At 32.6% G+C, this 1115312-nt stretch overlaps 46 protein-coding genes, 4 long non-coding RNA genes, 3 other non-coding genes and 4 pseudogenes across 83 annotated transcripts; 33 read left to right on the top strand and 24 right to left on the bottom strand.

Moving 5' to 3' along the window:
* The first annotated feature begins 13201 nt into the window (after nt 1-13201).
* Nucleotides 13202-36565, top strand: sNPF (short neuropeptide F precursor). Its single transcript, XM_089699910.1, has 6 exons — nt 13202-13277; nt 30014-30112; nt 34503-34675; nt 35193-35303; nt 35829-35918; nt 36015-36565. Exons 2-6 carry the CDS (start codon nt 30016-30018, stop codon nt 36075-36077), a joined length of 534 nt encoding a protein of 177 aa, XP_089556036.1. The 5' UTR covers nt 13202-13277; nt 30014-30015; the 3' UTR covers nt 36078-36565.
* Nucleotides 36566-41331: 4766 nt separating this feature from the next.
* On the top strand, nt 41332-62190 carry LOC149485171 (uncharacterized). 8 transcript variants are annotated; one of them, XM_089699904.1, is made up of 11 exons: nt 41332-41443; nt 41685-41791; nt 44220-44360; nt 49070-49173; nt 49309-49392; nt 57976-58037; nt 58655-59008; nt 59397-59592; nt 60239-60357; nt 60735-60829; nt 61447-61537. In XM_089699904.1, exons 3-10 carry the CDS (start codon nt 44239-44241, stop codon nt 60780-60782), a joined length of 1089 nt encoding a protein of 362 aa, XP_089556030.1. In that variant the 5' UTR covers nt 41332-41443; nt 41685-41791; nt 44220-44238; the 3' UTR covers nt 60783-60829; nt 61447-61537. The 8 variants fall into 8 exon arrangements, with proteins under 8 accessions (XP_089556030.1, XP_089556029.1, XP_089556027.1 ...); XM_089699903.1 differs by lacking the exon at nt 60735-60829 and having other exon boundaries at nt 41333-41443; nt 58658-59008; nt 61447-62190; XM_089699901.1 differs by lacking the exon at nt 60735-60829 and having other exon boundaries at nt 41333-41443; nt 61447-62190.
* LOC149485172 (uncharacterized) lies at nt 54140-55620 on the bottom strand. Its single transcript, XM_089699900.1, has one exon. The coding sequence runs from the start codon at nt 55512-55514 to the stop codon at nt 54153-54155; it is 1362 nt and encodes a 453-aa protein (XP_089556026.1). The 5' UTR covers nt 55515-55620; the 3' UTR covers nt 54140-54152.
* Nucleotides 62191-62319: 129 nt separating the features above from the next.
* On the bottom strand, nt 62320-75779 carry Herc4 (HECT and RLD domain containing E3 ubiquitin ligase 4). Of its 3 annotated transcripts, none has more exons than XM_089699935.1 (20): nt 75474-75779; nt 75195-75369; nt 74803-75039; nt 74067-74223; nt 73727-73835; nt 73342-73473; nt 71844-72026; nt 70716-70787; nt 70163-70354; nt 69680-69859; nt 69396-69530; nt 68860-69021; nt 67923-68099; nt 67331-67597; nt 66701-66878; nt 66247-66425; nt 65710-65901; nt 65373-65515; nt 64994-65102; nt 62320-64546 (listed from the first exon to the last, which is right to left on the bottom strand). In XM_089699935.1, the coding sequence occupies exons 1-20, from the start codon at nt 75537-75539 to the stop codon at nt 64394-64396; spliced, it is 3198 nt and encodes a 1065-aa protein (XP_089556061.1). In that variant the 5' UTR covers nt 75540-75779; the 3' UTR covers nt 62320-64393. The 3 variants fall into 3 exon arrangements, with proteins under 3 accessions (XP_089556061.1, XP_089556062.1, XP_089556063.1); XM_089699936.1 differs by having other exon boundaries at nt 75198-75369; XM_089699937.1 differs by lacking the exon at nt 70716-70787.
* A 15910-nt stretch (nt 75780-91689) lies between these two features.
* Dora (zinc finger SWIM domain-containing dorado) lies at nt 91690-116275 on the top strand. Of its 5 annotated transcripts, none has more exons than XM_089699934.1 (28): nt 91690-91985; nt 93220-93468; nt 94431-94594; nt 94829-95139; nt 95721-95916; nt 96254-96376; nt 98789-98896; nt 99300-99557; nt 99919-100068; nt 100359-100443; nt 100971-101179; nt 101577-101748; nt 102543-102670; nt 102959-103176; nt 103276-103363; nt 103732-103923; nt 104318-104446; nt 104762-104943; nt 105308-105475; nt 107034-107146; nt 107249-107346; nt 110455-110632; nt 111297-111484; nt 111939-112130; nt 112493-112779; nt 113071-113304; nt 114392-114541; nt 115055-116275. In XM_089699934.1, exons 3-28 carry the CDS (start codon nt 94463-94465, stop codon nt 115119-115121), a joined length of 4356 nt encoding a protein of 1451 aa, XP_089556060.1. In that variant the 5' UTR covers nt 91690-91985; nt 93220-93468; nt 94431-94462; the 3' UTR covers nt 115122-116275. The 5 variants fall into 5 exon arrangements, with proteins under 5 accessions (XP_089556060.1, XP_089556059.1, XP_089556057.1 ...); XM_089699933.1 differs by having other exon boundaries at nt 111285-111484; nt 112502-112779; XM_089699931.1 differs by having other exon boundaries at nt 111285-111484.
* A 17687-nt stretch (nt 116276-133962) lies between these two features.
* LOC149485168 (alanine--glyoxylate aminotransferase 2-like) lies at nt 133963-147289 on the top strand. Of its 3 annotated transcripts, none has more exons than XM_089699949.1 (10): nt 133963-134069; nt 134371-134444; nt 134923-135041; nt 135276-135510; nt 135911-136004; nt 136510-136724; nt 140682-140901; nt 141184-141428; nt 141722-141899; nt 147082-147289. In XM_089699949.1, the coding sequence occupies exons 2-10, from the start codon at nt 134383-134385 to the stop codon at nt 147166-147168; spliced, it is 1455 nt and encodes a 484-aa protein (XP_089556075.1). In that variant the 5' UTR covers nt 133963-134069; nt 134371-134382; the 3' UTR covers nt 147169-147289. The 3 variants fall into 3 exon arrangements, with proteins under 3 accessions (XP_089556075.1, XP_089556077.1, XP_089556076.1); XM_089699951.1 differs by lacking the exon at nt 147082-147289 and adding an exon at nt 146833-146957 and having other exon boundaries at nt 133964-134069; nt 141722-141873; XM_089699950.1 differs by having other exon boundaries at nt 133970-134069; nt 134367-134444.
* A 4916-nt stretch (nt 147290-152205) lies between these two features.
* On the top strand, nt 152206-153527 carry LOC149485167 (uncharacterized). Its single transcript, XM_089699600.1, has 2 exons — nt 152206-152392; nt 152490-153527. The coding sequence occupies exon 2, from the start codon at nt 152503-152505 to the stop codon at nt 152845-152847; it is 345 nt and encodes a 114-aa protein (XP_089555726.1). The 5' UTR covers nt 152206-152392; nt 152490-152502; the 3' UTR covers nt 152848-153527.
* A 417-nt stretch (nt 153528-153944) lies between these two features.
* LOC149485143 (coiled-coil domain-containing protein 12) lies at nt 153945-634428 on the bottom strand. 2 transcript variants are annotated; one of them, XR_016316194.1, is made up of 4 exons: nt 634105-634428; nt 633652-633772; nt 632389-632748; nt 153945-155534 (listed from the first exon to the last, which is right to left on the bottom strand). XR_016316194.1 is itself a non-coding variant. In XM_089699966.1 (3 exons), exons 1-3 carry the CDS (start codon nt 634257-634259, stop codon nt 632536-632538), a joined length of 489 nt encoding a protein of 162 aa, XP_089556092.1. In that variant the 5' UTR covers nt 634260-634428; the 3' UTR covers nt 632040-632535. The 2 variants fall into 2 exon arrangements, 1 of the variants encoding a protein (XP_089556092.1); XM_089699966.1 differs by lacking the exon at nt 153945-155534 and having other exon boundaries at nt 632040-632748.
* On the bottom strand, nt 169736-170209 carry LOC149485166 (uncharacterized). Its single transcript, XM_089700335.1, has one exon. It carries the CDS (start codon nt 170207-170209, stop codon nt 169736-169738), a length of 474 nt encoding a protein of 157 aa, XP_089556461.1.
* On the top strand, nt 178341-179716 carry LOC149485165 (retinol dehydrogenase 13 pseudogene; annotated as a pseudogene).
* On the top strand, nt 227043-227118 carry TRNAS-GGA (transfer RNA serine (anticodon GGA)). Its single transcript has one exon. It is a non-coding gene; the product is annotated as a tRNA-Ser (tRNA).
* On the top strand, nt 227353-227428 carry TRNAS-GGA (transfer RNA serine (anticodon GGA)). Its single transcript has one exon. It is a non-coding gene; the product is annotated as a tRNA-Ser (tRNA).
* On the top strand, nt 233965-235581 carry LOC149485162 (uncharacterized). Its single transcript, XM_089699679.1, has 2 exons — nt 233965-233972; nt 234668-235581. The coding sequence occupies exons 1-2, from the start codon at nt 233965-233967 to the stop codon at nt 235569-235571; spliced, it is 912 nt and encodes a 303-aa protein (XP_089555805.1). The 3' UTR covers nt 235572-235581.
* LOC149485161 (uncharacterized) lies at nt 241928-246490 on the bottom strand. Its single transcript, XM_089699899.1, has 4 exons — nt 246269-246490; nt 243072-246200; nt 242731-242987; nt 241928-242656 (listed from the first exon to the last, which is right to left on the bottom strand). The coding sequence occupies exons 1-4, from the start codon at nt 246429-246431 to the stop codon at nt 242108-242110; spliced, it is 4098 nt and encodes a 1365-aa protein (XP_089556025.1). The 5' UTR covers nt 246432-246490; the 3' UTR covers nt 241928-242107.
* Nucleotides 291367-677075, top strand: LOC149485140 (uncharacterized). Its single transcript, XR_016316196.1, has 3 exons — nt 291367-291570; nt 321129-321820; nt 676998-677075. It is a non-coding gene; the product is annotated as an uncharacterized LOC149485140 (long non-coding RNA).
* Nucleotides 323085-341801, top strand: LOC149485160 (uncharacterized). The gene is made up of 5 exons (XM_089699898.1): nt 323085-323263; nt 336545-336764; nt 336832-339954; nt 340121-340413; nt 340775-341801. The coding sequence occupies exons 2-5, from the start codon at nt 336614-336616 to the stop codon at nt 341321-341323; spliced, it is 4116 nt and encodes a 1371-aa protein (XP_089556024.1). The 5' UTR covers nt 323085-323263; nt 336545-336613; the 3' UTR covers nt 341324-341801.
* Nucleotides 364832-365809, bottom strand: LOC149485159 (retinol dehydrogenase 11 pseudogene; annotated as a pseudogene).
* Nucleotides 411129-414013, top strand: LOC149485158 (uncharacterized). The gene is made up of 2 exons (XM_089699896.1): nt 411129-413876; nt 413953-414013. The coding sequence occupies exons 1-2, from the start codon at nt 411359-411361 to the stop codon at nt 413958-413960; spliced, it is 2526 nt and encodes an 841-aa protein (XP_089556022.1). The 5' UTR covers nt 411129-411358; the 3' UTR covers nt 413961-414013.
* LOC149485157 (uncharacterized) lies at nt 414700-417003 on the top strand. Its single transcript, XM_089699897.1, has 2 exons — nt 414700-414779; nt 414979-417003. Exons 1-2 carry the CDS (start codon nt 414769-414771, stop codon nt 416735-416737), a joined length of 1770 nt encoding a protein of 589 aa, XP_089556023.1. The 5' UTR covers nt 414700-414768; the 3' UTR covers nt 416738-417003.
* LOC149485156 (uncharacterized) lies at nt 474642-479919 on the top strand. The gene is made up of 4 exons (XM_089699599.1): nt 474642-474699; nt 475466-475552; nt 475825-475875; nt 478725-479919. Exons 1-4 carry the CDS (start codon nt 474642-474644, stop codon nt 479900-479902), a joined length of 1374 nt encoding a protein of 457 aa, XP_089555725.1. The 3' UTR covers nt 479903-479919.
* Nucleotides 479929-481513, bottom strand: Srp19 (signal recognition particle 19). Its single transcript, XM_089699598.1, has 4 exons — nt 481333-481513; nt 481079-481256; nt 480743-480882; nt 479929-480052 (listed from the first exon to the last, which is right to left on the bottom strand). The coding sequence occupies exons 1-4, from the start codon at nt 481386-481388 to the stop codon at nt 479980-479982; spliced, it is 447 nt and encodes a 148-aa protein (XP_089555724.1). The 5' UTR covers nt 481389-481513; the 3' UTR covers nt 479929-479979.
* wuho (tRNA (guanine-N(7)-)-methyltransferase non-catalytic subunit wuho) lies at nt 481659-483408 on the top strand. The gene has a single exon (XM_089699895.1). It carries the CDS (start codon nt 482014-482016, stop codon nt 483127-483129), a length of 1116 nt encoding a protein of 371 aa, XP_089556021.1. The 5' UTR covers nt 481659-482013; the 3' UTR covers nt 483130-483408.
* Nucleotides 483430-492936, bottom strand: LOC149485153 (uncharacterized). Of its 2 annotated transcripts, none has more exons than XM_089699893.1 (15): nt 492797-492936; nt 492542-492674; nt 492035-492239; nt 491557-491753; nt 490750-490999; nt 489667-489841; nt 489168-489307; nt 488551-489091; nt 488282-488466; nt 487914-488206; nt 485035-486982; nt 484715-484962; nt 484534-484630; nt 484284-484453; nt 483430-483980 (listed from the first exon to the last, which is right to left on the bottom strand). In XM_089699893.1, the coding sequence occupies exons 2-15, from the start codon at nt 492667-492669 to the stop codon at nt 483806-483808; spliced, it is 4752 nt and encodes a 1583-aa protein (XP_089556019.1). In that variant the 5' UTR covers nt 492670-492674; nt 492797-492936; the 3' UTR covers nt 483430-483805. The 2 variants fall into 2 exon arrangements, with proteins under 2 accessions (XP_089556019.1, XP_089556020.1); XM_089699894.1 differs by having other exon boundaries at nt 492542-492692; nt 492817-492934.
* On the top strand, nt 494565-510693 carry LOC149485151 (zinc finger protein 830-like). The gene is made up of 4 exons (XM_089699961.1): nt 494565-495243; nt 495323-495423; nt 510133-510302; nt 510483-510693. Exons 1-4 carry the CDS (start codon nt 494766-494768, stop codon nt 510628-510630), a joined length of 897 nt encoding a protein of 298 aa, XP_089556087.1. The 5' UTR covers nt 494565-494765; the 3' UTR covers nt 510631-510693.
* Naxd (NAD(P)HX dehydratase) lies at nt 498729-508705 on the bottom strand. 2 transcript variants are annotated; one of them, XM_089699960.1, is made up of 3 exons: nt 508601-508705; nt 508326-508493; nt 498729-499523 (listed from the first exon to the last, which is right to left on the bottom strand). In XM_089699960.1, the coding sequence occupies exons 2-3, from the start codon at nt 508476-508478 to the stop codon at nt 498783-498785; spliced, it is 894 nt and encodes a 297-aa protein (XP_089556086.1). In that variant the 5' UTR covers nt 508479-508493; nt 508601-508705; the 3' UTR covers nt 498729-498782. The 2 variants fall into 2 exon arrangements, with proteins under 2 accessions (XP_089556086.1, XP_089556085.1); XM_089699959.1 differs by having other exon boundaries at nt 508326-508697.
* LOC149485150 (dnaJ homolog subfamily C member 9) lies at nt 511679-514024 on the bottom strand. Its single transcript, XM_089699890.1, has 5 exons — nt 513703-514024; nt 513150-513422; nt 512950-513077; nt 512221-512362; nt 511679-511979 (listed from the first exon to the last, which is right to left on the bottom strand). Exons 1-5 carry the CDS (start codon nt 513791-513793, stop codon nt 511813-511815), a joined length of 801 nt encoding a protein of 266 aa, XP_089556016.1. The 5' UTR covers nt 513794-514024; the 3' UTR covers nt 511679-511812.
* LOC149485149 (26S proteasome non-ATPase regulatory subunit 5) lies at nt 514822-521052 on the top strand. Its single transcript, XM_089699889.1, has 7 exons — nt 514822-515173; nt 515252-515396; nt 515502-515723; nt 515953-516205; nt 516406-516594; nt 517331-517654; nt 520770-521052. Exons 1-7 carry the CDS (start codon nt 514995-514997, stop codon nt 520964-520966), a joined length of 1509 nt encoding a protein of 502 aa, XP_089556015.1. The 5' UTR covers nt 514822-514994; the 3' UTR covers nt 520967-521052.
* On the top strand, nt 522103-523044 carry LOC149485148 (uncharacterized). The gene has a single exon (XM_089699597.1). The coding sequence runs from the start codon at nt 522229-522231 to the stop codon at nt 523012-523014; it is 786 nt and encodes a 261-aa protein (XP_089555723.1). The 5' UTR covers nt 522103-522228; the 3' UTR covers nt 523015-523044.
* Nucleotides 528283-562839, top strand: hh (hedgehog signaling protein). The gene is made up of 4 exons (XM_089699888.1): nt 528283-528723; nt 553704-553965; nt 560043-560185; nt 560511-562839. Exons 1-4 carry the CDS (start codon nt 528448-528450, stop codon nt 560976-560978), a joined length of 1149 nt encoding a protein of 382 aa, XP_089556014.1. The 5' UTR covers nt 528283-528447; the 3' UTR covers nt 560979-562839.
* On the bottom strand, nt 563010-563081 carry TRNAD-GUC (transfer RNA aspartic acid (anticodon GUC)). Its single transcript has one exon. It is a non-coding gene; the product is annotated as a tRNA-Asp (tRNA).
* bigmax (helix-loop-helix-leucine zipper transcription factor bigmax) lies at nt 588023-589725 on the bottom strand. The gene is made up of 5 exons (XM_089699968.1): nt 589612-589725; nt 589456-589532; nt 589170-589280; nt 588652-588849; nt 588023-588307 (listed from the first exon to the last, which is right to left on the bottom strand). The coding sequence occupies exons 1-5, from the start codon at nt 589685-589687 to the stop codon at nt 588140-588142; spliced, it is 630 nt and encodes a 209-aa protein (XP_089556094.1). The 5' UTR covers nt 589688-589725; the 3' UTR covers nt 588023-588139.
* Nucleotides 590618-605971, top strand: dmpd (F-box protein dampened). 2 transcript variants are annotated; one of them, XM_089699886.1, is made up of 9 exons: nt 590618-590778; nt 591054-591365; nt 591527-591775; nt 591961-592156; nt 595998-596214; nt 599225-599423; nt 600116-600232; nt 600947-601081; nt 601776-605971. In XM_089699886.1, the coding sequence occupies exons 2-9, from the start codon at nt 591081-591083 to the stop codon at nt 601884-601886; spliced, it is 1509 nt and encodes a 502-aa protein (XP_089556012.1). In that variant the 5' UTR covers nt 590618-590778; nt 591054-591080; the 3' UTR covers nt 601887-605971. The 2 variants fall into 2 exon arrangements, with proteins under 2 accessions (XP_089556012.1, XP_089556013.1); XM_089699887.1 differs by having other exon boundaries at nt 590626-590778; nt 591057-591365.
* Nucleotides 611769-701125, bottom strand: qless (decaprenyl diphosphate synthase subunit 1 qless). Of its 2 annotated transcripts, none has more exons than XM_089699954.1 (9): nt 700921-701125; nt 683477-683659; nt 680301-680440; nt 679037-679178; nt 664433-664522; nt 662223-662354; nt 661129-661323; nt 660482-660781; nt 611769-611784 (listed from the first exon to the last, which is right to left on the bottom strand). In XM_089699954.1, the coding sequence occupies exons 1-8, from the start codon at nt 701068-701070 to the stop codon at nt 660560-660562; spliced, it is 1254 nt and encodes a 417-aa protein (XP_089556080.1). In that variant the 5' UTR covers nt 701071-701125; the 3' UTR covers nt 611769-611784; nt 660482-660559. The 2 variants fall into 2 exon arrangements, with proteins under 2 accessions (XP_089556080.1, XP_089556079.1); XM_089699953.1 differs by lacking the exon at nt 611769-611784 and adding an exon at nt 659883-660099 and having other exon boundaries at nt 660473-660781.
* On the top strand, nt 613877-1018211 carry LOC149485123 (putative carbonic anhydrase 3). 2 transcript variants are annotated; one of them, XM_089699958.1, is made up of 8 exons: nt 613877-614042; nt 628518-628565; nt 629329-629493; nt 629728-629866; nt 630092-630197; nt 630720-630947; nt 631211-631471; nt 1018196-1018211. In XM_089699958.1, exons 1-7 carry the CDS (start codon nt 613997-613999, stop codon nt 631463-631465), a joined length of 987 nt encoding a protein of 328 aa, XP_089556084.1. In that variant the 5' UTR covers nt 613877-613996; the 3' UTR covers nt 631466-631471; nt 1018196-1018211. The 2 variants fall into 2 exon arrangements, with proteins under 2 accessions (XP_089556084.1, XP_089556083.1); XM_089699957.1 differs by lacking the exon at nt 1018196-1018211 and having other exon boundaries at nt 631211-632045.
* LOC149485142 (uncharacterized) lies at nt 635694-644042 on the bottom strand. The gene is made up of 2 exons (XM_089699885.1): nt 643902-644042; nt 635694-637476 (listed from the first exon to the last, which is right to left on the bottom strand). The coding sequence occupies exons 1-2, from the start codon at nt 643908-643910 to the stop codon at nt 635824-635826; spliced, it is 1662 nt and encodes a 553-aa protein (XP_089556011.1). The 5' UTR covers nt 643911-644042; the 3' UTR covers nt 635694-635823.
* Nucleotides 649278-655050, bottom strand: LOC149485141 (uncharacterized). Of its 2 annotated transcripts, XM_089699883.1 has the most exons (9): nt 654861-655049; nt 654372-654516; nt 653303-653425; nt 652261-652444; nt 652113-652186; nt 651942-652034; nt 651372-651874; nt 650395-650470; nt 649278-649930 (listed from the first exon to the last, which is right to left on the bottom strand). In XM_089699883.1, exons 1-9 carry the CDS (start codon nt 654890-654892, stop codon nt 649763-649765), a joined length of 1398 nt encoding a protein of 465 aa, XP_089556009.1. In that variant the 5' UTR covers nt 654893-655049; the 3' UTR covers nt 649278-649762. The 2 variants fall into 2 exon arrangements, with proteins under 2 accessions (XP_089556009.1, XP_089556010.1); XM_089699884.1 differs by lacking the exon at nt 653303-653425 and having other exon boundaries at nt 654861-655050.
* mRpL32 (mitochondrial ribosomal protein L32) lies at nt 701842-702909 on the top strand. The gene is made up of 4 exons (XM_089699882.1): nt 701842-702028; nt 702112-702351; nt 702463-702590; nt 702690-702909. The coding sequence occupies exons 1-4, from the start codon at nt 701941-701943 to the stop codon at nt 702825-702827; spliced, it is 594 nt and encodes a 197-aa protein (XP_089556008.1). The 5' UTR covers nt 701842-701940; the 3' UTR covers nt 702828-702909.
* Nucleotides 703700-705400, bottom strand: spn-F (C2H2-type zinc binding domain-containing protein spindle-F). The gene is made up of 2 exons (XM_089699881.1): nt 704474-705400; nt 703700-704155 (listed from the first exon to the last, which is right to left on the bottom strand). The coding sequence occupies exons 1-2, from the start codon at nt 705216-705218 to the stop codon at nt 703797-703799; spliced, it is 1104 nt and encodes a 367-aa protein (XP_089556007.1). The 5' UTR covers nt 705219-705400; the 3' UTR covers nt 703700-703796.
* Nucleotides 706535-708669, top strand: LOC149485136 (solute carrier family 67 member A2-like). Its single transcript, XM_089699878.1, has 5 exons — nt 706535-706744; nt 706823-706954; nt 707039-707168; nt 707593-707811; nt 707914-708669. Exons 1-5 carry the CDS (start codon nt 706703-706705, stop codon nt 708615-708617), a joined length of 1227 nt encoding a protein of 408 aa, XP_089556004.1. The 5' UTR covers nt 706535-706702; the 3' UTR covers nt 708618-708669.
* On the bottom strand, nt 708702-709148 carry LOC149485135 (protein PET100 homolog, mitochondrial). The gene has a single exon (XM_089699880.1). It carries the CDS (start codon nt 708983-708985, stop codon nt 708770-708772), a length of 216 nt encoding a protein of 71 aa, XP_089556006.1. The 5' UTR covers nt 708986-709148; the 3' UTR covers nt 708702-708769.
* On the top strand, nt 720042-721450 carry Adat1 (Adenosine deaminase, tRNA-specific 1). Its single transcript, XM_089699876.1, has 2 exons — nt 720042-720821; nt 721283-721450. The coding sequence occupies exons 1-2, from the start codon at nt 720137-720139 to the stop codon at nt 721315-721317; spliced, it is 720 nt and encodes a 239-aa protein (XP_089556002.1). The 5' UTR covers nt 720042-720136; the 3' UTR covers nt 721318-721450.
* Nucleotides 721949-727076, top strand: LOC149485132 (uncharacterized). The gene is made up of 2 exons (XR_016316184.1): nt 721949-722097; nt 725666-727076. It is a non-coding gene; the product is annotated as an uncharacterized LOC149485132 (long non-coding RNA).
* On the top strand, nt 722108-723506 carry LOC149485133 (uncharacterized; annotated as a pseudogene).
* LOC149485131 (ras-related and estrogen-regulated growth inhibitor-like protein A) lies at nt 735458-747906 on the top strand. Its single transcript, XM_089699877.1, has 6 exons — nt 735458-735763; nt 741455-741511; nt 742579-742655; nt 743920-744101; nt 746105-746291; nt 747305-747906. Exons 1-6 carry the CDS (start codon nt 735700-735702, stop codon nt 747371-747373), a joined length of 636 nt encoding a protein of 211 aa, XP_089556003.1. The 5' UTR covers nt 735458-735699; the 3' UTR covers nt 747374-747906.
* On the top strand, nt 807989-822057 carry LOC149485130 (ras-related and estrogen-regulated growth inhibitor-like protein A). The gene is made up of 6 exons (XM_089699875.1): nt 807989-808228; nt 817346-817402; nt 818010-818086; nt 818906-819087; nt 820360-820546; nt 821681-822057. Exons 1-6 carry the CDS (start codon nt 808165-808167, stop codon nt 821747-821749), a joined length of 636 nt encoding a protein of 211 aa, XP_089556001.1. The 5' UTR covers nt 807989-808164; the 3' UTR covers nt 821750-822057.
* On the top strand, nt 842306-843915 carry LOC149485129 (uncharacterized). The gene is made up of 3 exons (XR_016316183.1): nt 842306-842843; nt 842967-843028; nt 843103-843915. It is a non-coding gene; the product is annotated as an uncharacterized LOC149485129 (long non-coding RNA).
* On the top strand, nt 854209-861299 carry RabX4 (RAS oncogene family member RabX4). The gene is made up of 6 exons (XM_089699874.1): nt 854209-855451; nt 856286-856485; nt 856832-856924; nt 857321-857434; nt 858831-859070; nt 860897-861299. Exons 1-5 carry the CDS (start codon nt 855328-855330, stop codon nt 858912-858914), a joined length of 615 nt encoding a protein of 204 aa, XP_089556000.1. The 5' UTR covers nt 854209-855327; the 3' UTR covers nt 858915-859070; nt 860897-861299.
* Nucleotides 859817-860879, bottom strand: LOC149485128 (uncharacterized). The gene is made up of 2 exons (XR_016316182.1): nt 860689-860879; nt 859817-860388 (listed from the first exon to the last, which is right to left on the bottom strand). It is a non-coding gene; the product is annotated as an uncharacterized LOC149485128 (long non-coding RNA).
* On the bottom strand, nt 861988-865083 carry LOC149485126 (uncharacterized). The gene is made up of 5 exons (XM_089699873.1): nt 864786-865083; nt 864514-864705; nt 864010-864148; nt 863423-863555; nt 861988-862993 (listed from the first exon to the last, which is right to left on the bottom strand). Exons 1-5 carry the CDS (start codon nt 864921-864923, stop codon nt 862834-862836), a joined length of 762 nt encoding a protein of 253 aa, XP_089555999.1. The 5' UTR covers nt 864924-865083; the 3' UTR covers nt 861988-862833.
* On the bottom strand, nt 868870-873929 carry LOC149485125 (uncharacterized). Its single transcript, XM_089699952.1, has one exon. The coding sequence runs from the start codon at nt 873886-873888 to the stop codon at nt 872464-872466; it is 1425 nt and encodes a 474-aa protein (XP_089556078.1). The 5' UTR covers nt 873889-873929; the 3' UTR covers nt 868870-872463.
* On the bottom strand, nt 975042-1002211 carry LOC149485124 (disks large homolog 1-like). 7 transcript variants are annotated; one of them, XM_089699866.1, is made up of 11 exons: nt 1002003-1002211; nt 994593-995041; nt 987679-987749; nt 986123-986305; nt 980907-980987; nt 980249-980449; nt 979908-980046; nt 978963-979032; nt 978425-978659; nt 977687-977850; nt 975042-975945 (listed from the first exon to the last, which is right to left on the bottom strand). In XM_089699866.1, the coding sequence occupies exons 2-11, from the start codon at nt 994849-994851 to the stop codon at nt 975942-975944; spliced, it is 1407 nt and encodes a 468-aa protein (XP_089555992.1). In that variant the 5' UTR covers nt 994852-995041; nt 1002003-1002211; the 3' UTR covers nt 975042-975941. The 7 variants fall into 7 exon arrangements, with proteins under 7 accessions (XP_089555992.1, XP_089555993.1, XP_089555991.1 ...); XM_089699867.1 differs by having other exon boundaries at nt 994593-995107; nt 1002034-1002211; XM_089699865.1 differs by having other exon boundaries at nt 1002034-1002211.
* On the top strand, nt 1008422-1020916 carry LOC149485122 (myrosinase 1-like). Its single transcript, XM_089699946.1, has 10 exons — nt 1008422-1008486; nt 1008903-1009033; nt 1012853-1013021; nt 1014653-1014923; nt 1015284-1015419; nt 1016082-1016179; nt 1016934-1017065; nt 1017792-1017965; nt 1019200-1019444; nt 1020649-1020916. Exons 1-10 carry the CDS (start codon nt 1008434-1008436, stop codon nt 1020803-1020805), a joined length of 1566 nt encoding a protein of 521 aa, XP_089556072.1. The 5' UTR covers nt 1008422-1008433; the 3' UTR covers nt 1020806-1020916.
* Nucleotides 1020917-1049398: 28482 nt separating this feature from the next.
* On the top strand, nt 1049399-1053238 carry LOC149485121 (myrosinase 1-like; annotated as a pseudogene).
* Nucleotides 1053239-1068540: 15302 nt separating this feature from the next.
* On the bottom strand, nt 1068541-1069940 carry LOC149485120 (ommochrome-binding protein-like). The gene is made up of 2 exons (XM_089699864.1): nt 1069822-1069940; nt 1068541-1069438 (listed from the first exon to the last, which is right to left on the bottom strand). Exon 2 carries the CDS (start codon nt 1069436-1069438, stop codon nt 1068590-1068592), a length of 849 nt encoding a protein of 282 aa, XP_089555990.1. The 5' UTR covers nt 1069822-1069940; the 3' UTR covers nt 1068541-1068589.
* A 9936-nt stretch (nt 1069941-1079876) lies between these two features.
* LOC149485119 (cytochrome b5-related protein-like) lies at nt 1079877-1083095 on the bottom strand. The gene is made up of 5 exons (XM_089699863.1): nt 1082711-1083095; nt 1081811-1082214; nt 1081486-1081674; nt 1080607-1080837; nt 1079877-1080220 (listed from the first exon to the last, which is right to left on the bottom strand). Exons 1-5 carry the CDS (start codon nt 1082963-1082965, stop codon nt 1079935-1079937), a joined length of 1365 nt encoding a protein of 454 aa, XP_089555989.1. The 5' UTR covers nt 1082966-1083095; the 3' UTR covers nt 1079877-1079934.
* A 681-nt stretch (nt 1083096-1083776) lies between these two features.
* Nucleotides 1083777-1093111, bottom strand: LOC149485118 (cytochrome b5-related protein-like). Of its 3 annotated transcripts, none has more exons than XM_089699862.1 (6): nt 1093040-1093111; nt 1086620-1086667; nt 1085580-1085983; nt 1084900-1085088; nt 1084431-1084661; nt 1083777-1084078 (listed from the first exon to the last, which is right to left on the bottom strand). In XM_089699862.1, the coding sequence occupies exons 1-6, from the start codon at nt 1093070-1093072 to the stop codon at nt 1083793-1083795; spliced, it is 1191 nt and encodes a 396-aa protein (XP_089555988.1). In that variant the 5' UTR covers nt 1093073-1093111; the 3' UTR covers nt 1083777-1083792. The 3 variants fall into 3 exon arrangements, with proteins under 3 accessions (XP_089555988.1, XP_089555986.1, XP_089555987.1); XM_089699860.1 differs by lacking the exon at nt 1093040-1093111 and adding an exon at nt 1090166-1090271 and having other exon boundaries at nt 1086620-1086995; XM_089699861.1 differs by lacking the exon at nt 1093040-1093111 and having other exon boundaries at nt 1086620-1087085.
* On the top strand, nt 1092773-1096683 carry LOC149485117 (cytochrome b5-related protein-like). The gene is made up of 5 exons (XM_089699859.1): nt 1092773-1093033; nt 1093125-1093528; nt 1093888-1094076; nt 1095074-1095304; nt 1096335-1096683. Exons 1-5 carry the CDS (start codon nt 1092779-1092781, stop codon nt 1096624-1096626), a joined length of 1371 nt encoding a protein of 456 aa, XP_089555985.1. The 5' UTR covers nt 1092773-1092778; the 3' UTR covers nt 1096627-1096683.
* Nucleotides 1096684-1115312: the final 18629 nt, after the last annotated feature.

The raw sequence follows: 1115312 nt of genomic DNA, 5'->3' as shown, positions 1-1115312 counted from the left end.
TTGGAGTAAATCAGTAAAAAATATAATTATTATATCATTAATATGTTTATAATCATATAATAATATAAGTATTTTAAGACTAATAAAATTAATTAAGCTATTGCAAAGCTTCTATCGCGGGCCTTGAGCGCGGGGACCGAATCCAGAAATTCCGTAACGAAAAACCTCACGCTCCCCACTCCGACGGGCTTGGAGGTGTGGCTTGAAGGCATAGCATGCAATAGCTTTACTGCGGCAGTCCCCGAGTGCCACACGTCTTTTTTTATCTTTACAGTTAAATTTATTTCTAGTTACATATTGATCTTACAATTACTTCAATTTTATAAATTGTATGACAATAAACAAAAAACTTGTAAGTTACAAAAAGTCGTGATGCCTTGGCAAAAATACTTATTACCCTCGAGCAACAGGAAATCTGTTACATTATTATGAAGCCTTCCACGCTTCACTAGATACGTTGGTATAAAAATCTTTACCGGATTAAAAAGTCATTGAGCTGGAACGGCAAAAGGAAAAGTGGATTTGTTAACGAACCCCGAGCAGTCGCGACAGCTGTCGTCATCTTTGCTTGACAAAAGCCATGTGCACTAATAGGATATTGTGCTATTCGGGTTCGACACTATCATTCAAATAGTAATAGCAGCTGCGTACGGATTCTCCTCGGTTTGTAAGAATTACAAATATAGCCTTTTTCATAAAGAGATAAACAACATAGATTTCTGCTGGCGAACGAACTTTCAAAATCGGTCACGTAGTTTTAAAGTTTATTTGCTACAAATATACTTACTAATCTTAGTACAGAGGAAGCTGTACGCCAGTAGAGTTTGAAATATATATTTATATAGGTTTAATGATAACTCTGTTAACTATTTTAGCTCTGAAGTGATGTCAAAAGCAATTGATGAGGACGAAACGGGATATCTGCTCGAACCTGTGCAGTGTGCGCTACGTTATAGTTAGTACTTTGGCTGCATCTATTTCATATTTACTTAGTCTATACTTTATATAATAAAACTAGAAGCAAATGGAAAAGTATAATTTTGTTTCCATTATCGTCCTAAGTTCTCAATGGATACCACAAGTTCACATATAAATATTCTTAGTTTATTGAATAAGTTTTTGTATATCATTGAAATTCGATATTGCACGCCTCATAAGCGAAGCGTTGAGGTGGGTACTACTGTCACTTCGCGCAAAACATCTGATTTTTCAAACTTAAAATGTCTTTATGTATCATACATTGCACTTGTAAGATCATACATACACACACATATTAAGAAAAAACACTATTTTTAACGTTCATGATATTTTTGATGTCATTTTTGTTATTTAAACTAGTTAAAAAACAGTTTAAAAAAGTTCTGTCTTGGACGTCCGTGTGTCTGTATGTGCGGATCCTTTTTCTTGTTAACACGATAGCGACCGAAATACTTTACTAATCGAGTCTTTTTTTTTCTCTTACGCTTGAGTATGCTCAGGAATAGAACCCTTTCATTTTTCAGGGTCTGATTCGATGTGGTTTAATTGTTATTAAATAAACAAAAATAATAATTAATAAATATTTATTAAAAAAAAATTATGAGGCGTGCACTTTTGGATTTTCCAAATTATTATATTTTAAAACCGTATTGGGCACTTGCAAACTTTGAAAGAAGCACGTATTTTATTTAGCGAAAAATATTTAAAAAATAATGAAATGAATGAGGGATAAAATAAAATAATTTATTTAAGTCGAAGTCAAGAAGCAATCCTTTTTAATTATACAAATGGATAGAGAGGTTTGCTTGAAAATGTTTTATACTTTTTAAATAAGAAATAATTCTCAGTGAAAGAATAAAGCTCGCTCGTCTGTTTGCACTGGTCAATTTCTATTGTACTTATTCGCACTTTATAATGAAAGTCTTGTCTGCAAGTGTAATCTGGTATACGACTGCTTTATTAAGTTTTATCGCTTTCAACTTATTGCTTAGGAGGAGAATACAAAATGAAAAGAGTGTATCTCTTACCTACATACCAATTAGGTATAGTCACGGTAGTCACTATTTCTTTGGAATTCAACAAAATTTTAGATTGTAGTTAAGGGCTTGGTCTAGTAGTGCAAACAAATGCATCCTGTCATCCTATATGTAAAAAATACAAATGTACTAAGGGAAAGTTGCTCCACTTAATTTTTAAAAATTAAATCATTCGTATGCATAATTTAATATTCGTAATAAGTACCAAAAATGACAATTTGAAACAATTTTCGTGAAAATTACACCGGGTGATTTGTTTTTAACAGTACACAAAATTTGCGAATACTTTCTATTGATATCTTCAACTTCATGTTTATATAACTGATCAACTTTTATAAAGAAATTTGGACGAAATATAAAAAAAATAAGCTTTCCATACAAAATGCATAACTCTATACATTTTTTTCGACCTAAGTTTCTAAGGGCCGATTTTTCAATGCTTGGATAAAACTTATATTCGTCGAATAATGTATAAAACTACCATTTTAAAAACGTATTCTAATTGCCCGTATTTGACAGATTACGTGACATTTTAATATTATAGTGTAATACTTTATTGGACGGATAAGTTTTATCCAAGCATTGAAAAATCGGCCCTTAGTGAAAGTTGTTCAGTTTAACTAATAAAACGGATAAACAAATTTTGTATATAATAAAAAAAATGTAATGTTTGTGTTAAAAAATTATAAAATAGAAAAATACGCAAATGAAAACAAAAGATATTTATTTCTGACTAGCTTCCGTCCGCGCGGATGTCAGTCTTCGCGTCTTCTACAGATTTATTATATTATGTGTAATATATAGATTTATATTGATAAACCTAATAAATCTTTTGCTAGCATTCTGATGCTTTATCGGTTGCACTGGATTTATCTCTTTTTTTTCAATCGCTTGAATGATATAGGATGGGTCCTTGATGGGCATCGAATGCTGAAGTCTCGAATCAATCAATTCTGACAGTAGGCAATTTATGTAAAATCTTGATAATGGTCCATCATTTTATTTTGCCTAAACGTTACATACTTTTTTATATATTCTATTTTTAACGAATTATTCACTCCAGTCCAAACAGCAAATAAGCAGACTTCTGCTTCTGCAACGTTTAGTTGTCCCTGAATTTAGAAAAAATAGTCATGATTCTTATCTATGACAAAAGTATTATTTTTTGCATTGTATTTCAAATATTAAATTTTTTTTTAACCGCATCTTCCGCATTCATGTCTTTTGCCGGAATTAGACATTTAACTTCTACTAGTCCCATTTTCCCTTTTTGATATGGGAGTATATATATAAAGTAAATTTTTTAGATATTTCTCGTTATACTTTTAAAAAGTTATTATTGTCATTTTGCTCATTAGGTAAAGTAATTTCGATATCAGTTTTAAGTTTTTTGATACCTGCAATAATAACGTCATAATCACCTGCACATACTTATCGATTACACCCTGTATACAATCCACCATCCACATTCATAATGTTTTCCTGTCCTCCTCTCCTTTACGCTGTTCACCGATACATTTGCAATGAGTAAATCTGCTACCACTGAAGGATGTTTCATTGTGATCAGCAAATTTTCACCACTGTTGTCGATTATTTGTTTTTCATTTTTAATCAGCAATTGGGAATCATCAGTTTTGTTTTTTTCAGATTGGTGATGTACCCTAACAATACGTCGAAAAGGGAAAGCATCAACGAATTATCGTTTTCGTCCTCTTTTTTTATTCTTCGCGTCTCTGTTACTTCTGTTTGTTTAGTTCTCAACACCCACTGAATTTTCTATGTTACTGTGATCTTCCATTACATCTGAGTTTTGATGATGTGATGATAATCCATTCGTTTTAATAATGGTACTTAGAGTTGGTAGACTAAACTAGAAATGGCGGACTAAATTTGTCAGCGCGTCTGTAAGATCAGAATATAAAACCAACATCCTGTATTTAAGTTACAAAATTAATAATCAAACAACATGCCGCTACGTTGAAAATGACTAGAAGAAAAAATTAAAACACCTCGGATCAATTTTGGAGTAAACAAATCATTTTCCCCGTATGGGGATTTCCCCGGATGAACTTGGGAAGTTCAAGTTCTCAATACAAGTTTATATTATATTTCGTATTTCTCAAACGAAAAATAAACATTTTTGGAACTTCAAAAAAATTATATTATAAGAAAATTTATGAGCTTACTTTAGTTTTAAAGAAATATACATCCCTTTACTGACACCCCGTAAAATAAAGAAATTGTTGCCAATCACCTTTGCAATCTATTTGGTTTCATTAACTTTATGTTCGAAGATAATTTTTTTTCGAGTAGTTACACACGTATTTTTTTCGTTTATTTTCCATATCGAAATCAAATGTTTAAAAATACGAATTTTTGCACAAAACTAAGATAAAAATAATCAATTAACAAAAATATTAAATTTAATGAAGTAGAGCAACTTTCACTTCGGTATGAAGGAAAATCGAGCGTAGAGCACACGTCAGAACGCTCCGGCCCAAGGAGCGCGACTAAAGAAATTCGCTAGGATTTTTCCTAATTATTTTAAATATTTTTTTAATATTTAAAGAATTATAAAAATTCAAACAACATTTTTTTTAAAGGATTAATACTAATTGGTCTTCAACCAACTCGAATAAATTAATGGAAAAAATAACTTTTAGCAGTATTTATCAATAGATTTTGTAAGGCAAAAAATGGGAAATTTAATGAATTTATAACGTTCTAATTAAGAAAATCATAAGTTTTTCGGCAATTGTATTCAGCAGTTTTTAATAACGACTATATAAGGATAATAATGCGCTGATCAGATTGTGTAAATTGTAATCGGTTGCAACGTAGTGAGTGCACAAACTTAGCTCGAAATGTCTTTGGGGGAAAGAGACTTATCTTGAAGGCCTGATTAAGGTAACATAAAGTAATTTTATAAATGTGAAAAAATTCACGCGCATTGCGTATATAACACTAATTGATAAACAAGAAAAAAAAATTCAGTTTATCATTTCATTAGCCGGGAAAAAATTGTCAAATAACTTGTTGAAAACGCAATTTTGCTAGACTGCAGCCTTAACGATAATTTTTTTAAGTTTATTAATGATTATTAGCACAATAAAACTTATATACAAAGAGGAATTTTAAAAGCTTCATATATTATTGTCTTTATGATTACATAGTTGTTACTTGTATACGTAGTATATTATTATTAGTCTGTGGTTGTTACCATAGAGCTAGGTTAGGTAAGTTATTTACATAAATGTCCTGAATTCAGAAGTAGGTAATTAAATATAAAAACATCTGATAACATATAATGCAAAATATATGAATATGTGATGTAATCTACAGCTGTTATTTCTTACTTTTTGACTATAGGATTATTATGGGTAGGTACATATTATGTATATGTTAAACCTTTTCATACGTTGAGTGACTGACTCGGATATCCACATCCTCAAAACTTCGTAAACTTACTTCCTTATTTCCATTTCAAACTTTCTTCTTTACCCTTTCGTGTTTCTGTGGCATTTATATGAGTTAGAGAAAATAGAAATATATTTCTAGCATTGCTTGAAACATTTTATTACAACAGGTATTCGAAACAAAGCAGCAGTGAACGTAATACTTAATTAGATTTACGGATTTCGCAAATCTTATTCATTTACCTACCCAATTCACTCTAATTTATTCATTTCATTTTAAGGAGGCAAATCAAGAGATTAAAATGTCTTTTCTTTATTTAAATATTGGGTTTGATTTTTTTATTTGTTTTTATATGTATGAGACGATACCCATACCCAAACATTCTAAAAAACACATTTATATTTTGTGATTGCAAGGAAGAATAGTGTTCTGTGATTGTGTCATATTTTATTCAATTTCGTCGCCTCTACTTCTATTAAAACTTAATAAAAATAACTTTACAAATTGAGGATAGATTTGTAAGGCATGGACGTATAAAAAAAGACGGACGCCATATTACGAACAAACAACGTGAAGCCACCATAGTAAGCTAGCGATCGTGTAAAGACAATAAACACGCACACACTCTCACCATAGTAAGCTAGTCGGCCGCCATTACGTCGTGAACTACCGACTGATTAACTGCGTCACTGTTTCACAAAAAATATTTAAAATGCTGTCTTGCGTGGTTAAATGGTGTCGCAACAGTACAATTTTAAATAACAAAACACAAGGGATTACATTCCACAGGGAAGCAAGTTATTTCTTTTATGTTTTAATGACAAAATTATTACGGCAAAATTTATAGAAAAAAATACAGCCGCCATTGTCATCAGGACAGCTGTTGCCATGGCAACATGGCACACACACATGGATGTTTCGCCGCCATTACTAGGCTTCACTCAATGTTTAGGCCTTAGATTACAAAATAAAAGACAGATGGAGCGTTGCCGAACTAAACCGAATAATTTATCGTCATTTCCATAAAGCTATGTGTGCTGTCATTTCGCCGTTGCACTGTACGTACACGGTGCTTCTGTGTGGGTGTTATGTTACCAGATATTGAAAATTTTCCCAAAATTTTCCCCGACTACGGAAGAAAGAGGGTTATTTTTTTCGAGTGTAGGTATGTATGTACCTATAATATTTCTTTGACACGCCCTGCAGTATAAACTGTTGGATCGATTTTGAGTTGTGACTTATGAGGTGTCATTGCAATCATCTGAATTATGAAGGTAGCTGTGGTGGTAGTGACGTAGGCTACATAAATTATTAGCAGTCATGTTTTAATTTTTATTTTAATATAAATTCGGGTTTTTGATATTATTTTATAATATTGTAAAAATTATTTTATCACCTATCTACTAAAGTTATACATGGACAAAATAATTTTATTCAATTTTTATTAAATAAATTACATTAAAAAAAGTTTTTATTTTTCAAAACATATGAATGCGAATAGCGGTAGTTTTTAGTCGAGAATGCGGGATATTTTATTTTCATCATATCCATCATGTGTTCACATTAATTAAATCGCAAGCGAAAACGACGCTTTTTAAAAAAGTAACAAAAAAATGTATAATGCTTTTTAAAATAATCTAATAATGACCATGAACTTTTATTGCACTATACAAATAATCACATTCACGATCGAAAAATCCAACAGCACTACCCCGAATATCTTTTAACCATTTTACCCCTAAAAATGGCAAATTCATTTTCAAAATACTGGCAGCATACGTTGAAGTTTTGAATTCCTTCGTATTTGTAAAATTATTATTTGTATACAAAATTAAATAAGCCAAATAATCTACAGAAAATCTGTAAAACGATGTTTTATCTTTTTGTTTGTTTTCGGGAACAAGTTTTACAGCGTTTTAATATCACAAGACAGCATTTTTTTACTAAAATATCAAACCCCTTTTGACGTATTGCATGACACTAGAATCGCTATAGCACTAGCGGAGGAACGTATTCGTTTTTGATTTCGTATTTTCTTTGACAAGGGCGATGAATGATTGACATGCTCCATCTGTATTTTATTTTGTAATCTAAGGTTTAGGCGATATACCGTCCGTCTTTTTTTATACGTCCATGTTGTAAGGTATAATTAAAACAATTGTCAATGTTATTTCATTTCGATAATAATTTCCCCATAAATAGGTAAGCAAATAAAGCGTACCTACTTAAAATTAACATAATTTTATAATCGTTGAAACAGCCTGACAGCTGCTTCCTATAAATAAACATTGTGTAATGAGGCGCGGGTTCTGTACCGACATGCTTTAAACACTCCGAGACACTCTGCGAACTATCTGGTGAGAATCTGGATCATTGACACAATGCGACTATTTATTTATATAACGTAATTAGACATTTCAAACATTTGCGTGGATATTAATTAGCCGGTACAATAAAGCCTTTTGAAAATATGAATAGGTACGTGGTACGATCACTATACTTATACAGAGATGTGTTATCTAGTATTTAGATTATTCAACAAATCTTTTAGAATTTAGTATAACTTTAGTATAGTTAAACGCGAACTGAACCGCAACATAAATGCAGCCTCTGTCACGTATGCTGCTAATGCCAGTATGAGCACTTAGATTCTTCTTGGACTTGAGTAACCCTCATTATTCCAATGTAGGTATGTAGGTTGTATTAAAAAAAACTATATTACTGCAACTATTGCCTCTAAATTCCTATCTAATTCTATTATAAATAATATACGGTATATTTCAGATTGATAAATAATTACAATTAAGGACAGGTACCTATTCTTTCTTATTTAAAAGATCATAAGTTTTAAAGCCCCAGATGCAGATACCTACGCTTATTACTTTATTAGAAATACCTATTTGGCCGCAATAATCTGAAACACGCTGAAGATGCTATAAGATATTTAAAGTCGACTTCATCATTTTTATGAATTGCCAACGTCTCGTACAATGGATTTTATTACGTCTACGTATGTAGTTTAATTCAAAAATAATACTATACTGTGATTATACTGACTTTGTTATGTAGTTATGAACTGTTTTACAACATTATGACCATTCAACTAAAAATCAGTCAATCACTAAAATAAATTCTTTTTATTTTGAAGTAGAATCCATCTAGTTTAGTATCTTCTACATCTTTAGAAGATACTAAATTGCTCTTTAAACTGAACAATAAGTTTGATTTTACAAATATAGCACAAAAGGTAATTAAATTGTTAACATAGCTCTACAATTTGGTTTCGTGGATGGTTTCATACATGTTCAAGTAGGTAATAAGTCGGAGTAAATATTTTACAATTATTTAAACCAATGCAATTTCAGAATTTTACTCAAATATGTTAATACTTCTTAATTAATTTCTCAATTATGCCAAAAACAATAACATATACTTTATTTCGTTAGATATTTGTTGCTTTCAATATTACGAATACAACCATTAAATAGTTTTAATATTATTGCTCCTGAGATTTGTTTTCATGCTGTGACGCTAATGACGTCTTTATTACGTATTTCTTTGGTTTCGTAAGTTGAAGAGTTTCGGTCAGGCCTAAATGGCCGACTCGCACTGAAAATGTACAGAAAATCAGATTTATGTTTCATCCCTCCGAGTGTCCCTTGGGGCCAAATCTTTTAACCTATTTTTTGCAGTTCCTGATATCTTACCTTGCACTTACCTTTAACACCCTCTTAATAAGCCCTTGAGATAAAGTAGCGTTGTTAAAATTGAAATGTAATTATATTCTTCAAAAATTAATCAATATTAAAAATTGTATATCTAAGTATTTGTCCAATACTGTGAAACAGCATTGTACTTTATCTTACTTAAAGAATAGAAAATAACAATATTTTCCTGCTACACATAATTCCTGCTATTTTTAATTCTGAGAATAGTCTGTAAGAATTCACTGTCCAATCCATTAGATCCATTATCTAATTTTGTTTGTAATAAGACTTTGTCTAGATGAAAACAAAATTTATTTTCTTTTCCTTTATTTGTAACGAACATTAGGTAACCTACTATTATAACATAAAAATCTTAGTAAGAAATAAGAACATAATATAGAGTTTAAACCTAGGATTCTCTAATATAAAAATACATGTGTATAATCTATTACGTTATACATATTTAATAAATTCATAAACATTTTATAAGAGCGGAAATCGAGCAGGCTCTACTAATCATACATTGACGGAAAGTCGATATCATACCGAAAGCACATTTATTCCGGCCCATGGATTTTCCTATTACTATCCTAGAATCATATCTAGATCCCAAATACAATTTCGGGCCAGTTTTGCAACAAACTGTTGTAGAATTTTTGAATTAGAATATTAAAAATGATTTCAAAAATTTAAAGTAGGTACTTAGCTACTAATTATTTTTAATGTGAAAGAGATTATACAATTACGTCTACTTCTAACTTTTAAAAATTAAAAAAAAAAAAACAAAGAAAATAAATATGTTCTCCTACAATATAACATTCATATAATATTAAAGCATCGTAAGTGGATCGTATCTGACTTCGTCTATCTCCAATTGTGTCGAATTTCCTCCCTTATCTTCCTACGAGGGTGAATTTTACAATTATATTCTGTATAGTTAGATAATTCCCCTAAAAGATTCCCGCTTTTACAAAAATTCTGACAGCAAAACATTTAAACGTGAAAGCACGTACCCTGAAGATTTAATTTTTCAATAGAATATTTTATCAGTAATTGAAGGTGTCCCGAAGCAAATAGATTAGAAGTGAAGTTAGTTTGAAGACTACTTAAATAAAAGACAATCACTTAAATTCAGTTTGTATGGTTTAAATATTCTAACTTGGATAGGCTAAAAATTTATAGGCTATGAACAAGTTACAATGTTAATATTACTTAGACAAATATCGAACAATCTTAATGTAATTTTATTTTGTAACGAACCATGGTCATGCAAAGAAGATACTTAAGAGAAATATAATCAAGTAACGATAGCTTTCCTCATGTACCTTACACTCTTCATTGCTTTCTGCCAACTCATGCGTTAATATTGATAAGAGAAGGTTTAAACGAAAACAATCTTACACGTAACGTTTTAAAGTATAGAATAACGAGACTAAAATCCAGGAAAATAAGTGTATTTTGCGTTTAAACGATCAATGAAAATGCTTAACGATATGGGTAATAGCATTGAAATCTTGTGACACATTTGCATACTATGCAAAATGTATCCCACACTCATAGAAAAAGTATTATGGTATCCAGGAACACGTGTAGGATGTAGGTAGGTAGGTAAGTACATGATTATATTATAATACTTTATTATTTTTTTAAATAAATAAATAAATCACTAATTGCTTCATCATAATACATACATAGTGCAAATGATAAATCGGATCATAACTTAGGACAGAGGAATTAGCGGGAAAATTGAATTTTAATTGATTCTTGTGTAAACAGTTGTATCATCAAGTGGCAATCATGGACCAATAACTAATTTAATGGTGCCATCGCATTTGATTGATTATATTTATTGTCGTCAAATAATAATTACAATATCGTGAACCGATCTTTGTCTACTATATTACCTATAGCTACTACGCATAGATTGATTTCAAATCGGATAAGGTATAAGGCGATTTCAAAATCAATTTAAAATATTATGTTTGTGTGCTATACAATTCGGCTATAGTATTATAAGTCGTAATAAGAAGATGTATCGATTTATAGCTTCTCCATTTCTATTATTCGTGTATAAGATATGCTTTATAAGTAAAACGTCACAATAAATTTTCCCGATTCCGCAGATAGTGAGATATTGTATATTTCAGGAAAACCTATTTGTTCTCAATATATCTATTACGGTTACGATTAGGTAACATGAAACATCTTCTGGGGATTGAACAGCCGTGCTACAAAATGAGCAGGCTTTTATTAGAGTATATTTATTTATTTCAAATGATATTTATAAAACTGTATATCCTACTTTGAGATAAAGCTTTTAAAATGTATCAAGTTAAGTTTAAAAAGATATTCAGTATTCACAAAGTGTATTAAAAAAATGAACGGACGTTAAATATTTTTGTTTCGTGAGAGTTTTCCACGAGAGCTGAATTCGTTTGAAGTACAAATTAAGCGTTTTAAATACAGCTTTTTAACACATTCGCTTTTGAATAACGTGTACTTATGTTGAAAGGTGGATAAATACTGATTTTTTTTTCGCGGTGAATAAATTTATTATGAACTTGAAAACTTCAAGAAATTTTATAAATGTGACGATTCAGGTTAATATGAATTTTTATCTATTTAAATTTATTCAAACGAGTTTAAGATTATTAATATGTATTGAATTTTTAGTAAGACATCTCTTATTACACAAGGTTAACTCTTTAATAAGGCCACAAAACTTGATAAATTATACATATTAGAGTATGATTGTAAACTATACAAGAAAATATTAGTGACTTTTGGAACTATTCTAATGACTTTAAAAAAAATTTCCTTAGGGGTTGAATCACATTTATTCCATTTAGTATCTTTATATATTTACTAATATTTTAAATGCGAAAATATAATTGTTTTTTGGTATGTCTTTCATTCAAGTCTCCACGTAGTTAGGAGACTATATTAATATGCTACTCTTTACCGTGGACAAAATATATAATTTCCATGTGAATATTCCTTGAAATCGCGGGCGAAGCTGTGGGTCAGAGCTAGTAACATATATGAATGCATAGGCCTAGGTTATTGATAAAACTTCAACTGATGACTAAAAATTTTTAATGACTAAAAAGTCATCGACCCCACAGTTTCTAGTTGACTGGATAAGGGACAGATATGGGGTCTGATAATAATTAATTATATATTTTTACTAGTTGCTCCGCGCGGTTGATATATATAGCCTAACTTCCTCGATAAATGGGCTATCTAACACCGAAAGAATTTTTCAAATCAGACCAGTAGTTTCCGAGATTAGCGCGTTCAAACAGACGAACTCTTCAGCTTTATAATAATATAATAATATTATATATATAGACAAAAGTTGAATTTGGGTGCAATTAACGAAGTTATGTAGCTGGTCCTTTGAAATCAGCTTTAACTGAGATTTACTGTTTGGGACATGAAATGATTTTGATTTTTAATATGTAAATCTTTCCGTTTGTGTCCCGGCTGATTAAAAGTTGATGAGAGAGATTATGCTTAATTAGTATATTTGCAACGGAATATATTAATATTCCGTACATTAAGTTCAATGAAAGTTTCGTTAAGTTGAATACGGGTATTCGTAACTTACCGTATTTAGGATCTCCAAAAGTTCAATCAGTTTAACTAATGCTTCGCTTTTTCTAGTAAATATTTTTAGAATAAAAATATTATTTATTAGTGAAAGTGTTTAGTTTTGGATTTAATAATTAACTATAGTTAATCTAATCATCATTTATATTGTGTTCATTATTTACAATAATATATTGTGAATGTTTCATCTCTTTATTAATTAAATCAATTTTTGTTTAAAATAAAGAGGTTGTACAGCTTTACAGCGGTTTTTAAAGCAGTAAGCAGCAGAGGACCATTGATTAACATTACTTTTCGGCTTTACAAAAATTGGTGTTAAGTTTAAGTGAAAACTTGTTGACGTGTTAAGTGTATCACGCGGACGCTGAGAGCAGAACCGCCTTGGGGCGGGGTGGAGGCGGAGTTCCAACCTATATAAGCTTTGCATGCCTGAAAACTTTGTTATTGAATGCGTGCGATCACATCGAACAAGTGATCCCGAGCACAGCAAAGCGTGTCACTTTCATCGTACATCTGTGATTGTCAGGTGAGTTGATAAAAGTTACGATAAGCGGAAAAAATATTCACAAAACGAACGAGAAAAACGAAGCGAATCGTGATAACGTATTTCCAATATTCCTTTAATTCAATATAATTTTGATGAATTTACACATTTTGAGTGGTGAACTTTATTAACAAAAGCGCTTATTCGTATATCGTTATTTATTACAAAATAAAATAGTGTGTGTTTACGTGTAATTTTAAAATTTTCAATAAAATTTCTAAAAAATAATCTAATAAAAATCTAATAAAGTTTCACAATAATATTACCAATAAACGTTTTTCAAGTTCAAGTCAAGTCTTTATGTAAAGTTTAACTTTCATTGAATATTGTCAATATAATCCCCCAACATAAATAGCCTTGCAAAATATATTCGCGAAAGGAGGAATAAAAAATAAACCTAAGTAAACAGTTTATTTATTAAAATGAGAGACTTCTTGTTTAAGCAGAACAAACATCAAAGGTATAATACTTTCTTGTGTATTGATATAGAGTTTCGAGTTTCAACTTATATTTATCTTATTAAAAATATGACATTCTATCAGATACGTTTTGTAGTCTCGTAACAAAATCTTATTACGCTTCACTTCCTATGAAAACGAATTGTTTTGTGTAACTGATTAAATATGTAGGTAGTATAATATAAAATCACTATATAAAATCATACTTTTAAATTCAAATTCATTAATTCTCAATTATATTTAATTCAGCCATATTAGCATTTTCCGTAAAAGTTTTCACACGAGAAAAGTACAATAAATTATAGATTCGTTTTTCTGATATATAAATTATAACTCAGAAAAAAAAACGAGTAAGAGTTTTAATAATCTCCTGTAGTAATTGACATCATATTAATATTATGTGTGCATAAAATATTTGAATACAACTAAGATATTAATAAATAAATTAACTTTAATTGGAACGAATTACAAATACGTTTTCAAAGTACAAGTACTAAAAACGTGTGATAGTTATAGTCAGTATGACTGAAAGCATTAAATGTACGACAGTAAAAAAAGAATACAAAGACTCTTAACATCATGTAAAAGTCAAAAACTTAAGATGTAAAATGGGTCTCCAACTGTGTCAAGAAAGAGTGCCAAAGACTGTTTGAACAACTATTGAGCTTGTGTGCCTACGGCTGTCTACGAGCTTACGTCGTAGGCTCGTAGCTATGCACGTAGCATGCGAGTAGTTACATAATTTAAGACATCTGTTTCATGCAAGCTTTCGAAAACATTCACAAGAATATGAATAATACAATATACTATTTATAGAACGTGAAATTTAAATACTAGTTTAATCTCAAAATAAAATTATTTTATAACATTATAATTTCAACGTACAAAATCTTAAATAGTGTGAATTTTATTCACACTTTAAGACTAGGTAAACTTTTAGGTTTTGTATTAATTATGAAAATCCGTTTACATGATTATAAAAGTTTAAACATATTTTTGTAATAATAGATATATTAGTCGTAGAAGATAATAATATAAAGAAAGACTTCATTAATTCTATCGATCATCTCTATTGTGTGTCTCTTTTATCTTTATAATAATATTTTAAACTCTATTCCCTTTTTTTATTTAGGAATAAAAAATTAGAGTGGAATTAACAGTGACCTATCTAAACGGTTCTCATAAAATTTTATAAAAAAAGGAAACTTCAACGTTAGCAGAGCGCTCTTAATAAACATTTAAATAACCGTAAAATCCCATCATAACAATTAAATTCTATTCCACTGGATACAAACGTTAGTAAAAACAATTTTTTTATACTAATAGTCAATTAATAAGAAAATGGACAATACCATAAAATTTAATATTTTCGTTCCATAGGTTCTCTCTTAAACATTTACAAATACTAAAGTATTAAATAACACTGTATACATTTACAATTAACATCATTTTGTATAAAAGTTAATGAATTACAATATAAAGGTCTAATTAACGGAAATGTGGAAATATCGTAGAACTTGGAGTCCTTCAACAGTTTGAACTTGTAAACTTTGCAGTTCTAAAATCAGCCGTACTTTGTATGATTAATATTTGCTGTTTATTAACCGTCTAGTTGCTTGGCATTTCTGTAAACATCTCAAATCATCAAATATTATTTTCTGGGAATGGAATGATATTTTTAAATATAGCGTTCAGTGCTGTCGAGTTAATGCCACCGATAAAAATCTAATTATTATCGTAATCGACTAGGTTCTATTTCGAATTTTGGTCGAGTAATTTTATATTGCGTTCAAATGACATAACTTTGTAAGGATAGATCGCGATGTAAATACAATTTGAAATTCGTCCATAATTTAATATAGCATCCTGTTAACCGCTGGCAGGTATAAATTGTGGGTTGTATTTGAGTTATTTATTTATTGCTTTCTTGTTGCAAAAAATATAACCCATTTATGTATTTATACCTCTATGGTACCAAATGTTGTTTGGAAGAAATCGCTCTGAGCGATAAGTATATTTAAGTGTTTGTATTTTTTGTTTTTTATCTTTAAGTGCAATAAAGTATTTATAAATAAACAATAAACACCCTACTCTCCTTTAACAATGTTTTGTTACTGAAACAACTGGTAGAGCGAAGGCTTTGTATGCATCCATTGAATTTACGGTATCAGTGCTGACCGTTGTATCTTGTTCGTGAATCAAGTAATTTAATTCTCGCGCTTACCTCTTTGAATGGGAATCAAATTGTTTGTTTCGAAATACATTAGAAAGGACAATGAATATTGCACTATGATGTAAATTATCTACGTATATATTTAAAGTCACTCTTAAAATATTATTCGTATTTGTATATATGTATATTAATTATCTACATAATAAGTGTATGCAAGCTGACATTTAGCCACTAGAGTTCTTAAGCTAGCTACATCAAGTAAATTATTCACATATGAGTGAACGCTGCACAACCGACGTGCAACCTTAATAGATGGCAAATTTAAAAAATACTCCTTTTAAAGTTTATCTTAGAATATCAATATTGAATGAATATTGCGATTAACTTTATAAATTTATTATTTTTTTGTTGTTAAACATCAGTAGGCAAAGTTATGTTGTGCACATTAAATTCACAATGCTAGATATTTTATCCACTCGTATTCCTTAAAAACTTTTTAAAATAAAAATAATTGAAAATATAAGTGATAAGATAAGGGCTTATAAAAAATACATCAAGCAAATGAATCCATTCGCGCCATCCAGTCTACAATTGTAGCTACTACTTATATTTTACAAAACAGTAAAGAGTTGTATCTTGTCGCTGATAATAAAATCTGTTTTATGGGCAAATTATGCGTTTTTGCTCCAGACCGGACGGCTATAAACTCATTTTACTATTCCATTGACGCACGGAACCGTTGCATCTAAATGCAGCTGGTAACAATTTTTCGAATATATAATATAATGTTTCAATTAATGGAAAACATTTTTATCATAATCCTTGAATACATATACGGTATATAATAAAACATGTCTCTATGATATCTCTTCTATTACCTTTCTATATTATGTTCTCTATTTAATAATTAAACGTTGTATTCCGTAGAATACAATCCTGTAAAACAGCTTTGCGATATAAGTAGATAGCTTCTTTACCAATCCTAATCTCTATTTTTTGTAAGCTGTAAAAAGTCACAGACATAGCAAGAAGTACATTGTTTTACCAGACAGGCATGGTCGGCTCGTCATTGTGAGGCGAAGTGTGCTGTGATCGATTTTGCGGCGTGCCTCAATAGTGTTAGCGTTTGCGGCTGCCTGTCAGCTGACAGCACTGACTCGACCACGCTCATATATGACCCATCCACTCGTCACAGTTACTAACTAGTATTTCAATTCGATTTGCTGCACCGTGCACGTGCTGTAGATTAGCTTTTAATTTTCTAGTTAATTTTTATTTCCTTGTTGGCAAATGGGTCTATATTTTGTTTAATATTAAAATAATCCTTTTACTCTTACTATATCACTGTAAAATGCATTAATAAAAAACGTCAATTAATAAACCCATAAATAATAATATTTATGTTAGTATGCCTGAAAGCAAAACTTATACCTATTGGATTTAATTGTATATGCTTTTTAAAGGTTCTTAAAAAACCTCCTTTATATGAATTACCCAATCAATCTATTCAATTTCAATTCCAATTCATTTTCTGTTGAATTTCCGTTCATCTTAAAGTCAAGTGGAGTGATGCTTTAACTAAACTGAACTTGAAGTGATATTTAAACTAAACACATGGAACTCAATTACAGTTGCAGAAACTAAATCTGGTCAATTAACACTTGAGGTATTTCGGGATCTTTGAGAAATTGGGAATAAATGTTAGTTGTCTGAATTATGACTCCTTGTCTTTCATTTCGTTAATGAAACCTATTTCAGAGCAGCCATTACACGAAGGCAAAGAACATTCAACATCTAAGATAATGAACGTGATGGCCTCGCTTTTAGCAATCTCATTAGATGCACGAAATGCGGAAAAATAAGAATGCATTTCTGTTCTTTTATAGGAGCGTATTTATTACTACTATATGTATATGCACATGGGTAGAGTTCTAGTCGTAAATTATATTCGTAAATATAATATTAAACAAAACAAAATAGGTATTAAAATGGGTTATAGCCACAAAATGTGTCTTAGATAATAGATATTTTGAAATTCTCTCTTTCAATTCAACGATTAGGAAATAAAGGTGCTAACATAGAAATCTGTATGTTTGGAGTGCTGTTATATTATTCGAGTGCAGAGTGAGTGTAGTGCCTATTTGAAATGCTCTTTGTACACGTGGATGTGCCTCTTTCTACTAAATAATTAGGCGAAGTTTTGGGAATCTTCTACGCTATATGGTAAATAATCAATTTATTTCTTTATATACTTTTTGCGTCTACAGTAACAATGCAATAAAAGATGAAATGAAAGAAATAAAAAACGCTTTTAAATCAAATTACAAATTATCTCATAATATTTTCCTTGGAGAATCTGTTGTAACCGAGAAGATTTTAAAAGCTGCACAGTATACCTTTTAGTACGCAATTAGTCATTTTCATATACATTTAGAAACGATTATTCCTTTAACCGTTCCCATAAAACAAAAAGTTTTAAACCATTAATCTTAAACTTCAGTCCTAGAAATGTTTAAGTATAAATGGACAGTGAGTTTAAGCGTAAAGCTACCCTTCAAATTGAATTAAAGTGACCTACGAAACTACTTGGATACAATAATTTGTCACCAAATGTGACAAAGTGTCCTAACTTAATTTGTGAGGTGATTAACATCTGTTCGTTTGTTTACATACGGTCCCGTCAATGAATTTCATTATTATGAATCGGGATTTAATTTATTATTCAAACCTTAAACAATACATTTTATCGTGTTACTAGATGACCCGTTGATTTCGTTTTTATTTATTATTATCTAGAGACTAGATTCTGATTTATATCATCCAATGTATGTATTAAAATTATAGCTGTTTGTTATTCCAGTCAAAACTCAAAAATGGCAGCTTATTTTTCTCAGAAATATAGCAATAATATTTGTATTAGATAGAATACGATTTACATTTTCTTCGATGCTAATTCTGTATTTTCTTTGAAGTGTATTTCCCTGCAGTACTATAAGTAGGAAAAATAAAACTAGTATTCTCATGGGTAAAATGGTAACCATTTATAGGGACGGTAATAAATAGGAACACGTGCAACATGCTTGAGATTTCCTGTAATAAAAGTTAGCATCGTGAATTTAAGCTTGTTGATTTTATGATTATTGTTATTGTCCTCTATATTGCTCGAAACTCATTATTTTATAATAGGTAAAGTATTAGTGAAACTTAAAACAACTTCTCGATAAATTAATATTATGAAGATCACTCTTTCAATAACTTTCTCCAGTACATTCTGGATGTGTAAAAATATTTTGTAAATCGAAGAATAACATTGTTTAAATATATTGTTATCGTAATGTAAAGTTTCAAACGGTTTCCAAAAAGTATAATTCAGTCTTTTGTAAGTACAAAAGACTGACTCTTTTCACAGTTTTGATTCAAAATAGCGTCGTTATAACTTCTGAAGCAGTTTTCCGATATTTACATTTTTTGTTTAATAAACGAAACTCGTCAAATTCAATAAGACACTTCAGAATGTTCGTTTTAAAATTAAATTGGACTTGGTAAAGTGTTGAAGTATTCAATAGAGTTTTTTTAAACAAGTAACTGGAAATTATACTCTTATTGGTTACAATTTTGATTTTAGACTATCTTATTGAGAATAGCCATGAACAAAACAGATGTTTGTTTAATCAACGAAAACGTAGAGCACGTTTGATTCATATGTAACACAGAATTTGTGGAGACCTTTAGAATTTATTTAATCCTCATGAATATTAATGAAATAAATGTTCTAAGCGACCTCAGCTTTATTCACATACCCGTGCGTTTCAATGAATCCCTAATGAAACAAAATAAATTATCAATTTCTGAGTTATTTCCATAGGAAGTTACGGTTAAACTAGTTATTTTGAAGAGGGTCGGTCAACAGTGATTTTACATCTAATTGCCCGTAGTAATCTTATCAAATATCCGCACTAATATGTCCAAAAGATATTCCCAAAAGAGAGAAGTTATCTGTTTAACTTCTCTCTTTTGGGAATATCTTAACATCAGTTGATTAACGTGAAATATTTTAATACTTTAATAAGTATTAAAATATTCTCACTCGCTCGATCATTAATATGAGCGAGTTATATCGACATAAATTATCGGTTTCACATAACTTAACAAGCAAACATATCAGCTACATAGTAATTGATCGATTTAAAAAGTTCTTGACTCTCAATAATCGCGCTTCATAGTTAGTTATGTTGATACACTTTCGATCGGCCTACTAACGTACCTGTAACCAAGTCAGGAGGAGCCAATCTAATTCACCTTGGTCACACGTAAGTAGTGCTCGATAATAGCATGTCTTAGCATGGGGAGTTCCTACGTGGGTAGACCTCAGTTAATATTTCGTCGTCTTGAGTTCATTATAAGCTAATCTGGTTAGTGGTAAGCACGTAGCTATGCTGGAGATTATCATGTTAACATGTACATGTGCGTATAGTTAAATACGTTACCTTAAATCCATTACGAGCTACTTCACACTTGAGATAATCTTCATAATGAATATCACATGATACGCAAACATAAACGTAATTTGAGTTTGATATTTGCTTCAATATTGTGTGTATAAACTTAGTGCCGCTTGATTAATTCTTGTTATTTTAATCCAAAAGGATTTCTTAATAGTATATATTATATTAATATTTTATAGAACCTATTAGACATAAATGTAAGAATGTTAAAAATACAAATCTAGTAAAACATGATTCATAAGATCGTACATAATTTGAAGGAAAAACGATGAATTTATTTCTTTTATGGAAAAAAGTATGTATATTAATAAATTATGTAATGTTTTATTAGCAGTGTTTCAATATATTAATTTCCAATAAAGGTCCATATTATAACGATCATATTTTTAGAAATATAACATTTTTCGCAAAATTATTAGACATTTACGGTGACTGTTAATAGACATTGCTTTTATATCGAGAGGGACCGTACGTGGATCGTTCATCAATAAGTGTTTACTGAGCAAGCCTTATGCAAACACTTGAGACTTTCCGTCCTATTGTTGTCCTTCTACGGTATCCCATTTTATATGCTTGTAGTTCTGAACGACCGGTACGCAATTCTTCAGTCAACATTATAATAAGAATGAGATGCTACACGTGGTGAAAATATCACATGTCTATACAATTGAACAATTTTTTCAACAAATAAATTTACTAAGTTAAGAATTAAACTTAATATTTATGAAACAGTAATACTTTATACATAAACAAGTACAAAGAAGACGTCATTAAATGGAAAATGTTGGTAATAGCCGTTACGGCTATTCTCGTAGCAAAGTACTACGCTAACTCGTAGCAGACTGTTTTATACACAATATTTATTTGTTGCATAAATATAACGACATGTTTTTGTTAAATTATAATATTTATATTATTGTCCTTTATATAGATAAACATAGGCACATAATATGCGAATTATTTACCCTTTCATACATTAGAGAGCATACGAGGCGTTTGAAGTAATAACATTATGATATAAAGGTTTCTTTTATGTCTGAATAAACAATATTATTCGGGCCTCTGCTCTTTGCTTATTGACTATATTCGGGACATCTCACGCTTCGCGACCCGAATAAGCTTTCGTTAGCGGATCTCGTAACAAACTATCCCTTGACATTCTTATTTATTTGCATATGAAATATCCGAATCCAAAAACAGCGCCTTACAATCAAAGAAAAAGAAATATTCGAAAGTTTTGAAAGAAACCTCCCTGGTATGATTTATTTTTAGATTTGCAAATAATGCTATCTATTTAGAAATAAAATATTTGTTCTTATAAAAATAACATGCCATTAAATACGCTTTGAATTAAAAAACGAGCCTCAATTTAATTATATGTTTATATCTACAATGACAAATTGTTGAAAGGCATTCATTCTCTTTTGATACCAAAAATGTAAGATTGAGATTGCTTTGCAAATATTTTTCCGTAAAATTGATTCGTATAAAAATATACTTACTTGGACAAAAATCTCGTTAATTGCGATTGACTGTTGTCACTCAGTTTTACAGAACACGTTCCGACGTATAATAATACAAATGTATAAATTAATTAGAAAATGTGGACCTAAATTGAACAGAATCTAGAGTTATTATGTTATGAGACCGTTAGTACCGTAGCGTAGCATCGCGTAGCGCGGCGTAGAGACTTTTAGTCTGGGAGTAATTAAGTAAAAAATGAAACTAGTTTTCACATCAAGTTTATATAAAAGGTAACGTTCATATCTTCTCACATGACATATCTGCGACGATTAATTAATTTCATGTTCCTAGATACTTATCACATGGATGGTATAAATATAAAATCAATGTGGTCGTAGGCGACGTCACCTCACTCAATTAGTTCAGCGAAGCAGCTGAAACGTGATTCCTTTGATTGGCCATAGACGAGCCAATTTGTCGGCACGCCCGCTTTATAGCTGCATGCGTTTTATTGTCTCCACAAGGCATTATACTTATTTACTATGTCTAGTGTATAAAATCAATGGATAAGTCGGAATAAATGTAGGACGTTGGATTTAATACGAATCCGGTACGAGTATCAGTGTAGAGATAATATAAGGTATAGGAATTGAACTGTTTTATGTAAGCAGATGGTATCAATTTTTAATTTAGGTTGCAGAATAGAATTTATTTTTTATGCACTTTAAAGTACAGCTTTTAGAAATTGCTAACTGTAACAAGTTAAGTTTTATAGAGGTAAATGCCTAAGAGTAATACGTACCATTTGAAAACGTTAATGTATAGAATTTCCGGTTGACATTGGAATACATCGCACCGTGTTTGAAAATGACAGATTAGAGGAATCTATCACGTACAGTGTTTACAAGAAGTTTACAAGACAGGAAAATAGACGAGTTGATCGTATGTCCAATCACAGAGTTAGTAACTTTAATAGCGACGAAGAAAATAAGGCGAGAAAATTTATGTTCACGAATAAAATAATTTAAGTAAAATTAATTAGCGCCATAATTGTAAAATGAATTGTTCATTGAGATAAATTAAACGTCTACTTACGACCCAATAAACTTAAACGTGTTTTCAGTACGGTTTATAAACTCTTTGATTAGATGAAATGTTTCATTATGTTAATTATTTTCGAACACATTTTGGGACACACTTTTTGTTATCATTTTTTGTTATTTAGGTTTGCAAGAAATTCTTAATTTAGTATACGTATGTATGTATTCGGAAACTCTTATTTCTCACCCTTTTGTTTATATGGAAATCTACTATGTATTAATTTAATATTAAATATAATCTTTTCATTTCAGAAATCAACTAGTTTTTTTTTCTATTTTGTTTTTAATTTACCAATAAAATCATAAAAATAAACGTAGGTGTTCTTTAATATGAACGCACATGTCTGTTAGAATAAATACGAGTGTCATGAACTTACGACATCGAATCCATTACATAAATTTATCTTGAACATCTCTGAAAATTACATTAGCGGAACCCTCGTCCTGTTCGAATCACTAGTCTAAATAACCACAGTAATAGAGGTGTATTCGCTGCAATCAAACCGTTAGAAAATAAGGATATAGTTACATTGTTTTTATTTATAGAAATATACGTAGCTTTGTATTAAAATGATTTGAACAGAGGCAAATAAACTGTCGTTAAAAAAGCTTGAAGAGTTTTATATTTATAATGAAAACGTTATCAAATTTATCAGTAGAATTCTGGGTAACAGTGTACAAAAGTATATTAAAAGCTATGTATTTTTATAAGCTGTCTCAAATAAAAGCGAAAAATTCAGTCTGAGATAGGTATTTTATATAAATTTAAAGTGAAACTTTTATTACATCGTCTCAAACTTTTTGGTCTGTGTAGCGCATGTCGCGTGACGGTCGGCTGCCGAGTAGGTATTAAGCAGTGTTCGGAACCGTACGATAATTATCGTACAAACACGATAATTTTGTGCCTAAGTTTCACTTTTACCGTGGTTTCATAAAACCACACAACATTTTTTTAATATAAATCTATCTAGATGAATTAAAGACGTACTCTGATAAAGGTACTTTAGTACAGTCGAATTTAACTTACGTGTCAACCCTACACAAATGTTTACTAAGTTCTTAACATGCGAACATTATTACAACTCTTACCATTTCTTGAGCATAGAGTTAAAAGAAATACGCATCCACTCATTGCTATCGCTGATTTTCTTTTTATGTTAACGCAATAAACACGTCAGCAGGGCTTGTCTAATTTCATTACAAAATTTAATCTAAGAGCCGAGAGCTCTTGAGCTCTGACCGCTGAGTTTCTGTTTAACAATCTAATTAAGTTATTGCTGTTTTTATAATTCCACGATGTTGCTTTATTAATCAAGTAATCAAGGTTACATTTACCTCAAGTGTGTACAGGTACTAAGATAACTTGAAAATTAACATAATAATTATTCATGTAAATTGAAATGTTTGGGTTTGATTTACACACTTGACGAATCTCTTTGCGTTCGTGAATATAGATTATAGAAATTCAATTTGTTTGCATGAATTATGACGGAAGATACATTATTTATTAAGTAACATAACATACTAGACTCTCAAGTGAAATTAATGTTGCTGTGTTATCATAACATTTTATCGAATTTAAATCTACACTAATATTATAAAGAGGAAAACTTTGTTTGTTTGTTTGTTTGATTGTAATGAATAGGCTCATAAACTACTGGACCGATTTTAAAAATTCTTTCACCATTCGAAAGCTACATTATCCACGAGTAACATAGGCTAGGTTTTATCCCGGAAATCCCACGGGAAAGGGAACTATGCGGGTTTTTCTTTGAAAACGCGGGCGAAGCCGCAGGCGGAAAGCTAGTATATTATAAAGTCTTTGTAAATATAACTTTTTCTCCAAAAGAGTTTTTTAATAAAATATGTTTAACGTTACCCCTCGTCATAGCCGAGATAAAAAGCGGTTCGTTAACATCATGCCACATGGGATTGTCGAGGTATGCTGATCTTTTAGAAAATCCCCATATGATTATCAAAGGGATAAGTCATTCCAGAGAATGTCACTAGTAAGCATTTTTACATAGTTGGAATGTTATTGGATTTGAATTTTAGAATAAGTGTACAGTTTAACATGATACGGAATTCATCTGACTTTAATTTTGTTAAGCTAAAGTTCCAAACGATTATAATAACCATAATGCGATTTAATATAACAAACAAAAACCCAAAATGTTATTTTACTTGGTAACTTATGTACTTTGATGTCAATAAATTCAATAGACTATGAATGAATGAAACCTACGAACAAAAACGCTATGCTAGTATAGGCAGAAATAAAACTTTTTATCTTATAAATAAATATGTATATTATCTAAAGTTACTGATACATACTTGGAAATCATTTAAATGATCTTGATGTCGTCGTCATGCCGATGTCTTCAGTGAATTATGTGTTTTCAATAACAGTAAAGTAAACGATAGCATTTAAATTATGAGATTCTTGTTCTACGTAAATGATAAAACAATATACAGTTTTTGTTTTATCGAAAGTCTAACTTTGCCTTCACACTTTGTACGCTTTGTATAATTTAATCACTTTGATGCCCTTCGAAACATTTCATTCTTGTTAATATATTTTTTTCGAATGTATTGTCAACGAAAAATATGTAATAGATATACAGATAAATTAATTCAAATAACTTATGAATATAAAGGTTATGAAATAAATAATAATATTATTATTGCAAATAAACAGATATAATAATAGGAAATATTATTATCCTAACTTAGTAGATCTTAATTTTTTTAGATTTAATTAAATTTAAAATTAAAAATAATAAATAACCAAAAGCAGATATCCAATTATCTTCGCAATCCATCAACTGAGGTTGAGATAAATGATTAAATGTTTGATTCTGGACATATATTACTAGCTTGGAGAGCCCATATCAGACTGAGAGACTCACGAAATGTTCTCTGTTAACTAATATGCCTACAACTGAAACAATGTAGTAATGGAATGCAGAACCAAATCCAAATCAAAATAAGCCTTAATCAAAATAATTTATACCATAATAATATAGCGTTCGCTTGTTTTTTATCTCATCTCGTCATCCCAAGACAATTCCGGTCCACACTACATTTTCTACAAAAATTTGATATTATATCGCATCGTGAACGCTTAAAAAATTTTAAACCTTTAACTCAGTAAAAAATATTAATCATAAAGTCATATCATAAGACTACACTTCACGACTGCAGTATAGAGTTACAAATACTTAGTTTCATATTGTTACTGGTTTCCTATTTAAGTTTTCGCCAACTGACGGCAGTGAATCCTCTTGTGACTTGCAGAATTAGAACTAACGCTAAGTTCTATGAAATCTGTCGATATCTAACGCTTCGGAACCAATTAAACTTTCATGTACACTAATAAAGGTATGACATCATTGATTACGGCTTTAGGGTAAAGGTAAAATATCTTCTATTTGCTTACTTTATATCAATTAAAACTATTTGGTGTACAGTCAATCTGAATCAAAACTTAAATAGAAGTTGGCGAAGTTACTGATTACATAAAACAATAATATACCGAATGAATTAAACGAATCAAAATATCATATTTATAAGTGTTTTCAATAATAATTGTAGATATACTTGATCATACTTAAGCTTATAAATGCTTATTAAAATCACGTAACAATCAAGCCATTTACAACTGCGCGTTGTAGAGGTATCAGCCTATATTCACTTAACCTACGGTTATTGGATCCAATAATTTGTATCGATATTAGAATATAGCACTAGTAATTATCAGTCATAACCAAATGTAGGTGATCACATGTATTCAATTATTTTAATCAGCTGTCATACGATGTCCTAATTAAAGGCTCCGACAAATTAAGCCACGTATAATTAAGAAGCATTATGGCGTTAACACAATAGTGTTAGGCATAGTGCAAACCGGTGGAGGTCACCCCAACAACCAATTTGCCGGTCCGGAGATCAAAGACGTATCGTGAATCATCGGCACGCACTGTACCTTGATGTACGCATTATTACTACACTAAAACCTTTTAAAATTTACAGAAGTTTAGTTTCATTGCTGTTCCGAATTCTTTTGAATTTAAATCTAAATCTATTATGTGCGATGAAAAGTGAAAAACATAAATGTTTCTAAAAATAGCATCATGACTTACAACGGTCAATCGTTTTGAGTGAACGTTGTTTCAATTAAATATTTAACTTTAATTACTCTTTAATTAGACGGTAGATAATTATTATGCTTTACTGTTAGAATAATCTGTTTTGTTATGTTTTGATTTTATTTTTGAGAGTGACATGATCAAGTATTAAATAAAGATATAAAAAAAAAACTTTAATTACTCCTTACAATGACGAAGGTTTAACCCTTCATCTCTCTTTCGAATGATCCTAATTAAAACCGTTTCTGTATTCATAAAAATGCTTTGAAGTTACAATATCGGTTTTTAAACTGAATATAAAAAGTTAATGCAAGGAAAACAAAATACCGAAAATGGTGAACCTAATCCACAAAGCCGTAAATGAAATTGTAAACACAAGTTCGCGTCAACCCGCACAGAATTACAAAACAAGTGGTTTTGATCTTTTGATTACAAATGTAAACATGAATATGTTATGATGTGTATATTAATTTTTACTAAGTCCCCGGTATTTATTATTAAAAAGGTCTCTTCGCCAATACAAACATGATGAACGATCGCCTAAACGATCAATCAAGTCTTTGTAGCAAGTGTTACTTTTTCTGAAACTGATAAGAGAGCCTTATTGCTAAGCATATTTTTCGATATTTTTTCCATAATTTTATACAACTCTATCTAAGATAAATCATGAAAACTTTATTCTAGGAAAATTTACTATACCTAATAAGACAATCATATTAATACACGCAAGTTTGTGCAACTTTGGGGAATGTATTTTGGAAATATGTTGTGTACCAATTGACTTTTAACTCAAAAAATTACTGGTTAGATAAATTTACTTTTTGTAAAGTTAGAAATTTGAACATCATAACGTAATATTTGTAAAAAAATGCGTACAATGCGTACTAAAATTTAGAGAAAGTATAAAATGGTTATGATCTTGAGCTCTATTTAGAAACAAATTGGGCATTCCAACCCAGCTTTAAGTTATGGAGTACATGTTTTTTTATTAAAATGGTAAACGTACTTATTATTAATGTTGATAGAAACGTTTTCGGCTATAAAAATTCCGGGCTTGGACAATATTGCGGCATGACATAAAAACGAATATTCCCTTCGTAAAAATTTGTATAATATTTACTTTGGATTGTACATCTAAATAGCGTTTCGCAATTTTGTGGGTTTTTGATTTCTTACAATTTTTGGTTAAAATTATTATTTGAAGCTTTGATGGCTTGTATTTATAATGAAAGATTGAACAGGGCTAAATATAAACTATCCTATTAATATGGCATTTTGGTTTAGTTTCATATATCTAATGCTTTGAGTTTCTTAGGGGTTAAATGGAATTCCGCCTTTGTTTCTTATTAGTGTAGTTGCATTAGTCTTGAAGAAAATTAAAGTAAGGGATTTAGTCCGGATTTCTGAAATGTACGGAACGAAGATGTAATTAGGATTTATAATATCCCAGTTTCAGCAAATAAATGTCATTTGGTTTCGTTTTTATTATCTATCATTTGAAGAAATAAATTAATAAACCCATTGTACCCCGAACGGCCCGATCGGTCCACGACATAATAGATTTTCTATTGTGTCTGTGATTCCGGGGCCTGAGTTATTACCGAGGTCGTCGAGGTCGAGTTTTATAAAAAATATATATACCTAGTATAAAAGAGCCATTTATAGAAACTAACTAGACAATAGAAATTATACATACCTATGTATAATGTATAAGTTATAGAAGGGACATGCGAATTAAAAGGATATTAATGCAGAATTGCATGCACTGATGCAAAGTGGGGTTGTTTGTATAATGAGTGAGTGAAAAGATCTGAGTAATATTATATACAATTGCATGCAGTGACTTCAATGCAGGATCGGAATGGGAAATATTTTTATTTAATGTTTCCTTATTGTAGCCATGGACGAATATCATGTTGTAGCATAATTTGCATGCCATCTTGCGAGCCTCAGCCGCGATTCAATATGAATAACGTCTACTGATAGAATATGTTTTATATTTTATGTTTGAAATTCTCTGAGTTCGTGTTTCAAAGACTCATATCGTTCTGGAAATTTATGACAATGACCTTGGTCTAGCAGTGGACGTTAGAAAGGTGACGCGTTGAAAAAAGCAGGAGTTTGTACTGTTTTTATAACATTTATATTTAATAAATTTTATATTAACGTGTCTACAAACCGACAGCCTTATTACTTAACTCTATTTTTTTCATACAATTGCTTTTATGCAACACAAATATATTTAATGGGTCTGAATTAATGAAATGATATTCAACAAGTAAGGTAATGTCATATGTAACGATGACATAGCCGTGCGTGTTGACGCGGCAATCGTGACGTCATTAATCACGTTTATCACGCCGCTTGTCACGACTGTCACGCCCTGAGTTTTCATGCATGCGGGTTGTGATTTCAGCAATATGACTACAACTTTTAACACTGAATTTAGCTCATCGCTTTCATGTTAAAGATTTTTCAGGATGCTCTTCTTTTAAATATGATACGCGCAAAAGGAGTGCTTATTAATACACTCTTAGATTTTAAACATGTGACATTAATGAACTTCTGATTTTTAAGCGTCTATACTTAGGTACATGTTCCACAAGATAGTATCTACGTATATTCTAGTAACTGCATAATTAAAAAAAAGTACAAATCGAAATACGTATCATCAAATAAATTTGAATGTGATCTATTATGATTTGTTATAATAATAGAGAAAAGCTTAATAATATTTAACTTATATTTTTCTACGAAAATCTTATAGAAATTGTAATAACATAGTGTAAACAACTTATAAAATTCATATTCAAATTAATGAAATATACGAAAATTGAAAGGAATTAATAAAGGAATTCTGTTTGTTACAGATATGTCCGGCCATTTAGCACTAATTGTAGCGCTGTGTGGGTTGGCGGGTCTCTGCTCAGTGCCCGGCTCCACGGCGCAGGCACTTTCACAGTATGACGGTAAGTTATGGACATCAACTAATCAGATCTGCAGCTTTAGTTATAAATCCCCGCTCAGTTAACCACGCTCGGAGCTATTTGACATACATACAGGATTAATTTTCAACGTAAATTGTGTTTGAAACTAAACTGTGTTCCGTCATCGCCCGTGAATTTGAATTAATTCGAGCACTGTATCAGTTGTCATTCTCCAACTTGCACAAATATGCTTTACAGGAAGGTAATGAATCGCAAACATTACTAATTAAATTTGAATCTACAGTTTAATTGGTATATACTCTCATGTGTTTCAAGGTTATGCAATCTGAAGTTAACTACGTTATTACAAAGCAAATTTAGTGAAGATGTTCAAAATCTCATTAAACTTTATGCCGTCATTTGTCAACTATTCAATTATATCACACTGGTTCTATTTGTGATAGAGTCTGCCTTTTAACTATCTACTTTTAAAATAGTTGCACATTTCTACGTAACCATTGTATTTTTTAAATTGTGGCATTATGTAATTAAAACAAAATGTGAATATCTACAACTTATTAATGTTAAGAAGAAATTGATATGTTTGGTATAAGACACAAGTAATAGCACTTCTAGCTATAAAGTTTCGATTTCTGTATGCCCTACTAAGTGATATACTTCAGAAGCTTCAGAGAGAACCTTTATATATTAATGGGTTTCTTGTAGTTCAATTATTTGAATTTGTTTTCTTTATCGGTGTACTTATAATTAAATATACCAACATATAAAGTAATAAAAAACTAAATAAAATAAAATAATGAGTGATCTATTATCACTATAAATAAGTAATAAATTACAAAAACATTACAAAAGACGCGTGTACATGTCACTGTCAACGTTTGTCAGGCTTTTCATAATAACTACCGTAAACAAAACATCAGTCGAGTCGTAAATCTAAACTACGTGTTCACGTCACGAATCCCATTAACTATCGAATTAAATGGCACGTTATTTAACGGCTATAATGTCGGGCTTAACGCATACTTCCATTAAATAACATTAGATCATAAGAGAACATGATTGTAATGGTTAGATTTATTTTTATTGAACTTACTCTGGGATCTGGCCGTAGTGAACGAATTTTGGATGGGAGGATATCTTATTAGTTCGTGTTACCAATACATTAACTATTATTACAGTATTAAAAATTTCAAGAATGTAAACTTTACACATATTTAACTTTATACAAAAGTAACAATTGTCGAAGCTCGAATAACATATTTGGTATACCTACACATTGTTTCATGACTATGTTTGTGAGCAAGAGATAAGGAAATCCATTCAAATGCTTGCAGTCGGCTTACGACAGGCAATAGTTGCAGTTTTGCCTTTAAGGCATCGTTATAGACTGTTTCTATACATGTTTTACCTTAATACATCTTTGAGCAAATAACGAATGGATATGAAAATATAGAATTTAAACTCAGCTCATTGGTCAAACTGGTCCTTCACATTTTAACGTTCAACTTTTTGCCTAATTCTTGAAATTTGGTGAAAAGTGGTTTGTTCAGAACCCTCGGTGCTCGAGTTCAACTCATACTTGGCTGGTTTTTATTTCATAGTAAGAAGTAAGAGAAAGTACATGATGCCTCTTTGCTTAATGTTTTTCAATATCATACAGGCCCGCGTCATGTCAGTAGCCACTGAATTAAAAGGGTGCGTATTATAAAAGACAGGATAAAACGGATCGACAGGATTAACTGATAAATTGACGTCTAATCGACCTTTTTCAATTCGTTAAAATTCTTATATATGAAATAAGTAATATAAAAAATAACCTAATCTTTGCGGTCACGTCAGGTAATTCTGAGCAACTTGGTAACTCTAAAATTACGTAGAGGCGTCACACCCTTAATTTATTACATATTTAAATTGTGGGGTTCTTACCTTGTTGGATCATCATGTTAAATACTATTTCAATCAAGACTATTGCTAATTTGTCAGTACAATATTATTAATGATATTCTAAGTAATGATTAAGTACTTACATTTTTTAAGGAAAGTAAAATTTATCTTTCTGGGTTATTAATTTTTAAGTATAACTTACAATATAGTTGTTTTATATAATTCCCAAATATTGGCATAAAAGTAATAACGAAAAACAACCTACAAAATATATTTTCGTGGCATCACTAATTTATGTAGAGTTCCCTGAAAACCAAATATTTTCTTGAAATCTCATTTCTTAATCGATGTGTAAATGTTTTCCTAATCCTACAATTTTTGTTTTTAATTCAAATTAATAATTACGATAATTGTAATTAAACAAAAAAAACTTAACTTCGTATATTTTTTTAAATCGGTAAATAAAGATAAATGTAACATTTTCTTACATCACATTACGTTAATTTAACCTAACTCGGATTCTAAAATCCTTTTGAGGGATCAGTAATTTCAAACCTTAATTAATTAAATTCTACGGTTTTTGCATTTGCATATTTAATACTATTTCAATAGAGGCCGCGTTAAATCTACCAGCAGATTATTATTTTGCGGTTTTTAATAACGTTTAAAACATTTTACCTATATGTATATCAATTTATGTTTATAATGAATTATTATAATAATATAAAAAAACTAGCGGTCCGCCCCGGCTTCGCCCGTGGTACATATTATGAAAAATAGATGTTGGCCGATTCTCAGACTTACCCGATATGCACAGAAAATTTCATGAGAATCGGTCCACCCGTTTCGGAGGAGTATGCAGACTAACATTGTGACACGAGAATTTTATATATAAGAAATAATGATGTATCGTTAATGTCTATTAATAAAAGGTTATCGTATATTACGAGATCTTTTCTATAAATATTGCTTTTCAATATACCATACTGTGAATAATTCATGAAAGGAAAAAAATGTTTACAATAAAAATGATGAGTAACGCTGACTTATTATGTCCATTAAAAGCGTGGCTTACCTCGGAATATATTTTTAAATTACATTAATAAGCTATTTTATTATTCGATTTTATATTCGAATAGCAAAATTATATTAAGTGCCTTCTTATGGAACTAATTCTTTAGTCTCTACTGAACTCAATAAAACGAAGGATAGGTAATATCAGTTTTTCATTTTTTTTTTTATTTATAAGGTTAATGTGTAACGTGTTAAATACTTAGTACTTAATATTGTTTTAAATACGAGTCTTTACAATTAAACGCGGTAGAATTATTTCCACCAATAAAATTATAATGTATTCATAATTATTATCTACTCTTGAAATTTACTTAAGCTTCATGGTAATTTTAGTACCTTGAATGGCATTTACCTTGTTTGTTTTCGAACAAAGTCCTATTTACTATTATCTGAAGTTTCACTATTATTTAAAATTGAAATAATCGTTATTCGTAAATTTAAGCTAAATAGTAAGTTAAATAATACATAGTTCAACTATTATTTATTTTCGTTATAGCTTGTCGTTTAACCAAGTGTAACTTTTAATGAATCTCAGGATGGAACAAGATAATATAAGCATAATTAGTGTACACATTCTATTAACAACAAAAGTTCTTGCTAGAAGTTCTAAATTCTAACTATGACGTCTCGGGAGTCTCATAATGCAGCTGAGTCAATTACTTGACTCGATCATAGTTCGGTATCGAGAATTATTAGATCAATCAAAACTTTACAACGTAAGATACTGCTTATCATTAACAATAGGCGGATAGTTTGTTTGATGTTGCGAAAACATCATGTCATCAACATCGCTGTACGAAAATATAATTTAAATGTTAGCAAAATTTATTATTAGTTTTTAAATGAGCTGTCAATACCTATGTAGAGCACATATTATATACATTAAAACGTCGGTACTAATCAATATTTATGACGTACTTTCAGTCTATCTATTAGATCTCGATGTATTCAATTACTAAGAAACTCGATAAGGAATATAACATGATAAGGCTAGTCATAAGCTATTACGAAACCCTTTTTACCCTTCATCTGTCACACACAATATAGCTTTGAACTTATATCTACAATCATACTAAGTATATATTTGAAGTATTTCTTGTTAAGATCTGAATTACGTTTGCAATATTATTTTGACATTTAAATACAAAGCCCAAAGCGATTCACTTCTCGGTATACTATTGCACTAAACTCTGTGTACCTTTCAGTTATTCTAGAGTTAGTTACTTAGCATTCAATATGATTTGAGTAGTACCAAAATCAAAATCAAACCACCAAAATCGAAGTAAAAATTTTATTTAGAACCTCAACTGTTTAGAAAAAATTGATCGTTATTAAAAATAAAACTTTTAAAACAAGCACAGCATATATTAGATTGCAAACCCGGAGTCGTCGGTGGCCTTGCAGCTACGGGCTATATCTTCGAATTTGTATCAACTGACAAACACTTTCGCAGCATCATCGTCTCTCGACCAAAACAACTGGGATGCACTAGGTGGTCTGTACGCGTTGCTGGCGCAGCATGACGCGCTAGGCGGGCACGCGCTCGCCCGCAAGTCGGTTCGCTCGCCATCTCGCCGCCTACGGTTTGGCAGACGTTCTGATCCCGATATGCCACCTCAAGCCCCTGTAAGTATACAAAAACATTATGCATAAAATATGTTTGGACATGTTTGGATGTGGATTACTTTTTTTAAGTATATGGTGAAACAAGGTTAAATAAATAATTATTGATATTAGACAGAAAATATTAAATACACATTAGTTTTCGATTTCCCAAACGAAACTTCGTTAATTTGACTATCTAAACAGTGAAAGGTCAAATAAGGTCAGGATAGCAACATTTCGGTGTTGTGTAAATTTGCCGCGACGATTAACTACATTAAGTTTGTCGAAATATTAATTGGTTCTTAGACATAATTGTGCTACTTTTAATTACATTATAATTAAGGTTCCGTTAAGCAAATTATTATTCATTTTATCAATTTTCATTAATTTCTCATACCTATCTGTTCTTTAATAAGAAATCTGCTAGACCTAAATTGGTAATTTGATCTTAATTAATATAAACATATAATTACAATAGGTATCCATATATTTAACATACGATCCATATTTTATCACAAGTTAATCTAATTGCTAATAGTTGGACGAAATGGACGAACTGCTGTCCCTGCGTGACGTCCGCACCCCGGTCCGCCTGCGCTTTGGACGTCGATCTGACGAACGAGCCGTGCCTCACATCTTCCCTCAAGAGGTAGGATTTATATTTATACCAAGCTACTCATAGCTTTCTATTTAAAGACAGTTTTAATTTTAATCCTTACCATCATATATACTCTAAATAATCTAAATTTCTGATCCTTTTTTTGTAATAAAACTGTATTTATAGAACCTGGGGTAAATCTAAGAATCTATAGGTACGTGACAGAAATACTATTTTAATACGATTGTAACAATGTCCTTTACGGGCTTATCCATCTCCGAGATCCCTAAGCCGCTAGGAAATCTATAAACTTTAAAGCGTCGTATTAGATTTTTATTCGATTCTATTTCTATGAAACTTGTATACCTACCGTCTGATCTAAAACCCCAGTATTAAAGAACTCTGCGAAGTATTGAACACAAAATGTTTGAATTAACTTAGCGATGTTATTAGCTGTTTGGTATTATTGGAAACGTGGTTTCCATTATTGCCGAAACGTGACAAGTGGTTAAGTTAGTTTCTTGTTATCAGAATTGTTCATTTTTATAGTTGTTGTTACGAATTTACTCTGTTTAGGAGCAGGAGCCCCGCGCCGTGCGAGCCCCCTCTATGCGCCTTCGCTTCGGCAGACGTTCAGACAACAACATGTTTTTGCTTCCATTCGAGGTAATAATTATGACCTTTACTCTTTATTTGGTAAGGTTAATGATCCATCATAACCATAACATTAGATAAAAATAAATATAAATCTTTCTTTTTCAGTCCGCCATACCCAAAGAGGTGAAAGCGAGTAGCTCAATGGAAGACGACAGGCAGCAAAATTAATTCGATTACCAACAGTAAACACCACACAGCCATATCTTTCCAATCCGTAAAATATATCAATATTTTATTATAAGAGGAAAAATAAATTATCTAATCTTAAAAATATATATTTAAGTGTCAAACTTTTTATTCGTATTTAGATGTTACTCAATTATTCTTAAGCTATATGTACATAATAATCTATTAGTACCTTTGTTGTTGTCAATGATATTGCTTATAGGGGTTATTCCTGTTTGTTTCTGGTTAGTTTATACTAGAATTTTATTTGTCCACAAATTTCCTGCGTGTACTCGTACTATTTACAAGACTGTTTATTATTTGTTAACAGTGAAGTACTTTACATTTTTAGAGCTGGGCAAATGTAAAGTTACTACACTGATAAGTTGAAACTAGCTTCTTGAAGCATCTCTTTAGATAAAACGTTTTATTTTGTATAGTTAATAATATATAGTGCATAAATGAGTTGAAATATAAAACCAACGGACAAACTGTTGTTTCAATTAATATCCCAATAATTTTAATGAAATTTATCGTGCCGCAGTTAGCTCTCCAGGATATAATAACATTACATTTATTAATAGGTAAATGAATATTGAACGAGTGTGCAAATTTTCATTTTATTTGAACCGATAAAACTATGTACCTATTTAGAATACCCATGGACGTATAAAAAAAGACGGACGCCGTATTACGAACAAACAACGTGAAGCCACCATAGTAAGCTAGCGATCGTGTAAAGACAATAAACACGCACACACTCTCACCATAGTAAGCTAGTCGGCCGCCATTACGTCGTGAACTACCGACTGATTAACTGCGTCACTGTTTCACAAAAAATATTTAAAATGCTGTCTTGCGTGGTTAAATGGTGTCGCAACAGTACAATTTTAAATAACAAAACACGAGGGATTACATTCCACAGGGAAGCAAGTTATTTCTTTTATGTTTTAATGACAAAATTATTACGGCAAAATTTATAGAAAAAAATACAGCCGCCATTGTCAACAGGACAGCTGTTGCCATGGCAACATGGCACACACACATGGATGTTTCGCCGCCATTACTAGGCTTCACTCAATGTTTAGGCGATATACCGTCCGTCTTTTTTTATACGTCCATGAGAATACCTATAATAAATGTTTCATAATTTTACAATTACGATGTTGTTTCTCTATAAATAATAATATAGGAAGTCAATAAAAATTAAACACATATTGAAAAATGTATATCCCTAACTATTGAAAATATAAACATTAGAACAGAAATATCATATTTCTTCTATTTCCTATACATAATATATAAAGACAAAGATAGGAGTTGTGTTAGTTGAGACGATCGATCACTAATACAATAAAAGTAGCGGCAATCCATTCTGCCGGGACCGACTGCACCTTCCCGCACAAATCACTCTAATTAAAGAAAACATTCCCCGAGGTACAGTAGCAAATAAAAACATAGGTTAACTATGTATACCGGTTCAGATTTTTTTTTTAATTGTGCGATAGTAAATTGTGCCTTTGTGTTTGATGACCTGAATATATTAACACAACGTTAGGGTGTTATAATTTTCACTACAATTTTATTTATGATTTTAGGTAATGTATATAATAAAAATTAATATATGAACACATTGAAAATTTATATAGAGCACCAATATTGAACAATACCTCAAAATATAAAATTTTGTAGGCTTGTAGCCGCGGCCCTCATGGACTTAAGAAATTCCCGTGGGGATGAGAAGTTAGACGGTGGTAAAAACAGCCGATATCATTCTCCAGCCTAATCATAGGTAACATAGTTAATCTTCAAAAACATTTATTAGGTTAATAACTATTTAAATTTATTATGGAAGATCTTTTGAACTTTTTCGACAGGCCGTATGATAGCATGGTGAATTCCCGAGTTTAGAACAATAAGTATAAATCTTAGGTATATAAATATTTTGTTTAATCAACATAATTCTTCAAGGTAAATCCTCATTATTATTATCTAACATAAGTACTCGTAAAGTTAATCAAGGAGTGTTACGTTATTTGGCCTTCTTGCAATGCCGTAAACGCTCTCACAGGACTCTACAATTACGAGTATTGATGTTATCGTTAATTGCTACAACTTGTCTGAACGTTTTCCCCATTCTACAATCATATAATTATACTGCAAATTCGAAATTATTGATCAATAAATAATAATTTTATTACCAATAAGGATCAATCAATTGATTTAATCTTTAACAACTTTTTGAAAAACAGATGCTTTGTTATTTCTGTTAGAAACGTAAAACTTTTATTTTTTATGTAGGTATATTTTATTGAAAGGCCTCATGTTGGAAGGGTAATCTATTAGGGTACCTATAGTACCTACACAATATAACCTCTTTTTACTTTTTTGGTTAGAAACCCTAAAATGTTTTATTTTCAATTTCTTCCGACTAGTTGACATTTTTAAAGCTAATAACTTGTAGTACTTTAGTTGTATTAAACCATTGAACGAAATACTTGGTAGAGGGCTAGTTACGTCTACGTAAGTTTCTCCTCGTCAATGTGTCAAAACCATGACCCTTAAGTTACGAAATAAAAACATTATCAATGCCCTTTTTACGCTTGTGTAAAACAAGATAGATCTATAGTAATTCTCTTTATAGTTTATTACTAGCTTTCCGCCCGCGGCTTCGCCCGCTTTGTCTAAAACATAATAAATTATATACTAAAACCTTCCTCTTGAATCACTCTATCTATTAAAAAACCGCATCAAAACCCGTTGCGTAGTTTTAAAGATTTAAGCATACATAGGGACATAGGGACAGAGAAAGCGACTTTGTTTTATACTATGTAGTGATGATGATTAAAAATTTACGATTTTTAATTGTTACATAGCATAAATAGACATAAGTGATACTAGATTAAATGTCTAATAATAAATAAATAATTAAAGCATAATCATTGTAACTTTTATAAAACACTTCAATTAAAGGGACGGATAAAACCATTCTGGTAGTGACAAATAGGTGGCACGTACTATAAAATAAGAGATAATATATATTACGTGTATTTTCTTGTATATTCTTCTACTTACTCTGATCCTTGTTTACAAACAACACATGCTCTTATTTGTTTCCTTTATAATACTTTGTTGATTTATTAATGGCGATATATACTCATACGCTAGACCTTTTTTATTAAAAGGTTATCTAGGTATTTTTATCTTCTTAAGTCTTGTTTTGTCGTATAATTTTTTGCACATTTTCTCATTCCCACGTTGTAAAAGGTAAAGGTTATTTTTAAGACCACAATATCACGACAATTGTTAAAATGCTTGTTATCCAACTTTGTATGGACTTTGACCAGATTCCTTTTACCTTTACCTCCGAAATAACATGTCTTCTGGCAACGAAAAATATCTTACTGAAGCGTTTGTTTGTTTGTTTAAACGCGCAATTATCAGGAACCGATTTGAAAAATTCTTTCACCGTTGGATATGTACGTGAAACCATATTGTACCACGGGAGAAACCGGGGCAGACTGCAGCCAGTATATTATATTTAGTTGTCATGAATATAAATTCATGAAAGTACATTTCGTGATATTATTATATAATTTTTAAATCAAACTCTAGGGTTTTTATTTATCACATCCAAAAAATATTCAGGCTGAAACGATTAATTTGGTCGAGGTTAAATCCTAAGTGTAATCCTATTAGCTATTTTGATAAGTAAAATGAAGGCTCTGACTGTATAAAAGCTGAGTGCCATTTAAGTGTATTTTGAATTCATAAAACTGTTTTTGACGACACAAATCTAACGGATAGTGCTCAAAATGTATGAATAAATCGCTTAGTAACTGCAGCGTGCATTGCGAGCTGTGAGCTGTCATCAAACCTTGAAATTGTTAGCACAGGTTTGCTATAAACACGCTGATACACTTGAAAACATTTCAATTTCATCTCATTGTTTTATCAACGTAATATTATTTAACAGTACCTAGAGTAGAGTTTTTTATTTTATTACTCTCGAAGACATGGATTTATTTTATACTTAACATGTTTTAATGTAATGCCTATATTTCGAGAAACTAGAAACTAAGAAAATATAAACATGGTATAAACAAATAAACTTAATAGCTTCATGAATCATAATTGAGTAGGTACTTGTTGTTTAATTCATCGGAAAAGCTGCAATGTTCTACAATACGCCATACGGCTATACTTATTATTTATCAGTTACTAGAGGTCCGCCCCGGCTTCGCCCCTGGTACATATTTCGCAATAAAAGGTAGCCTATGTCCTTTCTCGGGTATCAAAATATCTCCATACCAAATGTCATGCAAATTGGTTCAGTAGTTTAGGCGTGATTGAGTAACAGACAGACAGACAGAGTTTCTTTCGCATTTATAATATTAGTAGGGATTACTACTATTATGATATAAAGTTATATAAATCTAACTATATCATTGATACGTATCTATTCTTAAGAATATAATTAATGCAAGAGGATTTCAGAAAATAGGAAACTAAAAAAATATGTCTCTGGATGACAATGACCTTCCTATTTAAATCTAAATTTACTTAGTGAAAAAATGTACTTTTAAATAAAATGTATTCGTGTATTAACAGCTTTACATGAAAATCTGTTACAGGGACAGTCTGTATGTACGCGGCGCACCTGTTTGCGTGAGTTTTTAGCTAAAAATAACACTATAATAATTCATATTCGCAATTCTTTCTAAAATTGTAAACAACATTCTTTTGTCTTCAATTTGCAAATTAAATTGCATTAGCGTAATGCATAACAAATTCTCTCAGATTTAAAAACATTTTGTTTCATTGTTCGAAAACTTTGTGGTGCAGCCCAAAATTTCCAGAGATCATAGCAAAAATATTGTCACTTATCATGATATATCGTTATTCAACTAATTACATATAGCTTTACTACTTACCTGACTAATTAGAAATAAAAATTGTCTGAGTAGTAATAAGAAATGAAATGCACATTGAAAATATGAAGGCATTCAAATCGTCGAATAGAGCAGGCAAGTTTGCGATTCAAAAGTCGCAAAATGGAGCAAAAACTTACAGTATTGGGGCGGAAATGGAACAGCGATCGGAGGGAGATCAATAACCTTAAAACGAACATGGATTAAAACTGAAATGAGAGTGAGTTTTTTTTTCCAAATAAACTAGCTTTTATACAGTAGGTTAAAAATAGACAAAGAATGTTTAATAAATTTCTTATTTATCTCGCGGTGGAAGCGCTAGTTCATTCGGAGACTGGAAGCCGTTGGTACAAGAGATCATCTGTCGCAGCTCATTACAGTCATTAGTGCACAACAGTTTAAGTTCAAGGACTACTGTAAATCGTTTGTTTGTCTCAGGTAAGTTTGTGAAGAAAGAAGGCCACGTGACCATTCTAATTTTACATTGGGTATTTTTAAAAATAAAAATAAATTCGCCAATAACAGAATACCGTGTGGCTAACCTTAACATTACGAAGTAACGTTACATAAATACATACATTAATTAGCACAGATTACAAAGAATCACGCGAAATCTCCGTGAAAACTTTCAAGTGCAATGTAATGTGACTCAATAGCAGTTTTCATGATCATGAAACAGTTCAGGTGAGCTTGCGCACGCCGGCCCGCAGCGTGGGCGCGCCGCCCGCCGTCCTCAGTCAGAGACAGGCCCTGACGCCACTCGCACGATCCGCACCGCCGCATAAGGTACAAACATACACTAAAATGCTCACAGCTTCGCGTAACATTCGCACTAATAAACGCTTTACACTTACGTAAATGTTTTTTATTCGCTTGTCACCTGCCGTCCTCGCAAAACATGCCTAACTTCATGTAGTAATCCGTTACATAAATAGAATTGTATTACTCCATGATACTGAAATAGCACGTCTCATTTTCGCTGACGACTCTTTCATCCGTCTGAGAAAGATATTTTCATAATGCCAGTAATATAGATGTGCTATAAATTACAATCTGGGTAGATTTCAGAGTTACATAAAAAAACTTAGCAAAATAGGTGAAATAATGAATAGTAAAATTCATTACAACGAAAGATATGCATATTCCAATACCATTAAAATAATACCTACGCCTTGTCTGTGTCTTGTCACTAGATATCTGATTATCATTATAATCTAAAAACATTATAATTATCTATTTTAGATCAATGTTTAGATTTTACGACAGTGTTTTTGTCAACCGCGATGACGGAGTTAATAACCTTGTGTTCAAATTTACTTATAATACCTTGAACATTAAAAAATTCCTGATATTCTTAAGATGATAACATATTCGGATCTTAAAGAATCATTCAAACGTGATAAGGATTAGAAATGATGTTCACTTGTGTGTATCAGTCACAATTTGTACCTTCCATTTAGTTCATAATCATGCTCTACAATGCCAATTAATGCAGAATTTTGTGAAAGCATAACAATAATTGTCGTTTATAGAAAAAACGACTTATATATGAAATGCGTAGAATTATAGAGAAATACGTAGCGTGCTCATGAAACTAGCGTTCATTATTATGCGAATATTTTAATAATATTTCATTTTTTAAACTTTTCAGATTGTAGTTTTTCTAGAAAAATTGTTTGGAATATCTGTATCTCATCACTAGACGCTTTCTTTAAATAGAGCGTGTATCTTTGTGCGGTATTACGTACATATATATTATTCTTCTCAGTTTCACCTACGCATCCGTTTTATTTATTATGAACAAAAATTTTAGGCGATAATAAACACGCTTTGTTACAATTTTGTGCGATTTGATCAATTATTATTAGTTATTTACATCAAATAATAAAACAATCATTCTTATAATGCGAAGTTTTTTTATGCGGATGTAACGTAAAGTATCTTAAAAACAAAGTATCTTTGAAAGCCGTTTTACTGTTTGTATAAAAATAACATTGTGTTAGACTAATCTTGTATTACATTGTTAATTTTAGATGCGAAATGTCTTCCGCGTCTATTTTACAATTAAATTCCGACGAACACAAATAAATCTGCGCCTAAATTGTTCACACTCGACTGAAACAGCAGACAGTTTGTTTATATGCAAGACGATTAACAAACCACCTGAATAACTTAATTATCAGCCTTCAGAAAATGTACATCTATTACTAACCTGCTCGCTCAAACATACAGGGCAACCCTTATTACTCGGAAATAATAATTAATAATTTACAATGCCTTTGATTTTTAAATCCAACAAAATTGAAAATTGGAATTGGATTGATTCAACATTTACATAGTCTCTCACATTCACATTAAATTGCATAGATACGTTCGGAATAAAATATTATAATCTCAAATGTAATAAAAAGAATAGGAATATTACTTAATACGCGTCATCCTGAAAGATATATTAGGTACAATTACATGGTTAGGCTCTTTACGCGTTAGATATTGAAAAGTTTTTCACAAAGCTAGCTGTCGCATAAACATTATTCGGTAAACATATTATGGCCGTCGTGGTTGGTGACAGGTATAATAAAATCGCAATACGGCGACGAGTTTTGCCTGTAACCCGGGGCACGAATCTTGCACAGCTGTAATAAAATTACCTCATAAGGAGGATACGAAATTGAGACTCCAATTTCTCTTGGAGAGCAGACTGAGATTTTGACAATCAAACAGGCGTTAGGGGCAATAAGGAAAATATTTCGTTAACGTTTAATTGGATAGATTACAGCGACGTCCCCGTTCGAATGGTAGTTCGTGCCTTTGAACACTGCTTAGAATATTTTTGATACATTAAAAATACCTACGCGTCGTGAATGTTCGCACCTCATTAATTTTATGTTGCTGATCATACGACAATTTTAATAGCCATTATATGGTGTGTATTGTAGTATGGCTGTTTTTATAAATAAAGAAAATAAGTATCAGTAAATTCATGAAATTATAATGTAGGATAATATTTGTGAGTTTTTCTTCATTGCTTTATAAAATATTTTATTGAGTGAAGATTTCATTTATAATTATATATATTTTTTAAAACAAATTGCGTACCCAATATTTTGATAGTTATTTAATTTTTATTTCAATTCCGGTTTAAATAAAAAAAAATGGTATTATATCAATGTTATTGGACTCTCTAAAATTTTGAATCATTTTATAATTTCAGCGCAACGAACGACTTCAAAATGGCCACAGGACCAAAGATAGTACACAAGCAGTTCAACTCTCCCATTGGGCTCTACTCGCAGCAGAACATACAGGAGACCCTCAATAAGCACCTTCAGAACCTTGACAATGGCACTGTTGGGTGCGTTTATTATTTACATTTGTTCTTATGACAAAAACAAACAGAAATTTTGTAAATAAGACACTTTCGTCACGTATTTTGAAAAGGTTCCAAGTTAACAATAACATTTCTTAGTCACTTTTAAAAAATAGAAAAAAGTAGCATTTTATATTGAGGTTTAATTTTAATTGCTTTTATTATGAAGCTTTGTAATAATCGATATCAAAGCCAAGCATTCCCAAGCTAATTTTAAATATGTATTTCATAAAGCTCTTCAACCATAATTAATTGAAATATTAACCACGCTCTAATGATTGCACGGAATGTAATATACTCAACCTCGTCTCAATTAAATAAACTCGATATTTTAAAATAGACTTAGCATAAGATTTATAAAGAAGACAATTGGATATTTCAAGTATCTTTAAAATGTCGTTTACACGATAGTATTAGCGCTCATTGAATACTTAGCTATCAATCGATGAAATAGCAAACGTTGCCAATACGGATGAATCATTCTACTCCGCTTTGTTACATCGACGAGTCATTGTTAATCTTAAAATAATTGTGTCATTAGACTAAATTAGACGCCTAAAATTGTCTTGCAAACAAGTATAATAATGGAAAATTTAATAATGTAAATAAATTTTATTAATAAAAAAACTTTCGGCTTGTATAAAAAACTCCAGGTACCTACTCTATTATTTAGCAAATTCAAAAAATACTCTCGAAATTAAAACAAAATTCAGTAATGCATTTTTTATATAAAAATATGTACACATAGCATTTAGACAAGAGATACAATATTTATTCTATAAATATTGTATCTCTTAAAGCTTGATAAAAGTTTCAAAGCATCTTTGAGAACCCTGTCCACAATTATTGGTCAGCTTTCTTTGTACATATTTCCATAGTGTAAAATATGAAATTGTACGTAAAAATACATTTGTTAGAATTAAATGAAGTATAAATAGTTTTATGTTTGGTTATGATAGATGATTTCGTTAATGTAGAGTTCTAACGTATGACATGTTTTTAGTAGAAAGGTTATAATAATTAATTATTATTTATATTGACACTGAATGAACATTACCTACGTGACGATGATGTATTGAAATAAATTAATCTATTAGATTAATGTATGTACCGATTAATTCTATATTTGAATGAAGTTTACTATAGATACAAAAATTTGTCATTAAAAAAATTGATCGATGTAAAAAAAAAATGACTAGGTATATAAATGCTTTGCATTAAACACTATATTATTATACTTTAATAGGTGAGAGCTTTCCACATTTAAAAATCGAAATTAAGGTCGGTCTAAACATTTATCCCCTTGAATATAACATTCCCTGGACATGTAGGGGTAACATTTTTTCGTCATTGTAGACGCTTGTCCATAAAATAATTGACTTGGCCATTGACCTTTCCACACTTCCCACTGACATTTACGCAGTTATGTAGCAGTGCGCCAACGATTCATTCCACATTATGCATCAAAGTATACCAAAATAAATGAACGCAGCTTCTACGTGTTCCGTCTGTTTAGACTTCAGCCGACATAATTATCCCGGACTTATTTAGGTTACGTATAAACGGGATAAATGTTATATTTTCAAATTTACATCCAAATCACGTTTCACTGTAATGCGGCACGTAAATAATAATTGTTATTTTTTGTACAATTCATAAACATCCCAACGAAACGTGATAAATTAGAGAGCTAGATAAAATAAAACAAAAATTCTTACATCTTAATTTCTAAAACGTTGTTTAAAATTTCTTATTTAAGTATATTAGATAAATAATAAATAATTGTATTTGATTTTTTTAAGGATTTTACACAAATCCAAAGCACAGAATAAAGGAACCTAATTAAAATTAATAATAGGACACTCTTAACGTAGGTAATTAGTTAACAATTATTAACAACATGGACGAATATAATTATAATAGGTTATATTTGTCTATGTTAACAATTAACATACCTATCTTTTACCGGACATTTCCCGACCCAATTAAGTGAATTATGCGTGCATGTAATAAACATAGAATTATATCTTAAATCTCTTGTATAGTAAAATTGCAAGTGAAAAAAAAATAAATATTTATGTGCGAGTTGCCTTGGATGCAGCGTTGCAGTCGCGCCGGGGCAGTTAAGCGCAATGCGTGTGCGCAACTATAACGTAAATAGAAGTAAAATGTGATATATTTCGATATATATTAAAATAATTATCTTTGAAAATAGCATCACATTTTCATTTTGTTTATGTTTTGAAAACCTCATTATTGTCTCAGTGTTTACACAAATAACTTTCACGAATCACGTGTATCATTGTCGGAGCTAAATTTGGCAAAAATTCAGGAGAGTCATACAATCATCGACTGAAATATTTTTATTGCGTTACAAAGCAATTACTCAGCGCGGCATTCGAGGCACAAACATGGCTTTAACCATCGATTGTGATGAGTAAGTTATAATTGTGTTTTGTAATTTAATATATATTTTATTAATCTTATATATAAAATTCTCGTGTCACAATGTTAGTCTGCATACTCCTCCGAAACGGGTGGACCGATTCTCATGAAATTTTCTGTGCATATCGGGTAAGTCTGAGAATCGGCCAACATCTATTTTTCATATGTACCACGGGCGAAGCCGGGGCGGACCGCTAGTATTTATATATGAACATATCAAATAATTAACAACCTTAAATTAATTCTGCATAATCAGCTAGTAAAAAATATGCCTAGAGTGGTACTTCTGTTGGCGATAGAGCCTGCATTAAAACCGTTCGTTTAGATGCATTTTCTTATTTAAAATACATTTTATTATAAAAATAGTAACTTTTTTCCATAAATTTTCATACGGCTTCAGTTGATGCAAACTGTCTGGAAAAAACTTTGAACTGTAGAGCTTCCAAACAATCACCGAAAAGAAACTTTTATAGACTTCATAAGTTTATTACCATTTTGAAACATTTTTTATAACAACCATGGACGAATATACTAGGTTATATTTGTCTATTTAACAACTCTTAGTCTTAACAGTTGATAAAGTTATGAAGAATATTTTAAAAATAACATTTGTTATCTAAAGTGCCGAGTAGACTTTCACACATATGTATGTTAACTTCGTTATATCCCGGATAAACTCGAAAGTCCATAAAGTACCTACACCGCAAAGTTGCATCGTTTCTTATCGAGACCCGCTCGACATTGACACTTGATCGTGTAACCAAATATGGGAAATCGAGGTAAACGTAAGATCGAGTTCCATAATATACACATTACGCACCACAATTTAAATTTCATATAAAAAAAGGACAAAAGTTGGCATTCGGAATTACTTATTCATGTTATGTGTAGGTAAATTATTTAAAATGCACCTCAATGAATTGTTATTTCAAATGAACTTATTTTTATGATTCAGAAAGTTTAATTAAAGGAACCATCATGTTGTTTTGGTATTTTTGGTTTAGCCTATTTAGTTTCGGAGCATAACATTTAAGAAGATGCAAGATTTACTTTTGGCAAACTTAACATGTGATTTAAAAAAAATTCAACCTTCTTCAAATATTATACCACAATAAAAAAAGACATTAGTTAGATGATCTATATTTATTTGCGAGAGCATCAAGTCTGTTGATATAGTAACCGAGTCAAAGTAATACATCTCTATCAAAAATGTAAAGCAACTCTACGCGAGGCCTTCGCTTATTTACTTACCTACTTAATTCCAAATAAAATTAATAGTTATTTATATTAAAAGCGTGTCATATAAGAATAAAAATAAGATAATAAATATAAAATAAGTAGAAAAGCAGGTTTGTCCCCTCTAAAACCGACTAATAGTAAATTATGCAGTAAATAAGTATTTATTCATGGTTGTTCATAGTACGAGTAAGATTACGTGTTCATATTAATTATAATGTTACAAACAATTGAACAAGAAATCTTTTTAAATATGACGGTCACGTCATCATTTCCTTTTAAGATAACATGAAAGTACTAAATTTTTTAACCAGAAATCAAAAACAAAATAAAATCTAAATTACCTAGGAACTGTGTGATTTATTTAGAAATTATTATTACAAATAGGTACTCAGATAAAATAAAATCATATGTTTAACTTAAAACATAGCTATAAATTAAAATGATAGGTAGTAAGTACGTAGATTCATCTTTAATATCTATCTGGATATTTTTTCACAGCTGTATAAAAATTGATTGAACTATTATTTATTAAACGTCGGTAAATGAATATCAAATTAAACGTACTTCTATAAACTTATTAAAAGTACCTTGGGCCAGTTTGATTGTCTATCTAAAGATATATATTAGCGATTACAAAAGGTTTTGTCTGTAGCCCCTCAGTGATCGAAACAATTCGCGAGTGAAACACAATCAGAACGAAGTTAGCTCTTACGCTTTGTCACAACTTCTTGCGCCCATTTCTCACGATGAGTTTCCTATATCACTTAAATAAAGTTTATGTTTTTGCGATTGACTTTCTGAACACCAATGGAAATTGATTCATTGGGTAAACGGAGAAAGTTAGCTAAGAGAAAACAGCGATAATTAAATTTCTAAGCTTATTATCTACTTTTAATTGAGTTATGGTGTACCTATAATATTTTGAAACTGCGACATTGTTTTCATGTTACCATGATATTTACGTCAATAGACTTAATATCGATAAAACTAAGATAATGTATTTTTTCCAGCATCGACTTCCACAACCCCACAACAGAAAAGCCAGCAAATCTTGCCAACTCAGCTGTCCTCCGTATGTTGGAAGAGGAGGAACGAAACAGAAAAGGTTATCCCAGTAAGTACCTTATGTTTTATATATCACTGACTTGTAGAGTTTATATTTTTTACTGTGTTGAAGGTTAAATATTGTGAGAGGATATTCAAATTATTGTTACTAGCATGTTAACGCTTCTAACCATTGCTTTGCCAGAACTAGACCCCACCCAAGTCCAGGCGATTTTGGAGAACTTGGAACGCGTGAAGCACCGTTTTGACAACTTTTGGCCACCGCGAAGTAAGAAACCAACTCGTTGTTGGGACGGTCAACTCAACTCCACTTCCTATATTTAGTTTATGAAGGCTACCAAAGGTACCCTTGGTAGTGATGAACTAGCTTCCATACTCAGTTAAAAGGTCACAAGCATCGCATAATTGTTATTATAAATACGCCATATTCGAAATGAGTAACTCAAATAAGCCCGCATATAATCCGCATCAGGCCGTTCTGTTCAATAAACGTACAATAATGTCACAGTAGATTGTATTTCATACAATCATTATCATTGATATAATAACATAATATGTCTCACGTTATTAATTGTACAAACCCACTAAGAGTCTGCAATGTTGCATGGTGTTTTTTAAACATCAATAAATATAGGTTTTAAGAAAATAATTTATAAATAGATTAGTTAAAAACGCATTTGAACATCTTTATTTAATTTAATAAAATGTTTTATTTTTTAACATAACATGACAGTATCTTCTACCTTTAAAATCCGTAGTTTATATAAAATATATATCGCCGTAATATAATTTGACTGGAAGACAAAATAAGGCTTCATTTTGTTATTTTCCATTGATATTAAAAATAATTTCTGTTGGAGAAAAGATCAAAGATACCTTAGCATTTATATTCTGAATGATTAATGAAGCTAAATCCAAATACCTACTTATAATGTACCTATAAATAAACTTTGCAATCATATCAATTGAGACAAAAAATTCAATGAGAAAATATTTACCGTGAAGAGGAATTTTATCTTCATAGAAACATTATCTTTATTTTTTAGATAAAATAATTTAGTTTGTTTTAAATAGCTACGTTGGTATAGTGACACTAGAGTCACAAATGTTTGTGACATTCGTACACTGTAGTCTGTACGTGTACGTGTAGGTACGTATATGTAATTTTCTGTATAAATTGAAAAAAAATATCCTATACTTGTGGGTTCGCGTATTCGTGCGGATGTGAGTGACCCGCATTAGATTAAAATAACGGCTTTGTGGGAAAGTTCTTGTGGAAATTCCTGTTTAGACCTTCGTTATGGTACAATTGGATATTGGGATATTTATTGAACATTGACTAAAATATTGATAGTCTGCTACTTTTATAGTTTTATATAGAACTGGAATAGGTAGATGGAGAGGAATTCAGTTGGAACCTAACTTACGTTGGAAATAAGAAATAATTTAATGTTTACTCCGTAGGCACTTAAATGAGTTAAATATAAGTAGATACCTACTTTCTAGTTCAATAAACGGATAAGGGCCTTACTCTTTTTCTTGTTTTGCTTTGGAATAAAAATTAAAATAAATTTTCTTTTCGTGTAAGGTAGATAAATAAGTATGCCAGGTAATATTTTGTATTTTAAATTCCATGATGACCCTGAACAACGTATTGAGAATAATAAAAAAAGTGTTTGTTTGACGCAACCAGTAACTATTTCGGGTGACTCGGAGTCCACATTCGCGGGCACTTCATGAATCAACATCTAATATTAAACACAGGGAAAGATGCATGCGCCGAATGACTATCTCAGCTTCGATTCGTGAACACGAAACACTTATATCACACCTGTACTACACATCGAAAATGTTTTCATCAATATCAGTTGATATTGAAATTGTAGTCAAATTGTTCGATTCTGGCACACCAGTGGGTAAAAGACAACATTCATTACTTAAGTACATTAACACGTTACACGACTCTACTTCTTTGCACTACCTAATACCTATCTAACATAGTAACTTACGTAACAATAAAGAACTTGAAGCCTCCTATTGTAGTTAAACATATTTATGAGATTCGCATGAACATAAATTGTTACTGTTAAATATGAAAGGGACGTCAATGAAACACGCTAGATCAATGCAAACTGTTTTTTAATAAAGATTTCTGCCTACCTACATATACATGATATTTTATGACATTGCATACATAACACTTTTCCCTTCTTAATTAAACAACATTCAATAAGTCTGATTCACACTTAAAGTTAGCAAAACAACATTTTATACTGTTATAACATAAAAAGTGTTCTATTAGTCATACCTATTGTTTATAGTAATGACGTATAAAAACATTCACCCCACACTAAAAATAGCACAATTACACGTAACTGACAATATAATATTACATATAGTTTACATCCGTTTAAGTTTTCGTATACAGCGCAATGCAGCTTTCCTACGTATACGCTCATGCTGTACTGGTGATTTCGGTGAAGCGGCCAGGTCACGCCGCTCCCCGTCACCCTCCACATCATCCACACCTTCCTGCCCTTGCGAGCCCAAACTACACGCTTCATCCTCAACACTATTACCTCCTCCCTCTTTCCTCTCATAACTCTCACTATCCGATGGTGACGACACGGCCTGACTTAACGAAAAACGCGATTTTCTAGTAAGTAATTGATCGATATGCCGCTTGTGCTTCCGCCCGTCGCTCGTTTGAACTTTATATGATACGGGACTAAGGCTATCAGTGATAATCCCGTCGACCCACTTACTATTATTCTTTGAATAATCTCGCATGACTATTCGATCACCTTCTTTAGCAATTCGCAAAGGCGTTGGTCGACGTTGCTCTTCCACTATCTGAGCGGCGCGCACTCGTTCAGCCGTATCGGGTCGCATCAAATCAAGACGCCCACGCAAACGTCTCCCTAACAAAGACACTGCAGGTTCGACTCCTGTCGTGCATTGTTCCGTATTTCTGTACGAAAATAAAAACCGAGTAAGCGCAACGCTAGCATCAGTTCTATCTACCTGTGCTTTTTTAAGTACTGATTTTATAGAACGCACCGCATTTTCAGCGGCTCCGTTACTAGAGGGATGATAAGGTGCGATTAACGTATGTTTAATTCCATTTCGTTGTAAATAGTTTGCAAACTCCGATGACGAAAATGGAGGCCCGTTATCACTTATTAATCTTTTAGGTAACCCGAAACGTGCAAACCATTGTCTTAAACAATTTATCACTAAACGCGCGGACGTCGAGCTTACCTTTTCTACCTCTATCCACTTTGAATGAGCGTCAATCAAAATTAAGTAATAATCATGATTAAAGGGACCCAAAAAATCAATATGTACTCGCGACCATGGTTCGCTCGGCCAGGGCCACGAGTGCACGGGCGCAGCACGCGGCGCCGCCCGCGTCTCGCGGCAAGCGGCACACTCACGGGCCATGCATTCTATATCACTATCTATGTTATCCCACCACACATAATTACGAGCAATCTGTTTCATTTTTATTATACCCGGATGTCCATCATGAATTTCTTTTAAAACGATTTCTCTTAAAGACCTAGGAACGATAATTCTATAACCCCAAACGATGCAGCCTTGGTCTATATGCAGACTTTCTTTACGATTAGAATAACATAATTCTATTTTATTTAATTCGCCTTTAGGTGGCCAACCGTATAGTATAAACCCATAAATCTTGCTTAGCAAAGAATCTTTAGCCGTCTCAATTTTAATATCTTTAAAATTAATCGGAAAATTATCTTGTGCAAAATTAAGATAACTACATTCTTCACTTCTTAAATTGCAATCTATAAATTTAAGAGGAAGACGCGAAAGAGTATCAGCAAAACAATTATTTTTTGATGACACAAATTCTATATCGAAATCATAGGCTGCCAGCTTAACGGCATAACGTTGCAAACGACTAGCCGCGGTCATCGGAATTCCTTTATTCTTTCCAAAAATATAGCTTAAGGGACGGTGATCGCTTCGCAGAGTGAATTTCCTCCCGTACAAATATTGGTGATGCTTCGTGACCCCAAAAACGATCGCCAAAGCTTCTTTATCTAATTGTGAATAATTAGTCTCTGCCGAATTTAACGTACGACTCGCCGCGCACAGCAGCCGCTCCGCGCCGGCCGCGTCGCGCTGCGTCAACACCGCGCCCACCCCGTACGCGCTGCTATCCACTGAAAGGATCAACGCACGCTTAGGATCGTAATGCGCGAGCACAGGAGAACTACTCAGCACCTTTTTAATTTTTGCAAATGCCCTATCACACATATCCGTCCATTCCCATGTAACATTCTTTTTTAATAAATCATACAGTGGCTTAAGTATATCGCTCATGTTTATACAAAATTTAGAATAAAAGTTCACTAGACCCATAAAACTTTTAAGTTGCGTTATATTAGTAGGACGGGGCGCTCCCACAATTGCATCTATTTTCGTCTTATCCGTATGTAGACCGAATTTATTTATTTTATATCCTAAATAAGTTACACTGTCTTGAAAAAATCGACATTTAGAAAAATTTATTCTTAACCCGTTTTCTTGCAATCTTTGTAGGACCGCCCTTAAATTTTTTAAATGTGTTAATTTGTCCTTACCAGTGACACAAATGTCATCCGCAAACACAGCCGTAGAAGGCAACCCACTTAATGTTTCTTCCATAATTTTTTGAAAATTTTCAGGTATACATTTTATACCGAATGGAACACGCTTATAAACAAAAGTACCAATGTGAGTCGTGATTGCCGTCATCGGTTGTGAATCCTCATGTAAAATACATTGTTGAAATGCATTTGATAAATCTAATTTTGTATATTGTTCACCTCCCCCCAATACAGCAAACAAATCTTCGATACGAGGGAGTGGGTAATGAAAATCCTTTAACAATGGATTTATAGTTACCTTATAATCACCACACAATCTTATCGTACCGTTCGGTTTAACAACAGGTACAATCGGTGTGCCATAGTCTGATCTCTGAACTTTATAAATGACACCCATCCGTTGCAGTTTTTATAGTTCTTGCTCGACAGGTTTACGAAGCGCAAGAGGTAATGGACGCGATTTAACAAATATAGGCGTATTGTCATTTAAATACAATTTAAATTTTGATTTAAACGTTCCTAACCCGTCTGCAAATACTTCAGGAAATTCATTACGTAAAGAAACTGCAACGGATTCGCTATCACACATGTTATATAACTCGCTAATTCCTAATTTTAAATGTTTTATCCACATTCTGCCCATCAATGGGGGGCCACCATTTTCGATTATATATAATTTAACATTTTCGGCCATCATTTTTCCACAAAAAACATTTACTACAATATAACCGATCGTTTTAATAATACCACCAGTATACGACTTTAAAATTAGCGAGTTATTTTGAATCGGAATATGACTAAAATTATCATCATAATACATTTTTGAAATTACAGAAATTTTACTTCCAGTATCGATTTCAAACTTACATGAAACATTATTAACCCTTAAATTAACATAATACGGCCCGTCGCCGTCAGAGTTTACTACTATATTATAGAAATTACTACATTCGTCCGAAGAAGAATCATTTAGAAAGTACTGAGATTTACTCTTACCGTTTAAAATCGATTCACTTTTTTTACACACTGCTTTTAAATGCCCTCTTTGACCGCACACGTCACAATTATAATTTTTAAACCGACACTTGCCCTCTGCATGACCCGATTTACCACAGCGCGCACATATCCGCTGCCCGGTGAGCGCGCGTGCGGCCCCGCTCGGCCCAGCGCCAGCGCCGCGCGGCCCCGCGCCTGCGATGCGATGCAAGCCGTCGTCCGCGAGCGGCGCGGAGCGGCCCGCCAGCGCGCCCGGAGCGCACGCCGTCGCCGCATGCCGTTCCGCCGCCTCCAAAGCCAAAGCCAACTCCACCGCTCTCTTGTAGTTAATACTCCTTTCCGCAAATATTCTTGATCTCATGTCTTCATTGCACAGACCCGAAACGAACTGATCGCGTAAATTATTCTCCAAACATAAACCAAAGTTGCACGTTTTAGCAAGATGTTTTAGTGCTTGCAAATATTCTCGCACACTCTCCCCTTGACGCTGAATTCTTTGTCGGAACACGTGTCTTTCTGCTATTTCTGAGCGATCAGGTTCGAGATGATCTTTCACCAACTTGATTAAATCGTCGTAACCTTTCGACTCGGGAGTATCGGGTGAACACAAATCACACATCAGTTCGTAACACTCGGCGCCGACCACGGTAACCAACATGGCTACTCTCAAAAAATCGTCGATACTATTTAAACTTATAAATTGGTTCACACGACGAACATAAGCGTCCCAATTGTTACTGTTAATATTATAGGGTTCTATATGACCGATAGGCATTTTTGTTACTGAATAGTTTAAACGCGTGATGGTAAAAATTCCTCGTCGCCAATGTTAAATATGAAAGGGACGTCAATGAAACACGCTAGATCAATGCAAACTGTTTTTTAATAAAGATTTCTGCCTACCTACATATACATGATATTTTATGACATTGCATACATAACAGTTACATTTTAAGATAATATTCCAATTATTCTTGGTATACTATTACCAATGTAGCGCTGACAAATTGGAAAAAGTCGTCAATATTTTATTATTGTTCTCGCCGTCATAAGATGAATCAGTGTTGATTTGGTGCCAATGTATTATCAGAACAGCTAGACACGCTGACTCTACTTATGACTGTGAAATATTAAAATGCAACATACGTATGACACAGAATAAACATGCTGCAAAATGAGAAGCTTCGTTTTACCCACACTATATTAATCACCAAAGTTCAACGTAAGCTATTTAATTTATCATCCCTAATTCATTTTATAAAGGGGACTTTCTTGCTCTATCTATCAGGGCCGTTAATGTTCCTATGGTCGTTACAACCTATTATCAGATAACAGGAAGAAATTATTATTAGAAGATTACTGCGACGTCAATGTTATAATGATTTATTATTTATTAGATATCTATTATAGTTATTAATATATTATAATATGACTAGTAGGTATAGCTAGAAAAGTAACCAAATAATAATATTTACAGTTGAAACATCTCTCGTGAATATGATATAGGTAAAAACTACCTATTGAGACTTTTGGTCAGTAAATAGTTTTATGCCTACTTAAAGCATGCATGACGCATGTATTTGTTTGTAATTAATATAATATAATATAATTCAATGAATATAATGAGTAATATAATCGGCTTTCAAAGCCATACTAAATCGTTATGTAAAATATATTTATAGAGAAATCAGTTAGAACTTACAAGCATACCTACGTATTAATATGTTTAAAACACCTTGTTGCTATTTCGAATTTGATTTTGTTTGAAGTCAAGGTTTAAAGAGTAATACGGTTTCGATAAAACAGGAATGATAGACAGAGATAGCTACGTACCTTTATATTTGTAGGTATCTTAAAATAATATGCAGAAGTCAATAGTCATTCACGCACCTACACACCTGGCAATCGAGCCAAGTAGTCGGATAGTCCTTACTAGATCGTGGTAGGAACCACTTGCGCTATAGGTACCACAATCCACATATTTATTATATTCGTGAGTTTCATACACTACTATACAATTTACACTTCAACCAGATTTTAATTTAAAATTTTGTATTTCTCAGCCTCTACAAATTCTCAATTTTTCTTTTTACGTGATTTAATCAATTTAATTAGAATCTTAACTACTTAAGTCTTTCTTCTTATACTCATAAGTTTACATAATCGATATTAAACAAATTGCTACGGATACAGATAAGGTTTCAAGAGTTTAATTTTCTAGACTACAGGCCCATGTTGAAAAAATTATGGGTCATTTGACCCACCACCTGACCTATCTAGAATGATATAAGAGCATAAAATAATAAGGTTCAGCACTATGACGTCACTCGTAAGCTGTCCACCTGAGTGCAGATGAGAATTCGAAGGTTCAGGTAGAGATTTTCTCCCCTTGTCTCCATGATTTTTGTACGGCGTTGCGGAATAATGGCTTAAAAGCAGTATAGAAATAGTATGACACAGATGCCGTACAAAATCAAATGACCAAATTTACCCCGGCAACTGTCGAAAAATAAAAATTAATTCCAACTTTGTGGACCACTATTTTTGTACGGCATCTGTGTCATACTATTTCTATACTGCTTTTAAGCCATTATTCCGCAACGCCGTACAAAAATCATGGAGACAAGGGGAGAAAATCTCTACCTGAACTTCCGAATTCTCATCTGCACTCAGGTGGACAGCTTACGAGTGACGTCATAGTGCTGAATCTTATTATTTTATGCTCTTATATCATTCTAGATAGGTCAGGTGGTGGGTCAAATGACCCATAATTTTTTCAACATGGGCCTGTAGTCTATTCCTCCATTTGATTTTGTTCTTGATATACCTATAACAACCATAAACTACACTTACAATCAATCTGTTTACTCTACAATTAAATTCAACCTTTAAAATAAAACGAGGAATCTTCGAAGTATGATTAAATAGGTAAAAAGTATTATTGTTGAGTATCTAGGTGGAAATACGATTAATAGTACCTAGGAAAGAAAATGTCGTATAATATAGAGGAGGTTGGAGGAAAAGATTTTGTTGAACTTCACGATTTTTAATCTGGAAAGTAATTCTAGTTTTAATTTGCTGGCAAATTGCCAATACCTCGGTGGCCAGGCTTATTTACAGCGGAATGTGTCATAATAATTGTCCCGAAGTGTTGAATACTGAACCTTGTGGTCTGAAATAGTTCGTGGCGATAAGATCTCTGAGATAAGTTTCGTATAAAAGTAAATTTGTTGCAGACCAGAAAAAAGTAGTGTGGCCGCCAGCCCCCGAAACGAACGGATGTCACCAGTCGCAACAGGTAACTAAAGCTCAATTATATCTATTGTAAATATATTTTAATTTACCCTGCACATAGCAACGCTCACAATATAATGCGCTTGGTAGAGTCGCTTGGAAATCATTATGCATGTAAATATATATTTTACATTTACTGAATATGTAATAGTTACGACTGTATTTATTATATATATAATATATACCTAGTAGGTATACCTACACTTTATAATACATCAAAACTCGTTTGACTTTCTTCTTATTAGTTTTATTTCGTTTGAAAAAGGTATATCGTATGAAATATTCAGAAAATCAAATTTCCAACTTTAATGTTTAGATACGAAAACGTTCAAGTTTTATACAGTTTTGAAGCAAGAACCTTCTACTTATAAGACATTTAAACCATTCATGAGTTCATTATCTGGTTTATTTTAAAAATATGTTGTACAGAACTTTGTAAGTACCTACCTAAACATTAGTTATAGCTGATAAGATACATGAAAGGGAGCCTTTTTAAAAACTTTAAATTTGTTGACGTATTTTACAAAGGAAGAACTCTATTTCATCGATCACTGATTCTAAAACATATTAAGAATATATAAGCTTGCAACGTGGACAGTCCTTTTTTGTTACTTTTCTCAGCAGCAGAGCCCAGCGTTCTACAACAACGCGCAACACTCTCCGTCACAGCCGCAATATTCGCCACAATCCTCTGTCCATCCGGCACAGCCCTCGTACCAAGTGCCTTACCAAACCCAACCACAATCCCAGTCATACTCGTACCAAGCGCCTCAACCCCAATCGGGTTTCTGTGAAGGCCGCCGTCAGGAAACTACAGGGTTAAGCAAATTAATCCCAGTTGGGCCCGGTGTGACCGCCGCTCCCCTATCTCCCACATATCGCCAGGTCCCCACAGGTCCGCTGTCCCCGTCTGCACAACCCTACCGCCAGCAGCAAAGCCGTTGGGCGCCCGTACCAGCTCCTATTTCACCTCAGGTAGTAATCACGCGCGCTAACAAAAGCTTTTTCTACCACTAAATTAATACACCTACTTAGGACTAGGATGAAGTTATACCTATAATTAACCGACATCATATTTCGTCTCGTCAGTATTGTACAATTTACTTTTATACATTTTCATTCATTTTCAGCTTTCAATAAAAAAAATCTGATGCCTCTTTCTGACACTTTAGGCAACTAATATCATACACTTATTGCAATCATAATATTTGTAAATATGTATTGTAGAAATAAAATAACAATGGATTTAATTTGATTTGTGTAACTTTAAAATGTGATTATTATACGTAAAGAAAACAAAAATGGATGTATAGTCATGAACCTACATGAACTCGAAACTAATTTACAACTATAATATCTACAGCCAAGCAACCAGAAGCCCCAGTTCTCACCACAGTCGCAGTACTCGCCGCAGCCCCAATACTCGGAGCCCGCTTACCAACCTCCCCAGAGGCACTTCGAGCCACCGCCGACGACCATCACCCTTCGCCCACAACAACCCGTTCACCAGTCACCTTCGCCGGTGTTCGCTAGTCAACCCGCAGCAGCGTCTTTCCAAGGTACGTTCTTTTATACATTAAAAAGATTGCAAAACTTTCTATTGATTGTTCATTATAAGGCGTTGCTTGTTTTTTTCAGTGCTATCGCTATTCGCTGCGTTGAATGAGATTTCTTTTTTTTTATTTTCGTGGTGAAAAGAATCGAGCAAATTATTCACCGGCATAGGTTGATTTTATATTAAAGCTACTAGCCCTATTCAATCTAGAAAAATCATGTTAGTTAAGTGCATAAAAATACAAGCAAGCTTATGAAGTACCTATATTATACAAAATATTATACCATTAGGTATATATATACCACATTATACAAAAATGTAGTGTGAATGAAGATTAAGAGAAAGGCTGTAAATACACACATTGGTAGAGAAACGAAACCATATATTTTTAAAGGTTTTAAAAACCTCGTTCTAGCTGTAAAAGCACCTACAATACAATGTGCATGTTTTAAAAGCTATTGCTTTTTTTACGTTTCTTCACAGCTTAAGACAAGATAACACGCAAAAGCTTTTATGATGCATCGAAAAATTGTCAAAGTTTACGACCATCATAATGAATAGCACTTTACCTACGAACATAAACATATAGAAAAATATTGAAAGCAGAAGAAGTTAAAACTCATTTTATTTATCTTACGTATTTTTTTCAGGAGGCATCAACATGAGAGGCGATACAAAATGGCCCCCTCAATCTGTGAAGGAAGCAGTCGCGGCCGAAAACGAGGCCCGAAGGCAGTTGGCCAAAGGCCCTGCCTGCAGACCTCGCAAGGTATGTTCACATTATTGTTAAAAATAAATGCCGCATTGGTTTAATTTCTTACGAGAAATTTTTAAAAACATTGCAGGATGTTCATTCCTTGTTCCTCAACAACCTCATTAACATTTTATATTAAATTTTACAATCTGCTGCATGCCCCCTCCTCCCAGATGTATGCAAGTAAACTATATCATTTTGTTTTTATTTATACCTACTAACTCTATTATATTTATGTATGGGTATTATTACAACACACGTCAAACACCTCAGACATTCAGTGTGTACCATTTTAAAATTGTACCAAGTGTAAATCCTAATGTAACATCAACCATAAAAGCAACAGCCTATTGGAGACTCCGCGAAGCTGACTCGACCGTTGTCTGTTTTAGCTGCGACAATATTCACTTGCCGAATTGCTTGCCATGAACGAGGTGTAGACGCCTGTTCTGTACGCTCGGTACATGCCGGATTTTAATGACGTTTTGTAAGTGATCCTGTGGATAGTGTAGTGTAGTCAAAATAATAATAACTAGCTAAAAGCTATCCACAATTGATTAGTAGTTCTTAGCCGAGATCACCTAACGCGTTAAGAGCAGCCTACGCATTATTTTACGATCATTGGAACAAGTAATTGACTAAAAAGCTAAAAATACTAGTTTCATGTTCTTATTTCTATCTTTATCGCTTAGCATCTTAAGATGTGCATGAAATAAACGTAGCATTCATATAACGTTAAGTAGTTAGTGAAGTAATGTCATGCACTAATCAACATGCAATTTTCAATTATTGAAAAGTACCTTCGTATCGATGGTTATCAGCCTAGCTGTCAATAAAGATCCATCCAACTGTTAGATGCAATACAGCTAGGATTATTGTGCAAGGGTAGATTAGTTGTACTTTGGTTTTTGAGAAACGGAAATCTGTGTACCTATAGTATTATTTGAATTCCGCATTGTAATGAAGTTCAGTTTAACGTTTCAAAATATTGTACGTACAAGGATTCTTTCAAAGTTTTTGTACTTATACATACGAACGGCAATACACAAAAACACACTTTCTTTAATCGTTAGTTTGCCATTTAACGATGAACTGTAATTTCAGGTACAAAAGGACTACAGTAACTTCTTCTCGCAGCATGCCCTGAACCACAGCTACACCAGCTACCGCGTGCCGCCCGGCACACAGCACTATGATGACCACTCGGGCCGATCGTCTTATTAACTAAATTATATTAACTATTTATATGAGCGTCGTTTAGACTATGAGGAATAAGCCTCGCGGAATTTAGGAACATCTCATATCAATCATGCCTCATCTGTCTTTGTTAAGACTACATCAGTCGCTTGAAGAAACTGATCGGAGCTCGAGTACTTGTATGGACTTTACGAATCATTAAAGTCCATGGGCATGTACCGAATATTTTTCATTATATTCAGTACTTTATTTTAGAAATAATTTATTTTTACGTATATCATTAATTATAATTAAGTTCATTTTCGCCTGAAGTAAACATACATACATTTTTACACATTATTGTTCAATAATTATATCTTCATAAATTGTGTCTACTTGAATACGAACATTAAGTATATTTTTGTGTCAATGTGCGGCTTTAAAGTTACGATTGTTTTATATTGCTTCTAATGCTTTTAACATAAAATTCCAACTGAATATTGAATGCGAATATAATAAATAAATTATATTATAACATAAAAAAGTAAATCTATTATTGGCTAAGCTTAAGTGTACGTACCTAGTCACGAATATTACGTCAAATTATTTTGTATATAAAATTTTGTATTTCATTATTTAATTTTTTTGTAATGAAATAAAAAATAAAACACATGAACTTGTATTTTTTACTCCCTCCTCACCGATAGCTTATAAGATAAAAAGAGAAATTTTAATATGAGCAAAATCATCGAAACTGTATGAAGTAAATACCTGATATATAAAGTACATAATAAAAATACATTTATAATTATAAAAATAATATATTATGATACACTGTGTTCAAATCACACCTTAACAACAGCTATACTGAGGTGCACATATAAATGCTTCGAAATTATTAACGCGAACTAGCCAAGCTAAAAACAGTCGCCACTTATGTACATTATGTACAAAGTAATAAATAATAAAATAATAGTTTCCCAAAGTGAGATATATTGTCTCAGTTTATTAAAATATATCACAGCAATTACCAGCAATAATATATTTCTGTACAATATTCGTCAAAATTTTTAAACTTAATATTTTGATGATATTATAAAAAATTATGCTATGTTTATTCTAGGTTCGCAGTAACAACATTCAACGTAGAAACGAAACGATGAATATGAGATTTTTTTTATTTCTTCGTTTGCAGTAACAGTATTGATATAATATTGCTTGGATACAAACCTACTATTGATTCGGTATTTGATAATATTGCATGTTCAAAGTCAAACGCTAAAAATGGTTTTCCGTAAATGTTAAATCAGTGCGAACCCAGTAACATAACTATATAACTTTCCCAAAAACACAGAATAACAATATGAATGATACAACACAACAAACTTGTCATAAGCTGTGGGATATTTAAAATCGAATTTTACGTGAAGGCGCAAATGTCGAACACATTGTATATTTAATTGAGGTCACAAGTGTTAAACTATAACCTAACTGAAAAAATGGATAAATATTTCACTTTAAAAAGCATTTTAAAGCTATTTTTAGTAGTATGATCAGTCTGTTCACATAAATTGTTAATTATTTCTTAGAACATAAGGTTCAAATTTGAATGTTGACAATATTTTATAACATGAACAATAGACCTCAAGTTGTAATGCAACTTTTGTTTGTTTTGTTTCCTTCGTTTTTTATACTCGTCAATTGATCAAAGGATTCTTAATTAAAAATCAATTTACGTTTCCATACTTAATATTGGATTAACGATCCAAGTTATTATGATTTTTAGTAGAAATTAAAAATTTTAAAGGCTTTTTATTTATTAAACGATTTGTCAACCGTGTCTATCTGTTGGCATTCTAGCAAAGGCATGGTGTTCAAAACGCCCAGATACTATTAAATTCTATTAAAGAATATTTCAAGTTTTTTAACAAAATATTTCCTAAGCACAATTTTCATATTACGGTCACATAAAGAATCTAAGGAATGACATTGTGAATTTCGTGCAAAACTCCCAACAAGGTAGTAACATTGATTGTTATTTAAAGATGCGACGTAATAAATTTATTTGCAGTATGAATAGCACCTGTTCCGGTCCATTATAGAATGACAATGACTGAATTGTGAAGTGACACAATAAAATATTCGTTCTATAACTGAATTATTAATGACATACGAAAGCAATAATTAGATGTTGCATTAATCTTTCTGAACACGAGTATTTATTAGAGTTTTATATTATACATTATTATTATGTATTTAATACATAGATAGAACAATCTAGATTGAGGCAAACACCTGTGCAAAATTGTATATCAATTTTGGCACGTGGTCCATTAAAATTCTATTGTACAATTGTCTCTACTATGCATAATTGTTAATATCATGTATAGGACGCAATATTTATCGTGATTAACGCTATTAATGCGATGCAAATTAGCAAGTCATTCTAAATTCAAGTCCAAAAAAGCCAAATCGTGTCATTGAAGCATTTTCTTAAAACACCAAAGCGTTTGTGTCATTTCTAATTCTGTAGAGATCTACACCGAAACAATGTATTCATAACTGAATAAAACGAAATTTAAAAACAACGAACTGAGTTAGGCTTTTACAACCTCAGATGATTTCCATACCAACATCATGCAAATAACAACATCATAATAAACACATAATAATTTGTGTAACGAATATATATAATTTAGTTAGGGCCGATTTTTCAATGATTGGATAAAACTTATCCGTCCAATCAAGAATTACACGATGATATTAAAATGTCACGTACACTGTCAAATACGGGCAATTAGAATACGTTTTTAAAATGGTAGTTTTATACATTATTCGACGAATAAGTTTTAACCAAGGATTGAAAAATCAGTCCTTAGACGAGTGAAAATCCTTGCGTTTGTTGAATTGCTTGGAGGAGATAGTATTTAAGGCGTTCTTTTGTCTTGTAGCGAGGTAAGTCCAAGAGGTTAAAACACGTGTGAGCGACGGGGAAAAAACGGTCGTCGGCCACCGGTTGAATCCTTATCTGCAATTAATATGAAACTTAATATTTAAACGCATAATACTTATACTAATTTTTTAAGACACTAAATATTATGATTAGGTACTAAAAGTGTACATAACACTATATTATGTTGATATAGGTAAGGCAATGAACTTATATTTTGCCGTATAACAAAAACTATTCGCATCAACGAGATACTTCCGTACAAATAATTGACGTCACATCTAAATATAGTACTACTATAACTCTCGTACTATTTTTGTTAGAATCATAGCATGTACCCGCTTCCGTCATTAAAATTTTATTATATTGTTTTTATTTATTTCGGAACAATATTTTTCAATAGGTGAATCCCTAAAAGCTCTCGAGTAGAAGAGAATAGAGTAATTAATAAACTATTTAAAGGACCTTTGCAATGTTACTACTATTATTAACAGAGTCAATATTATACAAAAATAATCAACTTACTTTTACATCTCTCATGCCTTGTATGGGCACACGGTCGCTTCCCGTTAGGAATAGTAAGAACTTTTTCTTATCTTCAATAGATAACTCATGAAAGACTTCCCAAAACCATCTAAAAAATAAACTTTACTTTACGATCGACTAAAATAACAGTAATTAACATATTGAAAATATAAGCACAGTTATTTGAATACCCTATTATTCAATAGAAAAGCACACAGCACAATATTATGTAACATGACTGAAATTAGTATTTGAAAGGCTTTATAAAGGCGTAAGCTTATATATTAATTTGATAACTATATAGTAATATAACACGCAAAAAAATCTAAAATGTAACGTATAAAAGAGAGATCTAATACTTGTATTATGCCCAACATACCTAACTTGTGGATCAGTCTCCATATAACCGTTCTTATACTCGCAGTTAGTCTCAAATATGTCCCAATCATATTCCTCATTACCAATAACCACTGACATTAGCTCGTGGGATCTAAATAATTTTATTATCCTACCGCCGCATACCTAGAAAATAACATTTATATAAATATACAGGATATATTCTCAACGATGACCAAAAATTCGCACGAAGAGATTGAAAGATAAACATTTAATTTTACAAGTATAATTTACCAATAATAAAGTTTTTAATGAACGTCACAAACATGGAATAGCTTATAATCGTTCGGTAAAACCTATTTACTGAATAAAATACTCACTTTCTGGAAACCCTGATTAAATGCTTTGAACTGATTGTCTACAGATTTATTGAGCAAAAAGTCAACGTATAGATCGACGTACTCCGCCTTGTTCTCGTGAGTGACGGCCAAATTTTCACCATTCTCTTTGAGTGGATGAACTTGAATTTGATCAAAGACTACAGTATTTACTGCGAAGCATAGGCTGAATACCTGTAATTAAGAGAAATGTTTTAATATTCCATGTTTAATTTCATTGTTTACAATTAACATTATCAAAATATTGATATCGTAACATAAAAACAACGATATAATAAACATTGAAGTACTATAAACAACTTACGTACGATTAACAATACCAATTAAGTTCGTCAAAAAATATTCAAGTGGCGTTGCATTAAACATTTATTGAATGCAACGCCACTTTAATATTATTTTATCATATTATTCGTTCAATACGAGAGATAAATAAATATAACACTTAAAAATAAATATAAACAGTAAGGAGACTTAAAAAAGGGGGATAAAATTAATTAAAACAAAATAAACAATACTCACGTCTTCAACATCCTCATCAGGATAGTCTAAGAGATGTTTTAGACTATTAGCTAACGTGGGATACAAATCCGATAGATCGTCCAACATCACAGACTCTCCCAGCAACTTTTTATACAACACCAGAGGGAATGGCACGTATATTATTATCGAATTGTATATAGCTAGGCCATATATTGCACCTGTAAACGAAACAGTCTTATTATTATATAATGTTTACTAGTTTACGTAAATATCCATACTAAATATAACTCAAACTTTATTATTCATATTAATCTTTGATGAGTGTTAAGGATGTTTTTTAACTAGCACAGACATGCAATTCAATAAAATTATTTGATTTAAATATTGTTTGTTCAAGGTTTTGAATTAATCAGGACAAAGGCAAAATTATACGTCTAATTAAGTTAATTAAATGTCGTTTAAATAATATAAATTTTAACAAATAAGTACTCACCAATTAAATAATACATAACGTCATCTTCAAACGGATTGTTCGAGAACCAAATCATATTGGTTTCTTCCGACTGTTTGAACATTCCGTACACAGGATCGAATATTTCCTTGAGCAATAACAAAAAGAACTCTTTCTTCACACCACCACCGTCTTCCGCCTCCTCGCCCACGAATTCTACCTAAAACATGTGTATGCTACAGTTTTTTGGTGCTTAAGAAAAATTAAAATAAGAAAAATTGGTAAATTGATAATTAAAACAAAGAATGTTGTAAATTGTTGTGTGGTTTTATGAAACCACGGTAAAAGTGAAACTGTTCGAACGGTTCCGAACACTGCTTTATACCTACTCGGCAGCCGACCGTCACGCGACATGCGCTACACAGACCAAAAAGTTTGAGACGATGTAATAAAAGTTTCACTTTAAAAAGAAGTTACCACCAATAGGTACAAAGTGGTGGTGATCGGATTTCAAAAGTAGTAAGAATGATACATAGACACATTTCCGTATTTTTGTACATATTGTGTTGCAATATTATATCCGATTAGCATGTGTGGGACAAAGGGAAAAGTGGTTATCAAATAGTGAATTCTATCCACAGGGAATCGCTATCAAATATCAAACCAACTTACTCTAAGCGGTTTCTTCAGTTGTGAACTATCATGGTTGCTAATTTGTAACATCGTATCGCGCACAATATGGTTCCTAGATACCGTTAAATTGAGGAACTGATCTCTTTGGTACGGATAAGTAGGGTCCATGAACAGCCGTGTGAACATTTGTGTGGCCGCTCTTGTGATCGCCATTTGCATTTGCAATTGCTGGTCTATCTTTAGAAGTAAGGATTTGCATTGCACGTCGAAGAGGAACGCGTAGTTGCAGAGGTGTGGTTGTAAAGACTAAAAGGGAAAATATTATTTTATTCAATATAAGATAAAACAATTGAAAATTCGACAAAATTCAAACAAATTGCAGGATTAGTGACATAAAAAGATATAATATTGTAATGTAGCTCAATACTCGTATGAATAGAATTAACTGAAAAGTTAAAAGAATTGCCATCGTTTAATTTTAATACTGCCCATTGAACCCAAATTTTGTACAAAAATATAATTTTAAATCAGAAAAATGCTTAATTTAAATTAATTGGGTAGTATTCTTGTATCAAACCACAGTCAGATACATATATAATAAAATAAAAATAAAAACTTAAAATAAACTTACATCTTGGTCAGAGAGCCAGTTAATATAATCCGTCGCTATATCCACATATGAACAGAGATCTTCCACATAGAAACATTCAGCTGGTATTTTCGGTTTCTTGGGATTCGTGAAGTTTATCTTATTTAGTGTGGAGAGAGTATTTAGTATTTGAACGATGCTATGTGTGAAATATATTTTCTGAAAAATAAAAATAATCATAATTTAAGAAACTTGAAAGATTTTAATTTACTTAGAAAATAGTTAAGGCGTGAATCGGGTAGAATGACCTTTTAATACCGAAAATTAACTCTAGTTATAACCGTTTTTCTTCTTAGATTCTTAATGTACATATCTAAAAAAAATGTATATTAAAGTTTCGAATATGATAAAGGGCATGGTTGTTTTAATTTGTTTATTTTACAATCAGGTTTTTTGGAAAAAAATCATGAACTGAGGTAGATTTTTTGCCTTTAAACCAAAACGCTAAGTCAATATAACGTCAATTATGGTAGTATTTTTACAGTGTGTTTATGAAATTGAAACACAGGGCATGGTTGTTTTAAATTTTGATTCCATACCCAAATATCATTTTAAATAATTTTTATACGTACTTTTACTACGGTAGCTTCGCGCCGGTCCCCCGATCCCGCCTTGTAAATCGTCGTCAAGGTCGCTAGCCCCTATTAACGCCTTAAGTTTCGAACTTCACATTTTAAAAACTTTATCGTGTGACGGGATTTCCTAACGTCTTTCGCCTTTCCTAAGCGATTTTGAATATGCAAGATTCTAAGTCATGTCTATAGTCGAATCTCCCTGAATTAGTTTTGGTTCTAGATTGTGTCTGTGGTTCCGGGGCCTGAGTTACTACATAAAATAAAATAACCTACTAACATGCATTATACATACAATACACAATAAGATATTACATATTATACATTCACTTAATAAAATAACTAACCTTATTAGCCCTAACCGCTGGCTGCATAAGCTCATACACGATGACACTTTTGAATATGTCCACTAACATTTCAAAATACTCGCCCGTTTGCGCCTCCCACCACAGATGCACTATACGTTGAGGATGCACCAGTAACTTGTTGAATGCTTCCGCGAACGGACCCTGGTTCATTAAATTGTATTAATTTTCTTGATTAGACACTTAGAACATTGTTATACCTGTGTTCTTATTATTTATTGAATTAAATTACTAATATCACAATAATAAATATCTACTAACATGAGTAGCAGATTTTTTTTAATTAAATGTAACTGTTATACATATTATATAAATTGTCATAGATGAAATCTCTATTAAAATGTTTTAAATTTAAAAAGTGTAAGCAGCATTTTAATAATTATAATTCATTTAATATTTATTCAGTTACACATTAGAAACACATGTTTACGACTGCAATTATGTACTTTTAAAACAATGCTTCGGTAATGGATTATTTTTATTACACACATGCAGATTAACTAAAGTAAATATCTCACCTGTAATTCAGGATGTCTTCGCGGATTCCTCATTTCATGATACAAAGGCAATACGAGAAATACTCTCAGTGCTTCTGCATCAGGTGGGGATGTTTTCACTTTTTTTATTATATTTTCTGTTAAGTGACTAAATATCTGGAAAAAGTTATTTATACAGCTATTTTGCTAAATTAGTTTGGTCCGATAGAATAATAACTTATTGGACAAAAAAATAAACTCCTTTTTTTGAAGTAAGTTAATTTTTTTTTTCGCTTTATAATATTATAATTGAATAATATACTCACAAGTTCTTTAATAGATGTATTTTCTAATCGACTTATAATATGAAAAGCCTCTTGTGCCTTCACGAGATCTACGCCAGGCATTTTAGTGTTACAACCAAAGTGCGCACTGTTTTGTAACAAGAATGAGCCGTTGATACACGCTAACGACCCGAACACTGTTTCCAAGTACGCCATTAGGTCCTATAATAAATAGAAATTATTTTGGAATTAATTAATAAATAACAAATTCTCTTAAAGTTTGGATCATTAGACAAGATACAAAATATTCAATGATAAAGTGTTAATTAGTAATAGAATACCTACGTCAATTAATAATTAACGATTTTATAAGCAAAACATTGCTATAAACGTCGAAATCAAGTGAACATCCAAATGATAATAACACAGATTCTTAACCCATCGTAAAAGTATTAATACTTAGGTATTAAAAATAGTACACAATACCATTCGTTGAACGAACATATTATATTTAAAAAATCTTACTTGATTTACAACATCATCGTCTTTGAAGACCTCACAAGCGGCTATTTTAGGTATATTTAGCGTCATAATTTGTCGCCTAATATCTGGTATCCTAGCGTCTGTGGGACTCGATTTATCACTGCACAGTACTAAGAAACTGTGGTCACCACCAGCAAACACCTTTATAGGCCCGCTCAGCATATCTGCTGAGAACTGAAAATAATATTAAATCGAATTTAAAAATTATATACCTTTCTACAACTAAAATCTTAGATGTATGTGCAATATCAATGACTACTACTCATTATTATTTATATGCTATGTGAAGTTTAAGTCAATCGAACCTTCAATTACATGCATTTTAAAATATTTGTCGGATCTAGTATAAGTATTATTCTACCGTGAGGGTATTTCTAAAATAAATACTGCGCAGAAGCAAAAGCGATATATATTTACATACAATTTAAAAAATAGTCATGAATGGAAAAAATATTTTTAAATTTATTCAAGCGTTTACTTGTCTCGTTGAAAATGAAAAATAAAAACGACGAATATTTTAAAAAAGGAACTCAACATTAAGTTTGGAGGTTCCTGCGCCCTGTTTACCGAATGCAGTCGTACTCTCCAGCTTGGATTTCTTCTTTGGCTATGAAGTATAATTCATTTTAGTTCTATTAACTAAATAATTTCACGAATTATACAGAACACTTCATCTTCTGAACATTCTTTCATAAAGCCACATTAATGTAGGTGCAAAAATAAAGTGTTATAAGCAACATAGTGTATGATACATACTGTGGGAATCAAGGTCTTCTAAAAACAAAAACATAAAATAATTATATGTACATATTAACTAGAAAAATAGCAATCTACTTCACACTAACAAAATTACAATAACTACAAAAACAATATTATTCACCTTAGTCTGCTCAGCATTATCAGTCTGCATGGGATAGCAAAATGTTAATAGATTACTTTGGTAAGCCAAACGTTAAAAGATTGGTCTTTGATAGGGTATAGTTACATAACTTATTTCAATATGATACTATTATGTACTAAGCATTATTTACATATGAATGAATTATTGAATACTTTATTAACATGACAATATGCAAGTACGAATTTTGTTATCAAACCAAGACCACCATACAACTTAGCTAAGTTTAACTAGCATTCTTGTTGAGGTTAAAAATTAAAAAAAAGCATTACTAAAAGAAGGGTTACTTTCAAAATATACGTAATTTAGAAATTTTTGTAAACATAAAAAAAATTCGTCTTGAAGGCCTTAGAAAGCAAATCCCCATCTGAATAAAATGCCATTTAAATAACATATTAGTTATAAATACATCGAAAAGGTCAAATATACCATTATTACCAAACAGCCACAGAACAGCTCGACATCTCTAATAAAAAAAATCCACACCACTACCAAATCCATACTTAATATTATAAATGCGAAAGTAACTCTGTCTGTCTGTCTGTTACTCAATCACGCCTAAACTACTGAACCAATTTTCATGAAATTTGGTATGGAGATATTTTGATACCCGAGAAAGGACATAGGCTACTTTTTATCTCGGGAAAATGACGCAATCCCGGAAATCCCACGGGAACGGGAACTATGCGGGTTTTTCTTTGACTGCGCGGGCAAAGCCGCGGGCGGATACCTAGTCAATAATATATGAATAAAGTAAAAACTCACCGGCGACTCATCATTGGGCGTGAACGGCACCGGCGTGGGCACAAGCGCGAACGCCATGTGCGGGCAGCCGAGCTGGCCCCGCGCGCCGTACCCGCACGCCAGCACGCGCTCGCCCACGCGGCACAGCAGGTGCCGCCGCCCGCACGCGATCTGCGTCACCGTGCTGCCCATCAGCTCTACTATCTGTCGAGTTACAATATCGAATCGCATGTTACATTTATTTATTGAAGTGAAAACTTCTTTAGCGGCGTTGGGTATAAAATCTTAAACTCGCGTCAGGACACGTGACCTGATCGAAAAAGCGTACGACGGATGGATATCAAACATGCTCAACGTTAATAATCAAGTTTTCACTTCTGCCGGCACTCCCGGAGTGCAACCCGTCTTTTTTATTTATTTCATATCAAGTAATTAAGAGGTTTTACCCCAAAGCATTACATGTTTAGTTTTATGCAAGATATCTTATATATAAAAATGAATCGCAAAATGTGTTGGTAAGCGCATAACTCGAGAACGGCTGAACCGATTTCGATAATTCTTTTTTTATTATATTCCTTGAAGTACGAGGATGGTTTTTATGTAGAGAAAACGTAAACATGTACCACGGGCGAAGCCGGGGCGGACCGCTAGTTAAAAATAGAATACAAATTTCATTAAATTACCTACTAAAGAATCTAAAAACATTTGCTTTATACGCATTTAAAGGCGTATTAAATAAATCTGTTTCCATTAATTTTGTATTATATTTGTATCGCTGTCGCGGTCGCATTGGACGTGTCTTGTAATGTAATGTTGTGAATGTTTATAAATAATTTTTGAAGTGAAAATTCTTTAGGTGCATTGAGAGTAAAATTTCAAGGGCGTCATAGAAATACCATCACGTCATGGAGTAAGGCGACGATTTTGCTATATTTGTATCTTTCCAAAGAAGTTTCACTTCTAACACGTGTGTCCGGCACAATCTCTTTTTAATATAGAAGACAATAATTGTTTAAGTAAAAAGGTGTTGATCTTCAAAAACAACACACTCAAGGTACAAAGGAGATGTCTAAAAAATTATCATTCAATGCAAAGATGGATGCTATCATCAATCGCAACATAATAGAATTGATTTGTATAATAATTGACACCAACCAACAATGAATTAAATGGAAGAGAACAAACCCATTTTTTTGCACTAAGAACCCATGTGGATAAAGGGCACTATTACAAAGAGGAACAGAATCACAAATTATTCCAAAAATGAGTATAAACCATACTTTTTACCTTATTATTAAACTAGCTTCCGCCCACGACTTTGTATGTGCATCCTCGTTTTTCCCCGTTCCCGCAAGAATTTCGGGAAATCCTTTCTTAGCTATCCTACGTCCTAACATCTACCTGCATGCCAAATTTCGGCCTGATACGTCCAGTGGTTTGGGCTGTGCGTTGATAGATCACTATATCAGTCACCTTTGAGTTTTATATATATAGAAGTATAAATATGTATATAACATACCTTCCTAGGCACCAGTTCATCTTTCACTGCACCATGTCCTGTTTGTCCATATTCACCTGAACCGCATGTAAAGACACCGCCATCAAGAGTAAGGAAAGCAGTAAAATCTTCCCCACATGAAATATAACAAACCTAAAAGATTTGCCATGTTAAAAAATATGCTCTGATTGCAGTATTATTATAATTTTTTCTAACAAAATTTTGTGAAAGTATATTTTTAAAGTAATTATTGCTAAAAGTAGAAAAACAACATTAAGTGTTGCTTACTTCTAGTAAAAGTCTTGATATTAAAGTTCTTTCAACATTGAATGTTACATAGTTACATATATAATAAAAAATTTATATAGATTTCTATAATATTTAGGTTACAATAAGTCCTAAATACCTTGACATTTCTCAAAACTTTTAAATGTGTGGGATAGCATCTATTATCTCTATCTTGTAGTCCCAGTTGACCATGACTGTTTTTACCGAACCCAAACACAGCACCTGACCTGAAAAATATATTACATCATATTATATTTCAATTGCAATTATCCCTAATGCTTCAAGTAAAATTAATGCCTCATTTGACCTATCCCATGATAAGAATTATTTTATCTAAGATCAAATTTGAACAAAAAATGTAAAGACCAGTTACAGATAACCTAAAAAACATGGGGGGAACAACAAAAGAATATCGAAAAAAGTTTGTATGTAATTGATATATTTTTATATGTACCTACTTTGATAAGACAAATGTGTGATTACTGCCGCAAGCCACCAGTGCGATGGGAACTCCAACTAATGATGCTATCTGTTGCGGTGTGGTTGTCTTACTTGACATTGTGCCCAACCCACACTGGCCAAAACTGTTTGCACCCCAAGCATATAATTCACCATCTAAAATAGTATTATTATTTATTACATTATACACATAAAAATAAACATTAATTATTCATGAAGTAAATAGTAATTTTGATTATATGACTTGTACACAATGTTCATAAAATTGTTTAAATATTGTGGATGAAATGATTCATCAGTTTCAACAAATCTCATTATTTTTAGCACAAAATCTAGATAAGTTAAAAGAACAGGTGTTTAATTTTTATGTAACACCAACCATCAATGTTGAATAAGAATCTCTACAAGTGTTTAAAGCCCTCCTGTAAACAGGTCAATATTTCATAATTTGTGATTTTACTTATTTATGAAGCGAAAATGTATTAAGGCATAGCTCAGTATGCAAAGTAGTATACATTCAATTGTGTGGATGAGAAATATTAGTGAGCCTTCACACACAATCAGCTTTAACAATTACAGACTCGCAAAGTTTTCAGTAGTTCAGCAAATTCTAAATAACAATAGCAAACTTTTATTAATGCATAATTAGCATTCATAATGTTTTGAAACTTGAATAACTTAAAGTAAATATTATGAGAACACTACATCTGATAGATGTGCATTTGATATACTTACTATTAGTCAATGCTACTGAATGGTAGAATCCACAAGCAATTTGAATCACATTTTTTGTGGCCAGAAATTTAATAATTTTTGGTTTATCCTGAGCGTGGCCACCAAGATTACTACCCAACTGGCCCATACTATCAGAACCCCAACTGAATGGCTGGCCCCATTCATCTATTGCCATGGAATGCTGCATGCCACATGCTATAGCTGACAAACTACATCCTTTAAATGTCTCTACAAGCGCTGAAAAGTATAAATATCAAAATTAGAGCCAGGTTCAAACATTCACCACGTTACAATATGATATTATAAGGAATAGAGATTTGTATGCTAATAACTGTTAAACTGTTAAAATTTGCACATAAAAAAATTTAATGATAAAACAAACAATATACAACAACCTGGATATTTCCCATCTTCCTCTTTAGCTTGTCGTCCTAATTGTCCAACATCATTATTACCACAGGAATACAAATGACCAACATTGGTTAAATACAAAGTATGAAATTCTCCTGCAGCTACATATTGGATATGACTACTTTCCTTCCATTTAGAAAATGTTGGTTTAATGACCTATTTTTAGTAAAAAAGATTTATTTTAAATAGTGAGTATGCCAGTACATAATAATATTTTTATACCTATAGTTTGTAAAATTATATTTTAATCTCAGTCTTACCAGGTCAAGATTATCAGAACCTTCAATGCACAATTCATGATGAGTAGCATTACCCCAACAAAACATTTTGTTACGAAGCGAGGGCAAGATGATTTTCAAATTTAAATAATAACAAGAGTACAATCTTTAATATAACCTATTGCGGTGTCCTGATTAGAAAATGTATACAAATAGCGACAATAGAAACCATTTACTGTTATTAATTCAGTTCCATTTTATTTATTACAATCAGGACATTTTTTTATGGAATTGCTGTTTTATTAAAACTGTAGCTAAAAGTTTATCGAGAACAATCTTTTAAACTTGACATTGGCATCTGACAATTATTTGTAATCTGATTGACACCAGACATCTTATTTTTAAATTGCCACGCAAGAAGTCCCATGGCCATTTTGCATATTAAAAAAAATGTGTGCGTGTACTTTAAGTGTACACACATAAGAAGTGAAACTTCTTTATGACCTTATTTTTCAAAAAATAATTTACTGCAACTTTACAAAAATACATCGAATCACGCGTGGTAGGGATAAGAAAAAGATGGCGCGTCCCGGAAAAATGTCACGCGTAACGAAAAAATGTTACACTAAATTTTTTTCCAACCCCGTTAAAGAAGTTTCACTTCAAAAAATTTTAACACAGAGTCATGGACGTATAAAAAAAGACGGACGCCGTATTACGAACAAACAACGTAAAGCCACCATAGTAAGCTAGCGATCGTGTAAAGACAATAAACACGCACACACTCTCACCATAGTAAGCTAGTCGGCCGCCATTACGTCGTGAACTACCGACTGATTAACTGCGTCACTGTTTCACAAAAAATATTTAAAATGCCGTCTTGCGTGGTTAAATGGTGTCGCAACAGTACAATTTTAAATAACAAAACACAAGGGATTACATTCCACAGGGAAGCAAGTTATTTCTTTTATGTTTTAATGACAAAATTATTACGGCAAAATTTATAGAAAAAAAATACAGCCGCCATTGTCATCAGGACAGCTGTTGCCATGGCAACATGGAACACACACATGGATGTTTCGCCGCCATTACTAGGCTTCACTCAATGTTTAGGGCGTATTCAGAAAGAAAGCTTGAAACTTATAAGCGCTTATCGGCGCTTGTCATGTTCATATATTTTCCTGTCAGTGCTGGTAACCCGCGCAGGAAAATATATGAACATGACAAGCGCCGATAAGCGCTTATAAGTTTCAAGCTTTCTTTCTGAATACGCCCTAAAGGCGATATACCGTCCGTCTTTTTTTATACGTCCATGCACAGAGTATTATACTACCTATTATTGTCGAGCCAATTTAATAGGCAACATTTGACGTCTATCAATTTTATCTTCGAAGAGAGGTAACCTGCTTAAAAACATCGATTAAAGTGAATTAATCGATACGGATTTGAAACATTTGTCAATCGAATTTATTAATTTATGATAATTTTTATTCACAAGTAATCAATTTGTGAGGAAGGACGAAACTTCTCCAATTATTGTTATAAAAAATGAGTCTCAAGTCAACCACCTCCTGCAGCAAGTGTCCCAAGCATGACTAGTAGGCAAGATTCTCTTTTATTTACTTTTGTGTCTATCTTTTGTTTCTTGTATTAATTATTATAATATATTAAGCGAACAAGTCTGCGATGTGCTAGTTGTATTCTATATAACTATTGTAACTTTTTCCACTAGCTCATCAGTAAATTCTATTTTGTATACTTTAATGTTAGCATATTACACACAACTCACTACTCATACCCTAAATCTAAACCTCATACCACTCACACACAAACACACTTACATATTAAATACAGATATTCACCTCTATTACACTCTAGAACGCCTCTATCTATATATTGTTTTCTTGATTGCTATTAATTTGCTTTCATTCAAATCAATGATTGCTCATAGTAAATTACGTTGTCATACTTACGTTGATCTCAATATAAACCTACTCATAGTACTAATTAATGTTAAACTGTATTATCTATTGATAACCTTGCCACTGAACATTCTATTACATTTGATTTTTAAAAACTTAAGTCGTTATGTAAATTCTAAAAAAAGAAATTTATTATGCAATATTGATACCTTTACTTTGCACAATTACTTTTATAATGGATAAAGTTGATTCATTAAATACAATTACAGAATTGGATCAGACTGAATTTTTTACGCAAGTAAGTTGTGATATTCAGGATTTGGAAAAAAACATGTAACGCATTAAAAAAAATGACCTGACTATAATATGTCAAAACATAAGAAGCATTTATCGTAATATAAATGATTTCCTAGTAACAATGTCGCTTCTGAATTTTGACTGTGATGTATTAGTCCTGACGGAATGTAGACTGGACAAAGATAAACCTATACCTCAAATACCTAATTATGTTGCTTTGGAATCAACCAAATATTTTAACCAAAATGATGGTGTTGTAATTTACGCTAAATCTCATCTTAAACCAGAATTAAAAGAAGTTAAACTTCAACATGCCTCATGCATACAATTAATGATTACTGATTTTACCTTATTGGGAATTTATCGCTCTCCATCGATTCAAAATGCGTCGGCTTTCATTGAGTCCCTAAATGATTACTTGGAAAATATAAAATCATCTAACATAATTATCACCGGAGATATTAATATTAATCTTATCCAGAGTGCTAACGAACAAACATATGACCGGAATAATAAAAATTACTATTTAAATATGCTAGCTACTCATGGCCTAGTAGCTGGCCATAAGTTACCCACAAGGGAATCCAGCTGCTTAGACCACATCATATTGAAAGTAAACAAGGAAGTGTTTCTTGCTAATATTGCCGTATTGAATACTACCGTAACTGATCATTTATCTGTATTTTTGAGTGTCTCAAAAATTATTAAAAATTCAAGAATAAATAAAAAAAATGTTGAATATATTGACTACGACGACGCTTATAATAGACTTCTTAATAAAAATTTAAAAACATTGCTTTTTTGTGATGATCCTAATATAGTAACAGAACGTATAATAAAGTACCTTACAGAATCATTAGAAGAAAGTAAAATTACTAAACATCTTCCGAGGAACCAACGTACTGTCAAGCCTTGGATAACAAAGGGCATTCTTAGATGTATCCGAAACAGAAACAAAATGCAGCTTCAACTTCGATCTGATCCACACAATGAAATTTTGAAACTTACCTTTAGACGATATAGAAATCACTGTAACAACTTGATAAAAAAATTAAAACGTAAATATGATAGACAATTACTTGCAAAATCCGCTAAGAATTCGAAGAAATTATGGAAATCTATTAAAGAAATAACTCACTTTAAGACAAATAAATCGCATTGTAAAGACCTACTTAACTTAGAACAAACGTCTACTGATTCTCTTAACTCTGTGAATTACTTTTTTGCGAATATTGGTAAAACTCTGGCAGATGATCTTTTGAATAATCCTCCATCCGTCTCTCCAGATAATAACAGTTTTAGCTTGCCTGCTCAGCCAAGCTCATCCTTTGTACTTTTAGAAACAGACCCTGGCGAAGTTATAAGTGTAGTTATGTCTCTTAAATCTGACAGTGCCCCTGGCTGGGACAACATACCAACAAAATTTTTGAAATTATGTATAACTGCTATTGCCCCTCATATTAGCCATCTTGCAAACTTGTGTTTCAGGCAGGGCGTCTTTCCACTATTCTTAAAAAAATCAATTGTTACCCCCGTGCACAAGGGTGGGGATAGGGACGATATCAATAATTATCGGCCAATCTCAGTTTTACCTGCTTTATCTAAAGTTATTGAGAGACTCTTAAATAATAGATTGTTAAACTTCTTTGAAAAAAACTGTATACTCTCGAATTCACAGTACGGATTTAGACATGGGTTATCCACTGAAGATGCAGTTTTGGCTCTCACATCTTCAATCATAGACCAACTTGACCTAGGAAATAAGTGTTTAACTGTCTTTCTGGACCTAAAAAAGGCCTTCGATACCGTCTCTTTTCCCACTCTTGTTCACAAATTAGAGCGTGTAGGAATTCGGGGAACACCTCTTAAATTGTTAACGGATTATTTATTAAACCGCACCCAAAGAGTTAAAATTGATAATCAAGTGAGTCGGGATATGGACATTACTTTCGGTGTACCCCAGGGTAGTGTCCTTGGCCCGACTCTGTTTCTAATTTACATTAACGATCTTACTAACCTTCCTATTGATGGTGGTAAAATCATTTCGTACGCAGATGACACCGCTATAGTGTTTTCTGGGCGCTCATGGAATATGGTGTACTCAATTGCTCAACTGGGTCTCTCAAAGATTTATGATTGGCTTAAATTGAATCTACTTACATTAAACATTAAAAAAACGAATTATATTTGTTTCTCAATTAACAATAGAACTCAACCTAATAATAACTTTTCTTTAAAACTTCATGAATGTAATAATATAAATAACTTGAATTGTAATTGTAATTTAATTGAAAAAGTCTCCTTTACTAAATATTTAGGCATAATTTTAGATTATCGCCTCTCTTGGTATTGCCATCTAGACTATATTAATGAAAGAACCCGAAAATTTATATGGATTTTTAAAATGTTAAGACATATAACCACTCCTGAACTCATTAACCAAATTTATAAATCTCTTGTGCAATCTGTAATTAACTATTGTATCCCTATCTGGGGTGGAGCAAATAAAACTAAACTCTTGGACGTAGAACGTGGCCATCGTTGTCTACTTAAAGTGATGTACTTTAAACCGCGAAGGTTTTCAACTTCGGAACTATATAAAATCTGCGATGTTCTAACAGTTAGACAGTTGTACATTCTTTTGGTTACTACTAAAATTCGTAAAATGGCTCCTTTTGACAAATCAACTGAAAATAGAAGGAGAAAGAAAGACGTTTTTAACACTATATGTACTAAAACAGTTTTTGCTAAACACCAATTTAAAGCAAGGTCCATCTACCTCTATAATCGTCTTAATAATATTTTGGATATTCATAGACTTAATCATCGTGATTTTAAAAAAACAGTTATTCATTATTTAAAAACACTTTCCTATGAGGATACTGAGGCGCTTTTACACTACATTATATAATATTCTGTAATAGCTTAAACATACCCAAACACACACACACACACACACACACGAACGCACGCACACACACACACACGCACACACACACACACACACACACACACACACACACACATTCACTCACTTATACACATACATCTGCACACGTATTATATTTGTAAACTTTAGTTAAGGAAGAGCGGGTCCTCCTGACACAGGTTTTTGTAAACTTACTAGGAGGACTCATCCACTTTCTGTTTTTGAAAATTGTGTGTATGAAATAAATATATTTTTCATTTTCATTTTCATTTTCAATGCATTCGATTCTAGATGTCATATTTCGATTTTTAGAGTAACGTCTCTAGTATTTAAAAAGAAAAAAGGTTTATTGACACAAAATTGTAGTGACGTCAGTTCTTCAATTCAGAAATTGTTTATTATGTTTAAAATGGTTTATCAGTAAAATGAAATCTTAAAATTACTTGTATCGGTCATTGTTATTATAAATATGTAGTTGTAATTGAAAAAAGTCAAGCAAATGTGCAGTTCTAACAAAACGAAATATCATGTTATTCTATGTCGTCGTTACTAGGTTACGTTCTTGAATTTTGTTGAACTGTCAAATGTTGCCTATTAAAATGGCTCTACTATAAGCTACCTACCTATAGATTGCGAACAACGAAGTGGGAACAGTAGGCACAGGTGGGAACAACACGACGTACCCGCCGCGAGCGCGTATAAAAATACCACAGACATGTATCAAGATAGACTAAGCGAGTGTATGTACTTCCCGTGTCCAAACTAAGATTATGAAACTAACTTGACGCTGGCCTACACTCAGTCCGCGCTTGCAGTTCGCCAAGGAAAGACGTGAAGCTGAATAAAGTAAAATGCCGAATTACGCCGTTATAAACTGTAGAAACTCCACAGCTGTGAGTGGCCGAGTTAGCAGAGATGTTTCCTTCCACCGGTAAGTAATTTTCTAATCAGAATATGCACTATTTATTTTAAAATCAAATAAAGAATATCTGTGGAAAACGATCGTGACAAACACGGATACCAAATCATACGAAATGATTCGGAATACATTGCGGCTTTTACTTGGCACGGTAAAGATCGAGTCGTATGATAACAAGCAATGAATAGCGTCTTCTCATTTTTCTGTTCTCATTTTTCTGTCCAATTTTGTGGTTAGTGATGTTCATTTGATGCAACAGTTCTCGATTCTAATCGATTTTATAATCGAACAGAAAAATGATAATTTGAAGGAGCAATTTTTCAGAAAAAAAGGCATAGATTTTTTTTGTCATTTAATACGACTTGACCTAGAACTTTTAAGTATTTTAATACAAAGGTACTAAAAATAATGTCTTCTGTCAAACTCACTGTGACAAGTACGTTGTTCCCTTTGTTCTTACCAAGTTTTAAATATAATTATCGCACAAACACTTGTTAAAAACATCCCATTTTAGTGATAACCACTTATTAAAACTATCAGCTGTTGTGAATTATAACAATCGTGCATTAATCTTCCGTAACATTCCATATTCCAAAGTGTACTGTCGTCGTGTTCTTATCTATAATACGTCATCGTCGTTGCGAGCGCTTGCCGGGACTACAAACCTTCGGCATGGATAACATAATATGTAAACGCTGTGATGAAAATGTTTTAGACGGTGCAATATGCTCACTGTGCCAAGTTACTTACCACTATTACTGTGTGAGCTTAACGGAGGTAGGCTGGCGAAGGCTCGGAAATAGACAATCATCCTGGATGTGCCCAGAATGTAGAAAGAGCCCGCTTCAAGTAGGCATGACTTCCAAAAATTGTACCTCACAGGATGATACTACGCCCTATCGTGTACAATTAACTAGAATTGAAGAGATGCTCGCACCCCTAACATCCTTGCCAGGGCATGTTGAACAGTTACGGCTTGAATTAAATGATTTAACATCGAAGTTTAATGCGAATGTTATTGAAGAAGTTTACACCCGATTGGCCGATATCGACCAAAAATTGAGCGTTGTGGAATCCTTAAAGGATGAATTAAAAAGATCTAAAGCTCAGATTGCCAGCTTGGGTAATCAAATCCAGACCATTCATTCTGATATTGCAAAAAAAGACACCATTATATCTAATTTGGAAAAAAAAGTATCGGTCATAACTACTGAACACCAACGTTCACAACAGAAAACGCGTTTTCTAAATATAGAAGTTGTCGGCGTTCCTGAAAAATCTAACGAAAATTTAATCGATTTACTTCTTCGTCTATCAACTATACTGGGCTCTAATCTAGGTAAAGACGATATCGAGTTTATCACAAGAGTACATTCTATTCGTCAAAAACCAGACCAACCTAAGAAAATTATTGCCAAACTCAAAGACCGAAGATGTAAGGATGACCTATTAGCCAATTTCAGGAAACATAACAAACAAAATGGTCTTACTTCATGCGACCTTGGCTTCACTGAGAATTCGATGAAGATTTTTGTCAACGAACACCTCACAATTGCCAATAAAATTCTCTTAAATAATTGCAAACTGCGCGCAAAGGAACGTAACATTAAATTTGTTTGGGTGAAGAACTGCACTATTTACATGCGCCGTAACGAAAAATCACCACCAAAAGCAATTACATCGGAAGAAAACTTGTTGGATTTTTTAGGGTCGCTTTAATAGTTACATATTATTCACTATTATGGTTTCAAAAACTTTTTATATTGGTAAGACGTACCCATACATATTTAAATTATAATCATATAAATAACACTACAATATTACACTTCAAAACTTCATCCATAATTTTTGTTTGCTTTAATTTTAAAATTTTCATTACATTTAATATATCACTCCAGAATACCAAAGGTTTAGTATCTCTAAACATCTATGCTTACTGCGTTAATATTACAAAGTACCCGCAAAACTACAACTTTTTTGCTTATAAGAAACGTAATAATGATCCGATAATTGTTCATTTCAATTTTATAGTTAAAAGATACGAATTGTTTTATATTATAATATTTTGTGCAACCGTGACTCAAGATCTAAATTTACATCATCAACAATCATTTTATCCACTTCACAATTTAGTACAATGGAAGGCTTAAATACACTAAACATTTATTATCAAAATGCCCGCGGTTTGCGCACAAAATTACATTCACTATATAAAAACATTGAAAGCAGTACTTACGACATAATAATCATTACTGAAAGTTGGCTTTGTGACGGTATTCTGGATTCTGAAATATGCAATAACAACTATGATGTATTTAGGTTTGACCGTAAGCACAAAAAAAGGGGCGGAGGTGTGTTGATATGCGTTAAAAAAATTCTTGCGGCATTTTGTCACAATATAAACTGCCCACAACTTGAGAGTGTATGGCTTACAATTCCTAAATCTTCTTTTAATGTCAAGTCTCGCTATAACAGCAGTGACCTACATGTTATAGGTGTTTATATTCCACCTAACTCTGACGCTCCACAGCTACTTAGAGATTTTGATAATTCTCTGAAAATGTTTCATAGTTAAACGTTAAACGACAAATTTTTGGTAACCGGTGACTTTAATCTTCCATTTATTAGTTGGTACAGAGACTTTAGTTTTAATTTTACAAAACAATGTAATACAGAACTTTCAGATTCTGCCTTAAACTTATTAGGTACATTTAATTTATTAGGTTTAAAACAATATAACTTATATCAAAATAGCTGTGGTAATATCTTGGACCTTCTGTTATCAAATATACATTTATATTGTAATATATGTCATGGACCCCTCGTAAATGTTGATCAATATCATAGCCCTTTAGAATTTGTTATTAAAGATTTATATATAAAACCACTTCAAACTAAAGGCCAAGTTATAAAAAAGTACTTTAAGGGCGATTATGATACTATAAACTGTAAGCTGAAATCCATTGACTGGCATAGTCTCTTACACTCGGGTTCTGTTAATGATGCTGTCGATAAATTTTATGATATTGTTTATTCTATTATTGAATCGTATGTACCAACTGTAAAGCTTTCATCACGTTACAGGTATCCTAAATGGTATACACCTGCACTTATAAATTTAATTAAGGAAAAATCTAAAATACATACAAAATGGAAACGCTTTAAAAATCCTCGCGACTATAGTTCCTTTTCTTTGCTAAGAACCCGAGTTAAAAAGTTACAGTCAGAATGTTATGATAAATATATATCCCGTTGTCAAAGTAGTATTAAAACATCACCTAAAGAATTCTGGACTTATGTTAAAAACAAACGGTCTAATCACGGCATTCCCCAAAACATGTCTTATAAAGGCTGCTTATTGACTAATGGTCAAGACATCTGTAATTCTTTTAACGAATTCTTTCAAAGCGTATTTCAGCAATCTGATCAGTCCACCCCTATTTTTTCTAAGGAGGCCGATATCTCCGATAATCTCAATTACATTGAAGTCAATGAGAAACTTCTTCAAAAACTGTTGAAACAGTTAGATCCACAGAAAGGCGCTGGTACGGATGGAATACCTTCAATTTTCATAAAGAAATGTGCAACTGGTTTGATGACTCCTTTGCTAATACTTTTTAAACGTTCTTTCTCAGATGGTATCTTTCCGAGTCGATGGAAGGAAGCACAAATAGTTCCAATTCATAAAAGTAAATCAAAATTGGACATAACAAATTACAGAGGTATATCTATTCTTAATGTATTAGGTAAAATTTTGGAACGTATCGCTTATGATAACATATATTATTTAGCATTAAAATGTATTCCTCATAATCATCATGGTTTCATTAAATCACGTAGCGTTACATCCAACCTTCTTGAATTTACTCATTCTATCAATATAGATTTAGATGACAAGTCTCAAGTCGACGTCATCTATACTGATTTCGAGAAGGCATTCGATCGGGTCGACCATAATATATTGTTGACGAAACTTTATGCCATCGGTATCAGAGGAAACCTCCTTAGATGGATTGAATCATACATAAAGAATCGTCATCAAGCTACAGTTATTGGTGGATTCCGATCAAACTTTATTAGAGTAACATCCGGTGTACCGCAGGGTTCGCATCTCGGCCCCTTATTATACAACGTATTTCTTTACGATTTATCTGATTGTTTTCTTGATTCCAAGTTCCTTGTATTTGCAGACGATAAAAAACTTTACAAAAAAATCAACTGTCTAGAAGACTGTATTAAGCTGCAAGGCGATCTCGATCGACTGACACTGTATTACAAAACTAATAAAATATCTATTAATATAAGCAAATGCCAATTAATTACTTTTACCCGGAAAAAAAAGGATGTCATTAATTTCAATTACAAGCTAAACAATGTATCACTCGAAAGAACAACACAGGTTAGAGACTTGGGTGTTATTCATGACATTAAACTTACGCATAACGATCATGTTGAATTTATTATACAAAAAGCGTACAAAAATTTAGGTTTCATACTTCGGACTTGTGATGCATTCACAGATATCTTATGTTTAAAAGTGCTGTATTTTTCGTATGTGCGAAGCGTACTAGAATTTGCGAGTCCGATCTGGCGTCCCTCTTATCGCTGTTATATTGACCGCTTGGAAAATATTCAAAAAATATTTATTAAGAAACTTAATTTTATATCGAAGACCTCTTGTGCTAATTACCTTGAAGGATGCTCTCTCCAAAGGATCAATACACTCGAACAACGGAGAGATATTATCGACATGATGCTGCTTTACGACATAATGCGTAATAGACTGGACTGTCCAAATATTCTCGGTAATATATCACTACAAGCACCGTCATTACGAACAAGGCATTGCCAACTATTAAAGGTTCCCCTCGCTTCAACCAAACACCTGCAAAATTCTACACTCTTCCGTCTACCTGATATTTACAACAAGAAATTTTCAAGTGTTGACATATTTCATCTCTCCCGTAACAGTTTTAAAAAAGCAGTAACAGACATCACCAATTCAATAATTTCTTAGTTTACCATACACATTCTCACCACACTACACCATTATACACTACACACACAGTACACACACTCACACATCCATACCAAACATTCTATAATGGGTACGTTTTCCTCTTTTTTGTATACCATGTCAAAAAAAAAAAAAAATATATATATATTAATTTTTTCCACTTTGTCATTGTTATAATTAATGTAAAACTACTGTCACATTAATTGTCTTATTATTGGTATTCCTTTTAATTGGCGTATTGTTTTGTTAAAGTTAGTTATAAATATTGTAATACAAATAGCTGTAAGGAATCTATGTATGTAAAAAATAAATAAATAAAATAAAAAATAAATAAATATTATGACATGGACGCCATTAGTTAAAGTGTCATCTTGGGAGTTTTTTAAGAAAACTCCTTATTGCTTAGACTATGTTTGTTTTTTCAGTTTTCCAAGTAACCCGAACATAAAAGAAAAATGGATTGATGCAACGGGACATAAAGATTGATTGATTGACAGTTTCATTACTTTCTTTCGATGGCCTCTCTAGTACGTAGTACACGGTAACTCAATGGGCATATGTAAAAAAAAGCTAAAACACATTAATTTACTTGTTAGAATATTAAAAGGTTTATAAATTTATTTTATCATTCCTCTGTCTATGGTAATTATCATTTTTCTGTCTTGAATCGATTTAGTAATCGATTACGATTCATTTATTTAATTACCTCTTAGACATAGATCTAGTTTGATCTGATTTCTTTCGATTTACTTCGATGGGATAGGACGATACTAGAATCGCCGCGCGAGTGGCGTCCTAATCGATTTAGCGTAAAATGAAATTACCATCACTAAAAAGCGCTCGTGACGTCATAACGCGTCAAGGTCAGTACAAAAAATATGACACGCTTGGTTTTCATACAGATCGCGGTACTTGCGTAGTCTATCTATGTCTGTGAAAAATACAGTATCACATTTCATCGATGTCGATTGTTGTAGTGATGTGACTTGACGCTATACTCGATTGTTTACATATTTATTTACATAACTTTTCGATAGCTCGGCACGTAATATTGATACCTACCATCCCTATTTGTCACACACACATCTCTATAGTATCTAAAGCCATTAAAGCAATCCACATCGTCCACATCACAGGTCCACATCATCATCTGCCTATGATGCGCACTAGGCAATTTGTGCAATACACGCGCTCTATACTACTGTAACTTAGAGTATATATACTATCTATAGAGTGCGAACAACCAAGTGGGAACAGTAGGCACAGGTGGGAACAACACGATGCTCCCGCCGCGAGCGCTCGCAGTCGTGGTTGAGTGCTCACGAACTACGAAGTGCGTTACTCTGGATTTTTTTTCATATTTACGAATATACATGGTGAAATGTGCAGTTCTATCTTGCAAAAACGATACTAGAAAATACACAAAATTGGAATCCACTATCACATTTCATCAGTAAGTCGATTTTATACTTATTTTTATGAAAATAAATCTAGCATTGCGGGGGTGAAGGGTAGGTGGGAGGCGGACACGCGCGGCAGGCTCGCTCGCGCGCCTCACTGCCGCCACGTGATCGTAGTGATGTGACCTGACCAACGCTGTACTCGATATAAAGTTTACTAGAAGAACTATATTTTAACAAATTATTTATTTAACTTTAAAATTAAAACTCTTTTAAAAATGTATTATACATAAATAAGTTTGTGGTGTGTTTTGTATGATACACTTTCTAATATATGAATGCGAATGTATTATAGTGTAAATGTAAAGTATGTAATGTTACGATATATTTTCTGAACCGCTAAATTAATTTTGAAGATTTTGATAGTAGAATGGATAAAATTAAATAAAAAAATTATTAATATTATTTATTATATTATCATTTTAAATTATTAATTATCCCTTAATATTTTTTACCATTTTTAAAACATTATTATTATTGTTTGATTTATTATTAAAAAAATAGCACTAAACCCGATCTTTTATTTTATTAACTTTATTATTTAAAAAGTACTCACGTTTTTCTGATATTCTAATTAAACATATTTTTTTAAAGTACTTATAATTAATACAAGAAAATTTGTGTCCCTTCGTCCAGCATACTCACCATGGAATCCTGATATTTCATGAATGTCAAAAAACTGTTCTGAAATAGTGCTAAATAGTGCCCAAAGGAAAAAAATAGTGCTCTTGTACTTGCGAAGTTATAGCCATAGTTCGATGAGTATGCTGGACGAAGGTTTCGCCCAGCATACTCACCTCCGTCCGGAGAATCTGTATACGCTTCAAACATAATTCATACTTCAAAAAATAGTTCCCAAATAGTGCCAAACGGTGCCCAAAAAGAAAAAACAGTGCTCGAATAACTTCGGAGTTATAGGCTTCGTTCAGTGAGTATGCTGGGCGTAGGTTCTACGCTCAGCATACTCACCTCAGTGCGCGAATATCGAACGAGCTATAGGTATAATTTACGTCTCAAAAAATTGTGCTTGAAATAGTGCCCAATATCAGTCCAATTTTTGCTTGACTTTTGACTTAGAAAACCATTAAATTTTAATGTAAACTTCTACATACTAACGTAAAATGGGGTACAGTCGTCGACACATGTTTTTGGACAAAAATATTAAACTTTCTAATTGTAGACTTCATGTTATTGGAAATAATTAGATAAACAAACAAGTTACATTACGTTATTATGTGTGTACCTACCTACATCAAACCTTTAAAAAAGTAACTAAGTAGGTACCCATTTTTAAAACTTCTTAAGCATGTCCTTAATTTTAAGTGTACAGTGTCATATTCAACGAAAAAATGAACGTGTTTTTGTAAAAAACAACTCGCTTGCTACCTATTTTTACAGTGCAATTAATGAATGAGTGTAAAATCAATTTAGTTAAATGCCACTATTATAAATTGAAATATACTTACTTGGGTGCAGCTCCTATATTGATTACGTACTAGATACACAATTTTATATAGGTAAATAATGACATCACCAACACATTGTTTGGTTTTGCAACCCACTATGTAGTCAAACTCAAAAGCCGGCGTTATTATAATGATGTGCGACGAAGTAAACAAACAAAGAAACTGAGAAGCGCTTGTTCGTTTCGATTGCTTTGTGACACAAAATGGACCCTTATCACCTTCAAAATACAGATCAGTCTTGTCTAATAATCGTAAGATGTTAGGGCAGCGCCATCTAGTATTTAAACATAAACATATTCATTTGCGTCGCGGGCGCCGCGCGTCGTAAGCCCCATACCTATTGACCGTACGTGCATCCATTACTGCCACACTATATTGAACTTTATCACGTGAGGAATACAGGTCAATTCCGTAAACGTTGTGGTACCGTCCTTGATCCGGAAAATGATTATTTTGAATAATTTTGTCAGTTGTAATGTAAGCATTAATAACAGCAACTTTATTTTTCATGCATGATTTACTTCATTTGATATCTTAATCCTTCAAGCGCCGTGATCTAGACAAAATATATAAAATCATTGTTCCTAGCTACCGGAGTCCCATGCGACGCGCGAAGGCTTAATCATATTATTATAAAGTATTATTAAAATAATGTGTAATTAATAATATTGCGATTCTAAAGTAAATACTCCCTTACATAGACAATTAATAATTTACACAAGACAAAAATTGTTAGAAAGAAAGTTAATAATATTGTATTCGACTGTACTCAATGTAATGTATGTAGAAGTTTACAATCAAATTTAATGGTTTTCTAGGTCAAAAGTCAAGCAAAAATTGGACTGATATTGGGCACTATTTCAAGCACAATTTTTTGAGACGTAAATTGTACCTATAGCTCGTTCGATATTCGCGCACTGAGGTGAGTATGCTGGGCGTAGAACCTACGCCCAGCATACTCACTGAACGAAGCCTGTAACTCCGAAGTTATTCGAGCACTGTTTTTTCTTTTTGGGCACCGTTTGGCACTATTTGGGAACTATTTTTTGAAGTATGAATTATGTTTGAAGCGTATACAGATTCTCCGGACGGAGGTGAGTATGCTGGGCGAAACCTTCGTCCAGCATACTCATCGAACTATGGCTATAACTTCGCAAGTACAAGAGCACTATTTTTTTCCTTTGGGCACTATTTAGCACTATTTCAGAACAGTTTTTTGACATTCATGAAATATCAGGATTCCATGGTGAGTATGCTGGACGAAGGGACACGAAAATTTCTTATACTATAATATTTAATATTCAAATGGAATAAACAAACTTTATTCAGTTGGTAAAAAAATTTAAAATTACATATTTATACTTTATTCATATATTTTTCCTTTAATAACTTATTGAACATAAAATTTACTTATGATACATATTTATTTACATAACTTATCGATAGTTCAACACGCAATTGATACCTATACCCATCCCTATTTGTCACACACACATCTCTATATTATCTATAGCTCATCTGCCTACGATGCGCACTCTATGCAATTTGTGCAATACACTCGCTCTATACTATTGTAATAATATATACTCTAAGTACTGTAATATTATAAGGTTTAACATAATAATTATTGTAATCTATATTTCGATGCTCTTGCGCTAAGTTCTTGCGTAAATCATTTATCTCAAGATCCATAAGTACATACCTTAATATATTCTTTGTTGGTGATCTTTTCAAGTTCTAAATCAAAACAGTTTGATTTTCTATAAAATAATTGTAATCTAATAAATATCAATAAATATCTATCTCACAGTTTAAAATGTGTGGGTGTCTCAAAAGATCGGTATTTATTTTTACAGCATCTGGTTCTGTTAGTCGAAATTGATTTAGTTGCCATCTATCGACATGTCAGTAACACCACTACGAGACAATGAACTTTTGATCATACGAAACGTAGGAAACAAAGAATTCTATAGTAGGTATGTACCTATACACTGATACGATACGAAACGAAACTCGAAAGGGCTGTCGGACTGGGACGTTGCACGGCCATATTTGTTATTGTACTTCATAGGAATTTATTTGAATTATTTGATTTCTGAATAGGAAGTGTTTCAGTTCTCCAAGTTTGTGATGCATTTTACTTTATTACATCACAAATACGAAGAGTTTAAACAGCTACATACAAACTTAAGTGTGTATTAAGCATGTCTGTTTAGTGATAGTGGATACCCCGATAGTGGTTCGCTGAAGTGATCCAGCGAATTAAATCTTATAAATTTGGAATATATTCTGATAAAGTGGCGGGGCCATCAAATAATAATGGGAAGGCGGGACGAGCAGCTGTCCCGGTGGACGTGGGATCACCCTTACTTGATTGGGAAGAAGGAGACCACTTCAGTTTTGAAGACTCGGAAAGATTTGAAGAAGATTCTTTGTGTAGCTGGAGTTCAGAACCCGAAAGCCTATGTAATAACTGGCGAGGTTGGAGAAGACCCAATTTACCAAATTCCTTTGCGCCTCGTCCGACGAAAAAAAGCACTCAAGGTAGGACAGCTGATCCTTTGTGTCCGTTTTGTTTAAAAAAAATATATACTTAAATTTAATTATACACATTGTGCATTTTTCATTTTGAGTGTATTTGATACTAGTTATATTTTTTATGTTATGATTTCATTGGAGCATTCATTGTGTTCTATTATGTATGTAATGTATGTACATTGACATAAAGAACAGGTGCTGTAAAGTCATTTACCTTTGACTGGATTGAGCAGTTAATAATACCTTTGGTTTGAAACTTGCTGTTGTTGTTTCTTGTTTGTTTTGCTGCATTTTCTTTGTTAAGTGGAGACTTGTTTAATTCTTATAAATTATATCAGTGAATGGTTACTATGATGTCATCTTAGAAACTTTCACAACTTTCACTGAAATCTTCTTTACTATTTTGATAACATTCTACAAGAAGTAAATATTTATGTAAATGAAAATAGTACTTACAGTTATATTTATTTAAATACACCACATCACTATTTAGTACAAAAATCTAGTTTCTGAAACATGCTTTTACTGTGACACCATTATAGGTGATTATTTTAAGTACCTATATGTATAGCCCAATAGTAATGTGTTATGTAAGAATAGGTACAGTAGGCGCTTGCTAATCCGGCACCGGCAATTTTTCCTCTATGCCGGATTGTCGGAAATGCCGGATTATCGAATTAGTATAGGAAATAAGACTTCATATTTAAAATAAGTAAGTACAGTTCAGTTTAAAATACGTAAGTTGAATTTATTATAAAAAAATACATAAATTAATTAAAATATTAATTAAATAAGTATTAAAATTACATATTAGGTTCATCATTTGTGACGTTTTCGTTCAGTAATCCGGCGGTCAGCTATGTAAAATGCCGGATTATAGAGCGGGCTCTCTGAGTCCCGAAGTGCCGGACTACTGAGCGTGCCGGATTGGCGAGCGCCGGATTATCGCGCGCCTACTGTATATGAGAAAAAAATATTTATTCCTTTTTTAAAGATTATAGTAGTTATATATTATTATTAAATAATGCATTTAAAAGTAAAAGTTACACATTCATTCACTTTAAATTATTGGTTTCAGACCATAGGTAATATAAGATAGTTCTATCAAAAGGTAACAAAACAAAGTATAAATTATATTAACAGTTATGTTTGTGTATACTGCTCTATTTAGAGTTAACTTAATTTACTCATATTCTCAATGTTATGAATTCTGATCTAACCTGTATATTTATTTTAACAGAAAAATCTGTGTCTACACTAAGTGAGTTAGCGGCGAAATGTGTAGCTAGTCACATACCATTTGAACTGGTAGAACATGTGTATCCACCTGTGCCGGAGCAACTTCAATTACAAATTGCCTTCTGGAGTTTCCCTGACAGTGAAGATGACATACGATTATACTCCTGCCTTGCTAATGGATCTGCAGATGAATTTCAAAGAGGAGAACATTTATTTAGAGATAAAGCTGTTAAAGATGTGTTACAGATTGGTATGCAAATAAACAGATTTTTATAATTATACTTAGCCTTAAGTCTGAAGAAACATAAAAAAAAACTGTAGTGTTGGATTTTCTTTGACCTCAAAAAAATTTTATTTGTTGTTTATTCTAATGCTTATTTATGTTTTCAATATGATATTTGCGTAAAGCCCTAAAAATGTAATATAATGGACTAGAATGGAACTTACTTGTTCTCTTATTGGTAGTTAATAAGGAAAATAGATTAAGCAAAACATTATAGTCCTTTTCACCTATGATGATTCCTGTGACACTTCATCGTGTTCCGAATTACGTATTTTATGTTTAAAAAGTCAAAATAATTTTAGTGCATAATATTTTTATTTTATGGCGGCATTATTACCAAAAATATAAAAATGAAACATCTTAAGCTTATAAATCAAAAACAGTATTGTTTAGTTTAATATAATGAAAAATAAAATAAAATAACACAAAAATATAATACCTACGCAATTCATGTACATGAAATGGATCGTTGAAAAATCATAGAGTTGGAAAATCATATAATCGGCACTCATCTTGTGATCGTTTGTCAATCGAGTCAATCGTCTGTACGAGTGCGTCAGCCTTGTATACAAGTTTCATTTTTATATTGATACTTTACGTGGTATTCTGTTATTGTTACTAATTGTTATTGTTGACTTTTTGTTGCTGTTGTTTGCTAAGTTTCCTTAGTTAATTGTTGGCGAAATGCCGAAAAAACTAATTTTGGTACTTTATTCAAATCGATTTCATTTCCATATAAAATTTTATCGATTATCGGAAACAATTGATATGATTTCAGTAAAGACATCTCTACACGTGTCAAAAATCGATGTGTCACAGAAATCATCTTAGGTGGAAAGGACTATAGTATATAATAAATTAAGAATTGTGGAATTTTCGGTTTGATTTATTTATATATAATAAGTATTAAATATAAGGAAATTTTCTAGGATTCCACTTATCGGCGACTGTCACACTTACAATGGCAAGAACACAATTTAACGTAGCAGTAACATTTGACAGACAAAAGATATCGTCCTGTAACTGTACTTGTTCATCGTCAGCTCATTGGTGTTCACATATTGTTGCTGTTTGCCTGTTTAGAATACATTTGGTGAGTTCAATGTGTATAGAAATGTCAGTGGAATGTATACAAGCCAGTATTAAATAATAAATAGAAACATCAATACCAATATTCTAAAAATAAATTAACTTATATATGAATCTAATTAAAATAAAATCTTATATGAGAACTAGACCTTGTACTGCAACAATACACAGTATTTAATGAGAAGAACATGTCCTTATGTAACAAATCAATGTATAATAAACTATTTTGATTTTCTAGCCAACTCAAGTATGTCTCAGGGCACCAGTATCAGAGTCTCTACAGAGATTACGGAGAGATCAATTGCAGAAGTTTGCACAGTATCTCATATCAGAATTGCCTCGTCAAATATTACCAACAGCTCAAAAGATATTGGATGAATTATTATCGGCGCAACCAAACCAAATAAACACAACGTGCGGCGCACCAGATCCCACGGCCGGAGCCTCAGCCTATGAATATACCTCGTGGTTCCTGGACGAAAAGACTTTACATAATAATATTAATAAAATATTAGTCAAATTCTGTGTTCCGACGCCTATCGTATTTAGGTAATTGTATTCCTTTACTACAAACATCTAAATATTTAAACATCATTGCATCATCGAAAATTCATGTAAAATTATTTAAATGTACAACAGGAAATATTAAATCTGAAGGTATTAGACCATTAAATTTAACAAAACATAATTTTTTAAAAACAATTAATTCTCTTAGAAATTCGTTCCAAGCAGACACTATAACTTCTACCAGCATGAACTTAAAGTATCATCACATCATTCATTAAAACTGACATTCATCCCTACAGCCAAACTCACAATCCTAAAGCCTACAAGAACAACCCACTAAACATTTTGACGACGCGGTTGGCGCAGTGGTAAAGTAACTGCGTACTGAGCCGACGGTCCCGGGTTCGATCCCCGGTCAGGGCAAATATTTGTGTGACGAACTCAATTATTTGTTCTTGGGTCTGGGTGTTATTATCTATATATGTATTTATTAAATATTATATTTATCGTCGCCTAGTACCCACAACACAAGCCTTAATTGAGCTTACTGTGGGACTAGGTCGATTTTTGTAATAATGTCCTATAATATTTATTTATTTATTTCCCCGTTTTACACGTTATAGTGACGTAAACTACCTAAGCACGAGCGCACCACCAGCAGCAGCTGAGTGGTCGTCACTTCTTCGCCCGTTACGGGGCCGCGAGCCCGAAGGAATGTGGAATCTCCTCTCTATAGTACGGGAGATGTTCAAGCGTAGCGACCGCAACGCTATACCGCTGCTCGAGATCATCACGGAGGAAGTTATGGCTTGTGAACAGGTAATTTTTATACACGTTATAATGACGTAAAGCTGCGGGGCCGCGAGCAGGAGGGCATGTGGAATCTCCTCTCTATAGTACGGGAGATGTTCAAGCGCAGCGACCGCAATGCTATACCGCTGCTTGAGATCATCACTGAGGAGGTCATGGCTTGCGAACAGGTAATTTATAAACAAATATGCCTATGATCATTTACCTATCAAAAAGTGCTCATGGCTATTTTTAATTTAACTTTTATATACAATATAATTGTGGATCACGATAACGCCTCACAATATTTCATTGAACACTATAATTTAAAGACCAACTTATCACTAAATGAATATTAAATCCGCAGATAATAGTGTGGTGGTACAGCACTAAAGCGGCGCTGGTTGCGTGGGGCGGTGGTACGGGCGGCAAGCACGGTGGTAGTGGTAACTCCGCTGCACAGCATGCGTGCTCTTCGCTTTGTGATGAGGTAAATAATTAAATTTTATAAAGGCGTTTTATTTTTGTGTTCATCCTATATAGAGGAAGAGGTAATATATCACGCTACGACCGACAGAAGCGGAGCAACAATGAAGTTTGATACAAAAGTAATAATAATAATTACTTAAAAAATAATTATATTTTCTTCTATGTCACTTACCTTGCCCATCTAATTTTGGAATGCCAACAATGTTGTAGGTTTAGCAACTAATAGATTATCTAGATATTATATTTACATCTAAAGTTACACACAACTAAAAATGATATGAAATACTTTATGGAAACTTTCTCACAATAGGTAACTTACTCAAGTTCTTATAACGTAAATTGGAGCACTTCACGTCCTCTCGTAAGACGGTAATTATGCTGCAAAATACTGTAAAACTGCCCACTTAATGCATGGAGAAATAATTTATTTTAAAGTATCTAGCTTTTCAAAGTTTTAAAACCATACTTAAAACTTTGAATCTTACTTATCATAGTGAGAATATGTCTTTTTTTATTGCAATTTTGTTATGGGAAGTATTAAATAAATCAAGCTAAAAGTATAATATAATGCAATTAGCGAATTTTGAGTTCTTATATCTTAATCTTATACAGGGTGTCCCAAAGAGTAGTGATATACTGAAGCTGGGAGGTAGAGGACTTAGAGGGCTATCCGAATCACCCCCATTTATGTTATGCGATTTTTCGTACTTTCGGAGTTATGACGTTTTTTTCAATTTTTCATCTATCGCCGAGTACGATGAGATTTTTATTTATGGTGACGTGAATTATTGCGCTAGATGCTTGATTTTTTTTGTGTGCTAAGCTGAAAGATAGGCCAATTCAGTATGGTAACATTTACTATCGTTAGATCTTCGAATAGAATAAAAAAAAGAATTAAATGCCAAGAAAGATAAAATTACCCAGTATGTTCATAACTTCAAGGGCTCATAAAAAAATAAAATCACATAAAAAAGGTTTTCCATTTGGCTTTTAAAAACTTGCTCTATCGATCAGATAGCTACCCTAAAAATTTCATTTTATTATTCAGAAGGCTTCAATCGAAAAATTGAAATCTAAATGTGGTAAGTGCAAAATTTTTATTAACATGATGATCATTAAAACCAATAAATAGGTGTTTAATTACCAGAATTTTTTTAAAATAGCCCCGCCGTTGCTCAATGCAAGTGCGACATCACCGTAAAAAGTTGTCTTTTAAATGTCTGAATGCTCTTTTATCATTTTTAATGGTTTCTTCTGCTACTATGAATTTCCGGGTTATTTCGTCCAAATTGTGGCAGTCTCTCGTCTTTGTAGTATCCCCACAGAAAAAAATCAATAGGGTTTATGTCCGGAGACCGTGGAGGCCAGGCTAAAGGGCAAAAATACCCTGAAAGATGGATTGGTCGTTGCAGCCTGCGCATGCGCCGGTGACGCCTGCTTTAAAGCCTGGCCTCCACGGTCCCTCGACCTAAACCCCATTGATTTGTTTCAATGGGGATACTAAAAAGACCTCGGCTACTTGAGAGAATGCCACAATTTGGACGAAATAACCCGGAAATTCATAGTATCAGAAGAAACCATTAGAAATGATAAAAGAGCATTTAGACATTAAAAAGACAACTTTTTACGGTGATTTCGCACTTGCATTGAGCAACAGCGGGGCTATTTTAAAAAAATTCTGGTAATTTAACACCTATTTATTGGTTTTAATGATCATCATGTTAATAAAAATTTTGCACTTACCACATTTAGATTTCAATTTTTCGATTGAAGCCTTCTGAATAATAAAATGAAATTTTTAGAGTAGCTACCTGATCGATAGAGCAAGTTTTTAAAAGCCAAATGGAAAACCTTTTTTATGTGAATTTATTTTTTTATGGGCTCTTGAAGTTATGAACATACTAGGTAATTTTATCTTTCTCGGCATTTAATTCTTTTTTTTATTCCATTCGAAGATCTAACGATAGTAAATGTTACCATACTGAATTGGCCTATTTTTCAGCTTAGCACACAAAAAAAATCAAGCATCTAGCGCAATAATTCACGTCACCATAAATAAAAATCGCATCGTACTCGGCGATAGATGAAAAATTGAAAAAAATGTAATAACTCCGAAAATACGAAAAATCGCATAACACACATGGGGGTGATTCGGATAGCCCTCTTGGTCCTCTACCTCCCAGCTTCCGTTCATCACTACTTTTTGGGACACCCTGTATATAAAAATGAATCGCAAAATGTGTTGGTAAGCGCATAACTCGAGAACGGCTGAACCGATTTCGATAATTCTTTTTTTATTATATTCCTTGAAGTACGAGGATGGTTCTTATGTAGAGAAAACGTAAATATGTACCACGGGCGAAGCCGGGGCGGACCGCTAGTTTTTCTTATAAAAATGAACGCATTTTACTAGGTGGTTGTTCTGTGGCGTCTCGCTGCTTTGAATCCCGGTCTGGCGCCGCACGAGAGGGACACATTACATGAACAGTTCACTCAATGGCATATGAAGGTTTTGGATAAGGTATGAATAATTATCAAATTAAAAAAGTAAAAAATAAAACAAAAAATTATTTTTCAAGAAACAGGTACAGCATTATGATCAGACCCTGACCTTCGAACTAGTGGTAAACTGTGTTTCGAAGGCCAGTTGAAAAATTAACACTTGTGTATTGTGTATACTGTCTGACTGAAATATAAAAGAACTTTACATGCATACTGTGTGTTATTGAATCTAGATTATAACCTTTTTAACTGCTATTATAAATGCAATTGATAACATCTACGTAATATAATAATTTTACATTAAGAATATATGCGATAATGCACATATTCTTAATTGAAAATAAAACCTATATACATCCTACTTTATTTGTTTATCTTGTACTATCTACCTATCACTTCTAAAGTTTCATAATAATTTCCAGGTTGCTAAGAATCGAAACAACCACATAAACTCGTCACACCCGCGCCACGGGCGCACGCACTCACACCCGCCATTTATCAACGGCATTAGTGAGAACGAAGTATTCCCAGGCTTTAACCCAGCTATGGAAGCTTGCTTCCTCGAGTGGGATGACTATCAGATCGTCGGAGTTACTTACACTAAGGACTTAAATCCGTTGTACCACAGTCCGTTCACTATATTCAGACATTCTGATAAACAGATTGATAGTGTACATCAGGTGAGTTTTAAAATAAAACTGATATAATAGAATCTTAGAGCGGTCATCCACGGGCGGCTCGAGCAGTTAACGTCTGAGCGACGAACACGGTCTGCTCGAGCAGTCGGTCGTTGACTGCTCGAGCTGTCGATACAAACCGCGCAGTTGACGGCTTGAAGCGGTCGCGACGGCTCGAGCAGTCCGTGTACGGCAGTGAATGAATGTCTATAGTTCACCGCGCGGTCGTGGCTTCAAGCCGTCGGTCTCAACTGCTTGAAGCGGTCCGTGTACGGCCGGCCTTAAAGTCAACTTGATAATGATTACGAGCAGAACTAACTGCACATATTTTTAATTCTGTACCTACTAACTTATATTTTTTCAGGTTAACTCGTCAAAAGCAGTACTTAATAACGAGATGTCGCTTAGCTATCGACTGACTAACCCAGACCCGTCGATGCAAGGTCATCGGACACTAGTCAATAGAACTAGTCGCATCAATGTTGATCTGGCAATAGCTGGACCCTCTAATGAGGTAAGTTCTTATATATGTCAAAAAAATAAAAATAATATTTTAGGAATGTTTGTTAATAAGCATTGAAATAAGCATTTCAAATATCAACTTATCTTTCCCACCGAATATATAGCTAATTTTCTTATTTGGGAGTCTATTCCTTATTTATAAATACTTATTTAATAAAAAATAAAAATAAAGTACAGAGGAGATTCAAGGTACTACAAACATCGAGATTTACTTAAATAAAAAATACATAATTAGTGCTAATAAACTGAAGAATTACTAACATGTTTTTGAACTTATTGTAGGCGTGTGGATCGGGAGACGGTGTAGGCGAACCAGTTAGAGATCCAGGCCCTAGTGATGGAAATCATTCTAGTGTATCTTCTGAAGGTAAACAATATGTTTATGATACTATAATTTTGGACTTGCACACACGTTGAATCGATTATGCAATTTTATGGAATATCACAATTTCAACATTATATCATAAAGCCAAAGATCCAACCACACATGTAAATTATCATATTGCACACACAATTTTGAGTGTACAACATTGTTTGAGTGTGTCTTACATTAACATTCGATTTCGATTCGATTCAAAGGTAAAACTTGAAGTTGCAAAGTTAGATATTAGTACATAATATCATAGTGTGATATATTATACATTATCACACTATGATATTATATACTAATATCGTATATAGTATACTAGAGGTCCGCCCCGGCTTCGCCCGTGGTACATATTTTGCAATAAAAGGTAGCCTATGTCCTTTCTCGGGTATCAAAATATCTCCATACCAAATTTCATGCAAATTGTTTCAGTAGTTTAGGCGTGATTGAGTAACAGACAGACAGACAGAGTTACTTTCGCATTTATAATATTAGTATGGATTGATATAACATGACAAAATACGCAGGTTTCTGCGAGAACGAAGAAGAGATGCAAGTGAGCGGTGCAGACGGTGGTGACACGGACTCGCAGGACTCGACCTCGCCGCAGGGCTCGTCCGACGACGCGCGACAGCCGCGGGACGACTCAGTATCGGACGATGAGTGTCACCTGTATTACTATGACGCGAACGCCGCTAGGCGCATCGCGGATGGTGGCGTGGCTCTGATGAACGGGGTGAGTGCACAATAACCAGTTGGGAAACTTCATACAACACGTTCGAAAGCGTAAGGGTATTATCACAATTGACAGATATAAGAATGCCCTTACGATTCTCGTAAACACGCTTGCTCGTGTGCGTGAGTCATTTCGAACGTGATGTATGAAGTTTCCCTACTGGTTGTATATGACTTAACAGTTCAGAATTTTCAAGAATGTTGTTGAAAATTATGTTTAACATTCAAACACGCATCCCAGCATCTATACGTGTTGGTTATTTTTTGCTAATATCATTCAGCTGTGTAGGTGTTGTAATAAAATTGAGGTCAGTTTTTATTTTTGAGTTATTTATTAGTTTATATTTTGTTATGTTTATTATTTTCATCATTTTAACAATCTTTTTGTCCACTTGTAGCAAGGAGGATCAGGTCTCGGCGCAGGCGGCAGCGGCGCGAGCTGGGAGTGCGGGTGGGAGGTGCAGTTCGCGCGCGCGGAGGGGCTGCACGCGCACGGACACGCGCGGGATGCGTGCGCGCTCGGCGCCAGTCTGGCGAGGGATCTGCTGGCGAGACCGCCTGCCTTGTTAGGTACATATATCAGTGGATGAGACAAGGGATTAAATACGAATAAAGATTTGATTGTGGAAAAGTGCAGAAATGGGGCGTAAAAAATGATAGTACATGATGAGCATGATAAATAGAAATAAAGCTGAAATTGTGAAGCTGATTGTTCATAAATATGGTGTAAAATATAACAGTGCATAGCAGACATAAATTACAGTAGGCTAGTAGACCGAACTTTTTCATTGAAAACGACTACATATTATAGACTCATATTATGAGCATTTAAAGCGACCAAAACAAGGTATAAGAGTGATTTGTCCTCATTGCATAATGCAGTAAATATTAAACACGACGTTTTTCAGGTTCGTAATGATTCTCGAACTCAAATTTGAACATAATCAACTACAATTGAGAATCACTTGAATCGATTTTTATAATTTATAATTTGTTTTTTATCTCTTGATGGAATTGTATTTTATAGTTTAGAATTCTTTTAAACAGACAATTCACCTGTTCCACTTTTATTTCGATATTACACACACACACATGCATACATAGATATAATGTTCAAAACTACACTCTTGAATATATTACATAGAAAAAAATATCTGCGTCTACTAGTGTACACACGTAGGAAGTGAAACTTCTTTATGAGCTTATTTTTCAAAAAATAATTTACTATATGCAACTTTACAGAAATACGTCGAATCACGCGTGGTAGGGATACGACAAAGATGGCGCGTAATGAAAAAATGTTACACTAAATTTTTTTCCAACCCCGATAAAGAAGACTTCAGTAACCTCAGTTTATGGAGCAGGTATGACCGCGGCGGAGTTGCGTCGCGCGCGTCGCCGGCACACGCCGTCACCGCGGTTATGTGCGGCGAGTCACCGCATGTCGTGCCTCGCGTCAGCCACGCTGGCCAAGTGCGCGTTCCTTTGCACTGTGAGTATGATTTTTAAATGATTTTTAGATTAAATAAAGTGCATTTTAAGGAAACAATTTTGCCTGCTTGAAAAAAATTGCTTGTTGAAGAGTAAAGAAAGTTAAATTTAATGAAGCAAGATTTTGACAACTTATAAAAAAACTTTTTTCATACAAGACAATCCAATTGATTCCGTTTCAATATAGTAATGCAACGCACAATATAATTTTTTTATGTTTTATTTTTTAATTCTCAAGACGTTACCGAGCTACGTGCGTCGTTATTAACGATTACGTTTTATATCCAAGGTTCTGGCTGAATTCAGTGAACAGCACGAGTTAGCCTTCCGAGTGGGTTTATTCGCTTTGGAAATGGCACGTCCACCCGCCAGTACTAAGGCTTTGGAGGTGAAACTTAATAATCAGGAGTCAGAACTGGTATCTTTACTGAAGAAATTGCCTACTGGTGCCGAACAGTTAGCATTAGCAAGAGAAAAGGCGGAACAACTCAGAGATGGACTATTACGGTAAGAAAATCTATTTGTTCAATCAGTTTAATACATCGGTTCAATCAGTTTTAACTAACAATAAGTTTGTATTTAATGAATATAAAAACATTGCTACAGAAGCCGTGGTCCAGCGTTACTACCCATATCGCTAGCGAGTTTCCTGTTTGATGTTCTCGTCTTGTCAGCTTCGGAGAATAAACATCCTGTAAGTACATTAAAAGTTTAAGAGGAAATATAATTTATAACATACTAGCTTTACGCCCGCGGCTTCGCCCGCTTTGTCTAAAACATAATAAATTATATATTAAAACCTTCCTCTTAAATCACTCTATCTATTAAAAAAAATCGCATCAAAATCCGTTGCGTAGTTTTAAAGGTTTAAGCATACATAGGGACAGAGACAGCGACTTTGTTTTATACTATGTAGTGATTGTTTAAGTTGAAAGTTTTATAAAATGTCTGTTTTCTACAAAATTAATAATCCTACTGTTTTTAAACAGGTATAGTCACTAAAAAATCAACCAAAAAATGTATCATTATCGTTTTTTAAATAATTCATAAACTATTTAACAGGCAAGACTAATGACGGACGAAGTGCTAGGCTTCGAAGCGGCGGTCGCGGCTCTAGGGCTAAAAGCGAACGTTTCTGAGGCGGAACATCCCTTATTATGTGAGGGTACAAGGCGACAACGGGGTGACCTCGCCCTGACACTGCTCTCTTTCTATAAGGACGACCCCGTCAAATTGGCGAGGATTATGAATAAGGTATTGTGATTAATAATACTAGATATTATAATTGGTTTTATCGCGATGGAATGTAGCTGTTGTTGCCTAAGTTTCCTTTTATCTTAATTAACATGAGTATAAGTTGCATGAAAACAACAAAAATAGTAAATACGTACTTACTTAAATGTAACCTAAAAAAATATTAATAAAAAAATATAAAGATGATTATACAGTTTGTTAATCTTATAAAAACATTATCGTAATTTCAGTAAGCTTGTTACCTTTTGCCCAGGTTGCCTGGAAGAGATCACTTCTAAGTGATAAGGCCGCCTAATAAACTATACTGTTTTTTGTTTTGTATATTAATTAGCAATAAGTTTTCTATGTATAGTTTTATTGAAGGGTAAATAAATAAATAAATTATCTTTTACAGCTATTGGATCGTGATATTCATCAACTGACGAAAGGTCCGATGGTCAGCATGTACTACTCAAGCAATCCGCGGTTCAGTTCGCGCACAGAACATCATTATCATCATCAGCCACTGAATGTGCCTGTTGCTGTGAGTATATATTAATATTATTCTTAGTAATTTCTGGAAACTTTTAGTTAGTATTTAAGTGAATGAACGAAAGTTATTAGTGCATATTTTTAGCCCAACAGTCATAGTTATTACAAACCTTATTCTGAATTCTAGCTGGTCATATTGTAACGCAGATATCCTATAAATTGTTACTCTACAATCAGTTACTTTTACAATCAGTAGACTTTGGGTTTTAACCACCGTCAAAAAAAAACTTTGATGTACATATTCAATTTAACATCTGTATACATTTTACAGCTCAAAATTTAATACGTGTTACTATAAACCATCCAGGGTCCAGTATGCAGTCTCTCCGGGGACATAGAGCGTCTCTCTATAGGCGAAAGCAGCGGGTCACCTCCCACAGGGCCTCACTCAGTGCATTCAGCACATTCAGCTCATTCTACACACTCTGCGCATTCGTCGCACCAACACGCAAGCTCACATTCATCGCTACCGAGGTTGAAGGATACTAGGTAAGTTGATTTGCACGAGTTATAAACCCTGTACATACACAAAATGAGCTAATAGGATGATGATGTTGTATCCGCTGATTAGGGATGGACGAACAATCTGATAATATATTGTTACTATGTAAGAGCAGTTTTCATGAACTGTAAAAATAAAACTATTGTGACCGTTCAATAAAACTAGCCGAAGTGGTACAATCAAGAACTTCCTTTAAACTCATCAATAAATTCACTATTCATTCACTTTTCGTTACAAACAGAACTGAAATTTGTAAAATGTGAAATATTTTGTTCTTTCGCATAACATTGAAAATTTTAGGATAAATTCTGTATTTTTTGTCAATACTCAGAGGATTTTATTGCATTTCAGATACAAAGGGAAACGTCAGTACCCATCAGTGCCGAACCAGCCGTCAGAAGCGTCAGCGCACTTCATGTTCGAGTTGGCGAAGTCAGTGCTGTTCAAGGCGGGAGGTTCGTCTAGCACCAGTCTGTTCACGCAAACGACTTGCGCTAGGGAACATCATGGTCCTCACAGGTAACATAATATAATACAGTAAGTATATAATGGACTTAGGGCATAGACATACTATAAACAAGACTCACTTATAACCTACTAGTGGTCCGCCCCGGCTTCGCCCGTGGTACATAATATTTCGCAATAAAAGGTAAAGGTATAGGTATGTAGGCCTATGTCCTTTCTCGGGTATCAAAATATCTCCATACCAAATTTCATGCAAATTAGTTCAGTAGTTTAGGCGTGATTAAGTAATAGACAGACAGAGTTACTTTCGCATTAATAATATTAGTATGGATTTATCAATTCATCATCATCATCATCATCATCATCATCAGCCCATATACGTTCCCACAGCTGGGACACGGGCCTCCTATGAGGGTACAGGCCATAATCCACCACGCTGGCCAAGTGCGTGTTGGCGGATGGATTTATCAATTATTAAATATTAATATGTAGAGATTGTCTAATCTAAAAATGAACGCCCCTCCACTGTGTTTACGCTCACATTCAAAGTACGTGTATAGACGCAATACACACAAATTGGTCTGCCTCATTGGTCGTTCAGTCCTCCAGTCCCGTCCATGCCCGAACGACAGGACCAGTTGGCCAACTAGTGCATAAATGACGCGATGCACGACAGAACGGACGTGTCATTCCGTACATAGCGCGCTCTCCCCGCCATACAATGCTAGGCACCTGAACTGATCGCCCGATTAGTTGACAAATCAGTGCGCGAGTGTCAAAGTTTGCAGTAGAATCGACGCGCGCACACATATAAAGTGGTTCAATAATTATTTGTCCTCACACATTGAAACAATTAAGTTTAGTGGAGGGGCGTTCATTTTTAAGCCGGGTCCGCAGCGACAATTTCCTAACAAAACATGTTATCGAAACATGTTACCAAAACATGTTTGCAAAACCGCTCGTCCGCTGCGCCTATTTTTGTTATTGTTTTTATTTCATTTCAAAAATGAGTTCCGACGAAGAAGACGTGGAAGTTGTTTTAGCAATAGTTGATTTAGTTCTCCAAAGAAATAATAAAAATAGGTTTAATAATAAAATTAGTTGTATAAAATACAAAGTATTTTCTTTATTCCACTCCATCACACACAACAGAAACAAAACAAAGAGAATTGTCACACAAATTACAAAATCAACACAATTATGGCGGACGTCAAAGAGAATATAGGCGGACGGACCATAGATAAATTAGGACGGACGTCTTCTTCTCGTGAGTGCGAACATAAAATGCGTTCCTTCCCCTCCCCGCAGGCGAACGCGGGGGATGTTATCCATTCGTCTCGGCAAACATGTTATTGTGATTTTGCTAACAAAACTGTTAGGCCACGCCCCTATTCGGTTAGCAAAACATGTTATCGTGTTAGCTAACACGATAACACGTTGCAGGGGACCCGGCTTTAGATTAGACAATCTCTACCTTATTTCGTGACAGTTACGTTCAAAGTATATTGTACAGTGTACACGCTTAAAACTTTGCCGAATAGACGAGGAATAAGAATTACAAAAAATTGTTACATTTTATTATATCGATATTCATGCAGAATTATTTTTGCAGGGGTTTGCACATGGCGGCTTTCCAACTTGGATTGTACGCATTGGGTCTTCACAACTGCGTCAGTGCTAATTGGCTGAGTCGTACTTACTCTTCACACGTAAGCTGGATTACAGGTAAACAAATTATCAATTAAATTTAATTTCGTTTTTTTTTTCTGATAAGATTCTCTGTTTCTAATTTAATGTTCAATAATTTTTAAATAAATGTAATTATAGGTCAAGCAATGGATATCGGTGCGCCAGCAATTCTATTCTTAATTGATGCATGGGAAGGACATTTGACACCGCCCGAAGCAGCTGGAATAGCAGATAAGGTAAAAAGAATCACTATAAAATATGCATAATACCGGATTCAAGTGTGTGTGAAATTAAATTTTTATCGCCGTGTTTAGGTTGAAATTACCGGAAACTGTTTTACTACATCGGAATATTTTAAAATCATAAAAATTAACGTATCTGATGCATATGCGACCCTATTATGAAGTGCCATGGCTTTCATGTCATTTATGGGGATCCTAACGTGAAACACAATAATAATTAATTAATAAAAGGTCACGCATATCGGTCAATTAGGGAAAGCTGGCATGTTCACAGTACTCACACTTATGCAATTTCACTTACAGTATGTTCAAAAATAAATGCGACTCTAGTTTCATTTTAGACTTGAATTGTAAAATGGTGCGTTGTAGATATATATATATATATATATATGCAAATATAATTACTTATGAAAGCTCTCATAATTTACCTGTAAAATTATAGTAAATCAATTGATGAAGTTAATTATTTATTCTAATAATAATCAATTGGATAAAAGTATTAATAATCATTCAATTATCAAATAATAATTAAATTCCTGACTTTGGTCGAGTAAAGATATCTAAGAAATATTATATGTATTTGTAGTAAGTACGTAATACCTACCAATACGCGCTAACAAATATGTGTTACATGTTTATTGTATAATTTTCACACTATTGGTTTTAAACTCAAACTCAAACATTTATACAATTAGACTTCTTCTAGAAGCACTTTTGAATCGTCATAACAGTTTAACAGTTTTAACATTTACCACCAATTCAGAAAGCAGTATCTATAGAGAAGAAGAAGAATCTATTTAATCATAATCGTAATCTTCTACTTCACTGTAACTTTCATCGCTCGAAGAACTCGATGTTTCGTTGTCGGAATCTCTTAATGTTATTATAAATGAGTCAGTGTAATTATCTACTTTTGGTTCTAATTGAATATATTTTTCCTCATGTTCTCGCGTCTTTCTCCAAACGTCACTAAACATATCCAGACTAATAGCATTTGCTTCCTTTCTAAATAATTCTTCCACAGTTTTCAAGTTAAAGTTCACATTTTGTGATGCTACTTTCCCTTTAATTATGCCCCATAGTAACTCTATTGGGTTGAGTTCTGGATGGTATGGTAGAAGGCGCAATACACTATGTCCATGATCTTTGAGGATTGCATCAAGTAGGTAAAAATGGTGGATAGTTTGGCTTATTTTTTTAATAATGTGATAACTCTGATTATTAATTAGTAATTTGATTTTTGAAAAAAAAAATGCCGATTTTAGTCAAAATTTATATTTTTCTAACAAGATCCTTATCATCCAAATTTCCACCTTGGTGAGAAAAATTGACATTTCTAATGAAAATGAACAAAAAATTAAATGATTTTATTAAATACTGTAAAATAGTCTATAATTCTTCCATTTACTGTATCACAAAATTCTTCATAGATTTTTAGATATTCGTACTACACCAATTACATCACCCTGTATTTATAAACAATTGCAAAATATGACACATACATAGGCCGGGAGATACTGACACAAAATTTCGGGTCATTTGTAACAGAATGGCGGTTCTACAGAGGTCTTATTACGCAATGACTAAAAGAAAAATGATGGTCAGAACGCTGGTACCGGCGGACTAGTCGCGTGGGCGTTAGTCGAACTCGTCGGATAAATAGCGAAAGTCAAACGATTTGTAACACAAAAATTTTAGAATTTACCGATAGCCCATAAAAAAGATGTAGGCGGTAGTGTCATGCCATACTTTTCCGGTGTAACTTATAGCCCCCCATACCGAAGCGATGCGTTGATTTAAAAAAAAAACAATTCAACCATTTGTACCAGGCTAACTTTTGCACAGGTAATCATCATCGTGCAGACATTTACGAAAATCGCCATGCCATACTTTTCAGACGATTACAAATGGCCACCATACCGCCGAAAATCTGCAAAAAAAAATTTTTTTTCGCCAAACAATTTGTACCAGTATTGCATTTGGATTTTTGGAGAGTATTTGATAAAATGTGACCATTATTATATTTGCCATACTTCTAGTAGGGGGAAAAAGTGCTGCCATACTTGAAAAATTAATTTATTCGTCACGTTTCAAAAATACGACTGTACAATACGTAAAATAATTTTTTACAGTATGGGATCATTATATTCTGTTTGTTTGTATACAATTCTACCTAGAAAAAAATATCGCAGAATGCAAACATGGGGCGGATGATTGTAAGACTTAAGCCAAGACGTAAAAAAAAATGAAAAGAATTGGCGATTTGTACCAGTACGGCATTTTTGGAAAGTATATGATGCAACGTGACCATTATTATATTTGCCATACTTTTAATAGAGGGAAAAATTAGTGCCATACTGCTACAAATCGTTCAAACTACGAATAAAATCTTACAATAAGAAAAAAATCTTATACACATTCGTCACCTCCCACAGGTATTATCACACTTCTATTTATAATCATTCAGGAGTTGTTGAAAAAAAAAATGTAGGGTGGTACAAATCGTTTGGCGAGAAAAAAAAATTCAAAAATTTGCAGATTATCCGCGGTATGGCGACCATTTGGAATCGTCCGAAAAGTATGGCATGGCGATTTTAGTAAATGGCTGCACGACGATGGTTACCTGTGCAAATTTAGCCCGGTACAAATGGTTGAATTGTTTTTTTTAAATCAACGCATTCACGTCGGTATGGCGGACTGTAAGTCACATCGTCAAAGTATGGCATGACACTACCGCCTACATCTTTTTTAAGGGCTATCGGTAAATTCTAAAATTGTCTTTGCGTCTTTCTTTTTGTTCTTTTTGTCATTGCGTACTAAGACCCCTCTAGACCGCCATCCTGTTACAAAAGACCCGAAATTTTGTGTCAGTATCTCCCGGCCTAACATGTGCAATGTGTAAATGTGTTGACGTTCCAGCTCTTCTTAATATACCTATAGTCGCGCACAGCTCAATAAACACAACGGCCGTGAAATCATCAATACTGGTGATGTGTGCATATATCGATGCACTTATATTTACTATTACTAATAATTTAAGCATTTACTTAATACTTACAAATTACTAAATAATTTAAGCAACTTCCAATTCGTTGTGTCCAGGCGTCATCAGGTCGCGACGTGCAAACAGTCCGCGCGGCCGCCGAGCTCGCTCTATCGGTGCTGCCCCACGCGCACGCGCTCAACTACAACGAGATCCAGCGCGCCGTGCTGCAGTGCAAGGAGCAGAGCGACGCGATGCTCGAGCGCGCCTGTCTCACAGTGGAGGCCGCGGCTAAAGGTTGCCTTGCTCTTATTATATATTGCTCGTTACTATGTTTGTTATAGGTTATTGCTTTTGTATCGCAGTGATGAGTTAGAATTGAGTTTTTAAAGTTATTTGTTTTCAAACCTTTTTTTTCCGTTATCGTGTTTGTTTTCGTAGTGTGTAAGCTTATCGATATAAAGTTAAAATTGCTATATATATTTTATATAATTTTTCATTTTGAGTTTTTGAAGTGAAAACTTCTTTAGCGGCGTTGGGTATTTAATCTTAAACTCGCGTCAGGACACGTGACCTAATCGAAAAAGCGTAAGACGGATGGATATCAAACATGCTCAACGTTAATAATCAAGTTATCACTTCTGCCGGCACTCCCGGAGTGTAACTCGTTTTTTTATTTATTTGAACACTGTGCTGTGGTTTTTAAAACATTTTACTCACATTTAAAGTGAGAAACAGTGTTAGTTAATAATTTTATCTTTTACAAGTTTTTAAGTGTTATTTTTTTAAATAATTTTGATAGATAAACCGTCAATTATTTATGAATAAATAAAGAAACATAGTAAACAAGCTCTACAATAGCCTGTAGTATGCCTGTGCCTGCAAATCTATATACGTTTCTCGTATTGTCTATACCGCATCTGAAATTCATGTGTAATGAGCGATGAAGGCGCGTGCGCAGGCGGCGGCGTGTACCCCGAGGTGCTGTACACGGTGGCGCGCTACTGGCACGAGCTGTACCTGCGGCAGGCCAGCGAGGACGAGCCGGACGAGCCGTACCGCGCGCCGCCGCCGCTCGCCGTGCCGCTGCCCTACCCGCTCGCCTACCCCTTCACCTACCACTACCCGCCGCACATCTACCAGCTGCAGGTGACCGATGCACACTCATTATCTTATTACTTCATATGAATATTAGTCAAAAGTGAAAATGTTTATAATAACATTAACGTGACGTTCAATAATCTACTAGATTCAGAATTGCACGCAAAAATTGTCGAAGCAAAACTCTGCCTACGTGTTTAATAAGCAAAGTTTGAAATGGGTTACATATTACTGCTTTTTCCATATTACTGCCACAAAATAAGGTGTTAATTTCAATCAACGCCACTCAGATATTTTTTGACCTTTTAATAGGCGATTAGGAATCTAGTTTTTTATATTACGTTGATGGGTAATAGCGTCTTTAAATTAAATATTATAGTCTCCCTATGTTATATTCATTCTTATAAAGAATCATACGTAGATCATATTCTATTACGTGCTACCAGCTAGCGCGTAAAACGAGGTGCGCGCATAGATCGCAATACTGTCGGTGTGATTGCAGTTCGAGTGTCCGCAGTACGGCGGCGCGCCGGCCACGCACGCGGGCCCGCAGTACGCGATCCCGCAGTACTTCGTGCGCGGCATAGTGCCGCCGCACGCCGCGCACGCGCCGCAGCACGCGCAGCTCGCGCCGCACGTGCCGCTGGCGCCGCACCCGCCGCACCCGCCGCCGCCCATACCCGTCAATGTCTCTGTGAGTATTGGCTTGCTTTTTGTCACGATAGAAATTAAAGATACAAGTTTTCCTACCCTACTAGTTAGGTACTTTGTATTCTCAGTTACTTAATACATATAAAATATTGGACTGTTAATTTTAATATTGTTCATTCCGCTTCCCACCTTCCGCTCCCATGAAAAATATGGGAGAAATGTAGCCCATGCTAATCAAGAAATCATTACTGGTATTTTGCTGCGGAAGTAATGTTTAAATTTACGTAGTCTTTTTGTTTTACTTATCGAAAGTAATAATATACTTAACTTGCTTTTTATAATGTTAAGTTAGATAAATATGCTCTATTAAACAATACTTGGTACAAGGTTACTGTAATTATAAAGTATGTCCAGCATCCAGCGCCGATACCGCCTCCACTACCCGCTGCCCACCCTGGGCACGCTGGCGTGGGCGTGGGCGTGGGCGTGGGCGTCGTGCCTGTGAGTGGCGTGGCTGGTAACAACGTTGGCGCGCCAATGGGCAGCGTGGCACCATTACCAGGCGCTGGCCCACCAGCCTTACCGCAAGCTCAGCTTAGACGGCTATTAGCCGCTTATCGTGTGGGCATGCTCGCGTTGGAGACGCAAGCGAGAAGAGTACATGACGACCGGCCGCAGAATAAGTTTGGCAGGTAATCTGTTTCACTTTATTTGAACGTGTGCTATGTACACGCAGTGTTCTGGCTTTGTTTCTGCTTTTTCTGGAATGTAAAATTGCATATTTAATGGTATATGATGTTAGCTTGAAATTCAAATTATTTTATCCATATGCCATTGCACAAGTTTAAATCTGTGCAAACCTACAGATACTCGGAAGAATGTTGGTCATTCTAGCTATGATCATGTTTCTTTATTTCTTTTAACTTTCACGATTTAAAGTGTAAAATTATAACGATGTATTACGGTGTAACCGCGTGGCTCAGGAACCCGCCGTACGGCGAGCACGTGAAGTGGCTGCTGCGCATCTCGAAGCGGCTGGGCGCGCAGTACCTGCACCAGTTCTGCGTGTGCGCGGTGAACTCGGTGGTGTCGCCGTTCGTGCTGTACGAGCTGTGCGTGGAGTCGGCGCACTGGCTGGCGCGCGGCGGCCCGCACCACCTGGTGATGCAGCACCTGCGCGGCACGCTGGCGCCGCTCGTGCACAAGTGTCAGCAGATGTGAGTACCACTACCATAGAAATCGAAATAACAAAACACTAGAAGTCGTAAGCACGCGTGACCTTGTCGCCACTCAGGTGACTTCCAAGCCACTAGTGCGTTCGTCGCTATTCAGTTGCTCTCGAGACGTACGTGTGTCAACATAGAGTGTTTCATCATTTCCCATTGCGGAAATTCATCCTGCTATACTAATAAAACATAACATTTCATCGGTAATTATTTTTTTTAGAAATAATGCCGTTTTTCCTTAAAATTAAAGAATATTTACAAGTAATTACGAAATACGAATGTGACCATAGTAATCTAAATAACAATGACACAGTCGACCGTTCTTATTATCACGCTTAACACAAATTTCAACCTTATTTCTATGTGTTTAGGTTCCAAGTTATATCTATTGAAAATTAACGCCCTCTGTTGTAGAAAAGCCGAATTTTTTTCGAATTTGTCTTTTTCTGGACAAAAAGAAACAAAACATCTCATGTACCTGGGAATGTTATTCGAAAATAAACCGTAAAACCGTGCGTTAGGCTACTTAATAAAATGATGTATTTATTTTTTAAATTTAGTTTTCACTAAAATTAAGCTGTCTAAGGCATAGTTTACTTGTGTGTACATACTGTTTAGCTGTCGGTTTAAATGTGTTGATTTTGGCGACAGTGGTTTTTATACTAATAATGACATTATAGCACTTCTATAGTGTCTTGTTATTTAGATTTCTATGACCACTACGCACTAGTAGTCTTAATATAAGTATAAATGTAAAAAAAATATTATTAAAATAGTTTATTTGCCTCATACACCTACGGAATAGAAATAAAATAATTAGTAAAATACATATTTAAAAAAGTAACTTGCTGTGTTCTTTTAAACATTTGTATTATACTTAGGCTTATTTTATTTTGAAAATTTAAATACATAACATTATTTTTAACTTAGATTATAAATTCATCTCAACATAATATGTATATGACGTCACATAAAAATGGTGCAGTATCGTGCTTAGTAGGATCGCATAATAGATACTTTGATGTACGCCTTTAATTGGAATTATGAAATGATTTAAACGTTTCGTTATTGTTTGCAGGTACATCCAATGTATACACCAGAAACTGTACCACTTAACGGCAGTGGAGTATGAAGAATTCGTAGGCATCGTCCTCTCTGCTCGCACGGCGTTCCAATTGACGCCAGAAGGAAATACACAGTTTAAAGAATGGCTTGCCTCGTTGCGCAGGTAAATATGTTCTTTTCTCGTAACATTCGTTTGAATCCAATTTCGAAGCATTTATATCTATCTCATTATATTTCTTTCGTATTTGCCCGGAAGAGAATACAATCGGGTAAGCTCGTTTTTGATCATGTTTTGGTGTCTCTCTGTTACATAGTTGATGTATAGTAACTAATTGTACAAGTTTAAGTATATCTAACGGCAGGTATAATTAAAGAAAGAAAATAGTACACATGAAAAACGAGGAGCGATATACTGAAATAATCTGGCTATTGCCACAAACAGGACAGAACGATCCACATCCACACCCACACCACACTAAACGACACGAAGTTAATAATTTGTGCCTTTTAATGTGCCCCAAAGTAGGTCTCGCATATATTATATATTTTTTTTTATTTCGTAAAACATTATTTTATTATGTATGTATTGTATCAATAATTCCGTAAACATGTGTGTCGCATAGCTACGCGTAGACACGAGAGACGAGTACTGACACGCATGTAATGTCCCACGCAGGTCGAAATCGTGCAAGAAGGACCTCTGGACGCAACTGAACGCGGCGCTGCAGACGAATGGCAAATGACGTCGGCAGCCGATAGTTTGTGTGGCGCGGGGCTCGGCGCGCAAACTGTCGCACACGTGTCCGCGCCGCCGCCCGCACCCGCACGCGCACTCGCTGTGAGCCCGCTCTGCTGCTGGTGACGCCGGCTCTACTGCGTACCAATACTGGATGTTGAAGTCTTTCTTAGTAGGACAAGGGAAAGCGTCACTCGCGCTAGTGACGCTCAATTTTAAAAAAAGACGGGTTGCACTCCGGGAGTGCCGGCAGAAGTGAAAACTTAATTATTAACGTTGAGCATGTTTGATATTTTGGAATGGTATCCGTCTTACGCTTTTTCGATCAGGTCACGTGTCCTGACGCGAGTTTAAGATTTTATACCCATTACAGAAAAAGTGCTCAACGCCGCTAAAGAAGTTTTCACTTCAATAAATGGCACTTATTGCGGCCCCGGCGTTGGGGATCGAATAGAAATCCTATTGACATAACATTTCTTCACGGTGAAGAAGAATGTTGTAATATTCGACGTTAAACATCCGGTATTGGTATATAAAGTAATGAACGTCAGAATAATGACAAACGCGGCCTTTGTATGCGTCTCGCGCCGTATATTAGCGTGCGTGCTGCGTCCATACGTGACACGCGCGTACAGTGCATGTATGCACGCACGCACACACGCACAGCCTACGTGTGATACGCAAGTACGTACGCAAGTTCTTGCGCTTACACACATTAGCCGAAATTCGCGATACTTATCTAACTAAAATCTAAGCTTACGTTGAATACGGCGAATTTAACTTTAACGAGTCGTACTTACTTTCGGTTCGAGTGAAAGACGAATGTTAGGAGTTCGTCAGTTGTTTGTGGGCACTCGTTCGCTAAAATATGTGTGAATTTGTCTGGCAAAGGGTGATTGTAATCTGTAATGAGATGTGTTGGTACGAAATCGATTTTCACCCTGTCGTTGAGAGAATAATTGATTCGGTTGGACGTTGTAACAAATTCACGTCGTTGTGTGAATTTGTGATTATAACAGTTACCGCAGGAGCGTATGTAATTGAAGCGTTGTGAATTTTCTCTTCCGTACTGTCGTATATTGTCAAAGCGTTGAAATTTCTAAAATATCGATCCCCAAGCGATTCCCTATGTGACAATTTTTGTCCGTAAAATAATAATTATTCATTTAGTCCATTGAATGAGTCCCTCCAAGGGGGGTCTAGAGTGCGTGAGTTAGGAACGTAAGATGTTTCTTCGGAAACATGTCAAGAGTCCCTAGGTAATAAACATACTAAAACCCCGGGCCACTAGGAGGAGCCCCGGAGTGGGAGGAGGGGGGAAATGGGTCCATTTTTTCATTTTGCGCTTAAATCTCAAAAACGGTACATGTTAGAGAAAAACTTTCAAGCAAAAGTTGAAAGGCCATAAAATTATCTACAAGTTATACCTAAATCATTTTTTCCTATATCCTACCGTTTCTGAGTTATACGCAGTAAAACATGATTTTGGCTCAAACAATTTCCACATCAATAGATCAAAAAATATTTCTTTCTTCCAAAAAACTCAAATGTGCAACTTGTGACCAGTACGGATAGATTTCTCTTAATTAGGTCTATAATTGGTAAAATAAACACATTCCTCCATGGAAGCCTTTAGGAGGAATCGATTGTCAAAATATTATATTAGGGCAGTTTGAGTTACTGAACTTGATCTTTTTATTTTTTTCTTCCAAAAAACTCAAAAGTGCAACTTGTGACCGGTACAGATAGATTGCTCATAATTAGGTCTATCATTGCTAAAAATACCAGATTCCACCACGGAGGCGTTTACGGGGAATTGAATTTTATCAGGGTAGTTACGATACATGAACTTTTTATTTTTTTTCTTCCAAAAAGCTCAAAAGTGCAACTTGTGACCGGTACAGATAGATTGCTCATAATTAGGTCTATCATTGATAAAAAAAACAGATTCCACCATGGAGGCGTTTACGGGGAATTGAATTTTATTAGGGTAGTTAGTTAAAAAGTTCATGTATCGTAACTACCCTAATAAAATTCAATACCTCCTAAACGCCTCCATGGTGGAATCTGTTTTTTTTATCAATGATAGACCTAATTATGAGCAATCTATCGGTACCGGTCACAAGTTGCACTTTTGAGTTTTTTTGGAAGAAAAAAATAAAAAGTTCAAGTATCGTATCTACCCTAATAAAATTCAATTCCCCGTAAACGCCTCCGTGGTGGAATCTAGTATTTTTATCAATGATAGACCTTATTATGAGCAATCTATCTGTACCAGTCACAAGTTGCACTTTTGAGTTTTTTGGAAGAAAAAAATAAAAAGATCAAGTTCAGTAACTCAAACTACCCTAATATAGTATTTTGACAATCGATTCCTCCTAAAGGCTTCCATGGAGGAATGTGTTTATTTTACCAATTATAGACCTAATTAAGAGCAATCTAACAGTACTGGTCACAAGTTGCACTTTTGAGTTTTTTGGAAGAAAAAAATAAAAAGATCAAGTTCAGTAACTCAAACTACCCTAATATAGTATTTTGACAATCGATTCCTCCTAAAGGCTTCCATCTAGGAATGTGTTTATTTTACCAATTATAGACCTAATTAAGAGCAATCTATCAGTATCGGTCACAAGTTGCACTTTTGAGTTTTTTTGGAGAAAAAAAATAAAAAGTTCAAGTATCGTAACTACCCTAATAAAATTCAATTCCCCGTAAACGCCTCCGTGGTGGAATCTGGTATTTTTATCAATGATAGACCCAATTATGAGCAATCTATCTGTACCGGTCACAAGTTGCACTTTTGAGTTTTTTGGAAGAAAAAAATAAAAAGATCAAGTTCAGTAACTCAAACTACCATATTATAATATTTTGACAATCGATTCCTCCTAAAGGGTTCCATGGAGGAATGTGTTTATTTTACCAATTATAGACCTAATTAAGAGCAATCTATCAGTATCGGTCACAAGTTGCACATTTGAGTTTTTTGGAAGAAAGAAATATTTTTTGATCGATTGATGTGGAAATTATTTGAGCCAAAATCATGTTTTACCGCGTATAACTCAGAAACGGTAGGATATAGGAAAAAATGATTCAGGTACAACTTGTAGATAATTTTATGGCCTTTCAACTTTTCCTTGAAAGTTTTTCTCTAACATGTACCGTTTTTGAGATTTAAGCGAAAAATGAAAAAATGGACCCATTTCCCCCCTCCCCCCACTCCGGGGCTCCTCCTAGTGGCCCGGGGTTTTAGTATGTTTATTACCTAGGGACTCTTGACATGTTTCCGAAGAAACATCTTACGTTACTAACTCACGCACTCTAGAACTTTTTATTCAATGGACTAATTACGAACCGCAACTTTTACATATTGCCGCTCTTATTTTATTTATATGTCACAAAACATTTTATGTTTCATACAATAAAAAAGCGAATTCAAGTCAGCTAATGAAGTTAAAGGAAAGTGTTTTTTAATTTATCACATAATACTGAAAAAATATGTTTTATCCTATTATAATTATAGTTTTGTTAGCGCGTTAGAGAGCGGTAATATGTATGGATATTTTAGTATTATTTAACGTTGATTCAATACAGATATGATAAGAAGAATAATATTAATAAATAATTAAGTGTTAACTTCATACACCTATATTTTCACGATACAATAGGTTTAATTGAAGTTAATAAATACATTTTAATGCACAAGTTTCTAAAAGTATTATAAAATATGAAATAAATACGAACGATATAACTTTAGGTATCCAATAATTGAACAATCGACATTAGGAAATAAAATGTTGCTGACTGATAAAAATTCCAGAAAATAATCTCATTTAGATCTCATATGACTATTTTATATCTATTGAATCACCATTAAACATATTAATTGGTGTAGTGTCAAAACTAATGCTCGTTTAAGTTTCAGCAACATTTTGCTCATTTATACATTCGTTATTATTGCATAGATGTGGACTTAATATTGAATTGCGTACGATATTCAGAACAAACATGTGGCTCATAGAATGTTCCGCTTATGATGCGAATGTTTTTGTTCCGTTTCCTATTCATTAACTCGTATTAACTAGTCAATAGTTTGGGGATGTCATTGGAGAACCAGTGCAGATTCACAACTATAGTTCATTAGTCCTCTTTATATTGATAGCTTATTACTCATTTTAATACCTTTTAAAGATCTCGGCGTTTTTATATAATAACAAAGGGTATTAAAAGAAATGCACGTTGTTTCAATCAATGCAAAGAAACTAAATTTTAGCGACGCTCAAGGTGCGTCGCATTAGTTTCTGTTTTAATTTATATATTTTTCTTTAGTTTAATTTAGTATGATATGAAAATATTACAAGTGAAACGGTAGTTAACGCTTTCCTTTCATTACCTAATTTTATTATTTAACTTCATCAAACAATACTCATCTACGTCCATTAGTGAATTACGTTTTGAAAGATCTCGGCTGCGCTTAATCGAGCGTTTGTATTCAATAACGTTGCTCATTGTGTTCGCCTATTGCTTCTAGTGTTTATTTTATCGTCGGTCTACTTGGAGTATTGGAGAATGCAAGATAAAATTAATTACTTAGCGATATCGTGGAGGTAATTTTACTTACTAAGAGTGGGATAAAATGTTTATATCATCAAATAAATCTCTCTCCCTTATTCCGGGCCACTAGAGCCGTTCTATTGGCATCGGTCGGCTTTTGGCGCGTCCATTTCTTGTATCGAGCGAGGCATCGTCTGTCTAATGTTGGAAACTGATATTCAAAATTTGTAAGCAATAATTTTAAATTGATGTAGTTTCGGGTTAACTGTAGGATGTTTTTACTGCTATTGCAATCCTAATCCCAGGCTCAATGTACCTAATTTGTTCGCAAAAATGAGCGAATATGTGAATTGGTGGAAAAGAGAATCGGCAAATACTACTTTTACTATTGAAGTATATGAAATTAAACATGATGTGAAATATTTTCGGTTGGATCTAAGCCCGATATTGATAGAAATTTAAGGTAAGGAAAAAAAATCCCTAAGTCCTAAATGTTATTCGTGTGAACGGTAGGTAGATTACTTCGTAAATTTGTCCTGCGCAAAGTTTCCAAATTAAAGGACCGCCCGTGGACTTTTTGATGCAAATCTACCTAAATTTTCCCCTTTTCCTTTCTTCTGTGTATCGTCCTTAGAGTACACATATATAAGACAGATTGTAGATGAGAACCGTCGGTATACTATTTTTGATATACTCTTGTCGAAATTTGCAATTCATGACTATTTAAGTAATGAGGTTTTTCGAGGAATGATGTGGACGTGGTTTTTATTATATTTAAAGTAACTTTATTTACAAGTTTATTATAATATAATGAGATGTAGCTTCTCGAGAGACTTTGGAATATTATAAAGTATAGGATAAAAGTCGGTGACGGCTCATTCCGATCTCTCGATTCGTTAGTGTCGGTAGATACTTTACCGACGCCTTATTAGCCTTTTAATGTTACAGCGGCACGCAAACACTACAAATGCGATATTGTTGACGATAAAGAATATACAATTTCCTGTACTTAATGATATATTAAATTCAGCGTCGTATCTTAAATGATATTCAGAAAGGTCGAACGAAGGTGACAATTAGCATTTGTTGTTAGTTGATGTTAAATGTAGTGGAAGATTCGCTAGATGCATTAGATTCGCGCGTAGGTGGGATGTGTTTGAGATCGGAATGGGGCTCGCGGCTCGCGTGTCGAGTAGGTTTAGTTCAATCTATTAAGTAGACGTTTACGTGCATACATTAACGTGTGGATGTTTTCGACATTCAGTAGGTAGTAAATTTCTAGAATGCTAGTTAGTTAAAATTGAAGTTTGTAACGTGGAAATCTATGGGAAAACTTTATTCGGTGTTCGTTCTTTAAATGAATTTAAAAAAAGTTTTGCCGTATATTGACTTTGGTTATAGATCGTCTTAAAAATACTTATTATATAATTATTATTACTTAACACGGCTTTTATAGTACTTTTATTTCTTAATTAAAAAATAAAATGTAAAATAGCTTAATAATTGTTTTCTTATCCTATGGTTATTTAAGGTCAAAGGAAATGTATGTTTCCCCTATTTGTCTTGATAAAGGTTGTGTAGATTTAATCATTGCTTTGGTTGTATTGTGACTTATGATATATTTTAATAAACCAAGACTATTTCAACTCAGTACAGTTATTGTCTATAATATGAACCTCTCTATAAATTCAGGTTATCTCAGCGATTGAATATAGGTACTTAACCTGATAAACGTAGCCTTTTGAATTATTATTAATTATTATTACCTATAATTAACTTAGATAGTATCAAATGCGATTTGTACTCTTTGATCTTGAATAACGTAGGTATGGCGTGTATCTTTAACCTAGTTTTGGCTTAATTTGAGTGTATGAAGAACAAATTTCAGAGCACAGCACACATAAACCACACAGTTTCGGACGTCAAGTTGACTTTGACATCTGATTGTAATTTACAGTTGCAGGTATTCAAAAGTTACTCGTTTAGCCAACACAATGAAATTACTTTTCGTAATTACTTGCCGTCCATGATTAATTTGCGAATAATTATATTTGTAGCGCTTTCGTTGCAGTATAATGACCATCCTACGTGTTTAGATTGCATAATACTTTATATTTACATAACATGAAATGGAAATAATATTTACTCTCGGTCATTATTCATTTTCAATACCTTTGTTTTATTCTATTGGAGAGCCTTTTCCTCTATTCTTTATAGCATAAAGTGCTTTGACGTTTTGTCTCAAAGAACTATTTTTACATTTTAAAGTATATTTAAAAAATGAAAAAAAAATAAATATATCGTTAGTTTCGTAATTATAAGACGTTAGAATGAAACATATTTTAATTAGACGTTTAATGCATGTCATAGTTGTAACTCGATTCAGTATAACCGTGAATCACGTGTTTATGGGATTTGTTTGCAGTTGATCAGTATATTACATATCACTTTGATTTACTGCGGCTTATTATTATTTCATATGTATTCATAACCATAATAATTATTATTATAAATCATAAAATTCATTGAATTATATTTTATTGACGTATGTAATATTTAGTCGAATGATGCAATTAATTTATGTAACTTATATTAATATAGCCCAGGTGTTGTGAGGGATGCTTGACCGAATTTTATTAGTCGATGGCAGTCGTGTCGAGGAAAATGTATTATAAATTAATAGCAAATTTTCCAATTGTTTAATACGCGCTTCCATTAGGTGTTTGTAGCTCCGCCAGTACTACATCCACTAAGCAAAACGAGGCCATAGCATCCTTAAATTTGATTAAAGAGTAATTGGAACATAATGACATTATTATATTTCTATGTATTCACTATTTGTTAGTTATTAAAATAGTTTCAAAATTATATATGATTGTTAAATATGGGCCTGATCTAAATACTTTATGAAATATATTGTCTCCAGACTCATTTTACGTAACATCACAGCTGAAATATCGACGTAACTGTGACATTTTGATTAAGTTCTAAAACGATGCATAATTTATTTTATACATTTTAAATTGTAGTTTAATTATACACTTTGTAAGTGTGGTGTCTCCGCCTATTAAAATATGTAACCGTTACAGTTTGAGTGAATTACTTGACTATTGTAATATGTGCATGTTATATTTGTATATTATTGTCGTACAAGAAGCATGTATTATTTGGAAAGTTCATAAAGATAGAATGTCGTCTCAGGGTGTAAATCAAAACAGGAAATTCGGCAATTTAACCACTTTGCAAAAAATACCTCGTGGAACTTTTGATATTGTATTTCAAAACACAGACGTAGAATCTCGTTACGATTTACCCCCTGACTCGAGCAGTTTAAATGATCTTTACAGTTGTTGCGTTCCAATGGAAATGGCTCATGCTTACAGTTGCATCTTAGAATAATTTATTTAAAAGTCGAATATCTATATGAAAATATGTGTAATGTCACAAACACGTGCACTGTTTCGCATTACGTTGAGATCGTTCGTGTGTACGCACTCGATACGTGTAGAGCGAAGGTTCGAATATTAAAATGCGAAATCGTGAAAATCGTTTCGGGATGTCTAAACGGACGTCCCAATTATCAGATTTCCACGTGATCGTAATATGTGAGCACGTTTCTAGACATCCTGCTGAAGTGCCCATAAGTTTTATATAATATTTATTGCGATTAAATATAATAGCACTAGTACTTTTTGCTCTGGTATCGCAAACGGTTGTAACTATAGCGAAGTTATTATTAGTCAAGCGATAGACTGTTATGCACGGCGAAGGTTGGCGGCGCGCACGGTGGCCTCACGTTGTCGCTTCTCATGCAAACAAGCGTACGCTTTGAGATGACAAGTTTTATGAACTCGCTTGCGGTTGCATGTCGGTCCACAACGTGCGCGTCAATCTTCGATATTTTCTCCTACTTGCAATAACTTCCCTCTTCATGTATGTTTCCACTTCGACTCGAAATGTTTTGACCTCTAGATAATTTTTATTATTACTTTTACGATTACACCTAAGTCTTTTTGGCGAAATATTTAAAATAACATTATTTAATTATTCAATATACTTATTCTATATTTAAGATATGTGCGTTTTATTTTTTGTAAAACCTCAGTCTCGTCTTAGAGATGCTCTCGTCTAATTAGATAAAGCTATTATACGATTGGGATACGGATAAAATAACTAAAGATGTTATCAATCTGTCGGACGACCACTCATTTTAATTGAGCGTGTCCGTAGTTCTGAGCAAGTTTTACGAAGTTTATAAGCAAAGCCAATAGTTTTAGTGGCTTGAAATAACTTTGCAACAGGTCAGGTAACCCAACAAATTTTGCATATTTATATGGATTAACAAATAAATAAATAGCAGATTTTATATCTGTAAATCTTAAAAGAAAATTAATGAGCGAGGAAGTCTGGGATCGTCATCCCTTATCTTTCTCTTAATAAGGTTTGTATCAGTTCAGATATTTTTTTAAGAACAATAGAGAATTGCTTGACCACACTTGTGCTTATTAATCAATTTCTCTTATTGCCTTGCTTCTAGTTTTTGCATTATTGCCCAACACTATAGTACATACAATCCACAAACGATTTCTCTACATGCACATTTTCAGTGCACTCACAAAGCTCACACTTAACGTTCTTTACCTACTTTATGCGCAAAAGCTCTCAAGGGAATGTGTCATAGAGCCCATAGATATAGATGTGTTCATTGCTAGTTAGGTAATAACATTATTTATTTTAGGTATAGTAAAGTCGGTTCAGACTTCTGAATTATCATCAATTCTTAAAATAATCCAGCAACCTGTTTTAGTCACGTACGTTACGGATAGTAGCTTAATAACATAAATAAAAAGTCCTCGAGTCCTAAAATAACGAACACAAAATGATAATAAGCGTTCGTTGGTCGATAATTTTCCTAAAGAAGGCCTCTCGTCTTCCACGACAGCGATGCATGGGCGTGCCGTACACGTGCTCTACACTTTGTTAGTTTTAGTAGATACCGTTAGCAAAAACGCGATTATAACAAAATTAAATCAATATTGTATTAGAAATAAAAGTACCTAACTCTTCAATTCAGAATTAAGAAGAATTAAGAATTCCTATTCTGGAACGAGATGGGTCTGAAAGTTTTTTCTTTGTTATTAATTAAAAAAAATTGTAAACAATAAAGTTGGAGCTGAACTCTTATATGAAAATACTTTCATAATCAACCTAAGAGAATCAAAGACTCAGAACGAAAATTGAATTGAATAGATAGCTATGAAGGTGCGACGGGCTCGGAAAGTATGATTCCAAATATTATGCTGAAACACGCCTCGGAAGATTTTCTAGCTTGTCACGTAGGGGTTAGTCGCGGATATGTCATTTCGTATGCGGCCTAACCACGTAACCGCGCACCCGACACCGCATTTCCATCGGCGATAAATAAATTTCCTCTGTATAGATTTAAAAATTACCAGTCCAATGCTTAACTGCTCACGGGCATGTGTGATATAAATTCAAATAAGCGTGCTAATTAATTAGGTACAACGTGGGTACAACAAACATGAGACTACAATTCATTGACATGATCTCAAGTCTATTTTAAACACGTTAATGATAATATAATGTATGTAATTGCTTATCTGTATTACGTTAGAGAAAAGTTAGAATGTAAATATTATAAGATGTCAAACGCCATGCGGAATTTTCCGCACTTGCTTCGCACGATTTACCCAACAAACAAAGATTGTCTATACTTTACATTTATTATGATTTGTAAACAATCTATTTTAGTCAAAGAAGATACACTGATTATTATTGTAAGATAAATATTTAAATATAGCTTTATAAATTATCTCTATTGATAACAGTGCACTTTATGAATTGTAGAGATGTTAGAAATAAATAATAATATTCTATTCGTGTCTATTTTGAATACTTAGTATTAAATTGATATATGCTAGAGAATCAAACGTAGGTACGGCTATATGCTTATATTCTATGGATTAGGCATAATTTATGATTAGATATTACTAACGATGAACAAACCATATTTCTTGCTTACAAATATAAGGTAATGGTGGAGTTATTAGCAAATTCCATTTGATACTAGATGTATGATCGCAGTAGGTAGATACGTTAATTACCTTATATCAAACATTTTGCACCTGGCTGTACCTATAGGTACATATCTACTCCTGTTATTAAAGCTATTTATCTTTTGCTTTACTAGTTTCCATAGGTATATATTTTATGCATGCAAATAATAAAATAAACATTGAATATCATTATAGATTTATCAATGCAATTATTACTTAATAATAATAAATACTTATGCGTTAATTATTTAATAAGGAAACTGGTATATTACAGAGAAACTATAGGAAATATAAATATCAACCTAGTGTCAACTGTCGTCTGAGTTCCTGTTTATGTTCAGTCATTTCATTTAAGTCTATTACCTATTGATGCTAAATGACCGTTCAATGCAAGGTTACAATATAAACAATATCAATACCTTAGATCAATACATACTTATCGGTATTTGTATTTTTTTTGAAGATAGAGATCGTATTTTATTGAATGCTTTTGTCGGTCGTTGCTATTTTTCTATCTTCATAATCTTGTCGTGACCTTTAAGAGGAAAATGTTAAAGAGTCGTTTTCAAAATAATTGTACATTACCACAAAATGTTTGTCCCCCTAAAAAATCTTCGAAAAAAATATGGTTACGACTGAAATAAATCATTGTTAACGTTTTACAGACTAAACTTAAGCATACTGCATATCATTTCTGATAAAAAGCAATGAATTGCGATTCAAATTCTTACATAAATTTAATGTGAAAATAAAGTAACAAAAAGAGCTCCATACATTTTTTTATTGTCCCCTATGTGGACGACAATGAAAACCAATATTTTTATCAGAATTTTTGTATGAAACTTCCAATTTTTTTGTATCATAATTAAAAAGCAATGTTTGAAGTGTTATATCTGATAGATTAAACTATTTAAATTACCTTAAATAAACGAAGAATTACATATTATAAAAATGTCCCTATCAATCGTTACAATTTCGTGACACTGATTTATTGACATAATTAACCAACTTCTTGTATCACAAAGAAGAGGAATCTAACTCTAATCATTAGCAACACTGGTCAGGTCACGAAAAGTAAGGTCACATTAACGCGCCGCCATTTTGTTCATCGTCCAGACATGGAAGAAGTCCAGTAGTGTGCTGTGCAAAAAATTTAGTTACAATTTCCTAACGACGCATTCTCAACAAAAGTAAGTACATTTTGAAGAATTCACCTACCGCAATTGTAATATACTTAAATTATGACTAGAGTAATAGATTACACTTTCAATCTAATGGTAAATGTGATTATGTTTTGTGTAAAAGTATTTCTTAGGTTATTTTTTACATGTTACTGACGAACAATTTCTTGACATTTACTGACGTCAGTAAATTGTAGACGGTAAAGCTGTGGTCTCATGTGTAAAGTATGAAAATAAGATATTAAAATGTGTGTTAAATTAATGTAACGAATAAAAATAAAGGAGAAAAACAATAAATCTCTCAAGATTATTTTTTTGTAACTACAGGCCATACTTTTTTAAACCATGATGTAGGGTTAGTAAAGTCGGGCTTAGGGACTTGACTTTTCCTGGGATCTGATAACTTTTTTATAGTGAAAGCGGATCAGTGAGTCTTGGCCTCCAATTTTACAAGTGGTTTCTGATGGGATAACGCTTGCCTTATTGCATTTAGTGTTGATCGCTTTTCCACCCACACGAGTGATGCTTACTTTTGTTTTTATTTTTATTCAAAATACATATATCCAACAGCTTTTTTTAGTTTCAGAATGCCGCTAACCGGTGCCGAACGGCAAAAAAATACATTGAAAAACTAAAAAAGCAAAACCCTGAAAAATATGAAAAGAAAAGGAAAAAACACCTCGAGAAAGTGAAACAAAGACAAAGAAAAATATCAGATCTTAATGACAGTGAAAAAGAAGCTCGAAGACAAAAATGGAAAGAAGCTAATGATAGAAGAAAAGAAAAGGAAAAGCAAACAGAGAATTATAAAAATTGATTGTTTGTTGATTATTTTGTAACTAAAAATATATATTTTTTTTAACTAGTGACTTCTTACTTTTTTATATGTAATATTACCTTATTCTGAATACAGCCTTACTTTTACAACTTCCTGACATTTCCTAACGAAACAATTTACTGACAATTTCGTGACGTACAAATATTTTGAAAATGACCCTAAAGTTTATATAGGTAGGAAGGTACCTACCGAAATTATCATTTAGATAAGCTAATCATGTTTGGTAAACTATATATTTAGATAAACCTACATACAACAAACCATTCTAGTAATAAAACAAAAACATAGCATGAGGATCCGAGAATACGTGTAGGTATAGGGAAAAAAATAAATCAAAGTTAAATCTAAAAACATATAGGTACTTATTTTCCTAAGTTATTTTCTTTGTAATCTATATTTATATATAAAATAAAGAAATTTCACTTCAAAAACTCAAAGGTGACTGATATAGTGATCTATCAACGCACAGCCCAAACCACTGGACGTATCGGGCTGAAATTTGGCATGCAGGTAGATGTTAGGACGCGACGTAGGTAGGCATCCGCTAAGAAAAGATTTCCCGAAATTCTTGCGGGAACGGGGAAAAACGGGGATGCACGTACAAAGTCGTGGGCGGAAGCTAGTACATAGGTAATAATGGTAGACTATTATTGATCTCTATAAATAGCGTTCCTTTGATAGTCATTTGAACTTATTTCGGTAGAATAACATGACAGGCACTAGGAAGGTATATATGTGATCGACTTCTTTTTGTACATAGGTCGGTACTTATTCTATACAGATAAAGTTTATATTGGTATTTTATTCCAAGTTACACCGGCGAAACATTTATTTGTATTATTTGCACTCCATAACAATACGATATAAATTTAAATGACTTGTTTTGCGCCGGAATCAAAAAGTCACGAATCAAAGCGGCAACACGAAAAAGGGGACCAATACCTTAGTTGTAAATTTTCTCCATGTCTCTATATCTTTGGAGCGATGCCAATAACAAGTGCTTGTAACATAAAATACCTATGCGCTACAAAATGTACAATGACCACAGTTTTGGAACAGTGCTGTATTTTCCCTAAAACATACGTTAAGAACAATTTGAGCACTGTTTGACTAATAAATTTAGTACTTATCATGTAGATAAAAAAAGAAACTGACAATGGATGATACATCTCATGGTTGGTAGGTGTGTTTTTGTTACAGGTATACGTAGGTCCAATACGTATGTTTTTTCTTTTATAAATTTTTATTTCTTCGAAAAGTTGCTAGTTAAGTACCTGGTTAGTTAGTTAGTTAAGTATTTTTTTTTAATTGTTGTAATTTAATATACATATAGATAATATGTAGGTACAAATAAATAAAACAATTTACTAAAACAGCCGACTGTAGAGGTAGAGCATGTTTCGTAGTAAATTGGGACTCTCACTGGGGAAATCGCCACTCTCACAACAGTGAAGTTTTTATGTGTATAAGATACATAAAGTAAACTTTTAGTAGGCATCTTACTTTAAAGACGTTACGATAACTTCAAGAGATAATATAAAAATAAGATATAAGTTCAAATAAGCAAATAATTATAGTTTTATTATCGAATCGAGACAAATGAAAAGCGTAGATATGCGTTGCTCTAATCTTATAATTTTCTTCGTACACAACTACAAAATTGTATACCTATACCTGCATAGAATAGAATGTCTATTGCAAAATCATCCTTTCAACATTAAGTTTATAAGCCAATTTTTAGCCATAAGTAGATATCTACTCATGTTTTGTTAAAATAAAGTCACAAAGGAAAATCGGTATTGTGCGCATTTTCACCGAAGCAAGCTAATTTACCTGCTAACAAATTGTCTTTTCTCTGTTTTCAGTTCTTTATTTCGAAGCCTTCAATTTATATTTTTTACAATTTGCTGTCCGGCTTACGTACCTACTTAATTGAGTACATGTATGATAAGGATGTAGTCAGATTTTATTTTATCGTTTATTTTTTTCATTTAGTTTACCGATAGACTAATCTTAGTAGAAGTTAGTATTAATGGTATTGGCAACGATAAGAGTTGGGAAAAACTAGGTTTACCTATTTCTTCTTTCTTGGTAGGTAAGTAAAATTTTATGACATTATTTAATTTTGCTGGGTAAGGTGTTTTTTTTGTTTTGTTATTTAAAAACTGTCATAAAAATCTCTCAATAATACTTGGCCCTGAAGCCAAGGTCGTAGCAATAGTATGTACATATTATGGTATCCTGCCACCTAAGCCTCGCAACAGTAAAAAATAAATAATTATTACCTAAGTACTAAATTTTATCTACTTACTCTTTTCGCGTGCAATAAATGTACACCTAGATACGTGTTCTCTCTATTACGTAATAAAATGATAAAAAAAATCTACGTGTGTCGGTACTCGGTACGAATGCACCGGTATTGAAAACTTCTTTACTTTTCAATTATCTTAATTGAAAATCATTACGGACTAGAAAATTAATACGGCATTGAGTGTACTTTAAATATTTATCATAAAGTGTAATAATAAATCTATTGACGTCAAGAAAATATGTATGTAGCGACAGAAAAAAAAGTGCCGCATAATATGATATACGTAGGTAAATAGATACTTATATTATAATAGATATAATTTATTAAGCCCATAATCTATATAAGTTTGTTATACAAATAGGTAGATAAAAAATAAAACCAGCCAAGTGCGAGTCGGAGTCGCGCACCGTGGGTTCCGTATAAAAGCTGTTTTTTATATGTTGTAACTGTAAATTTATACTTTTCACGATTATATCTTCCTCTGAGCTATTAAACGTTGCTTTGTGTGAAATTTAAAGATTCTGTGTTTACGGGACTTGCCCTGTAGGTTTTGATTCCCTTGCGAATGTTGAGGATCCCTAATAAGTTTCTTAGAATTTCTAGAATCTAGATATACAAAGGAAATAATAAAAAGATATTTAACCAATTAAGCTATAAGTAAATATTTGAGGATAAAGTATAACAACTAACACATACCTAAGTAGATTAGAGATTAAATAACATATTTTGTGTTACTTTGCGTACTTTCACAATGCAAATTCAATAAAAAATGTACCTAAAAAGCCACATGCTAACGTTACCATGTGTTTAAATAACTTTTCTGCATAATTATTTGGATATTAAGCTAATTAAGCCGACGTTATCATATTATAATCAAGGGCGGATCCAGCTTTAGTGCCAGGGGGGGGTCACATAGATGTGGTCAATTTTCAAAAGCTATATTTTGGTAATTTAATTGATACGTGGATTTAAAAAAAATGTACAAACATTTTTATATGTTTTAATATTAAATTTATGCTTTTTGCGATTTATGTATTTATGTCCTTTATGTCCTTTATGTATATTTATGTCCTTTATCTGTGCTATAAGACGTAAGTTTCTATTAAATAAAGATTAAATATGAAGATTCTGTGTTCACGGGAAGTACCCTGTAGGTTTTGATTCCTGGCAACACTTGCGAATGTTGATAAGCATGAAATGTATGTTTTAGCAATTTTTGCTCCATCTGTGCTGACATTGCTTTTAACCAAATTTCAGAACTCTGTGTTCACAGGAAGTAGTACAATACCTATAGATTTTGATTCCCTTGCGATAATGTCGAAATTTGCGATAATTTACGGCATAAATGGCTGTATCTTTTGATTGCGTTGGCTTATAAGTTTGATTTTTTTTCACAGCTATAAGGAACCGTAGATTTGAGTATTCGGTATGAATTTCAGATTGATACCTCCACGCGTTCCTGAGAAAAAGGGTCTTCACAGGCAGACAAACTTGAAAAATATATATTTTTTGCAATTATTCCTGTATCTGTACTATAAGATGTTGCTTTGTACCGAATTTCAAGATTCTGAGTTTACGGAAAGTACCCTGTAGGTTTTGAGTTTTGATTCCCTTGTGAATGTCGAAATTTGCGAAATTTTTCGGCATTTACGGCTGTATCTTCTGATTCGTTGACATAGAAGTCTGATTTTATTATAGCGTAAAGGTATTTTAGACTTGAGTTTTTGGTATGAATATCAAGTTAATACATGTCAGCGTTCATGAGTAACAGGGTTGTAAGTTAAATTTTTTTAAATATTTTTTTATATTATAAACTAAGGAAAAATTCATGCTTTTCGCAATTAGTAAACAAAGTCGTTGTCTCTGTGCCTATGTCCCTATGTATGATTAAATCTTTAAAACTACGCAACGAATTTCGATGCAGTTTTTTTAAAGATAGAGTGATTCAAGAGGAATAGTATATAATTTATAAGGTTTTAGAGAAAGCGGGTGAAGCCGCGGGCGGTAAGCTAGTCTGCGTTATAAGACCTTTGATTGTACTAAATTTCATGACTCTGTGTACTCGGGAACTACCCTGTAGGTTTTGATTTCTTAGGGAGTGTCGAAAAATTTCAGCAATTACAGCTGCATCTTTTGATTGCGTTGGCTAAAACGTTTGAATTTTTCACAGCATCAAGGGACCGTAGACCGTATTATTTCGACATTAGCAAGGGAATCAATATCTGCAGGGAGCACCCTGTCCCGTAAACACAGTCTTGAAATTGAGTAAAAAGTATCGTGTTATAGCACAGATGTAGTAATAACTGCGAAAACCCTAATTATTTAATTAAATTAAATAAAAATATATTTTTAAATAATTTTAAACTTACAATCCCTTTACTCATGAACGTCTACATGTATTTAATTGATATTCACATCAGAACTCAGGTCTATAATAACTTAAATCTGTTATTTAATTCAAATTCTATGTCAACGCAATCTGAAGAAAAAGCAATTAGAGCCGCATATTCTGTAATTCGCAACTACTTGCAAGGGAATCATCAATCAAAACCTTCAAGGTACTACTTCCCGTGAACACAGTCTTGAAATTTGGTTAAAAGCACTTTCAAGCACAGATAAAGAAAAAAATCCTTTAGGTAAACAAAAATTGTAAGATACAACATAATGAAAAAATATGTTTGCTCGGAGTCCTCGGTGCGCGAGTCCGACGCGCACATGGCCGATTATTTGTTGTAATTAGACTGTATTTTATAGTGTTCATTTGAAAAAAAAATTTGCTATTTTATGTCTTATCCACGAACATTCGATATTTGAGGTTTTGTGTGAAAAGTGTAACAGCGAAAGTTGTAGAAAAAAAAATTAATTACATACAACTTTACCATTACACTTTATTCCGCAGTTATAGTTTTTTTTTTAATCGAAAAACCTGTTATTTGTCCTTAAATTACGACCACAGGTCGACCCTAATAAACTTTTTCTATAATTTTTGTTATATTCTCTTCCGTTACCGTTTGTAATTGATTTCATTGTTCTATATTACCTACTTAAATTATGTCTCAAAATTCAATAAAAACATCATATTGAACAGTATTAATTTGTTAATTTAAAAAAGTTAATGTTAAATTAGTGGTCCACTTAGGTCGTGGACCTAGCCCAGGGGGGGTCATGACCCCGTGACCCCCCCCCTGGATCCGCGCTTGATTATAATGCGTTACGTATACCTATGTTTATCTTATATTTGGGTTAATAACTTTAAATAAGAAAATTTTATTTTAATGTTTTTAATAATTACTTATCAATTTATCATTATTGTAGCTGAGCACTGAGTATTTTCTTGATCATTAGAATCCATAACCGATATATGTATAATTACATAAATCATAATAGAGCTAAGATAATGTAAAGCTTATTTATTTTTTATGTTTTTTTACTTTATAAGTTGCAATGAGAAACCTTGCCTGTTCCAATTTGTATAAAACTATAAATAAGCACCGGCATACTGAAGTGAAAAACTCATAACATTTAAGAAATAAAAAAATGAAGCTAGATTAATATATTGTATCTACAATTTAGAAAACTTTATATATCTGCACACTTATATCTCATTATTGTCAATATCCCTATTAATTAATTTGTTAAAAATTAATTAAATTATAAGGTTAATAGAAATAAACTCAAATTTATTAAATAAAAGTGACCGAGCCGGTAACTTCTCCTTAATGACCGACCATGCGGTCGCTCCATGGCGTGTCTGCGTCAGCCGCGTGGTCGACGACTTTTGTGTTCATGCGAGTTTATCAACTTATTGCACTGATAATGTGTAAGTATATGTGTTTGTTTCCATTGGCCGCTGCGAGGGCGTGCCTTCGTTGCCTCTATAAAATCATCTTACGCTTAAGGTATTGTAGCATTCCTTGCTCGTAGTCGCACGTGACTAATAATAATCAAACCTCAACATTTATTACCTGCTGTTTACGTTTAGTTTCCGTGATATATAGTAAGTATCCAGATAATAATATTTATTACATATTTTACTTAAGGTTGATTGGATATTTAGGTACTTAATTTATAAAGGATCATTAACTTTTTGCCAGTATCTTCTTGTAATTATTTCTTTATTTAAAAAGTTAATGAATTTGCAACATGTAATGATTATTTATCATTTTAATTACATTCCTATTTCTTTAAATACGTCTAAATGCCTGGTCTAAGCTAAGTCTATAGTAGAAACAGAACTTTTAAAATTAATGTTTGTGATCTATCTCTGTCGTCGCTGACTATTCAGTTATTTCAGATACATATAAGATAAAATGGCTTACCTACAATCAAAACCAAAATCTGAAACCATCGAACTTCGAGAAAAATACATCGGGTAAGGACTTGTAAAATACCTAATTTAGATAATATATTTTAACACGATTTTATTAGCTTCATTATTTCAGTTTTATTCCTACACAGTTAGTGTTATTTGACCGTTTTATAATTTTTTTCACTTCATAATAGATTGTTTTTGCCAATTTGAGAGATTTATCATTTATTATCATTTGTTTGTTACATTTCTAATATGATAAGAAACATTAGATTCTCAAATATTTTAGTAAGTAAACATAACAATAAAAATACTTCGGGTTTGTTGTAGAATTTTTTTTAATTATATTTTATTTAGTTTACTGAAATGCTAAAACTAAACTGAACTTAAATACATTATCTATTACATATATAATAATTTTAGTTCAGTAAAGTTTTAGCATTATAGGCAAATATCCACATTTAAACAAACATCATGCATTGTATTCCAAAAACTACATACACATAAAAGGAGTGGTTAAAAACTGTAAATTTTTTTGTAGAGCCGCCTGCCAGCTGTTTTTCCGTTCATCCCCGTTAAAAATTGTTCGCGGGATCGCCCAGTTCATGTATGACGAAACGGGCGAGAGATATCTCGATTGCATCAATAACGTTGCACACGGTTAGTATAATATTGCATTAATAATTAATATGTACTGATAACAGTGCATGTGCCATGCGTGATCCTCGAATTCTTGACTGGCTTGAAATAGCGATATCTGACGTTCTATTTGTATTTATTTATCGCATTAACGTAATGAAATTCGTTTATTACCCTGAGTGGCCTGTCGTTAAAAAAATTACTTGATTTTTCCTTAAGAATTTATTTCTACTATAATGTAATAACTTTTTGTAGTGGGACATTGCCATCCACATGTGGTAGAAGCTGGAAGAAACCAAATGTCTTTGATATCCACAAACAACAGATATCTCCACGATGAAATTGTGATCCTAGCTGAAAGGCTTGTAAAAACTATGCCCGGTTCATTGTCTGTGTGCTTCTTCGTTAATTCGGGTTCCGAGGCTAACGACCTAGCACTAAGGCTAGCAAAAGTTCACACTAAGAAGACGGATGTTGTTACACTTGACCAGTAAGTATCATTAAAGTATTTTCGTCGTAGTCGGGTTGCAGATACTATTGTATGAATGTGAAGAATGTAATAAGAAATTGGCTGATTGATTAGAAACTCAATAATTGACTTTGTAATTATTGTAAAATTTTCGCCTGTTTCATTATAATTATAGATCTTATTATAAAAATGTATTCTGTGGTGAGAACTTTTGTATTTAAATTGTGAAACATTGTACTTTTATATAAAGTAGATTGTTTAATTCTCAAGTGTGTATTATTCTATAAAGAAAGTTGTTTAATATTGCGGTAAACAAATTTATATATAAAGCAGCCAAAATATATGGTTATTCGTGACTGATGAAGTATGAGAGTAGAGTTAGGAACTTTTGGTGGGTGCTACTAGCGCCATTTTGTTCCAGCGCGTATCATGGGCACCTTACTTCCATGATTGATGTCTCTCCTTACAAACTGAACCTACCAGGAGGGCCAGAGAAGCCAGAGTGGGTTCACGTGGTGAGTTGCCTTGGCTACTCCCCCATAGTGTAGCTATACCTTCAATTATTTCCTAATATTATTTAAGTAGTTAAATTCGAAATTGTCTGGATATAAAACATTACTTGCGTAAGCACACGGTGTTTGGCACATAAATATGGCTCCTATTAATATGGAACGTAAAAAACTTTTTTGTTCGCCACTTATTGCCTTTAATGCTTATTATGCCGTTATGTATCGGGGGCACAATATGAGAAAAATATGGAGTTATGACTACGTTTATGGTTCATGTTTTTCCTTTATTCGCTAATATATAAGGAGTTATTATGAAGGAGTAACATTTGGTCTTTTATTGCGTTAATACTTTTTGTTATTAAATAAGAATATAAATAGCGTTTTGATATTATTAGGAAAATATTAGGTACTTATATCTGAGAATTATATTTATATTACTACTATGAAATACATAGACATTTTATATTTACTATTATGAAATAGTTACTATAAGTAATTGTTTTAAATACAGGCCCCGGTTCCGGATATATACAGGGGAAAGTACACATACCCCAATGATTCACAATCTGAAGAAGAATTAGGAAAATTATATGCTGATGAAGTCGGAAAGCTTTGTAAAGAAGCAACTAAGAAAAACGGAGGCGTCTGTGCCTTCATTGCTGAGAGCCTGCAAAGTTGTGGCGGACAAATATTCCCCCCAGATGGTTATTTGAAACGGGCTTACGAGTAAGTTATTTTCCTATCATTATTCGTTTTACTATGAATAATTACGTAATCTATTTAATATTTTGTTATTCAATATTTTCTTAAAAGTACAAAATACGAACATATTATTCAAATATCCCTAAGAGCGTTTTCACATTATCCGATCCGATATCGGATATCGGACGCCGATAGCCGATATCCGATATCGGATACAATTTGCCCTTTCACATTGTCCGATAAAATCGTTCCGATATCATCATGAGTGTTGCCAGAAATTTTTAGAGAAAACTAAACTAAATTGCCAGTTGATAAAAAAAGTATAAGTAAGTATATAAATCAAAGTTGTACATGTACATTAAAAATAACTACGATAAAGAAAAACAACTTCAAAAAAGAAAAGTAAAATGTAAAAAAAGATTTGATATCACAAATTACTGCATATTATTTAGATGTGCTATTTACTAAATAGTTTTGATATCGGTCATTTGTATAACATAATATACTTATGTTAACACATTATAAATTAAATAAATTTATATCAATACCTACTACAACCTAGTATTCTCAGAGCAATAATAGGTTTATTCCTCTGAGCTAGTATTAGTTACTAATATGTTTAGTAATACCATGGACGAATATAATTTATATTTGTCTATGGTAATACATATTAGTAAATACCTTTCAAAATCTATTAAATGTATTTTTAGCAAGACGTACCTACTCATTTAGTCATTTTTTCACTACATACATTTATAAAAGTTCATGTAGTACCTATGATAAATTTATTAAGTGATACAATATTTGTTCACATTTTCTTTTCTTTTTCTTATTACACTGTAATATCCTAAAATAATATTGTCACTCGTTCAAATATATTTGTAATATGATTGTTGTAATTTCCTGTAAGTAAAGATAGTTACATAAATTATTTTATTGTCATAAACAATTATTTTAGAATTAAGAGTTTTCAAACTTTGTATTCTTTGTTGTTAATTCAAAATAAAAATAAAATCCCCTCCTTTTTTGAAGTCGGTTAAAAACAAAGCACTCAATGACAACAATACAATAAATAGCACAACCAACATCCGAGTAGGAGGAGGAGCGAGGCAGAATGAGATAAAATAAAGATGATAGACACTAATGTTTTCGAAGATAGATATTTGAATTTAAGAACGCATTATATTTTTGTTTACTTCAGTTCAGCCAATTGCCGTGTATTTTAATACGGCAAATAAAAATACTTGCCGTATAAATCGTATTTTAAATGCCTATAAATACTTAAACGTGTGTTTTCTTAATAAAAAAAGGTTTCTTTTAATAGAAAGGGTTTTAGGTTAAAAACAAAGAATATTTTTTTGAAGATTGAGCGAATTATATTGACCGACCCGCGAAGGCGCAAAAAAAACCGAAATTTACTTATTAATAATTTATTGTAAAAAATTTACATTATAAATTATTCCTAACTTAAACTACGTCCCTCCCGGTTCAATGTTGGAACCAAGAGTGCTCGTCGTCCACGGCGGGGCAGCTACAGCGTCGCGGTGGCGATGATTGCCGCAACACTCTCTGGAATCGCAGGTGTGCGCGATGTCGCAATTGCTAACAGGTGTGAGTCCTTCTTGGGTGGCCTCATGCATCCTCTAATAGTTAAGGCGTGTATATACAGTACATAACACCTCCCTCCTGAAGTTCAGCGATTATTGGCGGGCAAGGCTCGTTAATATCGCTGAAATTTCACACTCCGCCGATTGATGTTCTATTTCTTCTTTTTGATTACCATGAACACTCGTAGTAATATGCTTTGATGTACGCACTCTCCGTACGACGTACCATGTCACTAGGGCAACTGCACTCGTTATTAATATAACATATATCGGTATGATGGAAGGCTGCATATAGAGAATCTCGTATCCGTTGTTAGTACTGAATACTGATAGGCATTTCCATTGATATAGCTCTGTTACTAGCGTGTAATTTATCCAAATTTATCGAATTCAACTTCAGAACTTCTTCATCTGTATTATATTGGCTGGAATCTGGCAGGTTTGCAATTTTCATTATCTGTCCTTTGATATGGTCTTCTCGATTGACTATCTTGAAAGCCTCCGTTTGAAGAATGCAGTTTTTGGGTATTGTGGCTAAGTAGCTTCCTTTAATGACGTCATATTGATCTTGCGAGCATGATAGGTGAATTTTTGATGGCTTGGGGAAACTGATGACGTAGTGGGCGTCGTCTAATTTTTCTAGTGCGGGCGCTCCGAGCTCCACAGGCGTGAAGAGACAAGATGCGACGACTCGTTGCGTGGTAATAAGGTGATACACGCAGTCATTTTTGGATCGATGATGGTTCAGCTTGTCCTCACATAGATACCCTAGGCCAGACTTCGGGCATTCTGCCTCCATGTACATAAAATCCTCGTCGTGAATTGCCACAAAAGGATAGGGTGGAATTAGGACTTTACTATCTTTATTGGGAACTATGGATAATTTAAATAATTTAAAGGTAGTATGAAGGACAACCGGGAACGTAAAAAGTAAAAACTATAACTATATTTCTATATATTCTCTATAATTAACTTGAAGGATTTGCTCTTTGCCATAAAATTTGTGTAATTTATTTAACATTACTATCAAATTCTGGCAAAAGTCTAAGTGCATTAAAAATTTTATAGAAATCTGACATTCTAAATATCTGTACTACCTTTAGGAATATACTAAACTTAATTAAATTTATTAACTTCGTTAGATAAAAAAAAAACTTAATAATCTTTACTTAATATATTTAAATTTAAATTATTATAAAATGAATTTAATGGTAAAATTCGAAATTCAATTCATAATTAATTAATATTTGAACTTATTTATCTTTAATCAACGTTATATAGATTTATATTTGAATTTTACAATTGATTTTATAAAATTTGAAAATTAATTCGTGATGAATTAATATTTAAACTTATTAATCTATATTTGAATTTTACAAATTGATTTTGTAAAATTCGAAAATTAATTCGTGATGAATTAATATTTAAACTTATTAATCTATATTTGAATTTTACAATTGATTTTGTAAAATTCGAAAATTAATTCGCGATGAATTAATATTTAAACCTACGCACTACAGTTCCTCGGTTCCCGTGAATGGGTAATCTAGGAAAACTTACAAATCTAGGAATGGCAAGTCACTAAGAGAATTAGTGTACTTACAGGATTTAAATTTCGGCCTTTCTTGCAGTATCAATGTTCGGATACCTTTCGCGTTGCGGCGGCCAATGGTGTAGGTTCTGGATCCCCGTCGTCGTCCCTCCGATGGAATAGCGATACTCGATGCTTGTAGTTTCGCGTTCCGAGAGACGGCTCTCAAGGATTATCCTACCGGCTGCGCCAATTATATTGACCGACCCGCGAAGGCGCAAAAAAAACCGAAATTTACTTATTAATAATTTATTGTAAAAAATTTACATTATAAATTATTCCTAACTTAAACTACGTCCCTCCCGGTTCAATGTTGGAACCAAGAGTGCTCGTCGGCAGCTACAGCGTCGCGGTGGCGATGATTGCCGCAACACTCTCTGGAATCGCAGGTGTGCGCGATGTCGCAATTGCTAACAGGTGTGAGTCCTTCTTGGGTGGCCTCATGCATCCTCTAATAGTTAAGGCGTGTATATACAGTACATAACAAGCGCCCTATAAGACTGAAAATACACAAACTAGTGCTTTTTTGCTGTTGGTATACTGCCTTTTCGAAAATTGATTTGGCAACACTGAACATTATCGTCCGATAGCCACTGGGAATATCGGTGTCGGCTCCGATATCCGATATCGGACCGGACAATGTGAAAGACAGGCACATATTTCATACATTTTACTTCCCTCCGATATCGGATATCGGCTATCGGCTTCCGATATCCGATATCGGATCGGATAATGTGAAAACGCTCTAATGTGAAAAAGACTCAACGGAAAAATATTCTACAGGCATGTCCGTGAAGCCGGTGGTGTGTGCATAGCGGACGAAGTACAAGTAGGTTTCGGTCGTGTGGGCACGCACATGTGGGCATTCGAGACGCAGGACGTGATCCCTGATATCGTGACAATGGGCAAGCCCATGGGAAACGGCCATCCAGTCGCTGCGGTTATCACAACTCAGGAAATTGCGAAAAGCTTCGCCGATACCGGGGTGGAATATTTTAATACGGTTAGTTTCTTGTAGCATTATTTACGTGACGTAGTTTTAGAGTGGGTATGCATACTACAAACAGGCTAATATAAGTTTAGATCGCAGCAAGATGCTATAATAATATAACAACCTTCATCTATAATTAATGGGCTAACGAACACAGATTTTTAATTCTACCTACACAGTTATTTCCGAGATCGTTTATTTTTTTTAATATCAAACAAACTTCAATTTATAACAATCTATGTAATTAACAAAAAGTAACAATAATTACTTACAAAATACAATTTATTCCAACAGTATGGAGGTAACCCCGTTTCCTGCGCCATAGCGAACGCAGTGCTTGACGTCATAGAAGAGGAGCGTCTAACGGAGCGAGCCTTCCGCGTTGGCAACCACTTACTAGCTAGATGCCAGGAACTCAAACACAAGCACTACATGGTCGGCGATGTGCGGGGGAGAGGCCTTTTTGTGGGAGTCGAGCTGGTGACTGACAGAGACGCAAGGACACCCGCTACAGCTGAAGCTAAACATATAGTTAACAGGTACATATGTTAATGCAGTATTTTTCTAATATTTAACGGCAAAAACGGCAGACACATGTAGTGCATTAAAATTTTGCTTACAAAAGGTTTGTTTGTAAGTTACATACATAAGTATCTAAATTAATAGGTGCGACAATATAAAGAGGAACTGAAAGTCACATTATGTGAATATGTTCAATATTTCATGATTGTATTTTATAGTTATAATGTCGCCATGGGTCGTCTAAAAATAATTGTTTATTTAACACATTAATATACTTGAAGACATTACTTATAAAATATTTTGTTCACAGAATGCGGGAAGAAAAAATTCTAATCAGTCGAGATGGACCTGACGCTAATGTGCTAAAATTCAAACCCCCAATGGTATTTACGACACAAGATGCTGACAGACTGGTAGATACGTTAGACAGAGTCCTCTCAGAGCTTGATGAACAATGGAGGTCTCCAATCTATACATATAATAAAATCGTAGGAAAGTCAAAACTGTACATTGAAAATTTTTTTAAAAGAATACATAATCCATGATCTATAATCGATATAGAAGCCAAAAACATAGTTTTTAGAATTTTTGTCTGTTTGTCTGTTTGTCTGTTTGTCTGTATGTTTGTCCAGGCTAATCTCGAAAAGTACTGCATAGATTGACTTCAAATTTTGCATGAATATTACTAACAGGTCGGGTGAGGCTTTTTTAAACATATTATCATGCTATCACCTCCGGGGGAGGAGCTGTGAACCTTTTTTTTTCTTACGTATTCCGTGTATTACGACAGCGTACAATCTAAAGACTCATGTTTAAATGTTGGTTTCGGGTAAGCCATGCTATTATCTAGCTTTACACAATAAAAACTATGTCATTTACGTAATTTGGGCAGAGAATCAGTTTAATGAATTTATTAGTATACAAATTTGAAACAGCGCCATCTATGAGATTTCGTAAAAATCAAATCAATTTACATGTTAACACTACTGAACACAATGTTAAAAATTAATAATTTAAATATAATTATGTTATTTACTTATTTAACTCTTTAACCCATATCTTCCCTTCCCTATAAGGTGCGCTTATAATTCGTGTGAATATACTACATTTTTAAAAGTGAGGGTAGATGTTTATTATTTTAAGTCAAACTAGACACCATTACAGTTAATCTAATATTGATTGTGTTCATTGGTTACATTTTTAAAAATCTTCGTGTTTTAAAAATTCGATAACGAGGCGGGACTCGAACCAGCATTCTTTAGTGGTCGAATTTTATCTATTCTTTATAATACAAAAAGGTTAGTTCGTTGATAATTATTATTCCTTCATCATTTACATGTTGTAAGTAAAAATATACTTTGACTGTTAATACTTTTGTTCAGTATTTACCTGTATGATTATTGCTTGGTAATTAATATAATATTTTCATGTCGTATACCTAATTAAAAACATAAGTTTGATGTGAAACTAGCTGGATTTATTTTTACACACTCACAGTCTTATATTTTGTGTTAATGTTAAAATAGTATTAATATTGTAAATCATAATATTTTTTCACAATTAAAAATATTTCCTTTTTTTTGATGGTGTTGCCATCGAATTAAACCGCGCTGTCGTTTCGTTCACAAAAAGTGAAGTTATGAGGACCGAATATGTAGCCGCCTCAACTTACGGAAACGAGAGTAACCTGCGTTGTCTGTTAGTTATTGTATAGTCGAATTTAACGTTACATGGAAATTGGAATCTAATTATATGTATACTTATATACTTATATTAAATCTGTAGAGGTCAATTCTGTACATGAAATATATTTCCTAAATAACTATCACGAGGTGATTAGGGATCGACACTGACGCCAAAAATTTTTGTCCGTCTGTCTGTCTGTATAACCGTTATAGAAACAAAAACTACTCGACGGATTTAAACGAAACTTGGTACAATTATTTTTCATATTCGTGAGCAGAGCAGTAACTCCATTTTTAAGCTTTCGTCGCGTGTGCAACCTTAAGGGTTAAAGCTACACAGAAATCAAGTATGAAAGAAATGTTCTCCATATTATATAAAAAAAATCTCCCGACATCATAAATGTCTATCTTTTATGGTTGAGCTTAGGAGTTCAAAGCTTTCTGATTATATTTGTCTACTAGCTGTGCCCGCGACTTCGTCCGCGTGGAATAGTGACTATGGGACCTATGACCATGGGCTCAGGGTGGGGCAATAATAATTGTTTTTATTTTCATGCTTCCACTCCCACGCCCACTCCCAGGCCCACGCCAACGCCCACGCCCACTCCCCTTCACAATTGGTACCTACCAGATCAAAGCCAGGGTAAGCGCCCCACCCAGCCCCACCGTGGCTACGCCCATGCTGAATTACTACTTAACATACAATTATTGAGTAAATACGTACTACCATACTGTACTGTTGTACTACCATAAATAATTAAAAGAATTGTTATTAAAATTTCTTACTAAACTGAGCTAATAAACTTACGTACCAACCAACTTATTAAAGAAAATCAAGAAATGAAATGCCTAACCTATACCAAATAGTTACTACATAATTTTGTAATTAAAAATTATGATTAGTATATAATATCGAAAATCAAAAAAGAAATGCCTAACTAATTCTACGTAAAATTTCTTTTAAATTATGTCATATTATTTTTTAGGAACCAGGGGGGGAGAGGAGCAAATTCTATTTCCTTCCTTTCTTAAATGGATGTTTTTAATAATGTATGGTGTAGCCACTGATCAGCTTAATCGATACTCAATTTTTATCAAATCCAGCAACAAATCCAAATTAGATGTTTCCTGTCTCACGCACGTAACTAAAGGCTGAAGAGAGAGAGAGGGAGCACGTAACTAAACCGTTTAGACGAAGAAAAGTGTATAGAAAAAGGAATAAATAATTTCATAAACTTCCCGACGATCTTTAAAAATAAATTATTACTAGCGGTCCGCCCCGGCTTCGCCCGTGGTACATATGAAAAATAGATGTTGGCCGATTCTCAGACTTACCCGATATGCACAGAAAATTTCATGAGAATCGGTCCACCCGTTTCGGAGGAGTATGCAGACTAACATTGTGACACGAGAATTTTATATATAAGAAGATATCATTTTTTCATTCCCACTTTTACCCCTATGTAGGTATAATAAGTGGATGAACCGATTTTGATACAATTTATCTAAGAACCAGCGTCGGAAAATATGCTGCCTAACAAAAAAAAAGCCGCATCTAATTCGGTTTACCTGTTAGCCAGCTACGGTGCCATAGACAGACACACACACACACACAGAAATACATAGCAGTCAAACACATAACACCCGTCTTTTTGCGTCGGGGGTTAAAAATATAATACGACATAATTTAAAGGACATTTTATGTGGAAAATTTACCTATTAGAAGTAACCATAATGTTAATTTGACCCCGCCCCCCCCCCCCCCCTACTACCTCAGCTTACCCCCAAACCCTTGGGGAATTTTGATATGATCATCTGGACATGTAAAGGAATAACTGTAGCGTATAACAGATAAATTGCGTTTTATCGTACACTGTACAGTGTACAATAGAATGCCTTAGCAAATGTTCGCCGTGATTACTTATAAATTGTTATAACTTTTTTATTTATGAACCGATTGACATGAAATAAACACTAAATGTTAAATGAAGATTACCAAAATACATTAGTGAAAATCGCATCTAAATCGGATAAGCCGTTTCTGAGATTAGCGTGCACAAACATACAGACAAACAGACAAAAAATTTTTTAACTACAGTTTTGGGTTCAAGATCGATTTAATAATAACACCTGCTATTTTTTTTCTACATATTTTCATTGTACAGACATCGCTTTTCCACAATTTTATTATATGTATTGATGATGATGATGATTGATGATTATAACACTCTCAGTCCGTTTTAACTTAATTTTTATTCACTCGCATCAGTGCCACCTAAAAAATCTTTATATCGAAATTCGAGCAAAGCTAAGAAAATGAGAAATAAGAGTTCTCAAGGATCGTTAGAGGTAAGAGGCTTACTATTGACCGAAAACAACATGTGTTATGCCGAGAACCTGAAACCGCTTCACAACGAGAATTGCGGCTCACAGCTGACCGCGAACGGGATGTACTATCCTGTGAGACCGAAACCTTCACTGAGAGGGTATAACGTCTCACAGCTGATCGCAAATGGCATATTTTATCTCGATAATCTGAAACTTTTACTCAATATGAAGACCGTTTGACAAATGATAGGGTGCACCATAATATTATTCGATCTCTTGAAGATGAACATGAGCATAAGCAATGACTAGAGTAGGGACGCGAATATTACCATTATTTGAGACAAGATTATTTGAGACAAGTACGATTAATAAGTTTGTTTAATGAAAGATTAAGAATTAAAACTATTTGGTCTCTTGAAACGGACGAATAGCGAGAGGCCCGTCTTACTGTAGACAGATTTCGACAGTCTTAATGACTTAGAGGTAAACATAGAAGATCAATCTACGAGTTCGGTGGTGTGGTCCGACAAATATAAAAGTGGGTTTGCTTATAACCTCACAATTGATTACAGATCATCTTCTGTATAGGCGATATTAACGTAGTATGTTCTTTTTGTAATGCTTTAAAGAGGAGTAAGGAGTCGGCTTTCGTTTGAAGATACACCAGAACCTTTGAAATCACTACTTTTAGAGGAACATGTGCAATCTAAACAGTTCTTAGACAATATTCGCTCTTATAGTAGTGCGTTTTAAATGATCCTTTGGTGCTCAACAATTATCAGAGGATCCTTTCATGCTTACTTTTAAGATACAAGGTCAAGTTTATCATTTGATAGGATCCCTTTTGCCTGAAGGCCAACCTAAGTTTCTTCAAATATATTTTGTATTCGACTACAACGAATAGTCGAATACAAGAAATCAATATTTCTCGAATTTAAAATATTACAATTTTTCCTACAGTAGGGCGACGAATGTATTTTCGCATAGTAACGGAGGGGAACTCACGGGGGGTCGAGTGACGCGGGCCACGTACCACAAACATGCTTAGTTTGTTGTACCGAGCGCGAAAGAAAGTCATCGTGTTTTTAGTAAAATTACTATGTAAACTAACGTAATTTAATACTTAGGTACATATTATAAAATGATGCGCTCAAACTGTTAATCTACATTTAATTTAGATTATTATTTGAATTACTAAGTAATGTAGAATTTAAATCAAATTCACTCATGTTTTCCTCAGATTTTCGATGTCCTCCGATTTTAAGATTTTCTTATCAGAGTATTCAATTTTAATGTAGTTAATTTTTATAAGAGACAATTAAGAACATTAAAAAATAAAGTGTCACGTATTTTTTTTAAACGACGAATGACGAAAACTGACGTAATCGCGGACGAAGTCGCGGGCAACAGCTAGTTAGGAATATGAAACTTGAGGTAACTTTTTTATAATTATTCCCCTTTTACCATAAGCAAGGGAAATATGGAAATGTAATAAAATAATAAAGAACAACTTGCAATCAAATTATAAAAAAACATAGATTTAGATTTGGCTTTTGGAATTTAAACAGTAATTGCTTGATTAGGATGAGTTCAGTCACTCTTTGTTGGAAACCGGTAAATGTATTGTAACCAAGTATAATAATCAATTAATTTTCAGGTCCGCGTCACCCAAATCAGTGATGGTGTGGAGTCCAGTGATACAGCTTTAAAAAATAGTATACAGCAAAGTTTAAAAGCATTGTAAAATAAAGTAATCTCATCTATTATTGAATTAAGATTGTAAATATAGTTAAGATTAGTATAAGACTTATTTGTAAATCTTTACATGTACTTAAGTATTAAATGAAACTTATTAATTTTCAAAATAGTTTTTATTTAATTTTAACTTAGTTTTTACCAAAAATATCACAAACATTTTCATGCCTATATTGTTTACAATGTTCAGAATGATTTACCTTTGTTTTTCAGTATATAACCTTAAAGTACTTTGATGTATAAATATTATAATGCTACATTTGCACTGACAGGCTTGTAGAATTTATTTTTGTATAATCTTTCCACATTCTCAGTTGTAACTAATTCAGACATTCTGTAAAGGACCTTCATTCTGGAATTCTTCTGAACTTGAGATAGGATGTGCGCCAAGGAATCAGGGCAGCATGGACACTGTTTATAGTTGGCAGTGTGTTCTCCGCTGCAATTGGCGCATTTGGGTGGTACCTTGTCCTTGTCTCGTTCACATTTCTTGGACATATGTTCCCCAGCACACTTAACACATTTCACTTGACCATGGCAGTATCGTTGAGTGTGGCCCCACATCTGGCAGCGGTGACACTGCTTTGTTTTACTGATCGGTGGTTCAAGTTTAATATCATATCCTAAAATTTTTTTCACCTGTAAAAGTTTCTTACCCTCTTCACTGTATGGTACCACAGCTAAAACAAGGCAATTAGTGTCCTTTATATTTTCTCTTCGGAACATTGTATGGACTCTAATCACCGGTATTGAAACTGCTTTTAATTCAGCTTTAAGTTTATTCAAATCTATGCCTAGCGGTAGGCCTTTGATAACAATTTTCATTTTACGCTTGCTTGGATGTCCAAATGTGTGGTAAGGCAATAGCTTCTTCTCAAAATATTGTATCATAGCTTTGTGATCATCAAACGATAAGCAAGTTATTTTTGTATGGTAGCGACTCAAGAACGGTTTATAAAATTGTATGCCTAAGGAAAGAAGTTTACGCACATGTTGGGCAAAATCAATAGGTTGATGTAAAAAAATATCAGGTACCTTCTCTTTACGTTTTGGCCACTTGGAAGCCAGCGTTACATCGTAAGTTTCAGCCAGTACAGTACCAGAATGCTGCGGCTTCTCGTCAGGGGCTGAGATGTGACAGGCCCGCATTTTGTCAGTTAGTTTTTTAGATTTCTTTTTCTGTTTTTGCGACATTCTGATGCGATTTTACCACTAATTAACGTATGAAATGGTTTAAAAATGTACTCTTCAGCTTCATGAATCCAGAGTCAACAGTAAAATATCATAAAACCGTTTATTGCTATTCTATCGGTGATTGCAGGTAGCCACGCAATTATTTCAAAAAATGTTTTGTTTTCAACAGCCGGTTCTTGAGATTGAGATTTGAGATACGTCTGCCGTCACTGTCAAGTCTACGCTGTCAAGTAATATTTATTAGCTGAATGAACCTCAGAGCAATAAACCTATAGAGTACTTGTATCGAGCGTATACAATTTACATATATTTGTTTCTCTCTATCTAAAGAAAACGTCGTATGAAAGAATGAGATAGCTATAGACTACAAGCTACGTTTCAACATAGTCATGGCACCATTTTTACTATAGGTACGTATTTAGATAGATAGAAGGTGATAGTGATGGGATGTGCTTCAATCGATAAAATCGTGAATGCATTTTGAATTTACGGTTTCGTGAAATAATAAATAATAAAAAAAAAAAACATAATTAATCATAAATTTCAGTTGAATACATTATTTGTTTAATCCTACGAATATAATAAATGCGAAATTATGCGAGAATGGATAACTTTCTCTTTCACTGCTGAACCGATTACAATGAAATTTTGTACATACACACATAGGATAGGTTTTATACCGGAAATCCCACGTGAACGGGAACTGTGCGGGATTTTCTTTAAAAACGCGGGCGGAAAGCTAGTATATTTTAAAATAAATTTTAAAACTTGAAATGTAACTAATTTAAAATAAAGATCAATAAAGTTAAAGGAGTGAGGAGAAAGGCACAGTCAGCATGAATTTTAACAAGTTCATAAAAGGACAGTCTTAAAGAAAACATTTTCCTTACATCCTACTAATAAAGCGAAAGTTTGTGAGGATGGATGTTTGTTACTCTTTCACGCGAATACTACTAAACCGATTACAATGAAATTTGGAAAAATTACTTTTGATCCCGTAAATCCCACAGGAATGGGAACTATGCGGGTTTTTCTTTGAAAACGCATGTATATTAAGTATGTATTTCAATAGTAGTTTCTCATCTATGAGAACTGTCATTTAATCAACCGTTTAATTTTCACATAGTTACACATTTAAAGTAAATGTGTAAAAAAATTTCCAAATAAAAATTCACTCACACACAAATGTATTTATTATCTAAAGGACCAAAAGAAAACGTAAGCGTAAGATTGCACAATTCTTCTAGAGTATCCATCTTGATAACAGGCAGGCTCGAAATGCAGTGAACACAATCTAGCAAATTTCGACGGCGTCCAATCTACACGTCTCATGTTTTATACCCATTTTTTATTTAGCTCTGGAAATCTAAAACAAAATGAATTTATTAATAATCTAAAAGAGAAACAACAAACTAAACAGATAAGTCAAATAAAACAACCACGTGGTATTTTTTATTTTCCTGCTGTAGAAAATTTACATCTATTATTTGCTACAACAACTACATATAAATCTGATATAAGAAACAAAATAAATAAATCAACGTTAATATGAAATAGATTTTTTGTCATAAATCGATAATATACGCTAAATGTGTTACAACACTACGGTGGTAAACAAAATGCCAAACGTGATAATATTGTGACATTTTTTAAAAATTATTTAATTCTTTTGTATTCCACAACCCCATAAAGTGGGTAAATGTTACAGTTACAACATAAACTTATAAAAAAGCGCTTGATAAAACCTTCAAATAGGGTTAGAACATAAATATTTATCAATTTGCTGAAAATCACTTACCGATGGAAAGATATTTTTTCATTGTTTTCATCCAAAACTAACATTCGACTAGTAATAACCGGTAGCTAAACATACAATAGTCATTTTAGCACACTGACAAATAAAAAGAAACACTATACACTTTATATTTTCTAAAAATTTCGTTAAAAACACTTGACGCACCGAGACCTCCAGCTGGAAGGCAAACAAAACATAGCCGGCGCGCTACGTTTGAAGACAGTGCAGATACTCTATCGCTATCTCAATCTGACTTATGCTGTTATTGACTAAGAGTAAGTAGATTAGAAAATATGTATTTTGTTCTGTCTCAATATAAGAACTCTATAGGTTTATTCCTCTGAGGAATGAACTGTCAAGTTGACAGATGATTATATACACATAATTGCCACCCTTCAAAGAAATTGAATTGAATTGAAGTTAGAGACATACTTAAATGTTATCACCACAGGTTATCACGTAGTCCTATGTTTCTATTTTAGACAAATATTTAATTAATAATTTTGAAAAATAGTCTTTAAAATTAAGCGGTATTGCCACAGGGTATTGCTATAACCGTATAACGGAATCCGACAAATCTTGTAGGTGCGAGTACGAGGAGATTAATTGGTACATCCAAGCACCTGCACTAAACGTGTTCTGTGCACTAAACTAATGCTCATTTACGGAGGCTTGCGTAAAATGTTGCTATGGTATTATTATGATTAATTTATTCGAAGTTCGAAGATCATGTTTAACTTTAGAAAGTTAGAAACAAAGAAACAACAATGGCGCTTTGTTTTTGTATTATACTGGCTTAAAACTAAATAATTTTACTAATGAAGAGTGGTACACTAGCTAATAATGTGCAAGTCAAAAGATTTTGCTTCTGAATAACTTAAAAAGGGCGATAGCTGATAGCAGCTGTAAGCCATCAAAGCAACGAGCCCACGATCTTTACGACAAAACAAGGGCCTAAGCACCCCGTAATTATATATTTTTATAACTTCGTAATTTAGCAATGTGGTAGTTACGTTTTTGTTTAAATATAAAACCCAGCCTATAGGAATAAATTGATGCTCTTTGCGTTCAAGACGACAGTGGCGATGAATCTTTTCAGTATGAATAAATTAATAATATAAAATATCCGATATTCTATTAAAGTCTTGTTTTGAGCAATACCTACTTTCTGAATTCTGCGAATCTTTTAACTAGTGCTATTGAAAATAAAATAAAATAGTTAAATTAAACCAATTGAAAAGCTTGGCTTACCTCATTTTAGGTAAGCAATAAGTTACGACTACAACGCAAGCTACAACCAACGTTATTGCTATAGGTACATTGTTGACTACCAGTTTGACGGGCAACCGCGCAAAGTGCACGGTCTAGCCACGTCTAGCTAAACGGCTTAGATGACTTTTGTGTTACTCGAAGTGTGCTGAAGTAAAATACTACAAATAATTAGTTATATGCAAAATTACATTTTAGAAGACCTTATTGTCTTCGATACGGTATGTCAGAAAATATTTACCGTGCTAACTGCTTATGAACCGTTTGTAGAAGATAAACAAGTCTTTTACGTTTTACAAATTCAGTTCCTTATAAATATATTTATAAGAAAGGAACCGTCTTCAATGCGTTATTGTCCAATTTTTTAAGTTGAAGACAGTACAAGATGCGCAGCCGGCTTTAGCACGTGCGCAAACTCGCTAGTAGCCGTTACATCAATCTTTTCCATCTCCCTTTTTAGTGTTATCTTATCTGAATCAGTTGGTGCCGGATAAAGACCCCTAAATCCTAACAAATAAAGAACAGATTCGTAAAACTATTAAACAGTTTAACGCGTTGAACTAAAGTCCTTTTTGTAACTTCTGCAGACAATGAAGGCATTCAATGTCTGGACAATGCGAGGTTCGGTACCGAGGCGATTAGACAGATTTATTTAACGGATCTCGGGAAGACGATGTATAGCGATACCAAACTTTTATTTTTTATTTAACTAGTTTTTATTGGGTAATTAGGTACCTATCAGGATTATTTTCCACCTTTGCTTTAACCCGGCGTCTGTATGGTTGGGTCAATATGACCCGCGCAATTTTCAATTGTTTGTATCTTTTAAGAATCGAACGCGACGTTGCCGTACTTCTCAGTAGCTGGAGTTAAGACATCACCTTTCTTGTTTTATGCCACAGTTTAGTTGTCGTGCGACTGCACCGGGAGTTACACGTGCGCAAACGTCAAAAAGGTAAATATGACCCAACTATACAGTCAATGTAACAATTATGCGCCATTTTAGTAGTTAGTGTAAAAAGATTATAATTTCCGTATTCTGTTATTTGTAGGTTATAATTTAAAATGGATCGTGATGAATGTGAGCGGCAGCGTATTTTAGCAATTTTAGAGCAATCTGATTCAGAGAAAAGTGGAATTTCGTCAGAAAGCGAGGAAGATCAGGATCGTGTCAGTGTTCAAAGTCAAGAGACTGACACAGAACAGGCGCCTTCTAGCAGTGACGAAGATGATACACCTCTAAGTGAACTACAGGTACAAAGATCACAATATTATGTTGGCAAAGACGGAACTAAGTGGCAAAAGCAACCTTTTCGTCAAAATAGACGTACAAGAATGGAAAATATTATTACAGTGCCTCCAGGAGTACAGCCACAAGCCAAGTCGGCTTTATCAGAAATAGATTGCTGAAGAATAAAAATAATAATCAAATTGTAAAACGGCGCCAATTCCTCAAAAAGTTAGGCCTTGCTCTCGTAAATAACCACTTGAATACTCGCCAAGACGTCGTGCAGTTGCCGAGAGAAACGCGAAAGAGAATCAGAGATTTTCTTGGAGAACCATCTGAGGAGCCACCTGCAAAAGTACAAGGTGTACGGAAAAGGTGTCAAGTTTGCCCAGCCAAAAAAGATCGCAAAACGACGCATACATGCACAAACTGTCACAAGTTTATTTGTCCCGAACATATTGTTCCGTACTGCAAAGAGTGCTGTGATATGTTGCAAGAATGAGACTAACTTAGGACTGTTTCATTTTTATTTTGATTTAAGTTTGAAAGATCTCGTTTTCAACTACACCAAAACGATAATTGTAAGATTATAAGTGAACATTTATGTTATTTTATAGTAACGAGACTGAGGATGTCTATTTTTGTTGATTATTTTTGTATGTTTTTTCATAACTCAAACAAAGATGCTACGATTAGTTAAATTGCCTTTTATTTCTGCTGCATAACCTTAAAATTAGTGTTCTAACTAAAATATACTCATATATTTATTATATATTTAAAGTTCAACAAAATAAAGGCTTCTACAATTCAGGGTAATTTTGACCCACTTGACAGTCGGTGTAACAATTTTCTACCATACAGACGCCGGGTTAAGTTAGTTTAATTTTAATATTTTATAGGTATCAATTAGGTACGCGTATTAGGAAAGAAAAATGATTTCCAAAGGATTTTATTTATTAGGTATAAGAATGGGGAACTCTGATCAGTTTCCATCAGACGTTGGTGGCTTTCCTGTCTCCAATACTAGATAATTTCAAACCTACATGTACAATGTACATATTATAACGTACCTATGTAATCCTGGTACGTACATTCTACAAGGCTATGACCATGCTATGACCTTCACTACTTATTACCATTAGTAAACTTTTTAATTTTATTAATCTCAATATGTATCTACGCGCACACCTGAACAAGATTTACAGGGTTACTTGTAAAACACCAGCAACCTCGCAGGACAAGATAGCTAACATCATAAGTAACAACATTGAGCTAGGTACAGGTAAATTAGCTTGGAGAAATTTTTGCATATGTAGTGGTGTGTATATTACTCAGATCTTAGAGCGCGTTTCCACTATATCGTTCTGGCCTATACAAAAATGTTTCGATATCCTAACATTACTATTTAATTTTATACTTATTCCTAGCAACACTTTTGTTTTCAATAAAAACAAGTTTTTATTTGAAAGAAAATGGTTTTGACTTTATAAAAAAAAATATATCATTCAATTTTACGTCCTTGAGCAAACGACAAGGCGACTACCGTGAAACAATAAAATATCGTGTCCATTATAATTTGTTTCATAATTAATATTTGACCATAATAATTACGAAACAAAACAAATAAATAAATCGTCACTTGATAGTGGAAAGTGGAAACACGCACAAAACCAGAATAAACCAGTTTACGCTGTCCGCAGGTGCCACGTGCAGTCGTTTGGTACCGTTAGAACATAAAGCACATTTCATTCAAAAATTATAATTATTATGTACGTAGTTTAATTGATAAATTTTGTATTTGTTGATTGTTGTTATTATTTGTTATTATTGTTATAATATTTGTTGAAGTGAATTACATGTCCCGCAGCCGGAGGCCCCAAATGAAAACTCAGATGTATTTAAAAACTACATTTAATAGCTAAAATGAGACTTTTACACCCATGTCTGCACGATGCAGACCGGAATTAAAGAATGAATTTATACAGTTTAATAATTATAAAGACGTAAGCTTGGATGCTAACTAAGGGAAATCGCATCCACATTCTATTCCCGTGCGAACGGCGTATTCAGCAGTTTTGTATGAAGGCAGGGCCATAACTAGTGTTTAATTTGTGTGTAAGTGTTGTAACTTTATATTGTTAATTCAATATGGCTCCAGTGTTAAAACATGGTCGAGGCAAGCCTTTGACTTCTCAAACTAAAGAATTAAACTTTAAATGTCGTTTCTTTTTCAGGTTAGTAAATTTTTCATTTTAGTAACATTGTTAATGTAAAAGTTATATGTATGTTAAATGTGCAAATATTAAAATAAAGTCTCATCTTTTTCAGAGGAGAAACACATATAAGTAGTTTAATTTAAAATCCCTTATATATACAGGGTTACTTGTAAAACACCGGCAACCTCGCAGGACAAGATAGCTAACATCATAAGTAACAACATTTGTTCTACGACTTTTGATAATTTGTTAGATTTTATTTTCATACAAAAATAAATATTCATTTAATTTTCCGTCTGAATATTATAAACTCTACGCCTCCCAAAAATTACGTAAACAAAAAGCGAACGAGAGGGGGAAGGGGGCGTCGCGTCGTCCATCCGATAATTAATAGAACATAGACTTACAAATGTAAGGAGAGTACAATAAAAGTTTAAAAAATCATTTAAAAATAATTTATTGCGTTATGCCAAAAGTCGTAGAACAAATGTTGTTACTTATGATGTTAGCTATCTTGTCCTGCGAGGTTGCTGGTGTTTTACAAGTAACCCTGTATAAAATAAAAACTAAAAATAAAATGTTGTTTTATTTTATTTGCTGACCATACACTACTACAAACGCAAAAATTTCTCCAAGCTAATTTACCTGTAATGCTCGACCCGTTTATTTATACCAATTTTACCTGAAACCCCAATGAATATAGCGAGCTCAATATCCATTTTTCCATTACACGGACGTTCTTACACTTTTAGCAAAGCTGAAAGTTACCGATTGTGATCACGAGGCGATAACGATAATCGGTGTGGAAGTTCCCACGTAAATCGCCTCAATCGAGCAGAGGCCGCACGCCATCGGTGCGGTGACATCAAACGATCCGCTGAGATGCGGGTGGCACGTGCTAACACTTCCCACTCGTTAATAGATGACCCCTATCACATGTGACTTGAATGCGAATGTTACTTATAAAGATTATTATAATTTCCCATGCAATTGGTAGAATAATAACATTTAAAAGCAGACAGCCATTGTTAGGAAACTGGTAAATATTGAAATGATTTATTTTTCAAACGTTATTTTAATATTAGATGATAGAGTATATTTTTGGCAAAAAAAGTAATTTATGAAGAATTCGTTTTACGTGAGCTTTTCAAAACAAAGCTTTAATATAAATTAAAAAAAGCTTGATAATGTGGGTATCTAATATTAAAAAAAAGAAAAGAAAAAATTACGTGTTCGTCAAAATGCATGTAGGTACTAAGTAGGTAGGTATCCCAAGTCAAAAATCTTATCAACAAATTTGGTATGGTATTTTTATTTTTTATATTATTAACCAATTCTTTGTACAATATTTACTACAATATATTATTATAATTCAACACGAATATTAAGAAAATTAAAATACGATAAACGCTAAAGGTAAAGCACACGGACCATGGCACATGGCCCTTTATTAAAGTGAAACTTTTATTACATCGTCTCAAACTTTTTGGTCGTGTAGCGCATGTCGCGTGTATCGCGGCTGCCGAGTAGGTATACCTACTCGACAGCCGACCGTCACGCGACATGCGCTACACAAAGCAGTGTTCGGAACCGTTCGAACAGTTTCACTTTTACCGTGGTTTCATAAAACCACACAACATTTTTTAATATTCCATTTATATTTACACCATTCGCATTCACACCAAATTCGACAGGATACGAATATTTATTAACAATTCAAATGATAGACAAGGTATGCAGGTATCTAAAATTGACCCTCTTGTATAAAAACGACATCAATATTGAAATTTATTTTTAAGAATGTTTTTGGACGTTTCTATATGTTTATATTAAAGGTGGAATCCTATTTTCGGAAATTTCTCGGAAATTCTGCAAAAAGGTTATGAATTATTCTAATTCATTTTTATAACAAAAAAGTGGATTCTTACTATTTATTTAAATTTATGTTATTCTGTGCATGCATGCAATTCAAATCGAAATAATGGTAACACGATAAAACAGAACGCCGAACGTATTCTTAGTGTAGCAATCTTCGCTACGCTTTAACGATAGAACTTTTTCTCAAAGCGTAATGCCGAACCGAAATCATGCAATTGCGCTGTCTGGCGCCGGCAGATGCTGAATAAAGGCAAATTGCAAGTTCACCTCGCGCCCCGCCGCTTCCCACGGTATCGGCGACGGCTCACGGAACCACTGTAAAACTCTACATTCATAATAAATACAAACGGAAGCGACCGACTTATGAAAACGTTCAGCTTTGTCGCAAAGCGTTCTCGCCTTAATTGCTGTTTGCGAAAATGAGATAAGAATTGAAATTATAGCTCTTATAATCTTTTGCTACGTAGTACTTTTGTTCAAAATAAGTTCCATTATAAGCTAAATTAAATTTCTTATATTGCATTAAATATTTTAGATTCTTTCACAAGTTTTATTCGTTGCGGCTAGAAAGAGGTTGATATTAAAATTCTGCACATTGAACTACTTTCTTAGAAAAAAAAAACATAAAGTAGTCATACTTTCATCAAAAAAGAAAAAAAAAATGTTTTGAATGTTATAATCAGCTAATTTTTTTTTACTAAATTATTTAAATATTTGTTCTAAATGCACTGATAAAAAATGTGAACATTCAAATAAAAAAAAAACATAGGATACTCTACCTATTCCTGATTTAATAGATCTATACATGTTTAATTGTATATGTAGCCTATACATTCGCCCTACTTATATAATATAGGGCGAATGCATAAAAAATCATAAAACAAAATATTATTCCAGCTAGCGTATCTCCAAAATGTAACAAGGTAGAGTAGCCCTTTAATAGAAATATGTATATCAGGAAAATAGTACATTTCAATATGCAATAAAATCGGATAACGTACGCGACCTCAGATCTACCGGATTTTCGCGCGCACACCTGAACAAGATTGCTGTACCCGGCTATAAAAAACCTACGTTCAATCGTGTCCTCAAACTTTGAAAAGAACCCTCGCATTCCGCAGTGTCTATAACAGATGGGAGCGGAAACAAGATTTTCATCCCGATTTACATAAACAGTTTCCCACCGAACCCCTTGAGGGTTAAATATGACGTAATGACGACACGACATTACCCACTAAACTTCCATGTTATATCTCGTCCAAGTGCCGCTTTACGAACGAAAGGACTTTCGATAATAGTTGATAATGACCCGTATCGTAAAGAAACATATGATAAATGTTGTTTTTTTTGTATAATGCAGTATTTTCAAAAGAAAAGTAAATAAGACCAAGTTTTCTGTGCTAACTTGAATATAGGTCATGAAAAGCAAACACTGCAGTTATTTGAAACGTGTAAGTTTAGATAGCGGATGACAAGCCGTGTATTTTACCCTCGAGGATAAATAGGCATTTTATCAACATCCGTTAATGTTTGAGAGTGAAATAATTTTACAAATGAATTAATGAATGAAGCTGTTTGCCTTCTGTTTGCTTACTGTATTATCTGCATGTATGAAATTAAGTTCTAAAATTATATAGTTCTTTAATCTATGCATTTATCACTGTAATATGGTTTTATAAAATAATGTGTAAAATGAAAAAAAAAAATAATAAATAATTGGAATAGCATGAATTTTATGAGTGGGTATGACAAAAAGAAATAAAAATAACAATTCTATTTTCCATTCCACGTTTCATGAAAACGAAGCTGTGAAAATGAGATAGGTATTTATTCTTTATACTTAATAAATTTATAATACTATTATATTATGTCTACACTTGTTTAAAAAAATATAGTTTTATTGAAAATACAATGCGAGCTGGTAAAGACCATTTAATTTATGTTTCACTTGTATTATGCCATTCATTAATTTATATTGTAGGAATAGTAATTTACAACACCGGAAGCGATTGAATCTTTCAGTAGACTTAATAACGGACAGTCATAACAGCAACTATAACTTGCACCAATTTCCCAAATCTTCTTAGGGCCGATTTTTCAATGCTTGGATAAAACTTATTCGTCGAATAATGTATAAAACAACCATTTTAAAAACGTATTCTAATTGCCCGTATTTGACAGTTTACGTGACATTTTAATATTATCGTGTAATACTTTATTGGACGGATAAGTTTTATCCAAGCATTGAAAAATCGGCCCTTAGAGAACAAGGCGTTTTATGTATATTTAAACATGTTATGATGGTAGGATAACTAATTTATTGTAATTCAAGCGCTTTTTATTACGCATAACCTTGTCGACGTGAGCATGTGACGGTTCACGGTATCGCGTAATAAAGTTGGCCCGGCCCCTCGCTAGCGCTTAATATTAAGAGTTCGCCTTATATCCTTACCTACATACATTATGTACGTCCTTTGCAATCTTTTCGTTGTTGCCCCCTTTGTGCCTGATGAAAAGAACCGGGGCCAGTAAGGGAGTATGTGTGAATAATTGAGGAGTGGCGCTCCCGTCTTGCTCGGTGAAATCTTACGAAACTCATTGAGCCCCGGGTTCCGCATGCACGTGTGCTTTCTAAAGCTAACAGCAAGATATAACTGAGCGCAGAATATTAATCCCCAAACTCAGCTGTTGAGTTTGCGTACTGTAAACTGTTATTGTGCATAGAACGAATATTTATGCTTAGTTTAATTGTACATTGGATTATATTCAATAGTTGTGTGTGTTATCCTTACATTATATAAGCCGAACAATTTATTTTATACATTACTTTTATAAACTATAAAGTTTTCGAGGTCTATTTAAGACTTTTAGTCAACATGACACTGCAGTTGAATATTTATGAATAAAAACCAATATAGTCCGGGATACATCGCCCATTTTTGCAAGTGATTACTATCAAGCTAATTTTTCGTGAGTAGCTTTATTTTGATGAGATGACCAATAATTTCATGTACGAAACTCTCGATTGTGGTAGCTAACAGAGTTAACAAGGATAAAAATTTTTGATGTGATGGTTCTCAAATATTTATTACGCAATTTGTAGGACAATATGTCTGTTGAATTATATAAGTATTAAATAAGTGAAAATAAAAAAATCAGCTGGTTAGTAATCATTTATGATGACTTCGTTATCGATTCGTTATCGATACACATTGGAAAGGGGGACTCTTTGATCAAACCATAGATTTTGTAGGACAAATATTTTTTCGAATAATTTAGATAATTATCTTGAGATTGAACAAAAAAAAACATTCAGTTAGTAATTAATATTTGGGAACCATCAAATCAAAATATTTTATCCTTGTTTCCTCTGGTAGCTACCACAATCGAGAGTTTTGTACATGAAATTATTGGGCATCTCATCAAAATAAAGCTACTCACAAAAAATTAGCTTGATAGTAATCACTTGCAAAAATGGGCGATGTATCCCGGACTAATAGGTACCTACTTACATTACGGTACGTACGTACAAATTATTCAGACAAAAGTACTAATTGTGTTGATGTTGTTATGTTGATAGTTGGTACTGCATTAGGTTATAAGTTTTCCGTCAACTGCAATCTCGTATAATATTCAATTATCGTATGAGAGTGATTCAGTAGTATTATAGGAACATGAGAGGCACTTAATCCGGCTGAGAAAGTAAGCAGTTTCGACGTGAAAGCGATAACAGCGAACAACTGGGAAATACATGTGGTAGGTATATGTACCAGTTGTAAAGGGATTGATTGGAAGATTGATACATACGTAGTTCCATTGAGCTATACTGTGTAGTCAAATTCTGGTACACTAATTACTTTGAAATATTTAAGACAATTTCTTCTTTTCTCTTGCAGCCTACATTTTAGTTTCAAAGTTGTATAAAGTAAAGAAATTTACTTACCAGTACCAATGCATAACAGGTAGAGTCAATCCTTTAATTCAATTTTAAAACTTTGTCACATAAATACATTTCTGAATTTAAAGTTAGAATTAGGAGGCTTACATTAAACACAAACAATAGTTTAGTTTTTATAATAAATTACTGACTTCGCCTTACTGTGCTCTATTTGCTTAAGGCGGTTGAAACATGAACGTAAATTCCAGTAGTGATTAATCTTTATCCTTATTTTCGTAGCTGGGTTTACAATTCTAACAAATGACAGACATAAATCTATGAATTTGGTTTACTTTTACCCGACTGTAGAATCTATATAAAACAGAATAATATACAGTGCTCGTAAAATATGCTACGATGTTTTATCAAGAAAATACGGACTGTGAAATTCACCAACAGTATTTAAGTACATTCATTGTCAAAATTTCAAGATAATTTTGGCGCTTCAACAAATTTACATCCAGAGATAAAGTGAAGCAAAGCATAGCATTAAATGCTAACAATAGGGCCTTAATGTTACATAAGAAATAGTATTCATGTATGGTGTTTACACAACGTATCGTAAATAATAACGAGAATAAGCTTAATTTTAGGGAAGCTTATTACTAGTAAGATTGTTCTGCCTACTTGTGTTATAGAAGATAAGTCTAAGTGTAAGCACGAACTCGGTCTTATAGTTGTTTTCAGCGAGAAGAGTTTTTATAGTGACAATAAATATACTACCGTTATAGTAATAACTACTTTCTTCTTTTTATGCGCACCTACTTAATATCTAAAGCACATTAGATAGAACAATCTATACCTACTGACCATGGAAATGGAAACGGTTAATGGAAGTTTCTTGTGAAGTCTTAATTCTTTGAATAAGGCGATTCAAATGCATTCTACGTGTTACTTGAACACTTTTTACAGAAATCTTTCAGAGTTTTACTGTACTGATAGTTATAAATTTGTATTTGTCCTCTCTGAGGATTGAGACAAGGACATCTCTACTGAAAAAGTTTAGTCATGAGTCTCTTAATACTGTAAGCCCTTATATGTATATACCTAAATAATAAACATTTCTAGCCACGTCATTTGACCTGCAGCTAAATATATTATATTCATTGTAACATCCCATAGCACACTACATCATTTAATATTATGTAATGATAAACATACCATATAATCCCTTAACTAAATCATTCACACGAAATTTACGTCACAAAGGTTACAATCAACCAGATTGTCGTGCACTGTACAAATTATTGTGCTAATTGTCCTACTTTGAATACATGCGTTCCTGTGAGGATGGAATTCAAACGCCCAAAGTGTATTTCAAAATTGAACGTAGGCTAATAATTTCCACAATGCTTTGTCTGCCTTCTGAACAATGAAAGGTTCGCTGATGTAACGCTCAATTTTCTTTCGATATATTATACAATATGTTTTTTTAAAGCATCCAGTAAATAAATAAGGTTACAGCTGCACGCCCAAAAAATAAGAGTACCTAGAGCTTCAAGGACTCCCATATTATGTATTTGTAGTATCATTGGTAAGGCAGATGTGGCAATTTGTCACTGTTCATTCGATTTCGATGAAGATAATCGCCTTTGCGATTTCGATCGCAAATTGGTACTCGGACAAAATAATATGAACTCTGTTATCGTTTCTGAGAAGCAATCATTCGATATTAAAAATTGTTGATCTCTCTAGTTTAAGAACGTTAATTCTAAACATCGGTGCAGATACTCACATACAGATACTAATACCTTTGTTTTTCTGTCTAAGATTGTCAATTATTATAGGATAAAACTGGCTACCTTTGTTTTTCTGTCTAAGATTGTCAATTATTATAGGATAAAACTGGCTTTTTATAAATATTTAGTATGTTTTCGATATAAGCATGTTCGTATTACAGCTACTTCTGTTTGAATATTCTTTTTATTGTTTTCGACCGGAGAAAGGCCAGGACAAGTCGCTAGTTCTCATGGAATGGAAGCTGTGGGATGCAACGTAATTTACTTCAGAATTAAATTGACTATCTATAAACGAGTTGTACGAAAATAATTCCCGTCGGGATTTCCATTGAACTGAACTGAAACGATTGAAGGTGGCTGGGCGAAGATGTTGATAGCTTTGCTGTAGGTATTAAAAGATTGAACCCTCATTTTATTCAGGGCATACACTGTATATATAATATATTCTGTATTACATCATATTTTTAAGATAAAAGTCTAATATTATGAGATTAGTTTGATTTTGTTGTAGATAGAGCATATAAAATTATAAAATAGGTATGTACCTAAAGGCTTCGAGGCTCTAGGCTATTTTGACTTTAAATAAAAAGAGTATCGCATTCTTAGTCAAAATTAAAACATTATGCAATGCTTTGCTTTACATAACACAAAAATATTGCGACACGGAAAATTCAAATTAGCGGATGAGTTAATATAAAATTGTACGTGGAAAAGGTTGAGCACAAATCTTCATGCTAGTTAAACAATTATACTGAAATTATTTTCTACGTGAATTACATCAACTTATGTGTGTAAATAATATACATTACACAGTTAACAGAGCTTAATGTTATTGTGATGAAATACTAAATAATTATGTACGAATACCTATAATTAAATAACATTGTGTGTTATCATTACAATTTATTCTCTGTTAATACCACGGGAAATGTTCAAATTTAAATTTGCTATTTTACAATTAAATGAATGTAAATGCATGCAGGTTCATTTCAGTTTTCCAAATGAGATATATTCATTTAAAATAGAATGCAGTGCACCTGGAACTTTACAATATAATTTATTTTTATCGCTCTACAATTTTCATTAAATTATATGAGGTTTTAATATATTAACATGTCTGAAACTAAATAAAATATGTTAATTATAATAAAATACACTATTTATTATAAACAATAGAAAATAATAAGGATATTCACCTGAATTATTGAAAAAAGTTTGTCCAAGTAAAATGTCCTTTGATTTAGAGGAAGTTCAATACTATGTTTGCGATGCTTGAATTCACGCAGAACAATGTATTTTACTAAGGGTCAAGTAGCAAATATCTCAGGTTCCCTTCTTAATAAATTAAAGGTCTCATTATTTTAAACAGAGCACGTTCTACGTTATCGTTGAAAAGATCTTTTGTAGGCCTAAAGCACTTGGGGAAAGTCAATCAGGACCGTTAAGCTTTGAGCATTCGCAAATTAATGAGTCAGGCACACATACCTACCTAGTGTTGAGACCCTCAATGTTTTTATAATAAAGCCAAAATATGTACTCAGGAAATTGAGCCGTAGAGAGTGTTTATATTCATGTATGGTACGCGAACGTGAAACGTAAACATAGAAAGATTAAAAAACATCTTGGAGATTTCTTATTACATCGAATTTTTCTACTGCCTGCTGGCTGCTATATAATATGTAGCATAGTTTTGAGACTATTAATGTTAGTTATACGATATATTCGCCTCGGGATATAAAGCTATATAAATATGAAATAAATATACACTCATAAAAAACGAATACGTTAAAACATCAATTTACATAACAATGTAAGGGATGGCTTTCGTGAGAAAATTCCGTTACTTGGTCGTCCCTCGTATAATTTCGACGATTATAATAATTTAATTTCTGTCCTGATTACGTGCATTCCCACCGGGCGAACACTCACCCCAGTACAGGTAAATACAGATAGGTAAGACGTTCAAGGGGTCGAAATCAATACAACAAAGAAAAAGTGCGCTATTGTGTGCTTTTACGCAAGGAGCCCACGTGCGCTTACGCTCCCACGGTGGCGTTGCGAGGGATTTCGGGACACATATATAAGGGTGTCAAAACTAAACAACATCACTTCCAAATTTTCGATTGCACCGAACACACCGGGGACCCGCCGGGTCCCCGGCTACAGTGCGCATTTAATATTAACATCACGTTCAAAGTTCGCATTACTAGTTTGTCAATTAAAAGTTGGAAGCAAAAGCGAAGTTAATCAATGTTTTAGTAACAGTAAAAGCAATTTCGTTTCGTGAAAAACATCTTCGTAAGTCTATTTGGAGATTGTTTCGAGGAACACTTTGGAGAATATATATTGGTAAGTAAACTTTATCACTTTCCAGTTTGTCTGTTTTCTTCCGGAATTCAAGACTTTTTCGAATACTTACGATATAGGTAATTGTTTTGAACATGTTTTTCTCCATTAGTATAATTTATAGGTCAATTAATGAATATATTTGTGGTAGGTACCTAGACAACTTACATTTCCATCAAAATGGAAAGTAAAGAAAAACAAACTTTCTTTCCGGACTAAATATGTATAGATCATAGAAATCTAAATAACAAGACACTAGAAGTCGTAAGCGTGCGTGACCTTGTCGCCACTCAGGTGATTTGCACATCACCAGTGCATTCGTCACTGTTCAGTTGCTCTGGAGACGTATGAGTGTATACATGGTGTGTTTCAGCAATTCCCATTGCGGAAATTCTTCCACAAGTTGTAATTATACTTATAAAGGAATAATATTTCATCGGAAAATATATTTTTTTAGAAATAATGCCGTTTTTCCTTAAAATTATAGAATATTTACAAGTATTACGAGTGTCACCATAGTAATCGAAATAACAATGAATGACACAGTCGACCATTCTTATTATCACGTTTGTTCGTATTGGAGCAAAAAGTCTCATCTACTTAGGGATGTTATTCTAAAATAAACCGTAAATTCGTGCGTTAGGATACATATTCAAAAGCTTAATTTAATAGATACATAGTTAGTTTTCACTAAAATCAAGCTGTCCAATAAAAGGCATAGTTTACTTGTGTGTACTGTTTAGCTTTCGGTTTGAATGTGTTGATTTTGGCGACAGCGGTTTTCATACGAATTATGACATTATAGCCCTTCTATGTGTCTTGTTATTTAGATTTCTATGGTATAGATATTTATTTTGGTAATTTTTGTTACAGGCTGGACACCAATACATTGATATCATTCGACGATTCAGAGATATTTCTCAACATTGATATCATCAACATCGATTCCCAATCATCGATTCTCATCAAAAAGGTACGTTTGAGTACAAAAAGTGGATCATTTACTGAAAAATGACGCAGTCGATTTGATTTGATTTCTAAAATCCCAAAGATAGTGTAGGTTTAGTACTGATATTGTGTGATCAATTAATTTTAATTTCATTTTATCAATTCTTTAGCGTAGTATAATAGGTCTTAGGAATGAACATTAACGTAATTCGGTTCCAAAGTTGTAAATAAGTAAAATGTATAGAGTATGGTTTCTCCCGCCTTAATGCACGGTCTTGTTTGTTGTCGCGTTAAAGTTTCATGTTAAGTTTAACTTGTTACGCTTGTTCTCAGTTCAATTGTTGCTATTGTTGTTAAAAACCGTTAATCATTGTTAACTACTGCTTCTTTTTGAATGATTGAGTTTTTGTTAAGTTTTCTTCGTTTACTTATTACTCATTGTTTTTGACCAACTACTTGCCTTACCTACTGTCTTAACTTTTGTTGATAAACGTTTAAATGTTGTTTCGTTTGCATATTTCTCAAAAATATCTTTAATTAGTGAAGTTATAATGTTATCTCAAAATCAGTTATTACAATCAGCTGGTCTGATTACTGTTATCGTTTGATTAAAAATAAAATGTTTTTAGCTTTTAGTTTGCGGTTATGTTTAAACATTAAAGTCCGTTGAGTTTTTGTTTTAGTTTCAAAACCACTTCGTTAAGTTTGACGTTAATAATTGTTTATAATGCGATGAAAACGATAGTAATATTAATCATTGCGTAAATAGTTGAATTTTTGTTTGGTTCATTTTTTTCTGTTTTGCTCTGTTAAATATGTTCGGATTAAATTGCCACCAGTTTTAACGTTTGAATAACAATTTCAGGTTTTTTGGAATATTTTGTTTCCAAATTCTAATTTACGTTATGTTTATTCGGTTTTTAAATAACTCATAGTAAAGCTACTCAAAACAAGACAACAACAAAAAAATTGTTATATTTTTTGTTACTATTAATTCTCGATTACGAAAATGTGAAAGACAATCTTTTTAATTTGTAAGAATGTTGAATTTTTGTTTGGGAGTTTTTGTTAATTTTTTGTTACGATTACGTTTGTGATTTTCAGACCTTTAATAGGTTGAAACTTTCATTTAATCAGTTTGGGATACAATTACCTGTTTACCATCAATTTCTAAATTAAGTTCTGTTGATATTTTGTTACATTTGCAGTTCAGTTAATTTTGTTAATTTGGCGGTTATTTCATTTTGTATTTTGCAATGATTTAAGTGATGTTAATTTATGATCCACTAAGTGTTAATTTTGTGTTGGTAAATAACCCGGTTTCGTTTGTTGATTTTACTGTTTCTCTTCGTTACGTTTCATGTTTTTAATTTGAAAAATTGTTTAAAATTTCTCAGAAATTGTTCAAAAGCATCTCTTTGTACCTTCAAAGGTAATAATTTCTAGACTTTAAACCATGCGTTGTTAAGAACACAGTCACAAAGTGCCTTAAACCAAAAAGTGCCTGCATTCTTTTAAAAAAATTGCCTTCTTTAAAGGTTTTTCATGAATAATTAATCTTTAAAAAATGCAATTATCGTACTTGTAATAATCTAAGAAAACTTGGTATCATGCTTTAGTTGCTATGTACCAGTACCCATAGTAGTACGTATAGTTTATATTAAAGCTTACCAAAATGCCCTTATTACTTACGATAATAATTTCTGAATGTTTGTTGACTCAACTTAGTGATCATTTTCGCCCTCAAAATTATGGTGAAGCTATATCAGTAGCTTATTTAATTTTAATACAGTCATGTGCAGCTATATTTCCATAAAATTGCCGAGATAATGCGACCTTAATTAAATTGTTTCATACAAGCGCCGCACTGTATACACTCAGCAAATTTAACCATAATGTTTTAACATTTACTTTATAAAGTTTATCAATATCCTCTCCGGGGCGAAAATGGTCATTACGGTACCATTGTTACATCGTTACCAATCGCTTTGATCGTTTGTTACCACGTTCGTTAATGTTATATAATTTGTAAGTGTTGATTCATAGTTGTTTTTATTTGGATGTTTAATTGTTTTAAGTTACAAGGCTGTGTTTGTTAGTTTTATGTTAAGTTTTCGTTTTAACTGTTTGTATTGTTCTTGTTATGCCGTCATTAAGGCCGCTAAATTGTTACCGGAACACCGATGAAATAATTGTAAATGTAAATACCTAGTAATTAAGTGAATCGTGTGTAAGTTAAAACTAAAGCTTTGGATAAAATTAACAGATAAGTATATATAAGGGACGTACGAAAGTGTGTGATTGTGTGAAATAAATTTGATGAAAAAAAATGTTGTTTTACTAAATTAAATAACTCGTATCCTAAGTGGCGTTCGGATTGAATAAAAAGTTAATCTGGTCGGAAGCGGTTGGATCGCGTCCAACTGCTGGGCGCCTAACGTCCACTAACAAATGAGGTCGTCATCTCACAAGAACTCTAACCCCAATATATTACTTTTAACGTGAATTTTCCGGCTAAAATATTATATTTAAAGTACCTTTAGTTACTCACATATACCTACATATTTTTATTTTATTCTTTAACACAATATTGATAAATAATTTAACGACAGTTTGTCAATAGAGGCTCTATTTTATGTGATTTTAAGTCTATTTTTTCTTAAAGTTCAATTATTCGTAAATCTTAACTTGAGTTTTAGAGCAGAAACTGTTTTAAAAGGAGGTTACGTCCAATACCATACTCTATTTTCCAAAGAAATTGTGTCACAAATAAGATTGCGTTAGACGCCATCAAGTTTCATTGATGTTGTAATGACTCTCTGAAATATTTTCTTCGCAATTTCTATGGTAACGTTTCTATAAAAGCCAATGAGGAAATAAAGAAATGTTACAAACAGACTGATTTAATATATGAATCTCGTATTTGAACAAGGCAATTTAAGTAAACAGTTTGATAGCTACCAAGTGCCTATAATGACGTATTTTTATATCTCGAGGGCAATTAAAATAATTAAGTTAAAAAAAGAAATCACTAAGAATTCAAGATGTACCTACAAGACAGATTAAAAAAAATAGAGTTATAGTTCTGGTGTTACGAAAATAAGAATTGGCTCTTGTATATTTGTGTAAATACGCAAAAGTGTAGCACATGTGCATGTTTGGAGTTGTACCATGTTGACAAACGTGTAGACTTGAAACTTAAAGTAGTTTTGGGTTGATATGCAACGTTGGAAAACATTGCATCTCGTACGCGTACACTGTCAGTGTAATGAAGATAGTTTTCGGAATGGAAAACAAGAAGTTGGTTTCATGCAATCTCGCCGCTTAGACTCTTCTTAATTGCTTAACTTTAACCGGCGCCTCTTCCTGTCCTAGAATTCGTTTAACTTTCTGCATACTTCACTCAACATAGTAACTGACATTTAATATCGTTCTGCGGTAACATCGTGCTTATCCGAGTGAAATCAGTTTTTTTACATGAATCAGGTCTTTTTTATCATATTTTTTGCATATTCGATTTGCCTAGTACCTATTTAATTACCATTAAAATTTTGCATGGTCCTTCATTAGTAGGTCCTAAACTAGATACTTACCTAATTAAATGAAATGTTATGAATTAACAAGACGTATTGAATGAAAAACTTCAACGTATTGAATGAAATAATTTGACCGCCTCCTTGGTACAGTGGTTGACGCGTGAGCGTAACACCGAGGGGTCCTGGGTTCGATTCCCGGCGGAGACGAAGAAAAAAAAATGTCTCGGTCTGGTAGGACACAGAAGGCTGATCACCTACTTGTCCCTAAAGAAAATCGATCAGTGAAACAGATGCATCTGCCCCTTACCCCACTTGGGGACATGGGACTTCACTATTGAATGAAAAGTACACATATCAAAATATTTTTCTATATTTTGAATGAATTGTAATGAAACTTTATTTACTTATTCTGTGCATACTGTTAACGATTTTACTATTTTTAGAACGTATTTATATAGTCTAGACACTTTTTATTGCATAAAGTCTATAATGTTGTTAATTTCAAAACATTTACTGTAAGGCTCTGAAGGAACAGTTTTACTCTCTTCGTTTATTTGTGCAGCGGGTGATATTTCTTCGGGGTTGCTTGCGAGTGTCCCTCGGAGAACGTTCACTATTTTATTACACTGCTCGCTTCGTTTTAACTGCTTGTCCGTCCGTTCCTGTGTACTCACAAGCCTTCGTTGGTTGATTTGAATATTATTTATTTTCTTCTTTATAAAGTTAACGTAATAATCCACTTGATACTGCAAATTATCCACGCTCCAATAGAACTTTAAGTCAATAAGGATCGTTAATAATAATGCAGCATACAGTCCGGCCAAACCAACTGCAAAGTAGAACAACGTTGGATCGCTTCTCGAGAAGAATGGACATTCCTCTTTTAGTGTAAGACAATTCCAGAAATATGAAGGCGATAAAACACTGTCTTCCATTCGATTCATGGCGGATAATGAATTAAAAACGGAAAATTTATTTTAAGTTTTTGACACTTCCCACGACAGAGCGCCGAAGTTTCTCCGGCAACTGACTTGAAAGAATCGAATGCAGCCAGTTAAAAAAATCAATATTTTAACACAAAAAGGTTTGTTCTGCAAATAGTTTACTTTCTTTGTTTACGAGCATCGTGAATAGTTAAAGTTACAGTCAAGATTTAAACAGGATCTATATTACTAATACATACTTATATTGATGAGTATATCTAATGTCTTAGAAACAAAACAATAGTCGGTAGGTATAGAATAATCGCAAAATACCATTGAAATTAACTATTTTATGATAAAAATGCTCATCACGACAAATTAAAATTATGTTTATGTACTTTTGATGTAAAATCGTTTACATTAGTGGGAAGGCCGTATTATCTAGGTAACTAAATTTTAATTAATTATAAAGATTATTGAGTAGGTACTTATTAACTAAGTTTACAGAATGGTAATACGAAATTAGATAATCAAACCAATCATTATTATTATCAATGATAATTATTGTTATCCATGTAATATTTATCTTTAAATATTATGTTGATATAATTTATAGTTTAATTTTAAGTTTCAAGAGATTCATTTAATTTATATTGGAAATCTCTGTCCGTTTGATATATCAAAGGGCTTTGGGATCGGACAGACATTTAACCAGAGCAATGGACCGAAATGATTCCATAACTGTAGTATAGGTAATTTTGTTACGGAACTCTACAAAAAAGTTGAAAAAGCATAGCAAATCATCCTTGACTTATAGTTTTGCATCCTGTAACTCGGCTACATTCAATTTTATCAAAACTGCCTGCAAAAGTATTTGTATAAGTTTTGTTGATATTTCATCCATAACTTTTGAACTTCTTGTAAGTTGGGACGTTGATGTGAGCCAACAACATGTCTTATATTTTATCCAACTATGTTGAAATAAAAATAATTTTTAAGAAATATTTTAACTTACAAAAAAATATGAAAATTAAGTAGGTAAATACCTACATTTTTTTTAGATAATTATCATCTTTGTGAACTAACAGTTAATATACGCTTGTATATTAACTTTCAAAATGCAGTAATTTTGAGTGAGATTGATAGTTTATTAAAAAGTAAAGTCCCGTTTTTCGTACAGGCAAGTATGGTCATCAGTCTTCTGAGCAATGCCAGACGGAGATGTTTTCAACCGCTACCAAAAGCACCGAAAAGTTCTTACATCGTAGCATGTATTTTTTAGTATACCTACGTATGTAATTGCAAAGTAGGTTGATCCTTTATCAAGGAATTCTTTGGTTCTACGCCCACGCTTCATTGAAGAGGCTGTTGATGTTAAAAAACACTTAATTAATATTATTTGTTTGTAGAGAGCCGCGGCTGTCCTTAACTCATGAAATATGGGACTCCACTTAAACTTTTAGGAAACCTTTACCTTTTAAGAGTGCTGAACCCGCATCAGTTTGTCAATTAACTTATTTGTACAGAAGTTATAGAATGAGTAGTTTGCTTAAAATTATTCTATGCCTGTTTGTTTACGTAATAGTAAGTAGGTACATATCTTTTTTTTTAAATAAGAGAGCATTGTTGTAATGTATTGCGATATTTCGAAGAAAGTTAATTGATAGAGCAGATTGGAGAGAATAGACTTAACTTTTTCTGTACCTATGAATGTGTTATGAATATTTATTCATGCGCATTTGAAAATAAATAATTTGGGTTTCAATATTATTTAAATTGTATAATCATCAGACACGTGTAAGATAAGAAAAATATTAACAATACATATTTGAAAAATATTAGGTTCACCGTTATTTTGTTTCAAATGAATATGTTTAATAATAAAAAATAAATACCTTCTAAACCATCTTTTGCTTTTTCAAGATCAAGAAACGTTAGTAGACTTATGGTTACCACAAAAGAGCTTATGATCCGTTTTTTTTATAGAGAATAAGTATCTATGTAGAATTTTCGAAACAGAAGTGAATATTGGTCTATAATGACGTCATCACTTTCATACTGTTAAATTATTCGTGTTATTTTATAAAAGCAATATGGTACAAATACTTTCTCCTAATAAATAGTTGGGGAACTTTGTGATACAGCATTTGTTGCTCATCTTTTTCTGTAGGCGCTATAAATATTAATTAATCTGTTCTTTCGCATGTAAAAGTTGTACAAACGAATTATTTCTTTCATTAGTAACAGGTTAAAAATAAAAAGGTTAAATTTCAGTTGATATAATTTTTTATACCATCAAACGAGCCAGCGAGATACTTGGTGATAACGATAAGTGATCACTGCAATCATCAAATCATTGTTAAATCGTAATAAAAAACATTGCGATTCGAATCATAGGCAAATGGCATAACTGATTAAATGGAAAACTGTTCCGCAATTTAGTAGTCATGGGCAGAAAATGCCATGAAAAGTGCACGGTTGCTCAAGACCACTCATCTAGGTGTTGCATCTTACCGAGTAGTGTGATGGTCGAATTTGGCTGCTGGTATAAAGTCAAAGAGTTCTTCGAAACCCTTTACAATTGGTTGAATTCGTACGGAGACGCAAAATTACGCCGCAATGCTAATGGCTCGAGCTGATCGCTTGGCTCGGGTTTGAGGACGACTCGAGTGGCTCAACGGTGACGGCGGTCAAAGGAAAGTGGTTGATATGTGGTGCTCCAGCCCAGAGATAAGAACAATATTCCATATGAGGCCAGACTTTTGCCTTATAGAATTGTAGCCGGTGAGCTGGTGTAAAATACTGTCTCTAATATGACGTAGATCTATCTACCTACATCTACTTATTAAAAACAAGCTTGTGAATTGATACAATTCATATAATATGCTATAATAAATTATAGTAATTACACACATTTGTATACCACGTGTAACATACAATGCGATATGTATTTGTTTTATCCAAAGTACAATTACTGAAATCATTAGATAAACTGACTCTACTTAAACACCCCTAAAACAAATAAGTAATAAAAACTTTGATCAAGTTGAACACCCTAATTCATAATTACACCATGAGGTCTGGAAGGTTACAGTCTTTACATATAAAATTAAAAGCATCTAATCTTAAGCTTAATGAAAGACTTCCTAAGTCAGTAATGGTAGGGTGAAGCCGCGGGCGCCAAGTTCAACAATTGTAAGACTTAACAAGGTCGTAAAACGTGCTCCACTCGTTTGCAGCTATCTAGTTGCTCGATTTTATCTCGCACCTAATGAGGTTTAATATACCGACACTACAATTATTCAAGATCTTTAAATTGTCCGTTAATTTGAGAAATTTTCATAGGTTTTATTAAAGCGATGTTAAAGAACGACATAATATAATGATTTATTCGGGTTTCGTAGCCAAATGGCAAATCGGTATCCTTATAATTTTGGCAGTCTGAATATCGGAGCAATTTCACTGGGAGGACGGTATTGCAAATGTATAAAAGAACATTTTCTGAATCGCTACAAAAGCATATTAGCTAAAATCTATGATTTTTTTTATTCTACATACCTAACTAATATTATCTAATCTGGACACGTGCATGGTTTTGTAGGTGCTTCATTATTTTGTAACGAAAATGCATTTTATATCATACATATTATGAAAACATGTATTTATATATCTATCTCTAGGTGTGAAATAAAATGATTATATGTATTGGAGGACAGTAAGCAATAGAGCAGCTTTAGCACTCGGTAATTTTGAGAAACACGATTTTTGAGCGGAAGTGAGACAATTCTTCATACAATATACCTACATATTTTCAATTAATACTTAAACCTGTATACTCAGGGTTATCAAAATCCTAGTAATTAATTTAATTACCATTATGACATTCGCAAATATAAACAGTGAGATCCATTAATAATAATAATTACAATTAACAAATGTAACATTCAGGTGGCCGCTCAAAGCAAACCCGAATATCCAATGTTTTGGCATGTGTTTAGGCAGAAAAGTGGCTAACTATTTGATTAATTAATGACTCAACGGCAAATATATACCAGGCCAGTATTAAATGTTTAATTTAGCTAAATGGCTGCGATATTTAAGTATTGATTTGCTCTCTACGCTACGTTAATATCGTCATTAAGGACAGATATCTTCAGTGTACAAGTTTAATGCATGCGCCAATTTGTCAACGTACCTACATATAGCTAAGGTATTAGTTCTATTAAGAGATACGAATAAACTTTATTAATACCTTGATAATGTTTTGAAGCTGTTGTCATCGTGTTAATAGATACAACATACTGTTAAACAAATAATATTTTTCCAGTAGTATTAAGTAGTATATTATGGCATAAAATATATTCAGGATCAAGGATTAACCAAATCGAATATTATGGCGAGTCAAAGTTTATTAATTAAAAGTCAAGTCAAAAGATTAATTATTATACTTGTATATGTATTTTATTATATTTATTGAAACATATGAAAATGTAATGTTTAAAGGTAGAGACAACACGTCCTTGACTTTTTTTCACATGTTGAAAAAAATATTCATTCAGTGGTTATTATATTTAGCTTGTATATGTATTTTATTATATTTATTGAAACATATGAAAATGTAATGTTTAAAGGTAGAGACAACACGTCCTTGACTTTTTTTCACATGTTGAAAAAAATATTCATTCAGTGGTTATATTTAGCTTGTATATGTATTTTATTATATTTATTGAAACATATGAAAATGTAATGTTTAAAGGTAGAGACAACACGTCCTTGACTTTTTTTCACATGTTGAAAAAAATATTCATTCAGTGGTTATATTTAGCTTAATTTTGAAAAAATTAAGCTAAATATAACCACTTTTGCTTTAATATATTATTAGCTTTATGGAAATACTTTGCAACTCTGCATATAATAATTATAACTAAGTAAAAAAAACCTTAATAAATAATATTGTGCATTTGTGATGAGAAAAAATAAATAAATAAATTTAATTTAATTTAATTTTTTAAATTTTATATCGTGTTATGCCTATTAACCCTACAGTAGTCGCGTGGTCTACACGTGTAATCCAGTGATAGGAAATTGCAAATTTCTAAAAATCTAATAGCTCCAGTTATTAATTCATCCTTCGTGTACTCTAAGTTGAATAATTGCCGCATGCGGTTAGTGCAGCGCAGAGAGTCGGGTGCGCATGGTTGTGCAACAGGAGCTCCGAGCTCCGAGCTTCCGATAAATTGAAACCGGAAACCGGCTTGTAAATGTGTTCTATTATCTGATCTACCCAGTGCCTTCAATGCGCTATGCATACATTCACCAAATAAAAACTTTGAATCTATTCAACGTCGTGATTTCCTCATGGACGGCGCTGGCTTGGATGAAACCCCTGGCACACCTCATCAGGTTGCGCCATTGCGCATCCACAAATGCCATGCAAGTGCTATGCAAGTGCCATGAAAGTGCCATGCAAGTGCCATGAAAATGCCATGCATTTGCCTCTTTTTTCCTGGCCATCGACAGCAGGACCAATTCGAAGAAATTATTTTGGTCGGTACCATGACTGCGTTAGAGCCCGTAATTGAAACACACGAAAGGTGTGCAGTACGTACAAAAAGTTTATATGTTCTGACCATTTTGAAATTGTATGCTTATTTTGTTTGCAAAATACTGATTAGACTAGGTTTTTTATGTATGTATTTTTTTTTATAATATGAATTATGTTATATTATGACAGAAAAAGAGGTATTTTTTGTTGCAGTTGTTTTTTCTAATCATAAAAGATACGTTTGTATGTTTCGTTGATTATTTTAAATAGAAAATATATAGTAATGAAGATTTATAAATAAATAAACAGACTTTTTAATTTATTTGTGTACTTTTTCTTGTTTTAAAAATGGTATACCCTTGTAAACCACGCGACCTCACACGTCACTTTTAGATATGCGACTACTGTAGGGTTAAAAAAAAATACGGCTGTTGTTCCTTCTGCAAATTAATCACCTCTACACTTTCCAATATACATACGGATACAGCCACAGATTACTTAATAGTTATACGGCTAGGTATCGTTTCTTATTCTATCTCTACAGTAATGAACTCGTGAAATTGAATCGCTTTAATATTGCTGTTTGCAACGAGACTCGTTTTGGACCAACAACAGGCACTACTCGAACTAAGTATCTATACAAACAGTTAAAAGAGACGGACCGTAATATCCGTTCTTCAGTTAAGATTCTAAGATTTATCTGAATTCATAAACGCTATCTTCAAACATACATTTATGTTCAAATATGATTGAAATAGAAACCATAAAACTTTTGTTTATATAGAACTAGCGGTCCGCCCCGGCTTCGCCCGTGGTACATATTTACGTTTTCTCTACATAAAAACCATCCTCGTACTTCAAGGAATATAATAAAAAAAGAATTATCGAAATCGGTTCAGCCGTTCTCGAGTTATGCGCTTACCAACACATTTTGCGATTCATTTTTATATATAAGATTTATGGTGAAAACTCGAATACGGGAGCTTCAATAAAAATATATTACTACATTGATTTTTCAGAGGCTTCGTGTGTCATGACTGTTCAAACGGCTCTCCCCGTTGCAGTTAAAAACCTTTTGTTTATCTATGACATATTTATGTATTTTTACATCAATGTGTAAAATAAATAAAAAATAGTTCAATTATTCACCAAATCATTCAATTTTTTAATATAATCGGCTTTACTTGGATTGAATTAATATAATTGAGTATTTGAATTAAAAATTTTTTTGTGATAAATGGAAAGATTATATATTAGTTTTATAGCAAAACTGTTTTTATTTTTATTTTTTTGCAATAATTCAAAAGTTATTTCAAAATAAAAATTAGTCTTTGAATCCAGTACCGAAGACACGCCGGCAACTCCCGAAGCGTCACCCAAGCGCGTGTGACGTCATAATGTTAATTTTCACTCATTGCAGTTGATAGAACAATAAATATAGTTTGAAATACTTAACAGGATAATAAGGTAAATTTATGAAATTATTGTATTGTTACCGGGTTTTTATAAGTATACAAAATTTAAATTAAATCCGTCGGTTTATAGTGGGTCTAAATCGAATCGAAAGGAGAATTGGTTACATACAAACATATGTTTTAAGCTGATCCTGGCGATCCTTATCAGGATAAATTTATGATATTATTGTATTGTCATCGGACCTTGATAAGTGTTCAAAATTTGAACAAAATCCGTCGGTTTTAAGTGGGTCAAAATCGAGTCGAAACTTCGAAAGGATTCTGTTACATACAAACATACAGGTGAAGCTAATAAAAGCGTGTTAATACAGTGTTTTGATCTATTTAATTTTGTTGTCATTATTAAATTACATATTGAATATATTAATTGTTAATTATATTACTTAAATTTATATTAAAAATGGCGAACCTCAAAAGTTATCGTTTTGTACCATTATGTACGAATACTACAAAGGCAACTCCTGACAAAAATCGGTGATCATAAATATATCAACATCTATTCTTGATGATTCTTATTTTTTTCGTAACTAACTAACTAATTCGGAACCAACTAACAAATCGTATTTTAGCAATAAACTTTCAATATTATTGTCTAGTCACGTGTAATAGCCGTAAACGCTATGTACTGCAGTTAATACATAGCTATAACATTATGACGTCACAACTTTGGTGACCAGTCATGGCGCGTTTGTAGTCACGTGATTCTAATTCAAATTTCATCAATTTTTAATTGCTTATAATTATTAACGGAAAAAATTTTTTTTGAAGTTATTTGTATTAAATATCAATATTATTAATAATAAAGTTTCAAAATACATAAAAAAAATCAATATTTTTTTTTTATTCAAATACTCAATTTAGACCAGAGATTATTAAATAGTAATATTTCTGACAAGAGATCATGAACGAGTATTGGAATATATACATACGTGGCACGTGCATAGGCACCTATTTCATTGCATTGTGAATGAAACAATTTTCGCCGAAAATAAGTGTTAATAAGGTAATTCAAGAGAGTTCAATAAGAAAATAAAATATACTTTTGTTATTCAAGGTGACATATTTATAGCGGTACTTGATTCAATGACAGTTTATTGCTTACGTAACGGTTGTTAAGACCACGTCGCGACGCGTACGCACGTCTATAATATATTTAGTACAGAATAACATACCGTAGAGACGGTCGGGTACTCTCGGTTGTGAAACGGCATGTACAGATAAACCATACTTTCTTATCACGAGGCAAAAAGAAACAGACTTATCTATCGCACCGTTCACATGCTTCAGTGACCTCCTAGATGAATGATTGTAAATCATACCTATTCGTGGTAATGGTGTCAACGCAATAAAATATCAACTGCAATAAAATGATTTTTATTGCGGTCATAGTTCTGACAGTGTTTATTGTGTTACTTCTGAAGATCTATCAAAAGTTCACGCACGCAATATGTCATTCGAGTGCTCATATGGTGGGGAAAGTTGTGATAATAACAGGTGGGAACAGCGGTATCGGATTCGAAACCGCTAAGAACTTAGCGGAGCGCGGTGCAAGGGTCATTATCGCTTGTCGCAGTATCCGGCGAGGCACAGCAGCCAAAGATGAAATCATTAAAGCGACGGGCAATATAGAAGTTGTTTATAGACATTTGGATTTAGCATCACTGCGATCAGTTCGGGATTTTTGTGAAAAAATATACAAAACAGAGAGCAGGTTAGATGTCCTCATTAATAATGCCGGCGCAGGTGGCCTCGGTAATTACAAGACGGAAGACGGGAATCACATAGGAATGCAAGTGAATTATTTCGGACCATTTTTATTAACCTGTCTTTTGTTGCCATTGCTCAAAGCTTCTGCACCTAGTCGAATCATTAATTTATCATCGTTCATTCACAAATATGCAGAAATGGACTTTGAAAATTTGAATATGGAAAAATATTGGAGTGATTACTTGGTGTATGCGAATAGTAAGCTGTACCTTAATCTGATGGCATTGGAATTGAGCCGTAGGTTAAAGGGAAGTGGAGTGACTGCAAATGCGTTGCATCCTGGTGTGTGTGCGACGAATATATTTAGGAACATTAATAGTAAAATTATACGTGGTATAATAAAAATAGGTCTTGATTTCGTGTACCAAAGCCCTTGGGAAGCGGCACAGACGTCGATATACTTGGCCGTGTCACCAGAAGTGAAAGACGTGAGTGGTTGCTATTTCAGTGACTGTCGTAAGAAGATTCCATCACGCTTGTCGCAAGACGCTGACATAGCAAAACGGTTGTGGGTGGAATCCGAAAAATTAGTCAAATTTTATGTAGATGATAAGTAAAGTAATGTGATAAATTTTTGAAACTTGTTAATTTTTTTAAAGTATACCTACTTACCTATATTTTTATTGCTCATGTATATTATAATATTGTTAAATATTCATGACAGATATTTTACATATTTTGTTAATTAAGTATTTAAGTAGATTTATTAAAAATGAATTGGAACAAAACGATTAATTTACATTTTTTTGTTTTATTTATTGTTTTCTGAATATTTATGACACAGGATCTTATGATGCTATTTTGAGTATAATAATTAATGTAATACCTATTTTAATAACACATATTAATTTATTCATGATAAGTTAGTAATAATATAATGATACGATATGATGAAAACAAAGAAACACTGGAAATATCGAGATAGCGAAAAAACAAAAATTCCTAGAATTTCGTACATTAAGTACAACTTATTATTTTGGAGAATTAGTTATATATTATAATAATATTACATTATGTAGATGTTCTTCTATTTCATGTAGAAAAATAGGTTATTTGGATATATAAACATTAAACAACATGATACCTAATAATTATGTTCTTTTACAAACGATATTATTTAAGACACAGACAGATCCGATGACAACGTATGACCTTTATAATAATTTTCTGTTACAATTTCAGCTCTATAATAATATTGGAGATATATTTAATAAAGAAAATATAATTTCCTAAAATTGGGGACATATGAAATGAAAAAAATATTTTAATATAGTATGATAATATAATATAGTAGCTATATATGTTCGTCTTTTTCTTACTTTACACACATATATTTTCCTTATTGGCCTCGACCCAATAATGTTTTACTACCACATGTTGTATCACCCATTCATCACTCTACGCTTCTAGATCAAAATATTTCCTTATTGTTGTTTCTTGAACTTTTTTGTTATTCATTTCCTATTGTTCACTAGACTGATAAATCAAAGAAGTCTGATGTTACTTTCAAAATAACACCATAAGAAACATAAAAATTAATAAATATACTTAATTCTAAAGGTTTTTTATAAAATTATATGAGCAATTTTGAATTAATCCTTTTACACGAAAACTATGGCAACGTTAACAAAAGTAAATTAGAGAGCAACGTTATCGGTCTTTTTAATTTTAATTTTGTCCAATTTAATTTTGTGTTCCGTTGTACGGATAAATACTTCAATGTGCGTCATCCGTTACATGCTCAGAATGTATTATATTATTTGAAAAGCGATATATAGCTTTATAATGTTATTGCAATCGACTTATCATTATTAACAGTTTACACGAGCGTTATATGCATGGCAACATCATTCAAGCGTGAAAATATTACAAAAATGTTCTTTCTCACTATACATTTCTCTTAGCTATTAAATCGTGCAGCCGTCGAGGACCAAACCAATAACAATAATGCAAGATTCATACAAGAATGTGGTATCTTGTAGTAGGTATAAGAGCTAGAATGTTCTAGAGATAAGTTTTCACCTGAAAATTTTAATATGAAACCAAAATTAACATGATTTGAATTGTTTTTTATCGTGTGGTGGTCTGCTGATTAATCATTGTAATCGATATAATTGTTTGATTAAATCAATGTTCAGCGTGTTAGAATTATTATGATGACGTATCAGTACACCGCAATTATTTTTTCCTTTCGATACATTTTCCTATTAATGCGTAACAAAAAAAACCCTAATGAGGCAAATATGGAAGTTATCCTACAGTAGGTACTCATGTAATACCTACCTACGTATTATGCGTCAGTATGTGTTTTCTGCAGACATAATTAATTAATAATCTACCTACTAGTTTTGTTTTGCAAATCGATTTTATTGAAATGTTAAAGTAAAAAAAACACCTATAAAGTAAGTGCCAGTTAAAAGCGGCCATGGCACTAACCTCCTATAATCAAAGTTTTGAAAATATATTTTCTTTACAATATGTGGCAGACTATTTCAGATACAGATTTTATACTTATTAGTTTCTTCTAATATTTCTATCATATTCCATTAAAATAATTTACATTCATAATATTATTATCGTACAAATCGTAATTTATTTGCTTCTGTAAGCATAAAAAATATGTTTTTTTTTTACTGAATGCTATTTTTATTGCACATTAATTTGTCAAGGTTAGCGAATAATAATAAATAACACGGCCACCGCGACCGTCGCGTCGTCGGTCAAACTGCTGACAAACTTGACAGAGGCGGCTCGTGACAAAATTTTATGGGTGTTCACTTGAAATAAAACACTGAAAATACATGGTGTAAAGCAGTACATTTATCAAAAAAATTACTTATAAAGGAAATACATACGTCTTTCTTTTTGGTGTGCAAAAATATCTATAACTTAAAGCGACAAGACATTCGTAAATGTCTGTTGTTGCTTTCATCACAACCACACAACCACGGTGTTTTCACTTAATATTGTTCGGATTTAAACACACGCGTATATGTTTTCGTTTTTGTCGTACATTTTTGCGTAAGGTCAAGTTCAGGCCGTGGCAGTCCCTGCTTTCAATTCAAGCCGAATTTGTAACGTTTTAAAACACACTTTTTAATGAACGCCACATTATAATTGTTCATTTTCACACTCACAAGTAATACTGAGAACTACAGACTATTTCAACACGTATCTTATGATTTTAATTAGAAAATTCCCGAATTTGCATTCGCGCACGTGCATTGAAGTTGACTCGAGAGTCGAGTGTTTGTTTATAATATAGAGAGTGGCAACATCGCGCGCGGCGGTAAAAACGAACCGGCAACGTTTGCGGGAGCGGCGCTCCGAATTTTGCTATCTTTCCATAGAAAATCTTCTGTTTCACGCGCGCAGGGCACTGGCAAACCCTCTCTTTCACTCCTATTGGATTTCGTATTAGGAAATGTACTAAATATTTTTTCATTGGAGCGCAATCGTGAGCGCTCCGCTTCGCGCGTTACTGTATAAATACAATATTATTCAAGTGTATGGAATGAAGGAATGATGGATATATTCATTGGTATTGACAGTAGTTTTTTACGATTACGATTGATTTTAAATAGTAATAATTAATATTAATAATGAAATTAAGGAGTATGATTTTATTATAATTATTTATGGGAGTTCACTGCACCAGCGCTCCTTAGGGCGAGCCGCCTCTGAAACTTGACAAGTTGACAATGTCACCACGAGGTTGTTGACCCACGTTTGACTGAATTGAACTGATTCGCATCCAACCATTTCAAATTACGACCAGTTAATTAGTGGATGCTAATGAGGTAATCGTTCATTTGGACGATTTGCTTTATTTCATTGTATACGTGCGTACATAGCGTTAAATTGAAATAACTTCGCGGAATGGCCGAGCGAACTCTGCGGTCGTTTTATTTGCGAATAAATCTCGAAAGTGGTACAGCTGATTTACAGAACTGCTCTTTTCTCTCACCTCACTGTTTTCTGGGCTTTGCACTTATATTTTATACTTGACTATTTTATTTTGAATCGCTCTTTGAGTTCCTTTGAAAAAGGATTTAACCGCAGACCGAGCGCGGTATGCTTTGGTTACAGATAATATATTTAATGTGCTATTTGTGCCGACTTCCACGCTTTTCTTGATAAGAGAATATTACAAATGAATCGTTTAGAGCATTTCATTTACAATTGGTTTTTTTAAATTGAGTTGAGTTGAGTACTTAGCTACAATAATAATTTTAAGCTCTATCTAGATTCTCTTTTTCATTACACTTATAAAGAAAATAAATAAGATTTTATAAAATACCATGTTTTTAACCATTATAAACTGTTGCATCAATTAATTATATGTAACGAAAATCCCATATCCTGTGTTTATTAAATTATAAAAAGGATTTAAATTATTTTGTTGGCATTGAGCAATTAGTAAATTTAATTACGTATAAAGTTTATTAATTTTAATAAAATATTAAATATAAATGAAATACAAACTGAAATTAAAATATAGCTCTAAACAAACTCTGAACAAAATTAACGTGAATGAATAATTTCCTTCATAAAACCATTCGGTCCGAAATTATAATTCCAATTTGTGAGATGTGCTAAAACTTGCAGTTCATTAGGTCGGTTCTTGTGCGCTCGCCGATGTTTTGGCTTCCCTTGGTAATTTGGAGTGGCGAGCTTTAGGGGCTGGTAAATACGCGGTTAGTGAGAGGAAGTGCGGAGGATATTAATGCCCGTCATATTTCAGCTCCAGCCAACGTATTTTTCTCAACAGAGCCACTGAGAGGACAGCAGCCTCTAATTAACAGGATTAGCATACCCTCAAAATACGCTTTTTGTTGGCCAAATAAAAATTTTTCTCATCGCCCAATTTGGAGCCTTAATTTTGTGGGCTACCTCGCAATTAATAGTCCTATTTGCATTAGATTATTTTAATGCGTGTTTCATTTGAATTTTTTTACCAAAGGGTTGGCTTAACTAACGAAACGAGTTTTCACCTTGACACATTTTTTAAGTGGTACGTGTAGATACACGTGCCTATTTCTTCTTTAATTTTTTAATTTAATTTAGAAATTTCTTTCGAGATAATTAAACGTATACTTTCAGCTCTTTCATTGAAGTATAATGAAAAAGTTCCGCATGATAAATATTTGACTCTCATTTTTCAGAAGCATAAATCAGTACATATTTAATAGACACTCTACTTTAATAATAACTAATATATAACTAATAAGAAAGGTGAAAGTTTAATTTGGGATCAAAATAACTAAAATGAAATTATAAACTTTTACACTATTACATTAAACTAACCATGTATTCTCGGTTTAATAAAATCAACTAGCCTTCGAAAAGTGGACCAAAATCTGAATTTTAAATTTAATATTTTATTTTTCATATTCAACGCTGACCTAAATTCATAAAAATATACAGTAGATATTCATTCATAAACACTGATGCTATCAACCGTGTCATTTATATTTAACGGTTGGGCGGATTAAAAGTTTTCGATAACCGGATAATATTCAATATCCCAACCGGACTTTCCGGACCGCGAATCATTTTCATATCAGTGTCATTAGCCAAGGGTTTCGTACGGATATAATATATTATGAAAATGTGGTCAATGCGGTCGTCAATGCTGTTGGACTGCGTAAAAACATGGTTTATTGTGTGCGCGTACCTCTTTTGTGGAACATTATTACATTACCATGTTTCAAATATTGCTTTAGTGTTACCGCATTATTGACAATAATGTATTATAGAATAGGTTTCATTCGTTGTTTGCATATTGTTTAGATATTATACAATATCTATTCAATGGTCTTTTTCTGATACAAATACGTATTTATAAGTCGGAAAATGATAATTTATCGCTTCATGCACATCCTAGTTTCAGTGTAGAGCAAAACGTAGACATCAATGTTTAAAAAACACAAAACAAATACAAACAAATTGAATATTCAACATACCGTATTTACAAATCCGGTTCTATATAATTTGATCCACATTCCATAGTATTAAATTAAACAAAGAACTAAGTAGTTTAAAATATTATTCCAATGTGCTTTTTACATGGATGCATAATGTTGGTGTAAGAAATTAATATTTTTGCTAGTTGCTCTATATTAATTTGCGCAACTTTAATGTTTCTTTTATAATATAACAATTCAGAGTATATGATCGCTTTCCTTAAGGAATATTGAATTTATCAATTTTTAATGGATGTTCTTAGAAACGACGGAAGCTCTTAATTCGTAGGCGTACAATTTTATTGAGATAAAAATATCTTATAAACCTGTAACAGAAAATATCCTCAGTCAGAAAAACGGCGCCTTTCAATATTGAGGGTAAAATATTGAAATAAAAAATGTGAAAAAAAACAATTATTATTCAATTAATAGGTATATCATTATTAAAAAAAAAAATTCCAGGGAAAAGTCAACATGCTAAAGACTATCTATTTTTGTAAACCCAAAGAGTCGAGAAATTTCGATTGGTATTGTCTCTTGTTTATACTTATGTGTTTTTTCTTGTTCCTTTATAAATTCAAAAATATCTCGAAGATTAAAAAACGAATTAGTTTTTAAACCTTTAGTAATTCGAGGCAGTTCTCGATATCTCGAATTCAACACGGAGAGATGCAACAATTATTATTAGTGCTGTATCTGACTTATTGTTCGTTTTGCTTTGCAGTTAATCTATACTGGAGTAACTGAGCTTTTTGCTGACTAATAGTGAATGGATAGATTTCAAAACGTTTGGAATTTTTAACGTCATTCCTTATCTGTGTTATTAAAATAAACTATTTGCTTTATTAAGAATCTATTACTCAAACATACTTTAAAACGCAGTGTAAATTGTGTTTGTTTATTTTGAATAGTGTTTAAAGGTGTAATGTTTAAACCATTTGTTTTTTTGATGATACATAAATATTAAATTCATATTAAGTAATTGCTTTCATAACAGATTAAACAATAAAAACACGCTTCCATATACCATAGTGTTTCTGTAGATTGACTAACTATGTCACTCAACTATTTTAGTAGATGTCCCGCCGCGCCGATGTTATCGGTCCCGATAAGGATGGTGGCTATAAACGGCCTTGAAACCCCAGAACGGGTCTAACACTCCAATATAGCCCGAATGTTTACAACGCCGACGTCGATAACTGCCTAGTGCCTTGTACTACCCAGTTAATAGACTTTATTACAATCTTGGCTTATACATTGTTCACGAAATATAATAATAAATATTATATAGATAAAGAGGTCGTTAAGAAAATGTTCGTACAAGTAATTGGAGGAGTATCTTTACGTAAAAGGGAAGGAAACAGTGTTCAACATAAGGTTTAATGTTTTTGTAATTTTAATGAGGTCAAGAGGCGAGTGAGGTCTTTATTATCAATATGAAATATCAAAAAAATCCTACAAATAAAAAATTATGTGAGAGTCAATGCGTAGGTATAAATTTTTGGGTTCTAAAATTTTTAAACATTGTTATATCTATTTGATATATCTGCGAAACCAATCAGTACCTATTCGAAATCATTATATACTTTTTAAATATTTAAACTTTCCTTTGACTTACTTACTTAGTATTTAAATTTTAAAGCAACAAAAATCGATAGCGTCAGTCTACACAACCGTAAATGTCCGTAAAGTTGTGTAGAATCGAATGAGCCAAGAAAGGAACCGGTAAAAATACTTTTCGTTTTAAATAAAGTCACGAACATAGTGCCAAGAAGTCTCCAGTATTGACGAAATAGGACTGCATTTGGACAGGAAACTGAAAACCATTTCATTTTCTTATTACTTGAATGGTTATGTTTGATATAAGCGAGGATACCGCGAATAAGCTATATTCTTGCTCCTCAAATACGTATAGAATAGAAAAATTCCGTCGCATTATGGAGTCGGTTAAAAACAATACATAGCGTAGCGTGTTCGAAGGTAAAGCAGCTTGTTTCATCGATTAGATTGGTTGTACAACGTAGGAAGCCACAGGCAAATGTTAGTGTACACGAATGCAACGCTTCGTGGTTTTAATTAGTTTACCCAATTAAATTTCATTGACGTTAATGCGAATTCCCCACCTATTTATTCTTGTTAAAGGATTTCAATGCACAAACATGTTTTGCAATGATTGGTTCGTAATTTTTGTCATCAATGACCACTAACATGGCAACCGTGGTTTTAGTGTGATTTATTATAGAAAATCTGATTCTACCGATAAGTAATTACATATATTCAAGAACTGTTACCACGCTTAATTTCATTCAAATATATTTATTGGTAGCGTAGACATATAAATATTCAAACATGTTTAACATTTTTTCCATATTCAAACAGGTTTCCTTTTTTTCCATAGGTATATTGATTATATAAAATATAGAGTATAATTTTTTCAAATAGGTATACGTTTATATTATGTTACAAATAACAAGAATAATGGTGGAAATGAATATTACTAGCATTCGAAAGAGGAAATAGTATAACAATTATTCGTAAAGCATAACATACTTAAATAATACTTTTAAGAAAAATCCCCTGTCTGAAACTCGAGACGAGTTCAATCACGATTCTTTAAGTTTTTTCAATCACACACGCGGTTTACGACAAAATAACGTAAATTTTATGATAAAGTTTGATATTCCGCGTTTTTTACGTTGATGTTATTTTTATGTTTATTTTTACGGCGTGTTGCAAAAAAGCTGAAATAAGGAAATGTTTGACATCAACTGGGCACTTTGCACGTCCTCTAGAGTAATATTTTTCAAGTTTAACATGACGGTTGTTTCGAAAATTTTCTCTCAGGGAATGTTAAATAGCGTAAAATGAAAACGTAATGTTCAACATTTTGTATCGGGAAATAGGTTTAAGTGAAATGTTGAGTATATTTTAATGAATGAAAATAGGTCGGCTGAGAAAGGTAAAACGTTATTTGTTTTCTAAGAATTTTTATATCATTATAACAATTTTATAGCGTAGGATATTTATAATTGAAAATATTCTAGTAATACATTTTTTATGTAATTGTTTTGGAAATTTTATTTTATTATTTACAATTATTTACAATAACAAAAATCTATGTTTAGCAACTAATATTTCGGGCTCAGAGCTTATTAGATTATACGTAGCTATTTTAGCGTTTCTGAATCACACCACGCGCATAAATCTAAAATTGTGATGTACATAGCCATCACACTAACATCACACGTTGCAAAATTGTCGGGAAATTTGGTTGGACACGGCTGAAAATCTATACATATAATAAAATCGTAGGAAAGTCAAAACTGTACATTGAAAATTTTTTTAAAAGAATACATAATCCATGATCTATAATCGATATAGAAGCCAAAAACATAGTTTTTAGAATTTTTGTCTGTTTGTCTGTTTGTCTGTTTGTCTGTATGTTTGTCCAGGCTAATCTCGAAAAGTACTGCATAGATTGACTTCAAATTTTGCATGAATATTACTAACAGGTCGGGTGAGGCTTTTTTAAACATATTATCATGCTATCACCTCCGGGGGAGGAGCTGTGAACCTTTTTTTTTCTTACGTATTCCGTGTATTACGACAGCGTACAATCTAAAGACTCATGTTTAAATGTTGGTTTCGGGTAAGCCATGCTATTATCTAGCTTTACACAATAAAAACTATGTCATTTACGTAATTTGGGCAGAGAATCAGTTTAATGAATTTATTAGTATACAAATTTGAAACAGCGCCATCTATGAGATTTCGTAAAAATCAAATCAATTTACATGTTAACACTACTGAACACAATGTTAAAAATTAATAATTTAAATATAATTATGTTATTTACTTATTTAACTCTTTAACCCATATCTTCCCTTCCCTATAAGGTGCGCTTATAATTCGTGTGAATATACTACATTTTTAAAAGTGAGGGTAGATGTTTATTATTTTAAGTCAAACTAGACACCATTACAGTTAATCTAATATTGATTGTGTTCATTGGTTACATTTTTAAAAATCTTCGTGTTTTAAAAATTCGATAACGAGGCGGGACTCGAACCAGCATTCTTTAGTGGTCGAATTTTATCTATTCTTTATAATACAAAAAGGTTAGTTCGTTGATAATTATTATTCCTTCATCATTTACATGTTGTAAGTAAAAATATACTTTGACTGTTAATACTTTTGTTCAGTATTTACCTGTATGATTATTGCTTGGTAATTAATATAATATTTTCATGTCGTATACCTAATTAAAAACATAAGTTTGATGTGAAACTAGCTGGATTTATTTTTACACACTCACAGTCTTATATTTTGTGTTAATGTTAAAATAGTATTAATATTGTAAATCATAATATTTTTTCACAATTAAAAATATTTCCTTTTTTTTGATGGTGTTGCCATCGAATTAAACCGCGCTGTCGTTTCGTTCACAAAAAGTGAAGTTATGAGGACCGAATATGTAGCCGCCTCAACTTACGGAAACGAGAGTAACCTGCGTTGTCTGTTAGTTATTGTATAGTCGAATTTAACGTTACATGGAAATTGGAATCTAATTATATGTATACTTATATACTTATATTAAATCTGTAGAGGTCAATTCTGTACATGAAATATATTTCCTAAATAACTATCACGAGGTGATTAGGGATCGACACTGACGCCAAAAATTTTTGTCCGTCTGTCTGTCTGTATAACCGTTATAGAAACAAAAACTACTCGACGGATTTAAACGAAACTTGGTACAATTATTTTTCATATTCGTGAGCAGAGCAGTAACTCCATTTTTAAGCTTTCGTCGCGTGTGCAACCTTAAGGGTTAAAGCTACACAGAAATCAAGTATGAAAGAAATGTTCTCCATATTATATAAAAAAAATCTCCCGACATCATAAATGTCTATCTTTTATGGTTGAGCTTAGGAGTTCAAAGCTTTCTGATTATATTTGTCTACTAGCTGTGCCCGCGACTTCGTCCGCGTGGAATAGTGACTATGGGACCTATGACCATGGGCTCAGGGTGGGGCAATAATAATTGTTTTTATTTTCATGCTTCCACTCCCACGCCCACTCCCAGGCCCACGCCAACGCCCACGCCCACTCCCCTTCACAATTGGTACCTACCAGATCAAAGCCAGGGTAAGCGCCCCACCCAGCCCCACCGTGGCTACGCCCATGCTGAATTACTACTTAACATACAATTATTGAGTAAATACGTACTACCATACTGTACTGTTGTACTACCATAAATAATTAAAAGAATTGTTATTAAAATTTCTTACTAAACTGAGCTAATAAACTTACGTACCAACCAACTTATTAAAGAAAATCAAGAAATGAAATGCCTAACCTATACCAAATAGTTACTACATAATTTTGTAATTAAAAATTATGATTAGTATATAATATCGAAAATCAAAAAAGAAATGCCTAACTAATTCTACGTAAAATTTCTTTTAAATTATGTCATATTATTTTTTAGGAACCAGGGGGGGAGAGGAGCAAATTCTATTTCCTTCCTTTCTTAAATGGATGTTTTTAATAATGTATGGTGTAGCCACTGATCAGCTTAATCGATACTCAATTTTTATCAAATCCAGCAACAAATCCAAATTAGATGTTTCCTGTCTCACGCACGTAACTAAAGGCTGAAGAGAGAGAGAGGGAGCACGTAACTAAACCGTTTAGACGAAGAAAAGTGTATAGAAAAAGGAATAAATAATTTCATAAACTTCCCGACGATCTTTAAAAATAAATTATTACTAGCGGTCCGCCCCGGCTTCGCCCGTGGTACATATGAAAAATAGATGTTGGCCGATTCTCAGACTTACCCGATATGCACAGAAAATTTCATGAGAATCGGTCCACCCGTTTCGGAGGAGTATGCAGACTAACATTGTGACACGAGAATTTTATATATAAGAAGATATCATTTTTTCATTCCCACTTTTACCCCTATGTAGGTATAATAAGTGGATGAACCGATTTTGATACAATTTATCTAAGAACCAGCGTCGGAAAATATGCTGCCTAACAAAAAAAAAGCCGCATCTAATTCGGTTTACCTGTTAGCCAGCTACGGTGCCATAGACAGACACACACACACACACAGAAATACATAGCAGTCAAACACATAACACCCGTCTTTTTGCGTCGGGGGTTAAAAATATAATACGACATAATTTAAAGGACATTTTATGTGGAAAATTTACCTATTAGAAGTAACCATAATGTTAATTTGACCCCGCCCCCCCCCCCCCCCTACTACCTCAGCTTACCCCCAAACCCTTGGGGAATTTTGATATGATCATCTGGACATGTAAAGGAATAACTGTAGCGTATAACAGATAAATTGCGTTTTATCGTACACTGTACAGTGTACAATAGAATGCCTTAGCAAATGTTCGCCGTGATTACTTATAAATTGTTATAACTTTTTTATTTATGAACCGATTGACATGAAATAAACACTAAATGTTAAATGAAGATTACCAAAATACATTAGTGAAAATCGCATCTAAATCGGATAAGCCGTTTCTGAGATTAGCGTGCACAAACATACAGACAAACAGACAAAAAATTTTTTAACTACAGTTTTGGGTTCAAGATCGATTTAATAATAACACCTGCTATTTTTTTTCTACATATTTTCATTGTACAGACATCGCTTTTCCACAATTTTATTATATGTATTGATGATGATGATGATTGATGATTATAACACTCTCAGTCCGTTTTAACTTAATTTTTATTCACTCGCATCAGTGCCACCTAAAAAATCTTTATATCGAAATTCGAGCAAAGCTAAGAAAATGAGAAATAAGAGTTCTCAAGGATCGTTAGAGGTAAGAGGCTTACTATTGACCGAAAACAACATGTGTTATGCCGAGAACCTGAAACCGCTTCACAACGAGAATTGCGGCTCACAGCTGACCGCGAACGGGATGTACTATCCTGTGAGACCGAAACCTTCACTGAGAGGGTATAACGTCTCACAGCTGATCGCAAATGGCATATTTTATCTCGATAATCTGAAACTTTTACTCAATATGAAGACCGTTTGACAAATGATAGGGTGCACCATAATATTATTCGATCTCTTGAAGATGAACATGAGCATAAGCAATGACTAGAGTAGGGACGCGAATATTACCATTATTTGAGACAAGATTATTTGAGACAAGTACGATTAATAAGTTTGTTTAATGAAAGATTAAGAATTAAAACTATTTGGTCTCTTGAAACGGACGAATAGCGAGAGGCCCGTCTTACTGTAGACAGATTTCGACAGTCTTAATGACTTAGAGGTAAACATAGAAGATCAATCTACGAGTTCGGTGGTGTGGTCCGACAAATATAAAAGTGGGTTTGCTTATAACCTCACAATTGATTACAGATCATCTTCTGTATAGGCGATATTAACGTAGTATGTTCTTTTTGTAATGCTTTAAAGAGGAGTAAGGAGTCGGCTTTCGTTTGAAGATACACCAGAACCTTTGAAATCACTACTTTTAGAGGAACATGTGCAATCTAAACAGTTCTTAGACAATATTCGCTCTTATAGTAGTGCGTTTTAAATGATCCTTTGGTGCTCAACAATTATCAGAGGATCCTTTCATGCTTACTTTTAAGATACAAGGTCAAGTTTATCATTTGATAGGATCCCTTTTGCCTGAAGGCCAACCTAAGTTTCTTCAAATATATTTTGTATTCGACTACAACGAATAGTCGAATACAAGAAATCAATATTTCTCGAATTTAAAATATTACAATTTTTCCTACAGTAGGGCGACGAATGTATTTTCGCATAGTAACGGAGGGGAACTCACGGGGGGTCGAGTGACGCGGGCCACGTACCACAAACATGCTTAGTTTGTTGTACCGAGCGCGAAAGAAAGTCATCGTGTTTTTAGTAAAATTACTATGTAAACTAACGTAATTTAATACTTAGGTACATATTATAAAATGATGCGCTCAAACTGTTAATCTACATTTAATTTAGATTATTATTTGAATTACTAAGTAATGTAGAATTTAAATCAAATTCACTCATGTTTTCCTCAGATTTTCGATGTCCTCCGATTTTAAGATTTTCTTATCAGAGTATTCAATTTTAATGTAGTTAATTTTTATAAGAGACAATTAAGAACATTAAAAAATAAAGTGTCACGTATTTTTTTTAAACGACGAATGACGAAAACTGACGTAATCGCGGACGAAGTCGCGGGCAACAGCTAGTTATAAATATAATTTATGGAAGCGGAACAAATATTAAACAGCGACTTTAATTTATTGTATAATCATGTCAAGCGTGGATCATAGAGGTATAACGTAAAGAGACCGCTCTCGTTGCAGACAGAATGCAATCTAGCTACACTCACCCTGTTTCAAAGTTAACATTTACATTTTAAAACATTTTATTCATTTGCAATTCACTCCGGATTGCCACTCTAATGTATTGTAATTGTAAGTGATTGTACAATTGTTCGAATTGTATAATGTAATTAGATTTGCATTGCGTTTTAGCTTTGCAAAATTATGTATTTAAACTATGTATTTCATTTATTGCCTTGTGCATATTGTATATAGATACATTGTGCATTTATTATGCAGACTAACCATTTACGCTTTAATAAAGCATATGCTTTTATTTATAATTAATTGCGATCATAGGAGACTCTACTGTGCTTATAAGTACCTACTTTTTACTGATATTATTATTTCTATAATTCTATCGGTACATGCGGCTATTTATTTCTATGTGTTCTAAACTTGGTGTCATAATAAATAGTAACACTTTTAAAGCGTAATCAACCTTTCTCAAGCGTTCAATTAAAATGTTAAGTACCTACTTTTTCACATATTTGATCCGTGGTACTTTAAATTTATAAGAAAATAAGCTAGTACACTATTGTACAGAGTATAAAAAGTAACTCATTTTTTAGCTAGAAAGTTACCCTGAATACCTGCTGTATAAAAGTTGTTCAGACTAACGATGTTGGTCTAATAGTTTGTCGAGTGTTGGTTGTGATTAAGGCTGGCAACCCTCTAACTCATCCAATTTTCATAGTCTCGTTGATGGTACATTTTAGATAAAGTTTTTAATTAAATAACAAATGAAACTGGCAGGCAAGGGATCACTCGCAGTAAAGGATGTCGAAGTTATGAATGATCAAAAACACAAAAAAATCAGAGGTGGATACTAAGTCTGTTGATTTTTATTGTATGCATTAAATAAAGTTTTCAATGCTGATAATAGAAATTAAATAGTATATCAATGTAATAAGAAGCTTTTAAGTTTAAAAACTCAGTCCGTTTCACTTACCTGTTTCATATTATATCAACAGGTGAAATCTCTGCCAATTTTTTTTACTTCTTAGAAAATGAATACCTGTAAACGATAATAAACGAAGCGAAACGTTGGATAAGATAGACGAATCATAAAATTCTGAGAAATTACACAACCTATTTCACTGTGAAACAGATAAAGGGTTGTGGTTATTTCAATTGATTATGGGGTAACGTCTCATGTATCCTTGCAGGGTGAGGGTGTATCTATCTATCTGTTTGTTTTTTTAGGTACAAAACGGTGGACCGATTTTGATGAGATTTTTAAAGTTTTCATAAAATGTGTGAACAAATACCGAAAAAATGCCTCAAAGGACAGAATTCGATTGCTAAATTAGTGAAATATATTTTATGGCCCATAAAAAAATATACCTAAATACATATTAGTAGAGGATAAATTATCTACTCTATTTTTGAACTCGAACTTACTAAGCCGATGAATTTACAGTATTTTTAAGACACTTGATGAAGCTAAGATTATATCGGTATTTCTTTTTATCCCAGATTACATGAAAAATATTATTTCGCCTACATCACTCTGGAAATAATTGATCCTAACAATCGGCTTACTAATATCTATTGATTTGAATTTAGTAGTAATACGGCTACTGCGTTGTACCTATAGTTAAAAGTTATCTCAGTAATTGAATCTGTTTACAAAACAACACACGCCAAAAGTAGTTCCTTCAATGAATTGCAAATTACGCTTACCTAATATAATATGAAAGGGGACATTAGAATCTTAAGGAAGATATGTAGAATTTCAAATTTTTATATTTCCTTCGATGAATAAGAAAACAGAGGAATAAGTTTAACAAACAATTTTTTTGTGGGTATTTTTATTAAACCACATTTATTTTGTCTGTCTCAGAATATTTGTTTTGTAATTTTGAATTTAGTTCTATTTAAATTGTTATTTTAATTTATAACTTTATTGTGACATGAAATTAAAGTAAGTAAACACATGAATTGATTTTGAATTTAATTTGGTAACTGTGTTATTACAAAACTCATAATATTCAGAAATTATATTTATTGAAATTTATATGAAATAATGCTTTCAATAAATTCAAACAAATTAAGTCGATTTCATAAATATTATAAGTACACAAAATTCATCATTTTATTGTGTAAGTTATTATCGTTAATCTGTACACATTAAACCATCGCTTTGGTTTCCATTTTACGAGAGAAATTTTAATGCAGAAAATATATAGAAACGTATAGTAATATAAATCTATGATCTCTACATGTGTTTTAGATGTAAAAGCAGAACTCAAGTTGTAACTTGAGTACTTATTCCTGGTACTGAAAAATACACCACGAGGATTTATTTAATTTTGCTTGAGATTTCAACAAAACAGATTAAAAACTAGATGAAAGACTATTTATTTTCTTTAACAATATAAGAGTCGGTTTATAATTGCTGAATAAAACTGCTGAATGACGAAAAATATTTTAAAAGTTTTATCAATTAGACAAAGCGATATTATGTTCACATTTTTCATAAATATATTATTAACTTAACGTTGTTTTTACGGAAAACTCTACATTTCTTTGTTCTGTATGAACAACGTTGTGTTGGAAAAATTACTTTTCTATACGTATAGATGTACGATCTACACATGTAAAAATAATGGAATGTTCGTTCTTGGAATGATAGAAATAACATTTATTTGATGCTACGAAACACAAAAAAATATCAGAAAAGAAAATAAGGAAGTTCTAAGAACTATCAACAAGTAAATTTTTTACTTGTACTTTGTTAATAACAACATTATCAAGGTCATAATATTTTCGTCGGACATTTCTGACTTGTACAATATCCGATTTAAATTAGCTTGTTTATTGATTGTCTCAATCAAATATTTATATAGTAATTTCAATTTACGTATTGCCGCATTCTTATTATTAATGTACGGCATTATTAATGTAGTACAAGCATGATATTATAATAGAGACAGTGACATATAATATTACAAAAGAGCAATTTCGAGAACCAATTTTTTTTAATTCACAAGAAATTAACCATATTGAAACATGAATAAAGTTTCAAGAAATATATTATAAAATGCCATAATGTAACTATTAGTAATTAATGCAATACACAAATGTTATCAAAGCATCTTTACCATATAATTTGGTGAAAATATATTTTATAAGCAAGAATGTCGTAGATCAAATCTACGAATGGAAAGGAACAATTATAATTGAGTAGGTATTGGTTGTTTGGTAAGATTTTTTAAGCAGATTTTTATTGAAAATAAATTTATACATCTAAGTAAGTACCTACACCTTTACATTAGTGGCAATTTTAAATAACAATAGTATTTCAACTGTTTGAATTAGTTACCGAACATTTTATACTGACACAAGGCAGTGCGTATTTTTCTTAATTTTCCTAGGAATTTCATAGCTTGTTGTTATTTTCTTACTTTTAATCGTTCTGAATTTATCAATAAATTCTTTTAATATTAAACTTAAACAAAGTAACGTCTATTTTCAAAGTTGTCCGTCGGTAGGCGCTGAATGTTTGATTTGAGTCGAATATTTTTGTGACATTAGCGGCCTTTACACGCAAACTCTATCGCGCATGAAACAGCAATCGTGCGTGAAAGAGCGTGCGTATAAAGGGTGTAGGGTGCGGAAGGAAAGACCACATGCCGCGCTCATCAGTCGCGCGCGCAATCGCACTCACGATTGTACCTGTGATTGTACTGTGGTTGCCTTTACACACAAATTCTTTCGCGCACGAATAAGATGGCGGACATACGCACGTGGAGCAAATAAATAGTTCATTATTCATACGCAAATAATTCTTGAAATCGTCTGGATAGTTTTATCTTAATCAAAGGCATGTGACATTATTGCTGTCTATATTTTTTTAACCCACACTGAACGTTTCTTTTTCTTTTTGAGTTCAATCAAATATTAATTAAACCAGCAAACATGATAACTTGCGCCACCCGATATCTTGTCTCCATTTTTTCACTTCTATCACTCGCGGTTGTCGATAAAACCGTGTGCATTGCACACACTCCAACACGCGCCTCTTTCACGCGGTCTATCACGGGCGATTAGTCTTTACACGGCCGCTCATTCCGCTAAGGAAAGCAAACACGAATAATCGCGCGCGAAAGAACAAGTGTCGCAGTTAAGACATACAAAGGTAATCGCGAGCGATTGAGCGTGCAGGCTTTCCCGCGCGTAATCCTGTACGATCCACAGAACGCGCGATAGAGTTTGCGTGTAAAGGCCGCTATTAGCCCGGTTTACACGCACGCTCTTTCGCGCGCGATTCGGCTTTCACGCGGGAAAGAGCGAGAATTTAAACGATGACAGAGAGAACGAGATTGCGCGTCCACTCCGCACACACTCCAACGCGCCATGCTTTCCTTCGTTCAATCGCGCGCGATTATCGTTTACACGCACAATCTTTCCTCTTTCCTCAGCGCGCGTGCTTTCCCGCGTTCAATCCCACGCACTCAATCACGCGGTAAAGAGTGTGCGTGTAAACCGGGCTATTCGTGTGACCCAAAAACGTACGGCACGCAACAGTAGCGAGTCCACGGTACTGAAATTCGTCGCTATTTCGCCTCAGAGCGTAACTCTTTCTGTGAAGGAAATAGGATAGAAATAGAAAAATAGCTGGCTTCTTTCAAATTCACTTTTGATAGATTCATTCGATATGAAATATTTACGCTCAATCGAAATGAACAAATCTCTATACTCTTTGTTGATTGTCTTTTGAAATATTCAAACGATTGTTTGTTTTATTCATTTTAATTTAAATAGAAATGGAATAAATTATTCGCTATCGAAATAAGTTTGGTTACAACTGAAAAATGGAGAGTAGAGAATTTTTCTAGCACTATTTTTAAAAGGCAAATAAAAATGGTCATGTTTTTCAGAATGCGCATCAACAACACCACTTATTTTAATTTTAATAAAACTAAGTGTTGCCTCCTATGAAAGCAGTGACTTCGATTTACATATTACAGAAGCGGCTGACTGGACACCTCATTATCCCATATAATGGTCCTCAGCGGGTGCGCTTTGGCAAGACTTAATTACCCCTAATCTGGCATTCCGTGATTCCAACAGGAAGTTTGTAGTAATTACGGTTCGTCGCTCACTTCACCGGCATATTATAAGCCTTCATTTACTCGTCGATTTATAATTTTATACAAATTTAAATTAAGCGCCGGCTCCTTAATGTTCGAGATAGTATTTCGGATTTAAGATGTAGCTATTGCGTATTGGATAAGGATGATTTAAATGATGAGGCGTGAGACGTGAGATAAACGTTATAAATTTTTATATAAAACAATAAAAGAAAAACATATAAATGAGAATTTTATATCTGCTAATTTCAACACAAGGTAAGCAGGTACCGGTCAAATGTGGCTACTTGACCACATTTTTTTACTTTTTCTTAGCTAACTTATTTATATTAAACTTTTATTAACATTTTATGATTTGTTCATGTCATGAATGATTTCATCATTCACTTTTACTAGGTATTTCTTTAAAATATATTGAATCTGACATTATTTACAAATAAACGTAATACAGGTCAAGTTGACACTGATGTGGTATCTTGACCTTGCACATCAGTTTTCATAGGTAGATGCTTAACATTCTTGTTTTAGGCTAAGTTGCTATTACTTTTTAATTCTTCGACTTTTTAAATATTGCAGCCCGAAGCTTTACAATAAACTGTTAGGCTCTGGCTACCTGGTCAAGTTGCCACGGGATTTGTAATAATTTCATACAAAGCATTACATGTCGGATAGGGTTGTCACAAACAAGACACAAATTTTAATGAACTATTTATTTATTAAACTAAATTTAATACATATGTATATGTATATTACTTAATACTTATAGGTATTTATTAATAGGTAAGGAAACATTTATTTTTCATTCGAAATATGCTAAATCGTTGTCATCAAAGAGAGTATAAGTATCTGGATTGTCCGAAATTTGCAGCAAATTTATTGATTTTACTATGCAAAACTCGAAACAGATAAAAAAAGGAAAAAATGCAGTCACGTTATTTTTTGTGTCAACCCTAGGCGTAGGTCAAGTTGCCACGCAGCGGTCAATGGCAACTTGACCTAACCTGAGGCATCAATGCCCAAGCAAATATTTCGACAGATGAGCCTAAAGTTGGATAGTTCCCACTGTAAAATCAATCTCTAGGGTTTATTACACAACATATCAAAACTATACTCACCTGAGATGTGCAGTTTAAGCTCTACAAACATAATAATACTGACACCGGCAAAAGATCCTTAGTCACAGTCACACTTCGATACGTTATATTGCGAGAACCAACAGCGTTACCGCTTTAAAATTAAAATATGTTGCCAATTAATATTTTAAAAACCTACCAACATCGATACGTTAGGTCAATTTGCTTTCAATTCTACAAAATTTGATATTTTGTTGTTAAACGGAAGGTGTGGTCAAGTTGCCAAGTAAAGGTCAAGTAGCCACATTTGACGGTAGTTTTCGCCGTCAAAGCAGGTCGTTATTTCTTTTATATACCATGAGAGGAATAAGGCTGAGAGCTTTATAAAACTAGGCAGACTCGTTTAAAAGTCGTGTGTAAAGGTTATGATATCGCAGAGCTTGCTTACTTCTCCTGCCCCTTAATTGAAGGGCTAGCGTATAGACATGGGTAGGTAATGCGTGTAATAGTACAAAAGTAATATCACTTTGACACGTAATGCAACATCACGCATTACGCATCAGTTACAAACATCACTCGCATCACTCACTTTTTTTTATTTTGTTGTACATTTGCTTGCGTTCATTACAATTATTAACAAACAACATAAAGTACGTGGCCAAGTATGAAGGAAAATCAACTACATTTTTTAAATATTTACTTAAATTGTAATTTTACGATATGTAATAACTATTAAGTATTGCAGTTATTATTGCTATTTTTCAATATGATCTGTAATACTTCACGTATATCACCTTAAACATTACTCGGTCATCATTTCATTAAAAATCGATCGGGTAATGTGTGATGTTACGGAGTAATATCACTTCCGTGGAAGAGATGCGTGATGTTGCATTACTATTTGACGTACTGTTTTGCGCATGTCTACTAGCGTAGTATAACACGCGATTCCTGAACGAGGCAAAAGCGACTCTATCTGCATAGTTTATATTACGAAATATAATGCTGTAGTTAGTTAAAGGCGCAGGCTAAATGGGGTTAGATTTAACGAAATAGTTCATAAAAAGGCATGTCGTGCGGCTAATACGAACAAAAGAAATCGTACTTATTGAAGTATGTATTACATTGCAATGCTTTCATATATATCTTGATTATTGACAATGATGAATAATTTGAGGCTTTAATAAAAGAAAATCATATTTATAATCGAGGTATGAAAAATAAATTTTGTATTGCTACGCGTTGTATGAAAAATAAATTGAACTTAATCAAATCTTTATATTGGAAATGTTTTCCGCATAACAACTTCTTTATTGTCCCAATTCGAAGAAACGTACGAAAGTGGAAAGAACTTTTCGTTCAATAGTTATCTATATATAATAGATATTGTTTATTGCTTGACAACTCTATCGTAAAATCATGACGTGTAAAGATTTAAAGAGAACATGTTTATTCGAAATGCAAACTTCCTGGAATGGTCTAATTAATTTTTGAAAAATCTGGTAGTCTATAATAATTATTTTTTGTAAAATAAATGTATAAAGCATAAGTTTTTTTTAAATAAAACCTATACATAAATGAAAATTAATAATTTCAATTAAATATGTGCCTTTTTCGGTGATAGCTAACATTTTAACGTATTTTCTAAAGAAGTAGGTATGTATTTAAAATTCTTGTCTCTGAATATTCTTGACAGACGAAAATACTGAAATGAAAATTGCTTATTGCTATTCGTTTTGGGACCTTTAAAATACGAGGCGGACATTAAATTTTACTTTACCACTAAATAAATAATATGAGGTTATTTATTTTGAATGGGGAACTGAATCAACAGCTTGAGATTAATCGAATTGGTGAATTGCAAACGAAATTGTTTATGTAAATAATTGAGTGCTTCTGTAGGATTAATTTGATAGCCCTGTTGCTATGATGTTTTGCTTTTACGTTTAAATGTTCGAGATCTGAAGTGGATAATTTTTAACAGCTTAATATTTGATCTTTTAGATAAGTAAAGTTATCCTATTATAGTTAACCCTTTTATGTATTCTGGTTTTTAAATAGATAGCTTAAAATATTGTATATTTGTATAAGAAAGGGGCAATAAAATAAATGAATTGAGATTTTGCTACATTTTACCTCTTTAGACCGACAAAGATTGTAATAATAGGTAATGCAATTACACAATATAGAGAACGAAGCCTTCCTAAGAATCAAATTTTTATATTCATTTACTTCAACTATATACTTAAAAATAACGACATAACATCATTTTTCCAATTTGGCTTGACCCTAAAAACAATATCATTCTATTTTTCGTTAAAACTTTTTAAATAATGTCTTTCGGGATAATATCTTGAAAGTCTCAGCCAAGGGTCCAGGTAAGTTGGGATAAACTTTGCCAACCGAATAAAAAAGAGTGAACAATGATATACTAATTGATTTTCTTTATAACTATAGATGATGTACGAAAAAGATTCTAAGAAATTCACAGAATTAATATTGTAAATCGAAGCGTGATGTATTGAAGTTCGATAATGTTTTGATAGCAGAATTAAGTAGGCAAAAACAGAGATAGATTGTTTGGTAGAAATTATAGTATGATTATTGATTTATTTTTAAATCCTCTATAAAAATTAACATAAATTAGTGCTCAAAAAGTAAAAATAATTACAACTAAAAATAAATAGTCAAGTGCATGTATAAAACTTCAAAAATTTATCTATATCGCAGAAAATTTAATTATGATTGTTACATATAATTATAATAATACATTTTACATAAAATTCCAATACTTAGACCTCTTGGAAGTATCTCATTATTTTTTCCATTTAAATTTGTAAGCATACAGCTTGTGCTATTTCATAGCACAAAAGTATTTTTACACTAATCACCCAAACTAAGTAAAAATAATTCCCTAGCTGATTAGCATGTAAATTGAAGGAAATCGTATGCATTATTTGAAACGTGTTCCGTGTCCTATTTGGAAGGGAAGTCGTTATGTGATGAGATTCAAACTCAACAGGCTCGCGGCTCACGCGCTTATTTACATGTGAAAGAGCTTTGAGTGAGAAACGGGGATAGTATATGCAACCGAAGAATATCAGTTACTTTGCCCTTTACAAATGGTATTGAAGTAATACGATTGAAATGTGCTTAATGGTTTTAAACATTTTTTGTGTTTGCCTCTCACCAGTTGATCGTATAAGACATGTTATGATTCTAAATAGAAAAAAAAACTACGATCCGAACCTGTTCGCACGCATTTGTTAACGTTTGTGGGTGCAAGCATGTAAAGGTATATTTAGTTAAACAGTCTGCTATAAATATATTATTAAACATTTAAAATCCTTAAATTGAACTGTCACGTGTTCGCACCAGCGCCAAATTTAAGCTCGAATTTGCTTCAAACAGTTCGACAATGAAAGGTGCCAAACTGTCAACTTTTAAAAACTATTTCATTCCAAGTTGGTTATTATTCGTAGCCACTTGAATTTCGCTTTGAGAAATTGGTCTCGTTAAGGGAGGAGGCATATTGATTTTTCGATTGAATAAGCGGCTCGGTGGCTGTAAAAAATCATCTTTTTGTCCACTATTGTCGGGACACTGTCTGTGTTGAAGGTATCAGGTTGAATGACAGCTGGTATAAGTAAAAAGTTTATCTTCATAGTGAATTTTACAATAGATTGGCAAGCCATTACTTCTTTTTTAAGTCGATATTTTGATAAAAATGAAAATAAGTAGGTACATAACAACAAAATATAATAACAACTTATTTCGAAAAACAAATGTTTCTGAAATACTATCAAAGTTAATATCCGATTTAAATATTAAACTGTGCATAAATATAATTTGGCATTAGAATTATTTAAATGAAGTAATTAATTATTAAATATCACTCAACCGAATAGAAGCAATAATTACTTGTCGATCGATACAATTCCAATTAATGTGACAAGGCGACTGAATCGCAACAGATTGTTAATTTGAGTTAAATTACAATTGAGCTTAAAATATTCTTTTGACTGAAAAGATAATTAAACTGTGTACTGATATAAATCTTCTTAAATCCTTCAGCACAAACTGTTGCTACGAATACGTTTCTACTAAATTATGAGCATTTTGTGATAAAATAAGGGCAATATTTCGTCAGCAAACGCAGACGTTTGTCACGGTCGTTTACGCCGTTTGGCTGGAAAGTTCCACAGACGCCTATGCGACCTATAGATCACTCGGCAGCAATCGTGCAAGTTACACATTAGGCCCATATGTCAGAGACGACGTAGCGACAAAAAGCATTCGCGTTCTGTTATGTTAAACTACGAATTGATTTTCACAAGTCTCTTTGAAATCGCGCCGGTTTAACGCTACTCTCGCAAACATGTGCACTTCGAGACATATTGGTTTTTTCTTCCTTTTAAGTAATCTACGCTCCAGCGAATTTCCGTTTTAATAAGATACGATATTGGCTTTTTGAACCTGACCTGAGAAGTGTTTTTTGGATTTAATGTGTATGCCATTTTCAGACGTCTTTTGTTATTTTTGATTTGGATGTGTTTCTCAGTTAACAAACACAAACAATATAATATAAGGTAGACTATATTACTAGTTACTAGTTTTAGTTTAGACTAGTTTAATTATAATTTTAATTGTTCTTAATAGTTACGATTTAACATAATATAGATACAGTTTTTTGTTTCATCCAAAATAATTCAGGTATAATATGTAACAAATTCAAAAATAATCGTTTGAAATAATACGTGTAGCTTTTTATCGCACTGAAGCCCCTTTAATCCTATTAACGTATTGATGACAACTAGATTAGAACCATAAATTAATCTAAACCAAATGATAAGTAATAAATCATTTAAAAACGCGCTTGACAACCGCCAACATTTCGGTTGGAATTCTTGAAATCAATTTCCGTAGTACGTAGCAAATCCGATATCGTGACGGAACCAAACTGGCTACTGAAATCACCGCCTCAAGCTGTTTTGGCCTTCAAATAACGTGAAAATTTAATTTCAATTTATACACACAGTTTTAAGGTGGATTTGAGAGTTATTTGAGCCGCAAATACGTAAAGGTGTTTACTGCAAACTTCTAGTCAGTTTTTTTGTTATTTACAATTTTTGTTAAAGCAGTTTTGGAAATAAGTTCTTTAAATACGCGTCAGATGCTTTATTGTTTTAGAATATTTCTCCTTTTATTAAATCAGGTATACTTGAAAGTTCACCACACACATACATACTCCACCCACCGTTTTTGAAATCAGCGCGCCTTGGTAAGATACATACGTATTTTATACTGTTAGTAATTAAAAACGAAGACTAAGGTAAAAAAACAAAAGTGTGGGTTCAAACTAACAAAATTGTAATGTGACTCTACACAACTTTAAAACAAATAACTCAGATGCTTTAATGTTTTTTCTCTCTTTTTACTGCTTAGATCATACTGTAGAGCCGTTAAAAGTAGAGCTTGCCATACATATTTTTCCAAAGTTTTTCAAAGAGTTTATAGAGTGTTAAGATGTCTAATGCACGTTATGTCACGTAAGAGTTCAGATTTGGCTGACATTTGGTAAACATATAAAATACTAGCGGTCCGCCCCGGCTTCGCCCGTGGTACCTACATGTTTAAACTATCCTATCTCTCAAGTTGGATCGAACTGCACATGGTGTGCGAATTTTATTATAATCGGTTAAGTGGTTTAGGAGTCCATTTAGGACAAACATTGTGACACGAGATTTATATATATTAAGATGAGGTGGAATAACAAATATATAATGCTGATACCTAAGCTAAGCCTAAGGTTAAACTAAAATACATTATAATATTAGTAGTGTCACTGAAATATGTGTGGGAGGAAAAGTCTGCGGGACACCTGGTACTCAGCCTAGATACTATAATTTTAAATTCAAAGAATATATGAATACACTTTGTGTTATGGACGTCCTTCAACAAGAATACCTAAAGAGCAAAAAGTCTCTTAGATAAAAATGATTTACATTTTTACCAATAGGTACTGTATATTAACATAGTTTAAGATTTATATATATTTAAGCTTGCTTTACAATGAAATGTGTTAAATACATATGTCAAATATTGGTAACTTATTACATTTAAAAACTGAAACCTAAATATAATTAATTAATTATAAAACTTCGTATAAATAATTTCAGATGTAGGTATCATCAATTGTGTCAATTTTAGTATTAAATTGACACAATTTAATGAAGGTCTCTTCTGTTCTTCGGCTCTCGCATAGATAGTTTATGTGAAAAAACGTATACGTTTACTCACTTCATGCAATGTGTAGCCACATACTAAGAAGCCATGAACCGTAAAGTAATATTTTACTCACACAGTACAAAAACTGAAAGTAACTAAGTTATTTATTTTTATAGGATTAAAAAATGTGTTCGCATTTATTTTCTTCTCCAGACTATTTTTATTCATTTGTCAAAACGTTTTATATGATTTAAATCAGTTTTCATCATGTTTATTCTATAAATATTAAATAGGTTTTTATTATTAAAATAATTGAAGTGTATACGGATCATGAAACAGATTAAATTGTAGAAAAAACAAAATCAATTCTTGATTTTAAAAAGTTATAGGTTCTAAAAGTATTTTACCCATGCTTAAAAAATCACAGTTTTAGTATCGGTCTAAACTGCTAAAAGTTATAACGGATTTGACTCAGATAATTAAGGTTAAAAGGTAAATAAAGTTAGAGGGGACCGTTTCACTTCACTCCTACCTTGACCCTCCATATTTTTTCAACCACCACATAACCGGTCCGATCTTTCATAAATAAAGAAATGTTGTTAAATCGCAGACAAATTAGACTACAAGCCCGCATATGAAAAAAATATGGGTCAACTGAACCACCACGGGACATATCTAGAACGAAAGAAGAGCAAAAAATAATAAGATTCATCACTATGCCGTCACTTGTAAGCTGTCCAACTGAGTGCAGATGAGAATTGAAAAGTACAGGTAGACTCGGTAAATTTTGGTCATATATTTTTGTACGGCATTCTTAACCATCGATAGATCCATTAAAAATAATAAGAAACCGCTCAGTGCCGTACAAAAATGTTGGTCCACCAAGTCGGAATTTTTATTTAATTTCCGAGAGTTACCGGGGGTAAATTTGGTCATTTGACCATGTACGGCATCTGTGTCATACTATTGCTATACTGCTTTTAATCCATTATTCCGCAACGCCGTACAAAAATCATGGGGACAAGGGGAAAAAATCGAGAGTTGCAATCCCCTCTCTTTCCCCACTCCAGGGGGTCATTTGACTAAGTACGGCTTCGGTTCCAAAACATTATCTAGCACTCAAAAGTACTATTAAAAGCAATGCCGTCAAAAAATAATTGTTCTTTTAAATGTATACCAATAATCATCTTAATTTCATCGAATTCTTGATATAAAGAGCTGTAAGGTCATTTGACCCTGTACGGGAACTTTTTTTTAACATGATATTGTAAAATTCAATTGTTGTATAGTATTGCCGTTCAAAAGAAACCGTTCTAAAAAAAGTTATAGAGAAATGCAAAACCAGAAATTTTGTTAAAGTTTAAACATCGTAGATTAATGAAATATAATAGTTTTCTACACTTTATTCGTTGTTTTAAATAGTATTAACATAGATAAATTAGGAAAAAACGATGCCGTACATTTTTGTGCAGATCACATCTTTTAGGCTGATGAAAGCGACGAAAGCTACAATTTTAAGGGTGCTTTATGGCCATTTGATACAGTACGGCATTAACATATTTTTACCCAACTACGGCAAAGCAAAAGGAGGGTTATGGTTAGAACAGGTCATGTATGTATGTTCATCTATTCCCTCGTAACTTCTAAACTACTTATCAGAATTCGACAAATGACATATCATTAGAAGCGTCTGAATTGTTCACTGGATAACCAGCGACCAGCTAGCTAAAGGCTATATGGGGTTTCACAAAATCTAATGTGGCGCCCTCTAGCGGACAAAACATACAGAGTAAAAAAATAAAGTTAAGATAAATATGCCGTGTTTGGTATCATTTGAAAGCGCTTTACTTGTACATTTTGAATATGTATATAATACTAGCATTTGCTTGTGACTTTACCTGTATTCATGGGCTGATTGCATATAATTCACATCTTTTCGTTCATAGCTTTTTTATTAGTTCATCAATTTAACGGAGTCCATTCCACTTGACTCCGACTTTCCAAGGTGATAATTAACCACCTCGAGCTTCTTAATATTAATGTATATTTATATTTTATTATCAAAATATAAAGCAAACATTTCGTTATATGGATTTTTTCTTTTTCAGATTTTTCCCCTTTGAACCAACGAAAATGTACGGCACATGAAAAAATATTATCTATGCATAAAATACTTTAAAAATAAATTTATTTCGTGTTGTGTCAAATGACCCCCTGGAGTGGGGAAAGAGAGGGGATTACAACTCTCGATTTTTTCCCCTTGTCCCCATGATTTTTGTACGGCGTTGCGGAATAATGGATTAAAAGCAGTATAGCAATAGTATGACACAGATGCCGTACATGGTCAAATGACCAAATTTACCCCCGGTAACTCTCGGAAATTAAATAAAAATTCCGACTTGGTGGACCAACATTTTTGTACGGCACTGAGCGGTTTCTTATTATTTTTAATGGATCTATCGATGGTTAAGAATGCCGTACAAAAATATATGACCAAAATTTACCGAGTCTACCTGTACTTTTCAATTCTCATCTGCACTCAGTTGGACAGCTTACAAGTGACGGCATAGTGATGAATCTTATTATTTTTTGCTCTTCTTTCGTACTAGATATGTCCCGTGGTGGTTCATTTGACCCATATTTTTTTCATATGCGGGCTTGTAGTCTAAATGTCATTTTCTCTACTCTTATCGTTTTATAGTTCTATTTTACTAATTATGAACTCACTAAACATGTAAATGCTATTGCTCCGCTAGTCAATAGCTATGTTTCCTTTTTCCGTGTGTGAAATCAAAACTTTACGATATTGAAACACACGCAGTTAGCGCAATAAAACGATTCTGCGAAGTTCATTGCACAGAACAAATCTACTAGCATTGTTTGCTTTTGTCAGACGCGATAGTTTTTGATATATGGCCCTGGTTTTAAAAATGTATCACACGCAAAAATATTTTCTCGTTCTCAGCTCGTTGAATGTATGATAAAATCTACGGGTTTGGCGGCTCCCATGAAGTATGTCTAGAAGTGCTGACAATGTAGAAGTATTGTGTAATAACTTTGTTCTTTTCAATACCGTTCTTTCTTTTTAGTCCCTTTAGTGTTTTGATTATTGAGTCAAATACACGATTTTAGAATTCGACAGTATTAAGTTTTCTTCGACGTTTACTTTGTTTGCGATCGGTCAGGCATTTTATTGGAATAGATATTTGTTTGTCAAAGGAACTTTTTCGATTTGCCCAATAGTTTATTTCATGTAGCTTGGGTATGCGTGCAATATTTAATAGGGATAACCGGATAACGGAAATCCTACCGTGGCAGTCGTTACACAGCGGCTCAGAACAACCGCAATTCATAAAGGAAATTAATGTTGTAAGTGGTTAAGCTCTGCTATCATTCAAAATAAGTGGCCTCCATAAAACTCATTTTAATACTTTATTTCGGCTTAAACTTCCGTGGCGTTTAAATAATTTGTTCTTTGGACTGATATCATTCCAAATTATATACGCTGAAAATGTGCGGTTTAATTGGGGAAGTTATGTTTCAAACTAAAACTTTAATGACTTAATTAGATAAATTTGTATTTTTGTTCTCCCAAAGGAAAAGGTTTATGTCTCCGTACAGTGGGAATAAATCTAGTCTGATTAGGTAAAAAGTTTTGTAAAAGTCTTAGTTTTGATTCACAAAAGAGGAAAATAAATCCATACCAACCCCGTTATAAATTCAGCAAATAATACAATCTTAAAATAGTAGATAGACGATAGAGATAAATATTTCAGTAGGTAGGATAATGATTTCGTGATGAATATCTTACAAAGCTTTTAGTTCTTTCCACTTAACCTTTCAACGGGTCAATATTTTCGAGTCAGCCGACGATTAATAATTGGGTTGTATGCAAATAAATTTCGGACGTATACAAATGCCTGAAGTATTACAAGTGAAGCGGGATTATCAAGGGTCAATAGGGACAGTTAGCGATGTAGGGACGAGGGACGAGTAAAACAAAGTTGGCTAATCGGTTACACGACCCTGTGTAACTTTATACTTACCTGGGATCGCGTATTTTGATTAATGTTATAGCATTTCTGAGCGACTGCCAGGGGCTCTGTAGCCTCCTAATTTTCATTAATTATACACCTTCGTTACTATTTGATGCGTTAAGCCACACGAATGAAATTAATTTTTAAGGTTATTTCAACAAAGAGTCATTTCGTCGCCTCCTCATAAAACAATTATTGAAGAATTTTTATAGCAATGAAATTTATTAATTGTATTAATTGGTAATGTAGATCATTAAATATAGCATAGCTGATATATTATTATATGCAAAGATCAATTGTAACTACTTTAACATATTCTTTTAATGATAACAATTATGAGAATATGATTTTCATCTTACAAGGAATTTTCGTTTACTCCCCTTTTTGTACAAAAAGTAGCAAACAAAGGCTGTTTAGTGTTTATACATCTGCTTACATAGTTTACTAATCTAGCGAAAAAGGGTTGCTTGCGCAAATATTTGGAATAAAACATTGATATACTGAACAAAACATTAGACGCAGAAATGTCTGGATAAAGAAATCACGTGCCATTTCTATGTAAAAAGTGCTTCGAATGTGAAACGTAACCGCTTAACTTTTAAACCGTATACGTGATTCAATTTAGAAGTTGTATCTGGTTGTAAGCCCGAAAACTGTCTCCGAACCATTCAACTTGCTTCCATATTTTAAACCGAACGCCCCTGAGTGGCTGCTACTTGAAGTACTTCCAGAATAAATCACTCAATAGCATTTGTCGAAGTTCAACTTGTACATATCGATGAAATTTGTTCTATGTTGTGTATCATGTCCCGGGAGATAATCCATTCACTTAAGCCTTGACGTAGAGAGAATAATAAGATGCAATCTTGTACAAAGTTTATAAATTCACAAAGCGAAAGAATTTTAAATGGCGAGGTTGTATTACTTTTTTGTTAAGAACCGTGCTTCGCGGTTTCGTACTAAAATAAATCAGTGTAGATATTTTAACTACTTCAGTGCTAGAATATTTTATTGATAAAGTCGTATATTATAATTTAATGCGATTAAATAAACGATAATTTAAAATCTTTCTCGAAAGCATATCGCTCGCTGAATATTTTGTAATTCACAACCAGCTTATTACTATTCCCTACATTGTTTGAGGGTTTAGTCTGAAATCCACTGGCCAACTGCGATGTGGGATGAAATGACATACTGACAAATGGTAAGCGACGCACTCAGATTGTCTTTAAACCAATAATAAAAAAAAATACTCTTTATATCATAGGATTATTTATGTAAATCTAAATTGTATCTATGGGTTGGTTGATTATATTTTTAAAACTTTTTGGGTGGACCGCGTATGCAATAAAATAAATTTGTGCAGTTTGTGAGAGAATAAAAGTATTGAATCTATTCACGCCGTGGAAGTGCCGTTAGTTCAGCTGCATATGCAGTTCGAAGAATAAGGCATCTCACCGATGAAGACACGGCTAGATTGGTTTATTTTAGCTACTTTCATAGCATTATGTCCTATGGAATTCTGCTATGGGGCAGGGCTGCAGATATTGAAACTATATTTATATTACAGAAAAGAGCCATACGCTCTATATATAATTTACGTGCTAGGGACTCACTAAGAGATCTCTTTAAGAATACTGGTATCCTCACTGTACCATCACAGTATATATTTAATAACATTTTATATGTACACAAAAACGCAGACTTACACACAAGAGTAGGAGATAGACACTGTTATGGCACAAGGAACAGAAATAAAATTGGAATGCCATTTTATCGGTTAGCTAAAGTTAAAAATTCATTTATGGGCCAAGGTATACTTTTTACAACAGAATTCCTCATAGTATCAAAGAGTTTAGTAGTGCTCAATTTAAAAATTATGTAAAAAACGTATTAGTTCAGAGAGCCTATTACAGCATTAAGGAATATATTGAAGATAAAAACCCATGGAGGGTTATCGCGTAAAAACCACAGGACAGTTCTCTGGCATATTATGATAATATACAGTTACATATTTTGTAAAATTAAATTGTAATACTGATATGATTTAAAAGAGCAACTATGGAGTTTCTTGCCAGTTCTTCTCCATAGATACTGATTTCCGAATCGGTGGTAAATGTAAAAAATATGTATTGACGTTTCAAAAGTGCTTCTCGAAGAAGTATAATTGAATAAATAAATGTTTGAGTTTGAGTTTGAGTTTGAATATCAAGAGCTGCAGCTTCTCCAATCTTTTTGAACTATATGTCACTATTTTGAACTGTTATATTTACTAGAGGCCTGATTGTGTTTTCATGAAATCTTTTATACAAATACATTTTAATACGTAAAAATTATATAATTCGTGTAGGGACTCCCATTGAATTATGAACAAAGGTTCATGAAGCAATACGTAAATGGCGTATAAGGCTTCATAAACTAATTTAATAAACCATTAAAGCTATCTGGACCAGGGGTGGCCATGGTGATTTATAGCAATATGAGAACATTAAAAACGCATTACGAAAACATGACTTTAGCCGGGAAATTTAACAGCAAGGCAAAATAATATAAGCTAGATGATTTGTATACTTGCTTATTAGAGTTGAAAATTGAACATTTGGCGTCTATAAGCTACAGAGCTTCTATTATACCAAAAGTTTGTAACTACGCATTTTCGTAATGGTCGATGTTATTGGTTTAGTAGAATATTCTGCTTTTAGGTAATTGAGGATGGCGAGCAAATTGGAATAATGTTAAATACATGTCTGGGGAATAGGTATGTGAATTAGGTGAACTAGGAAATAGGTGACCTGCCTTCTGTATCCTGCCAGAACGAGGCGTTTTATTGTCCCCTTCGAGAATCGAACCCAAGATCCCTTCGGACTACATTCATACTTTTACCATTGTTCCAAGGTCTCACCAGTATTGTGAATATGAAAAGGAATATTATATATCATAATATGTCGCTATAATTCTTAAAATCACAGCATGTTTTTGTAGTTCCTTATTTTTATAAACACTATTAAAATTATAGATTGCTTTCTGTATATTGAATATTAGAATAAATATATCTATACCTAAGTGTTTTACGTATGCGGATTGCTTATAAGAATGTCCGTTTCTATTTGTTTGTCCTAACAAAAGACAAAAGAACAATTTAAGCTCAGCAAGATTGCTTTCTCGTTTCCTCCTTTTGTGTTTTGCGGGCTTTACTACAAAACTGATTTTTGTAGAGAAACATCGAAACGTTTTCTACCTTTGGTGAGACGGCTTAGTAACTAATTCTCTTTGTTACAAACAATCTTGGAATCTTCTTTCAGTCGAATGAGAAACGTCTACTAATTTCAATTAATATTCATAGAGTAGACAAGGCGTTCAAAGTTGTTAGAATGATCAAGCTGCTCGTTTAAATTGAATCGATTTGTTAGTTTTCCGTGTCAAATTGTTCCTAGAACAGAGTTATATTAAATGAATATGTTTTAATTTGTTGAAAAGTTTTCAGGGAAGCTTTATACGTCTCCTTGAATGAATTAAATGTTTGTGAATTGTGGTTTATAGCCGTGTAGATTGTCATGCGAATTTTTTATCTTTTAGCGTTTGTAGTTAGATCTTTTTTATAATCGATGTTTCTGGGATATATGATTCTTCTGTAGAAACTGCTTTTCGAAGCGGTATCAAATAATGTTTGTTTATAACGATTCATTAATATTTCCAAAGCAAACCTTGTTTTCTATTTACAATTAGTTAATGCAAAATACACTTTTTGTGAATGCGGCTCTTGCAACAAATCATCTGGATGGAGATTTTTTTTGATATTTAAATATACCTTAATTAGCTGGTCCGAGTTGCTTGTGCTTTACTTTAAAATATTACCTACGTAACGTAAGGCGGGGGTCGGCACGTGATGATAGTTCCTCAGGGACTGCGTGAATCGTTTCAAGACCAACTCTCTTTGAGAGCTCTCGTGTCGTACCGTTTGTTCATATAATTTATTAAATAACGTGCGGTTGTTTTGAAGATTGAATATCTGGCGGTTATATTACATCTATTTCTGAATATTACGCGGTGATGAAAGTGAGCAACACATACTTAAATGACTTTTTTAGATTTATTTATAAGAAAATGTATTACATTATTGGGAATGGAATAATAAATTATTGACGATAACCAAAGTGCTACAGAAATAATGTTTGATTTTGAGTATAATACACCCTTCCTAGAGACCGAATTATATTATTCTACGACCCTGGTCTTTATCTGGCTCTTGAGCCTACATGAAACAAGAAAAAGTTTTTAATATTTTCGATGTTTAGCATATACATATACCTAGAGTACCTACCTATTATAATAGTATATCTAATACTTAGTAATTTTAAGAGAATTGAAGAGCAAGCAACGGATAAGTATTCTTATATTATATTTAACTCTTGTTAGGTATTACTTTTGTCTGACTTTTACATTTATATGTGGTAGAAATGATTTATTCATCTTTCATTTAAGAGTTTCTTTTGGTATCTGATACAACAAGACACTTAACTTTTCCAACTCAAATCTAAGTTGTACGACTTTATCTCGTTCTTGAATGTTATTCTCACAGGTTCCAGTTTCATTTATATTGTTACTAGCTGTGCCGCGCAGTTTCACCTGCGGAAAAAAGCAAGTACCTAGCGCTCACGTGTTGTTGTGATGTATAAACCTATATCAGTGAAAAGTTTCATCCAAGTCTGTCCAGTAATTTTTTTGTGAAAGAGTAACAAACACATACATATTTCAAACATTCCCACAAACTTTCGCATTTATAATATTGGTAGTCTTTTAATGGATATCAGAAGCGATCCTATAAAAACGCACACTCCACTTTTTTCTAGGTTGTTAATTTTTTCGACACGGATTTTATCGTATCCAGTCTAAAATTGCTTGCAGTCTATTTTCACGATGATAGTGACATAAGCACTTTTCAAAAGCTAAAAAATATGGAGTAGATATTTTACTTGCTACGTGACATAAATACCTCTACATATTTATGTTGCTTAAAATTTCTTAAATAAAAACCAAAACAATAAAAAATGTACATATGTATTTTACCTTTAAAGAGCATACTGTGTTATTCTCTAATTAATGTTACCTAATTCAAGGCGAATATCTGTTAAATCTGTAAGAACCACTGTAAACACATTGGTTGACAATATGAAATAATCATAAAGTAGTAAAATACTGGTACTCTTGGAACTCAATTATAAACACATCTAGAACAGCACTAACGTAAGTATTTATTTAATTTAATACAGTTATCCCAAGTATATATTATTTAATCATACTTTTATTCGCACATAGTCGACCATAAGGTAAGCGGTAATCGATCATAATGTTTCGGGGTCATTAATCTTTCTCATCAAGCATCGTGACGTCATATTTTCCACGAGATATCTTTATTTCCCTTATTTCGCTAATCTAACTTAAACTTGCTAACGATCATCTTAATATCTTAAAACTTGGAGTACTTACTTCAGAAAATATTCGTGAGTGATAAAAATACAGTTTGTATAAGCAGAATTATATTTTAGTCGACGTTTATTTATAATAAATTCCTAGTTTCTCAATTCCAGTGATGATAGTGATTGAAAAAAAAATTCAGTCCATTAGAAAGTTGAATGTCTTCTCTCCTGCAACACAGATAACGATCAAAATAATAACTGAATATATATAAATATCTTTAAGTTTGTGAGGATGGATGGATTGATGTTTGTTATTGTTTCAGGTACAAACTACTGAACCGATTACAATTAAATTTAGAAAGGAGGTAGCTGAAGACCCAGATTAGGATATAGGCTAAAAATATGAAATCCCGCAAGAACGGGAACATATTATTTGAAAACGCGGGCGAAGCCGCGGGCGGAAATCAAGTAGTAATAGTAAAATTTATAGAGATTACTTTTTCCAACCTTTGATATTATTTCAAGTACCTTAAATCTAGCATTGTACCTTCATTTCTATTTTTTTCTATCCTCAATTTATTTCAGAACGCAATTTCGTCCTTTCAGGTTTTACATTTTTTATATTCCTAAAAAAATATGAATATATTCCTGTAAATACTTAAAAAGTCTGTTAGCAATTTATCATAATATTTTTCTAAGAATCGTGTGCCAGTTGCTTTGACATTATACATTATAATGCTCTCTATGATATCTTTTTCTCGCCTCTTTCCCATATTCCATACTAATTGTACACTCTGGATACTCGCTCTTTGATGAATTTCATTATAGTAGTTTGTTACGCTTCATGAAGATGCTATATTATTTTGTCATTACAAAATAAGGATTAATAAATTCCTGCTATTAATACCTTTAACCACGGCCCTATGACAACATCTTATATTTAGCAAAATTAAAATGACGAAAAATTATGAAAATTAAACTCTAAAATAAAATTGGTAACCTTATACCTATTAATTAAAATCAACATCATCACACTTTATGAAATATTAACTATGAAATTATAATACTGTAAACAATAGCATACAATAGGTATTTATATTTAAATGTAACTACAACCTCAATTAAAAGTTATGTCAGTACTGAACTAGTTAGCAATTTAATTCCGTCCTGATAATATTTCATTCAATTAACATCGCCCATTTATTAACTGACAGCTGGTGAAGTATATTTTGGGTTAATATTCTATGAAGTATTTTGTCATCATGCTTAATTGGCTACTATTGGCCATATTGAGTACGAATTTACATGAGGTTATTTATGTGCAATAAATTATCATAGACTTATCTATAATTAGCGGGATCGTTAATATAAATTAAGGGCGCAACAAATTTTCGTTTTATATTACTCTACAACAAAGTAAACAATTTTAAATTTGCTACCATTCTTCTCTATTAATAGATTGTAGATAGAAAGACAGGCATTTCGATATTACTTAGAAATACTTTAGTTGTTTTTATTATTCCTCGATTAGGTATGCGTCGTTAGAAAAAATGAGAACATTCTTCGAGAGGAATTTAATTTAATATTTTATTGGAGTAATTTAATTGATTTCCTACGTCACCGCCCTCGGTCCACGAAGGACACGGACGCCTTGCAGATATTTGAAATACGTCGCATATTGAAATCGTCAGACCGCAATTACTGATGAAAATGTCCTGCAGATAATGCCAAGACCTTTTATTACGTGGAAAACTCCTAAAATATTTTCTTATTAAAGATTATTTAAGGCCCAACAGGAACCAATTAATCATGCTTCCGGCATGGCCTTTAATGTAATGATAATGTTTGTAATTTTTAAAAATGTTTTATCCAATTTATGTTTTATCAAATATTAATTTTTAAGTAAAGATTTTCGTCCATTTCTTTATATTCTTTTGTTACGATCAACGATGTTCGTGTAAATTTATATCTATTCAATATTAATAATATTCCGTTTCCATTACTACACAGTACGGTGCAATAAACATTCAAGGAGCAGTAAAGTCCATTTCCCAACACATATGGAATTCTGTTTATTTTGGAGCCGAGTTCCATAAGTCATTATTTAGTTTCGTGTACACAGCATATACAATATCGTGAGTAAATATAGTTGTAGATAAGACTAGTAAATTGCTTGTACGATACTCGCTAAGTGGGTGAATGCGGGTGAACTTAGTAGTACCTGAACAAATACTGTTCCGCTGACCATTCCACATTCTCTAAGTGCTCCAAGAATATGGAATTCACGAAGTTTAATGAATGTTCTGTGTTATGTTCTGACCGCTTGCTATAGTATTAATGAGTTAAGTTTTTCTATTATTTCTTTCGTAAGGGCTTGTTGAAATGTGGTTAATACGGTTTGATGTAATATTGCTTAATCATTGCTTGTTATGGAACTTTGAAAAACTGTTTATTTAATTTATCTTTATTGTTATCACAATAGCTAATCATTTGCACATTACGCTTGATGAAATCAGATTAGAATCCAATTAATTAAATCAGTTTCATTGTTATTCTAATTAATTGTTAGAAATATGTTCAATGATGCTTTTAAGTATTCCATTAAATTGAAAATAAATATCATATTTATATTATTACCTTATTATACATAAAAAAATTGAAAAGAAAATATCTATAAATTCAAACAGAGCAACGTTAGTTTAAATATGTATTCAAAACCTTTTAACGATTGTTCTACTCAATATCTTATTCATATTCATAATGGTATTTCCTTTCCTTTATATTGAATATTTCAAACTTCCGAGCGTAATTCGCCTTTTATTCATTTGTAATTTTATTCCAGTACAATACAAATACAATTTATGCTATTGCGCTTACAAAATGGAAGTGTGGATTTAAAGGCGAAATAGCTTCGCAAAAGCAGCTACTGTAAAGTGATTTACACTAAAAGACGCAGCCGTTGTATTTGTGTCGAAATGTTTTTACATTTGTTACATAGTAGCGGCAGCGCTCTAATAAAACTACATCATTGGTGTATTAAAGAAGCTGAAGGCTCTTGAAATCAATTTTTGGGTATTTTGTATGAGATCACATGAAAATTCACAATTACTAAAGGTAGGTACTTTGGCATTGTCTCCAGATTGTGACAATAGTCGCAATTTATAATAAAACTAACTTGGTAATCACGAGCACTTATTTTTCTTCGCAAATGGAATATAGATACTAGATATTTTATAAAACAGACACTGTAGTTGATTGATTTCGCAACTGCGTTTGTTTTCCTGCTTCTGTTTATCGTAGATTGCATTACGTATAGTTCTGTATTATACTTTCTCTACGTTTCGTTATGCATGTGCATTGCAACTTTCAAAAAACTCATAACTTAAAAAAAAAATGGTTATTACAACTAGGTACGGTACCCTGATAATTCAGATAATTTTCCACCATTCAAAAATAAATGAAAAACTGCCTTACACAAAAAACCTTGTGCACTTACAATAAAAAAATAAAAAAAGGCAAAAGCAATTAAAATAAAACCGGCCAAGTGCGAGTCGGGCTCGCGCACAAAGGGTTCCGTAGCAGCAAATATAATAAATTACAGTTAAATCAACCTATCTCAAAAACTATAAGAGATACTTTGATCAAACCAAAAATCGTTGAAAGAGTTAATTAGCATGCATCACCTCTATTTTTTTTAGAATTTTATACCCCGTAGTTATAAAAATAGAGGGGGGGGGACATACTTTTTACGACTTTGAGAGCTGATATCTCAAAAACCGTTCACTTTAAGAAAAATGTTTTTTAGAAAACTTTATATCATTTTAAAAGACCTTTCCATTGATACCCCACACGGGTATGTACATCGAAAAAAAAAATTTCATCCCTCAGTTACATGTATGGGGGGCCCCACCCCCAATTCTTTTTTTTACTATTTAGTGTCATATTTTTGTAGCGGTTCATACAACACATATTCCCATCAAATTTCATCACTGTAGTACTTATAGTTTCCGAGTAAATCGGCTGTGACAGACGGACAGACGGACAGACGGACATGACGAAACTATAAGGGTTCCGTTTTTGCCATTTTGGCTACGGAACCCTAAAAAGTAAAAGGCAGATTCAGCCGCACCATAAACCATACATCAGGGTGGTGACAGCGAATCATGGAGGCCATTTGACAAACCGCAACCACAAAGGATTGACGTTAGGGCCGCGTGCTGCTTAATGAAGTCTTTTATAATGTGTAGATTAATATCCCAGTAAATCTTATAAGCTCCTAATTGGTTTACCACCTCCTTGGTTCAGTGGATAACGTTTGAGGGAAGAACGAAGGGGATCGATTCCCGTTGGAGACGAAGAAAAAAGAATGTCTCGGTCTGGCAGGACACAGAAGGCTGATCACCTACTTGTCCCTAAATAAAATCGATCAGTGAAACAGATGTATGCACTAATCATCTGTCCCTTACCCCACTAGAGGATACGGAACTTCACTTTACTGCTCTATACATTGAATAGGAAACTTTACTTCTATAAATTATCAAACACTAGGAACAAATTGCATATTTAACAGATATCACATAGATAAACCATGTGACATTCACTGGAGCTAATCTCTTCTGGATACTTACTAATGAAAAACAATCTATTTAGTAAGATTGTAATCTCAGTCCACTCCCGAGTGTTGTGTGCCCAAGATTCTTGGTATATGTACGTGCGGAGAGTACAAATTTTTGTTGTTATTTCTATGGCCTTCAAAAACTCCTGGAATTTATTCGTTCGAATAATTTCTAAATAATGTAACGTTAACAAATTATTACAGTGGAAGATTGCAGTGCTGTTTGGATATTATAAAGTACATTAAAATATTTTTAAGTGAGATTTTTATTTAAAATAGATTGAAATGTCTCATTGATGAATTACTTATTTGTCATAATAAACAGTAGATTGTTATCTCTCTCATCTTATCCAAGATAATGTATTATATTAATTTTTAATGGGAATTCGCTTTCAATGGGGACTTAATGTAAAGCACCCGCCATTTCCGAGATATAAAAACGTTTAAACGTTTGTCTTTTTAATTAAGTCTCATCTTACCGTGACTTACTTCTTGATCTGGTGGATCGTGACTGTTAAACTAAGTGACTTGCTCTAACAGGTCAAAGGTAAAATGATTTTTATTATGTAAATTTCCTGGTGTATTTTTCTAAGTGAATTGTTTTTAAATCTCTACTGGCTGCTCGTTCCTGTTTTGTTTGAGTGGATATTTTGAATAGTACTAAAAAAATGTAGATTCAATAGTTTCAGTCTTTCTCCAAGTGGGGAAAAAACCAAACACCCAAAATTATTCCCAACAGCTATTTTTTGCTTATTGTTCTTATGGGATTGATCCATATTCATTAGGAATTATTAAAATTTAATCAAATGTCGCTTCCTTTGACCAGGATAGGGTTCTGTCGCTGAAGCCTGAAGTGATGCCGACAATATGATTCAAGGGCTGACACCACTTACGTTAAAAATAAATACGTATTTCGTACACACTTCATAAAAGCTGCCAGTCAAAGCGTCCGTCCGTCCGATCACAATGTAATATATAGTTACGAAAAATGTAGCTAAAAAATGAAATAAACTGTGTTTAATTTACCGCCATGTAAGACCGGAATCTAGTGTCCAGTCATATTCCTTCCTACCTTATTAAAACAATGAACCGCTACCCGGTTTTTATAATGCTTAATAAAAGTTAATTAATTTCCCTCAATTAGTTCTATTCAACCTAAAGAAGAATACACAGAAAAATGTAAAATAAAATTTGAATGAAAATCTATTAAGCCATTAAAAATAATACTTCAATTTATATTCAGGAAAGGTATTTTCCGAGTCGTTAAAAGGAAAACTGTTATATTAAGTAAAAGAGACGATCGACGGAAACCAATCAGAACGGCGAGGATGGAAACAACCGCAGCCATCCGTTCTTTGAGCCCCAATTATAATTAAATAGATAAAACATTGATGTGGTTATTATAAAATTTGAAAGTGAGGCATTGAATTGTTCCCTTTATTGCCTTCTACATGTCGACCGTAAATTATGTCGGTGGTGGGTATAGGAAACGTATCGCTTCAAAAGTGTAATATATTGTAGCAGGTGAACTAAATTTCGAGTAGTATAAATCTTGTCTTTTAATCCTTTTAGTATTTTTTCTATTACTAATAGCTAGATTAATAGTTAGAATTTTGTAAATAGAAAAGCGTCCCATGCATATTTTTTGCATAATTTGTTGCACCGTCATATGCAGCTTAATTTGTTGCACATAAGATTTGTACGAAAAAGCCGTGAATAATTAATATAATTTTTCGGTGTTTATATGTTTACGTTCTAACTTGTGTTTGTTATTGTTATCTACTAATAACATTTCTTAGGTCTTAAATGCCGAAAATGTTTCAGCACGAATATCTCATGTACATTTTAAAATTTGTATTGGTTGGAAACTTTATATATTATCTTGAAAGTAAAATGAAACACGCTTTATTATTCTATTATTTAAAGGCTTTGCTGCCAGCAAATTTCAAATCTGGCGGGGATCCAAATTGAATTAAACGTGAGAGATTGACCAGCTCTGAGGCGAACTTTGATCGTAAGGCATTCTGACTAAACTTACATCATATGTTTAACTATAGGAGAAGAGAGCAAATGAGGAATCAAGCAGCTTTATAATCAGCATCAGGGTTAGTATATGTAAAGGACCAGATATTTAAAGCGCTGAAAGTGTTAAGAATAAAATTCCGAGTTTCTTGATACAATATATAGGAGTGAACATTCTGAATCCCACGTGTGTCGCGTATTTGCAAGATTCCTTATGGAATTGTAAGATGTTAAAAATACATTGAAAGCAGTTGAAGATTTTATATGTAATTTTAAATATTTTCAAAATGGGAAAGTGGGAAATTGGGTTCAAAATAAATGAAGAACAATGCTAGAAACTGAAACAATCTGAAAAAATCATAATATAAAGATAAAAAAATATGACTTTTAACTTAGTTACGTTGAAGTTCACTAACTACACGAACGTTTTCATAGAACTTTTACGAAATTCCACAACAATAAGTTACAATAGTAACAACTGTGTCAAGAGTTACACTTAGGAATGAGCCGAAAACATGAAACATCAAATGTCCAATGATAAATATTTCATAGGCTTATTAAATTTAAACAAATAAATTAATTGTAGATAAATATTATATAATATATGTTGCCAATGTGGGTTAAATATCCAAAGGTGTCGTTGCTATTTCCGTTCATTCACATTTTTATTCGTATGTCTATTTAAGTATTCTATTTATAATACCAATTACATACACACTAAGCACACTGTATATTTAAAAAATAAAGTTAAGATTTACATAATATATCTCTATCTTTTCTATTAAAACACACATTTATATCATATTTATATACGTATGTCTCTTTATTAATATTTGTTACTGAATATTTGCATGTGTAAAGTAACGAGGTCTCATCTGAAAATCAGTGTAAAATTAATACATTTTTTTCTACCTAATAATATACGGTTGCTGCTTTACTGCTAGAATCCATTTTGTTTTAGATTATGTTTTTTCATGTTGGCAAATAAAAAGTATTTATATTTCTATTTCTAAAAAAAGTTTAGGAAATAACTACGCAACGGTTAATGTGTTAATTGTTTTATTGGCTAAACGGATCTTGGCCGGGATTAGTTCGCCTAGAAGAAATTCTCTTTTCCTAAGTTTCAGCTTTTTTGCCACGCTCAATAAACCGGGGATATTGGCTTTACATGCCACGCGGCATCAGGTATCAGGACATCAGGTATAATTTAAGAAAAGCTTTAAGATATTCTGCATCTATTAGCAATGATGTCAAATTAGCAAATATAGGCGTTTTGGTAATTTTTCAAATAAAAAGTATTGATATTAAAATGTCAAAATTACAGAGCAAAATTTCTCTACCATACAAATTATTACAATTTCCTTTATATTACTTCTAGAAGTTTAAAACAGGTTTTAACGAATAGTTGGGTACCTATCGATAAACTCTGTAATCCATTCACATCGTAAAGTATCATCCATTTAAAAAAATGTAAATTTTTATAGTTTCGATTAATTAATATACTTAATACCTACGTCATGTATAATGGCAAATTTAATATAAATTTAAACATTTTCCAACCCAAAAGGGTAACGGTTTATTAAAATTAGGCAAATAATAATTAGGACAATCATAACTTTATGCTTTACCACTTTGATAAAAATGAAAAATTGTTGGGAAGCTTAAGAGGCGTCTTTGGGCTATTAATCTTTTCCCAGACCTATTGTTGGTCGCGGCGGGAACAACTTTTGTGTCCGGATTCCAGTTGAGATCAAAAAGGTTTGATGGCTTAGATTTAGAAAACGATTTATACCATATTTCCGCATAAGTAAATTTACTGAGTATCCTTATAATCTATTGTGTACGGAATAACACTCAATTTAACGTAGTGACAGTAAGTGGAAATATTTTTTATTATCAACACTTTATTATCTAGAAATTCAGTTGTATTTATTATTATAATTATTCTTATTTAAAACACTGCTATCAAATATTATGATTTTGGTGTATTTACCCATGTTTAATTTTCTGCAGCTTTCTTTAACTAAGCTTAATATTCTTTACTTCTTTACTTGTTTACTTAGCGCGACTACACATATTATAATACATTTAAATTTATTGAACATTTTTATTTAGAAGTTTTTTTCTTTCAACGCGAAAAGAGAGGGACAATAATTGCGAACAGAAATGGGATAAGGAAAAAATCTTAATTAAATGGGTGTGATTTCACAATAACAACCAGTACCTACTTAAAAACAATTCAAGCGAAATTCGTTTATCATTATTATTCTATTCCTGTCCGGATCTTCGTTTATAGTTTAATTTAAGTCAACAAACATCCAAGAGGATAAAACAATCAATTAAGAACATCTAGCCTTTGTTCTTAATTGTAATTATTGCTAACGCGTCATTAATTTTAACTAGTTTGAAAGCAATACCGTTGAAAGAGCCGTGCGTGCTTAAGCACTGTTTCAATTCAGCTGAAACTTCATTTAGCGTGTACGGGGAACGTAAAAATTATCGATCGGGTTATTATAAAATTCATAGCACAAACAGAAAATGCCAGAACTAGAAGGTTAACGAACACCGCGGCTAACAATATTATTTCTTCATTTAACAATTCGAAACTGCGGTACAATATGTTGGTATGTTGGTTAAAACTTGGAATATGAATGTTCAATTGTTATGGTTTGTGAGGCCTGTTTTGATTGCAATGAATGTTTTTGAAAACATAAAATTAAAGAATATAAATAAAACATGTTTTGAAGTACTACTTATGAGAAGCATATTAGTATAGATAAACGTTTTAATAGATCATTGTAATTAAAAATATTAAACTAGAAGAAATTTCTGTACTATCGGGATGTAGGTAGTGTTAATCAAGTTACATGTTAATTCAATTAGCCATTTAAAAAGAGAATAAATTATGTACCTTAGAATAGCGAGTTCAAAGGTCTGCTAAAGTAATATAATTAACATAGTATTACTTCTTTTAACGTTGAAGCGGTATGCATCTTCTTGTTTATATTAGAATTTAATGAACAAAAAAAAAGAAAACATAAAAATCCTTCCCCAGGTTAGGTAAATTGGGTAATTAGGTAAATTAAAAAATTTATTGTCCATAGCTATAATAATAAAGCATTAGAATAATCATTTTATGATCATAGAGCAATAAATACTACGGTAGAATTTTTACAGGACGATATTTTATCCCAACGAAGCTGAAGGTGCAATCTTTATACCATTATTTTAATTATTCGCGGGATTGCATTGATATCACAATATGATTCGAGACATTAGACATAAACATATTGGCCATCGACTTCAAGTAGTTGTTGTACATATTTGTAGTAAATTGTAGTAAATTAAATAGCCAAAAATTACACAAGATTTTGCGACGACTTTGCTTAATATGTCTGGTACGACAGAATAAATATAATAGGGTTTGCCTATAAATAAATAGCGACATAATCTCTTCAAAATTGTAATACATAATATATTTCCATGCCTGGATACCGAGAGCACAGAAACTTAGGAGGCTTGAATTATTGTAGATCAGAATACGAATATAGCTTATAAAAGGTATACATATTCCATTTATATACCACCTTGACTTACTGACTGACTATCTGGAAGTAATATTTTATTGAGCGCTTATGCAGCGAAAAATAAATAGGTTTGCGGATTGAAAACAATCGCATAAATGAAGGAAAGATTAATGCGATGCGACCCCTATATATTTGTGTACGGACGTTTTAGCAAAATTCGCACATTGAATTTTATTTATGGATTCAATAAGTGACGCGTTTATATTTTCCCGTCTCGGCGTTTTTGTGAATCAACTGAAATTCAAAACAATTAATAACACTGAAAAACGATTTTCAATTTATATTTGTGACTACAATGTGTTATTTCAATTGCGAGTTTATTTGTGTTGTATATATTTTGTGGAAAAATATACAATAAAAATAGTATTTTTGAATCATAATATTCAATGTTTGTATGAGCCATATCAATGCTGTGTGAATTGCCACTGGAAATTTTCATATTTTCATTGTTAGGGTTGCTTTTGATTCTTTTTTATATAACAAATATTTCCTTTGCTCATTGTTGAAGGTCTTTGTATCGTAACATTCTTAACTTAATACCATAATATTGTAGCTTCATTACAAAGGTCCCGTGGGACATGCTCTGCCCTAATGGGGGACCAATGTCCCAGCATTCTTTCATTATAATTTTACATACCATAAGGTATATAAAACTTTATGGAGGAATAGAACATTTTGGGAGTGTAGTATGAATACTGAAATCTAAATAAAATAGCACGCAATAGCAAATTAAGCACTTAAATGTTTAAAGTACCTACCTACTTGATTTTTTTTAACGATCATTACATTATGGCGGCGCACGTACGTACGTAAGTCTGAAAGCTTTACTAAAAAATACTAATATCAAGCAGAAATCATTCGATTTTATATAAGAATTATACGTAGAACTAACCAGAATCAATAAATTAAGAAGAGTGAATTAAAAAAACCACATTGCTCGAAATGATTATAAAAGAACTGAAATAAAGAATTATTTTATAAAAGTGAAAGTTTTAAATTATGTGCATGGTTCGTGTATGTAATTGTAGGTGTTGTAAAGTTTGTGAAGAACGGGAATGGATGACTGGACAGACAGTTGGACGGATTGAACGAATTTATAGAGGTCCGAGTTATCCAGAACCTGAAATAAGAGTTTATTCATGCACATATTTTATCGATCTGTCTAAATTTTAATATTGAATAAATTTGCACAGAAAGCATAAAGAAAATGTACTGAAATTATAAGAATAAAGAAAGATAATTCTGAAAACATCTTAAAGCTCATGTGTTTTCGCTAAAAACATTGCTGTGTTTAAGCACTATTACAATTAAGCTTACAATCTTACCGCAAACGTATCTAAGCAGGAGAAGAAGGTTGTCTGTAATGGATTGGTTTTTAAATATGGTCTGTTTGTTTATTTTATCTAACGTGAATAATAAACAAAGCGTTTTGATATTTCATTTGGTATTTTAACTGACCGATTGGTTAAACATAACATATTTCAGATTATAAATTTATAAAGAATAGAAAAAATTCGATCACGAGGCGGGACTCGAACCCGCATCCTTCGCGCCATTCCGGGGCGGAATTCTTTCAGTTTTATGTGTCCCTTCAGACACATAAAACTGAAAGAATAGAATAAATTCGATTGCTCTGGCGGGTCACGAGTGGCTGAGTTGGTAAGGCATCCGCCCCGGAATGGCGCGAAGGATGCGGGTTCGAGTCCCGCCTCGTGATCGATTTTTTTTCTATTCTTTATAAATTTATATTTATAAAGCATTTGAATGCCATAAAACAAAAAATATAAATTCAACAAAAAAGGTCGTGTTCCATCGTTACAATATTGTATTCACTGAAAAGTGCTTCATATTGGTTGAAATGGTTGTTAATCATCTCCATAGATGGCGCGCGGAGTGTCCCTTCAGACACATAAAACTGAAAGAATAGAATAAATTCGATTGCTCTGGCGGGTCACGAGTGGCTGAGTTGGTAAGGCATCCGCCCCGGAATGGCGCGAAGGATGCGGGTTCGAGTCCCGCCTCGTGATCGAATTTTTTCTATTCTTTATAAATTTATATTTATAAAGCATTTGAATGCCATAAAACCAAAAATATAAATTCAACATATTTCAGATTTGTTAATGTGATATTTTAACATAATTAAAAATACAGTACAAATGTACCATATAATATTAAATATCATAGTACGGCTTTATCTATGTAAAATATTATTATGTAAGTATTTAATTAAGCTACAGAAAGTATTGATATATTTTTGTCCATTCTACCATTTTACATTTGCTTCAAAAGTATAGTAATACATACGTAGTAGGTATATTATTATTAGTCTGTGGTAATACACCTTTACAAGAGTAATATTTTTGTATATTCAGCGACTTTAATACCTTGAAGCGAACTATTCGATACCACAGTTTGTGATTAGTTATTAAACGGCCGAGTTAACTAAAGTGAACTCGAAAGTGACAGATAGTATGCTTTAATTAGAAAGTAATTCAGCGTGTAATGAAGACGGGTGATGGCCTGTGTTATTGGATTCTCTGATTTGGATTTAATCTATACTAATATTATAAAGAGGAAAGGTTTGTATGTATGTATGTATGTATGGTTTTCACGCATTGGACCGATTATGCTGAAATTTGGCACAGATAATCTTTAGACCCTGAGAAAGAACATAGGCTACCTTTTATTGCGAAATATGTACCACGGGTGAAGCCGGGGCGGACCGCTAGTGTTATATATTCTGGCGAGACGATTGCCGATCACATATCCCTTTGTAAAACATGGTGGAAAGATACGGCCAGTTATTATCATTACTATTAACATAATGTTTTTTCAAGTATAAAATCGATTTAAAGCTAAAATCACTTGTTATTCTTGTTCTTTTCAGTGCCATTACTTTCTTAAGGTCACTCATCGTATAAAATGTTATTATCGTACTTATATTTTGTTTTACCACACCCTACGTTGTTGATACTGAGTTATAAATCATTTCTTTGTAGCAGGGCATAAAATTGTTGAGCGCCCTTATCATTCGAGTTGAAAAATTTCATAGCTGAACGAAGAAAATCTGTTGAAAAAGATTTTGAAAGAAACTATTTATCAAGTTGCCGACCGATCTTCAGTCAGCGGAAGTTGTACGTCTCGAGTACTAAATAAAACACGTTTTTTGCCAAGAAAATATTATGATAAGTTGTGTTATGGATATTTATGGCGTTTTTATTTACATTTACGTATTCATCAAATATGTTTTAATACACTTCAAGTTGCAGGAGTGCATGTTATGATAGTCACGATGAAATAAATATACACAATCGCATAAGTTTTCTTTGAAAACTTAATTGAAAATATTTTCAAAGGTTTGATGTAACATGTTTATAAAATTAATTAAAAACTTACATATTTCAAAAGATTACAACTTTAGAAGTTATAGAATTGAATACTCGAAACGAAGAAATTCTATAGGGATAAAAACTGAGATGTTATTTAGACTCCGTATTTGACATGTGATTAATACACGTTTTAATTACGGCACAAGTGTAATACGTGTGGTATTTAAGAACTTTTATATTCGGCGAATATTTCTCATTTCAGGAGTCATTACTCAAACGTGAAGGTTCGCTCTTAAATGAGATTTCATAATTAACGTAAGCCAGCTCGACCCGTCAAGTGTATGTGAAAATTTAACGAGAGAAACGAATGGCCGGATCTCTAGCACCTATCTCACGATTTTTACTACTTGTGCGTATATATACGTATTATTTTAATGACACTTGTTAGATTTATTATGAGTACCTACATCATTAAAAAATCTCACCTAATGATCAAAGGATTGTTACGTTCGTGTTACGTATAGTTGTGTGCTTAGCTTATTGAGTTAGTTCATTATTGTTTTATGTTTCAACATCAAAGACATAAATCTACATAACCTATGGAAGGATAATTTTTACGTATTATTTTTTATTAAATGTCGTCCTCTGTTCTACATTAATCCCTTAATTGTATATTTATAATTATTTTTATTAGTACATTAAATTGTTAAATAAATTAAAGGTACTGAAACAGTTCTAAACAAAACATGTTTATTGGCTTAACTAGCATTCATAGTATGATGTAATTAATTTAATTATACATTTTCTGATCCTTCGAAATCAAACTGAATTGAATAGGGACGTTGCTTTATAACATTTCTATTTTCTAGGTAAACAGATTTTGTATGAATTTTATTTTCGATAAGAAGATTACGCAGTTAATATTTTTCAGTTTAATAGTAGTTTCATATGATTTCGTGATATGTATGAGTTATCAGAATCAATGCTATTGTTGCTTTTTACAAGGGTCGTATCGTAAATTCGAATTTTATAAGAGTTCACAAAAATGTATTGATTATTTTATCGGCGACATAAAGCGGGAATCGACTATGCTTGTGTTTAAACACATTCAAGCATACAACTATGGTTCTTGGGAATACGAGTTATTTATTTGAATTGCTTGTCATTTGAATTTTTTAAATAAATTTATTTAATGGATTTACCAAACAACAAATTATTAACAGCTTGAAACCAACTTCTGAATACAATTAAAAGCAGGAAGCTGAAGTGAGCATAAAGGCACAACATGAATAAAGTATTCTAAATATTTGACCATTCCTACATGATCCATAATTTTTTAAAACAAACGTGGTTCAGTAAAAACGTAGTATTAAAGTAATCACTAACGCTTATGGAGACTTCGTGTTGCTCTTAATTCTAGTTCGGGTCTAATGCGGTCGAAATAAAAAGATAGTAAAAGCAGGATTTCCGTGGTTCAAAATAAACGAGACTCATAACTTGGCCGCAATTGCTTGTATTTCTCAACAGCTGGGAAGCGACTTTAGCTCTAATTAACCACCAGTCGTACTGCTTATTTTTAATGTTTAATTTAGGCCTGCTGTTCATTAGTTTCGTAATATTAACATAAGATATTTGTATTAAAGTTTTAAAAGTATGGAAATTAACAACTCGTATTACATTAAACTATCTACAGAAATTGATAGTGAACATTCAACGGACAATGAATGATGTGTGACACGCAATATTATTAAAGATCCTATCTTCTACAAATAAAATAATTTATATGAAATATTATTAATCATGATAACATTAAAATAATTGACTGTATACATAATTCATTTCCAAGTTCATTTTGGGACCATAAAAATAGATGTATTAAAACGCCACGTTCCTCAAGGAACATACCTCACGAAATATATTATTAAAATAAGTATAAATTTCAATCCCTCTTTTTCAGAATGTTCTTAATTCTTATCTTATTAGTATATTCTTAGCAAACGAGTGAGAAATGGCTATTGTTCAAGGAACATTGCAAATTATTCTGACAATTATTCGTAGATAACATTCGGTAGCGCCAAAGTAAATATATACAATTGAAATATTGCCAAGTAATACGCAAATCAGCACCGTGACAAAACGGATGAATACATTTAAATTCCGTCCTTATTTAAATAGGAGTCTTATTAAGGCCAATTGGGTGATTGTTATAATTAGTGCGATATCGCTCGACTTTCAAAGAAGCATCATATTCAAGTTAAATAATGATCATCATCAATTTTCAAGAATCTCTTAAAGAATTTGGAGTTCTGTATAAAATGAGATAATAAAGAAATGCGGAGGGTTGGTGTAAGACTGGGATTTCTTTTGAAATACGTGTTTAATTTTTAAGGGGATAAAATTTATTTAGTCTTTTAGTTTACTTCTTTGTAGTAACTTCGAAATAAAAACTGATCGTCTCCATTATTATAAAAAATAATTTTCGTTATAAAAATGCATCAAAATAATATGGTTGTACGAAAATTTTAAATCCTTAAAATAAGCGCTGTAATTTTAAAATTGTCTTATAACATTTCTTTATTATTATAACATAAGTTATTATCAAAATGTTTACTAGAATTATTGATAAAGTTATTATAAATTACTTTCATAAAGAACTATAAAGTTTAAAGTTCTGAACCTAACTCAATCATGAAGGCGATTGGCGAGCTATGCAAAATAGTTCAGTTTGTTTCGGATAGAAGCAAGACTTGATAAGCAATCCGCTTAGCTTGTATATTTTAACAGGACTGTGTTTAATTATACCTACAGTATAGTATGTATGTCTTATGTAGGTACTATGGCTATGTATGTGTACTATATAATACAGCTAGTTCGCTATTATTATAAAATATTGACTACTAGCTGTGCTCCACGGTTTTACCCGCATTGCTACGTTCCCTGTGAGCTTAGCGTGATGTTTTATAGCCTTCCTCGATAAATGAAATAATTTTTCAAATCGGTCTAGTAGTTCCTGCAGAGATTAGCACGTTCAAACAAACAAACTCTTCAGCTGTATAATATAAGTATAGATTCCATGTCGTTTTTATTCATCATTAGCTGTTCCCCGCGGTTTCACCCGCATTGCTCCGCTCCTATTTATTGGTCTTAGCGTGATGATATAGCCTATAGCCTTCCTCGATAAATGGGCTATCTCATATCGTAATAATTCAAATCGCACCAGTAGTTACTGAGATTAGCGCGTCCAAACAAACAAACTCTTCGGCTTTATAATTTTAAAGTATAGATTTGCCCTGTCGTTCTTATTAATCACAAATACTGAAATCTATGAAGGACTACATTCTATTCGTAGGTATATTTTTTTCATTACAGCTGAAGCTTTATTATAATAACTAGCGGCCCGCCCCGGCTTCGCCCGTGGTACATATGAAAAATAGATGTTGGCCGATTCTCAGACTTACCCGATATGCACAGAAAATTTCATGAGAATCGGTCCACCCGTTTCGGAGGAGTATGCAGACTAACATTGTGACACGATAATTTTATATATAAGATTTTAATTATATTCACCGTCAATATCTGTTGTTCCCGCTACAGAATAACAGGTGATTCCTATGATGATTAGACCAAAATTGGCCATGATGGCCATTATGTGTGTATCCACACATATTTGCGGCAAAAGCGGCTTTAATTATTACAACGTGAACTTGAACAAAACGTATTTTCCTTAGATAATGTTACCTTCTAAAATTTACGCGAGAACACGAAGAATTACCGTTATTGCTTTAAGTAACGTATTCACAGCCCTTATTGTGTTATTTGTCCCAGAAGCATTAAATGTGTTACGTCCTTTGTTATATTCCACAGTGTGTATTTAAACAGCAGTGTTATCTTTTTAAATTATAGCGTAGATATATCTCTCTCACAGAGTCAATTAACGAGTTGTTTTCCCTATAGCACTTTATGGAGCAAAGTGTGGCACTTGAATAAATACCAACCCTGTAGGGTATTTTATTTCGATTGATATTTCCAAATGAGAAAAGATACCGTAGGTATGACATTAACGAAATATCCAATCAAGCAAAATTAAATTGCTCCCAAGCTTCATTAAAGATATATTACGCGATTTTAATTATTTCTCCATACGAGTACTCTGAAGTTAATAACTAGGTGTAAAATAATATGACTGAAGAACGGTAGCAATTTACTTGGAACGCTTAATAATAGCCGAGCTATTATGACTGAATGCGTAGCCTACATTAGTCGGCATGTGTTCATATTATACTCCATTGCATTAACATTACATAACATTTGTTTCTGTGTAATGAATCGATTCGATTGCCGTTGCATTCAACAATTCACAATAGTCTATTTACAATAAAGCAAATGATTTTGGTAGTGTTTTCATAAACAATGAGTGACTTTAAAGGAATATTTAAACGCAATCTTAAAAAAAATTGATTAGGTAGTTAAGTGGGTTAGGCTGAATGCGTGAACATTTTAGAGTCTGGTACTTTGAATGTAAATACGGTGTTAAATTACATTTCAGTTTATCTGAAATTGAAAAACAGATTTTTTTTTATAGTTAAAAAAAATAGTATATATAGTTAGTTTTTTAGTTTTTTTTTATAAGACCAAGAAAAAATTAAGAATTAAAAGAAACTAAAGTTTAGTGTGTTTTGATGTGGTTACAGATGAACATAATATGCATATAAAATGAGATAATAAAGAAATGCGGAGGGTTGGTGTAAGACTGGGATTTCTTTTGAAATACGTGTTTAATTTTTAAGGGGATAAAATTTATTTAGTCTTTTAGTTTACTTCTTTGTAGTAACTTCGAAATAAAAACTGATCGTCTCCATTATTATAAAAAATAATTTTCGTTATAAAAATGCATCAAAATAATATGGTTGTACGAAAATTTTAAATCCTTAAAATAAGCGCTGTAATTTTAAAATTGTCTTATAACATTTCTTTATTATTATAACATAAGTTATTATCAAAATGTTTACTAGAATTATTGATAAAGTTATTATAAATTACTTTCATAAAGAACTATAAAGTTTAAAGTTCTGAACCTAACTCAATCATGAAGGCGATTGGCGAGCTATGCAAAATAGTTCAGTTTGTTTCGGATAGAAGCAAGACTTGATAAGCAATCCGCTTAGCTTGTATATTTTAACAGGACTGTGTTTAATTATACCTACAGTATAGTATGTATGTCTTATGTAGGTACTATGGCTATGTATGTGTACTATATAATACAGCTAGTTCGCTATTATTATAAAATATTGACTACTAGCTGTGCTCCACGGTTTTACCCGCATTGCTACGTTCCCTGTGAGCTTAGCGTGATGTTTTATAGCCTTCCTCGATAAATGAAATAATTTTTCAAATCGGTCTAGTAGTTCCTGCAGAGATTAGCACGTTCAAACAAACAAACTCTTCAGCTGTATAATATAAGTATAGATTCCATGTCGTTTTTATTCATCATTAGCTGTTCCCCGCGGTTTCACCCGCATTGCTCCGCTCCTATTTATTGGTCTTAGCGTGATGATATAGCCTATAGCCTTCCTCGATAAATGGGCTATCTCATATCGTAATAATTCAAATCGCACCAGTAGTTACTGAGATTAGCGCGTCCAAACAAACAAACTCTTCGGCTTTATAATTTTAAAGTAGGGTAAGGTTGCTCAAGTCGTACCCCCTAAGGAAATTATGCTATAATATTCACGACAATTGAAATAATACAAAATAATCCACATTTACTGAATCTTTATTTAGTTGTCTATTATTAAAAAATCAAAGAAACTTACAATGTTAATATTAAAATATATATTTTAACGTTTTTCAAAAACATACCTTCGGTACGATTAAGGCGCCTAGTTGCCTAATTCGTACCACATACAGCCTAAGTCGTACTTAGAAAATACACTTTAGTGAAGATATAATAATCCAATTTACTATGGAGTTAGAAACTAACAACCGTCTAGCCTTTCTCGACATTTTAATTATGAGGGGACGGGATGGCATGCTCAACCATACAGTGTATAGGAAAGCCACTCATACTGATAGGTACCTCAATGGTGAATCTCACCACCATCCTTGCCAACTAGCTTCTGTCGGTAAATCTTTGTTTCAGAGAGCCCGCCACCTCTGTGATGCTGCCCACCTCAGCGGGGAACTGCAGCATGTCAAGCGAGTACTACGTAACAACAAGCTGCAGGCGCCTCCACAGCATCACAGGAGTCGAACGAAGCCACACACAGTTGAAAGACAACCGGCCTACCTACCATATGTGAAGGGAGTTACTGACAGAATTGGAAGAATCCTAAGACGAGCTTCAATTAAAACTATATATAAGCCGCACAAGAAGATAAACCAATTCTTGAGACCGATTAAAAGTAATATTCCTCTACAAGAAGCAGGCGTGTACAAGTTAGACTGTGACTGTGGACTCTCATACATCGGCCAAACAAAAAGAAGCATTGCCAACCGACTGAAGGAGCACATTGCGGATATCAAGCATCGGCGTCACAAGAAGTCTGCGGTATGTGAACACACACTGGACAACAACCACTTCATAAGATTCGACCAACCACAAATCCTTGCCAGAGAAAATAAATTTTTTCCAAGACTGGTGCGCGAGGCTATTGAAATTAAAAAACACCCAAATTTCAATAGAGAAGATGGTTTGAAACTTTCTAACACCTGGGATCCTGTTATTAAGAATTTAAAACCCCATGTCAAACATACCAAAAGACTAGAAGACACGATCAGCCAATACTGCCAACATCCGGAAAAATACTCCACATACCAACTACGGAGGAATAGGTGGAGGTAGTTTACAAACAGCAATTTTTGAATGACCGTCAAGACGTATAACATCTCAGTCTCCCCGTGACCACGCTCGCTGTAAAGTGTTCGAAACGTCGGGAATAATAGAATGAATAAATCGCGTTTAAAATCCGTTAAAAAGTCTTTAATTTCTAAATGTATAATACTCGCGTAAAATCAAACATCAGAAAACACTTTAGTGAAGATATAATAAACTATATAGAAAAATTCTTAATAATAAGAGATCAATTTTAAGTAAGTTAAAATTACAAATAATTCAGTCTGAGATTAACTTAAGCATATTATTTGGTAATTATTTTAGTGAATAACAAAATCTTAGACCTAAATAGAAGTACGAGTAAAGAATTTTGAACAGGTACGACTTAAGCATACTTATCTTTGAGGTTGAAAAATAAAATTACTAACACAACCTAAAAATTTTCTCCTATTTGAGTATGCCCAAACGATTGACAGATAAGCATTAAAAATCGTTGTAAACAAAGACAAAATATAAAGATAACATTCCTGCCGTAAAAAGCTTATGAATGAGTCGTTAATTTTACATGAAAAGTGATAAAAAACTTACTTTTTGAATTATTTTCGCTGCACGCAGCCGACCGCCTGACCACTTGTTTAAGCTTGCTCGCGCGACTAAATAGTTCACGTTAACAACACTAGATGGCCCAATTCAATGGTATCAGACGAGATATTGGTGGGGTACGACTAACGCCGTGGTACGACTTGAGCAACCTTACCCTATAGATTTGCCCTGTCGTTCTTATTAATCACAAATACTGAAATCTATGAAGGACTACATTCTATTCGTAGGTATATTTTTTTCATTACAGCTGAAGCTTTATTATAATAACTAGCGGCCCGCCCCGGCTTCGCCCGTGGTACATATGAAAAATAGATGTTGGCCGATTCTCAGACTTACCCGATATGCACAGAAAATTTCATGAGAATCGGTCCACCCGTTTCGGAGGAGTATGCAGACTAACATTGTGACACGATAATTTTATATATAAGATTTTAATTATATTCACCGTCAATATCTGTTGTTCCCGCTACAGAATAACAGGTGATTCCTATGATGATTAGACCAAAATTGGCCATGATGGCCATTATGTGTTTTGAATTTCTTACACATTTAGGTACGTATCACTATTATTTTTATAAAGTTGAAACGAGACAAATTCAGACAGGAAGAAATTAAAAGAGCTGCGCAATGAATTGTAAAATTATATCGATACGCTAGTTAATTTAAATTGTTCTTTTGATATCATGAAAATTGAGAATACAAAATAGATTTTCCGCCTCGTTTGTTTTCAAACAAAATAATTAGTTACTTTATACTTTCTACGCTTTTGAATTCGTTTGATATCCCGTAACGTAAATTGAGAATATTATTTAAATTTCTGACATTTACAGAGTTGACGGACGACATCATTGTTATTGTAAAAAAGTGTTTTTTTTTTAACTTTAATTTATTTTTACAAAACCTTCAAATTGTAGATATGTTTAGTATCTACATTTATTGACACGTGTATATTCAATCTAATACATATAAAGAAGCAATATCCACAATCCAAACATAATACCTTACTCTTAGCTCCTACTGAGAATGTCGATTATAAGGAAACCCTATTAACAATGCACGTTCCTGGTTATTTCACCCTGAATTCCATACGCCTTACGACAGACGACTACCTATATCTTCGACATCCATACTACCAAACCAAACTATTAACATCAAATCAAAACCCACACGGCAGAATGTTACTATTTAAAGCATATAATAAATCTAATACACCCATACACCGATCAATTCCATAACCAAGTAGGTAACTCACGACTAGTTATAGGCATCGAGCTAAATGGATGGGATAGAGCAGGTGCCAAAGTACACAAATTAATATTCAGCTCCTATATCACCTTCCCGCACCTGCCATGTTGATTCAGTCTGCATTATCAGCTAACACAAGTCCTACAGAAATGCATTAGTGAATTACCTCATAGCACGGCACAATGTTACTGCGTAAATTATGCTGCGACTAAGTGTTTCGGATTAGGCATTTGCAGTTACTGTAATAGGGGGATTTATTGTGTATGAGGGTATTTACTAATGCGTTTCGTATGTATGTTATGTGGTTAGGCTTGACTAAAGGCAGCATCCAATATAATGTCGCATTTTAATGTGACATTATATTGGATAAGAGGATACAATATGGTATAAATATAGTACTTTTTTATCAGCTTTCCTATTTATTAACAATTTTATTATCTATATTGAAATGTTTGTGACAGAAAGTAAAAGGTAATGAGGTAAGCTTAAGGGACGGAATTTATTACTACAAATCCTATTAATCTTTATTATACGTACAAACTTAACACATACACATATTTCATTTACCAAATTCTTCTTAGTAATTTTGGTCTTTTTATTTTTGTTTCTTTTTTTTTAATTTATTTTTTGTCAACAGAAACAAAAACGTAGGAGACAAACTTGTAGGGTCGCTGCCCATGAGCTTTCGCAATGTCAGGGACATAACTATTCAAATTTTAATATTTTTGATATTTTATTTGTGAGATAAAGATAATGTAAAACACCTACTTAGTTATAATAATATCTTCTATCGTTATCGATGAACGGTGAGTAAAAAACAAAATAACATAAAATAGTAATAATTGTTGGAAAAGACTTGCACAATAAATCACATATCATCGTCATTTTATTATATAGGTATACGAAATATACCTACTTCTTGTGAATTAAAATACAGCCCTTCCAAAACTAGTACATAATAAGGGTAATTTTTCTTTGTATTTCTACTTTAACACTTAACGCTGGCCTTGTAACCTCAACGGTGCGACCTCATTCGAGACAAAGAGCACTCGAATATCACCTCTTATAAAATTAAAAAATTAATTCCTTCTCTATACAGGCGAAAACTCCTTTATAAGATCAAACTTATCTCAATTTTTAATTCTCTTGCTATATCGATGCAATTTTTATCCACACATATTTGCGGCAAAAGCGGCTTTAATTATTACAACGTGAACTTGAACAAAACGTATTTTCCTTAGATAATGTTACCTTCTAAAATTTACGCGAGAACACGAAGAATTACCGTTATTGCTTTAAGTAACGTATTCACAGCCCTTATTGTGTTATTTGTCCCAGAAGCATTAAATGTGTTACGTCCTTTGTTATATTCCACAGTGTGTATTTAAACAGCAGTGTTATCTTTTTAAATTATAGCGTAGATATATCTCTCTCACAGAGTCAATTAACGAGTTGTTTTCCCTATAGCACTTTATGGAGCAAAGTGTGGCACTTGAATAAATACCAACCCTGTAGGGTATTTTATTTCGATTGATATTTCCAAATGAGAAAAGATACCGTAGGTATGACATTAACGAAATATCCAATCAAGCAAAATTAAATTGCTCCCAAGCTTCATTAAAGATATATTACGCGATTTTAATTATTTCTCCATACGAGTACTCTGAAGTTAATAACTAGGTGTAAAATAATATGACTGAAGAACGGTAGCAATTTACTTGGAACGCTTAATAATAGCCGAGCTATTATGACTGAATGCGTAGCCTACATTAGTCGGCATGTGTTCATATTATACTCCATTGCATTAACATTACATAACATTTGTTTCTGTGTAATGAATCGATTCGATTGCCGTTGCATTCAACAATTCACAATAGTCTATTTACAATAAAGCAAATGATTTTGGTAGTGTTTTCATAAACAATGAGTGACTTTAAAGGAATATTTAAACGCAATCTTAAAAAAAATTGATTAGGTAGTTAAGTGGGTTAGGCTGAATGCGTGAACATTTTAGAGTCTGGTACTTTGAATGTAAATACGGTGTTAAATTACATTTCAGTTTATCTGAAATTGAAAAACAGATTTTTTTATATAGTTAAAAAAAATAGTATATATAGTTAGTTTTTTAGTTTTTTTTTATAAGACCAAGAAAAAATTAAGAATTAAAAGAAACTAAAGTTTAGTGTGTTTTGATGTGGTTACAGATGAACATATGCATATAATAAACCCAAAAATTGTAATTAATTTGTTTCTAGAAGTGTTTATGAATAGTCATTTGTAAACTAATTCATAATCAACTTACAATATAGCTTCAGTAGCAAAAATTGGATTGTGTATCGTGAAAATCATGGAATGCCGACCAAGTCCTACGTGACACCGAGTAGTTAATACACAATCATGAAACCACGCACTCTGCGCTACAGCGGCGTGCGTGGCAACACATAATATATATATAGCCTTAAATACATGCTAAAGCTAAATAATTACGTATTAAATATGTTTAACATGAAGCCACGAGGACAATCGAGCTTAAAAATCTCCTCATATAAATTTAAAATGAAGGCACCTAAAGCTCTACTAAAAATGGTGTCGGAAGTTCAATTTTCTTCCTCGTGTTTTCATTCCATTTGGCTGTTACGTAGCGACTCAGGTTTTCTCTGTCACATTAAATTGGACAAGCTAATTTCGTCTCCTGCGGCCAAGGTACGTAACGGCTTACGTACGCGGCTAAGCTCTATTGCAGCCATAGCAATTAGTTGCTGGCGTCAGTTGGTAAATATTAACACTGGTAATTGTACCCTGAACGTCAGCTCCCTCGATGTTCGTTACAGTGCCCACTTGCAACCTGAATACAAATGAATCTATTATCTGAAAGAGAGCAGATAGTGGATCGGCGCTGATGTCACGTGCGTTCATGTGTGTTGGGGTATTAATGTTTAAGCAAATATCAAACAGTTGTTTGCGATTCGGCTAATTTTCAGATTAGTGTGATTATTATGGTTTGACCAGGACCCTATTTTTTTGTTCTTGTTTATGTTTAGTTAGATAACTAGACTGAAGATAGCTGAAGCTAAACTTCTAATGGTTTGGCCACTTTGCCCACGTTCATTATTTTCTATGATATAATAATCGAAAATAGTAAAAAGTATCCCCTCCTACTTAATCACTACACAATTAGTAAAAAAATACAAACATAATATTGACTTCCAATTTCTGGCGAAATCCATGTTCTCATTCCGTTCGTTAGTAGAATCAATTATTATTAGTGGAACAAGGTAATGTAGTAGGCTCGACCATTACACGGCTTTGCTTTTGCTCTTGTTTTTATTCAGAATTCGTTTTTATTGTGTTAACTAAATTCGAGCAAATTCTACAAAGTGTACGTGTCGATTTAACGTAAACATTATCATTTTTCTTACTCGACATGTTATCCGAAAATATAATATTGAGGTATTAAAGAAATAAAACAACCTGTGAGATTTACCCGGTCAACCAAATAATATTTATGTAGAATTTTTAAGGCCAAAATAAAGCACTGTTTAATTATCGAATTAGAATTATTATCCCATAGCTTTCCTTGTATTTTTTTTTATAAAACTTGATCTTAACTTTTCTGTTTAGTTTTGAATACAGATAAGGTATTTGAGTCACAACCTTGTATAGGCGTCAGACTGAAATTGGAGCAAAAAGGCCCTTTTAAATGGGTCAAGTGAGACTTTTAAAACGTTTCGCTGTGAAGAAGACCATGAAATATGAATTGAATGTTACTGAAACTCACAGTTGCTAGTTCGTTTTTTAGTAAATATGTATTGGATTTTAACAAAAAGGACACGCCTAAAATCGGTATCGTGCTAGTGAGAGACATCAGCTATTTTTTTCATTTCCACAGCAAATTATTTTTCAAATTATTTATGGTTTTCCACCTGAGCAAATCTTCAAGATCAAGCTTTAAGCAATAGGCTAGTTTTATTTCTGTCAACAATAAAAAATAATTTTAGTTATATCTATTTCAGTATGTTTCCAACATGCATCCTACAGAATTAAACGAGAATATTGTAATTTGTTTATTGCTTAATTTTTCGTTTCATGATTATAACAGTATTCCGATAATCATAATCTACACTTTAATCCTGGATTCCATATGCATTAGCTTATTTCTCGAGGGCAGCACTTATGTGTCAATTAACATAATTGTTGCTGTGATCGCCTCGGCATCTTGACGTCATACCAATCAAGGTTTGTTGGAGCTTACGTCGATTACCTAATCTCATGATAGCTGTACAGGAGCATCCAATATAACATATTGCTCAGCTTTGGGTCGATCCGTATTAACTTTAGATTATGAACCCCGCTATTGGCTTACGTCATGAAATTGAATACCCTTTTGAATTTTGCTTAAAAATATGAAATGAATTTTGTCTACGATTAGCTGTATACTTATTTTTTGTAGGAATAGATTGGACGTTTTAAAGTTTAATGGAAGAAATGAGGTAGAAATAAAAGATAACTTTGAGCAACAATTTTATTAACTTTTTCTAATACTAATGTATTAAATATTTAAATTTTCTACCTATTTACGAACATTATTTGCGCTAAAAACGCCTTTACTAGACTCTAAAGCAAGCAAGCTTTTACTATGAAGTGGTATAACTGTAATTTTAATAAAAATAATTTCATAAGACTGTGCTAGTCTACATCTATTTTATTTTATCTAAAGATACATTGCGGTTTTTTGCCATTCCTAGTAAAATATTATCGGTAGATGCAGTGGTAGAACTTTGTAGAATATCTTCTTTACTATGAATTGAATGATAGTCATTCATTTCTGACCATGCCGGGTCAGACTTCGCTATTCTTTTCCTTTCTTTTATTTTAGTATACAATAATACTGAGACCATTACAAAAAATACAACAACGCCTAATGAACAACCTACTATTAATCCCAGACGCCTATTCAAAATAGATGATATTTTAAAGACTTTATTATTTTTCATTTTAACAGTGAGTGGTTTTTTAAATGTATCAAAGGAAACGCATTCACTAGAAGAAGATTGTGTTATTTCTATTGCTGCAATGCTACGATTCATTTTTATAAGAGAATTGAAGTAAAAATCCGATTTATTAATGTCTTCTTCAGCCACTTCCAATTCGTAGATGGCTAATACACAAACAATATAATTCATGTTATTGTGTAATTCATCTAAAGAGGTTGAAGTTTCACTTGTGTCTATCAACTTGGAGTATACCTAAAAGGAAGTCATTTTAAATATCTGAGATTAGGTAAAAGAAACAATACAATGAAAATTACATTTACACTTACCTCAGAAGTATCGTCGTCATCATAATACATAATTTGTATAGCTTTTATAGATGTCCGATTTCTTATAAACCAGGACACAGACACTGAATTATCGTTATGCTTATCAACTGATACTTGAGCGATCAGTGGAAAATTACATTTTCCGTTTGGGTACTCATCGTTAAGACATTTGACGGCGTTAGGCTTTATTATTTTAGGGTGATCCTGAATCCAGGTCCAAGTGTTGTTTTTTTGACATCGACATATAATTACATTTTCTGAAATAAAAGTATTTATTATTAAATGAACAAAATATCTATACGTTTCATTAATAAAAAAAGGAACGAATTATCGATATTTACCTTCTATAGATATATCTTTGACGTGATTTTCTATAGAATTTAATAATTCTATCGGTATATTTTGAAGTTTATTATGTTGCAGATCTATTTCAATGATTTTATTTAATGTTTTAAATGCTGTAGCCGATATATACTTTATATTATTGAATCCCAAATAAAGAACCGTAAGTTCTTTCAAATGAATTAAGTCATCATTCAATATATTTTGTAATTTATTATATGAAAGATCTAAAAGTTTTAAATTCCGTAAATCTTCATCAAACGAATCCATTGATTCGATATTATTGTGAGAAAGGCATAAAGCATTTAATTTAACTAGTCCACGAAAATTACTTGTTTTTAGATGAGTAATTCGATTGTAGCTCAAGTCCAAATTCTCCAAATAATTTAATTTTGAAAAAGGACTTATTGAAAGACGCCTTATTTTATTATATTTCAAATATAAATGTTGTAGGCTTTTGAGAAGTTCAAAGTTAATATCTTCGACGTTTGTCAGATTCGTTGTACAGATGTGCAATTCGTATAAATTAGCAATTAATATATTATTTTCATTTATATTTTTAGGAATGGTCCAAGTGTATGAAGGATTCTTACTTATATCTATGTTGATGAGAGATATACCAAGTCTTTTATGCGAAAATAAAAAATCAAAATGGACTAAATGATTGTTAGATATATTAATATTTTGGATGCTGGGAAAATTTTCTAGTAAATTGTTCGGTAAATGATCTAACCTATTGCAGCTAATATCAAGCAAGAGTAATTCTTCAAATATTATCCTTTTCCTACATGAAATTAATTGAATTTCGTTCTTTCGCAGTATCAGATATTTGAGATTTATAAGTTTTTCAAATCCACTTAATTCTACTTTCGGTAGCAAATTCTCGGAAAAGTCCAATGTTTCTACCATTGTAAAATTATGAAACGTGTTGTACGGTACATAGTCTAAAAAGTTATTACTAATATTCAGCTCAGAAACAGAATTATATGGTCCAAAGAGATTTGACGGAATCGTACTTATAATATTTTGTGCAACGTTGAATCTGTGCAAATTTTTATTAAATGTAAATGTCCCTTCTATTATTTGTTCAATATTACAATGTTCTAAAAATAGTATTTCCAATAAAGGCAACTGTGCAAATGCTTCTACTGGCAAATAATCAAGTATATTGTGAGATAAAGACAAAAATTTTAATCCCGGTATATCCAGCGTCAAAAGATCGTTTGATTTTAGAAAATTGTTACTTAGCGATAATATTTTAAGATTATTAAGATTTTGAAAAGTGCCATTTTCGATAACTTGAATTTCGCAATTATCTAAATAAAGCGAGCTAAGTGGCAATTGTTGAAAAAGTGTTTTATATAGAATTTTAAGAGGGTTGAATGATAAATTGAGACTTCTCAATTTTTTTAGGTGTTCAAATGCCATGTCGTAAATAAAATTAATTTTATTGTACGAGAGATCCAAATCTTCTAGCTCAAGTAAACCGAAAAAAGTGAAGCTCGTTATATTGCGTATATTATTGTGTTGTAAATCTAAATAACGAGCAGATATTAAGCGTTGAAATGAAAAGTCATTTATTATTGAAATTTCGTTTTCTCCAAGTTCCAAACGAGTTAAATAGGTTAAGTTTCCAAATGTTTGTTTAGTTACAAACTTTATTTGGTTGTCTTTCAATGTGAGAAGATACAATTTATCTTGTGATTCAAAATTATTGACTGAAGTCAACCTATTCGAGTGTAAGTAAAGAGATAGCAAGTTGAAATTAGTTTTTGGCAAAATGTTTTGAATATCTATAAGTTTATTATTGTTTAAAGAAATATATTTTAAATTTAATAGCTTGGTAAATGTTTGGGACTCGATAAAACTTATTTCATTATGATCTAAGTATAGAGTCTCAACTTTTACTAAATTAAGAAAGAGGTTTCTAGTTAAAAAAGTGAGTTTATTATCATTGAGCCTAATTTCTTTTAATTCTGCTAAAGTTTTAAACGTGCTATTATTTAATTCTATAAAATTATTATTGTCTAGTCTTAAAGTTGCTAAATTCTTATTTTTCATTAGAATGCTATGTGGCACTTGATTTAAATAGTTAAAGTCTAATCGCAGTTCTACTAATTGTTCTAAGTCACTAAAACTCTCACTATGAACGTTACTAATGCAATTCTTATCTAAGTGTAATATACTTATCTTCGTTGAATTATGAAATGAATCTATTGGCACTTCTAGTATATTATTATTACTTAATAAAATTTTAGTTAGAGATGGCATACCACAGATGAGACCGTTTATGTGGTGCAAGTGATTATGACTCAAATTTATAAATTCCATTAATTTATTGTTTTGAAATAAATTACTGTTAAGGATTTTAATTCGATTATAACTCAAATCAATAGATTTCAAATTCACCAAAGAATAAAACGCACGGTAATGAATATTCACTATGAAATTAAAATGAAACGATAGTATCGTCAGGGACGGACTAAATTTAAGGCAGTCTTCTGAAATAAATTCAAAATTATTGGAATTTAAATCTAAATACTCTAATGATTTTAACCCAGTGTGCTCAATATCAGGAAAGGAGGAAATTTCGTTCCACGACAGCCTCAATGTTTGAAGTAATTTTAAATTAGCAATCGGTATTATGGGGAACGACGTTAAATTGTTTTCACTTAAATCGATATCTGTTATAGTATTTTCTAAGCCCGAGAATGCCTTGTCCGCTATGTGTTGAATCATATTGCCTTTTATATTAAGTTTCAATAACGGAAGACCATAAAAACTATAGTTTGGTATTTCTTCGATATAGTTTGAAGTAAATTCTACAGAAAGCAGTTTGAGCATGCCGGAGAGAGCTTTTTGTGGTATTAACTTAACTTTGCTAGATACAATGCTTATAGTTTCAAGGCACTTTTTTAATGGCGTAAATGCTTCATCGTTAACTTCTTTTAAGCTTGTACGCGAAATATGCACGTGCTTGATACATGTGTTTTGTGGTATTATATATGGTCCCAATTTTTCTTCGCTGCTATCCAAGTCGTATATAGAAAAAGTATGGATGAACGTCAAGCTTTGGAGTGCATTACTTATGTCTTTCAAAGACGTGTCTTGACAATCTAGGAAAACATCTGAAATATTAAAATGAATTGAAATTAAATTGTAATTGAAAAGTTGCTCAAAAAGAGATTTTTCTTACCATCTTCGAACTTATAACAGAGGCACTTGTCACTTTTTATTAAGTCTGGGCACCCCAGGGTATTTTTAATTCGGAAAATTGACAGGAAAACCAAGAGAAATGAAGTAATTCGAAAAACATTATGCTCATTTTTCCTTTCCACGACCCATAAAATGTTTTTCATAATTACATTATTGCCTCTGTTTGTTGTTTCATACTACGGGTCGTAAAGTTTAATTGTACCTGAAACCAAAAAGGATTTGTTATTTATATATTGATATAGGTACATAATATACTCTGTATGTCGCAATGTTTCTTCAAAACGAGTGGTATTTTGCGTTGCCATAAACTATAAATTCAATACAACATAAACCAAACTAAACAAATATACTTATATGTACGTTTTAATACAACTAGTAACGAATATAAAGTTTGATATAACGTTGTTGATTCATTTATAAGGAGCTAACTATACCGCGGAAAACTACTGCACAATTTCCACACTACTCCAACTTTATTCATACTTCTCTTTTCAAATTTAATTTCATATGAACTTCGTCTCATTTGAAGTGTGCAATGCGGGGTAAAGCGATGTACACACCGTTAATCTATTATATTCATGTTTAATTCTGCTCTAAGCTTAACCTAGTATAGTATTATTATTAATTATCTGTGGCTAAATAAGCTTATGAATATCGATCGTATTTAATGCAGAAGACAATGCGTTACCGTTTATTATGTAATAAGTAATAACCGTTATGTATGATGTACGGAGAAAAGAATTAAATGGTCTATTACGACTGCATGATATTTCATACAATGCAAGCTAGTTCTAAATAAAAATAAAAACATGGATACAAACGTTAAACATAAATATGTATACATTTTTATCTTTGTCATACACAAATGAATGCTCTAGAAATTTCTACGTTTATCAATCAACTAGTTGAATAGTCCGTTTTAATAACCACTTTATCATTTAAGTAAAAGCGTAGACCGTATAAGCAATTTATACTTTTCATTTTACAAGTCCGTCGCATTAGGTAAATATAATAAAAATAAATAATGATTCAACAGCAGATTAATATTCTGTACCAGTAACACCCAGATTCGTGCACATTTATCATGAGTATAATTAAAATAATAAATCTGTATTTTAAACAAAAGCAACACAAACATCACTTTTAAACTATGAATGACTAGTTTTACATTTTGCATCGAATACAAACAGGAACATGAACTGCCAAAAAGTTTATCAAGCCCCGCTTTGTGTATCTACTGAAAATGTAAAATATTTGCCGCCCGTTTTTTGTTCCTATCAGCGAGCTATGTTCTATATAAAACATATATTTATAGAAGCATAAATGAGCTGTTGTTACCTGAAAGCATCTAATCCGATAATCACTAAAATTCTACAGCTTAATAGATGTCAATGAAACTTGAGAAAAGATAATCTATACATTTTACGGGTCTTTAAGTTATTCTACAATTGTAGAATGAAGATTCAAAATTTCATTATTGGTTGCTTTGCTAACAGCCTAAACTGCTGTAGTATATAGCGACCACCAAATTTTTCAATTTTATTCACGAAGTGTATCATGATCGTGATAATTTTGCGTCCACACTAGCAAACATGATACGCGTCGATGCTACGGTACGGATATCTGATACGCAAAATGATCAAGTGTGGACCCACCTTAACGTAACAAAAGTATTGGATCGTTATTAAGTCTTTTTTCTCTCAGGTCTTTAGGGGAAAATCATTCCTTAGCTCAGACATAAGTCTCACAATTATTTAGTAGCCATACCTCATAATCGTGCCAGAAAGTTATAACCATAATGCCCATATATCGCAAACGTGGCACGCAAAGTAAAAAGCCTTCACCATGACAGGGTGTAACAACTCAAGCTCCTAATGGTCGTGACTACAAAAACTTCACTGCTTTAAGCCTAAAAACAGGCATTTAACGACAAACGGTATCTGCAACAAGTTTCCATAGTGATGGTTATGGATAACCGCAAACACATTACTTCGATAAAGGTTGAAGAAACTTCTACTGATAGGAGAAATAAACTTTAAGTCAATTTCGAAAGTAGGACAGTGTCTAATTATGTTTCAATATGTCAAGTTACGACAATTAGTTTCATAAGTTACCAATAGCTGGCGCTACTTTAGTTTTGCATCGCACTAGCGAAATGTTTTGTTGAATACGTATAAGAAATTTCATGTCGATAGGGGCGCTAGGGGCAGTGTTGAATTCAGCTAAATCATTTTGAGATACTGATGTGGAGAGTGATATAGAGGGTCAGTACCCTCTATCCAGTATCCCAAAATGATTTGGCTGAATTCAATACTGCCCCTTTACTTATAGCTGAAATAAAAATTAATAGTGTTTTAATTACATACTACATCTCAAGCTGTGTTATTGTATTATCACTGGGAATTTGACTGAACGACCAAGAACAACGAACGACCAAGAACAACGACACAACCACAACGGTCCGTCCCCAAGTGCAGGCAGATATGTATTATCACTGGGAATTTGACTGAACGACCAAGAACAACGAACGACCAAGAACAACGACACAACCACAACGGTCCGTCCCCAAGTGCAGGCAGACTACTACTCGGGTCTTCCACGCAAGCCTTCACAGGCTTCGGGGTAACTGTTCGGGGCGATGGCCCCTTTCAGTGGTAGCAACGCCGCCTGCAACTACAGGCGGGGCACTGGGTGGGACCGGATGGTCCAAGGTGTCATGTCCGGGAGGTATCCTGCTGCAGTGCGATCCAGCCCGCGGTATCGCGGGCGATCTGCGAGCTGCTGCAGGGGAGAATGTCCGAGTGTGCTTCACCCGCCGCTCAGCGAGGTCGAGCTCGCCGACAGAGTGCCGGTGAGCGCCCGTCAGCCAGCGGCGAGGAAGTGGTCGTGTCCTAGGAGATTAGGTCACGTGGTAGGCCTCTTATGTCCGGCGGTCGTCGATGGTATGGCGCGATGCCGTGCAAGTGCTGGGATCGCGCTCCGTCGGCGCGCGCGAACATAGAGGAACTCAGGCGGCGAACGAAGTCGTCCAGGCTCTCCATGCGCAGGTCCCTGGAGATGACCTGATTCCGTACGAAGCGTGGTGCTCCGGAGGGGCGCAGGGGCCGCATAGGTAAGACGCGTGCGAACGTACGCCTTGTATATGCACAGCTTCGTACGGAGAGGCAGGTGAGACGCCAGCATGGGGCGGAGTATATTCCGCACGGCGCGTGTCTGGGCGACCACGTTTTTCACATGGGGCCGCATCGAGAGTGTCTTGTCAATGGTCACACCAAGGTACTTGGCCGTCGGTGACCATTCGACATTCTCGCCCATGAGAGACACCGGGGGCGGCAAAAGGCGCGCCCGCCAGATGGAAATCGCCTGAGTTTTCCCCACGTTGACCTTGAGTCTCCAGTCCTCCAGCCATGAGGGAAGCGCATCCAGTGCTCGCTGCATCTTTACCGATGCGTGCTTGGCGTTCAGCGAGGTGGTAATAAACGCAGCGTCGTCGGCATATAACGCTAAAATGGCTCCGCCAGCGACTGGGATATCGTCCGTGTATCTGCTATAGCAGACGGGCGACAGGCAGCTTCCCTGGGGCACACCGGCTCGGATGGGGCGCTCTGTGGACAAAGCATCTTCAACCGCCACTTGAAAACGCCTGTCTTGCAGGAAGGTGGCCACAGTCTTAACTACTCGACGCGGAGTAGTAGACGTGGACAGCTTGTAGATGAGTCCGGTGTGCCATACGCGGTCGAACGCTTTCTCCACATCGAGGAATACTGCAACCGATTGTTCTCGCTTGTTGTAGGCGGTAGCGAGGTGGTGCAGTACTCTCGTCACTTGCAAAGTGGTGGAGTGTTCGGCGCGGATCGACATGAAATTTCTTATACGTATTCAACAAAACATTTCGCTAGTGCGATGCAAAACTAAAGTGGCGCCAGCTATTGGTAACTTATGAAACTAATTAAATTATTTTAAATTGCGATTGCGACCGCTCCCAGATGTGAATAAACACATACAATAATGCCGCCACCGAGCGTGCCGCCGCTGCCGCAGCGACGCGCAACTCGTCCGCGCGCACTGGGCCGCAGGGTCTTTATTAGGTCGGTTGCCGCACTTGAAATGGGCCTGGATGCCATTGCCGCTTCCGGCCAGGCCGCAATCGTGGCCCGCTCATCAGCAACTGGCCGGACTCCTGCGTTGGTGTCAGAACCTCTGTCAGGTGCCGGCGATGAATCGTTCCTGGCAAGTCCACACTTTGTCACCGGCCCAATCCACCGAATCCATATCTTCAACTACTCACTCACTCACACCGAGTCGTCAACAGGCTCCCGAATACACCGCCACACCAATTCCGGGCACCTTGAAGCGCGCCGCACAGGCACCACTGCCGCGTACCCCGCGCTTCCCCGCCTCTTTACCGGGTATTCCCGTGGGACGCTTTCCCTCCCCTCCACATAGAGTAGGAGAGAAAACTCTCACAGCGTCTACGCCTCCGCCTCCGCCGAATATGCCGATGATGTCACCGGGCTCTCCTATGGAGACCGGGACAACCGGTCCTACATACGCGGCTATGGCCGCGTCTCCAAAATCTCCAGGGCCCATACCTTTCGAACCTCGCGAAGCAATTGCTGCGCGAAGCATCGCGCTCTACGTGGCTCGTAGCGTGACGTAGACATCACACGCGCTTTCCTCGGCTGAGCAACGTCCACATTGGCCGAGCTGCTTCGCGCAGCAATTGCTTCGCGAGGCTGCTCGCTCTGTGTGCACTCGCCTTACCTTTGTCAATATTAGTCGGAGGAAATTTTACTTTATAAATCGCAAGAATAGAGAGTTTTAATGTTCTACATAAAGTTTGAGTTTGAGAGGTAAAGTAGGTTATCTATAAAAAAACTTATGAATTTTTAAATGTATTCCAAAGGAGTCGAAGGCTGGAGTAGAAGGAGAACTGTCTGTTTTAAATTGATAAAAAGTAGGAGTATGGAGATACAATCTATTTTGTACATTTTTTTTAATATAAAAATTATGTGAAATTGTTAGTATTCGCTACAAAATTATAATTTGCTTATTCGCTTAAAGGTACATAATTATTGGTTTTAACTACTGGTGCGTAGAGTATGTAAAATTTCATTTATTTGTTATTTTTTTTTAAACAACGACGTATAAAATCTTTAATTTTCAATAATCTAAAATCTAAATATATGTATATACCCATAAAAGTAAATAAGAAATACATATACAGGTGTAAGTATATTATTTTTAGATAAACTAATATTGAAAAGTAAACTTTTTCACTTACCGTTATGTATTTTTTGATGGTTATGCTGATGAGACGTGCCAATACCACGATCATTTAAAATATAATAGATTATACAGCAATAAAAGAATATATAGGTACACAACAATTCATGCATAAAACTAGAAACACCACATACCTTACCTTTCTTATTTACGTTTATAATCAAAATAATTAACTAACCTAACTTCTTAAAGAAAGCACCAAATCCATCATGACTTATCGCAAATCTAGGAAAGTTAGCAAACTGAGAAAATAGTTCTTACCAAAAAAGGCTTTTGTTTGTGCTGACACACGGCCCCCGGCTAATTGCAAAACAGTGTTATCCTTTAGTGTTTAGAGTCCATTTTTGTGACGCAACTCGGTCGCCGGATCGAACTGCGCCTGTCCTTAAAGTGTACGGTATCCTACACAAGAAACATGCGGTATTTCAATCACAGTTGTTTTTTATGATTTAATAAGAGGTTATATGTGGTTTTACGGGCAACACAGAACGCCTGAGGTCATTAGAAAGCTCGACAGAAGACTGCCGCGGCGGCGCGCGCTGTGTAGGTCACCGCTGTTGTTGCGGCACCCCCGACCCACTATTATTATACTTTTATGACGAATCAGATTTTTGCTGAACCACCTAACTTCAATACAATATCTCTTAAATCAATCTTGTAAGTACATAATGAAGCTGTCGATAGAATTTTCTTACAATAAAAGCAAACTTAACAATTCATAATCGTTTGAAAGTTCGTGAACAAAGTGATTTTATTTTACATTTAATTAATTTTTAAGGTATTCTATTTACTTACTTGGCAAGTTAAAAGAAATACTGTTTGAATGTCACAAATAATTTTTAAAACTTAACTTTTATACTAAAAAGTTTTCTTTTAACTTGAATAAGTACGTAGAATTATTGAACATTATATTGGTGAAAGTTTTCTCATGAAAGAATGGGATAAATTTGCTGTATTATATAATTGTAAATATGATTTTTGTACAGAATATTATTATAATTTATTATAAATTATTACATAAAATTTTTATAAATATAATTTGCCAGTAAAAAAATCTAAAGTACATTAAAAACTCAAATAACATTTAGTTGAACATCAAATTCAGTTCATTGCAAGTTGAAAGCAATTCACGGGGCAACGTTCATACAAAATATAAACATGTTATTACAATATAAAAGAGCCATAATTTAAATTTCATAGCCTAAAGCATATGAAACGACATCGCTTGGAAGGCTTTCAGTGTGACGTTACATTGGCTCAATGCTCAGATCTGCTTCTCGCAATGAATCTAGGTCAAAGAGTCAAGAAGTATCCATAATCTTACTATGGATTTTAGTGACTATTAACTAGAATGAATAATGATGAAGCGCTATTTGCATTTCAGTCTTAATTAGACTCTTTTATAAAGTTTTGAATCAGTTTTAAATTACTTATCATTTTGTTCATGATTCTTGGGGTAGTTTTGGAAACTTTTTTTAATTTATACATAAATTTACAAGAAATACCTCGTTAATTAGTAAAATAAATATTGGTTTATAAAAACGGTGACTCGGTGAACTTTTGATGAGGATTTCTTTTTAAAACTGACGTTGATTAATTTTGGGAGAGAGTTTCAAAAGGTCATCATAAGATAACATAAGAACGCTTTAATATTAATTTGGAATTAAATATGTGCGTCTATCCAAAACCCTTTCTTAAATAAGTGGGCACTATTCATGTTATATTTATGCAAAAACACATTAATTTAAAAAAAGATGGTCAGACGAAAAATAAATCCAATGTAAATCTCTATTTCAAAATTTCGATACGATTTTAAGAAATTAAATCAACTTGTTCTCCCTAATTCTGCCGTACGTATTTTATATGTCAACGTCCTTTGATTTAATGACGTTACGAATATTAATAAAATAGGTTAACAAAGAGCTGTACTTAACTGAGCATATTTTAACGTATTGAGTTCACCCACTTAGGTAGGCAGGTACTATAAAATTCAATTCAATTCTGTCTCAACCTTCACTGAGTGCGATATGGGTCAACGATTTGTTCACAAATGTATGTTACTGTATGAATTTTATTTTCGGCATCTTGGAGATTTAAGACTACTCAAACTTCCCACTAAGGAGCCTTGAGACAAAAAACGAGGAAAAGTATTATGTGTATCATATGTAAAGTACGATATGTATTAGAGCTGCTAAATGGTTATGTCAGTTTAGGTTTTGTTAAATTAAAAAAAAAAATCGCGATGCAAAAATAATAAATTAGTTTCGGTAAGGCAGGTAATTGTTACAAATCTAAGGTTTTACTTTATCGTGTGTGTGTTAGATGAATTATATAATAAATGATAAGACTCTTCTATGTAGCAGTAATATAAACTATAAAGGCTTGACAATATTTTAAAATTTTCGCTCAATTTTACTCATAGCAAATAAATTCAAACCAATAGATCGAATTAGTAATCTCAATACATAAAAGATCAAAAAAGTATAGAGCAATCATCGAAACTTAATTTAAAAATGACTATTATACAAAAACTGGCTGTTGAAACAAGTCCGTTATGTAAAAACCCAAATGATGTTCATTCGGACTTACATAGTGCAAATGGACTATTGTAAAAATTCGAAATCGGCTACCGAATAATTGTAATGGAAAATGAAGTTAAAACGGGATGTTATCTTTGAAACCACAATGCACATTTTATTTACATGGAAGTTTAATACTGTTGAAATGCTCACGAATTAAACACGGTTTCGGATAAAATTCGCTGTCAAATTATAAAAAGAGCAACTATAACATAAGGATGAATATTGAATAGCAGGCTCTCTAAGAAGGTGGGAAAGGTCTAATGGGAATGACTCGGAAAAAACACAATAATTTCCTACGCCACAGTTCTTTAGCACATATTATACCCACGTTCAAAAGAGAAATCTTTTTTAAAACAAAAATTGATAATATGCAACGAGACGTGCGTGCGAGCAGACGGCGCGACGTCAACATTATTATAGTACTCTTTGGACGTCAACTAATGTCTATTTAATTAAGCAGTAGGTACTTCTTGACTCTATTCATTCGAGGCAAATATCCAAATACCCTCGTACAATGAAACTGATAATAATAGACCGATTCGGCAGTCACATAATTTCAAAAACTGATACGTAATACGTAATTTGAATCTATTTATATAAAAAATATAGCGACGAAAAATATTCTCTAGACAAGATTCTATAGATAAGAAACTTGTTTTGCCTCCACCAATGCTGCGAGCGGGGATGTAAAAAATAGTCTGTCAATCAATGTTGTAGTAATAATGTAGCTTTCTACTTGTGAAAATATTTCCAAATTCGGTTAAGTTGCTTTTGAGTTTATCCTTTTTAGAAAAAAAAAATATTATATTGTGAGCAAGATTAATTGTTTTATAAAACCGAGTTTGATTTCTTCTTTCAAAAGGAAAATTGTTATGTTATTACTTATTACTGAATCGCTCGAGTAAATAATTAACAGTATTATAATCATTCCAGTTAATTTACAGTCTACAGGAAAAATATTTCTTATCCTTATAATATTAATGTCTTGAAAGAATATAATTGTGCCAACAAATGAAATTAGTCTACAATTCTAGATATCTAATCTAACGTAACACTCACAGTCACAATTACATCGTTGGCGATTTTTCTTCAGCCAAGACTAGAAAATATCCGTCTATGATTTGTGGCAGATATTAAGATGATTTAGAACATAGATTTTACAGATATAAGATAGATATGGATATAGATCGTAACTGAAAATATATATGAGGAGGTGAACGTATTATAAATTACAAGCTATTACCGTATAACTCAAGATATTTTTGAAAATTTACTTTTGTATGACTCGAAATTTATCGTTGCATTTTAAATATATTTTTGTTTTTAATAAATACACGTTCTATTACGCTGTTTTAAGGTTACGAATAAATTCCACTACATTTTATATTGCGTTTTCAGGCCATCAATTATTGGGTTTTATTTTTATCCACTACCATCATTACCATATGCCAACAGTCGAAATTTTAAAGTAATTCCAGTTAAGCACCATGTAAACAATGCTCCCAATTGAATTTATTGGTTTAAGCGACTTGTGGAGTGGGATCGAAACGGAGAGAAGTTTATACGTACGCGTTGTCACGGCCTCGGCATTAGAGAGATACTACGTGGCATAAATTTTCACTGGGATTTGTGTATTAAGTGGGATTTTATTTGTTGCGTCACGTGCTAAAGGCCTCCATTTAAAGATATGCCAATTTGGATCATTCGAAATAGATTTACGCATAATCCCGCCTCTCAAAATTTGATCCGTTTCGCTGATCTATCCATTTAGTAATACGTAATACGTTAACGATAAGTAAATGTAAACATATATATATTTACTGGGAGGTAAAAATTGAAAATTAAACTGTGATTTTATTACTGACTAGGTATAAATTGACCTCCTTTACAAAGCTAATTGGGTCACGCGGTGTAAAAACACTGAATAGGATAGCACGGATTTCCGGATAATCCATGAAGTTATTTCAGTTCACTTCCTTCATCTGTACTCGTTAATAGAAAAAAAAACATTTAATTTGACTTCCTGAGCTCACTGTTAAGAACGAGGAGAATTCCTCTCGTTTAAGTATTCATGATATTTATTAAAATGTGATTGATTGCTTATAGGACGTAGTTTTTTTTTCGCCCTGCTGAATTAAGATAAAATTATAATGATTGAAAAGAACATAATTTTCGCATTAACTATTAGTAGTAAGTAGTAAATATAAATATTGTAGGTATAATATATGTATATTACGTAAAAAACAAAACACGAACTGTTTTGACAATGACAATTTTAAAACAAGTTAATCAAAATATCAAAATTTATTTCAATCAATTTTAAGTATATATTTAGATCTGCATATATCATTACTTCAGTTGCCATGATTTGTATTTATAGCGCAGACGCCCCAATTAAAATCTAAATTGCTTAATGAAACGTCAGTTCCATACAAACCTACCTTTGCTGTGCAAATTGCTATTAAGATTAACATGCTTCTAGTTGAGGAACATCTTGCCCTATTACCTGTATAGTATGCATTTGATACTGAATAAGGTTTATTTTAGTGATTTCAATTCAAGAGTGTATCGATCATAAGCATTTTCATTTACTATTCTTCGTATCAGGTTTCTTCAATAGACAATAATTTGATTTCAACCATTGTAGTATTTCTTTTATTTTGATTAATGGTATTCAAAAGTTAGGTAATAATCAGTTCGAATCACACGCTTTTATAAATCATAAAATACACTTAAATTCGTCAGATCTTTGTTTGAATATGTGCGCTAAAATAAACTTATAAAATGTTACACAAAGAGACACCCACAGTTTGACAAGTATATTTCGAATTTAACATATGTAGGTAATATTCAAGCTGTTGTTTATTATCTCTATAAAAAGAGATAAGCAATATCACAGATAATACTAGGCAATACCTAGTACTGGTAATTGAACACGTAGTGATTTCCGAGGCCTGACTAACTAATATTCCTTTGTTGTTAAATTTTCACTCGCTAGGTCAAATGAATACATCGTAAGCCAACTTTATAATACAATTTATAGCGGACATTTCGTTCTCATAAATAAAACAATCCAACCAAACCCACGCTGAGTTTGTGTTTCAGCTTAATGGAACTATCGTTCCATAATTAACAACTTCACTTTAACTAAGTTTATTTATGTGCATAATTTAAACAACGTTTATTGATAGGGATTAAATGTACCATTTAAATATGATTATCTTACCTATAGAGAAAAGGATCTGAATCGAAGAAATGATTAATGACATTTTAAGAGTGTTTACACAAAACATCAATCACATAATAACAAAATTTGAATCTATTGTTTAAGTTATTAAACCTTTGTTTTAACTTGAAAATTAATTTTGTTAATTTATATAATAAGTTTGAATTGCTTAAGGAGGGTTTGTTTTGAATCTTTGAGAATTTTCGTGGGAGTATAATGTGTATTGGGTAATGTTGTTGTCGAATAAATGTGTCCTAGTTTTAAAGAGACGAATAAATAATTTTACTCAATAATTATGTATTCAATTAACTTATACATTATTGAATGTAATTGATATTAACAAATAAATTATCGAATGTAATTCGTTTACGTATAAATTGCGCGGAAACGACGTAATCTAAATATATTATATTGACAACGAAAGAAATAAATATAAAAAGTTGTTTAATTCACTAGTGATAATATTTTTAATAATTTATTATAATAATCCTTATAAAATGTTTACTGAAATCTATAACAATTTACAAGAATAAGACAAATTTCTTTCAGTCCACGAGACAGTAAGAATAATAAACATGAGCACCCAATACAAAAAAATAGAGCCTTTTAGAGATCGTCTGATCTTAAAATGTTTTTGAGTTCCTTCTTAGAAATAAGAATCAATTGAGAGCTACTGTAGTTTCTGTAAGAGTATAAAATATATATAGGTAGACAGTTAAAATAACACATTTGGTCCACAACTATTATTGTAGAGACAGTTTTCCGAAAATAATACAAAATACAATATCGATTATAAAATCATTGATGATGATGGAGGAAGTTACAATATTGATGTAGATAAGTTTTGCACAACGGTAAAAAGTTATTTTTTTTTTAATTTTGGGATATTTTTAGGTATGCTTTGACAGTATACAGAAGTAAGTAAGTATCGAAGAAGGATCCTATCCTTCCTTTGCAGTAAGGGCCTAAATTTCGAATATTATAATTTTTTCGTATATGATTATGATTTTTTAATGTACTATTTAGGTTATAACTTATAACAATCAAACGAGGTAAAAGTGTAACCTAAAAATAATTTTGAAAAACCCATTAAAAATAGATATAAACAACAAAATACTGTTTTAGCCAAGAAACCGTAAATAAATGAAAATAAACCATCTGCACATGTAAAGCTGTTTTCTTAAATTTATTCTCAGTCCAGCGTACCCTTCTTTAATATGCACTCTAACACAATGCTACATAGATTAGATGGTGAATATTTATTAGGGAAAATTGCGTTTAAAACCACGGGGAAAAACAAGTTCTCTTACAAAACATGAAATAATTATACGTGGATGGCGCTTGTAAAGGTATCATTAGAATATTCCTATTTTTGTATTCAAACAGCGTAATAAACTTACCGAAGTTACGAAAGCAAAAGAATATGGAAAAAAGGATAGAACTTACTTAAGAACAACAGCCGAAAAGGTTAACTCAAATATACATATGTAAAAATGCTGATCTTAAGGAATATTTTTGACGAATTCACATGGATTCCAATAAATGATTATAATATAAAATATGTGCGTAATGTTTTGTATAAATATGACTTTATTGAAGTTGTGTGACTTATCCTTCTTATATATTCAAAATACATAATTCCTTATCCTATAATCTTATTCGTACCAACGAATTATTTTTACATGGTTACTAATTTCTTTAAATGGAATCTTTTTTCATCTGTGTTGACTGTGTGGGACTATCTCAATTGAATATTACTCAAAGAAGAAATAATTCTATTTTATTCATAGAATATGTAATAATTATCAGGACTTGAACTCGCGGCTTTCTCTAAAATTAAATATTCGTAGAACTTGCTACATATTCGTAGCAAATGCTACGAGCTACGTACGCTACGCTACCTCAGCAATCGAATGTCTTCTACTTTTTTTTTAAATATCTACAGGGTTCAAATTATGCCTTCATTGCATTAAATGCTATAAAATCAGCAGCCTTAGCTAAATAATGAGAGTATATTTATCGTTAATTTTCATTGAAGATTAATTTAATACCTATGTACTTGTCAAACTATTAAGAAAAGTACAATTTACTAAACATATATTTAACTCATAAAAATATACATATGCACTATGAAGTATTTTACAAGTAACCGATAAAGAAAATCAATCAGAGATACCCTTTTCCATCTAACAAAAAGAGTGTAAAAATTTATCGAACGTTTCGAATCTGATTAGGAAAAAAAAAATATAAAAGTTGCAAATACACTTTTAATTTCGTCGTTAGAGTTTCATAAATATTCTTAAATAATATAAACATACAGATACAAATAAACGTATTTACAGTTCATTGAGAACATTAAAATGTGGTATTCATAACAATTCGCGACTTAAATTATCACTTCGTGAACAATAAGACCAAGTTTAAGATGTTTCAAAGTTGAGAAGGAAACAAATAAGTTAAGTTTGTATGTGTTATTTAAATATCTGATTAAAGACGCTCGTCAAACAAATAAAAACGATTTAAAATTTAAAGATATTAATTGTCTATATAGTAAGATTTATATAAGTATTTTAATCTTCCATATATTTTTATATGCAACGGTGTCATTATCCTAATTAAGAGCCTCTAAATTTCCTTTCTCAAATAAACACTAACATCTTCAGTCCATGCGTTGTATTATTAAGTGGCCCTCACTTAGACCGTGGTTTTATGGTGTCATTGTATTCGCCCAGTGGTTTTATGTCGATGGAGCATCGGGTCGTTACGTCCGTGGCTACATTGCGTACAATCGCAATTGTCTTACTGCCCACAAGATAACCGTCTTTATTGAACATTCGCCGTATTTGCACTTTACTGGCAAATGACGATTGCTTGGTTTAAGGGGCTGGATTACTATGGGTCCAGTTACGTTTATGTTCCACGATGAAGTCTTCTGTTGGGGTCAGATGCATATCACGTGTTACATTGATCTATTTTCTTTTTACCAAACCGAAATTTTATTGGCTATAATGTTCAGCAATAAAAATACTTTATAGACTTAAACATGATTGAGTTATTTTTTATTTATTTATATCAGTGTTCGTTAATTTAAATAAAACGTCATCATCTTTCTACATCTATATCTATTTAAACTTATACAAAAAAATTCATTTGAGCCTCGAAGAAAAGGCAATTTAATACAATGCATTTTACTCTCTACTTAAAGTAAGTGTTCTAAGGGATTGTAGATGAGAATGCCATAATTGGCAAGTAGAATATCAATAACCATGTTGTATAAAATAATAGACAACAATCTACGAGAACGGCTTATCCTTCTTAAGGAGGCATGTATTAAAGTCTCCCATAAATATGCAATGCTTGTATTAAGGAATTAATTTATCGAATATCGAATCTAAAGAGGGAAAATAATCAATCAACAAGGAAGGACTATAGAAAACGCCAAGGAGTACTTTACAATGGGACAGGATGGTTTCAAGGATAAGGTGTTCTGTAGCATCGGAAGGAGGAGGCTGGGGTGATTGAGATATAAGAAGTACTTGATGTTTATTGAGAATAAAAAAAATATAAAGCAATAAAACCGTGTAGAATGATGAAGATATAAAAATAAATCACAATGAATTTATAAACTAAAACGCGCATAGAATTAGAATATATCTGAACATCCTTCAAAATTTCTTAAACAGAATAATAATATCGCTATAACAAGCTCCTATTTATCAGACTTATGAATCTGAAAAACGCTAGCATATTTAGTCGTTGCCGGCGTATTATATCGTTATTTATAAAAGGATTTTCAATTTGAAAGCTTCTATAGATATTTTAAAATTCTCGTCTGAAATCCAGTCTGCTTTAGGTCCATATGTCTCATGAATAATTCAAGCGGAGCCGCGGTGTGGCCCGCCCGGTGACATATACGTGTATGTGTTATGCAGACCCTGCTCTGCGAACAACAAAAACCTATCTGGACGTTCTCATTACTTAGGTTGAAGGTTAGTGTTAAACAGAAGTACTTTTTCAGATGTTTATACCGTTCGCTAATAACAAGAAGCTGGCACTGCGCCATACGTTTCTCAATCAAAGCCTGCAAACCTTGAATAATTGGATTCTAATTTTTAAAGCCTCTGCTTTTTATTCGAAGGAACCACACAAAATACATAAAATAGACGGAAAAACATTGTTTGTGGCAGCATTTCAACGCTATGTTTTGTATACGAGAAATGAATTGATCTCAATCAAAATCGAAATGCGGGATATTTTTCTACAAGCATTCCTTTTAACCGCATTCAACAGAATCAAATCAGAAGAATCTTTGAATAGCCCAAATCACATTTGAATTGAATGTACTTTAATTAACACTACTTCCACTGACGTAAATGGATTTAGACCGAATTGAAATTTTAATGAGGTTATGTATAGAATCTGTTTTCTTATTCATCAAGTACTTAAGTGGATTATATGTTTTGCATAATTAATTTCTGTTAAGTAGAGACACATCCATAATTAAAAATAAACTATTTCGTGTTTGTTTTTCAAACGTCTCTATTTTTTAGCACTAGTTTGAACGATGCGAATGTTTTCTTAAGAGTGTCGATCGTAGTAGGTTGATTAAAATTTGAAAATAATCTGCCATGCTCCACACGTGCAAAGGGACCTCACTTAGTCTTGTCTTGTTTTTGAGATGGAGGTCTTTATTGGAAGGTTATTATAGTAACGATCTTCAGTAATAAAGATAGTGTCGTGTAACAAGTTCATGGGCGTTGATAAATGTTCGCTGATCACGCAACAATTTGTTAAGGTAGGGTGTCAGAAAAGTGATAATTTACTATGGTAAGTAGAGTTAAATGGACCAGCATGTGCCTGCGAGATATATGGCCGGATAAACGTGCGCCATGTCAGGCTTACACTGTTATATATGGGCCGTTCAATAGAAAATTTATACACCTATCACTCTTAATGGATAATTAGACTCTAATTATCCATGTTGACTTCCCATTTTAATGTATTTTATGATAAGGATATATGTATGTGTTGACTTTTTGGTATGAACATTGTTTTCATTTAGTTCATAAAAGTCATAATTACCTGGAGTTTTTACATTAACTGATGTTTTGGTGAATCAATAATTTGTACATCGTAAATTGGAAAATTATCTGCTGATATATTCATTAAATATTTAGTGGCTGTGCGAGGCGGTTCCATGAAACGTGATCATAGGATCTAGCTATAAAATTAAATTAAATTCTATCAAGTTTTTAAAAACATCGTCTGTAAATTCAGTTTATTTCGTAGAACGAAGGTCTTAACGGTCTTCAACCTTTTAATACATTTTTCGACGTAAATATTCTTAAAAAATTGAAGTTCTTTTTTACTTTAAGATAGATATAGTACCTATTTTATTGATAATGACCTTTCTATTGATCAAGCTATAGTGATTTTACCACGACAACATAATATAAGAAAGGTTACGAATTACATTATATTATCTCACTCATTAAAATAATATATTACAAGAAATGTGATCAATTACTCGTATATAAATAATTAAATTAATAGCGTATTCGCAGTTATAATAGGAAGAAAATGCAAATAAAATAGTTTATTTGGATATCCTATTAATAATGCAAGAGCTGCAAAAGTCCATCGTATTAAAAGTTGGTATAAAAATAATTAAAATAGTCCACAGGGTAAAATCATAGCTGGTAGACATTCGGCTGCATAACTTTTAACAAGCTGAGGAGTTTTCTGAAATAGTATAATGTACAAGGTTTATTTTTAAAGCAAAGTATGGCATTCTAACAATGGATTATTAATAATTATACACTTAATATATCGCTATGTATCTACCTACATACAATATAGTTAAGTACTGCGTAATCATACCAATTTTATAACTATTTAACCGAATGTTTACAGATACATACACAGTTGTTCTTGTAATAAAGAAATATACTAAAGTTTAGTTCTAAATACCTCTAGGCAATGCGACCTTAACTAACTTATATAAATACTTTTTTTATAAATCTCCCTTTTTCTGATTTAAAAATTATTAAAATATAGACATTTACATATATTGTAATTAAAAAATTAATCCGTTTAAAAGTTTTTCGTTTATAAATTAACAAATTGAGAAAAGGCGAGCTCTACTCAATAATTACACGTTGTGAATAAATCAAAGTGAAAGCCTAACATAAACAATACAACTTTGATAACATTCTGAAGCCAAATTATCGTAAAACCACATCCCATGCAATACACTCAAGGGAGTCTACCCTTTCAAATAATAAAGGATCGCCTAAATTGATTGATATATGCTAATGAAAATTCTAAAGTATATAATATTTAATCTACATTAGAGTGCTTTCTATTTAGTTTATTAAGTTTGTGTAAAGTAGTTCTTGCATAAATCTATTCATATAACAGAATTTTAAGCGGCCGATGTCTATGATTAATACATTGAGCAAAAACTAATGATGATAATATACTGATAATATCTATTAAATAAGCAATATAACCCGAACAAATAATTTGGATTTACTTCCTGCGCTGACTATGTCACAAAAAATAAAAACGACTACCCATAATGCACGGCTTTGCACGGATTCTTCAAAATAGTTTAGAATTTGATTTAAGATTTTAGAATTTCGTAGTAACAATATAGATTTCTCTTAAGAGCCTCTGACAGTTTTTGTTCCATTCCACTGGGATCAAACCTAGATTAGCGATTGTAATTTGTAAACGCTACCGCACTAATCACTTGTCCAAGAGCGTCCCGGAGGAATAATTTATACACACACATACGTTTTTATTCCTGACACAAACGGCGTTAAAAACTTATAATTTTACTAGTGTAGCTGTGTATACATAGGTACTTTATGTGTTTATTGGTGGTAAGGACTTATGTACCTAGTATATAAAGGAATGAATCAATTTGGACGATATTTTCATATTGGAAAGTTATTATAAACTTATAAGGTTACAAATGTAGCAGTTTTTAATCAATTTGAGATAAACTTTCTCATTGAAAAGTTGTATTTATCGTAATATATAAAATATGGTATTTTAAGGAGAAAATGCCAATAATAAGGAAGATGATGCACTATATCTACTTTACTGCTAGATTAGTACAATTACCTTTAAAATTTGAAAAGCCTACTAGCAAATATCTATACGGAGCCGGGGCGGGCAGCTAGTTTCTATACAATTTACTAAATGATTAAACTTTTTTTGTAATATTTGACATTTAAACTTTTGAAGATAATAATTTAATTCACTTTCTTTTGTCTATTATTAGCTTAATTTCAGCCTATCTTCATCGAACAATACATTATTGTGGAAATATAGGGCTTCTTTATTAAAACTTAAAATAATACAGTAATCAGGGGAAATCTAATTTCATAACAATAGAAAATATAATAAATTAAATTCAATAAGTATAAGAAATGACTAAGCTTACTCCTTTAAATAAATATACTTCGCATTATTATATCCATTCGACCTTAATGCAGCCATCATGATCCATCATATTGCGACTTTTCAATTTTCTTAGCATAATTTTATATCAATAAATGTATCGTATATCTAGAGAATATTATACTCTATTTTTACACTCATATATTTTTTTTATTATGGTAAAGTTAGGTTTTGTATATTATGTAGAAAAATAAAGCTTTTTATACAACACCGCATTTAATATAACTAGATTATAAATAAATACCTATAATATAATGTTTTAAATACTTAACTTTTGTGTTCGAAATAAAGAAAATAGATACATAAATTATAGTTGGCAGAAGATAAAATAAATACTAAAATACACGTTAAATACATCAAGTTAACCTGTTTTTAGCTATATTAAAATTTTAATATGGACTAATAACCGTAAAGCGTACTTGCCTTCGCTTTATGCTGATTATTGGCTCAATATGTATTTGTCTAACTGCATTTCACATTGTTAGTATAGCAAACTATAGACGTTATAGCATTCGGAACATATTATATTAATTATGAAATTACTTGTATATTAATATGTTTTTAATTATATTTATCAAAATCAAAGTTTCAACTGGAACGGTCTCAAAATATAATTTACGCTGAAAAGTTTCCTAGCAAAGTCTTCCCTACAAAGCGTGTCACTTTGAACAATTTATAAATAAGTTAATTTGTACATTCTTTAAACACTCCATTTTTAATATAACTTTAATTTATGAAGTAGTATGGACATTGAAGAGCTTACCTAAAACGATTTAATATACTTCTTTAGGTATGGCAAATACCATGTCAGAATTTTGATAAATAATATTTTTTTTATATTAGTTTTTTTTAACAAATATTTCTAACAAATCACCACTTTGAGGGCTAATTATCATCGTTTAAAATACTTTTCATGCGGTCATATTGACACATCTAAAGCTCTTCAGATGAGTGCAGGAATGAAAAATGTGGTGCGAACATCGTGTTTGTTTAAGCGAGGATAAACGTAGGCGGCGGGTAATTTATTAGCAGAGATAAATTCTGGCCCTTAAACGTGGCAGAGAAAAACATATTCTGCCTATCGCCAATTTTCGCGGTAATACCATTAGCTGTGTAAGGAACCACAGCAAATGATGTGCTAATGTGACTGATTCCAATTTTATTTCATATACACAAGTAAACACACTTCTTTAAACGCTAACATATAAGCTAACAATGTGAACTATAATTGGTAACTTGGGAATTGTTTTAATCATCTTTGTAAATAACACAAAACGACAATAATTGTTAATGAAAATAATTATCTCTTTCGCAAATAGCAATTATTAATGTTACCAAGTTCCAAAGTGAATTATTAATGTTTATACTATAGTGCTTAGTACACCATAACTATTAATACATCTCTCATATAATTATGTAATAAGACTCGCAAAGCAAAAACAGTAATTTCTTAAGTGCATTTATATGAATTTTTTTAAATCGGTCCAGTAGTTTCGGAGCTTATTCAATTCAAACAAACAAACAATCAAATTTTTCCTTTTTGTTATATTAGTGTAGAATAAGTAAATACGCATTCAATTAAATATCAAATCAATTCCGAATTTAGTCGACATATTAAAACCTTTTTCTAAATTCTATTTGTGCTAAGCTGTTCCCAATAGTATTTAATATCTAAGGAATCTTCAAATCTCACATACAACCATGTATACAAGCACCTTCATTTAAACAACGTTTATTCAAATGCAAAATTCACTGAACCCCGAAATATCTAGTAAATGCGCACTTAAATTTTACCATCTTTTTATTAAGAGCAATCTTTTTGCACGGCGATATAAATGGAGTAACGAGTTGGGCTTCAAACTTGTGTTTAAAGTCGTATGAAACGGAATTACCTGAAGCGATGTCGTTTAAAGCTCTTTTAGAGCTGTGTAGCGTGTTACGTTTAGTCGTTTGGTTTAACTTTTGCTTTATAATGCTGTAACGCCGCGTATAACATAGTGTTACGTAATTATTGTTCGGAGCGCGACACATGTATTCACACTTCCCACTTGTACCTTTTAACCGAAACTTTCAGACCTTGTATGGAATAAATTACACGAGTAAGTGCTTGGTAATTATTTATAAAAAAATATGTATATCAAAAAGCTGCAAAAGTTAGAATTTGATAACATTACTACATCGCTATATAAAGTGTTTTTAAACGTGTAGAGAATTTCCAATTAGAGGAAGAAAAATCATTAACTATTTCAATGGAAGGGTTCGGGTAACATTACATTGTGTATAAAGCGACCCTTTTAAGCAAAAGTAAAGCATGCGAAAATGTAATTAAGAACAGTGGGTTAATTCCCTTTTTACGTGCCTATATAAATTAGCGAACTTATAACATATTATAATATACAGAAGCGTCTATGAACGCGTCTCACATTAAATTTTATACATAATAAAATGATTTCGCTTTGTCTAGTTTATAATGAGAAAACTTCGAAGCCAGGATTGTGAGAATCTTCTGCAGCTATATTTAATGGCTCTATTTTTCCTAATGCTTTAGAATTTATAGTCATATGACTATAAAGATCAAATATTTGGTAAGTGTATAATATATATTTTATGTTACGTAGTTACATAAAGCTCGCGTTCAAGGAGTCTAAAATGCCTATTATATCCCAAGGGTGTTATATTAAACCACCGCTTGTCGTAAATTGTATAACTTCAAAAGTGTGAGTTTATATTTTAAAGAGCAACTGAGTTTCAGACGTAAGCCGTGATTTCGTATCACGATTTTGCTCTGCGATATACTTTCCTTATAAAAATATTCGCAACGAAGGCAAAGAGCCGGTTTTATTCACGGTACGCGCACCTGCCGTAGTCGCAACTTGCAATGAAAATTTGTCGTCTTCTTGCCAAATTTGAACTTATTCTTCGAAAAGCATTTCAGTTCAGACCTTATTTTGATGAAAGGCACTTGAACGATACTTTATGAGTTTGCGAGTGTTAGTAGAGAGATAGCGCAAGTTTAAAACGGCCATTTTCGCCTTTGTCAAAAGATACTACGCATATAAGTTTTTAAATGCCATTTTTCCGATTAGCTAAAGTTAAAAATTCATTTATGGGTCAAGGTATACGCTTATACAATAGAATTCCTCACAATATTAAAGAGTTTAGTAGTTCTAAATTTAAAACTTACATAAAAAATGTACTAGTTCAGAGAGCGTACTACAGTATTCAGGAATATATGGACGATAAAGACCCATGGAGGGTTGTCGCGTAAAAACCACAGGACAGTTCTTTGGCATATTATGTAGTTAGGTAGATATAAGTTACATATTATGTAAATTTATTGACATTATTTAAAAGAGCAACTATGGAGTTTCTTGCCGATTCTTCTCCATAGATACTGCTTTCCGAATCGGTGGTAAATGTTAAAAATACTATGTAATGACGATTCGAAAGTGCTACTAAATAGTAGTCTAATTGAATAAATGAATGTTTGAGTTTGTTTGAGTTTGAATTAAATCTTAATTAAATTATTTGACTTAAATAGTGCTTGGTGCTATACGAAGAATTCAGCAAGATCACTCAACTAAATCGAGTATTTCTTTTAAAAATAAATCTTTTAGCTCAAAAATAATTTCTAAAGTTGCAGAATATTCAATTAGCCAGAGCAAAGTAGCGAATACGAGAATGTGTTAGAAGTATTTGACGTTATTACAGACTGAACAAGACAAAGGCGGTAACACTGCTGTGTTATTCATGAACCCTATCCCACACCTTTGCTCGGACTTGGCGTTAAATTTGTCCATTTTCTCTGGAAATTTTTGAATAGTATGCGAAAATTGTTAAAATTGCAGGCAATATGAAATGAAAATGCAGCTATTTTATTATATTATATTTTTGCTAAGGTTTAAAACTTGAATTTTTCGAGCGTGTAAATTTGAAATACTGGATGTTTAGCTTTGGGTATTTGTTGTTCAGTCATTGAAAACTAAAACGCAATCGCACGTATCGTAATGAAATTTAGCACACAAATATTATAATCATTGCCGTAATTTAATTTTGAATAAAGTGTAGGTTATAGGTAAATTTCGCGCTATTGAGGTGCGCTAATGGGTCGTGTAAAATATAAACAAATCCATACTATAATATTATAAATGCGAAAGTAACTCTGTCTGTCTGTCTGTCTGTTACTCAATCACGCCTTAACTACTGAACCAATTTGCATGAAATTTGATATAGAGATATTTTGATACCCGAGAAAGGACATAGGATAAGTTTTATCCCGGTAATCCCACGGGAACGGGAACTATGCGGGTTTTTCTTTGACTGCGCGGGCGATGCCGCGGGTGGAAAGCTAGTATATGTATATGATAAACCTATACATATAATCTACTTAATAATAATCTACTTTAGTAGTGAGTACTTAGTGACGTTTTCTACGATCCTCAGTATTTTCCATTTCTGTGAATGTATTTCAAATATCATCATCATCTGTACCTATTTTAATAAAAAAATTAATAGGCTTATCTTAAATATGAATACTAACTACAATAGCTTTAGTATAGTTACAAAATGCACCTAATATGAAAAATAGTAATACAAAAAGAAACAACAAATGCTCGGGGTAACTACATACACGCCGATGCCCATTAAAAGGACTTTGTATGAAAGGTACAAATTAACACATATGGTGCTTTAAAATGACTCCCAAAGTTAATGTTTGCGATTTTGTGGTTATGTATGTTTCAATTAAGCATATTTGTGTCAAATATTCTGTAGTCTGGAGCAAAAAGAAATTATTATATTTTAGATTAAGTGCCTTTTAACTTAAACAAATTAGTCACACTTACATGTATCTTTTTCTTATCTAAAGATACGATACTACAAGGAATACTTTTCAATTTAAGCACATATTTTAACAATTACTTTCTGGTAATAATTTATATGATTTTGTATGTGGGTATGTTTTACGAGGATTTACGGAAATGTGGATAAGCTGAAGGAAAAACAAAATAAAATATTGATTACGTACAGTGGACATTAATATGAAAATTTATTAATTAAATGTATATAATCTTCGCTTCATGCATTTCTTAATGAAGCACATTTAATCACTGTAATTAATTAATAAAAGCACTTTGTACCATTTTGTTGCTTTTATCAACAGAATGCAATTTCATAAGTATTGGTACCGCGTATGCTCTTGCATACAGCTTACGTATTCCCGGCATGTGTTGTATGAATAATAATAATTAATTGTAATAATCATATATTATGTATAATTTTTAAACTCTTTACTTTTTGCGCCAGCACGTTCAATTCTCACTTATTAAATTTTGATACGATTTAAAGTCGTAATAATACCTATGATTATTCTTTAAATATAAATGTTTAGCCTTGTTTAGCAAAGAGTTACTAGTTTAGTTTGAATCAGAAATAAACTTTTTGCTCTCTTTTTCTTTTTATTCGCGTTCAAAATATTATTTACATTATATACATAAATAATTGTCAAAGATATTATTTCAAGTAATATTTAACATCTTTACGTATACTCCAAATTTACTACCAAATTTATAACCAAATGATCGCTACTAAATTTGCACGGGCTTATAACGAAAATAAACCATGCAATATCAAATTTTAAGTATTTGTAATGGAACACTGAGCAAAACGAATTCTTAAACACGTACCCTTAATATCGAAGCTTGTTCCAAGAATCTGGCGCTTAATGAGAATTCCACTAATTGGAATTTTACTTTTTGTACATAAGATGGAAATTTCTACCAGCTTACTCGAGACCATTTAAAATATAAGATCTATCTATATGTTTGTGCATTATAGTCTGTCCACTATAAGAATTGCTTTTTGACAGCTCGACGGGTGATACCAGAAGTGATGTTCAAAAGATTATCGATTGTGATACCATTTCAATTATAAATTCAAAATATTATCATAAATCGAATCAGGTACGTAAATAATAATTACAACGTAAACGTACTAATAAGATATGTAATAATAAGACCACATATCTATGCATTGTATGTTAAAACTAAACTAAACTAATATTTTATTATTTATTGGTTTCTATCTTACAATTTGGTTGTCTTTACGTTTAAATTATATAACATAATAGAAGAGTTTTTCTGTATCGGATATATTTTACAGAGTATTTCTATTGATTATTTTAATCTATCGACCCATCATTGAATAATTCTGTGTAGGCATCACTAAGTGGGCGGGACCTGTCCATGAAGTACGATAATTATTTGTATGACATTTTAACATCTACAATACAATTATACATAGGCGTGAAGCTGTCAAAAAGCAAATAATATAATGGACAGAGTATAGTCAGTTTGGTGTGTGGTTGTAACGACTTATTAATTACTTTCATATCAACTTTCGATACCCACAAATTATAGGTTTAATCGTTGGGTTTAATAAATAAAGAAGTTTTGTTAATCCATATATGAGTACTTTTACATATCAAATTGAAATAAAACTAGTTGAAGCTAAAACTTATAGGCTCGACCTATAATCACTTTAAACTAGTGTTGTAAGAATTAATGTGTGGGTACATTAATCGCCTTAACGTCTTAGATTTATTAATAATATCGTCGTTAATAATTTTACTTTTTTTAAGTTTACGAGGAATAAATGCATTTCCTATGGAATATAATATTATAACCTGTGTTTCATTCGGAAACATTTTGAGAAGGAATGCAATGAGTCAAACTATCACTAACATAATATATTATGATTTTAAATTAATTAAAAAAGTAACGTTCATATATACTGGTCACTCAAACTGAACTGGAATAAAAACTGAAAAATGTACCTGGCGTATGCCACAGGAAAAGTGCTTAGCAAAACAATTTTCTAATTCAATTTAAAGGGTTTTATTACAAAAACAAAAACTTTTTCTTCTTGATAATTATTGCAGAAATCAAACAAAAATTATCACTAAAGTTGAGTACTAATATCAAAATGATATATTGATTGCTACGAATATGTTTTGTTCTGTCCATACAATTATGTTGGTCATTTGTTGATTAGAGTTACGCATTATCTGCAATAAAATAATTGTGTTATGTTATTCATTAGAGGGGATACAACGTGATTAAGTACTTTTGAATAGTGGGAGTTAAATTGCATTATTAATTCATTAATTAATTAGCCTAAATGTACATGTAAATAGGTGGGAGATTAAATTGACTGTCGTGTATAATTAATTGGCGAAATATTATTATTGGATTAATGATAGTTTTCTACATATTAGTGAACGCGTTATATTTAAGTAAATATGTGTACAAATAATTTTGTTGGAAATATTATGATTACTGAATAATATGAAATCAGATGACTGTTAGTCTTATTCAGAAAATTAGAATAGATAATGTCTTAGTCGGGACTTTTCTATATTTTAGCTTCAGGTTAGGTATTGGGGAATGCTCATGCCTCGGGCTGCCTGTTTTCGAAACTCTTAGACTTGTCGGAATTTCCGTATGACCAGCCAAGTAGGGATGACTAATTAAAGAATGAAATAGTTTTGCAGTATCTATGTATCTCTATCTTTCTATTTGTAGTAACGACCGAAACTTAGTTTAAATAAAGTCATTACGATGTACCTACTTGCCCACGACTTTAACCTTGCATGCTTGCTTGCTTTATTAAGTTTTTGTATCATGGACAAAATATATAGCTAAATAATATCTTAAAATAGCTCTGTTTTTGAAGTGAAACTTCTTTATCGGGGTTGGAAAAAAATTGAGTGTAACATTTTTTCGATACGCGTGACATTTTTCCGTTACGCGCCATCTTTGATTCGACGTATTTCTGTAAAGTTGCATATAGTAAATTATTTTTTGAAAAATAAGGTCATAAAGAAGTTTCACTTCTTACGTGTGTACACTAGTACACGCACACATTTTTTTATCATGGCATGGTTTAAATGTTTTTTTGTCTGTACTATACACGTTGGTTGGTATACATAGTTGGATTTATACATACCTACATAGATCATATGAATTTTACGTATAAGTTGGAAAAACTTATATATCTATTATATTTTTAAATAAACAGCCTTTATCCATCATAAAGTTAAATTTAACGGATGACCGACACTATATTTATTCAATAAATTCCGATCTGAAGCAAAACTTCATAACAACAAAGTTATTCTAAAATAATTACCAATTTTGAAGAGAGTTTAGTAGCGTTTATTTAAAGTTCAAATTTATGAGGATAGAATATTATTGTTTGTGAATGGAATATAAACATACTTAGAAACTTTTGCCGACCATTAAAGCTTTATTACCTAGGAATAGAGGAATCATAGGGTAAAGTAAATGTAGCTAATTATTGTTACGAAAATAAACGTACAAAGCAATTAGGGCTTTCGATAATAATTACAATCTAATTAAGGGTCTGTGTTATACCCTAATGATATCAAACATCTTTCTGAATACACATGATAAATGTCTCGTACGCATCAACCATGTTTTTGGATCTTATATCACAATAAAGGAACACCTACGCAGACACATACGTCCACAGGACTACACGAAGAAAATGTGTTAATTTTTCTTAATTTCGATTTATGTTTTAATTACACAATAACATTATATTGAAAGTAAAATGTATTTTTAGCATTAAAAGCTAAAAACACATCGAACTTTTTAAATTAAGACATTAATTAAAAAAAATCAATAAATGTTTTGCACACTTGTAGATTTTCCCACTCTTTTATAGTTTTTGCTGATGACTTTAATTACCCATCCACCTTTCTTTCACATTATTATATAAAGTAGGATAACTGCTAAGTCTTCGAAGATCAAAGGCCAAAGCAAAGTTGTTCTAGTCTGCTGACTATGCAGACATGTTTCATTATTGTACGTCGCTTACCTTCTTCTTTTACCTATTAAAGTTCGAAACATGCTTGTTATCTATGAGTCTATGACATATTAATTACTGTAATACTAGTATCAAGGCTAATGAACGCTATAAATTTATGAATAATTAAAAGCTTTTAAGTTATTGATACTTAAATATTCAAATCCCATCGGATATACCCAACTGTTAAAGATGTTAATAAATTATTGTGAATAACATCATGCATCAATCATGATCCCACTGCAGGGACACTTGTCCTATGGAGGTTTATCCCATAATTAACATTGTCCAAACATTGGAAGGTCGATAAGACAAATAATATTTCGTCATTAAAAAAATATTCTTGCTATGCACCTAGCAAATAAAAAAAGGTTACATTACCTTAACTATCCATACTAATATTATAAATGCGAAAGTAACTCTGTCTGTCTGTCTGTTACTCAATCACGCCTAAACTACTGAACCAATTTGCATGAAATTTGGTATGGAGATATTTTGATACCTGAGAAAGGACATAGGCTACCTTTTATTGCGAAATATGTACCACGGGCGAAGCCGGGGCGGACCACTAGTAAATAATAATCTAAACAAAAGTATATTTGATCAACTATATTGTCTACTTCTTTTATTTTGGGTGTTTGGAACACGATCGAGCCGAAGTTCATGTTACGTATTATAATTACTTATAATTAAATTAAAACGTAATAAACATTGGTTTTAATATCAGCTTAAAAATGATAGTGAATATTTGTGATTGATAGATTCAATATTAACCCATTGACCACCGTAAGCCCCGATCGGGGCGCGACACAATAGATTTTCTATTGTGTCTGTGATTCCGAGGACTGATGGATTAAACTGCATTTGCGATTTCTAGTTCACTAAAGCAGGAACGCTAAAATCTTTATAGGACTTATACGAGATAACCTCGTCTAAAAGGCAAAAGCATTTCAAATCTATTCGATTACCTACAGATTTCTTTGTAATAGCTAATAAATTGGTGAGCTATTTTTCTCTAGCGTATTTCTAGGCGTTTTATATTAGACTGATTTGTAAGACACTTGAAAGGTTGATGCTATTTTTATACAGCTCATATTCAATTTACGAACGAGACGACTATCAATGTTAACAAAAGTTCGTATTGAATGTCATAGAAATCTAAGAGACTGTTATGAACGAGAGCTTTTTAGGGATAAAGATCTAATATATGCATCGATCGATAAATTTGGAAAACATTTCAGTGGCCGTCGTTACACTTTTACTGAAAAGATGAATATGTTTTAGCTTTCTTAAAGTCAGATGAGAATAAATGTTCTATACATGTGTAAAACTTTTGTGGATGACTGTACCTACGCTAGGAAATTTATCACAAAACGTAAAGAAAAGCCCATAGTAAAACTGCGTCACGAACTGAATTATGGGATGTTGATAAATTGTTTATAGATTGAGAACTTGCCCTTTCCGAAGATACATTGTAATATGAAAGCGGAATGTCAACGACGCTGGCATCAATCACTTACGACGAGCGGGATTACTCGGAGCGGGGCGTCATCCTGAGGCAGCGCGAATTTACATAAATAAGCTCATCTGTATTCTGCATGCATGCGAAGTGGAGCCCATGCAACAACATGTGCCATTCAACTTGCAGACCTCTATTATTAATTGTGGAATTTGTGGACCGCCGACGCAAGGGACACTACGTTGTTTCCACTTTAATATAACAGCTTTAGTTTTACTTGCTCATTGAATCATTTCCATTGTGTATTTGACCAGCTACGCTTTTACTCGAAATTCTAATTTATATGCAGTGAAACGGAATGTGCTCGGTCCTTTAATATGCGCATAATTTTCTATTATAATTTAGCGTAGGTACAACGTAAATGTTACCTGTGGAAAAATTATTAGTCGTTTATATGTGGTCAGTTTCTACATTTATCATGAATTTTAGACCACCGATCGTGTGGATTGTTTTGCATACGACACATGTCTCCAATATAGTAGCGTTCATGTTGTGAAGTACAGTGCGATATTTCTAACGTGGTCGGATTTGCAGCTTCATCGCAATTTTAAAATCCAATATACTGCATTCCGTAGAGTGTTAGCATACTTCAGTTTGGACTTCTAAGCATTTGTGAAGACCGTATCTAACCGCTGCACACGTGAAGGTGAGGTACGCATTTCAAATTTTATTGTGCTGTCCCCTTGGACAAGGTATTTTACATATTCATTATTTAATTTCACACAAACGTTAGTATCTTTAATCACCAATTATACACGCTCGTGCTGAATATATGATTCATTTCCCAACGTAATCAAAATCGCAAAACAAATTCCCTTATCCGAGGTAAACAAAATATAATTCCGCGATCTGGGGACTACGGACGGAAACGTGTTATGAAATTTTCGAAAAGTTACGGCAACCGGAAAGCTTTTAAATCGATTCATGAAATCAAACTTTTCCATCCGTTTCGTGGGAACAGGTAAATTATAAGTATCGAGGTCTAGCTGTAGATACGCGTATTACGGATTTACGTTATTTCAATTTCACATTTTGGATTTGCCATTTTAAAGTATTATTGTCGTTGGTAGTAAAATAAAAATAAAAAATATCATTTAATTTAGCTAAATAGGACAAACATATTTTTTTGTTAATATAATGTACCTTCTTTAAAGTATTTTTGTAGATACACATTTCCCAATAAACTAAAACTGTCTCTTTACTTAGTCAGAAAATAATGTATTAGAGACAGACATTTTGTCAATTATAAATACATTTTGTAATCTTGCTAAACTGTAACAATGTAATCGTGTAAAGCTTCATAACTATGCAACTTAACATTAGTTAACCCTGTGGCTTTCATAACGCAACTTGATCGTAGATTTAAATTTTAAGCTCGTAAATTAACCCTTCATCCTTTTGAAATAGCAAAGGGATTGGGACCTAATGGGCTATTTGTGAAGCGAAATGGGCCGGCCAGGCCGGGCGTATTAGACAATTTGGACATATTCCGACTACGCTCTATTCATAAAGCTTGTGTACTCCACAAATTTTAAAGGTCGTATTAGTTGAACAAACTTTTATGAACTTGTCGGAGAGTTTCAATTGAGTTAGTACCACATGTTGCCTTATATGTTTTCCAACAAACCGGGCAAACTATTAGGCACTTTATTGCTGGACAAAAACATTTAAAGTGAAATACGACACACAGAAGCCGGACTTCTTTATTCTGTGTCATGAGACAAGACAAAGACGTCTCTTATGTATATCTTAAAATTCAATAATATACTTTTATATTTGTAATTGGTACTTATCGAAAATACGTCTCGAAAAGTATGACTTATTTCCGCTATTCAGTGCTGCCTGAAATGCACCAAAAGCTATAATTATGACTTTTGAAAAATCACAACAATCCAATATGCAAGAATCTCTCAAAGTTCGGTGGGAAGTTTCTGCGCTATAACTTGTACTTTCTGTTACCTCTTCCATTGAATTGTTTGAGTAATGCACTTCGGCTTTTATTCGCACTGTGCGATGTTGTTTCTTGTTCAATAATTACATAGATCGTTCGCTCATAGTTTAAGATCAAACTTAACTCTGATTTTCTCCTTAATAATTAATAGCTCGTTCGAATAATAATTAGTTATCTCAACAAATAGAGATGGGCTGGAAATGAACAATGGAATCAGAAGGAATAAAATATGTAGCACGACTGGGACTGATCAAACGCAGAATAGATAGGATGTATTCCCTAGCGTAGAGGAATATTCCAATACCAGTTCCTGTTATATAGCAATCTTCCTTCTTCCTTTTCTGACTTGATGTTTGGAAAATACCATTAACCTTTTTGTTTATAGTTGAATCAAAATTCAAAACTATTAATAGGGACTTCTCGGTCTGTAGTCTATAGTGGGACTACAGATGCAGATGCAAACGAGAGTTTTTTTACACTATTTTCTTATTTCTAGGTACGATTGTCATATAATGTTCAAGAAGGTAGACTCTTCATTTCGCATAACTTGTGCCGTAATACCTAAGTAGTTTATATTGAAGACTGAGGGTGCTCTGTTTGAAAAGGTCTTCCTGGAAACATAGAAATGAACTCTTGAAATATTTTCCAGAATTCTTGAATAGTGGTGTAATTAAAAACATAACTAAACAATTGAAATGCCTAAATGATAATTTAATATCAGAGTGTTTGAAATAGTATTTGGTTTGAGTATTTTACGTTGATTATGCGACCACCGAAATCTTGGTTAAACAAATTAAATAAAGAATAAATTATGTTTCTACGTCTTTAGTGAGTTAATTATAAATTTAGTTGACAAATATTTACAAGAGGATTCGACATGCCGTCATGCTAAAACAAATTTCGCATCTAAAAATATGTTCTATTTATTGACAAATGAAATAAAAAATCAGAAGTACGAATTTAATATCAATTACGATACTAGGTATATATTGTTTTATGTCCGAACGATAAAGAAAAATAATATAATGTACAGAATGAGCTTAATACATCGTATAACTTATTAATTTTAAAATTATTTCTTTACCAATTTTAGCAATTTAGACGACTCTTATTTATATTAGCAATTATAACAATCATCTTGAGATACCAATTATCTTAATTGGTGTATTTGAAATGCTTAAAACTAAAATGATAAATAAAAGAACACAATCATACAAATTTTTCTAAAGCTTGTGGCCAAGACAAATAAGATATACCTCATATCATTTGCTATTATTTGTATAAATTGATACCAGTCGAGTTAACCGAAGTATAAATAAAAAGTGTTTTTTATTTATTCTTCACTACACAGATAGAACACGCGGCTTAATCTCTTTTTTCTTAGCACTTAATGTATGATTTTATCATAGCACTTAATGTACTATCAAAAACATCTAATATAAAAAGGAAGTATGAAAATTAAAGAGAAAAACGAAGTGCTATCAACGTGAAATATTGGTCTAATTAAGATGACATCAATTGCGTAACCATTACATGAGAGGAAATTTGATTTCTCTGATAATTTTAATGAACACTTGACCTTCTTCTTTAGCAATAAATGTTTGTTCCAAATTAATAGAGGAAATAGAAAATAATTTAATAGAGTAGGTAAATATATACTATGTATATATCAGTTTTATGTAAAAGTTGTAGAAACTAGTAATGTCTACAAGATATTACCTATATTTAAATTTTAACTGGGGTCCCTGAGTATTTCTTCCTTCAGCTTGCCAGTTAGCTGGAGTTTTTTAAGATTATTTCCTCTTTTTCTTGTAACTTATTCAGATAATTGTGGAATTCATTATAAACAGGTGCTGGAAAGCGTATGGAGATGGCAATGCCGCTTTAAATTTTATTTGTTCTTTTAGTTCAGGAAATGCAAAGCATGCGTTTCCAACACCACATTTCAAATGCGTCTTTTCAAGAGCAGTTTGCCATTGGAGCCATTTATTACAACGGCAAATGCTGTTATCTTTATTTATACGCTTGTTGAAGCGATTGATACAGAATAATAACACAAGTACTTAATTCATTTTCAACCCTAATTACCTGCTACACTATTTTCAAATATGTATCTATGATATCTATCTAGATGTGCCAGTAAGTGGCACGCTATTTTTCCTTTCTCGTTTGATTCGATATGGGATAAATGTGCCATATTGCCGAATAGGAAATCGATTGTAGCAAACTTAATATTTGTGTGATGGAGCAATTTACTACAAGCTTGATTACGTCTGAAGCGAATACAAGCCATAGCTTAATTGAAAGCGCTGTCTGTATATCCGTAGGGTGTCCATAAGCATCGACCGAATATATTGGTGGTATTAGTTTATAATTTATAGGTATCTACAAGTCGTTTGATCTATAGATTGTGCATCATTAGAACTTCGGCTAGATATTAATACTGTTAATGTACACCTAGGTATACCATGATACACAATTGAAACATTGTTTCTACAGAGATACGGTTTTTGTGTTTTAGTCTGCTTGTTCCAATAGCAGTATACAGGGTGTCCCACTATTGGTATACTAAGCGCGAAGGAACTTGTAGTTTTGCATACACTGATCACGTAAAAAATACTTTTAAAAAAAATTACGTCCAAAATTTTTTGCTAAATTTTTCCTGAAAATCCATGTTTTCTTCTCTAGCTTCGCGCAGCCGGCATATTCCGCTTCTCTAATATGATCATTTTATCTATGAAAACATAATCTTAAACGATAGCTCACGTGCTGGTGGCAAAGTTGGGCGGCTCGCTTGTTATGGGTGTACACATAAAGTTTTAAGAATTCATCTATTTGAAAAAAAAATGCGTCTGGAATTTTTTAATTATTTTTTACGTACTCAGCGTATGCAAAACTATAACCTCCTTTGAGCTTAGTATACCAACAGTGGGACACCCTGTATAATCATTGAACTTTGATAGGTTTTTAATTGATAAACAGAAGAAGGCATTCTATTTGTCATACATATATTAAAAAAAATACAACGCACACAATCAAGACAATTTAGAAATGAAATAAAAATATTGATTTTCACGACACAAATCTTTAAGCGAGCAACGATAATTATGGATTGGTTTGGCTGGACGCTTTCATGGGACATATCACATTACACGAAATGTATGGACGAAATGGGATCACGTCATAAAGACGCACGCTTTATGATGAAAGCTGGTTCAAAGCACTTATTATCGAGAGACAAAGATAAAGTCATCTACTATCGGCTCAAACACACTCGTCTTGTCAGACATGTGATAGGATATGTCGCTCTCATCGATAAAGGGAGTTAACGCGTTATGCCTGAGACACTGCACTTAAATCATCCCTAACAAAGGGCTAAACATGACCTCCAGTCAAGTTTTGGTGCAATAAAGTTTAAAAAAATGTTAATGAATTTTCATAAATTTTTAAGTGAATTCAATAGACACATATTGTCTTATATTGATGGATGTTGTGGAAAAGTTTAATCTCTCTGTAAAAAAGAGCGTGTGTTTTAGATGTGAAACTACTTTGGCAAGATTCAAAGATACCAAAATCTTCGCCTTACTCCATAACGTGATATTATTGCCATGACGCGACTCGCGAGCGAGCGCGCACGAGCAACTTTGTCTCCGCAACTATTTTGTCTCTTCACCCATGGGCTAGTATGAAAGTGCGCGCACGTAGCGACGCAACTCCCCATACAAATTGATGGGAGAGACAAAATAGTTGCGGAGACAAAGATGCTCGTGCGCGCTCGCTCTTAAAACAGTTTCACTTCAAAAATACATATATAGCGCAATTAAAACATATTTGGTAGGTATTTACCCCTAAAATAAATTTTCCCATAGTGATAAAACCATAATAGCATGCGCACTCTTGGTCTACATATTAATGCAGATTGCAGTAATTAAAGATTCAAATGAAGTCCAGTCAGGCTTAATATTCGCAACCAGTTGCTTCGCTTAATATGTAAGCATCTTTGAGACAAAACTTTTAATAAAGTGGTGCAACATTTGCATCTTATGTTTAGGTATTTACATATTACTTGCCTTAATTTGGGACGGCAACAAATTTTTATTTTCATCAATTTAATTTCAATTTCACTCTTGAAAATATTTAAAACACACATAATTTTTACTTAAACAAACAATTGTTTAAAACAATACATAATATTATACAATTAAATATAGATATTATATATTATCTAAACTGTATTCCTATAAGATATGTATGTTAAACTCAAACATTGCAGGACCGATTTCTCTCCGATGCTGTAAAAAATCTCACAATATTAACATTGCTACCACACCTACTCTCCTACTTCCCAGCTCTCCTTTGCTTTTTGGTTGTCTGGAAGAAATCGCTCATGAGCGATAAGACCGCCTACTGTACCTTAACCTCTTGTGCTGATTTTTATTGTCTTTCTGTCAGCTTCGTCTGTGTGTACAACACACCCCGGACACTCCATACAAAATGATCGTTTTGACAGTCACACTGTAGAGACTGCAAATGTGTGTGTTAACGCTTTATGGTTGGCACATTTGTGACTAGCGTAAAAAAAATTCGCGTTTTTCTGATGAAATACATCCGTAAACAGCACAATATCTAACCATTTTCTACGAAAAACGATAACCACAAATCCAAAATAATAAAATTACTTTAAGTCAATTTGATTAATGTTGTCAATCTTCGTTGCGTATCGTCCTTGCAGAAAAATATGGCCCATTTTATGTCTGATCGCGCGGGGGTGAGGTAAGTTTAATTTTGGCGGGAGGCGGAGAGTGTCCTTTCTGTAGCGTTTAGCTACTATTAAGTATTCTGTGGTACAATAAAGTGTTTTTATTTATTTATTTTTTTATTGCTATGTCAAATTCGATAAAGATACAAAATGATATCATAAAAATTATAACAGGAGAATACTTATTATCCGAAATTTCTTTCTTTCTGAATTTCCAGCTTATATGTAAATTTTTCCACAAGGGTTCATATTTTGTAATTTTATCAGACAGTTGCTGCTTAGCGAGGTGAAAGATTTATTTTTTGTTGACAACAGATGAACAGAGTATATTTTCTCATTTTTGTTTTTATTTATTGTAACAGTGGATTTATCTTTTATAAGCATGAAATGTTATGTACCTATATTTTAATTCTTAACACAAATAAAACATGATTTTTGTTTTTACAATACTTTACACTTAATTCATAAAACTCAAAAAAACTCAAACATTTATTTATTCAATTAGACTTCTTGGAGAAGCACTTTTGAAACGTCAATACATATTTTTTACATTTACCACCGATTCGGAAAGCAGTATCTATGGAGAAGAACCGGCAAGAAACTCCATAGTTGCTCTTTTAAATCATATCAGTATTACAATTTAATTTTACAAAATATGTAACTGTATATTATCATAATATGCCAGAGAACTGTCCTGTGGTTTTTACGCGATAACCCTCCATGTTATGTTATATGCTATAACTTAATCAACCTCCGAAAGCCAACAATATAAATTTACGTGAATATTTTTATTTACAAGTAGTTTCTTTCAAAATACACTCACATACATCTATATAGTGAAAAGTGCCCACGTATACCGAACGAACAAAATAGATTATTACTCAGCTTCTAAAGCTGTTAGTATTTTATAGAATACTTTTGTGAATTAACAAATTAACAATTAATAATTCTCAAAAAAGATCAACAAAAGAAACTTCCACGACGAATGCAGACTAATTTTTGTTGATCGAAGGTTATTATATTAAATTTCCCATTTTATTTTCATCATTGCTTGTCTTTCTCTGTTAGGAAACTTCTAATGTTTTATTATAACACTTTTGTAGCGTACAAAATTGTTTCACATTTGAAATGAGTAACAGGAAAGTATTATTCATGCGAAGGATAAAGCAGTCGTGTAATCTTCTCCGTATAAACTTTTCATATGAAATGACCTTTGGCCGAAACACTTTTCTCTTATTCAAGGGATCCCTCTTCGCCGGAACGTTGTGTTAACTGGCCATAAAACAATTGAAATTCTACTAGCAAGTTTGTCGTCTTTAATTTACTAAAGCACAAGAAGTTTCATATGAAGTTTTCGGTATTATCATAAATATATTTTTTTATTTATTACAGATTTATTTGTTTCAAACCAAATATTTGTAAAATGAGTATAATTGATACTAATTTAAAAGGGTTTCATAAGACGGTTAATGTATGTTAACATTTTGAAAAAAAAATTCAACATATTATCTTTGTTTGTACTGACTTTTCAGGCTAACCTACAGACGTTTTAAGGACTAAAAAATAATTATATTTGTTATATCAAAAATATAATATTTTGTCTCTGTTAGGTTTCATAATTCACATCATTAAATAGAAACTGATATCATTGTTCAGAGAGAATATAATATATTTTTCATATCGCCTCGGGAGTTGGGCATTTTATATTTTTGATAATGAGAAAGGAAAATATGTCAACTTGTGAATAATTGTGTTCAAACATGCTCAACGCAAAGAAAAAGAATCTACCTATATAATATAATATCTAAATAATATATATTTTTTCAATAATGCAGACAAAAATTATCGAAAATCATATTTATTTGAAAATACCTGCATTGTCTCGTATTAAAATACCATCCTCAGTATTCTGCAAAAAAATACCTAAATTTATAAAAATTATCAGGAAAAGGAATCACTTAGCACGTGAATTTATCATTCAATAAGAATCCATTCGGGATCTGCATTTGATAGACTGCACTAAATAATTTACTTAAAATTAGGTGCTCTTCACAATTGAAATATTATCATCCGAATACAACCAAGATTGATAACTATTACTTTTCAATATTATTATCACGAGAAGACCAACGTGAAAATAAAGTGAACAAATAAGCAAAATAAAATATAAACTTAACTTACAAGTTTCTCCGATGCTTTCTAACCGCAAAGTTGCAACTTACACGCAAGTAAGTCAAGTGAGTTAAGTGTAACTTATTTTCTTTACTAAGTCTCTCGATCGCAAGAGTCATAACATGCAAGTAAGCCAATAAATAACCTTTAAAAATTCTTAAATGTTTTTAATTGGTACTCAAGATCTTGTCTGGACGTATTGTAAACTTATCAAAAACTTTATGTTAGTTTATACTACTATTATAAGTAATATAAAAACAATATTTTCATATAAATAAATTTATGTTTATGATATTTTTTCAATATTTTTTCATAACCTCGCCAAAATTTGTTTATATAATATGAAATACATCATTCCTCCGTCGCACCAAGATGCTTGAAACATATGAAGTTATAATAATTGCAGAAACTCAAAGCGTATTTGTGCTAACTTCTAAATCCCAATATAGCCTTACAGTGTCTTCGTAATTGTTCTAGTTTTAGTTTTAATTAATTTTCTGACTTACAAGGCTTAAGGTTACAAGAGTCTTTCATTAACAAACTTGAATTACGCAAGAGAAGAAATACGAGCGAACTTCGATCATTGAATGGGGACGCCTGAACGCCTTTCAATGTAATTTATAAAAATGTTAAAGAATATCGAACAATTTTTATTATGTCGTTTATAACAACGTATTTTGGACTTTGAATGAAGTAAAATTTATAAAACTTTCTTTTGAATTACGTCGGTTTTCGAGTAAAACTTTTGATGTTGGATAATGTTTTGTACTGTTTTTCTTTTGTCAACTAGTAGGTACATACTCGTATTACGAGCTTCTCAATGCTTCAAATTTACGTTCGTGTATTTATACTGTAAATAATTTTAGAGCATAAGTTTATCATGTTACTTCATATTATATGTAAATGTTCCGAACTTTTAACATATTTAAATAAATAATAATACTCATTAACTGCAACTGGAAAAAAAAAATTTGATATCAAAAGCTTTGAGATGGCATTAAACGATAAAGAATAAATAATTATAAAATAAAAAATAAAAAATTAGGACCGATTGAAGTAGCCTTAATTCTAGTTAAAAACCATTTAAAAACTTATCTATGGTGACATTAAAGTTAACCAAATAACCGCAATTGAATTAGATATTAATAGAAATAATATTATTAATTAAAATAGCTTCTGATAGAGATCGATATTAAACGAAACTATGAATAGCAATAGTAATTATTAAGGGCATTATTCAATAATAATTAAACTTACATTGTTTCTACATCATGGAACAACTGTATTATGCTTTTTAATTAATATTAATCTTACGATGAAATGAAAGTTTATGAAAAGGTATTGTTATTCAAAGTGAAAAAGGTACGATTGTCGCACTTTCAATAATAATTAAACTGTAATTGTAAGTATTTACCTTATAATATTTTTTTGTATTTAGGTACATTACAACGAATAAAAATTAAATTGTCAACAAGGTTCTCTATTAAGATGTTTTGTAATTAATTTTGTGCCCGCAATAATATAGATTTCAATTATCATTAGGTTGAGATTAACGACCTTATAATATTTATGTCTCCGAGTTCATCGAAATAATTATTTTAAACTTGAAATAAATTCCTCAATATAACCAATGTTACGACATAAAATTGCAATAAAAAATACCTTGATATGTAGGTGCAAAAAACAAATATTTGTCAAAAATATTTATTTTCCTGTTCTGATATCGTACAAAAAGTCGTTTTGTCATCTGTTCATGTTTATTATTCAATTTATATAATATTTCATTTCATTTAATTTGAATACAAGCGAGCTCTTTGATCCATAGCAAAAATTCTAAAGTACCTGAATGTGCGGAGGCTTTTATTATACACATTACCTTTAATTTATATTTTTTAATAATGTCTGTTAGCTGAATCAAGAAAGTCATGGTACAAAAACTCAGTGTCAGTTGCTTCCATATTCTATGAAGATAATATTATCGTCCTTCTCTTTAACGTATGATCACAATATAAAAACATTCATACAACATTACTATGTTTTGAATGCTTATTTATATATTTTTATTCTTTTATCCTCATGTTATATTTACAAAGACATTCAAACACACCTAAAACCACTCTGAATCTTTTGTAACATCCATGAATTTATCAATGTGTTGCGGTAGACAATATGATCATAGATTGAGTAATACATGAGCGGTTATTAATGTATATTATACGTGGAAATATGGTTAGCTTAGTTGACATTTCATTACTGATATTTGTCGTTTCCGCTTCGGAACAGCAGCAATATACGTGCTGTCGTTGCAGACAGATTAGTCGCCATTGATATCTCGTCTATGCGCCACTCCATACTACGGTATCTTTCTGTAGCGTATCGTTTTGCGGAATCGTTAAAATCAATTATAAACATGAATTTAATGATCCTTTTATATGAATACAAAAGCGTGGGAACAATAGGAGACTATACAGCGGACATTCTATTTTTGGCTTACCAAATTATTATGTTTAATTTTGTTTAGGAAACTCAAGTCTCTATTAAATTCATTTACAATAAACAGGTTTACTAAACTACTCATAAAATATTTAACATCCATTATCTGTAATTGCAAGAACAATATCAACTTTCGTCGGATTATTCTCACCATTGTGAAAGTAATCCCGCCAAATATGCTGCACGGGCTGCTAATCCTTTTAATCTTTTAGAGCTGCGTACAGAGTTCAGTTAAGCGATTTTTAAAGCCGAAGGTAAGTTGCGGTGGAGGTAGTGCACATGTGTGGAGTTTTGGCAGTGGTCCCGGGCGATTTATCACAGGACATTGACAAACAGGACTGCACGGGTACGCTGCAATCGCGGATGTCCCTGTCTGCACTTCCGTGTCGCTATGAGTAATACCCATATACTGAGCGTTCGTAAACTTGTATTGTAACGTAACGTATTTAACGTTATTATTTTATATTTGTGGCTCTACAGCTAATGTAAGTTTAGTTGTGAGGTGGATCTATTAAGTCATGTTACGGTTTACCAAATGAATTGATCGAATGTAATTTAAGAAATCAACTTCATTATATTTTTATTATTTAAACAACGAAAACAATTTTGCATTTAAAATACTTTGTAATAATGCTTGAATAAGAAGAAAAATTTAGTTAACTTAAAACTTATGCATACGTATACAACGAACGTACCTATTCATTTTTACCACGCATGCAACCATGCAACCATGCACCAATATTTAAAATACATAGTTGGTGTACTAAGCATTTCATTTAACTCATTTAGCTCCAACCAGCTGTGCGGTAATTTTATTCACTCGAGCTTCGACATTTGATTGATTCAACTACGATTAACGCTACTTAGCTACTTAACAGACCGGATGACTCTCTAATGGTTGGACAGTTAAAATACCGCGTGTAATAAGACTAACTAAACGCTGAATTAGTCATTTTCATTGTAATAAACATCATTAAATGAAACTCTTTGTGGTCAATTATTATTAGACATATATTGTGAAATAGATTAAGCATGCATTGCATATTATTTGTATTTTAATTAGTACTTAGATATTTACATTTATTTAGGACTAGCTTTCCGCCCGCGGCTTCGCCCGCGTTTTCAGAGAAAAACCCGTTCCCGTAGGATTTCCGGGATAAAACCTATCCTATGTCCTTTCTCGGGTATCAAAATATATCTATACCAAATTTCATGCAAATTGGTTCAGTAGTTCAGGCGTGATTGAGTAACAGACAGACAGACAGAGTTACTTTCGCATTTATAATATTAGTATGGATTGGGGTACGATAGTAGATATAAATAACTTGCAATATTTTAAAATAATATGTTTGGTTGAATAACATTTGCACCCCGTTATGTCATTATAATATTATACATAAGATTGAATTATGCAGATTACGTTAAATTGATATTACAGTTGCAATAATATTCATGCTACAATTGTTACGATTGTAAAGCTGTATAAACATTACAAATAATTATGAAATTCAAGAGAGTTTTGAAGTGCACGTGAATGGCCCCAGTGTAATATTATGCTACAGAAATGTTTAAAAATTTTCGATTCAATAATAGAAAACATTTATTCATACGGGGACAACAAGTTAAGTTTTATTTAACGCAAGCGGACGTTAATTAAAAGTTGAATATAGGCCGCGACGTTATGCTCATTACCTTGACAAAAGTAAACATAGAATACGGGAGCCTTTTTGTTGGTCGAGATAACTGACCTCCTATGCAGATCTTGCTGTACCCATTGTACTGATTTTTATTAAGCACAAAAGAACCTTTGCGAGGGATTTGTTAGGGTATCCCATTACGCATGCCAGGAAGTATGAGTACAAAGGGAGGGAAGGAATGGTGTAGCCCCGACTCTCGTTTTATTTATTCACGAACTCGTAGGTAAAGTAAAAGTAATTCATGCATGCTTATTAAAAGCAAAGTGCTTCTGATAAAAAATAAATTAAGGTGGAACTTTTGTAATCTTTTGCTCATTATGTGAACGTTAAGCTTTAAACTTGTGTGAGGTTTTTCAGTTTTTGTTTTGAAAGTGGGCTTTTATGTGAATATTCCTCTTTGTTGCAGATTTAAAGACAAATGTTTTAAATCGGTGTTACTTGTAAATTAGTTTTATACACACTATTATTTGTTTTCGTTTTCTGTTTCTAGCATAGAATAATAAAATATATTGTTACACATTTCTTGTAAAGTTTTATGTTATGATAGAAATTTTTTTTGTAGTTATTTGTGATACAACAATATGATAAATAAATATGATCATAAAACTGTATTTCAAAGTTACCAGCTTAAAAAGCGAGAAAAAAATAGACGTTTATAACATACCTATAAGATGACTCGGACTATTAAAAACTGAAATAAAGTAATTGCTTTGTAATCGTAGCCTTAAATAGGAATTAGCTGTTCTCGGAAAATGAAATTTATGAGAAACCTTTTCATTACCTTTATTTTGTAATGTAGATAAAATAATGGTGAAAAAGTTGTAAGCTTCACGAGGTTAAACCGGCCGTTTGTCTATTGCGGCGCTTTATTTAATGATTTCATTTAGTTAATTAATTGTCTTGTTGTGCTTTATAATTTCACAATAATTGATAATCACCATAATATAATATTCCGACTCTTCTTTTTTAATGAATTAATACTATAACGACATCGTTATACCAAACTAATTCTAAAAAAAGAGCGTTTGCGTCGAGCACACGTGTCAGAAGTGAAACTTCTTTGGCAAGATTCAAAGATACCAAAATCGTCGCCTTACTACATGACGTGTTGCTGTGACGCGACCTTGAAATTTTACTCATAACGCGCAAAGAAGTTTCACTTAAAAATATGTAGGGATAGCTTCCCTACATATTTTTAAAATAATTTGTTAAATACAGAAAAAATGCATCAAATATTCAGAGGCGGTCTCAACGCTTACTGATATACCCTAAGTAAAAGACATTCTATTTTTCATACGCTTTCTGTCATTTTAACCGATAAATAATCTAAACAAAACATACCAGAAAATGGCTGATAGTAAGAACAAATAGTGATCGAAAAGTTACATATAACTTCAATGTTTCCAACACCGTATTAATACGACTAAATAACATTGTGATAAATGTGCGAACTCGCTCGTTTAGGGCAGATTGCATTGTTTTGATTATAAGGTTATTTCCCAGTAACAAGTCAGACAACAATTTAGTTACCTAACATCAAAGGCTCTCCGCAAACTTCTTCTCTCAGTTGAATTTTGATATTATACTATGTTACAAAATAAACGAACTTGTTAGCATGCATGTTTGAAATAACCTTAGAGTTTCGTTTGTTTATGAGTGAAATCGCAACGGGTGCAGTAAAATAGATAATAGGTATTACAATATGAAGTTGAAGAGTTTGTTTGTTTGGACTTGCTTACCTTGGGAACTACTGGGCCGATTGCATAAATTATTTAATTATGGATATGTAATGTGATCCCTGGGTGCCAGTCGTGGTAATACACACGAATTTGCTTCACCTAGTTAATTATTATTACTTTACATTATGTATCGAATCGTTGTTCAAACTTTTTCAGTCATTTAGATTCAGATAAAAATGTTCATGCGATCATGAAAACAGATAAATATTAAAGCAAGGACGGTAATTATGTATAGCATAAATTACTTAACTGTCTCTATTCCTATTCTTCTATCCAAATTGGAACGTTGTGGTATCAGAGGCTCTGTTCTGGATATATTTAACAGTTACCTTTCTGACCGTACACAATGTGTCATTATTAATAACATCAAGAGTGAGTATGTTTCAGTTTCTTTCGGCGTTCCTCAAGGCAGTGTCTTAGGACCTACCCTGTTTTTACTCTACATTAATGACTTATGTGACCTCTCTCTCAATAATTGTAAAATAATTTCGTATGCCGACGATACTACTCTGATTCTTTATGCTCAGACATGGAATGAGGTACGTAGGGTTGCTGAAAACGCCTTAAAACTTGTCCAATATTGGCTGCAACAAAATCTTCTTACCCTCAATATTGCGAAAAGTAAATTTATAACTTTTGCGCCCAAAATTTCGTCCATGCCCCCACTAACATTCACCATTTGCGCCCATCACTGTCTCAAAACTGACCCTTTTGTTCAATGTAGTTGTTACACATCTGGAGAGAGCCACTAGTTTAAAATATTTGGGAGTTTCAATAGATCCAACATTGTCGTGGAAGAAGAAGATCGATACCGTTTGTTCTAAAGTCAGAAATTTAACATATGTTTTCAAATGCCTCAGAGGAGTGATAGACTTCCGTTATTTAAAAACGGTCTATTACGCACTGATTCAGTCTGTTACTTCTTACTGTCTAACCTCCTGGGGAGGTTGTGTTAAATCTCTGATGATTCGCTTGGAACGAGCCCAACGGGCTGTACTTAAGACAATCACCAACAAACCTCTCCGCTTTCCAACTAGCGAATTGTATGCCCTATGCCAAATGCCGTCGGTACGTCAATTATATATACTAAAAATTGTTATGAGAAAACTCTTGGATACTTCTTATGACCCCAACCTTATAAATTCCAAACGTAGATATGACAGGGTGTGTACTATTGAACGTCGCAGGACCGCGGTAGCTGGTCGCCACTATCCATTTATTAGTTCCTTAATCTATAATAAACTCAATCAGGTTTTAAATATCTACCCACTCTGTAATTTTAAACTCAAATATACAGGGTTACTTGTAAAACACCGGCAACCTCGCAGGACAAGATAGCTAACATCATAAGTAACAACATTTGTTCTACGACTTTTGATAATTTGTTAGATTTTATTTTCATACAAAAATAAATATTCATTTAATTTTCCGTCTGAATATTATAAACTCTACGCCTCCCAAAAATTACGTAAACAAAAAGCGAACGAGAGGGGGAAGGAGGCGTCGCGTCGTCCATCCGATAATGAATAGAACATAGACTTACAAATGTAAGGAGAGTACAATAAAAGTTTAAAAAATCATTTAAAAATAATTTATTGCGTTATGCCAAAAGTCGTAGAACAAATGTTGTTACTTATGATGTTAGCTATCTTGTCCTGCGAGGTTGCTGGTGTTTTACAAGTAACCCTGTATAGTCCTTGATTGGCTTTTGTCCCGTTCGTATGAAGAAACTGAAGAAATTATTAAATTTACAGTCTAAAACTTGGCAAAACCCATACACACTCGCACATACTCACACACACACACTAACACTAACATACTCACACACTCACATACTCACACACTCATATACTCATACACTCACGAATACACATCTTCAGTCTCACAAACACACCTGCTAACTAGAATTTTGTACAACTTTTTTTTTCTATTTTTAACCGACTTAATTTGCATATTATTGTTAAACTTGTTACATTATTAAGATGGAACTTATTTTATGTATGGAGGTGGGCGTTGGCATCCGTGCCACAGCTCTTATGCTTTTACGGATGTCATCGTAATTTAAGTTTATGTACAATTTGTTTATGTTCCAAATAAAGAATTTTTGAATTTTTGAATTTGAATTATTTTCAAACTAGAGCTTAATCTTATGATAATAATATAAGATAAGAGAGAGAAGAGAACCTTTTTAGAAAAATTTCGAAAGCATTAATTCATTTTAATTATCCAGGTAGGTTCAAATAACATCAGCAAAATGAAATTTATTTGAGTGATTGATTAAAATAATGAAAACAACAACCTTCTTTTGTTTCGAATTTCTCCTGTGTGTTCATCTAATAAACGTGGAAAGAGGGAAATAATTAATAAAAAGCAAATAATTCCATCTACATTTTTAGAATAAAATAGCCGATTTTCCAGTTGTTGGATAAAGCTCGTAAAAAGCGACAATAGAAGCCAGAGGGCAGAAACTCACTAATTTCGAAGTTTTGTTCAATCGACGATTAAATTCGGATAAAAACGACAATTTGAGCAATTTAGAAGTTATATGGATAGGGATAAATTGGGCAAAAAAGATTATGGCATAACTTTGTATTTTATAAAATTTGCGGTTAAAAGGAATCAGTCATCTTTATTGGTAGTTTTTGTATTAAAATCCTATAAAAATAAACTTACCTTTAGACATTTCCATTTGTTGAGATATGGTCACCACTTCGCATGACTAATAATAATTTATGAAATAAAAGAAACATTATTCCGGACAATTATCTAAAACTCTCTTTGTTCTATTATTTAAAACCCGGTTTTATTTTAATTCACCGTTTCTTATATGAATACTGCCCATCATTGCACATGAAAATAAATGTACCTTTAAATATCAACATTTTGATTAGCTGCGTATTTTGTTAATGGGATCTGGTAGAGCAACATCCTAGATTACGCTTAATTAAGTGCATGTTTCAGTTACCGAGGGAGAATTTATCTTTCATAAATACGAACGTATGCGACATGCAAATTTTTCATGCTTTAAAGAATTTTGTAATATGGCTGGATTTTGCGAAATTATTTATTTGAGCTATTAAAAACTTAAATTTTTTTATATTCAGAATAAAGTCTTAAATATATTGTCCATCCGTAATATAGTCTTTCTTTAATATACGTAATATCTATAAGTAAATATACACTGATGTGAGTTAATAATATAATCTATCTTCTCCCATCTGTCTGTTCTATTCGTATTTTAGTTCTTTACTAGTTCTTTATAAGTAATGATACTAACATATTGTTTAAATATAGGTAGCTACGATATAAAGGTAAAAGGCACAACGATTTATTTGTAATTTTGGTAATTTTAGACTAGAGTAGATAATTTTTGAAACAAAAAAAAATCGCAGTCGGATGAAACCCATTAGAAAAGGAGGGGAATATGATAAAAATGTAAGGAAAAATAAATTACGGTCAATCCGAGTTCGGGAAGCGGGAGGGGGGAGCTTTTAAGAGAAAAAAATGGTTTCTCTCGATTTCCGACAAAACTACAAGTCCTATAGAAAAAAGTTCAATGGCAAAGTTGTAGATAATTAAAAGTTCTACAACTTTTGTATTCACAATTTTTTCACATAACCTAAAAATTTAGGTGAAAAATTCAAAAAACCAAGTTTTTGGTCTTTTATTTCTATCTACTTCAAAAATTTTTTTTTTTCTACGAAATTTGGTGGAAACTTACTTTATTATGTCCCAAATACACTGTAATTTATCTGATTGAAAATATTTATTTTTTCGCCTTATTTTGAATTAATACCAAAAAAACAACCTAATTTTCAATCGAAAAGTCACCCGTCAAAATATCAGCTTTTTTCAAAAACTTGGGGTGCCTTTTATTCATTGAAATCTCTACTTTCATATGGTGTAAAAAAAATAAACACCACCATAGTAAATGTTCTCAGGAAATGCATACAAACAGTCTGAAAATTAGCTTTTACTAAATCAGGCACACTTCTCGAACTACCTGAAATGTTTTTATCGACATCATTTTGCTTTTGAATATGCTGTAAAATATTAAACTTAGAACAGATAATTATTTTTCTTTTGAAATATTACCGAAAAGCCGATACAAGAGAAGATATAGAGTTCAAGAAGTGTGCCTGATTTAGTAAAAGCTCATTATCACACTGTTTGTATGCATTTCCACCCCAGTCTATTTACGTTCGTATATGCTTTAAATCTCACACGAAAGCCGACGTTAACACTTGATTAGTGACACATGTCACCCACAAGCGCCTACAAGCCTTGAATTCGTTGACATCACATGATTTGAATCTGGATGACATTTTAGGGAATATATGGAGTGCTTATCTTAAAGAACAGAATAATAAAATGAAAATTTTACCATTATGGCGCCGATCTGTTTACGTGTAAAGCGCGTCACACAAGGTGAAGATACTATAATATTTTATCTTAAGATACGGTTATCCAAAATTTTGTGGGTCATTTGTAACAGGATGGCGGTTCTACAGGGGTCTTAGTACGCAATGCCAATAAGAAAAATGATGGTCAGAACGCTGATACCGGATACCTTAAGATACTATAATATAAAATATAACCGTATCTTAAGATAAAATATTATAGTATCTTCACCGTGTGTAAGTGGTGCGTGTGTGAAGTAAATGGTCCCAAAGCATGCCTGACCTACATTAACATTGCAATATGTAAGACCCTCTCTGGCCTCGCCTGTTTTAAAAATATAAATCTAGATCTACCTAGATCAATATAATATTTAAATACGATCGAGCTATCGAAATAACTTGTTATCCCTTTACTCAATACACCCAACAAACATTATATATTCATATTATGCATTAACTACGTTTATATCATATTATGAGAAATAACATCAGATAATGTCACACACACATTACATTCCCATCTAGTTCAAATACAATTAACACATCAACTAACAGCGGTACATGTAAATGACTAACGCATTGAAGTTATCTCAAGCCGCAAATTCACTTTGTCTGAACCCATAAAAATGATACATAGCCGCACTTTATGCCATAACGCTTCGGGGTTTAGACGCGTTTGGGACATATAAGGACCGCGTGTCCCATAAACATAATCGCTATCATCAGCTCAGCGCTGGAAGACCGCCTGCCTACATCTTTATATCGAATATCCCTTATCGACAATGCTCGGTTCATTTTGCACTAAAATTTTGAACATTTTTAATGGCATGATAACAGTTTATGTACTTAAGCAATTATGATACATATAATATAATTTCATATATTTATTTATAAGTGTCTACTAACTCTACTTGTTATGTAGCTACAGGTTTAACATTCAAATGTAAAAAAATAAACTTGCACAAAAAAAACCTTCGGAAACCCTTTTTAAGTAGAGAAATGTTTAATATGTAAATTTTAAACTATGATTAATTTTGCAATACATAACAAACATAAAAGTTGAATAGAGATTTATTAACGATAACAAGGGACATTTTAGCAACTGATTTTTAAAAATGATTACTATTCCTCTATTTCCACATTATTTCGTATATTTCAGTCCTAATTAATTAATAACATCGATATCAATTCATGTTATACAAAGATAATTAATGAAACATTAAAATTGATTATAATCTATACTAATATTATAAAGAGGAAAAGTTTGTAAGTATGTATGTATGTATGTATGTATGGTTTTCACGCATAAACTACTGGACCGATTTCAAAAATTCTTTCACCATTAGAAAGCTGCATCTTTACTGAGCAACATAGGCTATATTGCATTTTCAAAAAAATTAGAGATCCTTACCAAAAATGCAATAATGTAACCCAAGGTGTAAAAAATTCCTCAATAAAACTTCTGTCATCGCGTGCGCTGCGGAATCTATTGAAGATAGAACAAAAAAATGTTCTACGGTATTATAGAATGGATCAATATCTACAAGAAAGTCCGCGATACCATATGTCCATCTTCAGTAGTTATGTTACTACAACAACTTTTTTACGTTTTCAAAGTAAATAGAAGTGCCGACAGTAATCAAACCATGTTATCCATACACATATATTAATCCTTATCCCATTAAATGATGTTTTATTATAGACTGTTTCAATACCAGCAAAATACTTTTTAAATGAAAAGAATTGGATATTCCATTCAAAAGATATAACGAATTTTTAAAAGTGTCAATCTACAGAAAATAGTAGGTATACTGTTCGAGCAGGCCGTAGTGCGGGGGACACGGAGGAATTCTACCAATATGCGTCTTGACGGAACACAGTGGGGTTTTGGTCGGTAGGAATCCGACATAACCCACGGCCCCTCCCCCGGAGGCCGTGGGTATCTATGAAAGATTTCCCCACTAAAACAAAAAAAAAAAGGCCGTAGTGCGGGACGGGGTAAAGGTGATTTTCATGTGATTAAAAATTAAACCTATAGTCCGACCTATAGTAGACTTTTCACTGTAACGATATCGCTATCTATGCGGGTGAAACCGCAGGGCATTGCTAGTCTAATTATAAAATCAAATGTTATTAGCAATGTATAGACTTTTAAACATAATGTTTTGTTATTAAGCTTTGTTCTATTCAAATGTATAAATTATGTAGGTACTTGGTCGTGGAATTGTTCTTGGAAATGTTTATTTTAGTTAATCTTTAGTAAGCCTAATATTTCTTCTTATCTATGTAGAGCGCCACTAAAGTAATAAGTCAAAATTATTAATGTAAGTAATCTTTCTATCATCATTCTGAATCTATAATATAAATCTTCCGTTGAAAACTAAGGTATCGCAAAATTTGTCAAGTCAAATTTATTCAGCTCCCAAAAATTTCAATAAGGCACTTTCACTCATACATCATACTTTTTACATTGAAACGGCAACATTTGTCACATCTTGACTAACCTCTGGTTACGAATAGTGTCCGTAAATTTTATGCTATCCATTTTTTCTGTACAAAAAATCACAGTAAACTCTCAGAAATTGAGCTTCTCGTACCTACAACATATTATGTCTATAAATTTAGCCGACGTGTCCAATATTTCAGACGTTTTCACCGGCCTGACCTGTTTTAATAAATCCTCTAGGATACGTGGATTGGTTGCTTTGGGACATTTTATTACATCAACAAAATATTTCACATGTGATTTATCTGTACGCAAGTCCAATAAAATTTCAAACTATAGGTCATAATTTAATAGCGTTATAATAATTTATGTACTTTCAACGTGGACAATACAATTTATGATACAAAATACAGTTTTTTACATTGGTACATAATAATGTGTACTTAATTAGGTTTTTATTCTATGTTTTTTATTGAGTCTGAAAACCTCTGAATATCGCTCTCCTTATTTCAATAATTACAATACATTTAAAATGGAATTGAATCATCATTCATAATTCACATGTTATAGTACAATGTACAAATTCATAATGTAAGAATTGTATCTTGCAGAACACGTGTATACAGGTAATAAAGTTGGACATCAATCTCGTTCAAATGACGTCTATTATTTTCCCACAGCTTTTTCTCGTAGTTGATCACCACTCAAATATTGATACGTCTAAAATATGAGTTATTTTTGTCCATTTAAAGAGTTCTAAAATGGAATTATTAAGTTATAACACCAGTATTGTTTGGGAATTGGCATATAGTTCTATAGAATATAAAGCTTTTTTTAATTAATACCCGATTCCTGGTAAAAAAACGTTTTGCATACGTCTGGCTAAAGCTCTTTCCCATGGGTTTCTAGTTGATATCAAAATTTAACTACCTAAACGCAAAACGTATCACTTTTACAAAATTAAACAGCCACCCTGACGAAAGCTGAATATTGCAAGCCACAATGGATGCATAGGTATCTATTTTTTGTACCGAATTTAAATTTAATTTAGTTTTTTTTAGTAATGAAAATAATAAAAAAAGTAAAATTTATACAAAAAGTAGCCTAATTAAAACAATAAATAAGAGGTAAAATATATGCAATCGGCACCTTGTTTTTTTCGCTTTGACTAATCTCCAAAACGTCTTAGTACAGGAGACCGTGGGAGCTGGAACTTCACCGATCTGATAACGATATGCGATTTAATAGACTTTGATCGATATTCTTTCATCACTTTCATAAGTGTCCACTGTCCAGGTAAACATGTCAGGTGTACCGTAGCGTTTGTAGCAACTATAATTATCGTACAAGAAAGCCACGCATGGAGCTTGTGAAAGAAGTCTTATTTCCTGATGAAAATTCTTCAATTTTTGTGTTACCAAATTAACATTGAACAGATTGAATTTTAAGAAATGCCTAATGCTTGTAAGGGCGTTGAAATTAAATATTTCTGAGACCAGACCAATAAAATCCGGAATAACTGACTAACAATGGGATAAGAAAAAGAATTAATCCTCTGGGGACGTTCAGTAATGGATTTCATCCCCGGCTTAGGAAGTGTCACTCAACGTCACCAAGATATCGTTTGCAATTATTTCTTTTTGCGACCGTTATAGACATTGATGGAATACAATTATTTGCAGCTCTCTTTCTTGGAATACGTTGGAAAGAAAAATTTTGTTGCTGTTAAAATTTTGCGAATATTTTTTTATATTAAGATTTGACGAATATGTAGCAGGGGGTAGTTATAAATTTTCACAAATCCAGCACTTCAGCAATCTGATGCAAACGCAGAGCAGCAGGATTCAATAAAAGGTGTTTGCTCTCTGAAAATGCTCCGAAACATTTTCACCAAATTGCTAGTTAAAAATTCTAAGTCTAAAACAAATCAAATAAATTAACGAAATGTTAACGTTGTATATGAACGACGATATTTAGTTACTTAATTTTGCAATATGAATATTAAGAATATTGACATGTCATTGACATTTTTAATATCATCATCATCAGCAGCAGCCCCTATAATATTATGTTACCACTACTGGGACACGAGCCTTTGTAGTAAATTTTAATTGTAAGTATATTTTATTTAACTTTATTTCGATTAAATGTAACATTTAAAAATATCAGTTAATACAGTTTTCATAACATTTCCAGTAAACAGAATAACTACGTTCATTATTTCATATTTATTTACGTACGTGTTTATTTTTTACTATTAAGTTATAATATAGACACTTTAGTCTCTATATTATAACAATAATTAATTTATACATATCTACTACTGCATCTTTTACTCCTCAACAATTTTTTCCAATCGCATAGTCAGTAAGCGGGTTTCGCAACAAATTGACAGCATACGTCATTTCACTCGGCCAAGCCACGTCCACACTGATCGAACTGCTTCGCGCAGCAATTGCTTCGCGAAGCTGCTCGCCCTGTGTAGACCCGCTTAGAGATGTCAATCATTCATCTTTTTTTAATCCGGGTTAACAAAGAAAATGAACGGAACAATGAAAGAAGAGAATTCTAAAAGGAAATTTTTATTCATCCTTGATCATTTAAGCTACACATGGTTAAAATAATACAATTAAGAATAAATAAATAGTAATTTATTTATTGAGGAAAAAGTAATAAAATGTATTTCCTAGTAATAATCAGCGCGTGAAAGTTATATTGAATTCAATGCCCTGTTATAAATATATTAAAAAGGAATTTTCCTAGAAAATCTGTCAGTGAAACCAAGGTATGTAATATCTGCTGAATGAGGTGATGATATTTTGGATCGAGTATGAATTGTCCTTAATCAATACAATTACTTATCAAATTCATATAAATGGTATATTTTTCTAAAAAAAGCTTCTAAACGTTCTGTTAAATAAAAAAGTTTTTCTTACAAAAAATTCTTTTCATTAGGTTCCATGACCAACATAATTTATTTACTTTATACAGTTAAACTATTTACAAAACAAGCTGAATGTTTCCATTGGACACAGGTCAATCCTAATACCCCGCTGCGAGAATGATTAATCGTTGCGGGGAGTCTGTGTGGAAAATAACTATTTCTCATGTTTTCTAAGCCTCTTTAGTGCGGCTGCCATAGACAGCATGTTACCCAACTTGCACGATTCGTTTTGAATGTCGATTCGGTTAAGCCACTAGTCACAAGTGCTTGATCGGGTATCTTATTGTGAAATGTATTTCTGGTATTACATACGATACGGAGTCGTGCTGGTCGTTTTCAGATACTAGCAATTGGAAATGAAATACGAAATATTTGTTTCGAGTACAATTAGTGTTCTAAGCTTCTTTGAGAGCGGAGCGTAAGCCATCATGTACAGAAATCGATTGGTAACTATTATCAAGGAGAAGGAAAAAAATACACGATTGTGTGTTGTTGTAGAACAATGTAGATAGATTTTGTGAGTGTCAAGGGTGATAATATGTCCTTTTTTAGATAGTCCCTAGTGAGCTTTTGCTGGTTCTGCTGCCGTTTGTCAAACTTGATTTTACATTCTTTATTTTTGTGACACTAATTTCTCATATTTTTATATCTTTCTGTGTTTGTATTGTTTTAACGTTTAGTATAGCAAGTATCCAATTTATCTATCAGATGGGTTATATGTTCTATAGTATGTATAACATAAGTGTTATTACCTATCTTACGTGTTACGAATAATTATAATACTACTTAAGCTACAAGCTGATTTAAATGATTGTGTTTGCGCTAATCAGCTTATCTTTGAAGCAAGTTGTATACAGTTGAATAAGCAGAAGCAAGTTCTCAATAGAATACGGCAGCATTACTAATACTATTATAATGTAAAACGATATTGTAGACTGATCAAACACTATGTAAATGAAGATTTTTACAAAACTTTCTATGAAAAACTATTCAGTGTAAAGATAACAGTGTTTTAAATTTCTCAAATAATTAAAAGCAAACAAAGATAATCAAATTTCGAAATGTGATACTTGAAACACAAAGATACACTTTATCATATCACATATTGTTAAACTTTCCTTAGATACAATGTAAAAGTTATTGAGAATGTTGTTATAGATATGAAGAAGTTTACATAGGTTTATAAATTTATATGAGCACAGATTATGCTAAAACTAAAACAGATATTCACCATTATATTTGTCAATTGTCATGATATTTTATTAATACCTACATAACATGCTACAATGATTTTAACATAACGCACAAAACACATATTATTTTAAGAAAAATAAACAGAATATTTCACTGTAGAGCCATCTATTACAGTTTTATGAAAATTTCTGCATGTACAAATAGATAAACCTTTAATATAAGCCGTTGAGCTTCATATCATTTACCTAGAGTTCTTATAAAAATCAACCGTAATTTTTTTATCTTTATTTAATTAATAATAAATGAAAATTATGTAACATTTTATGTACAGAATCGTTTTAAAAAACATCCGTGCGAATCTGTTAAACCGATTTCGTTGATTTCTGTTTGATCTTTTACATACTATTTATTCATTGCATTACATTTATTTAACTTACGTGTAAACGAAAAGGTTAAATAATAAATGATACAAACTAGTTGATTCAATTTCTGATTCATTTCACACATGCATGTGCATAAATATGTCGGTAGTCATTTGGTTGATTCTGTTATTTGATTGAATGACTAGCGCTAAGCTATAAGTTGTTGAAAGTAATATTCAAAGTCTCGTCAGCAAAATTCTCCGAAAATATATTTTTCAGATGCTTGATTTCTTGTCTTTGGATGCAGCGCCACTGTTATCAAAATATCTGGAATCAAAAGAGTACATATAAAAATTATATTATGTTCTTCAATAAACAACAGCTTAAATTAACCAAACATTCGTTAACGATTAAATGAGAAGTAAAATACATATTCTTTGATTTTTTTTTTAATTGACATTCAATTGTTTTAAATATCAACCACGTCACAATCCTTACCTATAAAAATCATAAGCACAATTATTTTAACCTTACAACGCTATTGGACTAATAGATTCAAACGGAAAACCATAAGCAATTACGCTAAACCATGCCGTCGTATGATTGTACAAGCTCTGAGGATTTTAAACCGAGTAATGTAAGAATTCAGGTCACTTAATGGAAGGAAGTCACGTCTTCAGCACTTGTCCCCAAGTTTGCCTACAGCCACATCGTGTCCATAAGTTTTCTCATAAACTGTTCGACTTTACAAAGTGTCTAACAGTGAACAGTCATTTTCTACTCAACATATTGGAAATTTGTAGTTTTCGCTTCTATTGTTTTAGGATTCAATGATCGTCGCCTTTACTATGACAAAGTTAATTAAAATTATTATTTTGCGTTTGTTATAATTAATGTTATCAGTTATAGTATTATAACGAATCCTTTCAAACAACATTAAAAGTGTTCAACATATTTCAAATAGGTACCTATAATATGCAGAATTATGTAGTGAGAATGTAGAGACAATTTTACTAATACTTGTGTGCATAACTATTTATATCAATTACAATTAATTTAATCTTTTTTCTATGGTCTATAGATTTTTACGTGATACAGAGACTACTAGACCTACGAGATTTCACAAGTTAATGCTCTGATTAGACAGCATCTTTAACCAGACAATTTTGTAATTTCCTCGTTCCAAAGTAAAATGAAGTTCCAGTACTAAGTATGAATAAAATATTTCCCTGCACGTGCAATGAACAAAAAAGTATCTCAAACATAACGACATTACGTACACAAGTGAACTAATCTACACGTACATATTTATCCTAGCTCTCTACTTACGCATACAAATATGCTAATTAAAATCTCAAATTCGGTTCGCCTTGGCTGTAACAAAGGAATTGCGGCTTTGTTACCGGTTACCTTACAATGTAATAATATATAGTCGGATATATAGATACGCTTCTATTCGGGACCGCCATATTAGCTCATGCACAATGGAATTGGTGGAAACGCTGGCTAACAATGGCCAACACTTGTCCTAAATCCTATTTATCTCAGCATTTTTCTAGCATGTTGGATCTTTTCTTTTATAAATAACGTTGATTGTGAGCAAGATAATTTACTCTGTTTAAATTCAAATATAATTATGCTATACGTGTAGATGCATTTTTTACCGTGTTTACTAAATCGTTGACTTTCACAGCAAGTATGTAGCTGTTAGCTAATTAGCGCTGTAGGGCATTTTTTTTTCTTCTTTGGTAGTGGCTGGTTGTCATCTGGTTGTAGATAATAGGAGCGTTTACAAGTTATAATTTATCTTAAAATCTAGATTAGGGTATAAACACATGAAATGGTTTTTAAAATTTATTTACAAAAGTCGGACATAATATTTTATATAATTTTGTGAGGGCTAAAAATAAAAATTAGCATTTATATGAAGTAGATAGCTGATAGAACATGGTACTGTTCGAGCATACTGTGGAATTCCACCATAATATAGGTATCATGTCATTCTTTGTCCTACAGGTATACGCATGATGTAATAGTATACAATAAAGCGTTTTCATTCATTGATTCAACTCATAGCTGATAAACTTAAAACCATGAGCCAAACCGGCATACGTCTAACGCCTACATATAAAATATTTTATCATAATATCCTCGAGGGCAATCTTTACATGAAATTTTATCTCCACATTAACAATACGCCTTTAATTTTACGATACTCGATTATGAGAGGGCTTAAAAATAATTTTCTTCATACTAATAAATGTGACTTGAATTATCAAATAGCACGGAAAAAATTCTACCCGAAAACGAACATAATCGTAACTTTTTACGCGTTTATAACGCGAGAATTGTTACAATTTGTTTACAGTATACCTTAAATTTTCTTAAATTGTTTGCTTCTTGCATCGTAATAAGCCTTTTGTGAGCAGTTACGGCGCCGCGATCTTAACTTACCCGTTATTATTACTTTCCTTTTTCATTTTATCAGCCATCACGATAAAACTATGTTGAGGAACAAGAAATATATACTTTTAATGAATGTGAGAATATTTAAATGATGACTGATACATTACAATTAATGTAAGTTTATTACACAGCGATAAGTCATGTAATTCATGTAAAGGTATGCCACCTTATATTACCTTCCTTACATAGGCTTTTTTGAAAAAGCTAAATACATTAAGCGTACGCAGTCAAGGCTACAATATTATAATAGGTACACTTATTATCAATACTAGATAATATTAAGTCTTTAACAAAACTTATATACAACCAAACAAGTAAATAGTAAGCCAAATATCATAATTATGGTCCATACGAATATGGAGCTGGGTTTGATTTGAGGTTGCTACCCGCAGCCGCACCGCTGTCACTTATATCTGCTCCTCACCACGTTGGCTTTACCTTTGAGACAGGTGAAGCTTACTGCGCCGTATTTTTGGAACTCATGAAAATATCTTAGATTTTATTTATCTATAACCTACATTTTGTACATACGTGAACTAAAATAGTTAGGTTATGTCATTGCTAATGTAATATACAAAATATAAGTTAAGCAATGTAAGTCAGTCTTAATAAACAGTTCGAACCACAAGCACGCTTTTAATAAGTTCCTGATATTTTCAAAAGAAACAATATGATACGCGAATGATATAGGACAATTGACAGCATTGTTACTATGCAGTGGTCTCTGTCAGGCAATCGCATCAATCGATCCATTTTGAGTAAAAAGATAAATTTATCCTAGAACAAAATGAAATGAATACGCTGTATGAATTGTCCTCCAGTGAAGTAACTCGCAAGATAAGAGTAAAAAGCAGAAATATTATTACACGGACGTCACTATATATCTTCTTTATAAAGAGGATTAAAAATACTTCTGTTTCATTTATAACAGTATACCCATTTATTTGAAGTGTTGTGAAGTACTTTTAGACATGGTTTTGTATACTGTTAGTGCACATGTTAGTTGTTACATGGTATCATGTAACAGTGCTTTATAATGGTAATTTATAAATATAAGAAAGATGTTTCTTTAATAAATTGAGTCGTTTATTCATACTCGGGCATTAAGATTTAACAAGTTTGCATAAAATATCAAAATGAAATAATATTATGATTATACTAGTTATGTTGTACCGAGTATCAAGATACACACGCTGCGTACGCATAAATAACGTACGCATAAATAAATTTATAAAGAGACAGTTTTATACATAACTAGCTTACCGCCCGCGGCTTCTCCCGCTTTGTCTAAAACCTTATAAATTATATACTAAAACCTTCCTCTTGAATCACATTATCTATTAAAAAAAACCGCATCAAAATCCGTTGCGTAGTTTTAAAGATTTAAGCATACAAAGGGACATAGAGGGACATAGGGACAGAGAAAGCGACTTTGTTTTATATGTACTATGTAGTGATAACAAAATCACAAGACACTTATATACAAAAAACATAGTATTTTGTAATAATTCCAAGCACTGCTTCTATATATATTTAAACGCGTTATTTTCACTACAAGCGCGGTCACTATTACAAAAAATATTTTTAAAATATCAACGTCAAACGGAAGGTAGTTCAATATATTGTCGGTTTCATATCAGACGGTTTGATTGAAGCGTGAAAGCTAACATGGGACGAGCGAGTAATTTATGAATCCCGTACTCCATTCGATTACAATAACATATACGGTATATCGAGAGCGGTTTGAAAAAGTTGATATGAAGTGGGCGCAGCAGCCTGCGAAGCTGCTTTGAATATTCTATGAAAAACCCACAATCACCGCGCACTCTTTTATTAAAATATTCAGCATTTTAAATTAAATATAAACACACATTCAAAACTGTTATATATTTATAGCAGCATTATAAACAGCCATTTTTTGAATACCTCCCTTCTCATTTAATTACAGCATAAATCAAAAAAGAATGTTTAAAATACTCGACGCTATTCATAACTTTAAGAATTTTTTCCCTTAAAATTAATATCAGAAAAATTTTGTAAGAGATTTTTCGGAATTCGATTAAGCTCTAGGTATAGTCAAAACTTCAATCTTTGGGAAGGTCCTTTTATAGGAGCGGTATTATGAAGACTGTGGATGAAAGGAGTAAATGGTGTGAAATAATCCGAGCTCTTAGTTCTACGTAGCTGAAAACGAATTTATTGCTTCTCGATACTCATGGCGTCCCATTTTATTGATACCTTAATACCGTACCGCAGATGCCGACAGATATCTCCCATTACCCTCTCGCTTTATTATATAAATCGTCACCGAAATATTTTCGTGCATACGCTGCAGTGTACGGCAAACAACAGTAAAATAGAAAACAAAGTTTGCAGGTTTTCAACGCGACACAAAGCGAAAAAAGTGAAAAGTTACAATGCTGTTAAAACTTGCACGTCATGGGAATGAATAACGCGTGCGATGAACGTTTTCATTGTTTCAGAACAGCTTTTGACTAACTTTGAACACATGTGATCAGTTTCCAATGATCAAACTTATATTTTAACTTGCACTAACGGAGTTTTAAACTGCTAGTCCATCGAATTGGAACCACTATTTAGGATATTTATTTTTAATGAATGTTCTTTTTAAGTGGTAAAAAACATTACACCACTGACTTATTGTCCCATGGAGGGTATTTTGCTATAAACTATGAGTAGCTATTCAAAATAAATGTTTGACTGTATATTAATAAGCCCATGGGTAAAATGATTTGTTTGACACTATTTACCTGCTAAATTTTTTTTAACAAATAGTTCAATTTTCGTTCATATTTTACTTATTTTGTTTATTGTTGCTACTGCTGGCCACGTCAGGGTACTACGAAGATGTAAATATTTTATTGTGTAGGTACAAACCACGCCCGAGAGATCAATAAAATTTGTGTATTTTGTAAAATGCTCTCTGCTGTCTGGTTTATAGATTGTATACATGAATTATTCAAACATTCGAATGGAAGATACCTACCAGTCCATTTGTTTTAATGTTTCGCTTTATGAAACGTGCTCTGAGCAACCTTTTTTGTAGACAACGAAATGGTTGTTTACACCTGGATGAATTTGGTTGCGAATAAATAACGAATAAAAATTAATGTATTTATTCAATGTAGGTACAATTTATACGATGAATTAAAATATTTTGCGTTCAAATATATCTGATATATTATTAATATAATTTTGGAACGTTTTGAATCTCACGGTTGTTGGTTTTAATATTGACGCTTGAATAATATCCTTTAAAAACTATATTACTACAATTTAAGTATAAAAGTTTTTATGGACGAGTACTTATTGGTACTTATTTTATAAAATGGATGTTAGCTTTAGAATGAATCCTTCCAAAAAATGTGGGATTATAATACAATTACGGTGATTATGATTGGAGATTATACAGACTGCAGAATTTACACATAAGGTGAAATATGGTCGTTCCCTCTTCTATCCAATAGACGCATTGGGTAAAAATGACCCAGAAGCTTATACTTACTACGTTTGTGCCGGGTAATATTTAAAAAATAATGATGTTGCAGTTTCTTCATTCAATTTTCGCGAGTTCAAAATATCATAAATACTGTAATGTTTCATGTAATTCCTACTGAAAATGTTTCATGTAATTTTTTGTGCGTATAAATATTCTCTTTTTATAGACGACTTATTAAAAACGTATACGGATACTCATAATCATTTAATATAAAATGAATCAAGAAATCTAAAATGCTTGTTCAACATAATAAAATGAAACTACAATTCTTGCAGAACTGTTTGAGTCAGGTTTAAAATTAAATGGGATATTAAATACGACAAAAGTAGATATTATACCTTCACAATATTGCGTTATTTGAATTTTAATACATTTTTATATATAACCATTTTAAATTCAGGAATAATATTTCCAAATATTATATGTAGAAAATTCTAGAAAATAATTTTATAATAAAGCCTAATGAAAAATAAGAAATAATAGAAAAATGTGAAATATTCGAATAGGTAGGCACGGCTCAATACATCCTATTTGAATAAATTTTGAAATATAAGTGGATGAAACTGAGTTGTGTCCTATCTCAATGTAAGTTCAGCTATCATTATATTATAAAAAATTGGTTGTCTGTAAAGTCGGTTTACTGACGATAGTTGAACGTGACAACGTCCGATTGTGCTTCTTTGTCACTCGTTCCGCGCTCTCGCTTGCACTTCAAGCCTTACATGGAACGCCTCAGAGCGAGGTAACGCCGCATGAGTCATGTTTTTCGTGCGTGCAACCGGCTCTATCGAATTATAAGACGTTGTCACGTCAAAAAGCTTCAGTTAGACAAATATAGAAATTTGTTAAGTATAAATCAGTGGCATAATTTTATTTCACATGTAATTTATTCGCTGAGTATTAAAAGCGAGTAGAGATACGTTTCAATGCGCTCGGGTTAATGTTAATTCGGTAACTTGTAATTTTAGCGCCAACTTTGAGACATTAACATGTCCATAAAATGTTGGTTACGTTAAATGTAGGGAAAATAAAGTCAGCAATTACCATTTCTGTTATAAGTTTAAGAATAATGTCATTAAATCGGTATTAAAAAGAATCATACATCACGCGCTGTAATCTAACACGAAATAATTTTCTTGTTCTAGCTCTATGTAGGTTGATGTAAATGCACCGTAAGAGGATCGAAGAGCTATTTATAATGTCTTTCTCAGAATATTATACAACGTTCTTCACCCTCAATTTCAAAATATCTGCATATTTCTGGAAAATTAAGGGCTTATTTTAACGTTCTTTCGGGAATCCATTACAAGAGAATCGTCTTAGCTGTGTCGATTTCATGGAATAAAACACAAAATAAATGATCTAAATAAAAATTAAACAAATCAATAAACCATTACATATTTTGCTACCTAATTTTGTACCCGAATAAGAATTGAATAACAGCAGTCATTTATAAGGAAGGAAATTTCAAATTATATTATAGAAACGTTTTTCAAAAAACGAGATTTGGACAAAATCTTTCACGTTTCAGTTCAAGTTAGATACAGAAGTTTCCATTTCAATTTACCGTTAAGTTTTTTATTTACTTACTATAACTGACCCTTGGAATGAATATAAATCTTTTTTTTACTTTTCTTATATTTTATTACATTTTTTCTTAATGTTTGCTTAACTTCAAGCTTTTGAAAAAAATTAATTTAATTTAATTTGAATCCCATATGTACTAGAGTAAATTGTTAATCCCATAAGTCCTATCTTAAAACAAGTACAGTTTACATCAATATTTTTTTTCGGCCACCATTTTGAATTTAGTGAGGTCAAAATTATCTTGCAAAACTCTCATTTATACCGTGAACTTGATTTTTTACATGACGAAATTTCTAGAAGTGCCTCAACTTCCCAAATTAAGAAAAATCAAATAAGGAAAAAGAAAATATTTGTAAAGAGAAACTGCTATAGATGAAACGAAAATAACTCTAATGACAATTGACAACAAAAGGAAAAAAAAATATTTAATTCATGCACGGAAATGTTTGGTAGAGGATAATTTGTTGTAAAGCTGAATAAATAGAATAAATAGACAAACAAGAATCATCTTTACTAAGTATATTTTATAATAGAATATATAGAATTTTATAATAGTATCTATAAATGATGATGTTTCGAATCATGCATCATATAACATAAGTAACATTACATGGTTTAACTCATCATCACCAGCAACTGCGTAGGTATCTATGGAGGAAAATAAATATTATAAAATATGTGTAAAAAGCGTAGAGAAAGTACCTTCTTTAAACACATTTATGATTATGAAAATATCTACAGTTCTCAGCAAATTCGTATAAGAATACGAATTCACTAAGGTGATGGGCAGGGTTATTTTTAAGTTAAATTCACTTAAACTTTTGATTCAAGGAACCTTTTTTTTCTACGTGACATCAGAATTGGGAACTGGTTTATTTATAAATGCTTCCTTTTATTTTAATAGATTAACATACGTAAAAATAAAATAACTTTTATTGGAAATATTCAAATAGTAGTAAAATGTAATAATCTAAATATAAACTTGCAAACTGAAAATCTGCTTTGAAACGTGACACTTCCGATTTATTCTCTTCTCATATTTCCGTATTAAACAATCTTGTCTTGCCGTCGTAAAAACAGCAAATTCCAAAGTGTATTTATTTATCTCAATAGTTAATTTTGTGTTCGAATTTAATTAAGAGCATTATTAAAGAGCTGTCCGAGTTTGAGAAAACAGTAAAGTTATTTGTCGGAAAGCCTCAATTAAGGGCAAAGCTTTCTGGACTTAATCCAATAAACCTACTCATTTAGTGAACGGAATGAAAGGTAAATAATTTTAGGGCGTCGGGTCGCGTATTGTGCGTCATTGTTTCGCTTTACAAATGAAGGGCTACAATCATATATAGGGATACCAAAAGCGTTTTATAACCGGGATAATTTTAATATTTTATGTTTCTCCCGAACGTTATAACAAAGTCTCGTAGCTCTTTTTATGCACATTATCCAAATACAGTTGTGATTTCAATTGGAAAAACAAAAAAGAAACGGGTATTCAGATAAGTTTGCTTTCGTCTTTCAATACGCCTAATATAATATTTAATCAAAGTATTAATATTTCGTTGCACTACGAGCAAGTATATACGTACAAATGAGAATCGTTAAACCACATAGTTACTAGTTTGTACATTGTACAAGTAGCGCATTTGCTATATAATTAAGTATATATCAGTAGAAAATATAAGCTCGCACTTTACCACGTTTATCGAATACATTATTATGTTTGCTTGTATGTACTATGTAGTTGTAAATATTTAAATTATCAAATTTTATGCAGCAAACTAAATATTTTCGGATAATAAATTTTAATGCTAATAGAATATTAATGTATGTAATCTTCAAGCGTCTTATTGCAAGTCAGCTTTATCTTTGGTGAGAAAATCTCTTAATCTTTCATACATAAATAACTAACTATAAATTCATTTCAAAGTTAAACTATATTTCCTTAAATTAAAACACAAAGTTTGTGATTTCAGCAAAGCATTCCATCAAAAGTATTTTCGTGAAAAATCAATCAATTGTTTGTTGGTTTCGCAATTATTGTCCTAAATTGACATAGAAAATGGAAAACCTACTCACATCTATGTTCGATTGTATGCTCCAAAATTGATTAAACAATGCAAAGCAGAATCCAATTAATGCCAACTGCGATAAAACGTTGTGTGTTTTAGTGTTATTAGTTTAGTTTTCTGTATCGAGCTTAATTTTCTATAGGATTTGAGGTTCACTATATTTTAAGCGTGCGAACTGCGTACTTGGTTTCTACTAATTGGTTATGCTACAAAATATAATGAGATTTCATCCGCTTTTATGATCACCTAAGTGCGCATGATTTTTTTGTAAATGTCAAAGCATAATTTTTGTAAATAAACTGTTCTGTAGAACAATAAGTAACCTCTATTATTTCATAATTATTAATCTTTATATGTTACTAGCGGTCCGCCCCGGCTTCGCCCGTGGTACATAATATTTACGTTTTCTCTACATAAAAACCATTCTCTTACTTCAAGGAATATAATAAAAAAAGAATTATCGAAATCGGTTCGGCCGTTCTCGAGTTATGCGCTTACCAACACATTTTGTGATTCATTTTTATATATAAGAAGACTAGCGGTCCGCCCCGGCTTCGCCCGTGGTACATGTTTACGTTTTCTCTACATAAGAACCATCCTCGTACTTCAATGAATATAATAAAAAAAGAATTATCGAAATCGGTTCGGCCGTTCTCGAGTTATGCGCTTACCAACACATTTTGCGATTCATTTTTATATATAAGATTAGTAGTAGTATTTAAGATAATATGTAAATACTTTTGAAGGCTAAATAAAATTTGCATTAATAAAACATTTATTAATGTTTTTAAACATAATTATGGTTTGAGATAATACGATTTTGACAAGAAATCAGTATTTAGCGATATGAGTATATAATGATGTCAAGCTTAACAAAAGGTTTCCCATTAGGGCCCGAGGCAGGTATATTTCACATAGATCCCTTATGGATTAATCGGAAATAAACAAACGTTTAGCTTTAGCATTATCCGCTATTTAATTTTATTTGAGTTTCGTACATCAGAATATTCTATATCTATATCATCAAAAATGTACAAGACTTAAATGCTATTTCGAAATTAAATAATTATGATTAATATAAATCGTTATTTTTAATCTTTACATCACACTTCATTTCCCGGCAACAACACAATTATTATCTCACCGAGTCAACGCGATTTTATTGTGAAGACTATTCGCTAAATTAATCAATGGCCCGCGAATAAACCATAAAGAAGTACTGATTAAGCTTGTCCGTATTAAATTTATCTTACACTCGAAGTAATATAAGAGTCCTAGCTAGAGAGCAGTTAGGGCGACACGGCGAGCCAATCGTGGCTGATAAAAACTTCTTACTGCACAAACATCCGGGCACTGGCACACTCAATTACTAGAGTTTGTTGCACTTCGTATTGTTTCACGCTTTTTGTTTTACCAGCTTTACCCACATTGTGGTATTTACTTAGCATTTTAATATTATTTTATGTTAACTCAATCCACTGAGAAATGAGAAATGAAGCCGAGCAAATTTCTTCTTTACGTTTTATATCTATTTGTTTAAAATAAACGTTTCTTTAAGAAAAAATGTTTTAAAATTTGGGACACAAAGGGTTCTCATAGCGTGGATATACGAGAGTCGTAGAATATACTCATAATTACCAAATATATTCAATTTATCAATGCCTATATCCAAGTACTATACACGTCAAAAGCAATCGTTGTTGTTCACTTTTCCTTATCATCGTTCTGCAAGTTATAATTGGTTTAGTAATGACTTCATATTAACTTGCTTTCTTAAATTGTATGAATAAGAATTGTGGAAATAATGCAAGTACCTGCATTAAATCTTTTCGAAACTAGAGTCTCTAGATAATTATAAAGTAGAAGATCGAAAACAGATTGTTTTCAAAAAAGTAATCCAACGTAACGTAACGTCTTATTACCAAAATACACGATTCGATTTCTAAATATTGAATGAATTAAAGGGCTTAGAAATTATTCGGAAATATTAAGACTTTCAAATTAGTTCAATTTTACAATTATTTTAACAAGAAATAGCACAAAATCGAATCTGTATTCAAAGGCTAAGCCCGAAGGCGGTGTGTAAGAATGAGTTAGGGTAAAGTTACCATGTTAGTGAACCTTGTGATCCGTGAATTCTTTAAGCTTTATTGAGTTACTAGAGGAAGTTCAGTATTTTCATCATAGAATTGGGTAATGATTGGACCCGGTAGGCGGTAGTTACTATTTGCTCAAAGAGAATCCGTCTTTTACTTAAATCATTAATAATTTACTTAAATCAACATGTAAGTATATCCATAGTGCAATTGTCTTTGCAAATACTTACTCAATACTTACTTCCGTTATACCATTTTATTAAGATATTTGGTATAGCATTTGATATAATGCCTGCATGAGGAGGTATACAAGGAAATCCGTAAGTTTATAACCGCACCTTAATCCCTTGAGGTAAATAAATTCTTTTTTTAGATCTGTAATCCGTATTTTTTTAGGATAAGCAAAATGTTTCTTTTACCATATTGACGCACATGCATGTTTGTTTTTCATTTATTTTTGTTTTTTAATTGTTACACTCTGCGGTCTCTGCGCCTACAAAGTTAAAATGGTTAAAAACATAGAATTTAAAATAAGTTTATTGTACCTAAGTTATTATTAATTAATAATAACCTCAAGTTAATTCCGAAGTTTCAAATGAACAATTGTTATTAATAGTTGATTAAATAATGGGTTATTACGCCATATTTATTTAATAGTTTTATATATTATATTTTATGGGCGATATTATCCAAGTTTAAAAGTCAACTTTCTCTAGGATGTTGTTAGCGTTTTCCTTAAATTTATTTGTACTTATATTGAATTAATAAGATTGCTGGTGCAACATTTTACGTCTTAAAATGTCGAAACACGCTGCACTCTTATAAACTGTAGGGGTTTGTATGTTCTGTATTCACGAATAGCATTTAGAGATTGCACGCTATGCATGCAGTGAATATAAAAGCTTAACAATATTGAATATTATATTAAAGTTGAACGCAACTTTAGCTATAATATCTATATACGGTATAGCTGTAAACTTGTTAATTAAAATCTTTACTCTTGTTGCATTTTATTTTCTAAAATAAATGTGTTATACAAAAAAGCTTTCCATAGAGTAAACATTACTTATCTTATTTTTACGTATATGTCATAAAGTATTTTCTGATGATACAATAAAATAAAAGTTAAGACTTCTTTGCATAGGGACTTGGTCGAAATCGCAAAATAAAACATTCATATATCTCCTAAAGCCAACCACTTTATGAAGATAATACTTGAAGACATATTTTGCGTGAGGTCTCGAGCGTATTTCCTGCTTTTCCTTATTTCCCTGGGGATAAGTCAACTACAGAGGACATAAGTTGTACCGATACTGGAAAAATAGAACTGAGATGAAGCTACTCTAGTAAAATCCCTCGATATTCAGTTTCTAAGGTTAGTGCATTTGAATTGCTGCTGTTGCTAAAGTTCGCAAAGAACATAAATTCTATTCATAATAGGCCAGCCCTCTTCACATGAAATGTAGCATAGATATTATATTACTTGGTCGAATTATATTTATTTAATTTAAGATACTTAGTCATAAAATTGTAATTTATATTTTACTAGTGGTCCGCCCCGGCTTCGCCCGTGGTACATATTTCGCAATAAAAGGTAGCCTATGTCCTTTCCCGGGTATCAAAATATCTCCATACCAATTTTCATGCAAATTGGTTCAGTAGTTTAGGCGTGATTGAGTAACAGACAGACAGACAGAGTTACTTTCGCATTTTTAATATTAGTATGGATGAAAAATTTCTTATCACCTGACCACAAAAATAATATTAATGTTAGTTCGATTGACTTTACTGTGGACTTATTAAAACATGGATGCTTCTTGACACTTCAACAATGAAAAATTTATAGATCTCGTAAGTATATACTCGTATCTATAAAGCATAATATATATTTTATTGTTTTGCGCATGATTGAATTTTGACGTTTGTCTCATAAAAGTACCTTATAAAAATACTTTAATATCAGAATTCGACCTTTCACAAGAAATGCGTATCAAGGACAATATGGGAACGAGAAAAAGCCGACAGATCAATAATATTTGCAATATTTATTATAATAGTACTATTGTATCAAAAATAACTCGCTTCGCAAAATATAAATAAGGATTGTTTTATCTTTTCATGTTTGGAATTATGTTTCTACAAAATAATTAAATAATGGATTCGTTTGTATTGAGAGTGTTTGTATTCGAGTATCATAAATCAATAGCTATTAAGATTAAGCTATAGGTAATATAATTCTGAAGAGGCTTCGGGATATTCATTTAAAAATTCACAATTTTTTATTCAATTATTAACGCAATTTTTTTTATGTATGTACACCGATTACGCCGAGGTTTCTGAACCGAATTACGTGATTCTTTATTTGTTTATTGTAGAATGGTTCGGTAGGCCCAGTAGTTTTTATTTTATGAGCATTTTGTCCGATCTCGATGACTTAATTGAAAATCTACCAAGTTACTTTGATTCACTTCCCGGTTAGCGATTGAGCTGAGTATATTGATGATAATTATAATAAAATAAATATATATATATACTAGCTTTCCGCCCGCGGCTTCGCCCGCGTTTTCAAAGAAAAACCCGTTCCCCTAGGATTTCCGGGATAAAACCTATCCTATGTCCTTTCTCGGGTATCAAAATATCTCTATACCAAATTTCATGCAAATTGGTTCAGTAGTTAAGGCGTATTGAGTAACAGACAGACAGACAGAGTTACTTTCGCATTTATAATATTAGTATGGATATATAATATATAATAATATAATATAATATATAATAATAGTAAATTGGATAGCGATGAAAATTTATCATGACATAGAGCCGATTTGATGATAGAAATGGAAGTTGGCCATAGGAACTCAGTAATTAATTGACTGAAATTTATCGAGTTTGGGCTCGTTTGATTCGTGTTGAAAAATACACTAAAACGTATTAAATAAAAATAACTACGTTAAAAAAAACCAAGCCAATGTAAAACTTAACGGCTTACACGGGCTTAATACTAAGTGCTTAGTGCTTGTCACCGACTTCAAACCTATTTAATAAATTGCACATCTAATATTATTTAGTCTAATAAGTCTAATAAATAATTAATACCTAATATCAAATCTTTTTTATTACTTTTTCGTTTTTGAAGTCGGTTTTTTTAACGAAGTTATTTTTATTTGCAAAGTATAAACTTCGATTGTCATAACTTACGAAACTTCGCATGGATGATTAGGAACTCTACAATACGCGCATACCTACACTTCGAGTCTGTCATTTCTAGTGAAAATTGATACTCCTGTATAATAGCTTTGGCAAACTGTTAATATATCCAAGTCTGTTGTTCCGCAAAGTGAAACGGTATCAGTAAACTATTCGCAGTTCTGTACATGAAATAGGGAGTTGGCTTAGCGGATACCGACCCTATATATTGCTCCCAGGGGCGTTGGTTCAATCTCCGGAGAAAAATATTTTGGAACGAAAATTGCGCTCTTCTAATAAAATTCTTTTTATAACATTCGTTAATTGTAAACCTGTGTTATATGCAAATATCTTAAATGTAGTATTTAATACAAAATTGAAAATATGAAACAGAATCGGTTTATGCTTGACGGAGAAATCGAAGAACATAACTTTTTGGAAATCGGCTGATAATTAATTATACACTAATTGGTTACAGCATATCTAAATAAAAAGTTATTATACTATAACAACATTCATTATTGTCTAAATAAACTATTAAAATTATGTTTTCCAAAAACCAAACATGTTTACTTTTAATTATCATGAAGCGTGTAATAAGTCATTCAAATGAGCATCAAAGTTCAAAAACCTTTGTTAAATTAAGCGTAGCGTTATGATACAGAAGTTTGAAAATACTTATATTAAGTCAATGTTATTAAATAATTAATTGAAAAAATATATAATCAGTTGATTTGATAATGTTTATAAACTATAAATTCATTATCACAAGTCGTTTAACTTAATCAAGCTTCAACTATAAAACTATTATCTATCTAATCTAATCTATCTAATACATATTATAAAGGCGAAAGTTTGTAAGGATGTATGGATGTACGGATGTATGGATGTATGGATGTGTGGATGTTTGTTACTCTTTCACGTAAAAACTACTGAACCGATTACAATGAAATTTAGCACACATATAGAGGGTAACTTGGATTAACACATAGGATAGTTTTTATCCCGGAAATCCCACGGGAACGGGAACTATGCGGGTTTTCCTTTGCAAACGCGGGCGAAGCCGCGGGCGGAAATCTAGTAATTTAATAGTTTAAAGAATATTGAAATCAAAGGAATATTTAAAACAATTTATGAAAATGAAATGGAATATGTAGATTGTACGTACATATTTGCCATTTCCTTTTATAAGATTTTACTGGAAAAGTATCTTAGCAACGTGGTATTTGAAATACATTATGATTTTTGTTGTATAAATTTACCGTGGCTATTTCAATGAATATAATACCTGTTTCCATGAATATATTGAATGCGTAGCAAATGCATTTTCAGTGAGAGATGAACGATATAATAGGATTACAGCTTCTGCCTTGTACATACTCTAAATATCAGAGTATTATTCTGTAAGACATGAAATACATTTTAAAAATAGAAACGTGTTTCTTTTCATTAAAACACAATATATATTTTAAAAACCTTTCATCAACCTTAAGAAATAGTAAGTCTTTGTTTGCCTCATTATATGTATAATTTGAACACACTTTTTCTATTATCTATCGAACGATCACTTGCTCTGCCATTACAGAATGAGAAGGCACTTAGACTAAGTTTCCACGACCCTCTGGGGATTACTAGTATCACGCAATTTATAGGTAAAATTTTGAAAGTATCGGCTTTTTGTCCTTTTTCGTAAAGCGCTATGAGGTTAATATATATCAACTTCCAAAGGGGAAAACTTCATCAATATTTAATCTAATTTTAATGGGATCCATTTATAATACAATTAGGAGTTTCGTTATTCGCCTCCGCTTGAGTAAAGAGATTGTTAAGAACATTAATTATTTGTCTATTCGAAACACACAAATCTTATAAAATTCATATTCCGTGGCATAAGTTAGTAATCCGCAGCGGGGTGATGCCAGGCTAATAAGATTAAACGTGCCTTCTCCCAGTAAAATTAAGTAAGCACGGAGCGGAATGAGGTATGTAATGCACACTGCCAAATTCGCTGCACAGTATTGTGAGCTCGTGTTTCTCTAATTAGACTCTGTATTTATTGACTTCATAAATTTGCCTCAAAATAATTAACGTATTATTTAAAACGAAATTGACAACAAAAACAAATTACGGACAGAACACCCACGGTTTCATTTGCATGCCTTTGTTTTGGAGGCAATTATGGAATATCCTATATTTATTGGAGCGTTCCACTTTTTCTAAATTTTATTTTGAATACTTTGAATTATAATTTGATGAAAAATTCATTGAGCTGAGGCTGAAAAGATGTGAAGTAAACAACACGAACGACAAAGATAATTTACGTTAATTAATTAGGCCCCTTTTTTGTTGTATAAATTAAAATTCTATGGAATAATACAGTTACCGAAGATGTTGTACTAATATTAAGGGGTGAATAATAAGGAAGTCTATAATTAAACATCTATCAAAATTATCAATCAGATAAATACCTATGTAAAATCTTACAGACTTAGGACAGTAATAAGCACATCACTAAATAATTACTATCTACGAATACTCTCTGTTGTAGGTAAATCGATTTTCTCCCGATTTTACTCAAAAATTTTCTCGTCAAAACTTACGGTTTAGTTAAATAAAAATAACGACTTCATCAGTAAATAATTATTGTGAACACAGGTAGAATAACAAATGTATTCAGGTAATTTTTTAAATTGAATAGAAAAAATCCATTAGGTACATCAAAACTACATAAAAATAAATATTTTTTGGTATGTCAGAAGACAGTCCATATTAAAAACAGTAATGAAAAAATAATAATAGTTCGCTGGATGCGGTTTTTAAACGGCCCGGTACTTAAGCCACCTTCCAAAATCAGCTTTCCCCGAAATATTATGTAAATTATCTATGTTATATTATCCTTTTTCCTGAACACAAAATAAAATCTTTTTAAAACCTTACCTTTAAAAAAAATATGTAAACGTTAATACTCTTTAGTTAATAGCAAATTTTCTTGTTGTAGGTACTTTATGATTTTTATGAATAGAGATTGTAATAGACTTAGTTAATTATAACTCTTATTTTCTTTATCAATTCAAAAGAAAATTCATTATATTACGTGCTCTATTGTAATGCAGTAAGGTTTAAATTTAATATTGTTCAAATCAGATCAGTTTGATCAGCCACTTTGTTTCAGTATGAAGTATTACGTATTCTATGATTTTAGTATATGTATACCTTTCTAATATTATCTATTCTCCACGATTATAAAGCTGTATATCGTATAGTTTGAAACCGCTCCCAGTGTTTTGTTGCTCTGCACTTTAAGTGGTTTATGATATCCGATAATAAATTCAGAATAACATAATAATATTCCCTCCTATGAATTTGTTAGTGTAGTAGTTAACTGATTTAGTAATTTTAAGATTTGGAAGAGGTAGGTAATTGATTTTTTACGTTTTCTCCCTTTTTTGTATTATAACAGTTATATATTGCTTTATGAACATAGAGCAGAAGATTTAACAGAAATAAAAACACTTGTATATGATAAAAAAATTAAATGATTATTAGTTTTTTATAAATAACATACAAATATTAGTAAAAATATACGCAAATAATAAGATTATACACAAAATAATTTATGAAAAACAGACGATCTTGTCACTAACAAACAATTTCAACAGAACCATTTAGAAAAGGACCGAAACAAAGCTGTAGGCGGTGCACGTAAGGAAAGAAAATTATTTATTTATTACAACAATATTCTATTAATGGAACTTGGGCTCGAACATGATTCCAAATGGATTTTGGTCACACTTTTATTGGAGTGTAACCACGCCTACATACCAAACGTTAAAGTAATGGCATATTTACAAGATGTTTTTGTGTTTCGGACAATTTAGAGAAGGGTTCTTAACCCGTAGTTTCGGCAATCCCTTTTGGTAACTAGTAAGGTATTCGTAATTTAAATGTTATCGGGGTTAGTAATAGCTCGAGTGTAAGAATCAAACATAGAGCCCGATTAGAATCAAAAAAGTTTATTAATTCAATACATTATAGAAAATATCAGTTGTCAGATAGTTATTTTTTTTTATTACACATATTAATTTCTACCGAGTAGAAAGATAAAAATGAAAGAAAGTCATAATATGTAATTCATAATTTATAATAGAAAAAAGAAAAGCTAATTATAAGTTAAAAAACTTTGTTTATAGTCGTTAACAAAATATAACTATATCGACATTCATTGTTTTTTCTCTTATCTATAGTTAGTATGATTTTAATATTAGTTTTTCATGATAAATAATTTTCATGCTTGATTTAATTATAGTAAATTTGTGAATTGCACTTAACATCCAATGTTTGAAAATGATATATAAATGCTAAAAATAACAGAGACAAAACATTTCCCTTATTGCATTGAATTTCACAGAAACCTACACCAGTTCATATCATTTTGATGTTTAATATGATGCCTTGTTAAAATAAGTTCTTGTTTGCAACTGCCACGCTTTTGAGTTTTCATAGCGAATAATAATTATAAATAATAAGCGTTTTGAGTTGGACACATGATATCATATTATTTCATCGACTAAAATACTTACTTAATGTTTTATTTATTTATATATTTTTTAAATATGAAAATTAATTTTAATATTTAGAGAAAATATTTTAATGAAAGTGAAAATGAAAAATTATTCATTTCTGAATACAAATACAATATTTGTTTTAATGCGTCGTTATTAGTAAGTAGGTACTCCTTGATTCAAAAGTTCTTTCTGTTTGGAAGTGCAAGTACATATTTATGTAATTAATAGGTATAGGCACAGTATTACAATATTATTTCCTACAGTAAGGAATCGCCTTTGATGTCGCGCGATGCCGCCGCCAGCGTAGGTACTTACGCTGCCACACGAAAATACGCTAGGGTTGCAACAAATGGGAAATAAAACAATTTTGATTATTAATATTATGATGAAATCATTTATTCATATGTACATTCAAAATAATTGCGATTATTAAATCTGATGTAATTATTTGTTCATAAATATATAATTACAGATATTGCACTGCTAAATATTATTTACGTGGACACTTTATTTTTGGATGTTCTTAATTGTATATTATACCATTTAACTAAGTAATGCATTCGCATTGGGATGTACAATCTGATTAGAAAATAATGAGGACAACATATACATAGCTTTGATTTTAATTCAACAGATACAATTAATACAATCTTTCTGAAATATTGTTTCCTTCTGGGATTTCAATGTAGATTTACATCCGTAAACGGAACAGTTTTTGCGCGTCATAATAGAATATGTAAGTACCTATGTATAATAAAATTATTACACAAAAAATACGACTGCGTCATCCTTTCGCGATAGTTAATGCAAACTCAGCGTGATTGCATTAAGCGGCCCGCGTCGCCCGACCCCCCGCCAGTTCCCCTCCGTTTCTCTGCACAAGTACATTCGTCGCCATACTGTAGGATGGTAATACTGTGGTATAGGTATCAAATGCGTGCGTAGGAATGAACACACATAATTACAATTTATCCCTGTTTATCCCTGTAAGGTTCAATGTAAATATAAATTGTTCCCAACGCGCTAAAAATAGATTCAAGTAGTTTGGCTCAGAACTTTGATTAAGTAAGAATATGTTTAGATAAAATACTCTTGGATATTGAACCTAAAACAAAAATAATTTAACACTAAAAATTCCATTAAAAATTGCATTTTAAATGCTTGTTTTTTTGAGTATCCGTTTTAAAGATATGGATATTCTTTTTTTAAGGGTGACCTATTTGTTAAACTATAATCTAATTACTATTATCGAATTTTCCTCTATTACGAGCTCATATAGCAACATATTTCCTATTTTCTATTTGACGAATAAACCTAAAATAGTTATTCCTAACTCTATATATCTATTAATAGTTATTCCTAACTCTAGATCTATATCTATTATACATTTGAAATTTAGAAAGTGGATTGTGATTTGTGTCATCTTTTACGTTTGGTACCAAAAAATAAATCCATGATGCTAACATTTCAGTGTTTATTGACCATGGAGTTTGATTAATGAGACATTCCGCTGATGGTTCTACATGTGCGAATCTAAATGGATTTATCCTACTTGAGGTTCTTCGAATGATTGATTTGGATCGAATGTTTATGTCAATAAAACCATGTAAATATGATAAATTTAACATTATATTTTAAGGGGAAATGGAACCAGGAATTTCAAATTTGGTATTTACGTGAAAGTGTTTTAAAAGAGGTGAAAGTTACGTGTTAAATATATATTTTTTTAAATTGAAGTTTTAAATTATTAACAGACAAAACTTCGTAAAATATAGCTTTGAGGTTGATTACCTTGCCCTTGTTTTCACGAAACCCATATACATAAACTTTTATTAAAATTTTATAAATACTTCAAAGAACGAAAGATAACCGAAAGGCGGAACATGCAATCTACAAGTACGATGCGGGTTAACTTTCAAAACAACGTTTGAAACCCTCATTGGCATAAACTACCTCAACAAAACTTTTAAGTTGATGTCTTAACACACGTGTCTCGTCTTCCTTGTCAGTGTCTAACACATTAGCGGAGACTTCAAACTAATCAAGAACACGGGCTCGACTCACGCGTGCACGATGTTCGTAATTTATTATCGTTTATTCCCATACACCAATCTGTAGGGATGCCGTCCTATTACGCAGACTCCGTCGAGATCCCTGTTCCAGTGAACTTCGGGAGTGGGAAGACAGCGGTCGCTCCCGATCGCTCCTGTGTATATTTCGCCAACTATATCCGAGTGAACTCGTGAAGCGTGTCGTTGTCATCGTTCGCGCGCTAAATTTGAAACGCTTTCGAAATATCCTATATCGAGGGAGTGTGTTAAAAGTTTCGGAATTTTTTTGACTATAATCTTAAATAAAGAGTGGTAAGTGTTGTTCAAAAAAAGAACCGTTTAATATTCACGTTTTAAATTTGCCCGGACCTAAGCGTTTCCAAGAGGAGGTATTGTACTAAACGACGTTGTTTACTAGCTCCACGAACAATGCTTAAATATTGAGGTGACAAATTTATGGAGTGAACATAAAAAACTTTCAGCAAGTTCCCTCAATTAACGCTGTATAACCGGCAATAACAGCAGCCAAATTAAAATGCAAATGCCTATTCATTACAGTAATGTAGCACAGAGAGCTATTATTACGGCACTTAATACTTTAAATTCATTTTTCCGTTGTTTTTATGAGTTGACGTACATTAATAATATGTAGTTTTATTTTATCCCCTATAATATTTATTGGCTCGTCGATATATCTTATTTGTGCTGGTAATTCTATAAGGTATTGTTTACTAAGCGAATTGCTTTCGACTGAGTTCAATAGACAATAACATAAAGTCGTGTCCACGAAAATTATTGTTGTTTCGTGAGGATAAAAACAATGGGCTTAAGAGATATATTGTGTGTGTGGTATCTCGCAACGACAAATCCTATGTTGCTGAGAGCTTTTATCTCAAGAGGATAAGCGCCTTTCGAGTACCAAGACAAAACGAGACATTTATCACTAACTTTTTAAATAAATAAAGAAAAAGTATTTTGGAGGTTATTTCTCAAGTACACAGTTAATGCAATATGTTACATATTATGTATAAAAACAATACAGTATTTATACCGCCCCGGCTTCGCCCGTGGTACATATTTACGTTTTCTCTACATAAGAACCATCCTCGTACTTCAAGGAATATAATAAAAAAAGAATTATCGAAATCGGTTCAGCCGTTCTCAAGTTATGCGCTTACCAACACATTTTGCGATTCATTTTTATATATATACCTAATTAATATCATTTATCGCAAATTTTTATCTAATAGTACACATGTGACAATATATAAATTATATGTTTGTAAAGATTAGAAATATAAAAATAAAATAATAATTAATTAATTACTATGCAATTGTAACTCTCAGTATTTTAAATATACTGGTCGTTAATTTAATAATATGTCATAATATTTCCGAGGAAGCTCTTCAAGATCCGCCTTAGGCTTAAGTAGACTGATTATTATTTGCCATCTACAGATAAATAATAAGTATACAACGTATTAATTAAAATATAGAGCTGAGGATAAATACATATAATTGCGTACGTCACGTAAGGTAGTAGCGACTATTGAAAAGGTGTACCGAATCTAGATTAATATTTAACTAATCAAGCTCAACCCTTAACTATCTTAGCATAATCAGCGTACAATAATCTCCTTTACGTTCCAAAAGTTCCGCGTTCTTCGTAAAGTTGCGGGCATGTTTATTCATAACTTTCTCATCTACTGTAATAGCACACTTGAGATCCGAACGAGGAAATAGCGAGTGTATTAAATGCAATTCTATAAGAGTTTCGGTCCAGTACAAATAAGCTTGAACCGGCGGTATTACAACATAACATGATATGATAGTTTGGCGTCTAGCCGGGATCTGCGGATGCTCTGTGACCCCGTTCTTACCGAGATTACAATCACATCTGTAATTGGCAACCGCACGCGATGCCCACATGAAACTACATTTTTTCAATTAACACAGCCATTTGATTAGAATTTTTCCGTAATTATTTTTTATGTTCAAATATTATAAGACTTTACGACGCTCATACGTGATTCGATCGTTTTATTATTTTTAGCGTTGTTTCGTTTCGTCAGTCTTTTATTTTTTGATGTAAAATTATATTACTCGCGTAAAACAAAACTCAAATAAATGTATTGTTATTATATTTATATATGCCATATTTCAAGAAGCAATTAACAAATTTTTATTTTATGGGTCATAATGTTAACTTACGTAAACTTACAAAGATGACATTTCATTGACATTTAATTTAATCTGATAATATTATATTGAAAAAAATTGAAGAACTAAAATAAACTTAAATTTATGTAATTAACAAAACCAGTAAAGCTAATCAAACTACATACAAATTATCAAAACCTATTTATCCAAAACGTTAACAACTGAGTTAACATTAACCTTCATTAGCCTAAACTCATCAAGTAATCGTGGCTAAATCAGATTTGCGTTTGATAAACTAGATAATGTTATAACAATATTAATCGCGTTCAGATGAATCTACAAAGCAACCCACAGTTGACCGAACAAAGCGGACCTTTTACTCGAATATCGTAACCAACAATGAACTCACTCTGGGATAACATAACAAGACATTAATACGTATGATATATGATCTCAATTACAATAGATATAGCGAATTCTTTCTTAAGCATGTGAGCGTCAGAGAAATAATTTCAGTAAAGATAGCGCGGAGAATTAATTGGACTACATTCGCTAGTAGATTACCGACTGGAAGGCTCAAGGGACGGACCATTTGTCAATGTAATCATCTTTTCATGGGTTGGAGTACTATCGTGGTGGAGCAGTTTAGATATCACGCGCAAATAGGTTTTGGGACTTTGTTGTGAAGTCACTGCTACGCCAATATCTATATCATGTGTGTTATGAAACATGCGAACCCCTATATTAAATGAAATTGTCTGGTTCGTCGTGTTCATCAGTTCGTCAGTCTATCGATGCATAGATATATGACACAACTCAGACCTTTTTAACTGATATTATAATTTGAACTGTGAAATGCTATATTGATTTATATGGTACTAGAAAGTCTTTCTTCGTGTTGTCCAACACGCGCTTGACCGTATATTCTTTTATGCCATTATTCTAGCGCTCTCACGTTTTGAATAAATAAATCTTATAGAGCTATATAAAACTTTATAAAGGTATTCCCCTAAGCGTACAACTTTGAGGGTATGATTAAAAACCAAGAAAAAGCCTCCATAATAAGCGCAGTAAACAATTCACATTCAAGTCATATAATAATACCGAGTCGGTTAAGTATTCTTGTTTTAATTCTAATTAAGGTATGCAGAAGCGTCAAATAAAATAAAATAAATTATTTTGAATTAACTAAAAGTTAATTGTACACTCACAAAGGGAGCTCGGTCACACTTTAAAAAAGTGAACTTCTTTTTTTGTTTACCTCATATTCAAAGCATTAGAGGCCGACTCTAGGGATCAGTTTATATATTAAATACAGATTAGTAGTATATAAATGTTTTGTTTCAATTTAAAATAAATAAATAATCCAGATTTTTTCACAGAAATTTGATTCTATAAAATATCGATAATATTTCGGAGAACACTAACATGAAAAAAAAGAAGATAAATAATTGAAATAAATAACATTATCGATGTCTAATGCTTGATTCCCACTTCTAAACATTTTATTTCACGACGATAACATGAAGGTATTGCCGCCGAAAATATTCGGAATTTCCCCAGTCACGTATTAAACATAACGTGACAAGGCAGTATCACTTTGTGTAATGCTCACGAGACTAATTCAATAGATTAATGGAACTCTGCTCAAATTAAAGTTTCAAACCCTTGCAAAGAATAAACGTTACGTTAATTAAAACCTTGAAAGTTCTTCAAAAGAAGTAGTTACGTTAACTTAATCAGTCCAGTCTGTACGTTCAATTGTGTAGAACATTCAACAAAATGTTGATGCGAAAGTTCTTAGCCATTATTCTTTTTAATAAAATAATCAAGATTTTATACAAAAGTAGTAGGTATCACGTTCGAAGCGAGAAAAGAGTCATACTAGTCTAAGATCCCACCGCAAGATCAGTGCGCTCATCGGTTTTTTGCTGAAAACCGAATTTTTATGTATATTTTTAATTAGGAGAATATATATCGACTAGGTTGCCAGTCAAAATTTGGCCGCAAGCATGTTTAATTAAAATTTTTCTAATCGATTTTTGGGAAAAAAATTCGTTCACTTGTTTTTTTGAATAAAAAGTAGTCTACATCACGTCAAATGATATAAAAAATCTAAAAAATCACGGTTGCCGCTTTTCACCTGGCCGCAACATCTTGGCAGCCTGGTGCAAACAGGTATGATTTCGATTCATTTTTACGTTCATAACGCACATTTATGAATCATATATCAAATTAAAGCTAATTTTTTTCTATTTATTATCATATATGGTTGCCTAATTAAATCCGGCCGCAAATAAGGGTTGCTGGCTTTTAAAATTATAAATATAGGATTAGTGCGTTCATCGGTTTTTTGCTGAAAACCGAATTTTTATGTATATTTATAATTAGGAGAATATATATCGACTAGGTGGCCAGTCAAAATTTGGCCGCAAGCATGTTTAATTAAAATTTTTCTAATCGATTTTTGGGAAAAAAATTCGTTCACTTGTTTTTTTGAATAAAATGTAGTCTACATCACGTCAAATGATATAAAAAATCTAAAAAATCACGGTTGCCGCTTTTCACCTGGCCGCAACATCTTGGCAGCCTGGTGCAAACAGGTATGATTTCGATTCATTTTTACGTTCATAACGCACATTTATGAATCATATATCAAATTAAAGCTAATTTTTTTCTATTTATTATCATATATGGTTGCCTAATTAAATCCGGCCGCAAATAAGGGTTGCTGGCTTTTAAAATTATAAATATAGGATTAGTGCGTTCATCGGTTTTTTGCTGAAAACCGAATTTTTATGTATATTTATAATTAGGAGAATATATATCGACTAGGTGGCCAGTCAAAATTTGGCCGCAAGCATGTTTAATTAAAATTTTTCTAATAGATTTTTGGGAAAAAAATTCGTTCACTTGTTTTTTGAATAAAATGTAGTTTACATCACGTCAAATGATATAAAAATTCTAAAAAATCACGGTTGCCGCTTTTCACCTGGCCGCAACATCTTGGCAGCCTGGTGCAAATAGGTATGATTTCGATTCATTTTTACGTTCATAACGCACATTTATGAATCATATATCAAATTAAAGCTAATTTTTTTTCTATTTATTATCATATATGGTTGCCTAATTAAATCCGGCCGCAAATAAGGGTTGCCGGCTGTTAAAGATGTTGAATATTTAAGGTTGAGTGTTGCGGCCAAATTTTGACTGGCAACCTAGTCGATATATATTCTCCTAATTATAAATATACATAAAAATTCGGTTTTCAGCAAAAAACCGATGAACGCACTAATCCTATATTTATAATTTTTATAAGCCAGCAACCCTTATTTGCGGCCGGATTTAATTAGGCAACCATATATGATAATAAATAGAAAAAAATTAGCTTTAATTTGATATATGATTCATAAATGTGCGTTATGAACGTAAAAATGAATCGAAATCATACCTGTTTGCACCAGGCTGCCAAGATGTTGCGGCCAGGTGAAAAGCGGCAACCGTGATTTTTTAGAATTTTTATATCATTTGACGTGATGTAGACTACATTTTATTCAAAAAAACAAGTGAACGAATTTTTTTCCCAAAAATCGATTAGAAAAATTTTAATTAAACATGCTTGCGGCCAAATTTTGACTGGCAACCTAGTCGATATATATTCTCCTAATTAAAAATATACATAAAAATTCGGTTTTCAGCAAAAAACCGATGAGCGCACTGATCCTGCAGCCGGATCTCGTACTATACGTAGTGCAATACAGACTCGATACAACTCATTGTTAGTGATCTTTTAGTCGCGTCGCCGATATCGCATGCTAACCCTACTGTTTTTATGACCATTTTTACCAGTTACTATTTTCTACATAATCTATTCGACTTTGACATGACAACGGACTATCTCAGTATGAAAAAAAATATACGTATTTATAGATTATAACTAGCGGTCCGCCCCGGCTTCGCCCGTGGTACATATGAAAAATAGATGTTGGCCGATTCTCAGACTTACCCGATATGCACAGAAAATTTCATGAGAATCGGTCCACCCGTTTCGGAGGAGTATGCAGACTAACATTGTGACACGAGAATTTTATATATAAGATTAAGATATTCCTGTGGGAATTAAATTGATAAGCTATAGTTTTTATACTTTTGAGATGTTTTTTTTATCACAATACACAATAAGACAAAATATCATTTAAAATCATTATTTCATTATGACCAGTTATTTCGATCACGGAAAATACTTACAATATAAAGGACAACGCTTCTTAGGTGGAGATAATATTATATCAAAAAGAAAATTTATGAAAATTGCTTTGAATGTATAAAACAAAATCCTCTTTTTAATATTAATGTATATTCTTGTCATGGCAGGTTCTTGACGCAACTAAAATTTCCCTATATTAAATTCTGTTAGTAATACAAGCATGACTTATAAATAAATTTACTCGGCAAATTATATAATTGGCTTTTTAATACTTCATTTTGTACCGTAACCTGAAAGTTTTCGTTTGCTGTTGATTATTCTTGAAAGCAAGATATATATATATATATATATATAATTTGTATTAATCTTTCGTTGATTAAAGTTAGTTGAGATGGATCGAAAAGTATGAAGGAAAACCTTGAAAAACAGCAGGTGCATAATATAATTTAATGGCTAACAAATATTTCAGTAGGTCTGAAAATGTAGCAGCTCTTCGTTCTTTTAATACAATTGGTACGAAACGCGTCATTTGTATAAAGTCGATAAGCTTGAAATGAAGATAGTATTCAAATGATTCTAATATATTTTAGACTAGCTGCGCCCTGCGGTTTTACCCGCTGTACTCAACTCATGTTGGTCTTAACGTGATGATATACTTTATAGCCTTCCTCGATAAAATAATTGTTCAAATCGGAGCTGTAGTTCCTGAGATTAGCGCGTTCAAACAAACAAACTCTTCAGCTTTATAATATTAGTATAGATATAGCTTAAAATTCGGCAGTAAATTTGTTTGCTTATCTTATAATTTTATAGTAAACTAGCGATCCGCCCCGGCTTCGCCCGTGATACATGTTTACGTTTTCTCTACATAAGAACCATCCTCGTACTTCAAGGAATATAATAAAAAAAGAATTATCGAAATCGGTTCAGCCGTTCTCGAGTTATGCGCTTACCAACACATTTTGCGATTCATTTTTATATTAAGAAGATTAGATGTCATTAAGTATATGGCGCGTTATAATTTGTCATGCCAGGCCTTGTGACCACCGAGACCATAACAAATAATTCAATAAATTTAAAAATTAAATATTATCCTAGATATTACTTAAAAATGGCAGAACGAATATTAAAAAAAGTATTATACATAGTATTGCTTATAGGGGTTGGTAATTTCGAGTTGTACACTGCACGGGTCAACAATGACCCGTATTCCCGCCTGATTGCATCACTATAAAAATACAAATAATAATTCTGAATACTTGTTTTACACACTGTATACTACCTAGAAATTTTACTTTTTTCATAAAATATTGTTGTTATTCAGGAATGAGCAAATGGTCAGGTATGGAATATCATGAATTGTTAGAATATTTCTTTATTCAGGTTGCAAACACTCCTATGATGAAGATTAAAGCTATGATCCACCACGATGGATCTCTTGTCTTCAATCTTTTGGTACCAATAGGTTCAAGGTTTGTCCACATACATATATTTTAGAGTTGTTTCCCTTCGCCATTGAGGAGAAAAACTACTTACAACAGACAACAAAACTGAAGCAATTATAAAGCTTTGGTAGTAAAATACACTGGTGCAGATAAATTGAAAGTTTTTACGAAATTCTTAAAGTACCTACATTTTGATTGAAGTGGGATTATAAAATTAAATAAAAAGTAGTTACTTTATCACAAATGCTGTTCACCGCCCAATTTTATAAAACAAGTATAAATAAATCGGTGTTGGAAAAGCGAGTAGGCAGACCATAATATAACATTGTTTCACTACGTTTCGATGAAATCAATATTTGCTTGAAAAGCTCTGTATCGAGTTTTATTCCTAAAACATTGGTAAAGTTCGGAAACAATAGCTTGATATCGAAATCGAAGTGGGTAAGATATTTTTTTTTTGTTGAAATTAAAACATTACGAATATAATATTATAAATATTATATTTGTTATATAGTTATATATAGTTATATTTGTTATATAGTTAAATGTTATATATAGTTTCTTGCCGATTCTTCTCCATAGATACTGCTTTCCGAATCGGTGGTAAATGTTAAAAATACTTATGTAATGACGATTCGAAAGTGCTACTAAATAGTAGTCTAATTGAATAAATGAATGTTTCAGTTTGAGTTTGAGTATAGTTAAACACTTTAAACAATAATATAATCTTATTTTAATATTTTGATCGAAACCCAATTTATAATGTATTTTACATTTCATACAAAAAAAAAATTGATAAAATCGTTTAAATCTAGTTTTATTTAATTTCATAAATACCCTGGGTTTGCATCAAGAATCGTGTAGCGCTTAAAAACTCAGTAGATAGGTAGGTACCTACTAAAGAAATTATCCTTGATCTTTAAAAATAATAAATAATGAACTAATGGTAGTTACATAGCCTAAAAAGTAATTGAATCATATTTTACACAAATACCAATATTTAACTTACACTTAATTTATAACTATTTACCTACCAATTCAATTCCCCATTACATATTATAAAATTAACCCAAAGCATAAAATTGGGTTCAATGAACTCTGTATTTAATGCATTAAATTCGCCTAATCTTGGTTCAAAATGTACCCCTGTATTCAATATTTAATTTAAACAAAAACCTTTGTATCAGTACATTACTTCGTTTGTTCCTCCAATACTGGTTTCACGTTTCAACCGCACATCCGTACCTGACTCGCAGCGTTTTTGTTATTACATACTTTTTTTATTTAATCTGTATGTATTATTGTTAAATAAAATAAAATAAGTAAATTTTCATATTCAGTTATCATTTTCAAAAGTAAGCATTGAAAAGAATTTCACATATTAATATTATGATTGAATTAAGTATGGATATTTTAGCAAAATGAAATATATTCACAAATTACGCTCAATTTGCCAGAATGATAACTTACAAGTACCTATTTAACAGAATATTGAAAGAATTGAACGAACATTTATTGGAATAAAATGAACAGGAATAAAATAAATTTAGACTCCGTTATATTGAAGTAATTATTCGTCATGTTTAAACGTTTAAAAAAAAAACCTAGTTTTAGATTGAAGTTAACATGTTTTTCATCACAATCTTGAGTTGTTTTAAACAAAAAATAAAATAGCTTGTAATGTTACAAGAAAATACATAAGTTAATTGCGGCTTTCAATGTAATCATAATTTATAGAAAGCTTTTTAATATTACGATCGTTTATTCTCTTTACATTATACATAAATTGTATTAGACTCTAAAAATACTACACCTCTAGTTGTGATAAAGGGGTATAACGACCAAATTAAAAACATGTGGTAAAACAATCAGGGAATCAACTTTTTATATCGGGATTGGGAATTACGTACGGCTATGGTTATGGAGATAGAACAGCGAGTTTTTTATTAGTTAGTATTAATAATAATAAAGGGCCTCTGAATGTTTACAGAATAAAGAGCTTATATTTTGTTCAATTTGATCTATATACCTGCGTATCATCATCACATAATAAGTCATTGTAAAGAATAGGCAACCTTAAAGCGCGTCACACACGGTGAAGATACTATAATATTTTATCTTAAGATACTGTATTATTTTATATTACAGTATCTTAAGGTATCCGATATCAGCGTTCTGACCATCATTTTTCTTTTTGTCATTGCGTACTAAGACCCCTGTAGAACCGCCATCCTGTTACAAATGACCCACAAAATTTCGGGTCAATGACAAAAAGAAAAATGATGGTCAGAACGCTGATACCGGATACCTTAAGATACTGTAATATAAAATAATACAGTATCTTAAGATAAAATATTATAGTATCTTCACCGTTTGTGACGCGCTTAAGAAATATATAGGAACTATCATACTATGTATAGTAGTTTAGGTAACTGCGGGTGCTTATTCCATAATGTAATTAGGGAGAAGATTTTTCGTAAATTTGAAGCAAGAAAATTGCTTTTTCATTTTTATTTCATTTTTATTTCTTTCAAAATACCAAATATACTGAGACAACATGTCATAGATACCTCCATTTTATTTATATAGAATTCCCGTTAACAATATGTAATGTAAGAGTTCCGTTGCCTAATTAATTTTCAAGCAAAATTTAGTAAGAGTGTAAAATAATTGAAAATTATTTTAAGGGCCCAAAATTTAATTGGACGACATTAACAGTGATGAATCGCGCTCTGCTCAAGGCATTAGCGTAATTATATTGTGATTTCGGAATAATCGTATGATGAATGGGCGTAGCTCCTTACATTTCTCTTGATTCGCTGTAATATTCATTTATTGCATGTTCTAACAGTTACAGAGAAACTTAATAATATTTTAATTAATCTTATTTTCATGGAAGTTCACGAATTCTTTTTTTAATTTACGGCGAATAGGATTAAGTATTGGTCTATTAAATTAATAACGGATTCCAACAAAGGCAGAGATTTTGTTAGAATTTTAATATCAGTAATTAGAAGGCTTACGCAGTTTCGTTGAAGTTTCAGCCTTGGAACATACACTGCTGGATATAGACCTCTTCAAAGATTTGCTATAAGTAACGATATACAGTTTATAGAAATATTACAAAATACTTTTTTCACTCAATTTCACGTTGGACTTTGGGACACTCCGTGTAAAATTTATGACTTTAATGGCATTGCTAGTAAATGTGAAGCCTGTATATTGTAAGGTCCTCGGTAGAGCATGAACATCTATTGAGATATTTTATATTATAATAACGAGAACAAAACAGATAATTAAAATTAATGTAATTTAAAATTCACAGAATTCCATATAGTTCCAAAGCAAACAGCGGTTTTTGTTTGAACTACATTACAATATTAAGCAATTACCTACGAAATACAATCATATTATAGTTAGCCATGTAAATAATACAAATTCTTAGAATCGTATCCAATTCGTGATATTAACTAACAATTGAGTATTTGAATAAAAAAAAATTATTGATTTTTTTTATGTATTTTGAAACTTTATTATTAATAATATTGATATTTAATACAAATAACTTCAAAAACATTTTTTTCCGTTAATTATAAGCAATTAAAAATTGATGAAATTTAAATTAGAATCACGTGACTACAAACGCGCCATGACTGGTCACCATATAGTTGTGACGTCATAATGTTATAACGTTTACGGCTATTACAATAATATTGATTTATTGCTAAGATACGATTTGTTTGTTGGTTCCGAATTAGTTAGTTAGTTACGAAAATAATATTCTTGATGTTGATATATTTATGATCACCGATTTTTGTCAGGAGTTGCCTTTGTAGTATTCGTACATAATGGTACAAAACGATAACTTTTGAGGTTCGCCATTTTTAATATAAATTTAAATAATATAATTAAAATTAATATAATTAATATGTAATTTAATAATGACAACAAAATTAAATAGATCAAAACCCTGTATTTATTATTAACACGCTTTTATTAGCTTCATCTGTATGTTTGTATGTAACCGACTCCTTTCGAAGTTTCGACCCGATTTTGACCCACTTAAAACCGACGGGTTTTGTTCTATCAAGGTCCGATGACAATACAATAATATCATAAATTTATCCTTTTATACTGATAAGGATCGCCAGGATCAGCTTAAAACATATGTTTGTAAGTAACCAATTCTCCTTTCGATTCGATTTAGACCCACTATAAACCGACGGATTTAATTTAAATTTTGTATACTTATAAAAACCCGGTAACAATACAATAATTTCATGAATTTATCTTATTATCCTGTTTAGTTTTTCAAACTACAATACATATTTATTTTTCTATCAACTGCAATGAGTGAAAACTAACATTATGACGTCACACGCATTCGGGTGACGCTTCGGGAGTTGTCGGCGTGTCTTCGGTACTGGATTCAAAGACTAATTTTTATTTTGAAATAACTTTTGAATTATTGCAAAAAAAATAAAAATAAAAACAGTTTTGTTATAAAACTAATATATGATCTTTCCATTTATCACAAAAAAATTTTTCATTCAAATACTCAATTTCAACGTTTGAAGATACAAAAAGCGGTTACGTACCAAATATATAAGATTCATTTGCCCTAATACTCTATTTATATTCATTTACTTCTTTTCGTGTGAGACGTCATTAAAAATCGATTATTACCTTGTAAAGAACCTAACCTCATCCCCGCGTTACACACATTAGCATCGTGAATAAGATGTTTTTCGTGGCTTCGTTGACTAGCCGCGATGGCCTCTCACTTAGTAAAGTTACGCTTGAAAGGTAATTTTGTACTTTATTATATTCCAGTGGCCTCAAGGGTACTTCACCTAAAATAAACGTTTTGAGAGTAAATCGATTTTTAATTTATCTCTTTTCTCGCTTTTAATGGTGACTTGACTTCCTTTTATCCTGTCAAAACATAGGCCTTTCGTGGATTCACGGGTCCTTAAGTCAACATTACCTTTTCTAAGCAGAGTTTAAATAAACAATACATACGTGTGTCTTAATTAAATTAATAAATGTCAATGTTTATTTTACACATTTAATTCTTGTAATTATTTAAAACGGCCAATGTCTCTTCATCTTGTCGTAAAAATCTTTATCAGCTGACTCAGATAGACAATGAATTTAACATATTATCAAAGAATATAAAGAAAACGTTAAGGTAGGTTTTTCATTAGATGACATAACATTAAAATCTGTGGAATTTTAAGTCATATTCCATTGATTACACATATGTACTCTCCTAAAGCTCATGTTTTCAAAAAATTAAGGATAAAAGCTACCGTACTAAATACACCTACAAGGAGAGACCGTGCATTTACTCGGAACAATAAATTAAACCCCTTCCTGGCGGTTTACTTAAATTAGAAAGCAACCATTTCTATTTGTGTAATTATAGTGGTTTTACAATAGCGCCTTTTGTTTATTAAGGAACAAACAAAGTCTATACAATTCGAAAACTGATTTAGGTACTCGTATTTCAAATTATCTTTAATTAACAGCTGATATTTGGTAACTTCGATTTTATTATTTTCTCTAATATAAGTTATTACCTGACGAAAACAGACATTTCATGTGGTTAAACCTAAAATATCATAAGATTATTAAGTAGATTTTATTGCTGATACCTCATTATCTCACTAACTTAACTTTAATAGGTACAGATTTTTTCAGCAAGGCATTTGCATTTTAAGATAATATGTATGTTCACCATATTCACCGATAAGCTTACCAACTGTGTTATTGTTGCAGATATACAAGCATGTAAAATAATTATTGTTTCTGCGAACGCAACATGTCATGAAATGATGTCAAGTCAATATGGGCATGTTTACTCTCATATCCATTGTAAATTGTGGATTGTACGCATTCTTTATCATCACAAATATCCCGATACTGCAAGGAGAAGAACAGCCGCAGTGCCCCAGCCTCACAGAAAATCCTATATGTCCATGTTACAATTTTAAAGAAGGTAATCGATTACATAATTCAATATAAGTTAATTTATAGAACTGATTCTAATAGACAATTTGTTTCAGGATTATTTCTTGAATGTCCCAGCGCAACTCCGAATGTTGTCAAAAATGTATTAACTAAAATAAAAGGAACTATCCAGTCGCTGTCCATCTACGATCTCGATAGCTCAATCACTGATTTAAGACCAGATTTTCTACCACCACACGTGAAGATAATTAATTTACAAATTTCCCAATCAAAAATCAGTGAAATAAATCCTAATGCTTTCACATCCATCCGAGACTCTTTGAAGTCTTTGAGTATACTTTCCAGTAAATTACAACGAATTCCACAGGACTCTTTTTCTCAACTGCAAAATATTGAAATACTCGATTTACAACTCAACGACATCAAAGACATAGATACAAACACTTTCCAAGGCCTTAGGTTGAGTAAAATCAATTTGAAAGGCAATAAAATTGAAAATATTTCAGAAAATGCATTTCATTATCTGGAAGAAACTTTAACGGAGTTGGATATTACGGAAAATTTTCTTAACGTTTTTCCTCTGAAGTCTTTGGCGAACCTGACCAAACTTAACAGTTTACGACTAGCGTGGAATAAAATTCAATCGATACCGGATAGTTCAAATATTGCAATTCAGGAATTATTATCGGTAGATCTTAGTTTCAATGAATTTACAAGAATCGAGAGGAATTGGCTTAGTTGTATGCCGCATGTGAAAACATTAACAATTTTTAGTAATCAAATTGAACACATAGACGAGGAAGCATTCTACTCCCTTAATAACCTAGAAGTAATAGACTTAAGTCGAAATAAATTAATAAGTATTTCGAAAAATATTTTTCACAAAAATGTAAATCTTCGTACAATAGATTTAAGTCACAACCACCTACATTATATAACTGGAGTTTTTTCCAATTTGACTCAACTCACAGAAATTTTTCTTTCAGAAAATAATATTCTAGAAATTTCTAACGATGTATTTTACAATGCTTCATCGTTAGCGGTTTTAAACTTAGAACATAATGCAATACAAAGTTTAGAACCAAATTGTTTTAGTTACTTATATAATTTAACCCAACTACATATGGGAACAAATTTTTTAAAGAAACTTCCTAATAAAATATTTCAATCAAATTCCAAGTTAGTAACTTTAAGTCTTGATAATAATCAAATTAGTGAAATAAGTGATTCGATATTTGATAAATTAGAAGAATTAAAAGAAATAAGGCTTCAACATAACAGAATAAGTCACATAAAAAGAAACGTATTCAGCCCCTTACCCGGGCTCTTAGAATTACACTTACAGAATAACGCTATTCAAAGCATAGATTCACATGCATTTATCACTTTAAGGAAACTCCAACATATAAACCTTCAAGATAACTACTTAACTACGATAGGCGATGTATTTCCAAATAGGAATTCCTCGTTAGTTTCAATTCAACTCAGTTCTAATCATCTTTCACTTTTAAAGAATAGTTCACTGCGGGGTCAAGTCAATGTACAAATAATGTGGCTCACACAGAACAACTTAAAAATACTTACTTATAATCTATTTAACGAATTATTTAATATTCGAAGGTTGTATATAAAGAATAATACTATTGTACATATAGAAAATAGGGCCTTTATGAATCTGCAAAAAATAAAATATTTAGATTTAAGTAGTAATAAGCTTACAAATTTAAGTAATGAGACTTTTTATAAGGTTGTAACGTTGGAAGAATTGTATTTGCATAAAAATCATATAAGTCATATTGAAAAGGACACTTTTATACATTTAATAAAATTGAAGATATTGGATCTGTCAGAAAATGAAATTATAATTTTAGATTTCGATATGTCAACGTTGCCCGTGAAGCAACTTCGCTTGAACCTTAATTCAATATCGATCATTGAATCAAATTCAATAAAATCTCTACCAAATTTAAATGATCTGCAGATGAACAACAACTTTCTTACCTGGGAGGATATCACATACATTCAAATACATGGACTGAAATCACTTGTTTTGTCCTATAATAATTTTACATTTCTCGAAAACAAAACTTTTTCCCACTTACCATCTTTGCAATCCTTATCACTGGAAATGTCAAATATATCACAACTATCTCCGACGATCTTTACTAAGAACCAAAATCTTATCAAAATCAACTTAGCGTATAATTATTTAAAAGATCTTCATAAGGATGTGTTTGCATACACGACCATATTACAAGAACTTAATTTAAAAGGAAATTCCTTTTCTGATTTCCCACATGTTGCATTATTCAATGTAACTTCATTGGAAAATTTAAACCTTTGCGATAATCAATTACATGGAATAGATTTTTTTAGATTCACTGGATTACAGAACTTACGAACGCTCAATCTTTGCAACAACCGCATTTCCGTTCTCAACGGATTTAATTCTCCTTCCCTAAAAAATTTAGTAACATTGAATTTGAGTAATAATTTGCTCACAGTTCTTCCACCGAATTTTTTTCAGCATTCATTGGGCTTAAAGGAAATAGACTTGTCACATAATTTTTTCAAACATGTACCGAGTAATGGTCTCTCTGAAACAGTCTTGCCAGCTTTAACAACGCTAAATATGTCTTTCAACTCTCTAGAACAGTTAATGCTTTCACATCCGGTCAAACAGTTTCCATTGTTGGAGGAACTTATTATCACGAAAACTAATCTTACGATAATAACGAGTAAAGATTTTGAAAATTTTCCGTCGTTAAAAAAGTTAATATTGAAAAGCAATTGTCTGATTCGATTATCGCCGGGTGCATTTTCTAAACTTCATAACTTGGAGATTTTAGATATGAGCGAAAATAAACTAGAAAATATTCCTAGAGAAAGACTGCAAGGCCTTTATTCTACAAGAATATTGAATATATCACAAAACATTATACGGGAGCTTGAGGAATTTACTGGTGACCTACAAAGCCTGCAAAAACTAGATCTATCTTTCAATCACATAACAAGAATAAGCAAGAGTATATTCCGATACCTGTACAGCCTCGCAGAGTTAAACTTGAGTGGAAATTGGCTTTCATTTATAGCAACGGACACTTTCAGGATGCTTCACAAAATTGTGCACATAGACTTGAGCAAGAACTACTTCGAAGTCATTAATACTAAATTGTTAGTATCAATAGAAGCACAAGTTAAATCAATTGCATATGATGGTAGGTTATTTTTTAATACAAAAATAGTTTTTTTATGATATAAAATTATCTTAAAATTTGTAAATTTTAGTTTTATAGTCTTCTTCCATTTTAATTTATTAATTATTATGGCAAGTTCTACATTAAGCTGTTATTTTAGTTAATGCATATGCACTTTATCTTGCAGAAAACCCATTAACGTGTAATTGTGAATCTCAAGAGATATGGAGATGGATGCAAAATCATTACAAAATTGTGCTAAAAGGAAGTAGCAACTTACGATGTGAGCACCCTGAAGAACTACATGGCTACAGTTTTATAGAGCTGACATCGCAAAAGCTATGCGACGTGCCGGTCGTAATTCGTATCGCAATACAAGACATACAAACCTATTCCGTAATAGTGTCTTGGCAGAGCCGCAATCAGAGCGGCTTAAGTGGATACCAAGTAGCTTACTACAAGGAACAGATGCCAGGAGTAGTAAGTATTGAGCACGATTTGTTTTTGACAAAACGCTTTATGAATCTCGTAACACCAATTATCCTCGTACACAATTTCATATTCACCTGAAAACAAATTACAATTAATAATGAAATGTAATGACTGAAACGTGTTACATGAAAAGAGTAGAGCAACCATTACAACAAACATTTGAATACAAAGGCTGTGCATCACTTCAATGGACCATAAAAAATATTTATGTTCCTCGACCGTGGATATTTTGGTTGTACAGTGAATTCGTTTAAATCTTCCTTTTAACAATTGTTCATACGACACGCGATTTTTAACGCCGTACAAATAGCGGCTTCATTTTTTGTTTTAACTTTGTATTATTTTTCAGATACGAGGTAAAATATTGAACACAACCGCGAGAATGACAAGACTGAATCATTTAACTCCGGGAGCTAGGTATACAATTTGCGTCATAGCTACGGGTAACTTCGGCGCGTCAGCCGGATCTTCCTTGCCCGACGCACGAATCGCTACGTCATCAGAAAACAACAGTGCTCAATTGTACGGTGACGAACACCTCTTTAATCACTTGCGAGGCTACATGAATGACTCTCAGACTAGCAAATGTACGAGCGTGAATACAATAGAAATCTTCGGAACGTCGTTAGATAGCCCCTTTTCTAACACATACATGGGAATTGCTGACATATTAACGAGGCGGCTCAGCCTTGTCGTAGGTTGCTGTATAGGTTTTATTGTGTTCATTGTTTTAGTGTCAGCTTTAGGCTATATGAAGACCAAAAAGAGACCCGTCGCTACAAAAACCGAGATACAGCAAGCCCCACAATACATTTCTTATGATAATTTCCCCGTTCCTAATATTGAAGCTCAAACAACAGATATGGATATAAATACGTTAGCAGATATAAAACCATAATTAAAAACACGTTAATAATTGTTTTGAAATCCCTACGAGGTGACAGAAATTCATGCCAATAACATTTTGAAATCGTTGTTTCTTATGTATAATCATGCATTAAGATACAGGTAATCATAAGATACTCAAAATAATCTTTTTTATGCTATTTAGTGTACTATAACTGAAAATATATCTTTAATTATTATCTTCCAAACGTATAACGTTTCGTCTAGTGTTTAATATGATTGTGATTTTAAAACTTAATTTTATAAAACGTGATGATTTAAGTTAATCTTTGTATAATATATTTTATTGAAGAAAATGTAAAACATATTTGCAATTGTAAAAAAATAGGAAAATAATTTATCTTTAGCATATAAGTATAAAGTAAATATGAAGTTGACTTAACTACGATAACTTAAGTGATACATATATTTATGTCAAGAAAATAAAGGTAATTAATAAAAAATATCAGACTTAATTTAGTATTACCGAAATGTACCAAAAACTTTTAATTGTATTAAAATAAAAATTTGTTTAAATTTAGACTGTAAATTGTAGCGTTAATAATAAAAGTTTTAAAATGAAATTACTTTCTTTTTATAAAAAATCATATCTACATTTAAAAACTCTAGCTTAAGTAAACATTATTCTAACAAAAATAAAATATCACAGTATTAAATGCAAATATCGGTTTTGATATTACTTTTAATTTGAATGTATTATATTGCATATTGTACTGAATATGTAGGTGATAGGCAACCAGTTTAAAATACAGCAATGTTAAACTAACTCCAACTTGAACCCACAAAAATGTGAATCTATTCAACGAAAACACGCGATACAAAAATGGCGAGAAATATGACACACGTTTCAGAACAATGATTTTATTTCCACAGGGACACGTATTTCGAATACAGAAGATTACAAGTACGTTGTTCGTATTAAATTGATTAAATGAATTATTCAGCATCAAGTGTCACGATTCATTGATTCTCACGAGAATCCATTCATTTAGACCGATTTCCGAGCTCGCCATCGATTGCGATCTCGATAAAGCAAGAAGTCAAATAAAATTTTAAGTCAATACATTGATTTCTCGCTACGGGGTTGAATAGATTTCATTACCAATTGAAATTGATGCCTAATCCTAATTTAAAATTGACTTTGGCGCAGTGGGTGGTTACGCTATCTAGATTAATAGATTATAGACTAAATTTGCATTAGTACGATATTATTTTTATAGAACTTAACAATGGTTATCATCACTACATAGTATAAAACAAAGTCGCTTTCCCTGTCCCTATGTCCCTATGTCCCTATGTCCCTTTGTACGCTTAAATCTTTGAAACTACGCAACGGATTTTGATGCGGTTTTTTTTAATAGATAGAGTGATTCAAGAGGAAGGTTTATATGTATAATAAGATCCATTAAGTAGTGGAGAAGTACTGTTATTTTTGAGGTTTCTAATGTGATGTCGTAAAAAATTACATTTATTCCGCTTACATTGCAAACGCAGGCTGAACCCTACGAGTTTTATCAAAATAATGTACTAAGTATTATACACATTGAAAAGGTCTACAGAAAAGTCCGCGATGGTATATGTCTATCTCTTATGGATAACCCACAATAACTTTTTTTTGTCATTTACTTTTTACGACAAATAATGGCTAATTTTCGAAGCGATTTTAACCAATACAGCATTAATCCTTAACCAACTAAATACCATGGATACATTGTTCATTTAATATAGATCTATATGGCCCTTTACACCGTATGATTTAAGTGAATATTTTCGAAGATATTACAGATTTAAAAATTGCAGGACGTAGCGTTTGCGGCCGCCCGGCTATGTATTTACCCGTGCGATGCCGGAGGCCGGAGCGGGCCGCTATATTTTTATACCTATACAACGTTCACAATTTTTCTGTAGTGTATTTAGTATCAGCATTGCACCCGTGCGAAGCCGGGGCGGGTCGCTAGTAATATTATAAAGTTAACAATCTTCGGGGCAAAAAATATTTACATGTCTAATTTTGCTAGCCACTTATTATTGTCATTGAAATGTTGATATATAAAAATTCATATGAACAAAATAATGATTCAGTTATTTTATAACTTAGATAACATGATATGATACATGCTTTTGTTTCGCACGTTACCGCTTCAGGCGCTATGTCAAAATCTGATACAAATATTAAAGGAGAATATTTAGTTGACGCTTTCATGTTTCATTTTCACTTACCGAATTAAGCACTTAAATGTTTTGCAAAGTTATTATTTATCTCAGCTGGCATATCTTCAGTTAATATCTTTGTAATGTTTGAATTTCCTTTCAACTATAATCAAAATCCTATCGTTTTCTCGTTGACTATGAAGAAATGAGGATATCTCTGTTCCAAAATAGAAATACATTTGCGACGTTACCGATTTAAGCGCTCAGTTATAAATAAAACATTGCTAGAACAAATAAATTTCACATCAAAAGGGTCTTCGCTCTTCATATTTAGCATCGAATTTAATTAAATACTAATGATTAGTGTAAAGTAAATCCGAAATAAAAGTTGTATAACAATTTAGTTTTTTTTGTAGAGTCGATATTATTATTTTTTTTAATTCGATAGGATATAATTTGTTTCATCGTATCATATTACCATTTATTAAATACTGAATTTCACAACGGTTTAAGTTTGTAAATTTCAATATAGGTAATTAATTCCGATATTAAAATAATTATAGAGATTAAATTCTGACTGATATACGAGCTGAAGAGTTACGATTTACGTTACAATAAAAACTTAAAAATAAATACAATTTAAAACAAGGAAGTGATTAACAATGGCGTAAAAAGAATGATCGTTCTTTTACGATGTTTCAAAGAAATGAGCGCGTAACCGCATGTTGCGAAACAACGGGCATAATACCGCCGGCCCTTTTGATAGCATCGCACTTCCCGCTTTACTCGTGTTGTGAAATATGAACATACTGGCTTTGAAGTTCGATACAATATTCTAAACTAAACCTAATTTAGATAATTTTGATTCTACACAATAACAGGGCATTAGCAAAAGGAATGAAAGAAACAATTCTACAAGAATCCATTCACATCGCCATCGCTGTTACCGTTTCTAAAGACAATCATTGAGAACAAAGCGCTACCCATACATTAAAGTATAGCATAGTCGTGTGTAGGAGGTTTGTACGAAAAGCAATTGAGGCAGCAATATTCCGCTGGACAAAGGAATCGCGTTTCTAAGACAAAGACGCAAGCACACACAGCTCAAATCGCAACCCAGAAACAATAGTGTTCATATCGCCATTGTCCCTTTCAATAATCGTCTACTTTTGTAGTTATTGATATAATCGTAATAGCGCTTCGAATAAACGGAATAGGTAGTTTAATGACGTCACGAATGTTGTATTTTATCATGGAATGCAGCTATTACTAGAAGTTATCAAAGGTAAATGGTAATGGTTTACACGTATTTAAATATGCTAAAAATAAACATTATATGTTACTCATAGGTTAAATATATTTTATTGTTCATTCAAACTTAATTTATTCTATTAGACTTCTTCTGGAATCGTCAAAATGATCCAAGCAAATGTATAACCTTTGTTGTATAAAATTAGCCTTACTATGCCTCCCTCGGCTTAGCCCGGTATCGCCCACGATAAAAAAGCTGGTTTTTAAAAATGTTACTGGGTAAAGACAACTAAAAAATGTGAATCATTTTTGATTGATAAAAGTAAAAAATTACCCCCTACATCCTACAGTTTGTGAAACTCACAAAATATTCTTAACTAGTCCTTACTAATATTATAAATTCGAAAGAGTGTTTGTTCTGAAAGTTTCTACACGTATATTTTATCAAGATGGATCGGATTTGGCTAAAATTTCGTATGCAGACAGATTAAAGCTACAAAAGCTTGTAAGCTGCTTTTTATCCAGGTATATGAAGGAGGTGTGCTGAAACTGAAATATTATTTTAGTTATATAATATATATAAACCGGGTTTTAAATTTTAGTAGCGGTCACAATTTGTGAGACAAAGGTATGTATTGTAAACGAATTTTGATGACTTGATTATCTATGACACACTTTTCCAATGGTACTCTTATATACTACTATACTACTATCATTTTCACTATTCATTTAATATTTTTAGAATATTGAATTCAATTTTTACTATGTTTTGGGCAATAATTTTAAGTAAATCGAACTGAAATGAATATTGTCTAGGAATTTTAATAAAGTTTTCGAATTTAGATCAATTTCAAGTTAGGGCGGGCGGTTTTTAGAATAAGATACTAAATACTTAGTACTGTGTACTGTGATAAGATTCAGTTGCAGTATAAATTAGGTAATTTGCTATTCAATATCCAGTATAATAGGTCAGTATTTGCTTAATGTACAGCAAAGCAATGCTAATTAAAAATGAATTTTTACTTCTTTACACAAAACAAATGCGTAATTACATCATTTTCGAGGTCATTGAACGTATTCCGTGTAATCAGCTGGCAATATAATTGAACACACTAATAATTTACATTATGGCATTTACTTAAGGATTATAATGTAATCTACTTTGTGTACAGCTCGCGTAATATAAGCTCGCATTTCCTGGTAACCTCAATAGCGCTAGGACAAAACGAGATTAACAAAAGCTCTTTAATTAGACTTAACAATTAGAAATATGCAAGGTATAAAAGATATATCTTGTGGTTGAAAAGAAATTGCTTCAAGCTTGTATGGCATCGTAAATGTTGTTTTATAGCACACATAATATAACACTATCTGCTTAGTGATAAGTATACTGAATAAATTTAGTTCAAATTAGCACAATAGGAAATAACCGTAGTGGGTATTTAATGGGATTAGCATAGGGAAATTAAATATTTTGAAAACAAATACTAGTTTTGTATGTGAACATTAATTAAAATTTTATTCAGTATTATCTGCTCTTCTACGAAACAACTCATAAACAAATACCTATGTAGTTTCACTCACAGCTGCGATCAAATAAAAGGTATTAAATGTTTAAACAAAACGGAATGTTTTTAATTTGTTGTATGTGTATTACTACAATATTACCTACAACACATATTAAAGTAATTATCTATAAAATTATTGAGTCTCTAGTTTTCTAAGTTAATGACTTAGTTATCTATACTTTATCAATAATGAAGTGACTGAAATTTCCCAAATGTATCTTTATCTATTCAATAGGTACCTACTTAATATAGAACAACGAATATTCCCATCCTCTGATAGGGAGTTTTAAACCCCACTGAAATCGTTTCTGCTAAGATGCATGCCGTAGCGAAAATCATGATTTTATTATATTTCGATGATGTAATGCTCTTCCCTACAATACCTTACTGTGTACAGACAATGCTTATATTCATGCTGCTTTTCTTATGTAATTATATTTTTTTATTTCCCTTAACTATATTATGTATCTATATTTTCAGACCCATAATTACTCGGTCTTTCTTTGATTAAAAACAAATACACAATTTAAATAAATTTAACGATTCAGATATTTTTTTCGATTGCGTAGTCGGTAAGGAAAGTACGGTTCATCGGATCAGTGAGTTATAATTAAAAATGAGTCGAACTAGTAGAAGTATTCTATTTATAATCTACAGTCAGTTCCTTAATGCATCCGCAGTACCATGTATTGCTTAAACAAAGGGCATACGAAATTACCACATACCTCAGAATTCATAAAATTGCAGGTCCGTTTTAAAGAATTTAGTCTTTAAAGCTTTTAGTCTATTACAAAAGATATTGTACACTTTACTCAAAGAGCATTGTTCTTTTGCTCTGATCTCAAGTGTTTGGCGCCTTGAGTTTACTCAGTCAAAGCACACGAAACACAATACATGCTTGTTGCCTGTAAGGGCCCATCATTAAAACGGTCAAGTAGCAATATTATCTCAGACATCATCTTCGCTTCGTCACAGATACTATTGAAATTGCTAATACATGCATGGGTAATAGAATTTATAATGAGATTGTTACAATAATAGCAGCTTCGCATTTACAAATACTATAATAATCTTACAACAATAATTTTCATAATATTTGAAGTTCATAAAAATAACAATTTCGTAGGGGCAACAAAACATTCGAGTTATCGGTTATTTTTATCGAATTGACCATCAATTCATAATGTACTTACAATAAATCCGTAGAAGATATGATAGTATTACTAAATAATAGATGAAAGATCCCTATAATAAACTTCCCGGGCTACAATATGTCTTAAACAATATAGGTTGAGACTTAGCCTTTGCGCCAATCCCCAATAGATTCCTATTATGGATAATATGCTATCAATACAATTTTCAATTTATCGTGTAAATTGTATTTAAATGAAACTTTGATTTTACTGATTTTAATTGTATTATGGTAGATTCATTGAGCAAATATAGAAGAAGGAATTATGCGGTGAGCTTGGGGCTTTATTAAACATAATAATATTATAGTACCTACTCCCGTCTTACTCCCGTAGAATGTAGGATTTGTGTTATACTTTTTCATTAAACAGAAAACTTTTTTATTTAATTGGCAAGAAATCTTTATGTTCCCTAATATTTACTATGGCTTTTCAATTTTTATATTGCATTCAATTTATCTTCGAACAAAATCAAACAATCCGTAGAATCAGTTCTAAGAAGACCAATTATTTGACATTCAAAGGTCAACAAAGCAATACCAAAGTTTGCGAAATTTTGCCATTCTGAATTTCACCTGAAGCAACAATTCATAAGAATCGATCAAAACTTTTCTACATCTACGTCTATTGATGGATAAGAATAAAATAAAAGGTCAATGAAATGATGAATATGTTATATACTAAACTGGTTGACCCAGCGAAAAACCTTACGACCCGAGAATTTTCTTCGCGGATAATTTTTTGCACATTTTCCCGTTATTTATATAGTTTTTCTGCTATTCTTTCTATTTATCTTCATATTTTTTCTTCTTAACCAATCCAAGAATATAACTGGCCTTAACGGCCTATACAGATTTTTATTAATTATTGTGATCTGCAATAAATATAACAGCATTAAACGTAAGAATTTGAGCCAGATAAAATCATTCAATATGAACGAAAAAACTTTTTACTTTCTACTTCAGAAATACCCAAAGAATGGAACATTAAGAAATTTGATAAACGCAAGAGTTAGCGATTCTTTGATATGAATTAAGAAGTGTAAGCATGATTTCTGTTGCGAAGAATATAAAATTCAAATGTCTTCTAAACCTCTCACAGCTTTACGAATCTTAAGACACTTTCTTTATCGTGCCCGGGGCAAAGTTCTAACAACGTAACCAACTTTACTGAATACTTTATCTGGACGGATAATACTCCGATTTTTTTGTTCGCTAAGAAAAATCGCATTAAAGTAACAGGACTTGCCCTTGTTTTATAAAATATCTTCTCACGTCAAAAACAGGAGCACAAGTATGTTTAATCCAACATAACATCATTCTATATAACACAAAAATATGCTAGTGTGACCCCTGACCTGAAATTTTCCAAAGGAAACTTTCTTATAGAGCCTTCAATATAAGCTGATTATAAGAATTCGGAAATATCTTATATTAATTTTATACAGGTACCTATCTACGAAAACTAGTCATGAGAATAATTTGACGGTAATAAATTAATAACTCAAACTTTAAGCGTAACTTTAATAATTTGGAATCGTCGCATTCACATAATATACAATATATATACTTTTAAGATCGAATATGAGAAACCTCTTGTTGACCTTACAGAAGATATACTCCACCCAATTATATTCCACTAAGTTATATTCTCTGAAATCTGATTCTGGAAATATTCATTATGATAAAGTTCGTATTATCAACAATTCCTAGAATCGCCTTGTGATTAAAATTCGCATCTCTCATTGTAAAGACGCTTACCTTTCCACTGTACGCGATGAAACATATATTTGAGAAATCAAAATGTTAATTTAACAATAATTCTAAAAACGGTTACTAGTGTATTTTGCCCGCAGCTTAATAACTCTGCATGAAATTAAAAGAAAATATGTATATCCATATTTTAATCGATACATATACGCCTCTTCCAACGTCCCTAACAATAAATAAAATTGTTGGACAGGTTTTTAAGTAAAATTGCAACAAACAGAAATTATATTCTGTATGCTTTCTCTTTAGATTTAGTCATAAAAGTATCTTCTATGAAAACTGCGCCCCAGATTTAAAATTACTTGGCAATATTATATCAATAATTGGCTTGATTGAGACCATACAAATATATGGACTGTAACGTCTATTGAATGGCTGCATTCGACATCGTCGGTCACTGTGGGCGATACGCATGATCGAAAGTTCACAGATTTATAACATTTATATATGTTAGGTATAATATGTATTAATTACGAAGACAAGATATATCGTAAAGATAATTTTTAATAATTCTTGCTTAAACAAAAAACTTAACAGGCTTCAAATTTTCAAAACTAAACCACATTTTAATAGGACCACATGAGAGACGCATCATCTTTGAAAAAAATATTAAAATCCGTTTACTCAGTCAAAAGTCATAAAATTTTATCACACTTTCTTTGTTAAGATGTTCAAAGACTAAACAATGCAGACAATAAGTAAAGGTATAAAATAGGTATAGGTACAAGAAACAAAAAATATTTAAATATAAACAAAAAAATGTTGAAAAAAGATATACTTCCTCAACCAAAATGTCATGCATCACGTGAGACATCCACTTGGTTTCCATCATGAGTGATAAAGTAAAATATTTAAAAGATCAAGCGAAAGACTAAAACAACAAAATATAATAAAATTGACTTGTATCTGGTTATAACCAGTCCACACAAACTTATAAATATTGTTTGTTTATAATAATATCACAGTATTACCATATTTCCTAAATAATATTGTAATGCTGTGATAATATTCCAAAATGAATGCAATGAAGCGTAGGAGCGAAACAAAAACATGTGATAAGAAATATAATAAAACATAACAAGTTAAGTATTGTTCGCCTCAGTGGCTATTCTGCCTCTAACCAAATAAAAATAATAAGGGAAAACTCTTCTGCCGTGAGAGTACCTCTGGAACAATCTAATAAGAAATCGGACGATAAGGAAAATGTTTCATTGACAAGGAACAAACAGACTGCTCAATTTCGTTTGTTCGATTAATGTCATATCTACATAATACCCATTATATATACACATAAGAATTATTGTTTATACAATTAAGAAGGCTGACAATAAAATAAAATTATTATTTTATTTATAGGAATGAACAAAACCTTGAAAGTAATGCATGTATCATATTCAAAAGGTCAATGCCAAAAGTGCGTAAACAGTCCTATTGTGAGGTTCCAGTTAACGATGCCAATTCTTCTTGTTCACAGCTGAGCTCAAGTACCAACACTGTTTCCTCACGCTCCTGATAGGCTAAAATCAACCCGCATGATCAGTTCGCACATGTTTGGATACATATACATAAACAAACGTGGGACAAGCAATAGTTAGTTAGTGATAATAAAATCAGTTTGGATGTGAAAATATTCAATACTGTTTTCAATAAGCCGAATTACTCGCATATACATTATAATTTATTAAATATTATATGAAAAAGTTATTGAGGCACAATAAATATCTCAAAACGTGGACGTCAACTTAAAGTTCAACGTATCTGCCACTAATCTAAACTGATACATACCTAAATAGTAAATATACCAATAGCACTTATAAGCTACTCTATTCGACGAACTCCCCTGAACTTCTGAATAAATCTGTAAAAACAGATGTCAATTCGGCAAATATACGTATCCAAATAAAGTGTGAAATGTAAATGAAGTGGATTTGCATGACGCATTTGTCAAAGTGAAGCCCATCAGCTAGCGACTATTCCTCGGTGCGCTTGATTTGGTTATCGTTCACAATGAGTTTATAGCTGTCGCGCCAACGAGTACAATAACTTAGTTATATGTTGGAGTAAGCCACTTGTACAATTGAATTCGAACGAACCCTAATCCTCTTAGTTTGTTGTTAGACGTGATGGGTCAATACGGCTCGCAAATAATTTTGAATATCGTAAATTTCCACAGCATTTTTATAATTTGCATATTTTTTATGTAACAATATTCCACTTTAATATTACCTTTGAATATTGAAACAATTTTTTCATTCATTATCATCAAGTTATTCGTAATATTATTATCAAGGACGGAATTTATAAATAGCTCTAGCTTTTTTCCAATTATGGTCCAATTCAAAACAAGTTGGTATTTGTTTTGAAATATTTTAGGGTTATTTTTTTGTGTGGTTTTGTATTTTTTGATGCAATGTCAATGTAGCAAGTTAATAAAGCAATAAAACAATTTAAAAATATCTTTATTAGTTGTAAATAAGTAATATATTAAATACAGTAAAAGTCCTAAAAGTTTCTTTCGAAATTTATTAAACCCACTAGCTGTTGCCCGCGACTTCGTCCGCGATTACGTCGTTTTTCGTCATTCGTCGTTTAAAAAAAATACGTGACACTTTATTTTTTTTTGAATGTTCTTAATTGTCTCTTATAAAATTTAACTACATTAAAATTGAATACTCTGATAAGAAAATCTTAAAATCGGAGGACATCGAAAATCTGAGGAAAACATGAATGAATGTGATTTAAATTCTATATTACTTAGTAATTCAAATAATAATCTAAATTAAATGTAGATTAACAGTTTGAGCGCACCATTATATAATATGTACCTAAGTATTAAATTACGTTAGTTTACATAGTAACTTTACTAAAAACACGATGACTTTCTTTCGCGCTCGGTACCACAAACTAAGCATGTTTGTGGTACGTTGCCCGCGTCACTTGACCCCCCTCGAGTTCCCCTCCGTTGCTATGCGAAAAATTCAAAATACATTCGTCGCTCTACTGTAGGAAAAATTGTAATACTGTGGCCTGCAGGGCGTTATAACACGCCCAGGGAATTCCTGAGTGCCGATAGACGGACGTCTATCGGCATTTCTACCAATTTTATATTAATATCACCATCTTGAGGAAAAGCTTCTAATGTCGATTTAAAACGCATACATACGAATTAACCTGATGAAACATGTTCTAAAATTGTGAAATGAGTACAGTTTTAAATTCGAGAAATATTGATTTCTTTCATTCATTTCTTGTATTCGACTATTCGTTGTAGTCGAATACAAAATATACAGGGTGACTGGTAAGACGTCAGAGGAATTTTGACAGGAGCTTCTTCTCATGAAACTGAACAACTTTTGTTCTACAACTTTGCTGAATTCGTAGGAAAAAATTTGGACTTTGTATGGAAATCTGTCAGCTGATTAGCGAAGTTTCCTTACAAAGTCCAATTTTTTTTTTACGAATTCAGCAAAGTTGTAGAACAAAAGTTGTTCAGTTTCATGAGTAGAAGCTCCTGTCTAAATTTGTCTAACGTCTTACCTTTCACCTGGTATTTGAAGAAACTTAAGTTGGCCTTCAGGCAAAAGGGATCCTATCAAATGATAAACTTGACCTTGTATCTTAAAAGTAAGCATGAAAGGACCCACTGATAATTGTTGAGCACCAAAGGATCATTTAAAACGCACTACTATAAGAGCGAATATTGTCTAAGAACTGTTAGATTGCACATGTTCCTCTAAAAATAGTGATTTAAAGGTTCCGGTGTATCTTCAAACGAAAGCCGACTCCTTACTCCACTTTAAAGCATTACAAAAAGAACATACTACGTTAATATCGCCTATACAGAAGATGATCTGTAATCAATTGTGAGGTTATAAGCAAACCCACTTTTATATTTGTCGGACCACACCACCGAATTCGTAGATTGATCTTCTATGTTTACCTCTAAGTCATTAAGACTGTCGAAATCCTTCTGCAGTAAGAAGGGCCTCTCGCTATTCGTCCGTTTCAAGAGACCAAATAGTTTCAATTCTTAATGTTTCATTAAACAAACTTATTAATCGTTCTTGTCTCAAATAATGGTAATATTCGCGTCCCTACTCTAGTCTCATTTTGGAGCTTATGCTCATGTTCATCTTCAAGAGATCGAATAATATTATGGTGCACCCTATCATTTGTCAAACGGTCTTCATATTGAGTAAAAGTTTCAGATTCTCGAGATAAAATATGACGGTCGTGATCAGCTGTGAGACGTAATTCCCTCTCAGTGAGGGTTTCGGTCTCACGGGATAGTACATGCCGTTCGCGGTCAGCTGTGAGCCGCAATTCTCGTTGTGAAGCGGTTTCAGGTTCGGCATAACACATGTTGTTTTCGGTCAATAGTAAGCCTCTTACCTCTAACGATCCTTGAGAACTCTTATTTCTCATTTTTTTAGCTTTGCTCGAATTTCGATATAAAGATTTTTTAGGTGGCACTGATGCGGGTGAATAAAAATTAAGTTAAAACGGACTGAGAGTGTTATAATTGTCAATCATCATCATCAATACATATCTATACATATAATAAATCTGTAGAAGGGTCAATTCTGTACATTGAAAATATTGAAAAAAAAAATAGCAAGGGGTGTTACTGGATCCATACCAAACCCAAATATATGATTAAAAAAATTTTTGTCTGTCTGTCTGTCTGTCTGTCCGTCTGTCTGTCTGTATGTGAAGGCATCACGTGAAAACTAACGGTTCGATTTCGATGAAACTTGGTATATTTATACCTTATTATCCTGGGCATAAAATAGGATACTTTTTATCCCGGAAAAATACGTAGAAAAAAAATAAATCTTAATTTTTCTTAATTTTTCCGCGCGGACGGAGTCGCGGGCGGAAGCTAGTATGTAATAAAATTGTGGAAAAGTGATGTCTGTACAATGAAAATATGTAGAAAAAAATTAGCAGGTGTTATTATAAAATAGGTTCATCCACTTATTATACCTACATAGGGGTAAAAGTGGGAATGAAAAAAATGAAAATAATAATTTATTTTTAATTTAAAGATAGTCGGGAAGTTTATGAAATTATTTATTCCTTTTTCTATACACTTTTCTTCGTCTAAACGAAGTCTTTCGTCTTTCGTTTAGACGAAGAAAAGTGAAAGCACGCTCTCTCTCTCTCTCTCTCTTCAGCCTTTAGTTACGTGCGTGAGACAGGAAAGATCTATTTTGGATTTGTTGCTGGATTTGATAAAAACTGAGTATCGATTAAGCTGATCAGTGGCTACACCATACATTATTAAAAACATCCATTTAAGAAAGGAAGGAAATAGAATTTGCTCCTCTCCCCCCCCCTGGTTCCTAAAAAATAATGTGACATAATTTAAAAGAAATTTTACGTAGAATTAGTTAGGCATTTCTTTTTTGATTTTCGATATTATACAGGGTGGAAGGTTAAGATGGGGCATGAAGGGCAGGTACCTTAACCGTTGTAGCTACATGAAAACGTTCTTAGGAGACTATCCTTAAATTCTTGAGAAATTTTAATCTGCATTCACAGATTTTTAAAAAAATGTACGGTCAGCAAGGAAATCGGCAGTTTTCAAAAAAAATTTTTTTGATGCCAATCGATCCAGTTTCTCATGGGGATCAAAGCACTCTAAAAGACCAACTGAGGTATGAGTACTAGAAAAGTCAGAAATCGCGAAAAACTATTTCCACACATTCACTAAGAAAATAAGTGATTCAACAAAAGATGCGCTAATAGAAAACTCATAAAATCATTATCTCTACTAAATTTGCCCCGTAACCATCTGCAAAATGCAACTCTGCGTGCATAGTCCCCAGATTGCAATGCTTGGACTAATCGCCCATGGCGGTAGCATTTGTAGCCGTATTTCTTCCATGTTTTTAAAACTATCCAGTGCGAACAACCAACTTCAACGGCAACTTGTTTTGAAGAAATTTCGGGATATGCTTCCACAATTAGTGCCAAAATTGCTGTCTCCGTATTCTCATTCAATACGCGTGAACGACGCGGAAGTGTCAAGCTTGTCTTAAATGAGCCACTTTCTGCTAGATTTTTTACAAGATTCGCAATTACCTTTCGCGTCGGTACATGTCGCATTGGGTATTTATTCCTGTAACATTCCAATGCAACTGTTGGGTTTTTATTATTTAAAAAGTAAGCCTCTAACAGATCTAAACGTTCTAAATTATTTAAGGACATTTTTAGTGAAGACAGAGTGACTTCTGGTAACTTTTGTTTTCTATGTGTTATTGTTTACATAAGCCATAAAAATGTGACGTGTTCGTTCGATATTAAAATTTAAATAATTTTTCATCTCGTGCACGAGCTACCAGCCACCGCCCGCTCACGCCCCCGCGTCGCTGGCATGTTATGTTGCTGTGCCTTTGTCTTTTTACTTGTTCATGAATGAAAATAGTTTTTCGCGATTTCTGACTTTTCTAGTACTCATACCTCAGTTGGTATTTTAGAGTGTTTTGATCCCCATGAGAAACTGGATCGATTGGCATCAAAAAATTTTTTTTTGAAAACTGCCGATTTCCTTGCTGACCGTACATTTTTTAAAAAATCTGTGAATGTAGATTAAAATTTCTCAAGAATTTAAGGATAGTCTCCTAAGAACGTTTTCATGTAGCTACAACGGTTAAGGTACCTGCCCTTCATGCCCCATCTTAACCTTCCACCCTGTATACTAATCATAATTTTTAATTACAATATTAACTATTTGGTAAAGGTTAGGCATTTCATTTCTTGATTGATAGGTTAGGCATTTCATTTCTTTAATAATTTGGTACGTAAGTTTTTTAGCTCAGTTTAGTAAGAAATTTTAATAACAATTCTTTTAATTATTTATGGTAGTACGTATTTACTCAATAATTGTATGTTAAGTAGTAATTCAGCATGGGCGTAGCCACGGTGGGGCTGGGTGGGGCGCTTACCCTGGCTTTGATCTGGTAGGTACCAATTGTGAAGGCGAGTGGGCGTGGGCGTGGGCGTTGGAGTGGGCGTTGGAGTGGGCGTTGGCGTGGGAGTGGGATTGGAAGATAGCGTGGCAGTGGGCGTGGGCGTGGACTTGGGAGTGGTAGTGGGCGTGGGAGTGGGTATGGGGGTGCGCGTGGGCGTTGGCGTGGGGGTGGGAGTGGGAGTGGGAGTGGAAGTGGGAGCATGAAAATATTTTTTTTATTGTTGCCCCACCCTGAGCCCAAGGTCATAGGTCCCATAGTCACTATTAGACGCAAAACAGTTTAAGACAAAACTTTATATGTGGCTAATAAGCAAAAATTTTTTGGGTGATAAATGTAAATATTGACATGTATAATTAATAGACAATTGATCTAAACTATAATAATTAATGTTTATATAATTTTTTTTACTGATTATGCGGAGCTGTAAAAACTATGTTTGCATGCCAGTGTAACTGGCGAATGTGTTGTACTTTCCTTATTGTAATAACTTGTAAACCACATTTGAGCAAATAAAGATATTTATTATTTATTATTATTATTTATTATTAACTCCTAAGCTCAACCATAAAAGATAGAAATTTATGATGTCGGGAGATATTTTTTATATAATATGGAGAACATTTCTTTCATACTTGATTTCTGTGTAGCTATAACCATTAAGGTTGCACAGTGCACACGCGACGAAAGCTTAAAAATGGAGTTACTGCTCTGCTCACGAATATGAAAAATAATTGTACCAAGTTTCGTTTAAATCCGTCGAGTAGTTTTTGTTTCTATATCGGTTATACAGACAGACAGACGGACAAAAATTTTTGGCGTCAGTGTCGATCCCTAATCACCTCGTGATAGTTATTTAGGAAATATATTTCATGTACAGAATTGACCTCTACAGATTTAATATAAGTATATAAGTATACATAGGTAATATGTTTAGATTCCAATTTCCATGTAACGTTAAATTCGACTATACAATAACTAACAGACAACGCAGGTTACTCTCGTTTCCGTAAGTTGAGGCGGCTACATATTCGGTCCTCATAACATCACTTTTTGTGAACGAAACGACAGCGCGGTTTAATTCGATGCCAACACCATCAGAAAAAAGGAAATATTTTTAATTGTGAGAAAATATTATGATTTACACTATTAATACTATTTTAACATTAACACAAAATATAAGACTGTGGGTGTGTAAAAATAAATCCAGCGAGTTTCACATCACACTTATGTTTATAATTAGGTATACGACATGAAAATATCATATTAATTACCAAGCAATAATCATACAGATAAATACTGAACAAAAGTATTAACAGTCAAAGTATATTTTTACTATCAACATGCAAATGATGAAGGAATAATAATTATCAACGAACTAACCTTTTTGTATTATTGTTTAGAAATATAAATTCAATAAATTTATAAAGAATAGAAAAAATTTCGATCACTAAAGGATGCGGGTTCGAGTCCCGTCTCGTGATCGAATTTTTAAAACACGAAGATTTTTAAAAATGTAACCAATGAACACAATCAATATTAGATTAACTGTAATGGTGTCTAGTTTGACTTATAAAATAATAAACATCTACCCTCACTTTTAAAAATGTAGTATATTCACACGAATTATAAGCGCACCTTATAGGGAAGGGAAGATATGGGTTAAAGAGTTAAATAAATAAATAACATAATTATATTTAAATTATTAATTTTTAACATTGTGTTCAGTAGTGTTAACATGTAAATTGATTTGATGTTTACGAAATCTCATAGATGGCGCTGTTTCAAATTTGTCTTTTTATACTAATAAATTCATTAAACTGATTCTCTGCCAAATTACGTAAATGACATAGTTTTTATTGTGTAAAGCTAGATAATAGCATGGCTTACCCGAAACCAACATTTAAACATGAGTCTTTAGATTGTACGCTGTCGTAATACACGTAATACGTAAGAAAAATAAAGGTTCACAGCTCCTCCCCCGGAGGTGATAGCATGATAATATGTTTAAAAAAGCCTCACCCGACCTGTTAGTAATATTCATGCAAAATTTGAAGTCAATCTATGCAGTACTTTTCGAGATTAGCCTGGACAAACATACAGACAAACAGACAAACAGACAAACAGACAAACAGACAAAAATTCTAAAAACTATGTTTTTGGCTTCTATATCGATTATAGATCATGGATTATGTATTCTTTTAAAAAAATATTCAATGTACAGTTTTGACTTTCCTACGATTTTATTATATGTATAGATTTCTGACTGTTCCCTTTTAACTGGACCTCTAACATTGTCGGAATCCTTTATGCGATTACCTACATACTATTTCCAGTGTTACATTGGTTCAATAGAATTTATATAGACACATAATGCATTTATTAAAAGAAAGAAAATAAGAACATTTTTTTACTCCAGCAAACTCTTGAACATGAAACTATTTAACGATAATACGGGTAATGTTTACAATTGATAGATTATTAGAATAATGTATCTTGAAGCTGTATGTACAATAGGTTGTATTCAAAACCATTTGGTTTTAGCCATTCACGTCGACAACAATAGAAATCGATGTTTGAATAATTGTTGGTTTATAGACTTCCACTGAAACAATATGTAAAAGCAATCATCTAAAGTGCTTGATGTAATACTTCTGCTAAAATGGAGTATTCAAATTTCTTACTTTATTTGTTTATAGCGTTACGAGAGGATAAAAACGTTGGTCATTTTAATACCGGTCACGTTTTTATAAAGTGAATAGCTGCCTTCTTGAGCAGGACAAGAAACTGACGTATTTCTTAGAATTACATTGGTCCATTTTCTTTAAATAAAAAAACTAGTCATGAAATATATTAAGGTATTTATATTACATTTTTAAAACACTGAAAAAGGCGCAAAAAATTCAATCCTGACGTGGGATCAAAGGCGGGGGCGGGAACCTGCCTCACGGCGGAATTTTCCATCTTTTTATACGTTTTTAAATTGCATATAAATGCTATAAAAGTAATAAATACAAGCTGGGTACTTTCTGCCATATATTTTTCATTTTATGTTAATTTTAACGAGTAGATATTAGCTTTTTTTAACACGTTCTACATTCACTAGTAATATTTTATACACAAATATAATATTTTAAAATCTATGAAATTCCTCTTCTAAACGTTTTGTCGAGGCTTATGCTTACACAAGATATGAATTGAGAAACTGCAAAACCGAAAGGATTTTAGAGGATATATCAAAGCATAAACATACAATAGGACATAATTATGCTGTATAACTCCCGTTCCTAGACATAACATAGATTGGCTAAACATTTAACGATATTGCATTGCAGATGAGCACGCTTCAGTTGTTTAATTGGAAGTGTATTAAGAATACTAATAACGCTATTAGATTAAATATAACCACTTTGATATGGGATAATAATTTCTGGTAAGTTCTACAAATATGGATCTAATACTGGGATTGCATGGACAAATTAAATAACGCCTGCATCTGCATCTGAGCTTATTGATAGTTAATAAAGGACAAATTTGTTTATTAATAAAGATATAGCTAGGAATATTGGATTCAACGCAATGTATAAATGTTTAAGAGATATCTATTTTGTTTTTAAAAACATTTTCAGTAGCTCAGATACAAGGTTTCCCAGGTTTCAGGCAAATGAATCTTCAGTTTTACTCATTTGTACATACCGAGGAGTGAAGTCCAATACCAATTAGATCATGCCTGATGCCTTTACTGTAATAAGTTGTAGTATTTTTTATTGCTTGATTACTAATTTACGAAATTTTACATGCATTTTTGTATAAGTGCGTAATTAAAGTGAACACAGTGAGATTAAACACACATTGTTGATAATAATTTTTGAAAAAATATGCCGATATGCATTACATTTGAATACGACACATAACATTTTGTTTTATGCAATTCCACCCATAAAAGAAGACTTGAGTACCTTAACAATTGCGATTTGGTTTCTGTTACATATTATAATAATAATATATACAAATTGAGTCTACAATGAGAAATGCCTCTTATGTTTGTTCTGTAAAATTGAAGCGAAGCGTGGGTTGTATAGGCTGTAAAATTAACATGAATTTCAAATGGACTTGTTGACATGTGAAAGGCAAAATGGTATATTTTACTGTGGTAATTAAAAATGTAGTTGCCCATTTTTTATGAATCCCAATATTTACATTAATTGAATTATAATTGAAAATCATAACTTTCATTATGCATTGTAATTATATACGACAAATTAACAGAGTAATTCAAATAAGGTATTTATCCCTTTGAAACACTGTTTTCATGGCTATAATTTTAATAAGAGGCAGTAATCGGCTGAGATCTAATTAGAGAGCTAATCCTTGTTCTCTTCAGTACAAAGGCCAATTTAAAATCTATGAATTACAAAATATTTATCTTTATTTGATTTAAACACTGACAAAAAAGTGTACTTTAAAATAGTCTTTTGAAATTATAGCTAATCAGTGTGCAATTTTCAATTTTGTATAGCTTAAAAATACGGAAACTACTTCTTTTATAAAAGCCTTTTTCATTAATACCCATGTTATCCGCGCTAAAATAAGTACACTCACATTCACTTGACTTCATTACTTTCATTTAATTTCATTACTTGTCTCCCTTTTCCGATTGCGATTTGCGCTAAAGGTTATTAAATGTAAAATTCTATTCATTTCAATGCATAAGCAGTTAAATTATAAGGAGATTTTTTTTATTATAACAATCAAGTTTTATGGCTGTTTTAAAGTTCTCAGTTAATAAAATTTCCTATAAATAGATAGAGGTCTAATGTTTTAAAACTTACGGAACATATCCTTTATAATTGATGTGAATTTCAGGCAACACTAAAACGTAATTGGCAAATGGAAAGGGATAAACATTGATGAAACAATTCATACAATATACACGAACAATCTCAAGCTACTCGTTTTAATTACAAGTGTGCGATGTAAGTGATTAAGCACATGTCTGGTATCCGCTGAGATTGCAACATCTCGAATAAATTAAAACGCTCTTAAGTCATCGCCAGAACATGTCAGGGCGATTTTATATGCATTTAATAATGTTTGTGTTATTTTACTGTAACTGGGATTTTAGGTGTTATGGAAGCTAAAGGAACAATATGAAAATACATCCAGGACTTCTATAATTACGTTATTTTTACTGGTATATAAAGCTTAAAAGCTTTTTATTAATAGCAGGAACTACTAGAGTACTAGACCGATTTTTAAAATTCGTTTTCATTGAATATGTGCGTGAGTCCTGAGCTATAAACATGCTATGCCTCAGCTATACCATGGACGAAGCCAGGAAAGGCCGCTAGCATAATAAAAAAAAAGTTGATTTTGAAGAAGGAAGGTCTTAACTATCCAACCGAAAAAGTGATTGTCGACTAAACTCACACACAATACTAACCATTATGTGATGGAGAGTTTCTGAATAAGAATGCGAATTATTATTGAAATCTGCATATATTTACCAAATTATAATACATATTTTATATTATGCACTACAAATGTGTCTGGGTTGAAAACCTACTTATCTCAAGAGAACAGAAAATATTTTCACGTTTATAGTTCAATGCCGCGATCAAAATGACAACAGAATTACTTCATTATTTACGATCACATTTTGAGTAAAAATAATTATTATAAATATAACTTAACCAAATAAAATAAAAGAACTTTATTGTTTACTGCAGTAGAGGATATTTTTAACATTTCAACTAAGAATGCTTCACTGTTCACTGCACATTGTACAGTAACTACTTAAGAGGCATGTCGAGTTCCAACTTAGTTGACGAATGTCGTTATTACTTTAGCTAATTTGCACAAACATACATAAGTATTGGTTATACTACCATAAATTATTTGAGATTACTCTGTAAGGACACACAAACTCACAATATTCTCACTATCTATTCGGTATTTACTTAAAATTAAATAGATATTTCATAAATAAATATAAAGAAATATTTACCATATATTTTATTACACTTCTTGCAGTTTGTGGATGTGATAAATTCGTATACTGTACCTACAGAAATCTATTATAAAGTTTGTACTATAAACTATGAATAACACTACAATTATTATTAGCCCAATAGACTTTGTCTTAGGACTTAAAGTAAGATAAAAGAGCATGTGTCGGTAAAGTGAATAACTTATCTGCCAAATTAATTAAATCGACTTTTTGTGTGAATCCAACCTGAAAATATATGTAACAGAGATATGACCATTCAATTAACCAGCCGCGATTTAAAGCTGATATACCCTGAAATGAAATACTAATCCAACAAACATTCTAACTGAGGAAAATGTGTTAAATGATTCAAGGGTAGGGGTAATCCAAATGCAGGCAGATATTTCAACCCGGCTATAGTTATAGTTAGTACAGCTATTCATCGATATTCTGCTAGTGTTTTGAAAGCATTCTCTCACAATAGTGATGTTAAATTACCCATGCAACTTGTAACCGTATACACAAATCAATTGGAATATCAATTATTTAAAATCATATTACTAATGAATGAATAAACACTGCGTGAAATGCACTAATTACATATTTGAAATTGACGAGTATTTGCTTTAATTTATTTGAAGGCTAATAACTAACTTAATGGTTATAATTTTTATTAGACAACCGAAGTTAAGAAAAGAACTACCATAAATCAGTATCATATCTATGATAATTTAGGGCAGCCATAGTTCATTACTCTGAATTTAAATAATATCTTTGCATTCCACTCCATATGCCAATTCACAAACGCATATTACAAAATTTGTTATATTATTACATAGCAAAAGGTAAGGTTTCAGATTATTAGCCTAAAGGAATGATGTTTGAATAACACTAGGCACCCGCTCGACTATCGTACGGTGGCTCTAAATATTTATGAGCAATCTGGTGATTGAATACTTTACTTCTTGTCTTCACACAAAATTGGATAATACTATTTTACTTTCTATACACGATTATACATAAAATATCTATAATATAATAATCAATAACAAACTAATAAAATATATAATGTCAATCCAGTTAAAAGTACCAGATGTTAATAAAACTTAAAGATTACGAATAGTATTGAATTTATCGCATGCAGATATTCAAGGCTTAATTTATTATTGGAATCTTGCATGGAAAGTACTATATGCTTCCGATGCATTCCAGACGAGCTTCTTATGAATTCTTTTCTTTATTTGTTGTATAGTAGGTACCTACGTAGCAAAAATAATTGTTTTTCATAGCGTGAGATCAAATACTGTGACTCGGTTCCGATAAGACTCTGATATTAGATTCAATCGCTGCTCACCAATAGCTCAAAAGCTTTATATTCCATCAAACAGGAAATTATTTGCCTTTGCATAAATACAAAATTGTAAAATTCAAAGGGAATATTTATTATAATTTTCGAGATTGAAATGATTGGACGTCGAGACTGGGAGAATATTTAATGGTAGGACTTAGTTACGTTGATAATTTGCATAAACTTTATAAGCTTTATTTTCGTTATAAATGAAAGTATCTAATTATAAATATGTAGTAATTTTCATTAAACAATATGTAAGTATAAACTATATATTGTATCATATCTAACACTACTTTACTACATAACATAAATTGTCATAATTTTTAGGCATAAACCGGTTGTATATAATACAGCTCAATTGTGTAAATATAAATTTTAGGTACGACTGTGCCCGTGACTTCTTCCCCGTATTATAAAAGTACCAAGTAGAGCGAAGCTAGAGCAATCAAGACAAAAAAAGCCACGTTCTGAAAGGACACAGATGGCTCGTCACCTACTTATCAGCAAATAAATCTGATAAGTGAAACGGATGTGATGCACTGCCCCCATACTAAGGGGCTATGGGACTTCGTTTCTATAGGAACAACAGTTTTTAAATCCATAGCGAATCGTTTTTCTACTATTGAGATGGGACAATAATACAATAATTTTATTTATTTTATTTATCTATCTATTTATTAATCTTATATTATTTTTAAAACTAACAAAAATTCCATATAATATGTATTTGACCTGAGTGCTTAGTACAAGTTTACTATCGGTTCGTCTACTAACTTCAGCAGATAATTAAAAATATTTAATTAATGTTCATTTAAGACAGGATGTCTCGTCCTTTATTTTTATGACTTAAAATATTGAATGCCAATTTAGTACGAAGATTTGTAACTTTCTTAATCTTCTTCTTATATATAAAAATGAATCGCAAAATGTGTTGGTAAGCGCATAACTCGAGAACGGCTGAACCGATTTCGATAATTCTTTTTTTATTATATTCCTTGAAGTACGGGGATGGTTTTTATGTAGAGAAAACGTAAATATGTACCACGGGCGAAGCCGGGGCGGACCGCTAGTATTTAATATATTTATTATCAGTCTCAGTTATAAGTAAGTTCTACGCATGTCTGTAAAATACTAATGGTATTTATCACGCTGACCATGACGGCTTGCTTAGCAATTAAAAGCAATAAAACAAAAACAATTTCAGATAAAATATAATATTTACAATGTTAAATTATTACTCACTTGATACAAATACATCTAGACAGCATGTTGCTTTAAAAATAAAATAGTAGTGTTCCATAAATCCTCAATTAGAGTCTTTTCATTTTTGAACTTTACCGTCGGTTTTAATTCACAATCACTAAAGTAACCTCCTGACATTATTTCTATATTGGGAGCTATACAAGCATGAATAGTAGTTTGTGCACCCTCATATGATGATTTAAAAAAATATGAATATATTTTCCTTAGAAACCTTCCCAATGGACCATTTAAAGGCCCATATATATTTGTATTTACCATTCCAGGGTGCAAGCAAAACGCGCACACATTCTGGGGCATTTTTTTGGCTAAAGCCTTCGTCCATAAAAAGGTACACAATTTACTGTTTAAGTAGCACTTTGCATAATTTTTAGTTTTAAGCCCACGAAGATCCTGCAGGTCCACCTCTCCTTTATAGTATAACCCAGACGCAACTATTACTATACGACTATTAATTGATTTAGCCAACGTGTCCATAAGAAGATAAGTCAATAGAAACGGTCCCAAATAATTCACTTGCATTGTTAATTCCACTCCGTCGCTGGTAATACAGTTCTTAGTAGATATAATTCCGGCATTATTAACTAAAATATCCAAGTGATCAATTGTTTTGTTAAAGTCTTCAGCAAAAGCCCGGACGCTTTTAAAGTCGGCCAGATCCAAGTGTCGATATTCCACCGATTTATTGCCTGTAGTTTCTATGATGCCTTGTACGGAATGTTCTGCATTATTCACATCAGCAATGATGACTCTGGCACCTCGGCTCGCCAAATCTTTGGCTGTTTGAAAGCCTATTCCCGAATTCCCTCCAGTCACAAGAATAATTTTTCCATCTAGCCTTGCTGTACATTTGCATTTCACAGTACGGGGTTCAACGAGAACTCGTGTAATTATACAAAATAGAGCTCCTAAACAATATATGAATAAAGATACTAAAATAAACAAATAAACCCCTGTGGTCATTAAGAGCCACATGTTGACGCGTTCACGGTTTACTATGTTTTGATCGGAGAGATTAAAATATCATTCCAATTATTTATAACAGTGCTCTTCTCGGTTAAGTGATAGGTATTTAATTACCAACCGGAGATTTATTCAAAGATGCGAATTAAAAGAAGGTTATCATCGTGTTCTTATGTTTATATTGATTTGACAAGGTTTTAAACACACACACACACACACACTGTTTTAAACAGATTTGCAATATCTCCCTTTTATTATACGCAGTGGAATTTTTAAATTGTTTGAGTTTGCATTTATAATTAATAAAATAATAGTAGTGTTATAAAAGTATCGCTAATAGTGTAATTCGACGAATTTTAAATTAACATATTCACACCCTTGTGAGAAAAAATATAGGATAAGAAATACGTTTTATCTTCTTCTTTCTTATATATAAAATTCTCGTGTCACAATGTTAGTCTGCATACTCCTCCGAAACGGGTGGACCGATTCTCATGAAATTTTCTGTGCATATCGGGTAAGTCTGAGAATCGGCCAACATCTATTTTTCATATGTACCACGGGCGAAGCCGGGGCGGACCGCTAGTAATTATAGGTAACCGTAGATAAAAATTGAACTTTTTCTTGAAAATTATTATTTTACTTACGTAGACCACATCTAAATTTTAAAGCAGGAGACAGAGACACGTGGTAAGATGTTGTGTTCATATGAAACTATACTATCGACAACTACAATTGTATAAGCTTTGGATTCATTTTCACTAACTTTAAACAGACATACATAATATTATTGTGATACGCCTATATATTGATTACTGCAGTATAGTTTATTTGTTCGAAATTAATCAAGTGTAGTGCAATTTATAGTGTTTATGTTTGTTTGAACTCTCTTATCTCAGGAATTACTCTAGCAATTTAAAAAAATTCTTTCACCGTGTAATAAAGACGAGCTTTAACTAAAATTGTCACACACTTTTTATACCATGGCAATACATAGTATTAACAAGATATATAATTATAAAAACAAAAACCAGACAGAAGCAAGGGAATTTTTGAAATTCCTTGAATGCAGTCCTGTTTATTTAAAAAAAATAAAGGAATTTTCCTTGCAACAAAATTTGCTATCTCTAGAATTTCAATTTCTTTCCCTCCAGAGCCCATCGAAATTTTCCACACTGTGTTCCAACTATACTTTTTTTGTCATTTTGTTTGTGGCCGAAACGATTGTTATTAATTTTTTCGCAACTATAAGTAGCATCGTGTCCTGAAATAGTTATACATATCTCATTTTTTTTAATTTCCCCAAAATATACTGATGATTTATACAGCAGTTAAGAATTTTTCCTTATAATTTTTAACGCCTGTGCAAAATATTAGAGGCATCAATTAGCATATCTAGATCTATAATTATTATAAATAGGCTTTGTTATGTTTTTGTTTAGTGGCAGAATAAGTTATGCGATTGCGACCCCGTCGTCTGATGAATAACTAGTTGTGCCACGCGGTTTCACCCGTGTGCAATAGCAAGTACTTATACACAACCTACATCGCTATGAAGTATTATCAAAATTAGTTCAGTGGTTTGCCCGTGAAAGATACATATAATAGTCATTCATCTTCACAAACTTTCACTTAATCACTTAATCGGTCACTTCACAAAAACTAAGAACAAAATGCTAAATATTACATTTTAAGTAAGTTGTGCGATTTTTTTATTTATATTTACCGCTATTATACACAATAGAATTGATGCATTTACTGAATAGATACAGTATTGAACAAATAATGTAATAACACAACCCTTTTCGTATATCATGTTTTGATGGTATAATATATTTTTAATCCATTTTCGCAACGTATCCTGTGACTGCCTTTTTGCGAAAAAGTACGCTATGTAAATTTATCCATGGAACATTAATTTACATGTTTAATTATGTTATCGCCACAGCTGCCACAAAATTAATTTAAAAACTTATCTGATGACAAATATTTGCTTGCGAATGGAATTCACTGGAGATAATATAACATACTGTGTAATTAATACAATATATTAATTATACATATTACATAAATTGTATTAAAATGTATTTTATAGTAGGTATACATATGAAAATTATTTTGAGTAATAAATACCAAACAGTGTAGAAGTCTTCATCGATAATCCGGAAATAATTGTTAACTTCAAGTTTCCCTAATGAGGTAACGATATGAATTTGTTCATAAAGTTGATTTAGGTTCGACTTAAAATTTAATTGTCTAAATTTAAATGTTGTATGTGCTTCATAAGTCACAATGGTAAATTAAAACCATGTGTAGCTGCAATTAATCGCTGGACTACAAATAAGCTCGTAGAAAAGCTGCAAAAACAATAATACGAATTCTACAGCCCAAACTGTTCTTTTTAAATCCTATTAAGCTTTCTCGCTTACTTCCTGTGTCGAGAGAATATCACCAATTAGTTTTATCTTGTAAATTGGGATGGCGATAGGAAGATTATAGCTTACAAATGATTGTGCTTCTTGGTCTGCAGCGCACAAATCACATTATCATGAGTAATTTCATTACTTATATTATAATATATATCCTATGTCATTAAGTGCACTCTGTTTAATGTATAATAATCACTCGCATATAACATATTAGATATGAATAATGTTAGATTTATACTGAATGTGTCCAACTATTTGAAATCTATACATATAATAAAATCGTAGGAAAGTCAAAACTGTACATTGAATATTTTTTTAAAAGAATACATAATCCATGATCTATAATCGATATAGAAGCCAAAAACATAGTTTTTAGAATTTTTGTCTGTTTGTCTGTTTGTCTGTTTGTCTGTTTGTCTGTATGTTTGTCCAGGCTAATCTCAGAAAGTACTGCACGGATTTACTTCAAATTTTGCATGAATATTACTAACAGGTCGGGTCAGGCTATTATATACATATTATCATGCTATCACCTTCGGGGGAGGAGCTGTGAACCTTTATTTTTCTTACGTATTCCGTGTACTACGACAGCGTACAATATAAAGACTCATGTTTAAATGTTGTTTTTGAGTAAGCCATGCTATTGTCTACCTTTACACTATAAAAACTACATCATTTAAGTAATTTTGGCAGAGAAACAGTATAATGAATCTTAGTAGTATAAAGACAAATTTAAAACAGCGCCATCTATGAGATTTCATTAAAATTAAATCAATTTACATAATATTAACGCTCCTTGGAAATTCATAATTTAAATATTATGATGTTGGTGAGTTTGTTTTTTTTTTAAAGTTAAATAAATAATTCATATTATCTTCCCAGAGTAAATTTCAGGTGCGCTTATATTTCATGTGAATATACTAAATTTTTATAAGTGAGGGTAGATGTTTATTATTTGATGTTAGTTACAGTTATATAGGTAATAGACGTAGTATTTGTATTCTCTTTGGGTAATACATAGTAGATAACAGTGATTGTGTTCATTGGTTACATTTTTAAAAATCTTCGGCTTTTTTTTAATTTTCGCCTTCTTGCGTTCCCACAAAAGGTAAGTTGTAGCTTTTATATTTATTGTTTATTATAATTATATAGTTAGACTCATGTTTTTAATTAGTTAAAGTTATGACAAAATAAGAAAATGATGAAATTTTATTTTTATCATGTATAACTTTTACAAGACTATATTATACGCCCAAAGAAGGTCACTTTTTATTAAAATTAGGTACACTTATCTTTTGATTTTTTTTTTATTTACAGATTCATTTGCGTGAGGATGTAGTGGAAATTAGTAACCTTGCGCGTGGTCAATCAATATTCAATACATATTATAATAAAATTCTAGAAAAGTGATGTCTGTACAATGAAAATATGTAAAAAAAATAGCAGGGGTTATTATTAAATCGATCTCAAACCCAAAACTGTAGTTATAATTTTTTTTGTCTGTTTGTCTGTATGTTTGTGCACGCTAATCTCAGAAACGGCTTATCCGATTTAGATGCGGTTTTCACTAATATATTGTGGTAATCTTCATTTAACATTAAGTGTTTATTTCATGTTAATCGGTTTGTAAATAAAAAAGTTATGACCATTTAAGTATTCACGGCGAACATTTGCAAAGGCATTCTATTGTACACTATACAGTGTACGATAAAACGTAAGTTATCTGTTATACGCTACAGTAATTATTCCTTATAAATGTCCAGGTGATCATATCGAAAGTCCCCAAGGGTGGGGGGGGTAAGCTGAGGTAGTAGGGGGGGAAGGGGTCAAATTAGAATTATGCTTACTTCTAGGTAAATTTTATACATAAATTAATGTCCTTTAAATTATGTCGTATTATATTTTTAACCCCTTTTTACCATTTTTAACCATCAAAAAGATGGGTGATAAGTGTTTGACCGCTATGTTTGTCTGTTTGTGCCACCGTAGCTCGCTAACAGGTAATACGAATTAGATGCGTGTTAGGCAGCATATTTTCCGACGCTGGTTCTTAGATAAAGTGTATCAAAATCGGTTCATCCATTTATTATACCTAGGTATATAGAGGTAAAAGCGGGAATGTGGGAAAAAATATTAGTTATATTTTTATCCAATTCGGTTTATCCATTTATTAGATTACAGCGGTGAAAGTGGGAATGAACAATAATCGAATGTGGTCAAATAATATACTCAAGCGGCATATCAAAATATAAAAGAGCAACGTGTTTTATCGAAATCGGTTCATCCGTTTATTACATTTAGGGGTGACAGTGGTTAGATAAATAAACCAAATGGAGCATCAAACGACAGGATATGACGTGTACATATAGGTATAATTAGATAATATGGTTTACATCAAAATCGGTTCTGCCATTTACTAGGTGTGGAAAGAGAAGGGTTGAAAGTCTGTGAAAGAAGAGGGGGATATGGGAGCGAGAGGATAGCCACACCCTGGAAATTTTGAACTCTACTCAAAGCCACATAGGCCTGGCTCTTGGCAATTTTTTTTCCTAAAGATTCCACTTCTTTTGCCACTGTGATCCATTACAATTTGTGCACGGTTACGGCCCAACTTAAAAGATGTCAAGGAGCAACAAACTTATAGATATCAATATGATGTAGGAATGTAATATGGAGGTAGAGGTAGGTCTCGCTCACTTGAAAATATCACATGAAAATAAGAAACCGAAGTTAAAAATTTAAAAATTAAAAAGAAAAACCCAACGCAACGAAGGAAAAGGAATAAATAATAATTTTACAAACTTCCCGACGATCTAATTAAGTACCATTATAAAAAAAATATAATTGTATATGATATGATAATGATGGTATGGCAGCCCCGATGACTTTGTTTTTTTATTTTTATAAATATTTAAAATGGTATTTATTTTTAAAGATCTTCGGGAAGTTTGTAAAATTAGTGAAACTTTTATTACATCGTCTCAAACTTTTTGGTCTGTGTAGCGCATGTCGCGTGACGGTCGGCTGCCGAGTAGGTATAAAGCAGTGTTCGGAGTCATTATCGTACAAATACGATAATTTTGTGCCTAAGTTTCACTTTTACCGTGGTTTCATAAAACCACACAACATTTTTTCCTTTTTCTATGCACTTTTCTTCGTTGCGTTGAGTTTTTTTTTTATTTAATTTTTATTGCACGGTCTAAACGGTTTAGTTACTACGGCGTGAGACAGGAAAGATCTGAGCGCTGAGACAAACGTCAAAACGCAAAGGAATAGAATCCGCTATCGATATTAGTATCTTAATTATATATTATATATATAATTATTTATGGTAGTACGTGTTTATTCAATAAAAGTTAAGTAGTAACTACCTACTATGCAGTCACTATTCCACGCGGACGAAGTCGCGGGCACAGCTAGTTATTATTATAAAACAATGTTCTAATTTATATTATACTACATGAAAAACAAAATCACGGAAATCCACTCTCAGTCATAATTACATATTGTTATCAATCTAAGTACCACTAGTTGTGTTACTTTTTAAACTTAAAAGAGTGTGCTTTCTCCCTTTCCTCCGACTCTAATTAAAGGCGAATAAATTCAAGTTGAAACATTTTAAGGCAGCGATGTATTTGAGTAGAATAACAAGCATTACTCTGGCTCGTAAATATGAAATACTGCTTTCAAGTACACGTTCGCTAATGAAGGTAGAAATGCAATACAAGCTCATGGCGTGTCATAAGCCAGAGCTCAGGGCTAAAATTGACGTTTGCTCAACCCGAGTAGCACTTATATAATAATGTCTCATATACGCTCGCATGTAGGTCAAGTGGCCAACTATCACGTCAGGACAGTACCAGAGCTGGATTTCGTATAAGACAAAATATTTGAGGCCCTGGAATAATTTATGCAATCAGCTGTAGATACTATTACACATTTAAGAATGTTCCTTTAATTTAATCTCGTGATTTACGTAAGTATGCATTTAGAACATAATAATTACATCTATTAAAAAGGACTATCTAGTTACAAGTAGGTTTGTTTAGTCATCACTGCTTCTTTATAAGACAATATTGTGTCTCATTACTGAGTTTGTAGGACAATATTTAAATAGCATGGCGAACAAATATTTGACTCCCACTTATGAATTCGCCCACCTAAAAACAACAACAACGTTTAGTAGGATACGTCTAAATGAACGTAGACGAAATTCCAAATTAAAGAACAATAGAAAGAAAATGATACATTACACCAATAACATACAATATTCTGACTAAATATAATACGTAATCACGGAACATAATCCATACGTAGTGATATGATTATATCGCTTACGCTTATGTGGTAATTCATTTTTCCCCATACAAAGGAGGTGTCAAAAACACAACCCAGTCAAACAAAAAAACACAGCTTGTATGTTCCAGAGCAGTATCTCGATTTGCTTATCTTTTTGAGACAACGACGTCAGAAACCAAATTAAATCAGTATTTTAATCAGAGAAAATATAACTACGTTAAAAAACCGGCTTCAAAAACGGAAAAGTGAAAAATGAAAAAGATTTGATATTATTAATTACTGCCTACATATTTTTTAAATGTGATATATACTGATTAATCGGTTTGATGTCGGTGACTTTTTTTTGAAGACGGTTAAAAATGGTACGTTATACAAGTTCGTAATAAATTCATAGTCATCTTCATCTTCAAACTAGAATGTTTCACTAGAATATACTATATATTTATCTTTAATAAAGCCTACGTATGCTTTTCTTTATACGAAATAGGGAAAAGGAACAGATGTGCAAGTTAAGCTGAGGTTGTCGATTGCAAAAACTATTATCTACGATTGCCTTATTTCACACCATTTTTGCCCATGCCATTTATGCCATCTTTTAAACTTACCACGTCAGGGTCGAATTTACGTTCAAATTGTTTCATAATTTCATAATATTTCCTATCCCCGTAAGGCCTAACGGCCTAATATTCTAATTTAAGGACAACATACTGCTCAGGAGAAATTATATTCTACAAATAATAACCAAACTATTGTGAATCAACTGTATGAAGCAACTAATGCTAAAAAGAAGCAGTCTACAATACGGTGGCAATGATCTAATAAGTAGGAATACAAAAGAATTTTAAAACGGTACCCTATTACTGAGACTTCGTCGTCTGTCTGTCTGTCTGTCTCCAGGCTGTATCTCATAAACCGTGATAGCTAGAAAGCTGAAATACCGCTATAACAACAAATACTAAAAATTAAAAAAATGGGGTTTCCAAAGTACGGAACCCTTCGTGCGCGAGTCCGACTCGCACTTGGCCGGTTTTTACAAATGCTCTCATCACGCATGATCAAAATAAAGCCTCATTCGCAATTATTTTGGCAGACATTAATTCAACATTTTTTGTTGCGTCGCGAAATAAAGAATATTATGAAAACGGATATTATATGTTTCGAAGTTTAATTGCTATTGATATCTGCCGTAATTGTACAGAGGGAAATGTTTTACTCATTTACCTATTTGACTGATAAATAATTTTAAATATTAACTGACAAAAATTTAAATTCATTCATGTTGAAGTCTATCTATAGAATCACAGTAATCAGACAATGAAAACATTGAATAATATCTTCATTGCCGAAAAGTGGCCTTCCTTAACACCAGTTTGTCAAATTCCGCCATGGAAACTTACCAAAATGTAGTTAATATTCCAACTTTATTTTTTTATCATAATGTATCAATAATAAACTCACGAATAAAACAAATAAACAAATATATTATTCATATAATCTTTGTAATGACGTCAGATACATTAATTAAAGCAGGTTCCCTTCCTTGCGAATATTATTACATACCTACATAATGGTTTTTTTTTCATCTAACCTCGGTAGGCTCGTTGGGATTGACGAGATTTTATTTTAGAGATTTTTATAGTACACTAGCTTTCCGCCCGCGGCTTCGCCCGTGTTTTCAAAGAAAAACTCGCATAGTTCCCGTTCCCATGCGATTTCCGGGATAAAGCCTATCCTGCGTTAATCCAAGTTACCCTCTATATGTGTACTAAAATTCATTGTAATCGGTTCAGTAGTATTTGCGTGAAAGAGTAACAAACAAACACATACACATCCTCACAAACTTTTGCATTTATAATATTAGTAGGAAGTAGGATAGGATAGGATATACAATAACTGGCCGGAAACCATGACGTCACACGGTCGATTGCCGGCTAAATAATATGCAAATTGGTTGCAAAAAAAACAGGTTACAATTTTATTAGCTTAGTTTACCTGTCAGTTGAAATGACAACATAAAATACATGACAAGTATTTTTCCATTCTTATTATTAACTGATGTCATGAGTAATTACTGAAACCGGCCCAACGCGAACGCCTCAAATTCTCTTAATATTTTTTGATCAACCACTTATCATAAAATTTTCCATTTTATTATAGCTATATTATGAACTAAAGTATTTATTAATCTGTGGGAATTAGATATACATTATACATAGCTGATTTCTTCGATAAAATTCATTTTTTCCATTTGTTTGCAAGTAAATTGAGTAAGTTTCGATAAAAGGAAAACTTATAAATTTAGTTTTACCCAAAGGAGTTTTGAAGGCAAAGCGAAGGACCAGTTCATCTATATTTAGCCCTCAGGGGTTAATACTCTGACTTTAATGATATTTTTAAAATCGCTATTTAGGTACACACAGAACTTGCAGATATAATAATATTATAGGGTGCGATCACAGACATATATTAAGATGTCTGTGGGTGCGATTGATTAGATGACGCAAGGAAATCTTGAAATAAGAATACATACGTTCTTGTTATTAACTGTTATACCTATATTTACCACTATGTTGATTAATAGTACAGTAGGTAATATATTCTCTGTGATATAGTGCGAAAGATTCGTAAAAATTATAAGGTAAGCTTTAACGGCTACTGTTAGCGATACGTTCTCTATTTATTACCCATACAAAGAAGTTAGTCCCCACTTGCTTTGTATCTCATGGTGTTAGGTTACTGGTCATTTCCGTGGTATACATTTCGGATATCAAATTGTAATGATGCTGATAGCAAAGCATAGTTTCTCTTACTATTGTTGGAAAATATTATTCTTAGAATGCTTACTGTGCATCGAATCGCTTTAGTGAGGAATAATTATCGTTATTGGAGTAAATATTACAATTTTATTATTATATTTTTATTTACCTTGTGTTAATGCGAATAATTACAGTATTTAAAAAATTTAAAATTTATAGAAAAAGCGAAGTTGCCGTTAAATCTAATAGTTCATGCAAATTTCTTTAAAAACTTGAAAATACTCTTGCGGAAAGTATCAGATACCTTAAAGAAAATATATCTCAAAGTGTCACTCGAGATAATCTCATTATAAATTTCTTAAAACAGCAGCAGCGAAAAATTGAGACATTCTGTAAAAAAATAAAAAAAAGCAGTTACCTATATTTGCCTTTTTAGAAAGATTTTTCTTCTGTAGTTCTTCTGATGCTAGAAGATCCAACTCAGCGTGAACATAATAAATCTAGACCTAGGTATATTATAATTTAATTTATTTGATTTTATCATTAATTGTTTTTCCAAATATGTATATAATATTTTCCAAATAATATTCTTCAATATTTCAAAATTAATATAGTTTTGTCTCACATTTCAACGAATTTGAAGATAGGTACGTCAAGATTCCATATCTATATTGCCATATCCGGGTAAGATGGGTGTGACATATGGACAAACGGACAAATGGACAAGACGAACTATAAGGGTTCAACAAAATCTTAGAAAACAATAAAATTTTATATGCAACCTTCGTAATCCTCTGTAAAAGATATCACAAAATATGTATTACAATACAAAATTACAACAAATTATTTAATATTAGTCAGTTTCATATTTAATTACAATACTACTAGTACATATATTATACCTATAAAGCCTGTGGTCGATATCTAATATAATTAAGCATGCATAGAGTATAGCACTTTAATATAATCACTCAGGGATCATCTACACGTCCAACAGAGAAAGAATTTTTAAAATCAATCCAACAATTCCTGAGATGAGCACGTTCAAACAAACTAACAAGCAAAAATCTTCAGGTAAAATCCTTTATTATAAGCACCTTTATTTTTAGAGTACAGACTACAGATATTCTATAGGTAGGTAAAAATGCTATTCAATAGAACTACAAATCCTCTTTAGTTTATACAGCCAATTTAACATTTTGTAAAAAATAAAGCAACGAGAACCGAATAAAATAGAATGCAATAGAAGTCACAAACGTTTTTTTTTTTTTTAATAAAGTTATTTGTGATCTTTATATTGTTCTTTTATTAAAACTCAATAGATATTTTCTTTTCAAACTTCAAAATTAAGATTAAATTAAAACCACAAATCATAATTCAATAACGAAAATTGAATTTCAAACTATTTGAATAGTAGGAACCGTATAAGTTTGTCAGTACATAGTTTGCTTTTATATTCTGTTTACTTTTTTCGAGAACAATCTCACTGTATTGTCGGATACGTGCATGTAACAAGGTAAGACTTTAAAAAAAGTGCACGCCTCACAATTTTTTTTTAATAAATATTTATTAATTATTATTTTTGTTTATTTAATAACAATTAAACCACATCGAATCAGACCCTGAAAAACGAAAGGGTTCTATTCCTGAGCATACTCAAGCGTAAGAGAAAAAAAAAGACTCGATTAGTAAAGTATTTCGGTCGCTATCGTGTTAACAAGAAAAAGGATCCGCACATACAGACACACGGACGTCCAAGACAGAACTTTTTTAAACTGTTTTTTAACTAGTTTAAATAACAAAAATGACATCAAAAATATCATGAACGTTAAAAATAGTGTTTTTTCTTAATATGTGTGTGTATGTATTATCTTACAAGTGCAATGTATGATACATAAAGACATTTTAAGTTTGAAAAATCAGATGTTTTGCGCGAAGTGACAGTAGTACCCACCTCAACGCTTCGCTTATGAGGCGTGCAATAATATAATGTATACTATTTTTATTGAACAAATAGGTATATTACAGTTATTTTAGTTTCAAATTTGGATAAATTTCTTTCTTCGTGCCCCTATCCAAAATATTATGAGACTCCTTTCCACCCACGGCTTCGCTCGCGTTTTCAAAGAAAAACCCGTTCCCGTGGGATTTCCGGGATAAAACCTATCCTATGTGTTAATCCATGTTACTCTCTATGTGTGCTAAATTTCATTGTAATCAGTTTAGTAGTATTTGCGTGAAAGAGTAACAAACAAACACATATATACATCCATCCTCACAAACTTTCGCATTTATCATAATAATAATATTAAGTTGGAAGGATAGTAAGATAGGATAGGATAGGATTAAGAAACATTAAAAACGACGTGCAATTTTTTATTACATAAATAAATATGGTATATCTCTATTTATATCATATCATAACATTATGATATACATGATTCAATGTTATTTTAAAGCTTTTAGTCGAGCCAATTTAATTTTGCTGAACTATTAGCACAAATGAAAGAAATTCTTGTATCCTTAGAAAACGTAGATATATTTTTAGATACGTCGACTTTCATTTTCCTATATAAAGCGTTCGTTCGTTCATATTAATTTGCGTTTTACATTCATGAATGTATTTATTTTTATCTTGGAACCTACTTAATTTCGAATTAATTAACTCGTGGCGTCTACAAAGCATACCTATAATTCTCGGGTTCACAATTATAATAATGAACATTCTTCAGCCTATGTTTTAATATTATACAAACGGGGCCAGGAAGCATGAAATATGACTCCTTTGTGATGGCACGGGTAACGCTATAAATGGTACTCAGTTCTCCATCGCTGACATATACGTAGGTATTGATGTCACGTCCTGTCTAATTAAATGGTTAGATTAATTCGCTCGACAACCGATTTGTAGATGATATTAATTTGGTAATTTTCTTTGGATGCAATATGGCAGTAAGGTGACGGGGGAATAGCAACGTATGGGTATTGGGATACAATAGAAAAAGACGTGTGGCACTCGGGGCCGCGGTAAAGCTATTGCATGCTATGCCTTCAAGCCACACCTCCGCGCCCGTCGGAGTGGGGAGCGTGAGGTTTAGCGATATAAGCTATGCAATAGCATAATAAATAAATAATAAAAACAAAATTTTGAAGTTAGTACGATCTGCGACACTATCATTTATAATGAGCTTTTATGCAACCGATCCCTAGTTCTAAATATTTTGTAAACAAAAAGGCTTCAAACAATTTCGAAATTGAATCACCCTAGACTCTGAAGTTTATTTTATGTAAACATATTAAATAAAAGATGAATCTTCTTTTGTATATATTCAATAAACTGTGTATAAAAATTGTATGAAAGAAAAAAATATTAAAGCAGATTAAGTCTTTACTGTGAAATCTTTATTTCAAACTAATTTTACAACATTCAGAATGTCAGTTTGTTTGTGCCCAAAGTCTGGCTGACCTATTTACACAAGAGTTAAGTACTCCAACACAAAGGAATATCATCAAAGACTAAATAAGTTAAGTTTTGTTAGTGTACAACAAATTATAAAACTATAATAAGCTCTTTCTTTTTTATTACTAAACACATTTCTATACAAAGACTATCCCGGCCTATTTTTTATCAAACTCGTATATAATGACTTCCTAGAATATTTTAAACTAGAATAAGTAGTTTATACAATCTATCTACATAAATCTATTTCTAGTATTATATAATATGTATATTCAGATTACGATTTATTAAGGAAGAGCCGATACAAAAAAAAATTCTGATCAGTTCTATAAAACGATATTTCATCGGATAAATATGAATTTTAAAACCTGCAACATCTGCCCGAGAGCACAACATCTGGTATACGTTTGTCATTCCCGAGGCAACATCACATACAGAATTATCTTCCACGACAAAAAATAGGTACATAAACTCGGGGAACCTTTTAACGCACATTTTCTGCATATATAATATTGTGCGAAGATATCACTACAAAAATTAATCCGAATCTACTATCTACTTAGGCGCGGGACATATACAAGCGGCGCGGCGCGCCGCGGGCGCGCTGCCGGCGTGCATCGGGTGCGCTATTGGCATTTTGTATGAAATAATTTTGGAAAGGCGGCGCAACCTTGGCACAACCGTGGCGTGCCGTCTCGACGCCTGTCCAAAATTCTTTCATACAAAATGTATAAGAAGGACGTGGTGCAAAACAGATTCAAGAGGTGCGCTTATGGCACACCCGCGCCCGCGCCGCTTGTGTTTGACCCGCGCCTAAGAAACATGTATCGAATAGGTATCTTAACTTAAAAGCGTATAATCGCGCGGTTGGGAATTTACGTTTATATTATAGAAAATTAAATCTGGGTGAAATTAATTACACCCACAGTTCAAAGTAACTCAGAGGTATGAGAACAATGAACATGTCCCTTACAAACGAGAAAAGTTTTTATAGAACCTGCCCGCCTAAAACAACTTTGAAACCAAAGCAAATAGAAATCTAGTCATCAATTGAAATTCGCGAGTTTGCAAGCCAAACTCAACGCTAGTTACATTTGCTACACTGCTCTCTGGTTACTTTTTCGGTTCTTTTTGAATTCTTTAAAAAAACGGCGTAGTTTTAGATTTTTCATATTTTATCACGAATTTGAAATAGTACCTACCTAGCTGCACTCTGTTCACTCAGGCTGTTTAATTAAAGCCCTAGATCAGAAATATAATATTATGTATGTCGTGTTGATATCAATCTATGGTATCAATAGTGCCTGAACTACGTGATCATAAAATTATGATAATACTCATAAAAATAAGCAAATTAAAAGAATAACCAAGCAACAACAAAATCTTAAAAGATAAAGGTTTGGGACACTGACTAATATACCTTTCCATAATTCAACAACACATTCAAGATATTGTTACGGGTTTATCTAAATTCCATGATTCGTCTCTTTTATGCCACAGACCGAAAACCCAATTTCCGCCTTGATAAACCAAAACAGCGCTGGTCATAGGCAATCATTCTTTTTTCAATGTTTTGCGTGACCTGTGAATAAATACAAAACATATATATAATACATTATATTAATTTACACAGTAATCAATTATATTATAGTAATTCATTGTCACATCGTTTTTAGACATCGTTTTTAAAGATTTTTTTACTTTTCTACCATCATTAAAATGTATAACAATTCTTGCTATTGCACATTTTTTTCACGGTTTATACCTACCATTAAATAATATATACTTTACCTCTATTCTGTAATTATAACTGAAAGGTTTTTGTCCAACGTGCCTTACAAAGTGGCAGCAAGTCGGTTCCGACATGAACTTCTACGTTTTAAATACTCCAGAGACAATTCCCTAAGTTAGCACAAGTTTTTCAACAGTCGTGAACGTCGTTCCGTTTGCTATGAAGAAATCTAGTTGGAAATGATTCTTTTACTTTAATGGGGATAATTTTTTCTCTGCCATATTACTACAAGTTTTGTTGAAGGTTGTTTTTTCTTCATTTTGCAAGACACATTATAGAGTGTGGTAATAAACTTAATAATACATTTTTAAGTATAATCTGAAGACAACGGTTATAATTAATAATTGAATTAAACAGCCAAAAATAGGTAGTAACCACTTTTAATTAGGTTCATGTAGCAAGATGTTTTCTAGAAATAAACAATCATTAGATTGATAAGGTACCTACAGGAAAAACAATGGAAAAAATATTTATACCACAACAATGAAAATCAATTTCAATATTACGCTGGGAGTTAATAACTCGCAGGACGTTCGTTATTCATAACAATTCGAAATCGGGAACACAGCACAATCTTTAAGTACCGTCTCATTTGCCCCAAGGGATCATACCGTTAAAGTATTGTTCGAACATCGGCTATCGAGGAGTACCCGGCTTGGGCGGGTTGTCACGGGACTCGCGTAGTCAGCGGGAAATGGAGTAACCCATTTTAAACTGGAATGAATTGCACGTCGTGGAGTGCAGGCTTTCTGGAATGCTGCCCACTGATGTTGAGACACAGCTACGAATCCTTCGGATAGAATCGATGATATAGTGGACGTGTCAACTACATTTGATTGACTTCTTCGTACGAGTCTAATTTGACATTTTAATTAATTTCTAGATGAATATAAAACAATTTGAATACATTTGTGGGTTTTATTATTTTTTTATTGGTTTGTTTTGAAAACTGCAAATCATAAAGTAATATCACAGAGAAAGCGATATCTTCTTTTCGCAAAGTGTAAATATAAGGTTGTTTTAAATAAGAGCTATTATTTTTCAGAAAACGGTAACTACAGTTCATTTTTCATCGAAACTTAAAAAAAAATTATGATGATACCATTTTCCGGAATTTTGTCTGTATGTAGAAGCAGACACGCCCCTAAAACGGGACAGCAAGTTCGGCATTCACATTTATATTGTACGTAGGTATAACTCAAATTTGACTTAAATCAAAATTTAAACATTGTTTTCTTCTAATGAAATAAAAATAAACACAAAATAATCAACTTAAGTCGACACTAAACCTCCTGGATAAATTACAAGTGGATGAAATAAATAATAAAGGAGCTCTTAGAATAAAAAAATAAATTTAATACAATTTATTATTTGAGCACAAAAGACTACATTTTATATTATAAAATCAAACCAATCATCAAACAACCTACCTTCTGAGGTAAAATATAAAGAGCAAATACAAAATTTTCTTTATTATTGAGAAATTCAAGAGGAATACTTACCTACTTTGAAGCATATTTTAGATCACTTTTGAAGACAAATCGGTATAAAAAATATTTTTGTGGCAGTATAAATGAAGACTAAAAAATAGAAAGAAACTAAAGAGCAGTGACGGGTTTTCCAATAGGCTTTTAGGCAACAACGGAAAATTTTCTAATAATTTTTTCTTCGTCTGAAATTTTAACAGTGAATATTAGTCTTCACTGAGCGTTATCAGATCAGACACACAACCGCCTTTTAAAAAATAGTTATAGTTTAAAATAATGAAATTAATTAATATGTACTTGAATCTATACTCATTAATATAAGAAACAGTTAAATTTTGCATATTCCACTTTAATATGTACCTATAAATCTCTTTATAATTAATAAGACTCTACGAGAAATTCTCGAAACTCTATACTATTACAATTGTATAAATATCTCATAAAATTGGCGATGATAGGTAATGAGCAATAAATTATCTGATCCATTCGGGAAGAGTATACGGAATAGCAGGCATAAATATGTAATAGTAAGTAACATTCACTCTTACAGTCCATCCGATTGATCCCAACTGAATTGCTATCCTGCTTGAGCCAATAAAGATCGTTCCCCCAATTGGATGGGATCAAGCCTCGACCGAGAAGTAACATAGATTACCGCAAGTGGTTGTCGACTAAATTATATTGCCTTTATTCGTTATTTATCGTCCGCAATGACATAAATTCCTGTTATTAAATTCCCCTAATCCTCCTTTCCGTCATGGGTTCCTAAGCATGCGATATACTTCGGATAAAACATGCACAGTTCTAAATGGAAATTCTGAAGTTAGCTTCGTTAACAACCTAACTTTATTCATTAGCGTGTATTGTCTAACGAATTTATTCGTCAGGTCGAACACGGTCGAACATTCCCTGCTTGAGACTTCAGCAGATATTTTCGGAGTATTTTGTTTATCTTGAGGACGCAGAACGTAAACTTTTGTCATATTTTCAGCCAAGTTTGTGAGTCACTTCAACTGCCATAATCTCTTCCAATATGAATGTAATAGCAACTTCTCAGATGGCTTCAGTTGAATATCTTGTTTTGTTATTGAATTTTAAATAAACCTTCTTAGATAAACACGCTACACTTTGTTTACATGTTTGTAAATGAATGGTAAAGTTTGAAACTTAATATTCATGTTGCAATATTCAGAATAAAAGCTTTTACTTTTGCATTTGTACTTTTAAGTAAAAGTACATAAGATTGTATGCGCGTGTTATCTGTATATTAACATTGAATGATACTTGTTCATTGTTGTAATCGGTGTATTAGGGGCTAATTAATTAAATTATGTGATCATGCATATACAGACAGATCGATTAACAAAAATGTGTTAATTAATTTGTCGACAAACTATAATATTGTTTAAATTAATCAATTATTTTCTGTTACTTTACAACACAAAAAATAATATAGGCAAATTGTTGCCACATTATACGCAACGACCCTCAAAATTTGACTTCAATATCGAATCATCGTCAAATTATGGTCGCAGATGCCACCAGCTGACGATATTATTATACTTAAATACAACGACATTGGAAAAGTTATGATTCGCCAACTTCTCAACAATATGACATTAAGGGTGCACTCACACACATCAGTCACCGTCACGGCACGTCACCGGACAGGATTAAAAAAAAATATGTATCAATAGTTCTAGTATGACTCTGTTCCCACACGACAGTCGCCGGCACGAAATCTATCAGTGACGTCACCGGTCAGGCACGTCAAATAATCTTTCCATACATGTATCATACTTTTATCCCCACTCACCCGGTGCCGTCACGTCTCAGTTCAGTCAGCGTCGTGCTACCGTCAATAATTGCTACATGTTCTCTAGCGTGACACACGTCTAATCACTGACTAACCTGATGTATGTGTTCAATGATTCAGTCAAACCGGCGACGTGACTGACGGACAACATGACGGTGACTGGTGTTTGTGGATACGTACACAAACCGTCACCGATCAGTCATCGGTGACTTGACGGTGACTGATGTGTGTGAGTGCACCCTAAGAATGCTTTGTCGATTTCTCGGGTAATGTAATGTTGTGCTCAAATCATTTTCTCATAATGAATGTGATTGATATTTTGACAGCTATTGAAAAACGAAGGCTTCCTTCATTCATATCATACATCGGTTGAGTTTATGTGCCCATTAAGTATATAAATAATTTTGCAATTAAATATGAACAAAGTAATAAATTAATGTAACAACGTATATTTTTTCCTAAAGATCAAATAGAGGCTCTATTTGATGCTAAGGAAAAAAATGAAAAAATATAACATGTTACAGATCAATGTTTGTTATAATATAATTGCTTATTAATTTGGCCAATCAAGGTACCTATTTGATCCCTACTCGAAGCCAAGCATTTTCTTATTTTATATCGGTCATACAAATAACAGGAAAATATAAATGGTAAAGTCATGGGTAAAATAAACAACACATGTCGTGATCATAGGTGTGATACTTTTTACTTACTTACTAGAGTGGCGCAAGGACCCATGGTGAGTCAAGACTCATTCACTCTATTACTATCTATACAATAAGAGCATGACTTTCTAGCATGAAACTAATTTACCTGTATGGTTTTTAAATATCTTACTTTTTATAAAAAAAATATGATAAAAAAAACATATGTATAAAAAATCTAAAACGACTTAATTTAATGAACAGAAGTAAAAGAAACACTAGAACAAGGAGTAGCTTTTAATTAAAATAAAGTATATAATTGCTTACCGTAATAAAGATACCTTACAGATCTAATTTTAAACTGTGTTGCAAAGAAGCCTGAACAAACGTAACATGACTTGAATAAATTCAGAAAGGTGATAAAACTTTCATTTGAAGTACCTACAGTGCATAACTTTTCTCATAGTCATTAACTGGTCTTATTATTCAGCCAGCTTATAATTTTACAATCCAATGAGTCCAAGGAAAAAAGTTTTTAATTGTTTTTTTTTTATGACGTATGTTATTGTATAAGTTGATTGTTTAAATTGAGATAGAATTTGTGATTATAACAGTATTGATTCTAAGCATTTTCTAGTATATCACGCGCACATGAGACGAACTAATTGAGTACCTACCTAAGAATATTTATTTTAACTTATAAGGGTAATAATAATTACAATAAATCATATTTTCTGGTCTGTTTGTTATATATTTGAACAGGCAACCGATCTGGTGATTCACCTGATTGTAAGAAATCACAAGTCTTGAACATTATCAAAACGTAGGTCCATCGCAAATGCGTTTCGTGCATTTAAGAGAAAAGGAGAGCATTGATGACGGGAATAAAAGTATAGACTGGGAAGTGTGATCTTCTAGCTCCCCTAATAATCGTACGAAACACAATTTGCATGCACTAACTAAGCGTTGCGGGCCCAAATCACGCCAAATAAATAAAATGAATATGTGGTCTTCAACATTATAAGCTAAATATTATTTAAAATAATCTATTGTTTTACATATTTGGACAATACATTTAAACAGAACTATTTATTATTGTTCAACCTTGTGACAGCTAAAAAGGGTCATACATTAAAATACATGACTTACAGAATGGAATATTCCAATTCCACACCGAAATTTGTTTCCTCGCGCATTTATGGGAACTGACCATTGACCACAGACCATTGGAAAGTCATAATGACACCATTATAATAGTAGATTACCAAACTTGTCAAAATCAACAATTTTGAAATCAATGATAGACCATTCTGACACTATTGTAATAGCAGACTTGAGGCCCTGGACAGGCGTGACTGGACATGGATTCACAAAGTAAAAAAGCCTTTTTGAGAGAAAAATCACAATATTATAGTGAAAACTGCGGTTTACATATCCACTCCACAACACTGACAATTGATACATTCGGATTTTTTTAAATCTTTGCCTTCGTTATTTGTTTAATACAGTGCAACCTTAATACATATAACGTACCTCAATATAATGACAATCCTCGATTTAACAAATGTATAATGTATTATGTTACAAACGTAGTTATGTTTGTAAGTTATATCAGGTTTTTACAACATAATTTTTTCAAAGCTGTGGCAATAATATGTAGGTAGATACTACATTATCTTTGTTCGTTAATAACATCATATTCGACAGTATTGTATCTATGTATTTTATTGTACATTTCTTATTTCTCGTTTAGGTAATCAGTTCTTTGTATATTTCCCTCAATTATATCGATAAAAGATACCTTTTTGACGACATTTTTCGTATATTTTTCAAGAACAATAATGGATTCCTTACAATGCCGTCTTGTTTTTCTATGTTTACCAAACATTTCAATAACTGAGCAGGTAAATATTAAACAAATATTTTACATAAGTATATCTTATTGCTCATATTATAATACGTATATATTTTGTTCAGAGAATAAAATTACATGGCAATGAAATGTGTTGCGATGCTATAATTACAATTTACGTAAATATCTTTAGACTTTACTAAATTCAAAGCAAAATACATTTACACAAACGGCATGATAAAGAAACACAAAAAAGTTGAAACAGGAAAATTATTATTGGGTGAAAATAATAAAACGTGGGACGGAACTTCTAAACTTTGGTACTACGAAACAAGTCAACTTCAATATTTTTCTATAATCTATTTCGTAGCTTTCTGATCAAAATAGAATTAGATTAATTTGAATGCAACTTTCTTTATTGCAATGAATTTGCAATAAAGAACTAATTTTAACGTGTCCTAAAAACGTGAATGTTGTTACAAACGGGGCCTCTGAGAATTTGAACGTCAACTATTGATTACTCAGATTACTTCTAAATTTGTTTATCTATTTCTTACAAAATTCTGCTTGTGAACCAATAAATCAATTTGGCTCCTTTTGGCTTCGTAATCCAACAACGTTGAATATTAACCCAGCGCACCTGAATTATTTATTTCAGTGTTCTTTATGTTTTCCGTTAAAACAGGGTGAAATACTGTTGTACGAAAAATTGTGCGGATTAAAAGTATTCATGTATTATGTTCCACCAGACGAATGAACATAATATTATGTACGTCTGTCTTTATTAAGTAACATATAGAATAATGCCTAATAGTAATGTCTAAAAATGTGTGTTAAAATGAGCATTCCAAGCCTTACATCACATATTCATCAATAGGTAACAATCACAGTTATAAGATTATTGAACTATATAACTATATTAATTTAATGTGAATAAAATAAGCTCAGACAAACGTATCAAATTATAACAAATTAAAAGCTGTTACTTTAATACAAAATGGTTACAATATGGTTAACATTAGCTGGTCGTGACTCAGGAAATAGACGGTTGATCGCCTACTTGCTCCTGGAGAAAATTCGATTAGTGATGCCGATGTAACTAGGTAAAAGACATTTACATCACGCCACATAGGCCATAACAGAAATAAGACATTCATGTATCCAGTGCTAGAAAAAAAAGATTAAACAATATTACTCTACCTACTTATATTCTGTCTACTGCTGATTGAAATGACGTGCTTGACATTTTGATTTGTTAACGCTTGTTTAATAAAAGTAAACTTAATATCAAAGTTAAGTTTTACTTAATGTATAAACTAATATGTATTTATTTATGTTAGGAACGTAGATATATGAGTAGTTCTCAGAAACGAACAAAAACGTTTAAAATAACTGAATACCATCGTAAAATTCTAGAAAATATTTCCAATAGCACAATGGGAATGAAAGATTGATGGAATAATATTCATTTTGTATTGTAAGTATCTTTAAAGCGTTTTAATTTGCAATGAAAAAATAAATTGCTCTTTTATGAGAAACGAGTGACTGTATAGTTTCGTTATAAGGCATCTAATTGCCACCGATCGTATCGTGTTTCCAGTAAAAATATATTTAATTTAATATTACAGAAAAAAGCAAGATCGCAGAATATAGATAAGAACTGGAAGACGTTCTTGTATTTCAATATCTACTAATAATACTTCAAAGGCTTAATTTACCACACAATAAATTATTTCCTCCAATTTTATAATAATTTTCATACATATATTTTTTATCATTAATTCTGATATTCCTTTTGTTCTCATTACCTAAATTAATTTTAACAAGCATACCCAACCCAATATGGTACCCAAGGTACCCAATGTGCCCATACGGTAAGTAAGTATCTAAAAATCATCTAACATAATGAAACATACTACCATTAGATTGTACAAGCATTCCAATCGAAAACACGCAATCATAAACAATCGATTACTCGAATCAAATACAGATTTTTCAGCTCCGTACGAGATATGACAAGCGTGTGTCTATCACACGTTCCAGTTGGAACGGACGTATCACGACTGAGAAAATTCCGATACAATTTAGGTATTGAATTCGATGACTGTCCCTCGAGAGATACAGTCCTATCCGTGGAACGAATTTAACGAGAAATAGGGAATTCATCGTTACGTCGTTGCTGACATCACAAGTAATGGAAATTGTTTGTTTCCAGTTTGTTATTATATAAAAATAAACTATAAGAGTGTAAGTTTCATTTAGTATGATTTCAAGGGAGCTTTGAGATTAGAACGGACACTTTTACATTGAAAGAACTTTAGTTGGCAGAAACATTTACATATTTTAAGGGTGGAAATTTTTCGACGAGTTTTATTATTTTTTTCTTTTTTCGTTTTTATTAGATGTTTCTTTACATATTCTTAAATGTTAACTAAAATAAATAATTATAAAAAACGATTTTTTTCGTTACACTTAGGTAATTTCCTCTTGGTTATGGCGTTTTTCCATACCATTGCTTGCGCGCATTCTTTTGCGCTATACCTAATAACACAGACTAATAATAATATACTACGTATACACTAATAATATAATAAATGTCCTGCGTAATTTGTGATTCTCAATCGAGATTGATTTCTTAGGTTTAGCTAAGTACCTACCTACCTATAGCTTTATTAAAACCTTGAAATTGCCGGGAAAAAAAGCTCAGACATATTTGTGCGCCTCTACTCTAAAAAAGTAACATGTTATTTTTCCCCAAAAAGAAGGTAAATAAGTTAAAGCTTTAATTAACATTACATATTCCATATTATATAATTTAAATTTATTATTTACGCTTTTATACCATACAATAAAATCACTGTATTTTATTCAAATGAATAAAATTAACCTACAATAATTTACAAAATCTCCAAAATTATTTGCGAAAATTGCATCAATTAATTAATTTTGAATTGCTACATTTTGTTTATCAAACGGCTTCACATGCGTATAGAACTGGTTTCCACATGACTGCAACATTATGCACATTATATTATTGTTTAATGTGTATTTAGTGTTTTATTTCACATATTTTTTAAACGTAAAATAACACACAGCCCAACTAAACATATTGCATGAATTCGTTTGAACATCCATTTGTTAACAATCTAAACCATATGAAGCTACAACAATTATTTTCATTACGACGAAAGTGAATGTACATTTTTATACTACTTTTCTTTCGCAATATTATAACAGGAAATGACACTTATTAGTTATTACATATAAAAATATTCCTCATATTTTGTTTAATTTAACAGTTCAAAACTTAATTTTAGCTTAATACATATAAAAACAACATGTTCATGCAACATTAATATTTTGATTCCGCAAACCCGTAGTTGATTTACTTTGATGTGTCTTTGTGAATATAGCTTGAATACAGTTTGCATTTTGTTGTATTGACCATTCCGCATTTCTGTATAAATACAACATTTTAAATAAACTTCCTTTCAGTTTCAGCTTCATGAAGTCGATGTCGTGTTGTATAAAGATTGCGAATACAGATTAATACCATCGCAGTGCTTCTCTGTGGTAATTTTAAAATGCCTTTTAATAAAGCTTTACAAAGTTGAAAAGCATTAAATTAGTCCAGCGTTCGTATTTGAAACAGCAAGGAAGAGTACTTTAGATTCAATGTTTTGACTATCTGGTACTTAATGAATTTAAATATTTTTTGTTAAGATTTTACAATTTGTATAGGTAATTGCCTTTATTACATTTTTAAATTTTGGCAATAAAACGTATATAGCAATATTCCCACTGGCACAAATAATGTGTATCCTATTTCCATAGTATAAGTTCTCTTTATACTATGCTATTACTTATAGGTATTAACTGATTGTAGACTTGCAAAGAATCTATTTAATGCAAAGGTATATTAATTCTCATATACCTATGCATTAACACTTCAACAGTCATGCAAGAGCAATCTATATGACGTGAATAAAAATATGAAAAGTCTCGAGTAAACCAGATTAAATAGGCCTCGTTGTGCATTGATGTGGGATTGTCAGATAGTGGCAAATAGACAGCACGAGGAATGAGTATAAAGGCACGTGTACACTGTACAGACACGTTATCAACTTTCATCTTTTACCCTCTTTAAGTTTTTTACAACGAGAAGTTCATAATATTATTGTTATTATTCACCAAGATTCCATAATATCAACCATGTATGAATAGAAAATTTCGTCTACAATAAATTCAGTCACGATATACAGAAGGCAGATTGGTTGATATATATTTATTTGAAATACCGATTATGTAAGATCCAAAGAAATCTCTGTATTTTTGCATTTATTTAATTACATATGTGTACGGATCACCGTACTATGTATATATATATATATCTGAGGCTCTACAGCCGCGAGTGGGCCCTGGCCTGGTCCAGTACTTTCATCCAGACCCCGCGATCCCTTGCCTGGGATCTCCAATTCTTTACACCGATCGCTTCCAAGTCCTGTTCCACACCATCTAGCCAACGGAGCTTTGGTCTTCCTCGATTTCTACGTCCATCTGGTTTTCCATCGAGCAGACGCAGAGGAGCCCTGTTGTCGTCCATACGTGCAACGTGTCCGGCCCAGCGTAAACGGCCGAGTTTTATGGTCTTTATGACATTCGGCTCCTCGTACATTCCATAAAGCTCATGATTATACCTTGTTCTCCAACGTCCATTTTCCAGCACAGCACCGAATATTCGTCTGAGGATTTTTCGTTCGAAGACCAGCAGACAATCCTATCTTTTTTGCTCAAGACCCAGCTTTCGGACCCATATGTTAGTACCGGTCTTAGTAGGGTCTTGTATAGCAGTACCTTTATGTTTCGGGATAGCAGTTTCGATCGAAAATATCTCAGAAGGCCGAAGTAGAGTAGTACCGTACTATGTGGTTTTGTATTATATATTCCTATTTCCTTTGGTTTTTTCAGTTTCTTTAATTGATGGGTGAATACTATATTGGTACTTACAAAATTATATTAAATAAATAAATATTGAAAATCTAAAGCATGTTGACAATTTTGAATATTCAATGATAAAACTTTACAATAAATTTTCTATATTCAATGAATTTGATCGAATAATAAAATTTTTGCAGGAATTAGGTCAAGCTCATTTTATCCATTTTTATCTTTCAATAACTTTTTGTCGTTTTTGTGAGAGCATCGTAATTTTATAATAATATATAGGTATCTCATTTTGTAATACCTACACCCAAAATTTTTATTTTTCTTCGATGACTTAAAAATATGCTTGCGCTTACATATCATACCTTCCAGAACATGACAGAAGTGAGAAGATGACTATAAAAATAAATTTATCCTAACAACACTTAAACCAAGCTTTAAAAAAGCTTATCACCAAACAAAACAAAATAATTTTACAAATCACCGTCAATTGCTTCGATGAAATTACTCGTCGTCGTAATATTTTGTTGATAATCTCGGGGTCGGTGTCAAACATTATTTTCTCATTAGCTCCATTATACTTGAGAGCTATCTGTCAGATAAGGCCGCAGTCGTACTAAGTAGGAAATGTAATTAAACTTATAGCATTCACAGCCTACGTAGACCACAGATTGCTAAATAGTAACTAGTAGTGCAGACTGCAGTGATGAGCTTCCGTAAAATTTAATGGTTACTTTATTGGCCTTGTTAGCTGGATTCTGTTCATCTATTGGTATGTTTTCAGCTTTCCAATAGTTCCTTTAACAGATATACTGCAAATGCTGAAGAATTATTGTAGAGTTTATTTCATTTTAAATAAGATACATTCCTTACTAAATGACGTTTACTTAATTTATGATTTTATATAATTTCTCGGAATAAATTATTCTACACCGCCACAAGTATTCACTATTCAACGAACGAAAATAACCTAGATCGTAATTTATCCCTGTATTCATTTGATTTATTCACCTATGAATACTTAAATGAAACGACAATAATTCAAACTTTTATTTCTCAAACAAACTCTGGCAAGTTATCTCCCGAAACGCTCGTTTCCAGCTTATTCTTAACCTCAAAATGTTTGTGAAAAACAACTTCTTAAACAAAGTTTATCACTGCGCGAATGAATGGCTGTTAACGCAAAACAAACCCTTCAGTGAAGTCAAGAGCGTCCGTAAGTCAGTAAGTAACTGTAAACTTGAAACCACACACATCACAGAACTTCACAATTTATAACTGCTTGCCCACACGAAGTTTTTGTATAGACTCAAAGGAGCGCGCTCTGTATGTATCACGGCTTTGTCACTTTATATCCAAGAAAATTCAAGGAAATCCATGTATAAGTAAAGTTAATCCGGAGCGCCAACCAACTAGCAGGCATAAAAGTTGAGAATTTACTTCTTACAATCGTGACGAGTTTTTCTCTCGCTGCCGTATTTTTATAGTAACCGCACTGCGAGTTTTATGAAAGAAGTGTGACGTTGTCCTCCGCACTACTTTATTTCAAAAGCAGCATAGAAAAAGTTTTGAAATATTTCTAAATTATGAGAGTTATATATAACGCAAATGTTGAACACGTGTACACTACATATACAATGTAGGTACATGTGAATAATTTGCCTATCGCTCGATGAACTTTATTATTTCACTGCTGAGCATTTCAAGAAACCATTCTACAATGCCAACAATTTCAAATTCACCCAAAAAATGAAAATAGAATGTGCTAAATCGGGCTCATATAAAACAAACATCTTAGAAAAGGTTAAAATTGCACACTTACCTACTATGTGTCTAATCTATTACACTTATATTTTGATATATAGATAATATTATTTTTTATAAACATACCAATTACTTACTATTAGAAAGAAAGAAAAGATTATTTGCTTAGAAAGTGTACAATACAAATCAAATTATCTCAAAAAGATTATAAATTTATTTATTTAGTAATTTACCAAGTAAATCCATAAATAACTGCCGAACCTCACCAAAACTATAATTCTACCAATTCTTATAGAACAGACACCCACTCACTTCGTCGGAATGGATAGTTTATAAAAAGTTAGTTTATATTTAATCCTCCTGTCTACACAGGGATGGAAAGCGTAAAAGAATTAAGTATAAATAGAACACGTATAAGAATGAGGGTTTTAGCAAAGATAGATACACAAGTTGTAGAAACGGGGATTATCCTCAGTGCTGCTGCAGATCTCAGCTAAAATGTTCTTATGGAAACGGTAATACCGCAAGGTTGGGATAACGGCTCTTATATTATAATGTTAAGATATGTCTAAATCTAGGTGAGTAATCTATTCTTTAAACATTTTAAGGAAATAAATAGATCCCAACTAAATACATAAATGTATATAAATACGTGATGAACACAGCGTGACAGAATAAATGCTATATTATTGCACGCCTCATAAGCGAAGCGTTGAGGTGGGTACTACTGTCACTTCGCGCAAAACATCTGATTTTTCAAACTTAAAATGTCTTTATGTATCATACATTGCACTTGTAAGATAATACATACACACACATATTAAGAAAAAACACTATTTTTAACGTTCATGATATTTTTGATGTCATTTTTGTTATTTAAACTAGTTAAAAAACAGTTTAAAAAAGTTCTGTCTTGGACGTCCGTGTGTCTGTATGTGCGGATCCTTTTTCTTGTTAACACGATAGCGACCGAAATACTTTACTAATCGAGTCTTTTTTTTTCTCTTACGCTTGAGTATGCTCAGGAATAGAACCCTTTCATTTTTCAGGGTCTGATTCGATGTGGTTTAATTGTTATTAAATAAACAAAAATAATAATTAATAAATATTTATTAAAAAAAATTATGAGGCGTGCACTTTTGGATTTTCCAAATTATTCTTTTAATATAGAATTTCACAGATTTATATTTGAACCAAAATTTAAAACAAAGGAACTAGTGGCAATGATTAATTATGCTAAGCTATAACCATTTGATAGGCTAACATAAACAATGATTGAAGTAATGCCATTAATTGATAATAATTAATTACATACGCTTCAGTTAATAGTATAATGCTACAGCTATTCTGATTCAAATGCCATATAATATTTTTATTTTATATATTTGTGTGTGTGTATGTTTCTTACAAAAGTGCTTTATAAATGAGATCGCCGCTTCCATAATAGAAAATCATAATTTCTGAAATAACATTCACAAACTGCTGGAATTAGCTTTACTCGTCGAGGTGACACATTATTTCACTTAACTGAGCCCGTCTTAAACGTAGCGTCGCCTGAAACACGCGACATATTTATGTTGTTATTTGCACTACGTTTAAGTTAATGTTACCGAAGCAAATGCATAAAACGTAGATGCGATGTTTGAATTATATTTGAGAGAACATTGAGGGAAAGATCGTCGATTTAAGAATAGTCTAGAAAGAATTAGGTCACGCTCGTGTAGAGTAAAATGTTGAGCATAAAATTATGTGTGTTACAGTGAATGTGAAGGTCAGTAACCATCTAGCGATAGTTGAAGATATAGAAGAACACTTGTTATAATATCAAATAATATCTGCTATTAAAAACAAAGCAGTATGTATGTAATGCTGAAACCACGTTTGATTAGAAACAATTAATAACTTCCATATATCATTGCATTTTAATTTTAAGAAAACTACATTAAGTAAGTTTTAATTACAATATCAGCTAGCTAAGTAGTAAGCATAACAATATGGTTTTTGTCATATTGTTAGGAACGGAATAATTAGGTATATTTGTAGCTCTGAATATACACATATTATAAGATTGCAGATACACGAAAGTAAGGATTCAGTTGCAAAAGTGGGTTTATTTCAACAAAACAGTAGCTTATGGGTATTAATATGTTTTATAATCAAAGACAATAAAACGAATTTACTAAAACATGGTGTTGCCTATAATCGTTTTCACAGACCATAGTCAGCATTTAATATTTTAAATCTGACAAGACAGTGTCTTTGAAAGCGGACTCGAAGTCTGCTTCATTTGTTTTGTCTTAACGAGTTTGTAACGTTTATTCACAGAACGACTCCTTCGTTTGCATTCGTAATATTTTCTTTAACAACTTCTTTGCTCGTATTTATTTAATACACTGTACAAAGTTGAAAGTGTTTTTTAATCTGTTAACGAAATATTTCTATGGTCTTTTCAACGGAATACGTTAATGTCTGAAAAGATCTACGATGAATATTTTGTTGTTATTTATTCTTACGTGAAATTAGGTTTACGCAATATGTGCTTTATAATTTCAATGTTATCGTTATCGTGAAACGAAAAATTTCCTTCTGCACACAATTTTACTTTAACAAAAATAATAAATATTTAGAATTTCTTCTTCGGTATGTGTAAACAAAGATTTTATGGGCGGATATAAGATTTTCAATGCATGTAGGTATGTTCATTTTAGTGTTGTGTAGTATTTTTAAAACATGATAAATTTATTTTAAATTTCTTATTGTAAAAGCAATTTCTGAACTTGTTACCAAATGATAAATAAATAATTGAATAAAATTCATCAGTCATTAATTTCCAATGAAATAATGATTTCAAAATACACATGGACATTACCTACTTTCAAAGGGAATTTTATAGTAAACGAACTCGTCAACAATGACTATTTAACACGACCAATGCACATTAAATTTACCGCTCATTTATTTTCAATTGATGTAATTAAACAGAAAATAAATATTTATATTAAACACTACTTTTATTACTTTTAGGTATTGCCGCATTGGAGAAATGCTGATAATTCCGTGAAATTAATTTTAATATGTGTCCCATGAATAACTTTAATATTAACATCGGGAAAATATATTTTCCATATATTTTTAATATCGTCATGTCGTATTAAGCGTATAGTATATTAAATATCTCGCCAAAGCGAAATAGGAGTTATTTAATAGAATAGGAAAATAATCTCTTTGAATTTCTGCGAATAGCATAGCATTAATCCGTTATTAAATTATTCATCAGTGCATGTTATATCGTAAAACTGGACGCATCTTTAACTGCTTTTCTCAGTTATATTAAAACCTTTACAATTTAAAAATATTCCCAAAACATTCTACTCGTATATGATTTTAATAATAAATGCACATTTTTAAATACTACCTACTTATAATCCATATACAGTAAATAAGAAGTAGGTACCTACAAAGCACTCAGCGAGCTGCTTCACGAAAAGAGAATAATGTATGTTGCTCAATTTAAGATTGTTTTACGTACGCTAGAAAAATAATATTAAAACGTTTGAGCTGCAGGTTGTATTAAAGAAGAAGAGATTTAACAAGGATTTAGCTAACGGCTAACGCAGGAGCTTGAGCAACGGGCAATCACAAGCGAGTACGTAGAGTAATTTATGGCGCGCACTTAGCGGGTCGCGAACATTGCGGTACAGCGAAGTCTGATACTAAAGTGGCCACTTGCTTAACAACTACCTAAGTCTGCGACTAAGCCCGCTCTTAAAACTCTTCATAACCTTGAGCATATTTTAGAACATCGACTATTCCAAAAAACGCTTTGATACCTACAAACACTGCATACCTACATATAAATAGACGGTTGATCCCGCATTGGTTTTCCTAGTGGGTTAACCAGGGATACTGGATAAATGCTTACTGCGCTTTATTTTTTTGTGAAATCTACTTTGTGCATCTGAATTACAATAATATTACATAAATTAATTTTGAATTTTAATTTGGATTAATTTGATACGTAATAGTTTATCACGATCACTCATATGATCACTATTGATGTGTAAACAACTACATTCGTACAAGGCTACAATAGTGTCGTAAATAACCAGTGAAAGCAACACATCGGGGAAGGCGAAGATAAAACGATATTTCTATCTACTTATCTTGACTGCCAACCACCAACCATTGCAACTTGCTTTGGGATGAATTCAATTCGAATGAGTAGCTCGGTGAAACTACTTGAACGCTAATAAATGTCCAAACCAATGTTTTTGGTGGTCTTATGAATTTTAATATTTTCTCGAGATTTTATGTGAAATCAAATCGATTATATGGTTCACTTACTAACTTGTTAGTTTATTATTTTTTTTGTTAGTTTATTATTTTTTTTAAATCTAATATATTTTCTTAGTATATTTTACATTCCATTTTATACTTCATTGTAAAGTTAAGTTTAGTAGATACATACACATCGCTTTACTGTATTACGTAACAAACTTCCATTATAATTATTGTGTGCTCTAAACAAGGAACAATTACCTTCGCATGTAAGTATCGAAATTGATAGACGCTGAAAGCGTACTTTAATAGCCGCAATTAAAGCAACAGATGTAATATTAATATGAAAATGCAATTTTATACAACAGAATATTTCAGAACAGAGCTAGGAGTAGTTGAGGACTAGTCGAATTAGATTAATTGTGTTTGTCAGTTAACTATAAAAGATGTTAGTATTTTTAAATGAGTCAAATGTGAAAAAGAAGTCTTAATAGGATTCAGGCCGCGGCTCTAGTATAAGGACAAAAGTCGGTTATAGTGATTTTACTATCTATGACAAGGATAGTTTCAGTAAAAATTATGAAATACATAATTGCACGCCTCATAAGCGAAGCGTTGAGGTGGGTACTACTGTCACTTCGCGCAAAACGTCTGATTTTTCAAACTTAAAATGTCTTTATGTATCATACATTGCACTTGTAAGATAATACATATACACACATATTAAGAAAAAACACTATTTTTAACGTTCATGATATTTTTGATGTCATTTTTGTTATTTAAACTAGTTAAAAAACAGTTTAAAAAAGTTCTGTCTTGGACGTCCGTGTGTCTGTATGTGCGGATCCTTTTTCTTGTTAACACGATAGCGACCGAAATACTTTACTAATCGAGTAAATTGGCTTAAACAATGTCAGTTGTTATTAAATATTGATAATTATAAATTAAAAAGTATATACTATAGGGCACATGCTATTCATGGAGGTTCTCTTATTTTTGTACACAATAGTGTTAAATGCAAAGAACGAACTGACATTGTAAGTCTTTCTGTAGAACGCACCATTGAACTGTCCTGTGTTGAGCTTGAGCGTTACATTATTGTTTGCGTATACAGACATCCTTCCAGTGACTATAATATGTTTGAGACAGTCATGGAAGAAACATTAAAGCGTTTAGGCAGGAGTAAAAAGAAGGTAATAGTATGTGGTGATTTTAATATTGATTTACTTTCACACACACAGACGGCAACACGAATAGTTAATTTGTTTCACTCATTTAATCTGTATAAAGTTTTTGATGAACCCACACGAATTACACCTACTTCTGCAACTTGTATTGATAATATATACTGTGATTGCAACTATCTAGAAAAAAATATCCTCAATATACTGACTTCAGATCACTGTGGCCAGAAAGTAGTTTTGGAATGGGATTGCATACCTAAGTTTAAAAGAATTAATGTTAGGCCTATAACTAAAAAAGGCATTGATAAATTTAGAGATAATATTAATAATAAACTGCCTAACCTGAATGATCAATCCTTTCATAGTAATCCTTGTGAAATGTTTACAAATCTTTTTAATTTAATTCATAATGAGTTTAAAAAAATATTTAAAGTTAAATCTTTAAGTATCACCAAGGATTTACCATTTAGTCAATGGGCAACACCTAGTATACACAGATGCAGGAACATTCTATATGAGTTATATGGCATGAAGCAATATAACAAAGACTTGTCATTCCATAATTATGTTAGAAATTATTCAAAAACTTTTAAAAAAGTTTGTTTCACTGCCAAGTGTCTATATGTCAGAGATAAAATACGCAACTCTGATAACAAAGTTAAAACAGTTTGGACAATTATTAATGGTGAAATGGGCAAAAGCCGGACAAATAGTACCATAAAACTTGTAAATGCTGGCAGGGTCATTGACAAAAGTGCTGATGTTGCGCTTGCTTTTGAAGATTTCTTTAGTAGTGTCCCTGTTAGTATTACTAAAAAATTAAATTCATCATCAGTGCTTGCGGAGTCCTATTTGAGGGACCATGTTGCGGAGTGTAATGTAGTATTTGAATTGCGACATGTGACTGCAGATGAAATTGTTAAAACTTTTAAAACATTAAACTTAAAAAAAACATGTGATCTCTGGGGAATGTCTGTGAATTTAGTAAATAATATTATAGAAAACATTGCCAACCATTTAGCGTTTATATTTAATCAATGTTGTGACTGTGGTATATTCCCAGATTTATTAAAGTTTAGTAAAGTTATTCCTTTATTCAAAAGCGGTGACCAAGAAGACTGTAATAACTATAGGCCTATTTCTATTTTACCAACTTTGAGCAAAGTCTTCGAGAAATTGATTTTAAACCAATTATGTAGTCATTTTGTTTCAAATGGTTTACTGCACGCCAAACAGTTTGGTTTTACAAGGGGGCGCTCTACCACTGATGCTGGAATAGCTCTTTTGTCACATATATATAAAGCATGGGAAAATTCAAAGAATGCTTTGGGGATATTCTGCGACCTTTCTAAGGCTTTCGACTGTGTAGAACATTCCACTCTATTACGGAAACTAAATTTTTATGGTATCAAAGGTTTATCTCAGGACCTCATAGCTTCATATCTTCAGAACAGGGTACAGACCGTTGTTGTTAATGGAGAGAAATCTTGCGGTGCGCCGATTAACATTGGTGTTCCGCAGGGATCTATCTTAGGACCGTTTTTGTTCTTAGTGTATATTAATGACCTACCTTATTATTTGCAGGATATGTGTGAAATAGTACTGTTTGCAGATGATACCTCATTAATATTTAATGTGGATAGATATGACACAAATGTTGACGAAGTAAACTCTGCTCTTTTACGCATATCTAATTGGTTTAATGCTAATAATTTATTATTGAATGCAAAAAAAACAAATTGTGTAGAGTTTATCCTTCCAAATGTAAAAAAGGTCAAAAGGGATATCATTTTAAACGGGGAGGTATTATACCCTGTCGAGTCTAATGTTTTTCTTGGTTTGACACTAGATGAGAAGCTACAATGGGGGACCCATGTTGCCACCACCGCTGCTAAGCTCAGCTCAGCTGCATATGCAGTTCGAAGAATAAGGCATCTCACCGATGAAGATACGGCTAGATTGGTTTATTTTAGCTACTTTCATAGCATTATGTCCTATGGAATTCTACTATGGGGCAGGGCTGCAGATATAGAAAATATATTTATATTACAGAAAAGAGCCATACGCTCTATATATAATTTACGTGCTCGGGACTCACTAAGAGATCTCTTTAAGAATATTGGTATCCTCACTGTACCATCACAGTATATATTTAATAATGTTTTACATGTACACAAAAACGCGGACTTACACACAAAAGTAGGGGATAGACACTGTTATGGCACAAGGAATAGAAATAAAATTGAAATGCCATTTTATAGGTTAGCTAAAGTTAAAAATTCATTTATGGGCCAAGGTATACGTTTTTACAATAGAATTCCTCATAGTATTAAAGAGTTTAGTAGTGTTAAATTTAAAACTTATTTAAAAAATGTATTAGTTCAGAGAGCCTACTACAGCATTAAGGAATATATGGAAGATGAAAATCCATGGAGGGTTGTCGCGTAAGAATAACAGGACAGTTCTTTGGCATATTATGATAATATATAATATTATGTAGTTAGATGTAAGTAACATGTAATGTAAAATTATATTGTATATGGACATGACTTTAAAAGAGCAACTATGGAGTTTCTTGCCGGTTCTTCTCCATAGATACTGCTTTCCGAATCGGTGGTAAATTTAAAGAATGTAATGACGATTCAAAAGTGCTTCTGGAAGAAGTCTAATTGAATAAATAAATGTTTGAGTTTGAGTTTGAGTTTGAGTCTTTTTTTTTCTCTTACGCTTGAGTATGCTCAGGAATAGAACCCTTTCATTTTTCAGGGTCTGATTCGATGTGGTTTAATTGTTATTAAATAAACAAAAATAATTATTAAAAAAAATTATGAGGCGTGCACTTTTGGATTTTCCAAATTATTTTTCTTTATGCTTATACAGTAGGAAAATAAAAATGTTCTACAGAAATAACTTAGCATCGAGATATCTGAGGAAACATACATAGTTTTATTATGTGTATTGTGCAAATATTAAATATATAAAATAATATAATATAATATAATATAAATATAAAATAATATAATAAAATAAAAAATGAATTACATACAATCAAAATCAACCTGCAACCCTGATTATATTTTGGAGGATCATACATAAATTATTATTATCCTTATTAAAAAGAAATGAGTAACGCTTCCTCTATATCTTTTTCTTTATCATCGTAAATAGGTACCTAATTGGCCATTATGGAGGTCACCCATTTTCTCATTCTATGTTAACATTATATATTAATTATTATATAAGTATACTGTTTACACGATATTGTAACGAAGAAATTATTTACATTATTTTTTGTGCTTTTACAAAACCAAACGTGAAATAAATAAACTTCAGCCAACCTATGAACTTTCTATATAGTAGAACTGTATTATAGGTACTTCTTTATATTATTCGCCTGGTCCAAAAAATATTGCAATATAGCGTAAAGGCTTCGAGGCCGCCTATACCCAAAAAAACATCGTTTCTAAACATCAAATACAAAGCCAGGAATTTTACAGCTGCTAGCATAGTATATCAACTTAACTATATTGATTTTTTTATCAAATGAAATCTTTACTTATTCATTATACGGACTCAATCTAAAAACGAATTAATAAAATTCAAGAACTGTGAATATTTCCAAAAATGTGTGTATAACAATATTGTTAAAGCACCTAGTATCTATTTAAAATTATCAAACGAATGTTGTTAATGAGTGATTGATAAAACATAAAAGACAATTCTGGAATGAATGGATATTATGATAATTTTCATTATTGGATACCTATTTATAGCATTACCTACTCTGGAACAGTGACATACCAAATATTGTATTTCATTCACAAAATGTAAAGTAAATTAAAGCTCTCTTTCTTTTGGAATTTTCGTTTATTACAAAATAGTTTTCTTCAACACAAGCTAAATTTAATTAAATTGAAATCCTTGTTTTGGCTAATTCACATTCATCCTTCAGTTGATAATCTTGATTTTTGGTAAAATAAAAAAGGTAAATACAATGAATGAAAATCACACAATAATATTTGTATTTTAATATTTGTAATCAACATCTGAAATCCCTATGCAGTAAAATCAATATTTCGGAAATGTTTCAAGTTTTGTCACATAAAGTTTCACGCAGTAACAGAAGTAAATTAACCACTTTTATTTTGAATTGAAGAAAAGAAGAAATGCAGTTGAAATATATTAGTTTTTATTGCATACTCACGAAAATATAAATTTTTACGGAGCTTTTTATTATTAAGCTGTAAAACGGTATCAAATTTCATATCTATCATTTGCACAAAGTGTTCTTGTAGGAAATAATAGAACTCTATTTTTAATTTTCGTGGATTTATTTATTCGTTATTGTTCCTACATAGTTACCAGGACAAACAAAGTTAAACCATATTTTTATACAATAACATAATACATGCATATATGTACGAAAAGCCGGCCTTAATGCTCAAAAGCAATCTCTTCCTGGCAGCCCTATAATCTTATAACATTCCTGAAGCTGAAAGAATCAAATACTTTTAAAACAATTTCAAAATCTAATCTAGGTGGGTGCCATAAATTATTTGTTTGCTATTTATTCGATTTTTTTGGCACCGACTTTGAATTCGTAACTGTAGTATTGCTATGAAATAAAAAAATAACAAAATCGGTCGGAATTCTTGAATCTCAGATTTACGTTAAAATAATATTATATGGACCGAAATCATATAGAAAAAAATACATTACTACATATCCAATAGCTATTACATTGAAAATAGTTTTAGGAAAATCTTATGATCGAATTTTCAAAAACAATTCCTGGGATTTTCGAGGTATTCTCCGAAAGGACTGTGTTACCCAGATTTGCAAATGATTTAAAAAAAATATTACTATATATTTGTATTTACATTCTCGCCTGTAAAGTTATGATAGGCCTCTGGTTATAATTCAAAATATACTTTTTCATAAAACTGAAAATCAATTCAATATTTCACGCTTACTAAAGCCACCACTGCTCTTTCATGAAAGCAAATCATGCTTTTCGAAATTATAATAGAAGATCACAAAGATAATATTTCGCACAGTTGAACGATTTTGTGATGAGTTTCATATCTACCCTATATCGGCTGTTCTGTGTATACTGTAGACCTTTTAAAAATTGCAACCTCTCATTTTACCTATTTCACGCGTTTCCAAATGATATTCGCTTATGTTCTTTTTAAATCAATTTTAACATACAGGGAAAATATATTGCGCGTTTAGCGAAGGCAGTAAGTATGTTCAAGTTGATAGAAATGAATTGGTGAAACCAATAGAATATATTAGTTCATACAGCTGGAGAGTCGCAACTCGCAACCATGTTGACTGCAGCTAGACCGGATTTATTAATACATTAGGAGACTATACAAATATATAAGAACAATTCGTGTTGATAAAAGAGACATAGACAATAAATTGTTCTATATAGCCTCTGTACCTACAAAAACAGATTTAATTTAACGAATGGTGAACGGTTTCGCAGAGAACTGAGCTATACTGGGTTCTACTTCCCATGCAGAATAAAGATCACATTAATCACCTTCATGACAGAAAAGAAAATAATATTAATCTACAAGAGTCCGTAAAGAAAATCCATCAAAGAGACAGTTGTGTAAGTTCATCTTGACCATAACCCACAAGGGGACACAGGACTTCACTTTTAGCTTAATTTCAACTATTAACACGATTAGCTCAGTTTATAAACTACCTTATCTATCTAGTAGTCAAGCTATTTGCTAAAACAAATAAATTGGCAAAGTTTAACTATTAAAACTTTGCGAGTAAGGAACAATATGAAGAATTTCAGATGAAAAACAAGTGCATGTGACCTCCGTTAGCACAAAAGGCGTGTTGTTTTTCATTTCGTCATCAGGAAGTCTGAAAGCTGCAGATGCTAATCTATATAATATCTTTCGTATTTATTCCCTTTTATGTTTGAGGATATATCTCCATAAGTCAATTAATTTGTGGAAGATACAGTATTTTTTAATACTGTTCTATACGTCAAAATAAAAGTGTGAGTATTTATTATATAAACTATCTATGTATATCTCTACATACGATAAACTGTAGAATTATAGATATATGTGCATTATAATTTTATTATGATAGCTAAGCATACACTTATAATAACATATGGAACAACTTGTATAGTATGTACTTTGTTGCAAAGAATTAAGAGTTATAAATTATCATTTCAAGGTCACGCACCAATAAAACTGTCAAACCAGCTTACAAGTGAAAGAATCGTTTCCTAAATACGAGCATGAGTTGCAGGATTCATGAACAATCAATTATGTATCGGCAGCGCTCAATTCCTCAGTCCTAATGGTGTGTAAACAACGAGGAAAGTATTATTTATAATAAAAATGTTTCAAGGTGAACTAGGGCTGTCAATAATTGTGCCCCGTAATCTCTTTTCCATATAATTATTATGTATCGTCTTAGTTTAATCATTTTTACTCAATGAGTTCATTTAACAGTCTTCCACAAAATTCCCGATATTGTATGTAATTGCATAATATCATAGAGGTACACCATCTTTTCATTTCATTACCTCTTGATAAATCTTTTTTGTACTCCCCATATCCAGCATTCTCTTTTTCTTAAAAAAAAAACGAGGTATTGTAATTTCAAATCTTTATATTTCTAATAATAGTGGGATAAAAGTAGAAGTAACCTGATAGTTAAATGTCAAACTAGGAGCCAATTTAATTAACTTTCTAACACGGTCTGTTATGATTGACATTTTCATTTATATAACATAACTAGCGGTCCGCCCCGGCTTCGCCCGTGGTACATATGAAAAATAGATGTTGGCCGATTCTCAGACTTACCCGATATGCACAGAAAATTTCATGAGAATCGGTCCACCCGTTTCGGAGGAGTATGCAGACTAACATTGTGACACGAGAATTTTATTATTATATTATATTGTTAATTAATATTAAATGGAGGTGGCGATGTTCAACCCTTAAAACAGCTTGTTAATTTAAAATCTAATCAAAGTTGGAGGTAAATCTGAGAATAGTTTAGCTTAGTTCATTAAGAAGTGCAAGTTTGTCGATTACGTTTAAATGAGATCGATATCGTCTGACTTTGTCCTATTTACGTATACATATCTACCTGAAGATTTTTAAACCTCCCTGCTTTTTGATTTCTTCCTCACAATTGGATTACTGCTCTAATTCTACCATGATTATTGTTTAATTGAATGCCAAGTTTAATGAATCATATTTCATTTATTCTTTCCGAAATGATTATGAATACAACACTTTCTATCAAACCTGCAACTTACAATCTTTTTATGAATACAACAGTACAATATCCAAATTTTTACGTTAACATTATTCAATTGAATCGTGTATTTAATAAAGGTACAAATTAATTACCAGCTCTATTACATTTAAACTTGTATTTATCTCAATTCTTCTTCATTTTTATTCGGTGAAGTTGAATAAAATTATATATAGAAATAAATTGATGTTGTAGTAATTACCTTTATTTCTTTCTGTAATATTATGTTTTACCAAAATAACTACTACGGCGTTGTATGTATAGTTAAAGGAAATGACCATGGGAGTGAGATGTTACACCACGGCAAAAATGTGACTCTCTAGCCTCCTATCTTTCTTCTGACTCGTATCATTCAATGCTCCATTGCGTCGAAAAACAAAGACCAACCAAAAAATAGGATAGGATAAGATTTTGTAGGTTCAGCCCATAGGTTCCCGTGGTAAAAGGTAGCCAGTCTACTTAGTACCCTAATAAAAATAATCTGCTTACCAAACTCAATGTTAATGGTTAATGAAATCAATTCAGTTTTGTTATTAAATAGTTACAAAATAAATTCTCAATACTAGGATTTACAATATTAGTATAATGATTTTCCAAACCGTATTATATTTACACACGAAATTGAATTTTCGCTAAATATACTATGAATTGGATTTAATTACTTTAAGCATTCGAACCAGCATAAGGGTACTTGTGCTAAGTGTATGAATCAATTAATTTCCAATTTTTGTATTTACGGAACTTAATTAATCTGCACATATTATTTACAGAAAATTTAGTATTAAAACAATAATTATATGCAAATATTCGCATTTAAGAGGATATTTTCAATGCAACGAATCCGATGCTTTGCTTCAGTGACTGCTTTTCTTTGGGAAAGAATATTAAAGATAGCTTTCGGATGGTTTATCAAATCTTAAAATTGTTATACATAAACTTTAAAAAAGTAAATACCGCAATGGCACATGTTGTTTTTATCGATCAGTTATTTAATACAAGAAAATATAACGTTTTCACTGAAATTAAAAGAATTAATTCCTTTTTTTTTTTGCAACTAGAAAGCAATTTATTTGTATTGAAACGTGTGTTAACTGAGCAAAACAGCCAACATTAATAACTAATATAATTTTCCGCTGCACTTAATAATTGAAATTAATTAATGTGACAAACTCGATTATCCTCTACGCGCCACATTAATTAAACACACATTATAATTGCGATTTAAGAACTTGCGTATACATAATATGTATAACTAGATGGTTCTTTTGTTTTGCTTTAGATGTGAGGTAAAACTTAATTGTATTATATAATACTCAGAATAAAATACAGTTTTAATTTCATGATATACTAGCTGTCCCGGCAAACGTTCTGCCTAACTCTTATCACTTAGGGGTATGAAAAATAGATAATTTTCGACCTCAAACCTCACCGATATGCACAAAAATTTCATGTGTATCGGTCCAGCCATTTCGAAGGTGTATGGTAACTAGTATTGTGACGCGAGAATTTCTTGTATATAGTCATAATATTCTATAATATATGTATTACTGGACAAAGGACTGGACCTTCATCGTCTAAGCACACTCTGCACACACATCAATTTTATTTTCAGGACCTTAGTCATGCTGTCTGCTTATAAAGTAGGCTGGCATCAAACTTTTTCACGTACTTATTTGCTACGTTTTGTTATTGTTATTTCGGATGTTTAGCTGTACACATACAAATATATTCGTTAGTAATTCAGTAGATCCTCTTTTATAATTCACTAGCTTTCCGCCCGCGGCTTCGCTCGCATTTTCAAAGATAAATCCGCATAGTTCCCGTTCCTGTGGGATTTCCGGGATAAAACCTATCCCATGTGTTAATCCAAGTTACCCTCTATATGTGTGCTAAAATTCATTGTAATCGGTTCAGTAGTTTCTGCGTGAAAGAGTAACAAACATCCATACAAACTTTCACATTTATAATATTAAAATAGGATTCAATAAAAGTAATACGTTGAAGCTCTAAATTATTGTACGATGCGTAATTTTATTTTAGTTCGATGGAAAACTAAATAATAATTGTAATAAAAAAACTTATACTATTATAATAGGGTAAAAAATTAATACATAATATAAATAACGAAAGACGGTCCACTTAAGGTGGCGCCTGGGTACCCACTTTAATATGTAAATGTAATTATAAATATCCTCATTATATATGAGTTCAATTCTTTCTCTATCTATACTAATATTATAAAGCTGAAGAGTTTGTTTGTTTGTTAGTTTGAACTCGCTAATCTACTGGTCCGATTTGAAAAATTTTTCGGTGTTAGATAGCCCATTTATCGAGGAAGGCTATAGGCTATATCACGCTAAGACCAACAGGAGCGGAGCCACGCGGGTGAAACCGCGCGGTACAACTAGTAAATAATAAAATCCATGCGAGGGTATAGATCTCTCCTCGTCCAACTGTTTACACGTTAATTATGTAAGCTTGTTTAGTAAACAAATGCAATAGATAAATCATTGTCTATCCTATAATTTATTGTTTATCTTCTAGGTAATTATTTAAATTAACAGTTATTATAAAGATAGGTTTGAATAACCAATATATATAAGAATAGTTTACTATCTTCAACACTGAGATCTTCTTTTTATTAGACGTAAATGTAATTTCAAGATTTATAATTTTACTGCTTCCGCAATTAAAAAACAACCTTCCGATAAAGAGATTACAATATGAACGTTCCATCACCTGAATTTGGTTCCGAGTAGAGCCCCTTCACTTGAACAAGATGCCACTTAATATTTTCCTTCGAGGAAGAGCGAAAGTAGATCCCAATAGAAAACACAATATACATGGTATTCATTCTCAGTAATCGCTTTAAACATTGTAACGTGCAACGCGATTATGAAGCTATTAAAGCTAATTTATTACTTTAGGCATAGAAAACGTGACAGGAGCAGGATAATCGGGGAACGATATCGCAATATTGATTAATCCCGGTATAATATATTTTGTTTTGGGGTTGACCGTTTATATTTTATCGAGTATAAATTATTACTCGTTTAAATTTAATATTGTTCCAGTTGTTTTGGACGGGATTTAGTTCGTAATTAAAGTGTATGGCTATTTTATTTAAATTTTGCTGGCTTTGTAATTATAGACTTTGTATCACGATCATATTAAATTATTGATTAACGTGGATCTAATGAAGTGTGCTATCAAAACAAATAAATAAACAACCAATTTAGAGATAATTATTTGCATTGTAACTTCATCATTTAAATGGGTTGCGTAATGTAATAATTTGATAGATACACAAAGCCGTTAGAGATATTTTATAGGACATTAATACTTGAATAAAAGATGTTAAACTTAAAAGATTACACGACACTGTAGAACAAGACAAAATGTTGTTCTGTTATACACATACTTTCTAAAACGGTAAATAAATTCACAAGTCGACAAAATGTGAAAAGATTTACAAGTGAAGGCCTTTGGGGATTTCGTATGTAACGAATTCTGGAGAGGCGGGACAATCCAATAACCCACATCTCGGTGCACGCACATTAAAGTAGTCTCCTGTACGATACACACGCACACATATACACGGCGAAAGGTAGACCCATGTTATTTGATGTATGTATAATATGAAGATATGCGAAAGGATATATAAAACAATGCTTTTCTATTGCTATTCTCAGGCGCTTAATGCTATATAAATAGCGAAAAATTCTTTGAATATAAAGAAAAAAAAATAAGTCCCTTTATGACCGATTTTCCAACTTATTTCATAATGAAATAATGAAAACGTCGGCCCTAAAACCCAGACATGTCACGAAGGGATTCGTTTGAAATAAGAAAAGTGATTTTTAGCGGAGGAAACTTACCCATTAATCCCATTTCCTCAGATTCGACTTTTAACAATATTCTTATACGATTTATTAAAATATTTAACACACAATCTAATTAGGTATAATTCTAGCAAATTTTTATCACATCGCACATGCCATGTTTAAGACAAAAGATACAAATTATGAATTGTTAAAGTTGTAGAGAGAATACTTTTTGTTAAAGCTGAAAAGTAAAATGATGTCGTCACGTGCGATTCTTTCATAGATCATATTTAACGCTATCTCACAAGTAGGTATATTATGTTCGTACTATAAATACGAATTTTGTGACAAACACTTAAAAAAAACAATTAAACTTTGAAATTATTTTAAAATTTTCAATTATACTGTTAAGGTGATGAATTAATTTTTCTAACATTTACGGCCCTTTTTAAACCTTCGTAATTTTTGTATTATTAAAGTTGTCGTGATGAAAATTCTTGACAAGAAAGTTCAATAGTAACACAATACGTCTACCGTTTTAGAAACATGATTCCATGATATTTTCTCGATAGAAAAAAAATACAAAGTTCTCATTGTTATTTTTTTTTAATCTCTGGCATCTTCAAAATAACAAACGTAAAGTTACGACTTTTTGGATATTAACTATAAAATATACAACCTATACGTCTACCGATTTAGAATTTTGAAATATGCGATGGTTTTGAAATAAACAAGAAATACTTGAAATTAGCGCGCGACCAGCCAATATAGCGAGAGCCGCCCTGTACCTTCCTACCCCGATCGCTGCACGAGTCATTCCCGCTACGGCCGTCACACGGGGAACTTGTGTCACTCGCACAATCGTAAAAAAGGGTGACAACACGATAAGACAAATGGGGACAATAAAGAAAATAAGAAGAAGAAACATAAAGGTTGGAGGAAAAAGAATGCTTACAATTGGAACAAATTAATGAAGTAAGTTGGTTTTATTTTAAATTTGATGGTAATTGTATTATAGACGATGTTTGATATGTACCCCTGTTTTAAGTACATAACGAATGTGTAAGGTTTTTTCATTTATAGCATAGATAATCTTTTCAGAAATCCGGAATCCAGAAGGAAAATAAACCCACTGATTGTTCACAATGTGAACCCACTCCTTCGTTAGTACCTTTATTCAGTCAAAAATGTATGTTATCAACGCTCTACTGGTTTTATCGCATGATTCCATTGTTGCCGCAACAAAATCGTGCGGAACGGAGCGTTGCGACTGCGTCATCGCGGCGTCACGTCGCGGCGCCGTGCGATTGGCCGCGGATTGACCCCACTGTCCTCTACTACTTCGACTCGCCACGCAACCGCTGAGCAGGACACTCCCTCACTAAAATTAATTCTACCAAACGCACTCTGTAATTTTAAATATTAAACTATATACGCACAAGTTTATTGTCTTCTTCTTTCGTCGTCAACATTTTCTGGTCCTTCGAGCCGGATCACATCCTGGATTTTGGAGACGCAATCGGCGAAGAAGTCGCAAAATTACAGTGCAGTTTGGTAAGACGGCCAGCTAATTTATCCAACCCTGTAAAGCTTCATCTGAGTGATACTGTGCTTTGTATATTCCAGAGCTTTTGGTGTTGCTTGCCTCCTCACGTGCTTTTACGCAACCGAAGAATCTGCTTCACGTGGCACGTAAGTACTTGTAGCTTTTTACTTCAGTCATTATGTCTCTTTCTGAGCAAAAGGAGCTTAAGGATTTGAGGAAAAAAAGGGGATTAATCAAATGTAGGTTAACGAATTTTAAGAAATATGTTTCGTCTTTTGAAAACGTGGATCTTGATACACATCAAAGGGCAGAACTAAAATTACGTATACCAGGTGCACAAAGTTTAATGAACGATTTCAACCAAGTACAAAGTAAAATCGAAGATCTTGTCCCGGAGTCAGAAACGGATAAACTCATAGAATCACGCGTAGAGTTTGAGAGGGAATATTATGTTGTCCTGGCGATGCTGGACTGCATGGTAAACCCAGATAATTCCGAGGATAGATCTAATAAATCCATTGACTGTTCCTTAGCGCACGACCATACGACCTGTAACAATTTTAATAACGATTCAGTAAAATTACCGACTATTTCTGTACCTAGCTTTGACGGTTCACATGAACACTGGGTAGAATTTCGCGATACGTTTTCATCCTTAATTCATAATTCGAAAACAATACCACCGGTTCAAAAATTCCATTATTTAAAGGCGAGTTTAAAAGGCGATGCCAAAATCGTTATAGAAAACGTAGAATTTTCATCCGAAAATTATATGGTTGCATGGGAGCTTTTATTACACCGTTTTAATAACACGCGTTTGATAGTGCAAAGTCACATTAAGGCAATATTTTCACTTCAAAACGTCTCAAGAGAATCGGCTATTCAATTACACAATTTAATTGATACAGTTTTAAAAAATTTACGTATTCTTAAAATCTTAGGAGAACCCACGGAATACTGGGACACTTTGATTATTTATATCGTAGTTTCAAAGTTAGATCCTACCACTGAACGCGAGTGGGAACAATTTAAAAACACATTTTATAAATTACATAAGGACAAAATTATTAAACTAAACGATTTATTAGAATTTATTAAAGAAAAAGCCGATTTATTAACTACACTATCCGTAAATCACAGTAAACCTAGTATTTCAAATAACTCAAATAAATTTTCTACTTACCAAAATAAAAATTCATCATCCAAAATTCATTGCAACATAGTTTCGGATAACAAACAATCTAAATCGCAATCCAATAAGTCGCGCAGCCATTACAAGTCATGTTTGCTATGTAGCGAAAGGCATCAGCTGTATTCATGCCAGAAGTTTCTCGACTTATCTCCGCAACATAGGGTTAATTTCATAAATGATAAAAACTTATGCATTAATTGTATGCGCCCAGGTCATTTAGTTGATACTTGTCTTTTTGGTCCGTGTAGAAAGTGTGAACAAAAGCACAATAGTTTACTTTGTGATGCAATTAAATTATCACCAATTAAACAAAATACAGTGACGTTAACTACGTACGAGCACCCCTCGCTTACTAATACGCATCCCGTTTCAGTGGTTTCAGTAGATAACGCACACATGCAACTTCAATGTAATAATCACGCACAAACCGTTATGCATACAAAGGATGACAATTCTTCGCAACAGATTGTCATATTGTCTACGGCGATAGTTGAAGTATATAATGAATCGGGTGAGTATTATTGCGCACGCGCAGTTCTAGATAGCGGAAGCGAGCGATCCTTTATAACGCAATCGTTTGCAAATAAATTAAATATACGAATATTACAGTCCACTCAACATATTCACGGTGTAGGTAATTCTATTACGCAATGTTCGCAATCTTGTAACATTGAAATTAAATCGCGCGACGGGAGCTTCACTGCCCGTTTTCAATGTTTGATTTTGCCCCAAATTACATCAAAATTGCCTACAACCACGGTTAATTTAAATCAATTTAATATTCCTCACAATTTATTGTTAGCTGATCCCAATTTTTACGAAAGTCAACCTATTGATTTACTGATCGGTGCTGATTTATTTTGGGAATTAATAACCGAAGGAAAAATGCGCCTGAAAAGTGGTCCTTTCCTTCAAAACACCAAATTAGGTTGGATAGTGTCAGGTGCAATTAAATCTTTTCCGTATACTAATAATAAAAATTTAACACATATTAATTGTAATTATTCGACGTTATCTACGGAAGATGATTCACTCGATAAGTTAGTTAGGAATTTCTGGGAATTAGAAGAATTATCCGCGCCTAGCAATAAATTACAGCAATTATCGAGCGAAGATAATATTGCTTGTGAGGAACATTTTATTCGCACAACACGTCGACTTTCCGATGGTCGTTTCTGTGTTTCAATTCCGTTGAAACAATCACCTGAGTTATTAGGTAATACACGCGCACAAGCTGAACGTCGTTTTTACGCGTTAGAGAAACGTCTTCAGCAAAATACTAATTATAAAAAGATGTATTCTGATTTTATACAGGAGTATATTAATTTAGGTCATATGAGTCTCGTCAATACGTATGGGAATCCGCACTATTTCCTACCGCATCATGGTGTGTTTAGGGAGCACGCCACCACAACTAAATTACGCGTAGTTTTTGATGCGAGTATGAAGTCTAGTTCCGGCGTATCATTAAACGACATACAAATGATTGGACCTGCTATTCAAGGTGATTTGATTTCTATTTTATTACGTTTTCGCGAGAATAGGTATGTTGCATGCGCTGACATTGAAAAATTTTACAGGCAATTGAATATTGCTGAAGATCAGCGTGACCTGCAGCTGATCTTGTGGCGGGATGATCCCTCAGAGCCGCCGAGGGTGTACCGACTCAACACCGTGACGTACGGAACGGCATCCGCACCGTATCTAAGTTGTAGGTGTTTAAAGGAATTAGCCAAACACTCGAATATTCCGTATGTAGCCGATACTATTAATAATTGTTTTTACGTTGACGATCTCATAGTTTCATCGAATTCTATATCCGAATTAGAAAATATTTGTAAAGAAACTAGTAGTCTTTTAGATTCAGCATGTATTAAATTACGAAAATGGATTTTTAGTCATAATTTAAATTTAATTACGCCTAGCGTTAATGAATCGCAAACACACGATCTATGTTTACTGAATAAAACTTGTAACAATAAAACGTTAGGTATCGGATGGAATAGTCTCGATGATTATATTTATTATTTCACGCAAATTATACAAAAGAGTGAAGTAGTGACAAAACGTATTATTTTATCGTGTGCTTCACAAATATACGATCCGCTAGGATTATTAAGTCCGTTTATTACTATCGCAAAGCATTTATTACAAAGATGTTGGTTGTTAAAATTGACGTGGGATGAATCGGTTCCTAACGAAATTTCGCAAATATGGGATAAATTTATAAATGGATTATCTTTTCTTAGCAGTTTACGAATACCGCGTCACGTTATGTGCATTGATCCAGTGCGAACCGAACTACATATATTTACCGATGCTTCACAGGTCGCGTACGGAGCTTGCGCATACGCTCGTACGATCAATGCAACAGCTGATGTCACAGTGCGCTTGATATGTTCGAAGGGTAAGATCGCGCCAACTAAACCTACAACTATACCTAGATTAGAGTTGTGTGGTGCGCTGTTAGGTGCACGATTATATTATAAGCTTATTGGATCACTACGTTCAAACTTTAATAAAATTGTATTTTGGACAGATTCAACTATCGTTTTAGGTTGGTTAGGTATGCCTATTAATTTATTAAAACCTTATGTTCAAAATAGGACGGCAGAGATTCACGAGCTGACCAAGGAACATCCATGGCGTCACGTCGCAGGCAAGGATAATCCAGCCGATTTAGTCTCACGTGGGCAAAGTCTAGAAGCGCTTAGCTCCTCATCTTTATGGTGGGAGGGTCCGTTATTTTTGTATAATGTACATTTTGAATTGCCCGAATTAAAACATTCCAAATTAATTAATTCAGATTTGCCGGAAATTAAATCTACGAATATTTGTTGTCACATAAGTAATAATTTAAACGATAATTTAATTATTTTTTCTCGATTTTCACAATATAATAGACTTAAACGCGCAGCTGCTTATGTATTACGTTTTATTAATAACGCGCGAAATAAAACTAATAAGTGGACAGGTTTATTATCGGTCGAGGAATTAAATCGTGCTGAATTAACGTTAGCAAAGTTGAGTCAACAGGAATCGTTTCCCGATATTTACTATGCGCTTAAAAATAATAAAAATATAACGAATATATCAGGCTACAATCAAATTTCTAAATTAAATGTATTCTTTGACGCAAATAATAATTTAATTCGTGTAGGTGGGCGTATTCAAAATTCGCCAAATTTTAGTTTTAATAAAAAATTTCCTATTTTAATCGCAGCTAATCATCATTTTTCACTTTTGCTTTTTCGGTTCGAGCATTCAGAACGTTTACTCCACGCCGGGCCACAGCTTCTACTGTTTACGATCAGAGAGATGTGGTGGCCGGTCGGCGGCAGAAATCTCGCTAGGAAGGTGGTACATTCGTGCATGCGCTGCGCACGACTGCAACCGACTACGGTCGCGCCTATTATGGGGAATCTACCGCAGGAGCGTCTGGACCCAGGTTATCCGTTTATACGTTGTGGTGTCGACTACGCTGGCCCAGTGTTCACGTTGAATCGTAAAGGCAGAGGTGCTAAATTACAAAAATCGTACATATGCTTATTTATATGTTTTGTTACACGCGCGGTTCACTTGGAACTTGTTAGCGATCTATCGTCGGAATCATATCTATTAGCTTTGAAACGTTTTATATCGCGGCGAGGTAAACCCGTGACTATCTTTTCTGACAATGGGAAGAATTTTGTCGGTCTCATGAATGAGTTCAAAAAATTTTTAGCTACCTGTTCTGATGAAATTAAAGCATATACAACTTCGCAAAATATTAATTTTAAAATGATACCTTTTTACGCTAGTCATTTCGGGGGATTGTGGGAAGCTGGAGTAAAAAGCTGCAAGCACCATCTCAAACGTGTAGTAGGTAACGCACATCTAACGTTCGAGGAGTTTAGCACAGTATTGACCCAGGTTGAAGCTGTCCTGAACTCCCGTCCTTTGACCCATCTTTCCACAGATCCCAATGATTTCCTTCCACTTAGCCCTGCACATTTCCTGGTTGGTCGTCCGCTGACTGCACCTGTAACGGCTGAGCTGCTATACGACGTGCCTGAGCTTCGTCTCCCGAGGTTCCAGAGGGTGGAACAAATACGCCAGCACTTTTGGAATCGTTGGTCCAAAGAGTATGTCTCCGAGATGCAAACGCGAACCAGATGGCACCAGCACAAGGGGGAGCTCAAGGAGAACACGCTCGTTCTCATTAAGGACGACCGATTGCCGCCGTTGAAGTGGAGCTTGGGGCGCATCCACGCGACATATCCGGGGAAGGATGGAGTAGCACGAGTGGCCGACATTCGTACTGCAGACGGCATCGTGCGTCGGGCGTTCACTAAAATTTGTCCGCTTCCTTCACCAGATAGCTGATTCTTCGCTTCGTGGTCGACAGTTCGTTGGAACCAGCACGTTCCAAGGCCGGGAGCATGTTGCCGCAACAAAATCGTGCGGAACGGAGCGTTGCGACTGCGTCATCGCGGCGTCACGTCGCGGCGCCGTGCGATTGGCCGCGGATTGACCCCACTGTCCTCTACTACTTCGACTCGCCACGCAACCGCTGAGCAGGACACTCCCTCACTAAAATTAATTCTACCAAACGCACTCTGTAATTTTAAATATTAAACTATATACGCACAAGTTTATTGTCTTCTTCTTTCGTCGTCAACATCCATTTTTAGCAAAAAGCAACAAAGTGCAAAGAAATAAAAAATCATGGTGAACTTAGTGGAAGTATGGTGGACATAATATGGAACAGGAGCTCATTGGAGTAGTATTATATTTAAAAAAAATACGAAAAAATTTCAAGAATTACATTTCTTAGTAGGTGGTAGATAAGTATGTTGTATAAAGAATTTGATGTTGATATTTATTTCATTTATACTTACTACACCTGTGCGGGAAATTGCTTAGTACTAAAACAGGTTTATATTCATATTTACATAGTAATGTGAGTTTTCATTTCGAATAATTATGTGTAAGTATATTAAATTGAGTTCCTGGGTGATCTGGAAACACAATTGGGCCCGGAAGATGGCGCTGCAGTCACTCCTCCTAATCACATGAACCGATTTGGATGAATATTTGTGTGCACATTTCATTGTTGTGGGATGATTGGTTGATTCGTTTTCACATTAGCTAATATTATGTATTTTTGTTGTTAGAAAGTAAACTTAATTTAATGTTTATAATACATTATTATTGGTATAAATAAGCCAGTGTTCGTCTCACATTGCTGTACCTGCCTAACTACCCTACCAGGGCCTAACTTTGTTCTGGCTATTTTATTTTGATTATTTGTAATGAATAATTACAATTATAATAGAGTGCAAAAAATAAATACATGCGTCAATATATTTTGTGTTTTTTTTTAAACAATTTTTTTATTTAAAAAAATATCATTCCGACCGCGGCTTTGCCCGCGTGGAATTAGGTTATATCGTGAATCCTGTTTTATCCCACAGAAGAGTTCAGTTCGGATAAAAAGTATCCTATTTGTAAATCCAGGCAATTAGCTATATTTTATCAAAATTGGTAATGTAGTCTTGACGTGATTAAGTAACAACTAACAAAAAAATATACACATTAACATCCAAAGTTTCGCATCAGTTTTACTGTATTAGTGATATCTTCCACTCTTGACTTTGACTGAGAAGAATTAGGGTTTATAACTTCTTTCAGAAATAGTACCTTTCATTTCTGGGCATGATGTAATATCTACGTCAGCATCAAATTCTATCTAAATCAATTCAGTAGTCCGCGTTATTGAGTACCATTTCATTTTTTCAGAGTAACAATATTTTTTGTTATTTTAAAGATTATTTATAACCTGTACTATTTTGTAATAAAGTAAACATTACGAAATATGTTATAATAATTATTAATAATGTCTAAGTAGTTGTTAAAAAGAAGATTATTTGTTTATAAGCAAGAAAATAAAACCAATAAATCAACAATTAAATAAATGTATAACAATATTATAACTGTATGACGACTCCATACATGTTTGTCCCGAGTCGGCCAGCGGCAGCGCGGCGAGTTTGCAAGAATGACTTCGCGCACACCCGCGTTCGCGATAGCGAGCTATTAGACTCCGCCCGCCAAGCAGTGGATTTTTTTTTGTGTATCGTCTTAACGACAAAGTAATAATTCAACTTTTAAAATATTCACGACCCCAATATTTATATAGCTTTAAGCAAAGAGTTTCCAAAAACGGAGCATATAAATCAGTATTCAGATAAGTGCTTAACCTTGATTCTCAAGTGGTATCCATTTTATGAAAAAAAAAATTGTCGTTAACAGTTTAAAATACATTAGATACTATAATTTACCAAAAATTACATTTACATTTAAATAAATACAAAACTTTTGAATTCAAACAATGTTCGTGCCATTTCTATATTTAAAACGGATCAGAGAAGCCGCTTATTATTCAAACTCAGTATCAATGTTACATGTTGAATTTAACATAATATCGTTAACTTCGTTGTTTTCTCCACATTGTGTTGAACGAAACAGTCTATATACAAATTATTTATTATTTAACCTCAATATAAACACGTACGTTAATTGTGTTCGCATGATCATTACATTTAAATATAATACCTTTAATTAAAGTTCTGCTATTTTAAACTGTTGCACAAATACACCGGGATGTCTATCAATGCATTATATGAAAAAAGTGAAGTCCCGTGTCCCCGTAGTGGGGTAGGGGGCAGATGCATTATTCATACATCTGTTTCACTGATCGATTTTTCTTTAGGGACAAGTACGTGATCAGCCTTCTGTGTCCTGCCAGACCGAGACATTTTTTTTTCGTCTCCACCGGGAATCGAACCCAGGACCCCTCGGTTCTACGCTCACGCGTCAACCACTGTACCGAGGAGGCGGCATTATATGAGGTAACGTGTAATTTATACAGAGTATTCCACTATTGGTATAGGTACTAAGCGCGAAGGGACTTGTAGTTTTGCATACACTGATCACGTAAAAAATAATTTAACAACAAAATTACATAAAAAAATTTTTGCTAAATATATTTCCTGAAAATCCATGTTTTCTTCTCTAGCTTCGCGCAGCCGGCATATACCGCTTCGCAAATTTGAGCATTTTGTCTATTAACCCATTGAGCCCCGAACGGCCCGATCGGTCCACGACACAATAGATTTTCTATTGTGTCTGTGATTCCGCGGGGCCTGAGTTATTAAAACATAATCTTAAACGATAGATCACGTGCTGGTAGCAAAGCTGGGCGGGTTGCTTGTTATAGATGTACACATAGAGTTTTAAGAATTCATCTATTTGAAAAAAAAACTGTGTCTGGAATTTTATAAGTATTTTTACGTGCTCAGCGTATGCAAAACTATAACCCCTTTTGAGCTTAGTGTACCAACAGTGGGACACCCTGTATACCAGTTATAACATTGTATCAGAGAAAATATAATTTTGATTACATTGAACTAATAAGTAGATACAAGTGCTAAATGACCTATTACATTTAATAAATTAAAACAATAAAAATCTACTTCTCAACTTAGTAATATATTTAAGTAATATAAATTAAGAAATCAATATGTATTGTATTACATTACTTGATCGCAGACAATATAATTGAAACTGTATTTAGTCCAAGAAAAGCGGTTCGAGTATAAGGGGATACATGCGGAGAATTTATTTGGTGCGATGTTGGAAACTTTAGCTGAAAATCCAAACGCAAGTGGGTTCGCTTGTATGGACTATTTACTACATCTCGGGTAGCCGAGGCAGGCTTGCTTTGATTAAACCCTTTCGAGCCCCGGCTCTAGATGCTCGTTTTACTTTTATCTACTTTACTCTACTCGTAAAAGGACCCTGAAATATTTTCTTTTGGCTAATAACGTCGTCAGTGTATTCAAGCAAAATTGGACGTTCGTGCTCATTATGCATTTTTAAACGACGCAAATGGTAGGAATCGTCTGGCATTCTGGTTTGTCTGCTTCAATAATGAAATATATCAGATATAATGTAATGTAATATAATTGAGTACCTACTCATTGTAATAGACCTCTTCACCGTACTTCATAGTTATTCAGAAAATGAAGGAACGTAAGTACTTTCTGTTAATTATTTTCTTAGTACCATGATATAAAATCTTTCATTCGTAGTTTTTTTCTATCGTTTAAACTTAAAAAAGCATCGTTGAAACAAAATAGTAAAAGAATATTATTGAAATTATATTTCGTTTTAACTACATGAGGCCCGTATTCCTTTCCTTACTCTTCGTTTTTTCTTCCTTACCTTTTAACGTCGGCAATCCATTTGTATAGCTATAAAGGTCTTCAAACTATATTTGGCCCCCCACCAACTCCTTTGGCGATGGTGATACAAAAAAAACAAAACAATTAAAACTTTTTCACTTGTTTATTTCATTGTACCATACGGGTTAACCAATAACAGTTATATAAGTATTTTTTAACCTAATTGTAATTCACTGAAAAGCAGAAAAGGCTTGATTGTTAATTATATAATTTATATAAGTTGGTGACATAAATATTCAAATTTTACACGTGTAATTATAGAAACGAAATCTAAACTTTGTATGAATATTCAATGGGTTACCGGAAAGTTTACTTGATTGAAATCACAAAATGAACCGTTTTAAATATCATGAATCTTTCGAGGGACCTGTAAAATTATGCATAGATTTCTGGTGTATAGATTTACTTAAGAATATTTTAAAACATATTATATTGTAGAACTCATACAGTAACGGAGATTTATAATGAGTACTGAAAAGTTATAAGAATCATATACAATACAATCAAAATACAGCGGATTAATTATGAAATTCATAGAATGACTTAAATTAAATTGGAAAATTTTTGAATTACCCGCTTTATGCAATTCAACCATCTCAATTATTTTCCTCAAGGCAAATAACGAACTTAATAAATGACCCTTTTCTTTGAATTTAGGCAATTAAGTATGAGCTTTTGTGTACACAATAAAGGATATCCAGTACTTAAACACTTAAAAAATGGTAGGTAGGTATATTATATTTAGATAATTAAAATAAAGATTTCGATTAAATTCATTTCCTTGCTATTACAAACACCAAAAGCCAAAATATACAAGTAATTAGTCTTTATTTTGTTTACTTTTGGACATCAGTGAAGAACATCATTATAAATTAATGTTAATTATGTCTGCATGTTTAGCATGATGAGCAAACGAGTTGACACGGTTTCCCTTTGATAATAAAATAGCAATGAAAATATGAAAACATATCTGATATAAATAAATATCTATATATAAGAATACGAGTACATAATTGTGTATAGTACGTATAACGAATCAAATGAGATTTCTGTAATAAATCAGACTTCTAGGGACCCGTTTACTTCAACTATATAATAATATGACGTTCGAAACTTTGGTATTATTTAAAACGAATAAATAATACGTTGTATTGTTCATAAATTATTATTATAACTTAAAGCGTGCTTAAAGCCAATTAAACTGAAACCTTGTCAAAGATGTAACCCCTTTAGAATATTTCAGTAATATAAAAGACTAAGCCAAAGTCTAGCTTTTTATTCAGTTTAATTTTTACCGCTAGTTTTGTTAATGTTTATTAATACATTTTTCTTGATACAACTCTAATATACTTATATGACTAATGTATCTAGAATTTGATTACTTTGTAGTAATTGTAACGATTTCAAATACTTGCGATCGATAGAAAGGTATCCAAATACAAATGATGAGGAGATTAGTACCTAATGTTCGTATCTATTACACTGCTATTTTACAGCTTGAAGGTGCTAGTAATACCTAATGTTATTGATATTATACACTTTGCAATCTAACGAGCATCTTTGAATGCTATAGCGAACGTGCCCAGAGAAAAGAACAGATGTTTTAAGTTTTAACCGACACTCCCAAAAAATTGTTAATGTTTCATATTTAAATTAATATAAATGTTGTTCAATATTGGTTATGTAACTTCATCATAATCATAAATCAATTTGCCTATATAAATAGGAAAATCTATTGTTAAGCGTACTTTTAAATGATTTCATTATTAAATTAAAGGTATGTCATTCTTACCTTTGTCACCATTGTAGCTTTTTAAATTAATTAATAAATAAACTGAATACAATATTACGTTGTTAGATAAACAGCAAACCCGTTCACCTTACAGTCAACGCGCTCACAGTAAATCGCCTTAAGTTAAAAGTCACTTAGCAATTTTGTGCAATAAGACTATTGGCTGGATTTTATAATTTATCGAGTAAAGAAGAATGTAGGCAAAGTGAAAATCCGATTTAACTCGAACGTACCTGGCCGCAATCGGCGTCTAGATTCGATTCCTCTGCACCCCGAATGGAAATTGGATTTCAGTTCTGCGGAGCTATGCATTATGTGCCTCCACAGATACTTTTCAAATTACCTACTTAAACCCAAAGGGCCGGTTGTTTCAATAATCATCCTTTTTTATAGTAATTACGATGGATATCTGGATTTAGAGCAAGACGAAGTAAATTTGTTTAGTTGGAAATAAAGTTTCCAAAAATACTTATAATTTTTTTTTTATAATTTATTAGATGATGGGATATTTGGAAGATCCAGCAGCCTCGCGAAAAGGTTGGCAGGCTGTCAACTTGACATAATTCAAAAAAAAACCTTATATCCTTGATAGGTTTGCATTAGCTTTTTGCTCAATTTTAAAACCCACTCATATAGAAACTAATTCTTACCCCTTTGATAACGATTTATACATTGATCTCAAACTGAACTATATTGATGACAATAGTGACTAGCCATTTCAGCATCGGCTGCCTAAACATCATTAATTATGCTAAATTTGATTATTCCGACACGTTTATTTGGCCTCCGATAATTAAGCCTTTGACAAAGGGACTACTGCGAAATGATCCTTTGACTGATAAATAACCAAACAAAACGAATGTTAACAAAGTATGAAACAGTTAATTAATACAGAATACTGGATGTACCACAGTTTCGTTACTTTTCAATGAATAACGAATATAATCCTATAAGTTTCTTGCATTTTCAATTAACGATTGAACTCAACTACAGCTTTCTCACTGTATGGATTGGTAAAGCATAATGTAGTAATTTTTTTTATCGTTATGTCTATGAATCTGGACGAAAAGCAATGCGTGTTCGTGTATCACATTGTATGTTTACTTAAATAATGTAAGGCGAACTTTTCGGGCAGACATGCCGTCAATTTTAATATCTCATTCTACTAAAGATTAAAAGAAAAGCTAGCTGCTTTCTTAGTCCGATAGAAATTAGAATTTCGTACGCGCGTACGACATCGCGCAAAGCAGCGGCTAATATAATTTATTCGGCGAATAAAAAAAACAAAAAAGACGCTTCAATTTTGCTATGTTGCGATAAATTTTGCACAAGTGTATGGTATTGTGTAGCGGCGTTCAATATGAATTTGTTTATTTCACGGGATATTGCTGCGTTCATCGCCATGCGTCAATCAAACAGCATATGCGGGCGACAGAGCCAAAATTACTCAGAGATCAAAGAGAAACATGAAATAGCTTTTATTTTGAAGTTAAATTGGTCAATTCTTATTTAATTATTGCACTTTACTTGGCATTGGAATTTGTTGGTTTGTGGAATGGCGAACTGAATAGCGACTTCATCGCCTTATTTTTGATACGCTTTCTGGTACCTGTACCTAAGTATACCATCACTTAAATATATAAAGAAGTAAAATTCTATACACATGCGACAGCATTTTATCAAGTTTTAAAGAAAAGAGGAATTTCTGTTTCGTAATTATGAATAGTAAGTGTGGGTGGGTACTTTTATCTACGAGGAATTTATGAAAGATGCACAGACGTTACATCAATAGATATATTTTCATTCAGTACGCTATTTTAAAAATAAGGAAATAACATAATACATGTAAAATAAAACGTTACTTTTAAAGTTAAAAAATGTTATTTAAATAACTATACATTCAGGTAACAGAAATATGAAATGAGATTTTACTCCGAGGAACGAGTAGAAAAATACGTGTAGCGTTGCTTTTTTATGTAAGCACTCTCAAGCTATTAAACGTTAATGGTTTCTTTTTAATTACTGGCCATTATTTCCGTAACATTTTAAATCGTTTAGTATTTTTAGATGTTTACATGCAATATTATTCGAACTTCATCGCTCGTGAATTGAAGAAAAACAGTATTTTTACATATAAATTTATGGTCTACGAATTATTTAAGAAATAACAGCAACCGCCACAAAATGTAATAACAAAAACAAGATCAGATGACGGACTATACCAATCTAAATTTGTAAAAAATGTCATACTTCTACCACACCATCGCCCACATTAAGTTTAGGTCTCGGGCCGCTACTGTAGCCACTACTGCCAGTATTGTAGTCATAATCGCAAATCAATACAAACATATCTATACTAATATTATAAAGCTGAAGAGTTTCTTTGTTTGTTTGAACGCGCTAATCTCAAGAAGTACTGGTCCGATTTGAAAAATGGTTTCGGTGTTGGATAGCCCATTTATCGATGAAGGCTATAGAGTATATCATCACGCTTAGACCATCAGAAGCGGAGCGACGCGGGTGTAACCGCGGAACGCAGCTAGTAAAACAATATCTGCCTAACAACACGAAAAATCATTATTCCTGAATAGATATCAAATTTATAATAATAATGGGAAAAGAGATAAATATCAAATTACCAATTACGATAATTGTAACATGAAATGATATTATACAAGTTTTAATTCATATCGTTCGTATTATAATTTTTATCCTACTGTTTTATTGGAATCATCTACTTCTTGCTTAAAGAAGGTAAGGATCAGACGCTTTTGGCTAGGAACCGTGGGTATTATAGGCAAGATTTCACCACTTGAAAAAGGCTTATACTGTTCATATCAACCTCATTACTGTTACAGAAATGAAGGTGTCGCCGCATTTAGTGCGTCATGGAATCTAATCGAAAGTTTGCTTGCTACGGCGTATACGAACTTTTGTAATTTTCTTAATAATTTATCCATTAATTCATACAATAACAATATGTTAGAAATCATATTGTTTAATTATTAAAATAAGCGTAAATAATGAGTCACACGCTTTATGTAGTTTCAATCAAAAAATACAATCAAAGTAGGGGTAGATTTGAACTCAGACAAAATAACCGCCACAATCTGATTCACGCGAACGGAATTTACACTTAATTCACTCTAACAGCTTAAATATTTTTCATTAAAAGTTTTATTTAGATAATGTTAACGAAAAACGAAATCCATTTTAGGAACAAACATACTTACCAAAATACATACACAACACATACAAGAAAATTACAAATTAACTAAAAAAATATATTATTAAGTATCTTTGATAGATACTCATTTATCTTTTCAAACTAATTCTACTTTTTTTTCACTTTTTAAACATTGATTAGTCCCAATTATCATGCCAATATGTAGGTACCATTAATTTTTCTTCTAAATCTATAAAGTGGAAATTAATAAAGCCATTGTTATAAAAAAAATTGTTTCAGATGCTGATCGACAATACTCAATCTCAAACTATCAATAACAACCTACATATATTATGCACGTATATATGTAGATATCTTCACAAATACAAATTTGCTTGATGGCCATAGATGCAATCGATTGAATATTAAGTGAATAATAGGCGACAGTCAAAATAGAGTGATTCATGTCAAAGGGAAATTTTGTCAAAGGGATTGAGCCTTTGATTTGAGAAACGGCCACAGTTCAATAACACTAAATAACCGCTTATCAAACGAACCAATCCGATGAATACGTTCGACTATCAAATTGATAGGTGTTAATTGTTAAATTATCATTCCATATTACAGGTTCCCGGATCAGCTTCAATTGCATGAATAGCATTTATAGCACAAAGATTACAGTGAATAGCATTCTGCATTGCTAATCTCTAGATTAATCGCACGGTCATCGAGTTTTCCGTGGGAATAAATGTGAGCAAAAAGTATTAAATTGTAGATACGCATGCATGACTCAAAACAAAATGATACGGTGTCAAGTTAAATTCAGTGCAGTCACAGACAATGACAGGATAATTTTCATGATGGCGCCAACACCACCGAAATGCGCTTGGAACAGCAAATGTATAAAGCTTTTAAGCAAATGAAACCGTATATTACTGAATAACACTCGTAATTCAGTGATATAAGCCGCTCGAAAATTGTCTGGCACAATGGAGCACTGATAAGCTAACCATTCACGTCTTATTTTATGCAATCGATCTCATTTATGTGTGTTCGTAGCTTGAAGATAACGTCCCGTTGAATAAAAATAACGCTCTCTCATGATATTATATTTCATATTTGATATTATACATTTTTTATAATTTATGAGTTTTATCTTCATTAAATAGAGCGTTAGTACCTATGTTGTAGTAAATTAGTAATGTATCCCGAAAATATTATAAAAATTATAAGTATGTACCTACGATAGAAAATAACCGAGACAATAAATATTAAACTCTATATTATTTTCTAAATTTAATCCTTGACTTCTGTTTTTTTTTTCTCTTTTTTTATTACTTGGCAATTTTAATGTTTTCTTTTACTTCCTAATTCTGAGAGTAACTTTACTTTTCGAAATAGGTAGTAAAACATTAGTTTATTATTAGTTCTAACTTCTAGCGTGTCTAACATCAAATAGAAACGCAAACTCCCTTTTATTGTTAAACATATTTCAGATTTAGGTTAATGGACTTAGGTACTATTTCTATTACTTCTATAGAAACACGCAGATAAAATCGACCAATTTTATTATATTATATGTAGGCACCTATATGTAGGAAAATTTGTAGAACATTAAGATTTGGGACTATGGATACTCACTCGCCAACAAAAGACATTTAAATACATCAGGCGTATTTATGCGGAAGGGTGACTCGCCTAATGCGTTCAAAGGGCATGAAAAAATATGACACGTATGAGGAATCCTGTCCTCTTCTTCTAATAATGTTCACTGATACGATTAAACTAAAGTCTATTGTTGTCTGGAAATCTAAACTTTATAAAAATCAAACGCTACGTGTAAATTTTCAAAATAATATATTCAATTCACATCGCGTATCTATGATGTGAAAATCTGTCACTAACGAATTAAATCGAGTTATCTACGACATTGTATACAAACTTTTTATTCGATTCCAATAAACGAAATTAATCTTTAGTATTCGCGTTTGATGAAAATGGAAAAATATCGTGATCACATTTTATCAATCTGGCTGTATCGGAATCATTTTGTAGTGCTTGTAGACAGCCTTTCTGTTTCTTTGAAGTTGTGAATTACATGTTTTATTTACGAAGTAAAATACAGACACTATTTTTATTATATTTCATAATGCTGGTTTGTAATTATCTCATTATTTAAAACATAGACCATAACCATGTGACAAAGACGCATCCCTATAAGAAATAGAACACAATTGTTTTGAATCAAATCATGCAAGGATATTGCAAAAAGATAAACATTTGATGAAACGAAATTTGGCACAGTTTTTTAGAATATCATTCATATCGGTATTCTAGATTATCAAATTGAAATTTCATGCATATCAATCCTCGTTATGTACCCTTTTGGTTTTGTTAGCAATTTAACAGTAGACTAATGCGGATATTCCATAATTTGAGTTTTACAATCTTCTTTAACATGGAAAATTTTATCGAAAAGTTAAGTAAAATAGAAGATGGAAATGTGGGAAATGGAAAAAAACGACCGCGAGTGAAGCCATCGTCGAAAAGCTTCAGTGTGTTTTATACTTAGTTATCAGTGTATCTTCAGCATGTTTAATAAGTCGAAAGGTAAAAAGTCATAATATCACAACAATTTATTTAAGCGCGAAAAACTATTCGAGCAAGCAACTGATAAGTAAGATTTCACTAGATACTAAAATTAGTTGAAATGTAAAATCAAACACGTTGCGAACGCGAGTTTAATAGTAATTTTCCGAAATGTTATTCCGGAATTGAGAACTGAGTTGTTGGTTTGTTCGATAAGAAAGTTTAGTTCGTTAAGTAGGCACATTAGGGAGAAACAGGAAAACATTAGAGGGTGTCGTCGGCAGTGGCTGGTTGCCAGACGGCATTAAAATATGCCATCCAATTGGACGCACTGACTTCACTCCCACTTGCGCTCAGCGAAATTTTAAGGCAATGGGTGTAATTTGCAAGGAATAATATTGAATCTCGAACAGCTCTTTGCACTTCTTTCATTTAATAAAGTTAGCGGAACTTAAGTTTGCCTTTTTCTCCGATTCGATTTCACAGTGAGCATTCTAAAGTTTTTATGATGAAATAAGTATTTGTACTATATATCGGAGGGCTTTTAACTTTGAATCAATGTTTTATTTCAAATAAGTTATATTGTATTTTAGTAGCGTAACAAACTTCGCTTATTACCTACGAAGTCTTTAAACTTTCGATTCATTCTATGACACCGACTGTACCATTTGCTGAAATATTGAATACTATTTATTTTTAGATTTAAAATCCAAACTAGCTTGTTTTGCGTCACTTTATATTGAATTAAGCAACGGGCAGAGCTAACAAGCGAGTTCAGCGCAAATTAGCCTCGGCTAGCAACACAGCCCGAATAATAAATAATCAAGCCAATTAACAACCATAGCGTAGCCTGCACAAACTTACAATCTGTTAGGAAGTGGTTTGTTTTGAAATCTCCCAGGGGTCGCGGAGTTCTGACAAATACGCATTAGTGGCACAATTGGATCATAGAATTAGCATGTTTCATCGCACTGGCACCTGTACATCCCGTATTGCGAAATGCGGAGCACATGTAAGCGCAAATATAACCTGTATTCGGATATTAACAGCGTCATAGACGATTGCGCTCTCTATTCAAATTCAATTTCTAACCAAATAGAGGCCATGTACAGTTTCAAACTGTTAGTGCTGGATTAAAATATAAATCTGAATGGCCATGGACATTAACGTAACTGAAGTTAAAACTTTTATTTAATAATTGGGTATATATTGCCGATAACATTTGTACCTAGAAATATTTGCAGCGAGCGCGAATTGTTATTGTTTGATGAATCAATTCAAAAACAATATGACACTTTTAGTACATATTTTACGAATGGTTAAATGTTTTTATTCAAATACCGTCACTTTAAATATATGAGATTTATAATATAAGATAAAAAGGCAAATAATTTAGTTTTATTTTATTTATATCTTGATACCCGATGATTATATAACAATCATATTATCACAGTACTTGCAAATTTACTCCTTTAAATACGAATTAACTTCCTTAAAAGAAAGGCAAATACTTATACAATGTACACGCGTACACTATTTCTTGAAAAGGGTCTATCTCTGCATATGAAGAGAAAGCAGTACCGTGAAACATTCTATCACGTATAGACAGGGCAATTTCGTATTTATTTATTGATTGGGTGATATTGGTGTCGCCTCTAATTGTGTCTAGAGCAAATAACGACTTCGCTATGAAAGGCTCCAACTTCAGAATCAAAGATATCAAAGAAGCTACATTTAAATTTTATTGTGTTCGTCGAAACGTGAAGATGCTGACGACCTAGTTCTTTTCAGTGTCACTTCCTATCCCAGTTTCTACCCACATACGCATCCTTTATTTATTTATAACATACGAAATATATTTCTTTTTTCCAAATAGTATCTATTACTAAATATGGCAGTAAAATTTACCTTCATTTAAAAGAAGGTTTTCCTCGAGGTTGTTTTCGATTATTTTATAGGTTGAAATAAGTTGCGGATGAAGTTTGTTTTCAATATCAAGAGGCAGGTCGTTTTTCTTTAATTTAATCTTCAAGGCAATTTCAGCAAGTAAAGTTTTTAAACGTTATATTTTTTCTACTTATTTTTTAATGGAATATGTTTACTTTAGTTAAGAAGCGTCAAGAAACTATGACCTTAAATAATACACACTTCGTACTATAAATCCAAGCATTATATTATTACCTAAGTCATATCGTGGAAACTCCGCATATTATAATAATTAACTAAGGTTGATTAATATATAATAAATAAACACAATTACAAGGAAATGAAACTTCTTGATAACGTCATTATAGTATTACACTCCAGTACAATAAAATAATAAACAAATAAAATTCCTATAAACTTGAAAGTCGGTTCTGTTAAACTTCGGGGTACTTACTATAGACAGCAAAGAAATTCAACAAAGCCCGAACTCTGTAGTTGTATTATGACGCGCGTATTTCCAAGGAGGAGACAGCGGGTACTCTGCAGAGCAGGGGTCGGCGTAACAGGCGTCTACGTCAGCAGTCGCCTCAGAAAACGGGAAGTAATTAAACTTGCTACTCAACTATTATCTGCCTACCGAGTCAGGAACTTCATCCTGTTCTGGGATGTGAAACTTATAGCACTGAAATTAATCCTCATTTTAATTCAACAATCTTTGTAAATCCTTTGAGAACTCGGAACAGCGAGTTCATCTTATGAAAACCTAGGTAATTGTGTGTTCAGTTTATGAAAGCTTTATGTATAGTATTCTGTTTGATACTTGTTAAACTGGTCTTTTGTACGGTATAAGCTCGTCCTGAGTATATAATAGTATCTAGCGATAAGCCGATTCACGAAGAGCTATCAAAGAGATCAGATTAGCGGCTAGCCTATTTTACATAATAAAACTTTATTTAAATATTAAATTCAGTAGGAGAGCGTTTTTAAATATAAATTATTATAAAATATAAGCCAGTTCATTTATTATTATAATATAGAGAATATGAAAACACGTATGAGTATGAATTTTCTTTACAATACGCAACGATGAAACAAAATAGCTGAATATAAAAAATAAAATAGGTCAGGACGATAGGACACATAGAAAGCATGTTATATAAGAGTTTATTTCTATTGATAACTGAGAGCAGAAATGTGAAATATATTCGTTTGCATGTAAGCATTAAATATTTTAATATTTTTATAAAATTATATAATACTTGAGAAAATGTTGAGCCAACATTCTTGGAATAACAAATTTCCTATTTTGCTTTTAAATTGTAACTACAACATACATACTTCAATTAATTATATTACAACTAATGTTAAATAAAATCGCAAAATAATTAAAAGCTAAACCTTAAAGCAACGTAAACGTAACGTATTAGTTCTTAGAAAATTAATTCGTAGTATTTACGAATACCAGAAAATAACGAGACAACAAGAGAGAAAATTATTTAAACCCTGGAAAATGTGCCAAGGACTTTTCCAGACTAAAAATCGATTTATTTAAAGCGACATGATTTTAAAAGATCAAAGTTTTTAGTTTAATAGACCGGATATCGTCTAGACATTTTTTTAGACATGAATTAGAATTCACTAAATAAAAATATGAAACAAAATTTTCTTATATTTCATCTTTTAACTGCGCGAATGTTTCCAATAGCCGCTCTAACTGAAAAGTGTCCGTAACATCAGTTTAATTAATATACTAAATTAATTGCGCTTCAAAACCGTTATACCGGTCTCTGGAAATGAAAATCGGATAAATTGTGTATAGCGCAGGATGAAAGTACTGAAATGAACCAAAATGTTATCTATGGAAAATCGCTTCTGTGATAATAATAGCATCCTAGTCTATGGTGTGGTTTAATAAAGGGACTTTTTGATATCGTAATTTCAAAGAACCATTTTACGTGCGTCACATTTCACCCGTTATGTGATAAATCCGATATCTTTTTCGGGATTCACATCGACTTTTGAAATGGCCTCATAAAGAAGCAGCTACCCAATTACATAGCTGACTAGATTTTTGACGAAAATATTGTGCTAGTAACATAAATACATGCAATATTTTTTTGTTAAATGACTTCTAGGTACTTAATACAAGTAAAAAATGATAAATTAGATAACTGATTACTTAATTTAGAAAGCCAGATTAAAAAGAGTAATAAAAAAATGTTTTGACGCTCTTATTATTTTTAAAACAAATGGTCTAAATTTCAAATATCAATCTCAGTCTATACAATATCATCAAGTCTTGAATATCAATCTCAAATTTAATTAGTTAATAGATAAAATACAAATCTTTACTTTAAGATTTTAGTGCATTAAACTAAGTACCTAAGGTATAATGATAAAAGTAGTTTCTCCCTGAAGCATCGTTACAACATAGACCATACAATATGGGAACCCGTCGAATACCCTAAAGATTACCCTCCATACTGCTTTATTCCTGAAGTATCTTGTTAAACGTGCTACAAGTGATTAGGTGTACAGCTCACCACAAGCCTTGTCTCGGAACAGGCGTTACAAGTTAGAACTGTTTCGACCCATGTCATGCTCTTACATGACGGTCTAGTGAATTAATATTATCCACAACATTGCCCATGGAAAATGGTTCACTTTTCATAGTGAGTAACAGTGTATTTTAACAGTCACTAGTCACTACACAAAAGTCTCGTAGCAAAGAAAACTATATTTTTATACGTTTTTCATGATGAGTTGTAAGCTATGATATTTGAGTAAATAGAGAAATTCGAAAGTCGAGAAAAATCACGAAAGAAGAAAAACGAAATTAAAAAAAGTTACAATAGCTCCTCGGAATTACATTTTAAATTGCAAGGGGGTTGATAATACGATAAATAATAAAGTAAGTAAATGTTAAAAAATAATAATATGTTAAATACAGTGCCTGAAAGTGTTGCAAGGTCTCGACCACAATTTAAGCTATTACTAACAGGCCAAAAAATTTAACACACATTCTTTGATTTTAAAACAACTGCACATAGCTGTGAAGTCAAAGAGGTTTTGAATGCAACTCATTATTTTGCTCCAATGCAACCTAAAGGAAATCTCATTGAAATCAAGGCAATTGCCCTAATTACTACGATCGCTATCGCGAATCACAATTCCGAGTTACGTTTTAAAAGGCAACATGTTTTGTAGCACTTTGTAATTCATACCGTATTTCAGTTCACCACTACACTTCAATAGGAAAGTATATTTTGAAGTGCTCGGAACGTTTTGAAATAGCAACGTGCGTTTTTAGGGTTCCGTAGCCAAAATGGCAAAAACGGAACCCTTATAGTTTCGTCATGTCCGTCTGTCCGTCTGTCCGTCTGTCCGTCTGTCACAGCCGATTTACTCGGAAACTATAAGTACTACAGTGATGAAATTTGATGGGAATATGTGTTGTATGAACCGCTACAAAAATATGACACTAAATAGTAAAAAAAAGAATTGGGGGTGGGGCCCCCCATACATGTAACTGAGGGATGAAATTTTTTTTTTTCGATGTACATACCCGTGTGGGGTATCAATGGAAAGGTCTTTTAAAATGATATAAAGTTTTCTAAAAAACATTTTTCTTAAAGTGAACGGTTTTTGAGATATCAGCTCTCAAAGTCGTAAAAAGTATGTCCCCCCCCCTCTATTTTTATAACTACGGGGTATAAAATTCTAAAAAAAATAGAGGTGATGCATGCTAATTAACTCTTTCAACGATTTTTGGTTTGATCAAAGTATCTCTTATAGTTTTTGAGATAGGTTGATTTAACTGTAATTTATTATATTTGCTGCTACGGAACCCTTTGTGCGCGAGCCCGACTCGCACTTGGCCGGTTTTATTTAAACTCGTATCTGCAATATTTTTCAGGCGCTTCGATCATTACCGGTTCGCAATAACCTTCAAAGTTTTATAAATGGTTGTGATTACGATTTGACGAGTGTATGTCGAGATGAAAAATATGGTTTGGTTCATCTGTATTTTTAAAATAACAGTATTTACCAGACTAGATTCTTACACTCGCCTAGATCCTAAAGCCCATTTGAAATTGAAATACATCTCTCTCGAGCGAGCTCTAACGTGTATCGCTTACAGAAACAGCTAATAGATTACCAGTCGTATTTTTTATATTTTTTAATTAATTTTCTTAGGGATGAGTTGAAGCGTCTCTATATGTACTTTCTTCTTGTACATAATTTATATGAGAAAACTAAACAGCATGAATTCCATGTGACGCACCCTCTATTTTTTTAATTTAATCTTCAAGTTTACATGTTATAATTTATGTTATTTTGCGATTCGATTTGAAATGTCTCTCAAAAACGAAGTTTTATTTATGTAATAGTGCATTTCTGTACAATAATAATTATTACACATATTCTTACTAAAATTGCGTACAAATCTTAAAATGACTTTCGGTCTGATGGACAGGAGAATATTATAAGTTCATGTTTACATAACTGCCATTTTGCTACATAAAAATAAATAAAGCTTATGCTACGCACTCGAAAAAATACATCCCCAATAAAGCTTCAGCAAGAAAAATCACATTTAATTTTTATATTCAAGAGCATTTCGTCCGATTTTGTACTTTTTACCGTCGACTGTATTTTGTTAGTTGTAAAACTTAAATACTTCATGTATTTGAGCTTTATGATTAAATATTTTTCCTGGGCAAACATAAATTTGTTTGCATCTTATTTAAGTGACATATAATAACTTTAAAATATAAACAATAATGGTTTCTTTACTAATTTTCTATTCAGTACTTCATGGATTTTATTCATTAACTAGCTTGGCACGGCTTCAGCCCAAGTGAATAAAAGCCTCTCGGGAAATTTAACATAAAAATAAGCATTTTTCGCTTTTTACGCTTCAATAGAATTTAGTTGCAGTACCGTCGATCTTTTAATTTTATTTTCGATAAAAAGTGGTTGAAGGTAGACCGTCTTAAATTAAAAACAACAAGCAATTTACATTAAGCTTTTTTAGATTTTCCTTACCTTGTATTCATAAAAATCGTGTGTACTTTTATACTAACATTTTCAAATATTTGTCAAATATTTGTGCTCTACGCGAGACTGAATACCGTTTTATCGAAATCTGAACATGACTCTCTGAACTTTAAAATATCATAATCTCAAAAACGTTTTAATATTGACGGGTCAAAATCTCGAGTATGATATATGATAAAAGTTGTAGAGATATATAGTTGAGCTTGAGATTCATTCGCGCATTATTCATACGGGTCGAGCATTCTGAATAAAGATAATCCTATCATTATTATCCAAAGGAGTGGCTGCAACATTAGGAATATCATATATTATATGTACATATATTACTATCTATTTTGCTCTACACGCTTTTAATTAGGTGTTCTTCAGGATAAAAACTGAAAGTACCTATTTATGTTTGATAAGGTATTAAACCAGGCAACATCTTAAGGGCTTGGTCTAGTAGTGCAAACAAATGCATCCTGTCATCCTATATGTAAATAATACAAATGTACTAAGGGAAAGTTGCTCCACTTAATTTTTAAAAATTAAATCATTCGTATGCATAATTTAATATTCGTAATAAGTACCAAAAATGACAATTTGAAACAATTTTCGTGAAAATTACACCGGGTGATTTTTTTTTTATCAGTACACAAAATTTGCGAATACTTTCTATTGATATCTTCAACTTCATGTTTATATAACTGATCAACTTTTACAAAGAAATTTGGACGAAATATAAAAAAAAATAAGCTTTCCATACAAAATGCATAACTCTATACATTTTTTTCAGTTGTTCAGTTGTTCAGAAAGTTGTTCAGTTTAACTAATAAAACGGATAAACAAATTTTGTATATAATAAAAAAAATGTAATGTTTGTGTTAAAAAATTATTAAATAGAAAAATACACAAATGAAAACAAAAGATATTTATTTCTGACTAGCTTCCGCCCGCGACTCCGTCCGCGCGGATGTCAGTCTTCGCGTCTTCTACAGATTTATTATACATATTATGTATAATATATAGATTTATATTGATAAACCTAATAAATCTTTTGCTAGCATTCTGATGCTTTATCGGTTGCACTGGATTTATCTCTTTTTTTTCAATCGCTTGAATGATATAGGATGGGTCCTTGATGGACATCGAATGCTGAAGTCTCGAATCAATCAATTCTGACAGTAGGCAATTTATGTAAAATCTTGATAATGGTCCATCATTTTATTTTGCCTAAACGTTACATACTTTTTTATATATTCTATTTTTAACGAATGATTCACTCCAGTCCAAACAGCAAATAAGCAGACTTCTGCTTCTGCAACGTTTAGTTGTCCCTGAATTTGGAAAAAATAGTCATGATTCTTATCTATGACAAAAGTGTTATTTTTGCATTGTATTTCAAATATTAAATTTTTTTTTAACCGCATCTTCCGCATTCATGTCTTTTGCCGGCATTAGACATTTAACTTCTACTAGTCCCATTTTCCCTTTTTGATATGGGAGTGTATAAAGTAAATTTTTTAGATATTTCTCGTTATACTTTTAAAAAGTTATTATTGTCATTTTGCTCATCAGGTAAAGTAATTTCGATATCAGTTTTAAGTTTTTTACCTGCAATAATAACGTCATAATCGCTCGCACATACTTATCGATTACACCCTGTATACAATCCACCATCCACATTCATAATGTTTTCCTGTCCTCCTCTCCTTTACGCTGTTCACCGATACATTTTAAATTAGTAAATCTGCTACCACTGAAGGATGTTTCATTGTGATCAGCAAATTTTCACCACTGTTGTCGATTATTTGTTTTTCATTTTTAATCAGCAATTGGGAATCATCAGTTTTGTTTTTTGCAGATTGGTGATGTACCCTAACAATACGTCGAAAAGGAAAAGCATCAACGAATTATCGTTTTCGTCCTTTTTTTTTATTCTTCGCGTCTCTGTTACTTCTGTTTGTTTAGTTCTCAACAACCACTGAATTTTCTATGTTATTGTGAACTTCCATTACATCTGAGTTTTGATGATGTGATGATAATCCATTCGTTTTAATATTGGTACTTAGAGTTGGTAGACTAAACTAGAAATGGCGGACTAAATTTGTCAGCGCGTCTGTAAGATCAGAATATAAAACCAACATCCTGTATTTAAGTTACAAAATTAATAATCAAACAAAATGCCGCTACGTTGAAAATGACTAGAAGAAAAAATTAAAACACCTCGGATCAATTTTGGAGTAAACAATTAATCATTTTCCCCGTATGGGGATTTCCCCGGATGAACTTGGGAAGTTCAAGTTCTCAATACAAGTTTATATTATATTTCGTATTTCTCAAACGAAAAATAAACATTTTTGGAACTTCAAAAAAATTATATTATAAGAAAATTTATGAGCTTACTTTAGTTTTAAAGAAATATACATCCCTTTACTGACACCCCGTAAAATAAAGAAATTGTTGCCAATCACCTTTGCAATCTATTTGGTTTCATTAACTTTATGTTCGAAGATAATTTTTTTTCTAGTAGTTACACGCGTATTTTTTTCGTTTATTTTCCATATCGAAATCAAATGTTTAAAAAATACGAATATTTGCACAAAACTAAGATAAAAATAATCAATTAACAAAAATATTAAATTTAATGAAGTAGAGCAACTTTCACTTCGGTATGAAGGAAAATCGAGCGTAGAGCACACGTCAGAACGCTCCGGCCCAAGGAGCGCGACTAAAGAAATTCGCTAGGATTTTTCCTATTTATTTTAAATATTTTTTAATATTTAAAGAATTATCAAAATTCAAAAAAAAATTTTTTTAAAGGATTAATACTCATTGGTCTTCAACCAACTCGAATAAATTAATGGAAAAAATAACTTTTAGCAGTATTTATCAATAGTTTTTGTAAGGCAAAAAATGGGAAATTTAATGAATTTATAACGTTCTAATTAAGAAAATCATAAGTTTTTCGGCAATTGTATTCAGCAGTTTTTAATAACGACTATATAAGGATAATAATGCGCTGATCAGATTGTGTAAATTGTAATCGGTTGCAACGTAGTGAGTGCACAAACTTAGCTCGAAATGATTTTGGGGGAAAGAGACTTATCTTGAAGGCCTGATTAAGGTAACATAAAGTAACTTTATAAATGTGAAAAAATTCACGCGCATTGCGTATATAACACTAATTGATAAACAAGAAAAAAAAATTCAGTTTATCATTTCATTAGCCGGGAAAAAATTGTCAAATAACTTGTTGAAAACGCAATTTTGCTAGACTGCAGCCTTAATAAACAAAATAAGTACCTAACAAAGAAGACCACGACAATGGAACTTATTTTAACTATGAGTAAGGCACAACAGAAGAACTAAATACTCAAAGGACCCGTTTTTGGCATAATTAAAAAAAATATTAAGACATCGTCTGGTAAAAATGTTGCTTGAGTTAAATGAAAATACAAATTTTCATACGTACATTATGAAATTTCCGTTAATGATCAGTAAAATCGTGTCTAACAATACAATCGTACTGTTCGCTTGTGTGTATTGCATTAACAAAAGCACGTCAGTACTTGCTATTGAAAGTAGCCGCTCGTAAATAGTTGTTATCACAGCGCATGTCGCGTTTACCATGAAGTGGCATGCTTCCTGCAGAACCGGCATCATATCTGGCCATTGTGCGTTCAATAGTTCCGCTCGAACAAAATACCTTCATACTTTACTATGTTCATAGTTCCTAAACACGGCTAGACGGGGTTTGTTGTGTCGAACTTGCGAGTTAGCTTTGCAGTTGAAATAACTTTGGCTTCGGTTGTTGATGTAGGCTGGATTTAACATATTACACTGAGTTATCAAATTCTGAGGTAACTAACGTTTCGCTATGCTATGTATTTTAAATTTTGTAATATTTGGGATTAGCTAGACGGAGTACATTCAGATATTACCTGAAAAAAAAACGCAACTAACAGCGTATCTAAAACAATAATTTGTGTATGCTATCAAAGCTTCTGTACTTACAATTTTAACACCCAAATCTCGCATATTTATTCGGCATATTTTTAGAAAACGCCAAAGCTTTTAGATTAAGCTTTTAAGTAATAAAGAACGCAAAAATTGCATTTTAACCATCAACAAGATACTGTTCTAGTAATTTGACATCAAAACATTATTTTGATAGTAGTACCACTTAAAAAGCTAAGCTATAAAAATAAACATAAAAAGTTGTAAAATGAATATTACAAAATAGAAATATTAGATCTGATAGGCAACAGCAGCGCTAGTCGGCCGTTTGTTGACTTTTAAACAACAAGAGCCTCAATTTTGTTTTATATTGCACCATTATTAAAGCACAGGCTGCAATTTATACCCGGTAGGTGCACTCAGGTGCTTACGAATGGAATTATGTTGGCTTGCATCTTCCTGATTATCAAACTTATAATGTTACGGTCTAAGTTTTGTTTATTTAAAAATTGTAGTGTAGAAATTGCGGTATGCTCGCGTATTTCTGTGTTTAAAAAAATTAAGGCCATGCACAATGTATATTCAACAACAGTACTAGGTATATCTGACATCAAACATGTAATGTAAATTTTCAGTAGTTGATGTTTTCCCCTATCTCTAAATTTATCTTTACCTTGTAATAGATTTAGTATTCCGTTATTCAGGCGTTTCACTATATTACCTTCTCCCTCTGGCTTTTAATAAAAAATTATTGCTACAAAATGAATCTCTGTGTACATTTAGTTTTAGTTGCATAACGAGGAACTGTATGCAAACCCATAAATTTAACAAAAGCCGTTTAAAATACGGACCAGGCTAGAATACGCTGGCTATGATGAATAGTTTAGTTTTGCTTTCATTGAAGCATTAACACGCGTTTATTCCTAATTTAACCTACATATTATTAAGGGTAATTTGCTTCGGAACAAATTATAATCAAGCTCTAAAATAACCAAGTCACGGACGGCCGTGACTTGCTTAATTTAGAGCTGGAAAAGGCTGTTATTTTCCCCCCTAATGGACTTGTATGTTTTTTTCCTCGTTAGAAATCCAGAGTACCTTTTGACTGTTAAACATTTCGTAAATATTTATATACTATTTTGTGTAGCGAGTCATTCAGGGCAATACTAAATGAACTTTTTAAACGGCATTTCGGTGAATTTCGATAAAATTGAAGTATAACAAATTGGACTGAAATGAATAGAAGGAAGATTTTATTCGTGGCCCAATGAATAAATTTGAAAATAAAAACTTAACGTACCGCGAAGTACAGGTTAATTGCGTGGAAAAAAATTAGTTTTGCACCGTTTGTATTTATTGAAGTTAAACACAATGAACCTGTTTAGAAAAATCACTCCATTATGGCGGCCACAAAGCTGGCACATTACCAACACAGTGTTGCGGTGTACCGGCGCGTAACAATGCTATTCGCGACCGTATAATTTGAAATTCATAGAAATTATTACCTTTATCTCTTAATAAAATAGACCTTATAATACAACTGAATTAAGCCTTATGTAATAGAATCGAATAAATGTTTGTTTACAAGGTAAATTTAGTTTATTGTGGTTTTCACCATAACCCATTATTTGTTAGATGATTGACCGATAGTAAATTATTGCAGTTATTCCAAAAAATTAAAACACCTTAATGAGCATCAAGTTGGGCTTTCCTCAATTTGACCCATTTTTTTTTTTTCAAGAAGCATACCTTACATAATATATGGATAGGGTATATATGTAGAGTATAGTTACATGAACATATGCTATTTCGATCCAGGTGTGCCGCCTGTACTACAGAGAACGCATCGTTCTGAGCGCATGTTCCGCTGTTGTGTCCTGCATATTGTAGCCATGGCATTGTTACAGCTTGTCTATAACACTTGATACAAACTTACCTAGCACTGTCCTACGAGTATTTCTAGTATTTTAAAGTTGAGTTTGTTGGATTGTTTGTTTGAAAGAGCGAACCTCTCGAAGTAGGTACTGGTTTGAAATGAAACATTTTAATTTTAAGTAGCAAATCCCATTAATTTATGAAGATTTATGATACCACGCTACGACGAATAAAAACGGAATATCTTTTTTTTTTGCAAAAATAGGAAAAACCTTACCTGCGCCTGAAATTGCGTGGGTGAGCTAAGTGTATAACAAACCTAAGTTGTTTCTTATTAAACCGGTTTTCTTATTATTTCTTTTCTACCGAACAAATAACTAAATAATTAAACATGGCATGATAAAGGACTTCAGGTTTCATGAATGAGAAAATTATTTGACAAGACATTACTTAAAGTTACCATATCGTAAATAGATAAACAGTACCTGCTATTTGCCTCTAACATACAGCTATGTATACCAACGTCAGAGACCAGAAGCGGGAACATAACAATTAACATCCGAATGGTTGATATTATCTAAATTGCTCTTGAGAAGACAGTATACTGTCAACGCTGCCTCATTATTTATTAACTGAAGAAACTTCCTTATTTATTTAGGTGTTTTTAGAGGTAAGGTTCAATTAAGAGGTGACAAAAGTTTCTATTTGCGTGGCTATTTATATTGTTCGAATAGAAGAAAACTTATTTCAAAAGGTCAAAGCCATTCAAGAGAATAATACTTTATTGAATAATTGTCTCCATGATATTATCGTATTGCTAGAATAAATAGAAATCGAAGTCGAAAAGCGAACTTCTAATAAAACCATCTGGGACTTCTTATAAATATAACTTACTGATAAAAAAATATTTCTAGTAGTGGAAGAATTTTAAAGCTTAATGTTATAGGGAGCTGTATAACGGTCGGATGAGCTTTTTAAATAAGTACGTAAAATATTATAACATTCTATACAACGTTGCTTTGAAAAAAATTGTGATATAAAAGTGCATTTGCTTGAAAGGAATGAAGAAAATAAATGTTCTTTAGACAATTTCAACACAGACCACTTAGCTCACCTGCTAGATAAATTAAAGTATTTCTATACAAGAAAAATAAATGAATTATAAATACCGACATTTAATAGAAATGGAAAATAATTTCAAAATATAAGTATTAATGTGACATTATTTATTACTATTATTTGTTAATACATATTTTATCTGGAAGACTAAATGAGTAATCTCCTTTACATGTTAGCAATTTGATCATATGCCAACATATCACCACCTAATTCAATAATGACCAGATAAATTATTTTATGCTTAATGCTGTCGTTAACTGTAACTAACTAATTTGGCTTATCTTATAAGCTCAGCTTTGAGATTAGTTTGCCGCTTCATTTTTCGATTAATTAATACAATTAATATAGTATTTAATACATGTTACTAAATTCTTTGGTATAATGATTCTTTGGCAAATATAGCTCCAGAAGTTGTGGAAACAATCTTAGCGACATTTTAGGAGTATTTTTAGGTGTTTCCATCATGTTTCCATTTAATAATAATAACTCGTAAAACGGTAGTGCCTACTTTAATATTTGCTAAGTATAAATTTATATTTAGAAAATTATTGAAGCAATCGGCTACCTGAATTTAAACATAACAATGATACTAAATTCTGAAATAACGAAGCGCTTGTTTGGGCCTAACCAGTAACCACATCATCGCTGTTTGTTTTTGAATTACTTTGATGTGGGCAAACAAAGTTTCGTGTTTTTGATTACTTTTAGTGTATGTTACCTATTGGTGTTGATTTAAAAAAAATAGTTTTGATTATAATAGAAATCATTGTAAGATCGAGATTTTTTGTACAGCTTTAAATACAGTTTTGTTTTAAAACGTGCGGGTCATATTATACACAGTTTGATAAGTTTATTTTTTTTATATTAATCTTGATTTCTATTCAGCTGTGGTACAAATATTGCTAACTGTAATCCTATTAAACCTATAAATCAGAGTCATAAATACCTAATTTATAAAAAAAAACAAAACGTGTAATTCCCATTATGTAATTAATCACTTCAAAACAAATTGTAAACTCAACGAAGTCAGTGAATATTCGACAGACGCATATACAAATTGACGTTAAAAATCTCTCTTCTGCAGCAGAACTTTTCTTTATGTTCAAAGGTAAATCTGTAAACACTTTATAACAGTATTATCGCCTCTGAATGAGCAGTTCTGATACGAGCTGCAGTTAATATTAGTGCATGCGAGAGGTGTTATATCCCTTTGTACGCCTTTTGTGAGCATAACAAACTTAAGTATACCAATACTTTACATGATTTTAAATTAGTTATCGACTACTTGTACTTCATAGTCAAATATACAAATGTTTGAACAAACATTTCACAGGTGAGGAATCTTGTTCTCATTGATGTTAAAAGTAGCTTCCTGCATTTTAATTTACGTCGGTAAATGTAGGTACTAAAAAATTAACATATTTTAATTTAGCTTTGCCCTTTGCCATTAAAACCGTGATGCGTGGGCCTTCACACACAATCAAACATACTTCTCATTTCGTAATAATGCCATGTAAACATCTTTTAATTGAATGTAAGCCTACTGTATAAGGAACATAATCAACAACAAATACATCTTCGCTTTGACCTTGCTAAAACCGCGTAGCAACGTGCAAATTCAATATGTATAATATGCTTTAACATATTATCATCCTAAAAAGCGAGATACCAATACATCATTTTATATTATAATGTAATGTCAATACAGATATTTTCCCGGAGTACAAAATCCCTTTTGCTTCGATTCCTTAAATAAACATTAAAAATTTTAAGGTTTACAATAGCATTGCTGAAATCCTATAAGCGCTAGTTGAGTTTGGACAGACAGACATGTGTCCGTTTTCCAGTTCGTCCATTTGGATCAATACATAAATTTTGGACAAATTATGGCGAAACAATTTTTCAATAGTTATAGTATATAGTTATATACCCTTAAATGTAGTGGTTTTACGACACGTCACACTTAATCAAAAACAAAGAAGATAATAAGAAGGTATTTATTATTAGGTAAGCTAATAAATTACTGTTTTTATTTAATGTTCGCAAAACAATACCATTATGTATTCTGAATGAGGTATGTAGAGCGTCCTAGCGTTCTGAAGCTAATCTTGTTACTTATTTCATTATATGCTGAAATAGTTAATTATATTATTACTCATACATTGTTTACTTTAGTCTTATATTCCCAACATACACGTGGAACATACGCCCAAATATTATTTCCATTTTTTTCGTGGAACGACGAAGGAATTCGCTTGATCATTAATATAACTAATGAAACCCCCAGGCTGTACCTATCGGCGCCTTTTTGTCTCCGTTGATTTTGTTCTCGCACAAGAATGAACTATGTCATTCGAACTCTTCCTACCACTATGTCGGCTATTTCAAACTTTAACGTAGAGATGGGACATTGCTAGTCGATCCTTCTTACCTATTTTAATAATCATCTATATATGTATAAATTAATAACTCTACAATATTTATTATGCATATTATAATTATACAAAAGAAAAATAAACTAAATATTTCGTTATTCATATAAACATAAACATTTAGATTTATTCATTGTGTCACACGCTTTCTTATCATCATTATCCAACGCGATATTTTCCAGTCTCAAAAACTTCCCCAGTATTAAAATTAATGAGATGTCCCTATAGATTCTATTTGCACAACTAATTTGAAGCGATGTAATTTCTGTTAGGTTTTCCAATCACATAACGTAATAAGGTTTACGTAGAGATTATGTTTCAATTCATAATGCGTCTTCGTAAATTCTTCCAATCAATGTTTTCGGCTCCGCTACGAGGGAGATCTTTGTGTTACTTTACCATTAAGGGAAACGTAGAAAATTAACAAGCAGCTTCTACGTCTCAACCTGCATACGAATGTCGTATTTACGGGAAACATTACTCTACTTGTACTGAATAAATTACTTGTACACCCGATTGTCACGAGTCACATTGAATGTGGAATAGCTCTAATTGCTTTTGAATTTTCATGTGTGTACGAATGTGCAATTTATGTCTCGGGTAAATAAGATGAGCTCGGTAAAGTGAATACTAATTTATCGACGCTGGCACATCAATGTTTACATCTAACAACAAACTTCCAAATTTTTTATCGATACCGGGGACGTGGCTCTACGATTTACGTGGATGCTATCAGGGCAAAAATTTAATTACAAGAGTCGTTACATTCGACGGAGGGGACGGAGTTAAGGGTACTATAGCTAATTAGTTAGCTCCGAAACTTAGCGATAATTTAGATTGCACGGTTACGATGTTGTCACGGATAATGAAAAGTTTTTCAGCGAGACAGGTAAAACTTTAGATCTTTGATACGTTTTGTAGAGTTAAAAAGTCTAACAAAAAACGTAATTATGTTTTAATGAAGATACTAAATAAGTTTATAAATAGTCTCCTACGTATAGTTTCAATTTATAATTATGTTTTATTTTGGTGTGATCTCTCACTAGAGACAGACAGATAAACACAACATTTTACTTGACGTATAATAATTCTGAATTTCAAGTTTGATGAAAGCATATGTACATTCACAATATTGAGCTTCAATCGTCCATAATTTGGAACCTTCAATCACATAAACATTGGCAATCGCTATACTAAACGTTTCGGGAAACCTTGGCGAAGCAAAATATTCAATACATCATTTGTTATGTTGTGTAGTGTTGAAAAAAACGTAAATTAATTTGAACAAATCAATAAAACTTATTTTATTATATTAAAATACAACTTTCTTATTACTTAAAAAATTACTTCTTTCTTATTATTTATAAAAATTTCCGTATTAAAATAAGAATTCAAATTCGAACTCTGAGGCAAAAACAATAACGAAAACATTTTTAACATTATTTACTGCTACATACTTTCCAAGCCGGTGGAAATTGATAAAAATAATATGTTATAACGATTCAGAGATGTTTCTAGAAGTATTCTAATTTAATTAATAAATGTTTAAGTTTGAGTTTACCACATAAACATAAACCACATTGATAAACACTAAGAAAACACATGCATAATACATTGTAAAATAATAAATTCTCCGCTAATTTGATTGCATTGTTTGCGAATCTTAATTGCGCTGTTAGAGTAAAAACATCTCGCAAATAACACTTAAACGAATACACATATATACCCACTACATATGTATATTCTATGTGTGGTGCACAACGTTTGTATTCTTTCGTTAAAGGAACTGTGAACGTAAAAAACCAAGCGAGCTTTTACCCCAGGTAACAATTTACGGCGAAACCGTTTTGCGTTTTAATCGGAGTTGCAATTTAATATCTCTATGTTATATTATTTTAACGCGAATTGCGGACAGTAGGTTGCATTTTTAGAAGCACCCACAGAACTGTATAATATTATGGAATATTTAATATTATGGACGGACTTTACCTCCTTCTCACAAATGTAAATATATCCAACCAGCTATAATTACTGAAAGATAAGGTTATGACTAACACAAAATAATTTCATAGAGAATAGTTCAAGACTTACGAAACTGTTAATTACGTGATATTCGCAGTATTAACAAGCAAAAATAAACGAAGAATTAAAAAATCAAATCACGTTATACGTAGTTCAAAAGTTGCTGGTTCACCTTAACGAGGTAATTAACGCTACAATTTAAGTTTCATAATGACGATCCAAGTTGTAGTTCCCCGGCCATTAACTCACTCAATATGGCCATAATGCTTAGAGAAAACTTTGCGACTTGTACATGCTTGCAATATCGCATTATTCCTTGCTACACTAATTAGTTTGTGTATTCATTTGCTGAAGATTAATTTGTACATTAGCTAGTGTTCAACATTGTAATATACATGAATACAAAGGAAAATACCTAGGTGATAAACTAATTAGGATCATTATTTTGTTAGTTGTGCTAAAACAAATTAAATTGGTGCAGAGTTGTTTGTACCGGCTCTACATCAGTTATTTATAAATAAGTTAAAGGAAATCTTTGACGAGTACGTTTTGCACATTACTAATACAGTTTCATGTTCAACATAAAAGTATTACGGCAATTATGTAAAAATTAATTGATTTACGAACCAATAATATATTAGTGGTAGCTAATAAACTGCTATTTATTAACCTAATTATTCACCGTATTCTATATACGCAAATAATTTATGAACAAGCTAACAATTTCAATGATATCGTAAATATTTTAAGCATATTGAAGATCACACCTTATTCGTAATATGCATAAACGTGCATTTGTACGGTATGAGGTATGAAAGGGATGCTAGTTGCTCTCAAAGAACATATTATTATAACATGAATGCTTCATTGGATATGCGCGTTACGAATGCATCTATTTCTCTGTATGCCCGTATGGAATTATCAGTTTATTTAAACGATATCCTGCGATATACTTTAATTTTATAGAATCGTTTTCTAACATTGGATATAGAGATTCATATAGATTGATAATTGATATTATTTCTTGTGACTCTGTCATGTTAAAATAATGTTTGCTTTGTGAATTTGTAACTCCGTTTTTGAGTTTGACTGATCGATTGACATAAAAAAAGACGGGTTGCACTCCGGGAGTGCCGGCAGAAGTGAAAACTTGATTATTAACGTTGAGCATGTTTGATATCTATCCGTCTTACGCTTTTTCGATCAGGTCACGTGTTTAAGATTTTATACCCATTACAGAAAAAGTGCTCAACGCCGCTAAAGAAGTTTTCACTTCAAAAATGTTGATCTTAATTGTATTAACTTATCATCGTATTAAGGATTAACAAATTCAGAATAAGAAAATCATTTGGCACCCGGAAAATGGAATTGAGAAATCGTAATTTTTACCCCACTGTCACTCCGACGAAGCGGGAAGGAAAAGCCTATATATGAGAATAAGTAAATAGCAGAACTAACGCAAATATTCCCGAAGAAGTCATAACTTTATCGTGTTTGCATTATTTCACAGCTGGCTGATCGCTTCAATTTGCGTATGAATGGCTTATGAACACTGAAAAAATCAACGAAATGGCCCGATATTTTTACAAGCACTGATATTTTGAATAAGCATTAATTCCATGAAGTACGTTAGGATTGCCTCGTTTTCCTAATGAATTATTTTGTTCAGTTGTGCATTTATGAATGCGGCCATGATTGTTTTCATTCCCAATATTTTTGATTGATTGAATTTATCTTCAATAAATAATTAGTCCGATTAATCGGGTAAGTACGACCATTGACCAATAAGAGAATATGGAAATTTACCTAGTTCTGAATAAATATATCGCTGTTAAATATTCTATTAGTTACCTAAAAGTTTTTACTTTACTGCAAAATTTACGTGAATACCAGCAATAATAAGAAATAGTATCATTCTCATATTAAATCTAATGCTCATAACAAAACTGCAGAGCTTGCTAGCATTTACTTTCTTAACTAGTAAAAACCTGAAAAATACTTAGGTACAACGAACACCTTTGGAAAGTCCGCTAAATTATATTATGTTGTTATATCCTGCAAAATTGTACCACATTATTTATTTGGGCTTTTATATTTATTATGATTTATTAAGGTTCCATATAAATCCAATTATTATTTAAGATATAAAGTAATGCAACATTATGGAAAATCCTGTGCTTTTCTCAAATTTTTAATAGGTGATGGATTTACACGCTTGAATAGGCACAAAATTGCCCAATGAAATGTATTAATCGAGCACATCAAAGCAATTTTGTTACAGTAATTGAAAAATCATCTTAATTTCGTATCAAACAAGAAAAAGTTATTAAAAATTCAAAATATAATATATACAGTAAGCGTATGGATACCATCATACCGCGTTTTAAACGAAATAATTTATTTTTATTAATTTGTATACTTACACTAATAATTCTATCAACGGTAGGGTTTAATTATTCTTAATTACTTAAGAGAATTAATGTGTGAAATTCCCATTTTCCCAAATATTCTCTAAATTAATTTAAGTAGTTCCATGTTCTGATTTCCATTGATAATTTATCCCCTGTTAAAGTTTATTTATTAAAAATTACCCAAATAAATCACTTTTACTCAACCGCGTAAATTATAGATTGCAACCACTTCGCACCAGCTATATGTATACTGTACTTGATTAAAATAATAAAATAAACACTTCACACGCAATCCATTAAATCCTGATCATAAAAAAAAATATTTTTGTTTGAATCCCTAGCCTCCTAGGCAATACATAAATAGGACTTTCCTTTAGAAATTCCTTGATCTTAAGAGAATGTCTCTACCAACAAATCAATACATATCTAGCGTCTTTCTTATCTCCTTTTAAAGCACCAAATCACAAATATTTGAACAGTATTCTAGATATTAAATGTTATAAATTGATTGACTTTCTATTTCGATAATAATTAGTTTCTACCAAATAGGCTCGTCTACTGAAAATTATTTTCAAATAAATCAATGGGTAAACGTAAACTTTGACAAATATTTGAAGTTATAAAATACAGTCTTAGATTAATGATGAGTCGCTAGCGAAGCCAAATGATTAATCTTAAGATTCAATGTTATTTCAATCTTAATTACTCTTTATAGTACAAACCAATTGACAAATGTTAATAGACATTACAAATTAAATTGATTTTAAAGTAAGTTAATACTCATTTCATTTTATTTTATTTTAAAACATGTGCTTATAGTCACGATTACAATAATAACTGCATTGGTTTTGTTGTTAGCTATCTTAACTATTCTAAAGAGCAATTCTCCAAGAATCAAGGGTTCGCTAATAGGGTAGCCCAATAATAACAGTAAAAGATCTCGTAGCTTATCTCGATGGCATATTTGGAGGATATCCAAACCATTTGCCACAACGCGGCACAAATGCCACTTTAGACCCTGAAGCAAATGATGTGAAAACATATTTATGAGAGCCTTCACAAAGATGACGGATTCCTTTAAAATCTGACGGCGATCACATAATCAAATTCAAGATAACTTTTATGTAAGTTGGAGGTTTAGGCTGTTGAACTGATTTTGGAAGTATCAAATAAAATTTACAGCGTGAATATCAAGCCGGGAAAACAACCGCAACTCATTGTTCCGCTTCACAATAGTTGCTTATCATCGGTTGGCGCGTTTGCTGTTTCACACTAATAAAATTAAGTTCATATTCCACTTTATTCTGTGCCTCCTGTGAAATAAATAAACATAAAGAAAATGTCTACATTTAAACAATATAATGATAAAGGATAATTCCCTCGAAAGGTATTTAAGCTTAGGATAAATGATACAGCAACGGAATTAGAAGGTCTCAGGTGATACGTAGGTAATAGTATAAAAGCGTTTGACAGGGGCCTATCATTCATCTCGGGATCCCATCTGTGAGCAATTTACCTAGTACTGGCCGATCACAAATCTAATAAAAAATAGAATGTTTTAAATCTCGCAACGGAGCTTGGGTCGTATCCCTTGAGATTGAAAACCTTCAGACAACATTAGCATATTAAAATTGCAATAGTTATATATGGAGTGTACTGTTATCCTTATGGTAAGCACATATAAGGTGAAAAATTTCATACCACATCTTTTTATTCTTATAAATACTTGTACAAAGATTTCACACAAACTTCAAAATTTTCAGTAGGTAGGTACTATCTAATTAAAATAATACAAAAAATAATGAGGCCCTTGTTAAATGCGGAAACTTTAATATTCGTATTATGATTATTTTTACTTATATTATAAACTAGCTTTCCACCCGCAGCTTCGCCCGCGCAGTCAAAGAAAAACCCGCATAGTTCCCGTTCCCGTGGGATTTCCGGGATAAAACCTATCCTATTTCCCGGAGTAAAAAGGATATCAAATAGAGATATTTTGATATCCTTTCTCGGGTATCAAAATATCTCTATACCAAATTTCATACAAATTGGTTCAGTAGTTAAGGCGTGATTGAGTAACAGACAGACAGACAGAGTTACTTTCGCATTAATAATATTAGTATGGATTCGAAAGTCTGTTTGTTTGATTGCCTTTCTATCAAATTGTAACTGACTATTTTTGTGACTGGATATAGTAAGGAGACTTGTGAGTGATACAGGATACTTATTACCCCTTTGTAACATGTTATTCCTATGGGAATTTCCTATTACCACGCTGGGAATTCCATGAACGGAAAGCTTTTCTATGTTTAAGTAAAAATTTATATTTAAAATCCGATCAAACTACTTTTTACTCTACATGTGTCATTCAGAAAACCATACATAATAAAAAAACACTATTATATAAAACAATGAATGCGATATTTAACTATCGATATGTGATAACCATCGTTCAAATAAGATAAAACACATTATATTATAATAACAAGAACGCTGTAAACTTTCATATTCTTTCACTTCCACCTCAAATAATGTCGGTAGTTGGGTACGGGGAACTAATAAATATGAACCCCAAATACTGTCTCAATTTATATTCCGCACGTGATTCCCAAATCTTATTTAAACTCACAATAGATCATCGTCCGATATTATCAGCAAGCGTTCTGCGGGACACGATTTTTACGTTATTTCCTGTCGTGATCAAAAAATACCTTTTGGTAGGAGGAATTTTATTCTGTATAGACACAATCTAGGAATATTTCACCTAGGATGCGTAAACGTGACGAAATAATGATTTCAATTTACTCATTCAACGCTAGTTTGGACGAGCAAATTCTCTTCTTTAAATATTTTTTTTTTATATTTTTACTTCATTCGAAAATCGTAAGTGTAAAATTTATTACCATGTTGAACGATTAGATTAAAACTCCAATAACTAGATTGAAGAGAGAGCGTTTTCAGTCATGATCATTTGCATCAAAAACATCAGGATAATTATTCACAAAAGTTTCATGTTTAAAAGCAATATGGCAATATAATCCTATATCGTTACATTTTAATTATGCGTCACTCAACGTTATTAGTTACAAAGTACAATATCGTTAATCGTTTAAAAGCACATAGTTTCCAACACCTATGAGGCAGCTAGGTTTAGGCTAAAACAAACAATATCATTAATCTTCCTAGAACTCGAAGCTTTGAGATACGCCCACCGACTGCAAATTTATCGAACCATTATCAAACTTTATCTAGGAAATTAACTACAAATTTCACTAATTAGCGAAATGCAGTGGAAAAGAATTTGAATAAAAATATTATTACATTTCTGTCGAGTACAATTTGTGATAAGTAATTCAGTAACAAAATAACAAACTAAAAATAATTAAAAATTAAAGTCTTAAATTGTCTTAAATTCCTTTTAGGTTTACTGTTTTACGATGTGACAAATATCTACCTTGAGGTACGGGATTCCTATTCTCCGTATATTCACTGCATTCAGATCAATATAAATAAAATGAAACGATTTACTCACTCACGTTACTAACCATAATAAAATTATATGGATAAGATGAACGATCATGCACATGAACATCGGCTTTACCTTATCATTGGGAGAGTTTTGACATACACTTATAGACTACTATGATAAATAGTCACCTGCTCACTATAATTTATCCAGAAAGACATTATCATTAGTAAATCGGAAGTTCAAACATGAAGATAAATCAATGCCCTGTGAAGGTTAAACTGGGAGTATATTTTCTCGAACTAGTTTCTATCAGTTGTAGAAGTGTCAAATTTTAACAGAACCATTAGCGTATTTCATTAATTTCATTAGCTCTCCGATTTTACTAACAAATTGACATTATTCTTCGTTAATCAGCGATAAATTGACTCTGTGTCTTGTTAGCCTTACCAAAAGTAACGTGAACGTGATACAAACTAATTAAAAACGTCGTGATTTATGCTGCAGTCTCTCGTGCAACGCGTTAAGCAGGTATAATTAAAAATTCCCTGAAAAAGTCTTTGGCGCTTTGACAAGCAACTTTCATAGCAAAACAAGTTGTCGCACTTGTTATAACTTTAGCCTTGCAGCTAAATAGTTATTTCTTGGTGTAATTTATGAAACTAACTCTGATCATTTTAAACATGATACGGAACAACTTCTCTCCTTTAGAGGAAATAACTATTTCCATAACGTAGGATCTTCAAAACTATAATGGTAGATTAATACAAATATTATTAGTTCGAGAAAACTATAAATGAATCTAAATCTGTCAGAAACTAATTTATCAAAAAAACATAATAAAACATTCCGATATCTAAAGAGTACATTTTCCCGTATATTCAATATACGAGAATTCTTTACAACTAAAAATTTATTGCACAAACTGATATCAACATCGTACGTGTAGATAATATTTTCTGTGCAAAACAAATAGCCTATACATATTCGAGCCCCTACAACAATCATGTGCCGTGATAAAAACGACTATTTTATCCAAAAGGCTTTCTAGCAAAAAATATTTTCAAATACGAACGTAAAGCTTTACGGATATAACAAGTGATAACATAATAACTGCAGTTGGTCAAATCTTTTACTCTTGATGATATTTTTATTTTGTTTTTAAAAATATCTAAAATCGATACTGAATACGAATCTACAAACTCTTTGCAGTGCACCTAGACAAACATTAAATATTTGAGGTAGGTAGTTTTGGTCTATAAAAAATGATTTAGAGCGCAATGCCAACAAAGTTTTCATAGCCTGGCGAAATTCGACAAAAAAAAAATAGAATTATGAACTCTTTTTTTGCCACTAAGCATTGCTTTTTTGTAAATACCTCATGTGGTCAAAGTCACTCATGAGCATATTGACCATTTCATCCCAAGAAATAATTTGAGACACAAAAAGATGAATGAATATTGCATGCCAATTATAATAAAACAACTAATAATTTCACAATTACATTCATTTATTTTCGAATATGTGTTGAAATACAGACGTATTACCTATTATTAATGATAATTAACCTACTAGGAATATAAGATTTGTCTAATCTAATAACTGGATCTATATACTGTACATTTATCGTAATAGTTAATTCATTGTTTCATCAAATATATAAGGAACATGTGCAATTTCATTAACAGCTATTTTACAGATTATCCCGAATAAGACCAAAGCAATTTGCATAAACAAATTGAAATTTCTACTTAATCTCCGTACACTTCACTCAATTTTCCACTAAAATTGAATATTATATTTATTTTTAACCATAAATAAGCCGACGTAATCCGTAGCTTCTTTTTAAATATTAATTAACAACGAGCACCCTCACTTTCAAACTGACAAATTTCTACTGGTAGAGTTTCAAATAATTTAAAAGTAAATAAATTTTATGTTCATAAATCTTCCCTTGAATGATTTAGCAACTCGTTATCCCAGGCTCTTGAATAAAGGTCCATATTTAACGTTAGATACCCATTGTCAAAGCTTTATGAAATTATTTTGTAGTAGGTATCTGACTGAGTATTTTTACATAGACTGACTGAAATCAATTATAATTCTTTCTTTCGTAAATTTGATAAAAGTGTTTCAATTATATTCTAAAATATGAGTATCATAACTTTTTTGAATTTTCTCTATCAGGTTTTCATCTTTGTTTCTTTGGTTTTGTTCTGAAAAAAAAATAAACGTTATATTCTAATGTTATATTATTATCTAATCTAATGAAAATAATTGACAACTAATTGAATGAAGTTTAGACTACAAGTTTGTATCAAACGAAAAGTAGCATTAAATCCTAAAAAAAATATCTTTTAACTCGCCACTTCCTCTACAAAATTTCTTTAATTATCATACTATAATTTTGTGTTACTTTGATTAAACAAACTTAAAATGAGCTTAATCTGAGAGATGTGAAAATAACATATTATACTGAAATTACTGTAAAAAATATTGATTACGCTAATCACTGTTTCACCCTGTATTGGTCGCAATTTTAATCTCAAACAGATAATCGGCATTGTTTGCATTGAAACAACGCTTTATATTTAACAAGCATTAACCATTATGTGAAAGAGTTAATATTTGATATAATAATATGTAAAACATTTACGTTAATCAACTCGATTATTCAACTGGGCCTTAGTTTTGCATACAATTATTTATTAAGCTTATATGTTAGCTCGTTCAAATGTATGATTTTATAATGCACTAGGTTTCCGCCCGAGGCTTCGCCCGCGCAGTCAAAGAAAAACCGGCATAGTTCCCGTTCCCGTGGGATTTCCGGGATTGCGTCATTTTCCCGGGATAAAAAGTAGCCTATGTCCTTTCTCGGGTATCAAAATATCTCCATACCAAATTTCATGAAAATTGGTTCAGTAGTTTAGGCGTGATTGAGTAACAGACAGACAGACAGAGTTACTTTCGCATTTATAATATTAGTATGGATTATGTGATTATTTATATATGTACCTGAACACCGAAATGCTTTTGGCATTGTGGGCAAAACCAGTCACCATCAGGAGGCGCCACGATACCAACACATTTGAAATGGTACCACTGAAACGCGCACTTGGGCGAATCACAGCCAATCATTGGCGAATCTGTCTCTTCTTTACCGCAGAAACAATAAATCGTTTCTGGATAGCTATCTATAACAGACTCATCAATTGGCAGAACGTTGCACACGTGAGCGGCATATTGCCATCGCTTCAGACCGCATTTCTTGCACCAAAGACTTTCCGTTCCATGGCGCCAATATAAGTGCTCGACTAATTGCTTATATTCATAGTAAAACATAGCGCATCGCCCACATGTATACACTACGGCTTTAGTATTTACAGGGTTTCCTGACACACACATATTTGGTTTAATATCTTTACGTTGCATGTTTTAATAAGATGGATATGCAGCTAGGCGACACAGCTTATACTATTGAATATTTTGAAACTTTCATCTATATATTTAAGTATTCTAATTGATAGGTTATTAAGAAAAACATGTTATTACCTTTGTAAATTAATGATGTTCTATAAATACAATGCAAGCCTTTCAGTGTACGGATGATTAATTTATTAATTATTATCTTGAAAGTACACAAACAAAATATCCTAATTGAATTATTTTTAAACAATTAGTCACATACTTAATTAATTTACAATACAAATTAAATAATTAAGTAAAGGCGTATAAAACCCATTTCTACTTTGAAATTTGAATCTATCTATCTAATATTTGTCTACATATAGATAATAGATATTATTTTTTGTTCACCCAATAATATGTTTTGCGTTTTGTTCTTGTTTTGTTAAGTATATCAAAATGTACGTATTAATTTTAAATAGATTTCAATATATCTTTAAAACGTTTCAATTGAGATAAGATAGACTTTGAATAGGAGCTCTTTAGTTACTGAAGGGAGTAGACAATACAAAGAATCAAAAAGAAAGCCACTGACAAAGCATTCAGTGCTATTAAACTGTGAACACTTTAAACTCGTCTCATTTGAGAAAGGTTTCAAAATGATGAATACATTTTGTTCGTGTTCTAAACATTGAACATAAATAGCCATGAAAAGGTTGTAGTTTTATAATAAACAGAAAATCAATACTATGTGGTAATGGATCAGAAAATTAACATTTTGGCGATTTTTGTATTTATCATTACACTTATCTGTATCAATCATTAAGCATTTAATCCTTAGTGTAGCTGAAGTAACATGATCGTTAACAATATAACATCCCGTAAAATTGTTAAAGTAAAATGTACCTCTTTTAATTAGTTTTCTGTTTTTAAATCCTATAACACGTGCTTCCAAAAACTATCGCGATATAATTATGGTTGGAATATAACCCAAAAAAATAGGTTAATAAAGGAAAAGGCTTTTTTGTAGGTTAGAGAAATGGGGACAATAGTTAAATTGTTCACGAAAGAAAAGCATTTTTAGTGCATTGTTGCGTTGTTTGATAAAATGTACCACTTAAGACGTGAAATGTTAAAAGCTTTGTCTTTATCATGTCTTTAATATTTAACGTATGTGTATTATATTTCTTAGTAGAAGACCATGAAACTTTCATATTTATTAAATTGAGACGGATGCATAATAAAACATTTGAATAAGTTATTTTTTTTAATATCCACAGGCTACGGCAGACGCACTTATGAAAGATTAAAAATTGAAAATATAATTAACATCGATAAGTTTCTAATTGAAATTTAAATTATCGGATGAATAAAGAAACTCTTATCGTATAATGCTCGCATAAAATATATTATAACATATAGACATTATAGGATAGCGATCGAACGGTTCGCTTTTTGTGGTACTTTTTACAACAAAGTTCAGCCAATACGACGGTATTTGATTCATGTTCGAAGTGCAGGTTTTCCGCTGAGTCGCTTCCTTTGTGCTAACTCGTATTTCGGTTTATTTTTGGTGAAGAATTCCTTTAATGATAACGAACATCGCAGGGTCAAATTCAGTGCACAACGGGTTTGCCCACACCTAAGCATTTGCCTTTAATACGAATATATCAGCGTTTGACCTCATTCAATATCCTTTTTCCAAACGAATAGTTTTATCGTCTTTGTTATTTCCACCCCATGAACACTAACCCCTTGAGGAGAATGATTGTGACGTGCACACGAAAATCTTTCTGTTGAATGGTATAAAATAAATTCTGTTTACAATTATAATTTTATTTTATTTTCATAACCATTAGAATCATAAAATGTATAATTTATCGACTAGAGGTAACTTCTTGGGTGAGAAGGGTAATATCATTTGTTCGTGTGTATACTGTAAAAAAAAGCTTATTAAAGAAATAATAAAAAGATAAATAATTTATGGACCACGCTGATGAATAATAAAACATATAAAAAAACTTAAAACTAAAATGTATCAGCGTGGTACAGAAAGGGGAACCTCTCAGCATATGCATCTGCAAAGTAGACGCTGACATTTCGATAAATTATTATATATTGTGTGAAGGTTGTATTTAATTTATTTGTAACTTAATCTTATAACTCCTCACCATGTTGACATTCCGTCGAGAAAATGTTATGTTCACGCTTGCTTATTAAAAAGATGTAGAATTTAGGAATGTGCGTGTACGATATGATATTTGCATGCTTTGTTAATAAGGCCTTTTATCTGGCTTTATTAACTCATAATGTTTTTTTGAGAACGCCTCTGTGTTTATACTTACAAGTTATATTATCACAATTGAATCGTAGAGATAATAATAACACAAGTATGTCCCATAACACATTAAATTCTCTAAAGGGCCTCTGCGTGTTGGATCCGTGTCCCCACGTAAGCCTTCTAAAGGACCGGGTATCTTCCTTCTGGTGGTATCCGTGTATTATGGAGAGAGACATAAAACACAAGTATTAGTAATTCTGGGAACAGAATTACTGCGTAGAAAGTTTTAAAAATGCACACTGAAAGGTGAAAAGACATTTATAGTAGCTTTCTTAGAAAATTAAGCCATAGATGAATGAAAATTTTAAAATATACAAGCAAGGGTTAATCTCTCTACACGGCTATGATACTTATAGCTGTGATACTAGTTTAATATTAAATATCTATTCTAATATTATAAAGCTGAAGAGTTTGTTTGTTGATTGATTAATCTCAGTAACTATCAGTCCGATTTAAAAATTTATTTCGATGGCCGATTTTCAAGGAAGGCTAGGCTATATATAATATAATCACGCTAAGATCAAGAGGAGCGGAATCATGCTGGTAAAACCGCGAGACACAGATAGTTTTTTATATTATATTTGGGATCTTTTATTTTCCACGATTGTTACTATCTATTATTTTTTTCCCTATAGAAGAATATTAAATTAAATTATGTCACTTATTTCAATATGTACATAATTATGTATTTAAGCACTGAAATTAGGCTAAACGTTTGACATTTTATAATGAAACTTTGCTTCGAGAACATTGTGAAAATAGCTTTATCATCGTAAGATATTAGCCTAAAGCGTTCACTTCCGAGAGGTTAACGATGTCATAACGTTTATTGAATACAGCTTCGCCATTACCATGAAAATTATCAATTTCGTTTTAAATGGCTTTATTTCACGATTTTAGATAAGTGGTTACAAACTATTTTATGTCTTATGAATATTTACGCTTTACCTCTAGGAATTTATGTACATTATATATTATGTTGTATAATGTATTACTAAATAATAAGAGCCTTAAACAAATGTTATTTATTTAGTGTAGTAGATGATATTACCTAAAAATGTTACGTGTATAATTATAAAATAAGTATGTAATACTATGTTTCCATAGTAAATAAGTACTCCTCGTCAATATCGAAATAATGAATACATTAATCATAATTAATACATTCATGAATTTCAAATATAATACTCATTGAAAATCCGCCACGCAAAGTTATTTATAGGTAATTATTTTTTTAATACATTACTTCACCCGATCATTGAAACAACATCATAAACGCGGAAGTTTGTAAGTATGGATGTATCATAGGTACATACATTTGTAAGTCTTTCACGTAAAAACTACTCGACAGATTTGGTTGAAGCTTTTCAGAAAGAAGTTATACATCAATAACACATGAGTTATAGAAATAACACAGCTAAAATCTATAATATAAAAATGAATCCCAAAATGTGTTGGTAAGCGCATAACTTGAGAACGGCTGAACCGATTTCGTTAATTCTTTTTTTTATTATATTCCTTGAAATCTATATGACTGCTAGTAATGTAATAAAATTATAAACCATTTAACTCGTCGGATGTACGAATAGGGCGGGAAGGCGCATTATTTTATTTCACACTAGTCAATAGTCATCCAATAAATTGAACTGAATATAAGTATTTTCAAAGGAGCTCCATAAGTATTCAAGCCAGTTGCTACAAGTTTAACATTTATTACCCGTCGAGGAGCTAGTTAGGAGAAGTTAAAACAACAATTTGTTTCCGTTATCTGAATAGAAAAGAAGTTAGAGTGTCCCTCAAGACAGAGAGTACATTTGTTGTATTTAAACATTTACTTCATTTCCTCCTCAGATTAATGTACACTGTCATGTATTAAATTGACTTTGCTTGTTGTTGGAACATGTACAACGTACATAATAGTTTAATTTTTACAGCGTTCTATATCATCTTAAAAATGGTATAAGAATGAATTAAAACTTTTTTTTTTAATATGTACATGAAGAAAACCTCAGAAAGAAAACCTTAAAATTGGGTAAAAATGTTTTGTAAAGAAGAAACGCTAACCTTAAAATAAATCAGTGTCACTTTTTGTCAAAGTTCGTGCTAATGTAGGTTAAGTATGCTAATTATGTTTTAGTAACGTGAAAAGCTTTGAAATTACTAATAACAGATTATAGATTATAAAACATGAGTACATACTTACACCTACAACACAACACACAACATACTTCGGCTTTGAATTTTACAATGACGTATACAACCTATTTGGAAATCATAAATTGGCTTCTTAGTAATTTGGATTATATTTCCATAATCTTCTTTCTTATATATAAAAATGAATCGCAAAATGTGTTGGTAAGCGCATAACTCGATAACGGCTGAACCGATTTCGATAATTCTTTTTTTATTATATTCCTTGAAGTACGAGGATGGTTCTTATGTAGAGAAAACGTAAACATGTACCACGGGCGAAGCCGGGGCGGACCGCTAGTTTCAAATGAAATTTAAGTAGTGTTCTAATAGGATGTGAATAAGGATTAATAGATGCTACGAATTGCGCATTTCCACTCTACTAATAAAACTATATCCACGTTAAATACCCACAGGTCCACAAGAATACGAATTCACACTACGGAAAAGGGCATTTCTCGAACTTGTTAGGAAGTTAGAAGTTCCATTCAATTCCGTCGACAACGCTTCGTTTCCCCGAGGTTCGAGTTTACTTATTTTTGTACTTCGTTGATTTAAGATTTATTGTCGACTGCACTATTGCTTGAGAGTAGACTCACTGCCGCTCGACCCGTTTACGCCTAGCAATCATCCGCGCCCTTTTACATCCAAAGAAACGGAATATCTATACTAATGATATAAAGGTGAGTTTGTTTGTTTGAACACGCTGACATTAGGAACTACTGGAGCGATTTAAAATTTTATTTCACCATGTAAGAAGACTGTCTATGAATGCTTTTAATGGTTTATCATTTTAAAACGTTTCAAATATGAAAAATCTAAACTGGTATTTTTGTTTACTGACTGTGACATAAATATCTACCCGAGAGGATTCGGGGCAAGCAACTAGTTATACGAAAGATATGAAACAATGCATAATTTTCCATTTCAGTTCGTTTCCACCGCTATTGTATATCTAATACAGCCTTAAGCCTAGCTGCTCTTAATAACTAAGCTTATTCTCTACAATTTTTATTATTATAGCAAATAAATAAGGAACAAAAGAAGGTATCGTTTAGAATTAAGATAAATTCAAGCGTTATTCTTCATTAATACAAAACAGACAGATAGAGAAAATAATCATACGACTTACTTTTGAAATTCAAATAATGTTCAGGATATGAAACATTTGGTGTTCAAGCAAATATATTTTGTTCAATTTATTTTCTAATGTAACGGCTTAATCTGAAAATACAAATCCATACTAATATTATAAATGCGAAAGTAACTCTGTCTGTGTGTCTGTTACTCTGTCTGTTACTCAATCACGCCTAAACTACTGAACCAATTTTCATGAAATTTGGTATGGAGATATTTTGATAACCGAGAAAGGACATAGGCTACTTTTTATCCCGGGAAAATGACGCAATCCCGGAAATACAACGGGAACGGGAACTATGCGGGTTTTTCTTTGACTGCGCGGGCGAAGCCGCGGGCGGAAACCTAGTATTATAAATAAAATAAATATTGGGCTATTTACCCCGATATTTTACCGCATTTATTTAGTATGGGCATTAGAGAATCAAAGCCCACGACATATGAGATAACATTTCAAATTGATAGCCACCTTTTTGTATAAAACAAGATTAATATGTTTAAGCGGCTCGACATTCATATCTAGTCGGTCTCGAGGGCTCTACGAAATCTCCGGCTGCCGTCGACGGCGCAAATGGCGTATAAATAACATTTTATGACATATTAAATTCCGCTAAACGTTAAATATGCCGTTTTCATGTTTGAAGAGCTATTCACAAAGAAAAGAATATTAATTTTCGAAGAATATTGGGACGGTATTAAGGATCGTTATACGTTAAAAGTGATTGTTATGTAGAAGTGACGTGAAAATGTTCAATTTGAAAGTGATATATTGAAACGTATAAAGGAATAGCTAGTCATTATTATTTTCATAACAACTTATTGTATTTTTTATATTTAACATAAATTATGCATAGCACTTTTCATAAAATGTTATTAACATAACATTTAGGTACTTAAAAGTACATATACAAATTACAACGATAAAGTAATATTTCTACTCTAATCAAATTTTAAAGGGTTTAACATAATGTAATTGAAAATCCTTTCCAATTATATTCCAGCTTTAGTCAAAGTATGGCTCTCCTCAGCGTATTCATTCTCGCTAAATTTAACAAACGAGGGAAAAATTACATTTTCAGTATGTAGAACACCAGACGTCAATTACCTGAGTGTTCAAAACGTGTAGATCCCCCTTAAACTCTCATTAACCTGTCATCAAAGTAAAACACGACTAGCACATGCTCGACTACATTATATAATGGGTGCTTAAATTCTACGAGTTTAACCAATATCAATTTTCGTAAAAGGGAAAATCCAAGATTGACTAAAGCTAACCTCTTTCCTACACACTCGCCCAATCGAAAATCCTTTAAGATGCTTTTGCAGTAACCGTTTTATGATTCTGCACTTTTATTATTATATATACTTTACTGCAAATTGCCTTTCTTTTACGTCTTTTACATTGTTTTAGGAAACATTAGTGGGAGATCTATCATAAGCAATAATATTTGTGTCGAATGTGACATTTGATTGATGTTAAACGAGTACGGTATCTTCTCTGCCCTTACAGATTCAATAAATTACTACCCGACATATACAATGGGGAACTGTCGTCGTGTATTTATAACAAAGCGATACAAGTTACAGCCGTAGTCTGTGAAATGTGGCATTGTAATTGAATGATAATGTTATCAAACTCATCATCTATTTTCCCGTATTACAATGGTGTGTTATATTTACTATAAATGTATAAACTCAATTTATTCTCTTTGAGCTTTATAAAAGCGGTCTGAAATAGCTGTAATGTAATTTCGCCTAACCCATAAATATTTTAATGGTATGCCATATATTGGCATATTATATCTGTACTAAGCACGCAATAGGGGCGGCCAGGTAAAGCCATATTTCAAGATAGCTGGAAATTTTATTTTCGCTTACGTCAACGGTATAGGGAAGAAAATCTGAGAAGATCCTTCGGGGACGCCAACATTAGCATATTTATTAGTATCATCCCAGGCGAGTCCGCTCGACGGATCTGCTATCAATAATGACTTACAGGAAACATTACAATAACTTTTATTCAAACATGTTTCAGAATTTGTTTTCTATTGTACCTGTAAATACTGAACAGCTCTACGGTCACTTTGAAATTAGAGACTGCAGCGGATTTAAAACGATTTACACATTGTTTTATTTAACCTGACGTTTCGAACACTTTACAGATAACGCCACTGTACTGTAATAAATCGCATTTTAGATCCGTTATAAAGTTTTAAATTTCTAAATTTGTTCTCCATATAAATATTATGGATGACGTAACTGTCAGCATGGCTGTTATAATATTCTAATGAGAAACGGCTGGACTGATTTTGGCGCAATTTTATGTGAGGTTAAGATAATTCTTACCGTTAATTGAAGAAGATATATGTATATAATGGAATCTAGATTGTACATTTGGACAAGCAAAACCAATGGATAGACGAGTAAATCATAATTGGGTAAAATCAAATTACAGAAAATAATAAATCACAAGCCGTCAAAACCCTGTCAATGCTTGTTTCAAACTTTCGTCTGCTACATCGAGAAATTGAGACAATTACAATCGATTTATTTTAAACTAGCTGCTCGCCCCGGCTCCGCCAGTATACTCGTTTTTTTGCCAGTTTTAAATATTATTAATCTAATACAAGTGGAGAGAAATCCAACAAAGCAAAAATCATTAAAATTTGTCGTGTAACTAGTGTTAGTTAAAGATAATCGTGTGATTATCTTTTGTTTCTATTTCTGAATTTGAATTCAAACATTTATTGTTTATAAAGCGGTGTCAGTTAATGAGATTTAATCTTGTTTTATTTAAGACTGAACATAACTACTAAGTCTAATACCTCTTCAACAGGCTCTTGAACCCACACCAGGTATCAGGACTTATGAGCTTGCCTAATTTAATCAAGAAAAGGAAATAAATAATGTGTTGAAATAAATAAATGTATATTTATGTATTTTTGGTATAGTTATTACCTAACGTAATCCTTATGTAAGCGATATTATATGCAAACATTTCATGCAAGATTGATCGCAGAGTACGTTTATGCACGGAGTTTACATTAGATGAATTCGTTTAAAATAAAACTACACTTTAACTAACAATCTATTATTTATTATGATTACTATGCAAGTAAATTGAAAACATTTATGGACCACCAGAGTACAGAGAATGAATAACAACGGCATCGTATCACTAAAGTTCTGAGAGCCTGTTTATCTCTCTATATAAAACACAACTATTGGCTTAAAATCTAGGTATTCATAAAAATGAAACAACCGTTTGCTACAATGCAATGGTAACAAACTAGTCGTTAACAAATCCGATTCGCACGTGCTCAGCTTTTTATTTCCAAATTCCTTCGACCCCAGAGTCCAGACCTAAAATTACAAGTGAAAAAAACAAATATTTATATGAAATATGTGAGTTATGAGCGTAAATACAATATTCATCCACAATAGCTCTCCTTAACTCTCGAAAAGAGTCGTGTCAGACTTCACAGGCGAGGCACGTATTGCCCTAGAAGCAGTCGTATTATTTTACATGCCGGCCGTTATTTGTACACAATGCAAATAACTTACAATCATGCTTCCATTTATATGCCTACGTGTTTGTTACTCGATGTACAGAAACATCGTTAATTAATATTGGCAGTAACGCTACGTGTGCTACAATTGTAACGCGAACATTAGAAATACACGGCAATAATTAAATTCCAAAACTAACCAGATCGTTAACACAACAATAGCGTAGTAGTTGTAGAGTATGAAGAGACGGATCGAAAACTTTATATCAACCGCTTCGCGAAATGTTTATTAATTAGCCATATTGAAAAATACTTTTAAATTATACTAACATAAATCAATGTTGACCTTCATAGCGTGTTTTATTTGTCAGTTGTCACGCACTGTACCGATATTAGATGCAGACTGCAGTAAAACATATACCTAACGCATTATCTATATAATCCCGTAAAGACTTCATAAGTGTTTCATCATTAAATTTTATCATGCTCGCAACTCTTATATATTTCATAGATGTGACATCTTCCTTCCCGTTATGTTGATATTAAAATTCCGTCTTCTAAGACCTACATTAGCGGAGCAGCTTTATTATTATTAAACGAATGCAGCTATGCAGGCGCCTGATATTATCCTCTTTTAATATCACTCATTTCATTATAATATCTAGTAACCACTTAACGCCCGTATTCACTTAATTTTATTTTTTAAGAGTATTTTTTTATCTTTTAGAAAATGCATTTTCATATCCAATTATATATAATATACCTAATATACCTAGGCAAAATATCATATTATAATATTTCGTATATATCTATGTTCTTTTTTATGTTGATAAAGTATTTTTACATTGAGTTTAGGTGTCTGGTAAAGATAGGTAAAGGTTAAACTGTAAGACGTGTTCTGAAAGTCTAATCCAAGTAAAAATGTATTTATCACGCTGTTATAACTTTCATGCCTTTAAAGGTATATAATTCGTATTTATTTATATAAACTTTTTGTTCATTAAACATAATATTTCATGAAATAAACAGCCTGGAATTACTGTTAACTCAATAACGCCGAAGACGCGATAAATCTTCTATAAACAACTTTGGTTACAATAAATATAGCTTTTGTTGTCAACAAAGTTTCCTTAAATTAGCGCCCACAATCTAAGAAATATAATTTTCAGTAAAGTCTGGCAAAACTGTTCTTGACATTATTTGAGATTAAATTTCAAATCCCTAATATTTTAAAATATAGAGCAACATAAGACCTCAAACTAAACCTAAAATTATACGAAACCTTAAACATTAGATTAACGTGTTTTGCACGAGAAAAATACAACTACCTTACTGCATCAACTGTGATATAACACCTCCCACCAAGCAAACCATTCAAATATGCCTCATCAAAATTTGGCTGGCAAACGTCATAATATTCCCTTGAACAGTATCATTTTCTGCTTGCCTAAAAGGTGGTCGTATGCAAATATAATTGCTGGGCAGTGCAGCGGACGGGCGCGCATTAGCAGCGCTTTGTGCGCGAATGACTCGCTCCATTTCACACCACTCTGTAAATTTGCCAGCGAGTATACGCCAGCTTGGCTAGGCTGCCACGATAGCCGGATTTCGGTCTACTTGCCCACTCTCCGATTCATCAGTCTAATGATCGGCTTTTAACAACGCTGCATTTAATAGCTTGCTAATTTCAGGGGCTTATATTCAACGCTGAATTCGTAATGCTAAAACATTTATGTTTCCCGCGTGTGGAGTGTTTAGAGATTAATTGTGCTTTCTGAGCAAATAATATAGCTCTCATTAATTTGCTTACTTAATATACGTTTCGTTTAATTAATTATCATCAGAAAAATAATATAAGTAAGTTTTTGATTTGTTAACATTAAAATTTTTAGCCTCATCGAATTGGCAGAGTAGCCATTATAGAACAGTTCTACTGAATGATATAAATCCATATTTGATTTGGATAATTCGCGCAAACCAAATAGTATGCAATCCATTTTGTACATCGTAATTCGTCCCGCTTATGTGAGTCAAATGCGGATAATTTTCCGCACCAACGCTGCCCTTTGCATACAAACGGAATTTCAGAGCGCTATGTTCCAATTAGTTTTTATACATGCATTTTCGTGTATTTTCATCTTAGGTTACAAATTTTTCAAGCGTATTTTGGTACTTCGTATACGATAATCGCCTTTGTTATTTCACATCTAACTTAAAATTGTGTTCACCTTTGCAAACGTGACAAAATAATTTGCTTAATTTATCTTGTTGTTGGGTGCTACCTAATCTATTCAAACGCAATACAAATTTTAATCACTTGTTTAAGATACCACATAAGTATTAAACACATAACCAAAGTTTTAACAACATGAACTTGATAAATTACTAAATGTCCAAAGGATTTAGTTAGGCTGTTATCTTGCGTTTACGAGCAGACCAAGTGGTACGTAAATATTTAGCAAAACGTTGTAATCCAGAGGGGTTTTTGCTCGGCGACGCCGAAAGCCACATTGTAACATCCCTTTGTCCTTCCTAAACTTAGTGACCTCTTATCATCGCAGTTACTTGCATAAATCATTTCATCTCGACCGTTTCTGACATGCATTAGCTATTCAGAGAAAATGTAAAGGTTTCTAAATCCATTTTTAATACAATGTTAGCCGTTTGAGAGCGCACGAGAAAGTTTAATAGTAAGGCTTTATATTGCTTTGGCCTTATTCTTACAAATACATCATGTCTGCAGGTTTATATAAGAAAAAAAAGGAGGTACATAAAAGAGTTATTTCGCCTATTTCTTTTATATTAAATAAGTAAAAATATTTTGTCTCATTTCGTAAGTCACTGGAGACAAAATATCTCTTCAATGAGTACTGAGATTGATCTGAAAAGTGGCTTGAATATTCGTTAATGGATATTTTTATTAGATTTCAGTACCAAAGGGATTATTCAAGGGAAACCTGTAAGTTCGTCAGAAGTCTATATCATTTAAACGATAAGATTAAAACTATTTTATATCAAAAAATAGGCCTAAGTATATCCCTTCTGAAATATGCGAGAGGATTATTTAATTTCCATTTAATCATCTGTTTTACGACCAAAAAAGAAGCTGTATAACTCTTCTGTAGTTACACTGTCAGACCTGTTTTATGTATGTTTTTTATCGAGGTTTAACCCAGGAGATTACTCTCGCTATAACACAAAACGCGCTTACGAAAGAAATATAGGACCTAAAACAATACCATAGTATTTTCTTAAAAACAATAGGTACCTATACAAACACCAGACACGACTGTATTTGATGTCGAGACAATCCTAGCCCTTTCTTTATCTTGCTCGGCATTCAAATGAAAGAAAGTTGTTTTATTAAGAGTGTTCATTTATCCGCAATTACTGAAAGGACGGAGACATACCCGAGTATTATCAAAATATCTGCGTCTCTTCAAACATCCCTCGTCTTGAGAATATCAAGAAGATATATTTTCACGGAACAATGCCTTCCCGGTATCTCAAATTTCATTTTCCCTTCGTGGGACATCCGGTGTGATTTGTAGCGAGAGATAATACACAAAACGGGGTCTTGGTGGGACGGCCGCGGCGTTACGTCAGCTCGAAATCTAGACCGTGATTCAAACAATGTATCTCCTATCTACCTCAAACAACGAGCATAAGAATCCTGCTATTTCAATTCATTACATTAAATTCTTTTATTCAATTAAAATTGCTAAAACATATTTCAATTCAGTAAAATCAAGAATATATTATTTCTTAATTTGTACTTGGGTAACTGTTGCAAATAATGCAAAGTTAATATTTGTGTTTCCCGGAAACGACTTGTACAATTGATGTGTTCTCGTGTCGAATATGTACACAAAGTTAGTGGAACAACGTCGTAAACACAACAATAAAGTTTAGTGGCCTTTTATGTAAGGTACTTGAAGATATATATTGTCCACTTCCTTCTCATTCCACTGCCGTGCTTTTTCATTTAATTTATTGAGCTTTTACGATCTGTGGTAGTTTGTCATTTTACAAAATTCATGAACATTGAATGAAAGTTCAATTTTTTATCGGTTTCAATATGCGAAAGCGAGTTAGTTCCATACAAGATAAATTGTTATGATTTTGTTCTAGAGAAGTTATAAAATTTAAATCTATATAGATTGGTATTTAAATTTTTACTTACGTTTGTACTACCTATCTAATAAAATCAAAACTTTAAACGGATTTTGTCAAAAATGAGTATAAATTAAAAAAAACACGTCCATTCAATTAAAAGGGATAGACGGCTAATTTATTTGACGACTATAGGCACTATGTACTCTATAAATCGCAGTCCGAGTGCAATAAATTTCTATAATAAAATGATAAACCTATAAAGAGAGAGTATGTATATGTGTGTATATTTGTGAATAGTAATATAATTATTATCAAAATTAAAAAAGCTCTATATATCCAAATAAAAAAATAATTTCAAAAGAACACAGTAGGTATTGTAAGTATATTGGTTCGCATAATATAAAATTCCATTTCACGAAGAGGCAAGATGGAAAAGTACAACAAAAGTATTTTCTTGGGCCGTAGAAATCATTCATGGGTAATATCACCCATTTCTGTTGGCCGCCACCTCTGCTATTGCCTCGGGATAGGATTATTGGCAAATTGTTCCGCTCGCATTCCGGTGCCTCGCACATGTAATATTAAGCACCTATGTACACGCAATATCTATAATCAATATGACCTTGTCCCTGAATCTTTCCACGGGTTATGATAGATGTTCTATTATAACTAGATATAAAATTTTCGGATATCTCTGACCATTATCACGAATTATTCATATGTATGATGATTTTAAAAAAATCCACCTTATCGCAATCCATAAACCATGCTAAATGTCCACATAATCAGTTGAGCTGTTTACCCTTGGAAATGAAACCTACATCATTAGTAGGTATAACTTCATCCTAACCCTCTAGTTAGTAACTAAAATTGTAGCGCAATTTCACCCTCATATTTTATATTCCTCGCATCAGCGGTTCTCTAACTTTATTAAATATATATTCACAAAATAAGCTCCGTTTAATCTGAAAATCCAGTTTGCATCCGAATCGTAAACGAATATAAATCACTGATAAAGCTGAAAAAAGTATCGCTTGCGGTAACTGTTAGGGGTGAAGTGTTGAAAATGTATACGGACGAAGGAAATGAAACTCATAAGTTGGTACGATCAGTTTGTTACGCTGGCTCCATCAAGCCCCGCGTTACGACCGATTGGATTTGCGTGCAAATAAAATTGCCAACTACATTTGTCGGTGTAGCTACTGAACTCGCCCAGGCTAAGTAGAGAGTGGCGATAAAGTGAGAATTCCACTGAGGATATTTTTCGTCTCGATTTTATGCTCCCTTTTGTTGCTGATATAGCCTGTCTCGTATTGAATAGTTAGTAACAGTGGAAAACTAACAATGTTAGTTCTTTCGCATGTTTGATTTTACAAGTTAGTTACGTTATAAATTGGCTACTTTTTCGTATTAGAAAGACTCTTTAGAAGCGCGATAAATTTTTAAAATTAATACTTGCATAGCAGATCGATACCACCACAGACCACAGTAATAGATAGATTCACTGAAAGCTCACAAAAAATATTTTGGCTTTCAAAGTGGTTTACGATTATTCTGAAATCTACATAAAAGCTATGAAAAAATAATAATACAGTAATAAAATAATAATACAGTAGCTAGTCATTCATTTCATTCATCCATTCAAGCTATTTTAAAAAAATATTTGAGGTATTATGATTTCTTTCTTTATATTTTGTTGCTTTTTGACTGCTATATTAACCTCTGTACTAATCTAAATCTACTGATGTTTTTTCACACTTATGCAAGACAAAAAATAGCTCTATCTTGTGAACTTTTAAGCATATAAACAACTAGCTTTCCTCCCGCGGTTTCGCCCGTGTAGTCAATGAACCTTCCCTACACATAGGATTTGGGAATTAGATTATTCGTGGTAAAACGTAGCCTACGTTACTGTCTATTTCAAGACACAATCATCTCTACCTTGCGACGTGAAAGAGAAGGCAAAGAAACAAACACGAGTTGGCATGTATAATACTAATGTAAGGATTATTTCTTAAAAGAGTCCATTTATTTATAAGATCGAGAAAATTCTTACACAGAAAATAACTAAATAAAATATCAAGATAAAAACAAGTTGACTATTGAGAACCACAGACTGACATTAAAAAGGCTTCAGTTTTGACATCATTATAAAGTGTCACGTATGTTTCAGTTTAATAATTATGTAAGATTCAATGGAAATATAACGTATATAATTATTATCCGTAAGTAATGTTCGGTACGAAAATTTTCATGTAATTATTATTTTATTCACTACATTAACTTTCAATAGAGTAATTATATATTACAAAATAATTATAAACGTAACATAAATCAGGCTAGAATAATTTCATTATGTGAATACCAACGCTGCGCTGGCAAGCAAGATTATTTGTACGTAATATTTTCATATCGCTAGAAGGATATCATAACTTTTTATGGCAAAACCAAATAGTGTCATCAGTTTCCCAAACGATCCTTAAGAAGCATCATTCTATTAGAAGGGAATAATAATATTCTGCTAGAAAATCAGTTTATCGCTAGCGTCTTAAAACATAATGGTACCTACAGCTTATGTAATAGTTACCTATTTAAAATGTAATAGTTGCAGGCACATTATATAGCCAAGACGCAGTATCTTCAAACTTCCCGGTTATATTCCCTTTGCGAAATACGACAATAAAAACAAAATAAACTTCTACAACCCAATTGAAGGAGTACTTTATCTCGATTCTCGCTGCTCGAATTACCTAGCTAAGGTAGCACTGTGAGACATTAATTGCGAAGACGATCGTGAAGCTAGGCAACCTTATTCGTTACAATTTCATTGTTTTGTTCTTGTTAACTGATAGGGAATATACAAGACATTCCACATTGAATTTTAATAAAATCAAATGACTGTAATTTATATGAATTGTAGCACTGAAACCTGGGATAATCTTGTGGTTTGTTTACTCTTCTTCTAACGTGTAAGCTTGAATGTTTTTATAAATAAAAGTGTAGCTATGTAAATAAATCGGTAGTATACGAGGCGTGACGACAGCCATACTAACTCTCGTCTGTAGGTGGCTGTAAATAAGGGAAGCGAGTATCCACTAGTATTGGACCGAGGCGCGGCCAGGGTTTCGGATTCGGGTACAAATAAAACAGGCGCTTTATCTGCTGGAAACTATAATCTCTGGGGTGTTAAGGGTAAACACTTCTCGGAAAACCTTACACTAAAATATTCTAAGCTTTGCTATAGTTTTTATAAGGAAACTTATGTAATCGTATTGGCAATAAATTTACAGCAAAATAATATATCTAGTATTCAAGTAGGACGATAAAAACCCATGACAGTTCTTTGGCATATTATGATAATATATTATGATATTACATATGTAATTTGTAAAATTGTAAATCTGACATGATTAAAAAGAGCAACTATGGGGTTTCTTGCCGATTCTTCTCCGTAGATACTGCTTTCCGAATCGGTGGTAAATGTTAAAGATATGTACTTAATGACGTTTCAAAAGTGCTTCTAGAAGAAGTCTAATTGAATAAATAAATGTTTGAGTTTGAGTTTGAGTTTGAAGATATTGAAGAAGGTCTTTACAATTTTATCATCGTACAAGACATGTGTTATTGTTGCCTCAGACCAAAAAATTGTTAGGAATAAAGCATTAAATCAAAATATATTATCTAATATTATAAATTGTATTATGATTTATCTTTAATCTTATAACAGTGCCACGAGATCTGCCTGCGACTTCGTTCATAAATTACACCTCTCGTTATCGCGAGACAGTATAATTTTTACCGTCCATTTTAAGTAGATACATGATAGAGAAATTTTACCACTAAAAATCATCTTATACAAAACATGTTATATAGTACATAGTACGACGTCTCACTCGTAACTCGGATTCCCTTATCTGTTTGTCGTACCCACACAGCCTCGCCACTAAGTTTCACGTTAAACTCATATCTCCGATTAAAGATTTCATCCCGCGATATTGGACGATCGTAATATTTTAACGACGGACCAAACCAGCCCTGCAACTTCTTTGTTTTACTGCCCTATTTTATTATTTATCGAAACATTTGATGTTAAGGTACCATCAAATAAGTTTATGTGATTATTTATTGCTTTGGCGATACTTAAAAACCCAATTTTTTCACATAATTGTAAAATTAGGAAGGAAATTAATGTGGTCTAAAATATCATTAAAAACTGTTTGTCCGATTAAGTTTTAGTAAAGTCTATAGATAAGCAGCGTTTGGAAACGAGTGTTTTAGGATCGACTGCCAGTTGGTATATAGCCAAGAATTTTATTTGTCGCTCTTGGACCCATTCATATCGACTTTTGCCTATTCTTCTGTTTTGTGAAAATCGGACTATATTTCTCTTCGAAGTTTTGTTAATATGGTACCACTGAACGTATTACAATAGTCTGAACTCTGGAAGTAATTTGAGTTGAACAGCTCTATTATTATCCAATTGGATACTACGTTTAGGTATATTGTTGATTGAATACAAAAATGTTATTCATATATAAAGCGTAAGTGCTTAGTGACTATGTCTTTAAGAATACTATACTTACATATTATTAACTATCAAAAAATATCATAACTTCTAAACTACGAGACATCGAATATGAAACATAGGGTGATCTGGACCACTGATTGACAGTCTTTCTTGGGACACCCTGTTATACTTCAAAAAAAAAAATAATATAAAATATAGATGCCTAACACATTACGCTCAATCTATCCAGTAGAGCTACACTCATAAAATAATATTATGGACCACTGTGCAATAAGCTGGTAAATAATTTATGAACAACGCGGTTATAAATTGTTTCAAATACCTAGTACATATTAAATAGGGACGTCCACAATATAGGTAGGTACAATCATAATTTTCTTGACAACAGGTATGTAATATTTTAATTACAGACCTTATATAACACATCCTCAATTATTTTTTGTAATATTATATAGTTATCTTATAAATAACTACTATAAGTATTATTTTTATCCTACAATATACATATTACACCTAATATTTTAGTCTTCAGTTGAATACCTAGATGTATAGCTTAATTAATTTAAATTCCGAGTTTAATAAAATTTTGCACACTGTAAGTAATGTGCGAATGTATTTTATCTCAATTACGATAAATAAATTCCTATTTATTTATACGACTACATGGGCGAAGCCGGGGTGAGAAACTCTAGTTTGTAGAGCGAAAAATACATGATTTTAAACAATTAGGTATTCACTTAATTATTTCACAGCAAAATGTTATGTTCTGAAAAATACGCATCTTTTTAAATCTAATCCTATAAATACAAAAATCATGGATACATGCAAAAAAGTGCAACTCTTGCGAATTCTTTGAAGGTTATTTATTTAATATGAATAAACGAAATTGTTAATTCTGCTTAAAAAGTCACGTAGTTAACGTGTATCGTGTGTTTATTGTTGTAAAGATGTTTGAAGATGGAAATCCGTGCATTATATTGCTACGTTATTTTTAATTGTTTTTTAATGTTTCCAAGTAAGTTTTTTTTGTATTAATCCGCAGTCCTCTAATTATAATTAAAGCCTTAACAATCAATACACTTGTCATTATACTTATAATTTTAAAGATTTTTCCTCAATGTTTAAACTTTGAGTCTAAAAATAATTTTCTCTTTGACCTTTTGTCATTCGTTATTTTATTTTTACAAAATGTAGAGTTTTCTATTAAAAGCCATATATTTATTAATTAGAACTTAATTCAGTAATTATTGTTTCCACTATGCAAATTAATTATAAAAGGAAATAATTGTAAGGCGCTTATATGTTCATGAAATAAGTAAAAAAGAAAGTCTTTTATTCCATTAGCTCAAGGATTTTGCCTCTTGTTATGCTTCATTTCGCGTTTTAATAAGTAGTAGGTATAATTAATGAACAACAGTAACATTAATTTAATTTATTCCTACATACCGAGTATTTTTTGCATAGTAAGTATTTAAAATGATATAAGAATCGCTCTTATTTTCTATATTAAATTCATTTTTTCGTACCTACCTTATTTTTTGTAAATTCTGAAATTGATTACAACTTACTTTTCTTAACATATAACTTAAACCTAAGCCCCGATTCTTAATTAGGTAGTGCGTGACAAAGCCTGAAAAGCCATCGATTCCCAATTCTGGAGTAGGTAAACATGTTTCTCTTCCACATATAAAATTATATTACATACCTAATTCACCTCAATTATACCTATTTATTTATAGACAAATAATCGATAAAGTTGTTTTAAAATAATCATTTTTCAGGTTTCGACGCAAAAACATTCTCCTTGAACGAAGCTATTGCAGCCGAAGCAAGAAATCAAGATTCAATAAAATTACCTCGAGTACCAGGTTCTTATATTCGTTGTAATATCATAATAGCTTTTGAGCGACATATATACTTACGTATAATTTAACTCCTTTCAGATCTTACAAAATAAAGCAAAAATAGCTCATGTTCTTGTTCAAGATATCATTTATTCACATTATGATATATATTATAATGTGAATAAATGATATTCAAGACATAATTACGATGATAATTATTGTTAGGTAACTAGGTACAAATTTAATTTAGGTTGAGGTTGACAAATGAAATTTATTTTCATCTGTTTTTATTTCAGATACACTTTTAAAAGAAGATTATTTACCATCGCAACGACAAAGAAATAGGGGTATGTATTATTTTTTGTTTTATATTGCACACAAAACGAATATTATGTACCTATGTATACACAACTGTTGTTTATAATTATTAGTAGGTAAGTATTACTTAATATTTTTACTTCTTTTTGAAGTGAAACTTCTTTATCGGGGGTGGACAAAAATTTTGTGTAACATTTTTGCGTTACGCCGCGCGCGTGACATTTTTGCGTTACGCCGTACTCGTGACATTTTTGCGTTACGCCGTACTCGTGACTATTTACATTATACATGTTATATTAAAGTGATCAGCAAAATCAAAGGGTTTGTTTTAATTCTAATTCCAGTGAATTTCTAAAAAAAGTAAATAAGTAATTACATCTATTTTTCTAATACTTAGGTGTAATATTGGTATTTATTTTTCTAAGTTATTTATGATTAACCTCACTTTTTGATTGTATTTTTCAATACACTAACACGTGGGTGGAATTATGGTATCAATTTTTTCTAATACTTGAATGTTGATTGTGGTATTTATTTTTCTAAAATTGTATTTAAAGTTAATAGACCGGGAGATACTGACACAAAATTGCGAGTCATTTGTAACAGGATGGCGGTTCTACAGGGGTCTTAGTACGCAATGACAAAAAGAAAAACGATGGCGTGAACGCTGGTACCGGCGGCTTAGTCGCGTGGGCGTTAGTCGAACTCGTCGGAAAATAGCGAAAGTCAAACGATTTGTAACAGTATGGCACTTATTTTTCCTGTAAGTTTGAGGATCAACAAATATAAATACAAAATTTCAAAGATCTATGTGTTGGAAATCTTCACTTATATAAATTAATAATAAATTAAGTTTTCAAGTATGACAGCACTTTTTCCCCCTACTAGAAGTATGGCAAATATAATAATGGTCACATTTTATCAAATACTCTCCAAAAATCCAAATGCAATACTGGTACAAAAAGTTTGGCGAAATAAAATTTTTTTGCAGATTTTCGGCGGTATGGCGACCATTTGGAATCGTCCGAAAAGTATGGCATGGCGATTTTCGTAAATGGCTGCACGACGATAGTTACCTGTGCAAAAGTTAGCCTGGTACAAATGGTTGAATGATTGTTTTATTTAAATCAACACATTCGCATCGGTATGGCGGGCTGTAAGTCACACCGGAAAAGTATGGCATGACACTACCGCCTACTACTTTTTTATGGGCTATCGGTAAATTCTAAAATTTTTGTGTTACAAATCGTTTGACTTTCGCTATTTTTCCGACGAGTTCGACAAACGCCCACGCGACTAAGCCACCGGTACCAGCGTTCACACCATCATTTTTCTTTTTGTCATTGCGTACTAAGACCCCTGTAGAACCGCCATCCTTGTTACAAATGACTCGAAATTTTGTGTCAGTATCTCCCGGTCTATAACCTCAGTTTTTGATTGAATTTTTTAAAACACCAACACGTGGGCGAGATCATGTTATTTATTTTTCAAGTTATTTAAGCTTAACCTCTGTCATAATATGTATATACTATGTGCGTCATTAATTTCTGACTGTTTCGAGATTTCGACATTAGGAATTTATATTTATTACCTCTATTGTTCGAACAAAAATAAGTTACCGCCTTTAAGAACTTGCCGACAATGTAAGTACAGTATTGTTTCTTAGAAAACATTTTAGTAGTATACGAAAATAAATCTATGACTCACGTTAACACGTGTTTGCTTGATTGGTGTTCAATTATGATTTTGTGAATTCAATATTTATAAGAATAAACCTCAAACTCTTTATGTCCAATCAAAATCCGCCTAAGTCGAAATCCTTTATAAGTTGAAAACTCTATATAACTCGAATTTTTTGGCGTCTCCCTTGGTCTTTTGAACTACCGCACGAGCTGAGCGAGCGAAGCGAGCGAGTCGCGGCAGTGGCTGGCTTAAATATTCAAATAGGTAGCGAGGAGCGAAGCGACGAGCATCTTAGGTTAACTTTTGAACTACCGCACGAGCCGAGCGAGCGAAGCGAGCGAGTTGCAGTAGCGGCTGGTGTAAATATTTAAATAGGTAGCGAGGAGCAAAGCGACGAGCATCTTAGGTTAACTTTTGATTTTTGAACTACCGCACGAGCCGAGCGAGCGAAGCGAGCGAGTTGCAGCAGCGGCTGGTGTAAATATTTAAATAGGTAGCAAGGAGCGAAACGACGAGCGTGTTAGACTAACGTATTTCTGTAATATTGTATACAAGCTGTGCCGCGCGGTTTCACCCGCGTGGCTATGCTCCTGTTGGTCTTAGCGTGATAATATATAGCCTATATTACTCGTGGATAATGTAGCTTTCGAATGGTGAAAGAATTTTTAAAATCGGTCCAGTAGTTTATGAGCCTATTCATTACAATCAATCAAACAAACAAACAAACAAAGTTTTCCTCTTTATAATATTACTGTAGATAGTAAATTATTTTTTGAAAAATAAGGTCATAAAGAAGTTTCACTTCTTACGTGTGTACTCTAGTACACGCACACATTTTTTCTACATCCTAGCGTGCCATATATCCTAAGATAATATAATGTTGATGGTACATTTGTATTGTTTTATTTTAATTTTCGTGTTTAGAGTTGTTCTCTTATGTTTGACAAAATAAATTAATTTATTACATATGTAATGATTTCAATAATTACTCGAGCTGTTAAGTGTTAGACATACGTAGGTACCTGTCGTCATAGTCTAACAATTGGCAATTGCAGAGAAATCTTTGCATAGAAGTTAGAAAATAACCTATTGCTTTAAATGTGGGTATTTCTTTAAATTTACGTGAAATTCTTATTACTTGTAAATTAAAATCGTGTCAAATCGTATTGAATAAACTCCGTATTTTTTTTTTCAGATTTATCAATATTGCAACCAACGAGAACGTCTCCCTCAAAGTATAGAAAATCATTTCTTATTAAACCCCCAATTTTGCCTAAAATATTTAAAAGAACACAAAATCGCTTTCCAGTAAAACAAATTAAACAGACTAAACGAGAATCGGATAACCATGAGGAATTTAACCAGAATTACCTGCCGTTATTTAGGAGTCTTAGTGTTATTCTTGACAACATTCTCAGTACAGGCTCAGAGGAAGTCGTCGTGCCAAGAAATAAATTTAAACGAAATCCAAAAACACAGGACGCAAGCGACATTGTTTGCAATTGCGCCTATAGATCGACAACTGAATCACACTTATCCAGCTCGTATGAAGAGACAGTTGTTCCCACGTCTCTCTCCAATGAGGTCGAGACTGGGACTATCCCGTCTACCCCGCTTACCTCCCCGAAGACCCATCGTACTACCATTAATAACAAACGCCATCTCAGACGGAATAAGAACATACCCATATTACCTACAAGAAATACCGCTAGCTTTATCAGAAACATTAATGGGTTCGGTGAGAGAAGCGGCGCCTCAGATATCAAACACTCTAAAGGAACTTTCACCAGGGATAATAGAAATAATGAACACAATACCAGAAGCACAGTCATTAAATCCATTACAGAAAATAGTGAAGAGAATACCAACTGTGATTCAGGAAACTGTTCAAGCCATGAATCCCGAGGAGGATTACGAGCAAAGGGACTATTTACCCAAACTTCAATTGGAAAAGGAAACCAAAATGCTGAACTCCTTCACGCGTCCGTCTCAAGTATTGAAGGAAACCTACTTGAGCACGAAGAGCAAAATCAACTCCCAAATCGAGGAATCCAAGCGGAAGGCACAGAACTTTTACCAGAATATGTTTCAAGAGTACAAGGATTTGAACCCGATAACAAAACAGAAATTGAACAAACAAAAGAAAAAGATTATGCCGCAATCGAGCGGTATATCTCCAGTGCTAAGCGAGTCTCTAACCGAAATAGCACAAATCCCACAGAAAATAAAAAACATCGTGGAGCAAATGAAGCAGTAACTCAACACTTAGAAGGCCCAAATAAAGTCGTCATGATATTCGATGGATATAGTGTCGCTCGAGATGTCAATGGTGAAAATAAAATGTCTGAAAAGGCTATAGAAATACGTACGTAAATTAGGATTAAAGTAATACAAAGGAGTAGGATATTTAATAATTTTTATTTTTAAGAAATATATACAATAAAAATAAACTAACGACGTCCTTTCTTTCCTTTACTTTTGTTGGCGGTTTGCTGTGCTGCCTGGGGTTGTTGTTCAGCAGGTCTAAAACAAAACAAATGAATATGTTATATTACCGAAAAACAACAGAATTGATACACATTTTACTATTAGACATTTACATTTTTGATTTAGAAAAAAAAAATGAATGCGTACAAAGTTATATCACATATATATTGACAAATTTGATTGTTCCTATTTTTAACATATTACCAAAAATTCTAAACGGTAGTTTTAATTCTTACATTGTTTTAAAAAATTACATTTTATATTCAATACAAAAAGCAGTCAAATCTGCCTCTAAGGTTTTAAATTACAGATAGTTAAGACTTAAGCATTTCTATTATCGCCAAACCAAATACAAACCTAAACTAGAGGTTATTTACATACTTGTATACAGTTTAATCAGTTGTAGGTCAGAACGATTAGTGCTGCTGTTTTGGATTTATAAATTTATAAAGGATAGAAAAAATTCGATCATGAGGCGGGACTCGAACCCGCATCCTTTCGTGCCATTCCGGGGCTGATGCCGGACCAACTCGGCCACTCGTGACTCATGTTTTAGATTTGTTTCTTTAATTAAGAACTAATATTATAACTACTGTAGGAGCAGAGCAATGCACGTAAAACAGCAGGGCACAGCTAGTCATAAGTATTTCAACCTACACAAACTTTAAAGTAAACATTGTAATATCATTTTATACAAATGTTTTAAAAGTATTTATAATATTGTACCTGTTCTGGCGAGTTTTTAACTTAGGTATTGAGTCAGCTAGGTATTTCATTACATCCTCCCGTGTGGCAAATTCTGACTTGATTGGTGAACCGTCATCATTCTTTATTTCCACTCTAAGCCTTCCTCTGTATAACATTTCCTGTAAAATAAGTACATTTTTATATTAAAGAATAGATAATAATAAGTTACTATATACACTGATATAATAGATGAAAGATTTGATTTTACAATATATGCTCGTAATGTACATACTTATGAACAGCATAGACACTCATATAATCCTGTTGGAGTCTTACAAGATACTGTCTGTTATTTCCAATACAATAATTATTTACCTTGCTACGCTCTCGTGGATACAATTTGTTTTCTACTCCAATATGTAACCCTGTTGGTAACAAAACATCTCTCATTTCCTGGTAAGTTGGGTTCTCGACGCATGCAGATTTAGGAAGTCTTCGTCCCTCTGCTAGAGTTTTTTTACTATTAATATAAGCAGGGTAAATACAAACCCATCTGAAATAAAATATATCAAAATAAGTGGAAAATATTAGAGATACTCAAGGCACGACTTCGTAAAACTGGATAAAACCTTTCCACGTCAGTATGTTTCTTTTCAGGGCTCCAGGATGTAATCATAGAAGCCATTTTTAACTTATACGGGAAAGCTGTTTCTAACACTGATTATATGAAATAAACTTTAATTTATAATAACTTTAAAAATGTTAATATTATTTCGTGGAATGTGGAATACAAATGTCAAATGTCAATAATTGCGTGACAAGGAGTTGACATTAGACAAAGTATAAAAATATGTCAAAAATGACAACTTCTTTCTAGTGGTGTGCATTGGCATTTGCTCGAGTTTACGCTGCTCGGCTCGTTACACACGTGTTATAATTATTATGCACCAAAGTAAGATTAAGACAGCTCACAGCTGTGAATACTATGTTATATAGTTATTGTTAATTGTTCACATTTAATTTCAAGTTTCAACATGTACTTGGTCTGTTAACTGGGTCCTTTGTATTAAGTAATGGGTTTTAACTGTTTTTAACCTGCTTTATGAAAATTAAGATATAACTTTTCGGTCAGTTAGCAACACTTTCCGGATGATCATTTTCAATACGTCAAAAGTCAAAACAATGTCAAAAATACAAAATAAATGTTTTAGCAGTTTTAGGTTATGTACAACATTAACGTAATATTGTAATTGTTGGTATATAGCTTTAATATTACGCGTAAAAAGTAAAAACACTTTAAGTAATACACCATGCATTGCATAGCTGTAATCAATAATACAATTGTAGTTTCTAAAGGAAGTTTCATTGACTGTTACATTAACGATAAACATAATGTTATAAATTTACAAGACTCAACCGGTGCTGAAGAATATGTGTGTGATATCACTATTTCCAACGATTCTAAATATATAGCTATATTAACTTCGGCAAAGAACCTGATTGTGTACGAATTACCTGGCCTTAAATTGTATAAGTCATTTGTTCTGCCTAGAAGTGCTAGCAAAATAAGATTCGGTGCAGAAAATACTCACTTATTTGTGGCAGATAAGACTGGCGATGTCTTATTTTATGATATAATAAGTGATGAAGGTGGAACGAAACTGCTGGGTCATCTCAGTCTTCTCCTCAATGTTTTACAAAGCAAAGATGGTAACTATCTAATATCATCAGACAGAGATGAAAAGATTCGAGTTTCTAGCTATCCAAACACATATAATATACAGACATATTGTCTTGGACATAAAGAATTTGTTAATCACATAGAATTCTTACCACATGATGATAAATATTTAATTAGCGCTTCAGGTGATGGGAGCATAAAATGTTGGGATTTCATAAAAGGGCATCTCTCTTGTACTATTGAAACAAAACTGGATATAAGTGACCAAACACTCCAAATGGAATTTAAGAAAACCATGGATGAAAATGGCATTGAAGTAGATAGCCTTCCAATTGTGCACTTATCTGCAACTAAGTTAAATGAATCCACAAGCTTAATAGCTGTTACCGTTCATTCGTTAAATAGTATACTAATTTATAGTTTAGAGACAACTGAATGTAAAGTGAATTATAAATTAGTTGATAAGATTGTACTCAATTATTTTCCAGCCTGTATACAATTTTACAATATGACCCTTTTCGTTTTCGACAGTAGCACAAGCAGTTTAGCGGAATTTGAAGTTCTATATGAAAATGACAAAGTGACTATTAATATGTTAAAAACAATTACAATGTTTGATGAAAAGGAAACTGCAACAGTAATCAAAAATGACTTTGAATATATAAAAGTACTTTTTAAGAGAAAGTTTGATAATGTACAAGAATATCAAGAAAGGAAAAAGAATAGAATTGAAAAATCATCATGAATCATCATCTAATCGTAGAGAAAATGGAATGGAATTTATTTTACGCAAAACTTAATTTGAATTATTACCACATAATACTACATAAAAATAGACAAATTTTATCCTCATCAATTATTAATGTAGAGAAATAAGCTTATTGTTAAAGTACTGCAATTTTTTTATGAGGTAAAACATCTTATCGTATCAATATCAATGATGAGAGTATGCAGAAATTTGATAAATGCATAAAATGTTTTTTTTTATTATGATTATTTATTGTATTTAAAGACAGGTTATTTTTGTTGCGAATAAATAAAACAATTTTTAAACATGTGTTTGTTTATTTGTCATTACAATCCAACCAAGATATGAAGTGCACAATGTTTTACAAAAATAAACGAAATCTAAGTAATGTCTCAACATTCACCTAACAAGAAGAGCTAAGCCAAGTATTCATAATATACTAACAAAGAAAAACTAAAAATACATTATCACAATTTTAACTAAACACAACAATTAAAATATGTTAAAACTGTTAGCTGATTCAGATATTATTGCCAGTAACACAAGATCTAGAAGGCCTTACATTTTCCATGAATGGATTCATCAAATATAACTTGTATATTTAATAATACAGATTTACAATCATTATAATTCCTAAATGCAATAAATACAATTTTCTTTAATTCATTTTTATTTACCTACATTTAAGCACATTAGCAAAGTTACGGAGTTGAGAACCGAGACTATCCATTTCATTCAAAACATTATCTACATCTGCTTTGAGATCCATAAGGTCAGGTAGATTGTTGCAGTCAGGCACATTGAGCAGAGTCGTAAATATTTTATCCCATAAACTCACCTTCATGTACCTATAGAACAAATACAGACATGAATATTGACACCAAACATTTTCCATAACCCATTGACCACCGAGCGGCCCGATCGGGCCGCGACACAATAGATTTTCTATTGTGTCTGTGATTCCGGGTCTGAGGGAATAATAAACATCAATGTGATTTTAGTAATATTTCACTGCACAGTAAAATATATGTTACTAATACAACAGTACACATCTACTGTGAAGAGATCAATCTAATGAAAATTTTGAAAAAATCGCAACTTGAATTTGCTTTTTAATCAGATGTCAAGTGACAAAATTATAATGATATTACCTGGGTAGTTTCTTATCAATGTTCCATTGACCTAAACGATTAGCTACCTTCATGTAGCTTCCCATTAGAATAACATGAATGGTGCCAGCCAAACAATACAAATCTGTTTGATATGTCCACGGTTTGCCTTCTCTCATCTCAGTGCATGTAAATCCTTCCGTTGCAATTAACTAAAACATGTTATAACATATAAGTTAATTCAATTCAAGGTTTCATAGATAAAAATAAACATACAAACTAAATAAATTACCTCTCTAAATGTTGTTCCCTCTGGGAACAATGACATGTCTATTGCACAACCTAAATCTATTAGCTGAAGGGAAGGAGTTCGCCATTCTTGTGTTGGTCTGTAAAATTATGGTATACATGAAATAACCTTAATGAACTCGTATCAACATGCAATCTAAATAGTGCTACAAAAATAAACTTACATTTTCATCAACAAAAAGTTGTCAGGTTTTATATCAGCGTGAATGATCTGCGCCTTGTGAAGATAATGGACTATGGACAGCATCTCCGATGTCAACAATATAACAATAAACTCGTTAATACATTTTGAGGTAGCTACACGTACTTTATTCGCGACATCCAACAAAGATCCATATTTAGAATATTCCGATACAAACAAGCTAGCATTGTCTCCAAGAAATGACGTCGTTATGTCCATATAACCTGGAAGCTGTTAAAAAAGTTGTAATATGGAAGGAATAATATTGAAACTAAATTCAATTTAAGATATAGTAATATTTACCATAAAGGGATCCTTTATTCTGGCTTTTATTTCTTGACAAATGTAAAACTCCCAAGGCCGACTTGGCTTCTGATATTTCACAGCAACTGATTTATTACTATGAAGGTCTAAGCACAAAAATACTGCTCCATAATTTCCTTTACCTAGCTGCTTTTCGACAGAAAATTTAGATCCTCCTACGGTCATTACTGTCGCTAGTTGCAGTTTGGGAATTGACTTTACTTCGTTGTAACCATCTGCATGTGTTTTGTTCGGAAATTTCACATACTCTAACAATGAAGTTAACATTTTCTTGTTGAATGGATCAATTACTTTAGGAAAGTCGATGTCAGCCGGCCGTGGAATATCTGTCGTGTCTATCATAGATATGGAATGGTTTGATTTAAATGCTGCACACTCCATACTATTTTCACTATCAACATCCATGCCATAGCCATCAGATTGGAAGTCCGAGTGTCGCGAGTATACAGATGAGATTCGGCTTTCCTTACTAACAGAGTCCCTGCTGTCTTCAGATTGAACGTCAACTCTATGTTCGAAATCTAACTGTCGCTTAGAAATATCTTTGTTTTTATCTATCATATGAGTAACTTTAGCGGATTGAATTGGCGTAGCAGGCTGAGCTGTCATACCATCTTTACTGTCTGAATCCGAAAGCCCCGAAGATGGCGGAATTTGCGCTTGTTCAGGACTCGATACATAGAGATTTTTATGCATTTTTTGAGATATACTTGGGCTATTGGTAAATTTGGGAGTATTTGCGTTATCTTTAGGTTCATTTCTATTGGTAATGAAGTTCAGGAACTGATTAGAAAATCCAACATCTGGCGAATTTTGTCCCATTTTAATATTCGGCTGGTCGTGTCTGATGTTTCGCAGTGCAGCTGTAGGGCTTTTATGGGGAGTTGAATTTTTAACAATAGCATTTTTGTCCATTTCTTCTTTAACTGTATTGTTAACATCTTGGCGCATCTGTACATCACCATACGATCCTTGCGATACATGCGACGAAGTATTTCTGAAGTTACTTTGTGATTGCTGAGGACTTTGGTAAACTTGGAAAGGCTGATTATTATTATTCATGCCATATCCAGATTGATTAACTTCAACAGGTTTAGGAGGATGCCTGTATGGACTTTGTACTGTACTAAAGTTGGGGCTAGTAGTGTGATGGCTAGTGTTAGTGTACATGTTTGCATTAGTATATTGACTTTGCATGCCGTGAAAGTTTTGCTGACTATAGGCTTGGCTTTGAGCTGGAAGCTGACTAGGTCTTTGGTAATACTGGGAGTTTTGATACTGTGGTTGATGGGTTGGGCTTTGGAACATTGCAGCTTGCTGTTGGTTAACATACATGTTTTGTCTTTCAGGTTGATTAGCGTAATGATAGTCTTGTCTACCCGAAAAGTTATGTTGAGGGCTCATCATTGCGTGGCCTGGGCTACGATACCCCATTTGATTAGAATACGTCGGACTTTGGAAACCAGTAGGCACCGATTGAACTGGGGGCTTCATTTCATGGGGACTTTGCATACCTGGATGCTGTGGACTATGATATACATTAGGATTGGGACTTCCAAAGCCTTGCATTTGTTGCTGGTTTATCATCTGATTATTGGAGTATCCTTGTTGGTAGTTATAATTTTGTTGAAAGTGCATTGAATTTTGTGAATTGTAACCATTATTATAATTTTGAGGTTTTTGGTACTGATGATCGTGTGTATGATAAGGCACGGCAGGAGAAGGCATAGGTCCCGCATTACTTTCTTCCCGTTTTTGAGATCCAGCCCTTGCAAATTGCCCATTTGGCAACCTAGCTTGGGCTGGCATAGATGCTCTCTTACTTTGATGCATTGGATCGTTTTGATTATACATTGAATCAAAGTTTGTTGTGTAACCAGTGAAGTTTGTTCTTGTGGATTGACCAGAAGAGCTAGATCCCGATTTGCTGCAAAATTTGACAGATTTAGGGCTGATTTTTCAATCCTTGGTTAAAACTTATTCATCGAATAACATATTAAACTACCGTTTCAAAAAGGTATTGTAAGTGTCCGTATTTGACAGTATACAGGTGACATTTTAATATGTTCGTGTAATACTTTATTGGACGGATAAATTTTAACCAAGGATTGAAAAATCGGCTCTTAGAGCCAGCGCGCACGAGCAACTTTGTCTCCGCAACTATTTTGTCTCTCCCATCAATTTGTATGGGGAGTTGCGTCGCTACGTGCGCGCACTTTCATACTATACCATGGGTGGGAGAGACAAAATAGTTGCGGAGACAAAGTTGCTCGTGCGCGCTAGCTCTTAATGAAAAGTGGTGACAACTACTGACTTATTATACTAATTAAAATCTCAATGACATAAATATAATATTATGGTGGGTATAGACTAGTGTTTTGAACATTTATATGTAAAATAACGTTATTTCGAATGGTATAAGCTGTGATGTAACATTCCTACGAATCAAATGTTATAACTCACAATGTTGGTGTGATTTACCTGTAATATTTTGAGGTATGGTCTATTACCTAGGTTACATTTTCTTTTGAATGTTTTGGAATTAGAGGAAAGGTTCGTGTCGTCCACGTTCGTGTTTTTGTTCGAAAAATGTTACAGCAATATTATTTTTGCTTTCAACATCAGGATGGAACAAAACACTGATCATAGTGTTTGAGTAACAATAAAATATAACACAACAAATGTTCAATGTACTCAAAAATAAATGTAAAGTGAATGCTATAATCTATACCCACCCTTTGTTTTTCATCTTTACCTATACACTCATATTATGAGTTTTATTAATTCTATTTAAAAATGTTTACATAATTACAAACAAAACAAACTAAAAAAATGTACTTAAGGCAATTATTGCTCACCTATTATACTCTCTTGTAGCTTCCATGATAACAGAAAGGCCGCCTCCTTGATTATCTACAGTAACATGTTGATCAGTAGGTTGCTTGGTCTCTTCCCTTTTTATATTCTGTTCTTGATGTTCCATCACACTATCGTCTATATTGAACTTAGGCATTGTAGCATATTTACTCGACTGATCAACAGAACTCATAGGTTTTTTGAACTGTGACATATTAGGAGTACTAGCATCCTTTATATTAAAATTGAACACTTGAGTACATGATGGCTCTTCGTAGTAAGCTGTTTTATTTATCTGGAAAAAATTACATATTTTTTAATATACAATTACCTATTTTGATAATGTGATTAACATGCACAAAAAATATACCTGAGGCATTTGAGTAGGAGCATTAAATTTTTTCTCATTTTCTTTATCATTAGGTAGACTCTGCATTTCAGTCAGCTCATAGGTCTTCTTTGTATTCAATGCCATTGTCATAGATCTATCTTCATGTATATCAAATTTTGGCACGTCATATTGCTCTTGTACCATTGGCTGGACCATTGATGGTTCTAAAAATAATATTTAAATAAAAAAGACATAGTTTTTATAGCACAAACCAGTGTAAGATGTATTAGTGTATGATTATCACTTACCATTGTCATTGAATATGTTTCTAAGCTCCCATCTGGCCTCTTTAGTATTCACAGTAACTGAATCTCCCAAAAGGTTACCCATCAAACTTCTATTGAATTCTTCCATCAAATTGTTTTTACCATAATTTGTACCATTTTCACCTCCATAACTGGGAGAAGTGTGTTGATTTAATTGATTTTCTTTATCTACTTGTGGCTTACGATTCTCATCAACATTCTTAGCTGCATGTTCACTGACTTCTTTAGAATCTAAATTAACAAAAACTTTAGGTTCCCCAGGAGAATGTATTGAAGAGATTTTTGTAAAATTTTGCAAACAAGGCGTACTTAGCGGCATCAGCTGCGACATATGATCTTGTTCACTATCCAAAGCACAATTTGCTAATGTTTCTAATGCACTACATTGCGCCAATGTTTCATTCATGTTAAATTTTTGCCTCAACTCCTCATTTGTTTCACTTTTGGGTTTAAATGTTTTCTCTAAATTATACTTTCTTGACCTTATTTCTTCTAAACTGTACTCCTTATCATTAACATATACCTAGAATGAAAAATAAACAATTAGATACACTTATAAACTTCAAACAGTTTTCCAATAAATATGTAGAAATAATTACCTGAGATTTATTATAACAGGATATTTTTGTTGGGTCTACAGGATCAGGTACACATAGAGGCACATTAAATGTTAAATCATCAACACAATAAGGCAGGTGGTTGGCTGAAAGTCTAAGTTCGTCATCTGTATCTTCATAAGCTAATGAATGGGAAAAACAAAAAATATATTAAAACATTGTAAACATTAAATATTAATACTTTATGGGCAATTTAACATTAAAGTTAGGTAAAGGATAGTTATTTAAGCACTTGCAAGCTAATTTTTTCTAGCAATCCATACTAATATTATAAATGCGAAAGTAACTGTCTGTGTGTCTGTTACTCAATTACGCCTAAACTACTGACCCAATTTGCATGAAATTTGGTATAGAGATATTTTGATACCCGAGAAAGGACATAGGATAGGTTTTATCCCGGAAATCCTACGAGAATGGGTTTTTCTTTGAAAACGCGGGCGAAGCCGGGTTGGACCGCTAGTTTTTAATAATTTTGACTTACGTGTGAATGACAGTGGTTGGTGTGGTACAATATGCGAGTGAACCATTTTCGTTTTAGGGTTGGTCCAGATACCCACTTCTTTGTCGTTCTCGATGTTACTGCAAGCTTGAACTAATGATGCAGGCCCTGGGTCCTCTGCCACAGGAATTGTTGCACGGGATGTTGATGGTGCATCCTACATTAGTATAAATAAAAAAAATGTGTGCGTGTACTAGTGTACACACGTAAGAAGTGAAACTTTTTTATGACCTTATTTTTCAAAACATAATTCACTATATGAATATTTACAGAAATACGTCAATCACGCGTGGTACGGATAAAAACAAGATGGCGCGTAACGGAAAAACGTTACACTAAATTTTTTTCCAACCCCGATAAGGAAGTTTTACTTCAATAAATAAATCATTTATTGCATAAAAACATGGTACATACAAAGATATTGAGATCAAAATTAAACACTGTCATCAAAATTATAATACAAGTTGTTGAATGTGGCTAAGAGAATATTGTTTTGTTATCTTATCTCTATAATTTTAATACATATAAATAAAAATACAGCTTTTGACTAATTATCCCATTGACCACCGAGCGGCCCGTTCGGGCCGAGACACAATAGATTTCCTATTGTGTCTGTGATCCGAGGACTGACGGATTAAGTTCATGTAATTAAATATGCTATGGTATAATATAACTTTCCACTACTAGTGCAATAAGATTATCCTTACCCATTCCAACATGCAAAGAATCAAAGCATGTAATAATTGAACAGATTATGGATGATAGGCATCCATACTAATATTATAAATGCTAAAGTAACTCTGTCTGTCTGTCTGTTACTCAATCACGCCTAAACTACTGAACCACTTTTCATGAAATTTGGTATGGAGATATTTTGATACCCGAGAAAGGACATAGGCTACTTTTTATCCCGGGAAAATGACGCACATCCCGGAAATCCCACGGGAACGGGAACTATGCGGGTTTTTCTCTGACTGCGCGGGCGAAGGCACGAGCAGAAACCTAGTAGGCTATAAATCAAAGATTACATAATTGGATATACAAAAATAGCCATTAGAAACTTACCTCAAAAACATTAAGCATGACATTAGGATTTGGGTTTCTCCCATCATTTCCTTGCTGTCTCACCACTCCTGGTGTTACACTTTTAATACTGTCACCTATTCTTTGAACAGGCACACTAGCTATGTTACGCCTCTTAAATGACTTTAATGAAGTGAGAGCCAAACGGGTTTCCGCAAGAGCAGATGCTGCCTTCCTTTTTGTTGGAGAATCATCATGTAACATCCTCTGTGCAAAAAACAACTGGAAATTCCTGCAATTGAATATACATTTGTACTCTACAAGTTTGTATTTGGTACCAATAATAACTGAAGACTGCAAGTTTGTGAGAATTATTTTATGTACACAATATGCATGCATGCATGTTACATAATATTGCAACTATTTGATCAGAAATTTTTGTTTATTTGTCAAAAATTGTTTTGATTGAATAAACATCTTTATAATTACAAATGTGGAGATGTTGCAGACTTAACAAAGTGTAATGAAGTAATTTGATATTTACAACCTAGTTATAAAATTAATGCATTTGCTTGAACAAGGTCACAATTGTTAAAATGGCCATTCAAGCACAATTGCACAATTTATAAGAGACCATTAGAAATTTTCATTTTATAACAAGTTCAACTATAAATAACATTAAAATAAGTGGCAATCTTATTATAAAACATATATTTAGTCAATAAAGAAATTTTAAAAGTAAAACTCTTTATCAAAACTAGGAAGCTTCCTAGTACATTCCATTGGTACCTATTTGCTGTAAAGGAGTCTTAAGATCAAATTTATCAAGAAATAAAATAAAAAACATACATATGCGCCTGTTCCAATTCGTCTAACGGCTGGGCTTTAGCCTGGAGTCCCAACATATACACTTGATTAGCTTTCTTATAATCTCCAGACTCTTCACAGTAACAAGCCCACGCTCTGTAGAACTCAGAACACTCCACACCAATCCCAGTGTTATGCAGCCTTTGATATATCTCCAATGGGTTTGAGAGGCAATCAATCTAAATAAACAATAAAATACATTTCATACTAAGTAAAAAGTATTAGTAAATTATAGCTTGAATATAGAAATTATAAGTAACATTATGTTACACACCTCTCTCTGTATTAGAATTTAAAATATATATCCAAGTAGTATTTAATATCAAATAAGTGAAAAAGTTATTCACTACTTAATATAATATAGAACCAATGGTATTTCATCAAATCATTACATTGCATAAGACTAAGAATATTAATTTCGAAAATAAACAGTATATAGTTGTGTTAATTAGATACATACATATTTAATCCATAGTTTTATAAGCCTTCTGTCTTGATAATATCTTTCATCCTTTTCAAATAATTGCAAGCAATCTTTAATTAACTTATCCATGTGACCTTCATGACCATGTTTAGGAAAAGATTGCTCTACCCATTGTATGTAATTAAACCAAGGATCTAAGGGGTCAGGTCCCTGGTAATGTCTGATAGCTGCTTCATGTTCTCTACAATAAAAGATTAAATTGGGAACTGAACAAAATGTTATAAGTTATTCCTATAGTCAACAAATTAAGTCTATATGTGCATTTATGTGAATAATATAAGTATAAAATGGTTATGATTGTTTATAACAAATAGATCTGTTGAATTAAAGAACCTTTAATTATTTCAACACATATCTTCACTTTAGACCACATCATCAATGGATTTTAAAGTAAATAAGACCATGTGTAGTTAACTTGTCCTATTGTCGAACTAATACGATGAAACCACTTTTTCTTAAAAATCGTAATAAAAACAAACTTACTCTTTTTGATGTTGCAGCTGTTTTTGGGCATCAACATCAGATTGAGCTTGTAAGGCTGTACCCAATTGCAAAAGGTTTCTGCCGCCTCTTAAAGGTTGGATATTTTCTTTACTTACATCAATATCCATCGTCACTGTAATACGAAACTCAACTATCACAAAAATTTGAGTAAACACATAAAATCTGGCCACAAATATGATTTTTTCAAAAGGTATGATTGCGTTAGAATACGAAAAAATAAAACATCCTTCTTGCCTTTAATATAAAGATATCACTCGTTAAACATATTTAAAGAAAAGCCGTATTGGTTATATTAATATTAAACGCTTAAGATTATGCTTAATTATCCTGAAAAATAAAGTGTAAAAGCTAAAGCACGAATCCAGTATCAAATCAAAGTGACAAACTGTGATAGAATATTGTCTATGATTGCATTCAAATGTAAAGATAACCGTTATTTAAAATGCAAAATTATAAATTTATTTATCTCACATATATAAAACATTAGAATTTAGAATGTTGAATACATTGTTTGTGTGGCAAATTTTTATTTATTGACTGAGTGCAGCATGATTTGTAAATACATAAATTGAAGTAGATTTTTATGTATTTGTATAATTAATTACTATATGAATAACATTTAAGTTGATATTACATAATTTCTATTAATTTAAATAATCATAAAAATGATCATTGGTATGTTTAAAATATTGTAAAAAAAATATTATATAGATTAGAAAACAGCATAGAGTAAAATGCATCTTCAAAATGTACAATAGCAACATTCTTGACACAAAAAGTCAAAGAATATTACTAATTGCTATTCCCCGTTTTCCAATTACAGCACTAGAGCGCATTATGCGGCATAATGCTTAACGTTGAATGTTCCAACTACAGCAACGCTTCGCACAATCGAGCACTAGAAAAAGTAATGCGCGTGAATTGATGCGTGCAATCGATTTATCGTTAGTAATTATTAATTGTTGGAAAAAATTTTAAAGCTTTCGTTTCATTGTAGTTTTTTCGAAATAATCAAAGTTAATTCAAATTGTGTTAAAAAAATTAATATAAGTATGGATGAAGGTACAAACATTGAAAAAAATGTTAATGAAATAATCAAAATCCAAATTACTTAAAATAATCGTAAATATTTTATGTATACCACTTTATTTACACATTAATGAGGTTATTGCTAACTCTATGAATATTTTTTTTTTTCAACACTGAACTTAGCGCAACCTGCTGGTGCGTTTCACGTTCCAATTAAGCATCAGCATAATTCGGCATTGTGCGGCACTGAGTCACATTATGCTCTGTAATTGGAAAACGGGCATTCACAACCACAACACGAACCACAATACCACAATCGAATCAAATTATGAAGTCTAAGTATAATTTTATTAAAGCAAAACAATATAATCATTTTAGTTTATATACGTTATGAACAAGATTAAAAAAAAGACGTGTGGCACTCGGGGACTGCCGTGGTAAAGCTTTTTCTGGATTCGGTCCCCGCGCTCAAGGCCCGCGATAGAAGCTATGCAATAGCCTAACAACATATTTTATATTGCTATAAGTATTTTATTCGTCCTTATATCGAACGAGAACACTGACCTCAGCAGCATGCACGAGAAGCATCACTAATGCTCTTATAACACCTTTCTAAATTTAAAAGCTTATTTAGAAATTAGAATTGAGAAAGTAAATCAGATATTGAGGATTTTAGGAGTATTAAAGAACAAGGGGGTACAGAAATTATTATTATCTACCTTAATTAAGGATTGTTTAACACATTTCTTAAATCTCGTGAAACCATTAATTCAGAAGCAAGATATACTTTTATCACACGAGAAAGTCTTCTAATAGCTTCCTATTTATTCAAAGTAAAATAGATCGTATTCTGTGATATTATAATAAGAAAATTTCGTACTAGGGGTTAGTAGGATTTTCTATCTAATCTGTGGTATAGTCTACGGTTTGTTTCCTTCATGTTTCCTTGTGACATTGACCGTGTCAACTGTCATTTGTAATGGATGATGGATCATCGTTGTCATATTTTGTCAAAATATTACAAATTAGTAATGAAGAACTATATTTTCTTACGATTTAAACTAGATTAATTAATAAAATTACGATTTTGAAAATTGATTTCAAATTTATAATATAACATAAATAATTGACCCTATTGGAGACTTTATATATCTCTGTACAGTAATAAATAAACATGTCACTAAAAATGCAAGTGGAAAAGAAAAAAGCTCAAGATGAAATGCGTAAGCTAATGAGTGAACGAAAAAGCAAAGATAAAAAGCCAGCACAAATTCAAAATCCTCTTGCAAAATACAACAATGCTGGGCAGTTGACCTGTGTATTATGTTCTTCTGTTGTCCGTTCAGAACATGTTTGGCCAGTCCATGTTAATAGTAAGCAACACAGAAGTAATGTTGAACAAGCTAAAAAATTAAAAGAATTGACTAATAACTTTACTGATGGAAAAGTTAAAAAAAGGCTTGCATCTTCCATTCCTGACGCACCACAAGAGAAAAAAATTAAGGGTATTTTAAAAAATGCTCCTGAAAAGAAACCTGTTATTATTGAAAAAACAAAAAACGATGTTCCAATCATATATTCACACCATGATGAACAAATTAAAAGAAAGCCGTTAAATTTACCAAATGAAGATGTGGATAATAGAATGAAAGGTAAATTCTGATATATACACTTGTTAAGTTAAGGTTATGCTATCTGACTCAAATGTTATACTTTCTTAACATTTTATAGAAGATAATGAAGGTGATGAAGAAAAGAAAGCTGATGAAGAGGCAAAGCTGACTAAACCAATTCCAGAGGGATTTTTTGATGATCCAATATTAGATGCAAAGGTAATCTTAATATATATAAATCTCGTGTCACAATGTTTGTCCTCAATGGACTCCTAAACCACTTAACCAATTATAATAAAATTCGCACACCATGTGTAGTTTGATCCAACTTGAGAGATAGATATTATTTTATATTACCTGTATATGTATAATACAAATTTCAAATCAAAAGTTCCCATTTTGTTGGGAGGAGTTGGGAACAATTTGTATGTTTCATTGGTTTTTTTATGGCAATTTGAGCTTTACATGTATGTTCTTAATAATATCCATATGTTTACCCTTACATTTGATAAACAAAACAAATGGCGCGCTAATCAGCCTCTTTTTTTAGTATAGGTAGATACATTTTCACCAAAAATGAAATGAAAAATGAAAGTAGGAATTTTAATTTTTTATTCCAAGGAATATAAATTATAACTTGAATTACTTAATAATACAAATAAAATTTAATGATTTTAGTTAATAAAAAACTATGTACTATCAAAAACTAATAGACCGGGATCCCTCGCCCTTTTTCGTAAGTGATTACTAACAAGCTAAATTTTCGTCAGTAGCTTCATTTTGACGAGACGCCCAACATTAGCTAGTACAAAAATTTCGTAAGTGGTAGCTAACAGGGGTAATGAGAACATAATTTGTTGATTTAGTGGTTATCAAAAATTCATTACTAACTGGTTTTTTTATTTATAATTCTTATAATAATAATCTAAATTAGCCGAAAAAATATTTGTCCTACAAAATGCTAGGTTTGATCAACGAGGTCCCATTTTTGCAACATGTACTATTTACGAGGTCATGAAAAATTATTACTAACCAGCTGATTTTTTTTTGTTGGTTAGTTAATAATTATATAATTTAACGCCCACATTGTCCTACACATTACGTGGAACGTTTTTCTAGTCCTAGACTCCTAAGTTGTCCATACCACAGGACCATTTTTTTTATTAGTAACTGTAGGACAAAAGTATCACGTGATACATTAGTGTGTTTTTTATCCGAATAAAACAATGTCCTACAAAAAAACTGGTATGCATCCGTAGTCCTACAATAATCGTAATTTTCCTTTTTCCTATGTGCAACATGAGGTAAAGTGAAAATATATTTATTGAAATAAATCAACTTTATTATGTAACATACATGAAAAAGTAGATATTTTTATATAAAAAAGTAATTAATTTTCATCTGACTCATCAGAAAAACATTCATCCTCACTACTGGCATCACTCTCCTCATCTTCATCAGTATCTTCTTCATTCTGATCTTCCGTGGTATCTAAATCTGTAATAATATGAAAAAATTAATTAATGTCGCCGAAAAATTAAAAACCAAATTTCAATAATATTAATAGGGTACCTTGCAATTGAGAAGATAATTCTTCAAAGGATGGGCTTTGAGGACCATCAAACCAATAATACTCGTATTTATCCATCCATAATTTTCAGGTACTTTATCTGTGGGGCACCGCATGTGTGCATTACACCATACATTGCTGATGAATACCGTTCTTTTAATTTGTTGCAACAATTCTTGTTTTGTTGGTGGCAAACTGGAAGGATCATATCCTATAATATTTTTTTTTAATACTTTTTCACTTCCACCTTTTGATCTATAGCCTTTTTCAAATAGTTCATACCGTCCTCTGTTGATATCATTTTTGGTTTTTAATGAGTACACTCTACATACATACTCTTCAATAATTCGAACTATTTCATTTGACGTTGTTAATACTGTATGATCACTTCGTACACTAATAATTATCGAAAACTATTTAGGTTCGCGATTTTATACTATAATTAATGACATGAATGACATTGCATAACATAGTTATATTATAATATAAAATGTTAAGTTTTTGTAATAAAATAATATGAATACTATAACACTAAAAATGAAAATCGAGGTTAAGCAAGGGGCATAATTTAGATGGGTGACCGATTTTTTGCAGATTTGTTGTTCTTTAGCCTGTTTGTACGGAACCCTCAGTGTCGCGAGTCCGACTCACGCTGGCCTTATTTTTATTAATATGTATTAACATCGTATTCAATTTCCAATGATAAAGTATGTGTATACAAAATACCTATATCGATAAAGTATGTGAATACAAAATATATCGATAAAGATATCGATATACAAATTTACTATGTCTCATCTCTAGGACATTTGGTGACCTTGAATTAGCCAATGAGAATGCAGCGCCCCGCTTCACCATACCTCAAGTTGTTGACAGATTGAACTTAGTACATACAAGCTAACATTAGGCGTCTAGTGGTTGTGTGGTCGATGTTTCAGAGCGTCCAACACGTGGTCAACAGAAAAAAACAGCACGGTTATAGTCGGCTTCAGCATGGAGTAACTAAACACAGTACGCAGCATCGCGCGCATGCGTACTAATATAACTAAACTCCAATAGAAAAATGTACAGAATGAATAGATTTTTATTGTTATGAATTTCAAATTCCATTGGAGGATCAGCAAAATATACCATGCAATTTGTAGGACAATGTGGGCGTTAAATTATATAATTATTAACTAACCAACAAAAAAAAAATCAGCTGGTTAGTAATAATTTTTCATGACCTCGTAAATAGTACATGTTGCAAAAATGGGACCTCGTTGATCAAACCTAGCATTTTGTAGGACAAATATTTTTTCGGCTACTTTAGATTATTATTATAAGAATTATAAATTAAAAAACCAGCTAGTAATAAATTTTTGATAACCACTAAATCAACAAATTATGTCCTCATTACCCCTGTTAGCTACCACAATCGAGCATTTTCGTAAAGGAAATTCTTGGGCGTCTCATTGAAACGAAGCTACTCACGAAGTTTCAACTTGATACTAATTATTTTTACATCTAGTATTTGTACTACAACCTAAGAGTGTCGGACTAGAAAAACGTTCCACGTAATGTGTAGGACAATGTGGGCGTTAAATTATATAATTATTAACTAACCAACAAAAAAAAATCAGCTGGTTAGTAATAATTTTTCATGACCTCGTAAATAGTACATGTTGCAAAAATGGGACCTCGTTGATCAAACCTAGCATTTTGTAGGACAAATATTTTTTCGGCTAATTTAGATTATTATTATAAGAATTATAAATAAAAAAACCAGTTAGTAATGAATTTTTGATAACCACTAAATCAACAAATTATGTTCTCATTACCCCTGTTAGCTACCACTTACGAAATTTTTGTACTAGCTAATGTTGGGCGTCTCGTCAAAATGAAGCTACTGACGAAAATTTAGCTTGTTAGTAATCACTTACGAAAAAGGGCGAGGGATCCCGGTCTATAAACATCATATTATAATTTTTTATCCTTACACCCAATAATTATATACAATTCTATGTAATTATTTTTCATATAAATCATTAAAAACAGTATGTATGTACTCAATCATATCAGTGGCTAACATGCTCCGTCCCTTTATTTTAAAGGCTTCCTCATTGCATTTCCTAACAAGTAACGATGCAGCATAACATGCAATTGATGAAGCTACAAGTTGTTTATCATTTTCTCCTTGGTAAATATTGTCCATACCAAGTAAAGTCCAGTGCAAAAATGTAGCTATTGATCCAGATAAAATGTCTCCTTGGCCACCACATCTTCTACCAGACCCACCTATATTTGAACTCCACCGAACATTATCATTAGGACTAAGAAGCTCGTCAATTTCCCCCTTTTTTAAAATAGTTAAATTGCTTCCTTTGTTAATTAGTTTTGATGATATATCTACTTTATTACACAAACGTTCAAATTCTATCTTGTTTGGAGTTAATATGATGGGAGAATTAAAATCTTGTATCAAATTACAATTCTCAGTAATAAGAAATAAACCATCAGCGTCTATAACTAAAGGTATTTGTTTTTCACGAATTACTTTTATGAGTTCAGCTGTGACTGAAAAAATGTTGCTGTCTCTGCCTAATCCTGGTCCAATAACAATTGCATGCAATCTTTCAAACCAAGGAGAAATTTTTTCAACTGCATTCTTGTCATCTAATAAAGGATGAACAATCAACTCAGGGCTATATGATTTAATAACTGTAGCAGCTTGTGAAGCACAAAATATGTGTACTAAATCAGCTCCTACCTGAAAAGTTTTACACATTACTACTTACTATAGTCCTTTCCACCTAAGATGATTTCTGTGACACATCGATTTTTGACACGTGTAGAGATGTCGGTTACTGAAATCGTATCAATTGTTTCCGATAATCGATAATATTCTATATGTAGATGAAATCGATTTGAATAAAGTACCAAAATTAGTTTTTTCGGCATTTCGTCAACAATTAACTAAGGAAGCTAGTTAAACTTTGCGGGAGCGATTTGACTTTTTTAAAAAAATAAAATAAAAATTAAAATTAAACTTATTTAATTCTTAACTATAACAAGTGGACGATTTGGAGTCACAAATGTTAATGCCAGAATTACATGCAATGATACAATCGATACCTTATTGCGAAATAAATGTTTTTCAATAACTGCAACGCTTATGCTAAATTGCAAGAACTCTCCGGTGGTCTTGCTGAGGCCAGCGGAAGGCTATTGCTCAACCTAATACCGAGGGTTGGGGTGGATGCGTAACTCCTCCCTCCTTAAGTGCGAAATTATCGGTTTGTTCATTTTTAATAACTATCCGATGATTTCGCAGACATGTTACATTTAATATCTTATAACGAAGTAAGTAAAGTAAAAATAGAATTACAAGTACAAAGATTAAAAATAGAGACGTATAGCCTAAAGTAGCACTGAATCTAAAATTTCTTTCACTGTTAACCATTTCACTATCACTGAACACTGATTGCTTTAATATCGTTGACATATATTTAACTTCGTCCAAGTTGATGCCTCGCATATTGAGTACACGTGTACTGGATAATATTGGAGTTCTATTCACAGGTAATTGCGGCAAAACTATAATTTTTGTTGGTTCTACAGGATCATTCTCAGTGATTACTTGGTGAGGGCGAATCGTTATATTCTGGATCTCGATGCTACATGGTTCGTCGATGGTCATTATGTATGTGCCCACGACAGGATATTTGCTGACATCACCATTGCAAATTTGAGTCAGAGTATTTCTGTATTTTGAGAAAAGTATCCAACTTATAGGTGTGATTCTTTGAATTCTCACATTCTCTATATTGATTAGCTGTTGTTCGCAGTGCATTGGGTTTCCTTCAAATTTAAGCAGTTGTTCTATGCAAGTAGTTTCAGGATATGGCGTTTGATTTTGTTCATCGCATAAAAATTGTTCTCCAGCAGCGAGCGATCGGCACGGTTTTACGACCGGTAAGTATTTCATCCCCTTTGCCAACAGGTAAGGATATTTAGGAAAAATGGAAACGGTATTACTATCGGATTCACGGTACATAGGTATAGAGTATAATTTGTAATAGTTATAAGTATAATTATCTGTAATTGGAACCTCCATTATGAACGTAATCTGGTTTTGTTTAATATACGATTTAACATTAATAGTTTCTTCTAGTTTTACTAAATTTGCCTCACTCGCTTTAAACACTAAATTTTCAGTTTGAGATATAAGAATTAAATGTTGCAACAGTTCAGTAGAATTAATAATACTTTGATGTAATATGGATACTCTACTAAATGCTAGAGCAGTCTCTATTTCTCCTAATTTTATAAAAATAGAACGAAAATTACTAACAAATAAATTTAAAAGGCTTACAACATAAGTAGTATAAACCCAATGATTATCCTTAGATGCTAATTCCTTAATCATAGATTCTACAATTTTTAAACGCTTATCTAATATATAAGAATTTTGATTTAAGACTTCAGTAGAATTGATAAAACTATCGAGCATTTTAGATATTAAGGTAATTTTATTTCTAATGATAGTCTGATCGTTTTCAAGTTTAGCTGTAAGTTTATCGTATCTAATTGCGTCACTATAGTCTAAATTTCCCGTTATAATTTTAATTAAGGAACCCAGAGGGTTGAGGATACCTCTCTTGACACGTTTGTGTGGAACTAACTGTTCGTATTTCTGAACCGTTATGTCGCGAATATATTCAGCGTGATATTTTGCCACTTGAAAATCGTGTAAGTATGAAATATTCTTATTAATTAAACTATCGAATTCACTGTATTTGCTAATAATAAAATTTAAGTCATCATTTATCTTATCTAAATTTAAAACCTTAATTATAGTCCAATAGTCTGTTTGGAGATATGCTTGCCCTTCTTTCACAGGATAAATTCCCGGGTTATGTTGAAGAAGTTGTAGTTGAAGGGCCAGCGCGGACCTCATCACTATCAGCCAACACCACCTGCGGAGGGCGTTTTACATTTTTAATAGGGACCTTAGTCTTCCGTTTACCAATCTCTATCGGTATAACGTTCCTTGAACCTTGTCCTATAACCTTAGCTTTATGGAATCGCGGCTTATCCTTGCTTTTTCGCTTATTAACGTCTTTCGCAAATATAATTTTTCCTGATGGGAGACTGATTTGGTCTTCACCACCTCTCCTATCCTTTACCTTTTGCTTAGTTTCGATCATTTTCTCTGCTAAATGTTTATATAGAATCTTTAAACGTTTTGCATGGTCCTTAACCAATTGCTGTATATAATGCTGCTCGAAATCAGCGTTAAATAAGCTACCTGAATCCGTGTGACCAAATACGACTTCAAAAGGGGTTAAGCCCGTAACTGAATGAATTGAACTATTATAGGCAATAATTGAATACATCATTACTGATGCTGCATCCGTGCATTTCTCTTCATATTTCGCACATCTATAAATTTCACTAATGGTCGAATGTAAACGCTCAATTAATCCCATTGAATTAGGATTATTAGGTGAGCCGATATGAAGCTCAATTTTATGTAAATTCAAAAATTCTTTCATTAGCTCGTTGTTAAATTCACTACCGGGATCTGAACTAATCTTTCTAGGAGTGCCGTAAAATGAAAAATACTTCATGAGTGCACGCACTACCTCTGCCGTTGATCTATTGTCTATTGGAATGGCTTGACCTAACTTACTAAATGCGTCGATAATAGTTAAGTAATAATTTCCTTCTATCTGAAAAATATCAATAAATATTTCTTGGAACGGCGCGTCTTGTGTTTGAGTTAATTGTAAAATAGGTTTAAAGGGATTACGATCATACTTCATTTTACAACACGTTTCACAGGCATTAATAAGGGCTGAAATAGTTTCCTGCATATTGTGCCAAAAATAATTTCTACGTATACTTGCTAGAGTCTCTTTAATACCGCGGTGACACGTTTTGCCTTGATGGTGTTTTATTATAATAGCCTTTTGTTCCTTCTCATCTTCTATAAAAACTACACGCTCCGTACATTCAAATAACAATACTGTATCCTTTCTAAATAATTCTATGACAATGCTAGTGAACTGTTTGCGATGTTCATCATCTTCGAAATAAATGAAATACTTAACTTTCGGTTTAATATACTCTTTTACAAATTGTTTTACTAGATCTGGGTTATTAGTAGGCAAGAATACTTCTAAAACCTTTTGCTTTTCACGTGAAAGGTCGTGAACTTGCATTTCGTTCTTAAACCACGTATATACTAAAATTTGATTTGGTTTTGTGTCTATTGCTTCATGTAATATAGGTATACCGGACGATTCTACAATATTAGCTGAATGAACTGTATCCGATTTCGACGTTACAGATGGTGACCTGACTGGGTAGTCACATGTTCTAGGAGAACTCATCGCCGATAGAGTTTCAGAGTCGGGAATAGATATCGTTTCACTAGAATCGCGTTCTGATATAGTAATTGTACTAGAGTCGTTACGCGTTCTTGGCCTATTGTCTCTATCGTCTATATTAACAACCATAGATTCGTTTTCGTTATCGGAATGCGTAGCGTTAACCCTAATTCTAGACAAAGCATCCGCGTTTAGATTTTGCTTCCCTTTCTTATAAACTATTTCATAATCATAGTCTTGGAGTCGAAGTCGCCAACGAGTCAGTTTACTACTTGTATCCTTTTGAGAGTTAAGCCATGATAAAGGTTTGTGATCTGTATATATCATAAATTTCTTACCATAAAGATAAGGCCTAAAATGTTTAATAGCCCAAACAATGGCTAGACACTCGCGTTCTATGGTGCTATAGCGTGATTCGGTGTCACTTAAGGTGCGGCTTGCATATGCAACGGGTTTATCGCCTCCAATGGGGCCCTGTGATAATACTGCCCCTAACGCAACATTAGACGCATCAGTCGTTAAGATAAAAGGTTTTTCAAAGTCTGGGTATTGCAAAAGTGGTGCATTCGTTAAGAGTTCCTTACATCTATTGAATGCGTCTATGTAATTTTTATCTAAAATGATTTTATTCCGTTTTTTCAGGCAAGATGTTAAGGGCTTCGTTACATGTGCAAAATCTTTAATAAACCGTCTATAGTATCCTATAAGACCAAGGAAGGATTTGATCTCAGTAGTTGTTTTGGGTATCGGGTAATTAAGTACCGCAGTAATTTTATCGTCATTAGGTTTCAGTCCGTCTTTAGTAATAGTATGTCCGAGGTAAATTACTTCTTTTCGTAAAAATTCAGATTTGTCTAGTTGTACCTTTAAGTTTGTCTGTCTGAGTCGGTCAAAAATGGTTCTTAGTTTTAATATATGTTCATCTAAGCTAGAGGAGAATACAATTACGTCATCCAAGTAGACCATGCAATGTATTCCCTGTAGCCCTCTTAATATATTGTCCATTGCTCTCTGGAATGTAGCAGGAGCATTCTAAGGAATTCATAGTGTCCGTACTGAGTGCTGAAGGCTGTTTTCTTAATGTCTCGCTCGTCTACCTCAATCTGATGATAACCACTTGCTAAATCAAGTGTAGTGAAGTAGAGGCTCTTACCAAGTTTGTCCAGTAAGTCAGTAATATTAGGAAGTGGATAACGGTCGTCAACAGTCACGTCATTAAGCCTTCGATAATCAACTACCATACGCCATTTAACTAATCCGGAAGCATCGCGCTTCTTCGGAACTAAATGAACTGGAGCATTCCACGGGGAATGTGATTCTCGTATTACATTGTCTTGAAGTAATTTTTCGACTTGTCTATTAATTTCATCTGCTTGCGCAGGAGCCTGTCTATACGGTCTAACAAAAATCGGGTCTTCGTTTTTGGTATTAATTTTATGTTTAACTTCGTTTGTAAAACTTAATGGGATTTGTTCGCAATAAAATATGTCCCTATATTCGTGACATAGGGCGAATATCTTATTACGCTCTATTTCGCTAGTGTGGTCAAGTCTCAGCTTTGATAAATTATTTTTGAGTAATTCGTCATCTTCGTTGTCGTTGTGTTTGTCGTTATGTACAAAGTTACAATCGGAAGGGTCTGATGTTTGAAGAGGTTCGTTAATTTTCAGAGTCATGGGTGATTCTACGCTATTCTGGATTATTGTTGTCGCATAGCCATTATTACAGTTAACTAGTGCTGAGGGCATTCTTACTCCGGGTTTAAATTCTTTAAAGTCGATTACTGCAACACCTGAGTGAAGGTCGGTAGGAATTTTTACCTTCTGTTCACATCGGGGTGGCAAGTGGATAATATAATCTAAGTTATTATTAATGATGGGGATGTCTGTGTTCCTGGTTCTCAGTAGCAAATGTTTCAGGTCAATTATTGCGTCTATTTTTTTTAGTAGGTCATTACCAATAAGTCCGTCATAGCGTTCGTCTACGTCATACAAATGAAATTTGTGGTCGTCAGGGGTATTTAACGTTGGAAAAAGCGGAATTTCTATAACTTCGTCATGTTGACTGGATGCATGGGTGCTTATAACTTTAAAGGGTTCATATTTTATAAAATTCGGAAAATATTGATAGGCAATTCGGGGGCTGATGAATGATCGCGTGCTCCCAGTATCAATCATAAATTTGGAATTAATTTCAGGAATATAAATGTGTGGCAATTTCAGATTTGGATCGCAATTTAATTCTATGATTTCTCCTTTGTAGAGGCTTCCGTTTGAAAATTTTCTTCATCTGACGGAGGCACATTAATGTCTTCAGTATCGTCAGTGGGTATATAAATATCATTCTCATCGTATTCGTAATTCGTATAGTCGTAAGGATTATAGTCATAGTAATAATTGTCATATAGTAAATTGTCATTATGTATGTCGGTTTCATTCAGTCTAAAACCTTGCTGAGTTATTTGCGGTCGAGGGGGTGCCGTCCTCATGGAAACGTCAGTAGACTCAAAGCGGTTATTTTGAGGAGGTCCTTGACCGAAATGCTGTGGCTTCATACCAAAAGTTTGAGGGGGCCTATAACCAAGTTGTGGGTTTTGATTAAATGTAGGCCTATAACCAAATTGTGGATTTTGATTTAATGTTGGTCTATAACCAAATTGTGGATTTTGATTTAATGTTGGTCTATAACCAAATTGTGGATTTTGATGGAATGAAGGCCTATACCCGAACTGTGGGTTTTTATTAAACGGTGGCTTATAACCAAATTGTGGATTTTTATTAAACGGTTGCTGGGGTGTGAATTTAAAACCAAATTTTTGAGGTACATTTGGTGTCCCAAAATTAAATCTTTGTTGAGGATTTTGTAAAAATTGGGGCACCGTTGTATTATTATGGGTACGATTGCGCGACTGATATTGTTCGTGAAAATTAACTTCTTCTAACACAACTTCTAGAGCCTGTTCTAATGTATTAGGCGATTTTAGTCTAACAATTCGCACCATGTTTTCGGGCAAATTATACAAGAAAACGTTCAGGGCTGTATGATTATAAATCGCAATTTTCGCGCGTTTAATTTCCGTATCTACCGATAAATTAACCTTCGATATTAGTAACGATCTAATATTCTGTATCCTATTACAAAATTGAAGATAACTTTCCCCGGATTTTATTTTGCAGGACTCGAGCGAGATTTTTATGCAATCCTCACTGCGCGGATCCCCAAAATGTTGTTCTAGTAATTCTTTTAGCGCGGGCCAAGTATTAATATCTTCGCGCTCCGATAATAACGCGGCGGCATCGCCTATTAATCTACTAGTTATTGCATGTAAAACGTAAATATTCTGCTCTTCATGCCCTCTAAATTTATTAATTATATATTCGCATTTTCGAAAGAATAAATTCAAAATTCTTTTGTCTCCACCAAAAAGAGGAATAAGCTTTAACATATCACTCGGAATTGTTATTACGTTTACGCTTTCCATGTTAAATAAGTACAGAGTAATTAAAGTTCTGAAGTCTTTAACCAATTACAATAATTTCGAATTATAAAAATCACACACACAAAAATCAATTAAAAACACGATATAATAAAAGGTCTTAAAATATAGCACAATAAAAAAAAAATATAAGTTATTAATTACTATAAAAATTAAAACTTGAAATAAGGTATAAAATCACATATAAAATATAGAATCATTAATTGAATTACGATCGATTTTGAGATCAATTAAATCAATTAATATTAATATTTCTTTATGCAAAAATCATTTAATTTTCTTATGTAAAACTTTTATTTAAGTTACACTCTATAGCTAATTAGTCTGTGCAGAGTTTTATGCAAGACAATTCTTAGAATTAAATACGATATTTCTTATATTGTATAAGTTCTAACTAATTACTGATTTAATAGAATTTCATATTAAAACCAGATCCGTTATAATGCGAGACGTTCAATCCCAAAATAACAGTTAAAAATAATTAAAAGTCAAAATTACACTCTCGTGAAAAGGATATGGGAATATATCAGAAAGGATGGCAAAAAGTTTTACTCACCAACCGATCGTCGATCCCATTATTCCTCGTCGTGGTCGTTTAACAAATTTATTTTTCGGTTCTTTCAGGATAGCACGGCCTTTATAGCAATGTTCTAGGGCTAATTTTGAAGACCTCTAGACATGCAGACCTTATGTGGCTATCCTACCGGCTGCGCCAGTTAAACTTTGCGGGAGCGATTTGACTTTTTTAAAAAAATAAAATTAAAATTAAAATTAAACTTATTTAATTCTTAACTATAACAAGTGGACGATTTGGAGTCACAAATGTTAATGCCAGAATTACATGCAATGATACAATCGATACCTTATTGCGAAATAAATGTTTTTCAATAACTGCAACGCTTATGCTAAATTGCAAGAACTCTCCGGTGGTCTTGCTGAGGCCAGCGGAAGGCTATTGCTCAACCTAATACCGAGGGTTGGGGTGGATGCGTAACTAGCTTAGCAAACAACAGCAACAAAAAGTCAACAATAACAATAAGTAAAAATAACAGAATACCACGTAAAGTATCAATATAAAAATGCAACTTGTATACAAGGCTGACGTACTCGTACAGACGATTGACTCGATTGACAAACGATCACAAGATGGGCGCCGATTATATGATTTTCCAACTCTATGATTTTTCAACGATCCATTTCATGTACACGAATTGCGTAGGTATTATATTTTTGTGTTATTTTATTTTATTTTTCATTATATTAAACTAAACAATACTGTTTTTGATTTATAAGCTTAAGATGTTTCATTTTTATATTTTTGGTAATAATGCCGCCATAAAATAAAAATATTATGCACTAAAATTATTTTGACTTTTTAAACATAAAATACGTAATTCGGAACACGATGAAGTGTCACAGGAATCATCCTAAATGAAAAGGACTATAGTGTGATTTTAAAATATTCATATATTATTTATTCAATTATTATTACTGCTAATATGATCTTCTTAGTAATTTGAATTGATATAATATTAAATTTTCATTTTACATTAGTGTTGATTTGGTTGATAAACAGAAAAGGCTTATAGATGTATCTGATAACTAGTTTTGAAAATTGTTAAAAAAAAGATATCAAATTGCATAGAAAATTTATGTATTGTTTTGTATTATTATGACTTACTTTAAGAGCGCTTATTCCTGCAAAATATGGAGCTCCGGTGTATTCTAATGAACCCCCGATTATTCCTATTCTGCCAGCTTGACCTTTATGTTTTTTGTTATCTAGTGCAGGAATACATGATTGTGCGAGTTTTAATACCTCTGCCGTGTTCATTTGTGCAGTCGAGACCTTTGACATATTAAATGTATTTAAAAATATTCTACTTAATATTCTTAAAGTGAACATAGATTTATTTTATTATTAATATTTATTTTGGAATCGAGAATAATATTTACTTGATTTTGGATTTGAATTTTGGGTCTTTCTGAATGAAGTTTCAACTTTTTACTTTGACTACTTTGAGCAATGAGCAACAATTTGACATTTGTCAAGTGTCATAACAATATTGACATTGGACACATGCCATAAATAAGGGCTCGATCATACAATATGTAAACGGTTCATTCCCGATAAAATCTTTGTCTGCAGCAAAATACAGTACAGGTAAATTAGCTTGGAGAAATTTTTGCGTTTGTAGTAGTGTATGGTCAGCAAATAAAATAAAACAACATTTTATTTTTAGTTTTTATTTTATATGTATATATAAGGGATTTTAAATTAAACTATATGTGTTTCTCCTCTGAAAAAGATGAGACTTTATTTTAATATTTGCACATTTAACATACATATAACTTTTACATTAACAATGTTACTAAAATGAAAAATTTACTAACCTGAAAAAGAAACGACATTTAAAGTTTAATTCTTTAGTTTGAGAAGTCAAAGGCTTGCCTCGACCATGTTTTAACACTGGAGCCATATTGAATTAACAATATAAAGTTACAACACTTACACACAAATTAAACACTAGTTATGGCCCTGCCTTCATACAAAACTGCTGAATACGCCGTTCGCACGGGAATAGAATGTGGATGCGATTTCCCTTAGTTAGCATCCAAGCTTACGTCTTTATAATTATTAAACTGTATAAATTCATTCTTTAACTCCGGTCTGCATCGTGCAGACATGGGTGTAAAAGTCTCATTTTAGCTATTAAATGTAGTTTTTAAGTACATCTGAGTTTTCATTTGGGGCCTCCGGCTGCATGTAATTCACTTCAACAAATATTATAACAATAATAACAACAATCAACAAATACAAAATTTATCAATTAAACTACGTACATAATAATTATAATTTTTGAATGAAATGTGCTTTATGTTCTAACTGTACCAAACGACTGCACGTGGCACCTGCGGACAGCGTAAACTGGTTTATTCTGGTTTTGTGCGTGTTTCCACTTTCCACTATCAAGTGACGATTTATTTATTTGTTTTGTTTCGTAATTACTTATTATGGTCAAATATTAATTATGAAACAAATTATTATGGACACGATATTTTATTGTTTCACGGTAGTCGCCTTGTCGTTTGCTCAAGGACGTAAAATTGAATGATATATTTTTTTTTATAAAGTCAAAACCGTTTTCTTTCAAATAAAAACTTGTTTTTATTGAAAACAAAAGTGTTGCTAGGAATAAGTATAAAATTAAATAGTAATGTTAGGATATCGAAACATTTTTGTATAGGCCAGAACGATATAGTGGAAACGCGCTCTAAGATCTGAGTAATATACACACCACTACATATGCAAAAATTTCTCCAAGCTAATTTACCTGTAATTAGTATTCAATTTCTCCATTCAAAAGGCTAATTTAGTTATATGTATACTTGTTACATGCGTGTACGATATTATTTCATAAATAAATTAATTCCTGACAAACAATAAGATATAATAACCGGTATCCCAATATATTTTCACTCAACAGGCACGAAATATTGAATACAAAGATCCAGTTGAAGAGGAATGGGAAAAATTCCAAAAAGAGATAAAAGAAGAAGCAACTACATCTGCTGAAATTATTGCTGGTGAACAGGAAGAAGCTACAGCAGAGAGACAAATAGATGAAATAGATGAGCAAATTAGGAATTGGTCCAGGTACGATATTAATATAAAATATACTGTTGTCTGTATTTGGAAAATAGTATTTGAATCATATTATGTTGGTTCATAAAAAAACTGCAATAGATTTTCTTCATGGGTGTAACTACATACTTTAAAATTGCAGAGCAAGGCCTTAGACGCGTCAGCCGCATTATATTTTTGTCCTGTTTTCAGAGTATTGGACCTCGAATTGAAAAAAGAGGAAACTAAAAAGAAAGTTACAGATATGGATGTGATGGATGAAAATGAAGATAATGATTCTGATAGTGAAGCAGATCTAAATGAATTTTTGGATTGGCGAGCGAAAAAATCTTATAGCTAACTAAAAATAAAATGTACTCCAGTAATCCACTCTTTTATTTTTATTTAATGGTTGATATTTAACTAAGCTTGAATTTTTTTCTAATTGTTAGGTTGCTTTTCCACTAGAGATGTGTTATGTAGCTATGCTACGAGATTATGTAGGTATTGCTGGCTGCTAAAGTCCGGTCGCGGAGCAGGAAGAATTTCGTACATTAACCTGTTATTACCTATCACTGTCACTCCCTTGTAAAAATAATGTGTCTTGCTCGCACAGGTGCAATGACCGCCATCCTTGGGGATTGTAAACCTTTAACCTGAGAGCGTAAGGTTTGTGTTTGCTTGATTGGTGTCAGGTGTTCAATTATGATTTTGTGAATTCAAAATTTATAAGAATAAACCTCAAACTCTTTATGTCGTATTCTGTTTATTAACGTATTTCTGTAATATTGTACATAATAATTATTTTTTGAAAAATAAGGTCATAAAGAAGTTTCACTTCTTATGTGTGTACACGCACACTTTTTTTATATAATATATCGTTGTTATTGAAAAAGTTAAAATGTAACTAGCTAATAAGTATTGTAAATGAATAAAGGACATTTATTTAATAAATTAGTAAAAAACATTTTCTCCTCCAAATATTTCATGTAAACTGCACTTCATTCAAAAATGTTTGTCAGTAGGTAAAGAGGTCATTGTACGAAATTCTTTCTGCTCCGCGACCGGACTTTACTATCACAGATTCACAGCAAATGCGAAAAAGGATTTGCACCTTCATTAATTGACCAATTCTTTTTGTAACTGGCGTATAAGAAACAGTTTATGCGTATTTTTTGCATAATACGCATAAACTGTTTCACCTACGCATAGGTGATAGCACTTCAGCTACGTCACCACTTGCCGCGGCTTCTATAATCTACAGACGGTGAGTTTCAAAGTCAATACTATTGGTTCTTTACAAAAATCTCTTGCTACGCATCTTCGCACATCTCTGGTGTAAAAGCACCTTAAGACCAGCTATTTGGAAAATTCTTGAGCGTACTTGTTTTTGTTTAATAAAAAAAGTATTTATCACATAAATAAATATTTTATTGAGAGTAATAGAGAGTGATGACTTAAACAGATGTGTGAAATATAAACAACATATTAGTTATATTTCACAGGGATAACAAGTAAAAAAATTAAAATAAAAAGAGCAGCTTCATTTTCGTTTTTTGGTGGTGGTTTCCTTGGTTTCTTTAGCTTTACGTTTCCTGCCTTTTGGTTTACCTTCACCATATTTTGCAGCCAAATTATCAAGAAATGAATTCATTTGACTTGCTCTTGATTCTTGTTTCTGTTTTATCATTAATTCTAAACTATTTTCACCTGAAAAAAATGAAAAATATTACAAAAATCTTATTATCAAGTAAATATCCTCTTAATAATTAATATAATATCTTATATCTTTTTTAATAATTAATTATTTATTGAATAAATAATTAATTATTTAAAAAAAGGAGACAATAAATTTTATTGTCTTAATCTATAAATTAAATATATAATCATTCTATATAATTTGAGAAAAGAAATAAAACTGAAATGTTTTGGAATTCATTATTATCTATACCTGAACCTAAACCTAATTCTTTTTTGAACTCTTCTGCTTCTTTTGCTTCTCGATTTTCCTTGGCATGACGACGTTGACGTTTTTTAGCTGGTTCATGAGTAAATATTTTGTATGCTGGGATTTCTCCTTCATCTATCATTTCCTATAGAATATAACATAAATAATTTTTTTAAAGTGAAACTTTTATTACATCGTCTCAAACTTTTTGGTCTGTGTAGCGCATGTCGCGTGTATCGCGGCTGCCGAGTAGGTATACCTACTCGGCAGCCGACCGTCACGCGACATGCGCTACACAAAGCAGTGTTCGGAACCGTTCGAATAGTTTCACTTTTACCGTGGTTTCATAAAACCACACAACATTTTTCTTAATATTATTCCTCCATTAAATATCGGAAAACACAACAGACGAGATTGAATACATTTTAAATCCAATATGAAATATTAAAAATGGTTATTTATGTTACAGATTGAGCTCAAGTATCAACAGACATCTCATTCTCATCATATGCATCAAAAATTCTTTAAAAATCATTCACTACAGCAATTTTTATAGATAAATTTGGCTCAAAATTCATAACAATTTAAGTCATACAAATATAATTTATCAATTTCATTATGAGAGTTTCTGATTATCAGTGTAATCTATAATGGTAATAAATTTTCTAGAAGAAAGTTAATTTGAATAGTAAAAGCAGCAGTTATATAAATTATAATGAATGTCCAACTTACAGTTAAGATGCCTTTTAATCTTTCTTCATGTTCTGATCTCGCAAATTGGACTTGGTCAACAATATAATCCATGTCACCTTTACCTGCCAGATATGCATTTTTCAAATCCTTCTTTTCTTCTTCAGATCCTAAAAAAATAAAATTTTCAATTTAAGAATACATGCAACAAACAAAAAAATGAAATGAATATCTTACAGTACCTATATACTCTTTTTCATATGCTTTAATATCTTCTTCTGTAATTTTTTTAAATAGCAATCGCCAGTACACTGTCCAATCTCTGTCTTTAATAATATTGTACTCTCCATCATCCACACTCTTTGTTGTATCATAAAACTCCCTTTTCTCTTTATCACTCAAAATCGCATGAACACCACCAAGGACTTTAAACTTTTCAGTAGCTTCTAATTTGTCATCTTCTTTAACCTTGTCCGGGTGAACTTTCAGAGATAGTTTATGGTAAGCTTTTTTCACTAGATGAAAAAAAAAAAGTTTAACAGAGGTAACATTTTAAAAAATAAAACTTGGGTATCCATATACGGCATACTAGCTGTGCCGCGCGGTTTCACCAGCATTGCTCCACTCGTGTTGGTCTTAGCGTGATGATATAATAGCCTATATATAGACTTCCTCGATAAATGGGCTATCCAACACCGAAACAATTTTTCAAATCGGAACAGTAGTTCTTGAGATTAGCGCGTTTAAACGAACAAACTCTTAAGCTTTATAACATTAGTATAGATAGGTACAAACCTTCTTTATCTGAAGCTTTTTCATCGATTTGTAAAATTTCATATAAATTAGTTGTGTTAAAATATTGTTTACATAAATCTAACAGACTCATATTTAAGGTTTTATTATAAATCAAATAAAGAAAGGAGGCCTGTAAATGTTTAATATTAAAACAGAACTTGTGAGTTCAAAACCATTTCCTAATATTGATCCGATTTATCCTTCTTTGGATTTATCTCCTCGATTAAATTAGGCCAAAATATGAGTGTTTATAAAACAATAAATAATGCAAAATTGAACTGATATTGCACGATGCGCGGCAAAATGTAAAAATGGTTGCCAAATGTCGATTGAAAATTGACATTTGACATAATTACATGAATATGAGTAGAGTTGACATATGAAGGAACAGACCCAAAACAGCCATGGAAATCACGTGGAAATTCACAATTTCACGACTCATGTACATATGTACCCCGTTTATCGTTAGTAATTATTAATTATATTGGAAAAAAATTTAAAGCTTTCGTTTCATTGTAGTTTTTTCGAAATAATCAAAGTTAATTCAAATTGTGTTAAAAAAATAAATATAATTAGTATGGATGAAGGTACAAACATTGAAAAAAATGTTAATGAAATAATCAAAATCCAAATTACTTAAAATAACCGTAAATATTATTTTTCAACCAATTATTATGTATACCACTTTATTTACACATTAAATATGAGGTTATTGCCATGGAACTATATATATATTATTGCTAACTCTATGAATATTTTTTTTTCAACACTGAACATAACAAAATTGCTTAATTTAATTTAATTCATAATTCTTCTCATTTGCGCAACCTGCTGGTGCGTTTCACGTTCCAATTAAGCATCAGCATAATTCGGCATTGTGCGCCACTGAGTCGCATTATGCTCTGTAATTGGAAAACAGCCCAAAACAAATTTTATATGGCAGCGACCAGCGCTGATCAGCGCTTGATGAAGCTTGTCGGAACTTGTAGGCGCCGATCAGCGCTGATCGGCGCGTGTTCATATATTTTCATGCTTATAAGTTTCAAGCTTTCCTTCTGAATACGCCCTTACACCTGACACCTGACATAATGACATTGTCATTTGTCAAGTGTCAGATAAGTGATGACACTTGTCAAAAAAAGCGAAAATTGCTGGTAACGTTTGTTGTTGTTGTTATTTTCATTTTTCACTAGTCGGCGCGTTATTAGATCGAATTTTTCATAGAAATTTGATCATTCATAGCCAGGAAGTTATTTAACGAATGTGGTTGATACTTCACAAAAATTTAAGCAATGTCTAACATCGAGCAATACAGAGTTTTTACAAAAAATCTACAGCACGAAGAGCAAAGATCACAAGCTTTAAATGATATTATAAACCTGTTAAATTTTACTTCTCCTGCTGAAGCAGCATCTGTAATACAAAATGTTGGAATATCTAAAATATTACAGTGCATCAATACAACTAATAAGTAAGACATAAGTTATAGAAATGTACTATGAACTTGTTTCTTAAACTCATCTGTTTATATAATGTTAAAATGTTGCAGAACACACGTCGAGCTTTCGTGTGAGGTATTAAAGAAATGCTTTGAAATAATTGAACCTTGTGATGTGACTCGGCAATATATTACATATCTGATGTATTTATTGAGACATGAGAAGGTTCCTGTTAGACAAGTTGCAGTTGAAGTGGTATGTTAATATAATCATTGCTACGAAACGAAAAGACTAAAAAATTGCTTATGTAAAATATTTGGCAATAACCTGCAAACTTTTTTATGGTTTTTACATTTACAGGTCTACAAAATATTAATGACAAATTCGTCAGCTTTATCTGTACCTGAACACATTGATATTTTTGTGGCTGTTGCACAATTGGTTTGTGATAAAGATGTTGCCATTGCAAATAAAGCCATTCTCATCACATCTAATCTCCCCGAGAATGCATATCCTAAAGTATTGGAAGAAATGCAGATAGCGTTTAATTGCAACACAAGCAGTAAATGTAATGCTTTCGAGGTAATGTATAGTCTAAATTTAAAATAATTAAGATTTAAATAATTACCAACACCTATGATAGCATTAAGTTAAGCTTCTTAACCCTTAAATGACATGTAGGCATATTGCATAATGTCTAAAACAAAATAGATAAAATTGGTTTCTAAATCGCTAATGAAAAACATAAAAAAATTATATGTTTTTTCATTTTTGTTATGGTAAGTAATTGTAATTATGAGTGAACTTTCAGATAGTTGTGAACATTTCTTCAAAGTCCCCTGAATTATTCAAGCTATGTACAGATCAAGGGTACATTAACTTTATGGTCTCAGAACTAGAGTCCGATGATATACTTTATCAAATGAATATCTTAGAATTGTTATCACAACTTGCTAGAAAACCCTATGGTATGAATTATTTAGTAGAAAATGGATCATTTAAGCAAATGGTTCAACAATTACAAGAACTTCGCAACAATCCCTTGGGAGGTCTTCTAATGACAGGTAAATCTTACAATTTATAAAGGATACATTTTGGTAAAATTCCTTCTATCCCTACATTCAAACACTTTACAGCAAGCCTACCTCCATGACCATGCTCACTGTAAAGTGTTTGAAAATCTGATTAATAATATATGTAGTTAAAAAATAAAACAAGATAATATAAGTTCATACAGTCTAATAATGTAAAATTATTCTTTTAGGTTATATCAAATTTTTCGGCACAGTTACTTATCAATATTCTAAAGAAATTATTAATGAGTACCCTTTGATAGTGGAAATATTACTTGAAAGTTTTGATTCCAATGATCAAACAATACTTCCTGTTGTTTTGGATACTTTCGGCATTATCGGGAGTACACTAGAGGGAAAGCTTTGTTTGGCTGCATTTGGTAAATATATATTGTACTTATTTATAATTGATTTATAGTTATATGTGATGCCTGTCTTATAAATTTAACATTATGACACATTGTAGGTGTCTAGTATACATAATTCACACTACAACATTTATTACAATGTTGATTCATATATTATGTCATGCTTTGAATTATTCTTTTAGTTAATGCAATACATTATAATTTCTTAATATCTTCTTACTATTAAGCATATTACCTTGCCTATGAACCTAGCACACGGCACATTTAAAATGCGCAGTCAATGTGCAAATGACACGACTATATACGATTCAACGCTATCATGTAACCCTAAGCACACGGGGTGATCGTGAAGCAAGCGTCTACTGCGCATATGCGCATATACAGTCATACAGACGCGTTGAAGTAGCTCATAGCTTCCACATAAAATTAAAATCTACCTACAAAATATTTTTTATTACCTACAAACGAAATGTTAGTGTTAGAATAGTTAGTGGATTTTCTAATTAAATAGCATTTATTGCAGTGCCCCTCCCTTGTCGTTTTTAGTTTGCATATTTGAATCTATACAAACGCAAAAACCGTCATGCACAAGACAGACAACGAGTTCTTGCTACTAGCGTCGTCTGCCCGTTTTAAATACGCCGTGTCCTAAGGGCCTATTAGTCTTCAGTCGAGAATTTTTATTTTTGGAATAATACCACTTCCACACATTATATTATAATAATTTTTGATTTTTATTCCTTACCAGGAAGTAAATTCACTCAGGCTGTCGAGAAGGTCGGAGAAATGATTAAAAACAGTTCAACGGAGATAAAAGTGCGCGCTCTTATATGTTTTTCGCATTTGATAAGTGTTGAACAGGATCCGGAATCAAAAACTAAACCCATAGACCATAGAGTAACGTTAATGACTCGGGAATGGTTTAGGAGCTTAAGTAAACAGCCTGCTTCAATAGAAACTCTGTTTGGTGTGTGTCAAAATCCATTTCCCGATATTCGGTCCTCTGCGTTTAATTTGTTAGACGCGGTATGTCAGCATAAGTGGGGCGAAGATTTGGTGGCAAACTGTGCAGGTATGTATCAAAATATGATTGTGATATTACATATTAGGTGTTTTAGGATTATTGTGGATGACGGGTAATTTAAATTATTGTGTAAAAGAAAACGTTGATATAAATATGAATTTTATAGAACACTAAATGTTTTTATAATTTAAATACACAATGACGATTCATTAAAAAATGGTGGGTAGTTATTAAGTAGAAAAGTATCAAACGGAAGAAAAATTAAACAGTCATGAAGATATACCAAAGCAAGTAATAGTTCAAAAGCCGACTAATATAACCTCGTTCTAAAACAATCTTATAGCATTTACCGTAGGAGCTTAGTATTAATTTAGCAGTAATTTTGTATGTATGATAGAATAGAATGATATAAAATTGGTATCATTATACTTTTTAAAATATTTCAAACATTTAAAAAGCCTTAACAATGATGAGGCAAATTAACATATTTGATTTGATGTTTTTTTTCATTACTTGTTACGAGTTCCAATAGTTATCGGAACGCACGTTCACTAAAATTTACCACCCACTTTACCCACTGTGGTATCACATTTAAAGTTTTTCTGCGAACACTTTAATTTTCATCCTAGTCACAGAATAATAACTATGTAGTAGCTAGCTACAGAAGCTTTTCTTCGCAATGGTTTTCAAAGAAATATGTTCTCAATTTGATGAACAATATGATTCAATTTAGCTTCGCGTTCCAGTCGAGCACGTGTTCATTTACATACCTACCAATTTTTTTTGAGGGAATATAGACTTTAATTCACGGGAGAACGGTTCATAACAAGTTATATGTGATTATAACTTATACGTATTGAAAGAGCCGCGGTCTAGGGTTGCTTATGAGTGTGTAAAAATATCTGGAATTGTTTTTGTTTCGGACGAAACATAAAAATTTTATCATTGTTACCTCACTTATAAATGAATTTATTACTTATAAACAATTAAATACTGCACAGTATCTTTTTGTTTTTTTTCATTTTGTGTCTATCTTGCAATTATCGAGAAAGTTGAACGTGGTCGAACAAATAGCGCGCGCACCTGTCTTTTTTCGCCTTAGATCATTAAGTAATGGATGGAGCACGCTGGCAAATGTTGTAACTAAACTTTCTGCCGGTTTTGGTGCGGGGAGGGTAACTCACACTTTGAAACACAATCACACATTCACAAAAATAATTTGTGTCTTTACAAACTCAAACTATTACAAATTTACAAAATGGACAGACTAGCATGTTTTTGCACACATACATCGATTACACAGAAAAATCTCTATACATATACGTAATAATACAATCTCTCTAAAGGGATGTAACCATATCGATATTACAAAAATAATAATTTTGTTGAAATTAGAAATAACATTAATATTATATTCATAAAAAATACTACACAGGTATAATAACGATGAAAACGTTACAAATGTGTAACGTTTTCATCATTATTATATGCATATGAAAAAACAATAAAACGCCATTTTATTTGTATTTGAATATGTATTTATTCAACACATCACATATTATATTCAATAAAATAAATATCGGTCCAGAAATTTTTATTATTTCTGTACCGAGGTGTCCATTCTGATTTTCTCCCACAGCATTCAATCCACTTTAGCCTTAAAGCAGGATTTTTTGTAAATCTGAAATATACGCAATATTCGTACATACATATAAATAAAGTAGCTGCTCCGCGCGGTTTCACCCCCCTGGCTCCACTCCTGTTGGTCGTAGCGTGATGATATATACCTTCCTCGATAAATGGGCTATCTAACACCGAAAGAATTTTTCAAATCGGACCAGTAGTTCCCGAGAATAGCGCGTTCAAACAAACAAACAAACAAACTCTTCAGCTTTATAATATTAGTATAGATTACATAATAGAAAGGTTACAAGATTAACATTACAAAAAAAACGGCTAAATGCGAGTCGGACTCGCGCACGAAGGGTTCCGTACCATTAAAATGTTCTGCCAGTTAAAAGTAACCGAGCGTAAATTTTAATAAATATATACAAGACTTACAAAATAAACATTATACTCCTTTTTATGCAGTTGTGTAAAATTTTAATATAATAAAGATTAATTCTCATCTCATTTCAAATTATACTTAGAAAAATATTTTTTTATCGACGTTCAAGTTAAAAGCAGTCCGTCACTAAGAAAGTCGTAAAAATTAACGACCTTTTAAGCGACGAGTTTTTAAATTCAACTCTATCACTAAGTTCATAAAGATTAAATTTGAATTTCTCTTCAAGATAGTCTCGCTACATCACTTTATAGTCTCGTGGGGAGTGCGGTTCAATATCGCGTTCTAAATTCAACTTTATCGCTTAGTTCATAAAGATTAAATTTGTATATTTTCTCTTCAAGATAGTCTCGCTACATCACTTTATAGTCTCGTGGGGAGTGCGGTTCAATATCGCGTTCTAAATTCAACTTTATCACTTAGTTCATAAAGATTAAATTTGTATATTTTCTTTCCATGATAGTCTCGTGAGGCCGCATCAATGATCGAGTACACACATGACTCGATTATTTGTCTTGATCATATCGCTAAACGATACATCGACGATTATTAGAAATTGCATTTAATAAGAAATGTACGTTAAAAAAATAAAAAAATATACACAAATGAAAGGTTATTCCATCTTTTTTAATATTCGACATGTTTGAATTGCTTCTGCAAGACTTGACAGTGCAAAACGGCATTTTTAGCGGAGCACTCGCAGACGTCCTTTCGATGTTTTACGAATACGCAGAGTGTTCGTAATCGATTACGCAAGTAGTTTTTATGAAAGCATAAGATTTTTCGATTCGAATAATCTTATACCTCGGCAAAAGGGGAAACGCCTGCGTGTGTTATCCATTACTTAATGATCTAAGTTTTTCGCTTGCGGCAGCCTTGGCCAGATTAGTCCTTGCGCAACGGCCCTCGCCTGTAGGTATGTTTTTAATACCTACATGCGGAGATACACAGGCTTGTCCTAGTAGTCTTTACTTCCCACTCTGGGTCTACCCTCCATACTCTGAAAGAAAAATCGAATATTTTGATAATTTCACAATTTTCTAAAGCGCTAAATTATTATTATTAGGTCGGTATTATATTAATATGCGTATCTTGCAGGTTTCATCGAATTTCTGCTTGATCGTACTCTCGACTATAAGAAGCAATTGATGGAATTAAAATATGATATCATCAAGCGACTATCCAACTCGACAGCATTTGACGCCAACACTCTTATGAGATTGCAGACGTATGTTGACCAAGGTCCGTTTTATGCGGAGACTACGATGCAAGTGGCAATGGAAGAAGGCGATTAGTTTTAAAAGCATTATTTTTTCATATTCATAATTATTATTTCTGTTGAAAGAATGTTTATGTTTCAAATACATTACTTTTATACATGTTTAGTGTTTTTTTCCAATTACCCTACAAACGTAAATTGTAACGTATATGGAAGTGAAAATGACTTTATTCATATCTCAAACTTATCTATCGACTAAGTATAACGAATTCATATAAGAAGCTGCAGTTTCGGTTGACCGTAACGTATGAAGCCCCTTATTCTTATAAGGGCTGATTTTTTAATCCTTGGTTAAAACTTATTCGTCGAATAATGTATAAAACTACCATTTTAAAAACGTAGGCTAATTGCCCGTATTTGACAGTTTACGTGACATTTTAATATTATCGTGTAATACTTTATTGGACGGATAAGTTTTATCCGAGCATTGAAAAATCGGCCCTAAAGCCACTAACATTGATAAGAGATGGATGTATCAGCAGATGGATTAACACGTCCTTACACGTCTGTAGGTCGATCAGACTATGCTCATTCGCCACAGATGTAACTCGTACGTTTAAAAAATGGATGTTAAGTAGAAAAAAAAGTTCTTTGTTGCTCATATGGTTGGCTATTTAGTTTTTACGAGTGTTGTACAAAGTGGGTGCATTCTCAACTAAATTACTGATGCATTGTCAGACGTGTGGACAAGTCTGTCCTATAGACTGTTGCACTAAAATCGTTTGGTCTGTGCCACAAAAACCCACAACACTTTGCACTAAGAAAGAGACAAACGATAGGGCATGAATATCGTTAGAAAGGGATGAGTATAGATTAATTGTTGCTGCGTTTAATCTCCTCTTTCGCTCTCACGAATAAAACAGATTAGGTACATCTCGCTCGCTGAACTACACGTGTCAGCAACGGTCATATAAAATAATAGCAAATCACAAATATTTTGCTATTATTTTGATTCGGTTATGATACGGTTTTCTTGTCTCTTAGAATTGCCGTGTAATTATACTGTGTAGTGTATTAGTACTCCAATTCAAAAAACAGGAAAGAATTTATACCAGGTCCTACAGTCGTGTGGTCATATTTGGGTCGTATCGTAGCTTTATCGTAGTTTACCAGGGGCATGAGCGTGTCCAAAAAGTTCGCTCATTATGTTCCATTTATAAAACCACTATAAAACAATATGTAAAAACGTCAAAGAATTATTATTAAGTTATTTGTTTGACATTTGCTCATATTTTCCTAAATAATATCTTATATTTTAAATTTTCTAACTTGATTTTTATGGATATGGCCTCCGGTGACAACGCGGAATGTCGGTCAAGCCCTCTTTCTCCAGAAATGCAAGAAATAGACACATGTAATCTTCATACCCAAAGCAATGTTACGGAAGTTGCTATTCCAGAAGCAACAATAACATATGATTCAAGTGCAAACAATGAGTGCTTAAAGGAAGTTCATGACGAAAATAATTTAAAAGAAAGGATTAAGCAATGTAGAAATATAATAGAATCATTAAAATTAGAACTTAATCAAGAAAAGAGCCGTTTGGAAAAAGATACTAAAGCTTCACATGATAGACAGGAAATTAAGACCAACTCTGACACAACAAGCTATCTAGATGTTCCTTGCTCTCCAGATTTTTATACTACTAGTGTGGAGGATAAATTAACTTGTGACGAAAATCTCATAGAATATGAAAAGCAATTACAAAGATATCAAAATACATTAAATATGGCCCAAATTGAAAAGAAAAATGCAATTAGAAAGCACATGATAGCAAAGGCTTATAAACTCAAACTGCTTGAAGTTGAAAATCAATGTAATATAGAACTTTTACGCGTCAAACAAAGCTTACAATGTCTGGAACCATTACAAATGATTGCCAACAAGTGGAAATCCAACGTGGATGATTTCTCTTACGATTTAAATAACTTTGAGCTTATACCCGCGATGTTTCCAGAACTAAACGCACTTTCAGGAAGCGATGTTTCTTCGTCTGTAGATGATGCAGAAATAAAAAACAAATCACCCAACAGTCTAAATGAATCCGTATTATCAGATTTGTAAAGAGAACTATAGTTTTTTGCAAAGTTTACATTAAAAATTTCCGAAAAAACGGTGTGAAAATCAGAATTCAATAAATCAGACGAACGAGACCTCCACTGTAGACCACACACATCGAGGCACGCGCTTCGAATGCTCCTGACTTTTTATTCTCAGCGCGCGATCAGCCGTCGTGCTCACTCGGTATTCGTCGGCAGCCGATGGGAAGGTCCCATACAGACAAACTATATCTACCTACATTCGTTCGTGCGGCCTGTCTCGTTCAGTTAAGAACTTGAATTTTACTTTAATAAGATTCCAATTTGTCAATTAGAGGGCAACGCATAAACGAAACTGGTTTGACTTCTTTACACCTTTTGACTAATACTAATTCTATATGGAATTGTTTGAGTCATGGCTGAAACCGCATATCTGCTATCCGTAATTTTTAATTTTTAATGGTCAATAAAAAGTTTTGCGGTACCTAACAATCTATTATTTCTTAATATGATAGTAGTATGGAAAATATTAAAATAACTGCAACGCTTTATTTCCTTAGTTTAAATATTTAATCAAAATTAAAGTAATTTGATTACCAAATCAGATTTTTAGTTCAGATATAATATTATCATAAAAACTTACACTAGTGTTTCCATACTCCATATCGGTTGCGGTCGTTAAAAATATGCAAGGAATGTTAACCGAGCGCGACCAACTCGAGTTTGTGGAAGGTGGACTCTTCTTTTTATTGGATGCAAAATTGATTATAAAATCTTAAGTTGCTTCGTTAAGGTCATTTTTGTGAAAATATTATAATTATTGAATTCGCGATGATATTGTGAATAAATTATAATCAATTTTAAATTTTAATATTACAAGTTCTTATATGAAAATATTAAAAGCTTTTTACTATTTGTCGCACTCTTGTCTGTACTTACCTATGCTTGTATTCTAATTTGACTCCAAATTTCATTTTTGTACATGTTTAATAATATATTAATATTGTATAGTGCATAAGTAGACTCTGTATAAAATTGATACCTTTTCACTTTCATGTTTGACTTGTTTTTTTCCTGTATCGAAAATATCTACGAGACGATTGGTTTGAACGGGGCTAAGAGCTTTATGGTAAAGCAAACAGTTTAAAACACTACAGCCGGGACGTATTGGCTAAGCACTCTCTTCCATTAGCCTCCACCGACACCTCGCCGGTATTCAGTCAAAAATATTTTTTGTTTTCTAGCTTACGAAGGTGCCGACGCGACACTCATTCACCACTCGGTGCAGTTTACTTAGGCGTTTAAGCGGCTTGAAGGATCACCCCATAACGTCATATTTATATTTTATAGTATGAACATGTTTCTTAGATTTTATGAGCGCTTAGGGATTTTAGTAGGCGCCAAAGGTAACTGATCTCATTAAGTAATTTATTTAATAGATTTCTTTCAATTGTTTTGATGGAATTAATAAATTAATTCTCAATGTTTTGATGCATTTTAGCTACCAGATATAGAGTCATAGAGGTCAATCGTTTTTTGAGCTGGTACTTGTTACAATTTGTCTCTTTCCGCAAATCAATTTCCTGGTTTGCTTCCATTTTTGATTTGCTTGTAATTTTCTGATGGCTACAGAGCTTCCTCTGGTTTTTTGTAGGCAAAATATTTGAATGAATAGCTGCAGCACGCAGTGCCTTATCTTGTAATCTAGTGAATAATTAGTTAAGGCGCCATAGTGCTAATTAGCCCAGGGTATTCAGTGTTAACTGTCCTTTTGTCTCTCCTGTGATTTCCGTTCTTTTTTTTTCTCATAATATTCATCTTTTCGGCTTGGTCGTGGATCATAATTTCTCTGAAATATTTGTATCACAAAAGAAGCATAACATTATTATTCATTTTTCCCATTGATATATTTCGGTAGTTCATAGTTGAGACAAGAGACATCTTTTCACTTTTATGAAAAATATATTTTATAGTAGGTTATACCGTTATTATATGGGTAAAGAAACTTTAGGCTGTAATAAATTAGTGATTCGAGATATTGGAATAAGTTACAATAAACAGGAACGTACATCATACGCATGTAGATGAAGATGCGCACCTATAGATATACAAAAATCAAATAAGTCATTAGTCACATTATGGCCTATGAGCTCACGTTCATTCCAACCACATGCAATGAAAGACAAATAGGCACATATTTTGTTGCATTGTATTTCCCTAATATTACGTACGTATTAGCCTTTTGTTAGGGTTTATCTTATCAGTGGTTTCACACTAAGTATTGTGCGATGGACATAAGCAGGTTGCGTTCACACGGTTTTTGTTGAAATGTACAGTACTCCCTGTATTCGGGTCGATTGAGGTATTTTTACTCACACTTTACTTCCGAGTATTATCGATAAGGAAGTTTAACTTGTTCGGTTTTGTTTGTTTTCATTATAGAGAATAAAGTTCGTGACTCATGAGTATGATGTTCCAGACCCAATCTATTTTTCGGTAGGATAGATTTTTTTTATTGAGCAAGCATATATTTTATTAAAAATGTGGCCAACTTCTAACCCCTCGTTTTCACCAAAGTATAATACATGTATTTTACAAATTTGATGCAATGTTTTCGTTTCTCATAGACATGTGTAAAACATTTTGTATACAAAATTTGATACATGTAGGATAACTTATATAAAACTTGTTGGTTGAAAACTTCTAGTTGCCTACATGTTTATGATCTCTTGTTTTTGTTGTTGCAATACTTGTAGAATTCGAGACAAATTCAGTCGTACCTACTTTTATAATTTCTATTAATAAAAAAAACTTTTGTGAGATGTATGTATGTTGAAAACTTTATCCAACAAACATGGATAAAGTTTAAAACTTGTTTGTTACTAGTATTATACAGAAATTGCAATAAAATAAACAATACTTATCTAAACCACGACTGTATTTTGTAGGTGAGAACGCTATCAATGGATCAGACAAGTTCTAATATGTCACAGACTTCAGTGTAAACGCAAATGTGTTTTATACTTCTATAAATACTTGTTGGCTACAAAGTGTGAACGAAAGAATGTTTGAGACAGTCTCAATGCATGTATAAAACAAATAATTATGTTTTGAAAAGTATTCTACAAGTTTTGTATCAACCTAGTATTTAACTTGTTTCTTGGTGAAAACGAGGGGTAAGTTTAATACGAATAAAACTAGTATAAAACTATACTTTTGCGCAGTCAACAAACCATTATATTTATCCGCGTCTTTCGTATCAACGCCTTAACCATGAAGAAGAAGAATCTTCATGTTTCAATTAAAATCACGCACAACAATTATCCATATATAATAAAAACAATTATTTCGCAAAACAACATTTTAATATGAGTATCTACTTAGAAATATTTGTCTAACATTATACTAAGCGATATAGGTAAGATATTAAGTTGTTATTACATAACAGTAGGTACCTACTTCAGTAATACAATATGTTGGAGGAAATTGAAAATCAAACATTTACAAGAATGACATATGAGATTACTACAAGACCGGCCATGCATTTTATTCTTTGTGTAACGTCTTTGCATTGCGTACAAATTGCCCTAAACAGGCTCTCCATTATGTAAATGTGCATATAAATTGTCTTCTAAAGCATTTTCTTGAAAGGAAGATTTTTTCATGGGTTCGGCGTTATGAAAATTAAGCAATGGGAATTTTGACCCTTGTAACTAATGTTTCCGGACTGACCTTATATAAGAATTCATAGTTACCTACTTTTCTCAAATGGAACTCAGTTGTCACTAAGATTCCTTAATCCTTAATATTTTAAAATAAATCATTCATATTCATTTGTAGGAGATATCATGATCAACAAAAATCTTTCTCCTTATTCCATTCTATAAGTAGAAAAGCAATTTCAAAATTTGATTCCTTACTGAGGAATTTTCCTTTATTTGAATAACCCATGACATAGAATAGGTAAAACCGTCTTTAAAAATATTGAAACTTTCAATTTACCATTTACACCACCATCTCTAACCACAACATCATTGTACCTACTCTTATTATATTATGAAAGAGGTTCATTTATGTATCTACACGTATCTAGGACTATCTGGTTAAGGTCTATCTGTATAGAAATATTTTGAGTTTATACATACATAAATTACATATACATACTTTTATATACTAGCTGCCCCGGTAGACGTTGTTCTGTCCTATTGCACCTTTTTCGTGTTTTGTATATATGTAGATTTGGTTGTGTAGGTATATATACAGCAAAAAACATGAATAGGTAAAGGTAAACATTTCGAAGAGGGCAATAAGGCCATAAGGCCATGTAAGTAGGCAATGTTGCCTTTGAATGATCGCAAGGAATTATAGACAACATAGCATAATTTAATTTTAATTTAATATTTAAGACATATGACATATCACGTGGATATCAATAGATCAGGTCCACATCCTAGGGCAATAGGGCTTTCGTTCTGCTCAATTGATTCTTTCGATCTCGTTCCAGTCAAAGTTATAGAAAAAGTGCGCACTTATGAATGCGTTTGTGTGCAAGTGTTCTTATTTTTCTTTAAAATATTTTCCAATAGATTAATTAATCGAATTAAGATACAGTCATACTTACATACAGCTAACTAAAGTTTAAACAAAAATATAAGTTAAAATAACACAAAAACCGCATTGATGTTCAAATTTTCTATTTTTCCGGCGAGCAGTTTCTCCAATTTGAAATCCCAATTCAGTAGATATACGGAAAAACCGATTTTAAACAAAATATGTAGCTATAGTCGTGTTAACCGTTTGTACAAATCTCTCTAACCACAATTTCATTATATATATGTCTAAGGTTTTAGAATATAACCCAAATCACTCGGCTTCGTTTGCGAATTATAATAGGTAGTTTCTATCTTGCTCTGTTCACATTCTGTTCTTCAAAGTTTGTTTCTCATCTCAATTTTCAATAAATTCGGCTTCGTTTTTCAGTTTTATGTAAACTGAACTGAAACACTTAACACATGTATTCGAGATAGATTAACCGAGTCTACAATATTTGATAGGTACCTACGTTTATCTACAAAATTAATTTGATACAAAATTTTCAATTTATTTTTTCAAGCAGATTCGTTTATTGTACTTTTTATATATATCGTTGTTGTACAAGTGACCACTTTCAAAAATTTGGGGGTGAAAATAAGGCGCTCACTTTTACTATTACAAAAAGGTATTTCTTTGATAACGGTACGGGCTTTACAAAGCCGCCATTCATATAATAGACTATGGTCTGTGCCGAGATGCGATGCGTGGTGGTGGCTTGTCGAGCAGCCGCTGCAAGGGATGCAAGCTCGTGCGGTGGTCGGTGGTGCACGGACGTTCGGATATTCCGGCACCCAATCCTCAGTGTCGCACAAATCGCGGCGCGCGGTGGTCGTGCGTCGAGCGCGTGTGAAGTGATGTCTGCGAGATGAGGCTGTCGCTGGTGCTACTGTGGTTGGGCGCAGCGGTGGCTTGCGGCCCGGGCCGCGGCTTCACTCGCCGCCACGGACCGCGCCGCATCACCCCTTTAGTATTTAATCAGCATGACCCGAACATTAGTGAAAATTCAAAATCTGCCAGTGGCCCTCCCGAGGGCCGCATCACTAGGGACGATGAAAAGTTCAAAGACTTAGTGCCTAATTATAATCCTGATATTGAATTCAGGGATGAGGAAGGCACGGGTGCCGATCGCTTAATGACCCAGGTGAGTTATAATAGTTTAGTTATTATTGTGTAAATTTTTCAGTTTCAGATGTGAGATCAAAAGTTAACTAATGTCTCAATGAAAATGATTAAACTTATTAATTACTAAATAATTGATGCAAAGAAAATGATTGCATGAATTCTTTAAAAGTTAAGTGTCGGTCCACTATAGTCGTTCAGTTATGAAACAAGACAATAGGATTCATAAAGAATCCAGTGTTTTGAAAACAGCTTCTCAGTGCGCGGGTAGGGTACAATTGCCGGTGTAAATATGAACGTTGGTGGAACAATGGGGACAAATTGCGGGCGTTACGGTAGCTTCGTAGCGAGTGTTACGATTGTAGCACTGCAATTACGCAGGATTTGACAACAAATATTTTGTTCCTGTGACTAATTGATGAATGATGAATTCTTTTCAACATTGATGCCAGTTTTGGTGAATATATTGCCGTCATAAACTTGGTGTTGAAGGTATTGAAAGTCATGCGTTGTCATTCACGATGTTTTGTAAACGCGTAAATAAACTTACGGGAACCTTATTGTTGTTTCCTCATTGTAACACATATTTTGGCTCGTTTCATCGATAAAAAATTTAATGCATATTAAAGCGTTTATTTTAGATATTTATCTCAATTTCTTTTGAGTATAGGTATATATTCAACTTTAGAAATATTTTTATTAAATAGAAAGCTTAATTTTTGAACATAAAAAAGTTTTTCATGGATTTTTCCTTCACATACCTATTTAAAAGGATTTTTTTAAATAAAATGCGGCACCTGTCCAAGCTGTAGTTAATGCAAACACAGATAAATTTAAGGTTACCTATTATTCCTACAAGCTGCAAGATTCTTACAAAGTAATCAGTTATGCCGTCGGAACTACCTATCTCGATGCATTCTTATTGAACGTAACTTAATATTATCTTCTATAAATTCATGATGTGTTATAATGTAATAAATTCATTTGGAAATTAATGTAGAAAATTATTGAATTTAGTTAAATATTTATATAAAGGATTCTCTTAGATTTGGTAGGTAGGTATCAAAAAGAAAAAAAATATATAAGAAAATATTACTGGCAATAATTGATCAGAGCCGTGATTTTCTATAAACATTTATTTAACTTTATATACCTACCTTCCTACTAGTAATCGTTATAATATAGGTTAAAATAATTATAGACTTATTCGCGAAACAGACATTTATTAGTTTTTACTTAACCGCTATTTTCATCTCAAATGGGAACTGTAATATAAGATGGATTTCAGCCTCGCTCTAATGGTACGATAAACAATAAACATGCCGATGTTATTGACAAACACACAAAACTGTTGTTTTATCAATAACTCCAAACTTCATTGACGTTAATAATTATTGCGTTTTTTCAATAAATACCTATAGCTTTGTCACCAAATGTTAGAGGATTGAGAACTAAAACTAATGACCTATACAAGAATATTCTGTTAAACTCATACGATGTTATTGTTTTAAGTGAAACGTGGCTTAATTGTGGCATTTCTAGCAGTGAAATATTCGATTCCCGTTATATTGTTTATCGTAGAGACCGTATTTGTAACAAAAAAACTAAGTTGGATGGGGGTGGCGTCCTAATAGCAGTAGCTCGGAAATTACAATCTTCTAGATTATTTAAATATGAAAGTGAATATGAGGATCTTTGGGTGAACATTACTTGTGTTATTAACGGTGTGACAAAAAACATACCTATTTGTGCTATTTATCTTCCACCTCCAACCAACTACAATGCCCTTGACAAATTTATTTATAATGCTAATAATGTACTAGAACATATGGAAAATGTAATAATACTAGGTGATTTTAACTTAGGAAACTTAGAATGGGCTTATGGTCAAGGCGGTACTTGTGGAATGGTTCCTATTGCATGTCACGGTCGTGTGGAGTGTGCTTTGGTTGATTTTATCAACTTAAATAACCTTGAGCAAATAAACAATATTACAAATCAAAATGGAAAAATATTAGATTTAGCCCTAACCAATATTCCTCGTTTTAAGGTATCTACTGCGATTGATATATTGACCAAACCTGATCCCCATCATCCGTGTTTATTTCTGAGTCTGGTATCTGAAGCACCTTCCACACTAAGATGTGATGACTACGTCAGCTATAACTTTTTTAAAGCCGATTATGATTGTATTGTGCGGGAACTGGAGAATATTGATTGGTGCTCCAAATTCGCTAACCTCGTTGATATTAATGATAAGTTAGAGGCATTTTACGACATTATGCGTAGTGTAATTGATAACCATGTGCCTAAGAGTAAAATGAAGAAAAGTAAATACCCTCCCTGGTTTACGTCTGCCCTAATTCACGTTATCAAAGACAAGGAAAAAATGAGGCTCAAGTATAAGAAATATAAAAATCCACGCGATTTGTTTGAATTTAATTTATTACGAGAACGTTCCCATAAATTAATTACACTGTGTCATCAAAATTATAAGTTAAAGATCGAAAATGCAATCTCGAAGGATAGTAAAGCTTTCTGGAAGTTTATAAATAGTAAACGCAACAATCAGACATCTTCCATACCTTCTGTTGTGTGCCTAAATGACAAAATCGCGACCAACGGCCCTGATATAGCTAATCTTTTTGCATTGCATTTTTCTTCTATATATTCAGAACCCTTATCAACTATTTGTGTTCAGAACAGCGAAGCTGCTTGGGATTCTTGTGCAAGGATTATTGTTTCAAAAAAAGAGGTTCTTCTCAAGTTGAAACAACTTGATATAAATAAAGGTACTGGTCCGGATCGAATTCCTCCTGTATTTCTTAAGCGCGCTGCTGTCGCAATTGCCTCCCCTCTCGCTATAATAATTAATGAGTCACTAAAACAAGGTATATTTCCTGAATATTGGAAAACCTCTACAATTGTGCCCGTACACAAGAAGGGTGACCTAGGTGCAGTCAATAATTACAGGCCTATAACTATCTTATCTTCATTATCGAAGGTGTTTGAATCGCTGATCTGTCCAGTTTTGACTCGATATTTAGATAAATTTATAACTCCACATCAACATGGCTTTAGGAAGGGTCACTCAGTGCAAACTAACCTTGTTAAGTTTTTGTCTGACCTGACGCCTGTGATGGACATCGGTAACCAAATGGACGTAGTCTACGCAGACTTCAGTAGCGCATTTGACAAGGTGGATCATCTGACTTTACTCGCAAAATTAAAAAACTATGGTATATCGGGTCCTATTTTACAATGGATTGCATCTTACTTGGATAAAAGGAGTCAAGAAGTTGTTGTAAAAGGTTTCAAATCTAAAGTGTTTACTGCTTCATCTGGTGTTCCCCAGGGATCACATTTGGGTCCACTTCTGTTCGTTGCTTACATCAATGATATCTGTGATTCTATCAAACATTGCAATTACGCACTTTTCGCTGATGACTTAAAAATTTACAAAACTGTTAACAGTTTGGCGGATGTAGCTGCTATCCAGAATGATTTAGGTAATATAGGTCAGTGGTGTAAAAAAAATAATATGATAATCAACTCTAATAAGTGCTCATTCATTCGATTTACAAGGAAAAAAGTGCCATTTAATTCGACATACAGTATCGACAATGCTCCTCTCCTTCACCAGTATGAAATTGTCGACCTGGGTGTAACCTTGGATAGTAAACTCAAACTTACATCTCATCTTGATTCAATAATTAAGAAAGCTGCAAGGATGACTGGGTTTATTAAAAGAAATGCAACATCCTTTAAAGCATCCACAAAAATTGCATTATATAATGCACTCGTACGGAGTCACCTCGAGTTCGCATGTGTTGTGTGGAATCCCCATCACGCCGTGCACTCGCAACGCTTAGAATCGATTCAGCGATCGTTCACTAGACATTTGGCTTTTGCCTCCCAAGGTATCACACATCGATGTCCATATACTGAGCGCTTACATTATTTTAAAATGATGACGTTAAGAGATCGCCGTAAATTACACGACCTGGTATTTCTTTTTAACTGTGTAAATGGTTTAACTACCTGTGAGGATATTGTTTCTGGGATCTCTTTTCGAATCCCGTATAGTTTACCCCGAAAACCGATTAGTAATCTCTTTGATCTACCAGTGAGTCGAACTAATTTAGTACGTCAAGCACCATTGCCTCGAATGTGCGCAGCATATAATCAAATTGTCACATCTATACCGGACCTTGATATATTCTTTGGATCTCTTGCACAATACAAACATAAAATTATTAATTGCTTGATTAATAATAATTGTAAAAATACTTAATTATAGATAACATTAATTAAAATAAAATTCATAAATAATTCTATATAATTTCGAGAACTATCTATTATTGTAAATGCTGTGTACACCTTTCATTGATAAGTACATAATATTAATTAATTAATAATGTTAATTTTATCATTGTCAAATGTATTTATTGTTGGTGTGCCAAATTAAAATAAATAAATAAAATAAATAAATAAATAAATAAATAGCTTTTCACACAGGCTTTTCAGCTGCTTCGACTAATTTTTTACAGACACTGAAACCTTTCTAAAAAACCAATAAAAATGTCTCATGAAAATCCGTTGCGTAGAGCTAACAGACATACAGACAGCGGGAAGCGACTTTGTTTTACATTATGTACGTATTGATGGTTATATGATATATTGATGGTGACAAAATACCCAATTATTTTCAAAATATATCGAAAATAATTGGAATTTATAGAAAAAAATTTAATTAATTATTAAATTAAAAAAAAAATACCTATATTATCTTACAAATCAGGTAATAATCTGATATTCCATAAAACTGTATTAAAAATATCGGTAGATGAATAATTTTTTAGGTATGCTGAAGAAACCTTGTACCTATGTAGGTGTAGTACCTAGTTACTTGTTAGAGGTACATTTTTACATACACAGCCCGATAAAGTTAAACTTTGATCAATTAAACATAGATATATTTAAAGAAAAAAAAATAAAGTGTTAATAAAATAATAACTTGTACGCAGCGCATGTAGGTTCCTATATTATGTCTATACTAATATTATAAAGAGGAAAAGTTTGTAAGTATGTATGTAAGTATGTATGTATGTATGGTTTTCACGCAAAAACTACTGGACCGATTTCAAAAATTCTTTCACCATTAGAAAGCTGCATCTTTACTGAGCAACATAGGCTATATAGCATTTTCAAAAAAATTAGAGATCCTTACCAAAAATGCAATAATGTAACCCAAGGTGTAAAAAAATCCTCAATAAAACTTCTGTCATCGCGTGCGCTGCGGAATCTATTGAAGATAGAACAAAAAAATGTTCTACAGTATTATAGAATGGATCAATATCTACAAGAAAGTCCGCGATACCATATGTCCATCTTCAGTAGTTATGTTACTACAACAACTTTTTTACGTTTTCAAAGTAAATAGAACTGCCGACAGTAATCAAACCATGTTATCCATACACATATATTAATCCTTATCCCATTAAATGATGTTTTATTACAGACTGTTTCAATACCAGCAAAATACTTTTTAAATGAAAAGAATTGGATATTCCATTCAAAAGATATAACGAATTTGAAAGTGTCAATCTACAGAAAATAGTACGTATACTGTTCGAGCAGGCCGTAGTGCGGGGGTCACGGAGGAATTCTACCAATATGCGTCTTGACGGAACACAGTGGGGTTTTGGTCGGTAGGAATCCGAGATAACCCACGGCCCCTCCCCTGGAGGCCGTGGGTATCTATGAAAGATTTCCCCACTAAAACAAAAAAAAAAGGCCGTAGTGCGGGACGGGGTAAAGGTGATTTTCATGTGATTAAAAATTAAACCTATAGTCCGACCTATAGTAGACTTTTCACTGTAACGATATCGCTATCTATGCGGGTGAAACCGCAGGGCATTGCTAGTAGTTAATAATATGGTAACTTGATCTGGCAAATTTTTATTACTTAAATCAATATTAGGTGTGTAATTATAAGAATGGGTCTGCAAAATATTTATTTAATTTACATATTAAACATTTAACTATGGCCTTAATTTATTTATTCTTCCAATAAATTTGTCCAACTGTCCGTCAGGAGAAATATTTTTTTAAATTTTTTTAAAAATCAGCACATAAGTCCGTAATAATTCATATGCAGGTTGCATACTTATTATTACACTGAACATTGTTTTCAAACTTAAAAATGAACTTATTTATTTGGGCTTTTAATGATCTTCTAATCTTACTTGTTGTGGAACTTTTTCCTATAATTTAATTGAATCTAATATGTACATAAATTTAATTGTTTTAGAGACTAAATAATTACAACTATAAAAATTAAAAATATTTTAGCTTCAGATGTCAAGTGTTAAACGTGTAAAAATCTTATTCAAATTATTACAATACTATTTTTTATTCCCATCAATACACTTAGAGTTAGGCGATTTTTTATCAAATATTGAATACCTACTTTCATAATTTGTGATGTAATTAAAAATATTTAAGGTTACTGATACTACCTACATACGCCAACCGCCGTAAATCAAAATGAACATAATATTATATAAGTCAAGACGAAATAATGGAAAACCCATTATGGATATGATATTTACTTTAAAGGTTGCGTTTATTTTTCACATTCATTTACCGACAGTGTATAACTTTTATACAGTTAGTAAGTGGTTTGCAAATAAATAATCAATTATCAATAACATTTACAAAGTCATATCATTAACTTAAAATTAAAAAACCTTTTTAAAATTTTTGAAAGTCGATCTTAAAAACCCAGTCTATTATAAATGCTATAATATGCTTTAAAATAAAAAAAATATACTTATCTTTATTTGACGCCCGGTCACGGTTTTTGTCGTCCATATAAAAAGCTTGTCACAACCATCGCATGCTTTTAATCAACAGGACATGTTTAGTGAAGTCGCTTCTATATCGGATGCTTGTTGGTTTGAATGTCGATCACTTCGCCGGTGTTTGATTGCAGTCAAATTGATTTAGCGTTTGTGTTTACACTTGCCTCGAAACTCTATGAAGCACCGCCAAAATACTCAAATAACGTCGGTACAGAGCTCATTTCCGTGCAACTAACCCAAATCTTCGAATAGTTGTCGCTATGTTCAAGGATGACTTTGTTTACTTCGTCATTCGCAAATAATGACTTAAGAGCATGGGTAGTTTGCTCAGCAAATATTTTAATGGCCTAATGTACTTATGCGTGGAATCCAGTTATGTGCCCATAATAATAATCGGTATTGGGTACAGACAGTAGGATGCATGTGTGCGTCTGGATGAAGAAAGGCCGACGCGAATCCGCCGTCGGTTATGTTATATGTTCGCCGCAGGCAGCACATAGCCCGTGTCGAGCCGAGCAGCCTTGCATTCGTAAAAATCTCCAAACCGGTCCGATGCGCCTCCATTACTTTCTTTCTGCCTCCGCTGTGCCTCCCATTTAACTCGGGCCCACTTTTTATCAGGAATCGGTATCTCCTTCTAATAGTATTATTTATTTCTCATGAATAAGAGGGAATATAAGTAAAGTTAATGCGCCGGGAAGCGGTGCGTTACATGCCACAGGCTTCTGAGATAAACGTATAGAACTACATATTCTGATTACTCGTTTGAGAAAAATAATGAAGTTTGTTAAATAGATATTCATTATTTAAATGTATGTAGTTACGTATTATAATAGAATTTAGCATAACACACTCCATTATCTTATATATTTACATAGACATACGAGTACATAAAACGCGTAAGCTACACTACACAGGACACAAATATGGTTACATTGTATCGAAAGCTGTGGGTTAACAAATAAAATATTTTTGTAGGAAAAATACTTAGCTGTTGATTTGTTGGCTAGCTGCAAAAACCACAAAATCGTTGCACAACCACACCGCTTTTGCTTTGTCGAGTTCAATCCAAATTACTTACCATTTTATAAAATATTTTACATTATCGCCTGCGAAAAAGGCATAGACGAGAAAGGGGATGTGGCGGGTGTGCGGGGGTTGAGGGACATAAATATCTCGGTGATTTATGGGCGAGGCGGTCGCGGGATAGGTCAGCATTATTCAATTTCGTATTTGAGGGTCGAGTTACAATAAGCTTTTACAGCGGTGCGCGCGCGCGGATAGTACGTCAATCTTAACCACTACACAAGCGTTATCTTCTTTAAAATTCTTATTGTAATCCCCAGATTAGCCCATGATGTTTAATTAACGATTATAAGTCGGCTTGGAATTATTTAAATACGGCATCGTTTATTTTTTTGGTTCAAACAGCTAAGGGCATGTCCTCAAGGCTTGTTCCTAAATCAAACAAACATTATTTTGATAAAATCGTTTTAAGGTCGCTTAATTATCGATTGTTTATATTGATTTTGTTTTACAGTCTGATACGCTAAAGTGGTTTAATTTGTTAGCTGCAAAGACACCGCCTTCAAATTAGGTACTTTTCGGCTTATTAGCGCAGGATAAAAAACGGAACGAGAGGCGATCGCTTTGTGAATAATTGACCATAATCAAATTAATCCTCAAATTCTACGGTGGGTTTACAACGTTATAAAATGTAATAAAGACCTCTTAACAACCGTATATTGCGTGTTTATCATCATTCTCCTAAATCCACAAAATAAAATAAAAAATTCTTAGATTTAAATGTTTAATAAAATTATATAAATACAATGATAATGCTAATTTTAACACAGGTTACACAAAAAAAAATTGTACATTGTACATGTAACAGTTTGACTGACGTCTTCAGTTAAAACCACTTTTGACTGATTTTTGCAGTATCAAGTGGTTTTGATCGGCAATGAGATTTGACTGTAACACAAATACCTACATAGTACATGTTAGTAATAAAACAAAGAATGTCAACAAGATAAACAGTGTGAAGTATGAAATACTACAAAATAATATGGTATTCCTCTTGAGCTTTTTGCTCGGAATAAACCACAATATAGAGTCAATAGACATATTTTAACACGTCAATTTAACAAGTCATAAGCCTTGAATGTGCCAAAAGTTGCAGGTATCATGTTACATTCGTGAACTGGTACTGGGTGAAGGTAGACTGAAATAACAGTAGTTTGAATGTTTCCTACAGTAAATGGAAGTAAAATCTTTTTATAATAACTGACTTATTAAATCATACATGTGTTATTTCATAAATTTTTAAATCACCAATCCTGAAGTTAGTCAATTTATTCTTTGGGTTTTCAAAATAAAGGCTTTATCTTTATTCTTTTACTAGCGGTCCGCCCCGGCTTCGCCCGTGGTACATATTTACGTTTTCTCTACATAAAAACCATCCTCGTACTTCAAGGAATATATGTAATAAAAAAAGAATTATCGAAATCGGTTCAGCCGTTCTCGAGTTATGCGCTTACCAACACATTTTGCGATTCATTTTTATATATAAGATAAGAAGAAGAAGAAAGAACGATGAGATGCTATAATTAAGTAACTAAATAATATTTTCATGAAAATGTCATGAAACTTACTAGTCCGTGGTCCGTATTTTAAAATTTATTTTGCATTGTGCGCGAGCAAGTGCATAGGATAATAATTACCCATATTCTATAAGTGTGCATTAGTAACTGTAAAGTACCATGCACATAGGACCATACCGCAAATAACTTTACCAAGAATCGGCTTGATATCGATTAGGTACGATTGGGGGAACATTTAAAAGTTCATAAAAGAAAAACAATATAAAGTAATTAGTTTATTTTCCTTCAGATGTGTAAATAATATTTCAGTTGAATTAATAATCATTTTTTCAGTCCGATTGATTAGATACTTCTATGATACCCTTATATTAAAATTATATTTATTAATTAACACATTTTTAAATCATTTAATTGTAAAAGTTCATTGCAAATGTATCTAGTTTCGGAATAATTGTTCAGTTATTAAAATAATAGGAAAAAATGGTATTCGCAGATTTGTTAGTGATCGAGTACACATGTGTAAGCCCTCTAAGTTTGCATGTAAATGCTGGGAACACTTGTTCAAATACAAACCAAACTGTTCAACTGATAGGTCTTTGAACCTTGCCTGTGTTTGCGGTTCGTTTTATATACTTGCTTCTTAAGGTGGCGATAAATTAACGATTTGCATCTCCCGCCAACGTAAACAGTCATGATGTATGTACACAAATGTGTCAATATATCTACATGCCATGTGCTTGGGATAGATTGTTACTACACCCTACAAAATATTGCTGATATGGGATATTTTTCCATTTCCACTAAGTGTTCATTAAATGTAGGTAGGTATCTTATAATACAGTTCATTATAACAGACTGAATATGGGTTTGTCGCATCGTTATTTAACAAAATAATATTGTCTAATCTTTGAATTACTTTTATGATTTAAGTTTACTTAACTTAAAATTTCAAAAATATAAACTATACAAACTAAGCAATTTCATAGATAAGTAGATATTGTTAATAGGTAGGTACCAAACTATTTCATGCAAGCACAAGTCAGTAATATCTAGTAGGTCTAGGTAGTAGTCATGTAGTACTAACTTATGTACACAATGTGTATCATTCTCGATTCAATATCTATTACTTAAGATTATGTGTTCATCATCATTTAATTTCCCGACTGTACACAGAACTTTTTTGTATTTATCATCGTAGGTACGTTTTTGTGTTGTGTGCACTGTGTGTGTTGTGCAAAAAGAAATCTTTTGTTTGAATGTTTCGAGCTATGTTTATTTCCATTATTCCCGCAAATATTTGATGTGGTACAGTCGTTGTCTTATCTCATTCTTATCTGTCAAACCTCAGTCAATGTTAGAAGGCACGGGCCACATAACCTTCCAATTACGACTTCAAACCTCGACAAACAAAAATAGTAATAAAGTTAATTAAACAGTTGTAAAACATTACGTATCCTACGATATAATTAGGAACTAGGTATTTCATTATGTGTCGGTCATAAAAGTATCTAATACCACCTTGATACTTTATAAGCATTAAGCAATTTTAGAATGATGATCATAGTAAATATTAAATGTAACTCCTAATGTATTATGTGCCTATTTGCTTCTAAAAGCAAATTGCATTATGCAACATCTATCCGATAGTAAATCCGAGGATTTTTGGTATCTATTTAAACAGGGCACCTAAACATTGCCTTATGAATTATGATGTTAGAAATAGTTGCATGTTAATTTCAGAACTATTTTTAACTAACTTGATGGATGGAGTAATATTGTTTTAATTTCTTATTAAGTTTTTGATTTAAGGTGTAATAAATATTTATTTATTATGTAGCTATTTAATTTTTAATGGTAGAGGAAGATTAGAAAATTTAATTTCACTTTTCAATTAATATACCTTCAGAATATAATACGTCATAAAATTCGTAATTTAATAATGTCGCAACAATGCATATTTATTTATCGTATAAAACCATCATTTCATTGTTACCTTGTAAGGACTAAGAACCTTATTGGTAATGACTTTGACCGCATGCTGTAAGTCTTCTATTTTATTTTTACCTATAATTCTCATAGTTCATCATATAAATGGAAATAAGATCAATAAATAACTAATTTTCAGTGAGTCGACTGAGGTAATTTTATGGATACGTAAATGTTTATTTATTTTATACTGCTCTCAATTTCGTGTTAACATCGATGTCTATTAGTAATTTATTGCTCTCACTACACACATTCTCTTCCTCGGTTTCGCAAGACGATTTGAGCCGTATGCCTCTGAAATGCTGTAGTAATAACATCACAAATTAAAATGCTGTGCTTACGAACGGATTACATGTGCTCGCAGTTTACACGCGCATTAATCTATTTATAATAACCACTGCATACTTAAGGTAACATATTACTATTTTTAAGAGCAAAATAGTACGGACAGCAACATTAATTTTGAGTAGAAAAAGGAAAGAGGTACCTTAGAGACATAAGTGGCCATAAAATGAGGTAGAACCGTACTCTGGCGTGTCGATCGGCACTTAAATCTTACACCCAATAAAAGTGCACCTCACGAGTACAGACCTGTAATTGGTCGTGCTCATGGTGTACTCGATTATACCCGTGAGCTGAGTCGATCAACACGGACTCACTTTTACGATTCTCATTGGTCCCGTTTAATGACGTGTGACGGTTCGATACCAAGAACAATGAGCTTGTAATTGGATTTTTACAATCTCGAAAATTCACAGGCGCCCTATGTAAAATTATACATTCCGAATGTTAAACATGAATCATTCGTTCCATTGCAGTTCAAAAGTGTCTAGTGATAAATGTATAATTTGTACAATTATATTTTTTTTGCTGAGCATAGTTCCGAACGGTGTTGTGCCCGAGCGCAGGCGCCGCGGGACACCTACATCACCCCCCGCACGTTCCCACCCTCACCTTTATTTATATTTATTTACCTTCCCTTCATTCAACGAAGGGCCGCCCTTTCGGCCCTTTTTGTCGCCCCGATACAAATATTGTGAAAGAGGCTGCGGTTTTGAGTGAATTTATTGTGCCACAATTTGATGGCACAGCCTCGATGCCGCTGACGAAAAAAAATTCTTTGGAAAGATATGAGCAGCTGAGTTAAATGTTGATGCGATTTCGTGATCATAAATCAGGAACACTTCATTATGCTAGAAAATAGTTTTAACGGTTATTTAATGTTTTTACTAGGTAATAGTTTAATTTTTGATTTAGAATTAATAATAACAATAAAACAATAAACATAAAATTATTGTACTTTAAATAGGTAGGTACTATACTTAAAAATAAACCAAAAAAAAAATACAAAGTACCGTTTTACTCAATTAGTTGTCCTTTATTTTGCAGTAAAATAAGAAAACATTTTTAAAGAAGTTGTATTTAAATTGAATAATCACTTTTCCAATAAAGTTCAAATTAATTACCCGTCCCGTACCCTTTTTACCAACGGAGAAAACAATGCAAAGATAAATCGCTACAAATCGTGCAAGCCAAAAGATCAAATCTTCACCCCATTTGAACATTGTGACACTGCGACGTCCGTGCGCATCAGTTATCATGATAAATGACGTATTTATTTATCCGACGATCCTAAATAGCTATGGTAATATTGGTCGTACAACAGCACAAAAGGTAACAAAACACAAAAGTTGAAAAAGGTAAACCGCGCTATTTACAAAGTGGCTAGCGAGGACCACACAGCCACAATCGAGCCGCGCGTGCGACTCCGCCGCTTCACAATAAAAAAATTCCCAACATCAGATCTTTTTTGGTTATAGATCTCGCATTTTGGTGGTGTGATTTGTGACGTTCGGAAACATTAATGACATATCCGTTTAGAAAAAGTTACAGACTACAGTTAAGGATTCGTTGAAGTCCTGCTGAATATCAGTAAAATCTCGATTGAATTCAAAGCATCATCCTCACGGTTTGCATAGCGTCGTTAATGAGTTCGTCTTAAACCACGCAAATTAATGTATAGACTATAGAGTATAGAGTTTAAAACAACGAATTCCCGTAATATAAAAACTGAAATTGTTTTGTTAAGTTCAGATCGCTGCCAGGCGTCGGTGTTTACGCGACCGAGGCGGGCGCTGAAAGACGAAGAACATACGCACTCCTTGACATGGTGCTTCTCTCACGGCCTCTGTGTGGATCTAACTGAACTAAACCGTTTATAAATATATTTTTTTTACATTTTTATTAATCTCAATAATATTTTCTTAAATAATATTTATTAATAATACTGATACAATTTTGATTAACCTAGAAACAACGTCATTATTCTAGTAGCTGAGTAGTAGCGGATAAATAATATTATAGATGTAAGAAATAAATTTCCGGGACGTGATACCTGGTTGATAACAATTGTCTTCGTATGAACACATGCATTTAGGGCTCTTCTAATTGAACGTAGGCGCGGCGCGGCGGCGAGCTGCCTAACCTAATTTACATTAATGTAAACGAGGAGCTTTGTTCAGGTGTGAAACACGAGTGTCAACATGAGGTACTACTCAAATAGTTTATTAGCTCCACCCAGTACTGTTCTGGCGGAAGAGGCTTTGTTATATCGACAGCTCTTTAGGAGTCTCGTATATTTAACGCTTAAATAGAAGCGTACAAGATGCCGCAACAAACAAATATACCGGCGCATGTGCACGCATTTTTATGTATGTATTAGGACATCTAATTTTAACTTCATCAATGAAGTGTTGCATGCCTTTGTTGTTACGATTTTTACGGGAATGTTAAAAAAAATAAAAATAGTGAATTCAATTACCTACATAATTTATTTAGATTATGTTCAGAAAATATTACCTTCCAATATAATTAGATAACTGTTAAATTATCAGCGAGTTTATAAGAGAAATCGTATCGGTGAGAGTGTATAGGTCGTTGACTGAGGGTGCCCGGGGCTGCGGTTGCTTGAAACACAAGAAGAGTGTAGCGGTCACCAGGTATCTCACGAGCAGAGTGAATTTCGAAGTAGGAATGTGGCCTCGAAGTATCAGATGCCGATAACACACATTCGCCAACGTGTTCAATCGTTTATGAAAATGAACTACATACATACAAACAGTGCTAATTAATGCCGAGTTTCATTAATTATCCGATAAAAATACATTTTTACTATATGTATTTCTTTTAAAACATAAGTAAATTCCAAGTATTCGAAAACCATTTACAACAGTAGGAAAAGAATAATTGAATCAGATGCGCGAAGGAGTGCATCAGATGACGTCACCTAAAAACAATGGTTGATCATAAATTTATGTGACAATCTGACAAACAACTACCTCTGAAATTAATATCCACGTGTCATTTTGTATATTGCTGTTTAGTTAACGAATAAAAATATCAAGTGAGACCTCGTCGAAATTTAAAGTGCATTCTTGTGTAAGACGGAGAGTCAATTCGCGAGAATGTGCGAATGTAGGGGTTCAACCAACGGGCCACAGAGAATGTTGAATTTAATAATCCAACGATAATAGATTTTTTATGAGTCATCGATTGTTTATGTTAAATTGCTATTGTGTAGAACGCGGTCGGATTTAAATTATATTTCTATTTTTATAAAATCTAGTTACCATAAACAAAAATAGATGTAGGCATGTAAGGAATGCTTTTTCATATTTTATCATGAATTCCAATTCGTTTATTAACCTCGTTGAAGATTATTTTGTATATTGTAATTTGGTTGTATTTTGTCTATTTCAATAACATTAAGAAGCGTCTACGGAAGCGTCTCGTGGGCGTCGATCGTGATTCAATTGTTTACTTTATTTAAAGTTTTAAACCATTAATATATTGTGTATCTATTCATCCATGTGGCAAATATACGCACGCATCCGTAATCATGATGAAATATGAAAAATATGTTTGTTTTAGGCGTTAATCTAAATATATTAATAAAAGCTTGTTTTTTATATTTTTGAACTGATTAGATACATAATATTTCGCATATCATTTAGGTTTTTATTGTAACTTTCATAAGTCTATTATTCATGTTTGCGATAAAATAGGTCTAAGAAGTTGTAGTTCAGCGTTTGAAAACACTCTGAAACAATTAATAAGCATGTAATTGGTTCTCTTTATGAACATTCTTGTTTGAATTCAATGGCATGAATTCAGTTTCAGTACCACTTTATATCCATGTTGCATAACACAATTGTATGGCCGATTAAATGCAAAATGTGTAATACGATTGTTCAAACATCATTTAGTTATTGTTAATGTTTACGCGATAGTTTTATACAGATATTGAGTGATTTTGAGTGATTTGTAAAAATGTTTGCGATAAGTTTACCAATAAATCCTCGCCTAAATCGAATAATAGAGCATGACAATCGAGATATATATAGATCGTTTTATACATTTTAAATTAATATTGATTATGATTAACCATATTTTTTAAACATTGTTAGAAGGGTGCTGAAGTGTTGAGTAGGAATTTTGCTGGAATAGAGTCGCGGGTGCAGTCAAGCCATGCTATACGATATGTTCTCACGGAGCTTGTTTTCCATTCCGCCTACGTTTTTATGTAATTTATTACAAATCTTCACTGTTAAAAGATTTAAACTGTTTAAGCTTTCATAAATCGTGTCTCAATTTCGTACACATGAGTTATAAGTATATTGTTATTCTGAAACGTACTAAGTTGTATCTGGTTCTTAGTATCATCGAAATCTTAGACGAATTACCTTGTGAATGTCGTCGCCCACAGACAGGTTTGAAATGCAATACTACTGTCTAGTTTTTTCTTATTATTGTGTCGCCGTTTTAAGGTAAGCAATGTCGTCGGTAATGGCGTTATTTGGTCTAGCGACGATTGTCCTCGGCAGAACAATGCTTGATGTGGTTTCGCGATTAATAAACTAATGAGTGTAATTGTAACCTGAAGGTTTAAGTCGTTATTTTGACTATGAATGCTCGATTTCGTGCCTTCGATAAGGCACACTCCGTCGCAACCCCATTGTTCTTGAATAATATCTATCCTGAAACTTGTAACTTCCGTTCGTGCTAGCTACTTTATGTAAGTAGAATTTTATTAATTGTAAACCGTCGCACTATAAACGCTCTAATAAATTACATATATGATTTATGATCATTAATCATTATAAAATTTATTTCATCTTTTTTATATTACTATCTGTAAATAATATATGGTAGTTACATTGTATTGCTTGGATATCTCTAAAACTAGTGCAATATTTTTATTTTTTTGACATTCTTTCATTACTTCAGTATTAGTAATTGATGTGTGCAAAAGTAGAAGCGGCTAATAGACCGAGATAAGCCGCCACGAATAAACGTTCACTCAATGAGACGTAAATACTAAGTTATTGGTCATTGTTTTAATACAACAACCGACACACCGGTAATAACTATTAAAATATGGGATGCATTGACCTGAATGCTCTTGGATATCTGCAAGTGTCCTCTCACTGCATTGTTCAGCTTCTCGGGCTTAACGCTTACTGGCCACTATGTCGTACTTATTTTGAAGGCAGAATTCGTTTTTACTCGAAATAAGTGACCATTCTACTGGACCTAAGAAAACTTTAGTGGCGTTGTAATTCCACTGCTGTTGTTCGCTTCGTTTATGTAAGTAAGATGTAAATAAATATTATCTTTGCAAAATTGAAAATTAGACAAATACGTTGTAAGTACATTTATAACATGTTTTCGTCCGATTTCCTCAACGGAGGATTCATTAGTATGGTTGTAAAATTAAACATAAACATAGATCTTGTATCATAAAGTATTTCACACCTGTTCAATATAATATGATGAAACCGTGTGTTTACGTTATCTATAGAATTATGAAGTTTGTGAATTATGAAAATTGTAAATTATATATTAAAATAGACTCGATATTATCGTTAAAGGCGTGGTCGGTGAATAATACAGAATCGCAAGTTTATTTTATTCTCGTAAGCGCAGTGTTTGATGGCAATAAATTATCGTGTCGGAATACAAAAGATGGCATTGTGAAGTCGACACGGCGACGTCCGATATGGATCTCGCGGGCGCGGGCCAGCGGGCGACTCCTGCCTCCTGGCCAAACGCTGCATCGCTAATCCTTCACTTATTATTCGCTTCACTTATTCCTTGACTTACTCGATTCATTTATTAGACCTATGAAGACGACACTTTTCTATGAGCGTATTAATTTTAATAACATAACAAGAGAAACGATAACAATTAAACTAGTAATCTGCTGTGGACAAATAATTTTATTCAATATCTAATAGCTTATCTAAAGCAATCCATCTAATAAACTGTAGCAGTCTCCAAAATTTAATATCAATTTGTAGAAATTTAAAATGGTTCACAAATCTGTTGAAAACATCTTGTAGATATCAATAAAATATATTTTAAATGGCGACAATTTAAATTGCGAGTAGTTAATAATCTGACAATTTCGGGTGACACGCTTTAGTGTGCCTTTCGTTGTTTCACGTCCAATTAATTTAAATGATAGCTGCCTTCCAACCTACCTATGTCCATGGACGCCATTCTCTTATATGGCGATTCTTATTTTGACCGTTTAAATTCCCTCTTACTAAATCGCAGTCAATATTGCTCTAATTGAATCCTTCTTGACTTCGAATCTTTCTTCCGCATTGTAACCTTCACTTGTTTTAATTAAAAACGTCGATATGAATATAAGATATGAACATGAACATGAACTCGTAAAATATTATAACATTCTTTATTAACCATGCTTTTTCCAACCAATTTTTCTTGTAATTTATCGCGCAATTAAGCTGTATTAACATACAGAATGTCTACAGAGACACGCGTTCAGAAAATATTGCTCATTTTTGTTCTATGCTTGTGAAGACAGTGTAATAGGGTAAATAAATGATGTTCTCGTTGCGTTATTTTTTCATTATGCATGAGATATCTAGTTGTTATTCATGTATGAGCTTCTTTATGATCTCGTATAAAGAAAAAACCGCTCTAGACTTTCAAATTAGCATGACTTAAAAGTGAATCGATCTCTGAGAGGTCGCTCATTGTGTCTGCCGAGGAGGACATTTGTCTACTATTATTATTTTGGGCCGGTTTTTTATGTACCTGCCCACATGGCGCCTGCCTATTCATATTCAAATTGGACTTTCGTGTTGAGTAATTTTAAACATTTTATACAATTGTGTAATCCGAGTTTTGAGTGATAAAGTATAATGCGCTTTATGTGTGATGAGGTGAACGGTTCGTCATAATTTGGGAACTACAATATTAACTTTATTTAAATTGATATTCAATTTTCCAAAATTGAATCAAACCAAAATGGAGGATGTTATCTTGGGATCAAATTAGGCATGTTTGTTAGTTTATTTGTTTGAAAGTATGATTAATTTTACCCTGTACGATTTATGGCGAGATTGACCAATGGAAACTGTTTTAAAATGGCCGAGAGGATAAAACGGCTGTCGAAATACCCCGCTGGGGTAGACTTGGGTCATCCAGCTTAATCATTAGCACAGAGTTCCTCCCACCGAAGCTGCTCATGTTATTTTATTTATGGCCGCCGAGGCGAGGTGAGACTCCAATTTCGCATGCGTTTATGGCTTGATAATAATTATATGCTAGCTGAACAGATAAATGCACCAACAAAATTGTATACTACAGTATGTATGTAGGTTCTATGTGTAACGCAAGCTCTGATATACATATCTATGTATTTACCATATTGATTATCTAATCTAATATTTGTAGTTCATATAAATTAATTTTCCTATAAGCTCAGATAAATTAATAATCAATATTAAAAAAAATATTTTTTGCACTTTTCAATTACTTAAGTAAACCTAGATACTTATATTATATGTACATATATACTTATTATGAATATTTCGTAATAGGTATTTTTTTGTATTTTTTAATGATTAGTTAAATATACATAGTTTATTTTCCAAAACATGGTCTATTGGAGTGATGTCTCCAACATAAAACAAGAAGGTCAAGCCGAGGGACTCGGTGGCAAAAAGCGCTCTCATGTCCGCGATGTTAAGATAACCTTAAACTGAGCATTTGTTATCCTTATCTCATGTTCGAGCGTGGCTAATGTGGCTGCAGGCAGATATACCCGATCGATTTATGTCGCCTGCCTGGCACCCACGACAAATTGATAATTAATTTTCGTCCAGAACCTTTGATCACACCGAGCCATTTGCGAAAATGTCTGTGATGAACCAACTACCGTTATTTAAATCAATATTTTAGGTCGTTCGTGTTTCACAACATTTGATCGAACGCTTTATTGAACTATCGGTAATTTTCTTATGTAATTATTGTTTTAATGTTACGTGCAGCATTAGTCACGTCATGTTTGATATATTACATAATTATATTTTACGGTTTATATAAATTAATAATCTCATATGTAAACTAATATTCTAGACCTCAAATATGCAATTGTAACCTCAAAAAGTTTGGTTACCTACCTGTTGCAACTTCAACATGTCTACAGCGGGTCAAATTTCAATCATTGATTCAATAGGTTGCATGTTAGAGTTTCATACAAAAAACTCACCTTCCCACCGGGTAAATTTGTAATATTACCGGATATCTCATTTGATTTGGGACATAGAAACAATACAAGACCTTTTGTGTAATATGATATTGACCGCTGGCATCAATCTACGAGACCGCGGCTTAAATATCCCAAATGATACAATATTGGTTACATTTAATATGTGACAATTTATTGCTTTTAAATACTCGTAACAACTCAAAGGTTGCACTAGAATCTTACTTAATTTATTTCCTTTTATTAATCGCATTGTCAGAGTTGCTGACAGGTGTATATAAATAATAGATAAGCTTGTACACCCTAAAAAGGAGCTCATCTTATCGAACACTCAGGAGTCAGTAGTCATTTCACACTGATTATATAAAAAATAAAAGGGCATGTGTCATATAAATATGTGTGTCAAGCAACACGTCGACCCATAATGCGTCTCGTAAGCGTCGCTTAATCCTTTAAAACAATGCTAATGGATTTACGTTGAAGTCTGCCGCCGTAAAGTCCTGTCACCACACTACAACAACCGATCGCCTTAACGCTTCGCTCGCCCTCAATAAAGTTGACACTAAATTAGGGTCGTTTTATTTTATTTCAATAAAAATCACAACAGACATTGTTAATATATATTTTATTGTACGCGTTCACTGAACGCATTTTAGTGTGAGCGATGAACACAGGTTCACGTCAAAACATCTTTATCGCGTTATTTGTCTTATAAAATATTATCGAGTGGCACTTCGGGACCGTCAGCAAAAGAGGACTCATATTGTGATCCGTGTGCGATTGTTGACTTTACGCCCACGATGATGTGATCACTTCTCTTTAGGTCGAGGGATAAACAATAAAAGCGGCGATTGCGAGTCAATATTGTAACAAATACACTTTATTATTGTAAGCATATGAATCTTCGAATAATATATTTGTAAAGTATAAACACCATGACGCGATGGCGGACCGTACTATCGAAGATTAGTGTGCGAGTTGCTCAGCGGCCCGTACCAAACGCGACTCGACGGGTGGAATTATGAAGTTCTGATACACTGATAAATCAATAATTCATTTTATTACGATAGCACCGACGCGTCATGATTTCGCTCTTTATTTTCTTTAATGAGAATCATCAGTGAGTCGATAACGTCACTGGGATCTGAAAAAAAAGACAAGGTAGTTAACCTGTTTTTTCTTTGTATACATATTTACCGAGCACCTTATTACAGCAGCGTATTTAACGCGAGGCATAAAGTAAAAGCTTCCAACCGGTCGTGGTAAAGAGGCGGTGGTTCTTCGCCTCCTGCAATCACGTACTTGTCGCGTTTTCATCACCTGCTTCGCTAAAAGTGACGTAATTACGGATGCAAATCGATCAACGGCAGTTATCGGCTCGACGAGGGTTGACGCAGTAAATTAGCACGATACGCCAGTTAATGTTTATAGCCTTCCGTGTGTGATTTAGCGGAGAGGATAATTGCGGACACAGTCATTTGCCGTATGCAAAAAATTGACTAATCATTGCTATCGGTATTTTCTATAAGCGAATCGAACGAAAACATTTAGAATTATCGTATGAATAATAGGAGAATAACAAAAGATAGATAACAAAATGAATCGGTGTCGGAAGCGTGGTACTATCGTTCAGTCGAATGACTTGCAGGTTGCGAGCTGTGGGCTTGCTCTCATTGACTTCACCATTGACCCTTACAGGCTGCGATCATGATAGTATAAATAATACCTACGAGGTTCCCGTGGGTATAAATGATTGAAAGTACACGATTGTTATAAACGTGGATACGACGCATCGCTCTCGGGGGACTTTCTGCAATTGTGACAAGATGAGAATACTACAATACAATGAGCCATTCCGCATCACCATTATTTCAAATGTTTACTACGCCTTTCAAAGAGCAATAAGTCATGAAACATTTTATCATTATTTTGTACAGTAATGTAACCTACACTTACAGACGGCCTAATTTGTTTTCTTTGGCAGACAAATTATCTTGTTTAATGGAAAACTATTAACTGTTGGCAACCGAATCTTTGTTAAATAGTAAACATTTGAAGTCTGTATACATTACCCGTGAAATTCCACGTATTTTTTTACATTCAAATGATATAATTTTGTTAAATTTTCACTAGGAAATGTGATAATCTTGACTAGCAATAAACAGTATATAACTACATGTTTTTACTGAGCACTAAACATTTTCAGCAGTTTTATAGTTATTTTTGTATTTGTTTGTTATTTTTGTTCCCTCATAAAAAAATGAAATCCCATTAATAAAAATTTACAACATATCTTCATGTTCCTTTTCATAGAAAAAAAATCAATTAAAGGTTATAAAAAGTCGCATCTCCGTGCTAGGGTCGGGCTCTAACAACCGTAATGAAACAAACCTCAAAAGGATAATATTTTTCGTCGACAAACATTAAAAGGCTTTGAACATAAGCAAGCATACAGGTGATGTACCTTCCTGATGCATATTTATAACGTGTTCGACAGCTAGTGTGACACTGGGACTTATTTGCTGACAAACATTTATGCCGTATTTATTATCTGTATGGACTATAGACTATAGAACGTAGCTAATAGCGTATATCCATTAACGAAAGATGATAGATAGTTAATATGTTTTAAGTCGGCGTCAGTAAATAGGTACTATTTTCCTTGATACTTTACTTTTATTTGCATAATGTTAGTGCTGGCTTCATTTGCATTAATTATTTTCTAACATTATTTTTATAAGGATAGAATTATTCGCGGATGTACTAAAATTGCATACCTACTAAGATATCTATTAAGTTTCACTTTTAGTATTAATTATATAAAAGCTCATAAATACAAATAACAAAACCCGTAAAAACATCCCATAAATACAACTTATTTATTAAATAAAACTATAACAATCCCATATAGTTAAAAGTTGAGAATCATCATCAGCTACAACAAAAATAAAAAATATATACTTGCTTCAACAAAATTAACGGTTGCTATAAAACTACCCCTGAACTATTTGTTGTGGTTTCGAAAAACAAAAAAAGCTAGTCACCATTGGTCGGTGCTTTTCGATGGCGAGCCTCTTATAAAAACGACGTGTTAAGGAATGTAAAGAGCCATTTAATTATCCTAATATATTGTTATGGTCGCGAAGAACTTGGTAATAAATAAGCGTTTAAACCGAATTTGGTCAGGGCGGTAGATGGATACGAAAGAAGTACTGCATATATTTCATTTGCATTTGGAATTCGCTGCGCTTTTAATCTCCTTACAATGTTTTGCTAAGATTATTTTCTTGGCTCTTGCGCATTTTTGTCCACATTACTGCAGTACTGCTAAAGTGCGATGATCCTACAGTTTTTTATCCATTTTTGATTCAATTCCATCGGACGGCCTTCATTATGCGTCCGCAAGTGCCTCGGTCGCCACCGGTTCAGGTAGCCTGGCGTTTCGCTCCAAACGTGACCTTAGGTATTCGATACGCTTGTTATTTTTAATTAAAATGGTCCTTTATGAGTTTTTGATGTGGTGTAATTTGATAATTTGCGAAATAAATATCCTTTAATCGAATTTATGATAAAAACTGGTTTAATGTCCGTTGTGTTAACGCATACCGAGCTATCGATACAGGGCTGGCCGGTTGATATTACAGCTGAGGAGGGCGAGGTGTCAGAGGCAGGCATCCTGCTGTGAGCAGGCATTGTGATCGACAGCTTGTTTACTAAAAATATGCATAATGAATTTATAATGGCCCGCCCGGCACGTCACGACGATTTCGATCGGATACGTAGGTACCTTAAAGTGTACCAATAGATAATTTAAATCGTTCTTTATATGCATGAGAAAAACGTGATGTAAATTCCATACAGCTTAATCACTAAGTTTAAAAGCTGTTGAAAAGTTAGAGTGTGAGAGACTAATTGCGCCACCGTGGTGTTCCCACGTTAAAATGCACGCAATGTTTGAGTATACATTTAGCATTCGATTGTTTTAGTGCGGGCTGGCTGAGACGTCTGCACGGTAAACATTGAACATCCCACCGAACTCTGCCGCTGCCTCTCGTGTTTAAGGAATTTTATGAAACGGATATTCTATGAAAACAGCTATAAATTCATTCACATCTTGATACATACTCCTGTTCTGGTTAATTATAAATAAAAGTCTGTAAGTGGGCCAAAATAGTCGGGTACTTTACGAAACTGTATAAATCAGCAATTTATGCGCTTCAAAATTTGGGAACAGGCCGAATTCCTTACAACTCTTCATTACGTGGTTGGATGTTTAGAACATTCGTAGAAGTAATTATATACGGTGCTTGAAAATAGCTGTTATATTGAATGCGAGCGCGTCGTCCAGGCGGGGCGCCCATCGCTTCGATTCGTTACGTCAATCTCACAATTTTTTCACTATGAAATCTGCATAGAGTAAGTTGACATCGCGGTACAATGCTATCATGCGGTGCATACGCATTGTCAACGTTTTCTTTAAAAATATTTTGACATTTCCTTTATTTGTTCCCCTGAGATATTTCACAAACAAAATCGTGTCGATCCCTTTGTGCGGCGTGTTTTAATTTGATTTATTTCTTCACGACAAAATGCTCGACATCCTGCGCGGTCCGGCCTCAGGGCGGCGACGTTTGTCAATTTGTTAGCACGTCTATTGGTATTTTCTGTAGTGCAAACAAAAAGCTGCGTGTCTTTATAGTTTCAAATTGTTTCTTAAAGTTCCATTAAGAATAAAGAACACTTGACTTTTTTTTGTTGCGAATTGCTGTGGCAATATTTGCTAACAGCTTAACACATAGTTCGTCTGTTAAATTTTTTATCAATAAGTTGTTTGTTTTAGAGCTATGGACAGTTTTTTTGTGAATTTAATATTCGAATAAAGAATTCATAGGATGATTAAAGGCTATCATAGCACTTAGCCCTAGAAATAAACCAATAAGTAACATACAGTATTATACATTTCCAGCGTTGCAAGGAGAAACTGAACACGCTTGCGATCAGCGTCATGAATCAGTGGCCTGGAGTTCGGCTGCGGGTCATCGAGGGCTGGGACGAAGAGAACTCGCACGTGGACAACTCCTTACACTACGAAGGCAGAGCCGTTGACCTCACTACCAGCGATCGCGATAGAAGCAAATACGGCATGCTAGCGAGATTGGCAGTTGAAGCGGGCTTCGACTGGGTGTTCTATGAAAGCCGATCCTATATACATTGTTCTGTTAAGACAGGTTTGTTACAATCGATTATATTAGACCATAAAATATTCTAATCTATGTAGCCGCATGCTACGCTCACATAAATTCAATTCATAATTGGATAAGTATTAGCTTTAATAACACTTCAATGATTATATTTATCGCTATAGTTAAAATTATTATACGTATTTATTCCTAGTTAAATTTATTCGTCATTCATTAATAGAGTGTTATTTAATTAAATAAGGTATTTAATATTTATTAATATCATTGTAGTTTTATGGTTATACATTTTATTATGTATACATAGTAATACAATCAAATTACACAATCACCTTCGGTATTTAGTCAAATGTGTATTGGCACAGTAGGTACATAAGTTTAAAACGAGTGATCAATCCCATGGACCAAATATTATATAGTTAAGCTTTACAAGAAGAATGCACCTCAAACAGCTTCCCGCGCCCGCTCGCTGGCGGTGTCGATCAAACGAACGAACAAGCCTCTTGTTAACGCAGTTTCCTTGTCGCACTTTCAAAAAATCGTATTCATATCTTCCTCACACACAGCCGCATCGCAGCCAATCCCCCACTTCTATAATTATGCCGGTGATTCAATAGCTACTATAGTTATGAGTATATATGGAACATAACGATGAGAGAAACAACTATTTATGTGTACATTTTTAGTTGATAAAAGCAATCTCTTTGGAAGTTTTGGACCAATTAAATGTTTGCTATTGGCTATTAGGTAATATTATTCAAATACGGTGATAGCCATAAGTTTTAGTGCTTATTTGAAATTGGGCTATTCGTAAATTCAATCAAGCGTGAAGAAATTTCTATAGGCTTGTCAGTTGTCACTGATGTGGCCGTAAACATTGTTCAAAGGCTTGTTCGCATAAAATAGGTATAAATAGTCAAATTAGATTTTTACACATGAATGAAATTTACACGACGATAACCATTAAAAGTGTGTTCCCAAGCTGTTTTGAGGCAACAAAATTTCCAAAACTTAAGTATCGGCCGATACGATCGATCGTAATTTGTTCCAATGTATATATTCATTTATTCCGGCGTTTTGTTGGTTCGGGGCTTTTTTATTAATTTGGAGTATATAAATAATTAATGCGCTTTGTGTTTGCGGTCGTGGCTCCCTGTGCGGGGTCAAGGCCAGGCCGATCACGAATTCTTCTGCTCTTACCACCTGTACATACAGTTTTCTATTTTAATGCCAATAAACGCACCTAACAGTTGGCGCAAAATCTCTTTATTTACATTCGCTCATTGTAAAGCAATTCGCGACTGTTATGGTTCAATATAATTGACTCATTTGAATTTTCGTCGATACGTTTAGTCTAAAGAATGTCGTTGAATCCTTTTAAAAGCAACTCGTGTAAGTAAACGCGTGCTCAATATAATAAATTGATATTCCGATTCATTGTTATTTACGAAATTAATTAAAGTCATATACGTCGAAAATGTCAATGCGAGACTTGTAAGGGAGGCGTATAATCATGATCGCTGAACCAGTCCGAAGCATGACGCGCTCTCGTGAAGTACCACACTTGATCATCTGACCGCCAATAAAATATCCACCGTTTTTATTTCACGTTCAATTAATTGATTTTCATTGGTCGCACTTGATTATCTTTTTTCTCTTATATAAACGTTTTATACAACTACGCATCCATACATCGTTATTGTACATGTTATGAGTCAAACTTCGAATTAAATTCACCTAAACAACTCAAAACTTTTTGCTCGTCTCAATTTGTCACGTTGCGACGTGTTTTGTTTATAAAAGACATCAACGCGCTCGCTTTACGTGTAGTGTCTTTGAATCCGATGAAAACATAATATTTATTACCATAATGATTGTATAATACTATATTTCATTTGATTTTGTATACAATGTACATAAAAATTAATATGTTGAGAGTTACTAGTTTATATTTTAGTATGAATTATTGCCTATTGTACCATGATGAAACTCGTTTCAAGAATATCAATGTTTTATTGCTCACAAATGACGTGTAGTACCTATGAAATGTCAAAATCCACTGGAATGAGTCAAAGATTTTAAACGGTTTTAGGAACAATAATTTGATAGCCTCTAATGGTAGGAACATATAGGAGGTGCAAATGGGCGTGACTGAGCGAGGCAGGTCACGAGGCGAGACGACCGGTGAAGGACGAGCCGATCTAGACACTAATCGCTGGGGAATCAATCAGCGCTAAAAAACTGTAACGATCTCACTAATGGAGCTAATATTTTCGATATACAGCCATAAGCTCGTCCCAATCTGATCACAGTACAGACATTTAAATATAGAATACATAATGTATTGTCATGACATTTAAATTCAAAGTTTTTTACTTATTATCTACAGTCTATCTGCTACCACGCTCTGTAAACTTGAAATACGAAACGTCCGCAATAGCTTACAAAAAACAAACAAATAATTAACTTTACCTAACCAATATAACGTGTAGGTAATACATATTATTATTTATTATACATATTTCGTATATATTACCGTATTGTTTCTGATAGGTGTATAACATAACCCGCTTTAGCCACACGATTTCCTTAATAGAGCCATATTTCGTGAATCGATTTCCCTAAAGTAGGTACCTCGTAAGGATATTGTTAATGCAAACTATTTGAGTTTCATGATTATGGTCCGATAATACCCTGTAAACCTCAATATCTTGGAGAAAACAGCTCTTTCGATGTTATTCTATGTAATCAACATAATAAATATTTTATATTTGTTTACAGTATATAAAATGAGATAGGATAAACTGTTTAATTTTTGATCACTAATAGGTTAGTAAGAGTTAAGTGTAGCAGGTACAACAAAATAAAATTCAAGGCTTTAATAGATTGCTCTCAGTCAATCATTCATATACTTTTGCTAATATTCTATATATTCTAGATCATATTTGATAAACAGATACGATAAAAACACATTTCACGCAATCGTTTCTATACAAAAGTGGAGCTACAAAAACGAATGTTGAACGGTATGATTAGTCATATTTTGGCGAGTGATATAAGACTTGAATGACTTCATTGGCTAATCGGTCATGCACTTGAGTTGTGGATAGTGCAGGCGCAGTCGGGCGAGCGACACCCGACACCACATCCCGGAAGGCTGCGGCGGCACTGTCGCATGTTCCCACACTCACTCAGCATACTTCATTCACTTTTTTCATTCATTCATATGCTGCAGGACTCGGAAGTGTACTACATATTTTTGGTAATGTGTTGGCGACAAACCGGGATTTTCATAATGAAATTTGTAGGTTAGATTCAATAATATCGTATGCGAAACTTGTAAAGTGTAAACTATTTATTAACTACCTTTAAATTCATCTCAATCTGTGTCATAGGTATTTATATTGTATCAATCTTGACGTATTTTTTATTCATTCTAATTTAATATTGTGTAATAAAAGTGACTATAATGTAATCGTTATTTAATTCTCACTAATGCGCTTCTTTATTTGACTGTCCTCGACATCAAAAGATAATTTGATACTCGTCGCGTTCGCCGACTGACACAGTTTTTATTTACAACATTCATTCAAATATATTTTATTTATAGAAGCTAATTAATTAATACGCATAACCAATAAACGTTGCAGTGTTTAAATATTTAGCTCCAAGGAAGCCATAACAACGGGGTTCATTGTACCATAAAGTGACCGAGATGAGGCTGATTATGGCAATAAACGTGCGGAGGAACAGAAATTTCCATTAAATTCGTATAAAATCTTCACTCCATTTACTACTATCGGCGTTAAATGAATCGTCTAATATGTCATAACTTCCAACCGGCAATAACTCAGTAAGTTATGATAATCTGTAACTTTACAATCTATATTCGTAAGCGAATGTTTATTTGCAATCTGATATATTTTATTATGATATTTGCAAGTAGATGGATGAGTTGCAGAGCCATATGTTAGAGATATTGCAATCGGTCCACTGCGGGTTCTGTAAACGTGCATACGGTACCTACATAAATTTTTATTCATCCACTCGTTTTAATACCTGTATGATTCTGATATATTGAACAGATTAAACGGTAATGGTTACGCATTTCACATTTTAGTGATTAGGAATTTACTTTTAAAATTCGTTACGGTTTTAACATGACTTGCGGTTGCGTGTCTATTAATGATACCTTTACACTGCAGGGGACAATTCGATTAATGTTTAACTTATAAATTGCTCATTGCTTATACATTTAAAAATAAATTAAAGAGATGCGTGTGTTGTATGAATCATAAGGCCAGGCTCGCCATTTGCATGGGTTCACGTCAGCTAATTGCTAGTCTACGTGAAATAAATCAGATAGTCTTCGAGCGGATCGCTGGGGGCATCAGTACATTGTTGCATTTAAAACCTGAATTTCGAATTGCTGTTTACTTCATATCATTATCTAGATTTTTTGTTGACGGTTTGCATAGGTATTTAACAATAGGCAAGACGGTGAGCACGTGATGTAATATATTAGTGGATCACATATTGTATGTGACGAGGAGTCGTGTCATATCAGGCTGGCATGGTCAGGCGCCGCCTAGCTCTCCCGGTGGTCTTGGCGGGGCGGGGTCGCCGCGGCCACTCGGAGCGCTCGCCCCGCCGCCCCGCGCGCCCCGCGCACACCCCGCCGGCGCCCGAGAGCCTTGCTCCCGCGTCGCTTATCGGCCCATCTTCAACCTAACTTGTGTCACGCGGCACGCCACTGTATGCTAGGCTATTAGGGTTTTTAAATGAACAAAGCTTTTGATTGTATGTTGAAGTAAATTTGTTATTTATTAAGTAACTGTAGAGTTGAGTTGAAATGAACGAAATTTTTGTAGGTAAACATTATGTGGATTGAAAATTGAAATTGGTAAAGAAATCTACCATATGAAAATAAATGCTATATAAGTTCTATGAGTAGATACTCGATCTATTCATAATTATTTGCAAATGCAAAAGGCTGCATATTTTTTATAAACCATAAAAGCTTCGAGAACCCAAAGGTGGCCGACACCTTTTATTGAAGCGCGCAATATGTTCACCAGACAACAAACAAAGTTTTGACAATAAGAGTTTGACTTTAAACGAAATCTAATTTGTGCGGTTATTGTGTAATGCGATACGGTCGGGCCCGCTCAGTCGCTTTGTGGACAAGGATCGCCCGAATTTATCGCTCGGTTACACAACAAATCAAAATTTAACGAGCTCGCGCAAAGATGCCATTACGTTTACGATAATCCACCGCCACTGTTCATTTAACCGTGTAATTGCAGTACCCTACGTATTCACCAAGAAAGTAACATCCGAGCGCTATAGCTCCACGAAACGTTTTCTATGACATTCCATTGAAATCGGGATTCTGGCACGAAAGTTTACTCCTCGGATTAGATTCATCCCATTTCGCCTTTTCTCCCTGATGCCATTTATTTGCACGTAAATATAACTTTTTTGTACCTGGATTATACACAGGTACAGTTTAAGCTGGATCAGGATTTAAAATAAATACATTATAATAAACAAATATAGTTAGTTTGGTTTTCCTTGATTTTTCTGGCTTTAGTTTTTTACAAACAATGGATTAGATTAACAAAACGGATTCGATTTTTTATCGTTCACAATTTGTTTAGGCCGGTTAATATTTCCTTGAATTTTTACCTTTCACGTGAGTCACAGGTGATAATCTGTATTTCTTACATAGGATTCTCACACGGATACAAAAGAGTTACCTGTATGAGATGCGACTTATCTGCAGTTTAACCGTGAGCAGATAACTCTCGGCCAGAGAATAAAAGAACCTTTGCGATGCCCTTTTATTTTGTATCTTATCGGATTTTAATTACGGGCGTAGAACAATCTCGTTAGGTATACCTTAAAGGGATATGTGTATGATTTCATTGAGTTAATTTGCTGACCTCCCTTTGCACGACTTGAAGTCCAGTTTTAAATCTTTGGCTATATGTTGATTTAAACGTTAAACGATTGTTTTGATCTGCATATTAATAACTTGGTTTGACTTTTTTAAGCGTTTTTTTTTTTGGGGTGATAAATATTAATAATATTTTACTTGTTTACAGAATCATCAGTAGGAACGGGTGCCGGGTGCTTCCCGTCAGGCTCTGTAGTGTACACAGAATCTGGTCCACAAGATATTAGTAACCTGAAGAAAGGAGACAAAGTGCTCGCAGCTGATGACGACGGAAAAATGGTTTATTCAGAGGTAAAACTCGAAAAAAACTTAATAATTAACATTTTATTGCGAATAAACAGATTGTTATTTTTGATTCGAGCTTTGATTCCGCTCATAAAGAAGTTTATATCCCCTTCAATCGTAAAGTGCTTTTAAATTTATTTTTATTTAATTCAGGCACATACAAATGACTTTCAATGATAAGCGCGAATTACTTTTTATTCACTGAGCATTGAGCAATATCGTAATTCGTCAATTGCACAATTTTATATGGTATTTTAATTTGTTTGGAGTAATAAAACATTGTCAATTTAAAAACAAGTACATATTTGTAATTTCATTTTCAATTTTTCAGATTCTTACGTTCATCGATCGAGATCCGAATACTACCAGAAGTTTCGTCGAAGTGACCGCAGAAAATGGTGTCACGATAACAGCGACGCCATCGCATTTGCTGCTTTTAGCTGCTGCTGACAATTGGCGAGAAGTATTCGCCGCAAATATACAAATAGGCGACATTCTATTAACAAGAGGTCAAGGCAGCGTCATGCGACCCTCGAAAGTTATAAAGACACGAATCGTCACGAAGAGAGGTGTGTTCGCGCCTTTAACACAAGCAGGAACCATTATAGTAGACGATGCGCTCGCGTCATGTTATGCAATAGTCAATAGTCACTCATTAGCGCACGCCGCCATGGCTCCCCTTCGATGGATGTCGAGTTGGAGCAATTCAAACGATTTATCGAAAGGTGTTCATTGGTATGCTAAAGCTCTGTACGGCATTAGCGACTTTGTATTACCGTCCTCTTATAAATATCGCTAAAAGTTGTATTTTATAAAGATCTGCGCGCGGGACGTGCCATTCTCTACGCTTGTACATAAAACTGTAAATAACTGTCAGATTATACATGTAAATATCGGAAATTGTTTTCGAAAAAATTACGACTTCAGTATGCTTACCATAATTGGATTATTTATTAAGTAGTATTAGCGAATTGCAAGATTTTTATTGTTTAGTTAATCTAGCATATTTGTAAATTGTGTCGGTATTGTTATTCTGCACAATGCAGAAGTAATTGTCTGTATGCGCTTATGTTTTAGGTAATGTTGTAGATATATCTTGTTAGATTATATAAATTATCTTTCGTGTATATTATTAGGTCTCTCTTGACGCAAAACAGTATTCAAATTTTGTTTGTAACTAGACATTCCATGGCTCTAATCTGTTGTTATACTAACAATCTACATTCGTTTAAATCATAGATAAAATAATGAAATTGTGATCTTGGTACCTAAACCAGTGCCTTAAGATTTTATTTATTGTTATATAGGCTAGTAAGCTATTTAAAAAATTGACATAAACGAATGCTTAACCTATTAATATTAATTTATTTTGCTACTTTCGTTGTATTAATATTTTTGTATATTAATTCATAGCTCTATTTATTTTTCTCTCTACAAATATGTAAGACTTTCTTTATTTATTTCAACAATTAATTAGGATGGAAAATAAGAAATATACAAGCCAATAATTTTAAAATTTAAAATGGCCATACTAAAATACCCTACCTATGTTATTTATCTATTTCATAAGTATAAAATAATCACAAATTTGAACGCATAACTTCAATAATTTACAGATTTAGAAGAGTTTTTCATTAAGTTCAATATGTATATTGTATAAACCCTATTATGTATAACTTCAAATTTACATTAATTGACTTTTAAAACTGTAATGTACCGAATTGCTGAATGGCAATCGTATACAATTTCTGTAAATATGTTTTACAACATAATAATAGAAATAAAATCTAAATTTCGTCCTGTGACTATTGTTATATACGTACCTTTTTGTGATAATCGACTTTGAAAGCTTTTAACGGGAGACAGTTATTTTAGGCAATTTCGTGAATTCGCTATATTTTCTTTTCAATAAGGCTTTCTACGACTGAAACTTGGAAAGACTTTATAGCAATAGCTATTAATTTTTATAAACAATCACTTAAATGATTGTAAACTGATCTGAACTGAAGTTGGGTTCCTATTGTTATGTAACGTATTTCAAGAAAAAATGTATCTTGTACAAAGCGCATGCATGTTCATTTTCATATTTAAAACAAATGATGTTAGATGTATAATGATAAATATTTTTCTGCATATTTATAAACTAATAATGTAATATCAGAGCTTTAACTAATATTTGACAATAAAGGTATGCCATACAATTGCCATATTAAGAGCTTAGTAGGTTATATTTTAGCTAATTCATCAGAAATGCAGTAAAATAATAATTTTCTCATTTGATGACTCTTCATTATATTGCTTGTGGTAAAAATTGCATCCAGTATATTTATAACGAAAATAATTAACTACTCTATGAAATAAGCTAAAATATATTCTCGTAATATAATTTATGGTATTTATATTGTTGTTTTACAATTAAGTATTGTACTTTAATGTTGCCCTTGTAAAATAAATTATACTTTACAATAGAAAGCTTCTATGCTCTTATTATAATTTATTTATTGACAATTATATTTAATGAAATCATTTGTTCACCTGTGTCCTTTAATGGTTTTCACGAATGATTATTATTTAGGTAATTCGAAGCTTTTAAATGCTGAGAATAATTTTTATACATGTGTACGACGAAACTGGGAAACTAAATAAAAAGTTGGCTTTCACTGAGATTGTATTTTTTTAACTTATTTCCCGATCCTTTTCATTCCTTTTCCTGGTGCTAGAACTTGAATATGAATAATGAAATAAATAAAAATAGTAAAAAGCTATGCAATCGCTTAAAAATAAAAATAAACCTTATGCTCTATAGAGAAGTAAAATAAATAAAAAGGAACTCTCCGGCGGGGAATCGAACCCCGGTCTCCCGCGTGACAGGCGGGGATACTGACCACTATACTACCGAAGACATGTCTGCATAATCGAAATTATGTTTCATATGTTAGAAGAGTTTTAATGAAAATAATAAAGTCGTTTTATCGCTTTTTATCAGATAAAAATTGTTTACGTGTGTTATCTAAAAATATGTTTGCAATATTTATCATACGTACAAAATTAAAATACGAATGTTTGTTGCTTTCTTGTGTTGTAATACAAGCTATTTCAATACAAATTACTATACAAATTGTTTCAATAGATTAACAAAGTAGTACTAGTTTAAGTACTAATATAGTATTATAATCATTGGTATAAGAATAAGAACAAAATGCCGTATCTGAAGGAAAGCTTTTGCAGGTTTTGCTACAGCGCCATCTATTATTCCTTTATACGAACTTTGTGATGGCATCTTCGCGAGATTGGCGTGTTGCATTAGTCTTTCTAGTAAGATGTAGAAAAAAAGAACGTTGATTTTTTCATAAAATGTGAAAATATCAGTTATACTAGTTAGCAACTTATTGTATATGAAGATTTTTATTACTTACCTATTAATTACCACTTACCAGTCTTCTTGGTCATGTAGTATCTACATTATGTACTTGAGTCTTAGTAGACTTATTAAACCAGCAAGATAATTATACACATAAAATACGTTAATAGAATAATAAATCATATTAGAATATTATTATTTGCTAAGTCCTATTCATATAGCTTTCTCCATAGATTTTAATTTGGAAAAAATTGTTAGTATTCATTTGTAATTTATTCTTTGTTTAGCAAATAGCCGTAAAAAACTCATTTAAATATATATTTAATATATCATTTTTTTAAATTATTTTGTCAATAATTTATAATACAACTGGAAAAATAGACTAGGTATTGAATATAGTACCTACTTTTATATCTATGATAAAGTACCTACTTTGTAAGTTAAGATATTCCAGATCACACGATGCTTCATTTTGTTTTTTTCTTATTATTTCATCATACTATTGTAGTATACAAATCTACAATGAAAAATTTATAAACATTTTGACAAATAGACGCTATTAAAAAAATTGAAAGCTTTCAATTCAGAGCTTTTTTAAATCAAAATATAATATGTATAATATCTGTGTTACTCGGAATAATTTATTGTATTTAATTTGATTCAAATAATATTATGTAGTAATTTTGCTATATATACCTGTTGGCTGTGTGCCTATACATAATACTATACTAGACCTAGGTATTTATTTAAGCTTTGTAATATAACATGAAACGTGTATCGATCGTAATATCAATGTATATAATATAATGTCCTTTTATTATATTCCAAAAATATTAATAATAACTTAATTACACGGAACTTTCATACTGAACTTATCAAAAAGAGCTTTCTGAATAGAGCGCGCAAAAACTTAATTTCAACTGTAACTTCAGCCCTAACAATGACTTTGTCCCTATAGTTACAGTTCCTGCAATAAATTGTTGTATATTGTAATAAATCACTATGTTTACAATCGATTGCTCTATTTCTTCGAGCATTATATCACACTTTACTCTGAAATGGCAATGGAAGTATCGCAAAGTGATTTGACGACAAACACTGCGAAGAGTAATCGTTGATAGCTCTAGTTCCTATCCATGCTGGCTGAATCAGTAATATTTCAGAATTGAAGGAGGACGCACGTTGTAGTACTTACTTCTGAAACGATTCTCTTGCACGATATAATATTTTTGAATTATCACATTTGATACAAAATCAATCACGCGATACAAACTAGTCTTATAATTAGTATAGTTGTTATAGCGACGCTATCGGAATAATTTCATCTATGTACAATAAAAGTTAGCGAACACTATCGCAAAGTTTTCGTATTGAAAGTTCAACGTTTCTATCAGTGATCAAATTGATTAAGGGAGATTTACCTTCACAGTGAAGCATATTGTAACAATTGGCCCTGGCACGTGGAATAAGGTACGATAAATTAGTTTTTTATTATTTCATTAGATTTACGTTCCCAATTTGTATACCTTCAAATTTTGATTGATCCTAAACAAATAGCTGAGTATTGTAATGTCTATGTAAATAAGCCTAAAAAAATAAGTTTTATCGATGTAAAAGTTTCCTAATTGACCATCGCTGAAGTAAAGTTTGCCATTACCCATTATGTAGTTTTCTTTAATTTGGCGAAAGCCGTGTTTTTTTATTTCTATGGAATTCTCGTCCCCCCACAGGCCCGTATATTTCTCGTGCCCCATAGATTTAAGAACTGATGCAGATCAGGATCCTCTGTAAGTTCTCCTGTACTATATGAGTTCGTACCCAATAGCTATCGGTTATATGGACTACGTGCTCAGCCTTCTGCTACTTCAATTTACTTATCCACTACGCTGGCGAATTCTTTTTAAAAAGATGGTAAACAAATTCCTTATTTCTTTATATAATGTCGATTAGAAAATGCTCCTGAAACAAATGAAGGTGGATAATTAAATGTTTAAATTTAAGCTTGGTTAGAGTTTCCACCCTGAATTAAACATTCCCTGTTTATAGCTCAGATTTTATCTTTTATTTATTATGAGTCTATACCTATAGTAATAGATTGTATCTTAAACAATTAAGTTTAAAAATAAATTAACGCTGAAAGTCGTATCTGTGTATTAGAAAATTTATCACCTTCAGATAATGTTATAACGTGCAAATTTTATAAACATATTTTTTTCAAGTTCATTCTTGGCACATGTTTATCTATACCTATTAAATTTTTATTTGCAATCTTTTATGAACAGAAAATATTCTTTTTGATATTAGAAACGCGTTTTTATAAATTTATGCTACTGTGGAAAAAAGTAATTTAAATTTGTAGGTAGCTAACATTTTTAAATGGAAATGGCTGCAACAATTTTTTTATGAAATAAGTTTAATTTTAACCTGCCATTACAGTGACAATCAAGCAATGTATTGATGATATGATTTTTTTTAATCGATAGAGCGGTTCTTGAGGAAGGTTTTGCTAACTTTCCTGCAGAGCGGGCGAAGCCGCGCTTGGAATACTAGCATTTATATATTACCTAGTAGGTATATGAGTAGGTGTAAGCAAAATTACTCTTGGCCGGCTCTATCCGCGAGGCATGCTTTGTTTAAATTTCAATCATGTTCATAAGATTTGCAGAAAAAGCGAAATTATTTTGCTTTTATTCTTTTATTATTCGCGGAGCATTTGCGATGAACACATATTTTTCTGTTTAAATCATGTTTTCTTTCAGTGTTTCCGAGCTTTCTAGTTACATATATTTTCCATTAAATTATGTATATAAAGCAAAACATATCTCTGGAGATTTTGTCATTTCTCAATTTTTAACATCGATCTTGCTAAGCTACGATTACCGCAAATAATCCAGTTACCTACTAGATATACCCAGTTTGATTAACACATAGAACTACATAACCAGTACACTTACAGAACATGTCACTTCCCATATTCCGATTAGACCCAAACCACTCAATACAACCGCTCTTGGCTGAATTATCTTCATAGGTCAGAAATGTTCAATAAAACAGTCCTAATCACGTTATTTACCACAGAATTACTTGTTTTTGTAATGTCCTTGCCATCTAGAAATTGGCTTATTTATGAGCCAAGTCGGAAGTAGAAGATTTATACCTTGACGATAGATTTAGGGCTTGTTTTTTCGAATGAAGTGTTTAATATTAAATATAAAGGTAAATTTAATGGTAGTTCCTCTAGTGATTATTACGGCGTAGCATGTGAAGCGTAGAATTATTAGATGTAGAGTAGCGTACCTACATGTTTACTTACAAGATGTTTTTCATAAATATTAAACATCGACCTTGTAAAAATTATATTATATCGCCTTTGACGGAGATTTTATCGGTTTTATACAAGATATTTTCGATGATTGACAATTTATATTATTTAGATATGGCTCATTTTAATTTTAATTCGACATTATTAGATACTTTCAAAGTAAATGAAAAGTCCTAAACGACCTTTTATCACTCTACAATTCGACTATCTCTTTCACATATAAAATATTCACCAAAGTTAACACTTAACTTAATTCATAAAGTCATTCAAACGAATAAAAACATTGGTAGTTTGGAACTATTCAAACAACTTGGTACTTATTTATTAGAAAAGTTTTGAACGTGCCAGTTAGAACGCTAATAATATTCTGAATATAAATCAAGCATATTATATTGGTGCTAGAATTAATGATGTAACATGGAAAGCAAACAAGAATAGTCAAAATATAGCGCAACTATTTAGTTAAGATATTTCCAATACGATATTGAAATAAAAAAATTTCCATTTTCCACCTAAGTGTCTACTTTAGACTTATTTGCCGTATTGTTGATTCTAATTTTTTTTAATCGGTACTTATCTAGAAATACGTAGTAGAACTCTTTCCTCGCTTTACTTCAGTTTCTCGGAAGGGAAATATATAACCTACATCTTCCTTATTAACATTATAAATGCGAAACCGTGTTTGTTTGTTTTTCATTTTTTCACATCGCAACTAAGCAATATAACGGACTGATTTATATAGCTGGAGATAGTTACACTAGAAAATGATATATCATATTGGCTACTTCTAAATTAACTTACTTAAATTCAAACATCTCCGTAGAATTTCCTTTGACCACGTGGGCGAAGCCGCGGGCAGAAAACTAATATTCTTTACGAACCTGATTCATGATTGGTTTTTATATTTAACCAACGCCATATTTTATATAGGTAAGGAACTGGGTTTAAATCTGTTTCTTCCAGGCAATATTTACTTTATGATAAATATTAAATACCTACCAAATACCTACAAAGGCGGTGCTCTACAATATTATAATAAAATATGTGCCCACATATTATATTATGTACATTGTAATACCGTAGAATACATTCTCAACAGCGTATAAAGAAGTTCGAAACAATTTGAAACATCGCGGTATAATACTCTGTTATTTCTTCAATAACATTGTGAAAACTTACCTATAACAAGACGTTAAGTAGGACTTAGAAAATAATATTAAAAAATAATCTTATTTCATAAAGGTTCATATTTGAATTTTGAAGTGAAATTCTTAGTAGGTACCTACCTAGATATATAATATATATTAGGTACGTTAGGCGATGTTATGTGCATTTAACGAATTTATCGCAATTAATATCACTAAGTCCAAATCATTTTGGTTGAATTTCTACCAACATTACTAATCATATAGTTAGGACGTCGGATTAGGACACTCCAAGAAACTCGTCATCAATCTATTCTATTACCACTGAAACAACGTAGTGTAATTTTTATAGGGTTTTATTTATTTATGGACAACTACACTGGCTAAGTGCGGTTTGATAGATGTCACATAACAAAAAAGTTTTACGACAGGCCTGTTTCATCAATATGCTTTCCTTCACCCATTTCGTGATCAGAATTTTTGGCTTTAAGATAAAACATATCAATTTGCCAATTCAATATAATACTGCCTTTCTCCCACTAGATATAGTAACTAATTATTATTACCTTATTAGCGCATTATAAGTAGGTATTGTTATTAATATATAATCTATAATTCTAGACTCTACATTTGAATAAATATTAATTGCTCTTTTGGAAAAGCTTCGACTAATTAGAAACCTTTACATATACACTCAACTATTAATACTGTATCTACAAGGAGCAATAGTTGTTTAAATTTGTAGGACGAAGTTTTCATAGATAGGTATTTAATATAAAAGCTCAAGAGGAAGAAGTTCCCAGAGGAACTGAGATGAATTATATAAATATAACAGAAGCAAAAAATTATACTTATTACGTAATCTATACTATATAAAACTAGCGGTCCGCCCCGGCTTCGCCCGTGGTACATATGAAAAATACCGATTCTCAGACTTACCCGATATGCACAGAAAATTTCATGAGAATCGGTCCACCCGTTTCGGAGGAGTATGCAGACTAGCATTGTGACACGAGAATTTTATATATAAGATTATAAAGAGGAAAGGTTTGTATGTATGTATGTATGTATGGTTTTCACGCATAAACTACTGGACCGATTTTGATGAAATTTCTGTGCCAAATGTTTAGATCCTAAGAAAGAACATAGGCTACCTTTTATTGCGAAATATGTATCACGGGCGAAGCCGGGGCGGACCGCTAGTATTAAATATTATTGAGAGTCTAAAGGGTCTAGACTTCTACTTATATGAGAAGAGACCTAGACCAGGAAGCGATTTATGTTTAAAACTAATAATAATGATTGCGAATGGAAATCTGTGAATACTAATTTATAATAGTGAATAAATAAGCAGTTTATTACATATTTTGCTATATATAGCTGCACCCTACTGCAGAATCACATCAATGATTATTAAGGGCATATGTTTGTAAAAAAAGTGTAATGCCTACTTAAATAAAAATATTATTAGGTGTTTGCAGATAATAATCCAAAAAAGTTTCCACGTAAAATTACAATTTATACAAATGTAGGCAAAAATTAATTTTTCTCGTCATTTCTTCGCAACTTTATTGAAAGCTCATTGAAAGCTTAATCCGTTCTATAGTTAAAACCTCTATCATAGTGTCAATATTGGGTAATGAATAAATAACTTTGGTTATAATATAAAGTTTTTCACTTTTTTATACGACACTTTTTACACTTTCTATTACGACGATGTCTCTATTAATAGGTTCAACCCCGAAATCAGGTTACAGTAAATTCGTTAAAAAAATGGCCAATGGCCTTTACTATATAATTGCTAATTTAATGGTGTAGACTTCAGCAAAGGCTTCTCATTATCCTCTTCTTTATTTATGGATTCGATGTCTACGTCAATAGAATCGGATTACGACTTGTTTTTGCCTTCTTTTACGGATTTTTGGTATCTACAAATTGTTAAAAATTAATTGGTTATCAGAATTGTTACTACGTTAATATATATTTGCATAAATTAATTTATTGTGCTTTACAATGTTTGTTATAGGTAGTATACGGAACATTTTTTTAGTATGAAGCACAGATAATAATAAAATACTCTTATAATACTCTATAGAAGTTAAATTACACAAGAAGTTTTGGTTACATAAGTATTTATTTTTTCACATTTATCCATACGAATGTCGTCTATTTATTATTTAAGGGATACGCGACGGAACCTATTTTCGTATAGCATTCAATTATCAGGCACAAAGAATAACAACTCAGCCTTAAATTGTATCATCTAAACCTTGGCTTCGACACCCAAGCGGAAAAATACTTCACAAACAAGGATATAATGTTTAAGATTATTTGTAAAAAGTCCGTTGAAAGGGGTTCAAGAAATTCGCTCTATCAGAGTTATTAACACATTCCATCTTGCGGTGTAGCGGCTTGAAATCCTATGTTATATTACATCAATATGATGATAAAGTGCACAGAGTATGGACCTCGTACAACATTTCGAAGTTAATAGGATTTTGTAGCCCACGTATAGTTCGATTTCGATTTGCAATCTTCGAACTGTAACAATTTGAAGCGTGTAGAGGCGTGTAGACACGTTACACGTGTATTTTCAACGATTTCATATATAAGCTTTTCATAGTGTAATCTGTTTATTCAATAACGTCCTTACAATAGAGAGCCCATTAGCGATAAAAGGAACTTCTCATAGAGAGCCAGATTATATTCTTTGTTAAAATTTATTTGTAGAACAATTATTAATAATTATAAATCATAATAAACGCTCAAGTACGTACCTATTGACTTTTGTATGTAATAAGGTTTCCTAATTGTTATCACGTTTAAATAAATATAAACTTTGAAATATGCTAAGATATTAGATGTTGTTTCATTTTCCTATCTGCTTTAAATAGATCATGGTTCTGAATATCCGACAGGTAGTGGTAGCATGAGAATAGAGCACTTTGACAGTGAGTGACGGTATTCAGAAAGAGCGTCTCATTATTTAACTTGTTAAGTATTAAGATATAATATGCTTATGTTTATATCTATAAAAGTGCTCAGATGAGGAATTTATTACAAGTAGGTACTCTTGTAGAGCTTTAATCTTAGTATGATGTCTTTTTATTAATAATTTTTTTTTCCCGCTTACAATAGGTACTTTGTTGTGTAAAGATCAATCAATGGAACAGCAACTGCAATCCATACTAATATTATGAATGCGAAAGTAACTCTGTCTGTCTGTCAATCACGCCTTAACTACTGAACCAATTTGCATGAAATTTGGTATGGAGATATTTTGATACCCGAGAAAGGACATCTTTTATAGCGAAATATGTACCACGGGCGAAGCCGGGGCGGACCACTAGTTTTTAATAAAGCGCCATTAACTGTAACATGGATAAAAGAGAATTCTCTTTAAAATTAATTAGTACCTACCTTGTTAGTTCGTTAACTGCGTAAAAATCAAGTATGCAGAAAAAAGGCAGAAAATAAAAGCTAGTTTCAGGATACAAAGAAAGACATGACTCTAATTATTTTTTATATACAAGTACTATGTACAAGTTTTATGTGCCGCACTGCTCCGCTTCTATTGGTCGTAGCGCATCGTAGCGTGATGATATGACTTTGCCTAAAAGCCTTCCTCGACAAATAAATAATTTTTCAAATCTGACCCATCGTTCCTGAGATTAACGTTCGAACAAACAAACAAATTCTTCAGCTTTAGAATATTATGTATGTTGATATAATTTAACGTAGTTCTATCTGTAAAATCGAAAAACGTCATGCGGTTTCATAAATGAACTATGTAACCTTTATGTAACTCATCATACTAAATAATTCATTTCTGTGTACAATAATTAATATTGAGGTTTTGTGCCAGTTTTCAGATGATTATTGATTTCGTTGGAAAATTTTAACTATTTATAGAAGCATAAAGCTTAATTAACGCATATAGTATGTACCAATTATAATAATTGTATGACTCTGAATGGTGGAAATTATTACCTATTCTTAAAGTATTATGTATTTAATACAATCTGTGATGGACGTGCTACTCTTCTTATCATCCATTGACAAAAAAATTTAAACAAAGTTTATGGATTCATATAGAAAGTGTATCCACTCATTTTATAGTTCATCTACCTAACTAGTAGATAAATCAAGAGGTTATTAATCTAACCTAAACCGAACATTGAAATTTGCAAATAATATCATCTGAATTAGGAGATCATCACGGTTGGGCAAACATCGGAAGTTCTGCCTGAGGCAGGGTCAAAATGATAATTATTTCATTTCAGTTGAATTAAACTATCCAATCAAAATATATTACTAGGTATTAAAATAGCACAGGCTCAATAAATCAAATATAATATAGAAGATATAAAAAAAATCATAACGTAGTGTAGGTACCAATATTAATACATATTCTGAGAATGTAATTTATACAATTTATATCAAAACATGAATGTAAAAGAGCTTTGGAATATTTCAATAATTTTCGTTTGATTTAGGTATGTATATAAATGAAACTAATTATTATTTCGTTCTATAGAACAATGTTATATGTAACTGTAATCTAAATTTCATTTGAAATCGAACCCTTTGATGATCGCAAGTCTCTACGTTACTTAATTTTCAGAGATAATGTTTAATAACTTACTTACCTACTTACTTTACTTTTCAATGTGTATTGAATCTCAAGCAAATAGGTTATACAAGGGTTATACGTATTTTTGATTTATTTGTAATTTAATATTCTGTTATCGTCTTCAAAATAACACGCAAATGAATTCCGTGTGTATGTAATATGTATCTAAAATTAATAATTTATTGATGAGACAGTATTAGTTATAAATAAAGAGGTACCTAAGTTACCTTCGCTAACTTTTTATCTAATTCGAAAAATTTAAATGGTCGTTATCTCTTATTAAATTTTCCGATTTACTGTGAAATTTGCTTCATTTTTCATTATAAAAATCTAATTTATATGTCTTGCAAAATTGGAATGATAGATATCGATATTCATTCTCAATTTATGATCAAGGAAAAAGTATGTAATTGTGATCTGTCTTTGAAATTGAATACATCACTAAATGTGTCTAAGCTTGACATGAATCCAGTAGTAGGTCTTCTCCATTCATATTTCATTCATTCATTTCATTCAAATTAATTCTGCTTAAATTTAAAAAAAAAAACAGTCTTCGTAATTTGTTCAAAAATTTAATTAATGCCCAATAGGGGAGCCCCCCCTGGATAAGCCTATCCACCAATAATTCGCGAGGATGTGTAGCGAGGAATCCATACTAATATTATAAATGCGAAAGTAACTCTGTCTGTCTGTCTGTAACTCAATCACGCCTAAACTACTGAACCAATTTGCATGAAATTTGGTATGGAAATATTTTGATACCCGAGAAAGGATACCCGAGAAAGGCTACCTTTTATTGCGAAATATGTACCACGGGCGAAGCCGGGGCGGACCTCTAGTGTGTTTATAAATGAAGCACCCGAAGTCATGTTATTTCAGAGATCATTAAATTGAAGAATATGGTTTAGACAAAACGTTAGCAAATTATTCACCATGAAAATTCTGCGAACGCAACGGCGCGGAATTAATCTAGTAATGTAGTATGCAAATGATGTGGCGGAGTGCAGTACTAAGCCACAGCCTATGGGGCTCTTATTTGAAAACTTCCAACAAGATTGAAGGTTTTCAAATATTTTTGTAACCTGCTTGCATTTAGAAGACATTTTTTTAGCAAGATAAAATTACTATGCTAGCTTTTAATGTAGGTATTAGGCTATATATTCGTGATCTACTCAATAAGCTCTTTCATTTGATACCCCACACGGCATGTTTTGGAAATTTTTATTTTTTTCTTTGTATGCCATATTTAATTACCGGGGTGCGGGCAGGGGGACCACAAAACTGGTTGGCAACATCTGTCTATAGGATGTCTGGGACCTATACAATATATATCAGAAGTCAGATTTAGGTCCGCTATTTTTGCAAACGAACATCTCCTTGGAGCCTGCTCTAATACCTACTTTCTTACGATACTTGTTTATTCATATGATTTAAACTGACAAACATAACTTATATTAGTTACCTAATCAGTTTTAATCGAATATACATATTTATTGGTTAAAAGGCACCCGAGATATTCGATACCTATATATCTATTTTTTGCTTATTGATGTTCAACTTGTGTTCAATAAATTGTTTATTTGACGAATCTGCTATTTTTTGCTTTTTATTACTTGCCGCATAGGAATATCTTCTTTACTGTGGCCCATAAATTACCGTACTTTTATTTGTAGATTTATCTCTCAGAGACATAAATTACTTCAAAATTATGCAGGGAGTTATAAAGGAATATACAATTTGCCTGACATAAAACGAAAATTTATACCTATTATTTTATTTTTCTTCTACAGTTTTCGTGACGATTTGACATGAAATTCTTTTTGCACAGTAGGTGCTCTATCAGATAAATTATTCTGTTATAAATTAAAGAAAATCGTCGCTCGCTGCATAATAATAACAATGTTTTTAAACACTATGGATGGATGAGGATCTAGAAATACAAAAATAATACGTCCAAATAGTTACAAACATGGCTCGTATCAAATTAATGTGGCTTGAAGTAAATTTCAACGTCAATTAGGTCATGCAAATTCGTTTGAACTCCACTTCGGTTTGCGGTGGAGCTTATTGAATAGTAGATAAACATTGATCTAAATGATTTTGGACAGAGATATATTTATTCTCTTTTTAATACAATTATTATTTTCCGCCCCACAAGCACAGTATTGTTTACATTTACACTGGGACCAAAAAATAATGAGGTACCTATCTTTAATAAGTTTTCGTTGATTCGTTATCAAACCATTTGCAAAAGATTAATAGCAATTTTCCTGTTCGTTATGAAATTATTGAAGTACCTACCCTTATAATACCTATTATATTTCATAATTTAATTCGATTATTATTCTTTTTTCGTGTTTTTATTGTGTAAGGAACTATGAAATGCTGTTAATAATTTTTCGTTTTAGTAACATTAAGTTTGAATAAATCGTTGTCTTATATCTAGTAGGAATAAAAGGAAAGTATTGTTGCAGTACGTTTAATGTGGGTACATAAATTATTTTGGCTTAAATTGCTAAGAACTTCCTGAAATTATACCGAAGCTTTCTGTAATCTCTACCTTAAAAATAAAATATTTTACGCGAAATGCCAATCATTCGTCGGGTTCCAAACCGTACAATTAGAAAAACAATATCTTCAGAAGGAATGTGCCAACAAATGTGGGTGTGTTTGTAATCAATTGTCTTAAATTAGAGTCAATGGTTCAGGTGAAGCTGTTAAACGACTGAGCAAATGTTTTTGTATGAAGCTATCGATAGGTAGGTATGACGTTGAGTGTATTAACATTTTTTTACGTTAGAGAAATCTCTATACATTGTAGAGATGCTCTATATAACTGCAGATATGTATAGATCGTGGTATAGATGTTAAGAAGTATTTTTTGTTAAATGGATTCTAGGGCGATTATGTGTGGTATAACCGTATACCCTATTTAGATATTAATTAATTTGGTACCTACTTATGTAGTTTCGCTGTAGATAGAAAATAAAAAGTAAATTGTAATGTAGTAAATTGTAGATATTACATCAACAGGTGGCAAGTAGGTTCAATATGTTATTCTAGAATCTGGGCCAGACACTTTTAATTTTAATTTTTCATACTTACATGGAGGTAAAACATTTCCGACTTTTAAGTAGTTAGGTAGGTAGATAGTATGATGAACTTATGCAGAAAAATTCATATTTCCTCCATAGTTATTTAAAATCCAATTTTCTATTTGATTGGATTCAAAATAAATAATCATGAAATGTGATCTAGTGATCCGATATCTTTATTAACTTTCTTCCGGTTATACCTTCAACTTAATTCGAATCTCATTTCTTATTATATTTTTAGTAATAGACTATAAACTAGATAGAAAACTTAGAAATTTCCAAGGAAGTAGCAAAGCTTATTTTTTATATTCAATCATCAGTACGTACCACAAAAATAATTAATATGTACCTACATTATATCTATTATTCTTATTATCTTTTTAAACTATCTTGGAATAACACAAGAAATATGATTAATAAATACAATTATTATTTGTTGTATCAATAGGACTTTATACGAATCATGATGTTCGTTTATGTTCAATTTTTCCTCGCCAAAGTTATTAAATATCAAACAAACAACAAAATAAAGCCACAAAATTTACATAATTACGAGTAGGCCGTACCTAACTTTAGTTACCTATTAAATTTTGGCAGAATCCTTAGTCGTTTTGTATGAAATCAATTAGATATCCATAAACACCTAAAATACAATTTATTTGAACAACATTCAATCATAGGATAGCTCGAGTACCTACAAGAAAATTACTTTTAGCAAACATAACTAAGTAAAATCAGTCGACGGGGTTTCTATATTGTGTTGTAATTGTATTAGGAAACAAAGAAAATTCTTTTAACGGATAGAAATTTCTTCCTTTTCCTTTGTGAATTTACTATTGGTAGGTAGGCACTGGGGTGGTTTCACACAGTTACTTTTTTCTTTTTTTTTATATTTCGTGGGGGGGTCATTTTTTTAATGTGTTCATCACAATTGCTATTTTAAATTCCGAAGAAAATTACTATGTGGCGTTTTTTATTTGGAACAAAAAAAATAATAAGTAAAAGCCGGGAAAATATGAAAAATTTCTTAGTAATGTAGGTACCAGGTAAATAATAGGTTGCATTTGGATTGGAATTCTTAGAAATGAAACACACATTAAAGCTAGTGAAATTTTTCTCACAGGTTTGGAAAATTTTCCTTTGCTGAATTATTAATATCATATTTTTCATATAAAATTCATATTCAGATTAAATTTTTATGTTGAAATTCAATTACATCTGAATAGGAAGGGCAGATTCAATTCCGTAGTTGCCAGTTGGTTGTTGAGGATTTATAATATTACGTTCAATTTTATGCTTACAATAGCTTTCCGCCTGCGGTTTTGCTCGCATGGACTACAAAATTTTGTTATTAAGTATTTTATTTTCTAAAAATAATTTCGCAGTATTAATTTTTTTACGAAATTTGGATGGGTATATGTCTCGTCAAGTATTTTTTGAAGACCTTATTTAATTTTTAAAGAGCTATTCAATAACACATTAATTTCATTAGATACATATTTGCAATTATTTTTTTAACCGCGGTTTATAGTTAGGTATGTCTCGATAATTAACTGGATAGCCATTCCTAAAATGAAAATTATTTCATTCAATCATTAAATGAAATGTAGCCAATAATTTAAACCTTTTTTTAAGTGGAAATATCTCGTATATAGCCACGGTTCCTGGGTAGCAGCCGTGGTTTATTTTTCATATTCCTATCTACCGGATATTCCTATCTACAATGAATTCCTAGTTTAGTCGTATAGAAATTAATATTGCTTCAAACATTTCGGCTTACGACCAATGATATTATATATAGAAACAAGAGGCTTACGACCAAAAAGTAGGGTGTATTATGTGGAAGTTGATTAGGCACAAAACTGGGCGACTTAACACAACTTTTCAGGAAGTTTAGGTCAATAATTTTTTCTTAACTAATTTATTTATACTTGATAATTATTATATACTTGATATTTTTTTAGTTTTAAATAACAAAAATTAAAGGACTATTGAATTAAAATAATTTAACTTATAACAATGTTTTGCGAAACTTCATAAAGCGATCGAGAAAGCACGAAAACGAAGTTGTTTCCAAGAACGCTTTTACCATAATTATGTGCTAACAAAATTGCGAAGTGAAACCGGAGCGTACCTAAATGGATTGCAATTTAACGTTAGGTTCCATGTACAAATCGGGAACCAAATGGGACATAAAATATTTCAAAAGTATTTCAAATCAGTGTAACTTAATCAAGTTACACTGATTTGAAATACAATTAAAATGCGGTATTATTTTCAAGAAAACAGAATCTGATCAGGCGAGAAACGACCCTCCTGCCAATCTAATAACGAGTCAAAGAAATAAAATCAGCTTGCGATTTACCTTATGATAACCATTACCATTATGATTATAATGGTAAATTTTTGGTAATATTTAAATGTATCGAACCCACAGATCGAACCATTATAGGTACAGTACAGTGGTCCCATTCCCAATAATCCTAATATCATATTTATATTATGATTGTGTCATGAGCAAACTTGATAAGAAAATAATTTCCTTCCATTGAATTAAAAGTAAGCCACGTTTAACTGAAATTGTAAAGGACCTTTACAAAAATATCCTTTCCTTTATAAGTCATAGTTCCGAAACGTATAAAGCCTTGTAACCTACTATCAGATTTCCTGAACAAAGCGTACCTCTTATAAAAGTATAACTAACCATAGATAGGACAACATCGTTACATATTGAAAGATATAACATCCCATGGGATCAAGGTAATGGATACTTAGTCTGAGTAACTGTCACGTAAACCATGTCCCTGTCAGTGATTGCAAGTCACAAGATACACAGAGAACACGGATTGAATTTATGAAAACGTCTTTAATTCATTCACAGTCGATCGACGGAAGGGTCTGAAAGGCAGGAAGTTACTTTTTTTTTCAGATTTAGAAAATGCATTTACCGAAATTAAACTTAAATTCTTAGTTCTTGGAGCTTTCTCCATACTACATAGTACCTACCTACTTCATAATCTTAAAAGAAAATAGAAATAAACCAGTTATATTGTGTCAGCAAACAATGAAGAAACCTATATTTAACTTATATCTGGAAGAGGGATGTCATAAAATAGGAGTTAAGACGATATAAACGTCAGCAATAATAAAACTTCAATTTTTCTTTATAGTCTTTGTTGGCTGAAGTTATAAGTAGACCCTTCTTATCTAGAACGTCCACAATATTGGAGATGAACAATATCTCAGTAATTTTAAATGTATCGAAAACTCACGCACTCGTGCATTGTTTCTTCAATCAGATGAATTATCTGATTAACTGGAGAAATAAAAACAATTTATTTGTTAAATTTACCATATCTAAACTTAGTATCTAAAACATTGAGCCCTTGAGCATATTTAAGTTCGATTTTATAAACATACCTTACTAATTGTAGTTTATTAATTATGTAAAAATATTTAAAGATTACGAAACCACATTTGCAAAAATATTTCATTTGAAAAAATATTTAAAGAGTACATAATCTCATAAAACAAAAGTCAACTTTGTGGTCAATGTAATTATTAGATATGAATTTCATAAAGTGATAACAAACAATGTCATATTTGTCAGGTCATAATATTGACCTCGTTTATTTTACGGCTCATAACAGTAAAACACTTGCGAGTAATATGCTCTTCTGAAAGATTTATCGAGCTTTCAGTTTCAGCGTTTTTTCCGGGTAAACGCCATCAGTAATTAATTTGTTGAAATTGTATAGATATGTATTTCATATTACAAAATCAACTTAGATTATTTAGGGCCCAAAAATAAACAAAAGGTAAAATAAAATTAATTTATCACAGTTCCCCCCGCGCGCTTGCAAGGGTTAACGCATTCGCTCAGCTGTTACTTTAAAAAATAAAATCTGTGAATATGTCGTACAAAACTTTGGAAAATGTTATTCGTGAGTTGAATAAGACTGTGTTACATCTGCAAGATAAAGTAACTTCACTAGAAACGCTTATTCTAGAACAGAATTTGATTATAAAAGATTTTGTTGAAAGTAAACAAATGCGAGAACCGACGGTACATTTGAGTTCACCAAATAAAAAGTGTGATGATGAAGAGGGTAACTCTAAGCTGCGGCCACTTCGCGATGCTCGTCTTCGTGCGCTTACGACTATCAACGTCGCGAAGCCCAAGGTGCGAGCAGGGAAGAAGACATTGCCGCTCGCATCTCCGTCCCCACCGAGCGGCACTGACGGCGAGATCACCCCTACTACGTGTGCTACGCAAGTCACGCAGAACTCGCAAGACGCGTTCGTAGATGCCAATGGTTCGGACGACCGTAACGGAGTCGGGGCTACAACGGAATGGGTCGACGTGAGGCCTCGTCGAGTTCGACGTGAGGCGAGAAATGTAGCTCGTGGTACGGCCGCGCCCGGTTCGACGTCATTGGAGGCGTCCGAACGTAAAAGTTACTTGCATATCTATTATTTAAAAAAAGGTACTACAGTCGAACAAATTATAAAACATTTGTTATGTATTTGCCCAAATGATAAATGTTTGGTGGAACAATTGAATTCGCGTGGTGACTATGCATCCTTTAAGTTGACAGTTCCCACAAAAAATTTGGACACTTATATGTCGCCTATTCATTGGGCGGAGGATGTGCACATAAAGCCATGGCGTAGTGGATTTCGCAACCGTAAAACGACACAAAACTCCTAAATTAAAAACTATTTGTATGTTTTATCAAAACGTGCGTGGTTTGCGCACAAAATTAGATGTATGTAAGAATTCTATATTAAGTGAACAATACGATGTTTATGCTTTAACTGAAACTTTTTTAAATAGTAGTGTGTGTGACTCAGAGTTGTTTCCAAACGATTATGTTGTATTGCGTAAAGATCGGTGTAATGATTCAGGTTGGGGTGGTGTATTGTTAGCTATTCGAAATTGTTATAATATAAAAAATATTTGTGTTAAAAATTACATAAGTAGTTGTACTGATTGTCTCGAAATTACAGTAGCCACGGTAAAACGCAATGGCATTAAAATGTTATTGTGTGTGTTGTATATACCACCTGGTTCTAATGAGGACATTTATTATGATATTTTTAAAATATTAGAAGAATTAAGTACACGTTTCTCATCATATAAAATTGTAATATTTGGCGATTTTAACTTAAATTCAGCATCAAAAAATGTTATTTATAAATATAATAATATGATTTCCTTCAGTAAGTTGCATCAGTATAATACTATTAAGAATAAGATGGGTGGAATTCTTGACCTTGTATTAAGTAATGCCAGTAGCAGGGAATTACAGGTAAGTAGTGACACACCACCACTTGTCCCCATTGACAGTTATCATCCGTCTTTGTTGGTGAAATTAGCATATTTAAGGACTTACAATATAAACGATTCATGTGTACCGTCTGGTAGTAAATTAAATGAATGGAATTTCCGTAAAGCAGATTATAATGAATTATATGCGTGCATACAATCATTGCGTTGGGATGACGTTTATTCCTGTACTAGTGTAAATAGTGCCGTAGATAGATTGTACACACAATTATTTAATTGTTTCAATAAATGCGTCCCAAAAAAGAGACATGCTATGAATAGTTCACGATATACTTATCCGACGTGGTTCACTACGGAAGTTGTTACTAATATAAAAATTAAATATTTTAATTTAAAAAAATATAAGCAGTTTGGTCTACAGTATAACCTTGAAATGTTTAAATACTATAGAAGTAAAGTAAAAATACTTATCAATCAGGCTTATCAGAACCATATAAAAAAAATTGAAACCAACATTAAAGACGATCCCAAGAAATTCTGGGCATTTGTAAAGGAGCAGCGGTCATCTAGTAAGTTGCGTATCGAATATGACTATGATGGTGTTAAAGTAAGTGGTATTGACGCCGCAAATGCATTCGCTAAATATTTTCAATCAGTATTTTTAAATGAAAAACCAAAACTTGATTATAAGGAGGCTTCGCTTGTATCCGGCGTCGCTTCATCACGTATTTCTATAGATTACATTTCAAAATCTGATATAAAGCTTGCAATTCGGCGCCTTAAACCGCATTCGGCAGCAGGTCCGGATAATATACCGCCGTTCATTATTAAAGACTGTATATCAATTTTTATTGAACCTCTTCACTACATATTTAATTTGTCTCTCCAAACAGATACGTATCCTACCGTATGGAAAACTTCGCGTGTTACACCGGTTCCAAAGAGTGGCTCCAAAGTGAGCATTGAGAACTATAGACCTATCGCGGTGCTATCTACCTTTGCTAAACTACTAGAAATTATTTTAAATAATCACGTCTCACAACAAATAAGTTCTCGATTATCGGATTGTCAGCACGGTTTTCGTGCCCGTAGATCAACATCAACAAATTTAATTAATTTCGTCGACTACGCTTCTAAAAACTTAGATCGGAGAAAACAAATCGATGTCAGTTATTTCGACTTTAAAAAAGCGTTCGATCGCGTAGATAATGACGTCCTTTTGCGCAAATTTTCTATGATTGGTTTCACTCCCAGGCTGGTAAAATATTTTGCAGACTACCTCCGGGATCGTTTTCAATTTGTACAACTTGGTAGTTATCGCTCAGATCCATATGCCATCAATTCTGGTATCAGTCAAGGCAGTACCCTCGGACCTACTCAATTTCTGGTAATGATTAACGATCTTCCAGATGTTATTAGTTCTTCCCAGTGTCTTATGTTTGCCGACGATTTAAAATTATATTTGGCTGTAGGAAGTATTGAAGATTGTCAGGCATTACAAAACGATATAAATAGCGTCTGCGAATGGAGTAAAATGAACCGTTTAGATCTTAATGAGGCAAAATGTAAAGTAATGACTTTTACTAGGAGTAAATCTCCACATCGCTATGACTATAAAGTTTTGGATAAGATTGTAGCTAGAGAGAATTCGATTCGTGATTTAGGCGTATTATTCGATCGTTCCTTAAGTTTTAATGACCACATAATTGATTTATGCCATAATGCATATAAAGCCCTTGGATTTATTTTTAGGCAGACTGCTCGTTTTAATGACAAAACTGTTATCACTAGCCTTTATTATGCGTTTGTACGTAGTAAGCTTGAATATAACGCTATCGTGTGGAGCCCGCATGAAAAAATTTACACGTTAATGATTGAAAAAATTCAACGTAAGTTCTCAAGATGCCTTTTCCGGAAGATGTATGGATATTATCCCTACTTATATCCATCCTTGTACGTTACGGGGATGGTTGGAATGGATACACTCGAGCTACGACGCGAGCGCGCGCTTATGGTTCATTATTATCTGCTGTTAAATAGCAAAATTGACAATCCCGTGGCACTGGGGGCCTGTGGTGTGTGGGCACCGAGCTGCTCCGTGCAGTGGCGCTCGCGTCCGCTGTTCGCGGAGAGCCTGCTCCGGACGCGAGCCGCTTGGAGTGCACCCACCCATCATGCACTCAATTTGTTAAATAAATTTTTACGTGCTAAATCTGAAGTGGACCTATTTAATGTTAATATTGTATCGTTTGTCTCTAATTGTACCTTATTTTTAAGTCAGACTTTGTAATAATTGTTATCTTTGTGCGTTTTGGTATGTTTTGTACTGTAAGTCAAAGATGTATAAATAAATAAATAAATAATCACAATACAACCAAAGTTTTCATTGTAATAAATAAATAACTTATTTTAGTTACTAAAGAATATTTATGTTGCCCTTGCCTTGATTTGTCCTTGGACTAGACTGGGGTGATTGAATTAGGTACTAAAAACGTAAAAGGTTTTGTCGTAATCTTCCACAAAGGAATAAAAAATATCCTAGAAAGCAAAGTAGAAATAATAATACCCATACACTCGTCACTCGCCCCTTTTAAATTTATTAATCATGCTTCAGTTAGGTAAATAGGTTTGACTCGTCGACCTTTGGGTACCTCATCTTTAGCTGATATTATAGGTAGTTTTTACCTACGTGTTCAGATTTCATTTTTTTAGGTCTTCATATAATAATGACTACATAATACTATCAAATATACCTATCCATAAAAACCTATTGAATCCATAGAGCTGCCCCGCACAGAGCGAGCAGCCTAGCGAGGCAATTACTTCGCGAAGCAGCCTCATGGGGCAATTGCTGTGCGAAGCAGCTCGGTCTACCTATGTGTGCTGTGGTCTGCTCAGTGGCTCTGCCAAGAAAAACAAAGGCACACGCGCGAGGCTGCTTGCTGTTTGTACAGATTACCTAATGTTATAAATTCAGTGTATATTTTGTCGATCACTGTACCTATCAGTTTAACTGTTCTACTAATTTTGATTCGAATGTAAATCAAAACAAATATTTATCAACTTTTGTTGTATCAACATAATAATGATGCATTTTCTATTGTTACAGATGAACTGAGAGGCCGTTTAAAATGGGTCGTAATTCAGGCGGTGACGAAGTGAACGGCGAATTAAGAGTACTCCTTATAGTCACTGTTATCGTGGGATTAGTGCTAATGCTGGCATTGTTGTTTTGCTATGCTCTAGTTCTGAAACGACTCTGTTGCGACACTACACGGGAAAGGTCGAAAAATGTTGCTGGAGCCCGCGGTACGGAAAGCTTTCCAATGGGAGATCTGACGCTGTTGTCCCAGCCTACTGAAAGTGAACGAGTCTAACCTAACTTTATTCTTTGAGACCCGACTTTACAATCAACCCTTTCAAGAAAAACCCAATTAAAAAGAATGATTGTAGTTTGTTATATTTTTTGTGAAGTCGGGTCTTGAACTATGAAATATTTCTAATAGTCTACTATAAACTTCGTAATTGTAATAAATGTTTACCCACCTTTATCGTTAATAAACTGAATTTTGTTTACATGGTTTTTTGTATCTATTTCCATCGCGTAATTTGCATATTAATTTATTTAAATGTATTTCAAATAATAATAACGGAAGAAAAGCCCTGCTGGTTTATGTTAACAAAATTATACAGAATTTAATTTATAATCCCCATGCCCAGATTTTTTGAAAAAAAAATGTTTTTCGACAGAATTTTAGTAAGTACCTACTTATGTTTCCATTTTCATTGCACTAAGGTTCTGGTTCTATGGAGAATTCATATTTAACATAATTCAGTCTATCGAAAAATAATGCATTAAATTGCGTTATATCACAGTTTTAACGGTGACATATACATTATATCTTATAAATAAAATACCTTATTTTTGCAGAAAATTCTATTTCATCAACAAAAAATATTTTACATCATAGGTACTCTACATATACTCTAAAGATTAAAACAGTTTGTGGGGTTAAAAATTAATAAAACCGCTATATAGTCATTCTATAATTAGATATCACTATCGATTTAGTTTGTAGGTTTTATGAGAAACTAGCTGTGTCGCGCGGTTTCACCCGCATTGCTGATTGCTCCGCTCCTGTTGATCTTAGTGTGATGATATATAGCCGATAGCTTTCCTCGATAAATGGGCTATCTAACACCGAAATAATTTTTCAAATCGGATTTTGATTTGATTGGCGCGTTTAAACAAACAAACGAACTCTTCAGCTTTATAATATTAGTATAGATATTATAATGTAGAGAAAAAAATATGAAGATTACTTCACTATTTTTTCCTTTTTTTATATACATATTTCAACGTGTTTTTCCATCTAACAATTCAAACGTCGTTCCTTGTAGTTGGTGGTGTTTTGTGTATGAAGCAATTTGTTAGACGGTAAGCATTATTTCCGAATAAAAACTTCCTAATATTACAATAACAACACAGATATATTTGAATTATGAAATGTACGTATAAGAAAATTAATCGATTGCAACTTAAATAATATCAGGGTTTTTACATAAATTTGTATTGTATGATATAAGTACTGGATAAAATAAAAAAATTCTGATAATCCTTTCTTATATTCCCGACATTTGTAGATTGGATATTTTCTTCTTACCACGAATATCGTTTTAATTTACCTACATAAATATTGAAAAAACAATTCAGCTCAAAATTCACGGTAAATATTTATTAAGGCACATTATACGAGATAACAATCTAAGTATATTTAAAATCCCGTGTTATTTATACTAGATTTATTTTAACATACAATAAGTCTGCCTTGAAATATACTTTCACTGTTCAATTAATATACCTACAAAATCTAATCCGGACAAGTTTTTCTTATAAATCATCTCCTTATTTATTTCATTAAAAATATTTTTTTTTTTTTTTTTTTTTTTATTGCAACCCCGGCAATGGAGCAGGCGACCCACTTGATGGTAGGTGATAGTCGCCGCCCATGACGTTTCACAGCATTAGGGAACGTATTGCCGGTTTTGAGGTGGAAGAAGGCTTTTAAGGTGGGTGTAGGCTTTTTTCTTGAAGCTTCCCATGTCATATTGGATGGGGAACACGGAAGGTGGTAGTTTGTTCCACAAGAGTGTGGTTCTAGGCAGGAAATGCCGTGCAAAACGCACAGTTGTCGAACGCCATGCATCGAGATGGTGACGATGATATTTTTGTTTGTGCCGAGCAGTGCGGTGATGGAACTCTGCAGGTGGCATCAGTGCAAATAGTTCTTCAGAACACTCACCGTTGTAAATGCGATAAAATACACATAGAGACGCAACATTACGCCTCAAAGCCAATGGATCGAGCCGATCGGTGAGCTCAGGAAGGTCGACAATGCGGCAGGCACGACGCTGAAGGCGGTCAAAAGGAAGTAATTGATACTCGGGTGCTCCAGCCCACAAGTGAGAACAGTATATATTTATATCTCCATATTTCTAACGTATTTTGAAACATTTCTATAGCTGCTATAAAGTAGCATTGTTTGACCATTAAAAGAATGAAGCCGATGTACAAATTATTGGTCGGAACAGAATTAAATGATAAATAAATAAAGTACAAATAAACAATAAATTATCGATGAACTTTTAGAAAAACATATAAGTACAGTTGGAGGTATGTTGCCAATTTTGTATACCAATTACCAATATTACATTGGGCATAATATTGTACATATATGATTGATTACCAGTTAACCATATTTAAAAGCGAATTAAAAAATATATGTATTTAAAATTATTATTCTTTATTTATTAGGTTATAATGCCAATATGTATATCAAACATAGTTCATTGGAAGTTTTTTTTCACGTAATATAAACTCTTAAAAAATTATCAACTAATCTTTAACAATAATAAAATAAACACTTAAAGCTTTAATTACTAATGTAACAAAATATAATAATTCACGATAATTTTATATCCCATAATATTAATAAAAAAGATTGTGCCTGCCAATTGTGAATGTTAGTTACATTATTAATAAGGCAATTTATTCCACGTGCTTATATATACTTAGTTTAAAAATAAATCATTTATATTTACGATATAAAGAATGTATTTACATTTTTTTATTATATGTCACAGCATGATATATTAAGGCCACAGTTATTTTATACCCACAATCTTAACATTTATATATAATATGTATAATTGATATTTATATTATACTTAAAACTTAAAACAATAATAATAACAATTTATCTACTACATTTTGCAGCATTTAAGTGTTCAATACCAAGTGCTATTTATTACATTTCTCTTTTAAACTGACTTTACAATATTCTATTAACCCTGTTTATATTTAGTAGGTATGTATTTATTATATATCAATTATCAGCCTCATCATCCAATTATAGATAGTACACTCAAATACCAAAATCGTACATTGAGCGTCAAATTATCTCACGTGCAAGGAGCGTCAAATTATCTCAAGGTTGAACAGCATTTTAGCGACATCACGAATTTTGCTATATGGTCTTTCTCTGATTACTTATTATTGGGTCGTGATCGTTTTCATTAGAGCTATAACATTATTTCTATATGACAATCTTACACTGCGACACACCCCGGACACTCCATACAAAATTATCGTTTTGACAGTCACACTGTAGAGAGTGCAAATGTGTGTGTTAACGCTTTAGGGTTGGCACATTAATTGTGACTAGCGTAAAAAAATTCGCATTTTTCTGATGAAATACATCCGTAAACAGCACAATATCTAACCAAATTCTACGAAAAACAATAATCACAAATCCAAAATAATAAAATTACTTTAAGTCAATTTGATTAATGTTGTCAATCTTCGTTCGTCCTTACGGAAAAATGTGAGCCATCTATAGCGTGATCGTGCGGGGTGAGGTAAGTGTTTAATTTTGGAGGGAGGCGGAGAGTGTCCATTCTGTAGCGTTTAGCTACTATTATGTATTCTGTGACTGTGATCATGTTACATGAGTTATTTGTATGCTCAATGAACAATTTTGGTCTTTGAACATAACATGGATAATAAATGGCACAAGGTATGATTTTAAATTTTTAATTTTACTAGATTTCAATATTAAGGGGTAAAATTTTGTTCCCGTAACACTCCATGCACTAGGGTACGTAATGATTGAGGTTTGCAATACTCTTCCAGCCAATTGAACACTCCAGCAGAGAACTCAGCAAAATTATTTGTTGGCACTGATTCAAATGAATCAAATAACTTATCCATTATGCCCTGAAACTGTGGAAAATAGTTTTGAGTAAATTCACTTATATCAATGATTTGTGGATATTATTCTCACATAGCAGTGTTTATCTGTTAATAAAATATGATATTTAAATAATTTAATTTGTCTTTGTACAAGGTTATATAAGCAAGTACTTATCTATATTGTTTGCTAAAGTACCAACTACAAATATCATCACTTTTTTTATTAAATTCTTATAAACAATGCGTAATGAGTATTTCCTTAGTTTATATAGGTACTATAAAAGAAAAAATAATGTTCACCCAACTACAGGTTTATTCTACATAATGTAATATTTACAATAGTAATTAATAAAAAATAATAATGTAATACATACCACCTCAAATTTATCCTGATCTGTTAGCCTCTGTTCACTCTGGCCAGGCACTGAGTGCTGTGCTTTAACAATTTGCTCATAGTTAGCCTGCATGATCCTCAATGCTATAACATCTTTACGTAGCGCATTACGTTCCTCTTCCTGACGTCTTCGTTGTTGCAAGAGGTATTGTATGTAGTCTATGGATTTTTGTAGAACCTTAAAGGAAAAAATAATTATTATATGAATCTTTAAATTATACTCTTATCCATTTATGCTATTGATTTTTTTTATGGGTGAAATTTCAGTAATTTTATGAATAAGGGCCGATTTTTCAATCCCTGGTTAAAACTTAAATCTGTCCAATAAAGTATTACACTATTATATTAAAATGTCACCTGTAAACTGTCATTTGCGGGCAATAAGAATACATTTTTGAAATGGTAGTTTAATAGGTACGTTATTCGACGAATAAGTATTATCCAAGGATTGAAAAATCAGCCCTTAGAAATATTATTAAAATTTAATTCAATACTTACAGCAGCTTTACTGGGTTTATATCCTGATGCATCTGTCTGCTGACAAGTTGGAACCAACTCTTGCAAAGAATCGTAACCTTTTTTAATGGCATCTCTTCTCTTTTGCTCAGCCTGTAATGTTTACATAATATTTATCCTATTTGTAAACAAATATAACATTAGCATGTTAATCAGTATTCGCAATACTAATTTATGATAAAATAAATATTTTACAATGCAAAATAAGGACTATGGACCCGCCTACATATTTATTTGATCAAAAACAAACGATGTTATTGATATTTACTTGCGTGTGTGCTTCTCTTCTTCTCTCCTTAAAACTTAGCGCTGATGGTTTGTTGTCCCCACTGTCATCTTCATCTTCTGTCAATGTAATAATGTGGTTATAACTTTATCAAGATTATAAAAGCACAACTGATTACTAGAAAACACTTTTACTAACCTGAGTTATGATTTGATGAAGATGGGGTTTGATGCATATTCTGAATGGAACCACTACTACCGCATCGAGAGTACATATTGGAGCACTGATAAACTCCTTTAAAAAACTCTTTGTTTTAATTAAGTTGCAAAAGCAACTATTTTTACAACACAACTCTCATTTGATTTATCGTAAATCGTAACTCGTAATTCGTATCTTGAAGTTTGAACTGTCATATCTTATCCAATGTCAAATGATAATAATATCTCTATCACAGATTAAGTATGTATTGTATTGTATGTGCCCATGCACGTTGAGACTTGGTTGAGACTTGAGACCAAGATTGAGACCAATATTATTAAATCATTCGGTTTTACGTTCGGTTTAGTTCGGCAACGCTCCATCTGGGATACCAGTATTCATAAAGAGATCTCTTATTGAGTCCCGAGCACGTAAATTATTTATAGAGCGAATGGCTCTTTTCTGTAAGATATATATAATTATGTAATATAGGTAGTTTCTATATCTGCTGCCCTGCCCCATAGTAGAACTCCATAGGATATAATGTGGATATAATACTATGAAAGTAGCTGTATCTTCATCGGTGAGATGCCTTATTTTTCCAACTGCATAATATGCTGTTGAACGTAGCTTACCTGCAGCGGTGTTGACTTTTTGTCGTAAATGTATTATTTAAATTTCATGTCATTTAATTACAAAAAAGAGCGTGTGTGCCGATCACAGGTGTCAGAAGTGAAACTTCTTTGGCAAGAATCAAAGATACCAAAATCGTCGCCTTACTCCATGAAGTGACTGTATTGCCATGACGCAACTTTGAAATTTTACTCTCAAAGCGCCGAAAGCGCCGAAATATAATATATATTTTTTGGGTTATTTTTTAATCATTTATACTAGTGCGTTATTGGAGTGAGTTCAATAGCACAGACAATAAATTATTTACCATAGTTCACACGCAACCGATAAAAGTTGAACTAGCTGTTGTCAGTTGCTGCTAAAATCGTAGCCAACTTCACACTTCAATTAAATACGAAGTACCAACAGTCCAACAAACAAAAAAAGACTTCTTGTGAAAGCATATCGCGATTAGAAGTTATTGCGTGTTAAATATTAAAATTATTGTATTGCAAATCCATATCAAATAACTAAAACATGTGTATGAACTCTTGAGTGAGTGTTCAGTTTAAAATATTTTACTTTAAAGGGATGTACATTGAAATCTACTCGAATGCTCAAGTGACCTAGCCAGCCACGGCCACCATTTTAGAATTGTACGCTGGTCGGATAAATTAAAAATTTCTCTGATCTAATATAAAATATTTTTTGTGACACCACGCCAGCCTTAATTAATGCACTATATTTCATAAATATACGTTTTTTATTGTTTATCGTTTGATATCGCAAACATTTTTAGAGCGAAGTTGTATAGGAGAAAGTTTTTTCAGAAGTAGTCAAAGAAATATTCGGGCAAGATGGTGTCGACGAGGCAGATGAGTAGTATAGGAGGTGGCAATGGAAGTAGTGAAGGATCCGGCCCATCGCATGCGGAACCCGTGACTGTGGCGCGTGTTACTCGCCACTCCAGTGCCTTGCTCCCTGGGGGCTCATCGCCGCACGCTAGTACTTCTAGTACATCAAAAAATTCATTAGTTTCGGCACCCAAATCCTTTTCTACCAATATCCTTGATTTACCTGTTGAAGTCATTGAAAAGATTTTTCGTTATCTGGGCTTTAAGAGTGTGTCACATCTTAGAATGGTAAATACTTTTTATTTAACTTAATTAAAATAAAAAAATGAGAACAACTCTGATCTTAGATATGCTACAAATTCACATATTTAAAATATTAAATCATATGATACAATTAATTTGAAATGTATTATATCAAAACAAATTTACATTATGCCCATATATTTTAGGTTAACCGACAGTTCAATACGATATGTAGTGGAGTATTGAATTCAACATTTCAACGGTTACAAAATCAAATGCTGCATCGGTTTCAAGCTATCAAGGCAAAGATGCCTCGCAGGGAATCGGCAAGGAGGAGCCACCCATTGGCGTGTGAATCAGATATCATTGAGACTTTACACATGAGACTTAGCTTATTGCAAATGACCTTCGGCAAACATATTGAGAGAAAACATTGTTGTTTCTTTCCTGGAGAGGTAACGGTTTAATTGACTAAAACAATAATTTTTGGTTTCATCCCAAATGTTTACAGATTTAAATCAAATAAGAATTTTATTTTTTGTTAATTTCATCATTGAAAGTGCTTGGTTATAAAACGACCTATAGTTTTTATTCATGCTAAAAAAATAAGGTCATCTCTTAATATATTGTACTATTTTAGATCTTAGATGAGGTGTATAGTATTTTGTCATACTTAAAAACTACAACAAAGCTGGCAAGGCCGTACAAAGTAACGGATGAGTTGTTTGATTTAACAACTATGGCTATGGAATATTTTAAGGAGCACATTGAACCCAATTTGCCAGAGATTACGTATTTTGGCACTGATTTCTTTGATATAACAACAGCTTTTTCACGTGAGTATTTTTCATATTGCTTGCTTGTGTTGTTGTGAATAAGAAAAATTGATTGCAGTAATTGTTTGTAAAATATAAAATATCTTTAAAAAGAGCTATTATAAATTTAATATTACATTGAATACATAAAAATGCATCAAACAATAGATGTTCATACTATTAACTGTATAATTAAAATAATCTACACATTATATTATCTCTGTAAGCTATCTGAATTTACAAAGAAAATTGGATGATGCATGATGTATGCTTATGTACTGTTTTGTCAGTTTAGTTGATAATGGTTCAGGTTGCACTGTGTGTAGCTAAAAGCTTCCTAGCATTGTGTATTTACAAGTCATATATTATTTACTTTCAAAATAAAAGGAACACACAATGCTGTATATACTTAATATTTGCTTGCCAGGTGTCTGTTTTACTGTATGATTTAACTTGAATAGTTTATATGTATTTTGATAATTATTTATTAATATTAGCATTATAATACAAAAAAGACTGCACTTGATTAAATATAGTTGTGGTTTAACCCTCTTTAAAAGAAATTGTTCTGAATTTATTGCACTGAACACATTTAACATGTATGTTATGCCTGCCACATTTTTTTATAGGGTTTCAATAAATTAGTATAATGTTTAAACAGTTTTTGCTTTTTCTGTGACTAATAACCCTCCTTCCTCTCCCTGGTTAATAATTATGATTAAGTACCTACTCATTATGAGATATTCATTAAGTTCTATACCTACTATTTTTTTACTGCCTTGTTTTTAAGTGAATGTAATATGTTTTTATGGAATGTTAGTGTAAAACATTCTTCCTGCAAGCATTCTATGGAAAATAATATTAATTTTACATACTACTAAGTTTTGTTTGGTAATTTCTAATTTCTTCCTCACCTTTTTCCCAACCCGTCTTGCAAAATTGCATTGGTTTATTATAGAATAAAGTATGGTTTGATTGTCTCAATCGCCGCGGCCGATCCAGTGGATCGTCCAGTGTGGACCCGGCTATTGACGAAAATTTCTTATAATCCACGGCTTTACACGCCAAACCGGACAATAATCTAATAATAATCCAGGTTTTTATCTATCTGTGACGACAATTTTTTATACAGATTTAATCCGCCCTTCATCATCATAATCGTCATACGCCACCTATTCTCAGTCTTAGATTACATTTTTGCTCAAAAACATTTCCAAATGTTCTTTTTATCTCTATTATACCAATAAATTCAATAATAATTATTATGTCGATAACAGTAATTAGTTTCTAATAGATGCATGTAGTATGCAATATCATGAATCATGACGCATCTTTGATCTGATCCTATAACACTACCTAGTTACATACTATTTAATGATAAATAGGTACGGAAGATTTTCAAAATATGAATAGGTACGACTTGAGTAATATTAATCTAAGCGATTCTTGTAATTTTATTGTAGTTGGCAGTTGCATAATAATTTACATTAAATTACAATGATACAACGCCTTATACTCGCGAAGTTGTTAATACATTATTCACATTGAGAGCAAACAATAATCATTGTTCTAGATATATATTTAAACAGTCAGCGTTTATGTTTTGTATGCTTACTCATAAAGTGGGTAATAAGAACTAGGATATGATATGACCATTGACCGATATAGGAAGTGAAAGATTTGCAATAGGTAGTTACTTATATCCGCGGAAATATATTCATCTAACGTAAGAACAAAGGATTACTTTATTATTAAATAATCATAATGCCCGGTTTTTTGTCATAGAAGTACGGTCTACACATAATTTTTTACTGTAATAAAATAATATGTTATCTACATTTTATTGCGCATCATCATAAATTACGTTTTGTTTACAATTAACGAAACTACCTAGGTGTATGTGTCTTTATTTATGATTCAAAATTGGTTATATATTTTTATTTTATTACTTGTATAATATTACGCGCACTACTTATTACGTAATAATCTAAATTCTAAACAATAAATGTGAATTATAAAGTTAAAATAATTTGGAAAATCCAAAAGTGCACGCCTCATAATTTTTTTTAATAAATATTTATTAATTATTATTTTTGTTTATTTAATAACAATTAAACCACATCGAATCAGACCCTGAAAAATGAAAGGGTTCTATTCCTGAGCATACTCAAGCGTAAGAGAAAAAAAAAGACTCAATTAGTAAAGTATTTCGGTCGCTATCGTGTTAACAAGAAAAAGGATCCGCACATACAGACACACGGACGTCCAAGACAGAACTTTTTTAAACTGTTTTTTAACTAGTTTAAATAACAAAAATGACATCAAAAATATCATGAACGTTAAAAATAGTGTTTTTTCTTAATATGTGTGTGTATGTATTATCTTACAAGTGCAATGTATGATACATAAAGACATTTTAAGTTTGAAAAATCAGTTGTTTTGCGCGAAGTGACAGTAGTACCCACCTCAACGCTTCGCTTATGAGGCGTGCAATATATAAGTATCTTCTCCGTAAAGCTTTTACAGTTTAAACTTGTATTACAATTTAATATTTGTAATTGTTATAGTTACGATTGGATTGGACCACTATTACGATCGTGAACCTTTTATCTCGAGCTGGTGGTAAACAAGTCATTTAAAATATTTTTGACTTCATAACAATTCATTTCAAAGGAAAAGATAAGGAATTAAATTGCACGTAGTAAACAAGACCGAACTTAATAAATACCTACATCGTATTACCACTATTGTATTGCCGATTGCGATGCGAATTAGCTTGTAAGGAATGAGATATTGGTCTCATAAGGCCTTTTGCATAATTATTATCTTACACATTTTCCTTGTTTTACACAATTGCCTTTAAAAGGTATTAAGCTCGTAAATAAGGATAACAAATTGCAAATACATCTCGAGGTAATAGTCAAATTGGGCTTATAGGTATATATATACATTTTTATTTGAACAGTTTGTAGGTGCCTAATTACAAAATTTAAAGGCAATTTCCTCGTTAATAAACATTCTGCATTTTTCAACGTCATTATGTTAGTATTGTTTTAATTTAATTAATAGGTACCTATTTGGTATGATTCATTTTATATCTTCGTGTTAATTTTTTATACACAAATAGCTCCTGCAATTCTAATCGATCTACATATCTGCTGAGCCATTCATGCATGAAAACGACTAACAGTTTCATAAATACTATAATAATGATATTAGTACTGTATAGTGCATACTCTCCCTCCGTCGGTTTACTAAGCTCAAAGTTAGCTAGGAATGAAAACATAGAATTCAAGGATAAATCTCGAAAAAAAAAAAGACGTCGTTTGGTTGTTTTAAGTATTTTTTACGTAATCATTGTATGCAAAACCAACTCGCTTTTAGACCGGCCGTACACGGGCGGCTCGAGCAATTATCGGCTGAGCGACGTACACAGACTGCTCGAGCTGTCGCTACAAACCGCCCAGTTGCCGTCAACTAGGCGGTTTTGAAGCGGTCGTGACGGCTCGAGCAGTCCGTGCACGGCGGTGAATTAATGTCCATAGTTCACCGCGCGGTAGCGGCTTTAAGCCGTCGGTCTCAACTGCTTGAAGAGGTCCGTGTATGTTCGCCCTTACACCCTGTATACATAATACGGATAAAGTGAAAAAAAAAAGACGGGTTGCACTCCGGGAGTGCCGGCAGAAGTGAAAACTTGATTATTAACGTTAGCATGTTTGATATTTTGGAATGGTATCCGTCTTACGCTTTTTCGATCAGGTCACGTGTCCTGACGCGAGTTTAAGATTTTATACCCATTACAGAAAAAGTGCTCAACGCCGCTAAAGAAGTTTTCACTTCAAAAAAATATATCTCTCTCCAGCCGGCGAGAGCAGCAAGTCGTACATATGCCTCGACTCGCCGCCGCCCAGCGGGTTCGAGTCCACCTCGCAGCAGGCGGGCGGCAACTCGTCGGGCGACCGGCGCGTGTCCTCGCAGACGTTCTACATGGAGGAGAGCCTGCCGCCCTCCCCGCCGCCGCCGCAGAGCAACATGGTGCTCAGGAAGCGGATACATCGCATCAAGCAGGGGATGAAGAAGTGAGTTGCGCTGTTTTGTGTGTAGATATGTATCTTTTTATGAATTATAGGCATAGGGAAGCGTGTAGATATCTGTCTCGCTTTTCTAGCGGGTGCTATTCTTCTTCTATAATGAGTATTATAATCTATCTCGTTTGTACTCTTTAGTAAAGCGGTAATGTAATGATAGTTAAATTGGTTAAGGGGATTACTATGGTCAAAACCGGAAAACACCTTATACATATTGAATTTTGTTGAGGAAACTGTTGGTACGATTGTCTTAAAAAAAATATATGTGATACTCAAGGATATAATTAACAAAGTGTATTGTTTACTTTTCAGTTTAGAACGGCCTAAACATAAAAAAAATACATAGAAATCAACCCCTTTTTGAACATAAAACGCATTTTGTTAGGAAAACGGCTACATGTTTATACATGAAATTTATACCAAAAAATATGTTATGATATTTGTAACAATTTGTATTGATTGTTTTTTCAATTTTCATTATTATCGTTAAATTATCAAGAAAAAACTCGAATTTATAATAAAACCCACATAAAACCTCACCTCTATTGCATATTTTCGACGAAATTTGACGGTGTCAGTTCGACTCGGACGGGGGACTGTACGTGCGGTTTTTTTTGCAAAATAACGGTAAAATTCACCGAATTGAATGTTTTGTTAAATTAAACCAGATTGTAATAGGTATTTACATGAGCAGTTCATGAAATGAAAGTTAAAAATAGGTATGTAAAGATATAAAAATCTGTTTGTAAATTAGTTTTGTTTTTGAAAGGCGTCATTGAATAATATCCAGTGTTGATAATTTTTGACAGTAAAATATTATCAGAAAACACATACCTATAAAACAGTAACCAGACTTTCCCTGTGCCTTGAATATTTTTTAAAAAAGATTTATTGCTGTTCATTCGTTCATTCATCGTATATTTTAAGGGTCCAAAACAATCCAAAGCCGGGAGATACTGACACAAAATTTTGGGTCATTTGTAACCGGATGGCGGTTCTACAGTGGTCTTAGTACGCAATGACAAAAAGAAAAATCATGGTCAGAACAGTGGTACCGGCATACTAGTCGCGTGGGCGTTAGTCGAACTCGTCGGATAAATTACGGAAGGCAAACGATTTGTAACACAAAAATTTTAGGATTTACCGATAGCCCATAAAAAAGAAGTAGGCGGTAGTGTCATGCCATACTTTTCCGGTGTAATTTACAGCCCACAATACCGACGTGAATGCGTTGATTTAAAAAAAATTCAACCATTTGTACCAGGCTAATTTTTGCACAGGTAATCATCGTCCAGTAGCCATGTACGAAAATCGCCATGCCATACTTTTCAGACAGTTCCAAATGGTCGCCATACCGCCAAAAATCAGCAATTTTTTTATATTGTATAAAATCATTTAATTTTATATTATTGTATAAAATCGTAGGAAAGTCAAAACTGACATAAACGTATAGCAACATTTTTAGCCGACGCCATTATAGGACGAAATTCTCAATTCAACTGAATTTTTTGTTGGTTCCGTTACCTCCGCACTTTTAACTGGGTGAACTGATGATTTCTTCTACACTAATATTATAAAGAGGAAAACTTTGTTTGTTTGTTTGTTTGATTGTAATGAATAGGCTCATAAACTACTGGACCGATTTTAAAAATTCCGTTCACCATTCAAAAGCTACATTATCCACGAGTAATATAGGATAGGTTTTATCCCGGAAATTCCACGGGAACGGGAACTATGCGAGTATAGATACCGACACAACTAACACTGTATTCTTTGTACGGAAGGTATGAGTTATGACCCATATCAGTCATAGTCATAGGCTCTGGTAACTTCAGTCGCAGGAAAATCACTCATTTTGTAATGTGTTCAAAGATAAACAGTAGAAAAAAAACTCAATTTAAAACACGTTATAATATTTTTGATTTGAAGCTGCTATAATATAGTCGATAAATAGGCACCAAACTCTTAAAGGGGTATAATATTTTAATGTTTAAAAATCGAAACACATTTTATTTCTCGTCATCATTTCAAAGACGTAAGGGATTTAAAAAATTAACCCCGAACTTACTACAAAATACATAACAAGTCGAAAAAAACGTGATTTCTTGTCCGTTCCCCTATTTTTTTCGGTGTGTGTAGGTTGCATGCATATATTCCTACTAGGTATGAAGAGATATACAGAGAACGCTAAATACATTTGCCTGGTCACCATTACCATTCGATACACCATGACATGGTAGAGGCCGTTCTATAGAATTACGTCAAATAATGTACTCCATCTTTTATATCTCTGTAGGTGAGATGTTCTCCGCCCTAGCCATCATCAGGTCTCCAGAATATAGTAGAGTCCGTGTTGAATAAAATTAATTTCTAAATCGGTGTTTTCTTAACTGTTCCCCCCTCTAGAACTTATAATTACTTGCTTAGTCATTTTAAGGTCTCCAGAATGGGTCATGTAGTAGAGACTTTGCTTATAACGGTTAATGTTGAAAGATGAGTCTTCCTACATTACATTAACAACATACATAGTACACAATATTTACTATTCATAAATGTAATATGTTACAGCCTCTCAGAGAAAACATAAATTAGGTAGAAACCACTAACACATTACGATACAATACGATACAGTATACAATTCCATAATCTTTGGTCACTTTTACTTCAACAACGATGTATATTTATAGAGGGCGGTTAAAAAAACAAATTCAAATGTAGTGACAGAATCATTAAGGTCGTTGAACCGTGTAATTGCCTTAACACCAATTAAAATTTTATTTTGAAAATTGATCCGTACTTCTATTTGTATCGCTATTACAAATTATCATCGTAAACTATTCACATTACTTAATTTTCATTTATTATCGTATATATGATATCTCATTTTTGTAATAAATAGTTTCTGCTTTTGCTATAGAATCTATCGATCTAATTACAAAAAGCATTAAAATTTGTACAATATTCAAAAAATAAAGTAAAATATTATTTATTTTTCTTCCAGGTACAACGACCAACTGTCGGCGTTGCGCAGCGACCTGCGCAGCTGTAAGCGGAAAACTGCGTTACAACAGAAGCAAATTGCCGAACAACAGAAACAGATTGCGGAACAACAGAAACAGACGTTGGAGTACGCGAATCGGTTGGACGATTATGATAAGAAGAACGAGGAGACCAGCCGCAAGTTTCAAACATTATTACAGGTTAGACAAATTTTATTTTAAGGGAACTACTTGAGCTTAGAGTGTGGTTTATACTTTATAGTGCCTGAAATGAAAAAAAAAAGGAAAAAAAAATTGGTTGTTTGTAAAGTAGGTTTACGATCGAGATGTTTACGTGATAACGTCTTATTGGTGGCAGCGCTCGAGATGAGACGGGAGATCGGTCCGTCTCTCTCGTTATACCTGCGATCGCGCTCGCGAGGTTTTGGTGTGACACAAGTTTCTGAACATGTCACCCGACTAAAACGATTTTAAAAACGTTATCACGTCAATATATGATATGCTTCAGAATATAACTATATGCTTCAGAATATAACAATATGCTAATTTGATAGTGTGTTGAAAACGAAATTCGATCGTTTATTGTATAAATGTGTGCGTACATAGTTTAGCTCTTGTAATTCCCATAATAACTGCACCCTTTTTAATGATTATTTTTCGTTACATAAAAACAAATATATTGCAGGATAAGCACAACCAATTTAACATTTTAATTAAAACATCTTGTAATTTTTTTTATGTTTTTATTTAAAAAAAAGCTTTATACATGATTTTTATACAATCCAGATACATGTATTAATTTTGATTTACAGTTTCTCACCCACTAAATAACAAATTAAAAACAAATGCCAATCTAACACCAATAATAATTTATCTTTATCGTGATTTTCCAGGAGCTGAACAAGTGCAAGACGGAGCTGCAGTACTGGCGGTCGCGGTCGCCGGCCGTGCCGCCGCTGTGCGCCGAGTGCGGCGCCTCGCTGCGGCTGTCGCCCGTCGCGCCGCCTCAGGTAGACACTTATTTACTATACTTTATATATGTATAAATATCAATACATAGTATAAAACAAAGTCGCTTTCTCTGTCCCTATGTCCCTTTGTATGCTTGAATCTTTAAAACTACGCAACGGATTTTGATGCGGTTTTTTTTAATAGATAGAGTGATTCAAGAGGAAGGTTTTAGTATATAATTTATTAGGTTTTAGACAAAGCGGGCGAAGTAAGTAATTTCATTTTTCTACACATGGGAAAATTGTTAACAATGGAATATTTAATTGGTCTTTATTTAAATTATCTGTAATGTGATTTAAATAGAAGTATAATTGCTATCTCTTACAGTGAACTGATCAAATTAAAGTGTCATCCTCAATTGAGATATTATTAAAAATAGAACATACAAGCAGTTGCTTACGTAATTTTATAATTATATTGGCATTATTAATAATTCTTTGAATTATTTTTACACTATACAGTAGGCATAAATAATATTAATTACAATATAATGATGAAATAAATGAGAAACAGCTCTTAAAATATTTCGATTTGGCAAGGCATATATACCTGATAACACACATAAATTGTATACATTATATTGAAACTTACGGGATTTAATAACAAAATAAAAAAACTCATTAGCAATACTTATTTTTATTATAATTGCCACACACTTCATACAATGAATTCCATAGCAACTCATAAACAATAACAAACCAATTTGTTTCCAGTGGCCGTCCGGCTCGAGCACGGAGGCGAGCGAAACCGAAGCGGGAGGTAGTAAAGACCCCGTCACCGTCGCCGAAGTGGCTAGTAGCACAGAAATACCGATAAAGGAGAAGGTAGAACCACGTGAAACAGAGGAGGTATGTACTAAATCCATACTAATATTATAAATGCGAAAGTAACTCTGTCTGTCTGTCACTCAATCACGCCTAAACTACTGAACCAATTTGCATGAAATTTGGTATCGAGATATTTTGATACCCGAGAAAGGACATAGGCTACCTTTTATTGCGAAATAATATGTACCACGGGCGAAGCCGGGGCGGACCTCTAGTTATGTATAAATCTGTTATATCTATATATTATAATATATATTATTTGTAATTAATTACCAATAATAACAAGGCAAATGATTTTTGGAACTGTAAATAAAGTTTTTTTTGGTTGGTATTTGTATTTACATGTGTACTTAGTGAGCCTCGAAAATAAAAACTTACGAGCAGACTGAAAATCAGCCCTGTTTAGGTGTTAAAGCCCGACAGCATGGCTGAGCCCGACCCGATTGCCATGTAAACTATTGTACATTTTTTTAGTAATATAAGTAGTTATTAAGTGTGTGTAACATGTGGCAATAAATATTTTTAACGTGATAACGTTTTTAAAATCGTTTTAGTCGGGTGACATGTTCAGAAACTTGTGTCACACCAAAACCTCACGAGCGCGATCGCAGGTATTACGAGAGAGAGACGGACTGCCACCAATAAGACGTTATCACGTAAACATCTCGATCGTAAACCTACTTTACAAACAACCAATATTTTTTTCTTTCTTTAGGTAGCCGGTACGCCGCCGGCCAGACGTCGCGCGTCATCCGATGCGCCCGCAGCCCCCAGCGGCACGCCCGATAGGAAGAAGCGCCGCCTTACACGACCGAGGAAGCTTTGAGTGACGCCGATGAGAGAGATTCGCTGTTTGCGCGATTAGAGGAGGTTGATAGTGCGGTGTGCGTATAGTGAACACGATCGTCTTCTGTTTCCGTCGCCTTGCAACCATATAGTGAACACGATCGTCGCCTAGCAACCATAACAATGAACGGTCTCGTCGCTGTTTGCACATTTAAGGGAGGAGGTTGATAGTGCGGTGTGCGTATAGTGAACACGATCGTCTTGTTTCCGTCGCCTAGCAACCATAACAATGAACGGTCTCGTCGCAGTTTGCACTTAAGGGAGGAGCGATAGAGGAGAGCGAGGAGGTTGATAGTGCATAGCGCGTTTGGTGAACATGATCGTCTTTTGTTTGTCTAGCAACCATAACAATATACGACCTTGTCGCTGCGTGCTTAGTGACTCAGATCGTCGTCTGTTCGCGTCGCCTAGCAACCAAATCAACAAACGACCATGTCTCTGTTTTCGCGCTTATTGAACATTCGTCTCCGTCTCTGCGCGCTTATTTACCAAGATCGTCTCTGCGCGTAAAGCAATATTCTGTGACTTTGTGCAGTTCAACATCTAAGCCAAATGCACTGATACCTGGCCAAGTAAACTGAAAATCGATCAATAACATATTGACACTGCAAATGTGAAAAATTCAAGATCATAAGAGAATTCATCAATCTGGTGTACAAACTATCTACATGGATCAAGTTTAAGCTTTAAACTCCACAGTCTAAACCTAACTGACAAGCTGTTCTTTAAGATCTGTGAGTAAAGCAGTTCAAGGTATATAAGCAGAAATAATATGCTATTTAAACATTCTGTTTCTGGCCAATCTGTTGGAGAAAAACCTTATTGATGATCTTGTCTTCGATTTTGTGTATTAATATTTAAAAAACTAGCGCAAAGGGTCTGGCAATCTTAGTGCCCAAACATGTGAAGATCAAATCCGAATTAACAGACTAGCTTGTATTTTTGTGTGCTCAATTATTCTGGACAGGCTTGAAAACTACTATACCACAATCGGAAATGATTTCAACGGAAATCAGCAGGTACCCTCTAATCACTCATAAGGTTACAAATAAATTCCTAATTAATTACTTTTATTTTGAACTTAAAACTCAAACATTTATTTATTGAATTATATTTCATTTGAATCGTTATGACATAGTTTTACCATTTACCGTTAAGTCTGCCAATGTCCCTTATAATTATTTTTGAATCTTTGAATCTTGAAATCCCTTATAAATTCAGTAATGTTTGGGTATTCGCAGGTTCGATAATTGTTCTCTAGTTGATGTCGTCGTCAGCTCGATTATTTGAATTATTTTAAATTATACTTTACGGTTTAGAAATGAGGGGGTTAAAATGTGTAGTCAAGTCGTTACTTCGTAAAATAGTGAATCAGACTAATATATAGATTTCTTTAGTTAAACCGTCGTCGTCATTTTTACATAGAGTAAAATACACATTTGTATTACAGATTACTCAGTTTAGAAACTCAACACTTGATTGAAATTTATACATATTCATATTTATTAAATTGAATATTAACACTGATTAAACTCCGACGACGATATCAATATCCGTAGGTATAATAAATACTTCGATATATGTTTTATGTATGCTATTCTAGGAAGTATTAGACATGGTTCATCATTGACTATTTATTTCGTCAAAATATGAATTTAAAATTGCTTCACAAGATGCTTTCCGCTGTTATACCTATAAATATTATCTTGCTTCTATAGGAATTCAAAATTCCATTTTCTTCTTATATATTTACCTACATGGTAGGCTCTCAGTATGAACGTCTCATAATCTGTTATGGGATTAGAAAATCTGAATAATATGTATGTATCTACCTTATAATTTATTATCACCTTACCTATTAATTATTATATATATTGGCAATATTTTATGTTTAAAAACAAAATGAAATCAGCGCAAAATGTGCTTAAAAGTAGTAATAACTATAATTTAACATAAAGATGCTATAATGCATGTTATGAAAGATTATGATGGTCTGCAAAAAAGTATTAACTTTCATAAAAAGAGAGTAAAACTAATTCCCAAATGAAACAATTTATTATATTATTTAAAAATGTCAGTCCATTGTGTATTTATTCAAGTGCAATAAAACAAAATTTTGCAATTTTTGTTTAATATTATTTTCGGGATCCATTTCTTATTTATACAAATTATGTGACTAATAAAAAATGGCTGTTTCTTTAACAATGAAAATTGGTATTGTCAAATAATATTTTGTCATAAATACCAACTTTAAAAGTTATTGTTGTATCGAACAGTACTCGAAATATTTAACTAGTAAAAATATGATCTATAGCAACATTTATTTATGTAAAAACAAATACATTATTTGTAATTATATCTCATTGAGAAACCCTGTATGTTATGGCATTTGGCTCATCAACATCTATGGCCACTTAAACCCCCTAAATATATTTTTATTGAAAATGTTTGCAAACAGCTTTCGAATTTTCGGGACAGTATTTTTTGCACCAAATGATAAACATTTAAAGTAGTGTTGCGTGACGCAAAACGCGTTGTATATAATGACATAAAATACACTAATTAATTATTAAAAGCTTATAAATATAACAGTGTCTTATATTTGTATTTATAGATTTGTGTTATAGTTTAGGATACGAGAATAGATATCTACTAGATCTTGCTAACAATGGTTAATTGCTAGAATATAATATAAAATCTTTAGCCCTCGGCTCACAATTGCTATTATTGTTATCCGTTAATTTTCTTATAAGAAATGAATTTAAGTTTTGATGAAATACATATTTCGAAATGAATGTAAATCTACTTCAGCTTGGAAATATACATTGGCGCACGTGCGCTGTACGTAACGGCATTGTTTCATCGTTATATTTAGTTAATTATAAGTTTTACAGCCCTACTAAAATAATTTCGTAATATAGATGTGTAAACATTGTGAATAGAAAGGTAATATCGGATTGTTTTATTTGTAAATAATAACATTTCTCGTGTAAATTGTAATGTACAAATGAATATATTTATAATTATATAAATATACAACTCTTAAAATAAATATTTTTGTGACATGGTGTATAGTGAAAGGTCGCTCCCAGCATAGAATTATTTTCAATACATTTCGTGTTACAAAATAATCACAGGGTTTCACACAGTTTTTGCATCATGTCACTTTAACTTACATATCAACAAAAATTGTATTCATCGCATCAGTTACCTACAAATGAATAGTCGTGAGGGATATAATATTTAAAACGCACAATAAGTTTATTTTACATTTTGTATTTAAAGTTATGTTTGCCCTTCATTCACCTTTAATTTTAGCTCGCTCAATAATTGTTACATAATATTTGTAAACTGTATTTTATTTTTGCATTATTTCGTTAACAATTACAAATTTAGTGTGAAATGTCGAGTGTGTTTTACAACAATAGTATTGTATGATGGCACATTTGTAAAATCCATTATTTTTGGATTAAAGTAGAACGAAAAAAAGTGACAAAATTTCAAGTTACCAGATATTTTTCAGGTCTACCACAGTTTTTATACGTGTTTGAAATTGATAGTCGTAGTCTACCAATGAACGGGCTTCGGATTGAATATATTGTATAATTATCATATTCAATACTTTAGTAGATATTCACATACTACGCAGTACTATAGTATTATAATAATTTCAAAGTTGTATAATTATGTTGTAATTCAAAGTGTCGTACAAGTACATATAAAAGGACAATTCAAGCGTATAATAAATGTCATTTGTAAGATTTTTTTAGGTTATAAAGAAATGTCACAGTCCAATTGGTAGAAAATGTATTTATGTTATGTATCTAGTGTCGTATCTCTCGTAGATTTGGCTTCCAATGTATGTGAATCGTTTATTATTTGACGATAATTGTAGACGTAATATTGTAAAGACAGTTGCATGACATACTAGCGGGTTGTAGTTCCGTACCAAGAAGCTTATATCTAATACACTGGAGATTTCAGTATGAACATTAACTTGTAACAAGAAAATATGACGTTGAATGACGCCTGTATGTTTTTTTATCCCTTTCACACCTAACTTGGCAAGTTGGTGCACATACAGGCGTCATTCAACGTCATATTAATTTCTTGTTACAAGTTAATGGTCATAGTGCAATCTCCAGTGTATTAGATATAAGCTTCTTGTTCCGTACATTTCAGATGATATGCGTGTCAGGTAAGTTTCTCGTGCGTGTATAGTACATATGGCGTAGTGGAGCTCGTACGATCTCTGCCATTGTTATATTTTGTATATAATTACTGTACATACTATGTATGTTGTGTGTAGAACTGTAGAATGTTTCACATTGTTAGAGTCGTAAGTCAATTTAAAATTATAATATGCAGATTTTTAATAGTATATTTTTTCAGGAAATCCAGAATCGTGAATTTTAACGGTCACATTACGATTGTGGTTCAGTGTAAATCTTTATAAATACGTGCATGAATAGTTTTGTAGTTATGTCCGAGGCTATGAGTCGTATTGCATTAAAATAACACTAGTTTGTTATATAGCCCAAAATGACGGACATTAACTTCTATCTTCGGCCTATGTGTTAATTTATCTTTCTATAATATATCATGACGGAATCTACAAGTGTTTATTTTAATATTATCTTTATACTTGCTGGCCAATCATCAAGAATTACATTTTTTCCATTTTATTTAAACTTACCTTTGATTAAGTTCACTTTTGCACTAAATAAAAAAAAAGATCGACTTGGGAGGCTTAAAAGCTCTTGTAGCTAAATACATCTTCATTATAAATATATTTCGCTATGAGGGTTCTAAACATAATATTATAGTTAAAGCGTATCATTCTAAAATCAACGTATTGCCTTTTTAAAAACAAGTAAATGGTATGATTGTTAACGATAGCTTTCGGTCTGGACCATATAGATGCGTATTAAGAAAATCTTTAGAAAACATTCATACTAACAATTATATAATACTGCAATTATTGTAAACCAATACGAAAGTCATATCCTTTCAGCTTGTCTGTACTATATTAAAGGTGAATGTTACAAATGGGTTTTTGTTTTATATAATATAAAAATGATTTAGCAAAATATTTAGTTTCATTGTGTAAATAGAAATAGAGTTGTGTAGTGTTTCTTTAATCAGGTCCCATATTTTGTCATCGTGGCCATGCACACGTTGGTTCAAATAATGTTTGTTATTGTAACCTACACATTTCCATAATATATCATTGTCTACAACAACAAGTATAATTATTGTATTTAATTTTACTTTAAGATTTATATATATATAATAATTTATAAGAATGTCAGAAGTGTATCTATTGTAGATTTTATTAAATTAAAATTAATGTTTATAAAAACATTTAAGTAAGAACTTGTTAAAAATTTGTGCCTAAATCAATTTAGTACTTAATTCTGCTGCACAATAAAGTGAATTTAAAAATTCTAAAACAACAGTTATTAAAAAATTGTCTAATGAAACGCTAAAGGAACTTCTGTTTCAATAGTGCAATACATAAATCCATTGAATGGTGTATAGTTTGGGATTTTTTTAATTATTACTCTAAAGTGATAGGGCTGTAAATTAGGAATTAAAATAGTCTTGTTCATAAAGAATATTATTATTGTCTATAAAAGTGCACGGAAACATTGCTAAAATGTTGTGCTATGGCGGATGTGTACAACCAGAAAGACTGTCAATTGGTATAGATATCCATTATGATAGTTATAAATATAGTATTTTTATTAGACGAAAATACAATAAATGTGTGAAGTCCAAATTTTGTTTCATTTTTTATTAACCTTGCTCTGATGGAAGATAAGATCGACTTGTTAAATCTGCTTTATTTCAAGAAAAAACGTGAGGTGAATTTGATTTCTTTATCAAGGCAGCTATCTCTTGGCCGCTTTTGTAATGTAAAAAATAAAACCGGTATTATGAAATAAGATGATTTAAACTGACCACATTCTTCTTTCTTAAATTTAGGATAGGTTTGAACGTTTTTTTTTCTTCATTTGAAAGGTCTTCCGCTTGGTTCTATCTTCTATCTTCTTCTTTTCTCTAATTAGACGCACTTATGAGAATAAAATAGCCGTCGAAATCTAATGTCTGAATCATGATTTCGGATACTACTAAATATATTCAAATTGAATTTACAAAAGTATTGTTTTTCTAATGTGATATTTAGTTAGAAAGGAGATGAAATCAAAATGTGAACTGTAATTTAATCCAATCGCGTAGTCCTTAGGTCCTTATCACAACCTAAAAATTAGAAAATCGAGGTTAATTTCACAAATTATTTGTTTCAAAATAATAATCTTCTAGAGATTAGGTACTACTGGACTAGGTATAAGTACTTAGCTACTGTAACTGCAACAAAAGTGAGAATTATTTCGTGCAGCAGTACCTAACTAGCCTACATCTATCTACTAGCCTTTTGCCTTTTTTACATGAGATTTCATTATTTCACGTATATTAGCTACACTTTGAAGCTACTAAAATACTTAGGTTACACGGTACAAAAATATGTACTTACCTACTACAGTATATTATTATTAGTCTGTGCTACTACTTCTATGAAAAACAATGTAATTTATCGGCTAGTGAAGTGGTCACGGGGAATATCTAATACCGACATTAAATGAATGTTATTAAATATGTAGATATAACAATTACGTGCAGTGCCAATTAAAAACTATGAAAGTTACGTACATAATATTCTTTGCAATTAGCATATAAGTGCAAATACAGAAACCCAATAAAATTTTTAGATGTTGTAGCATCCTTTATAAGTCTTATATGTTATAAACATCGTTGGACGCTCAAATATAAATTATTAACATGACTCTCAAGTCTCAGGCTACAATGTTACAAACCTACCTGGCCTGGTAAACTGGTAAAAACCACACGAATAAAAAATACTAATCATGTATTTAATAGAGAGCAGCGTCGCGCCGGTGCCGGTGTGATAATTTTTTGTTCCAGTTAAAAAACTTAAAGGAATTATCCGTAAATGTTGGTAGGTATTATCCACTATTTTCAGTAATCGTGTTTTGCAATAATCCAATTAATATCAAATAATTGTCATTACTGAAGAACCTTGTAGTTAAAACAATGCTAGTTGCGCTAATTAATTATCTATTATTGGAAATGCTTCTTTTCTTCTTATCTGTTTCGACTTGAAGATGAAATTATTTTCTTAGTTACTTACATTTATCATTAAAATTAGAATTATTTTATAGTAGTTAACTAGCATCACGACAAGTCGCAGCGGCAAAATTCGGAGCGGTAGGCCTACAAAAAAATTCTTCCTTTAGGTTTATAAGTACATAATAAAATATAACAAACCCACAGAACAATAAAAACAAATAGAAGTGCTATAATGTCATAATTAGTATGAAAACCAGTGTCGCCAAACCCACACATTTAAACCGATAGTTATACAGTACACTACAAGTAAACTATGCCTTTGATTGGACAGCTTAATTTGAGTAAAAACTGACTTAGGTTATAAATTCAGCATTTCAATATGTACCCTAACGCACCATGTTACGGTTTATTTTAGTATAACATCTCTAGGTATATTAGCTGTTTTGTTTCTCATTGCACAGAAATTCCAAATTCGAAAACATTCAGCTACTCCACAACAGAGGGCGTTAGTTTTCGATAGATATAACTTTGAACCTCAACACATAGAGATAAGGTTGAAATTTGTGTCACTCAACATTAATGACATTAACTTGATATTTATCTGATGCTATGCCCTGAGGGATGTCAGCCTTGTTATCGATATCTCGATATCGATAATTCACAAATAAATATTTTTGGGTATTTTTTTTCTTTCTATTATACGAGTATAGTATAATGTGTCACATTTTGGAGTATGTTTATTACTACTAAGTACGTCTTTTTATATTATGATTATTAAATAAAAAACGGAATAGAATAGTATTAATCTATATTTAATATTTATAAAATACAAACAGAAAATATGCATTATTTTAAATCTTGGAACTGCCGTAGGTTTGCTGTATCGGTGGCCTTTGTTAGAGTGCTTAGTGCTGTTCGGCATTCAGTTAACTCGTCACGTTGCATTTATCCATTTCTCTTTTAAATTAGCCTCTTTGGGAAATCTATAAATAAATTGGACAAATGAAAGCTAAGGAAAAATAAAATAAAATTTAATATTTATAATGTTTGTCTTTTCTAAGGTATCGATACTGTCGATATGCGCCACAAGCATCACTAAAGCGACATTCGTTTGTTTATTGCAATAATATTCCAGAAATTCTTGTTTGCTGTTCAATCTATAATAGTACTAATTTCTTACGGATTAAGGTTCATTTTGACTAGATATTTGTATACAATTTTGAAAAATTACAAGCGAAGTTATAACATAAAATATTATATGTAAAATAAATAAAAATAAGACTTACCGATGGTATGAAATGCCTCCATTGCTGATATTATTTCGTCTGCTATCATTTTTGCACTCTAATACCGAACAACACGTCCTAATTAATGAATAAATATGGAAAAAAGGTTTGACAGCTGACAACCGACTCGAATATTTTTCTGCGCACAACTGAGAGCAAGTTAGGTGATCTTACCTTACAAGTGACACGTGGGCCACGCCCACATCACACTTCTATCTACTTTACTGTTCTGTGAACAAACCTAATTACTTAGTAATAAGTAATAACCATTCAAGATTATGATCAATTAATCATCTATCATTATACAGTAGCACCTCGTTAAGTCGAACCTCGATAAGTCAAAAACCTCCAAATCTCGAAAAAATGTTTTGTTCCCTTCCCTTCAAACCCGAAAACCTCCGTTACTTGAAATCTTGACCCTCTGTTAGTCGAAATTATCACCGAGTCCCTTCAAGCCATTTTGGTACATATATTCACTCTATAACTCGAAAAATTAAATTTTACCTCCGTATCTCGAACATAGCAACGTTTTATTTTACAACCTTTATATTTGGAATTTATTACCTCTATTGTTCGAACAAAAATAAGTTACCTACTTTAACAACTTGCCGACAGTGCAAGACGTACACTGTTGTTTCTTAGAAAAAAAAAATTTAGGAGTATACGATAGTAAATTTATCCATCAGAAGAAGAAGAATTTACTGCACTTTATAGATTAGACAATGCTAGAGAACAACCAAATTATCTAAAGCAAAAAAAAAATACTGACTTTTTTTAATGCCATATTTTTTATTTTAAACTGATTTGAAATAATGTTGATTTGTAATAAATAAAAACATGTTTGTCACCTCTGCAAGTTGAATTTTAATGTACTTTACCTCTGTAACTCAAAATTTATAAGAATAAATCTCAAACTCTTTATGTCGAATCAAAATCCGCCTAAGTCGAAATCCTCCATAAAGTTGAAAACTCTATAACTCGAATTTTTTGGCGTCTCCCTTGATGTTCGACTTATAGAGGTGCTACTGTAATTTACTATAAGCACACCCCGGACACTCCATACAAAATTATCGTTTTGACAGTCACACTGTAGAGACTGCAAATACAGTGTGTGTACATAATAATATGTATGTTAATACGCTTTATGGTTGGCACATTTGTGACTAGCTTAAAAAAAAATTCGCGTTTTTCTGATGAAATACATCCGTAAACAGCACAATATCTAACCATTTTCTACGAAAAACGATAATCACAAATCCAAAATAATAAAATAACTTTAAGTCAATTTGATTAATGTTGTCAATCTTCGTTGCGTATCGTCTTTGCAGAAAAATGTGGCCGATTTTAATCACGATCGCGCGGGGTGAGGTAATGTTTAATTTTGGCGGGAGGCGGAGAGTGTCCGTTCTGTAGCGTTTAGCTACTATTATGTATTCTGTGCTATAAGTTTACTTAAGGCGAAGAATTTTAGTGAGTGTAAGTAATATTTACTCTACATAACTTAGTTAGGTATGCATAAAATATCCGGGCTATGGGATATGGTCTACTTTTTAAATATGGATAATAATAATTCAATCAAAAGCTTCACAACATTAAATACATTTGAAAAGCATGCTTTAATAATAGTAGGTTGGTAGTTAGTTAGGTAGGTAAATAATTACATATTATTATCTAGGTACCTAACCTTCCTTTTCGTCGAATAATGTATAAAACTACCATTTTAAAAACGTATTTACTCCATTGAAATGTTACATTTTTTAGGCCTAACCTTGCAGTTTTTAGAGGACGCAATTTTATGTTTTTGATGTGTAGGGGGGGTCAGTGAGTAGCTAAAACCAAGTTTGTGGGGTTGCCACCCTTGTCCCACGGCCGCCATCTTGAAAATAGCGGTTGAAATGGTTTTTACGATATATCTCTTAAACTATTTATCTGATAAAAAAAATTGTTAGCATTATTTGTTGCAAATTAAATTTTCTACAACTTTTGTCCAGTAACTTTTTGTCGTAGTACTATAAATAAAAAAGTTATAAGCGAAAACGTTCAGAAATTAGAGCTTTTTATATTTTTCAATAAAACTTTTTTTTTATCATTTTACGAAGAAATGATATCAGACCATTTTTGTAGATTGTTTTTCGAGGAACAACTTTTATATACAACATTTTTTCATTACGTCAATAGCTAAGGTTTTACAGCCCTACACATCAAAAAAATAAAATTGCGTCCTCTAAAAAATGCAACCCCAAATGTAACTTTTCAATGGAATAATTCTAATTGCCCGTATTTGACAGTTTACGTGACATTTTAATATTATCGTGTAATATTTTTTTGGACGGATAAGTTTTATCCAAGCATTGAAAAATCGGCCCTAAACGGTAAACCACACAACACTAAAAAAAAAAATATTAAAAAAAATTCTGAATTGTCAATATACAAAAAGAAATTATTTATCACCGATATATTCCGATATATTCCGATAGCAGATAGACAGCATAATAAAGAGCCCACAAGAAACTCTATATCTAGTAGTAGTACAGTACTTAGTAGTAGTTATATGACATACTTAATTATGATGACATGTAACATACATATTATTATGTACCGTCCTATTATTTATATCATTTTCACTCGTGGTACCTTCTCCAACTTATCGGCTAAAGCTATGGGTTGTATGGTACGTAGTATATTATTATTAGTCTGTACTATGGGGTATTTTTTTTTTGTTTATTTTCAGATGCCTATAGTCTCTCTTGTTCATTCTACAATTATCAGAAATATCCAATTCTTATGTGGAGAAAATTAATCGAATCTTTTCACCGCATTACATTAATTACATTAATGTTACAAGATAAATATTTGACTACGGAATATTTTGGTTAAACCTACTTACGTAAAATTTGTACCTACAGTTTGACTTCCTACTAAATAATTCATCATCAATCAATTCATTTACTTTTTGTAGAAATTGAATAAATAATAATTCTATAACATATAACCGATTGAATGCGGTTATTTAAAAAAAAGAGCAACTAGAACTAAATTAAAATAACAAAAAAAATGTAGAGCTTGCCATTTAGTAACAAACATTCGCAAATCTGTATACCTATTTAGCAAATTTAATATATAATAATAGATAATAATGTTACTAGCTTCTTATACTAGGTAGAACAAAAAATCAAATAAATAAAAATTTAGTATAATATGTACCGACACATTTTCAACAGATTTTTTTATAAATATGTATAACATACCTTCCCTATTTTTACGTACATATGTAAACAGTACCTCTAACTAACGAATTTCAGTTGTTTATTCATCATTAACAACCATAATACCCCATTCTGCCAACAACAATTATCCATTGTTTTAAAGATTCCACGTTGAATTATATATACGTGCATATTAACGTGAGGGAGTTGGGAAAAATCGGTGTCATAAGCACCTGCTGCCCTTTCGATAGCCATGGCAGGGTGAAATACACGTCCAACCCACGACATCAGCTGTTGTATTGCTCAGTTGTCTCACAGTCTCTCGGTCCGTCACTTGACAATGCGCGGTTTGGATCGTAATTCGTAACTTCAGTGATTCAATGGACATGTGAAAAAACTCTTGATTGCTCTGTTACCTTTTGATTTGAACCAGCGGTGCGTGGATCATGGATTTTGCATTCGCTGTTTTATATTCACTCGCCTCTATATTGGGTACGTTTTTGTTTATAATTTTATGTAATGAGTGTAATGAAAAATAAATAAATTATTTAGTTAGTATACATTAATTTAGATGTATTTAACAGTAAAAACTCATTCAATAAAAATAAATTTAAGTTTATAATGGATTAAAATATTCTCTATAAGTACCTACTTAAGTATGATAATATTTTAATAATAAAAGTAGATATAATTAGACAAGAAATGTATAAAAATCAATGAGTAGATATTTATTATTTAAATTTAATTTAATACAAGAAATTAGTAAATTCTAATATTAGAAAACAATGTAAGAAAAAAAAAACAATCATGAATATATTATTTAAACTCAAACTCAACAAATTATTCAAATAAACTTTGTTTAGAAGCGCTTTTGAATCGTCCAAATACTGAAAAAATAATTACATATTTACCACCGGTAGGCAAGCAGTTTTTACAGAAAAGAGCCGGCGAGTAACTTTGTAGTCGCTCTTTTAAAATGAATGCAACATTTTACATTAAAAAAAATTATATTTAATCTCATTAAGATAATATCTACCTGTACCTATATACGTATGTAAATTTAGAAATTAATAATGGATAAGGAAAATATATTATAACACGACAGTAGATAAGGATTCTTAAAAAAAATTAAAGAAGCGCTTTAATTGTTTCGGTCTAGAGGTTTTCAAATAATTACGAGTATTGTTAGCGGCTTTATAAGCGTGAAGAAAATTTATCCTTTAATATACTAAATAACTATTTCAAAACTTCGATGGAGAGTCACGCATGTGAGAAAAAATCCGAAAATCATAGAAACCGTGATTAATTATAAAACTATTAGTTATACTTGTATACGTAGTATATTATTATTAGTCTGTGGTTATACTTACTTAATTTTTTTCGTCAGATCAGTGCTCACCTTGTTTAAGCCGTGTAATCATAAATTGCAATTTAAAATTGTTATTCGTAAAGAATCACGAATGAAATCAATTAAACAGTTTTGAATTAAATATCACAAAACTATCTATAAATTATAAAATTGCAAAGCGTGCATATTCAATGTTTTTCCTTGCATTTGCAATTTGTGTATGCCTGAATGCATGGATGTATCTGAAAGTTATACATAGGTTTTCACGGTTTCCTCATAAGCATGACAATCGTGAAGTATTATTTATTTTTATTTATGTAGATTTTTGTTTGGATTAAGTATTTACGAGTAATATGTATTTGTTAATATTACTTTTATGTACCTATTGGATTTAATCATAGGATTAAATAAATACCAAAATTCCTTGTGGAATTCCACAGGAATTTTGGTAAATTATACGCATCGAAATCACGTAACTGTTGCATGCATATTGAGGATATAACTACAATGTATTTATAAATTTGCAATATAATAATTATTCATCTTTTACGAGCCTTACTCAGTCCTTTATCTATTTACAAAGAACAGCCGCAATTCATTGAGGACACTTCACATTTATTATTTTCATAAGGAAGTACTGTTATTTGTACTCTCTATTAATTATAATTATTGATTAAGTACTTATACCATTTAAAACTGATGAGTAATCGCATTTTTGTAATAGGTAGGATATTAGATTGCGATACTTTAGACTCGATCGACAGGAAGTGCTAGAAATATGTAATACCTATACATACATACAAAACACACAATGCACCATGCAATTCATTAATCGGAATACCTACGTCTACATAATATTCAAATACCTATACCTACCTAGTTACTAATATTATAAAGCGGAAGAGTTTGTTTGTTTGCTTGAACGCGCTAATATCAAAAACCGCGGGTCCGATTTGAAAAATTGTTTCACCGTTAGATAGTCCATATGTGGTCCATATATCAAGGAAGGCTATATAACTACCATCACGCTAAGACCAATAGGAGCGGACTAATGGAGGTGAATCCGCAGGGCACTGCTAGATATACATAAAAAGAAAAAAGTTGAACGTATGATTGATTGTTTACAGTAGTGGATAAATTCAAAATATTAAACAGTTTAAAAAAATACCGGGGACCAACATAACTACCTAATTCCTATAGTTTTTTTTACGCATTTTGAGTGCAGGCTAGTAATTAATACATTACACAAATTATTTACATACCTACCATCTAAGGCCTACCATGAACCAAATAATATATTTTTATGTCATAGTAAGCAAGGAAGGTCACCTGACCGTCGCCTGATGGTTTAAGCGATACCACTGCCTATGAATCACAATAGGCGGCATTAGGCCTCTGCAAATGGATTGCTGACTAAGAAAACAGGATAACTAAACAATTATTCAGGGGAATAAAGGGTAGGATTGGGAAGGTTGAGAAAAAGGATACGGGCCCCCGCCATACACTCTCTACAATCTAGGGGAGGTCGAGGTTCAAAGTACCGGGGGTAGGTTGTTCCGATCCGAATAACTCCGCGAAGAAAACAGATAGCAATAGGTCTAAAGATATTGAATCATAAACATCACGCTATTGCATCAGCCATTTTAGTGACACTCTGTCGGCATGTTTGTATGGTAACCAATTAGTTACACATAAACATCACGAAAGTAAATTTTTTCAACCTTAAACTTTCTGTATCAATGAATTTTCTAGTTATTTGTGAATAACTTGCTATTATCAGTTGGTCGAACTATAGTGATTATCTTTTTAATATCATCATCGTCATCAGCCCATCACATTCCCACTGCTGGGACACGAAGGCCTCCCGTAAGGCATCAGGCCACAATCCACCACGCTGGTCAGATACGAGTTGGCAGGTGACACATGTCGTCGAACTTTTGAATCTTCAACATGTCGGTTTCTTCAGGATGTTTTCCTTCACCGTTCAAACAGTGGTGATGTGTATGACGCATGCAGTGGACATGCGCAGATAAATTGAAAAATCTATTTATTTCCAGCACGCTCGCCTGTTTTCAAACCCCCAACTTATCGATTTGAAGTCCGAGGAGCGACCACTGAGCCACCACAGCTTTTTAACATCATTCAAGGGTTTTTATAACCTATTCTATTATAATGGGGGATCACTTTGAAATGGGATTTGGGGTTCATAGTTCTTCAAAAGTGGGTCTTATAATTCCGCTGAAGAACATGCCCTGTAATGAAAAACGTCAATAATTAGCCATTTATCATTTAGGCCACAACTAGCACATTGCTGAAGCTGTTAAACCCTTACCAAAAGCACCACCGAGATCAGATGATCTCGGTGTACCGAATAAGCGATGAATAATAAAATCAGCAATAGGTACATACAGATACGCCAGAAAAGAACGACTGAAGAAAATGCAAGAAGAGGAAAGAGCAACAGTAAAAGACAGAAGAAGGAAATTGAAAAAGAGTCGAAATGAAAAAGACAACCTCTGAACAGACGACACAACCTCTGAAAAAGTTTTGCGAGACTGAAAAAAAACTATAACTTTAAACCTCTTATTATATATTTTTTGATCTCGGTAAAGTGAATGTAATATATGAATACCTATCTACTAGAATAAAATCAGCTTATATTTATAGAAATCATGGATGATAGATGTTTCTATTACATTCATAGAGCGTCTTACTAAAAAATCTGAACTTCGAACCCGGCCTCCCCTGTAATATAATAATATAAAGTTTCAAACAGAGCAGTCAAATAAATAAAGTTATCAGTCATTTTAAGTAGTTTCATGTTAGTAAATGTTTTAGTACATATAAATAAAATTATTGGTAATATAATAACCATAGATATTGAACTTTAGCATATTATACGAAAGTATCATTTTTATGCATGCGTTATGCAACAATGAAGATGGCAATGTGATTTTTTATTTTAAACAAAATTTAGTAGACATAAATGATGAGAGAGGTCCCAATCATGTCTTAATAAATAATAGAATTCAGAAAGATCAATTTGTTTTGCAAATACATACATAACAATATGTCATTTGACTGCACAATCTGCATTATTAATGCTCTCTGAATTTTACATATTTTACATATTCGGTTGAGGTTGCATTTCGTAATTTTGAATATCGTTTTCGAAAATGAATCTCAAATATAAATCTTATTCTTTATGGATACGATGCTCTTTTTCAGAAAGCTACTATACTCCTCTGATCATGAAGTTTAGAAATAACATATCTACATGTTATTGAAGTGAAACTTTTTTATGTGCGTTGAGAGTAAAATTTCAAGGTGGCGTCATGGCAATACCCGCACAGCATGGAGTAAGGGTTATTAAATTTAACTTTATCCAAATTATTATATACGTACTTTACCATGCCGCTCTCTATTAAGATACAAACCCCGGCAGATGTGTGTGTGAATCTATTAAATATAAAACGTAAAATAGAAATATTTTTGGCGCGCTAAAACAGATAATTAGTTATGTACAAAAAAAAACTAACGTAATTTAATGTTAGGTAAATTAATTGATATGTAAAAATAATTATCTGAATCATCAGAACGAAACTAAATGTGAATAGTTAATTTTACCTGTTAAATTAAATATCTACAACTTGATAGCTTTTGGTTAAGTCTGAAAATACATTATGCATACATTACATTATTATCTACACAGAGACTAATGTTTTGAATGGAGTAATAATTCAAGTAGGTATGTAATTATTAATTATATAATCTCAATATGCTATTTGGAATGAAACCAAATACCTAAGATATCTAACATACCAATTACATATACAAATATACTACATTAACATTATTCGGTGCATAGTAGACCGTATTGTATTTAGTTTAGAGCAAAAAAAAAAATAAGTTTTATAGTTTCATAGTCGATTGAATATACACTCAAAATAGACTGCGGTACAGTTTTAGAACTTGAACGTTCTCTTTATTTGTAGATATCTAAATTTAGCGATCATATCAAAAGAAGGTAAAGATCCGTTTAACTGTAGTTTAAACTAGTAACTACAACTAGGTATATTTTTAGATAAGAAAGCTTTCAAAGCTTAGGTAGTTACTAAATTATTTGCAATACTCATTTTATGTATTTAGAATAAAGGTAAACAAAACAACTTTACTTCCTGCATTTCGTAATATCTAGGATAATACCTACGTAAGTGAAATCTAGACTTGTAAACCACTAAATGCGTAGGCCATTACCGCCGAGAAGCTGGCAGACTTTCTATGCACTCTAATTTAATACTGTATTATCTCTAGTATACACATTACCTAGTACTATGATTCCATTGGGGTTGAATTATATAAAATTAACATATTATATCTATTAAAATAAACCGATTGTGATACGATGATGATTTCAAATCCTTCTGGAAGTTTTGGAATAAAAGTTTTAAATGGAGTGCTTACTGCTTAATCCATTATCCATCAGAAGGACTATTCTAATAAGACTTACTTATTAATATACCTACTAATCGACACTTTATCAATATAACGTCGAAATAAGATCTAAATCGATCAATACGTTTTTTGCATAGATACATAAGAGATACATAATTGGAAACCATAAACACGTCAGCCGCAAATACATTAACATTATTCACAATCACTTATTAATGTGACAATCTAATTTATTCATCAATTATTGTCGTAAGCAGTTCCGACATATAACATGTCAACATTATTACATTTGAAATACATAAAACAAAACAAGACATCAAAGATGTAATAGTTTTTTAATGTGCATTCATAATGAGTGACGTCAGAAAGCAAGAAATATTTGAAGCGGTTAGTTGGTCTTCTGCAGATTAGTAGCAATATGTTCCGGTCTAATTATTTTTGTAGGTCGCATACAGGGTGGACCCGTGGAGGCGCTGTCTATGCCTCTGTTACCAAAATGATCTTGATCTCTTTCTGTAGTACCCAATATTAACAATATTTTATACTTAGATAAGAAATTCATTCGAAAAAAGCTCAATAGAAATAGGGGTTCTTGCAAGAAAACTCAATCGTTTGTCTGCTCTACATTGAGCATTTTGCATTAATATCGTTTTTTCTGAAATTATTTTTATCGAATTATTATGGTGCAATAAATACCATCAATAAAAAGAAAACTATTTTATGAAATTTGCATAAACGGACTTAGCGTTTATTGTAATTTAAAAGCAATTCTTTCTTTTTATTGTTGACGTTTTTCAAGCATCACGATCGAGATAATTTTGTTGAAAACAAAGACATCGTGCTTTGTTTTCAACAAAATTATCTTACTTATTTAAATGTCGTGACAATACTTTCCTATAAGTGTCCGTGACCACGACTAGACTGTTTGCAAGAATTTAACAATAGCAATTCAAAAGAAAACATTTTATGTGGAATTTTATTTAGAACCAGACATTTTTTAAATTGCGAGTAAATAATGAAAAATTAAGATCAAATACTTATCCTATTCTTTCGCAATTATACATATAAATATTTAGACTGTACAAAACAAGAAATCTTCATTTGTTTTATCGAAAGCACTACTTGGCCTTCCGTGCATCAGACGAAGTATAAAAAAAAGATGTATATCAACTGCTAGAAATTTTGGGTATTTAGGATACCTACCTGTTTTACATATTATATGGATATAATTAGGTTTCCTAAATACCTATCTACGGAGATGTAGACTATTATAGTTTAGTGTTTAAAATATAGCTTTATTTAAAAAGTTAAAGTAAAACAAAAAGAGTACATTTTTTGTATCCCCATAATTTCCAAGTGATTCTCTTGTACATACCTACTATAGAATTCACCAGAATTTTTAAAATTAACTTTTTATATACTAGCTTTGTACCGGTTCTACTTAGCTGTGGCTTGTCACGTAGGTACCGCGTACGTATCATCAGGTGATGCGCTTGCTCAATTTCCTTCCTTTCACATAAAAGAGTAAATAATACGACTTTATATCTCACATATTTTAATCCCCAAACGTCGAGGAACTTCCCTGTGACCTAGACTTATAAAATTTGGCAAGAAGGTCACAGAAAACTTAATGCAAAGGTAGAGGAAAAATTAGCGGTTTAAGTAGTTAAAATCGAATTTTTTTTATATTTTTATTATTATTATCCATAAAACAGGGATTTTATTATTTAAATTATTTAGTTTAACAAGGAACTATTCAAACCATCCCAAAATACAATCCCTCCTAAGTCTTAAGTATTTTTAGGTAAATCTTAACTTAATTAAACCTTTACTCCTTAGTATTTTATTTTTATATAGAAGTTATCAGCTTATGTAGATAGAATTTACTTGTATTTACATAAAATAGTGACGCAAAACAGTATTACGTGTCAGTACAGCCCAAATTAATGTTCGTCCTCAAACTTTTTGATTCAATAGTTTTGGGGTCAAATTAAGTCGAAACAATGTGAGGCCTTCTACTGTAGTTTCACAGCGTAATGATAAACAATTGTGCTTTGAATCGTCTCTTCATGGTGCCTTTTCCTCAGATTATTCATGGAATATTTGTGTCTTGTAATTTTTGTGTCGTATAAAATTGTAAACGATTGACCAAATTTAGCAATTCTACCTGTTTCACACCGATTGATGAATTCAATTTATTTTTACCATTTGTATATAAACGATTTAATAATCGCAAAGCAATTTAAGAGCCCTTTATACTGAAAGTTTAGGCATTTTAGGCACTGAGACGGCTCGCGCCCGCGTTGCGCAGGAGCCGGCGCGACATGAACTCCGGTGACCTAAGAAGGCGGGCGATTACGCCACAGTATAAATAAATCAGTAGTTCGATTTTATTTGCTATCGTAGGAATGTTGTTGATAAATAAATTTACTACTTATCCTATACCATAAACCATTAAACGAGCAATATTTGCATATTTATATATTTGTTTGTATATATACAGTGTGGAAATTTTTGATGTACCCTGAATGGAAAGTACTTGAAATACTAGGGATAGCAAATTTTTCTGAAAGGAAACATTCCTTTTTCAAATTTTATTTTATTATTCAAATCGATAGAAACAATATAAAAGATAATTTATTGTTAATTTCTCGTAAAAATATTTGCTCTTAGAAATAAAAATATCATGGAATCGAACATTTTTATTGTAGAATCAACATCATCTAAACATAAAGAACGCTTCTGGTTTATTGGTCTATTTTATACATACATTTAAAGTTTAAAATGAAACTCTCGTTCTGGATACATTAATTTATTTTCTTCTGAAAATATTGGTAATAATAATTAAAAGTAAAACAAATAAAAAAGGCAAAATAATAATTGAATATAAGTATGTAATAAGTATGTTAGTGTATTCAACCAACTTAAAAAAGTGTGACTATTTTACAACAATTTGAATAATAATCAATTAATGATTTGTATTATTGTATACAATATCGAAGCTTTTTAAAAAATGTATAAAATACTTTTTTATTATCATACACCATAATATTATGTTACCGGCAATATATTAAACCCTTCTTAGTAAATGTATGTTATTCCGAGAAACGGTCGGAATGAAATAAATTATATTCGTCACATAATTGACGATTTATATGATATCTTTAAATCTGAACTTTTCCTAAGTAGCAAATGTGGGTGGTATTTGGGGTAGCGATTAACCGATATGAGGTCAAAACTAAAATCCAAGATGGCGCCGACGAAAATTTGAAATTTGATGCGGTTTTTTTTAATAGATAGAGTGATTCAAGAGGAAGGTTTATATGTATAACAACATCCATTAAATAGTGGAGAAGTACTGTTATTTTTGAGGTTTCTAATGTGATGTCGTAAAAAATTACATTTTTCCGCTTACATTGCAAACGCAGGCTGAACCCTTCGAGTTTTATCAAAATAATGTACTAAGTATTATACACATTAAAAAGGTCTACAGAAAAGTTCGCAATGGTATAAGTCTATCTCTTATGGATAACCCACAATAACTTTTTTTTATCTTTTACTTTTTACGACAAATAATGGCTAATTTTCGAAGCGATTTTAACCAATACAGCATTAATCCTTAACCAATTAAATACGTTGAATACATTGTTCATTTAATTTAGATCTATATGGCCCTTTACACCATATGATTTAAGTGAATATTTTTGAAGATATTACAGATTTAAAAATTGCGGGACGTACCGTTTGCGGCGGTACCGGCCGGCCGCCCAGCTATATATTTTATACCCGTGCGAAGCCGGAGCGGGCCGCTATGTTTTTATATACAACGTTCACAGTTTTTCTGTAGTGTATTTAGTATCAGCATTGCACCCGTGCGAAGCCGGGGCGGGTCGCTAGTTACAAATAATTGTAATATGAAACTTATACATTACAGTTGATTTGAAGAATAAAATAGAAAATTTTATTTTTTTACATTTATAGTTCTTTCGATTCCCGGTCGAAGAAAATTAATTTTTGAAAATCTTTGAATGCAGTTCTATTTCTTTTTAAAAATAAAGGAAATTTGCTATCTCCAGTATTTCTAGTACTTTCACCCAGGGCCCATCAAAAATTTCCACACTGTATTTACAAACAAATATATTAATATGCAAATATTGCTCGTTTAATAGTATAGAATAAGAAGTTTATTTATATTTACAACAATAATCCTAGGATAACTAATAAAATCAAACTACTGATTTATTTATACCGTGACGTGTTCGCCGTTTTACTCGCCGCTCGGTTCTAATACGCGAGCGGCGACTACAACGTGGTCGGGAGCAAAACTAGCACAGGTCCTCCTTCGATGACGTCCGGCTGGACTCTGGCGGCACTGACGTGGTGCGCGCAAGTTGCATTTTACGTATTATATTTTATATAGAAAAAAATAAGGGCTAAATTATAAATCTATCCAAAAATTTCCCTGTAAAACCTGATTAGTAAATGAAATGTAAAATTTTCATAAACATAGCGTTCCCCTAATTCTCATAAAACTGATTATGCTTTTAAAATCGATGTTACTTCTGATTTTTTTTTGATCGAGTCAAATGTTTAATATTGTGTTTTTATCCAAAAAAGTCACTAGATCAAACGTTTATCTGTGCTATATATTTTTTTAGGATTTTAAATATGATGATTTCTATCCAAAAACTATGATTTAGAAACATACATTTTGGGTAATGGCCCCTTAATTTTTTTTTGTCCCAGTCGTCCATTTGGATGAGGAATGTAACTAATACAATTTTGAAAAACTCACAATTAAATCTCTACTTGGGCTGATATGGGTCGATCAGCTATACTTACTTATATAATTATAAATTACTAGTACTATACTTACTTATATTGAAATTAAAGCTTTCTCATGGCAAATTAATTTCCAAGATCGATAGAGAGTTCTTTCCATTTTATAAAATTAGTGTAGATATAGTTACTTACTTAGTATTAAAAAAAAATCTCGTGCTCTATAACTTGAAAAACGAATCTTCTGTACTTCAATCTACTTATCTTATTTTTTTTATTTTTGTCTAAACTACAAACAGAACAGTAACGAAATCTAATTAAGTCTCTATAGGCCTATCGAATCCAGCTAATTATTTCGGTACGCTTGATGATTAATTAATTCATTTAATACAGATTTCAATTTAATTACAAGTAAAACAATGTTTTCAATGATGGTCAGTTGATCGCGTTTATCGATTATTATTAACGATCTTGACACGAGTGAGTAAATTGCCAAGACAAGCATTTTATAAATAAGTCTTCCTTCGACCTGAATAAAATACGTAGAACAGTAGAAGAATAACATCTATTATCTTCGGTTTAGGGTAAGCCATTTATAAAATAAAATAGGAGAAAAAAAACATTCACATGGCAGTTAGTAGGTAGTTACATAATATGCCAGTATTGTATTGTTTGTAGAAACAAACTTAAAATGGAGAGCCCTTGTAAAAATATTATTATTTCTTCAGGGAAATTTCCTCCAATGTGATTTAAAAAATCTTATGAGCCTAGTCAGTTCTCATGAGAATATAATTAATTATTTAATAAAACTTAACTATTTCAAGCTAGGAATGGCTGCAGACTGTTGACTGTTGAGTATTATAAAAAAAAAACGTGAAAATGTCCAAACAGTGTACACAGTAGGTATATTGTCTTCAAACTATGAATGAATGGTTTATGTACAAATTGTTCATGCATGTAACAGTCCCAGATTAAAACAGTATTTGGTCTTAGATACACGTGTTTTTGGCGCACAGTACACTTTATAATCACGATGCCAAGATATTTTCATTCTTCCGTATGCAATTTTTTGGCAAATGTCAGTTACACGTAGACGACACGTTGAAGATTAAGATAGATGCAATTTGGCGCCATTAATCGTATAATTATGTACAAATTAGTGCAATCCATTGAGCTACAGTTTCAGTAGTTTTTCATCATCAGTCCATAAATTATATTTTTCCTCTGCAGGGACACATACTTACTCACACGGTCACACCTCGTCCACCACGACGAATTTGATTGAGACAAAAGTTTTAATATAACAAAAACAAACATTAGATTGCGGTTAATTAAATAAATTGCACCAAGTTTCTTTAGCTGCAATGTTTAGTGTCATGGAATCAATTCCATGTTTATGCACAAAAGAAGCCTATTATGAGCAAGTGAAAACGTAAATTTATTACACCTTGAGCTGCCGAGGCTAGGTGAAAGACGTACCTTTCAAGGCAAATTATCATGTGATTTCGGAATTGTCTAAATTCGGGCCATAAAAATGTGACCACTTAATAGAGGATTTCTATTTACATTTTATTCTTAAATAGAACATACATTCAAAGTTTACCGTATGTATGTGTAGACTAAAGCGGACGGAATTGAAATAGCAAAAATTCTTTAATCATTGATTTGTTGCGTTGACGCATTGGTTTAGTCACAAAAGAAGCTTAGGGCAGAAATGTAGAGATAATATTACATAATCGTTTTTGTGTAGATTGCAACGGTAATGCTACTAACTACTTAGCAGTGTTTGAGTCATCGATACTAATATTGTAAAACTGAAGAGTTTATTTGTTTGGTTGAACGCGCTGATCTCAGGAACTATGGATCTTATTTGAAAATTCTTTAAGTTTTAATAAATCTCAGTCCCATTCATCAAGGAAAGCTATCAGTAGGTACGCTTTATAGAAAAATAGGAACAGAAAAATGCGGGAAAAACCGAGGGTTATAGCTAGTGTTTTATAAAAGCCTTTTAATTTTTGGACAGCACAAAACAGCGCAGGGCTGTCTGTACATCTGCGAGTTAGCATCTTAAGTTGAGTCATAATTTAGGGAAAGTGCATGACACATTCAACAAAGCTCCTGCCGGATTTACGGTGAAATTAAAGTTCACCGTACAATTTGTGTCATCCGGTGGTATTTAGTATTAAGTCGAGTGTCATTCAGGAGGGCATTGTTCACAAAACGGTTTATGAATAATGACAAGCCTCAGGAAGGCGAAGCAAATAATTCTTAGTGTGATACATTTGGTTAATACTTAATTTCAACATTCTAAAATAAAAGAAAAATGAGTATTATAAACTTTATTATAAACCTTATTCCCGCATGTAAAAATGCTTATATCGTCAGTTTAATAATATAGCCATTCAGTCGTGGATAAGTAAAACCTTACGGGAATTTCTCGTATTTACGAAAAACGCATAGACCATATATTATATTACTCAGATTTTCAATAACATGCCCATATACCTGCATCTAAAATTTTAAATTAGATAAGGCTACACTATATGTTCGTGGGATATCCTTGGCTTTTTTCCTAAATTACATCATTAAGAACGATGTCATTTATGATGATGGATAATGCAATCTAGTACAAAGTGGCTATCTAACGTGTGAATAAAAAGGTTTATGACAGTCATTTCAACATTGTCGAGATTTAATTCTCATTATTAAATAGTAGACATTTTTTACCTGTTCGTTTTACACCTGACCGCAAAAAATATAAAATTATTATGAACATTAACTCAAGTACCAATATTAGATAACATCATAACAGTAAACTTAATACTTAAAATGAAAAAAGTTTAAGTACGAGCTATGACAAATAAAAAAGGCATGTAAGATTTATTATAATATGTCCTACGTACCTTAATTTATATTCCATAATTTTAATATTAAGTATTTATCATAATTACTCTAGGTACAGCATTGTTAAAAGATACGGACAGACATACAAAGTGACATATAAAGGACATAAATAATTCATAAATGTTGCACATTAGTCACGATAGATAAAATCATTTTAATCTAATAGTTCCGGTGTGCCTTTGGATTCCTTGAAAACAATAGAAACATATAAGTGCTCTAAAACATTTCTGCAATTGCAGGTTCTTTATGGCCATTATCACAAGATTAATTTTCTGAAGTCATATTCTTATCTGTAAGTTGTTATAAAATCTTATGTAAGAATATTTTATTTCCCACGTAGCTTAGAGTTGATTACAACTTCTGTATAACTTTTGCGATTTGAATTGCAAGACTCTTCTGTGTAGCTTTGAACTGTCAAGGCTATGTTAAGAATACAATGTCAAATTATTTGTTGCCTTTGTGATTTTCCTAATACATATTTAGGAACCTCTATTTTCATACCATATCGCCATCTTATTAAAACTGTACTTTAAATTACAGAACCCATAATCTATGTACCACACTGATTCGTAAATTATTTCTCAGTAACAACAAAATTACGCTTCCATTTTCCAACTGGAATCTAGATCAAGGTGGCGGTTAAACTTTTAAAGATATAAAGGTATATTGTAAATTAATAATTATTATTAATAAATAATTATTATATTAAATACCTGTATGTATGTGTTTATAATTCTAAAATTATTTTGAAAATGAGCGCTTTATTTGTTTTGTTGTTGATACAAAACTGTGAAATGACAATTCAGTGTCTCTAAATTATTAGAGTGCGTTTCACGATAGAGTTCCCCTGCCGTTATGTTGGCATACCTGACTGTCAAAAACGAAAATATTTTTTTTTAATAAAAAATGACAGAGAAAATATTCTCCTTTCTTCCTAGCCTTATCCCGTATCTTGCGGGGTCGGCTGCCTAGAAAGGAGAATATTTTCTCTGTCATTTTTGATTAAAAAAATAATATTTTCGTTTTTGACAGTCAGGTATGCCAACATAACGGCAGGGGAACTCTTTCGTGAAACGCACTCTAGTTCAGGATCCATCGCCCATTTTTGAAAGTGATTACTATCAAGCTAATTTTCCGTGAGTAGCTTTATTTTGATGAGACGCCCAATAATTTCATGTACGAAACTCTCGATTGTGGTAGCTAACAGAGGTAACAAGGAAACAATTTTTTGATTTGATGGTTCTCAAATATTCACTCGCGGAAAATTAGCTTGATAGTAATCACTTGCAAAAATGGGCGATGGATCCTGAACTATATGTATATCAAATAAAATATAGTTAAGTTAAAAAAATGTATGATTTTTTATATGCTCATTTTAGATACAAATCAAAATAATCGACATAGTTATGTTATTGTTAGCCTGAAGGACAGATATGTTGTACGGTTGTACCTACATTTAACTTTATAATTTTATGTTACAGCGCTTCGACCAATTTGTGCGGAAGATTTTGGATATGACGGCGTTATTGGTAAATATTTTTCATTGATTTTAATATTTTTCATCAGGCTGATGATCTGTATTTTTCCAGATTCAAATACCTTGTAATTCGTATATAATACAAGAAGTAAATAAACATAAACTCAACATTATTGAATCATGTAAAATATTTTTATAAACAAGCATTTAGGAATAAGTAAATATGAGTTATTTATTCTAAAACTAGCACCTATTCGGAAGGTCGCTTTTACCAAAGAGATTCGAAAAGAAACTCGATGAATCATGGTAAAAGCAATCTGACCCAACTACTTGAATTAAAGATGTGTAAATTATGGTTGATACCTATAGGTACCTATACATGTCGTACCTTCTTGACCTTAAACACTCTTATGACGCGTATGATACAAAAACTTAAGGAACCTTATTATAGGTAGGTACATATATATTTTTTACAACAAGATTTATAATTTTTAAGGACATGATTGATTGATACATAAGAAATATGTACTGTATATGTATAAGTACGATATTCAATTAGGCACCGGCCATTTGTCAAAAAAAATATCGGAAAGGTCGACGGACCAATTTTTATGTATTTATTTTTTGCCTGCGAGAAAACGAATAAAGTACCTAAGAATCCACGTTGATCACACGGATATATAATACGACATTGTAAAGACTATATGGATAACATCGTACCTATGCATTTGTGTCATATATACATACCTACATATATTAAAAGACGATAATATGATATTAAACATTCATTATAAACACGAGTTCTACTTTCACAGGTCCTACATATTGGGGCGAGAAGTTCCAGGAATGCAGAGGGAAACATCAAAGCCCCATCAACATAAACGTGCTCAGAGTGAAGCAAGTGGCACTCCCTGACATCGCATTCATCGGGTTTGACGACCCGATAGATAATGTACACGTCACTAATAACGGACATACAGGTAACAGACTATAATACGAACCACTTACTATTGTAGGCTCTATTCTGTATTGATTATGAAACTTCACACAGCCTTGAGCCGTAGCAGAATTAGTTATGCTCGAGCTGACCGGTCAAAGGTAGGCGAAAACCGTGGAGCGATCACGTCCAGAGAAACCATAGCATTGTGCAAGAGACAATTGCAATAGGCCGAAAAACTTTTTTGTTACCAACTTATCTTATGCTTTTCTTACAGTGTTGATAGAAGTACAAAACGAACCGCATCCAAGGGTAAGCGGCGGACCACTCGAAGGGAATTACGTGTTCAGTCAAATGCATTTCCATTGGGGCGACAATGATACTTTAGGCTCTGAAGATAAGATCAATCATAGGAGGTAAAATTTTTCTTAGATAACTAACACAGAAGAGTAAGGGACACTTAAATTAAATCAAAGAATTATTAATAGTAATTTCTCGACATTATACCCAACAAATACGACGGTATACCTACTTTGTGACTAACGATAATATTGTCTAACAACCTTCCCATCGTAATTTATATAATTTTTAAATTGCCTATTACTCGCATGCCGTCTTCATAAATAATCTAACGATTTCAGTTTTCCTATGGAGCTGCACATGGTGTTTTATAAAGAAGAGTATAAATCAGTTAAAGAAGCGGTAACGCACACAGACGGACTGACTGTACTCGCCTTTTTCTATGAGGTAAGAAATAATACACTTATGTAAAACTAGAAAATAATTGGTTGTAATTGGAAGCAGTCTTCTAGCAACTTCAAAACACCTTATTTAATTACAAATACGTAGAATCGCCAGCATAACTTATATAATAAACTCAGATTTGATCAAAGATATCTATATTATATTTATGACAATATGAGCACGTATATTCCTAGTTATGTAACCGCGAATTATCAACTTGAGTGCGCAATAATTTGTTACCAGATTAATCGATCGAAATCGTCCGTGACTTGCAGTCAATGATTTATTCATAATAAAATATTGGAAAATTACTATCGGATCATAAGAAATGATATCGTTGCATTGATATTAAGCATAGAATACTAGTCAAATGTTCAATAAGGATTGAAGCAATTAATGGAAACATTGCGATAATTAAAAAATTACATTTGAATATTATTAAAGCGTAGAATTGAAAAACCTCTCTAATAATAATAAAAATAACAAGAAAACACTTATGGCACTGAAATTATTGTTTATTTTCAGTTGGATCGGCACCAGCACCCAGCCTACGATGACATAACATCTGCCTTGGGCAATGTAACTGAACCACATTCGAGCGTGGTCATGAAAAACCCATTCTCGTTTCTCAATATTCTGCCCTACGACTTACGAAGATATTTTACATACAGGGGATCATTGACTACGCCACCGTGCTCCGAAGTTGTTATATGGTTAGATTTCGAGCAACCTGTCAGATTGACCCATGATCAGGTATATTTATATCGTCTATAAATTTAGGGTCTTTAAATCATTAATCCTTATCTATAAAAACCAGATAACCCTTTTAGGCTTTTAGGGCATATAAAATTTAATGAATTAAGAATAAGTAATGAATCGTCAGTTGCCGCTCTAAAAGTACCCTCTTAATTTTCGCATATCTACTCGAATATAAAAGGAATACACATGTAGTTCAGTTTCCATATGAGACATGAGTATGTTTTAATACTCTGACTAATCAATAACTCTATTTTCAGATAGAAGTATTTAGAGAATTGCGTTCATCCAACGGGAAGATAAGGCACAACTTCAGGCCAATCCAGCCTATCGGCGACCGAGTCGTCTTCTACAATATCGATAGTAACTATTACACGTACAATGAAGTAGATGAACACGACGAGGACTCTACAGAATGGCCTACAGGAAGGAAGAGGAGGCGAAATGGCAGCTGCTTAACCAAATTTAACATATTCCTAGGTTTATTGACGTTAGTTATAATATATTATGTATAGTGTAGCGTTGCGTGTTAGACTTTAGACCTGATATTAGGTTGATTATAAACATTTACTATCTTTGTAATACAATAAATGTAAGTATGTTTGTGATATGCAGGTTTTAAATATTATTTACAGATTATATTTTAAAAATCTTTGTATCTAAGCAATGATGTTTATACGAAAAAGCAAGTGTGTTTAAAATTACAAATGTTATATAACATTGGTGAATAATATTTGCAAATATTTAACAAGTATATAGAGGAAAATTATACAAATGTGAAAATTATTGGAAACATTGTGCAACAATAAACTTTGCACTAACCACAGGCACTAACAATAATTGAAAACTTGTTATACTTTGGTTAAATAATTAATTCTACAATTATATAGTGAACTGTGAAATACTATTAATTTTAAATATTAATTTATTATTGTGAAATCCAAGAGGTTATAATATTTACCAAAATGTATTGCATATAGAAATGCACTGAATTTAATTTATTAGTAAAATGTTTTTAGAGTGAGAGTATTAATGTAATGATGACAATGGATTGTAAAACTGTGATATTGTATAATAAATACAAATGAATATTTTTATGATTGTTTATTGTTGTTCTTTACAAAAATATTTATTCTATTTTCTTCTTAAAAATATCCATATGGAGAATAATTCTGTTCCTGATAGTAATAGACATATTGTTTGACAGAAAAAAAATGGGATAATGGAAGTATACATATTATAATTTATATGGTACATAAAGTAGGCTAGGAACAAAGATTATCAAATTTGACAGATATGAAATTTTAGCACACATTATTGTTGGACTCCATATTTTTCATATTTTACATACATATTGGGGTATAAATAAGCGGAATATAATATTAAAAGGGAATGGTACCTAATATAGATAACTGTCTAGAAATTCAATAGTGTATACTTCTAAAGTAAATACTGCCACACACTGAACAAATATACTTAAACCAACACTACCAAAAACTATAGTACATTCTCAATTAATTGTTTTTCTTTACCAAAATCTACTCATAAAATCTAACATACACACTTATCTTTCCAAAAATAGTGTTCAGTCATCTTGAGTAGCTCTATTATCAGTCATTGTAAGCATAGCACCTAAATTCTCTTCCGTTCCATTCTTTAGCCTTTCCCATATCAATTCAGCGATGGCTTTCTGTGTTCTGCGCTCAAGTTTCTCCAATTTTTTGGCCACATCTCTCTTGAGGTCCCAGTCTGGTTTGCGTGGAGCTAAACTAGCAATGTCTAAGTCTTGTAGTACAACCTGAAATGTAAAAAATACATAGCACAATAATATTTTTTTACATAATTCTGTAGTAATCTAGCAAGGAAATAGTATGTTAGTACTGGAAAGATTTGTTTTTATTTTTTATTCCCGATCGTTTAATCGTCGAAAATCGTTTAATGCAGTTCTACTACTTTTTTAAAATAGGAGTGTTTCATTTCAGCCAAATTTGCTATCTCCACTATTTCAAGTAAGTACTTTCCCTCCAAGGTCCATCTAAAATTTCCACACTGTATTTTTTATAGCATGTGTATGGTAATAATTATAATTTATTGATTTATTGCTGAGTCTGATCTACTTATGGTAATGTTATAGGTATGTATTGTTTCATTAAATTAAATTAAATTTGTGCAATGAAATTACAGAATATAAAAATAAAAAGTAGACAGGGTGCTTAGCTAACACTGAACCACATTTTATATATTATTCAACCAAGCCAACTAGACGCTCGGGTGGAATGCGGCCGCCCGCCCGCTTTCCGCCTCAGATACCGCGTTCGCCTTAGTACGGTTCGCAGCATCGACGCATCTACGTTTCGCATCACTAGTTATTTCTGTACTTTTTATTGTTAAATCGTTAAATCTTGTTGTTGACTGCTAAGTTTTTTGTTGTTATTTGTTTAAGTTTTTACCCTTTCCTTTCATTCATAGACAGCCCTCGAAATGGGGAAAAATAAGACTATTCATAGCGGAGAGCGAACAGTGATATTATTAATATTTTTTTTTTTGCTATCTGTACCCGAGATATGGGCGGGTGACGTCACAGTTGAAAAGGGTCTAGTTGGCTTGGTCACGTAGTAGTTGTCATCAGTTTTTTTTGCATGAAAAAGTAACCAATGCTGATCTAAACATCCATAAAAAAAATTTAAATTTTTATAAGTACCTTTTCTTTTCCTGCTTCTACAAGATCTTTCACTTCTTCATCTACTTTAGCTGGCTCTGCATCTTGTAACTTTGCCTGTTGCAAATTTTCATCCTGTGGTTTATAGCTTCTAAATACTGGCCTGTAATAGGAGTTACAGTGAATTACAAACTTAAAAATTAGGTATTTCTAGTATTATACTAAGTTGCATAAATCTATACTTATATTATAAAGCTGAAGAGTTTGTTTGTTTGATTGTTTGTTTGAACGCGCTAATCTCGGGAACTACTGGTCCGATTTGAAAAATTCTTTCGGTGTTAGATAGCCCATTTATCGAGGAAGGTTATAGGCTATATATCATCACGCTACGACCAACAGGGGTGGAGCCACGGGGGTGAAACCGCGCGGAGCAGCTAGTTATAAATATATAGGTACCACTAACGCTTGGTTATAAAAAGCTATATCAAAACTTACTTAGGTAGGACAGCTGATGTTTCATTATTTGATGATGCGGTCGCTGCATTTTCTCCACTGGGGTTTTTACGTTTTAAGTTCTTTAGTCGTTCTTTTCTCTTTAGTGCTTCTTCTTCTAGGCTTCCTACGCCTTCCATGGTATCCAAAACAACCATATTTTTTGTCACACAGTTGAATATTTAAAGCTTTTTAAAAGAATACATGACAGCTATCATATAAACTATATTAGTTTAATGCAAACATATAAAGAATTAAGTTAAATCGTTTAATTTCATAAATCAAGCAAATAGCTCATCAGGTAAAGACTGTAAAAGTGTAAACACGCGTAAGTCGTGACACTTGACATTTGACAGCACGATTACCATGAAATTTCAACTGTCACATTGACAATGACAACATCAATGTAAGTGATGTTTGTGAATGGGCATCGTCATTCACGAAAGAGTAGCCATTCACAGTTTGACGCGCAAAAGTTGCCAAAGTAGCGCCATGTATGTTCCCGCTTAAGATCTAAGCATACATAAACAATATTATTAAGAAATTATTTCTAATGCCTGATTTAACGATGAAAGTTTAAACGCAAATACTTTATGAAAAATTTTATGAAGTATACAATAAACTTGCAATCCGTGCTTGTTGTAAACCTGAGTAAACCTTAAGTCCTTAACCTGCCCTTGGTCCTGCCCACACCCTGACATTTATTTAAAAAAAGTCACAATAAGAAGGTAACTATGTCTCTGTGTTTTATTGGTCTGTGGGCCAAATTATTTTTTTTTTCTATCAACTACATATCGCAAATATCGTCATCTTTAGAAGCATTATTTTTGAATATGAATATTCGGTTACTTAGTAGAACGTTAGTACGTGCTACGTTCAAAGACGTTATACTCTCATTAAGCTCTTATTCATACTCTTATTAGCATATAGCAGTTTAGCGTCTTTTTTAAATTATAATTTGTATATTTCAATACAGGGAAATTAAAAATCAGAAATGTTTTTTTTATTTTTTATTTTTAAATCAAGGAATTTTGTACAAATGCAATATAGAACTATTTCATTAAGTACTTTACTTATTAAGTTTTAAGTAAGTTTAGATAATTATTCAATCTAAATACTTATACCAATAATTTTGTACAAAACTGTCATCAAACGCTAAAATATTCTTTGATATTTTAATTCAATTTTAATACAATGGAAACAAGTATCCGTTGGCCGCTCATTATCTTTGAGTAACAAAATATAATCTAGTAATTATGGCAAATACAAGATTGTCCTTATTGGATAAAATAAATAATAAAATACATTTACCGTGTTAATACATTTTAAAACTAAACTAAAATACAATTCCTTATCTATTACCTACTACATACAAAAAACGTCTTTGAGTACATAAATTACGAAGGATCATATTTATTCCGTCCCTATATTTAAAATAGGTATAATTGTTTTAATACCCAACATATCAACCTCTTAGATTTTAAATTTGTATAAATTATGTTTATTCATTAGACTATAGGACTAAAAAGTAGGTATATTACTTATATACGCATATATAGGCAAATCAAATTATGCAGAGAAATATCATCGACTGTTCTCTTTTATTATAGCAATGATCTTCTATTGGGTAACTAATATTCAATTAGTACTTAAATCAAAGTATTCATTTTCTGCATAATATTATAATCATTGGCAACTTGGCAAGAAAACAACCTACATAAATCACGGCCGAACATGTCGTCTACTGTCGAAAACAAGCCTGTTAGAAACACTGTTGTTGATGGGAACGCCGTGATTGAGTGACAAAACCTTTGTTACTATATTAAGATCTTCGTGTGCTCTGCCATTCAGTCCAGTTTGAAATAACAGCTGCTTTAATTCATTATCAGAGTTATATTGGTTTTGCTGATTCAGAAAGAAACCGTTTGATTGCACAGGATTGTATGTATTGAATCTGTTATAGTTGGGATTATTAAAACCTAAATTTCCAACACCACTTTCATGACGGAACACACGGTTTCCTTGCTTTGGTGGCTGTATATTTTGGTTTTGAACAAATTGCTGAGATTGACTGGGTTGTAAAAAGTTAGTTATGCCTTGTGGAAGGTGATTGCTTTGTAGAGGAAATTGTTCTTGCTGTTGATTACGAAGATGAATGAGAAAATCGACAGCCTCTCTGCTAGGTAATTGTTGTTGATTAGCTAATAAATTTTGGTTTTGATCGAATGAAACACTTGGCTGAATAGTTATCTGAGAATTAGCTTGTGAATTAATTCCCGCATTGTTTATGAAAGGCACTTGTTGTATATTATTCTGGGAACCATTTTGTTGTTCATTACGCTGTCTTTTTAATTGCTCTTGTTCTAAAAATAAAAGTTGTTGCCTTTGCGCTTCCTTTTGCTGAAGCAAAAAGTGCTGTTTTCTCAATAGTTCCTCTTGTTGCCTCTGTTGAAACTGAAGAAATCTCAGTTGTTCTTCTAAAATTCTTTGCTTTTCCTCAAGTTGCTTTTGTAATGTAAGTTGATGAGAAATATAATCATTAGACGAAAATTTCGGTACATCTTCAGAACCTTGCGGAGATATAATATTGGAAACACCTTTGACTAGTTCTTGGTTATTGATGTTGGTCTGTTGATAAATGGGAATAACTTTTTTTGGAACTCCCTGTGCGTCTTGGTGTACAGTAAACGCTGCAACTAAAGGTGCTTGATAAACTTGTACATCACGTTTGTCGACTTCTTCGATATTGACTCCATCTTCATCATGAGTTGGTTTAGGAGTTGTTGTTGTTGTGGTTGTTGTTGTTGCTGAAGTGGTTGATATTAATCGGGATTTTGGTGTCGTGTATTTATTAAACTGATTACTAATAAAATTCGATTTTGGTGTATTCGATATACTTCTTATTTGCTGCAGGTTCACTCCAGTTTCTTTCGCTTGAAAAATTTCCTTGAATGGAGTTTGCGTTGGCAGAGTTGCAGTTACATAATTTTCAACATTGCCAACAGTTGTGCTAAGTATAGATATCTTATTATCTAACAACGTTGGCGCTGTGTTTGAGTTGTTTTTGAAAGCTTCTTGACCATTGACTACAAATGAGTGAATTTGTATATTTTCGCTTACTCGAGGTTGGCCAGCATCTTGATTAGAGCTGGATGTTTCGGCACTTGAAGAAGACGTTGGATCCGTCGTTTCTGCGTCGTTAACATTTGTGCTTTCTTCCAACTCGCTGAGTGCCTTCAATAATGCTTTACGAATGTAGGGGTCGAGGCGAACGGATGGATTTGGCTCTACATTATTTAATTTATCATTTACTGCATCAGTCGTAAATCTTTCTTGAGCTGCACCACATGCCAGTACAATTGATAACAAAAGTACCTGAAAAAAAGAATAAAACTGTTTAATGTCAATGAGTTGAATTATTATTCCTAATAACACTTTAAACATTATTTATAGATAACATGTATTTTTTTGTTATTATTTTTGTATATCGCTTTAAACATAATATTTCTTAATAAGTGCTTTAGTATAATACTAGATTTTCGCCCGCGGCTTCGCCCGCGTTTGTAAAGGAAAACCCGCATAGTTCCCGTTCCCGTGGGATTTCCGGGATAAAAACTATCCTATGTGTTAATCCAAGTTACCCTCTATATGTGTGCTAAATTTCATTGTAATCGGTTCAGTAGTTTTTACGTGAAAGAGTAACAAACATCCATACATCTATACATCCTTACAAACTTTCACCTTTATAATATATATATTAGATTCTTAACTATTCTTATCCTATATAGCAAAAATAAAATGTTCAAACATTGAATCCTCCACCTTCCCTCGGGAACAAGCCCTCAAGCTTGATCTAAATCGTGTAAATTAGTAAAAGTATCGACAGTTATAGCACAGACTAATAATAATATACTACGTTATAGAGTACGTTTTTTAGTGGATGGATGTCTCCTTATATTATATGAGATGATTCAACAACAAAATGACGCTTTCTCTACTTCCAAGTTCCAACACACGTTAAGTCACGATCTTTGAAGTGAACCCTCAAATTAAAACGACTATATTTGAATAGTAGTCGTTGAGTTCAGAAGGCTGATATAATTAGAGCTTAAAAAGAAAAATTACATAAGTAAACTGTTACCAACATGTATCAAAAGATCCGTCTGAAACGTGTCTAGCAAGCGCTATGCATGCTGGTGCTCAAACTACGAAATTGCAAGTCGTTCCGGTCACAGAATGCAAATGTTCCGGTTTCAAATTAAAAAACGTCAGACGGGGACAAAAAACATCATAATGTATTAAACTAAGTATAATTAAAGCAAAAGTTAGCAAAAGAAAATATTTTATTATACACGCAAATCTATTTTTGTAACACTTGCTGTGTTGAAAGGTACAAATAAAATGTGAAAACATTCTTCGACAGTGTGTGTTGTCAGGTCAATTAATTAGTTAAAGTTATGCGTATCTTTTTAATACCACTGTGACAGCATTTTTATACCAGGCAAAGGTTTGAATTAAGTATTAATTTGGGTCATGTTCGCAACAAAATAAATGACCCTATGCTATAATAAACTTCGTATCGGACCGCGTTATGCAAGCGAAGTCACGCATAAGATGACCACTGAGATGTGATGATCGATTGATGTTTAACGCACGTAACGCACGTGGACCATACTTATGAAACAATAAGTGCCATTCCGAATGATTTATTTTGGTATTCGTTTTTTATTTCATTTCAGTATACGATGATATGATACAGCTTTCACTACAATGACACATGAGAGTTTAAATGCGACTTGGTTTGGAGATGTAAATTGATAAAATTGTTACCAAATATTGCTCATAAAAGACTGTAAGCATAATGTTAAGATTTATGATAAGCATAACTAATTTATTGTTCAGTTACGGCTTAAACGTTCAAGTGTAATTTATTAAACGTTAGTGGAATGTACGGAGTAGGTACCTAAATACATATTATGTATCTATAGATAAATTGTCTGAATTTTAGATATATTATGTCGTTTATCATAATTATTTAAGGATTGCGGTTAACTATAAAGAAAGCGCGCGCTGCTGATTCGATATGTAGATTGTGTGATAACGCATAAATGTCAAGCTTATTAGAGTAATTACTGTACTACAGCGACATCAATATAAGGTCTAGAGTTCATACTGTGTAGTCATTGATCGCATTGTATAAGTATTAGCCAAACAAGTGACATCGGTGCCATTTATATGTGCACAATAGTACGTAATTACATAACAGTATTGTCAATAGTAAGGAATTTCTCTTTCAATAGCTAGAGTACCTATAGATTAGTTTCGTTACGTCGGATTTCGCACACTGTTACCTACTCTGATTAACTGCTCTTTGAAAAATATTATAACATAAAACATTATTAAATCTTTATAAATAAATAGTGCATCTATGCTAGAGTCTATCATTTATTTATTGATTTCTGAATCCCCAGAAGCATTATTATTTTGCAAGAATTACGTCCTATAGGTTATAGTAGTTCAAATGAAAATATATGCCTAGCTTAAAGTCCATTCACTCTATAGGTAAACATATAGTACCTGATTGACTCTACGAGAACTTTCTTGTGACCTCAGGGCGATGGGGAATGTCACTAATATACCTACTACTAAGTTGTAGCTTTATATTGCTCGAATATTTTCAAAAGTACATACAGTGCATCCAATAAACGTTCAAAATAAAATTCTAACTGAAACTCAAACATTCATTTATTCAATAAGACTTCTAGAAGCACTTTTGAATCGTTAATATAGTTTTAACATTTACCACCGATTCATTAATTAATTAATCTCTATAGTATAAGAACATGAAAAAGTCTCAAAATATTGCTAAATTGAATATGTAGCAATAGTGGATATAAGTAAGTATAGCAATGAAATATAATTAATTATCTTTGCGCTTTAACCCTTTCTACCCGAAGATCATATTGAAGCTATAAGTGTCGTAGTATGTCATGTAGGTCGTTACTCGTTATATTAGTAGTTGATTCTTTGTTTGTATCAAATTAATTAATCAACCATCGTCCATGGCATTAATAACATGTGTTGCATTATGTTAATTTTAATTTCATAAACATTTACACTATTTACGAAATACGTCTCAATATATGAATAAATTAATTTTAAATTCAAACCAATTAACTCACTATATTAAACTTCTAGAATCACTACTGTTTTTAGATTAAAAAATTGACCATCAGAATTTATTAACAAAAACATCCCCCGATTTTGTCTAAAAATTGTTTTCAACAAAAGTTGAAACATATAAAAAGAAGAACATTGAGATAAGTATGTATGTATTAATATGTTGCCGACAATTATAATGGACATTTAATTTCTTTATTTAAAACTGTCATTAATGCCCATTTAGATTTCTATCAGCTTGAGTATAATTTACTCTTATTTTCTTTATTAACGTGTTATGAATTATGTATGCTTACGTAAGTTTATTCGTATTCAGATAAATCTGATGTTATGTTACGGTAATGAACACGTAAAAATGTTATAAATTCCAAAATTTACACGTGTGATGTATTTAGAAGTTATTTATTGTTTCAGACATTAGACAGCATTAACTGGTAGATTGGAATATGATTGTAACAGTATATTAGGGTATTAGATACGCATACCGTACGCATGCAGATGTTTGGTTAAAAACTAAAATGCGAGGAGCTATATTCGCCTTGTTATTCCTAAAATAATAAAAGATTAGCCGATTAAATTATGCAATGGTGTATCGAAAAAATGAAAAGACTCTTGTTAGATTAAAATCAAAAGCAATAAAGATATTGTCACACATTTAACTTGTTTTGGGTCATAAACATAATGCAAGAATGCAACAAAGTATGCTTATGTACGATGAGAAAATAAATTGGGTAATGTTTCACAAAAGCTCCTCATTACTGCTTTAGATACGCTATAACCATCACATGGTTTGCAACACCTCATTAAACAATAATAAAATTATCTCATTCGTGAATACGCATTGTTTCTAGTCTATAATTATTATATAAAAGGTTTAAATGTAATATTTTGTAGCACTTGAACTGAACTCAATTATATTGTTATCTAAAACTACCGTGTCCCTGTCTTCATTAGGTGTTTTCGTATCTATAACAGTTTCGTTTTGATGACTTTTAAGTTGTTAATGTGATTATCTTTTTGTTTTTTCTTCAAATCATAAAACAATTACTTAAATATCCTATTTTACCGATGCGGATGGTCAGCATATCAATAAAAATGAGTTACTGCATTGCATTTGCATTGCAATTTATGGTCGGTAATGTAGCTTAAATTAAGGAAGTCTAAATAAGTGTATGAATGCATACTCAGTCAGTCTTAATTAAAAAAGTAAGAGTGGCAAGTAAGAGCTTTATTATACTTTTTTTGATAACCGTAGTTTTTCATTGTTAGCAATATAATAAAGTTATATTATCGAATAGGTACGTTGTTCCTCTCAGTTCACACCAACGATTGCATCGAGTACCTACTTTATTAATGTTATTAACGAAATTGCCTCAAAGCGTTTATTCGATAAAGCTTCCCACGATTGCGCTAATGATTCTGAACACTTTTAAATTACATAAATTGGACAATAATTGTAGCATTTAATATATTTTAATTTATTAGTAATTAGATTATATTTATTTAGTGTGTAACATATAATAAATATGGAATTTTTAATGGAAGTCATTAATTACTTTGTTTACTAATAATTTGGGACAAATTTATTTGATGTGTGTCAATTTTTTCAAGTTGTGTAACGTATTAAATGAGTCGATAAAATTATGATATATGATATGACCCACTAAAGAAGCACTATCAGGTATCAATGCATTTTATAAATTTGATTGGATAGATTATTGGCACACTTTTGTGGTAAAAAAATTGAGTCATCAATAAGAACATGCTTCAATGATAAGATATTTTAAAAATAATATAATTATGTATTTTACGAAGTATATTTGCATTTTAGATAACTGTAACAATGAGTTAGAGAATATGTAATAATAGTTAATATAAAAAGTATAAAATTAAGAACTGTATAGTTTATAATATGTATTCATCGTGAGAAAGATTTGATGATCAAAATTGCTTATCTTACTGCTTTCACTGTCTCACGACGTGAAATCCAGTACTAATGCATTTCATAGTTGTTAAACTTTAATTTGAAACAGAAATTTATTTCAAATTTGTTTAATTTGTTACCATTTATCGGTAGTTAAGTAATCAGAAACATAAAAATGTTAATACATATGTTACTCAGAGAAAAACGTCTCTAGTCTCTACCTATTGTACACCATTATGTATTCATATTTTGCTATTTAAATTAATGCTGATATTCTAAACAAAGGGTCATACCTACACCTACTTATCTCAGTCGTAACTTTAAATATTGTAGCGGCTTTCTTATAAGGAATTTTGTTTTTTTTTTAATATAAACATCTTGACCTATTAGTATTACACGATCTGATTTTTAATATAGAATCGAAATAAAAAGTTTTAAACACAAAAACAGATAAATCTTTACGATTATTCTCTATAATAACGCATTCTGGTTTTATTGCATAATAGAAATGATAATTCGCGGATAGTTTTTAACATGTTCATCGCCATTTCACTTCCTCGTACGAGTGTCGTAACGGAATAAAATTATTGAGATTTACCATTTAAATGAACCATCTTATGCTTATATCATGTGAACCCATTTACAAAACTGGTTTGGTTTCCCAAATTGAAAATTTAACATAATCAATCTCTAATTAAAATTATGAAGATAACGCGTATCTCGGATCGCCTTTAATTAACTAAGTGTAGAACTTAACACCGTTAAGTTTTAGTGCATGTTGTTACATAAGATCCTTTGATTAAATCATTGATTTTTAATCGCCAACTAAATGCTTTAACGCACCATAACTCATTAAAGATATAATAGAAATTAAGATAAAATTAGTGTCGAGTTTGCGTGTTGAATTTTATAGCATATCATCAAAACTTACGCTTCTGTGAGATTAAATAACAATGTTTATGAAATGTAGACGAATAAAATAACGAGAGCTTTCATTTATGCCGGTTTCATAGTTTCTCTGCAAGTTTGGCGTCATAACACAAGCAAGCGAACATCTTTAGAATCCTTAATACGCTCTTCCGACAAACTTGTAAACGCGCAGATCGCATCAGCACGCATGCGCTTTACGTAATATGGGAGAAAGCGCACTTTTTGCAATAACTTATTTTAATTTATTTGCTATTGTATAATATGCATAAAACAGTCGCATGCTATTAAATATAGAAAGCATTGATGAATTTATAGATTAAAATAATAGTTTGTTAATAAGCGAATTGAATAAGTGAAATAAATTATTATAGATATTGTTTACATTATTTTATTTGCTTTTATCTTGAATATTAAAGTAGAAAAAAAATATTATTTCTATGTAAAAAATTCCTGTACATAAGTATAAATATTTATATCGTACGTAAATAATATAATTATTCGTGTGTTATTTTTTTTTAATTCGTTTTAATTTTTGGTCTGAATAAAACTGAAATCGTTTGCTATTTTGTTTTATTAATATAATATTTAAAAATTACAAAAAAACCATACACATAATATGTGCATAGGTAATTCTATAATTTACATATTAAATTACCTTACTGAAGATTCGGTGTTAAAATTTTTCGTGCACCACACTATCAAATTAGTATTTCCAACCCACAACCATTGATTAATAAATTATTCGATAAAAAACACGTGTACTCACTAAACGCATTGTGTCGCCGAGGGTCACACACTTCACCAGAATTTAAACACCGTGCAAGCTAGCGGCTTCGATGCAGTGCCACTGTCAACTGTGGGGCTCCGAGCCTCTCCACGACCCCCGCCAACATGACATCCGATTTTAAGGATGTTGTGATACCATTCAAATTACTGTTTACTAAACCATTCAGTGAATGTCGGTAATCGTTTCAGTGTTACATGAGAATGATCGTTTTGTGCGGTTTTCAATGTTGTTTGAACTTGAGATGGTTTCAGCAGTTATGATCCAGTAGTGTATATATATAAATTTAGGAACGTTTTATGAAAATAGGCAGTACTTAGTAACTGATTTGTGTAGTAGGTAGTGAACTTATTATTATTTGAAGGTTTTGTTGGTAAGGTTGGTCCAATAGTTGTTGGTCCAATAAACGTTTGATGAGAATAGATAGTACATACTTAGCAAATGATTTGTGTAGTAGGTAGTGAACTTATTATTGTTAAAAGGTATTGTTGGTAAGGTTAGTCCAATAGTTAAAGAAATTACTATTAATAAGTTTCTTCATAACATCCAGTTGGAAGGTATGCATGCATACATATTAAAATATTGAATCCGATTGCAATTTTCGAAATCTATCCTTTGCTCAATATAATTAATTAACACATTTCATTAAATCATGCTTAAAATTCATTTTATTATAATAATATTAGAAAACCTTGTAATCTAATATGTATAACATTGCATTACATGTGTGGAATGGAAATTTTCTGTCAATAACATTCCTAATATTATATTATTTGTATATTTTCGAGTGTGTATACTTCCAATGGAAATCAGTAAAGATAAATAAAAAGTATTTAGAATATTAGTATTTTTTAAGTTCGTTTTAATTCATTATTGACTTATTTAAGAAATAAATGTTATTAAATTTATTGAGATATTCGAAGTCAACATAGAGAAAATATTAAAATTTAAATGCAGAAGATAATAATATTATATATAGTTAAATTATTATATACCTAACTATTATTAGACCGGGAGATACTGACACAAAATTTCGAGTCATTTGTAACAGGATGGCGGTTCTACAGGGGTCTTAGTACGCAATGACAAAAAGAAAAACGATGGCGTGAACGCTGGTACCGGCGGCTTAGTCGCGTGGGCGTTAGTCGAACTCGTCGGAAAATAGCGAAAGTCAAACGATTTGTAACAGTATGGCACTTATTTTTCCTGTAAGTTTGAGGATCAACAAATATAAATACAAAATTTCAAAGATCTAAGTGTTGGAAATCCTCACTTATATAAATTAATAATAAATTAAGTTTTCAAGTACATATAACGGCACTTTTTCCCCCTACAATGTGTAGTATGGCAAATATAATAATGGTCACATTTTATCAAATACTCTCCAAAAATCCAAATGCAATACTGGTACAAAAAGTTTGGCGAAATAAAAATTTTTTGCAGATTTTCGGCGGTATGGCGACCATTTGGAATCGTCCGAAAAGTATGGCATGGCGATTTTCGTAAATGGCTGCACGACGATAGTTACCTGTGCAAAAGTTAGCCTGGTACAAATGGTTGAATGATTGTTTTATTTAAATCAACACATTCGCGTCGGTATGGCGGGCTGTAAGTCACACCGGAAAAGTATGGCATGACACTACCGCCTACTACTTTTTTATGGGCTATCGGTAAATTCTAAAATTTTTGTGTTACAAATCGTTTGACTTTCGCTATTTTTCCGACGAGTTCGACAAACGCCCACGCGACTAAGACACCGGTACCAGCGTTCACACCATCATTTTTCTTTTTGTCATTGCGTACTAAGACCCCTGTAGAACCGCCATCCTTGTTACAAATGACTCGAAATTTTGTGTCAGTATCTCCCGGTCTATATGATCATAAACTCATAATACAAATGTAGAGCAAAGTAACTGCGTCTATAAGCACTTTGTTAACTATTTCTGCTACAATTACTGCAGCAAAGGTAAAGAAAGTAGAGTCAATGAATAATATAAATTTTGTAGAAGAAGTTCTATTAAGCATATCTAATTCCATCATCATTTGGGTTGCCTGGTAAAAATCGCTACCTTTTTTTTATTTAAACTGTATTGTTTGCATTTACGTTTTTTATTTCTTATACAATTAAGGATTTTCAATTCATTCATCGTTATTATTACCTTATATTATTATATACCTAATATTTAGCAACTTATATTTTTTTGTATTTCTACTCATATATAGCCAATTAACATTTTCATACAATTTGTGTTTTGTACTTGTATTTCGATTTATTTACTTACTTAGTAACTTAATTTTATTCAACTTTTAAATTGAAATGCATTTCGTAAAACAGATCAATTACTTAAATAATAAGAGCATTATAAATGTGTAAAAAATGCAATAATTTTAAAATTCATTATTACGCGACAATTTACAATTTAGTAGGAATTTATCAATCACGAAATTATTACCGATCTTTCTGGCGAAAGTTACGTGATCACGAGAATTGAGAATACGTAATTCCTGTCAATAACATTTGGCACGCCTCGCCAATACGCTGTAGTGTACTCATATGAACATGAATGAACTCTCAATTTTGTTAAAATTACCATCCGATGTATTACGCGTTGTTCGTTTATTGTTATGCCATTGTCACAAGCGAAATACTTTCCAATATGTTTTGTTTCTAAAAAGTATATTCAAATCAACTTGTAATGTGAAAGATTTCTATTTAAATTATAGTGTAAATGTAAACAAACGGTTTGTGGAAGCAAAAGATTTCAACGCGTCTCGTTTGAAATTCAACATGACGTAAGGCACTTTGAAGGATATGTTTATTTATAGTAAAATTCTTAAATTATTTTTAATCTTTAGAACTATCTATATATTTTAGATATTAATCTTTATATATTCATTATACTTTGAAAGGACTTATGAAATATAATAAAAGTGAAAAATACAAATGAAAGTGCTTTTATCTAAATACAGGCAAAAGTTTAAAGATAACATTTACATTGAAATATGAGAGTAAGATCCACTATTGGGTGATAAACAATGACTGAAGCTAAGGTCAAAGCTTCAACCGGTCTGCTCTCCCTGAGGTCTATGGACTTTCTCATAAACTTGTGTTTCAACTATGTGCAGTCAAGGAAACGAAATGTCAGTAGCAATAGAAATATTTCACACAATTTATTAAATCCATCTTTATATTATGAAACGAGTCTGTTTGACAAGATTTTTTTAATATTTCCCGAGTTGCGTAAACGAGATAGGCATCTTGTTTTAAAAAATATTTGAATCTCGTCTTATGGCAAAAAAAAATTGAAGGAATATTATCTATTATTAAATAATGTCTATATATTATTAAATATTGTCTAGATTTCTGTATAAATCGAGTATAATAAAATTAATTAAAACATGTTTTCTATAATATTTATTATGTATAATATGCATGCTTTCTATATGATATTTATGTTTCATCACATGTCTGGACAATGCGGCTATTAATCAAAGAGAAACCAGTCGTGTTGAGTTATTTTAGTAATATATCAGCAAACAATGACCACAGAGCCTTTGTCACTCACTTTGATTGTCAGCTTAACTAGGGTCAAATAAGTGACACGATAATTACAATATACACATTGCATAGTAACAAGATATTAGGTTGTTTATGTTTGTGATTACGTCAAAACTTCATTAGATGCAAATACCTACTTATTAAGCGGTCAAGTCTGTTCATTGTTGACATTAATATTAGATACAAACAAGTATCAAGTTATTAACAAATCATTCATAGAGAAGAATGAAGTACTAAGCATATGCGCAACTCTTGATGTTTTTTTTATTTTGTAGGGTGCATTATTTTAAAGTGACTTTAACATGTCTTATCTATAAACTAGCTAATAATTATTTAATTGAGTTCGAATAAATAATTTTACATTACAAAAGCATTTTCCACGAAACGAAACTTAGTATATAATATTACAGAATAGTTTTCGTGGTATGCTATGTAAAATCACTGATCGCATAGTTCAATGAGATTGTAATAAAATAATATCCACGTACATTCCACAAGCACTTTAATGTCAGTTCACTCGTACGTGGGTATTCAATGCATGTTATGTAACATGCAGAGACGCGTAAACACTTTGTAGCACCCCGACAAATGATTGAAATTAAATCCGATGACGACGCCACGCCCTCCGCTAAGATGTCAAGTTTTTACCGCTTTATGGCTATTTCGTCATTACAGCTTTCTCCACTTCATTTACATATTCTTACGCATCTCTGTTTGTTTAAAAAAATTTCACCACGTAGCATCGACGTCTCGAAAGATAGCTGTTTAATTATGGGTTTGTCTGTTTGCTAACACTTGACTGATTATTAGACACTGCGACACCTACAGCGTGTGTTATTTAATGCCTTAACTTTTGTGGAATGTCCATCGTGTTGAAATATGGGTAAGGAAACGAAAAACGTACAAAACACTATGCTTTCTTTAAATTTGTTGCAGCTATGGTTCAAATTCGACGTTCTTACAAATTAACATGTTTGAATCGTAGATTGTACGTTGTATTTTTTCATAATCACACGAGCTGTCAAAAACAATGGAATTTAATTTAGAACTTAAGATTAGTATCTTATCTTTATTTAAATTTGCCTCACAAGAGAGAATAATGCTTGTTATGTTTGGTACTTAGGTATTGTGCTTAATAGTTTTTTTTTTTATCTCACATGTTCAAAATAAGCGGGTCATTCAGAATAACGATGATATCGTGGCCAAGTTTAATTCATAATTCTGACGCAGGTGAAATGAGCATTTATATTTTGTCAAATAAGCTGAAAATGGTTGTAAGAGATAGGGTATCTTTTACAATACAATCATTAGTTATTCATCATCGCCAATGTCATTTTTTATTTGATTGGTATTTTTATTTGTATTTAAGGTCAACCAACATTAGATTATATTCATACTTAATTTGATAACAATTGATAAAATAGGAATATATTAAACATATATTGAACACCAAATGTGATATCATGTCATCAGCATTGCAACATTTGGATGCATTAATGCGGCATACCCAAAATGCATTACGCAAGGTATATCCAGTAACTCCTAAGTTCAAGGGCGACTAACAAAGAGCTACAATCGTGTACTAATCAGCTCTTATGTCGGTAATAATAGATATTGAATGTATCATAATAGATGACTGATCTTAAATTCAAATTAGATTGTCTTTTGTTAATAGAGTGCAATGAACTTGCAGCTGCATTTCTATGTGTGTGTTAATGTATATGTTATGGTATCATATGCGAGTGTTGAATTAAAACTGTATATAAATCTAAGTTTAAATAAGCAGGATTGCTGTAAATTAAACATTTATTCCATAATTCTTGGAAGTAAACAGTATATTTCAAATTATTTAACATAAATGATATACATATAATGTGATGATTATGATAATGTGTACAGGAAATTATAATATTTGATACAAACAAATAACATCTTTCTCTAGACAGTAAGTGAGAGAAAGATTTTAGAATTCATTGTCATAAATTAAGTGCATCACTAAAACATTCCTATCAGATATATTTTTAATTAAAAAACAAATTAATTCATCAACTCGAAAGATTTTACATATTGTGCATCGAAAATGCTACTTAAAATTGTTATTTAAGTTATGATAGTTTCACAAACTAACGAATTCCTCTACATTAATATTATAAATGAATACACTTGAAAATATTTAGGTATATATAAACTTAAAATTGTAAAAGCACAATTATCATTAAAATCAGTACTCAAACATAGGAACATAAAATATCTTTGGTGATAAAAATCTCAATACATTTTGTAATTAAATTTGTATCTTATCAGTGAGCGGTGGTACATATAGCAGTTGCGCTAAGTTGCTACGAGCGTATCTCCCTCGCAGTTGGGGTGCCCCGTGACCCGGCCGACCCCACAAGGAGGACCAGGTTGCGTGATGCTGCTTTACACTTTCAGCTGAATTACGACGGCTCTCCTGTAAATTTATATGTTATATTTGGATAATGACCCGGTTGGTATAGTGGTAGTTTATTAATGATAGCGACTGCGATACATGATAACAATTATGATGCATCTTTATAATGGAAAAATATAGAGTAAGGATCATACATACAATCATATATAAATAAAATCGAGTTCATGTAGTTTTGAAACTAAAACCAGGTTTGTATGTTTTAGTTTCAAACAAGATAACGTACGTTGAAAACGCTATATTGAATGTTTGGTGTAATTCTAAAAATGAAATCAATAACAATCATTTATCTTGAAGTAGGCCTCTATGTATTAACTAAATATGTTTCAATTGAATATAAATTTAAATAAATTATGGATTGTGAAACTATGTTCTATTTTTTTTCGTTCTATTGCCTCATTATTACTACAAGCTGTTAAAATTAATTACTTATGTGACTTCTTATAAAGTAAAACATAATAATATACCTCCTTTTGTTGAGATTTAACTCGCATTTGTTGCTTCAACTGCCTCAAATAGTCATCCGTCCTTATTTCTCTCCATCTATGATTAATACTCATAAGTTAATAATTATTTTGTAAGATGTTTTGTTTTGAATCTTGCTCAAGTTTTGTTTATACCCTTAGAATAATTTTATACCCTATTAATCTGTAGATAAAAGTGCCTAAAGCTATACGATAATCTTTGTATTTAATGCCAAAGGTCAGAATGGGCCATATGTGTTATGTAATTAAAAAAATACGTCTTCATTAATGGCAATTGATTAGAATGGAAAGTGACATCGCAGCAGACTGATGTAGGTCCATAAAGAGGTTATGAATACGATACTATTATGTGTTTTTAATGCTCAGTCGTCTTTCTTGTTTTAAATCCGAGCTCTTAATTGCTAATCTAGTAATATGGTGAGAAAGTATTTGAATAACCAAGTAGAAAATAGAAATGTATACACTATACAGTATTACACAATCATAAAACATCCGTGTAAGGTTATTGGAAATTTGCGTTACCTACTAACCTAAAATGTTGACCCAAAAATCGATTAATTTCAGATCGCAATGCATTGCGTTTCATGAACATTTTAATAAGAGTAATTTTAGTAAATTTTGCAGTTAAATTTCTATTACTATTTTCTGTACAAACATATTAATTGAACTATGTACTTGAAGCTACTTGAAGACATAAATGTAAATTTTTATTCATGTTAAAGATCAAAAATTGTAAACAACAAAGTTTATCCAAATTTAATGTTTAAGGTTTATGTAGGTTTAATATCATTATTATCTATCTACATAAAAGTTATCTGCTCTAATCCATCTTTCTTGTCTACATGCAGCGAAATACAAATATAAAGACAAAACTGATAACAAAATTAAATGAAGGGCCTATTTGTCGAAGAATGTAAGAAAGTAAGGGTGGGTCAAAAGGTAATTGATATGTTACGTACTGGCATGACTCATGTGGAGGTCGTGTGACGTCACTAGAAGGCAGTGTACGAGCACCGACGCGCCTACGCCGCGCCAAAAGTGGGACAAGCTCTATACCACCAGTTACTCGCAAAATTGTTTCTTCAGGCGTCAATTTTTTATCATTCACGGAATCACCGATATCTTCAATTCGCTTCTCAACCCTTTCCCCGTTCGATAACCTTTTCACAAATTTTTGTTTCGATGAATTTTGTTTTGCTTTCGCATTCTTCCCGTAACACTGAATTAATTCTTTCTCCCTTTCGACTTTTCGCCTTTCGTCTGAAGAACAGTTTTTCGATTTGCTCGAATGTTTGTTTATTTGTGGTAATTTTTCTCTATGGGGTACCACATTTTCTTTTTCAAGCGCAACTAGATTTGAATAATCATCAGCCCTCTTTACATCCGGTAAAGTAAGTGAAGATCTTTTGCTTCGTCTTTGGTCTCCTCTTATTTTATTAAATATTTCATTATCTGTCCATCCCTAAAAATATATTTAGTAAATTTATATCTTATAACAGTAGAAAACAGGTAGTTTAAACTAGTCTTACCATAGACTTAGAGAAATTTAGTCCTACATTTCGAGGATTCCTCCAAATCTTTCCTCCAGGTCCAGGCTTTCCCCACGGACCTTCAAGAGCATTCTGAAAAGCACAACTATTAACTTATTGATTTTATTGTACCTAAATATACTTACAAAAGCTTACAATGAATCTAATTACCAATTTACGCTCGAATTCTAATTCTTGTAGAATTTCCTCTTTAATAGCTTTCTTTCTTTGGTCGACTAAATTATCTGTAATTGGTATAATTATCGAATTAAATATTTAAAAATAGGAATCACTTCATCTAAAAATAAATCAAAATTACCTAAAATTTCTTTATATGCTTGCTGCTGGTTTGGTGTTTGCTTATATCGAATATCATTATCTACAGATTTCCTCAGATTTTCTGCGTAACACAGTTGCGGATCTTCGCGGAGACGTAGAGGGGTCTGGTGATATCTACGTTGGGGTGATGACCAGCGTTGACAAGTCTCAAACAGAGAAATTCCCTATAATAAGTACATATTAAACTTTTTCATCGATCAATGCGATATGTGAGTACAATAGTCACAATGGGTAATATCAATAAATTGTTCTATGTTAGAGGTACTGCATTCAATGGAATGCAACTTGATACAATGATATCAAGACGTGTTACAAGAACAAGTGTTATCTATGATAGAGTAGTAGAAAGCATAAGATATAAAAACAAGTGCACTTCTTTAAAATCTTACTCCGTTTGCATTTTAACCTTTGTAATTTTTATCCTTGGGCGTTAATGCAATATGAGAATCTATTAATTTATTGACATTTAAAAATTTAATATTAATTTAAAATTAATTTTATTTGCATATTCTATAATAATCGTTAACGCAACATTAAATTTGGCAGCATTGGGAATTTCGAAATACGAAATCAAGTCTGCCATGTGTCGAAAATTAAGTCTGCGACGCAATAAATATAAAACAACAACAAATTACACGCTTCCACGCCTGAATGCCAGGACCGGGCTATTAGCACACTTTAATCATCCTCGTTACGTCACTCAGATGTGGCACGATGCAACGTGATTGACCCTTTACCTTCTACAGATATCTTCTATCTCTTTTATCTGATATATGTTACAATGCGTGACTGCCCAAAGCTAAAATTTCGCCGGAGGTCTGTTAAAACCTCTGTGCCGATGTGAAAAAATAATTGATCATCCACGTAACTCCAATCGGCCAATCAACACTTTTGTAAGAATTAAATAACAATGGTCAATGGTGTTAACGAACCTTAAGGTTACGTGTATATTTTTAAGCTACAAATCGCGGTTTGATGAAAATTGATTAAATTTTAATATTCAATAACTATAATTGGCTAACCTTAAGTTCATCATCAGGATAGATGCCGCGAGCGCGAAGGTCGGAAAAGCGAACTCCTTGAGAGTTTGGGGCGCCGGCTCCAGCGCGCCCCCAGGGCTCGTATGACGCCAGTTCTTCTCGTGCCTGTACTTATAATCTTATAATTTATAAATATAGTATAATTTCAACTGATCTACATCAGCTTATTGTATATCATTCGTTCAATATGCAAGGGTAGAGTAGATAGAGCAAATCTTAATTTTTATAACTCGAGTAAACAAACGAAACGGAACAAAGGAGGAAAAACGTAAATGGGGCAATGGGGCAGAACAATTTCAGGGTCGTGCAGTTAGCTTTTTATCGAAACAATTTCCAATTTTTGTACTTTATTGGTACCTGCCTACATTGTATATAGAAGATCTACTTACTATTTGAATTTTCCACAAACACGTAACGTAACGTTATTTGTATTAAGTGATGTGTAAACTTTCTCTACCGCTTCAAGAAAATACACAATTGGCTGTTATAGGATTTTCTTTGTCGTCGTTTGTACTTGCGCAAGAAGCAATAAAATTTAGTATGCGCACATAACAAGGAACTGTTTACCATAACATAATCTTATATTAATATTTGAATAGCTATTGCATGGTTGACAGGGATTATAGCTTCGATAAAATTTTGCACTGATGGTATTAGTGTTTTTCTATTTACTTAATGAACTTAGTAATCGTTGAAATAAAATAAATCACGAAGATTAAAGAGGTAAGTTTTGTTTAAGGTTGAGTAATTACTAGACATAAATACCTGATGGTACAAACGTGAGTTTGTTTCATACATGTAACTATTGTTAAATTTAATAAGGATAAGCTTAATATTGATTAATTAATTTTATTAATATTTATATAATGTCAAAACCTATCGTTTATCCAACTCGAAGTTATTGCAGTCTTAGCAAGATTACAAAGAGAACAGTTTTAGGTAGAGTTCAATAAGAATTACCTTTCAATAACCGGTTTAGACAATTATTCGATTATATAATTATTATTTGTGTTATTTAATAAAATGACTGGTATGTTGATTGACATTTCACCTGTCTCTGTTGTTCGTACTTTTCCCTGATTCTGAGTTCCCGTCGTTCGCGCGCCAACCTCTCGCCTTCTGCCCGCGTTTGTTCCGCGCGTTTACGTTGGAACGCCCTCAATCGCGCAGATCCTGACGAGGGAGCACTGAGTCTCCTTAATTGATGAAATGTATTAATGCTACTATTGATGGCTGGATTTTTTAGTCGGTATTTTGTGGATAATTAGCTTATATTTCCAAGTCTTAAGCGCCTGTCTAGAGGCAAGTAACAGACATTTAATTAAATCATTGTCACTAACTGTGACTTATTCTCTATTTGATTTGGAATTAAAGAAGTGTAAAGAAAGGTTAAATAGCCATATTTATTTAGGCACATCCTCAGAGGTCTTGATGTTATTCCCTTCTTGGACCAATAATCTTAACCACATGTTATTATTTGTTATGCTAATTGTTATTTGTAACTGCTCCGTTAATTTATGACAAGTTCATGAAATACTACCTTCTTAATCGACGTGATGATACAGCAAACATTTAGACAAAAATTAAATAACACTAATACACTAAATAATATTCATAAGTCATTTCACAAATATAAATCTACATTAAGTAAAATTAAACCAATGAACAAAAAACGAATGTATTCAGCAGGCATTCGTTTACAACTGTGAACTTTTCCTTTAGAAATGGCCTTCCTTCTGAATAAACTGTGTAAGTTGCACGCTTCAGGAAACGTTTCCATTGTAATTTGTATAAATTTTACATGCTTTGAACGTCTTTCTAAAAAAGTAGATATATATTATGTTAGTGGTTTGCAATCAAAATTGACTAAATATGATCTTATCAAAACATAATGAGATGACGCTCCTTGATTTTGAAAACAAAGTACAATACATTGTATGTACACATATGAAAAAAGAAATTGTAATTTTCTTGTTACTGAAATGTTCTCTACAACTTTAAAACAATGGTTACGCCTTGCTTTTTTCGAACACACTTGTATGACTTTGCAATTTTGCTAAACTATTTGTTAAGGTGTAGTTAAAAATTCAAATACACCAAAACCAAAAAACTTACAAATTAAATAAATATAAATAGTAGAATGAAAACAAACTTGTGGCAAAAAATCGTATCATGCATTATTATTAGTGGATTCAAATATATACGCAAATCTGTAAGTAGATATTATTATCAGCGATATCACGTTGCGTTCCGAAGGTTTCTTATAACGTGAGTACATTCAATTGATGTATAATTTATTAATATGGTATGAACCTCGGATTTTGAATCAAGTGCCATTAATAGTACCTACCTTTGAAAAGTATCTATGAAAAGGAAACAAAACTAGTAGGTACCATGATTGAGTATCTATTATATGAATCGAATGGTATCAAAACTGTATGTTGGTTTTATTTCATTATGTTTTTATTAAATTAGTAGGTAGGTCAAATCAGTCTTTCAATGGCATTTCGATACATCATGGAGTACAACTTATATTTTTACATGCATGTATTAAATATAAATATAAAACAGTTTTAAACTTTTCGTACTATCTTCATGAACATGAACATACTTAGCGTAACGATTCATTAAAAAGTTTAAAGTATCATTCGGTGCTTTAACCGCTTCAGTTTATAAGGTTGTCTAAAATCCATGTCATTTTACAGAGGGTCCGTCCCATCCGTGCCTGTCGCTGACCGATCAATATCCGCAAAGGCTTTTTACGTTGTTGCGATTGAGTTAAACCCGGCATTTAAAAATAACACTAGTTTTTGATAATAAATTCGATCATGAAACCATTGGTAATTTTTAATTATATATTTTTTTGCTATATGTTTAAATATGCCGGTTTTCAAATGGATATCAATCAGTATTCATTTTTGTAAAAGTGGCTTTAGTTTTTTACGTAAAAATTAATACGAAATTTGCCCTTTAATTCATTTATAGAGACGAAAATAAAATAACTTTGCAAAAAGCGATCTCTACTCAATGTAAGTCAAATGTAACTCTTAATTTTCATCGTTTAGTAAAATTGGAAAAATGCCTTACAAAAACAGCAGCAAGTAAGATTCACAGCTTGCTTATTTTTACCTAACTTGCATTTGTGAGTTTTGGCTGCAGTAATCATTATCGGTTCACCACTATAAATTAAAAAGGGAGTCTGTAAAATGGGATATCTACTAAGTGTGTAGTTTAGTAACATTTTGACATATAAACTAAGCCTTAATAGCATTCATTCTCTTGGTATGGAAATTTGATGAATTGTAAGTTTGTTTGTATCTACTGCAATGATATTCTAATTAAATATCATTGATCTACTGCAACAATACGCGAGGTAGAATTCGCTTTCGTATTTTTGAGAAAAGTAAACCGCAACTTTTTGATAAATTATACACAGCATATAAAAGCACTGAGGGTTTACGTGCCGTAGAATTTGTTTCGGGAAGTTTAAAAAATCAAGTAACTACATAAGGTATGTCACTACAGCAGTGATTACAACAAAATGTGAAATTAATATTATTGTATTTTGTCAATACTGTAGTTTCAATGGCGAAGAAAACTTGTATGATTGCGACACCTTTTTTGTAAATAAGATCGTTCAGTGAAACAGATTTGACAATGATGTAATTTTATATCATAGGTGGTGCATACAATACAATAAACCCTAGTCCTTTCTGGGGGAAATAGTTAGGATTATTTAGCACTGATTCGAGAATATTCTTTATTATCAATCATATTATATTTTGTAGACCTAATTGAGTAATAATTAGTATGTATTTGCCATGGTAGACTCATAACCAATCCTAGTATACCATTTATATCTATATTGCCATTCACAATATAGGCCAGCTAGTTTACGGTTTGCGTAACACGTGATCTCGTTTGCATTCTAGATGATGTCTACAATGTGATGGCTGAAATAATTTACTGCAGCGCGTTTCGACGGCAATAGAATAACAATTAATACTACCGTTGGTCGCGACATAACGGATCTATGACCTATTACACCAATTATATTAATTGCTGTAGGTTGGGTCTGTTTTGCTTTTTTAATGGAGGAAGGTTGCATGAATATTAGGATAAAAATTGTTGATTTTAGACATTTGTTCTATGAAAACTGGATGAGGATGTAAGTTTTATTTATTCAATAAATAGAGGAAGGGATTTGTGATCCTCAGTATGTGAGTAAAGTAAAAATATACTGTCATATGTGAGTCATATTTATTAAATGAAACAATATAATATTGTAACTATTATTTATAAAATTATCCATGATTTAGCACTTTACACAGTAAGTATTTACAAACAATACGAGCTACGTACATAACTACATAATATATATAAATAAAATTCATTGACTCCTATTGGATGTAATCTACATACAACTTTTTCAATCCCCCTTATGACTGACGCAACGACTGTAGCTACAACGAAGCAAATATAATATATATTATATTACTCCGATGTACATGAAATATCGTTTGAAACCTTACATTATGGACGTTTAAATTAAAGCAATGAAGAAGGAATACACTATTACGGTGATATTTAGCGCAGTCGTTGAGTCGGTCTACATGAAAAGTTAGTATATATATGACTAATATTTTTGTTAAGTAATAAACATCTCATAATCGTGCTCTGAGTGCACATTTTAGACAATAACATATTCATATACGTCGACAATAAATTCGTTCAATATCAACGATTATATCCCATAACATTATTTACAATTGTAATAATATGATATTTTTTAAAATCTAAAATTTTTAACGCAACGGTATGTAACAATATTATATGCCTAAGTAATATTGTGCAATTACGTACAAAACTAATAATTTAATACTATTTAAGAACAATACATATACACCTCTTAGTACATAACGTGTATACTAAAGAAATTGAGGTAATTGGTTCTGAAGATACGACACGGGTAACTCATCCAATGACTTGCAGTATTTACACAAACAGAATAACTGAATGGAATCAATTTTGTGACGATTTCGTGAACTTGTATACAGGCGCTTTATAAATTGCACATAACAGAAAGTAACTAAAATAGCTATATACAGTATAAGTAAAATAAAATAGCCTACTTCGCACAAAATAAATGGATACAATAATAAATGAGTTGAGCATATTGTACACTTATTATGTACAGCGATATTTGGTAACGAATGTCACAAACACGCTTGAAGAGCCGGCCTCCAGAAGGTCGACACTATGCTTTAGTCCGAGCCTTAACAATGTCTGAATTTTAAAAGAAACGTCCTCAAATCCATCAAATATGGTGTTACTAAATGGACGCCACGTTCGATCGAATGAAACCCGGCTCTTACTCGTAGATAATTTACGTTATTTAGAAACGAAATGAAACTTATCATAAATCAGGTCACATAAACGAAAGACAAAGGAAGAATAAATATGGTTTCGAAAGTTATACGTAACCGTTAACTAATTAAATAAAATAACTTTTGTGTACACTCAAACACATGTTGACACGTGTTGAAGTGAGATTATGATTTGTAAGGCTCAAAAGATACAATATGACGTAAAATATCTACGATATTATATCGTCTTAGATACACACACACAGACATGAAATACCAATATACACTAACGCACTCGAGTCTTTATAAATCGTTCACGCACACATACAAATAAATCCTATAATGTCTTACTTTATTAAGAATGTATAATCAATTATTATCGTTCGAATCTTTAATTAAAAGACATGAGATGAAAAAAATAACGAAAAGAGTCGAGATAATTGTCGGCTTGCATACCTTGCAGCCAAGGTTGAGTTTAAACATCGCAGTAATTAGTTTTATAATTACTTTCGCACAAGCGAGTAAACCTATCAATCGTATAAAAGTATGCATTATTGAAGTGTGTATAATTTTATTATCTTAAAAACTACGCACACCAAAACAATATGCTTCACTATAAACTATTAATATTAATAAAGATCATGTCGTCTCGCTCTTATTCATTTGTGTGTAGTGAAAGTAATGTTCTCGATCTAAATTTCTACGTCCTTCGTAGAAAATTTGCCATCTCATTTTTAATCAAGTGGAACGTGCGAAATGGCCGTAACCTCGCTATATGGTACTTCCAAATAGAGCCAACCTTTGTAACAAGTGATATTTGAGCCCATAAGACATTTGACTTTCTTAATTGCGTGAGCGTTTTCCCACGCTTCGTGTTTCACTTAATCTCAATAAGCAAGTGATTACGATGATTTTTAATTGTTTTATCACTTTACTGTGAAAGGAACAATGGTTAACTGGGTAGTTTCACTGGTGGTGGACTCATTTAGAACTCGGATCAAGGTCAGAATGAAGAACATTAAGAAAGACTCTATGTTCGACATATTTCATATGGCTCCATTATCTTAAGGACATTCAGAACCCCATTTAATTAAAACTTGTTAATGATGCCAATGTGATTTTGATACACCATTGAATTCACAACTCTTTCACAGTCAATTTTGATGTTCATTATGAGCATCAAAAATTTTCCATAAAATTATTTACAACATGTAATCGATATGAGTTTGAAACATTATTGTGGTGGGCTCTATACTCTGCTATGAACCAGGCTGTAAAGTTTATTATGCACTGGAGTATGTACTTGATACTAAAGAAACGTCCCGATCGCTGATCTTGCAAAGACCACCACAATATAGACGAGAAAGACGTTTCCCTATAACTGATGCATTACTCGACCCTGTTGAGTATTGGCTCAATACATCTCTACCACACCCCGGACACTCCATACAAAATTATCGTTTTGACAGTCACACTGTAGAGACTGCAAATGTGTGTGTTAACGCTTTATGGTTGGCACATTTGTAACTAGCGTAAAAAAAATTCGCGTTTTTCTAATGAAATACTTCCGTAAACAGCACAATATCTAACCATTTTCTACGAAAAACGATAATCACAAATCCAAAATAATAAAATTACTTTAAGTTAATTTGATTAATGTTGTCAATCTTCGTTGCGTATCGTCCTTGTAGAAAAGTATGGACCATTTTTAGCGTGATCGCGCGGGGTGAGGTAAGTGTTTAATTTTGGCGGGAGGCGGAGTGTCCGTTCTGTAGCGTTTAGCTACTATTCTGTGTCTCTACTAAGAAGTCACCGACTATTATCCCTCCTGGTATACAACAGAAGCTCCCAATCTCCTATAGAATAAAGCGCGTTACTTGATCCTATTGAGCACGAGGTCGGTTGTAACGACTAGCGCCTTCTGATAGGGCGAGTCAGCTAGCTCACTGGCTAATCTAGTAGCTTCTAGCCCGTGTTTACGTGCAAGGAAACGTGTTTGTTCGAGACCACGTGACTTGTGGACCAGTTCGAAGGCTTTCTCTACGTCTCCCGCTTCTTGGAACCGCCGCATTATCATCGGGTTCAGCTCGGGGTACTGCGGAATATATGGTATTATTACACAAAACACAAAAATATCGCTTATAGATGATTTCTTATTGGCATGGCAAAACATAGAAAATTTTGATACATAAATTAACTGTATTTACTGAATGTAATTTTGAAATCATTATAATTAGCTTATAAGATGATAGACGAAGTAAAATTTTAATTTCTATGTTAAAGCCGACTGAGATTAGCTTACGATACGATCCATATAAATTTATTTACTCCATCTATTTAGCGTTAAAATTGTTAGAAGTATTAAATTGTAACCAATTAAAAATAAGATTAAAAAATTTAGCTAGGCAAAGAACAACAATCACAATTAAAATTATCCCTCACCTTTTCACAAGCGAACAGTACTGGCGCGGTGGCAAGTCCAAGTCTGAGGTCAGTAGCGGTGGGTTTGCCCATCGCCTGTGAAGAGGACACGAAGTCCAGCAGATCGTCCACGAGCTGGAAGGCCAGGCCCACGTTGCGTCCGTACTGGAACGCGAGCTCGCACGTGCTCTCGTCCGCACCGCTTAGTAGTGCCACCTGGGGAGGGGATTACTTGTGTACTTTCTGCCAGTTGTGAAAGGATAAATAATAAATAAATAAATATTATAGGACATTAAGGCTTGTGTTGTGGGTACTAGACGACGATAAATATAATATTATAAATACATATACCCATACCCATAATACCCAAGAACAAATAATTAAGTTCATCACACAAATATTTGCCCTGACCGGGGATCGAACCCGGGACCGTCGGCTCAGTAGGCAGTTACTTTACCACTGCGCCAACCGCGTCGTCAGGAATTTGTATACTGTAGATACGAGTTCACACTCGTATACGCAGGGTATGGGATTGGCTCGTTACGTCGCCTGTCACTAGGGTAAACACACGTCCGCTCACGCCCGAGGCTGCTGCGTGACTGTGCTCCCCACTACCCGCGAACCCGAGACATCCGGGGATATAGTACCTATACTTTACTCAAACACTACATATACAATATAATATAATGTAAGCTGTGGTACGGAATGACTTTTATGTATGTGGTAGGGAACACTTGTATACATTTTGACAGTTGTGATTCCCTATCATATGACTTGTATACTTTCTTTTAGTGACATCTGTTTCAGGGAAAAGGGCACGTGAATTTTTCCTTCGCTTGTGTGTGTTTAATGATATGAGACAGCATATTCTTTACATCTTTAAAAGCGTAAGGCAATCATACACTTTGCTAGTATGTGGCTTATGATAATATGACCTACGTGCGCATCCTATACTTATTTGGTTTAACAAATGGTATTGGAACTTTTGTGGCATAATATTTATCGTAGTTAAAGTATTTAACGTTATTGGAAATATTCCCAAATTTTTATTTTCATTAAAAAACTCAACATTTTAAATTCAAAAATGTATCTTTTATGAGATAGCAAATACTTACCGCTTTAACGGAGTTGGCAATAAGCGACGCGGTCTTTCTGTATGTCTTCGTGAGGTAGTGTGCGAATCTTTCATTTTCTGTTTCTTTACTTCCAAGTTGCATAAATTCACCTTGTACCAAGTCAGTCACCACCTGTAATGAGACAAGTTTTAAATGTTAAAAATATCGTTCTTATATCCTGAAAAACATCCTCTTAAAATATTTCATAAACTTTTTATTGCAATTTTAAAATTTCACTTAAATTGCATTTTTAAACAATTCTACTATGCTTATAACTTATATTTATGGTTTCCTTATGAATATAGAATTGGTATGATATATGATTATGCACGAAGACGCATACATTTAAGTCTATTTAATATGTAGAGGTTCGATTTCATAATTTCAACACGGAACGAGACAGTTAGATGTTGACATTTGTCTTGAGTCATCTTTTAAATCTAACTAATAGACCTATAAAACGGGTCAAGGAATGGTTTGTGTCATTAAAATTTTGTAAAACAGTATTATTTTTAGGGTTCCGTAGCCAAAATGGCAAAAACGGAACCCTTATAGTTTCGTCATGTCCGTCTGTCCGTCTGTCCGTCTGTCCGTCTGTCACAGCCGATTTACTCGGAAACTATAAGTACTACAGTGATGAAATTTGATGGGAATATGTGTTGTATGAACCGCTACAAAAATATGACACTAAATAGTAAAAAAAAGAATTGGGGGTGGGGCCCCCCATACATGTAACTGAGGGATGAAATTTTTTTTTTCGATGTACATACCCGTGTGGGGTATCAATGGAAAGGTCTTTTAAAATGATATAAAGTTTTCTAAAAAACATTTTTCTTAAAGTGAACGGTTTTTGAGATATCAGCTCTCAAAGTCGTAAAAAGTATGTCCCCCCCCCTCTATTTTTATAACTACGGGGTATAAAATTCTAAAAAAAATAGAGGTGATGCATGCTAATTAACTCTTTCAACGATTTTTGGTTTGATCAAAGTATCTCTTATAGTTTTTGAGATAGGTTGATTTAACTGTAATTTATTATATTTGCTGCTACGGAACCCTTTGTGCGCGAGCCCGACTCGCACTTGGCCGGTTTTATTAAAGGTAAATGTTAATTACAGATTAAAATTAATCTAGTTTCTAACTGTCATGAGATTGTACATTTAGATTAAGTATTTATTTTCTTAACTTACACACATTTTTTTTAATACTGCCAAATAGTTTATTTTTGTGGATTCCGTATTCACAATTATATTTATTCAATTCTCTTTGTGAAAAAAAAGAAAACGGTGTCAAACTCAATCGAAATCATATATTTGTACCTCATAGGTCATTAAAATATGATTCATAGAACTTTATAGTCAGTACTTGAGACTTGCAATGAATAACAAATGAGAAAAATCATGCAACAGCAAATGAGTTCACACATTCAAAGAATAAATATTTTCTTTAGCAACAAAGTACAAGACTAATTAATTATTAGATATTAAGATAATCTTAGAATTGGAAAAATAATGCAATTTTTATGTAAAAAATATTAATTGTTTTATGTCTCATATTTAAAAAAAGTTAAACAACAATTTCAGACACCTAATAATCTAATCAGGTTATGCACTTATAAAATACCGAGTACGTATTATTATTAAACGTAGCTATATATAAGTACAGTATTATTAAACAGTTTCATTTCAATATTTATGAATGCACTATTATCTTCATCTTGTCAGAATCCTAAGGGTATGAGTATAGTATGAACATTGTATTCTCTATCCCAAATGCTCTTCCAACTGTATATATAGTTATATTAACATAAAAACAATCGTTATCTACATTACTACTTCGATTTGTTATTGCTATACGAGTTGCAAGGAATACTGCAATTATTTACACGTTATTTAATAAAAAATGTTCGAAGGAAATAGCTATATTTCATATCGGTATCCGTAAAAATTATTATACCAACTTTTTTCATCAACTGAAATTAGGTAAACAGATTAGTTACCAGAATCTTTTTTATTAATTGATTTAGAATTTTATTGTGTTTGTTGAATTGAAAAAACATTTTAGTTGCATTGTCGAGAAGAAGGAAGAGGGTCTTTATAATACTGCGGTGAAACATCTCATTCCCACGGGAATTTCCTTTGAGCCCCAGGCGGAAAGCTAATATATTATTAAATACAAATATTACAAATATTATATAGATTTTTAATGTGTACCTGACTGAGCACCAACGTGACCTCGTCACTGCGCAAGCGAGCTATCATCATCGACGCCACAGCGAGGATGAAGTCGCCGGCCATTGCAACCTGAAAACATCGAGAAATATTTATTTATTTATTTATTTATTCTTTATTGTACATTAGGTTTAATCTTATTTTATAATATCTTAATGGATTTAAATGTACAAAAGGCGGCCTTATGGCTCTAAGCCATCTCTGCCAGGCAACCTTCAGGTAAAGGACAGAGCATAATATTATACCAAAGGCTAGGAAGCCAAATAACTAATAAATTTAAAATAATTAATTTGAAGAAAAAAAAAAATAATAATAATAATAATAATTTGTTTTCCATATCTCGAAATAGTCCTACATCGGCCGCGGACTGCCTAGGACTGTATCTCTATAGTGCAGTCATGGGCAGGCTGCGGCTGGTGTCCCACAACACAGTAAAGTTCTCTAAAGGGCCTCTGCGTGTTGGATCCGTGTCCCCACGTAAGCCTTCCAAAGGACCGGGTACCTTCCTTATGATGGTACCCGAGTATTATGGATGAGATACACATAATAATAATAAAATAAAAATAAAGCACAACGTCACACATAATTTATAAATACAACATAAATTTATATATAAAAATTACTTATATTTATATACATATAAAATGCATAAACATAATTATACATAAGATTACAATATATAAATACTACACTATAAATAGATAACATACATACTATATATACATACTATACAAAATATACAATATACATATAATATACAATATACATACAATATTTATATAGATAGATAGTAGTCTTTAAGCATTTTTTTAAAGGATCTTATCGGAAATATTTGTAAGATTAAAGGTATACAGGTCCTACAACATCATCATTTATAATTAATCCATGACACAGGTCATATGCGGGTTGGTCGTTTGGCTTAAAACATTTTCCAATAATTCCTACAAATTCTTAAAGACGCATATTTGTTTCAAGTTTCCTCTGTACCAATTGCTCATCTGTCCAATGTTTTCTATATACATATTGGACCGCAAATAAAATCTTGGAAAAAATACGAATAAAATAACCTATTGTCTGTAGGAATAAGTGAGTCATGCATTAGTAGACTTATTAATAAACTAATAAATTAATACACTTAATATTTATATAATTTAAGACATAACGTATTTACTATTTATCATATAGAAATCGTGATATGAATAATATTTGTGATATTGAAAGTGAGAATGTCTAGTAACGCTACACGGAATAGAATCTTGACTTTCGTTAATAATAATCATATCCTCGATTTTAATTTAGTCATAGCAAAAATGTGAAAGTTTCAATATTGTGAATTGAAAAGTGAGACAGGACACTTTTAATAAAATAATATTAAATAAGTACTCCTAATAGGGAATAGAAAATATAAGTACCTACCTAATGACAAAATTAAGTTAATCAACCTTGCGGTAACGCAAAAATGACCGCAAAGTGTGACATTATTGCCGAATAGCGTTCTAACAAATTTTATAAGTGGACTCGCAGTATGAATTCAGTTCAATGACAACCGCCTGCGACGTAATTAGCGAACACGTAAATATCGGGTGGTGCCTAATACTATCTGGTACTACTCAATTTTATTACAACCAGAAAAGAGTCTGATGGAATGTTAACGTTTTTATCGAATAATCAATCTACTTTGGAAAACAGATCACAATGTTCGGAAATAACCGCCGTTAACAACACCATTAATTTAAGTATTGTGTGCTGGTCAAAAACGAGGACTAAACCTATGCTTACAATAAATAATTGTTACGTGTATGTAGCGCTCATTTCTCCTGCTGCCGACAAGAATGCGTAGAAAGTTGTGATCCGCCGGCATACTAATGCCGTACGGCGGTTTCGCCGGCTCAGTGACTTGGCACCCGAGTCGTCACTCCGCTCATTAACAAACACTGGCCACTGGTTAGCCTACATCGATTGACCGGCTTCGGCACACCTACACATAGGTATGCAAAGGGACAAATGGGGAACCAACTGGCACATCTGCGTCCACTTCGACTAGCTAGCCAGAGCTATAGATTGTTTGGCCTTGAGACACCGACTTACGTTAACGGTTCAGTAATAAAATACAGTTGCCTCATTTCCTAGCAAACTATCTTTGCTATCTGCGTTTTTGTTAAAAGTATTTGTAATACAATTTATATCCTCAAACAGTCATAAATCTATATTTGTAATATTTAGGAAACGTAAATGAATCGAAACAAAAAATGGTATGAGGACGAGATTTAATGGACTGAATCGCAATGCAACTGCATCCTCTATGTGTCGATGACTTCTAAAATAATATATTCCAACGTATAAGAATATGGTTAAATATTAATAGGGAAGTCATATAACTCCCGAAATCTTATATCGTGTGCGGGGACTAACAACCCTTTATGATAAGCATTTTTACATATAAAAACTGTGTAGAAAGTAAAGTCGGTAGTTGTTGTTAGCATGTGGAACGGTTTCAATTTATATCTATTTCCGATCACGATAACCACGGACTGGAATGAGACGCTTACTTTAGTTCCTTATCACAGTTTCATTATAATTTTCAGACATTATAATTTTTCGACACTAAACATATAAAATAAAATGGCATATTAATGAATTATTTGATATATTGGCGACTAATGCAGTAAAAGAGTAAATTACAGGTTTAATAATGTATTGATATTGTTTAGATCACGCTTTGTTAACAAGCTTGTCAGTACCCATTGAAACGTTGAATGCATTATGCAATACAATATAATATAAATATAAAATACCCAATATTTACTCAATGGACTCTCTAGTAGTGATCAAACATTTGAAGCAATACGCCCTTGAACCGCTGAGACCTTTAAACATTTTCAATAGACTTCATAACTTTACTATGTAACGTGTGAATAAGTTTTATTGTTATAATATGCAAGTCACTGGGAATCACCATTTTTGCCCTGCAACACCAAGACATTAATCATAACAAGGCCAAAGTTAGCCAACTGCAAAAATGCCATTTCTAATATCAAATCTTAATGATCGATTGATGAATTATATAATATTAGCATTTAAACATATACTAATTGAATTTTTATAACAATAATAATTAATGGAATATTCACACTGCTTTCTCTAATTTATATAATTAAATGAAGTTAATTATACCAAACATTTTAATTAACATACCTACTTGCTTTATGAAATTTAAACCTATCTACTACTAATTGCCGGACAAACTTTTTATTCATAAAATGATAGATGAAGCAAATTTCCAAATTATAAAATGTATCAAATTAAAAACGAAAACGTATTTCTTACATTCTTAAACAAACGTATAAGTACTCAGCCACTCGTGACCCTGAGTGACGCTGAGTTGGTCAGGCATCCGTCCCGGAATGGCGCGAAAGGATGCGGGTTCGAGTCCCGCCTCGTGATCGAATTTTTTCTATTTCTTTATAAATTTATATTTATAAAGCATTTGAATGCCATAAAACCAAAAAATATAAATTCAATAAGTGTGCCCTTGGCTATAATAGACAAAGGTAGGCTTAGACTTTAGATTTCAATCATATAAAGTTATTTTAATGCCTATTGGATAACATTTAATCGAAATTTGTTATGTCGTTAATTAATATACGATAGATTAGAAACTATAGAACTAATACTAAAAATTTTAAATTTTGCAATAAATCCGTTTTAAACATTTCACCAATTTACTTTCACACATTTGTTACATAAAAAACATTTTATTAACGTGCATCTGTGTGCATATTTGGACATTTTCAATTTGTAAAATAAAAGCTCTAACAAAAGCTTAATATGTATCCTAATGGCATTGATTGCCAAGCGAAGTTAATAAGGTAACATTGACATGATTTTAAAAGAGCAACTATGGAGTTTCTTGCCCATAGATACTGCTTTCCGAATCGGTGGTAAATGGTTAGAATGTGACGATTCAAAAGTGCTTCTAGAAGTCTAATTTAATAAATAAATGTTTGAGTTAGTTCAATCACACGACCAGGAAAACCAGTATCTATATCTATGTTTAAAAATCACAAGATGTATCCAAGGCAACGGGATCCACAGGTGTGGTATCGCTCGTGGCGCGTGTCGTACGCGCTTCGTTGCGCAAAACGCGCACGCATTAACACACTTTCTGCGGTCCGCCCCTGTCCGAACTAAAAACGCATCCGCTATACTAACTACACTAACTTCAACTGACCATTACGTTTGTCACGATAAATGCATCTGTGCAACTTAAACGAATTGTAAAGAAAATTTAAAGTATTAGTAAAAGTGCAGCTTTAAAATATTTAGGTGCAAGGTATTCTTTGAATCGCCGTAATTCCAATAAAATATTACGCACATATTTGTTTTCCCGCCAGTTCATTACACATTATTGTTCGAGAAAGCGAAGGTCGTCTAACTCGGGTTTACGTTGTGGTTTTGCACATGACCGGCAATAAGAGTGAAAGGCTTTCTACGTCGAAAGTTCGCCCATCGCGAGTCATATGAATAATTTACCAGAAAAATCTCTACGATTTCACGCTGAGTAAATTCCAAATGCGTTTGGAGTTTCTACTTTGCAGTTTATTTACACTACAAATTAAAATGCAAGCTTTGCTGCCGTCTCCCCATTATCAATATAAATTATCAACCCCTTGCTACCGATGTGTACCATTATTTATGAGTTGTGTTACACACTGAATATTAATTTACTTTATACCTAAAATTATCTAGTCACGTCAAGATTCTTCAAAAACATATGAACAAAGCGTAAAAACCGATACGAATTCGGAATAATTGTCTGTTTAATGTGTTGTTGTGACCGCTGCTAGAATCCCAAGTGTATAATCAAATAATATTTGAATAAGCTCTATGAACTTGAGATAGCTTTTGGACTCGATCAGCGGTTGCGACATTATTTTCACAAGTGGGTCTCGAGTGGCCGGGTGGTGGTGGCGTGTATCGGTCTTTCGCAAGGCAGCCTTGACAGTGGTGGTGCAGGTGGCAGTCGGAAGGTGAATGTGGCGGGATGTGTGTCACGCGGCCGGCCTTGACTCCCCCTCTCATCCCCCCTCCCCCTCCGGACGCTTGCCCACTTTTGCATTAGCCGTCTAAAATCGTCTTTGAGAAACTGGGATATCAAATATCAGGTTGTTGCGACACCCACTACGAATCATAGTCTACCAATCGCATAATTTATTGATAAAATATTAACGGAGCCCGATTTCGATTGTACGCGTGTTAAAATTTTCAAACATAGGTGTACCTTTTCACTTTTCAATATATTTAGCGGGGCAAATATTGTCAATTGACTTTGAACTGTTAAACAGGCATATCAGATAGTCATCTTTAAATTTATTTATGTTCCGAAAACTAATATGCCATAATATGTATTAATGGATATTTTTATTGCAGTATAATATTTCCTTAAATGTTACCTGCATTTTCTACATACAAGTGAAAAATATTTAACTTTTTCTAGAATTTTATTACAGCGGTGTTCAGTATAGCAAAAATTGTTACTCCACGATTGCTTTATAGTATTCTGGCATCAGAACGATCAAGATTTATTCGAATTAATGTCGATTGAAGTATTTCGCATCGAGTGACTGGTCGGTCCAGTCCACTTGCGAAACATGCAGGCATGTTGTGGCGATTAGTGGCCACCGAGTGGGCATCGTTACAACACACCTGGCTAGATACTATAGTGACATATGGAAGCGTATTGGATATGTGAAATCATATATAAAATAATTACTAGACTTTCCTATAAAAACTGATCGTCTCGCGTTTAGATAAATGCTATAAAAAGCATTCGCAATAATTTCTGTATAATGCTAGAAACTCGATAGAAATCATAACATTCCAAATTACATTCTCCAAGTTATTTCGAGAGTTGACGGATAATCGAGCGAAACTAATTGCAATTAAATTTTTTCGTACTTGCGATAAAATAGAGATGCCATAAAACGTAAGGAACGGCCAGTGTGCCCCTGACCCATAGATGCAAAATAAAAATAGTATAAGTGGTGCAACGCTGTTCTTACGAAATACTTAACGTCAAGTATTTCTATCGTAATTCAGAGAATCTTGAACTTTGCCGTAGCAAGATCAGTTGCATGCTAATTTGAAATGTCTATATATTCGAAAAACGTATTCAGGTTGGTAATATTTACCTCACTTTTACACTCTAAATTGATTCGATTTAAATACAATAGGTTTGAAATTAAAAAAAAAACCTAGCCCCTAAAATTAAACATAATAACATCACGCTTTCAATCATTTCTGAAACATATTTTAGAAATAACTCTTAATACGTTTGTCAACAGAGAAGATATTTCCCATAGTATTACATAAATGTGTTTGTGTTGCAAATAAAATAAAATAAAAAAATAAAATAAATATATATATCCGGTGATTGGCATTCGCGTTAAATGTTACCAAGTTAGTTAAAGGTTATATACGAGACAAAGCGTAGCCAATAGCGAGCTTTAATAAGAATTACTCAGAAAAATATTAAATCTGTATCATACAGAACTGAATCAACAGACCTGATTTTGCTGCAAGTGTACGTACAAAGTACATTATTTATTAGTTGTATCACGCTATAAACGTAAATCATAGGATGAAGTTAGCTCGACCCACATCCCCTCAAGCGTTCCCCGCAGAGTACTGTTATAAAGACCAGTTTTACTTAACTCTTTATTAATGGCAGCTAGGTCAGTTGAGGAAAGTGTTGAACGAATTTTGCTTTCAACGAAATGCTATGTCACACAACGATCAATAGAAAGCAATAGTCCAATAGTCACGTTCATTAGAACACGTTTAATTAAATCTTTTGCCGAGATTTCATCTGAGAATGAGAATGATACAATCGAATTACAAAGTATCAAGGTAAATGTAGAGAATCTTTTTGGTACAATAAAATGCTCTCAATGCGTTTTACATAACATCGATTACGTTTTAGTATTCAGACCAAATTCATACATTTTATGACTCGTGAAATAAAATAATAAGATGTTTTGACCTTTGGAATTTTATATCCATAAAGGTAATAAGGTTGTAAAGTAATTACCAAATATAATTAGGAGCCTATTATATTCATAAGATTCCGGATATGGACCGACCAATGAAGCCATCTAATTTGAGAATTTAAATTTACAAGTAGAACTTAAAAACCTGATCTACAATTGCAAACACACGTTTCATAAATTTGCAATTTGCCGTATTTGCTCGTCTAAACAAATAACCTTGATTTTTTCTAAAACAAACATTTAATTACGGAACTTGGAGATAAAGAAAGCTAACAAGGTTTTCCTAATTAAATACTCTTAACTAATCTACATAAATCTCAATGAGTTTTGTGTAAATATTTATTTTTATTGGCTTTGTTAAAATAGCTTAAAGGCAAGTTCCTTCGCTTCTTCCATTGTTTTTAGCATATGCACGTAGAATGTATTTATGTGTGTATTGTAAGTAACTTTCATCAAATAATATAATTTGAAAAACAGCGTCGAATCGAATTTTATCTATGTTTGTTTTAAAATCTCACCGGATTAAATGATGATGAATTAAAACCATATCTTTATTAAGTGAGATTTATCAAACCAGCTAATAAAAGTAAAGACAAATTATTATTATTTATATTGTGAAAATTACTTAATACCATCATCAATATTTCCATACCGTTTTTTGCAAGTCTACGCTCCATAACAATACCATATCTACATCTTTAAGTTGACGAAACTATGCCAGCAGTGGACACATTTTCGGAATGAAGTAAGATATGAAAAAGACAATGTGTCAGGGGTATAATTAGTCATGATTACTGCATCATGAACCGCAGGAAAAGGCAAATCATTTATTTCTTTCTTATAGCGGGTCACGAACGCGCAGCCGGACACGAAATTATCGCACGAATTGTCACCAGCGAGAATATTACAACACTATATATGCTGAACTATTAAAAAGTCAAATCTTATGTAACAACAAATAGGTTGAGATAAGAATAAAGGGCTTCTACGAGAACCAAGTTTATGTAATCTACACATATCTACTGGTTATAGGTATTTCGAATTAGCATAGGCCTACTGACCAACTTTTGCGTGAATTCCCAAAATATATTAAAGACAATTTTATAACTTCCATACTAAGACTGTTTATGATGTTTGAGATAATAAAATAAACGTTTATTATGATATCGCTCGTAGCAGTGAAAGCTATGTAACGACTGGCCTTGAAATCAGAATACGAGAGTCGGTGTCGGATGTCGCAGAAAACAGATTGGATTAATTATAGCGTAGTCTGTATAAAAGTATTGATCACGTTAAAATCGAAGAAGGAATTTTAAATACTAATCATATTAGAATGCATCCTTTGACTGGTTCTTTGGCTGGAACTTTATTGAACATCGAGAAGATGGACGTTTATAACTATTATAAATAACGCGTTTTAAAATATTACACTGTACGTGTAAGATGTGCATTTATATTCCAGACGCGCACGGACTTGATTAAAACATCATGTCCCACGGCATAGCAAAGCCCTGCAAACAATAAGTATCGAGACATATTCTGAACAATGGTAGCAGGTACGATAGGAATCGCCAATTCGACGCTGACGTTTCTTCGCATCCTTGACGACCACATCTATTGTGGCGAACATCTATTTGTACGGCACAAAGCTCCTGCAGAATGCGCATATTTAAATCAGAATATAAGGAAAACGCGAATGTCAACGACCACCACTCGTAATGTAACTTCACCCTCTCAAACATTCCATTGCGAAACATAGTTCATTAAGAAACTATGGGCGTATGAAACAATAATAATGAAGGCAATTCTTCATTAATTTTGTACACGTAAAACGTTTACGACATCGGTAAATAATTCCACATAATGTGCATAGTAACGTGATCGTAAATGGTGTTCAAACAGACGCACCCCGATATAATAGCGAGGCGTTTGTGTACTGAGAAACATACACGGTAGGTACAAATTCAGACGAAACAGAAAAATCAACATTAGTTTAAATTACATAATACTAATACTGGTTATTAGAACGTGGATGAGAGTCACTCGATAAACTGAGTCAATATTAAAAGTTAAACCGCTAAATACGATTTGTCTCGCGAATACATTTGAAACATTAAAGATGTTCAAAGGCTTAGGTGATTGAGTTATTTATACAAGAGGCGTTTTATTAGCCGGAACATTTGTTTCTATGCGATTATCCTTGTAAATGATACGCGTAGCGCGTATAAGTAATGTTGAACAAAGAGCATTTAAATTGTAGAACATCTTTAACCATCAATCTTTGTTTCTGTATTTTATAGATTTATTCCAAGAACTTCGGTTACGTATTACAACTTTACAAGTAATTTGTTTTGTTTTATAGAATTTGTTAATAAAAGATGCAATTCATTGCGTTTTTTATAATTAAAGTAAATTGAATGAATTTGTATTCAAAAGCCTTTCCTTATCAAACTGAGATAGAGCATAAAAGAGTGGACCATTTACAAATAAAAACAAAAGTAATATGATAGCGATTAAAATAAATATTTTGAAAATGGCCTTGACAGATTGAATAGCGCTAAGAGATTCAACAAATATAATAGAACTTAAGGCGCGGGACATATACAAGCGGCGCGGCGCGCATCGGGCGCACCGCGGGCGCGCCAGCCGGCGCGCCGCGGGCGCGCCAGCCGGCGCGCCTCGGGCGCGCTGCCGGCGCGCCTCGGGCGCGCTGTTGGCGTCCGAAAATGATATTTATATAGAGTGGTTAAATGCATTTTCTTCATGCATAATTTAGTAAAATTATGTTTTTTGTGCTAAAAGAGATTTGAAAGTAACGTTAATTTGAAAGTAACGATTTTGTTTTGATAATTCCTTGTAAGTAAATAGCGAGGATAACCCCACGATTGCAAATATATCTTTGTTGGAAATGTTGGAATTTACTTGGAAAATTTTATAGTACTTTTAAAGTACATAATTTTAAAGTAGTACTGGTGTAATGATGGAAGAAAAGAAGGTTAAAATAACACAAAATTTATATTGTACTAGCGGTCCGCCCCGGCTTCGCCCGTGGTACATATTTCGCAATAAAAGGTAGCCTATGTTCTTTCTCAGGGTCTAAAGATTATCTGTGTCAAATTTCATCAAAATCGGTCCAGTACCTAGTTTATGCGTGAAAACCATACATACATACATACATACATACATACAAACCTTTCCTCTTTATAATATTAGTATAGATAAAATATGGTTTTCAAACACAGGTTTACATTTAAACCATATAAATCTTATCATTAAAATCTCAGTTCAAAAGTATTTACAGTACTGATCATTCCACAATATTATTACAATTACAAATAAATAAAAAACACAATCAAAATCAGGATTATCTTTATTTCTGACATTGTAAATACATGGGAACTTTCATTATGCTCTTCTTCATTTTCACTTTCCCTACTGCCATCACCTGTGTAAATCATTTCATCGATTAATTCAATTCACCTTTAAAAACAAAACGAAGAAGGGTATTTAATAGCAGCTCTATATAATTCCACACAGAGAGAACACATTTTTGACTGACAGGCTACCGTCTCCTATAGACCGGGAGATACTGACACAAAATTTCGAGTCATTTGTAACAGGATGGCGGTTCTACAGGGGTCTTAGTACGCAATGACAAAAAGAAAAACGATGGTGTGAACGCTGGTACCGGCGGCTTAGTCGCGTGGGCGTTAGTCGAACTCGTCGGAAAAATAGCGAAGTCAAACGATTTGTAACACAAAAATTTTAGAATTTACCGATAGCCCATAAAAAAGAAGTAGGCGGTAGTGTCATGCCATACTTTTCCGGTGTGACTTACAGCCCGCCATACATAGACGCGAATGTGTTGATTTAAAAAAAACAATTCAACCATTTGTACCAGGCTAACTTTTGCACAGGTAACCATCGTCGTGCAGCCATTTACGAAAATCGCCATGCCATACTTTTCGGACGATTCCAAATGGTCGCCATACCGCCGAAAATCTGCAAATTTTTTTTTTGTAACAATTGTAACAGACAAATGACTCGAAATTTTGTGTCAGTATCTCCCGGTCTACTACCACCCGATTTGTTTTTGATTGTGTATGACCGTGAATTGACCTCTATTTGGGGAAGCGCGCCTGCGGTACGCCTGCGGTACGCCCGCGGCGCAACGGTGGCGTGCCGCCTCGACGCCTGTCCAAAATTCTTTCATACAAAATGTATAAGAAGGATGTGGTGCAAAACAGATTGAAGAGGCGCGCTTATGGCACGCCCGCGCCCGCACCGCTTGTGTTTGACCCGCGCCTAACAAGATTTCGCTACCCATTAGGTTTCACGGTTCTATTTACATACGAACGCCTGTTGACATTATCATATTTCACCAACAAATTTTCCGTGTCACACGCCTGACTGCTCATGAAACCAAGCTATAAATAAATACCAAATTAAAAATAACAACAATCCCTTTCTAAGAAAAGCATTTTCGTAACTAAACCTTTGAAACGTACACAACAATATACATAGATATCTCGAATCGGAGCAAAGGCGGGAGTGAGTCAAACGAAAAATAATTTAAGAGATGACCGCAAGGCACTTTCACCAGGGGTCGTCAGCTTTCGGTGCCTCACTTGTTTCTCTCCGCAGCCACTCTCGAACGTTGTTTACGTGCAGGCGCACCCGCAGTGTTGCCGTCTCGCTCTAACCAGTGCGAGAGAGAAAGGCGGCATCGTCTGCCCGACGCTCTAGCGACTAGGCGTACGCGGACTACTTCCCACATTTCGTGTTCTCTTTTTATGTAGGGCAAGAACCTTAACGTGACTTAATGACCCAAATTCCTCATCCATTTCTTATGATCGAGGCAGTTCAAACATTTTTTACATTATAATATAATGTACCTGTATTATTTAATCTTAACGAGTGGGATGAAACATTTAACAAGGAAATATGAAATCCGCGTAATGTGTCAATATTTGTTTTATACGTGCTTGAATAATTAATATGTATATCCGTAATTTATTCTTGTACTTAGTCCAATATTACTTGGGTCAATAATCAATATATAGGTACGTAGAGTTCATGGGTATGTTTAGATGTGGTTTTATCATGAATGGTCATGTTCAAGTCGAGAAATTATACTAAAAATCCGTTTCCTTATGAGAGCATGGCTCAAATATGGTAAAGAAAGTAGTGGCGTCACATTCAATGTTAGTCATTGGTAAAATATGCCACTACGAGATCTCACTGACTAACGTATCAATTTCTTCGATGGTGTAGTAGTGGCCTACTTACGATATCTAAATACACATTATCTTTAGATTGTAGTATTTATCAAATATATAATTATTATCGGATCGATTATTGATTTACCCTATTTATCTCTAAACAGGGTAATCAATAAACCTATGACATTTGTCCAGAATTTTCCCAGTCAACCCATTTTTAATACATTTTTTATACACTAATTGCACGCCTCATAAGCGAAGCGTTGAGGTGGGTAGGTACTACTGTCACTTCGCGCAAAACATCTGATTTTTCAAACTTAAAATGTCTTTATGTATCATACATTGCACTTGTAAGATAATACATACATTAAGAAAAAACACTATTTTTAACATTCATGATATTTTTGATGTCATTTTTAGGGTTCCGTAGCCAAAATGGCAAAAACGGAACCCTTATAGTTTCGTCATGTCCGTCTGTCCGTCTGTCCGTCTGTCCGTCTGTCACAGCCGATTTACTCGGAAACTATAAGTACTACAGTGATGAAATTTGATGGGAATATGTGTTGTATGAACCGCTACAAAAATATGACACTAAATAGTAAAAAAAAGAATTGGGGGTGGGGCCCCCCATACATGTAACTGAGGGATGAAATTTTTTTTTTCGATGTACATACCCGTGTGGGGTATCAATGGAAAGGTCTTTTAAAATGATATAAAGTTTTCTAAAAAACATTTTTCTTAAAGTGAACGGTTTTTGAGATATCAGCTCTCAAAGTCGTAAAAAGTATGTCCCCCCCCCTCTATTTTTATAACTACGGGGTATAAAATTCTAAAAAAAATAGAGGTGATGCATGCTAATTAACTCTTTCAACGATTTTTGGTTTGATCAAAGTATCTCTTATAGTTTTTGAGATAGGTTGATTTAACTGTAATTTATTATATTTGCTGCTACGGAACCCTTTGTGCGCGAGCCCGACTCGCACTTGGCCGGTTTTTGTTATTTAAACTAGTTAAAAAACAGTTTAAAAAAGTTCTGTCTTGGACGTCCGTGTGTCTGTATGTGCGGAGGATTTTCTTGTTAACACGATAGCGACCGAAATACTTTACTAATCGAGTCTTTTTTTTTTCTCTTACGCTTGAGTATGCTCAGGAATAGAACCCTTTCATTTTTCAGGGTCTGATTCGATGTGGTTTAATTGTTATTAAATAAACAAAAATAATAATTAATAAATAATTATTAAAAAAAAATTATGAGGCGTGCACTTTTGGATTTTCCAAATTATTTAATAATAAAATTGGTCTCATTCTATTATCACGCCGGTGAAGGTCGATCTATGTTCGGATCTTAGACCATCAATCAAATTATTAAGAAGATTAAATAGCAAATATCGCTAATATTACCAAAGAAACGAGAGTCCATAAAAAACATTGTTAACAACCTTTATTTTAATCGTCTATTGTTTAAAATATTCCACTAACTGGAAACAGATACCTTTTGGGCTCCATTCCACTGTATTCGATACCGTAGGCCAACGGAATACAGAGATTTAGTAATACAATTAACTTGAGTCGAGAAAAAATGGCGAAACAGTGTTTGTAATTTGACCGCACCTCTGACACAGTAAAGATACTAGCCCTGAATTATGTCTCATAATAATTATTCACTCACAATGCTTATGACACATACCTACTATAAAGATCACGTGCCTTAGCAACACTAGCCCTGTCTCCAAAACTGAGCCGTCATAATCCATTCACTCTGCATTCAATTCTCCATAAAGACATCATACACATACGTAAATAGCGATTCGGGTGCTTCAACATTCCATTCATATATTAATATCGTATTATTATATCATCGGACTACAATTTAGTTATGAGGATTGAGAGCTGAAGGTTATGCGTTTCGTTGTATATTAAATCTTAGTTGACGTTACAATAGTACTTTGTCTTATTTCAATTTTAATGGATATAGAACGTTTATTATTCATGTCACGGTCGGATTTTCCTGATATATACGACAGTGGACGACGTTACTGCATCCCGACACATACAAATGGACAGTCCTTGTGAAGGTTGCATTATATTAATATCATTATCTAGTTTAAATATAACTGGAATAACCGAACACCACTACAGACTAAAAGCGAAATTGAATCTTGGAAGACTAAACATAGACGAATAGAATTTAATTCGAAGTACGAAGAAGCGAACTAACCTAGGCAAATGTTGTCATGTCACAAGTATGCAGTATTGTATTACCCATACATTGGTGGCGTAATCGATGTATTGAGATGTGCTGTAACACCGCTTACCTTCTTGTGATTCCAGAGCACGTTGACGGAGGGTTTACCGCGGCGGAAGTCGCTCTGGTCGATGACGTCATCGTGGATCAATGACGCTGAGTGGATCATCTCGCTGATCATTGCTACCTGCCGCTGGGATGGCAGCAGGGCACTGGAAATGTACGATACGCTTAAAGAAAGCTCATTTTGTTACGAATCTGGAATAGTTGATATCTATGAAATATACGATACAATTTTTTCTGAAATAGTTAGCTTTATATTTAGTATGAGTAAAAATTTGAATACGAACGGAAATTTAATTTGCCCTTTAAAGAACGTGTTCTGAGCAAATAAAACATATCCATAAAGTTGCATAAATGTGAAGATAGTGACCTAAGTGCAACGATCGAGATTTTACTTTGGGTAATCGTGACAAATTTCACAAAATACCTTGAAATTTTCTTGAATCATATTGCGTAATTGTGTTTCCCCAATCCATTATCACTCAAATGTCGATAGAGTACTACTACTCTCATTTGTACACAATGCTCAAGACTTGCTAATTATGTAACATTACAATAAGATGACACAATGTGTATAATAAAAGGATAATTTCATAAACACGACTAACAAATTTGGATGGAACACCTTGAATAGTCGGAAACAATACCTTGAAAATAGTATTGTTCAAACAGGAATTTATATAACATCAATTGTTACCGTTTTACAGTCTAGGGATTTTACCCAGAGACCGCAGTCTCGGTGGTATGTATTAATAATATAACATTAATAAATAATTCTACACACAAACGGACTTTGCACGCACCTTACATAAAGCGTCTTAAATATTCGCCACGTGTATAGTTAGGGCAATACGCGGCGAATCATAGTCTACGTGCGAATAATATATTAAGATCAAATTATTATGCCTACTTTAATCATCACCAACCAAGGATACGCTTAGATATGCATACGAGATACCTACAGACCAGAAGATGTGTTGAAGATATTCAGGTGTTGGATTACGAAAGACAACAAATACTCAATCAATTATATAACACCTGTAAGTAGCTAACAATGGAGTAATTAATAATCTTGGCAGCGAAGCAACACAAGAAATATGTCTAAATGACATAAGTTTCGTAACAAATCTTAAAGTGAACGAACGGCACGAACTTTGTAAGAATTCAAAATTTATAAATGGCACATTTCCAAGCTTTTAATAGTTTTCTTTTTTACATTTACTAGTTCGTGCTATATTGTACATATTTATATAACCATTTAACCAACTTACCTATTTTCACCGTATACGTGATAATTGACAGCTTTCGCCATAAGGATAGCCACCATTGGCCTTAGAGCTTTACCCTGACCGTCGAAGTAATATGTAGCTATGGTGTTCAACTCGGGCTGATTTGTATTGCGTTCCAGCTCCTGTAGGCCAAATAAACTAAAGTCGAGTTGGGATCACATTTTTTTAAATTAAAATACCTTAGAAGAAATTAACTTCAAGCTTATGAATAACTTAAACTTAATATGATAACCTTGCAACTATTTATATCTTTAAACTGTTTGTTACAAATCGATATAAAATATTTGACGATGGTATGCTGTAATCATCAACTTGTAGAACTATTTAATCGTATTCCGTTCGGGATGTCGTAAATGTCCTTATGAAATAATCTGATGTAGTAATCTTGATTCGACACAATTTAAATTGTGTTTAGACAATGTGAATCTCGGACGAAATCGCTAATGCGTTTGTCCTCCGCCATTCTATTGTAACGCTGTAATTTGTATGAAAATGATTTATATCATATACCTACATATATTATACATATTACAAATGTACTATTTAATAATTATTTCCAACCGAGCTTAATGCAACTTTAAAACGGATATAGTGTTAAACTACGCAATCATATCTTGGAAATAATAAATATTATTACTGTTATAAATATTTGTATGTGCAATCTGAGAATCTTAATTATCTTCTTGTACTCACAAAGAATGAGCAATATTTACAGACCCTATTAGTTTACATCGCAAATACACAAATATTTATCATGTGGACTTTAACAAGTTTCCTATATTTGAAAAGTTACATAAATACTGAAAATAATTTTCAAGTCCTTGGCTGTAAAAGGATTGTGTTGACGACGTATTTTCAATATCACACTACCTTTTGGGATTACAAATTAACTCGACGTTAACATGTTAGGACAGAGCAGTCAATGCCAGAATATTACAACATTATTTGCTATGCAATGTATTCATTAGCGAGCTACGATATTGTGGTCACGTCACAGATGTTTGAAAATTAGTTTAGAAGGTTATGAATTACATTGTTATAGTTAATGAATAGATATATAATTCTCTTGTGGTTGGATCCGTTTCAGATCATAAACGTACAATAGATCAGATAGTAAAGAAAGTTTAGCGTCACGGTAAGTTACTTCGAAAGAAGGTCATTGTTCGTTCACTGCACTTCACGCTTGACATCAGAATACAAAAATCTGAAATATTGTTCCAAGGTCGATAGATAGTGGTTTGGTTTTAAATTTTTTATAGTAATGCACCTATATAAATTAATTAGATCGTTGTAATTCCATCGAAGTTTTAATACGAACCATATTATCAGGTAAAATAAATTTTAAGCGTATGAACTCGTGTCGGAAGATTCTGTTTTGATCGCAGAGCTAATTAAGTAAGTTAGTAAACTATTTCATCTTCTAAACTTTAAACAATTTTCAATCATGATTTAAGAGCATCCTGTTGACATCTAAGTCAAGGACTGAACATGAGCAAAAGGCGAAACAGATTTTTGCAACTAACGCTATATTATACTTAATTGTAGTACTCAACGGATATTTAGGTAGACACCAATCTTATCTTAAAAAAAACGTTGTATCTCACATTAACTATGTTATTATGAAACTCAACTAAATTAAAATGTTACAAAACTGCAAAAAGTACAGATCTTCTCAAACAGATTAACATGGGCTCCTGTTTTGTTAAATAAAAAATATACTAATGATACAAAATCTACATCCACATTAGAAAATATGCGACAAGATTACTACTGTATTCGTATATAAGCCTAGTTTTAGACGAGTTTTCAACGTAAGAAAGTAGGCGAACTAGCTATCATTTCCCCAAGCCATGATAATACAAAAGTAGCAAGCAATTTCCTTCGTACACTCAAATTCTTTCTGTTTAAATTAACAACGATTTTGCAAACTGTATGAAATCCAATGTTTTAAATTATTACTACAATATTAGCAATCTTGACAGAAAACGTTTGTAACAATATAAACATGACCTTGCTTTTCGTATCTACACATATCATTATATTTCATCACTGTAGCTAATAAGCTACGTTCATCTACATTTGCATTCTACGAATTGTAGCGTTTGCGTAGCACTTCTGCTAAGCTTGTAAGTTGTAGATTATTCGCTGCAATGACTTAGTTTTCATAAAATGTATATTGATAAATGTTAATGAAATATGCAATATCAATTATAGTGTCCCTTGCTTCTTTTCATAAACATTTTCATACATATTTTAATATGTATACTATAATAAATATATATCTACTATGCCTAACTAATACTAAATCACCAGCGACTTTTAATACTTTAATTTTCTGCCCCGATTCTATATGTTATATTAGTACTCTATAGTTATTTCAAATATTGTTGCAGCAGTTATAAAAACCTCAATTAGATATAACAATAAAAAGCATCAGATGAATAAATAGTAGCAAAAACAATTACTGATACCCGTGCGAAGCCCGGTCGAATCGTGTTGCTAATAGTTAAATTGTCAGCGCAAAAAATTCACATGTCCTGTTATAAATCATCTTAGATTCAAATTACACAACCCACACCCACTCGCGTGCTAGTACATTATAACTTTTAGACAATTACCCGTAAGCACCGTTCGACCTTTGCATTACAGCATAAAATGTTACAAAGTAAATTAAAATGTAATACATAATCCTTGAACTAAACCTTCATAGAATTTTCTGGTAAAAATCTACTAGTATCTGTGAGTTTATCGTAATAGGACTACCAAGCAACTTATACTACTTATCAGGCCTATGTTAATTTTAACCTGTACTAGTTATATTGTATGTATCGAGGTAGCCAGTTATGTTTTACATAATGTGTGGTTTTTGTTTACTCGTACACTTAGCAATACTTTTGATAAAGTGATAATTTGTGCACATTTAGATACTGTGGGTCGTCTTGCTACAACTTATTTGTGAAATGCCCCTTAGCTAAGTGTTCTTTCGGGATATATCCATTGACAGTTACACCGACAATACTTTTAAGCTTAAAGTTATAATTTTGTTGACTCGTCCACTTTTACTGGTAACAAGTATTTTTTTTTAACAAGTATTCTTTCGGGATACATCCATTGATTTCAACAACCAACAATCCTTTATAAGTTGACCATTGTCTTACCGATCGTATGTCTTCGTATATTCCATTAAGGTCGTCTTCGAGCAAGCGGTAGGGGTCGACGATCTGCGCGCCGTAGTCCGGCAGGGACCCGGTGCTTGTGCTCTGCATGCTGGACGCGAGGCGCCGCATCGCGGACGCTGTGCCGCCGAGGCTGCCGCATGCTGGCCCGCATGTGGTCACACGCTGCAACAAGCAAAATATATTATTAAACACCAAAAAATTAATTACTAATTAACATTCACGTTTAAATTATATTACACGATTGCTAGCGAGGCCAAATATATATTTTGCGTTTGAAACGAAGTAAAAGGTGTTGAATCAAAATATATGTGTGACTTATGTTTCATAAAAATAAGTCACATATATATTTTATCAAGAATTAATAGAATATTCTAGAAAGTTTGTTTTTCGTTATATTGGCGATAATTATTTGCGTCGCATTATATGTCACCTATGTCTCTACATTGTCTGTACCTACCATAACATTTATTTACATATTTTTGTGACACCAAGAAATAAATATCATAATATTGCAATTTTATTATAAACATACAACAAAATTGTGTACCCAACGTATGCGGGACACGAGCCAAATATGTAATATCAAGTGTATTTCGCGAGTGAAACTCAATTTGCAATACTATTCTCAACACTAAATGTCATTGCAGCCGCGGCTGTAGGTAGACACGTAAATAAACGAAATTACGAGCAAACGGAAAATTGTGTGTCTGCGGTATACATTCGATAATGGATAGTAGGCAGGGTGCGGCTATGCCCTTAGCTCGGCAGCGGCAGTGACCGCGATGCGTGTTTTGCAATTGGTTTATGCAACTGCAGCCGAGTGCAGTCCACCACACCTGATGGCTCCGACCGGCCGTTGCAAAACAACCAGCAAGCGTCACACGTATGCACGATTCGTAAGTGTACCGTATGTTATACCATTCCGCTGATTTAAATACAAGTAATTATTCAAAAAACTCGTCAGCGTGTTTGTTTTTTCGTATAACATTTAACATAAAAACTCTACAATATTTGATTAATTTTCAAGACATATTAATATGGCTTCAAGAATAATATAATACAGCCAATCTTATTCTTGGTAAAGACAAATATAAAGAAATATCGCTTTTAGTATCGAATCACGCTATAGTTACTGTCGGCGTATTAAAAAAACTTAAGAACCAAGTAGGTTTTAATTTATGACAGAAAATTCGGTCGTGCAGGTGTTATGAATGTGGCTATTCAACCGCAATTATTCTGTGCATACACCATACAGAACAAATACTAATGCATACACAAACAAGATAATTATCACGTATAATGCACATGTAAAGTTGTCAATTATTAAGACTGTTTACAAATGAAGCGTTGGTGGTTTGCAACTATTCTAAAGGCCTTACAGCATGAGCTACCTGTTTTCCTAATTTCAAATTTCCTTTTGAGTATTACTCTATCGCATACAATGTAAATTGCTCATTATTATCGACATAATATTATTCTTCCTATTGATAACAGTTATTAGACAAACAGGTCAAGCTCTAATTCTTTTCAAAAAGGCTTTATGATACACGGTCATTAGTTCCACCATAACATGTATACTATAATATACATCAAAATAGATAGGTGTTGAAATTGATAATGATACAAAAATCCCAATCCATATCCTTAACTAGCCGTGCCCCGCGGTTTCACCCGCATTGCTCTGCTCCTGCAGTTGGTCTTAGCGTAATGATATTATATCCTATAGCATTCCTCGATAAATGGGCTATCTAACACCGAAAGAATTTTTCAAATCGGACCAGTAGTTCCTGAGATTAGCGCGTTCAAACAAACAAACAAACTCTTCAGCTTTATAAAATTAAATGCTAATAGTCCGGGATCCATCGCCCATTTTTGCAAGTGATTACTATCAAGCTAATTTTTCGTGAGTAGCTTTATTTTGATGAGATGCCCAATAATTTCATGTACGAAACTCTCGATTGTGGTAGCTTACAGAGGTAACAAGGATAAAAAATTTTGATTTGACGGTTCTCAAATATTTATAACGCAATTTGTAGGACAATATGTCTGTTGAATTATATAAGTATTAAATAAGTGAAAATAAAAAAATCAGCTGGTTAGTAATCATTTATGATGACTTCGTTATCGATACACATTGGAAAGGGGGACTCTTTGATCAAAACATAGATTTTGTAGGACAAATATTTTTTCGAATAATTTAGATAATTATCTTGAGATTGAACAAAAAAAAACATTCAGTTAGTTATTAATATTTGAGAACCATCAAATAATAAAAATTATAAGGAATATATGGAAGATAAAAACCCATGGAGGGTTGTCGCGTAAAAACCACAGGACAGTTCTTTGGCATATTATGATAACTAGCTGTTGCCCGCGACTTCGTCCGCGATTACGTCGTTTTTCGTCATTCGTCGTTTAAAAAAAATACGTGACACTTTATTTTTTTTTGAATGTTCTTAATTGTCTCTTATAAAATTTAACTACATTAAAATTGAATACTCTGATAAGAAAATCTTAAAATCGGAGGACATCGAAAATCTGAGGAAAACATGAATGAATGTGATTTAAATTCTATATTACTTAGTAATTCAAATAATAATCTAAATTAAATGTAGATTAACAGTTTGAGCGCACCATTATATAATATGTACCTAAGTATTAAATTACGTTAGTTTACATAGTAACTTTACTAAAAACACGATGACTTTCTTTCGCGCTCGGTACCACAAACTAAGCATGTTTGTGGTACGTTGCCCGCGTCACTTGACCCCCCTCGAGTTCCCCTCCGTTGCTATGCGAAAAATTCAAAATACATTCGTCGCTCTACTGTAGGAAAAATTGTAATACTGTGGCCTGCAGGGCGTTATAACACGCCCAGGGAATTCCTGAGTGCCGATAGACGTCCGTCTATCGGCATTTCTACCAATTTTATATTAATATCACCATCTTGAGGAAAAGCTTCTAATGTCGATTTAAAACGCATACATACGAATTAACCTGATGAAACATGTTCTAAAATTGTGAAATGAGTACAGTTTTAAATTCGAGAAATATTGATTTCTTTCATTCATTTCTTGTATTCGACTATTCGTTGTAGTCGAATACAAAATATACAGGGTGACTGGTAAGACGTCAGAGGAATTTTGACAGGAGCTTCTTCTCATGAAACTGAACAACTTTTGTTCTACAACTTTGCTGAATTCGTAGGAAAAAATTTGGACTTTGTATGGAAATCTGTCAGCTGATTAGCGAAGTTTCCTTACAAAGTCCAATTTTTTTTTTACGAATTCAGCAAAGTTGTAGAACAAAAGTTGTTCAGTTTCATGAGTAGAAGCTCCTGTCTAAATTTGTCTAACGTCTTACCTTTCACCTGGTATTTGAAGAAACTTAAGTTGGCCTTCAGGCAAAAGGGATCCTATCAAATGATAAACTTGACCTTGTATCTTAAAAGTAAGCATGAAAGGACCCACTGATAATTGTTGAGCACCAAAGGATCATTTAAAACGCACTACTATAAGAGCGAATATTGTCTAAGAACTGTTAGATTGCACATGTTCCTCTAAAAATAGTGATTTAAAGGTTCCGGTGTATCTTCAAACGAAAGCCGACTCCTTACTCCACTTTAAAGCATTACAAAAAGAACATACTACGTTAATATCGCCTATACAGAAGATGATCTGTAATCAATTGTGAGGTTATAAGCAAACCCACTTTTATATTTGTCGGACCACACCACCGAATTCGTAGATTGATCTTCTATGTTTACCTCTAAGTCATTAAGACTGTCGAAATCCTTCTGCAGTAAGAAGGGCCTCTCGCTATTCGTCCGTTTCAAGAGACCAAATAGTTTCAATTCTTAATGTTTCATTAAACAAACTTATTAATCGTTCTTGTCTCAAATAATGGTAATATTCGCGTCCCTACTCTAGTCTCATTTTAGAGCTTATGCTCATGTTCATCTTCAAGAGATCGAATAATATTATGGTGCACCCTATCATTTGTCAAACGGTCTTCATATTGAGTAAAAGTTTCAGATTCTCGAGATAAAATATGACGGTCGTGATCAGCTGTGAGACGTAATTCCCTCTCAGTGAGGGTTTCGGTCTCACGGGATAGTACATGCCGTTCGCGGTCAGCTGTGAGCCGCAATTCTCGTTGTGAAGCGGTTTCAGGTTCGGCATAACACATGTTGTTTTCGGTCAATAGTAAGCCTCTTACCTCTAACGATCCTTGAGAACTCTTATTTCTCATTTTTTTAGCTTTGCTCGAATTTCGATATAAAGATTTTTTAGGTGGCACTGATGCGGGTGAATAAAAATTAAGTTAAAACGGACTGAGAGTGTTATAATTGTCAATCATCATCATCAATACATATCTATACATATAATAAATCTGTAGAAGGGTCAATTCTGTACATTGAAAATATTGAAAAAAAAAATAGCAAGGGGTGTTACTGGATCCATACCAAACCCAAATATATGATTAAAAAAATTTTTGTCTGTCTGTCTGTCTGTCTGTCCGTCTGTCTGTCTGTATGTGAAGGCATCACGTGAAAACTAACGGTTCGATTTCGATGAAACTTGGTATATTTATACCTTATTATCCTGGGCATAAAATAGGATACTTTTTATCCCGGAAAAATACGTAGAAAAAAAATAAATCTTAATTTTTCTTAATTTTTCCGCGCGGACGGAGTCGCGGGCGGAAGCTAGTATGTAATAAAATTGTGGAAAAGTGATGTCTGTACAATGAAAATATGTAGAAAAAAATTAGCAGGTGTTATTATAAAATAGGTTCATCCACTTATTATACCTACATAGGGGTAAAAGTGGGAATGAAAAAAATGAAAATAATAATTTATTTTTAATTTAAAGATAGTCGGGAAGTTTATGAAATTATTTATTCCTTTTTCTATACACTTTTCTTCGTCTAAACGAAGTCTTTCGTCTTTCGTTTAGACGAAGAAAAGTGAAAGCACGCTCTCTCTCTCTCTCTCTCTTCAGCCTTTAGTTACGTGCGTGAGACAGGAAAGATCTATTTTGGATTTGTTGCTGGATTTGATAAAAACTGAGTATCGATTAAGCTGATCAGTGGCTACACCATACATTATTAAAAACATCCATTTAAGAAAGGAAGGAAATAGAATTTGCTCCTCTCCCCCCCCCTGGTTCCTAAAAAATAATGTGACATAATTTAAAAGAAATTTTACGTAGAATTAGTTAGGCATTTCTTTTTTGATTTTCGATATTATATACTAATCATAATTTTTAATTACAATATTAACTATTTGGTAAAGGTTAGGCATTTCATTTCTTGATTGATAGGTTAGGCATTTCATTTCTTTAATAATTTGGTACGTAAGTTTTTTAGCTCAGTTTAGTAAGAAATTTTAATAACAATTCTTTTAATTATTTATGGTAGTACGTATTTACTCAATAATTGTATGTTAAGTAGTAATTCAGCATGGGCGTAGCCACGGTGGGGCTGGGTGGGGCGCTTACCCTGGCTTTGATCTGGTAGGTACCAATTGTGAAGGCGAGTGGGCGTGGGCGTGGGCGTTGGAGTGGGCGTTGGAGTGGGCGTTGGCGTGGGAGTGGGATTGGAAGATAGCGTGGCAGTGGGCGTGGGCGTGGACTTGGGAGTGGTAGTGGGCGTGGGAGTGGGTATGGGGGTGCGCGTGGGCGTTGGCGTGGGGGTGGGAGTGGGAGTGGGAGTGGAAGTGGGAGCATGAAAATATTTTTTTTATTGTTGCCCCACCCTGAGCCCAAGGTCATAGGTCCCATAGTCACTATTAGACGCAAAACAGTTTAAGACAAAACTTTATATGTGGCTAATAAGCAAAAATTTTTTGGGTGATAAATGTAAATATTGACATGTATAATTAATAGACAATTGATCTAAACTATAATAATTAATGTTTAAATATAATTTTTTTTACTGATTATGCGGAGCTGTAAAAACTATGTTTGCATGCCAGTGTAACTGGCGAATGTGTTGTACTTTCCTTATTGTAATAACTTGTAAACCACATTTGAGCAAATAAAGATATTTATTATTTATTATTATTATTTATTATTAACTCCTAAGCTCAACCATAAAAGATAGAAATTTATGATGTCGGGAGATATTTTTTATATAATATGGAGAACATTTCTTTCATACTTGATTTCTGTGTAGCTATAACCATTAAGGTTGCACAGTGCACACGCGACGAAAGCTTAAAAATGGAGTTACTGCTCTGCTCACGAATATGAAAAATAATTGTACCAAGTTTCGTTTAAATCCGTCGAGTAGTTTTTGTTTCTATATCGGTTATACAGACAGACAGACGGACAAAAATTTTTGGCGTCAGTGTCGATCCCTAATCACCTCGTGATAGTTATTTAGGAAATATATTTCATGTACAGAATTGACCTCTACAGATTTAATATAAGTATATAAGTATACATAGGTAATATGTTTAGATTCCAATTTCCATGTAACGTTAAATTCGACTATACAATAACTAACAGACAACGCAGGTTACTCTCGTTTCCGTAAGTTGAGGCGGCTACATATTCGGTCCTCATAACATCACTTTTTGTGAACGAAACGACAGCGCGGTTTAATTCGATGCCAACACCATCAGAAAAAAGGAAATATTTTTAATTGTGAGAAAATATTATGATTTACACTATTAATACTATTTTAACATTAACACAAAATATAAGACTGTGGGTGTGTAAAAATAAATCCAGCGAGTTTCACATCACACTTATGTTTATAATTAGGTATACGACATGAAAATATCATATTAATTACCAAGCAATAATCATACAGATAAATACTGAACAAAAGTATTAACAGTCAAAGTATATTTTTACTATCAACATGCAAATGATGAAGGAATAATAATTATCAACGAACTAACCTTTTTGTATTATTGTTTAGAAATATAAATTCAATAAATTTATAAAGAATAGAAAAAATTTCGATCACTAAAGGATGCGGGTTCGAGTCCCGTCTCGTGATCGAATTTTTAAAACACGAAGATTTTTAAAAATGTAACCAATGAACACAATCAATATTAGATTAACTGTAATGGTGTCTAGTTTGACTTATAAAATAATAAACATCTACCCTCACTTTTAAAAATGTAGTATATTCACACGAATTATAAGCGCACCTTATAGGGAAGGGAAGATATGGGTTAAAGAGTTAAATAAATAAATAACATAATTATATTTAAATTATTAATTTTTAACATTGTGTTCAGTAGTGTTAACATGTAAATTGATTTGATGTTTACGAAATCTCATAGATGGCGCTGTTTCAAATTTGTCTTTTTATACTAATAAATTCATTAAACTGATTCTCTGCCAAATTACGTAAATGACATAGTTTTTATTGTGTAAAGCTAGATAATAGCATGGCTTACCCGAAACCAACATTTAAACATGAGTCTTTAGATTGTACGCTGTCGTAATACACGTAATACGTAAGAAAAATAAAGGTTCACAGCTCCTCCCCCGGAGGTGATAGCATGATAATATGTTTAAAAAAGCCTCACCCGACCTGTTAGTAATATTCATGCAAAATTTGAAGTCAATCTATGCAGTACTTTTCGAGATTAGCCTGGACAAACATACAGACAAACAGACAAACAGACAAACAGACAAAAATTCTAAAAACTATGTTTTTGGCTTCTATATCGATTATAGATCATGGATTATGTATTCTTTTAAAAAAATATTCAATGTACAGTTTTGACTTTCCTACGATTTTATTATATGTATAGATATACAGTTACATATTTTTTTAAATTAAATTGTAATACTGAAATGATTTAAAAGAGCAACTATAGAGTTTCTTGCCGGTTCTTCTCCATAGATACTGATTTTCGAATCGGTGGTAAATGTAAAAAATATGTATATTGACGTTTTAAAAGTGCTTCTCGAAGAAGTCTAATTGAATAAATAAATGTTTGAGTTTGAGTTTTTGAGTTTAGTATAGATTTAAGTTTAATCTATATTAATTTGATTTAAAACAACTAATTAATATTAATGCAAATATGACGAGTAAACCTGCGAACGGTGAGTAACACTTCGGTGAAAGCATTGCAATGACACTTTAATTAATCAATCATTCAATTTATACGCGGACCATTTACGAATATTCCATTGAAAAGTTACATTTGGGGTTGCATTTTTTAGAGGACGCAATTTTATTTTTTTGATGTGTAGGGGGGTTCAGTGTGAAGCTATCACCAAGTTTGTGGGGTCACCACCCTTGTCCCACGGCCGCCATCTTGAAAATTGCGGTTGATATGGTTTTTACGATATATCTCTTTAACTATTTATTTGATAAAAAAAATTGTTAACATTGTTTGTTGCAAATTAAATTCTCTACAACTTTGGTCCAGTAACTTTTTGTCGTAGAACTATAAATAAAAAAGTTATAAGCGAAAATGTTCAGAAATTAGAGATATTTATATTTTTCAATAAAACTTTTTTTTTTATCATTTTACGAAGAAATGATATCAGACCATTATTGTAGAATGTTTTTTGAGGAACAACTTTTATATACAACATTTTTTCATTAAGTAAATAGCTAAGATTTTACAGCGCTCCGAAGTCAGTACTATTTTTCAGTACTCTTAACTATACAGTATACATATATTATGTGTGTACTAATAATAATTTGTCATCAGTAATTGTTTTTAATAATTAATAATTAATTTTACAATATTATTAATAATTAATTATTGACTGAACTGACTTGAAGTCTGGAAGCGCGTTTTTTTTACGTCGAAAAGCAGGGCTGAAATGTTCTGCAGTGTGCTTCCATTGTTCTGGAGTCTGGGAAAAGAGCCAATAGCCATTATATGTATAGTTAGGAGTACTGAAAAATAGTACTCACTTCAGAGCGCTGTAAAACCTTAGCTATTGACGTAATGAAAAAATGTTGTATATGAAAGTTGTTCCTCGAAAAACAATCTACAAAAATGGTCTGATATCATTTCTTCGTAAAATGATAAAAAAAAGTTTTATTGAAAAATATAAAAAGCTCTAATTTCTGAACGTTTTCGCTTATAACTTTTTTATTTATAGTTCTACGACAAAAAGTTACTGGACAAAAGTTGTAGAAAATTAAATTGGCAACAAATAATGCTAACAATTTTTTTTATCAGATAAATAGTTTAAGAGATATATCGTAAAAACCATTTCAACCGCTATTTTCAAGATGGCGGCCGTGGGACAAGGGTGGCAACCCCACAAACTTGGTTTTAGCTACTCACTGACCCCCCCTACACATCAAAAACATAAAATTGCGTCCTCTAAAAAATGCAAGGTTAGGCCTAAAAAATGTAACATTTTAATGGAGTAGAAACATTAGCGTCCACCGGGCAACTCGCTTGAACGTCATAGAGCATTCAATATAAAAGAAAAGCATGAACTCATCCATTCAAAGTTAAAACAAATTAGGTGTCGAAATATAAATTAAAATACAACTATCCGTTTGGCAATCTGTTTAACTCATTATGACACCTCGTGCTTCGAATAATAATAAGTTCCATGCGATTTCACACACGTCATAACCATCGTGAATATATATTCAACGTTTATCAATATTGATACCCACCTTCGTATCATATTGGATAAGAGTATACTCGCATTATAATGGTATAAACAATAAATTGGTAAAATTTATAGGAAACATAAACAAAATCATCATTTAAATGATACTGGGTTTTCATTCTTGTTCTTGATTTTTTTCAAAATGGGTTTTCTCAATTGTCTTTCTGAAGTTTTTTTACTTTTATATTTATATTGAACGGCTTCTGTGCATTACTTATTCAAAATATACTTAAACTGTATTTCTTAGGATCTTAAATTTATCCCCTCCTATCAATTCAATAAGTATTAACCTATTGGGCCAATATTATAACGCAACAACAAAATCCGTGTAATAAATACTCCAGTTAATTATATTTATTATCAATATTTTAACATCAATACTAGTTCGTACAACAATACGCCCAGATAGATACCTGATTGTTATGAATTATTACACAATACAAATTTTACTTGTTTTAAACGTAACACACCTTCTTTCAAGAAAAAATTCAATCATTTGAAACGGTTTACTTACTTGACGATTTTTATGGTAGCTTATGTAATTCTTGCATTTTTTTTAAGTTTTAGAAATGCGTCTTTATTCGAGCTTATTAATATAATATTACCAAGCAACATATTATGTAGTTCAAAAAATATGAATTTTGTGTAATATATTATTCAAATCGTAGTAAAAATCTAATCATATTGATACTACAGGAATCCAAACACGAGTAGCTAAAAATTGGCTGAGAAGGTAAATAAGTATATGGTACTTAAATGGTAAATCCCGTTTCAGTCACCACTTCTCAGAGAAAATAGAGACTGTCACACCGAGATGTTACCCTTATCACATAAATATTATCATGCCTTACGTATTTCATGCTACGTAAGAAGGTTTGAACATTATTTTTCCAATAGCCAATCCATTCCATTTCACTACATAACATTAAATATATTTAAATGATTACAATACAGCATTACAATACATTAAATAGTTATGCGCTTATAATATATTAAAAAACAAATCCGTGATCGATGTAATGATAAACAACATTGAAGCACGTAAAATTGCATGTGTCCGCATCGCACATAACAATTAAAACATGATAGAAAGCAAATACTGCGAACACTTACAATACCAATGTTCTTAAAATAGAAACGTACAGTTGATACGTGCCAGAGGAAGAAAGGAAAGTGCTACGTAATATGTTCCAAATATACGTCATATACAGGAATAGCAGACTGTCTAAATTTAATAATTGCATGATTATGAAAAACACGCAAGCCCTGACTATAGCGTGGCTGCAATACTAGCGGTCAAGGTATCTCTATTAAAACAGAATTTATCAAGAGTTTAGACTTGGCATTAATCTGATAGAAATGACCATCAATAGACAGATATTCTGATATAACAAAGGTATAGAAACCACACCTTAATTAATATAATCACGAGACATTTTCTCGTGCGGCGCCCGCCACAGTTCTTTTTATAGCCGTCGATCGATATCTGAATGAATAATTATTACTTTACGTTGAATAATTGAATGAAAAACCGTTGTTAATGTTGCATTCAATTTCCGTAGGCTACAAATTGGAATAAATTAATTGTTAACGAGAAGCGTGATGACATTAAAGTTATGCATTCTTGAATTATTCAAGATGCTGGTTTCCCCAGAGATGTATGAGGTGTGTACCATTAAAGAGACAACACGACAATCAATCATTTTTTTGCACATAAATACACTTAAAACTATACGAATTATAAAATTGTTTCTTAAACAAATAATAAATATCTTTAATAATTGCATCGAACATCTCAACTTGTACATTTATAATAATTAATTACCATAAGTTATATGTTATTGTACTTATGCGTCATTCATAAAAATTATTTACGGTCATTTCACAAAAAAACTTTCTAGCCCAAAACTATTTATAATATTAACCAAGAAACAACCTTAAAAACTATTTTTTTTTTGTTAAAAATGTTGATATGTTGCATCTATTAAGAGTGCATAAAATTCAAATGCGATTTGCTAAATTATGATTAAAACGTTACAACTAACTACGCTACATATTCGGCTAGTGAAAGTGATCTATTTTCATGATCGAATCAGTACTTCTGAAGATTACCCGCTATAGACATATAAAGTTAAAAACTTTACTTCTTTTTTTCCTTAATAATATTGAATAGATTGTATAAAATCCAAACACCCACTCTAAGTGCAAATACCCTCTACATAAATGGAAATCTAAAAAGTGAGAAACCTGCTATATCTACACTGTATAATATTTACCTACTAAAAGTTCTACATAAGTTTTGGCTCTACGGTTATACGCATGCTACGATCTCTACATGTAAACGATTTAAACGCGCTACCTATGCGCGTACGCAGGTTTTTTATATTGAAATCTTATAACATCAAAATTAATAAAATGGTTTATAAATACACTTTAAATACAACACTTTCTACTTTCTATGTAAATAATAGACTATAATATTTATTATTTTATTTTGTACTCCAATAAACAACAAATCTACAATCTGCATATTCAACGAGTATCTACAACGTGTAAACAAATAAAATATGTTGACAATTAATGTCCTTGAGTACGAAAGTAATGCAATAATTTCAATTTGCATCTCGTAAAGGGGATTCCTCAGAGTAATAATAAAATGGTCAACAACAGATGACGGATAATATTTCCGCATGAGTTTATTGATAATTTTATTTAAATGCATATTAAGAGTTAAGTCCCTTTAAATGCCTATCCCGGATACCATACCAGTGACCTTACCAACTGAATACCTTTATGAATAATTATTTTAAAGTGCGTTTATCACTTTTTTGACATGAACAATTATGAACAACCGTGGAAATATTTAAATAAAGAAATAGTATCTCATGTACATATAAAAGCTGCAAATTGTTTAATTAAAATTCTTATAAGAATGTCAAACACATCAAAATATCTTCCGCAACAGCATTTTTAACAGATTCAGGTATCTTCTTAGGAATAAAAAGTTTTTTGTATAAATTAACAGTATTTATAATAACTTTTATGGTAATGTGAGGAATTTAAATTACGTTTCGCGTATTGTATTTATTTAAAATTAACTTGACAAGTTGTAAAGTATGTTTATATAAACGAAATTATACTTTTCCTATTTATTAATTATTTATTACTTTTCTCATTACGTCTACTTAAAAAGGAATTTAATAAAAAATTTCAACCGTTAAAAAATATTTGATGACCTTTATTTTTATAACGACAGATTATATTTAAAAGGTCATTTGATTTATTATTTAATTGTTAAGAGACAAGTAAATAGATGCTGCGCTTGAATAGAGTACCATCTAACATTTCAATATATGTACAAGTATTTCGAATTCTTGAAAGTGGGTAATCGAAAGACGAAGGTTATAATTAGGTACAGAGCTACAGCCAGCAAGTCGGTCAAAGACCGCTCCATCGAACGAGAGGTTAAAATCCAAGGACGCATGAGAACTTTACAATTTACGATTATAATTGGTCAATTTGAAAACCTTTCGAGAATAGCTTTGAGATCCTTGGATTAATGGTAAAATATGCATTGGGTTGCAAGAGAAACTGGTGGTGCTTCTTTCAATTAATACTCGATCTGTTTATATATTGTAAAGCTACACTGTGCTACATATTATTCTTATTCAAAAGGCTAATTTATTGAAATCTAGATCTAAAACATAGCTCATAAAATATCCTTTTGGAATTAGTGTAAGTTTTGTTTATCAGCACTCTTGTAATCGTCTTTAAAATTTTTAACTTCACAAGAAAATCATGAAACACAATTCATTTCTTTTGCAATGGCGAGATTAGAAGGTGCAATTATATCCGAGGTTACAAGAAGGTTTAAGATGAAGGCATTGCATGTAGATTAATATTAATAATTAAACTTACTGTATAACCTGTAATGAATAAAAATATATTATATCGTTATATTGAACCTGATAACATGCTTGAATTTATTACTTAACATCTGTTATCATACACAAACTTTATAACAAATCATTTCATTGAATGCGCTCGTTATAAACGTTGAAAAAGAACACTCATTGATTATTGAAAATTACTATCAAATATAATAATCTGATGTAGAGAATTCTAAACATATAATTCAAATATATTTAAATGAGAAACTGTAATCAAGTAAGATCGAGTCTCGCGTTACCTTCGTCCTAATTTAAAAACGCAATTCCATCGTCATGAGTGTTGCAGTATCTACTATTTGTGCATTGCTAAATATGCACTCGTTACGCTCTCAAAATCTGTAATACGCTTATACATTACTATATATTATTATATTCGTGTTTCGTTTTGTATTAACAAATATACGTTTAGCTACAATTAAATTTTGTGAGCGTTATATTTATTAGCGAATGCTTCTTCGATTCCACCTTAAATTTAACTACAGCTGTTGTCCAGTTTAATTACTCGTATCATCAAATAGTAGTTAATTGCGAGGTAGTTATAACAATTTCTAAATATGACTTAATCTTCAATATTTTTAATCAAAGAAACAAATTTCAAAGAGTCGTAGACGTTTCAATACACAGTAATTATCTACATGATTAAAATATTGTGATTAAGGTGTACAGTCAAACCATGATGCGTTCATTGTTTGCTGTCCAGAGACGATGAGAAGTGATTGCCCAATTATACTAGTCTAAACATTCGTACAAGGACACTTCGTAATCGGAGATCGTCTCAGATATATCTACTAAGTATGCATTAACTAGAATATCACAGTTCAAATATACGAAGACGCACATTAGGTACGTTTTTACCTATTGTGGCAAAGTTTATAACCTGTGTTATGGAATTTTAAAACTCTACTATATAAACAACAAGCGACCCGCCCCGGCTTCGCACGGGTGCAATGCTGATACTAAATACACTACAGAAAAACTGTGAACGTTGTATAAAAAACAGCGGCCCGCTCCGGCTTCGCAAGGGTATAAAATATATAGCCGGGCGGTCGGCCGGTACCGCCGCAAACGCTACGTCCCGCAATTTTTAAATCTGTAATATCTTCGAAAATATTCACTTAAATCATACGGTGTAAAGGGCCATATAGATCTATATTAAATGAACAATGTATTCAAGGTATTTAATTGGTTAAGGATTAATGCTGTATTGGTTAAAATCGCTTCGAAAATTAGGCATTATTTGCCGTAAAAAGTAAATGACAAAAAAAGTTATTGTGGGTTATCCATAAGAGATAGATATATACCATCGCGGACTTTTCTATAGACCTTTTCAAAGTGTATAATACTTAGTACATTATTTTGTTAAAACTCGTAGGGTTCAGCGTGCGTTTGCAATGTAATCGGAAAAAATGTAATTTTTTACGACATCACATTAGAAACCTCAAAAATAACAGTACTTCTCCACTATTTAATGGGTGTTATTATACATATAAACCTTCCTCTTGAATCACTCTATCTATTAAAAAAAACCGCATCAAAATCCGTTGCGTAGTTTCAAAGATTTAAGCGTACAAAGGGACATAGGGACATAGGGACACAGAAAGCGACTTTGTTTTATACTATGTAGTGATGCGAAAGCGAGAGTCCAAAATAAATTATAAAATAGATACCAACAAGAGGACGGGTTCTGTGTGTCACAATCTGGTACCCACGCCTATTTATGTGATAATCACGTCAATTTACGTAAGCTTTGAACATTATGGGTGATTTATTCCCAATTGCAAAAATTGAATATTAAATACAAAATTAACATTAAAATAGGTTAATTCTAATCAGAATAAGAAATCATAGGAAGCAGTTTACGTCTGTACAACGAAGCATTTTCATCTATGTATAAGTATTGTAATCACGTAAGTTGGAATCGAAGAAAATGTTGTAAGTCGAAAATAACATATGCTACGTCGTATGCGTTGTTGCAAACTCTTATACAATAATGTCGACTGAACAAATAGTTGTGTGTTCCGCATTTCTAGTGAGCTTCATTTACGCAGGACGTTACGTGCCACGCGATCCATTCGACCGATTCATTTTCCCAAATAATGGACAATAATGCCTGCGTTCATGACAGTTATAACACGTACTTATTACAGCACTGAAACTGACTATTGTGGGGAGCTTGAAACGTACACACTGGTATTGAAACTAGGCTCTCTATTCTGTATACTACGAAGTTTAACAATCTTGACATGTTTAATACTACACGACCGGTTTTGAAAATGTTTAGTTATTTAGAAATTGATGCGATATCATAAACGATTATGAATTTGGGTTAAAGTCCAATGTCATAAAGAACTTCGAGTTATCAATAAATTGAAATGTGAAGCTCGGAAAAAGTAAACACCAGTACGTTTGTGAACTCACTGCTGCTATACAATAACTTTTATCATTGCTGGCTAGATTTTGTTGACGATTAAAGTAATCCAGGTCAATGTTCGCGAAACGAACTAGAATAAAATAAGAAAGGCTATTAACTTCATACAGCGAGAGACGCGGACGCGATGGCGATGTTAACAAGTCGAGTCCGTTACCCAGTTTTGGAGTTATTAAAAATTCGACGAATAATTTCACAACTTTCACTAACAACATGAAATATTTACATTTAATATACATAATTTCCTCTAGAGAAAGGATGCTATATTTATATACATTGCGTTAGTAATAAGTTTAATTGATTTTTATCTGTATTGTTGTAACCTTGACGAAATTTTTAAAATAATAATGGTAAACTTTTTACACAGCTACCTAATTTCCTTGGTTAAAATATTTTGTTGTGTCACGGTTTTTGTTTTCCTAATCGACCAAATGAAAGTGAGCGAAGAGAATTAATTTATTAAAAAATAATATTACACAAAATTACGAATTTATAAATTAAATCCGTATTTGGAAACATTTAATAAAAAATATAAAACAGCAAAATTTCGCGATCTATTTTAGCTATCGTTTCTATTTACGTTTATTTCAAATCAATTATTCCCAAGTCGATAAACAAAGATTTCAATCGCTATTGAAGAGGCTAAATGAAATATTAATGTGAAAAATAATTGTTGTTTAGAAAGTCAGTATGACTGTAGAGATTTTACATTGCATGCTCGTACGTTTCGCGAGAAAGCACAACGCTACGTCGCCGCTTGCAGCATTTCTTACTTCGCGACTCTCCCCTTTATATCTCTCTACGCTTTGCAAAATCAACGTACTTGATAAATCATAATGCATCGTTAAAATTATCATCACAAACAATTCTCATAATTTTAATTGCACTTAATGCGAACTAAACCATAGAATTAAGGCCACCACTAATAACAGCGAAAATGAGTCATTTAAGGAAGGTTACATCAATAGTGTTACAGTATAGGTAAAATAATTAAGAGTAAATATTTAAAAGTCAACGACATGAATTTGTTTGCAAAAGTAAAAGCAAGGAGAAATCAAAATCGGCGGGCTTACTCGAAGCTGTATGTACTGAAACGAAATCCACTGTTTGCAGATTTCACTTCAGCTTTTCTCATACCAGTTACACCCAGCAATGTTATTTTTAGAAATATAAACAAACAGTATTTGTATAAAATTTATTACTTCATTCAATAATAATATTATGAAATAGATCAGCTGACTTATAGGTTAATGTCATGCTGTTATGTAAAAAGGATAATTGTCAAAATAAGAACATAAGATAATGTAAGATTTTTAGGTAGATATAGGGATGCTACCAATATTGAGCTTTATCGATTATAGAAACTCCTGTACCTATTATTCATTTTTTTATTAAATTCTGTATGTTTTTGATTAAATGTTATCTAACCTGACAAGTCTTTCCAAATATCCGCAATGGAGTTGGTCCGGGAGGTTTGAGTTTCACAAATACAGTCTGCCTTCGAACTTTATGTCCAAATTGACACATAAACTTATCTTGTACACGAGCACAGAGCCTACTCGAACTTAAACACGCCATAGCTACAACTGCAACGAAACGCTTGAGGACATGAACTACATAACATGCTATCACACAAGCATTCGGCCTTTTCCTCCCCTCTTCGACAGCTGATTGTCACTTGTCAAATTGTTTTTTTTTTTATTGTTTTTATTATTTAGTTTGACCACTGTAAGATTCTAGTCTTTTTGACATAACTACTACCACAGACTAATAATAATATACTACGTATACAATTCATTATTAAAGTGAAACTTTTATTACATCGTCTCAAACTTTTTGGTCTGTGTAGCGCATGTCGCGTGTATCGCGGCTGCCGAGTAGGTATACCTACTCGGCAGCCGCTACTACATTCATTATTAAAGTGAAACTTTTATTACATCGTCTCAAACTTTTTGGTCTGTGTAGCGCATGTCGCGTGTATCGCTCTGTGTAGCGCATGTCGCGTGTAGCGCGCGGCTGCCGAGTAGGTATACCTACTCGGCAGCCGACCATCACGCGACATGCGCTACACAAAGCAGTGTTCGGAACCGTTCGAATAGTTTCACTTTTACCGTGGATTCATAAAACCACACAACATTTTTTATTTTTTGCTTAAATTATGTATATTGATTAATTTATCTCTTATGAAATGTCGGTAAATTTATTTGAAATAATATATGGAATATTTTACTTCGTTCTGATAATATTTACTAATTTATGAAATTGTTATTTGTCATTATCTCCTTATGTATTATCTGTGGTTGACGTATGTCAATTTCGACATTACGAATGACAAAGTCAATGTTTAGATTCTGCCTTGAGCCTTCTGGGATTTTGATTTTTGGTCTGAGATTCGAAGCTATTGAGGTTAGTTCATAAATAATTAAAATATATTATAAAGTATTCACTATGATCCCGCGTGTGACTCAAAACATAATTCGAATGATTCGTATTGTGGAACAAAATGTGAAGAATATGTTGGGACATCCACCAAATGGTAAGTTATTATCTAGGTACATGAAAATCTATTTCTAATAATTTGAATGAAAAAGAATTTTGAACCGTAAACATTATTTACAGAGTTAGCGCTTGCTTATGTCCACGAAAATCCGGTCCAACGTCAAAGAAAGCAGTTTTCTTTGAAGGATATTGTTGGAGATGGATTCCTTCTGGCAGTACCGAAATTTCGAAGGACGGTGGAAAAGAGATGGAAAAGGAAATTCGGATCACCTGATTATATTTGGAAAATGCTTGTTCCTAAAACAAACATAATTGTGTGTCATGAATGTGGTCATAATCATGAGCGAGGTCGGCTATGTGGTAAGTTTCAAATCATATTAATCAACTAGAGGTTTTTTACCTACCTCTAAATCTTAAAATGATTGGCAATATATTTAAAAAAGAAGTTTACAATGAGTTTGTTATGTGCAGGTAACTGTTATAAGAAAATTGAAGCAGAAACTAAAGAAATCCAAGATGTTATAGTTGAAAAGTTGGGAAATAAGCCGATTGAAAATGATGTCATTGTTTTGTATGAGGGTGAAAACTTACCAGAACAGGTATGCTGTTTTATTTTTAGTATCAAGCCCATTCATTAATAAATTTCAAATAAAATAATATTTTCAGTTTAAATATCATTTATTTACCTTTGCTTACAGCCTAAGCAATTTTGGGAAGGAAGAAGAATTATTGAAATGAAGAAAGAAAGACCCAGTTTTTTCAGTAAAAATTTGTTGCAAAAAACTACACAACAACCTTCAGAGTCTACAGATGTGAAACCAACAGATTTAGCATAGATGTAGTTTGTAAATATAATAATTTGATGATAGAAATAGACTTATTATAAAATGATTAAAACACAGGTGAAAATAGTTAAAATTATTTTATTTAATGCCTTCATTTAATACAAATTACCTTAACTCATAAAATTAACCTTAAAATAATTGTATAAATTATTAAGAAAATATTAATAAATTAAAGTTTTATAATGATAATTCAATTCAAATATGAATGTTACTTCTTAAGCTTTAATACCTTAGCTACATTATTCACTTTGTTGTGAACATAACTGGAACATAATATGACAAAAAGGCAAGCAAGCCCTAAATCTATGTCTTTTAATAATTTGGAACTGGCTATATAAAATTTGCTGGTAATTTATCCTGACCTACATAAAATTACACTGATATCCTAACACACAGCATATTCAAGTTTTATTCAAGCAGAAGGCTTTCATACTTACCTATTTTAAGTAGAAGAAAATGGTGATGAAGCCTCAGGTGGAAATTGGAATGCTAGTACCTAGTATATAAAACAAAAATGATAACACAATATACATACATCTATGATTGAAGCCAATAAATTGCATCATTTTATCTTTTCCCATTTTCCTTATGTAAAATAACATACCATTGTTAACTTATACAATTAAGTATAAATAAAACATAAAAATTACATGTTGAAAAAAGGTGCATAAAACTAGCGTATAACTGTGTAAGCTAAGAATAAATTAAGAATGCAATTGTGACAAATATTCCCTACAAAATTATGAAATTTATAATAATATAAGTCTTTGTATTATGCCTTCAATGTTGTAATCATACATATAAATTAAAGTGTAAATCCAAATTAATCTAATGGTCCCCTTTATAAATTAAATTCATAACACTTTAAAATCATAGTTACCAATTTGATCTTCAAAAAGTAAGTGCATCAATTATTTAGCCATAATAATTTAAATGTTTAGCTTGTTATTTTAAATACAGCTATGAAATATTATCAAAAGAACTTGGGTTTTCGAAATTATCTAAAGAATCCATTTCAGTTTCACCAATAAAGTGACTTTCTACATGTGTTTGAAAGTCTGAGAAGTTAATTTCCTTTTTAAATGATTCACCACACATAGGACAAATTTTGTCATAGGCCTCTGTACTTTTGTCATTCTCTCCATCATCTTGGATACTTTTATTATCTGAACTTGTATTCAATTCAATGAAATTATCAAATAATATGGAATCCGTTTGAGTTGCAAAATTTACAAGACTGTTGCTTATTTCAGTTTCCTTGTCTTCCATTTTTATAGTCTTTCCTTTATTGTTTGAGCATGCAGAACATTTATAGCCATCTGAAATGTATAAAATTACTTATTAGTGTCTTACTTTACATTAGTTAGGTACAGGTAACATTAATTTTAATTCATTAGTTTAGATTCCAATACACAACTGCAATTCATCCTATTTGTTGCTATAAAAGGGCTTACTGCTAAACAAAACAACAAACACTTGCTTTGAATTTAATAGCTACATTTGTTTATTTACTGTTCTTTGCAGAAATAAACTTAAATGTAACAAGTTATTGTATAAAATATAATAACTTTATACTTAGAGTAATTTTGAACTCTAAATTTATACAAAGTACAGTAAATTCTTAGAGTACTACATACCACCAAATAAAGTTTCAATTCTAGATATAACTGTTTTTAAATCTTTTTCCTGCTGTGCAACTTCTTTCTTTATTGATTGGAATTTTTCAATTTGGGATTGTATTTCTTTTAATGAATCAGTATCAGGGTCTTCCAAATAAGTAAAACCTATAGAATCCACATTTAGAGCACTATCAGCTTCCAACTCTTGTAGCTGCGCCATTTGTTCATACTGTTCAACCAATTGTGATTTCTCTTGTATATAGCTATTTATCAATTTCAATGATATTTCTTCCAAGCTTGACTCTGAAAACTTTTCCTGATATTGTGTATTCACTTTTGGTGTACTGTGAATGTAAGTATTTGTACGAATTAAAGGTTGTTTGGTATGCTCTTTAACAGGTAATTTTTCAGGACCCTTTAATGAAGCAATTTTTCTCCACAAATTTTTATTTTCACATTGAACCAAGAACACATGATGCAAAAGTTGTGACTTCTGTTTGTTAAGTTCCGCTATCTTCTTCTGTAGTGTAACTTTTTCGTCGTCTTGCAATGGATTGTATGTTGAATTATCTGTTTTTGATATATCTAGTTTCAGTTTATTATTATCATTTTCTAACGCATTTATTCTTCGTTGCAGTAACAAACATCTATCACGCATCGCATGAAGAGCTAGCTCGTGGACACTAAAGTTGTTGTACTCTCCTTTTAATGTAGTCTGATACGTTGTATCGTTGTTAGAACTTACAATTGAAGATGAATCCATTTTTATTTTAATTATGGAAATAAAACAAAAGTGCGAATTCCTCAGTGTGAAGTAATTTTAATGCATATTTTTACTATATATTTTTCTTAACTTAACAGCAATGAAAACTAAATAATAAAAAATATTTACTGTTGCTTTTGTAATTAAAAATATCTGCAGTTTTATGACATTTACAAATGTCAAATATAGCTGTCAAAGGATTACTTTTTTATATTTATTTCATGACCGTGGTACTGAACTTCATAATGTTTTCTATCCACATTTCTATCATATTTTAATGAAATAATAAATGAATTAAATGATAATTAAATGAATTAAATAATTAATGCTAATGAATTTTAATCATATATTAAAATACTGAAACATCAGTCTGGTGGAATACGGATATAAGGATATAAAATTTAAGAAATTTAATAATGATTTTTGTCAGAAATGGCTAGCGAGAAGAATCTGCAACGGAAGTTCATACCATCATCGTAGCCCAGGTGGTTTGCTGCTTCACTGGCCGAATGCCCGGCCTGGACGGTGGAGCGAGGGCCTCTTGAAGCCCTGCTGCGAGAGGAAGAGCTGACTCTACAGGGTCTCGCCAAAATGATGGTCAGTGGGGACACTCATTGGAAGTCGGTCGTGGCCTTTTGCGAGGCTGTGATGAAGGCAAAGGAAGTTGCAGAGAGGGCCCGGGAGAATGACCCTTCGGCGGATCCTCTGCGCCAACGCAGACCCGGCAGACGCAGGCGCATTTATGCCCAGCATCAGCCTTAAAATACTTTTGGACGAACTAGCGCAGGGGGAGGTTTACGTAGAAACGAGCATATTGTAGCTATGCTCGCTGCAAGTAAACCGGGCCCCCCCTGTGACAGGAGGTGGATAGCCCGGCAATAGGGCGGCGTTATTCTAGGATACCGACGTCTATTGCCACCTTATGGGCGCGGGCGAGTCGCCAAGCTGCGGCATTCATCACGTAGGCGGCGTTAACCCCTGCCGCCGAAGGTGATCGGTGGCCACCGTTGGGTTTTAGTGGGTATGGCTTTTCGCGAGTCCCACATACCCCCTCACGCAGGAAAACTGCAGAGGGGGATGCGTAAATGCATTTCCCAACGTTAAAAAAAAAAAAAGGTGGTTTGCTGCTTGAGGGAAATCTCCAATGCAATGCACAAATATCGACTTCTCATACTATTAAAAAATAAAAAGACAGAATAAATACCTACATTTTACTCTTGGCAATAAACTTAAACAGCTAGGTTTATTGCTCTGAGTAAACAGCTGTTTTGTGACAGTTCTGTGATCTGTCAGCCGTCAAATGGACAGTGGTCTATCAATGTCAGACAGGAAGGCCTTGAAGTTTGAAGTCTGATTTCTGAAGAATAATATAATCGTAAAGTTTTTAAACTAGTTTTCGAGTTAGCGACCACCATTATAAATATAAACTGGAAACAAAATATTATACTTGTTACTCAATGGTTTAATTGGATAAAACAAATAAAATGACTTATACAATTTCCATTATAAAATTGGTTGCATTTCTGGTATGTATAATTTATACTTTGCTAATCATGAATAAAATATACGTAATTAAATTTGCAAATTACCTTTTTTCATTATAGGATTTGTTAGCGGTTGGCCTTATAGTTCCGTTAATACCTAATCATGTTCGGCAAATGGGAGGGAATCAATTATATATTGGCTTACTTGGTTCGATGTATTCAGGATTTCAGTTGGGATCGGGACCACTTATAGTAAGTGAACACTGTTGTATCGCAGAATATAAATATATATGGATATAAGGAAGGTTATGGCCATTCATGAATTTATTTTTTCAGGGCAGTTTAAGTGACTTGAAGGGGTGTCGAAATATATTAATTTACACTTTATTTATATGTTCCACAGCCTATGTGGCTTTGGGATTAACAACTTCTGTTATAGTCATAATCATCTTGAGAGCAATATTAGGTAAATATTTTAAAATGATTGATATTCTTTACTGTTTGATGCATGTATTTCTTAACGTTATGACATATTATTCCTAATCTATTTGCAAATTAGATACAATATAATTCAATGACCTTGTAGAACTACATTAATTGATTAAATGTTATAAATTAATTTTTTGTACTTGGTGCTAAAATTCAACTTAGAAAAATTTTATCTGTGTCTCTAAGTGTGAGAAAATGTGTTCAATATTAACATTATTTATAATATTACATTAGTATAGGTTATCAAAGGTAAACTATCAATACTTTTTATCAGCATTTGTTTTATATATAATAAAACTACAAGTCAAATAAAAAGTTTGATATTTATTTTATTATATTAAACACTATACATACAATTTTATGAGGATTTGTACTTTTTAATGTCTGAAAATAACTTTCAGGGCTATTCAAGCAAACACAATTATTAACAAAGGCTCTGGTTCCTGAATATGAAAAGGATGAAAAAAAACAATCTGTTATATTTGGGAAGATGGCCGCTATTTCTGGAATGGGGATGACTCTGGGCCCTGTTATTGGAGGACATATAGCGGAAGATTTTCCAGAAAATGGATTTTTCTATATATCTTTAATTGTTGCAACTGTGTTTATAGTGAATGCAGGTAAAATCTAATTCAGAGACAAACCCAATGAATGTACAAAATACATTACTTTAAATTCATATAAATGATGAAATAATTATTTGATATTAATTATCCTTACAGGTTGTGTTAATATGCTGCCCAAGACCAGCATCAAGATAAATAAGAATGCTGTTAAGAAAAATCCAGAACATAATTTTTTACAACTAATCTATTCTAATAGTAAACAATCTGTTGAAGAATTAGCCAAAGTTGAATGGTCACAATATTGGGATGTGTTTATGTTTAAGGCACTTTTGGGCTTTTCAATGGGTGTCTATTATTCAAATTATGCATTATATTTAAAATCACAGTATGACCTTACACCAAAACATGTGGGTTATGTAATATCCCTGCAAGGTATTATAGGTGCAGTTTCTAGCTTTTCCATGGGATATATAAATAGTTTTTATCCCACTGATAAGGACTTTAGTGCAAGAAATTACCATGTATTTTTACTCCTTTCAATTTCAATTTTAGGACTATGTTTGTCATATAACATATTTATTTACACTATATGGTTAGTTCCAATGTCTATTGGAAATGCTGTGGGTAGGTTAGTTACGTTGGAAATGATATTGAGGAAGAAGGATCAGGAACACAAAGGTACTTTGATAGGTGCGTCCAATAGTATTGCATCTTTATCAGGTGTGCTCTCACCAATGGTTTCTGGTTTGATCGGACACTATATGGGTGTCAAATATGTTATATATGCATCATTAGCATCCAATGTCTTAGCACTTGTTTTAAGTTATCGTTATAAAACAAGACACGAAAAAGTGGAATAACACTACTTACAAGTCACAAAGTACAAATTAAATGTTACAAACATTCCAATAATTTGTTTAATTTTAAAATGAAAAACATGGATTAAACTTCACATATATTTAATTAAATCTATGTTATATTAACAAATCTAGCACTAAAGGTAACCCGTAAATCAGTCCTCAAGGGATTGCATTTGCTTTTTTCTCATGTCCTTGATGAGCTGTTGGAAGGCTTCTCTGTCTTTTACATTCTCTGGTGGGAAGATTTGCCGTTTAGTATTCGTAACCCACTCTTCAAAATACGTAGGCTGATTAAAAAAGAAGAATAAAGCTACCGGGAAAGATGTATACATAGCCATTCTTGCTACTTCCAGTTTCCAGTTACCCATTTCGTGTTTGTGTTTGAAAGTATAATATAATAAATATGCTCAAGGTTCTTTCCTTGTTATATAAAGGTTATTAATTTATTCACGAAATAAAGATTTCACAATATTATCAGCTAGATCGTGCAAAAATAAATAATGACATTTGACACTTTTGCCCACAGTACTTTGCTTTTGACAGCTGAATCCCTCAGAACAAAGAATCCTACGTTATTCAGAGCTGAATCCTGATAGAATAGATTATAGAGCCATACATTCCACAGACTGCTAAATATGTCAAAAACAATAATTTGTCTAATTTTGTGAATTCGTCTAATTTTCATGAAAATTAGTAGCAGACTGTGATTTGACCGTTTTTATAAATAAGGACTATGGTTTTGGCAACTACCGGACTGGATTCCACATGATTTCTAAAAGTTCCTATCGAAGTTTTGACTATAATTTAGCATGGCAAATAACCGTGAATCATTGCACTAATTCATCGACCGCATACTGGGTGTCGCGTGGTGTCGCGTCTGCTCGTTTACTTTTTGAAAAATGTATTATAGCTTTTATATTATATGTATTATGTATAATGGTTCGTGTGGTTAATAGCCACGAACGTATTGTTTCTCACTCAATTCTGTATTATTTGTGGTTTCAAAACAATTTCCGGCTATATTGCGTGGTTTGACTATTACAATTAACATAGTACATAGCTGTTAGTTTACCTACTTTCGTAAAATAGGCTTTTTTTATTTTATTCCATTGTTTAAAAAAAGTCAATTGGCTACGTTCTTAATTTGTATGATAAATTGAACTAATTTCAAACGAAACGAACAATTAAAACTAATCGGAGTCAAATGTAGACATGTATTTCTATTATCTATAACAAATATTTAAATATGATTACTGGGTACATCTCACTATATAAAAATGAATCTCTAATCCCTATTTCCCTTGGTCACGGGCTCACGGCATCACGCGTTAACGACTGGACCGATAATTCGGCCTTTTGATGTGTTAGTATTCCTTATCGTCACGGGAAGGATCATAATAAAAGGACGGATAATAAAAGGACGCGACATTGAAGTTTTACTCTTCTTCAAAAATATATTTTTCGGTAGCCGCTAACAACAAAAAATAGGAATAAAATAAATATTTTATGGGGGCTGCCATACAACAAGCTCGAAACGAAAACTTCTTTGTGGATAAGTATTGATAAGGGCAACACGTAGACGCTTGAAATTTTCACATAATCTATACAATATTTTTCCTTAAAAAGTAAAAGAAGAATATATAAAACTGAGATTAGGTATAACCTGACGAGTCGCATACTTGTCGTAGGTCTCAGTTGCTACTTGCTAGTAACAGAATAACATAATATCCAATATCCAATAATCCAAATAATGCTATTGGTAGGTACCTATAGAAGAAAATATTTTATAAAGAGCGCAAGTTTACTTTATTAGGACTTATGTAATAACTCAATGAAATTATTTTCTCGTGTGTTTGCAATATAGTAAAGTGTCCACGAAATGACATTTTAGTATGATCCGATGCTTGAATTTTTTTCATAATACAAAGTTTAGTCCTAAAATAAGTAGGTACTGCGTATAAATAATTGTAGATATTTTTTTCATAATTATGACAATATTCTGCACCGTTATAAGTTAACACATAAAGATGTCCTTTTTATGCGGAAATAATTGATCACTGGTTATGCAAGGCTTAAAGTATCCATTTAATATGATATTTAGATACGCTTATAAATTGTCAGATTACTGTGGATATTCATTACTTTATTGAGTTGACTTTGAATTTTAAGCCCTGAAGTTAAATTAATGAGTATAAAATATAATTTAATCATTATATTCGCAGAAAGGAATAAATTTACCTACGTTAACATCCAGTACTTATTTCAAGTATTCAGTAATTATAAACGATCATTCCACGAGCTAATATTACCTACCATAAATACTAACTAAACTGAACAGATAATTAATTATTAATATAAAATAATAATATTATACTGAGAGTAATAATCCATTCCATTAGACTTTGTATTATAAATAATAGAACTACCTACTACAGGAATAAAATTATCGACAGTTATAAATTATTATAATATGTATTATGATTGTACTACAACCTACTGATTGTTGGCTGGCGCCTGGCATAGGTGATAGTGTAGTAAAATTGCTAAACTAAAATAATATTCGAAGCTGAAATATTCGTTTGCCGATACTTGAATTAAAAATCTCACATCGGCAGGAGCGGGTCTGTGATCATTGCGGATGATATTAGGTACCTGTCTAGTGTCTACTCTTGGATAGGATTGCAACCGTAATAACACGGAATGCTAGGGAATGCATTACGTTTGCATTACCTATCAAGCCGGGTATCCACTTAGGTTCGCCGTGGTTTGCGAACGCGCTCGCTCCGCAAACCAAACATTATGGATACGTCGTGATCGAGGAGCGCGACTGGAGCACGATCGGAGCACGGCGCGGGCGGAGCGCTCCGGAAGCGGTTTTTTGCGCGAACTCAAAGGGGAGCGCAGTTTGTTCGTGGACGCGAGCGTGTGTTTGTTAAGTTCGCGAACATGGAGTGGTCCGATGAAATGATGAATATATGCATTATTTCATTATTTCTTCTTCCCTTATTCATATTACCTTGCCAAAATTGAGGAGGTTGTTTGTATTCCATCACAATATAATGTTTCAAAAATATATAAGATGCACTTCCTACTAATTTTGGAGGCGGCATGTTTGCACCGACCGTCTGTGGTGTCCGGAGCGCGGAATTTAGCGCTCCGACAGGAGCACTGATGTTGCAGCCTAAGTGTGTACACTATACACGTTCACGTTCGCGGAGCACACATTGTTCGCAATCCACGGCGAACCTAAGTGGATACCCGGCTTCAGATGCCGTGCGGGCGGAACGTGCCGAGTGCTAATGTAGGACCGGCACGATTCCGATTTGTTATCAACGCCATTGAAACCCGTAAGCGCTTTTATGCTTTTTACATTAAAATTAAGTAGATGAGGCTAGCTCATGTCCGTACTGATTGAGACGTGAGATCATATTTTGGTGTTCAATGTGATATACGATAATTATACCTACATCTTACACCTGGGAATTTATTGTAGTGATTGTAACAGTTGGTGTAGGTATCAAGTACCAGAGAGCTTATTTTCAGTTCTCATTGTTGTTGTAGTAACTACACTGTACAAGACCAAATTGTGATCTTGTTATGATGTTAATATTATTAAACAAAGTCACATAATCTACCTACTCAGTTCAAAACGACATTGAAGCTTTTGTTATGTATATTCCTGTGGTATTTGACGCCACAGGGGTCGGTGTTAATACAAATTAGAACGATTTCAATTTGTAATAGGTACATATTGCATAATACTTTGGAAAACTGAATTATTCATGTTGCATTAAACAGACGGCTAAGATGAAAGATAAAACTTTATAATATTGGGAATAATAACAACTGTAACTAGTTGAGCTAAGGTGTAGACATTTATGTTGAAATAATTTGTTACAATTCTCGCTACGTATCTAAACAAGCTATCAATCAAGGCTGCTTTCTGAATCTGATAAATAATCTTAAATGAATTTATCGAATATTGACTGTTTTTTTACAAATTATCATTAAAATTAAATATTCATCGTTATGCAAAATCCTTGTGATATAATAATAATACTTATATTTTGTCATATACAGGGTGTCCCAAAAAGTAGTGATGAACGGAAGCTGGGAGGTAGAGGACCTAGAGAGCTATCCGAATCACCCCCATGTATGTTATGCGATTTTTCGTATTTTCGGAGTTATGACATTTTTTTCAATTTTTCATCTATCGCTGAGTACGATGAGATTTTTATTTATGGTGACGTGACTTATTGCGCTAGATGCTTGATTTTTTTTTGTGTGGTAAGCTGAAAGATAGGCCAATTCAGTATGGTAACATTTACTATCGTTAGATCTTCGAATGGAATAAAAAAAGAATTAAATGCCAAGAAAGATAAAATTACCCAGTATGTTCACAACTTCAAGGGCCCATAAAAAAATAAAATCACATAAAAAAAGTTTTCCATTTGGCTTTTAAAAACTCGCTCTATCTATCAGGTAGCTACCCTAAAAATTTCATTTTATTATTCAGAAGGCTTCAATCGAAAAATTGAAATCTAAATGTGGTAAGTGCAAAAATTTTATTAACATGATGATCATTAAAACCAAATTAAAACCCATAAATAGGTGTTTAATTACCAGAAATTTTTAAAATAACCCCGCTGTTGCTCAATGCAAGTGCGACATCACCGTAAAAAGTTGTCTTTTAAATGTCTGAATGCCCTTTTATCATTTTTAATGGTTTCTTCTGCTACTATGAATTTCCGGGTTATTTCGTCCAAATTGTAGCATTCTCTCAAGTAGCCGAGGTCTTTTTAGTATCCCCATTGAAACAAATCAATGGGGTTTAGGTCGAGGGACCGTGCAGGCCAGGCTTTAAGGCAGGCGTCACCAGCGCATGCGCAGGCTGCAACGACCAATCCATCTTTCAGGGTATCTTTGCCCTTTAGCCTGGCCTCGACGGTCCCCGGACATAAACCCTATTGATTTTTTTCCGTGGGGATACTACAAAGACGAGAGACTGCCACAATTTGAACGAAATAACCTGGAAATTCATAGTAGCAGAAGAAACCATTAAAAATGATAAAAGGGCATTCAGACATTTAAAAGACAACTTTTTACGGTGATGTCGCACTTGCACTGAGCAATAGCGGGGTCATTTTAAAAATTTCTTGTAATTAAACACCTTGTTATTGGTTTTAATTTGTTTTTATTAATCATCATGTTAATTCAATTTTTGCACTTACCTCATTTAGATTTCAATTTTTCGATTGAAGCCTTCTGAACAATAAAATGAAATTTTCAGGGTAGCTACCTGATAGATAGAGCAAGTTTTTAAAAGCCAAATGGAAAACTTTTTTTATGTGATTTTATTTTTTTACGGGCCCTTGAAGTGGAGAACATACTGGGTAATTTTTTTTTTTTTTTTTTTTTTTTTTTTTTTATTGTGTGATAGGGAAGCGCTTGACCACGATCTCGCCTGATGGTAAGCTGAGATGTGGCCTATGATGGAGCGCGCTTCCCTAGAAGGTACCCGTTCACTCTTCGCTTGAAGACCCCCATATTGTACTCGTCGGGGAACACATACTCAGGAAGCATGTTCCAGTCCCTCGCGGTTCGGATGAAGAATGTCGATCCGAACCGCTTTGTCCGGGTACATGGAACATCCACCATATGGCGATGCCTAGAGTCTGTGCGCCTCGACGATCGAAGGAAAAACGGGGATGGCGGAATTAAATCGTGCAATTCCGCAGCGCACTCACCAAAGTGTATCCGATAAAATACCGATAAACTTGCCACTCTGCGACGGTGGGCGAGGCTCTGGAGTTTTTTGCCTACTAGCTCATCGTCGTTTATTAGCCTCTTGGCACGCCTCTCTATCGCCTCAAGCGCCTCCAGCTGGTACTTGGCGGAACCGTCCCAGAGGTGAGAGCAGTACTCCATGCACGATCGGACTTGTGCTTGATAAAGGTTGAGCAGCTGTCCCGGGCTGAAATACTGTCTCACCTTCGCCAGAATTCCAAGCTTTTTTGAGGCTACTTGGGCTTTGGATTCTATATACGAACCAAAGTTCAGAGTAGGCGTCAGGGTAATGCCAAGAAGCTCGAGGTGGTTGGTTATCGGCACGGATACACCCTGGAAAGTCGGAGTCAGGTGGAATGGACTCCGTTTAGCGGAGAATAGACACGCCTGGGTCTTAGTCGCATTGAACTTGACCAGATTGGCATCGCCCCAATCGGAGACCGCCTGTAAGGACAAGTTCATGCGATCGACCATCGACTCTCGTAGAGACTGGATTTGTGCCGTACTGGTTCGCGCGCTGGATACATATCTCTCCACAACAGTGCTATCGTCTGCGTACCCATAGATACCGGGTTTCAGCAGATCGTTGATGTGTAGCAAGAAGAGTGTTGCGGAGAGAACTGATCCCTGAGGGACCCCGGCATTAATAGCCATTTGGTCGGACGAGCAGCCGTCGATGACTACCCGAAGCGACCGGTCTCTCAGAAAATCTGAGATCCAGGCGCAGAGACCAGCAGGCAGACCGTAGGATGGAAGCTTGCCAATAAGACTATCATGCCAGACCCTATCAAAGGCCTTCGAGATATCAAGGGAGACAGCAAGTGCTTCACCATGATTCTCGATGGCCTCGCTCCAGATGTAGGTGGCGTACGCTAGAAGATCCCCAGTGGACCGGTTTCGGCGGAACCCGTACTGACGGTCACTGAGGAGGTCATTCGCTTCTAGGTGAGCCAGGAGCCGGCTGTTCAGTACACGTTCCATAGTCTTACAGAGTATGGACGTGACTGAAATTGGCCTATAGTTGGAGGGGTCGGCACGACTGCCTTTTTTGGGCACGGGCTGCACGTTGGCAAGTTTCCAAGATTTCGGTACTATTCCAGTCGTCATCGAGAGACGAAAGAGGCGTGTCAGAACAGGAGCAAGTTCAGGCGCACAGGTTTTAAGTACTATGGCTGGAATTCCATCAGGGCCGCTGGCTTTATTCACGTCAAGATTCCGCAGCGTTTTAAGAACCTCAGTCTGACGGATGCGAATTTCGGGCATGTTCACCTCGCATCCAGGTAGACTGGGAGGTTTCGCATTTGCAGGATCAAGACGAGAATTTTCCGCGAAAAGAGAAGCAAAGAGGTTCGCTTTCTCTACGGCGGTGTGAGCCAGCGATCCATCCGGTTTCAGCAGTGGAGGAAGTGAGGGGCGGCAGAAATTCGATTCAACCGTCTTAGCCAGGGACCAAAACGCTTTGCTACCAGAGGGGTAAGAAGCCAGTTTGTTCCCTATTCGGCTGACATGGTCAAATCGAGCTTTCCGTAGAGCCTTTTTGCATTTTTATCTTTCTTGGCATTTTAATTCTTTTTTTTATTCCATTCAAAGATCTAACGATAGTAAATGTTACCATACTGAATTGGCCTATCTTTCAGCTTAGCACACAAAAAAAATCAAGCACCTTCCGCAATAATTGACGTCACCATGAGTGAAAATATCACCGTACTCGGCGATAGGTGAAAAATTGAAAAAAACGTCATAACTCCGAAAATACGAAAAATCGCATAACATACATGGGGGTGATTCGGATAGCCCTTTAGGTCCTCTACCTCCCAGCTTCCGTTCATCACTACTTTTTGGGACACCCTGTATATTATACTCGTAAGTAGGTACCTACATCTCCTATTTGTCCCCAAAAATGTTTTTTACACTGATAATAATACGAATTAACCATCTATATGTAGGTACCTACACCATAATCATCCCGGGGGCTGTGGGTATCTTTGGAAGATTTCCCCACTTTAAAAAAAAGGTACACCATAATCATAGATAATCTAATACCTTACATAATATTAAAATACCTAATTATAATCAACTCGTATACGTTTCTGAAACAGAGCTACTGTTACCTACAAAAATTTGTACCAGTAAGTCAAAGCCATTGGGAAGTTTTTATGTTAATAATATAAATATGAAACAAAAAGTTGCTTCTAATAATAAAAATAATCGATTTTAATCCTTGTGAGAATCAACAAGGAAGTTAGCTGTTATGGTGTAATTTTAGCCAAGAGCGAAGATCGTAACCGACCATAATACACTCTAATGCTTTTTACTTCTCCTTAGCGCATAGTGATTTAAAACCCGTTACATTGCCCTGTGCTACAAATAAAAATAATTTATTATTAAAGAGTAGGTAAATCTTTTCTAATCTGAAATCGTTTCCCAATTACAAATTGATGAATTAAAAAAGATGGTCTTTAAAAGCTATCAATATTATTATGATAGGTTTTTAATTTGCGTCTTGTAGGGCAAGCTTCTTTTGATATTCAAATTGGTGTTGGAATCGGATCCATCATCTCGGATTATAATGAGCCGTGGAATGACAAACTACCCGATTTCATCAACGCCCACAGGTTGTCACAGCAATAACTATGGGAACGTAATAATATTACCTACGTTCCGGCATAGAGTGAATAGTTTCGTAGTTTAAAATAATTTTAGATATGAAAGAGAAACGTGATAAATAAGGGTTTTATTCGATGTTTACAGCATAGCATACAAGATTTTTTATGGTGAGAATAAAGCTTAGGTACTATAGTAGTTATAAGTAAAATTATATTCTTTTAAGTAAGCATACGGTAGGAAATAACAAATGTGTTATTAAATATTTCAAGTAAAATTTTTCAAACATATTAAGTACCTAAAGGTACACAGAGAATAATAATTATAATTATAGACTTTGGTTTAAAAAAAAATCGGTAAGGTGCAAGTCGAACTCGCAACACAGGTCCCGTACAAAAAAAGCTAGAGAGCAACTGCAAAAAAATTGTCACTCATCCCATTTAGATCCTATTGGCTATTTCAAACGTATACTTTTATTATCTACTAGCTTTCCGCCCGCGTTTTTAAAGAAAAACCTATCCTATGTATTAATCCAAGTTATCCAATAAACGTGTGCTAAATTTCATAGTAATCGGTTCAGTAGTATTTGCGTGAAAGAGTAACAAACGTACACACAAAAAACTCATGCTTTCAATTTCCATCCTCACAAACTTTCGCATTTATAATATTAGTAGGAGTTTAGTATATTATATTGCCCCTTTTACAGGGTTTCTCCCTATGAATCTTGCTTGTGCGTTAAGAAAACCTCAATATCAATAACCTCGATGCGCCCATGGTTGAGATGTTCCTAGCCATGTACACAAAACAAAGACAGAAGGCATACAGAAAAAATGTAGTTAAAAAAAAGACGTGTGGCACTCGGGGACTGCCATGCCGCGGTAAAGCTATTGCATTGCATGCCTTCAAGCCACACCTCCGTGCCCGTCGGAGTGGGGAGCGTGAGGTTATTTTCGTTAGGTACGGAATTTCTGGATTCGGTCCCCGCGCTCAAGGCCCGCGATAGAAGCTATGCAATAGCTTAAAAAACTAAAAACGGCGCCTATTTTTTTATAATATGTAACTATTTATGTGTTTATTTTGTTGAATAATATGACTATATTATCTGCTATTAAGATTATCGTTTATAAACTTAGAATATTTAAACTACTGTAATATTATAAACTTTATTGTTATAAATTTATAAAGAATAGAATTATAGATTATCTCTTATTTAACAGCTACCTATTATAACAAGCTGTCCCGAAAGACGTCCATATGAACCTTGTATAAAAACAAAAACGTTAAAATAAAATTAGCCGAATTGGTCGAGACGTCCTCGAGCTTTGCACTTATAAATACTGTAATACATTTGGCGATTCATTTTTATTACTATATAGTAAATAAAGGAAGATGAGAAGTGTACATACAAAGTTTTAATAATTAAAACTGTGCCTTTAAAATGGGTCAATATCGAGTCTAAAGGAGTCAGTTACAAAATTATAAACGTACTGTAGGGGAGCTAATTCAAGCGTGATTTTTCTTTTTAAGATTTAAGTCTGGTTTCAAGCGTGATAAAACGTATTCGTAGCATTATTTATTTTTAGTTAAAGAGACATAGTTAAATTTTTGTAGGTAAGTACATAAAAGTATTTTTTATTAATCCAAAAACTAATAAATCTCTCAGAATAGAGCAGAATAGTATCAATGACGATTTTACTACATTATTATATTTGTAACCTTAGAGTATATATAGTATATAGAGTGCGAACAACCAAGTGGGAACAGTAGGCACAGGTGGGAACAACACGACGTTCCCGCCGCGCGCGCTCGTAGTCGTGGTTGAGTGCTGACGAAGTGCGTTGCTCTGGAATTTTATTCATATTTACGAATAAACATGGTGAAATATGCAGTTCTCTCTTGCAAAAATGATACTATAAAATACACAAAATTGAAATCCATTATCACATTTCATCAGTAAGTCGATTGTTATACTTATTTTTATGAAAATAAATCTAGCATCGCGGGGGTGAAGGGAAAGTGGGAGGGGACCCGCGCAGGCTCGCTCGCGCAACTCACGTGATCGTAGTGATGTGACTTGACTAACGCTGTACTCGATAGTTTACTAGAAGAACTATATTTTAACTTATTATTTATTTTACTTTAAAATTAAAACTCTTCTAGAAATGTATTATAAATAATTTTGTGGTGTGTTTGGTATGATACAATTTCTAATATTATGAATGCGAATGTATTATAGTGTAAATGAAAAGTATGTAATGTTACGATATATGGACCGCTAAATTGATTTTGAAGATTTTGGTAGGTATAGAATGGATAAAATTAAATAAAAAAATATTAATATCTATTATTTATTATTTATTTCATTTTAAATTATTAATTATTTCTTATTTTAAAATATTATTATTATTGTTCTATTTATTATTGAAAAAATAGCACTAAACCCGATCTTTTATTTTATTAATTTTAATATTTATGAAGTGCATACGTTTTTCTGATATTCCAATTAAACATATTTTTTTAAAGTATTATAATTAATACAAAAAAATATTCAAATGGAATAAACACACTTTATTCACTTGGTAAACAAATTTAAAATTACATATTTATACTTCATTCATACATTTCTCCTTTAATAACATATTGAACATAAAATTTACAAATGATACATATTTATTTACATAACTTATCGATAGCTCATCACGCAATTGATATCTATCCATCCCTATTTGTCACACACACATCTATATAGTATCTATAGCTCATCTGCCTACGATGTGCACAAAGCAATTTGTGCAATACACGCGCTCTATACTATATCTATACTCTAAGTTTGTAACCTTTATGTAACACACATAATTTTTATTTCATAAAACCGGATAATTTTATATTCTGTGTTTCTCTTGTTTCTTGTTTTGCGTTGTAAAAAAAAAGATGGCGCTAAATATTATTTCTATTTACTGTCAATGTCATTTGATGACAGTTTTGGTTTTGGTCTTTGGATGCTTTGGAATTGGCCCCAAAATCCAAATACAAAAATATAAGGATAATAAAATATGAAACGCAGACAAATATAATATGTTAATTGTCAGCTTTAAGTCAATGCTATATTGATATTTTAAATTTAAAGAATGTGTCCTCTTAACCAAACCACTATTGACGATATTGTTATAGAGTGTTTGGAAACATATAGAAAATTACCAAAAACAGGAAAACCAGTGGAAAATGAATGGACTGTGCTGTCGTGTGTGATTCAATATGATAGAAACAGAAACGACTATAAAGTTGTAGCTTTAGGAACAGGATCAAAATGTATCGGGGCAAGCAAAATGTCTCCAAATGGTAATTTATTAAACGATAGCCATGCAGAAATAGTTGCTAGACGTGGATTTTTGCTGTATCTTTATGATAATATTGAGCATTGTTTACAAAATAAAGGTTCTATTTTTGTTATAAAAGATTCACTATGTAAACTGAAATCAAATATTAATTTTGTTTTCTATTCATCGCAGTTACCTTGTGGTGATGCATCCATTATTCCAAAGGAGGAAACATTGGATGATCAAGTGGGAGATATAGTGTGTTTGATCAAAAGGTCAGCCGATCGTGATAAAGATGATGACTATAATTGTAAAAAGACCAAAATTGACGACATACACAGAACAGGTGCAAAATGTTTAGAAAATTCAGAACAGGATCCAAAATTACCAGGAAAGGAGTATCATCTCTTAGGCCAAGTGCGAATTAAGCCCGGCAGAGGAGATAGAACTCTTTCTGTTTCATGTAGTGACAAAATAGCTCGCTGGATACACACAGGTATTCAAGGAAGTCTTATTGACATGTTTTTATTGGAGCCAATATATATTAAACATTTTATATTTGGTGCTAAAGTTCCATATTGTGAAGAAAGTTTGAAAAGAGCATTTTTCACTAGAAATATGACCGATGTTGCAAAGCTTAATTCTGTTCCATGTGTTTATCAAAGTACTGTTCCATTTCCTCATATTAGATCAGAAGAAGCCAAAAAACCTGCACCAAGCAGTATTATTTGGATAAACAATGGGTGTGTATCTTAATAATTAAATATCAAAATTCTTATTAGATTCAGTTATGTTAATTTTTTGTAATACATAATTAATAATCACTACATAGTATTAAATAAAGTTCCTTCACACTGTTTGTCTGTCCCTATCTATGTAAAGGCTTAGATCTTTCAACTACACTACTGATATTTTATAATTTTATCTTTATATAATAATGCTTTTGTTTTGTTTTAGAATCTTTGAAGTGGCTGTGCAAGGAAAGAAATTAGGGGTTACAAAGAAAAAGGAAAATGAACCTGGCAACTATTTGAGTATTTGTAAATATAATTTATTCAAAAAATTTCAAGATATTTTAAATAAAAATGAGCAATGGAAACAAAGAGTTTGTGGGAGTGACCAATTAGAAAACATACAATATAATGAAATGAAAAGGAAATCCAAAAGGTATATCTATCGTTGGAATGAGGTGAAAGAATCATTCTTTAAAATATGGACCAGAAAGCCAGATATATTCACATTTAAGGTGATGAGTTGAATTGTTTTTACTAAAATTAATAAATTATTTATTTTAGTTTTGATTTTATTTATAAATTTTAATGACACAAGAGTAAATTGCTATAATATGTTATAAGTAGGAGTATTAGAATTTGAAGTTTAAAAACACTAAATAGCTAAAAGCAATAATATGTAAGTAGAAGTTTTGGGATATATACAACAACACTTGGACATATTTCAATATTTCCTGGTATTTTTTTTATTTTGATATGGTATACACCATTCTATCGCAGATTATACTAGTTGGTTAGGAATGTTAGAATGTCTGATTATGTTGCTTACTATCAAACCAGAGCACTGAGACAAATGTCAAAACGCAAAGGAATAGAATCCGCTATCGATACTAATTGACATAAGGTCGATGTTTTTTCGTGGAAGCGTTGACACGTGCTTTTGGTGATATTAGTCTTTTTTTTCCAAATTTGTTGCTTTTTTTACCTTCATTCAAGCTAAGATTTTATTTTTGGTGACGGTGTTTGTGTTTTGTGTTAGTGGTAAGTAATTCAACATGAATAATCATCCGGATCCTCCGGACCCCCCTGACCCTCCATACAGTCCTACAGTAGTTGAGGTTAATAGAATCCCACAGAAGCGTCACTTAGCATCTGAAGATGCTTCAATCATAGCTAAATCAAAGAAAACATCCATTGATAATAACCCTAATGCTGCCTCTGTGCAAACTTTGTACACGCATCCTTCACTTAATGAAAAGGAAAGGCGCTATTCAGAATTAGATAATGGCCCCTTTATTGTCCATATTTCTAAAATAGAAACAGAACCCTCCGCTGGAACGATCCTGCGCCCGATTAAAGTTGGCCAACTTCTGGTCAACAATGGCATAAAAAATATTATTAGTGACGGAATCAAGAGAATCGGACGAAACCGCATTTCTATAGAGTTCTCAAATGCAATTGATGCTAACCAGTTTTGTATCAATCCTATATTGGAACAAAACAGTCTAGTCTGCACCATCCCAACTTACAACTTTTCTCGGATGGGAATTGTAAAAAAGGTTCCTACCGATTTTTCCATGCAGGAGTTTGTAGATGCCGTTGAGATTCCGAGGGGATATGGCATCATACTGAAAGCTCGCCGTCTAAATAGAAAAATTAGAACAGATGATTCCACTGAATACACCCCAACTACTACAGTCGTTATAACCATCCAAGGTCAAAGATTACCTGAACGGATTTTTTTATATAAGAATTCATTACCTGTTGAGATCTACCGCTTGCCCTCCATTCAATGTTTGAAATGCTGTAGGTTCGGTCACGTTCAGACACAATGCAGATCAAACCCCCGCTGCTACCGTTGCGCAAAAGATCATAATGGTGAATCCTGCAATGTATCTGAGTGTTCTGCCTCCTGTATAAGCTGTTCTGGTTCACATTTTGCAACAGACTCAAACTGCCCGGAACACACTCGGCAAAGAAGCATTAAGTATGTAATGTCAGAGGAGAATATCTCCTATCAAGAAGCTTCCCTCCGTTTCCCTGCTTCCCGAAAATCTTTTGCCGAGGTTACTCGTCAGGTTCCCTCTTCTCCACATACATCCCTCCCCAATCCAATCCCTTCTACAAGTACTTCCACCTCATACAAAAAAACTGTTTTCCGTTCTCCACGCCCTAGAGCCCCTTTAGGTAAATCATATGACAGAGCTGCCCATCAAGACATCATTCAAGCCCCTTCTTTAGACTCCCAGAATGGCTGCGCCCTTTCTGGTAATACTCCTTCATTCAGAAAGCCCCGTGAAAGCAATGTCCTAGTGTCTTGCATTTCATTCTTTTATGATATAATTAAAACCTGCAATGAAGCAGACTTACCGTCCGACGTGAAGGAAATCCTTTTCAAAATTATAGATACTATTAAATCCAATAATGGCTCCGAGGACCATTAAACAATGGAATTGTAGAAGTATTAGAAATAAAAAACACCAAATTGTATATTTTATTAATAAATTTAATCCAATTTTATTTGCAATCTCCGAGACTTGGTTAGTTCCCAATTCTCATTTTAATGTCCCTAACTATGTATGTTTACGCGATGACAGAGCAGATGGGTACGCTGGAGCTGCTCTGCTCGTTAATCGTTCAATCCCATTCTCTCTTCTCCCTATCCCTAACCATAGTCCAAGCATCAATGCTGTTGCTGCAAAAGTTTTTAATTTCACCATTGTCTCTATATACATTTCTGACCCCAATTCTTCACTAATTCCTGACATCTATTATATCCTATCCTCTCTCCCCAGTCCCATTTTTGTCCTTGGGGATTTTAATGCCCATCACGTTTCTTGGGGCTCCCATAAAACAGACACATTTTCCCTCTCATTATTAGATTTGTTCGATGATTTGAATCTATGCACTTTAAATTCAGGCTCCCCTACTCATCTTGTCCTTCCCAATCAGAATCCAAACAGTGCTGTAGATTTGTCCCTTTCTTCTCCGTCCCTTTCTTTACTCGGTTCATGGAATACTTTACCTAACACTCATGGTAGCGACCACTTCCCCATCCTTATCTCCTTTGAACACGATGTCCCTTCCCCTCCTCAATCTCCCCTCTTAAAATATAGAACCACTAAAGCAAACTGGTCTGATTATTCTCATTCCTTGGAATTTCAACTCAATTCCCTACCTTTCCCTTCCCTATATAATCCCCTTCCTATCTATTCCATGTTTGTATCCTGTATCATATCTTCTGCCAATAATCATATTCCAATCAAAAATCCATCCACTTATAAACCCTCAACTCCTTGGTGGGACTCTGAATGTACTGCTATCATCCGTGAGAGATCAGAGGCTGAGAAAATGTATATTGAACAGATGTCTATGCAAAATTTTCTTAATTTCAAACAAATTTCGGCCAAAGCTAAAAAATTATTGGTATCCAAGAAACGTTCAGGATGGCTTAAATTCTGTGAATCCCTGTCCCCTAAGACTCCTCCCTCCCTGGTCTGGAAACAGATTAAAAGATTTAGAAGCTCCCGTTCCCAAAATAATATCACTTCTTCTAACTGTTCTCTCTGGTTAGAGGACTTCATTAATAAATTAGCCCCCCCTTTTGTCCCTTCCCTTGAAAATCTCCCTGCTGCCCCCTCCTTCCTACCCCATACAAACTCTCTGGACGCTCCTTTTACAATGGATGAGCTCTCCTGTGCTCTTGAAGGCCTGAATGATTCTTCCCCTGGCATAGATGGGATCCCATATTCTTTTATATCCCAGTCCTCTCCTAAAACTAAATTATTCTTTCTTGATTTAATTAACTCCTTGTTTGCTTCTGGATCAGTCCCAGAATCATGGAAGTCCCAAATAATAATCCCAGTCTTAAAGCCTAACAAAAATCCTTCAGATAGCAACTCCTATCGACCCATTGCATTATCCTCTTGTTTATCCAAAATTACAGAAATTTTAATTAAAAATAGATTAGAGTGGTTTGTTGAGAATAATAATATTTTACCCCCTTCTCAGTTTGGCTTCCGCAAAGGCTATAGCACTTTGGATAGCATTGCTATACTTACAACGGACATTCAAATAGCTTTTAAAAAGAAACATTTCCTTGCCGGAGTCTTCCTAGACATTGAATCTGCTTATGATAATGTCATGCTTCCGGTACTCAGGCAAAAATTGCTTCAGCTGAGCATCCCTGAGAAGATGGTTCGGTTCATATGTAACCTATTTATGGGCAGATCAATTTGTGTTAGGTCAGATAACTCCTTGTCTCCCCCTAGACTTGTCTGGAGGGGCCTCCCGCAAGGTTCTGTTTTAAGCCCTTTGTTATACAGTTTATACACTCATGACTTAGAATTAGCAGTTAACAGTTATTGCCAAATTCTCCAATATGCTGACGACATTGCTCTCTATATTTGTTCTGATTCTACCTCTGAAATTGAGACTAATTTTAACAATGCTTTTTATTTTTTACACGAGTGGTTATTGCAGCATGGTTTATCTCTTTCAGTTTCTAAAAGTTCAGCCATTATTTTTACCCGTAAAAGAATTATTCCCAACCTTTCACTTTTTTATGACAATCAAAATTTTCCTATTAAAGACAATGTTAAATTTTTAGGTGTTTATTTGGACTCTAGAATGACTGGCATAACTCACTCTAATTATATATCACAAAAATGCGAGAAAGGAGTTAACGTCTTACGGGCTTTATCGGGCGTTAGATGGGGTGCTCACCCCTTCTCTCAAAAACTACTCTATAACGCCATAGTTCGTAGTCATTTTGACTATGCTTCCTTCCTTTTGGAACCGATGAATAAACGTGGTATTCAGTGTTGGGACAAGATTCAAAGTAAGTCTCTGAGGATTGTTCTTGGCGCTATGAAGTCTACGGCTATTAATGCTTTACAGATTGAATGCGGGGAGCCTCCGTTATCTCTTAGAAGACAATTCCTATGTGACAGGTTCATGAGTAAGCTCACCCAATTTTCCTCCCATCCCCTTATAAATAAATTATTTTCTTTACTCCAATTGGTCAATGGTAATAACTCAGCATACCCCCTTTTAATCTCCTTTATAAATATAATTTCAATACCTTATAAACTATATCAATCTCCCATTAACCCCCTCTTTTCCAATCCCTTTGAATCACTGATCTACCGTCCTAACATTACATTTTGTAACATCCAAAAAAAGTCTCCAGATGCTTACCATTCCTTCCAGGCTATTGTGGCTCGGAATTGGGAAGGTTGGACACATATTTACACTGATGCCTCCAAGATTTCGGATAAAGAGAATGTTGGTATAGCTGTGTGGATCCCGAAATTTGCAATCATGTTGTGTCGCAAATGTCCCCCTATTACATCAACTTTTGTCGGTGAGGCCTTGGCCCTACTCGAAGCGGTTACATACGCGTTAAGTCACAATATTAATAAAGCTATAATATTTTCAGATTCTAAAAGTTGTTTGCAGTGCATTCTCTCAAATCAATTCCGTATAAAAACAAAATACCCTGTTATCCTACAGATCAGGAAATCTCTTTGGGAGTGTAAACTTAAAGGTATTGAAATAACTCTTGCATGGATCCCTGGACATAGTGGAATTCCGGGAAATGAGTCAGCTGACTGGGGTGCTAATTCTGCTATGCGCATTTCGTCCGAGTCTCATGATCTTGTTTACTCGCATGACCTTTCTCTCCTCGCTAAGTCCAAATTAATGTTCGCCTGGGAAAAGTCTTGGGCTTCTACAAGATTCCAGAAGGGAAAGTTCTACTCAAACATTCAGAATGACATCCCTGTTAAACCTTGGTTTTTCAAATACAAGGACATCAGTAAAAACGTCACATCCTGTATTAGCCGCCTGCGATTAGGCCATGCTTGTACTCCCACCCATTTAGCAAAAATTAGGGTAAGGGATAACTCTTTGTGTGAGTGCGGAATAGATGAGGGAAATTTGGAACACATTTTCTTCAACTGTCCTAAAAACTCCTCTTTATACGACATCCTTCCCCCTACTATCCCCCGCCCTACCAACATGAATATTCTCCTTTCACTGACCTTTAGTCCTTTTGTGTATGTTTTATCCAAATTTATTAAAAATAATAATATTAAACTATAATTTTTCTTTCCCCCTTTTTTTCCCACAATTACATAATTTCTCCTATCTAGTCTTTGTCTATACTAATTCATATATTAACTTGGTGTTGGATAATATATATATTGTGTTGTTTTTTGTAGATATTATCTGCGCTTGGTTTGAAACTGTTGGAGCTAATTTGAACTTTTTGAACGTGAACAAACCCATTCACTACAGGACATTGGCAAAATTGTGGCAACGCAGTACTGCCATAAATTAAAATATTGAATTGAATCTAATTGACATAAGCGTATGATGTTTTGCTACGGATTTATTCACACTACCAACAACCACGACGACCACGATCAAAATTTTCATCCAGTCGCAAGTAACAAAATTGTGCAAAACAATTAAAAATAAAATATTAAAATTTGCTGTCGTTCTGGTGATTGGAATTTTCGATAGATTTTTCGTAGAAACTGTGGCTCCTAGAAAAAAAGACGTGTGGCACTCGGGGTCTGCCGCGGTAAAGCTATTGCATAGCATGCCTACAAGCCACACCTCCGTGTCCGTCGGAGTGGGGAGCGTGAGGTTTTTTCGTTACGGAATTTCTCGATTCGGTCCCCGCGCTTAAGGCCCGCGATAGAAGCTATGCAATAGCTTAAAAATGTATTTGAAGTTTTTTATAGATAATTTTATGATCTATTCTATGGCCCCATGTGATTATATGATTAACTTACCGTTTCGGCGAAAATCGTAAAAAACCTGTTTTTTTTATTAATTTTTTCCTTTCCGAGTACCATTATGACGGGAAATTTTATGTTTTATTTTGAACAAATTTTGTCTGGATTTTGGTTGTGGTCGTCGTCGTCGTTGGTAGTGTGACCGAACCATTAGTAAAATGTCATGAGCTTATGTCAGTTTATACGGAACCTTTAGTGCGCGAGTCCGACTCACACTTGGCCAGTTTTTTATATCATCTGCTACAATTGTTTATAAGAATAAAAAGAAATATAACCAGTCATGAATCATGATATACAACTTCAAATTTGTTAACCCAGCCCTCACAGACAAAATCCTATTTCGAGAAAATCCGAGGAAAGAGACCACCAGCGAACAATACAGTATTTGTCCGAGGATTCGAATCATTGTGTGGGTTTTAATGTTTTAATAAAACAAATTACAATACACAAACAAACAGGCGACCGATCCCCAGCCTCCTCCCACGCGCAATAATCACTTTGAATTTTTATTTGATTGTTATACAAGATATTAGCTGGGTTACATAACTCGGTCCTTAAAATGATTATTACTGCGTTTCAAGTAACTGCCGAAGTACCTAATTTTTTTTTAATAAAAATCTTTCCTTTCGCGCCTTCGCTTGCTTTGTCTAGAACTTGAAAAATTAAACCACTCTTATCTATTAAAAAAACCGGACCAAAAAGCGTTGCATAATTTTAAAGATGAAGAAGCAACACAGGGACAGACAGACAGTGGAAAGCGACTTCGCTATCCATACTAATATTATAAATGCGAAAGTAACTCTGTCTGTCTGTCTGTCTGTTACTCAATCACGCCTAAACTACTGAACCAATTTTCATGAAATTTGGTATAGAGATATTTTGATACCCGAGAAAGGACATAGGATAAGTTTTATCCCGGAAATCCCACGGGAACGGGAACTATGCGGGTTTTTCTTTGACTGCGCGGGCGATGCCGCGGGTGGAAAGCTAGTAAACTATATACGCCATAAGAGCCTAAATATCTATACATAATAATTAATATATTGGATATAGGATGCTCATGTAAATAAGGATTAGTATGGAAATTGGAAGGTATATAAGTAATATCTTTTTATCTCAAACCATTTCAACCAGCATTTCCAAACAGAAGAGTTTCTATACTTTTTATTTCATACTTGGTTTCAATTCAATCACATTGCATTGATATAATATATAGGACTATAGTCCCTATTGTTTTGTTAATCCCATCCCACTACGATACAATAAACGAAAAAGTTTGTGAGGATGGATGATCTTCACGCAAAGTAGAATGAAATAGGGGATGTAAATTTTACTCACACGTCAGGAAAGCTGAAAGCTAGTAATTTTTTGGATAGGTTTGAATGAATTTCATTACTAAATTTAATGTAAACATTGGTGCTTTATACTTTTGCTTAACTTTTGCTAACTGCTGTCTGCTACTGGGGACGCAACTTTCCATTCGTTGATTTGTTGTTTTTAAGAGTTGTCATAAATGAATTTCAGCGTGAATTCAACACCATGTGTTGCGCTTTTGGCGAGAATCAAACTGATTCGTTCGGCCCAAACCGTGTTCAAGTTCACCCACTTTCTACCGGATAGCAATTAAAAATAATTTGCATTTCTCCTTGCGTATGTATATAGGTTATTGTTGCTATTCAGATTTAAACGAGAGCATGTAGAATAAATTCAGTTAAAGAAAATCTTTAATTGGAGAGTCGTGTTATTGAAATACGAATACGCAATTAAAAAAGCTGAAGTTATATTCAATCAATGTTTTTAAAGTATAATATTGATAGAGCTTTTCATTCTGAATTGAGTAATTGGTTTTTGAGTATGACATAACAATCACAATATAAAGACTGTAAAAGATGATTTGTTTATCACAAATCCAAGACATTTGAGGTTAGGCAGTTCATAAGTTGGGTTTGCCTGCGAGCTATGACAGCACAATGGCAGTACTAGTGCATAAATCAAAACAGGTGAGCGCGTGCGCAGCGTCTGCAGATCTTATAGGTTGATGTTACGATAATACTATGCCAAGGCATAGTTAATAACTTATGCCGGTACGGGCTTATTTCATTGTACTTATTAAGTAGATCGAATTCCGTTATATTGTAAAAATCACTGTTTGAATAGCAAATATAACGGTCAAGTCATAAATTGGATGTTCTCTGCGGTATTAGCTATCGAGAAGCGAGGGGAGTGCTTGATCACGACTCATTGTTTATCCACGACAAATTGCCACGCTCAAATCCTAAAGAAAGCTGACACCACCTACCAATGCTTCGATAAATCATATCTGACATTTCCAGTCACCATTATTCAAACGTGAGTTTTTGCATATCAGCAAAATTATGTTTAAAAGTTTAATCAATTTTCACTTTATGAAAGAATATATGACTAACACAAAATTGGTATTGTAAGCAATGTTGTTGTCTCTTATTAAACATTAATTCTCATACTAATACAAATATATGAAGTTCTATTTGGTGTTTACACGCTATAAGTTTAGTCATCGTTCGAGATGGCTTTCTTTGCCCTCGTCTACTTGCTATAGAAGCGCTATAAAAAGTATGTACATTATTGGACTTCGCAGTAAAACTAGATAGGAATCTAGCAGAGTCGATCCATGTATAGAGGCTTACAGTTATGTTGCAGTGTGGTCTATTTGCCGTCACAGGAAACTTATCAGCCAACTGTTTCATTTTCTAGATAAATTGGTCAATATGGGTACGTCCGATGGATCTATAGCCATCACTTAACAAAACGGTTTCGTGCTGATCTTGACGGATTTAGGCTAAAGATATTTATTTCAAAAGCAGGATGCAAGAGCCAAGAAGCGTTATATCCCTTTTTCACAATCGTCATTCCATACGACATAATTCTTAATGTAAAGGGTATTTCACATACCTATAACGTTGAAAGGCCAATGGGATTTATTCGGTTGTAAATAAAGTTTTATTATTATGAATGCTCCAACGTTTTTAAATCGTCAAAAGCTATAACATTAACTGTTAACCATTACAATCTGTTATTTTTGCAATCGGAAAATAATGTTAAAGTGAAATGTCAATGAAATCTCCAGTAGGTACCTAGGTTCGTCATGAAGATGTTAACAGAATAATGCAGATAAAAATGTTTATATGAAATTGTGAACATAAAATACACATCTATCCATTTTCAAGGACGGTTCCATGAACTAACGAAAGTGTAAAAACTAAAAATAATAATTTTAATAATACACTTCCCTGTTTCCAAATTGACATGTGCAAAGAAACATTTTGTTTTCGACGCAGCACCCTTGACTCAGATACGGGCTTGTTAGTATGACTTATGTTAAGATTGGGAATTTGTAATTATTTATTGAACTTCCTGAGGTTAGCCAATTATCCCTTTAAGCCTGTCCTCGTTTTGATGTCTGGCGTTTGATTGTGTCCTTACGTTTTTTGTTTGTGTTTAATGAAACATTAATAACACATTCATTTGACGTGTTTCAGCAGAATATAATTACACCAACATTTTTAACATCGTTTAATATACTTAGCATTTTAATTCGTAGGTATCAATTTCATTTTATGCAGAGTAATTTTTTTTTCACCATCTTACAGAGTGTGGTCAATGTATTCGATCTCATGTATTGAATTTCCAAAAAAGACAAAGTTCTCTGCATAAATCTTTATTTGGATTTATGTACGTATTGCAATTAGCAAAATAAAAAGCAACGACATGAACACATTAAATGTATATTTTTTTATTAAATCATAAGTAGTTAATTATTAAAAGAAAATATCAAATTTTTACTTATGTTTTTCATAAAAAAAAAATATTTTAAGTGTTTCATTTCGTAGACCCTAATTTAAAAACCATAACTCATTACTAAAGTAGAGTGTGCCAATAGATTCTTCTTAAACTTAAGGATAAAATATTTTATAAGCCATATTAATATGCATGCTTAGTTTTAAGAGAGCAGGATAAATAATGTTTGCCGGTTATCAAGTGACCCAATCTCGATACATTCTTTTTACACAACGAAGCTGTTCGCGCCACGGCCCTCTGAACTTTATAAGTAATATACTAGTGACCTGCCTCGGTTTGCTTGATCAGAGAATGCGTCATTAAATTCAACCAGCCAGAAAATTCAATATCAATATAATATGTAATTAAGTTTATTAATTATGGGGTGTCTAATGTTTATTCTATAACTACTTATTTGAAGTGGAAATTAGATCATAAAGTTTTTAGAGCATTTGAAAATGTTAGATGTTTTTTTTCACCAAATTATCGAAGACAAATTTTAACAAATAATTATTGAATGTAAAATTTAACTAACTAGGTACATAGTTACCTAGTACATATTATTTCAACATTATAATATGTGCAGACGATTTTTTAAAACATTTTTAAGAGGATGAAAGTCGATGATCAGTTAACGCTTGAGCGATTTATCAAAAATAAGAGCAATAAATAAGCTGGAGATTGGCTTACATATTGAATTTTCCTTTGGATTTTTTATAAATCTTTTTCTGCTGCCCAAATAAGAGTTTTGGTGTGGTATTGTGGTTATGGGTAGGTTAAATACAGGCGTGTGACGTGTTTTCTGTAGATAATTGATCTGAGGTAAACTAATAAGCTTATTTTGTAATTATATGCAGGACAGTTCCAATATCGGTAATAAAAATAATTTAATTCATTTAAAAATTAGCTCAAACAGTATTTCTTGTTTATTATGTAAAGTAGTGTGTTTACTTAAAAACATTAATAAAATGTAATTGAGAATTTTTATGATTTTTTTTTCGGATTTTACTGTATTCAAAGACAGATCACAGAAGTATTGAAATTTGTACTAACATTCCATCAAACGCTCATTTCGTCATGCACAGATTATCAGATACAGGCTTTACGAAATCCATTATCAAGGTTTTATTAGACACAAAACATGTTTGTTCAATATTTTGATTTGTAGAAAAGTATTGCAATTGTTTGGTAACTAAGTTAACCCGTTTATAGGCAGAGAGATGTATAGATATGAATTGTTTAATGCGCAAGTGTGAACAGTGCTATTGTAAAGCCAAATGAACGAGTTTTGACACGCGATAATATTTACGAAACCTTAGACTCACGACAAAAGTAAATAAGCACTTATTGGCATTGTTACAAAAGCTGTCGATAGATAATTTAATTAGACCAGTTATAATTTAATGTTGGATTGATCAGACATACCTATAGACAGGAAAGTGATTAAATCGAACATTTTTATTTGTAATGCTACGAGCTTTATTGCCTTTCTCGAATAACATTTAACTATAGGTACGTTTATTAAACTATTACACAAGTTAGGTACACATTTCATTATTGTTTTAATTTTTTATTATTTAATTATCGATTGTACCCTTATTTTACACTTGGGCATTTAAATTAAACAATATCTCTCATTATGTTTGCCCACTAAACAAGATAAATATTAAACAGATTGCCTAATGCTTGTATACGTAGTATATTATTATTAGTCTGTGCTAATGCTAAATATCTTTATTAGTATGTATAATATTTTTAGTATGTAGGTTTTTAGTGTCGAGAGACCAATTTATTTATTCTTAAACACTATTAGGGGTGCACACACAGTACTGACAAAAAAGTTACAAAGGTCAAAAGCTTACGTAAATCAGTTTTAAACAAATCGCACCCTTTTGCTGGGAATTCAATAGAAGTACTTATAAAAAAAACTTTCGTAAAATAATGTACAAAGATTTCCTCTTGAATTTTTCTGGAGTGAAAAATTTGATTATCGTGACCTTTTGACCGTTAGGTATAACTTTAACAGCCGGCACGAGTAGATACAATTTCCATTTTTCACATCTTCAGCATTTAACTTCTTATTAAAGGTGAATACCAAGATTTTGCTCACTAGGAATTTTTCCGCAGATTGCAGTTTATAATGCCTAAAATTACTGCACTAACGGTGCATTTTGATAAAACGAACATAGAACTAGAGCTAGAACAAGAGCATTCTTTCGTGATTTTTAGTGTAAATGAAAACTCGTATTTAGTGTTGTTCATATAAGAACATTGCATAGAATCTTTTCGAACGCACTAAGAACAAAGAAAGAACGCTCTACGCCTGTTTCCTTTTTTTCAGTAAAATCTTCTGTAGGTAACCCGTAGCTCGTAGGCAGTATTATGGTAAGTTCTTAAAAGTTTTTTCTATTTATTTCATAGGCTTCCAGTAACTTAAACGATATAGGTAATCCTACTTATTGTATATTAGTACGTAATAGATATGAATAACAGTGTCAGCTGAAAAAGTGGTTCCATCAGCATTTCGACGATGATTGCATAAACAGCGGCGTTCGAGGAAGTCGTAGTAACGATCAATTTGCGTCAGACGCCGCGCTTTTTTCTGACCCAACCTTCCTTAATGAGCAGAGAAACTAACGTTAACTCGTATGCAAATGTCCTAGCTCTAAAGTTCATACGACTGATAAATATATGCTGTTAACGCGGAAGTTCTAATACGGATTCAATTTACGTTGATTTGAATAATTTTGCGACAACTTTCTTTGATATAGGCAGGTTTAAAGAGTATTTTTACAAAGTAGAGTTTTTCAGGATAGGATATTATTAGAGATTTTCATAGTCGTTCTTATTCTTTCAAGTTATCATCCTAAATTAGCCATATAAAGCAGTCTGAATTTGCTTGAATTTACATACTTTTATATTGATGAGTAGTTGTTTAATGTTTATGGGAAAAAATAGGAGAAGGAAATTCGTATGCGGAACTTGAAGCGATCAAGAATATGCGAACTAACCCAGGAGGATAAAACTAACACGATATAAATGTATGGGAATAAAATTCATCTCATAAATAAATATCAGAATTCCTGTAGGTACCATAAAGCATCGATAGGCGTTAATTAGTAGACTTGAATCATGACTGAGTGGTGCTATTTGTCTAAATCGAAGCTGCGCTATCCGTGGGACGACTGGAGGTGAGTAGGCGGCGGGGATCCAATTACGTCCCATTGCGAATTAATTTATAGCGGCGGGCGCCTCGGCCGCTCTCACCTTGACACGTCGGATCCGACGCGCCCAATCTGACGGGATGCCCGGACTCTGGACCCGGCGACAGGTTTACGCAAGCCCTAAAGTAAAGTCTTAAGGATTAAAACGTTTACTTTCGCTTGCTTTCAGTTTTGCATGTTCGATAATTTCGCAAATATCAAATTACCGCGGGGTATTAAATTGCGATCCATCGAATACGACAAGCGCACACTGCGGCGTTAATAATTTAAATGATCGGTCTGAAGGAATTTATATTGGCGAGGAATTTATATGTCCGATTCGAATCATAACTGCCTTTTTTCATAATCTCAAGATGTACGGTAATGACGTTATTAAGTTATATATTTGCGAACCATTGATCGATTGTTACAAAATGAGGTGTTCAAATACGCGATTGTTTGATAGTGAGTATTGAGATAATGATAGCGGCATTCCATTATTCCATGTAGTATGCGCATACGTAAAACTAGAACGGAGGCTGTATTATCGGAGGTTGCGCCTGCGCTTTTGATGTAAGCAGAACTCAGACGCCGGCAGTCGCTTAAGAAACTCTGCGGCAGATAGTCGACTCTACGGTGCGCTAACCACCGCTATCGGCTGGTCGCTTTCTCGAACGTATTTACGATAAGCAAATATTTCTATATTATTATTGTCCGTGTCCTGTGAATAGTGAATACGTGTGATGACAAATATAATCAAAATAATGTCCCTTTAAATTGTAATTTTTAAGACTGTTAAAAATAAATAAACTGTCCAAATGAAGATGACTGTAAATCGAATAAGAGTGGTGGTGCTTGGTAGCCCGCGAAGTGGAAAGTCGGGTCAGTATGAGATTTTATTTTTATTCATATTAATATTTATTTTATTTTTAGTATTTGATATGTATTCAATAAATTGCAATAAAATAATAAAAATATGCAAGAAAATCATTGGTTCTTAAAATATTTATGATATGCTTCAGTTTATTTACAAATTTAGGTATGTCGTAAGTGGATTATTGCAAACATTGCAAAAAATTTAAATCGCGATAACCTAAAAAAATAATATAAAATAAAATTGCATGATCGGCAATTGCTCTTTACCTTATGCGGCTACAACCAGATGGTCAACATTTAATAAAAAATATTTTATAGGCACTGCGACGCTTTTATTTGTAGTAATAAAATAAAGTGTAAAAGAAAAGCTAGGGCTTGTCTTAAAAATCCAATAATATTTTTAGGTTAAAAACCAATAATATTTTATTGCAATTTTTTAAACTGTAATAATATGCGAGTTTTGTGCATACCTTATAAAAAATTATATTAAAATTGTGTATCTATGTTTACATTTCTTGCAAGCTTTGTATCGCTATTCCTCTCGGAGGTAATCTTCAGTGTCAGCGCCGATAACATTACTATGAAATATTGTACGTAGAAGATAAAGACAGATCTGTTACATACCCAAGCATTGAAACTAATAAAATGCATTTTATTATTATTAATAATTATAAAAAGCAACACAGTGCATTCTTTTACGTTCATACGTAACTACGTTAATGCAAAGTTTGGATCAACGACCTCGAAGTCTTAAATGGTTGAATGGTCGTTTAAGTTACACAACGAATTGGCGCCAGGCGTCGCTTGCCGGGAAATCGGTTGACCTAGCGGCCTCGACTCTTGATTGCCGCCCTAATTGATCATCGCTGATGAACCGAACAACGCATTATAATTCAATAGACGTAGATGCATTAATTCGCTTGCAAAGTAAATTGTCGCGTGAGGGCTGCGGCGCCGGTTGCGGACGCGACCGAGTAACATGAATAGGCTAAGTCTCGTTTCTCCGTATAGTAAGAAGTATCGTAATTATTAAGCTCTTGGAGACGTATAAAAAGCTTTAAGGAAATCGATGTCTGCATAGATTGTTTTTTGAATGAGGATTATTTATGTAGAGCATGGAAACATTCACGTTTGTTAAATGTACCTGCTTTAAAATTTATTATAGAAAATGTAATATTCATTTGTAAAAATAAGCTTTATTTGAAAATTTACAAATTAATTCGTAAATTGGAAGTTACGTATTATGCTGTAACTCTTTTTAAAATTCCGTCGATGCAGAATTTTGTTGATTTTAGAAATAGAGTAATAATAAATAATATTTTATCCTTGCATACGTTTAATAGTTAAATAATATACATATTATAATAATTATTGCATCGAGACGGGACGATGCAGGCGAAAGCTGACGCGAGTGTGGCTGAGTTATTTTTAGAACATGACATAATTGCGATCATTAAGTTCGCTGTGCTCGTAAATATGAGAATAAGATGTGTTTCATAAGTTGACCCCTTCGGAAAGAGAATTGATCATGTGGACGCATGCATTGTAATGTCGTTTAAAGCTATCATTTGATGTTAATTGTCCTTGTTGCAGTTGTGAAGGATACTCGATAGGGCCTCTGTGCTTTCGACTAACTATCCCCTATTTAAGATAAAGAAACGTTGTACATATACAATTTAACATATATACTAATGTTATAAAATGAAGATAGGTTTACTAGTAGCCTCATCATAATCCATTGATAGGCTCTTAACCTTAACTTTAAAATGTAGAGATAAACTCTACTATGCAATTTTTTTTTAATTAAACCACAGATAAGTTAGTACAATAAAGGATTGTTTGTACCCTGTCGTAATTATTATTAAACTGTAAGTAATTATATTTAAAAACTTTAATTTTACACAGTCAAAAAAAAAAAAGTTAATAAGGGCGATACAATTCTGCCACATTTTTCGTTGGCGTTGATAATATTTTTTTTGTTAATTATTAAATACTAGTCTAATTTGTATTATTACTTTGGTTGTCACTTCTTCTCATATCGTTAAAACTTTGCAAGTGCAATAAAGCATACTAGCTAGAAAGCTCTTCGATTTTTTTACCTTATGTTTATTCCAATTTAAAATATGAATTTAATGGTGTTAATAATGCTATGTATAATAATGCTAGGTTGTTAATGCTATGTTATTCTATATTATAAGATATTAGATAATGAATAATATTTAATTTGTAATGAAACGCTTAACGCTATCATATTTCGACTAACCAAAAAATTGCTTAGTCGACTATACACGAACCTAATTTGACACAAGTAGGTTATTGAAATCGAAAATGAGTCCATATGAGTAATCTTACTTTTCCTTGCCATTTTTAACCAAAACACTAGGTCAGTTATGGTGGTAATTTATCACCAACGATACTAAAAAACCGTTATTCAAAATCGCCTTTGCAAGACTTATATTTTTTCATTATTTTGTGAAAGCTCAGTTTTGTACATTACAGTTTACAGTGTACATTTGGAAGGCAAACAAACATTTATTTTTATTGAGAAGTAAAAGTAAATGGTACATCCCAAAGAATTAAATACAGAAGCAAAATGTGAATGGGATGAGGCCATTTTTAACTCGTGCATTACTTTAATTGTAGTTAAATCGTGATAATGAAGAATATTATACTGGATGGCTTTTATATCGATAATATACCCAGTAAATACGTGGCTATTTGTTAGTAGTGCATAGGGTCCATAGGTTTTAAAGACGGACCTGCATATTCTTATGAAAAAAAAGACATTCTCTCGTTCATTATATTTTGCGTTTGTAATACAAAAGCTAACACTTATTACATACTTGTACATTAGACAAGTTTGCCGAAAAACAATTAAGTTAGATTAAGCTCTTTAACAATTAAGTTAGATGATACAGCTAGAAATAATGTGCTAAATGCATGTACCATTCAAAAGAGGTTCACAAAACAATATTATAATAGTACTGCAGTATTTCATACATAATAAACCATCTTGAAAGTCCCTAACGGTTCTTTTATTAATAGTTTTTGGTGACCCATGTTGCCTTCGGAACACCATGCGTCAACGCGTCTTGTACAAGTCGGACAAGTGATGGATGAACGTCGTAATCTATTAATTAAGTATAGAATATAGATTCTTCATGATACAACACCTATTGTTTCTGGAGGTACCATCAATCAAACACACTGTGCCACGTTGTTTGAGCTTTGTAATTTGTCTTTACGGTTAAATGGTTATAAAATTTAAATTAGTCAATTTTTTGTTTACATGTGTAGGAGTTACCCGCCGTGTAGACTCCACATTATCTGTTGTTATGGTCGAACACTCGTAAGTCGTAACGTATCGTAGTAATACTAAACATTGCATCTACGACCTGTTAACTGAAGTATTGAACACACATTTTGCAAAAAGTAAATTAATTGTATTTCGAAGACATAACTAAAATTGTAAACATAAAAGTAGCAAAAATGTATATAAAATAGTTTGAATAAAAGTACTATGTAACATGGTGCGCAATCACAAACATAAAGCTTACAATGTAACTAACAAGTAACGTAGCACAAAGCTCCTTTATCTGAATCTCAAGTGTTGAATTCCTTCAGTATTACCTGAGTTATATACCTATGAATGCATTGCTTTACAATGTAACTTGCACCTAGACGTTTATGGAAAATATTTTTTTCTGTACGTCTATTTATAAATGTTATAGTGGATTGGTAAAACATGATTTTCTATGTTACTTATTTTCGGGAATAGATAACATCCCTATCAAACGTTTGCAATAATACCTGAACCAGTGTTTGTTAATCGAATTAAATTTCTCAATAAAATAAAGAATATGGCTTTGAATTAATAAAATTTGCATACAAATAAAATGACAATAAAGTACCTATAATCAGAATACATTTGAATCGATTACATCTCGGCTTCCAAGTTGCGACTCAATCGTTATGTTATCTCACGAAATCGGTTCGCGGAGAAAGTGAAATAATTCTCATATATCTCCACGGAGGACTAAAAGAAACAAAATGAAAACGAGAGTGTGGAATTTTGTATGCGTTTCATAAATAACGATTATCGAAGTGGGTATGGGAGCCGGTATAATCTCTCATTAAGTTTTAAATTTTACAACATCACTTTGGCGGTAATTCAACAATTTATTGTTGTGATAATGACTTATGAGATATTTATTGAATCTTAGCAATCAATTTATAAGAAACTTTACGATTTTTGTAGGCCTATAATGTGTAATAATTTTTTATGGCTTCCGCGTTTTGCGATCCTGATTTTTAGTGTCAAGTGTAATAAATAAAATACATACTTATACAAACATTTTTGTAATCTTATATATTGATTGAGTTAAAACAAATACGGAAATTTAGTCGATGACCACCTTTTAACGAAAATTAAATAAAAAATTAAAAAAAACTGTAGAGTAAATAAACTCAAAAGTTCAATATTTTGTGAGTACACTTAACATAATATATTCCAAGTTCCTACTATAGAGAATATTAGTTAGACAAATAATATTAAGTGGAAATATTTGTTTTTATTGTTGTTTGTTTATTTCTTACGATTTATGCTATTAATTATATTTATATCAGTACCTATAACATTATAGGCATCTCTTTTTCAAAATAAAAGATTTTTTCTAAAATAATTTAAATCGTGATCGATCTTCTGTGAACTCGGTAAAAATGGTTGTCAAGTTCAAAAGAAAATCAATAAAGCTTCAAGTAGAAACAAAGAATAGTCGTGGAATGTATTTCAAGTCCATTGTCAAGCGACATTATGACACGGTTGCGCAAGCGCAGGCCACGCATTTGTTACGCAAACCATTCGTGACTCGGACGCTCCCGATCTAATCGATCGATAGATCTTTTGGTTTTTTTAATCCACTTGTAGGTATGGAAACTATTTAAATATAAATTGGGTAAATGGTTATCTTGATGTTGTGTTGCAACAAATTTCGTTACTTCAGTGTGTTATTGTTGTCAAAATATGTTATTTAATTTAGTAGTAGTAGGAACCTACTGCATATTGTACTAATATTAACATTCCAAATCAAACAGTCTAAATGAAAGGAAAAGTTGAACTTCCTTTAAAAAAATATAAGATTGCATAGCATCGTAAATTGTGAAATTCTGAAGAAGAAATTTAGAATCCGAAGTCTAGAACCTATCTCGATTATATACTTTTTAATTTAACAACTTTCTCGTTTAACAGCTATATAAATTATACGACACATATCATTATATTATACAATTTTACGCGTAGGAATGAAGTAGGCGATTACAAAGAACCTTTTTTACGATCAGCAGGCGCTGTGTAGTAAAGCGTACATTGTTGTACAATAATTATGTTCTTGAATACTCGCTACTAGTAGTCTGTACATCATTTCCCAGTAGCTATTCATCCAAGCTGCTTTGTCATCGACGTTGATAACTATTTGTATGCGATCAGGAATACCAGGAGTGCATCGCTTGAAAGGACTCATTACAAGCAGTAGAAAGTTGGGTGTAATGAACTTTTGATGACGCCTCTATTGATCTGTTTCGGTATTCAGTTCCTTCTCAATAATTACAAATAGGCCGGCTTTTCCCATTGTACGTGAGATGTTATCGTTTTTTAATGAGAGGGAATGAAAATAATTAACAGTGTTTTTATTGTTACAGCGGTGGTTGTGCGTTACCTCACGAAGCGGTATATTGGAGAATATAGTTCGACGGGAGGTAAGCATTGTTTATTATATTTATGCTGACGATAAATTATTTTAGCACAAGCGATAGTAAATCTATAGGACACGACTTGCTTCCTTTATGAGAAGTAATAAGTAATGGTGGTCCCGTTTTCTAAAAAAATATATTTATATTTTGGTTTTAAATGTTTGACATTAATGGCCTACTCAAAACATATGACAAAAGCCATACTCGCGGCTTTCGTGTGGGATTTGAAAAGAGATGTTTTCCGTTTTTAATGAATGAATATTTAAGCACCCATAAAATAAAACAAACTCTTCTGTTAATAGGTCAAAGTTTGAATTAACTGTCCAAAATGTTACTGTATTCTATTTTCAATAAATTACATTTGTAAAATGTATTCTCAATTCGTTAAAAATGTTTGTAGCGTAAACTTCTTAAATATTTTATTTAGTATTGATGCCGTAGGTGGTAGAATATTTTTATTATCATCACTTAATGGTCGGTTTAAGATAAGTTAAAAGCATTTTTATTCGGTTTTATTACGGGTTGCCTCGCACAGTAGCGCTCAGTATTAATATATGCAATTAATGTCAATTTACAAGATTACGACACTTTTTCTGTTCACTAAATTAAAGAGGAAATAATTTCCTTCCGTCCTTTAGCAAAACCCTTTTACGTCAATTGATGACGTAGTCGATACGTTAATATTGTCTTGTCGATTTTCGTCAATGGGCAAGAATTTCAATGGTAATGTTTTACGTAATTGACATAATTATGGTGACCTCTAGTTTTATGAAAGGAAATATTTGTTGGGGTCACACCGCAATTTAATTTATTAGTAAAAAAAAACATACATAAATTAAGGTTTTTAAATTTTTCTGCAAAATATCAATAGTTACTTACCTAGATCATTGTTTGAAAGAAAATAAGCAGTTTGATTGTAATAATAATATCTAGTATCTAATCTGTGATAATATGATGTAATTACAATGTAAAAATAAGTTTGTCTTATTTTTATTTAGTAATTCGGTCCCTTCGACATTTATGTGTTCGGGGTCACAAAGTTGACAGGTTTTAAATGTCAAAAATTGTTTCAGATTTTCTTTATCAACATCGAGTGGCATTCGACGGAGCAGTATCAGAAGTTGAAATTCTTGACACCTCAAACTGTGCCGTAAGTGAAAATTTTATGTAGAGTAAAGAGTATAAAAAAACGATAAGAACCCTTTCAGCGCCAGTCATGTGCTAAAGTATAGCTGGCAATTTGATATTGAGCAACTTGTTTGCGCAGCTAGTTGAATAAATCGCGTATCGAGACCTTATTAATGAACCGTTATCTAATCCGAGATTAAATTAATTTTGTACGACATCTCCATTATGTATCGCGTCCTTATATCATTAAGATTATTCGATCTTATAGGAAGCGTATAATCTCATGATAAGTTTCGATTAAATGAGAGACAATAGAGATTTTAATCTGACAGGTGTTGTCTGAACCGTCTTGAGTTCGACGTACGATTTAATTATGAAATTACGAGGGCCCGAACACGTGTCTCACAATAAAGCCGAACATAAATTATTGTGTGCGCAAAATCCGCTCTAAATGAATGAGTTATGTAATCTCCCTAAAGCGACTTAGTCATTGTTTTGATTAGTGCAAACAAGTTTTGTTTTCGTTCGTACATCGGGATTTGTGTGCGCTTGGATGTTTTGTATAGCGTGTTAATTTTATTCCAAAGCCGTTGACATGGCTGTGCTTTTATTTATCTTCTAAGAACATCAGCTAGAACATTATTTATTGCCAGAGTTTGCGCTGCGCTGTGCGAGAGGAATGTATTACGATGTGCAACTTTGTGTTAGGTGTGTGTTGTAGGACAGATATTTACAACCTTTAAAGAGAAAATTATTGTTTTTACATTTGCATTAAGATAAATGGAGATGTTTCAGCGTAGAATACTGGTCGAGTTCCTTTTGGCTCTAGAAATCGTATTGTCTCGACTCTCGAATTAAATATTTGTTCACAGAATTGTTGACATTAGTCACAGACTTACTGCTCAGATTTAGGATATGATAACATCTTAAACTTGACCTCATTGTTACTATCGTCTTATTTATAGCAAAACTATTAAGTACCTTAATGTTAGAATTAACATAGTTATGTTAGATGTCGAAGTTAATTTTAATTAACAGCCAGTAAGATAGTAATAGTTTATTTTGATTTGCTAATATTGTTTTCCTATAGACGAATTGTTATTCTGGTACCTACATAAGCTACATCACTACATTGGGTTCGAATCCCGCCTCGTGAAAGAGTAACAAACATACATTCATACATTCTTACGAACTTTCGCGCTCATCATACTAGTAGTAGAATCGTTATAATAGTAGTAGAAGAATAGTAATAATAGTAGTATTTGACGTAGTTGTATATCCTCTAGATCCGCGGCTGCCTCGGCGAGCACGTGCGATGGGGGGACGCGTTCGCGGTAGTGTACTCGGTGTGCGAGCGGCGCTCGTTCCTGGCGGCCGCGGAGCTGCTGTCGCTGCTCGAGCGCACGCGGCTGCCGGGCTGCGCCGCTGTCACCCTCTTGGGCAACAAGCGTGACCTCGAGCACGCAAGGTGAGTGTTACGTAGTTACGTAGTTTACGTAGTATATTATCCCCAGTACATAGTTGGTAGTTTACGTAGTATATTATCCCCAGTACATAGTTGGTAGTTTACGTAGTATATTATCCCCAGTACATAGTTGGTAGTTTACGTAGTATATAATCCCCAGTACATAGTTGGTAGTTTACGTAGTATATAATCCCCAGTACATAGTTGGTAGTTTACGTAGTATATTATCCCCAGTACATAGTTGGTTCGGCGAGCACGTGCACGTCGAGCACGCAAGGTGAGCGTTACGTACTTTACGTAGCTTTATATCCCTAAGATATTATGTGGTTGCTTCGATGAGCACGTGAACGTCGAGCACGCAAGGTAAGGAGCGGTTGAGGATGATTTTAAACTTGCGTATACTTACGTATTTCGTAGATATTTAGTAATATGTGCATATACATAGGATAAAAATTTTCTAATAACTAACTGTGTTGAAAATACATAGAAAAAAGTGCCTGGTAACAACTGACATGACGCCCCCGTAAGATTAGATTAAAAAGACTTAATGGTTTCGAGGGTTTCGATGTAATACGTCGAAAGTGTTATTAGCTTATTTATTGTATATTACTAGCTTTCCGCCCGCGGCTTTGTCCGTGTAATAGACGCTAAATCCCACGAGAACGGGACCTATGTCCCGTTCCCGTGGGATTTGCTGGTTAAAAACTCTATGTCCTTTCTCCGGTCCCAAACTAGAGATGTAGTCTATATAATTTCATTTATGATTTTTCATTTAGCGGAGTTAAGAAAATTGATCAATAAATACACTGTTTTAAGTATAAGTTTTTATTGCCGAGATAAATTATTTTACTTACTTTTATTAAAGTGAAACTTTTATTACATCGTCTCAAACTTTTTGGTCTGTGTAGCGCATGTCGCGTGTAGCGCGGCTGCCGAGTAGGTATAGGTACCTACTCGGCAGCCGACCGTCACGCGACATGCGCTACACAAAGCAGTGTTCGGAACCGTTCGAACAGTTTCACTTTTACCGTGGTTTCATAAAACCACACAACATTTTTTTGTTTCGCATTTACATTTATTACTCTATATCGAAATACGTTTTGACCTCATTAATTGTCCAATTATTATAGTCTTTAACGAGTCAATAAATTCGCGTGTCGATACATTACGACGTATCGTACCAAATGTTACGTCAGAGGGTTTTTTAAGGATAAATAACGACGATTCATTTCACATTTATTGGTGTTAAATCCTTTGTAAATGGTATCCTTAACGGATTGAGAAATAAGCCGATTTTAAGCTCCTTATGTTGATTAATTAGCGGTAATATTTTGTTTACACAACCAGCCCGTAATAATTGCCTTGTGTCTCATGAGTAATTTCAATATATAAATCTTGGTTGTGGGTGACATTATGTTGTTATAATGTAAACCTACGGTTAATATTGTCGTGCAGTTAATGTTACCTGGTGCTCAAATTTAAATAGATCTAATAATTGTATAGGTACGCTTAAGTAATCAACACAAATTAAATAATAAATTTACGCTTTATACTCAATCTACAAACAGTCAATTTAAAGCTTATGTAAGCTTTAAAATTTTTTTTTATTTGGTCCGCTAACTGGACGTTCCAACATTTAGAAATAGTGAAAATACAATCATAATCTTTTAGTTGGAGACTTTTAGCTGGACGGCCTTCTAAGAGCGAACACAAACAATAATTATAAACCTACACTTGTAACAATAATTAAAAACAATAATTAAAACATATTAGTTACATATTTGTTAGAGAAAAAAATTTTTTTGATTGTACTGACCGATGCATTAAACAAGTCGAGCCGTAAATTATATTCTTATTTCTATATTTTCATTGTAGGTTCCTTTTACTGTACATTTAAACTTATCAACAGTAATACGTTCATATTTTTGAGCTTTTTTATGATTTGTAATGGTTTAAAAAAACCTATGCCAGCCAGTTATAAAAAATATATATTTATTTGTCAACAGGGAGGTCCACGCAGAAGAGGGTCAAGAGCTGTCGCTCCGTTTCGGGTGTCAGTTCTACGAAGTGTCCGCCGCGGAGTCCTCAGCGGGCGCGGCGTTAGCGTTCCACGCGTTATTGCGAGAGGCTCGTGCGTTAGCGCTGTTACTGCCCGCGCCCAGGAGGAAACTAGCCGCGTATTCTGTGTCTAAGGTATGTTAATGTATGCATTTTAAAGAACAATGGAACTTCATTTTTGATACAAAGGGTGTTTTGAAAATATGTATGTGATTTGGGCGAATTTAAACAAGGTAAGAGTATGTATTAAAATATAACGCAGTTTTGACATGATTTTCATGAATAAATCAATTTAAAATAAAGTAGCTCTTACTGATTATGGGTTTTTTAAACAGATAAGAGTAGTAAGATGTTAAGCACTCTTTGGTGTAGACCAGTAATTCGTATTTTCGAACTTTTTTTCTACTAATAATATAAAGTGAAATTCTTCAAATAATATTTGGTGAAAATAATTTTTCACGTCCATTGTGAGTACATCTTTACAAGACAAAACAATTACATTACCGCCCTATAAGTACTTGTATACATTCCAATAAACGAGTTTTCCGATGTAACAACGTATAAGTTGCAAAAGAAAAATATTACGTAAAAATAATTAATGATAGTTACATTTCGATCTTTCTCTTGCGCATAGGCCACATAGCGATCATACCATAAGCGGATGTACGTTGTTCCCACACTCATAATACTTGAGTTATGGTCGAGATTTTCTTCTGCATTTCCTAGGCTTTTTCAGTATCATGACATATTGTATTATAGAAGAAGTCCAAGAATGACAGCACTGTGATGAGAGTATGTTTTAGTAGGATTTAACCAGGATCTTTTTATTAGTTGCTTGGACATGGGAACGTATTTTTTTTTATTTTTACATGAAGAAATATTTTTAATGGATTTAAATGCGATTAATTTATTTTATTATTTTTCTGGACGTTACGAGCACTTTGCATGGAGCGTGGTCACAGGAAGACTCTCCTTTCTCTGATTGACTCGTTTTAAAAAGTTTTTAATATCTAAATTTTTACATGAATAATAATAAAGAAAATCAAAATCTATTATAATAATTACTCTCACAATTATTTTTAAGATTTGTATGATAGAAAATAAAAATCACAAAAGAGGTATTAAAATGTGTTTTCTTCTGTTTGCAGGTAATCGGCACAATATTCGGAAAAAACAGCAAGAGTGTACGAAAAAAACGACCATCGCTTAGTATCTAATTATTTATATTTCCATTTATAGACTGCGTTTAAAGTATAGTTGATGAAAAATATAGATTTGTAAAATTGTGATAATTGTGTATCTCATACATTAAGGAGGCTTTGTTTAAAACAACACGATTGTTGACAAAAATTTTGAAATGTTTAATTTTAGTTTGATTTTCTTTAAGAGTGTTGGTGACCTGTGGTAATATTATTGATTTTTTGCGTATACTTAAATTGGTAATTTCTCTCCGGGAAATATTGTATACGCATTGAAACAATGTCGTCTTAAAACATATCAGCTCATTAACTTTCTTAAGAGGTTCCATGTATACGCCATAATCTAAGCATAAAAGATATAATTAAATTAAATGAACTGTAAATAGTATGAATTAACTGTACATATACGACTTAATATTTAATAATAAACCTCGCAATTCAGCTATAAAGACTCGACAGATCACTATTGTAAATAAATTAAACAATAACACTTAATGTACCTCTAGCGATTAAGTCTACAATTAAATACATAATAAATTTTTACGTTTATATCTATGTGTTTTATTTTATATTATTATTTCTAACATGGAGAGGAAGGCTGTTAAACGAATGCAAGTACATCGTTAAAAGGAATAATGAACATTTTCAAGTTAACCACTTTTTTATTATAGTTATTGTGGCTTGGATATTTCATAGTTTCTTTTAATAATTATTGGTATATATGAGTGGGATATATTTCAAAGCATTCTGAAGGAAATGCTGACCTGCAGGAAGCGACAAATTCAGCCCCGAGCGTGGGCACCTTACTGTGCTCTAGATAATGTGCAATTCATCTTTCAAAGTAGACACTAACAAGGTGCAAGTAGACAATAAAACAGCACAACTCTAATATAAACTAACCGGCAACTAGTCTAAACACACACACCATCAACATCAAGATTTAATCTCCTCCGGTCGTTCGTAATTCCTAAAGTATACGGGGCTCGTTTATTTCTGTTTTCACCCAGCAGTCACGGGTGTCAGGCAGCCGCGGGGGACGTATCTCGGTAATGTTGGAACTTTATTGATAGAACAGGGTAGCCGCTAGTGTAGGAGAGAGTAAAACGGCCTTGCGTATAAGTTGCACTGCCTCCCACTCGTCACTCGATTCCGTGATAACGTCCCACGAACAGAACGCGACCAGTCCACGTGTGAAAGCGGCAGGTGCAATTTGAGGCGTTTCGTAGAGAAACTTCGCCACTTAATACAACCTACGACTTCATAACAAATCTAATTTTGTCCGAGCATCAAAGCGGAAACAAATTCGAATGTTTTGCTACTGGCTATATGTTGTAAAAACACCGGCAAGTTCAAGAGCACGCCGGCGAATAATTTCGTTTCAAATTATCCGGTTGACGGTTAGAATGAATGGTAGAATGAGTAATAAATAATTGGCGAGCTCGCCGGTTACATAATGCGTAATAAATGTTTCTTTGCTTGTTCTCCGTTTATATTAAATCTAATACAGGTGTATCGATGAAGATAAGGATTATAAATCGAATTCCCTGTTCGTGTAAGTGGCGCCAACTTTCCGCTTATTCTCTTTCAAAATGAGAATAAGTAGACACCTGCAATGAGGTCAACCTCCTCAGATTTCTAATGTTATTGCATGCGTTTAAATGGATTATAAATAACCCACCTTATGTCCAATTCGCGATAACATATGTTGTTATGAAAGAGTTGTTGTGGAAATATGAGACAACGATTTAATAAATAATGTTAGTTCGTATATCTAAGTGGCAAAGTGGTTAAAGTTGTAATGATACTTATACAAAACATAATATAATTGACTTACCTATTTCATAAGATGATATCTACTAATCAATATGATAGCGATGATCATCAATTTTCGCTACGTTAGGAAATATAGCGTAATGAAAACGCTCACTTTGATATTCCTACGCATAAAAATATCAAAAAACAAAGGCCCTTAAAAAGAATTATTATTAGTGTAAGAATTGTATAAGAAGAACATTAAATGTTCCGTAGGAGTATGTTAATAAACTAAAATTGTGTTAATAGCGGGTCATAAAGAAACGCCTAATATGTAGAGTCACGTTCATCAAAAGAAAGCGGAAAGAAATTGTTATCTGTTCTTTCTAATTCAATCAAGGAGGGTTAAGAACGCATAACCTTGCTGGTGTTCGCAAATTTAATGTCAATTATAAATCGTAATGAATCACTATTGATTGGTCAGTGAAAGCATTTAGATGTAATCAGACAGGATTCATCGAATAACTGCTGTGTATTGCCAGAGGCTAACCACGATTTTATGATCTATCGTCGACTATTGATAAAGATTGGAATACACAGCCGAAACGTCATGTTCTTTTTCTTTGTTTTTTAAATCTAAAAAGAACAACAGGCGCGGGCCAAGTCAACAATGACAGCAGTATGACATGTAGATACATGGTGGCGTTCGTGCAGCATTCTCGATGCAGCTGATATTGTCTATTATCGGTCACTTTCATCTCTCGACTTTGATTAAACGATTACCAATGTCGTCTAATTGCCCGTGTTTGTCTCGGCCGGCTGGACGAGCACGCATGGCTGAGGTTAGTGACGCGTTGGATTACATTAGTTACCTAACGCATTCATATGAATACGACTCGAATTAATATTATCTAGATCTTAGATTAAGGATTGGTCTCCGCGCGCGCGCTACGACTAGATACCGCCCCACCTAAAAACAATAGCTCTGTGAGTGCGGCAACTCATTTCTATAGTGTGTGTTAGGCAATTTGTAAAGACGCTAGTGTGTGTGAAGAATTGGGCTGCCAGCTACATAAATTTTACCTCATAAATGGGAAATCTGGCATCTTGGAAAGAAGTTTGAAAAATATTTTTTTTTTCTTGACCTGGCCGGGAATCGAATCCATGAACATGCGACTCAAATCCACTTGCGACGCTACTATACTATAGTCACAAAGGTTGTTTAAAAGTAAAAAAGCGGAAATAAAAAAAACATATTATATGAGTCAGTTAAACATGGTTAAACAGAAATAAAAATTATTGTTATTATACTTTTTTATACATGTGTTAGTATTGAAAAAAAAGTTCAAATTATTGCTAAAAGATTTCCTCAACCACGTGTATTTTTTTGAATATGCAGTACGGCAACACTGAATGGCGTCGTAATTTCGTAGAAAAAATTGTCGAAGTAAAGGAGAAATTTCGAATAATACGATACTTAGTGATGGTACGTGATCCCAGTGTCTTTCTTATTTTTTGTTGTATTATTTTTAAATAGTTTTATGACACAAATAGGCATTTTACTTCAGATTTTGTTCAAAATCTTTATAAACTATCGGTTCGCCCTCTCCACACAATGCTTGTGACACGACTGGCTTGGGTACGCCGAATTCGGCGTACTATTAGTTGCCGCATTTTTCAAGTACGCCGGCGGTATCTAGTCGTAGCGCGCGCGCGAAGACCAATCCTTAATCTAAGATCTAGATATTAGTTTATGTGTGCTGTATGATTATTATACTTTGATTTAAAAGCTCTGCTCTAACAGGAGCTTAATATTATATTATTACCTATTTTAAAACGAGGTTGTTTGTGAAGCTTCTATGGTAAAAAATCAGTTTACTTTGATAATGACCTTTTAAAACGTATTAGCATTGAAGCGAATGTATTCCGACATGTTTTTTTCCCTCCAAATCGTTTTCCCGCCCTGTCACAAAAATATGCAGAGTAAATAAAAAACGATAAAACTTATGACTAGTTATTAATCGATTATCCAAGCGATTAATTCTTTCTTTTTTTATAATTTCTCAACGCATATGAGCGAAACACAGGTCCGCAGCGTGGGATCGCTTGTATTAATGGTTCGTTGCCCTGAGTCTTGTAAGACGAATGTCATTTCAAACTTAAAAGCCGATGGCGATGTATTGATCTCTATCGATTTGTAGAACTTCAATGAAGTTATTCAAATGTACCTTGACAGATTTATTGGTCTATGAATTTGATGTATGGTAAAAAGTTACGATAAAAACATGTACTTTACTTTGTTAAAAACTTTTAGATTGTTTATCAAAACATTCAGTTCACGATGTGAGGTTTTTTTTCTAAAGAATATAGAGAAAATGCCTACTTACTTGGTGCGAAAAGTCAAACAAGAATATTATTTTACAAATGCGAAATTGAAATTTTAATATAATTATTAATATTAAAATTTCCATAAAAATTAAATTTGATTTAATATTTAGACCAAGAATTAGATCTATGGATCTTTAAAAAATATAAAATAGTACATGAGTATAGTAGAAATTAAATTACGGTTACACTAATTAAGAATTTATGTTTGAATCGTGAGCTTTATAGCGCTATAAATCTTTACCTATACCATGTCTGGTGCACTACATACAAAAGACGATTAATGCCATCCGTCTACCAATAGATGCCGCTAAGTGTATCATTTTAACCAGCAAAAAATAAAATTAGATTTAATTGCAATTTCATTGCTTTTTATAATTTTTTACATACTTTTGTAAATGGAACCTACCTATTTAATTTAATTTTCACTCGATTTTAACTAATTTTACAGAAAAGTTTATATTCAAAACAACGCCATCTCATGAAACTACTATAAACAAGTTATTCTCCTCCGATTTGGCGATGCTAAACGAATACTAGATGGCACTAAGACGTTTTTACGTTACTTTTCACGTTTTTAACACAGACTAATAATAATATCACAGACCACAGACTAATAATAATATACTACGTTTTTAATACATAACCTCATTGCCTTTGCAGTACCTATAAAAAATATTGTAAATGGGTTAAAGCCGTTATTAATTATTACTAACTGCGTTCCTGTAGCGGCTTATATTAGGTAGGTACCTAGTGTATTGATCGTTTTCATACGAAAAATGAATTGTCGGAAAACTTGCGAGATTGTGTGAATATTTGATTGCAAGATCTCATTACAAAATAATATACATAATACAACCTATACTTAAACCGTAGTAAGTATATTATTTCTAGTCACATTTAATTATAAGTATATAAATTATAAATAAATATTAAAGGACAATATTACACAAATCGACCTAGTCCCACAGTAATCTCAATTAAGGCTTATGTTGTGGGTACTAGACGACGATAAATATAATTTAATATTTTATAAATACATATATAGATAACACCCAGACCCAAAAACAAATAATCAAGTTCATCACACAAATATTTGCCCTGACCGGGGATCGAACCCGCGACCGTCAGCACAGTAGGCAGTTACTTTACCTCTGCGCCAACCGCGTCGTTAAGAATATCAAGAAATCATCATAATGATAATAAATCGAAACTAAAGTTAAATACCTACCTACGTCATCTTGTTTTATTTTCTAAATAATCCTATCAGATTACCTTTATATGAAGTATGAACCAAAAAGTTTTGAGATTTAAACCGTAGAAAAGGTTTTGAATGATCCTTTGCGTTTTTTTCTTTATGCGCCTAAAATTAAATATTTCGACATCGATTCCCATAAGAATGAAGTATTTTCCCGTTATAAAAAGTAGCCTATGTTCATCAGGTAGGTATAATTTTTGCTTCGAATGGTGAAATAATTTTTCAAATCAATCCAGTAGTTTCGGATCCTATTCAATACAAACAAACAAACAATCAAATCATTTCTGTTTTGTAGATAAATACGAAAGTTACTCCGTCATAGTAGGACAAAATAGAAAATAGTGGGACCACGAGAAAATAGGTATTCCCGCACGCGTCTGAACCGATTTTGACGGAAATTTCGATATACATACACGGTACATACCTACGTTGAAAAAGGACATCTCAATTTTGTTGCATAAATAGGATTCAAGGTGTAGGAACAGGGATTAAATAAGGCACACGGTTGAAGCCGTAGAATGAAAGTTGGTAATTTATAAGATTAATTTATTGTAAAATAAACTACTTCATTTTACTTAAACATACCTATTCTATTTATCATTCATTGACTTATCATAAACTTTTGAGTCTAGTTAGGTACCTACTAGTACCTATTATGTGAAAATTTTGAAAAAAATGTTTTCTTTAGGAAATTATTAGCATTAATTACCTTGTCTTGTCATTAATTTATTTACCTACTTGGTAATAATCGGTCGAACACTTGTTTAAAGTTTATTTTCCTTGTCTTTTCCAGGTAATCTAAATTATTTAATTTTTGCAGTAGGTAATTAATTCATTTCGGCTTGAACAGACAAGGCCATTAGGTGAAGCGAGATTGCCAAATATGGGTGATCTGTAGATTGCCGTCCTGCTGTCGAGCGTTCGCGGTACGGACGCCGCGCTGTTGCCGCACCGTGCATTTTGTATGAAAACAAACGACCGGCCGTGCGCCGTACGACAAACGCACAGCTTCGGCACTGTAGCGACTAGCGGTCCGATACGAAACGCATAAATTGAAAGAGCCATAAGTGTTGGAACAACATTCCACCACCATTTAACCAGTTTGACAAATATTAATAATTTTCGTTTCCAATACCGGAGACATATTTTAAAATCCTGTTCTAACCCTGCATTTGTATCGAATTACAGTTTACACATAAACTTTAATTAAATATTTATTTTATTTACTGGTTATAATATAACATAACATTATATAGACCGTTATTTTCTGCCTATTTATCATTATAATTATAAACATTGTAAGTAGGGTAAACTCACCTAATTATGTGACTCACTTAATTCGGAGATACAACGTTTGGACTCTTTTATAGCGTTATAGGAGTAAAATCCAATACATTAATATTAACCCTATGGTATGGTAATAAAGCTTCTTTTCGTGTACAAACTTTTGTTAAAATCGTGCGGGTGAGATAGTAAGAATAACCAGATTTGTCACTGCGCCCGCCATGTTTGACGTTTCACCGGTAGCGTGCAACTGTGCTGTCATTATTTAATTAATTTTAAATAGAAAAGGTGAGTGTAAGTTCATGATACTTTGACAATTAATTGTTAAAAACATATTCTTGTTGATACCGATAAAGGTTTTAGTAATTTTTCATTTGTTTTTGCATAATACCTTATTTCCTGGGTTCAAAAAGTTAACGATTTTCAAGATTGCAACTCAAAACAGTGTCACCGAATTAACCAAGCAAATTTTTATTATTTTCAATTCGTGTATAAATAATTGTTTTTAGTACGTATACGTTAGTCGTTTAAGTCAGAAAATATTTATTTTTACTCAGGTTTAAAAGTAGGATCGCTTTCAAGCATTTTAAAAAAGTCCGTTATTTTTTTTATCACATAATTAAGTGAGTTATTTTTTTTTATTTTAGACAGCATGGAGGAAGACAAAAATAAAAATAGAAAATATAATGAAACAACGCTGACATCCGCAATTCAAAATATTCTGCAGTCAAAAATGAGTCTGTATACACTGTTCACACAAACAATTATAATGTCCAATATTATTTTTTTATGGTTCCCCTCTTTTGATAATTTCTCATTGATAAATAAATACATAATTATTACTTTCAATATGTTTATATTTTTATTAATTGTATTTTTTTTTTTACTTTTGTGTTAAAAAATAATAAATACTCACTTAATTCGGTTATAACAGAATTAGAGAAGTACTATCACCGAATTATGGTGATTGTCACAGAATTAGACAAGTCATCGCGGTTTGATTAAGCTCATTTTACGCTGAGTTAATTCATATGTGTTAAGATTACACTTGCTCCATTTGATAAATAGAAGATTGATTAATGTTCCTATTAAAAATAAAAATAAAATTTATAAAGTTTAACCTGTTTTTTTTTTCATATTCTGTTTTGTCACAGAATTAGATGAGTTGACTATATATGTTAACGGAAATGTATGTAATCCGTCATTGTATAAAATTCCCAGGAAATGTATGTAATTCCTAAAATCGCATGGAAATGTGTGAAATAAATTATTTTATAGTACACATTTCCTAGGAAATCCATACATTTCCTAACTAACAGTCGGAAATGTAAAACATCTAAGATATTGGAAGGTCAAGGTACGCGGGACGAGGGGTATGTATGTCGCAATCGGATTGTATAATCCGCCGAATTACAAACGGCCGGCATTTTGTAATATGCCGAAAATTCGTAATCAGAATTTTTTGGTTTGGATAAGGGGGTGGGTTAGGTTAGGTTCGTGTTTTTTAGAACTATACAGAACTGGGAACTTTAAAAAATTCATTTTGTTACTTTTATTAGTAGGTACGATCCTTATAAGTATTTTAGTGTATTCAACCAACTTAAAAAAGTGGGACTATTTTACAACAATTTGAATATGAATTGTATTATTGTATACAATATCGAAGCTTTTTAAGAAATGTATAAAATACTTTTTTAAGAATTATTATCATACATAATATTATGTTACCGGCAATATATTAAACCCGGCATTGTATGCAATTCTTAGTAAATGTAGGTATGTTATTCCGAGAAACAGTCGGAATTAAATAAATTAAATTCGTCACATTATCTATCTAAATTATCAGAATCTATAAAGGACTATATTATATCCCTCAATAATTTATAGGTAAGAAGATAGATTAGGCTTTTAATTTTCTTAAAATTGTACCGTTTTAGAGCATGGGCTCTAAAACGGTACACGGTTATTTTGTAGTCTTTGATTTTTTGCATTTTATGCGATCATTGTGCTGGGAAAATCGTATTTCAGCGACAATTTTGTATGACGTCGTACAATTTTTATAAGATGATCGTAGATCTGAATATATTATCTTTAAATTAAGATATTACTTTGTTCTCACGTGCAATTGCTTTGAGTTAAAATGGTACCGTAAAATAGCGTTTTTTGTTAAAAATCGGTAATAGCACCCTTTAATAAATGAAAATTTGATTTGATTGAATATAAGTTGATTTAAGAAATGTTAATTAGTAAGATAATATGAACATATTATTATTATTTTACGGTAAGACTGTTACCCGATTGTCTCAATAAGTGCTATAATAAAAAAAATAACAACGTGTTTTATTACAGAAATCATTAATTACTTTATATACATTTCCTAATACGATATTGGAATTATATATAATTCCAAGGAAGATTATACATTTACTAGGATATTAAAATAATTTTTTTTTAATAATTAATAAAAAATATCCTGTCCAGGATTTTTCCAGTCAAACTATTTTTAATACACTTAATTTATTATAAAATTGGTCTCATTCTATTATCACGCCGTTGCATTTCGACTTATATTCGGATCTTAGACCACTAGGATTTGTATACAATTCCTTGATTTCATACATTTCCGGTAACATATACATAATTTCATTTTATTTATTTACATTAAGTATATACATAATTACATACTGATATTATATCTACCTATACATATATATACAGGGTGTCCCAAAAAGTAGTGATGAACGGAAGCTGGGAGGTAGAGGACCTAAAGGGCTATCCGAATCACCCCCATGTATGTTATGCGATTTTTCGTATTTTCGGAGTTATGACGTTTTTTTCAATTTTTCACCTATCGCCGAGTACGGTGATATTTTCACTCATGGTGACGTCAATTATTGCGGAAGGTGCTTGATTTTTTTTGTGTGCTAAGCTGAAAGATAGGCCAATTCAGTATGGTAACATTTACTATCGTTAGATCTTTGAATGGAATAAAAAAAAGAATTAAAATGCCAAGAAAGATAAAATTACCCAGTATGTTCTCCACTTCAAGGGCCCGTAAAAAAATAAAATCACATAAAAAAAGTTTTCCATTTGGCTTTTAAAAACTTGCTCTATCTATCAGGTAGCTACCCTGAAAATTTCATTTTATTATTCAGAAGGCTTCAATCGAAAAATTGAAATCTAAATGAGGTAAGTGCAAAAATTGAATTAACATGATGATTAATAAAAACAAATTAAAACCAATAACAAGGTGTTTAATTACCAGAAATTTTTAAAATGACCCCGCTATTGCTCAGTGCAAGTGCGACATCACCGTAAAAAGTTGTCTTTTAAATGTCTGAATGCCCTTTTATCATTTTTAATGGTTTCTTCTGCTACTATGAATTTCCAGGTTATTTCGTTCAAATTGTGGCAGTCTCTCGTCTTTGTAGTATCCCCACGGAAAAAAATCAATAGGGTTTATGTCCGGGGACCGTCGAGGCCAGGCTAAAGGGCAAAGATACCCTGAAAGATGGATTGGTCGTTGCAGCCTGCGCATGCGCTGGTGACGCCTGCCTTAAAGCCTGGCCTGCACGGTCCCTCGACCTAAACCCCATTGATTTGTTTCAATGGGGATACTAAAAAGACCTCGGCTACTTGAGAGAATGCTACAATTTGGACGAAATAACCCGGAAATTCATAGTAGCAGAAGAAACCATTAAAAATGATAAAAGGGCATTCAGACATTTAAAAGACAACTTTTTACGGTGATGTCGCACTTGCATTGAGCAACAGCGGGGTTATTTTAAAAATTTCTGGTAATTAAACACCTATTTATGGGTTTTAATTTGGTTTTAATGATCATCATGTTAATAAAATATTTGCACTTACCACATTTAGATTTCAATTTTTCGATTGAAGCCTTCTGAATAATAAAATGAAATTTTTAGGGTAGCTACCTGATAGATAGAGCGAGTTTTTAAAAGCCAAATGGAAAACTTTTTTTATGTGATTTTATTTTTTTATGGGCCCTTGAAGTTGTGAACATACTGGGTAATTTTATCTTTCTTGGCATTTAATTCTTTTTTTATTCCATTCGAAGATCTAACGATAGTAAATGTTACCATACTGAATTGGCCTGTCTTTCAGCTTACCACACAAAAAAAATCAAGCATCTAGCGCAATAAGTCACGTCACCATAAATAAAAATCTCATCGTACTCAGCGATAGATGAAAAATTGAAAAAAATGTCATAACTCCGAAAATACGAAAAATCGCATAACATACATGGGGGTGATTCGGATAGCTCTCTAGGTCCTCTACCTCCCAGCTTCCGTTCATCACTACTTTTTGGGACACCCTGTATATGTATATATATGTATATTAGGGATGTAACGATACATGATTTTGCCGATACGATACCGATACCGATATTTGTAGTAATGTATCGGCGATACCGATACCGATACCGATATCGATGGCTTGGTAGAAAAATAAATAGTGAATTATGCATAAAAAGTTACCAACATTTAACAGACAACTGTTAATCGTATTCTTTTAAATAAAAATGCCAAATCAAAAAACAAGAAAACCATTTATTTTAGTATTATTATTTTACGAAGTCAGTTAAACTTTAAGTAATACACATACAATCAGTACCTAATAAAAGTTTACTATTGGTAGAGTTTTTTCAGAAAACAAAGTGCGCACGCGCGGGCGGCCTCCCGCATCGTTCATTGAGCGCGGGTTTTTGAATTATTTGATATCAAAAAAATTGGTTGTTTGTAAAGTAGGTTTACGATCGAGATGTTTACGTGATAACATAATGCAGTGGCAGCGCTCGAGATGAAACGGGAGATCGGTCCGTCTCTCTCTCGTTATACCTGCGATCGCGCTCGTGAGGTTTTGGTGTGACACAAGTTTATGAACATGTCACCCGACTAAAACGATTTTAAAAACGTTATCACGTTAAAAATTAAAAAAATTCAAAATTATTTATTTCTTTCCTTTACATAAACAAATTTTTGATTGGAACACTCCTATACTCTGTCCATTATATTATTATTATTATATATTTGCTTTTTGACAGCTTCACGCCTATGAAAGATTGTATTGTTTATGTTAAAATGTCATACAAATAATTATCGTTCTTCATAGACAGGTCCCGCCCACTTAGTGATGTCTACACAGAATTATTCAATGATGGGTCGATAGATTATAATAATCGATAGAAATACTCTGTAAAATATATCCGAAACAGAAAAACTCTTCTATTATGTTATATAATTTAAACGTAAAGACAACCAAATTGTAAGATAGAAACCAATAAATAATAAAATATTAGTTTAGTTTAGTTTTAGCATACAATGCATAGATATGTGGTCTTATTATTACATATCTTATTAGTACGTTTACGTTGTAATTATTATTTACGTACCTGATTAGATTTATGATAATATTTTGAATTTATAATTGAAATGGTATCACAATCGATAATCTTTTGAACATCACTTCTGGTATCACCCGTCGAGCTGTCAAAAAGCAATTCTTATAGTGGACAGACTATAGTAAGCAAATAAAATGCTTGTGTCAGGAGGTTCCGCTCTTCCTTAACACTATTACAGAAACAGAAATAAAACAATATGAATGAATACAATGCAAAAACATAAAAGAAAAGAAAGAATTTAATAAAAAAATATCGGTATCGGTTGATTTATTATCGGCGATACCGATATATCGGCTTGCCGATATATCGGCCGATATATCGGTATCGGTATCGGTATCGTTACATCCCTAATGTATATCATGTTTTAACTGATGTATTTATTTATAAGTATTTATCATATTAATAGAAATATATCTTTCACATAATATACTCATGTTAAATTATCATTATATACAATTCTAGACTGAAACTCCAATAGTCACTTGGGGTCACTGAAAATCAGTGGTGGTGAGGTATTAATCACCTTGCCATCATATACTGAGTTGGCTCCATTTGTCAGGTCACTCACTGCCACATTACAGTTCTTAGGAATAAGATTATTTTTATTTAATTATTTTTCTTTTTATTTCTTTTTGTTTTTCCTTCGTTTATAAATGTATCTCGTGTTGTGATCTTGACAATAAATATGTTTTATTTATTTATTTATTTAATGTCCCTTACTGGCTACTGCATGCTTTTCATGCAGTTGTCCGCACAATATGTATTGTGGTCTTTGTCCATACACACTTTCTCCAAAGCCCTGCTTTGGTCTTGTTTGATGTATAAGCTCCTGTATATTAGTAAAAGTTAATCAAATATTTAATTCTTATTTCTTGAAATTTGGTATAGTATTCTTTGTGTGATACAAATCAAAACCAACAGTCAGGTTAGGTAGACTACAATTTACAAAACTGGCAGGGTTGCCATGCAATGGTTGGTGGTTAATGAAACACTTGACTCGACTGTAAGCTTGTATTGAACTGCTTAAACTGTAGAACAACAGGACTATATATTCTAGACGCACACATACAATAGATTACACACTACACTGTAAACTGTAGATTTAATATTAAAGACATAGTTCACTATATAATTATTTTGTAGTCTTTGATTATTTATACAACAGACTAGAAATAAATACTATGTATGCGATTATACCTATTCTAGCCATCCATTTTCGTGTTCCTTAAAATTAAGTACATCTTAGTCAAAGGGCAACTTATTGTGCCCTTGCCCGTAATGCACTCATAATAATTTTAAGTTGAATGTTTGTCATTCTTTATGTACCAAACACAGTCACGGCCACGGCGCTCATTCCATTTTACTGGTATTAAAACAGATGAAATCCTTCATGATCCCATATCCTTCTTAGTAGCAAATGTAGAAATCCATAATCCATAAATCCATAATTGTGTCTACAATGTTTTTGTGGAGAATCGTATTTACATTTGGGATGGATTAATTCTTCTCCTCTCTTGAACAAATTTGTTATTGCGAACGTAAGCAATAAGTCTGTAATAAAACAATCTTATATTGGGTTACAAATCCAGAAACCAATCATTAAAAATCATGTTTGTAAAAATTTATGTTCAGAGAAAATATCAGTTTACCATATAAAGCTTATTTTCTGCCTGTAGATTCTACATAACCTCACAGTCCATCAATCATATTTAGCACTTATTTTTAAAATATTAGTCAACAATTAAAAACGAAAACAAACAAAGCTTCTCGTTTTGGTTTTGACAGAATCTCGTAAATAAACTGAACTAAATACCAGTCATAATAATGTAGGTACTCTGTGAGTCAGCTTTGTCTAATTAAAAATCCGAGTAGGTACAAAATCAGTGTTGCCAACTTTTTTTTTCGAACCCACATATTGGAGCCTCGTGGCCCACCAGAAATCCACTAAAGTAATCGGTCTTTAAAACCACCAGAAAAAACACTAAAAAATATCCAGAGACATGTAAATATTGAATGCCCGTTGGCGAATTTTTTGCGAGTTATTTGTAAATAACATCTATTTTGAACTAAGTAATTTTTATTTTTGTTACAATATATGTATTTAAAGATCATCTTCAGAAGAATCTTCTTCTAGAGTTTCAGTATGTGAAGAATAAATTTCTATGAAAGAAATTTTTGTGTGGTTTCGGCATATTTAATGTAAAACCCTTTTAAGGTAAAACTATATTACTTCACAAAATTAATTAAAATACGACAAGCTAGAGGCTACCGCGCGGCCGCGGCATTACCAATACCGACTGATTGTTTATACAGATTGTTTTTGTACACAAATAAAGAATGTACAATGTACATATAACCTTTTGAATCAAATCATACTTTAGATCAATAGTAATAAAGTCTATAATCAAAAATATTCAAGCAATAGACAAACAACTTTCGGGGAATTCCCGTATGTTCGTTCTGTTACCAACATGACACAAAATCATACCCTTGTTTCACATAGTTCAAGTCGTTCTTTTTGAGTATTTATGTAAATCTTTCTATTGGTTGAAACTCGTACCTTACCACTAATTGAACTCATCTAAACCACTAGGAAAATCCACCAGCCACTAAAACCAATATTTGTCCGCTAAATGGGGGAGCTAAACCACCAGATGTAGTGGAAATTTCACTGAGTTGGCAACACTGTACAAAATATTATGTTGACAGTTGACAGTTGTCAAGTGTGACGCCAAAGACTTGAAAATAAAAGGTACGTGTACATATATTTACATTAGTGCCATCTAGTGGCTCTGGAAGGAAAAGAACATCAAGTCTGTGTTTAACGTGCCATCTAGTGTGTTAAAAGCAAAATACCAAGAGATATAATCGAACATGTAGTACGTTTATTCCCCACTGGCGCTTTAATTGCGTAAATTTATAGTGCATATTTTTTTGTATGGAGTGAACCGTCTGTTGTATACGTAGTATATTATTATTAGTCTGTGCCTATACTAATATTAGGATTGATTTTAAAAGGGGAAAGATTAGTTTCTATAATGCACTAGCTCACTGACCCAACAGACGATGTCCTGTTTTCGCGGGAACCGTTCAATGCGTGAAGATTCCATTGCCGATAAGTTTTCTTATTGTTTTTGCACAAATTTATTAAGTTTTTCTTTAATAAGATCCTTCTTCGGACAAAACTAAAGTAACTGAAAAATAAATTAAATAATAATTAACAATTTTCTCAGTAATTTTCTTAGCAGTCACAAATAAATTAAAAATAATTAACAGTGACACTATGCAGTATTGAGAAGATTTTCATACGATCTCTATCCCACCCATATATCTCATACTAGCTGCGCTTCGCGGTTTCACTCACATTGCTCCGCTCCTGTTGGTCTGAGCGTAATGGTAATGTATAAGCCTATAGCCTAGCCTTCCTCGATAAATGGGCTATCTAACAATGAAAGAATTTTTCAAATCGGACCAGTAGTTATTGAGATTAGCGCGTTCAAACAAACAAACAAACAAACTCTTCAGCTTTATAATATTACTATAGATTAGTATAGATTATCCCATTATAAGTAGGCAGTACTGGATACATCCGTAGGTTTATCTTTGATACAACTTGTATCGCTTGCCGTTATAAGTTCCAACATTTGAAAACATAGAATATAAAGTTATGTGTTCACTTTTTATTTATACTATTGAGAAATTGCAATATATTTTAATCCTAAGAGTAAGTTCCAAGAACTGCTAATAATTCTTTTTTTAGATTTTAGAGAATCATTAATTTAAATATAGCCAAAACGATAACGTTTACTAGTTCCGTGATAAATAAACTTTCTTAATTGTGTTCGTGACATTTTAAATATGTGTTATTTTTTATTATTTCTTATACCATTATACCTAAAGGCATTTTATTTTGCATTTTAAATTTAACATTTTCTTTAATAAAGATATATTTTTTAGGATATCGCTAATGATAAGATATTATGTTGTTTTTTAAATATTTGAAGTTACATCAGTATGACTCAATGAAACCGTCTGGTGCTTTTATGGTCATTAGTCTAAATATGCAACTTCCTGATGACTTAAATTTTAGCATTTATCGTATTTGCTTGATGAAAAATACAACAAAGACTCGTTTATGTTTTTATGAAAAAAAAATAGTGATTTATGAAGGTTATTGCAATTGCGTTAATGTAAGTATAGACGAGACTAAGGTACTCATCACGACAAAAATTGAACAATTGGCAAATCGTATAATATGTTGTATATGCACTTCATATTATGTACTATTATTAAAGAAAAAATATGAACGCGCAACTTTTTGTAATTAAACGAAAAGGTAGCTCAAAAGATCGTAAAACTTTATATTGTTAAATTTACACATGTTGTGTATTGGTACAAAGTACAATGTATATTGTATAGTTCTGTAATAACACTCATACCACAAATTGTCCTTCAGAACATCCTTTATATTGTAAACATGTTATAATCGATACGTTTATTATTACCTAATCAATCGTATCGAGTGACTGTATGCACACTGCAAAGAGTACTATAATAATACGGGCACACTGCGTAATATATTTGTTGCTTAGTAAAAATTATTCACATACGGTTTAAAGGACGGGCAATATCCGCGTATTTCATAATAAGCAAAAATTATTAATGTGACAATCTAATTGTATAACAGCAAACCGGTAGACCAAATGGTATCGAGTTAAACACTAATGGAGTCTAATGCAGATAATCAGTGGGCACCTGTCTAAAAGTTGACGAATGAGAAATCGCAGTAGGAGACGAAGTATCATCGGAGAAAGTGAAATAATTGAGTTATAACATCTAGAAACGATTAACAAACTAACACACCGTTTCGATACGCGAAATTCTTCAAAATCGTATAATTCTGTTTATTTTAATCAATTGTAATTTAAATTATTAATCTAGATTAAATTATAACCAGTTAAGAAACTGGGACGCTCTTGTATATATTTTTACAATATAAATCATGAAGACCGGTTAACGTTCTTAATGACTTCACGTGTATCAAGTTAATCTTTATCGCTGTTCCGTGAAGAGTGCAGATTTCAAGTCCAACTGTATATAAGTTAAGATTGTATGATAGTGTGAATTCAGTTATTCGGTCACGGCATGGCCTTTACTGTGGCTCTGCTAGCGTAGTCTAAATGTTAGGCCGCATGTTTGCCGATACTCGAGCTTCATTGGCAGTATTTAAAGGTGCTTCCAGTAAGCTTTATGTCTTCAATTAAAAATATTGTATATGTATCGTTCAAAGCTTGTTTGCAGATAACACTAAATGGTTAATTTGTAAGCCATACGTTGCGTAAATCATGTCACGTTTGTTGCGCTGAGGCTAATGAGCCTGTTCGGTGGCTACCGTAATGTCTGAGCTTACAATCTTTATTAGAAGTCATGATTATAGGTGACGGGCCAACAGTGCCTTGCGGTATATTAATTGTTACATCTTATTACTTAACTGTTGATGTCACAATTGTACATCTATCATGCGACTACACCATTAATTAGTGTGTATGATGTATGAACGATAATTTTGTATAGCTAGTAATTTATTGTTTTTACGTGTCTATATTATGTCTCAATTAACTATTTAAATTAAATAAACTTAAGTTAAATCTTACAAGGGACTTGCTAAAAAATTTTATCTTAAAAATTTAATGACTGTCATTAACCTAGATTCAGTGCTGAAATATTAGCAATAAAGTGGACATATTTGTTTTGGTTGATTCGTTTTAATTTACATGTCTCTATTAATCAGTTTATAGTCGGATGTTTCACCTAAGTTAAATGAACGAAAACCTCATTAGATTCTCGTTAATTACCTACAGGAAAGGAAGTATGTAATATTATTAATTATTGGGGTCGAATAGTCTTCTGGCCCAACCACTCCGATATGTTTTACTCGAGTGCAGTAATAGCCAAAGACTACACTTTTCAATCGTATATACAAGAAAAATTGCATCGTCATTTGTTATCTTCAGCTAAGAAATATTCACTGAACGTAAACAAAGAAATCATATTGCGTCTTGCGTAATAGTTAATATTATAGATTACAAAATACACCACCGGCAATTTACATTACAATTTATATTGCAAATTATTTCTGTGTAAAATTAAATGGCTCAAGCAATGTCAAATTGTCGCCTAATTCTCTTTGACAGTATCAAAATGCCATTTCGATTACAAACCTCTAAGACAAATCACGAACAATTTTCATGTTATTTTCAATGAGTCATTAATATTATTCAAAAGGTGAAGCGTTCAATAATAGCATGGATAGCTTTGAGAATTTACAATTGAATTAATACAAATGCACTTATCATTGGAAATGGACTATCATCTTAGATAAACTACTATTTATTATCATAATTTACAAAACGTATACATTGATTCTGGAATTATTTTTTTATCTGTGGCAATATCATCATTAAAATAGTAGAATTTTTACTGCGGTATACTAATCGTCTTTCGAACTTACTTGTAGATTTATAATATTCTAGTAAATTTACGATAACGAGGTACTTGAAAGCAATTCTATAACGTTCATAGAACCACAGCTCAAAGCTTTATAGTTTTCCTCATAGTCTCGTCTTAAATTTTAATAGGTAATTATTTTCAATCTTTGAGGAAATGGTCTCTTTCCATGTTGGCTAAAATTAAATAAACAGCTATCTTGATCGCTATCTAACACGCGATTAATTTTCAAAAAAACTACTTTTATCAATGAAAATTTAGAGTGCAAAATTCTAACTGTTCTAATTAGTAGCCAAACGTATACCTCGTAGAGTCGTGGTGTGTTGTGATGCATCAGAGCTATATATTTTGTCGCAGACGTCAGAACAGAGGAGCTCGCACGTATTTACGGAAAATATATTGCTTTGATAACAAATCTCATCACGACACAACAGGACACTAGTTTGTATCCAGCCTACGTTTATACATATAAAGCTATATACAAGCTACAAAAATACGAGTGTTAAAATCTGTGCAGTAATATAATTTACAACGGAGTGGAAAAACAGGCTTCATCCTGAATATTTATCTAAATAATATATTAGGTTTTACTGCTCGCTTGTGACAATTAATGTAAACCCATTAGCGTGTAGCGAGCGTAATAAACTATTATGTCCTTTGATTGCAAACCTCTGGCAAAACATCAAGCTCTCAAGATTATTTGGGATATGTTATTAATAACAATTTAATATTGCCTAACTCAAATGCAGTAACCAATACAAAATTATATACCTTTGCTTTAAATTGTAATTCTTACTGCATTTACCTGAATCAATGAGGATATACGTAGATTCAAATTTAATAAATATTATAATTGCAAATTAATTTGCTTAAATCAGAATCATTTATGACATCAAGATTGTAGTTTATAATTTTGTCAGCTTATAATAAAGAAAATGTTCAAAGGTAATACGAATTTAGTAATACTTTTTCGTAGCAATAAATAAGGGAAAACGAACAATAACAACTTATTTTCTATAGTGAAACTTGATAAGTTCAGAGAAATTACGTGGGTTTCATTGTGCAGGCAAGAGTTGTAGAGACATTATTATTTCTATTGACAATCGTCGAAAGTTTTCCAAATTCCAAATGAATAGTATAAAGACATCCACTCCATGTCAAAGTGTCAAATAGTTTTAAAGTTGTTTTGATAGTTATTATATGTATAGCTTCATATATCTATAGACTAATAATATAAAATTACAGGCCTATGAATCTTTCAGGAGGAGCCCGCAGAAGAAATCCCTGCCGTTACCCATGAGGAGTTGGAGTCGGCAGTTACGCGGCTTAAAGGGAAAAACACTGCTCCTGGACCTGACGGGGTACCTGGCCGAGCGTGGGTGCTAGCGTTGGAAGCCCTCGGGCCCCGGGTGGAGCGGTTGTTTTCGGCTTGCCTTGAGCGGGGCCAATTTCCCCGTAGGTGGAAGACAGGGAATTTGGTCCTGTTAAGAAAGGAGGGGCGCCCGCGCGATTCGCCCTCAGCGTACAGGCCCATTGTATTGCTTGACGAGGTGAGCAAGCTTTTTGAGCGCGTTTTCGCAGCTCGCCTCGTCAACCATTTGGAGGGAGTGGGACCAGACCTCAGCGGGAACCAGTTCGGCTTTCGCCGTGGTCGGTCCACACTCGACGCAATATCTCGCGTGAGAGCCACCGCAGAAGATGCGGCCGCTAGTGGAGAAGTCCTCCTGGCGGTGTCTTTGGACATCGCCAACGCGTTTAACACCCTACCGTGGGGCAGTATCCTGCAAGCTCTCCACTATCATCGCGTGCCGGGCTACATGGTGCGACTGCTGCGGTCATACCTTTCAGATAGGACTGTTGCCTATCCAACCCGCGATGGATGGAGTGAGAGGGAAGTGTCGTGCGGTGTCCCACAGGGGTCGGTCCTCGGGCCTCTTCTGTGGAACATCGGGTACGACTGGGTCCTGCGCGCCACTAACCTCCCAGGTGTTGGCGTAACTTGTTACGCCGACGATACTCTGGTGACTGCGCGTGGGGCCACATACGAGGACGCAGCTTTATTAGCTACCACGGGAGTTGAGCAGGTGGTGTGCCGCATCCGGCGGTTGGGACTACGGGTGGCGCTGGAGAAATCCGAAGCCATCTTCTTTCCTGGTCGCCGGAGGCTACATAGCGCAGGCGCAGAGATCCGGGTGGATGGGGTAGCAATCAGGGTCACCACCACCATGAGATACCTAGGCATCGTGTTGGATAGCCGGTGGAGGTTCACGGAGCACTTCCGTCGCCTCGCCCCCCGTCTTGTAGGGGCGGCCGGAGCACTGGGAAGTTTGCTGCCAAACCTGAGAGGTGCTGGGGGTGGGTGTCGCCGGCTATACACTGGCGTAATCCGCTCCATGGCCCTCTACGGGGCCCCCATCTGGGCAGACACCCTGAGCGCCCGTACCAGACCCCTCTTGCGGAGGCCGCAGCGGGTCATGGCGCTCAGGGTAGTTAGGGCATACCGCACGGTGTCTTTTGAGGCTGCCTGCGTAATGGCCGGAACGCCGCCATGGGATCTGGACGCCGAGATGCTAGCGGACGTGTATCGCCGCGTCTCGGCGTCTAGGTCACATGGGGTGAATCCTTCCTACGAGGAAGTAGAGGAGTGGAGGGCCGAGGCTGTCGAGCGGCGGTTCCGAGAGTGGGAACGCCGGCTCGAGGAGCCCAGCGCGGGTGAGAGGACGGTTGCGGCCATACGTCCAGTCCTCCAAGAGTGGTGCGACAGGCGGCACGGGGCCATAACCTTCCGCCTTACGCAGATACTGTCCGGGCATGGCTGCTTCGGGCGGTACCTGTGTAAAGTCGCGAGGAGGGAGCCTAGCATGGTCTGCCACTGGTGTGCCTGCCCGGAGGACACGGCAGATCACACTCTTGCCGTGTGCCCCGCGTGGGCCGAGCCCCGTGCTCGCTTAGTCGCGATAATCGGGCCGGATCTCTCTCTACCCTCCGTTGTTCGTGCAATGGTGGATGGCGACAGATCCTGGCGTGCGGTGATCGCATTCTCGGAGAGCGTGATCTCGCAGAAAGAGGAGGCAGAGCGGGTGCGCGAGAGGGATCCTCACGCGGACCCGATCCGGCGCAGACGTCTTATTGGGCGTCGTCGCCGTGTTGCGGCCGCTTTACACGGTCGCAACGTGCCTCCTTGACGAAGGGCGCCGGGCGGTGGAACGGGGAATGTAATCCATCGTCCGGTGCGGTGAGGCGACTTGAGACGTGTTCCGCTCATGCCGCCAACGGGAGGGAAGAGCAGGCATTTCCTGTTCTTGGCTTGCGCCTGGCCTGGAGATGGGCTGCCGCCGAGGGGGTCGCGGAAGAATTCTAACAAATACCCGCGGCCCCATCATTAAAGCGGCTCGACGGAACACAGTGGGGTTTTAGTCGGTAAGAATCCGACATAACCCACGGCTCCTTCCCCGGGGGCCGTAGGTATCTTTGGAAGATTTCCCCACTATAAAAAAAAAAAAAAAAAAAAAAAAAAAGGCCTATGAATCTTTGTGTATGACCAGGGAGCAACTTTCTTTTTTCTCTTTCATAATAGTAGCACATATTATACTTACTTCAATTTCCTTACTAAGTTTATCTTGTACAATATATTTTGCAGCGTCCCTTTATTACTAAAAATTATGTCACTACAAAGTGTCGTAGCAAAGTAGGTCATATTTGTGTAGACTGTAGAGCATTAAAATTTAAGTGTTATTTTTTATTGTTTTTAATGTTATACCCGAAGTTAAAGAGTTAAATCAATTGTTGTAGAGATTTAAGTATTCTGCACAGACGTCATGTGCTATGTAAATAAATTTCCCAATTTTTCTGGTAATTATGGCTTGGTATTTTAATATGTTGACAGAACATTGTTTACAGTGCAAATGAAGGGCGGATTGCGTACAAGTTTACATGGCATTGCAATTTTATTTTACCAAGAAAATTTAAGTTTGATATAACATTTTCTTAGAAATATGATTGTTTGGAAATGACTAAGTAAATTTCATGTGGAATATTGAATGAAATAACCATACTGAGAACTTAAGAGACGTAGGTGAGGAGGAAATACACGATTATATTTTTTTGGTTATTTAATTAGGCTTTTAATACTGAAACTTACAGCACATGTTTTAGAAAAGCAATAAAAATCAAAGTTAGCAAAATATGATAATAAAACATTGTTGTAGCAGTTACTAATATTTTAAAAGGGTACTTAGCTTTCATATCAAAATGTAAAGGTAGTAAACATCTGAAACTGTTGAGACATTAACGTCTTATAATGTAATAAATCACTTAAGAAAGTTTTAGTACTTCCGTAAGGCTTCCTAGTTTTCATAGATTAGATTAGAAATGGCTCATAAAACGTCCTATCCCAAGGATTATTATTTAGCATAATTTCAAATAACCGCTGTCTGTTGACGCCTGGGCCGCTGATCTTATCTAGTACACGTTCAAAACGGCTGGCGCCAACTTCTATTACCAATATTTATTGCATGCCTTCTTGAAGAAGATGTAAATCCAGCTTCTATTCTTTAGTTTATAAAGGTCAGTTTCATCGCCGCTCTATCCCACTTTACGGTGAGCTCTCGTGCCGGTAAAATATACACCTATCCATCTAAAATAAACCCTCCCGTTCAGGTATAAAGTTTACTTGGGAACGTCTTAGATATTAAATTATAAAATATGCATACAATTTTGCTATCGATCCTCGACATCCGCTCATTACAAGGCGCTGGAATGTTGTTCAGCATATCTTATATCCTTGCTTAGAAAATTTCAACTTGGACCTTTGGGGCACATCATATAAAAGAGGTCGGTAATAATAAGACTTTTAATAAATACATTGCAACCTAAATATTTTTCTTTGGATGGTCTTGCGTGTTAGGAAAATTTCTCAAAGCTTTTTCAAATAGAACTTTCAGATTTTAAGTCGCTTATACACGAAACATCTGAGAACATTAAAATGAGCAAATTTTCGAAGAGAACGAGAAAATATGCCAGTTCTTATAATTGTAAAAATTTATTTGATAAGAACAATATTTGATATGTAGTAAGTATTTGATATGTGGCCTTTTTGGTACTTCTCGTCTAGTTTCTGCGGTCTCTTATCAGCGTGTACAAGATAACTTAGAACAACCATACTGTCCTTTTCTTTAGAGAAATAATTCTCGGGCTAACACTTTGCAAAGATACGAATTTATATATTTGATAGGCCTAGTTGTAATGTTGTTCACAGGCTTATTCCTATATATTTTTTTCATAAATACTCCATAATTAATTATCAACGTAGCGTATATTACGAAATAAATGCATTTTTCTTATTATAGATTGGCTATGTTATTGGCTAGCCAAAAACTTAATAAGTACAGATATTTGAAATCGTGCGTATCAATTTTTATAAAGTACGAAATTAATAAGGAGAATGAATTTGCAATTAAAATATGATTTATAATGTCCGTTTTGTCGTGTTCAATATAAATATTTCAGAAACATGATTTACTGTAGTCATAAAATCAAATTAATTAGAAATAAGTACACATCTAAATTAGCAAATAATTAATATACCTAACATATAAACGTTTATTCTGAGGTGTTGTGCCTTTTTTGGGGCACACATAATTAATTTTGCTAATGTACACTGCTCTACAACTTTTTTATCAGTTTTACGGCCTGTGTTAATTATATCATAATATTGTAGGTATTTTCTAAAATAGTATTTTATAGATATAACATTTTATTGTAATCACCCAACTCGTTAGCTTCAGATTCTGGACACATTGAACCATGACTGTTTTATTATTAATTAATTATTTAGAACTATAAGATATAAATTATAATTGTAATTTGAATGTCACAGTATGGACCGGATTGCGTCATTAAGTTTAATTTAGATGTAATAAAGATACCGTGGTTAGTGGCTATATAATTAGTCTATGATTTATGATTTTAAGAGCTACCGTGCACTCGGTTGGCGAATATATGTAATTAACATTTCATTTGTAAAGGTGTAAACGAATTTGTTTGTTATATTGGCTGGGCGTTAGCGACTGTAATTTTCTAGTGGAGTGTCACTTCTTAATTAACTTATTGAATAATATTTGCTTTTTAGAATAATTGCTTGTTTGCAATCAATATTAATCATATGAGCGAAATAAATAATGCAGGATAACATGTTTTAAATGCTTTACTCATGAATGTTTCGGTGTCTAGTTATAAAAAATAATATTTGGGTATCCTTTTGGTAACTTTAATCATAGTAATTATTTTACTAGTCTTACCATATAGACCAATAATAATCTATTATTTTAACCTATAACATAGATTATACGGTTATGATAATTCCGTATTTGAAGGTATAACAGTAGCCTGAGGACAATAAAAATTCAGATGCTGATAAACATCCCGAGAAGCCTGTGGGTCATTCGATACGGGTCAATGTGCCTGCAGGTGAACGATATTCTTTTGTTCGTCTCTTTATTTTGAGAACATCCGTTTATTTGGACAGATTATATTTCATTAACCGAATCGGGTTTATGGTAATAACGGACGTATGCAAGTTTATGAATGGTTTCGGGTAATTCAATGGAATAAGTTTTTTTAAGTGGCTACGTTTTTTTTGAACAAGATTTTTTGGCTGGAATAAAGTTTAGAAATTGTGTAATTACGGTATGTTTGTAGGTAATTTAGATGTATTAAAATTTCTTTTAGGTTCTGAATTTATTTTCATATTTGTTAAGTATTTACTAATAGATATAGCCGGTAGGATGGTAGGGTTGACAAACCATCTTGCCGCTCTAGGTTTTCGTATAACACGACGACGGGCTGCTGTCGAGGGGGTTGCGGACGAATTCCAACCAATGCCTGCAGCCAAAAGGATCTCTGAAATTATAAATAAATGTAGGTACATTCGTACTATATACATATTATGTCAAGGTTAAGAATTTCTACTATTTAAGCTAAGCATCAACTCTTAGTATTCTTTGTTTTCACAAATGTAATAATGTAAATCGTGTCAATATTGTAAGTTTTTTTCTTGGTAAAGGAAAGTAAAAGAGCCTTTGTGTTTATTCTTTGTCCTGCAGAATAAATTAAATTTAAAAATACATCGGATAAACATCTATGTGAATATTAGAGATTCAAGTGAGAGCAATACAAAAATATAATAATCTATATTATATATTACACCTATTTATAATACCTACTCTCCTAATCACTATCTGAATCGTCCTCTAATTACGAAGAAAATGTTATGTACTAGGAAATGAAGTATGCATTGCTCAAAAATATAATTTGCAATGTTTAATAACCATTCAATTCTCTCTAATGTTTATGTGTAATCAGCTCCATCTATTTCCCAACTTGTATCGATGTTTATCAAACCACATGATGTGTGTACTAATGTTTAATATGACATTACATCTAAATTACATTCATGAATAAAAACCGCTTAATCATTACTTACATGTTACGAAAAGCGTTGATGAACCGCTACATCGCAATCATTTGTATATTTCAGTAACCTTGTACTCATTACTTTATTATATTATCTTCATTACGGCATATTACAAGTACTTTAATGTTTTTGTTGAGAGAGCGTTGGTGGAAGTAATTAGGTATTAAAAAATAATCTGTACATAATTTGTTTGATGAAGCGAATAAGCTTGTCGTGATTATATCTTTATAGAGATAAAATATGAGATTTGCGAATCGAATATAAAAAGAAAACTTGCATTGATATTAAAAAAAATCTTCATGCGAAAGCTACAAAGCTTTTTTTTTTTTTTGTAAAATATCTACTAATTATTAGGTTGTTAATCAAAAGAAGCATCCTGTTTTGAAGTAAAATATGCAAAACGTTAAATTAGAATCAAAACGATGCTCATTGAGCGCATCTGATTCAGATCCGTAGAGTGTTGGCGTGAATTTCCAAAGTGTGCGTATTATTTCTATGGAAAATGATTATGTACGTATAACATCCAGATCTAGGTATATATCCTTAAATTTTAAAGAATGAATTTTGATGAATTTTTATTTAGATCATACGAGTTTTGGAAAAGGATCTAAAGGAGACTGAAATGGAAACTTCTGTGTAGTGGTGCATCTCGGAGGGCACAAGCTAACGTCTAAAGCAAACTTCATACGACGAAAGAAAACGTGGCCAAAAAGCTTGTAATTTAATGTAAAAGAAAAATTCCTCCTATCTACTCTTTTTCTTATACTCTCTCATACTTTTTGCTTTCACTTCACTGTGCAATCATTGGCATTGCACAATCCTTCACATATCAAAACAAAGCTAATGTCTAACATAGTTAATCTATTACAATTTCCAATAATAATTAAACCTCAAAATGCAATGTTTTGCAAACATTATATTATAAAGGTTAGATTGGACGTGAATCAAGTGTATTTGTCACTCACTTTCGATTGAATCATTTGTTTTGATGCAGCCAAAGGCTTTAAATGTCTAACTGTAAACAGCTTTGGTATTGCGCAATTTTCTCATTACGTTATTGATTTCACTAAGTTTTGTTCGCTGACACCCCGCTGAGCGCTTGCGAGGAGGTCTTCAACACTCAATACTGTGAGTATCTGTTCCTATATTGATGATTATTTCGAATATTCGAATACATAAGAGCCAGAAGGAAATACAAAGTCGTAGACAAAGAATGTTTATGTCGGTATTGTTTAGCTTAATGTCGCATTTCATGTTTACGGCTGTTAAAAGGCACGGAGTGTATTTTATAAAATACGTTAAGTACTTACGTCTTGTCGGGCAAAGTTATTATGCTTTGGGCCGACTCAACAATAAAGGTAATGTATGCATTTTAAATACGTAGAACGTGTTTCTATATGTGTACAGGGAATATATGAAGTCCTTTGAATATTTTTGAAATACGATACGTATATCGATAATAATATGATAGAGATTATTGATTTTATAGATACATTTGCAGCAGGAAATATACTCGTATGTGTTGCGCAACAGACATTAGGAGAGATATATTTATAGCATGTTTGCTCTCAGGCTTAACATCCGCTGTAACTTGCAGTCTGCCCACGCACTCGGCTTCTGATTTTATCCTAGAGGATTTTTATGTAATTACACCTTCATAGCGTCGTCTAACGTAACCGTTTACTATAATTTATTAGCGGATCAGGTGCATATGCTTTTACTAAGACAAATATAATGAGTCCAGCTGGCGCAGTCGTAAGCGCTCTATATCAGCTTAGATTTATAACAGGTATTAAATAAATGCTCCCTTTCATTTCAGCCTAGAAACTCATTCGTAACTAAATCTCAGTGCTTAACATTGAATGCCTTTTATTGATAAAGCTTCATGGTATATTGAATTATTATTACGGTATATTTGCGCGACTTGCCCAGCACGTGGTAGTGCACCTTATTTTGTTTTGACAATCGGCCGGCATTACAATAAGTGATGAAACTGAGAAATATCTAGTCCGTGAGTAATATTTCACGAAGAGCAACAGATAAGAAATCACAAGAACCAGTGTCATAACGTGAGTTTTGTATGCGGAAAGTTTTGCAAGTATCGAGATAGGTATGTTACTTCATTGTTTGAGATGCCAAGGGTCGTATTCCTTTCCTTTAATGAAAGGTGAAGGACAACTTTGGAATGTAGTATTTAAAAGAATCCAATCCATGCTTAATTGAATGTTCGGTCCACATATCCTTAAGGAAAGCATATCTTACTTTTATCACATACGAGTGGCCATTCAATCCTCATAAATTTTCTCTGAATTGTACACAATATACAACACATTGTTTTCAGAATGAATATTTTTTTTTGTATTAATAATAATGTATATTTTGCACGATGTATCCAAGTAAAGTCTTTAAACCTTTGTATGAATATAAATCAGATGGATTGTTGCCACTTACAATAATGTAATTGGTCCGTAGTCAATAATCTATAAGACTAGTAGGTTAGGTCATGCTTTTAGATTTCTTGGTAGCTTTTTATCAATCTCCGAACTTATTGTTGCTTCATAACTTTTAACTTTACTTGGAGAAGACTTCTTTCACATATAATATGAAAGTGATGATTTTTTCATCATTCATCATTTTTTTAATGTTGGTTTATTGCAAGACTTATTTTGTAAGAGGGAAACATAGATCGTACCTTCATTTAATTAAAAATCCCGCCAAAATTACGCTTTATTTCTTCCTATAATTTAACCTTGTAATATTCTACCTCATGTTTACGTATAACGGATTCAGAACATCATAAACACAGGACAAAATGTATAAGATAACATGACATTCAAGGTAATTGATTTTAGTTTATGGGATGCAATTTAATTAGTTTGACAGTATCAGGTCACCAACCATTGGCCTGTATGCACTCCGCATACCAAAATTGAAATACCTTCATAATTCATAGTGAGGTCTATTAAGAGTAGGATACTCGATATTTTTATTTTATTTTAACGATGACACCTGAAAAATAGTAAAAACGATTTTGAATCAAAAATATGTAGCAATAAGGAAAACAATTTTTGTTATTGAATCTGTTGGTTAATTCTCGTGTCAATACTATGTGCAATGGTTTTGATTAAACTACAAAATATAGCATTTCATTCCAAAGGATATGGTTAGCTCTTTAACACCACATAACTATAACAGAAGGACAAGTGAACGAATTTTAAAGGTAGTACCTACGTTTGTTATATTTGTCTCTATAATTTAACATGTTTGATAATTATTCAAAGTTCTAAAAATAAAGTTGACGCGAGTGGAACCGGGTCGAGCAGCTAGCATTAAGTTAAATTCGCTGTAAGCTATTGCTCAGCACTCTCGATGCAAAGTGAAGTTTTCACTTTTCAGTTGACGTGGAAATTAAAATCCATTTCACTCGAGAAAAGTAGGTCATATCTCAAAGTCTAGTTATAGTAAACCGTTTATACCAAGTTTATGCTGTAAGAGAGCCCGGGGCAGGCACGGGCGGATAAAAAGAGAAACTTATGTGGTCTTCGCTACCGTTTTCTAGAAAATTACGCTTCCTTGGTGAAAGTATTAATGAGCTGGGACTTATGCCTTCTTTAGGGTCACACACACACCACACGCTCACGTCGAAGTGCAAGGTATTTGCATATATTTCTTAATGTGTCCAAACTCCAAATATCCCTGTAAAAATAAGCGATTAAAGCAAGCCATTTTAATACATTGTTTTCTATAGGTACCTCTATACATATATTATGGAACTTTTTATTTCAATATAAAACTGTCTAAAAATACATAAAAACGAAAGTCGTGTTAGTTACACTATTTATAACTCAAAGGCTGAACGGAAATTTAGATATAATTTTATGTGAGATTTGTCTCGGCATGGTTAAGAATAATATCATTGAAAAATTTGAAATTTTACAAAGAAAAATATTCTTCCCGGGCAGAGCCGGGGCGAGCAGTATTGTTAAATAAAATTACACGATTTCATTTTGTTATAATTAATAATCCCTAAAGATAATTTTACAATCACACTAATCACGTATGTTTGTTATAAAGTTATAAATCAAAGTTTATTTTTATTCTTCAAATATATGGCGAAGCTCAGCCTTAAGGTATCGCCCAACGCAGTAATGGATCCAATTAGTAATACGATTATGAGCCGTGAAACATGCATCGTAATTAGTCAGATACGTAAGACGGTCAGATTAATTAGAAGCTGTGGTATCAATCTTTATTAAGGCTGTATAAAATGTATCAGTCAATATTGTATAGTGTTGATGTTTGAGATGATTTGTTTCGGTTGAAGATTTTTTTTAATGTAAGCGCGAAGTAATCGTTAGAAAAAAATGATGTTTCACAAATAATGCTATTTAAAAAAATAAGATAGGATAGGATACCCGTATGGAATACATAGGTACCCGTATGCAAATTTTAAAATTATCTCCGTCATTGTTTCGTTTCCAATGTCCAGAAATTAGGGTTTATCTTATACGGCGGCCTACGCAGCTTTTTATTCGTTTTAATATTTCATTAATTTGTTTTCCACAATCTGTATTTGGTACCTATACGTACGCTGGGCTTGGGAATTATATTTCGAATTGAAACCATATTTTTGTTCGAAGTTACATGGCACATCAATAAGATAGCATGGATTTGTAACTTGAATGATAATGTTTCCATATTAAAATAAACACAAGTTAACGCACTGTTTAGTTTATTTGTTAAATGTTACTAATAGTAATGTGGCATTTATTGATTCCACTAAAGGAGGAGGACTAGGACTGGATTGTAGAGTTTACGAAATGACTACCTATTTAAAAAACTTTTAAAAATATCGAATTAAATAAATTGTATGTAATGTTCCTGCTTTATAGTAATTAATAGTACAGATAATAAATATGTACCATAAAAGTACTGATAGTAATATATATATGTTATGGTAAGAAGGAGTTCATACTCGATACCATAAAATATTGACAAAGAACTAGCTTACGACCTTTGTCGGGCCATAAGATAATTTCTTTATAATTTGCAATATTTATGTAAGCTTCTGGTATTTTTCGAATCCGGTTAATGTGGCCTTTTCTTCCTAATAGCTGCAATTATATTACCTAACAACTGCGAAATGATGCCGGGCGTTAAAATATTCATTCGCTAATCATGACACGGTTATGATTGGAGTAATCTTTAATTTGTGATTTGTGTCTCATATTTCTCATCTTGATTGATAGTTGCACAAAAAAGGTAATTAATTAATGGTATGGTTATGATTTGATAATATATTTGACCGATTTTTAAACATTGCTAGATTTAGGGCGGCCGGTTTCACCGCTTATACACTACTCGAAACTTTTTGACGTAACTTTTCATACATTATTTTTAATTTTAACCGACAGATAGACAGAGAGACAGAAGCTGTGATTCCGGCTCTCAATGTTCCTTCGTTTTCTGGAAATTGCGTATATAGCGGACAAATATTTTGTTTTTTATTTGACAAATATTTTCAGATAACAATTCATACATGTGTTAGCTAAACCAATTTAGTTGTTCATTAATGTATGGCATGAAATAACTAACACTTCATTCATTTTATGAGATATTCTTATGTCGTAACTACCTACTAATTAATCGTTAGCGGCATTCAGTTCATTTTATAACCGTTTTTATTATATTTTTTGATAGATGATGCACACACAAACTACAAAGTACCTTGCACACACGCATGTTTATTTTAACTTATTACATGCGTTAGACAAAAGAAGATTTATGTGCTTTCTCCTGACGTGTGATCTACGGCGTAAGTTTTAGAGATCCGTTTTTAATACCGTTTTAATAGATTCAAGAGTTCAAGTGTAATGTGTTTGCTTGTATGTTTGTCTTAAACTGGATCCTTTAGACTTAATTTTGATTTGATTTTAAACGGACAGATTTTATTTAAACTTAATTGACCGATCCTTGACCGGTGACTCTAAAATAATTTCATTTATAAAGTAAGAAGTAAGAGTTTATATCAAGCGTTTTTTTAACTATATTTTGAATTTTGATATTTAATATTCAGTTCTTTAATTCTTTTGTCTCATTAAACTGTGCCTGTTTCCCCTGAGATGGAAAATTGAATGATATTTAAAATGATTTTGTGTTTACAGTAATTTCTATTTCGATTATAAGTTTATTTACATGTCAGTTAACGTTATATCATCAGCTGTACGCATGTTGTTGCTTCTATTTTAGATATTAATTTTCTTTCGTTTTTCTCTTACCAGAAATTTATGATGTTTTTATTCCTTATTGTATTAAATTTATGATGTTTTTATTCCTTATTGTATTCTATTTAGTTCCATAAATTCAAATAAAAGTTATTTAAATGAACCTTATCCATCTCAACATAAGAAATATACTTAAGTTTACTCTCGGAAAAATTAAACAACCTATTATTACAAAAATTGAATTATATTAACATTATATACATATAATTATATTAGCGTATTTTTTATTTATTATCTACATTCGATAAATATTTCAAATAGTTTGTATATTGAACATTAAAATGTACGGAACATTCCATTGTATTAGGCGGTTACTCGCACGTTGACTATATCTTCGATCATTAATTATTATTAAGTAACATCAAGTTTGAAAGAAAGTTCAACGGAAAGTACACGTAATATTCATAATTTATTATGTGGCATTAAATAGTGAGCAAATGATTTATTGGTGTCATTACTCTAAATTATCTATAGAGTAGAGATTTTCCTAAAGTATAATCAGAATGTGACATAAAATAGGGCGCGGTCTTCTAATTAATAATGGTCAATTATCAAAGAGAGATCAAAAATTTTGCACATTCGCTATCAGTTTTTTGAATCTTTATCATGTGAAATAATAAATTTGATTATTATTGTTTTCTTGTGTAGTCTGAAATGGTCAAATTCATCATAATATAAGACTAGTCTTGATAAAGAAAAAAAAAAAACAAATACATAGTAGGTATGGCTATCCGTTTCATTGGTGAAGCTCTATATAGAGCTGAGAATTTATTTATATACGCATGCATAATTGCATATTAATATACATTTAGTAAAAATTTATCTTAGACGATGAGTAGTAGAATAGGTATCTAATATATTATGTACTAATCATAATATATTTCCGAACGAAATCGCTTCGGGTGCTTTTTTGAAATGTAGGGTAATATCTCATGTTTTATTTTGATACTGCATCTTGTTAGGTGATTAAAAATGATATCACGCATAAAATATTTAGAAAGCCTTAGTGACACGACAAAAATAAATTATAATCAACACTTTTACCTACACGTGCGCAAACACAAAGAACGAGAAAGTATGATGTAATTGCCTCTTGTGAGATAAGGACATTAAAACGATCTAGAAGTTTCACCGTCTTATTAGTTTTCATTTAATCTAGATGATTTAATTTATAACAACAATGGGTCGATAACAGAATTGTCGCTCGGTAAGTAATTACAAAACGTCCAGTAAGGTACACGTAATGGAACCGGTAAAGAAATGTACAAAGCTTTCTAAGGAAGGTACTTACCGGTACAATTGGCTGACTTTATTATTGAAAGCAAAGATTGTATCTGTTGCTAGTTATTAGCGTGTGATTTAGTGGTCTGTATTGCCTCGATGCAGTACCTACAGCTACAGACCACCCCCTATTTACGATAGAATATTGGCGCCATGAACTCGTTTCGTTGAACACAGTAATTTACTTTATCGACGCTATTTTCGTAGATAGCTAACGGTGCGTCTAATGTTCAGTTTTTCTAGTAACCAGCCTCGTTAATTACACTATTTATCCCTTACCAAGTCGTGAACCGTTTGTTGATCACCCTTTTTTCGGTTTCATTACGTTAGCCGGAACTTATCCAATAAGTATTACATATATTTCTACAAAACATGTATTACATCCTTGTAGTAACAAGATTTTGACATTTTTAAGTGCATGCAAAAACCAAATCTCCTTTTACGATAAACTCTCGATAAATATATTAATTCCCTCCCACGTGGAGTGGTCAACTGCAACGTATGTCCACTTTTCAGATTAGCCTAGAAATAAGACTCCAAGATCTCAAAAGGTTAAGCCGCAATATTACATCAGTGTGGAGCGCAGGTTCGTGTAATTATCGTGAGATTAGCACTTGTAGGACACTCTAATATGGATTTTCAACACTAATTCCCGCGGACAGGTGTCACATTACACGCCTACGTGGTATCAATATTGCATAAGCTGTGATTTTACTAACAGAGTAATGTTCTTACGCCCCAATTAATGTTCACGGACCGGTTTACTCAAATATAAGTGCTTTGTGAATAGAGGAAAAGTAGTTCACCTGTCATCGCCTTCTCAGTAATTGCTTATAGTGAACGCATAACATCTTGTGTATATTTATGATGTCTATGATGTCTTAAGACATAGATGTGAGTAGAAACATTTAAATCCTAATTAATAACGCAGCGATGATGTTAACGCTTTGTATAGATTTATAAACTTAAAAAACAATGTACCTGACACTGATTGACACACACGTTCACGCCTACTGATTATAAATACACAGAAAAACTACTCAATCAATTCTTTGAAAAAATTGATTGTGTATTGATGAAAATATGAACAAAGCCACAAGTTAGTATAATGCATCAATGACATAATAATTGGTTTGTGTTCGAGAGGGGAGTACCTTGGAGATTATAATATGATAACAGCCAAGAATTACCGCTGAGCGAATAGTTTATCTATAATAGAGTGTGTCACACTTTGTTAATAGATAAAGTTTCTTAATATACATTTCTTGGTAAATGTTGAACTACAAAATCGATAATCTGTTTCGCAATGATATTATTGCTTCATTCGCAAGGTTGAAGAAATGTTTGGAAATTAAATTGGGTTTTTGTAACTGCCTACCTAAAATAACTAAGTATATGTGTCATTTTAACTTTAATTTATTCCGAGTGGATGAAATTAACAATAATATTTCTTTAGTCACATTATTTAGATAAGAAACGTAAATTTTTAATTGAAATTTTAAAAACTTAAGATAATGTCTCACCGAAAATATAATTAAGTTAATGACAGAGACATTTTTATAAAGTCATATAGTAAACATACTCGTACACGATCAGGAACATACAAAAGATTCATGTCGATGACGTTAATACTTGTGCATAATTTAGTATCTTGTATCGCATGTATTATGCGTAATATTACCATAAAAAGGGCCAAATACGTCGTTTCCTTTAATCAATAGAGGACCTTTTGCGTCAAGATTTTATGGCTATATGGAAGATTAAATTATAATATTAGCCCTTCACGCAGAGCTAGGTCAGAGGTGGCCTTCGACCTTAATCAAAAACTTGGGGATTTGAGACTAGACAAGTGTGTAAATATTAAATAGATTTTTAACGGAATTAAGGTTTTACAGATTATGCATAACACTAATGCTACAAAAAATGGATCAAGGATCATCTTGAAAAACTAACACGTCTAAAAAGTAAAAAGTTCGATGACATCTCTAGCCAGCAATTGGTCAGAGTTGCCATTGCCGAGCTTTTGGCTTAAATCTTCCTAAAAGGTCGGTGTTCCTACAAGGAGACAAATATGGGCTGATGATAATTACATGGATTTTGTAGAGTGTAGATATTAAGTTTAACTGGACCTTATTAAGCTTTTCAGTTTGAAATTATCTTCATTCAAATAGTGCGGAGATTTATAGAGGCTTTTTTAGTTGCGTTTTTATTAAATAGAGTTTAACAAAAACATATGATGAAAGCGGTAAAAGGTGCCACTTTCATAATAAATATAACACCATATTAAAAAGTATTTACATTCGAATCATCTGAATGAAAACAACCGGCACAAATTTTTACATTTATTCGACATGAATTATATTGACATTTAATTAATTTTTATTTTTTCAAGCCGTATTATGTCGACTGGATCAACAATGTTGAATAGTGATCAAGTTAATGCAATTTTTTAACGAAACTGGTTGTTGAACTTAACTGTTTGTGAAAAATATATAAAATTATACTTTTGGAACAAGTTTTAACGAAAAAAGTGGAATGTAAGTAATTGAATAGTTACAAAAAGTTCGTTTAAACTTCGCTTTGTTTTAGCTGTAGGTATGTTGAGTTCGTTTACGGAATATTAATTAAATGAAATTTAAATAACATTGTCATTAATTACTAGCAAAGAGGTACGTACCTATCTAAAGCTAAATTAGCAATGTTAAACCGGTATATTATAACGTTAATTAAGATCTAGAGGCTTGTCCTTTGTCGCATTTAGAATAATGCCATCTTTGCCGTATAGGTACTTAATCGTTGCATAATGCAGGAAGTACTTACGTTACTGCTAAGGTTAATTCAAATGATTTATACATACGTATAATGAACATTAGACAAATTTAAGAACTTTAAAGTTTTGTATAACAGAAGAATAGTAGAAGTAATTGTATATCACATTACACTAGGAGCAAAAATAATAAAAAAACGGTAACAGACAACCTTTCTTCGTTTTTGGGAACGTCCGTTAAAATCAATACATTGACTTTTTCATACGCACACAAAAAATATTGAAGTGCGAATATACGCGGCAGACGGGCATACTAAAAGGGACTATGAGAGGTTAGTGACTGCGCGCGTTGCTCCATGGTGTACGGGTGTACGCACCATACTAACATTCTACCATGCTGGCCACGGACAATTCGCTATAGCGAAAATTCGCGCGGCGCGACTGGCGGCGCGTCTTGCGAATGAATCAAATGTATGGAAATGTACTGGGCATGCCACGCGCAGCGGCGACCAGCGAGACGACCGGCGAATTTCCCCGAGCGAATCGCGCGGCACGACTAGCGATCGAAACAAATGTATGAGTTATTACGGCGCAGGCCACGGAGTCGAGCGGCAGACGCGGCGACTACTCCCGGAGCGAACTTAATTTAAAATAGTTTGTTTTTTTTTCGCGAAAATGGAGACAGAAGCTTTTATTGCAGAAATTCTAGCTAGACCAGCTATTTGGAAGTCTAGCCACCCGCAACATAATTTTTCATCATGCCTATATTTTTCATATTTTTGGTGGAATTCTCCGTCTGTAACACGATTTCTATTTAATTCCTGTACTCCACTATATCTTCCAAACATTAAATCTTGAGCAAAAAAGCTGCTACTCTCCAAACAACGTCGAGCTAACTTTGATAAAGCCATCTCGTCTCCTCGTCTACACTGGTCGCGGCGGCGAACGCAACTGCCCGTGGCGTGCTTACCGCGCCGCGCGAATCGCCGCGCCGCCCGTCGCGCCGTCGGTCGCGCCGCCGGTGTCCGTGGCCAAGGTGTAACAGTTGTCTTTTACGGGCGTCGGGGCCAGCTTTGTCCGATTATACGTACATTGCCATAAAAGAACTTCAGAATGCCGAAATGCCGCAGAATCACCTCACTGGACTGCTTTCTTTAGATATTATTATGTTTTTGTTGGTGATGATTCGATTGTAATGCGGTGGTGACTCATCGTCTCTTAAAAGATTGCTTTCACGGGAATTCTTTGTTTTTGTGTAATACAATAACGCTTCTAATAAAATCTGGAATTAAATTTGGCAAAGAGTAGTTTCAAGATGCTTTTCTCTGTTACTGCAAGCTTACCTATTTCATGTAACCATGTACACTTTTCAGAAGCTTTACATGAATTTCTAAATGCCTAAACACATCAAATAAAAGGTAGGTACTGTAGGAATGAGATCGGCTAGTTTATAATTACAGTCTAATTGGATTTAAAAAGAATGATTTAACAATAGCTCTACATACTATTAAAAAGAAGTAGCGGTACAAAAGAAATGGGGCCATACCACACACGGGGTTACATGTGAGGTATCGTTGGACAGGTCTTTTAAATTATATTAAGTCAAGCTCCATATATGAATCCTCATTAAGGTTATTTTTTAATTGATCATGGTTTTGACAAAAAGTAATGTTTTATTTAATATTCATGAAGTTAAAACTTAAATTTAACCTTATTAATCCACTTTCTTACTGGAACGTAGTAAACATATGTAGTAAAAATAAAACTTTGAATTTTAATTGTAAAAAAACTGTTTCTTGTCCCATATTTTTTATTATCTTACAACAGAATCGAAAAGCATACAAGTTAATTGGCGATTTATTCTCATCTTTTCAGAAGCCTGCTAGCTCTGACCTGAATTGTCAAGCGCATTCTTATCTCGATTGCAACTACTAATAACTTCATTAAATTTAATTATTCAATTATCTTTATTAACGTAACAAAATGTCCATTTTTTTTCAATAATGAGTGTCGATTTAGGTTGTTTTACTATATCTGAACAGTGGTATAAATGTGGTTCCTTACGTTCTTACGTGTTCCATTTAAGTCCTCTACTATAAATAAAATACCAACTTTTTACTGGAGGCTTTATTAGTCGAGTAGGAACAAACTTGTTACTAAACGACTACTTTACTCATCTACTTAACTTTTTTGTACTACCAGTAACTCTTATGTTAATTATACGGAGCCCCTTATTATATAGATCCTGTTGCGAAAGACTAATGGATGGGAAAATAAATGTTTGTAGTTCAGTTGTATTTTATTTTTATAGATCTTTACATCAATTAATTATAAGAAGCAAAAACTGTGTATCAATTTTTATAAGAATTGTGCTGATGCAGGGGTATGAAATTTGGAAAACTTAAGTATATTTAATACAGAGCCTTCCCTATGTAGAGTTTCCTCAAAATAATACATTATAATACATTAAAACAATTTAAGAAAAACATTCGACACACCACTTTTAATGATATTTAAGGTATCTAATTGATTCATATGATTATAACATTGGTATAACTTATAAAATATGTTTATACCGCAACTGTAACTCCACACAAAGTTGCTTTACAGCTAACGCCGTCGATGCATTTGTACGACATAAATAATATTCACAAGAACTTCAACCAATAGGTAATAAAATAAAAGAAAATATTCATAAAAGCATTGCACAGGCGTGCGGTCCAAACAACAATTTCGCTGTCCACTGTATTAAATTTATCGCCGCTCAAATCATCGTAGGGCGTGCATAATACGACCAAGTTGAACTATTACATTTTATTTTTCAAACTTACTATAAGGCACGTGCGAAATAAGTTTTCTAGAGGTGCTTATTGCACAATAAAAGCGTACCTAAGAATATTTTTCGAATATTTTTATGAGAAAATAATACCTGTGTAAATTGTTTGATACATAGACTACGTATATTTCAGTAGGTATACAACAGTAAGTAGGAAAATAATTCGTTTCCGTACTGCGTAAGTCAGACTTCCAATTGAACACTCTTCGATTGTCGTTCTATAGTTTAAATATAGATTGAAGGAATAAATACGTGTGTTTATATTGTGTGGAGATTGGAAGCCATTTATAGATAATTTCTAAGTATCCACTATCAAGAAATACAAATAAGAATGGTTGTAAATGTGCACTCAACATGTCTGTTTATTTCTTCGATAATCCAGTAGTTTCTATTTGTGTTTCTATTCATGGAGGATCTGTACTAGTTTTTCAATATTATGGCAAGAATATTGAAAAAGAAAAAGAATATTCAAATCGTATGAACGTGACATAAGTGTATATTTAAAAAATCAAATTTACACGTAAGTTTTTTATTTAAAAACAACTTAAACAAGTATTACCTTGCGTGTATACAACGTTCAGCGAAATGCAAAATTATATTACAAATTTCTCGCTTTTTTATTCGAACAACGCGCTATTAAGCTAACGGGAGATGTTAAACAAATCTTTCTTTCTCCATTTAAATATTTTTCGAGTTTACATAAAAATGTTCTGGTGACTTGCGTGATATAAGTGACAGCAACAAATTGAGGTAACACTTGACAATATTTAATAATAATGTATTTGTAAGTAACGTTTCCTTGTTAATGCTTTATTATTGGGTTTTGTTGAGTGCAATTCAATATTTTATCTATACTAATTTTGTAAAGCTGAATAGTTTGTTTGTTTGAACGCGTTGATCTCAGGAACTACTGGTCCGATTTGAAAAATTCTTTCGCTGTCAGATAGCCCATTTATCGAGGAAGGCTATATATCATCAGACTAAGACCAACAGGAGCGGAGCAATGCGGGTGAAATTTGGGGCACAGCCAGTTTCTTTATAACGTGTTCGAATGTTATTGATAAGAAATCATCGGTACTTAAATTGTAACTAGGTAAATTAGGTCGCGTCGTTGCGAGTTTCTTGGAAAATGCTCAAATTTTAATTGGCACAGACAATAAAATAAGAAATCTAGGATCCACTTAACATTTTATTATTTTGTTTTATAGCAAATGAATTGTTTTAATTTTTGGCATCAGTTACTATTATAATACTTAATTTTTGTAAAGATTAATTACAAAAGCAGATAAAACTATTATTGTTAGAAAGAGTTTGCGACTTGACTTTTGGAAAACGTTAAAAAAAATGTTGTAAAATATGATTACATTTTCTATGTAATTGGCGAAGGATGACATTTTGTGATAATTTCATACAATTTTTGTAAAAATGTAATTGTAGAGTAACGTAGATATATATTATTTCAAATAATGTACATACTGTATAGATACGCTTAGATACTTTTCCTTGTCTTTATTGCTTTGTTACTAAACTAACGAAGAATGTACGCCTAAAATGCCGAAATAGCAGATACATTTACAATAATGCATTTAAACATTTATATCTCATGTTTTCTGCTGTAAGCTTAGGTTGCTCAACAACATGAACAACAACCAAATGTTGAACAGCATTTGCTAGAATAAATAATGTTAATTTTGAAATACAGTAATGATATTCGCTTAAAATTATTGTCTATTCACAATATTAGGAGCAAGTCGAATGTATTATGCCAGAAAACGTGATATATTTTACAAATAAAACAGTTTCTGTTCATAAATTAAATACGGTGTAGTAGCGGGATATTATTATGGTTGCTGGAGTGTGATGGGTTGAACACGATGTTTATGACATTTGTTCACGATTTACGAAAGTACATCAATTTTGGCGCTAAAGTTGGTGGTTAGGGATTCGTGAAGGTGTCGTTTCTTAGCAGACACGTACCTTCCTAGTCTCAGAACGACATTTTCACGCGACGCCAAAGGAACGTGACATTGCGATTTCTATTTATTTTGTGAGTATAGTTATTTTTATTGTAAGTGGCTAACACAACAACGATGTGTTGACGGGGGCGGCTGCGCTGAATTTTTATTTATTATTGTTGTGTGAGTCATCAAACGAGTAGTATCACTGTGACCAGACAACGAATAGGCTATTTTAGAAACGACTAATGATTATTCATTCATAATAAAATTTGTATTTTTGTTTATTTTTAAATTATCAGTCATCTAATAAAACGGTCATATTAGATATTGGAGAGAAATTTAAAAAGTCTTTGATATCTAGAAGCATTTGCAGTAGCAGTATCCAAAGTTGTAAAATTAGCTCAGCAGGGAGCGTCCCCATATGAATAACTAAAACATTCTGGTTTTGTAGTTTGCTTCTATTTCCAGGTGTTTTATTTATTGATTCAATTAGAGTGATTCTATTGCTTTGATGCTAAGTAAAATTTAATAGTAAAAACATGCAGCTGCATGCATAGATAATGCGGTTGATATTTGATTTATACAATTATTTTAATAGTATTTGTAAGCATTATAGCATTTATAAACAATGCTGCTATGTGGGAAGGCATTGAATTATAAAGATCGATTCTTTATCATTAATTAAAAGATAGAAGCGTAGATAATTTATTATGTGGATTTGTTTCTGTATACGACGACGCTTTATTTATACTAAGATACTGGTTTAAGCGCTCTTGATCTCATAATTTTTACGATCGTAAAATCGCTGTTAGAAAATTTATAACACTAATTATTATCGGAACGATGTATTGCAAATTATTTCGTGCTTCTGGAGAAAGTGTTCCGAATCTAAGTAAGTAAAGAAATTGTTCGAGAGATATTCGTTTACGCCGAAATCAACTGATGTTGGATTCTTTCGATCTCGCATGCGAATCGGACACGCACTACGGTCCTTCACCTCATACAAATTACCTCTTGACATTGTTGAATAAGAAACGAGAAACTATTTCGAATAAACACGGCCGGTGACCCACTTTGTGCGAAATTTGGCTGTATTACAAATATGCGATCATTGCACTGTTATCACTCCGTAATCTACACTTATGTGTATCGATATAACCTCAGTTTCAATTATGTAGCAGTCAGAGCGACCTTGCCTGCGGATTACTGATGTGTGAAGAGTAATTTGTCTTTCCCATAATAACCGATGGAGCTTCGTGTATTTATTGCTACATCATATTTCGACATCGGTAAGAGTTTTAAATAGGCCACGGTCTAATCACACCTATCGAGCTGAAGATATATTTGTGAACGGTAAAATTAATATGGATTGGGCTTATTAAATATGAATATAGTCTACAAAGATATCGGTTCGTGTTCTTATGAAACGTTTCACAATGGTAGGTATCTGCATCTGGGTTCCGAGTCCCTGTTACTTTCGTGTTATTTACGTGGTTTTTATTTTTAATTGATTTTATCTGTGCATTGATTGACACTTACAAGCAGGTTAATGTTATTTGCAGAGCGTTGTAGTCGATTTAGGGCCAATGTCAAACCTTTGACCGCTGATCTGAGATCACATATCAAATGATTGACAGGTACGAGTGTGCAATTACACACACCAGATGCATTTGAGAAAATTGTTGTTCAACCTTTTAAGTATTGTTAATATTTATATGATACACGATAACATCGTGTGTACATTCAATATTTGAATGGTATTATTTCTGGGACTTAGAGTGAGATTAAGAAATAATTCGGACAACATTTTCCGAATAATAAAAACGTAATAAATGGGATTGGAAGCAATTTATAAAATACAAGAATCAAAGGTACGAAAATCGTCGCCTTACGCCATGACGTGACGGTATTGCCATGACGCAACCTTGAAATTTTACTCTGAACGCGCCTAAAGAAGTTTCACTTCAATAAATCTCGGTTACTGCGCATAGCACCTCATAAGTCATAACATAATGCTATAAAATGTTTAGACACTGAAGTGTGAAAAATAGATAAGGAGAAAAGGATAATTTCGTATTCGCTACAGTCGTAACTCGTATTAGTCGCTGGCGCTAGATGCCGGTGTGACGCCGCTGTGGCGCCAATTGACTCGACTTCAATAGTTAATGACAGGTCTACATTGCAACTGTCCGATAGTTGATGGACTCGTTTCATATTTTCTATAATTTACACTAAACCATGTTTATTATGATTAAATGAATTGGTGAATGACATGGTTTATTGTAGAACGTAAATAGCACCAAGATATACCTTTATGAAAGGTTGGTAGGACAGAGCCTTATCGTAAGTGATCTCTTCCAGACAACATAGCGTAATTGCTAATAGCGCGAAGAAATAAATGTTTCAGTTTTCGTATTATAGCACAACCACAGATAATTTATTAACAAAAAATTGTAAAACACCTATGTGTGTTATACATTTTTGTGCTGTTTCTTGCTTTCATAATTTTAAATAGATCGCATTAAAATGATGAAGATATACACAATATTTATAATTTTAATGCGAATTTTGGTCATAAAATATTTCTTTCCTATGTTACTAGATAATTCTTTCCAAGTCTCTGAATCAATCCGATTACACACTCGTCAGCATGTTAATCGTATTAAGCTGATATCTTTAATTAATTTTATGTACCTGTTTCCATATTAAAATGATAAAAAGACCTGCTTACAAGTGAGGAAATTTGTCCATAGAGCTTAGAGAGCATATTGATTTCGATAAAACATTTTCTTAATTTATTCAATATAATTATGATTATGAACAATATTTCAATTCGTATTGAAATTTATAATGTTCAGTTTATTTTATAATCTGCAGTTTACCTTATGAAATTTCACATTTCAAATACTAAATCGGAATTAACCTTAATGCGCTCTATGTAACTATTTAACATTTTTACTTTATCTCGATTAAAATCCAAACATGAATTCATAGAGTTGATGTTTTTTGGTCTAAATCAATAATCATTTTTTTAATTTTTATTTACTCTATACCACAAGTAAGTTGATATTATTAAAAACTAGTCCCATAACCCACACTGGGATTAAAAAATAATATTATTAATGTCAATTAGATAAGAGATCAAGATCTACTTAGGGTACGTATTCGAGTTTGAATATTGCAAACAGGTACTTAATAGTTAATTTATTCAGCCCACAATACAAGTTCGCTCTTAAGAAATAAACAATTGTAAAGTGCAAACATGTATTGTTACAAAATATCTGAAGTAATAGTCCGGTCCGACCTACCGTGTCAGCTAAAATGCTTCGGTTATCTTTGCCCTTCTTTACTTATTTGGAAGTACAGCAGTAACGAGTATTACACAAAGTGATTAACGATAACTTTTGGGTGTAACAAAAGCCTAGATAACTTATGTAAGTCGGATGAGTCTTAATCTAACCCGATCTCTGACATTGAAGATTGAAGTTGCTATTTTTAATTAACCTCTGCCATCTCAACCCTGAGTTATTACCTCAGTCGACGTTTGGCTTCAGATCTGACTTATTAGATTAACTATATCTGTTCGTCCATCTCGGCTCGTAAGCTCTCCAGCCTGCTTATGATTCGCAATATTTTATTCGTTGCATAAGTGCCAAGCTACGAGCATGCATACGATTATCTGCTCCAGATATGGCATACGTTTGAACGATTGTTTCATATCTTTCCAGCGTCATTTAATCAATCTTTTATCTGTTTCTTCGAGTTCGTTCGAATGTATCAAATTAGACCAAATTACTCAATAAGGATAATGAAGCGATTAAGAAACCATCAAATATTACCTCTTTTATATACCTAACTGTCGTTGTTGAACGAAAGTAAGAGTGGAGCCGTAATTTGGCCCTAATTTCCATACGAGTCTCACAGTGGCATTTAAATGCGACTTTTAGTTGTTGTTTTTGCTAATTACCATCTCGTTTGCAATTGAAAATAGTGTGCAGGTTTGTTTAGTGCAGTTCGAGTAAGGAAAGTTCGAGCGAGCGGGGTGTTTAGCGATAAGTAATTGGCGAGGGGTGTGGTTGTACAACAAACTCGTATGTGAATGTGGACTAGTAATGTAAGATAGCAGTGAGTTAAGAATACAGTAGCGGTAATCAATAGCGTAATTATGCAAGTTTCATTTAACTACAGCAACTTCAACATTTCAAGGAAGCTGAGATCGTTTCATATTAGAATATTCATGCCTCTAATTATGTCTGTTAGGCTGTAGTGGTAGAGACAGGTGCTAATGGTAAAATAAGTTTTAATTTATCGGTTAATATAAACTGGTAAAATATGCATACATAATTTTTAGAATTAAAGTGAACGTCATTTACAAAATTGTAGTAAACATTGTAGTATACAGAGACTCAAAAATATGCTTGTTTTCCTCGAGGCATATTCATAAATTAGTCGATTGACAAAGAAGGTTATGCAGATGCTTTGTTTCTCAATTACATTGTTTTGACTTTATTTTGTTCATCAGTCATTTTTTCTTTGGAACACAAACTCAAACACATGGTATTTAAATTAGTTGTAACTGTAAATCTATATAATATCGGATCCATGACCATTCGTTCATTATATTGCGATTTACAATATGAAGATTGAATAGATGCATCTGTATATGGATATAATTGACGGTCCACTGCGATTGAACTTGTGGTTAATGTATGAGGCATTAGTCATGTTGTTGTGGTCCCTAGACGGTAATGCAAGCATGACATGCATTCATTGTCATGCTGCATGAGTGGCCAAAAAATCAAAACGTGCAATTTTATAGAGTTACGTTTAGTCCAAGTATAGTGCGTGAACCACTCTCAGCTTTTGCATGATATGCCTAACCTAACCTAAACGATTATGTTAGTTATTCTTGCAGGATAGAAAACCGAAATGTACATCAATCAGCTTCTTAATACTAGTATAGTATTATATTATCTATGGTATAACGGTCATTCATGTTTGCACGTAACGCATGTCATGCTGCATGATCGTCTAGGGGCTACATAACTTGCATCCCTTTGAGGTCAGATGGCTTGGAGTTGTGTCGCTTTGTCAGTGCCAGGATAAAATGAAGTTTGATGACCATGTCAGTACGTTTGTTGAGAAGATTTTACACACGGACGACAAGGCGGATTTAAGGATGACGATTTAAATTATAAAATAGTAGTTAGGTGTTAAAAAATTATTTTCGGTACCGGTTCCGTTTTTCAGTATATTTATTAAACTCTATCCATTTGTAGTCAGTCGATAGAGTATGATTAAATAGGATTTATTTAATCAATAGATATATTGATTAAATAAATTCTATTATAATGATTTCTAATAAAATACAGAAGTGAGTTGAACATTTAAACATTCAGACTAGTTATAATTTTAATTGCTGTATAAAAAATTACATAGCAAAGTTATCGTATTTTATATCTTAATAAAAATATATTTTTATAAATAATATTTCAAAATATTTATAATGTAAAAGTTGCAAGTATAAACAGGTACGAGGTAGGGATACGAGGGTAGTGTCCTGATCCACAATTCATTCCCTTTTGCTCGACTTGACACAACATTGTATGCAATGAATAGGTTGTTTAATCGTGAGTCCAGACCTCAAGTCATTATTGTTGACGTGTTAATATTTTTCGCGTACATTTCAAAAGAACATGAAGTTTTTTTTACACTTTATTCTAATTCATTATTACCTGCAATGTTATGTGCTTTTGTGGGCTCTTCTATGTAGAGATTTATTGATAAACTAGCTTCCGCCCGCGACTCCGTCCGCGCGGATGTCGGTCTTCGCGTGGATGGTTTATTTCTCCATTTTGAGTAACTCTGACAATGACATCTTATAAATATCTATTGGACCCAAATACGGCTAGGCCTATAATAATACGCAACGTGTTCGCGGTTCTACAGAACAACGTCTATGGAAAAAACTGAAAAATTAAGATTAATTTTTTTTCTACGTATTTTTCCAGGATAAGAAGTATCCTATTTTACGCCCAGGATAATAAGGTATAATGATACCAAGTTTCATTGAAATCGAACCGGTAGTTTTCACGTGATGTCTTCACATACAGACAGACAGACAGACAGACAGACAAAAAATTTTTTAATCACATATTTGGGTTTGGTATCGATCCAGTAACACCCCCTGCTATTTATTTTTTCAATATTTTCAATGTACAGAAATGACCCTTCTACAGATTTATTATATGTATAGATAGGGTGTTTTTGTTTCAAATTCAATAGCATTGAATAGTGTTTAGGGTTATTTTATAAATTACTATTTCTCATTGCATGGACATCGGCCGGTCAAGACCGTTAAACTTTAATTTGTTTCTAGAAAATGCTAGTTTTGTCACGATCTTTACTTTCACCGATTAGAGAAGTAGAGATTTGCTTTTTGAATCATGCTGATAAATTGACAATTTTAATTAGAATTTGAAGCAATCGTCTATACGAGAATTTAAAACATTACTATCTAAAGGGCATTATATTATTACATAGTTATTTTTTATCGGGAAATGAAAGTGTTTTAACTATGTAAAACCGCAATAATTCTAGAAATACGTAGATAATGCTTACATTATTCATGATTGAATAAACGTCAACATTATATTTATAACGGCGTCGAACCGCAAGCCTGCCCTTGGTATGAGGTGTACATTTCTCATACTGCGAGGCAGAGCTATCATAGAGTTGTAATTATTGAATGATTTAAGATTCATGGATGTTGTGTGGACAAGTGGGAGGTATCAACTATTTATTAATAAGTGGGCTGGCCGCGGTCTGTAATCTCAGTATTATAGTAATAGTTACCTGCCGTAAGTAAAGGCTCGCAGACAGATATGAATGCGTCTCATATTGTCGGCATTCAAGGTAATATTTTGCATTTAAATGTATGAGAACTCAGAACGTCACTCAGTATGGTAACTGAATTCTATGTAAATACTCCAGAGTGTGTAGGCACTTAATAAAACGATAATATTTGTAGATCACAATGAAATGAACAGCACGTATAAGAGCGTACGCTCTTATACGCATTGCGTTGAAAGCTCTTTAAATAAAATATCATTAAAGCGCGCAATGTTGGTCGATATCTTATCTGAGTAACTCGTCCTTATTCTAGATTCTCGATACGATGCATGCTTTGCACGAAACGGTACTTACGAACAACGATACGAAATTTATTTGTGCTACATAACATGTCCTGGATGTCTTACTAATTTATTGCGTCACACCCTTAACGGACCCACAGACTGTCGACACGAAAATCTTTTAAAGGTCAATATGAAGCACGAGGCTATTTAAACGTCTGTGATTTTGTATTTCTGGGATGTTTTAATTATAAATTTAATACGCGATGTCAACTGCTTTTGATGAACGATCTGCAATTTGTAGGGCGTGCATAAACATATGTAAATGTACGATCCGCTGGTCAGTTTTATTAAAATAGAGGCAAGTTTATTGAAATTTAAAATTAATTTTGTAAATTTTATATATTAGGTACGAAAACAACCAAAGCTATGCGAATATTACATGACGTGTAAAATCTCTGAAGGTGAGCAGCGATTTATGGAGCACATCTTTGTGAAGCTGATGCTCACTATTTCTCAAGCTGAATGCTAATTCTATTTATTCGCAAGGAATAAAACAAAATGTTGAATTCTTTATCATGTAGGGTAAGTGCCAAACTGCATTTTTTTCAGGGCGTCATGTTTTATTTTATACATATATGAAAGTATATATAAGCCCTAGAAACCTTTTGTATCTTTAATGCCAAAATATTTTTCTTATGGACAAGATCTTTGATGTAACTAAGGATATATAAGAAGAAAAGTATATGCCTATAAAATAAACAAAGGGCTGTATTGTTCCCAACCTAGCCAGGTACATCTATATAAGTACATTATAATGAACCAAGAAAGTTCCCTTTCTCACAGCGAAGCACACGAGAACGTCCAAATGGTTTTAGTCTAAAACAGTTCCCATGTTCCGTATTCTTTAGTATCGTCAACTGTAATGTTCCGTACATTTAACATCCATCAGGGTCTAAGTAATAGCATCTAATAAGAATAAACAGCCGCTAATGTGTGCAAGAGATAATTTAATACTTAAATACTGTATTAAAACGCTGCAAATCTTCTCAATCTAGGTATTATACTCGTCTTTAATGATTTTACTTTAATTAAATTATTTTGAATACCTATGTACATTTGTTTTTGCCTTTGTAATCACGTTTAATTTGTAGTACGAGTAGTGGGGCTACTCAGCTGCCAATAGAGATTTAAAAAAAAAACATCATGGTCCAACAATCCCGGGAGCCTGTATAATTTTAAAAAAATGTATAAAATTATGTTTAGATATTGTATTGCTGTCTATAGATGAAGAACCGTACATAACAATTTTTACGACAAGATTGGAGGAAATATATGGTAAGATATAAATAAATAAATAGTTAAACTAAGGAACAAGCTTTTTTTTTCAAATACGATAAAATATTTTATATAGAAGGATTATATAAGCGACCTCTTCTAGGAAGCTAGTAGTAACAAACGGTAGAGCTCTTGCATAATATAAAAAAATTAAATATGACACGTCGAATCTTGATATTATAGATTCAAATGTAGCCGTAGCACTCTAAGTGGACGGACGGTATAGACTGAGATATTACGTCCATGTTGAATCGATAACTTTAAGTACGTTTAAAGCGATCATTCTTCAAGCTAATCCAACTCTATTGTGAGCTGAAGCCAATAAGACATAATCTTGTCTTAAGCGAGCCTGCGTCTGGATAATGCAATTTTAAATGACATTGCAAAACCCGAGTAGATCCATTATAAAAGCGACGTTGCTCTGTGCGTTTCTGATAAATAGACGATGACTCGTTACTATGTAAACGTGTTCCTTTGACAACATTATTTTATCCAATAATACGCGGTCCCGCGATTTTATGAGCCGATAAACTTTAATCCTACCTACCATTCCCTGGCCGTTATATTAAAGAGAGATTTTAATTATTAAATCTCGATATCCCATAATTGTCTATTTCAGCATGACTATTAAGATATACCGATATGATACTTGTAAGAATGGTAATAATATTCAGCTATTATTCGTATCGTAATGGATTATAATACGCGCATAGAGCGTGAAGATCGTAGTAAAAGATTTCTCTAAGCAATTTTCGTATTTCAGAGAAAGGTATGGAAAGGATCAGATAATTTCTCAGTCCTTTGAAATTATAGAACCTAAGCTTAGAATAGATTAGGCATATTTCATTGTGGCATAAATGATGATAGTATTTCGTTACTCGTGATTGTTTTGTTTTTATCGCCGTGTTTTGCAATTTACATTGTAACAGTGTACCCGCCAATAGAATTCTCGCAACAGACGATTATAAAAATATTTTATGATTTGAATCGCCTATGCGTGGCTTATTTGTTAATTCTACCAGTAGTTAGACGACCCGTTTGGCGCAGTGGCTAGTGACCCCAAATTTGCAAGTGTGTGGTCAATTTTTACGAATATAAAAATATTTGTAAATTTTGTGTTCTGGTGTCGATACAATATATGAATAAATTACTGTTAATTATCATTTAACATGTATCATTTAACCTATAATAACAGCATTATACAGTTTGAAATTAAATGTGCTTGTTTCGAATTTATTTTCGTTACCTTTATAAGCGTTTATACTTCTCAGTGTAGCAAAATGTAATGTCGTTTAGGTATTTATTTCAACAATTTCTTATGAAATGTGTCTGACTTTCTATCCAATAAACGATATTATTTTATTTATTTAACACGTTCACTGCGGCACCTAAAATGCCAAACTTACCGTTGTTGCGGCATGTCTTCCATACTTCACATCGGCAAGTTCACCATTGTGCGTCATGAGCCATTTTTATCACATCGCACCTTCTGACTTTGAAGGTTAATAATTTCATGAAATTTCAAGATATTTCAAAAAAATTTTTTCAGATAATAGTATATATAGTCTAGTATATACCGCATGAATAGCTTTTAGTTTGACCGAATAGTTTAAAAGATATGAGGGAAAATGTAAACCCCTGATTTTGTGAAAAATTATTTGCCATCCCGCACTGCGTTGATACGGCATGTTTACAGTAATAGCGATGGGAAACACTGTAAAATAAAACATCGATATCGATATAAATCAATTTTGTATATTTCAGTCTGTTTGTTAACAGATAACGAGATCGTCGATACAAAAAAAAAAAAACACATATAAAACAAGGTACTTGATAGAGTACTATCAGGAAATTGTTCAGTAACTTTTGTTTTAATGTTTTATATTATTTTCACAACTGTCATCACATTTTTGCATTTATGCTACGAAATAAAAGAAAATAAAAAAACTAAAGCCTTTAAGGTATCATTGTCATTTAAAAAAACTCAAAAGAAAAGTGATTCGGTCCTGGTGCATCACTATGCGAGACTGACACGCGGCGCGCTCGCAGTACAGTGCGGCATGAGGTGCTTGTCCATGGCAAAATATTTGACATGCCGCACACAAAAGAAACGGTTTCTTTTCTATGCGTTGGTCCAATATTTTGCCATACGATTTTTAAACGAAATTGAGTCCTACTTCAAACTGTGATCACAAAAATATATTTGTCTCTTTTCTAGTCATTGATTAACATATAAAAAACCTCGCCGCACCACGGTGAAAACTGCGATTTTGGGCACCGCACTGTGGTGTAGTCGCTGATGGCCCGATACTGGACATGCCGCAGTGAACGTGTTAAATGGACTCTTTATACCCATTGATATGTTAAAAAGCTTTTTACTATAAGTGCTACAAGGCAACCGGATAGCGGAACCCGGAAGAAATAATAGTATTACGATAATACAAGTACCGCGATATGGAATAGCCACTGAAGAGCATAAACGCATTTAGATAAAATTTTAGTGTTGCTTCATGAAAATACATTTTAACTAAATATGATGCAAATACCCGGTGCCGTGTAGTTCCTAGCAGATTGCCAATAAGACAAGGTTTTAAATTCAACTGTGTACTGTGTTCAAGAAAAGTGTAATTTCAATTTTTTTTTATTTTTTGTGAATGTAGAGAAGTTACGTAAGTTACGGATTTGATAAAAGTTACTAAAAATTAAGAAACTTCCAACACCTTATAAAAAGTAAGTAACTAGCTTATGAATATAGGTATAATATTATACAGCAGAATGTTTAAGTTTTATTTTGTGTTTTTAATATAGGTGTAACTCAAGATAAGCCGATGTTAGTCTGCACTGAGCAAGAGCAATGTGTAGGACTTTTATCATTAGGCGCGGGACATATACAAGCGGCGCGGCGCGCATCGGGCGCACCGCGGGCGCGCCAGCCGGCGCGCCGCGGGCGCGCCAGCCGGCGCGCCTCGGGCGCGCTGCCGGCGCGCCTCGGGCGCGCTGCCGGCGCGCATCGGGCGCGCTGTTGGCGTCCGAAAATGATATTTATATAGAGTGGTTAAATGCATTTTCTTCATGCATAATTTAGTAAAATTATGTTTTTTGTGCTAAAAGAGATTTGAAAGTAACGTTAATTTGAAAGTAACGATTTTGTTTTGATAATTCCTTGTAAGTAAATAGCGAGGATAACCCCACGATTGCAAATATATCTTTGTTGGAAATGTTGGAATTTACTTGGAAAATTTTATAGTACTTTTAAAGTAATTTTAAAGTAGTACTGGTGTAATGATGGAAGAAAAGAAGGTTAAAATAACACAAAATTTATATTGTACTAGCGGTCCGCCCCGGCTTCGCCCGTGGTACATATTTCGCAATAAAAGGTAGCCTATGTTCTTTCTCAGGGTCTAAAGATTATCTGTGCCAAATTTCATCAAAATCGGTCCAGTACCTAATTTATGCGTGAAAACCATACATACATACATACATACATACATACATACATACATACATACATACATACAAACCTTTCCTCTTTATAATATTAGTATAGATAAAATATGGTTTTCAAACACAGGTTTACATTTAAACCATATAAATCTTATCATTAAAATCTCAGTTCAAAAGTATTTACAGTACTGATCATTCCACAATATTATTACAATTACAAATAAATAAAAAACACAATCAAAATCAGGATTATCTTTATTTCTGACATTGTAAATACATGGGAACTTTCATTATGCTCTTCTTCATTTTCACTTTCCCTACTGCCATCACCTGTGTAAATCATTTCATCGATTAATTCAATTCACCTTTAAAAACAAAACGAAGAAGGGTATGTAATAGCAGCTCTATATAATTCCACACAGAGAGAACACATTTTTGACTGACAGGCTACCGTCTCCTATGGTCCGGGAGCCAGCAGCAGATTTTATGACCAAGTTCCTCTCAAGCGGTAATTAGAAAAATGCATCAAAGTATAGTATTATGAAGCCTCGTGAACGTCAGCTGGAGCTCGGTTGGGGGGAAGAGCGGTTGTAGCCTCCCGTATCAGCTGACGGTTTTTCCACCAAGATACAGCCAGCTGACATATATATTTATCCACAGTTACATATAAGCTATCATCAGGTCAATTTTTGTTTGAGAGGAAATAACGGAAAATAAATTTTTCTTTAAATTTAACTTTCATGTTCGAGACACCAGCTGACGTATAATACACCATGTTGTAACCAGCTGACTATTTTTTTTCGTTGAGATATTGGGTTAGCTACAATTTGACAAATTTTTAGCTGAGAGGAAATGAATGAATGAATGTATTTTTTTCCTATGTGCGTGGGAGGCTACAACCGCTCACCCCCCCCAACCGAGCGCCAGCTGACGTTCACGAGGCTTTATAATACTATACTCTCATGCGTCTGACGAATTATCTCTTGAGAGGAAATAGTTAACCAAATTTGCACCTGGCTCCCTAACCACTACCACCCGATTTGTTTTTGATTGTGTATGACCGTGAATTGACCTCTATTTGGATGCGATGGGGGAAGCGCGCCTGCGGTACGCCTGCGGTACGCCCGCGGCGCAACCGTGGCGTGCCGCCTCGTCGCCTTTCCAAAATTCTTTCATACAAAATGTATAAGAAGGACGTGGTGCAAAACAGATTCAAGAGGTGCGCTTATGGCACGCCCGCGCCCGCGCCGCTTGTGTTTGACCCGCGCCTTAGAGGATTTTTCTGAAAAGCGATCAGCGCTTGTTATAATGAATTGCTGTCAATTAAAGCAGTCGATGCTTTTAAAATAGGTCCTGTAATGAAAATTGCAGGGCCGGGGCAATTACTTTGCAAATCGTAGCTCGTTGCACTGAATAACAACAATCAACGAAACATTTGCCCCCGAGCGAAGCCATAAGACATCATTACTCGTTATTTACTTGCAGCCTCTTACGAGTTTTTTGAATAAAAATTTCTAGATTAAACGTCATTAACGTAGGCCAGATAGCGACGCGTCCCATGATAAATGTAATTACAGTGCAATTCGTACCAATTCTTTAACCGTTATTTAAAGAGCCAAATCGTCCCACAATTATGTGCTTGATATTTTTCTCGAACTTGATACGATTAATAAATAATTCAGCCCGGCTTCACCAACTCGAGTTGCATTCTAAGAATTAAGCGTAAGGCCGCATGAGTTACCGTAGCGTCGATTATGTATTACTTTATCTCTTTGTATTTAACGAACGATATTGAGTAACGAGAAGTAATCGTATGACTAATTGAAATAGTACACAGTTCTTTTATAACTCGCTGCTATGTTATAGCCAGGATTCTGTTTCACCGTGTTCTGGTGTCGTAACTAGAATCCTTGAAGATTTTATTACAAGTAAGCGTTTATATACATTAAGATGATAATCTTTTATGCATTTAGAGGTAATATATGTTATGTTTATAGGTTATAAATTTGATGATTTATGATAAAAAAGGGTAATCTCTATTTATTACTTAAATATTAGCAAAAAATGAATTAAGAACCTATAAATTAAAAAATATTGTTTACAAGTAACCCTGACCGTATTGTCGTTCGATAATAAAAATGAAGTAGATTTGGCAATATGTTTGCTACGCCAGAACTTGGTTTTTCCATTATATTTTATGATTCCTTTTATACATATAATAAGGACAAACAAGAGAGTGTCAGTTGTCAGTGTTTATTTATGTGCTTGTATACTTGTGTAATGTGTTATTGCAACTTAAAGATTAAAAATTAGCATCATGTAAATAGTATATTCCTATTCTACCAGTAAGAACATTAGCAACCTTGTCACTTACCTTCGGAGGTCTTAAAGTAATGTTTAAGTTCAGAATAGAATTATACAAACATTAAAAGAAAACATACAAGAATAACCTTCGCCAATGTTATGCTTACTATAGGAATTACATTTCTTACAATGGTTAATTTATTTCCAGAGCATTTATTACCGAGCATAAAGATTGAAAGGGATACTTTATAGTGTTTACACAAAGGAAAATAAGTTGTCATAGCTGTTACGCTTATACCCCATATGGGAGCAGATTTACGTAGAGATGAAGCAGTAAGGTAGGCGTGCCGGCCGATAGCGCTGGGCCTCATGCGCCGGCGCCTGTGTATTTATGGCGCTGGTGCGCGCGCGCATAGCGTAATGTTTCTTGATAAACATCTGTGGAAAAAGCAAATACATCCTGTACAGAAATAATTTTACGCTGATACCATCTAGCAGTCTCGCAGAACTAGGATTATGAATTTGCTCGATGTTTTGATGCGAGAGATAAGGACGGGATATTGATTTTAAATAAGACAAATTGGACGCGTGTTCAATTACTCATAAATTAATGTATTATTGCACGCTGTGTTTTTCATATTATATCGTATTAATATTATTTAAATGCACAATTTGTTCAATTCTGCACACGTTTCTTTAATTCACGTCATAATCATCGGTTACATTTAAATATATTTCAACCGCAACGCGGTATCTAAAAGCAAAAAACAATTCAAATAAGATTCGAGCACACGATCCGCGAGGGTAATTGCGTTTATGAGATTGGTTTCTACTTTTTGTGCGGGATGTTAATCTGTATCGAGTGTTGAGTATTACGTTACGGTGTGTAAGATAATTTGGATGATGTACGTGAAGCGAAATCCGGTCGCGTGACATGAAGGCATTACGCCGCTCTTACGATAATAATTAAGCACGCCTGTTAACTGTCAAAGCCTGAAGTTTCTTTAAATGGAAGTAGGCAGAGTACTTCTACGTCTCGATGTTCGTTGGTAATTTTTATCGCGTGCAAATTACTTGCAGGGAGCAATAATGATTCACGTGCATATGACTTTAATTGCTTGAATATTAATTATAGAATTGAATTTTTATTTGGACATGCCAAGCTTATCCCGTAGGCAATAACCTAACTGTTTGTAAAATTTATGAAGAAGACTGGAACGTGCATGAGCAGTTATTAATTATTATGTTATTATTTTAAAAAAACTTAAACAATGATGTATTTGATGACGTGTATAGATATGGATAGTAATTATTATGTCATATTTGTTTATGTTAACACACGTGTAAGTTAACGTTTGACGCATTCGTGCCATGTTTTATCTTTCTTTATTCGACTTCTCAAAAGGAATCACGAAGATTACATGCTATTTGATACAGCTTCTGCGAAACTAAAACAAAAATAAGCTCTAGGTATATAATTTTGTGAGCCTATTTTGTATGAACCACTAACCAGATAGATATTTCTTTTATTGTTAATTCTATTGTTGTATTATTCTATCCTCGTATGAAAAATTGTTTCAATTCTTGTTATTGCCAATTTAAGCCGAAGTTAAGTTGTTAATTTCTACGACTAAAAATATTCGAATATATGTATCTATAATTATATATTCTACTATTGTAATTTCTACTGTTAACAGGTGTATCTTGAAAAAAAAATAAACAAATAGGTTCATATAATAACGTCGTATTAAAATTGTTAAACTGAAAGTGACCCTTGCCCTCGAAAGGCCATCAACAAGTCTTCGTAAGGAAATTATTTTTGAGATTTCTGTGTTAAACACAGTGCATCATCACGTAATTTAATAATATGTTTACAATGTACTACATTTTTGAGACATGATTTTAAGTGTGCTTCACGTATGATGTATTGAAGGCGTAAGGAGCAGGCATCAACTGTCATCAGTCATGTGAAACATGGGAAATTTTTTTTTTTTTGGCTGTAAATCATTGATTGGAGTACATTTTTCACCGAACACTCAACAAGTGGTTCGTTCTTAAGATTTTTTGTATAATTTAGTTCAAGACGGACTGATGGTGATAAATGCATTCTCGATGGCCCGGTCTCAAAACTCTCTCGATGAGAAATTAGGCCGCTAACAAACGCTACTTTAACGCACCTTTTTTGGCCTTAATCACAATCGTTAAGTAATTAAGGAAAGATGTGAAAGTTTAACACTTTTTTAAGGTGCTGTTTAAAGTAAAAGTAAGAGCAGGCAAATTCTATGGTATAAACGGAAAATTGCCAAAATAATTGCTAGGCTTGCTTAAAAGAAGTACATATTGATATATGTTTATAGTATCTACTTATATCGTTAATTACAAAATTTTCTTTATGTGTACCACTGATTACAAAACAGTTATTGTTTTACCTTAATTAGTCTTTCATAATCCGATTACATTGTTTTTAAAACTGTTGTATTCTGATATTTTTGGTGCTACGAAAAACGGTTTGGAAACTAAAAACCGAATACAGTTACACACTCAAAGATTGCTTGAAATAAAATAAAAAGCGGGTCAATTTACAAAAATAGTGTCTCCGATATATCGTAATTTTTGTTGCATTTTTGAGGTAGCAGCTACCGAATAAATCCAGTTTGTAACCAGAGCCGCGGGGCTCTTCGCAGCCGTCACTACGGATGAGTCCGATCGAACCCATATTTACGTACTGCGACTGACGTGGTTTGATCCTTGAATGTATTTTATGGGGTAAGGAAAACAATATAAGTAAAGAGTATTTACGTCAGTTGTTATTTTAGGTGAATATAATATTAAAAGTACTTAGGCTACTACTATATAAAATTATTAAATAATATCAGGATTAATCTATTTATGTTTTTGAGAAAATAATCTTAGCTTTCAAACTTATGCACTTCCATAGGAACTAAGTGCAGAATATTGATACATTGGCCGATTAAAATATGGTAATATTAAGTTAAATTAATTGCAATCATTTTCCTGAGGGCTCCTAAATATGACCAAGAGTTAAAATATCGATTTTATGACCTAAGGACGTGCCTTATTTGAGAGACTTCCTTGTGTAAACTATACAAAGAGTAAAATAAATACAAGTCGGTTCATTATTTATTCGTCCTCGTATATAGCTCTCGGGTATCCTGTAAGGGCGGATGGAATGATAGAGGCAACCGCAGAGAAGTCTTACAATCACTACACAGGTGTCGTCTGCCAATATTTTTTATTAGGATGCCTGTAATCCTTTGATCAGCTTAAATTCTTCTCTGTATCGGTTTAATTAAAAATGAGCGACCGTGTCGAATAAGCGAATCAGAATAAATTTCTTTCTGACAAGTGAGAATAAAAATTGTGTTGCAGTTTTCGATTTAAAATATCTCGATGCGTTGTATCGAATCGAATGTTTATGTATATTTGTACTACTTTAATACTATAGTGACAGAAATGACTGAAATAAATGAATGAAAATAATAAAAAAATAAACTTATAACTCAGAATTTATAATTTTATTTTAAATCTTTTTAATCAGAAACAGCTTAAGGCACTATTTCATAATAATTTCATGGAAGTAATTTTTTTAAATGACCCATATTATATAATATCTTGAATCAATAGATACATAGTTAAATAAGAAAAGATAATTCAGCATCTAAGTGGACCGCGTATGTAGAGTCGTGATGTAAATCTACCAACTCATAAACCATAACTGCATTGTCATAAAATGGAATGCGCGGGCACTTTACAAGAACAAATGAACGATCGAAGATAATAGTAATTCAAAGTAAATCCTCCGGGTCAATGTGGAGTTATAAATATTAAACCTTGTTAACAAAAGCAAATTTATTGGATGCTTTGTGAACTGAGTTGAAACGGCTGTGTTGAAATTATTGTTAGTTGTGAAACTGCTCGGATTGAGCAATTAGTTAATTATTCATTTTCTATTGACTATTTAATAGCTACATATGATTCGATATTTTTAAACATGAAGCCGCATGATGTATCAGCGTGTAGTGTGTATTTTTCATTTAATAATTACAATAAAGTTCAATAAAATGTTGCAAACATTTTTTGATAGAAATCTATCTCTGACGATGCATTGTGGAATGTTAACAAAGAGCTTGTTAAAATTTTTACATTAGTCAGAGCCGCTATCACATGCCTGAATACTCGCATTCCCTTTGAAAATTTTAATTCCTTCCAAGAATATTGCGTTATCTTTTATTTATGCTATATTTATTTGTTTGTCAATAAATATGACGCTGGAAGATATGAATAATTGTCGGCAGGGGAATTTGTGTTACCGTAATTGTTTGCATGATGTATGGTACGAAAAGTAGCCCAGATTTTTATCAGGATTCTCTGATAAACGACCTTGAATACAATGCATTTAAATGCAATTTTATTTTTTGTTTTTATTTCTGGCAAGGGCTATTTTTTATAAATCTTAACGCCTTTGTCCACTGGACCTACTTATAATAACGACAGTCTGATTATGTAAGTTATTCAAAATGGTTTAATCTGCATTTAACATAACTGCGAATGATTTTAGGTCATGCTCTACTTTATATGAAAATGCAATTACCAAAATATAATTTTTAATTCACCGTGAAATAATCCCTTTACTTGTCACACACGATGTGAATGACCCTAATGTGACTCGCTGATATTTAGCGAGTAGCGGCTGCCATATTTATGTCAAACGTACATTAAATCACAGCACAATCAGTGGTCTTCTTATTCGAACATTGGCATAGTTTCATGCCGGATTAAGCGCACTCACTCTTAACTGTGCTGACAAACTGTCACAAATATTTATTTGTATTTATAATTATAGTAATTGACTTTTTGTTAATTCAATGTTAGCATCGAGACATGACGGACGAATTAGGGGACTTATGCTATAACTGTAAATACTATCCTCTGACATCGCATGCTAAATAATTCGTAGAGTATATTAATGTAGATCAATTTAGATAACGGAGCTGTCAAAAAATAAATACTGCAAGCAGCAATTTTGTATTATACTACTTTTTAATGCTTTAAATGTATCAAGACATGTCATTTATTCTTTGTAAAGCAATTATACTTGTATACATTCAAGATGCAATTACATTCGAATCCCTCAAATTAGATGATAGTGCTATGTCGGCGGTTCGCGCCAATTCATTTTGTCAATGCAGTGCAGTCGCTCACTAGCAGGTGCGTTGTGCGCGCGTGCGTCCGCCATCTTTGAAAACAGCTGATTTCCCGCCAACACGTCGGTTGAGATTGAAAAGATACATTTTTATCGTGTACAAAATAATTGAATGATTTATTGACTGCTTAATTGAGTGTTGTGATATCAGACTGATGAAGATGACTGTTAATCGAATAAGGGTCGTGGTACTCGGGAGCGCGAGGAGCGGTAAATCTGGTGAGTCTGAATACTGTATTAATTAAATTTAATAAATGAATTGTTTGGAAATAAAACAATAGCGTACAAATATTTCTGTATGTTAAAATGTGGTTGTAATTGAAATCAATCTCATGTTCAATTCAATTAACAAATAATTAAAATACGTCAATCATCATAGAATCGGTCTTGATTAAAGGTTCAATCCTATTATAATCATCGTCTTGACCGATCAGAAACATCAATTTATTGTTGATTAATTATTTGAAATATATTTTTATTACATTCGGTCTATGAAGTAATTATATTCTATCAAAGCGCCTGATTGAAAAGTATTTTATTAGGGTAGTTTTTTAATTACTTACCTTCTATAATTAAGGATTGTAAACTTCTGCTTTATTTTTATTTTCAATGTAAAATATTGGAATCAATGTGCTTTTAGCTAGAGCATTTAACATAAAGGCTTGTGTTGAAACCATGGCTCTAATAGAAAACGTGTTATTTCGTTGTTTTTCTTTTCATTTCTTTTATGTTTTAGTATTTTTAACATACTTTTTTTACGTGACATTTAAACGAGACCTTAAGTTTAATAATATTTTTAAACTTTATGACAAAACTCGTGTTGCAATAGGAATTTTTTTTTCTTTACAATAGGTATTATCTTGGGATGTAAATATTTTGAAATCGTTCGACGTTTTTCTTTAGTTATGCAAAACATGAATATTACGAGGATTTTGTGAAAAATAATACAAATCTCTTATGCGCTCTAGCTTTATCGAACCGCCTTTCATCAACAACTGAATTGCACCATTCATTTTTTATTGAATTGAGTTTTGGTTGGATACCTAAATATTGTTTCGCATATACACTTCATTATCAGTATTACGTTAGTTTATAATATATTAATAAGAAACGTTTTATCAACAATCTCAACGTTAACAAATCGATTTATGTATTACTTAATTTTTGAATGTATAAAATCCTAATGCAATCCTTTCGTTTTTGGAAACGTGTGGAAACAGTAAGGTTTACGTGATCGCTATATTACATTTAAAAGTTGTGCCAAGATCTTAAACGTTACGAAAGCCTTCGTACTTTGGTCACTTACGATAAGTAATATTATTAAGATTTAACGAAGGGTCACGACATTAAATCGAACAACGTAAGTAATTATATAATACTGGGTCGATATCTTATTCTGCATCACATATTATGTAGTCATGAATATGTAGAGTGAAAAATATTTTAAAGGTCGGTAGAATTTTAAAAATAATTTTGGATGATGATTAATCTTCTGGTATTTCAAGAGAGTTCAGGCAACTGAACAAGTGCGGTTAAAAATAAAAGGTCAAGTGCGTGTCGGACACATAACGTGCATGTTTCCGTGGTTGGGATGAACGTTGAAATTTTTATGCGATACCCAGATAACTTTGATCTTTTGTAAATAATCGTAAAATCTTTGAAATATATTACTTCAAGTTGTTAAATTCCTTACAGTTTCCACCCCGTAATGAAAACAACGGTAAACTAATTCCAAAATTATTATGAACACAAAATTTTAAAGATCAGTAATATGTTATTACTAGCGGTCCGCCCCGGCTTCGCCCGTGGTACATATGAAAAATAGATGTTGGCCGATTCTCAGACTTACCCGATATGCACAGAAAATTTCATGAGAATCGGTCCACCCGTTTCGGAGGAGTATGCAGACTAACATTGTGACACGAGAATTTTATACATATATAAGATAATAAATTTAACAACGAAAAGGAAATTATTGCAATCTATAGAGCTGCGCGCTGTAAAATATAATAAACACTGGAAACTTCCAGCAGCGAGAATTTATTAACCAAACACAAGTTAAACATTGTACAAATTAACAACGTAATTTATAGAAATATGCATTGAACAAAGAGTGAAGTTTACAATTCACTCATTGTCGCATGCCAGGCGTTATCTTGTTTGCTGTTGTGATTAGTTTTGCAGAATCGGCCACCAGCCTATTGACATAGAAGGGCTTATCTTTCAAGCACTGATATTATCATTATTCCATGGAACATTAACAATTATTGTTGTTATTACAGAGCACGCGTCGGAACAAAGTAATTTCCCTCATTACAAACTGTCTGCGCGCGTCAAACGAATAATGCGGTGTGAAAGTCATTGCGTAAGCGGTTTCGCTTACTTCATACGTGTGTGACCTGATAAGCAATTACTTCCAGGTTTTTGAGGGCAATCAATGTATATAAATATTCAAGGTTATGATAATGACGGCGCGGAAACTTCTTGTTTACCAATATTGCACGTAAGAACAATTGCTTGCAGAATAAATACCACACACGTTGTTCGCTAGACTATAATCTATATTGTTGAGTTGAGTTCCAGAGAAGTAAATAAGTCGGAAACCAGTATGCAAAAGGTCTACCCAGTCCCATTGTGTAGCTGTGGTTACGTAATAGGACCAAATTGTAATTATAGATCTTAATCCTATATTAATAAAACATCAATAAGTATTAATTTCAACGAAACTTTATTTATTTATAATACTTTTCCCAAAAAAAATGTCAAATTAAGTACCTACTAAGTTAAAAGTGCTTTGTGATCTCACTAAATCGTATTGGATAAATTTAAAATTAACCAACGTTGCAAAGTGTCCTTACACTTTACTTTACCTATGTTACCCTCATTGTTTAATTTTTATCTTGTATTCTATAGAGAAGAGCTTGAGAGAGCTAGAGTTTAGTATGTAAAGATTTTGCTCTATCTATTCTTAGAAGGAGTCGTATAAACAATTATTTTGCTTGGAAAATATATTTTCAATGGTTTTCAAAGAACTCATTATTTCTCAAACAAAAACAGTAATACTGATAATGAAGTGTATATGCGAAACAATATTTATCGAACAGTAATTTGTAAACAGTATCTGGTAGATCAGAAAGTAAGATTTAATAAACTATAAACATTACACCACTTGCTATCAAGAATTAACAAGACAGAATGTTGAATGCTACAAAAATATATTATAATTACTGAAACAAGGCATCTTTCTATATGCTGTCTAGTGACGCTAGTCTCGATAGATAAAGCTGACACATAAAATATTTTGAAGACACTAAACTGCGGGGAATGTGCGGAAAATCATATTCTATGTTTAACTTTACAACACAAATTGTACGGAGGCGTTGTTTATTTTTGCTGAACACGTTGATTCAGAGCGTACGATGTTCCTATAGTTTACTGTAAATAGTCATGGGTGGAAAAGTTTTCCTGTGAATTACACTACAATAGATAGTAGACTGGTTTTTTAACTACGCTGTAATCTTTGTGCTGTTGAAACATTGTCCATGGCTCTCGGAAACAGGCAGTTTAAAAATGATTCTTATTTGCCTATGTGCTAGTTCAGTACCATCATAGCTTTTAGGATATTAAATTACATTATAAAATAAGCTCCGAATTGACCTGCGGAAGTCGTTAAATATGTTATTTGAAGTTAGAATTATCTGACATAAAGCTATTTACTACTTAAAATTATATTATATCTCAATTCATCGATAATGTCTATAAACAGCTTTCATATGGTGTTAATAATCTACAATACATTGGTCGTTTCATTCGACCAAACACATTAAGAAATGGCACTCATGCTTTTGCCATTTGACTCCGGAAACCTTAAAATCGGTAAGAGCAATTTCACACTTAATGTTAGCGTATTATTCAGTGTAGCTTATTAGATACACAATTTACATGTTTTCTGTTCACATATGAAGATATAGGTAACATTATTTCTCAATAATATTATTTCATATTTGTAACAATAACAACCGGCATAGAACAACATAATGATTCATAAAAGTGTTTAACAAGGTGAAGATATTTTAATAACATATTGAATAATATGTAACAGATTTTAAAATAAAAAATAAGATTCCAGATTCAAAACACATCTGATAAAATATCTGAATTAGGTCTCAGACATGAAATTACGGTTTTGAATTTAGACCAATCGGACAAATTGATTACTAGTATTGTATTACCTCTCGTTATCTATCGTTATCATAATATTATGATTATGTCAGACGTGCGCCTAACGTGTCGATTGATATCAATCATAATTTATAAAAAAAACAAATGTTAGAGATTACATTTCTGAAACTTAACCACGATTGTTTTGTGGAAAAATAAAAAAAAAATGATGAAATTATTAAATTCAATGTCCTGGAATATTATTGAGAAATAATAAAATATAGGAGGACTATGGAACAATAAAAATAATATAGTCTAAAGTCTAGAATATTCCCTTTCTTTATGGCTGATTCTTTTGCGGATTCGAGCTTAAAAAGGGCCCATAGTTGATAATCATTAGGTATGTTGTTAAAGAAGGACTCACAAAAATACTTTTTTTAATACCTTCATAATATGTAATGGAAAAGGAGGGGAAGATTAATTGCCAGATGTTTTGCATTGCCAGATATGTAAAATTTAATTTTCTTCTAACCTGTATATTTTGAAACCTAATAATTATCTAGATGTAAAAATAATAGATAGTCATACCAAAATATCTCGTTTAACTTGAACCATAAATTCTCAACATAAATGCAATAATTATTTTTAATCCGTTAGTCGTGATCTTCTAACCAGTTAATCGTTACTTAATAATGAACTGCTACTATGTAAAATAAATCGTCTAGCGAAGCAATAGAAAGTATAAACAATAAGTTGGCGAAAGTTAACATAAGAGAAATTGATTTATTGTGAAGGCAATCGGATGTCGTTACGGGAAACACTTAAGATATTAACGTAACAATTAATATATATGAGGTAAGAAATGACGATGTCATATTGGGCAATATTCGTCAATAGATGCTTCTTCTAATGATGTTTTCGCGCTGTATCGAGTGGTTGTTGATGATTTTAAAACGCAGCAGCTTTTATGCAAATTGACTGTTTAATCTTTTAAGATTATTTTTATAATGTTGATGAGTTTTTAATTTTAATGGTTACTTGAAATTGAATTATAATAAAAATAAATAGCAAAATGTCATTTTAGGATGTTTAAAATTGCTTAAAATAGTTTTCACGTATATTTACACAAAGGTTTTCTTTTTACTGAGACCAAGTTGTGGATTGTGAAAAGGGGAAAGCGATTTCGAAACAGCAAAACACACAAATTTCGAGATATAGAACTGTGCCATCAATCACGGCTGTCCCACGATTATGTGATTAGTATTTAGCTATAGGGCATGCATTCGGGTTGCGTTAGTGCCTGAGGCTGTAATAGTTTAACTTGAAAACATTTTAGTTAATGGCCCCAATTTTAAACAAAACTGCTATTTAGACAGAATGAGAGCTCTCGTCGTATTCGTGGAATGTGAGCAAAATTTAATAACCAAAATCCCATAAACCAAGACATGTCCGTTATTTATAGGACAAAAATATTAGACTTTCAATATTGATAATAGGTTCAGTTCTCTAATAAATTATTACATTATTATTGAATTATATCCCTTGCTGCGCATTTCATAAATCTGTTTACTAATACCGTCGATTGGTTTATCGATACCGAAAATACGTTGGTATTATGATTAGCATGATTGAGAACAAATTAACGGCCATTGTTCGCGGGCTGTTTCTTGTTAATTTTGACACAAGTAATTACCTACAAATTAGGGCGTATAATCACGACATGGAGCTTGCAGAATGTGTCTCAGTATCATAGATTGGGAGCGCTGAAATGCCAACTGCAGTTGTATTTATAGTGCGCGTTCAGCCGCATGCCGCCTCGGCCGTAGGAGGTGACTCATCCGCTGTGTCTGCTGGGACACCCGCAGTTTACTCACCGCTTTATCTACGACCATCACTGAATTTGATATTCGGCGTGTATCCGAAATAGCTGCTTACGTTGCGTGACGTATAAATCGCAATATTGAGTACTGCAGTACAAGTAGCTCTACTGATTGCTATTCCTGTATGTTGAAAAATGCACACGAATGGATGTATTTCAACGTATCATTTTAGTTGCCATTAAAATAAGAATAGGCCCATTGAGGAATCCAACTGACCTCAATTGATTGTTATTTGGCTGCAGCGAAAAGGGTAATGCCTAGAAAGTTGATTTTTTTTAATTTTCGCGTCACGTATATATTGCGCTTTGTCTGTCAATCATTACAATGTTTTACACTTATAAAAAGAGGTCAGATAAAGCGAACATCACATTCACTCACAAATGCTTTTTCCTGCACATATAATTACATTATTGCTATTAAATGCCGGTGTAAATAGTACATTCAAATGATTGACTGAATGATTGCAAACAAATCAGCAAATGTCTCACCTTGATCCAGTTAAGAGCTTAGTTAATAGGCGTATCTCCCATCATATACGTTTACTTATCTAGACTTTCAGGTCATGTTTACGATGATATTGTTTAGAAAAATCACCTGTCATTATCCCGCCGGTCAGAGAAACTCAAATTAGCATGGCTTACAGCGTTTTGGAGAAAGCTTATGAAGTATTTAATTGAGCGTTAAGAAAAAACAGCATTTCGCGTGAGGACCAGTCGATGAGGTGTAATAGTTTCAAATATACTCAGTCGTATAACAAGGTGGGATTGGAGTTAGCGATCACCTTGATGCTCTTCATTGTTCGTTAACATTTACTTCTCGCTATCTCACGAACAAATTGAATTAAATTGTCTTGAGAAGGGTCACTGTAGTTAAGGTAATTATGTACAACTTCGTATCTTTTTGTTCATGTCTTTTATTTATTTATTTATTACTTTATTGCTCTTAAAAATTACAAATTGAGACTTAATCTAGGATACATTGTAACAAACGGCGGCCTTATCGCTAAATAGCGATTTCTTCCAGACAACCGGTTGCAAGACAAGCTTTTACTTATTCGTATAAAATATATTAACATTGCTCTATTTTTTACGATGCTTACAAGACAGTGAAGAACAAAACCAAACCATACCTCCTTTTTTCAAAACGTCGTTATTTATATTTTGGTTTACTTGAGGATAAAGGATTAATATTAAGTATATTGATAAAGTTAAGGCAGACATTATGCACTTTGTAAGAAAGTACATTTTTCATTTTAATGCAGAATCAATCAACCCAAATCGTTTCATTCACGTGTCAGTACTGAATGTGTAAAGAGTAATGTCTCTCTGGATTACCTTGAACTGACGGTTATCTGCAGTGAAAGTGTTTCATTTAAATGTTCGTTAAATTATTTATAATTGCAATTGGCGCCTGATAGTCGGATTTTAAAATATATCTGTTAATAGCAATGTCATTGCCGCATTATTTTTTTGACGTTAATTAGCGCTGTTAAAATAAGTGTACATGTTGTTTTGATGTTATTTATTCTATAAGTACTTCAGTATATTATTTCCTAAACATGTTGAATATAAAAAGAATATATTGGTTCTCTACTGCATTATAATCTTCTTATATATAAAATGAATCGCAAAATGTGTTGGTAAGCGCATAACTCGAGAACGGCTGAACCGATTTCGATAATTCTTTTTTTATTATATTCCTTGAAGTACGAGGATGGTTTTTATGTAGAGAAAACGTAAATATGTACCACGGGCGAAGCCGGGGCGGACCGCTAGTACATAATAAAATGTAGCCTCTTATAGCCTATAATAATAATCAATGAGGATACCATTGACCTTTAACAATGTCATGTTTATTATACATTGTATTGATAGAACACGGGGTGATAAATCTATCAAATAAATTAAACCCCATAAAGCATACGCGACGACCTCATAAGATAAATATTCGATTCTTATGTACATGCAATTGTTTCGAGTTCAATAGTACTATTAATCATTGCACATGTAATATAGGTCACATGTTTCAGTCACGTTTTGGTCCAAACATAGCATTCGATCTAATAGCTCTTGACAAGCTATTGTAACCATAAGCAGAAGCCTGACTTGATGCAATGAAATTTATATGTCTCTGGCATACCGCATAAACCATATACCATATAGTCAATGGAGCTTAAATAGCGTGCAATGTGAAAGTATCGTTTATGAACAAGCCTTATTTTTAGAGCCGAACGTTATCCAAACAAATATTTTTATACACTTTTTATGGCTGCGTAGAACATTAAGTATGCACATGATTTTCTTTAAATTAAGCTATAAAATATTACACTATCACATAGACTTCTACTGAATAGAGCACGTATATTTCAATTCATATTAAATGTAGAGAGATTAGAAGAAACAATGCGGCCAAGAATCTAATTGAACGGTTTGCTTTAAGAAATCAATTACTTTATCTCACTGTATTGCAACAACTATACCGATATGAGAATTAAATGTGGTTGACATATTGTTATCAAACGAGTATTGAGTATTGCGACACGCCGCTTTCAACTGTAAATATATTCGTATGGATTTAATTAACATTTTTGTAATAGCAATATTGTGTTTATGTTTGTTGGTAATTTAATTTGGAAATGATATCTAGCACTTGCAATTACGTAGCATAAACTGAAGCTATTAATGTAATCGTGTTTATTTACTGTTTACCATTTTATTTCGGACTGAAGTGCATCCATTACCTTTTGCTGGGCAAACGCCAATGTTTTTTGGTATAAACGATGTTGTAGCTGATGTAGAGATGTGTACTGCTAAAATAAAATTATAGATTCAGCGATAAGAAAATTACAGACTCGAACTTAACATTTCATGTGATCTCGGACCGTTTTTGTGTAAGCTTGTTTTACGAGGTTTGCCTTAATTATTTAACATTTAACATGTGTAACGGGATTTCAACGTAAAATAATTTAAGCAATAAAACGCCTATAGGTGTAAACTCTTGCAGAATGTTCGTTGGAACCGTTTCTTACCATAGATTACTGTATATCGCTTTACAACATTTTGATAGCTCATTCGCAGGCAATTCTACCATTAGTGTTAATTTCTAGTCCTTTGTTTGCTTTCCCACTAATTGCGCGCCTCGTTGTGATATTGTGGGATACAACTTTTGTAACAACTTATAGCAATTAGTTGTTAATTGCAACTTTCTCTTTGCATTTAATGATCTGATATGGCTTATCTATAAAATTTTATTAATAACTCTTTACCGGTTTATCTAATTGTATGTTTTGTTGCAGCTGTCGTGGTGCGGTATCTGACGAAGCGGTATATTGGAGAATACAGTTCAACTGGTGGTAAGTTACTTATTTTCACACGAAATGTCTTAATTAAGAATCCGTATATCAATATACCGTAAGTAGAGTTATGGCTATAATTGTGCAGTTTAGCATATTTTATCAATGTAAATATTAAAGATTTAATTAATAATGGAACAGTAAATCAAACTTACTGTTTTGAAAATTAATACGCAAAAGCATTATTTTTATATCGTATTAGTGTGTTTAACACCTTATATAACATAATAACCGTATGAAATGTCTATATAATGCACGCTAAGAGGGACAAGACAGGTCCTTATCTGCCAAGCGTTAGGTGCCAATAATTTATTTGCGATATTGGCAAGTGGAGTTAGAGCCAAGGTTAGCGGCAACTGAACCGATGTTGCTCGGCCGTTGACTTGAAATATGTGATGAAAAATCAAGCATTCCATTAATATTACGTCACTCCTTTCTTTTCATAACATGATTAATGCGACGAGTGTTGAGATTTTGAAGTGATTTGCGATTTACGGTCCAAGGACGCTTTCAACTAATGTAACCCAAATTGAACCGATTAATCTTGAAGTTTTCAGCTCATTTATTTAAAACTGTGATGAAATTTAATTAGATTGGTTTGTTTTAGATTTTCTTTACCAACATCGGGCGACGTTTGACGGCGCGTCTTCGGAAGTTGAAGTTCTAGACACATGTGGATGTGCGGTATGAAGCTTTCGTAATTACTAATCTTGTTACAAAAATAATTTGTTTCAAAACGTGAATAGTTCGGACTAGAATAGATGATGGAAAGGTAGTTAAATTACTATTCAGTGTTAGATTTATGTTGTTTAGTTGTAAGAAAATAGATTTTGTTTCTATGTTATTAAAAAACAACTGAGCCAACTTCACTTGTAAAGTTGTACTATAATGAAAGTAAATCTGTTTGTATTTATTATCATTCCACCTCTTAACTACTGAACGGTTTTAGATGAATATTAATACATACAAATTGTAAGAAGGACATTAGTTTTTAATCAATAAGTTGTGAAATAGGAGAACGAAATTCGATTCGGGGAACGGCTGCCTTGTAACATGTAGTGTGCGCCAGTTTATATGTAATAGTGATACGGATAAATAATTGCACCCGACACTTGAGCACGAATGACACGTCGGTATATCATTGTCGAATTATTATTAAAATTAACTAGCGTACCTTGTTAAATGTAACATATTCAAATGTTGAATACATTGGTTGGTTTAGGTATATCAGTATTGTACAATGTACATACTACATTGACTGTTGAATTAGATTATATGACAATTGGTTTATGTATGAGAATACAGGCGTTATATCATGTTTTATTGAAACTAATAAATAATCATAACACTAGACGATGCGATGGAAGAATTCACAATTAGGTAATAAATAAAGATTATGTACATAAAATCGTGAAATCTTTACAAAATTTCAATTGTTTCTCAAATAAATAATTCCTTCAACATTGTTTTTTTTTATTATTAATAAATGTATTCTTTGTACAGAAACGTGGCTGCTTAGCTGAACACCTCCGATGGGGCGATGCGTTCGCAATCGTGTATTCTGTGTGCGATCGACGTTCGTTCTTGGCTGCGTCTGAGTTGCTAGCGTTGTTGGAACGGACTCGTCTGCCCGGCTGCACTGCTATCACTCTGCTGGGCAACAAACGGGATTTGGAACATGCTAGGTAAGTTAAGGGATTATTATGTATGGGATTTTATTTATGATTTATATGGAGAACATGGAACGTGAATCTTGCGGTGGCATTTGAGTTGCTAGTGTTGAACAGACGTCCGGCTGCGCTACTCTCGCTCAGCGGGACAAAAATTATATGAATGAATTAAGACTATTCTTATTTCCTAATAGCATAGCAAAGAAGCACCTACCTATACCACTAAAAAGTTTGTTAACTTCTATCATCAAATCTTTCATTTAATTTTGCATCTACACCTCAAAGTGTGTCACAATTAGTCGCGTGTAAAACGCAAAAAACCGAGTATACAATATCAAATCTGCGCTGCTTTAAACATTTTCTCTTTACTTATAGTATAGCGATAAACAAGTTTATGTCACGATAGTTTAATAAGTTAACACATTACTTTTACTCAAGCGTCGCGGCGGCGATACTAGAATGTCGAGTGGCGCCGCTCGGCTTTCTTGTCATGCTTTAAATACCGCGGATTAACCGGATTGTGAGCTAATTGTTTACGCATTATTGTAAAATGAAGGATGGTAGCTTTACGGTTTCACGTTGACTACATTTTTTGAATACTGTTACAGGCATTATGAAACTGTAGGAGTATTATGTGCACTTTTTGTTGTGAGATGTAAGCTATATTAAAGTATCTTGTTCTTATTATGTCATTTGTTAGAGTTTATGCGTTATTAGTAACGCTTAATGAGGTACTAGATATTATGAGTCTGTTTTTAAATGTCACGTAAACATAAACATTAAGAAATAAATGAAGAAGGCTCGTTATCACTTTCAATTCCGAAATACTTTCTTTTCCTTATCTTGCTTGTAAACAAGCTTTTCCTGTAATCAAAGAAGCACCAAACCATACTGGTTACGGCGGTAATTGATGGTTAGGTTTTAAAGGGCAAGTTTTGTTTTATTATACTGTTGATACACACGGCAGTTAACAATTTCGTTTCCATAGTTTATTGGAATTTTTATGATCTAAATTAGAGAAACACAAGTGTCTTATACTACAGGATAAAATATTTACAATGCATATCTATTTATTTTGACGAAACCGCTATAGACTAAAGAGCCAAGTTTATACACACCGCGTCTAAATGAAACCATATTCCCTTTTAATTTTTGTTTTAATAAACAGGTGTTTATGGGTGTGGTTGGTGCCTATAAGGTTATAGGCACCCACCCAATAAGTGCTCTGTTCAACAAAATATGTAATATAACTCAAAATATAATTGACCTTTACTTTTTGTCACACAGAGCAGTGAAGACCGAAGAAGGGCAAGAGCTATCCCTCCAATTCGGGTGCCAATTCTATGAGGTATCTGCGGCGGAGTCCTCTGCCGGTGCGGCGCTGGCGTTCCAAGCACTTTTGCGTGAAGCGCGCTCGCTCGCTCTACTCCTCCCGACGCCGAGACGAAAACTCGCTGCCTATTCTGTTTCCAAGGTATTTATCTATATACATGTATAAAAATGAAACCCATTTTCCTTGGTCACGGCATCACGCGTGAACGGGTGGACCGATTTCGATAATTATTATTTTTTATATTCCTTGAAGTACGAGGATGGTTTTTATGCGAAGCCGGGGCGGACCGCTAGTATTTATTATATCTTTAAAATTATTGTTTATTATTTATTAACTAGCTGTATCCGGCTTCCCCTTTACACTGTCGAAGATTGCATAGTTTAGGATTGTATAAAGGGCATACAAACATTCATTTTTATACAGGTATACATTCAAACTCTGCATACTATGTTATATTTAAGTTTGTGAATAGATCAATTAGAGCCAGCGCGCACGAGCAACTTTGTCTCCGCAACTATTTTGTCTCTCCCATCAATTTGTATGGGGAGTTGCGTCGCTACGTGCGCGCACTTTCATACTAGCCCATAGGTGGGAGAGACAAAATAGTTGCGGAGACAAAAAAGTTGCGGAGACAAAGTTGCTCGTGCGCGCACTGTCTTACAATTATTCAAAACTTTGACGACTTGTGACATCTGCCACGGAATAAATAGTCTGCCAACCCGCACTTGGCTAGCGTGAATTATGGCCTGAAACCTTCAGCCCCTGTAATGGAAATATGGTCTGATATTAATGAGTGATATAATATTATGACGACACTAAGATATAAAAAAATTACCTATAGCTTTAAAATAGTGCAGTTATCTAGTTACGCAGTTTAGAAATTTTTACAAATATTTGTAAAAAAAACAATTTTAATTTACGTCAAGAGAAACTTGAGGCTAGGCTTTTTAATGTTATAGATTCCGATTTCGATTCCGATAATCTATTTTTATTTCCACCTTACAACATTCATTTGCATTCAAATAATATAGAGCTAAGATAATCTTCTAATATATAAAAATGAATCGCAAAATGTGTTGGTAAGCAGCGCATAACTCGAGAACGGCTGAACCGATTTCAATAATTCTTTTTTTATTATATTCCTTGAAGTACGAGGATGGTTCTTATGTAGAGAAAACATAAACATGTACCACGGGCGAAGCCGGGGCGGACTGCTAGTAATATATAGAAATGACAGGCAGATTGAAAAACTAATAATAGAATTTTCTTTTGCAGGTAATAGGCACAATCTTAGGTTTGAGCAATAAGAGTGTACGAAAGAAACGACCATCACTAAGCATATGATCTGCTTGTTTTTCTGACTGGCTTTTGTTTACTCCAAGACGGAGTTTATTTTTGCTCTGCAAATGCTTTTAAGAGTTAAGCCAAGGTCGAAAGGACTGAGGCGTACTATGGGCTCTTTGAGATTGAGAGGACTTTTGAGGATTTTCAAGATGGACTGGCTACGCTACTGCAGTGGTATATTATTGGACAAAATTGCGAGCTTTTCGCCTTTGTTACATTTGTAATTTAAGATTTTTTTGTATTCATGTTCGTAAGGCGTGTCCTTACATAATATGTTTATTGTTTATGTCTGTATAAATAGTTTTTTTTTAATAACAATGTGTACCTTAATAGACAATACTTGGTAACAGTAATATTTTTATAAAATTGCCTTAATGTTTTTGAATAGTTTCACTATAAATACCCACTTTAAGTCACATTTTAAGTAAATATAGAAATCGTTAATGGTATCTACTTCTATAATTGTATCAGTAATATATATTTTTATAAATAATAAGTTGATCCCACCTGTGTGATAATATTAAATATTATTTAAAGACTGTAATTTGAATCGTGGACCATTTGGGGTGCAATTTTTGTAGTGTAATGTTATTATACCTTCTCCACTATTATATTAATAGCGTCGTTAACATTTACTGTGAAATTTATATTATTGTGTATTATGTTTAATAAAATGTTTGATAAAAAATATATTTGTTGTTTTATCCTACTTCACCTAGTTAATATTTTCGTCACAAACTCTATATTATTTTGCAACTGAAATTTAAGTTTCAAATCCGCGAAACATAAAACGGCATTGTCGAAAGTGCATTCAATAATAATCATATTTTACCCCTATAAAAGTGGTCAATTGCTCAATGTACAGTTACCATAACAGCTGCGAAACGAGGCGATATTACTGACTCTTGCTTTCGTATCGGAACTGGAGTAGTGCACTTTTACTAAAGAAAGACATTAATTACTGTGACAACACACACTAATTAAACGGCGCCGACGAGACCCGTCGTTGGCGTCACACCAGCGTTCACATACTCTATGAGCTTACAAGTTTCGTCTCAAACACGCAATCAATAAAACATGGGAAGAGAAAACAGCATTCCGGCTACTTTAATAAACATTCATTTACTTGCAAATTCACCGAGTACATGCCTTACCCACGCGGGATTTCATTAAGGCTTTGCTATGGGCAGTTCAGTTTCCGACAACTCGGTAATTGTATTATGAATGCTCGATACAAACTATTGTCCTCATTAATTAAGCCGATGTTCTTGCTTATTGGAAAGTTGGAACACGACGATATGATCTGTGAATGTACCCTTAAGTACTTCGAGTTACCAGGCATAAATTTTAGTTTGAGCAATGTACGACTCGGTACTCGGATGCCAATAATGGTATGCATCAAGAGGGCTTAGTACATACATAGATTGACGCCTTTCACCGATCAATAAAGATCCACTTTTCTATTTATGGTAGCTTCTCAGATTAAGGCGAAACTCTTGTGAAACACGCATGCGGAAAATACTATCTCCATACTTATAGATACGGACATGCAGAGACCAATGATTTCATATATTGAGAACTCAGTATACTTAATAGGCTCCTTGTTAATGCGGCGTGTGTCATAAATTACATTAAACGCTTATAACTGTAATGAATACAATCGGATAAATCATTTGCAATTTATGCATGTACTCACTTTTGACCTTCCTCAATTGTACATCTTATTATGCCTCAACTTTCTTCACCATGACGATATGAAGTAATAGGTAAGTTTGGAAATGTATTTAAATGTTAAATTACTGAATGAATAATTATATACTTTTAAGTTTAAAACACTTCAAGTGGTAATGCAACTGTTGCTATAATTACTACAAGTTATCTTGGTGGTATTGGTAATTAGCTAGTCTAAAATTATAGATTTTAAACAACATAATACTCAAACAAATTTTTACTGAATTATTTGCTGTTTTAAGTAAAATATCATAAAGTAGAAATAACTTGGACAGACAGTCGAGTTTATTTTTGTTCAGACTGTTTTCATTGAACATCTTTTGTTTTTGTCTTTAAGTGTGTATTGTTCAAACAAATCCCTTGAGTTCATCTCGATTCTTGAGCAAACACTCAACTTAAGGTATTGTTGGGTTTTAAAATATAATTTTTAAATAAAGGGTTTATCTTTAAGTCGTAAATTTCAACTCGAATAGGTATCGAGCTTCACGACCATAAATGGAAGAATAAATATGTCATTACATACAAACAACAACTTAAATAAAATGATGGGTTTATTACTGACTTCAAATTGTATTTCATAAGTCTAATGGTATAATCTACAATATAGAATAATGAGGCTATTCACTAGCTCACACTCATGAACCATTTCTCCAATTTAATTTATAACCTTGTTATTGTTCGCAAAACGTCTAACAATAACGATAGCACCATAACCACGTAACACGATGAATTGCACAACAAATGCCTATTCCATAACGAATGTCACGTCATCATCGTTTTGTTGCGAACATGTCTATTCCTTGTTGGAGATTGATGCCGCACCACCCACAAGACCTCAACAAGAGGGTTTTAAATTACTCGTATTCATTTGAGTTGCCTACATCAATGTACTGCGGATGTGATAAATGCGTCCCTTTTCAGAGCCTGTCAGGAATGGACGCGGCATAACAAGCCGGTAATTACGATTCTATGCAAAATGTACAGAAAATATTCCTAGGCAAATTTTACTGCCGTGCGAGAATAAGAGATAAGTGACTATTGATTTTCGAGAAAACTGTTAATTTCCTAGATATTGCCGAGCTTCCGTGTTCGGTGATTTATCAATAGTTAGGACATCATTAACAGTATTTGATACTTCTTCAAGTGTGTGATTATTGCCATACAATATGTTTAGGTAGACTCACATATTAGCACTTTATTTTAATAAATCCATTATATCTTTAGATATACTATTAAAAGAAGATCATTTGCAATGTGTCCGACTTTTCAACACTTTACAAATTCTAATACGGAGCTATTATATTGATTACTAGCGGTCCGCCCCGGCTTCGCCCGTGGTACATATTTACGTTTTCTCTACATAAAAACCATCCTCGTACTTCAAGGAATATAATAAAAAAAGAATTATCGAAATCGGTTCAGCCGTACTCGAGTTATGCGCTTACCAACACATTTTGCGATTCATTTTTATATATAAGAGATATATATATGTATATATAAGTTTTTAATATAAATGCCACTTAGAAAAAGTTATGTGTTGTCATAGTAACTCAATTAATATCTCTTCCTGACTGTAATGGCTTATTTACCCCCCATAACTCAGCGGACTGTATCACGATTGGTCATAAATTAGTATTATGAAGTCAAGTGTCCTACTAATGTGAAGTAATGGCTGAAAACAGCGATTGTTATATAAACAATAACTACTGCTTGAAATTTAGAGTAATAAATAAAAGATAATAGTGATAAAAGATAGTAAATAGAACGGAATATAAAGTAGATACCTACTTTAGCAACAATTTAAGCAAAGTCCAGTATTAAATACTTTTGTGTTTCGCAGTCCGCAGCCGACGTTATTAAAAAGTTACTTTCACGATTGCATTCGGAATGTTTTAAACGTTTATTTCACTTATGCAATTGCAGTTTTATGGCATTTTTACATAAATTCATATCTGTAGTAATATAAGAAACATAAAATTTTAATATTATAATTTCTGGTTAGTTACTTATTCATAAACTATTATAATGTTTCATAACATCAGTATGCGATGCATATAAAACTAATATCGTAGGTCGTCGACGTCATTAGTCATCACTCATCATACATGTAAAATGTCTGGAATTTCCCCTATGTCTGGACAGACATGAAATTCCATACATTATTTATGAATCGCCCACAGGTCACAATAAAATAACAAAGCTTAATAATAAACAAAATCTGTTTGATTAAAGTGCGAGTGGAAAGTCGATTTGAAATGCGATAGCATAACCATAAAATCAATATGACTTTGTAAGCTTTAAAATTGTTCACTTATTAAAGACAATCATAAAATCTTTTATATACACTAATTTTTCGCATTCTATTTAATGTATCCGGTGTCATTCATATGCCATATTACCAATAGCTAATGAGGCATGCTAGTTACTCGCCTAGAGATATTCTAGTCAATACAAACCTCATAACAATCACACGCTTGATTAACTCAATCAAACAGTGTCAACAGCTTCTAGGTTTGTACTAAGCGCAATTATAACCAGTGTTAAATATTTTGGCACAAGCGAAGTGAATTGAAAGTCATTTGTACTCGTCACTCATAGTTTGTTATGATTTGTAATCGTAAATCACACAAGTGGAACGCATTTTGGTCACAGAAGGTCAATAGAGCGGATGGAAAATACAAATATGAGGTTAATTATAATATTTTGGTCTATAGTCTCGATGTGATAAGTTATAGTGAATGCAATGTGATTAATAATATGCATGTTATAATAGTAGAAATGTAATTGCAATGGTTTATTATTACTTGTTGGGTTTTATAAGCGAGTAACTTGAGCCAGTAAACAAGCAAGTGCCAATCAGTGAAAAATTTCCTCCAAAATTTTTTATGCGGAAGGGCATTTGGATTTTTTGTTTCGCAAAGATGGTAAATCATTAAAAAGACATTAAGTAAATCTACACTGTATTGGATCGTGCGAACATGCATACAACATAATAAAAAAGGCCATTAGCTTTCTAAATCTCAACCGAATTAAATTACGAATTAGTTGAGACGATCCTAAAGGCTAAAATTACACGCAATATTTTATTCCGCCTATAATTTCAACATCTACAATTTAAAAAAAGTTACATCCTTGATCCGTCCAGTGAAACTAATTTATTATTGCGGAACAGGAATTCTAAATAATTTGTACCTAACATCTCTGAGCGTTTAATAACGTTTTCAACGTATGAATTGTGATACAAGTGTGTTCATATAAATTCTGATGTTAGAATTCATATTTTATAAATAACCTCAACATAATATGTTTATATTTAAAATTTCTCGTTAATATTGAAATAGACATATGATTAACGGATTGAGACATTTATTATTTAACACGCAGTAAATTTTTGTTCGGAAAAACAAAAGTGGTTTGCATCACAGGTTGTAAATTATGTTATTAGGCACAATATCAAGTGGAATACATAAATACATATTAAATGATATAAAAACATCGGAAACATTCGACGCATCTCATCGTATAGCAACAATTTCGCAAACCGGTTTATTAGCATTTGATTGACAGAGCCGGGATGAAAAGAGTTCATATCCGTAATGAAGGTGTGAAACTTCATTTTAATAAATGCCTCATGACTCAGAATTTGTAGCGCCTGTGGCGAAATCGAGTCATTTATTTCTAGACTAGGCCAGGTTAGATTCTAATAAATAAACCGAGTGTCGGCCGTTGCAATACAAATGGACAGCATTATAATAAGAGTTGTTTTAAAAAAATGGTTGTCGAGCCTGACTATTGTGATAAAATGGGAGCATTATTTGTTTTGATTTGTAGGATCACCTTTAGCAGGAAGTAATTAATCCTACGTCTTATTTATCATGTTTCAGACGCAGCAGGTGACTGCGCAGTTGGCTTCCTGGAACGCACACTCGTACAATGCTTTGAAGATCATAGCGCACGGACGCAACGATTAGCGATTTAATCTTAAGAAGTTTAAAACTTCGTGATGAATTTATATAGGTTATTTATATTTATTGGCTTTTTTGTTTCTTTGTGACTGTGTTTATCTTTATCTTGCGGTACAATCGTAAATTAAACGGTTCATTAAAATCCTTAGCTATTCTAGTTAATTGGCAATGACAAATTTGGCAACAATTCAGCACAAAATGCGCTATGAATTAAGAACCTTCATGATTCTATCTAATGTTTTAGAACTGACTATCCCTTACTGTAAAAAATATTACAGCTAAAATTCCCTCGTCGCCCTCCGACCTTTACTTACATCTCATCCTAAGTATTGTAACAGTTCTCAAAAAATAAACAAAACATTACTCCTTGTAACCGTTACCAACATCGCTACTGTTTCTCGCGATCTACACGATAAGCTTGCATGTTACAATTTTATATAATTCTTAGAACTTCGCTCACCGTTGCGCGAATAGAAAATACAGACACATAAATTTTCAACGAAGTTCAGTACTCAGTTATGTGACCTGAAAATTTGAAATTTAATTTATTAATGGCGAAATTGTCCTGGATAATGCCGTTATATGCGATTAAAGCATCATGTTACATACATTTTCATTACCATCCGCAAATGGATGCACCATTTAGGATATGAAGTAAAATACCTGCAAATGGTTACTGAATATAGGTTTTAGAACGTCTTGTCTACCCGGATTCTCACAGCGAATTATACTACGATTCGAAGAAAAGCTAATTGGCGTATTGGTATAAAGGATATAAAGAATTCGACCGGCATTTGTATTCGTTAGAGACGTCGGTACGGATGACGAGATTGACGAGGGCTAACTGGGATACTCCAACTTATCGACATCTAGTACTAGCAGCATCAGACAGGGCTTAATAGGAGCCGTGTAGCAGGACTAGACTCGTATGGACTGCGCTATTATATCGCATACCTTCACGGTTACTGTTCTAATGAAGCGACCTCGGCTAAGCTTTCCGTTATATTTGAATTAATTTGTGCGGGTTTATAATATTAATAACTAGGTACATATCTATATTGTAAATTATAAGATGTATTTAATGTTTCCGAACCAGTGGTAAATGGTAACTACCTATATCATTATTTTTCTATATATTTTGACTATTCGATAGTGCTTGTAAACGAAGTCTAGTTGAATGAACAAATCTTTGAGTTTGAATGTAAGTATAAAAAATGAAAATATAATAATGCCTTTACACATTACGTTGTGTCCTGTTCATTGTAGTGAATTAGGTCACGCTTGCACTGAAGACAATCCATATGAAATATGTTGTAACTTCCCTTAGTATCAGGTTCGGTTCACACGGTATCACACAGTTCGTTAGAGCCAGGAAACTATTCGCCTGGACCTCCTGTGTTCCATATGTCACAATTTCCTTTAAGTAACATTGTATTTGCTACGAGATGCAGATGTTTGGCACACATAATCACGCAATGTTTTTGCCTATAGTCAGTCAAAAGGAAGCAGGAAGCAATACTTTGTAATTTTCACAATCAATCATACTATAATCACTACATTTTCAGTAAACTCAGTTCGTCGACATTGTATTTCTGTTCCATAGACATTATTTACGCATTTGTTTAGTACATCCATCATGCAACGCTAGACACATTATAGAAAATTGCTTTTTAATAGGTTAAAAGACGGATGCAAACAGGCACCGGCTTAAGACAAGTGCTTGATGATAGTGGACACTAAACAGCCCTTAAACGGCAACTAGTAGAATGTTCTGCCGTAACACTGAGCGCACTCTACGTAACGTGTATGAAAAAGTTCAGCGAATTCTCCATCATATATAAGCATTTATTACCGTTGTTAACTATACTGCTAGGTCTCGATGATGAATTTCGTAACTCATTAAGGAAAACGCGCATCTGACCTCCATATTAGTAGGACAAATGAAAGCGTATTAAACGATCGATACTTGTCAATCATGCGTTTTATTATGAGCCCGTACACTTGGTGTCTGAAATTTTAAGCATCATTACAGTGACTGGGGGCCATAGCCAACGTCTAAATTGGAAATTACACCGGGCTGTCAATATAATAAATGAACGTACTCGGTTTCGATGATGCGACCCACATGGGACTGACGGGAAGGTGATCGGAAGTCATACAAACTTGACCCCGAGCGATGTCGACGGTGAAAGTGTACGGTAGCAATATTATAATGGATTCGTTCGAGCCGCATTACTTTTCAGGCCAATGTGCACTTGCGCTTTTAATTTTTGAAGGTAAGAGTCGTAATTACCTTTATGTGGGTTGTTGAATCTTCATTACTCTTCCATTAATCATATATGTTTACCTTGCAGTCAGGATCTCCTTTTTGTAAGTGAATTATAGGTCATTTTTGAAATTCCACCCACAAAAAATGTAAATTTAAAAGCTTGGTGATTATGCATCGATTGAAGGTGATATAAAGAATGGAAGTACATATTTACATATTTGTGAAATAAGTTTGGGTACATAATATGAATGTTGTTTAGATTGAAATGTTTTTTTTAGCATTTCTAAAATAACATAACATAATAGTAGTTAAAAAAAATAACATTATAAATATTAATTCTTACGTTTTTCTTACTTTAGATTTACTATAGCTGCGTGAAGTACAAATTATATTATATGAAATAAACAGGGCATTATCTCCATTGTATACCAATTACCTGTGAAAAATGCCTTACAAATTGATATCAGAACCTTTATTATTCACCGATAAGCACTTAAATTACTCGATAAATTACGAGTAAACAACTTTCCAAATAGAGGTAATTTAAAAGAAATATTTTTAACGTCGTTCTTCTTAGATCTACGCGGGTAATTTAACATTAAGAGAGAGATTAAGCTACTTTAAAAAAATTAATACTTAAATATCAAAGACTTACATACAAACATAAGTTTTTGGAGGTTTTTGCAGTAGACCAAAATTTTAACATCCATACTAATATTATAAATGCGAAAGTAACTCTGTCTGTCTGTCTGTTACTCAATCACGCCTAAACTACTGAACCAATTTGCATGAAATTTGGTATAGAGATATTTTGATATCCGAGAAAGGACATAGGCTATTTTTTATCTCGGGAAATAGGATAGGTTTTATCCCGGGAAATAGGATAGGTTTTATCCCGGAAATCCCACGGGAACGGGAACTATGCGGGTTTTTCTTTGACTGCGCGGGCGAAGCTGCGTCTGGAAAGCTAGTAAGTAATATATTACAAGTTTGTAAGGAAATGTATAATTTCTAGGAAATACTTCTCCTATTTGATAGAGTAAAGATAGAGCTACCGCACAGTATTTTTTTGACCCTTCTTTTGCGACAGCCTAATTTTATTGAATGAATGTATGGATATATACATGACAAACGCAAGAGTAAAACTCCCATGAAGCTCACTATCATACTTTTCGAAAAAATTCAATCTGAATAAAAAGTACCGGTATTTTATATAATTCAATTTTAATTTTTTATTAATTTTTCTACCATTATAACACATTTTTTTGCATTGCGAGCGTCAAGGCTAGCCATAGGGCCAATTTTCGATCCATTCGGGGAAGAGCTGTGACTTCGCAATTTCGAGATAATCGCATAAATAACAAAATTTCATTTCTTTTTTTGTGACTGAACTTTTAAGAATAGGCAAATTATTTTTACTTCAAAACATAGTTATATGTATGGACTACTTCCACAAAAAAAACCGATCGCGAAAAGAGCGGGATTCGCGAGATATTAATTTCTGAAAAAGTACCGGTTCTTTAACGATTTTTTTGTATAAAATCCTAAATCACACTTTATCAATATTTTTATTTCATACTTTCATATAAAGGTAAGTAGGTACCCCAATTACTATTTCTTTTCTTTATTTATATACTTATACCACATTATACTATGAAGAGGATTACATAAATTTGTAAGTTTCCTTGTTTGTAAAATTATTAAAATAAACTTGACCTTGGATTTGGCAGGAAAAAATATGTAGCTAAGGGAGTGAAATGAAATGTGAAAATGTCTAAACTAAAAATACGTCATTTTCATTTGTTAGAATGAGTGAACTGTCTTCAATTTCAGTACAATATGATTCTTCTTCGTTGTGTTCATCTTCTTCTTCATTAAATTGAAATGGTTTCAACATTTCGATAACAGCAGAGGGCAAAGGCAATTTTTTCATACTGTTTTGGCGCATACTCAAACGTGTATTCGATATAACTGGATCGGACGATTCCAATGCCCTATGAAATAAGTCTTCCATTGTGTGTTTTCTGTCGTCTTTTCGGCTGTGATGTTCGCGGTCATATCGCCAATATTTATTTCTGGACTCTCCAGCTTGTTCGGATAAAACACCTACGGGCAGTACCGAGTTTTCTATAATTTCTTGGCCGTGAATAAGGATTTTGTGCATTGTCGTCGTCATGGGGTGCCAGTTGTAATTAGCTACATATTTTTTGGCTAAATTTCTGCAAAAAATTCCGAACTTCGTTGAGTCTACCGGTAGACCGCAGTTAATTGCCACTAAAATTACGTGTATGTCATCTACAAGCCATCTACTTATTCCTAATATGTCTGCAAATATGCCGCGACTTTCCTCATTAGCGAAAACTCTTCGAGCAGTATTTCCGTCATTAGTTGTTCCAGAGTTCGGACGTACAACATCTACTAGTATACCCAGACGATCCCGTATTTGCGCCTGAATTGTTTTTTTTCGGTCTTCAGTAATTATGCCCGCAGGTGACAACTTTGAGACTCGCCACTGTCTTACTCGGGGGTCATTTTTGTATCCCAAGTGGAGTAAGAACTCTAGAAATCTTATAAATGCATGAAGAGGGCTCAGACCATTTTTTATAGCTTCTTTATTAATTTGTGTAGAGAACGCCAAATCCAGGTCATTGAATTTAGTTGCTGTCAACCCGCAAATTGGACACCTTAGTTGAGAAAAGGTATTGTTGATGATATTGTACACCTTGCCATCTATTATACTTAATGTAAGATTACAAATAGTTTTTACTATGAAGCCTTTTGATGTGGCTGCTGCGATAGGGGACAAATTTTTTAATTGTTGTTCAACGTACTGTTTTTCTCTGAGAATAAGAGACTTTGACTCTTTTCTATATTGAATATGTAGAGGCCTGCAAGAGCGATATGATTGAGGTGTTGGATTTACCCAGAGAATTTGACTGCTGCACGTTTCCATGACCTTTAATGGTACGAAGGTTGTGGCAAATATAGTATTTTCATCATACAAAGGATCTTGGGGTGCCTTCTGCTTATATAATGATTGGCCTGTGCTGCCGTCAAAGCCCCAAGAGCCTTCAAATTTACAAGACAATTCGTCCAAATCCATTCGTTCGCAATACGCATTAATGACATCATCACAGAGACTTACAATTCTTTTAAATGTGTGTGCAAGCAGACCTTGTAGCGAAACAGAAGCTTCAACTTCATTTGCCAAGACTCCATCCTCTGGGTAACACTCCAGTTTTGCTTTTGCTACAAGTCTGTACGGTGGAAAAGCTTTAAAACCTCTTTTATTTAAATCTTGTTGTAAAAATTTATATGTTTCGACACTATATTTTCGGTCAATAAGTATACCAAGCGCTTCTTCTGGAGAGTATGGATTACTGTACTGATTTATTTTTGCCAACACTTCAGTTGATTTATTTGCAGACTCCAAACATATCTTTATCACAGCTTCTAAGTCATGGGCACTTTTTTTGCTTAGTTTTTTGTTGTCATGAGATTTAATGACTTTAGTAAATGATGAAATCAGTTTTGCTGATGGTTCATTCTGAATCAATAATTCTAGTGATTTTTGTTTTCTAAGTTGCGTTCGTTTATGAAGTTTTGCATATTCTTCATCTTTATTACAACAGGCAATTTCACGCAAGACCAAGCGATGAGGATCGGGAACTATTGGGTGTTCATCGGCTACCTCAGATGGCACGTCCAAAACCATAGGCGATACATCCAAGACGGCAGGTGGTACATTCACAACCTCAGAAGGTTTCGAAATGACATCTTGAGGAAGATCATTTATAAAAGGCTTATTCAACCAAGCGTTATTTTTTTTTCGAAATTGTGACAAAATTCTGTTGCTATCGTTATATCTTTTCTCAACTTTGTTGATAAAACGGTTTATAGCAATGTTAAAATTTTTCTCCTGTGGTTCTGAAAGGGGTGTATTTAATATAGTTGCAAAAATCGATTTTACAAAAATATTCCTTTCCGATTTGGATAAGTCAAACGGTTTTCCATAGCGACCATGGAGTTTTTTACTCTCTTGATCCAGATATATGTATATATCATATCGAGTTAGTGTATGGCAGCCTGTTTCTACATCTAGCCTGTATGAGGCCACCTCCGAAGGATAAGAGGTTCCAGCTACAGCGTTATCCATAGCCTTTACGTATACAAAACTGTATGAATGGCAGTGAAAGTATTTAATCAAATAAAATAATTGGATTAAAGAAATTAAAAAACAAAGTAAAAAAGAAAAGTCAAAAATCAACAACCAATAAATGGCTTTACAAAACGAAATAGAAGATTTAATTAGGGTTTTGACCCACAACCAACCAACTGAAACGGTTGGACCGATAAAACCAACCGATTTTTCGTTTAAAGCGGATAAAACGCTAATTCAACCAACCTTACTTTTCAAACTACCAACTTTACTTTTTTTTACTTATTTCTCCAAACCAATTAACCCAACTCATGGAAATCAGCTTACATCTTATATGTAACTAACAAAACATTTCAATAGCGCGATTCAGCGCGCAAAAGCGCCCTCTAGTCTGGATTGCGAAAACTCCACACACCCCGATAATGTCAACTAATAAGTTGAAATAAATAGTCGTAATCTTGATATCTAGTGCCTAGAGAAAGCAATTTCAATTGATGGATGAGTTGAATAAAAAAAATTTGAACTATTTATTTTTATTTATCTAATTAAATGTCATCCGACCAAACAAATAGAGAATTTATTGAAAGTCTTTTAAAGCAAAAACATTTTTATTATAACACCTTATGTCGCGATAAACGCTAAATAACATCAATAAAAAAATAATTAAGATTAATTTGTAAATGATGTAATTTTACTGCATAAAGAAATTTTGTTTAATTTTAACTCAATTTTTTTTATAACTTTTTTATTTTTTATATTTTGTTATAGACACTTCAATTTACTAACAATATGTCTCATCAAATTTTCTGTAGTATTCCGTCATCTGAGAAACGCAACTCTATATAAGTTCAATTTATATTGTGGATTTTATACAAAAAATTCGTTAAAGAACCGGTACTTTTTCAGAAATTAATATCTCGCGAATCCCGCTCTTTTCGCGATCGGTTTTTTTTGTGGAAGTAGTCCATACATATAACTATGTTTTGAAGTAAAAATAATTTGCCTATTCTTAAAAGTTCAGTCACAAAAAAAGAAATGAAATTTTGTTATTTATGCGATTATCTCGAAATTGCGAAGTCACAGCTCTTCCCCGAATGGATCGAAAATTGGCCCTATGGCTAGCCTTGACGCTCGCAATGCAAAAAAATGTGTTATAATGGTAGAAAAATTAATAAAAAATTAAAATTGAATTATATAAAATACCGGTACTTTTTATTCAGATTGAATTTTTTCGAAAAGTATGATAGTGAGCTTCATGGGAGTTTTACTCTTGCGTTTGTCATGTATATATCCATACATTCATTCAATAAAATTAGGCTGTCGCAAAAGAAGGGTCAAAAAAATACTGTGTACCGGTTCATAAATAGATCATTCAATGGCTGTAAATAAAATTTCTGAGGTTTTTACCTATATTATAATATTATATCAGCAATGCTCTTCTTGAGCGTTCAACTATTTTAAAATAATATAAAAAAAATCAATTCAACTATATCTCTATAGGTCAAAAATATGTCGCTGTAACAACGCAGGAATAATATTATTACACTAGTACATAATAACAGAAATTCGATATTCTCCGAATAAATAAGACAAGGATATTTTAACGTTTATCATTACCAATAGGTATATAAAATTATATTTGCTCTGGATACTTTCGCGTAATAAAACTTTGGAATTTATTAAAGTTGTCGTCAATAGATGTCTGTAAAGGTACCAATATATTTTGCAATTTTAGTACCGATAAATGCTCGAAGAAATCTGGTGTAAGTATTGTTATTTTTATTATTTCAGAACAATAATTAAATTTGTCACGGGTGACCATAAACATTAATTGAAGTTAGTATTAATAAACGATTTATACTTTTTACTGGATTTATTTTGGGAGCCTTTCCACTTAATATTACCTTCTTCGCATCTGTACTAAATTTAAAGAAGCTGAAGCTTAGACTGCGAGCTTTGGTCTCGTGTAAAAATTTGACCGATTGGGATAATTTGTTTTGTACCTATTATTGGGATGGTTAAGATAATTCAAAGATGCAGAGTTCACCATACTGTGCAATAATTAAGTTCTATGTTATAAGCTTCTTCTAAACTGTATCTTTTGCAAACATAGTCTTTGACACATTTCCTTTTGAATTTTTAGCAGTTAAAACTACACAAACTGCAAAACGCGATGTTTTTATTTACCATTCAAGAGGTCGTTGACTGAGGAACGGCATCGTGACATTTGTCAGATTATAATTTCATGTCTAGGTGTGTCCATGACCATTGTATCTTTCATTCATGATGCGAAACACAATTTCGTGAAATAACAAGATGCTATCTTTGGACTAATCTTATAATTCCTAACATGTTCAGTCGTTTTGATTATTTGTATTAATTTAAACATAGGTAGTTAATATGTATTAAAGTCCACGACAAATACAAAATACAAAAAGTTTTAAATACAAAAAGCCATCTTGATCAATTCTTTCAAAAATTTTGAATTTTTTTATGATCTGGTCTGGGTCTGCATCATAGTTATACAATGGTATTATCTATATTGAGTGAAACAGGTAAGGAGATCAGAAAGCTATGTATTTTTCTATAATGCCAATTGTGTAAATCAAAACTATTCCAAAGACATATCCCGTTACGTCACTTACGAGTCAAAACTTACTCGAAGATTGTCACATTGCAGCAGTTTCATCCGGTAGCAAATAACCCAAGGTTAAACATATGCAGACAAATTTTTATAGCCATAACATATCTCATACACCATTCATGTAAAACTTGGTCATTATTAATAGAATATGAATGAGGCGAGTGCGGCTCTGTCGCGCCAGAAATAACCTCAACGACTTAATAATGTAAATGTATGCGCCTGTGCCGGCCCGTGCACCGTTGGGATTTAGCCACGTTTCTATGCGCCGTGTGGGCGTAAGGGGACATTCATAATATTTACAGGTGAGGTACAAAGTGAAACACTGTAATCTCATTATAGTTCAGGACAAGAAAGGAACTGTGAGAAAAGGGGCAATTCAGCTATGCTAATCTTAAGATGTGCTTTCTTTTGTGAGTTTATAGTGCAGACAATGAGGCCAATGAATGATGTTATTATGTTTACGAGTTTAATTATATGTATATGATTATATCCACAGTAGAAATTATCTAATTGAAAATATCTCTATAACGTTAATTTATCTAATTACTTAAGAATTGGTTAGTATGTAGGTTCGAAGATATTGTTAAAAATAATTGAACAAAACCCTTAGTAAATTATTTGTATACGTGTAATTTTTTCGTTCGTTTATCGTCACAAATTAGCCGTAGCCATCTTATAAAATGGAAATGCCCTGGTTGTTCATATCCACAGATCACAGAAACTAAAGGTTCATTTATCTATAAAATATAACTTATCGGACAGACCTCATAATAGTACCTCCATTCAAAAACCTTGTTTCAAATGAATGAATACGATTGTAATGTGTTGTATAAAAAGTGTCATATGTGTTTAAATTGCTTGTATGTTCGCTTCTTTATTGCTTTTAATCGACAGGTCTATAAATAATGAGGTAAAAAATATCAATGAAGTAACTTGGTTATCATAATAGATTAGGCTATTGATCAAGCCTTGATAAGCGTCTATAGCTGATATCAGGTAACGTGTCCTGAATCCTGATAGTCTATTAGCCTGACAAGGACCGGATCTGCAACATTCTCGCCATATCCGTTCTAAGCTTCTAACATAGCAAAATAAAATAGAAATATTGAACAAATATATCTATGATGATGCAATCCATTCGAGAAATGGCATTTCACAAGTGCGCAGTTATAGCAAAATTTAAACTGCAAATTGCCGTGTTTGTAGGCGAAAGTGTTCAAACGCATGTCCGCGGTGACAACAATGAATAAGTGAAAGCATTGATGGATAGATTTGTTATATTAACCAATAACCGATAACAGCTTTATTGTTTGTGTTTGCTCAGGGTTCGCACTGCTTAATCCACTCGGTTTACGTCTGAGCACGTTTGCTACGCTCGCCGTACTTTATTTATATTTAAGGCTTTAACATGACCATTGACCATCATTGACTCAACTGAGGCCTGGCTATAGTATTAAATAAAGTAAAATTTACACAATAAAACACGCCGCTATGAGACACAATAAACCGTATCGTATCTCGGTTGTTGTATTAACACGCGTGATGAAAGTTTAATGTAATTTCTTATCAATTTGATAAATACATATAGCAATGGTAATATTTCAAGATATGGGAGATGGAATTGCAATACAAAAGTCATGAACGAGACGTGTATAGTGTAGAGGTATAGTGGTATAGTGAGACCATTAAAGCGACGAGAGACGATCCGAATGCGATGTCGTGGATTGCTTACGCAATTAAGATGCAGTGCTAGATCTTATCAAAGTCGCCCTCGTACTACAATACAAGGGCCAACTGTGCCCATAAATAGCTATACAATCTTATCGTTCCTCTTTTTATCTAGTATTTTTTTGTGGTACCTACTATGTTTATGATACTTTTATCTCATTTTATGAAAATTACTACACGTTGAACGAATGGACACGTTGTTTTTTGTTAATTTTATTTTTATTGCTTTTTTATCTGATTTTCAATTTTACATTTTATGTTTGAATGTATCTTCTTAGTACATCAATAATTTATAATTAATTTGCCTAGATACGTTATTTAATTCGTGTATATTATTCAATTTATGACTATAATATTTCTATAATATTTTATTCTCGCATTTTTCATCAAATTCATGTATGTAGCAACAATATTTAATTATTTTCTATATTATTTGTGACACCAACATTATGCAAATTATATAACGTTAATCATATTTCGCAAGACATTTATCTGATAAAGAGATAACATCTCGGAATCATCCCGTCGAGTATCTGCCGAGGCGGTGAAACACGTAACAGATAATATAATCAAGAAAAAGTAAATAATTATTTTCTGTAATGAAATAAGACAATTTTTTCCCCATAAGAATTTACCAACAATTCAATTCAGTCTTACTGAGATTTTAATTATTTTCAGACAATTTGACCTTTATAAGTATCAACCACAAAAATTATACTATTTATCTCTACTGATTAAAACATTTCTTTACTCGGCAAATTATTAACTCGGTTTATTTATTCCAGTAAACACTTTCATGATTTACTTAACTACCGTGAATTGATAAATTTGTATTCAGATGGACTGTAATAAATTTTAATCAATTAACTTTCAAAACAAGATATCTCACGTCAATATAAAAGGTAAAAACGTTAAATATTTATGTACGACTATTAATTAAACGTCACAATAACATAAAGCGTTAATAATATTGATTAAGTATTTCTGCATTAAGTGCAAAGCGACACATAAAACGAGCATGGTAAATATAGAGTCGTAACATGAATAGTGCGCAATCTATAAATAAACTTCACAGTAAATAACCACAAGGGATTCAAAGCAATTCCAGCGAATGTCGATCAAACCGCCTCGGGAAAACATCTCATTATAGTATTGCGAGCATTGAGTATCGCAAATAGGTGCAAAATTACGCACGCCACGCAATTTATCAAAGCCGCGCTGTTTCAATGCATTCACACATCAAAAGGTCTTTTTGTTCAAGAATTTTCTTACACCACCGAGTGAAACTTGAATGTTTTCGTAATTATGCTTAATACCGTCCTTAAGGCTATACGGAGCGTTTTCAATATGATATTTATTTAATTTAAGCTTCACAGAGTTCCCTAGATGTTATCTTGTCACGCCTGTGCTCATTGTGCACTAGTATTAACTGCTTTGAGCTTTTATTGTAGAAAAAAGGACTCGAGAGCATTTGTGGGTTTTGTATAGCGATAAAAAGAAGTAAGGTAGGGTAAGTAATTGTGTGGGAAGCTACATTCTTTTAGAAGGCTGTACTGAATTAAATAATTTAGTGGTGAAGACCTCATTCTTTGAATACTTGGAAGTTGGAAGGTTTTTGTAATGTTTGCTTAAATTAAAAGAATGCAAAATATATTAAGTGAATTTTTGAAAGCAAAACATGATATTGTTATTATCTTTGAAGCAGCGATACGTCTTACAAAGACATGGGTTAAGTAATAAGATATCGTGACAGACGAGCCATGTACAATTGCAATGACAAGACATGAAATATTTTGCAATGTACATATTGCTGTGGTTATGTAGAGGTGGTCCGTCAAGGGGTTGTTCATAATAACTGCAGAATAACAAAATTAATTTCTTATAAATAATTTTAAATTTTTATTAAAGGTAACCTTTTAATTAGCGTTCATATTTGTAAACATTAATTAGCTGTAAGGTAGGTACCTACCCATGTTTCACTTATTATATTTCCAAAACAGCATTGTTATTCATACGAAAATTAAACATTATGCGCATAAAAAGTCCCTGATTTTATAATATTCCGGATAAAAATATTATTTGTATCTGCTTACCTACCTAACTCGTACAAATAGAAAAAATTAATAATATCAATACCAGATAATAGGTATAGTACTAAGTATACTAAGAATACATTACTTATACATAATATTTAGGTGAGCGAAATAGATTGAAGATGTTTTTGAGTACTGCTTAAGTAGAGTGTTTTTTATAATCTTAATTAAATAATAGTCTAGATATAGAAAATATTATGTATTCTCAGGATAAAAAGAAACATTAGTACCGTTATGAAGACGTAAAACCTCATTAACATCGTGCATAACCTGAACGAGATTAAAATATCGGCTATATCTATTCATAGATTACTTAATATCAATATACAATATTATGCAAATAATGTCTTGTATAACAAACGAAAGTCAGGCAGGTAATGTACTGTCGGATGCAGTTAATGAGTGGCATTTTCGGCACTCACAGTTCTGTCAGTTTGGCAATCGGAAGCCTGTCAAAACGTTTTGACAGATACTGTATGATCGCTAACGCTGAACGATCTCACATCACCTTAATGCCGTAAATATTATGTATTAGCCAAATGCTTATATCATATCCATGTTACGAATGTTTGTGCACTGACATGTGTAAACCACGCCTGCTCGTATTAAGGTCTGAAGTTGTCGGCATTAACGTAGTGTTGAATAACAGAATCACATTTGACAGAATAGACGTTTATGATAAATACTTCCGTAGTACGTTATAGATTGAACTCATTTTTTGTATAGGAATTGGGTTATGTTTATTTATATTATATATAGTATAGCTATGACTCGCGGAAAACCACAATCAATATTATCAGTTTGTTTTAAGAAGGCGTATCGGTTTTTATCAAGTGACAGGCAGGAAACCACAATATGCCACCCTTGGCCTTATGAAGCCACAATAATACCTATAGTTTTATACTTATACATATACACAGGAAGTGGTGTTTAGGGATATGTTTCTTTAGCATGCACTCATAATACTGAATGCATCAATATGTCAACGCTTTAATAGATATTCTTTGAGAACTTCTTTAATTAACGTATTCATACCACTTTGTTGCTAAGGCCTATAAACGAAGTTATCATAGCTAATACATTTTGCAAGTACATGGCAAATAGTTTTGTTATCAAGACAATATTTAATTAAGCTTCGCCGAATTGATAACTCAATGTTAAATCAAATTATCGTGTATTAGTCAATCAATCGATATTAACTTTCTTAAGGCCAGCAAGGTCGTTAATGAATGGCTAACAAAATTGCTAAGGTGAATTGAAAAGTTTTAATCGTGCTAACATCAAACAGTGAAGGTCACAATTTAATAACTTCATGCCATTTAAAAGACCTTTAGTGGAACAAAGAAAACAATGTATTGTGTAATATAAAAGTTTTCATAAACATGTGGTGTAACTTTTAAATGTATAAGAAGATTGATTGGATATATTGCGGAAACGTTTTAACTAAATTATGGGTATAAAGTGTTTTGCTGCGTGTGTCGTGACTAGGTTAATGTAAAAAATAAAAGGAAGAAATCTAAAATGGTTGTGGCTTTTCTAAAATCTTTTATATTTGTATTACGTATGTAGACGTACTATATAGTCATCGAGAGCTTTTTTGGTGTATGGGGTAATTTTGACTGAAAGCTCCTTATTTACATAGCACTTACGAATACTAATCAATGAATGTGAAACAAAAAAGATTTATACAACAATAAAATAATCACAAAAATTTTGGAGGGATTAATTGACACGGGATTCCCAAAACAGCTCCTACCTTTTCACAATACGTTGACATGTAGAAATCATTGCGCATGCGCTAATCAGATCAACCACACGACTGTTACCTCACACAAAATGTTAATATTGTCTAATTACCGAAATCATATTCCAGAGACATGGATCACGAAATGTGACCCGTCCGTTACGTAACTCAGAGATCGCTTTAAGGTGATGAATTAATTTTTCTAACATTTACGGCCCTTTTCAAACCTTCGTAATTTTTATATTATTAAAGTTGTCGTGATGAAAATTCTTGACAAGAAAGTTCAATAGTAACACAATACGTCTACCGTTTTAGAAACATGATTCCATGATATTTTCTCGATAGAAAAAAAATACAAAGTTCTCATTGTTATTTTTTTATAATCTCTGGCATCTTCAAAATAACAAACGTAAAGTTACGACTTTTTGGATATTAACTATAAAATATACAACCTATACGTCTACCGATTTAGAATTTTGAAATATGCGATGGTTTTGAAATAAACAAGAAATACTTGAAATTAGCGCGCGACCAGCCAATATAGCGAGAGCCGCCCTGTACCTTCCTACCCCGATCGCTGCACGAGTCATTCCCGCTACGGCCGTCACACGGGGAACTTGTGTCGCTCGCGCAATCGTAAAAAAGGGTGACAACACGATAAGACAAAATGAGACAAATGGGGACAATAAAGAAAATAAGAAGAAGAAACATAAAGGTTGGAGAAAAAAGAATGCTTACAATTGGAACAAATTAATGAAGAAGTTGGTTTTATTTTAAATTTGATGATAATTGTATTATAGACGATGTTTGATATGTACCCCTGTTTTAAGTACATAACGAATGTGTAAGATTTTTTTCATTTATAGCATAGATAATCTTTTCAGAAATCCGGAATCCAGAAGGAAAATAAACCCACTGATTGTTCACAATGTGAACCCACTCCTTCGTAAGTACCTTTATTCAGTCAAAAATGTATGTTATCAACGTTCTACTGGTTTTATCGCATGATTCCATTTTTAGCAAAAAGCAACAAAGTGCAAAGAAATAAAAAATCATGGTGAACTTAGTGGAAGTATGGCGGACGTGATATGGAACAGGAGCTCATTGGAGTAGTATTATATTTAAAAAAAATACGAAAAAATTTCAAGAATTACATTTCTTAGTAGGTGGTAGATAAGTATGTTGTATAAAGAATTTGATGTTGATATTTATTTCATTTATACTTACTACACCTGTGCGGGAAATTGCTTAGTACTAAAACAGGTTTATATTCATATTTACATAGTAATGTGAGTTTTAATTTCGAATAATTTTGTGTAAGTATATTAAATTGAGTTCCTGGGTGATCTGGAAACACAATTGGGCCCGGAAGATGGCGCTGCAGTCACTCCTCCTAATCACATGAACCGATTTGGGTGAATATTTGTGTGCACATTTCATTGTTGTGGGATGATTGGTTGATTCGTTTTCACATTAGCTAATATTATGTATTTTTGTTGTAAACTTAATTTAATGTTTATAATACATTATTATTGGTATAAATAAGCCAGTGTTCGTCTCACATTGCTGTACCTGCCTACCTACCCTACCAGGGCCTAACTTTGTTCTGGCTATTTTATTTTGATTATTTGTAATGAATAATTACAATTATAATAGAGTGCAAAAAATAAATACATGCGTCAATATATTTTGTGTTTTTTTTTAAAACAATTTTTCTATTTAAAAAAATATCATTCCGACCGCGGCTTTACCCGCTTGGAATTAGGTTATATCGTGAATCCTGTTTTATCCCACAGAAGTGTTCAGTTCGGATAAAAAGTATCCTATGTGTAAATCCAGGCAATTAGCAGCTATATTTTATCAAAATTGGTAATGTAGTCTTGACGTGATTAAGTAACAACTAACAAAAAAATATACAAATTAACATCCAAAGTTTCGCATCAGTTTTACTGTATTAGTGATATCTTCCACTCTTGACTTTGACTGAGAAGAATTAGGGTTTATAACTTCTTTCAGAAATAGTACCTTTCATTTCTGGGCATGATGTAATATCTACGTCAGCATCAAATTCTATCTAAATCAATTCAGTAGTCCGCGTTATTGAGTACCATTTCATTTTTTCAGAGTAACAATATTTTTTGTTATTTTAAAGATTATTTATAACCTGTATTATTTTGTAATAAAGTAAACATTACGAAATGATAATAATTATTATTAATAATGTCTAAGTAGTTGTTAAAAAGAAGATTATTTGTTTATAAGCAAGAAAATAAAACCAATAAATCAACAATTAAATAAATGTATGACAATATTATAACTGTATGACGACTCCATACATGTTTGTCCCGAGTCGGCTAGCGGCAGCGCGGCGAGTTTGCAAGAATGACTTCGCGCACACCCGCGTTCGCGATAGCGAGCTATTAGACTCCGCCCGCCAAGCAGTGGATTTTTTTTTGTGTATCGTCTTAATAGTGATAGTAATTGGAATAGTGCAGATTTAATTTATATTTTTATATAAATTAAATCTGCATTATATATTACGTACACTTTCGGGCACTGTTATTGGTATTCAGTTACCAATAATTATAAATGATAAGCTTTTTTGTCTCTCTGATTAGGAATTAATATGCTTATCGCTAAGAAATATCCCGGCATGTAAGACATTTTAGTTTTGATGACGATGAAATTTTTCAATTCCGTGTTAGCATTCATATAACCACAGAATATAGCAATAATTTATTCACATAAATGATTGAAAGTATACAAAATACAATAATTAGAAATGTTTAAACTACTATATGTCTGTGGTTTAAACTTTTTCAAATATCCAATTACCATAATATACTCTAATGTTGAACGCAGCATCGATCATCGCTAGATTTAAAATTATTTTTTAATTTAAAAAGTTATTAATGGAATATAACTTTATTTGCGAAACATTAAATTGTCTATTCGTTTCTACATTTAATAAAGCAATATATCTAAATGTGTTTGACCCAAAAATAATTACAAAAAATAACAATAACGTAGATAACTAAAAAATATTTTCTAATGATTTAATCACTAAATTTGTGTATTGTATTAGAATATTATAAAAGTTTAATAGAATTGCTAATTGAATAAATATAAGTATGACTTCGTTCAAAACCGTGAATTTAGATATCATTATCCATTAATAATGCAACGCTATTGAAAATGACTAAAAGGAATTGAAAGCGGGCAACAAAAGTGCATTCGCATGTCACACAACTTATCAATTCGCTTTCATAATGTAAATTACCTTAATTTATTGCGATAAGACGAAAAATATGCGTGGACTAAGCCTTAACATACGCGAAATCACTTTCTCCGGTGTGGACTGTGGTAGTCGGCATGCGATCCTCTCCTTTGATTATATCCATTAGTGCCCATTAGCCATTTAACCCGATATGATTAGACCACGTCACGAGCACTGTTTGCTAACTCATATATCATAATATTATCTGGTTCTATAAACCAGTCAAAATCATACCAGTTGCATAACTTACGGTGTTGATATCACGAAATACTCTGCAGCTTCATAGGACGAAAAAAAAACAAAATTGATTTATGCACGGAGGCTTTAGCTAGTATAGATTTATGCGCGAGTGATTACAACATAATATTTATTAATGTAGTTGCTTGTTGAAGGCTATATTTTATCGGAGCAAGCAATGAAAGTGATTATGCTAAATAAAATATTCGTCAAAATTTTTTCAACGTTCTAATTCTCGCAATTAAATATTTAGGCCAGTAGAAATCGACACTAAAAAACCCTAAATTCGCAAAGCACGATGTAGATTTGAATTTTTGGTATGTTGTTTGGATCAGTTAGGGTGATGTAAATCCCAATTTGCAACTTCGAAAAAGTTGTGCTCGCTGCGCACCACGTGATAAACTGCGAAAATTTTGGACTTTTTTCACTTTTTGCTCTAAAAGTCATAAACTATGCGTTTCCGACAAGTATGATTCAGTACATAAATTAAGGTTATTAAATTTGCAACAATTTAAGCCTAACCGCAGCTCTCTAAACCTTATAACGACTAAACTGTGGCCATTCGAAGATGGTTCATTTTTCCCGAAATATTGAAATTTTTAGTTTTGCTCCCGTTTGAAGCAAAATATTGGCAAAAACCGCTCGTTCTATGAGAAGTTCGTATAATAAAGTTGAAGTGCATTTTATTTTCTTTCATAAGAGCATAGAACAAAGTCTGTGAGACAAATAGTTCACTCACAATATCTGAAAAACAAAAAGAAGGTAGAAATAGATTTTTAAAGAATTGAAACTGAGGGCATATAAAATCATAAAAAGGATAATACTTTTTCATTTGCAGGATAGGTAATTAACAAAATTACAAAGATAATTAAATTTGCAACAATTTAAGCCTAACCGCAGCTCTCTAAACCTTATAACAACTAAGCTGTGGCCTTTCAAAGATATTAATTTTTTCCCGAAATTTTCAAATTTTTAGTTTTGCTCCCGTTTGAACCAAAATATTGGCAAAACCGCTCGTTCTATGAGAAGGTCATAAAATAAAGTTGTAGAAAATTTAATTTTGTTAATTACCTATCCTGCAAATAAAAAATTATTATCCTTTTTATGATTTTATATGCCCTCAGTTTCAATTCTTTAAAAATCTATTTCTACCTTCTTTTTGTTTTTCAGATATTGTGAGTGAACTATTTGTCTCACAGACTTTGTTCTATGCTCTAATGAAAGAAAATTAAATGCACTACAACTTTATTATACGACTTTCTCATAGAACGAGCGGTTTTTGCCAATATTTTGGTTCAAACGGGAGCAAAACTAAAAATTTGAAATTTTCGGGAAAAACTGACTATCTTTGAAAGGCCACAGCTTAGTTGTTATAAGGTTTAGAGAGCTGCGGTTTGGCTTAAATTGTTGCAAATTTAATTAGCTTTGTAATTTTGTTAATTACCTATACTGCAAATGAAAAAGTATTATCCTTTTTATGATTTTATATGCCCTCAGTTTCAATTCTTTAAAAATCTATTTCTACCTTCTTTTTGTTTTTCAGATATTGTGAGTGAACTATTTGTCTCACAGACTTTGTTCTATGCTCTAATGAAAGAAAATTAAATGCACTACAACATTATTATACGACCTTCTCATAGAACGAGCGGTTTTTGCTAATATTTTGCTTCAAACGGGAGCAAAACTAAAAATTTCAATATTTCGGGAAAAATGAACCATCTTCGAATGGCCACAGTTTAGTCGCTATAAGATTTAGAGAGCTTTAATTAGGCTTAAATTGTTGCAAATTTAATAACCTTAATTTATGTACTGAATGATACTTGTCGGAAACGCATAGTTTATGACTTTTAGAGCAAAAAGTGAAAAAAGTCCAAAATTTTCGCAGTTTATTATTTGCGTATAATCTTTTTTCCTACTTTCCCAAATTTTGTAATTTTGTTAATTACCTATCCTGCAAATGAAAAAGTATTATTCTTTTTATGATTTTATATGCTCTCAGTTTCAATTCTTTAAAAATCTATTTCTACCTTCTTTTTGTTTTTCAGATATTGTGTGTGAAATATTTGTCTCACAGACTTTGTTCTATGTTCTTATGAAAGAAAATAAAATGCACTACAACTTTATTATACGAACTTCTCATAGAACGAGCGGTTTTTGCCAATATTTTGCTTCAAACGGGAGCAAAACTAAAAATTTCAATATTTCGGGAAAAATGAACCATCTTCGAATGGCCACAGTTTAGTCGTTATAAGGTTTAGAGAGCTGCGGTTAGGCTTAAATTGTTGCAAATTTAATAACCTTAATTTATGTACTGAATCATACTTGTCGGAAACGCATAGTTTATGACTTTTAGAGCAAAAAGTGAAAAAAGTCCAAAATTTTCGCAGTTTATCACGTGGTGCGCAGCGAGCACAACTTTTTCGAAGTTGCAAATTGGGATTTACATCACCCTAACTGATCCAAACAACATACCAAAAATTCAAATCTACATCGTGCTTTGCGAATTTAATGTTAATTTCCACTGGCCTAATTGATGATTAAATGAGGACTTTGATTTAAAATTGAACATTTGCAAAATATCTAACTGAGCCCGATTTAGATACAATAGAAGTACTAATAAAATAGACATAAAAATCCCATATGAATGAGGTACACATGTAATTTTTGAGAGCAAAAAAATCATCTTACAATTATCAATCATCTTACTAGGTACATATTATTATATAGTAACCTATATGTTAAAGGAACATTGCGTGATTGAAACATAAGTTGTTAGGAGCCATGTTGTTGTATATCTAAAAATAATATAGATATGTTGCTATCCTTGAAATAATAATAGAATATTATGTAAAGGGGTGTGTTTGAGTTAATGGAATATCTCAAGTCTGAACATTTTACTATAGTAGAGTAATATCTGAAATCCACGTAAATTAGGTAATTGTTTTAATAACTCATGTCATGTAGAAAGTGATAAAATAATATTAAATGCTACAATGATCTTTTCAGCAGTTTTTTATCTGATTGTAAATAGATCGAGGATGATAGTAAAAACATCAAGACTGCTTTTAGTTCTCCAATACAAAACGAATTCAAATTCAAGCAGCCACAAAGCCATAAATTTATATGCAATAATTAGCTGTGATGATGCTCATAGTATGATTTATTCTAATGCATAGAAAAGAACATTGAGATAATATTAATAGGAGACGACACCGCCTACATCACTTATGTTCCACTCAACATACGTCATGTGACGTATGTTGAGCGGTATTTTTTAATGGTTTTAAAGTGAAACGCATCCAACATGCCTTCGTGTGTGTTACGATATTGCACAAATAATACAAATAATACGGAAAAGTGCAAAGGAATAACTTTCATCGTTAAGTACTTAACTAAATAATAATTTTTAAAACTTAGTTAGAGCAAAAAAATGGCGCACAGATTTTGTTCGTGGTGTCTCCTCCATACGTAGTAATATTATCTCAATGGAAAAGAAAAATACTATCCAACGGTATGCGATATAACGACCTCAATGTCATTGAACTAAACGGATGCGCTTACACAACTTTGGTAGACCGTTGTTGTACCAATTGATGATTTTGATGACATAAGAGAACAAATACCAACATCATGTCATTGTTAGGCATCGCACGGTGCTTTTGATTAAACAATGTCAAAAGTCACTTGTTATGATTGCCTCAATGTATCCGTCAGACGCTAAATGTTTGAGGAAGTAATACTGTGGGTACGGAGTACAGACACTTGAAGTCGATCGAGATGAAAAGCAACAGATAATAATAAGATAATAATATAATTGCACAATAAACCATTGTTCGGTAAACACACCTAATCACCACGACGGCGGTTATGAATGAACCATCGTCACTATCGTGATACTATCAAAATAATCTCGTGTTGGTCTCGCCGATTGAATACGTCCAGAGGCTCCGATATAAATTACTGTCATAAAATTTATTTATCGTCTTTGAAATCGATCTTGAAAATAAACCTCCGCGTTACGAAAGTATGATTGTATAACGTTTGGAAAATATTTTTGGCAACATAAATTTTATAGTTTCGCAAATTTATTGTTATCATACGACCTGAATAGTCTGGTTTAACAGTGGATTTGTGATTTTATGTCTTTTATTAAGTGCTGGGTGGGGTTGATAATTTCACATTAGATATTTAAAATGAAACTTTAATGGTATATCCAAGAGATACGAAACAAACCAAAAAGTATGTTCTTTCGTAAGGGCAGTAGCAGTGGTATAATCGTATAAACAGAAATTACCATAGAGTAAACATTTTATCGTCAAAATCACAATAATGTAGTCTCGCGAACAATGAGTTATGTAGGTTGTACGGGGCGCCAACAAGACAAGTGCTTGCGCGCCTGCCTTCCACTTGAATGGCATATTAGCATAATATCGTCCTGCGAGCCCTTGTACCTCGAGAAATAATATGACCATAGGAATAATGTCTTCGTCATACAGGTTACGATAAAAGCACGCTATGATCAGATAGCGCGACATAAAGCTCAAGCTAAAAGGTAAAATGTGATGACAATAACACATAATGCATATGTAATTTTGTTCTGTTAAGTCCATTGATGCCGTAAAAGATATACGGCTTATCTCTGCATTCTTACAAAACAAATAGCTAGATTTCACAGGGTGTAAACTACAACGTAAATCCGGTAAGCGATTCTCGATCAGCCGTGTTCGAAATAGTTTCTTAGTTTACTGCCTACGCACAAGATTAGCATTATATTTGCATTCTGTGTGTCGAAAGCATTAAGGAATATTTCACTTGAGTAAACACTAACATATTATCCTGCGCGTATAATTTCTGCACTTGAATGGTTTGTTCAGATTGTTGGTTTTACAATATGCACGCCCACGGATGCTTCTTTTCAATTCAATCTTTTTCATACCTTTTAAGACTTATTTACATTTGCGATAAACATTTGTAAATGTACAAAAGTATTGTTACTTTTAACGAAATACCATACAGACCTAATGATATTTTATGCTGTCCTATTTGTAAAGTCAAGTCAAGAAAATAACCAAAACAAACCGCATGTTCTTATGAATATTATAATGGGTTGTATCGTTATAAACAAAATATCGTTACCATGTAAATGATCAAGATCTTGAATTCTATTTAAAGTTCATAACTTCAAGGGCATAATAAATTATTAGGGATCGTGCCGAAACTACGATTGCAATCTATCACGACCCTGGTCTAGCCGGTTACATCATCCGTTAAAACAATAACTAGACCAAATGATCACTTTAATTCTGTGCCAGACGGGTAAACAAATAAAAGATGGGATTGTTTATGAGCCAGTTAAGATCGTAATTGCGATGCGCCCCAATTACCTTGCGATAGTTTACTGTTGAACATTTTGTCACGGGGATTATCCAACTGACCTCTATTGCGAATTCAGGTGACCCGCATGCTCGAAATATTTGTTCTGCAAACATATCTGATTGTAATTTTAAATTTATTACCTATGTTAAACATTGAACCAAATATTTGTATGTAATAAGGGAAACCCGAAACGACGAGGAAAGTCGACTGAATCGGCATTCGGCGTTTAAAAAAACCATATTTGTCTATAAGCGGCATATTTATGATTAAGTTAATTCAGACTTATAAGATGACCAACTACCTACTGTTGCAAATATAATCGATATAATCGGGTGATAATCTCTGCCTCCCACAACACACGACAAATTTGTCAAAGTCATTCTACATCGAATTGACAAACAAAGATTTCACTCCTCAATATGGTGAGTTGTACAAACACGCGTAATCCAGTGAAGAGTGAAATGTACTTAGGAATTTAACACTTGATATTTGCACGTAGCGGATCTCCAGGCGGATCGGTGGCGGGACATTGGCCCGAATGTTGATGATATAATCGGCGCGATACTTAGTGACACACTTTTCAATTTGCGAGCAAATATACTGATTACACGCGCTTCCTCCAAGAGGGCAGGTGATTGTCAGAAAGCTGTGGAATTTAGGCTAGCCTGAATACGAGTCCGTCATTGTGTCATACAAGTCATTTTATTCAGATATCACAATGTCCACTTGATAAAAATTTCGTTTTTAATTGCTCATAAAATAATAATGAACTACATATATAACGATGCATGCCGAAATATTGCAGACTACATGCTTAAAGCTTAAAGTTATTAACCTTTTATGCTTCTTATATAAAAAGTTAAAAAATGTGGTGTAGTTAAGGCTTGTACGATATTGTATAACGAGACTATGAGGAACCGTTCCTTATAAATTGTATTTAGTGTATATCGAAGCGATTAATCGCAAAGATCGATATCGGAGAATGATCGATAATACTGATCGGAAGACACTTGGAAAGTAGGATAGATCGTGAGTTTACTAATTATTAGGTAGTATTACGTTAAGTATTGCGACAATCATTTGTCTCCATATTGCGAATCTACAGAGATTTATGGTTATTAATGAATCCATAGTGACCGTGTTTGTTTTATTACGTCACTCCTATCGGGTAATATGTTTATCTTAAGAAATGGTTGTGTAATGAATGCTTAAGTGTTTTAAATTAGCCAACACTAATATCCATTTCGTCGGGCTATCGCAATCACGTCAGAATCATTCATTTTTTTTATTCTTATTGTCAACATGATGTCGACCTTTCATCACCTTTACAGGATCATGGTTCGAAAATATATTTCTGAACATAAAGCTAGTGATTTTATTACCTTGTCTGGAATACAATAAATTAGCGTGTGCGAATAATAGTCTCGTTACCTATAAATTACTCGATATAATTTTACGATCTTCGTCGGTAGGTTGTGGTTGTAAAACGCGAAGAAATTTTTTTTTATTATTATATTTCATATCTAGGTAAGTACTTACTAATAATTTATCAAATAAAATCATAACTAACATATGCACCACCAGATTTAGGAACCCGTAACTATTCCTTTTTGTATACTGCCTTCTTACTTAAATTGATATTAATTTAAATGATTTCATGACTTTAAGGAATCACAATCATGATTTTGCTTAAAATACTAAAGCATCAACCAAAGAACCTTCGATTAAGAATGACCCCTTTAATCATAGGGTACCTCAATTATGGTTATCTTTATTGACATTTAGTAGGAACGACGTAGGTACCAGCTCTTGTCGAATATGGACTCATCAAATAATGTTTAAGCTTTCTAATTTTAAAATAAATGGAATTTTAAATTTCATAGAAATAAAAACTGACGTACTTTTTTATTAGACATACCTTAGGTTAGTGGTAATATTTTATATATTGTTGATAAAAAAATGGAACCGGCGTTCAAAAAGGGGTACAAGACAGTGACGAAAGCATTTTGACTTCCTAATTTTTCCGTAACTCAGAAGAACCGTACCGTAGAATGTTTTTTAAAATATATATACAAATAAATAAATGTTTAAAGTTTAATTACTAATTAAGAAATTGTAGAAAGGTTTTGGTTTTCAAGGAGAAAAATCTGTTTAAATTACATGTCAATGCCGGATGTTTTTTTAATTAAATTAATTTATACATGTTAATTAACGTGAATCTATAAAACAGTGCAGGTGGTAATAAAAGTATTGCAGCCGGATTTAGAGCAACCGTTTACGCGAAAACATTGCTATTAAGAGGTGGACGACAAGCCGGCGCCGGCGCCGACGAAACTGACATTTACAAGAGACCTTGCGCGAAGCAATTTGCGAACAATACATGCTCGTGTCACACACATTCCCGGAACCCGCCGCTCGAACCCGATCTGACCTCAGCTTCACCGACCTCCGAGCCTCTCAAACTACGCCACGAAATAAAAATAGATGCACCACAATGAAAATGGATTGCTCTTTACTTAACTCGAGAATAAATTGCCACCTTAACTCACGATATTCCGCATCCAGCTATAGAGTATTTTTATTGCTCTTTATGCATCAACATTTTAATAAACTTTATTGCGTTTGCTGTAGCACTGTTTAAAATATGCAAGCAGTTATGAAATTCGATTAATGAGGTATTAGTGAAGAAAGTATCTATTGCAGTGTTCGCCCACAAACCGGAGTCGGTTGCTTAACTGGAAGTTCCCACAAGTGCGTCACTATTGGGTAACGAATAACGATCAACCGGAACTGCGGACTCATTAAGCGAAAAAAGATCATATCGCAAACAATAGAGCACTCGACGACCGAAAGTGATAGTTTAAATGATATTAAAGAGGCCGATGACGGCAAAGAAATGTCCGAAAAGATGCGCAGTCATTCCTAGCCCAGCAGTTAGAGACAAGTAGGTGATATGTGAATGAATAAGTTTTAGACATAATGGTGCCATGAAATATTTCGAGGAATTACTAAGACGAAATTACAGGGATAGACTTCGAATAAGAAATTATCGATCTATTGAGAATAGCTTTTATTTAAACATGATAGCGAATGCCAATAATCCTATTAAGGAATTATTGTGTGTCAAGAAATTAATCTTAATGAATCCACCTGCTGTGAGCTGTATAACAAATATACATTCATTTCGAGCAGTTAAATTATAGGAAAGCATGAAACCAGTAGGCAAAGCATAACTCGCTATGAATGGCAAACATAACGTCGGTGTCAAAATTGCAGCTATTTACAATACATCATGCGGTGGCAGTGACTGCGGCGTTCTGGTTTGCGGTTCTTTGACAAATGAAGCTGTAGAAGCCGCTCTGTGAGAATGTAATGTATGGTGACTTAGTGGCTACCGTGCGACCCGGAACGTGCGTCGGGCAAACGCCTCACGTAGTTGAGTTACGTGCGCCAGGATCGCACTGGGATGTCTCCAATTTATTATTTACGAAATGAAGGAAACCTTTCTACCGCCTTTGTACCTGCCGTAACCTTTTGTTCACCCGCACTCTCCAAACAGACAGCATTATGTTTACTTAATACACGATTATTAATTACATGGTTTTAAGTTACAGGAAATACCACTGCTATAAATTAATTCAATGTGGCAAGATTATATTTAAATTTTACAATAATTCTACATGAATTCGCTTTATCTTAACAGTTCATAAATTTCAATAAAAGCTCGCTATTTATTTATTTCATGTCGCCCTTGAGCCACGCTCGGATATAATATGATGAAAAATAGAAAAAGCCCAAACAGAGGTAAACAAAGAGGTTGATAGCCGATCTACAGTTCCAGCAAGCCGCATTAATACAAACATAAGGCATTTACATACTACAGGGTTTAGCGAGATGAATCGCTAAGATATGCAAGGGATTTAAGTGAAATAAATGGAACTGTTAATGTAACTACAACACCCACAGCACCCGGAAGGGACTTTATGACTTGGATACCTAATCTGGCTGTGGAATTTCGTTTGCATTTGATGCTAAAATATTACTATTTTCCTACATAACTATATTATATTAAATTCAATACAAAATGCTTCAACCTACGTAAAATATCTAAAGCCGTAATATGTTATTTATCTTTGAGCAAATCCGAGTTTATTATCAATCCCGTTCGCGTCAGCTGTGGATTTGTCTTTGATATGTGACCCTGCCTTGCAACAAGTTTCTCGTTAGACAGGGGTGTACCCACTACCCGCATCCCGCACATGCGCTCTTACCTTCATCGATTTTTCTCACTTTTGACAGTTCAGCCGATGTTTTGGGCTGCCACCCGCCTTCTCGGAACGAAGTAAACAAAAAATATGGCTTTAGATTTTTCAGCTACTTATAAATTGCTAGTTTTAGGCGACTCGAATGTAGGAAAAACGTGTATTGTGCATAGATATTGTGACGAAAGATATTACGATATTTACATATCCACAATAGGTGAGTAAACTTTTACTTCTTATATTTTATTGGCCTTTGTGACTGTGGTGATGCTGTTTAGAACCTCTTTGTAATATGAAGAAGTAAGGATATTATGAAGGCGGATATTGCAAGAACAATAAGCTATAGAACGAAGAACAATGCCATTTACGACTGTTTAATTTTGATTTATCGAGTATAAGTATTGATGTATTATTACCATATATACAAGTAATTTACGGCAACACATAATATTAATTGGCTGCATTTCATTAATGAACTTCATCCAGTATTTTTAGTGCCATATTTTGTGACTTATCTATAAAAAGTACTAATAATAGGTACTTATACTTCATTGAACAAAACGATGACAATTCAAACTTAATTTGAAACGTTCATAAATAAAAAGAAAAATTGTTAATATCTTATATTATTTTGCCATTTTGTTTAAAATAAAACTCAAAATAAAGTACAAAAGTAGGAAAAAATAGTACTTAGTCACGCTGTACATATATGTACAGCTTGACCACAACTGTACGTACAGTACATGCAGGTACTAATTTCTAGTTAATCTTTCTAGTAATTAGACATTAAAGTATGCATGCCTATGTTATTATAATTATGTAAATCTTCCACACCGGTGTTCCTCTTTATAATACCGAAATAAAACGTTTGTGCAAAACTAATTTAATAACAGGGACGTAAAACTTTATGAACGGGTCTAGACGTTTAATAATATTATAATAACGTTTTTAATTAAAGCTATAAAAGTTGGTTTTATTGACAAAATTGTTTTAATAATTGAATTCTGGTGAAGTTGAATTAGTACTCATAAACTTGGTTATTTAATTACAGGGATAGACTTCAAACAAAAAATTATCAATTTAGACGGAGTGCCAATAAAACTTCAAATATGGGATACCGCAGGACAGGAGAGGTTCAGGACCCTCACAACTGCTTATTACAGAGGGGCAATGGGCATTATACTAATGTATGATATCACTAATTTGGAATCGTTCAACCATTTATCGTATTGGCTAAGGAATATTCAAGAGGTAAGTTAAATATGAATAATATTATGTATCTACTATAAACGATTGATACAAAGCGTCATACTACAGCAGTAAATTTTAAAGTATTTATTGACCTAATTAATTAATGTCTGTGGTAATTTTTAGTAAAATAATACATCTGAATTAACGATTATTACCGAGTATTCTTACTCCTGTGGCAAGTAATATAGCAATTTTATCAGGCAACATTGTGAATATTTTTATGAGAGGAGCGATTCAAATTGAAAAAAATATATACCGGCCGAATTGAGAACCTCCTCCTTTTTTGAAGTCGGTTAATGAGTTTCTCTTATAAATTCATAAAATACACTTTTTAAAACATTTTCAGTATGCATCGCCAGACGTTATCAAAGTTCTAGTTGGAAATAAGTGTGACGTTCACGAAAACCACAGAGCTGTACCAAAAGAAAGAGGACAGAAGGTAAGCTCCAATTACAATAGATAATTACAATTTTTATTAATTAAAAAATGTTATTTGAAGATAAGAATAAAAATTGGTACTTATTGCATTATGTCTATGCTAATTTTAAAACGTACCTAATAATTACGTAGGTACCTTCATAAATTATAAATACATGAATAGTTATAGATTTAGTTAAGCTTTTATTGATGATAACAACATGAATGAGAAGTTTCTTATGAATTCGCTGCAATGCATCAGTGTGTCCCATTTAACGATGTTTTCTATGAATCACAGTAAAAGCGTATAATTATGTCGATGAATCATGAACATTTTCGCATTGAAATAGCAATTTCGCATTTGAAAGCTTTTTAATACATGTTGCAATTAACATTCAATCTAAATTTGATTTTACAGATAGCTGACGATTTTGATATGCCGTTCTTTGAAGTATCTTGCAAGAATAATATAAATATTGAGGAAGCTTTTCTTACATTAGCGAGGAGAATAAGGGAATATCGAGATTCAAAGGTAATAGCGTAACCATTAATAAAAGAGTGTTTTCTAGATAATATCTTCTACCTGCACACAAATGACAAAATACTACTAAGAACAATCCATTGTTTACGTTATGTTTCCCTACTGCGACGCTACTGCTACGCTACGTATTAAATAACTTCTACTTACTTTTTATTTGATTTAAAAATAATATCGACGCTTGACGAAAATATTTAGTATGTATATGAAAAAAATAAATTGGAGTAGTACCTTAGTCCTTAATCCATATTGATATAGATAAGTAAATTAATTAATTCTATTTATTGTATTGTTAGACGTAACTTCTGATTTGATATTTATGTGGATGAATAGTTGTCATTTTAGTTGTCACTGTTTCTTGTCCGAACATGCTTAGCTGTTGAATAGTATAAATTGCCGCGTTCCTTTGACTCGTGGCGCATTCGTACGAATCGTGCCTAGGGGCTCGGACGCTGTTTATACGACGTTCGACCCAACTACCCTCACTTTACTAATAGTCGTTGACTAGCTGCGTTTTGTTATCAACTACCTACATCAATTAGGTAGCTGTGTAGAATCGCAGTACATTATTATTACGTTCAAACTAATATTAAACTAGCTTCGCGTCTTATTTCTTATATCAGAAGCGGGATAGAATTCAAGCCTACACTTGTTAATTGTTTTGAGTTTTGTAACGGCATACTGGCGTTTGTGTTTTTTCGTTCGTTGTGTGAAGTAAAAATTTGTTACGTGGATTATTGTAACGGGAATGTAGTTCATCGAAGGAATTGTTTGTAGTGATCCAAATCGCTAGTCGAGCCCTGGCGTTGAGGTATTATCTAGTCGCTGGCGTATCGTAGTGATGTATTTCACTAGTCGAACGAGCGTAGATATACCAAGATACGCGAACGGAGTGCCTATGTCATGTGGACGTGGTTATTGTTCTGTCAGGTCAGTCTGGCCGAGGCAGGATGGTTATGTAATCCCGAGATGAACTACCGTAGTGTTGTAATACGAGAATAGGCGTACGAGGACGTACGATTGTCAGTATGGCCGTGTTAGACGTAACTTCTGATTTGATATTTATGTGGATGAATAGTTGTCATTTTAGTTGTCACTGTTTCTTGTCCGAACATGCTTAGCTGTTGAATAGTATAAATTGCCGCGTTCCTTTGACTCGTGGCGCATTCGTACGAATCGTGCCTAGGGGCTCGGACGCTGTTTATACGACGTTCGACCCAACTACCCTCACTTTACTAATAGTCGTTGACTAGCTGCGTTTTGTTATCAACTACCTACATCAATTAGGTAGCTGTGTAGAATCGCAGTACATTATTATTACGTTCAAACTAATATTAAACTAGCTTCGCGTCTTATTTCTTATAGTATTGTAATTCTATTTCTTTTTCAGGCGGATGCTTTCGAACTGAAAGAAAGGGACAACGTCATTAAGCCATCTGGATCTGAGACGGACGTATCAAAGTGTAGCTGTTAGATTAAGTTTCTATTAAATATTATAGCAAAATACATATGGAATCGGTGAGAAATAAGACAGGGTTCGGTCAGGTACCTAATGAATGGTAGCCTTTAAATTCGAATGAATAGTATAAAAACAGGTGAATGGCTACCATGAGCTAGTTGAAATTCAAGAGTAGGGTCAGGGAGGAAACAGTGACTCGGATTTTTTCGATACGCTCAAAAATATAGTAAATAATATATAATCAAAGTGATTTTTTTAGATCTTGAAGTCAGGTTACTACATTTCACTATTGTGTCATTATATTTTCATTATACTTTAAATTAATTAAACTAAAAAATAAAATATAAAAAAATAGATTTGAGTCACTGTGTACCGGTGGATGTATACAGTGACTCAATAGTGTAGTACACAGTGACTCTAATAGTATACAGTGGCTCAGTGAAAATAAAAATAAAAATTCTTTACTATCTTTCATAAAATGACCAATGCAAATGTAGGAACTTCAATATATGAATTAATATCATCAGTCTTAGAATAAAATAAAATAAAAAACATTAAAAAATTTCACAAAAAAAAACACATCTAATATCTAATCATCGTCAACTAATTCACAGTAAGTAATAAAATTAAAATCGATTGAAAAATAATAAAATGGTCTCGAAGCTGTTCCAATCATTAACGGTTTAGGTAGAATAAATTTTAAATCGTCCTCTTTTACAATAGACAGATCGGGCTTATTTGGCATAATAAACTTATCAGTAGTCAGTACCAGGCTTTCGCCTCAAAAATGATATGTAAAATTCCATGTTCTCATTTCGTTCCTCTAACACTTTTCCCATATATCTCTGTTTTTTGGTAGCTAATTGGACAGTAACATATTCGCCTTCTCGAGGTGAATGAGGTAAAGGTTTCTTTAAATCTTCATCCGTTAAAATAATGTTTTCGTTATCAGTGTCAGCGTCATTTTCATATCCATGATTGTTATCTGTTGGCCATTCCATGTCATCATCCGAATCTTGTAATAATACTTCTTCATTTTCCATTTCTTCATCGCTGCTGCTCTTATTGTTTTACTTTTCTTTGCGTCATATTTTCTTGTTCCAAAAACTAATTTTCAGATGTATCGGTAGCAATTAGCCTGCGTCTAGGATTCCTACGTTTTCTGTTATTTTGTCTAGGTTTGGCTTTTATTGGATCTCTGAATTCAAACGGACTTTTAAAAGAAACTTGTGAGTTGTGAGGATGAGATTGGTGGTAAGTTGACGAATGAACTCGGTGGTATGTTATTATATGAAGTCAATGGTGTGTCGATAAGCGAAGTGGAGGGTATGTGTATTGGGTAATAATATCTTTTAAGGGTAGCAAATGCAACACCGACCTTCTTAGATGCTTGTCTAATCGAGTCTCTTTCTTATTAATAACCACCCTTCTTGAATGTTTTCTTGTGTTGCTTTTCCAATTTTACGTTCTGCATTTTTGCCGTGGTATTCTATCAACAAAATATAATAATTAAACAAATTACCTAAAAAATCAAAAGGAAAACATAGAACTGCATACTATAAACTGAAGTAGGTACACAGTGGCTCACGAGTCACTGTGTACCGCTTCAAATTGAGTCACTGTACACAACTCCGTCATTTTGATTATTTCATATTCAAATGGATCGAAAAATCAATCAATAAACTGAATTAAACATACAAAGGCAATCTGCATAAACATAACTATAAGACCGAAAAAATGATTACAACATTTATTATATACTTTAGATATTAAAATCAATCAAACTTACGTTAAAAATATAATTTTGTGAGCACTAAAACAAAAACACGTGGTGGCACCACTGTTCGGCACTTGAGACGCCGGCTGATTGGTTTGTACAAGTCCGAGGACCGTAAGCTTCAAACGAGGGAGGTAGACAACAACTGTGTACGTTTTATTCTAGCCGAACTAGTAATGAGTCACTGTAGCCGCCTGAGTCACTGTTTCCTCCCTGATAGATTGGGTAAGGTTGGGAAAAGCTATTTTAAGCCTGTTGTTAGCTATATATGCTTAGATACATTATCAGTATAATCGAATGTGGTCTAAACCGTTTTAGAAGATATGGTTTCATTAAGTGTGTCTGGTTGATTTCGAAGCAAGCAACTTCTACCGTTTTAGTTGAAGATAGTATTATTCAGTAGAGTACCTACTCATATTAAGGTAGAAATAGCTTGTTAAGGAATTATATCCACAATTATAGACTGTATGCACGCTTTATGCATATTGTATTAAATGTGTTATGCCGACTGTTTGTCACCTGCACTGTCGATGATACAAAAAAAAGGAAATGGTGTGCAAAGATAAATAAAACGTGATGGCAAATAACTCTTCACATAAAAATCTGTCATTGTTTAGTCAATATTATTTCTAGTGTGGGAAAGGGATGGCGCTAGACAATCTATAAATACCGCTGTCATTTTTTCACACTGTAAATAATACTGTTTTAAGACGTCTTGGTACGGGCTCTGGAGATATCACCATGGGGTAGTGAAGATTAGTGTTATACCTTTCCTTTAGTTTTTAGACAATGGTCATTATATTTTTATTTGTTTTTGTTTAAATCAGACTTTCGTCTACATATTTAATATAAAATATATATATATTTATTCCATTGAGTTACTATGTAGTACGTAGTACATAGTAACTCAATGATTTATTCATGCAATTATGCGCCATGGTGAAGTAGACCAGTGGTGTTTCGTTATTTGATTCGAAATATGTAATAGATACGAATAGAGTTTTTAACTAGTTTATTCACGTATCTTGTCTATAATAAGATTGTACGTTTTGGGAACATCACTGTTTAAAATTATAAATTTATAGCTCCTTTGGAGATATACAAAATAATTTGTTATGTTATGTTAATTTGGAGCTGAGAAAGGATGAAGTAATAAAATTAACCGTTAACTTATACTAGATCTATGCAATTTCTTAGACTTAAATATAGAATAGAAACATGTATTAAATAAGCCTTCTGTGGCTTCAGGCAATAAAATGTAATACTCAGCATATTCATTGCTCACGAACTATGATAGACAATGAAAAGCACTTTTACGAATTTAAATAATTTATTTTAAAATTTCTAACGGTAGATCTATTGTATCGATAAACGAATGCATCTTTAATCACTTCAATAATAATGTAATATTTAGTGAAACTTCATTGGATTGGATTGATTGATAAATAAAAATGAAATTGATAATCAAAAATATGTAGGTAATAAAAGTTGTGATATTGAGTTTCAAGCACCGGTTATTTTGCTGGCTTTGAATGGATTAGATTTAACACTAGAAGTAGATTACGAATAGTGGCCTGCAATACTTCCATATTATCCACCCAAACTTTTATTTTTATATTTTTCAACAAGTATTGTACTTATTATAGTTAATAGTGAATTAAAACTTACAAAACAATCCAATGAATTGCCGTTTAATACGATTTTAACACAAGCGCAAATGGGCAGTTCTATGTAAAATAAATTTTTATTACAATCATATAAATTGACTTTTTTTATAAATACATAATCTGATACCCTCTACATCTATAATTCATTACAATACACATCATAAACACATAAAATATTACTATCTACGTCACACTTATACGAAAATATTCTAGAATATTTAACTACCTACTTAAGTTACAGTTTAAATTATAAATAAAATTGAAATATAATTTTATGGATAATGTCTATACTCAATACTGTACTACTATATAAACAATAATATATACAGAAATAAATATTTCCTGGCAGTGAAATATTTAATGAAATCTCTTCTACAATAAAGATCACTTATGTTCCTGGTCCGATTCTACAATAACAACAGATTCTTTCTAACAAATCTATCAACAAAATATATAATTCATTTAAATAATATCATCATAATACTTAACTCTAAATATTCAATGTAAATTTTCTTTTTTTCGGTGCTATATTTGATTCCCTTTTTATGATGTTTGGTTTAACATCGTCTGGAACGACTTGCATTTCCATTTTAACAACTTGTGAAGCTGGCTCTGTTTTAATATTGATCTGTTCAATTTTCTCTTGTTTCCTGAAATAAAAAAGGGTGGGTATACATTAGAGCATTTATCTAGCTTTTTATTATATTTACTGTTGTTGTGAATGGGATACTACTACTAAGACATGTAAGGTAGAGCTAACTTATATTATATTTTTATTATTATTTTTTGGCAACTCGATAGAATAGGTACTTCAAGGCATGTTTATTAAAATGAAAACATGCACAGAAAGAGGTCAGCCAGGCCAGCCAAACTCAAGATAGAATAACCAACCTAACAGGGAATATAAAATATAAAATAGTGCATTAAGCATGCATGGGAAGATCAGGCATTTTAGTAAGACATATAAATGAACAATTAACACATAAAGCTGCTAATAGAAGACATACTATAAGGTTGATTGGTATTTTCATCATTAATATTTTATAGACTTCATGCAAGACTAAATCTTATATACATACACAGTAACTTCAGAACTGCTTGCGGTCTCTTTCACTACATTATTTAAAACATCAGAAGATCCAAAGTTAATATCAAATGCAGTGTGGTTCTCCATGTGTGCTACATCATTAAATGGCTTTGTTTTTAAGTATCCTGAAAATAGTAAATAATTCACTTACTAATATGAATTTAATATAATGTTAAAGATATTTTTTCAATCAATGCAAAAAATAACTGGAAGCAATTTGTACTGTTACATCAAATTAAAAAAAAAATAACATATTTTCATAAGAATTATTAGAAAGGTTCATGAATTAAGTCCTAGAATTTACAACAGATTGAAGGAAAATATTGTGTGAAACTGGTAATCTGAAGAATTAAAAGTTCAACAACATGTGACATTTGCCAACCCACACAGGGGTGGATTATGGCAAGTACCCTCATAAGAATTAAGAGGCCCAGCAGTGGAAACATAGGTCAATGTGGGTAATTGTGAACAGGGGTGATTGGAAACAACTCCACTTATGGTGGTGTTTATAATTTACCCCTGTTCACAATTATCCACCTTGACTATAATGGGCTGTTGATGATGATTACTATAACTTACTTAAACAAATTTCCCCAGCTTCCATTTTATATTCTTCAATCTCTTTATCTTTGCATTTTAACAAGTTCCGTAACTCGGTTTCACTGTTTCTTAAATCCTGAACAGTTTTGATTAACGGCTGAGTCACCATGTTGAAAAACTGTAAATTAATGAATTCAAAATTAATAATTGGCCGAATTGATCCTGGCATACAACTTTTGGGGAAAATTATTTTGCATCAATTCAATTTAGGGAAAAATTCATTAATTATTGTAAAAGTGCCATCATAATTAACCCTTACATAATAATATATAGAAATCACACTAACCAATCAAGAAATGAAGCAGTTATTACAATATCCTATTGTAGATAAAGTTAAAAATTTACAAACATCAGTAAGTACCTAGTATATCTCTTTGCAGATGAATAAACTTTTTAATTTTCATAGTAGTTACTTAGATTATTTTGTTTTCTGCTCCTAAAAAATATGTAGTTGTATATCTGATATATTTAAGACAAACTTACTTTATCATGTGATCCCAGTTTGAGATTCAATACAATTTTTACTGGATAGCCGAAGTTTCTTGATAATGCCAGTTTCATTTGATCTCCATCAAATGTAACATCTACAGATTTTAAATATTCAGGTTGAGATAACATTTTAATTCCATTTGTAAACAATTCATCAGTTTCTATTTCCAAAGCAAAATTATTGTCCTGAAAAATGCACAGACACATAATTAGTTATATTTTTTTTTTGAAAAACTGTAAATTTAAACAATATAAAAAATTCTCACTTTTAAACAAGAAATAAATCCCTCTTTATCAAATTGCACAGTCCATATTTTAACATAATTTGTTATTGTTATATCAATACCGTTTTGTTGTGTAAATAGTAAATAATAGGACAAGGAGTTGTGTAAACGATTCCACATAATTTATCCTAATTTGTAGAATTAAGGGAATATAACTGTAATTTTCAATTTTAATATGTAATATTTTATTGTATATTTTACTTTTAATTTAAAACATTCCCCAGACCCCACATCAATAAAAAATCAATAACAACAAACAAATTTTCAAAGTAAATGTCGTCTGTCATTTGTCATTGTCAAATGTCAGCACTGCTCTATAGTGTCAAATGTCAACGAAGACAGTCATTCTCAGTGTGGTCATCGTAGACAGTCATCATTTTAATATTTAACTGTTAATATAGTCCGGGATCCATCGCCCATTTTTGCAAGTGATTACTATCAAGCTAATTTTTCGTGAGTAGCTTTATTTTGATGGGATGCCCAATAATTTCATGTACGAAACTCTCGATTGTGGTAGCTTACAGAGGTAACAAGGATAAAAATTTTTGATCACTTGCAAAAATGGGCGATGGATCCCGGACTACTAATATTGTAATGTGTCAAGTTCTAGATAATATTTTAATCTGTGATTTTAATGCACAATATTAAAAACATGACTTGCATCCATGTTTTTAATATTGAGACCAGTCTACGGAATATACAATACTGCAATTAAGAGATTTAGTATTTAAGATATTTTTCATATTTTACTTAGATACGATCATGGTAGTACTCATTCACCAAATTATTAATGATTCAATTAGGTTCGGTAAAGACTGTGTAGTGTGTACTCTGTCCATATTACAATTTCAATTCCTATTATTATCTCATATTTTGCACTATTTTGACAGGGTAAAATTATTCATGTTTAGTGTGAGTTATTAGCAAATAGCCTAATGAACAAGCAAGGATTTCAATGAAACATTTTACACTAACATAATGTGTAAGTGGCAATCTCGAGGCTCAAATCATTCGAGAGTTTTTTTGATACTAGTAGGTACCTAGTAGGAAGACATAAACGCATTTTAAATAGTACATAGCATAACTGTTGATAATGTGCATTTTCCTGTATGCTACGTCATGCAAGGCAATGAATTAATGATACGACCGGATAACTCCCGCAGATTTATGTAATTAGTAGTACTACTTCCCCAACTTACTTGAATGTCCTAATTTTCTATCTGTGAACATGGTTAGATAATATGTATCTATGTCATTATGATTTGACTATAATATGTGGCTATGACTATGTATAAATAATTATACATAGTCGAAGAAAATGAGACTCAATAGTGAAATACAAACTAGAACCAAATGCCATCGCTAACTGTTCCATGAATTTTATCATAAAATAAAAAAAAACCCTTAAATTATGTTCAATGACTTAAATGACAAAAATGTTTTCTTTTGATATAGGTTAATTGGAGTAATTTAGCTAGAGGCTACAAAGTACGTAATAAATCGAGTGAATAACTTCCTCGACTTAATAATTTAATTTTTGTATAGGAAATTGGGCCTTTAATTAATGGCAGCTACCGACATATTTTGTGCGTACTAAGGCTCTCATTGACGCATTAATTTATTGATGGTGATTAAAAATAAAATTATGATTAAGTTACAATTTTTTTATTCTTTAAAAAATCTAATTATTGAACATTTGAATTCTATAACTTAAAAATAATAGTGATAATGATTCAGTAATAAATATAATCAATACGTCATTTTCAATTTTTTGTTTCATTTTAACCTATAATACCAATTATTGTCCAATTGAAATAACTACGCAAACTCTATTATAGGTATTTCTCATTATAATTATGTGACAAGACCTTATTGATGCACTTATCTATATTAAATTAACTTCATTAAATTAAATCGCATGGGTTCAATTGCATTGTTTGATTTATCTTTTACCTAACTATAGGCACCGCCAACTTATAGAGATCGAGTAATCGACGCGATGTAATTAGCTACATCTGTTTCACTAATTAATTTATGGCTTACTCTGCCAAATAGGCCACTACAATTAGGTTAACTTTAGATTTCGTTTCGGCATTTTTTATATGATGTCTGGCAAAAATAACCATGTTGGTATATTTTTAATCTCTTTTTAAAAAAAAAAATGGTTTTCGAATCGAATTCAAATATAGATTTCCTTTGCTAGGAATCGCAATTCGCAATGTATTTTTTGCAATATCCTACAGATATTTTTTTAGATTTATAAAACAGTGATGAAACCGGAGTAGGTAATCAAGGGTTGCTCAGATTCTATGGATATTGAAATTCTCTTGATAATTACTATTGAAGTAATATTTTACCTATCTTCTTTCTTTTACATATTTTTTGTTATTAACACGTCCATTTACAAGCATTCTATTCAATTATGTAAACTAGGCATAATAATGGTAAATTAATTTTGTTCATATTGAAAAATTTCTACTACTAATTACGCAGGTTTGTAATAAACAGTATTTAATAAATTTAATAAAATAAAAAGCTTAAAATAAACTGGTAATTAATCCAATTTGTTAAAAAATCTGTCACAATAGATGGGTATTATTTTGTTGTTAAATTATAATAGTTATGTATAACAAAATGTTAGTCTTATAAATTTACATAGAAAAGTAGACGATTATTTATTTATTTATCAATATAATATATCACACCAAGTAAAACATTTACAATTATACCAAACGGATTAATACGGTAGGTACATAAGGCGGCCTTATCGCTTACTAGCGATTTCTTCCAGACTGCCGAAATTAACATCTTTTACATAGTAATGACTATTACAAAGTACCTACTAACTACATACAGCGTACCACTTATCATCTGTCACAATAACAAGGAACTAAAACTAAAGTAATGAGCATGAAATTCCCAAGACTAATGCGGAAAATTCCCGACTACAAAGTGACATTTTCAATTGTGATTGCGATCCGTGTCCTTTATAGCAATATAAACGATCCTGGCGTAGAATTGATTATGGCTGAGCGCCAGTGTACAGTAACCTCGCTAGTGACATTTGCACAATTTTGAGTTCACACAGTTTCAGAATTTCGGTAATCGAATCGAAGCCGCACCATAACAGAGACTCAATCATAATGGCTGAAGTAGAATTGGCTTACATACTCAACATGATAGAATTTTAATCACATTGACATGACGAGGAGTAGAAAATGTATATCCAAGGACAGATTATATTATTATAATTCTATTGAATGATCTTATTAGTGGTGTATAAGGTTCCTATTATAATAGTATATATTATTATATCTGTAGTCCTATTACTTTGTGTCTATAAATTGATTATAATATGGCGTATCTACGAAGTAAGATCATAATATTCAAAATGCAATATTAATGAAAAAAAATTAATTGTGAAACAAGCTGATTGTTCAACCTTCCAAAAACGAGGATAAATTTAAGCAAAGATTATTACGTAGGTACGTAGTGATACCATAGACTAATACACTCAAGGTGATACTGACTTTAACTACATGCGCTTCTGAAATTATTGTTTCCTGTATCCATATTCTCTGCGTGAAATTATTCGGCTTAGCGGATTTATTATGCATAATATGTATCTATTATTTCGCTAACTAGTGAATATGAACTAATCAATGCTTGTTAAGTCGCTATTTGAATAAGGGGATACGTTAATTTATTCGTATACGGTATAAGTCTACGTGAAAAGTCTTCTTCTTCTTTTTAGCAAATGGCAACTCCCGATCCCAGTGAGGACGGATTCTGCCAATGTCAAGTTTTGAACGGATGGTCAGTTTAAGTTAATGCTCATGTTTAGCATACTCTGTGCTAAGGAAAAATCACAATTGAGATGGTTCAGTTTTGTTTACTCATAGATTTCTTACATGGAGCTGTATAACCTGACAAAGAACAAATATTAGTTATAGACAACACAACACATCACAAAAGCATAACATAAAATAGATATAGGTACTTGGATGGGGTTCAAAATTTTATATTGTTAAAATTGATAAATTTTGATAGGATATTGACAAATGAGGTAGGGACAAGACAAAGTAAACACTTAAAATTAGTAGGGAGGGGAACATCTGGGGGGAGGATATCCAGAAGTGAGATACGAAGCTTTGGGCAAACAAAGAATAAATGATCGTAACTTCCCTCGTCTAAACCACACTCACAGATAGAATGATCACGGACATGAATTTTAAATAAATGGGTAGGAGTGGTATTGTGACCTAAACGGAGGCGGCAAATGGTGGAAACAGTAGGCTTGTCTATATTAGGGAAACGGAAGAACCAGGGCTTACATGGAATTGAGGGTTGAATATCTCTATAAAATTTCCCTTTAGTAGAATTTTTCCACTGACTGTTCCATGTATAATCCAAACGATCCTTAGAAAGAGAAGAGAGATCATGGGCATAATTGTAGTAATGTTCGAGAGTACCATGTTGGATGGCTGATTTAGCCAAAACGTCAGCTTTCTCATTGCCTATAATACCGGAATGGCTAGGAATGTGTACTAGATCTACTTGAAGTCCTTTCCTGAAACAGTCATAAAGTGTGGATTTAATAAGAAAGATAATAGGAAATTTAGACTTAGAACGGAAAGGGTTAGAAGTAATAGTCTGAAGGCAGCTGAGAGAGTCTGAAAAGATTACAGAATTTTGGAGATTATGAGAGTTGATAAAATTCAGAGCCTCCAGGATAGCCGTGGCTTCACCTGTGAAAACAGAGGATTGAGGGGGACATTTAAATTGTAAAATAGTGTTAGAATTATGGTGCCATACAGCAACCCCTACAGCAAGATGTTTTGCCACTTTTGATGCATCCGTGAAAAAAAGATTATAACCACGCCAGTGAGAGGCAACCATAAAATTAAAAGCAACATTAGAATCGGGAGCATATTTTTGAATACCACAACTCAAACTAAGGTTGGGGTTAAAAACTAAAGCATGAAACGGAGTTGAATATAAAGGATGGATACTAAATTGGCATGTTGGATCCGGGAGGCGATTAAATTTAATAAGGCTTTTAAGTAGGCATGGAAAATCAGATGGCCGACGGAGATTATTTAAGGTGAGCATGTGAAGGAGATTACGGATTTTAGGGAGAAGGGGATGGGAAGATAATTGAATTAGCCGAAAGAAATATTTGTCTGCCAGATATTGCCGGCGGAGAGGTAAGGGAGGGTCAACACATTCCACCTGGAGGGCATTGACTGGGGTAGACTTCATAGCCCCTATAATGATTCGCAGACATTTGTATTGAATTCTATCCAATTTTACTATAGCTGTCTTATTACAAGGTTCTAATATGAACGACGCATAATCCAAATGACTCCGAATGATAGCATTATATACTAGTTTTTGACAATATGGATGTGATCCCCACCAAACACCAGATAAGGAGCGTAAAACATTGATACCCTTCTCGCACTTTTGAGAAATGTAGTTAGTGTGAGCCATACCATTCAACTTTTGGTCAAGCACCACCCCTAGAAATTTAATCTTGTTGACTACCGGGATTGAGGAGTTTTCAAGTAGTATAACTGGCTGTGGTATCAAACGTTTTTTTGTGAACACAACTACATTGCTTTTGCCGGGCGATAGTGACAAGCCATGATCGTTCATCCAATTCTCCAGATAAGCTAAAGCACTGTTAAGTCTGAAGGTAATCACATCCATATTCTCTGACGAAGCATATAGCGCTATATCATCTGCGTATTGCAAAACACTACAATAAGATGGGATAGCTTTATCCAAATCCCAGGTGTAGATAGAATATAGTAATGGACTCAAAACGGAACCCTGAGGGAGTCCCTTGAATATAAGTCTAGTAGATGTATCTTTAGAAGAGCGTACCTGTATTGTCCTCAACATTAATAAGTTGAAGATGAAATGTATCATCCTCTCAGGCAAACTCAGCTGTAACATTTTCTGTCTGAGCACTGGAAGAAGAACATTATCGTACGCTGAAACTACATCCAAAAATACACCCACTAGGTACTGTTTGTTGTGAAAAGAGGAGCGTATGTCAGTGGTTAAAATACTAAGACTATCCAGCACACTTAAGCCTTTTCTAAAGCCAAATTGAGAACTAGATAGGAGGCCCCTATTTTCGACAAGCCACTCCAGGCGATTTTTAATAAGGTGTTCAGAGATTTTGGCTAAGGTAGAAGACAGTGCGATTGGTCTATAGGAATTGGGGCTAAGAGGGTCCTTGCCGGGTTTAGGAATAGGGATAATAAGCTGTGTTTTCCAAGAATCGGGAATGATAGCGTGTAAAAAGAAGATATTAATTAAATTTAGAAAATAAGATTTAGTCTGATCGCCAGATTTGCAAAGAAAAGAATATGGTATACCATCAACCCCAGGGGATGAGTCTTTTAAGCCGTCAAGAACCGTAATAAGTTCTTGCAAGGTGAAAGGGCAATCCATACTGTCGTGCGATACTACATTATGGGGAGGACAAGGAAAATGGTCAAAAGAGGGAACAAATGGTGGGGATAGTTTGTCAATAAAATCATCAATCCAAATATCTGAATTGTTGGATATTCTATTTTTATCATTTAAAGCTCCACGGAAACGCCGAATACTATTCCACATCAGTGATGGTGGTGTTTTGGGAGATAAGTTCTCACAGAATCGAATCCAGCCCTCTTTCTTCTTTTTAGATAGCAGCCGTTTAGCGCGTGCTGCAACTTTCTTATAATGAATAAAGTTCTCATTCGACATAATGGAATTATAATTTAATTCGGCTTCTTTACGCTCTTTAACCACGTTAGTACACTCATGATCCCACCAGGGAGGAGATAGCTTCTTAATAGACGATGTGGAATAGGATTTCAACGGAAAGGATTCGGAAGCAGTGGCATCGAGACAGTTGACGAAAAGGGAATAACATTCCAGACAATTCTCAAGAGATGCATTTGGGAGGTTACTTATTTTGGACTCAAGGGAGTTAGTAAATTTCTCCCAGTCAGCATTACCTAATTTAAATTTGAGCAAAGGTGGAAATGTTCTAGTGGGAACATGGACTATGCGGGAGCAGGAGATGAGAATTGGAAAATGATCACTGCCATGGGTAGAGGAAAGTGTAGAACATGAAAAGGAAGGAGCTAAAATGGAAGAACAAATAGTTAAGTCCACTACAGTGTTAGGGTTTTGTACTGGGGAGACTCTCCGTGTAGGTAGGCAATCGTTAATAATACACATATTCAGATCTTCAAAGAGGTCAACCAAAAGGTATCCAAAGGAGTCGCACATGTACGAACCCCAAGAAGTATGGTGCCCGTTAAAGTCACCCATAATAAGGATCGGAGGAGGGAGAGAGGAGATGATTAGGGAAAGCTCAGGAATAAAACTAGAATGGGGATGAGGGATATAAACACATAAGACAGAAATATTAGCAACTCTAGCTGCAACTGCATTAAAGTTACAGCCATGGTGGGGAAGTGAAATGTGTGAGAAGGAAATACTGTTATTCAAGATCAGAGCGCAGCCAGCATAACCATCAGCTCTGTCATCTCTAAGACAGGAATACCCTGGAACCCTAAAGCGAGAACCGGGCAATAACCATGTCTCTGAGATAGCAAGAACCAGAGGTTTATGATTGGTTATCAAATCGAAAATCTCATGCTTCTTGGGACGGATACTCTGAGCGTTCCATTGTAGAAACACTAGATCCATAATTAAGAATTGATGAGAAGCGGGATAGTCTTTGGGCAACGTTGGACGGTAACTGGTGGGGGTAAGAAAGTAAAGTTTCTATAAATGACAAACACATATTAAGAAGATGTTCATCAAAAGGAGGAGAAGAGCCTGTATTAGGGAAAGCACAACCATTGGAAAGGGAGGAGGAGGGTTCACGGATGATGGATTGATGTACAGCTTTATCATAAGACTTACCAAGAGGGGCGCGGGAACGTGGGGTCTGAGTGACAGTTTTTCTATATGAAATATTAGGAGTTGATTGGATAGGAGGGTTAAATTGGGAAGAGGGGAGGCTTTGGGAGTTCACAGATAGTGTATTCTGAATCTGGGTATTCTCAGCGTAGGACCTACGTGTTGATGGGATGACTTTAGAAGCCTCCTCAAATGATATCCCTTCGGATGCCATTAATTGCTTAATGGCCTTTTGTCTGGATTGCTCAGGGCATTTCTTATCGGTTGCATAATGCTTACCAGTACAGTGAAGGCATGTTGCATTAGATTCTAGAGTTGGACAAGAGTCACCCAAGTGGGCCTGTGAACATTTGAAACAGCGTTCCTTGGAGCGGCATTGATCGCGTACATGTCCAAACCGACAGCATTTATAGCATTGAACTGTAGGGTATTGGTATACCTCTACTGGCATGGAATTAAAAAGGCAGTAAATTCTGTCTGGGCGAACTTGGCCCTGAAAGGTCAAAACAACGGTTTGAGATGGTGACCATGAAGTAACACCATCTATTCTAATTTTTTTATTAAGCCGTCTGGCTTTCAATATTTTGCCTCTTCCACCTGGGAAATCCACATGGCTGATAAATTCTTCCATAGACCACTCCGTAGGGACACCTTTGACAATGCCCATACGAGTGATGTGAAAAGTTGGAATGGAGGCTTGGTAATTTGAATCTTTAAGAGGGGGGAAATTTATAAAATTATTTGCGTCACAAGCGGTATTGAATTGTACAGAAATTTTATTTCGTCCAATAGCTTTAACTCCATCTTTAGCAATATTAGCTACTCGATTATTGTATAAGAATGAACCAAATTTAATCGGCCTAATAGTTAGACCCGCCGCAGGATCGGCCTCTGTACGGGACACATAAACAATAAACGGACCACTGTCATTGTCGGAATATGTAATGGGATTAGATAAAATGGGATCCACATATAAACTTTGAGAGGATGCGATCGCGTAGTTAGTAGCTGTTACGTGTCTTTTAGACGGGATAATATCTGTATCAGCAACGGATGGCTCTGACCGCTGTCTTTTATTACTTGTGTGCTCCGCTTCCATCACCTCACCCTGGATGTCAGGAGGTTTACCAGGGTCGGGAGGATCAGGATTCATGATGGGTGAGGAAAGTTAGTAAATAAACGCTTACCCCAATATATATATAGAGACAATCACAGATTTGGTTATCACTACCAGTTTACACTAAAAAAGAGTGTTCTCAACAATTTAATTAACAAAAATCTCAATGGCACGTGTTTTCTCCGACACAACAAAGATCGAAAAAAAAAAAACACGTGAAAAGTCATTATTTGAATAAAATGTTTTGACCTGTGGTTTTGACAATGAATTGCTTATTAATTAATGTAGGTAATCTACACCGAAATAAAGATAATAATAATAATTATGTTTTCAGCGGATTAGGCGTGAAGAAGAGACAAACAGACCAGAGTTACTTTCCCAATTATTATTAGGTGGGATATTAAGTACTATATGGCATAAAAAATATTTAAAAATAATAAGGTGGATGTATATCTACGTTTACAGTTTACACCATTCCTACGATCGCTATGAATTCTTAGCAGCGTTCGTTACCGGGACTTTTCAGAACTACGTATAAATTTTAACAAGCGAATATGAATTTTATATAGGTAAACTTTTTATTGGGACACCTTAGTACATATTAAATTTGTTAATAAAAATGAGTATAGTTGTTATGTAAAAATAATTCAATATGATAGAAAAATAATTTATGTGGACATGCAAAAGATTATCTCTTATCTACATCCATACATCTGCTAGGTATTTTTATTTTGTTAGGTATCACGTAGAATCCAACGGTAAATAAGATTTTTACAATTGGACCATTATCCTGAGGTAAGCGCGTTCAAACAAACAAACTTTCAGCTTCATAGGTAATATTAGTATAGATTGAAGTGAAATAGTGAGTTAAATTGGTGCACTGTTTGTATATTTGACATGTATTTAGGTACATGTGCATGCCTTGTTGCTACTTGGCATTTTATCAAAGTCCTATAAAATATCACCTACATCTATCATTCGCGATTCTGTTTGGTGTTTGGAAATTATCAAATCGATATCCGAAACTACCCGTAATAGTCATTGTTTGTTATCAACTGACTACGTCTACTAAGTAGAATCACAATACATTTGTAGATATGGTTGTTGGAATGAAGTTTCAACATATCACCACAGTATTACAATATATTTCCTAAAGAGATTGTAATACTGTGATATCACCCTGTATTCTTTCTATCCCACTTTTAAATACCTATATAAACACAGAAGTCGTGCTTAAAAGAATTAACTTTGAAATCGTTAATAGCATTATAATATAGGTTAACATTTTTAGCTTTTATTGTACAGCAACTTTATGGTTTGAAAGAAAACAGAATGAAAGCAAACAAGCCACGGAAAATTGGCGACAGCCAACAAATAGTCCTTCGGGTTATTTACAATTGTATTTGTACCTTTATTTGCGCATACTAACTTCGTAACTGTTAAAATTGCACATTGTTTTCTTATTTGTCGAAACGAGTCAATATTTTACAGAATTTAAAACTAGTAATGTATTTTACAAGTTTTTTGTACTTATTTTCATGTTAGCTTTATGTATTTTGTATGAACCAACGCTTTCGTCGGTGTGTAATTTTCCTAGATATTGATTATTTTTTGTTGTACTTATGTCTAGTCTCTTCTTTTAAACCGAGAAAGTGGCAGGTATTAATTTGTAAATAATATGAGTAGATAATTGACGCTATATTGGATGTACTTTCTTTTATCAACATATTATTATTACAAAAATGGAACATTATTTTTTTGGAACATTGGCAGTGACATTAGTTTCGACTTGGATTTAACTAATAAAAGCATGGTTCATAAAATATTATAATGGATAAGTAATTTTCTAGGGCGTTGAGGTACAGGCAACCTAATTCGAGAGTCAGATTTTACCCACTAATCACTATATTTTGTTCTATAATATTTTCATACCATATTGTTATAGACGTAACTTCTGATTTGATATTTATGTGGATGAATAGTTGTCATTTTAGTTGTCACTGTTTCCTGTCCGAACATGCTTAGCTGTTGAATAGTATAAATTGCCGCGTTCCTTTGTCTCGTGGCGACCCGTCCGATTAGGGCCCTTCTGGCCTCCTCCACTCAAGCGACAGCTCAAGCCGAGGTTCGTGGTCCCCGTCAAGGGGGGACGCCCTTGTGCATGTCGCTACCAGGGTGAACCTTCAGTTCACCCCCGCGTCCGCGTTAAAATGTAGAAGCCCTTCTGGCTAACATTGAGAGACACCACACAAAAAAAAAAAAAAAAAAGTCTCGTGGCGCATTCGTACGAATCGTGCCTAGGGGCTCGGACGCTGTTTATACGACGTTCGACCTAGCTACCCTCACTTTACTAATAGTCGTTGACTAGCTGCGTTTTGTTATCAACTACCTACATCAATTAGGTAGCTGTGTAGAATCGCAGTACATTTTTATTACAATTCAAACTAATATTAAACTAGCTTCGCATTTTATTTCTTATAATATACATATTTCTTATAACACTTATTGGTTTTTATTAAACGCTTAGCCTTTCTCCGACACGCGTCAATGTTGAGGATACGCTTAACCGATCATTGTAATTTGTAAGAATCACTTTGTGAAAGCACGTGTTTACTCTCATAACCAACCGATAGGCGTAAATAAAATAAAAATATATTTTGTTCTTTCCCCCAATTCAATTTGGTGAACCATTTTTTTCAACATCTTACCGAGTTTATATATTCGAATGAGCCATAATTAAATGGATACCGCATCTTGAGAGCGGGTACCGCGAAGCTAATAAAAGATTGGGTTTTACTCGTGAGTATTTTCAGGGCGTAACCACCTGCTTTTCGCAATGTTGTTTGTATGTAATTTATATATATGCGTTAGCTATAAAACTTTATTATAGTATAATTATATTATGCCATTCTATCGAGATTTCCATCACCAACTGATTTAAGCTCCACAACATTATATGAATTACGTACTGATATTGCGCCCTTTGCAGAGAAAATGAGAATGGTGCCGCGTGATATTTCCGACCATTTTTTTTGTAAAAATAAAACCTAGTAGCACACTAGTAGTAGGTATACATTATTTTAGATTCTTCCTAAGTACTCGAAAGTGTTACTAATATTCCATAATGTTACTCTATAAATAATATTTCTACAGATACATTAAAGTTAAATTACTAATGGTAAATTACTAATTAAAGGTAAATCACCTTTATATTGTTATGGTCAGAATAACCAACTAACGATTCTTGGTAATTTACCCTTTTTACTGTTCATCAAGTTGGGTATTTCGATCACGAAAGGTGGATAAATAAAAGACATAATATAACGCATAGTTTCCATACAATCAAGGATTTTCTAACGCATTCTGATCAAGGCGGAGTTAGGAGTATGAAAGAGCCTCAAGGCACTTCGCGTGCCGGGAAATTCTTCTTACAAGTCAGTTCAACAACATTATTTCTGATTTTATGACTAATATTAGGAAAAAATGGATTACGTTCTTGGTTCTAAAGTGTGGAGATTATGCGTTCAGAAATATAATGTTTGTCATAGGCATCTACATGGTATCTACCTTTTGTGTTTTAGAAGAACACCTCTATGAAGTTTTTAAAAAAAGCATGATACAATATTTTGAAACTCAGGAAGCTTTTAAGCCAGTAATAGTTTTAGCAGTAGGAGTCAAATTTGTAGCAATAGAAGCAAATGCTTCATTTCACTACAAATGTAGTAGTTGTTACCTTAATACGTAATCTGTAACTGATTTGTTTCAGTAAACATGTTGAATATAAATTGAAATATCGGTTATGATGGGTATTAATGCGACGAGCAACATTCATTGGTGTGGAATAACCACTACAAAGCAAAAGTTGCCCATTATATAATAGAAGTTAAGAGCTCGTACTATTAACTGAATATTACGTGTTTGCATAATGTTATGGTAATGTGTTGTCCTAATGTCTAATATTGTTTGTTTGTTATCCTCAGTAAGAATATAGTTCGCCTTTATTTAATTCTTCTCCTAATACTTTCTGCTGTTTATAAAATAATATGATATTTTATTCTAGGCTTATAAATATAACAAAACATGAAACCTCTCGAGTCTCTACATAAGCATTGTAAGCCTGTGTTATTAAAATCAGTGCCTTCTTATGAATGTTGGGAATATATTGCTAGGGAACTGCAGCTTAAAATTTAATTCTGATGTACATATCTACCGTTTTTAAGTGTTCCTTATTGTACGAGTATTATGTTAGTGTAGGTGAAAGTCATTTTTTATGTTTTTCTATATTTAACTATGCTATATTCATTAAATCCGAATCAAATAACTTTCCAACCTCAAGTGTGTACAAGCTTTGACTACTTACGTTTGATTCTAGACGGTGTCGTTAAATATCTAGAATACTTACTGATTCAAGTGGCATAAAATATTCCTTTTCCTAAGCTCTGCTTCCTCTAGTCGGTAAAAATTTAGATTCGGTGCATTGATGCGTTACTTCAAACACTTTTTGGTTCTTATTTATGGAATATTTTAAAATTATGCTTTAGGTGCTCTACAAGATCAGTAAATAAAAAAATATCTGAAGAGATCGAAGATGGTACTTCAAACATTAAAGGTGTCTACGGAAATATTAATAATTGAATTTTATTTTTGTGTAACACCCTTATGAACCATATACGAGCAAATAAATATATTTGAATTTGAATTTGAATTTGAGTTTAAGCCTGAAGTTGAAGTATCGTTCAGTTGTTTCAATATAATAACACCTATGAAGCCTTACTATTATTTGCGCTTGTATTCGGCCGCAGAAATTCATTTTACTTCAGAGTATAGCTTACGGCGAATGCAATAACGAGTGTAGGCGTGTGTTGGTTATTGTTTCCGCTTTGCTGTGGAACTTCGCGGGAAAAACCTATATTAATGATCGTAGTTATATCTATATAACATCGGATAATAAAGTTAAAGTAAAAGATGATGAAAAGATGATGTTTTAGAAATTATCTAGTCTTTAGTTAGAGCTTAAACGGGGTTTAAAATATTAAGTAATTAATTTAATTTTCCACATTAAATCCGTGAGGTGGCGAAGATATACAGTGACGTAAATACTTACTGATTTGATATTATTGTAATCTATAAGGGATATACCATGGCTTCAAAGGGTATAAAGGCATGAAAAGGGCCTGCTGATATATTTTTTTAATGTTAGTTGAGTATACTTCAACACGAATTGGGTCACCCTCGCACCTTTATAGTTACTTGGTGTGCATTCATAGAATATCGATGACAAAAGTTCAATATAATAAACTGTTTTCGGGTAGTTCTTTGCCCATAAAATTGATCTGATATATTGTGGGAAAAAATGAACTTTTTTTAATAGATTTTTCTCAAAACCCGCAGATGTTAAAAGTTAAGTTTGCACCGCTAAAGTGCAATATGGATCCAAAGAAGCTTTTTCATTATACTATGAATCTAAAAAATTTAAAGGAAACAAGGCTGGCTGAGGCACATTCTGAGCTAAGAATAACTTTTTGGCATGGAACATCATAATATCTATTATTTTGATTAAATATGCGCGTTATCGTAAGATAGCACCTAACTATTAGAATAATAGGTGAACAAAACATCACTAAAATGTATAATATTATCTTACAATAAAGCTTCGCCTATACCAAATGAACCACATTGAGATGACCCAGTTTTAGCAAACCCAGGTTTCCCTATTTTTAAAACCGTCTACTGTTTCCGCGTGTTTATTAAAGCAGTAATATTCCGCGCCGTATAAATCTAGGACCTAAGTTATATGATGATTTACAACGAGTTTTATGAAAACGCAGTCTAAGTACCTATAGCATACTAGCTTTCCGCCCGCAGCTTCGCCCGCGTTTTCAGAGAAAACCCCGCATAGTTCCCTTTCCCATGGGATTTCCGGGATAAAACCTATCCTATCTCTCAAGTTGGATCAAACTGCACATGGTGTGCGAATTTTATTATAATCGGTTTAGTGGTTTAGGAGTCCATTGAGGACAAACATTGTGACACGAGATTAATATATATTAAAGATTATTGCAAGACTAACAGTTGCGCCGTGGGCCGTGCCTAGAGGTATACCTATATCTATCATCCACATATTATGTCAGTTACATTTAAGTATTAAAAACCTTGACTCTTTAGTTTTAGATTACAATCTAAAATTATGTGTCCAGAATTCGACACAGGGTCAAACATCTTTATATGTAGGTACTCTAGGTAGTATAGTATAGGCTATACTGTAATGGTTTGAATTTTTAAGGAGCATCGATGAAAGTTAAAAATACCTATAAAAACAATGTATGTAAAAGGAGGTTGTATACAACGCAGCAAGGCCCCATAAAGATTAACTACGCCATATAATAGTAAAGGATAACGGATGTTACCTTTGCGATTTGATCTGTATGGCAATCTAGGATTGTAAGGGAAAGGGATAGAATTGTAGCCGGTATCTGTTTTAAAGGACGCAAGGCGAAACATCTACATAAAATATTCAATCATTTCAATCCTGCTCTGAAGTATTTTACACAGAAACGTAAATATTTTTTTTAAACAGATAATCTTCATTTAATAGCGTTTACGTACAGGTTTCCTAGTAATATGGAAATGAATGAAAAATGATTTTTTATTAGCGCCTGTGTAAATTAAATACAATGTTCGCAGAATTTATCTGAACAAAGATACGAGATTATGTTTTTCAAAAGTATCTACATAATTATATTTTCCTAGAAAAATAATAATCATCTGATTGCATATTCCGGCTTAATATTATAATATCGTCAATTATACCAGTTTTGAAAAAAAAATGTAAAAAAAAATCGCGATAATTTTATCAACTTTCTCTTCACTTACCAAAAAATAAATTTGTAAATTTATGGTATTAACATTCGCTCTATTGAATTAATTAGTATTTGTCTGTATTTTTTAACATTTCTTTCATAAGCGTGACTTTATATAATGTAGGTATTTCATGTGTTTTGCTTTCGCGTATAGTTTTAACTATGATAGGTATAGAAAGAAGCAGAGATTGCAATCCCGTAACGTAATATCAAATACGTATTCAAGGCATGTATGTATTTATTCGGCTAGTAGCTGCCTCTGAAAGCTGCAGGACCGAAGCGATTCAATTAGACCCCTACTTACTCTATTCAACTCGGGCCATAATCGTACCTATGGATACGTTGTACAAGATACTTTTGTAGATTATTTTCTACGATTTTGTTGTTTAATACAGGTCAATTTTGTAAAGGATCAATTAATAAACTACGTATGTACCTAAAATATAGAGTCGTAAATGTCTATGCCAATATTATATAAAGAAACATTTTTGATTAAAAACGACCTACGAAGGATAAATGGAGTATCAATTACCAATTTTTCGTAAATGGTATAATTATTATAATGACTGGATATTCCTTTGAGAACAGTCGAGGTTGCGTGTCTGAGCTAGTCTTGGTATAAATCGTAGTAATTACAGCAGCAAATCGTTGCAGTTCGTCCGTTTGTATAATAGTTTATATGGGTTAAAAAAAAAACAGATTTTGTGAATACACAGCTTTATAAAATACAACTTTAAATCACTCCACTCAAATAGTAAAACAAACAATATTTACCAATCAATAAATTCTTATAACACAGTGAATTGTTTCATAAACTGTAAAATCAGGATTTAGGATTAAACAAACTAAAAAGTATTGTCTTACGAGGCATCACGTGATCCAGTCAGCTGTACTAATTAGATAAATTCACGGAAGACTTAACATTCATTAGCCGAATAAACGCCTGATGCGCTTATCCGAAAATATTTCGATTAGAGTTTAGACTTTAGGGGGATGAGATAAAAATAATTAGGAAACCTTTTTTTATGAATAATGATGAATAAAGTATTGTAATAAAATTCGATTCAGAATTGTTATGTATACGGATACACTACTTTGAAGACCAAACAAACAATTTAATATGTGCATTCATATTTCACACAGATATCACAGATAATAATAGGTAGACAGCATAATTTCTTTACATAATAGTTCCCTGTCAATTGTAATACGTATCGAAACCCCTAGCACAGGATTATACAGGTTGCCTAGCACAGGATTATACACATTGACCAGTCGTTGAAAAAAATATTACCAACTTATTTCTCAGATTTTGTTCTTCTTTGAAATAAAGATGTAAAAAAGTAATCCAATTAAGTTTAGGAATATTTTACCTGAATGTACTTTTATTTTAAGAGATTGTTAGAAAATCACAGTTAAATCAGCAAATAACTTTTAAATTTTAATCTATTTAACTTAGGTATCCATTAGGTTTTTTAAACAAATCCATGTCGTGTCTGTTCAAGTGGAATTTTGTAATCAATTTAAACAAGTTCCGGTCCAGAAGAAACTTGATGCGGCAATACAGTATAAAAAAAACTCTGATTATACTTTTTCACTAATGGAAAACAAACCCGGTCGATATTTTACCTAAAAAGCGAACTAGAGCAAAGGTAACAAACGTAACTTGAACTAACATATATTTCATATAAAATATGTATTATGCAACCATGAGTTAAATGAAGCGAAGGATCGGTTTTCAATGGATTGATTCAATATTCCCACAAAACCATTTATGGTGTATTTTGTTCAGTATTCACAGAGGGTTCAATACAAGATTAAAGTTTCAAAGCATTCAAAATACTACAATAGAAGCATTGCGCATTGTATCCTTTATACGAATCATTCTGGATAAACTCTATGTATTGAGAGAATAATATTACAAATTGCACACAATTTTAGAGTAAAAAGGTTTTGGATTTCGTAATCTATATGAAGAACGGAACGTGGTCAACAGTTGCCAAATTATGTGCGGTTAAATATATTTTTATTAGTAGACTTTAACGGTATCTAAGTAAAATGTATTCGACAAGGAAGTATACAGTCCTCCAGATTGACGCAGAGGTGGTAGGGAAACTTATTCCTACCTCCTTTAATTTTACATGAAAATTTTCAGGTGCAGAAAGGTCTTGTTTCATTCTTCGCTTTGTTTTGTTTGTCAGCTTAGCATGGCTAGCTGGCGTTTTGGAAATGACTGCATTTGTTATTTCTTAATAAATACAACGATTTTTGCTTTAAAATAGCTAGTTTAATGCTATATCCTATTTTACTTTATATATCGTTATCGTTTTGTGTGTTATTTTGATAGGATAGATATTCATAGGTTTAGAATACATAGCCCAAGGAAAGCGGGTCGAGTGGTAAGTATTATAATATGAACGTAAAGAAAACTTAGGAACAATGTATGTGGAATAAGTTTAAGAACTCGCTTTACTTTTCTACTTAAAAACTTTAGGTTCTTACGCATAATTATACATTACATACATACATTATATTTAGATACTTAGTTTTATATAAGGCGTGTTTAAAAGAATGTCCTTGTAAAGCTTAATAAAGAATATCTACACGTGCAAATTCAATATTCTTTAGGTGGTGTAATCTCTCCTCTACCATTATAAAATTTTAAATTAAATGCTGCCTTGTTATGGCTACAAGAGATGCTTAGATGATAAATCATATCATATAATCATATATCAATGTTTTAACATTGTAAAAAATATAATATTAATTAATAAAATAATAAATACTAGCTTTCCGCCCGCAGCTTCGCCCGCTTTTTCTAAAACATAATAAATTATATAATAAAACCTTCCTCTTGAATCACTCTATCTATAAAAAAAAACCGCATCAAAATCCGTTGCGTAGTTTTAAAGATTTAAGCATACATAGGGACATAGGGACAGAGAAAGCGACTTTGTTTTATACTATACTATGTAGTGATAGTGATTAAACATTCAATAAATCAATTTCGTTCTTGAACTTGAGCACAACATCGGTTGCTACGATTCATAGAATATCGACTAGAAAATGAAATACGATATACATAGTTTACATAGCTCCATAGCTATAAAATATTGAATTTGTTTCTTAGATTTATATACAGCTATAGCATACAAAATTAAAAAGCTTAAAGGACATAAAGGATCACTTTATTCCTATACACTGACCCCTACTGAGTAACTTAACAAAGTACCTAGTCATTTTTGTTGGCATCGGTATCTGATGATGCATTCTTTTATTAGTAGGTATAAGTATTCCAGTTGATAAGAAGATTATATGTATACATTGTAATTATTTTTAGCTGCATTTACAAATTATAAAATATCTCGAACTCAAAACATTGAACTTCCGACTACACTAGACACTACACTGAGTTACGACTTCAGTGTCTGGGTCGCAAATCGATAACTGGTATGCTAATTAAATATTATAATGATTTTTTTTATTTAATTACAGGGTGTTAATTATTGTTTTAATTAGGTACGTCTTATAGTTTATGTTTTATAATTGCAAAGTAAAAATAACTAGTTATGAAGTCTGTCAAAATTTAACTCAAATCAAAAGTCCTTTCAGTTTCCCTAATTTCTAATTGTTCTAATTGCTTTTCCAGGCAAACCTCAATCAGACAACTAATAATAATTACAGTGGAACGAGGCAAATGGCTGTTCTTCTATGAAAAGCCAAAAATCTCATAAAGGCAAAATTGATTCATATTTTTATTATAAACCTAAAATCCATTATTGTAATTCAGTCAGGATCAATTACAGATTATACATCAACATTACTTTAGCCCAACTTTAGTCTCATTTTAAGGGGCCTTAAATATCTAAAACGTCAAATATTATTACAATTTTAAAATGCTTAAAAGCAGAAAATTCTACGATAATATTGCGATGTTATTACAAGCAATATGTAGATCAACACAGACGAACCGGAAAATGAGAATTACGTAGCGTACGGTAAATTGAATTTCAATTCTATAACTCTATAACCAGATATTTCCCTGCAGCCGGGGACACATTGACGTTTGATCGATCTACTAGTTTGCTACATGTAATCGTTCTGTCAGAGATACCTTTGTCCTTATGCTGTACCTTGTAGCAGTAAAATACGTATGAAATTGAATCCCTCAATGTTCAATTGGAATGTCAATTGGGTTTCATGCAGTCAAAGCAATAAGCTTTTAACTTGTAAGAAGCGAAAGGCAAGTAAGATTATAAGGTAAAAATGAAGTGAATAGATGTAGATGCTTTGCTTTCTTAAAGAGCTTTGGGAGCGAAATAGGTTTTATTATGTGTCCTCGATCTCATCACCTGTATGTTTTAAGGCGTACCTATATTATAAAATTGTACTTATACAATGCCTTTTGTGAGCATGAAGTGATAATCCAATTCATACCGTCTACTTCACTCTACAATATTAATGCATTATATTGACAAATTCCTCGAATGTATTACTACAATGCAACACATAATATACGGATTCGGATAAAAATAGTGTGTATTAACGAAGTATCTATCGAGAAAATACCTAGTCAATTTCGAAGTATAAGCTCTGCACTTAATGGCGTTAATGGCTTTCCCATGGGCCATGAAATTTCCATGAAAAAGGATGTTCCAAGCCGAAGTTTAAGCATTTTATAATGTATCTATTATTTCCAACCTCCGGGTCCGAACGGGTTCTTTATCAAGGACGGAAAACAGGTAAAATCTGTACATGTGTAAATATTAAAGTTAATTTTACATTCTGCCCATATGACTTTATAATATTTTTTACGGTTTATATAATAAGGAGAAAATCATACATAGTTCATTCATAAATTGTTACCTTACACTGTGTATTTATGGAGTTTATGGTCTACTGCGTTAGTTCAATTTTCAACTAGGGTAAAATTGTACCGGCATTTAATAACCAGAATGTATTCAGGAATATCCAGCGAACGTGAAGCAGGTTTTGTAGTCTATGATTTATTGAAAATACATATGTATCTATCTAATAGGTATCTATAAAATTATACATTTCTAAAATTCCATGCCAATAGCATCCTGGTTATTGAACTATTATTACGTCTGTTCTAGTAAACCAACGAACCTATCGGAAAATACCCGATAATTTTGAAGCTCTTGTGGTATTATAAGTGATAAATTTACAAATTCTATACAAAAATGTAAGAATGACTAAACATTAAAACTATTTTTAACTTTTCTGCAGATCAAAAAACTTCTTTTGCGTTGCCTTCCAAATTATCTATAAGTATATTTTCTATATTTTTTCTTTTGTATGAATGACATAAATCTTTGTAAAAATATCTATTTTTTATTGAGGATCTGACAATGAGAATCTTTATAGTGCGGATCCTTAAAAATGAAGAGCGGCCGCGTATCTGCCATTTATCTCAGCTAAAATAAAAAGAGCATGTTTTGTTGATGAAAAATGTTGGTGTTTTATTGAGCTCTTGTATATAATATCACCACGTTCTAAGAATGAATAAGAAAACTTAATTTGATGTATATAAATAGTGTGTTTTTTGCTTATTGAACCGAAGTATTATTGTGAAAATTCGGTCGAAATCAGAAATAATTTCAGGTCAGTACGCCAGAAATAAGTTCCAAAGGTTATAGTTCATCTAAACCTAATAAACTTCGTAATTTTTTGTATACCTATGAATATTTTTACTAAATAATTACTATGTCTATAATATTAAATCCCTAGATTATGTAAATACTAATATTCTTAAGTAGTATGTTTGTTTATCCCGTTTAAACAACAAAATACCTATAAGTAATTATACATTTCTGAATTGCATCATAGAAAAAGCGTCAAGAAGTTTGTGTGAAACACAAATGTACGAAGGAAGGTTGTGGGTATATTGTGAAGCATACTCGAGAAGAGCCGCGGGCAGAAAGCTAGTAGCCAATAAATGTGATAAGTCATAACTTGATATTGCCCTGGCAGACACTGTTGAATACACATTTCATATTATCTGCTAGCGTTACTATGGAGGTTTTGTATTTAACGATACGTTATTTTTATGAATAATTACAGGGTAAATTTTCGCCAAAGCAACTTATTTCGACATAATATTATCCCCAAAAAAGCGCAAGACATTTTTATATAATTACTAACAATTTAGAATATTACGTTATTTATAATACGACGTTTTGATAATCAGTAAAGCGTAAAAACATTTAATTTAATTGTTAAATAACGTATTAACGATAGATTAGAAAAAAGAGATTAGCACAAAACGACACTATCCGTCCAAATTTCTCATTATAAACCTAATTAGTTAAATGAAAAGTAAATTTTCAATCAGCCACGTTCTGGGTCAGAGTCGTCTACGGAATATCAGTAACGAGGTGGCTTATCGCGGATCTTTGAGCAGTAAAAGTTGATGAGGCACCAACGAGCGATTTCACTTTTTCAATTCGCCGATAATTGAAAACTTTGGTTTGGCTTAAGCTGCGGTTCGTAAATTGAAAGCACTTGCGTATTAATGTGTTTTAAAACTGTTTAAATTAAACTGATGAGTTGACTTTATAGCATCAAGAAAATGTAACGTAAAATCTTTTCTTTGATCAATGACTTTTATGAAGAAGCTTTTACTAAAGCTTGGCATTTTAATTTGAATATAGTTCTAGTGAACAAATAACAAAATTCATAAAGGAATACATTTCTGTATTTGATCTAAGTCTTATTATGCGCAAATATTTATTTTGTAAGAATATTCCTTTCAGAAAAAAATTCTAAGTATTCGCATAATGGCAAAAGTAATATTTAATCTTTTTCGTATTTCCACTCTAAAGAGTAAGTTAGTACTTAGGTAAACGGAATTATTTCAATTTCATAAAAACTTTTGTAAAGAGTTTCATATACATAGAGATTGAATACAAAAAGAGCGTATATCTTTCAAAAGGGAAACTTAACTCCCGAAGTTTATAAGAAATCCACATCCCAAGCCAAGAAAGTGCCTGAAAATAACTATCCGAAACTGTCTATGTGTACATCTGGGGTACATTTGTTTACGATTCTCTAATCGACTAAATTTTAGCTTTAAGAAACTGTACCGTCATTTGTTAAATAGCGAGACATACTGACGCAAGTATAATCATTCTTCTAGACTTTTTGTTTAAACTTGTAAATAATGTACTTCAGTATTATGTATAGTTGTGACGCTTCATAAGACTGAATTCTTATCAAATTATAACTTACTAGCTTTCCGCCCACGGCTTCGCCCGCGTTTTTAAAGAAAAACCCGTTCCCGTAGGATTTCCGGGATAAAACCTATGTCCTATATCTATATATACCTATGTCCTTTCTCGGGTATCAAAATATCTCTATACCAAATTTCATGTAAATTGGTTCAGTAGTTATGGCGTGATTGAGTAACAGACAGACAGACAGAGTTACTTTCGCATTTATAATATTAGTATGGATTATAAACCCACTAAAAATAATGTATGAATAACTGACTCTTTAAGTTGGATTAGCCACAGTCTATCCTATTAAAACAATTGAGATCTGATGGGTTTATGTCTAACAATGGTCTATGTTTGTGCCAAATCGATCAACGTAAGGTTGCATCAGCCATGCTAACGAGCTTTGAGGCTATATCGATATGTAAAGCTATAATATTAAACTAAATGACTACAGTAGGCTATATCTATACTAATATTATAAAACTGAAGAGTTTGTTTGTTTGTTTGAACGCGTTAATCTCGGGAACTACAATTCCGATTTGAAAAATTATTTCGGTGTTAGGAAGGCTATATATAATATCATCTCACTAAAAAACCGCGGAGCACAGCTAGTAGATACATAATATATACATGACAACATTTTCTTCGTTGTTATGACTTCTCTATATGATAAAGAGTTTTACAATTGTAACTAGAATATGAAACTATGAACATTGGATAAAGTAAATTGAAAGTAGCTGATATCGTATTGCTTCGGTCTAAAGGTCAGAGTCGTATTCCAAATATGGCAATTTCATTTGATAGGACTCACGTTTAACAGACGCTTTCGTTTTGAAATACTACTCCTATCTATTAGGTTCGTTACTTTAGGACTTGTTTAAGAACTGTTTGGAATTATCGGAAATTCTGTGAGCTAATGTAAATAATTCCCAAAACTATTAGTAATTAACATTTCTAACAATCTTAGATTTTAGATTTTATATTTTTAATTATTTTTTTACCCAGAAATATGATTTGACGGTACGAAATTTTGGAAATAATAAGCAGAATTAAATAAGTAGAACCACAGAATATTCATAAAAATATTTAAACCAACTGCACTTGTAAGTGGACATATTCACTCATTCAATTAAAAAAATATTAATACTTTGTTCGTGAGGTACAAATTAATCCATGACTGCTCTCAATTGTTTCAAAGTAATTAAATTCAACGGCGACGTCATTAAGTTACGCTTGAAAGCTTCAAGCCGGGATGCACGGAAACGCAGTAAAACTCAATATATTAATATGATAAGAAATTGTTTTACATATTGTTCCATATAAAAATCAAAGTAAGAGCTATTTAAAGTGTTGTGACCTTTTCTCCATGTGTGTCTGTATGTAAAATTATTATAAAATTTAGTTCATTATATTAAAGCGTGGTTTTTTTTCCTGATAAGAGCATTGATAATTATTTATAGAGCAGATAAATCGAAAAATCAATTAAATTTTTACACACTCGCCCAGTCTAGAGCTTCCAATGTTTTGATTAAAGCCGAAGCCCACTTATCCACCACTGCTCTTATAAATATATTGTTTTTTGTGATGGAAGAGCTTCGGAACTAATTGGTCACGCCCTCAAGGAATTTCCATATCAAAGTGGCGGAATATATTAATTAGAGCATGTTGACTTTTTATAATGAGAAAGGGGTGGCATATTTTCTACAGTAAATTATTTTATTCCTGTTTGCCCTTCATCATTATTAAGTAAAAGGTTAAAAAAACAAGTTTGACCTATTTAATAAGAAACAAAAGGTAATGATCTACCTACAGAAAAAAGAAGAAAAAATAAAACTAAAAAGCGCGCTGGTATGTCTAAACTCAGAATCTATTCTGTTGAAAATAAGAATGATTATTTTAGATCGGTCGACAATTAATACACAAAATAATTTAAACTCAAGCAAATTCTGAATCTATGGAGTAGTGTATAGTTTGTTCTTACTATTATATACTCTCTCACTAGCAACTATCAAATAGTACCGTAACTGAAATCTTGCACTAAGCAAGCCATTCTTGCACATGCTTTGGTATTTCGTAGCGTCTAATTAAACATCGTCTTCAAATCATATGACATTAATGTAAAAACCAACTTTTCCGATCATTATAGAATTGACTAGCTGCGCTCCGCGGTTTCACCCGCGTGGCTCCTCTCCTTTTGGTCTTAGCGTGATGATATATAGCATATAGCCTTCCTCAATGAATGAACACCGAAAGAATTTTTCAAATCGGACCAGAAGTTCTTGAGATTAGCGCGTTCAAACAAACAAATAAACAAACAAACAAACTCTTCAGCTTTATAATATTAGTATAGATCATAGCAATCTAACGTGCAAAAAAGTATACTGGAGGGGTAACCCCGATGTCTTAAAGCAGTTTCCATGTTAGTGAACTTAGCAGATCATTTTTAGCAGATCAAAAAAAAAAAGTGAGTTCTTATCGCGTGCAGTTGAGTTATACAGTTCCTGATACTTTTTAGAAATAGTTCTGGCGTTTTTACCTTAAAAAACGACATTTGAAAAAAATTATCTGCCAACTTCCCGTAGCAGATCATTTTTAGCAGATCAAAAAAAAATGTGAGTTCTTATTGCGTGCAGTTGAGTTCTACAGTTCCTGATACTTTTTAGAAATACTCGCATAAAATGAAACACTAGAAAATTTATTTATGTCATATTTCATCACGCCGTAGCACCATGCCGTAGCAGCATGCCGTAGCATCATGCCGTAGCATCACGCCGTAGCATCACGCCGTAGTATCATGCCGTAGCATCATGCCGTAGCTTCATGCCGTAGCATCACGCCGTAGCATCATGCCGTAGCATCACGCCGTAGCATCATGCCGTAGCATCACGCCGTAGCATCATGCCGTAGCATCATGCCGTAGCATCACGCCGTAGCATCATGCCGTAGCATCACATCGTAGCATCACACCGTAGCATCACGCCGTAGAATCACAGCGTAGCATCACGCCATAACACACGCATTACGCCGTAGCATCACGCCGTAGCATCACAGCGTAGCATCACGCCGTAGCATCACGTCGTAGCATCACGTCGTAGCATTACGTCTTAGGCCGGGTCCACATTTGTAGCATTTCGGTGTATCGTATCTCCGTTGCGTGGCCTCGGCGCGTATCATGATCGCTAGTTTGGACGCAAGATGATACCCGTTGATGATACACACCGTATCTGATACGGCCCGATCCGCACTAACCGTGTATCATGATACACCTCGTATCTGATACGCGTATCACGATCGGTGGTATGGACGTATTTTGATACTGTATTACGATACGATATACGTGATACACCGCGAACCATCGTGTGTCGGTTTTTCCGCGATCATCAAAGAGGATACACATCGTATCGATCAAGTTTGGACGTGAATGCAATTGATACGCGATCATTGCCTGTGTTCCCGCCATTTAGTGGTTTTCGTGGAGCGTCCATTGTCGCCGATACACTGAGATGATACAGCATTTGATAAGTATGGACGCGTTTTTTTTCAAGATACGCCTTTATAATACGACATGGACAAATGAGCGTCCATATTTATGATACAAATACTCGATACGATACGACTGATCGTGATACGTCAAGATGCTACAAATGTGGACCCGGCCTTAGCATCACGTTAAGCCGGGTCCAGGTCGGGTTTTTTCAAATGTCGTTTGTTAAGGTAAAAACGCCAGAACTATTTCTAAAAAGTATCAGGAACTGTAGAACTCAACTGCACGCGATAAGAACTCACATTTTTTTTTGATCTGCTAAAAATGATCTGCTACGGGAAGTTGGCAGATCATTTTTTCAAATGTCGTTTTTTAAGGTAAAAACGCCAGAACTATTTCTAAAAAGTATCAGGAACTGTAGAACTCAACTGCACGCGATAAGAACTCACATTTTTTTTTTGATCTGCTAAAAATGATCTGCTAAGTTCACTAACATGCAGTTTCCCTCACTGGAAATAATTCTGCTTGAACTCATATCTTACCGTCCCAGTATAGCTATTTTTATTTCAAAAGCGCAAAACACAATCACTCGAACCTTGAACAAGAATACAGAAATTACAAATATCATTTTGTTGAAATGGCTGAACTTTAAAAAGCGTACAGCATAGAGGGTCGTTACTGTGTACAGTAGTGGCTATTTGCTACATGAATCACTTTAGTTCTGCCATTAATAGGGCACTCTGTTCTCTCCAATGTTTCGAGTATTTCAAACGGAAACAATAACTAGGCATTGCAGTGCTTTAACAGCTTAACCACAAAATGAAGCGATTAAATTGTAAATAGACGGTATATTAATTTCAATTGACATAGAAATCGTTCGATGCTGTATTTAAATTATCTGCATTGAACAATATTATTATTGTTTTTTTAGCTGTTATGCCTATATGTTTTCTAAGCCTTAGAACTGCGATTTGCCAAAATATTTATACGGTCTTCAACATTTTTGACTTGAAATAAAAAAAAGAAAAAAACAAATTCTCCTAAAATGTTGTCTACAGGAAAAGCTTATAGATTATTTTAATAAAGGGAAGGATTTATTTACAACTAGTAGTCCGCCCCGGCTTCGCCCGTGGTACATATTTCGCAATAAAAGGTAGCCTATGTCCTTTCTCGGGTATCAAAATATCTCCATACCAAATTTCATGCAAATTGGTTCAGTAGTTTAGGCGTGATTGAGTAACAGACAGACAGACAGAGTTACTTTCGCATTTATAATATTAGTATGGATAATAAAAAGAATTATGAAACGACAACGAAAATGTACAAAAATATTGAAGGCTTAAGAATTTAGAGAGAATTCTCAAATGTTCCTAGCTAGGAAACTGACCCCAGCATTGTGTTCAATTTGAAGTTTATGAAATGTAAGCTGATAGTAAACACATTAATGGCCGTATTTCGGTTAGAGCGGTCTTAAGAGGAACGAGCCATTTGCGCAGACTTTACAGTACATCAGTGTGAGTGAAACTTGAGTGCACCCTTTTAATCTGGTCCATTACTTTCATAATCCGGAAAATCAGACATTTTAAAATAAAAAAAATCACAAATTTTTGATATTGCTTACTAGTACTAGTAAGTATTCGCTCTTTGAAAAATATTACGTGTATTGGTTTTAGCCCGTGACTTCGCTCGTTTTATGGGATAAAAAAGACAAGCTATTCTACAGCCAATATTTGAACCAAATTCCATCCCAACCTATATGTATAGGGATAGTAATAGAAGGATATTTAACTTTTTTATATAATTTCTTATTCTTTACACTATAGGTAATATATAGAAAACTACATCATTTCTTAGTGACATAAGGTAGATTTTTTAAGTTAAACATAAATTAATCGTAATTACAGGTCTTATTGCGTAACTAAATATATTTCTGCTTTCGAATAGCGGCACAATTACTACGTAATAAGCCTAATATGATTCTATTATTAAAACTGATAGCTCTTATTTTATTAGATTTTCTTAGAAACACTTTGAGTAAGGTAATTAATTTATTCATTAAGATCTATTTCTGCTTAATCAATTATAATTGTTCCTTGATAAATGAAATGGATGAAAATCATTCCAATGTTGTACAGCATTGGAATGATTTTCATTCATTAATGTAATTAAAATTATTTTAATTATTGTATTTTACAAGAAATTAAGTATTATAGACAGTATTTCAATTTAAATAGAGAACCGAATAATTAAGAAACCACATAAGAAACAAAACAAAAAAAAATATTTTTACTATTAATTATACTATTTAATTACCAACTAACATCCGGAAAATGCAAAACCCTTTGGTTATATTTTAAAAAATGAAACTACAGTTCATTTTGACGACTCTGACCTAATTAAAAATTTCGGAATGTTTTTTTCAGAGATTGGCTGTTGTATCTCTATCTCGTAGTTAATGAGGTTACTTTTATGCTTGAAATACAACAAGTAAATAAATCAGCAAAAGGTTTAATTATTATCAAATAAATGGTCATCTGGATTATAAATGGGCATGCATTCCCATACTTTAGCCTTGCAAACATTTAAATGCCTACGCGTATTCTAAAATAAGCGTTATTATATTTTAGCAGGCCGACCCTCGCTTAAACGCATAATTAACGCAAACATAAATAATAAATTAGCTGACCTCAGCCCACTTTCCGTAGTTAGTTTTTATGCGAGCCCTACGGGGTTTTATCATAACCATAGTAACATAATTCCTTCGTAAGGCGCCGACTTGTCGCAGCATTCAATTAAAAGGATAAGTGATTCAAGAATACCTCGTTATTTTTATTCATATCTTTTATATTGTTGAGATATATTTCTAAGAAAATTTCAGTAGCAATTGTTTGCAAATCTTACGTTCATATTAAACATGCTTATTCGCTTTATGTATGTTTAACGATGCGGCCTGCAAATTATAGGCTCGTTAAGCTTACATTAATTAAAGTGTAAAAAGAAAGGAACCTAAAAATATACAATAAAAGGCGCGTTATGAAACTGGAATAAAAGTTTTCGCCAATTCTGAAAAGAAGAATATATAATGAATGCGAATTCTTACAAGAATTGTGAAACCACAATAAAAATTCATAATTGAAATTACTAAAGACGGAGCGCTTTGTGCAGATTATGATATAAAATATTTAATATCATAGACTATGTTCAAATATTTTTTTCAATTTTTTACTTGTAATGAATTACAGTAATAGATTTGTAACAATTCCACACGTAAGCCTTCCAAAGGACCGGGTATCTTCCTTCTGGTAGTACCCGTGTATTATGGAGAGAGACATAATAATAATAATAAATTCTTTATTGCACACCAAAAAAAACAGAGAAGAAAACAGCACATAGGAACAATGTACAAAAGGCGGTCTTATCACTTACAAGTGATTTCTACCAGACAACCTGTGATATTGGAAAATGCTAGAAGAATACATTTATGGAGGCGTGAGCAAAATATATAAATATATAAATAATATAAAAGAACACTGAACCCATGTATAATATATCCAAAAAAAAATTGACCTAATGATTAGTTAAACACTCATATTATGAAGAATAAGAAAAGGAAATCTCCAAATTTTTCGCTATTGATATATTATATAAGGTAGGATAACTCGTGTATGTATAATTTTATGATTTGGTTATTCATTTTGGAAATAAAATTATTAGATCAAGAAGAACGTGTGACTGATTTATTTCTACGTACAATTTTTTAAGATGACAAAGTTCTGAGATAATATTCTATCGGGTTGTTACTAGGTACTGATTTTTACACTTTCAGTGAAGAAGATTATTTTTACGATTCGAATCATAAGATATATACTCATTTTTATTTCGCAACGATAAGTCAAAATGATGATGCTCTAATAAGATTAATACTAAGAACATCGCGAAAAGAAAAATCGTGTAAGAGGTTATTCATATTAGATTTTATTATTTTTCTTGAAATTGATAACGAAAATTTATAACATTTATATTTTTGAAATGATTATTAAAATCAAATCATATCTGTCCACTTGAATAATTCTTATTTCTAAAGTAGGTATATGTAACATGTTTATATGGATAACAAATAATGAAAGTAGATATAAAATTAATGAGTATAATGTATTATTATGTATAATGTATTACATCTATAATAATAGTGCGAATAGTAATGGTTAAATTATAAAATAAATTAAAGGAGCAAACTGAAAATTCAAAAAAGAAAATTGTACCATATTATGTTTTTTCTAGCTTTAATTATGTTACACAACAAAGTACGTGGGATCTGGTCATACTTTGGTAGATACGTGATAGGTCAAACTGCACTAGTAGTTAATATCAAACTTTTTTTCATGACTAAAGTTATTACTGCCCTATGGTAATAACATATTAACATTTACAGTTTACGCATGTACCTTTATGATGATTAGAGTCATATCCAGGGTTCAAAATACTACTTGAAATTATGGTAGACATAAGATGAAGCCACTATATTAGCCACTACATTATATTATTACAATTGCCTATTCCCATTTCAGATTATTAAATTAAACCCTAACATTTAGTTAAGTAAGGTTTCAAATTTGCTCTACTATAAAAACCCTTAGTTTCAATATTACACCTAATTCAAATTTCAATACGAAATGTAATCCACGGATTACATATTTTCGTATTGTAATCCACGGATCCATATAATTACTCCACGGAGCAAGGTCACTTGTATTCATACTTCGTTTTCTGCCACGTGACTATTATTAATCACGTATGGTAATTAATGTTCATAAATACGCCAATGTTGTGCTAAATATTTTCATGTGAATGTGAATTTGAATTATCTATACTAATATTATAAAGCTGAAGAATTTGTTTGTTTGTTTGAACGCGCTAATCTCGGGAACTAGTGGTCCGATTTGAAAAATTCTTTCGGTGTTAGATAGCCCATTCACCGAGGAAGGCTATAGGCTATATATCATCTCGCTAAGACCAACAGGAGCGGAGCACTGCGGGTAAAACCGCGGAGCACAGATAGTTCAGGATATTTATGGAAGCAAATATTCAGAATAATTGTATAAACATGGAAGACGTTGAAAGTATAGTTTTAATAACACGGTAAAGTGAATTTCCATAGCCGCAGATTGCAATGAAAACAATTCAAAACGATCCGTTCCAGATTTATTTATGTTTAAATAACTTTGCTATGTTTTCATTCCAGAGAAACCATAATTGTTTTGTAAGTAATGTTTCTGTAATAATTTTCAGTTTTACATTAATTGATTTTTCTGCATAAATTATTTTTTCACGTATAACGTGGCTATAACGCCGTCTACCATTGATGAATAGGGGCATGTGTTATTGTTTTACAATCAAAGGCAGAAAATAAGTGGTTATAATAATAATTGAAAATCTATTATTAAAGATACGATTGACGATTATTTTTTCAGTTTCCTAAACTATTTGGCTATTTAATCTACCTATTGTAAAAATGAACCGCTAAATGTGTTGCTATCGCTAAGTGTAAAACTCTGGAACCGAGAACGTGTCTTGTGGGGTGAAAACATGAAAAAGGGACAATAGGGCAGTACGTCTGCTGGGACTGTTAGTATGTAGATACATACATAATACATAAAATACAGTCCACCATAGAATTTAACAGAACTAAAATGTATAGAGTAGGTTAAATTTCATTAGGTATAAAATTTTAGATTGTTCTTGGTAAAATAGACTTTATTATTGAAAAAAAAAATATCCTAGGAAACCTACCCTAGTAATACCTATTGAAGAAAACTAATTTTGAAATTCTTCTTACGGGCTATTCAAAGAGCCTTTATATTGAGTGGTTTTCTCGAAAATACTTACTTATATAAAACTTACTTATATACTTACTTATATAAAATTTCGAAGTTTTTTCAAATTAAACAAAATAATTTATTTTATTTATTTTGCTCTATTATTTCTGGGAATTTAATGGATGTGTTAATATATGCTATTTATAAGTTGCACACACGTTTATAGTTCTCACAGAAAATCTATAAAAAAAATGTTATTACAAGTAAAATATATTTCAACCCACAAGGCTTAACAAAGAGAGAAGACGGAAATCCTTTTGCAATTAGTCCAGCAGTTTCCAAGATTTACGAGCACAAATATACAAATTCTCGCTATGTTTTATAAATATTGTTAAATATGTATACATCCGCAGTTCACAGACGAAATCTGCTAAAACAGACATTTACAATAATCTATTTTTATTCTCAACTCCATCCAAATCGGATCAGTTGTGTTTGTTTAGAGTGATTAGAGGATCCATTCATCAGTTTAATTAGTAGGTAAATGGAGTCTTTAGGTAATATAGAATCTAATGACAACACATTCCAGTTATAGATTAATATAATAAAAACATAAAACAATAGACAAGGATTTATATCTATCGCAAATAATAATAAACTTTGTACTATTGACAACTAATTCTGTTTGTAATACGAAACATAAATGAACTGAATTCGCAGTGTAACCGAGTCGCAGTGCATTCCCAACTTCTAATTAAATTTCTCATATAGCAATCCTTTGAAGAATTTAATAAAAATCTGATTAAAAATCGGAGAACATTTTATCAGACACTGACAAAATAATTAAAATAATATTCACATGAATTTTCTGATAGATTGATTATTTTTGAACATCCTAAAAAGTGACGGATTATGTGTTATAAAAATATTTAATTTATTATAAATATTTACTTTTCATTTATTTACTATTTTAATAACATCAATCTATTAGAAAATCCGACATCACATAGGTGAAGAAAAATTAAACAAATCCTATCTATATATTACTACCCTTTATTGATAACCACGCGAGGTGCTCGAAAAATTCACTTTTTGCGGTATAGGAACCTATCAAAGAAAGAAAATTATTGCATTTTTCATATGACCCGCAAAACGACCTTCACCTAAATACGTAATATGTTTATTGCAAACAATTTGATTCTTAATTGAAAGCAAATAGACAACAGTCGTCGTTTTGTCATAGTATAATAAAGAAGCCGTTAAATGTATCCAGTAAACTCAGCTTCAACTATCTACCGAACAAAGTTTAATGAAACATACATTTCTTGAGTTAAAAGCTCAACTAGTGCAAATGCGGAACCTCTACATTATAACTGCTTCGTAGGTTTATCTGCGAGTAATACAAGAATAAAAGTAAATCTATACTAATACTAATATTATAAAGCAGAAGAGTTTGTTTTTTTGTTTGAAAGCGCTAATTTCAGGAACTACTGGTCCGAGTTGAAAAAAATTCTTTCGGTGCTAGATAGCCCATTTATCGAGGAAGGCTTATAGGCTATAATATAATATCATCACGCTAAGACCAACAGGAGGGGAGCCGCGCGGGTGAAACTGCGCGGCGCGGCTAGTATTTAATAATAATAGAATATTTAAATGATAGCTTTATTTCGAAAATACCAAATTCTATGAAATCTTATTAAATAATCTCAAACATTTGCTGAAATATAATCGGAAATTCACAAAATTTTATTAACGGACAACTTTTGGTATGTTTCTAGTTTAAGGTACCTTTTTGAAAATGAAAAAAAAATACAATATTGTTAACATACCCAAAAAACTCATATAGTTCTATGTACATTACTAGATACATCATATTATTCGGTCTTCATTATGTAAATCAGTGTTAATTTGCCCTAATTGTCTACCAAGTGTAAACGTGTTAGGCTGTGACTAAACAGTGTAGAGTTATTTAAGTGATTCTCCTCGGGTCGCTGTTTCAATGGTACAATTTGTCGTAATGTGTGAAATTTATATTACACACTAAATACCATGAGATGTCTAAATTCCACTTCAAAAGTTTCGACTTTGAACGTCATGTTTCAAGTGGAAAAAGCGTTAGAAAGAATTTCATTTAGAGATTTTTAGTTTCGTTCTTTAGTTAGTTGCGGATCGGTAATAAAATAGTTTTTAATATATGTAATTAGTTCACGAAAAACAAATAATTTAATAGAAAAATGGTACGTACGAGTTTAGACTGAAATATTGGTAATTCAATGAAAAATAAATAAATATCATACATTTTATAAGATAACAAACAGTACCGTTATGATATACGATGATTATTTTTCCGACCCAAATATCGACCAATAGAATTGCACCATTCGACGTCACGTGGTACAACCTACATGGTATTATACTGATAATTTTTTGAAAATTTTCTCTGGTCGTTGACGTCAAACTGACAGGTTGAATTCAATTGTGAAATTATTGGCCGACATTTGGGACGGAAAAATAATCCCCCGAATACCACACGAGCTTCAAAATTAACTGGCATTTCCCTCAAGGTTCCCTGCAAACAAATAAAGTCGTCAAGTTTTTCAGGAAAAATCATTCATCATTTCAATTTTTTAACCTTGACTAAAAACTTGACTCCTTCATTTGTTTGCAACGAACCTATCGGAAAATATCCGATAATTTTGAAGCTCTTGTGGTATTATAAGTGAAAATCCATTCGCAATGCCTTTTAGTCATCAATAGACCTATGTGTTCTTGAATCAAATCGAGATTGATTTTGAAATAAAAATGAAAAATCTCACTTACTCTGCGTCAGTTAATTGCCTTCTGCAGTGTAGCAATGCGCTTGGCAATATGCAATAGCATTTAGCTGCAAGCAATATGTAAGGGTACAGTCACACATACTTTATGAAACCCTAACCTAATTCTAATATAGTTCTACAAAAATACATTTTTTGGTGGAGTTATTTTTTATATTTACATGCTGATTATTGTGTTTACTTGGCCATGGTAGCCACATCACCTGGGTATTCATTTTCTGTAGGTTTTCAATTTATTACATTATAATCTTATTGAAAACGTTGACAAATCCTACAAAACAAAAATATTAAAATCCGTTTTGATTTTCGTGACTGTTATTCTATAACTTCAATATTTTCATGAAACGATAGTGCTAATCAATAAAAGATTGTTTAACTGAAATAATATTAGGAATATTCAACATACAATTAATTAATGTAGTTGTTATTTACGTGCGATAATAGTAGCGCATTATAAATCTCAGTCATGTTCGAAATATTTAAAGGTGTTGTGTGTTCATTTGTATTGTTTAAAAATTAATAATGTACAATAATGGTGAGTAAACAATTTAATTATGTGACATAAATTATTAATGAATTCAATTTAGTTGAATTTTCAGCGACAGGTTTTGATATTTTGTACTTTAATTCAAACTTAATTAGATTATTAACATCTGCAGTTATTTACATAATCACTTTTGTCACTAAAATGTGTTAAAATTCTAAAAGAAGACACTTAGATAATAAGTTTACACTAACGTAAGCTATATGTTTCTATCGTATATTAGCGCATATTTTTCATCAGTATCATTTTCAGCACTTCCCTAGTCGACTTTGTCGGAGCACAATCATACTAATCTGCTAGTGCAGATTTCTTGCATTCAATTTGCATGGTAAAGGTTCGCTATATTACCACTACCAAAGTCAGCAAGCTGTGTAACATTGCGTTGCTGTAATCTGTGCAGCAGATGTTCTCGGCACGTGAGCGGGAATTAGAAGTGAAATCGTTAATACTTTTGGATTAAGGCCAAAACACGACTCCAGTCATGCGAATGCACCGTGTGATCGGATGAAATATTTCGGAGCCAGTGGTAGGGGATAATGAAATATTTTTGTTCAATCGTTGAACGTCAATTTGGAAAAATATTTTTTTATAACGTTTAACATCTGTAAGAGGGCAAGGTAATCCTATTAATAGTAGGGAATGACGTTCTTTCTGCTTTGATTTTTTGCATCTAAATTGTGAATTATTTTTAAAACCTTCATTTGGCTATCTCTCAATTGAATTAAAATTTACTGTTTATTTAGTTATATCTAATATTGGATAAATACAATATTCACACAATCTGCCAATCTATTATTATGCCAATATTTGCTCTACACTTTGAACGAATAGAAAATTTAATTCAATATGTTTTGTTATTAGTGTAATACATGCAGCGATAAAACGAGTCAATACAAAATGCGAATTTCCTAGTAACTACAATTAACTGTTACATGTTGGCAAGTAGCAACACATGCGCTAATTGCTCTGGATGCTTAGAGCTTATAAACCTAACACGTTTATTTACTTAGCTAATATGAGCAATAACTAGCTTTGACACGCGGTTTTTTATAAAAAAAGTGTTAAGACTATATGAAAATATGTAAAAACCGTTTAAGTTTGTGTGATAAAACAATTCTTCATTAACGCTTCTATGGAAAATTATTCTTTGAACCTATGTGGCTTAAAATGTGGTAAATTTTTAGGCAAACAAACATGATTGAAATGCTTAAACTAAACATGCTTTAAGATGTAAACACAATTATTACAATACCCGATACCAATTATTATCATAAGTAGACTGCAACAAAGTCAGCTTACAAATTTTAAACTGAAATAACGTTCTGCAATATAACGTACCTACTAAGATAATATCTTATATATCTTACAAGATAACATCATTAAGATACATCTTATCTTTGTATATTATACAGGGTGTTCCGTTGTTCAGTGGAACTTTAAGAATTCATCTAATAGAAAAACCTTGAGGATTTTATCAGTATTTTTTACGTAATAAGCGTATGAAAAACTATAAGTTTCATTTAGCTTAGTTCACTAACGATGGGACACCCAGTAGAGATTCAAATTTATAATATTAAAAGTAGTTTGGAATACAATTCGCGCTCATATTATGAAGTGTTTATCCATCTCTCATTTACATTCACTCCCATACTTCATACAATATTATCTATTAATTAACATTATTAATATGAAAACTGATATCTTTTCACGCTGTGATCAATGATACCTTGTTCAATATATATGAAATATTATAATGATGTCAAATTACATTTGAATAAATACGAGTGAATTTCGATACAGTAGGTATAAGTGATAAAATATGTTTGTTTATCGTTTTAAAATCATTGGATTTAATTTAATTTTGGTAACAATGATGATGTCATGTGTGAAATTAATTACCTATATATGTTGGTTTTTATTTTGTAAGTTATAATATGTTTGTTTTCGCTCTTAGAAACGTCGTCTCGTAATTGGTTATTTTTTATGGTATTGTAATTAAATTATAGTTATATAATTTTACAAATAACATGCTTTAGGGTGTTTCTAATGAAAGGTTTGAAATAAATTATTATTGCATTAGTTAAAAGTACTTACATATATATTTTCAATTCCAAGACGCAAATATTGTCACAATAGAATTTTATAATAATCTATTCCCCCTGCATTAGAAAATAAAATACGAAAAGGGTTCACAAAAGAAAATAATTTTCACGAAAATTAAAAACATTTTTTATTCATTAATCCTCTAAAAGCAATTCGAATTATTTTTAAAGCTAAAAACTTTTGTTTTACCTTCAATAAAGAGAAAATCGATGGAGTTCAAATTTAATCCTGAAAACATAATACATTACTAGCTAGCCTTTAAGGTTTTTTTACATAATAAGCATCTAAAAATACGCTTACCATACATTATAAGATATATGTACTTAGCAGTCTAAGGGCAAATTCTCATAGCCTATGTATTTGCAACTTCATAAAATGAAATAATATATCGGTGTCAATATTCAAGCGCAATACTTCTATCGTTTCGATTTTATTTAAAACTAGCTGTGTCCCACGGTTTCACCCGTATTATGGCTCCGCTCCTGTTGGTCTTAGTTGGCGTGATGATATAGATATAGCTTATAGCCTTCCTCGAATAATGGACTATTTAACAACGAAATAATTTTTCAAATCGGACCAGTAGTTCCTGAAATCAGCGCGTTCAAACAAACAAACTCTTAAACCAATAGTCCAAATGTCATACGAAATAATGCATGAATTTTGAATTGCAGTAAACTCCAGTACCTTTGTAGGGTTCGATTGACACCAGTTTCACTTATCGATTTTCTTTACGTCTATATTGAGTCTAAAGCTTGCCAGATCAAGATTTATTTCCTTTGTGTGTTCGAAGATCGTTCGTTACCTGCAAAGGTTAACATTCAGATCCGTTACTAGATATTATGTAAGTGATAGTTTTTGATATTGATATTGATATTGAGTTTTGATTTTTAAGTGCCAGTGGTGAGTACCTATATATTTCACTAGCTTTTCCCCGCGGTTTCACCCGCAATGCTCCGCTTCTGTTGGTCTTAGCGTGATGATATTATATAACCTATTTATTATAGCCTTCCTCGATAAATGGGCTATCTAACACCGAAATAATTTTTCAAATCGGACCAGTAGTTCCTGAGATTAGCGCGTTCAAACAAACAAACTCTTCAGATTTATAATACTACTAGCTGCTCCCCGCGGTTTCACCCCCGTGTCTCCGCTCCTGTTGGTCGTAGCGTGATGATATATAGCCTATAACCTTCCTCGATAAATGAGCTTTCTAACACCGAAAGAATTTTTTAAATCGGACCAGTAGTTCCCGAGATTAGCGCGTTCAAACAAACAAACAAACAAACAAACAATCAAACAAACAAACAAACTCTTCAGCTTTATAATATTAGTATAGATTAGTATAGATAATATTTTTTTAATACACGATACAATATTATGATCTTTGCTTTTTTCTGTTAATTCGTTAGTAAAGATGTTACTTTACCTAGAAATGGTTTTTACCATGAACCACTCATATTTAATTCAAATATATTAAATCACAATTCTGTATTTTGAATTGCAAATAATCATGGACATTGAACTCAAGAGAGAGATTTCCATAAGATATGTACCTTTCAGTAGGTATATGGCCCTTTTGAAATGTTTCGCACGTCATCTAAATTACTTAAAACTAAGTTTGAACGTTTGTTTAAACTTATGTGTTTATTTATTGATTTATCGTTTCAAAATGTGAGCAATTTATGAGATTAAAGTGTTAGCAACTATTTCGGCAAATAAGTAAGAAACTCAAAAAAGTCCATGAAGCAAAAATCGCAGAACTAACCTTGTTTGAAAAGCTCTTAATTTCGAATGTTTCAAACCACACTTGTGACATTCTCATGATGGATAGCCAAAGTTCCCGTGGACGCGATTGTGCCAAATGTGAAGACTTTTCTCTTCACCATTTAAACAAAATTTAACTCTCATGGAAGTCTTTGAAAGTTATTTAATGTATATTTTACTAGAGCATTAGAATAAAGGCTTTTTGTGCCATAAATTGCTCGTACGACTCTTCTAGTCTTTCAATTCTATTGGATGGACTTAATCTTTTTTTAGACTCTCACTACTTTTATGAACCTTCTAAAATCTTAAAATAAAATATTTTATATGATCGATTTATCATTCTTATCTTTAGTTATATTTACCTTAAAATATTAAAGAGAGTGTGATGTACCAGTTTAATTTTTGTTTTTAAATTATCATCTCAGTACCAGCTAATTGGAGTTGTTTAATAAAACTCAAAGGGGATGACGATTGGATTATATAATATGAATCTAAAAATGATAAATTTTTAGTTTTTTTTATTTTTGTAAGAGCGGATCTTGTCTTCGCAGATCATTTAATGTTTAATGTTTTCTATTCGGTTGTCGTAATTTGTCATGTTTTTTCCTAGCCTCGAGGTCAAGTAAATATTAAGATCAAGCTTTTACTAGAACTTCCCCATTGTTTTAAAAAATCTACATGAATATTATAATGTTCGCTAAACTCACAGGCATCTTAACGAAATATAACCGAAATCTCTAAATAGGTTTACTAATTGTTTTATTATAATTGATCGGTACTTGGCAGCACGGCAAGCTGGAGATCCTCTCAGAATGGATCTGAACCTTCGTCAAAGTAACGAGACCGCAATAATGCTGGTATCGGTATTCGTGTCAAACCCACCTCCTTTATCCCTTTGAATTGGTCACTTACACAGTATTACGTCCATGACTTTATAGTGAAATAGTAAATTCGGTGACTTGTTGGAATTAGTTATTGAACATACACAATTTAAGGTAAATTGTTCAGGTAGGTGTTATTAGAAGAAGAGATGATATTCAGATTAGGATTTATTCTTATTTAGTTAAGGATTTCAATACACAAAGGCTATGGCAGCAGGATGTTATTGTTACCAGCAGATCATGCAGATACACAACATGAAAATAATTTTGGCTGAGCAATAAAAACTAATCAAATAATTGAATATAGGTAGTAATTACATAGACATTGTAACCATAGCAAAAAAAGATAAGATAGACAGACTTTTTTTACTCGAATAAACCCTAAGATATAATAAGATCGTAAAGATTATGAACTTTATTAACAATTCTGTACAATACAAAATAAATTACGCTTCACGTTAAGTACCTGAACATTTTCAAACGATATCAAAATCAAAAAATAATTAATTAGGTTATACAAAGTTCATTAGACGACCCTTATTAAAGAAAATTTAAGCTTAACGAGTGGGATCTAATTTGACGGGTCCGGCTATCACATGTGCTCTTATGACCTTAATTAAGTATTCACACAGGCATTGTTGAACGCTATATTAATATGGTTTCAAAAATTTTACATGATCCCTAAAATCTTCTGAATTTACGAAGGTAATAACTGTTTAAGTACATATTAAGAGGTGAGTCGAAACTGTTTCGGTAATCGATATTTTATGCAATAGATAATTATTATAGTGTACCTGTTTAGTTAACAAAATTTAAGAATGTATGAAAGTCATTCTCATATATAATCTTAAAATTATTGTTTTAAACAAAAATCCTATGTCTAATTGATATACTTTGCATTGAGCACAATATATAGAAAATATAAAGATATAGGTACCTATATAGTAACGGTTATGAAAAATTTTGCAAGAAATAGAGTCATGATTTTATGTTAGTATATTTTCCTGTTTATCAAATCATTAAAATATTTTCTGAATATCTTACCTTAACATGTTCAATATTCTTAATAATACAAAGAAACGTCTGAACAAATAATTTTTAACTCATTAATCTAATAGACGTAAAAACTTATAGAATTAGTAGATAGCTTATCCAATATTTGATTGCGGAATTTGAAATATAGTTCAGTATAGAAAAACAAAACGCAAAAAAACATGGAATAAATCACACTCCAAACTTATCTCTCTCCAAACTTAACTTTGAATCCACTGAAATTTTCCTCTCTTGGTAATTACAATATAATGAGAGAAACATTTTTGTACCAATAATATTACGCGCAACATCAGCTACCATTTATAGAAATTAGAACTTGTTGTGCGGAGTTTTATATCCAGGCGATAAAGACTCAGTGTAGTAGGCGGCTGCCTATATAATGGTTGATTAACTTCAACTACAAGAGGATTGAGCTGCCAAAGTAATCCAGGGATGGTATATTATTATAAACGAAAAGATTTTATGTGATGAATAATAAAATTCAGTGGTCATCTACTTGTAATATAGTAAAGGTAAATAAGCTAAGGTTGTGTCTGAGGTATTAAAAATGAGTGGGTATAAGATATAATTATACTACTATTGTAAGAGTTTAACTACCGTGAAATGTTGTGACTCTCTAACTTATTTTTATTAGAAAATAAGCCGAAGTCTTTTGAAAGAACTCTTATTATTAAATGCCATTCCATTAGTACAACAGTAAGTTGTATACGTGATTACAAGCGTGTTTAAAAGTTGTTTATATAGTGTACTAAATCGCATAACGGTGCTTTTACATCAAACTAACATATAGCTAGAGCAAGATCATTCTTTCGTGATCTTTTAGTGTAAACGAAAACTCTAAGTCTGTATTTTTCAGTATTATAACATTGCTCATAATCTTTGCGAAAGCACTAAGAACAACGAAAGAATGCTCTACGCCTGTTTACACTAAAATAATTTGACACAGTGGGGTTAGAACGAGCATTCGCTCGTTTGATGTAATTGCACCGTCTTCTTATATATAAAATTCTCGTGTCACAATGTTAGTCTGCATACTCCTCCGAAACGGGTGGACCGATTCTCATGAAATTTTCTGTGCATATCGGGTAAGTCTGAGAATCGGCCAACATCTATTTTTCATATGTACCGACTGCTAATCTTAATCAATGCAGATTAACATCAAATCCCCATGATTATTTGATGCTCCACATGTCCAACCTTAGTACTGACGGGTGGAAACGCGATTACAAGACCGGGTTTACGCGGCATCAACATTACAATGTTCGCGCATGAAATTCCAATAGAGAATTTGTCCGCCCATTGAATAACTACATTACGAATCATTGATATTTAAATGAATATATCGCTCTGAATATGGCAATACAGTTATGTTATCAATTTTGTTTCATAAGTAAACAAAACGCTCTTAAAAGTACATATTAAGGAAAATAATTTGTGTTTTGTCTTCAAAAACGGTAATAAGGAACAAAGGTACACTTTGCTGAGACTTTGTTTCAAAGTAACAAAGGAGGAATGGCACTGACGAATGTTCATTTCTCCTTGATTCAAACGATCGCGATTGTCAGACAAGTAATTTGCTGATATTTGGTTAATTTTATCCTTTGTGTGCTTTGTAACAACCGCTGTTTAATGTTACCATTCTTTACTTCTCGGTCGATTGTTTAAACGGTCTTTTAAATCTTATATCTAGACAAAATAGTTTTTGTCTAGATATAATATTCAAGTTATTTTAATATGAGCAGTGTTAACACATTTTCAGGGATCGTTCAGGACGGTATTATGTGTTGTGGTTTATTTTCATAAAATAATTTGTTTTAATTGTATTGCGTAGTTAATTCAAGTTGAATTGCAAAACTAAATGCTTCTAATATTATTATGATTAATTTAATCAATGCGGCATGTCATAATATATTATTATCGCAAAAATTATTTGATTGTAATATAATATGATTCACTCATACAAACCTACAAAAAAAGTTCTTATTACCAAAACGGGGATAAATTATAATTATAGGATGACCGCATTATTCGCTTTAAAGGGATCTAAATCCTTTTGATAAATCTGTTAATATGACAAAAACGAAATGACCGACTTTAGTCCTTAAGTTTATCTTAAAACTAGCCGCTCCGCGCGGTTTCACCCCCGTGGCTCCTCTCCTGTTGGTCGTAGCGTGATGGTATATAGCCTATAACCTTCATCGATAAATGAGCTATCTAACACCGAAATAATTTTTCAAATCGGACCAGTAACTACTGTCCGATTTGAAAAATTCTTTCGGGATTAGTGCGAGATTAGTGCGTTCAAGCAAACAAACTCTTCAGCTTTATAATATTAGTATAGATTAAATTAATATAATATTAAAATGACAACACGGTGAAAAATTATATTTGCAAAAATGTACTTTATCATAGTCAATACTTAGACATATTCATCATAAATTTATTTCTGCACTTAGGCGATTTCTTACATCTATACATATAATAAAATCGTAGGAAAGTCAAAACTGTACATTGAATATTTTTTTAAAAGAATACTTGATCCATGATCTATAATCGATATAGAAGCCAAAAATATAGTTTTTAGAATTTTTGTCTGTTTGTCGGTTTGTCTGTTTGTCTGTTTGTCTGTATGTATTTCCGGGCTAATCTCAGAAAGTACTGCATAGATTTACTTCAAATTTTGCATGAATATTCCTAAGAGGTCGGGTGAGGATAGTTTAAACATATTATCATGATATCACCTTCGCGGGAGGAGCTGTGAACCTTTATTTTTCTTACATATTCCGTGTACTACGACAGCGTACAATCTAAAGACTCATGTTTAAATGTTGGTTTCGAGTAAGCCATGCTATTATCTAGCTTAACAAAATAAAAACTATGTCATTTACGTAATTTGGGCAGAGAAACAGTTTAATGAATTTAGTAGTATAAAGACAAATTTGAAACAGCGCCATCTATGAGATTTCGTAAAAATCAAATCAATTTACATGTTATCACTACTGAACAACTGTTGAAAATTAATAATTTAAATATAATCATGTTATTTATTTAACTCTTTAACCCATATCTTCCCTTCCCTATAAGGTGCGCTTATATTTCGTGTGAATATACTACAGTTTTAAAAGTGAGGGTAGATGTTTATTATTTTAAGTCAAACTAGACACCATTACAATTAATCTAATATTGATTGTGTTCATTGGTTACATTTTTAATCTTCGTGTTTTATAAATTTATAAAGAATAGAAAAAATTCGATCACGAGGCGGGACTCGAACCCACATAATTTCGTGATCGAATGTTTCTATTCTTTATAAATTTATGATTTATAAATTTATATTTATAAAGCATTTGAATAAATAAATAAATAAATAAATAAAATTAAAATAAATGTCATAAAACCAAAAATATCAAATTCAATCTTCGTGTTTTGTGAATTTTCACCATGCGTTCCCACAAAAGGTAAGTTGTTACTTTTATAGGTATTTATTTTTATAATGATAGCAATTCATGTTTTTTATTGGTTTTATAATGGTTTTATATTACACTTTTAGAATGAAATAATAAAATGATGAATTCTTTTTGACTTTTACAAGATTTTGAGGTGCGTTGGGAACAGTAGTTTGTTGATAAAATTTTATTTGTAAGTAGCTTTTTTTATTGATTTACAATTATTAACGTTTGATTTTTTATTTACAGATTCAATGTTCATAAAATTATATCGCCTTTGGAAGACTATTTCTGCTGACAATTTTACAACACCACTTGAAAATTGATGATTTGATGATGAAGATAGTGGCAGCAAGGATTAAGTGGAAATTAGTAATCATCCGCTTCGTCAATTTTTGACTGAAGTTAATGTCCAACGTATGGTTCAATCATTGGAAGTATCTCGGGTAATTTTGGAGGATATTTTTCAGGAAGGAGAGGAGGGGCAGCCAACCACATATCAAACTACTACGTTTTAGTACCGAAAAAAATGTTATTGCCAAATGAAACATAAATTTTGCACTCACAACTGTACAAGTTATGATTTTTATTCTGACTTTGCTGTTATCTGATTATAATATTTATCGTTATGGCTATCGAGGTACCGACCGTACTGGGATGAGAGTACATGATATTATACCTACTCATCATCCAGGATTGCTTAGAGCATTTTCACACTGAAAAAGATGTTTTCTTTGAATCGTAGTTGCTTCATTTATTTATTTTTAATCATTTTACATAATATGTTTTATATTTGCCCATTTTCATTATATTTTATAAATAAAATGGAACCAACATAACTTTGTTGTGTAGGTATCATTTCTCTATTAATAATCCGTAGGCATATTTTCCGAGCACCCCATTTAAGGTGCGGTCCTGAAATTATAAAAAGTTAATGTATACTTTTGCCTAATATAAGCTCAAGATCATTTTTAGATAAAAATAACAAAAAGAACTTATTTATTAAAATTTAGTAGATAAAAGAAATTATGTTACGATTTTATAAGAAAACACAGTATATTTATTAGGCGGCGGTGATCTCTTCCAGGCAAAAGATATTCATCAGCTCAATAAAATTGAATAGTTGTTGTTAGTTATTCTTTAAATTCACTGATTGTAATGAGCATTTCCGCACGCAAGTTGTATCGTAGTTTAGATATATCATAGTTTTGACACATTACAGTTCCAACAAAACCCTCAAATTTTTGAGCAGATTTGAGCAAGATAATTTAAAAAATGTGCTGTGTTAAGTATTATAGAAAAGGTTAGTTCGTTGATAATTATCATTTCTTCATCATTTACATGGGTGTTGTTAAATGTTAGTAAAAATAAACTTTGACTGTTAATACTTTTGTTCAGTATTTACCTGTATGATTATTGCTTGGTAATTAATATGTATATTTTCATGTCGTATAGCTAATTATAAACATAAGTGTGATGTGAAACTAGCTGGATTTATTTTTACACACTCACAGCCATATATTTTATATTAAAATAGTGTAAATCATAATATTTTTTCACAATTAAAAATATTTCCTTTTTTCTGATGGTGTTGGCATCGAATTAAACCGCGCTGTCGTTTCGTTCACTAAAAGTGATGTTATGAGGACCGAATATGTAGCCGCCTCAACTTACGGAAACGAGAGTAACCTGCGTTGTCTGTTAGTTATTGTATAGTCGAATTTAACGTTACATGGAAATTGGAATCTAAATATATTATGTATACTTAGGTATATTAAATCTGTACATGAAATATATTTCCTAAATAACTATCACGGGGTGATTAGGGATCGACACTGATGCCAAAGAAGCAAACAGTAAAATTTTTGTCCGTATAACCGGTATAGAAACAAAAACTACTCGACGGATTTAAACGAAACTTGGTACAATTATTTTTCATATTCCTGAGCAGAGCAGTAACTCCATTTTTAAGCTTTCGTCGCGTGTGCAACCTTAATGGTTAAAGCTACACAGAAATCATGTATGAAAGAAATGTTCTCCTTATTATATAAAAAATATCTCCCGACATCATAAATGTCTATCTTTTATGGTTGACTCACAATAACACGTGTAACTTCCGATAGCTTAGGAGTTCGAAGCTTTCTGATTATATTTGTCTATAACACTCTCAGTCCGTTTTAACTCTATTTTTATTTTCATGCATCAGTGCCACCTAAAAAATCTTTATCTCGAAATTCGAGCAAAGCTAAGAAAATGAGAAATAAGAGTTCTCAAGAATCGTTAGAGGTATACTCTAGGCCGAAAACAACACGTGTTATGCCGAGAACCTGAAACCGCTTCACAACGAGAATTGCGGCTCACAGCTGACCGTGAGACCGAAACCTTCACTGAGAGGGTATAACGTCTCACAGCTGATCACGGCCGTCACATTTTATCTCGAGAATCTGAAACTTTTACTCAATATGAAGACCGTTTGACAAATGATAGGGTGCACCATAATATTATTCGATCTCTTGAAGATGAACATGAGCATAAGCAATGACTAGAGTAGGGACGCGAATATTACAATTAATTGAGACAAAAACGATTATTAAGTTTGTTTAATGAAAGATTAAGAATTGAAACTATTCGGTCTCTGGAAACGGACGAATAGCGAGAGGCCCCTCTTACTGCAGACAGATTTCGCATAGTCTTAATGACTTAGAGGTAAACATAGAAGATCAATCTACGAATTCGGTGGTGGGGTCCGACAAATATAAAAGTGGGTTTTCTTATAACCTCACAATTGATTACAGATCATCTTCTGTATAGGCGATATTAACGTAGTATGTTATTTTTGTAATGCTTTAAAGTGGAGTAAGGAGTCGGCTTTCGTTTGAAGATACACCGGAACCTTTGAAATCACTACTTTTAGAGGAACATGACGTGCAATCTAAACAGTTCTTAGACAATATTCGCTCTTATAGTAGTGCGTTTCAAATGATCCTTTGGTGCTCAACAATTATCAGAAGGTCCTTTCATGCTTACTTTTAAGATACAAGGTCAAGTTTACCATTTGATAGGATCCCTTTTGCCTGAAGGCCAACCTAAGTTTCTTTAAATATATTTTGTATTCGACTACAACGAATAGTCGAATACAAGAATTATCAATATTTCTCGAATTTAAAACTGAACTCATTTCACAATTTTAGAACATGTTTCATCAGGTTAATTCGTATGTATGCAGTTTTAAATCGACATTAGAAGCTTTTCCTCAAGATGGTGATATTAATATAAGATTGTTATAAATGCCGATAGACGGACGTCTATCGGCACTCAGGAACTCCCTGGGCGTGTATAACGCCCAGGCCACAGTATTACAATTTTTCCTACAGCAGGGCGACGAATGTATTTTCGCATAGCAAAGGAGGGGAACTCGCGGGGGGTCAAGTGACGCGGGCCACGTACCATTAACATGCTTAGTTTGTGGTACCGAGCGCGAAAGAATGTCATCGTGTTTTTGTTTTGTTACTATGTAAACTAACGTAATTTAATACTTAGGTACATATTCTATAACGGTGCGCTCAAACTGTTAATCTACATTTAATTTAGATTATTATTTGAAATACTAAGTAATGTAGAATTTAAATCACATTCCTTCATGTTTTCCTCAGATTTTCAATTTTCTCCGATTTTAAGATTTTCAGAGTGTTCAATTTTAATGTAGTTAAATTTTATAAGAGACAATTAAGAACATTCAAAAATAAAGTGTCACGTATTTTTTTTAAACGACAAATGACCTAAAACGACGTAATCGCGGACGAAGTCGCGGGCAACAGCTAGTAAAACATAAATAACTATCTCATCTGTGTACATATATTCAGAAAAACCTAATTTTACACTATACTTTTCCTCGTACAGTTGCTTCATATATTATGTGCCCAACATGTAAAAAATGTATGACTTACAGCTGAAACCTCAAAAACACTTTCTAGATGATGTGTTTTTCCCAAACCTCCCTTTATTTTTTATCTCTTTGTTACATTTTATGTATGTGTAATGTGGTTAGGAGGTAAATATTTAAAAGCCTTGCTACAGATTGCGTATATTCGTGCTTACCGCGAACCCTTTGAATGGTAAAACAATGCTTGTGTAATTTTGACTTCATAGAAAAGCCGTCACTTTCATTTCGTCAAACTGAATAGTTTAATATTTTAATGATCCTGATTTATGTTTAATATAACATTTTCTCGTGATCATTTATTAAAGGGTACTAATCTACTGGATTAACTTAGAACTAAGTTCCTACAAAAACGATTTGTTGGATAAATGGATATGTAATGGTGAATTAACTCTTTTTCAATAATAATTAATTCACTTTTTGAGGATTTTAATTTAATTTTTGAGAACTTGATATGAATAAAGGGTAAAAATTATTATAATGATGCAGTGGGTACCCCGAGTTACTTCATATAAAATATGTATAAAAAACGCACACATTAACCACAATAATGTGGGGCTTTCAACATAAAATCTGGGACAAGGCGCTTTACCACTCCTTGCCCCATTAAGGTAAACTCATAATATAACCAATTATACAGGCGCTATTTATAATTTCGCTGACATAATTCAACTAGCAAAGCGACGAACTAGGCGAAGTCTCCAAAGAAATTTTATTTCCACTGTGCTTTGAGTTTAGTAAAATGACAGTTGTACTAGCTCTCGGCGGGTTTTCTGAAGAAAATTAATAACCGACCACTGACAGCGGCAGATAAGACTGGAATAATGAGGAACGCAGCTAGCTTTATTATGTAATTATTTTGGGAGAATATAAGTATACCTCGAGTTAGCACAAAGAATGTGACATTATCTTTAATATTAATCTAATAAACCCTTAGTGTATGATTCAAGTGTAATAAAATGAAATAACTAAGAACGTTGAAGTGTCATAATAATTATCTAACTGTTATGAATCCATAAGTTAATAATAATGACATAAGCAAATGAAGTAGCCTTGTTCATGCAATTTGAGCTTTTGCCAAATGAAACAGTACAACGGAGGACAATTTTCTGCGCGGTTAAGCAAATCGTACTAATTTATTGCAAAAATTATCATTTTCTTATTCTTTCAATTATCACTGATTACTACGTAGGTATTATAAATTTTATTTCTGCGTGTATTTTCTTCGGAAAATCCTTATTTATTCTGGATAACAGGGCAGTAAGTATTTTAAAAAATAACTACATTACGATTTGCGATATAAATGCCTTCCATTAAATTATATTAGAGAAAAATAAGGGCCTTACTGATAACTATAGCTGACTACAAGCTGACTACTATTGTCTGAAAGTTAACACGTTTCAAGATTTAACTTCAGAACTTGCTAACCAATCTTTATGTAACAACGAATGCTGAGCTCTGAAATAATACTCGACATAGTAGTTTTTGGGTCATACTTTTAAACAGGACAAACATCATAAGGTACCTATTATTTTTTATACTAGTAGCATCTACATGTACCCTTTCTTTATTTCATTTTAACGTTTAAGCCCTTTTATATTGCATTCAATATTTAAACTTTTGGAGTAGTACATCTTAATATTATATTGTGTAAAATAAGTATAATACTTACATATTTTACAAATTAAATACTTTTTAACGGATTTAAACGCGATATATTTATAATGTTACATAACTCGACGTTTGGAACACTCGCTATTAAATGTTACTATTATCGCTGCAAAGTAAATTTATAGAAGTAATCGCGTTTAAAATCCGTTTAAATCTTTAATTTCGCAAGGTACACATTAAAGTATGTTTAATTAATATGCCAAAATTCATAGGTTATGGGATTGACAGGAGAGTCGATGTCAGCATTATTGCGGCCGGTTTGACGAAGGTATATTATCTATTGTGTAAGCTCAAAACCAAGAGTACCTTAATTGACTATTGTCACGGTATAATATGTGGATTTAATTTGACAAAATTTCTATACCTACCTATATTTTTTTTTATATGGGTTAGGTTCTATAGCAGGTTTCTTTGTCAATGGCTAATTGATTTTTATATTCTGCTATAGATAAACATAACATAATATTATATAAATAAAAATTTATTTGGGTCAATTGTTATAGACAGAACATTTCAAGAGGATGATCCATAAGGACGTAATAAAACATTTACCTACTCGTATATTCTTTATTTTAAGATGTTTTTAATTCGCTAAAATCTCTAATTAAATGATGTGCACTATCACAACTTTAAGAAGGAGTAAAATGCAACTTATTAAAAACTAAAATGTCTCCAGCTTCAGTTAATATAAAAATTCTGAAGTCAAGTCGTAAGTTTTAATAAGCTCTCTTGTAACTAAGAAATTAATACATTTTTATATTATCAAGCAGCCAATGTAGGTCCAATGTTAAAATCGTATGCGAAATTTTTAAATGTTCTTTCTCATAAGTTGTACCTGTATAATATATAGAGAAAGTAGTAGTAGTAAGTAAATAAGGAATATTTAATACGTGCCGAGCACACGTTTCAGAAGTGAAACTTCTTTGGCAAGATTCAAAGATACCAAAATCGTCGTCACATGACGTGAAGGTAATGGCATGATGCGACGTTGAAATTTTACTCTCAACGCGCCTAAAGAAGTTTCTCTTCAAAATGACTCGGTTGACTGATTAGCAGTGCATTCGATTGTCTTGTAGAATGAGACATTCATTTGTGAAGCTGAGTAGAAATCTTCCCAGACACGCCTAGAAATTTACGCTGAAATTGGTTTTCATTTCATTTTCTGATCATTTATACGATTATATTTTATATTACATAGGTATAAAAACAAATTTGGCAAAAACACACGACACATTTTTTATATAAATATATAAGTATAATCTCTTTCCAATAAAAACCGTTTTTTGGTTATCCTTGTGTAGAGAGAATTTGATATCTCGTTCGATTCTGTATTTTATTTTGTTGGCAGAACTAATCGGATTTTTCCATTCAGTTATATTTAAAGATCTACGGTACGGATATTGTTTGGTATTTGTTGGCATAGTTGAAATTGCCTGTGGTAATTTCTATATATTTTAAAGCATTTTGTTTTATTTTGTTGTATTATATAATTATATTCCATTATATTATGTATATTGGATGATGATTTAAGATTCCCCTTAATATTGAAGTTGACTCGAAAACTAACTCAAACTAGATTCTCTAAAACTGGCCTAAACCCTTCACAAGTACGCTGAATTTAATATCCCTAAATTTCTTACAAGTTGATCCCTTTTAAGCTTCTTGATAGTCGCATTAAGTATAAAGTAAAGAAGGCCTTAGTAATGTGCACATAAGTCTTTACTAGTTTATATAACGTACATCTTCAAGAGTGAAATTAAGGTTGCTTTCACAAGATTATAAGATGATTGAGGCAGCATCATTTAATCACAAGGTAGTAGAATATACAATATGTTTTTTTTTTAATTTTCAAGGATTTCTTGGCGGAACGCAGGTAAGACGTAAAATAAAAACTAAATGCGTGTAGCGATGCGGGTAACAGTTGCTAGACAATACGAATGAAACTATTTTGTGCGACGCCCCGCCGGCGTAATCTAAAGCCAGCTTTGAGAATAAAATGTTTACCCTTCTTTACGAGAAAAGATGTGATTACAAATCCAACATTCCTGTCGTCAAATTTTTGAATAAAACGCGGGCAATTCTTTTACCCCGGGGCTCCCTGGGGAATGTCAGCGCTTTTACTTTGAGATTTCACTAAAAATATTTACGTATCATCCATTTTCAGATCCTATTTAGAAATACTCATGTGCTTTGTGTATTTATTTGCATATCACGATTTTGACATAAAGTCGTATTTGCATCTATTTACTTTGTATTGATAAGGCATATTATGATGTTGTAAATTTTAACTGATTTAATTACAACGTCATATTATAAAAAAAAAAAACATTTTGTAAGGACTTTGACGAGCTTTTAGAAATGTAATAAAAGTATGGATAGCAGTGCTTCGATTAATTTATTCCTTGTAATTGCAAGGAAACCTTTACTACTTACACTAAAACTATCTGTAAATGTTAGTATTCCTTCTTACTAATTGCATTAACATAAGAATGTGTATCGATTATTTTATTCTCTGGTAATGGAAAAAGTTTCCCTATCAGTGATTTCCCTAAAACGTGTTGTTTGGACGTCTTTACTCTTTGGTTTACAAAGAGAAACAGTATTTAATTAGTTTTCACTTACACATCAAACGTAAGTAATATCTCGTTTTGCCGTTTGTTGCTTTGGAATCTCAATTGAGTATTTATTTGTGTTTGTTGTTAGTGAAGTATTCAAATTTGAAGTTGTTCTGGGTTTATATCTGTACCTGTTTACTTTGTATAACGGTGGTTTTGTTGTAATAGGAAAATTACACTGTTTTTCTGCATAGATACTATCTACATATTAGAATAATTTAAAGAATACCTAACAGTTTAAAACATACTACATGGTGCTAATTTTACTGTATACTAGCTGTGCCGCGCGGTTTCATCCGTGGACGAACCCGCGTAGAAAATCAAGTATTTCTGTAATAGTTCTATTGTTCTGATGAAAGCCTATATTCCTGTAAAGTTTCATCCAAAGCCGTCCAGTAATTTCTACGTGTTACAGTATCAAACATCCATACTCACAAACTGCACGTGTATAATATTAATGTCATACGTATGATAAATGAATTAGTGCCACATCGATATTTTATATTGTGATCGCTTCATATGTCACCTAGCATGAAATAAATCGCATATTAATCCCACACAGGGTATAAAGCACCATTCAGGTTTCAAATTGCTTTCGATAACTGGAGAAATGATATACGGAGAAACTGAGAGCCGTCTTGTTAGGAGTCCATAAAGTTCTCGAAGGAATCGTAAAATATAACACGGGATTTAAATGTATTCACGCGTACGCTACGGTATGAACAAGTGCGTATTTAATTGTATGTAGATTGCAGATGGTGTATTGAAATGTTTTTATGAAGCTTTACAAGTTTTTTTAGAAGTGAATCTTCTTTAGGCTCGTTAAGAGAAAAAATTAAGACCGCGTCATGGCAATACCGTCACGTCATTGGAGGGAGGCGACGATTTTGGTTTATTTGAATCTTGTCAAAGAAGTTTCACTTCTGACACGTGTGCTCGGCACATTCAACTTGATTGATTGTACTTAGATAAATATAAATGAATATTTTTTTCCTTTACGTAGGTACTAACTATCAAAACTCTCATAACGACTATATTTACAACCATTGTCAAAATAGAACTACTACGTAAGCAAAACAAATCATTTTATAAACGCTACATTAATGGGTAGCAATTTAATAATACTTCAGCAATAACTATCCGATAAATCGACTATTCTGCAGATTGTCCTTGTAACTTACAAGATATCGAGGCATTGAATATATTTGTACCGATTTCGAGACAATTCGCTGTGCCAAAGGCAAATAAATTTCTTTGAGCCTCAGGGCTAGAAAAGAGCTGATGAGATTGATGAGTAATGTGAAAGTATAATGTATCTGTGTTTCTATATAGATTTCATCTATGACCGTTAAGAATATAATTTGAAAACGAAATCAAAACTGAGGAGTTGATCTACTAGTTACATAATTATAATTTGTAGGTAACGTTATTGATAAGTCTTAATGATATTTTAAATATATATAAATCTCGTGTCACAATGGTTGTCCTCAATGGACTCCTAAACCACTTAACCGATTATATCGATAGTTCGATCCAACTTGAGAGATAGGATAGTTTAAACATGTAGGTACCACGGGCAAAGCCGGGGCGTACCGCTAGTTATATTATAAACCTCACCTGAAATTAAGTACATAGTAAAATACCTAATATTGGATTATACGCATTCATTTTGAAGATTATAAAATATAAAAATACAATGTATCGGGTAGTGACATAATATTATTATTTCTAGATCCTCAATCAACGTACTCAGTCAAATCGATGTTGTTGACACCTACCTTGTCTTTTTAGCTACAGCTTGTTATATTATATTGTTATCCTACGCCATATAAAGTTAAAAGACCTAAATAATTGAAGTCAGTAAAATATTAATAAAACAGTATAAATACGCATATTAAAACGTAAGAAATACTCTATCTTTTAAATATATATTTGATAAATAATAACTAAGACGCAAACATCAAACGTAATAACACCTCATCATTTTACTGTGAACGTAAAAATAATTCAATCATGACCCACTTCCAATGCCTTAAGGTATTGTTCCACCAAGTTCAGTTCTTTTACATCGCAGTGCCAGGTAAAACCTGAAAGGAATACGAAACTTACAAAGATTAAGTTTAAAACATTTTCCATTAAAAAGAAGTGAAACAAAGAAGCTTGATAATACTAATGACATTTTTAATTAATCATTTCCAATTGTATTTCTAAGTGCTTTTCATAACCTTTGCACTTTACTCATCATAATGTCACTAAGTATAAATAATTTCAAATATCATTTTTAGAAGCTAGAAGTTAGTCTTATTTAGTCTATTTTTATCTTGGTGTTTTGATGTTTAGTACAGTGCCATAATATGCTGATGTATTTGAATTTTCGAGCTCGATCGAAAATTAATTGTTTAAAAATATACGATTTTTACTAATTGCATTTGTGTTTATTAAAAAAGTTGGTACGATGATGTAGAGTAGAGAAGTTATGGCACTGGTAATACGAGCATAATTAATAAGCCAATTCAATAATTTCTCTCTCAAGAAATTATATCGTCATAACAATTTGGCTCTTGAAAAAATCAGCCGACTAACAAGAGAATATAACATTTATATAATACGGATTCAGGCAAGGCTTGACCCTAATTTACAAGCATGTTTTATTCGAATATTTTTAATTTAACCTTTCTGGACCAACGTTACATTGATTCTCAGGGTTATCGGTTATATTTTTATTCAATAACCTATAATAAAATATTATTACTAAAAGATACGATCGTCTCCCCCTTTCAAAGTAATATTTTGTGTTTTACGACGAAGGATGGGGAAAGTGTGATTTTTCCATATGTTAGATATTGAGAATAATATTATTATGAAATGATAGAAGATATTGGTTCAAAAGTAATAGCTTATAGGTATGTATGTAATATAGTGTAAGAGTATAGCTGAATAAATTCAAGTATTTGTGAACATGTTCAATGATAGTATTTTATTAACGCATTCTGAATATATTTATGATGTTGGTATATACGTCTATACTTCTATACTAATAATATTAATCGAAAGAGTTTGTTTGTTTGAATGTGATTATTTCAGAAACTAGGGCGGGCGGATCGCTGAATTGAATTATACTGTGATAGAGTTCTTTTTTTATTTGTGCTTACGCTACTACACGTGTTTCTTTTTATTATAATATATCATTATATATTTTTTATATTATGTAAATACGATTAACATTACTTGGAAATGAAAGAATATATTTATTGAGTAATCTTGGAAAATCTGCAGTTTTACAAGATCCAAGCTCTATTATAAACAGAAAGAACATTATAAAACATTAATCTTTATTTACTTATGAAACAAAGTAAATAGTCTTTGTCAGTTTCGAGTTTACAAGCTATTGGTTTTACGGCAAATTTTTGGGACAGTCTTCAGGGAACAAGTTGTCTATTGTATAATTATTTATTATTTATAAAACACACTTTTTGTATCTCGAAACAAGGAAGAATTTCAGCTCAAAATAGCCTTTTTATATCTATAAAAAACAATCTATAAAAAAACAATGGCGCATTATTTGTATTCAATTTAAAAAGGAATTTTACACGAAGCTCCGTATTGGTTTAATGTCGCACTGAGACAGTTACATTGCTGTGTGAAATGTCCTCTTTAAATGCAATATCCTTTAGACGTGTATAAATTGACCTTTGGACCGAGGTGAACAAAGGTCACGAGCAAATTTATTTCTTTACCTTCCGTTTAATTGAAGTAGCTGTGACAAATCACTAACCAAAAAGTGTCACGTATGCGGGTTTGTCCTTGACTTTTGGCTTCTAGGTGTATTCCTAAAATTCTCGACTTTAGGATATGTATGTGTCCATCGAGATTATAGTTTGAGACGTTCACTAGATCCTTGAATTTTAGTCAAGAATATTCTTTACCCTCTAATTTAAGACATCTTAGCCCTTTGGTCTTTCGTGAATTGTTCATGTGTGCAGAGTTGCACTGCAGTACTGCAATGCTTTTTTTTAAGTGGGGAAATCTTGCATAGATACCCACGGGGAAGGAGCCGTGGGGTATGTCGGCTTCTTATCGACTAAAACCCCACTGTGTTCCGTCGAGCCGCTTTAATGATGGGGCCGCGGGTATTGGTTGGAATTCTTCCGCCACTAGTACTACAATGCCTAATAATAATCGATATTATGGTTTAATAGATAGAAGATGATATTAATATCGATAGGCATATTCGTGTCCCATTGAACTGGTAGATAGGGAGACATTAATAAGCTCTTGAAGAAATATACCATATAATATACTTTATTTTTCTACCATTTCCAAACTAATTTAAATTCTGCAAATTTAACATTGTTGATTCAATGGATCGCCATTCGCCAGTAGAAGTTCCATGCATCACACTTTGTATCATAAATCGTTAAAAGTTTCCAGAACGTTCGAGGTTTGTACACAACTGGATAAATAAAAGTGTTTTAGTTTGAAACTACCTTAACGTAAGGATTTATCAGCGTCTTTATTTATGCATTGTATTGTGAATTTAAACTTATTGTTGTACTGAATATTTCAGCAATCGGAAGAGGCAATAAAGCACCTGTTTCCAACCTTAAAGTTAATTTGGAACTGTAAACAAATTAGGCTAAAGTAAATTATTAAAAGCGTCTTTGTTCCCTAATCCCTTAATTAAATCTAAACTCTTTGTCTTATTTCTAATCGGGTCAGTTGGTTATAACTTCAAAAACAATACGTTCCTCGTAGATAGAATTCAAACAAAGCATTTGAAATTGGAAAAAAATACGTATGTGTGCCTACATAACCTTTTTCGTACCTGCATACTCTAATATACAAGATAATATTTAGACAATTTATTTCAACAAAACAGCTGAATTACATACTAATCATCACTACATAGTATAAAACTTCGCTTTCTCTGTCCCTATGTCCCTTTGTATGCTTAAATCTTTAAAACTACGCAACGGATTTTGATGCGGTTTTTTTTAATAGATAGAGTGATCAAGAGGAAGGTTTTAGTATATAATTTATTAGGTTTTAGACAAAGCGGGCGAAGCCACGGGCAGTAAGCTAGTATTATATAAATTATTAGCCTTTGACAATTTTTTGTCGAAGATTACTGTTATAAATAACATAATGATTAACATTAAGACCTTCTATATTCGCAGCGACATTTGTAACGGTAGTAATTAATAGATAATCATTAATTTGGATTATGTACACGTACGCTTTATACTTATGTAGGTCAAAGTCCTTTATCCAATCCTCCCGTTTTCATTTCCAAGAATCGATCCTTTGTCTGTCACCTATCAAGTGACGCGTCATTAGCTTTCCTGTGTCTATTGATGCTAAAAGATTTCATAATTTTATAAATTCCATTAAACATAATATTAGCTTTTATTTTTACTGTACTTTACAGTGGGCAAACTCCAAGATCTACTTTCACTGAAAGAAAACTATGTTTTTTTAAGCGAAACTTCTTTAGGCTCGTTGAGAGTAAAATTTCAAGGTCACGTCATGGTGCAAGGCGACGATTTTGGTATTTTTGAATCTTGCCAAAGAAGTTTCACTTCTGACACGTGTACTCGGCAGACACGCTCTTTTTTATATCGGATATAGGTAGTATAATATCGGATAGGAGCTTGCTTTTAATAAAATTATTAAATGAATACTCGTAAAATCGGCTTATTAGTTTTTGGAATAACACATGGTACGTAGCCGAATGAATATCTTCCTTTTGTTTCGAAGTCGTTTAATTAAATTTTTGCGGTCTACTGACCTAGTTGGCGGGAATCCAAATATTAAGTGGATAATTTTTATATCCTTTTAAATTAATGAGTGGTGGACGCCACTTACTGATATTTATGTGTCTCAGAGATTGAAAAAATATCTATAATATAGCCTTATAGGTAGTATAGATACTTAACTGGCTGTGCCCCGCGGTTTTACCCGCATTGCTCCGTTCCTGTTGGTCTTAGCGTGATGATATATTATAGCCTATAGCCATCCTCGATAAATGGGTTTTCTAACACTGAAAAAATTTTTCTAATCGGACCAGTAGGGTAAAAGCCGGATAGTTGCGCCAGTGGGATACTTGCCGCAGTTTCGAATACACTATGTTACGGACATTAGTGGCAATAACGCTTTACTATAGTTGTAAGTACCCCTCCCGCAGACCTCAGTGCCACGTCAATCGTTTGTGTAGAATCACGCGTTTCATCTGTGCGAGCGAAATTGTTCCGCGGTGAAACTTCGATAGGCTTTGAAACTATATTGGTAAGTCATTTGTATTGAATATTTTTGTTACTAATTGTGATTTCAATATAGTTTATGTTTCTTTGCGTGCATTAGACTTTAAATTATACTGTTAATTACATTTTATTGCAAAATATTGTTGATTTATTTCGCAAATAAAAAGGGCAAGTATCCGTATCAAAAAGGATAGTCGCCTTAGAAACTTGTGCGGATAGTTGCTCTCGGGGCAACTATCCGCAACTACAAATTCTTTCACTAGCAAATAATAATATTATTGCGTTTTTATTGGTAATAAGGCATCTCCGTGCCGGTACAATATTCATTTCGCTAATTTTTTATTTAACTTCCAGGAAAATACCCTGTCCTTGATTTTGAAAATGAAAAAAGACTAGTGACTCATATACTAAAGCTCGGAGACGCAGGATTTCCTCCTGAAAGAAATACAATTCGTCAGCTAGCTTACCAGTTTGCCGAAAATTTGGAGTTAAAGCATAATGGCTGGGCCACAATGGTTAAAAAGCTTTCTGAAAAGAAATCCCGAAATAGTTTTGAGGCAAGCTGAGGGTTTATCAATTGATAGAGCGAGGGGTCTCAACAAGAAGACGTTGCAAAATTTTTTGATCTACTTATTACCTACTATCTTAACTGAGAATGAATTGCTGGTTAAACCAGATGGAATATTTAATATGGATGAAACTGTATTGCATGCGATGTGGAAAGATGAAATCCCTCGCTTCTGATGATTAATGCCAAAGTTGTAACAAATAATAAAGACTGATTAAGTGAATTGATATAAATTTGTTTTTTTATTTAAAAAAAATATTGTGAGGCATCTATCCCCTCACGAGGCAAGTATCCTCTGAAGAATTATTTACAATAGGCAACTATCCGCTAGATTAGGCAACTATCCTTCATTTGAGAGGTCAAATAAAACAGGATTTACTCAAAACCTTTAATAATTATGTTTAATAAAATAGGCTAATATGATGGTTTAAAGACCTATCTTTTGATATACATGTTTCATTATTCTTATTAAGTACATAATTTTTCATAATATAGCTTTTTTGAAAAGTGGCGCAACTATCCGGCTTTTACCCTAGTTCCTAATATTAGCACGTTCAAACAAACAAAAAAAAAACTAGTCAGCTCTATAATATTAAAGTATAGATAATTAAAATTCCATGTAAGTAGTGCGTCGGAATGAAAAATAAAGAATTCATATTTTTACGTTACGTATCCAGATTTTATGATCTTAATAAAATCTGGATACGTAACACGTCTTCTTATCTATAATCATAATAGAATATTTGTTTACATGCGTTAAATTATTCATCTATTAAACGACACGAAAAATAGCTCAGAGGAATGTCAATTTTTCAAAGATATCACGTCTTATATCGTGTTTCTGGAGGCTTTGTGGCCGCCATCCGTATCAATCAAGCGACACGAGTGTCTATGTGCTCTTTTATCGTAACAATATCGTAAACATAGGTGAAACCTTCCTTGGATTTTGCTGCAAATTGAAACAAGTATACCCATTTTTATCCTTAAGGTGGAAGTGTGTTTCCTTCCTTTTATTGATTTTAGCAATAAATAATAATGGTGCTTTCATTCAATAAATAAATAATTCCAACAATCAGGCGTCGAACTTTTATTCATTATTCATTTCAGACGATTCTGTTTAAGAGGCGCTATAAAAGCACAAACGAAACGTTTACCAAAGTTTTATTATACTTATAAATTTTAAAGGCCCGAGTTTGTGTTAATTCCGCTGGAAACAAGTTTTGGTAGTCGTTTTGGGGATTTGTAAATACGGCTGGAACATTCAATAGTTTCACAGAGTATCGTTGGAAGTTAAGCTCCTCTATTATATAAATCGCAGATTTCAATGGCATCTTTATGCAAAATGCTATAAAGGAGGGTTTGTTTGGTGTAGTTTCTTTATGGCTTGTATGGAGTTTATGTTTAACTGCTGTTATTTATTATGTGCTTCAATATTGGGCGCGCAAGTTTGTGTAGACATTGTTTATCAATTGCTAAGAAATAATTGAACAAATGTCGAAGAATTTCGACAAATCATTATTTTTGTCCCATTTTTCAACAACTGAAATGGTTGCATATGGCTTCAAACCTAATAAATAAATGAAACCCCTCACCACATCGTGCTTTCAATCTACTGTAAGGTAACCTAGCAATTCCCAGTAAATAACGTTTGTATTACTTTCTTTGATAACAACAAAGGCGCTTGCCGGTGTTGTCGTTTTTAATGGCAACTGGTAAATTCAACCCGTTGGCATTAAATGATCATCGCTGTCGAAGGTAATTTGTGAGTAGAAGTTTGACGAGACTTTTCAAAGAGTCGGTTTGCGTCAAAGCGAAAGTTCAGCCTCCCACCCCTCAGAATCCAAGATCCCAGTAATGTGAAACTCGTGAGTCGAGTTATATTAGGAGCCTCTAAGAGCCAGAGGCCATTCCGAGGCTTTTCTGTTATAAAACTTAGAAAGTTTTCGCCGTTAGCGAGAACTATTTTTATTGTTTAACATTTTTTAACCTTCACTATGTTTATGGCTTCCTAGTATTTGTATGGTTTCAGTTCTATTAATTTCAGTTTTGATCAACCAGTTGTTTGAGTTTCATTTGATATTGCTGTTTATCATTGTAATATAGCCTCTTGTTAGCAGGAAAACCGAACAAAATGTATGTCATCATTTCTTTCTTTCATAATATCTATTTTTCAGTTTTAAAATCAACTGAATATATTGTATTTAAAAACTTTGATAAGATATGATAAATATTACGTTTCTACCTATACTTAATTTACTGGTACCGTTTAATTTAAACTTATTTCTGCCTTAAAGTTGATAATTCACTTTTTCATGATAGGTCTTTACGACTCTGCATTTATTTTACTTTGTTAATTGTAGACTGTGTAAATGTAATGATAAGTAATGAAAATAATAAATGAAAATTTGATTAATTGACATAATTTGCATGCTACTAATAACGGCTGAACATGCTGGAAAACTCAAATGTTAACATCTATGTATACCATGTTTTTTTGTCAAATAAATAAATTTGAATTTGAATTTGAATTGTACTTAAAAAATATTTTTTTTTTCATACACACATTGCCCATACAATTTTAAATCGATAATTGAATAGGTATACTTTCGCAATTATCTCTCATGCATCATTTGTTTAATAAAATATCATAGTCTTTATAAACAGCCCCTTTACTAGAATAATACCGTCGCATTAAGCCCGTGAAGGCAGAACTCGATAAGTAAGAGCTCTCGTTAGATTCTAGATAATAAGCTTATTCTTTGACGTATGAAGTGGGCTGGTAATTATGGAAATTAATTTCGCGCCATGGCTTGAATAAGCAATTATATACTCTGATTGCTTATTACTCGTTAATCGTGAGTATATTCTGATTTGAGATTCTTATATTATAATGGGGTTTACGTGAGATATAAGGTTTATTTTTCATAGTGATTTGTTTAGGTAGGATTATGTATGTCTGTTAACCGAAATGTGTAGGTACGTTACTTAATAATAAAAAATATTAAAATTGCCTGATACATACCGTAAAATTCAATAATGTAACTAATTAACATGACAAAAAAACTGAAATCAATAATATGTTCAAAAAACATGATCATAATAATTAATAATACCACTTACACACAATATAAGTCATTGTAAAAACATATTATAATATTTTGTTAACAATAACATAACAATCAAGTTGGACTATTCTAGAAATAAAATATCGTAGCTTTACTTTAATAAAATAGCGAAGCTTTCGTAGCATTTGCCTAGAGTATTAAGTTCAGATATTTATAAACTTATTACATACGAAACGAAACAGCCCACGCAGAAAAGTAGGATTCCAATTGGATTATCATTATATTATTGTCTATACAAATCTTAATACTATTATAAAGGCGAAAGTTTGTATGGATGTATGGATGTATGGATGTAGGGATGTATGGGTGTATGGATGTTTGTTACTCTTTCACGTAAAAACTACTGAACCGATTACAATGAAATTTAGCACACATATAGAGGGTAACTTGGATTAACACATAGGATAGGTTTTATCCCGGAAATCCCACGGGAACGGGAACTATGCGGGTTTTCCTTTGAAAACGCGGGCGAAGCCGCGGGCAGAAATCTAGTATAATATAAGTGAGGCATCTTGTTACTAGGTGTAATAAAGAGAAAGGCTTGGTTAGAAACGTCACGGATAAAAAAGGTTTTAAAAAGTTTTAATACCATTAAGTTATCTAGCGGTTATAAAGTAAAGTTAAATAATTTATTACGTACGCACCTGATGCCACGTTTCCACTGTAACGTGGTATTATCTCTACGTGTTAGATAGCCAAGGATAGCCGTGTTTTAGGAAGGTAAGCGTGGTTTGTAGATATACTATGGTTACGATATTACATTTCATTTAGCCGAACCACCGTTTCAATTTTTTTTCATCAATACTACCGCTATAATAAAGATTCGATCTTTTATATATTCATGAATAGGTCGGTGTTCCTTTAAATTCGGAATAGAGATATAATATTTAAAATTACTATTTCTATATTTTCCCTTACGGACTAAATCGCTTTTTTTCTTGTTCTAATGTTTTACCAGTGCACACTTTAATGGTTATATTTTGCGAATCCATGAGGGCTCTAAATTATAGTGATAGTATATAATTTAGAGTCATTATAGTCATAGTGGGATAAAATAGTAGTCCTTTAGTCAATCTATTCCTTTCTAGTCATGCTATGCCAATCATTTATCTAACATTAAAATGTCATAATATACTAAAATGTAATTTAAACCTTTATAAAGGTAGGTTACGTATCATCATCATCATCATTACATCGTACAATATTATGTTTTAATCTACACTTCAAAATGAAAATTATAATGTAGGTATTTCGATTAACTAATTTGTATCTCATTATAATTGAGATTATCTTTGAAAACTAAACTGAACATTTTAATTTAAATTTCAGCTTTCTTTAAATTAAATTAAAATTTTCCAATCAAGATTTGTTCGATCAATCATGAATACGTATTAATGAAAGGTAATTGTTTCCATTCCTTTTTATTGAATGCATCGTTTTTTTATTAGGTAATATTCAAATGCAATATATTATACTTCGTGACCTTTCAGTTACACCATAAATAATATTAAATAGGTCCTTTCCCTTTGACATTCATACAATTGCAAATAACAATTTACGCTAGTCACTTCTCAGAGACTAGGTAGAGCTTGAAACAGATTATTTTATTTTCGACATTTTACTTAACAGTAATGTTCATTCTCTCTATCCCAAGCATTTTCTAAAGGCATTGTTCATTAAGATGAACATTCAGTGAAAAGGCTTCATAATACAAATATCTTCAATCCACGGTAAATAAGGATATTGTAGACACCTCTTAATAAATTAAAACGTAAAACATAAATTATATTATCTTAGAAAAAAATATTTTTAAAAATCTTCAGTGATATTATACGCTCAGATTTTAATACTCTTATTATCTATAATATTCTCTAGAAGGCTTACCTTGAGATCGTCACAGATGTAGAATTTAATATTAGTTCGATCAGATCACGACGTTTGCATTCACATATAAATATTATAGTACTATCGTAATAAATAATAATATAAGAACCGTAATCCTGAGAAAAACACAAGGTATTGGTAAAAGCAGTTTGCATTTTGTAGAAGCAAAAGTGAAAGCTCTTTTCTCAAGAATTTGGGAACCACTTTGACTCAGCTTTACGTGCATAAATTATGTGACACCATGATTAAGACAATGCCTTAAAATGTTACTGTATTTTTGGGAAGCGTTCTTGTGTATTTGTATTATTTAACTAATTTTCTATTAAATATTAAGATTAGATAAAATACCAATGTGAGATTATAATATTAAGTTTTAATCAGTTATAGTACGTATACTATTTTTTCATCCGGTCTTGGTTTAGATAATATTATTATGTACCTATATCAAAAAGTGTTGAATTTACAATTCTTATATCCATGTAATAATATAAATACAAAATCATCATTTAAATAATACGCTATTTGAGAAAACAATGTTTTCAAAGTTCAACTCCACTGCACTATTGATGTTAATGGAGATGAGCTATCTCGCTACGTATAACATAAACTTTAAAAGACCGCTGGGCTCATGTGACTCTAACATTTTAGCGACAAAGACAAGAAAACTTTTAGCTTTGTCAACAAGCAAAACATTTTATAAATGTACGTGTTCGAGACATTCATACACTTCAGGGACCAAAATACTACATGCTTTTAGTGAAACCTGAAAGTTGTAAATGTTTGTAATATAATTGTCGGAAAAATTCGTTCTCATTTAGGTCGAACTTTTATATTCTACTAGCTTTCCACCCGCAGCTTCGCCCGCGCAGTCAAAGAAAAACCCGCATAGTTCCCGTTCCCGTAGGATTTCCGGGATAAAACCTTACCTATTTCCCGGGATAAAAAGTAGCCTATGTCCTTTCTCGGGTATCAAAATATCTCTATACCAAATTTCATGCAAATTGGTTCAGTAGTTAAGGCGTGATTGAGTAACAGACAGACAGACAGAGTTACTTTCGCATTTATAATATTAGTATGGATTATAGAAAGCAACTCATCTTCTCGGGGGAGCCTCACCTTCTCGGGGGAGCCTCACCCCTAGAGAACGCGTCCCCAGGTGGCGGATAGGGGAATGCCCTTCGGGTACCATAACAAGTATCTGAAGGGTAGGAGTTAAGATACACTCCCGCGGACCAAGAGGCCGGAGATGAACACTTCGTTACCAAATCCCTACTGCGAGCTACTTTGACATAATCGAAGGACAGGTTGTAGTAGTGCTGTGTACTTGGGTTGGAGTATACAGTAGAGATGGCGGCGGAAGAGCCCTATACTGGGCCAACGGCGGCGCTCACATCTTGATATAGATGACAACCTTGGTGTCAGGTGGCAACCGGCCGTAAAATTCAAGCCAATCATTTTCTCCTCGAATCATGAAAAGTAAAAATTCAAGAAAGGGCATTTCTGCTAGGGCGTTCCCCCGAAGCGACGATAGAGTGAGTTTATGTGATATGGATGCGAATAAAGAAGAATATACTAGGGGGTCCCCCGGAAGCGACAAGCAAGTAGAATTAAAAACAGACAATAAACCGACAACCCAATGTAAATTAAGATTGGCTACTTGGAATCTAGGTTCCCTTACTGGAAGATGTCAAGAACTGGCTAAGGTTTTGCAAAGAAGAGATATAAACGCATGCTGTATACAAGAGACGAAATGGAAAGGCTCCAAGTCCAGAGATATTGGGTTAGGTTACCAACTGATTTATCATGGCATTAAGAACTCCCAGAATGGTGTGGGTATAGTCTTAGACTGCAATCTAAAGCAACGTATAATAAAAGTGGATAGAAAAAGCGACCGTCTAATTGCTGTAAAACTCGCCATGGATAATCAAACACCTCTAAATATAATTTCCGCATATGCACCCCAACCCGGATGTACAGAATTAGAAAAATCTCTTTTCTGGGAAGATTTCGATGATCTCATGAGCTTAATACCAGAACATGAATCAAAGTACATAGGCGGAGATCTAAATGGGCACATTGGTGAAAAGGCCGTAGATTATCGAGAAGTTCATGGTGGCTTTGGTTATGGTTCTGTAAACAGAGAAGGAATATCTATTCTGGATTTTTGCTCTAGGCATGGGTTAGCTATTGTTAACACTTGGTTTAAAAAGAAAGATGAACATCTAATAACTTATAAAAGCTCTGTAAATAACACCCAAATTGATTATATTCTCTGTCAAAAGTCTTCTCTAAAAAGCTTTAAAGATTGCAAAGTAATCCCGGGAGAGGCACTGACTTCACAACATCGACTTCTGGTATCTAAATTTATATTGCCCAAAAATATTAAGATCAAGTATGATAGAACACCTAGAATCAAATGGCGCCAACTATACTCTGATAAAGGTAAACAGCTCATTACATCTATTATTGAATATTTAGAAAACGATCTGGCTTTAAATTACAACAATAGTACAAACCCAATGTGGGCAAATTTCGAAAAGTTTTGCAAGGAAGAAGCCTCAAAGCATTTGGGAATATCGAAAGGGGGAATTAGTACCAATAAAGATCCTACGTGGTGGAATGACAATGTCAAGGAGGCAATAAGAGCTAAAAGAGAACTTTTTAAGCTTTGGCAACTGACAAAACTGGAAGAAGACCACAGAGAATACAAAAAAGCTAAAAAAGCTGCCAAGCAGGCTGTTGCTCAGTCAAGGACAAACGCTAGTGAGGTACTCTATCAAAGATTGGAAGACGCAAAAACTGATGTCGAGGTTTTCAAAATAGCAAAACAACGACACAAGGCGACGTTAGACATTAAAGTAAATAAATACATCCAAAACGAAGAGGGACAGTTGTTAACATCTAACGAAGACATCAGTAATAGATGGAAGCAATACTTCGAAGACCTTTTAAACGAAGAATTTCCTAGTGAACCCTTACCGGAAATCATCCCAACTGTCGGACCTATTCACGAAGTAACGCTAGAGGAAGTCAAGCAGGTTGTTGTAAAAATGAAAAACCACAAAGCCGTTGGCCCTGACGAGATACCTGCAGACCTCTGGAAGAAAATTGGACCCCTAGGCTATGAATGGCTAGCACGCCTTTTCAACACCATATTGTATACGCATACTATCCCTGAATCATGGCGACAAAGTTTCCTGGTACCTATCTACAAAAATAAAGGTGACATCAGAGTATGCAATAATTATAGGGCCATTAAACTCACCTCACATACTTTAAAAATATGGGAAAGAATTTTAAATTACCGTCTTTTAGCATTAATTAATATATCCGAAAATCAATTTGGTTTCACTGCAGCAAAATCAACAAATGATCCTATTCAAACTGTTCGAATTCTCATGGAAAAATATCGATCTAACCGAGAAGACTTACATCTTATCTTCATCGATCTGGAAAAAGCGTTTGATCGTGTTCCTAGAAAATTAGTATGGCAAGCCATGAGAGCGCAAGGAGTACCAGAGATGTTTGTAAAAGTCATTCAAGATATGTATAACGGTGTAAGTACAAAAATAAAAAGTGCGGCTGGGTTCAGTAAACCTTTTATGGTAAACGTTGGAGTCCATCAGGGATCGGCGCTAAGCCCACTTCTGTTTAACCTCATAATGGATCTGCTAACCAAAGATATTCAGCCACCTCTGCCCTGGTGCCTTATGTATGCGGACGATATTGTACTACTTGATCATTGTGCACAAAATCTGCAAATAACATTGGAATCATGGAGGCACGCTCTAGAAGCTAATGGATTGCGCATAAGCAGAAATAAAACAGAGTACATGGAATGCATTTATAACCCTAACACTAGGCATAGTAGCACTATAAGTCTTCAAGGAGAACCGCTTACTAAGGTATCACAATTTAAATATCTGGGGTCCATGATATCATCGGATTCCAATATTGATGCTGACGTTACACATCGAATCAATGTGGCTTGGCAGAAATGGAGGAGTCTGACGGGAGTATTATGTGATCCAAAGATGCCAATAAAGACCAAAGGAAAAGTCTACAAGACCGCAGTTAGACCAGCTCTTATGTATGGCTCTGAGTGCTGGGCAATCAAAAAAGCTCAAGAGCAAAGAGTACGTGTAAATGAAATGAAAATGCTTAGATGGGCGGCCGGCGTAACTAGACTTGATAAAGTGCGCAATGAGTATATCAGAGGAAGTTTCAAGGTCGCTCCCATCTCAGAGAAACTCACCGAACAGCGTCTAAGATGGTATGGACACGTAATGCGGCGTGAAGAAAACCACGTAGTAAGGAGGGCACTAAACTTGCCAAATAGAAGAAGGGGTCTGGGACGTCCCCCCGCCACTTGGTGGTCTACTATATCAAAAGACTTGGAGAGAGCCCAATTGAATAAACAGACAACCCAGGATAGACCATCCTGGCGCATGAGAACGAGGAGAGCCGACCCCAAATAAAGGGATAAGGCAAAGGAAGAAGAAGAAGAAGGATTATAGAAAGCAACTGCATATTTTTTAGTCCTTTGTATAGTGACAAATGAGTAGATCTGATGAAAATCGTAATAATTATGCAACAAGTTACAGATGTATCAAAGATTATAATAGTTAAACATATCCTACGATTGCTTTGCGCAACACATTTCTATGGGTTTGAATTCGCAGGAATAAAGCCGAGAAGCATTGTTGTTCCGTATAATTCTGCCCTTCAGATCTAATTGATAAAGGACGCCATCTAATTGAATCGGAAGTAACATTCTCTAAAGAAAACAAATTCATTTCAGTAGAGTCGGGTCGAAAAAGACCTTCGCAACAATTTCCACATAAATCCAGATAATTTACATATAAAAGATTTTATCACAGGTATCCTTAAAGATTTACTGTTTATCTCTCGTTATGTGCTTGATTTCTTTAGGGTAATCTTGAGTTAAAATATTCTCTCCAGGTTACCTGGTGCTCGATACCGATGGGAGGAATAAAAAGACATAAAGTACTGGAAATGTGCAATCTTTATAGAGAATAAGAATAATAGGAATACTGGCTATTATGACAAGATTAATTTATATTGACTTGTACAAATGCATGCGTATTTTAGAGGATTATTTGATTTTAACGAAGAGGTCCAGGCCCATACTTTTCAGGAGATATGAGACGTAATTTTATAATTTCTTTCTTATAATATATACTTAATTTGAATTGAGAATTTTAGTTACTTAGGAATTATAATATTATCTTCATTCTAAGAAACAAAATTGTAACAATATTATTACATAACAAGAAAATGCAACGTATTAAGATTGCAGATAAAATCGTCTTGATATTTGCGGTGTGCCCGTTTCGTGCCGCTAAACTTGGCACGGATTTTACATTGTAACACCGTGTTACAATTTATGTGAAAATATTATAATTGTTTGATACATTTCAATCGTAAATTTTAGTCAAACGTGAGGCAATAAATATACGAAACGAATAATAAACAATTTGAAAAGGAATCTACAACGAACCTTTTCGAACATTTGTAGTTCATATAAAAACATTTTAATTTTTTAAGTTATAATTTTAAAGCAGCGGCTAATTCTTAAAAGGCCAATATTATAAAACCAATTTTATACTTCCACTAAATTACATTATAAACCACCTAAAAGAGAGAGGTTTACACCTAAGAGGTTTATAGCCTGTTATTTGTAAATAACATGAACAGTTTTTTTTTAATTCTGCCCCTACATAAAACAATGCACTTACTTGGTCTCATCTATTAGATCACCACAGATATTGATCTCGCAGTCAACAATCCATTATTCTTATTCAATAATAAATCACGTCTTATCGTTTTAAACCGATTGTTTCCTTGCTTCATTCACTAGAACATCACGACAAATGAATTACTTTTTTTTGGATGACCGGTTGGCTTGGTTGGTAGTGGCCCTGCCTTCCAACTTCCAAGCCAGAGGTCGGTTCGATTCCCAACCGGGGCAAATATTTGTGTGATGAACATAGATGTTTGCTCTGTGTCTGGGTGTTAAATTATCTATATTAGTATTTATTTTAAAATTATATAATAATTATGTATGTTTATCAGCCATCTGGTTTCAGATTCAGAGAGATCAGATTGTGCCGTGTGTGAAAATTGTCCTGAAAAAAAAAATACTTATGGTACGTTCAGACGTGTGGGAAGCAACCTGGCAAGCAGCCCGTGCGCCTACGGCACAAACAAACAAACACGGGCGCATGCACAAACAACATGTTGACATGCTTGCGCTCGTACTTGTGCTCGTTGAATGTCACTTTGAACGCAAGCGTCTGAACCCACCGTTAGATATAATTTTGCTACATTAGGGCATAATTATTAAACTTCACATGTAGTGCACAAAAGCTATTATGAAGTTCTAGGAATCAGGAATGGTATTTTAAAGTGTTAGTGTAATTTATTGAGTTGCGAATAACGATGTCATTTCACTGAATCCTTGGAAATTTCGGGAAATGCGAAATGTTATCCTACTATGCTATCCTACACAATATAATAATTATGTATCTATATATTATAATTTTTAAATGCGAAAGTCTGTGTGATGTATGTAATGTGTTTGTTACTGTTTCACGAAAAAACTGCTCGACTGATTTGAATAAAATTTTACGGTACTATAAGGTTTATACACCAGAATAATATCACATGAGCTATAGGGGTGTTTATAAAAATGTTTGATATTTTCCGCGTGTTCGTCCGCGAGTGAAACTGTGCGGCACAGCTAGTTTTATAATTATAATCTGTTGTTCAGCACATCACTCACATCGATATTTGTGTATAGTGAATAGATAACTAAATCTGCGAGTTGAGCTTCTCTTCCCGGTATTCTGTCTTACTGTAATGTATATAAGATGTTTAACGATATCTCCTTAAGGAATATGTTATTTTCAGTTAGTGATAAAGGTGGAATGATTCGCTGTCTTTGATTTTGGAAGAAAGATTAATTGAAAGATTTCGTGATATTTAGTTGAAATATTATTATTATCATATTTATCATATTTAGTTGAAATATTATCAATTTATCATCAATTAACGATATCGTATGAATATAGTTTAAAAAAGCGTTAATGACAATTATTAAAGTATGTAATACGTGAGTGAATTGAAATTTTATATATATTTTTTTTTTGTACTGGTTAAGTAAAATATAATCCCATTTATTCTAATATTAGTTTTACAGAGAAAAAGTATTCTTAAATGAACGAGACTCAAAAGCATTTTAGTAAAATTAGATAAGTTTCTGTAGAATATCTCAGAGTAATTGCTTTACGGAAACTCTAATAATAAATTTCAGTAACATAATATTATAATGACTAGTGACTGTTTGTGATATTCTTATTTTATAATATGAAAGGACATAAAATATTCAACGAAGATAATTATGTAAAAGGTTTTGTATGATTTATCATTGAAAGTGGAAAGTTAGGTATCTTAATTTTTTATCAAGAATAAGTACATAATAATACGAATACGAAATAATAATATTTGTGCAGTAAAGAGAAAGTTGTTTGATGAACTAGCCTCTAGAGTCTAGAGATGAGTCCGAATCTCAGTACTGTTGAGATATTATTTCATTTACCTATATTAAATTAATGCACTATCTACTGACTATCCAAAGCATAGGATTTACGTTGTTTGAAATTCAAAATATTTTATAGGTAGTCATCACCACTACAGATAATTTAAGATCTATTTTGAAGTTGTAAAAAACAACCTAATATTCTTACATTTATCACAAGCTAACATCTTCATTATGCCAAAATGAAGCCACACTTTACCGGAGTAATTTGTCGAAGTGACTTGCCCATACTCACTGGCTTTATCTTACGCCTTAAATTCTCAATAATATTATGACAATTCAGAAATCTTGAAAAGAGCTTCCTTTCATATTAATAGCGCTACAAAAATAAAAAATAACAAAAATATTTACAATCAAATATGATAACAGCAATATGAAATATACACTGCAATATTAATTATTATGACATAAGATCATTCCAATATTTTTGCCTACCCTGTCGAAAAACTCAGTGCAGTGTGCACACATTGCCGAGCCCCTGCTCTGGGATAATGTAGATTTCTACCGAGTGAAAGATTTTTTAAATCGATGAAGTACTTTTTTGATTTATCATTTCCAAAAGAATAAATCAAATCATTCCTTACAATATTAAATAAACGTAGATATAAATTATCATATTATTACATTCATACAAATTGCGAAGATTTCACGAATAAGTAAAAAATTCTTACGAAAGTGTGGATGGTGTGAAAGTGTTATAAATTTTGAACACGTTCATTAGGCCCCACGGTCTACGCCCAGGCTTTTAGCGACACACGCCGCCATATATAATAAGATTTTCTTAATTTAACACTACCTTATATAACAAATTCAACAAAGACCGACGTGATGAATTTCATGCAATCATTCTAAATTAAAAAACCTTTGGATCCTTTTCCATTTGGCATTTAGAAACTTCCAGAATGTTGAAAAAGTATTTGTGGTAACGTATTTTCGACTTTCGATATTAGAAATATATTTATATCTTATTCTATTTTATTTGTATTGTCATATTAATATAATGTTGTTATTCTATTGTAACACAACTTTTATTATATTTGACAATAATCTATTGTGTGTTTTTCGTATTTATGTAATCTAAAAATAATCCCATTCAAATAAAAAAGAGAAATATAGAAAAACAAACACATATAGTACTAGTTAGTTCAGTATGATAAATCTCTATATATAAAAATGAGGTTCTATGGAGAGACAACGTAAACATGTACCACGGGTGAAGCCGGGGCGGTCTGCTAGTTGTAAATATAGACGGAAAAGTATTAATAAGAGCAGTTACTTATATATGTAATACTATCAAATTTATATAAAAAAAACGATTATACTATAGTAAAGTTTTAGGTCCACAGTCGCATCCATACTAATATTATAAATGCGAAAGTAATTCTGTCTGTCTGTCTGTTACTCAATCACGCCTTAACTACTGAACCAATTTGCATGAAATTTGGTATAGAGATATTTTGATACCCGAGAAAGGACATAGGATAGGTTTTATCCCGGAAATCCTACGGGAACGGGGTTTTCTTTGAAAACGCGGGCAAAGCCGCGGGCGGAAAGCTAGTAGTCTATAAATATAGACTTCAAAGAGGAACCTAAAAATACTAAGAATTTAAATTAAACCCTCTAGTTTCAATTTGAAGTTCATCGACTTTTCGATCAGTTGAATGAAATATATAAAATTTCGGGGTAAAATGCCTTGATGGAATATGTCAGGCTCGTCAAACGTTTCTCAACTTTGTCGTATCGAGTCAAATCCTTGCTGTCACGTTGAGGTTCATTGGAGCGATATATTATTGAAAAATGTAATTATTATATCAAGTTTTCATATAACTTCTATTTTAAATATTTTGTTCATTTATTGAATTATAAAATAAATTCATGACTTTCATATCTCCGTTTTGTTTTAAATGGAATGCTGTGAACGATCTAAAATTCCAAAATAACAGAACAGACATTAAAATAAACAATAAATACATTAGTCAGTAGGTACATAGCAGGAAAACATCTAACACGAATGTCCGAAGTCCTAAAACTGAAAAGAAAGAATAAAGACGTGATCTAATAAATAACAAATGCAGCTGTCGTCGTGGCTGTCGACAAAGCAAGTTATAGTTTTGTAAATAAATGTCGTCTAATCCTGTGTTGTAAGCTCTCAAGTGGCTAGGAGCCGGAAAACTTTTAAATTTCTAATGAGTTTTGTGGAAATTTAAAAATAAACTTTGTAACGTTCGTAAATGATATTACATTTTGTTTGTCCACACGTAGTACGTCGAGAAAAGATTAATATTAGATAGAAATAAATATTTTGCCATTTGATTTTAAAACTGCTGATTATTATTATGCTTCCTTTTTTATTTTAAATATATTTATAATTTCATTATATTAAATTATTATGTAAACTCGCTGAAAACAAAAAAAATGTTTAAGTATAAACGGGTTCACATATAGCGACCATCCAAATTAAATTGGACCGTTCTCTATATAATTTTAGCTTTTATAAAAATAAAACCTAATAAAAAAGTTATGACATTAACAGCAGTTGTAAATATTAATAAAGTCAAATTCATTAGATCCTACGTGATACTTCATTTTATCCAAAAAACACTCTAGGGGGTATATGATCTTTGATAATTTAAAGTTTATATACTAGGTACGATGTCATATATTTTTATACTTAATTTGTTTTAATGATAAAACCATAGTCACTATTTAGTAATCTGTGATATAACCATATATATTTTTTTTAATTTAGGTACTTCGTATCTATTTACGTAGGTACTATTATTTAGATTTATAGAGTTCTAATTCACTTTTCAAAACATTGAAATTGAAATTATACCAATATCAATGGAATTTTTTACATTACGATCTGCGACATAATGCAATATGGACGGCTCATTTTCGAAAGAACCGCGTGGAAGCCCCAAATTAGGTGCAGAATACCGCACTCTAAAACCTAATCGTAGGACGATCTCAGTGAGCAATCGACTTTCAATTGACCGGTTCTGTTTATTTGAGTGGATTGTTCAATGCAATGCATGTTTTTATTCTACCCACATAAAGTTTTCGACAGATTTACATAATGTAGACTACATTAGGGTAAGAATAACACCGCGTTCGAAAATTTATTTACCGCAACTTTTGGATTCTTTTCAAGAAATATCATTTTAAATATTCCGAAGCTACATTTTATATTCAGGATTATAGCGAATACTACAAAGGGATGCTCATTAAAAATACATATCGTGTCGAATTTAAAAGGCCGAATTTTGTTTAAAATTTCGTTTTAAAATGATTTAAAATTGTCTTTGATGCTCAATGTTTTATATCCTAAAATGTAATTATTATAGAGATTTAACAAAATATGATGACATATATTATTAAAAATCCATTTCAATTCATATTTTTTCGTTATTTCAAAAAACAATAGGTAAATATTTTTCTATTATTTTTAATAAACTCAGTTAACGCGTAAATGGTAAAAATCTGCTTAGATATGATCCTCTGCCGGTAGTCGTATTGAACCACAAAGTTTTCATATAATATCTTTGTAGCTTCAGGCAATCGGATTTGAAACTCAATGTTCATTCAGCTATCACAAATATCTATAAATCCAATGTTTTGTATTCATCCCAGTGATATAAAGATAATACTCTCTTTAATAACCCTTCTTGAAGCCTATCTCGGCGACGTTTTAAAGAGCTTGATAATCTTTCCCATTACTTTCTGGAGTTTGGATAATTTGTTCCGGGGACTAAGAAATTGCGCGATTATTAGATTGAGTGAAAAAATAACATTAGCGCTTTAATTGCGAGGGTGATAATGTAACGAAATAGCGAGAACTTGACGGAAATTTATGGACACGCATTTTTGTTGGAAATGAAGAATTTTGATTAGAGTTCCTTTGATGTACTCTTTTTCTGTGGAAAGCATATTGATACACGAATCGGGTTACTAGAAGGGCAGTATAACTTACTTAACGCCAAAGTGATAGAATATTAATCATGTTTTATCGCCTTTCCTTCCCTATTCTCTTTTTATTTCTATCATCCGTATCCCTAATAATATTAAAGATGAGCAATATTTCGACGGAAATGTTATGTATATACATAATATAAATATGAGTAATTTTTTTAGCGCGTGAAAAATCTTAAGAGTGGTTTCGTATTTTTAATCCCAGTCCCAGAGGTTTATTTGATACGAAATGCAAAGTACTTAAATTAGGACATTGGATTTGATTTGATTCTTCTTGAAATAATTTACATTTATGTAATGTTTGACCCACCCAAAACTATTGACCAATTTTAAAAATTATCTCAAAAGCAGGAAGTTACATTTTTCTGAGTTATATTATAGGTTATATTTTCTTTTGTTTCTATCCCGAGTCAGCCTGAGCGGATCCAGGACGACTAGCATAACCTAAATAATTTGAACAAGATTATCATTACATTTTCAAAACATCACATCCTATCATACAGTTATGCATTCTATGTTAGTTCTATCCATGAGTCTCTTTATTCGACTCGTTGCACCTATCAACGCTACGAAGTATGTTTTATTCGAGATCTCGGTTATCTCTCCTTACAGTCGGCTGCACTAAGATGAAACTACGGACCGAGTAGAGGACTTTCGTATACAAAACTTTACTATTTATAGTTTCAAAAACTATTATTAGCAGATTTAAAAAGTTTTTACAGAGAATGCTGTACATAAAGTAAAGTAAGAATGTGAAATTATCATCTTTATTATTCTTAGAAAAATATTAAGATTATCGTGCTAATTCAAATTGGGTTTGCGGACGAAAAAATACATACTAAGAACGTAGAGAAGCTAAATGGTTCAAAATATTATTAAAACCTAATTAAATTTTATTACTTTTATTAATTTCTAATCCTTGACAAATCTCACGCCATGTATTCAGTTATTATTATATTATGTACTAGGTTTCCACCCGCGGCTTCGCCCGCGCAGTCAAAGAAAATCCTGCATAGTTCCCGTTCCCGTGGGATTTCCGGGATTACGTCATTTTCCCGAGATAAAAAGTAGCCTATGTCCTTCCTCGGGTATCAAAATATCTCCATACCAAATTTAATGAAAATTGGTTCAGTAGTTTAGGCGTGATTGAGTAACAGACAGACAGACAGAGTTACTTTCGCATTTATAATATTAAGTATGGATTATGTATATTTTCTTCCTTTACAGGAAATAAAGAAATTTTATCATGTGATCGAAAACAAGATATAGGTATAATACTTTGTAAATATGAATTGCCTCTACAATGTAGGAAGAGGGCGATGACATGAAGAAGCTATGGAAACAGGGTAATCCGATAACCCTAACATTTTACAGTTCGTATGAAATGTACAAGCGCAAGTAATAAATTATAATTATAGTATAATAACACCTATTTCTTACCTAGTTACGGGTACAAACTTCGTCCTGAACCGAGAAATGACTTTGAAAGTTGTTTGATAAGAAACCTAGTTTAATGATTATTTTAGGTTGAATTTAAAATGTGATAGCATTTGATTTATCCTGATGCGGATTGCCAGTTTCTTGTAGACTTCTTTAATATTACATTTTCATTTTAATTTTTTTTTATATTTGTAAGATTACTCTTAAACAAAGGCAAACATGCTATAAAGTATTTATGCTTGCTGATTACATCTTATTAACAAAATTATGCGACATGTAAGTAAGGATACGTGACTAGTTGTTTGTAAATCTTACCACCTACACAAAGATCAACACTACTAAAACCTTTCAATAAAGATACGGGTGAAAATTTCCAGAGAATTCGATTCAAAAGAAAGTCTAATCGTACTTCAATACGCTGGTAACATCTGCACAAAAGCATAAAACATTCCCGTTTCAACTTGTCACTTGTCTTCACTCCATCGCCTTAGAGAATAATAGTGCCGTAAATTCTTAAATGACAGTTCACTGGAGTACTCCTGAACTTAACTAAACTAATAAGGTCACAATAAAACTCCCCTCGGGTACATGATTTACGTTTTGATAGTAGCATAGCTACTATTTATTATTCTGTGACAGTAGATTACTTTTGTTTTCCTATTAAAGTTTTTAATCGGTTCAACATGATCGTCAGATAACGTGAGACCAAAATTGCAACATCATGCACAGTTTATTAGTTATGCTTTTGAATACAGCAGTTAAAAACAATTATTTTTAAGACTTCACTAATTACCACTCCTTTATTATTAGCCTAAAGTCGCATTCAATCCTATTAATTCAATAAACTACCAATTAATTTAAAAGATTTGGTCATATTTCAAATTTACATTGCACTTCTTATTTTCAAGTGAATTTGAAAACTTCTTGCAAAACTAGGTGCAGTTTGCCGTGAATATTTGAAATTCCCCGGAGAAATATCCATCAGAAATCAATATTGACCCGGGTATTGCCCAAATTAAATTTACTACCGCAACCTATACCAGATCGCTGCGATAAAATGATTCTTGGTCCACAATAAATTATTTTTATGTTGTTGTTTTTACAGACTTATTTATTATGTATAATAATAATATGTATTGGAATATAATTGTTTAGGGAATATTGAAGCAATCTGCAATAATATTCCCCTATTTTTTCAGATTGCCATAAAATATTATATTAAACATTATATTGCACGAATAAAATATGAAAAAGTACCTACATTTTTATATATTGGTGTATTATATTCCTCGTATTTTAAAATATTGAATTTCCATAAACTAAAGTAAAATATAAGATTTGAATTAAAATACGTATATAATAAATTTCTACTTGCCTGTATAGACAATAACTTCATAAATTAGTTGTTACCTAATATATATTTTGACCATACTAAAGAATGAAGTTCTATTATGCAAGGTTTAATCTTTCCTCAAAATATTAAATAAAAACTAAGAATAAAAAGAAGATAAAACATGCTTGTTTATTGGCGCTAAGTATGCGGAATAATAATATTAAATCCCACATCCTAAATCGCTGAATGCTGACGCTTGTTAATGCCAAGCGTATTCTGAAAGCGGCTTTACTCGACGTCACTAAAGACATGTAATAAGAATTTTCACCGCAAAATTAAATTTGCGTTTCGTTCTAGATAATTATTTTATTGAAGTCACGTAGCATTTTTACTTTTTATTTGACTAGAACACAAGTGAGAATAATAAAAACGTATACAATACGTAACAGTAGGTAATAACGATTTATGTAACGAATTATTGATTAAAATGGCCAGAATTCACTGACACGGCGTTCGGTGAACTGAAATGAACTGCATACCTAATATAACTAACATCTTACATAACTAACCTGCCAATAATGTGATCGGTGAGATATGTGCATTGTGCATGTCCAAAACTGCTGTTTGCATGTGTTAGAAATCAACTAGCACAATTATTCTTACATCTTAAACAACTTACCTTAAACTAACATATAATTTGAAATTTCACCTTGGTTTAACTTAAAATAAATAAGGGGAGTTTATAAAATGTTTTACTTGTATAGTTTCATGGTCAAAGTTTACAAAATGAAAAGGATCTGTCATGGTAAGTATTCAGTGACAGTTTGTCTTTTCTTTTGTCTCATCATTAAAAGCAGCTACGAGAATTTTTAATCAACAAAAGAATGTAGAGTAATATAAAATGAAGCGTTCATTCGAGCCTACGTCTATTGCTACGCCGTAGCGTCGTAGTTGTCATTAATTATAAAGGTTAATAATGATAGACATTATGGTCCGGGAGCCAGCAGCAGATTTTATGACCAAGTTCCTCTCAAGCGGTAATTAGTAAAATGCATCAAAGTATAGTATTATGAAGCCCCGTGAACGTCAGCTGGAGCTCGGTTGGGGTGAAGAGCGGTTGTAGCCTCCCGTATCAGCTGACGGTTTTTCCACCAAGATACAGCCAGCTGACATATATATTTATCCACAGTTACATATAAGCTATCATCAGGTAAATTTTTGTTTGAGAGGAAATAACGGAAAATAAATTTTTCTTTAAATTTAACTTTCATGTTCGAGACACCAGCTGACGTATAATACACCATGTTGTAACCAGCTGACTATTTTTTTTCGTTGAGATATTGGGTTAGCTACAATTTGACAAATTTTTAGCTGAGAGGAAATGAATGAATGAATGTATTTTTTTTCCTATGTGCGTGGGAGGCTATAACCGCTCACCCCCCCAACCGAGCGCCAGCTGACGTTCACGAGGCTTTATAATACTATACTCTCATGCGACTGACGAATTATCTCTTGAGAGGAAATAGTTAACCAAATTTGCACCTGGCTCCCTAACCATTAGTCTGTTTAAAAAGTTGAAACGTCATAAAATTAAATGACAGTTATACTTGTTCATAAGACTCGTGAAATACCCAAAACTTAACAATTTCATAAAGCGAGTTTCAAAAAACATTACTTTGAATTATGGCCAAAAGTTGAATGTTACAGAGTTAAAAGTTCAAATATTTGCATAATATTATTTATTCACAAATACCTTGAGTGCGAAATGGGCAAATTTTTCATGAAAACATTTTTGTTATTGTATTCGGGGACAATTTGGCGTTCTTTGTTTATTCTTCCTGACTGCAGGGTGGCATTGTCCCTTCACAAACAACAATTTAAGAATCAATTAGCGAGTTTGGAGCCATGCCAGTTATCATTCTGTTGCTGCAGAACGAGTACAATCATTTGTTTATTGCCGTTCATTTAGCAATGGCTTTTCGTTTTGCGTATGGACTACGTTGTGAATAATTCTGAAATTTCTGTATGGATGGATAGTTAGGTTTTAATTATCTGGAGGTTTGTTTGCCAAAATACATTTGGAAATTATAAATAATTACGTAACGTAGCTAATTCAATCATTGATAGAAATAAGTAAACACTTTCAAACATTGGGTCATTAATTATTTAAATGAAACAAATTGATCTTGTTTATTTACTTATCTTATTGTATATCCTCGGAAACAGGAATGAGAAGCTCAAACTTCAATTAACCCATCTCGAAAAAAGGCTTTTGTCCGTAAAACAAAAAAAAAAATAAAAAAAAAATTCTGAATAAATTCTTCGAAAAAATATCTTAAACATTATGTACGTAAAAGATAATTTGATAAAACAATGAACTCAATCCTTTAATTAGCACATAACAAGAGATCCCATTATCCCGAAACAAATAAAATTAGAGATAATATCCTAACATGATCCTAACTTTTTGATGTCACAAATCTCGTCGTTCATATTCAATCAAAACTTTTCCATATAAGTTGATAATATCTGTGACGCGGGATTCCGAAATTGGGTAATTCAACGGATTCATTTGTTTGATAGCAAGTTTAAACGCAGTTCTAGAATAATTAACCAATTTGTTAGTAATTAAAAGTCAATTGTTTTAAAATAAAAAATTGTTTAAAAGTTATAGGAAAGTAAAACAGTAATATTAATTTAACTAGAAATATAAGAGATTGATAGGTGGCAAAATCTTTTCGAATGAATTCTTCCAATGTAGCTTTTTATGTACTTTCATGTAGTTATTTGTTGCATGTATGCTGTTGCGTGTGAATGATAGAAAATATAGGCCTTCGTTTTGAAAAAATTCATCACTTGTTACGGGTCTCAGCAAATATAACGTTAAAAGTTCAAATATTTGCATAATAGTATTGGAATAGTATTGTTTAAGAAAAATATTCACTACTTCATAAGTGTCAATCATTTTGTTTCTCAAGCTGACCTACGGCTGAATAATGAGATTGGCTGAATCCTGAATATTACCAATATTATGCCTAAACGTGAAGATAAGCTGTCAGTCCAGTACATGATCTCAGACGCATCTTGTTACCAATATCACCTATAACAATATAGCTTATGTTATACCTCTATACCTCTCAATTAAATGCAATATTGACTGACGCCGTCCATTACACGAAGGTTCGGTCGAGAGCACGTGTTACCAGATAAAAAGTAACGTACTATTAGTATAGTTATTCTGTGCATAGCATGAAAATATTGGTAGCGAGATTTTTTTAGTGTCTTTTTGCAGTTGTATAGAACGATTAGCAAGAGGATTTTAAGAAATGCTTATAAATCATCTCAATATCATAAAAACTAATATTCTATTATATTTATCTTTTCTTCTGTCACCGTCGTCAACTTACATAGTATTTTATTTAGTACTAGCGGTCCGCCCCGGCTTCACCCGTGGTACATGTTTGTTTTCTTTCCATAAGAACCATCCTCGTACTTAAAGGAATATTATAAAAAAATAATTATCGAAATCGGTCCACCCGTTCACGCGTGATGTCGTGACCAAGGAAAACGGGTTTCATTTTTATATATCTGGTAGTTTGCTGGTTATTGTTTGTAAGATATGTTTACTTTTGGTTTTTTTATTTGCATATTTAAAATAATATCATTAAAACATCACGAACGTTTCACTCATTTTCCAAATTATGTTTTTATTGATCCAATCCCTACTTAGCGTAATATCTTTAGTATAATTCAGCAATATCATAGTAAGCTCAGTTTTATTACATTATCTCAAAATAGGTAACCTATTAAAAACTCGAATTTCTATTACCCGAATCTTAAAACCCCGAAAACGGTTGTTAGAACTTATAAAAGACAGATGTAATGAATGACAAATTTTTAAAATACCTTTTTTAATTTCCCAGATGAATCAATTTCCAGATGCACCAAAACCAGATTTTTAAAAAGTATTTTTTTGTTTCCCGTATTCTCATAATCCAGATCTCATTATTCCAGATTCTCAGAATACTTTTTTTTGTTTCCCATCGTACCATTTTCCAAATAAACTATTGCCAAATTTTCATAATCTTTTTATTTGGTTCCCATATAATCGTATAACAGATAAACTATTGCCAGATTTTCATAATCTTTTTATTTGATTTCCATACAATCGTGATTATACCTTTACTATCGACTGAAAATAAATATTGTCAGTAAGTAAATTTATTGTTTTACTTGTCCATTACAGACCGGATTTAGTGTCAAAGTCGACTCAGTAGGTTAGGTTTGAACTACGACCCCCACGCTAGAACTGACTCGCTATTGTTTTACTTGCCTATTACAGAAAGGTTTAAGTATCAAATTCGACTCAGTAGGTTAGGTTAGGTTTGAACTGTGACCCCCCATGCACGAGCCGAGCGAGCGAAGCGAGCGTGCCGCGGCAGCGGCCGGCGAGTGCCAGAACCGACTCGCTTTTGTTTTACTTGCCCATTACAGAAAGGTTTAAGTGTCAAATTCGACTCAGTAGGTTAGGTTAGGTTTGAACTGTGTCCCCCCATGCACGAGCCGAGCGAGCGAAGCGAGCGTGCCGCGGCAGCGGCCGGCGAGTGCCAGAACCGACTCGCTTTTGTTTGACTTGCCCATTACAGAAAGGTTTAAGTGTCAAATTCGACTCAGTAGGTTAGGTTAGGTTTGAACTGTGACCCCCCATGCACGAGCCGAGCGAGCGAAGCGAGCGTGCCGCGGCAGCGGCCGGCGAGTGCCAGAACCGACTCGCTATTGTTTTACTTGCCCATTACAGAAAGGTTAAAGTGTTAAAATCTATTCAGAAGGTTAGGTTAGGTTCGTGCGGCGTCCCCCTGGAAGGATTACGTTTTGCTGGATATCGTTTATTTGAATTTCAAAAATCTGGACATTGTTTGTCTGGATATCAATTAACTGTATTTCAAAAATTTGTGTTTTAAAAATCTGGCTTTCGTGCATATGGATTACGGTCATCTGGATTTTGTGCATTTAGATTTCGTATGTCTGGAACTCATTCGTCTGGATTGTAAAACGTCGAACAAATAAAGAAATGGGCAAATGAAATTCGGAGTTGCGATTATATGGCAAACAAAACTTCGAAATTTTAAAATTCGGGGTTATGAAAAAATGTCCAAACGTTTTCTGGATTATGATATTCGGAATATTAAAATTCGAGATTAAGATAGGTAACCCTCAAAATATTATAAAGTGGACTTAATATGAAGCACCCTTTAATATATATGACAAAGGTTTGACGCAACAGAACCTGTATCATAAGGTCACCATTTTCTATGCCATTTTTATGTCATGTATATGACAAGGATTGTCCATTATGAAATCCCCGAAAATTAAGGCTTTTAGTTGGTAGTATTTCAAAATTGTTGTACCTTTTTATTCCATAATAAAGACAATTTTGTTTTTAAATGTGTGTTTTATTTGGATTAATTTATATTTTATTGAGAGTAATCGCTTTAATACAGCTTAAAGTAAATTCATGGAATTATTCATATAAATTTCATAAATTGTTTAACTGAACCAGACTTAAATACCCATGATTCTTTCCACGCCACAACTGTATGAATATTGCCTACTCGTATAAAATGAAATAAATGGAATTTCACAGTCATATTAAATAAATTCCTATTGCATTTTGTGCACTATATTAATATCTTCGTTGGAATGTATCCACCCTTTGTACAAACCTTTTTGTTCCAAAACATGAAAGAATAAATTATATTATTTTTCACTAAACCCATTATTTTAGCAAAATTTAAATGGATTAATATGGCAATAAAATATAAAGCATGGATTAGTTTTAAACATCCGTGAATACTATACTTAAATCCTCGATTTCACCTAATTATACAAACAAACATTTATAAATTACTTTTCCGAATAGAATTTAATATCTGGTATCAAATTAGATTTTAAATAATGTATGAGGTATTAAGAAATATTGGGTTTGAACATGCACACTGTAAATTCTAATAGCCACGCTTAAAATACACAAGCAAAAACAAAAAGAGTTTATCTATCCACTCGAATAGTCATTATCGTATTAAGCTCACAGCCTATAACCGGCACAAGGCACAAAGGGTAAACTAGATAAGTACTACTTTGCCGGGATTTTACCGTTATCTTTTAAGGTTCATAAATAGTTGAGGAAGTTTCGCTCTTACCGAACAAACTTGGCAACACATTTTCTTCGAGAAATTGAATATTGTTCCAATTTGTAACTCCCCAAATCAATCATAACACGTACCAATGAACTAAAGTTCTTTTGACTTTCGTACACAACAAATTGTGTAGATCACATACAAGAGTTATTTATTTATTTATTTATTTAACAGTTTTATGTACCATTACAATATTTATTACAATCATATAATATTAAAAGAAGAACGAAGAGTTTCTGAAACTTAACCGTAAATATTTAAACGAAGCTTTACTTCTGTTTCTTTTCTTCTATATAATTATTTATTTTAAATTGTGTGCGTAATTAGACTGATAAATACATCAACATTTTAAGTTGGAATAATGAAATAATAATTAGAAAATGAACGTAAAATTTCAGCGGAAGATCCGTGAATAAAAGGCAGATTAAAAAGCTTTGTTCTTCATTCATCTTGCGTAATCCAAATTACTTATTTAAACGAGAACATTTTATATATTTGAAAGATTAAATGAGTTGTTATAAGATCGTGTTACGGTTGAAATAAGCTCAGTCATATTAAAATGAATCAATGAAATTGACTGGAATTCAAATACTACAGATGGAAAACCAAAAATCAAATAATATATCCTATTCTTGTTTGAAGTACGTTTTGGTTTGGCGAATAATTCCCAAAAATAAAACAAATAAAGCAAAAATGATTAATTGCTTTTGATTTTTCGAGACAGACGCTTTACGATTAATTACAGGTTGAATATTCTGTTTTAAAGTCAAATTTATTATAATAGAAGATTAATATTAAATGAAGGGTTTCCATATAATTATTACACGGTATAATCACTTTAAGATTACTTAGATTATTATGAAGCTCATAAATGCTTTGGAATTAAATAATAATTAGAATAGATTATGAAGCTCATAAATGCTTTGGAATTAAATAATAATCTGAACATGATAATAAACAGTATTAAGATACAAACTAGACTTTATGTAATTTTAACCTTAGAAAATTTGCTATTAAATGTGTTTGAAATTGTAGAGTAAATAGAATTATTTTAATTCACCTACTATATTGTTTGTTATCAAGTTTTGGTTATTGACCTTTATAAATAAAAAAAATCTAATACTTCCTATCGTACTCCTACAAATCGCTTTAGTTTGGTAGAAAGTGCTTCGAGCATCTAACAACCACGATATTGTTTTCTTCGGCGAACTAACTGAAAACTGTCCAATATAGTATGAAAGTAAACTGATATGAATCAAAACGCACGGAAACTTTGATACAAAGGAACAATGCATGCTGCAATCGATTTTAATTATATAACGTAGGTATCCTGCACGCAAAGCAAATCTTTATAATTCAAAACGATATTTCAATAATGTCTATCACTCTTATTATGTAAAAAAGTAAGTAGGTACTAAGTACTTATTCTTTTTTTGTTATAATCGATTCCATTCTTAATTTAATTAACAACTATTTGTAGATACAAAGCTTAATTTAAAAAATATCGTCGACTGTTTAATTAAAATCCTCTCATAAACCAGAAACAGTGCTCTTTAAAAATGTCCTCATAGTCAAAACTAGATAAAACTCCAAGGCTTTAGCGTGTCAAGGAAAACGTCGCGATAAGTGAGTAAACTAAGAGTAAAGCACTAAGAAAGTAACAAAACGGATGCTTTATGTGTTAAGTGGCCATTTCTTTGTTAGCGCTGGAGCAGACGTGTTTTGAGCACGTTCTCATTATCGATGTATGGACGACAAGACCAGTTACAGCCCTTGTATCATTGTATGGTTATATCGAACTTTTTTTTAATTTATGCTAATCTGAGAGTGTGGATAGATTTTTTTTCCGAGGTATTGAGTGATTAAATTTTTTTGTTTCTTGTGCACGTTTTAAATTACATTTCAAATTAAAAAAAATACGTTTCAAATTAAATTAGGAAAATCATTATAAATTAAAGAAAATATAAAACAAAACAATTTTTTATCGTACACATCCTATGAGGGGTACTCATGGATTACATGCAATCATAATATGTAATAACTTTAAACTGTCGTAATGTTGCTATTCACCAATTAAAACTCCTATCGTATAAAAATATTTTTGAAGCGGTATGCTTTAAATTCCAAAAAGATTATAAGATAACATTTTTAAAGCTCGCACAAACATTTAGACGGAATATTTTATTCCAGTCAAAATTTCAGTTAGAAAATTGAAAAGTTACTCCCACCTGTTTCTGCGAGGCTTCGCTCACAATGTGCAGTTCTAAAACTTGGACGTGCGAGTTCTACATAATATATTATTATGTTATTTGATATTCAATTTTAAACTCTACCTGTAAACACATTGTTATCAATTTGCCTTGTTAGCGAGGTTTACAAATAGTTCTGTAGGATTACACGTTAAAGTGGAAAATATATGAAAGTGGAATAGTCAAAAATATAAAAACTATTTTTTTATTTGTATTTTTTTAAAGATGAAAACAAGGAAAATCTGTACACTTTTACTTGTCGCATTTTTTTACTATAACGTGAATGACCACGGAATTATGGTGATTATTTCTCCGACCCAAATATCGACCAATAGAATTGCACCATTCGACGTCACGTGGTACAGCCTACATGGTATTATACTGATAATTTTTTGAAAATTTTCTCTGGTCGTTGACGTCAAACTGACAGGTTCAATTCAATTGTGAAATTATTGGCCGACATTTGGGACGGAAAAATAATCTCCCGAATACCACAAGAGTTTCAAAATTATCTGGCATTTCCCTAAAGGTTCCCTGCAAACAAATAAAGTCGTCAAGTTTTTCAGGAAAAATCACTCGCGCTTCGCGCTCGTGATTTTTTAACCTTGACTAAAAACTTGACTCCTTCATTTGTTTGCAACGAACCTATCGGAAAATACCCGATAATTTTGAAGCTCTTGTGGTATTATAAGTGATTAACCACGCTAACTTTAGAGTTCTGAAAAATACATGTACTTTATAAAAAAATGTCGTTTTAATACTAATGAAATGCTAATGAAATACTTATATGAAAAAGACTTTGAAATATCCAAAAGTATTTTTAAGTACTACAGCATTGGACCGTATCCTTGAGAAACGAAGACCTCTAGACGGTCTGTGTTTGAGCTTTATTATTATAAATTATTTATTAAACCACTAGACCGTCACTGGAAGCTTATTATTGAGAAGGCACTTCCGTTTCCGTCGATTTCTACCAGTTTCGTACCATATTCCCCTCCATTTTACATCTATAGTGGCGACACCTGGCGGCCGCGCGCCTTTTTTGTGTTTACGATTTGAGCACCGCGCCATTTTACCTCATTGGCGTTTCGTTTTCCGTCGAGGCAACTTGTGAGCAGAAACTGAGGACTACTCCCAACTGAATCTGCAAAGGTTGCCTTAATAGTATTACTTATAAAGTGTGGTGTTAACAAGTGTTAAATACGAAAAACTGTAAGTAATTTTACCCTTTCTTTGTTCAAAGGATATATATTTAACGGTTTTACCGTTCGTATCCTTAGATTGAACGATGATATGGTCATAATATATAAAGATATCCTACTAATATTATAAATGCGTAGTTTTTTACCTTTCCTTTGTTCAAGGTGTATTTAACGTATTTACCGATTTAACGGATTTACCGTTCGTATTGCTTAGAATAAACAATAATCTGTTCATAATATACAAAGATATTGCTTTATAATAACGTTTTTAAAGAAGCACATGCTTAATTATATCTAGTTTAAGATTGAGTTATAAATAGGTCAAGTTATGTCTACCTACATCGAATTAATAAAAATAATATGTTCTTAACCGACCTTTTCTAAAGATATTATGAACTTTTTAAGTAGTTAATTAGTTATGACCATTATTAATTTGGATTGAAAATTCTACCAGAATAAAATGTACAATAACAGTTTATAGCGGGATAATTTATAAATATTAGATAATTTATATTTATAAATTTGCTTTCTTAGAATGGACAATATTTCGGCTCTGGATTCCGAGCCGCAAGCGGTTGCTGGGCCGAGCAAGCGTAGGCGGAGTGATTCATCGAGCTGCAGCTCTTCAAGCAGCGGCGCAAGCGGTAAACAGCGATCACGCCGTCATCGCCGTAAGAAATCACGGCGTTCCCACCATCACGATCCTAGGATGGATAAGCTAGTTGAGGATATGGGTGAGCTACAAAATATCGTTTCCAATTTTATCAACGAAAGGGGTAATTTTGGTACAACTGGCCGCGATGACGTATCTATTTTCTCTGGAGTTAGTGGAGATCTCTATAACAATCAACCTAAAACCGAAGACGTAGTTTCTGATAGCGGAATTCTGAATCCACGTGGGGATTTTACTTTTAACATTGAAACTAAATTAAAGGACCCAGTTTTACCAAATACACCCGATAATTTTTTGAAAATGTTGGTCGATGTCCAGCAACTAGGTAATACCACGTGGTCGGATGTAAGATATTCTGACACACAAAAGGCATATAATACTACTCCAGGTTTCATAGACCTCGAAACAAATGACGAGGTCAAAAGGTACGATACCTTACGTCACCTAGCCCACTCTGAAAAAGCTTTTGCTGCGGTAACACATTGTGTGTTGAAGCAGAAAGAAACCCTTCAAGAAAGCATCCGTTGCCTTCTGTCCTGGGCTAAGGAGACAGAGGTTAATTTTGTTAATCTGAACTTAAAGATTGAGGAACTTTTTCACAAGGGTGAGTTTCATAAAATATCCTCCGATATCTTACAATTAGTCTGTGGCCATCGAGCTGAGGCTCTTGAAATGCGACGCGAAGCAGTAACGAGTCATGTCCGAGATCCTTTAGTCAAAGCCTCCCTTAATCGGATTCCACCTTCAGTTACACACATCTTCGAGGCTGAGCGCTTTACGTCTACTTTGGAGAGAGCAGGAGGAGTTCAAAAGGTTTTCTGGCCTCCAAAAACTGAGGGTTACTCCCAAAGTAGATCCGACCGTTTTAACAGCCGCCCCTCGCGGGGGCTCGGCATGCGGAAGCAAGCAGTTCCATCGCGTGGAACTCAAAATACCTTTCGAGAATCCGGTGTACCAACAGCCAGAAATGTTGGTAACAACCCACCCTCGCGGGGTGGATATAATCATGCCTACTTTTCAAGTAGAGGACAGTCCACAAATGTGCAACAGCCTTCTAGAGCAAGGAATTCGTTTCACAGCCGAGGCTCGCGGCCGGATCGTGCAGGATACCAAGGACGCACAAAGGCTCCTAAGAATACGAAGTCCCATCAAAAACGGTACAGGCAATGACTCGAAACATTTCCAGGCGGGTCAATTAGCGCACTACCAATCAAAGTGGAAACAAATGGGAGCACCAGAAATAGTTTTAAAGTTAATTCAGGGGTATCGCATACCATTTTTTCGAAAGCCACCCCTTTGCTATCCAAATGTAAACGGAGGCCCATTTCACACTCCGACCTCGAAGGAAATGTCTTTTATCATAAAAAACATGAAAAAGCAAGGAATTTTAAAAGTAGCGACAAAATCAAAAAGCTTCATATCTCATCTATTTCTGGTGCCAAAGCAGGACGGGTCAGTTCGTCCCATTTTCAACTTGAAGGCGCTAAACGAATATGTATTAACAGAACCGTTCCGATTAATAAATATGAACAAAATATCAGATTTTTTGCAACCCCACGACTGGCTTTGCAAAATAGACTTGTCCCAGGCCTATTTTCATCTGAGCATAAAGAAGTCTCATCGGCGCTTCCTTCGCCTAATATACAACCAAGAGCTACTAGAAATGACATGCCTACCGTTTGGGTTAAGCACAGCTCCCAAAACCTTCGCGACACTTACAAATTGGGTGGCACAAATGTTGCGAGACAGATGGAAGATACGGATAGTAGTGTATCTCGACGATTACCTTCTGGCAAATCAAAATTTAGACGTGCTGCGCGAGCATGTCGATCTCACAGTGGAAGTCTTAAGGAATCTAGGATGGCTAGTAAACTTCAAAGTCAGAAAGAAGTCTGTCTTGAACCCCCAGAAAAGCATAAAATTTTTAGGGGTACTATGGGATCCCTGGGACAACTTAAAATCTTTGCCAAGAGAAAAAGCGATCGGAATAATGGGAAAAGTAACCCGGATGCTCGAACAGCGAACCGCGACCCTGAAGGAACTTCAGAAACTGATAGGATTACTAAACTTTGCCAGTTTTTGTTGTAACAAGGGGTCGGCTCATGCATCGTCAGCTGTTACAATTCATGAATTCTCTACCGAACCTAACGGCGAAGCCCTATCCACTTCCTCTGGAGGTATTGAAAGAGTTAGAATGGTGGATGGAGAATTGTCATTCTGCAAGCCCGCTACATTACCCTCCTCCGATGCACTTCTTAGTCACAGATGCATCCGATCAAGCTTGGGGAGCACAAATGAACAATGTAACGGTCTCGGGAACCTGGTCGCAGAGGGAACAAAGCCTGCACTGCAACCAGAAGGAAATGTTAGCGATATTATATGCTCTCCAAAGTCAGGTTCAGGTGCTGTATTGCAGTTCGGTTCTCATACAATGCGACAGCAAGTCAACTGTTGCTTACTTACGCAAGGAAGGAGGCACGAGATCAAGAGCGTTGATGGAAATAACGTACAAGATTTTCAATATCTTGGACCAGCACCAGATACACATGAGCATTCACTATATCCCAGGCAAATTCAACAGTCAGGCCGATCATCTGTCCCGTCATCGGTGTCTTCCAGAATGGCACCTCTTGCCAGCCTGTACAAACAAAGTATTTGCCAAGTGGGGGATTCCAATCGTAGACCTGTTTGCATCGGAGACGGCGCATGTAGTCTACAATTATGTGTCTCGAGATTTGAAGGATCAAAAGGCTTGTTTTCACGACGCCTTCAGTGCCCCGTGGAACTTTCCACTTGCATGGGTCTTTCCTCCACCTTTCCTTATGCCAAAAGTCTTGACTCACCTAAACCAGTCGACGGGAATATACTTATTGATAACACCTCGGTGGAAACAGGTGTTTTGGCGCGCAGACCTGAAGGCGCGAGCCTTAGCGCCACCGTTGACTCTAACAGACCTACAGAAGTATCTAGTCGACACGTCGACAGGGCTTCCACCACCGCGAGTAGGGGAAATAATTTTGGAGGTTTGGAAATGTGGGGGTGGACCGAGGAAGTAGAAAATTGGACCACAGATCAAATATCGTTGCTTAAAGGCTCCTGGCGAAAATCCACAATTAAGACTTACGAGGCTGCTTGGAAACGTTGGGTTTCATGGTCTAATTCGAAACAGATTGATTCTAAAAATCCCACGGGGTCACAACTAGCCCAATTTCTATCAGATTTATGTTTGATTCACAAATTATCATATAATACGATTCTTTTACACAAATCGGTAGTCTCAACACTCTGTAACCCTGATTCATCCAGTCATTTAAGTTCGCACAGTCTAGTTAAACATATTTTAAAATCAATTTCACTTAGGGCTACAAAGCCCATCAGACCGCCAGTTTGGGACGTTAGTACACTCTTGAATTACCTAAAGAACTACGAAATAGACTTTAATAGTACATTTCAAATAGCGCGTCATACAGCTATTTTATTATTATTATGTTCAGGCAGGCGCATACATGATTTAACTCTTCTTACAATAGATGCTGATCACTATATTAGATCCCAGGATAGTGTAATATTCTGGCCACGTTTTGGTTCAAAAACAGACAGCTGTAATTATACTCAATCCGGTTGGAGAATATTTTTGAATAACGAAAATCATAAGCTTAATCCAATTTTTTGGATTGAACAGACTATAACAGCTTTGCAGGATAGACGCTCAGCTGCAAAAACAGATAATTTATTTATTACTACTCGGGGGCAAGCGAAACCTGCATCACGCACCGTGATAGCCGGCTGGGTAAAAACTTTGTTTAAGGAAGCGAAGATTATAGCTAGCCCAGGAAGCGTACGAGCCGCTGTTGCTTCAAAAAGTTGGCTGGACAATAATTCCCTGGAGGATATCTTAGCCAGAGGTAATTGGCGTTCGGCTAATACATTCCAAAAGTTTTATAGACGGGAAGTAATGAAAAATTCTAATTCTGAAAATATTACACAATTATTTGTTCCTATTAATTAAATAGCAGAGTATGTTTACCTTAAATTGTTTAAATGTTTATGTTATCCAATATGTTAATTAGTATACGGTCAAGTGTTGATTTCTTTTTCTTATGTTTATAACAAACATTCATGTGATTATTATATTAACCTACTTTGTTAAAATTATGAAATAAATTTATTTCTTTATTGAAATAGTTTTTTCATTGAATCACATTGGCGTTGGTATTTTTTATGTCTTCCCCTTTTTAGTGGCAACACCAGGCGATAACAAACACATCTCAATAATAAGCTTCCAGTGACGGTCTAGTGGTTTAATAGCGGCGTTTTACCTGAAATAAAACGCATATTAAACTACTTACCTCACTGGAAGCTTAGTTTTTACTCCTGCCTGGTGAAATAGAGCCAATGAGGTAAAATGGCGCGGTGCTCAAATCGTAAACACAAAAAAGGCGCGCGGCCGCCAGGTGTCGCCACTATAGATGTAAAATGGAGGGGAATATGGTACGAAACTGGTAGAAATCGACGGAAACGGAAGTGCCTTCTCAATAATAAGCTTCCAGTGAGGTAAGTAGTTTAATATGCGTTTTATTTCAGGTAAAACGCCGCTATTCTCTCCACTTGGGAGTTATTTCATGGAATATAATTTGTGATAATTTAGATTTATCTAATGTCTTATTTGAACTCTGATTTAATAATAATATCTAGTAAGTAGACCTTGTAACTACTACTATTTTTACACGCTTTTTATTAGCTTCACCTGTATGTTTGTTTGTAACCGACTTCTTCGGGCGCGATTTTGACCCACTTTAAACGGCCAGATTTCGTTCAAACTTTGTAGATATATTGAGGACCGATGACAATACACTAATTTGATAAAATTATTCCATTTTTCAATTTGCAAAAAGCGTGTTTTTTAGTTTTTTTTTTAACTATTATTTATTATAACTGGTATAACGTTTGTTTTCAAGTTCTTTAACAATCGTAGTATTTAAGGAACACTTTCCTGCTACTACTACTACTATAAATAAGTTCCAATCCCAAAACTTACCGAGAAGAAAATGCGCTCTACATAGAATCGAATAATTACAACCGCCAAATTAATTAGAGTTTGTGAAATGTATGCAGGAAAATATGTTCACTGCAAACAATAATATGCATACTATCGATTCGAATAATCTAATAACTCAAATAATATACGTACTGAACTTCTTCTACTAACTTTCGACTACTAACGTTGCGTTGTTAAACCTTTTTATTCCAAAAGCGTATAACCCTTATCTGACCATGTAGCTTTGAATTAAGAATTTCATATAAAAGAACAAAAGATTATAAATTAATGACAATACATTATATAATATCACATAAATACATTTCTCGTTTAATAGCATACGTGCTATTAAGGTGGATGTTCCGACCGTCCCTCCATACATTTTTGATGACGACTAAACACTTAACACAGACACTATTTCTTTAAAACTAATCATTTTATCACTTCTCTACAATGAAATGTGTCCGCGTTCGACCTTTTTAATCAATAACTTACATTATTTACTTAGAAAAACAACAGTGAAATACCGGCAAAATTTGACACTTCTACACGTATTATTATAGTACTCTTTGCTTCTACAGTAGAGTGCGTGACTTTTGCCAAGCGAAACACGACATAAAGCACGACATCTAGCGCGTCAATGTCTAAACGAATGGTGATGTTTAGACATTGACGCGCTAGATGTCATGCATTCGCGTTCGTTATCTTAAACATAATTCGCATAATTCTAATAAATCAAAGTTCTATGTGTAATAATTGAGTAATTTCATTTCCAATCGTTCAAAGAAAATAACAATAAAATAAAATAAAACTAATGACCTTAGAAACTATGTTTTTTTTTGTAAACAATTTATTACTCATTATTGTTCGTCCGTCGTAGGTCTGTAAACTGTATTGTACACTGAAGGTAAATGGTACTGTAGGTACTTTAGTTCGGCGTCGTCGTCGGCTTGATATAAAATTACATTCTTGATTTCATTGACACGCGCTATGATTTGCGCGCGGAATTTCTTGTGTTGTGAATTTATTTTTGTATGCTATGCATTTTAATTGATTCAAATTGCAATATTTCTCTAGTATGCATTTGAGACTATATTGTAAATTGTAATAATTGATCGTGGGTATAGTAATTAATTATTCTAATAACGCAATTAGTAATACATATATATGTATTTTCGGTGGGATTCAAAACAAAAAATTGGCCCGTGATTTTTATGAAATTTCACCACATTGCAAATCACATCAATCATAGTAACATACACATGTATGACGAAAGTGATTAGTATTGTGGCTAACATTGACTCATCAGTTCATCACTGAAACCAGTGATAAATCAGTACCTATATCATATTGTGTTTGAATATTTTTAAACAATGATATAAGTATACAATTATTATAAATCGATAAACTATCAAAGTAATCACAAACTTGCAAACATTGGTAAAATATGCTTTAGCGAATTTTCAGACAGACACACAATTTTATTACTTAGTTTGTTTTAGCAAAGTAGGTACCTACTCCGTTTACGTCACGCGTCGGCCGTCGCGTCGTCGAAAACGGTGCACCCAGAAACAAACATACCTAATTACCTAATTCAGTTACAATCCTTCTTTTGTTCCAATACGATTTTTTTTCCTGATAGCTAATAGCAAAACCATATGTTACTTTGTTTTCGTAAATATGTTTTTCACCTTCCTGGTTATTTTCACATAGTGAAATATAATAAAATAATAAATAGTGTATTAGATTTGTTATTGTATCTTGCATACGAATTATTCTTACTTGTTGGTTATGAAATGTTCAAATACCTATTGAAATAATTTACTGTTACAAATCAATAGTGTAATCAATCAGTAATAATAATCAATCAATCAATGTTATTAGTTTTGAGTGAATAGGCATGGATCAGAAATTCAGAATATTATATGCTGCTAACTACTCAAATACATACATAAGTTTAGACAAACACTATGGATACCTACGCGTAGGTACGCTCGCGAATGCAAATTCGGTGATTTACTAATTATTGATAATCATTGAATTCGTTTTGAAATAGCCTGTACTTTGTAATTTTTAGTGTTATAGACATTTATAAAATGTGGTGCTCATTTTTTTTTGTAATAAATTATCCCGCTACGCTATTGTATTTTCGTTGTTTTATTTCAAGGGTGGGTGTTCAACCCATACAATTTTGTCACGAGCCGCCTCTGGCCTCTGGGTGAAATCAACCAGGCAAATGATTTTTGTTCTAATTGTATTTTGGTAGTAGTTTGTTTAGAATATTTACATTACCATTGTTTAATTTTTATTTTGTACTAGCGGTCCGCCCCGGCTTCGCCCGTGGTACATATTTCGCAATAAAAGGTAGCCTATGTTCTTTCTGAGGGTCTAAAGATTATCTGTGCCAAATTTCATCAAAATCGGTCCAGTAGTTTATGAGCCTATTCATTACAATCAAACAAACAAACAAACAAACAAACAAAGTTTTCCTCTTTATAATATTAGTGTAGATGTAGATGTAGATTTGCAGTAAAATAAAAAGATGAAAAACTTCATTAGGTATATTGTACGACACCTCACTCTGAATCGCGCTAGCGAAATTTTTTCGTTACAGAGCACATATACAACTTTCGGACAATCTTCATTGAGGCCGGCCGGCAAATCGAGTATGTCGAGAAACTTTACTTATTCGATGGAGGTATTCTACCTTCCTTCCTCCACAGTTGAGGGACCCCGACGTGCATTGAATACGCAGCTTTCTGATACAAGTAGCTAAAATCAAAACCACAGATATGTCTGTAATCAAAACCATAATAATATTTTTATCTATTATTTTACTAAAAGTCGAGTGCATCGAAATCGTAAATATGTTTTTCACCTTCCTGGTTTTTATTCCATAGTAAATAGTGTTTTTGATTTGTTGTTGTATGAATAATTATTCTTACTTGTTGGTTATGAAATGTATATTGAAATAATTTACTTTTACAAATCATTAGTGATATTAGTTTTGAGTGAAAATGCTTGGATCAGCATGATATGCGAAAGTTTGTGAGGATGTGTATGTGTGTGTTTCACGCAAATACTACTGAACCGATTACAATGAAATTTAGCACACATATAGAACGTAACTTGGACACATTGAATAGGTTTTATCCCGGAAATCCCACGGGAACGGGAACTATACGGGTTTTTTTTTGAAAATGCGGGCAGAAAGCTAATCGTTCATAATATAAACCGTAGCAGGTGGCGTTTTGAAGTTTTGTCTACCCATACAGAAAAATGAAAACCACAGGAGATTGCCCAAGTGACTATGGCACTTGGTATCGCAATCAAACTTATTGTGTCAAGATGAAATATGATGTTAGTACTTTTAGATATGATTAAAGTTTTTATGTAAATAAGCCGCAGTTCGCGACAATAAAAATAAAACAATAGTTTTATTCAACACTTCAAAAAACTACTCGAGTTTAAACTAACGATGAACGTTAAGTTTTACATTTATTACATAGGTAATATTTTAACCCTTAATCGGCCATGACTTCAAACAAGTTTATTTTAATACATCAGTACGGGGTTATATCGAGATTAAACAGTAAATTATTAAAAAGTAAAATATTGGGTAGCTTAAAGGTTTTTTTGGCGGTGGGGTATTATTTCCCTATAACCATTAAAAGTTATGTTTTGTAGGAAATTATTTCCCTATATCCATGAACATACATGTGGGAAATAATCTCCCACTTTTGCCGCTTTTGCCCGCGTCTTTACTCGTCGATTTTAACACAGGGACAAAAAATAAAATTGCATCATTAAATTTATTATTTATTGAATATGTATGAATTTTTAAATTACTTTTTACTTTACTCAACTTTTTACTTTTTATACCTACTTGGTATCCTTACAGGATAAAAGGAAATATATTCCCACTTGAAGATTTCATGCACGGCTACATGGTATTAATTTCCCACAATTTTTTAAATTAGAAAAAATAACCCGAAGTAACAGCTTTCGTCCGTTATTTTGTTTATATTTGATAAATAACACGTTCTTCTTTACGAATTATAAACAATTGCATATTTACAGGAATTTTTCTGGGCGTAGATCCAAAAACTATCTTGAATTTCTGGAAAAAACGGTCGTTTTAATGAACTTTTTACTTCGATTGTCTACTGACATTCACAGTTGACGTTTAGAAAGAAGTGTTGCTAGAAAAAAATTAAAAGAACTATCTATCTTAAGGTGCGTTCCTTAAATTTTACCGTATCTTTAAAAATACAAAAAATAATAATTAATTTGTGGGCAATGCCGAGGTGGGAAAATAATATCCCCATGGCTTATTAAGGGTTAATTTACAAGACAAATGTGAAAAGTAAATCGTAATTTAAACATTATTTCAAAATAACATCGAACAATGCGTCGAACACATTCATTTGACATTTCAAATAGAAACTATGACATTTGACGTTTGCAAGAGAGATAGATATAGGTATGTGTCAAAACAAAACTTTTACTTTTATTTCTATTTATTCGGTATAATTACAACTTAATAGTGATAAATATGATCATTATAAATACAAATAGGAATTAACAATATCACGAACACGTGACACAACTAGTATTTTACCGATTCCATACGTAGTCATACATGTTTCAAAAGAAAAACTTTTACTATTATTTCAATTTATCCGGTTTAATTAAGACTTAATATTGATACATATTATGATCATTATAAATACAAATAGGAATTAACAATATAACGAATACGTGGCACAACTAAAATTTTACCGATACCACCCGTGGTCATTCTCCTTTGTGGGTCATTTGTAACAGGATGGCGGTTCTACAGCGAAAAAAGAAAAATGATGGTCAGAACGCTGATACCGGATACCTTAAGATACTGTAATATAAAATATTACTAGATTAGATAAAATATTATAGGTAGTATCTTCACCGTGTGTGACGCGCTTTACATTCACGCCATCTAGAGTTAAATCTTTATCATTTTTGTATACGGCTGTGTGTGTAAACGACCCTGTATGCAATGACAGATGTTAAAACGCGGTATTTTACCGAATTGGGTGGATTTTAAGGCAATGATATAACATATTTCAATAAAATATAATATTCAGTAACCGCCATTACTATTCCTAGGTTTGATGACTATTCCAATTACGCAAAAACTCAAATAAACTAGAAATGTAGAATTCAGCGCCATCTAGCGGGACATTGGCTGGGAACAGATCGTAGCAATCACCTTAAACAAGAAAGTTCTAAATTCGGTAAAAGAATAGACTAAATTCGGCAGTTAGAAGTTTGGATACCTATTACATATTACGATACTACAATGCGCTAATCACCATACTAAAGAGTTGGTCCAGGAGGTAAGTTCTACAAAAGGTTGGTTCAGTTGGAAATTCCCGGAACATAATTGCGTTCGCAATTAAGTGGCTATTTTCACTATCAGATTTAACCTACCCAATACTGTGCAATTTGTGAATCATTGCAGATTTCGTTATAGGAAAGGCCAATTACATTGCAAGTCGATATTGTTTTTTTTTGTATAATTAGTACAATTAGCTCTTAAAATTGCACATTTTTTAGGATAGGTACTTATTTGTATAAATGAATGTTTCTTCGATTCTATAGAGAACATACAGACGTGTTCTTTATAGAATCGTTAATAATGATGAAAGTGTTGTGCATGTCTACGAAGGTTTCTCGATACGCCTATTCTTCGACCGTCCACCACAGACGAAGCCACTGCTGTACAGCTTTAATATATTTTTAGGTATTTATGGTAGTGCATTATAAAAAAAAACAATTTCTTACTCGTACTTAATATAAATACATATTAAGATACGAGCTACACATATTATGTACATACAAAATATGTATCGAGTTTATTAGTTACATAAACAAACCGTTGAATGATGAAATACTATGGTAAACATGCATAGATGTAATAAACAGCAGACGCCGGGAAACCACCAACTTCATTACAGAATATTTTATCGGTAGATTATTGAAACCTCTCCCGAACCATCGCACATACATTGAATATTTATTCATTTTTATGCTTTTATATTATATAGAGTGGAGCAATCATGGGCGGGAAAATTTGATGTGCGTATTTTTAATAAAACCGTAAGTTTTTGATGTAAATTAAATTAAGCCTATTTAATGTTATATTACATAACAATTTAAATAACAACCATTTTTATTATATCTAGATCATAATAAATACCTTAATATAATAAAATAATTAGCATTTTATCGTAGCCACTGTTTTCTTAGCAAAGTCAAACTGCACGTCCTAAAATTCATTAACAAGATAAATGGCTTTAAGACATTTATAAACTATTACCACTTTCTTGTTTCTATAGAAACTTATTTTAAACGCACCAACGTAACAATATTCAGTACCAAGTAAACGTAATATTCCAAAAGTATATAAATCTCTTGCATGTTATATACCCGATGCATGTTGGCTCGACTTTTCCAAAGCAATCTGACGTGATAAACAATTAAAGACTTTTTAACGGATTTTAAACGCGATTTATTCATTATATTATTTTCCCGACGTTTCGAACACTTAACAGCGAGCGTGGTCACGGGGAGACTGTCTCGGGGAGAGTCTCCCCGTGACCACCGTCCGTTAAAAAGTCTTTAATTTCTAACGGCGGAGGCACACGATGCGTTGCGGCGGCGGTGCGGCGCCGGAGCGGTGTCGCTGCGTCGTCTTACATACAAATATCTGTGGCATGTCACACGATGCGCTCCGGCGCCGCACCGGACTTGCAACCACCGAGACGAGGCGGGGAGGGGTGAATGCGGTGCGACGTCGGAGCGGCACCGCTCAGTTGTTTTGCATCACAAGGAAGGACACGCTGTGCAACGCTGCTACGACGCCGCTGCGACAGAACAACGTTACGGCGCCGCACCGCTCGTGTGCCCACTGACACGGTGAAATCTTTGCGGTGCGGCGCCGCAACGCATCGTGTGCCCGCGCCGTAAATGTATAATACTCGCGTAAAATCAAACACTAGAAAATACTGTGATAAACAATTTGATTTCTCAAATTCCAATGACAGCTCCAAATGTTGATACAGGAATTCTCAGGAATGCTCATGACGCTAATATTTGCATAGCGAATGCGATTCTACATGCAGTTAAAGCCTTTGCGTACACTTTGAAATCTGCACCTGTAATAATATAGTAAGGGGATGTGATTTAGCTTTGAGGTTCTGCATTTATAGTCAATCTGCTGTTTGTTTGCGTTTGCGTTGGTTTGACATTATGCATTATTCAGGGAGAAAATACGTATATCTCTGCGCATTCAAGTAATACTAGATTAGCGAGAATATTATAGTTTTATAGTTGCTTCAAAGCCAACAACACAAACGCATTTACACCTTGGCCACGGACACCGGCGGCGCGACCGACGGCGCGACGGGCGGCGCGGCAATTCGCGCGGCGCGGTAAGCACGCCACGGGCAGTTGCGTTCGCCGCCGCGACCAGTGTAGACGAGGAGTCGAGATGGCTTTATCAAAGTTAGCTCGACGTTGTTTGGAGAGTAGCAGCTTTTTTGCTCAAGATTTAATGTTTGGAAGATATAGTGGAGTACACGAATTAAATAGAAATCGTGTTACAGACGGAGAATTCCACCAAAAATATGAAAAATATAGGCATGATGAAAAATTATGTTGCGGGTGGCTAGACTTCCAAATAGCTGGTCTAGCTAGAATTTCTGCAATAAAAGCTTCCGTCTCCATTTTCGCGAAAAAAAAACAAACTATTTTAAATTAAGTTCGCTCCGGGAGTAGTCGCCGCGTCTGCCGCTCGACTCCGTGGCCTGCGCCGTAATAACTCATACATTTGTTTCGATCGCTAGTCGTGCCGCGCGATTCGCTCGGGGAAATTCGCCGGTCGTCTCGCTGGTCGCCGCTGCGCGTGGCATGCCCAGTACATTTCCATACATTTGATTCATTCGCAAGACGCGCCGCCAGTCGCGCCGCGCGAATTTTCGCTATAGCGAATTGTCCGTGGCCAGCACGTTAGAAATTAAAGATTTTAACAGATTTTAAACGCGATTTATTAACTATGTTATGTTATTATACCGACGTTTCGCACTTTGCAGCGAGCGTGGTCACGGTTAATTTATTATTCTCGCGTAAAATCAAACACTACATCATAAAATATTGATGACACTATCAAGTAATAAAGAACAGTGAGTATTATATTATAATGGTGAAAGGTAAAAACAAGCAGTGTTTACGATCGTAAAAACAAACCATTTAGCAAGATTGAAAAGTAGTATCCAGGCTTTAAATAGGTCAGAACCGTGGAAGTTCTATATTCTAAGAATATTGGAATTAAGTGAAAGTAGTTTGAAACTACTTTCTATGAGTAGTTTGTTTAATATAGATTAATTGGGTCATAAACGGAGAAGATTAAGTTGTTACCTACTTTACTAGCAAATGTTAAGCCCTTTGCAGGAGACTGTGTCTGTGTTTTTTCAAATTATTTTTTTAAAGGTTATTTTTCAGCAATGCTTATTCTTAAACGGTCAAATATACGGTCGCAGAACAATGTCCTTTGATTGTACATTCATAACTAATTTCTTAAACTATAAATTGAAGGTTAGAGAATTTTAACTCTTAATAATAAATGAGTTATTGTTACAGTATACCAATATTGTTTAAATTTGAAACGGGGTGTTTTGAATGCCCCTGGGATCTAGGGAAAGGGATGAGCCCTTATGGACTTTCTCAATTATAACTAGTTGCTCAAACTATGCTGGAATATTTATTTATTTATGAGTAGTTTTAAAAGTAAATTTAATTAAAGAAATGTCTTTTCATTTAAGCTAATATTTTTTTATAATATGTTCAACTGTATTATAATATGTAGGGTATTGTATTTGCTTTGTTGTTTTTTTGTTCAAATATTATGGTCATTGCAATAGTTATGTAAAAAAACTTCAACTTTACATGACGAAATATATACAGTTGATTTCACAAGAGTCTATAATAGTACAACAAAAAATAATATTATACCGATTTGTAGATTGTTTTCATTATACAGACTTTACAATGAGTTTTATCTATAAAATATTGTATTCTATATAAATATGTACAATGTAGGTTGATTACATAAAAGAGTATGGATAAATTCAATAGACTTATTTTTATTTGTATTTTCAAGTTCTAGGAAATGTTTGCATAATACGTCAAATATTTTAAACATAAAAGTAATAAATAAAAGGTTTGTCAATCATTTACTTTTAATATACAGGGTGTACCAAAAAGTAGTGATGAACGGAAGCTGAGAGGTAGAGGACCTAGAGGGCTATCCGAATCACCCCCATGTATGTTATGCGATTTTTCGTATTTTCGGAGTTATGACGATTTTTTCAATTTTTCACCTATCGCCGAGTACGATGATATTTTCACTCATGCTGACGTCAATGATTGCGGAAGATGCTTGATTTTTTTTGTGTGCTAAGCTGAAAGATAGGCCAATTCAGTATGGTAACATTTACTATCGTTAGATCTTTGAATGGAATAAAAAAAAGAATTAAATGGCAAGAAAGATAAAATTACCCAGTATGTTCACCACTTCAAGGCCCCGTAAAAAAATAAAATCACATAAAAAAAGTTTTCCGTTTGACTTTTAAAAACTTGCTCTATCTGTCAGATAGCTACCCTGGAAATTTCATTTTATTATTCAGAAGGCTTCAATCGAAAAATTTAAATCTAAATGTGGTAAGTGCAAAAATTGAATTAACATGAGGATCATTATAACCAATAAATAGGTGTTTAATTACCAGAAATTTTTAAAATAACCCCGCTGTTGCTCAATGCAAGTGCGACATCACCGTAAAAAGTTGTCTTTTAAATGTCTGAATGCCCTTTTATCATTTTTAATGGTTTCTTCTGCTACTATGAATTTCCGGGTTATTTCGTCCAAATTGTGGCAGTCTCTCGTCTTTATAGTATCCCCACGGATAAAAATCAATAGGGTTTATGTCCGGGGACCGTGCAGGCCAGGCTAAAGGGCAAAGATACCCTGAAAGATGGATTGGTCGTTGCAGCCTGCGCATGCGCCGGTGAAGCCTGCCTTAAAGCCTGGCCTCCACGGTCCCTCGACCTAAACCCCATTGATTTGTTTCAATGGGAATATTAAAAAGACCTCGGCTACTTGAGAGAATGCCACAATTTGGACGAAATAACCCGGAAATTCATAGTAGTAGAAGAAACCATTAAAAATGATAAAAGGGCATTCAGACATTTAAAAGACAAGTTTTTACGGTGATGTCGCACTTGCATTGAGCAACAGCGGGGTTATTTTAAAAATTTCTGGTAATTAAACACCTATTTATTGGTTTTAATGATCATCATGTTAATTCAATTTTTGCACTTACCACATTTAGATTTAAATTTTTCGATTGAAGCCTTCTGAATAATAAAATGAAATTTCCAGGGTAGCTATCTGACAGATAGAGCAAGTTTTTAAAAGTCAAACGGAAAACTTTTTTTATGTGATTTTATTTTTTTACGGGCCCTTGAAGTGGTGAACATACTGGGTAATTTTATCTTTCTTGCCATTTAATTCTTTTTTTTATTCCATTCAAAGATCTAACGATAGTAAATGTTACCATACTGAATTGGCCTATCTTTCAGCTTAGCACACAAAAAAAATCAAGCATCTTCCGCAATCATTGACGTCAGCATGAGTGAAAATATCATCGTACTCGGCGATAGGTGAAAAATTGAAAAAATCGTCATAACTCCGAAAATACGAAAAATCGCATAACATACATGGGGGTGATTCGGATAGCCCTCTAGGTCTTCTACCTCTCAGCTTCCGTTCATCACTACTTTTTGGTACACCCTGTATAACAAAAATATGTTTTTTTTTAATGTTTCATAACAAATGAAAAAATATAAATTCTATTACCATTCGCCAATATTAATGAACATGAAAATGTTACGATACCTTTTAGATAGGGCATGCACCCGGGTTTACCCGGTTCCGAAAAACCCGGGTAAACCCGGGTTTTTTGATGATCTTGAGAACCGGGTCTGAATAGTATGAAACCCGGTTCTCCCGGTTCCGACCAAAATATTAAAATATAAAGTATTATTTATATTTTGCTGCAATAATTTAACAAATTTATTCTATCTGGCAACGTCAAACTCACGTGCATCGCGAATTTTCGTGCCACGCCTCAAGCGTGGCTCTGATTGGTTGATTGGAACCTTAGATGCTATGAGTTTCCTACGGTTGTATTACCAAAAAAAAATTAGGCTTCGAAAATGACAAAAATTAGGCTACTGAAATATTTAAACTAGATTTGTCGTGAATTTGAAAAGCTGTTGATTTAACTGTTTTATATAATGATCCAGTCATGTTTTGTTTTTGGTATCAGGCTGAAATTTATATCGAATACTCAAGTCTTCGGTCCCTTGATGCTCAAAGATGCTCAAAGTCAAACTCACAAGCCAACGCATCAAAAGATACAGCCGTAAATGCTGAAAATTTTCGCAAATTTCGACATTCGCATGGGACTCAAAACCTACAGGGTACTTCTCATGAACACAGAGCCTTTAAATTTGGTAAAGGTAACGTCTTATAACACAGATAAAGAAAAAAATTGCTAAAAACATAAATTTTAAAGTTACAACATTATAAAAAATAGGTTTGTTCGGAGCCCTCGGAGCGCGAATCCGACTCGCACTTGGCCGGTTTTTTGCTTTACAGTTCGCAGTTAATGAATAAGGTTTAAGTTTATATGTGATATTATGATAATAGGGTACTTTTATAAAACTGATAAATAAAGAGAAGTATTGAAATTTTGTTTCTTTATTAATGTAATAAAATAAGGCATGCCGCGTAAAATAAAAGGCCCATCAGGTACTTTTACAGTAATTACTTTTGTTTAATTTCGTATTTTTTTCCGAGGTATTATAAAAGAACCGGGTAACCCGGTTCTACCCGGTTCTGAGCTCGATTTGGAACCGGGTTTCAGAAACTTGGAACCGGACTCGGTTCTGCATGCCCTACTTTTAGATAGCCGATATCACGTCATATTATATATTATTATGTAGTAGCATCAAGTCAAAGCTTCCATACCAGGTCGTGACAGAGTAAATTAATACCATGTTGTAATTAATCTATAATTGATTCATGTACATAACAATTAATTCCTAATTGACCATCATTTGCAGCTATATCCGGGAATACTAGTAAACTAATCGTTAAATCACAGATCTCAATTAGATCTTTGAAAACGATCTAAATATTAATTCATTTAAATTTTACGAATTATCAGTACTTATTACAATTTCATTTTCAAGTGCTATCAAAAATATTTGCTTTGTCTATAGTTTAAACAAACATTTGTATATCATCAATACAATTAAAAATGTGTTGCGGTAGTAATTCTATTACGATTAATAAAATTCAAAACGTACTGAAAATTTTAATATTTTATATGCATTCCAGATTTATGCATGTAATATTTTGTTTTACATTTTATCTTCGACTTTTCCCAAATCATTCAGTGTCATCTTTTTGTCACTACGGATTTCCATTTGGTTGTCAACAAAAAATGGATCGAATCCAATACTCGGTGATTCGACGACAAAAAAAGTTCACAATTTTACACATATTTCTTTATTTTGTGTTCGTTACTGAAAGCCAACAATGGAGATACGATTATTACCTTTGTTATCAAATTTTATGTGTAATTAAGATTGAGAGATTATCTTTCTACAAACGTCTTTCAGTTAATTGGATATTTAATCTTGTTACAGTATTTTCACTTACAATTTTATTTTCAGTTATTTAACACATGAAATCAATATTTTAGAGAACGTGGGTCTATTATTTTTTTAGCTCTTAGGCCGGCTACTCACGTACCTACCTCAGGGGCAATATTGGAACAATCTCAGTTGTACGGCGGTTGGAGCAATTTCAGCTTTTCTCTAAATTGCCCCTGCTTGCCTATACACATCACAATTGAGAAGCCAATTAAGGGTGTAATTCCAATATTACCCCCGCTACAGGTATGTGAGTAGCCGGCTTTATTTTATCTCAAATAGTAATCATTGGTAATTATTAAACTAATAACTAATAGGCGTTGTTAACATAATTATTATTGTGACAGGCAACCACAGATTATCAATTTATTAATCGTAGCCTGACAGTTGACACCGTAACACGATTCGCATGGTTTACTCCTGTGATTTATTATGCCATATCATAGTATAATTAGTAAGTATAGATACTTGACTCTAGAACTACTTTGCTTAAGAAAAGTGGGTCCATTATTAGAAATGTTACTAGCTAGTTACTAGCTTTTAAAGTGGGATAATAATGCGTTCAATAGGAGATCGGGGTCCCTGCTAAAACTGCTTTGGGTTTGGCCACCGAGGAGGTTTTAGTAGGTAAAAATCCCACATTCTCTGCTTTTTCCTCCTCGTTAACAAAAACGACTTTGAAGTTAATACTTATGACCCAAGCTTATGACTTAAAAAGCTTAATTTAGTCTAACCAAGCCTTTACCTTTACTTTATTAAAATTTATACGAATTCAAGGAAACATTTATATGTTTGATAGCAACAATTTCCTCGGCATATTTTTAAACAGAAGCAGTAGGTACTACTTTAAGGTATGTATCTAAAGTTTTTGTGCATTGACGTTGACTGAAGCTTAATTGACTTGTGTACGCTAAGCCTTTCCGTATTCAGAGATAGGTATGTTATTTTTTATGTTAAGTGTGCATAATTATGTTATGATGTTAAGACGGTGCCGACTTCCTTATTACAACTGACAACTATAATTTAAAAAAATGTGTGCGTGTACTAGTGTACACACGTAAGAAGTGAAACTTCGTTATGACCTTATTTTTCAAAAAATAATTTACTATATGCAACTTTACAGAAATACGTCGAATCACGCGTGGTAGGGATAAGAAAAATGTCACTGTTTCACTAAATTTTTTTCAAACCCCGATAAAGAAGTTTCACTTCAAAAACATATAATTTGAAGACCAAAGTTCCCACAAATTATATTATTTGTATGTTACCTACTCGAAAAATATTTTAATATGACTAATTATTATATATTTTTTTTCTCAAATAAGCATCAGCACAGATAATGCTTCAGGTAGTCATAAAACCTCCTTTATGTATAAAGAAACCGTGTTCAGTAATTTTTGCTTGATCATTTATTTACAGTGACGGCATAAAGGGTTTTCACAAAGAAATCATCCCGCTCAGCTTGCATAATCGTTGCTAACTTAATTAACTAGACCTTTGAACCGCCGCCATTAATTTATAAGTTTTAATGATGCAATGAATGTTTAATTAAGATTTATATACGTGAATGAACTTTCATAAATGTAATTAGATACTATTATTATTTAATCTTCCATTAAAGATATTTGGTTTATTTTTATTGTATAGGTGTGTTATAAAAAAAAGTGTGGTTAGGTTCTTTGAAGGCTTAAAAAGTTAATAATGTATAAAAAAACAAAGAAGCCGTGAGGCCGATTTTGACTTCAAATTCCTTTTAATTGCCTCCAAATTATATCGTGAAAATTTTTGTAAAGACTTTTCCGCCCTGTGAATAACTTGTATAGACAATAAATAATTATGTATGTATTATATAAACCTCCCAAAAACATTTTGATGTAAATATTGCCAAGACTTAAGATTTTTCATACGGCTTGCACTCTGAACATTTTATAAATTCTTATGTAGAGCCAAGCTTTTAACTCTTGGTGTGGTAACTCTACAAGCTCAAACTAAAAAAAGCTTTACACCTTAAAATATGGAACTTGGCTTTCTTTACTACGAGGAACATTGTAATAAACGAGTAAATTTTTCACCTTACGTCAAACAAGGGTCACATAACGGCGAAGTGAAAATTTTTAACAGAGGTGTAGAGTTTTTAACCTACAATTATAATTTAAAATGTAAAGGAAACGGAATATTGCAACTGAATACGTTACGTTTACCATAATTTGATATTTTTTACTTATTATTACATATTGAAGTAAAAATAGATAGAGTCAGGTACTATAGTAATAAATTGAATGTGCAAAATCACTGAAAAAAAACTGATCTGCAAAACCTGTTCTTTCAAACGATCCTTAATTTTTTTTATCATGTATCGTTATATTTGTAATTATGTATATTAGAGCACCATCTAATTATAATATGACTACGATATTATTTTCCTCAACCGAACCACGTCCACACTGACCGAGCAGCAATTGCTTTGATTGCTCCGCTAGGATGCTTGCTCTGTTGCCTTTTCTTAAGTCAGAAGAAATGGTTTAAGGAAATAAAACAACAGAATGACGTCAAATATTATCCAGTAATATTTTTTTTAATTTAGTATCACAGTTTCGAAACTTTACAATTTTACATAACAACGATTAATATTTACATCAAGATATTGATTAAAACTATGAATTATATAATTAATTTAAAATAAAACAAACCCTTTAAAACACGGATTAAATAAGATGTGTGTAAAGAGCTTGCACGTGGTTCGTTACACTTACAAAATAATTGTTGCCTAACCAAATAGTATCCATTTTTTATAATTTACATGTTTAATTTACAGTTAGAATGTTTTGCGAAGTTGCACAATGTTAAAAAAACAATGAAAAGGATATGGGTGAACTCTCAATGGAATAATTATCAATAAATATTACAAACAATACCCAATTTATTTCATGCCTTTATAAACATTTATTTCGTCCACCTTCCCGATGCCGAGCAAACGGGGAACAAGGGACTTTTGATCATATATTTTTTTCATCTTCGTTTGGTACCTAATGATTAACTAAATGTAAATGCAATTGAATAGGTGATTTAATGTAGTGGAATGAAGTTCTAAATATATCAAATATCTCATGTTATTTCTGGTACCAAACCAATTGTGTCGTTTATTAACAGAAGCAATAATTACACAGCAGTTCATGAAATCTTATCGTCCATACCATAATTCGGGAAACTTGTTCATCTTTACAGCACTTATGACTATTTTATAAAATTAAAAACACATTTTTATGATTAATACTAACTTGTAAATAGCCACAAATTCCGTATCAAACACGTACTAAACATGACAGAAATTTAAATGTTCATACATTGATAAGTATTTATAGTTTATTTAGTAGTCTTGGTGCCTTGAAAGCGGGTTCCCGTTTAGGTAACCTGTGATCAGTCCTTTCGATGCTCAATATCGCAGACTGTGAACTGCTATCTGTGAAGCGAAATAACTGCTTGGATTATCATTGACAAATTATTTAAAGAACTGTTTATGGACCCTCTTCACAATGGGCAGCGTTGGGCGAGTAGAGGCAATCACGATATTAGTTTAGAGGGCCTAAATGTCTATGAACACCAGTCATTGTAGGTGTTTATTCATAATCACCGTAATAGCGACCAACATTGGCGATCATTTGTTGGGCCAACGCTGTCCATTGTGAAGAGGACCATAAAATATTATGTAGAATTCTAAAACGAAAATTTTAACGTCGACTTTAAAACATTAATTGCTATCCACCCACACGTCAAGCCATCTGAAATAGAATTGTGAATTTGAACAATTTACGACATACTAAAAATGTTACAGTTACTTTTCTCCAAGTTAAGCTCTTTATAATTAAACCCGAAATAAATTCTAATTTAAAAACTTCCTATCAAATATAGCTCTACCGCAAGCTGCCGAATCTTTTTAGCCTCTCTCTCTTTAATCGATACTTTAAAATATAAGTAGCTATTTTAATATAAATAGCTACAAAACTTGTTTAGCTGTTATAAATATACCCACTCAATTTGCGAGTAACATTTCATTCGTGTTATGAAAAACCCACGGGAAACTACGTTATACCTCCCTGACACGTCTAATCAAGTTGGTTAATTAACGCTTCTAGTTACTATCTTAAATGGATAGCATTAAATAAACAGATTGTAGATAGGATTTCTCAAGCATTTCTTCCGCTGCATCGTATTATAATAATTTTAAATAAATTCCCGACTTGTAGCGATAAAATTGCTCGATTCTTTTAATACTTTTTGATAGCTGCTTGATTTCTTGATTGAATCGCGGAATAATAATTATTACGATTTAAAAAATAAACGCATCTTCAATAATTGAAGATGCGTTTATTTTCGTTCGTTCGTTATATCGTTTATTTTTATTAACTCTGTGTTGTAATCCAACCAAACTGTGTGCACTGAAGCAAAAGCAAAACTAATATTTACAAATCGACAAAAACTTTTCAACGAACAATTATTTCGAATGTTTCTATGAAGCTCTAAATGGTTTTTGTATCGCAGAGTATCATAGAATACGCTATACAGTATGCAAATCACGCGGTGGGCTTTATTTGGTGTGAGTTAGAATCGGAACGTATTGTGGTTTTAATCCTGTTATTCCAGCAGCCCTATGCAATGTTTTTCTCTTTAGCGCATTTTCCGATGTTTATTTTCATTATTTTTGTTGTTTATCTTATATATAAAATTCTCGTGTCACAATGTTAGTCTGCATACTCCTCCGAAACGGGTGGACCGATTCTCATGAAATTTTCTGTGCATATCGGGTAAGTCTGAGAATCGGCCAACATCTATTTTTCATATGTACCACGGGCGAAGCCGGGGCGGACCGCTAGTTTTTATATAAATTGGTAAAGGAAGGATAAAAGTATAGCTACAAGCAATATGTTGTATATGTAGGTACGTTTAAAAAGTGCAGTTTAAATAACTGGGTATATTACACATTTAGGGTAGGAATTCTTTTTATTTTAAATTTAGTGTGGCTTTGCCGATAGCAGAAGCAAGGATTCAATGAGGTCTAATCAATATCAATGTGCCGCTTTTCTTGAAAATTTATCAATTCAACCACCACACAAAGTAAAACCATGTAAAACTCTTGTCTCAGACTACTTAAGAAAATACCCCAAGAGACCAAGGTTGATAAAGTATAACATTAACAATCTTACCTAGGATACATAATGTGCAATTCGGGTTGTACAGGAACATGTGTGTGGTGCGCGTGTGTGTGTGGCGACATGGCGGCCGCGTTGATCGCACGGATGCGTGCGCGCAGCCGTTCGTACTGCTCGGGTTGGTACTGAGCTGCTACTGTGACTGCGCCTCCAGAATACTATATCAAAACAAAAATGTACCTTTATCATTGTGAATGTACCTTTTAAGTACTTACAAGACTTCAATATGTGGGGACACGTCATGTATAAAGTGCACACGCTGTATTTGCATAATATTCTGTCAGTTATCATTTAGGGCCGATTTTTCAATGCTTGGATAAAACTTATCCGTCCAATAAATTATTACACGATAATATTAAAATGTCACGTAAACTGTCAAATATGGGCAATTAGAATACGTATTTAAAATGGTAGATTTATACATTATTCGACGAATAAGTTTTATCCAAGCATTGAAAAATCGGCCCTTAATGTAATAAATTCAGTTGACTGGTGACATTCATGTGTTAGTTAAACATTTCCTCATAGTACACACACTTACAAAAACATGGAAAAAAGCTAATTTATTCACTGATTATTTAATTTCAACTTAATTTATTTATATGTGCGTTGAAATAAATAGTGTCATTATATTCAGTATCAAATAATTTCTAAGCCAATTAGGCGTTAATTTACTTTTTATACAATCAATTCCATTCACGCCTACACCTACATATCGATCTATGCACTTACTTTTAGCGCAGCAGCCGCCTGTTCATGAGTAGCTCTAGTCAGATCATGTCCATCCACGCTCAAGATCCTATCTCCTCTATGTAACATGCCATACGCCGCTCCACCAACTGCTATGCCAGATACGAATACTCCATACGCGTCACCCTCGCTACCGTCTTCAGCGTCGCCCAAACCTCCGACAATGTCCATTCCTAGTCGGGAACCAGTTCTGACTAAACGCACCATACGTACACATCTGAAAGCATTGCTTGTTGAATTTGACCAGGTTAAGCTATGACAGTCAATAAACTATCAATTATATTATATAATCAGGACGGGGAGGCATCTTACTGATTGCAAGTAGTTACTGTATTTTTAATTTGTCTGTACTAGTGCATTGGAAATATTTGGCAATGAGCAGGAGATCATTATACAATTAAATTAAAAAATTGTTATATAAAATTATTAACTGTTGATGTAGATGACATTTTAAATAATAATAAAATGAATATTTACGCTACTGGATCTTATAACAATAGTCAATTCAAACAACACTAACCTGGGTATTTTACTAGGATCCTCTTCAGAGAGTTCATGGAGCGTGGAACATGACGTGGCTTGTGTTCGAGCTATCAATAAAACATTAGTATTTTTATTTAAAATTTAAACGATTCCTATAAAACTGCACATGAAAATAAAAATATTAACGCGACTTAATAAACTTAAATATTAGCGACTTAACAGCCATGGGAATTTGATTTGCGTACAGGATATACGGTAATATTTTGGTTTTAATTTCTTGTAATACTATCAGATTACGGTGGAAAAATCTGATACAGCGGAAAAAAAGAGAAACTAAATATATTTTTATTTCACAGCAAAAAATACTTCACTCGACTCGACTGGGATGGATCTGCAGTACTAATCAATATACCGAGACAGTGATGAGAGTTAATAAATATTTATATGGGAGTTGATCATTGGAACGAATCGGATTACAACGACCGGAGTGCTTACCGCAGCTACACAGGAAATCGGCAAAGTGGTTATATATTTACATAATGCTACCGCGTACGTTATAATCACAGCCTATCTCTTATATATGTGAATGTGTGTTGTGCTTAAAAGTACCTACATAAAAATTATATTGCACATTTCACATAGGATACCGTAATGGACTTTTCATATTGTCTAGCCTTCTTTTATTGTACATAAACTGTCAGTAATAGCATCTTTTTATGGTATTTTGTATTACATTCAACAGTAAAGTTGTACCAAATTGTAGGGGTTTGATATACAATTAAACGTAGAAACACAAAACAATCGGAATTTCAAGGAAATTAACAATCAAAACGAGCTAACGATCTCTGTATGTATCTTAAAACAGAAAGCAAATAAAACAGTTTGCTTTTTGTAATTAGCGCGATCGTCTACAAGTTCTTTAAAGGGCTTTATTCAATTTGCGTTCAAGTTTCTTATAAAGTGGTATATGGGGTGTGCTTACTGGAGTAGAGTGGAGCGGTTCTTGCGACCGGTGGGATAGAAGCCGCGGGTAAAACCACGAGAGTCACGTGGTCTCCAGTGCTTCGTAATGCCGCTACTGCTTTCGCGTGAGTTGCGCCGATTAGTGAAGTCTCTATCCCCTATGGATAATAGACAATTAATGTTTATGCTTACTTACTATTTGTTTTATCCAGATACAACATTTAGCAATATAGCAGTGTTTTCATATTTAATTCATTCAAAACTTAATTCAATAAAAACTCATAAATCGTCGTAACAGCAGACTAAGCACACATTTATCTACACAACCAAACTATCCAAATAAACCAGCACTAAACTTACGTCTTCATCTCTCACAGCCAATATCTTATCGCCCAGTTTGAGCCTGCCATCGTGATGAGCAGCGCCTCCAACCGCTATATGCGATATAAACACGCCTCCGCCGCCCGCCGCGTCGTCCGCCCCGCCAGCGATGCCTAGCCCCAAACCGCGGACGCCTCTCCACAGTGTCACCACCCTTGGTCGCCGGGCCCTCCGCACTCGCTGCCACATAAATAATCTTTGAACGCGTCTATTTTAATAATTTTCAGCGGTAATTAGGTTCATAGGTCATTCTTTGAGTGTAAAGGGAATTTAAATATCGTATTAATGTAAAATTTAAGACGTTTTCTTTTTTTTTAATTCTGTCAGAATGATTTAATGTTAATGATACAATATTGCCTAAGAAAGGCAAGTTTCTCTTAAAATTTGCGAATATACTATATGATAATCAGATGATCTAGAGACTAGAATTCGAATTCTACACAACACAATTTTAATAAAGTACCTAGACTATTATAAGTTCTTCAATAAAAAACAGCAACGCAGTAAACAGCAAACATCGCAAACACCACGCTTGACAAAGTAATCTGACAGTTCATACAATGGCGTCATTCCGTTCGTTTTTCCAGTATGTACCTATTACGGGAGTAAAGAGAGCCACTTACGTACAGATACTTACCAGTTTCACAATGTTTCCTGCATTTTGTAGGGCGTCTACCGCTGCCGAGTGCGGCGCATTCTCAACCGAGACATCGTTAACCTATGAATAAGTAAAACCACTAGAATAAAGAAGATTGTATCTCATGCGGCTTTGTGCATTATTCCGTTTTATGTTGGCATTTGGCAGTCACATATACTTGATTATACTATGTGATATTACTTTTACTGGAGAAGTAGAAATTAAAATTGGAAATTAATTATATTTAAGTTGTAGCCATCATTAGATGAATAAGTATTAAAATAAAATTCATAAATTCGGGAAATTTTTAGTTGGTAACTTATGTTATGAAAGATTATGTTTGTATAGAAACTAAACTGTTTACTTTCTTATGTGTGCACACATTATGTATTATATAAAAGAAATACAATGAAAAACGGTAGTTGTATTTTTATACAGAATATTATAATGATAATAGAGGCGATCCTCTGAACTCTCTAGCTCTAACAAATAATAACTTCAGCAACGATTTATATAAATAATATATTTCGAGTGAATATTTTAAACTTAGTGTTTATTTTAAACGAACATAGTGTTCCAACAATAATTCACGAAAATATAATAGAATAAATGTTATAATAGAAAAGATAATATGTTGTGAATTTAATTGAAAAGAAAAATATGAGGATTTTCAGTAATATTTTAGACTTCTAATTTGGCATTGAAAATAGAAAAAAAAATTCAACCCATATAATATTATTCCAATGATTGAACCTTGTTTAAACCTAATACCCAGTTTTTAATATATAGATAAGCGCATACAGGGATACAAACAGCGACAACGATTTTGTTTTATGCAATGATTTAAATTTTATAGAATGTTATATTTTGGTTGAATAACTATTTAAATGGTCATTGGTTTAAATATATAATGTTTTTAATTGGTACAGTGTCTATGTAAAATTTATAAAACGGTAATATTATCAAATATAAGTTGAAATAAAAACATCTTTAAAAATTTATTTCCATCGCTTTTGGAATTCATATTTTACCATCCTTTACAAAAATCAATGCGGCATGAAACTAACCCACACATTGGTTTAAACGACATTACAATTAGTCGTATTTCACGTGGATACATTAATATAACGAGGCAAATATATCATTAGGAGTTAGAATACCTAGGAACTCTCATTTAATTGTATAGGCTTCAAATCAAAACTCAACATTCAGTTGTATTTGATCAAAACCAAACAAACATTAATAATTATAATTGGCTCGCTATAATATTGGGCTTTCTCTTTACGATTTCAATTTTGGCTTTCAGTCTTGTTTCTAAATTCTACAGTTTCGCTGAATAAACATAAGGATATAATGGAGCCTCTTTTCATTAATATGCGATCCCTTTACTCGTAGTAAATTCAAAGTGCTTTAAACACTTAAAATATTTATGTATCTTATTACAGGAACACGGAAATTATAAATTAGTGTAACCTAAAGGAGTTTATAACGAGATGTTGCAGCTACGGAAGTCGGTAACAATGTCAACTTCGATGTACTAAATGTATTATAATTGTATTAGAACAGAGTTTAGGTATTGATTGTCAAAAGCAAGATAAAGTTCCACCTCAAATGCCAAACGGCACAATAGAGTCAACTTACAGTCAAGTCGATACAAAAAATAAATATACTTTTTGTGTGTTATTGTATTAAGATTTTTTCTAAAAAGGTAAATGTCTTATATGAATTTGAATAAAAAATATAGTTAATTGAATTGAAATAGTATGTTACTGTTTAAATTTAATGTTAAACGAAAAGCCGCTTAACGAAATATTAGTTGTATAACTCATCATAGAGATAATCAGGAATAGAACAGATATAGGTTTTAATGAGGCATTGTTTCAGATTTCGATTTCCTTATTTGCACAGATGATTCATTAATATAAACTAACAAACGAATAGATTATGAAACATATTATAAAACAAAACATACAACACTATACCTTCTATTCCTACTATATTATCGTAAATGCGACAGTGTTTGATTTTTTATTTGTTTGTCTGTCTTTTACTTCGCAATGGAGTGATTTTTGTGACTGGAAATAGTTTGGCTGTTACAGCACTCTACATTACTTTTTATCGCGGCGAAACATCCTATTCCCATGGGAATTTCTTTGAACATGCATACAAAGCCGCGGGCGAAGCTAATATTATAGTCTTGATGAAACACAATAATACAATAAAAAGATAAATTATTTTATTCGTCCAAATAATATTATGTTGATAAAAGTTTTAAACCATTAACTATTAATATTTATCCCAATCCGTTAAATCTGAATTAAATACAGGAATGAGATTTAATTGTATCAATGATTATTTCATGTTACATCTATCCGTGGACAGAATCCACATAAATACTTTCAATATTTTATTCGTGTTATTAATAATTATTGTATGATTCGCTTATTTATGAATAACCATTATTATATTTTTCAATAATAAAATACAGCCGCTATTATAACAAAATCTATGTAATAGAGCCAATTGAATTTGTTTGCACATATACACCTACTTATATTAAAAATCGCTACATATTTTGTCGTTGGCAGCTTTAATCCAGTCTGTAGGTATTTATGCTCTACAAAAGGTGGCGTAGAAAATGTTTTGAAACGATATTGTTTAGGTATGAAAGGTTAATAAAAATCCAAGTTTTCGACCTTGACGGACCCAGGCGCTAGCCGCCATCTTGAATTAAAGGTGCTAAAATTAGGTATATTTTAAATAACTTCTCAATTGTTTACTAAATCACAAAAGTGTCTATGAGGGGTTCAAAGAAGACAAAATTACCTACATTTTTTTCATACATGATTATTCTGTAAGTCTTAAAGGTAAAAAGTTACAAGCGACGGAAATAATAATATTTACAGAAATCATATAATTTTAATTTTGTTTAAAAATTGTACAGCTATCATTTTTTAATTCTCTTTGATGGCCCGGGCTGGTTAATGGTGGCTTCTTCATTAACGTCGCTGACATTTTCTGTTTCATTGTCTGTATTTTTAGTTTCCAACCATGAAATTTCGTCATCATGACCAGAAGAAATCGAAGACGCTGGAGCACGCTTTCTAGTAAATTTTTACGGAGGGACATGGATAAGGAATCCTTAGAAGATATCCGATATGAACGATTCGTAAAGTTATCATAAAAAGTAAATTTAATCGACGAAATTTCATGGTTGGAAACTAAAAATACAGACAATGAAACAGAAGATTTCAGCGACGATAATGAAGAAGCCACCATTAACCAGCCCGGGCCATCAAAAAGAATAAAAAAAGATTGCTGCACAATTTTTAAACAAAATTAAAATTATATGATTTCTGTAAATATTATTATTTCCGTCGCTTGTAACTTTTTACCTTTAAGACTTACAGAATAATCATGTATGAAAAAAATGTAGGTAATTTTGTCTTCTTTGAACCCCTCATAGACACTTTTGTGATTTAGTAAACAATTGAGAAGTTATTTAAAATATACCTAATTTTAGCACCTTTAATTCAAGATGGCGGCTAGCGCCTGGGTCCGTCAAGGTCGAAAACTTGGATTTTTATTAACCTTTCATACCTAAACAATATTGTTTCAAAACATTTTCTACGCCACCTTTTGTAGAGCAGAGGCTTTTACATTTCCCCACAGACTGGACTACTTGGCAGAAGTCTTAAAAAGCAACAAAATACATACAAAAATGGCCAAAGACAGTTCGCTTATGTTCTTTTTCTTTTTTAAAGAGATTTATGCTTTACTATTAAAAGTTTTATATTTAATTTACTATTTTAAGTGGATGTTATATAATGTTTAATTAAAAATTACAGTAAAGAATATTGAAAAATATGCTAATAATTCAAAGGAAACAGGAATATGTTCAACAAACTTTGATACTAAGAAATGTTAGAATATTACGTTAGACTATTTACCCAACATTCACACATTTCCTTTTACCACGGTCTATAAAATTCCATAAAATGAATCACAAAATGAATACTTTACGGTAGTTTATCTTCTTCACTTGATAATATTTTTCAGTTTATTACGTCATTTTATTTTGGCTTATATTAAGATTTTATTTTTCGTTCTTATTCTAGAGTCTGTAACTATTTTACGTTCATATTAAATTTTTATCGCTCTGCATAAATATGGTTATGTTATTTAAGTGTGTTTGTGGTTGTTTATTACACAACAAGCAAAGGGTCAGGTGAGCGGTGAGCCGCCTAATGTTAAGTGGTCACCACTGCATTAAACACACCTAGTTATAGTGTTACTGGTGGCCTTTTAAGGACAAATAAGTAGTTTTCTTGAAGGCCCCAACGTCGTAGTTGTGTATTTGGAAATATTAATAAGTATAATATAAATTATACCTACACTACGCAGTAGAATGAATTATTGTGATACACAAATCGTTTTCAATACAGATATGCCCAATGTACCTATGTTTCACTCTGATACGTGCAGTAGAATGCAGAATAGATAGAATGAGGACGATCGTATCGTAGTGTCAGTAATTGTGCTGCGGCACAAATTCATAAAATACTGTGCTCAAATTGGACCTAGCCTTTAGATAACATTGTTTTGAATGTTCTCAAATATTAACTTATTTTACTTTATTCTAATTCATATCCCGATTATCAATTTTCTAATTCCCGTAGTAATTAATTATTGTTTTTCCAAAAATATTTGATTTTAGTGTATAGCTAGTGACCTTGACTTTTTCTACAAAGTGTGTGTAATCGATTGTAAAAATAGTGGGATGAACATTGTGTTTCGCTATGTTTATCTATAAATAAATAATTATGTGTTTATATTTAGAAAGGTTCGTTTACTTATAGCAAAATTTTTTACGCAGTGTTATTGCAGTCTCCATATAGCTATGATATTATGTTTTTTGGAATAAAAGGTGATGTGTGAAATGTGTAGAAATATTTATTACTTAGTTATGTATATTATGTATCTAATAATTTCTTAAATCACAATTTTCTGTTTTTTTTTTACTGCTGAAATAAATATTGAAATCGGTCGACTTTTTGTGTTTATTCGTTACAAACATAAAACAATTCAAAATTTTCGCCTATTTACTAGACTATATTATCCTTATCGAATTACTCTTAATAAGAAATGGGCTTTACCTCTCAATTATCAAATTTATCAATATCTAATATTAGTATTACAGTAGTAAAAATATATACCTGCAGAAGGATATCACCAATATGTAGTCGACCATCCTTCTTGGCAGCCCCCGCTGGGGCGATCCGCGTGATGCTGACATCTCCACCGCTCTCCCCACCCGCTATACTAAGTCCCAACCCTGACATTCCTCGCTCCAACGTCACCTCTGCTGTTTCCCAAACGTCGTCGGAGTTGGGTGAAAACTGGGACAGAAATAAACAAGTCTTCTCTATGTGGTTTCTATATACAGTGACAAAGTTATTTATTGTATATTAGCTTCCTGTCTGCGACTTCGCCCGCATTGTATAAAACTTAAAAAATATACTATCAAAATCCGTTGCGTTGTTTTAAAGATCTAGCAAATCTAGCAAAGTCCAGCTATCTGTCTGTCTTATGTACCTAACATAAGACAGACAGATAGCTGGACTTTGTTTTATAATAATTAATTATTAATAACAATATGCATTTCAATAATTCATAGAAGTGTATAACTAGTGCAACTTGCACTATTTGTAACAATTTTGTAACTAAAAATGAAGGTATAATATATCAAAAGTTCCGTGGCAGAAAAAAAATATTTAAAAAATAATTTGTCTATCTGAATTGAATGGAAAATGTTAACAACAATGGATAGAGTTTTGTCATGTTTTGTTAGCTTATTTGGTTCATTTTAATTCGATATTCGCTGGGTTAGTTTACTGCGAGCGTGCGATCACCTAGTCATTAAAAACTTTGATGTATTGGCATTACGATGGTCAGTTTGTGATACAAGAGACATTTTCATAACATTCTCTATGCTAGTACTTTTTTGTGTTAAATTTAACGCGATTATTAGACTTTTTAACGGTCACATAAAGATTGTTGTTGACCGTAAAGAGTAAAGACATAATTTAAACATTTTAACTAGTCCCTTTTAAATAGTAATTAATAATTAAAATTTGTATGACAGTTGTGTGGAGTATAATATTTTGATAATATTATTAGACCCGTGATGTCGTGACTTGTAAAGTGTTACGCATAATATTAAAATAAATTAATCACGTCTAAATTATTTTCGCTATGCTAATTATGAATGTAGATGCATAAATTCCTTTGCTATATTTTAAAGCTGTTGAACGAAATATGATCGAAATATATTGAGAATGAATAATTATTTCACTCAGTTCTATGTGGAGCATCGTCATGCGGTTTTAAAATATTTTATAGCATGAACCGTGTTATGATTTAATTGGAATGCGAATTTTTATGGTAAGTAAATTTTTATAAAGAATGCTTGTTATTTTTAATATTCCAAAAAATTATCATATAAAAATTTAACATATTATTATGATTCCTCCTTTCTCCGAATAACTCACTATTAACGATTTCACAATTAATGAAAGCATGCAAATTGCGCTTTACGTTAAAAATTACTCTGTCATTACGTACTTAACGCTTACAATCGACCAAAACAAAAAATACGTCCAACGTGAAACAAAAGGTCACCCTTTCAGAAATATAAAATAATAAAGGCTACCTATACACAAATTTCAAAAAAAAACTGTCAACATCAATATAAAAACATAATTTATCGAACCTGTGTGTTTCCTGCGGCTCGACTTTCCGGACTGCGTGGTTCACGCCCCCCCTCACAATTGCCGGCGTTTGCTGAAACAAAAACAACATTTTAAGCTCTGTATCTGCGTTTTTTCAGGTAAACACTGAATTTACACTTTAAATACTTCTTCTTTCATCTGTTTATGTATTAAATAAACTTCTACAAAACAAGTAGAGAGATAGTAAGTATGTTTGGTTAAGATCGTGACTCAGTTGCTAGCAGGAAGTGGGTAACCTGCAGTTTAGAATATAATATTGTGCAACATTTTGAATAGGTCATGATAACACGTAAAAATTCTTAATATTTTTTTCGTATTTAATTTATGTTGTTGCATATTTCGAATTTAGTTTCCAAATATATTATCACTATTAAGTGATAAGGCCGCCAAAATAGTTGTACTCTGTTCTATGTGTATTGTGTAAGTAGTTCTAAGGCTTCTGTACAACTATTAAAGAGTTAAATAAATAAATAAATATATTTTTGTTGAAATAATTATCCTTACTAGACGGTACCTAATATAAGACACATAAAAACAATCAATAATCATCATTTTGTAAAGGGTTTTAATTACGTATAAAATATGTATTATTATAAATATTAACTCACATTTAAAATCCTGTAAATCGAATAAAAGTAAATTACCTAGTAGCTTTAATACAAATAGGTACATTTAAAATTAGATGGGATATTGATATCAGCTCTTAAAGTGTATTAAACTCTACCTACTGCTTCTTGCTCTTGACAGTTTACTATTAGAATATTAATTTTATCGAGCTAGTACCTTATGAAGCTTCCCTTATAAATGCTGTATTACTTCGTATTTTCGAGTACAATAACAACAAGACACATATAATACTGATCAATCTGATTGGAAACAACTCTACTTACACTTTGACATCTATTCTAAACTAGCGGTCCGCCCCGGCTTCGCCCGTGGTACATATTTTCGTTTTCTCTACATAAAAACCATCCTCGTACTTCAAGGAATATAATAAAAAAAGAATTATCGAAATCGGTTCAGCCGTTCTCGAGTTATGCGCTTACCAACACATTTTGCGATTCATTTTTATATATAAGAAGATAAAGTTGTTGTTACAACTGTATTGTATGCATTTTGTATGTTTGATTCCGGTTTTCAAACGTCTGAATTCGTCTGACTGATTATTATAGAAAAAAAATACTTTTTGTTGTTTACAATCACCTCTGTTTAACATTACCAACCCTGATACTTACCATGTAATATACAAGCAAATTCACCAATTCTTGAGGGGACTATTTGTTAATTATCTCCAGGTGTTTACAAATTGGACTGTGTCAATACTTGCACGTGGTGTAATTGGCGAATAAATTTCACTCTCGTGATGTAGGATTAGTGTCGAGTATTTCTCTCGAGAATGGCGGTTGTGCAAATTGTCTTGCCAATAGAAACGGTTCCAGTGAAGTGGAATGAGATTCCACTTAATTCATGGTGAAAAGGTACAAATTGCGGAAAAGGTAACGTTCATTCGAACGAATCGCAGTCACACGGTGGAATTACGGAGAGAAGCCTACAGAACCAAATGTATTAAAATTTAAAACTAACTTTGATTCACACGAGTCATGACCGTTTAAATACAAAGGTTTTATGCTGAAAGGTTTTTGGGGAACAATACAATTACAGAATATTGGATAAGTCTTGCAACAAGACTATTCCTGGTACACAATATTCTACTGAAAACTCTTCGTGCTTTGACCAGCCATATGTTCTAGCCGGTGCCAATAACGTACGTAACAGTTCCAGGAACATTGTGTGAGGGTTTAAAATCGAAACTACATAAAGCTGTAGCAAATATTTTGGCTGCTAAATTAATACCAAGAACCAATTCATTATTAAAGCAACATTAAGATCACATTGTTCACTATTATAATGTAGAATGAAACTCAAATATCATTATAAATGTGCTTTTAAATTGTATAATCACTGGCTGCTTTGTTTCGTTTGCATGACAGCATTCAACACGGATTAAATAATAAATAAGCCAAGTGATGTGATGGCGTAATAATCTTTATTTACAACACTTGAATCGTGCAAACTTAAGTGTAAGTTATCGCGACCATTGCCGTGGTAGGCAATAAAAATTCAATTAATGTAATTGGAAGTCGCAAATGGAAAAATATTCTCCGCATTTTATTAACCGCCGACGAAGAGAAGTGTTATTATTTTGACGCCTGTGTCAATAGTATATTTATTCAGTACAGAACAGGGAAAAATATCCGGAATGAAATAAATATTTCATTACATCCAATTATTAGACTTTATTGAAGTATTGAAAGGTATTTAGAAATTGATTTATGCTTGGCTATAGTATGATATTTCACCTTTTCGTAAGTATTTTATTTAGTCTACGGTATTAAAACTCAATTAACGAGTTCGTATTAGGTATAATATGTAAGTAGAAGTAGAAGAAGTAGAGTCGTAAGGAACATTATATTATTATCATTGGTTTTTTCAAAATAATGTTCGATAAGTACTTATACTGCATTCAATATAATAAAGTATGTACTTATCTATAATTTTATGAACAAAGCACTCCACTTTATATTTAACTAGCGGTCCACCCCGGCTTCGCCCGTGGTACATATTTCGCAATAAAAGGTAGCCTATGTTCTTTCTCAGGGTCTAAAGTTTATCTGTGCCAAATTTCATCAAAATCGGTCCAGTAGTTTATGCGTGAAAACCTTACATACATACATACATACAAACCTTTCCGCTTTATAATATTAGTATAGATAAAATACACATCTCTCATCATTTTCAATTTTGTATCCGTATTTTTTAGTCGGGATACATAAACTATTTTCTAGCTCAATTTAATATATTTTACCTACTATTAGTTTTAACTGGAGTTCGACCTTTTAAATTGTCTTTTAAATAACACATATCCGAAAATAATCTATGAATCTAAAAACATTCTCAAACATTACGACACCAAACCTTTGTACAAAAAAGCAAGTAATTCGTTTTGACAAGTTCACTCCCAAAAGTAATTTATCTATCAAAACTTTGTCAAGAAGTAAGGAATATAAGGCAATGAACCCATATTATTATGTTCAATACGTATGGAAAGTTCGAAATGCTATTACTACTACAACCTTATTTTACGAATTCTTCTGATTAGGTACCATTCTATTACAATTGAATTAAAGCAATTTTTGGAAATTTTAAAATTATTTTACTATAGAACTTAATATTTAAAACCAAAAAGATTGGATACAGAGAAATAGCCATTTTTAGCACAATTTGTATTAAATTTTATGGCCATAATTATTATTGAGAACGGTGAAAATTCATAGAAGCAGCGTTAATCAGATTCTGTGTATAAAATATAGCAAACAAAGACTAACAGCTTTTAGTATTTTTTTACAAACAAGAATCACGATTTAAATTTTATTCAAGACAAAGGATATTTTTTAAAACGGTAAAATATGTGATCGTTTTCTACTTGCAAATTAGACCTTATTCTTTACAAATTTAAATCTAAAGTCAAATAAAACGGTGACAAACGCTCAGTATGCACTTACAATTTACATGCATTACACAAATTTGCATTTCATTTAGGAAAAGTTAACTTACTGATAGTTTTTAAGAAGCAGAATGGATATGTTAAACACCCCATAAAATATAGATTTTATTCAAGCAATACAAATAAATTGAAAATAAATAAATTGAATAGCAAAGTATAACAAATTATTTATAAAAAAACGCCCCTTTATCATTTAAATATACTGTGAGTATGTCGCAATTAAAATGATTTTATACGAGCTATACAGATAAAGTTGCTATTGTTTCTAATATTTAGAAACCAATACATTCATTTATTGCTAGAAACTGAACTTATTTCATAAACATTGCGGAGAGTAGCGCTTCTGAAATTGATTCACATACACCTGATTTGACTACGTAACTTCAATGGATACGAACATTGCACATTTTGAATAATGGTACGAATAAATATAATAACAGTTATAAATTTAAAGGAATGACCTTAAAACATTATGTTGGGCTTGTTTTGAATAGTTTTAAATGTATCCTTCTATATGGCTCTTAGAGTTTGTTTGTTTGAACTGGCTAATCTCAGGAACTACTTGATCCATTAAAAAAATCTTTCACCATTGTATAGGTAACGTTACCTTTAATCGCTGAGTACATATAGTGTAATATGGGTTAAGCCGGAGCTAACCGCTAGTAGTAAATACATAAATATACTAATAATGAAAATTTGAAAGCTTTTAAGACAAATACTATGAACAGATGACGCAGTAGGTATAAATTATGATATTATAACGATTTGAGCAAAACAAAACAGTCTCCAAGATAGTTCATAATAAGAAATAAGATTAGACGCAACATAATTACACTCCCTCTCAGAGAAAAGTTTAAAAAGGAATTAACTTTACAGTTCGCGAACTGAAAATAAAGGAACTTCTCTTGCAATTTTTTTTTCCTGTTATTGCGCGTAATTGTAGTCGAACTTTTTATAGCTTTCTTTTACTTCCGCCATTTTTAATTATTTCTCATCTCTACCGTAGTTACAGTGATAATAATATTTTTAAACTAGACAGATATGATGAAATGAGATTTCGACAGCTATGTAACTATGTATTATATTAATTTTCAATGGAAAATTGTTTATTTGCTCTTTTATATGCCAAGCCATACGAATAAGATTATACATTAAAATTGTATCTATGTAAAATCGTCCTAAACTTGCATTTGCAGATAAAGTTTTGCCTCTACATATAAGTACTTTCTTTCTTTTAATTAAATATATTTTATAACACGCTTTATATTCTAAATTACAACTTTATAATAAACACTTTCATAATGAATCTCTCCACAATTTATACAGTTACATTGCAAAAAACTACTTAACTAACAAATCGTAGTATTGCGAGCCAGTTTAAACTAGCTGAGAGCAGCCCTGGGACTTAATAGGGTGACGACATTCAAGTTGCCGCCACAGCCCACAAGTGCTTAAAAACATTAATGTTGTATCAATATAAAGTCATACTATTTACTTACATATGCAGAAGAATGATATGCCTCTACAAATCTCTCTAAAATACTTTTAATCCAATTTACATAGTTATATTGCAAAAAACTACTTAGCTAACAAATAGTAGTATTGCGAACGAGTTAAAAATAGCTGAGAGCAGCCCTGGGACTTAATAGGGTGACGACATTCGAGATGCCGGCCACAATTGCTATCAAAGAGTCGACTAGCGGGATCAATTACGTGCCTTAGAAGCCCTATATTTTGTAGTGGCTGAAAAACCTTAATTAATTAGACATAATGATATATTTTAATTGCGTTATAAGCAGATAATAATAAAAATAAAAAAGTGCTATAGGGGAGAGTTCTTTCATTGAGTTATAAAATTTATATACAGGATCATATTATTATATCTTCATAAAAGAGTATAATGATTAATAAAAATAATGACGCTATAAAATTGATAATTATTTTAATAATTCAAATTGCTTGATTATAATCGCTTTCTTCAAATTACCTCATTTATTATTTTTATCATCCAGTAGGTAATTAGATAATTTTTAGATGTTAAAACTTTTAATCGCCTGATCTGAACTATACCTGTGACTATACTACGTTAAAAAAAGATAAATATCAAGTTATCGAGCAATAAGAGGGACAATTATATAAATCCGTGTTAGGTATGTCGTGATTGAGTAATAAACATCCGTATTAAATCTATTTATATATGAGGTAGATCGGACGTTTTGATTGAGATATAGATAACTTACAATACCCTTTTGATTCACCGATTTTCAATAGGTTAGGAGAATCCATCCATGAATTACATAATATGTGGAAAGGTAATTCTCGTTTATTTTCATTAGTCAATACGAATACGACACATTTTAGGTACCTATATTTTATGTAAAGATACAATGTATAAATAAAAATTATAAAAATAATGCGTGTGTTTTGTGTTTTATTTTATTTGATAATAATTATTATAAAATAAATGTATAATCTATATATATAAAACTCAATGGTGACTGATATAGTGATCTATCAACATTCAACGCACAGCCCAAACCACTGGACGTATCGGGCTGAAATTTGGCATGCAGGTAGATGTTAGGACGTAGGCATCCGCTAAGAAAGGATTTCCCGAAATTCTTGCGGGAACGGGGAAAAACGGGGATGCACGTACAAAGTCGTGGGCGGAAGCTAGTATAAAATAAATGTATAATATAAAATAAATGTATAAATAATATAAAATATAACCAATTACTTAATAGTTACGATAAATTCATTCAATTGTTAAATGTTGTATTATATAACCAATTAATACTTATTATAACGATATCACCTATACGCTAATAGAAAAACTAAAGGTCAGCTGTATCAAGGAGACTGATCTGGTTTAGGCAACCCAATTTATTATTATTTTTTGTGTGCCTAGATCGATATTGAGCACTAAATCTATATTAATATAAAGCACCTTTTGTTGGGTTCATTTCAATATTTACTTAATTACTTTCTTGATTGTTTTAGATCATTTTTATAGATTTATTTATTGATTGAATGAATGACACATACGTACTTGTCACGCAATGAGTTATGACTCGTCACGACCACGCGCAATTTCAAAAACTTGATTTCATGACATTTCTGGGTCATGTCATAAGGAAATAAACCATGTGTGTATAAATAACATGTATGCCTTATCACAATTATCGTGGGTAGTATTGTTTGGAACCTTCAATTCTTTATTTATGACCGCATGATATAACTTCCTTCCTATCAAACGTATCAGGAACTAACTTATTTTTATTTCTAGGCGCGGTCATACAATATTGTATCTACAACAAATAGCACACTTACATTCTTCCGTGATTTGTAACTCGATCTTATCGAGATCTTCGACTTCCTCATCCTCGAAATCTGTTTGTACCGTGGCGTCACGGGTGTAGTGTTGCAGAGCGATGACGTCAAACGCCGCCCGGTCGTCTGGGCTGGGCGCGCGCGAGGCTTGGGCTTCAGGCGTGTCCAGCCTGGCGCGCTTGCACGCCGAGCACCCGCAGAGCGAGCCGCGCACACGCAGCAGCCATACAAGCCCGAACAGCGCCATCCACGTGGTCATGCTGTGACACTCAACACCATATCACTTCACTCCCACTTACACTCTACACTAAACTTCAATGTTCTCATAGTCATATCCACGAACAACCGACATTTTTATCCTCCTATTTTCTTGTAACAACAAAGGATAAGCGCAAAATCTTAAGATTTGTTGCGCTCATGAATCTTTTCATTCAACTCTAATTACGACGCTATACGTAAACAATGAATATCAAACATTAGCACTTTAACAATGGACATGAAAAGTTCTGAAGCATCTAAAGAATGAGTCAAAATGGAAGAAAAACAGGAAAAATGACACAGTTTACTTGGAAATGAGCGTTGCGGTACAGATATGAAAATAGCTTGTCGTTTTTACATACTCGTAATATGTATTTATATTCCACCCTGGAAAGTTATTGTGGAATTTCTTTCTTGACTCGTAACATTATAACTAGGTTGGTTTACTTAAAGATTTGGTTTTAAAAAATAAATAATGAGGTCATCTTATACTTAGGATGTTGGTGTTAAATTACTAACAAGGTTAAGATGGTATGGTTTTTATTACGTTTCCACTGCCAAATTGCAAAAAAATGGATCACTTTTAATTGAGTGTAACTCGCGGTTGAGATGTAACAGACATAACTTGAACTATAAAGCGCTTATTTTTCAGAGATTATCAACATTTTATTTCATGAATTAATTTGAATCATAATATTATGTAGATTGTAGGTACTATACGTAAATATACTTTGTTTGCGTAGTAATAAGTGGTAAGTCTTTAATATTATGTTTTAATTTATCTGCGTGCCAAATCGGTTAAGAAGGTGTTCCTCCAAATACCTTCAGTATTCTTATTTACAGATAGCATTTTCATATTGATGAAATAATGTTTTGGAAGCTTCTGATTTTTAAAGAACACTTATAAATTATAATATGTATAATACCAGCTTCAAATGTCATTAAAGTAACTTCCGTGATCCGTCTAACTTTTAATCTACGAGTTTATATTGGAAAATTCGAAAAAGTATAAAAAATTGAGGAATTCAATAAAACTTTCGATGGATGTCGTGAAGTGAAAAAAGTGCATTTTTACGTTTAGATTTTATTTCTCCTTTATTTCATAATATATATATTTTGTGTTTGAAATATTATATTAATAATTTATTATATTCTAATGATTATTTTTACGAGCTTTTTTAGAATGATTAGTATTATATTTATTTGAAATGAAAGTATTAAAATAATTAATTTATTTGACAGCATTTTAATTCCTTGCACTATGCTCTAAATATAATATGCATTATGCACATAACAATGATTTTGTTCGTTTAAATAATAGAAAACAGTGATCTGAGTTGTGTATGATTAATTATGCGTATATAAATGAATTAAATTCACACACAGTTTAGACGATGTACCTACAGCTGTCATAATCTGATGAACAGCCTCCAAAATTGACTAGTCGTATTCAATTAGGATTTATTCCACTTAAGTAGTCGACCATGCGTCATATGACGTGGGTGACTCGATAAAATGATAAATGGAGGCCATAAATTGCAGCCCCGCGATATAAATGGCAGTTCTTTCACTGAAGGACTCATGAAAAATATCAATTTGTTACAAATGATCGACGAAATTCTCCTTGGATAACGAATTATAACCCGAAAATATTGCGACGTGACTGTCCGTATTTTGCCCATAGTATATTTCAAACTGAGGTATTTTTAATACCGCGAATCGTACAAATTGAAACGGGACATTAATAATCGTTGCGTAAGGAAGAATCTTTTAGCAGGAAATCTCTTTCGCCTGCGTACTTACAATATTCATTTCCTGTCTGTTTATCTCTCCACATTTTTCGGATTAAATCACTTAAATCCATACTTTTTCTTCGTATATCGTTAATTTCGTTTTTGAAGCTTTGCTGAAAATATTCATTTAGTAAACATTATTAGAAATGCAATTTTCAGCGTTTTTCCTTTTTATTTTATTGGTTGGCAGGGTCGATTTTAAATGATTTTCCGTTTTTCATATAAAAAGTATTTTTAATGTTTTTCTATACATTAAATATTAACAAGAAAAAGTAACCATAACTTCGGTTATATGTATAATTTTATTGAATTGGAGCTTATTTTCATAATGAGGAATATATAACCGTTTGAAACATGAGATTATATGAACCGTTTGAAACAATTAGATACAAAGACCAGAATATATGATTGCTCGCGAAATTACTGTGTACGTAGTTATATTGTTTTAACTTGTTTAACATCATCAAACGTTTCATGTTCATTGCTTCATTCTTAATGGATTGTTAGTAGAATAAACTAGAATAATCATTTTATGATATTTTATATTCTGGTCTAAGATCCGAATATAGGACCTTCACCGGCGTGATAATAGAATGAGACCAATTTTATAATAAATGTAGTCTATTAAAAATCTATTAAAGATGGGTTTACTGGAAAAATCCTGGACAGGAAAGTTATGGGGTTACCAACCCCCAAAAATGCAGTCAAACTGGGAACCTTTTTTGACGTTGTTTTAAAATAAACAACCAAGTGTGAGTGGTGAATATATACGTATATTAAAAAAATAAGACTCTCTTGTCTTGCGAACACGTCTTGAATAAACAGCTATCGAATTGCAGTTGCAATTGCAGCTTGGATAATAGCTTTGTATTTAATGTTACGGTTCAAAAGATTCAGATGGTCAAACAGACAGACAGCATGTTTAAAATGTAAAAGGTTATTTCTGTTTTATACAATGTCCAGAATGAACTTTATACTTTATTTTTTCTATTTTTTGTTAATCCTACTAATATAATAAATGCGTAAGTTTGTGAGGATGTGTGTGTGTGTGTTTGTTACTCTTTCACGCAAATACTACTGAACCGATTACAATGAAATTTAGCACACATATAGAGGGTAACTTAAATTGACACATAGGATAGGTTTTATCCCGGAAATCCCACGGGAACGGGAACTATGCGAGTTTTTCTTTGAAAACGCGGGCGAAGCCGCGGGCGGAAATCTAGTAAAATATAAAGAAGGAAATAAACATGTATTACGATTTTATAATTATGAACACGTGTAACATATTTAATCGTCCGCACAATTGCTATTTTACCTTTAAGGTAAATATTAGATATCAAATTTATTTTAATTATAATTGCTTTGTTTGCCTCTAATATGTATTGTTTAACAACAATATACATTACCTATCGGGAAATCTGATATTGTTTAATCTTTTTTAGTTATTTGCGAAAGGACCAAGATCTTTTATCTTCATATACAGAGTCATAAAACTTCAGCTATAGTAGTAACATTGTAAGCAATCGCTTCTATTATTACACCGTTATTTATATAGTTTAATTAAATTAATTTTATTATAACTCACTAACGTCTGCTTTCCATAACCAGCTCCTTAAAAAAAAACTACTAAAAAGGTGTAGTGTGCAAAATTTACGACCTTGCATTAATATCTCAATCAGACACAAAATGAGATGTCCCTTTATTTAGATGAACATACGATAATGAAAATACATCTGAAATCATACATTGCTTTAAATCGACCGCAACTTGATAATCAAAACCACAAACTCTATTACTTACTGAAACGTATCACAGTTGACCTTCCCCCCTAGACAAGTGGCTTTCTATTAGCGTAAAGTTTAATAGAATAGATTTATGAATGTATGAGATTGACGTTTGATTACGACGACGACGACGATTGATTACGTCAATCTCATACATTCATAATCTATTCTCTTAAACTTTACGCTAATAGAAAGCCACTTGTCTAGGGGGGCAGGTCTATTTTGGAAACATTGAGTGATGGATTACGACCCAAAGGTAGTAAAAAGTGTTTTTTATTGTGTTTGATTTTACGCGAGAAATGCTAAAATTTTGTATGTAAAATAGGTATGGGCAGGAGTTTTTGTAACTAGGTACGGTTTATGTGAATAAATTTGAATATTTTTTTTACAACAAATGCACATACGGAAATGCATTGACTAAGAAGGAAGTATTTACAATAGTTTACGATTACTTAGAGAATTTTGAGCAGTCAAAAAAAAAATATACCTGCATTTTATTTTCTTAATGCTATTATTATTAAACTTATAAAACGATCTTTATGTATAAGCGTAAGTTGTCTTTTATTCAAAAACTTGAAAACAAAAAAGATTATAGGTAGGTATTACAGAATTTAATTTTTCCATTTCTGAAACAAAATAGGCGACTATTAGCCTAGTTAGTTAGGGAAGGATTCGTTATACGAACCCCAACATTGTTAATTTCAAAAGGGAATCAAACGGACTTCGTCATCAAAAAAAGAATGAAGTCAATCAGTTGAAACTGCGTGGCTGTTAATTTACATACATAAAAATGCGATATGAATTGAAAATCTCGGTTGTTTTTAGGTCATGTCTGTTAAAACATGTTGTTACTTTTTAACTTATAGATCAGCAGTCATAGCTTAAAGACGTAATATACGAACATACCAATAGCACCCTAAAGATTCTCAATACATTTTATTTTACAAATACTTAATGCAACTAGTTTGGCCCGTGGATTTATTCATGTAACGTATCTTGCTGATAGTAAGAAATTAAAAAAGTAGAGCCAATACCAAAACTGAAACTAAAATTTTCAAATATTATTAACGCGCAATCATCTATTTGTCGTGAAAAGAACATTCTCTATTACTTTGTTTTATATAGTATTCATTCAAGAATTAAAGTATTGTTCAACGTTCGTAAAACATAATCGCTTTTGAGCGGTTCATTCAAAATTAATAAACCATGTGCGAAGTTTTAAATTTCCATATTAAGTAGATACAAAGTATGCAAATACGATAAACTTTTAAGTTTTAACAAGTAATGGAGAAAACTTTTTGTTCTTTGTATTATTTATGACTAAAAAAACGTCGGTAAAAATATTTAAGCACCTACTGTTAGCTTTCGTTATGTAAATTATAATTCTGTTGCTCTACCTACAAATAAAATACAATATTGAATTTCAAATATAATTATAGTTGTACTTCGATAATGAAATGTATCATGTTTGAAAATAAATCTTTCAAAACGGAATAAAGAAATGGTCTAATTTTCTCTGCAACTGTTAGACCACGATTATATTATGATAGAGCTTTCGTTGGCATACATATAATGTTGTAGAAAGTAGGTAGCTTAAGATACCCCATAATATTAATGGTATTCCCTACCCAATTGGAACATTTATAAAACAATAGTGAATAGGTTCCCGTAAAAATCTCATATACCCAGAGGCGGTATCAACATGTAGGCGTCAACAAGTATTCAATAAAGAGTGATGCAATATTTCGGTGCAATATCGGCAGACATAAATACACTGTGAATGACGTCATAAGTGCAAGGCCACTGCGAATAACTAGACAGCCGCTCAAAGTGTAAGCTTTGTGACCTTTTGCAAAACGAGACTAACTATTTCGGTTCCTAGCTCTCATGTGATATTGTTGTGGTCTGACATAGCTATCTATACTAATATTATAAAGCTGAAAGGTTTGTTTGTTTCATATGTATGTTATGTATATTTTATTGTGAGGATATTCAATAGCAAATACGGATACATTTACTATTGAATATCCTGGCAAAATTGTTTGTATGTTTGATTGAATGCGCTAATATCAGGAACTACGTATCCGATTTAAAAAATAATTTCAATGTTAGATAGCCCCATTATCGAGGAAGGCTCTAGGAGTCTAGGCTATTTATCATCACGTTAAGTCCAATAGGATCGGAGCAATGCGGGTAAAATCGCGAGGCACAACTTGTAAATGTATAGTTTGAAAAACTTTATACCGCGTGCGATTTTTGCGATATAATTTTTAATCAAGATAAAATCTTTTGCAGTTGGATAAAACTAAAGTTTACGAAATTTAATCATGATCGGTTAATTACTTTCGAAGTTTAGTGCGGTCGAAAATCGAGATACAAGACTGGTACACAATATTTATACTAGCTGTGCCGCGCGGTTTCACCTGCGGACGAACCCACGGGCAGCATCAAGTATTCCTATACCTAGCTCATGTGTTATTGTGATGTATAACCTAACTTATATTATTGTAAAGTTTCATCCGTCCAATAGTTTTTTTCGTGTAAAGATAATAAACATCCTGGAACCATACTCATAAACTTTCGTATTTATAATATTGTTAAAACATTGATTGAAAAAACTCTAATGCAGTTCGCTTACGGTATAAACTATTTTTATTTCTAGAGTTTCTTATTTATAACGCATCTTACGTTATAAAATAAACCTCTTAAATTTTATTTTCAGAGTAACGCCCTATGCTGTGAACGCAAATTTTAATAATGTATTTTATTATTGATGTCTGGATATTTAATTGTCAATATAATATGTGTACTATAAAGATAATAATTTAATTAATCATCATCATCATCATTATCTGCCAAATTTGTTCCAACAGCAGTGACACAGGCCTCCTACGAGAATAAGTAGAGTCCTTGAAATTTCTAATGTTATATTTATAATTCCTGAATTATATTCATTGATACGTAAATATTTATTTTTCATAGTATGAAGATGAATAGAAACTTGGTCATTATATTATAATACAGAAAAATTTAAAAGTATGACAAGAGTTTGCTCTTATTAATTTTATTATTATTTTTAAGAAATATAAATTAATTATCTTTCTCAATCTAATACAAACAAAATTAGACCGCATTTGATGCAAAGAAGATTCGAAAGCTTGAAAATATAACGAGCTTTCATATTTGAAAAGCAAGCCTTAATTAATCTACGTATTATTAATCAAATAACTCGAACGTGTGTTAAAATGTATGTATGTCTGTCATTCATAATGGCGGAGGTGAAATAACTTCCTGCTTCATTCAATGAAAACAAATTCAACAAAAACCGAGATAATTAATTCTCTGCCATCTCGTTATACGAAGGGACTTGTTTATTTTGTCAAGTAGAACACATGAAATATGCATGAGACTCATGTCTGTCTGTGCTTAACTTCTAAAAAAATATATTCAGTATCAAAAAAACCTTCTATTTTTTGAATTTCTTTAAGAAGTTTCAAATCGCAACGCCACGAACCGCTGCTACTTTCATTATCAACTAAAGCTGTAAGCATCTTTAAAATTTAAATCAGTACGTTGTTATAAATGTCAAATTTTTGTTTCAACCTCAACGCTTAAAATACAGTCACTTTACAAATTGGTTCGATAAAACACATCGGTAGCTAGTTAGACGCACAAAAAGTTCACTCGCTCACTTAAGGTGCCGTAACGCCTGCACAGTTAATGTCCCGATCGCGTAAAAGAGCATTATTTTGGCACAACGACGTGCCTTCTCTACGGTATCTTCCTCGGCACTGAATTCTCTGTACAGTCGAGTGCTTCACGCATGCGGCCTGCTTTCCCTTCAAGCTTACCGAGATGGCTATGATAATAATTGAACTAAACAGGATTTACGGAAACTTTTCGCGAACTGTTGTCCACAAGCTTGATTCCATTGTGTTTGTAATTTAACTTTTAATTACACAAATCAAAGATCAGTTGTATATTTTTCGTGTTTAGTCTCATCATTTTTTCTATAGAAAAAAAATCGACTACCGAAGAAATTCTAACCTTTACACAGATAACGCAGACATTAGCATTCCATATTTTACTTCTTCCTTTTATTTAATCTCATAAGTAATTTCCATATTTCTTTCTGCCAAAATTAGTTTAGCTACGTTGCCACCCATCGTATAAATTACCCTAACTCGAGCTCCTCTCATAAAAATATCTACGATCAGCTTAATATTAGAAGGACTTTTGTATGTTTCTCCTTGATTCAATCGTGCTTAAAGATCGGTTCATAAACTCGTTCAATATATTGAGTAGTTTCATAAACAAGGTGAAAAATAATCTATTGACGAGTAGTAAATCAATATTCCATCAGACTACTTCGTTTGCGGAGCTATCGCAAAACTGGACTGTAGTATACGGATTTCCCTAGGACGGGCTTTCTGTTATTGGGAGTTCCCATGGGTTCCTCAGTTGCATCATGGATTTTGAATTGTGCTAGGATAAAGGCTGCCTTGCTATGTGAGACTAAAATATAACTAACAAAGTGTACATCGCACCTCCACGTAATCCTACGGGAAATAACGAGGCGTTATATCTTAATATCTTGCTTAATATATATATAAATCTCGTGTCACAATGTTTGTCCTCAATGGACTCCTAAACCACTTAACTGATTATAATAAAATTCGCACACCATGTGCAGTTCGATCCAACTTGAGAGATAGGATAGTTTAAACATGTAGGTACCACGGGCGAAGCCGGGGCGGACCGCTAGTCTTATATTATGATTTAGTAATAAATATTACAAACTAATGATACTCATGGGATATGTCAACCCAACATAGAAATAAACAACATTAATTGCTATAGGTATTAACAGTAATTATGTAAGTTTCTCAAAGATAACACAGCCTATCACAGCCATAAATATTGAAGGATTCACCTCGAATGGAATCGTTCAGGACACATGGCCGCCAGGGGATCTGTATCCAACGGCTTAATGTTATAATCGTTACGGTCAGAAACCCATTTTAGTTAACCTTTGTGATACCCTTTGTAGTGTATTGTGGTTAAAATGTTTACGTTCACCTTTTATCAATATTTGTTGGGATTTGCTTTGCAAAATTGTTCAATTTGTAATGAATAAATCCTGAGCGCAGTTGGTTAAAAAGTTTTACTAAAAAAAAACTATAAAACATGAATTCAATGCATTTGTGGACAGATTTGTTGGTGCTCTTTGATGGTTTTATAAACGGCATACAGTGTGACATGGGAAACATAAATTGTTCTTTGATTTTTCGACACGCCGCGTTGCATAAAGGTTTACCCAGTGATAGTTTCCTACTATTTGAAAAGTTGGAAAAATAGCTCGTGGTTTTTATACACATAAACTTTTTCTCCAATTAAATACCGTAGTTTTTGTTGTTCAGCTCTGTACCAAAATAAGTAAGTAAGCACAAATGCACTCTAATATACTAAGTGCATGGCCTAGATTTTTTAGTCCAATGCACAAAGGTGTTGACTTTTTTCTATTCGCTAAATAAGCTAAGGCTAGGTTTTTTCTAGACGGTGAAGTTTTAATGCTATTTGTTAAACCACTGATTTAATATTTAAGCGTCGGAACAGGGGACCTACCTACCTAACTACATTAGTCGTGTATATCAAGTTTACTTTATAAGTAAGTTAAACCAAGTATATTTAATATTTATTCTTAAGGACTAAATGAAAAGAATCTCAAGTTAACTAAATGATTCTACGCTAGATTATATTTTGTGTATGTGAATGCAAGTCACATCTGCCGTCTAGTGGCTGCTGTCACCGCTTTATGAAATATTGGGGTTATAAATTTTTCATTACAGCATATGCAGCAAAATTTTCCATGTGATAAATATGCACACATTTATTTTATTCACATTTTGCCATGCAAATATGTCCAACTCATGGATCTATCCGAGCATATTTCAAGCGTCTCATCATAAAATACACGGTTTAACGTAGACGGGTAAACGGAAAATGTTATCAACAGGGGCGATACATTGTTACAATAAATTTAATGTTAGCTTTCTCAATCGTCGAACTGTTCTCTGACAAGTTTATTTCCGGAGCAAGAATGATGTAGGAACTCCGATACAAATCTGCAACTGAATGCTTTTAGTACTTACGTCTTTTATTTTCCTCTTCACGAGCCGACGACGCTTTTAACAGCAAATTGCTCGGTGTGAAATTAAATTTAATATTATAGCCTGTGCTCGCGACGATATTATCTAAATTTGAATTTTCAGAGCGAGATCCTTAATTTATATATCTGCACTAACTAAATTTTCCTCGGATAGTTAAGGGAAAAGTATGCTATCTTCTTCCAATAAAATTGAAAGCTTAGAGCTGGTAACTTATAGTCAGATTACCATAACTAAGTTTTGCAACCAATGCAAATCGCTGCAAAATTTCTCGCTCATCTGCACGTCTGCCGTTCGGTTAAAGTGCAAGATTGGAATTTATAATATTTTGTCTAGAGACATCTGCGAATTTTATATTTATTTAAGCATTGTTCCAAAGGTTTAATAGCAATCAGAACCTAACAAGAGAAACATTGTTTGAGTAAGTGTAATGTTTTCCATATACATACGTAATATTTTATATTTAAAAACATTTATAATGTAAATAACGTAAAAGCTTGAACCAAATAGATAAAATGAAAACTCATTTTTCTGGAAAACAATAATAGTACAAATCGAAACAAAGAAACAAATAATTACAATAATTTTCAAAACAAATCAAAATAATTTAAACTCCGGAAGATCATCAACAAAGTTATCATTTCATAATTAATGCAAATTTCCTGTTACCCAGAGAGGATGTTGCCAATTTCGTATAATTTAAACTTATGTATTGTCAATTAAATCTGTCTTGTTATATTTTATATTTTGATCAAACATCTTCTAATATGTTTGTAATAATAGAACGCTCGCCATTTTGTGTGACCTATACATAATAATATGTCGCCCTGCAAAATAATTTATCAATGACAGTATTAATAAAATTGATGTGGTCGTTATAAATCAAGAAGCTTATATCTAATACACTGGAGATTTCAGCATGATCATTAACTTGTAACAAGAAAATATGGCCTTGAATGACGCCTGTATGTTTTTTTATCCCTTTCACACCCACTTGCCAAGTTAGGTGTGAAAGAGATAAAAAAACATACAGGCGTCATTCAAGGTCATATTTTCTTGTTACAAGTTAATGTTCATACTGAAATCTCCAGTGTATTAGATATAAGCTTCTTGTTATAAATATACTTCTTTATGGTTCTTGTAACAAAGGAAGGATGAATGTCTCCTATATCACAGGCTATTTTTGTGCTATTTCCTAACATGGCATAGAGTCATTGTTAATCACAGTAACTGTACCTGAGAATATATAGAAATTTAGGTAAGTTCAGTCAACATTTCATGTAGGTGTGTTTTTGTTGTCAAAAAAAAATCCTGGACGATGTAGACCGTACAAGAGGATTTTTTTTTAATATTTATAATAAGCACTTTATGTTGATTATTTTTCTGAAAACCTTGATCCATTCCATAACTATTATTATCCTTCCATTTATAAGCACTTATACGCCTAATTACACAGATATCTCAAAAACATGACATCCGGGTATTAATCGAGCAGGTGCATTCACTAGTTCACAATAGATGTTTGAACCGTAATTGTGGTCATACTTTGAATGTTAACTATCAAAACAGAAACCCTTCTAACTTAGTATATAGAAATTTAGTACGGTTAACATAATAATCCTACCTAACACCGATACAACCCTTGTGACAGGTACAATACTGTTTCATTTTGTTAGTCATCTTTTCTCGTGTTAAAGTTATGTATTGCAAACTATACATATAATTTGATTCAAATATACTATTGTTATTTATTTATAATATGAGTAAGATCAAAAGGGATGCCTTGTAGAAATCTGTAGTGTAATTTGGTCAAACATTTAATCTACACTAATACTATAAAGGGAACTACTGGTCCGATTTGAAAAATTCTTTCGGTGTTGAATAGCCGATTTATCGAGGCTAAGACTAACAGGAGCAGAGCCACGCGGGTGAAACCGCGAAGTGCAGCTAGTTCAAAATATTATTCTATTGCTACAAAAAATACTTGAATTGTAAGTTTTTTTTATACATACTCGTAAATATTATGATATCAAGTGGTTATTATAAAGGAGATTTCTGAAATTCTATCTATTTTATGAGTTCAGTTAAAAGTTGAGATTTCGAAGGTTTCACATCAGTTACCAAGCCAACCAGTATTCCACGATTTGGAAAAATAATATTATTTGGACGTGTTCCAAATCTTTATTTTGTTCTTTTAGAAAACTATCCCTTTGGGAATCGTTTTGTGAACGAACTTCTTATCTGATGAAATATGGTCACACTTCTCATCATGTTATCTTAAAGTACTTTAATTATAAAGAGCTTTAATTTGCACTTTATAGCTGAACTACCTGAATTATAGTATGTAAAATTCCGCCCGCTCAAATCGACTGGAAATATCTCTGTTCCATATTTCAAAGGTATCTCAATAAATAACATTTATTATGTATTAAATGGTCAGTGTAAACAGAATCAAAGAATATAGAAAACGGACCCAAGCAAAGGCAAAAAGAGTTGAAATAAATCATTACCTTAGCGTTTTTCCTTTGATTTATTCGCGTCCCACGTGAGGGAGTGTCAAACGCACCCGGCTTTCCAGTGTCTTATTATAATTTATGACCGCATTTTTTTCTCTGAGTGATTTAACCGGATCACCTCTTTAAGTTGTGGATCGCCTTTTGGGCATTTAAGAAATAAGAGCTGAATTGATTACTACATTATATTTCGCGCAATATTTAAGTCATTAAAGAATAAAACAGGTAAATAGCCTATGCAATTATGCATATAGATAAATATGCATACGACTATTCCTTCAGTTTGTATGGGCGTGTTTGATGTAATTTTTTTGGATATTTCCCGTTTTATTTTAGAAAAATTATTATTGTCATTTTACTCATTAGGTAAAGGGCTTTCGATATCAGTTTAAAGTTTTTTGATATCTGCAATAGTTAAGGAATAATCGCCTGTGCACACTTAACGATTACACCCTGTATATAGATTATAGAGTTATAGATTACCTTCTGTGACATACACACTCACATAATATGACATGTTAATGGCTTCTTTTCTCCTGAAACAGTTTTAACAAGCGCTTTGATAAGTATTATTAGTCCATTTATACGCAATAGAAATACACACACACACGCACAGTATCAGACTATTCAATCATTGTCATAATCCGAAGGACAGGATAGGAACAAATCGGTACGAGAAAGATTAGAATCAAACATGCTCAAAATATAGAGAAAAAATTGTCTCTCATAACTTGTTATTCACAAAACATTTTTTGTTAATTACTTCATTACATAAACAATTTGTCTTCTGTAAAAAATGTTCGGAAATTGTTTTTTTGTTTTTCAAGGACTTACGAAAAATGCTTTAAAGGCATTATCGGTTTTCAGTGTTGCCTGCAGGCAAGCATATTTACTTACTACATACGAAATGCTTTTATCCAATAGTCAATACGAACAAAACAAGGAATCATTTCCTTTTTGTGAAGATAGTTCACTGTTTTTTTTCTCATTTTATAATATAAAATGTATAGGTAATATTTATGACGGTTAATGTTATTCAAAAAAATAATCCCATGACCTCGTATTTTGGCATTGTTATCAGAAGTTAAAACGTTATTTTAACACAAAACTTGAGTTACATTTAGTATTAACATTATACGTGCTAATTGAACATAATTATAGTGTGTCATAAAATAAATCGAAGCCAGGAAGTGTCAAATGTTTCGTCGTGCAGTCATGAAAGGTATTCTCGATGTCTAAGGGAAACCCCAGAAGGTTACCGCGATCTTGGCTACGGTAAAAATTAAATAGTCTCATTGTCAATATCTTAGTTTAGTCAGTAAAATGCAGAGCATGAGTCGAGTCGCCCAGAGCAGAGCTCTTCTAGTCAGCTTCAGGTTTTAAATTTATTTAAACACGAAATAATATCTGATCCGTGCTTAGATTCAGTGTTGTGGTTTAAGTGTTTATAAAAATTAGGCCGAAATTTTACGTTTAAAACGCGACGTGTTGAATATTCAACGAAACAATCAACTTTATTATCGTTGTAATTTATAATCTTTGTGAAGTAATATTGTTGTATAATGTCTATTGTCATAATTATAATACATAATATTTATTACTTTGTTATAGTATGAATAGAAAACAATTTTTATAACATGAAAACACGTTACTCTACATTACTAATAGTAAAGTAAAAACCAGTCACATCATTTTTTGTCACAGATTTTTTTTTTGGATTAATAATTAATAATTCAAAAAGAAATGATTGTTTATAAGGATTACATAATGAATACCAATATTTTGATTGTAGCCTGCTGCTTATAGCAAATGGAGTGAGCGGTCTAGTGGGCTCTGGGTTGAGCAACTATTCGTTTCCAGACAGTTTCATGTTTGGAGTTGCAACGGCTGCATTTCAAATAGAAGGAGGGTGGAATGATGGAGGTATGTCAAGCCATAATTTACCGTAAAATGTAATCATCGCATTGATATTTATTTATTTATTCGTGCTGTATTGGTTAGGATACATTACAAATAAAGAGTAGAGACATAACCTAAGTTGTAATATTATAACAAATTGGGGACTTATCGCTACATATCGATTTCTTAAAGACAAACGATCGTAACGAAAGAGTTAATATTCTAAATCTTTCTGTGAAGTATTTTGCGATTTTAGTAGAGGCACAGAATACATAATAGTAGCTAAACGCTACAGAACGGACACTCTCCGCCTCCCGCCAAAATTAAACACTTACCTCCCCCGCACGATCAGTCTAAAAATGGTCCATATTTTTCTACAGGGACGATACGCAACGAAGATTGACAACATTAATCAAATTGACTTAATAATTTTATTATTTTGGATTTGTGATTATCGTTTTTCGTAGAAAATGGTTAGATATTGTGCTGTTTACGGATGTATTTCATCAGAAAAACGCGATTATTTTTTTACGCTAGTCAAAAATGTGCCAACCATAAAGCGTTAACACACACATTTGCAGTCTCTACAGTGTGACTGTCAAAACGATGATTTTGTATGGAGTGTCCGGGATGTGGTAGAGGCACAGAATATATGGTAGAGACGTCGTTCTTTAGCATAGGTACCCATGTCCTATAGGACATGTTTATGTATGTATGTGAGTATTGATCTTAAGGATCAAACGTGAGATATTACGGTTATAGCCTACGTGATCAAGGAAGTGGTCTAGGTATTAATTGCGGCAATTATAGTATTATTTGGCTGCGGTAAAAAATACAAACAAGTTTGTTTGCGGTATTCTATAAATATCGTAAACGTATGCAGTAAATGCAAGCTTACGTAAGATTTTGGGCAATTACAGGTTTTAATAAAAATAAATGAAATGTATTTATAATCACAAAGAATTATTCAGTAGTTAATAATTAAGGAACTACATATTTTATGTAGCATATTTTATTTGTATTTATATTTTTACCTCAACGAATATGAACATAATTACATAATCCGGGTCTGCTTTTCGCGCAGATTACGTTTTTATTTTCAAATTTGTTAGTCTTTATAAAAAGATAAAAAAAATTGTTAGCATTTTCGCTTCAGGAGTTGTAAAACTAAATTAAATAGCGGCGTGTGTAACAGTTTGTTTTAGTATAAGTATGCACCTGCGGACATAGAAGTTAAAAAACTGTTATCCCAAACTTACAGCGCTTGGAATTACTGGTTTTTTAATAATATTTTCGTTCTTATCTTGTTATATTGTGCAATGTTTAAAGAATGCTTAAAAATTAAACAAATAATTATTATTCTTATATATTTTGTCTTACTTTTTATACACAAGGGTCCAAATAACTCGTTGCTCGTCACTGCTTCACTCGGCCGGCATAAAAAATATAGCCTATGTTACTCGGTAAAGATAATAGATTTCTTATGGTAAAATAAATTTAAAATTCGGTTTAGTACCTACGTTTTTATTTAAATGATATCAAACAAACTTAAAATCCTCTTTATCATTTACCTAACAAAATAGATTTTAAAAGAGTACCTAATAAAAAAAATTTATATATACCTATAGATAGAAGCGTCATTCAGAAGTGACAATGAAAAGCTGTAGGTAGTTCTCTGTTTTGGCTGAATCTTAATTAATAAAAAAATCAATTGATTTAAATTCAATCTTTATTTCACAAAAATAATCAACATAGACGCTTTAGATAAAGTATGAAATTTAACTAATAATAGCCATTTAACTTTAAATGTCGTCATTAATGTTAAAGTCGTGTTAGTTAAGAGTACATTACTATGTACATATATCTTGCCACTTAAATATCTGTAGAAGTATTTGGGAAATATAAAATAAATCATGGAATTTGTTATTGTGTGTTAATTTGTATAAAAATTTATTTACAATGGAAATTACTTTAATGATTATAACTATAAGTCAAATAAGTTTAGTTGACTCATTATTAATAATAATTAACTTAGGCACACGATGATAGACCGGTGGTAAAGATTCGATGTTTTCTTAACAATATTTATATGATCTGTTTCACTACGCAGTTATTAAACATATCCGCATAGAAATTCCAAAACAAATATGTATAAGAAACGTGAAAAAGATGACTAACAGTTTGTTACATAAGAATTACAAATATGTACCTATGTACTTGTATAAGTTCATATGTAGGTACTTATAGGAACATATAGTACAATTTCTGAATGCATACCAATAAGATATATAAATAGAAACGGATGTGTTTTTATGTCAATCAACAAAAAATAACCATTTACTAGTAGTTTATTAAGCAACTATCTATAGTCACCTCTAGAAGTCAAGACCAGGTTTTAAATTTAGTTTTTGTGTGTTTGGTACATGTTTGGTACAAATTTTTGTGAGCATTATACTTAAGCTTTAGGTACCTATGTAACATATTACATAATATTAGTTTTTATTCATCAACTGACTGCAATTTTGTGTTGTTTTATGAATAACGTACATTTAATGTTTTTAAAATAGAAATATTTTCAATTAAAAGTGCAAAATGTACATTATTATCATTTCGCAAACGTATGTAATTGGTCTGTTCAACCAAGTTAAATAATTACGAAAGTCACTTCTACACATAACATCTTCCTAATATAACAACAAAATATAATTTATACTACAAAGTAGTGCTATAGTTTCCTATCGGCTTTTCTCTATAGATTTCGATTTCCGAATTATTTCCCATAGATTGATTGTAAATAATTTCCATGAGTTATAACGAAGCCTTGTAGAAAATGTTTGACTTAAATACTTAAATTCTTCAACGTTTTCAAGTGTACTATAAATGTAAATGACAGTACTTTTACGAATATTATCGAATAATTAACATAGTTGAACGTATTTGGTTGCTAATTGCTTGTTTCTTGTTTTTGTTTGAGATAGCACGCTATGGTGTTATGTTTTGTACAAAATTGTTAGGTACTTTACAATCAATTTTGAAAAGTCGGTGTTAAAGAGCATACTTTGTTTGTTGTATTGATGGCCTACGATATATTTTATTTTTATGTGATAATATTTAGTGATACAGGATAATGTAGCCATTTTCAAAATCAATTAATACCTAACTCAATAATATGTCTTTATCTATGAATGCACACACATTTCTTCTTAAAATGAACTGAACTTAAAGCATAGAAAAGGTTTATTGTAACAAATGTGTTGGTAACTTAGTTTTGAAGAATCCCAAAATATTTTTAAAATAGTGTACTTCATATTAATATAACTTTCCTTGTTAAATTGACTAATCCTTATAAAAACAAGGTAAAACAATAGGTACACATGATACGGTCTTGTTATTTCGACAAAAAATCTGGGCAAATACGTGACGAGTCAAAGGGGTCCCCTTTCAATAGAAGTGTGAAGTACCTTGTTATAGGTATTCTTTTACTGAACTCTGATCATAATACTGGTTGAGAATTTGATCTATTATTTTAGAAAATTGTTTTTATTAAATCGTCGTCCTGGCTTCACTAAGTTTGACATGGAATCAGGAATGGCAAAATAAAAAAAGCCTGTTTGAAAAATAAATATAGGTTAACAAGTAGCGTTCTTAAGTACATATTAATATTATAGATGATTTTTAATCGATCGAATAGTTTTTTAAATAAATCCTAACAAACAAACAGGCAATCAAATCTTTATTATGTTAATGTTAATTACAAAATACTTGAGCATATTTTAATCACACATTGTACAATTTTGTAGGTGAACCCAGTTCAGTTTTATGAATTATTGTTTTTTCTTACAGGCAAAGGTGAAAGTATGTGGGACACATACATACACAAGCATCCCGAGTTTACGCTGGACAAGTCAAATGGCGATGTAGCTGCGGACTCGTACCATAAATATAAGAAGGACATTATCATGGTGGAATCCCTTGGCGTGGAGTACTATCGGCTGTCGATTTCATGGCCACGGTAAGTATTAATTTAACCAACATTTTTATAAGAAAACTTGGCTAGATATAGGTATAACTAGTTGGGTCCACTTAATTGCAACTTATAATTCAATTACAGCCCATGCTAGCTAAAACTGTAAAGTTTAATATCCTGTTAGCTAAACACATAAGTCGGTAACATAGTACGTATAGGAGTATTATTTAGTTTATATCAATAGGTACGGAAGGTAGGCTCGAGCCTGCACCTACTTTTTAAGCTATTAATGTACCAAATGTCTAACTGATTATAATGAAAACTCCGAGCAATCATCCTTCTATTCTTGCAAATTGTAATAGTAGTAGGATATAGCACTTTCACATGTGAAGGGAAGTCCGAAATCGTGACAGGTTTCAAAAACACATGTATCAAAAATAACATTGTGTTGAAATTTTTGTAAACGATGTTACTTATTTTTTATTAAGGCACCAACCGGGATCGAATCCCGCCCTCGTTTGTGTCTTGATTATATTGATACATTACCACTTCACGACAGAGGCTTCTATTACATAAAAATATTAATATCATTACACTTTGATAACGTTTATTTGTTCTATTAAAAACAATCAGCGTTCATTATAAATTTCCTAAGGTTATTAATGTTTACCTCATATTTAGAAGGTTATACTTACATTTAATTTGTAAAGTAATGAATAATAAAACCAAATATGATGGTGTATAAATAATTACACAGCTGTTTAAATTTTCTCGCGTATATTTTTCAATATCATTTTTATTTTTCACGTACTCTAGATTTCTCTTATTTGTTTAAAAAACATTATAATTGGAAAAAAAATATTCCGTCAGAATTCTCTTGTTATAAGTGTTCACAGTCATTATATAAAAGCATTTGGTACTCAAATATGTATATGTTACTACCACATTAAGATACTATAATAAATCTGTAAACGTTTATCTCATACTAGTATCAAAACGAGTGCAGAACCTAGTTTATATAACTATCTCATATATATATATATATATATATATTAGTTTATTAACTATCACAAAATGTTACATGAAACTTATTAACAACGCTATTATTTAGAAGACAAATTGTAAGCGATTAAAAAAAGTTAATTAAAAAACAAAAAAGAGCAGCGTTTTAACATCGACGCAATTACTATTAACATAATCTTGGTGGCTTTTCACTCTACCTGAAGATGTTAAGACCGCTTAGTTACAGAGTAATAGAATTAGTTTAGTTTGAGTTCACTTGCTCAAGTTGCGCGTCTTACTTAAAGAGCTTTACTTAAATCACATTTCATAAACAACTGATTGAAAGACATTTCAGCTAGAATTTGCGTCACGTAAAAGTTACAGCTAGCTTTTTCTTTAAATTATGTATTAGATACCGTTTCAATAGTTAATCAGAGGAAAATGATTTCAAAGAATAATGTGAAATCTATTCTCTATTATGAATTGGGCACTAACTTTAGACAACAACAACAAATCTAAAGCTCGTATGAAATATATGATAACAATATAATGATAACAATCTTATTATAATATTATAATTTATTCAGAATATTAACTGGTCCTATAATAACAAAACATTTAACATAAGCTTTATTTTTTAATTATTAACATTTTGTATGTTCAAACCCGAACAGGATATTACCAAAGGGAACGGACAATTATATAAATAAGGAAGGCGTTAAATATTATCGGAAGATTTTTGAAGGGCTCGTGAAAGCCAATATAACTCCTGTGGTAACTCTGTTCCATTGGGACCTGCCCACATCTCTCATGGACTTAGGAGGCTGGAGCAACCCCAGAATGGTTGATTACTTCGAAGATTACGCACGAGTAGCTTTCACTTTATTTGGAGATATTGTCAAAATTTGGACCACAATGAACGAACCACATATACATTGCTACCAGGTAAGTTGTTTTAAACTAGCTGTTGTATGGCGCAGTTCGTGCGAAGTTTTAATCCTCCAATGTCCCACATTAGTTTGAAATTAAATGAATAATTAACATATTCATTTGAAGATGCTACTCTCCTTTGAGGGTCTTTGTTTATGCATCACAACTGAGAATTATTTAAAGAACCTTGAAGCTACTCAAATGTTTTGTGCATTTGAAATTTATTATACTTACTTAATTAAATTACACTGCATTTAAATGTAAAACGAAAATACCTCGCAACTGGACCCTGATAAAACTGGGTCGTCCAATATTTCCGTTGAATATTTTGCCAAAAATTTGTTGTAATATTTTAAAAAGGCAAATTTATTTTAGGGCTACGGTAAAGACGTATTCGTGCCAGCAATAAAGATTCATGGAATCGCGGAATATTTATGTTCCCACTACATGCTGTTGGGACACGCTCGAGCTTATCACCTATATGATAAAAAATTCAGACCACACCAAAAAGGTATTAAAAATATTATATACATAAGGTTAATTTTTGAATGTATTGATCAGTTCATGCAACGACACTTTTATACGTTACGTTTGAAGATGAAACTGATAGAGCCACAAAGCGTACAATTCCAAATTTTATAAAATGAACAGACGATTCGATGGGCAAAAGTTAGTTGTGCAGTTAATGCATCAATTGACAGTTAATTAGTATATCAATCAGTCAGTTTATTGTTTAATTTAAATATATTATAGAATTAAACGTCAAATCATTAAAACTCACTGAGACATTAATTTATTGAAGAGGTTTTCATTTCTCAAAAAATATGAAATACCTCCCTTCATAGGTCATCTCCCTTTTAAAAACTTAAAAAAAAATTTTTTAAAAACTTAGCTTATAAACTTTCTCAATTCTTAGTATTTGTTTTTATATGAATAGCAGATTAAACAATGAAGACGCGTGGCCATTATTTTACAAATTAAACTTTAATATCTCAAAATTATATATTAAATTACATGTTTTAGATTGCTGTTGCAAAAGTTCCTCCAATTTATTTTTGTATATATAAGTGTATATTGTATAGTCATGTAAATTCCTTGAGTATTTATTGAAACATAGATATTTCAAAGAAATTATAGCGTTATAATAAGTAACAATAAAATATCTTATTGCAGGAAGAATCGGAATAACTTTAGATGCTTTTTACGCGGAGCCTAAAGACGAAAATAATCCAGATGATCTTGCTGCCGCTGAACGTTATCTGCAAATGCGGGTTAGTTATAAAAAAAATATTTTTTTTACATATTAGCAACTATAAAATACATGTTTTTTATTTATTGGTTCTCACTCAAATCTTTATCTAAATTGTGGCAGCCAAAAGTGATAAATATTGTGTATTCATATAAATAATCAATTGAAACAAATATCAAAATTATAAAATGATTTCCCTGTTCGTCAACCATAAATACGTACCTACACGTAAGAGCTTAACCTTTATAACATAGAATAATAAAGATGCCGGTAAAAATATTCCATGACATTTGTAAAAACCCGCATTCCAACAAAAATAAGAAATGCAGGGTTTATCCCATGTCATGTGTACAAGATTACCTTACATGCAAACGTTGTTTTTCCTTTTTTCTTATATTTTGTAGGTATATACAATTTATAACTCGCATACTATGTAACTTTTCTTACGCAAGTTTTATGCTATGGTATATGTTTCCACTGTAAGAGCACAGGCCTCCTATGATGGCATAATCCACCACGATGGCCAAATGCCGGTTGGCAGATGTCACATGTCATCGAACTTTTTATTCTTCGACATACCGGTTTCCCGATGTTTTCCTTCACCATTTCGAGCAGTGGTGATGTTATCAACATGTACACATAATTGAAAAATTAATTTCATTCTTGCTCGCCTGGTCTCGAACCTTATCGATTTCTAAGTCCAAGGTTTCACCACTGAGCCTCCACTGCTCGGTCTTCTTGGTCATATTTATCTAATAGCCAATATTATATTACAGCTAGGTTTGTACGCGCATCCGATTTATTCAGAAAAGGGTAACTATCCGGATTTAGTCCGTGAAAGGATCGATAATATGAGCATAAGCCAAGGATACGCACGGTCACGACTACCGGTTTTTACTCCGCAGGAGGTAAGTGTTAACATTGCAATTTTAGTATTCCTAAAGCATTCGATCTGTACCAATAAAAGTCAATTTAAAAGTTAAAATTCCATTCATGATCAGGGATTTCACAATGGAATCGTAGAACATTATTCTACTATTACAGTTCTGTAATTATAATGCGGAGATTATAATATGATACACTTTTAAAACAAACCCTCTAGGCCCTCTAGGCCCTCGCAATCTAAGTGGCTTCTGGCCAGTAACTTTTTCAAACAATTTTTTTGTTGTTCAACCTCGTAGCGTTATAATTATTTTCACGTTCCTCATTCAAAACTCATTAATGCTCTTTAAAAGTCACTTAAAACTTAAGTTTTGCGCACTTATTGAATATTATTTTATTCCTAGTATTTCAATATTATTACGAAACTGAATTGGTTTAAATTTTAACAACTATAATAATATTTTGTTATACCACCAATTTAATTCAATTCTAAATCCATATTTAATTATTAAGCCAAATGAGCCGTTTAAGGTATCTAGCAGTTAAGACTAGAACGTTATACATTTACGTCGACACTGGTTTTAATAACTAGAATTTGATCAATATTTATATTAAGTAGGTATTAGGTAGAGATTTAATACTCGAAGTAATTCAAAGGTACAAAATTGGCTCATTTGCAACTAAACATAGCAAATGGCAAACTGGGCTATACAATTATACATATATAATTATATTATATTCTACTTTATCAGGTGGAAATGGTTAAAGGAACTTCAGATTTCTTCGGGCTGAATCATTACACATCTTTCCTGATGTCTTCCTCGTCGATGGAGAAGGGTTGGGCCGTGCCTTCAATAGACCATGATACGGGTGTGAAGATGGAACAACATCCGAGCTGGGCGATCCCTGGGGCTGATTGGTTGGCGGTAGGTTTCAAATACTCTTTTCTATCTAGACTAATATAATTAATTCACATTTGTGACCTTTATGTATGTTTGTAAAGTTTTCTCACAGATCTACTGGACCGATTAGAAAAATTCTTTCACCCGAAAAAAGCTAATTTTTTTCTGAGTCACATAGTCTATATTTGTTTGTCGTTCTGTCACGTCCAAATAGAGCGATTATATTATGATATTATTTTTATATCTGAAGTTAGAAGCCTAGAGTGTGACATGGGCTACTTTTTGCTGCGGTGAAACATCTCCGCCAGGGGAATTTCCTTTGACTACACGGGCGTGGCTGCGGGCGAAAAGTTCTTTATAATATTACAGTCTTTTATTACTACTTAGCTTCTACAATTACATCGGCATAAAGCATGTTGCATGGTTCAATAATAAATTACATCAATTATTTTGTTTTTATCATAAACAACTGAATTATAAATAAGTAATAATTTCAGAAGAAAAAATATTTACGGTTCTCAGGGAAAACCACATTTAAGTTTAAAAATAGTCGACAAATTATTTACGTTATATATTTTTGCTATAGGCACTATATTATAATATTATGTAAGTATATAATTTCTTAATAACAATTAGATTGAAGATAAAAAGACAAGGCAAGTGGCGCAATAGCTCTAAGTTGCGTACTAAGCATCAACTTTATACACTTGTTAAAAGTTTTGAGAAATTTGGCGAAGCTCTGTAAGCATTATTTAATTTGCATCTTAACGTTTTAATATGTGTGAATAATTCATTGTTATAGAACAATTAGACTCATGTGGTTCAAGCGCTAATTACTTATGTTAAGACTATTGAATTAAACAGTATACGTGCTAATCCATATAAGGGTGCTTTTCCACCAATAACGTACGAGGATGTAGCGAGGAATGTGTTTGTAAGTACCAATCATATTGCTTCATTTAGTTTGAAGTGTTCAGCGTTTGAAGGGATACTATTTATTTATTTATAACACTTTATTGTACAAACTAAATTATAACCAAAATAACATTATTACAAAAATGAAGATTGAAGGCATCGTTTGAACAAGAGGCGGCCGTTATTATTGCATCAGGTTGATGGGAATTATTTATAAACACATTCCTCGCTACACATCCTCGCACATTATTGTTTTAAAAGCACCCCAAATGTGTCGTTGTTTTCTGTCAGCTTATTTTAATTCACATTCCCAGAAGTTTTAACGTATGATGTGAATTTATAGGTTCACCCGCCAGGATTCCGAAAAGTTCTTAATTGGATAACGAAGAACTATGGTACGAAAATTCCCATAGTTGTTACGGAGAATGGAATGTCAGATTTTGGTGGACTCAATGACTACGAGCGAGTCTCGTATTATAACAGATATTTGGAGCAACTGCTATTAGCGATGCACGAAGATGGCTGTAACATAGCTGGTTATTTTGCGTGGACCTTAATGGACGACTTTGAATGGAGTGATGGTTACACGTAAGTTTTATGAAAAGATTTATTAAAACTTGCCTTCATGTAAACTATTGTTTATTTAAATTATTTATTATCTATACCTACTTAATACTTTACATTACAAAAGACTTTTTGTTGCCTAAATCTTAACTCAAAAACTTACTAGATCAACTTATAAATTATTTTACCATTAGAAAGTTGCATCCTTACTAAGTACCTAACATTGGCTATGTTTTTTAACCGGGGTCTATCCGACCAAAGCCGGGGCGAAAAGCTAATAGACTATATTAGAACGCAGGCTTGTGTCATATGATTGGTTAAATTATTTATGAACTTAAGTTGTGTGACAAATCAAGCATATAATGCCGAAAAACTGAAGAGCTCTATCCGCTCTCTATAGCTGTTTTTCTATTTATTTAAAAAAATATTCACTAGGTAGTTATTTAAAATGTGAAGTTTACACTTCATTACACATTTTCAATACGCTTTGGTGAACATAAAATTTTCGGAGCTCGCTAAAATCGGTTGAGATTCTCAAGGGAAATTAGTTTACTATCTAAGATACTAACGAGATTGCGTTATTGTATATAGAAATTATCATTAAATTGACCCATTTCCGAAGAAAATGTATTAAGAACGATACAAATATTTGATTTCCTCACATACCTAAACATGTACAATAAGTAATTTATTTCTGTCAATGTCTTGTTTGTATAAGCTAATCTAACGAAGTAATAAAGTTAATAACAGCTGTAAAATTAACAGATTAACATGTCAGATATAAGACCGCAGTGCATACATTTATACATGCAAAAATGCGTGTATCTTTTTGCGTGTAATTTTTGTGAGCCACGCCTTACTATGTTTTAAAACTGCAGTACAAACAGTTTTGTCAATGTAAATCCTATTAATATTATAAATACGAAAATATTATGTAAGGATGGATGAATGTATATAATAAGTAATGAGGATGGATGGATGTTTGTATGTTTGTTTGTTACTCTTTCAAGGGCAAACCACTGAACGGATTCTGATTATACTTCGCATGTAGCTTATAACCAGAATAGCACATGAGCTATAGAAATAATAATTAATTTTTCCCGAGGGTTCGGGCGCGGGGAAAACCAGGCAGCATAGCTATTAGTATAAAAATATTTGCTATGGCAATATAAACAACACAGATAAATAATTAAATCCAATTATGTAAAACACAATATTTTTGTTACAGAGTGAAATTCGGCCTGTTCCACGTCGATTTCAAAAGTCCAGAGAGAACGCGGACACCCAAACTCTCTGCTATCAACTTCCGTGAAATTGTACGAACAAGAAGGATTAACTTTAATTACATAAAAATACCTTCATATAAATATCATCAGTTATTATAACATCGGATAATGTTTAGTGTATTTATAGAAGTGATAATAATTGTTGATAAGTTATATTGTGATAATAATAATAATTGTAAATATGTTTGTTAATACACTCGTTATGTTTGATTCGAATGTTTTATTTCAATATATTAATTAAATCATGTGGTTTGTGGTTAGGTAAGAAAAACACAGATTTTATAGACCACAAATTAACCACAAATGAATGACGAATGAGATTTAAAATCTTCCTTGCAAAAAATACTCAAATCGATGATTCAATGTCTATAAACAGAATTATTTGCCAAATATAGTTCTAATACCAAAACTGTGTTCGAAACCCACAAGCATTGCATATTCTAAAGTTTACAAACGAAATTGTAGACAGTAATTGATACGAGGACACAATGTCTCTAATTAGTTATTCAACAATTCGAAACCAAGATGAATATGACAGCAAATTCCAACTCAGACGGTAAACCCTAACAAGTTTAAGTAATGTCACAAGATATTCTGTTAGTAAATTATTAAGAGATAGTGTTCAGATAATCCGATAATTCAATTAGTTTGAATGTTTATTCATTATTACTGTGGGAATTTTCGTAGTATAACCTGGGTTTTTTAGAATGAACATTTTAAACACACAGTTTAAATACAGGGAAAGACGCTGTTAATGATCATGCTCTCAGAAATCAATCTAGCAGATAATCTTATACTGGTGTCACATACATGTAATGTTCGAACACACATTACATTACTTATGACAAATGATAAATATAAAACATATTATCGCGATCAACCGCAATTTAAATCCATTCCTTAGTAATTATTGCTAAATGGTTTATTACGTTGCGTCGTGACTGGTCGACCTCGGAAGCCGGTACAGGAACTTTTAAATATTTTAACAATGCAGTTCTTGTACTGTGGACGTATTACTATATTTTTTATGTATAATTGGATCACATAAACCAGTATTACAGATTAAAGACGTCAGTGACATGCGGAATACTTTGTAAGAAGTTAAAATAAGACCAAGCAAGCAATGACCCACATTGGATAGTTAGCGCTCTTGTTAAATAAATGTTGCACCAAATTCAACGGAACTAACTACGGTCTTTACGATGTTTTAGCAAGAGTAAAATCTCGTGTCTCTTATGATGGGAAATGTATTTCGCATCTGTTTCACTATTTGAATGTATTTTGGCCAAGAACATAAATTGGTGTGATACTAGACCGGTAAGTTTTATACAATTCTGCAGCGAACATCTAATCCAGGATCCTAATCAATCCATTATTAGGGAATCATTCAATATTTAAACCTAAATTTAATAGAACTATAGGCCAAACCTTAGCCAAACAAACGTGTAGGCGTAAAGTAAAACGTACATTTCTTAAGGCACAACGCTAACAATGTCAGACAGAGCACTCAAGAGTGCATTATGTCCTTTAAATCCTCATTTGCCCAAATGTGAAGTTCATTGTCGCATAAAGTACAGTTAAAGCTAGTTATTATTTCTGTAACAGTACTCATATAGCCGAATATACCTATTGTATAGAGTTATTTTCGTACATGCGACATCAACTTTCTGCAAGCGACGCGATGCCTTATAATATTATGGAATCTTCATGTACCTTCTTCAAGTATAACAAATATATTTATGTGCTTAGGGTGGTATTATATTAAAATTGTATTATTCAATATGCATATCACTGCTTCTCTTCAATTTCATGCAACTCGCCATGAGGTTGTCGCTCTAATCCCGATGGAATTAGTTACACGTTATGTTATGTACCTATCCAATGTTGTGGCTCTTAGCAAATGTATAATAATATAATCATACGAAAACAGACAGAGCTTTAGTTGCCAAGTCATAAATAATAATCTCTAAGTATATAAAATTCTCGTGTCACAATGTTATTTACCATACTCCTCTGAAATGGCTGGACCGATTCCCATGAAATTTTGTTACCGTTATGTGATTAGAGGCAGAACAACGTACAAACAACAAACAAAAATACTTTATTGTGCACCAATAAATAAAAATTACAAAAGTAAATATATAAAATAAATAGACACAGTTGAGCACAACAGGCGGTCTTATCGCTAAGACAGCGATCTCTTCCAGACAACCTGGTGGTCAAGGAAAAACAGTGTAAGTATTAGTTTACAACGTACGTCGGGATAGCTAGGTATTTTTCATGTGAATTCTAACACTCAAATATGAGACATGCAAATAATTTGCATGTGCATAATTATTATGCACACAAAATTAAAGATAATAAACTGAATTTTAAACACACATCGTTATAAAGATTATCTTTATAACCAATGACATAATGAAAGTATTACAAGATAACCTGCACAATGCAAGCGTTATAATTAAGAAAGTGTTTTATTGCAAAATAAAAATATTTAACAAATCCAAGAGATTAGCTATAATCTCACTTATTCAGTGCTATATTGTACTGCTGAATATCACTCAATATTTCATCCAGTTAATCGGTTCAGGTCATGAATATTGTAATTGATAGTCTTGAATCTAGATCTCCGTGTAGCTTCCTCAGGCAATACAATAATTTTCCTTGCTTTATATCGTCTTACGGTTTATTTACATTAAACGAGTGAATGCTCATTCTAACCTTACAAATTATTTTAGTGTAAACAGGCGTAGAGCTTTCTTTCGTTGTTCTTAGTCAAAAGATTCTATGCAATGTTCTAATACTGAAAAACGCTGAATACGAGATTTCGTTTACACTAAAAGATCACGTAAGTATGCTCTTGCTCTAGCTCTAGCTCTATGTTCGTTTGATGTAAATGCACCGTTAGAAAATAGCCCGCTCTCATATAATGTTGATTAGTGTCACTAGATGACGTAATCTTTTGCTTTAGTTCAGCACTTTGTTTGTCTTGCCTAAGTGCTCACTTCTGCTTAATGGTGGAGACAATATAGCGTCTAGCTAAATCTTGGACTTGGGTATATTTTTGTCGTGAAACGTTATAATAGAGCAATACGCTTCAAAAACAATATGGAATAAAAATGCAACTATAAAGGTCGAACAAAAAATATAGCTTGTAGGCTTTTATGTACGCTATGGTTATGCAGAGAGAATGTTTATATATTATGTCGTTTATTGGCCACTGATTGTAAAAATAAGTGCCTAATAATAATTTAAAAATTGATCTCATATTCAGTGCTATGTTTACGAAAAACGAATAGTAATTTCATATAGAATAATTTGTTATCTCATGAATTAAAGTTTGATCCCATCAAAAACATCCTGTAAAAAACCCAAGTCTCGCAGCTCAGTCTTTCTACCGTCAAAAGTTGTGAGATCCATGTAATACCAAGTCGGTTAATCTATTTAGTGTCTACTTGAAGGACCTTCTGTCTTAAGTTATTACATAAGTTATTATCATGCCAATATTAAAAATATTTAACGTTTTAAACAAATAGATCGACTTGGACATCGCTTGATTTGATTATTAGTATGTATCACACTACACAGTACGACGGGCCAGCGACCAACAGGAACGAGAGTTTCAATCGCGTGAGGCGCGAGAGACTAAAGAATCTAATATAATAATGTAATATTCATTTTGTTTTCATGCGATGTCCAAGTCGATCTATTTGTTTAAAACGTTAAATATTTTTAATATTGGCATGATAATAACTTATGTAATAACTTAAGACAGAAGGACCTTCAAGTAGACACTAAATAGATTAACCGACTTGGTATTACATGGATCTCACAACTTTTGACGGTAGAAAGACTGAGCTGCGAGACTTGGGTTTTTTACAGGATGTTTTTGATGGGATCTCACTTCTTTTTGTAGAGCCTTTCTTTTTGATACCACCACCAACCACCAACTGCATAAATAACTTTGTTATCCCATATATTTATATGGGATTACAAAGTTATTGATGCAGTTGGTATATTTGGAAAACTGGACTGAAATTACAAAATATTTAAGTTTTCACATGATTAAGACACTAAACTCTATATGTATTCCAAATATGAAGCTTCTAAGTCTGCTAGAAGTGCCTTGGACTTTTGATGATCGGTGAGTCAGTGAGTGACAAAATTTAGAAACTTTAACAAGTTGTCATTCTTAAACTACTGGTTCAAATTGACTGAAATTTTAAATATTCCGTGTTTATACAATGCCGGATTAGTTACTGAAGATTCAGGTTTCTTGCTTTATCCACAACCGAATTATAGGGGGTCGAAAAAGGCCCGAATTGCTTCGAGAAAAGGATGGTACGGCCGTGCCGCTTTTTTTTTGCTCGACTTGGCGGGGGCACTGCCGTGCCCCCAGATTTAAGAATCCTTGCTAATACACATAGCTTGTCAAATTGCGTCATTGTGTTTTGTCATTTTCCTCGGCCGAGCCGATCCATTCTGACCGAGATGCTTCGCAAAGCAATTACCTCGCGAGGCTGTTCGCTCCTTGTGGACCCAATAACTAAAATACTTGTTAGGGATTATATACTATAACATGTTAGCTGTCACATTTTGATCTATAACACTACGAACACAACTTACAAGTTCATGTATCCATACTGCGAACCAATTCGTTTTATTTATTTTGTTATTTGCTATATATTCGTTTACTAACGTTTGAATACATTTCAGAAACATCCAAATACCTACTAACATGTAAATGGTAAATTCAACAAACATTTACTGGAAATTGAAACGTTTTTTTTTTGTTCTAAACTATATAAATCGTATACAAATCCTGCATCGCTACGGAACTTCTGTTAATAATAATTAATTATAATTCAAGCATTTTAATTTGTGGCAACTGACATGTTTGCAGATTTTCCTCTGAATTAAATGATATACAATTATTTATATAATATGTAAAATCTATACATATAATAAAATCGTAGGAAAGTCAAAACTGTACATTGAATATTTTTTTAAAAGAATACATAATCCATGATCTATAATCGATATAGAAGCCAAAAACATAGTTTTTAGAATTTTTGTCTGTTTGTCTGTTTGTCTGTTTGTCTGTTTGTCTGTATGTTTGTCCAGGCTAATCTCGAAAAGTACTGCATAGATTGACTTCAAATTTTGCATGAATATTACTAACAGGTCGGGTGAGGCTTTTTTAAACATATTATCATGCTATCACCTCCGGGGGAGGAGCTGTGAACCTTTATTTTTCTTACGTATTACGTGTATTACGACAGCGTACAATCTAAAGACTCATGTTTAAATGTTGGTTTCGGGTAAGCCATGCTATTATCTAGCTTTACACAATAAAAACTATGTCATTTACGTAATTTGGCAGAGAATCAGTTTAATGAATTTATTAGTATAAAAAGACAAATTTGAAACAGCGCCATCTATGAGATTTCGTAAACATCAAATCAATTTACATGTTAACACTACTGAACACAATGTTAAAAATTAATAATTTAAATATAATTATGTTATTTATTTATTTAACTCTTTAACCCATATCTTCCCTTCCCTATAAGGTGCGCTTATAATTCGTGTGAATATACTACATTTTTAAAAGTGAGGGTAGATGTTTATTATTTTATAAGTCAAACTAGACACCATTACAGTTAATCTAATATTGATTGTGTTCATTGGTTACATTTTTAAAAATCTTCGTGTTTTAAAAATTCGATCACGAGACGGGACTCGAACCCGCATCCTTTAGTGATCGAAATTTTTTCTATTCTTTATAAATTTATTGAATTTATATTTCTAAACAATAATACAAAAAGGTTAGTTCGTTGATAATTATTATTCCTTCATCATTTGCATGTTGATAGTAAAAATATACTTTGACTGTTAATACTTTTGTTCAGTATTTATCTGTATGATTATTGCTTGGTAATTAATATGATATTTTCATGTCGTATACCTAATTATAAACATAAGTGTGATGTGAAACTCGCTGGATTTATTTTTACACACCCACAGTCTTATATTTTGTGTTAATGTTAAAATAGTATTAATAGTGTAAATCACAATATTTTCTCACAATTAAAAATATTTCCTTTTTTCTGATGGTGTTGGCATCGAATTAAACCGCGCTGTCGTTTCGTTCACAAAAAGTGATGTTATGAGGACCGAATATGTAGCCGCCTCAACTTACGGAAACGAGAGTAACCTGCGTTGTCTGTTAGTTATTGTATAGTCGAATTTAACGTTACATGGAAATTGGAATCTAAACATATTACCTATGTATACTTATATACTTATATTAAATCTGTAGAGGTCAATTCTGTACATGAAATATATTTCCTAAATAACTATCACGAGGTGATTAGGGATCGACACTGACGCCAAAAATTTTTGTCCGTCTGTCTGTCTGTATAACCGATATAGAAACAAAAACTACTCGACGGATTTAAACGAAACTTGGTACAATTATTTTTCATATTCGTGAGCAGAGCAGTAACTCAATTTTTAAGCTTTCGTCGCGTGTGCACTGTGCAACCTTAATGGTTATAGCTACACAGAAATCAAGTATGAAAGAAATGTTCTCCATATTATATAAAAAATATCTCCCGACATCATAAATTTCTATCTTTTATGGTTGAGCTTAGGAGTTAATAATAAATAATAATAATAAATAATAAATATCTTTATTTGCTCAAATGTGGTTTACAAGTTATTACAATAAGGAAAGTACAACACATTCGCCAGTTACACTGGCATGCAAACATAGTTTTTACAGCTCCGCATAATCAGTAAAAAAAATTATATAAACATTAATTATTATAGTTTAGATCAATTGTCTATTAATTATACATGTCAATATTTACATTTATCACCCAAAAAATTTTTGCTTATTAGCCACATATAAAGTTTTGTCTTAAACTGTTTTGCGTCTAATAGTGACTATGGGACCTATGACCTTGGGCTCAGGGTGGGGCAACAATAAAAAAAATATTTTCATGCTCCCACTTCCACTCCCACTCCCACTCCCACCCCCACGCCAACGCCCACGCGCACCCCCATACCCACTCCCACGCCCACTACCACTCCCAAGTCCACGCCCACGCCCACTGCCACGCTATCTTCCAATCCCACTCCCACGCCAACGCCCACTCCAACGCCCACTCCAACGCCCACGCCCACGCCCACTCGCCTTCACAATTGGTACCTACCAGATCAAAGCCAGGGTAAGCGCCCCACCCAGCCCCACCGTGGCTACGCCCATGCTGAATTACTACTTAACATACAATTATTGAGTAAATACGTACTACCATAAATAATTAAAAGAATTGTTATTAAAATTTCTTACTAAACTGAGCTAAAAAACTTACGTACCAAATTATTAAAGAAATGAAATGCCTAACCTATCAATCAAGAAATGAAATGCCTAACCTTTACCAAATAGTTAATATTGTAATTAAAAATTATGATTAGTATATAATATCGAAAATCAAAAAAGAAATGCCTAACTAATTCTACGTAAAATTTCTTTTAAATTATGTCACATTATTTTTTAGGAACCAGGGGGGGGGAGAGGAGCAAATTCTATTTCCTTCCTTTCTTAAATGGATGTTTTTAATAATGTATGGTGTAGCCACTGATCAGCTTAATCGATACTCAGTTTTTATCAAATCCAGCAACAAATCCAAAATAGATCTTTCCTGTCTCACGCACGTAACTAAAGGCTGAAGAGAGAGAGAGAGAGAGAGCGTGCTTTCACTTTTCTTCGTCTAAACGAAAGACGAAAGACTTCGTTTAGACGAAGAAAAGTGTATAGAAAAAGGAATAAATAATTTCATAAACTTCCCGACTATCTTTAAATTAAAAATAAATTATTATTTTCATTTTTTTCATTCCCACTTTTACCCCTATGTAGGTATAATAAGTGGATGAACCTATTTTATAATAACACCTGCTAATTTTTTTCTACATATTTTCATTGTACAGACATCACTTTTCCACAATTTTATTACATACTAGCTTCCGCCCGCGACTCCGTCCGCGCGGAAAAATTAAGAAAAATTAAGATTTATTTTTTTTCTACGTATTTTTCCGGGATAAAAAGTATCCTATTTTATGCCCAGGATAATAAGGTATAAATATACCAAGTTTCATCGAAATCGAACCGTTAGTTTTCACGTGATGCCTTCACATACAGACAGACAGACGGACAGACAGACAGACAGACAGACAAAAATTTTTTTAATCATATATTTGGGTTTGGTATGGATCCAGTAACACCCCTTGCTATTTTTTTTTTCAATATTTTCAATGTACAGAATTGACCCTTCTACAGATTTATTATATGTATAGATATGTATTGATGATGATGATTGACAATTATAACACTCTCAGTCCGTTTTAACTTAATTTTTATTCACCCGCATCAGTGCCACCTAAAAAATCTTCATATCGAAATTCGAGCAAAGCTAAAAAAATGAGAAATAAGAGTTCTCAAGGATCGTTAGAGGTAAGAGGCTTACTATTGACCGAAAACAACATGTGTTATGCCGAACCTGAAACCGCTTCACAACGAGAATTGCGGCTCACAGCTGACCGCGAACGGCATGTACTATCCCGTGAGACCGAAACCCTCACTGAGAGGGAATTACGTCTCACAGCTGATCACGACCGTCATATTTTATCTCGAGAATCTGAAACTTTTACTCAATATGAAGACCGTTTGACAAATGATAGGGTGCACCATAATATTATTCGATCTCTTGAAGATGAACATGAGCATAAGCTCTAAAATGAGACTAGAGTAGGGACGCGAATATTACCATTATTTGAGACAAGAACGATTAATAAGTTTGTTTAATGAAACATTAAGAATTGAAACTATTTGGTCTCTTGAAACGGACGAATAGCGAGAGGCCCTTCTTACTGCAGAAGGATTTCGACAGTCTTAATGACTTAGAGGTAAACATAGAAGATCAATATACGAATTCGGTGGTGTGGTCCGACAAATATAAAAGTGGGTTTGCTTATAACCTCACAATTGATTACAGATCATCTTCTGTATAGGCGATATTAACGTAGTATGTTCTTTTTGTAATGCTTTAAAGTGGAGTAAGGAGTCGGCTTTCGTTTGAAGATACACCGGAACCTTTAAATCACTATTTTTAGAGGAACATGTGCAATCTAACAGTTCTTAGACAATATTCGCTCTTATAGTAGTGCGTTTTAAATGATCCTTTGGTGCTCAACAATTATCAGTGGGTCCTTTCATGCTTACTTTTAAGATACAAGGTCAAGTTTATCATTTGATAGGATCCCTTTTGCCTGAAGGCCAACTTAAGTTTCTTCAAATACCAGGTGAAAGGTAAGACGTTAGACAAATTTAGACAGGAGCTTCTACTCATGAAACTGAACAACTTTTGTTCTACAACTTTGCTGAATTCGTAAAAAAAAAATTGGACTTTGTAAGGAAACTTCGCTAATCAGCTGACAGATTTCCATACAAAGTCCAAATTTTTTCCTACGAATTCAGCAAAGTTGTAGAACAAAAGTTGTTCAGTTTCATGAGAAGAAGCTCCTGTCAAAATTCCTCTGACGTCTTACCAGTCACCCTGTATATTTTGTATTCGACTACAACGAATAGTCGAATACAAGAAATGAATGAAAGAAATCAATATTTCTCGAATTTAAAACTGTACTCATTTCACAATTTTAGAACATGTTTCATCAGGTTAATTCGTATGTATGCGTTTTAAATCGACATTAGAAGCTTTTCCTCAAGATGGTGATATTAATATAAAATTGGTAGAAATGCCGATAGACGGACGTCTATCGGCACTCAGGAATTCCCTGGGCGTGTTATAACGCCCTGCAGGCCACAGTATTACAATTTTTCCTACAGTAGAGCGACGAATGTATTTTGAATTTTTCGCATAGCAACGGAGGGGAACTCGAGGGGGGTCAAGTGACGCGGGCAACGTACCACAAACATGCTTAGTTTGTGGTACCGAGCGCGAAAGAAAGTCATCGTGTTTTTAGTAAAGTTACTATGTAAACTAACGTAATTTAATACTTAGGTACATATTATATAATGGTGCGCTCAAACTGTTAATCTACATTTAATTTAGATTATTATTTGAATTACTAAGTAATATAGAATTTAAATCACATTCATTCATGTTTTCCTCAGATTTTCGATGTCCTCCGATTTTAAGATTTTCTTATCAGAGTATTCAATTTTAATGTAGTTAAATTTTATAAGAGACAATTAAGAACATTCAAAAAAAAATAAAGTGTCACGTATTTTTTTTAAACGACGAATGACGAAAAACGACGTAATCGCGGACGAAGTCGCGGGCAACAGCTAGTTGGTTGATATAATGTGTACATAGTGTGTTATAACAAAACATAATATTTCATAACTCGTGAAACACAAAACATGCGGAAAGGGATGGGAAAATAAGGTGTTATTTATATCCGAACAACTTTTCGGCTCATTGACCACTCTGAAATATATGAAAATTCATGGAAAATTCACTTTCATGGTCGGATGAAAATAGGTTATATCAAGATTAGTTCAAACTTCACAGATAATCTGAGCTATGGGCACTGTGGGTCATATCTACAAAGCCCTATATTGGCGACAATTATATTGATGAGCGATAAGAGATATATCAAGATATTATGTCAAGTAGGCATTAGCTATGTATATGAATATAATATATACTGAATATTTAGAGTTTGTTGCTATATAAGCATAACGAATAATTATAATATTGAAATATTATAGCCGCAATATGCAATAATTAAAATATAGTAGCAGCTCGAAATACTAGGAGCCAATACCCGCGGCCCCATTCATTAAAGCGGCTCGACGGAACACAGTGGGGTTTTAGTCGGTAGAATCCGACATAACCCACTTTGTATCTTTGGAAGATTTCCCCACTATAAAAAAAAAGAAGGAGCATGACTTACAATACACACCAACCTATTATGATGTTGTTCATCATTCGATAGAAATAACACGTATAATATAACATAGTTCAATTTTATCCAAAGATTTCATTTAACGCATCCCTGATGATTAGCGGGAAATCTTAAAAAATTATTAAATTAGGTTTTGCATAATAATAATAATAAAACCTTATTTATTCCATAACTCTCAAAATTACATTAGTATTACATTTCAAATGATTATTAGTATTGTTAGTATGTTGTTACTCTAGTTAGTTAGTGTTAGTATGATTTATTTATTTAATGAGGTATGGATCTCGTTTGAGTAAAGGCCTCCTCCATTTTCTTCCACAGGCTTCTATCTATTCCTTTATTTATCCAATTCTTTCCCGCAATCTCTATAATATCATCAGCCCACATTTTGAGTGGACTTCCAACTTTTCTTTTTCCCAATACTGGTTTTACATACCAAAAGAAATTTCTCATGAAGTTTACATTTGAATATGTGGGGAACACCACTCTTCGATTCACCAACCACATTTTCGTTCAGAAAATTATTCTGACGAATCGAACCCGATTTAATGTTCCATGTTTATTTTAAGCAAATCCCCGACCATTTGCAAGTTGCCTATTGATCAGCTGCTTTGCGATACTCATCGAAAGTTCGCTTTATATTCATTTCCTTTTCATGGCATTGATATTTTCTGTTTCAATACTTTTGATGCCTTTCTATCACATGTTTAGTGCTCTATGGTTTGTACTTTTATAACTGCATCGGATGTTTAATGTCTTAAAACATCATATTTATTAGATCGAAATGAAATACTTATCATGATTAATTTTATACAAAAAGTAAAACTGCACTCCCAGCCATTTGTTGGGTGTGAAAAAGAAAATAATTACTAAAATAATAGAAATAATATAAACCAGGGACTCTTTTCTAAAGCTAAATCAAATAATGTCGGTAAAGTGAATTAAATCTTGGTGTAGTAAGGTTCTAAACAGAATTCCTTTATACAGGGTGTCCCAAGAAGTATGGATGAACTGAAGCCAGGAGGTAGAGGACCTAGAGGGCTATCCGAATCACCCCCATGTGTGTTATGCGATTTTTCGTAGTTTCGGAGTTATGACTCTTTTTTCAATTTTTCACCTATCGCCGAGTACGATGATATTTTCACACATGGTGACGTCAACTATTGCGCTAGATGCTTGATTTTTTTTGTGTGCTAAGCTGAAAGATAGGCCAATTCAGTATGGTAACACTTACTATCGTTAGATCTTCGAATGGAATAAAAAAAAGAATTAAATGCCAAGAAAGATAAAATTTTCCAGTATGTTCACAACTTCAAGGGCCCATAAAAAAATAAAATCACATAAGAAAAGTTTTCCGTTTGGCTTTTAAAAACTTGCTCTATCTATCGGGTAGCTACCCTGAAAATTTCATTTTATTATTCAGAAGGCTTCAATCGAAAAATTGAAATCTAAATGTGGTAAGTGCAAAAATTTTATTAACATGATGATCATTAAAACCAATAAATAGGTGTTTAGTTACCAGATTTTTTTTTAAAATAACCCCGCTGTTGCTCAATGCAAGTGCGACATCACCGTAAAAAGTTCTCTATTAAATGTCTTTATGCCCTTTTATAATTTTAAATGGTTTCTTCTGCTACTATGAATTTCCGGGCTATGTCGTCCAAATTGTGGCATTTTCTCAAGTAGCCGAGGTCTATTTAGTATCCCCATTGAAACAAATCAATTGGGTTTAGGTCGAGGGACCGTGGAGGCCAGGTTTTAAGGCAAGCGTCACCGGCGCATGCGCAGGCTGCAACGACCAATCCATCTTTCAGGGTATCTTTACCCTTTAGCCTGGCCTGAACGGTCTCCGGACATAAACCATATTGATTTTTTTCCGTGGGGATACTACAAAGACGAGAGACTGCTACAATTTGGACGAAATAACCCGGAAATTCATAGTAGCAGAAGAAACCATTAAAAATGATAAAAGGGCATTCAGACATTTAAAAGACAACTTTTTACGGTGATGTCGCACTTGCACTGAGCAACAGCGGGGTCATTTTAAAAAATTCTGGTAATTAAACACCTATTTATTGGTTTTAATGATCATCATGTTAATAAAATTTTTGCACTTACCACATTTAGATTTCAATTTTTCGATTGAAGCCTTCTGAATAATAAAATGAAATTTTCAGGGTAGCTACCTGATAGATAGAGCAAGTTTTAAAAGCCAAACGGAAAACATTTTTTATGTGATTTTATTTTTTTACGGGCCCTTGAAGTGGTGAACATACCGGGAAATTTTACCTTTCTTGGCATTTCATCCTTTTTTTTATTCCATTCAAAGATCTAACGATAGTAAATATTACCATACTGAATTGGCCTATCTTTCAGCGTAGCACACAAAAAAAAATCAAGCATCTTCCGCAATAATTGATGTCACCATGAGTGAAAATATCGTCGTACTCGGCGATAGGTGAAAAATTGAAAAAAGAGTCATAACTCCGAAAATACGAAAAATCGCATAACATACATGGGGGTGATTCGGATAGCCCTCTAGGTCCTCTACCTCCCAGCTTCCGTTCATCACTACTTTTTGGGACACCCTGTATAAGTAAGAAATAATTTTCTAACAAAATATTTCTTAAAAATAACAAGCCAACAGATAATATATAAAAACAAAGTTTTGACAGATATTATGTCCCAAATATTTATTGGTCCGCTGATGTAATAAAATGTACAATTAAAAAGTTTGCGACTACAAGATACAAATTTCTTTGTCGGCATCTTATTCCATAATTGATTATTATCACCCCAATTTTTAAGGCTATGTCACGAAAATATGAAAAATCACGGCACCTTTTTGTAATGTTCCCAAATGAACCGAGTCGTGTCTGTTACTAATTTTAAAAATATAACTTTAGAAGTTTAATTTACGTATCCTTCAATTTTAAATGAAGTTTCACAACTTTAATAATTATTGCAGCATGATCTACTCCTATACAAGGAGCAGAGCAATTATTTCACATTGGGGATTTGAATTACCGAGAATAAGTTCGCAGGCGTCGCCAAAGCCGCTTAGTGTTCCTTACAGTTCATCTAAAAGCAATAATGAGGTAATAATGTCTGTGAACTCGCTCTAAGACTATTATCCGACCAACTAGCAAAGTCATTAAAGACAATGCGATCTGTGAACAAACATCGGCCACGATCAAGTCAATTAGTTTGGTTGCTTTATGATTATTGCCAATATTTTATTACACTAACGAGAGACAGAAATAAATATTTATTGTGCTAATTTTTCTTGAAGAATCAACGATTTTCTTGACGCAAATAACGTAGATTTCTTATTTATTAACGTTAACGTTATTAAATGTTTGTATGTAATAAAAAATAGTTGGTGAATTCTCCATTTCCTTACTCCCATATTACTATGGAAAGGAAATCCAACAAGAGAAAGATCAGGCGTAGGACCGACAGCTGCGACGTGCTTTCCGAGACACGGAGCACTTACAACATCGCCTTTTTCCTGAGTCAAGGGTGCTACTGAATTTATATTCTAGTTTTATTTCCTTATAATAAGTCGTTATTGCCTATTTTTATTTTGTCTTTAAGTATCAGTATTTATAACAGCAGCTTGCCAGTAAGTATGAAAAATCCTACCGTTTTCAGGTGCTGAAAATAAACTTCAATTCTAAAGTTAAATTGAGCTAAGGTTTAATTACCATTATAATTTTTAATAAAAAAGAAACACCTTTTCTTTAAACATTTAAACATGAAACTGAATAAACATTATTAAATCGTCTTACTGTAAATTCAGAACTCTTTTCAGTTTGGTATTAATGAATTGCCGCTTCACTTAAATATTTCAAAGGTATTGAATACGCTTCATAAATACTTTTATGATTAAAACAAGAACAGTCCCGTAACAAAAATGTAATCCCTTAGAAGATATTACAAGAGTGACACGCTGACATTTAATCCGGTACGTAATACGTTCTCCCTAAAATGGCTCGACCGTAAAATTCAATCGAGATTATCTCGGAGCGACGTATATTTGCGACCTTTTGACCGATGGTATATTTTTAGTATTGTTACGCTTTCACCTGATTTATACACTATCGTGGTTACGTCTATGGTTTAATGTGATAATGTAACTTGTAATGTTAGACAGGGAAAACACCTTGACATTTAGGTATAGCTTATTATATTATTAGCTTATAATATATTGAGTTTGATCTTATGAAGGTTATCAATTACAGTTCTTTCTGACGGACACCACAAAAAATATGTTTTTATGTAAAACAGTATTTCATCATAATATAGTTGGATACATAATGCACGTCTAGTCAATGTTGACATTGAAAAATAATCAGTTTATATTATCCGAAGACATAACAAAACTATCAGACGATAACCAACGCAACTTAAAGAATATATAATTAACTGACGCAAATAAACAATTAACCAACCGCATACTGCGTGTTGCTCACTTTTCTCTTTTATTTTTATTTTGTATGTAAATTAGTGGAGAACATTAGGAACCGACTTCGCTAATTTACCAACCGTTTAATGTATACAATTAAACTTAGCTTTTCGGAAGCTTCTAAGTCGTTACCTCATTCAAATGGTGGTAGCATTAACTTAACGATCGTTGTCACGTTAAAGACAATGAGAAACCGCGGAAATTAATTCAGAAATGCTGTTTTTTTTTATGTATTACGTAAATATAGAGAATAAGAAACTGTATGTGACCCATAGATACCGCTTTCCGAATCGGTGGTTACTGTTAAAAATGTTATGACGATTCAAAAATGCTTTTAGAAGTCTTATTGAATAAATTATAAATGTTTAAGTTTGAGTTTGAGTACCAGCGGCGTCACCCGTAAGGTCAAAGGAAATAAATAAAATAAATGAACATCAAATGTTACTCCTATTTTATACCAATAAAATGGCCTATAAGTATAACTCAAGTCTCCTTCTTCTTCAAACGCAAGAATTCATACTATAAACTTCACACAAACAAGACACACACTTTCACATTTATAATATTAGTAATGAATATGTGTAATTACGAATCATACAGACGAATAGCCTGTGCCTACGTTAACGTGAACTTGAAGGCGCGCGTAGCAGCTGTTTCCTATGTACGCATTTCTACCCTGTTTCATCCATTTTGTTTTACAACATATAACATTCTTCTCGAGAGTTTTAGCTTGTAATGAATTTATAGGTAATATTGCATTTATAGGTAATGTACTGATTGGCTAAAATCTAAATAGATTATCAAAGATGAGAATTCAAGTGTTGGTTCTTTCTGTTTATTATTTTGTCGCAAGGTATTTTCTTTAGTCTTTCATCAAAGGGCCTTGCTACCTTATGGTTGTTTGTATTCTATGGTTTATGTCACATTTTGAATAGTTTTCACCTACTTCTCAAGTAGCTATCCTAAAAATAAAATAAGAAAATATTTAGGACCAACAATGTACAGAAGAATGTAAAGAAAAATCGATCAGCGAAACACAGGAACCGCCATTGCTCTGCAGTAGACACGGGACTTCACTTTATGTCTTTGTAAACTTTACCTTTGAGACGATGCATTGCGAGTCTGTGTCCTTGCGAATTGCATACGCTTTGTTTCAGCTTAGTCAAACGTCGAATAAATCTATTTAATTTAAAATATCCTTTTTAAATGGGAGTGCGAATAATCATAATTGACTGGAACTTAGCTGAGTGTGTGAAATTTTTGAAGACAAGATACCTCTATATAAATTTATAAATATAAATTTATAAAGAATAGAAAAAATTCGATCACGAGGCGGGACTCGAACCCGCATCCTTTCTAGATACCTAGTAATTTCTGAAAATGTGATTGTAATGCATGAAAACGCATCTTATCATGAATTTATATGGTTCTTGTTCTTATAGACTTCTTCGTTAAATAAAGTTTCAAATGGAACTTGCTAATACTATTGTAAACGAAATAATTGAACTTGCTATTAGATTTAATTCATTTGCTACGAATATAGCGCCTCAAGATGACTTACCTACGAATATAGGTTTAGCCACCTAAATTAATAAAAAAATAACTAGCAATCTATAACCAAAAGCTTCACAAAAAAACCCAGACGTGTTTTTATTGCATAAGTATCATGTTAATAACATTAACGCGTCAATCGCTCATGGTCTGTTGCACACATCGATCGGTAAGCGATCTGTGGCAATAGCGATTGTATTGATAGCTCTCCGCTTTGTGGTAGTTTATCCCTTGAGCTTCTGAGAGCAAGCTTATGCATTTATTAATTATTCTTAAAAGATTAATATCATTAACAAATTTTCTTACCTTTCAAAGACGCTTTTATTAGCTTGACCTGTATGTTTGTAAATATGTTTGTAACCATCGTGTTGTATCCGACTCCTTTTGATCTACTTTAAATTTATAAATGGACAGATTCAATTAAAACTTTGTTGTACACTTATCAACAATTGCTGACAATATAATAATTTCATGGATTTATGCGTGTTTTTAGTTTATCTTATGTTATTCAAATTTCAAATACAAATCTATATATATAATTATATAGGTATATAAAAATGAAACCCGTTTTCCTTGGTCACGGCCGCGGCATCACGCGTGAACGGGTGGACCGATTTCGATAATTCTTTTTTTATTATATTCCTTGAAGTACGAGGATGGTTCTTATGTAGAGAAAACGTAAATATGTACCACGGGCGAAGCCGGGGCGGACCGCTAGTATACTTATAGATACGGTTGCATATTATTATCTTCAAGAATAGTTTCTCAAGGCTATTTTATATTATCAATAGCGATCCTCAGCAGAGCCATTAAGCAGAGCCAATGTAAACAACAGACGATCAATCACTATTAGCTAACACAGCTTAATTAGAACTACCCTCTGAGTACGCTCCGCTTAATTCGAGACAGCGTAGTACAAACAAGTCGCAAAACATAGATTTGTTGTGTTTATTAATTCTTTTATTGATCCCTAAGATATTTCAGCGGATAGTTATCAAAATTATCTGGCAGTTAATTATTTAATTAGTGTTCTTTTTTACTTTTAGGAGAGACCTTTAGGCATTGAGACTTATAATATATTATTAGGGAAGGAATTAAATAGAGAGTAAAAGTTAACTTCATTTTATGGGGCTTAAAGTCAAGGACAAGTTTTAATTGAAATCTAAACAAACCCGATCCTTGTTTGGGGTTTAATGTATACAGTACAGGCGGACTGTACTGGATACATTTTAAAGGCATGATCTGTTTTATAACAATTTATTTATATAGTTATTATAGTATCGTAATATTAAGTACGACAAATCAGAAAACATATATTTAGATTTAAATATAGCTGTTTACTGCAACTCTATTTATAAAATGTAACACAAAAGGTATTTTGAACAATCAAACATAAATAATGCTTCTGCATAATCCCACTTACGAAGGGAGCAAAGCCACGTTGAAAAGCTAATACATTATGTAACATTAGCTAATTCATTACTTAAATATTGATCTGCATATAATCTGAATTTTCCTATCATTCAACATATTATAGGAATATATTAAAAGCAGCTATCAATTAAAACTCCAGGCATAAAAATCTCCGTAGAATAAATTTGTTTGCATGTATTGATGAATTGCCTTTCATATTTATTAATACCTTTTAAAATTTATTTCATTCATAATTTTTCATACAGCCTTTATGTTTCTGGTCACATATTATTATAGCTGTCGAAGTGCGACATCACGAAGCGATGTCAATTAACTATTGTTTGGTTAATTAACAGCGAAATATTCGCAATTTTAAGTCGAACGTTTTATGATGAACAAATGAAAATTAAAGGTCAATGGAAATATATTCTTTTTAATTATTTTTATGTTTCGACTATTGTTACCTTTTAGTTGCTGAACAAAGTAGGTGTTAATAAAGAAGTCCTTAAATCTATCTAATCTAATATCTAATACATATTATAAAGGCGAAAGTTTGTAAGGATGTATGGATGTATGGATGTATGGATGTATGGATGTATGGATGTATGGATGTTTGTTACTCTTTCACGTAAAAACTACTGAACCGATTACAATGAAATTTAGCACACATATAGAGGGTAACTTGGATTAACACATAGGATAGTTTTTATCCCGGAAATCCCACGGGAACGGGAACTATGCGGGTTTTCCTTTGCAAACGCGGGCTATTCACTTTTTGAGTTTTTTGTGAATGTGAGATTTGAATTAAACTACCTCCAGGAACTTTTCTATGTTAAATAATAAAATGCAATTGAATATAGTAGATAATATAATATAATAAATGTAGATATGAATAACTCACGATTATACCGATTTTAATTTTAGAGACATACTTAAAGAAATTCATTATTATGTTAGTAGTACCACAGACTAATTATAATAATATACCTACATTTGAAAATTAACCTGAAAACATATTGAATTATATTCAAGTAGGTATCATATGAATTATGAAAACATTGAATGCGATTCTGATGACGTTTAATTATTATTTTCACTTATTCAGTAAATATTATGTTCTACAAACAATAGGAAAAAATCACTTTACTATTGAATGAATAGTACCTATTTTAATTCATATATTTATAATGGTGCTCCTCGTAAAGAATGATACCTACAATTTTCCTTGCTTTATTATAATTTGGATGGAATATTTCATAAATACGAAATATATTTTTCCTGTTTCATATTCACTAAGATATTTGTACATTTTCCATCGTCAAGTAGAGAATAATATTAATTTTACCTTTCAGATACTGCGCCATGAAGGAAAAGTACTAAAATATAGTCCTACTTATGTAAACTATTCATTATTTAGCTTTCGTATGGTAAAATAAATCATAAAAACGGCTTAGCAGTTTTTGACTTCAAAGTTCAAACGCAACAAACAATCATAACTTTGTTCTTTATAATATATTGGTACAGATAAAATCAACCAATATGTATGTAGCAGTATTAATTCCAAAAGTCATGGTTCTTCTAGCCTACCTATAACGGACTGGGGAGTAATTTTTCCACACTGGAAATAATACTGCTTTTAGACATAACGAGGGCTGGTATCTACTAAATTGTAAAAAGTATTACAAATTAATCATCCAATAGAATGCAAATGTGTAAACAACTCACACACGAGCGAATAAAACCGTATTCATATTCATGAAAAAAACATCCATTTCCCAACCGGAAGATACTTGTGATTCACTGCGACCCTTTCAATTCGCACGCGTATCGAAAAGTATTGTTTAGCCTTTTTGTCTTTTTATCTCCTCGTTTTTGAATTAAGTTTGTGTATTCTCTTTTATTAGCAGTGTTGATTGCAATGAACAAGTGACCTTATTATTTTACATAATATAGATAATGTAATACCACAGTATTACAATATTATTTCCTTGTAATACTGTGGTAATAAATACATAGATAATAATATTATCATAGATAAAATACATACCTAATCTTTAATAATTTTAAAAATGCACGTGTACGCAAATTTAATTTTAAAGAACAAAGATAATTATGTGATATAAAAGAAACGAAATTAACAGAGCCTTATTTGGGTGCAAAATAGCCATAGCCAAACAGAAATAACTGCTTAGTGAACAAAATACGAATACTGCAATCCAAATAACATTAAAGTATAAGTATATAACAACAAACACAGGTACATCAATGCCTTACATAGGGTAAGTAGGTAGGTAGATAATAAATATTTATATTGAAATAGTTTTTCGCGGCATTTACTTCGGAAACCGATAATTGAACTAAAATAAAAAATTGCTTTTTTTTATTATTTCGGTCTAGCGTATCTATGATAAAATGCAATCAGGCCATATCTCGCAATAGCCTGGCTAAGTAAATTTATGTTCACTAACTTCGTAGATTATTCCTGGATTCAGACTGCAGCTTATAGGTTGATAGAATTTTGAAGAGATACGCTTCAAGTGCTGTAAATTAGGTCACGCTCGTACTCACTCATAGATGTTAAAATGATGAAACATTTATAATGTTTTATCGCGTTATTTACGAAAAATGAGAGGGTCATATCGCATCCTTCACCATAACTCGCAGATGAATATAGTACACGTTTTTTTGCGTCTTTTATACTGCGAGATCCTTTGAAAGTTTGCACCCGCAACATTAATTATTATCGTAGATATAACGTTTGCTTTGTAGTTTGTGGTGGTATTGACTTATACCTCGGTTTCAAATTTTGTATTATGTTCAAAATAATTTAGCTATTTATTTTAAATAACTGTTTATAATCATGTGTTATTTTCATTGTGTCTATTTCAGTCGTTATATGCATAATTACAAAGAATGGTAAGGACTAAGGCGCACTTTTTTACCAGAAAATTCTAGATTCCTTCTAGAGATCGAAAAATGATGCGTGCACATTGCAAATAATTTTTGTAAAAGCGACGTGATCTTTACACGTGTTACATAAGATATACTTTGTAGAGGCTTCATTTGCGATGCAACTATGAAAACTAATGCATAGAAATGACGGTGCGGGAAACAGATGCATTCTAATGAAGTTATGTTGTTATAGATACAATTTGTGTTGTTTTCCTCATTACATGCATACATAGTGCAATGCAACGTGATTTAGATAAACGTTTTTACTTTTTATTGTCGCACGAGTACAAAATAATTTCGCTTTACTTTATTTTGGTCATAATTTTTTGGTACAAAAGTTTGTAGGAATTCAAAATTATGAATGTTATCACTAAGGGAAATCTTATGTGTATTATGCGGCTGGTGAACGGAAAATTTGCTTTTGAAAAGCTTTCATTTTGTTTACTGTTATGGAAATATTTGGATTTATTTTTCAGAGGAAAAAGACGGGGCAGTTGTTATCTATAAGCGGAATCAGTAAAACGACTGTAAATATATCCTTAAATTGGTAGGTATTTAGAAAGCTCTATAAGACTAGGAAGTTTATTAATTTGATTAGATATTTTACAAAGTGTGACCATAGAGTATAATATTATAATATATGGTGTGTCTGAGCTTGTTAAAAGTGTTTATTTATGCAAAACCCTTTATCACAACTGTAGGCACTGCAATGAAAGTATAGATTTATCATATTATACATAAGTAAACCAAAAGAAATCGTCATAGTTTGTTTGCGTATATGGCTTGCTATTAATTGGTTGCTCCCGTAGTATTGATGCATTGGACTTTTAATTAATCCAGTAAACATCTAAATAAGTAATCGGATTGTTTCCCACGCGGCTCGTTTGTAATCATTCATTGCAGCTGCTAAAGTTGGCGCCATTTCATTAATCATAGTCGTGTTTAATGCGTGACTAATTTCAGTGTGCTGACTTTATGTTCAGGAAATGCGGTGAAAAGCGCGAATATTATATATGTTTTGTTAATACATACGACTGAAATAATTTTGAGTCGAATGTTTTGAATGTTTATTAAATTAATGCGTAGTAGATTGGAATGTTTCGTTAGAAGATTTATATTATCATGTTAAATAGTGCAACTTTAGCGTGAATTAAAAAAAGCTGTTTATTAATTATAATTATTATAAACAAATATGTCTTTTATATTTTAAATACTTTCTTCCCATAAGTAGGCCTATAATCCGAAAGGAGGTTTCTCATTTAAAAAACAAATTTAAATTATTAGTACCAACCTTTAGTACTGATTTAACAAAAGCATCATACAAGACTAAGGATCTTCGTTCCGTGAAATATTTCAAAGTATTTTAAATTTCAATCAGTTGGAACATTTCCTTTTATACTTTCAAGTCAGACCTGCATTAAGAATATTCAATCGGCATGCTAATTTCCATTTAACACAATCTAGTTTTACAAAAAATGAAATAAAAATATACGCAAAACCACACAGACAGTTACGAAACTGCCAAAAGCAAAGCGAGGTTTAGAATCAAAAATTCAATTCTCTTTTTCAATATTATGCCGAGTCCAGACTGGTGAAACGTAACATGAAATGTAACATGCAATGAAAGAATTCTTGCGCGCGCGAATTGTGCATTACACGCGCATGCTACGAGCATTACAAGCCGCGCGCGGAGCGATCCGTGATTTGTCGGTTTTTCGACGAACACAAAGGGGCAAGGAACACGAATACGGGAGGTTCGTAGTGAATGCGCGTTAAGAGCGCGCTATGCGTCCACGCTTGCAGCGAACATGCAATGAAAGGCAGAATCTTACATTGCATGTTACGTTTCACCAGTCTGGACCCGGCATTACATAACCACAATGTTCTAATACAAAAAGGATTTTCAGGAATCTACATACATATTTTTATATCTCTTCAAAGTGCACAATCAATTTTCACTATAAACAAAGAATAATTGTTGCCATGAAAAAGCTTGAAGAGATATCATTACGAGGAATCTCACGGAAGACACTCGAACGTCATTTCACCAACAATATACCGATCGAAATATGTTACGCATTGGAAATTGCCGCAATTTGTTAACGTTATGTGTCCCTAGAGAGCACTCAACCAACTCATATTTTTTTTTAAATTGATCACGTCCTATTATGTTCACTGGTTCTTGGTGATGACGCTGTTTAATGACAGTCGTTAATTTAATGTCCATGTTTATTTATTATTTCTCCCATTTTGACTCGTGTATCTTCAGTGTTTGTTCTCAGATGAAAATAGGAATGACTGTGACACATATAATGTATTGAGCATTCACAACAGAGTATTGTGGCTTTATTAAATTAAATTTATTTTTATATTTTACTAAATAGTAGTTTCTGCTTTTATTAAAAAAAATTATCGACGCCGTAGCTCTTCAATACGATTTGCCTTTTGATGTTTTACAACCGGTACAATGCTTTAATTTGGAATGCGTTTCATAATTTAGTTATTTACATAAATAAGCCTGAATTATAAGTGACTAAAACAATACCTCCATGTTTCAGTACTTAAATAGTAAAAGGCAACAATCGAAGCGATGCGCCGCCCGAAGTTTGCATGCATTAGCATTCAGAATTATTAGTTATCAGCCTTAAATCGAGTGTATAGTCGTGATGGAATTGTAAATAAGGTTTATTATAGAATACAATATATACAGAATTATTATGTAGACATGGCTTAAGAGCATTTTGTCGAAAATTAGTATTTATTCGCGTTCGTTGTATGAAATGCGAGTCACCAACTCGGGTTAAAACTAATATGTATTAAGATGAGCACGTATGTCTCTTGGAAAATGTATACAATCTTAGTATATACTCGGCTCGTAAGCGTAGTATAAACGATCATATTACATTAAAACCTTATAACAATACCATGAATTGATAAATCGGTAGATTACGAACTACATAGTAGATTGATTGCTTTATACGCGCAGATATACCCAACACAAAAATGTCCAGGATTACAAAAAATAATATAAAGTCAGTCAGTGAGGAACATTGTTCCATCAACAAGGCCGTGACAACGTGCGAACCGTTCAATATGCCCTCAAACAAGCCTAGTGACACATTTACATAGACATCGTGTTCGGTGAAGCGACGAATCGAATCCTCTTTCCAAAGAAAGTATATTTACAAACTCGTATCGCTTTATTCCCTTATCCGTTATCGAGACTACTTAAATCGTAGAATCTATTCCGTGTGTCTATAGATTTTGAGATTGTTTCATTGCATTATTGTGAATTTGTTGGACATAACTATGATTGTTAACAGTGTGCTTTTTGCTTAATAACTATATATAACCATTAATTCTATGTTCTTTTCTTAGAAATTTAATTAGTAACTATTCGTTTAAGAATATTTATAATAGAGTTACAACTCATTGTTCTTCAGTTTCATACCATATAAATATAGCCATTTCTACGCGGGTTTGCAGGGCTCAAATGGCCGAAACGAAATTTCTATAAACTTTTAGTAATATCCCTTTCGTGGATCACCCTAATCATTAGGGCATAATGTTCCCATTTTCTTAAGGTAACAGCTGCTACCTAACGGATTTGCTATAATGATATAAAATGACGACAATCTAAAAGATATCTTACTAATAAAATTGAAGAAACCTAACACTATTTTAGTAATCTTTGTAGAAATAATGATAATTTCTTAATTGATTAATCGTCCCAATTGCCAATTCATCATTCTCTGTTTGAAACGATGAATTTATTCACAAATGCATCGTATGCAATTTCAGAAGAGAAATGAGTAGAGAAGCATGTCGAGCTGACCGCGCAAACAATTTTGTCGCAAAAAATGAAAATTCCGTAACTTGAAAGCAAACATGATATACGGTGGGAACGGGACGATTCATCCATTTACATCAATCGATCACAGAAATGGACATGACGAACGCGACTATTTATAAAAACGGACAGGATAGAAAGAATATTGTATGTAAAAGCGATATTGGATTACACGTCATAGTACTTATCTCATCATCTCATGTAAAAATTAAGGTTCGTTGAGCGTGTAATATTAGATAATAATTCTCATTTTATTTCTTCTTTGTCCACATTATAGACTATACCTACCTACTCATTGAATAAATGTTTCAAAAGTTTGTCAAAAAGAACTATTACGACATACAAAAACAAATCAAAAGAAAATCTATGATATTTTATAATTATTTTATACTAGCTTTCCGCCCGCGGCTTCGCCCGCGTTTTCAAAGAAAAACCCGTCCCCGTAGATTTCCGGGATAAAACCTATCCTATGTCCTTTCTCGGGTATCAAAATATCTCTATACCAAATTTCATGCAAATTGGTTCAGTAGTTAAGGCGTGATTGAGTAACAGATAGACAGACAGAGTTACTTTCGCATTTATAATATTAGTATATGGATATTCCATGCTAATAAGTATTTTGATCACCATGGCGTATCGCTCCACCTTCAAGCAAGGGTCCTATTACGAAGGTTTTGGTATTAATATTTATTAGCGCCTTTGTCTTGGTTTAAAGGCTTATTTTCCTGACGGTTTTGAACTGCTCCTATAATTATTAAACTCCCAAGGTACTTAGAAAGTGGAAATATTTATGTAAATGATAAAGTAAACGCACTGTTTATATTTATAATAAGTTAATGTTTATGTTTTTATATTACCTACTTTCAAATGACAGATCCTTTTCAAACGCCTTTATCACATGTATTATGTACCTAGTGTTAATATGTATATGAAGCCTCGTCAGGCTTACATCAAGCAACCAACAAAAAGTCTATACCAGAAATGCCACGTAAGCATTATAACGAGTAAACTTTAAAAATCAAGATGGCTCCTTTGAATTCATACCAGCACTTTACCGATGTTGCGCCGGTCCATCGGTCACGTACTTCTTGTCAACGACCACCCTTACACTCCACAATTTGTGCTCACCACTGGCTCGGTGCCAAGTGTTTACAGATGCAGTGTTACCAGAGTAACGAGAAAATTATTCAGAAAGCTGCTAGCGCCAGCCGCCTCGCCTGAACCCAACGGGATTTGTAATTGATACTCCCTAGTGACAATTACAGGTGCGAAAGTCAAAATCGATAATAGTTACTTTGGTTACATAGTACAGTGGCCATTGAAACTCATAATGTAATTATGGTAGCGTCACATCCTTTCGTCATTACACCTTATTTTAATTTAGGTGTTTTAATATAATCTCTGCGTGAATTAAAACTTTAAATTAAGAAATTGTCTGATATGAAAACGGAAACCTCAATTATAAAACACAAAAACCAAACAGTGGCTAGTTGGAATTTAAATTTTAAATCCTTCATGTAGATTATAATGAAAGGAATAAATAGGAAGGCTTCTGCAGAAAAACATTTTCAACGTCAAAAAACATGAATATCATAGGTACCAAGAAAAAACTGACGTAAACATTTAAATAAAGAGAACAGTGTAATTCCAAGCTAACAATATTTGCGGAACACGCTTGCATGCGTGACATCTATTCTATACATATAATAAATCTGTAGAAGGGTCAATTCTGTACATTGAAAATATTGAAAAAATAAATAGCAGGGGGTGTTACTGGATCGATACCAAACCCAAATATGTGATTAAAAAATTTTTTGTCTGTCTGTCTGTCTGTCTGTCTGTCTGTATGTGAAGGCATCGCGTAAAAACTAACGGTTCGATTTCGATGAAACTTGGTATAATTATACCTTATTATCCTGGGCATAAAATAGGATACTTTTTATCCCGGAAAAATACGTAGAAAAAAAATAAATCTTAATTTTTCTTAATTTTTCCGCGCGGACGGAGTCGCGGGCGGAAGCTAGTGTAGTATAAATTCAACACGGTGGGTTTATTCATATGCTAGCGAATCGCCATCGCTTTACGTTTATGTTGCTGTAGAAAAAATGATACTGCGTTGTTTCGTGGACATAGTTTTTATTATTGTTGTTAAATATTAATAAAGTGACCGCACAACCTTAACCTGTTACCAAATTTTACTTCATAAACATGTGCATATCAGATCTAAATAAATATCTCTCGTGTCAGAAATACAACGTTTCCACCGCAAAATTTCAGCTGAAAGTGCTGGAATCATTAATAGAAATGCTATTTCTAACGTTTAAAACGTCCAGTAAGATGAAAGACAGCTTTATGAAGCGGCCCAACGGAAACAGGACTTGATATGATGTTCCACGCTTCTAGAAGCGTCTAGACAACAATTGCATTTGTAACAATAGCATTCAACATCTTCGCTGACAACTTGCATTCATTTTCAATTAACGCGGCTTTCTATGTGTGTGTCAGTATGTGTGTGTGTTTACAAGTGAAAATGTACGTGTAGATCGTGAATTAGACTATTATGTAATTATTCAAACTAAGCCCTGGTTAATATTAATTCGATTAAGTAAGCAAATTGATGAATTATGTTTACATTTGCGGCTTATTATTAGATAATAATAATTGTTAGAATTGTTTCTAGGTTTTCTTTATTTACTTTTATATGGAAAAGAAGCTGTTATTTTAAATTCTAAAATGGTCCTTATTTTATTTTTTTTATGCTAAATTAAACTAAATAAGCCACGAGATTTAATATTATGTGACAATTATGATAATTTTCTTTTTTATTAAGGGCCGATTTTTCAATGCTTGGATAAAACTTATCCGTCCAATAAAGTATTACACGATAATATTAAAATGTCACGTAAACCGTCAAATACGGGCAATTAGAATACGTTTTTAAAATGGTAGTTTTATACATTATTCGACGAATAAGTTTTATCCAAGCATTGAAAAATCGGCCCTAAACATGATAAAAAGAAATAAAGAAAGTTCGGTATATTTTAATCCATCCATTTAGTAATCCATTTAGTTTATTCGTGTGTTTACTGTGTTTTGCAATCATTGGAAGAGATTTTCTGTTTTACTAGAATGTGAAACTACGTTATAATCATACAGATGTGTGTCCTTCAGATTTTGAGGTATTTTTCTAGATATTTATTGCCGGGATTTTATGCAGCTCCATTGTAAATTAATGCACACTTAGTAAATTATTTTATTTGTATTAAAATTTTTGCATAAACGATGGTTTAGTACTTAGTTGTTTTAAAACAATCGTTTTTATATTATACTTTGTGCACTTAATATTTCCAAGTGTTTCAACACATCAAAATATAGAAATTAATATGCGTAGGTAATAGGTATATTAATAATATCAAATTAATTGATAACACACAAACCTCATTTCAGAAGAACACAACACAAAATGAGGTTTGTGTTTGTTTGTTCAATAGATATTTGAGTATCATATTATAATATCCGTTTTCCGTAAGCTGATATTTCTAGCAAATATAACTTAAGTTCCGATAAAGTGGGACGTAAGAGAGATAAATCATTTTTAAATAGGTACTAAAAATTAACAAAACATTGGTACATATTACATTGATTCAAAGATATTTTAACAATGTAAAATGAAATTTCACTCGCATATTTTATTCTTTCTTTTATTTCTATATCCTTGACCTATTACTTAAAAAGCAGCATTTTTTCTAAAAAAGTGTTGGTAATAACAATATATAATTTTATTTCTAAACCAGTGTCTAATTTTTGTGAAAAGCAATAAATACGTGGAATGAAAATATCAAAATCCAACAAGTGATGGCCGATTGATCGTGCGGTCAGCGTACATACACAATTACACACATACTCACAAACTCATAAATACCCATCATAATTTTAAATACACAATCCACAAACAAATACTATCATAATATTAAGTTATTGCAATATAACAAAATAATACTCAAACGTTCATTGCAGTGTGCTGTACGCATATCATGTAGCAGCCTCTCGATATAGCAACTATTCGTTTCCAGACAATTTCATGTTTGAGGTTGATTCAGCTGCATTTCAAATAGAAGGAGGGTAGAGGTATGAAAGGCAATATTGACGTTAGCAATGCGATTTACAATACGAGATCATAATATATTCAATTGAACAAGAAGTAATCTTACGAAAGATATAGATTCAACAATTGGTAGGTACTTAAATTCAAAGCGTAAACTTGTAAGAATCCCCAATTCTAGTAATTAAATAAATTGTACTACGTATGTTCAAAGATTTGGATGTTGTATGAATTACGCAAACTAAAATTAAATATATGAAAAAAACGTGACTAGGACGCGGACGGTGGCCCGTTTGCACCGATCCATATAGGTATGAATGTAACAATATGATGATAGGCATTTTATGTCATTGTATTTTCATTCGAAATAGCAATTTTATAGGTATATTGAATCAACCATTGGGTTCTTGTTTCAGAAACAATTCGATTTTCGAGAGTACTTGTACATACACGCATCAAAATATGAGAACCGATGTTTATTAATACCCATTAGCCACGTATGAGTTTCAAAAGTAAAATGTATTTAAAATATTAAAATTTAACACAGAACTCTTTTAGTTACAATCGCTTTAGTACAAAGAAAGAAGTAGGTTGTCTTAGACTGCAAAGCTACCCAGGAATCTGCCACAGGCCAATCTGTAAATTAAATTTACTAAAAACGAACGCTATATAATTTAAACAATAAGAAAAGTTTTGACTTATTTTGCTTTGCAATGACTATAATAGTAGGTATAACAGAAGAGAATAGTAAACCGATAAGCTGCCCACGAATCTGCTACAGCCAATCTGAATATTAATCTATTAAAGGTAAACTAAGTACCATTTCACCCTCCATCATCTCATAACACTATCTTAAAAGCTAAACGGTTAAACGAGCAATCTCATAACCGCTTTCTCAATAAATCTATCCAATTCGCAAGTGTCAACAGTGTCAAAGCACATGAAATACCTATAGGGACGTTAAGTACTTACGGCATACGGGAGAAACCAGGCGAAGTGATCGATATTGATCGCTGCCTTTGACTACCGATGCGTATAAGAGTGGCCAAAACCAACTGGTTCATTTGAATTGACTGAGGCATTTAAATGAACTAGCTATGCCACTCAGCTCATTAATAATTAATTATTAATGAAATTTTGATTATTAAATTGCGGGACTATTTAATATAACTATATAAGATCAACATTTAAAAAATTCCCCCAGTAATGCATATTAACAAAGCAACATAGAGTCAAAACATTGCGCCATTTTGAAAATAATGAAATTGTTAGGTACATTAGGTACCTTTTTTTAGGACATTTCTAATTCCGAGAGAAAAATTCTGGGATAACGAAACATATAAAATAACATTAAGCTACAAATTAATAAAAATTAAATTTTAATATGACCACAGATTCTACAAATAAAGACACATAATTGCATTGAGATTTCACGTTTATTTGTTCAGAAGAATTGCGAATGAATGGAAATTTAATTATCCTCGATGACATAAACACGCAAACAGATTTTGTCAGTTGTTGCAATAACATTTTATTTAGAGTATCCTTTACGCAAAATTTATACTTTATGATTAACATAATATTTTGTTTATAAAACATAATGTTGAATACGTAAATTAATTAAATTGATTTCACGGATTACTTTTTCGTAATAAATACTCATGAAATATCTTATTCGAAAGTATCTGGATATGATAATCTTCTAAATAATAATCATGAACTTCTAGATTTTCTTGGTAGGTAATGATTTTTTATCAGGAAGAGGATAAAGTGTATGTCTTACACAAACACCCTGACTTCACAACTCTAATGGTGACGTAGCAGCTGATTCTTACAACAAATATAAGCAGGACGTTATAATATTGGAATCACTGCAGGGAGTAAAGTATTACCGGCTTACAATATCGTGGCCACGGTAACTCATTTGTTTGCTATTTTCTGTTTTGTCGCTTTGTTAAGATTTTAAGACCATGGCTCCGAAACTCCCCTCGGCGGACTTTATTTAAGAATATCGCATTTCGTTCGATTAATGGCTGCAGCAGTTCTTTATTTACATTTTGCCATTTTTTCACAAATATCGCGTAACATTGGCAACATTTCTGAAAATAATTCTCATTGCGACTGCTGATGGACGTAATTTGCTTTCTATTAAATAAGAGCACTTTGGAGTTCGCTATTTTGGTACTAGAAATTTTAACATACCTACATAAAGATCTGCTGTATACAGCAGTTTCGATATTAACTTTTGCTTTATCCTTATCCTTATTCACAGTATATTACCACGACAACTAAATTAATCAGTAAGGCGTAAATTATTAGACATCACTCATTATTTGAAGAACTTTTAAAAGCTAATATAACACCGGTGGTAACTCTTTTTCATTTTCGACTTACCAACACCTCTCATGGATTAGGAAGGATGGACCAATCCAGTTACGGTCCATTATCTCGAAGACTACGCAAGAGTAGCATTCACTTTGTTTGGAGATAATGTTAAACTATGGAACTCGATAAATGAGCCTCATGTATACTGCTTGCATGCGAGTGATTACTTTTTTCTTGAAAATTGTCGAGTTTTTGACATATAGAGCATAATAACTTTACCTAGCCATGATTCAGCTGAATTGAAGAATTTAAATACATTTATTTACCAAAAGGATGTTAAAACTAAGAGTAAAAGGCGATGAGGCGCTTGTCTTATTTAATAAAATATCGACATCTGACCCGCTTAATAGAGTCAAGCGAAGAAACAATCAAGTTTTGGCACATTATTCAGCTAACTCGATCCTCTATTCAACGAGTTAGCCATATTGTATAAAGCTTTACAATCTAAAAGCCGAGTTAATATTTTGATAGATTCGTTTATAAGCAATATTCTTGTGAATGCCTTATCCAATTATAATTTGATTTTAGGGATATGGCAGTGATTATTTTGTTCCTGTGTTAAACTTCCCCAGAAAAGCAGTTTATTTATGTTTCAACTACTTACTATTGGGACACAGTCGGGCTTACCATCTTTACAACAAACACTTTTGATCATACCAAAAAAGTTCTTAGTATAAATTCTATTAAAAGTCATCATGTGAAACATAAACTTGAACATTTTGCCCACTGATATAAATTCATATTTCAGGTAACATTTTTATTACTTTTCAAGCATTTTATGCTGAACCGAAAGATAAAAACAACGTATGTATATGATATTGAAGGTGCAGAACGAGTTCGTCAATTGAGAGTATGTATATTTTCTTAATTATTTTTGTGACAATAATATAATAATAATTTACGAAAAACATTTCGATAGTGTCGTAAAAGCTTTTCCAATAAAATCGTAAAAGTTTGTATTGATTATAATAATAATAATAATAAAGCTCATTTATTCCGTGAAAAAATCAAAATTTACATTTCAAATGTTTTGTTAGTTGTTAGTTTAACTTAATCTATTTTAGTATCTAATGTTAGTTTTATTTTTCTTATTTCCACGGACCCCTTATTGGGTAAAAGCCTCCTCTCTCCTCTTCCATGTAATCCTATCCTGTGAAATTTTCATCCAGTTTTTGCCCACCGTTTCTATTAAATCATCAGCCCATCGCTTTCTTGGTTTACCTTTTTTCCTTTTTCCTGTTGGTCCTGCCCATTTAGTTGTCAGTAATGTCCATCTGTTATCTGTATATCTCGATATGTGACCCGCCCATTGCCATTTGAGATGTAGAGCTTGGCGGAGAGCATCTGTTAGTTTAGTTTTATTTCTTATGTCTTTGCTTCTAATCTTCTGTATTTTTTTTATTTTTAATATACTTCGTTCCATTGAACGTTGGCATGTGGTAATTTTGTTTTTAATTTTCTTTGTATATGTCCATGTCTGGCTCCCGTATGTCAAACTAGGTAAAATACAGGTATCCATCACTATTCTCTTCAATCCTATGTGGTAGTCTCCTTTTAAAATTTCTTTTTGAGCCCAAAATTTCTTCCACGTCCCATTAATTCTTCTATCAACTTCTTCTTCATTACAGTTTTCGTTAAATGATACTAGCTTTCCTAGATATATGTAGCTGTTAACATATTCGATTTGATTACCGGATATTTGTATTAGTTTAGTTCGAGAATTGGTCATTATTTTAGTTTTTTGGAGGTTCATATGTAGGCCTACTTCCTGGCTGGAGTTCGATAACAGTTGTAACATTTGTTCTAGTTCGTTGGCTGAGTTGGCAAATAGAACTATGTCATCTGCAAATCTTAGATGACTAAGATATCGGCCTGAAATCCACAGCCCTTTGTTTTTCCAGTCAATACTCTGGAAGACATCCTCCAATACTGCGATGAACAGCTTTGGTGATAAGGGGTCGCCTTGTCTAACTCCTCGTCCGATTTGTATCTCTTCTCCTTTGTTTTCTAACCGTATTCTGCTTACACTATGAGAGTAGATGTTCTTTAGAATATTTATATATGTGGTACTTATTTTGCATGATTCGAGCGCTTTCCAAATTGAACAGTGAGTAATGGAGTCGAATGCTTTTGAGTAGTCAACAAAAGCTACATAAAGCGGGTGATTGAATTCTTTATATTTCTCTAGTACTTGGTCTAACGTGTGGATATGATCTATAGTTGAAAAGGCCGAACGAAAGCCTGCTTGTTGTATTGATTACTATTTCATAAAAAAAACGGAGGTAGGTACATCATATTTCAGTTCATACAATATATTTTTATTACTATGATTTATAATTATATTATGATTTATATAACCCTTAATATTATTACGCTACGCTAATCTAATAGCTATTTTTTTTTTTCTTAACGGTTACTTAAAAAAAAATACGAGTATTTAATTGTTTTTCTTTTATGAGAACCTTATGCACATCCTGTATTTTTTTAAAGCGGTGATTATCCAGAAATTGTACGCAAAAGAACAGACAAACTAAGTCATATCCAACAATATAAGAAACCAAGGCTACCAGTTTTTACCCCAGAAGAAGTAAGTTTCGTAATTTATCAATAACCTCAGGCTATAGTTGACATCTGTCAACCTGTGTTAACTTTTTGGAGAAAAACTAATCCTTTTCATGGACAGAAGCAAGCTGTAGTAATGTAGAGATTTGTTGTGTGATTTTTTCTAAGACTAAAAATCGTAATATTATTGCTACACCTACGTCCGTTTTTTTATTTTCGCTTAAGGTTTATTTTTAGTAATTTTATACCAATATATTATGTTGTGTTTTTTGTTTTCATAATATACATTTTTGTGATAATATTATGTACGGTTTGTGTTTGGCTTAGCATAATTGGTTCTCTTTTCCACGAAGGTTCAATTCGAATAAAGTTATATAATATCTTAAGATTTCGTAGATATAATTTTCTTAAAACAACAAGTTGCGAATAGCCCAATTATTCAATCAAGATGAAGCAAAATATATGGCTTGTATTCTCTAGAAAAGGAGTACGTACCACTACCACAATATTTCAAAAGTTTTATTACATTAGTGAGAGCTGCAGCTAAATCTGTAGTTCGATCACAATTCCAAATACCAGCGTGCTTGCAAATTCCACGTAAAAACAATAACAGTGGCAATATTGGGAATCGAATCCAGGATATTTGTATTGTAAAACAGTAAGAATTAAATTATTTCACAGCTGGTCGAGAGGCGTTGTCACAGTACGGCGTAAGACGCCGGTTCGAATTCCACCTCGTGATCAATTTTTTTCTACTTTAATAATGTCTCATTTATAAAGCATTGGAATACTATAAATTAAATGAAATTATTTTTAAATTTTGAAATTAAGTATTTTAATTGTCACAGCTGTTAGTTTAGCTAAAAATTTTGCATGAACATCGAACCATAACTAACGAAGAACTGAAAATAAACGATTAAATACAGCGTGGCCCAGTCGACTATAAAAGATCTCGGTTCTCTCAACTGCGCTGATCATTTCCCTTCACCCCTTTCTACAATGTGTACGTTTTAAATTCCAATCCCTCTTTGTCGTTGGTTTTTTTGTATAAAATATCACTATAAATTTCTTTCTGCTTACTCTTTTATTGTATTCAAAATATTTGTATGTTAGCTATATAAAGTTATGTCTTTCTGAGTTTTAATTAAATTCGCAACAATATCTCTTAAAGTACAACGTAAAATAGAAAAACTGAATCTACAAAACTGTTTAGTTATTCCATTTTTATAGATGCTTATTTTAGAACAGCCAAGATAATATTACATATAATAAGTTTTAGTTATTAAACTTCATAAATTATTAATCATTTAAATTATGTTTTTAATTGAACACGATTGCCTTTTGCTAAACTTATACCTAGTAACATACCACAAACCAATTTATAAAAAAAGCTTGAGGGATTTTCCGCTCGAAAAAACTTAAATTAGTTTTCAATCTTATTATTCCTATATTAACAATTTAACAATAGAATAGCTGTACAAAACGGGCGCCATTTTTATATTCTGAGTAAAGCCAACTCCCAAACTATTTTCAGGCATATCCACCAGGCTTTAGAAAACTGCTCAATTGGATAACAAAAAACTACGGTATGAAAATTCCAATAAATTTTACGAAGAATGGAATGTCCGATTATGGTCTAAATGACTGTAACAGAGTATCGTATTTTAACAAATATTTAGAACAATTACTCCTGGCTATATGAGGATGGCTGCAATGTAATTGGATACTTCGCTTCGAGCCTAATGGATGATTTTGAATGAAGGGATGGCTATTCGTAATTTAAATGAAATGTTTATAATTTTAAAATGTAAAGCTTGATTTCGCATGTATAATACTTACGCTAGAATATTAACTATAAGAAATTATTTGGCTACAACAATGCGTCTATAGCGCATATGCTATTAGCGTTGTCTTAATCTATATATATATATATATATATATATATATATATATATATATATATATATATAAAACTCAAAGGTGACTGATATAGTGATCTATCAACGCACAGCCCAAACCACTGGACGTATCAGGCTGAAATTTGGCATGCAGGTAGATGTTAGGACGTAGGCATCCGCTAAGAAAGGATTTCCCGAAATTTTTGCGGGAACGGGGAAAAACGGGGATGCACGTACAAAGTCGTGGGCGGAAGCTAGTATTATAATATCACAATACAATACCAAAACTTAGACTATGAATTGTAAAAAAAAGATAACGTTTTATGATACAATACAATACAGAATCTTTTATTTAACACACACATACAGAAGAAAAGAAAAATAATAGAGATAATTTTGTGTAACGTACTTAATATATATTTCAGTTTTTCTTTTTTATGTCTTAAGTTATTAGTATCCCATACTATAAAATGCAAAGTTGTCAACCCTAAAATCAAATAACGATTGCGGTGATTCAGATTCAATCTTAAAATGTTACCTACATTCACCAAGTTGCCATTGTCTCTCGCCAAAAACTCCAAGTTTGGCAAGTGTGAAGTTTTGCAATTCCATACTTTACTTTGCAATTCGCATGTTACTTAAGTTAAAAGTTTACATTTAAATGTTAAATTTGTTCCAGCGTGAAATTTGGACTCTTTCATGTGGATTTTGACAGCCCTGAAAGAATTCGAACGCCAAAACTGTCAGCGATCAAGTTTCGGAAAATTATTCGCACCAAAAGAATCAATTTTGATTATATAAAGAGGCCAGTGTGATAATTGTTTTGTTTATAAAATATAAAGATGCATAATAATTAAGGAATAAATAATGTAAAATATGTGTATTTTTAAGGTAATATGGTAAGTATTTAAAGATTATTTGTATCTAATAATTTAGTAAATACATATTATTAGGTACGGTCTGCCTCAAACACAGCCCTGTATTGTATTATTTTCTTGTTTAAGAAAATAATGATCACTGTGAAAAGCTTATTTTAAAACATTAAAATGATACACTTTAACCTTAATAAATCAATAATGATTTTGTTAAAAGCACATATTTTATTTATCTCAAAGCTTTGCAAATGCAATATAATATAATTTCACGTAATATATTATCTATAGTCGAGCCAATTTAATAGGCAACATTTGACGTCTATCAATTTTAATTTCGAAAAGAGGTAACCTGCTTAAAAACATCGATTAAATTGAATTACCTAATCGATACGGACTTGAAACATTTGTCAATCGAACTTGAAACACATGCCAATTTTAAAATTCATCAGGTGAATCCCTGTCCCAGTAATATACTTTCTTTCGTAAATTTAAGGAGCAAAATAAGACAAGTATAACACATAATTAAAAAAACACAACGCATTTATTAATTTATGATGATTTTTATTCACAAGTAATCAATGCATTCGATTCTAGATGTCAGATTTCGATTTTTATTACACGCTTTATATTAGCTTCACCTGTATGTTTGTTTGTTTGTAACCGACTTCTTTGGGCGCGATTTTGACCCACTTTAAACGGCCAGATTTCGTTCAAACTTTGTAGATTTATTGAGGACCGATGACAATACACTTATTTGATAAAATTTTCTATTTTTTAGTTCGGTTTTCTATAAAAAGCGTGTTTTTTAGTTTTTTTAAACTATTATTATTAGAGTAACGTCTCTGGTATTTAAAAAGAAAAAAGGTTTATTGACACAAAATTGGAGCGACGTCAGTTCTTTAAATCAGAAATTGTTTATTATGTTTAGAATGGTTTATCAGTAAAATAAAATCTTAAAATTATTTCTATCGGTCATGATTTTTATAAATATGTAATCGTAATTGAAAGAAGTTAAGCAAATGTGCAGTGCTAACACAACGAAATATCATGTTATTCTATGTCGTCGTTTCTAGGTTACGTTGTTGAATTTTGTTGAACTGTCAAATGTTGCCTATTAAAATGGCTCTACTATAATATTAACCATTTTCAATTAACTAAACATTTTGTTCCAGTACACGTTACAGTGCACCTAAAATGTAAACAAAGAGCCAAAATATCTGTTCAATACAAAACCAGACCAACTGATGCATATAAATTATAATACATATAGGATTCGTAGCAGCTCAGTCAACGCATATCAATTAAAATTCAAATGGGTTTTTTCATTGCGCAGATACTGTTTCCACCGTTCGATGGATAAGCCCCGCTATTAACTACTATTCTGTGGTTACACAGTATTAAATCATTTTTAACAATGTACTATGTACACTTATATCGATTTATATCTGTCGCCTTCATCTGGTTGAATCTCCTATTTGATTAAATGGCTAGTGCGTTCATTAAATGACGACATCAAATAGCAGATTCAACCAGATGACTGCGACCTATAACATAATTTTTTCCACATTCCTTCTCTGGTAAAAACACTAAACAAATCAGGTAACTTAGGTCATTGCCCTATTGGTTTCTTAAGAAATCTATTTGAGAAATGAATTCTATACATAGGGGATGCAGTATTTCAGTAAGCTTTAGTTCATTAGCAGCATTAACAGGTTTTTCTGTGAATTAAAAAGCATATAGTTCATAGAAGTAAGAAATACATAGGTGTATAATATGAGAAACTTTTTAATATTCACATAATATTTATTATTTAAATATCTACTATCTTGATGTCGATGAAAATGGGATGCTATCACAGCGATGATTTTGAGCATGAAAAAATATGTTGAGGCACACTAAAAAAAAAGTATTTCTTAAATTTCTCTTATTTGAAACGAAAAAATTACCTATATAAACAGAGGTAGAATACAGTAATACAAAAGTTAAATAGGGTTTAAAAAAAACAGAAATAATATTCTACTAAATTTCAAGTCAAATCAAAAACTAGCAAAGCATTTTATTCTTTGATAAGTATTTATCAAAGAAAAAACAACCTACAGACGTGTCATGTGAATTCAGCTAGAAACCTTTCATAAATGCTCTCGATAGCATGAAGGTAACTCCAGATGGGTCAATAAATATCGCTCTGTTTATACTTTATAGGGATTCTGATAAGTTTCACGTTATTTTTCCCTTCCCGAATCTACCGTATTTTTGCGACTGAATAAACATCGTTAATTAGGTTGTTTGATAATTACATCGTTGTTTTTAATAATGCTTTACTAGGAACTTACGGAATGTAAACATTTCGAAGAATTCGTTTTGTTATAACTCGAAATGCCAATGGGAGAACAACGTTTAATTTCAAATAATACTATGCAGCTGTAGTTTATAGATTAACTAGCTTTCCGCCCGCGGCTTCGCCCGCTTTGTCTAAAACCTAACATAATATTATAATACCTATACTAAAACGTTCCTCTTGAATCACTGTGTATTTAAAAAAACCGCATCCAAATCCTTTGTGTAGATTAAAGATTTAAGCGTATAAAGGATAGAGGGACAGAGAAAGCGACTTTGTTTTATACTATATAGTGATATTGATATAAAGTGACATAAATAATGGATTGAAAACGAAAGTGTTGCGAAAGGAAAGAAGCAAATATTGCAATTTGGTTGGAACACGAGGACACTGATTGCTTCCTGCGACCATCGATATCAATCCGAGTGTAATGCAGAGATAAACAAAAAGGATAAAACATTGGTTTCGTAACGTGATAGACTAGCTATTTCCATGTGTCAACTAGAGGAAAAAGGCGCTTCAACAAACGCATTTGATGCAGGCGTCAACTTCGGAAACAATGGTTAAACGTATCAAGGTTTTTTATAATGTTTTATGATTAAATAAACAATTTGTAGAGTCATTCAAAATGCTGTTTTTAAAAAATTAAATATCTACTCAGTGCAATAATGTTAAAACTGTTATTATTATTTTTGACAGTAATCCTCTCGTGGTTTTTGTTTATAGATAAATTTGTTAAATACCTCTTCATTATTATAGGTACTTTAAAATATTTCGATTGACGTAATAACAGTTACATATTCAACCAAAAATTCCATCGTTCCTACAACAAAAGCTCACACTTTCGTATGAAGAGCTAAATTTGTACAACAATAAAATGTAATTCGGAGTGCACTGAAAATTCTCCATCTGTGAATACACGGAAATTAACGCCACGTGTCGATGAACAACGCATTTGCGGAATGACGAAACATTTGACATTGGAAATGAGGTTTTCACCCACATCAGTTATATTTTAATGAAAGCTCACAAATGTCGCTTGCTGCCTGCAGCTTGTATGCACCACATAATCGTGCGTTTAGGTACTATTCTGGGTGTAAATTTTCATATCCTCCTTTAAAGGTTATTGTTCAACAAAATACTAGATTTGGGTTCTTCTTTAAGGATGTCTATTGTCTATTATTAAATGTTATCGTTAAAGCGCAACATAGGTACCTACTAATTATTTTTAATCTGTGTCCCTGAGTTCGAAACGTCAGGATAAAAGATATATCGAAAAAAATCCTTTCACCTTAATTATTTATAGTATTATTTCGATAATATAGACAGAAATGAGACTGCCAACAGAATTGGAAACATAAAAGTTAAAAATCGATCAGTTAGATAAACAAAACTTAAATATAGTCAAAAGCGAAATTAAGTAGAAACTAATTAACCGCTCTTACTAATGTAATAACGATGCAACATGTTATATTTTCTTGTGTCGTTGTCAACGCAAAAGTTTTGCAACTGCCGCAAATCGCACGGTAAAGAGGTTATCAACTTTTCAACTCAAAAACCGCAATACATTACCTAATTACTTACTATTAATTTTTAAATTATTATTTTAATAGTATTTCTAAAACTAGTAAGTAAGTACTTATTATATCAATAATTACATGGCATGAACCCATGCCTCATTTAATAAAAATCTTGGATATATATATTATTTTTGGAACGTAAACAATCTTACATGTATGTACATTTAAAACGAAACAAATATTTTAAAACAACGACTGTATTATCTTTCCCTATAAACATAAATCAGCATACAAAGTAACATTAAAAACTATTCAGTTAACATCGCAAACACGCTCACAGATAACCTTTAAAATTCATGTAGAGTCTGGAGCGCAAATCATATTAATAACAAACTGCAAGTCAAGCGTGCGATTCCATTTCTCGATTGGAGGGAATTTTCATAATGTCTGCACTATGCGGATATTCACCGTTTAATATTCACGTCCAGTGTACCGACAGCTTTACTTCCGCGCCCCTAAATTAGATATTCCCTTCCAGGAACTTCGACATTGGCCTTTGAATACTAAAAACGTGACCTTTGTGAAACGTTCAATCGTTTTTCTGTTACAATTGAACTACTGCCAAGCTGTTTCTTGTATGGCACCCAATTTGTCATTTGTTTAAACTAATTTGTAATATTACGTTTAAAACAAATATTGAGTTTTACATTAGACTCTGCATCCTCGTACCTACTGTTCAGGGAATTTTTATAACATACGACTTGAGGCATGAATTAGAATATCCATTAGATTAAAATATTTATTTAATGTGTTTTAATCAAGTTTTAATCAAACGCATAAACAGTGACCATCGAGTATACTTCAACTGCCACCTGTTAGCTGTCTAATAAATATATTGTAAATATACAATTTCTCAAAAATGATTACTATTGGAAATTATGCATACGTAAATACTAGACATACTGCTTAACAATGTGCAGATAGTCCTGGTAATTGTAGTAAATACTTATACCTGGAAACGAAACAGGGATTTCTGAGAAACAATACACTTCCATTCTCTGAGAGTACTTTCATTAAAGTTAATAACGCAAAGAAAGTGAACTGACAGAATTGTTTTGAAGTGACATGAGGATGCTACATGTAAGAATAAATTTCTCTTAAAGTGAACTGCTTTTCGACACAAGACAGTAACAACTGTATAATATTATATTACTATTCTCGTAATAACTGAACGTAAGTGTGTTGTGTAGTAAATAAAACAATTACCGTTGGAGTGCAAGTAAACGATAAGAAAACTATATTTTCTTGACGTCAAACACGACAAATTAATGCTTCATAGAGAGTTAGCTGGCGAATCGCTTTTGTTTTGGTCTTGCAAAAATAGGTATTTTAGAGCAGAATAAGTGGCTATTTTAAAAAATAATTCAACTATTAATCTTTCTCTGGGTTATAATAACATAAGAAAGTAACAAATAAAATTGTGAATGATGCGTTTAAACATTTATTAAAATATTCTAGGGCTGTATATCAAAGTTGTTGCTTTGAGTTCGATGTAAGTAGTTATTGGTCACCTGAGAACACATGTTAAGCTACCTTGAATAAGTTCCTTGAATAGTAAATAATAAAAATACCCAAACTGGGAACCCTCGTCCCTCTTGGGAAAACTGGCTAAAGACGATGGTAATTGACTTTGAATTACACCTCTCTCTTTGCGTCGGGGCTAATGAAAATAAATACGGGTTTCAAGCCTTACAAAATTGAAATCAAAGCTGTTATTAATTTCCTACAAATTTTAAAATAATAAACGCAAACAACAATAACCATTAATTAACTAGTTCTCTTTTTCTCAAACTATAATTTCCTTTATCCAAACCACTCTTTGAAGATTGATTGCTTCTAAATTATCGTTCATCGGGCAATTATTGTAGAACCTTTTTGTCAAATCACCGTAAAATCATCTATTATAGCGCTATAAGTTATTGCTTGCATCGTCACGAAAACTTATTATAACATTTTAACTCATTTATTTTACCGAGCTGAAAGATAGCTTTTGTTGAAGACTTCGCGGTTTTGCTTTTTTCATCATAACTTGGGAAAAACTTTTTCTCTTTAACTGGCCTTTCCGAATCGGTGGTTCTCAATTTTTGTAGATTTATTTAACAGACTTAACTGAACGAGGGTAATGTATAATGATAAAATAAGAGGCTCGATAAAAACTTAAATTATTAAGACAGTGCACAATTTTGATACGAACATTAAAGGAAAAACAGTTGATTTATTAAAACTTATTGTCACATTAAACAAATATAATAGACCGGGAGATACTGACACAAAATTTCGAGTCATTTGTAACAGGATGGCGGTTCTACAGGGTTCTTAGTACGCAATGACAAAAAGAAAAATGATGGTGTGAACGCTGGTACCGGCGGCTTAGTCGCGTGGGCGTTAGTCGAACTCGTCGGAAAATAGCGAAAGTCAAACGATTTGTAACAGTATGGCACTTATTTTTCCTGTAAGTTTGAGGATCAACGAATATAAATACAAAATTTCAAAGATCTAGGTGTTGGAAATCTTCACTTATATAAATTAATAATAAATTTATTTTTCAAGTATGACAGCACTTTTTCCCCCTACTAGAAGTATGGCAAATATAATAATGGTCACATTTTATCAAATACTCTCCAAAAAGCCAAATGCAATACTGGTACAAAAAGATAGGCGAAATAAAAAAATTTTGCAGATTTTCGGCGGTATGGCGACCATTTGGAATCGTCCGAAAAGTATGGCATGGTGATTTTCGTAAATGGCTGCACGACGATGGTTACCTGTGCAAAAGTTAGCTTGGTACAAATGGTTGAATAATTGTTTTTTTTAAATCAACACATTCGCGTCGGTATGGCGGGCTGTAAGTCATACCGGAAAAGTATGGCATGACACTACCGCCTACTTCTTTTTTATGGGCTATCGGTAAATTCTAAAATTTTTGTGTTACAAATCGTTTGACTTTCGCTATTTTTCCGACGAGTTCGACTAACGCCCACGCGACTAACCCACTGGTACCAGCGTTCACACCATCATTTTTCTTTTTGTCATTGCGTACTAAGACCCCTGTAGAACCGCCATCCTGTTACAAATGACTCGAAATTTTGTGTCAGTATCTCCCGGTCTATAATAGAATTTGACATTGATAAACCAATATAAATTACTAGCGGTCCGCTCCGGCTTCGCTTGTGGTACCTGTTTACGTTTTATCTCTATACGAACCATCCTCGTACTTCAAGGAATATTATAAAAAAAAGAATTAAGGAAATCGTTTCAGCCGTTTTCGAGTTTTGCGCTTAGCAACACATTTGCCGTTTCATTTTTATTACAAAGATAACAGATGTTTACTTCTAACTAGAACTCTTAAATACTTATTGAATATGATCTTTTTGTGAGTAGATTTACTGAAAAAACAAAATAATAAGTTATCTTGATTCGATTGATACGACTTCGCCCCGAAATGCTGAAAAAACAAATTCGGAATAGAAAATAAAACGTTCATTAAAACTTTGACGGTTTAACTTTTTTTTAATTAAGTTGTTTATGTCTGCAGAAAATATTTAGTTTACTGTTAGAAAGAATAAAAGTAATAAATTTTGTTTCAATATATTATTTCTATACTTACCTATGATTCTCTACTTAAATTATAAAAAAGTCTATATGCCATCGTTGTCCAAATAAATTAAAATTGTGAACCGAATAAATGTGAATAGATTACCTATTGTTAAATTAATTAATTGCAAAATGAAAAAGAAAATTCTGAAAAAGCTGTTTTTAAAAACCTTAATTATGTTTATAGTGATACAGCAATGACCTTTCTTTGTGAAATCTAGCGAACGTGATTAATTACATAGACCACTGTATATTCTACTTCAAAATTTTAATCAACTTCAGTCCAGTAATTAATTAAATAACCTTAAAAGTCTACAATAGTCTAAGATACCACCGCAGGATTAGTGCGTTCACAGTTTTTTTGCTAAAACCAAACTTTTATCTATATTTATAATTAGGAGAATATATATCGACAAGGTTGCCAGTCAAAATTTGGCCGCAAGCATTTAGAATTAAATTTTTTTCTAATTGATTTTTCGGAAAACCTATATATATTTTAGCAAAAACAACTATGAACGCACTAATCCTGCGGTGGGATCTTATACTACAACGGGTGGGCGTCGTTTATAATTGCCACAAACACACGTAGGCAGAAAAACGAGTTATTTTTTCCCAAATAATTTAACTCTCATTCAGTACTTAGATCTATCACCATCCATCATGGCATGGATTTATAAATAAATGGCATACTTTTAGATTGAATGAAATTAATTTTCTGGTAAGAATCTACCATATACTATAATCATTTGTATAAATATAGGACGGTCTAGTTTTAATTGTACCTATTGATTGCAAAGTTTACATTCATTTTTTAATTCTAATTTTACAAAACTATAATAAATATACGTGTGAAACCTTGAACCTTAAGCTTAAGGATGACTTACATCATATTTAAATATTTTATTTTGCACATTGCTCTCGGTACCTCGATGAGAAAAGATCCTCAGAACAGCAATGAAATTTTCATCAAGTGTAGTGGAAAAAAGGCGGCTATACAAAAGAATTATTCATAAAGCTTTCCGACAAATAAGCGACTGGAGTCACACGGTTCCTGAACATCACTGAGCATTTGATTCTTCACGCTACCCGCGATTATTTCTATGACACTTTTATTTACGGACATTTTTGGTCTAGCGTTTCTTCTTACCATGAATCATATCTTAAATCCTGGGTCTCAGAGGATCGTAATCATACTTGGCCTAAATATTAAAATGTAATAACACAGGCTTTGTTAGTAATCCCTTTGCCTGACAGGATCCAATCTAGAACCGACTATTCTTTGTTTCCGTATTTCATCAAGGGATATAAAACTACTTTATAAATAAACTGATGTAATGAACACAATTCTTAGTCAACCGCCAGTATGAGGTAAATGCAATTAACATTAGGAATTATTTATAGTAGGAATAAAATACGTTAAGAAAACTTTTATTTCAAATAGTAGCATGTCCTTCTCGGACATTTTTGTATTAAACACCCGACAATAGATATGTGGTATAAATAAAAGATTCACGTCCACTAATAAGCAATTATTTTTCTTTGTTTGTCATCGGTAATAATGTAACTGCCTGTAGATAATCTCGGCTATAGAAATAACACTAATTAGAACAGATTTATCTTTCTATGAAGTTAATTGTTACCTACTAATGTTATTTATTTATCTCAGCTATTATAAAATTACATTTTTTGCGCAGAAATTATTTATAACTTCAGGCCATCCTTAGGGATCCATCAGAGCTAACGTAATATAATATCATGAGATTTTTATGCTTAATCCATCAGTCCCCGGAATCACAGACACAATAGAAAATCTATTGTGTCGTGGCCCGATCGGGGCTTACGGTGGTCAATGGGTTAAAAAGATTTCTCAAGACTAAAGAAACGGTACCTACTTATAATAATATAGTTATTGAATAAATATTTAATTTGATTCTGTCCCTTGTGTATTATCTGAAACATTATCTCTCAAACTTTTACTGCTTTACTGCAATGGAGCCATCCAAATATTTTTTCAAATTTCAAAATTATAATAAGTTATAGAATAATTAATGTTATCCTTACTGCTTAGCCTGGTACGTACACCATATTCGATGAAGATATTATGATTTGCACTAAACACTAACAATATTCGTATTCTAAACCAAGATACCTATATTCGTATTCTCAAAGTTAAGACTGACCCGACAGACTGACCCTTTAAACCCTTCCAGAATACCCCTTTTCACTTTAAAACTTGAATTTAAGATTGACTGTCAACATTTGCTTAAATGAACTATGCCAATATTATCAAGATGTTTGATTGTTTATTGGAAAGAGCTTATCACATCAACTACAGGTAGGTATTTAATCAAATCTATGAAAACAAACTCCCAGTGATTTAGACTTACCTTTACAACACATTCCTTAACACAAATTTTAACTAGTTTTATTACTTACCTTTAAGGGACGACTGTAATATTCCTTCAAAAATTAAATTCCTCCCTCAAATACTAAGGCCAAAATATTGCGAGTCAAAATTATGATTGACATTCGAAATAAAATTATTAATTTTACAAACTTGAATTGAAATAATAAAACTTACCTTTGAATTTACTTTGATACCATTGATCTTCCAGAAACAAACAAAGAAAAGTCAAAAGAATTGCTTGTCGATGTGAGCTCCTAAATTATACTTCTATACTAATACATACGTGTACATAAATTTCCTATACAATATTCGCAATAAAAATGTCTACAACACTAATAGGACAGAAAGTTCATTTGATTTTCCTCACAATTACTTCGGTCTCGTCAGAAGTTCATCAGTCATTCTGCTGACAAGACAAACGATTTCATTCTGTATATTATGTATACCTTGGGGACTACTTATATAGCAATTCCAACCCAGGAGCTGTCACTTTCATTAGCTTGGACAGAAAGGAATCTCTGTTGAAAATTGTGTTTTGTCGTTTTGGTATGAATGTATGTACTGATTTCACTACATTTTGACAATCCCTTTGCCTGGGTTAAGTCAAAAATTAAAATCTATTAGATGGACCATTTAACCATTCGTATATAGCTAGTCTTCTATTATAATGAAATTATGAGACTTACAAATAGTATTGAGTATTTATAAAGAGGTAAGTAATTAATGTAAATTGTTTTTACATTACAAGAGATAATATTAGTCGATCGATAAAAATGGTATATTAAAAGAATTAAATCAAGTAAAGCTTCAAGAAAAGAGCAAATGAAGCATTTATTTCTTCTCCAAACGAAATAAAAGAAAAACCAATGTGATAAAAATTTATATAAACAAGGAAGTAGTTACAAAATTGAGATTAAGCTGCAAAAGAAATTTTGTATTCTTCTACAGGACAAAAGTTTTTAGTCGCCTTTAATCTGATGATACTGTCATATGATGCATATAATATGTTCCCATCTCCTTCTATTGCCAGGCCGTAAATACTATCAATTTCTGCTATTCTTTCCACTTCTTTCTTATTCACATTAATGTAGAAAATTCCATCAGGTGTTGAGAAATACAAGTTTCCATTCAAATCTGATGTAAAACCATTGACATTAAAGTCTGCTATGTAATCTATTAAACCGTTTGATTTTTTATAGTAAAATAACCCAGAAGAGTTTGAAAAGTAAATGTTTCCATAATTGTCTAAACCAATTAAGAATGCTCTAGTATTCTGCAACTCTGGGACCTTTTCAAATTTATCGTTCCTGAATACAAACGCATTTTCATCAGGATACCTCGAATAATACAGTGTGTCTTTATAAAACAATTGCCATATGTTGTCATTAGTTGTGTGTAAATGTTCAGCCTTTTTAGATGCGTAATTATATTTATAAATCCCGTCTCTTCCTCCTAAATACACAATGTTTTTCTTACTGTCTACTGCGTTTGCAAATCCTCCGCTGATTCCGGGAATGTTACTGAATTCATTCGTTTTCAAATTAATGAATGCTGATTCAAAAACGTTTTCACCTTCTGAAGAGTAACTGAAGAATACCGTGTTTGTATCGTAGTCCATTGCTAGCTGGTAGGGACTAGTCAGGCCAGATTTCAATACTTCCTTTTCATGTTTAATGTTATGTGCAATGATACCGCTACATTTATCTTCTGTATATCGCGATTGAGTCAGAGTAAGGACAGCTAGCAGAATTAATAACTTCATCTGAAATTAATAATGCCGATTAGTAAGCAGTTAAATAATAATATGACGTTTACTAAACAGAATTTAACAGACATTTTATATATATTGCCTGTTCAATAACACAAATTGAGGTCGTAATCGCACTCACAATTTAATAAAAATTGTGTGGTATTTCGATAGTTCATTCAAATGTGTCATCTTCATAAGTACAAACATTTTTACATAATATTATTTATAATCGGTTCAGTATATTTCTAATACTGTTATCTTATCGTTTACCCAAATAACAATAATATTTAACATAACCTAATGTGTTTATTGTTTAGTAGAATTCGAATTTGCAATGAACGTTTGTTATTTTAACTACGTACGTAAATAATTATAATATTTTAAATAATACTCACATTATCGGTTGAGAAGTGTTTCGTGCAATACTTACAATAATATACTGATAATTGTACACTAGTTATAAATAAAGATAATACGAACACAAGGATAAACACTGGGTTATGACTTTAAGAGGAAAGTGGACAAACGTCTAATTAACGACTATTATTCTAAACAAATATGATAATACAATTTGTTTATGAATACAACCAATATTAAGCTATAATCTTAAAGGAACGCAATAATAACTGTTGGTTTATTGAAACAATAATGAAATAAAAAAATGGTTTGTATAAATATATCACAGTTTGACCTATTGCGTAAAAAGTATTAAACCCGGGGACCTGGGTAAAACCCCATACAATATAATGGACCTATTTATTCGTAATCTGTTATAAAAATGCTGATTAGTAATTTATAGTCAACTAGAGGTCCGCCCCGGCTTTGCCCGTGGTACATATTTCGCAATAAAAGGTAGCCTATGTCCTTTCTCGGGTATCAAAATATCTCCATACCAAATTTCATGGAAATTGGTTCAGTAGGTAGTTTAGGCGTGATTGAGTAACAGACAGACAGACAGAGTTACTTTCGCATTTATAATATTAGTATGGATTACATAACTAGTATGATCTCTTCACTTCGGGGACCAATATTAATTACTGAGCATAGAGACAACGGGTGATGAAATCTTCAGTGGGAAATGAACCTTAAACACGGTATTTCCCAGTAGTCCTAACATTATACGGTCATTGGAGAGGACACGCCTGGTTAACTGTAGGACAACAAGCGTACACAACCCTTTCTATTTACAGTACCTAACCTAAACCAATCTTTACTCATTGTGAATAACATTACGTAGCGAGAAGTTGAAATATGGTAGGTACAAGGGCAACTACTAATAAATAATCACATAGAGCAATTTCTACTACTCTTTTTTTATGTCAGAGCAAGCAAAGGGGCAGGTTGGCCAACTGATGTTAAGTGGTCACCACCGCCCATAAACACTAGTAACACTAGTGATAATAATATTAGGTGCTTTGTCGGTCTTTTAACGAAGAATACGGTTTTTCATTTTAAACATTTTAATTGAAGATTTTTAACTAAAATTATAATTAAATGGATAATGAATAATTATTGCTATCCGCTTATCTAGCTTTATACGATCGTTCTGATGCACTTTGCCACGTGACTGTTTGTGTTTGTTTCTTTTTATGCTGATAATGTACTACTTATATAGTATTTTGTATTAATCGTAATATTATCACTATAATATTATTATTAAAGAAATAGATGATGATGATATGGCTGAGTAAATAAAGCGTTTTGAAAACATCTATTAATTAGGTTGATAAGAAAAATTATCGGATAATTAATTACCTAATTAATCTCAAATCTTTGAAGTTTTATACAGTGGTAAAACTTCAATGGGTTCTACTTTATATTACTCTTACTCTCAGTACGTTCTAATAGAATATAATAATTATCTTCTTATATATAAAAATGAATCCCAAAATGTGTTGGTAAGCGCATAACTTGAGAACGGCTGAACCGATTTCGATAATTCTTTTTTTATTATATTCCTTGAAGTACGACGATGGTTCTTATGTAGAGAAAACGTAAATATGTACCACGGGCGAAGCCGGGGCGGACCGCGATATAGTAACACCATACATTTTTACAAAATAATTTTTATAAGTATAATATATACAAAGTAAACTTTCGATACAATGATGATTAATTATTATTGTAAAAAGATGCAATTATTACAATAATTATCTTATTATTCATATACGTTAATACTTAGGTTATATTTTTATCAGGGATTTTTGTATGTCATGCCATGTTATCTGGGGTCAAATTGCTTAAGCATAATATTATGAACGTTAGGTGTATACAATCTATATATTATTCAATTCAAAATACCTATTTAAAGAGAGATATGTGTGCTGAACTGCACGTATAGTTTTTCCAATGGCTCATTTAATATAATCGAATATCTCCTCATAAGTAAATCAAACTGAAAAACGCACGATATAATTCAAAGAATGTCGAGTAAAAGTACTAACTTTTCTTCTTAAGTACTTTGTAACCTTTTGTAATTTTATGTAAATAGTCAATGTAATTAAACGTTTGTTTATCCCAAACTAGTGGTCTGCCCCGGCTTCGCCCGTGGTACATATTTAGTATCCTATTCTTCTCCTGGCTCTAAACTACCTCCCTGCCAATTTTCAGCTAAATCGGTTCAGCCGTTCTTGAGTTATAAGTGGAGTAACTAACACGACTTTCTTTTATATATTATATAGATGTAGCGAGAAAATAATATTACTTAACAGTGAAATTAAAAAATAACTGAGTAATTAATGAATCCAGCTATTTACAATAAGGCAGTAGACTTTATACAATTAATCCTTCTTATTAAATTATAATAAGAAATTGGGTTGGTACGCTATATCAAATAGAAAATTAAGGTTTAATATTCATTACATTTTGATAAATTATATCTACAAATTAAAACGCCTTCAGAAATCAAGAGAATATAATAAAAAGTAATATAATAAAAGATGATGTTTTTTAATAAAGCCTTGAGATTATGAATTATAGGTTTACTTCAATTCAGTTACTACCTACCAACTAAGAAAATTTATTTTCAATTACATCAAGAACATAGTGTTTGTTGCTATGTGTCTTTGAACGAATTATAAAGTAACTAGCTTTCCGCTCGCGGCTTCGCACGCGTTTTCAAAGAAAAAGCCGCATAGTTCCCGTTGCTGTGAGATTGCCGGGATAAAACCATTTGTGTTAATCCAAGATACCCTCTATATTATGTTGCTAAATTTCATTGTAATCGGTTCGGTAGTATTTGCGTCAAAGAGTAATGAACATACACACACACATCCATCCTCACAAACGTTCGCATTTATAATATTACTAGGATAGGAAGGATAGGATAGGATTAGGCACGTGATTTCTTATTATGAAAAAAGCAATTAGTAATGAAATATTATCTTCAAATAGTATTTTATCGAAAATCTACATCTAAATAAACAATAGCACGTAATTAACAACATTAAGCTGATATTCAATGTTTTCTTTTATACAAAAACTGTAGATTCAATAAGAAAATATATTCCTCAAAGGATTCTCTCGAGACCTAAACATTGAAAATGGCGATTATTTTAGTTAACAATAGACAATTTACGTAACATAAATAACCATCGAAATTTCAAGGTTTACGATACAAAAAAAATATAACTATTTCACAGATAATGTAAGTAATTGTGGTTTCATTAAGAAATTAAGATATTTTAAAGAAATACGCAATCCACTAGTTACACTTTTATTTCGATTTTTATTACATATATGAATTATTTTATTACGAAGATGAAAAGCTTCACGTAGTTTATCTTACACTTACAAACCATACATTAGCCTAAGTAATTACATTTTATAGAGATATTAACATTTCGGATCTTTAAAAGATATATAAATGAAAAATGAACACGTTTATAACATATAGCAATGCGCTTCTCGAGATATAACCATCCATATTGGACCAAAAGCTTTTAGAGCGCTGGCTGAAAGGGGTGCATCCCATTTATATTTCTGAAGATCAGGCTTCTGTAGACCAATTTATATAAGACACTCACTCAAGACACTTCATATACCGAATGAAAAATGATTTTATGCAGCATATAATAGTATTTAAGACTTTATTTAATGGTTTAAAAAATAAATAAATAAATAAATAAATAAATAAATATTATTATAGGACATTATTACACAAATCGACCTAGTCCCACAGTAAGCTCAATTAAGGCTTGTGTTGTGGGTACTAGGCGACGATAAATATAATATTTAATAAATACATATATAGATAATAACACCCAGACCCAAGAACCAATAATTGAGTTCATCACACAAATATTTGCCCTGACAGGGGATCGAACCCGGGACCGTCGGCTCAGTAGGCAGTTATTTTACCACTGCGCCAACCGCGTCGTCTGTAAAATAATAAGTAAGTTGATTTCTTGATTAACTAAATACAAATTTACGCATTTTCTATTTAAATTTTTATTGTTTACCCAGATTATAAACATATTACCTATAATATAATGCCAGATAACCAAATCAAAGAACAACTCTAGAAGGTCTTAAAAGACCTTCTTTTGACCCTTATGGTTTATTATATGAAAAAAAAAAATATTAACAGGTTTCTCCGAATTTCGATTTGGGGACGAACTGAATTGTTTATCTAACGGAATGCCGACAAGGCAGGACGCCAGCTAGTAACAATGAACCTAAGATTCTAAGATAAACAGGTTCGTTATTTTTCAATTATTCAAAATTAGAACAATAATTTTTATCAGTAAGAACGGCCTGTTCAAAAACCACGCCAATAACATTGAGATAATATTACTACGTATGGAGGAGACACCACGAACAAAATCTGTGCGCCATTTTTTTGCTCTAACTAAGTTTTAAAAATTATTATTTAGTTAGGTACTTAACGATGAAAGTTATTCCTTTGCACTTTTCCGTATTATTTGTGCAATATCGTAACACACACGAAGGCATGTTTGATGCGTTTCACTTTAAAACCATTAAAAAATACCGCTCAACATACGTCACATGACGTATGTTGAGTGGAACATAAGTGATGTAGGCGGTGTCGTCTCCTATTAATATTATCTCAATGGCCAATAATGTTTTTAAATTTAGTATGAAAGCGTCTTTAGAATCGAGTACACTCCACGTTTTCATGAATCATATCTGAATGACACTTCCCAACGTTGAATGCATATTTTGCCCCTGTTCCATATTGAAACATTTATTTGCCACTTTCTACAATGCCGTATCTCCCCGTTCATTCATCTGTGATGACGGGTGAAATATTATATTTTGGGTATACCCTGGGTGTCCGCAAAATATAATATTTTAATATAAACGAAATATACACAATGTAATAACGTAAACGCAGAAATGTTCAATAATTTAATATTAATTTTTTATTTATATAATTACTAGATAGGACACCCTTATATTATCACTAGGAGATATAAAATTAGTTTATTGAGAATGGTCTCAGATTCAGAATATACCGTTTTATACAACTTTGCTTACCTATTAACACGAGAATTTATACAATAAGTAAATTTTAATAATAATTGATACCTAATGATTTATTCTTGACTGTGTTATAAACAAAACTTTATGATATCAATAATTTTAAATCCGAAGAGTACAAAGTAAACTCGATATTTTATCCATTTTGTTTATCCAATATACGTTTTCAATATCTACAAAAAACCGCGAATAAACAAGAAACAAAATCTGTACGCGAAAAGAAACACAAATATTTGTTCATAATAAAAGCCAATGTATAAAGCAGTATAAGAAGTTACGAGTTACACTATATTGAAATAGACTTGCATCGTAGTAAATTCACAGCACTGGGAATCCAATATCGCGATATTATGAGTATTTATATTCAAATAAAACTCAAAGCTTTTCATTGTTAGAGTAAATACTATTTTGAAATAAAATAAATAGTCTAGTCCCTTAAGGTCTAGTCTATTTTGAAACAATGTTACATGACATATCGTTTATAATCTTTTAATATTCGAACAGTTTATTTGACGAAATTTAATCTTATTAAAATGCTTTGTTCCTGAGGGCTATTGACAAAAATATAAATAATATTTTATATTTTGTATTTACAATATATATTATTACCAGATCGAAGAGCAGTTACATTGATACTCAAATAAATATCCTTTATTTTAGTTCTGCAAGACGACGCTAAAAATATATAAAACGCTCTACAATAAAATCTCTATTCACCAATTAAATAAGAATTCACAGTTATCTATTACCATCCAGCAAATAATGGAATTAAAAATAAAACGAAACGAAATAACCTGTGCAAGTTGTGATATGATAAAGTGAAATATTCTTTTTGGTATGATTGGAAATTTTCATCAAAACCCGGAACTCTCTAAGCGCCTGTCAAAATACGATTGGACGAATTGCAGTGAAGATTTATTTACTGTAAATAATTGTATTGAATTTTCCGCTATTCGTGTTTCAATGCGGTATTGAATTAATGTTATTATAATCTGATAAAACCACACGTATTACTTTGTAAGTTAATATAATTTCATATTTTAATTTATTAATATAGAAAAGTATAAAGTTTTATAACATTTTAAAAGCTATTATCATATTCGAAGCGATGACAAATAAGTAAAATAACGTGCTTGTATCATCACTACATAGTATAAAACAAAGTCGCTTTCTCTGTACCTATGTCCCTTTGTACGCTTAAATCTTCGAAACTACGCAACGGATTTTGATGCGGTTTTTTTTTAATAGATAGAGTGATTCAAGAGGAAGGTTTATATGTAAAATAACATCCATCAAATAGTGGAGAAGTACTGTTATTTTTGAGGTTTCTAATGTGATGTCGTAAAAAATTACATTTTTTCCGCTTACATTGCAAACGCAGGCTGAACCCTACGAGTTTTATCAAAATAATGTACTAAGTATTATACACATTGAAAAGGTCTACGGAAAAGTCCGCGGTGGTATATGTCTATTTCTTATGGATAACCCACAGTACCTTTTTTTGTCATTTACTTTTTACGACAAATAATGGCTAATTTTCGAAGCGATTTTAACCAATACAACATTAATCTTTAACCTTGAATACATTGTTCATTTAATATAGATCTATATGGCCCTTTACACCGTATGATTTAAGTGAATATTTTCGAAGATATTACAGATTTAAAAATTGCGGGACGTAGCGTTTGCGGCGGCACCGGCCGGCCGCCCGGCTATATAATATATTTTATACCCGTGCGAAGCCGGAGCGGGCCGCTACGTTTTTATATACAACGCGCGTTCACAGTTTTTCTGTAGTGTATTTAGTATCAGCTTTGCACCCGTGCGAAGCCGGGGCGGGTCGCTAGTTATAATATAATCGATAGTACGATTTTTAATTTAATCTCAATTTTTTTTAGGAAAAGAAGTTGCACCTAGCTCATAATGGAACATAGAATTTAGAACATAGTATGAACTATAAAGGATAAGTAGAGTATTAATAATGCTCATGAAGATTTTAAAAGAGCTGTTAAGACTATTCACAATAATAACGAATATCTCAAATTTCCTTTTACTTATTTGATACAAACGTACATTGATTACATAAGTTGACACCTAACCATCCATAAGAAAACGTACCTATCGTATCTTCGACTCAAGTAAGCAGCGGGTCACGAGTAAAAAATAGCACCAAAAATCCCTTACAAGCGTGCAAAGTATTTTAGTTACGTGCCTTATTGATTTTATTTATCGCGAATTGTTTCTCGTTCATAAATACTTGTTGGAAAGCATCCGAGACATTGGACAGAAACATTTTGTTACCCAACCCGCACCCATTTATTATGTAGGTTATCCTAAACCGATCTACGCTCTCTGCTATTGGACACACTACTTTAGATAGCGTATATTCTTTTATTTTATTTATACTGGTATGTTATGCCTTTAATTTGTTTGCTGTACCAATTAACTATTTGGTAAATAAACTAAAATAAATAAATTTAAATTAAATGCATCACGTTTAAAATAAACAAAAACTTAAATTTTTGCCTTTCTTACTGGAAAAAGTAAATCTGTATTATTCATCATTCTGAAATAAACACGAAATAATAGCAAATATGAGCAATTCAGGTGGACTCCATTGAGAATCTTTGTGTCTCTTAAGCTTCAGTACCTACTTTACTAAATAAAATAAGACATCGTTAAAAATGGAACATTCAGAATCAGACCAAAATGATTAAGCATAATTTAATAGGGCCCGGTTCATTTTGAAATAGCTATTTCTCAGTGTTAATTGCCATGATGCCAAGCGTGATGAAGATGTTACCCAGTTAATGGATCTGAGGAAAGCTCTCGTTGTAAATCAAGGAAATTTATGCCTACTTCTACAACCAGTATCACTTACATAACAGTACTAGCTTTTCGCCCGCAGCTTCGCCCGCGTATTTAAAAGAAAAGCTGCATAGTTTCCGCTCCTATAGTATTTTCGGGATTAAAACTGTCCGATGCTTTAATATGCGTGTGCACATTTTAATGAAAATCGGTTGAGCAGTGCGTGAAGTAGCATGAAGGAGTAACAAACAAACAAACATACAAATTTTTGCATTTATAATATTAGTAGTATTTAGGACGTTCGGTACTATATTTTGTTTGGCACAACAACAACACTTCGACAACGCCCAGTTTGATATCAATTGACGTAAATCTTAATCAAAATTTTAATGACCCTAAATTACTATCATTATTTCAATAAAAATGATTGTCAGGTCGGATCAAGTCAACCGTGAGAAATTATGACGAATATGTGAATTGTGATATTTAATAATGCTCTGACATTTGTACATTTGATCTTTCATACTTTGTTAACAAAAAAACTGTTTCGATAAAATTATTATTTATTATGATTTAGATTTGGTAGCCTTCATACTTAGAAGTCATTAAGTAAAACTAACAATTTATAAACGACGAAAATACAAATATTTTTTTGGTGACTTCCATATTATTTCTTTACCATAAAAATATATTATGCTTATTAAATGTGACGTTTAAATATTTGGATTAATATACGAACAAATGCACCTTAATAAAAACCAAGTTCACACTGCAAAAAATCCTGTTAAATTCTACTTAATCTTCCCCGTTTAAATTTCAAAACTCACTAACCACCCCACTTTACAAGAAAATTGGAATCATTCGGAATTTCAATTACCATTCCAGTGGTCCGAGCAGTTAAACTAAATTGAAGTTGGTAATAATAATATTTAGATACTTGAGTGAATCAACTAGCATCACTCCAGCAAGGGAAAGTGAAACCAATTATATTATAACCAAGCATTAACAACAGAACTTTAGCCACTAATTTTTTTTTCCAAATAGTTTTCGTTATTTACAATGATATCAATATCGACTTCTGTGTATTGACAGTAAATTATTTCTTAGGCCGCCTGTCCATCTGCAAGAAAACTTGTAACTTCCTTGGAACATCTGTCGAACAACTAGTATTTGAAAAATAATACCCAGCAAGTTATACTTGCAAATTAAAAACACGCACAAAAATATACATAACTAGTGGTCCGCCCCGGCTTCGCCCGTGGTACATATTTAGTATCCTATGTCTTTCTCCTGGCTCTAAACTACCTCCCTGCCAATTTTCAGCTAAATCGGTTCAGCCGTTCTTGAGTTATAAGTGGAGTAACTAACACGACTTTCTTTTATATATAGTCCGGGATACATCGCCCATTTTTGCAAGTGATTACTATCAAGCTAATTTTTCGTGAGTAGCTTTATTTTGATGAGATGCCCAATAATTTCATGTACGAAACTCTCGATTGTGGTAGCTTACAGAGGTAACAAGGATAAAAATTTTTGATTTGACGGTTCTCAAATATTTATTACGCAATTTGTAGGACAATATGTCTGTTGAATTATATAAGTATTAAATGAGTGAAAATAAAAAAATCAGCTGGTTAGTAATCATTTATGATGACTTCGTTATCGATACACATTGGAAAGGGGGACTCTTTGATCAAACCATAGATTTTGTAGGACAAATATTTTTTCGAATAATTTAGATAATTATCTTGAGATTGAACAAAAAAAAACATTCAGTTAGTAATTAATAATTGAGAACCATCAAATCAATATATTTTATCCTTGTTTCCTCTGGTAGCTACCACAATCGAGAGTTTTGTACATGAAATTATTGGGCATCTCATCAAAATAAAGCTACTCACGAAAAATTAGCTTGATAGTAATCACTTGCAAAAATGGGCGATGTATCCCGGACTAATATATAGATATGAATCAAACCATTGAATGATACGAAAGCTTGATTTTTTTATATTTCATAAAATAAATTACTAGTAAAAAAGTGTCGCTTGAATTACGCTGTTTTGATTGTATCGTTGCCGCAAGTTGGCAACAATACAAGCATGAAATGAGAAGTGATAAATCCTTAACACTATATCAAATAAAAAATCATTTTTTGTTAAACGCGTTTTATTTTTTTTTTCCAAAAGAATAAGCTAGATTTATCGTCGTTCGGAGAGTAATGTTGGCTTCGTTTTCAAAGTCATTCTTATCTGGCCTAAATACAGATCTAGTTGTGACGTTACTCTGAAGTTGGCTCTATACTTTTCGCAATGTTCAAGGAATATGGGGTACAAATGTTCCAGAACTGCGTGGTCCAAGGTTGGGAATAGATGGTGCAGGGCGTGATGGCCAAATAACGTCATCACCTTGAAGTGACTGTCGTTTACATCCTTTCTGTCCATTACTGCTTCTAGTTCATGCATGCCCCAATCCGGTGTGACGTCGCTAGAAAGCATTGTTTATTGCAATTAAAAGAATTACCTTAAGATTAAACGAAGAAGAACTAAAAAGAGAATCTTCGCAAGCAGTGTTTTGGTTAACAAACTGATTACTAATATTGTTTACAAATTAATCTCTTAAGTTCTTTATTGAAGTGAAACTTCTTTATTGGGGTTGGAAAAAAATTTAGTGTAACATTTTTTCGTTACGCGTGACATTTTTCCGTTACGCGCCATCTTTTTCTTATCCCTACCACGCGTGATTCGACGTATTTCTGTAAAGTTGCATATAGTAAATTATTTTTTGAAAAATAAAGTCATAAAGAAGTTTCACTTCTTACGTGTGTACACTAGTACACGCACACATTTTTTTTTATATAATTGATTTGATACCTGACTTCATCTCCATCCTTAAATATGTCTGGATGGTGGTGAGCAGCATTTGAACCAATTGTAAAGAAGACGTAGCTGGCAGTACAGTTTATCCACAGCCAAGTATATACAGTATGGGAGAATGAAGAACCACTAGTATAATACATCCACAGGGGTAAGAGAAGTCCAATAACATCATGCCAACGATAATGCTGCTTAAAGAAGTTGGGACGAAGGAAGATAAGAGAAAATCTGTAAATAATAAAAGTAAAATTCACCATACGCATATTTATGCCAATAAAAATTTGATATAGTTTAACGTTTTTCGTTAAATGAAATAAAATTTATAGCCAGTGCCACTCAGGATGATGTATGGATTCTAATGATAGCCTATACATCAAAATCCTTTCAGGCGATCCGAAGTTAACGTGAGTTTTTAAAATCTGATATAATATAATCATGCATAATTGAAATTATTTTAACTTGATGGTTTTCATTTTATTTAAACTGGTATTACTCAAATAACGGAATAAATATTAGTTTTTAATTAGACTGCTTGCTAGTAAATAATAATTGTAGGTAAGTATAATATTTATGGGCAATTCAATCATAACACAGTTTTGAAAAATCGTAGACTCTTTTTTATGTTTTTGTAATAAACATTATGCAGTGAAATAAAGCTTTAATATTGTGAACGGTTGAACATTGTAAATTTTTTTGGATATTGTGAATAATAAACGAAATAATAATGCTACGTACTAAGTTTTTGACAGATATATGCAAAAATTTAATAACTTTAGTTTTATTTGAACTTTATTTGCGACCTTCTGGTAGAAAAAAGCAATTAATCTTTCCAACGAAAAACCTAATAAAAGAATACGTTTTGAGTATAAAACTTACCTTTTCAAAAAGTTAAGAATAAATGAAAGAGGGAAAAGTACTTGTTCAATCAAATATGCATATTTTGCATAGAATGGGCGATCCTTCCTTGGATTCCAGAAAATTATAGGTTCAAATCCACTGATTTCCAAATCCATCAACGTATTTGGATAGAGATGGTGAGAGAGTGAGTGAGATACTCTGAAATCTCTGAAAATAAAAAAAATAAATATCTTATAGTTAGATATGTTGTCAATGTCTCGTCTGTTTTTGTTTTATACGTGTAAACGTAAACATTACATAATAATCATTTCAACGAATATATAATATAATACTATACACGTACCTGTAAGACCATAATCCTATATTGAAATAATACATTCTGAAATTCGTCTTTCTATGAATATAGTTGTGTGCAGCAACCATTGTCCAGGCTAAAGAAAACGCAGCGACTATATACGCAATCATTCCAATCCAGTAGTTTTCAGTCCAGCTTGCAAGTGTAGAACTTGCAAGGCAAGTGACTAAGAGTGAATCTGTCAATAAATCTGAACGACGGTTTTCTGTTTTCGGGATCGTTTTAATGCTCTCCCATGCTTTTTTCTTCAAGGTCCTGTAGAACCCATCTTCGTGGAACGTGAAGGGTGAATTCCTTGGTGTTTTTGCGTCTCTCACGTAAAACTTTTTGAGCATTGACTCAGCGACTGGATTGATATGATGCGCTTCGAATGCTTCGGTAATGTCCGTGCCCTGAAATTATTAATGAAACTTAGATTATTTGTTTTGCGGTTATTTCGCACAACCTATGTAGGAAATGATGAAATAAATATTAATATACATTTTTATATGAAAAAAAATAATCGAAATATTGTATTAAGTTGTCACGGGCTCACGGGTAATCTATACCCAAAAGAAATGCCTCATAAGGACCGTGACATGCTTACGCTGTCTACGAAGACAATAATATAATGATTTCACTCAGCTTCCGTAAACTTGTTAATTGTATTTATTATTATTTTATGTATACTATGTTTCATAACAATTCGAGCAATGTTTATAAACAAAGTGCAAATAAACTCTTATTTCAACCTAATTTTATGCAAAAACGGCTAGTGCTAGCTACTACCTACAGCTTTTCCTTTTGAATATAAAAATAAAGTGCAATATTTTATACTGAAAACGTACTCTACGCATCATAAAAGCCCTTCGGTTCTGCAAATATATAATTACTACGTCAATAACTAACCTTGCTCAACTCCAACCATTCTTGTCCACCAGGATGCTTGTCCATGAACTGGTCTAAATCATACAGCTTATCGTGGACTCTCCAGAGGCCCTCAGCTCCATCATCTATAGCTTTTCCTGTCAACCATTGCACTGGATCTCTTAACCCTTCATCTCTTAGTGAAGGATACTTCAATTGCGGAAAGCTAACATGTGTCTTCTTTTCAATAGCTCTTTTGTGAGCTAGCTCTATATAATCCGCTTCTTTTGGCGCCATATTTCATAAAATTACAATCCGCGTCTAGTAAGGTTTTATTGCATATTTAAGCACCTTTTATACGTCCAAATATTCTTATCGATTTAACGTACTCTTCACTTGGAAGCTTATAAACAAATGTTCAATTTAACAATATCTGACATAGCACTTATAATTTATATTATCATTGTATCTCATAAACAAACATCTTATATTTGACGTTAATTATACCGAAAGTTGTTATGTCGGTTTGTATCTTGTCATATTCATTAGTAAATTGTTATCATTAGTTAATAGTAGGTACATATTATACGAAGTGTATGTTTTGTTTTTATTTGCTTTGTACTGTCTTATTTTTTATGAAATAAATCACGACGTTATTTTACTAATGATTTTCCAATGAATATGATAATAATATACGGATTGAAAACCTAACCCAGCTAAAACAAGAGGATATTAACGAAAGGGAAATAAACGCCTACCTATAGATAACTAAGTATATACTTTAGATACATAATATTATAAAAGCACGTGACATGAAGAAGATAATTAAAAATATACATTTTTTTTTTCAAGTAGTACTTATTTCATAAAAATATGCTTGAATTTTCATAGCACGTATGAATGCGTCCGTTTTATAAAAATACACATTTAATTATTAACTATGACGGTCATAAATTAGAAATGAAAAGTTTCACGAGTTTATTTCAAACTTACTCATAATATGAATTAAAAAGCGAATTGTTAATTATACTAGTGACCAATGTAATTTAGCATAATGAAATCATATTTTATATACTGCCTAACTAGAACCAGAAATAATAAAACAATGTTTATTTATTTTCAATTTATTGTCGTTTTGATAAAAGCGTAGGCTGCGTTTTCATTGTCATTTTTATCTGGCCCAAAAACAGATCAAGTTGGGATGTTAGTCGGAAATTGGCTCGATACTTTTCGCAGTGTTCCAAAAAAATGGGGTACAAATGTTCCAAAACTGCGTGGTCCAGGGTTGGGAATAGATGGTGAAGTGCATGATGGCCGAAGAATGTCAATACTTTAAAGTAATTGTCATTTATGTCGTTCCTATCCATGACAGCTTCCAACTCGTGCATTCCCCAATCCGGTGTGATGTTACTGGAAAAATATAAGTATTAGTTAGTTACAGGAACCGATAGTATTTTGTTGATTGTATAGATACGATTGATTGATACGATTTGACGTAATATAGTAGATATTTAGCAATTTACACACCAAGTCAAACTGCACGAACTAACTTTAAGAATATATTGTAATCAAATAGTTAGTATTCGTTAGAATCAAAAACACAATGAAAGTGTTTAAACATTAAGTACTTTTTCAAGTTCAATTATGTTAAATGCATAATTTTTGAACAACTTTCAAAATAAGGTGTTCCAATAACGTACAAAAACTAGAGACTATAAAAAGGTCTATTAACGAATCACCAATATGATCATCTGATACATACCTGACTTCATCACCATCCTTAAATATATCGGGATGGTGATGAGCTGCGTTTATACCAATTGTGAAAACTATGTAACTTGCAGTACAATTAATCCAGAGCCAAGTATATATTGTATCATTTAAAGAACAACCACTGGTCTCATACATCCATAAAGGTAATAGAAGACCTATTAAATCATGCCAACGACAATGCTGGGTAAAATAGTTGGGCCGCGTGAAGATAAGGTATATTCTGAAATATGAAGAAAAAATATTTAAAACAATTAATCAATAAAGATTCTGGTAAAAATCATAAGTAAATGAATCGAATAGATATAGTTTATATAGATATATAGTTTGTCTTAATATTCAGTAAAATGTGTAACTTCCAACATTTTCATAGTTCAATGTGACCCAAGATTTTTTTTTAGAAAGAGTCTATAAATGTATCGGATGGAAAAGAAATGAAAATATTTATTTTAAAAAATAACCTTTTCATAAAGTTAATAATTGTTATAAACGGAAACATGATTTGTTCAATAATAAAGGCATAATCTGCATAGATAGGACGCTCCTTCCTCGGATTCCAAAATATAATGGGCTCAAAGCCACTGATTTCCAAATCCATCAACGTATTTGGATAAAGATGGTGAGATAGAGCATGCGATATTCTGAAGTCTCTGAAAATTAAACAAAAAATCAATAAAATAAATAAAACTTAAACAGCATACATAGTAGATTGTATACATACATCCATACTAATATTATAAATGCGAAAGTAACTCTGTCTGTCTGTCTGTTACTCAATCACGCCTAAACTACTGAACCAATTTGCATGAAATTTGGTATGGAGATATTTTGATACCCGAGAAAGGACATAGGCTACCTTTTATTGCAAAATATGTACCACGGGCGAAGCCGGGGCGGACCTCTAGTATAAAATATAAACTAGTTGATGACTGGTCTGTGTAATATAAAAAATGTACCTAGTAAATTTTATTAAAACTTTTACTTTATTTGAAATTAAAGAATAAAAAAAGTTTAATAAAACATTTCAGTTAATTAGCATAAACAATATTTGTTCATGTAAACCCTGTTCACTTTTTGGACTCGCTAAGCGAATTGACTGTCTAACAAAACTTTATAAAATCATAGATACATCTTTTCTCACCTATAAAACCACAAACCTACATTGAAGTAATACATTCTGAAGTTATTTCTTCTGTGGATATAATTATGGGCGGCAATCGTTAACCAAGCCAGTGAGAATGAAGAGAATATATATGCAATCATCGCAAGCCAGTAATTTTCAGTCCAACATGATACTGTGGATCCCGCGAGAGAACAAACCAATAACGCATCTATCAATATATCTGAACGGCTTTTTTCTTCTTCAGGAATGGTTTTGAGTACTTCCCATGCTTTTTTCTTTAATGTTCTATAGAATCCGTTATCGTGAAACGTGAAAGGGGAATTTCTTGGAGTTTTTGCATCTCTTACATAGAACTTTGTGAGCATTTGCTCAGTGTTTGGGTTGAGGTGATGTACTTCAAAGGCTTCAGTTATATCTGTACCCTGAAAATTATAACAACACCTAAGTAAATAATATATTATGTCATGATTTTATGTATTTTACCTATCTTGTGTATGGTTTCCTCGAAGAGATGGCCATAAGACCGCCAATTGTGCATGTCTCTATTTATGTATGTCTTTTTCCTATTTGTAATGGTGTACAATGTATACAATAAAGCGTTTTCATTAATTCCTTCATTCATATTATGTTTACATATTATTTTTATTACATTGAACTTATCAAATCATAAGATTAGTATTTAATTAAATTACTCTTGGTATCTCTTGAGGAATTTCGTATTGAGCGATTGTACGCAATAATTATCACTGTTGCTATACTATTTATTCAGTTTGGATTTTATCTGCTATGATCCGTTTCGTTAATATAAATAAGAAATATCTTATCACGTCTTATAAGGTGTAAATTATGTCCCGACACGTTTTGGTGTTTATTATAAAAATGAGAAGAATATGGAAAAATATTTGTTTATTCACATTAGCTTTGCTATAATATAAATAAAAGTCAAAAAATCTTGTCCAATAAAATTTATAACTAACATAACACCAAAATATTCACTTATTTTGAAATGCGTTCGGGAAATAAGTCTTTTATAAGCATCATTACCGTTTTATACTAACCTTACTCAGCTCCAACCATTCCGCTCCACCAGGGTGCCTATTAACGAACTGTTTCAAATCATAAAGCTTATCATGTACTCTCCAAAGGCCCTCAGCCCCGTCGTCCAGGGCCTTTCCTGTAAGCCATTGCAATGGATCCTTCAGACCCTCATCCCGTAGTGACGGATACTTCAACTGGGGGAAGCTAACGTGAGTTTTCTTTTCAAGAGCCCTCTTATGAGCTATCTCTAGGTAATCAGCTTCTTTTGGCGCCATTTTCACATAAATTTATTCACATCACAGATTGTTTCAATTAGTGTAAGTAATATTAAAATTATCTTGTCCTAATCGTCTTTTATACTTGAAATTTTGTTATCGTCCAAGCACTTCAACGTATCTGGTAACATTGATAATGTATTATTTTAATTCGTTTCTTTTTCAGTGTAGAACACATTTATTAAATTGATCTGATTATGCATTGGTTGCAGGTCACCTAAAATTACGTAAGCGAGCCCTCAGGGAATATTTCAAGAAATTAATTCAAGCAAATTTGTAGATAATAATAGTTTGTATGAAAGTTCATCAATAATGCCTGAGAGTCGTTAGTTCATAAATTCAGATGAATAATAGCGTTGAATTTCCCCTCATGAAGTAAAGATTCTAAGCAGTCGGTTATAGATAAGAGCTTTACAATTTTTAATATATTTTTTCCCTAAGTAGGAAGGAATAAAAACGTGATCAAGGTAGGAAGGAACTTAAATGATAATGAAATGAAAATAAAAAAGGAAGTCTTTATTTCAGAAAAAACATATAAGAATTAGAATGTAACAACACAGGAAAAAAATTGCTGTAGCTTATTAGTTATTACAATTTAAACATATTATATATTATTTTTTGCTGCACATTTAAAACAATCGTTTTAAACCTAATACATATTTAAAATATAGTAACTAGTAGTGTAGTAGTAGTAGTCACATAAATTCAACGGTAAATGGTGTGTTTAGACGTTGGCCCAGCCTCGAACCAGCTTCCACAAGCGCCAACATGTAAACAAGCCGTTGGGCTTGGCTGGCGTGAGTTGGCGGACGCTTGGAACAGATCCGACCAAGTTTTTGGACACAGAAAGAAGTCCTCAAAGCCCAAGAAGCATAACTGAGCAATTAATTAATCATAAATGTACTTCTGTCTGTAATAAGAGAAAATTAAAATTTTGACATCTAATTTGTTAATGTTGTTTATAATTTCATTTATTAGCTTACTTATTATTTATGTATAAATGACAATTACCATTAAATACTAATTGTTATTTGAACAGCGGTGCTCATCATTTTTTTCATAAAGAATAGGTATAATTCGAGAATCACTATGTCGATTGGAAAAAAACAGCAATCGGTTTAATTTTACCGCGAACAGACATACAGAAGGCTTTGTGTCTATGTTTTATAATAGATACAAATTCAAACTCTTAGTCTACCTAGGTAAAACCGTAAAACCGTAAAACATGGTATTTTCTATAGGACGGCGACACGTACGTACAAATAATGATAATTCAGTAATCGGACAACTTATAAAGTAATATAAAAAATATAAAAATCATACTAATATCACGATAAGCGATTTCCTATATCACATTTAATTTCATATCTATTTATGTTTAAAGTTATCATTTATAAAAAAATTAAAAATAAAGATTGTTTATTATGATTATACCAAAAGAAGATATACACAAACATGACAACAGACTTGAATTTTACAAGGATGATTTAATTGTCTTGGTGAATAAAATTATTATTTCATAGAGAAATATTGTTATACAAAATATTGTATGGCTTATTCGAACGCCTTCATATTATATTAATTTATATAAATTTATGTTGAGTATAAAAGGATTGCGGGTTAATTTATTTGTGTGTAAATTTGTAATTTATACTGAGGCAATCTTTAAATATGAAATGTAAATAATAAATATGTGTATTAATGTACATTTAAAACATATTTTAATGTATTTAATAATCTTGTATCAATAGTATCTATATTATACAGGGTGTAATCGTTAAGTGTGCACAAGCGATTATTCCGTAACTATTGCAGATATCAAAAAACTTTAAACTGATATCGAAAGTACTTAACCTAATGAGTAAAATGGCCATAATAAATTTTTAAAAATAAAACGAGAAATAACCAAAAATGTTACATTAAACGCTCCCATACAATTTATTTCCCATACATTTTGTATTCATAGTAGATTTTCGAAGTGACGTCCTTATTGTGCAATACAATGAGGAGGTCTATTTACAGTTTCTAAATGAACTTCCCTCCAAATTTGCGAAGTAATTAAAGCAGAAAACCAAAAAAACAAAAAAAAAAGCTAAAATCTTTCATATTAAATGTATAGGTTGATCCAAAAGTAATGATAATTGGGTATTTCCTGTGCACATAAAAATATAAAATAAATGTTTTATGCTTGCTCATGTAATCACTAAGTTATCACAAAAAAATTATATCTACAGGCCACGTTTCCAAGTATTAACATTAATTTTAATGTGAACAGTGCGAGCCAGAATGTTTCCCGACGAAAAGAAGAAACAACGATTCGACATTTAGAGGGTGAATTTCTAAATTTTTAATGAGATCAGGATAATTTTTTGTCACGATTTGTGACCATGGGCGTTACCTGGGTTCACCATGTTTATGCTGAAACCAAGAAACAATCAATGGCCTGGATGCGAGCTTCCAAAGTGACGGTGAAGATTTTCAAAGTGAAAATTAGTGGGATAGATTAAAGCCGTAGTTTTTTGGGACGCTGAAGAAATGTGGAATATTTTAAGAAGGTAGCCACTACTACACAGGGCTCTTACTACACAGACCAAATTAAAAGATTGCGGGTAGTTTAGTAAGAAAAAGAGACATGGCAAACTTCGGTCTTGAATGTTGGTTCACCAAGACAACGCACCAGATCACAAAGCGTCAGTTGCGATGGCTGTCAATCAAAAATCGGCATTGAAAATGCTTGAACACCCACCCTGTTTGTAAGATCTAGCTCCTAGTTAATTCTATCTCTTACCTCGGCACAAGAAACACCGTCGATACAAGAAATTTTAAGACGACAGCGAAGTGATGGCCGATTTTGAGGGGTTTTTGTAGATGAAGTCAAAGTTTTTTTTTCTAAGTTAAGGAAAAAAAATATCGAAGTATATTATCTAGTTAGAAGACTATCTAGAGAAATAAATAATTATTTTAACTGTAATGACCTTGTTTAATATTGATTATCATTACTTTTGGATCAACCCGTGTACATGGGATATTCATATCTCATACTAAATGTATGGGAGGGTTTAAAGTTAATTTTTTAGATATTTCTCGTATTATTTTTTAAAAATTATTATGGCCATTTTACTCATTAGGTTAAGTACTTTCGATATCAGTTTAAAGTTTTTTGATATCTGTAATAGTTACGGAATAATCGCCTGTGCACACTTAACGATTACACCCTGTATAAGGGCAATATTTTATAGAGACGCATGCTAATTTTTATAGGTGGTAATCGCTTACTGTCAAACAACCCACCTTTCCATCGCTCGCATAAAAAAATACTAATTAAAAATCTTCGTAAAACAAGCTTCCATTTCTCATTATAAGTCTTAACACATCACTTAATAGCACTTAATGTACAGTGTATTCTAACAGAGTTGAGATAACCCGTTCTTTATGAGCTGTATAAATAGCAATCCTACGCTAACGCTACGTCTTGAGACGTATTGAGATTTCTACATATTTAGCATCTGAAAATTGTAACTAAATTTATCAAAGCCTGAAGCGATGTATTAGCTTTTGTAAATGTCATATTTTTATTATCACCAGACTGAATACGTTAAATGGACTTGTCTCTATTGACTAAATTGTTAGTATGTGAATTCAGTTCTTATAAAATTGTCTCATAAATCGTACAATTAGAGCACAGTCACAGGCACAGTCAAAAATAAATACAGTTGATACTGGTACATACGTAGTATATTATTATTAGTCTGTGCTAGTACAATAAACTTGATTTTATCTGATATATTATATTAGAAAAAGTACTGGACTAATATTATGCTCACGAGTATAATTCAATTTTATAGTACAAAATATACATTTCTATATTTTTGTTTATTGTTTCTGGTGAACTAAAACAACAACAGTCAGAATTTGTATTGATTGCGTTTGTAGCAAAATTGAATCTAAAAATTGACTTCAATTCAAAGCAAACTGACCATTATTTTGGAATCACGATCTTACCATTACATGAATTGGTTTTAACAAGGTATAGCACACGAATACCGGATATATTGTATGTTTTTTGACTCAGAATTACCAAAGTTTCAGGAATGCTTTGATCATAACAATGTAACCAACACACGTTTAAGGTTAAACCACATCAAAACTATTTTTCATAACTGTGTTGTGTTTATGTGAGATATAAGCTACATTGAATTTGATAACTATTTCTATCATAATATTTCTATACACGTTTTGTTTTCATGTAAATATTACGTACAATATTAGATCTGGAAAATATGGAAAATCATAGTATCTACAATTCTGTATATCTCAGATTTATTCCATTTATTATTTAAATGATGTGTGACTTAAACTTCAAGCAAACTGAACGTCGGTTTTATTCAATTACACTCCGTCACATTCACGCTGTGCTTTTCAAAGCTTGAGAAAGATGTTAATTTCATATCAACTTGTGAGACGCCAGTCAACTGAATTATACCATACTTTCAAAAACTAACGGAAACAGAACAAAACTATCCCCGGTATATTTATATTAATTTGTTTGTGAATATATTCGTCCGGAATTCCAAATGAATATCACGAATCAATTAAAACTTTTTCCGTTACACACAGTATACTTTTTGTACTATTATTAAATGATCGCTGTCTATATAAAAATCATACTGTGTTCATCTGGATGAAAAAAATACATTTTATTTCTTCTATTTAAATTAAAGTTCCAAGAATCTGCAAAGTCGGACGTCCTTTGACTGTCTGAAGAAAAAAGACTCTTTTCTTGTCGCTCTAAACCAGTGAAGATGAACCAAAAAATAATGTTAAAAAAGTTTTATTATTACATAATCAAATTAACTATTAATGTATACACAATTGTGAGTAGATGTTAAAGATAGATGTAAGCAAACAATAAAATATAATTGTATCTCATTTTCTTTTTGTTTGCACATCCCTATATACATACTATATAACTAGGTACGTTTTAAACCATCATAAAAGTTTAAGGTTGTCTTCGAGCACTTAAAATACTTTTAACTGTATATTTAATTAATTAAAAAACACTAATTTAGAGATGAATTTGCGGGAATTAGCTTGCGTAAAATAACAAGACCAAAGCCAGTATATCCAGTTTTTATCAAAGTTCAAAAAGGGTCAAGTGCTACCAAGATATGTTACGCACAAACAACAAATATAGCAATCGTAATAATCCATTATATAAGTTGATTTCTATTGTTATATTATATAAAATTTAATTGCACTTAAATGAACTACGTATTCAACGAATAAAAAGTAAAAAGAAAAGGTAAAGCGAGGCTTTTAAATAAGTTATTGTAGAGAAGAAATAAAAATTAGATTTTTCGCAAAAATAATGCCTCTCAGGTATGCAAAAAAATATTTGTATTAAGTATTGCAAAGTAGGATAACGTAATAGAGCAATGTTTTGTATTTAAATATAGGATGTCTAAAAGAAAAATATTTTATACTTACGCTATAAATAATTGTTATATATTTTTTTGGACAAAAGACACTGGTCTTGCACCTTATAAGCCTTATAAGGGTCTATTGTTTATCAAAATAAATAAATTATCATTATTATTCAAAATATAGTAATCCATATAAGTCAAAGTTCCTGAACTATTTATCAAAAGGTGAATCATGTCAAATATCAGGCACGCATCACGTGAAATTTCCAACTACATTTCCCCGATACTACTACGTTCATTTCATTTATTGTTTAGGTTAACTCGATTAAATATAGTTTTCCCTTAGACAAACTTCATTACTTGTAACTTTAATTAATAATATTTAACGCAACTTTCTATTAAAAATAAACAGACATACCTATAACTTGTTGTGTTAAATTCCGAGTATATTGTGTGTTTTTTTTTTTCATTGTATTTTTTCATGGCGCCAAAACAGGAAGAATGGTTAACAGTAGCTAATGAGCGTGCTTTACGGAAAAAAACTCACGTTAGTTTTCCGCAGCTTAAGTACCCCTCTTTAAGAGATGGGGGTTTCAAGGATCCAGTACAATGGCTCACTGGGAAAGCCTTAGACGACGGCGCAGAAGGATTATGGCGAATCCACGACAAACTTTACGACTTTACAAGTTTCATGAAGAATCATCCCGGAGGTGAAGAGTGGCTCGAACTTACTAAGGTATACCATTTGCGTGTTTCGTATAAACTTCACGTTCATTTCCGGACTAATTTCAAACTCTTCAACTGAAAGATATATTATTTTAATTCAGGGAACGGATATAACTGAAGCTTTTGAATCGCATCATTTGAATCCGTCAACGGAAAGACTCCTCGGTAAATTCTATATACGAGACGCCCAAACGCCGAGAAATTCCCCATTCACGTTCAAAGAAGATGGTTTTTACAGAACGTTGAAAAGGGCCGTTTATAAGGAATTAAAAAGAATGCCAGTGGAGGCTTACAAGACTGCGGATAGGATTACGGATGGATTGTTCATAAGTCTGTTGTGCAGTTCGAGTGTAGCAAGTTCTGCAACAAACTATTGGTTGGCGTTGTTTTGGAGCCTCGTCGCCGCTCTGAGTTTAACTTTGTTAACTGTTACATGTCATAACTTTATCCATCGAAGGACAAATTGGAGGATGTACTTGTTCAACCTGAGCATGTGGTCGTATCGGTAAGTTCTCAACTAAGACGCAACTAATGTGTTAAATTCAACTGTAGTGCAATTTGAAATCGCGTTTAGAATTTAGTTGTATATGCTTTTTTATGAGAATTAGGCATGAATTGAGAACAACTTCGTATATAACAAAAAATAACGCACATTCTGTCAAAATTATTGTTAAAATACATAAATATGGATCAGAATATTAGGTGACAACTGTTACAAATACGTTAACGTTATGCTAATACACTCAATTTAATTAAAACAGACGACTAACAACCATTGGCTATCATGACTACATCACCATTAATTAAATTGATCCGCCCGTCATCAGAAAGCACTTCTTCATTTGTATATTTCGTATCTTTCAGGGACTTTCGTGTATCCCACGTTCTTTCACACCATCTATACACAAACACGTTAATGGATGCAGAGCTGAGCACCCTTGAGCCAGTCTTAATCTACAACCCAAGAGCGGATAAACCACTGCACGCCAGGATGGGATTTATTACGCAATACGCTTTTTTCCCATTGCTGTTTTTGATCAGCTTTATTAAAAGGTAATCGTATCATATGGGAGTGTGGTGAAGTTTCCTGGTTGGAATATGAATTTCTGGTAAACTATTAATATGTTTTGGTATTCCTAAATTTGAAATAATTAAAACAATGATATAAGAATTGGCTGGATACCATATAATTGTTTTTGTGGTAAATAATTAATATAACATAATGTTGAAAACAATCAATCCCTACAAAGCCTACAATCAATGTTATAAAATGAACAGTCACGATGATGAGCTGAATACATAAGTCATAGGTTTTTATAACAAACAGATTTAATTATTGCAATAGTAGTAGTATTGTTAAGATTACATTATCAATAAAAGGTTCCATCCATCAGTTTTTGTAAAAATAAAGTGGGATTTCGAAATAAACATTTTCTATAATACAAAACACCATATAAAAGAAATGTACGTCACTAATTCAGTTTCTGTTAGCAGATGTAGGGCCAGATGGGCCAACCCCAAGACCCTATTATCCCTTTTAGTGAACTACATCGTCCTGCACCCTTAAACGATTTTAAATATATCCGTGATATTAATCATACTTTTAACGTTATTAATTATTTTCCTAATCCATACTAATATTATAAATGCGAAAGTAACTCTGTCTGTCTGTCTGTTACTCAATCATACCTAAACTACTGAACCAATTTGCATGAAATTTGGTATGGAGATATTTTGATACCCGAGAAAGGACATAGGCTACCTTTTATTGCGAAATATGTGCCACGGGCGAAGCCGGGGCGGACCTCTAGTATTCAATATGTTTTTTGATATTTAGTTTTATAGCATGCAATTGCTCTATAAATGAGAATTTTTAAAGAATAGAAAAGAAATCGAACCCAAGGCGGGATTCGAACCCGCATCTGCCGCCCTGCCGGAGTTAGCCTCTCGGCCACCCGTGTTCCTAAGCATTGGAATTACTGAAATGTTTCTTTTCTTTAAAAATATCTCATTCAAAATGTATTTTAAACTTCATTCATATGATTTTCAGATTTTTGAGCGCGTTCCTTCGTCGAGGATTCTTCAAAGCGCATTATCGTTGGCATGACGCCATAGGCTTTACCCTGCCTTTTATCATGTGGCTTACAAGTGGTGCTTCCTGCTTCCATGTGTTGTGTACGTGGATCTGGATCAATTGTACCGGGAGCCTTTTGTTTTTCCTCATCGCTGTTAATGCTGCACATCATCACCCTGATGCTATTAAAGATGGTGATCAACCAAGGTAATGTGGTAGTGATAAATGTAATACTTTTAATTCAATGGCCATATTATAATGTCCACTTAAGTTTATATTTATTTTTTATTAAAGCTCTACATTATATTATGCTAGGACAAGTAACTACTTTGATTCCAATAGAACATAGGTTTTCAAATAAATCAATTGGGCATATAATTGAAATTTATTGGTATATGTAATTTCTACTTGATTTTGTATTTATTTAATATTAAAGCTCTGCATTAGGTATATTATGCGTGGTTATTCAATTTAATGGAAGGTATGTCGTACCGGTACAATTAAATTATTTGAATCGTTTCTTTTTCTCTCACAATTGTTTTATACTAATGCTCCTATCCTATTGTAGTGTAAAACAATCAGTTCCTAATAATAATTAATTTATTAAGTACTTGATTAACTATTCTTGTCAAACTTCACATAAATTATTCATATGTTTATGAATTGTACCAATCGACGTGATTTTTTTGTGTAGCCATAGAAAACCCATTGAAACGCAAGCTAACGTATTCAAAGAGTTTTCATATAGAACCCATTAAGACCGAGCATGGTAAAGTGAAGAATAAGATGAAATGCAAGAAAATGTTTTTATGGTTATTCAAAAAATATTTTTTCATATTATACCTACATATTTTATTGGTGAAATTTCAGCACTATCTTGTATTTGGACCCGTTGAATGGCATAAAATTTTATATCGTGAACAAAATTTCTTAAAAATATTAAGTAACAAACGCATTTGAACGTAACATAAGCTAGCTAGAAACTACCTAATTAATTATTATTTGCACAATATTATGTTAAAGTTAGGTACGTTATAATTTCATGTAGGTACTGTACATACTATAAGTATATATAAGATACGTGACGTAATGTGTTACTTTTGATACAAAATAAACATTATTATTATTTTCAACATAAGTTGAACTCATGTAGAAAACTTATGTAGCTTTTTGTGTATACGCTATATACCACTCGATAGGGAAAATGTGCTATTTTAAAATCATATATTGTTTACAGTAACGAAACACCGGATTGGGGCGAGCACCAAGTCGAAGCCCTCCTCGACCGCAAGGATATAAACAGCAATACATTCGCTGTAATTACTCTCTTCGGTGACCATGCCCTCCATCACATGTTCCCGACACTCGATCACGGTGATTTAAAATATCTACATCCAATATTTTTGGAGCTCTGCGAAAAATATCAAGCCAATTACAGAGTTTCTACACAATTCCAGTTAGTCATTGGGCAGATTAAGGAAACTTTTCGTACGACTTTTAAAACACCTGACGAAAGAAGAGCACGATAATTTCATATAAAACATATGTATAGCATTTGATATACATAAATAGTTTTAGTTTTCTTGTGTTTCTGTAACGTTTGAATTAATAACGATCAAACTTTTTATTTCCTATCCCATATTCCCAGCCTAACACTAAAAGTTGTTTGAAGTTACTTTACGTCTACGTCTATTGCTGTAAAGTTGAAAATGCTCATGAACAATTTATAAATTGTTCCGACGCATTATTCATTCCTCTTCTTCTCACATGAAAAGACAAAAATTGAAAAAGATCGTCTTAGTCATTAAATTGAAGTCCAATTTCTATTCAATTTCTGAAAAGCTACCAATGTATTTCTCATTTCAATATAATATACTAGTTATGTTTCATAAAATATTCGTTTAATTATTTAGTACGTCAGACCACAAAACATTTACTCCAGCCGAAATAAACAAAATTAATTTACTACATTAGTGTCAAAACACAGACTCATTTACTCTATACTTTAGCGCATTAATTACGTGTATAATATTTCTCAATTAATATATTCCATATACCGTGTAAACTCCTTTGTTATGGAGGAGTTGAATTATCTTCAGATCATAGCAATTTGTTTTCCGTAAATTGCCTATTCATCCTCACATGAGTTGAACATAAAGCGTGAAATATCGCACGGACTCTTTAGATAAATATCTCAAACCATTAGCGGTTATATTAAACGGTGACGGTTTTTACCAATTTTTTTCATAACATTGATTTCGCGATTCCATCGCTTGAATGAAAATAATGGCATGGAAAAATGGATATGATTTTTACATTGTACACCAATAGCTTGCAATGCTTAGCATGAATTCTGTGTGGAAGGGTTACACACTAATAAAAAATATACTACTACTAATATACCTAATCATAACATTTTGAACGTTTCATTATCATAAAATTGTTGTTTGTTAAAAATCTGTCAAAAGATTAACCTGATATAAATCAATAAGTAGGTACTTAATAAGGGTTTGGGTGCATCGTTTCTCTACAAAATTAATTTAAAAGATTGAGATTTTAATGTGCCATAAATTAAAACATAAACGATTTATATTAAATATGGATATTATACACACTTACCGGTATTTTACTCTGCACTTAATATGAAAAGCAGTTCTTTGTGCCTTTGTATGCGGAATTTCCTTTGCACACTCCATTCTTTTAATTTCCAACGAAATATATTTAAAGAGATGAATTATGCTAACAATTTACAAGCAACCTTTACTTTATTATATAAACTAGCGGTCCGCCCCGGCTTCACCCGTGGTACAATTTACGTTTTCTCTACATAAGAACCATCCTCGTACTTCAAGGAATATAATAAAAAAAGAATCATCGAAATCGGTTCAGCCGTTCTCGAGTTATGCGCTTACCAAAACATTTTGCGATTCATTTTTATATATAAGACTAGCGGTCCGCCCCGGCTTCGCCCGTGGTACCTACATGTTTAAACTATCCTATCTCTCAAGTTGGATCGAACTGCACATGGTGTGCGAATTTTATTATAATCGGTTAAGAGATTTAGGAGTCCATTGAGGACAAACATTGTGACACGAGATTTATATATATTAAGATTATATAGATAAGTAATATAATTTCTTACATATAATATTAAAGTGCCAAACCATTCATGTAGCAGACTTATATTTAAAAATTGATATGACAACATTTTATACACCAGCAATATTTCTCTTAATAACTTTACGTGAAATTAATTTTAAGTCTCCCGCTGCTTAGACCCTAAATCTAACCAAAGGTTGTTCTAGCCTTTATGTTATGTTATGAATCCACGTGTTCTTGCTTTGACACAAATTGAATTAAACACAGAAAATCGAGAATAGAATTAAAATAACAACCCTTACATAGCTAAAATATTTTAGATATGGTAGAGCTTATCTCTCTATATTATTCTTCTTGTTAAATTTTCAAACGATGGATTGGATAATTAGAGATGCTGGTATAAATTTTCTGTTGGTGATAGATAATTTGTCATAAAAAGGATACTTAAAGAATATTATTTATTCCTTAATATAAGAGTAGGTAATTATAACTAGCATTTAACTCTAATATCTCTATACATTCCATGAAATACACAAATTGGTGATCACTGTTTCAGATTTTCGTAAAGATTTTAACGTTTATTGAACGTATCTTCATATTGCACGCTTGTAGTGGACAATAGAATTCACATGTAGGAAGTATTGTAGGTGTCTCTAACTAAAATACAAATATAAAAACAACCAAATACAAAATAATACACTACCCTACATTGGAAATAGACGTCCTGGATTATATTTGAGGAATAAAAATAACAAAGAAATACCTATGACCTATCTCACTCTCAATGAAACTTTCTAATGTTGAAAAATTTTTAGTTTCAATGTAATTTGTAATGAATTCATTAAAAGTAAACTTCCGAACATAACAATATAACAATCCTTAAGTAGGTAGTTATGTAGCTGTAAATTAAGCTTTGGACTCGTGAAAGTTCAAAATCAGTTCAGTTTTGAAGCTTCGTTACATTTCATTTTGAACTACTTACAATAAAATTACCTTTTGTATCATATTAGGTTATTTAATCATAGGTTTTAACTAGCTTAACTACCTTGTGTCCTTCTACTTAGGTACATAGTCCCAAGGATCGTCAAGATAGAATAGGTTACGCCTTTCCTACGTAACCTATCTGGGGAAAATGTAAATTTATACCACGAAATGTCTTCCTATATAATATGTATGTATAAATTGAATGTATATTTTAAATAGATCTCTAATGTTATAGGGATCTTGATGAATTGGCGGTATGATAGACGGATGATTTTATGTTTACATAAATGTTTTGGATAGGTTGTTAATAGGAATAACAATAATGATTACATTTTTTCAACGCTTCCCTCCCCTTTGCTCTGTACTTATAAACAAATTAAAAAGTAATAATATTGTTAAGAAAATATTTTCTACATAGGACGTTCGCCTGCGGCTACTTTTGGCGATTCTGACACGGTACAAAAACAAAATAAATGCAAATAACAGAAAACAATAGGGATACAGGCGGAGCCGCAGGCTTACCGTCGTCATTAAATATAATTGTTTATATGTGAAAATTTGAGCCAAGCTTACAATATTGTATACTAGCTGTTGCCCGCGACTTCGTCCGCGATTCGGTCGTTTTTCGTCATTCGTAGTTTAAAAAAAATACGTGACACTTTATTTTTGAATGTTCTTAATTGTCTCTTATAAAATTTAACTACATTAAAATTGAATACTCTGATAAGAAAATCTTAAAATCATCGAAAATCATAGACATCGAATATCTGAGGAAAACATGAATGAATGTGATTTAAATTCTACATTTCTTAGTAATTAAAATAATAATCTAAATTAAATGTAGATTAACAGTTTGAGCGCACCATTATAGAATATGTACCTAAGTAATAAATTACGTTAGTTTACATAGTAACTTTACTAAAAACACGATGACTTTCTTTCGCGCTCGGTACCACAAACTAAACATGTTTGTGGTACGTGGCCCGCGTCACTTTACCCCCCACGAGTTCCCCTCCGTTGCTATGCGAAAATACATTCGTCGCCCTACTGTAGGAAAAATTGTAATACTGCGGCCTGGGCGTTATAACACGCTCAGGGAATTCCTGAGTGCTGATAAACTTCCGTCTATCGGCATTTATACCAATTTTATATTAATATCACCATCTTGAGGAAAAGCTTCTAATGTCGATTTAAAACGCATATATACGGATTAACCTGATGAATTAACATGTTCTAAAATTGTGAAATGAGTTCAGTTTTAAATTCGAGAAATATTGATTTCTTGTATTCGATTATTCGTCGTAGTCGAATACAAAATATATTTAAAGAAACTTAGGTTGGCCTTCAGGCAAAAGGGATCCTATCAAATGATAAACTTGACCTTGTATCTTAAAAGTAAGAATGAAAGGAGCATCTGATAATTGTTGAGCACCAAAGGATCATTTAAAACGCAATACTATAAGAGCTAATATTGTCTAAGAACTGTTTAGATTGCACATGTTCCTCTAAAACTTAAAAGTAGTGATTTCAAAGGTTCCGGCGTATCTTCAAACGAAAGCCGACTCCTTACTCCACTTTAAAGCATTACAAAAAGAACATACTACGTTAATATCGCCTATACAGAAGATGATCTGTAATCAATTGTGAGGTTATAAGCAAACCCACTTTTATATTATTTTGTCGGACCACACCACCGAATTTGTAGATTGATCTTCTATGTTTACCTCTAAGTCATTAAGACTATGTCGAAATCTGTCTGCAATAAGACGGGCCTCTCGCTATTCGTCCGTTTAAAGAGACCAATAGTTTCAATTCTTAATCTTTCATTAAACAAACTTATTAATCGTTCTTGTCTCAAATAATGGTAATATTCGCGTCCCTACTCTAGTCATTGCTTATGCTCATGTTCATCTTCGAGAGATCGAATAATATTATGGTGCACCCTATTATTTGTCAAACGGTCTTCATATTGAGTAAAAGTTTCAGAATTCTCGAGATAAAATATGACGATCGTGATCAGCTGTGAGACGTAATTCCCTCTCAGTGAGGGTTTCGGTCTCACGGGATAGTACAATATGCCATTTGCGATCAGCTGTGAGACGTTATATATACCCTCAGTGAAGGTTTCGGTCTCACAGGATAGTACATGCCGTTCGCGGTCAGCTGTGAGCCGCAATTCTCGTTGTGAAGCGGTTTCAGGTTCGGCATAACACATGTTGTTTTCGGTCAATAGTAAGCCTCTTATCTCTAACGATCCTTGAGAACTCTTATTTCTCATTTTCTTAACTTTGCTCGAATTTCGATATATAAAGATTTTTTAGGTGGCACTGATGCGGGTGAATAAAAATTAAAACGGACTAAGAGTGTTATAATCTCAATCATCATCATCAATACATATAATAAAATTGTGGAAAAGTGATGTCTGTACAATTAAAATATGTAGAAAAAAATTAGCAGGTGTTATTATTATCGAGAAATCGAGAGAAACCATTTATTTCTCTTAAAAGCTCCCCCCCTCCCACTTCCCGAACTCCGATTGACCGTAATTTATTTTTCCTTACATTTTTATCATATCCTTTTCTAATGGGTTTCATCCTACTGCGATTTTTTTTTGTTTCAAAAATTATCTACCCTGGTGTATAGGTAAATTTTCCACATAAAATGTCCTTTAAATTATGTCGTATTATATTTTTAACCCCCGACGCAAAAAGACTGGTGTTATGTGTTTGACCGCTATGTATTTCTGTGTGTGTGTGTGTGTCTGTCTATGGCACCGTAGCTGGCTAACAGGTAAACCGAATTAGATGCGTTTTTTTTTGTTAGGCAGAATATTTTCCGACGCTGGTTCTTAGATAAAGTGTATCAAAATTGGTTCATCCACTTATTATACCTACATAGGGGTAAAAGTGGGAATGAAAAAAATGAAAGTTATAATTTATTTTTAATGATCGTCGGGAAGTTTATGAAATTATTTATTCCTTTTTCTATACACTTTTCTTCGTCTAAACGGTTTAGTTACGTGCTCTCTCTCTCTTCAGCCTTTAGTTACGTGCGTGAGACAGGAAAGATCTAATTTGGATTTGTTTCTGGATTTGATAAAAACTGAGTATCGATTAAGCTGATCAGTGGCTACTGGCTACACCATAGATTATTAAAAACATCCGTTTAAGAAAGGAAGGAAATAGAATTTGCTCCTCTCCCCCCCCCCCCTGGTTCCTAAAAAATAATATGACATAATTTAAAAGAAATTTTACGTAGAATTAGTTAGGCATTTCTTTTTTGATTTTCGATATTATATACTAATCATAATTTTTAATTACAATATGTAGTAACTATTTGGTATAGGTTAGGCATTTCATTTCTTGATTTTCTTTAATAATTTGGTACGTAAGTTTTTTAGCTCAGTTTAGTAAGAAATTTTAATAACAATTCTTTTAATTATTTATGGTAGTACGTATTTACTCAATAATTGTATGTTAAGTAGTAATTCAGCATGGGCGTAGCCACGGTGGGGCTGGGTGGGGCGCTTACCCTGGCTTTGATCTGGTAGGTACTAATTGTGAAGGGGAGTGGGCGTGGGCGTGGGATTGGGACTGAACGTGGCATATGGCGTGGGAGTGCGAGTGGGCGCGGGAGTGGGAGCATGAAAATAAAAATGATTTTTTATTGTCGCCCCACCCTGAGCCCATGGTCATAGGTCCCATAGTCACTATTCCACGCGAACGAAGTCGCGGGGACAGCTAGTAGACAAATATAATCAGAAAGCTTTGAACTCCTAAGCTCAACCATAAAAGATAGACATTTATGATGTCGGGAGATATTTTTTATATAATATGGAGAACATTTCTTTCATACTTGATTTCTGTGTAGCTTTAACCATTAAGATACACGCATTAAGAACGCACACGCGACGAAAGCTTAAAAATGGAGTTGCTGCTCTGCTCACGAATATGAAAAATAATTGTACCAAGTTTCGTTTAAATCCGTCGAGTAGTTTTTGTTTCTATAACGGTTATACAGACAGACAGACGGACAAACATTTTTGACGTCGATGTCGATCTCTAATCACCTCCTGATAGTTATTTAGGAAATATATTTCATGTGCAGAATTGACCTCTACAGATTTAATATAAGTAGGTATACATATATTTAGATTCCAATTTCCATGTAACGTTAAATTCGACTATATAATAACTAACAGACAACGCAGGTTACTCTCGTTTCCGTAAGTTGAGGCGGCTACATATTCGGTCCTAATAACATGACTTTTTGTGAACGAAACGACAGCGCGGTTTAATTCGATGGCAACACCATCAGAAAAAAGGAAATATTTTTAACTTTGAAAAAATATTATGATTTACACTATTAATACTATTTTAACATTAACACAAAATATAAGACTGTGAGTGTGTAAAAATAAATCCAGCTAGTTTCACATCACACTTATGTTTATAATTAGGTATACGACATGAAAATATATTAATTACCAAGCAATAATCATACAGATAAATACTGAACAAAAGTATTAACAGTCAAAGTATATTTTTACTAACAACATGTAAATGATGAAGGAATAATAATTATCAACGAACTAACCTTTTTGTATTAGAGTCCCGCCTCGTGATCGAATTATTAAAACACGAAGATTTTTAAAAATGTAACCAATGAACACAATCAATATTAGATTAACTGTAATGGTGTCTAGTTTGACTTAAAATAATATACATCTACCCTCACTTTTAAAAATGTAGTATATTCACACGAATTATATAAGCGCACCTTATAGGGAAGGGAAGATTTATTATGGGTTAAAGAGTTAAATAAATAAATAACATAATTATATTTAAATTATTAATTTTTAACATTGTGTTCAGTAGTGTTAACATGTAAATTGATTTGATTTTTACGAAATCTCATAGATGGCGCTGAATCAAATTTGTCTTTATAGTACTAAGATTCATTAAACAGTTTCTCTGCCCAAATTACGTAAATGACGTAGTTTTTATAGTGTAAAGCTAGATAATAGCATGGCTTACTCAAAAACAACATTTAAACATGAGTCTTTAGATTGTACGCTGTCGTAGTACACGGAATACGTAAGAAAAGTAAAGGTTCACAGCTCCTCCCCCGGAGGTGATAGCATGATAATATGTTTAAAAAAACCTCACACGACCTGTTAGTAATATTCATGCAAAATTTGAAGTCAATCTATGCAGTACTTTTCGAGATTAGCTCGGACAAACATACAGACAAACAGACAAACAGACAAACAGACAAACAGACAAACAGACAAAAATTCTAAAAACTATATTTTTGGCTTCTATATCGATTATAGATCATGGATTATGTATTCTTTTAAAAAAATATTCAATGTACAGTTTTGACTTTCCTACGATTTTATTATACAGGGTGTCCCAAAAGGTTACGTAGCTAGGAAGAGGGGTGATAGGGGTGGCCATGAGAGTCACCAGAAAAATAAAAAAAAAATTCCCCTCTGGGTATTAAAAAAATAAAAGGCATTTATAAAAAAAATTAAAATTTTATACCTTGTGAGGCGATTTTGCCCCCTATGACCTACAATTATTGGTATATTAAAAAAAAATTGCTGTTATGCTATCGTCAATAACCCTTTTTCAAATTGAAATAAGAAAAACAATACATATCTAACCAATATTTTAAAGAAAATTTAGGTTTTGTCCAATCAAGGACTTAGTAATTACGATTTCATTCAACTTCCTTTAAGTGTACTGAAAAAAAAAAGTACTATGCAACTCCGGCGAGTAACTTAAAAAGTTAGGTAATTTTATTGCAATTCCAAAATGGTATAACACTTACTTGAAAAATTCTTATTAGGATATGTAAAGATAATTTTCGGGAACAATACCCCAGCAGAACAAAGCATACCAATAAAACAATAGTCTCAAACTCGTACGCAAATAGTACATTTTTAAATGTCTATTCTGTTCCTTAATCCATCAGTCCTCGGAATCACAGACACAATAGAAAATCTATTGTGTCGCGCCCCGATCGGGGCTTACGGTGGTCAATGGGTTAAAACTTAAAAAGATAAATAATATTTTATTGCAATGGTTTTAATTGAAACTCAAAAATAAAACAAAATCGTAATTATTTATTGAAACAAAATGCTCGAAATGTCTACCACCAACATAAATACACGCCCTACATCGTTTTAAGAATGAGCGGGAGATATGGCGGGCAAATCTTCTATTGTTTCTTGATTCCGCGGCCTCTGTAATCCTCGCCCTCAAGTCAGCCAAGTCCCTGATGGGTTTTCCGTAAACTTTTTCTTTTATAGCACCCCAGTAAAAAAAGTCTAACGGGTTTAAATCCGGTGAACGAGCTGGCCACGCTATAGCACCGGCCCTTCCCATCCACCTACCAGGGTATTCTTCATCTAGGAAATCCCTTACAGGACGTGCATAATGTGCTGGGCACCCATCATGCTGGAACCACATATTCCTCATTGTTTCTAGCGGCACATCTTCCAATAGATTTGGTAATTCGTTTTGTAAGAAGTGTAAGTACGCCTCTCCAGTCAGTGCCTCAGGTAGCTCAAAGGGTCCTATTATTAATTTACCATTTAGTATTCCGGTCCACATGTTCACTTTAAAACGATATTGGGACCGATCTTCTCTAAGTAGGTGGGGATTTTCTACGTGCCACTCGTGCAAATTGTGTAGGTTCATGTATCTGTCCTTTTTAAAAGTAGACTCGTCGGACCACAGTATTTTATTAAAAAATTGAGGGTCCTCCCTATGCATGCACAACATCCTACGACAAAATGCAAGTCTCGCAGGATAATCGCGTGGTAACAGACCCAACGTGAACCACCAAACGTGTTTAGTTTGGTTACATTGTTATTGGTATGTTTTGTTCTGCTGGGGTATTGTTCCCGAAAATTATCTTTACATATCCTAATAAGAATTTTTCAAGTAAGTGTTATACCATTTTGGAATTGCAATAAAATTACCTATCTTTTTAAGTTACTCGCCGGAGTTGCATAGTACTTTTTTTTTTCAGTACACTTAGAGGAAGTTGAGTTAAATCGTAATTACTAAGTCCTTGATTGGACAAAAACTTAATTTTCTTTAAAATATTGGTTAGATATGTATCGTTTTTCTTATTTCAATTTGAATAAGGGTTATTGACGATAGCATAACAGTAATTTTTTTTTAATATATCAATAATTGTAGGTCATAGGGGGCAAAATCGCCTCACAAGGTATAAAATTTTATTTTTTTTTATAAATGCCTTTTATTTTTTTAATACCCAGAGGGGAATTTTTTTTTTATTTTTCTGGTGACTCTCATGGCCACCCCTATCACCCCTCTTCCTAGCTACGTAACCTTTTGGGACACCCTGTATGTATAGATTTTTCAAATGTACTTATAAAAATTTGGTGTCATAGAGTTGATGGTTTTCGAATACGGCTTGACCTTTGTAGGTATGAGAATACAACTTTTAAACTATTTTGTACACTCCCAAGTCCTCTTCCTATTTTGTACACTCCTAAGTAACCATAAAACAATATTATTTTTCTGGCTCAGAAAAAAAGAATATTTTTTATCAATTAATCCTATCCTATTAATATTATAAATGTGAAAGTTTGTATGGATGTTTGTTACTCTTTCACGCAAAAACTACTGAACCGATTACAATGAATTTTAGCACACATATAGAGGGTAACTTGGATTAACACATAGGATAGGTTTTATCCCGGAAATCCGACGGGAACGGGAACTATGCGGGTTTATCTTTGAAAATTCGGGCGAAGCCGCGGGCGGAAAGCTAGTCATATATAAAGCTTTCAGAAAGCTTCATTATTCTGCAAATGCTTGCCAATTGTCTATTTTAAGACTAAATTGCATATTTTAATTCTGTATCTACTCTATCAGTGCAACCTACGATTGAGCGCGATATGAGTTCAGTGTATGCAGATGGTCTACAGACAACACCCCTATAGCTGTGAACCGTGTGTGAAAGGTTCTCTTTGGAATCGATGCAGATTTGATATTGAGCATTCCAAATGCAACTGAGGTCTAAAAGTAGAACCCACGTGGAAGGGACATGTGTTTGGATACCGCTATAAAGTCTGTGTCTATTGATGTACATATTGTCTTGGTAGCTTATTGTTAAGTCTTTTTTATAGCTTGTATTTGTTCCTCCTTCACATGACTTATTATATTATTATAATGTTAATGTGTCCTTATGTTTCATAACGTAACGTTTTTGATTGAAGGTTTTGTATTATAAACTATTATCTGTGTTCAAATAAAATACGAAGTGATGAAACTTAAAGATAAATTATTTTTGAAGAAATCCGATTTTGAAAATTCTTGCGCTAATTAAGTTCGAATTAAGTCACGACCAGTTAGTGACATAATCTTCTTACTGGCTTTTCCTACGAATTCACGTCCACAATAAAAGGGCATTGAGCATTTAATGGTACCTTTAACGAAACTGTCCTCGATAAAGTACGTTTTCTGAGAAACTCTCAGTTCGACATTACTGGGATCGAAGATTGAAAGATGTCTGAATCACAAAGACATGAATGTCTTGTTTTATTTATTTAGTAGATGATATTAGTTATAGGTATGTAGCATTGATGGTAATACACTTTAAACAGTATTAATTTATTTAGTTATATATATTATATACGAAGATTGTAATATTAATTTTATGATTACATACTGAAGCTCGAAGAACTATAACAATATAACTCAACTACACACTGCTAATGAAACCATTGTGAATAAAATATAATCTGTCATCATCAGTATTTTATATTTCTACAGAAATATATATTCTAAATTATATTATTAAATATTAACTTCTTTTGTATTCAATTACTAGAATGTGAAACTACTTTATAATCATACAGATGTGTGTCCTTCAGATTTTGAGGTATTTTTCTAGATATTTATTGCCGGGATTTTATGCAGCTCCATTGTAAATTAATGCACACTTAGTAAATTATTTTATTTGTATTAAATTTTTTGCATAAACGATGGTTTTAGTACTTAGTTGTTTTAAAACAATCGTTTTTATATTATACCTACTTTGTGCACTTAATATTTCCAAGTGTTTCAACACATCAAAAAAAAGAAATTAATATGCGTAGGTAATTACATTATTAATATCAAATTAATTGATAACATACAAACCTCATTTCGGAAGAACACAACACAAAATGAGGTTTGTGTTTGTTTGTTCAATAGATATTTGAGTATCATATAATATCCGTTTTCCGTAAGCTGATATTTCTAGCAAATATAACTTAAGTTCCGATAAAGTGGGACGTAAGAGGGATAAATCATTTTTAAATAGGTACTAAAAATTAACAAAACATTGGTACATATTACATTGATTCAAAGATATTTTAACAATGTAAAATGAAATTTCACTCGCATATTTTATTCTTTCTTTTATTTCTATATCCTTGACCTATTACTTAAAAAGCAGCATTTTTTCTAAAAAAATGTTGGTAATAACAATATATAATTTTATTTCTAAACCAGTGTCTAATTTTTGTGAAAAGCAATAAATACGTGGAATGAAAATATCTAAATCCAACAAGTGATGGTCGATTGATCGTGCGGTCAGCGTACATACACAATTAACACACATACACAGAAACTTATAAATAGTAAATACCCATCATAATTTTAAATACACAATCCACAAACTATCATAATATTAAGTTACTAGCTGTTGCCCGCGACTTCGTCCGCGATTCGGTCGTTTTTCGTCATTCGTAGTTTAAAAAAAATACGTGACACTTTATTTTTGAATGTTCTTAATTGTCTCTTATAAAATTTAACTACATTAAAATTGAATACTCTGATAAGAAAATCTTAAAATCATCGAAAATCATAGACATCGAATATCTGAGGAAAACATGAATGAATGTGATTTAAATTCTACATTTCTTAGTAATTAAAATAATAATCTAAATTAAATGTAGATTAACAGTTTGAGCGCACCATTATAGAATATGTACCTAAGTAATAAATTACGTTAGTTTACATAGTAACTTTACTAAAAACACGATGACTTTCTTTCGCGCTCGGTACCACAAACTAAACATGTTTGTGGTACGTGGCCCGCGTCACTTTACCCCCCACGAGTTCCCCTCCGTTGCTATGCGAAAATACATTCGTCGCCCTACTGTAGGAAAAATTGTAATACTGCGGCCTGGGCGTTATAACACGCTCAGGGAATTCCTGAGTGCTGATAAACTTCCGTCTATCGGCATTTATACCAATTTTATATTAATATCACCATCTTGAGGAAAAGCTTCTAATGTCGATTTAAAACGCATATATACGGATTAACCTGATGAATTAACATGTTCTAAAATTGTGAAATGAGTTCAGTTTTAAATTCGAGAAATATTGATTTCTTGTATTCGATTATTCGTCGTAGTCGAATACAAAATATATTTAAAGAAACTTAGGTTGGCCTTCAGGCAAAAGGGATCCTATCAAATGATAAACTTGACCTTGTATCTTAAAAGTAAGAATGAAAGGAGCATCTGATAATTGTTGAGCACCAAAGGATCATTTAAAACGCAATACTATAAGAGCTAATATTGTCTAAGAACTGTTTAGATTGCACATGTTCCTCTAAAACTTAAAAGTAGTGATTTCAAAGGTTCCGGCGTATCTTCAAACGAAAGCCGACTCCTTACTCCACTTTAAAGCATTACAAAAAGAACATACTACGTTAATATCGCCTATACAGAAGATGATCTGTAATCAATTGTGAGGTTATAAGCAAACCCACTTTTATATTATTTTGTCGGACCACACCACCGAATTTGTAGATTGATCTTCTATGTTTACCTCTAAGTCATTAAGACTATGTCGAAATCTGTCTGCAATAAGACGGGCCTCTCGCTATTCGTCCGTTTAAAGAGACCAATAGTTTCAATTCTTAATCTTTCATTAAACAAACTTATTAATCGTTCTTGTCTCAAATAATGGTAATATTCGCGTCCCTACTCTAGTCATTGCTTATGCTCATGTTCATCTTCGAGAGATCGAATAATATTATGGTGCACCCTATTATTTGTCAAACGGTCTTCATATTGAGTAAAAGTTTCAGAATTCTCGAGATAAAATATGACGATCGTGATCAGCTGTGAGACGTAATTCCCTCTCAGTGAGGGTTTCGGTCTCACGGGATAGTACAATATGCCATTTGCGATCAGCTGTGAGACGTTATATATACCCTCAGTGAAGGTTTCGGTCTCACAGGATAGTACATGCCGTTCGCGGTCAGCTGTGAGCCGCAATTCTCGTTGTGAAGCGGTTTCAGGTTCGGCATAACACATGTTGTTTTCGGTCAATAGTAAGCCTCTTATCTCTAACGATCCTTGAGAACTCTTATTTCTCATTTTCTTAACTTTGCTCGAATTTCGATATATAAAGATTTTTTAGGTGGCACTGATGCGGGTGAATAAAAATTAAAACGGACTAAGAGTGTTATAATCTCAATCATCATCATCAATACATATAATAAAATTGTGGAAAAGTGATGTCTGTACAATTAAAATATGTAGAAAAAAATTAGCAGGTGTTATTATTATCGAGAAATCGAGAGAAACCATTTATTTCTCTTAAAAGCTCCCCCCCTCCCACTTCCCGAACTCCGATTGACCGTAATTTATTTTTCCTTACATTTTTATCATATCCTTTTCTAATGGGTTTCATCCTACTGCGATTTTTTTTTGTTTCAAAAATTATCTACCCTGGTGTATAGGTAAATTTTCCACATAAAATGTCCTTTAAATTATGTCGTATTATATTTTTAACCCCCGACGCAAAAAGACTGGTGTTATGTGTTTGACCGCTATGTATTTCTGTGTGTGTGTGTGTGTCTGTCTATGGCACCGTAGCTGGCTAACAGGTAAACCGAATTAGATGCGTTTTTTTTTGTTAGGCAGAATATTTTCCGACGCTGGTTCTTAGATAAAGTGTATCAAAATTGGTTCATCCACTTATTATACCTACATAGGGGTAAAAGTGGGAATGAAAAAAATGAAAGTTATAATTTATTTTTAATGATCGTCGGGAAGTTTATGAAATTATTTATTCCTTTTTCTATACACTTTTCTTCGTCTAAACGGTTTAGTTACGTGCTCTCTCTCTCTTCAGCCTTTAGTTACGTGCGTGAGACAGGAAAGATCTAATTTGGATTTGTTTCTGGATTTGATAAAAACTGAGTATCGATTAAGCTGATCAGTGGCTACTGGCTACACCATAGATTATTAAAACCATCCGTTTAAGAAAGGAAGGAAATAGAATTTGCTCCTCTCCCCCCCCCCCCTGGTTCCTAAAAAATAATATGACATAATTTAAAAGAAATTTTACGTAGAATTAGTTAGGCATTTCTTTTTTGATTTTCGATATTATATACTAATCATAATTTTTAATTACAATATGTAGTAACTATTTGGTATAGGTTAGGCATTTCATTTCTTGATTTTCTTTAATAATTTGGTACGTAAGTTTTTTAGCTCAGTTTAGTAAGAAATTTTAATAACAATTCTTTTAATTATTTATGGTAGTACGTATTTACTCAATAATTGTATGTTAAGTAGTAATTCAGCATGGGCGTAGCCACGGTGGGGCTGGGTGGGGCGCTTACCCTGGCTTTGATCTGGTAGGTACTAATTGTGAAGGGGAGTGGGCGTGGGCGTGGGATTGGGACTGAACGTGGCATATGGCGTGGGAGTGCGAGTGGGCGCGGGAGTGGGAGCATGAAAATAAAAATGATTTTTTATTGTCGCCCCACCCTGAGCCCATGGTCATAGGTCCCATAGTCACTATTCCACGCGAACGAAGTCGCGGGGACAGCTAGTAGACAAATATAATCAGAAAGCTTTGAACTCCTAAGCTCAACCATAAAAGATAGACATTTATGATGTCGGGAGATATTTTTTATATAATATGGAGAACATTTCTTTCATACTTGATTTCTGTGTAGCTTTAACCATTAAGATACACGCATTAAGAACGCACACGCGACGAAAGCTTAAAAATGGAGTTGCTGCTCTGCTCACGAATATGAAAAATAATTGTACCAAGTTTCGTTTAAATCCGTCGAGTAGTTTTTGTTTCTATAACGGTTATACAGACAGACAGACGGACAAACATTTTTGACGTCGATGTCGATCTCTAATCACCTCCTGATAGTTATTTAGGAAATATATTTCATGTGCAGAATTGACCTCTACAGATTTAATATAAGTAGGTATACATATATTTAGATTCCAATTTCCATGTAACGTTAAATTCGACTATATAATAACTAACAGACAACGCAGGTTACTCTCGTTTCCGTAAGTTGAGGCGGCTACATATTCGGTCCTAATAACATGACTTTTTGTGAACGAAACGACAGCGCGGTTTAATTCGATGGCAACACCATCAGAAAAAAGGAAATATTTTTAACTTTGAAAAAATATTATGATTTACACTATTAATACTATTTTAACATTAACACAAAATATAAGACTGTGAGTGTGTAAAAATAAATCCAGCTAGTTTCACATCACACTTATGTTTATAATTAGGTATACGACATGAAAATATATTAATTACCAAGCAATAATCATACAGATAAATACTGAACAAAAGTATTAACAGTCAAAGTATATTTTTACTAACAACATGTAAATGATGAAGGAATAATAATTATCAACGAACTAACCTTTTTGTATTAGAGTCCCGCCTCGTGATCGAATTATTAAAACACGAAGATTTTTAAAAATGTAACCAATGAACACAATCAATATTAGATTAACTGTAATGGTGTCTAGTTTGACTTAAAATAATATACATCTACCCTCACTTTTAAAAATGTAGTATATTCACACGAATTATATAAGCGCACCTTATAGGGAAGGGAAGATTTATTATGGGTTAAAGAGTTAAATAAATAAATAACATAATTATATTTAAATTATTAATTTTTAACATTGTGTTCAGTAGTGTTAACATGTAAATTGATTTGATTTTTACGAAATCTCATAGATGGCGCTGAATCAAATTTGTCTTTATAGTACTAAGATTCATTAAACAGTTTCTCTGCCCAAATTACGTAAATGACGTAGTTTTTATAGTGTAAAGCTAGATAATAGCATGGCTTACTCAAAAACAACATTTAAACATGAGTCTTTAGATTGTACGCTGTCGTAGTACACGGAATACGTAAGAAAAGTAAAGGTTCACAGCTCCTCCCCCGGAGGTGATAGCATGATAATATGTTTAAAAAAACCTCACACGACCTGTTAGTAATATTCATGCAAAATTTGAAGTCAATCTATGCAGTACTTTTCGAGATTAGCTCGGACAAACATACAGACAAACAGACAAACAGACAAACAGACAAACAGACAAACAGACAAAAATTCTAAAAACTATATTTTTGGCTTCTATATCGATTATAGATCATGGATTATGTATTCTTTTAAAAAAATATTCAATGTACAGTTTTGACTTTCCTACGATTTTATTATATGTATAGACGATTATAGATCATGGATTATGTATTCTTTTAAAAAAATATTCAATGTACAGTTTTGACTTTCCTACGATTTTATTATATGTATAGATAATACATTTTGGCCAATTTCACGACGATAGGTGTAAATTTTAGTTTTAAGCAATGCCAATTCTAACACTATGTTTTCTTTTAATTATAAAAGCTACCTACATGAAATAAATAAAGTGTGTAAAATTGTTCTACCATTGTTAGCCCGAGGCTCTTCACCTCAGCTGCAGTACAATTAATGCAATAAAGATATTTAATTTTAACCCCAATATAGGTAGATCTCATCGCAGATATAAACAGAACCGCTGAACTTCACTTAATTAAACTCTACTAGAACTTTCCACAGCTTCAGTCAAAGAATGCCAACTTGTTTACTTAGGTCGTTTTAAATGCATACTAATTGTGTTTCCCAAGGAATAGATGTTTGTATATTTATGCTAACCCCTAGGTATATGTATAAGAGTATTAGACTAGAGTCTAGTCTGGAAAGTTGGATCCTAACTATAGATTAACCTTACCGAAAATTACTGAACTTTAATTCGAAACATTTTCAATTAAATTAAATATTTAAACTCTGATTAGTTTCTATTCTATTATTTTAGACCATATGTATACAAGTTACGATTTAAATTGAAAAAAAAATCTAATTAGTAACTCGTGCTCTAGCAGCTATCAGTAAATAATATTACTGATTCTACCAATACTATTTATCGGACAGTAATTTACTAACTTATATTTGGTGTAACTATTGGATTTTTGTTTAATCGCTTACGAATTTGATGATAAATCACAATTTAACAAACCTCTAACCAATCTAACAACGGCTATATAATAACGTGTTAGTAGCTACACAGAAATTTCCTTTTTAAACGTTTACCTACGAGCTGGGATGATAAATCACAATTTTATAAACCAATATCTATCAATTGTTATTTCATACTATCTACACGTGTTAGTAGTTCCACAAAGGTTTTATATATCCGTATTCCAGGGTGAAACGAATAAATCGGCATGGAGTGTACTGTGTATACTCGAGTCGCATAATCCGGTTACGTTTCGTACGTTTCAGCACTCGTGAATCTCAATTCTTATTCGCTTTATTATTCTTGCTACATCTGTCATTGCGGCTGCAATGGTAGATACATAGATGGAAAACAGTCGTGATTTAGTTTAGAAGTAATAAAATATGTATTGATATGAAATTTGAACATTTTATTAGTATATAGACACATATTCGGCATGTTTAAGCACTATTATCGGATGCATTGATGTGAACTGTAACGGGAAAATGCAGTTTTTCTTGCTTTTTTGCTGTAGCTTGATTTCCTTGATCCAGATCCAGACTTGTTATTATGTAAAGCGCTTAAACCAGTTGAAAAATTCAATACAACTCAATATAAATAAATCGTGCGTCGTACGTGTTCAATTACAATACAAGAACCATTGTACATTCAGCTTTTGTACACACGTGTCGGAGTGTAAGCTTGCTTCAGTGATCTTGTAAGATTGTAGTCCGTACTATGGTGTATACAGTATATTGCAGAGTTTTCTT

Source organism: Colias philodice, chromosome 10 (assembly GCF_061535455.1).
Source record: "Colias philodice isolate Cphi_HAF_F1 chromosome 10, ilColPhil1 Martin Lab GWU primary, whole genome shotgun sequence".
NCBI classification, from domain to species: Eukaryota; Metazoa; Arthropoda; class Insecta; order Lepidoptera; family Pieridae; genus Colias; species Colias philodice.
Note: the sequence above shows the minus strand (reverse complement) of the source record. Positions and strands in the feature narration are given on the sequence as shown.

Coding starts and splice junctions, on each gene's coding strand:
- sNPF (XM_089699910.1), top strand. CDS start 30,016: ATGTCCGGCCATTTAGCACTAATTGTAGCGCTGTGTGGGTTGGCGGGT. Junction 30,113..34,502: donor GGCACTTTCACAGTATGACG/GTAAGTTATGGA, acceptor ACACTTTCGCAG/CATCATCGTCTCTCGACCAA. Junction 35,304..35,828: donor CTCACATCTTCCCTCAAGAG/GTAGGATTTATA, acceptor TACTCTGTTTAG/GAGCAGGAGCCCCGCGCCGT.
- LOC149485171 (XM_089699901.1), top strand. CDS start 44,239: ATGGCCACAGGACCAAAGATAGTACACAAGCAGTTCAACTCTCCCATT. Junction 59,009..59,396: donor CAGCTCCTATTTCACCTCAG/GTAGTAATCACG, acceptor TAATATCTACAG/CCAAGCAACCAGAAGCCCCA. Junction 60,358..61,446: donor CTGCCTGCAGACCTCGCAAG/GTATGTTCACAT, acceptor CTGTAATTTCAG/GTACAAAAGGACTACAGTAA.
- LOC149485172 (XM_089699900.1), bottom strand. CDS start 55,514: ATGCCTATCGGTCATATAGAACCCTATAATATTAACAGTAACAATTGG.
- Herc4 (XM_089699935.1), bottom strand. CDS start 75,539: ATGTTTTGTTGGGGTAATGCTACTCATCATGAATTGTGCATTGAAGGT. Junction 66,879..67,330: donor AACTGAAGAAACCGCTTAGA/GTAAGTTGGTTT, acceptor CACATGTTTTAG/GTAGAATTCGTGGGCGAGGA. Junction 66,426..66,700: donor CGTTATGTATTATTTAATTG/GTGAGTACTTAT, acceptor TTTCGTTTACAG/GTGCAATATATGGCCTAGCT.
- Dora (XM_089699931.1), top strand. CDS start 94,463: ATGGCAAGAACACAATTTAACGTAGCAGTAACATTTGACAGACAAAAG. Junction 94,595..94,828: donor GCCTGTTTAGAATACATTTG/GTGAGTTCAATG, acceptor TTGATTTTCTAG/CCAACTCAAGTATGTCTCAG. Junction 95,917..96,253: donor AAGTTATGGCTTGTGAACAG/GTAATTTTTATA, acceptor TTAAATCCGCAG/ATAATAGTGTGGTGGTACAG.
- LOC149485168 (XM_089699949.1), top strand. CDS start 134,383: ATGGCTTACCTACAATCAAAACCAAAATCTGAAACCATCGAACTTCGA. Junction 140,902..141,183: donor GGGTGGAATATTTTAATACG/GTTAGTTTCTTG, acceptor TTATTCCAACAG/TATGGAGGTAACCCCGTTTC. Junction 141,429..141,721: donor GCTAAACATATAGTTAACAG/GTACATATGTTA, acceptor TTTTGTTCACAG/AATGCGGGAAGAAAAAATTC.
- LOC149485167 (XM_089699600.1), top strand. CDS start 152,503: ATGGATCGTGATGAATGTGAGCGGCAGCGTATTTTAGCAATTTTAGAG.
- LOC149485166 (XM_089700335.1), bottom strand. CDS start 170,209: ATGAATCGAATGGAAGACAGTGTTTTATCGCCTTCATATTTCTGGAAT.
- LOC149485161 (XM_089699899.1), bottom strand. CDS start 246,431: ATGAAAAACATTTTATGGGTCGTGGAAAGGAAAAATGAGCATAATGTT. Junction 246,201..246,268: donor CTGTTATAAGTTCGAAGATG/GTAAGAAAAATC, acceptor TTAATATTTCAG/ATGTTTTCCTAGATTGTCAA. Junction 242,988..243,071: donor CAAAGATATATCTATAGAAG/GTAAATATCGAT, acceptor CTTTTATTTCAG/AAAATGTAATTATATGTCGA.
- LOC149485160 (XM_089699898.1), top strand. CDS start 336,614: ATGGGCATGTTTACTCTCATATCCATTGTAAATTGTGGATTGTACGCA. Junction 339,955..340,120: donor TAAATCAATTGCATATGATG/GTAGGTTATTTT, acceptor TTTATCTTGCAG/AAAACCCATTAACGTGTAAT. Junction 340,414..340,774: donor AGGAACAGATGCCAGGAGTA/GTAAGTATTGAG, acceptor ATTATTTTTCAG/ATACGAGGTAAAATATTGAA.
- LOC149485158 (XM_089699896.1), top strand. CDS start 411,359: ATGTCTCTTTCTGAGCAAAAGGAGCTTAAGGATTTGAGGAAAAAAAGG.
- LOC149485156 (XM_089699599.1), top strand. CDS start 474,642: ATGGAAATCCGTGCATTATATTGCTACGTTATTTTTAATTGTTTTTTA. Junction 474,700..475,465: donor TTGTTTTTTAATGTTTCCAA/GTAAGTTTTTTT, acceptor ATCATTTTTCAG/GTTTCGACGCAAAAACATTC. Junction 475,876..478,724: donor GCAACGACAAAGAAATAGGG/GTATGTATTATT, acceptor TTTTTTTTTCAG/ATTTATCAATATTGCAACCA.
- Srp19 (XM_089699598.1), bottom strand. CDS start 481,388: ATGGCTTCTATGATTACATCCTGGAGCCCTGAAAAGAAACATACTGAC. Junction 481,257..481,332: donor AAACATACTGACGTGGAAAG/GTTTTATCCAGT, acceptor ATTTTATTTCAG/ATGGGTTTGTATTTACCCTG. Junction 480,053..480,742: donor TTAAAAACTCGCCAGAACAG/GTACAATATTAT, acceptor GTTTTGTTTTAG/ACCTGCTGAACAACAACCCC.
- wuho (XM_089699895.1), top strand. CDS start 482,014: ATGCATTGCATAGCTGTAATCAATAATACAATTGTAGTTTCTAAAGGA.
- LOC149485153 (XM_089699893.1), bottom strand. CDS start 492,669: ATGGATATTGATGTAAGTAAAGAAAATATCCAACCTTTAAGAGGCGGC. Junction 489,842..490,749: donor TCATGCTTAATGTTTTTGAG/GTAAGTTTCTAA, acceptor ATACTAATGTAG/GATGCACCATCAACATCCCG. Junction 489,092..489,167: donor CCTGTTATAATAAATCTCAG/GTAATTATTTCT, acceptor TTTTCATTCTAG/GTATATGTTAATGATAAGGA.
- LOC149485151 (XM_089699961.1), top strand. CDS start 494,766: ATGTCACTAAAAATGCAAGTGGAAAAGAAAAAAGCTCAAGATGAAATG. Junction 495,244..495,322: donor TGTGGATAATAGAATGAAAG/GTAAATTCTGAT, acceptor AACATTTTATAG/AAGATAATGAAGGTGATGAA. Junction 510,303..510,482: donor CAAATTAGGAATTGGTCCAG/GTACGATATTAA, acceptor TCCTGTTTTCAG/AGTATTGGACCTCGAATTGA.
- Naxd (XM_089699959.1), bottom strand. CDS start 508,550: ATGTTCACTTTAAGAATATTAAGTAGAATATTTTTAAATACATTTAAT. Junction 499,524..508,325: donor CAGGAATAAGCGCTCTTAAA/GTAAGTCATAAT, acceptor AAAACTTTTCAG/GTAGGAGCTGATTTAGTACA.
- LOC149485150 (XM_089699890.1), bottom strand. CDS start 513,793: ATGAGTCTGTTAGATTTATGTAAACAATATTTTAACACAACTAATTTA. Junction 513,423..513,702: donor AAAAGCTTCAGATAAAGAAG/GTTTGTACCTAT, acceptor TTTTTCATCTAG/TGAAAAAAGCTTACCATAAA. Junction 511,980..512,220: donor AGAATTAGGTTTAGGTTCAG/GTATAGATAATA, acceptor CATTTTTTTCAG/GTGAAAATAGTTTAGAATTA.
- LOC149485149 (XM_089699889.1), top strand. CDS start 514,995: ATGTCTAACATCGAGCAATACAGAGTTTTTACAAAAAATCTACAGCAC. Junction 516,206..516,405: donor GGGAGGTCTTCTAATGACAG/GTAAATCTTACA, acceptor TTATTCTTTTAG/GTTATATCAAATTTTTCGGC. Junction 516,595..517,330: donor GCTTTGTTTGGCTGCATTTG/GTAAATATATAT, acceptor ATTCCTTACCAG/GAAGTAAATTCACTCAGGCT.
- LOC149485148 (XM_089699597.1), top strand. CDS start 522,229: ATGGATATGGCCTCCGGTGACAACGCGGAATGTCGGTCAAGCCCTCTT.
- hh (XM_089699888.1), top strand. CDS start 528,448: ATGAGGCTGTCGCTGGTGCTACTGTGGTTGGGCGCAGCGGTGGCTTGC. Junction 528,724..553,703: donor CCGATCGCTTAATGACCCAG/GTGAGTTATAAT, acceptor ATACATTTCCAG/CGTTGCAAGGAGAAACTGAA. Junction 560,186..560,510: donor GAAAAATGGTTTATTCAGAG/GTAAAACTCGAA, acceptor TCAATTTTTCAG/ATTCTTACGTTCATCGATCG.
- bigmax (XM_089699968.1), bottom strand. CDS start 589,687: ATGTACTCTCGATGCGGTAGTAGTGGTTCCATTCAGAATATGCATCAA. Junction 589,533..589,611: donor TTCATCAAATCATAACTCAG/GTTAGTAAAAGT, acceptor TTACATTGACAG/AAGATGAAGATGACAGTGGG. Junction 588,850..589,169: donor ATAAACCCAGTAAAGCTGCT/GTAAGTATTGAA, acceptor TTTTCCTTTAAG/GTTCTACAAAAATCCATAGA.
- dmpd (XM_089699886.1), top strand. CDS start 591,081: ATGGTGTCGACGAGGCAGATGAGTAGTATAGGAGGTGGCAATGGAAGT. Junction 600,233..600,946: donor CGCCCGTCGCGCCGCCTCAG/GTAGACACTTAT, acceptor ATTTGTTTCCAG/TGGCCGTCCGGCTCGAGCAC. Junction 601,082..601,775: donor AACCACGTGAAACAGAGGAG/GTATGTACTAAA, acceptor TTCTTTCTTTAG/GTAGCCGGTACGCCGCCGGC.
- LOC149485123 (XM_089699958.1), top strand. CDS start 613,997: ATGGATTTTGCATTCGCTGTTTTATATTCACTCGCCTCTATATTGG. Junction 614,043..628,517: donor TTCACTCGCCTCTATATTGG/GTACGTTTTTGT, acceptor TTTATGTTACAG/CGCTTCGACCAATTTGTGCG. Junction 628,566..629,328: donor TGGATATGACGGCGTTATTG/GTAAATATTTTT, acceptor CTACTTTCACAG/GTCCTACATATTGGGGCGAG.
- LOC149485143 (XM_089699966.1), bottom strand. CDS start 634,259: ATGGTTGTTTTGGATACCATGGAAGGCGTAGGAAGCCTAGAAGAAGAA. Junction 633,773..634,104: donor ACATCAGCTGTCCTACCTAA/GTAAGTTTTGAT, acceptor CTCCTATTACAG/GCCAGTATTTAGAAGCTATA. Junction 632,749..633,651: donor TAGAAGCAGGAAAAGAAAAG/GTACTTATAAAA, acceptor TTTACATTTCAG/GTTGTACTACAAGACTTAGA.
- LOC149485141 (XM_089699883.1), bottom strand. CDS start 654,892: ATGTTTGCTGTATCATCACGTCGATTAAGAAG. Junction 652,035..652,112: donor TAGAATTCGAGCGTAAATTG/GTAATTAGATTC, acceptor TGTGCTTTTCAG/AATGCTCTTGAAGGTCCGTG. Junction 650,471..651,371: donor CCTCCACATGAGTCATGCCA/GTACGTAACATA, acceptor TATTAATCATAG/ATGGAGAGAAATAAGGACGG.
- qless (XM_089699954.1), bottom strand. CDS start 701,070: ATGGCGTGTTTAAGTTCGAGTAGGCTCTGTGCTCGTGTACAAGATAAG. Junction 683,660..700,920: donor TATTTGGAAAGACTTGTCAG/GTTAGATAACAT, acceptor TGCTTGTTGCAG/CGTGTGACCACATGCGGGCC. Junction 679,179..680,300: donor CACGTATACGGTGAAAATAG/GTAAGTTGGTTA, acceptor GTACATTTCCAG/TGCCCTGCTGCCATCCCAGC.
- mRpL32 (XM_089699882.1), top strand. CDS start 701,941: ATGATCCCGCGTGTGACTCAAAACATAATTCGAATGATTCGTATTGTG. Junction 702,029..702,111: donor GTTGGGACATCCACCAAATG/GTAAGTTATTAT, acceptor CATTATTTACAG/AGTTAGCGCTTGCTTATGTC. Junction 702,591..702,689: donor GTGAAAACTTACCAGAACAG/GTATGCTGTTTT, acceptor CTTTGCTTACAG/CCTAAGCAATTTTGGGAAGG.
- spn-F (XM_089699881.1), bottom strand. CDS start 705,218: ATGGATTCATCTTCAATTGTAAGTTCTAACAACGATACAACGTATCAG. Junction 704,156..704,473: donor AATTGAAACTTTATTTGGTG/GTATGTAGTACT, acceptor TATACATTTCAG/ATGGCTATAAATGTTCTGCA.
- LOC149485136 (XM_089699878.1), top strand. CDS start 706,703: ATGACTTATACAATTTCCATTATAAAATTGGTTGCATTTCTG. Junction 706,745..706,822: donor TAAAATTGGTTGCATTTCTG/GTATGTATAATT, acceptor TTTTCATTATAG/GATTTGTTAGCGGTTGGCCT. Junction 706,955..707,038: donor TGGGATCGGGACCACTTATA/GTAAGTGAACAC, acceptor TTATTTTTTCAG/GGCAGTTTAAGTGACTTGAA.
- LOC149485135 (XM_089699880.1), bottom strand. CDS start 708,985: ATGGGTAACTGGAAACTGGAAGTAGCAAGAATGGCTATGTATACATCT.
- Adat1 (XM_089699876.1), top strand. CDS start 720,137: ATGTGTCCTCTTAACCAAACCACTATTGACGATATTGTTATAGAGTGT. Junction 720,822..721,282: donor AGCTCGCTGGATACACACAG/GTATTCAAGGAA, acceptor GTTTTGTTTTAG/AATCTTTGAAGTGGCTGTGC.
- LOC149485131 (XM_089699877.1), top strand. CDS start 735,700: ATGAAGATGACTGTAAATCGAATAAGAGTGGTGGTGCTTGGTAGCCCG. Junction 741,512..742,578: donor AGAATATAGTTCGACGGGAG/GTAAGCATTGTT, acceptor AAATTGTTTCAG/ATTTTCTTTATCAACATCGA. Junction 742,656..743,919: donor TTGACACCTCAAACTGTGCC/GTAAGTGAAAAT, acceptor TATATCCTCTAG/ATCCGCGGCTGCCTCGGCGA.
- LOC149485130 (XM_089699875.1), top strand. CDS start 808,165: ATGAAGATGACTGTTAATCGAATAAGGGTCGTGGTACTCGGGAGCGCG. Junction 808,229..817,345: donor CGCGAGGAGCGGTAAATCTG/GTGAGTCTGAAT, acceptor GTTTTGTTGCAG/CTGTCGTGGTGCGGTATCTG. Junction 819,088..820,359: donor CGGGATTTGGAACATGCTAG/GTAAGTTAAGGG, acceptor TTTGTCACACAG/AGCAGTGAAGACCGAAGAAG.
- RabX4 (XM_089699874.1), top strand. CDS start 855,328: ATGGCTTTAGATTTTTCAGCTACTTATAAATTGCTAGTTTTAGGCGAC. Junction 856,486..856,831: donor GGCTAAGGAATATTCAAGAG/GTAAGTTAAATA, acceptor AAACATTTTCAG/TATGCATCGCCAGACGTTAT. Junction 856,925..857,320: donor CAAAAGAAAGAGGACAGAAG/GTAAGCTCCAAT, acceptor TTGATTTTACAG/ATAGCTGACGATTTTGATAT.
- LOC149485126 (XM_089699873.1), bottom strand. CDS start 864,923: ATGTGGAATCGTTTACACAACTCCTTGTCCTATTATTTACTATTTACA. Junction 864,149..864,513: donor AACTGGGATCACATGATAAA/GTAAGTTTGTCT, acceptor ATTAATTTACAG/TTTTTCAACATGGTGACTCA. Junction 863,556..864,009: donor AGCTGGGGAAATTTGTTTAA/GTAAGTTATAGT, acceptor TACTATTTTCAG/GATACTTAAAAACAAAGCCA.
- LOC149485125 (XM_089699952.1), bottom strand. CDS start 873,888: ATGAATCCTGATCCTCCCGACCCTGGTAAACCTCCTGACATCCAGGGT.
- LOC149485124 (XM_089699866.1), bottom strand. CDS start 994,851: ATGACCACGTGGATGGCGCTGTTCGGGCTTGTATGGCTGCTGCGTGTG. Junction 980,988..986,122: donor TTGGTGATATCCTTCTGCAG/GTATATATTTTT, acceptor ACTTATTCATAG/GTTAACGATGTCTCGGTTGA. Junction 980,450..980,906: donor CAGGAAACATTGTGAAACTG/GTAAGTATCTGT, acceptor TTTATGTGGCAG/CGAGTGCGGAGGGCCCGGCG.
- LOC149485122 (XM_089699946.1), top strand. CDS start 1,008,434: ATGCAGAGCATGAGTCGAGTCGCCCAGAGCAGAGCTCTTCTAGTCAGC. Junction 1,017,066..1,017,791: donor CGGTTTTTACTCCGCAGGAG/GTAAGTGTTAAC, acceptor CTACTTTATCAG/GTGGAAATGGTTAAAGGAAC. Junction 1,017,966..1,019,199: donor CTGGGGCTGATTGGTTGGCG/GTAGGTTTCAAA, acceptor GTGAATTTATAG/GTTCACCCGCCAGGATTCCG.
- LOC149485120 (XM_089699864.1), bottom strand. CDS start 1,069,438: ATGAAGTTATTAATTCTGCTAGCTGTCCTTACTCTGACTCAATCGCGA.
- LOC149485119 (XM_089699863.1), bottom strand. CDS start 1,082,965: ATGGCGCCAAAAGAAGCGGATTATATAGAGCTAGCTCACAAAAGAGCT. Junction 1,081,675..1,081,810: donor ATAGGATTATGGTCTTACAG/GTACGTGTATAG, acceptor TTTTATTTTCAG/AGATTTCAGAGTATCTCACT. Junction 1,080,838..1,081,485: donor ATTCTTAACTTTTTGAAAAG/GTAAGTTTTATA, acceptor TATTATTTACAG/ATTTTCTCTTATCTTCCTTC.
- LOC149485118 (XM_089699860.1), bottom strand. CDS start 1,086,874: ATGGCGCCAAAAGAAGCTGATTACCTAGAGATAGCTCATAAGAGGGCT. Junction 1,085,984..1,086,619: donor AATGGTTGGAGCTGAGTAAG/GTTAGTATAAAA, acceptor TATAATTTTCAG/GGTACAGATATAACTGAAGC. Junction 1,085,089..1,085,579: donor GTAGGTTTGTGGTTTTATAG/GTGAGAAAAGAT, acceptor TTTAATTTTCAG/AGACTTCAGAATATCGCATG.
- LOC149485117 (XM_089699859.1), top strand. CDS start 1,092,779: ATGGCGCCAAAACAGGAAGAATGGTTAACAGTAGCTAATGAGCGTGCT. Junction 1,094,077..1,095,073: donor TTGATCAGCTTTATTAAAAG/GTAATCGTATCA, acceptor TATGATTTTCAG/ATTTTTGAGCGCGTTCCTTC. Junction 1,095,305..1,096,334: donor AAAGATGGTGATCAACCAAG/GTAATGTGGTAG, acceptor TATTGTTTACAG/TAACGAAACACCGGATTGGG.